This window comes from Mastigoproctus giganteus, chromosome 7, assembly GCF_048544385.1.
Source record: "Mastigoproctus giganteus isolate SK-2022 chromosome 7, ASM4854438v1, whole genome shotgun sequence".
Classification (NCBI taxonomy): domain Eukaryota; kingdom Metazoa; phylum Arthropoda; class Arachnida; order Uropygi; family Thelyphonidae; genus Mastigoproctus; species Mastigoproctus giganteus.
The window spans coordinates 47,366,872-48,358,574 of record NC_143581.1 but is presented as its reverse complement, the minus strand read 5'-3'; the positions used below and the strand labels follow the sequence as shown (position 1 = coordinate 48,358,574).

General features: G+C 38.0%; 3 protein-coding genes across 6 annotated transcripts; 2 read left to right on the top strand and 1 right to left on the bottom strand.

The window, feature by feature from the left end:
• Nucleotides 1-63,800: 63,800 nt before the first annotated feature.
• On the bottom strand, nt 63,801-515,641 carry LOC150082880 (C-Maf-inducing protein-like). Of its 4 annotated transcripts, none has more exons than XM_090377643.1 (19): nt 514,383-515,641; nt 302,431-302,559; nt 232,159-232,209; nt 197,584-197,655; nt 182,313-182,402; nt 160,080-160,187; nt 159,889-159,969; nt 159,556-159,659; nt 158,855-158,956; nt 154,026-154,115; nt 126,777-126,842; nt 118,478-118,504; nt 103,524-103,680; nt 98,758-99,012; nt 95,717-95,764; nt 89,198-89,344; nt 88,586-88,691; nt 78,091-78,161; nt 63,801-64,506 (listed from the first exon to the last, which is right to left on the bottom strand). In XM_090377643.1, the coding sequence occupies exons 1-19, from the start codon at nt 514,914-514,916 to the stop codon at nt 64,453-64,455; spliced, it is 2,292 nt and encodes a 763-aa protein (XP_090233769.1). In that variant the 5' UTR covers nt 514,917-515,641; the 3' UTR covers nt 63,801-64,452. The 4 variants fall into 4 exon arrangements, with proteins under 4 accessions (XP_090233769.1, XP_090233771.1, XP_090233772.1 ...); XM_090377645.1 differs by lacking the exon at nt 514,383-515,641 and adding an exon at nt 491,364-491,413; XM_090377646.1 differs by lacking the exon at nt 514,383-515,641 and adding an exon at nt 490,957-491,059.
• A 235-nt stretch (nt 515,642-515,876) lies between these two features.
• On the top strand, nt 515,877-621,329 carry LOC150082879 (N-acetylglucosamine-1-phosphodiester alpha-N-acetylglucosaminidase-like). The gene is made up of 11 exons (XM_090376888.1): nt 515,877-515,981; nt 522,753-523,144; nt 531,456-531,549; nt 548,701-548,834; nt 559,942-560,050; nt 574,981-575,109; nt 593,302-593,549; nt 602,652-602,780; nt 607,793-607,909; nt 610,826-610,895; nt 621,079-621,329. Exons 2-11 carry the CDS (start codon nt 522,949-522,951, stop codon nt 621,311-621,313), a joined length of 1,461 nt encoding a protein of 486 aa, XP_090233014.1. The 5' UTR covers nt 515,877-515,981; nt 522,753-522,948; the 3' UTR covers nt 621,314-621,329.
• Nucleotides 621,330-827,254: 205,925 nt separating this feature from the next.
• On the top strand, nt 827,255-990,528 carry LOC150082878 (uncharacterized). Its single transcript, XM_090378308.1, has 6 exons — nt 827,255-827,368; nt 829,344-829,445; nt 970,683-970,897; nt 983,431-983,784; nt 986,110-986,310; nt 987,316-990,528. Exons 1-6 carry the CDS (start codon nt 827,329-827,331, stop codon nt 990,526-990,528), a joined length of 4,125 nt encoding a protein of 1,374 aa, XP_090234434.1. The 5' UTR covers nt 827,255-827,328.
• The last annotated feature ends 1,175 nt before the right edge of the window (nt 990,529-991,703 follow it).

The following is a 991,703-nucleotide window of genomic DNA, read 5'->3' as shown; positions in this document are numbered from 1 at the left end:
CATGTAAAGGTAATTCCAATCACAGTGTGGACCACGACTGCTTCAAGGGATGTTTGCAGCTGAATATGGCTAAATGGCGACTCCTCCATGGGCAGTTGTTGTAGTTTTACAATCTTGCCTATATATATATATTGTAGTGCTTGATTGAAATATTTATGTGCGGAGTTAAGTTTGTTTCTTGTAAACAAACACTTGCAGGATTATAGACGAAAATCAGATCTTTGATATCATTAAGGTTACCCCGAATCCCACAACAATTCCACTAAAGAAGTGTATGCATTATTTGGACTTAGTTATTGATTCAGATGATTTATGATGTGCTGCCTGTTTCAAATGATCTATTTTGAATTTTTCTTTTCTAGGGATATTTAGCCTGCCACCACTGCATAAAGTTGCCCTGCATTATTTGCATAAAGTACCAGAACTGGTTCATCTTCTTGCTTCTTTTCATCAATTTCCATAGTGTCAGTATTTTTTTGTGTTTTTTTCAACAGATTTGGTGGGATTTGCACTACTTGGTGTTGGATCTTCAGCATCTGGTGAGATTATAATGGGTGTATTAATTGCCTGGCACCTTTTGGTTTTGTTTGTAAAAGGAGATTACGTGCCCAGTCCACTATTGAGATGTTAGGCAGAACAGAGATGTCAGTCTGTGTTGCAGTTACTTTTGTTTTCTGCACTGCTGCATATGATCTCACTGTTGGAAGTAATGGTATCTACTTTTTGGCTTCTTGGTATGTGACCTTATGTTCAGTTTTATATTTCTGAACTTGCTTCTCTCTCTTCCATATACTGCAGTCTCTGAAATAGGCAGGGTGGTCTTCTTTGCAGTTTGGACAGCAAGGAGACTGTATGGCATCCTTTATCATTATGGTCTTTTGAGCCACAAGTGGCACAAATGGTTTGTCCCATACATACATACTGTTTGGGAATGGCCATACTTTTGACACTTGAAGCATCTTATGGGATTGGGGATGTATGGCTTTACCTGGCAGTTCAGATATCCTGCTTTGTCTGATGTTGGTAGAGTAGGAGTATTGAAAGTAAGTATGATAGTGTAGGTTGGTATCAGGTTTCCATCCTTTTTAATAAGGATCCTTTTGGCATTTATGACATTCTGGTTTTGTAACTCTTGTACAGTTTCTTGTTCAGAGCTGTTTAAGCGGTCCCATTCCATGATAACCCCTTTTTACATATTTAAAGTGGCATGTGGATTGACCTTGATGGAAATCCTGCCAAACACTGTGGTTTTAAGAAGTTGGTGATTTGTCGTTTCTATCAGTAGGTCACCAGATTTTAAGCGGTGAACCATTTTCGGTGGACCAGCTACTATATGTTCTAAGCACCTTTGTATTACAAAGAAAGTTTACTAACAGGCTGGTCTGTTAGGGAGTAGAAAATTAGAAAGAATGGAAAGATGATTTGGGTCACATCACTCTTTTGTCTTTTGGCTGTAGATGCATTAGGATCATCTTGCTACCAATTATGATCAGTTATATCCATAGCTCCAGATGAAGCCTGGTTTGTCAAGTCCATTGTTGCTCCTTTTAGCCCTGAAAGGATTATTTTTCCTTTCGGGTTTCTGGCCCCACCACAGGGAGGCAGGAGCAGTGCCACCTAGTGACCAAGCGGCTTGAGAATTAGTTTGTTAGTGAAGAAAATTAATAAATGTACTAAGAAAAGAAAGGTGATTTTCCTTCCTGGGTTCTTACTTAAATCTGTTAAGGACAGAACCACTTACAGTAAACTGAGGATGAGAAAGGTGCTAGAAATGAAACAGAATGAAATCACTTGGAAAGATCACTCTATAGCCCCAGGGGCTCACATCTGGTGAGTATGGGGTTGGCACACCCAGGGTCCTGAGCTGGATATCATCATTCTTCTCTTTCTTGGTGATTCCTTTCTACTTCTGTCAATCTCTCTCTCTCAGGGTAACTTGGGAATTTTTTTTTTTTGGCTGGTGCACCACATGGCTAATAATAATAATAATATGTCACTTAAGAAAAGTCACTTGGCACTTGTGGCCAGGAAATTTTTAATTTTCAAAAATTAATTAAAAATGTTTTTAACATAGAACGTGGCTTTTTCACAGTTGTGCTCATAAAATATTGAAAATATAAGTGGAATAAAAAAAAAAATAATAATTTTTTGCTGATTTTTCAAATTTTTGCACTCACAGAAGAATTTCAAAATTTCACTTGCCTAACTTAGGGTTAATTCAACAGTAGTGTAACACGGTATTATGCCATCTGACAAGATATAAATTTCCTTTTATTTTTTAAAAAAAATTTCATGTTTTTAAAAAATGAAGAAGGTTAACTAGACTTAAAAAAATTTAAGTCTATTTAACCTTCGAGTGTACCAATGCTTGATTCTCTTACTAATTGATCGCTATAATTATTAAATACATTTATTTTTTTAATGAAAATTCTAAAATTTTAAAAAGTTGTTTTTTACTTTTGTTTTCAACAAAACAAAACTTTTAATAGATATACTGGAAAAAAACATTATAAACATAAAAATAAGACACTATTAGTCTTTTCCAATTTCAAATTTATAAAAGTATAGTCCATGAATATTCAGCATTATGCATGTGCACTTATTTCAGCTTATATAAATAAATATAAATATGTATACATTAAAATATATATTAACCTATTTTGTATAATAATTCAAAATAGAGTGAACATGTAACTTACTGTAGCAGCACAACTATCAGTGTATTTCATTTAATAACTCTCCATAAACAACACCCCACACTTCTAATACTATTTAAGTAAGATTATGTATATTTAGGAAGGTACTTTTATTTCTTTAAATTATTGTGTTACCTGAGCAGTAGACCATATGCAAATTAATCATAATTTGTACATCTCAACTCATAAAATCAAAACTAATTAATTAAACATAAATAAGCACAGCTTTGAACCCTGTTAAATAAAACAAAACTCAAAATACAATTTAATAGCAACTCATAGTCAGATTCAAACTACAGGAACTCCCCGACTTACGTAATACTCAACTTATGCAAATTCGACTTTACGCAAGTTTTTGCCAGCTGGTGCAAACTGAAAAAAATATGGAACATATTTTGCATTTGTATGGATAAATGTAGGTATTATGAAAATATCACAATGTGAACCCAATAACATATTGGTTTTTTTTTTTTTTTTTTGTAATTTGTTCCAAGTCCTTGAAAGTTGAAAATTTTGCTATATTGCTAAGCTATTTATCTCTCTAAAAGGTCATATTTATAATGGCAATTGCAGTACACTTTCATCGTTATCATCTGTTCCCATTAAAAGAATCAATTTTGAACGCCTTTTTGATATTTTTCTAAAGCATGATTCTGGAGGTCACAACCAAAAAACAATAAAAACAATTTGCACTTTCCGGTTTATTGGGCTTTTCCGTTAGCCCAGTCTATTATAAACAAGTAGTAAACTCGATCTTATTGCATTTGCGATAATCCCGATAACTGAAATTCTTTGGGTTTTTACGTTACAGTATTATGGTGAAATGTGTTCCCTTTCACTGAAATCTTCAATCATATAAAAAACAAATTTTCAGAAACTTCTCTTCATTCCTATTGACATATTACAATGATGAAGGAAAAGGAACCAACGGAAAGTGCAAGTGCTGGCAGTGCCAGGAAACGAAACAAAATTGATTTAGAAATGAAGATGAAAATGATTAAGAAGTACGAAGCAGGACAAAGTTTGTCATCTATTGCAAGGGAATTAGGTCTCATTGCTTCAACAGTGAATACTATTTTAAAGGACAGTGTGTGTATAAAAGAATATGTCAAAGGGTCAAAGCACTTAAGATCAACAGTGATCACAAAACAGTGTTCAGGTGCTATATCGAAGATGGAACAGCTATTAATAATATGGATGGAAAATCAGATTCAGAAGCAAGTGCCCCTGAGCCCAGTGGCCATTCAAGCAGAAGCAAGAAGTATTTATGAAGATATTAAGGATAAGTACGGCAAACCTCAAGCCAAGTTCGTGGCAAGCAATGGGTGGTTTAATAGGTTCAAGCATCGCACTTGTTTCCAAAACATTAAAGTATGTGGTGAAGTCACCAGTGCCTATTCTGCAGCTGCAGATAAATTTTGTGATGTGTTGGAAAAAATTATTGATGAAGGCGGCTATTCAACACAGCAAATTTTTAACGTTGACGAGACTGCTCTGTATTGGAAAAAAATGGAAGATCGAACATACATTGCCAAAGAGGAAAAGACAATGCCAGGTTTCAAGGCTTCAAAAGATAGGGCCACGCTCTTGCTTCGGGCTAATGCAGCGGGAGATTACAGATTAACTCCTTCCCGGAACATTTTTTTCCAGAAAATGTGCCATAAAGGATCGACTTTTTTTATTTTACAGATTAAAAGTATGTATCATGCGAATACTTATTGTATAGTTTTTTGTGTTTTTTATTAATTTTTTTGTAGAAAATACATGGGAGTAATTAACCCATTTGGGCTATTCCAAGTTATCTCGTGTACACCAAAAAGTGTACAAATTATACAGATTTTTTTAATAAATTAGCGCTTGAGCTAAAAGAAAGGCACAGAAAAAGTCTTCATTACTCATTATATAAATAAATTTAAAAAATCAAGTGGAACACACAAGCAGTATCCTTCCGCCACAAGCAATAATTGCGAACTAACTACATTCTGACACACGGCCACCACAAGTAGACAGGTGAGGTAAGCGTTGCTTATGGGTGGCAGTACAAGAGGGTGCCGAAATATTTTTCAATATTGTTTTTGTGAATTATTTTCGTGGGTTCGGTATTCTGTATTTAGGACGGCAAATTATATTTTGCTTACTGGCGGCACAGGAACACATGCCACTGTTCTGGACGCCTCTGTAGCCAGGTGGGCAGGAGCAGCAGTGCGTAGCACATGCTTCTTGATTAGTCTGGGGTTTTAGCCCGTGCCCACCAAATACGGAGGATGTGGAAAGGTCAGGAAATGACCACCGCATATCCCCAGAGCAATATGGCCTTAATTGCTAATGCTCCTAAAAAAAACCAAATGACAATAACAGCTACTGTTTTGACATTGCTGTACAATATAAGTAAAACGAAAGCCAGTCGTTTGCTGCCAGGCATAAGAAAATCCTGAGAAAACTCAGGATTTATCTGACTAATGCAAAATTAGCCAGATAAGTACCAGAGAAAATACGCCAGAGAAAATTAACCAGAGAAAATACGTTTCAGTCCTAAATTTGGAGGTATTATTGTTTGCTTCGGGTATTATTGTATCGAGATATTTCGTGAAGTTCCAAATAACATTTAAAACTAAAAATAAGATATCTCGGGATAATCCATGAAGGGGTTAATACCACTGCTTGTGTACCATTCTGGAAATCCTCGTACATTTAAGGGCATCAATAAAGCCACCCGACCCATGCATTTCCGATTGAACCAGAGAGCATGGATAACAATATCTCTCTTTGAGGATTGGCTTAAATGCTGCTTCATTCCCCAGGTTGAAAAATATTGTAGACAGCGACATTCCTTTCACGATTTTGCTTCTATTAGATAATGCTCCTGGACATCCTATGCATCTAGATGATTTCAATTCGAACGTGAGAGTATTTCGTGAGAGTGAGAGTCATATTTCTACTGCCAAACACGACTTCACTCATTCAGCCTAGCCGACCGGGTGGGTAAAGTGCCTGCCTGGCAACCCAAAAGTTGCGGGTTTCAATCCCGCCTCGGGCTTGGATCAGAGTAGTGCAAAAACCTTGGGAAGTGCATTATGGCCACAGAAGCCGATGCGCCAACAACTAACAAAAAAAAAAAAAAAAAAAAAAAATCATTCAGCCTATGGATCAGGATGTTATTTCGAATTTAAAAGCATACTATTTACGCACAACATCTGCTCAGGCATTGTCTGCAGTAGATGGTGAGAAAAATTTTACCTTAAGAGACTTTTGGAAATCTTACAATATTTACCATGCCATCGTAAACATTAATAAGGCCTGGGCGGAAATTATCAAAAGTTGTTTAAATGGCGGATGGAAGAAAATATGCCCACGGCACATAAAAGGCTTCGAAGGATTTGAAAAAAACGAATCATATGAAGAGGTTACAGATATGATTGTAAAAGTTGCAGAGCTACTTCAGTTGAAGGTTGATTCCAAAGACATGGAGGAGTTAATAGAGGAAGAAGAAAAGGAATTATCTAACGAAGAACTTACTGACTTTTTTTTTTTTTTTTTTTTTTTGGCTGATGCTGCATAAGCTTGCTTTCTTGCATCAAATGCCTCTACTAATGCTAATGCTAATGCTAAAGAAAATGCTGACGAAGCTCAAGATGAACCAAATGAGGAACTGAGACGCTTCATTACCAGAGAGATGGCAATGGCATTTCGTGAAATTGCATCGGCATTGGCAAGGGTTGAGAAGATGGATCCTGACAGCAAACGATCCTTAAAAGTTAACAGAGGGGATGAATGATATGCTTGCTTGCTACAAAGAAATCTACAATGAAAAGAAAAAAAAGCCACTGTCCAATCATCCATTAATATGTTCTTTCGTAAAGTTGAATGGCCGACTCCTTCTAAATCTCCGCAGCCCTCAACCTCCGCAGCAGCTTACTTATCAGCTGAAGTTGTCGATTCTGCCAACGATGCTCAAGAGATAAAATTTACTGATGTTATGCCTGTCTCCTCTCTTTTTTTGTAATTTTATAATTTTTAAATTGCACACTTTTGTAATTTTTCCTGTGCATGAGAAAAAAAATTTAATAAATACAATAAATAATTCTATTCACATGTTCGGCAAACATTTCTTTTTTGATTCAATCAATTCAGTGAGCACAGTTGCGAGTGCTGCACAAGCATGGGGGAAATTCCGACTTACGTAAAATCTGACTTATGTAGAGTTCCGCGGAATGCTACCCTTACGTTAATCGGGGAGTGGCTGTATGTACTTGGAGAAATACCATTACATAGTCTCCATGGAGTGAATATGACAGTAGCATTTAACCCAAGGCATTGCCATCCCTGCCTAATGGAGGTGAGTGGTCTGTTTTTCACACAAAAGCATCAATTTCCGTTATGATTTATAAGTCTAGTTAACCTTTTAACACATTCACTGCTTCCTGAATACAAATATGCAGCTTAGGATTTTAATCCACTTGGAAAGAAATCCACCCTACTCTTAGAACTTTTTCTTCCAATTTGACAAAAGAAAAATCGAATATTTTTGTCAAGCAACCTTCACCAGAGGCTGATTAATTGAATCATAGTGAGAAGAAAGCCCAAAAATGTTTCTGCCCTTTCTAATCCAGATTGACTCAATCCTGGGTCAGAACCATTGTGAGAAAATCCAATAGGGAAAGTGTTGAAACATCAATAATATATATATATACATAAACTCTTAAAATAAAACCTATCTGTAAACAATATTGGTAGATTTGCTTTATTAAGCTAAATCTCTCTCTCTCTCTCACACACACACACACACTCATATACACGCATGCACATATGCTGTTTGTTTTTAGGAGTATTAGCAACTAAGGCCGTATTGCTCCGGGGATATGCAGTGGTCATTCCCTGACCTTTCGCATCCTACGTATTTGGTGGTCACGGGCTCGAACCCCGGTCTAATCAAGAAGCGTGTGCTACGCACTGCTGCTTCTGCCCACCCGCTACGGAGGCGCCATGCAAAGTGCACACACACTTATATTATTCAGCCCTCAAATCTACATAATTAATACACTGGAACGCAACATGATATGGGCACCAGACTTAGGTTTTACAGTGTGTGTGAAACTGAGATTCAGACAAACCAAGGCTGCTGAGTTTCAGTTTCAGACCATGCTCAGTCAATAGGAAACATTGCCAAAGAACAAATTGCAACCATGATTTTTTTCTTATAATTCCTTTATAACCCCAGGGGCTCCCATCTGGTGAGTATTTTTTTATGAAAACCCCAAACACGAGAGGTACTGTCAGTCCTTGTATAGCACGATAGTTGTGTTCCTAGAAACCCTCGTGCAATATAAACAACAGGCCGTATGGGAAAAATAGGGTTAGGTGCCGACAAACCAAGATTGAACACACATTTGTAACCAAAACATTACCAAAAACAGTAAATTATCATAATAAAATACTTAGGTATTTTATTACGTAATAAAATATTGCTAATGCTTTTGCTTCTATCTTAAGCAAACTTGTTTTTTGTTTGAATTTCTATCCAAACGTATAACAGCCGTTCCATCTCTTCCAATTCTTTGTGTCTTAATATAATGGACTTTAATTACACTTTTGAGTTGTTCCTGCAATGAAAGTTGTTTTTATTTTCTCTGCATTCTTTCTAATTCTTGGTGTTGCCTCATTTAGGCCTGTAGCACGTGCAATATCACACGGTCTTTCATTTCGCTCAAAGCATTTCACAAATTCATATTTTTTCTCTATCGACAGAGGCGAACTGGCCATAAGCCTTACCGGGGAAACCCCAATGGGCCGGTGTGATTTTGGCCATAAATGCTAGTATGAGGCCACTACAAATTTTCCTGGGTAAGAATTTTTGACCCAGTCCACCTCTGTTTATCGATATTGCTTTCTTTTTCTCTCTGAATCTGTAGTGTCTTCACCAGGACGCTTCCTTTTAAGTATTTTACTCATTTTTAGGGAATATAAAGTACAATTACAAAATGAGGAGGCACGCTTGATACACATAAACAAAGCTGCGCGTGTGTAGCAACTGAATAAACAACACTGTAAAGGCAGAGATACACTATTAACACCTCACATTTTACTAAAGCACATTTCTGGGGGTTACTACCATTAAACAATAAAAACAATTTCCAGTTATGTTCCTGCTAGTGGAATCTGTTATAAACTGGTAGTAAACTCGATCTAATTGCATTTGCGATAATACCGATAGCTGGAATTGTGTGAGTTTTTACATTATTATGGTGAAATGTGTTTCCCCTTCACTGATATAAAAAACATAAATACATTTTCAGAATCTTCTCTTCATTCCTATCATGTTGCGCTCAGTTTGGGTGATTCCACGTTCGACTGCCATTTCTTGTAAACACAAAGGCGAATCGTGCATAAGCGAATTCGGTTCTTGTTACATACGATATCATTCCCCTATTTATAAATCATGTATGATTGAATTTGTGTAGTGTAAACATGTGTTATATGAGGACTGACTGTATTAGAACCTATAGTACTTAGTACTGTGCTTGGGTTGGAGGTTGAGAAGACAAAAGAAGATATTTGTTGACATTAGACTTAAACTTCTGTAGACTGTAATTTTCAGGAAATACATATGTAGGAAGGTTGTTCCAGAAAACAGCAGTTGAATGAATAAATGAGGAAGGTGAAAAGTTGGTTCTGTGAGTTTGAAGTTGGACAGTAAATGGATGTTGACTGGTGGCGGCACGTGTTCGGACTGTTTCTAAAGAGAGATAGTGGGAATTATAGAAACCAATTCAGAAGAACAGTGCCCATTGAAGTATCTGTAGAAAAGGCATGCAGCAGAAACAGTGCGTCTATGAGACAGACACTGGAGAGAGAATGTTAAAGAGGAGTCATTAATTAACCTAACTGCCCTCTTCTGAATTGAATCTAGAAGCCTGAGAGAGGTTTTGGGGGCACCGCCCCAGATGTGGAGTGTGGAATAAAGGATTCCATTCCTACAAGAATAATTTCACTGACACGATCTGAGCAAATGTTGACATCAGAAGTTTTGAAGCAGTAATCCGACCAAGGAAAAGAATAAAATAAATCTTGCAGGTCATCCCATTTTGCATTCTTGTAATGCCAAACAATACGAGGTTGGGAATAGCCATGAGATAAAGGCTCCATTGAAGAAGAGACAATCACCAAGTTGTGATCTGATGTACCTAAAGGAACACTCACTTCAACCGTTTATTTAGAAGGGTTGTTTGTGAGAAAATGGCTGTATGGTTAGGATTGTCCAGTATTCTTGTAGGTTAAATGAACAATTCAATTTGTGCAAAGTCATTAGAAATTGCAAAAGCCTCAGCATCTCGACCAGCTGGGTTGGTGTGACTAGAAAACGGAAGTCAGTTGGAGTTGTGAACATTAAAATCACCGAGAAAAATTACCTCACTGTTAGGAAAGTTGGACTGGAGAAAGTCAAGTTGCAAAAAAACGTCAGAGCTCCAAGTGATTAGTGGAGTTAGGAGAACGGTTGAGACATCAGATGAATTTGACAGAATGAGGTAGAGATTTTAAGCCAGAAAAGATCGAAGAGAGGAAATTCCAAATTACCAATTCTCTGACAGGGAATATCAGAACGGACATATACACAAGTACCACCTTTGAGGCGAAAGGAATCATACAGTGAATAATTTGGGCATTTGAGATGAGCAGTAGTTGAATCAACCGATAACTGAGATTCTGTCAGAAAAAGTACATGGAGTTTGGCAGGCTGCAAGTGGAAATGGACATCGTTGAGATTAGAATTGAGACCACGTATATTTGCGAAATTAACTAGGAAGTGCTTGAGAGATTTAGATCTTTTCGCAGATAAGTTTGCTCTATTAGTTGGACAATTTATGGTGTATTCAATAGTAATAAAAAGTGGGGAGGGGACATGCTGTATGAAGTAATGGAATTTTTGGATATGGCGTACACATGGTAAGAATATACCCAGATCCTTGACATAACATGGCCTCGGCAATGCCCCCACATACAAACTAGTCAGACCCCCTCCAGTCACTGTCTGGCAGAGTAGAGGTAGCAAGATTATACACTAGCTGATCTGGAAGCCTCCTAAAGAGTTACCAATAGGTTCGGTCCTGTGTACTAACTAGCGGCTGGCTTGCGAACACCATTTTAGAAGTGTCACCTTGAAATGTAAGGAAGATTCATCATAACCTCAAAAGTCATCAGTCATACTGCATGATGGAAGAGATGGGGAAGGGGTTGACCGGAACTTAGCTCTGGTGACTAAACATGGGTTCCACCACTTCAAGCCTCCAATAAGCAAAGTGGTGGTATTGCACCAGTTTATGAGAGTCATCTACCACCTAGTATTGCCTGGTAACACAGAGGGGCGGCATTCCTCCATGTGGTGTGGGCACCACACCCCGACCCCTGTTTACGTTGGTTCATACCTGGGTGGTCACCCACAGTGTGCTTGTGCGTGGAGGTTATACCCAGGATTACTAACAGTCCCACCATTGTGAAGGTGCAAGCAGAGGATTTGGCTGTTACAGACCATCCGGACTTCGCCGAAATTGGGTCTACTTGACTTGAATGTCACCCGAATATCAGTTCCATCGGCATTTAGACTCCCAGGTAGCAAATACAGCTTGTCTGGCATATCTGAGAGAATGTCTGTGACAACCTTAAGGACCAGATGGGCTTGGCATGGCACACCCAGGATCCTGAGCAGGATATCATCATTCTTCTCTTTCTTGGTGACTCTCTCTCTCTCTCTCTCTCTCTCTCTCTCTCTCTCTCTCTCTCTCTCTCTGTATGTGGGGGGCATTGTCGAGACCACGTTATGTCAAGGATCTGGGTATATTCTTACCATGTGTATGCCATATCCAAAAATTTCATTACTTCATACAGCATGTCCCCACCACACTTTTTCTTACTATTGAATACACCATGAATTGTCAAACTAATAGAGTAAGCTTATCTGCAAAAAGACCTAAACCTCCCAAACACATTCTAGTTCATCTCGCAAATATACGTGGTCTCAATTCTAATCTCAACAATGTCCATTTCCACTTGCAGTCTGCCAAGCCCCATGTACTTTTTTTGACAGAATCTCAGTTATCGGTTGATTCAACTACTGCTCATCTCAAATGCCCAAATTATTCACTGTATGATTCCTTTTGCCTTAAAGATGGTACTTGTGTCCGTTCCGATATTCCCTGTCAGAGACTTGGCAATTTGGAATCTCCTCTCTTCGATCTTCTCTGGCTTAAAATCTCTGTACCCCATTCTGTCAAATTCATCTGATGTCTCTACCATTCTCCCAACTCCACTAATCACTTCTAGCTCTTTGACTTCCTCTCTTTGCAACTTGACTTTCTCCAGTCCAACTTTCCTAACAGTGAGGTAATTTTCCTTGGTGATTTTAATGTTCACAACTCCAACTGGCTTTCATTTTCTAGATGCAGGGCCGTGTGTGTGTGTGTTCACAGGCTAATTTGCTTCTTGTGTAGGCTGAAAAACCTGGAATAACTAACTCACAAGGAAAACTCTACTCTCTCCATCTGAGCTTAACTAACTGCCTTAATTGAAGAGGACATGAGGGGAATTTCTCTAGTCATAGACAGAAATCAAACTCAGGCTCCTCCGAATGAGTGAAAAATGGCAAAACTGCCATACTGTCACAGAGGATAAATAAGGCGCAATATAGCCGAAGTTGCTCTTGCGCCATTAAATCCCAAACAACAACAGGATAAATAAATGGATGGAAGATATTTTACACATAAATGGATTGAAGCTGTTTTAATAAAAATAAAGTTTTATGTTAAATACTGACTTAAGAGATTTTACAGTTATTCACATTCATTAATTTTTAATAAATGTAGTATTTTATCCCAGTTTGTTTTTTAAGTAAAAAAAGAGATTTGTACAATTGCAGCTATTATGATATTTTTCTCTAAAAATAAAATAAACAAGTTTAAATTCAAAACGAAGGCAGTAAACATTGATTATAAGTGAAAATGTCCGGAATTGAGATCTCTCTATCTGTGGTATTCTTAAATATTTAAAGTTATTTTTTAGGTGATAATTCTGCCAGCTAAAATTTCTTCAAATTATCTTGTAAATTTATATGATATAATGCAAGTTTTAGTGATAGCTCAGTACTTTATTTATTCTTAAATTATTTCAGCAACTATCATTATCACCTTTATGAGAAACATCATACAGATGTCTTTGATGCTGGTCAGTTTGGTAATATGCTTCTTAACCAGCAGCAAGCTACTGTGTTGCCATGTGATTATCCTTGGTTAAGAAATGGTGTGCGGGATACCAGAAGTAACGGAACTCACAGGTTTCAATAATTAAGGTTATATTTGTCTGTGATTTTATTAATTATAAGGTATTCATAAAAATTGAATTTCTACAGTGTAAAAAAAAAAAGTACCTGAAGTATTAAAATGGCATGCTTACTATCATTGCCACATTTATGAGAAACATCATATAGATGTCTTTGATGATGTTTAGTTTGGTAATATAGAAGTTAACCAACAAAAAGCCACAGCCACTTTGTTGTCATTTGATTATCTTTGGTTAGAAAATGGTGTGCAGGGTATCAGAAGTAATAAAACTTAAAGGTTTTATTGATTTAAATTATATTTGTTTGTAATTTTATAAATATAAGGTACTCATGAAAGTGGAATTTCCAACAATGAAAAAAGTAGCCGAAGTGCTAAAATGGCATATTTTAACTAATAATCCATAGTTTTTTATTGGAATTAAATGGCATTTAAATAGTATTAAATAAGTGTACATTACTTAATTTTGGATTAAATTTTCAAAAGTAAATATGCCTCGATGTAGTGTAGTGAACCTTTATTTAATTCCTGCCTGCATTCAAGCAGTTGCCTTCATTATTGAATTATGAATACTTTTAAATTATATTAAATCTTATGGAATTTTTATACGCAATATATATATTTTTTTGTTTGTTTTCATTTTCTTTTCTTAGAGCCTTGTTTAATGGCAACTTATCCTTGTGAATATACTGTTAATAGAAAATTTAAAAAAAAAATAATTGCCACTTAGATGCATAGTTTTCCTTACAGCTAAATTTCCAAAGGCTAGCACTTGTCACAGTCATAACATTAATTAGTGCATACCAATTTTTTATAGCCTTTATTATGCAAAATTTTTTAAGCAATGCAAATAATATTCTTAATTTGAACTATAATTTACTCCCTACTTGCAGTATTCTTATTGGTAAGTATTGTCATACAATATTACTCTTATCATTGTGAAAGAGCAATTTACAATGGTTGCTCATATTAATTTGTTGATATTTGCCTTATAATAGTATTTTGCTACTTTAATTACTCTTTTAAAGTAGTAACTAAAAACTCTACATTCTCTTTAATTAGTTTCTTATTTTTAATAAACCACATTAGTTTAGGCCATAGCATATTTTCCTTCAGAATCTTATACCAAAAGTATATTTATTTTCTTTCTTGACAAATTAATTATTCACACCATCCATAAATAATGGATATAATTAAATAAATATTTTGTTTTGCAAAAAGTTATGAGAAAAATGGAATTTAGATATTTTGTGTTATTAAGTCGTTAACTCACCAGCTGATGCACCAGTTTATTTTTAATTCACATGCTTATTTTATAACCTTAAAAATTTGCAAGAAGTAATTCAAAGTTATTCACTTTTTTTTATGCCACCTTTATTTTCTGTCTGTTGTAAACAGACAGAAAATCTATTTTTATACTGAAAATATTTTTAATTAATTTTTTTAAAATAACCCTTTCCTCTGATGCACTTTAGGCATATATTTTTAACATGTTTTTTAATGGCAAGATTTGGATCTTGTTTAAGTAGGAAAGCAAAATAAATTGAAAAATCCACATCTGTAATTGGATATCTAATGCATGCATAAAAAACATCTGAAGTAAGTGAGCTTTGACTGTTGAAGATGCTGTAATCAAATGTAGAGCATGAGCAGTAATTGGATGGGAGAGATGTTGCTAATTTTAAATTCCCATTTTGTAACACTTCACAATTACATGCAAAATTAGATTTAAAAAAGACTAATAAAACATTGCCTTTTATGTTTTTATTGACAGACTTCTTCAGTAAAAAACAGTTAATCATATAAATTGAAAGTCAAACCAGTAATGAAGGAAAACTACAATTCTTATTGAAGTCACTATAATAAATATTTTAATTTTTAGATTTAAATCATTTTGGTGCATGGCATGTACTTGTGCAGCAGCTGGTGAGTTAACATTTATTAATATTTTCACAATATGAGGTTGATGCATTTTGTTGCAAATATAATTTTGCTTTTAGTTGTTAGTTTTAGTTTTAATTAGTTGTTGCTTTTAGTACAGAGTTGAAGCTTTTAGTATCTCACACACATTAACATTTATGGATGTTTAAAACATACTGAAGGTTACATTAAAAATATAATTTATATTAATGGATAGAGTAAAGAATACATTTAGGTAATTATTTGGAATAAATATCCAGTGTATGACAATATTTCCAGTGGTTTATTTTTTTAATAGAAAGCAATTTGTTTTGCATTTCAGTCTTAATAATATCATGGAAGTTTATACATCCGTTTGGTATACTGTGCCCAGAGATTTAAGTTTTGAATTATAAAAAACAGTTCTTCCTTAATTGTATTAAGCTACCACACGCAATGACTTCATAACGCATTGTCTCTGTAGTGTTGCTGGTTTTTTTTGGAAGTTTTTAGTGCATTAAAATGATAGTTTGCCAATTTATATGGCATGTTAGCTCATAGGTTTATTTTTTAATCATATATGGTGACTGTGTAAGTGTGTGTTCACTGGCAAATTGCATATATTGCAGGCTGTAAAAACCTAGAATATGTTGTTCAGCTTGCAAATTATCTGTTCATGGTGTGTGGGGGGGGGGAATCCCTACTTTCTTCACCTAAGATTAGCCAGTTATAGTCCTGAAGCCTTTAACTCTGTCATGAATGCAGACTTATGTATGTGGACTATCCTATTCTATCTGGAATATGTGGAGTATATATATATGTTTCTTTCTATATACCATATATTTTCTTGTTTCTTACCACTTTTGTACAACCTTCTTTTACAGCTCTTTGATTACACACATACTTTTTTTTTTTTTTCCAATTTTGATTTAAATTTCCTTTTTGACAGTAATCTGTTTGGCTATAAGTAAACATTGGAAAAAATATTGTTTTTTGTTATTTTGACTTTACATATGTTGTTTTTCAGTTTTTACAAAACTTCATAATTCTTCAAAAAAAATCATTTCAGGTGGCCTACATACTGTCCAGAAACTCACTTCTGAAATAGCTAAGAATGGCTTAGTACTACAAATAATGAGTACTTCCTAGTTGAGAAGTATAATTTACATTTATTTATAACGGACTTTTATCACCACTGTTACTTTAATATCTGTTAGGTGGGTAAGAGAGTAAGCAAGGTACCAAATCACTGAACGGTTGGAAAAACAGTCATGTTATAATGCTACAGTATGAGAGATGCTAAATAATACTAGAAGTATGAACTTGAAAATAAAAGAGCTTAAAAAGTTAGTACTTTGGAAAAATATAAATACATTAATATTTTAATATTCTAATTAGTAGAACATGTCACCTTTTTGTAACATCCTAGGCTTACATACTAAAGTTAGTATTAGGAAAAAACAAAAGGGCATATGCCTTACTATAATTAACATATTTCTGCCTTTAACTACTAGGAGCACTTTAATGAAGCACATTAAGCTATTGTGAAGTTTTTATACTTATACTAACACTTCACAGCTGTCATATTGTAATTTTATACCACAGTTTTGTACAGTTGACACTCAGTTTGCAATACCTTCACAAACAAATAAGCTTAACACTTCTTTATAAGCAAATGCTATTTATTTTTAATGCAACACCAAGGCAACTTGTTGTGAAGATATTGTATACAATAGAGCCAGTGGCACTGTGGTTATTTTCCACAGTGCATTGGTTAAAGTTAGCTGTCAAAAGGACATGGAGCCTACTTGAAGTTTTTAAGTTTATTTTTTTAAAGCTATGAAATATAGTGTATTTAATTAGAGATTGATAAATTATACAAGCACAGAGTGGCTGCAATTTTGTTCTTTTAAAAAAAGAATAAGGTGAAAATGTTGAAATTCCACTTTAAGGGAGTCCACATTACTGATAAAAGAACAAAAAGATTTATAGATATTGATAGTGTAAATATAATATCTGGCTGGTTACTTTGGAGATTGGTTCGGATAGAAAATAAGAAAGTAATTTCATTTTTTGTATGTAAAGTGTAAAATGCAACATAAATTTGTATCTTAGCAGTATATATTAGTTATGTAATTATGCCAAACATCAGTTAAGAATGATTGTTAAAAATTTAATCAGTTAAGAATTGACTTTCTAGAAAAGTTGATCAGTAAAACAAATTTCTTAAGATTTCTTATTTAGTTTGAATAAGAAACACTATCTGTATGTGCATTTTTCATTTATTAGAGATTTTTAACAAAAGTGTCCATATTATTTCCATGTAAAATATTAGATTTGTGTACATTAACTTTGTTGTTCCTCTTAAGAATAGAGAGCAGCAGAATTAAACAGGTATTTTTATATTACTGTACTTTCCGCTGAAGTTTTATAAGCCTTAATTAGAATCAGTTTTTAAACAGTAAACATCTATATACAGGCATCTATATGCCTAAAATTCTTGGATTATCGAAAATAAAATAAATAAAATGTAAAATACTACATTTTTGCAGTTTATATATTTAATATTTTTAGGAGTGTAACTAGGAAAAGAAATGCTTTCTTTGGTAGTCTTATACCATAGCTTTGTAGCTATTAAGATGTGTAAATTATATTCCTAAATCCTGAATTTTGATTTGACCTTGGTATGTATACAAATACATATTTTACCTATAGACAGGCACGTGCCCATTTTGTAACACAAGTGGTGGAAACCTCCATTTTGGAGTGCCATATATTATATTCATTTTAAAAAATTTTGCCGTCTGAGTAGTTGTGCAGATCAATTTTCATAATGCAACCTTTCAAATCTTGAAATTTTTTGTCTATTCATCAATACTATAACAATAAAATATATAATGGTGGGTATTATTAAAAAAGGCCATGTGGAGTATTTTTGATAGTCAAACTTTTTAGAAGTTTATAATGCAGTTGCATATGCTCATTGGGATGAATTTTTTCTCCTGGTCAGTAATGCATAAAACATTAAAATTAAAATAATGCATTTATAATGCCATTAGTTATTTGAAATAAAAATAAAACAGCTCAAGTGGCCACTTGGTAATAGCACTCCATCTTTAAAAACTTTTAACACTGCCGCAAATGAATATTTCTCTTTTTGATTTTTTTTTTCACTGGCAAGATATAAATGGAAGAACAAAATAAATGTCAATCTGAAGTTTTTTACTGTGTAAGTGAATCCATTACATAAACCCAGTAATTGTGGATTGTATGTTTACAGTCCTACAAGAACTATTGATTTTTAACAGGAAACATCATTCTTCAATTTCTCACAGGATAGTACTATCCTCATATAAGAGGATGTTATGCAATTTTTTGCCTTTTTTTAAAACAATGTATTCACTTAATTGTAAACATTCTTTTTTGTGAATGCATTACATAATAAAACTTAATACATAATAAAATTCCTAAACTTAATTAGGAATTAGCAAACCAATAACATCTTTCTTTAACAGTGCTGGATTAATTCACGATTGACCATTGAAAAGCCAAAAATATGAACACCGGCTACAAGCTTGAGATGTTACAGAAGTACCACTGACCTAACAAGCAAAAGTTTTTCAAGATATTCAATGGATTTTTACCTTCACTATGTTGGCAGTTATCACTTATAAATAGACGTTTCTGCTGCTACATCTTTAAAAGTATCAGCATGACTTGACTAGCTTCTCCATCTTCATGAAAGCCCCATTGTGCCTGCTGATGGGTAAAGGTGAAGTTATTTTTTTTAAGTAAATTATTCTAAATTAGCAAAACAATGTCGATATACTAGGGTGTTTAGAGGATATGATATTAATTCAGATCATTTTTTAGTGGCTTCAAAAATAGAGTTATGGGCTGAATGGAAGAAGAGAAAAGCTATTAAACAGGAGAAGGAGGAGTTGGGTTATAAAGTATATCTACTTCAAGAAGAAAGTATACAAAATTTATATGAAAAAAGGATTAAAGACGAAATAAGTAAAACATCAGGGAGAGAACAAATAGAAGAAGAATGGAATAATATAATTCAAAAGATAGCAAAAGAGACAGTAGGACAATTCAGGAAAAAACTATAAGAAGAGGGGGGGGGGGCAAAGATATGGAATGAAGAAATAGCTAAAGCAGTACAAGATAAACATCTTAAATATATACAAAACAGGACAAGGGAGAATGAAGAAATATATAAACAAGAACACAATAAAACTAAAGATATAATAAGGAAGGCTAAAGCAGAGTCATGGGATAGATTTATAAGCACAATAGAACATGATGTTCATGGAAGACAAAATTTGGCATATAAAATGATGAAACACTTGAATAGCACAGAGAAAGACACTTTAAGAATAAATATAATAAAGGAAGAACAATGGAAAAAACATTATGAAGAACTGTGGAAAGACCCAACATATCAAATAGAAGAGATACAGTTAGACCCAGTTAGTGGCATAGATCCAATAATGAAGGAAGAATTGGAAAAAGCATTGAAAGCCACAAAAAATAAGAAAGCAGTAGAAATGTGGATGGTATAAATGCAGAACTGATCAAGTATGGAGGAAGTTTTTTAAAAGACAGGATACTAAATTTATTTAATAACTGTAGGGAACAATATAAAATACCAGAAGAATGGAAGATAGCAAAAATTATTTCGATATTTAAAAAAGGAAATAGAAATGATACAAAGAATTATAGAGGGATTAGCATACTAAATACAGTATATAAAATGTACTATATAAAATGTACTATAAAATGTATATAAAATAATAAATAATAGAATTAAAATTATCTCTGATGAATTATTAATAGAAGAACAGGCAGGATTCAGAAAAGGAAGATCATGTACAGATAATATATTTATATTAAAACAAATAATAGAAAAACAAAAAGAGTTTAATTTAGAAACGCATTTAGCATTTATAGATTATGAAAAAGCATTTGATTGAGTAAACAGACGAAAACTATGGGACATATTGAGTAATAAAGGATACCCAAAGCATCTTACAAAAATAATATATCAAGGAACAAAAATAGTAATAGATACAGGTAATAAATTAACAGAAGAAAGTTTAATAAATCAAGGAGTTAGACAGGGATGTAGCTTGTCACCAATGTTGTTTAACATATATATCGAGGATATGATATGTAAATGGAAAGAAGAAATTAATACAGGTATATATCTAAATACAAAGAATAGGATTAATACACTGTTATTTGCAGATGATCAAGTAATTATTCAAGATAGTGAAGATAATTTACAAAGAGCAGTATTTAAATTAAACCAAATAACAGAAGAATATAAAGTTAAAATATCCACGATGAAAACTAGAACAATAGCTTTTAGGGGGAAAAATACGGTGAGAACAAAAATAGTTATAGACAATAAAATATTAGAACAAGTAAAACATTTTAAATATCTAGGATGTGATATAACATATGATGTTGAGAAGATATGAATGAGAAATTGGCAAAATTTCAAAATATATGTGGAACAATAAAAAGAACTCTGGCTAAGAAAACAAGGAAAGAAACACAATTGAAATAGCACATAGAAAGTATACCAACACTTCTTTATAGTTCTGAAACATGGATACTGAAACAAAAAGACATTAATAGAATATAAGTTGCAGAAATGAAATTTTTAAGATATGTTAAAGGATGTACAAAATTGGTTAAAATACCAAACGTAAATATTAAAAAGGAATTAAAGATTTACTCAATTAATGAAAAAATTATAGAATATAGACAAAGATGGAAAGAACATGTAGAAAGAATGGAAGATAATAGATTCCCTAAATTAGCTTACACATATAGAGCAAAAGGAAAAAGAGACAGAGGAAGACCAAAGAAAAGATGGGCAGACCTCTCCGAGATCGGAACAGGCAGACTGCCTAATCCATGAAGGAAGATAAGATAAGATTCTAAATATCCTTTCTGTTTCTGCTGAACAAAATGCATTTAATAAAATCTATATGTCCTCTCACATTGTTAAGAGAATCAAAATCTAAGCACTACCAGAGACAGCAAAATGAATTTTCTGTGTTTGGGAACAGACACATTTTCTTTTTTGACATTTTCCTGGCACTTTAAATTAAAAGCAGCATGGCCTTTGGTGATGCTATTTGTTTAAAAGTAGTGTAACTTGAGGTGACTTCTGGATGCCAAAGTTTGTTCTGTTTTGTGTACCAAGACCATAGTATTTACTTATGCCAGTTGAAGGTTTCCTGGCTACTAAATTCATAGTAGTTATCATTTAATTATTATAAAAACTGACATGCAAGTTAGTGCAACTGCATCATTTTTGCATGCGGCAAACTACTAAGTAACTAGGAATTGGCATCATTTAAGTATATCTCATATTGTGAATACCTTCACAATGAGTTACCATAATATTGCTCTACCTCAAATAAGTAATGCTTCACTAAACGGAGAAGACTACTGTTACTTATTCTCGGCAGATACCACCACCCAGACGGCATCGTTTCAGAGCTTGTTGGCTCCTCATCAGTGGGTGGGCAGGTACTCGGTGTTGCAGTGATGACAACCCAGTTGCAAAGTATAACTCCACAACATGAGAGATACCTGATGGTGTGCAAGTAATTAAGATCATAGAGCACTTTAGGGCTATAAACCTTAGGTTGCAAAATAGTTAACTGACATGCAAATTAGTGCAAATGCATCATTTCTGCATGCAGCCAACTACTAAGTAACTAGGAATTGGCATAATTTAAGTATATCTCAAATAAGTAACGAATAAGTAGTCTTCTCCATTGGTGAAGCATTACTTATTCGAGGTAGTGCAATATTATGGTAACTTGCTGTGAAGGCATTCACAATATGCCAATTCCTAGTTACTTAATAGTTGACTGCATGCAGAAATTATGCATTTGCACTGACTTGCATGCAGTGCTGGACCAAGGTATTTTCATGCCTCGGGCAGAAAATTTTTTCACCCCTTAAAGAAATGGCACCCCGGGCAAGGGCTCTGCTAGCCCATGCCTTAATCCGGCACTGCTTGCACGTCAGTTAACTTTTTCACAACCTGAGGCTTATAGCCCTAAAGTGCTCTATGATCCTAATATAAAGACCTAAAGTCAGTATACAGTGTCTAAAAAATGTGAAGGAACATAATACAGTGGAAACCACAGAATTTTATTCTTTAGAGCAGTACTAGCATTTCCTCTAAGTGAGGAATTGGACTTCTCGATATTGCTTAACTGTCATCTTATCACCTATTAACACGTGCTTAACTATCACCTTTTCTGATTTTCACAGAAATCATGAAAATTTCTGTGAGAATTTTTTTCTGTTTATCTTTTGGTGTATCATGGAAAGGTTACTTTTTTCCCCCTAAATTTCAGTCAAACTTGTTTTATGTTTTCTGAATGCACATGTTTTATGTTCCACAAATACAGACCTGTCAGATTTATTAATCCATAATGGTCCTTTTTAGAGGTTGGGAGTGAATACAAACAGTATTCTTTGTCAACACATCTATACGGGAAATGTGACTTAAAAATTTAAAGTAGTAGTGAAATAAAATTAATTTATGACTTTATAAAATTTTTAAATCATATTATCTGTCCGGTTGGTGTCAATAAGAATATTGTTCAGGTTTAGAGATAATAGCTTTGCTTGCTTAGATTTTAACACAAAGCTTTTCAGCATATTCTGACATTTGATCCCATACATGGTTTTGGCCTTTTTTTTTTTTTTTAGAATATTGGTGTTTTCTATGATTTGTTCCTTTGTATATTTGTCCATTTTTTGTAGTTTAGGTTAATTCTCCTAATTATTTTCTCATGAAAAAAAAAATTAGAAATACATCTTACCTCAGAATGGGTTTATTTTCTGTGCATATTGTTTTTCTCTCCAAATGTATTACATATTAGATACCTGCTCCAAAATTAGAAATATTTTTACATTGCATTGGAGAAGTTTGAAGCAATCCACAACTCTTTATATGAATGATATTTCAGTCGTTATTGCAGCAGAAAATAGTGATGATATACAAAGTGGGCTGGGTTAGTCATTGTGTGAGAAGCAGAGTATGGCCAATAAAACATTAGTTTGTTTCAGTTTTAAAGTACAGAAACTGCTCTGAACAAATGTTCAGTGCATATTTGCTGAAAAGAGTGAAGATGAAGTCAGTGAATCTTGTAAAACTGGCATACACATTACATTTTTGTAAGTAGAATATAAGAAAAACACACACATGCATGCACACATACAAATTAATGTGGGTCTTTTTACATGCATTAAATACTTAAAACTACTTAAACTATACTTTCAATATACTTAATATTGAACTGTGTAGAACAAACTCCTCTATAACGAAATTCTCTTTTTCTAGTAAAATTTGTGGTAAACCTTTAATTTTAAAGAAATTGAAATCCACAGTTCACCAAGAAATTTTACTATGTAATTTATAACTTGTAATTGATATTGAAATGATATCTCTTTATAATTTTTTTTGCTGAGAGCCTTGTTCAGTTTCTTATTGCAGTAGGTAGATGTGCTAAGTGTAATCAGGCCCCCTTTGTTCAGTATGTCAACACAGATTTGAAACAAATTTGAATTACCCTATCTGTCAGTTAATCAAATTAACTCTTTCACAAGTGAGTTTCCCAAATGTGTGCAAGTTTCTTGTAGTGTGTTTTTGATAAGGACAGACCCTGTGATATGAGTTTCTTTATGAAATTTTGAACTTTTGTATGTAAATGCTTTTAATAATTAATTACTTCTTATTTTGACTTGATCATCCATCATTAAAGTAAAATTAATTCAAAAATGAAACCAAAATTAAGAAAAAAAAACTATTTTTTTGAAGCAATAATATATTCTCTACATCTATTATGTATTACTTTCAAGACAATTCATACATAAAAGAACACATTATTTGAAATGTACTCGGAATGATCTTAAGATAGATTGCTCTAACTCCCAGAGCTCACAGATTAAAAATTGTAGCTCAACGTATTCACTCCTGAAAGAGTTAGTGTGATTTTATATCTATTAAAATCACCTGTCAGTCAATTATTTGGATGCATAATCTTATTGTTTATGATATGTTATTCAGATTTTATGTTGCAGACTTGAATGCTCTCTGTAAAAAATGAATAACTGCCAGTGAGTGTCAATGAGTGAATTACTAAAGTGAACTAAATTTCACATTCCATCAGAACTCTTCTCTTTGCATAAATCTGCAGACAGCCAATTTATATTCACTGTCAATTGTTTTGCTTCACTGTAACTAAAAGAGATACCCTATATGAGGCTTTAACTTTTATTACTCTATGTGGGATACTCCCCTCCCTTCCTCTAAGCTGTAGTTATTATTTATATTAGTTTATTTCATCTAAGGCCATATTTCATTGCTCCCTTGGGCATCAGAGCTACTTTATATTTGGTGAATTTGCAGATCACTATACAAACATTTCTGTCTAGCAGCTTAGCCATATCATCCGCCAGGAAGCATTTTATTGCACATAGCTGTCATCTGCAGAAGAAACTACATTCACTTTTTAGTGTAAAATTCATAAATTGCATGTGCCGATTTTTACAAATGGTGCAAGGAAGCCTGAGGCTTATGCTGTGCGAGCCAAAAAAAAAAAAAAAAAAAAAAAAAAAAATCTGAATTACCCTGAGAGAGAGAGAGAAGTAGAAGAAAATCACCAAGAAAGAGAAGAATGATAATGTCCAGCTCAGGATCCTGGGTGTGCCAAGCCCATACTCATCAGATGTGAGCCCCTGGGGTCGAATCTTTTAGGCCACACCAAAAATTTAAAAGCTTTGTGTTTGAATGAGATGGTTTATGGTTAAATAAATATTAAACATTTTTTTTTGGGAAACAGACCAACTTTCGGTTTTTCCACCTGGCAAAATGCACATTTTTTTTAAATGCTAGTAGAATGAACAAGTAGTAGTATAAAAGTCTAATATATATGTATGTAATTGAATAAAAAATATCAAGCAAGATAGATTGCAATGTGTAACAATGATTTTATTAACACAGTACTTTGTGCCCTACATAATAATCAGAAAATTTAATAATTTATAGCAAAATTTCTATTTCTCAATAAGTAAAATATTTTTGGTGATTTTGGAATTCGTTATAGAGAGAGTGTCAAGTGTACATATATATTTATAATGTCTTAGTTAACTTTAGAAGACATGAATAAAGCAAATAAAAAAAAAAGCTTTATAAATTCTATTATATGATATACATTAATTTCTTAATATTATCAGTTTGAAAGAAACATTCAGGAATGCTTTCAGATAAAAGATGACTCTCTATCAAAAATTTTCCAGATTTGGATTTCTAAAAGTTGGCAGGTATGCAACTGTAATATTTCTTTCTAAAAAGTTGGCCTTACAAGAATACTGTGTAGTGCCATATTCTTAGGATCATTGTAAAAATCTATGTCATGAGAAAAAGTATTGACATTGCTTCACCACAAACAATCAGCTTTTCAGTTCAAATGCATTATTCATATAAATGATTGATGTCTCTTCATTGGAGATATCTGACAAAAATATTGATTTCATTTCAAGTCTGTATCATTATCTATTCACAAAATTTCATTTTTCATATTACCCCCCCCATTCTCCTTCAGAGTTCTTAGGCCATATTAACATTATTAGTACTAACTTGAATGACACCCCAGATAAGACATTTTCTTTATTGGCACCAATGCCCCTAATTGGTACTAACTGGCACTCTGACACATTGGTGTCCTGAATTATAACCTAGTTCACCTGTCTCTAGTATTAACCAATTACTAGCTGCACAAAAACTCACGTACATGGGGACCATTTTGATCCTATTAAACTGAGAGTTATTAAATTTTGAGTTCAGAAGAGTTTTTAAAATATGGAGGCTTGCAATTACTTAAAATTCTTGCAATGTAAATAATTCCTGCCTCTTTACTCATTTTTGTCAGTGATTTTCTTCATGTTGTTTCAGTTTTGCCACTATAAGGTCTATTAGCCTTGCTTCCACCTCTTTTGAATACTGCTACATTTTACTACCTCCCTTCACTAATTTGAATAACTGACGTGGCCACTTATAACAACATGTAACAGACCAGGTTCCATTATCTCCAGTTATCTGAGGTATGAAAACTTTGCACATGAGAACATGTCTTTGATATATCCCGTATTTTTAAAAATTTTGAACAAATGTGTATAGTTATTTTTAGAATTGAATTTTCATCTTGGCTAACTTCTTTATAAAATCTACAACTGAATACATTTTTCTGTAGGGTGTCTAACATTTTATAAAATTCTAAGAATTTTTAAATATTAAAATAAATTCTTTTTTAATTTTTTTGAACTTGCATCAATTGGAAAATCTACATATTTATTCTAATTCACAAAATTAAACAGATACTATTTTAGAGCTTTACAAAATTAAATTGTGCAGTTTTCAACAGCTATTGATAAAGCAAACTGCATATAACTGAATTCTGTCATTTGTTTCAAATTGTCTTACTAATATTTTAAATGTCTTTTTTTTATATACAAATATTTTATAAATAATTATTTCTTTTTATATTGATATATATAATTTTCCAAAGCACCACCAGAATCCATGTTAATGTTTTGATAAAACATGAGTATTATTTATCATTATAGATAAAATTAAAACAGAAACAAAATATACAGCCCTGCTTTACATTTTTTTGTCTGAATAAGCATAGATGTACATGTATATGCAGCAAAAGCCTAGTTAACTGGCACATTTGAAGGAACCTTCCAGTTGCATGGCATGTTCTCTTATATAAGCCTAACATTCATAATGCACTTTAGTAATTTTTAAACAAAATTACTACATATGCTTATTTATGTTAATGCCTCTTTTGATTACCAATATCTCCTCTAGTGGTTGTTTAAAATGCTGGTGAATGCATTATTCCAGCCCAGTGCTTCATATACAAACAGTAGGACTGAGATACTCTCGGTTCTTCATTGCTAATTATCAGTGAGTTGCTAATCTTACATTTGAATGCTGTCTTGTCTCTTTCAATGTCTGTTGCCACCTCACCTATCATAACAGACATATTTCTGTTTCTGCAGTTTTATTTTATTTACTTTTATTTTGTTTTATTTCTAATATTGCAGTTGCACGATTTGCTACTATTTTAATTGAAAATGGGATTACCAACCTTTTTCTTTGTGAGTGCTTTTTTTTTTTTTTTTTTTTTTTTTCTCCTTCTTCCATTACAGCTATAATAGCTACATCTTCATGGAAAAGTGTATCCAAAATATGGAAAATTTAGAAATTAGCATACCACTGGTGTGCTGCAGAAAATTTTGCTGCATGACACGAGGTGGAAGATAGGATGATGTGACTTCCTGTATTAGAAAACAAAGAGGAATAAAAAGTTTTTTTCTGTGATAACAAGAAATGTGGGAATGAATTTTTAATTTCTCAGAAATTCAACTGTTGTATTTTCCCCAATGTTTTAGGACAAATTACTTTTGAAATTTTGCCAGTTACATGAACAATTTCCCCCCCCATAGTTTCTAGTTTATGGAAGACCAGAAAACTGTGCTTTTACTGTTTACGAATGCATGCCTACAGATCACTGCAAGAAAGCTTCCCTTATTTAATACATCAGATATTTTTAAGTAATAAGACAAAGGGATCCTATAAAATAATAAGTTTTTACAAAAGATAGCAAGAAGATGGTGTTATATTGTTATCCCACCTTGCAATTTCACTAGCACTGTGATAGATAAATAATCATATTGAATTGAGCTACAATGACTTCCATTAGTATCCCATTAAATCATTTGTGGTGCAGAGTAGTAATAACCTACTGGTGGTACCTATATCCATGAAGAGCAGTACATGGTATTCTTAAAGTAGTAGTTTTATGTTTCTCTATACAGTCTTAAATAAGTATCTTATTTTCATATAAATAACCTCTCATATGATAAGTAACAAGTTATGTAATGTGTGCACTGTGTTCCATTTCAGGCATGTTCAATTAACAATGAGCCTAAAACTTTCCTTACTGTGCTCAAGAAGTGTCTACCAAAACCTCACCATGTAATGTTTGCAGCTTGTTAGGTAGCCTTGAGGTGAGATTTGTATAGAAGTTCTATTTTTTTCGGGGAGGTATCCATTTCTCCTGTATATGTTACAGGAGAAATGGGTTAAGATATTGATATGATATTTGGTACAAGGCGGGGAAGAATAAGAATATTCAACAAAGTAAAATTTTGAAAAGGATCAGTGCTGCTGCACCAAATTTATTGTAGTGGTTGGGTGTGTGTGTGGGGGGGGGGGAACTGTGGGCTGTGGAATTGGATCTACAACCTCCCCAGCTGAAATTAGTGTTGTTTTGAATTTTCCATTTCAAGAAATTCCAAGATATTTACCTTCATTTAAATATATATATTGAATGCTGGTATCAAGGATTATGGAATCATAATTGGTCTTAAGATCTTTCCTGGGCCCAATAAAGCATGTGTTGAAAATTTCACATGCTGATCTGACTTTTGCTTTGCAAGTAATGCTCGAACATCCCAAAACTAATATAGATTTCTTTAGGGAGGAAATCTGGGAATTCAAATCAAAACTGATAATTTCCAGGAACAAACAGAACATGCTTTGGAAATATGGTGGTGATCTGACTTTTCCTTATTGAGTAATGCACAAACATCCAAGATATACTTCAGTTTATGAATAGAAATAACTCAAAATTTTAGGAGGGAAAAAATTGCCAAATTTCTGATCCAATTTTAATGAAATTTAGGATGGCTTGGCAAATTTTTTTACAGTTCCCAAATGTACCAATTTTATACATTTTTAAAAATGTATAAAAATATTTGTAACTTGCCTTACACAAACAAGGTGAACTGTTTCTGATGAAGGATTACGTGATACAACAGAAATACCAATTTATTTCACAATGTGAGACCAGATAACCCAACCCTCTTTCATGAAAATCCATCCACTAGGAGCCAATTTTTCACATACGGATAAACAGACAGATATATACACACTTCTCTGCTACCTCTTAAAATGTTTTTTTTTCTTTTTTATATAATTATCTGTAGTCATATAACAAAATATGTACAACTTTCCACCCAAATATGTTAAAACTGGAGAAATGAAATTCAGTTGACTTCATTTAATAAATTTGCTCATGCAAATTTATAGGCATTGTCTTTAATTAGTTTGAGTTTTAGTACTTTCAATAATAGAACATTGTTTTATTAGCACAGCAAGGGAGTTCTTATAAATGCCTAAAAATATTTACTTTCATTTCAGAATGATTAATTTCTAATGCTTAAATCTTAGAATTTCACTTTCTCAGGAAGGTGGCTGCTGGCTCACAGGTGACACCTGACCTTACTGAGGATGCCACATTGGAAAACCCTGCATTAAAAGATGCATGAACAAGAAACCATGATTGCCACTTGGATGGTTAGCACATACATACAGCAGTTGTGGCACTTAACCCAAAAATAATTACAGTAATTTTCACAATCCTCTGATAATGTTTACAAGGTCTGATATAATAAACAAGGGAAGTTGATTTATAATAATCCCATTTGCTTGAAATATAAAATTTTCTTTAATGTACATTATACTTTTACAGTGCTTCTTTGATATCAGTGCAACCCAGTTAAGAAATTCTCACCTAATACCACTTCTGCCAAAGGTACTGTTAAATTATTGTTTATTTTTTGGATTACCTCTAAATTGAAATTTTTAAACAAATGAAACTGTAAACCAGCCAGGCATTGATTGGAATTTTAGAATTCACACATATTTATATAGCAGTTATCACTAAACACAGGGATGTCACATTGGCTATGCTTTGGATTCCCATTGTTAATAGCTTTACTACTGCCAATTTAAGCCAGTATTTGCCTATTTCCAAAACAAACATCAAATAATGCCTTGTTCTTTAGAATTAAAGTTTTTATGTATTACACAAAGATTTATAACTAAAAATTATTGTTCCTTCATAAACATTATATAGATTGTTCTTTTCATTTAATCAAGTTCTTATGGATTGAAATTATAGTACTTTTAGTGTGATAAAAATTTTATCTGAGTTGTAAATCACACTATACAGACAGAAGACAGTTTTTCCAATAGTTTGGATTAAAAAAAAAAAAAAAAAAAATGGTATATATGTAAATAGATACAAAAACTGACTATTACACTCCCACTTAAAATAATATTGTAGATTTAAAAGTATTTTTCTTAAGGTTCTGTAATGGACAGATAGGATTAGAGTAATTCAAGCTTTACAAGCATTTTATATAAGCAGAAAACTAAAGTTAAAATTTGTTCATTGTTGATAAGTGATTGTCAAAATTATTCTACTAATCTTTGAAGGTTTGTATGATGTAAAGATATTTGCAACAATTAAAAGCCAGATTGTTTCATAAGTCTTTAATATGCCTCTTTGTATATGAATTTATAACATTGTCAATGGAAAATTTCCCTTCATCTGAAAAAAAATATATATATTAAATAGTGAAATATATCAGCTATTAAATAGACAAAATTTTGTTATGGCTTGCATATTAAATAATCTTGTGATTTCCAATTTCTTTTCTACCTGAAAATATTGTTTCCCAAGTAATTTTTATCATCCTGTTTACAATATCATTCTTAATGCAATTCTGTGCTAGCTCATTCCTGAACAATATATATATATATAGTAGTATGAAAAGCATGAAGTAGATTTCTAAGTATTATGTAAACCAGAGATGGTATTAAATTTCTGAAAATTTATAAAATCTCAGGTAGCAAATCAGTACTAATCTACTTTTTTCATAAAGCCTGCCGTCCAAAGTTATATTCCACACTAAAAATCATGTATTCTTTGAGGTTAAATAAAATTCTATTCCTTGCAAAACTGCATTAAAATTTTCTTTTTTGTGCTATACAAAGCATGACATCTCAGTTAAGTGATAAGGAATGGTAATAAATGGTTAACTGATTTCCAAAAATATACCAAGACAGTATAATTTTGGAAAGTAGTAATTTGCATTATTGTCAGAATTGGGTGCCCTTGACTTCATGAACTCTATGTTTATGAGGCCAACAGCACAATAAAATATCAAGTGAATAGTGATGAGCACCAGTATGAACAGTCTGAATTAGGGATCCTTAATATGTGGGTCTGGCAAGACCTCTCATAAACATATCCACTTATAAAACTAATATCACACATTATTCTGTGTGTGAGAGAGAGTGAGAGAGTATTGGTATGCTGTACCATTGACAGAGAGAGCACATAATCCCTCAAAAATGTAGGGGATGTTATACAAATTCTTTTGTCACATATTTTAAAACTTCTATTCCTCTCTCCCAAGGCGTGCTCCCATAACTATTTACCCTACCCTTCATATTTGTAAATTTGCTATTCATTAAACACTAAATTTATTTGAATGGTGTGGCCAATTCAATTCTGAAATTCTTCTGCATGGATGTGTTAAGCTTTCAGCTGAGCTATAATTTCATCACTCGACAAAATTAACAGGACACATAGAAAACGTGGTGCAACTCGTGCAGCTTGTGATGAAGCAGGACAAAATTTGGTATGGTAGTGTACCACCGATGAAATTAGAAGACAGCAAGAAACTAAGGATATGTATAAGGAATATTTATAGGTGTTGTATAAGAATTACCAAAAAGGTGACATTACAAAAGCCAATAAAAGATGCTACAAAAGGTAAGCAGGGTTATTAATGACAGTATGCTGCTACAACAGGAACTAGAAAAGATGGGCTGAGAAGTGGCAACTGAAGTTTAACATTGACAAATGCATAGTACTACATATGGGTAGCAGTAACCCCAGAATAACATACCAACTGTATGGTACTATACTTATGGTAGTGGAGAATGAAAAAGACCTTGTGAAAAAGTGGTCAGATATGAAGTTTTCAGAGCAGACAGGCTGCCAGACCAGGTCATGGGATCTTGTCAATGATATGCAGGAATTTTTCTGCCAGGGAGAAGGAGTGATTATCCCTTTGTATAAGGCAATGGTCAGGCCACGCCTTGAGTACTACATACAGGCGTGGAGACCTCATTTTAGGAAGGATGTAGAGTTGCTAGAATGAGTACAGAGAAGGGCAGCAAGACTGATGAAGGGAACAAAGGGGTGCTCTTACCTAGAAAGGCTTAAATTCTGCAAATTGTATATGGAGACTAGGCACCTTTTTTTTTTTTTTTTGTTGGTGCATCGGCTTCTGCGACTATAATGCACCTTTCAAGGTTTTTGCACTACTCTGATCCCGCGACCTTTGGGTTGTGGCAGGACTAGGCATCTGTGAGGTGATCTGATTGAGGTATATAAGGCTTTGAATAGTTCAAGCAGGCTCAATGCTGATGGGATTCTTCCCTCTTGCTCAGATTACAAACCTGAGGGCCCTAGATTCAACTTGAGGAAAGACAGTTGAGAAAAGATATGCAGAAATTTGCCTTTAGCCAGCGAGTGGTTGATTGCTGGAACAAACTTCCATCTGTCATTGTGGAAGTTGATAGCTTAAATAAATTCAAGGAACAACTGGACAGCTTTTGGAGTGAATGGATAGGTGAAGTTTGTTTTTTTTGGCTGATGCTGTATAGCTTGCTTTCTTGCATCATGCCGCTACTAATGCGGCATATGATCCCCTCCAACAGCTAAACAGGCCTGACAGTGGCGAACAGCACATTGGTGACTGCAAAAAAACAAAAACATTTGAAATTTACATATTTTTTTGATTGAAGAAGAGTTGTATTTCGAACTTTTTGTTTACTTGTAGCAAAGATTAATTCTCTGTTCTGCATACAGAATTTAAGCATTGTTAATAAATCTGATATAGTACTATTTCATATTTACTTTTCTTTCATTTTTGGGCAAACATTGATGCTATGCAAAAACTAAGGTTATGTTCAGAATCAGCATACTTAAATTCATAAATAAACACCAAGAAATGCAGATAAACAATCTTTTTGAAAATTTGGTACATAGTATTATAAATTTATGCTTTTATAAATTTGTGTTTCAAATATATATATTAATTCCCCCTTCCCCAAGAAATATGCCTTCTAAAATGTGGGTGCATTTTATTGTCCAGAAAATGATTTTTTTTTTTTTTTTTTTTTATGAAAACCCTATGCATGACAGGTATTAGAACCCATATAGTACAGTTTGTGGGTTAAGAAGATGAAAGAAGATACTTGGTAACATTTGACTTGAATTTCTGCAGATTGTAATTTTCAGGAAATACATATGAAGGGTGGTTGTTCCAGAAAATGGAAGTTAGCATTAGCAAAAGCACATGATGCAAGAAAGCTTGCTTTCTTGCATCATGTGCCTTTGCATAGCATCAGCCAAAAAACAAAAATAAAACCCTTATTTCACCCATCCACTCACTCCAAATGTTTGTCAAGTTCTGCCTTGAATCTATTTAAGCTATCAACTTCTATGACGACAGATGGAAGTTTGTTCCAGCAATCAACCACCTGCTGGCTAAAGACAAACTTCCTAACATCTATCCTACAACCGTCTTTCCTCAATTTGAATTTATGCCATCTCAGGCGATTATTCTGAGCAAGAGGAAGAATCCAATCCGCATTGAGCATGCTCAAACCATTCCAGGCTTTATACACCTCAATCAGATCACCTCGCAGGTGCTTAGTCTCCAGACGCTGTAATTTGCAAAACTTAAGCATTTCTTCGTAAGAGCAACCCTTTGTTTCATTCACTAATCTGGTTGCCTTTCTCTGTACTCGTTCCAACAGCTCTACATCCTTCTTAAAATGAGGCCTCCAGACCTGTACGCAGTACTCAAGGCATGGCCTGACCATTGCCTTATACAGAGGGACAATCACCTCCTTCTCCCTGCTAGCAAAATTCCTATATATCATTGACAAAACCCCATGACTTGCCCTGGCAGCCTGTCTGCATTGCTCAGAAAACTTCATATCTGACTGCGCAATTACTCCCAGGTCTTTTTCATTTTCTACCACCTTAAGTGTAGTACCACACAGTTGGTACGTTTCTCTGGATTTACTTCTACCCATATTTAGTACTTTGTATTTGTCAAGGTTAAACTTCAGTTGCCACTTCTTAGCCCATCTGCCAAAATTATCTAGATCCTGTTGCAGTAGCACACCGCCATTACTGTCATTAACAACCCTGCCAACCTTTGTATCATCTGCAAACTTCGACATTAAGCCTGATATAACTTCATCAATATCATTGATAAATAAACAAAACAACAGTGGACCTAACACCGAACCCTGTGGGACACCACTAATAACATTAGTCCACGAAGAGCAACACCCATTGATTACCACCCTCTGTCTTCTCCCACTTAACCATCCTTTTATCCATTGTAGCAACTTACCGTTAATACCATTCTGCTCCAATTTGTGCAAGTCTTCCATGCGCAACAGTGTCAAAAGCTTTCCTGAAATCTAAATATATGATATCAAAATTATTTTTTGCATCCAGTTCCTTTGTAACCACATCATAATATCCTATGAAATTTGTCAGACAAGACTTTTCCCTAACAAACCCATGCTGTGTCTGAATTATTGCTGCAATCTTGTCTAGATGATCCTGCAATGCATCTTTAACCAGTGACTCCATTATTTTACCCGGAACAGAAGTTAAACTAACTGGTCTGTAATTACTTGTATCACACGGAATAAAAAAAAATTTTTACTATAAAAATAATGTGATACACTATCGGAAGACTAAAATATTACAATAAATTACGATAAAATAAACTACGATAAAACGTTAAAATTATAGTTGAAAATATACCGAAGCAATAAAATTATCTATAATAAACTGGATTAAAAGCGATAAAACCTGAAGCTTGTGGAGGCTGCTGTCTCCTTCTTCAATAGTATACTATTACTGCAATGACACATCCTTAAGTAGCAGACCCATGGCATTCATGAACGTGGTCCATCAGACACATGGTTGGCATTCCCCACACGCGCATCGGAAACAGAAGTGGCTCGGGAGCGTGATAAACAGAACTGGTCATCCCGTCTGAGGACAACCGCCTCAAACAGGGGGTGTAAACGTGTCCCCCTGTCCCTGTTAATAGATTACGACTGGATGAACCGATTCGCAAGCTCTCGAGCCACTTGCGTTCCCAAAATCCATGGGCACGGTCCGTAATGACCGCGTCTTCAGGGGAGATCCGATTCTGCTTCTCCCAGAAATGCTCTGCCACAGCAGAGCTCGCATAATTAGCAGTCTTAATAGCGGTCATGTGCTCCCCCAGACGGTCTTTTAAACGTTGCCCCATCTCCCCCACATAACATTCCTCACAATCCGGGCACTTAATCTCATAGACCACACTACTAGTATAGTCCTGGGCTATGGGATCTTTAACTTGAGACACCACAGTGTGCAATCTCCATCCCGGAAGTTGCACACAGCGGGTCTGACACTCCCGCAGTGCCCGTACAATGCGTTCTGGAAGGCCTGGATAGTAAGGAATGTATGCGGTAGCCACAGGGCAGGTAACTCCCTACGATTGGACTCTACCCTATAAATATATTTGTCCAAGACCCTCTGGGGGTACCCACACTTCCTGAGGTCTGCCGTGACTCTGCAAATTTCCATTTCCTTATCCTCTGGGGTACTACAGTGGGTCCCCACCCTATTCAACAAAACCCTGGCTACACTATTCTTATGATGATAAGCCTGTGCGGAGCTGTAATAAACATACTGGCCACGGCACATAGGCTTTCTATAGAGCAGACCCATGGCACTCATGCACGTGGTCTGATGGACCACGTGCATGAGTGCCATGGGTCTGCTACTTATGGATGTGTCACTGCAGTAATAGTATATTGTTGAAGGAGACAGCAGTCTCCAAAAGCTTCAGGTTTTATCGCTTTTAATCCAGTTTATTATAGATAATTTTATTGCTTCGGTATATTTTCAACTATATTTTTAATGTTTTATCGTAGTTTATTTTATCGTAATTTATTGTAATATTTTAGTCTTCTGATAGTGTATCACATTATTTTTATAGTAAAAATTTTTTTATTCCTTGGCTGGTGTTTGTCTTTAATTATTGCAGTATGGAATTTCCCAGCCCCATAGGCCTGTTTGAAGATATAATTTCTCCTCCACTTTGCTTTCAGTTATTACAAAATCATTAAGCACACCCTGCTACAATTTGATAACCTTCTGCCATTTCCAAACCTTAATAATTCCTCATGTGTGAATGTAGATGCAAAATACTCATTCAGTTTGTTTGCTATCTGAGCAGGATCATCAACAGTCAAACCATCGATGTCAAGTGGACCAATCAGATTCATTCCCTTGCCTTTAGAGTTTATATAAGTAAAGAAATCCTTGCTGTTTTTCTTAGTATCTTTTGCCAAGGATTTCTCGTAATGTGCCTTCGCTTCCCTAACCTCCTTTGTGGCTTGATTACAGACTAGCTTATATCTGCCATAGGCTTCTGAGTCGCTTGATAATTTATATGCATCCCATGCATTTTTCTTCTCTGTCATGAGTCTCATTAGTTCATTAGATAGCCATTTAGGCCTAAACCTTGAACAATATTTCTTAATAGGTATGAAACGTTTAGTAGCATCCACGATTAATTCCTTGAATGCTTCCCACTTAGAATTTACTGTTCGTAACATCATCAGTTGATCCCACTGTACAGAATTTAACTGTCGGAGACCACTGTACTCGCCCTTACGGAAGCAAAAACCCTTTCCTTTACCCCCGATGGTAATTAAATCTAAGTAAATCGCACATCAGTACACTGTGATCACTGCCACCTAGTGGTTCCTTTATCTGCAAATTCTTAATACACGAATGATCAGTGCTGATAACCAGATCAAGAATATTTCTTTCTCTGGTTGCCTCTCGAACATGCTGCTGCAGAAAACAGTCATCCAATAAATCCACAAAAGTCTGACTAGTGTGTGAGTGACCAACCCACAAGTTCCATCAATATTTGGGAAGTTAAAATCCCCCATTATAAGACATTCCGCTTTACTAACCCACTATTTCTCTGTGCAGTTGTTCATTGTACTCATTCGAGTCATTAAGCCTATAACACACTCCTACTCTTATTTTTGCTTTGGCAGTGCTTATGTCACACCAAACTGACTCAACAGTGCACTGTTCATCTATATCAACTGGATGTCAGGCGACAACTCAGCGTTGTTATGGGCCTTTATGAGACCTTGAAGGACAGGGTGGATGCCCTCGAAGGAAATAAATTGAGGGGCCCATCAAGCTCTCAGCTGCCCACATCAACGCCAGAGCTTGCACTTGGTCATCAGGCAACACAGGGGCAGCCCCCTAGGCAGAATGCGCTGGTCCCACAGGAACTAGTAGTTGTTGGCGACTCTATTGTCAGGGAAACGGGGAACATGCTTTGTAAAAAGGATAGGTGGAATAGGACCAGGGTATGTCTGCCAGGGGCAAAGGTTGATGACGTTGTAGAGCGGATATCATCTTTTAAGGGCACAAAAGGTGATATAGTTGTACACGTTGGCACTAATGATATTAAGAGTAGGAGACCGGCGGAATTACTTAGCAAGTACAGGTCACTGTTGAAAAAAAGCCGTGAATTAGGGTTGAATTTGAAAGTGTCTGCAATTCTGCCCAGACACGATAGGAGGGAGTATATGATGAGAGCCTTGTCGATCAATTCGGCCCTGGAGGGATTGTGCAAGGCTCAAGGGGTAGAATTTTTTTCAGCCTGGACTGTACTTGTTAACAGGAGAGATTGCTTCTACAGGGATGGGATACACTTAAATAGAAAGGGTGCAAGAATTTTTGCTGATGCTGTCGAGGCAGTGTTAGGTGGGTCGGAAAACTGCTAGTTGGGGGGGATACAAGGACTAATAGGTTAACAGTAGCCACTGGCAGAGGTGGAAGTGATTCTTGCACTGCTTCTATTCAAATGAGCAGAAGTCTGAAAAACAAGATGCAGGATATTTCAGAGACTTCTGGTAGTCATTGCGTTACAAGTAAACACATGGGTTGTGTTAGGGTAGCTAAGAATATAAACAGGTGCATGTATACCTGCGTGTACACCAATGCTAGGAGTTTGGTAAATAAATTTGATGAATTTGAGGTATTGCTCAAAACATCAAAGGCAGATATTGTTGGGATATCAGAGACGTGGTGTCACACAGATATAAGTAATATGGAACTGGAATTTGGGGAATACAATGTATATAGAAAGGATAGACAGGACAGGAGGGGAGGAGGGGTTATGCTATTAATTAAGAAACACATAAAGTCAAAGGAAGTTAAGCCAGTTGACATCGATGGACAGGGCAGTGTCGAGTCAGTTTGGTGTGACATAAGCATAGGGAAATCAAAATTGAGAGTAGGAGTGTGCTATAGGCCTAATGACTCTGATGAGTATAATAATATATTGTACAGGGAAATAGAGTGGGCCAGTAAATCAGAGTCTTATAATGGGGGATTTTAATTTCCCAGATATTGACTGGAATTTGTGGGTTGGTCACTCGCACACTAGCAAGGCTTTTGTGGATTTATTGGATGATTGTTTTCTACATCAGCATGTTCGTGAGGCAACAAGAGGGAGCAATACTCTTGATCTGATTATCAGTAGTGATTCTTCATGCATTAAGAACCTGCAGATAAATGAACCACTAGGTGGCAGTGATCACAGTGTGTTGAAGTGGAATTTACTCAAGGAGGTAACTACCATCAGAGGTAAAGGGAAGGGTTTTTGTTTTCGTAAAGGCGACTATGATGGTCTGAGACAGTATTTAAATTCTATACAGTGGGACCAACTGATGATGTTACCAACAGCAAATTCAAAATGGGAAGCATTCAAGGAACTAATCTTGGTGGCTACCAGGCTTTACATACCAACTAAGAAATATTGTTCAAGGTTTAGGCCTAAATGGTTGTCAGATGGACTAATGAGACATGTGGCAGAGAAGAAAAATGCATGGGATACATACAAATTAATGGGTGACATGGAAGCCTATGATAGATATAAGTTGGTCTGTAACCAAGTCACAAAGGAGATTAGGCAGGCAAAGGCAGACTACAAAAAATCCTTGGCAAAGGATGCAAAGAAAAACAGAAAGGAGTTCTTTACATACTTGAACTCGAGAAGGAAAGGGATGAATCAGATTGGTCCACTGGATATTGATGGTTCAACAGTTGAGGATCCTGCTCAGGTGGCTAACAATCTAAACGAGTATTTTGCATCTACATTCACGCACGAGGAGTTATTCAGGAAGGAGAATGATGTAGGTAAAGTAAACATTGGCAGTGAGCTGGATGATTTTGTAATAACTGAGAGGAAAGTGGAGGAGAGATTGTTGAGGATAAACATAAAAAAGGCACCTGGGGTGGATGGGATCTATCCAGTTATATTAAAGGAGGCAGCAAAGTAAGTAAGCAAACCCCTTGCCATAATTATGAGAGCTTCTTTGGACTCAGGAGAGGTACCCATAGACTGGAGATGTGCAAATGTAACCCCAATTCACAAAGGAGGATCAAAGGCTGACACAAGTAATTATAGACCTGTTAGTTTAACTTCTGTTCCAGGTAAATTAATGGATGCACTGGTTAAAGAAGCACTGCAGGATCATCTAGACAAGAATTCAGTTATAGCTCAGACACAGCATGGTTTTGTTAAGGGCAGGTCTTGCCTGACCAATTTGATTGGATACTATGATGTAGTCACAAAAGAACTGGATGCAGGGAATAACTTTGATATTATATATTTGGATCTTAGAAAGGCTTTTGATACTGTTGCACATGGAAGACTGCTGCACAAATTGGAGCAGTGTGGCATTGGAGGCAAATTGCTGCTATGGATAAGGGGATGGTTGAGTGGCAGAAGACAGAGAGTGGTAATCAATGGACACTGCTCAACGTGGACTAATGTTATTAGTGGAGTTCCTCAAGGTTCAGTGTTGGGTCCATTGTTGTTTTCGGTGTTTATGAATGATATTGATGATGGGATATCAAGTTTAATGTCTAAGTTTGTAGATGATACAAAGGTTGGCAGGGTCGTTAAGGACACTACTGACGCTATGCTGCTGCAACAGGATCTGGAAAGGTTGAACAGATGGGCTGAGAGGTGGCAAATGAAGTTTAACATTGACAAATGTAAAGTACTACATATGGGTAACAGTAACCCCAGAGCAATGTATCAACTCTGCGGTACTACACTGACAGTGGTGGAGAATGAAAAGGACCTGGGGGTAATTGTGCAGGCAGATATGAAGTTCTCTGAGCAGTGCAGACGAGCTGCAAGAGTAGCTCATGGTGTCTTGTCAATGATATACAGGAATTTTTCTAGCAGGGATAAGGAGGTGATTATTCCCTTGTATAAGGCAATGGTCAGGCCACATCTTGAGTACTGTATACAGGTCTGGAGGCCTCATTTCAAGAAGGATGTAGAGCTGCTGGAACGGGTACAGAGAAGGGCAACAAGATTAGTAAATGGGACAAAGGGTTGCTCTTACGAAGAAAGGCTTAAGTTTTGCAAATTACAGAGTCTGGAGACTAGGCACCGGCGAGGTGATCTGATAGAGGTGTATAAGGCTTTGAATGGTTTGAGCATGCTCAATGCCAATGGGATTCTTCATCTTTCTCAGAATAATCACCTCAGAGGGCATAAATTCAAATTGAGGAAGGACGGATGTCGGATAGATGTGCGGAAATTTGCCTTTGGCCAGCGGGTGGTTGGTTGGTGGAACCGACTTCCATCACTTGTTGTTGAAGTTGATAGCCTAAACAAATTTAAAGCTCAACTGGACATGTATTTCGAACGAACGGAGGGGTGAAATGGGAGAGGGTTTTTTTTTTTTTTTTTTGGCTGATGCTGAATAAGCTTGCTTTCTTGCATCATATGCCTCTACTAATGCTAATGCTAATGGATGCACTTCTTTTGATTTTATGTTTTTCTTAATTAACAGCATAACACCTCCTCCCTTTCTATCCTGTCTGTACACATTGTACTCCCCAAATTCCAGTTCAGCATTCCTTATATCTGTGTGACACCACGTCTCTGCTATCCCAACAATATCTGCCTTTGATGTCTTGACCAACACTTCAAATTCATCAAATTTATTTACTATACTTCTAGCATTGGTATACATGCACCTATTCCTAGTTACCCTAACACATCCCATATACCCACCTATTTCAGGATGACTGCCATCTGTCCCTGAAACCCCCAACACCCCAGGTCGCTACTTATTCTAATAGAAGTTGTGCAAGAATCACCTTCACCTCTGCCTATGGCTACTGTTAAACTATTAGTCCTTGTATCCCCCCAAGCTATCAGTTTTCCGACCCACCTAACACTGCCTCGATAGCATCAGCAAATATTCTTGCACACTTTCTATTTAAGTGTATCCCATCTCTATAGAAGCACTCTCTCCTGTTAACAAGTACAGACCAGCTGAAAAAAATTCTACCCCTTGAGCCTTGCACATTCTTTCCAGGGCCAAATTGATCGACAAGGCTCTCATCATATACTCCCGTCTATCGTGTCTGGGCAGAATTGCAGACACTTTCAAATTCAACCCTAATTCTCGGCTTTTGTTCAACAGTGACCTGTACTTGTTAAGTAATTCTGCGGTCTCCTACTCCTAATATCATTAGTGCCAACGTGTAAAACTATATCACCTATTGTGCCCTTAAAAGATGATATCCGCTCTACAACGTCATCAGCCTTTGTCCCTGGCAGACATACCCTGGTCCTGTTCCACTTATCCTTTTTACAAAGCATGTTTCCCGTTTCCCTGACAATAGAGTCTCCAACAACTACTAGTTCCTGAGGGACCAGCGCATTCTGCCTTGGGGGTTGCTGCTGTGTTGTGTGATGACCAAGTGCAAGCTCTGGCGTTCATGTGGGCAGCTGAGAGCCTGATGGGCCCCTCAATTTAGATCTTTCGAGGGCATCCACCCTGTCCTTCAAACTCTCATATAGGCCCATAACAAAGCAGAATTGTTGCCTGATTTCCTTACACTCCTTACATTGCGCACACACGAAGACATCCCCCATGGCAATATCATGTTCTGTTCTAGAGAGTTCGGCAAACATTTCACAAGTCGCACATTTTTTTAGGCTCTGATGCGTTGGAGAATCGCCTCCCTCAGTTCTCCCCCGAATCACAGCACTCTTGCCACTTTGTGCCCGTTGCTTTGCTGCTCTAGTTTGGGGCATGATACTTTAAATTAATAAAATCAATAAATAAAATTAATTAAATGTCAATACTACGCTATCTAATAGAAACAGTGAAGCGTAGTACTCTATAAATTATACGTTAGAGCTACCTAACTACCTCAATTAAAAATTTGAATTCCCTACCACTATTTACAAAAACAATGGCTGCAAGATTCGAACGAAATAACGGTTTTACGTATATTAAGTATTACGTATATCTACAAAAACTGTTTATCTAAATTAAAATAACCAGCGTAACTATAAGACTACGTATTAATTAAAATATAAAATAACAATTATGTAAATAAAAAGGCAAACACTTATCATCTTTTCGGAGCCTGCAACTGACAGCTGTAATTTTTAAAATGTTTGCATCGTCACCAATAATATGTTTTAATGTCTTCAGTTCTCAAAGATTTGTTATTGAAAGGAGGATGGATGTTCTGTCCTAGTGATAGTGAAGGCGGTCAACAAGAATGTGTTTGACTATTAAATGTAAGGAACAGTGTGCACATTGAGGAGGTTCCTCTCCTGTAAGTAGACTAAGGTGATTCAGGTATGTATGTCCTATCCATGCTCGTGCAAGCATTACTTCTTCTCTTCATACTGTGTTAGTGCTAGAGCACCAAAGGTGTGGATCCTGTTTCAACTGATAAAGTTTATTATTGGTTTGGGTGTGCCTTAGCTCTTTCTACTCTGCAAGACATACTGTTTGTACGATATGATTATAATCAGAGGTTGCAATAGGAGCGAAGGTTAAATCATAAGTTGGTGGATTTTTGACAGTTTTGTCAGCAAGTTCATTCCCCTTTATCCCTGAATGGGCTGGGATCCAGCAAAAGGTCACTGGTTGATGACATTCCTCAATTTTTAATAAGAGGCTTCTGATTTCGTTTAACATAAGATGAACCTTGTAAGAAAAGTTTTCTATTGCTGTAATTGAGCTCAGAGAGTCAGTGTATACTATGTATTTTAAAGATGGGTACAAATTCAGGTTTTCTAAGGCTACTTTTATTGTGTGAAGTTCTACAGAGAAGCTGCTATACTCGGGTGGAAGGGCAGCGGAAATGATTGCAGTGGGAAATACTGCTGCTGCTCCAACGGCTGAATGTGATTTGGAGCCATCAGTATATACTGGCAGTACATTAGCATATTTCTGAATATGGCTTGCAGGGAGTTGTTTCACATTGAGTGACAGTAGCTGATTCTTTCCCCACTTGGGAAGATAAGTATTGCAAGTTAATTGAGGTGTCCAAGGTGGATGATAGCATTTCATTACTTGTAGCCTGTTGACATTAGGAACATTCCAGTTCTGTGTTAATTCAATTAGGTGTAAGCCTGCCAGTCTTATTTTACTGGGTTTATTTCTATAGAGGTTTTGCAGTGGTGGATTAAAGAAGTATGACTGTATAGCATGCTGAGAGTAACTTTGTATTCGGGCTGCATACTTAAGAAGTAGTGTTCTCCTGCAGAGGTAAAAAGGGAGCTCATGAGCTTCAATACATAAACTATGAGTAGGAGATGTCCTGAAAGCACCAAGGGCAATCCACAATACACTATACTGTATAGGATCCAGTCAGCACAGTGTACTCTTTCGGGCAGAATCATAGATTGGAGCACATCATAATCCAAACGGGATCTGATCAATACTCTATATAGGAGCAGCAGAGATGTACGGTCTACTCCCAAAGACAAGGCTCTGAATATGTTCAGTTTTTTGAGGTGGGAAGTACGCACAGAGTTAATGTGCTCAAAGAAATTTAATTTTCTGTCAAGGATTAATCCCAAAAATTTGATATTGTTAGTCAGCAGAATGGTAAAGTTTGACATCTGAAGTTCAGGATCTGTATGCATTTTTTGTTGATTACAAAAGTGGATTGCAACAGTTTTATGCTGAGATAGACGATAGCCATTGAGTCCTACCCACCTTTGGACTTTATTCAAGGATATCTGCAATTGCCGTTCAATGGATCTCATATTCTGAGAGTTGAAAGAAATGGAGAGATCATCCACATAAAGATAGGTCTCAACTTTATTTGGAAGTTCTTTTGTGATGGAATCAATTTTAAGGGGAGCAGTTACTTTCCTTGCTTCTTGAAAACTTACTTTATTTTTAATCTTATATTTCACAATTACTACACTCAAGGTAATGGAAAATGAAAAAGACCTAGGGTAATTGTGCAGTCAAATATGAGGTTCTATGAGCAATGTGGGCTGCCAGGACAGCTCATGGGGAAAGTCAATGATATACAGGAATATTGCTAGAAGGAATAAGGATGTGATTATCCCATCGTATAAGGCAGTGGTCAGGCCACATCTTGAGTATTGCATACAGGTCTGGAGGCCTCGTTTTATGAAGGATGTGGAACTTCTGGAACGAGTACAGAGAAGGGCAATGTGATTGGTGAGCAGAACAAAGGGGTGCTTTTACCAAGAAAGGTTTGAGTTCTGCAATTTGCAGCATCTGGAGATTAGACACCTGCGAGGTGATCTGATTGAGGTGTTTAAGGCTTTGAATGTTTTGAGCAAGTTCAGTGCTGATGAGTTTCTTCCTCTTGCTCAGACTACACATATGAGAGGACACAAATTCAAATTGAGGAAGGGATGTGCGGAAGTTTGCCTTTAGCCATTGATTGATTGCTGGAACAAACTTCCGTCTATTGTTGTGGAAGTAAATTTCAAGAAAGAATTAGATAAACTATTAGAGGGGAATAAATAGATGAAATAGGAGGTGTCTTTTTTTTTTTTTTTTTGCTGATGCTGTATAAAGTTTGCTTTCTTGCATCATTTACTAATGCAAATTTTCTTTTCAGTTTTTTTGTTTGTCGCATGACCTTGAATAAGCAGGATGGTTGCTTTTACAGTTGGGGCAGGCCATTTCTTTTGCTGAGCAATCACTGAGTATGATCAGAGGACCCACAATTGGGGCAAATTTGATTTCCTCTGCATGCTGTTTGAGAGTAGCCATACTTTTGGCACTTAAAACATCTCAATGGATTAGGAATGTAGGGCCTAATGCGGCAAAGTAGATAGCCTGCTTTTATCGATGATGATAGATTTGGCGTATTGAAAGTGAGAATAATATTCCTTGTAGGTGCGAGTGTATTTTCTCTTTTAACCATAATTCTTTTCACAGCAATAACATTTTCATCTTGAAGCTCTTGTGTTACTCCTCCTCCATGACATTCATTAGATCCCAGCTGGATATAACATCTTTGGATGTATTTAGGGTTGCATGGGGAGAAACCTTTACTAGAATTCCAGCAAAGTTTGTAAGTTTTAGCAGTTTCTCCGAATGTCCATGGTTTGTCTCCACTAGTAGGTCCCCTGATTGCAGTCTCTTGACTCTCTTAGGAGATCCTGCAAGACTTTCTAGTTTTTTGTTTTTGGATAAGAAACGGAGACAGCTTACTGAGGGACTGATCAGCAAGAGAGTGCATTATGATAAATGCAAGAAAATCTGGCGCTGAGGAATTGGTTTTAAAGCTCTGGGGTTGCAACATGTCATGTTACGTTTCCATGTCTGGCTGAGAGCTTGTTGGCTCTAAAGGCTAAACATATTAAGGTCCATATTTGCTCTTTTTGGCCCTTGGCAGATTAACTGTTCTGCCAAGGTTTCTGACCCTGCCATGTGGGGGCAGGAGCAGTGCCTGGTGTGACCAAGCAAAAAGTAGTAAGTATTAGTAATAAACTGAGAAATAAAGAAAGGTGCCATTCCTTTCTTGCTCTGTACAAGTGCTTTTTTTTTTTTTTTTTTAACAAGAGTTGTTATTAAATGAATAGATTTATTAACATCAAGAATGTAAAATAACTATAAATCACTTTTGGGAAATCTCAGTAATAGCACAGAGAAATTGCTCAGTCACAATTGCTTGGCACCCGGGGCCTTTATACAAAGGGACAATCACCTCCTTTTCCCTACTTGCAAACTTTCTGTATGTTATTGACAAGACTCCATGACTTGCTCTGGCAGACTGTCTGCATTGCTATGAACACTTCATATCTGACTACACAATTACCCCAGGTCATTTTCATTCTCCACTACCAGGTGTAGTACCACACCTTTGGTACCTTACTGTGGTTACTGCTACCCATATGCAGTACTTTGCATTTGTCAATGTTAAACTTCAGTTGCCACCTCTCAGCCCATCTGCTCAACTTTTCTAGATCCCGTTGCAGTAGCACACTGTCGTTAATAACCCTACCAACCTTTGTATCATGTGCAAACTTGAACATTAAGCCTGATATACCTTCATTGATAAATATACAAAACAACAATGGGCCCAGCACCGAACCCCGGGTGACTCCACTAATAACATTAGTCCACAAAGAGCAATGCCCATTGATTATCATTTTCTGTCTTCTCCCACTCAACCACCTTTTATCCATAGCAGCAACTTGCCCTTAAATCCATATTGCCCCAATTTGTACAGTAGTCTTCCACGTGCAACGGTATTAAAAGTTTTCCTAAAATTCAAGTATATGGTATCAAAATTATTTTTTGCATCCAGTTCCTTTGTGACCACGTAGTATCCAATCATATTGGTTAGACACTTCCCCTTAACAAACCTATGCTGTATCTGAACTATAACTGATAATGGACTTGAACCATTCTTTTATCACAAAAAAATTCTGGTTAAATTTCGTTACGACTTCTCTTTTGTCCACTATCAATACAAATGATTGCACCAGAAACTGCTCATTAAGTAAGGCAAACAGATGGAGCAAACTGCTAATAAAATCACAAATACAAGCTAAAGAAAACTGGTTCTTGCTTTTATAGGAGGGCCGTGATGTCATCAGTATTTTGCCACAACAATACCACTATAAGAATTAACCATTTTTGGGGTTTTGTGGATGTCAGCTGACTTCTAAAGTGCTAAGGACTATTTTTCTAGGTCTTGGATTTGTCATTTTGGAGGAGTAAGGATGCCATCCTGTGTCCATTTTTTACCTGCACAACAATTTCAGTAACAGTGGAATATTGGGAGGTACTGATATCAGAGTGACAATTTTCTTGTGGGTTTATGAGAACTCAGTAAATAGCAAGCAGTGAGAGTGAACAATTCATTCAGTAGAATAGACATTTCTGTGTCCCATTGGAACAAATATTTCCACTTCTCAACCGTTAGAGCATATGCTCTTGCCAGCTGGTATATGTTCAGTTCTGCCTGAAGTTTTTCTTTTCCTTCCTTCCACCACTGACAAAATCAAAAATATGCAGCACATTCTCCTTGACATCTGTGGATTTTGAGACTGAACATAACTTCACTGTCGTTTGCACTTCAAGTGCATGCAAGAGCACCATGATAGGCTAGGCCAAATGCAAGTGCTCATATTTTTAGCACTTAAAGAGCCTTAGTAGATTTGGTATGTAGGGCCATAATGGGTAGTGAAGATGCACAGTTATGATTGAAATAGGAGACTTTGAATTAAAAATAAGGATGTTTCTAGCTTCCCTTCTGATGCATGAATATTCCTTTTTTTGTAGTTACTTAGTTTTCAGTTCAGACACTGAGAAGATCCCACTGTAAGATTACACTCAGAATAAGTTGTCTTTTGGGTTGTAAGTTTAGGTATGAGACCTGATATATCTTAATTTCTGGGTTTCTTTGCTTAACGTGATGGTAGCCTGTTCATTGGCTTTGATAGGTAACTTGTTAGGATCCCAGGAGATAGATTTATATTTTCAGGATTTGTTGGGGGTTTTCCACCCACCATGGAATCCAAAGTTGAATATACCAGGGCTGCCAAAGCACTGCACCTCCATTGGCCTATATCCTCTACCCAGACTATGAGGGCAAGGACATAGTTTCAACATGGTTGACTCACAGGAGAAAATGTGTTCGAGCTGGGTCCTTCCACCACCAGGATTCTCCTTTGCACTTCCTTTGAAGAATTGCAGGTGTTTTGTGGTGTTCTTTGAACTGAGATTCCACTCAAGGATGCGAGACATAATAATAGTTCAGTGTCAAGAATTGGTGGTCTCTATTAACAAATCTCCAGATTGGAGATGTTTCGCCATTTTTGGTGAACCTGCGGCATGTTTGAGGCATCTCTGAATGAAGGGGGATAGCTTGCTCACAGGTTGTTGACAGAATGTATTATTAGGAAAGCTGGTGATTCCTGTCTGTCAGTATCCTTTTTCATTCTCTTCGAGAAAGAGAAGTCATGATCAGTATCATATTTGTCACTTTGTTGAGAGCACTTTGGCTCTAAATGTGGAAATTTGTTTGTTTCCATCTTTGCTCCTTTTAGCCCTGAGGGTTGGTTTTTTCCCCCAGGTTACCTGCCCCACCATGTGGAGGCAGGAGTGGTGCCACCAGTGATCAAGCGGTTGTTTAAGTTAGTGGATTTGGTTAGTGATATATATATATATATAAAGGATAAGAAAGGTGAATAGCCCTTCTGGGTTCTTACTTTTGTCCTTTAAAGTGCAGAACCACTTCAAGTAAATAAAATAACAGCTGCACTAGAAAATAAACAAAACTATATCACTTTGGAGATCACTATAATCACAGGAAGAAAATCGCTTGACACTCTAGGCCCCAGCAGTATTAACTAGCTTCCTGGTCCTTAACATGAACACCACATACAGGTTCTTATGTCAAGGTGAATGAACTGGGGATGCAAAAAAATAGAATTTTAAAAACCAAAAGAAGGACTAGATCTTGAAGTTTACATCTAAGCAGTACATTATTCAAAACAAAACATAGATAACTGGCATTGAGTGATGGAGGCATTTGTTTTTTTTTCTGGCTGATACAGAAAAATTCTGTTTTTGTAACACATGCTGTTTTTGGAAAAATATTTTCTTCCCACAGTGGGCTGTCAAACAAGAAAACACATACCTTTACTCAATGCCAAAGGTTTCTTTCTTTATTATTATTTACATTTATTCCTTTATTTGACAAAATACATTAATAGGTGCACATCTGTAAGCTTGAAATTTTGTACTCTTAACAGTTCTCTTCACTGTAAAATGGAAGTAACTATTAGTTTCATGTATATTTTATGACCATAAACTTTTCCATTTTCAGTAGAATTAATTTTGTTCTTTAATATGTAAAAAATAGCATTTTTAAATATTATATTTTTTATTATAAAAGTTGCAATAATTGCTGCAATCCATTAAAAAGAAGTATATCACAAGCAGATGATATATAGCACAAGCAGAATATTAAAAAAAAATCCATAAATAAAAAAAAAAACAGTTGGGCACCTGTCAGGTTCTAAGCAACTGTGTGGAACATGACAGGTGCCCAACAAAACAGGGTTAAAAGAAATGAAATATTTAGGAGTTATTTACATATAAATTATGTCATGCAGTACATTACTATTGCTGATTTTTCAGCATGTACCCTGAAGGCCTGCATCGTGAATATAATTACTAGATATTTCAGTTCAACCTAGAATCAGTTGGGTGGGATCGATTTGACACCCACAATTTTTCAGCAGACTGTGCTTCTACTCCTGTCTACACAGCTGAAACTCCTAATGGCTGTTTTTGAAAATGTTTTCTTTAAATTTTTGAAAATTCCAGAAATGTCTTAATTTAATTAACACACAATTAGGAAAAATTCATGATTAAGTTAAACCTAATTATATACACTTGTTGATTGGGCTAAGGTAAAGAAAGCCTGCACAAGAAGCAGGCAAAAGTTCGATGAAATTTACCAGTAAAAGTACTTTGCCGTTACGGCATTTGTATTGTTGCTCGCTTGGTAAACAGACGGTGGGTGTTATTGGTCTGGAGTAGAAGTTGAGTCCCACAGGCACTTGAAACCCTCCCGAAGTGGAGGGGGTAACCTGACCTTTTTTCTTTAGAATCACTAACAGGCATATTGGAAGTTCTGGCATCGTAAAAAAATGTTCGTAACGTAGTTTCACCGGTAAACTTTTTCGAAAATTATTGCCATACTTCTCGTGTGGGCTTCCTTTGCCTTTTTTTTCTCTTAATAAACAATTTATCCAATAGTCCACCCACCAGTGATTCTAAAAATAAAGGTTACCCCCCTCCACTTCGGGAGGGTTTCAATCTTCCATGGGATTCAATTTCTACTCCTGACCGCTAACACTCATAGTCTGTTTACCGAATGAGCAACAATACAAATGCCATTATGGCAAAATACTTTTACCAGTAAATTTCATCGACCTTTTGCATGCTTCTCGTGCAGGCTTTCTTTAACTTCACCATTGATTGACATCTTATAGTTAGTAATAGTAAGTTTGCTTTACTGCCACATGCTTTCCTCCAAATGGTAATGCTATCTGGCTTTGTGACATTCATGTATCATCTGGAATCAAACTGCTGACAACATGCTTCATGTCTCATACAGTGAGCACTCTCGTCACTGACAGGGTGGCATCTGATTGCAGCATTTGTTTAAGTGTAGTTTTTAAATTTGCATTCACTTGGTGACAGGTCTAAAGGCAGTTTTAATTTTCAAAAAATGAATTAAAAATACATTTTTAATATAACACATGGGTTTTTCGCAGTTGTATTCAGAAAAAGATTTAAAATATAGGTGGCATAAAAAAATTAAGTTTGTTTTGCTGATTTTTCAAATTTTTGTATGCATGGAGGAATTTCAAATTTTCCTGAAACTAGTTATTTGTTAATTTATATTGTTTTCGTGTGGTTATTAAAACAATTCCTCTTAGCTGCATATACATATATATGATTTATATGCTGCTAAAAAGGAATTGAAGCCTTTTTTTTTTTAGTGACAATTAATGAAGCCCTGAAACATATGACTATCTTATATTGAGTGTGTAGTATCTAAAATCTCATTCAATTACTTCAGCTAGCTTGGAACTCACACAAAGGTTTTTAATGACTACATAATAGCAAGTAACTAGTTTTGCATGGTGTGCAGTTACAGCTGTGTGAAATAAAACTATATGAGAAAAGATTTACTCATTTTATTACCATAACTTATACAAAAACAGGCAATATAAGCTGAAGACAAGAGGGTCTCTTTACACAGCTCCAGTTGCCCAGATAGTAGTTTCTTTCTAATGATATTTTATTTCAAAGAATCTTTTGCTTTTATATGCAGCATTTAAGAAAGGATCATAATTCTGGAAATTTTGCTCATCGCAGACTCCCGTTTGAATGTAGTAATTCCTCCCCCACCCCTTTGCAGGTTGTTTTTTTTTTTTTTTTTTTTTTTGTGCATGTTTTAGTACATTGTGATAACACAACACAAAGTAATAATAGCATGAGATGATCTAAAATATACAACCATTGGTACTAGTAATGCAGGTAGCTAACAGTGTGAATTTTTTGTGAGGTATAACATCTTTATTATTTGGAGGTGGAGTACCAAGAGCAGATAATGCATATAAGATTGTAATGATTTATTTAAACAGTTTATTTGATTGCAAGAATTTATGCAAAAAACTAAATATCTCCTGAGTTATCTTAAAAACAGGTGAAAAAAAAATGTGGTATGGAAAAAATTTTGTATATAGGTAAAAAAAGTATTTACATTGAAAGTATGGATTTATATGATAACATGAATGCATGTCTAGATCACCAGAACTTCTGAGAGACTTTAATTGTGCAGTGGGCACTATTGGTCTTGTTATAACAAAAAAATAAATAGCAAGCTTAAAAATTCAGTGTGAATTTTAGTATTCCTTCAAGTTTGGTTTTTACTTCTGCATCATTGTTAGAATTAGGAATGTTTCCATAAAAAAGCAGATCTCTCTCGATATATAAAATGTGATGCGCTTGTGTAACTGACCTATTATTTGTCTTTTCTCTTCAATTTGTATCACTGCACTATGAAATGGAAAATGTTTTGAATAACAAGACTGCTGATATTAAATATATTTGTTCTTGAATCCAACATAACATTAAAATAAATAGTATTGCAATATGTTTGTGCTCATGTGATATGCCCACTGCAGAATTAATATAGTTATATTGTTGGTGAAATATCTGTGAATTTGCTATATTTTGTTATTTAAATGGTATTTCAATGATTTACAGTAAGGTTGTGATTTTTTTTTTCCCCCTCTTAGTCTTCAGGAGAAAATAGACATAACTCTAGTGCTCCAGATTTTATTAAGCAGATAATATGCCAGTTTCCTTTCTTAGAATATATCTATAAAATTTCTCTAATAAACATGGAAAACAAATGTACCAATTTAGGTTATAAATACATTAAACATGTAAACAAAACATTGACATAAGAATTCAAATAAATACAAGTAGCATAATTTAAATATCTATAACTAAAAATAAATAGGTAGGGAGATAATTTGAGAACAAAAATCTAATTTAATTTAAAATATGGTTTAAAACTGGGTTCTGAAGATAAGAAATTTCTGCAAAAGTTGGTGAAAGGAGTAAAAATTTCCAGATCTTATATGTTAAAAAAAAGTGTTGAATTCTGGTAGTTAAAAACACTTATTTTCATTGTAATGAACATTTGTGTGTGAAAACAGTACAACTTACAGCAACCATCAACAGTATTTACTAGGACTAACTGACAATTAACAATTCTGTAGCCACTAGAAAGATTCAAAGCAATTTTTTTCCTTTCCCTTTCTTATATCTACATTATTTTTTAAAATTTTATTAACAAAAATTACTTGAATATAAATGAACAGTAAAAATTCACTTTTAGTGCAGTAATGTGCACTGTGTCATATAAATGATATTCATCTTTGTTAACATTTTTTTTTATATATCAGTACAGATCAGCTTAAGTACCAACAATTAAAATGATAGTCTGTTTTCCCCCTTCTCATTAGTATCACTGTACTTATAGTTAGCAACTTCATAGTCCAGCAAAAATACCCAGAAATTTGGTGGAAATTAAACAGAGAAACCACAGTCTTACTCTTTAATAATTGTCCGAATGATTATACTAGGCATTATGCAGAAATGCCACTTACTATTATTATTTTTAAGTCATAGTTAATAATTAATGGTCGACTAAATTTTGGTAATTATAAGAACACTGTTACAGATATGTCTTCATAATTAGCTGCATGATAAATCCTGCAATATACCAGCACAACAAGTTTATCAGTATGATACAAATTTCAAAAATTGGTGTCACTGATATTAGAAACAGATGTTATGGTACACTCTCTTATTAAATACAAGGAGTAGAGCCTTTGTGTTGTACACCTTTTTTACTGACATTTCAAATAATGACTGGTAATAATCCTTTGCAATTTTACTTATAAAAAGTACAGTTTTTGACTGAGTTTCTCACATGGGATATGCTATTAAATATATTTAAAATCATTTCTTCTAATATCTTTCAACTTTGACTTTTCTATATAAATATGTAATACTATAATTATACTGATAAGTCTGCATAAATTTTAATTTTAAAATTTGTTTGGCATGTGTTATTTTTTTATATTGGCAATTAATGCTAGTAGTGGTAGGGGGAAATGAAAGGGGATAATCAATAATAGCTATATCCAGTAATTATTTTGATATTGTAGATAAATGCAAAATGGGATTCTTAATTTGTAATTGCAATATAGAGTAATGACAACTTAAATCAGGAAAAAGAAAACTTTCAGACCATGTCCCCCTTCCATCTCTGTGGTTCTTCATCTCCCACCTCAACATTTAATTTAGAATTAATGAAAGCTGGTTTAAATTGACAAACTAACAGTTTAGCACCACTCTAATCACTGGCTTTTCAGTACACATAAGCAGTTCCATTTCACAGCACTTGTACTGTTGGTTTACAACCTTAAATAAATGGCAACTCAAAGCAACTTAACTGTAGCTGATTTGATTACTTCGTCATCAGAAGTAATCAGTACTATTTCCTCTCCTCAACTATATATATATATATATATATATATATATAAAAAAGCAATTTACACCTCTGTGCAGCATTTTTCTTGCTTCCTTTCTTCATGGAGGTGGGGAGGTAATCCCCAGCTTGTGCACTGCTAACTTGAATTACAGTGGAGATCTGATATTTATAATGAAATTATTGTAAACCTGAGGTGTATGAAATCAAAATTTATGCCATATTTTGTTCGAAGCAATCAGCACACAACCAAACTGCCCATTGTACGTGATTTCTCTCTGTACCATGCATTAAAATCCTTGAAATAAGTATTTGCTATACTGACTAAGAAAGTAAATATGTAGGCACTTTTTAAAAGTATCAACAATGATAAATGAAATACCTGTGGTGAGAGAGCTTCTTGGGATGTAGCTAGGCTAAGCAAAATATTGCTGCTTTTTGTGAGTGGAACAGCCTCACAGAAGATAGGATTGATATCCAAGAATGGCTTTTTCTATAAATGACAAAACGTTACTTTATACTAAAGTAACGTTTTGTCATTTATAGCATAGCCATGATTAACTGACCTTCATTTCTCATTCTTTTCCTCTTTGGAAACAAAACAGCAAATAGCTGCATCAGCCTCTTCTAAATGGGTATTTTATGTTAAAGAATAAGTTTCCATAAATAAGTAAAATGAAAATCAAAGAGTGCATTTATTGGCCCATAAATAATAATAAAAAAAAAAAAAAAAAAACAGTACATTTTAAGCCACATTAAATCCAGTTAAAAAGGCAATGTGAAACTCTTTAAAAGGGGGCACTACCAGTTTAAGCATATATTATGGAAGAAAATGTTGCTAAATAAGTACTAGATGCTTTTTAAAAAATGGGCTGCAATATGTGCTTAAAGATAGATTTCCTGCATTAAATTCTTCCTTCTGTCAGTTATAAAAGAGAAATATTTGTATTTGTTACATTATTAATTGCAATAAAATTATCATTTACATAAATCTTTCGTTTCCTTTCTCTTGAAAATGGTGAGTGATACAAAATTTTAGTAGTATAGATTTAAATTCAGTAATATTTAGTTGCCAAATATTGCTTTTAAAAAAATTCATAATTGGTTTGATGGTTTGTTTTATATACTAAAGTAATGTTTTGTCATTTATAGCATAGCCACACTTAACTGACCTTCATTTCTCATTCCTTTCCTCTTTGGAAAGGAAAGTTGCTTATAAAGAACTCATTTGTGAATAAGAATGAGTATTGCTTCCATTCAGAATTTACTTTGTACACCCTGATATTTACCGGGCACATCTATTATTTCACTAATACTTGGAAGCTTATAGAGGCATAGACACATCCCTGCAGTTTGACTTCATTGATGGTTATGGAAAGCTATTTTATCATTTTCTGTGATGAACAGTTTTTGTTATCAGTATGTTAAGCAAAATGATAAAGAGTGGTAGTTTACATGGATGCAAAACTTAAAGCCTTAGGAAAATAGGCTTGTGTTGTGCATTCTTACTTTCATTTATTGAGGCAACTGCTAATGGGATGGAGGTTTATAGAAACCTAAAAAAACTAAGTTTAATTGAGAAGATTGAAATTAAAATCTGGCAAGTTCATGGTAAAGCATACTTTCTGATGAAGAAATAATAAAGAATCAAGATACTAACAGAAGAAAATTATTAATCTTATGATATTGAAACTGATAACCTGTAAAGAACAGATTAAAAGGTGAGCAAAAAGATGAATGCCAATGAATACTGGCATAACTTAACTTGTAAATGATGGAAATGAAACCAAATATTGGAAAGTAGACAGGATAAGTTAGAGAGCAACTAACAGCTTCTGAAACACTGGCACAAACTTGCTTCATTAAAGAGAGAGAGGTCAAGTGAAACAGCCAGTGGTGTGCTGGCAAATTATTTTTTAACAACCCATTCACTAAAAAGTGAATATGTATTTATTGTAAGTTTTACTGATTTACAACAATTTGGAATACAAAAATTTCAAACAATAATAAAATATTCATTTTTTTATTATAATTTCCATATAGCCAGTTGATACTGACAAAATGTTTTCAACCTTTTCGAAGCTTTTATATCTGTAGCCAATCTATGGTTGCAATTCAAACATGATTTGACAAATGGAGTTGCATCCCAATAAATTTATCGTCTTTAAATCCGATATGTGACGATATCACGACAATTCTAGAAACACAAAATCTTTGACAGATGTCAAGCATGGGAATGTCATTACCTTAAGAAGCAGCCCAAGCAAAATTAAGCAGATGTTTGTTGGAAATAATATTCCTGTAAAATTGCTAGCAGAGATAATCCCTACACAGGTGTAAGGAAGGGGGGGGGGGGGCAGAGGAAAGGAAGCCAAAATAAGCATGGACTGAAGTGCATGCCACTCAACAGTTTATAGGCATTGTCAGTTTAACAACTGGCTTGCAAAATTCTTGAAAATTTAACAATCGGCTCACGTGAGCCGGCTCCAGCACACCACTGGAAGCCACTCTAACTTCTAAGTATCATCTCTTTCATTTTAACCTTTACTGCATAGTGATTTTGTGTTTGGCTTTTTCATTTACACATGTACATTTTTCTTAATATGTTATAATAATGAAGACCACTTCACTTATTACATTGATTTAGTTTTCTGTGTTAACTGACATTGTGGTTCTGATGGTCAGATAATGAAGACTAAATTTAAGACAAGTCAGAAATTTATAAAACTCTGCTATTAAATAATTATCTGCTTTTGTAAAAGTGAAAGGAAGTAAAAAGATTCAATGAATAGGTATCCTTTTTAATTATTAAAATTTCTATTAAAATTGGAAAATAATGATAGTATTGAGGAGTTCTAATTGAAACTTGCAATGAGCCATACAAACTGCAATGTGTGTGTGTTGTGTTAAATGAGTACTACGCATATTTAATAAAACCCTCACTAATCCAAATTAGTTGGGGCAAGAGGTCATCCAGATTACACGATAATCTGGATTAGTGAAGCAAAAGATAGCCCTAAAAGACAAAAAAAAAAAAAAAAAACCACAAATAAATAGAAAATTTAATGATATAGGTAGTAGTGCTGATGAAAAAAAAAATCACTGTAGAGCCTTTATTTAAAAACTACAAAAAGACAATTCATTTATCCATCAATAGAAGACTTAGAAGTTGAACAGCAGACTCAATTTACCAGGATCAGATTAACCAGGACACTTCAAGACTCAGAAGTAAAAAAGAAAAAAATATCCACTAGAAATCATAAAATTCAAGTAATAAATAGAATAGGTATAAACATGTTTTGCAAATTGCAAATAAGTGATAAGGAGCATGTTATAAGTTGTGATTGGGAGATGAATATACTCATCAATTCGCAACCTCCACTGTCTTCATGCCCACTGCTAAAAAAACCCACAATGGAAAGAACAAATGTTTAGTGTTTGTTTTAGTGCATTGCAGGGATTGTTGTGTTCCATCGTACCGTAAAAAGACAAATCTTGTTTCATTATTTATGTCAGGAGTGTAAATTTTTTTTTGTTTAGAAATCGCAAAAATGGATAAATGCAAAAGAGTTGTGCTTTCAATTGAACAAAACCTTGAAATTATTCAAAAGTTTGAAAACTGCATCTGTTAAATCTTTAACGAACCATTATAATGTTGGTAACCGAACCATATGCGACATCATAAAAAATAAAGGGAAGCCATTAGATTTTGCGCACACATCTGATAAGCATTAAAGGCATGACTATCAGAAAAATGATGAAACAGTCTACATATGAGGACCTTGACAAGGCAATGGTGTTATGGTTTAACAAACAATTATATAAACCCATAATATATAAAATATGTTAACTTATATACATATAAAGAAGTACACAAATGAAGCAATAACACCTGTCCAACTCAGTCAACAACAATACTGAACAACATGCAAGACAATGTTATGTTCCAGCTCTCTACACAGTCAGAGTGACTCTTCTGCCTTCCTAAATCCTATCTTTCAAAGTACAGTACTCAACTGTGAAAGAATTTTTCGTATTTCAATCCAGGTTATCCAACATTCGGATTAACTGTAACTAGATTAGCGAGGGTTTACTGTGTGTGTATTTTTTTTTTTTTTTTTTTTTTAATTGGAATTAATGTGCTAGAGAGCACACATTAATTCCAATAAGATACACACATTAATACCAATGTGCAGTCTAGGACAGAGGTGCATAACATGAGAGAAATCTGCTTACAATCCCAACAGTCTATATCATGCTAAATAGCATTTCTTTAACCCTTTCAGTGGTGAGTTTTTCACATGCAAGTGGTTTCCCTATATTGAATTTTTGATAGTGGCAGGCACTGTGTATTGAGTTTTTTTTTTTTATGGAATTTTGTAAAAATGTACTTTATGCCTAAATGCTTTATAATATGTAAATATCAGTGTTCTTGTTTTGACTCTATTGCCCAACACCACAGTAAAATTATTGCCAAGAAGCAAATCTAAATTTTTAAAAAATTATAAATAAAAGCTGTCATTACATTTTTGATCCAGTAGTATCCTCTACATCTATTTATATAACTTGATCTAGTTTTATCAAATTTTAAATCTGAATTCCGCATAATTTTATCAATTTCAGCTTTTGTAGCTCCAAATTGGACAACTGATAAACAGATAGAACCGGCACCAATTTTTGAAGATATTTTCATGCTGCCATTTATTATAAACTGCATCTATAATTAGGTGTAAACACAGATGTGGTGGCACATACTAGAAAAATAAGACAATTTATACATTAACAGACACTGTTTGAAGTGGCCCTTAAAATGCAAACTTACATATATGTACTTTACAAAGCTTATGTATGAAAAACACAGGACTAAGTATGGCACTGCTGAAAGGGTTAAAATGATGTACTAAAATGCTACCATAGGAATTCTGTTGTTGTTATTTGCTTTTTAGGAGCATTAGCAACTAAGGCCATATTGCTCCGGGGATATGCGGTGGTCATTCCCTGACCTTTCTGCATCCTTCGTATTTGGTGGTCATGGGCTCGAACCCCGGTCTAATCAAGAAGTGTGTGCTACGCACTGCTGCTCCTATAGGAATGCATGGGTATTTCAGTGCAGTAGTCAAAAGTGAATCAAAATTTGTGCACTTTACTTGCATTTGATTTTGAACATGGTCAGACTCACTAAAGACAGTAACTGAGCACTATACATTCAACTTAGAGACAAATACCACCTAACTTGCTAATATCATTTTAAGTTGTATAGTGTCGCCTGAATAGGTGAATCTACTATACATTTGAAAATCTGAGACACCTCCACGACAGTGTCTCAAAGTTTATTGGCTTCTCGTCAGCTCTTGGTCTTTATTAGCAAATGTATGCCAAAATGTGAATAATACACTTTTACTAAGTGAACAGTGCATAAGTAAAATTTCTCTTTTAAAAACATAACTACCTTTAACCATCTAAAAAAAAAAAAACATATCTAAAAAGATATATATTTTTACCCTTTCATGAAAAATGGCTGTAGATCTGTTTTTAATGTGTGAGCACTAGGGAATACATAAATAGATCTACGTTTTTTTTTTTTTTTAGCCACTTTCACACACATTTCAAATACTGTGTTTTATTACATACAAACTATCTTGAAATCGTTTCAATATGTACTATTTCTTAGCTCTCTCTTTCTAGCTAATAGTAGACTGTTTTAATAGATGGCAGCATTAAAATAGCTTTGAAAATTAGAGGAAGAGGAAGCGGAAGACTGTCTGCCTTTGTCTGATTCTGACTTTAGAAAGCTGAAATAGAAATAAATTATACATACATAGATATAGATGATATGCTTCTAAACTATTTTTTGATTTTTTAAAATTCTCGTTTGATTTTTAACAAAAATATTACTTTAAAGCTGTGCAAGGAAGTCTAGAATAAGGAGAATTTAATATTTAAAAGCATTTTTGTACGTTTTCATTTTTGCAAAACTGACCATAAATAAACAGTCCACAGAGCTCAACCCTATTGGAATCTGCTTACAAGGAAGCCCACATGGTTCAGGAAACTTGCCCATGAAATGGTTAATTTATAATGCAATTTTTGTATAAAGACCAAGTTGTAACATAGTGATTCAGGTAATTAGTGTTAAGTGAAACTTTCATTTTGAAATTTCTTTAAAGAGTTGAGACAGACTAATACTGACTGCATGGAACGAATTAGTTAACATTTCTGAAAACTGAAATAATTGTTTACAGTGAAAGTTGAGGTAACAAAAAAAAAAAGGATCAAAGTGAAGAAGTCTTCACTTCTGGATGAACAGTGTGATTCCACAGAACAATAGCATCATATTAATGGATTTTGAGTACAAAATTGTAGATCTCTTCACCTTTGATTCAAAAATCAGATGAAATTAAGCATAATGAATGCTGTAAGTTTAATATCTCTTATGAGCAACAATATCTGTTATGAGCATGTATCATAACAGATATTGTTGCTTCAGCTTCTTGCATATTTCAAGTACATTTTATATGTTACAACAGTAACTACACCTATAGCAGAAGTGTTTATACAGTTTGTGGGTATGGCTCGTTGCTTTATCTCACAAATAATTATTTTCTACTTTGTAATATAATGGTCACATAGGGCCCAGTTTTAAATGATTATGACACAGCCATTTATTAATATTTCACATTGTTTTTTACTGGTTAGCAATAACCATATCCACTATAAAAATAAATAAAATACAGTATAAGCCCAGTTATCCTGTATCAAGGAGGACTGGGGGTGCTAGTTGCATGGGCATTTACTCTTATACATGTCTACACTATACAATAAAATGCAATAATATGAAGTAAAAACAGTCATGCTAATGTATACTGTACTTGTTTTCCTTTGGCTTAATTTTAAAATACTCCTTTCACACTTGTTATTACTGATTGTGTTTTTGTATCATGATTGTTGAGTCAAAATTGTACTCTTTCATAAGTACAGTATGATTTCTACCCTTTTCTAGTCTTTTTGGAGTACCTACTTTCTGTTTTAAGGTTAACATAATGGATGCTTTGGATACCATAATGGATGTATGGAGGCTACAGATATGATGATATAAATGCACTTGCTCACTAAACTAGAGGCATTGAAGTGTAAAGGACAGACTTCACTGCCTCTGGTGGCCACTTTTTACGTAATATAAATAGTAAATACAATATTTTCCAGCTTTCTATAAATTTTTAGAGCTAATTTTTAATACAAATCATTTTTTTTGTTAAACCATTTTAGTTTAATGCATTTATTGTAACTATTTAATTATTTACTTCATAGCCTTTTTGCTACTGGATAGACAAATAATGAAAACTTTCCCCCTCTCTTTAATGGAAATTCCAGACTGGATAGCTGAGGTTTTTTTATATATTCATAACTGAAGTGGTCACAGTGATTTTTTTCATTGCAACTTTTTGAAGTTTATAAAAAGAATATTTCACTTTTTTTTTTTTTGCTGATAATACTACAAACACTATAAAAATAAAACATCACATTCAATTCTTAACCTAATTGGTCAGAACAATTTTTTCCACTCCACATAAGCAATATTTTTTACCCTTGTTTATGATGTAATTTGGTTGTTTGCCTATGCCTAATCACCATTGCAATAAACTATTTAAGATTTCATTATTTTAATGAAATTAATTAATTTGATTAAAATAATGAAATTTCATTTTATTAATCAAATGATTAAGATTTCTTACAAGGTTAAACTTCAGAAACAAATTATTTCTTAGGTAATAAATCAACACAGGAGAAAAAAAAAAGTATTTTGTCGTAGCAGTGGATGTTGAGGTTAGATGACAACCAAAGAAAGTAGTTAGTTTCCCTCTTTGATAACTGACTGGCCACTCTGCTTTGAGGCACTAGTTTCAGCTCACAGACTAAATATGATACTTACTTAAGCATATTGTTGTGTATAAGAAAATTTTGTAATTAAAAATAAAAGTTAATTCAACTGTATATTATATAGTTAGGAGAAAACTGAAAGCATTTAAATTCATTTAAATTAGTAATATAAGGATATTTTAAAATGTGTTTTAGGTACCATCTAATGTGTGCACATGGCACCTGTAAGAAATTTGGCTAAGGAGTATGGAAAAGTTGGGGTTTTGCTAGTATTCACATTTAAAATAATTGCAGTGTATCTTCTCCCATCCTACTCAGCATAAAAACATAGCTGTGATGGAGAGTTTCAAGATTTTTTTCAACAGACCAATCAGTTTAAATGGGGTGGAGTCTCTACATAAAAGTTTTGCACTTTCCTTAACTGGCACTTTCCTGGAAACGACTGCCTTGTTATAAGTCAGTCACTTGAAATTTATATAATTATCTGAAGTGATTCTGTTGAAATATTAACCTGATTTTTAGACTGCCATAAAATTATTTGCTTTTATTATCCAAACATTGAGTCAGTGGGCATATGGAGACATAGCAAATAAAGGCTTTTTCTTTGACAGAGCCAATTCAAATAAAAACAACAAGACAAAAAAAAATATGTTCCAATGAAATAAAAATTAAAGAAATGCAATTAAAGTTAGCAGGTATGTTTGGGGGAAAAAAAAAAAAACTTCCCATTTGCATTTAAAACTTAAAAAAATTTGTTTTATTTACCTATTATAATTTTTAAAATGTAACTAATTCAAACAATTATTTCTGAAAATAAACTGATAAAAGCAAAAAATTCTGTCATTGCTACATTATTAATACCTTGCGCAATCCCAGAGAGAGACAAGAGTTTCATAAATGCACATACCATGCCTCGGGTGATGTATCACATTTGACATACATACAACTGGAGCGTTCTTACATATTCTGATCACAGCTACTATCTTTGTGCAGATCCTGAAGTATTACAAACAATTATTATATGCTCTGTGTCCCAGAGAGCTGTTGTAGCGAAACTGTCCACCACATTATACATTTTACTTAAAATGTTATAAGAAAGATAACCATAATATCTACATGAGAATGTAGGGTAACAAACCAGAGGTCTGTAGTTAAAAATGACCATTTTCTAAACAGCACATTTATGGAAATTCTCCCCCCCCCCTTTAAAAAATGCCATCTTATAATTATTTCTTAGAATACCACTAATTGAAAGCTTACAGTTCATGCATTACTTTCTCAAACATTTCAAAACATTATTCTCCACAAGGCATAATTTCTGTTTATATTACATATGCAATTTTCTGTGGTTTAAATAACACAGATTTTTTGCAATAGGAAATTGTATCTGCAGTACTTGGAACTCATCCTTGTATCTGATCCAAATTAAGCTAGAATATGCTGTGTTGCAGCACTGTATATTTTGCTATCTTTTGCTTTTTACTATCAAAGCAAAGGTGATCTTAAAATAAAACTTAATCCTATAAATTTATACAACCAAACTGTTTGTAAGACTCAGGCTTTTAGAACATTATAAGAATGTTTCAACTTATTTCATAAAGAATGTAATTTGGCAAATAATAAATGATTAAATTACAGTCACTATTTTTCCCTTGTTTTATATATATATATATATATATATATATATATATATATATAAAGGAAAAAAAACCTCTTAAAATGATACATGTTAGAAATGGAATGTTATGATAACTAGCAACTTTTAATTTACCTCAATGATATGGTAAATGTTGGAATGAGGAAATTAAAACTTTTTTAATAAGATTAAGTAAAACTATCAGTCCTTCTGTCATGCTGTCCAACTTGTATCTGTAGACAAAGAAATCAAAACTGTTATTGAAAAATGACTTTGATAAAATTTATTTTTTTATTTTATTTTTACATTTATAATGTATTTTGTTTTCAATTATTGCAACTTCAGAATTGTAACTTACACACAAAGGGTACTGATGGCACTAAACATACAAATCTCAATGTGGTGAACAGTTTCACTGAGATTGCAGCTCTTCCTTCATGGCTCCTTTTCACAGAATCATTTGTGCATACAAAGTGAAAAGAAAGCATGGAAGATTAATTATATTAGTCCTTGTATTGGTAATAAAAGGCCTCATCCTTTGTTATGGATGGAAATACATGCCGAAGCAGCTGGAGCTGATGAACACAAGTAACTACAGTACAGAGCGCATTTCCATGCCAGGACATGGCATACTGAAGTGGAATGGAGATAAAAGGTAGTGTGATGCTAGTAAAAAGATACATGTAAATCCAACTTGGTTCGTTCACAATAAGACACAGATTCAATCCACCGATCACTATCATGAGCTTGCAATGTTCTTTCTAAGCAAGCTTTAACTGCAACTCCACCCATCCTCTGGATTTCCCTAAAAAAAAAAATAATAATAAAATTCTGACTAGGTATAGACATTCAGAAGTCTGTGAAATGTTTCTATCTTGAGTCCTTTGCTCAATAAAGCTCCAGATCTGAGGTAAATTGTTCCTTCAGAGGTCTTGAATGAAGTGCAGTTAAAGAAACTGAACTTATACATCTTTACTTGTTGATCATCATAGTCACCATGCATCAGTGTATCGTATATCACATTCTTGTAGTGCTGGCAGCTTTTGCTGAAAAAGGAGAGGGGTTAAAAAAAAAAAAAAAAAATAGTATAAATATATGAACAAATACCTAAAATAAATCAATCATGGATTATGTGAATGGGATAATTTTTTGTGAACAAAAATGTATTTTTAAAGAACCAGTATATGCTAAAACATCATATATGCTGTTAGACTAACTATCTGAAACTGATTAATATTTTAAAAAAATATATATATATATATATATAATTCACACTCTCACACACAATTTTGTTTGTGTATGACAGGCAGATCCCCTTTATAACATGACTTTCAGTATACTACTGTACCCAAAGCTGTATCTTAAATGAAATATTTCTGCTGTCAAGGGTCTTGTTTCTGGAACTGAACAAATCACCTCTGAAACTTCTTTCCGAAAGAAAGATCTCATACTGTGGATCGTTATGCACCTCGTTACTGAGCTGTGCTCTGAGTGGATAGCAGTCTTTATATATACTCTCTGCTCATGCTATCAATATAGATCTTTATGGAATCTGAAATGTTATTGAAATGAAAAAGTGTTTACCAATTGGCCGGTGGCATTCCGGTTACTGTGAGAAAGTAATTTTAGTAAATTAATAAGAGGAGTTTACCTCAATATAGTACGTGGAACACTTCCGTATGATACCCTCCAGAAATTAAAACGGAAAAAACGAAAAAAATCGACAACTTACCGGTACATTAAAGTAAAATATAAATAATTAAAGTAAAATATAAATAATTAAATAATCAATTTAACACAATTAAAATTCAAATTAACGCAATTAAAAGAATCTAACGAAAATATTCAAAACGATTTTCCTTCCTGAAGCTGACAATGCTTTTCGACCGACTGTCGTGATCACAGGAATGAAAATTACCGAATCCAGCTAAACCTGCAACTTAAATAGTGATTATGTGTCTTCGCGCATGCGCGTAAAGGTCCACGCATCGGAGATCAAATATGGCCGCCGAACATTAACAGAATTCTCGTGTAATTTAATTTCAACGGTTTCTGCAATTAATAGTCGCGTATAATTACGTTGAACGTTAAGTATTTTGGCCTCGTTAAATAAAAAAGTATGTTTTTCGTTAATGGCATGAAAGGCTAATTCTGACGCTGCTGAACGAGAAGCACGAACTGAGGTTTCGTGTTGATTTACACGGATATTAAGAGAAAACCGCGTCGAACCCTGATAAGACGAGTCGCAATCACCGCAAGAAATGTTGTATACTAGATCATTAATTTGTGTTGCGAACGCCGAAAGAACCGAGCGATTGTTCAGTATAGTGTGTAACTTCCGTATAGGCCTAGCTATAATTTTAAATTCGGTATCTTTAAAGAATCTGTTAAGCTGTTAACAGATTCTTTAAAGTAACAGTGGCACAAACAGCTTAACAGATTCTTTAAAGATACCGAATTTAAAATTATAGCTAGGCCTATACGGAAGTTACACACTATACTGAACAATCGCTCGGTTCTTTCGGCGTTCGCAACACAAATTAATGATCTAGTATACAACATTTCTTGCGGTGATTGCGACTCGTCTTATCAGGGTTCGACGCGGTTTTCTCTTAATATCCGTGTAAATCAACACGAAACCTCAGTTCGTGCTTCTCGTTCAGCAGCGTCAGAATTAGCCTTTCATGCCATTAACGAAAAACATACTTTTTTATTTAACGAGGCCAAAATACTTAACGTTCAACGTAATTATACGCAACTATTAATTGCAGAAACTGTTGAAATTAAATTACACGAGAATTCTGTTAATGTTCGGCGGCCATATTTGATCTCCGATGCGTGGACCTTTACGCGCATGCGCGAAGACACATAATCACTATTTAAGTTGCAGGTTTAGCCGGATTCGGTAATTTTCATTCCTGTGATCACGACAGTCGGTCGAAAAGCATTGTCAGCTTCAGGAAGGAAAATCGTTTTGAATATTTTCGTTAGATTCTTTTAATTGCGTTAATTTGAATTTTAATTGTTTTGAATTGATTTTGAATTGTGTTAAATTGATTATTTAATTATTTATATTTTACTTTAATTATTTATATTTTACTTTAATGTACCGGTAAGTTGTCGATTTTTTCGTTTTTTCCGTTTTAATTTCTGGAGGGTATCATACGGAAGTGTTCCACGTACTATATTGAGGTAAACTCCTCTTATTAATTTACTAATATTATTATCAACGTAGAACATATTGAGTATTTCAGCTCTGATTCATACTATCTAATGTGAGAAAGTAAGTAAACTTCTGCTAGCTTATGTAACTGCTGTAGACTGGTACTGGAATGGGTCCCTAGTTGTGAACATCATGAATTCAAAGCAAACAAAGTAGTGGCAGCAAAGTAAAAAAAAAAAAAATCAATTTTCTGGAAGTTAAAATGAAAGCAACTGAATTGAATGAAAAGGTTGAGTGTACAGTAGATATTGTGTGTGCAATGAATCTTCACAAGGCAACTGTGCATATCAATTGTGCAAATGCAGAAAAAAAAAAAACCAAGAAAAATTTTAAAAGTATAACACCAGTTGGTGCTAGAGTACATATAAGGGATGTAGCTAGAAAATATGTAAAGATTATTATCATTCTTGATCAAGGAGCAAAATCAAAACAATATACCTCTAAGAGTCTGTTTGACAAGAAGAATCTAGAATTTTATATAAAGAGGTAAGTAACACTGTTAAACCATTCAGCTTAAGTGCTTGTTGGTTCCATTCCTCACATAACATTAAAATAAGTGGAGAAGCTGTAAAAAAAAATTCTCCCTGAACTTTATAAAAATAATTAAAGGTTGGTATAGATCAAAACAAGTTATAAAACAGCTTTATAGTGGAAGAAAATGCCCTGTAAAAATTATATACCTTGGGAGGAAAAGCATGCTTCTGGATTTAAAGCAGCCAAAGACTGCCTTCTGCATTGCAAAGAATGCAATGTAGATAGCGATTTTAAATCAAAACCTTTATTGGATTATTATCATTCTTAAAATGCTACAGCTTTGTAGGTGTACTATAAAGAACATCTTCTAGCGATTTAGCGATCAAATAGAAAAATTTGAGTAACAGATGCCATTTTCTTGGAAAATTTCAATAGGTATCTCCATAAAGAAACAGAAGTAACCTTGACTTCAAAATTTTAGTTATTGAGGATACACCAAGGTGGCCCACCCAATGTTTTAGAACATTTGTAAAATATTAAAGTTGCGTTCTTCCAAACAGAACCTCCATCATTGAAACTTATGACCCAAGGAATTATAGCAACTTTTAAAAGTCCACTATATAAGCTGAACATCTTCAAAATAATTAAAGAAACAGAGACAATAAGCCATGTATAAAGGAATTCTAGCATAATTTTGCCAGTAATTATGGGTTGTCATTATGAGGTAATATCAAAGTGTATGCATTGTATAGTTAACTATAGCCATGTTTGAAGAGGTCTTTTAAGAATTTATCCTGTTTCTAATGGGAAGACCTCTCCAAACAAGTGGAAAATCCACCATCACAGGCAACTGATATTTTAAAATGTCTAAACTGGAACAAATGAAGACTGAATGAGGATTACAATACTCTAGTTCAGAGTCTCTCAATTACTTTCATACCATCAAATTGAAAATACAGAAGTGCCACTAGAGTGAAGATTGATAAGGTGACAGAGGTTAGGGGAGTTTGATTATAAAGCTATAAATTAAAAAATAAGTTATGCCAAAAAGTTACTTATAGTTATGTTATTTGTATTACTTACAATAAATTTAAAATCTTAAAATTTGAGAGATGAGTTTGTTTCAATGACAACTTTATCATATGCAAAGTAATCTTGATTAATTTTAAGTACAGCTCAGACTCATTGCAGTTTGTGTTGTGTTTGTAGTTTTTTCAACACAACAGCAACTTTAGCCATATTGCACCTGTTTCTTATTCATTATAGCATGTTTTTTACTCATAAGCTATACTTCGTGGCTAAAATGTCCTATTAGTGTTCAAAAAGAAAAGAACCTTTTCCACCTATGATTTTCAACGAGTTCAGAGAGTCCAAATTATTTACAGGGAGGCAGAAAGCTGTTTGTCATGACATACGAATTCTGTAAGGAAATTTTTTTTTTTTTTTTTATAGAAAGTTGCCAGTAGTAACGGAGACATTATGGAGGATTGTCTTTTGTGAGTATGAGGTCTTTTGTGAGTATAATCTTGCTAGAATGATTTCTTTGCAAGGATTCATAAGAAAACTTAGCTGCCATTGCTGAAGACCACGTTTTTATATGCAGCAGCTTACTGTTTGGTTGATTTTGCTAGATTTATGATCATTGACTGGTGAATAGTCAATACGTTTGTAATCATAATGGTTAACTTTATGGAGCAGTAAGTTTGTGCTTAAGAATTTTTGCTGCTCAATCAGTGCATTCATTTCTGTTGATACTGGCATGGCCTGGGATCCAACAGAAATTGATTTTCCAGTTGTTATTTCTGAACTTCATTAGATGAGCCAGAATCTGATGAAGCACAAGATGAGCTAGGGTGTGCTTTCATTAGAAGGCATGTATTACTGTGTGTGTGTGTGTGTGTGTGTGTGTGTGTGTGTGTGTGTGTGTGTGTGTGTGTGTGCACGCTCATGTGCAAGGTGTTTCAAAGAAGGAGACTTCAAAGCTGTTAGTATGGCAAACAGTTCAGTTATCATTCATGCACTGCTATCTTGCAAACAGCAGTTACCTCCACTTCAGTAGGCACCTGTATGTATTTGAGGAAGTTCAGAAAACTGAATAGGCTGCCTGCACTTATTTAATGTTTAAGTTTGGCAGGGCAGTTTTCCCCAGTTGAAAACAAACATTGCAATTTGGATTTTTCCATAGTGGATTCACTATCATATTGTGAAAGCTTAGATCCCACTTTGGAGAGCTAGTCCTTGTAGCCATATTCCAGCCAGTTTGTTTGTGTATAGATTATTCCACTGCAGATTGAACTGATGTTAACAAGTAGGGAAATTAGGAAGGCTTCAGAATATAATAGTTTAGTTTTATAGTAATACTGGTCTCTGGAGATTTAGTAGTGGCTGGTTTCTGCGTATAACCTTTGAACAATCAATCCACTCAGAACAATTTGTAAGACACTATGTATGGAGGTCAAGCCATTTAACAACACTTGGCCTACATGAACAAAGTGAGCTGTAGATCTCAATATATGGTATAAGAATAGTAATGTATAGCGATCAGCTACCCACATCACTGCAGAAGGAACTTTTAAGAATATTAGTTTTTTAAAACAGGTTGTATGGAGGTTGGATTTTGATATGCTCTAAGACAGTGGTTCCCAAACTACTGACATCTACAGACCCCTTCAAAAATAAAAAGAAAAAAAAAGTTTGCAGACCCCTACATTAACTAACAGCATCAACAATTCATACACAATTCATGGTAAACATAAGTGTAAACATGCACTAGTGGTGGAGATTGAACGCACTCAGTTAGGGCAGTGACTTTATTATTATCATCAGTCATATGGTGCAAGGAAGCCTGAGGCTTTTGCTGCATCAGCCAAAAAAAAAAAAATTTTTTCTGAAATACCCTGAGAGAGAGAGAGAGAGAGAGAGAGAGAGAGAGAACAAGCATCAGAAAGAGAAGAATGATGATATCCAGCTCAGGACCCTGGGTGTGCCAAGCCCATACTCACCAGATGTGAGCCCCTGGGACTTGTATACATATTACTTGTATTGCAAATAACTAATGTTCTATAATGAAACTCTTAATTCTATCAGTGTATTTTTAGGAAAATAAACACTTATCAATACCTTGTGAATGTTTTGTGGACCTTCTGAAACTGGTCTACGGACCCCGGTTTGGGAAACACTGCTCTAAGAAATTAAGCTTTTTTTTTTATCAAGGATCAGGCCAAGGAAACCTATTTCCTAGTGGTATCAGCTGATTTTCTAGTCTTATCTATGGATCCGGATGCATTTTTCACTTTCTACGGAAATGTACAGCTACTTTTTATTGAAATATTTTTGCATTTTTTTTGTGCCCGTGTTTCTGTTTTTTCAATTGCATCCTAGTCATCTTTCAATCGTGTTTGTGTTTTGTGAATGGCATGAAATGGAAAGGCCATTTTCACAAAGATATGTCCGCTGCATTTGCCAAGCCTTTCGTAATAGAACTTATTCTGATTGCAAACTAAGCAGCACCAAACCCCAAGGGAATTCTTTCTGAACATATGTTTGTGACATCATTTTGATATTTCACTTAAAGGGTTCTCTGACTCACAGAATTTGAATTAAAATTAATATTATTAATATATTCTTGCAGACCACAGTTATGCATATCTTGCAGAATGCCAAATCATATCAAAAGCCTTTTCCAGGTACACACTATTTTTTATGAAAGCCAAACTGATTTTTTTTTTTTTAGTACATGTTGAGGTTCCAAGAACAAGGAACCTCACAACATGTACTAAAAATAGTGCATAACTGACACATGTGTCAGTTATGCACTAATTTTTCTCTAGGCAGCTTGTTAGAACTATGTGACAATTTATCAGATTCGCATGATCTTTTCCCAGTTTTGGGAAAGCAATTACCAAAAAGGTATTGTCAGCAGTTGGGATCTATAAAATTCTATTATTAGCATTAGCAGAAGCATACAATGCAAGAAAGCAAGCTTATGCAGCATCAGCCAAAAAAAAAAAAAAAAAAACCATTTCACCCTGCATTCATTCCAAATGGCTGTCCATTTCAGCCTTAAATTTATTTAGGCTACCAACTTCCAAAACAAAAGATGGAAGTCTGTTCCACCAATCAACTACCCACTGGCTAAAGGCAAATTTCTGCACATCTATTCTACAACTGTCTTTCCTCAATTTGAATCTGTGCCCCCTCAAGTTCTTAATCTGGGCAAGAGGAAGAATCCTATTAGCATTCAGCTTTCTCAAGCCATTCAGGGCCTTATACACCTCAATCAGATCACCTTGCAGGTGCCTACTCTCCAGGCACTGTAATTTGCAGAACTTAAGCCTTTCTTGGTAAGAGCACTTCTTTGTTCCCCCACCAATCTTGTTGCCCTTCTTTGTACTTGTTCTAGCAACTCTACATCCTTCCTAAAACGAGGCCTCCAGACCCGTACATAGTACTCTAGGTGTGGCCTGACCATTGCCTTGTATAATGGGATAATCACCTCCCTGTCCCTGCTAGCAAAATTCCTATATATCATTGACAAGACTCCATGACCTGCCCTGACAACCCATCTGCACTGCTCAGCAAACTTCATATTAGACTGCACAATTACCCCCAAGTCCTTTTCACTTTCCACTTCCCTGAGTGTAGTACTACACGGTACGTTTTTCTTCAGTTATTGCTACCCATATGCAGTACTTTGCATTTGTCAATGTTAAACTTCAGTTGCCACTTCTCAGCCCATTTGCCCAACTAATCTAGATCTAGTTGGTGTAGCATACTGTTTTTACTGTCGTTAACAACCCTGCCACCCTTTGTATCATATGCAAACTTGGACATTAAACCTGATATACCTTCATCAATATTGTTGATAAATATACAAAACAACAGAGGACCCAACACCGAACCCTGGGGAACTCAACTAATAACATTTGTCCACAAAGAGAGAGTTGTCTCATTCTATTCCATATAACACAAGTGTCCATATTTCTACTGATTGTGGAGGTGAAATGCATTGATTCATTTTTACTCTTACAGTGGATTAAATCTCAACAAAAATAGAATCAATGAGACTAAGAGAACTTGCATATACAGGCAATCCCCGTATAACATGGTACTTCTCCAGCATGGTTTCGCTCTAACACGATTGATAAATTGCAACAATCCTTGCACAACACAGTACTTAAATAACACGGTTTCACTCTAACACAGAGAATTTCGGTAAACCTCACATAACACAGTATTTTTGAGCTTTTGTGCAGGGGAAAACCCTGCTATTATGTTGGATGTAATTTTTCAAATGTTTCCACTCTTTTTGAATCCCCGCTGTTGACTCGCTAGTCAAAAAAAAAAAAAAAGAGAAATCAGTGCATTTTATTTTGTTGAGAAATTCCCATCCTGCATTGTGTGCTGTTGAACTGGTGGAAAAATCTAGATTTCAAAATTTTATTACTATTGGATAGCAACACCAGGCCATCCAAAAGATTTAAGTCATCCAAATGTTGAAGTTATGTTCCTACCGCCACAGTTGTACTGGGTTAATACAACTTCTTTCATTCAGCTGTTAGATCAAGGCTTTAAATCTACCTTTAAAACTCATTCCATCATTAAGTCGTTACAATGGATTTTGGAAAAAACTGATTCCAAATCTATTGAAGTAATGGAGGCATGAAAAAATTTCAGTTGTGGACTGTATCAGAATCAAAGCTTTATTGCTGAAAGAAGTAAAACCATCAACGTTGTGTGGAAAAATGTATGGCCAAAGTCAGTTCATTCAGGAAATATGATCAAATGGGCAGAAAACAGAATCTGTGCAATAGTAGAACTTGCTACATCGGTAGGAGGGCAAGGTTTTGATGATATGACTACTGAAACCCTCGTGGGTAGCACAGTTCATAGAATTGCCCTCCTCCTCCACACCGACTGGAAAAGACTAGTTCAAATCGCATCGACGAAGGGAGGAATTTTTATGGGTCTTTTTCACAACGTGGCTGAGTTAGTCAGGCAAGGGTAGCATGGTTTTTTCTCCCAGAAACTCAGGTTTTTCATCCAGCAAAACAGAAAATAAACCTCAGAACACATGCAATTTATAGACAATATACACAGAGTAACATGGCCTTAGTTGCCAATGCTCCAAAAAATAATAATAATAATAAAAAAAAAAGACATGATTACTGAAAACATTCAAGAATTACTGGTAGAAAAAGAAGCCGGTGTAGTGGATTTGGTGCAAATGGCATTGTAGGTAAAATCAAATCAGTTCAGATGATATCACAGATGGAAATTCTAAACTTCCAAATTTTACACTAAAAAGCATAGGCAAAGTTAGCCAAGCAATTAGAATCTTATTTTTTGAATGGATTCTTGAATGAAAGGAGCCAAAGTTCAAAAGGGAGCTTCAAAAATGCTTAGTTCCATACGATAAAATTCGCAAAGATTTATCAAGCAAAATCAAATAAACCCGTATTACTGATTGTTTAAAGGGAGCAGAAGATACACGAAATCTAGAATGGTGTATTTTTGTTAGCTTTTGAAACGTAACCCCCCTTTTTGTACTTTTATTCCCGCATAAAGGTTTCGCACAACACATTTTACAGGAACCTAATAACCATGTTATATGAGGGTTACCTGTAAAATACATTTTTGGTGGGCCTATGGGGGTTGATAATAGGCTGTGTCTGAAATATAGGGTTGTATTGCTTGGTCATTTTGCTTCATTTAAGGTATACTTTATCTTTACAAAGTTTAAAATCAATCTGAGATAAAAACGATTGTGTACTCCCTTGTCAGAAGACTAACAAGGGGAGTGTGCTTGAAACATCCCATTATCAACAAAGTGGTCCATCACCACAGAAGACAATTTAAGCTCTCTACATTCATTCAAACCCCCTTGTCATATCAACAGAAAGAGGCACATTCACCATCTTTCTCCCTCACCCAATACTCAGAAGTTCCACAATTTCTCTCTTGAAGCCAGCCTCAGTAAACGTCATTCCATGGAAAAAATGTAGAGACGAACTGAAAATACACTCTCAAAGATAAACCATAGTTGACTGTACCATGGCCAACATTGTCATCCACTGTTTTAAAATTCAAACTGTTAATGGAAGTCTTTATCATAATTTTTCTTCTGTTCTCTATATACACTGAGTGATCACTGAATTATGACCACCCCTATGAAAACTGAATGTGACCTGTTGACCACATGAAGTATGAGAGTGCGGAGTTACGTTGACTTACGTAGCATAGATAAGGTGTCACTGGTTCAGTAGGTAGTAAAATTCCAACGTGATGGGTTAAAGGAAGGATTTATGATTTTGATAAAGGACACGTGGGTGCTCGACGAGCTGGTGCCTTGATTTCCCAAATGGCTGAACTGGTGGGGTGTTCAAGAGCCGCCATAGTTAAAGTGTACCAGGACTGGCATCAAAATGGTCAAACAGCAACCCTACGACAAAACTGCAAAGGTCAGCAAAAGGTTGATTTTAGAGGTGTGCCGGGTCCGACAACTTGTACAGGCAAACAGGTGTAGCACTGTTGAAGAACTGACTAACCGATACAACATGGGCCAACCCGGAACAATATCTGGCATGGCCATGCATCACACACTCGCATGTATGGGCTATACCAGTAGATGACCACTATGACATTCTCTCCTAACCAAGGTTCATCGGCATAAAGACTCCTGATGCAAAGGGCATGCAAGTTGGACGTTAGAAGACTGGAAAGTGTGCTGGTCGAATGAGTCACATTATTTACTCCACACCGTGGATGGTCATGTATGGATTTGGTGTCAACAATATAAGACTCTTGATCCATCATGCATGGTATCAAAAGTGCAGGCCAGTGGAGGCGGTTGTATGGTGTGGGGCATGTTTCACTAGCAGGAATTTGAATCCCTGGTGCATGTAGAACAACATATTAGTGGTCTCCACTATCATCAACTGCTTGCTGACTGTGTACACCCCGTTATGTTACACTTTTTCCCAAACAGCGATGGTGTCTTCCAAGATGACAATGCACCGAGCCAGCGGGCAATTGTTGTGCAGGAATGGTTTGAGGAACCACAGTTCTGACTTCCAGCATATCGATTGGCCTCCAAACTCCTACGATATCAATCCCACAGAGCACTTGTGAGACACTATAGAAAGGCATATCAGGCATCTGGATATACCAAGCACCTCCATACCTGCATTGCTGACCGTATTACACACAGCTTGGTTGGCCCTACCTCCCAAACACTTCCGACATCTTGTTGAATCAATGCCACATCAGATCGCTGCTGTACTGAGGGCAAAAGGAGGACCTACGAAGTATTAGGTAGGTGATCATAATTCAGTGATCACTCAGTGTATAATAATATTCTACTGTTATATTTGCATATATTACTGATGGGTTATATTTGTCAATACAGTTAACCCTCGTATAACATGGTAGTTAGGTTCCTATAAAATCTTGTGTAGTACAAAACCATGTTATACAGCACTAAGAACAAGTACAAAAAGAGAGGAGGGGGTTACATTCCAAAAGCTAACAAAAATACACCATTTTTTTATAACTATCAGAAACTTAATTTTTATCAAAAATAGTAATAACTGAACAAACGTCTTACAAATTGTGATACATACATCAGATAATATACATTCATTTAATTTTGTTCCTCTTCATCGCTGCTAAGCACAATCAAATGAGAATGTTTTCTCTGCTGCAGAATATCTTCACCTTCTGAACTTTCTTCTGTAGCATTTAGATTTCATGTATCTTCTGCTTTCTTTAAAAAAATCACTAACCTGGGTTTGTTTGCTTTTGCTTGATAAGCTTTATAAATTTAAGTTTAAGCTTTTTAAATTTATATCTTCACCAGAATATCTTCACCTTCTGAACTTTCTTCTGTAGCATCTAGATTTCATGTATCTTCTGCTTTCTTTAAAAAAATCACTAACCTGGGTTTGTTTGCTTTTGCTTGATAAGCTTTATAAATTTAAGTTTAAGCTTTTTTATTTGCTTTCCAATATACCGGTAATGCATTTTTATTTACACCTTTCATTGCATGAGGAGTAGAGGATCTATAAACTAGCATAGGCTTTATCATGTAATCTCCTGATGCATTACTACACATAAGTAATGTTACACAATCTTTTAATGCCTTAAAACTTGGTGCACTTTTGTCTTTTTCTGAAATAAATGTTCTGTTGGGCATTTTTTTCCCACCAAAGACCTGTCTTGTTGGCACTGAAAACTTGATTTGGTGTGTATCCATGCTCTTCAATAATTTTTTTGAAATTCCTCTGCATACTTCTTGGCAGCTTCCTTATCAGCCAATGCACTTTCCCCTTGAATGCTTATGTTATGTAATGAGAAGCGGTTTTAAAATCGCTTCAAACCAGCCTTTACTGGCAACAAACTTGGGTTTAAAAGAAGATTCTTCATTTACTTTTAAATGGTTATAAATTTTTAGTGCCTTTTGTTCAATTACATTGCCATCTAATGGGATCTGTTTTTTACTGCTATTGTCAGTCAAAATACTGAGTGCTTTTTCCATTTTCTCAATTATTAGTGCTTCGGGATGAGCTGTCATATTTGCAGAAATGAAAGATCCTGCAAGATTCTCATTTTTCTTTATGGTTCAGATTGTTGCTTCATTTAAATTTAAACTTTTGCAACATATGATACCTTTCCCCTTTTTTAAGACTGTCCAAAATTTGTATCTTTGATGCTCAATAACAAAGTTTAGTAATACATAGCCGGAAAAATTTATAAATGATCAAATAAAAACTAAAATAACCTTACAAAAACCTTAAAATTCAAGAAATGCATGCTTTGAAGTAAATTTTCTATGGTCTCAAACAAGCACAAGTTTGAAAGCACAGAACCTAACATGGGGATTTCCCAATAATTTTTTTGCATAACAACTAGCAAGTCAACAGTGGGGATTCACAAAAAAGAATGGATATGTTGAAAAATTACATTCAACATAATATAGCAGGGTTCCCCCCCCCACACACACACACACAAAAGATCAAAAATACTGTGTTATTTGAGGTTTGTCAGAATTCTCTAATCGTGTTAAAACAAAGCCATGTTGTAGAAGTACCGTGTTATATGGGGGTTGCCTATGTATGGTTTCTTTCCAAATCCAAAAATCAACTTATCAAGCATGTTTACAAGTTTGGTAAGATGATTTATGGTGACAAAATAGCTAGAAATTAGTAATGGTTAGTTGTCAATTTGAGAAAAAAAAAAAAAAAAAAACAAGTGTTATTTTAAAAGTTACAAGGCATTCTTAATTAGAATACTTTAACTTTTATGTTAGGTGATGGTGAAAAGCCACTAACTTTTTAAAATAAAATATTCTATTATGTTTAAGTCTTATACAAATAAAATACAAGGTTTGATCAAAAGGTTTTTGCAAATGTTGCAAAAAAATAATTTTATTTAATGGTATATGCTTACATGGTTAATATTCTCTGCTATTACCTCTGTAACCACATACTTGTTCCATTGTCCCTGCTGTTAATCAAAATATTTTCAAAAGTCTTTAGTGAATTTTTTTTTTTTTTTTTTTGCAGTCCATTTTTGACTGGATTTCTTCAACTATCTGTTTTTCTTTCATGTCCTACTTTAATTTTGGAAATAGCCAAAGTTGCATGGTGCTAAATCAGGAAAATAAGGTGGGTGAGGCATCACAAGAATGTTTTTATCAATCACTTTGCCTAAATTTTGCCATTTTCAGTATATCCAACAAATGAGAAACAGGTGTCCACCCACTAGGGTGGTACACAAGTTGAAACTTGACATTTTACATGCTCAAAAGATGTCACTGTAAGCTCCACTCAATCTTTTAGTTACTGCTATGTGTTAAAGGATTAAAAGATCATTCAAACTTTTTTTTTATCAAAAAACTATTACTGCACAAAATAATGAATAAAATATAAAATACCTTTAATCCTTCAAATGTTTGTGCAGATAGACTAGTGCTATTAAGATTCAGTTTTCTTAGATTCTTCATGGCTGATAATATAATTAAGAAAACAAATTACACTTTATACGAGAAGTTTGCAAAAATTTGAAATAAACATTTTAGAAAACATTCTAATATGACCAATACTTCTGGAATGAGAAATATGTTATATAGAATCTTTGAATCACCGGTTGTTTTTGAGTAAAATATACCATCTCAGTCATGCTTCCTCCACCCCCCCCACCAACAAAAATGCAGTGCTGATGTGTCATACATTTCTGTAATCCTGTATCTGGAGCAATGGCTTCAGATGTTGAGACCTGATGATAATTTTCAAAAGTAAAATACAGTGTGTCCTTGATATCTGTCTACTTCTTAACCATAAATTTCTGATACTGGTATTGGCAAATGATGCAAGGAAGCAATAAAAAAAAAATTATATCACTTATCCATCCCCCAACTGATTGATTGATTTCGATTTTACTGGCGCAAAAATGCCTATGGTTATACTGCACCAAGAAAAGATTAAAATATCAACAAAGAAATTCTGGTAACCTATAAAAAGGTTACCTGAATTTATAATAGTTTGACAAGGTACCCCAAACTATTATTTATTTACACACACACACACACACACACACACACACACACACACACACACACACACACACACACACACACACACACACACAGGGTGATTCACTACCAGTGTGACAAACTTGCAGGAGGTGTAGGGGGGCACAAAGACGAATCGGAATCACATAGCATTGCAGGGTCCGAAATGTCTTCGTCATGCAGTAGAGGACGTTGAATGGGAGGTCGTGTGAACAGCGATCCCACTGGAAGTCAACATTTGCAAACCGTTTCTGTTGAAGAAACCAAGTAGCAAAAGTACTCCGGAGTGGACGCGTTGCAGATGGTATGAACTCATTTGGTTTGTTGACAGTATCCTCCATACAGTGGATTGGGAAATACCCAATCGTTGGCCTATTGCTCTAGTACTCTTACTCGGATTGCCTTCTGCAAGACGTAGGACATTCTCCTCATTGTCTGGCGTCCTCGTCATTCGCTCTCGATTCATGGTACCTCTCATGAAACAACCAGTCTCACATAACCTTCTGTGCACACGTGCGAAAATCGTATGATGAGGAGCACGCCTGTGTGGGAAACGTTCCTGGTACAAGTGCAGAGCGGCGCACCCGTTACAGTCCGCAGCTCCATAATACGCGAGGTGCATGTCGGCCAGTTCAATGTTTGAATACTCGTCCATCCTACTGCCTCGGGAACCAGTTCGCAAATGCTGACTTCCAGCAGGATCGCTGTTCACACAACCTCCCGTTCAACGTCCTCTACCGCATGACGAAGGCATTTCGGACCCTGCAATACTATGTGATTCCGATTCATCTTTGTGACCCCTACACCTCCTGCAAGTTTGTCGCACTGGTAGTGAATCACCCTGTAATATATATATATATATATATAAAAGGCAGTATAAATTTAAAAGTAAATTATCCAATTTAGATATGTGTGTATATATTAATAGCTTGTAAAAACTTAACTGCTGACACATGGTCGTTGTCTGATAAAATCTGACTGAGTATATAAGGCTCAGTCAGATGAGTATAAGCAGTAAAATATATATATTGAAAACAGGTAAAATGGTGTTGCAAGAATCGCACATAGGAGGGTCATCTGCCCTCAGCAGAAACAAATGTGTTAGATGACTGTGTCCTATGCATAGTCAAGCAAGAACAACTTCCTCGCTACGATTCCTGCACAGACTGGACTGCCATGTTTCTATTACATGGCTTTATCTGGTATAATTTATTAGTTCTCTCTCTATGCCATAGTTCTTGCCATTGGAAATATCTTGTTGTGTATTATTTGCCTGTAGTCTGTATAGGGGACTGACAGGCAAAGATTATTAGTGGGAGCTGCTGATTTGGCTGCAGTGTCAGCACTGCAGCCAAATGTGGCTAGGAATCCAGCAGAAGTGGATATCAAACTTGTGTTCATGAAGAGAATGTATCTTCTGCTGAACCCGACAGAGAACTGGATGGGAGTTGTCTCAAAGATAATAAAGCCTGTAATACACTCAAAGAATCAGAATATATTATTGACCTTTGGCAAATGTGATCCAAGGCTAACTCTATAGCATGCAGCTCTTCAGTGTATATGCTGGATTCGGGAAGAATCTGCTGAGATATTATAGTGTCCGGAAAGACAACAGCAGATCCTACACACGATTCCGACTTCAAGCCATCTGTGTAAACTGGCAGGAAGTTGGAGTGCTCAGCTCGGTGTGCTGAATAGAGTTGCAGGTAGACAGATGGAGTCTCAGACTTTACCCATTTCTTAAGGGAAAAGTCACATGCTGGGGTATGAGCATGCCAGTGTGGAAGAGTTTGCTTTGGTGTTTGTGCAACCTTGTCTACTATAATGTTAAACTCTCTGAGTAACTCTTGGACACGAATGCCAAAAGATTGGTTGGCAGTCTGACGGGTATTGTACAAATTTTCCCAACGTGGCTCAAAAACAAATGTCCACGTACGATGGTCTGGCAGGGATTTCAATTTTAAAGCATAGTTTAAAGACAACTGCTTATGTCGAAGGGATAACTGTGGTTCATTTGCTTCGACATAAGCTCTGGACAGGAGATGTTCGAAATTCTTCAGTAGTGACACAGATAGCCTGATGGTGGACAGGGTCCAGCCATTGAAGGACACTGTCTCTGGCTGAGGAGTATACCCTGGACCCGTAATCTAGTTTGGATTGCACAAGTGCACAATAAATATGTAGTAAGGTGCACCTGTCTGCTCCCCAGCGTGTAGAGGAGAAAGAGCAAAGAATATTTAGTCCTCTCATGCACTTTGTATGGAGTTGACGAATATGGTCTAGAAAGGTCAACTTTTCATCAAACATGAGTGTCAAGAATTTTGTGTCTGACACTAATGGAATAGTATTTTCCATAACACTAATGGAATAGGTAGTTACTCAAAGAGGTAACTACCATTAGGGGTAAAGGGAAGGGTTATTGCTTCTGTAAAGGTGACTACGATGGACTGAGACAGTATTTAAATTCTATACAGTGGGACCAACTGATGATGTTACCAACAGCAAATTCAAAATGGGAAGCATTCAAAGAACTTATCTTGGAAGCTACTAGGCTTTACATACCAAACTAAGAAATATTGTTCAAGGTTTAGGCCAAAATGGATGTCAGATGAACTAATGAGGCATATGGCAGAGAAGAAAAATGCATGGGATACTTACAAATTAACACATGACACAGAAGCCTATGATAGATACAAGTTGATATGCAACCAAGTTACAAAGGAGGTTAGGCAGGCGAAGGCAGATTACGAGAAATCCTTGGCAAGGGATGCAAAGAAAAACAGCAAAGAGTTCTTTACTTATGTAAACTCTAGAAGGAAGGAGATGAATCAGATTGGTCCACTTGATATTGATGGGTCAACTGTTGATGATCCTGCTCAGGTAGCTAACAAACTAAATGAATATTTTGCATCGACATTCACACATGAGGAGTTATTCAGCAAGGGGAATGCCAGAGGTGTATTCAACTCTAGCAGTAAGCTACAAAATCTTGAAATAACTGGGAGTAAAGTGGAGGAGAAACTGTTGAAGATAAACACAAGAAAGGCACCCGGGGTAGATGGGATCTATCCAGTTATATTAAAGGAGGCAGCAAAGGAAGTAAGCAAATCCTGAGCCATAATTATGAGAGCTTCCTTGGACTCAGGGGAGGTACCCATAGACTGGAAATGTGCAAATGTGACCCCAATTCACAAAGGAGGATCAAAGGCTGACAAGTAATTATAGACCTGTGAGCTTAACTTCTGTTCCAGGAAAATTAATAGAGGCACTGCTTTCAAATTCAAAGAAGCACTGCAGGATCATTTAGACAAGACTTCAGTTATAGCTCAGACACAGCATGGTTTTGTTAAGGGGAAGTCTTGCCTGACCAACTTGATTGGATACTATGATGCAGTCACAAAAGAACTGGATGCAGGGAATAACTTTGATATTATATACTTGGATCTTAGAAAGGCTTTTGATACTGTTGCACATGAAAGACTGCTACACAAATTGGAGCAGTGTGACATTGGAGGCAAATTGCTGCTATGGATAAAGGGGTGGTTGAGGGGGAGAAGACAGAGTGGTAATCAATGGACACTGCTCATCGTGGACTAATGTTATTAGTGGAGTCCCTCAGGGCTCAGTGTTGGGTCCATTATTGTTTTCTGTATTTATAAATGATATTGATGATAGTATATCAAGCTTAATGTCCAAGTTTGCAGACGATACAAAGGTTGGCAGGGTTGTCAAGGACACTACTGACACTATGCTGCTGCAACAGGATCTGGAAAGGTGGAGCAGATGGGCTGAGAGGTGGCAAATGAAGTTTAACATTGACAAATGTAAAGTACTACACATGGGAAACAGCAACCCCAGAGCAACGTATCAACTCTGTGGTACTACACTAACAGTGGTAGAGAATGAAAGGGACTTGGGGGTGGTTGTGCAGGCAGATATGAAGTTCTCTGAGCAGTGCAGACGGATTGCAAGAGTAGCTCATGGAGTATTGTCAATGATATACAGGAATTTTTCCAGCAGGGATAAGGAGGTGATTATTCCATTGTATAAGGCAATGGTCAGGCCACACCTAGAGTACTGTATACAGGTCTGGAGGCCTCATTTCAAGAAGGATGTAGAGCTGCTGGAACGAGTACAGAGAAGGGCAACAAGATTAGTGAATGGAACAAAGGGGTGCTCTTATGAAGAAAGGCTTAAGTTTTGCAAATTACAGTGTCTGGAGACTAGGCACCAGCGAGGTGATCTGATAGAGGTGTATAAAGCCTTGAATGGTTTAAGCATGCTCAATGCTGATGGGATTCTTCCTCTAGCTCAGAAAAATCACCTGAGAGGGCATAAATTCAAATTGAGGAAAGACAGATGTAGGATAGATGTGCGGAAATTTGCCTTTAGCCAGCGGGTGGTTAGTTGGTGGAACAGACTTCCATCCCTTGTGGTGGAGGTTGATAGCCTAAATAAGTTTAAGGCTCAGCTGGACAGATTTTTTGAACGAACAGAGGGGTGAAGTGGAAGTGGGTTTTTTTTTTTGGCTGATGCTGCATAAGCTTGCTTTCTTGCATCAAATGCCTCTACTAATGCTAATCATTAGGTATTGTACTAGCCCTAAGAGTATTTTGTCTGAGCCTTAATTCAGGTTCAGGATGAAGATTGCGGTTACGACAAAAGTGTACACAAACCGTTTTCTGCAGTGAGAAACCTGAATCCATTAGCAAGTGCCCGGGAATTAAGAATGGTTTCTGTTTAATGGCTTGTTGCAGTTGTCTTTCAATAACCCTCCTTTTGCATGACTGACAAAATATGCTAAAGTCATCAATGTAGAAGGCACTGTTTACAGTTGGAGGAAGCTGTTCTGTGATGGAATTTACTTTGATGGCAAAAAAGAATGACACAATACTGATCCTTGTGGTACTCCCTCCTCTTGGCAAAAGGAGCAAGAGAGTAAAGATCCCACACAAACTTGGGAAGTTCGGTTGGCGAGGAAGTTTTTAATAAAAATAGGGAGATGCCCTCTAAGACCAAGGCTATGCAAATCTTTTAAGATGCCGAATCTCCAAGTTGTGTCATATGCTTTCTCCATGTCAAAGAATACTGACACCAAATGTTCTCGTTTTAGGAAAGCATCCTGGATGGATGTTTCCAGTCCATTAAGTGATCAAGAGTATCTGTTTTTTCAGAAGAGGCACTGGATGCTGGAGAGAAGATCATTCGATTCTAAATACCACATTAACCAAAAATTAACCATTCTCTCCAGGTTTTTGCACATAAGCTAGTCAGAGCTATAGCATGGTAATTAGTAGGGAATTTAGGATCCTTTCCTGGCTTTGCAAAGGCAAGCATAATTGCCATGCGCCAGGAAATTGTTCTTTTTTATAGATTGTTATACAGAACAAGCAGGCAATCCATAGATGTCGGTGAGAGATGCTTAAGCATTTCATAATGAATGCCATCTGGTCCAACAGCACTTGCCTTGGAAAGATAGAGCTCTTTTTAGTTTCTGCAGGGTGAAAGGCACATTGTAGGGACAAAGGCCTTTTGGTGTGAAATTTAGTGCCTGTTTTTCTCTTTTATGTTTCAGGACCAGGAACTCTGGGGAACAGGAAGATATTCCAGATATGTTTGAGAATGTTTCCCCAAGAGCACTAGCTATTGCAGTAGTGCTCTGCAATAGTGCATCCATTATATTTTAGTCGGTGAAGGGTGAGATGTATATTTTCCCTTCATTTTTCAGATTTTATCCCAGACTACCTTAGTGCTGGTAGACTGCGTAATAGCTGATGTAAAACGGATCCACGATTCCTTTTAACTCTAACAGCGAATGTAGCATGTTTTGGCTTGTGCACGTTTGAAGGCTATTAAGATTGACAGTGGTAGGATATTGGCGGAATATCCCCCAAGCTTTGTTTTGAGCCTTTTTTTGCTGCTGTGCATTGTGAATTCCACCAAGGTTTGGGGAAAGGTGGAAACCGGGCAGATGTTTTTGGAATGGTATTGGCAGCTGGATGGACGATATTTGCTCTGATGTACGTGACTGCATCATTGATAGGCTCCTGACTGACTGCATTAAGGTCAAAATTTGCCTGATGTTGGAAGGCATTCCAGTCAGCCTGACCAGTCTTCCACCATGGTAATCCGAAAGGAAGACACTGTCTCCCGCTGCGTAAGCAGGTTATCACAGCCGTCCCCCAACTAATAATTTGCCTAGTTTACCTTGAATATTTATTCAAGCTATCCATTCTACAACTCCAGATGATAGGTTCTTCCAACCATCAACTACTCTATAGCTGAAGGCAAATTTCTGCACATCTATCCTGTAACCATCCTTCCTCAATTTAAATTTATTCCCTGTCATGTATTGTTTGATCAAGAGGAAGGATGCTATCAGAATTTAGCTTGTTCAATCTATTTTCAGACTTTAAATACCTCAAGTGGATGCCTGGTTTCCAGATGCTGTAATTTGCAGAACTGAAGTCTTTCTTGATAGGAATACCCCCTTTATAACCCTCACTAACCTTGTTGCTCTTTTCTGCACCCATTCCAACAGACCCACATCATTCCTAAAATAATCTTCCAGCCCTGTATGCAATACTCAAGATGTGGTCTTACCATTGCTTTATAGAGCAGAATAATAATTACTACCTTACCTGGTTGCAAAATTCCTCTATATCATTGACTGAACCCTGTGCTGTCCTAGCAGCCTTTGAAGAATCTTGAAATATTTTCTTGAAATTTGATGCTTGATTCACCACAAGCATTCAGTACTTTGGAGTGCCATCCCCCCTTCTTTTCTCTTGTATGCTAGCTTTGTCTCTGCACTTCCTCTTCCTTTTATCATTTGTCTTTGTTATCTTTATTCATTTTTAAATGAATGTATAAAAAATAAAATTACTTTTAAACAAAATTTGGTAATTAGAAAAATATATGTATGACTTTTTTGTAAATTAGAAGCAGAGTACAAAATATTTGCTTAAAGCAAGAGTGAACTTTTTAAATATTAGAAGGAAGAGTCAGTCACATGGATGCACAAAAATTTCAATCTGCTGATGGACCAGACATGTCTTTTTATTGTTAAAGTGCAAACAGAAACCATTCTTTTACAGAACAGTATGCTACAGATGGGTGTATATTTGTTTGTCACCATCAAGTAGTTTGCTTGTTCACCAGCCTTTACAGTAGAGCAGCAGCATATGACAGAGGGTCCAAGTAATGTGATAATAACCAAATGAGTAGTTTTTGATGAATTTGAATCACCCACAAATTTTTATCCCAAGAGAATGACAAAATGAACAGAAATTTTAATTTAACTGAAAATTGACAGAATTTAGGACAAAAACTTTCCATTTTGACATATTTTCCTCAAAAATAACCAAAATTTGTGAAATTTCCCAGGATACAACTGATCCATCCCCCACCAACCAGCAGTTGTTGGTATTGGGGCTTAACGACACAAGGGCTACTGAGGCCAAATTGTGTCTGATCATTGTTTATTTACAGGTATCATATAGTTATAGATGTAAAATCATATGCTCCTGTACAAGCCAATATGTTTTAGATACAATAAAAGTTCTTCAATATTTGCTTCATTTCCTAAGAAATTAGATAAATCAGGTGATACATTCAATGTGGAGAGTGATTGAAAAGTGTTTGACCAGATGGTTGAATGTAAAGGACAATCAACCAAAATATGACAGACTAAGTTGTCTGACAGGATGAGCACTGAGGTGAGTTTTGTCCCAATAACACGAAGAGATGAGTGTGATGAGCATGTCCAATTCTGAGTCTTGCCAATACCATTTCCTCCCGCCTGTCTCATCTTAAGCCAGAGAGCCACAGCTTTGGATCTTTTATTTGGTGCAGTTTATTGTTGGTGTTACTTTTCCAGATATGTGACCAATTATTGAAGCATGCTTTGTGAATGATGAATTTACAGTCAGTGTGAGGAACCCGAGGATGTTGTGAGAGAGATAATTAGGGATATCCTGAAAGAGGCCTCTGAGGTCGGGAAAACTCATGTCTAAGAATATATAAATTCATACACCGACCATTGAATAAAATTTAAAATGACTAAAATCTTTACACAAAAATATTTACAATAAATTATTACGGAATGCTAAAAACTGTAATAAAAGATCATTTACAATAAAATTTGCTAAAATATAAAACATTAAAATCGCTAAAAATCTGAAGCTTTCGGGAGCGTCAGCTCCCTTCTTCAACAGTGATATGACTTCCTGCAACATCTCCTTAAGTAGCAGGCTCACGGTACCTCCACACGTGGTATTCCTCCAGCATCAAATCTCCCCGGAGGACGCTATTATTTTGGATCGTGCACATGGATACTGGGAGCGTAAATGGCTCGAGGGTTTACGGATTAGTTCATCCAGTAGGAATACAATGAATAGAGATAGAGGTATACGTATTAATCCTATCTTTGAAACAGTTATATTAAGGTCGGATGAACGATTTTCTTTGCCACGTTCCCGAGACATTTCCGCTTCCAGTTCTGACCATGTGCCGATTGAACCACATGGAGAAATACCATGTGTGGAGGTACCGTGAGCCTGCTACTTAAGGAGATGTTGCAGGAAGTCATATCACTGTTGAAGAAGGGAGCTGACGCTCCCGAAAGCTTCAGATTTTTAGCGCTTTTAATGTTTTATATTTTAGCAAATTTTATTGTAAATGATCTTTTATTACAGTTTTTAGCATTCCGTAATAGTTTATTGTAAATATTTTTGTGTAAAGATTGTAGTCATTTTAAATTTTATTCAATGGTCGGTGTATGAATTTATATATTCTTAGAGATAATTAGGGATGTTTAGCAGCAAGATCGGCACTTTCATTTCCTGGAATACCAAAATGGACAAGGATCAAGGAAAAACTGATTGGACACTCTGCAGGAGATTAACTGGGAATGAATGTCTTTCGCGATAAGATGAGATGAGATGAGATATTCTTCCTTATGGCAGAGACAGCACTGAGGGAGTTGGTGTAAATTATGGCAGGTGAGATGGAAAGCTCAATAATTTTACTAAGTGCTATTTTGATGGCATATAATTCAGCTGTGAAGACACTGCATGCTAATGAGGCTGTAACAGTAAGTGAATGAAACACTGCAGCAGCACCTACCGTACTAGCAGTTTTCGATCCATCAGTATAGATTTTATAGGCATGGGAGTTCAGAGTAGAGCGAGTTAAGTGCAACTGCCTGATATTGCAGGGAAGTATGACATTCTTTCCCCACTGGAGAAAGCGTACATTGTAAGAGGCAGAAATGTTTGTTCAAGGTGTAACAGGTGCAGTTGTGTCCTGAAAAATATCACTGAAATCGATAATTCCAACTCTGAACAAGCTCTATAATCCTGAGTGAAGCAGGTCTATTTTCATTTGGCTTGCTCTCATAGAAAAAAATCCCACCGAGTATTATAAAGATACTCCAAACTGGAGTGCAATGGAAGACTCTGGATCTTAGCAGTGTATTGTAGTAGTAATGTTTTCCTACAAAGATGTTATGGAGGATCATTCACTTCAATATAAAGACTGTGGAGTGTACAAGTCCTGAAAGCACCTAAAGCAGTCCTCTGAGCAATGTGCTGGATCACACTTAGACATTGTGAAGTAGTGCTTCTGGCAGAGTCATATACTGGACAACCATAATCTAAGCACAACCGGATTAAAGTTCTGTAAAGATGCATTAAAGTATACCAATCAACTCCCCGAGATATACAAGACTGATCAAAGTATGTTCAAATGCTTTAGACATTAAGGAGTGGGAGAATTGAATGAAACTAGATTGCCATACCAGTTGTGAATATTGAAAAATACTTGAAGGTAAAAATTTAATTATTCACATAAATCTTACCAGCTAAAGATACCAATCCTTTATCTGTCACTGGTGTCTCGCACAAATTCAGCACCTGAAGCTTATGAAGATGTTCGGAGATCAATTGGAGTCCTACATCTCCAAACTAAAAATTAGAAAGATAAGTATTCAGGATGAACCAGTTTAAAGAAATTTTCAGTGAAACAATTTAAAGAAATTTTCAGTGAAACAATTTAAAGAAATTTTCAGTGAAACAATTTAAAGAAATTTTCAGTGAAACAATTTCAAGAATCCTTAAGTAATTTAATTTGTTCGTATTTTTATATATGTTTCTATCTTTAAATCTCTAATGTGACTGCATATATGATAGGTAATCACATTAGAGATTTTACATTGGGGAAAAACTCCAAGTAACAACCAAAATTTGTGGAATATGTACTTTACGGACAATTATATTATACGATGCTGCTCATGCTAACTGGAGCCCCATTGTGCACTGTGATCCCCAAATAAAAACCATGATGAAATTATGTAGCTTTGGCATTACATTATATAGCTTTATAAATATTATATACTGTATAAGCATTATATATTTTTATATAGCTTTGGCATTTACATTATTTTTAAGGAATATAACTTCCGGAAAGTTACCTGTGTGGACCATAGATTGAGGTAGCGTAAAGATGGCAGCTTAATGAGCTGCTCTGCACAGGCACTGGTCACCTGAGTGAATGCTAATGACAGACACTCTAAGTTACCAAAGGAACCACAACTGAGTAATTTTGCTACATCTGCATCCTAAAATAACATAAGACATTTTAACCATAAGGTATTATAAGACTATAAAACAAAATTAATTATCCAGAATCAAATATTTATTTATTTAGTTAATTTTTTTAGGTAATGATTTTATTGAGAGTATTCACATTTTTCAATTAAAGCCCACCAATATACATATACATTTGCAAAATGTATATCACAAAAGGATGCAATAACTACCAATGTAACAACCAAGGAATAATAATTACTGTTATTAATTATTAAATAACACAACACATCACAGTGAACTAAAGACAAACAAGGCCGAGGTTAGTAAGCAGTTGACACATCTGTGGATTTGTCATTTCTGCATAATTCTTGATTCAGGGAAGATCTGTATGGACTGGAGATGTGCAAATGTATCCCCAATTCACAAAGGTCAATCAAAGGATGAAGTGAGTAATTACAGATATGTTAACTTGACTTCTGTTCCAGGAAAGTTAAGTCACTGGGTAACACTTCCACTGCTTCCCAACACAAATATATGTGGCCTCAGGTTTTTAATTCACTTGAAGGGGAACCACTCTACTTTTAGAACTTTTTCTTCCAATTTGACAGAAGGAAAACTGGATATTTTAGCAACCTTTGCCAGAAGCTGACTAATTCAGTCACAGTGAGAAGAAAGCTCAAAAATGTGTCTGCCCTCTCCAATCCAGATTGACCAAATCCTGTGGTTTTCAATTTTAAATAAATATTATATACTGTAATGTAACTGCATATATGATTAAGCCTATGACATCACAGAAAAGCAAGCAATAAAAGTGTTAGCATAGATTTTGTAAGGGACAGTCTTGTCTGACTGAATACCATGATGCAATAACAAAGGAACTAGATGTATAATTTTGACATCATATACTTAGATTTCAGAAAATGTTTTTGTTCCACATAAAAGACTGCTGTACAAATTGGAACAGTGCAGCATTAAAGGCAAGTTACTGCTGTGGATAAAGGGATGGTTCACTGGGAGAAGACAGTGGTTTTCAATGGCACCACTCTTCTTGGACTACCGTTATTAATGGAGTTTCCCAGGTTCAGTGCCAAACACAATGCTGTTTTCTATATTTGTTAATGATATTGATGAAAGCATATCAAGAGTAGTATATAAGTTTGCAGGTGATACGAGGGTTTGCAGGGTGGTTAATGACAGGAATCAGGGTTAGATTACTGCAACAAAACCCAGAGAAACTAGGCAGATGGGCTGAGAATTGGCAATTGAGATTCATTCATTAACATAATGTACTGCATTTGGGTAGTAGTAACCTCAGAATAACATACCAGTTGGTTAGTGCCTAACTGAAAACAGTGGAAAACAAGACTTAGAGGTACTAGTACATTACAACAAAGTTCTCTGAGCAGTGCAAACAAGCTGCTAGCACAGCTCATAGCATTCTGTCGATGATTTAAAAGAATTTTTTCAGCAAAGACATGGGAGGTGATTACCTCACTGTATTAGGCAATGGTCAGGCCACATCTTGAGTACTGCATATGGGTTTGGAAGCCTCACTTTAGGAAGGATGTGAATCCATTGGAATGGAGTTGCAAAGAAGAGCAGCAAAGATTAGTCAGGGACACAAAAGAGTACTTTTATGAAGAATGACTTGAATTCTGTAAATTGCAACATCTGGAAACTGGGAACCTGTGAGGGAATATGATTGAGGTGTTTAAGGCTTTGAATGGAATGGGTGAGGACCGAGTTAAGCGGGAGTGCAGTAGCACACGCTCTTTGAGTAGACCAGGGTTCAAGCCCCTGACTGCTAAATACTGTCGATCTGCCAACCTGCACTGGACCAGCGTGGCAGATTATGGTCCATTTCCCTCAGCATGAATTGTTGAGGAGGCTTCCATCCTGCAGTGGGTTGATAATGGCTGCACTTTACTTTTTAATGGTATCTTTACTCTTTCACAGATAATACACATAAGGAGATAAATTTAAACTGGAGAAGGATGGTTACAGGATAGATGTGCAGAATTAAACCAAAGAGTAACTTATTCCTAGAATAAATTCCATCTGGTGTTGTGGAAGTGAGTAGTTTGAATAAAATTAAGGAAGGATTAGACAAATTATTAGAAGGAATGTACAGATGAGGTGGGTGGGTTTTTTTTTTTTGGCTAATGCAACATTGCATAAGCTTTCTTATATCATACGCCACTACTAAATATTAAAAATGAAACATAATATTAAGGCCTGGTGGAATTAGTATAAAAGATTAAGCCTATGACATCACTTACAACAGCATTTCTAAGCAACAAACTGAAGCCTACAATGTAGTTGAGAATGGGATGAGTGCAAGGCAAACGTTTTGTGGCGATAAAGATAAAGGGAAATAGAGAAGAGAAATTATATTAAATTGTCACAAACATATGAGAAAATAATTATTCTGCCAAAAAAAAAAAAAAAAAAACACATATGAGAGAATACCATATTTGTTGACTTATAAGACACTGCAGCATGGAAGACTCACCCTAATTTTGGAATGGTAAATTTAAGAAAAAAAAAAAAACCACTTTTGAAAAAAAAACTTATTGTTAATACAATGGAAATTTAAAATTCAATAAAAATGAAACCCAAAAGCCAATAAATAAAGATATAGGATTATTACTCTTATTATTTTAGTATTATTCAACTTCAGATTCATTACTAACTTGATCATTATTATCCTCAACGTTCATAATCATTGTCCTCTTCACTAGTATCACTAACTCTCGTACAATAAATGATCTTCAGTGTCATCCATTGCATTACTTATACCACATTTTTTAAAGGACTTGACCACAATTTCAGTCTTAACGTATGCCATGACTTCAGCACCCATTCACACACTTGTGCTATTGATAGATGTTTCATACTTACCATAGGCATCGTATCATGGTTCCCCTCTATCATCCACTTATTCCATTGCTCCCACATGTTATTCTTGAATGGCTTATTGATGCTGACATCTAACAGCTGTAGCTGGCTGATTCGATTCATTCTGCTGCTCATACAATATTATTAGCTATATGGTGCAAGGAAGCCCGAGGCTTATGCTGCACCAGCCAAAAATAAAAAAAAATAATAAAAATTCTGAATTAGAGAGAGAGAGAGAGAGAGAGAGAGAGAGAGAAATCACCAAGAAGGAGAAGAATGATGATATCCAGCTCAGGATCTTGAGTGTGCCAAGCCCATACTCACCAGATATGAGCCCCTGAACATGTTGCCATGTTCTTGGACTACTTTTAGCTTAAATCCAATAGCATAATTGTGCCTTATTGATGCACCTGCCATTGATTAGGGCTTAAATGTATAACTGGAATTCACTTGTTACTCCAACAACAGCCTGGTAATCACTGAAAAGTGTACTGACGTATAGTAGTTAACTACCATACGTTAACTCTCGGTTTTGTGCATATGCTGTATTGCTACATTCAGCTTTTAAGATGCAGGGCAATTTTTTAAAGTATTTATAAGGAAAAAAGTGTCTTATAAGCTAACAAATATGGTATTCTCTCATATGTTTGTGACAATTTAATATAATTTCTCTTCTCTATTTCCCTTTATCTTTATCGCCACAAAACGTTTGCCTTGCACTCATCTCATTCTCAACTACATTGTAGGCTTCAGTTTGCTGCTTAGAAATGCTGCTGTAAGTGATGTCATAGGCTTAATCTTTTATACTAATTCCACCAGGCCTTAATATTATGTTTCATTTTTAATATTTAGTAGTGGCGTATGATATAAGAAAGCTTATGCAATGTTGCATTAGCAAAAAAAAAAAAAAAAAACCCACCCACCTCATCTGTACATTCCTTCTAATAATTTGTCTAATCCTTCTTTAAACTATTTTGACATTGTTATTATTAAATAAGAAAGAGTATGAATGACTTTTAACTATATAAATCATCCATGCTTTTTCCCATACATTTCACCCATATATCTTTAGTATGACACCAATGAAGCTATTTGTGATTACCAAAGCCATAGCATTTCAATTATTAATCAGTGTAGAAAATTGTTTTTGTGTCAAATGGTTATGGCCCATTGCTGTATAACATCCTTTAAAGTAGACAGACAAGCTATAAAGCAGTGTTTTAGATAACTATATAACAGAGATGCAAGCTGAAAGAAATTATGATAAGAATCTCAGTTCAGTACAAGTGAAGTGCAGTAGAGGAACAAAAGAATGCTATAAAATTTATAGCATTCTTTAACATTTAATGTTAAAGTGGTTTGGGGGAGGGGCGAAAAAAGAAACATAGGATAAACTGAGAAATTTATGTTCATAAATTTTTACTTTTGGTGCCACCTCACCCAGACTTTGACTAGCCAGTGAACCTACTTATACTGAGGTCTGTATTGCACTTTGCTTGTACTCACAACTCCTAGACATAACATTTATGACACTTCTTTTCATGGCATTATTTCTAACCCTTTCTCGCACTTAGTGACTTGATCTCATGGGCCGACTGGGCTAGCCAGGTGGGTAAAGTGCCTGCCTGGCAACCCAAAGGTAACGGGTTCAAATCCTGCCTCAGGCTTGGATCAGAGTAGAAAATGCAAAAACCTTGGGAGGTGCAATATAGCCACAGAAGCCGATGTGCCAATAACTAACAAAAAAAAAAAATATATATATATATATATATCATGGATTCTGATATACTACTAAAACACAACTCCAAGCCATCTATTATAAGTAGTTTTTGTTAGTGGATAACAAAATCCTGCTACTACTTTGTAATTTGACAATTTAAATGTATGTACTTTAAAAAAAAAAAACTACTAATGGCATAGTTGATTTCTCACTAAAAAAATATTTATATATCAATGCAAAAGCAGGTTAACCCAAGTGGGCAATGCAGTAAACTTTTCCATTAATTGATAAAGTAGTACAGTTGGGATTTTGACAGATAAGCAGTAAAGATCCTAGAACAAAAGTCATAAAAGAAAAATTAACTGATAAAATAGGTTATGTTACCACTTGAAAGCAAAAAAAAAAAAAAAAAATAGAGGCATATATCTATTTTGACATTGTACTTAGTAGTTAAAGATCAAAAGATGTAAGGAATCTAGACTTTTGCTGCATCAGCTCAAAAATAAAACCCTCTTATCACTCTTTCCATTACCAAAAAGGTACTGATTCACTGCCCTCTAAATTTCAGCAGACTGTTGATCTAAACTACACAAGAAGGCAGTTTGTTTTTAATTTGTTACAGAGTACAAGGGGCATTTGAACATTTATGGCCTGAGTATGCAAGAGTAGTGGGGTAGAGTGTTAAATTTCTATACATAACATAACACTTCAAACAGTACCCCACCAAGTTTCAATAACATCTTTTTTTTTTAATTATACATCCTGAAGTAAAAAACAAAACAAAAAGGTCACCATGCAGTTGTCCAATATTTAGGGGAAAGGGGGACTAACACCAAAGACATTTCATGAGGATATGGTTACAACATTGTTGGAGGATGTCCGTTCCTATTCCATGGTTAACTAGACAGCAGAGTTTAAATGAGGGAGGGACAGCTTGGATTACCCACATTTGGAAGACCTGCAATGTCCATCACTCCAGAAATTGACAGTGTGCATGATCTAGTAATGAGTGACAGTTCTTTCAGCCAGAGATAAAACAGTTTCCAAACAGTGGAAACAGTTCTTCTCACTCTCCAAAAAAGAAAAGTCAATTCCTTCTGCTGGCAAGGTGATAGCATCGGTTTTTTGGGATGCTAATGGAATGTTGCTAGTGAATTACCTGCAGACAGTCATAGGGGCATATTACACAGACCTTGTATGCATGAAAACAAAGACAAATGCTGAGGAAAACTTGGCAAAAGAGTCTTGTTCCACCAAGGCAATGTGCCTGCTCACAAGTCTGTCATTGGCACAGCTGTATTTGCATGAGTGCGACTTTGAAATCTTAGACCAATCCCCATATCTAGCACCATCAGCTTGACTTTCACCTATTTCCTAATTTGAAAAAAAAATCCCTGGCTGGCATCCATTTTCTCCACCAACAATGATATCATTGCTGCAGTGGATGCATTCCTGGAAGGCTAAGAGAAAGCTTTCTTCACAGGTGGAATCAATGTGCTACAGCATTAGAGGCAAAAGTGTACTGACTCCACAGGGACCTATGGCGAAAAGTAACATGTTACTAGACTCCTCAAATAAGCCTGTCATACTTAGGCCATGAACTTTTAAAATTCTCCTCATGAATATGAATACTGTGCAATTTAATAGTTAGTTCATAAAAATTCAAAATGAGTTCATTCAGAAACAGAATTGATAAACTGTTTCTAGTTTTTTTTTTTTTTTTTTGTTAAATATTTTATAACATTGGTTACATTTATTAGACAGTAAAAAAAAAAAATCCTACTGTTGATCTGGATGGCAAAGTTAACTTTCTTGGTCCTCCTTTCTGTTGCTAAAAAAAAAAAAAAAAAATTACTGTTTTCTTTAAGTAAATATCTTATACTTTTTTTTAAAAAATAATTTGGCAAAAATTAAACTTAACTGAGGGGAACAGTATGACCCATTTACATATAGTATAAAACTAAGCCATTTTTATACAAAAGAACATTTTAAAAGTTCTGCAACTACCTATTATTTGAAACTTAAAACTTTTACCATTTTGAATTAGTAGCCTTCACGTCTCACGCTTGCAAGAGGCAGTTTTCAACTTGCTTTTCAATGTAGTGGCCATTTCTTCCCCCCCACCTCCATAATTTGTCTTATGTTTTGATGTCAGGAATGCTAAAAGTCATATGGCATAAGATTTGAGCTGTAGGTTGGATGTTTCCATTGTGTACCTCCTATGGTCTTATATACAGCATTCAGTCTGTTCACTGCAGAGATCACAGCATTGGCTATTTATTTTATTTATTTATTCATTGCTATTTTTTTTTGTTGAATTGCATCCCTCAAATGATATTATAGTGCCTGCAAATTATAATCACTATACTGATTGGCTATGGCACATTCAGTATTGCAGATGCAATTAGCTTCAAAAGAGCTGCTTAGCTTTACCTTTCCTGTAGAATTAGCAAACTTTTCTTTCCTGCAGAAGCACTTTTTTTTTTTTTTGTCTGTGGATGGGGATCTTTCCAAATACTTGATTGCAATTTATGATTCTGGATCAATGTTTAAACTACATTCACTGCATGCGATGATAAACAATAGTGAGTCTTCAATAGCAAAAACCATTCATCCTTGCTCATCACTGAAATCACATTACCCACCTTGCACATTTGAAGCTCGTATTAAGTTCAGAAGAGAAATGTGAGCTTTCTAAAGACAGATTTAGATGCTCAAAATTCCATTATGTGTACCTCCTATCAAAAACCATTCTGCCTGTACCATGTTCAAAATCCATAACAGCTGTGCTTAGTTTGCCACTCTGATATTTGTCCTTGGCCATCAGTCTTCCCTCATTAAAATACCTTCACCACCCGAAGTACTTAATGCATCCAGGAGTCACCCTTGCACCATAAAAACCAAAATCAAGCATCCAGTCCACAAGCCACTTTTTTCCAGCTTCACACAAAATTCAATTGCAAATATTTGCCTTGAGCATACAAAATATTTTTTCCATCCTTCATAGTGAAACATACTTTACTTTCTATGTGATTGTAAATAAACAACTAGGTTTAATGGCAACCGCTACACTACTAACTCAACCCTACCACTGTAGCTTCTTGCCACTGCTGCAGTGTGGCCAGTCTCAGAACTTTTCAAACATTCCTTGTATTTTCAAAAGTAGTACATTTTTCAGTTTTAAAAATAGCCCAAAAATAATGCAAATATCATCAACACAGGGATATTTTCACATTAGATGCAGTGACAATGACGTGTGTATGTGCAAGTTTATTATGTTGTAAATTATGTTTATGACAAGCATGGCTTTTATGATACAAAGAAGTATAATGGAATATAAAAATTTCAGCTAGTTTCCCGCAATTCTTATTTCTATAGTTATACTTTAATATAGAAACTGCTTATATTCACGTGGTATTTACGGTAGAAAAATCACCAGTACAATACTTATACAGTGCCCCATAATAAAGAACCGAGTACCTCAAAAAAAAAAAAAAAAAAAAAAAAAAAGAGTTCATAAATATCTCTTTAATCTTTAGTTTTATGAAGAGTATTGTAGTAATTTATCATTATAAAATGATTACAAATAAATGTAACATACATTACCTTTGGGTAATTCATTAACTTGCTTCCTTCAATCCCTCATTAAATTTAAATTAACTTTAAACTCCACATTCTCTGTGACAGTATAATGATTTTGCCATTTGTCATTCATTTGTAGAGGCCTGTGTTTGAACCCTGTTGATGACTGGAGGAATTTCTAAAGGTCTAATAATTGGAGGACTGTAGTAAGCTGATCTCAGGTGGAGGAAGCAGGGTTTTCCACCATGAGTTATTCTGAGTTTATCAGAATATGAACATGCACTTGTACATGCATAATACACAATGGAGCAATATGGTCTAAATAACTGATGCACCTAAAACCTCCACAAGACTATCTAGGAATTTATTCCTCAGTTTCGTGGATTGAGTTTAGCAAATCATTAATTATGATTTGCTAAATTGAATTTCAAAATATCAAAAACAAAAATAAATGGTAGAAACTACTAATAAAAAATGCTTTTATCATATTTTAGGATTTAAGGTCACCCATCCCCTGAATTGAAAACAGACACTTACATTGCGTCTGCCAGATGCCTCAAAACAGCTGTGTTTTTGTCAGCTGTTTACATTTAGCCAGCGAAACCAATTCTCTACGGCAAGATTAGACAGCTCTTTCTGGCATCTGTTAAATGCCAAACAAAAAGCTGATTTCTTGTAATTCATAGAGTATCACAAATGAAAACAAAGAAAACTGTATAAACATTTAGAGAATATTAGTTGGAAAAGTATGTGGGAGGATTTGATTTTATTTCCAAGTGTAAAAAAAGTTAAAAAAAGAAAAAGTGGTATATGTCAGACAGTGTGCAAGCAATGGAGGGTTAAATCAATCCCATTCAAAGATGTTTAAGATAATAGGAAAGAAGCCTAAGCAGCGACCTCTTGATAAAAGCTTGCGAAAAAAAAAAAAAAAAGTGTTGCTTCCTGTTAGGGATACCAACTGAAATCACCTATAATATATCAATTTATGGGAACTTTCTGCAAGTGATCTGCCAAATGCCTTAGATGACAGATCTTTTGCATCTGTTTCCTACAGAAGCAGTTAATTTTTAATATTGTCTGGATTTTATAAATGAAATGCATTCATTTTCAATAAATCTGTGGGGTTTTTTTTGTTTTTTTAGCAATTCCACTTTATTTGGTTCTCGTATAATTCTTTTGACATTGTTTTATGAAAATAATTTTCTTACAAACATAATTTAGTTACCTCTCCATTTTACTTACCAATTCCCGTAAATGCTTTTGTCTTTGACACAGGGCAGCATAGTGTTGTTTCCCAGTGGCTGTACTCTGCAAGGTAGTAATCATCTGTAGCTGGAGGTCTTTGTTCTCAACTACTTCCAATTCAAGCATGGCACATAGTGCTTGCTGACAGGTTTCATCATCCCGTAAGGCTCGTAACATACAAGGGCCTATTGATTTATTCAAGCTCTCTAAAAATCTTTTTCGTCTACAACAACATGATAAAAGGTTCTTCAGCTGCAACACAGATAGAATATTTTATAAAATGGACTTCTATAGTATCTTCAAAACAGAAAAGGAAAACACAAATAAACAACATCAAAACAAAAAACTACATATAAAATAAAAGCCCTTATTAGAAGTACAACTTACAATGAATTCTATTGTAATGAATGTTATTAATGCACTCAATTAAATAACATTAACTACAGAGGAATTGAGGAATAAATGCATGTGCATAAATATGAAACTATAATGTGCTTTAAACTGCAATAAAGTAACTTTTCTCTTGCATGTGTTATGCAAGAGAAATACCTTCCATAGTGTTCTCTAACTAGAGAAAGCTATAGAAGCAAGTTTGTGATTGGAGTGTGTGAAAACATAACTAAACCAGAACTTCATTTTTCCTTTCTGTTTCACTTTTGTGTCAATTAGTATCCAAAACTTGCAATTATAGACATTATATTGCAGAGTGAACTGTGCAATGTGGAACAGGTCAGTGTTTGTTAAAATTCTGTTACCTTCCATGGTAAAAACATGCAAGATATATTTTAAGATAAAGCTTACTGGATGGAAATGAAGCAGAAAGGTGCAAACTTGCAAACAAAAGTTGAAATGATAAATCCCTGTGAGAACAGCAGCATCAGTAAAAGTCAAATTGGCAGGTAGCATGGGTTATCATTATACCAAGTAATTTTTCTGATGAAATTTTGCTCTTGATATAGCAAAGTTTCATGGTATAGAATATGGCTTAAATATTACCCCATGTGCACATAAAGAGCAAATACATGTGTCAATACAAAAACGATTTTTTAAAATCTTATTTCTTAAATGGAAAATGTATTTTTTGATATTGAGTTTATCCAGACAAGCAGTTTTTACTGGTTCTTTTGCTGTTAGTTATAAATGCATTTTATATGCCTCAATCATTTGGTTATTTATAAGCCATGATTAAATACCTTAATTCAATGGAATAGACTTGTAAGATGGCTAACTGTAAATACCGTCTTTCTTTTAGATTGATATCATTACTGTTTTTAGTGTTTTGACTTGTACATCAACCTTCAGTAACAAAATAAAATTAAACATCTGATGAAAATGGTGGTAAAGCATCATTGATACTCCAAATGTGCAGTTTATAGATGTCTGCCAGATAGCTGCAATAGGGAATAAATGTTTCAGCAAAAGACTGTTATAGGCTTTACTAGCTGAATAAATGGAAAAGGCAAAGGTCTTTTCCCTGTCAATTTAGTTCTCATACTGAGCTTTCCGATGAGTATTTTCAGTATTTCACTACTGAAGAAACTGGACTAATGATGCAAGAAGAGAATAAGAATATGCTCACAATATTCCATTTATATTATGCTCTTAAAACAGTAACCTATAAATATCATTATGAGAGCACCAAAACATGAGATCAAAGTCTACTGCAAGCACTTTGTCCATTTTTACAGACAATCCCACCTTACTGACAGAATGGCAGAACAGCTCATAGGGTTTTGTTAATGAAATATAGGAATTTTGCTAGCAAAGATAGAGGTTATTATCCCATTGTATAAGGCAATGGTTAGGCCACAACTTAAGTATTACCTGCAGATCTGGCAGTCTCATATTAGGAATGATGTAGATCTGCTGGAATGGGTACAGAGAAGGGCAATGAGATTAGAGAGGGTAACAAAAAGGGTGCTCTTATCAAGAATAGCTTCAGTTCTGCAGTGTCTGGAGACTAGGTACCTGCAAGGTGATCTGATTAAGATATTTAAGGCTTTGAATGGATTGAGCAAGCTCAATGCTGATCACACCCTTTCTCTTGCTCAAACCACACACAATGGGGGGGCATAAATTCAAATTGTGGAAAGATGGTTGCAGGATAGATTTGCAGAATTTTGCTTTGAGCAGTGGATAGTTGTTTGTTGGAATAAACTTCCATCTGTTATTGAAGTGGATAGTTTGAATAAATTCAAGGAAGAGCTATACAAACTATTGGAAGGAATGGGCAGGTGATCTGGGAAGTTTTTTGTTTTATAAGTGCTCTATAAGCTATATTTTACTGTATAAACTTCCTTTCTTGCATCATTTGCCACTACTAATACTAAAACTAGGGTGTCATAAATCACTGTATAAGCTTGCTTTCTTGCATCAGTCACCACTACTAATACTAGATGTCATAAATCTCATCTAACAACATGCCCAATTGAAAAAAAATATCAAAATTCTAGACTATGAATTGAACAGAGAAAATGGTGAATATCTTATGAAGCTTCTTTTAAAAATTTAATACCAAATAGAAACAATGGGAAAATTATTTAAATTGGATAGAGATACAACTGGATAATTAGCTAATGAAACAGAAGGATCTTAACTGAATTAAAGCTAATTTGACCAGATTTCAAGTAGCCCATTACATTATCACTAACATTAAAAATCAATAGATTGAAAAAGCAAATAGCCAAGGATATGATCACTACACACAACAAAACTCTTAAACCAATAGAAACCGATATCCTTAACCCTCCAGTCGGTACACCAAAAAAATCCCAATTTTATTTTATGGCTGTACTTCTCTCTTTAAGAAATAATTAATGATGCAGATTAAAACTGAACACAACACTGGATGCATACTAAAATTCACTGACATTCTATTTTAAGTTTAAATATTTATTATTATATATTTTTTTTATTGTTGTTGCATTGAGTCAATTAGCATGTCCACTAGAGGTTTAAGAATGCAAGAACGTGAATTCCAGGGGATTAGCATTAGACAAAGATTTCCATAATCATGACCATTACAAACACTCATTCAGCAAGTTATTTCCACATATGTACCACAATTTCCAGGCAATTAATTACCCTGTATATATATCAACATTTGTTTCTATCCTCATTTTAGATTTTTGTACATTATCAATGAATTATGCATAGATTCTGAAACATTGTGTCATTCTGTACATAAAACTCTTACAAAATACTGTTTCACTATCATGTGGTTGATGTTAAATTTTTTATATATTTATTCAATAGTTAATTCAATAGCTATTACGCTCATGAACTTCTAAGCATATTTAAAGAAACTAATTGATGTACTTGCCTCTCCCACATTAAATCCATTCCTAATAGTCACTGCTATATTAGAACACTAACACCTTTACTTAGCATATTTAAAAAAATAAAACTTACACCAGAAGCTTATACTTAATTCTTCATTGGCAGTTGTCAGCAATATACTAAGTTAGTTACTTTTAGGACCTCATCCACTAAACTGCATTTCAGAAGAATGAGATCAACTTCTATACACATAGTAAAAAGCATATGTTATATGGGAACAGATCACAAACGAGCAACAGAAAACGTTTAAAGAGCTGAATGTTTGACTAGTGACTCATGGAAGGCATCAAACATCTAATCTTTTCTTATGCAAAAATTTTTAATATTGTCCAAGAATAGGATAAATTATATTCACTATCACTATTAATTAATATAGTTTTTTTTTTTTTTTTTTTAGGTTTTTAAAACTACTATTTCAGCATGGATCTAGCCAACTTCAAATGTTATCACAAAGATATACTGGTAGCCACTGAGAGATGACAGAATTGCTAAAGAAAAAGCATGATAATACACAAGTGGAACATAAAATGAGCTCTATATGAGCAAAATAAATATAATAATTATGCACACTTTGTTATGCCATAAAGCCAATGCAAGGGGTCAACAACCTGCAGCTCACAAACTGCATGCAGCTCTTTGAGTATGTAACTGCAGCTCTAACTTTTAGCCCACATGAAGCATAATGTGAAATGGAGTTAGAGGACTTAAAAATCAAGGACATGTGGAGTGCAAGACTAAAAGCCTCAAAACTGAAATTGACAATTTGGAGAGGCAAAAGGCTGCCTTTGCAATTCTACACAAATTGACGGTGATAGATGAGTTGAAAAAGCAAGACCAAATTGTGTTTAATATGTGGAGTAGCTTACCAGACATATATATAAATTTGAAAATATTTGCATTTGGATTCAAAGAAAAATGAGTTTGGACTCAAACTTATTTTTCTCTCAGTGTTTGCTTTGACGTATTTCTGCTGGCAAATATTTTCAAACATTAACTATATTAAAAATAAATCAAGACACCTTCTGAACAATGTGAGTCTCTCAGCATGTTTAAAGATGAAAATTATAGCCAACTCACCTGAGGTTGAGACTCTCTCAAGAAGTTCAGCAACAAAAGTCACATTAATTCGTACCTAATTGGATGTTTAGGTTTTTTCAGTATTCATAAATATTTCAAAAAATATTTTTTTTAATAAAACCTTCCCACTGTTCCATTTCTTAAGACTCCCCCCCACCTCCTACAGCTTGAGCTGAGGCTCTTCGGATTCTGTTTTTTTTTTTTTTTTTTTTTATTAGAACAAAAATGGCTCTTCACTCAAAAGGTTGCCGACCCCTGACCTATGCTATAATTTCAAAAGAAAAGAATCTTATTAAAAAACGAATATGCAATAAATTAAAAATATTGAAATTATTAATAGAACTCACAATTAAGCTCCAGAGATCACCCTCATCATCACATGCTACTCCTCCAGGACAGTATAGATGAAACCATCCTTCCTTTTCATCCCTTATTCCTAGCACCATTAAGTGAACATCACAGCGATAATCTGTGCAGATATTATGGATCACAGGTTTAAAACTTCTGGAAAAAATAAAAATGTTTTAAATATTAAATTAATATTAATAAAACACTTTCTATGCCATATGAAAATTAGGATTTAGAATTGTTCAGAAACTTCAATACACACTCTTAATTACAGCTACATTTCAAGACAATACTGCTTTGTCTTCACACCTTTTGAAAGTAGAATGCTTCCTACTGCAGGTGACCCAGTGAAAGCTGGGCCATACTGTACAGATCACCTGGAACAGGAAAGTCTCCACCTTTACAAGGCCCAATGATGAGACATAGTTTTGTATTAAAACTTATGTAGTGAGGTTTCTCATTAAGGATTCTTAATTCCATTTTTAACATGGTATAAGAACATTTTATTAATATTAATCTTTAAGATGGTAAATCACATAACACCCTTGTTCCAAGTTAATAAATAAAATGTCATACTGGAAAATATTTTCACTAAGTTTTTTCAAATAAATTGTACTTCAGCATAATATATTGCCAATACTAGCATATTAATAACCATACAATTTTGGTTAGTTTTTCTCACAATTCAAATCAGATAATTACAGGTATGCAGCAACTCAAATTCCACAGAGAAGTTTCAGAAATAAAATTCCTCTGCACAAAAGCAGCTAAGTTTTGCATTTATTCAGAAAATAGCAACAGGCAGAAAAATAATGAATTTGTTAACAATGTATCAAATAAGAGATACATAAAATTTTAAACTGTCCTGTAAAATCTCTAACAGAGTCTCTCCACTCACTGTCTGATAGACATACTGTTTCTGCTGTATGCCTCTTCTACAGATACTTCCATGGGCACTGTTCTTCTGAATTGGCTTCTATAATTCCCGCTCTCTCTTTCAAAATAGCCCGAACACGTGCCGCCACCAGCCAACATCCATTTACTGTCCAATTTCGAACTCGCAGAACCAACTTTTTATCTTCCTCGTGTATTCATTGAACTGCCATTTTCTGGAACAACCTTCCTTCATACGTATTTCCTGAAAATTACAGTCTACAGAAGTTCAAGTTCAATGTCAACAAATATCTTCTTTTGTCTTCTCAACCTCCAACTCAAGCACGGTACTAAGTATTATAGGTTCCAATACCTCTCATGTTTGGGGTTTACATATATAAAAAAAAAAAAAAAAAAAAAAGAGGTAAAGTAATGAACCTTATTCTTTGGTGATCATTCAATATTTGCGGTCACTGAAGTTCTCTGAATGATGTTACTTCTATATGAGTATAATACACATCTTGTGAAATAGCTGTGCTATTTCCCTGTTCATCACATTAATGTGCTAATACCCTTTCCAGCACATTAATAAAACAAATGCCTGCTGCTAAAGCTACAAATTTCATACCTATATAAATCAAAACCCTAATGTGTAAAGCAATTGGAACTTACAACAAATAAAAATTAGGCGAATTTAAATGCACTCCATAACTGACAGTGGGCACAGGGCATAGTTAACAAAACAGGACAATTACAAAATTATGGAGCAGGATATAGAAGAATTATGAATAAATTTAACATTACAATTAAAAAACTGATTCCAATCCCTATGTATAAAGTTAATGTAATTATGTATAACAAGTTTGACTTATGCTAATATTAATAATCGCAAATGATGCAAGAAAGCAAGCTTATAAATTTGAATCGGCCAAAAAATTTAAAAAATTCCCACATCACCTGTCCATCAGTTTTCCTGACCCAACCTAACACTGCCTTGATAGCATGCAAGGGCTAAACTGATTGACAAGGCTCTCAACATGTACTTCCTCCTACCATGTCTGGGCACAATTGCTGACACTCAAATTTAATCCTAACTCAAGAATTCTTTCCCCCAATATTGTCCTGTACCCATTAAGTAACTTTTCAGATCTCCTACTCTTAATATCATTAGTGCCAACGTGTACGATAATATTACCCTTCATGACCTTAAAAGATGATATCTGCTCTACAATGTCATCTACTTTTGTCCCTGGCAGACTAACCCTGGTATTATTTTATCTATCCTTTTTGCACAATATTTCCCATTTCCCTGACAATAGAGTCACCAATAATAAGTATCTCCTGTGGAACCAGCACATTCTGCCTTGGAGATTGCTGCTGTGTTGCCTGATGCACAAGTGTAAGCTCTTGCATTGAGTTGGGCATCTGAAAGCTTGATGCCCCTCCCCCCATGTTAATTCCCTCAAGGACATCCATCATACTCTTCAAGCCCTCATAAATACCCATCAGAATGATGAGTTTGCACCTAATTTCCTCACATTCTTTGCACTGAATGCGCGCACACAAAGGCACCCCCCTCCCCTGGCTCTATCTTGTTCCATTCCAGATAGGTCTGAAAACATTGAAAAAGTAGCATACCTATCTGGTCATCAGATGGTACATTGTTCTCTCATGTCATCTTCCTTCACTCACAATACTTAGATATCCTTACCATTAATAGTTGGTCATACATGTGACCATATCCGGTTCCTTGGTCACATATATGATTAACCAATAATTGCTATCGCCATCCCATTAATAATAGTGTAATTATGCCATTAAATCAGAATGTAGCAAGTATGAGAAAGTAAAGTTATACTGCATCAGCCAAAAAAAAAAAATTACCCATACCATCCTCCTCATTCCTTTAAGTTTATTCAAAATAAATGCTTAAATTTATTCAAAATATTGTTTTAAAAACTTCCACAACTTCAGTTGGAAGACTTGTTAAAACAATAAGTTACTCTCTGTCTGAAAGCAAATTTTCACACATCTATTCTGCAATCATCCTTTTCAAATTTAAATTTATCTTAGATAATTACACACATTGGAAGATGTGGGTATTATTGAAAAATCTTGTTGTTCTTCTATATATCTTAGAAAGGATCCACATCCTTTTTAGAAAGGATCTACATCATTTCTAAAAATGAGGCTTCCAGATTTGTATGCAGTACTCAATATGTGGCCTAAACATTATAAAATGAGATAACCTGTTTCTCCCTGCTGGCAAAATCCCTATCCTTGCAGCTTGCCTACACTACTCTGGGAACTTTCATGTCAAACTGTACAATTACTCATGGTGCATTCATTTTCTGCTACTTTGAGTGTGGTTTCACTGCCACTCAAATGCAGTAGTTTGCATTTATCAATGTTAAACCTCAACTGCCACTTTTCAGTCAATCTGCCTAATTTATACAGGTCTGATTGGAGTAGCATACCCTTATTACTGTCATTAATTACCCTGCTAACCTTTGGCATCAGCAAATTTAGACAAACCTTATATCCCTTCATAATTATTGTTAATAATAAGGGACCTAATAGCAAATCCTAAGGATTGCACTAATAGCATTATTCCACAAAGAGCATTGGCCATTAATAACAACTGTCTGGTGTCACTCAACTATCCCTTTACCCTTAGTAATTTGCACCTAATGCTACACTGCTCCATTTTGTAAAGCAGTCTTTCCTATGGAACAGAATCAAAAACTTTAATGAAATCTAAGTGTATGATGTGAAAATTATTGCCTTCATCCAGTTCCTTATTGACTACCTCATAGTAGCTAATATGATTGGTCAGGCAATATCTTCTCTTTACAAATCCACGCTGATCACGATATGACTGTATTCCTGTAAAGACAATCCTGCATTACATCTTTAATCACTGATTCCATAATTTTCCTAGTACAGTAGTCAAGCTTACAGGTCTGTAATTACCCACTTCACCTTTTGATACCCAACCTTTGTGAACAGGAGAGACATCTGCACTTCCCCAGTCTGTAGTGATCTCCCCTAAATCCAAGGATGCTCTCATACTTATGGCCAGAGGTTTGTTTACCTGATTTGATTTAGACATAATTATGTGGGAATACTTGAATTCAGGAGAAGTCCCTATAGGCTGGAGATATGCAAATGTCTCACCTTGTTCATTCTAAATGCCTTTGCTATATTGTTCTCCAACTTGATGGAAACTCGTTGCATATTAACTACCATGCCTTGAAGATCTGTAATAGAGGTCCTGAGGACTTATAGACATTCACTTTTTCATCATGAAAGGTTGATCCAATAGTTCCAGCAGCATGCCACACTGCAAAGGTATTTTGACTGAATTTTCTCTGCCTTAGACACATTGTTTGTTGGTGCACCAATTTAGGTGGAAATGGACATCAATCATGAATGTTACTTTTGGATTCTCAAAAATGTGCTGAAACTGAAGCAAAGAGCCAAAGTCAAATTATCTGTCATTTTCAACACTGTTGAAGGATTGCTGAATTTTGTAGTGAAACATTTTTATGCACTGGCTAATGTGGATATTCGTTTTAAACAAGGCTGTTTGATGGAGGGCACAGTTTTATGGCTTTTCCAGTACCATGAGTATTTGCTTCCTGTATATGTGCTATTGCACTACATCCGGTGGGTGCGGGACTTGTGCATTTGGCACAAACACATAACGTCAACCCGGGCTTAGAGAAGGGCACTGGGCAACAGCTGTCTTATATTGGCTGTGGTAAAATACCTCGCACATGTTTTTAGGCTAGATTTGTTGAGGTTCTATGCCAAAACAGATGAACTAGGTGTAGAGATGGGCTTTTGCCTAGGAGCCACCCTTGACTCTGGGATTCACATACGAAGTGCACCAGGAGGTATAATATGTCTTATATGTGTAACGAGAATGTCAATGCACATAAAATTGTGTGTGTGTGTGTGTGTGTGTGTATATATATATACAGTGGATTCCGGTTATTTGGGCCACCGGTTAATCGGGGCAGCCGTTTATTTGGGGCAAATCTTAAAAAACAGAAACCAATCGAGAAAATAGCCAGGGTTTACTTCGCTTAATTGGGACAGCATGCCGTTTAATCGGGGCAGGAGACCGCAGCACTGGAGATTACCCTACGATTGGCTCCGACGGTACGACGTGGTTCGGTCGAAATTCTGGAGGTCACAACCATAAAAACAATTAGCAGTCACCTGTTTATTGGGCTTTTCTGTTAGTGAAATCTATCATAAACGGCCAGTAAACTCGATCTTATTGGATTTGTGATAATACCAACAGCCAGAATTCTGTGGGTTATTATGGTGAAATGTGTTTACACTTCCATGAAATCTTCAATCAAATAAAAAAAATTAATTTTCAGATCTTCTCTTCATTCCTATTTTTAAAACTTTGTAACTAGTTACTCCGTTCTCACTTGCACGTATCGTGTTATTTGCAATTTGTGTGTATGCTGTGTTCTTTGATATGGATTGCTTATCTTTTTACTGTTTTAAATTTTAAACCCCACCCACAAATATCAGTGAACAGAAATGTCAACTAGTTCGTATGTACATATTACAGTACGTATTAATTATTCCGATTATCACGTATATTCTTCCGATTTTCACGTATTTTTTAATTGGTAAGGTAACAAAGGGTAAATTTGTGCTTATATCTTTGCTTTTATAGCCTGTGGATAATATTCCTCCTATTTTCGCTAATTAGAATCGCTGTGTGATAGAATTAAAATTCAATTCACAAACGTGATCAAAATGACCGGCGCTTACTGAACATCATATAGTGAACAGTACTTTACTGTGGTGAGTTCGTCGTAATGTGATTTGATTGTACAATACAGTGAACTAATTGTAAAGGGTGGGGGGAATTGTATTTTTAACTATTTACGTGAAACTTCGGATAATTGGGGCAGCCGCTTAATCGGGCCAAAATGCACTAGTCCCGATGTGTCCCAAATAACCGGAATGGACTGTATATCTTTTTGTAAATATTGTATATATATATAATAGTTGTGTGTGCACAAATAAATGGAAAAAAAAAAAAAAAAAAAAGTATATGTGCAATGTTGGTTCCCCAGAAACAAAAACGAAGACAAGAACAATAATTTTGAAGGCAAAGTCAAATAAGTACAAATCGAGTGATCACGTTAAGTCTGAATTGGTGGGCTGAGTTGCCCCGGTTCTAACCGATGTGAAAGTTATATCAGTGAGGCCAATAAGAAATAAGAGTGGTGATCGAGGCAGCATCTCAAGAAGATGGCCAAAAGATTCAACAACGCTCAAAAGTACAAGATCTAGGACTGGAGGTTGAGCAGAACCTTCGGAAGATGCCTTGACTTGTGATGTAGATCCTGAAGTAACCCAGGAACATTTTCTGAAAGAACTTTGGGAGAGGAATTTGGTTGGCAGTGGTGTCAATAAAGACCAAGTCCTCTCTGAGATCAAAGTGTTAACCAGAAATAAAGCAAGGAACTCTCTTGGATATACCTATGTAGTGGAGGTCTCCCCATGTATAAGAAGATTGTTTCTGAATCGCTTAATTTTTGTGGATTGGAGTTCCCACCAGGTCCGAGACCTATGGACCCCGACACAATCTTATAAATGTACAGTGTATGGCCATGCGACCAGGTATTGTGACGCGGACGAGTTCTGTGGTCACTGTGCCGGGTAGGGCCATACATTTAAGACCTGCAACCAAGCATGCAGATGCACTGAAGTGTGTAAACTGTTGGAGGAGGAAGTCCCCCTCTGCCCGTGCAGCAAATGATAGGATATGCCCTGATTATTTGCATGCAGTGGATACACTTAAGAGAAGAACTGAACTAGATTGAGTTTAGTGGCTGGGCGGAGGTGGGCTCCTCTAACAGCAGATCAGGATGGCTCTTCCTGGCTGTTGCTGGGAGTTGCTGATCACAAACCAGCATCTGTGCTGGGGTCAGTGGGAGCCGGACCGGCGGTAGTGTGATAATCATGTTGAGCAGTGAGAGTAATAAGCAAATAGCTTATATTTTTGTATAAATTAGAGATCAATTTTATGTATTATTTGTCTGGCAGGTGTCCAGATGGTTTCCTGGATAGGGCAACCTACCTCCTCATGGTGGGGATGGAGATGCTGTCTCTGCCACGAGGCTAAAGGTTGTGCTAGTTTTTGTTTTCTGTTGTTAGTCAAGTTAGACTATTGTAATTGTTGTGATAAATTTAATAGTTTACAAAGAATTTGTAAAATTAACAATTATGATATATGTGGCATATGGGTGAGAGCCTAGGTGGCCATATAGGGAGAGAGCTTGACAAATGTTTCCCATACATTTCTTTCCACAAATAACACCTTATGTCACACACACAGCAGTTCATTCACACTTTTAAATACCCATTGTCAATTTTCTTAGCTATTTTTTACCATCAAATCTTACTTGAAACCTGCACATTGATAGAACTTTTTCACACAAGCAAATAAAAAGTTGAATGCCATTTTGTTCACCATCACTTCAAAGAATTTTCCACCAGAGGGCATCATGACATAATCCTCCAAGTTTTACAAATTTTGTAACACCAAATTATTGTAAGTTAATACTTAAATATAGTCAGATGAAACCAGAACCTTTTTTTTTTTTTTTTTTATTTGATGGCCTTGCATTTTGATTTATAGACGGTTTCATTTCCAGTAACCATCAAATAAATTCTTAATATCACATGTAATCTAAATTTTATAAAACCTACTTTAATTTATTTCTCAATGGCATTCCAAAAGTTGAAATGAAATATAAAAAGAAGAAATAAAATAAAATACAAAATAATGTGTACACACTTCTTTGGTTCATTAAAAATTGAAACAGTTAAACATATCAGAAAGTGAATCTCAGAAGATGAAAGTTACAGAAATAGCCAGATATAGGATACAGTCATGCTGTTGTGTTACATACGTTTTTCCTCTTCCTTAATGCAGGAGAATTAAAAACACACAACTACAAATTTGCATTTCATAACCATTTCTTATAAAATTTGTTTTCCTGCTGTCATAATGGCAGTTACATAGTATACATGTAATGAACTAATGCAATGCAACAAAATCTCCAAGCTAAAGAAAGGTCTCCAAATGCTCCCTGACACTCATATAGAGCTGATAAAATTAACAACAGTGAACTGAAAATTTAATTTTGCACTAGGACACACAAAAGTTGGCAGAGCCAACTCTTCTACACAATGGAGAAAAATATCAAAATCATTAGTTTTTGACTAGCCACAGCAGTTTTGATGTTTGCCATTATTTCATTCCCACATTCGTTCAGAAGGCAGTCATGGCTCAAAGGACAGAAATCATGAAAACAGTTTCTGCATATCTTGTTTTACACAGAAACTATGCTTTTCCTGCTATGCTCTTTTGTAATCAGGCTGTGATTGTGATATCATGTTCCTACTGTGTGAATTTGAATCTTCTCTCACATAAAGTGACTTTCAAAGTCGAAAAAACAATTTCACATTGATTTGTTTATTTATAGTAATGCTAACTCCAAACTTCAGCAACTGATAGATGATTTTTTTTCTAAAAAATGGAATGGACTAATATTAATTTTTAAATATAACTATTGCAATTATGATCATTTTTAATTTTACAATGATCACAATACTGTTAGCATTTCCAAAAAAAAGTAAAATTGTCTGGTCATGAATATTTAAAAATATTCATGAACAGGCATGTTATAAATGTTTTAAGTTGTGTTTTTAGACATTTATAAAAAAAAACAATTAACTACTACAGGTTATGAATATGTTTCATTTTCATAAATGCTCAAAAACCACTTAGGCTTGCCAATTTTTTACTAAAAATATGAAATTTTATTTTTAGAGCCCATATAGATATTGTTGAATAAAAAAAAAAGGAGCCAGAAATATTTAACAACAATGGTTGTAACAATAGCAACATGGGCTCTACAGAGTACTCATAGCTACTTAACATACACTTTTAGCCATGTGTGCTTATGGGTTAAACATCAGAAATTAACCCACCAAGTATCCGAGAAGTCTCTTGGCAGACATGCATTATACAGTATAACTCCATTAATCCGGACTTTCTGTTAAACCGGACTGGATTTTCACTCAGGGGAAAAATTAACTATTGAAAAAAATATATTTTTGTTCACTGACATTTTAGAGGGGGTTTAAAATTTAAGACAGTAAAAAAGATAAGCAATCAATAACAAAGAACACTGCATGCACAAATCACAACTAACAAGATATGCGCAAGTGAGAACGGAGTAACAAGTTACGAAACTTAACAAATAAGAATGAAGAGAACATTCTGAAAATTTGTTTTTGATATGGTTGAATATTTCATGGAAGGGGAAACACATTTCACCATAATAACATAAAACCCCACAAAATTCCAGCTGTCGGTATTATCGCAAATTCAATAAGATCGTGTTTACTATCTGTTTATAATAGATTGCACTAACAGAAAAGCCCAATAAACAGGACTGCTAATTGTGTTGTTTTATGGTTGTGACCTTCAGAAATCCGACCGGACTACGTGGTATGGTCAGAGACAATCATAGGGTAATCTCTAGTGCTGGCCTATTCAGTTGACAGCTGCAGCTAGCATTGTCCATGTATACACCTTACCTCAGTTCTTTAGCGTGTTTTTTTGTTTTTACTTATGGTTTTATTTTATTTTTTCGTGGTTTTTGATTAACAGAAGATGGCAATCAAAAAGTGCTACCATGTCGATGGAACAAAAATTGAACATGCTTTTTTGCATTGATAAGGGGTGAAAGTTTAAAAAAGATCATTCTCCATAGAGGAGTGGCAAAACAAACTGTTTCCAATTGAAAAAAAAAAAAAAAAAAAAAATAGGAAAGCAATCGAAAACTTTTCTGCAAAAATAGTGGCCAAAGACAGCTTAGGAAATAGAACTACCATTAAGCAGGCAAAAAATGAAAATTTGGACGAGCCCTTATACATTTGGTTTTGTCAAGAACGAGAGCAAGGACTTCCTCTTTTAGGCCCAATCCTTCAATCAAGGGCTCTTAGCCTTAATAAAAAGTTAGGGGGTGACCCGTCTTTTACTATGAGTTTGGGGTGATTATCAAGGTGGAAGGAGCGTCGTGAAATGCGACAGCCCAGAATTACAGGTGAAAGTCTTTCTGGTGATTGTGTTGCAAGCGAAGAATTTAAAGTACAGTTTCTCAAGTTTATTAGTGAAGAAAATTTAGTTCAATCCCAAATTTTTAATGCTGATGAGACTGGTTTATTTTTCAAAATGTTGCCTCAAAACTTGGCTGTTCAGCTAAAGGACATAAATTGAGTAAGGAAAGAGTCACGTTGCTTTTGTGCATTAACGCATCCAGGAATTTAAAGTTACCACTGTTAGTCAATGGCTATCTGCTCCTTGATCTCTTTCTTATGTACCGAGGCCTGTGCTTCTACATTAGGCATGCTGTCCCTGTTACCTTCCTTGATATTACTATTGATGTCACTGTGGATCCCAAGGCAGAGAAAAGACGCTGTTGGAATATTTTGATGCAGAGCTGGCAAGAAAGATAGTCCGCTATCTCTAAGGGTCTTGTTACTTTAAAGTTCATCCCTAGCGTCACCTTTTCCACGTTAGAGTCCACTCAGAAATGGTTTCACCCTGGTCTGTACACTCTCTACTTACTCTCTGGTCATGGCTCCCTTAATGCCAAACTAGCAACTTTCAACCTTGCTGAATCACCTCTCTGTTCTTGTGGCAACCCAGAAGACTGGGAACATATTTTATACCACTGCCATCAATACCTAGATCTTCGACAGAACCTTCTTCCCTCCACTAGTATCACTGTCCCCGGAAATGAGCCGGACTTCCTGAGCACCAGAGAAAATTTCCAGTCCCTACAAGAATTTGCTCATCATGCTTTAGATCACCGGAGACGCCTTCTCACTCAACTATGGAATACCCCCTAGCCTTCCTAGTGGAGACTCCTGCTGGCACTGGCCTTTGGCCAGTGTGGGATCAGATATATATTTTTTATTTTTTTCCCCCTCTTTTCTTTTTTATTTTTAAATTTTTTATATTTTATTTTTAATTATTTATTTTTTTTATTTGTATTTATTTATTTATTTATTTATTTTTGCTGGTACCCTAGGTTTGGGCTGCCCGAGGGACAGGATTTTATTATTTACTTACATTTTTTTAATTATTTTATTTATTTATATATATATTTTTTAAAATTAAATAAAATAAAACATAAGCCAGTAGTATGGCAAAAACTGTAGAGCGAAAATTAACATAAAAATAACCAAATAAACAAACGAACGAAAAAGAAGAATAAAAGTTAGACATAAATAATAGCCCAGAAACCCCTATATAATTTCGAACTTTAAATCCAATTAACATGACGTATATAAAATTTAGAATAATGCCAATTACATGTTAATTTAGCAGTACTCCCCCCCCCCCCGAGAGGTACCAGTTCCAAAAGACGTGAAATATCACCAAAAAAGGGGGTTAAAGGAACTACTGAAAGATAACAAAATCAGAATAAATTAAAATAAAATAGACTGACCATTATGCCCCATATCGACAGAGGACCACGAGGCCAATAATGGTCATGGAATTATTTATTTTATTATAATGTAACTTTTGTCAATATTTAATGGTAGTATATATATATATATATATATATATATTTTTTTTTTTTTTTTTGCTCATATTAGGGCAGTAAGAGCTGGTAAACCAGAGGGTTCAGAGGGTGGCCGCGATACATGCGTAGTTGTGGCCTACCTCCCGGTGGTGTAGACTGACACTGGGCGGGCCCTCCAGGTGATTGCCTGCCTGGTGACAAAAATGGCCAGAAACACTGCACGAACATAATATTACACACATTTCTGGCCTTTTACAGTGCTTTCTGTAATCATCACAGTATACAAAGGTGGAGATGAACTGACGTTCAGGTGCCGTCCTACATAAGGTACTACACATGTCTACATGTTAGTCACAGGAAAATCTGCTAAGCCCTGCACTCTTAAAAATGTGAACTTAAATGCCCTCCCAGCTAGGTACATGTCACAAAAATCAGCTTGGATGAACTCAGCTCTTTTTAAAGATTGGTTTGTCATCTTGTTTGTTCTCTTAGTTAAAAAATATTTAAGGAATCAAGGACTGGAAGAAAAAGCAGTATTAGTCATTGATAATGCTCCAACCCACCCAGCAGAAGAACAACTGAGATCTGGCAACACCTTTATAAAATTTTTGCCACTAAACATTACTGCACTATTACAGCCTATGGATCAAGGAGTTAGAGGCTGTGAAGCGACAGTACAGAAAGAAGTTGATAATCTCACTGTTAGAACAACAAGAGGTGCTTGAAGAAAAATCAAACTTTATGGACTTTCTTAAAAATGTCAACATAAAGACAGTAATTTATTTTTCTGCTGCAACTTGGGACGAAACTGACAAGACTACCCTTATCAAATGCTGCAAAACACTTTGGCCTGATGTTCCAATGGAAAGATCTGAGGAGGAAATGGATATTTTTTTGGATCCTGATGATAATGATTTTGTTCAGTTATTTCAATGTCTAGGGCAGTGGTTTTCGACCTTTTGTTACTAACGGAACCCGAGTAATTTATTTTATTTTGTGGCACCCCTACTCAGTTTTATGCCTGTTAGATCCCATTGTGTGTGCGTGTGCGTGTGTAATATTATAAAAATGTTATGATTAGTTATTACAATAATATAACTATAAGCAAAATTACAATTCATAATACAAATTATATATATAATAATTTTATTCTTTATACATGTGTACTAAATGAACATCAATTATAAATCACCATAAAATTAAAAAGATACCGTACACCTTTTTATAATGAAATAAATATAATTTTAAAAAAAAGGTTAAGTAACTTAAACCCAAATTACATGGCACCCCTGGAATGTTGTTACAGCACCCTAAGGTGCCATGGCACCCCGGTTGAAAACCACTGGTCTAGGGAGTTGTTCACACGTAACAAATAAAGACATTGCCCCATGGATAATGGGTGATAATGATCTAGGACATCAGATCCTCACTGAGGAAGACATCGTGCAAGCATGCTCATCATCATCGTTGCAAGCTAATGAAGACAACTCCAATGAAGTGTGTGAGGAAACAACTGGCATGAGTGACACTGAAGCAACCAGAATGCTGGAGAAGCTACCGATTTATTTCGAGAGAGAGAGGTTGACACATCAGCTGGTGATCTGACCTTGAAGCGGTGATGAGATCGTGTGAGTGTTTCAAAATTAAAGAAAAAAAAAAATAACTATTTCAAGTAAACCTCTCGAAAATAGAGGTTTTGTGTTGTAATATTTTTGCGTTTAATTTTGTGTAATATAACATTCTACATTAAAACTTTATTGCTTTGTACAGTATTTTGTTTACTTACCATATTCTTTTACTTTTTATAATTTTTACTTTAAAATATTGTTTTATTAATTTAATATAAAAACCAATTTAGTTAAAATTTTGTTATTTAGTAACTTTAAATAAAAATTGGTGCATGAAAAGATATCTTCCAGCTTAATCCGGACCAAGTGTGGTCCCGTCAAGTCTGGATTAATGGGGTTCTACTGTAATAAATAATTCATACTGATTTAAAAGAAATTAAAAACTATTCATATTATTCTAATAAATGGTAATTAATTTGTCAGTTTTAGTATATTATCAATTAGTGGGGCATGATTTGCCTATTTTTATTGTGTATTGAGCTCCATCTGTGATGCATTTACATTCAAATAGTAACAATAAGCTCTAGAATTATAATGAATATAATGTCAAGAATTATTTTTGACATTCTGTTAACCCTTTGCCACTCACTCACAGACACCACTTTAAAAAAAAAAGTTTTTTTTTTTTTAATATGGAAATAAAACATTCTCCCAGGTGCCTTTCCCCAAAAATATTCTCTAAATGATTATAAAATATTTTCTGTTTTTGTTTCTATATATAACGAATTATGAAAAATCAAATTTTTTTGTTTGTTTGGCATTTTGGAGATTTCAGGTGAGTGGTAGCATTTGTTTCTTGTAACCAGCTCCCACTTAGTGTCTGCAAGATGCCAATGAGAGCTGACTAATCTTGCTGTAGAGCCTTAGTTTGTTGATTTAGCAGAAAAGAGTGACCAGCTGACAAAGGTATAGCATCTAGCAGACACCACATGAGCACTGTTACAATTAAGAGAATGAATGACCTTTAAAATTAAGAAATACTATAAAAACATTTATTACTATTATTATTGGTTTCTCATTTATGTTTGGTTGATATTTTGTAACTGAGTTCACAAATCATAATTAATAGACCTGCACCTACATTAAACTGTACCATCTCACATATTGTGGATATATTCTCATCACTGGGTTAGTTCAGGTCCTCACAATGGCTACTTACCCACTGATGATATCCCAAGAAAGGATCAAAACCATGGTGTAAGTAAGTGGCATACACTTTAAATAAAAAGGCAATATACTTCTCCATTGGAGCAGTGTTTTTTATTTAGTGCAATACCAACACAACGTCTAGTGAAACCTCCACAATGTGAGATTGATGCAATCGATATGAGAAAGTAGCAAACCCAGTTTGCTTATGGCTATGTACAATGACAAATTTTTTTTTTTATAGTTTTCATAGCTCGAGGCTTTCATAAATTTTAAAGATAAAATTAAGAGGTGGGTTCATAAATTTATGCATGTGTGAATGAGATAAGTAATGCGAAACTTGAAGGTTTGATCAAAAAAGTATGAAAAGGGAAAAACTCAGTCTCAGCCAACTGCGAAACTTAGCAACACAATGATTACCTATATTAAGGGACAAGTTATTTAGAGACTCCATCACAAAATGTGAGCTGCAATTCACCTGCATTTTTTCTTGTATTCTTCGAAGCAATTCTTTTCTATGTAATCTTTCCTTAAGATATGTATTTTAAACACTAATCCAAATTACAACCATAATGAATATAAAAAAAATTTTGGATTCCATGCAATTATTTTAGGTGAATGAAAATAAATATGAAGCAAAATAAATGTTCTCATACTTACGAGGTGAACTTCTCATGAGCCAGTGCACTGTAAGAAACAAGTTTATATTTAGGCACTTTTACTACATTAATATTATTATTTACACACTACATTATCAAAAAATGGCCACTTGAAAAAAAAAGAAAAAGGACAGTTTTAGAGCATGTAATTGTTACAGAACCTAGTGTGTAAAAACACTACTTAAAGGGGTACTATTTACAAAAGAATACAACAAATTATGCAGTTCTCCTTTATTAGTGAGGGTTAAAGGAATATGTTTAAAAAAAAATAATCTAAAATATATGCAACATCTATCCCAGAGCCGGCGAAAGGGGGGTGCAGGGTGTGCACCGCACATGGCCCTGGAGGTAGTTTGGCCCCATGCTGGCAATGTTTTTTTTATAATAAATTAAAATATTAGCCTAAACTTTATTACTTACATTGAACCCCGATTCAAAAAAATTGTACTTTATAGTAAGTCACAAATTTAACATTGAATTTCATCCTCGCGCTGAATGCAAACAGTTTTTTATTCCGAGTCTCCTTCTAATACTAATAAAATCACATAAATCATTCTACTACAGGATGTAAAGTTTAGTCAAAACAATAAGCAGGTTAGGAGTTCAATAGCTATTTTCTAGACCTTCCAGGGCATGTTTATGTGCTACACTTTCACTCGAATCATTGGTCAAACTGCACTGAGGAGGGAATGTAAAACAGTTTTTTTTGTTTATATTAATATTGTATTTGTTTAGAGGTATAGAAATTGTTTTTGTTATTTTTTCTATAAAAAAAACTGATTTTATTTTAATAATTATTTTTAGATTTGAACATACATGTATCTTTAATGAGTAAATAAATGTATTTTTTTCGGCCCTGCATTTATTTTCACACACAGCCCCGAAAACCCTATGACCAGCTCTGTCCAGACCTTTTTTTTTTTTTGAGTAATGTAACATTTTGAATGGGCAAGAAATTGGTGGAATACCAAATCCATATAAACTTCATTTTGTTTGTTTATTTTCAAGTAAATAAAAAAAAACTACAGTATATCCTCATGATTAGAAACACAATAATTCAAATTAATTACATCTCAAAAATCTGTTCTTACTATAGATATATCAAATATCTTTTTATCTTAAAGTGCATCAAAATATCAAAATGTAGGCAGGTGCTAAATTTTGGCAGAGCTTTAAGTCATATTTCGGCAATGAACATAGAACACCAGTCAAAAAACTCTGATCGATCCACTTTTAAAAAAACTGTAGCAGATGTGCAAGGTGAAACAGAAAAAAATTTGAGTATTAAAACAAATGCTCTTTAAAAATCACAATGGGAAATTACAGTAAAAATTAGTGTTAATCCACTCAAAAACTGTTGAAAACTTTGGAATAGAAGACAGACCAAAGCATGGAAAAGTTAAAAATGGATATTCTATTTTTGGTTTGTTTGTTGTTTGGTTTTTAGGAGCATTAGCAACTAAGGCCATATTGCTCCGGGATATGCGGTGGTCATTCCCTGACCTTTCCGCATCCTTCATATTTGGTGGCGACGGGCTCGAACCCCGGTCTAATCAAGAAGCGTGTGCTATGCACTGCTGCTCCTTCCCACCTGGCTACGGAGGCGCCTTCCTATTTTTGGTGGGGGGGTGAAGGATGAAATGGACTTTGGCCAGTCCAAATGAATTAAAACAAAACAAGGTAGATTTCATACCTGACAGGACAGCAGATATTATAATAGATGTCACAGTTTTGAAATGAGTGAATACTGAATGGTCAGGTGCACTCTTTAACATGTTAAAATGAGGCAAATTAATAACTACAGATCAAGTATAACAACTAAGGAAGAAAAGTGAGAAAGCTTTTCACTAAGCTTTGAAAGAGATTTAAATTTTTATCACACAAGATCAGAAAAGACAGATTAGGAATAAGCACACACTTTGCTGAGATCATAGGCACCTTGGCAGAAATTGTTTCCAAAAGGATAGGCCACTACTGTAACAAAGCTTTAAAAAAGCTTGAGTGAGTGAGTGAGTAAATAAAATAAATCTGCAGCCATTGTCAATCCACTGCAGGATGGAGGCCTCAACGAGGCATGTTGAGAGAATGCACCATAATTTTCCATGCTGGTCCAGTGCAGGTTGACCAACCCACACTGGAAAAGCATATATATAGCTGGTTCAGTGAAGGTTGGAGCTAACACACATACCCCAGGGGCTCAACATCTGGTGAGTATGGGCTTGGCAAACCCAGAGTCCTGAGCTGGATATCATCATTCTTCTCTTTCTTGGTGATTCCCTTCTACTTTTTCTCCCCCCCCTCTCTCAGGGTAATACGGATTTTTTTTTTTTTTTTTTTGGCTGGTGCAGCATAAGCCTCAGGCTTCCTTGCACCATATGGCTAATAATAATAAAATAATATATATATATATATTAGTATTAGAGGAAGTATTGATTATGAATTTTGTTATAGATAGTTTATTGAGATCTCACCCAAAACCGCTACCGCTTTACCTAACTGACATTTTTTCCATCATATCTAGTACTTATATATATATCTGGTCCAGTGATGTTGTTATTTATTAGTTGCTGTGCATCGGCTTCTGTGGCCATAATGCACCTCTTAGTTTCGCTTTCCTAGTCTGGTTTCTTTCAAATTTTAGATCTAAGTAATACCTGACTTTATGAAGAGATGGAGTTCAAAAGTATTCATTGACTTGCGGTGATTTTTTATTTTTTTTTAAATCCAATTACATAAGCCTATTAATTTTAGGTAGCGAAAAACTTCTCTTATATTATTTTCTTCCCTTAAAATGTGTTCCAAAGCTAGAGCATCTTGAATTTTAGTTACTGACTTAAAAGCTATTTTTCTTTCATTTATAAAGGTTGGACAATCTAGTAGTAAAAGTTTAACTGTTTATTGTACATGGCACTGACTGCATTGAGGCAGTTCTTCAGCTTTAAGTAGATAGGAATGGGTTAGGTATGTATGCCCTATCCATAACCTGGCAAGGGTTACTTCTTATCGTTATTGTTTGTAGTTTTGTGGTGCAAAAGCTGCTTTGGCTATATTGAACCTGTTCAAGTTTTGTTATTTTCAGTTAAGTTAACACTAATGGGAAATAGCAACCCCAGAGCAACGTATCAACTCTGTGGCACTACACTGACAGTGGTAGAGAATGAGAAGGACCTGGGGGTAATTGTGCAGGCAGATATGAAGTTCTCTGAGCAGTGCAGACAGGCTGCAAGAGTAGCTCATGGTGTCTTATCAATGATATACAGGAATTTTTCTAGCAGGGATAGGGAGGTGATTATTCCCTTGTATAAGGCAATGGTCAGGCTGCACCTTGAGTACTATATACAGGTCTGGCGGCCTCATTTCAAGAAGGATGTAGAACTGCTGGAATGAGTACAGAGAAGGGCAACAAGGTTAGTGAATGGAACGAAGGGTTGCTCTTATGAAGAAAGGCTTAGTTTTGCAAATTACAGTGTCTGGAGACTAGGCACCGGCAAGATGATCTGATAGAGGTGTACAAAGCTTTGAATGGTTTGAGCATGATCAATGCTGATGGGATACTGCCTCTTGCTCAGAATAATCGCCTGAGAGAGCATAAATTCAAATTGAGGAAAGACAGATGTAGGATATGTGTGTGGAAATTTGCCTTTAGCCAGCGGGTAGTCGGTTGGTGGAACAGACTTCCATCCCTTGTTGTGGAAGTTGATAGCGTAAATAAATTTAAGGCTCAGCTGGACAGGTATTTCGAACGAACAGAGTGGTGAAGTGAAAGGGCTTTTTTTTTTTTTTTTGACTGATGCTGCATAAGCTTGCTTTCTTGCATCATACGCCTCTACTAATGCTAATGTTGGAATATTAGATGTGATTGGTAAGGTTTATTAGACTAAGGTATGTAAAGAGTTCCTTTACTTCTGAGTTTTCTTCCATAATGAGTTCAAGGCTTAAATGGTTCATTTGCATGCAATTTGAAAGCTGATTGGTGGACAATTTGGTAACGTGGACATTCTATGATGACGTGCTTCACTGTTAGTATGGTTACACACTGAGGGTATTGTGGAGGATCATTTTGGTGATAAGAGTATGTTAAATATGTATGTCCAATGCGAAGTCGAGTGAGGATAACCTCTGTCTGTTCGCTCGAAAACTTGATTTCCAGGATTTCAGCTGCTGTTTGATTTGGTATAGTTTGTTGTTTCCTTGAGATTTCCAGGTCTGTGTCCATATATTTTCAGAGGCTTTTCGAATTACAGTTTTAAAGTAATTGTGTGCAATTTTATGCAGGTGAGAATTTATTTGATGGATGTTTGGCAGCTTGATCAGCATGTTCATTGCCCGGTATTCCAGAATGTCCAGGAATCCAAGTGACTGACTTTAGTTTTTAGTCTTAAGAAGCGATAAGCAGGAAAGAATTTCTTAGATATGGATGAGACGGTTGATTTTGTAGCTGTAAAGCATATATTGCACTTAATGAGTCTGTAAAAATTATACTTTTTTACGAGGGAAGTTTTGGCAATGTGATCTAGTGCAAGACTTACTGTAAACAGTTCAGCACTATAGATACTACACTATTGGAAGTGACCGAGAAATTATGCTATTTGGTAGGACCACAGCAGCACCAATGTGTGTATCCAGATGTGAATAATTATGATTTGGTGGTATGTAGATAGAATGTATCATGAATTTAGTTTGATCTACTGGGCTGGAATATGTGAATTAATAAGAATTGCAACCCCTACCATTTACTGACTATCCCTCCTATGCATAACACAATTTTATACTGATGTACAAATCTTAGGATTTAAAATATATCTTGGAGACATTTTGATATTGGAGCATACTGTGTTATGAGGTCACAGATATTGCCATGGAGGCCCAACAATTGCACTGCACATCTATTATTTTCAGTTGTGCTTCCAAAGGGTTCATCTGTTTTAGCTCTCTCTGTTGTAGAGGTTTTCCTGTATCCATTTCTTCTATAAATAATTTGAGGATTGATTCCTCCTGTGATTGTTTTTCTTCAATGTCCATTTCATCATTCAGACAGGAATGGGCAGTGTTGTTTTCCTACTGTTTTTTTGTTTAGGTGAGGGGGCTACTTTTTGTTCGAGACTGAAATAGATTGCTCACTTGCTTTTGTGACTGTGATGAAATCAATAGTTCTCATCAGGGCTTTTTGTTGTAAAATATAAACTTCCAGAATGCCTAGGAAAGGGAGTCCACCCCTGAGAATTTTCTGAAAATCATGGTGCCAAAATGAATCAAATTTTCGAATTTGGATGACTTCTACAAAGTCTTAAACATTTAGTCTGAATGGGCATTTTACTGCGAGTTGAGTTTGAGAGTTGCTGCATAGTGAAGGCTCATCCCGTGTGAATAAGTAACTATGAGTTAGGTGTGTATGATTCCAGAATGTCCAGATATCCAACAGGAGATTTTTTTGCTTGTTTGCAAGAAGCTGCACTAACTTTGTTCAAATTTGTTGTAGTAAGGGATGGCTAGAAGGTCTACACTGAAGAACTGACTTAGTGCCTAAAGAATTGGTATAGATAATGGCTTGAAGGTGTACATTCTCTAAAGCCATCAGCAGGATGGCATAGTTCTTTAGTATAAGTACTGCATGCCAAAGGGAGATATTGTAATGTTTGATAGAACTGCAGCTGCACAAACTTTACTGTCTGTCTTGGAACCGTCGGTGTAAGAGAATTGAGAAGTGAGTTGCATGGATTTGCTTAATGGTGAAATTTAGACGTGCATTCTTTTCCCATTGTTGGAAATGTTTGTCAATGGTATTTGCCATGGTAGTGTGCTAACATCTGGAATTATGTTATTCATATTTAGTTCCCAGCATGTGTTTAAGCTTTGTAATCTAATGCCACATGGTTTATTTTGCAAAGGTCTATTTTGATATAAATTATGCCATTTTGCTGTGAAGAGATATTGCCATATAGGATGATGTGGGCAACTTCTGATTTTAGTTGCATAGCTTAATAGCAGAGCATGCTGGTGAAGGAATAGATGGTTTGTGCACTTCGGGATAGAGACTCTGAATTGGTGATGTATGAAAGGCTCCCAGTGCAATTCATAAAGCATTATGATGTACAAGGTTAAGCCATTTTAATACACTTTCTTTAGCTGAAGCATATACTGGAGAACCATAGTGTAGTCTAGATCTAATTAATGACTGGTAGAGGTGTGGTAGCACGTACTAATCTGCACCCTATGACATAGCAGAAATTGCCCTAAGTAGATTCACTTCTTTAGACAGATACAAATATGCTTAATATGCTCCAGAAAACTTAGTTTTTTTAATCCAGAATTAGTCCAAGAAATCTACTCTGTTGAAAGGTAGCCTGCTTTAATGGGCATGGGAAGTTGTGTTTCAAAGTTAGTATAATGTTTACTGTAAGGACAGTGTTACCATCTTTCTTAATAGAGATCCTTGTGACTCTTATGACCATTTTTCTTTCAAGTTTTTCTTCCTCTAAGACATGGAGGCTACATTCAGAGATAAGTTCTTTAAATATGTTAAGTATTGTATGGAGAAGGGTACTGTGACTGGAAGCCCTCCAAAGTTAGTTATTTTTTTTAATAGTCTTTCATAATTATTATTATTAGCCATGTGGTGCAAGAAAGCCTAAGGCTTATGCTGCACCAGCCAAAAAAAAAAAAAAAAATTGAGTTATAATGAGAGAGAGAGAGAGAGAGAGAGAGAGAGAGAGAGAGAGAGAGAGAGAGAGAGAGAGAGAGAGAGAGAATGATGATATCCAGCTCAGGACCCTGAGTATGCCAAACCCATAATCACAAGATGTAAGCCCCTGGGGTCAAGATTGCTTTGCATAAACAGTTTCAATTACTATGTCTCCTGACTTTAACTGTTTGACTGATTTTTGTGTTCAAATGTTACCTTCACACTTTTTCTGCATTATGAATGGTGTTAGTTTCCTTACATGTTCATCACTGGTGGAGTGCATGAATAAGTATGTTGAAGCTGTACATATTGTTTCAGTTATCAGTCTCTTAACTGCACTGCTGGGGTACTGTCATTTTCATTTCTATAGTTAATTTGGGCCCTTTCTGGCCTAGAGGAACCATAACTAATACTGCTCATAAATTTTATCCCTGGGGGTTTAAATTTACTCCCCAAATTAGGCCCTCTCAAGTGGAGGCAAGAGGAGTGCCACCTAGTGATCAAGTGGCTGAGATTAGTATGTTAAATGATTAGTGAGGTGTGTTTACAGGAATTTTGCTAGCAGGGATAAGGAGGTGATTGTCCCCTTGTAAAAGACAATGGTCAGGCACCTTGAGTATTGCATACAGGTCTGGAGGCCTCATTTTAGGAAGGATGTAGAGCTGCTGAAACAAGTACAGAGAAGGGCAACAAGATTAGCGAGTGGAACAAAGGGTAACTGTTACCAATAAAGGCTTAAGTTCTGCAAATTACAGCATTTGCAGACTAGGTACCTGTGAGGTGATCTAATTGAGGTGTATAAGGCCTAGAATGGTTTGATCAAGCTCAGTGCTGATGGGTTCTTCCCCTTACTCAGATTACCCACTTGAGGGGACAAATTCAAGTTGAGGAAAGACAATTGTAGATTAGATGTGCAGAAATTTGCCTTTAGCCAGTGGGTGGTTGATAGTTGGAACAAACTTCCATTGGTCGTAGTGGAGGTTGACAACTTAAATAAGTTCAAGGCAGAACTAGACAAGCATTTGTAGTGAATGGATGGGTGAAATGGGAATTTTTTTTTTTTTTTTTTTTTGCTGATGCTAAATAAGCTTGCTTTCTGGCATCATATGCCTCTACTAATGCTAAAGTTAAAAAGCAAAAAGCAAAGAACAAATAAAGATAACTTTTCTTTCTGAACTTTAAGTTACTTGTCCTATGCACTATAAGTTTATACCAATAAATGAACTTAACTAACTAGGGAACTTAATTAAAAATAAAGCACTGTATATCCCTGTGAGTTGCCCAATCACTAGAAATTGCCTAGCACTTGGGGGCCCTATGTAAAATAAAACAGCTAGAAAGAAGTAATGAATTTTAAATGTAATAGAATATTTAAATATAATAAATGCTGAGTATGCATTTAAATTTAAAATGCTATTTTATTTTTTACTTTGTTCCAACAGTCCATGCCATCCCCCACCACTTGGAAAATGCTTGTATAGCACCAAGAAGGTTGAGGAGACCTTGGTACATAACTAGGGCATCAAATCATTCTTCAAGAATGTGGGTGCTGACATGCATTCAGATAATTGAACTGAAGGACTATAACATTAAACTTTTTTATTTTTTGGTTACTTACTCATCAGGAAACGGAATAGGCTGTAAGAGTTGAGCTATCCCTGGCATCCAGTCTTCAAACAATGATCTGTTATACAAATAAGTTAGTAAATAAATTAACAAATAAACAATTTTAAAGCATGAAAAAACTGCTGACTATACTAATTACAGAATTAACTTTGGCCAAGTTAACTTCAGAAAATAGAGCATACATTCTTTATTTAAAAAAGAAAACAAAAAACTTTTATACTCTATCTACTTAATGTGGTAAGAGAACTTTTACATCAGTTTTTTTTTTTTTTTGTAGCAAAATATTGATCTTTCAATGTGCATGTCCATGTATATTATTTCCAGGATCCCAACTAGCAGATATAAAGATTTCAGTAAAAGATGTTAGACTTATGCATTTTTTTTTTTTTAAACATTACACTAAACCATGCTTCATATTATGAAAGAATAGAATGTCAAACATTCCATTCTGAGTCTTGAACAAATTAACCTCAAAATTAATTTTTAATAATGCAAATCTTAGTTTCCCCAATAGAAAGAAGTGTAAAAATTATAACCACTTATACTAATAATTTAAAACTTTAATATTTGCACCACCACTTTTGTTCAAGTGGAAAACTCTACTTGTTATCAGCTTGTGGTACATTACAGTTAATCTGTGAATGATGGTAAAGGCAAATTTGGACATCTGTTTGGCTTAAATTTCCTTTATTACAGCATGTCAAAATGTAAAAAAAAAAAAAAAAAAAAAAAAAAAAGAGGGGGGGCGGGGATCCTATATTTCTTTTTCAGAACAAAGCACCTCTGATGCAGTTTTAAGCCTCCTGCAAATACAATGATGGCATGGTTTTAAAAACAGGCCAGAAGATTTGTTTTTTATTTTGACCAGACAGAGATTCTTCCAATTACCATATGCATATATACCTATAGGTGAAGTAAAAGATAACATCTTCACACAGTGTCTTAACTAGTAAAAGTGGGCCCCAATGCAAAGTTTAACATGGGCCCCTCCTGAAAATATTTGTTTTGGTAAAAATAAATAATCCTTAATTTCCCTGGAATCAGCAGCTATGAAAAAAAAATAATTGTGAAAAAAAATTGTTCATAGACAGTAAATTTTATCATAAACATAACTAAAAAATTTACATTTTTACTCAATTAAATTTTTTCCTATTTTGGACAGGAGGGCAGTGGGCCCACTTTTGGTCATGGACCCCAATACACTGCATTCACATAGTTACACCACTGTCTTCACATTAAAATTATTATGAGTAAAGCAGTACAATAAAATAATAAAAGAAACAAATTCACTGAAAGAGACACTGTAAACATATATTTATCAATATCCATGTTTTTCACTTAAGCAGATTATTTTTTTAACAAAATGGCCTTGGCAGACTCAATATACCCTAGTACATCTGAAAGAAATCTGGATCTCATATTTTAAAATGAAGGAAGTACATAACTAAAACACACACACACACACTTCCATATTCCTATATAAAACCATAAACATTTTGATAAAAGCATATTCTAAAATTTATCATTAACCAGAGATTAAATAATACAGTAAAAGTGTCAGTCATATACAGCAAACAATAGATAGGATAATTCAAGCTAAGAAAATGCAAGTAATTTACTTTTAGTTGTTGTTGGTATTGAGTTCAACGACACAAGGACTACTGAGGACAAATTGTCTGTTCATGGTTTATTCACAAGCAGCATATCGTTAGAGATGTTAAATGATATGCACCTGTACAAGCCAATATATTTTAAGTACATTAAAAGCTCTTTCTATATTTGTTTCATTACCTAAAAAATTAGATAAATAATTTGAGATGTTCAACATGGAGAATGACTGAGAAGTGTTTGACCGCATGGTTGAATATAAGGAACAATCAACCAGAAAATGGCGGACTGTAAGCTGTCTGTGACAGGATGAGCACTGAGGTGTTTTCTCCCAATAATAGGAAGAAATGAATATGATCAGTGTGTCCAATTCTCAGTCTTGCCAATACCACTTCCTCTTTCGTCAGAAGCCAGAAAAGCCACAGCTCTGGATCTTGTTTTATCTGGTAAAGTTTATTGTTGGTGTTACTTTTCTGGATCTGTGACCAGTTGTTGTAGCATGCTTTGCGAATGATAGGTTTATGGTCAGTGTAAGGAACCTGAGGATGTTGTGAGAGAGTGGGTTGAGAATGTTTAGCGGCAAGGTCAGCACTTTCATTTTCCAGAATGCCAGAATGGCTAGGGATCCAGCAAAAACTGATTAAACACAATGCAGGAGAATAGCTGGGAATGAATGCATTTCAAGATAGGATGAGAAATTATTCCTTAATGCAGACACAGCACTGAGGAAGTTGGTGTAAATTATGGCAGGTGAGATGGAAAGCTCAATAATTTTAGTAAGTGCTAACTTTCAAGCATATAATTTAACAGCAAAGACACTGCAGGCTAATGGTCGTGAGGCTGTAACAGTAAGTGAAGGAAAAACTGCAGCCACACCTACCATGCTGGCATTTTTCGATCTGTCAGTATATATTTTACATGCATGGGAGTTCAGAGCATTAGCATAAAATGTATATCGCAAGAGGCAGAAACGTATGTCCAAAGTGGAACAGGTGCGGTTGTATCCTGAAAATATCAGGTAAATTGATAATCCAACTCTGAAAAACCTCTTTAATCCTGAGTGAAGCAGGTCTATTTTCATTTGGCTTGCTCTCATAGAAGGAATCCCACTGAGTATTATAAAGGTACTCCCAACTGGGGTGCGATGGAAGACTCTGGATCTTAGCAGCATAGTGGAGCAGTAATATTTTCCTGCAAAGATGTAATATAGGACCATGCACTTCAAAATAATGACTCTGGATTGGAGAAGTCTTTAAAGTGCCAAACAGTCCTCAGAGCATTGTGCTGGATGATATTTAGATGCTGTAAAGTAGTGCTCCTAGCAGAGACACATACCGGACAACCATAATCTAGGCATGAGCAGATTTAATCTTAAATAATAAAATGTGTTGTCAAAGATGATAAACTATTTAAAACTGTTAATTCCAAACCCCATCATTGTTAGTGAGATATACAAAGTGCTACCCAAAAGTTCCAGAAGTGTACAGTGGGGCTCTACTCATGACATCGATATCATCAGGAACTGATATACCTTCCATGCGATCTTTTATTTTAAGGACCGATGGCTTTCCAATATAGCTGGAATGATACATGGGCGTAAATTTTCAGATGCATGGAACATCGCTCGTACAATTGTTCTCAACCAATTAGCATCTTTGTTATTGTTCAATGATTGGTGTGCAGAACATCACTCGTACGATTGTTTCAGATCTATGATGATCTGGAACTTAAAAGTTCCATCAACCAGTGGCAGTACTGTGCACTTTGAATTTAAAGCCAGCAGAGGCTGGTTCGAGCACTTCAAAAAAGAGGGACAAATATCAAAAAGTGTTGAAAGGCATGGGGAGGCATCCAATGCTGATAAAAAAGCAGCTGAGACCTTTAAAATTTAATTCCAACAGTTTGTAGATCAGAAGGGTTATCTCCCCCAGCAGATTTTTAACACTGACAAAACCAGCCTCTTCTGGAAGCAAATGCCCAGGAACACGTACAACACTAAGGATGAGGTTAGTTTACCTGGGCATAAGCCTATGAAAGATAAGCTCACTCTCCTGTTTGGTGCCAATGCCTCTTGAGATTTTAAGCTGAAGCCTTTGCTTGTGTATCACTCTAACACCCCCAGAGTATTTAAACAACAAAAGGTCAACAAAAGCATGCTGGAAGTGTTTTGACACAATAACAAGAAGGCCTGGGTTACAAGATATGTCTTTAATGAATGGGAGCATGAAGTTTTCTGTCCTTCAGTGAAGAGTTATCTTGAGAAAAATAAGCTTCCTGTAAAGGCACGGCTCCTGCTGGATATTGTGCCAGGCCACAATCCCAACCTTGTTCAATCTCTAGAGGCACACTTTGTTCACATCAGATTTTTGCCACCCAACACCACTCCTCTTCTTCAACCAAACCAGCAAGTGATTGCAAACTTCAAGAAAATCTACACCATGAAAATGTTCGCAAGTTGCTTTGCAGCGATCTCTAGTGAAAATGCTCTCACCCTCAAAGATTTTTGGAGGTTGAAGTTCAACATGCTGGACTTTGTAAGGCTGACTAAGTTCTTGGAATGATGTTTCCACTAGGTGCTTAAATTCAGCCTGGAAAAAACATCTGGCCTTTAATTATCCATAACTTTGATGGATTTTAAGATGGTGCTTTGACAAATCATATTGTCACTCTTGGTAAATTAATGGGTCTGGAGGTTGCAAAGAGGATGTGGAGGACCTTATTGATGCTCATGGGTGTGAGCTAACAACAGAGGAGCTACAAGAGTTGGAGAAAGTTACAGAGAGTGACACTGGAGAGGAAGAAAAAAAACACCCAAAAAGTGTCACCCGAAGACTGTCATTTCTTGTTGGGAACATTTAAGAGAAGTGGTAAAAAAAATACCGACAGGGAAACACTGAACTCATGATGTGCAGAATGGAAGACTAAGTCATTTCTTACTCCAGGAAGCTAGAAAAAAAAAATTTTGAAAAAAAAAAAAAAAAAACTCTTCAAAAAACAGTCCACTTTGTATAGTTTCTTTGCCAGTGACAACAAAAGGCTGAAAAGACACCTGACATAGTCCCACCACCACTACGCCATCATTGATTTCATCAGCTCTGCACTTCAAGTCTAAGATAAATGCTAATTTGTTTGTTTTTTTTTATTTAAAGATGTTTTATGACTGTTTATTAAATAATCTTTATAAAACACTCATTTTTAATGTAAAAATGAAGTATAACATGCAAGAAATACCTATTTTATGTGTTGTGGGGGAACAACTTACAGGAAATCAATGTATTATTGATTTCAACTTACAGTAATTTCTACTTACAACGGATCTTGTGGAACAAATTACCATCAGATGTTGGGGCCCACTGTATTTATAAAATAAATTGGACTCACCTTGGGTCTTATTTGCCACAGTCACCTCTGAAGTAGTCCCCTTGAGAGCATAAACACCAATCCCGGTGCTTCTCTCTCATGATTTGAATGCTCCCTGAAAGTCCTTTGCCATGGCGGAAAGTCCTTTGCCATGGAGGATATCCAAACTGAATTGCAGGCTGTGCCTTCAGCACAGCCTGCAATTCAGTTTGGATATCCTCTACACTGACAAATCTTTGACCCTTCAGCTTGATTTTCTTCTCGGGAAGAGAAAGTAGTTGCAGGGGGCTAAGTCTGGTAAATAAGGGGGGGATGATTGTCATGTTGTTGAATGCCAAAAACTGCACCCCAGCGACAGATGTGTGGGCTGGTGTGTTGTTGTTATTTGGTTTTTAGAAGCATTAGCAACTAAGGCCATATTGCTCCGGGGATATGCGGTGGTCATTCCCTGACCTTTCCGCATCCTCTGTATTTGGTGGTCACGGGCTCGAACCCCAGTCTAATCAAGAAGTGTGCTATGCACTACTGCTCCTGCCTACAGAGGCGCCAAGGTTGGCATGTTCATGATGAAGGATCCAGTTCTTTGTGAGCCACTTCTCTGGGCATTTCCTCCTGACGGCTTCCCTTAACTGCCTGAGGACATCACAATGGAACTTTGCATTGACAGTCTAGCCAGGAGGGACAAATTCCTTATGGATAATCCTGTCACTATCCTAAAAACAGATCAGCATGGACTTTAAATTGCTCCTCACTTGTCAGGCTTTCTTTGGTAGGGGAAAAGATGGGCTCTTCCACTGGGATGATGGTTGCTCAGTTTCTGGGTAATACCCATATACCCAACTCTCGTCACTAGTGATGACTGTAGAAAGAAAGGTTTGATCACTCCTGCCCATTCTTGAAGGACTCTGCTAACTTCCATGCAATGCTGCTTTTGGTCTTCACTCAGTAATCGCAACACAAACTTTGCCGCAATCCTTCTCATGTTCAACTCATCTGACAAAATCCACTGACACGTGCCATACGATAGGCCTACAATGCCACAAATGTTGTGGATGGTCTGCCTGTGGTTTTCTTGGATCGCCACCTGAACTTTTGCAACATTTTCTGGGGTGGTGTTCAATGATGGATGCCCAGAGCTATTATCGTCATCAACTGACATTCGAAATGGCATGGCTGGTGGGATGCTTGTGGTCAGCAGTGGTTAGTACCTACTGAAAGTGGTCCGAGGAGGGGGAACCCATGAACCACCTGCAAGGTGTTGGACGACCACGACTCATCGATGCTTGAGGTGAGTGAAGATTCTCCTGGATGGTACGTGGCAACAGAAGGGAGACTGTGGTGCAACTCGCCGGTAATTGGAATGCTGGTGATGGGAGTAATGTGTAACAACACACAATACATCAAACCTTGCTGAAAATGGGGCTGCGTATCCACAGGCCACTCCGAGTGCCCATGCTAATCACTGTTCACTGGCAACAGCACCTACAATGGGCATGCGAGCATTGAAACTGGACCTTGAGTGATTGGAAGGTCGTCTGGGATGAATCACATTTCCTGTTGCACCATGTGGACAGCCAGGTACGTGTACATCATTTACCTGGGGAAGTGATGGCACCGTGGGACGAAAACAAGCCGGTGGTGGCAGTGTCATGCTTTGGGTGATGTTCTGCTGGGATACCCTGGGTACAGTCAGCCATGTGCCGGGCACTCCGACATCTACCACCTACCTAAACATCATTGCTGGCCAGGTACACCCTTTCGTGGCAACAGTCTTCCCCTCTGGCGGTGCCGTCTTTCAGCAAAAAGATGCGGCATGCTACATTGTTCGAGACTGGTTTGCGGAACATGAGGAAGACTTCCAGGTATTGCCCTGGCCTCTGAACTCCAGACATCAACCCATCGAGCATCTGTGGTTTATGTTGGAACAGCAACTCCAATCTGTGGCATCTCAAACATGGACCTTACAGGGGTTAAAGGATCTGCTGGTTATGTGTTGGTACCAGATACCACGAGACACATTTAGAAATCTTGTAGAATCCATGCCTCGCCGGGTACGAGCTGCTGTTTTGGCTGCACAAGGAGGACCAACATCATATTAGGTAAGTGGTCATAATGTTTTGGCTCATCGGTGTACATTGTTGTTCAGTATTGTTGTTGACTCTGAGTCTAACGGATTTTATTGCTTATATCACTTAATTTGCATACTTCTTTATGCTTATATACACATCTTAACATTTTATATAATTATGGGTTCTAAAGAATTAAAAAGTGAAATAAAAAGGAAAAAAAAAACTACTTTAAACTATCATTAACAAGCTCAGAAAATGGCATTCCTGAAAAAAAATAAATAATACTGATTAATCTGGTATTGGCCAACAGGCTGTGTCAGATATTAAAAAACAAAAATGTCAGATTTAAAAAAAAAAAAAAAGAATCTATAAAGACATTTCCTTTAAAACTATGTGGGGAGTGTTAAAAGCAGTGTATCAAATAGACAGGCATTTAAAAAATCAAGTGTTGCTGGAAGAAGCTGCAGTTAAGTGGTATTCACAGGAAGGATCAAGTGGCGTGGCGTGCGACACCAGCGCCACCTGATATAAAAATACAAAAGCCAATACATTTATCTGTCTATCGATGGATAAATGTATTGCCTTTTTATAGTTTTAAATAAAGGCTCTACAATGATATATATATATATATATATATATATTTTTTTTTTCATTAGTACTAAATTTTCCCTGTGTTCTCAGGCTTTTTTTTTTTTTGGCTATCTTTTGCTTCACTAATCCGGATTATCGTTCAACCCGATGACCATCTTCCCCCAATTACTCCGGATTAGCGAGAGTTTACTGTATGTATGTCCGATTTTTTTTTTTTACGCCCTTTTTGGGTCCCCTTAATTCGTGGGGGTTGTGGTCACATTCCAACCCGCTAAATCCACCACTGTACATTGCATTACAATAGCTTGACCACTTAGAACCTAATAAGTACGAAAATCACGCAAACAGCGACGCTACATTGAAATTTTTGGGGTGTTCTGCAGCGGTTTATAGGAGAAGCAGCAAAACCAATTTTATTGCGAAAATTAATATTTTATAGTTAGTTTACACAACTATTTATTCGTTTTAGGATGACAGTAACAAGACTGGCACTAGCAAAAACAACAAGGGTATTCCGACTGCAGCTCATTTTCCGATTCTTCCCATTTGATACTAGTATTGGAGAATCACGACATGGAGCAGTAATAACATTATCAATCAGTGGCTTCATCAAGAAGACAATCAGTGTCCGAGTATGTATCCTCTTTTTTTTTTAATACATGATTGTTTTTGTTCCCCCCCCCTCCGTTGAGTCGGGGAATGCGAAAACTGCATTTCGCACAATTTTTATGCAGTGTTGAGATAATTACTGGCATTATTTCCATCCGCCTGTCTTTTAATATAACCACACTAATTCAGCAGGAATTAAGTCGGCCTGATATAGTGCAATCCGTAAAACACCAACGCCCGTGGGTTAAAATTATCTCGCCTATTTTAGGTTTAAATTGCTTCACTCGCATGATATCCAAAAGATCTAGTTTTCTGAGGTTTAGTTCATGTGACATTTTTTTATCACCATTCCGCGATATCTTTTTTCATAGAATGGTTATTGACTTGCACGCTATGATAGCTTGAGCTGTCCATTCCGATGACGGAACTGGATGGTAAATTCGACAAAGGAGGTCGCTGTACCCATCTGCTGATATTTTTGAAGTTCTAATCATTATGATAATCCCCAGTCTTTGTATTCGAATTAAAATTAAAAGCGCGTTACTGATGAATTCGTCACTTCCATAGCATGTACTATTTAAGTTGAGAGCATTCCAAGAGGCATTTCAATTTCGTGCTCTTTTCCTTTTTTTTTTTTACGTGTGACGAATGAATGTAAATAACGTAATTTGTATTATTGATGTGTAAAATTTTTACACATCATTAATGCAAAAATCAATCAAGAATAATATTTTACTGTATAATACATAAAATTAAAAAAAAAAAGTTAGAAAAATATTCATAACATAATTTTACACATTTCTGCTATGCAGAAAGAGGATAATCATCAACAGTGAGTTCAACTGCATTCTTCTCTCTTGGATTAAAAATCCATCTGCAAACAAAACAAAAAAAAAAAAAAAAAATCTTTCAATGTGTATACAGCTGGCAAGAACGAAAACAAGCCACAGCTTCAAGATTTGTTAAAAAAAAAAATAAATAAATAAAAAATAATATATATATATATATAATCTTTTTTCCCACTGTTTTAACAATTGATAATCTTCATCGTCAGTACTAACGGCCTCCGTAGCCAGGTGGTCAGGAGCGGGAGTCAAAGAGCACACTCTTTGAGTAGACCGGGGTTCAAGCACCCGACTGCTAAATACGGTCGATCTGCCAACCCGCACTGGAGCAGCGTGGCAGATTATGGTCCATTTCCCTCAACATGAATTGATGAGGAAGCTTCCATCCTGTAAGGGATTGATAATGGAAGCAGTTTACTTTATCTTCAGCAATTGGCTGAAGATAAAGAAAATTGGCTTTATCTTCAGCAATCCCCTGACTGCTAAATACGGTCGATCTGTCAACCCGCATTGGACCAGCGTGGCAGATTATGGTCCATTCCCCTCAGCATGAATTGTTGAGAAGGCTTCATCCTGCAGTGGGTTGATAATGGCTGCAGTTTACCTTTTTTTTTTTTTTATACTCGTGTAATTTTGGATTTCATCAGGCGGAGGGTCAACATTTTCATTGCTTGAATCTTCCACCTTTAATTTCGGTCTTTCAGTATCGTATGGCAATGAGTTATTAATAAAAACTGGAACCGCATCCGACACGCGAACCTATCCGCATTGCGGGTAACACGCAAGTAGCACACTCGATGCAGGACTCTAAGCTCTCCAAGATTTGTCTGAGAAGCTGTCGTAAATATTCACGTCCAAAGTCACTCTTAATTTAAAACAGGGAAAAGTTTCCTGATTGTTGACCTCTTTTTCTTCACGGTATAAAATTCGTGAAACTTTTTACTAAACTGTCAAAATCTTCTGCTACTATTTTCTCTCCCTCTCTCCGCTTACCCTTCGGCGTTAAAAATAGCTTACCACGATATTTCAGACTCATTACCTTCTGGAAACACTGTCGATATAGACTACACTCTTCAAGACATTTTAATCGTTTTTCAGATTCACTTTGTCATTCCTTAATGTATTTTGGTACCTTAAAACACAATTTAACGCGCCTATCTTCATGATGGCCTACCCGAAACTGCTGATTTGGATATTCCAGCCGCGGCCTGCGACCATATGTACGCAGCCTTCAAGTGTTCTGCATCCCCCCCCCCCCCAGTTTAAAACTAGCGTGTCATAAAACAGTTTCACATTGACTTTTGAAAATCAGTTTATTCGATTTTTCTATTTTGCTTACTCATGTTTAATGTGTCTTTCTCAGAATTCAGCAATATTATGATAACCATATAATAGAAATGTTTTTAGTATTGCGTAATAATTTTTCGGAAAAAATGCATGATTACCAGTAAGAAACTGGTCTGACGGCCCAGGATCCGCGACTTTCAGCGCTTTGTTTTGGCCCCTAATCAAAAAAAAGGAAAAAAAAAAAAAAAATTTGGGCGTCCCTGATATAAAGGTTTCGCCACTCGTTTGGCGAGGTGGGTTTTAATCACTTCTGAGACTAGAAATTTCTAAAGTCCTCTTCAAGTCGCAGGAAAAAGTTTTCATTCCCGTGAGTTATTTTAGCTTTTTACTTCAAACATGAAAATCTGCGCATGAATATGAACTTTTACAAACACTGGCGCAACATGGCCAAATATGCTGATAGACCTTAAAAACTGAGTGCAACGACTTAGATTTTGTTTTTCGTGAGTGCATCAACAAAAGGTTTATTTATATTTCCCTCCGGCAGGTCGTCACATAAAAAGGGTCGGTTGGCCACGGATCGTCAAACCCTGCTTTAAGTACCCAGTAAATTTGAAAGACGAACATTCAGCGTACTTTGCATAGTTCTGCATGTGCGTTACACTCTGTACTCCCCACATTCTATCCCCCCCTCTCTCAAGCTTTGTCTTCGTTCAGAAAGCTCAGGTGAGACTTCCAACTTAACAGCCAATCAAATAGTAAACTAAGTTGCCATTTCCAATAAGATTCCCTCTTCAGTCGTTAAAATTTGACACAGCCCGGCCTATTACTTTATCCTCAACTTCAAAAGCATACAAAAGTAGAAAATGCTGCAGCCTATGCAATACACTCACGTAGCCAAAATGGATTGATATCTGATTCTAGAAGACACAGATGCCGTTAGGCAACAAGTACTCGAGGGAAGCTCTTGAAATGACAATTTTAAATTTAAAAAAAAATTCCGAATGTCTCACAGTATCGCGAGTCGAATTCAATGTATATCCGCTGTGCAGAACCGACTTTAAGCTGACACTAGATTATGGGGCCAAAGTGCAAAATGACTGCGCGGTGGCATTCGGAAGGTGGTCAAAGAACGGCAATTACGAGAGAGCGTGGGACTGAATGTGGGTGTACCTCGTGTATCTGTATTGATGCCGGAATGGATTTATGTTCACTTATTTATTTTTTTTTTTTTTTTAGCTTTTTGCGAATAACGGGTTTCGATGAAATAACTGTTCATCCAAAGTTTTATAATACTGTATACAGCATTTCAATTTTTGTGTTTAAGGTTTATCGGCACAAGGGCCTCCTTGGCCTTACTATGCTTGTTCGTGTCATTTCAGTAGTGTAAGTTAGATTTTACAGGAGGCGTAGTCTGTTCTAGCTGCAACTTGATAAGGTTCTTGGAGTTCTTGAACTCCAGTACCGCACGAAATGCCTAACCCGAGAATACAGTTATCTGAAGGCAATGGCCGGAGTTCGGTGTTTGGAAGAGAGAGTAGCGAGCGAAGCCCTGGGTAAGCACTTCAGCCCCGAAGAAATTCATATAACTCAAGTTTTGGGAAAGAGGCAAAATCCTGAATCCTGAATCCTGAATCCTGAATCTCGGAAGCAGAAATGCCTCTCGCCTAGGTTCTGCTTGGAATGAGTTGCAGGGGAATAAAGTACGAAGTCAAGAATATATGTATACGTGTGAGTCAACTTCTAGCTTGAATATATCCCAAGAAGATGCCGGCATGATTGTATTCCGTTGAATTTTGTTGAGGTCAAGGTTCGATTTTATTGGAGGGGGCCAGTAGTGGTTTTTGGAGGTTATGGGAAAGCATTGCACGAGAGAATGATAAAAAAAAAACCTAACTTTATTATATAAAATGATTATAAAAGAAAATTGCGTACATTTAAATCTTTAAATTAAAATTTTTGTCTCTACAGATTCGCAATAATTTCTGAAAACCAGTAAATTCCAACAAAAATAACATGCTCATAAGAAAAATAATGAAAAGGAAACGAAAAGCCAATGAGAAATTCTGTCCTGAACAAAACGCCAACAGGAACATAAAAAAAAAAAAAAAAACACTAAGAAATCTGCTGAACCCAGATTCGCTCTCTTTATATGACATAAGCGATTCGAAGATGAAAGAATCAGCACAAGACATGACCCTGTCCCAGAACGTCCATAAATGTTAATAACAGATGTGACTTGGTAAAGCATCACCTGTCGTCCTTAAAGACAGACAAATTTACAGTCAAAATTTAAAGAGACACTGGGTATTAGTTATTGCAGCACACAAAGCAATTTGAAAAACATTTAGGAATGGCACGTTGGTACCCTCGACTCCTTACTCCTGAACAAGGGGCGGACTACAGTTGAGATCTGTGTTCACCTCAAACACCTATCAAGGTAGAATCACTTTTTAGATAGAATAATCACTAGAGATGAGTCCTGTATCCAACACTCGATCTTGAATCAAAAACAACACAGTCTGAAGTCTATGATGGCAGGAGTACGATCATCTTTCGTGATATGAAAGGCATTATTTATACTCATATTAGCATTAGCATAGGCATATGATGCAAGAAAGCAAGCTTATTCAGCATCAGCCAAAAAAAAAAAAAAAAAAAAAAAACACACACACCACTCCCATTTCACCCCTCCGTTCGTTCGAAATACCTGTCCAGTTGAACTTTAAATTTGTTTAGGCTATCAACTTCAACAACAAGTGATGGAAGTCGGTTCCACCAACCACCCGCTGGCCAAAGGCAAATTTCCGCACATCTATCCGACATCCGTCCTTCCTCAATTTGAATTTATGCCCTCTGAGGTGATTATTCTGAGCAAGATGAAGAATCCCATTGGCATTGAGCATGCTCAAACTATTCAAAGCCTTATACACCTCTATCAGATCACCTCGCCGGTGCCTAGTCTCCAGACTCTGGAATTTGCAAAACTTAAGCCTTTCTTCGTAAGAGCAACCCTTTGTTCCATTCACTAATCTTGTTGCCCTTCTCTGTACCCGTTCCAGCAGCTCTACATCCTTCTTAAAATGAGGCCTCCAGACCTGTATACAGTACTCAAGATGTGGCCTAACCATTGCCTTATACAAGGGAATAATCACCTCCTTATCCCTGCTAGAAAAATTCCTGTATATCATTGACAAGACACCATGAGCTACTCTTGCAGCTCGTCTGCACTGCTCAGAGAACTTCATATCTGCCTGCACAATTACCCCCAGGTCCTTTTCATTCTCCACCACTGTCAGTGTAGTACCACAGAGTTGATACATTGCTCTGGGGTTACTGTTACCCATATGTAGTACTTTACATTTGTCAATGTTAAACTTCATTTGCCACCTCTCAGCCCATCTGTTCAACCTTTCCAGATCCTGTTGCAGCAGCATAGCGTCAGTAGTGTCCTTAACGACCCTGCCAACCTTTGTATCATCTACAAACTTAGACATTAAACTTGATATCCCATCATCAATATCATTCATAAACACCGAAAACAACAATGGACCCAACACTGAACCTTGAGGAACTCCACTAATAACATTAGTCCACGTTGAGCAGTGTCCATTGATTACCACTCTCTGTCTTCTGCCACTCAACCATCCCCTTATCCATAGCAGCAATTTGCCTCCAATGCCACACTGCTCCAATTTGTGCAGCAGTCTTCCATGTGCAACAGTATCAAATGCCTTTCTAAGATCCAAATATATGATATCACGTTATTCCCTGCATCCAGTTCCTTTGTGACCACATCATAGAATTCAATCAAATTGGTCAGGCAAGACTTTCCCTTGGCAAAACCATGCTGCGGCCGAGTTATAACTGAAGTCTTGTCTAAATGATCCTGCAGTGCTTCTTTAACCAGTGCCTCCATTAATTTACCTGGAACAGAAGTTAAACTAACAGGTCTATAATTACTTGTGTCAGCCTTTGATCCTCCTTTGTGAATTGGGGTTACATTTGCACATCTCCAGTCTATGGGTACCTCTCCTGAGTCCAAAGAAGCTCTCATAATTATGGCAAGGGGTTTGCTTACTTACTTTGCTGCCTCCTTTAATATAACTGGATAGATCCCATCCACCCCAGGTGCCTTTTTATGTTTATCCTCAACAATCTCTCCTCCACTTTCCTCTCAGTTATTACAAAATCATCCAGCTCACTGCCAATGTTTACTTTTCCTACATCATTCTCCTTCCTGAATAACTCCTCATGCGTGAATGTAGATGCAAAATACTCGTTTAGATTGTTAGCCACCTGAGCAGGATCCTCAACTGTTGAACCATCAATATCCAGTGGACCAATCTGATTCATCCCTTTCCTTCTTGAGTTTAAATATGTAAAGAACTCTTTTCTGTTTTTCTTTGCATCCTTTGCCAAGGATTTTTCGTAGTCTGCCTTTGCCTGCCTAATCTCCTTTGTGACTTGGTTACAGACCAACTTATATCTATCATAGGCTTCCATGTCACCCATTAATTTGTATGTATCCCATGCATTTTTCTTCTCTGCCACATGTCTCATTAGTTCATCTGACAACCATTTAGGCCTAAACCTTGAACAATATTTCTTAGTTGGTATGTAAAGCCTGGTAGCCTCCAAGATTAGTTCCTTGAATGCTTCCCATTTTGAGTTTGCTGTTGGTAACATCATCAGTTGGTCCCACTGTATAGAATTTAAATACTGTCTCAGACCATCATAGTCGCCTTTACGAAAACAAAAACCCTTCCCTTTACCTCTGATGGTAGTTACCTCCTTGAGTAAATCCCACTTCAACACACTGTGATCACTGCCACCTAGTGGTTCATTTATCTGCAGATTCTTAATGCATGAAGAATCACTACTGATAATCAGATCAAGAGTATTGCTCCCTCTTGTTGCCTCACGAACATGCTGATGTAGAAAACAATCATCCAATAAATCCACAAAAGCCTTGCTAGTGTGCGAGTGACCAACCCACAAATTCCAGTCAATATCTGTGAAATTAAAATTTCCCCATTATAAGACTCTCTGATTTACTAGCCCACTCTATTTCCCTGTACAATATCTTATTATACTCATCAGAGTCATTAGGCCTATAGCACACTCCTACTCTCAATTTTGATTTCCCTATGCTTATGTCACACCAAACTGACTCGACACTGCCCTGTCCATCGATGTCGACTGGCTTCACTTCCTTGGACTTTATGTGTTTCTTAACTAATAGCATAACCCCTCCTCCCCTCCTGTCCATCCTTTCTATACACATTGTATTCCCCAAATTCCAGTTCCGCATTACTTATCTGTGTGACACCACGTCTCTGATATCCCAACAATATCTGCCTTTGATGTTTTGAGCAATACCTCAAATTCATCAAATTTATTTACCAAACTCCTAGCATTGGTGTACACGCAGGTATACATGCACCTGTTTCTATTCTTAGCTACCCTAACACAACCCATGTGTTTACTTGTACCGCAATGACTCCCAGCAGTCTCTGAAATATCCTGCATCTTGATTTTCAGGCTTCTGCTCATTTCAATAGAAGCAGTGCAAGAATCACTTCCACCTCTGCCAGTGGCTACTGTTAATCTATTAGTCCTTGTATCCCCCCAACTAGCAGTTTTCCGACCCATCTAACACTGCCTCGACAGCATCAGCAAAAATTCTTGCACCCTTTCTATTTAAGTGTATCCCATCCCTGTAGAAGCAATCTCTCCTGTTAACAAGTACAGTCCAGGCTGAAAAAAATTCTACCCCTTGAGCCTTGCATAATCCCTCCAGGGCCGAATTGATCGACTAGGCTCTCATCATACATTGTAGATAAACTATATATTGTGCCTTGACAATATTAGAGTGAAGAGATAGAGAAATTAAATTGGAAAGTGGGCCAGAAAAAATTCGATTTAAAAAAAAAAAATCAGGATTGCTATTGCATGGCGACAATGCAACAGCACACAAATCCTTAATTGTTGAGGAAACAGTAGACTAGTTAAGCCCCAAAAGCAGTTCCCTATCCTTATAGTTCAGATCTATTGTTTTTTCTATTACCTAAGCCCAAGGTTGAACTAAAAGGTTGCCATTTTCTATCGGACACAACTAATAAACGTCATCCAGGATATCTTAAATTGTCTCAAACAACGGATTCTCTGAATTATTTAGAAAATGGGGAGAGCGGATGCAAATCGAACTAGATGGGATTGTCAAAAAGGAAAAACATCAGAAGCTAAAAAAAAATCACTTGGATAAACTGAAAAATTCGCAAACTTTGACCCAGATTACTCTTAAATGAATGCAACTTAAGGTCTTGTTTCCCAATGCAATGATAAGATCATCCGACAGGGTTATGGTAATATTAATTCTGTAAAAAAAATTCAAACTTTAGTAATTAGATACCAACCGAGAACACACACCGGTTTTAAAACACTTTCCTCGTAATTCTTCTAGTGGAAAGAAACTTTTTTTTTTCCAAAATTATATAAATTTATTTGATAAACATAGAAATTGTTTTTAATTACAAAAATGAGCATTCAGAATAGTAGTAACTCAGAATAGTGACATTTTTAGCACCCCTTCCTACCAAGTGCTAAAACGAAACTGCACCTTAGAACGGATTTATGGTATAAGTCTGAACAACTGTACCATACGATAAAACAATACCAACGAACCAAAATATTCGGTACTAAAATGCTTGATGCAACGACTTAATATAAATCAAGGACTTAAAGATGTATTTCAAACAGCTGTTCCCTGCTATACCTTTTAATTAATCACGAATAAGCTACCCATGGGTAAGCTCATTATAAATTCCAGTTTCTATCTTTACAACCATTTGATGACTCCAAAAGGTCCGGATATCCGACGCTACACTCTTCTATGCACATGCATGCGCATTTGCTGTAACTCCTCATAAATATTCAACAGCCAGTACTGCACAAAACTGCTTAATGTTTGCATGTGTTCTAGAGTAGGTTGTTCCGAAAACCTTTTCGTTGCGTGTCAGCGTAAACTCAAGGTGAAGAATTTTCATCCGTTAAGGTCAAAATAATTCTATCAGCGCGAAGACAAAAGATAAGTGCCCGCAGGAGAAAAACCAGAAAATGCTAGAAGGTAAATAACTGTATCCTAACGGATCTGGAGGATGGAACCGTCAACAGTTCTCTTGCTTAAACTTTAGACTACACAGATGTAAATTCTACTTTGAGTAGGTGTCTTTTTATAATGCAAAATATGAACATCCGCATTCCAAATGTAACATTGAAGACGTGGGAGTTATTTTCAACTGGAAATTTGTCACCTCTCCATCACACAAGTTATTCAATGCATAAACCTTTCCCCATTTTCAAAAGGATAAGAGTAATTATGCAAGCAGATATTAAATTATGCTGTCAACTGAGACGCTACTGATATGCCAGGCGATCAACTCTTTCAGGCAAAAAACTTCCAAGTCAGATAACTTCATAAAGAATATCTGCACGAATGTAATATTATGCCGTTTCGCATTCATATTTTTTTAAAACTTAGACACTAAAAAAAAAAAAGGGCAATTTCAGAATGTATGAAACATGGAAGTTTTCTCGCACGCAGTCGCCATAAGGAGAAAAAAAATTGAGAGAAATCTTTAATTTCCAACTAAAGGTTTTAGTTTACTTCTTTCTTTTTGTTTTTTTTTTTTTGTATCTTTTTAAGGTATGCAGTTTCCTCCATCTAATTTAATAGATTTCTTGACTGCATTGTTTACACAATCACTCTGCCCTTAAAGAAAACGTTGGACCTTAAAAGAAAGCAGCAGCGGCTAAATGAAGAAACCCTTTTCAAATTTTAAACAGGTTTTCTTTTTTTTTTTCTTTTGGTAAAAAATTTCGAAGTGACTCTTGAAGTTTGATACGCGAGATTTTCACGAAATTGCTAGATTAAAGTAGGTTTAAGCGTATAATTACAACGCGCATCCCTACATGTCAGTATAACTATCTTCTTTGTTTTGTTTATTTATTTATTATTTTTTTTTTTAAGGGCCACATAATGAGAACAGCAAGACTTCCGACAGCACAGTTGTTAGGCTGTGACGTCAGGTGTTGGCCCGGTCTGTCAAGTGAGAAGGTAGTAGAGTGTACGGTTCACGCACAGCTGAAGCTGTTGGAATAGGGTAGCTAAAAATAGAAACACAGCTGTGGGATGCGCTCTTCACAGCCTTCAGGAAGGTTACTTTAATCGCGTCCCTGCATTCGCTGCGCGTATGGTTAGCCTCTCGTTTCTTTTTCGCATCCATGGAATGACATAATGCAAGTGAAAGAGCAATCCAGATCCTTGCAGCGAGTCATTAAATATTATTGGGAAATGGAAACAAACCCCACTCGCCAGCGCTGCCATAATACAGCTCTTTAATTCGTTTGCATAATCGTTTGAACATAATCTTTGACTTCGAGTGTGTGGGCGTGCCCAGGCGCTACAAGTCGTGGCTTTAGAAATCTCCATAATGCAAATAATAACACTAAAGCATTCAGCTGGAAGCAATCTTTGCAATGATTATTGTTACTCTAAAAGAAACATTTATGTTAAACGCAGCGAATATTTTTGAATATAAAATAAAGCTTCATTAAAAATTAAAATGTAGTTAAGTACTGTTGCGTGATAAGAAGCATTGTTAATACAACCGTCCTAGCACTTTGGAACAACAAATAACAATAAATGTAGAAGTCAGCAGAACCTCATTAATCCGAACTTTTTGAATGTTTCTCAGAGAGCAGTCGACCGTATAGGGCAGAAGGGACTAGGCTGGCCGGACTTTAAAGCAAGTTAATGTACGCAGTTCGTTACATTTCAGGCGCGTTCGACCTCCCCCCTCAAATTAAATGATTTCTTTATCTGTGATTAATAGAATTAAAAAGTAAACAATTATTTCCTTGTTAGAGAGAGAGAGAGAGAGAGAGAGAGAGAGAACACGAAGCGTGCAACCAAGATTGTCTGAAGCTAACAATACTGCATTAAAACTTTTTTTTTTTTTTTTTTTTTTTTTTTAACATATAAACTGTACGGAAAAAAAAAAAGAAATAATAATTGCCGGATTTCTATTTGCCCGATTTTAATGAAATTTGGCATGGCACAACTTCAAATATTTTTAAAGGGCTCAAATATGAAATTTAATGAAAACACGTCCACTGGAAGTGGAGATGTTACATGCGGACGGACTTGAAGACAATAGGCGCATATGCATATACTGTGTGCGCACACGCACAAACGTACCTAAAAAAAAAAAGCACATTAGGTGCCAAATATCGAATATTGCATTATTTTACACAAATTTCTGTTTTGCATTTTTCTTAGACTATGTTATTGTTACTGCGTTTCTTCAATGTATAAAATCAATCATTCTGCGAAACATCCAGTGGTAGTTTACAGTACTTAATCTTTAAAAAAAATAGAAAATCTTAACTTCCACAGCGGAGGCAAGGTTCGAACCAGTGACCTTTATTTCATACGCAAGCACACTACCCGCCAAACCAATACAGTCAGCAAAGACCCACATTTTGACTTCAAGGTAGTGGCTGTCGCTCTGTGGGGATTATAGGGTTCAGAGCTATTGTATGATCTAATAAAAATAACGAATTGCCCTTGAATACGTAGGCCATATGCATAACCTACAAAAAAACAGAATTTTCACAAAATCCGGAATGTGCTATGCCCACGAAGATGCCAGATTTATGAGGTTCTCCTGTATTTATTAGGCTGTCAAGAGTGCCTACAGAAAGGTGACCAATGCGCCTTATAAACAAGAAATGAACATAACATTTTACAATTCCACCCAAAAAAAAAAAAAAAAACATGGTGGGTAACAGTTGAAAGCAAAATGATTTCCACCAAGAACGGTTAAAAATATATTTTCTTGATTAAAAATATTTGAATTCTGAAATTGGATAAGTTTTCCTCATTTTGAAATCCATGACGGAAAAACAGTATTCATAAGAGAGTGCGTCATATTTATTTAGGATAGATGGGTGTCAAAATATGGGACAATTTCAACTTCTGAGGCTGACAGATTAATTGAATCTGACATTGATAAATTACCTGCATATTTTACAAAATTAAATATCTCTTACATTCCAGACACGGTATAAAGTTTTAAGTGAAGTGTATATTTCCTTTTATCAATGTCACTCCAAATTTCCTCATCAATATCTTAATAAGTATATTGGTTAATGGCTTTAGCTCTGGTCCAGACATTAATGGATAACTGAATACCGAGTCGGCTAATGGGCGAGTAATAGAGGGCAACCTTGGATGACAAATTCAGTTATTCTTTAAAATGATAAAAGAATAAAAAAAAAAAAATTATATTAAATCAATTAAAGCACAAATAAGTACCTTGAGGTTTGGTAACGTCAAATTTCTTCCTATTAGCATTCAAAGATTAACCACAAATGTTCTATTGAACAGAGTAAATTAACCTCATAACTAAAACATTTCTTTTGTAACAGGGGCAAGGTTATTATATCGTAGCCGATATAGTTTTATCATGTTAAAGATTAAAAACATTAAAAAAATAAAACTAAATAGTTCAAATTCGGATAAAATGAGTGTCAATTCTCTTGGAAGCGATCTCTTAATCTTGTCACTTTAATGTGCATTAAGTTGTTACTGTACTAGAAAATTACTAATCAAGGTTAGTAATTTAAGTACAGTTAACAACTCATATCGTAGCACATTAACAAATATTCGTATAATATAATATAAGAAATTATTCCTGGAGTGTAAAACAGGAATAACTTTCCTGTTTAGGCCCCAGGACAGCTACAAGAGTGCAGTCAGAGGACTCCTCAAATAGGCCTCTGAGGTTGGGTATATTCATATTACGTTCTTAGCGTTTTTTCACCAACCTTTCATGGAGTAAAATAAAATCAAAATATAAAATAAAATAAAACAAAACAAATCTTGATAACTATATTTACAATAACCTGTATTTACAAAATTAATATAGGTATTACAATATTAAAAGTATTAAAATATACTAAGTTAAAAGCGATAAAATCCCGTAGCTTTCAAAGGCTCCAGCCTTCTTCTTCAGCAGTACTCTCTATTATTCAGTACACCTTTAAATATCAGCAGGGTAATGGTAGGCATCACATGTTTCCATTCTCACGTGTTCCGCTCTCTTGCATTGTGGAACCGGAAGTGGCTCGAACGGAAGTCGTACGGAACCGTTCATCCTTTTTTAGGATAATAGTCTCTAAAAGGGGGTGAATCCGTACACCCCTATCAATGTTGGTTGTAGAGCTGATCCGCAAACTCTCGAGCCACTTACGGTCCCAGAACCTATGCGCCCGATCGGTGATAGTGGCATCGTTCTGGGACCGTAAGTGAATCGAGAGTTTGCGGATCAGCTCTACAACCAACATTAATAGGGATAGGGGTGTACGGATTCACCCCCTTTTAGAGACTATTATCCTAAAAAAGGATGAACGGTTCCGTACGACTTCCGTTCGAGCCACTTCCGGTTCCACAATGCAAGAGAGCGGAACACGTGAGAATGGAAACATGTGATGCCTACCATTACCCTGCTGATATTTAAAGGTGTACTGAATAATAGAGAGTACTGCTGAAGAAGAAGGCTGGAGCCTTTGAAAGCTACGGGATTTTATCGCTTTTAACTTAGTATATTTTAATGCATTTTAATCTTGTGTTTTAATACTTTTAATATTGTAATACGTATATTAATTTTGTAAATACAGGTTATTGTAAATATAGTTATCAAGATTTGTTTTGTTTTATTTTAATTTTATTTTACTCCATGAAAGGTTGGTGAAAAAAAAAAAAAAAAACGCTAAGAACGTAATATGCAGTCAGAGGAGTTAAAACCAATCATGGGAATAATCGAATGATTAATAATCGATGATATGCAAATTAGTTGATTAAGACGAAATCGAAACAATTATAGAATTGCAAGTATTACCCTGAACATATAACAAAAACATATATAAAATAATGTATATATATAATTAATTATATAAATTATCTAATCCTTTAGACGTTTTACTTTTGGATATGAATATAAATATTTATCAAAACAGGACAAATTAAGACATACAAGAATTTAAATGATAATAGAATAAACCACTCAGTTCGCTGGATTAATCGTAAAATATCTTTTAGAACTGTAAGTAACCTAAAATATAAGAGATAATTAATTGCTTGGGTTGCATAACAAGTTTTACAGTCTCTCTCTCTCTCTCTCATATATAAACGTCAGTGCGCTGCCATTAGGGCTTGCATAAAACCGAGAAATTTCAAAACCGAGTTTAACCGAAGTTTACTCTTAAAACTGGTTTTAAAACCGATTTTCTCAGACTTAGGGAAAATAATTAAAAGCTTATAACACAGGTATTTATTTTATCTTGGGTAGATTGTACGAATCGTAATCAAATCTTTTAAACAAAATCTATCACCTCTTATAGTAAAAAAAAAATTAAAAAATTAAAATGCTCCAAAAAAGTAACAAGCTTGAGATATACAAAATATCTCAAGCTTGTTACAAAATGTATTCAAATCTGAATAAAAACTATCTTCTTGTATAGTAAACAAAAAAATAAAAATAATGTGAAAAAAAAAAACAGCTTGGGGAAATTACTTTTCTATTTATTGCTCAGCTTTTTTCTGAAAATGATCCTTTAAAAAACACTATATTAAGCATTTTTCCTGATAGACTTGACCTTATTTTTGTGTTAAAGAAACCAGTGATCGAAAACTCTCTCTCAGATTGGACAATTATTAGTTTAATGGTCAGCAGTGCTCTATAAACTTTCCCCAGCTTTTCACTTCTACTGCTAGTTGCCTCCAAAATTTTAAATTCTTTGCTGATTTCCAATTCACTCGGATATTTTGAAGACTCTTCAGTTAATCTCTTTATTACACTATGATACTCTCGCATGAGTATCTCCAACATCGGAACTAGTCGAGTCTTTGTTTTCTTCTAAAAGAACAGTTCGTTTATTTTCAGTTTCTTCATTCAACGCTAAGACTCCTTCGGAATGTTTTGCAAATAATCTCTGATAAATCTCTTCAGCATGCTTTTTCAAAACTTGCTTACTTGGAAAATCAAAAGTTCTTTCCTAAACTTTTTGGGGTTGTGTAGATAGCTCAGCAAAGCCACAGTTTGGAAATTTCGTCTTGCATTGTGACCTGCAAAAGGCTTTGGTGAAACTTTAAAGTAAATGGGTTTTCTGCTGTATCAAGCTTAGCAAGCAGAAATTCTATTGAAGACTCTGCTTTAAGTAAGTCTGTATCTTCTGAGGTTATAGCCTTCAGAATCATTTCAACTGGTCGCAAAGTTTCACGTAGCAATTCAAGTGTTTTGCAGTCATCGTCAGACACAGCTTCAGTTGACAATACTGCGCATAGAGCATTTGGAATGCAATTTTTCAATATCAAAAATCTCTCAATCATATAGAATGTGCTATTCCATCTAGTCTTGCAATCTAATATAAGTTTATATTCTTTCCCATTAAATTTTGCTTTAACAAAATTTTGTAATATGTCATTTTTGGTAGGCGATTTTCGAAAAAGCTTGCAAATTTTTCTGACTTTGTTAATAGTTTGTGCAATGTTGGCCATTGGATTGAAGAAATAAATGAGCTCATCGGTAAAGTCGGTTTGATAAAGCATGCCTTGCTGTCTTTCTTCAACTTCTTCATCATCACTACTTTCTTCATTGTCTTTGGGAGACTCAGAGACTGTGGCACCATAATTGACTGCTTTTTCATAAAGTACATCTATAACTGACAGATGTATACAATGGGCTATACATTGTTGATGATTAGGCGTAATTTGCTTGCCAAACTTAATCATCATTGCTGCTCCATCGGTGGTGCAGGCAACAATATCCTCATCCAAGTTCAAACCAAATTCTTTCAAGTGTCCATTCACAATTTGCTCAGTTCTTCTGCTATCAAGTATCCATTCACAATTTGCTCAGTTCTTCTGCTATCAAGTGAACCATTAATCTCAATAAGACCTAACGACCAATGAATGTCTTTTGAATGCACGTTTATATTCATATAACTTTTATTTTGTATAGACGTATATTCGTCTAGAGTCAATGAATACGGTGCACCCAAAACCAATAAATTTGTGAAATGCTGAATGAGTTCTTTTTTCTTAGTTTTATAATAATTCAGAACCATATTTTTAATTCCATTCACTGAGGCTGGTGGTAATTTATCGTATTTATTTCTCTGAAGGTGAAGGCTTGATTGTATAAACTCACTCTTGGCAATTGAATTAAAAGAAAATCCATCTAAAGCAGCTAATTTTGAAATCTCATCTTCCCTAGATTTTTTAACGTTAAAATTTTCTAATGTTCTTACCATTTTTACGGGAGGTTCACTGTTATCTTGTTTAATGTCAATCTGATGCATTTTCTTTAAATGCAACATCAAAGATGATGTAGATCCTCCAGACGACTTCATTATCTTCTGACATTTCAAACATTGTGCTTCATCTTTGTTTTTTCGAGCAAAATAATTCCATACATTTGATTTCATTTTAGACATATTAAGAGTAATAAATATTAATTAGTAGAAATTTATATCACCTACAATTTTAAATAAAAATATTGAAGATAACAAAGGCACAATACTATGTGCCTTTGTTGCGGGAGTGACACAATACTATGTGTCACTCCCGCAAGCACTGAATGAAGAGTCTAAACGAGGCAAGTTTCAAATTTTTCACGAAAGAAATTTATTTACTTGCAATTTTTTTTCCCCAATTAAATCTATTGTATTTTCAAAATTACATAAAAGCTAAATTTGGTGAAGCTGCTTTTATGGAGAACATTTGTCCGCAAATTTAATAGGAATAAAGAAGCAAAAAACTTTCTACGATTGAAATTTGATGCAATATTCAGCGAATCTGTTTCTAGTGGGTAACCATCAATAAGAGGCGTTCCATAACTTGCCTGGCGAACAAGATAGATGGAACTGAGAAATGTTGAGCATTTTCTTTTACGCTATCGCTCCGACTCATTCAGTCGTAAATGAGTACACCGGTATCGTGCCATGATACAGATGGGAAGATAAAAGGTAACCCTCCTAGATTTGGGCCACTTGCCCAAGAGATTCGTACCTTAAAATAAAATAAAAAACATGTTTAAAACATAAAGCAGTTGAACGATCCAGACAAACGAACAAACAAAAGAAAATGTGCGTAACAAAAAACTAGATTCGAGAGTTAACTAAAAAAATATTTGAATCCGGTTTTAGAAGCTCGGTTTCGGTTTTAATAACTCAATATGAAAACCGGATTTAACCGGTTTATAAAACCGGTTTGCAAGCCCTAGCTGCCATAGGGGCAAAAAAAAAAAAAAATCATAAAAGGTAAAGCTTTTGGTAACATAAGCCAGAATATCACCACCGGTGATATTCTGGCTTATGTTACCAAAAGTCCGTAAATATAAGTGGGTAACTGGTCCGTAATAAATGGTCCGTAAATATAAATGGGCAAATATAATGGGTTTGTCTATAAATGGGTAACATAAGCCAGAATATCACCACCGGTGATATTCTGGCTTATGTTACCCATTTATAGACAAATTCAATGGAAACGGTTAGTGCACAAGCAGTTGCTCTTGACACCTCAAAGGCTTTCGATCGTGTTTGGCATAAAGGTCTTCTAAACAAGCTTCCATCTTATGGTTTGCCAACTGTTTTTGTAATTGGTTTTCTCTCTGATCGCTCACTGAGGGTGATGGTAGTCTTCTAATTTCTCCACTAATGCCGGCGTCCCCCAAGGTTCAGTTCTTTCCCCCACTCTTTTCCTCTTGTATATTAATGACCTTCTTCCATTGACTGGAAATCCTATCCATAGTTTTGCCGATGATAGCAAGTTGCATTCCACTTTCCATTTTGAAAAACCTTGACTTACTCAATCAGCTTCAACTTCTCGAATATCCGCTACCAATTACTTAAATGCCGATCTCAAGTGGGGCAAAGACAACTTAGTTGATTTCAGTCCTTCTAAAACTCAGTTTTGTCTTATATCTCGCAAAAAAAAAAAAAAAAGGATTCTTCTGCTCCTATGCTTATCTTTGGTGACACTCCGATTTCTAGGCAAGATGATATCTCTCTCTTTTGGGGATTACCCTGACTTCTAATCTCTCTTGGCACAAGCACATTACAAATATTGCTTCCTCTGCATCTAAAAAACTTGGTTTTCTCTTTCGCTCTTGGCGTTACTTTTCTTCAAAACAGCTGTTCACTCTGTACAAATCGCAAATCCGCCCTAACATGGAATATTGTTCCCACATCTGGGGTGGTGCCCCCAAAACCTCTCAGGTTTCTAGATTCCATTCAGAAGAGGGCAGTTATGTTAATTAATGATTGATCTCTAACAGAGTCTCTCCACTCGCTTTCTCATAGACGTACTGTTTCTGCTGCATGCCTCTTCTACAGATACTTCCATGGGCACTGTTCTTCTGAACTGGCTTCTATAATACTCGCTCTCTTTCAAAAGAGTCCGAACACGTGCCGCCACCAGCCAACATCCATTTACTGTCCAACTTCAAACTCACAGAACCAACTTTTTATCTTACTCGTTTATTCATTTAGCTGCCGTTTTCTGGAACAACCTTCCTTCATACGTATTTCCTGAAAATTACAGTCTACAAAAGTTCAAGTCTAAATCAGAATTCTTTTTTCCAACCCATGCATGGTACCAAGTACTATAGCTTGTAATACTTCTTGTGTTTGGGGTTTTCATTAAAAAAAAAAAAAAAGAAAGTGAACTAGGGCAAAACAACCCTTAGCAATAAAAGTTACACGTATAAACCAAATTATATTTAACACACCTACAGTGATACTCACATGCTTTCAAATATGGCAATGAAACTATCTAGTCTACAGTCCCATTCCGAACTTGACTGATTCACATCATTACGTTCTTCCACACTTAAGCTGAAAAGAGAAAAAGTATAAAGTGAGTCAATAATATTATGAACAAGTTCAATCTATAAGAATATAGTGATCTGGTCCAATTTATATATCAAAAATATACAGTAATTTCCCTGTTTAACGTGATTTCGCACTACGCCTATTCGTTATCAAGCGAATTTTCTATACGAGTACATTTTTATTTAACTGGAAACGAGTGCAGTCTTTGCACTCATTTCCAGTTAAATGAAATGAACTCATTTTCTTTGGATTGTTCCGTCATTATTTCAATTACATTTATAATTTTCAATTCGTACTTATTTTATAATTTGCTACGATCTGAATTATAATTTACGATTTATAAAAAACTTTTTAATAATTGCCTCTCGGTCAATTGCAGTCATGTCATGATATTATCATTCATGGCTTGGTTCTGTAAAAATGTTATATCGGCAAAGCAAAAAAAAAAATTTTTTTATTATTTTTTTTTATTTTAAAAATCTGCTAGTTATCCCCATTGCTTTAAAACTTATTCTGTGCTTAGTGATATGCTTTTAAGCTCTGGAGATATTTTTCACTCTCCTTTCACTTCACTCCTCGTATATTAGGGTATCAGGTTGATCTAAGGGGTTTAAAATGGTCGGTTGGATGACGACTTTGCTATCCCTCAAACATAACATTTAATATATTGTATAATAACATTTATCACTGGGACGCGATCATTGCCTCGGCATTATTTATTATGGAGAAGTAATACTCGCTTTACGTTTTTTTCACTATACGCGGTACTTTTCAGAAACGCATGTATTAACGTTATGCGGGGACTTTCTGACAGTACAAAATTATCAATATGCAACGTAATAAATGCTACTATTTCACTTTATTCATATCCAATGTCTCCAAGAAAAATTTAAATGGGCAATTTGCCGAAAACAATAAGTACTATTAACAGCAGTGAACATACGAATAACCTGCCTAACACAAGCACCCAAAAATATTAAAAATAACAGAACAAATTACACCTGAAAAAGCGACAAGAAGTTAGCGAATATTTGGAAAGGATCATTTATCGAATTAAGCATTTTTAAAAGTCCACAAAGACTCACGTAGAGTTTCTAAGATCAATGTCCAATGAAAAGCAAGAGATTAACTACCATTTACCAAATGCTATTATTAAATATCAACAGAAAAATTAAATGGCACTTTATCATTACAGTTTCAAAACAGCAGTTAGAAACACACTGATGCCTTTTTCCAAGCATAATTTAATTAAAAACAAAAAACTCGTTAGGTCATGCTGTCCAATGTCCTTTGCTATACTGACATGGGTAACGATGGTTTAGTCATAATGAGGATCATCAGGGTAATGGAGCACACATTTCTCGCAGCGGATGAGCTATTATTGAAAGTATACGATTGAAAGTTTCATTATTCATGCATTAAAAGCAAAGAAATTTAGATGTTGCAAAAACGTGTTTTATATTCTAGAATAATGTCATTACAATTAAGACTAGGGTATTTTTCGTTTTGTATAGGACACTACAGAAGAACAAGAATAAAGGCCCCGATTATTTTTGTACACTCGTATATACATACACATTATTATCCATAAGGGTAACAATCAGATTAAGTAATACAAGTATTATGGAGAAGTAATGGTATTATAATGGTTTAATGGTGAAAGGAGGGCGGACTTTATGTATTTCTCAAAAAAAAAAAATTTTTTTTTTCCAATAATTCACATTTTCCTCATAGCCAAAAAAATGAGAATTTTTTTTTTTGCGCTTTCAAATTTTGAACGCAATTTTTTTTTTTTTTTTTGCGTTCAAAATTGCGCTTTCAACTTTACAAAGCTCCAGGTCTCGGCCACTTTGGAAAGTAATTTAGTCCACTGATCTACAACATGCTACTCTAAGCAAACTTCAAGAGATCCAGCCTTCTCTTACTACCTAAGAGTTTATATATGTGCCCCCACCCCAGTTATTTTCTCCCAGTCTGTCAGAACATACCTCCGTCGTTCATTTTACTGATCCTCCCTTAGTAATTTTACGTCTCATTGAGAGAGAGAGAGAGAGAGAGAGAGAGAGAGAGAGAGACTTTATTCCAAGTACATACAATGCGATTGTAATCAGCTAGTGATGGGCATAATCGATTATTTCAATAATCGAAATAACTGATATGCAATGAATGACATTTCGCTGTATGTGACATTTTGTTCAAAGACAATTGGTGACTACGATAATTCGGTGTCACACAGAGATCAGAAATTAACAAAATCAATGAAGTAAAATATTTAGGAAACAAGAAAATATATTTTTTATCCATTTATATTACACTGGTGTTCAAAGAAAGTGCCTAGGAATTTCACATTTCTAACCCTTTTTTCGCGATGGTTATGTTACATTAACGACTAGCATCACAAATAGAAATATAAACAAACGATATTTATCAATAGTTAAGGTAAAGTTAAGTAGTATTTGACAGGTACTCTGAAAATATTCCAAAATGAGTATTTGCAACCTTTATAAAACAGTTTTGGTAAACACGACAATTATGGCTGAAATGTTATCAGAAGCCCTTAATTAGCTTCAGTTTATCATTTTAAATGGGAAAACGAAATGAAAAGTTCACCACGTGCAAACTAATATTTAGTTGAACCGCCTCTGGCCCTGATGACAGCAGCACATCGTCGAGGTACTGACAAGATCAATTTCTGAAGATAATCAACTGATAGTTCGTGGTGGTTCCAAACACGAATTATGGCTTCCTCAAGTTCAAGAAGGGTCTTTGTTTTCTTTCTGGCAACTGCAGATTCCACACGATGCCAACAGTTCTCTACAGGATTCAGGTCCGGCCGGGCTGTTTCCTGGCCAGATAAGAGTTGTAATGGATCGTTCTTACAACCATTTTTACACCTGCAACAAATGTAAACACATTATTGTCGAACCTCTAATGCAGAAATGAAGCTAAAGTAACTACAGAAGTGCCTACTTACACTTTTCGTCCGATGATAAGTTGCAGAGTCGTCCTGAAAGATGCAGTTACTTGGCAGGTTGAAATTGAATTGTCTCTAATGGTTGGCAGCAATTGACCTTCCAATATAGCCAGGTATCCATTGGCATTTACGGACCTTTTATAAACTGCAGGTGACCTACTCCGCGATACGAAATGCACCCCCATATCATTTGGCTGGCAGGGAATTTCACTGTACAGTCTGGATGGTATTCTTCACCACGTCTAAGTCGAATCGTTTGTCTCCCATCAGAGCCATGCAGGTTGAATTTCTTCTCATCTGAGAAAATAACTGACTTCCACTGCTCGGGGGTCCATTTGACATGCTCCTTACACCAAATTAATCGGGCCGTTTTCATAAGGGGCTTCTTCTTAGGACGACGGGCTACAAGTCCATTTTTGAAGAGGCGTCTTCTGACTATTACTGCACTTGCTACCACTCCTGTATGTTCTTCCCATTCTCTTTTCAGCTCAGAAGCTTTGCGGTTTTTAAGGCATAAGCGCTTCAAAACGCGGTCCTGTTTTGGACTAGACTCGTTTGCGTCAGGTTCCTTCTTTCCTATGAGCAGAACCAGTATTTTTGAGTTTGAATTGATTTGGCGCATTACGGCCACAGCTTCCAATGCGCCATTAAAAACCGAACCAAACCAAACCAAAACCTTGAATTTGAAAAGAAATCTACTCACTGTTGACTGATTACAAGACACTCTATAAGCAATATGACGGGAAGAACATTCTTCCTCACGTAAAGCAACAATAGCACTCTTTCTTCGTGGCATCAATTGCACGTAACTCGCCATCCTGACACAAGCAAAGAATGACTGCAACTGTTGCAGAGCGTGCTTATATAGCTGAAAGTAACAGCTGATGCAGTATTACGTCATCACCTACGTGTGTCAATCTTATCTGATGCAATCTGTAAGAAATATTGCCGTATACCTACGTTATTCGGACAATTACAATTTTAAAGGGTAGCGCACTTTCTTTGAACACCAGTGTATAGGAGGATTCACGCCGGTCCTTCTCATAGGAAGGTTGGAAAGTACGTGCTTATTTCAGCATTACTTTGTCAATACTGTAACACCTTTAATCCTGATAAGCCTATTTAGTATTTTTTTTAATATACCTAATTAGTTGAACCCTATGCTTTTCCAGAGCACGAATTGGTTGAGGGTTGGGAAGCTAGAAGAAAATTAAGGGGGCAGAAATTAAGTGAAAGGAACAGAAATGAAGATTATCACTGTGAACTTTGTTAAAGCTACATGATATTTTAGTAACTGGTTGAGGGTTGCGAAACCAAAAGAAACTCACTTATACAGAACCACAGGAAAGCAAAATTAATGAAGGTATAGGTTCTTTTTTCTTTTAAGGTTTTTTTTTTTTTTTTTGGGAGGGGGAGCCGTTGCAGCCTACGCTATTCGAGCAGCACGATTTGGTTTACAGAGTTCGGAAGACAAAAAAAAAAAAAAATGCACCATTTATAGCACGACATCTTAAAAGTTCGCATTTTCTGTCTTGCTTTGCCACACACCGAATTCTCCCAAAGAATTCACCAAATTGTCATATTCACCAATTTTCTTGCACTAAATTGTCGCATAGAGCGAACTGTCATGCAAAGAATTGATGTGATTACATATGGAGGAGAAATCCGATCCGATGTTATTGAAATTAACAATTATTAAGTTTAAGCAAAGATAATTCTTACAAAATAAACAATCAAAATTGCTAAATACTATAACAAATATACTTACTTTCTTCGTTCTTCAAATAAAGAATAGATGGCAGCAAGGCATATAGAAACCAGATTTGGAAGGACACGTGGGTGGGGGCAGGTACTGGCTGGACCGTGCATACTAGAGACAAATAAATAAATAAATAACATAAGAGTACCAGTTAAAAAACATTGGGATACAAGTTAATTCTTTAATGTACGATTACTTTAACACCGGTTAATAGAATGGGCAGAAACTCATTTGTGTTTGATACGTGCGTGTACATATTTTCTCAGGAATAGAAATCAGCAATCATTTAAGAATGGAAATATTCGATGAATCAAATGCCAACCCTTCGCTCTCTAAACAAAAAAAAAAAAAAAAAAACCGCTGACATCCGGATACGCCTTTCAGAAAGAGCACAGGAACTCTCCAAGCAGTCTATCTAACAATAAAAAATAATGATAAAAGAGGAAAGATCGAGAGAAACAGTCATTAACTACAGCTCTCGTGACGCTAGCACTATTGACAGAACAAGCTTAATTTTACGTCACTGCGAAAGTAGTGTTTACATTAACAATCGCTTCCGCGTTCCACTGCATTGAGTTAGAAAACAATTGGCCACACAAAACCTGAGAAGTTCTATAACGCGTACACACACAAAAAAAGTAAATAAATTCTTTGCATTCCTTGGAGGATTTATTTATATATATTTTTTTCTTTTCTTTTCATTCACTTACCTACTAATGAAATTTTGGACTACTTTCCTCCCTTCGTTCTGAAAGCTCAGCGCTTGAATGTAATACTGAACAAAAACTCGTGTCTTGGGGTATTTTCCGAAATCCTGGAGAAAAAAAAAAAAAAGTGCAATAATCTTCAAAGTGTTGCTATAAAGAAAATTCCATTTGTTTAGGTTAATCCTTAAAGGGTTATGAATGCAGTTTACCAAAAAAGAAAACTGCATCCACAATCTTACAATTTCCAGCCTCTTTATATGGTAAAGGGACTAGAAATTCTCTTTAAGCACTACTAGTTAATAACAGAATGTACACGAAGAAAAAGAAATACTTTACCATGTTGTGTTTCAAGATTCGTTGAACAACAGGAGTAAACATTTCCAGGACAATCCTCGACCTTGGGCTCTCCTGGCAGTGCTACAAGAAGTAATATAAAATAAAAATATATAAAACAAAATACTGGTAAGTATATAAAGGAACTATTTATTCTTAATTTTATTCCTTTAAAACAGAAAATAAAAAGTTACCCGGCACAGAAAATCACATATTTCAGATGTAGGCGTTGTTCGATCCAACAGTGGCGTTATGGCAGCTATGATATCCTCATTCCATGACTTTGGTATCCAACTCTGACCCTACAAAAACAAATATCCTGCAATCAGTTAACACACAACAATCAATGTTATTCGTCACAAATTATCGGGATACTAAGGTTATTATATAATGTTTATTCAGAGTACTTGGATAATTTTGTAATCCACGAATTAATTTTGCAAAGATAAAAAAAAACCACTACAGTCAATGATTTCTAAAACGGAAGTTACTGGTGAAACACATCACGGGGGAGTGAGAGTATTAGTGCCGTAACTACTACGCAGTCGAGTAGTCCACGGGGAAGGGGTGACCCTGAGAATCGGTGGCCCGAGGGTTGATATAGCATTGTTTTTAAAGGGCAAAGGAGTCTGTCTGAAATTCTCGCAGATGTCTAAAATTTGTACTTACGCTTCTAAATAGAATCCACCGATCTTATACAAGGGAACCTTGAACATCATCACATCGAGACTCCCCTTGAAATATCGAACACAGGCACGATATTTCGAACGGGATAAGAGGAGATAACATGCGAAAAATTAGCTGCCGATACAAACTGTAAGACAAAAAAAATAATAATAATAAATAAATTTAAATGAGAAGGCTAGTGCTTCATCTTCGTTTGCTATTAAACATCACGCGTATTTAAGACAGGTACAGATATATCTGTAATGAGTTTCCAGTGAGTTCCCACAGATTCGATTCGCAAGATACTTCTGTGATGTTGCAAGAACCCTGCAAAGCCAGTTGGTGTGGGTAAGTTGTGGTTATCGTGAGTTATGTGGTGTTGATGAGGTGCCCCCCAGGGTGAAAAAAAAGGACCTAGGGGATTGTGGCCTGTAGAAGGGCACTGGGAGCACATAGGTAGGCTGGAGTGAGGAAGGAAAAGTTCAAAAGGTGGATGGCCAAGTGCAAGGCACTCGTAAGACACTAGTCTATCCCACATCAAGGACGATCCCAGTGTCAGCAGATATCCCACTTCCAAGAAACTTAGGAGAATTATCGTCTGCATGACGCATCCCGAAGGTGAAGTAGTAGATTGGGAAACCTCTCCCGGAAGGTATAGGCAATCCTATCTCAGGGGAAGCACCTCAAGGTTAACAAATGACATCTCCAGATGTCTGAAGGTAGATCCTACCACGGTGAAGGAGATATGCAGTCTTCCGGAGAGTTCCTGGTGTATTTATGTCATGCTCATCACCAAGCGAACGTATGAGCATATGCGAAAACAGCGAGCAAGGATATGAGAGTTAATTTTTTTTTATACGTTATAAAAAATATTAATTTTGTAAGACAAAGTCTTACAAGTTAAATTAAATATAAAAATAATTAAAGAAAGAACGCTAGGTAGGGTGATATTGTAAACCTTTCAAGAGAACACTTAAAGTCATAAAATTTAAGATAGTGGGTCTCACGTTAATGGAATTGAATTAAGTAGAGTTTGTACTTAATGTAGGGACATTAGAGGGAGAAATATGATCGGCGTCCACTCCCTAAGAGCAAGCGAAGATAGCTAGATGGAACAGTGGGTGGTCAGTGGATGGAGTTGCAAGGGACGGAGTGCTCTAGAGGCTACATCAGGGGCCAGAGGGGAGCGGTCCCGGTTTACCGTTAACAGAGAAGGCTTGGTCCAATTTTTGGGGGAGGTAGGTCAAGTAAGTGGACACAGATGTTTTCTGGATGGTTAGGGAGAGATTCGGAGCTGCCGGAATTTCCGGTCTCCTTTCTCCTATTGCACGTCACGTGAAATAGGCAAGTGAGAATGGAGATGATGATCGGAAGATAGAAATGATTGGTTGAGGAAAGGAAGGGCGTTACGAAATTTTGAGAAATAAAAAGGGAAGAGCGCGCGAATAGGTGGGGCGAAAAGAGGAAAAAGTTTTTTCGGGAGGTGAGGAAAGTTCTTTCGGAGAAGTGATTAAAGTTTTTTTCGGAGGAGTGATGAAAGTTTTCTTTTGAGAGATAGGCTAGGGAAACAACCCCTAGAAGTAATTCACCAGTAGGACCAATTATGGTGAGTCGTCTAAACTCTGATAGTTAAGTAAAGTATAGATAGGAACTTTCTCGAGATGGAAAGTAGAAGTCCTAAAACGCCCACCGAGAAATATATTTAGGAGGAAGGCGAGAGATGATGCTTACGAAAGTAAATTGGGCAGCCCTGCAGTCTACACAGAGAAATAGAGAAAAAGGAAGCGACTCCTATTGAATGATCGGGCACAGCGAAGGAAAGTATGATACCAGGAAGGATCGGCGGAGTGGATAGTATCCCTGGCAGATGTTTACAGTTCCGAAGCTGAAGAAGAGAAATCTCAGACTGATGGTGGACTCCAAAGCAGAGCGGAAAGACACAAGCGCAACATTTTGTTAGCGGGAGGATTCAAATCCCAGAAGTAAGTTTCAAACAGTTTATGTACCTATATATATATATATATATATATATATATATATATATATATATATATATATATTTGCAAAGGACTGTAGGAAGATTAGGAAATTTTCAATGAGATTGTGAGAGCACTTTCAGTAAACTCAGTGCATGTTCTGTAGTTGATTAAGGAAATATTTTGAACTAGTTTAACGTAGGATTGATTATAGTTATGGTATAATTACAGACTAATTGATGGAGGGCAAAAATAATAATTTTGGACAGGTAGAACAGATAGAGTTGTATGTAAATTGATACAATGTTAATGAAGTAGAGAAGAGGCGCAATTAGTCGCCGAAGGGTGAAATTTACTTGAGAGAATCAAGAAATATATAAACCGATGTACATTTCAATAACGGTAAATTGGTTGTGTTAGGGTGAGACTAGCCTAGAATAATTTGTGAAGTGGACATTAAATTCCAGAAGAAGAATTGTAATAACCATGAAGAAGAATGTAGGATTGTGCTAAATAAGTAGGAATAATAAACAAAAAATGTCAATTGTATTTAAGAGTTAAGTTAAACTGATTGTAGGAGAGTGTTAGTAGTAGAGAGGCAAGAAAATGATGATGTATGGAAGACCTTAATAGCCAGAATCGTAGTATTAATGTAAAGTGAAAAATGTGTAATGATTTGCTAAATAATCTATGTCTGTATATATGTAATAAACCAATTATATATATATATATATATATATATATATATATATGAGTCGTGTCAGTCATTTTGAACACAGAGCCTAGTGTCCAGGTGAGGAAATTAACATTACTGAAACCCCCCCGAATCTAGACTCTTCTGGGAGTTAATAAGTCAGGTGCTACGTGGGAGTTGTGAAAAAAGGGGGGCATAGTAGAGTTCATTGAAGAATTGATTAAAATAAACCTCAAATAAAGCTTCAAATAAAAATAAACTAATAAGAAAATTAATATTAGTTAAATAAACACACAAAACTCCAACCCCCACAATTTTTTCTTGCAGTACTGGACACGAAATTTCAAGGATTTTTTACATGCTGTTCAAAGTTTCCTTTTGAGATAAAATCCCAAAAATTAATGCTGTACACTACTTGGCTTTATACAAAAGCTCTGAGAGAAATCTCGCAATAATGTTCATGCAGCCAGACCTAATGAAATAACACAATTTTAAAAACCCCACCCCTACTTCTCCTTTGTGGAGGAGCAGGGGTGAGGATTTTAAAATTATTTGTGTAGGAGTAGATGTACCACGAGATTTTAAAATTATATGTAGTACCACGAGAATTTCTCTTGAAAGAATGAAATTGCTCACGGCTAGCACAACAGATCCATTAAGATTTTACTAAACGAATTCCAACAAGATAACACTAGAAGATCGTTCTGCATTATAATCCACTTATTTTAATACTAATGAGCGGGATTAAACAAATCATTTCTTTAAAAACATTAACGAAAGAAAACAGCGTTTAATTAACGATGCGATTTTGATAGCGTCACAACCACTATGCCCGCCGCGCCTCCGTAGCCAGGTGGACAGGAGCAGCAGTGTGTAGCACACGCTTCTTGATTAGACCGGGGTTCGAGCCCGTGACCACCAAATACGGAGGATGCGGAAAGGTCAGGGAATGACCACCGCATATCCCGGAGCAATATGGCCTTAGTTGCTAACGCTCCTAAAAACCAAATAACAAATAAATTATGCCCGCAACCAAGAGGGGGGGGGTGCCAACGGTTAGAATAGCATGACTGAGGAAGGGAGGGATAGTTTGAATATCTCGCAGAAGGCCAGAATTTGCACTTACACCTCTGTCAGCTGCGCACTATTTTCGATCCTCACCGTACCTAGCAAGTATCTACTGAAGTATGTCAAGTGAATAATTAAAAAAAAAAAAAATCGCTGCGTTATTGTACTGTGCATATTTTTTCCTATGCAATATTTATTTATCTCCCTACAATATCCTCCTATTCACTGCTCTTTTTTTTTTTTTTTCTCCTTTCTTTTTTCTGCGTAGGTAGGAGCTCCATGGATATCAGTTTCTTCACTCTGTACAAAATGGATGACATATAACTTGGCGTTGGATGCTGTGTGGAGACGCTGGTTGGCAGACCGTTACTTTCTGCCATTGATTCCTTTATTGAAAAAAACCTTGACGTTTGCACTATTTCTCGATCATAGGATCGAATTTTTATGCTAGAAAAGGCTTTCATATTTCGGAGGCATATTTATTTCAAGTATTCATTCTATATAACGCACACTATAGGGCAAGAGCACCATAGCAATGTGAACAGAGTAACAAAATGTAACCATATCTTAAATATAACTACACCAGCGTCAGTATCCACAAAACTCACCAAATGGTAACTGAAATAAAACTAGCAGGCCACAATTTATATATATACACTGTAGTTTTAACAGGAAATACCGAAGAAATTTCAATGAAAAAGCAAGTTGATGATATCGACTGCTGACAGCATATTTCTAGATGTAACATTCATGCATTGCAAAAAAAAAGTTAAAAATAAAAAAATAAATCAGATTACTCTGTATAAAAAAAAAAAAAAAAAGGCGCGCACACATACAAAGAAAAATATTTTTCTTTGTGTGTGTGTGTGTACAATTAAAAATATTTTGGTGCCACCTTTTAAAAACCTTAGCAAAATAGCCTTGAAAGTGCATGCAATATAGAGGGAAATGAACGCACCCAAAATATTACTGTACTGCGCTTCTTGAATATTTGAGGGCAAACCAAGGCAATATCCGAAAATATTTATGACAAATATTTTTAAGGTCATCAAAAGCTTCACACAGTCTGTTACGGCATTGATATACACAAGTATGATAGATTAGCTATTTGAAAATGTAATCTAATAATTTATATTGCAATCATAATCGCTAATAACTGACAGAAGTGTAGTAATTTCAAGCTCTTAGAATTTATACCATCAAGATTCGGCAATAAAAAAGCTTCCTGCTCAAGAATCCCTGAAAACGAATTTGCGTACTTCATTGTCCGTGTAATAAGCAGGCAGACTATTACTTGATCGTAATGACAAGCCCACGTGATTAGTAAATATGGTACTTTATGCTATCACTTATTTGTAGTCTTACAACCGTTTAACTCGTTTAATTTTCTTTAATGTTGATAAGATAAACTTGTTTGATTATGGTAAAACGAGGGGAACCATCAGATGTACAATTAAAAATACATTTTAACGCTGATACTGTACGACTAATTTTGACAGTGCACAAAAAAGAAGTCGCCAGATAAAATGTAACCCCATGAGCAGTACATCCGTATTGCTCACTGTCCAAAACAGATCAATAAATGAACGGCACAGAAAACAGTTTGATATTTCAGCATAATCCTTCACAGACGTCACTGATGTCGGAGGAGGATTATGCTCAGTGATACTGTAACGTTTTTATCCTTTCAAAACTATATACAGTATATATTTGTCAAAGCTCTAACATTACTCAGCTACAGCAGCAACCATCACCTCATTGTCACCTCCCAAATATATTTTTTTCACGCTAGTGATCCTTTCAAAATGGAAACAGATAAAGGCATTAGGAGACAGAATTGGAGAAGAAAAACATGTCATCAGAGAGTCCAAGTTCGCTTTGTTATTATCAACCATTGCAGTACAGAAGTTGGCTGACTGTCCAGAGCGAGCAACGTATGACGAAATTTTCCTCTACTCTTCTCGATTATTTCAGTATGCTAAGTCTGAACTATGGTTGCATACTAATTGCCTAATATGGTCTTCTTATGCTTAACTAACTGCCGGAGCCCAGTGGTCAAGTGCACGGGCACAGAAGTATCCACGTTTCAATGACCGTGGTTCAAGTCTACGTGATTAGTAAATACGGTGATATTCTCTATATATTATGAACTCCTAACTTTGCATGGTACGTATCATAAACAGAAAATTTATTTATAACCAACTGACAGGCCATGTCTCTCCAGGACAAGGATAGTATCGAAAGTACATATGAAAATGTACGGATTCATTTTTAAAACCAATCTTGTCCATAGCATTTTCGTATCTAGTTGCTCTCAACATGAACTGCACTAATAAGCTAGCTCTTCTACCACTTCTCACGCGTGATCTCACTTTTTTCTTCTCTTTTTTTGTGGAGTGATTCATCTACCATTACACCATGATCGTAATTAATGAATTCCTCAGTCATCACTGTTGCCCATCCATTGTGAAGCTTCACAAGAAAAACTACCAATCTTGAATTCATGTCCATAAATTTCAGATCCTGTTCAGTGTGTCTTCTGTAAACTTCACCCTATTATTCTTTTCTTCTCCCTAACAGAATACCATGGCTAGTTTCTGCAACTTTGATTTTGATTTGATTTTTTAATGGTGCATTGGCAGCTAAGGCCATAATGTGCCAAGTCAAAATAAAGTCAGTACAAAAAAAAAAAAATTTGTACTATAAACAGGCTACCACGTCAAGAAGGTAAATATGCATAAAGTTAAATAAAAAATATAAACTTAAATATTTAGATATAAATTAATCGAGTGTAAAACGTTAAAAATGTCAGACATGTCGCTGTCACTTAAAATCTGAGTGTTGTTTCTGTAACACGGCTGCTTATGTATCACCTGGGAAAAAAAAAAAAAAAGTTTCTTTACATCGAAAACTTAAAAACAACTTAAAAGCTGCCAAAACGGAATCGTGCTCAAATTATCATATAGCAATTGATAGTCTATACCAGCAGTCGAAGTCAAAGAACATGCATTGAAGAAAATGAAGAATCAAAAAGCCCCAGGTGAAGATATTACTGTACAGATGTTAAAATCAGGATGAATAGACATGACAGAGAAACTGGCAAGACTCTTCACAAAATACACTAGGAAAGGTGCCACGCCTAAGAAGTGGAATAATGCAATAATAATTTTGCTGCACAAGAAAGGAGATAAATTAGAAATTGGAAATTATCGACCAATTAGCTGTTGTCCCACATCTACAAGTTGTTCACAACGATCATTACTAACAGATTAGAAAGAATATTGATGAGAATCAACCGAAAGAGCAAGCTGGCTTTAGGACAGGATTCTCAACTATGGATCACCTTCACGTAATATCACAGCTAATGGAGAAAGCAAATGAATATAAAACACCATTATGCCTGGCATTTGTGGATTATGAAAAGGCATTTGACTCCATACAGCATAAGGCAATGTTTCGAGCACTGGAAAGACAAGGCACAGACACCCCATACATTATCATTTCTCGTATAATTATACAACCAATGAATAAAACATGTAAATAGTCAAGGTCATTATTCTGAAAAATTCAGTGTGCAATTATCTGTAAATACCTTAATTAGCATTATAAAATATACGTTCTCGTATATTTTAAACAAGAAAATATATGAGAACGCTACCCCCTTTATTAGACTAGACAAAGACAGTAGCAAATTTAAAATTGAAAAAGGAATTCGACAAGGAGACACAATATCTTCGAAGTTATTTACTGCTGCCTTTGAAGAAGCTTTCAGAAGGTTAGACTGGTCGCAGAAAGGAGTCAATGTGAGTGAAGAGTAACTAAACCATTTACGATTTGAAAATGACATTGTGATCATAAACTACGATCCCAAAGAATTTGAGGGAAATCTTAATCAGTTATGCAGAGTTGGTAAGGATTTCGGACTAAAGATGAATATGGCTAAAACAAAAGTAATGATGAACATATATGCCACAGAAAGGGATACAATCATTGAAGGAGCAGAAATTGAGAAGTTGAATTCATATACTGTACTTATCTTGGACAAATCATTAGCTGTAATAAGAATAAGAAAAAGTTGGGAACTCGCCAAAAGAACGGAAGAGAAGCTCAAAACTACACAGCGAAGAATGGAATGAATAGATTACGAATCAGACTGTTGGATAAGAAGAGAAAAACATGGATTAGGCATCAAACTCAAGAAAAGGACATTCTTATCAACCCTATGCATACTCTATGGCTACCCATAGGGTATGCAGGACAGTATCCACTGCTGCTATCCAGGTCTTAGCTGGGACCCTTCCTCTGGACTTGTATGTAACCTTCCGTGGCCTGACCTTTAGAATCAACAAGAAAATTCCAACCAAGATCTTAAACATTGAGCTAAACCTGAACACTGACCCTAAGGCAGAGAAAACACGCTGTTATAATGAGATGATAAATATCTGGCAGACAAGATGGGACACTTCCACCAAGGGAGCAGTTACAAGGAGATGCCTGCCGGATGTGACTTTCCCTTCCTCTAAGTCGGCACAGAAGTGGCTCTCTCTCTAACTCTTGAGACATCATTCCTAGTCACTAGGCTCATTGAATGAGAAGCTCTTCCAACTAGGCCTAATACCCAGACGTTTGTTACTGCAGGGCCAAGGAGAATTGGTCCCACCTTCTCTTCGAATGCGCTCTCTATGAGGACCTGAGGCAAGACCTAGCAAATACCATCCCTCTCACTGAAAACGAACTGGACATTCTGTTACAGACATCACAGAACCTTGCTGCCTTCCAGAACTTCTCGACGCAAGTATTCACGCGCAGGAAAGCCTCCTACAGAATAACGCAGGCTACAAATGGGGATCCCCAGACAGCAGCTTAAAAATTTTATTTTTAATTTATTTTATTTAGATCGTACGTATAGCTTAGCTTAATTTTCAGCACTCACCTCATAGTAATCCGCTTAGCTGGTGGAGGGTTTTATCACATATATGGTGGTTATAGGATTCTAATACTTTACAGGGATTATGGGTTTTAAAATTAAGTTATGGGCTGTAGAAAAATTTTTAAGAAAGGAAAGTTAAAATACCAAGAGTTTATTTTATTTATTATTTTATAACTTTTTTTATTATTATTTTTATTTTTTATTATTTTTATTTATTTTTTTTTATTTTTCACTTCCTCTGGAATTTTTTTTTTTTTCCCACTTACTCTGGAATGGGCCCCCAGAAGAACCTGGTCCACCTTTTGACAACATCAGGTGAGTCAGAGTTTCTTTTGAGACGGTACGTGTTTTAATGGGACTGGCCCACCTTCCCGTGGTGTGGACGAGTACCCAGAATCATCTGTCCAGGTGACTGATGCTTCTGGGTAGCCAAGAGGCCAGAACAGAACAACAGAACACACACAAACCTACGTCATTCAAATTCTGGCCCATTTGTAGTGATACTGTTGTGGGGGGGGGGGGTATTTTATATATTTTTTTAAATTTTTATTTACTTTTTATTCATTATTATTACATCTCCTCTTTATATATTATCTATACACAATATATATATTCATCCCTCCTTGGAACCTTCATTAGGCCGATGCTTAAGAAATTTATTTGATTTTCTTTTCTTGAAGCAAGGGGGGTCCTCAATTTCCTTCCAAGGCCCACATGCTACCTGCTGCATAATATATATTATCCATTAATTTTATCAGAAGATCCAAGTTCTAAGGACTTTATTTTATTATTTTTCTCTTTACTCTAGCTTCCCTAGCTTGGATAATTCGTACCACTAATTGTTAATAGTTGGTGTCAATATCACACATAAGCTCAAGATAAAACAACAAACTCGATTTATTTTACACAAGATAGTTACACACACTTTATAATTCATAATATCGAAATTTTACAACAATCAACTATTACTATACATGTTATGATGTCTACACTCATCTTTGTTCTTCTAACCATAATTGTAACTTCCTCATCTGCTATACAGAATGCTAATAACTCACCAATACAATCATTTGAGCCTTTTTCAGGCTTAATAACTTTCCTTGTTTCTCAGATGCTTCTAATCACAGATGAGTAACACACACACTTTCTTTCTCTCTTTCTCCCAAGTTATTGACTCTACTTCCTATCACTTACAATATATTCTGTTCCCCTGGTCTCAGTTCTTTACAAAATGTCCTGTCCATTACTTTGTCTTTCGTTTATTTATATCTAACACCGTTTCCGTTAATAATTATTCTACATAAACTTACTTGCTTTCCTTTTCTACCACCTGGATGAGTTTTCCTGCTTTGCTTCTTCAGCTATTTCCTCGCTGGACTTGGCCACCGCAAACTCGCTAGATGTGCTCCCGGCTCGACTTCAGACGTTCCAACCGCGCACAGAATCTTTTTCCAGGACTATTGTTTTTAGCCCTCCAAGGGTAACTCGGACGACCTTCCTTACTCAGATCATTCCGCCTTTGCTATTTTCTTTTCCCACTATACTATCATCTTTCCTGAACTTTCTATATGTGTTTCCCACACTCCCAGAATTTCCTTCAGCCACTCTCACGCCTCTCCCCGGAATTTCCTCCGGATCCTCCTTCCAGGCTTCGGGACTCTGACCTTCGGGCTCTCCCCTTTTTTTTTTTTTCTTCTGTCTCCCCCTCGCATCCGAGTTTTGTTTCCAACTCTCGCTTATTTTCCATCCAATCATATTTTTCTCTCTCTCTTCGTCTTGAATTTCATTCGCTTAATTTTCTTTTCTCCTCGCCTGGACCCGCGTCTGATAGGTACAGCTCCTTTCTTTGTATTCACAACATCCGGGCTCTAACCAATCTCTAGAAATTATCTTGGGATGACCATTTCACTTACCTCTTCTGTCACGCTTCCTTACAAGCCATCGCCTGTGAAATCATTGAGTGCTTCCCATGTCGGCCTGTTTGTACTTTGTTTACATCTCGAGTCTGTTTACTGATCTGGGTTTGTTTACTGATCTGGGTCTTCCTTTTGGATGGAGATGGAACCACTTTAGGGGTGTGGGCGTTCTTTTGTCCCCCGTTACCGTCAACAGCCACAGCCCTATTTTTTCTGTAGGCACGAACTGCGTCAAACTGGCCTACCCATTGTATCACAGTCTGGTCAGCGTCCCTCCTGCGGCTACGCTAATCTCTCACTTTCGAAGAGTAAACAGACCAGCAATTCTGCTGAGTGCTTGACTGTTTTTAACCATTAGATATTTATTAAAATTTGATAATTTAAAAATTCCTAAAAATAAGTGTAAGAATAGTTCTTACACTGTTCTTCACAGAGATACGAGGCGGAGTTGAACAGACGTTCTAGGAGCCGCCCTTTACAAAATACATGTCCATTCTTATCAAAACTAATTAACTGAAATGGGCAGGACACATAGCTCGAAGATGTGATGGACTAAGAAAATAACAGAATGGTAACCCAAGGGGAGTTAAAGGAAAACCTGGAAGACAATAACGGAGGTGTACAGATGAAATTCAAGAGTTCGTAAGCAGTAAATGGATGGCCATTGCACACAGAAGGAACTGGAAAGATCTTCGTACTGCAGTGGGTTGATGCAGTTTACGACTGCTGGTATAGAGGGTGTCAATTGTCTGTACTGTTTGTTGACAACAGGCAACGTAGGGTAATAAAATAGAAAACATAACAGTTTGTTACTTTATTATCCTGTTTTTAGAAAAAGAAAGCCTGTCTCTACTGATCTTTTGAAGTATCGCAACACTCATTGCAGATTATTCTGCTGTTTGTTTTGGTTTGGATTTTAGTGGGCATAGTAATAATCCTCCGCTCTCCGGAGGATTATTACTATGTTACTGTTATTTTTATACAAGAATTAATCTCAGCAACTTAACAAAGAATATCTAATAAAAATCTGAGAACTTTCTTCAAAACTAGGTGGTTTCGAAGTATTAGCTCGGTGTGGAATGCACTGAGTCCCCCTCCTAGCCCAATCTTTCTCTCCGTAAACAAGCAAACTGGCAAAGTGCCACAAAAGATTTCAGTGGAATGAAGAGGGGAGAGGTTTAAGAATGGTAGCAATTTGTCTTAGTTAAATGGATTGTTTCAATTTAGGACATTTGTCAATTTTCATGAATTGTCACAGCAAGGATTATTAAACAATAATTCACTTTCTGTGACGGTCAATTTGTGGTTTAGCTTCCTTAATTAAGTGCATTCATAAATTTTGGGTAGGTAAAAAAATAGAATCGAGTTTTTGGATTTATTCATAGGATAAAATTCTAATGAACAAATAACAAAATGAAAACATAGATACGCTTTACCTTATGAATATTAGGAATTAAAACTGTCAGAATTATATGTAACATCAAGTCCCCATAAAATTAAGGATAAATGCCAAGGACTTATTGGCAGGATTTTCTTTTTTTTTTTCACCTAATAATTCAAAACTTTTCACTGAATTTCGTGATAGCTAAAATAAGCCATATGAATTTATAAGTCATTAGTATAGTAAACCATACGATATAAAGGACTATTTATAATTCAATTGAGGTATATTAAGATTTTCTGAATACGGGGCAGATATGTGAAAGTTTGTGTTAGCCAACAGCAAAAGAAAATCTGAACTATTCATAATTCTATACGAAATCTGTGAACTAGTTATAATTAAATATTATATATGTTGACAGGAAGAAAATTGAGACATTTGAAATGTGGTGTTAGAGGAGAATACTGAGTATTTCTTACTTGGATCGAAGAACAAATGAGTGGGTATTGAATAAAATTGGCAGGCCTAAAATTCTTCTTCATAGCATCAGCAAAAGAAAAGTTTTTTGATCATATAGTAAGAAGGGAAAATTTTCTGTTGAAGAACATAATGGAAGGAAAAACCGAGGGGAAGAGGGGCAGAGGAAGACCTGCAACTAGGTGGAAGGATGGGATAAGTGAACTTCTGGGCATGACATTTTGCGATGCTGCTCGTATAGCACACGATCGATGTAGTTGGAGGAATTTGTTGGTAGCCACAACAGCTCGTCAAGGAGCTATGTGACTGGAAGAAGAAGATATGTGAACTGTTCTTTATCATATCTGTGAATTATTCATATTTGTATATACAGGGTGATTCACTACCAGTGCGACAAACTTTCAGGAGGTGTAGGGGGCACAAAGACGAATCGGAATCACATAGCATTGCAGGGTCCGAAATGCCTTCGTCATGCGGTAGAGGACGTTGAACGGGAGGTCGCGTGAACAGCGATCCCGCTGGAGGTCAGCATTTGCGAACCGTTTCTGTTGAAGAAACCAAGTATCAAAAGTCCTCCGGAGTGGATAATCCGCAGGCTCCAATGATTGGACGCGTTGCAGATGGTATGAACTCATTTGGTTTGTTGACAGTATCCTCCATACAGTGGATTGTGAAAAACCCAATTGTTGGCCTATCGCTCGAGTACTCGTACACGGATTGCCTTCTGCAAGCCGTAGGACATTCTCCTCATTGTCTGGCGTCCTCGTCGTTCGCTCTCGATTTGGTACCTCTCGTGAAACAACCAGTCTCATGTAACCTTCTGTGCACACGTGCGAAAATCGTATGATGAGGAGCACACCTGTGCGGGAAACGTTCCTGGTACAAGCGCAGAGCGGCGCGCCCGTTACAGTCTGCAGCTCCATACGCGAGGTGCATGTCGGCCAGTTCAACGTTTGAATACTCGTCCATCCTACTGCCTCGGGAACCGGTTCGCAAATACTGACTTCCAGCGGGATCGCTGTTCACGCGACCTCCCGTTCAACGTCCTCTACCGCATGACGAAGGCATTTCGGACCCTGCAATGCTATGTGATTCTCATTCGTCTTTGTGTCCCCTACACCTCCTACAAGTTTGTCGCACTGGTAGTGAATCACCCTGTATCAATTTTTTTTTTTTTTTAATGCAGTGGCCAAGAAATTAGAGGATTCAAGAAAAAGGGGTTATTTCACGATATATGCGTTGGCAAGACATCAGATATTCACCAAAACTTGATGGAATGTGGAGAACATTGGACACTACGTTAGCAAAAATAAATTATTAAAATTTACGTTTCTAGAATAATTACGTATTTCTGTCAGAGTATTTGCATTTTAGCAAATTTTTTGTTCTACTGTTATCCTTATTCCATCAAAAAAAAAAAAAAAAAAAAAAATTATTACGGAATGGCTCAAATCAAAAGTTCCTGGGTTCCAATAGCCAAAAGGCAGATATTGTATGAAATAACTGCCATCAACAAGTAATTCACAAATAATAATAATTCATTTATTCTTGTACTGAATTAAGACGCGGCTGCTGTTCGTTGACATTTGAAAACACAATCGTAGCTACGACGTGTAACCCACCGTCGTGAACTGTAAACAAGTAGACAACAATAAACAAGTTAGTTAATGTAAGCCGTGCGTTACATTTCAGGCGCATGCAATTTTTTTTCTTAAATTCACTGAATTTTTTTTTTCTTTTCTATGGTTAATAGAAGTGAAAAGTCAATATAATTATTCTCCTTATCAATTAATTAATAATATCATAACTTTATAGAACACAAAGCTCAACAGTTTTACATTATCTAAACTTAGAGAATTCAATTACAACTGTATAATATTTATTACCCTTCTCATGTATACTTTTAAGTCCCTTTTCTCTACATCCCGGGGGTGGATGAAATAGCGGAAACTGATATGAAAGAAGTATTTTTTTGTAATTGCTGTGTGACGTATGTGAACATGCAATGATTAATGATGATTTTTTGCTGTTCCTTGCAGGTAGAAGTACTGTGAAACAAATACGATAAGCTAATGTGATATCAAAAAGGTACACGAAGAAAATAACAAACAAGTCTAAATTGCAAAGAGGTCAAACTGTTGGTGCACGTTTAGCAGGGACATCGGTGACTGAAACTTCCGATTTGTTTACTGTACCCACAGGAACTATATCAGAAGTGACGTCTGCATTCACCAAGTATAAAAAAACAAACCGTGAAAGGACGAATTGTGGCAGAAAATCGAAGCTAACTGAAAGAGATAGTCAGACACTGAAAATGACTGTTGTTCGAAAACAAAACTACTGCCTCAAAAATAAAAAATAACTGCAGAATTTACTGTGAATCTCAAGCAATCCAGTTTCTAGAAATCAGTACGGCGAGGACATCATAAAGCTGAAATTTATGACAGAGCAGTTATTAGAAAGCCACTCGTTACTGGTGGTAATGCTAGAAAGAGGAAGGCACTTGTGTAAGGAGCACAAAAACTGGGCACTTGATGATTAGAAACATGTTATATTTTCAAACTAATCATTCATTCACAATTTTTCCAACATGGGGGGGAGGGAGGTTACGTTTATCAAATGTCAAAGGAAGCGCATCATCCTGTCTTGTGCCAATCGCCAAAATGGAGGAGAATCAACAATGGTTTGGGCAGCAATATCTTGCTATTCTTTAGGTCCTCTCATCACCGCCACTGATTATAATATTTTGAGCGACCAGGTTCAACCCATGGTACAAACATTGTTTCACACAAACGATGCCATGTTTCAAGATAATGCTCCAATACACACAACCAGATGTGCTCAGTCTTGGTTTGAGGAGCATGAAACTGAGGCATAGCATCTCTCGTGGCTTGCACAATCACCAGACGTTATTCAGACACTGGGCACATTTGGAAGAGCAGATTTCCTCCACCTTCAACCACTCAAGGAACTTGAAACGTTCCTCAATGAAAAATGATCCAATATTCCTCCTAAGACAGTTCAATTTATTTTAATCTATTCCACGTAGAATAGAAGTAGCTGCAAAAGCCAAGAGTGGCCCGAAGCAATATTAGTGCATACCCAACTCTTATCACAGGGGTTTCCATTATTTTGTCCACGCCTAAGTATAATATGTACTTGGTACCTTTATGTACATAAAAGTACCAAGGTACATATGTACCTTTTCACAAGCGACACCACGTTCACGAATTCTCTAAAACTAACAATATACATTAAAAGTGTATCTTTAATGTATGAATTTTTTTTTTTTTTTTTTTTTACCCATACAAATTGTACAGAAAAAAATAAATAATAATTACTGGATTTCTATTAGTCTGATTTTAAAGAAATTTGCAATGGCTCAACAAATATTTTTAAAAGGCCCAAATATAAAAATTTCATGAAAATCCATTCACATGGAGTCATATGATCAGGCGCATATGCATATACGAAGGGGTATCAAAAAGTTCGTACCCTGACCTAGATAAAACATCGGCAGGAAGATGCAGTTTTTAATATTCGAAAAATATTCGAAAAAATTCTTCACGGCAGACTCATGGGCTTCCTGGAAGTCAATCAGCTTATCCATCAACAACAGTACGCTTATCGTTCAAAAATATCTACTGACCTGGCAATTGTTGACTTCTGCTCCAGGATCACGGACTGTCTTGAAAAGGGTCACTATGCAATAGCACTGTTTCTAGACCTATCAAAAGCTTTTGACTGCATAAATCATAATATCCTACTCAACAAGCTCAACAATCTTGGCTTGAGAGGAAAAATTAACCTTCTCCTTGAAGACTACCTTAGTGATAGGCCATTTGTCGTTAAAACAAACCAGTCTTTTTCAGACATTTCTTATTTCTCTAGGGGAGTACCTCAAGGCTCACTTCTCGGACCGATCCTATTTGTTCGTTACATTAATGAATTTCTCTCTCATCTTCCATCTTCCCACCTAGTAGCGTATGCCGATGACATTTCCATTCTAATCACTGATAAAGACCCTAACCAACTTCAATGCAAGATCTCTGCCCTGCTCTCTGAAATGCATAGTTGGTTTCAAAAGAATCAGCTGATACTAAACCCAGAAAAATCCAAATATATGGTGTTTAGGACGAAAAATAAACCATTGAATATTGATTTCGAAATAACATACAAAGGAAAACAACTGGAAAGGGTGAATGATACCAAGTTTCTAGGAATCTGGCTAGATGACAAGCTGAGTTGGGATAAACAAATGATCACCTTACGAAAGAAGAAGAAAACTTCGTCACTAGCAGGAATACTCGCCCGAGCCTCTGCCTGAGTACCTCCTTCCCTTCTCAGACTAGTATTCCTTTCCTTAATACAGCCTCACTTCACATATGGAATTATCTCATGGGGTACGACCAGTCAATATAACCTTACGAGAATCAATTCAATTGTCAATCGATGTGTTCGTTCAATTTTGGGCCTTCCCTGGAATGCATCGGTGACTTCGAGATATAAGGAAGCGAGACTCTTAAGCATCTACCAACTGATACAAAAAGCTGAAGCGGTCTTTGTCTACAATGCTTTGAAAACACCAAACTTTCCTCCTCTCTTCAGATCCTTTTTTATAACAATAGAAGAAGAAGGAATAAGATATAATTTAAGAAATGAAGCGAACCTGAAGGTTCCGCTTTTCAGAAAGCCAGAAAAATATAAAATACAGAGGCGCAAAAACCTGGAATAATCTTCCTGAAAACATCAAAAATGCCATTTCACTAAACAAGTTCAAGAAGCTCCTGACTGAACACATCACCAGGGAGGTCTGATCTAAATCACCTTCCACTCAACTCCTGAACTTTCCACAATGCATACCAGTTTGGAAATTGTGTAAACAAGTTGAAGGAATAGCTGTCATAAATTGTAACATTCTATGCAATTATTTCATAATTTTTCTTTCATACTTGTTATTGTAAAAGTACTCACAATGTAATTATAAGTATGTACTGTTGTTAACCACGCGACATGTGTGGTTGGTTTACGTAGTCTCGGTAATGGAATGTAGAAACATGTCCGATTCATGATGTATCTGTTTTTATTGTTATCTTTTTCAAAAGGGAACACCCCCTAAAAAGCCTCTGGCTTATGTGTTCTCCCTCCCTTCTTGCTGTTATCTCCCAACAATTGTAACACAAAATAGGGATAAATAAATTATCAATATACGTTGTCTACATATTCAATAACTAACATGTAAAATTTCATTCCCGTAGGTGGAGTCGGAGGAAGGACGCTATGGTTGACAAAGTGGAGTATCGAGAAGTGATAAAGTTCCTGCATTTGCAGGGCAGGAAATACTCGGAAAATTGACGAAGAAATGGAAGCTGTGTAGGGACAGAACTGTCCCCTCCTATGACACTGTAAAAAAGTGGACGAGAGTTCCAGTATGGTCTAAAAGTGTCTTTGACGAGCCGAGAGAAGGAAGGTCATCAGACAGTGGGACGGTTGCAAAGATTGAGCAGCTGGTGCTAAGTGACACACCTGTAACAATTCATTTCATTGCCAATGCAGTGTGAATTAGTTATGGGTCTGCCCACAGCGTTTTACATGACCATCTGCACGATCGGTTCCAAGGTTGCTGACTCCTTTGCAGAAGCAATGTCGAATGCAATGTTCTCGCCTACTGCTGGATTTGTGTAATGCGGATGTTGAAAACTTTTTTGTTACCAGTATGATCCGGTGACTAAAGACATGTCAAAGCAGTGGAAGCACACCTTCTCCACCTCCCAAAAAAGCAAAGACCACTCCATCTGCGAAGAAGGTGATGTCCGTGTTTTGGGACAGAAAAGGGGTTATCCTAACAGATTACCTACCTAGTGGTTCCATACTTACAGGAGAATACTACAGAAATCTTTTGAAAAAGTTATGCGATCTTTAGAAAGTGTGGAATGTTAACCAAAGGTGTCCGTCTTCTGTCAGACAATGCACCGACTCACACGGCCGTTGCCACCACCAACTTTGTTTCCCGGTGCGGTTTCGAATTACTGCAGCACCCACTCTATTCTCCTGATCTAGCACCGTCAGACTTCTTGTTTCGAGAAATGAAGACAACATTGCGTGGACGCCGCTTTGATTCGTCTCAAGAAGTCATCAATGAAGCGGAATCGTGGTTTCAGGAAAAAACGGCAGACTTTTATGATCAAGGCATTAAATAACTGATCCCACAGATCAGAGAAATGTGTTACTATACATGGAGAGTACATAGAAAAGGATTAAAGTTCCAGTGAAGTTTCACTTTTCTAGGGCTATGATATCTAGGCAAGGGTACGAACTTTTTGATATCCCCTCGTATATACGCGAACATGCCAAAACAGAAAGTGCAACTATCTGTAATATTAGTCTCATATCGAACAAAAGCAAAAGAAGACTGAACATGCTTGGAAACTACAATATGCTGCCGCGTCCAAGGAATGTTTCCTTGAGCAACATGTAATAACTTATCTTTTCTCACAAGACATGTGCTGTATTTATGTTACATTATAAATGTCAACCGGCTCGGCTGACACTTTCCCGTTTGGTCAACGTCAGCAAGAAGGTTACATATGTATGTACGTTATTGGTTTTGTACTACGTAGCAAGCAATTTAATGCAATAATAGTTCTTCCCATTTCTCCCACGCGCATACAAAAAATGCAATCAAATGAAAAAAATAATTTAAAACATTAATATACTACAGAAATGGCAATCGAAAAACAACAAAAACAAATAGGCAGAAACGCACTAAAGAATGCACAGGGAAAAAAAATTCGGAAGCGAGTGTACATTAAATAATTTTGTGCGGAACGTGTAGAGAGCCATTGACGTCATTGTGCAGGGGCTACTGGCACACTGCCAGTATGTTTGTTTCCTTATTTGCACAACCTTCGATGCATTCTTGAAGTCTGGAATTTTCTAACAGAAAACGAAACAAACCAGCGGGGCAAACATACCGGCTATAAAATGAACTTATCGAATGGCGCAAGATAAGAAAGCATTGGTATCGGAAGAATGCCAGTTATTTCATTTAACGCGTTAACAGTAATATAAATTCTACGAGCGGTGGTAGCGCTTTTGTAGGCAGATTTTTCACAGAAAGCTGATGCACACATTTTGGAGAATCCAGAGTTTGATTGACGAGTAGACAGAGTCAAATGCTGTACAGTGAAAATACTCAGCGACCGGAGATTTTGCTATTTTTAAAAAATAAATTATATAAAATCCCAATGACACGTTAAAGTGTTTAAAAACCTCTCGTTTTCTGTGAAATTATCAAATGTGTGATCATACAATATGGCGATCGTTACGATCATCCAAGGGATTAAAAATCTTAACAGATGATAGCCAATCTGAAGATACCCAAATGCAGATATATGGGGTTCATGAATGAAGATTCAGATAAAATTTAACTGAGAAAAACGAGACTTTCTTCCAGCAAAAAGATAATACTGAAGAACTCCGCAATGCTTTAGATATTTTAAAGCATTGTTAAAAACATTTTATTTATTATATATATTTTTTTCAATCTTTCAGCTATCTGTGGTAGTTCAAAGACTGAAATTACGCCTTTGCTTCCTTAATATAGCCAATTTTTCCAATTTCAGCTACAGTCCACCCCCCACACTTGTAATTTTATGAGGGTATATACTAGTTATTAAAATCTCCTTACTGTTCAAGTCAAACTAATTAAAGCAAGAGAATTAAAGTAAATTATATATTGATATCTCTGCCAATTACTAAAAATCCAAAATTAAAGGAATTTGCCACACTGTTCGAACAATTTTACTAACTTCGTATGCGAACTACATCATAATGAGAACGTATTTGCCACAACAAAGCATGCTATGAGGTGACGCCTTCAGCAAGTAACTAACTTTAATTTTCGTGATTATAAGGATGTTGTGCGCTTTTGAAACTGCCTATCCTTTGTGGGTGGAACAGTTGGTATAATCACCGTCCTCCTCCTCACCGGGTGGAAAAGACCTAAGTTCAAATCCAGTCAATGACGCGACGACGTTTTATGAGCCTTTGTCACAACATGGCTGAGTTAGTCGATCCCAGGCAAAGGATGCATGGTCCGTTTCCCCAGAAACTTTGGTTTTTCTTCCAGAAAACAAATCGACCACAGAACACAAGCAATTTACAGACATTATATACGGCGCAATGTGCCCTAAGCGGCTGATGGGCCAAGAAACCTTACAACGAAACTGCCTACGACGACAGTCACGATAACCACCTAATCTTGAATAAATATATACAGAACATCAGTTCTTCAAATTTAAGTTTAAATATACAGATACTTTAAAAAAAAAAGCAAATGACATACAAATAGCATGTGTGTGAGAGAGAGAGAGAGAGAGTAATCTATACTGATAAATGGTACACAACACTTCTCTTGTAACTGCTTTTCACGGCTCATTAGTCCATTCTGAGAACTAGAAACAGAAAACTTTAATATGCATTGCAATTTTCGGCACCATAACATTAAAAGATAACTAAACTGTACCAAAAATACGCATTGCAAACAAGGAAATTAAAGAGTGACCTCTATGTAACAGTGGTGAAACATAATACTCATAAAACACACTTGCTTCTATTACGGGAGCAGGAGGTGATGAATTATTGATTTATAATATTAGACCGAAAATGAGTCGGGGGGGGGGGAGGGGATGGAAAGTGCAGCAAAATTAGTCAGAGTAATTATGCCGCCAAGTTAACGAAGCACAAATAATTTCCTATGACAGGTGGTCAAGGACACGTTCTCTGTGTCAACAGTCTTAGCACGGATAAAACTGCATTAGCTGGACGGTAATTTCAGCTGCTATTCACCGGTATATCGTAGAAGGAAACATGATATGTAAGATGGAGCCGTAGATGACTAGGAATGGGAAGCTGGAGGGGAGAAAGCGGGGCGCTTGATAAACTTAATACTTCAACGGGAAACTAAATCAAGTTCCATAATCTTCATTAAAAGCACTCACAGTATATGTACACGGAAAGAGTGTGCCAAAAGGGTTTAATTTATTTTATACGACAGACAATGAGTACAGACATGGTATCGCACAGCACAGTGTGTAATTTTAAGATTATACAAATCTCAAATTCTTACATCAGGTTGCCTATCCAGACAAAAATATAAAAAATAATTTTTTTTTACAGGAGAAAAAAAAAATTCTGCATCCTTTGGAAACAATTAACTCAGTTTTGTGTTGACAACAATCATCGTACAACTTATCTACAGCAATCCTCTACTTTTATGATCTTGTATCTTGCAACAGAAAGAAAATAATCCACTTACCGACTGCATGAACTCCGAAATGATATCCAGGGGCGATTGGTAGATATATTCATCTTGTAGTGGGGTAGTAAGAGAAAGTTCGATGAGGCTCTGGAAAAAAATACCAAATATTTAAAGCACTCAATTTCATATTAATTTTTTATTCACACTATAAAGAAAGCATCTGATTTTTTTCAATAGTACCACCGTCGTGTAAAAACATTTCAAATTCGAAAGCTTTTCCAGAAACGATTATCCTTATATAAGTATTTTTCATCAATGGAAATTGCTGAAAACGTAACAAGACATTATGAACAGCAAAACCGGTTAGCTGCTGTCGTTGTGTAGGGTTTTAGGAGCCGATTTTGCTCCTAAAACCCTACACAACAACAGCTAATTCATATATTCCTAACCCTAAGACCACATTGCTCCTTATATACTGTTTGTAAATTGCGTGTGTTCCGAGGTCCATTTTCTGTTATCGGGACGAAAAACCCGAGTTTCCGGGAGAAAAACCATGCTACCTCGCCTGAGACCAACTAACTCAAGCCACAGTGTGAAAAAGACCCATAAAAATTCCTCCCGTCATCGACGGGACTCGAACTCGGGTCTTTTCCACAAGGTGTGGGGAGGACGGCGATCCCACCAACTGTGCAACCCACGAGAGCAATCGGTTAGAAGGAGCGAATACTTAAGTTATCCAATTTTCCTCTATTCTCAATATTTATCAAGAGGCAAAATGCTTTCCTTTATTAAAAAAAAACTTTGTTATTTCATAATTTAATGCGCTTGAAATAAAAAGCAATGCGAACATCACACAACTTGTTTCATGGTGATTTCGAACATGGGGAAAAAAGTTTTCCAGCACCTACAGCCTTTGTGAAATTTGTAGTTTCTTTTCATAAAAATAGAGCATACAAAATTAAATATTACTTGTCAAAAAGCAAAATCAATAAATCATCAATAAATGTTTTGAAGATATCTTCCTTCTCTCATGAAAATAATGAGAGAAGGAAGATATTTCGGCACCATAACATCCTATCCATTGTAGGAGATAATACTGCTGTAATAGAAACGTTCTTCCTCTCGCCAAACATAAGCGTCATTTCGTATACAGAAGGAATTCTACATATGAAAGGACATAGCACCATGAAGAAACTAAGACATGGTATATGTTCGAGAGGCTGACGTAGTAGTAGTAGTATGTGATGCAATAAAGCAAGCGTATGAGCTTATTCAGCATCAGCCAAAAAAAAAAAAAAAAACACCACACCTTTCCCTCCAAATGCCTGTCCAGTTCCTCAAATTTATTCAACCTATCAACTTCCACAACGACAGATGGAAGCTTGTTCCAACAATTAACCACCCGCTGGCTAAAGGCAAATTTTCGCACATCTATTCTACATCTGTCTTTTCTTAATTTGAATATATGCCCCCTTAGGTTCGTAATCTGAACAAGTAGAAGGATCCCATCAGAATTCAGCGTGCTCAACCCATTCAAGGCCTTATACACCTCAATCAGATCACCGCTCAGGTGCCTAGTCTCCAGCCACTGCAATTTGCAAAACTTAAGCCTCTCTTGGTAAGAGGATCCCTTCATTCCCCTCACCAACCTTGTTGCCCTTCTCTGTACACGCTCAAGCAAATCGACATCCTTCCTAAAATGAGGCCTCCAGACCCGTACGCAGTACTCAAGGCGTGGCCTGACCATTGCCTTATACAGAGGGACAATCACCTCCTTTTCCCTGCTAGCAAAATTCCTATATATCATTGACAAAAACCCATGACCTGCCCTGGCAGCCTGTCTGCATTGCTCAGAAAACTTCATATCTGACTGCACAATTACTCCCAGGTCTTTTTCATTTTCTACCACCTTAAGTGTAGTACCACACAGTTGGTACTTTTCTCTCGGGTTACTTCTACCCAAATGCAGTACTTTGCATTTGTTAAGGTTAAACTTCAGTTACCACTTCTTAGCCCATCTGCCCAAATTATCTAGATCCTGTTGCAGTAGCACACTACCATTACTGTCATTAACAACCCTGCCACACCATCCCCTCCAAATCTGAAAACTTCGACAATAAGCCTGATATACTATCATCAATATCATTGATAAATATACAAAACAACAGTGGACTCAACACCGAACCCTCTGGGACTCCACTAATAACATTAGTCCACGAAGAGTAGCACCCATTAATTACCACCCTCTGTCTTCTTCCACTTAACCATCCTTTTATGCATTGTAGCAACTTACCCTTAATACCATTCTGCTCCAATTTGTACAATAGTCTTCCATGTGCAACACTGTCAAAAGCTTTCCTGAAATCCAAATATATGATATCAAAATTAATTTTTTGCATCCAGTTCCTTTGTAACTACATCATAATAACCAATCAAATTTGTCACACAAGACTTTCCCCTTAACAAATCCATGTTGTGTCTGAATTATTGCTGCAGTCTTGTCAAGATGATCATGAAATGCATCTTTAACCAGTGACTCCATTATTTTACTAGGAACAGAAGTTAAATTAACTGGTCTGTAATTACTCGTGTCACCCTTCGATCCCCCTTTGTGAATTGGGGATACATTTGCACATCTCCAGTCCGTGGGAAACTCCCCTGAGTCCAAGGATGCTCTCATAATTATGGCTAAGGGTTTGCTTAGTTGCTTCCTTTAATATAACTGGATAGATCCCATCCACCCCAGGTGCCTTTCTTATGTTTAACTTCAACAATTTCTCCTCCACTTTGCTCTCATTTATTACAAAATCATTAAGCACCCTGCTACAATTTGATAACCGTCTGCCATTTTCAAACCTTAATAATTCCTCGTGTGAATGTAGATGCAAAATACTCATTCAGTTTTGTTTGCTATCTGAGTAGGATCATCAACAGTCGAAACAATGATGTGAAGTGGACCAATCAGATTCATCCCCTTCCTTTTAGAGTTTATATAAGTAAAGAAATCCTTGCTGTTTTTCTTAGCATCTTTTGCCAAGGATTTCTCGTAATCTGCTTTCGCCTGCCTAATCTCCTTTGTGACCCGATTACAGACTAGCTTATATCTGCCACAGGCTTCTGAGTCGCTTGATAATTTATATGCATCCCATGCATTTTTCTTCTCTGTTACGAGTCTTATTAGTTCATTTGACAACCATTTAGGCCTAAACCTTGAACAATATTTCTTAATAGGTATGAAACTTTTAGTAGCATCCACGATTAATTCCTTGAATGCTTCCCACTTAGAATTTACTGTTGGTAACATCGTCAGTTGATCACACTGTACAGAATTTAAGAACTGTCGGAGACCACTGTACTTATCTTTACGGAAAAACCCTTTCCTTTATCCCTGATGGTAATTAAATCTTTAAGTAAATCCCACATCAGTACACTGTGATCACTGCCACCTAGTGGTTCCTTTATCTGCAAATTCTTAATACATGAATGATCACTGCTGATAACCAGATCAAGAGTATTACTCTCTCTGGTTGCGATTTACCCAAATCACATGGTGAAAATCTGGTTACCTAAGAACTCACTGAACTTGAAAATCATGGAATGCAAAAAAAGCAGAAGAAAAAAATGTTAGGCTGAAATCCAAAAATTAATAAACTGAGGAATCAGAAATCTTTACCCATTTAGAAGTTGCAGTGGCTATCTTTGCTTAGAAAGATGAAGACAAAGAAAGGAGCAGCAGCAGCAGAGTTAACAGGAATATAAAAAGCGTATGAATGTTGCCAGCTGTATTACCAAGTGCTGTACAAACAGAAGAAAAGTACGTAGATGTTAAGACTATTTTAAACGACTGTATTCACCTCTCAACAATTGTCTGTACTGACATAAATAAAAAAAAAATTAATTTTTTGTATTCTACATTTTTTTTCCATAGTTATAGACCCCATGGTTCCACATTAAATATGCCAACGATCCAGGACGTTTAAATCTTCTCTTATTATTAACGCATCGTATAAATAGAGAATTGTTATTACATACATCATTTAAGCAAAACAGGCAACGTCTATTTCTTTCCATGTTACTTTATTATGCTCTAACAACGGTCATATTTAAATAACGGTTAATAAAAGAGTTATTTATTTTTGAAGGTACGTGTCTATCGTTATAACATGAGTACATGCGAATTCATCATGTTTCGCTTAACGACTTGTTTTCGCTAAATCTGACCCTGTCGTAAAGCGAGATACACCTATACTGTAATTTTTTTTCTTCTTGGGAATCAAAAAACAATTTTGTAAACAGCGTTTAAAAAAAAAAAAAAAAAAAAAAACACTTTACTATAATAAATTTACTATCTCGAAATCGGCAAAAGAAAAACTGACATTCTTGAAGTTTTTTTTTGAAAACTGGAAAAGTAAACCCAAAAATATGACACCCGACGAAGAACATGAACTGTTTTCGTCCAAGACGAAAAACTCCCGAGTTTTAAGAACTCTTTATTGCATACAAAAACGCACATGCCGTACACAATACCCTTCACGGCTACAAGCCAGGGGTTGTGTTTACAATGTGAACATGTAATTGGTAAAAATACACATGTAATAAATTATAAATATAGTAGTATTAATTCATATTTTCCTAACCCTAAGCACCTGCGCCTTTAATTCAAGTTTAAGACGATTTTAGTACTGTACTTCAAACGGTCGACTTATACTTCGGAACATGCAGTAGCTGAGCCCTTACTCGCCTCTCATAATGGGAAGGTGCTCCAACCGAATGGTACCACATCTCTAGTCGTACAATACTTGGCAAGTCTTCCAAATGGAGTGACAATTCAAGTTGAACATTCAAGGTCCCTTGAGTGTTCAGTATGCATCAGTTAATCCCGTGTGATGTCAGTTTTAGTCAGGTTTCGACAATTTATACATCAGGGCAAAATGCAATAGTTTCAAAGTGAATAAACAATTCTTCTCTATTAATATTCAGTTAATTTGAATGTTTCACTAATAAAGTAAAGGAAGTCCTTTTACAGATACCTTTAAGAAGGGTAGTTGAGCAATTATAATTGCATATCGTCCCATCAGTTTAATTACACCTTTCTTAACTGAACTGGAACAAACTTCCAGCAGTCGTTGCGGAAGTTGATAGTTCAAATAAATTCAAGAGCGAATGGATTGATCGAATGGAAAAGTTTTTTTTTTTTTTTTTTTTGGCAGATGCTGTATAAGCTTGCATCATCTGCTAACTATAGTCTTTAATGAGTTTTAAAAGGACTCTTTCATGGATGACCACTATGGTTAATATTGGTTTTAAATAGGACTGTGGGTTACAGTCATCAACTGGATAATATTATTAACAAGTTAAGATGCAAAACAAGATATTGGCTTCCAATGTTTTATTTCCTTTCTGAAAATGAAATTTCTGGTTTCATTTGGTAATTTTATGTCTGATAATTGGAAAGCACATAAGATCCCCTTTCCCAAACAGACTTCTGGCCTATTTTGACCTCAAAATAGACAAGATTTTTTCCTATTCCTTCTAATGTGTTACTTAATAATTTTGATCTTTTTCTGTCGTGTCATGATACGAGGCATAGGAATATAGACCATCTGTAAACTTAAATGCACATTGATTAGATTTGCGCAGGTTGTCTGGTAACTATTCTCAAGTTACGCTAAATGTTCTTAAACTAGTGTATTTAATTATTAGAAATTTGTCATATGCGAGCAATTTCTGTAAATATTTTTTCTGCATATTCCTTCGCTCTCTACGATGAGAGTTTCCTACTAAACTGTTTTCCCCTTGTGCATTAGTGTATCTGGATTACTGTTATTCCTTTATCATTCTACAAATGATTTTTATAGAACGGTATATGGGGAAACGCTACTCATCTCCATGAAATATTCATTTTAACAGCAAGTTAAGTAGGAAGTACTGTACTATATCCCGACTATGATTTATAATTCCCGACTTTTATGCAATGGCACTGGAAGGGAGGAAAATAGTACTTTCTACCTATCTTGCTGTTAAAATGAACATCTGTTATAAATAGTAAATATAAAATCAAAAGAGTATCCTATACAATGCCTAAGCATTCTACACTTTACCGGTAACGTATACACGTAATGCTATTACTTTATTATTATTACTGCATACTATTATCAGTTGCTTCATTTCTGTATTTATAAAGCTCTGAACTGCATTGCTACACCAATCATATCACTCTCTATAATAGGATTTCCCGCTTGACTTCTGAATAATCAAATCAATTTAGGTTATTCGAGGTACGTCGTTTTGCATCCTAATAAAGACAGAAATAATAATATAAAGGACATGGATGAAATAGGGATATGAATGAGCTAAGTGAAGATGTAGAAATAGAGCAGGTGAAGACAGACGTTCCCAAAATTAAAATATAATATTAACCGATAAGCCCAGCTATTCAAGTCTACAAAAGCGAAACGTGCCACTGACCACGGCACTTGAATTTCTGATGTTTCCCTGGTGCACTCCAGTAAGAGAAATAAAAAATAGACTGTTGTTCATAAAATCTACAAGTAGACTTGACGTATCCACGTGTCCTTTCTTCTTTGAAGAAAGCAATCCTATACTTGATACACTCAACAATACTACAAATCAATCTGTTTACAAAACAGCAGTGGGCCGCAAATCATGATTTACGCTCACCGCTTTTTATATCTCACACACAATCCTGACAAAGTTTCGACCATAAAGTCTCGTTACGTTTGTCGAACTGTCTAACGAATCTCACTTACAGAAAGAAAGTTGTTTTTTTTTTTTTTTTTATTCTTTTTCGACACAGATTTGTCTCTTTCACAAAGGGCTTCGCCGTGCTGGGTTATTTAGATGGCGTCAAAACAACTCAGACCGTGAGAAGTGTAAGGTACCCGTAAATTGCATGCATTCCAAAGTTGATTTGTCCGTTTGCGCGATGAAACTACTGGGGTGTTGGGACCTAATGTTTCATCTAAGCTAGACTAATTGAATTCTGCTGGAAAAGTCAAATTTCTCGTGTTGTAAGGATTACTAAACTATGGTTGGGTAGCCGGGCCAGACTCTTGAATCCTCTCTATAATATGTGTTCATTCTATCATAACCTATGTTGCAGCTGCTTGGGGTTGTAAAGCCATAAACATGACTATTAGATGACACCTAATTTCAATGCAAAGGTCTGTTTGTACGGTTTTTACAGGTTTCGACATGCAGACTGTTTGTTGACCTTGTGCTGATTAAATATAAATATATACTTGAATACGGAACAAAAAAAAAATATAAGGAATATTTTTGGGGTTCGTGCATGTACTGACCCTCAAATTGAATATAAACCACACATGGTAGTCAGTAAGCAGAAATTTTTGCTTAAATCGAATTTGGCAATAAAAGGTGGAATACGGTATATCTACTTCAGGTATCATATTCAAATTGTTAAATGGAGCGGCTGCTGGCTGTAATGTGCCATTGAGCTATGGAATTGCCTCAGTAAGGCTAAAAATATAAAAGTAAATACCTTTTTGTATTTATTGCTGATTTATATTTATTTTGTTTATAGCTGATTATATGTTATATAAACCATTCGTCAGTCAACAGGCTAGAACGACATACTACTCAAACTAGCTCTCGTAAGTTATATGTAGAAAATAACCGACTTATAGCACAGCTTGGAGTTCTCCTAAAAGTTGAATGATGGCTATATCCTGCAGAGAAAAATTTGCTACAGTTTAGTCTCGCGTTCTTTTGTTAGTGTTTATTTACAAAAAGAAAATTATTTTAAAAAATAATAATAAACCTTTATTTCGGTGTCATACTATGATTAACTTGAAATTAAACGATTACGCAGAACCTCTAACTAGTTTAAATATTGTGGAAAAGCAATGTTCTAATGAAATTTATTTATTTTTATTTTGGCACTACCAATTGAAATCAGCAGTGGCCGATACTGGTAATGAGGCCATGGCCTAACTTCAGTTTAGTTTATTATTTTTTTTTTTTTACTAGTAGCGGACCTTTAATAAATAATTGAAGGTTTTATTAGCGTATCAGCGACTTAGGCTATACTGCGCCAAAACCAAGTCATATAAAATAACGGATTAATATTTCAGTGACCTAAGGAATTAGGTCACTACGTCAAGCCGTTGGGCCCCTAATGGGTACCATTAGGGGCCCAACGGCTAAAGGGTCAGAAGAACAACGGTACATGACATTACACTTAAATATCCATACATTTTTAAGTCTCTGGCCTTTACAGCGTACTGTAACACACGACAACGTATACTACGCGGAGATGGGGGAACCCCCCGGTGCCGTTAGACCCTAAACACACTTTACTACGTCAAGAAGAATAGTACAAAATAGTAATAAGTTTATAAAACAGCAACTCTTCAATACGTGTAAAAATATTTACAAATTTTAAATAACTAAAAACAGCTGATAAATTTGCATTGTCAGACAAAATCTGAGTGAGTATACGAGTACTGTATAAGCCTCAGTCAGATGGCTAAAAGCAGTAAAATATAAACGATGTTCGTGCCTATAAAGTGTACACTCGGCTAAAAGGGTGTCACATTGCTCACACATAGGTGAGTCGTTAGCCCACAGGAGGAAGTTAATTGAACTGCTGATTAATTGATAAATACGTGAGGTATGCAGCGAAGCATCACGTTTACAACAAAAAAAAAATAATAATAATAAAATAAAATAATAATAAAAAAAAAAATAAAAAATAAATATATATATATATACAGTAATACCCCGAAGTTACGCGATAGGTGGGTCCGACGAAAAGCGCGTAAGTCGAATTCGCGTAAGTCGGGGTAAAACTTTGTATATAAATACATATAAATTTTGCTTAATTGGGACCAAGGACTAACGAAAACACTAGTTTAGAAGAAAAATATTAATAAAATTGCAGTTCTTTATACATATTAATACAAAATATGTATTAAAAAAAAACAAATGACTTACGTAAAAAAGTTATTTCGATGTCGATGGCTTCATAAAATCTAACAAATTCGTCTGACGACACAGCGCGTTCTTTTTTTCACGCAGAATTCCTTCGTAGCAAGCTAATAATTTTTTTATTCCTTGCTTTGTAGCTATAACGCGTTCTTCGTTGGAGTCTATGTTTTCTAAAATTTTTAAGCCCTTTACAGTAAATTGAGCCCTTTTCAATTTTCAACCTGTCAAGTTTGCAATTGTCATGTGCTTTTCGCCGTTGCTTCATTTAGGCCTGTAGCACGTGCAATATCACATGGTCTTTCATTTCGCTCAAAGCGTTCCACAATTTCATATTTTTTCTCTATCGACAGAGGTGGACTGGCCATAAGCCTTACCGGGGAAACCCCGGTGGGCCTGTGTGATTTTGGCCATAAACCATAGTATGAGGCCACTATAAATTTTCCCGGGTAAGAATTTTTGACCCAGTCCGCCTCTGTTTATCGATAATTGCTTTTCTTTTTCTCTCTGAATCTGCAGTGTCTTCACCAGGACGCTTCCTTTTCACACCTTTTAATTAAGTATTTTACTCATTTTTAGGGAATAAAGCACAATTACAAAACGAGGAGGCACGCTTGATACGCATAAACAAAGCTGCGCGCACGTAGCAACTGAATAAACAACACCATAAAGGCAGAGATACACAATTAACACCTCACATTTCTAGGGGTTACTACCATAAAACAATAAAAATCCAGTTGCGTTTCTGCTAGTGAAATCTGTTATAAACTGGTAGTAAACTCGATCTAATTGCATTTGCGATTATACCGATAGCTGGAATTGTGTTGGTTTTTACGTTATTATTATTATTTATTTTTGTTATTTTTGTGCTTTTGTATGGGCGGCTCCTAGAACAGAAGTTCATCTCCGCCTCGTTGCTCTGTTCAGTTTTTATAGACTCTGTAAGGGTAAGGCCGGTGTGTGTCTTATAAAAATAAATAATATTTTTTTTTTTTTTTTTTCCAAACCGAATCCACACAGGAATATCCCAGATTGGATGAAGATAGATGAAAAGGAAGGGGAGAGAGGGAAAAAAAAAAAAAAAAAAGCTTTTCATCCCGCACGGGAGAAAGTGATAGGAAAGAAAAACTGTGTTTGTGAGCTTATGTGTGTGTGTTCTGTAGCGTGATGTTGTGTTTTGGCCTATTGGCTACCTGGAAGGAGTGAGCACCTGGACGGTTCCTCCAGGTACTCGTCCCTAGCAGAAGAAGGGCAAGGCCTCCCCTACTATCTGCACGCCCTCCTCCCTGGGGAAGAGTTCCCAGGGAAGAAAGAAAAACTTGTATAAGATGAAGAGAGGGAAGGAGTAAAGAGGAGAAGGACTGTTCCGGCCCAGGAAAGTCCCAGTCCAGGATGGATAGCTAGAACAACAACGCAAACAAATAAATAAATAAATAAATAAATAATAATAATAAAAAAAAAAAAAAAAAAAATTAGTGTGAGAGAGGAGCTTTCCTGGTCTGGGGAGCCCCAGCCCAGGTCAGAACGCGAAAAAAAAAAAAAAAAAAGAAAAAAAAAAAAAGATTTAAATCCCACAACCTGGTCAAGGAAAGGAATAGAGCCAGGATGTCAGCAAGCAGAATGATGTTAAAAGAAGAAAGAAAAACTTGTATAAGATGAAGAGAGGGAAGGAGTAAAGAGGAGAAGGACTGTTCCGGCCCAGGAAAGTCCCAGTCCAGGATGGATAGCTAGAACAACAACGCAAACAAATAAATAAATAAATAATAATAATAATAAAAAAAAAAAAAAAAAAAAAAAATTAGTGTGAGAGAGGAGCTTTCCTGGTCTGGGGAGCCCCAGCCCAAGTCAGAACGCGAAAAAAAAAAAAAAAAAGATTTAAATCCCACAACCTGGTCAAGGAAAGGAATAGAGCCAGGATGTCAGCAAGCAGAATGATGTTAAAGGGGAAAAAAATAACAAATAAATAAGAAAGAAAAGAAAGAGGGTTTTTTTTTTTTTTTTTTTCCAAATTATCCCACACGGGGTGGATAGGAAAAGGCTATCAGGAGAGTGCTAGGGCTACTAGTGCTAGCTGATTATGAGAAGAAGAGAGAGAGAGAGTAAAAAAAAAAAAAAAAATAATAAAAATAAATAACTAGTTATTGAATTGCAGAAGCTTCTAGGATGATCCTCCTCCTACGCTTGAATACGTCTGCCGCAAAGTGCTGTAGTGCACCTAAGTTCCTTTTGGAATGGACAAGGAGTTCTACTTGGTCAGGAGAAAATCCCAAAATTGCTGCCTGGAGTTGTTGTCTATGGTCCTCGTAGATAGTGCATTCAAATAGTAGATGTTCCCAACTCTCGACAGACCCACAGAAACAGAGGTCAGTATTTAGCAGACCTAGTTGGTGGAGTTTCTGGTTGAGAGATCCATGTCCAGTGACCAGAAAGGATGTTTCCATGCTGATTGAGAACCACTTGTTGACCGCTTTGCTGGTTGCGAATGTGACATCCGGTATAAATTTTTTCGTAACAATGCCTTTTGTGGTCGTGTCCCATCTTGTCTGCCAGTAATTGATTAGCTCGTTATAGCAACGAGCTCTTTCCTGTTTGGTATCACTGTCCAGGTTGAGTTCAATATCCAGTATTTCAGTTGGGATTCTTTTCTTCAGACGGTAGGCAAGTCCTCTATAGATAAGGAATAGATCCAGGGGGATGTTTCCAGATATTACTTGCAATGCTGCAGTTGACACAGTTCTACAAGCACGATGGGTAGCAAGAATAATGCTTCTCTGGATGGAGTTAAGCTTCTGTTTGATTTTGCAATTGGTCGCTCTGTGAAACCATGCTCCTGCAGCATACGTGGCGATAGGTAAGAAAACAGCTTTATAGTATAACTGTAAGGTACGCTTAGAGAGACCCCAGTCTATTATGGTGAAATGTGTTTCCCCTTCACTGATATAAAAAACATAAAAGCAGCAAAGTTGAATTTTGTTCATCTTTCGCTCTCATTCTCCGCCGTCGCACCGTATATCGATAACATATGAAAAACAACCTTGAAGATAGTGGGCGGCAGCGTTGCCAAACGAAAAAAATCAAGAACCGCGTAACTCCGAGTTCGCGTAAGTCGGGGTAGCGTAAGTCGGGGTATTACTGTATATATATATATATATATATATATATATATATATATATAATAAGATACTTCATGAAGGAAATTGATAATAACAGAGAGAATGAGTGAAAATGGGAGTAATACTAAAGGTTCTATTAAATTCGCCTGTTTTGCTGAATTTGCAAATGAATTGAAACCGAAATGATAATAGAAACAGGAAGATAACAGAGGGTTAAATAGAGTTAAATGTAAAGCCATATAGCCGAAAGCTCATATATTTCTTCTTTATTTGTACGCTCTGTGTATACTGTAATAAATTCTTAATGAATCCAGAGCGCGTAGGCCTGTTTCGTTATAGAGTTAAATGTGTTGTGATTTTAGTTCCGTTTTCAAAGTTATATTTTATTTGTTAATTTTTAGCCTTAAATTCTCAATTTGTCAGGCGCGTTTCCATACATGCATAATGAATCTGTCTTCAGTGTCCGTTCGCCCGCATGTAATAACTTTACTCCCAGGATAGGAATTCATGAAATTTTATATTTCACTCATTTAGAACGATTTGTGGGGAAATGATCAAATTTAATTAAAACTGGACCAATAAAAATCCAGCAATTATTATTTTATTATTAACTACTTTTTTCCACACATATTCATATACTGTATACTGCAGCTGAAGCACCGGATATTATGTTCGTTGCCATGCACAGTAACGTAACATTCCTGTTTCGAAAATGTCACTGCTTTTGCTATATTTTTATTATTTTATTTTTTGTTAAAATCGTGAATTATTGCTATTTGCTAACACGCGTGAAATGCAACGCGCTTCATGCATTAACTAACTTGTTTGTATAAGCAAGATACAAAAAAAAAAAAGTGTATAAGACGAATAGCTTTATCTTTGCTACTTGTAGTGTGGCTTTATCATTGTTACCTCTTTGAGAGGAAAATCAGTCCCCTTCCCCCCCAATATGTAACGTGGAAAAAGCACCTCGGTAAGAAATCGCGAGCACCACTATCTCCTTTGGAAATGCTTAGTACACGTGCTTTACCCGTAACTGCTAAATAAAGTGCTGTTTCTCGTATTCTCTGTATCTTGTGAACTCCTCTGACCGTGTAGTCATCCCGGAGTATAAACAGAAAATTTATTTTTTATTTATTCAGTACCCCTACAGAATTTCTTGAATGGAGCAGTGGAGTAGCATTCTGTCTATCTCCCATTGGTTGGCGGAGTTACTGTGAAGGTTGACGAGAATTAAGGCAACTTCAACCTTCCTCCCAGTGTCTTCTTCATCCTATTGTTAAAGCTATTCTTCGCATAATGAAGGCTTCAAATGAAAAAGTGGTCACAAAACTGAAGGGCGGAGTCCGCATAAATTGGGAAAAATTTAACTCGCGGCTAACGGCAACCATTTTTATCTTCTCATTTAAAATCGGTAGCAACCAGCTTGGCGGAAATTAATATATAGAGCTCCATGAAGAGCTTATTAGAAATTGCCTGTTGCGAGTCACACGAATACATCTGAAATGCGGCCTGCTTTGTGAAAAGGCATGCCCTAAATTAGAGATTTAGGAGTACTTCGCAGAATTTAATATTGCACGATATCTTCAAAAGAAATAGGGTGAAAACGGCAATAAATTAAATCACAACAACGGATTTAACAGGGACAGTAACATGTGATATTTCTCCTAGGAGACATCCAGCGGTAATAAATGAAGTTTATTTCCCGCTTTTGAATAAAAGAATGCGGAAAAATCATACCCATTAATTTAATAACAGATTTTATGGAACCCTGTTGCCTGCTTCGTACTGCTGAATCTCTTAATGGTCCTCTTAATACAGAGAAAACGCAAATGAAACGAGATTGCGATAAAGAAAAGTTGAATTTTAAAATACCTTTGGGTATAGCACACGTACAAAACCCTCCTCGATGGAGGTTCTCCAATTTCATATGGGAAAAGTAAGCATTGCACACGACACATACGATTGAAGCAACACCCAGCATCACGTTGTTGAGGGTACCCTCATGTTCAGATGCGATTATAGAAACGTGCAGGACTACGCGCATTTGAGTACCACCAAAAACTGGACACTTATTTCACGAAAGGGAAATATTTATTTCAAAGATACATTTTAATAATAAAGGGCAGAACACGCTTTTGTATGACATTTTTAATTAATGACGAAGTCAAGTTTGAAATAATCACTTGTCTGCGAACAGAATGCGCACACATACTAGCTTTCCTTCAGTAACACTTGCCATTATTCTGATCGTACTGGTTATTTCCGTCCACATTTCTTTTAATGATTGCACAGGTTAGTGTACTGTGCTAGAAAAACTAGTTTTAAACAACAATATCTTTAAAAAGTCTTAAAGTGTATCGCATTCTCTTCTCCCTCCCCCCATATCTCTGTACATTGGTACTTTCGAAAATTCCTATTTCCTCTACGCCCCTCTTTTTCCTAGTATTCCCCTGCCTACAACGCTAAAGCGATAGATGTTTATCTACTTCTTTATACTGTATATAAATCCATCTGTCACTGTCTTATCTAACTTCTTTTGTCGTTGTTTTTAATCCATCTACTCGAAAATATTTTTGTAATGGATGCCTTTCTAAATGCAACATTACTTTTCTCAGAGCGTTTTCGATATGTATCCTGCTTTTTTTTTCCCCTCCTCAACAAACGCGTTCCACGATTTCCAAGAAAGATAGTTTATTTCTCTTGAGAATAAGACCATCAGCCAACGATAAATATGAATTTTAATATACTGTACGTGTTTTCTTTTTGTTAACAGCTGTCCGATAAGATAACACTTAAGATCACTTGTACACTTATTCCCAGCATACAGAACAACGTGACTGATAAAAAAGAAACATCCACATTCCTATCACACGTGTTAATGTTATCTTGATAAACTGTATGTACTCACAACCAAAATAAAATACAACTTTCCTTGTGCACGTAGAGATTCCCCTCCCGTTAATTATTTGTTTTTATCAAAACTCTTTCCTCCTAAAAAAATAAATAAAAATCAAAACTGAAATAAAAGATGCAAGAAAACATCTTGGGACTAATAAAAATTGCACACTCAGTACTGCTTTTTTTTTTTTTCTTTTGCTGGTAATAAAGCGTACATTTGACCGAATTAAGTTTGTAGAGCAGAGAAAATTCAAATAGAGTGCCAAAAGCAACGATGAAACTTAACTGTTTGTTCTTTGTCATACCATACCACTAACACCATTCCTAAAATTTTAAAATTCATTTACCTTTAGTTCTTTAAGTAGCACTTCCGGTCGCCGTGTATTTACAAGTAATTTCCTGTACTTAAGGATGCTTCTCTGAAATGCAAAACAGCTTATTAAAGTTTCGTATTTATGGGAATAAGAAATCAATACAAACTGATATTTTAAAAATCATTGAAATTTTCACTTCAATAAGTGGCAAGATACAAACTAAAAAATATAGGGAGAGATGATATCATCAGGGTCGGAGTAAAGACAATGAGTCGAGCATCACCCGACGTCATTCAGATTAGCACCGGCCCTGTGTACCAGTAGGTAGATAATCCAGGAAATTACTATCTTCATAAATAAAATGCATAACATTTATATGGAAAACACTCAGAAATACTTAATCTTCCTCAGTTCAGCATGTAGGAAGAATTTGTTGTTGTTCTTATTTGGTTTTTTAGGAGCATTGCTAATGCTCCTAAAAAACCAAATATGCGGTGGTCATTCCCTGACCTTTCCGCATCCTCCGTATTTGGTGGTGACGGGCTCGAACCCCGGTCTAATCAAGAATCGTGTGTTACACACTGCTGTAGGAAGAACTGATGAGGATTAAATATTCAGAAATCAATCCTACAGCATCATGTGTCTAAAGGAGGAACATTTCGAGGATATCGCAGCAAATCCACACACAGTCACCCAGGTTTGCCAAATTTTTGAGTATCGCGTTAGACATTGCAGTAGGCCATACAATTTCGTGGTTCCTCAGCACATTAAAAACATCTCGCATTATTCCCAATATTTATAAACGCATAAAATTTAGAGGAAAGTATTAACAGCAATAAAAGCAAACGCTCCTCCAAACGTCTGGAAATTATTAATTATTTTTCAGATCGATCATAAACATAACGAATGAATTACTATTTCATTCATGCACAGAAAACTAATAATTACACGCTGTAAATATAGTTCCGGTACAACAGAACGTAGATACCACATAAAAAATATTAATAACTGGTACTGAAGCACTATGTCAATAATAAACTTGTTTTATGTTAAACCCATTCTGACGAATGGGTTTTATAACGAAGTAGTAATCGAAAAACATTTATTTTTTTATAACGAAGTAGTAATCGATTACTACTACTCTTTATATTGAAAGCTGGAGCACGTGTAGTAAACAACATTGGCTTGATTAATGACATGCCTTAGTATAGCAATGCATGCATATTGTTAATCCATCCTGGTTACAGGTTATCTTGATCAGTTAGTGATACCATGTTTTTCACAGCTCTGAGGAACATGGGCCGTACATTCACCAAAGCAGCGATTTCCAAATATTCGTAGTGGCACCCGGATGGAAACTAAATGAAGGACTGGGTTTGGTACTCTGACCAGTGATTAGGAACCATGTCTTGGAAAAAGCAATAAAGTCGACGCTCACTTCTCATTGCTCTAGTCATCGACCACATCATCTCTTCTCAGCGATGGAAAGCAGTTCCACAACTACCAATCAGCTCGCAACATTTAAAATGGTCCACTTGCACTCATTAACAACACAGTTGGATCTGACGTTTCTAAATGTATCCTGAGCTTATGAAAATGTTAATGCGGTCGCCATCGGGCAAATTCTTAGGGCATACTGTATTTTCATATTGATAGGAATTTAACTGAAATGCTACTGAAGGCCATGTCAAAGAGGATATTAAAGGCGAGCTATAACTGAGCAAAAGCTGAAATTAGACTAAATTCTGGCATTCCGCCAGCAAGCGTTCTCTGTCTCTTTTTGCGGCTGCATTTTAACTGAATCTATAACATTTTCGCATATGCAGACAATCTAAAAGTTTGTATACATTCAGATCAAAAGATTCTTCAGAAGGAAGCCAGACCAAACATTCAAAACTGTGGAAAATTACTTAAGAGAATTAAATCTAAAAATCAACACACAAAAGTCGGCACTAATAACATTTACACAAACTAAGAAGCCAACTATCTTCCAAGCAACAATCAATAGAGAGCTTGTTAAGGTTTCCCACCCTACGGACATAGGCCTTTTTGGGACTTGAAACTGTCTTTCAACAAGCATATAGAGGAATTAAACAGAAACTTATACAATCAAACAAGAAGTGACAAATCTGACGAAGCCCAGTTGATAATTACATACATGGAGGTGTCTTTACCAGGTTGTTATGTATATCGCATTTATATGGTCATCAGCCCAACTAAACAAATTAAGAAGATCTCGGTAGAGGAGTACATGATCAAGTGGGTTCAGACTGATGAGTTGAGCGGCCATGGGCCAACATAGAATTCATTTTCATGTTTATGAAACCACTCAGCAACCTGCTGGGTGTTATCTGGATAAGTAGTCCTTGTGAAGGGGTGTCAGTGACAATTTAAAAAAAAAGCCATGAAAACAGTCCCCAAATCATAATACCACCGCCTTCAGCCTGCCGAACACCAAAATTACATTCAGGTGGCATGACCTCGTGGTGCTTTCTCCAAATACGGAGACGTCCACCAGTATAACAGAGATGGAAACGGGGTTCATCACACTAGGCGACAGATTTTCGCATGTCGGTGGTCCAGTGTTGACGTGCCCATTGCTTGTGCTTCGCAATGAGCATGGGTACCAGTGATATCTGTTGACTGCCATAGCCTATGCGAGCTAATGTTCGGCGCATAGTCCTTGTGAATATTGGTCTTGCTATTCATACGCTGTACTGGGTTGATAGATGGGCGACTATGCTGCTTGCTTGCTTACTCGTATGCGCATCGGCAACTGAGGTCATATTGCGCTGTATATAAAGTCTAAGTTGCGTGTATTCTATGGTCGACTTTGTTTGCTGGACGAAAAATTCAAGTTTCCAAGAGAGAGAGAGAGATCATGCCACCATCGCCTGAGACCGATCAACTCAACCACGTTAGTGAGAAAGGCCCATAAAACGTTCTCGCGTCATTGATGGGATTCGAACTCGGGTCTTTTCCATCCGGCGTGGGGGGAGGACAGTGATTTACCCACTGTGCTATCCACAAGGGCGCCACTAGGCTGCGTCACGAGACGAGACACACGACGCTTATCCACAAATAATACCACGTTCGAAGTCGAACGTGGAATTATTTGTGGATCTCGACGGAAAGATCCATTGTTCCTCGCAGGCACTCAAAAACAGATCGCCACGTCTGCGAACTACGTCTGCCTTATCAGCTGTTCCCTATTCTGATCCTTCATTCTATTCATTCCTACCCAGGGGGATGTTGCTAATGTAAAGCCGACTCAGAGTATAGAGTACCCAATTATTTAGGAATTCGCACATAGCTTACAAATTCATTTTTTGTAAATGTTGGTAACCAGCTAGTGGAACTTCGCATCACGTCTGACACGCGACATTCATTTACGCTAGATTTTGTTCAAAATGAACTGGCGGTGCTCTAAGAGAACGTTCCTCTGTAAACAATTACTAACACATTACGGGACACCCCTTTTCACTAGGAACATGACATGGTATCTGAAAATGATCCTAACTGATCTTCAAAGTTCGGCTAGTCTAAATAAATTAAAAATCTCTGGCACAAACGAAGATGGTTTTTAAAGGGAAGACATCTACCAAATGTTAAAATCAACGGAAAACAAATACTTGTACCACAAATATAATATTTAGGAGTTATCATTGACGATGGGCTTAACTTTATACCTCACATTCAGATAATCGAAATAAAATTAAAAACTTTACTGTTAGACTTTTGAGATCTGAATGGGTCTCAGCAAAAAGACATTTGCCGTTGTACTACAAAGTCATGTTTATACTTAGTCTCTTTTGTGCTTCTTAGACGTGGTTTTCAAAAGCAATTAATGTCAAGACGAAAGCAAAATTACTTTCTATACAGTTTATCACGTTTCTTGAAATTCTACAAGCCTGATAGAACTGTTTCTTCAGCCACGTTGCAGATTCTTGCTGAACATATATACTACTTATAGTGGGATATGTTTCCGATTAAGGCAGGCTGTTCCTACAACCATATTGTGTATTGAGCGTAATCCTGCAGCTGATATAAATAAAGAGAAATCTCGCATTTGGAACGAGCTTGTAAATATCTGGCAGACTCGTTGGGATGCCAGCCCTACTGGACAAGTCACCTGTTTATTTCTCCCCGAAGTCTCTTTTACACCAATAAAGCAGTTTCCATTGGTTCTGTAAGAGTACACTCTTACAAATAAAGTGTATTATTTTGTATCTGAAACAAATTCCCGAAGGGCAGCGAAATTTGTGAATTATTAATAAGGTTTAATAATAATGAATTATAAATAGGGAAATAAAAATGTGGTAAATTTAAATAACAAGTAGTACAAAGAGGGCGAACTGAGGAATGTGTTGGGAACGGAAGAAAATCCCTGATGGACAGAAAACAGAGTCATCGCTTTCTCACATAGTTAAGTGATTTAAAACAATGAGTGTCAGAAGGGATGAGTTGAATCTGAATTCAGTTGAATTCCCTTCTAACACAGCACGCAATGTGACCTGTTATAATGCACTTGAGGACAGGACCGCGCCAACCCTGTGTTCGACGAACAAGGGCGGCCAAATCCAAGGGAGGCCGAAATGATGTAGAATCTAAGGATAATTTGAATAAAGAAAATACAAATAAAGAAATTCTTGCCATAATAAACTTTTTAAAAATGATTAGATGGTGAACCTGTAACTGATTCTTCATTCACGTATTAAACTCCTCTGACCGTGTCAGAGGAGTTTAATACGTGAGTCGTCATCCTGGAGTATAAACAGAAAATTTTATTTATATTAGTAGTTGAGAGCCCATTATACAGTATTACCTCGTTTAACGATAGGAACGCGTTCGCTAAGACAATTGGAACAAATTTAGGGGAATTACTCGTTCGTACCTAGTCGCCACCAACTAAAAAGTTTTGTCACTTACTTTATAGCAAGTATCGCTTACAGAGGTACAGTATATTATAATTAGATTTGCAAATTTAAATGAAGTTAACAAAAAAGTAGATATAGGAGAACACTAAGTTTTTCCCCTATAACAAATTAGACGGGAGAAGGGTTAAGTACAAATTAGGCATTAATATCAAGGCCTAATGAATTAGGCCTTGATATTAATGATATGCGCGGGAAAGGTTATGACAAAGGAGCTAACATGAGAGGCAAAATAAAGGTTTGCAAAGAAAAAAAAAAAAAACACTTTTAAATATCAACCACAGTGCTTTTTTTTTTTTTTTGGTATATTGCACTACACATAGTCTCAACTTGGTGGTCAATGATGCTGCCAAAATTAATTTTGAAACAGTAGTTTTTTTTTTTTTTTTAACTCGGTTCAAGAATTTATATTTTTTTCTTCGTCCACGCAACGTTGGGACGTTTTAAAAAAATGTTTCGAAATTACTTTTAAAACTAGTAAGCGTATAGAGGTAATAAGGCCATTAAGACAAAAAAACTGGCGAAATTTGATGCCTTTTAGAAATAATGGAAGATAAGATTGTAAATCGCGACACTAGTCAAAATATTTAGCCTAGAAATTAAAATAATTTAAATTTATATGTTCAATAGTAATTTGGTACGAAATATTAAATAATGTCAATGCATTAAGTAAAACAATGCAAAATCGAATAAAAGTTCTTGGCTTGATCAATTAAATAATTTATCTAATTACTTAAAGTAATGATATGGTAGTGGATTTTAGAGTTTTTAAATGAATCAAAACAGTTAGCAGAAATATTGGAAACCGAAACTAAGTTTCCTGATGTCTCTCTTATACGTCGACGTAAAAAGAAAATTCAATTTGAATCATTTGATTATGAAAATCCAGATGAAGGATAAACGATGCAAAGGTAAATTAATTTATTTTTAAATACTAGACAACAATAAATTCTCTTAAAGACAGGTTTGATTTATTAAGAACACAGTGATGATGTCAATTTTTTTTATGACATACATAATTTAAATCATGTAACCAATCAACAAATTCTAAAATTTTGTAAAGATTTGCAAAATAAATTAACAGACTACATCAAGAACGAAAAGGATATCGATGCCATTGACATGACCGACGAATTAAAAGTACTTAAAAATATTTTAAAACCAAATTTGGGAGTAACAGAAGTATTAGAGTATATTTTCGAAAATAATTTTTGCACCACTCTTTCAAACGCAGTGGTTGTTCTAAGAATACTTCTTACATTGCCAGTGAGTGTAGCTACAGGGAAAGATCATTTTCCAAATTAAAAATAATTAAATTATCTTCGTAGTACATGTCCCAAGACAGATTGGATAATTTAGCACTAGTCTCGAACACGATTTAGCTGAAAGTTTAGATATGCTTTAAAAAAAAAAAAAGTTAATATTGTGATAAAATTTTCAGAAGTGAAAGCCCGAAAAGTTAAATTTATTTAATATCTAATCATTTTTTTCATAAGTTAAATATGTAATAACACATGAATTAAACTTTATATATGTAATTATGTTTAGTTATAAATAAATGTTATTATTGTTATTATATATTTATGTATTTTCATAACAATTATTATTAATCTGTTTTCACGATTTTTTTTTTTTCAAAACTAAGTAATATTATTTAAAACATATATATTAATTTCGATAAAATTTATTCCACAAAGCTGTCTTAATTTTATGTTACTTTTAATGTTCAAATTTGTGTAGCATGAATAAAGCGAGATAAGGAAATAAAATAAAAAATGTAAATATTATTTATAAATTCTAATATATAAAATATTATTGCAAAAAATGTTATTTATTTTTGGGGGGAGGGATTACAACGTTCCGCGGAGCATATTTTTCCTTTGAACACGGGTGGCCAATATATACAGCGCGGCCCTGTTTGGGGGACCCTCAAATGTTATACCAAACTTCAGAACAAACAAAATAAAGCTGGACCCGTTAATGAGAACAAATAGGCCAATCATGACCTGATCGACCTTTCCGTAACTCACGGGTGGCCTCTGTAACCCACCCGTGAGTTACTTTCCGTAACTCACGGGTGGAGAAAATTAGACACTGGTTGAAAGGAGAAAGAAAAATACAAAATTTTAAAATGAAGCACTTTCATATAGAAGGAGAAATTTGGCGGGAAGAGGGGAGGGCGGGAAGGCGGTACATGGAGGGACAGGATGTGAGGCGAGGTGTTTTGTTTTGGGAAGTGAGGTCGAGTAGGGGAGTATAAAAGTTAGAATGGCGTCAGCTATCGGTAAATCTAGTAATTAAATTACATGTTGCATTGCCGAAGAAAATTTCGTGAAAGAAACTGCACATGTATCTAGGACCGGTCTCGCCTTGAATGAGCCAGGCACTCATGCATGTGAATGAAGAAATCTGTGGAGAGAGTACCCAGTCTGGAAGCGTTAGAGGAAGGGAAGGCTGTTAGAAATATAGGAAGCGAATGCAGAAAGTCCGTCTGCCGAGGAACAGGGGCCCAGAGCTGATACTGGAGCCCAGACGAAAAGGTGAAAGGGAGGAAGAAATTGGTGTCCCATGCCTGAATGGAGCTTCTGAATGTGTGTTCGAGTATAATTCAAACCAGAACTTAGACGCGGAGAACTTTAAGAAACATGTTTTTTTATATACTACCAAAAAGGGAAATTTCGATAATTTACCAGTTGAATAATTATGCCAGACGAATAGATTATGTAATAATTTGTGAAATGATGTAGGTATACGAGAGGGGGTAAAAAAATAATAATTTATCCATATACGTAAAAGTAAAAAAAAAAAAAAAAAAAGTAAAGTGCAGTCATTATCAACCCACTGCAGGATGGAAGCCTCCTCAACAATTCATGCTGAGGGAAATGGACCATAATCTGCCACGCTGGTCCAGTGCGGGTTGGCAGATCGACCGTATTCAGCAGTCAGGGGCTTGAACCCCGGTCTACTCAAAGAGCGGGTTCTATTGCACTCCCGCGCCTGCCCACTCGGCTACGGAGGCCGTTTACGGAGTACCATATACGTAGCAGAAGGCGAACTTGGCAGTGTATGTGTAAATACACACACACACACAGGGTGATTCACTACAAGTGCGACAAACTTGCAGGAGGTGTAAGGGGCACAAAGACGAATCGGAATCACATAGCATTGTAGGGTCCGAAATGCCTTCGTCATGCGGTAGAGGACGTTGAACGGGAGGTCGCATTTGCGAACCGGTTCCCGAGGCAGTAGGATGGACGAGTATTCAAACGTTGAACTGGCCGACATGCACCTCGCATAGGGAGCTGCGGACTGTAACGGGTGCGCCGCTCTGCGCTTGTACCAGGAACGTTTCCCGCACAGGCGTGTTCCTCATCATACAATTTTCGCACGTGTGCACAGAAGGTTACGTGAGACTGGTTGTTTCACGAGAGGTACCATGAATCGAGAGCGAACGATGAGGACGCCAGACAATGAGGAGAATGTCCTACGTCTTGCAGAAGGCAATCCGAGTACTCGAGCGATAGGCCAACGATTGGGTATTTCCCAATCCACTGTATGGAGGATACTGTCAACAAACCAAATGAGTTCATACCATCTGCAACGCGTCCAATCATTGGAACCTGCGGATTATCCACTCCGGAGGACTTTTGCTACTTGGTTTCAACAGAAACGGAACAAGTGATCCATAGATGTTGGTGAAAGGCGCTTAATCATTTCATAATGGACGCGATCTGGTCCAATGGCACTTGCCTTAGAAAGGGCGAGAACTTTAGTTCTTGCATAGTGAATGGCCTGTTGTTGGAACAAAAGTCCTTTGGCGAGAAATTTAGTGCCTGTTTTTCACTTTTAAGTTTAAGGGAAATGTAAAATGTTTTCCCAAGAGCTTGTTATTTGTTTGTATGTTATTTGGTTTTTAGGAGCATTAGCAACTAAGGCCATATTGCTCCGGGAATATGTAGTGGTCATTTCTTGACCTTTCCGCATCCTCCTTATTTGGTGGTGACGGGCTTGAACCCCGGTTTAATCAAGAAGCGTGTGCTATGCACTGCTGCTCCTTACCACCTGGCTACGGAGGTGCCTCCCCAAGAGCATTGGCTATTGCAGTTGGCGCTACAATAGTGCATCAATTATATTCTAGGATCGATGAAGGGTTCGGTGTATATTTCCCCTTCATTTTTCTGGATTTTAACCCTGGCCACCTTAGTGCTGGTAGACTGGGTAATAGATGACGTAAAACGGATCCATGATTCCTTTAGATTCTGACGACGAATATAGTGTGCTTTCGCTTGTGCACGATTAAAAGCTATTAGACTGGCCGTGGTAGGATATCGTCGGAATATCCCCCAGGCTTTGTTTCGAGCCTTTTTTGCTGCCGTGCATTGTGAATTCTACCATGGTTTAGGAAAAGGTGGAAACCGGGTAAATGTTTTCGGAATGGCATTCGCAGCTGCTTGGACGATATTTTCTGAAATGTACGTGACTGTATCATTGATATGGCTCCTGACTGACTGACTGCAGTGATGTCAAAATCTGCCAGATGTTGGAAGGCATTCCAGTCAGCCTGATCAATCTTTCACCGTGGTAATCTAAAAGGAAAACACGGTCTCCCACTATGTAAGCAGGTTATCACAGGGAAGTGATCACTTCCATGTGTTCTCCTCCACTTCCCAAGCGAGTGAAGGGAGTAAAGAAGGGGAGCAGATAGAAAGATCAATGGCAGAAAACGTACGTTAGGCATGTGGAAAAAGGTGTTAGTTCCCACTTTTAGAAGGGGAAAGGTCACTGTCATTGAGCATATGCTCTCTGACTCGTTCCCTTCCATTAATACTAGTACTACCCCCACAGGGAGTTATGTCCATTAAAATCTTCAAAGAAGTAAGAAATGGAGGCAGCTACATTACAAGATCATCGAGGTCTTTCTGGGTGATGTGTCAGTCCCAGGTGGATAATAAATAGAGCAGATGGTTAACAAAAAACCCACTGTAAGGAGAATTGCAACAGCCTCTATGCTGAGTGTAAGTAGCAAAGGCTGAACTGGGGTCTGGTTGCCCACTCCCCCATGAGCAAGACCATCCGCAATTCTATCCTTACAAAAATTGTGATGTTACGCATGGTGGAGTCTTCATTTGCCTTTATGTAAGTCTCCTGCAAGCAAAAGCAAACTGGCTCGTGCTTTTGTAGGAGGGCCTTGATGTCATCAGTATTTAGCCGGAATCCACGAAAATTCCATTGAAGGAATTTAGCCATTATTTTGGCTTGGTTGGTCCATCAGGCGGCTTTCGAGGTGCTGAGGGCTTACTTTGGTCAGTCTTCGATTTATCTTTTTTGGAGAAGTATGAACGTCGTCAAATGTCCATTTCCTCCTCCGCAAAGAGTGAATCATCTGGTAGCTCCTCGACATCCATTTTTTTTTTTTTTTTTCTTGGGAACTATGGTGTATTTCAGGCTTCTTGTTCTTTTCTCAAGTACCTTCTTTCGGTACTGGTGGAGCATTAGGAGGTACGGATATAGGAGTGGCAGCTGATTGGTCCTTTTGTGCAAGTTTTCGTGAACTTAACAGATAGCGTGCGATGGGAGCGAATGACTTTTAATGAATTGTCATTTCGGTCTGAGTTCCAATGGAACATCTCCCTGCTACCTTCTGAGCGTAAGTAGGTTTGTTTGTATTCATAGGTTTCACCGCTTTTCTTGTCTACTGATATGATAGTTCAGCTCTGCCTTAAGCCTCTGAATTTCTTCTTTCCACCTCTGGCATGCTCGTAAATAAGCAGGGTGTTCTCTTTTGGCAGTTAATACAGGTGGATTTGTGGCTGAATATGCTGTAGTTTTGTGGTCCTTTGCAGCACAAGGAGCGCATGCAAGGGCTCCACGACAGACCATTTGTGAGTGTCCGTATTTCTGGCACTTAAAGCCGTAAAGTATTTGTTTGGTACGCACGGACGTACCGGACAGTTAATATAGCCAGCTTTGATTCCATTAGGAGATATTGGTGAATTAAATGTCAGAATGTTTCTTGTTGAAACGCTTTTCCCATCCCTACCCATGGATATTCGTTTCCCAGCTAATCACTCCTTGTGGTTTTAATTCAGAACAGATTTCCTCTTTCGTCACATCCATAAGATCCCTTTCCGCGACGACACCACGGGACGAGTTCAGAGTCTTGTGTATGGTAACAGTGATGGGCATTCCCCCCGATAGATGTTGCTCGGAGGAGCTGCTCTGAATGTTTATCAATTCTGGTCTGTACAACATGTCGCCTGATCGGAGCCGTTTGACAGATTTAGGAGAATCTGTCAACATTCCAAGACCCTTCTGGATAAAGAAAGGTGGCATTTTTCATAAGGGCTTCTGACTGGTGGAATGCATTATTAGCGAGGTGTTGAACCTGATATAACCGTTTTCTGTCTCTTAGCAGAAGTAACATTATCGGGGTCAATGATCAAGTTTTTAGACAGGGACCGGGTTGGGACCCCAGAAGAAATGTTTCAGGATTCATGAGGATTTAACACTAGTTAAGTGGCCAAGCTCCCCACCCACCACGGGGCCCAAAGGGACGCCAGGGCTACCCAGACACCATACACGCATCGGCGCCAGCCTGAATCCTGTCCCTCGGTTTGTTATTTGATTTTTAGGAGCATTAGCAACTAAGGCCATATTGCTCCGGGATATGCGGTGGTCATTCCCTGACCTTTACGCATCCTCCATATTTGGTGGTGACGGGCTCGAACCCCGGTCTAATCAAGAAGCGTGTGCTACGCACTGCTGCTCCTTCCCACCTGGCTACGGAGGCGCCTGACCTGTCCCTCGGACCATGAGGGTAGGGGCATGACATTGGCCCTTGCAGGCAAACCCACTAGTCGAATGATCCTAGCCGGACCATCCAGGCCCACATGTCTTGTCGAAGCAGGGGCCAAAATGGCCCCTGACAGGACATGGGGATCCTGGTTCAACAAACCACCAGGATCCCCCTTCCCAATTTCCACGGGTCGCAGCGTACGGCAAACACACTGAATTCCATTGATGTTAGCTTGGAACCTAGGCTGTGGGCGTTGGATCTCAGTAATGAGAAACTGCAGGACCAGCAGCGTCACTGGGAGGTCTCCTCACCACGTACAGGTGCCTACGTCGAGGGGTTTTCCGATCACAGGCCCGTGATGTTGATGGACAAGTGGAAATGAAAATAGTTAAATTTTGGAAGACTGTCCAATATTTATAACTATACTATATGTTTCTCGGCGCATCCATTGATATTTGCATGGTGCAAAACTGACAGCTTTATTTCACATACTATATGTTACTGTGAAGTTTACACTTCAGACAGTAACATATAGTATGTGAAATATTTGTATGTGAAATAATTGCTTATGCAAAAATAGTATGTGAAATAATTGCTTATGCAAAAATAGTATGTGAAATAATTGCTTATGCAAAAATAGTATGTGAAATAATTGCTTATGCAAAAATAGTATGTGAAATAATTGCTTATGCAAAAATAGTATGTGAAATAATTGGCTATTCTGAATATTCAACACAGCTATATACAATATATGAAGCAGAAAGGAGTGCATGCTAGTGTGTGTCTTTACCTTTATAACTAAACCAAAGAACAGAATATGGGGTATTAATCAAATGTAAGAACAACGTTCGGTTCTCCATTTTGTCTGCAAATAATTGAATCCAAATAGAGATATAATTAATTCTAAATAATCATTTATTTCTAATGCACAACGAGACCACGAAGGCCTAATGCTAGAGACAATACTGAACAATACAGATAAGAGATTTAAACTCATAGTGCAAAGAGGAACATAAGGGTGAGATAATGCTGAAATAGCCATTGTTTATTTAGATATTATGCACACTGTGTAGACCTGATTCGCCCAAATATCAATCTCAGCTTATCTGAACTAATTTTCTCCAGCGAAAGGTTCACTTAACATTATCATTTTATCATTAAAAAGTGCAAGCATTTTAAAGGCTTTTATTGCCTAACCAGATTACCATGCTGATATCCAGAAAATATTTTAGTGAGAGGAAAAGATATTTACATGTTATTACAATAATATATACTGGGTAGTCACAGTATAAGTATCCTTATTTAGCGCTGTCTATAGTGCGATATTCTTCGGAGGAAGAATATCGCGCTATGGAGCATGCGGAAGAGAATTACACGAAAAACAAAATTAGTTCCAAAAATCACCACCAAGGAAATGTTCTGCTGAACGATTAAACCGTTGCACGACCGGCGTATCGCAAATGAAGCTAAACCGTTAACACGCAAAATGTGGCATGACTGTTGTATAGCATTAGCACAACATTAACAGTACGCTAACTCTGTTCCGAGTGGAGATACTGAATTAATTCAATTAATAATCTATGTCGTCTAGTAGAACCTCAAACTAAATAACGGTACGGCCAACTGCAAGACATAACATACTGAGGGTGATGATTTTCAAGTGTCGTGTGACATGCTTATCCTTCAGGACAGCCATGGAACCACGATACACACCATCCTTCAGGTACTCCGCAGAGCTAAGTCTTAAGGAGTGAGGTGGGGCGATCGAGGCGGCCACCCTATTGATGAAATGAGCGGCTGATTACCCTTTCAGTGATAAAATGCTAGGGTAGCAATTCTCGTACAGATCTTCTGATATGTGGAGGTGCTCAATTTTGTATATTCTCCAGTTTCCACGTCTGTGTATTTAAACTCTTCCGCCAAGTTCCAGTTTTACATATCGCATCACATGGTTTCAGAAGCGACCTATAACTAGTTGTCAGCAACTGACGCTTTAGGCCAGAAATTATCAAATTTTTGTCACTCGAAGCACCCTTGACGAGAAAAACACCGTATTCGCGGTACACGTAAAGAACAATTTCCATTGGTATGAATTTCGAAACCTCGCAGCCCTCTAAAGTTCCGTAGAGTCCCGATTGAGAATCACTATCCAGGGTGAATCATGCAATTGGCATACCTCCCCTCCAAACTACAAGGGCAGATTTAGGCTGAGGTGTTTGGTGCTTTAGGCGACCGTCTAGTTGGTCTATATCCGGGGACGGAAAATGGTCGATTCGGACTGATTGGTTAATTGCAGTGCAGAGAAAAATTTTCTGGAGGATGTGGTGGTGCGTGTTAAGCGCCAAAGCAATTAAGACTATGAGGCATTAGTATAGTGTGTCTGTAACTGTGAATATTTTTGGTCGGCTCTTCTGTTTGCCGGATGAAAAACCAGAGTTTCCAGATGGGAAACCATGCAACCATCCATTGAGACCAGCTAACTCAATCGCGTTGTGCAAAAAGGCCCACAAAAGTTCTTGGCATCGTTGACAGCATTCGAGCTCTGTCTCTTCCACTTGGTGTTGGAGAACAGTAATTATAAATGCTGTGCTAACAACGAGGGCTAATTTTTTGGAGAACACAGATGCTAGAAATTTAATTAATTACTTGCCTAATTTAGTTTTTAAATTTCACTTCAATAATTCTATGTAACATAACATTCTACGTAACGTTTAAGAGATATTTACTTGAAAAAAAAATTAATAAGTCGATTTAGAAAACTTTAAAAATAAAGTAGATCACAGGTTGCAAACGGTTGCCGGCTCTTAGTCCAAATGGATGGGTTCTTCCCATGTCTTCTATATTGTAAGTATTCAAGCTCGCGGTTGGTGGTTTCGTTCCTACATAGTGTCCTTGCTTCGCAAGAATTGAGTAGGGCCTTATAATTATTATACAAAATTTAAATATACTTGCTGTCCTTAGCTGTGAAGAGATTGTGTATTTTTATTATCACACTAAAAACCATTTATGTATATTACGAAAGGTCTGTAATGGATATTAAATCATTCAAATAAAATAATATAGTAAAATAGCTTTAATTTGAGAGAAATGTTGTTGTTATGAAAGTTTCACGACACAAGGACAACTGTGGCCAATATGTGTCTGTCAGTGTCATTTTAATGATTTATGGATGGATATATCAGAGTGTATTTATTATACCTATATGTTTAATACATAAAGAGTTCACTTAGGTTTGCTTTACCCTACATGAGAGAGGGTTAGAGTAGCTTGCAAGTTTGCTAATGATGAAGGATGTGGTTCGAACGGCTGAATAGGATGGACAATCAATCGGGATGTGCCTTACTGTAAGTTGTATCTGACAGACAGAGCAGAGCGGGGGATCTTTTCTTAGAAGTAAATGTTCGTGAGTGAGGAAGGTATGCCCAATGCGCAGTCTTGTTAATATAACTTCCTCCTGTCTATTTGTACGTGAGCTAGAACGCCATGAACATGGATCTTTTATTATTCTGCGAAGTTTATTGCACAGTTGGTCCCTCCAAAGTTGTTTCCAAATGGAACTATATTTGGTACGAAATACATCCCTATAATCTGTAAACAGTACAAACTGAAAGTTATCTTGTATATTAAGATCTGGATTTTTTGCGGCTTGGCCTGCATGATTATTTCCTGGGATTCCAACATGGCTGGGAATCCAACAGATAGACACTTGTTTTCTTGCTTTATGCAAAACTGAGTTGTTTTTTGATATGCTGAATCAAGGAATTTGAGGAATATTTGCTATTCTATAAAGCTGCTACTGCACTGAGGGAGTCAGTATAGATTAGAGCAGGTAGAAGTTGAAGCTCGGTAATATCATCCAGTGCTAGTTTAATAGCATATAATTCTGCTGTGAAAATACTGCAAACATGAGGCAAGGAGACAGATATAATATATTCCGGTAAAACTACTGAGGCACCTACTGCGTTGATCGATTTTGAACCATCAGTGTAAATCTGATGCCTGTTTATTTTCAAAATTGTGCAGTGCATGGAGCTTCTGTATAATGATGGGAGAGATTTTTTTTTTTTATTCCTGTTTGTGTAAGATGTGACATGGACAAAGGCACAGTCGGAATCCAAGGAAGTTCTGAGTTTATATCTACTGCAGAAATGTGCTGGAAATGTATTTCCCAAACTCGAGCTAATGTCTGAGACTCAGTCCTACTGGTTTACTTTCATTTGGCTTGCAATCATAATTATTCGTCCATGGTGGATCGTGAATAATGGACCAATTTGGATGTGATGGCTGACTGTATATTTTTTAAGCATAGATGCACAGTACATAATCTCGTCGAAGGTGCAGCGGGGGTTCCGATGCATCTGCATACAGGCTGTAAATTGGTGAAGTTCTAAATCTCCTAGAGCTATGCGGAGAGCATTATGGTGAATGGCATCTAGGCGACGTAAGATGCTTCTTCTTGCTGAAATATATATAGGAGATCCATAATCCAAACGAGATGTTTGTTTGGGTTTTTTGGCGCATTAGCAACTACGGCTATAATGCGCCAAGACTAGGTAATATTTAAAAATTTTAAATTCTCGGTGACCTAATTAGTAAGGCCACCATGTCCAGATATATAATAACAAAGATATAAAATATAAATCAATAAAGACGTAACAATAGCATAAATTAAATACAATTAAAAACTTTTATTGATTTAAAATAGCTAAAAACAGCAGACACTTTGTCATTGTCGGATAAAATCTGACTGAGTGTATACGGCTCAGTCAGATGGTTAAAAGCGGTAAAACGGATATTGCTAAAATCTGGACAGTCAATTAAAAGGTGTCTAATCGTTAAAATTGTGCCACTGGACACACACATAGGAGGGTCATTAGCCCTCAGCAACAACGAATGAGTTAAATGACTGTGTCCTATGCGGGTCCGGCAAGAACTACTTCTTCCTTACGATTCCTGCGCAGACTAGACTGCCACGGTTCAATTACAGGCTTTATACGATACAATTTATTCGCAGTCTGTCTATTCCACGAATCCTGCCATTGGGAATATATCTTTTGGTGTATTATTTGCCTGTAGTCTGTATAGGGGACTGACAGGCAGCGGTTATTATTGGGAATTGCTGATTTGGCTGCGGCGTCAGCCAAATCATTTCCCCTAATCCCAATGTGGCTGGGAATCCAGCAGAAGCGGATATCATATTCACGTCCACGGAGGAAGTGAATCTTCTGCTGAATACTAGACAGAACTGGATGAGGATTATATCTCACAGATATTAAAGCCTGTAACATGCTGAGAGAGTCGGAATATAAAATGAACCGTTGGTATTGGCATTCACTAATGTGATCCAAGGCTAACTCTAGCGTGCAGCTCTGCAGTAAATATGCTGCATTCAGAGGGAATCTGCTCCGATATAGAGCTGTCTGTAAAGACAGCAGCAGATCCCACATATGAGTCCGACTTCGAACCGTCTGTGTAGACTGGCGCGAAGTCAGAATATTCAGTTCGGTGTGCTGAATGAAGCTGCAGGTAGACAGATGGAGTGTCCGACTTTCCCCAATTTCTAAGAGATAAGTCACATGCCGGGACATGAGCATGCCAGGGTGGAAAGGGTTGCTTTGGTGTTTGGGCAACCTTGTCTACCTTGATATTAAGTTCTTTGAGTAGCTCTTGGAGACGAATACCAAAAGGACGATTGGCAATCTTACAGGTATTGTATAAATTTTCCCATCGTGGCTCAAAAACGAATGGCCACGTAGGATGATCTGGCAGGGATTTCAGTTTTAAAGCGTACTTTAAAGACAACTGCTTACGTCGAAGCAATAACGGTGGTTCGTTTGCTTCGACGTATAAGCTCTGGATAGGAGATGTGCGATACGCTCCAGTAGCAATACGTAGGGCCTGATGATGGAGGGAGTCCAGCCATCGCAGGACACTGTCTCTGGTTGAGGAATATACCTGGGATCCATAATCTAGTTTGGATCGCACAAGTGCACGGTAAAGCCGAAGAAGGATACATCGGTCTGCTCCCCAAGATGTAGAGGAGAGCGAGCGGAGAATATTAAGCCCACGTGTTCACTTTGTGCGGAGTTTACAAATATGATCCAAAAAGGTCAGTTTTTTATCGAATATGAGTCCCAAGAATTTTATGTTCGCTGCTACTGGAATAGCATATTGTCCGAGCCTTAATTCAGGTTCAGGATGAAGATTACGCTTACGACAAAAGTGTACGCAAACGGTCTTCTCCGGCGAGAACCTAAAGCCATTAGCAAGTGCCCAGGAATTCAGATTATCAATTGCTTTCTGCAGTTGTCTTTCAATAACCCTCATGTTGCACGACTGACAAAAAATGCTAAAGTCATCAACATAGAGGGCACTGTTTACAGTTGGAGGAAGTTGTTCTGTGATTGAATTTATTTTGATGGCGAAAAGCGTGACACTTAATACTGATCCTTGTGGTACTCCCTCCTCTTGGCTGAAGGAACGAGAGAGTGAGGATCCCACACGAACTTGGAAAGATCGATTGGCTAAAAAGTTTTTAATAAAAATTGGGAGTTGCCCCCTAAGACCAAGGCTATGCAGATCTTTTAAGATGCCAAATTTCCAAGTTGTGTCATACGCTTTCTCCATGTCAAAGAACACCGACACCAAGTGTTCGCGTTTTAGGAAAGCATCCCGGATGGATGCTTCCAATCTAATGAGATGGTCCAAAGTGGACCGGTTCCTTCGGAAGCCGCACTGGATGCTGGAGAGAAGGTCATTTGATTCTAAATACCATATTAAACGACAATTAACTATTCTCTCCAGGATTTTGCACAGACAGCTAGTCAGAGCAATAGGACGATAATTGGTGGTGACTTTTGGATCCTTTCCTGGCTTATGAAAGGCAAGAACGATTGCCTTTCGCCAGGAGTCCGGAAACTGCCCTTCAATAAAGATTCTATTATACAGAAGGAGCAGACAATCCATAGATTTTGGTGAAAGATGTTTAATCATTTCATAATGGATGCCATCTGGTCCAACAGCACTTGCTTTGGAAAGAGTAAGGGCTCTTTTCAGTTCCTCTATAGTGAACGCCCAATTGTAGGGATAGAGGCCATTGGACTTAAAATTAAGAGCTCTTTTTTTTCAAGTTTATGTTTCAGGATCAGGAACTCTGGGGAGTACGAGGATGTTGCGGAGATGTTAGAGAATGTTTCCCCAAGAGCATTGGCTATTGCAGTTGGATCTGCAATAGTGCATCCATTATAATCTAGGATTGAAGAAGGGTGGGATGTATATTTTCCCTTCATTTTCCGGATTTTATCCCAGAATACCTTAGAGTCGGTAGACTGGTTAATAGATGATTTAAAACGGATACACGATTCCTTTTGACTCTGACGACGGACAGCGTGCTTTGGCTCGTGCACGTTTGAAGGCTATAAGGTTGTTCTTGGTAAGATATCGGCGAAATATCCCCCACGCTTTGTTTTGAGCCTTTTTTGCTGTTGTGCATTGTCAACCTCCCCATACCTCAATTCTTATCTCCACTTCCTTTCCCTTGGGGCTCCCAGGCTTGCCTGATAGCCCCAGTAAGAGTCTCAACTAGAAAGTGAACCTGGCGCGCCTCCTCGTGGCCAAGGTTGGGAGTCAGAGGGCAGGGGACCAGGTGTCCCCTGCCCCCTGGCTGCAAAGTCGTCAGTGCCGGCACTCAACACTCATCATAACAAGACACATACTTACACACCTACATACATACACTTGCCGGCCTTCACCTTTTCAGATGCTACAGCGGCATATAGGGGAAACCCTGGAGACCGCAAATGAAACAAACACACCTTGACCTTATTGTGCATTGTGAATTCCACCAAGGTTTGGGAAATGGTGGAAACCGGGCAGATGTTTTTGGGACAGCATTAGCAGATGCTTGGACGATGATTTCTGTGATGTACTTTACTGCATCATTGATAGACTCCCGACTGACTGTACTGAGGTCAAAATTTTGCCTGATGTTGGAAGGCATTCCAGTCACCGTGATCAAACTTCCACCGTGGTAACCTAAAAGGAAGACATGGGCTCACATTGTGTAACAAGGTTAACACAGGGAAGTGAACACTTCCGTATGGATTCTCCTCCACTTCCCAAGTGAGTGAAGGGAGTAGAGAAGGGGAGCTGATAGAGAGATCAATGGCAGAAAAAGTACGGGTAGGCATGCGGAAGAAGGTGTTTGTTCCAGTATTTAGAAGGGAAAGGTCATTGTCATTGAGCATACACTCTATGACTCGTCCCCTTCCGTTGATGTTAGCACTACCCCACAAGGTAGTATGTCCGTTAAAATCCGAGAGAAGTAAGAAAGGGGGAGGCAACTGCGTTAGAAGATCATCAAGGTCTTCCTGGGAGATGTCAGTCCCAGGTGGCAAACAGATAGAGCAGACAGTTAATAAAAATCCCACCTTAAGGCAAATTGCAACAGCTTCTATGCTAGTTGTAATTAGCAAGGGCTGCACTGGGGTCTGGTTACCCACAAGGATAGCCCCTCCCCCATGAGCAGAGCCATCAGCAATTCTGTCCTTTCAAAAAATTGTAATGTTGTGCATGGTGGGATCATCATTTGCCTTTAGATATGTCTCCTGCAAGCAAAAGCAAACTGGCTCGTGCTTTTGCAGGAGGGCCTTGATGTCATCAATATTTCGCCGGAATCCAATGACAATTCCATTGTAGGAATTTAGCCATTATTTTGGCTTGGCGGGTCCATCAGGCGGCTTCCGAGGTGCTGAGGGCTTACTTTTATCAGTCTTGGGTTTATCTTTTTTGGGGAAGAATGGACGCTGTCCCGTGTCTATTTCTTCCTCCGCAAAGAGTTCCAAGACTGAATCTTCGGGTACCTCCTTCTGCTCGACATCCATGTTTTCTTGGGTACTAGGGGGGACTTCCCCTTTCTTATTCTTTTCTTTCGTAATAACCTTGGTTACTTGTGGAGCATTAGGAGGTACTGATATAGCAGTGGCAGCTGATTGGTTTTTCTGTGCAGGTTTTTGATAACTTAAGAGATAACGCGCGATGGGAGTGAAAGACTCCTTTGGAGGAATGGTCATGTCCGTCTGAGTTCCGACGGAACATCTCCCTGCTACCTTCTGGGCATAGGTAGGTTTGTTGGTATTCAGGGGTTTCACCGATTTCCTTGCCTCCTGGTATGATATATTTAGCTCTACCTTCAGCCGTTGAATTTCTTTTTCTTCTTTCCACCTCTGGCAATCTCGTGAGTAGGCCGGGTGTTCGCCTTCACAGTTAATACAGGTGGGTTTTGCGGCTGAACATGCTGTTGTTTCGTGGTCCTTTGCACCGCATCGTGCGCATGCAAGGACTCCACGGCAGGCCATTTGAGAGTGTCCATACTTCTGGCATTTAAAACACCGTAAAGGGTTCGGAACGCATGGACGCACTGAACAATTGATGTATCCAGCTTTAATCTCGTCAGGAGGTTTAGGAGAGTTAAAAGTCAGGATAACGCTCCTGGTTTTAACAATTTTTCCATCCCTTCGCGCAGTAATTCTCTTGACGGCAATAACTCCCTGTGGTTTTAATTCGGAGTAGATTTCCTCCTGAGTTACGTCGAGAAGGTCCCACTCCGAAATGACACCTCTCGATGAATTGAGTGTTCTGTGTGGTGTCACTGTTATGGGTACTCCGCCGATTGATGTTACTCTGAGTAGATGTTCCGATTGCCTGTCATTTTTAGTTTCAATTAAAAGGTCTCCAGAACGAAGCCTCTTAACTGATTTGGGTGAACCTACTAACCCATCTAACCTTTTTTGAATAAAAAAGGGCGACATTTTACCAATCGGTGTTTCATTGGTAGAATGCATGATTAAGAACCTTGGGACTGGCCCTGATGGTAATTCGGTTAGCTGCCTCTTTTTAGCAATAATGCTATCTGCATCTTTGTAAATGGTTTCAGATAGGGACCGGGTTGGGACCCCTGAAGAAGTTAGTTTATCAGGATCCATGTAAATTTTAAGTGGTTCAGTGTCCGGGCTCCCCACCCACCACGGAGCCCAAAGGGACGCCCACTATCCGGCATGCAATAAATGCGCTCGGGAGTGGAACGCCAGGGCTACCCAGACACCATACCCGCACCGCCGCCAGCCTGAATCCTGTCCCTCGGACCATGAGGGTAGGGGCGTGGCATTGACACGGTTGACCCTCGCAGGCGAGCCTACTAGCCGATTGATCCTAACCGGGCCTTCCAGGACCTCCCGTCTTGTCAAAGTGGTGTATTGAAGCTAGGCCCCTCAACCACCAGGATCCCCTTTCCCGAATTTCCACGGGTCGCAGCGCACGGCAAACACGCCGGATTCCATTGATGTAAGCCTGGAACCTGTGCTGTGGGCGTTGGATCCCAGTGATGCTAGTCTGGAAGTCCAGCAGCGTCACTGGGAGGTCCCCTCACCACGTACAGGTGCCCACGTCGAGGGGCCAAACGAGATCTAATCAAAGTTTTATATAATAGTAGTAATGTTTACCTGTCGGCTCCCCAGGCCACTGAAGATACTGTGCGCAAGATGTTAAGTTTTAAGAGACAACTAGTTCGAAGTCTTAGTATATGTTCATGAAAGTTTAGTTTTCTATCTAATGTTAAGCCTAAGAAGGAGAAATTTTGAAAAACAGGTAGAGCAATTTTATTTAAGTATAAGACCGGTTCAGGATGAAGACCACGCACTTTACAGAAGTGTATAACAGCTGATTTTTTTCTCAGATATTCTATATCCATTATTTTTAGTCCATGCTTCTATTTTGTTTACGGACAATTGGAGCTGTCGTTCAATTGTGTTCATGCTTTGTGATTGTAATGAAATGGAAAGATCATCTGCATACATATATATTTCCAATGATGGTGGTATAACCTTTGTGATATTGTTCACCCACAGTGCAAACAGGGTTGCACTTAATACTGAGCCCTGGTGGACTCCTTCCTGTTGTATATATATATTGTAGATAAGCAGCCTTTATATCGTACCTGAAATATTCTGTCAGCAAGGAATTTTTCAATAAATTGTGGAAGTTGTCCTGTATCCTAACTGAAACAGATCTCGTAGAATTCCGAATCTCCATGTTGTGTCAAAAGCTTTTTCAAGATCTAGATTTAACATCACCATATGCTGCTTTCTTATAAATGAGTTACTAATATTTGTTTCCACTTTGACATGTAGGTCAAGTGTTGATTATTTTTCCTAAATCCAAATTGGTGGGGTGATAAAACATTCTTTTTCCAGCAGCCACGTAAGTCTATTATGCACCATTCGTTCATTTTCCCTAAGCAGCTGGTCAGTGAAATCGGGCGATCATTATATGTATAGGAAGGATCTTTTCCGGGTTTGGGAAATGCAAGGACAATTGCATGCCGCCATATGGATGGATACAGGTTGTTCAGAAAAATTCTATTATATAGAGCTAGTAGGATTTCCAGACAATCAGAGTTTAGGTGTTGTATCATAGTATAATAAATGCCATCCGGACCTGGTGCGCTATTAGGCAATTTTGTAATGATTGTAAGTAATTCCTCTTTTAGAAATGGTAGATTATAGGAATGAGATGTCTTGATAGATAAATTCAGCTTACTCCGTTCAGCTTGCTCTTTATATTTTTGAAAGTCAGTGCAGTAGCTCGTAACTGCTGATATGGAAGCGAAAGATTCAGCCAGAATTTCTGATATCTGGTCTGTTGTAAAAACGTCCTGCCCTTTCCAATGGAAGATTGGAGATTGTGCTTGGATATCTTACACTTAAAATGCGAATTGTTTTCCACACCAAACCAGGACTCGAGTTCTTAGTGTCAAAGCAAACATGATTCAAGAATTTTTGCTTTTTTTCTGAATTCTCCTCGTTTCAGCTTTGACTTTTTTTATATGCAATCAAATTGAGGGTAGTTGGATATTTCCGGAATCTGTTACATGCACGATTTTGTTTTGTTTTCACTGTTGCACATTCTGCATTCCACCAAGAGTTGTACCGTGCCTGCCTTGCCTTACTTATTTGAGGTATTGTAGCTTTGGAAGCTTCTAGCAGTTGATCGTTGATATATAAGACAGCATCATCTATTGGCAGGGTTTCTATTAATTGCATATCCAGTTTGATTAATTGCATATATTTACTCCAATTAGCTTTTTTAAAATTCCATACTGTTCTGGTTCCTTCTGTAACAGTTGATTGTGTCTGTATGGAACATACTATCGGAAAATGATCACTGTTGTAAGGATCATTTAATACGAATCATTCTATACTGGGATAAATTGATGGAGAACATATTGTTAAGTCTATTGCAGAAGTGATACCTGTAGCCAAAATGATATAAGTGTGAAATCCGGTATTCAGTAAATTCAGTTGTTGATCATCTAGGAAAGTTTCGATTAAGTTACCTCTGCTGTCTGTGTGAGAAGATCTCCACAAATGATGATGGGCATTCATATCTCCCATAAAGCAATAGGGAGGTTGAAGTTGCATAGTAAGATCGTTTAATTCCGATCTGGAGAGAGGAATATTTGGTGGAAGATAAAGCGATGAGATTGCGATAGAAATTCCGATGGCTATTCTCACAGCTACTACTTCTATAAGTTGGTTTTTAATGTTATTTGCTTAGCTGGTATATTAGTATTCACCAAGATTGCCACTCCTCCTTTGGCAGTTCTGTTATCATTTCTGTCTCTCCGGAAAAGTGTATAGTTTTGAAATGTGGGTGCAGATTGAGGTGTTAGATGGGTCTCCTGAAGGCAGATGCAGTCCAGTTTATACTGCTGAATAATATCTTTTATTTCATCCAATTTTCCTCGTAAACCACGACAGTTCCATTGTATAATAATGTTGCATTATTTAGGTCTCGGAACTATTTGTTGAAGCTGATTGCGCTTTTGCGTTTATTATATTTGGGTCTACCTTTCTTCGGAAAATTAGGACGAGGTGTATCAATATCTTCTGCAGGGTGTAGTTCTAGTACGTTCTCCTCTGTTCATCTGTATCCATTTCATCTATATTTGTTTTTGTTCACACGGTTTACTAGATGCCGTTTGCTTTGTTTTTAAAGATGTTACTTCTGATTTCTGCTTTCCAGGCACGGAAGTATCTTGCTCTTTAGCACTGGATGTTTCTTGTGAAGTTGTTTTTGTCATTAATATTACTTTACTCCAGTCTATAATTTGATTTAGAGGTATTATCACCTCGGTTTGAGTGGCTATAGTTTACTGTCTTTTCACCGCTGAAGCATAGGAACGTGAAGGTTTGGTTGCAAGTATGTTTTCTTGCTTCCGGATAAGACACTTTATTTTCTATTTTGTATTTTTGTATTTGTTTTCCCAATATCCACATTTCGCATGCCTTCGAAAAAGTAGGATGATTTCCGTGATAGTTTGGACAGAGTTTTGGTGCAGGAGGAGGTGCAGTTTGCTTGATTGTGCTCTTTCGATCCGCAGAGCGGACAGATGGGATCACTACGACACGTTGCTTGAGTGTCCGTATCGCTGACAGTTGTAACACCTTATTGGATTCGGTATATATGGTCGGATTTTGCAATTTAAATATCCTGCTTTAACTGAGTGGGGAAGAGAAGGATTGCTAAAGGTCAGAATAACTGATCGGGTTGGAGTGAGAATGCCCTCTTTCTTCATCATTATCCTCCTAGCATGTATCACTTGTTTTGTTAGCTCGCGCAGTAACTCTTCCTCTGAAACAGTCAAAAGGTCCCATTCAGTAATAACACCTTTCGATGTATTAAGGGAATTATGTGGGGTAATTTCGACTGGCAGTCCTGCAAGGTTTTTATTTTTAGCAGTTTCTCAGATTGATGACTTAGTGAGGTTTCTACAAAGAGATCACCTGATTGTAATCGTTTTATCATTTTTGGTGATCCAACCATGGACTCTATAGTCTTCTGGAATAAGAATGAGGATAATTTCCCAACGGGTTGTGTTGATAACGAATGTATAACAAAAAAAAAAAACTGTTGATTTTCATTCTCTTAGCCTGAGACATGTTCAGTTGTATGTCATCAGATTTATTGGAGTTAACTTTCTCCAATCTTGTGTTGTTAGTTTTTTAGTCCATTTTAAACTCCTTTTAGTCCTCGGTGGTGTCATTTCACCCAGGTCCAGCTCCGCCACGGGGAGGCAGGAGTAGTACCACCAAGTGACCACGCGAGTAAAACAGAAGGTTAGTACACAGAAAAATTAAGAAAGGTTACTTTCCTTTCTGAAACTTTTTCCTTATGCTTTAAGAAAGAAACTCTTATTGTATATTTGAATAACGGAAGAAAGAACGTGTGAACTCGAAGGGAAAAACTTCTCTCCAATATAATCGCAGTAGAAGTCGCAGGGTTTTGTTTTTTTTTTGTTTTTTTTTAGGAGCATTAGCAACTAAGGCCATATTGTTCCGGGATATAAGGTGGTCATTCCCTGACCTTTCCGCATCTTCCGTATTTGGTGGTGACGGGCTCGAACCCCGGTCTAATCAAGAAGCATGTGATACGCACTACTGCTCCTTCCCACCTGGCTACGGAGGCGCCGTAGAAGTCGCAGGGAAGATCGCTTGGCACCCGGGGCTTTGAGAGAAATGACGTAATGATAAAAAGTAATTTCAAAATTGTATATATATCACTTGCTCTCAATGTTCGTACAAATTAATTCAATTCATTCAGAGACTTTTTATAATCCGTTTGGGAATGTCGCCTTGCTGCTTCCATGTTTTTGAGAAACTAAAAAGTGATCTGGCAGGAAGCCAATTCTACATTCACGGTGAGGTGATGGAGACTACTCTCCTATAGTAATGCCAGCAGCATTCCGAGGAATTTCAACCGAGGCATGAAAATTTTGATGTATAGGTGCCCATATAGTTACAGAGATAACGTTTGAGAAATAACGTATCTGGTCAGTAAGCAAATAAATTTTGTTTTCACTTGTCTCTCGTAGAAGCAGCTATTTCCAATGAAAAAAACAAGAAATCGGCAACAATCTATCACTATCTTTTCTCGGTTCAGACAAATGGATTGGATATTCACGAATGCACGCCTCTTCATCTCATAAATATTCGCAAGAATGACTGCCAAAGACTTGTAGTCAGGAACACAGGATTCAATATCCAAGAAGTTGCAAAATAACGTCAAACTTTCTCAGTACATTGACACAGTAGCTGCCATAAATATAGAAAATAGTTCTTGCTTCCCCAAGACGACAGCAGTACAACCATGCGAAGAACTTGCAGCTTGGGCTCCTGTCAACTTTGAGAAACAGAAGTGGCTCTTGTGATATATTAAAGTTCTAATTGACTGAAACTTTTTCCGGTGGTTATCAGCTAATTCGTAATTGTCCTCCGTACGAATAGTGTTATTAGCCCTCGATGGATGTAGCACGGTGCTCATAATCACCTTCCTTACGGTGGAAAAGGGATGTGTTCGAGTTCTGTCAATGACGCGAGGAATGTTTTCGGTTTTTATGCCACAACGTATCTGAGTTAATCGGTGAGTGTTGCATGTTTTTTCTCCAGGGAACTCCGATTCTTCCTCCAGCAAAACGACAATAAAATATACGCAATTACGGACATATACTGACGCCTCATATTCTTAGTTGTGTGGCGTTTAACACGCACATAACCACTTAAGTGTTATTGGGAAATCTTCATTACTACCACAACTATTATGTGCACTACACTTGATGTGGTAGTCTTGCTGTTGGACTGGGTTTACACAGCTTTTAATTATAAAAGCTTTAAATTAAATTAAAGGTTTTGGAAACAGTATCTGTTGCATTTAGATAATTAAGGTAAACAAAATTATAATGTTTATAAAATTTCTTGAGAAAAAAGTTCAACAGGTTTTTGAAAAGTTATGCTTTACCAAAAAGATTTGTTGTGACAGTTATGGATGGTTGCATTCAGGTGGTTAACGGAGCGTTGTTGGTCTTTACCTCTCTGGATGCTGTTAAGTCCTCTTAATCTGTTATCTACATGTCAGACAACGTGAGGAACACAAGTGACAATTGGCGAAGGACAGCAGTAAAAAAGTGGCCAGACAGGACACCTTTTTTGTGTACACTAGAATAAACATGTTGATGAGTTTCTTAGAGCCGGCTTTCAGATGGCTAGTCCTAAAGTTGAGAAGAGATAGGTTTGTGCACTACACTTGATGTGGTAGTATTGCTGTTGGAGAAAGCACTCAAAATGTTGATAGTGTCAAATTTACTTGAGATTTACCTGTCTACACTGTTCAGAGAACAATGTAGACAGGCTGTCAGCTTATGGGGGTTTTATCAATGATATACAGAATTTTGTAACAGGGATAAAGAGGTGATTATCGCTTATACTATAAGAGATAATCACCTTTTTAACCCTGTTACAAAATTCCTGTATATCAATAGTCAGGCCACATCCTGAGTACTGCATGCAGGTCTGGAGGCCTGAGAGTACAGAGAAGGGCAACGAGATTGGTGAGGGGAACCAAAGGGTGCTCTTACCAAGAAAGCATCAGTTCTGCAAACTGCAGAGTCCGGAGACAAGGAGCCTGCGAAGTGATTTGAATGAAGTGTTTAAAGCTTTGAATGGATTAAGTAAGCTCCATGCTGATAGGATTCTTCCTCAGACCACACACGGGGACAAATTCAAATTGAGGAACGATGGTTGTTGAACAGATGTGCGTAAATTTGTCTTTAGACAGCGAGTGGTTGATTGTTGGAGCAAACGCAAACTTCCATCTGTTGTTGTAGATAGCTTGAATAAATTCAAAGAAGAAATAGACAAACTATTGGTGAGGTTGGACGGGAATTTTTTTTTTCTTTTGTTGACGCTGTATAAGCTTGCTTTTCTGCATCATTTGCCACTACTAATACCAAATACTAATACAGAGTAACTCCAATTATCACTCTAAACGTAGTGCTTGTTCCCAAAGTTATCTGTGGCGGCGTGCAATTTATCTTTAATGGCCACAAATTTGTGGTTATTAACGATAAATGACGCCAGACAATTCTATGAAAACAACCAAGATTTCTATGAAATCTATCTCAGTACACACGATACTCGAGTGGCAGGATTTTTCTGCAGATGACCTGATTAGCACAAAACAACTACTAATTTATAGAACTATCAGACAAGGGTATTTACTATATCCGTATGACAGCATTTTATAATAAACACAACCTACAAAACGGATTATTACAATAGCAATTGCAAGTTTTGCATACCTAGAAACAACCAAATACAATAGAGCTTTACCATTTGGAAGGGATGCAACAATCACAGAGGAAGAAAATGTTGGCACCATATAGTTGTTTATTAAGTTTATGTTACTGATTATATGGTGTTTCTATATGGTATTACTGATTTCCAAAATTATAAGAAATGTTTTTGATCTGTTTTATACAAATAAGAAGCTTGCCATAGATTAGCAATAAGACAAAGGCATCGGCATAATTGCTGCCAAACTGCCAACCATTAAGGCGCTGGTAACTTGATTCCAATGAGCCAGTTTCCTTAAGGACCACCTGCCGACGTCCATCGGTGTGTAAACAACCATATGTAGGTATATATCAAACGAAGAATAGGTGGACAGGCTGATGAACATTCCCTCCAAACCACTAAACAGTTCTCCGATAACGATTACTGTTTCCTTGGCAACGCTGGGCCTGTGACGCAAATGCCAAAAAATCAATATAACTCCCCATAATTTGCATATCAACAAGAATGTCTGCGTCCACGTGCTTGTTATATAGAACTTTCGGGATCGAAGTGATTTTTTTCTCTTCGCCCCTCTCCCCCTTCCTCTGTTTACTGTAGACTTCAGCATCATTTCCTTCTGGTAATTGCGTTTGCCACACAAGGTTTCAGAATGTGTGGAGAGAGCGTGCGCCCTATTTCATGCGCAATCTTCACCTGTACGGTCAGCGCCAGGTTACCAACGTGCATCAATCATTACGCGGTACGTCCAACAGTTAATGGAATCATCGCAGCGTGCAGAGAACGATTCTGCACTCGGAAAACAGTAACTGGCTAAATACTGTTTTTTTTTTTTTTTTTTTTTTAACACGGAGCGGATTACATACAATCATTAAGTAGCTTATGTATCCAAAAACGTAAAGTACAGTCAAAAGTGCACTTTAAAATGACAGAAAGCAAACTAAAACTGACAAAATTTATGGTGTTCAACATTTGTGCAATCTCTTGATTGCATTTATTTAACCACTCTGATGGAAAGATTTTCATGGTTTGCCATTCATCCGCTTTGTCGTCTTTGCACTGATTTGCTGCTTTTATTCCCCACACCCCTCCTGATGAAATGGCAATACGATCGAAACAGCTGTAAAGTACGGGCACCTCACAAAAATGAATGGCAATAATACTTCAATAGGAATGTTTATTTGCATTATACCAATTCATCGTGATAGTCCGTCTAGCATATTAAAGTTCTTTTTAGCTTTAACATGAAACTTCATTGCATTTAATTTAAGTTTTTTTTTTTTTGTTTTGTTTTAATTACTGATTTCAGTTTGTATGCTTAGTACGATGAAAAGATAAGTCCTTTGTTAAAGTAAATTCATATTTTTAAATAAGCGTTAAAAAAAAAAAGCTTGTTAAGCTGGCATTTTAAAGGATCGAATACGTAAAGACAATACGTACAGGCAATATGTTCAGAAAGGCAATGTACTGTAACATGGGCTTAGACCTATTATATAGGAAATACTATACAGTAAATTGTTATCCATGTATGTAATTTACTGAGGTCTCTCAGCCTCCATTATGCTGGCAATGAGCCAATTTGGAATTCTGCCAAAACCTTCTTGGCAATATATTTTAACAGTGTAAACAACACCCCCAATACAACTCTTCTCAAACTTTAGTGACTTAAGTATCCTCTCCCATTTAGCTTTAGAATTTTTCGCGAACCTCCAAAGCTTAACAAAATTGTTTCTTTGGTGCAAAATAAATTTCGGGAATTATCCTGGATCCCCCTGGAGTTCATTAATACCTGTCTAATAATGCGTTTGAGCTCTGCGCTTCATCACACAGTCCTCTCGACTTCATACAATTATTGCTTGCATTCAATTCAAAGATGGGAGATGTTTCTAAATCAGAATGTCTGCCAGAAATGTCCACGCTGGTTTCAAAAATAAGCTTACACAATGCTGAGGTCACCGCAGCAATCATCAGAAGTCCTGCAATTTAACATCCTTCAGACAATGTCCATGCCAACGTGCGTCATATCCATTGTAAAAGAAGGGTACGCTAGACCAGTTGTGTTAAGAGAAATAGACACCGGCAGCGCTACATTCTGGTAGTTAACCGCGGCCATCCCATTGGCCAAAACCAATCTCGGACTCCATGGAATCGAGTTTTTTACTATATCACTGAATGACCTGCCAGATTACAGACAACTGATCAGATTCTTTTAAATGAAGGCGCTAAAGAGTGTTCAGGTTCGAATTGTCGATATGGTCTTTCATTCTACACTAGCTACTCACATGCCCGCTGTAGTGGATTCCCCACCCCCAGTAACTATGGATAATTCAATCCTGGTAAGAAAGGTAAATGACCACAATGTTACTTACCTTTCTATTTATCAAAATCTTGAAATTTCGACACGTACCTATTATCCAACCTTCAGGGAGACAACTATAGAGGAAAGAAATTATAGGGCACAAGCTCAGGAAAAGTCTTGAAAACGAACATTAAGGAACCCGGTGGAGACTCGAAAATTGGAAAATGTACTGATTTAGGAAATTCCTATTGGTTCTACTGCGTATTATATATTGCAACTTATCCACCCAATGGATAATCTACACGTTAAACTCAAGATAGTGTTTGAAAACTGCTTTGACTAATACAACAATGGGATGTTTTTGACGTTTAATTACACCTATAACAGGTGAAGCTTCTGCCAGAACACTGATGACAGATGTATAATTCATATGCATCTCATGCTTGTTGTACGCGTTAAAGTCATCTGTCTACAAAACCAGCTTGATTTTAAAAAAATCACTTTCAAAAGATTTCCAAGTATCATTTAACTTAGAAACGGGAGCTTGGATAATTGTGGAAAAAAAACAAGGATGTGGAAAGGTAACAACCAACTGCTTTCAATAATGAACTAAATTTATTTGGGTTACACCCATTATTAATTATACTGACAGCAAGTCAAGTATGTACTTTATTGCAATGATTTAATTAATAAGAAAACGAGTAAAGAATGTCTACTTTTAATTATTGTACAGTAGTACAACTGGAGCGCACTGCAATGCATTTTTGTCAATTGAAATTATGAAAATCATAAAAATGCATCTAAAAAGGAATTGCAAAGGCTGTAAACATTTCTGAGAAGGTAAATTTCATAAAAAGGAAGTCCAAAATAAATTTAAAAAATATATTTTTTGTAAGATATAAAGTAAAAGATAAAATATGATCAAGTTTTTTTTTCCACATTCCTTTTATTATAAAACAAATGCATTATAACGTTTCTTGTAATAAAACACGGAGACCGCGCTTAACGACATTTCATTTTAACAACACTTGAAAATAACCAAGAAAGTTGTTTGCGATATTCCACACCTCGCTAATTAAGAAAAAAAAAACCCTAAAAAAAAAAAAAAAAACACACACCAACTCTAATCACATAGATTAAAGTGTGTGTGTATATATATATATAATTTTTTTTTTAGTCTTTTGAAGATTTGACTACTGAAGAATTCAAATCTTCAAAATATTCACCATGAAGACTAAAGCATTCGAGACAAGGGTGATGAAATTCTTGAGCTGCAGCCCACAAATTAACAACCACCAAGGGCAAGCCAGAAGCTTTTATCCATTTATAAATTTCATTAGCCATCTTTACTGAGAAAGATGAAGATTTTTCAAGGAGCAGAATTAACAGGAACATAAAAAAAATGCACACGAATGTTACCGACCATTGTATGTGATGTCAACAGATATTTTTTTTTATTCTACAATCAAATTTTCCTTCTCTTCCCCCCCCCCCCCAGAGTTATAGGCCAAATGATCCCAAGTTAAACAAACCAACGATCCACGAAGTTTCAATCTTCTCTTATTATTATGCTGTTATATAGCTAGAAAGTTCTTATTGCGTATCGATTCACAAAATAGGCAAGTCTGCTTCCTTCCCTATTACTACAATAGGTCCTAACAACTACTGTATTTAAATATTCACTAAATTTATTATTTAGTATTTTAACATGGGATTACACAGGAAATAGTCATTTACTTAAAGACTCGTTTTCCAGGAAGCTAATCCTGTCGGTAAGAGATGTGTAATTGCATTGTAAACAGAACAATACCACTACTTTTTTAAATATTTTAACCGTGCATTCATTTATGATGTAAAAATGTTACAAGTCTCCAGCGGCTACACTTACATGACTGATTTTTTTTTTTTTTTTTTTTTTAAGTAGTGCAATATCAGAGCAACTCGTTCTATTTCAGATAACTGGCTCTTGACTATTTTAATTTCTATATGCAAACTTTTTCGAATTCTACGCTCTATCAGAAGCCTTTGAAATTGAGTCTTTTTACCCTGAATTAAAAGGCCTCCGTAGCCCAGTTGTCAGGAGCGGGAGTAAAGTAGCACACGCTCTATTGAGTAGACCGGCGTTCAAAGCCCCTGACTGCTAAATACGGTCGATCTGCCAACCCGCAATGGACCAACATGGCAGATTATGGTCCATTTCTCTCAACATGAATCGTTGAGGAGGCTTCCATCCTGCAGTGGGTTTATAAGGGCTGCAGTTTACTTCTTTTTTTTTTTACCCTGAATTCAAATAGGTTGTCATAGCAGTTGCTTCTTAACTTTATAAACAGGAAGATTAACTGGAATTAATGGAAATTTTTCATCGATGACATCATGAAAATTTTCATCGATGACATCATGAAAATTTTCATCGATGATAATTGTTGATGACATCATCATCACTTAAACCATATTGTTCCATTGTATCCGTACAAATTGTATTCACGGGCCGAATTTCATGTCCACTCATGTTGTGGACATGAAAATCGGCTAAAGACAGCTCCAACTGAATCTACTTTAATAAGTTCCTCCAGTCATCGACGGGTTTCGAAGCCACCAGACCTCTCCAAAAGAACGAAGAAGCCATTATACTGTCACCGAAGACGATGCTATTTTGGATTAGCAGTGGCAAGTGATGAGAGGGCTTATAACAGCATCACTTTTGTTCGAAATTAGTGCAATACCAAGGCAACTTGTGAGAATAAAGTTTGTTCTGAAGTGAACAATAAGATTATTATTGTATTAAGTATGAAGGTTAAACCCTATTGGCTGTAGAAACATACGAAAGGGTAAGATAAACTCTTAACTTGTTATAAAAAAAAAAAATTAGGGGAAAAGGAAGGCATTTTCAGTGAAGAAAAAAAAATGCATATTTTGAGTAAGGTGGATTTCCATGTCGGAACGTTTCATTTCCCCCAATTTGCATTTTTTTTTTTTTTTTTTTTTTTTCCCACCAACTGAAGAGCCTTTCAGAAATTCCTCAAATCATCGATGGATGCCAGAAAAACGTTTACGTTTTTCTGGCATCCATCATTTAAAATGTTTCTAAAAAGATTACATAGCACCAACGTAATAGATATAAAAGCAAAAATAGTTAATGCATATAATATTCTTGTAATCACCGACCAAACAGAGAGGAAAGTGGAAACCCAAAGAATTGACGAAATTAAGGAGATAGAAAAAGTGATTGGAAAAAATAATCAGGTTTCCATATCACACCCTTCTGCGTTTGATCGGCGACTATTAGGAGAAGGGGAAAAAAAAAAAAAAAAAAAAATACTCCCGACCTCACAAAGGTCTCTTGTGGTTTATTCAGAAATCCATGCAGGCATTCAATAACGCAAAAATAGCACTTACCTTCCAAAGTAAGGAATTAAGCCATTGGTCTCGAACATACACATTATTCACCTGGAATGAGATAAATGTTGATAAAAAAATTATCAAAACTGACAGACACCACAAACTAGTGTATTGTATTTATCTATAATAAAGACAAAACAGTAAATAATACCCAATGAACATGTATGGTGAAAAGTATGAGGCACGTTTATATACTTTTATACTAAAGTACTGATAACGAATGAATGTCTAAATTTAGAGGAAATTAATTAAAAGAGTTAAAATAGGAATTGAGAGAATTTATTGCAATTCCTTTTCTTTGTGGCACACCTAAAATGAAAATAAATTATTCTGATGAAATTTTTTAAGCTGGAACACGCAAAAGGAGTACGTTTAATTAATCAATATTATTTTACATGTCAACAATTTATAAAAAGACATAAGACAAGAAAAATTTGTCGGCTTTTAGTGAGGGGTTGATTTAAAAAGGTAAACATAATGACTTCTCTTGAAAGCGAATTCATTGTCAACCAAAGTTTCTATGCTTTAAAGACAAAATCAAGAAAGGTAAGATTATTGGTAGTTCGGACACCACACAGGTATGCCAAATCAAGAAAGGGAAGAAGTATGGGTTTTGAAAAAATGGAGGAGGAATACCACATAGGTCGAATAAAACAGAATTCTTTGGTAGTCCGAAAAACAACACAGGGACAGTGCCAGTTGGAAACTTCCGTTGGAGAGTAATTAATTGTTGAAGCAGTCTTCCATCTGGTGTTGTGGAGGTGGATAGTTTAGATAAATTTAAGGCAAGGATATGTAAATTATTAGAGGGAATGGGCACCTTTGCGGATCCAAATCATGCACTCAAGAACCGACGACAATCTTAACATAGTTTCGGCCTACGGTGTTTCTGGCGATCATACGGCAGCGGTTATATTTACGGTGTCACGTATGCACGATTGCACCCGGTCCGCATAAGGGCCTTAAGACCTGTCTAAAACTTAAAATTCAGCTGTGTATATATAATTACGCCGGCCAACTAACGCGACGTTATTAGTTCCAGGGGTGCAAATTAATACATCTTTCATCATTTAATTTTTTTTTTTTTTTTAGCCAAGCACCAAATTATTAATGGAGTCAGATAAGCGATAAGCAAGTTTGGTTTGAGCCCGACCTGAACGATCGAAATTAGCCAGCCAGCCAGCTTAATTGATTTCCTCCGTTTTTACAGCTTTTTTTTTTGCAGAGGCTGCCGACAACCACGATCGAATACGATGGTTTATCTCAGAGTTCCACGCCAATTCACCGAGAAACTACAGGTTTCCTTAGCAGATGATAATTCCAAACCGCTGATAGAAAAGGAGCGCACGATCATTAGAAGAACAAATCTCAAACATTAGGATCCCTGATGGTTCGTGTAGACATATTACCATGTGCATTTGTTCAGAACAAAAATAAAGAGAACACTGTACACGTTCTCTGTATTCGAAATCTTGTTTATACTCCCGCACGACCACCAGGTCAGTGGAGTTTACAATAAATCATCAATACAAACGTTAATCGTATTTAGCAGTCACGGGCTTGAACACCAGTACACTCAAAGAGCGTGTGCTACTAGCACTCTCGCTCCTGACCACTCGACTATGGCAGTTGTTCATAAAAATACAAATAACACTGCACTTTACAAAGCACGTGCATCCTTGATAATGTAAACATTTAATCAATATGAACCACGTGCAGGCGGCCATTCTAACAAAAATGACCAGACAGTCGTTTTTGTTGGGATAAAGCGAGTCAAGCGGTGAAGCGTTGTCTGCTATTACCGATGTCAACCTACTACAGTGTCACCAACTCCATACTGGGCTCGATCTGTAAAACAGATAACTAATTTACGGATGTTGAAAGTTATTGAGACGAATCTGGACATCAATGAGTTTAATTCCCCCTGACTTTTTTTGTGTGACAAATGTTTATTATCCGAGAAACTACAGCAAAAATTCTACACCCGTCCATTGGTGAACTATTCTAAAAGTAAGTTTATCTGTCTTCTGAAACTCAGTTTCTGAAGACATAAATCAGTACTAATTTTAAGTGCAAGATAAAGGGCGGTGGGTAAAACAATTACCCAGATGTACTTTGAAGGCGTGTATAGCCGAGGGGCTAACACCAGAGCAAGTAGTACACGAATTTGAGTTGATCGTAGTTTTAGTTAACGTGAATCTTAAAATACGGCAATGTTCTTGTTAACTGCTGTGACCATATGCGGCTTGCCGCAATATAACTTATTTTATTTATATCAATTTGCCTGTTTTCATCAGCTTGACAAGCCAGGATTCATTTATTTTAAAATATCGAACGCGTTATGGTTGCTGGTCCTCTTTTAAAAATTTTGGATCTTGATCCATGCGGCGATTTGTAATTTATATTCAATTCCAATTTTTAAATGAGTTAATTTTATTTCACTGTAATATACATTGAAATAATATGGATAATTTAACCCTTTATTACTATCATATTTTGTAACTGAGACTGTTTTGTTTCGAAACTTGTCCGAACGGAAACGTCAACTTTCTTGAAACAAACAAACGCTACACAAAGTCAAATAGGAAGTCAATCTTTCAACTCAATCTATGATGACATAGGCGCCGACTTAACTTTTATCATTGGGACAGAATAGGTATATCCAAATATTTATATGGCGTTTCACAAAAAAATATTTGAAGATGACCATCCATTTGGACGAGAAAATTTCTGCCTGATGTGACCTTCTTAAGTTGGTTAAAACGTGGTGCTCCTTAACTATAGAAACTTCCTTTCTGGTAACTGGACATGGCTCCCTCAATCAAAAACTATCAGTTTCGCTTGCATCACACCGATCTCTGCAGCTGCGGGAATACAGAAGATTGGAGTCACCTGCTCTTTAATTGTGCAATCTACAACGATCTTAGGGTGAAGCTCCGAATTGACGTTCCAGATCTTTCCCGGGCGGGAGGAAATGCTTCTGCAGAATAAGAACCATCTCTCAGCTTTTCAGAACTTTGCCTCCAAGGTGTTTGCTCGCAGAAAGAGAATCAACGCTGGAGTAGCGAACCAAAACAATCCACCAAATACACCTGTGTAAGCGGGACAATAGTTTGCTTCTCTGCTTTCCTGGATGATAAAACATGTACTTGCAGGGAACACTCAGAAATTTCTGCGCAGTGCTGGGCTGATCATGAATTAAGCATAATTGCATAAAAATTCGATATATTTCTTCTATGGTTCATGTACGCAAGAATTGTCACTGCACTGATTTTAAAGGTCACCAGTTCCACAACTGAATTATCCTGGATACAAGAGTACTTATTGAAGACTTTTTTTTGTCAACCAGCACCAGTCACTCCTCTTCCTCTTTTTAACCAGCAGTCTGTTATTGTTTATTTTTACCAGCACCAGAATCTTTTCTTTTTCTATTTGTTTATTATTATCATTCTTTTTTTATTTTATTTTATTTTTTTTATTCTAACGTGTCTTTTTTTTTTTGCATTAATTTTTTTTAATATTTTATTTCAACCAGCACCACGAGTTGTTTATTTTTTTTATTATTTTTTTTTTCCCTCTCTCACTCCTTTTTCTTCTGGAATGGGCCTCCGGAGGAATTTGGCCCACCTTTTGGCAACATCAGGTGGGTCAGAGTCTCTTTTGAGACATTACGTGCTCTGCTGGAACTGGCCCACCTTCCCGTGGTGTGGACGAGTACCCAGAATCATCTGTCCAGGTGACTGATGCTTCTGGGTAGCCAAGTGGCCAGAACACACACACATATCTAGCCCATTTGTAGGATACTGTTCTTCGCAGAGACACGAGACGAAGATGAACAGGCGTTCTAGATGCCGCCCTATACATTTACTGTACACAAATTTGGACGAGTAAAAAAAAACATTTTATGTAAATCAAGTATATTTTTTATTTATTAATGATTGCCTTTACATTTCATAAATGTTTTCAATTACATAAAAAGCACATGGGAAAAATATTAAAATAACTTATTTCAGTGTTTAAAACTGCATATTAGATTGCTATTACGCAAGTTGCAATTTCAGAAGAGATGAAGGTGCAACTTTCTGATGTTTCGACTAATTGTGTATTCAAGAGTATTCAAGAGTATTGTGTATTCTCACAAAAAATAAAGGGCAAATATAAACACGAAGTAACACGGCACTCACAAATCTCCCCCCCCCCTATCTTCTCATTCTATTTTCAGAAGTTTCTGTTAGAAAGAAAATTAAGAAATTTAAACCTTAAACCTAAAGTTCAGATCTGGTTCTCAGTGATTATTCCTTCTTCAGAATCTGAAGAAACGCCTGTGCCCACCGATTAAGAAGCCATGAAGGGCTTCTTTTTTATGAGACCACCTCCAAGCATAAGAGGTATTAGAATCTATAATAATTAGTACCGTGCAGGGGATGAAGGTTGAGAAGATGAAAGAAGATACTTGTTGACAGACTTCCATTTCTGTAGATTGTAATTTTCAGGAAATATGCATGAAGAGAGGTCGTTCCAGAAAACGGAAGTTAAATGAATAAATGATTCTACGAGTTTGAAGTTGGACAGTAAAAAGATATTCACCGGTCGCGGCTGGTGTTCGGAGGGTGCGGAAGAGAGCAGAAATTTTTTTTTTTTTTTTTTTTTAATTGTGCGTGTCCGAATACTTTTGGGCATTAATTGAAACTAAACTGAAAGGCTAATATATTACGGCTCATTTTGGCCTGTATAACAGCCTCGACCTTTCTAGGCATACTATCTTCCAAATTAGGAAAGCGTCGGCCGGAATCTTCCCCCCCCCCATCTGCAAGCAAAGGAAAGATGTTTATGGGCCAGCCTAATATGTTGCTTTAATTCGTCCCGCAAAGGGAAGAGGTCCGTAATATTAACTGGCCAGTCCAATAATAGTCCAAAATGTCGAAAAGTGTTATGGGCTTCATGGTTTCAGGTACCTCACCAAAAGACCAAGTCCTAACAAACTCAAAACAGCCCCACACCATCCAACCACCTCCAATCTTCATGGATAAGATACAGTATACCGACAGGAAGCGTTGACCCCGGATAATCTTCAGAATCAAAACATATCCATCGAAAAGGTAACACTGTTCATCGAGATTCTTCACTACAAAGCAGCTTCTATCACTGTTCTAGAGTCAATAAAGTCGTTTCTCAGTAATGACCATGATATTAGGCTAATGCGTAGCTCCTCTAAGAGCCAAAAGCTCCTATGGATGGTTGATGTATTGACGGATATTCTTGAGGCCTCTTATGCTCTGGTAAGATGCAAAACAATTTGCAAGGCCTCAGTAGCTTTTGCGCCTATAAACCGAAAACAACTCGACAACCAACGTCTTAGACGTCCGCAGACATGTATGAGGCACGAATAACCTGTTTATGGTTCAACTAACAGGTTCCGTTAATGTGCGAGGCTGTCCAAACCTTTCGTCCCCACCTGTTGAAGGCATCGCCTTCATCTTTGAATAACATCCGCCACAATGGATTTTGGTAGGTTCAGAGGGGTGTGGCATCCAGCAACCATTCCATGTTGAAAGTCTAAGTTACAATCCATGACTCTCTCTGGCTTCTAATGTACTACTACTGCACAGGCAGATCCACGACACGCATACGCGGGAGACCTCTGGTACAGTACACAATATTTGTGGAGGAGTGTCCCAATATTTTTGGTCAGTATAAAAGCGAGAAAATTTCGTCACGTCTATATATTAATAAAAATAAATTTTCTGTTTATACTCCGGGACGACCAAACGGTCAGAGAAGTTCGCAAGATAGATTGAATACAAGAAACAGCACCGTATTCAGCAGTCACGGGCTTGAACCCCGGTCACTCAAGCCAGGTGCTCATGCACAGCGCGCCTGACCACTAGGCTACGGCAGCCTCTGCCGTAGCCTAGTTATATTCCTATATAAACTTCCCTATTTTCTGAAGTTTTATATTAAATGTAGTTATTGTTAAATTAACGCTTTTATGGCAAACAGTAATATTATTTCATTTAAATAATATGATTTGTCAATGAATAAAACTATTTAAAATCGGCCATCTTTAATTCAACTATAAAATTTGAACAATTTTATAAAATCGTTCTTAAACAGCGCACGAACAAGAAAGAAAGAAAACGCACCTCCGCGCCTAGGCGACACGCCACCACAACTTACTGGAAACTTATTCTGGTGATGTTGACATTAGCAACTAGGATAGATGGGGTGTGCGATTGCAAACGCTTTCCGATGAAAAGAACGTCAACGCCCAGCGATTTTGACACACGATGACACACACACCCAAAGCCCCAAGAAAGTGAGAGGGAGAAAAAGACTATGTGTAACTGTAAGCTCTGTTATTAAGTGCCCTATTATCCTCCCTAAGGCACAACCGATGAACGACTTGCCTATCTAAACGCTTCTATTTATTATTATTTTTTTTATTTCCGCATAAACACGGACGACAGACATCGTGATAGATTGACCAATCGCTCATTAATGTTTTGGCGCTAGGCTTTCATTACAAAATGAAAACACTCGGCGTTGTCTGGGTTGCAGAAAAGGACACACAATAAAGCAGAAAAGTGTGACAGTTTTGTTGGCTTTATGAGCGTGTTGTTTGTTTGAATTTCATCCGGGAAACTGTACGGCAGAAGAATACCGCTTCCATCCAATTTTCGACATGATGCTAAGTAAACAGGCAACCTCAATTTACACGAAACCTAATGAAAATGGTTACGACTAAACTTTGTTAATAGAGGAAGGTAACAACTTTCGGGTCGTAAACTGCACGCGGAAGTTCTGGAAAATGTTTACCCGAAGTTCATAGTATGGACCGCAGACGTCATTCGTTTACTCAAAAGGGTGGACCGTCTTGCAGGAAGTTGCATCCGGATAAAATACGATGAGGTATACACACTACACATAATAAAGGAAGGTGTGTCAAAACTTCGTCAAAAAAAAGGAGAGAAAATTAAACAGGACGAACGTTACAATCTATTTTATATTTTATTAGCGAATTTACCTGTCAAATTCTGACGCGGGTTCATAAAGAACTTTGGGATTTAATTAGGAAGCTTTAGTTGAAGATGAAGAAATGCATCATTTCGCGCGTTATGTTTGAAAGGACCGCTAAATATGATTAGCGATTGTGAAGTGAAGTGAAGTGCAGCCATTATCAACCCACTGCAGGATGGAAGCCTCCTCAACAATTCATGCTGAGGGAAATGGACCATAATCTGCCACGCTGGTCCAGTGCGGGTTGGCAGATCGACCGTATTCAGCAGTCAGGGGCTTGAACCCCGGTCTACTCAAAGAGCGTGTGCTACTGCACTCCCGCTCCTGCCCACTCGGCTACGGAGGCCGTTTGTATTCATGATTTATTGTAAACTCCTCTGACCCGGAGTATAAACAAGAACATTGCTGTATTTTGTGGCATCACGTTGATTCGAACACGCGACGTGTATAATACTGTACACATGCCACCTCTTCGAATCCGATATAATACTTAATTCTGTCGACCCACTTCATTCAGGAAGTTTGATGTCCGTCTCAATTCCAACTACAGTAAAATACGGAAAAGCCTCAGTAGCCGAGTGGTCCAGTACTAGAGTGAAGTAGCATACGCTCTTTGAGTAGACCGGGGTTCAAGCCCCTGACTGCTAAATACGGTCGATCTGCCAACCCGAACTGGACCAGCGTGGCAGATTATGGTCCATTTCCCTCAGCAAGAATTGTTGAGGAGGCCTCCACCCTGCAGTGGATTGTAATGGCTGCAGTTTACTTTTTACAGTAAATAACACACTGGTGTTAATAACCCGATCTTTCACATAAGTAAATTTCTGTGAAACATTTTTTAGAAACGCTTTGGTAACTAACTTGTAATGAAAATTTACGGTAAAGGGTGATTATAAAATTATTTCAATTGATGAATTTAATTTTTCTTAAACAGATATTCATTTATTACTTAAAGGGAATACAAAATATTCCCTATCTGTTTTTTGGGATAAAGTTCCATAGCCGGTTAGTAGGTTACTTAGCGTTTTAATAGCGCATTTTCAGCTTAGGACGTAATACTTAGGAGTTAAAAACATCAATAAATATGTTGGAAAATCTATAAACAGGCTACCATGTCAAAAGGAAGAAGTTCGGAAAAGGATCCTCCCTCCCTTCCGAATTTCGACAGGTTGCACCGAACGGCAAATACACCAGATTCCTAAGATGATAGCCTAAATCCATCACTGATTCCAGTGACGCTAAACTGCAAGGCCAGTAGCATCACAGAGGTCCTAACCACATACAGTTACCCATATCGAGGTCCTTGGCCGGTGGACCATTTGTTTCTTGGGTTCTCTTTACCTTGTGAAATACTCTGACCGTGTGTTCGTCCAGGAGTATAAACAAACAATTTATCTATTTCATGTCTTCTTGCGCCTATGGACTTCTGCATTTGGGGTAACGTCGAGTTCAGTCCTTGAATGAACTAAAAGAAAAAGTAGATCGTGTTATGCAAAAGGAAACCACACAAACGCTACCTTCAAACGCTACTTTCATACGCGAGTTAAATTTTATCACTCCATCCAGTAAGCTATGATAGGGGTCCACGTGAAGGTTTGTTAGAGTAGGGAGGGGAAAAAAAAAAAAAAAAAAACTCAGCCCTTTCCTCCTCTGTATATATAGCTGTAACACGCTTGGGAACCACTAGTCGAAAAGGGGCCACATTTGTACCAGAAAAAGCCAATAAGTTTTTCAACACTATATCTAGAACGCATGTTAGGGTATAATTTAAAAAAACCAACTCCGCTCCCCCCGTTCAACAAAGGTTATTGGGTAACAATCAGAAAACGAAATGTAAATGATATAGTTGAAAAATTGTTACACATCAAGTACTAAATTACATATTGTTACATTTGGGCTAAAAATAAACTTTTTTTTTAGCCCAAAACGTTTCTTAAATCAAAATCTTCCGCCAAACCCTAATGCTGTGTGTCCTTAAAAACAGTAATAAATAATAAATTAAAAAATAAAAGATAAATTAAAGGAATATTTGCAGAGCCCCTGGGATACCGTTAAAAGCAATTGTCCTGGACAGCTCTGAACCTCGGACATTTCTTTATTCTTATTAAAATATTTTAACAGATTTTTAATAAACCATTGTATAGACCTTTTTCTGCGTTATATTATTCCTCTTTCATTTAAAAAAAAAAAAAAAATATATATATATATATATAGGGTGATTCACTACCAGTGCGACGAACTTGCAGGAGGTGTAGAGGGCACAAAGACGAATCGGAATCACATAGCACTGTAGGGTCCGAAATGCCTTCGTCATGCGGTAGAGGACGTTGAACGGGAGGTCACGTGAACAGCGATCCCGCTGGAAGTCAGCATTTGCGAACCGTTTCTGTTGAAGAAACCAAGTAGCAAAAGTCCTCCGGAGGGAATAATCCGCAGGCTCCAATGATTGCACGCGTTGCGGATGGTATGAACCCATTTGGTTTGTTGACAGTATCCTCCATACAGTGGATTGGGAAATACCCAATCGTTGGCCTATCGCTCGAGTACTCTTACTGCCTTCTGCAAGACGTAGGACATTCTCCTCATCGTCTGGCGTCCTCGTCGTTCACTGTCGATTCATGGTACCTCTCGTGAAACAACCAGTCTCACGTAACCTTCTGTGCACACGTGCGAAAATCGTATGATGAGGAGCACGCCTGTGCGGGAAACATTCCTGGTACAAGCGCAGAGCGGCACGCCTGTTACAGTCTGCAGCTCCATACGCGAGGTGCATGTCGGCCATTTCAACGTTTGAATACTCGTCCATCCTACTGCCTCGGGAACCGGTAGTGAATCACCCTGTATATGTTAAAGATCGTAAAATCAACTCTCTCACTTGCTAAAAATCTCACGGAACTCCAACAGAATCCAGTTTACAAACCTGGGCTAAACGAAAATGAGATATATAAAGGAAAATTGATTTTTAGTTACTTTATATCATAATGTTGTATTTTTTTTTTTAAATAATAACTATCAAAGACATTTTTATACTTTATATTTCGATAAGCTAAAACTAACAATCACCTACTACAAGAAAAATATTTTAAGAAAATAAATAAGGAGTTAAAAGCACAAACTGTTAAGGAGTCTGCCCAAACATGCACTGATATACAGTATACCGAATGAGAGAGACATGCGATTACTGGTTGGTTGATCGAAGGATCCTTGGTGCAACAAATATTAAGGCTAAAATGAACTGTGAAGGAATGAGAGATAATCTACCAAGAATAAATAGTAAAAGTTCAAACTATTTTTCGTATGTTCTTGATTGTTATTTCGCCTGCTTACATACCATAAAATACTCTTTGAATGTTGGAGTCCCATCTTGGGTCGGCCCTAAAATTTCAGAAACATAGGCAAATGTTCCTGAAATTTCTAAATAATGGGCCCATGTATGTTCTGTTTTTAAATGAAAGTTTCATCATTTCTTAATAAGGGGCCCCTAAAGAGGACTGGGTCTCAGCAGTTCGACAGAGGGTGACGGCTGCCGATATGAAACTATATTCTCTGTTTGCTGTGACAATAGAAATTATCCTCTGTAAGAGTCTTCGTGTCACACTATACAATTCTAAGTGATGATAAATGATCTTTCGTCACGAGCGAAACAGCGGGAAACAAACGCAGACAATGAGCTCATTCAGCAACATAATCCAAAATGTCACAGACACACGCAGGGGTACTTTTAAATTGAATACATTTTTATGAAATTCCATTGCACCACTTAAAAGCGATTTTTACAGCATTAATTTAAAAATTTTACTGCAGTCATCTTTCGAAACGAACATCAGTTGTCAACGGCAACAGGAATTTTGAAGAGTTTGATTATACTCGAAATTGCAGCCAGACGAAACTTTTCTTATCAGATCAAGTTTTATTAGTAGGGTTTTGTATAATCAATTTAATGCCAAAAAAATAATAATAATTAATAGTAATAATGACATAAATGATAATAATAAAAAAAATGTGATCAACTAAGTATTAACCATCCTTCAATTTGAATTTATGACCCCTGGTGTGTAATCTGAGGAAGAATTCTATCGGCAATGAGCTTAATCCATTCAAAGCTTCAAACATTTCAATCAGATCTCCTCGTACGTGGCTGGATGAAATTCCAAAGGCTTCTTCAATCGAAGATGTATTCAGCTAATCCCATGGGGAGGGAGTGGGGGCTCTCCCGAGTAAATTATTCCAGATTTTTTAGCTCGCACAACATGCAAATAATCGACCTGCGAATACACACTTTTACAGGCATAATACACAATAATGAAATAGTCTAAGTTACTGATACGCCTAAACACCAACAACATAAACCGCATGACAGCATCAAAAGAATAAAGGTTGTAGAAATACAATAAACAGCATTATTAAAGAAGGAATTGTCTGGTTTTCTTATGCGGAAGCGAATAAGTGTAAAGATAAGAGATCGACTTGGCACGCCCCAATGGTAGATTTCCAAGTTACCATATCGGCTCGATAGAACGTTTAGGACCCAGACAATTACTTTCAATCGCCAATCTAATGATAACTGGTGTTAATCTCGAGTTTCTGGTATATTTTATATTTACGGCAGGTATGTGGTTAATGAATTTTCCATTAACCACATCTGTTGCTGATTTAGAGGCCGAAAACTAAAGAATGGAAGCAAAAAAACAATGGCAGAATACAGATTTTAAAATATCTCAAAACGTTCTGGTATTGAAAATTAACGCAATTCGCATTTCATTTCCCATTCTCCTAGAGGGAGAAACATGCAAGAGCAACGTTAAAGTATTTAGTATTATTAGGAGTAACGAGCAACCGTAGCCGAGTGGTCAGGAGCGGGGTGCAGTAGCACACGCTCTTTGAGTAGACCGGGGTTCAAGCCCATGACTGCTGAATACGGTCGATCTGCGGACCAGCGTGGCAGATTATGGTCCATTTCCCTCAGCATGAATTGTTGAGGAGGCTTCCATTCTGCAGTGGGTTGATAATGGCTGCAGTTTTTTTTTTTTTTTAAATGGGTAATCCAAAATAAGCAATATAATCTATAAAATTTTATACTGCACTTGTTTTGCAGCTAGAATATATTGAGTCAGTTGACAGCAGCACCGTCATATATCTGAAGACCCCGGTGCCTGTTTGGTTTTGAGGGACCCGCTTTCTTTTGTTAAGCTGTTAAAACCATTTAAGAAATGTTTATGATGGCTCTTCTGTATCAGAGCTAGGGTACGTCGCATCCAGTTAACCCCCCACCCCCCTTTTGGACGGTACTGTTTAAGACAGTACCGTCCAAATTTTTTAATAAGTTTAATTATTTACTGTAGACAATTTTAATTTCTGGTAGAGGGGGGAAAAATGCGCGTTTACCGAGCTAGCGCGTAGATGCTTTTATGTGAAACGTCTTTGGGGCACCTATAATGGTTTTATGATTTACGTATACTTGCGATTGCAACGTATGTAAGTGTCTCTGGAAAACAGCTTATTTGGGTTTTTAGGAGCATTAGCAACTAAGGCCATATTGCTCCGGGATATGCGGTGGCCATTCCCTGACCTTTCCGCATCCTCCGTATTTGGTGGTCACGAGCTCGAACCCCGGTCTAATCAAGAAGCGTGTGCTACGCACTGCTTCTCCTTCCTACCTGGCTACGGAGGCGCCCTGGAAAACAGCATGGATTGAGGTACCAATACTTGCGACCTTAGTCTTATTTTCTTAGGTTTTGTCGCTTTCATTCTTGCTCGATACTCTCGAAAACGCTCTGCACTTGACTTCGGTATCGTTGAATACTCAAATTTTATTTTCGAAAATTATTGATGTGAAAACATGTACAGCGCAACCTAACAATGAAATGTAACGAAAATGCGAGACGAAAAAATAAATTGTTGACAAATACTTGTATTGTTACAATCATATGACAAATACTTGTACTGTTGTAATCATACTTCTTGCAGTAGTAACTGCAGGAAGTATGATTGCAATGACGTCATAATCCTGAGGTAGTAACTGCAGGATTGCGAAGTCAGTGTTAAACAAATGGCTACAATCAAATGGGTAATTAGGCTATTGGCTTGGATTTCGTTAATCTCTTCCAAGCCAAGGATGTTTTCACATAAAACAAAACATCTTTCGTGAATACAAGGCGCACACACGCGGTTTTGTTTTATTACGTTTTTCTAATGCAGTTCGATGAAATCGAAATGGAGTCTGAATTTTGCAATTCGGTTCACTAGAACTCGACACGGTCAGTAAAAATGCGTCACGTGCTCTAATCACACAACTAGTGAGTGCTCGGCACAGATTAGTGGTGGGAGCGTCTGAAGTGCCTCTGGTGGAAGCCGTAATCACTTCCATAACCAATCAGATTTACTCAGTTTAAATTTTTGTAGGTGCCCCCAAGGATGTTTCACATAAAAAGGTATAGGATTGTCTGCTTCTCTGAATAACAAGCATTTTTAAAAACATAGGGCCAAACATTTTTAAAAAAACATAGGCATGTCTCAAGCAGGAACGGCAGAGGAAAGTTGTACTATACCAAATGCAAATGATGCACCTAAGAAAACACACAATGGGGATTGTGTGTTTTCTTCCCATGCTGGATTAAACAAGTTTCTGTAGAATGTCCAAATGCGCTATTGTTGTTTGTAGGCTTTACGGCGCAAGGGCCATAATGCGCCTAACTATGGTGATGTTAAATACATAGTTATATCTGCATAGATGTTATTCAAATTTATACTGCATTGTACAGTTTTATCTGTTTGAGGAAACAGAAAAATTTCGGTTACATGTGGTTCAGAGGCGCATTGTGTACTGATTACAGCCTGGGTTAAGAGCAGGACTCTGAAGACTTTGCAGCAGAATTTTCTCAAATATTTTAAGTAATGGCGAACAGTTGAAATGGGGCGGGAGTCAGTCAGTCAGGTTGGCGAGAATGCAATACTTTGGGATAGGTGATAACACTATCATTTCATCCGTGGAAAGAAACGCTTGTTTTTGAGACTGATTGTAAAGACGGAGTAAGAGATCCAGGATGAAATCTACTGACAATTTCAATACAAAACTGAGAATCTTATCCGATCCTATAGCAGAATAGCCAGGGAGGGAATTAATGAGATTCTTAAGTTGAAGAGATGAAACTAATATGAGAGAGAGAGTGTGTGTATTCATTATAGGCGAGAACCCAAATCCGGAAATGGCGGATTTTATATCTTAAGGTTAGTAGCGAGCTGTGTACGCAGTCTTCCTGGAAACTATTGTTCAATGCATCAATACACTGAGAGATGGACTCCTGCAGAAGCAATTTTACAACCAGCACACTAACTTCGCCTAGAAAAGCGTCTATCAAAACACGCAAAGTCGATCCGTCCTCATTTGTATTCACCACACAATGAAACTTATGCCCGAATGCATTCGTAGCACATCTGCTTGCAACGGTGACGGAACACCACTAAAACTACCGAGTTTCTCTGGCCTTTTCACTCCAGACACGCAGCAATCGCAGTTCCACAGAGAGGTTTTACATATCAGCCCTGCTTCAGCAGGCAGTAAAAGCTAACAAATGACGACTACGGGGCATGCACTGTGTGTGTGCGCGCGTCAGCGCTCCCTCCACCCCCTCTCACGGCATGATACATCGCATTTCTCAGTAACTTTAATCCCCACGTCAATCAGACTTGCGCCACAGACTGCTTCTTTCTGTGCAATCAAATATTCCATACTTTCTTGCCAGCAATGTTCGCCTGGTTTTATCGATCGACACACCTCTTTAAGCAGTAATTTCGACCCTAAACAATGCACTTCGACATTTTATACCACTCCGAAAGAGATTCCTTATGAAACATAAGCAGCAAAGAACTGCAATTCAATTCTCACTGTTGCCGTAAGGAATTGTTCTCAGAGTGCTTCGAAGTGTACCAATGATGCTGACACCTCTCTTCAAGACACCAATTGCAAATAAACTATTAAATATACTCCCTAAGCTATCCTTATTTGCATTTTTGAAGTGCGGGTATTCTCTGTTCTGAGAAAAGCTGGTAAGAGAAGATAGAGAATGCCAGAACAAAAGAAGCGTCACAGCTGTAGTTTGACACCTAGGAAAACTTCCTTTTAAATGGAGGTGAAAGAATCTAAGATCTCCCATTACTATAATTAAAAACCAGCATTTTAATAGCGCATATAAAATCCATCGATATAACAAATGACAACGTTGTCACTGGAACTCGTAAGACTCCAACTTACGGTTTTACGACATGGTATTGTTGTTATCTCATTTATATTAGAAGACCAATGCGAGCAACCTTATGGCTAAAGCAGGATTAAAAGAAAAAAAAGTTCTTGTATAAGTTGGAAAAAGCCTCGTTTGTACGTTTAAAAAGTTTCGAAGCAGTTTTATGCATCAATCTGATATTGTACAAACAGTTCGCCACGAGTTGCCTGGGTATTGCATTCGCAAATCAAATAAAAAGCACTGCTCCAAAGGGAGAAGTATACTGATATTTATGTGAATTGTATGCAGATGCCTATTCGTTCGTTTCTATCTTTTTCGGAGCATCATCGGCGAGTAAGTAAACACCGTGAGCTGAAATACCTGATAATAAAGAAGTATTCACAATATAGGATGTTTCATACTTTCGGGATCGATTTAGGACCGGGAGAAAAAAAAAAAAAAAACCTTGTCCGATTCTGAACCGTTACGGTACTATGGTTGTTTGAATTAAAAAAAAAAATATATATATATAAACAACATATGCCTAGTATGAATAAACGATTACTAGTTATGTATCTGATTATTATTTTTCAACATTGAAAACTCCATAACCATTTTTAAAACCTCGCACAACCATAAGCTCAGTAATCGTTCCAAAATAGACACATATTTTAAAGTTTTTTTCATTGTTTTTAGGGTCTGAATCGATCCTGAAAGTACGACCTTATGTTATGAAACAACCTATATATAAAGGAGTTTATGGATGGGTAATGCACATACTCATTTCTACTACCAAGGTAGTTTTAATGCATCGTTTTAATGATATCTCATTGTCAATACCTTCACAAAGAGATGCCATGGTATTGCACTACCTCGAATAAAGTAACGCTTCTCTAATAGAAAAGACTATAATAGTCTTCTCTATTAAAACGATGCATTAAAAGTACCTTGGTAGTAGAAATGATGTGTGTATTATCTGTGTATAAACAAACTCCTTCACACTCTTTCTAGCCTAGAAATATATTTTAGATTAAACCTATATATAAATGAGATGTTTAATGATGCAGAAGTTTAAGAACATAATACTTTTAGGGTAACAGCCGCAGGTTATGTAGAAGTTAACTATCTTATAAGTCAGTGCTAGAGCATCACGTCTATAAGTAGCCAACTAATTAAGTAGTTAAGAAATTGTATCATTTAAGTACATGTATATCATCATTAAGTTTCAGAACTTAAAAACAAAATCTGGTAACGTGAGACAATAACTTATTTACCTTCTTAACCCCATAACCATCTAACGTATTGTGGATGCTTCTCATCACCAGATTGTCAGATAGTTCAACTCGTGGTGCCTGCTTTCCTACCGATGAGGCACTAACTGGTGTCGACACAGAGGTGCAGTTAGTCCGGAGATAAAGTGAGGTTGGAGTGTAGAGCGTGACTCCTTTTCTCGGAGAGTTTAGTCTTACATTTTTATTCTTCTTTCATCTGTCCTCCTACAATTCAGGGCCTTATTTTGGGTCAAAAGCGCAAAAACGGCCATATGTCTATATGGCCGTTTTTGCGCATGTATACAGTATTCATGTATTTCAAATATCTATAAGTTAATTATTTTCTCTCTTTGTAGCAGTGCTTTTTATTTTATCTGCGAGTGCAAAACGAGGGCAACTCGTGGTGAAGTTCCTTCACAATATGACACGGACAAACTGTTCCTCAGTGCCCTAAACTTATTTTAGGTCAAAAAAAAAAAAAAAAAAAAAAAAAAAAAACTTTCTTTTAAATACAAAAGGCTTGTTTGTACTTAACGTCAAACGTAGAGTATAAACAGGTATTTTTCAGACTGTTTTCTCAAAGAAACCCTTAGCACAAATTACTGTTGGCACAGCAGGTCTCAAGAGAGCACATTATGGACGTTTCGAAAGCATAGTTTTTCTTTTCCCTTTCCGTAAAAGGAAACCTCTAGTCCCTACAGCAGTGCAGGCCGATCTCACAATTTAAGCAGGAACTCATAGAACAAAAATGAACAACACTGATAATCATTTAAAGCGGTATCCATCCTGATGCTTTAAGTTCAGAGTTTTCGCAAAAAATATTTGCAGTGGTTCAGCAATTATTTAATTTTTTTTATACGTATCAGTGCCAGAGCAACCCATTTCTAATTAAGGTCTGAAGATACAGTACTTTGCCAGAAGGAGGACAAGTGGCAACTTGCCCATTCGAGTGGACTGTTCAGACTCTAGCCATATGTCGCAACGACAACTCAAACATGAAATTGTTTCGAACTGCAGATAAAACAGCAATTTGTCGTAAAGCAAAACCAATCAATTGCGTCGTTTTCAAGCAATATCAAATCAAAAGTTAAGAAATGACTTCATTTCTTCCTTAAGCGCTATTTTCAGTATAAACAAACTAAAACATGCAATCCTACTAGTTCTGATCACCACCAAATAGAAAACACGGCTTATTTAAGAGAAAGGACACTCTGGTATTATTTTCTTTAGCAAAGCAGGAGGGGACACGAAATTGAAGTTGTCTTGAACACTATTTTTTTTTTTATTTATTTATTAAAATATCTTCCGATAAGGTCTAAATTTAAGATGTTTACTTCCCATTCATTTCTTTTGATCGTAGGAAAAAAAAAAAAAAAACATTTTATTTGATATAAAGCCTATATCGGATTATTGATCAGAATGCAACACAGAGGTAAGAATACATACCAAGAATAGCAGACGCCCTATTTTTGTTAAATTATAATTTTGGTAATATCAGCACATCTTGGTTCGAGGATTATCCAGTCTGACTTACACTCTCGATAGTATGAATCAGAGCTGTAATACTGTATATTGAGGTAAACTCCTCTTATTATTTTACTAACTCTCGACAGTATAATTCTACTGATAATCAGTAGAATTAATTTGTTGCTGTTATGGGTTTTATTGCAATTTTTGTTCATAAGATTCTCCATTAATCTATTTCTGATCTATTGTAAAAATCCTGAAGTTTAGTTCAACGAAACGGAATTTTGCATTTCTTGTTACATATATTTTATTAATAAGCTCATCAACTATTTTGTCAGGTTTTCGGCCTATCGGATACAAATATCTCTCTCCACAAGGAGATGTCATTTGCCATGCAGTATTTCTTTTCATTTATTAATCCTTTCCTCCCTCCTTCGCATACTTAAAACAAACTCAAAGGCTATATTTAACATAATTTCCTTCTACTTATTCTAACCATTTATAAGTGAACTGTTTTTTTTTTTAAATCTTAATTTAAAAACCACCAAAATAATTTAAAAAAAAAATTATATATATATATATAAAACCATAAAAATAAATTAGAATAAGAATTAAAAATAATGCCAGCAGCATGGCAAGACAAGAGCGAAAATAGTCAAAATTAAACATAACGATCAAACCAACAGGGAGGGAAGAGAGGGGTAACAAGAGTAAAAATACTGCAGCAGAAACTCTAAGATAATTTAGAATATCTATATGTAAGGATAATAAAATAATAATTCATTAAATTTCGAAAGCCAATTAAATAAAAATTTAACGGCGCCCCCTCTGACGGGCACCAGGTCCAAATCCAAATCACCAACAGAGATGTCAACCACTACCATAAAATAAAACAAACCAAAAATACTGACCATTACGCCCCAACTCAATGGGGCGTAGAGAACCACAATAATGGGCAGGGAATCGCTGCATTTCGATCGCTAGACAAATCGCCGCAAAGGCGAATCGATCGAAAGATCAGTCCGCCACCCGATCCACAGATCGAACCGCCAATGCAGAGGACCTGAGTAGCGGTGGTCCTGATGCAGCGAAAATTAAAAAATAGAACAGATACGAGCACTCCAATGCAAAGCCACGCTACTGACAAAAGTAAACTTAACCAGATTATATAGACGAGTAATGAACTATGGATGGCAAGAACAGGCACAGCGTTAGCAATTAGCACACTACTGTCATGTGATATAATTATACATTTATTTGAATAAAGTTTAAAAAAGTTTAAAACAGCAAACATAAGAGGCAGCAAAAAGCACATTCCTCTACATGCTGCTTGAAATATAACCATAAAAATAAATTATAATAAGAATTAAAAATAATGCCAGCAGCATGGCAAGACAAGAGCGAAAATTATGAAAGTTTCAGTTTACAACTATTTTAAACGTTATTCAAATTTATAGTTTTATATATATATATATATATATATATATATATATATATATATATATATATATATATATGTCTCTCCTTCATTTTCCTTCATTTTCAGGAGAACCATCTACCACCTGCCTAGCTTACCGTTGGCTCGCAGGCCATCCTGGTTTAAGCTATAAATTATTTTCGCATCCAACTACTTGCCAGTAAGAGGGCGCTGGCATCATATACAATACCTATATATTTTAACACGCATGCCACAACGTGGTTTTTTTTCCCGCGTCCTAGCTTTGTGGTAAGTCTGCTTTACTAGTTACACATTGCTGTAAGTAATCAGGAACTAGCCATTCTTTTCTTCATTCAATAATTTATATTATTATGTTATTTTATTTGATTTTATTTTATTTTATATTATTTTATGCTTTCCAAATTTTGGCTATACAACTCTACTGCAATACCAGGTTCTCTTACTACAAGAGACGGGAAGTTACGCTCCCGGTATTTTCCGAAGTAATTGCTTTACCACTCTTCCTTCACTTTAACTATACACTATCTTTTTCTACATTTCATACCTCAAGAACTATTAGAGCAATTCGAGGGGGATTGAGGTACTATCACCTTCCTATAACCTTGTTTCCGTTCTCCTTTCTTTAGCATAGCTGACTATCTTTTATCATCAAATAACAAGTTTATAAAGCATTATTGGTTCTCTACTATCACCATTATTTGGTTTTTACATTGTTTTCATGGTCTGGGCTATCGGTCGGGCTAAAGTCATCTAGCTTGTTAACCACCTTAAAATTGTTTCCCCCCCACCTTATCTAAATATCTCATACTATAATCTAGTATATCTTAACGAATTATATATCCTTATGATACCTTATGATTCATCAGGTATAACAAGCAGAGGACAACAGAAACTGATAGCTCGCTAATTGTAGGTAAACACATTGCAAGGGTTAGCCCTCGATAAAGTCCTTTGTAATGTGTATCCACCAATCTATACTGCAATTGGCTTGACATGGGAATTTAGTAATTATCCTTATTTATTTGTTTTATTTTGCCTATAACAATTATATGTTTCCCTACTAGGTTATACCATGGACCAAAGTCAGCTAGGATTGATATCACATCCCTTAGTTACCACCTACTTGTTCATACTAGGTTCATAGTTATTAAGACTGATGTAATGTTTTATCTAGACATTGATGGCATTAATCAGCTCTTCTCACCTTTATTAGGTCTTTGATTTTTTGGTTTTTGCTATAGTTTCCACTGTTTGCATCACCTTCACAATTGAATATTTTACCTTTCAACTGTTAACTATTTGCCATATCTACTATATATATATATATATATATATAAACTATTAGAGCACGTTTAATGGTGCTTAGTTCCCTGTGAAGCTGATCCTCTCATAACCTTACAGTTCCATAAGTTAATGATATTGCTATCGCATTCCTTACTGAACTGGGCTGGTTGTAATCAAAATATAGTTACTGTACAGAAATTCTTTTCTATTATCAAAAAGATTTGTAATGTTCCTATGCAAATAAAGATTAACCTATCTTTTTCAAGTTTAAATTTGGCAGACGACTTCTTGTGAGTAATTGAGTAAGACCAACCTCACTGACATGATGATTTTTATACTTTTACTCTAGAACCATGAAGAAGAGGGGTAGTCTGCTCCAAAAAAATAAAGGAAAAATAATCGTCGCAAGATTAGTTTTAAAATATGAAATAAACAACCTGGGGATTTTTGACACACTATTTATGATCAAAAAGTTATGGAACTGAATTTATTATTATTAAAAATAAAAAACAAATTAAACACAGCGCCCTCAAAATACCATCCTGCTGAACAAATACACCGAGCACAACATCCTTGTCGCTTCTGTAAATGACTCTTTTGGAATAGTTGAAGGTCTTATAAATAATGCTCTCCACATCACCTGCTCATGCAGCTCTTTTGATTCCCGAGTGTTAAATCCATAAAAACATTCCAGTGTGCCTACCTCCCTCTTTTCATACTCCACTGAAAACTCGAAGCCACAATTCAACTATTCCAAACTAAGTTCCAGAGATGCTTCCAAAAATGGGACGCTGGGCTTACATTGTTTTCGTTCCAGGAGGACAGTATTTCCAGAGAGATGCCTTTGATTAATTTATATGTATGATTTTTTTAAAATCAAAATCAGTCACTTTTTGCTCAAGATTTTGTTAGTAAATAGAAACTACAGGACTAATATTTTCATCACAGTATGTTGCGTGTGAGTAACCAAATATAATAAATAAAGCACTTCTCCCTGTGAGGGTTGGGAATCTTTCTACTAACAGATATACAGATCAGATTCGAATAAGATGTTTTGTGGATTTATTATTTTCCGCTTCTTCACTGATTGCAGCCAACTTAATTTGGTGTAATTTGTTATACATAATTCTATGTTATTAGATAGATATCTTTGAGACATTTAAGAAAGATGCTTAATGTTATTTAAATAAATTAAATGGCGAATATTAAATTAAAAAAAAAAATACTAGAAATAACGAAAGTTCCGAAAGCACTAATTTAAAAAAAAAATAATGGGAAAGCGATAGTGTTAATTTATGGAGCTATTAGTTAACGGATATTACATAACTGTTAGTCATGTAATATCATCGTATACAGACTCAATGGCGCGAAAACAGAGCCTGCTAGAACGAAGAATTGCAACCGACTGCGTTTAATGACGAGTTTAGGTTTTGTCTGGGAAGTTATGATGGATGTAGTGTATTCGTGTGTGGCAGAGCTTGGTGAAAAGATGATGCTCTGCCTATATTCATAAAGGCAATACAAATCAAACTAGGAATCTTGATATGGGATTCTCTCTTATGACAGCAGTTTACCATTGGTTAAATTTCAGAGTAATCTTACGGGTTGAACTTATGCCGAAAGTGTGTACTGTATATATACCCGACCTTTTGCTATTTCTTTAATTCTGTTCGATAAGGTCATTGCTCGACCCCATACCGTTATGATTGTTAGTTTCTAGGCAATGTCTAGATGTTTCCCTGTCTTCTGGGTTCCATGTCTGGAACATAATGAGACGGGAACTTAAAGCAATAACCTCAACCACAAATCAGAGTTTTAAAGAGAACAGCCAACCCAGATATGCAGGAATAATCTTTAAAACACATAACGGCTTGCATCATTGCCAGAAATAGTCATACCGTGCCGACTGGTTTTATGCATTAAATAAAGATCATTTATTCTGATTATTTTTTGCCTTTATCCCATTTGTACACAATGGCTCAGAAAACCCAATTACCTTTGGTGTTTGGAGGAGGTACTGTACAGAGTTGAGTATTTTTAAATTATACATCTTCACGGCTACTTTTGACTGTACTTAATAGATATTAAGTGGTGAAATAAGCCAATATTTTTCAACACTTCTGAACAAGCAAAGCACAGGAAAACAACACGGGTGGGGGGAGGGATCAGCGATGGTTAATTGGTGTAACGATCGATATCTTAAAGAGAATTGTTGTTGTTGTTGTTGTTGATGGGGTTTTAAGTGCAATGGCTACTTAGGCCATATTGCACTTAGAAAAGTGATTCATACTGCCTGTGTTGTTTCATGTAGAGACAGTTAGAAATGGCTGTACAGACCTATTTGTTTTAAGAAGGAAAAGAATTCTGTGAGATTTGATTTTTCGCCTATGATATGGCTAAGTGACAAAGGTTCCTTTAAGCTTGCCAGAGAAATGAATGATACTAATCGAGCATTATTATATAGAGTACATTCCAGAAGTATGTGTTTGACTGTGAGTGGTGTATGGCAATGGTTACACTGAGGAGGGTCATTCCCTGACAGGAGGAACAGATGAGTTAGATGAGTATGGCCTATTCTGGCTCTGGCCAGAATTACTTCTTCTTGTCTGTTTGCAATGGGGCTGGAAGCCCATAATTTTGGTACAGGTTTAATTTGGAAAAGTTTATTATGAATTTGCGCTTGCCATTGCAGAGTCCATCGACCATTACATATAGTTCGGATCTTAATTTTATAATCTATGAATGGTACTAATGAATTCGTTGGGGCTGCTCTCGATGGATGTTTGGCAGCATCATCCGCAATTTCATTTCCTGGTATTCCAGTATGGCCAGGTATCCAGCAGAAAATAATCTTTTGTTGATGCTCTCTCAGACGTATCAACTCTGTTCTAATGAGCTTTATTAGAGGGTGATTAGACGGAGAGTTGTTTTGCAAGGCTAATAAGGAACTCTGCGAGTCTGTGTATATTAAGCTCTTTTGAATTGACATATGGAAAATGTGTTCTATAGCAAGCTTTATGGCATATAATTCAGTAGTGTAACTACTGCACTCTTTTGGGAGAGATAGAGAAATGATAGTATCGGGGAGTACTACTGCTGCGCCCGTTCCACTTTCAGACTTCGATCCATCCGTATAAATTTTAATGAAGTCGGGATAACATTGAGTATGAGCTATGTGTAGCTGTTTGATATTTATATCTGATAGGGAGTGTTTACCCCATTGTTGGAAATAGTTGTCACAAGATGGCATGATAGCAGACCATGGAGGGTTGGGATCTATAGGATCTTGTAAGATTTTATTAAAGTGAATATCCCAATCTTCTGCTAGTTGTTTTAGCCTAATACCAGCAGGCCGAACTGACTGTGGTTTGTTTCTATACAAGGTCGTAAAATGTGGATTATAAAGTATTGACCAATTAGGATGGGTCATTTGGCTTTGGATCTTGGTTGCATAGTTCAGCAGCAACATCTTTCTCCTGATATTTAGGGGAGGTTCATGAGCTTCAACATACAAACTTTGCACTGGAGATGTTCTGAATGCACCTAGTGCTGTTCTGAGAGCTGAATGTTGAATAGGGTTGAGGCGAGATAAAGCACTCTCCCTAGCAGAGTCGAAGACAGGTGCACCGTAGTCCAGTCGTGATCTGATTATGGTTCTATATAAATGAAGCAGGCTGTAACGATCTGCTCCCCATGTTGTGGCTGATAAGACTCTGAGTATGTTTAGTTTTTTTTGACAAGTAGTCCGGAGATGTTCAATGTGCTTTTGGAAATTTAACTTATTGTCAAAAAACAATCCTAGTAGACGAATACAATTAGTTATGGGAAGAGGATGGTTATTCAAATGCAGCTCGGGGTCCGGATGCATATTGCGTCTGGAGCAGAAGTGAATGGCAGTAGATTTCTGGCTGGACAGTCTATAACCATTTTGTGTCATCCATGTCAGGATGCGATTCATTGATATTTGAAGTTGGCGTTCAATGTAATGCATGTTTTGAGAATGACAAGAAATTGAGAGATCATCTGCGAAAAGGTATGAGTCCACAGTTTTCGGAATGAATTCAGTTATATGATTCATTCTCATTGCAAACAAGGTAGCGCTGAGAACGGACCCTTGTGGAATTCCTTCTTCTTGGATAAAGATTTTAGAGAGGGTTCCCCGATAGCGAACTTGAAAGGATCTCCGTTGAAGGAAATTTTGGATAAAATATGGTAAATTACCTCTCAGGCCAAGAGAATGTAGATCCTTTAAGATGCCAAAACGCCACGTAGTGTCAAAAGCTTTCTCAACGTCAAGACAGACCATGACGAGATGTTCCTTTTTGATGAAAGCATTTCTGATATTTGACTCGGCTTTGATCATGAGATCAAGTGAGGATCGGTTTTTCCGGAAACCGAATTGGTTGTTATTTATTAAGTTTTGAGACTCAAGGAACCAAGTGAGACGGCGATGTATCATTTTCTCGAGAGTTTTGCTGAGACAGCTGGTAAGGGATATCGGTCTGTAATTTTGAGGAGCAGAATGATCTTTACCGGGTTTTGCAATCGGTAGTACATATGAATGACTCCAGGAGCTTGGGAAGGTATGTTCAGAAAAGATTCGATTATAAAATATGAGCAGCGAAGAGAGTGATCTTTGATCTAGATTTCGGAGCATTACATAATATATCCCATCAGGGCCAGCAGCACTGTTTCTTGAGTTTGTAAGAGATTGCTGTAGCTCAAACATGGTAAATGGTTGATTATAAGATAAAGCAGAATTGTCAGTGTAATTCAGTCTGGTTTTCTCTGCAACTGTTTTGCGTTTTTGGAAAGACTGATCGTAAGCATTACAAGAAGACAACAGAGAAAATACAATTCCCAGTGCATTTGATATTTCTGTGGGATTAGAGAGTTCTTGTCCATTCCAGTTTAGTATCGGGGTGGATAGAGGTGGAAATTTATTGTTCAAACATTTTATTTTTCTCCAGATTAATCTGATGTCGGTATTTTTATTAACTGATGTGGCGAATTTAATCCACGTTTCTTTTCTTGCTTTGCGTCTGACATAGCGAGCTTTAGCTCTGAGCCGTTTATAGTTAATAAGATTGGAGGTGGTAGGATATTTGCGGAAAAGATTCCATGCTTTGTTTTTCTCTTTTTTTTGCATTATTGCAATCTTCGTTCCACCAGTAATTTATTTTTCGTCTATTACTTGCTTGATATTGAGGAATTGCGACGGATGCAGCTGCCAGCATTTGATTTGTGATATGCTCAGTAACACTATTGATGGAACCGAACTGAATGATATCGTTGTCAAATGAGATGTGCGATCTATATTTTGCCCAGTCAGCCTTTGAAAATTTCCATTTAATTGGACTTTCTGTTGAAAGGGAATAGGAGGTTTGAATTTTGCAGATTAACGGAAAGTGGTCGCTGCTATAAGGATCACTTAGAGATATCCAATCTATACTTGGAAAAAGGATTGGGGAACAGATGGAAAGGTCTATGGCAGATGTTGAGCCCGTAGGTAGGTGGACATATGTAGGAGACCCAGTATTCAATAATGTTAAATTCTGCCTATCGATGAGCATTTCGATAAGCTTACCTCGTCTGTCTGAGGTGGGGGAACCCCATAACGGGTGATGTGCATTAAAGTCTCCTAGTAAACAAAACGGAGATGGTAACTGCATGACAAGATTTTCAAGTTCCTGAATAGTATATTGATGACTAGGTGGAAGATAAATGGAAACCAATGTTAGAGTAATACCATTAACAACACGCGTGGCAACGGCTTCTAAGGATGTTTGTAATGGAATACGTCTGGCGGGGATGCTTGAGTCCACGAGTATCGCTACCCCTCCATGAGGGTTATTGGAGTCAGCCCTGTCTTGTCTGAATACAGTGTAATTTTTGATTGAAACTGAGACCAGAGATGTCAAATTAGTTTCTTGTAAGCACATTGCAAGAGGTTTATAGTGATGAATTAATTCGTGTATATCATCTAAGTTACTGCGAAGACCTCTACAATTCCATTGGATAACATGTTCCATTATTTGGTTTTGTAAGAGGAAGTTGAATCTGTCTGCTTTTTATGCATGGGTTGTTTGAAACGGTCAGATTTAGATTTTTCTTTTTTGGGAAAATTAGGGCGTCCTGAATCATTTTTATCCTCCATATCTCCATCTGCATGCAATTCAAGAAAATCCTCTTGGTTTGGCATATCATCAGTATCCATGCTTGTTGGTTGTTTCACCTCCACAGGATCTGGTTTATGCAATTTTTCTGTCATTGTACTGTGGGTTACGTTTTGAGTTGGAACTGTGAGTGGCGTATTATTACTTTGGTCCACTAACTGTGATTCAGATGTAGGTTGAGTTGTTAGTACTAATCGAGCCCAGTCGGCGATCGATTTCTTGGGAGAGACTGACACTTCTGTCTGACATGCTACTGATTTGAAACTATGGGAAGCCGAAGCATAAGTGGTTTTTGGAATACTTAATTTTACTTGTCTTCTAGCTTCTTGAAAAGATACTTTATTTTCAGTCTTGTATTTCTGTATTTGTTTTCCTAACTTCCAGAGATCGCAATCTTTGGAGTAAGCTGGGTGATTGCCCTTGCAATTGGGACATTGTGGGGTTTGAGCCTTGCATTCCGATTGAGTATGAGTTTTGCAACCGCAGTTTGGACATGTTGCATCTCCACGGCATGCTGTCTGGGAGTGGCCAAATTTCTGACATTTGTAGCATCTCAGAGGGTTTGGGATAAAGGGCCGAACACGACAGTTTAAATAGCCTACTTTCACTGAGGATGGTAGGTTCGGTGAACTAAAGGTTAAAATTATGCTACGTGTTGGGACTAAGGTGCCGTCTTTTCGTATCATAATTCTCTTGGCCTGAGTGACATTTTGATCCTTTAGTTCCTGGATTATTTCTTCCTCGGGAACGTTCAATAGGTCCCATTCACTGATCACTCCCTTGGAAGAATTCAGGGTGTTATGTGGAGTGACTTGAATTGGAATTCCACTTAAAGATGTAAGTTTTAACAGGAGGTCTGAGTGTCTCGGGTGAGAGGTCTCTATTAGCAAGTCACCGGACTGAAGACGTTTCACCATTTTTGGAGATGCTGCTGCATTTACAAGGCATCGTTGTATGATGAAAGGAGAGAGCTTGCTGACAGGTTGTGAAGACAGAGAATGAATAATCAGGAAAGATGGAGATTCCTGCTTGTTTGCATCCTTTTTTTGTCTTTTCGACAATGAGAAGTCATGATCGGTTTCGTGGCTGTCATGTTGAGAGCTTTTTGGCTCTAATCGTGGGAAATCATGAGTATCCATTTTTACTCCTTTTAGCCCTGGGAGAAGGTCTTTCTTCTCCCAGATTACCGGCCCCGCCACGTGGAGGCAGGAGCGGTGCCACCAGTGACCAAGCGGTTATTTAGGTTAGTAGAGTGTGAGTATTTAATATAAATACAAAAAAAGAAAGGTAGATTCCCTTTCTGGGTTCTTACGTAAGACTTTTTAAGTGAAGAACCGCTTTAAGTGAACAAAACGGAAGAAAATCGCACAACAAAAAATAGAACTATATCACTTTCAAAGATCACTTTATGAGTCGCAGAGAAAAATCGCTTGTCACTATCGCTTGGCACTCGGGGCCCTTAAAGAGAAGTGTCAGAGCTAAGCATCTATTAAAATTAATAACTGCCCACCCTGGCCAAAGTCGTTCATATTGCTGATGGAAGTTTTGTCTTAAAGCAAGCTTCGTCTAAGCAGCAATTCAACGAATGCGATCGCTGTCTTCGTTAATAGATAAGCAAATGAAATCATTACTTTTGTCGCTGTAATTCAAAGGCGGAACACGTCAGGGGCAGATTTCGAGAGAATTGCTGCTTACAGGAGTTTCATTTATTTGCTAATTGGACCTGGGAATAAATAATTAGGTTCTTTCTTGGTGATTTTTCGCATGAGAACATTCACAAGGCACGAGATTTTTCTATCTGTAAATTTAGCGAGATTAAAGCTACATCTCATTTATTACTAAAGTTAGTATTTCTCAAACCTGGACAGCATCGGAACGCACTGAAGAGCGCATTGAAACCAGTAATCAAGTAAATTAATGAGAAGTAAAGACTCTTCCACCCTTTAAGGACCACTCTTCCCCTCCGCAGTTTTCGCAATCCTGAACTAAAAACTTACACATGCAAACTGTGATGCAACTTTATAAAAAAGTTTATAAAATCCAATTTCATAAAATTATAGAAAAAAAAAGTGACGTAAATGGTTGCGAATGGTATTTCTGTAATTTTATTAAAAAAAAAAACAAACTATTCACGACCAGCCATCACCGCTGAAGTATGTTTGAATGGATGGAGAATGAGTTTCTTCTGTAAACAGCATAGGTAAGAACTGTTTCTATTTTTTAATATCATCGGAATAAATGAGTTTACGGGCAGACACGACAGTTATTCATAAGGAGTAACTCAATGTGATCACTGATTTACTAGCGGAATTCACTGCATCGTAAGTTCTCAGGTAACAAAGATTTACGAGGCACATTGGCGTAGTCAACTTGCCAAACCTTCTTGGCAATGAGTGATCGCAGTAAGCAACAAAGAAAATGAAGTTTTATCTTAGAGATTTACTCAGGACAGATAGTGTCACGAGATCCGTCAATCTGAATTTAAGAGGGGATATAAAAATCCAATAAGTCATGAAGATCGATTACCGTGAAAAAGTGTAACACATTGGGAAGGGATACAAAAGAAAATCGAACGAGACACCCATTAATTTTGTACTATTTACAAAATTAAACACTTAAACCACATCCAAGGATTTTTGCAAACTGCAACAGGTAACGCTGAAGAGGTGCCAACTTCCCACAGTTCATTCGAGGGAAAATTTAAAAAAAAAAAAAAAAAAAAACTATTAAATAAAACAATTCAAAATAAAACCACAGAATAGATAAGCAGGGGGGCTACACTCATCCAAACCATTTCTGAAGGACCACCTATTATGCGCGAACCATCTGGGTTCGCGCATAAACGTTGTTACATTTTCTCCGATTTTTTGTTATCAATTTACCAAATAAGACATCAAATTATTATTATTTTTTTTTTTTGCTATATTAACCACAGCAAACGTTAAATACGTGTTAGAGTTCAGTTATTAAAATCGAGATATGTTTGTTTGTTATTTGGTTTTTAGGAGCATTAGAAACTAAGGCCATATTGCTCCGGGATATGCGGTGGTCATTCCCTGATCTTTCCGCATCCTCCGTATTTGGTTGTTGTTGTTGTTGTTGGGTTTAACGACACAAAGGCTACTTGGGCCATATTGTGTCTTCTAATAGTGAATATGAAATAATATCTATATTTTATGATATATTTGTATCCGGTTTAGGAAAGTATATAGTTCCTTTTTATTAGAATCATCTCCCAGAATCTGCAATAAATTTATTGATGACTGTGTTTTAGCAATTGATTTAAAAGTATCTAAGCGGATGTTCTGAAGGTGGGGACAGTCCACTAACAAATGGCGAATGGTCAGTTGTACTTGACATGATGTACATTGTGGAGCGCTGTCATTAGTTAATAGATAGAGATGAGTGAGATAAGTATGCCCAATCCTGAGCCTTCCTAAAATTGTTTCTTCTCGTCTGCTTTTCTGGAAGCTGGAGGGCCACAGCTTTGGTTCTGGTTTTATTTGGAATAATTTGTTTTCTGGATAACTTCTCCAGATTAATGACCAGCTATTGTAACATGCTTTATGGATGATATGTTTATAATCAGTATATGGGGATCGAAAAGTCTGCAAAAGAGTAGTATCTGGTTGTTTGGCTGCTAGATCTGCTCTTTCGTTTCCTGCTATCCCAGAATGACCTGGAATCCAACAGAATGTTACAGTTTGGTTTGACTCATTACACACAAGTAATTTAGAATGGATTTGTTTTATTACAGGGTGAGAGGAGTTGGTATTACTATTTATGGCAGAGACAGCACTGAGCGAGTCAGTGTATATTATGGCAGACGAAATTAGAAGTTGAGTAATATGCCCTAGAGCCAAGTTAATAGCATAAAGCTCAGCAGTGAAGATACTGCATTCTACAGGTAATGAGACAGAAGTGCTGAAAGATGGAAAGATCGCAGCAGCGCCTACTTGGGTCTCAGTTTTCGATCCATCTGTATAGATCTTACAGGCCTGTGAATTAAAAGCAGAGTGAGCTTCATGTAACTGTGCGATATTGAAGGGACACAAGGTGTTCTTTCCCCACTGTTGGAAATAGTCATCGTAAATTGCAGGGATATTTGTCCACGGTGGATCAGGAGGTGTTATGTCCTGATATATATTGTCGATTGCAATATTCCACGTTTGAGTTAGTTCTTTAAGTCTAAGTGCAGCAGGTCTGTTTTCATTTGGTTTACTGTTGTAAAATGAGTCCCATTCGGTGTTGTACAGACATCTCCAATTCGGGTGGTAGGGAAGACTGCGGATTTTTGCGGCATACATTAAAAGCAATGTTTTCCTCCGAAGATGTAAGGGAGGTTCGTGGGCTTCAATGTAAAGGCTCTGGACTGGGGATGTTCTGAAAGCCCCTAGAGAAACTCGAAGGGCACTGTGCTGGATGGTATTTAATCGTTCTAATGTACTCTTCCTCGCAGAGTCATACACTGGGGAACCGTAGTCCAAACGGGATCTGATGAGAGCTCTATAAATATGGATAAGCGTATGCCGATCAGCGCCCCAAGACATGGATGACACACACCGAAGGATATTCAATTTCTTCAAGCAGATGGTACGAAGATAGGCCACATGTGCTTGAAAGTTCAGTTTTCTATCTAGAATCAGGCCAAGAAAGCGGACAGTGTTAACCAGAGGAACCGACACATTTTTTATCTTTAACTCAGGATCAGGATGAAATGACCGGAGTTTGCAGAAATGAGTGGTAGTGGATTTCTGTTCAGCAAGATGGTATCCATTGCGTAAAGTCCACGATTCTATTCTGTTTAGAGTAATTTGTAACTGTCTTTCGATAGTATTCATATTTTGTGATTGGCACGATATGGTGAGGTCATCTGCATACATATATACTTCAATAGTTTTTGGAAGATCTTCCAATATATTGTTGACCCTAATTGCGAATAGGGTTGGACTCAGTATAGAACCCTGTGGGACACCCTCTTCTTGAATATGAGATGCTGATAGGAAGTTTTGATATCTGACTTGAAAGGTACGTAACTTTAAAAAGTTCTGAATAATTTGAGGGAGATAGCCTCTCAACCCTAACTGATGCATATCTGTGATAATACCATGACGCCATGTGGTGTCGAATGCTTTCTGAATATCCAGGTTGACCATAACTAAATGTTGTCTCCTGATGAAGGCGTTACGTATGTTGGATTCAATTTTGACAAGTAAATCTAGGGTGGACCTGTTTTTGCGGAAGCCATATTGGTGATCAGAAAGCAGATTTTGGGATTCAAGAATCCAGGTGAGCCTCTTATGCACCATCCTTTCGAAGGTCTTGCCCAAACAGCTTGTCAATGATATTGGTCTGTAATTTTGAACTAGAGATGTATCTTTTCCCGGTTTTGGTATTGCACAAATATAGGAATGACGCCATGAGAGAGGATATGTGTTTTCTGAGAAGATCCTATTATAAAATAGCAATAGTATGTACAGATCAGCTTCACACAGATGTTTAAGCATTCTGTAGTGAATGCCGTCTGGTCCTGCTGCACTATTTGGAGATTTACTCAAGGATTCTTTGAGTTCAGCTATAGTAAAGGGCTGGTTATATGGAAGTGGGTGATTAGTTGAAAAATTCAATTTTTTTCGTTCTTCATTAGTTTTAATTCTCTGAAAAGCAGTCACATAAGTGGTTGAGGCGGAAGTATTATAGAAATATTCTGCTAAAGCATTTGCGATGTCAGTAGGAGAAGATAGGTCCTGCCCATTCCACTGAATTATTGGAGACTGTAGAGGTAGAAATTTTCCATTGAGAGCTTGTATTTTTTTCCAGATAATCCGAGTGTCAGTATTTTTGTTAATAGTTGAGGCGAACTTAATCCAGGAGTCACGTTTTGCTTTTTTCCTAATTTGTCTTGCTTTGGCTCTCAGTTTTTTGAAAGCTATAAGGTTGGCAGTAGTGGGGAATTTGCGAAATTGGTTCCAAGCACGGTTTTTTTCTACTTTCGCTATGGTGCAATCTTGATTCCACCAATGGTTTTGGTGTACCCGCTTGCTCTGGTTGGATTTTGGAATAGACATTTCAGCTGCTGATAATATATGGCTGGTAATGTGTTCGGTTACTTCATCAATACGTTGTTGCTGTACATACTGTTTGTTTAATAGGACACAAGTACAGTAGTTTTTCCAGTCTGCTTTGTGGAAATTCCAAGATATACGGGCTTTGGGGCATGATACGACCTGTGTTTGAAGTGAGCTGATGATTGGGAAATGGTCACTGTGGAATGGATCGTTCAACACCAACCATTCCATACTTGGAAAAAGAGATGCTGAACAGATAGATAAATCTATGGCAGATGTTGTGCCTGCAGGTAATTGAACATACGTTGGAGAGCCAGTGTTTAATACAGTCAGATTATGGTTATCTAGGAATGTTTCAATTAATTGGCCTCTCTTATCCATAGTGGAGGATCCCCACAATGGATGGTGACCGTTAAAATCACCGAGTAAACAGACAGGAGGTGGCAGTTGTGTTAAAAGGTTGTCAAGTTCAGTCTGGGTACAAGGATAATTAGGTGGTATATAAACAGATGCAAGGGTTAATGATATTCCCATTGCTATCCGAACTGCTACAACTTCTAGGGAGGTTACTAGTTGGAGATGTCTTGATGGTATGGTAGTTTTGACAAGAATACCTACCCCTCCACGAGAAGAGTCAGAATCCCTGTCTCGCCTAAACATAGTATAGTTTTTGAATTTGAGTGAAACTTTTGGTGATAAAAATGTTTCCTGTAAGCATACTCCTAATGCGTTAGTTTGTGTGAGTAAATCATTCAGGTCATCTATATTACTGCGTAATCCTCTGCAGTTCCATTGTAGGAATTTGTTCATTGCTTGGGTTTATTTGACGAAGATTGATCTGACTGTTTTTTCTGAGGTTTCTGCCTGCTTAGTTTTGATTTTTCATTTTTGGGAAAGGTTGGGCGTCCTGTATCCATGGTATCATTGGCATGTAATTCTAGGACTGTGTCTTCGTCCTCTGACTGAACTTCCATTTGAATGTTGCTATAGCATGATTTCATTGTCTTTTGATTTTCAACACTAACAGATTTTGTTCTTTCGGGCAAGGTTGAGATGGCATCAGTTGGGATACTGATTGGCGTGTTGCTGGTTTCATTAACTGTAGATTTTTTATTGCACGTTAGCATGGTTTTGGCCCAGGTGGCAAATGAAATGTTTGGTTCTATGGAGACATCTGTTTGAGTTGAAATTGACCGGCTGTTTTTAGAGACCGATGCGTATGATCGGCTAGGCATGGTTAACAGTATTTGCTTCCTTGCTTCAGGGTATGTGACTTTATGCTCTACCTTATATTTCTGGATTTGTTTGCCTGTTTTCCAAAGGTCACATGCTTTAGAAAAGGCAGGATGGCTTCCTTTACAGTTAGGGCAACTAGGAGTGGCAGCTGTACAGTCTCCTTGGGAATGCTCCTTAGAGCCACAAATAGGACACACAGCATCGCCTCGGCATGCCGTCTGAGAATGGCCATACTTCTGGCACTTAAAGCAGCGAATGGGATTTGGGATGTAAGGCCGAATCTTGCAGTTTAAATAACCTGCTTTAACAGAAGATGGAAGAGTCGGAGTACTAAATGTCAAAATGACGGACCTGGTTGGTAGTAGGTTCCCATCTTTTTTGGTCATTATTCTCCGCGCATGAGTCACTTTTTGTTCCCTCAGTTCTTGTATTATCTCTTCTTCTGACACTGATAGTAAGTCCCATTCGCTGATAACGCCTCTAGAGGTGTTAAGAGTGTTATGGGGCGTAACTGACACTGGAATACTGTTAAATGATGTTAATTTTAACAGCTTCTCTGAGTGAGTTGTCTTAGAAGTTTCAATTAGAAGGTCTCCAGATTGGAGACGCTTAACCATTTTAGGAGATCCACAAACCGATTCTAAACATTTCTGTATAAGAAAAGGCGATAGTTTGCCAACAGGTTGCGTGGATAATGAGTGCATTATAAGAAATGCTGGCACGTCATTATTCTGATTTTCCGTCCTTAGTCTCTTTGGACGATTGGAGTCATGGTCAATGTCAGGAATTTCTGACCTTGAGCTCGAGGGCTCTAACAGTGGATAGTCACTTATATCCATGTCGGCTCCTTTTGGCCCTGGGGGTTTGTCTTTACCACCCAGGTTACCGGCCCCGCCACGGGGAGGCAGGAGCAGTGCCACGAGGTGACCAAGCGGCTATTAGTTGTGTTAGTAATAAAGAAAACGAAACAGAAAGGTTTCTTTCCTTTCTGGGCCTTTGCCTACTTCTTGCAGAACAAAAGAGCTACTTAAATATAAAATGAGAAAAAACGGTATTCAGAAATAAACAGAATATATACAATGGCAAAAGCTCTTTAGATAGCTCGCTTTGGAAAACGCACTGAGATCGCTTGGCCACGGAACGCTTGGCACCCGGGGCCTCCGTATTTGGTGGTGACGGGCTCGAACCCCGGTCTAATCAAGAAGCGTGTGCTATGCAATGCTGCTCCTTCCCACCTGGCTACGGAAGCGCCTAAAATCGAGAAGGGAATAAGTAAACTGCATTACGAACGCGTTGACAGTATACTACGATTTAATTTATTAAATCAGAGCCAGAAATAAGTGTTGCTTTCCACGTGCTATTGATTATAAAGTACAGCATTAGAAAACGTGGAGTGAATATTACGTTGGGAGTTGTGCAATGAAAAAAAAATTAATTTTATATATATTTTAGTTAATCAATTAGTAATTAGTTGGTAACAAGACAGTTATTTACTTTTGGCTTCTATTAACCACAATAAAAGAAAATAAATCAGTTAATTTGAGAAACAAAATTCTAAGTGTCCGACACGTAGCGTACTACTTTTATTAGCTTGTTTCATTTACACATAAATGAAGGTGGTTTGGTTTTTGGTTTTTTTTTTAAGAGCATTAGCAACTAAGGCCATATTGCTCCGGGATATGCGGTGGTCATTCCCTGACCTTTCCGCATCCTCCGTATTTGGTGGTGACGGGCTCGAACCCCGGTCTAATCAAGAATCATGTGCTATGCACTGCTGCTCCTTCCCACCTGGCTACGGAGGCGCCAAAATGAAGGTGGTAAGTTGGGACCTCTTCAGCACTACTGTTAACAGTTTGCAACAATTACGCTAACGCTTCTAAAATAAACACTATTGCAATAGTGTTTCAATTTGTAAATCATTATTTTATTATAATACGCTTAATTTACATTTTAATGAATGTTTAAAAAATACGTTCAGTGTTTATGACGCTGAACTAATATAAAACCATCTAAATTTACAGTTTAAAATCTAAGAGGAAGGCTAACGTTCTACCTAGACTCTGACAAATCGTATGACGCAATCTCATTGATGAAGTTATGTAATCTTCAGAGGTTACATGAAAATAAAATACAGTTACAGCACGTGAGAATTTGTTTTAAGATTTTTACTGAGGATTTGCCACATCAATTTATACTTTTAATACCGGTTGGTTAAGTTTAAAGATTCTGCTGAACCATGTCTTCAGGTCTCTAAACATATATGGGCTGTTGACACTGACCACGCCAATCGTTTTCATTCTGGTGATATATAAACTATTTGGGCATTCCTTCTCCATAACATGAAATAAAAGTACTGTTCGCAGCTATAGTAGATTTAAAAAGACGCCTCAAGATGCCACTTCGCTTGCTCTGTACTAATGTCACAGCAAAAAAGGCCAAGTAACCTTGATGCGCCTGTTTATTTTTCTCTGCTTTAGTGCCAGATTAAAGGAGAAGACTATAAACTCGTTTCTCAGTTAGAATATAATTATTTACTTCCTAACATAAGGAACGCCCGCGAAGATTCTCAACGTTGTATGGAGTCTTACTAAATCTTTCTAATGAAAATGGCTGACATGCTACGTATGTGAGCAAGCGATACCGTTTCCAATCATTAGGTGGTTTTACTAATAGATAAAACACTAATGAACCTAACGAAAGAATCCGGAAACCGTAAGCCTGACTAATTCAGAAAATACTGAACAAATCTTATAACTGCAGGCAACTTTTTTTTTTCCCCTTCCATCTCGAATCCAACTAATTTAAAAATAGCGGTAAATCAGCGTAGCTTCGACAAAGCTCAGAGAAAAAGGGCAGTGTAAAAAACAATACATAAATTATGTTGGATGATTCATAAATAGAATGTTCCTCATGCAAATACAAAAGTTTAGAACAGTGGTTTCCAAAGAATTTTTTGTGGTCGCGTTAGACCACTATGATTTTTGTCTGTTCTTTAGAAACTAAGGTGCTGACCTAAAAAAAATACCCCTTTTCTTTTTTTTTTTTTTTTTTTTGCAATCTTAACACGTTTGGGAACTTCTGGTTTGCGAAAATTTTTCGCTTTAAAGAACTGTTTTCGAGTTATACGACCTAGAGGGTTTTTTTTTTTATTATTATTATACCCGTTGCGCCAGAAATGCTGGAACTAACCACTGTCGTTGTTGGCAAAAATAATGGGATCATATTTGCCGATTTCCAAAACAACAAAAACATTACCCACATCGCTTGTTAGTCATGTTTCTGCGGTCATCAGAAAGGATTGTGTTGGCGATAATGTGCATTTTGATAATGCTGATATGAATACATTGGTCACATTAACATTCAAATCACATTAACGATCTGCCCAATAAGGCCACTGTTGGACCAGACAAATTTCCAATGTTCATCCTTAAGATAAGTAGCCCATTTATAATAGATCTATTACTGCACATCTATCAGGAAATCATTAGGTCAGGAGCTTTCCCGCAAGCCTGGAAAAATTACATTGTAACCCCAATACCAAAGATTAAACACCCAAAATTGGCTAAGGATTACAGACCAATTTCTGTCAGCTGCACCCTACAGAAGGTATTCGAAAAAGCACTGCTTCCCACCATCAATCAACACTGCTTCAGCCATAGACCACCGCATTTGCACTCAGTTATTTCGGGTAGATCAACAATAACAAACTTACTGGAAACCCTTTTTCGCGTGCAGAGAGCACTAAATGAGAAGGAGCAAATTGATATTATTTTTTTTGGATATCTCCGCAGCCTACGACAACGTCTCAATTCCAGCGCTCATTGCGATTTTAAAGAATTATTTTAATGTAAGAGGAAATTTGTTAACTATAATAACCAGCCTGCTAGAACATAGAAAACTTATTGTTAAGCACCAAAAGCTACAATCTTGCTTTACCATCTCGCGAGGAGTGCCACAAGGGGGAGTTCTTTCGGCTACTCTCTTCGCGGCCGCCCTGGAGCCGTTTCTTGCACGGTACTACAATTTTATAACATATGCTGACGATGTAAAATTCTTCATCACTTCCAAAGACCATGAATCAGCAGAAGGTATTTGTCAGATGGCAAATAGCACAATCAGAGAATTTGAGAGCTACCTGGATTGCATCGGGCTCCGTATTAATGCGCAGAAGTCTGCCCAAATGACCATAACTTGCAAGCAGAATAAAAATGACATCTCGATCTCTGTGAACGGGTCTAATGTGGTAAAAGTGCACTCTCACCTGGACCTGGGTCTTAAGTGGGATGACAGACTCACCTTTGCTCAACACTTCGCCCATATGAAGACAAAAATATTCGCCGCTTTATGGGCTACTAGACAGGAACTGGTAGGAATTAGGGATCCTCAGCTAGCGACCAAGTACATTTTAATGTGTGTCCTGCCAATTGCAATGTATGCCTCGCAAATCTGGTCATCAGCTCCAGATTCACATTATAAGTCCGTCCTTGGGATCGAGTACTGGTTCTTGCGATGGCTTAACAGAATTGCTGGCCACCCTTTTACTATCTCAAGGGCCATTCTCTACTCAAACCTTAACATCACACCCTGGATGCAGCGGACAATTAACAGGAACATACACACTCTCGCACAAATGCTCACAGGCAGAGTGGATGCTCCAGTCCTGGATAATATTCTAGTTAAACCGCGTGCCACTGCTAGACGTTGCGGAGAACTAAATAATCCACTGCGTCCAGTCCTGAACAATCTTAGTAGCCTGCAAAGATTCTTCCCATCAAATGCAGCGAAAATATTTAACTCACTACACATAGATGCCGAAAAACTGTGTGAGGATGCAACATACCGGAAAGAGATCTTCCAGGATTCGTACAGACTTACCAAAATATGAATCGGCTGCAAAGTACCAAAGAATTTAGAGTAAAAGAGAAACTTTCTGCTTTCAGAACAATAATAATTTGTTGACTGTAAAAATATACCTTCTGTAACAGTTATGTAAATATGTAATTTATAGATGGAATTATTAGTGAATTGTAAATATATCAGTTGTATAATGTATGTACAGAATCATCAATGTGTAAATACTATATATATTAAACATAAAATGTGTATATAATATTTCGGGACGAGACTACGTGTTCAGTATATGTAACCCACTGCACGTAGTATCTCGTACCCTGATTTGTACTTAGCACCCTCCTGGCACTTTGCCGTCCCGGGGTGGTTTCCTTATGGAAATAAACGGATAATAATAATAATAATAATAATAATTAAAGTTGTAAAAATAAATTTTCTGTTTATACTCCCGGGTGACCACACGCTCGGAGTTCACAAGACAAAATACAAAAAAAAAAAAACAATACACCGTATTTAGCAGCCATGCAATCTTGAACCACGGTCACTAAAAGCACATATACTTAAGCACCCTCGCGCCTGACCTCTCCGATACGGAGGCCTTTTAGTTTCGGGTTTTTCGCATAAGGGCTATATTGACTATGACTGTATATTATTGAATATTATGACTATATCGTACCTTGCAAGGTTTCTTAGCAGCACTATTATTTGAGTTCAAATCAGACTGGGTATTGAATCGTTCTAAACGTGTAAAGAATTCGTTAAACCAACTTCTAACGAATAGATAAGGTAATGGGCAAGGTTCCCATAGATGTGACAGGGAAGTGAAGGCTGGATATATAATGCTTTTCATATAAATATAGTCCATAAGAATATGATCTGTTGTGTGTGTGTGTGTGTGTGTGTGTGTGTGTGTGTGTGTGTTCGTGGTACTGAAAAGTGAGGTACGAGGGGAGACAGGAGCAGTGCCTGGTGTGACCAAGCGAGAAGTAGGTGTTAGTAATAAAAATATAAGAAATAAAGAAAGGTGGCTTTCCTTTCTTGCTCTGTACAAGTACTTTTTTAACAAGAGCTGTTATTAAATATTTTTTTTTTTTAAGGACAGGAATGTAAAAGAACTATGAATCACTTTTTGGAAAATCGCACTTTTAAGCACAGAGAAATCGCTCAGTCACAAGCGCTTGGCACCCGAGGCCACTCTTAGTAAGGCAGAATGATATAAGGAAGAGGACTTTTCTGCACAAGAAAAAAAATAATTATAAACATAATAAAAATAAAACAGGATGTTCCATACTATTCTCGTCCCGTTTTGAACTTGGGCAGACTCCCTCTGCCACACTGCTAGGCAATCCATTCCCGGTGTTCGACAGCCCGCTGCCCATAAGTAAACTTAATGAGATAGTCTTTTGATCACTTCTTATTCCCCGAAATTTTATATATTGCGCTCCTGGTTCTTGACTCGCCTGCCAGGGAGAACACACTTTTGTCATTCATTATACTCGATCCCTTCAACGCCTCAGTCACCTGAACCAGTTCTACCCTTAGATGTCAACTTCTCAAAAATTTGCAATCCACACCTCTAAGCTGTTCGTCATATGTGCATCGATTTGCACTCGTCACTAATCTGGTCGCCCTTCTTTGAACCTTCTGCAGTTTTTAGATAGATATCTTGTTGCATATAACGTCTACTAACTAGGTATGTTACCTGTGTTCACTAATTGCATACGGAGACAGCTTCTTGTCTCCCAATCTTTAAGAGCATATGGCTCTGATTGCGTAATGCTATCTGTTGTTCAAAAGCGATTCGATAAATACAGGAGAGTCTGCGATTAATGGGCTGTCACATAAAATGTGTACAGTTTCAAATAATCCTGATGTCTAACTTTCTGGCTGGTTCTTAATGCTCTTATTTTGTTATTCTTTTTATTTATTTATTTCTTTTATGACAGACTATTTCAGTTGTCTAAGCATAGCATTCTTAATTCAAAACACGTGAGTGTGTTGTCTAATGTGTTCTGTTACATAATAAGTAAAATACTGTTCATTATTATTCTAAAGGATTTTGTCCACGGTCCTGCGAGTTCAGCATAATAACTGTTAGAAGACTATTGACTAATGTTGAACTCTTATTACTGTGCGCCTATGGGGCATTTATTGTAGTTTAAGTGAATACAGGATGCTTAATGGTTTTGTCATGCTTTCCGCCTTTGTCACAAGGCTGTACAATTTCACTCTGAAAAGACAGTACCAATGCGCTCTTATTTCATTATTTTTACTATTACTGACCATTTCACTTGTAGTAGGATTTTAGGAGTATCAGCGACTAAGGCCTTATTGCTCTGTGTATATTGTCTGCAAATTGCGTGCGTTCTGAGATTGGTTTTCTGTTTGCTGGACGAAAAACCCGAGTTTCCAGAGAAAAAAAAGAATCCCATGCTGCCCTCGCCAGAGACCGAACTAATCCGGCCACGCTGTGCAAAAGGCCCATAAAAATTCCTCACGTCATCGACGGAACTCGAACTCAGATCTTTTCCACCCAGTGTTCGGAAAACTGGCGATCCTACAAACTGTACTACCCACGAGAGCACTATTTGAGTTATTTGCATACCACTTTCTTAAAAGCATAACAGATGTCGTGTGAGTGCATCTGTTGAACATGTCTTAAACATATGTTTTTATACATTGTTATTTTCACTAACATAATTTGAGAGGTCATTACCTAATGGTACAGGTGTACGAAGTTAGCAAGCAATCAGTTACTAAAAATTAATAGTTTGGAAAAAAAATATACGACCATTCTTATAATATATTCAACTGAATATAGATGTCTTCCGATATGAAAGGTTAATTTTAAAACCAATCAATTTCCTAAAGGTACACAGAACGATTCTGCGCAGTAAAATCTTCACGCGCCTTATCGAAATAATTTGAACGCAGAACTCCAAGCAGCATTAGTAGAAGTTTGAATTCCGTGTTCAGTGCAACAATATGCTGCACAGTTATCTTGACCAAAGATATCATCCACCTACAACCATTTGCATCTAATATTGATAAGAAAAGTTGTGCTTTATTGTAAGCTAGGATTATTTACACTTAAGTGAAGTGCAAGTAAATTTGAAGTGAATACAGCTTTAGAAATTTCCCAAGCAGCATACTTGCTATCTTTTACAAATTCATTGGATTTAACTAAAAGAAAAAAAACTGAGTAACATTTCAATATCATTAAGTGGTCGAGTGACAGAGCATGTATATAGCCAGAAGTTTAAATTCAGCAACTGAAATTGAAACTTTAGTTTGGAGAAGGGAAAAAAAAAAAAAAAAAAAACACACTACAATAGTCTCGCCACGTTTATTATTGGAATTAATGGAATTCGAGATATCACAAAAGATAGAAGCAACATATAAATATACTGAAAAAAAAAAAAAAAAAAAAAAAAATTACATATATATATTCCACCTGAAAAACGAGACCGGAGCAATTATTCATTGTGTAGGAAACGACATCCAAACGCTCTTCAAGGAATGAAATTTTTTAAAATGTTATTTGAATTGGGTAAAAATATAAGCTTTAAGGTTTTTCCAAAAAAGGAATTTTTAGCGGAGGTAACGGGTTCTTGTATTACTTGTGTGGTTAAGCTGTACCGGACCAAACTTAGGAGCACATCTGCTCTCTTCCACTGCTTACAATAGAACGAATAAACTTTCTTCAAGATGGGACAAATTTGCAAAACTTCTACAAGTGAGTAGAAAAAAATTCTTCGTGGTGCAATGATTAAAAAAAAAAAGTTCTAAGGGAGCGAGACGCGTTGTTGACTGTAACCAACAGTCTAATGAACGAAAAGTGGAATCAGTTCAAGGAGAAATTAAAAAAAAAAAAAATTACAATGGAGATGACGCTAAACGACGTAAGATTTGGGTGGAAAACGTTGCCCTGATAGATCGCTACTTCAGTGTTTTTTTTTTTTTTAAATCTTCGATAAAATTAAAATCTTTCACTTGCAAAAATATTTCTCGCTTCCACTTTCAATTATTTCAGTGCGCATTCAACCAAGGTTTCATCGAAATGTCCTGTGATGGCCATTAGTTAACCACCCACTCCCCTCTTTCCCCCATAATTATTTATCTCTTGACAAGTTTTCACCAGAAAATTACTGGACACCAGCTGAATTCCATGAAGGGTTGATTGCAATTTAGTGGTCAATTTTAGGGTAACAACTTACACGAGAGCGACAGGGATTAACGTTCAATTCAGTGGCGCCCGAAAAACCTACCCCATCGCATACTAAGAAGTTGTGCTGGTCAGCTACATGTCGCTCCTGGTTCCAGGTAAGCATGCATTTGCGTTTTACGTGTAAGCAACCTTAGAATAGATACCGTAGTCAGCCAAAATCATTTCAATGTCGAAATCAACGTCTTTCACGTCTCCGGAATAATCTTTCATTCATATACTGTATAATCCTCAATTTTCATAAATTTAAATTCATTTTAGTTGAGTTTCTTTTACACTTTCAATACTCATTAACGGTACTAAGAATAGTAGAGTTCATTAACCTTCAGCATTTAAAGGTTCCATAAAATATTTTTAAAAAATTGGAATCTACATGCTGAACGTAAAGGAATAAAGTAATCCAATTTTCATTTATATGCGATTTTGCATTTCATGATAGATGAACAAATCTTGGTTTACTGGTATCAAAATCAGCAGTACATATCTTGTTCATGAAGCTACCACCATCTCGAAGATATGCTGAAATGTAATAAGGCATTCTTCGAGACAGGTTAGTGATCCCTTCTTAGAGGAAATTATCCCTCTTCCTTGGAAGTAAAAAAATAAGCTTATAGACATTGTACGGAGAGGATTTCTTCAGTGACGCAACGACGTTCCAAAGATGCATGCATCGTGGAATTCCAAACAAACTTTGTCACAGAATATTAAACTGAAGACAATTTGCCTCGGGAGACCAAGGTCAAAAAAGCTGGAGCAATTTCCTCTTAATGGACTAAATACTTAATGAGAAATTTCAGTGTGACCTTGATAACACTTCATTAGAGTTCGAGATCACATTAGGATAGAGAATTTCACTTAAACAATTATAGTAAAAAAAAAAAAAAGCAAGTTTTCTTCTTTCAAATTATCGCCAGTGCCAACTCATTTAATTATTTCAATTCATTAAAACCCTCTGTATTTTATTTCATTCCCCATATTATAAAACTTTTTTTTTTTTAATATTTATCCAACAAAAGTTAAATGCAACATATGGCGTTATTTCAATGAGCTACATACTTTGTACGTTGTGTGTTTCCAAGCGGAGCGTGCTAAACTGTATGGTTGCAGGCCCGCATCGGCTACTGTTGATATTGTGTCAACAAACACACTCGTTAATTATAAGATATTAAAATAAGGACTTCAAAGCCGCGGTAAAAACCAGTTTCATATTTACATTTATAAGGGTAGAGAATCAAAACACAGCCAGATTCCTAAAAACAATCAAAGCTGTTTTCCGAAATCAAGACATCTCCCACATTCAGACAAGAGATCGATCGTGTAAGACACGATCTCCGTAAATATGCCTTTCTCGAAACGGTGCTGGACAGGTATAGCTCCTGTACGTCCAGTACTGTTTCGGAAAGGCACATTTTCTCCTTTCCCTTCTACTCTGCCAGGGGCAAAGTAGAAGTGTCTGCCAGGGGCAAAGGTTGATGACGTTGTAGAGCGGATATCATCTTTCAAGGGCACAAAAGGTGATATAGTTTTACACGTTGGCACTAATGATATTAAAAAACAGCATAATTATGAGAGCTTCCTTGGACTCAGGGGAGGTACCCACAGACTGGAGAGGTGCAAATGTGACCAATTCACAAAGGAGGATCAAAGGCTGACACAAGTAATTATAGACCTGTGAGTTTAACTTCTGTTCCAGGAAAATTAATGGAGGCACTAGTTAAAGAAGCACTGCAGGATCATTTAGACAAGACTTCAGTTATAGCTTGGACACAGCATGGTTTTGTTAAGGGGAAGTCTTGCCTGACCAATTTGATTGGATACTATGATGCAGTCACAAAGGAACTGGATGCAGGGAATAACTTTGATATTATATACTTGGATCTTAGAAAGGCTTTTGATACTTTTGCACATTGAAGACTGCTGCACAAATTGGAGCAGTGTGACATTGGAGGCAAATTGCTGCTGTGGATGAAGGGGTGGCTGAGGGGGAGAAGACAGAGAGTGGTAATCAATGGACACTGCTCGTCGTGGACAAATGTTATTAGTGGAGTCCCTCAGGGCTCATTGTTGGGTCCATTATTGTTTTCTGTATTCATAAATGATATTGATGATGGTATATCAAGCTTAATTTCGAAGTTTGCAGACGATACAAAGGTAGGCAGGGTTGTCAAGGACACTACTGGCACTGTGCTGCTGCGGCAGGATCTGGAAGGTTTGGGCGGATGGGCTGGGGGGTGGAAAGTGAAGTTTAACATTGGCAAATTAAAGTACTGCACGTGGGAAACAGAGACCCCAGAGCAACGTATCAGCTCTGTGGTGCTGCACTGACAGTGGTAGAGAATGAAAATGACCTTGGGGTGGTTGTGCGGGCAGATATGGAGTTCTCTGCGCAGTGCAGACGGGATTCAAGAGTACATCATGGTGTATGTCAATGATATGTAGGAGTTTTTCTGGCAGGGATGGGGAGGTGATTGTTCCCTTGTATAAGGCAATGGTCGGGCCACGCCTGGGGTGCTGTGTACAGGTCTGGCGGCCTCATTTCAAGAAGGATGTAGAGCTGCTGGAACGAGTACGGATAAGGGCGACAGGATTGGTGAATGGAGCGGGGGGTGCTCTTGCGGAGAGGGGCTTGGGTTTTGCAAATTGCAGTGTCTGGGGACTGGGCACCGGCGAGGTGATCTGATAGAGGTGTATAAAGCCTTGAATGGTTTGAGCATGCTCAATGCTGATGGGATTCTTCCTCTAGCTCAGAATAATCACCTGAGAGGGCATAAATTCAAATTGAGGAAAGACAGATGTAGGATAGACGTGCGGAATGCCTTTAGCCAGCGGGTGGTTGGTTGGTGGAACAGACTTCCATCCGTTGTCGTGGAAGTTGATAGCCTAAATAAGTTTAAGGCTCAACTGGACAGGTATTTTGAACGAACAGAGGGGTGAAGTGGAAGTGGTTTTTTTTTTTTTTTTTTTTTTTTGGCTGATGCTGCATAAGCTTGCTTTCTTGCATCAAATGCCTCTACTAATGCTAATGCTAATACTCAATCTGCCGCCATCAGCAACGGCGTTCATTCTCTTTTACCAAGGCATCGCTTGTATCATCGCACGAATCTTGTGAGTAGGAGTGCAGTGCATCCAACTTCCCGCTCACAATGTCTTGTCAGTGGTCTCGCAGATGAAATCACATTTGCCGCTATTCATGCAGAGGGATGATTTATCGTATAGACTTTCCCGAATTCAGTGAATGTTACGTAGGCTACGCGGCGGCTGTGAGGCCGCATAGACTTTACTTCAATCCGAGAGGGGGAGGTTGAGTATTACCGACTGCCAAATATTTTTGGACTACGGGACAAACACTTGTTAGATGCGAATCAACTTTACGTGATAGATCGAACCTGTCAGCCATAATCGCCGTTAGTTGGATTCACTTCATATCATTACCCCCCCCCCCTACTTCAATCGTAATTGAGGGATTCGTATCAATCCCGTTTACGAACATGTCTTAATTCAGAAGGCTCGCAGGTGGCATTATAGGACGTTCAGCAATATTCACCAGTCATACGATCCTCTCATCCTGCCCTGGTTTTGTTTTATTCTATAATTTATTTATCATAGTCTTGATTGACAAAGGTATCCTGGGATGTCAAACGTTACCGTGTTTTATTCATTTTACCTTTTATCTTGTTTTTACCTTATTTTAAATCAATATTTTTATGCGTAAATATACACTGTTTTATTTTTACCTCAGTTCTATATACCGTTGGTTGGAGTCACAGCTTAAGTTGGGCAAAACTGCGACTGAAATCAACGAATTGGTTTCAGTCACACTTTAAAAAAAAAGTGCATCGAAATGCTCCGTCTCCCTCGGGTGTAAGACAAAACTCCCCTAGGACAAAACCCCTTGGATTAAACCGCCTCAATTAAAGTGCAAAGTAGAATAAAAACCCCTGGGGCAAATAATAATAAGAAATTTTTAAACCACAATTTTTATTCTTATTATTTGTAGTTCTTTAAGAATGAACACTTAAAGAACACTTCTCTGGGATGTAAAATATTACATCTCAGAGAAGTAACTTCTCTGAGAAGTGTTACTTCTCTATTAACACACTTGCATTATAAATTTATAGCTCACTGTTTTACAGGAGAACAAAATTATTTACACAATCATAAAAATAAACATAATAAAAAGAATATCATACTATCTATGAAAAATCAAACAAAGCACAATATTGAAAAAATCTCATTAAGCGTTAAGGTTCATTTTACGCACATTAAGGTTAAGTTTCATATTATAATAACGTAAAGTTCATTTTGCTTCCACCTGATGCTGTGACCTATGGCATTCAGAAATTCCTCCAAGGTCTTCCACTCATTCACATGGTTTAGAAAGAGGTTCTTCAAATGCTGTTGATACTCCTTTGCGGCACGTTTGACTCGTTTTCTTGGAGGCTCACCACGAGAATCCTTAATTAGGACTGTTGATACAAAAGCCTGATCCTTTCTAATATATTCAATGGCCTTCCAGATGGTCGGGTGGTCATGCCCCACAAGCCCATGGAAAGCAAGATTCCAATTCTCGCATAGGTTGTTGGTGCGATCTTGTTCATCAATGGTTGATGGTTGCCCGATGGACATTTCATAACTGTAGTGATGAATCATTCTCATGCGTATTGGAGAACGTATTCTATCAGGAAGAGCTGGTGGCTGGATGCGACGACAAGTACTGAACACAGGTGCTACTGAAATAGTCCATTAGGCCTTCATGTTCTTCAACATCAGGTGTATTCTCCATAAGATAATCCATCCCATTGGCCATTTCGTCTAGAGGTAGAAAAGCCAGTCCATCCATTCCACAAAAATCTTTCACTCTTTCATCAATCCTGTAGGCAGCAGTCAGTCCTAAACTTTGCACCTTTCTCCATGTACTTTGGGTCAGATGATAGAAACAGCCACGAGATGACGTGTGGTCCCTGAACTGTAGAAACAGCATTGATCACTGCACGTTGCAAAATCGGTCATCACAGCAGTAGGATCTGGATTGAATCCCAGATGATCACATTTATCCAAGATTTCCCGGAGGAGTCCTTAACAGGTTGATTGAGACTTTTCAGACTGAAAGGCGTACACACACATGTTACAGCAGACAGCCCAAGAGGAGCTCGGATAATGTACAACTGCTGGAATAGTCTCGGAGCTGTTGCAAAAGTCCCATCCATAAACCATGTGGTACTGCGGGCTAAATATTCAAGTGCCTGGTTGGTTGCAAACACTAATTCTCTCTGTCGACTCAGGGCAATTGTCATAAATGAGGAAATCTTGGTATTTTGGAGCACCTGTAGTTTTCCATTCGCCAGTGATATGCTCCAATTCTCGTAGGGATGTTGGTCCTTTGGCAATGCTCCTTTCTATGGACGTCGAACATTACATTTCAAAGAGTCAAGTCGACCAATGGCACAAGGGACTTGAAGTGGTTGTGACATATGGCGTCTGCAACAATATGCGCAGGTCTGAACCTGTTGGTCAAAGCAACCGTCTTTCCGGTGGTCTTTACTTTGGCTGCTTTAACCTTGTTAGGATTTGGGTCGTGAGTGTGTTCAGTCACAGAAAGTAATTGCTTCATCTCCAAATCTGTATGAACCCTTTTCAAGAAAGGGCATTCCTCTGAGAACATTCCCAACGTATTCGTGTACTGTTTGAGCTCTTTGCGTATAAGCAGCCTTCTGCACACAGTTTAGAACCTCCTTTATTGTTCCATTAAAGATTAAGATTAATTACACATGAAGTACTGTACACCTAAATAGGTATGGTTATGTACAGTAGCCACAATACATATAAAACTTAAGTCTGAAAACAACAAAAAACGGGGGGCTTTTGTCCTACTTTGCACTTTAATTGAGGGGGTTTTGTCCGGACCCAATCTGGCTAGCGTGTTTCGGGATGGCCGTGAAAACCAAGCAGACGAGCGCTGTGGATGTCCAATGTTTCGAATACCAGAAATTCGTTGAAAATTTTGTATACTGATTGCATCTGATCTCGGAAATACTCTTCAAAAGACGAAATAACTTCGTTAACAGAAAACAAATCATGCAATTGTGACAGAAAATTTGGGCAATGGGAGGGATTTGCGCTAGGTTTGTTCTGCACTGTTTGACTAAAGAACAAAAGCTGCTCAGACTCGAAGAATGGGTATAATTTATTCAAGCTTTAGACGATGCACTCTCCTTACTCGATTCGACAATAACAGGTGATAAGTTGTGGCGTTTCGAATACGGTCTACAAACAGACAACGTGGCAAAAAATATCGTTTCTACAACCAAAGTGACATTGAGCACTTTCTTCGATAGCAAAGAATTTGTTCCACCTGGTAATACAGTTAACAAGAAGTACTATGAAAACGTTTAATTTGGTTAAAAGAATTCGCCGAGAAGCTGGTTATTGCTGAATGAAAACGCTAGGGCCGATTATCAATGTGTTTTTGGCTAAGTGTGGGAATGTGGAACTCAATTACTCCCTTTCTTCCTGATTTATATTCCCCAGATGGTTGTTTCCTCAAATCAAATTCACTGAAAAGATAGTGAATTGATAGTGTAGAGGGACATTAAAACTGACAAAAAACAATTTGTGGTGGTCAGCTCAAATGTGTTTAAAAAAAAATATTTCCAACAACTATTCAGCAATCGCTCAGTGTGTGTCTGCCTATTCAAAGCGATTACAGTACTTTTTAAAATATTAAAAAACTTCTTTTTTCCATTGTAATATATGGGTTTTCTTTAAATTGGCTGAATCCTGGAACTTGTTAAACATTATAGATAAGGACGGAGATTTAGACTGGAACAGAACTGAAGAGACGAAAAGAAACAAAAATTAAATAAATAAATAATTTAATTACAGCTAGTTATTTTCAAACAAAAAATTCTTTTTTCCAACAGATGTATTAAATGAAACTTACTACATATATTAAAAATTGCATGAATAATTAAAAGATATAGAATTCTAAATGAACACAGAATAAGTACTAGCATCTTACTTAATTTTCCATTTTCTAGCAATGATGTGAAATATTAATTCATACATATCTAATTAATCTCACAAGGCCGAAAAAAATAATAAAAACTGCTGAAAATTGACAAAAACAAAGAATATCGACTTTAATTATCAGCAAGTTGAGTAATGAGCTCACATAAGAGGTAATTACATAAACCTAATTTAATCAGAAAATTAACTGCATGTCGTCATATTTGCTTGTTCTTCTGGTCAGCATGCAGACAAATAATTTCGGAAGAAAACAAAGAAAAGGTATGTTCGTGGTAACAGCAATTACAAGCTAAGATTGCTCTCGCTGTGCAGCGAATTGCTTGCATTACATCGCCTACATCATCTATTATTAAAAGAGCATTTTGGAAGGCTCCGTGAAAAGCAGCAGGCTAATAGAAAGGAAGAAACGGAAACAAACTAGCAGTGAGAGAGAGAGAGAGAGAGAGAGAGAGAGCGCGCACTTGAATAAGATTCTCAGCAGGCATGCGGATTCCACATTATTTATGGCATCTCAAAGAAAGTAGAAATTGATTTTGTCCGAGTCAGGCAGTAGAATGTTTCCGGGGAAAAGCAATACTTTTTGAACTGCTCTTCGGGCAACACTCGCAATGAAGATTGACAACGAACCTATATCTACTCGAAACATACTGCAAATGTAGCTCAATTCTGGAAGAAAAATATTCTTGGCGAAAATGAAAGCATATCACTAAGAAGCGAAGGAATTAAAATTCAGAAACAGCGACTAGAGTAACTTTTTCCACCATCGTGCTACGTTAAAAAAAATAATAATAATTTGTACGTTGACTTAGTTTTTTTTACAAGTATATTGCTATCTTAAATAAAATACTGTTTTTAGAATTTTATATATATATATTTTTTTTTTTTTTTATTATTATTATAAAAACACATTAGGTAGATACATTTAAACCTATAACTAAATCAGGCAAATAATTCGTGAAATTTCTTTATATGCTGCAACACCTCGTAAATCCGGAAAACTCGGGATCAAGCACATGCTGGATTTTTGAAAATTGAGATTTGAGGTCATGCACACCGCCTACGTATTCAGAGTAATTCGTAATTTTTATTAGCTAATACAGTAGCTCTGGTTTCTATAATCTTCCCACAACGACAGTCGCTAGCATTAAGCTAAAATGTTAACTCATACTGTAGGATTGGAGCAGTGGGTAACGCACGTGCCTAAGAAATAAAGGTCAGGAGTTGGAATGACTAAGAAATAAAGGTCAGGAGTTGGAATGCTGCTTCCGATATGGCTGTTTGTATCACAGTGCAAAGAAATACAGGTAGAACCTCGAAAATCCGACGCTTTCTTTAAATACTTTTCAAAGGATAGTCTACAGCAGTGGTCTCAAACTGGCGACCCGCGGGCAGCATCCGGCCCCCCCGCAGCAATTTTACACGGCCCGCAAATACATTTCAATTATGTATTTGTTGTAAATACACGGTGCTTATATTCACTCTAATTTTGTTAAATAAAATTCCGGCCCGTCAGCTGCTTTCAGATCGTGCATTCGGCCCGCATGCAATTTGAGTTTGAGACCACTGGTCTACAGTAGAAGTGTAGAGGATAAACAGGCTAGCCTGACTTAATAAAAGAAAGAAAAAAAAAAGCAGCAGCAGCAGCATCACATGTGCCGGATTTATGCATTATGTCCCATTATTTTCTAAACACCAGTTTCTGTTTTAGATATTTCCTAGACTGCATGCCAGGGGTACTATATATTTACAATGTATAAAAATCATTCACTTTGCGGGACATTCAATACATGGTAAGAAATGAATAGCTCTTGACTGTTGTACATGTTAATTTAAAATGGTGTGTAATGTCATTAATGGGGGAAAAGCCACTACTGTGTGGGTGTGTGTTTTGTCCACGATATCACACCATTTAAAATTAATGTTACATCAAGACCTTTTTATTTCTTACCATGCAATTATTTGTATTTATTCCATTGCATCGCAGTACGCTTGTCATTTCGTGCAGTCAGTATACTAAGGATATTTCATGGTCAAGAACACACGCGTCTTGGACGCGATAAAAACAGATGAATCACAGTATCTAGCAAAATTCAATATTGTACTGCAAATGAGAGAGAGTGCATTGTTCACAAAGCTCTTTTACCAGAACAGTAATGACTTGGTTACGCTTAAGCGAAGTATTAGCGTAAAAAAAAAAAAAAAAAAAAACACCTTCTCAATGGATTGCGCAAAACATTACTTCGGAATTACAGGAAAGCTGTTCAAAATCATAACTAATAATGAAGCCCAGGCAGCCAATAATCAGCCATAAATCTCCCCACAGAAGCGTGCATTATTATGGTGGGGGATGTACTCATTATACCCTCATTACCCATGCTAAAGCAACGTTGAGCTCCTGCAGTGGTCAATGTTCTTGGGCTGATGTGCATGTTGTGCATGCTGAGAAACTCGCAAAAAAAAAAAAAAAAAAAAAAAATTCTGCTTCCTCCACCTGAGATCGGGTACCTAGTCTCGGCTGAATAAGAACTTCAGAAGTAACTTCTGAACAAGACTTTAGAAATTCCTCCAGTCGTAGAGTCTCGAACTCAGATCTCTCCAAATGAGTGGCCGACGCTGATGTACAATGCAACTAAGCTGCCAATGAGAACTTGCAAAACAGTGATTTTCGGAAGATCTCAAATAACATCTAACGACCTTGCACAAATGCACCTGGCACTTCACGTTTCTTATCTGTGAGACATATCTACATCAAACAGGTCTCGAACTCAATCTATAAATAAACTCAAACCACTTTATCAAAGAGAACGAAGAACTATATCAGAACTTATCTTAATGGATCACAGATAAGGAAAGTGAAGTGTCGCACCGACCTCGGTTTAACGTTGGATAAGCGCCTCACTTTTCAGAGCCACCTCTTCACTAGGAAAACAAACATTCTGTGATATGGGCAATCTGGAAAGAGCTCGTGGGGCTACTCAACATGGAAATAGTTGCAAAATACGTCAATAATGCCTACAACTGCATTTCGCTTTACGCATCAATCTGGTCGTCTGCCTCCATCGTACATGAGCAAATCTTGCCGAATACCGGGTAATGAGATGGATGAACAGAATAATGGCGAATCCATTCACTACTCCACTGTTGTAATCGTAATATTTTTCCTACCGGTGCATTATGTTTGTAATCGACGTAAGGTATCTGGATGTCTGATGGTATGAGACTGGCATTCTTGGCAGAAAAATCTGCTTGTCTCCTGTGATTCCAGCAGAAGATTATATTTTGCCTATTTGTATGAAGCTGCACTAATTTATTAGAATTTGTTGTAGTAAGGGATGACTGGAAGAAAGTTTACATGGAAGAGCGGATACAGCGCTTAAGGAATCGGGATAGATGATGATTAGAGAGTATAAAGACTTTTACATTCTCTAAAGCTATCCGGATAGCATACAATTCTGTAGTGTAAGTGCTGAATTCCGCTGCTGAGACATTGTAATATTTGTTAGAACTACAATTGCCCCAACTTTACTGTCTGTCTTGGATTTAAGCGAAACTTGAAAATCGATGTATGGATTTGCTGAACACTGAAATTCGGAAGGGCATTCTTTCCCAAATGTTGGAAATGGTTATCAACGAAAAACAACGGTATTTGCCATGCTGGTGTAGCCGTGCTAACACCTGGAATTATGTTATTCATATTTAGTCCCCAACATGCATTTAAGCTTTGTAAACTAATTCCACATGGCTTATTCTGCAATGCTTTATTTTTATGCAAATCATTCCATTTTGGTGTGAATAAGTATTGCCATGTAGTTTCCCGCATCATGTGGGATGATGCGGGAAACTACTGATTTTAGTTGCATAGTTTAATAGCAGACGAAGGTGTAGTGGGGATTCGTGTGATTCCGTATACAGACGGAACTGGCGATGTACGAAGAGCATTAGGGTAATTCGTAGAGCATTATGATGTACAGGGTCAAACCACTTTAATACACTGTCTGCTGATGAATATGCAGGTTTTTTTTTTTTTTTTAGGAGCATTAGCAACTAAGGCCATATTGCTCTGGGGATATGCGCTGGTCATTCCCTGACCTTTCTGCATCCTCCGTATTTGGTGGTCACCGGCTCGAACCCCGGTCTAATCAAGAAACGTGTGCTACGCACTGTTGCTCCTGCCCACCTGGCTACGGAGGCGCCGCATATACAGAAGATCCATAGTAAAGTCGAGTGCTAAATAATGAATGATATGAGTGTAGCAGCATGTAACAATCTGCACCCCACGACACAGCAGAAGTTACCCCAAATAGATTTAGTTTCCTTAGACAGGTTGTACTGATATGCTTAATATGCGCCAAAAAGTTTAAGTGGTTTTCTTTTTTTTTTTTCTTTTTTTTATCCAGTATTACTCCAAGAAATCACCATGTTGAAAAGTAATTGGATTAGAATCGAGTTGCAAGTCTGGATCAGGATGTAAATAATGTTCACGGCAAAAATGGATAGCTGCTGTTTTTGCTTTGAGAGTCGTTAACCATTATTTTTTGTCTACTGAACAAGGCCAATAATGGTACCCTGAAGCGATCTTTCAAATAAACCCATATTTTGAGAGTGGCATGCGATTGCAAGAACGTCAGCATACAGGTACGTTTCTACTGTCAGAAATACATTTGGTAAATGAATTGATCCTGAAGGCAAAGAACATGGCACTAAACACAGAACCCTAGGGTTCTGTGTTTAGTGCCACATACGTTTGGAATAGTGCAGAATGAAAACTTAGCTGAAAGGATCTACTGCTCAAAAAGTTCTCGATAAATTCGGGAAGATGACCCCAAAGACAGATTTTACAAATCTGTGAAGAATCCCATATTGTCAGGTTGCGTCGAAAGCTTTTTCGATACAAAACGGACTTCCTTTCTGGGCTCTTACTTTAAACCTTATACCGAGGTCGCTGGTTGCAGTGTTGTGTTATGCTAAGTTAGCTCCTGGATAATCATTGAAATTTTGTTTCCAGGCCACCCCCCAAGTGATAAATGTGTGTCAAGACCATAAACAGTAGGCGAGTCTGCAGACACTTTTTTGCAGTTGAGGTTGTTGAAATATAAAACGTTTATTTTTACGGCTGATTTACCGTTGAAAATAGTCTTAAAAAGGCATAATGCTGCCAATGTATAGGCGGTTCATTTACTCAGCTATAAGCTGTTTTTGAAGTTTACTGTCCTGCTCAAGTCTTGAGTTGTACAACAATTCTGTTGAATAATTTGGACTATAGCGAGGCTGTGGTGATCAGGTGATATTTCTTGGTTGACCATCTTTCGTTAGCCTGTTTTATTTCTATTATTTTGGCTCGTGCTGAACATGAAATTTTGTTATGCATTTCTCTGCCGTATTGTCTTCCTTAGATCGTGACGTCGAAGCCCAGATCGATTGTATTGGTTGACTTTATAGTAAGTACAATATTACCCATAATATTGGGAGTTCTGTTTATGTTTCTTGTTTATAGTGGTTGTTATGGAAATTGGCAGGAAGATGTAGTTGGAGGCCGCCATCTTGCTTGCTGAACTGTACTAATTTGATATTTATTAGGTTGAAAAATATTTGGTAGTTGTGGAAAAACTAAATTTGTGCAAGAACATCACTAAAATACTAAATTTTTTGAATTTTATAGTGCCCCTGGTGGCTATAGCGGGAGCTACAGGTCCACAAACTAACTTGTTTATATTCATTTCTATCCTAACTAAGTTGGTTTTTAGAAAAAAAAAAGTGTGTGTGTGTGTTGTGCAAAATATTTGGTTTTAAGTGAAGGTAAGTACCTAATTTGATTGTAATGCTGAGGAGGTAATAACAGATGTCTCCTAGCAAAGTTTTTATATTTACTGCCAAACGTTTCTTCTCGGACAGTGTAATATACTTTTATCACATATTGTTGCTTTTAATCCAGGCACTGCTATGGATGAAAAATGTTCTTCGCTCTCAAGTTCTGAGAATGATTTTTCTGACTCATCTTCAGATGCCAGTGCAAAATAGGGACCAGAGGTACTGGTTAAGTCTACCAGAAAGAAAAGACCAAAGATCCACTCTGATCCGGATCCAGAAACAGTTGTCAAGTCAACAGAACAGTTCAGTTTAGAACTGAACAGAACAGAACAGAACAGTTTAGCTGAACAGTTCAAACAACAAACTGGTAAACGGAGCAGAAAGCGGCAAAATGAAAATGCTCTTGAACAGATCGTTAAATGTTCTAGGTAAAAAGGTTCTAGGTGAAAAGGTGCTAAGGAATCCTCTGACCTACCCTTGGAACATTCAGAAAAGCATACTGCTAACATTCCTGGTAAGACTACAGGTAAAAAGTGTCCTAAAGTTGTGATTTCTCATTGTGATCATGGTGTTACCACTGAGGACAAATTTGAAAATATGCAAGAAAACAAGCTGACTCAACAAAAGATAGGAGATAAAGAGGTTGATGGCTCCCAGGCTGCTTCTGTCAGCTCACAAAACACCTCGTTTATCGAGAGGTTAAATTTATCTGAATCACTGGATACCAAGAATCTTTAGCATGTTTAACAAGATTAAGAAAGAATTGGGGGAGTATCTTGCCGCTGATTCAAGCAAGATACTAAAATTGCTTCCAACTTTATACAGGGTCTCTGGTTTGATTTAGAGGCGGTAACCACTGCTCTTATAATAGAAAACGAATGTTTAAGTCAAAACTCAGAGCTTCAGGTCAGTGCTGATCATTTCGACAGAATGTACAGTGGTCAGCCGATACATGGCTCTTTTGCTGATGCTGTTCGAGGCCCTTCACTTGCTGATGAAAGTATTAGTAATGGCCGCATCGTGCACCAGCCAAAAAAAAAAAAAAAAAAAAAAAAACGAATAAAACAATGATAAAAAAACAAACAAACTAATATTTAACAAAAGACAAGGAAATTAAACCTATCAATCCTATGCGTTTCCTTCGCCCGGAGGTACTATCCAGATGACCTTCTGCAGTCCAATCTAAACATCTCCCCCCGTAACATGAATTTATGTCCCCTAGTTCTAGCATCATTTATAATCTTGAAAATTTCGTCCTCATTCATTTTACTGATGCCTCTCAGAGCCTTAAACACCTCAATCAAATCTCCTCTAAGGTGTCTAGTTTCCAAACTCTGCAACCCACATATTCGAAGTCTTTCTTCGTAAGGACGCCCTTTTGCCGATCTCACCAGGAGAGTTACCCGTCTTTGCACCCTTTCAAGAAGCTGTCTTTCTTTAGGTGCGGTCTCCATACTTAAACACAGTATTACAAGTGTGGTCTAACAAAAGCCTTATATAATGGGATTATCAAGTCCCTATCTCTACTCGCAAAAGTTCGGTAGGACACCATGAGCCTTCCTTGCAACCTGTTTACAATGCTCAGAGAATTTCATGTCTGACCGTACCGTAACCTGGAAGAGTGGTCTGGAAGAGTGGCCAGTCTGCCTTCTGTATGGCGTATCTATGTTGGATCTGTCGGGTTGGTTGTTGCCTGTCTATGGTGCGTTGAAGCATGAAGGTTATGACCCTGTGGTCTGATGTGATCCAGCTTTCCCTGACCATCCATCCCAAGAGGTAACCAGCCAGAGACCTTGAGGCGAGTGTAACATCAATTGTGGCTTCCCACATTGTGCTGGAAAAGATGGTGGGGTTATTTGGCTGATTGAGTATAGTGAAGGTACTGTTTGCCAGGAACTCCTCTAGGTGTTGTCCATTTGTGGCGCTGCGATGCCCTGGGGTTTGGCTGAACCACGCCAAACACGATGTACTTTGACAGAATCTCAGTTATCGGTTGATTCAACTACTGCTCATCTCAGATGCCCAAATTATTCGCTGTATGATTTCTTTCGCCTCAAAGGTGGTACTTGTGCATATGTCCGTTCTAATATTCCCTGTCAGAGACTTGGCAATTTGGAATCTCCTCTCTTTGATCTTCTCTGGCTTAAAATCTCTCTACCTCATTGTGTGAAATTCATCTGTTGTCTCTACCGTTCTCCCAACTCCACTAATCACTTGGGGCTCTTTGACTTCCTCTCTTAGCAACTTGACTTTCTCCAGTCCAACTTTCCTAACAGTGAGGTAATTTTCCTTGGTGATTTTAATGTTCACAACTCCAGCTGGCTTCCGTTTTCCACTCACACCGACACAGCTAGTCGAGATGTTGAGGCTTATGCAATTACTAATGACCTTGCACAGATTGTTCATTTACCTACAAGAATACCGGACAATCCTAATCATACAGCCAACATGCTTTATCTTTTTCTCACAAACATCCCTTCTAAGTACACGGTCGAAGTGAGAGGTCCTTTAGGCACTTCAGATCACAACTTGGAGATTGTCTCTTCTCCAATGGAGCCCTTATCTCATGACTATTCCCAACCTCGTGTTGTTTGGCATTACAAGAATGAAAAATGGAATGACTTGCGAGATTTCTTTTCTTCTTTTCCTTGGTTGGATTACTGTTTGAAAACTTTTGATGTCAACGTTTCTTCAGACCGTGTCAGTGAAATTATTCTTGCAGGTATTGAATCCTTTATCCCACACACACACACTCCACTTTAAAATCTCGTCCTTTATCTAAACCTTGGTTTTCCAATAAATGTGCTAAAACTGTTCAATAGAAGAACGTTGAATATCGTGATTGGCTTGTTTCTAATTCTTCAGTTTCATTTTCTGCCTACACCAAAGCTCGCAACAATTGTAAAGCAGTTATTAATCAGTCCAAACTAGAGTTTGAACAGGTTAAGAGTAGAAAACTTCCTTCTTGCCCTAATGGTAGCCGAGTATTCTGGTCTCTTGCCAAAGGTATTGGCCGCAACTTTTGCCCATCTCTGCCCAAACCAGATGGTTCTGTTGTCACTTCAGCCAAGGATAAAGCTGACCTGCTAGCATTCCATTTTTCTTCCAACTCATGTATTAATGATCTTGGTAAAACACCTCCCACCATTCCCAACACGCTCCATTCAATGCCTCCTGTGGTCTTCCGTCAAAAGGATGTTACGATTTTCACGATTCTTGATGCTAAGAAAGCTCCAGGTCCCGATGGTATTTCTCCACTTGTTCTCAAAACCTGTGCTCCTGAACTTACTCCTATTCTTTGCCGCCTTTTTTCACTTTCTTATTCCAAAGATGTTTTTCCTTCTGCTTTGAAATTTGCTCATATCCAGCCAGTTCCTAAAGGTGACAAATCCCTTCCATCCAATTATCGTCCCATTGCAATTACTTCTACTTTTTCTAAAGTAATGGAGAAATCAATTAACCGCCAACTCTTAAACTACCTAGAAACCTTCCGTCTGATCAACGATCGCCAGTATGGATTCCGTCAGTGTCGATCCACTGGTGATATTCTGGCTTATGTTACCCATTTATGGACTAATTCAATGGAAAGGTTCGGTGAAACACAAGTAATTGCTCTTGACATCTCAAAGGCTTTCGATCGTTTTTGGCATAAAGGTCTTCTAAACAAGCTTCCATCTTATGGTTTGCCAACTGTTTTTAATAATTGGTTATCCAGTTTTCTCTCTAATCGCTCACTGAGGGTGATGGTCAATGGCATTGTCTTCTAACTTCTCCACTAATGCTGGTGTCCCCCAAGGTTCAGTTCTTTCTCCCATTCTTTTCCTCTCGTATATTAATGACCTTCTTCCATTGACTGGAAATCCTATCCACAGTTTTGCCGATGATAGCACATTGCATTCCACTTTCCATTTTGAGAAATCTTGCCCTGCTCAATCAGCTTCAATTTCTCGAAAATCTGCTACCAATTCCTTAAATGCCGATCTTCAGGTAATTCTCCAGTGGGGCAAAGACAACTTAGTTGATTTCAACCCTTCTAAAACTCAGTCTTGTATTATATTCCGCAAAAAGGATTCGTGCGCTCCTATACTTATCTTTAGTGACACTCCGATTTCTAGGCAAAATGATATATCTCTTTTGGGGATTACCCTGACTTCTAATCTCTTTTTACAAACACATTAAAAGATTGCTTCCTCTGCATCCAAAAAACTTGGTTTTCTCTTTCGCTCTCAGCGTTACTTTTCTTCCAAACAGCTGCTCACTCTGTATAAATCGCAAATCCGCCCTGCCATGGAATATTGTTCCCACAACTGGGGTGGTGCCCCCAAAACCTCTCTCAAGGCTTCTTGATTCCATTCAGAAGAGGGCAGTAAGGTTAATCTGATTCATCTCTAACAGAGTCTCTCCACTCGCTGTTTCATAGATGTGCTGTTTCTGCTGTATGTCTCTTCTACAGATACTTCCATGGGCACTGTTCTTCTGAATTGGCTTCTATAATTCCCACTCCATCTTTCAAAACAGTCCGAACACGTGCCGCCACCAGCCAACATCCATTTACTGTCCAACTTCAAACCCACAGAACCAACTTTTCATCTTCCTCGTTTATTCATTCAACTGCCGTGTTCTGGAACAATCTTCCTTCATACGTATTTCCTGAAAATTACATTCCACAGAAGTTCAAGTCCAATGTCAACAAATATCTTCTTTCGTCTTCAACCTCCAACCCAAGCACGGTACTAATACCTCTCGTGTTAAGGGATTACATAAAAAAAAATTATAGATCTCCACAAAATTAAAAGGATACGGCACAATGGATACAGTACACCTTTTTATATTGAAATAAATATAAAAATTTCAAAAAAAAGTTTAAATGACTTACACCCAAATTATATGGTACCCCTGGAATGTTGTTGCGGCATCCCGGTTGAAAACCACTGTGCAGCTAGTCTTTCATCCCCCATTATGAAGGTGGAAATCGAAAGCAGCCAATTAGTGCCAAAAGGTTGTTGCCTTCCCGGGGTCTAGCCACTGTCTATTGTAAATTTCGCTTCTTGACAATTAAGGTGGAGAACCATGAAATTGCGCAGAAACGAGAATGAAGAAAAAAAAAAAAAAAAAAAAAAAATTCGATGGAAACTCAACGTCTTAAAAAAAACAATATGGGTACAAATTATACTTTAAAAAATAAAAATACTGTACATAGACAATCAGTTTCCGCTGAACAGATTTTAAACTACTACTCAATGATTGCCACAGCATAATACAGAGTTGATAATTAAATAATTTAAATATTATACGATTTCATTAAGAGTAAGGCATCTTGAAGTGAATTTCGCTGTTATCCAGAAAAGCTCCGAGATCAGAGCTTAGAAGAAATTTTGAAACATACTATACGGAAAATAAAACTCAGAGCGATAGCAGAAATTGCTAACTGGCTGCTTTAGATAAAGACAATGCAGCTCTATGTTTATTGTAACAACCAGTTAAAGATGAGATTTAAAAAAACGCATTGTAAGTAATAGAGATCTAACCTGTATAATGCTGTTATAAGTCAGATGGAGGAACAGTTTAAAGCTCATTAAGCTCTGCTTAGTTCTTATTAAATCTATCACGGTTGTCTCACTTATTATTCTAGAAGATGTGGGGTGAGCTCTTTATGATCCTAAGAGTGAAAGTATGCGTTACATGATATACAAGACCTTTGTATATCAGACCTCTCTTATATAAAAGACTTCAATAGAAAATGAATGTAGCTTTCAGATACACCTTTAATACATTAAAAATAATATCTTTAAATATTTTTTCTGTTCTTTCTTCTTTAAATTAGATTCCTTTCTTCAATCCAACCCTACAATCTTGTTGCTTATGACTGTTGTTTAAGTTCATTGCTTGAGATAGGAGAAACAAATGAAGCCAGAACGGAGCCGCCGATTTTCGCACAAACCATACGAACAAAGCAGGTGCAACTTTTTAAGGATACCTTAAGGCAGTTGTTTTCAACCTTTTTTTAATAACGGCACCCCTACTCAATTTTCTGCTCTCTCTCTCTCTCTCTCTCTCTCATATATATATAAAAAAATATATGTTATATGATATTTATTATAATAATATAATTATAAAAAGTACATTTCATTATACAAGTTATACATATGCAGTATACAATTTTATTCTTTATATAGAGGTACTTAGTAAACATCAATTATAGATCCCCCCCCCCAAAAAAATTAAAGATACCATACACCTTTTTATAATGAAATAAACATATAAATTAAAAAATAATAATAAGTTTAAGTAACTTAAACCCAAATTACGTAGCATCCCTGGAATGTTGTTGCGGCACCCCGGTTGAAAACCACTGCCTTAAGGGTTTATTCTGTAGATTGGAGAGTTCTTAGGCGCATCGACATCTATGGCCATAGTGCACCATTCTGTAGAAGATTGACAGCAAGCATTCAACAGCAATCAATACGCCAACCTCAATTCTAGACATCAGCTCCGCTTACCAAATATAGACATTTAACATGACTTTTTTTTTCTTTCCATTTACTGTTCGAGACCTGATATCATCATCGAACACGTTACGCAAGGAATCTTTTAATCGGTATAATGATATTATTAAATGTACCAAATGTAGCTGATTTTTATGTTTCTGATTAAAACGCACAGTCATTTTTCTTTCAGCTATGCTTCTGATTTTATATATATATATGAAAGCCAAACCACGAAAAGTATTAGTGCCTTCAAGAACATGGGTTGAAGGTTAAGAAGACAATATATTCTGTAATATTAGACTTAATTTTTGTAATCTTCGGGAGGTGCATGTGAAGAATAGGTGTTCCGGAAAACAGAAGTAGAAGGCATAAATCGAGAATAAAAATGGTTAGTTCTGTGAGTTTTAAGTTGGATAGCGAGTGGATGTTGACTGGTTGCAGCACGTGTTTGAACTGGTTTAGAACAGAACGGTGAAATTAAAGATGCTAACTCAGAAGAACAGTGTCCATGAAGCGGCTACAGAAAAGGCATGCAGCAGAAACTGGACGTCTGTGACAGAGTGGAGAGATTTCGAAGGCGAGTAATTAACCCAACTACCTTCTTTACTACAGATTTGGGGACACCACCCCCCCCCCACCATGTGAGACCAATATTCCACAATAGAGCGAATTTGTAAAGAGTCGGCAACTACTTGGAAAAGTAACGCCGAGATTGAAAAAGAGAAAAAAAAAATATATATATATATATATTTTAATGCAGAGAAAACAATCTGTGATTGCTTATGCCAAGAGTGATTAGAAGTCATGGTGATCTCCAATACACTTTTTTTGCAGGAAAAAAAAAAAACAGGGCCGAGTATTAGAAGAATTGAAGTCTTCTTCACCTCACTGAAGATCGGCACTTAAGAAATTGGTGGTGGATATTAGAAAAGTTGAAGCTGTTTGTTTAGTACAAGGGTTCTCAAACTGGAAGATGGAACGCAGTGCACTATCATCAGCAAAACTCTGCATTGGATTTCCAGTCAGTGTGATAAAGTCATTAATATACAAGAGGAAAACATGAAGAAAAAAAAAAATCGAACCTTGATGGACACCAGAATTAGTTGAAAAAAAACTAAGATGTACCAGCCCCTTTAGCGAACGGTCGAAGAGAAAACTAGTTGCCCAACTGCAAAAAACAAATAGCAATCCTTAAGATGAGAACTTGTTTAGATGGTTTATGCCAAACACGATCAAAGGCCTTCAAAATACCAAGAACACAACTGCTTGAGTTTAAAACTTTTACATCGAATTGGTCCAAAGGTGAGCAACATAAGTCAGTATACCACCAATGGATCAATATTTACAGTATCCATACTGGTGATCACTGATGACATGAAGGGCTTCGAGGTAGTGTAAGATTACTGAAAAAGTTTCAAACATCAACATGAGCGCCTCGGTTTGAACTTCATTGGCTACAGCATTGCCTCTGCGAATACGAATCGAGGAAAATAGAGGTTCCCAATTGATACAACGGTGTAAAGAGTAATTTTTGAGATAGTGAAAGAGTTGGCAATTGATGGATTTCTCCATTACTTTGGAAATTTGTTGTTGGGTTTTAGGTGCTTCAGCCACTTAAACCATATGCAGTATGTATTATGTCTGTAAATTGGATGAGTGATTTGCCTGTTTGCTAGATAAAAAACCGAAGTTTCCGAAAAAAAAAATAATAATAATGTCGCCCGATATAGACTACCTTAACCATGTTGAAAAGCCCATAAAAATTCTGGCCTTACTGACGAATTCGAACCTGGACCTTTTCCACCTGGTGCAGAAAAATGATGCTTATATGAACTGTGCTATCTGGAAGAGCGTTACCTTACAGAGGGTAGAGATAATTGAAATGGGACGATAATTGGAAGGGAGGGCTTTGTCACCTTTTTTTTTTAAAACTGGCTGGATGTTAGCAAATTTCCAAAGAGAAGCAAAAAACACCAAGGTGCAAGCTCAGGAGCAAACGTATTGGGAACAATTGGAGTACCTTGAGCTTTCTTATCAAGATTTAAAATTCTTCTAACATCCTTCTGCTGGAAGGCCACAGGAAGCATTGAGTGGAGTGTATTTGGTAAGGTGATTTTTCAATAACGTTGATAAGAGATAAAATGCTAATAAGTCAGCTTTATTTTTAGTTGAGGATGCAACAGAACTATCGATGCTGTAACATAGGTTAAAGTACGAGTATAAGATGGCCAGAAGTGGCGACCAATAGCTTTGGCAGGAGACCAGAAAGCTCGACTACTTGGACAAGAAGCCAGTTTTCTACTCTTAGCCTGTTCAAGATAGTTTAGATTAATGACTTCTTTACAATTGTTGCGATACTTAAAAGTGTAGGCAGAAAATGAAGCTGGATATTTGGATACAAGCCAATTACGATATGCTACAATTTTATCTTGAACAGTCTTAGCACATTTGTCAGAAAACCAAAGGTTTAAATAAATAAGGTTTAAAGGTGGAATGCGAAATAGAGGATTTCATCCCTACAAGAATAATTTCACTTACGCAATCTGAACAAACATTAGAGTCAGAAATTTTAGAACAGTAATTCAACTATGGAGAGTAACAGAAATCACGCAGATCTCATTTTGCTTTCTCGTAATCCCAAACGATACGAGAGAGAGAGAGAGAGAGAGAGAGAGAGAGAGAGAGAGAGAGAGAGAGACACCATCACTAAGTTGTGATCTGAAATATATAAAATACTGCCAACATTGATCGTGTACTTTGAAGGCTTGTTTGTGAGAAAATGATGAGGAGTGCTGCATGTGTGGTTATTATTCTGTTATTCCGGAACGTAAATACAAGTTGTGCAGATCATTAGCAATCGCAAAATGCCTCAGCACCTCGACCAGCTAGACCCGACTAAATAGCAAATTAAAGCCAGGAGTTGAGGACATTAAAATCATCAAGAAAATCTTCCTAACTATTAGGAAAGTTACACTGCTGAAACTTTAATTTTAAAGAAAGGAAAACAAAAATAAAGATAGAGGCAACAGATGGAGTTGGGGGAAATGGAACAGAAAAATTAGGCCAGAGGAAATCAAAAAGAGATTCCAGATTAGGAAATCTCTAATAAGGAATATCAGAGTGGACACGTGAAAGTACCACATTTCAAGCGAAAGAAATCAGAGCAAATAATTGGGGCAACGTAGGAGTAATGGTTCAGGTAACCGATAATCGACATTCTATCAGAAAAAGAAAGTGGGGATTGTCTGGTAGTAGGTGGAAATGGACATCACTGAGATTGCAACTGAGACCACATATCTGTGAAATGAATGTTTTTGAGGTAGATTTCTTCGCAGATAAGTTTTTCTTTTGTCTGATTATTCATGATGCATTGAGTAGATAAGGTAAAAATAAGGTAAGGGGGAATGAAGAATACGCTATATTAACTAACAAATTTTGGATAGGGCGTACAAGCACAGCAAGAATTGATCCGACTCCTTTACAATGTAGCCTCGAAAGTGTCTTCTGCATACACACTACTCAGGATTGTCTTTAGCTCTGTCATGACAGAGCATTATGTACCTTTTATTTTTATATATAAAAAAAGATTTTATTTAAGATATTTACAGTGCAGCTCGTAGTGCTATTTTAGAAACAAGAAAACATGTCTGAATAAATTTATTCGGAAATGTTTTAAGATCCATCTTAACAGTTAATGTAATAAAATTAACTTAACTGTTAAAAGATGGGCCTATTAAAGTTGTACACTTTATATATCATTATTCGCAACTAAGTTAACACTATTCAATAACTTTTTAATAAAAATCATGACATGAAAAAAGCAGCAGCTAAACCTCTTATTAAAAACAAAACTTCACACGCTCGCATGACTATCCACAAAAAGACAAGAATACTGTATATGCAAATAAGTATAATCCGGGCTTTATATACAAAAGCGATCGTATTTCTAAACTAAACCTAATGATTATTAACTACATTATTACATATAAAATTATTTTTATAACTATCAAATAAAATTAAAGGAAAAACTGTCAAAGAACTCAAGAAAAACCCGAATTCTAGGGAGGAAAACCCATGCAATCCTCGCCTCAGGCCGACTACATCAACCATGTTGTGAGAAAAGCCCATAAATATTTCGCTTCATTGACGGGAATCGAACTCAAACGTTTTCCAACCGGTGTAAAAAGACTGCGATTATAACCAATCCGCTACTCACGAGGGCGCATTTTTCGAACAGTTACCAAGAATCATTTTCTTGAACGATATTAATATAATGCTTATCGTGAACAGAATCCCTAAGAGATTGCAAAACGATATACCGCTTGGGAACTACACAAAATAAAATCTATCCGATATTATATTCTTATATCACAGGAAAAAATATATACACATACACTAAAGGGCTGCGCTCGCTTCTTTTGATAAAATAAAATACGGAAGCTTTCAACACTGTGCGCTCTTCCTCAGCTATGAATACATCAAACGGTACATATGAAAATCAAGCATGGTACCGCGTGGTCATGCTAGACAAACAAAAGCGCGTCCACGAGGTTTATCTAGCATGCTTTATCTAGAAGCTTGTTTTTTCATAGTAAAACAAGTTTCTGTTACGTATTTTATTATTTGTTACGTATTTACATGTAACGCGCATCCCTCTGCTACCATTGGCTGAAGAAATATCACTAGGAGGAAAATTATTTTAATGTATAGAAAGATATACAGGGTTGTTAAAATTAAAGTATTCCTATGTAGAGGGCTCTGGAGCGAGTTCTAAAGCTCGTACTGAAGAGAAATCTGGACAACAGGTACAATAAAGAATGCACTCGCCATTTATTGGAAAAAAAAAATTAGTTACAAAATTTGTCACTGTATGGTGCGTAACTATCTTAGTTACGATTATGCAAATAATCGTAAGTTATTGCCACAGTGCCACTACTCAGCTCTACTGTACTGTATAAAAGCAAAGCAGTCTCTTCAAAATCATACAGCAGGTGTTTGCCTGCACTACAGCAGCAATGTCAACAACGTTGCAGGAAAAAGGCGCTATTTGTGAAGCTATAGCTATCAGAACAGCAACAATGCAACTGCGGCTATCAGAGAATTCCGGCGTCAGAAGTGCATAAGGCCCACGTGGACCTATGACTGTTTGTGCTGTCCGCAAAATGATTGCGAAATTTGAAGCGACAGAACATCTTGGTGTTCAACCAGGTAGAGTCGAAAACGAGTGGACTCCTCTCGCGTGTTGAAGATTTGGCTATGACTGTCGTGGATTTATCGAGTCAATACCCATGTGGTAGCGCAAGTCTGCCAGCTGTTTATCGTGAAGTGGACATGCCGTATTCCACTGTAAGGCTAGTAATGCATCAGGTGTTGCGGTACTATTCTTACAAGATGCACATGCTACAGCAGCTAAAGCATGGTGATGCAGATATTCGTTTCACATAAGCACTTCAGTTTCTGGCACGAATGACAGTGGATATCACTTGGCCATGGAACATCCTTTGGAGTGAAGAAGCCCACTTCTGCTTAAATGGGTAAGTGAATACACACAACTTTCGCATTTGGGCAACAGAAAACCCTCGGGTTATCGAAGACTCTCCAAAAGTGACAGGGTGGTGTGGATTTATGGCCACATTCATGATTGGGCCAAATTTTTTTGAACACGTAACACTGACTGGACTCCGCACCTATTCCGTCACTGGACAGCGATATTATGAAATGTTGGCAAATTTCGCAATACCAGAGCTGCAACAACGTGGGTGCCTTCAGGATACCATATTCATGCAAGATGGTGGGCCACCCCACATCCACCGCTGTGTCCAAAGATTGCTAAGGCAACGCTTTACAGACCAACGCGTCATTAGTCGTTGTTTACAGACATCTTGGCCACCCCGATCACCGGACCTTAACCCCATGCGACTTCTGGTTGCGGGGTTTTTTTTTTTTTTTTTTGAAGAACCAGGTGTATAGGGAAGGATGTCAAACTCTGGCAGATCTGAAGGACAGCATTAGACGTCATATGCTGACTATTCCAGTTGACATGTAACGTCAACAACTGTAGAAAATTCTGTTCTTCGAATGGAAACTGTTGTTGACCAAAATGGAGGATACATTGAGCAATTGTAGCGCTGTTCAAGTGATTTGTATTTCCACAGCGCCATATAGTGACAAATTTTGTAACTAATTTTTTTCCCAATAAACGCCGGGCGCATTCTTTATTGTACCTGTTGTCCAAATTTCTCTTCAGTACGAGCCTTAGAACTCACTCCAGAGCCCTCTACATAGGGATACTTTAATTTTAACAACCCTGTATATTGCATATATAAAAACTTTTGTATCTTTTGCTGCTGCTTTGGTGCTCAGGTGCATTTGTTATCATCATATATACATATTTTTTATCTTTATCTCTCCGTTGCCACTTTCTAACCTAATATACTTATTTTATATATATATATATATATATATATATCTCGAAAGCAATGTGTATAATCTGTCATACCAGTGGACTTGGGCAGTTTAGGATTTACTGCCTTACTATATTTATCCTACATTTAAAACTCCGTTCTCAATCCTATTATTCAAGGCTTGGCGGATGAGTGGACGACCTTATTTAAATTACCCCGTCATAAACCATTTAATTATACAGAACAGGGCCCTTATCGTTGAATGTACAGAATGCAGCAAATTAGACAACAAGGCTATTCAGTGGTGCATGTCCCAAGTTTCAGGAATTAGCAGTTATGTTATTACTACCCAGGATTCTCTGAGCGTGTTTCAGCATTCCTTGGTACATTGTCAGGCAATGGGTAGAGAAACGCCCTCATTTCTGAAGCCTGTGTCGTGCAACCAGCACAGACTCAACTGATGGGAAACGATGCTAAGTATACAAAGTTGAAACTAATTATTAAAGGGTAGGAGCAGGGGAAGAAGATAAGGTAGTCGCACGATGCCATTATTAGTTCTCTGATCAACATTACGCACCAAGGAGGGGAAAAAATTAAAATCAAAACAGCGATATTGTTGGTAACTCCGCGATAACAGGTATTATGGAAAATATTTTCCTTCTTTTAAACTATATTTATGAATAAGAAACAGACATTTGCATTTACAAAATGTAACTGAATAGTTTTGTTCAATGATTTGAACTCTTGAAATTCATTTAAGAAAGTTTTAGAAAGAAAGTTATTTATTTATTTTTTTTTTTTCTGTCCCTAGTTTTACTGTTGCCTGCTTAAGGACTATACTAGTATACTAAACGTTCTTCGATCCAGCAAATCTATTAATCTGTTTAACTCAACGAGATTTTCCGTGGTTTTTCTCATCTGTCCCTATTTGGCTCAGCAAATTCCAGAGTACAAAAGTTCTCCTTACTACGTCGGGGGAAAAAAATTATAGCAATAAAAATTTAAACTCGCGACATGGCAAGTAAAATAAATCAAATCTAGCGGTAGTTATAACAGAGTCAACATGCATTGTCTTCTGGGATTCTTGGTCTTTATCATCAAAGGACTAATAAAAACAGAGTAAATCAATCTTAGGGGAGGTAGAAAGAAAAACAGTAAATGTATACTGTATTTATCGGCACATTTTTTTTTTTTTACTAAATGTTAAACAAGACAAGCTATTATGATTACTTCATTTTAGTCAACATTCAGAAGAAGGCCTTTAACTTACTTGAAGTAACAGAGAACCGCTTGGAATGACAACCCGGATGCAGAATTTCTGATTTACATCCCACCTGGCAACTACGTAAACATCTTCGATATGGGAATATAGCACCGGATCCTCCATAAAGCCAGTTGGCTGCAAAATAATGAGCAACTATTTCAAGTTTTGTTTAAGGTCACTTAAACATTAGAAAAATAAATAAAATAAGCAAAAAATACAATAAATTTATTTCATTTTTATTTATTTTCAGCGGACATATACAACGTAAGCTTCATTTTTTTGCATCGTTCTGTCAATTTTTAATACCGATATTTAAAAATCACTTAATGAAGACTGATATGCATATGAAATTCCTTAACGCTTGGATACCACTTCTTTTTATCAGACATTGTATATAGACAAGGAAACACTGTACTAAATGTTTCATTAATTCACGTTAAGCAAAACAATGAAAGTCACTTGACACATTGAAAATTTCTTCCAAAAAATTCCTAATTATACGTGGCATCACTCAAGCGAAGGTTATACATATAATAAATATGAATGACGTTATTTTATTTTATATATATATATATATATATATATATATATATATAATTTTTTTTAATTTTTTTTTTCCCAATAAGAGTTGTTTAGGATTTACGGTGAGCCACGAGCAGTCAGTGTCTTGTGTCTATACGCTGTGTATTATATGATCGGATTGCCTGTTTTGCGAGATGAAAAAATAAAATTAAAGTTACCCTAGTTCGGACGGAGCTATTTATCCATTGCAACCGGTGACGGGACTTGAACCCGGTTCTTTCCACATAGTTAAGAAAGCAGAAAATGCTATCCACTTCATTGCAAGCGAGGATCCTTGGTGGCCCCTAAATAGGGTATCTGTTTTGCAATGATGAAGACGGCTGGCTGTTTTAAAATAAAATAATTCTATTTATGCTCAAAGGACTACCATAAAGTCAGAAGCGTTCACAAGAAGGGATTATAAGAGCATCGCGGTATTTAATAGCCAAGTGGGCTAACTAACGGTCACTTCTGTACCCTTCCGCTTGACCGTTCGACCCTTTTGTTGCTTCCACTACTTCGGTTACAACGTCAGTTCCAAAGGCAGAACGGGCAGATAATTTTAAAACCATGTTCTTGCATGTTATGCAAGAACATCAGGCGAAGTCACAGGTGCATGTTACACCTGTAACTTCCTCCTTAGCAGTTCATATTTTCTTCTTAGTGTTAAGTATCCATATAAGCCAAAAGTTGCAAAGGAACTCGCGCTTTTGTTGAACAAGCACAAAAAAAAAAAAAAAAAAAAAAACTGACCACAACACATATCTTATCTTACTCTGCCCACTGCCAGAAGGTACTGATCTAGTTTTCCGTTAAATTTCATCTAACTATCAATTTGAAGGCTCCAGGAAGATAATTTATTGCCCTTGGTTTTTGTGTCCCATTTCAATGTGAAAATTCCACTGCTTTCATTTACCTCCCCCTCCCCCAATCCCAGTGACAACCACATCAATCTGACGTCACCATTCCCTCTCACTGCCTAGTTTCCAAGCTCTACAACCCACACTCTTTCGTCAATTTCACTAGACGAGTCTCCCATCTTTGGATTCTTTCAACAAGCTCGATGTCTTTCCTTAAATGCGGCATCCAAACTTGAACATAATATTCCAAATCGGGTCTTAAAATCATTATTTGGTCTGTTTGTCTGCAACGTTGTCCTGGTCTCTTTCGATGGGCGGTGTTGATTTGTATTTCCGTTCTGGATGAAGTCCAAAAGTAATCTGCCCAGGCGTGGCACATCTTAAAGATCGACATATCTCCTCTTGAAAATATTTTCACATACCGATACCTGTTTCCAGCTAATGGCGTGTCACCATACATGGCAACAAGAGCGTGGCGAGTTTTTTTTGGGTGTGCTGCTTTTGGCATGTAAAAACTTGACGATGCTCTGCATCTCACACTTTGTCCACATTTCTATCACTGCCGTTCCATGCATATGAATAGGTGTGGAGAGGTTTAACATCGGTTACTGAAAATACTGTTTCCACTCCACTACGGTATAAAAGTATCGCTTCCACCACGCGAGGAAGCGACACTTTCTATTATCTTTCAGGGGGAAACCTGGTCTCCCCGACTCCTGGGGCTAACGTTTTTTAAATCTAATCTTATGATTCTCAGTCAAATTTTACAATAAAACATAATAAAACCCAGTTTGGAAAAGAAAATGCTTAACAAGTTTTTGCTACCAATCTGTCAATAGCTACTAACTATTCAAAACCTGAACAATAACTATTAGATTCTTCTCATCAAACAGACAATTGATTTTAGCCGCGATTTCATAATTGTACAGATTATATTCGCAAAAGTCAGCCACACCAAACGGTCTATTCAGCTATGAGAACTAAACAATCATGTAAAACAGTAACTGCCAGCCAGTAAAAATTTCCTTTTCTATAGCCTGAGTGCTGTCCAAGCACCCACGTATGTCCATGTTACAAATAGAATAACCGTTTCTGTACACATCACCAATTCTTTTATTTGGATTGCAAGTCTAGTGGTGTCTGAAATTAACTCACAGCCCATTACAAGAGAAGAAGAAAAAAAAAGCAGACAAATTTTGTTTATGGACTGCGTGTTTAATAAAATTTCCCTTCCCCAACAGTCCTATTCCAGACAATTCTGGATACCGTTTGTAGTTTGTTACAACAAAGATGTTTTACATCTTCATGCTCCGTGCCCAATAGTATTAAGTTATTGAAATAGGAGGCTGCAGAAAGGAAAAGACACCTACATAAGCTGTAGTCGTCTCTTCCGTTATCATGTTGATTGTTTATTGCTTTGTTTACATTCTTATACTTGTGGCAGAGTTGTCGCTAGCTATATTTTAATGAATGGCTTCTAACGCAGTAGATAAAACAAACAGACAAAAAAAAAAAAAAAAACGTGCACGAGAACGTGTTACATAAATTACGTCAACTCTGTATAATCTTGTTTGTCTATCGTTCATAATAAAAGTACATTAATGCACTCGACTGTTTGTTTTACAGGGTTTAAAAATCTTCCATTTAATGCAAAAATCAGGCCTCTTTGGGGCTTTTCTCGATCAACTTAAAATGTTTCATTTTTTTTTTAATTCTTTACTTCCTTATTTATTTCAATTGTTTTCACTGTCAGATACACCCGCTTTCATGCGAACATCTATATATGCATACTTCTGCCACGTCAGTACGTGAACACTTGCACGAATACGCCATTACTATAAAGATGCGAGGCCGATATTCGATCTCGTGCCACACATTAAACAACGTATCACGCGTACCGGAGGAAATAATATCGGGGTTTAATGTGTCTTGGCGTTGGCAAGTTGGGCACACGGTGTGCGGTGCACAAGAAATATATAGAAAGAAATATATATGGCGGTCATATATATATATTTAAGAGCTGTGGGGGGGGGGGAGAGATCGAGGTGCGTTACGTCGGGTGAGAGGCAGAAAGGCGTCGCACTGGCGCAACCGTTCCGGCGATTAAGAAATACTGTATTAGTAATGACTAAGTCTGATGACAGGGAAATCCAAGATGAGAAACAGATGTCAAATGTTTGTCAGTGTTATACAGGCTTTTAGTATTAAAATGGCTAAATGATGCAAGGAAGAGGACCTTTTCTGCAGCTACAAAAAAAAAAAAAAAAAAAAACCACTTGCTCATACTTATCCCGTCGACCAAAAGTGGTTAGTCATATCGCCTTGGCAACTGTGGCAAGCACTTCATTCCAAAGATCTGCAGCACGCTGCCCCTTCATGAGATGCTGCCATCTGTTACTCCCAAAAATTTTGCATTTGTGCTCTCTGGTTCCCCTCTCTTCTGACAGTGAAAAACTATTGTACAGATACGAGTTCTGACTAATAATTTGCATAATAATGGGTTCCCCACACAATTCTTTGGGTAAGGAATATTTTGCGAAAAAAAGTGTTGGAACGTGTTTCCTGGTCTTGACCTATGCAACCTTTTCACGTTCTCAGAACTAAAACTCCTTGAAAGGAGCTCCGAATTAAGATATTCAGAGCAATGCGAATCCGCTGCTAGAAGAACATCCAGAAAATGATTAATAAACAATGTTTTCTGGACATTGCAGGGACGTTGGGATATGCTACTTGCGACGTTGCTTAAAAAAACTAATTGCAATCCTTCTGATTTACGGTGATGGTTAAGTGGCTTTCGTTGGGATTTGTGCCAGTAGATAAATAACGTTTAAGTTAAATAAATATCATTTTGAATTTTCCTTGCGGATGGTAAATGATACTCTAATTTAACATATGCTCCGATGAAAATTAGAGCATACAAAACGAGTGCAAGAAAAATTCAAAATAGTTCTTTATATTTGACTGCATGGAAATAAAATTAAAAAGAGCGAATTTACATAAATCAGAGGTTATGGGGCTGATCCTTTAATATCGTACATTTATCACATAACTGGCTTGTATAATTTGCAGGAGGAAAAAAGCCATCAGTTCAGCTTACTGGTAAAAGTAACAACATTGTACTAAGTTAACCCGACACAATAAAAAAGAAATCACTTATGTGCTTTAAAATTAAACAGATTTAACATAAGGAGATGCACATGTCTTAATTGTGAAGTTTATCAGGAGGGGAAAAAAAGAAAAAAATTTAAACAACTTTTAAAAAGCGTTTTTAAATTTCTTTGTAACTGTAAGAAAATGTCTGAAGTACTAGTACATATTTATTTAGTCTTTCTAAAACTTTGATTATATACCATCACCAAAGGATTTTTTTTTTTTTTTTTTTTTAAGAGAATTCTGCTGCTTTTTATCGAGGAGTCAAATGTGTCTGAGTTTTCGTGCAGTTGTCTCCAGGGTTCTCCCCCATACGCCGCTGAGTCTTCTGTACTTGGCTGAGCTCAAGCCGGCCGTGTGTGTGGTGTAGGTTTGTGAAAGTGTAAAGTTTGGACATGTTTTTCTGTTGTACACCGGCAAGCAGGCATTTAGCAGTCGGGAGGGGGGGGAGGCCCTGCACCTGGTCGGACGCCCTTGATTCTCATCCCTAGCCATGTGGAGGCACGCCTGTTTCTACTATCTATCAGTGGCTCTTACTGGCGACCACAGAGTATCTTTGGGTGACGAGTGGTGTTGAAAGAAGAGTATAGATAGTGGGAGAAGTTTGGGATGGGGGTTTGGGTGGGGAAGGAGTAGTCAGAGAGGCGATGAAAGTAAGAGGCATTCCCTGGAACAGGAAGCGAAGCTGTGAAAGACGGAAAAAAGATTTGAGAAGGGCGGTGGGTTGATCCCACCCCGAACGGGGGTCAGCAGGTCCACCTCATGGTGGGTACCCGGAGGGGTTGAAATCCTACCCTCAAAGGGTTAGCAAGTGGCTTCCTGGTAGGGAGCCTACTAGGCCGAGACCTGATTCCCACTCAGCTTGCCTGAGTCAGCTTAAGTAATCCAACCCCATCAAAGGGATCAGCAGTCATGATCTGGAGTGTCTTTCTCAAGTTCGGTTGTCATTATCTGTGGGTTTGTTTGTAGTTCCGCTAAGATATAGGTGGAGCGCGCAGGCAGGTCATGTCCGGGTAGACTCCCAGTTCGGGTTCTCCATCAGGCGTGGTCGTCGCTTAAAACAAACATACCTTGACCCTTGTAACAGGGACAAAAATGAGACAGAATTAAATAATGACAACGTGGTCAATATATAGTATGCTGCCATATCTTAACTAAATTTAAAAGTACATTCTATTCCAACAATTCGTGCGGTTTCTTGTGTAGTCACCCACTTGTTATAACGTACGAACTGAAATGATATATGAAAGATACAACAGAGACCAACCTCGGACCCTTAACATTTTATAAAATCCTGAACAAGTAAATTTAGGTCAGTCTCATGCACCAGGAGCTATAAAAAAAACTATACAATTAGAACAAGGCTTGATTTAACTTGAATTTAAACCACGATATTGTGCGATTTATCAGATTGGATTACAGCCTCTGAATCGCTCCTCCGTCACGTTGCTTGTTACTATAACAATGAACGCGGAAATGAATAGTTGAACAAAAAAACAACTGCATCTCCGAGGGTTTCCAGTTGTTACGCTATGGACAAAGAAGCCGTTATCATCAAAAACGAGTCACGTGACTAACGACGCAAATTAAACATTGCAACGTTGAGGGACGTTTATGACATCTATAACATGGGTGGGGTCTGTTTTTGTCCAGATAATGCGCTATGCTTATAGTACCTACCGAAAACAGCACAAGTTAATTGCAATTTTCACAGCAAATTACGTGCTAAAAACGTCTATAACCTTGATGTCGGAAACTGAACGTAAATGCCGGTATGGAACTGGAATTAACAGTCGAAAATCGCTGTTTGAAGCATCACTCCAAGGTTCATTTCCTTTAAGTCTGGAATCCGTGGTTACCCGGTGTGTTGCGTAGTGTCACTGCCTTTAACAGTGTCAAGTTAGGAGGCAGTGACATTGGAGCATTCATCACCAGCCCAGGATTGGAAATAATTTATCACGAACTTTGACAAAGCCCCGTTTCTGCCAAGGCTAATAAAACGAAAGAATAGTACAGGTTCTGCGGGAACGGTGAGGGTTTTCGCAACGGTATTTATCTGCCGATGTAGCAGGTGACGCAGATGCTAAACTGCACTGTAACTTGGTGTGTGAATTAATTGAATCCAAGGAATAAAAACACTGGTCTTACGTAGCTAACATATTAGTGTTTAAATCAGAATGTAGACTAAACATAACATTGTTTCTTTAAACAAGCTATCCATATATTTTCCCATCGGAATAACAATAAAAGCTTCAGAATGAATGAACAGGCTTAAGAAAACTTGAAGGGAGGCAATATTCTTGGAGCTCCTCAAATACAGCAACGATACATACACTGAAGTCACTGTTATCCATTAAGACCGGGATTAGCCTCATTATCTATCAGCTCCTGTCCGCATTTCAAATGCCATATAGCCATGTCGATCAGCGATAATGTTCACCGACGCTATTGCGAGGTGTTTGTAACTAAACCGTATTCAGGAGATTACGCCCGCAAAAGCACTTGGGTGTTTAACGGACCTGCTCCACCCATTCACCAAGCACTTCCTGTTACAAGGAAACGATCTGGTTCATTAATTCTAGTGCTGCCGTACGATCTAATCATGGTACAGAATAATTCCATTTGTCGTTCTACTGTTACAAATTACCTCAGTCTTAAAAGCCAGCACCGATACACCACACCGAATTTCGGGATCCAAGTAGACTTATTTCTCTTGAGAATCTAACGTATCCAGCTAAGGAAATTCCACACATCGCAGAGTTTATAAACAAGTCGAGCGGAATTTATTCTCGCTTTAATGGCGCCTATATTCAAGCACTACATGGATGCAGAGTTACTAAACAGCATCATAAATCTTTAGATGTGGTAGCTGTGCGCTCAATCATTGTGACAATGTGTAGAAAAGTCGAAACTTTTTTTAAATGGAAATAAAAAGTTTACATAAATGTGGTGAATAATGCTGCCATGTAATTTGCTTATACAGTGAAATCCCTATTTGGCAACTGAAGTGTACAAAATCTTGGGTGGAGATTTGAGTAGTAATATAAATATGCCATATAAAAGCCATTAAAATTTCAATATTTTGATTTTTTTTTTAAGTTAAAGGAAGAAAATAAGTTCATCACGGTTCGTAGTTTTTTTGTCCCCACTTTGTATTTCACCTGAAGCTTCGACAATAAACCAGAAAAACCCAACTCTTGCCGTGTTTAGCATAAGCGATCTTCATTATTTTTTTAAAACCTCGGATAGATTTGGCTGCAGGATCGTAATCAAATTCAAACATCAGATTAAGAAAATCACTACATTACTTTTAAGGGAATCCCGATTACAAATCATTCAGGTAACGAAGCTTAATCTTCTTGTGAGACTAAATATGCAAGCGCGACAACACATCAGTCGGATCTGTACTCACTTGCACATACCTCCAAGACAATACAATTAAAAAAAAAAAAAAAATCTCTGAAGTTGTGGCACATGGTATCTGCTCATGAACCTTTGGTAGTAGGTAGAATGACGTCATTATCCACTCTATATAAAATGATGATTAGACCTCACTTGGAATACTGTATCGCTCACCCGAATACAGTATTCAGGTGAGCGAACGCACTGGGGAAAAAAAAAATCTGCATTGAGTTTCAAGGAAGAGCGACCAGATTAGTGCAAATCCTTGCACATATGAAGAAGGGCTTAAGTGTGGACGGTGAAGTTTGACAACCAGACATCTAAGGAGAGAGAGATCTGACTGAGGTGTATAAAGCGCTGAAGGAGCTGAGTAAAATGAATGAGGAAGGTTTGTTCGCTCTCGCAGGTGAGAGAAAACCGGTGGGTACGAATATAAAAACGAGGAATAACAGAAGACCGGATCTCATGAAATTCACCTATGGGCAGTGGGGTTGGGAAACACTGGAATAAGTTACCTACAAAGTGGCAGCGAATCTGGCTAAGCGAAAATTACCATATCTTGTTCTTGAATTTAGTAATATCTAAAAGGAGGCTACCCAAAATCCCTAAAATTTTAAATGTGATTTTCAGTTCATTAAATAGGAATGAATCTGAAGAATGTATCCTTAAAATTAAAATAAGTAAACGGTGATGAATTAAATAAATGTGCAAAAAGGGAAAGGAAAATAAACACGTGTTTTTGCTATGGTTATGACTTCAGTTGTCATGATGTGAAAATGCAAAACTGATTTTGTATGAAAGTAACAGCATATGCATTGGTGAAAAAAAAAAAAAAAAAGATGGTATTAAAACAGACTCTTCTCTTAAAATTTACAGTAGCGCTGTCCTTCGGCTCAACATATCAGGGTTTTTTAAATATAAATAGCACAGTATACTCTGCGCTTTTTATATGCTGCAGAGGTATGGGCATCGGCTGCCCCTAGCACAATTACGTCACCTTTTTTCTGCTGAGTTTTACCTCTTAAAAAGAGCCATAAACAAACAAACTTCCTCCACAGTTTCCTCCGAAGCATAAAAATCGAACTTAATACACTGGACATTGCCATAAATACTCGTTCCGGTGTGGCCTATTCGTCACAGGTGGCTATGGATAAGGATTACAGAACATCTGTAAATTTAAGGACAATCTGTAAAGCAGAACTAGAACTGGACATATCTGAAAAGTCAGGTAAATATGCAGCATAAGAAATCTTCAGTTTAAAGAAGATGGACCGCTACATTCATTCTTATGTACGAGTAATAAATAAATTTAAATAAATTTTCTGTTTATACTCCGGGACGACCAAACGGTCAGAGGAGTTCACAAGATAGACAGAATACAAGAAACAGCACCATATTTACCGGTGAAATTCCACCACTTTGCTTATTGGAGGCTTGAAGTGGTGAAACCCATGTTTAGTCACTAGAGCAAAGTTTCCGGCATCCCCCTCTCCCCCCATACTTCTCCTTCAACGCATGCGCGGTACTAAGTACTATAGGTTTTGATACCTTTCGTGTTTGGGGTTTTCATAAAAAAAAAAAAAAAAAAAAAAAAAAAAGTCACGGGCTTGAACTCCGGTCACTCAAAGCACATGTGCTTATGCACTCGCGAGATTGACCACTCGGCTACGGCTCACTTTGACTCATATTCGGAAATGAGCATTTCTTTTAATGCAGGGTTGTCTAACTTTAAGCCACTGAGGAGTCACATTATAAAATTTTTTCCAGTACAGATATCTGTCCTGTAATGATGAGTCACAAGCATACGAGTGAGGATTAAACCCATAAGGCTCAAAGCTATTTTAAAAACATTGTTAATAAATCTGATATAGTATTATTGCATATTTATTTATTTTTAACTGAGAAAACAACTGATACTATGCAAAACCTAAGGTCATATTCGAAATCAGCATGCCCAAATTAGCAAACAAACGCCAAGAAATGTTGATAAACAGATCCTTTTTGAAAAAATACATAGTAGTATACAAGAGTTACGATCTCGTGTTTTCACACCGTGCGGAAAAAGTCCGAGTTTGAATATCTTCAATGGTGAATGGATTTGACTCACACTGCGGCCGATTAGGCGGCCACGAGCGAGATTAGCACAGTTCTCCCAACAAAAAATTGGTTTTCATCCAGCAAAACTACTGCAGAAACACTGAGCAGCAGTTATACCGAAAGCGCCACAAATGGACAACACCTAGGGGAGTTCCTGGCAAACAGTACCTTCACTATACTCAATCAGCCAAATAACCCCACCACCTTTTCCAGCACAATGTGGGAAGCCACAATTGACATTACACTTGCCTCAAGGTCTCTGGCTGGTCACCTCTCGGGATGGATGGTCAGGGAAAGCTGGACCACATCGGACCACAGGGTCATAACCTTCACTCTTCAACGCACCATAGACAGACAACAACCAACCCGACAAATCCAACATAGATACGCCATACAGAAGGCAGACTGGTCTCTCTTCCAGACTACCTTAAGAGAAGCAGCACAAACCCTCCAAATAGAGGGGCTGAGCCCGGACCAGCACCAAACCGCCGTGGTGGATCTCATCACTGCCGCTGCAAACTGCTCAATTAAAAGGAAAAACCCAACTCCAGGGGCCGTCCCCTGGTGGTCCCCCGAACTACAACAGCTCAGACGCGAGGTGAACACAAGGAGAAGACTATTCCAGAGAGCACGACTTTCCTGGCCAGCAGCAGAAATAGACCAACTCCGCGACCACTATCGCACCGCAAGAAATGAGTACACGGCTCTAATCCGACTCAGAAAACAGCGCTCATGGGAGCAACTTGTTTCTACAACCGGAAACGAGCACCCCTGGGGGGTTGTCTACAGAATAACGACAAACAAACTCCCCAGGGGAGAAGTCATCCCTGCAACAAAGACACCGCTAGGCACTTACACCAAGACCTGGCAGGATAATGTCAACAACATCCTGGACAGCATGTTTCCTGGACATATTACTCCCACTACACTAGAACAGCAAAAATTATGTCAAGACAATGATACCTATACTACCACCAATAAGGAAGAACCACTTACCATCACCGAACTTCATACTGCTGCAGCAAAACTGCGCAACAAGAAATCACCGGGTATCGACTTACTGGAGCCTGAAATCGTCAAGAAGACCATCGAGACAATTCCAGAGGTAATACTCACCCTCTTTAATCACTGCCTTAATGAGGGATGCTTTCCACAAGCTTGGAGGACTGCCAAATTGCGCTTAATCCTGAAAAGTCCAAACAAGCAACAGGACCTTCCGGAGTCATACCGACCAATAGCCCTTCTCTCTGTACTAAGTAAACTCTTTGAATACCTCTTCAAAGTTAGAATCGAAACTTGCTACATGGCTGCAGGCCTACAATCACAGAATCAATTTGGCTTTAGGAGAGGCTGCTCCACTCTGGATGCCTTGGAAAACATTACCAGAGCTGCTGAAACAACAAACGATAAATATCTACTTGTAATCGCAATAGATTTTGCCGGGGCATTTGACACCCTGTGGTGGCCAAGCATCCTCGGCAGGCTCCGGAAGGCCAACATCCCGGCCAACCTATACCAATGCGTAAAAACATATTTTGACAACAGAATGGTTGCTGTAGAAACTCCATATCATTCTATTTCCAGACAGATCTTCAGAGGCTGCCCACAGGGCTCAATCTTGGGCCCGCTCTTCTGGAACATGGTTCTCGACGGTTTTCTAAATCTAGACCTAGGTCGTGTGGCAACTCAGGCATACGCGGACGATCTGACCCTGGTACTGCGAGAGGACAGCAGAGCCAGGCTAGAAACTTCTGCTACTCGCGCCATTGACACCCTACAGAAGTGGACCGACGAAAACAATCTCCGCATATCCTCAACCAAGACCAGCTCAATACTGTTAAAAAGGTAACCTGGACATCAGGAGACCACAAATCCGCATCCAAGGAACTACAATTAAGCTGACAAAGGAACTAAAACACCTCGGGGTTGTCCTAGATAATAACCTCTCATTCACCCCTCATCTGACCTACATACAGAAAAAGATCAGAAGATATTCTGCTCTATTCATGAGGGTCTCCCGCAAGGATTGGGGCCTGCGGAGGAGAACCCTCAAGCTATTGTATAAAGCCTGCCATAACGTATGCCGCTGGCGTGTGGTACCAGAAGGCTACCACGGCCGTCAACAGAAGAAAACTGGACACCACGCAACGGTATATATTACTTATAATAACAAGAGCCTGCAATACTGTAAGCACACACTCCCTCCAGGCCCTGACAGGGACTCTTCCCCTAGACCTTGAAATAGTCTTCCGCGGCCTAATATATCAACTCTCCAAGGGACGTGAGGCTAACCATCTGAACTTCACTTTGGACCCTGAAACTGACCACAAATTGGAACGCAAACGTCTCCTCACACATCTCAACCAGAACTGGCAAACCCGCTGGCAGACATCAACCAAAGGTGAAATAACTAAAAAATTTATTCCTGATCTACAACTGATGTACCCAAACTATCCACCTTGGCTTTCTCCTGGACTACTCGCCACCTACCTGTTGACTGGCCATGGCGCCATAAGAGGAAAACTCCATGGATTCGGATTGAGTGACACTCCCCTATGTCACTGCGGACTACGCGAGACATGGGGGCACTTGATGTACGACTGCCCACTGTACGAGGATCCCCGCTGCCGATTTATAACCACCACCCAAATAATGCTAAGAGACCAGGAATATCTGATACTAACTGAAAAAGATAACTTATAGTGCCTTCACTCAATATGCGCAAGACCTCTTCACAAGAAGGCGGACTCTCCCGCATCCACCACCACAACAACAACCATGAAATGATATGTGGACCTCCTTCGGACAGGACAGCCTCACGAGTGACTTTCTATTCAGCTGTATTCCAACCAGCCCAATGAGACCGCAAAGCTTTCTGCATATGCCAGCCATAATGGCAATCGGTGCCGGCGCTCTTGCTGGACCCATCTTTCTTTCCCCCTCCCTCGGCAGTAGGGGAGGAGACAGGAGGTTTTTCCCTCCTGCTTTCTCCCCTACTCGCCAACCCAGATTTCCTCCTGGTGGGGCATGGGCATGCCCCACTGACTTATAATGGGGTCGCCTCCTCTATCGACCCCATTTCTTCTGTCTTTCTCCCCCCCAGTCTTCAGTCTCCTCTCCCTCTCTACCTGCTCGCCAGCGTATATCCCACAGGTCAAAATTTAATAGCTCCAAATTAAGTTCGCTCACATTTCGGTCTTTCAATCTAGCGATCAACCCACGCAAACGTTTTTTTTTTTTTTAAGGTCCTTGCCACTGAAATCTCAGGAAACTAGGTGGCAGGGCCTGCCAGAGTAAATAACTGTAATACTAGTGTACCTGGTCTGCCTCCACGGGGCGAAGTGTGGGCAACGTCGGGCCTCAGCTGGGGTCCGGCGGCTAAATGGCCAGAAGAACAACGGTACACAACATCACACACCTCAAGATCCATATACTTTTAAATCTCTGGCCTTTACAGTGAACTGTATCACACCACAATGTAAACTACGCGGAGATGGGGGAAACCCCTGGTGCCGTTTGACCCTAAACACACTTTACACCGAAAAACTCTCAAGAACAAGGTCAACAGATATGTTTGAGTGCGCAATGGCATAACTCAGCTCTACTCGTCTTTACCCGATCCTCCTCTACTTCCGCGGCTTCCTTTCCTACAAATCACATGTTTATGTGTACACCTTCAAGTGTGTCACTGTTTATTAGGAGTTCGCATGCCGTAGGCGTGTGGTCATGCGCGAGGTGCATAAGTAAACGTGCCTTGAGTGATTAGAGTTCAAGCCTGTGACTGCTAAATACCGTGTGTTTCTTGTATTCTTTCTATCTTGTGAACTCTTCTGACCGTGCGGTCGTCCATTAGTATAAACAGAAAGTTTATTTATATGCATAATGGGCTTCTGTCTTCATCTTCGTCTGTCCGTCAGTCTGAATGTTCGCATATAACAACTCGACTCCCAGTGAATGGCTTTCATGGAATTTTATATCTGGCCTTTTAAAAAGATTCGTCGAATCATCTCAAATTTCATTAAAATTGAACCAACAGAAATCCAACAATTATTATTTCTTTGTTCGTCAGCCCGCATGTAACTGGACTCCCAAATTTAGGTCTTTTAGAAAGGTTTGTTGAGCCATCCCAAATTTGATTACAGATGGATCCTCATTCGCTCAAAGAATGACGTCAAGGACGGATGACACCAATTCTGAAACACCCTTATTGCGCGGCAACATCTATGACTCTTCAATTATGTAGTAAAATTGTCTGATGAGAAAAAGCAACTGACAGCTATCGAAAGAATACAAAATAGCTATTAACAAGAATTTCAACTTTCCTTCCATCACAAGGCATATGGCGGCATTAAAACATATTTCATTTCCGCCACGAAATGAGAACGGTCGGTAAATCTTTTAAGAAGTAAATAGGATCTCTCATTTCCCCTTTTGAATAGAGGCGAGAGATTTCTTCATTTCCTTACCTCATTAACCAATCTTACTTCTTCGGGTCGAATGCAATCTCGCACATTTCTGAAGTCATTAAGAACATGCAGATTGCTTTTGTCCCCCCCCCCATTTGTGCGAGAACAAAATTGTTAAATTTCTTCCTGAAAAAGGTACGTGCTGTTCTTGGGGAAAACAATTAGCACGTTCATGCTTTTATACTGAACACAGAAAGCGAAGTATCTAAAAGGGAATTTTCCATAGAAAGAGTGGTAATTGAAAAGAGACAATAATACTTCCACAGAAAATTGAAAGTTTTTGCTCGATGGAAATAATTAAACAGAGGTAAAGAAAAACAGTATGAGAAATACCGCAATTAACTAATAAACTGTTAAAGTTTACTAAAATTTTTCTTAAAAAGTACCAATCTAAAAGTGGTTGTAACTTCTTCCAATCTCCCTCTATTTTGACTGCAACATGCTAACGCATCTTAGGTAACCCTTTTAAGAACGGCAGGCATGACACCCAAAAATAAGCATTAAGAAAATATATCTTTTGAATGTTTATTTACAATTAACTGGTTTGGTTGCGTGTTTTTTTTTTTTTTTTTTAATAAAAAAAACCAGAAGTATAGTCCATAACGCGCGAAGTCGAAACAGAAGCGATATACGTACTATATTCTAAAAGGAATGGGCTACTTGCATATTTTTCGAAAATAAATTAATGAATAATCTGTCGGCCCACCTTTGATCTTAATTACATTCTGCACCTTTTGTTGGCAGACTGCGAACCAGTTTCTGATAACAGGAAAGAATTTTGTTCCACGGCATTTTGAGGTGAATTTTCAGTTCACCACAAAGGTGAACAGGAAATTTGGGGTTAAAAATGGAGTCAACGTAGAACCTCTGGGCAGGCCAATGAAGCTTTTGCACGCTTCATGTCTTCAAACCAAGTAACTATAGGCTGTGCAGTATGGCATTAGTGCACTCATGCTGAAACAGAAAAAGGGTTCTCCCCCATACTCTTGCAACAGTGTAGGAAGGGCGAAATTATCCAGAATAGCAATGTACCCAATGGCATTCATTGGGTACATTGCTACAGGAACGGCAAACAATGGTCCAAGTCCAAATAACAAGAAAACTTCTAACGGTGACAGACCTCCGTCAAACTTAAGTTGAGAAGACATTAGTAATTAACGTTGTCTGGGTATCCGCTAGGCCAAACACGACCAATCATATAAAAAAAGAAAAAAAAAAACCTGTACGATTCACCACTACATAACACAGCATGAAGATAAACAGAATCTACGTGCCTTCCATCTCTTACCTTCAATTTCTGTGGTCTACCCCTCATTTCTCATGTGCAGTAGCACAATGAAGTTTGGATTTGGTGATTACATTAGGCACCGTTGATCTAGGCCAGGGATGGCAAACTAATGGCATAAGTTCCACGCATAAAAAATATATATATACGGGCTCACGGCCAACAACCCGCGGTAGTTGGCAGCGAGCATCTGGGGTGTAGTTCATTATTAAAAAAGAAAAGCAAAGCAAAATGTATTTTGGTAATGTGAAGACAAATTGTTTTTCAGTCTATCAATCAAGCCACATCTGTTTTTTTTTTTTTTTTTCTGTCGTTTATTTTGTTATAAACAGTGAATTATTTGCTAACATGCCTGAAATTGAAATATCAGGTGATTCACTACCAGTGCGACAAACTTGCAGGAGGTGTAGGGGGCACAAAGACGAATCGGAATCACATAGCATTGCAGGGTCCGAAATGCCTTCGTCATGCGGTAGAGGACGTTGAACTGGAGGTCGCGTGAACAGCGATCGCGCTGGAAGTCAGCATTTGTGAACCGGTTCCCGAGACAGTAGGATGGACGAGTATTCAAACGTTGAACTGGCGGACATGCACCTTGCGTATGGAGCTGCGGACTGTAACGGGCGCGCCGCTCTGCGCTTGTACCAGGAACGTTTCCCGCACAGGCGTGCTCCTCATCATACGAATTTCGCACGTGTGCACAGAAGGTTACGTGAGACTGGTTGTTTCACGAGAGGTACCATGAATCGAATGCGAACGACGAGGACGCCAGACAATGGGGAGAATGTCCTACGTCTTGCAGAAGGCAATCCGAGTGCGAGTACTCGAGCGATAGGCCAACGATTGGGTATTTCCCAATCCACTGTATGGAGGATACTATCAACAAACCAAATGAGTTCATACCATCTGCATCACGTCCAATCATTGGAGCCTGGGGATTATCCACTCCGGAGGACTTTTGCTACTTGGTTTCTTCAACATAAACGGTTCGCAAATGCTGACTTCCAGCGGGATCGCTGTTCACGCGACCTCCCATTCAAAAGTCCTCTACCGCATGACGAAGGCATGTCGGACCCTGCAATGCTATGGTGATTCCGATTCGTCTTTGTACCCCCTACACCTCCTGCAAGTTTGTTGCACTGGTAGTGAATCATCCTGTATATATGAACTAACCTGTCTTTATACCATGTAAAAAAAATTAATATAAAATTGATTTAACCATATAACATGTTAATATTAATTTTTATATGGTTAAATATTTTAAATTATGTAAATTCAACTTTGCAGTAAAAGGAAAGGAATCAACCACATCGGTCTATTTGACATCGATGATCACGAACTAGTTACTGATAAGATGAATAAACATTTTGCATCCACATGTGAGGAAGTTTTGAAAGTCGAGGATACCGGTTGTCTCAATAATACTACGGTATTTTGGTGTTGAATGATTTTAAGATAACTGAAAAGAGACCAGAAGCGGAGTTAGAATGAAAATTAAATAAAGCACCAGGATCTGATGGAATCTAATCAATTAGACTGAAGGAAGCAAATCTTTAGCTGGTATAATGAGAGTATTCTTAGATTCAGGTGTTGTCCATACGGTGCAGATGTGTAGCGTCTCCAATTCACAAAGGCAATTCAAGGGGCGAAGAGAATAATTATAGTTAAGTGTGATTTTTGTGCCAGGAAATTTTATGACGTCCTCAGTTAACGATGTAACAAGATAAACTGGACAGGAACAGAACGAGGGGAAATCATCACAGCATGGCTTTGTTAAGGTATATGGATCGTGTCTATCAATCTATCCAATTAACTACTATAACATTGTTTATATCACAGTAGAAACGAAAAGGAAGTAAAGAATTGGATGAGCTGAACAACTTTTGACCTAATTCAATTGGATTTTGCTATGGAGTTTTTTTTTTTTTTTTTTAATAGTACATCATATACTACGGCTATAAGCACCAGCTCAAAGTGTAAGGTTGGATTTTTATTCTGGAATTTTATTATTTATATGATTATAGTCTGAAGATACTGTGATCACTGCCCACTTTAAATAACATGGTACAAGTTAATTTTCTCTATATGAATCTAAAAAAAAAAATCATTGTTACAGCCATAGCCGACTGGTCAAGGCAGAGGGTACGTTAAGTACACCCTTGGTGATTGGTCTTGAGACTGTTGCAGACATTCTCTCAAGTATGACAACTCGTACTTTCTGTCTGGGAGTCTAAAACGCTGATGGAACTGATATTCAGGTGACACTTGAGTCAAGTGGATCTGCGACAACCAAATCCTGTTCTTGCACCGATGAAGAATGGTAGTACTGATAGTAACCCTGGGTATAACTCCCGTGCGTAAGTCCAGAAATACGGCAACTAGTATACTGGAGAGACTACCCAAGTGTAAACCAACGTAAGCAGGGGTCGAGGTGTGACGTCCACATCACACAGAGAAATTCCGCTCCTTTGTGTTACCAGACAATGCTAGGTGGTAGATGACGCTCATCAACCAGTGCAGTATCACCACTTTGCTTATTAGAGGCTTGAAGTGGTGAAACTCTTGAGCGAAGCTCCGGCAGTGCCCCCATCACTTCCATCATGAAATATGACTGATGACGTTTGAGGTTATGATGGGTATCATGGCGAAATCGAATCTTCCATGCATTTCGCGGGTACGGTCGCTACCAATAACCTATTGGTAACTCTAGGAGACATCAGAATCAACTAATGTATAATTTCGTTGTCTACTCCAGCTGGTGATTGGAGGGAGTTGAGTAGTGTGTATGCGGGGGGTACATCGTCGAGGCTACGTTATGTCCAGAAGTTGGGTTTTCTTGCTGTCTGAATGCCATATCCAAAATTTTCATTACTTCATACAAGTCCCCTGCACATTTTAATACATCATTTATAGTCCAACTAACAGAACAAAACTTATGTGTGAAAAAATCTAAACCTCTCAAATACTTCCTAGTTCATTTCACACACAGTCTGTTTCAATCTCCACTTCACACAGTCTGCCACGCCCCACTTGCCTTTTCTGACAGTATCCTAGTTACGCTGGTCGGCATCAATTTCCCTCCTGAAATAATTTGACAGATTCTCGTAGGAAATATGTTCAAAAACTCAGATATCTGCTTAAAGTTCTCATCAGCCTCAGTTCTCAAATATCGTAGGTTAAGGACCGAAAACCAAGACCCGGTCATTAAAGCTTCATTTCCTAAATTCCCATTTAGACTTTTTCTCTGAAAACTTGGAAGTCGTCTTGATTAACACGGCGAAAGTTTCACCAAGATATTTCTCAAATGGAAAAAAGATACCAGGGAAATTGGAGTCCAATTATATTGGCAGACTACTTTTGCAAACTCGTATGAGACACCAATGGACGATTATAAAAGGCAAAAAACGACAAAATAAGTGTTTTATTATCAGATATTTTTGTAAGTAAAATAAGGTTAATAGTTAGAGAGATTATTATATGAGCTGGAACATGTTGGGATTACTGGAAAAGATGAGATGGATTACTGAGTGGCTGCAGGTTGTGATTAATGAATATTCTTCAGGTTGGTGTAAAGCCAGAAGTGGGGTTCCCGACGGATCAATTCTTGGACCAGTGTTTCTGATTTTCATAAACATACAGTACTACATTCATAAATAAATGTAGCAACTTTCCCTCGACGATGGGATAGAAAGCTTGATATAGTAGTCAACGATTAGTACCAAACACTGCTCCTTCAGGATGACCTTAAAAGGCTGCAAGAGCGGTCAGAAAAGTGGCAGCTTTGTTAATGCAGCAAAATACAAGGTCTTTGTACTTGGCGAATAGCAACCCCAAAATAAATTATACACTTCGTGGAGTTGAATTAACAGTAGAGGAAGAAAGGGATCTAGGAGTTATAATACCTGCCTATATGGAGTTTTCTGAGCAGTGTAAACAGGCAACCAGGAAAGCCCATGGTATCCTATCGATGATTTATCGAACACTATCCTAGAGATAGGGAGGTCATAATCCCATTGTAAGACCACATATGGAATACTCTGTTCAAGTATGGAGACTTAATCTGAAAAAAAGACTGAGCTTATCTGAAACGGTCCAAAGACGGGTAACTCGCATGGTTTGATCGGCAAAGGAGTGACCATACAAGGAAAGACTCAGTATATGTTGCTGTAGAGTTTGGCAACCAGGAACTTCACAGGCGATCTGATTGAGGTTTATAAGACTGAGAGGGTTAGTAAAATGAACTAAGGCGGTTTTCACTGTTACAGAGAATTTCAGAATTCAGAGAAATTCAAATTATAGGGGAAGAGGTTTAGACTCGATTGTAGGAAGTTCTTTTAGCCAGCGAGTCGTAGATTGCTGGAACAGATTGCTTTCACAGGTAGTTGAGGTTGACAATTTGAAGAAATTAAGGTCAACTGGATATTTACCTGTGTGAGGATGTTATTTGGTGTTTAGGAGCATTAGCAACTAAGGCCATATTGCTCAGGGGATATGTGGTGGTCATTCCCTGACCCTTCCGCATCCTCCGTATTTGGTGGTCACGGGCTCGAGCCCCGGTCTAATCAAGAAGCGTGTGCTACGCACTGCTGCCCTGTGTAAGGAGGGAAGCAAATAATTTGTATATTTTATCTACTTTTTTTTTTTTTTTTTGTCCCGGCCATTGAAGCAAAAGCCTGTGGCATCCTTGCATTATATAGCTATTACTATATTACTATTAGTGTTCTAATACCGTTCGTATTTTGGATTTTCAATGTGTGTGTGTGTGTGTGTGTGTGTGTGTGTGTGTGTGTGTAAAACAACCGTTTAAGTGCGTACGGTTCAATCAGCAGTGAAAGGGGTTTTTTTTTTATCATTGTCAAAGAACGGAAATCCGATTAAAGTGAAAGTGTTGAACTATCAAAGTAGTATTAGTTTATACACTGCAGGAAATTAGGGGATTCTGTTCTTAAAACATGAATGGGTAAAGTGATTAAGTGCTATCCTAAGTCGAGCTCTGATTACTAATTTGCTTCTACCGCATTTTTAGATGTATTCCTAAAGCGAATGAGACGAAATTTCAGTATGCACTTTGTAGTTACTCTTGATAAATGAGTGCCACGTTGATTAATCAACCTGTACAGTATAAACTTTAAATTTACAGCTGATGTTAGAAGCTTGAAATCAATTTCATTAAAAAATTACCTACGTTTTGGTTTATCTGAACTCTCGTTATCACACCTAGCTCTCCAAAAACTGTCTACAATGAAGCCCTAATTAAATCTTCAACCTCAAAGTAAAACGTGTCTAAAATATGTCATCGCGTCAAAAGTAAAGAGCTACCCAATGGGATTTACGAAGCAAGAGTCACTCAACAACAGAGAAAGTCTATAATTAACTCTGATTTCGCTCGCCCGTGTTCCTCTTCCAAGGTTACACTTTAGATCATTAGTCGTTGCCGATACACGACACTACACAGTGATAACCCTCTTATATTTTTCCGAACTAAAAGACACCACGGCAAGCATCGTCGGGAGGATAAAAGGTTGAAATCAAATAACTTGTTATTTGACAAGTTGCTCCTTAAAGACCGAAAGCCGAGTTTTAAATATTTAAAAGACCAGTTAACAAAAGTCATACGTTCAACGAGCTCGATATTAAAATCTATAACATTACAATGATGAAGTATAAAGATTTTTGTAAATATAATTCTGCTGTTTGATATTATAGCAGCAGCACCACCACAGCAATTTATCGTATACGAGTATAAATGACCCAAAAATTAAAAACACAGGGCGATACCGCTGTAGGGTTTTAGGCGCATTAGATACTTACATAAGTGCAGCAAAATTGTGACGTATATAATCTCTGTAAACTGTATGTATTCTGTGGTCGATTTGCCTGTTTGCTGGACAAAAAACCTAGAGTTTCAGGGAGAAGAAATCACGCTGCCGTCGCCTGAGACCAATAACTCAGCCAAGTTGTGAAAGAGGTCCATAAAAATTCCTCACGTAATCGACGGGATTAGAGAACTCGGGTGTTTCCCACCCGGTGTGAGGAAAACGGTGATTCTGCCAACTGTGCTACCGAGTGGGCACACAGCACTACTGACAAGTTCTGAAGACACTGTTAGATGGGGTTATTTCTCAACAGCTGACGCGCTCCGCTCGTTCATGGACTGCTATATGTCTTACGTCACTCAACATTGCCATAATCAACGTTCATTAAATTTAATTATTAAATCCTATTAGCATTAGTAGTGTATGATGCAAGAAAGCAAGATTACATAGCATCAGCCAAAAAAAAAAAAAATACCCACCCTTCCCATTTCACCCATTCCAAATGTTTCTCTAGTTCTGCCTTGAACTTAACTTGCTGACCTCCACTACAACAGGTGGAAGTTTGCTCCAACTATCAACCACCCGCTGGCTAAAGGCGAATTTCCGCACATCTATTCTACAACTGAATTTCCTCAATTTGAATTTAAGCCCCCTCAGGTGCGTAATCTAAACAAGAGGAAGAATCCATTAGCATTGAGCTTACTCAATCCACTCAAGGCCTTATACACATCAATTAGATCACCTCACAGGTGCCTTGTCTCCAGAAGCCTTTCTTGATAATAGCAACCCGTTGTTCCACTCGCCACTCTCGTTGCCCTTCTCTGTACTCGTTCCAGCAGCTCTACATCTTTCCTAAAATGAGGTCTCCATACCCGTATAAAGTACTCAAGGTTTGGCCTGACCATTGCCTTATACAAGGGGACAATAACCCCCTTATCCCTGCTAGCAAATCCCTGTATATCACTGACTAGACACCATGAGCTACTCTTGCAGCCTTTCTGCACTGCTCAGAAAACTTCATAACGGTTTTAAATGTCAATTGCCACTTCTCGTCCCATCTGCTCAACTTTTTAAGATCCTGTTGCAGTAGCGTACTATCATTAACAACCCTGACAACCTTCGTATCGTCTGCAAACTTAGACATTAACCCTGATATACCTTCGTCAATATTATTGTTAAATACCGAAAACAATGGGCCCAACACCGAACCCTGGGGGACTCCACGAATAACATTAGTCTATGAAGAGAAGTGTCCATCGATAATCACTGTCTTCTCCCACTCAACCATGCTTTTATCCATTGTAGTAACTTGCCCTTAATGCCATACTGCTCCAATTTGCACAGTAGTCTTCCATGTGCCACAGTATCAAAAAAGTTTCGTAAAATTCAAGTATGATATCAAAAGTATTCTTTGCATCCAATTCCTTTGTGACACATAGTATCCAATCAAATTTGTCAGACAAGACTTCCCCTTAACAAACCCATGCTGTGTCTGAACTATTGCTGCAGCGTCGTCTAGATGATCCTGCATCGCTTCCTTAACCAGTGACTTCATTATTTTCCCTGGAACAGAAGTTAGATTAACAGGTCTGTAATTACCCGTGTCACCCATCGATCCTCATTTGTGAATTGGGGACATTTGCACATATCCAGTACATGGGGACCTCCCCTGAGTCCAAGGACGCTTTCATAATTATGGCTAAGGGTTTGCTTACTTCCTTTAATATAATTGGATAGATCCCATCCACCCCAGGTGCCTTCCTTATGTTTAACTTCAATTTGTCCTCCACTTTGCTCCCGGTTATTACAAAATTATTTAACTCCCTGTTAGAGTTTGATAAACATCTGGCCCTCTTCTCCTTGAATAACTCATGTGTTAATGTAGATGCAAAATAATCATTGTTTATCAGCTACCTGAGCATGATCAACAGTCAAGCAATCTATGTTAAGTGGACCAATCTGATTCATCGCTTTCCTTGTAGAATTTCCATAAGTAAAGAACTGTTTGCTGTTTTTCTTTGCATCCTTTCCATAGATTTCTCGTAATCTGCCTTCGTTTGCCTAACCTCCTTTGACTTGATCACAGACTAGTTTATATCTACCACAGGCTTTGTGTTACCTGATAATTTATATGCATCCGATGCATTTTTCTCTGCCACAAGCCGCATTAATTCACGTGATATTCATTTAGGCCTAAACGTTGAACAGTATTTCTTAGTTGGTATGAAAATCCTAGTGCCCTCCAAGATTAAGTCCTTGAAGGCTTCCCATTTAGAATTCACCGTTGGGTAACATAATCAGTTGATTTGATCCCACTGTATAAAATTTTATAACTCACACCACTGTAACCACCTTTACGAAAGCAAAAACCCCTCCCCTCTGATGGTAGTTACATCTTTAAGTAAATTCCACATCAGTACACTGATCACTGCCACCTAGTGGTTCCTTTATCTGCGATTCTTAACGCATGAAGAATCACTGCTGATAATCAGATCAAGAGTATTACTCCCCCCGGTTGTCTCTCGAACATGTTGCTGTAGAAAACAATCCTCCAATAGATCCACAAAAGTCTTGCTAGCGTACGTGTGACCAACCCATAAGTTCCAGTCGATATCTGGAAAGTTAAAATCCCCCATTATAAAACATTCTGATTTACTGGCCCATTATTTCTCTGCACAATTGCACATTATACTCATCAGGCCTATAATACACACCTACTCTCATTTTCCCTTTCCCAATGCTTCTGTCAACACCACACTGACTCAACATTGCACTGCCCAACAATGTCAATTGGATGCACTTAGATTTTAAGTTTCTTAACTAACAGCATAACCCCTCCTCCTCCCTTCCTGCCCTGTATATCCTTTCTGTACACATTGTACTCCCCAAATTCCAATTCTGCACTGCTTATATCCATGTGGCACCACGTCCCTGATATCCCAACAATATCCGTTTTTGATGTCTTGACCAGCGCTTCATCATAAATCACTCATTCCTGTATGTATTGTAATGCTGTCGTCCTTGAGCACAAAATGTAGTGTCTACTGTAACCAATAATATGTACATTAATAGTAATAATAAAAGATTACTTATGGGGTTCAAATCTTGTCTACTTTGATTCTCACCCGAGTAGTCACCTCTGTCTGATATGGTTGTGGAATACTGTGATCTTCTATAGCGTACTAGCTATTCGTAATTTCACATGTCTTATGGAAGGCAGTTGACTCTAGAATTTTGTAGAAAGTAAAGTCAAGAGGCATCAGTACAGAGTACAAGTATTATATATTAAAAGTATGACATCAATATATTATAAATGTAGTGTATTGTAAGGTCGGATTTCCTGTTTCGCCAAATGAAAAGCCGAGTTTACTGGAGATAAAAAAAAAAAAAAAAAAAAAAGTTACGCAACCCTCACTTAAGATGCACTTACTTAGCCACACGATTACAACCACTGTGATAGTCATCACGACTATACGGAAGGATTTAAAATCGGCTACTCACTAGCATGTTCTGTATACTGCACATCAACGCGAGTTGAATAACATTTCGAACATCCAAGTAAGGGTCCGACTGCCATGGTCCTGTCTTTGGAAGAATGTCACAAATATGAAGAGGATAATTTAAATTTCCAATTTTTTCATATTTTAAGAAATACTGAATATCCGTTTGTAACAAAATAATGTCATCTGTAACCAGTTTCTATTTTATCAGAACAGTATATTCTATTCTACTTTCAATATTTTATAGAGTTATCCAACACTGGTAAGTCCTGAATTTGTGCATCTAGTTTTCGTAAAGAAATCAGCAACTTAAATGAAATTTCATGTCAGTGTTTATTTTACTGGTTGCATTTCTCGCCTTTAGTTGGAAAAATTATAAATTAATCAACAATTATCTTGTAATTCTCTCTTGGATAAATATATTCTGAATAAACACAATGTCATTAATTTCGATTTCTGGCTTGCGTGTTTCTGACATCCGTTACTTAAGTACTTTGTTCGGGTTCTCAATAACGTATTTTTCCTTCCTTTCTTCCTCTCTTACACCTGAACGAGTTCAAATAACTAGAAGCGGAATCGATAAATGCAGCAATACCAAGAAAACGGTCTAAACGTAGGTTCACTGAAAGTACGTTATCTGGTGGACCCACCCAGCTCTTAACAGCAACAAAGAAATGATACAATTGGAGCTGCCAAACGTGGAGGGATAGAGACAAGCATAGCAAATTCTTCAGTTTGACAGCTATTAAGGTTTTCTATAAAATACAGAAAGGAATCAAACAGGTTTTCTAGTGAAAGTTAATGAAAATCAGTTCAGCAGTAAAAAGATTCAGTAATCTCTGGAGAATTAAAAATTGGTGTTTTCAATGCGTTCAAGTATTATCTGATTTTTTAAAATTATTATTTAATTTATTTGATCCGATCTACGCAAGCAATAATCCTTACTTCGGATCATATTAAATGATCCTGAACTATTGTTGCAATTTTAATATTTGACGGTCTCTTCAATAGGGACTATAGTTAGTTGATCGCAGTAGAAAGGTTTTTCCCCAGCTGGTTATTCCAGGTTTTTCAGCCGACATATATAAATCGGCCCCCGAACACACACATACATAGCCTTAAACCAGCGGTTTCAAACCTTTTTGAGAATGCAACTCATTTAAAATCCAGTCAAGCTTCGCGACCGAAGTCATTTCAAACCTGGGAAAGAGCACACCGAGAAAATTTTGAAAACGTTTGAAAATTAAATGTACCAAAAGAAGAATATTTCGTATCGCTCCAATAAAATAAAATAAATATGCACAGGACGCGTTACAGCCTTTCCACTCCTGCTGTAATTATCGAAATAAATTCTTACTTCCGTATTAGTCGAACATACCTACTTTTACCTGTTATTTTTCAAATAAAAAAATCAAATTAAATTTATAATACACTGCTATAATAATATATTATATTAGTATTAACGGTCCCAAAGCGTGGGTTCATAATCCTAAGTGTATTAGGCCAGTGGGGGTGCGCGAGATAATCCTCAAAATCACGAGCGCTGTTTTCCACTGATTATATATATCTAGATATAATACATTATATCTAGATAATAAAATCTAGATATGGCATTTATTAAAAAAAAAAAGTATTGCATTACATTTACTACACGTGTTACATTAATGATTTCTCATCATTTTGTAGTTGAACTTAGATTTAAATTTTGTTTTGTATTTTTTAAAATTGTGATTTTATATATAATGCCTTCCATGTAAATGATTTTTAAATAAAAAAATTAAACATATACATACATTTTTTTTTTTGGGGGTGTGCGCGCTAGTCCTTTTAAATAAAAAAAGGATGCGCGACCAAAAAAGTTTGGAGACCACTGTATTACGCGTGCAGAACTGTGCGCTCACGGCCCGATAGAGAGAAGGGAAGGAAGGGGGGAAAAGGAAAAAAAAAAAAAACCTTACTTCCTCCATGTGAGATCGGCCAATTACATCCTCAAATGAAGAGGGTTTTAGAAATTCCTCCAGTCAGATGAGAATCGCACCCAGACCACGTGAAACAAACATTAAATATTAACTTTTTTATATTAAATATTAGTTAACTGATTATAATTTAACCAATCAAAAATGCGGAATCGAATATGCATTTTTCGACAAATAGTAGCCGTTTGGCATGGCCTCTAATTACTGTCGTTTACGCGGCGATGTTATTAAATAACACTGAACAAAATGTTACTTCTATCAGTATTTTATGAAATGTAACATAAATAAGTATTAGTTTCTGAAAAATCTAACGGCGATATACATATATATTTCAATTGAGACTCACTGGTTGGGAATCACTGCCTTAGATGCTAGAGGGAAAAATTTTTTTTTTTTTTTTTTTTTTTTTAGTGTACAAATTTTAGCTTACTAAACCTACTTAGCAATGTTTTAGAAACCAGAAACACGATCACTTCGCTACGTACAGATTTCTGAAATAGTACTCCTACTACCCGATGAATTGAGTAACTGTCCAGGCACAAGTGGTCTACTTTACCCACTTGTGCTAGGCACTCCTGGATTTCTCCCACTGATGACATCCCCGATAAACGAACTGTCAGGAAATTGAGTGTTTTTCAACAAGTTACGAGACGCAGTTCCGTTTCAGGTGGAAACATAGGTTAAGAAACAATGAATTTTTGTCAGGAACGAACATTTACTCAACACAAGGAGCTAAAAAAAAATGAGACTATTTTAAAATCCTTGATGCTTTTAGTTACGATTTTATATTACAGTATTCTGTTCATTACTGCCTGCTGTTTTGGACTCTTCTCCACGACAGAGGTCCTTGAGGAAAACTCCACCGCTCTAAATTTCATCAGCGATTTTTAAAGCGACAAACCCAAATCATCGAAGCGATGAACAGTTTACAAGAGGAAAGTTTCCAGTGGCGGGAAACAAATTTCCTAAATAAAAGCTGGGGGAGGATGAGGGCCAACAACTTGAAACTTGAATGAGACGAATATACGACTAAACACCGAGCCACGGCAACATTTACAAAAACAGTGCATTACGTTGACTCTAGGGATTAGGGATGAATTGGGCATAGTTTAACAAAACATTGCCACATACAACACAATAGACAAGCTATTATGATCAAGCGAACCGCATTTCTCTGGGAAAGAATTCGCTGAATTTCATTGTTTAAATGGATCTCTGAATGAATGCCGCATCATTAATGTTCATTATATTTCAAATAGATTGTGCAAAGAAAAAGTAAGACAACATTACTGTAACCAAGGAAGCATGTTCAATTGCCGAAATCGCAGTGTCCTTTTTTGGGATTAGTTGGGCAGTCCATCAATCCATGAGACAATGTAACGGGTAAGCCCTCACGTATTTTCTGAGGTTATTCAACTGTACTTGCTTCATAATAATGTTCCGTTTTTTTTTTTTGCCTACAGTTCAAGGATGTTATTAATTGTACTGTTCGTCACTGTGTTGTTATAATATTGGTATTGCCTTTCATCCCAAATCCTTCACCCACCCCAACCAACGGGAAAAAAAAAAATAAAAAAAATAATCATCATTTCAGTATCTTTGTTACATTATTATTTATTTATTTTTTTTTTTTTTGTTGCTGTAAATTTATCAATGCAATTATATCCATTGTAATTAATTTCCAACTTCGGCTATTACCTTTACCCGCTCTGTAGGTCTGACATTGAGAAACAGACTTAACGAAATGTCAAACTGTTTCTATTGAAATACATAGAATTTAAATGCAACACCACTTTCATAAGAATAGCTTAATCTTTGACGTGGTAGGTTAGTGTCACTTATTTATCAGGAATTATTACTATTTTCTTATTCTATTAATCAACAGAAACGTGAAATACGTGTTATCTTTCAGGTGTTATTAAAATCCAGAAAGAAATAAGTAAAGAACATTACAAAAATGCTGACTGCATATTATGATCTCAGCTACGTGTTGCTATTTGTTTATTTTACTAAATCACAGATCCATGAAATGCGTGTTGCATTTCCATTTTTATTAAAAACCCAAGCAGTATCACAAAATATTGAATGAATATTACTGTATCGAATAAAAATCAAGAATTATTATTATACTTTCCTATTACTGTTAACAGTAAGAACAAAGTTTACTATTTATATTAATTGTTAATAACTTCACAATTAAAAATAATTATTAATTATTATCTATTATTTTCGATACTGTCGCACCTTAAATATCAAAGCGTTACTAAAGGACTTTGTTTTTATAGTTCAGTTATCTTGGCACAAAGCTCATAAACAGAATTTTCTGTGTGGAGAGAGTACAACAGTTATCTATACCGACACTGCCATCTATACTGCTACTTAGAGGGAGACGTCGACTCGATAAAAATGACCGGTCTCTGTATATTGCCGAACTATGGACACAAAAATCAAGTTTGAAGACAATCTCCTAGCCGCTAGAAGTACAGAAACGGAAAGGAAAACTGTCATTGTCCCTTTGTATAAGACGATAGTGAGACCACACTTAAGAATGCCGTGTTTAGATTTGCAGAATTAGCTTCAAGAAAGAGGGCTTCTAGAAAAGATTCAAGAAGGGCAACCAGATTGAGGAAGGATGCTAATCAATATCCATGTGAAGAACGGCTTAGAAAGTACGGACTAAAGAACTATTAAAGAAGCTAGGAAACTGGGGAGTACCTGATAGAGGTATATTTTCACTGGTATACGAGAGAAAACGGGGGGGGGGGGAGATATATACAAATTTTAAGCAGTAATAGAAGGCTGGATCTCGTGAAGTTTACTTTCCTGTCGAGCAAGTTGTGATCACTGGTATGAATTGCATGCCACAACAGTGGTCGAGGTGGTAAGTTGGGTAAAATTTAAAGCGGAATTGGATAATCACTTCTTTGCGACAGGAATTATTTTATTTATTTTGGCACAAGCAGGAAAAAAAAGTCCGCTTCCTGGAATCATTTAACCATTATAATATTAAGTGTAATAGATTAATAAATGTACTAACAAGAAACTCTGGTTGCTATCTATCCCTTACATGCAAAATAGCGATTTTTAATTAGATATTAAATGAATATAAAATGTTGAAAAAAAACCGTGAATACGAAGCACAAAAGAACTCTCAGCAGAACTTACAATGAAAGAAGAAAACTTCATAATCGAACAAAAGCAAACGTGCCATTTGTTAACTCAAATATTACAATGAAAAATAGATCTAGGAACGAATGGAACCTAATTTTCAATTCTAATGACATGGCATATAATGGAGTCCATTTCCAATCTTTTTAAAATATTGGCAACTAGAAATAAAAATATTCCTGTTAAAATATATATCAAGACTTCTTCACATGTGGACTTACTGTGGCTTTGGTTTAGATTATACTCTAAAACAAATTTTAGTGGAATCGAAGTTAGATTTAAAACTTCCCCAGGGATCAAAAATCTAATTAGTGATTCTAAAACCTTCCTAGAGATTAATATAAAGTCCTGAAAAATTTGGTGCCGATTTGGTTTTTCCATATCGAGTTAGGCACGTTACACCTTTTATAAAAGGCCTAAATATGCATACAAACATGAAATCTCTCAAAATTCATTGCTTTAAATTAAAACATAATCCAAATGAAAACCGAACTGCATTACTTCTTGAAAATATATTACCTCATGAGTGGAAGCAAACATGGAAAGAGTCTTGTTGGATACCAATAAATGACAACGGCCGTCTTAAAAGCGCCAAATGACAACTCCATATTTTCAGAAAGATTGAGAAAGCAGTGTTGACATTCTTGGCAGATGCAACAATTGATTTAACTTCTAATTCCATTCGAATAGGTGCGATCATTAGTATTAACGATACTGGATGAGATGAACAGTGACTGCCTTTATTGTTCCCAAAAAAAAAAAAAAAAAAAAAAAAATCCAACAAATTAATCGCCCGGATGCTCCTATTTTAAAACACCACCCGCCAAGGAATGTCAGCATTAATTGACTTCGGACATTACAGAGATTTAAAAGATCTGCACTAAGTCCATGTTAGGAAATGAATGTTGGATGGTATCATTAGCTTTCAGCTGTTGACAGTACTGTCGTTGATCCTCGCAATCCTTCATGGCGAGCAATATTATTCCGTTTCTTCCTCATCGGATGCAAACATGTTATCATTAATCCTAACTCCATAGATTATAATCAACGTTTGGCTACATGTTAAAACCATGGTTATTTTCGCTTTAATATAAGCAGCCTGGAAAAGGGTTTATGGCAGGTGGTTGCGAGAAATACAACCCTAGATGTAGTTAGTATACTACATCCAGGGTTGTACGAAATGACACAAAAGTAATAACATCATAAGGGAAGCAGCCAAAAAAATAAAATTCGGGTCTGGCTGAGCAAAATTATTTGGAATAAAATGTTTTGTACAAAAAATATAGAGGCTATATAGAAGGAAGCGTGGGGAAGTAGCAAAACAGCTTCACAATATTTAATTTGAATCTGCTTAAAAAGAAAAGGGGGAGGGGTATGTTTAAATTGTAATCCTCAGGAGAATAAAACTTCAGTAAATTTTTTTACTTGTAAAGAATAATATTTTGGACTTCCCAAGTCAAGAAACGGTAGCTAATTAAAAACTGAGCAACACTGTATCCGACGGAGCATGATGGTTTCCAAGACAACAAAGACAAGCTCTACTCCTATACAAAAGTTAACATGCAGAGAATCACTAATACGACTACCAACAAAAAAAAAAAAAGGGACTGAGAATTTAATGAACAGCCATTTCCTGTACATGTATTTTTTTGTTGTGCATATTACGTGAAATTTAATTTTAAAATACGCAGTCGATTTTTCTTTTACAGCTACCTAAAATTCATTTATGAATTCGCTTAGCACTATGTGAAAGTAGTTTATACCCATAGTGCTGTTTCCATTTAGTGCAAAATTTTTCATATGCAGGCCACGTTGTGGAGATAACTGAAAATGAGATCTGAAGCTTTACAAGCTTGCCTCACGCAAAAAGAAAAAAAATAATTTCGTACCTATTTATGGAAGAAAAAAAAAAAATAATCCTTAAGTAAAGAATTTTACGTGAAGAAGGAAAAACAAGGCAGCTTCCGACGCTGTCTAGGATTGTCTACCCCTCTCCATCTTTTTTTTTTTTTTTAGACAGCTTGAGGAGCTATTACTAACGTTGGCAATTTTCATGTATGTTGTAAACTGCTTACAGATAATTCTGTTAAGGGACATTGCTTAGATACTGAATCATGTAATGACATTTACGTTTAGTCAGAGTAAATAAAGTAAAGTCGTCAGAGAAATGTGGAGCTTAGAGAACCGGCCACGAGTATTCCAAAAAAAAAAAAAAAAAAAAACCGACTAGTTTAATTTTCAATATTTATACTGAAATTGTATGAAAAGAAATCATTGTGTAACAAAATATAGCGCCATAGTTTATATAGGGAAGTTTCTTGAGGATTAATCTACTAACACGATACACTATTCACCCTAAATTGATCCTGGCTACGTTTCTGGATTCTTGCTGAATCTTATCCTCAAGCCGATAACAGGACGGTAAAAAACTAACACAAAAAACCTAACACAATAAAAAACCTATTGTGTCCTAGGAAATTAAGTCAAAAAAAAATTCCTCAGTATGTTACTCATAGTATCCAAACGTTGTTTGTAGGTATCATTAAAAATGGTTCCTTACTCCAATCAGAACTTGACTGATTCCGATCACAACTGATCATTTCATTCCTGGATTCATCAAGTGTATGTGGGTTGTTTCTGTAAATATTTCCATAAGTAAGGTAATCACACGAGTTTGGGTGGTGGTGGCCGGAATCATCTGTACTGAAGAACGTTCAAGAAATCGATTTGAAAGAACACAGCCGAACAAAGTTCTTGTTGGATATAAGAAGACTGCATAAGGTTGAGCTCGGTCCTACTATAAAAAAAGTGCCAGGCGTACCTTTTATTTGTAATTATAAATTCTTATCGTGCATTACAAAGATTTCATTGTAAAAACGAAATCTATACAAGGACATTCGCAGAATGGTCTTAAGTTACTACATCGTTGTGGAAAACTAGCCTAATAATTTCTACAGCTGAAACGGAATAGTATACTCCGTGCATGTCTGTGAATGTCATGGGGGTCTTGTCTCACCCAAATATGCATATTTTGCTAGTCAGAACATGCCAGTTAAATAAAAATGGACGTACTCTACACCAAATGTTTCACAGAACTAGAGATTTAAAAAAAAAATTTTATACACAGACATTTTTACATCTTGCGAAATGAATTTCGCTTTGCACTTTTAACTACAAAACACTCTTGCAATTTTTTTTTATTTTTTTTTTTTTTCTTTCTTAACTCAAAGTGTAGACTGCGTTATTAGAAAGAGCACCTTGTCGCGTACTGTTGCTGGTAATTGTGAGGGGTACATTCCCTCCTGTCCTGATCTTTTGTTCTGCGATACCAAAAATCAAATTCTGTACGTTAATAAGCGCAGTGTATCTCGGAAAAATGTCATTTAAACTGGATCACCTTCTTTGGAACACACTGTACATTTCAGTAAAATGAAATTGTGCTGTACGTATAGGAATACAAATGTCAGAAACACGAAACATAACTAGGTCAGCGAAGTTGGCCGAAGAGTGATCTAGCACTGAAAAACATTAAAAGCTCTGAAAGAGAAAGAACTCTATTCTTGTCAGTGTGACCAGCATAACTATAAATGAGGGGGAAAGGGGTGGGGGAATGCGTGATGGACGAGGTCCACTTAGTTCCAGTGTTTTGCGACTGTTTATACTGGTTACTGGGGCAGAATTACTAAATTTTCTGTCAAAATGAAGTGTATACAAGTTCTTTCAGTACACCTATACGTAATTACACACACACGTCGTACAAAAGAAGTGCTCCGCAATTATTTCCAACAACAAATAATTAAACAGTAAATAATTAATAACAATGCTTTATTTTGTCTAATGAGGTTAAAGTTTAGAAATAGTTTCCTTATCAAGTGACAAGGAGTATCTCCAGCCAATCAAGCCTGTAATGAATGAATTTCACCATAGATGACTAAGAATGGAAGCGTTAACCAATCAGTTGATAACAGTGACGTCTTAAGAGACCGCTTCAACCACCGCCACCTTAAAAACAGTTGTTTTTAAGGTGGTGCTTCAACAGCACAAGAGTACATTACCACAAGTTTGTCAAAAGGTTATTTTTACAAATTCAGTAATGGCGTACGTACAATTTCTAAAGAAAGTCCCCGCTTAAAAGCATTTCAGGGAAGGGTTCATTAGAGTAATGAGATCATTATCTTCCTTCTCATGGCTGTTAAGGAGTGCTCATTCTTAAATAAATATTGTATATACATGCTATTTAAGTAGTTACCACAATTTCCAGTAATTGTGTGGGTTCGGCTAAACAACTACAAACGGGACTCACTCGGTAACATTCCAAATGGTTTCAAAGAGCAGCGTGTGGTTTTAACTCTCCAATTGTCCTCTTCTCCTCTCCTTCAAAGCATTTTTAGAAAACAAAATAAAGTCCAAAAATGAAAATAAAAAAAAGTTATATTTCTGTCAGTGAGTTGGCATCAGGAAGACCATCTGATCTCATTAACACTTAATACCACAGGTCATCAAACTATTATTGTAAAAAATAAACTATAATTATTGTTTATTTATTATTGGCTGGAGTGGGGGAGGGGGCGTGCAAAGACTAAAGCAAGGTTCAGACGTTTGAAGGCGGTGTAGTTTTCACGATGAAGTATTTTTATTCTGCTAAAAAGGCTTTTTGAGATTTTTCTGCTGCATTTTCCATCATGCACACTTCTGTTTTCTTGGAGAATGCGCACTACAAGACCGTTTCCAGTCCTGAGACTGGTATTAACTACTTACGTGGGAGTGAACTCCAGACGCACACAGCCTGAGGACCGACTGGCTCAGGTGTAGAAGGAACGTCATTGAAGGCACGCAAGTGTGAAATTGAAACTACTATATCCGAAGCGAAGTGTCCCAAGCGTTCATTAATCTTCTACCATTGTACACTGCGAGTCTACAGGCAATTGCTGGCTGGCCAACTGATTTCTCGCGAGTTATGTATAACGCCAAAGGATGGAGGAGAAAAGTCTTTGTGCTTGAGATCGGTGAAGAATTATCTACTCTAAATTTAGAAATGCCTTGATGTTTCTCAGAGAAGCATCGGCGTAGAATTTAGGATTTGACAACAGAAGTACGCGCAACACGTACATAAAGAAATAAAATGGAAATGAGTTATTTCATACCAAGCCACCGTTAAATATTTGACTCTGGAGGCAATCCACAGTAAAAAAAAATAGACGGCGGGAAATACAAAATGTGTAATCAGTCCAACTGCGCGTTTAATCGCTTAGTTAAATTTTCCAAACAGTGTAACTAAACTTTATCTGAAAAAAAAAAAAAAACTGGATTTAACAGACAGACTAATTAATAGCTGTTTCCTATATATGACCATTTTATATGGCGATTAAAATATAAACCAACACGACCAAGACTTTGAAACTCATTGTACAGATCTTGCGACCACTAATGTCAAGCTGTACAACTTCCTTCCAGCTACTGGGAATTCTAGAACCGAATTGGAAATGTATGCTAATCAAAAACAGGCCGCCTAGCCAACTAATAAAAGCCCGTGACTGCTAAATACAGTGCTCTCTCTCTCTCTCTCTCTCTCTCTCTCTCTCTCTCTCTTAGATGGTCTGGATCTGACAAAGCGTTTACAAGGAAATTTACATCGAATGCGACTTTTGCTTCTGCCAAAGTTCTTAGATCGTATCGTCTGAACTTTTTACATCTTATTCTTATTGAAAGGGAGGTCGCTAAATGCAAAATTATTTAAACTGCCAATTCTATTTCCTGATTTTGTGGCGACTCAGAAGATTCATCTCATACTTTTTGGCTACCGGTATTGCGATCTGTCAACCTATACAGCCATTGACACGATTCGAACCCATGCCAATTCCACTCGGTGCGAAGAGGGCGACACGGGGACTTTAACCACTACCGCAGGGACTATGTCCATGGTCAGCTGTTTCACGATTGACGTAATTCGAACCCGAATTTTCCATCTACCAGCTTGCGCAAAGTGGGACAGCCTACGTTCACCACGACCATCGATGAGGCGTGGGCACCCGCCATTGGCCCAACTGCTGCTCTGTCCACTAATTGTTCACTCTTAGAATACCTTAAGAACGAAACTCGGCAAACATCCCACAAGATTCGCAGTTTCCTTAACGTTACCACCCATCAATAATACTAGACAATTTCCCCTTTTTCGAAGTCCGTCAGATCACGTCCCTTGGCCATGTCGATCAAGTACTTCGTATGGACCGCATGCCAAGAACTTGCATTTGCAATGTGGCCACTAGGCGGGGAGGAACGGTCGACTGTTAAAATATGGGGGGGGGGTCATAATGGCGCTACACTAGCTGGCGCTTGGCTTGCGCCAGTGCCAGCTAGTGTAGTCGCCTAATTTTAGTGCTCTTCGTTTTCAGGTATTTCTACTAACTTTTCCGTAAAGTTTAACTTATAATTTAGTATGGTTGGATTCATCATTGTGAGCTGAACAAGAGGATACATCTCTCAAATACTGGATTTACACAGGTAATATATTATTTGTATTTTAAGATTAAAATAGGGAGTTCTCTGAGCTGGGCACATTAATTACCAACAAGAACTTTCAGGATATATCGCTGTCGGGATAAACCCCTTGGGATTCACCATGTGTAAATGCTGCCTACGTAGGTAGTCAACTAAGAAGTAAGACGAGTGCTCCAAATAATCTTAAGACAATGCCGCAGGCAATAAAGGTCAAACAATGTACCAACCCCACAGGTGGCACAATAATCTCTTAATCACTGAAAGTACTAGAAAGCTTAAAAGTGCACTAAAGGTAGCTGTTGTTGTTGTTGTTAAATTTGTTGGTGCATCAGCAACTTAGGCTATAATGCACTGATTACTGTCTAATATCTTCTTAGTTTGTCTTACACGTGATATGGTTCATATATTGTGATATTTATTTATCAATTTTAGAAAGAGAAAAATGTCATTCATGTCCTCACGATCTCCTAGAACATTCTGTAATGATAACTGGCTGGAGTTATGAAAATGAGAGAAGAAAGCAGATTTCCGTTCTTGCAGATATAGCGGGCATTCCAGGATGATATGTTTTACTGTTAATAAACATAAGCAGTTGCTGCATTGCGGAGGATCATTTTTTGTTAGTAGGTAGCTATGAGTGAGGAATGTATGACCAATGCGTAATCTGGCTAGGATGGTTTCTTCTTTTCTGTTTCGTCTCAGACTGGATTGCCATTGCTTGGGTTCTCTCTTGATTTCAAGAAGTTTATTATTCGCTTGACTTTGCCACGTGCGTGTCCACTGTTGTTTATACATCTGTTTGATAATGGATTTATGGTAAATATAAGGAGTCCTGAAATTAGATGGTATCACATTTGTAGCACATTTAGCAGCTAAATCTGCCTGCTCGTTTCCTAGTATTCCAGCGTGTCCAGGGATCCAACAAAATATTACTAGCTGTCCATGTCCGTGAAGTTCTTGTAGCTGTGCCCAAATTTTTTGTACCAGCGGATGACTAGGGAAGAATTGACGCTGTAGAGAATTCACAGCACTCAATGAGTCCGTATATATGATGGATTTGGTATACAACTCTTCTTTGATATTCTCTAGAGCTAGAACAATGCCGTATAGTTCTGAGGTATAAGTACTGCATTCAGACGGAAGCTGTCTGGAGATGGTGATATTTGGTAATACTACAGCAGTACCAACTTTTCTACCAATTTTCGATCCATCTGTATATATTTGAATGAAAGTGCTAAACTCAGCGGAGTGGGTCTTATGAATTTGTCTTATGTTGGAATCTGGAAGGTTATTCTTTCCCCATTGCTGAAAATGTCTATCAATATGTATCGGGGGCATTTGCTATGACTGTATTTCCATGCTAGTATCCTGAAGAATGTTAGTAAAATTCAGGTCCCAGCTTGTGATAAGAGCTTGAAGCCTAATGCCAGATGGTTTATTGAGCCGTGGTTTATTTTCATAAAGTTTACTCCATTTGGGTATAAATAGATATTGCCATATGGGATGATGTGGAAGACTGCTGATTTTGGCTGCGTAATTTAGTAACAGAACTTGTCGTCGAAGATGTAGCGGTGGCTCATAGGCTTCGGTATATAGGCTTAAGATTGGTGAAGTACGGAAAGCCCCCAGTGCAACTCGTAGGGCACTATGATGTACGGGATCGAGCCATTTCAATGCACTCGGTCTGGCCGAGTCATATGCAGGAGACCCATAGTCTAACCTGGATCTAATCAGCGAGCGGTATAACTGTAGTAACATGTAGCGATCTGCGCCCCATGACATAGAAGAAATTACTCTGAGAAGATTTAGTTTTCTAAGACAACTTGTACGAATATGCTTTATATGTTCCAGGAAGTTTAATTTTTTGTCAAATATTACACCAAGGAATCTAATACTAGGCTGGAAAGTAATACGATGAGAATCTAACTTTAGGTCTGGATCAGGATGTAAAGAGCGTTTGCGACAGAAGTGTACGGCAGTTGTTTTTAGTTTAGAAAGTCGATATCCATTGTTTTTGGCCCAAGAGACTATTTTGTTAATGGTACCTTGTAGTTGTCTTTCGATTAGTCGCATATTTTGAGAGTGACATGAGATGGCAAGATCGTCAGCATACAAGTATGCGTCAACTGTGTTAGGTATGCACTTGGTTATGGCATCAATCCTAATTGCAAAGAGTGTGGCGCTCAACACTGAACCTTGGGGAATTCCCTCTTCTTGTACATATGCACTAAAGGTAGCAGAACAATTTCAGAACTATACAGAATTGCATATTAAGTCCACATTATGGATCAGCAAGAAACCATTCCGGGTCTATTAATATGTAAAATTTGTGGTAATAATGAAGAAACGATTATTAAATGCCTCGGGTTGATATGTAATTCTTGTACCAAGAATTACATATCAACACCTATAATTACAACATATATCAACACATAATTACATTTGTCACCTTACTAAATTGCCCAAAGCTAAAAGACGGCTATTTATTTGCGATCAGTGTAAAGAAAATACGAAACAAATAGCTTCCTGTAAGGCGCCAGATGAAGCTCTCATTCAAGAACCACAAAATAAACACCCTGAAAATGCCGATACTCCTGAGAGTGACCACACGTTAGAAATAGTTTCAAAAATGAATGAAGAAACAAATGAATCGCTGGATGATAATAATTTTACACAATTTCCTCTGAGCACTCAAGATTACTTAGATCTAGAGTCCTATCGGGCCTCTGACAATCAGGAAATCAGTACACGTTCTCTGAATAAAAGTACGCAAACGGAAAGTATAAGCAATGCTGAGAGTAGTCATGCACTGCTAATGGTAAATACGGATTTCCAGAACACAAGAAAAGCCCCTGAACAACTCTTAGCAGCAATAGAAAGTATAGCTTTGAATCTGAAGAACGTTCAAGAAAATCTAGCGGTTTTGATTGACGAAAACCAAATACTTCGAGCGCAAAATACAGAAATCTCTCAAGAGCTATTCACCCTCAAGCAATTCATCATGAATCTCCATTTATCAGAACATACAATGAGACCTGAAAGTCTAGCATATGGCAAGTACAAACAACGGGATAATGAATATCATGAGTCAGACGCTATCTCAACAGAAACCCGACAACGGGTCACTGATAGCAGTGTCACACGACAGCCAGAGAGAATACCAGTATCCACGTGTAGTAAACAGCTCCCAGTGATGATCTCAGCAACAAGTAGCCACATACCGCAAGCTGAAGAATGTTTTGTCACCTTCGAACAGAAAAAAATCGATAAGCATCCGCATAACAGTACAACCGTTTCCTCTCAGAGCCGCATCTCAATGCATAAAAACTCCTCATCTGAAATTCATACAGTAAAAAAAAAAAAAAAAGACAACAGAGCATACATTGAAAAAAGGATACTCAAAAGATAAGGGGTGTAACACTTGCTGGTACTAATTCAGTAGATACAGTCAATGAGGTTGTCGGCTGCTGCCTAAACCCGCCACAGCAAAAACAATCGTTTTGGCGGTCTTATGCCGACGTTACCGCTATCAGCCCAACTGGCGTCCGACCCAAAGGTCGGAGACAACCAAAACGGCACCCATGAAGAGAACCAACCTCTTAATCCCAGCGCTGTGTCGTATTTCCCTCCATCTCTCACAAACATTAATGAAAAGGGTATCATAAAACATCATCCGAAACCCAATCAACAAAAGACTTGCCCAGCATATAACTACAATATAACAGCTGTACGGACTCGGGACCAAATCTTTGTGTCAATATTAAATCCAAAAACCACTACTCAGGCAATCATAGAAATGTATTGGAAGGAATACTCCATCAGAGTAGATGTTAGACAACTACGTACGCGGCACGCATCTTATGCCTCTTTCATTGTCTCAAAGCCAGCTGACCCCTGCCAACCGCTAATAAGCTTGGACCCATGGCCACAAAATACTCTAATTAAACCTTTTGAAGACAGAAAAGCTAGCGTGCTCCAGAGGGGACATAATAATACTCAGGTATAGCAATTACAGAGTGTCCCATCCACACCCGCATATGTAACTATCAGATGCTACATTCATAACATAAGAGGCATAAGTCGCAAACTCCATACACTTCAATCTATTCTCCTTACTACTGAGTAATATTATTTGTTTAATGGAGACCTGGATGAACCACAATAGATGTATTGACACTCTTTGCCTCCCTTTGAACTATGCTGCTCAAGTTAATGGACGCGCCATTCGCCGCGGTGGTGGAGTTGGAATCATCTATAAAAATTCCTTTTCTCGACATAGGACCAACTCAAGTAGTACCGAAAACTTTGAAGCCATCTCTGTAATCCTTGACCTCGATGAAATTAGAATACAGGTTTGCACTGTCTACCTCCCTCCAGAACACACCCTAGAGGTTAGAACGGAATTAGCGACCTGGATTACTACCAATCTCCAACCCAACGTCCCTACTATTCTCGTAGGGGACTTCAACATGCCCCTGCCAAGGTACTCAACGGCTCGGTCTTCTCTGGAAAACATGTTACATATGCTCGACCTTCATCCTCTTCAAGGTCCCCCAACTCGCGGAAATCAGCAGCTCGACCTCATTTTTCACAACACACTTCATGCAGAACTTATCGAACCAACCTTCTTCAAATCAGATCATCAACCGTTAGATTGTGAATTTTATGCCCGTTCCGACCTCTCTAATACCTCGGTTGAAGGATGTGGCCCGCTGCATACGAGAAGCGTCTTTTCAAACAAGTTCATTAAGCAAGAAATAATTCTCCATCGTCTCACTTCGTATAAATGGAACTGTCTGTTAGAAAAGTCAGGGCCTGAAGCGGCTTCCATCTTGGCTGAAGAATTATTTCAAATAGCTTGTGTTGGTGCGTCTAAGGAGATTCGGATCTCACATCGATCTAACTGGTGGTTTAACAACAATATGAAGGTTGTGTTTGTAAGAAAACAAAAGGCTTACAGAAAATGGCAGAAAACCAGAACCGCTGAAGACTAGATCGCTTACAAAAAGGAACGAGCCTGTTTCTTAAAGCACAAACGCCAAGAGAACAACTTTGCAATTTCTAAAAATTGCTTAAACAGTCTAAAAGAATCAATAACAACAAGAATACCAACTTCACCATGGACGAAACCGTATTAGGGAATGGGCGAACAGTGCCTTCGGAATCTCTCCAGATCCTAATTTAAAGTATAACTCTCTCGCACCAGACAATATCAGTTGGCTGGTAAATTACATGAATAACATGACTCCTTCCGGATCCAATCTTGATATCAGACATGTACTAACAGAAATCACCATAACCAAAGAAAATGTAATTCAGGCATTAAATAGCCTCCCAAATAAGTCGACTTCTGGCCCCGATATGTTCCCTCTCTTTATCATGAAAGTCAGCAGTCCATTCATCATCGAGGTCTTGCTACACATATTTAGAGAAACCCTACACACTGGAATTATCCTTGAAATATGGAAACATTATATTGTAAAACCCGTGCCTAAAGTCAAACATCCGAAAGACAAGAAGGATTTTCGTCCCATCTCTATAAGCTGCAATTTACTAAAATTATTATTATTAAAATCTGTTTATTTCCCAAAGAACCTTGGGTCACCCCGGGACGGCTCTGTGCCAGAGCCGTCCCAGGGTGACTCAAGGTTCTCCCCGAACAAATTGTTCGGGAAGACCCTGCTGCCAATTCTTGTTATGCATTTTTTCCATAAAAGACCACCATATTTACACACTGATTCCAAAGAGATCAACTGTGACTAACATAATGGACACCCTATTTCGGATCCAAACGACTCTGAACGCCAAAGAACAGATTGATGTAGTATTTTTAGACATTAAATCTGCTTTCGATAATGTCTCAATCAATTCCTTGATGACAATACTTGAAAGGCATTTCAGAATACAGGGAGGCCTATTAAAAGTTATCCTTTCCATTCTCAAACAAAGGCATTTGAGAGTAGAACATAGAACCTTCCAATCGAACCACGTCGTCTACAGAGGAGTCTCCCAAGGTGGCGTCCTTTCCGCACTATTTTTTGCTGCCGCTTTGGACCCCTTCCTCTCTCTGCATTCTGACTGCAGCTCTTACACAGATGACATAAAACTCTTCATCTCGTCAAAACACGGTGACAAATCTGACGCAATCACCGCCCATGCCACTGCCCTAATAAAAGAACTTGACCATTATCTTGTGAATATTGGCCTATCCATAAATCCGACCAAGTCAGCACAAATGTCTTTCACCAACTTGAAGATGAACATAGACATCTACATCAATGGTATTAGAGTCCAAAAGGTTTCTCATCACACTGATCTAGGGGTTCACCTGGGATGAAGGCCTGACCTTCCAACAGCACTTTGCCAACACTAAAGCAAAAACTCTGTCAGCAATGTGGGCGATAAGACAGGAACTTACTGGAGTAAACAACCAAAAACTTGCCACTCACTACATACAAACATGTCTTGTTCCGATTCCTATGTATGCCTCGACGATCTGGTCCTCTGCTTCCCTCACTAACATCAAAAAATTCATGGGTATTGAGTACTGGATTTTAAGGTGGTTGAACCGTGTGAATGGCCACCCTTTCACCATCTCGGGATCAGTCATGTATACTAACCTTGGTTGCACCCCTTGGAATCAGTTGTTCATTACAGGAAATCTGCGTAATCTGTCAACTCCTCACCGATCGCTTTGACGCTCCAAATGTCCATAATCTTGTTGCAGGCCCTAGGCTTTCCCGCGTCCTTTGCAATAGTTCATGGATTCCCTTAAGAGGCGTATTACAGAATTTAACTATGCTTAGATGTTTTCCGTCTAACATCCTCCAAACGTACAACACTCTGAAGATTGATCCCCACAAATACTGTGATGAGAAAGCGTACAGATCTGAGAAGATACAGGACATGTACCATCACATACAACTGTAAAAGTTTCCTGATCCATCAACTCTACTTTGCTGAAGAATTAATTTGTTTTAAATCATTGTGTTTTGTATGTATATGTATTAGCTGTATATGCATATATTAGGACGCGTATTTGTTTATATGTCTCTACCTTTTGCTTGTATCACTGTATATATTTGTATCTGCTTTATTTGCTCACTTTAGATGTTATTATGTTGGAATATAGAAACTAATGTTTATAATATTATATAGAAACTATTGTTTCTATAAAATAGAAATAATAATATGCGTAATTTATGTACGATTCCTATAATTGCTCTCTAACTTATAATGTACAAATGTATATAGGCACCCTCCTAGCTGAAGGCTGTTCAGGGGTGAAGCATATGCAATAAATTGAATAATAAATAAATAAATAAATAAATAAATAAATAAATAATGTTTTGGCTGGACACTGCGCGCGCATAGTAGTTATTACACTGGATGGAAACACTTCCCATACAAATAATACTAATACTTTGGATTGGGCAAAAGAAATTTTTCTTAAGAAAAAGTTCATTTATTTTTCTTAACAATTTACTTTTTCATCTTTTTAAAAAATTCATTTGGTAAAAAACTTTATTTTTTACGGTTGGCTTGATATATTACTGAAAAACAAAATACTTAAGTGTAGTTCAAATTTGCTTCTATAAACAATTTCTCCCTCTCTCATTTGAGAATATCCAGTTCTTAAAAGAGAATTTAGCATAAGACCAACAATAATGTGGTCCAACCTAAGAAATAATACACCGGACCAATCTGGGCGACTATTTCATAGACCACAACGCTTGAGTATCTTTATGCCTTTAATTACAATTACTCTATCGTGGTTTCATATATTTTGTATTAATAATCGATGTTTAAACATTATATGAATTCCTTTGATAATTTTTACGTAAGAGTTTATGCTTAATAAAAATTATTCCCTTTAAAAGTGGTCCAATTTCCCTTATATACTATTATTACAATTTCTCTTATATACTGTTATTAGCGTTTTCGCCTGGAAACCAGCCTTCTGCATTAAGTGAAGCCCTGTTGTAGTCACCTTTCCTCTTCAAGAGGATCTCGTGGGATGCATGATGACTCTTCCTATGATTAAAGCTGGCCCCTTTCAAAATCGGCCATGTGGTAGGCAATGACATACCACATTATCTGATGCCACAGAGACCACAACAAAACCAACTCCAAAAACTGCTGTTAAAGGAAGACCTGCAACTCGGAGGAAGGATGGGATCAGTAAACTTTTGGGCGTGACATTTTGCGATGCCACCCGTATAGCATATGATCGATGCAGTTGAAGGATTTTGTTGGTGGGCACAACGCTCCTCAGGGAACTGTGACTGGAATAAAATGTGTTCCTGTGTAGAAAAAGGATGTAAGTTTCAGTGGTATGATATAACCAGTCATCCACGATCCGTAAGTCTTCGCAGTAGTTGATTTTAACCCTTCGTTGGGTTTGCCAATAACAGTTCACAGAATTAATAAATCTTATCCATAAAAACTGAAAGAAATGTTGAATTATAACAGATGGATGGTGGTCACAAACGCAACGGTTCATTCCGATCGTCTAAGAACTCGCCTAAATGTTAAAGACTAAATACATGTGGTCTTTCGGATAAACGCTACATTAAGGAGGTGGGATAGAGCCTTATATCGGTTTTATCTGTTATTTAGGTTATTTGGTTTTTAGGAGCATTAACAACTAAGGCCATATTGCTCCGGGGATATGTGGTGGTCATTCCCTGACCTTTCCGCATCCTCCATATTTAGTGGTCATGGGCTCGAACCCCGTTCTAATCAAGAAGCGGGCGCCACGCACTGCTGCTTCTGCCCACCTGGCTACGGAGGCGCCAATGGTTTTATCTCTGGGCAGCTCCACTAGAGTAAATCCAGAACTGTTTTAGAGAGCTTAGGCCAATAAGTGTCAAGTTACTATAGAGGCATTCTAAAATTATCATTAGCAATCGTTTTATCGCCTCTATGGTAGTAAAGTGGTACTACTTTGTAAAAGGTTCGGGTTCATTCTAGTCGAAGACCTGAGGAATTTTTCTGCAAAAGAATTTTTGCATCTGGGATTGTAGTTAGCCAGTCTCGTAGCGTGGTACAGATTTTTTTTTTTTTTTTACCATTCATAAAGTTTTTTTTTTTTTTTTTTCCTTCTCCTTTTTCTTCTTCCAGGTCATAAAATAGTCTAGAATACACTCAATATATACTAAAGCCTGACGTCCTTAGCGCTTACTTAAGAATAATGGCCTTTAACGTTAGCGGCCATATTCAGCTTGGTTTATAGAAAGAAACGAACAGTTCACTGATCATTAAGTGTTTACTAGTAATAGAGGCATGTGATGCAAGAAAGCAAGCGTATGAGATTATCAGCCAAAAAAAAAAAAATCCACACAACCATTCCCTCTAATGTTTGTTCAGTTCCTTCTTGAATTTATTTAAGCTATCAAACTTCCACAACGACAGATGGAAGTTTGTTCCAGCAATTAACCACCCACTGGCTAAAGGCACATTTCCGCATATTATTCTACAACTGTCTTTCTCAATTTGAATTTATGCCCCCTTAGGCTCGTAATCTGAACAAGTGGAAGAATCCCATCAGAATTCAGCATGCTCAACCCATTCAAGGCCTTATACACCTCAATCAGATCACCTCGGAGGTGCCTAGTCTCCAGCCGCTGCAGTTTGCAGAACTTATGGCTCTTTTGGTAAGAGGATCCCTTCAATCCCCTGGCCAATCTTTTTGTCCTTCTCTGTATACGCTCAAGCAAATCTACATCCTTCCTAAAACGAGGCCTCCAAGACCTGTACGCAGTACTCAAGGCGTGGCCTGACCATTGCCTTATACAAAGGGATAATCACCTCTTCCTTGCTAGCAAAATTCCTGTATATCATTGACAAAACCCCATGAACTGCTCTTGCAGCCTATCTGCATTGCTCAAAAAACTTCATATCTGACTGCACAATTACTCCCAGGTCTTTTTCATTTTCTACCACCCTAAGTGTAGTAACCATACAATTGATACGTTCTTCTGGGGTTACTTCTACCCATATTCAGTACTCTGAATTTGTCAAGGTTAAACTTCAGTTGCCACTTCTTAGCCCATCTGCCCAAATTTTCTAGATCCTGTTTTTTTTTTGTTTTTTTTTTTTTGTTAGTTGTTGGCGAATCTGTTCTGTGGCTATAATGCACCTCCCAAGGTTTTTGCACTACTCTAATCTAAGCCCGAGGAGGGATTCGAACCCGCGACCTTTATGTTGCGAGGCAGCCACCCGGCTAGCCCATTACTGTTATTAACAACCCTGCCAACCTTTGTATCATCTGCAAACTTCGACACTAAGCCTGATATACCTTCATCAATATCATTGATAAATATACAAAACAACAGTGGACCCCGTGGGACTCCGCTAATAACATTAGTCCATGAAGAGCAGCGCCCATTGATTACCACCCTGTCTTCTCCCACTCAACCACCCTTTTATCCATTGTAGCAACTTACCCGTAATACCATTTTGCTCCAATCGTACAATAGTCTTCCATGCGCAACTGTGTCAAAAGCTTTCCTGAAATCCAAGTATACGATATAAAAATTTTTTTTTGCATCCAGTTCCTTTGTAACAAACATCATAGTATCCAATGAAATTTGTCAGACAAGACTTTCCCTTACGACCCATTATGGGTATCCGAATTTTTTTTAAAGAAAGCTTAAGATATTTTGTCACCGCTGTTTATAAATTGTAGTGGTAAAAAAAGGTAAAGTGCAGCCATTATCAACCCACTGCAGGATAGAAGCCTCCTCAACAATTCATGCTGAGGGAAATGGACCATAATCTGCCACGCTGGTCCAGTGCGGGTTGGCAGATCGACCGTATTCAGCAGCCAGGGGCTTGAACCCCGGTCTACTCAAAGAGCGTGTGCTACTGCACTCCCGCTCCTGACAACTCGACTACGGCCATTATAGTGGTATTGGAGTGGTAATGGAGCCAAAACTTAGATAGGACAATTCTTTCCAAATGAGAACTGGAATCCAAATACCATCTCAGAAATGATTTAGAAAAACTAGGTATAAATCAGGTCTAAGTCTGGTCGCAGACTATTGTTTATGCGCATAGACCAAGTTTAGTCCATTTAGATGTTTACGCATGCAAATTCGGTATTCCCTGATCAATGTCGTATTTGGATATCAAAAATTGAATTACTGAAGCAATTACCGTACTATACGAAAATTATTAAAATTAGCACAACTTTTTTACCGAATCAAAGTTTCCAGACAAATACATAGTGAGATCCTTGATTTAAAAAAAAAAAAAAAAGAGCTACACTGATTTAGAGGATTACTATAAGCCTAGTAAAGATGCTTAAACGCTCATCAATTTTCAAATGCCATATAGCCCTTACTATTCGTAGACGATTCATAAACACAGAATAATGCATGGTGCTACTTCAGAGACAAGCCTCTGGCAAGACAAAAACTCACTTTTAGCAATTTATGAAGATTTAACAGCAAATTCACATGGGGAGCAATTACTTCCCTTTGTAATAAATAACGACGTGCGTAGCAAACTGACACACAAAATGAAAAATAAATTCTTTCCAAAAGACAGTGGCACTTAGCCTTAATCGTCTGGCACTCATCCAGTTCATCTCATAAGGCGTAACAATGAGTGAAAGTAACAGAAAAGTGCTTTCTAAAATTTCGGCTTTATTTCAATGGAGAATATTAAAAAGAAATTGCGCACGTTATAAAAACGTAGCATGACTTTCACATCATGTTTCATTATATAACCAAGAAAGTATGTTCCTTATTTAACTGTTATCAATGGGGGTCAGTCAGTTAGGGGAATGTTGAAACTGTCGTTGCTGTCAAGAAGACGCATTTATCTTCCTCTCTTCAAATCACCCTCACACAAACGCGACGGGGGAATGAAGGAAGGAGGAAAGTCAAGCTTTCATTGATTGACTCTGCAACATAGCAATGTTGCCTCGCATAAAGGTTGATAACTAATGCACCAGCCCTGGGCAAGACAAATTGTAGTGTGCACCAGAATGGGGTCACACGCCAATCTTTACTCGCTATTATAGCCGGAAGGCTGCTACGTGAACATGTACCTAACATCGGTCGGGAGACATTATTCCGCGTGACGTAGACGAATGTCTCGGCCGAGCAAAAGAAAACTGAAGTCAGTCTCTTTCTCAACAGAAATGAACTAATCTATATCTGGATGGGGATCTTCAACAATTCCTGTGTTAAGTGAATTTATCTTCCGGAAGTTAACGGACTGATCTCACTAGGAACAAGAGGAAACAGAGCGAAAAGCTATATTCCAAAAACTACACTAAAGGCAGGTCCTCCAACAATTAGCGTTTTAACTCGTGCATCTTAGTTTTTAAACTATATTGTGACCGACAAAACAGCAACAATTCTCATTCCAACAAAAGGGTGTCGCATAGCTTACGTGAGAAGGCTATGCCCTTTTATCTTTTCTCCTTTCCTTTTACCACACCTACAAGTCGATTTTCCTGTTACCGCGTCCATTTCCTTCCCTTGCATTTCCACTTTCTTTCCTTCATGAGTCAATAACTCGAGAGTAGGCCATTTCCACACGTGGGCAATATTGAATGCCCATCTTATAGGAAGAGATTATATCGTCAAGTGACGTCACGTATCCGGAAGCACAGAATTCATTACAACATGAGCAACTCTGTGACAACCGTTTCAGGTCGATTTACGAAAGTGACAGACAAACAAATTCACAATGCACAAGTTCACACCATGTCAACTACTACTTGGAAATTATCCTGGTGCTTGGAACTTCGAATATAAGTACATTAGATATGTGAAACCTCATTAAGAGATGGATCACATATTCACGCTATTCCAATCTGATGTGACAGTGATGACAATGTCATTACTATAATTAAAAGAAAAAAGTTTCTCGCTAAACGAACTCGGCAATTGGGCGCTCTTTTGAAAGAAAAATGAAGTACATTCGAACAGAAGAAAATAATCAGGGTACCTGTTCAGTTTTATCATGCTTTAACCGGGTGCGATTCTATTTTTTGGAAAAAATAGTTATGTAAATGAATTGTCATGTACATGAACAGCCCTCTGCATACTGCACCAAGTTGTAGTCAACAAAATGGAACCACGGCAATAATAAAGCTATTGGTTGTATAAAGTTCTCTGAACTACTAGTACAAACTTTTGTACATACTTTTGTACTAGTAGTTCAGAGATCTATACCAGTTGTGAGCAATCTTTTTTTTTTCCCTGATGAGGGCTATATATCAACAGGGCCTTACAGCAATTTTTCGAAGGCGGGATGCAAGCCCGCAGGTTGGTCACTACCTGCGTCTATTGTAGTCAAAAAGGCATATTTCATCGGGAAAGAATCACAAAAACAAAAGGTAATTTAACAAGTTCATAAATTCTTCATTAGGGTCCATTATGAGTATCAATATTGCAGGTTTTCTGTATTGAAACTGAAAATAAACTAAATGGGATAGGTAGCAGTTTATATAAAATCGAATTATGGTTTATAATTAAAAAAGTGTTATCTGTGTGCTTTTCGCTGCCAACTGGTTGCCAATCACTAGTTTCATTATAATTAGTCTCCTCTCATTTAACCAGCTTCATTCCTTATCGAAATTCAGTTTGTTGTCTTTTCTACAGTTACTTAGTATATCACTTTCTTCTAAACCTGTTAGAAGGCGTGCGGAAACTAGTAATTAGCCATTGGCTGGATCATACTTCCTGAAAATTACAACCTGAAGACATTCAAGTTCAATGTTAACAAGTTCCAGCAATGCTGTACACAATGTTGAACTGCAGTACCTAGATGATTTTTTTTTTTTTCTTCTTTCCCCCAGTAGTGTCACATTCCGTTCCCTGACAAAAGCCCACACGAAAATTCCGCACAGAAAAAAAAAAACCCCACTGTCATAAATGCTCACAAGAAAAATACCCACACGGAAGAATGATCACATATTTTAGTTTTAAAAAAAAAATCAAATTAATTCATATTTCAAAAAGCTGTTGTGAGCGTTTTGAAATATGAATGTATAGAAATATTTTCTTTCTACACGATGTATTTTAATAGACCTTTTGAAGGTAAAATGTTTGTAAGAGAAATTACAGGAAATAAAATGCTCTGGTTTTATTGTAACTAAAGCGTTTTATTTTATTTATAAAAATAAGTTTTTTTTCTCTGTCTTACAAAGTAAACAGTCAACAGTTTTTTTTTTTTTTTATATCAACAAACTAATTCAGACATTAGTGATTTTTTTTTTTTTTTTTTTTTGTCAAGGATTTAAATAGAATTTTCATTACTGTAAGTTAGCCAATCTCCGCAAGTATTTCAGTTTGTCTTCTACCTGCTCATATTCCTGCCACAAAAGTGGCAACCAAGTAATGCAGTGCCTCATACCTTCTCTTTTTCACCTCTAGACGGACCTGCCTGTGCATTAGCCAGTGTCATTTTGTGGCAAGCCATTAAGTGCATTGTGAGGGATTTCACAATGCACTTAATTCCCTATTCCACTGCAGTCATCCCAGCGTGTGGTTTTTGTTTGATGGACTGAAGAGTGACCTGGCTTGCCACAGACTAATGCACAGGCAGGTCCGTCTAGAGGTGAAAAAGAGAAGGTATGAGGCACTGCATGACTTGGTTGCCACTTTTGTGGCAGGAATATGAGCAGGCAGAAGACAAACTGAAATACTGCTAACTTACATTAATAAAAATTCTATTCAAATCCTTGACAAAAAAAAAACCTGATATGTCTGAATTAGTTGTTGATAAAAAAAACAAATAAAAAAAAAAAAAAAGTGTTCACTGTTCACTTTGTAAGACAGAAAAAATAATTTTTATAAATAAAATAAAATGCCTTCAGTTGCAATAATACCAGAGCATTTTATTTCCTGTAATTTCCCTGACAGACATTTACATACAAATATTCTATTTTATATTAAACTCAAGTTTTATATCAAAATTTGTATTAAAATACATCGTATTGAAGTAGAAATAAAATAAAATACATAAATTATATATTTTATTTCTATAATACATGAAATAATGTTTTTTGTAAACTAAAAATAATGTGAGCATTCTTCCGTGTGGGTATTTTTCATGTGAACATTTATGGCAGTGGGGTTTTTTCTATGTGGAATTTTCGTGTGGGGTTTTTTCGTGTGCGCATTTATCTGGTCACAGTCACATTCAACCGGTTTTGCCGAACAGGGTGATAAAAAAAAGTAATATATTTTTATATTACATATAAATATAATAATATTTATATTGGCTTATAAAAATTATTCAAAATAATATACATTCTTAAAATCTCTCTCTCTCTCTCTCTCTCTCTCTCTCTCTCTCTCTCTCTCTCTCTCTCACAGTTACCCAAAAACTAACTCGTTCATGTGCACTATGACCGTAAATTGAATTTGTTCTATGGTCCATTTGCTTGTTTTGCTAACGTAAAAAAAAAAAAAAAAAACCTAGTTTAGGAGAAGAATATCTTTCTATTCACATCTGAGACTGACTAACTTAGCCACAGATTGAAAAATTATATTAAAAAAATTCGTAGCGTCATTGAAGGGATTCGAACCATGCTTTTTTCAACGCGGTATGGGGAAGACGGTGATTATAACCACTGCACTACAGTGCGCAGACTAGTCAAAGTACTGAAATTTTCCGAACGAACACGCACTAACCCTATTGTAACGTAGGATTAGGTATATGTTAAGCGCTAAAGAATGAAGCATATTTTAAGTGCGTATATTTTTCGCCCAGTTTGCTGTTTGAAAACTGGGATTTACGTGAGAAAAACTACGCAGCCCTCTCCTGACACTGACTAAATCAACCATTGCGAAAAACATCTATAGAAAAATTCCTCGCGTCATTGAAGATTCAAACTCGTGCCTTTTCCGCCCAATGTGGGAGGACTGTGATTAAGTCAAATGTACTAACCAGCGAGGACAACATTGATAGTAAAAGTTTACTCAGTATTTATTTTACTTGTTCAATATTAAAATGTTATCGCCTGTCCTCGTAAAAATATCCTCTATTTACAACAAAATACCTCAACCTGCGTGCCTTTTCTACAAATACTTCCATGGGCACTGTTCTTCTGAACTGGCTTCTATAATTCCCGCTCTCTTTCAAAACAGTCCGAACACGTGCCACCACCAGCCAATATCCATTTATTGTCCAACTTCAAAATTCACAGAACCAACTTTTCATCTTCCTCGTTTATTCATTCAACTGCCGTTTTCTGGAAAAAAACTTCCTTAATACTATTTCCTGAAAATTAGTCTACAGAAGTTCAAGTCTAACGTCAACAAATATCTTCTTTCGTTTTCTCAACCTCCAACCCATGCATGCTACTAAGTACTATAGGTTCTAATACCTTTCATGTTTGGGGTTCTCATATAAAAAAACCGTTTTTAAGGTTGAAGAAAGTTCGAAAGTTTCGCTGAAAAATACTTAACCCACAAGGATTAAAAGATGTATCGTATAATTTAGTTGTAAAATATTTATCGAGAATGAGATAATAATTGATCGAGGTACCAAAACCGAGATTCGGTCCCCTAAGGGCCTAAGCAAACGTTCTGATGAAAGACTCAGACGCGGTATAGATTGCGAGAGTTCACAGGCCGATTGCATGTTCTGCGGACTGAACATTCCAGTAGCTTGTGGGTGAAACTCTCTATTTCGGATAAATCAACAATCCTCATTGAAGAAGCCTTTTGAAATTCCTTCATTCTCTGGCGGGACTTGAACCCAAAAAAAAAAGTTACGAAACTACTACACAGCAAAACTCATACTCAGGAAGTGCAGTGTAACATTTGAAAAATGAGAAGTTTAATTTTCCGCTTTTTACCATCGATCACAGTGCCCTCTTACAGTTGTACGTATACAGACAAATCTTTTCATTCTAGATTATAGCAGATTTGACAAAAAAAAAAGTAAAGTGGAAAGAACCAATTAATAAACATTAGAATGACACTACTGACCCCCCCCCCCCCAACTTTTCTAACGTGGCGGGAATTCAGAAGGAGTCAATAGTACATTTCTTGCCCAAATCTAACCCAAATGAAATCGCTTTATCTATAGGAGTCGCACAAACTCTTATCAGTTTAGAAGGTCGAGGTATCGCAAAGTTTGAGAATCCATGGTTTAAATGTCTTGTATCTTTGTGAACATAGCTAAAGAGTAATTAAAAAAAGAAAAAAAAGGCACTTTCGCAGGAATGAGGATACACGTTTTCTTAATTAGTTTTCTGTCATCATCATCAGCCATTTTCAATCCACTGCAGGATGAAGGCATCTCCAGCAACTTTCCAGTTCCTTCTGTTTTGAGCACTGGCCATCCATTTACTACTCAAAAACTCATGAATTTCATCTATCCATCTCCGCCTTTGTCTTCCAGGTTTTCTTCTAGCTCCTCTTGGGTACCATTCTGTTATTTTCTTAGTCCATCTGTCATCATGTCTTCGAGCTATGTGTCCTGCCCAAGACCATTTTAGTTCTTTAGTTTTGATAAGAATGTCCTTTACTTGAGTTTGCTGCCTAATCCATGTGTTTCTCTTCTTATCTAACAGTCTGATTCCCAATATAATTCGTTCCATTCTTCGCTGTGTAGTTCTTAGCTTCTCTTCCATTCTTTTGGTGAGTGCCCAAGTTTCACTTCCATAAGTCATGGTGGGGAGTATACATTGGTTCATTATTTTACGTTTCAGACAAACTGGGATATTGCTCTTCAGTATGTGACTATATTTCCTGAATGCTATCCATCCAAAATTTATTCTTCTCTTGACTTCCAGCCATTTATCATTATTACAGCTAATAACTTGTCCCAGATAAGTATATGACTCCACCTTTTCAATTACTGCTCCTTCAATCATTATTTCCCTTTCCGTGGCATACTTGTTCATCATTACTTTTGTTTTAGCCATATTCATCTTTAGTCCAAAATCCTTACTAACTGTGCATAACTGATTAAGATTTTCCTCTAATTCTTTGGGATCGTGGCTTATGACCACAATGTCATCTGCAAATCGTAAATGGTTTAGGTACTCTCCATTCACATTGACTCCTTTCTGCGACCAGTCTAATCTTCTGAAAGCTTCCTCAAGGGCAGCAGTAAACAGCTTCGGAGATATTGTGTCTCCTTGTCGAACTCCTATCTCGATTTTAAATTTCCTACTGTCTTTGTCTAGTCTAATAAAGGATGTAGCACTCCCATATATTTTCTTCAAAATCATAATATATGGAGTATCTATGCCTTGTCTTTCCAGTGCCCGAAACATTGCCTTATGCTGTATGGAGTCAAATGCCTTTTCATAATCCACAAATGCCAGGCATAATGGTGTTTTATATTCACTTGCTTTCTCCATTAGCTGTGATATTACGTGAAGGTGATCCATAGTTGAGAATCCTGTCCTAAAGCCAGCTTGCTCTTTCGGTTGATTCTCATCAAGTATTCTTTCTAATCTGTTAGTAATGACCCTTGTGAACAACTTGTAGATATGGGATAACAAGCTAATTGGTCTATAATTTCCAATTTCTGATTTATCTCCTTTCTTATGCAGCAAAACTATGATTGCATTATTCCACTGCTTAGGCATCACACCTTTTCTAATGCACTTTGTGAAGAGCCTTGCCAGTTTTTGTGTTATGTCTCTTCCTCCCAATTTTAACAACTCTACAGTAACTTCATCTTCCCCCGGGGCTTTCCGATTCTTCATTTTCTTCAATGCATGTTCTACCTCATCAGGAAGAATATCAGGTATGTCGTATGTGTTGCTACTTTGCAATCCATCTTCCCCACTGCTGGTATCATTCCCTCGCTCCTTGTATAATTCTCTATAGTAGTCTTCTGCTATTTGAATTATGCCTTCTCTGCTGTTTATAAGTACACCTTCGCTATTCTTCAGTTTCAGTATCATTTGTCTTTCTGTATTACTGCTCATGGCTGCTGATTTAAATCCTTTGTTTTCCCTTAATGCTTGTTCTACTTTTCTTGTGTTAAATCTTTTTATGTCCTCTCTGAGTCTCTTTCTAATGGCTTTGCATAACTCAGTATACTCAATTTTCTCCCTGTCAGTGTTTTTCTTGCTCTTCATTTGTCGTCTTTGGTTCATCATGACAAGTGTTTCTTGACTAATTTTTTCTTCTTTGGATTTCTGTTTCCCTATAGGTTTCTTGGGCTTTATCACTTTCAGAAAGTTGTAATATTCCTCGTCGATATCTTGGTCCTGAGCAGTCTGCAGAAGCTCAAACTTGTTCTTCAGTTCCAGTACATACTGCTTTTTCTCCTCCTCTGTTATTTCAAAGACCTTTGTATTATTTACTCGAGTCAGTTTTTTCCTTTCCTTTCCTACATCTATATCAAGTGTACATCTTACCATTCTGTGATCACTTCCAACATTTACCTTATTCAGGACGGTAACATCATTCACAATATATCTTCTGTTAGTGAGGATGAAGTCGATTTCATTAGTTGTTAATCCATTTGGACTCTTCCATGTCCACTTTCTGTTCACCCTTTTCTTGAAAAAAGTGTTCATTACTGACATTCCTTGAGATTCTGCAAATTCCACAAGTCTTTCACCTCTTTTATTTCTTTCACCAATTCCAAAATTTCCTATAGTTCCTCTTTCTGCGCTGTTTTGCCTTTTTCCAACCTTAGCATTGAAGTCCCCCATAATAATAGTGTAGTAGGTTTTCTGCTCATCTAGAAGACTCAATTTCAGTGTACATTTCTTCAACCTCTTCATCATCATGGCTCGATGTTGGTGCATAAATCATTATAATCTTTAGCTTGTACCTCTTAGAAATCTTGAGTATTAGTCTTGACACCCTTGGTGATGTACTTTTGAATTCCAAAATTTTGTTTTTAAAATCTTTATGGACCAGAAACCCAACTCCACCTTCACTCCTTTCACTGTTTCCATTGGTGTACAGCAGATTTCCACTTGATAAACTTATAAGTGATTCATTTCTTCTTCTTGTTTCAGCCAAACCGATGATATTCCAATTCACATTTTCTAATTCCTTTTCCAGCTCTAATATCCTGTCTTCACCGATGAGTGATCGTACGTTATAACAGGCCAAGTTCAATTTCCGTGCATGGCAGCCTGGTCGTACCCAGAGATTCTTAGCACCCTCTGCTTCCACTCTGATCCTCTCGCTGCCGTAAGAGGGAGAGTGAAAGCTGCTGGGGACTGAGGGCCATTTGTATTGTTGTGCTCTCATTGCTGGAGGGTTTGGTCTTTTCCTCTTCACGCTGACCAGGCGTCTTGAAGAGAACCACTCTACACGTTCGTTGTCACCTAAGTGACGTAACAGGGCTTACCATCGAGAAGGTGTGCATGAGTGGATTTTAGGGAGGCAGGCCAACCGGACTTCTCCTAAATCTTCTGTAATAGAGAGATATTGGATCCATCAGTGTTTTAGGCTGAGTGTCTGATAACACACAGGATACCTGTTCCCCTCTAAGCCCCTGTAGAAGCCCCTGTTCCCCTCTAAGCCCCTGTTTTCTGTAGAAGATAAGAATTCTCTGCATTAATATATTAAGAATCATCCATGTCTCGGTAGCAATCTCAAAATGTTTGAAACACCCAGTGAATTGATGTAATCGATGTCATTTAAAAAAAAAAGAGAGCTTTACTGAATGGACCTCGGAATCTTTTCAAAGATGTTAAATTTAGATTACGTTTTGCAAAGATTTAAAAACATGCGAATTAAGGTCGCAAATCTGTGTGAATATGCTTTATTAGAAATGGATGACCTCATGTATTTCATTTTTCTAAGAAGAAACTTAAAAAAAGGGTACCAGTAACTAATGAATTAGTTGCAAGTTCGTTATTTAGAAACCAAAACAGCTGACAGTGTTGGAAAAAATACATAAGTTTTGCAAGAGACTAATCGGCTCTTTCCATCACACCCAACACATTTTCTAAGGGGGAAAAAAAAAAAAATTTTTGCACTCAGTTGGTAATCATTTTCCGCAAAGAAAAGAGCCTCGTTTTAAACAAGTGATCGATCAAACTGAAGTCGAACTTTCCTTCCTGGTTACGCCCCATTGTCTATATCCCTGTCCGCTTTTACAGCTGCGGCTACTGTCCATTGTGCAACATGATACTTCAATCGCTATCCAAAAACTATTGAAACTTTCCGAAAACTTTTTGACTGCTGAAAAACGCAAATCGATAAGTACACCAAAGAAATTCGCTGATTGCATAATACAAAATGAAAATAAATAAATAAAATAAAAATACATATATATAAAAAAGGCAAGAGAAGTTGACGTGCGAGACGGCAGAAAAGAAGGCATCACTAACTGTTCCACTGCAGTGCGCAGCTGGACGTGACGTAACGAAGAAAAGCAAACACTTAGGCAAGAGAATACAGATGGGGAGACTTATACGCTCTACCGAAATCCTGTTCTAAATATACGGGCAATGCCATTACGAAACTGTTACAACAATCGTCATGTGCAGCCATGATTCTAAATGTCTGAAATGATAGAACCATTAGCCAGTACCGCACTGACGATAAATTCTAATGTTATACTACATCTACAGGCGAAATGAATTGTTTTACACAGATCTGAAATTTAGATTACGCCGCAGAATCAATTAAGAACTTTAATAAATATTATTCAGTTATAACGAGTTCTCTACTTATCATTTTCATCGTGATTGATCATATGTTTAAAAGGATACTACCGATACTTCACACGCTGTCAAATTTCTAATTCCCTCAAAGTTTTAAAGCAAGAATGCTGTAGTTCAACGATGGCAGCAAGGTTTTTCAGCGTATATTGCGATACCCCATAATTTGAAATATGTTTGTTATTTTATCTCAATTATTATAACTATCTCACACGAAAGAACTCCTGCCATATTCTCGGACAAGATTATATTGTAAATTGTTCCATGTGACATTCTCCCAAACTTAAATACTGTAAAGCGCAAGCCTTTGTATTTATTGATACTGAGAGTAAATGAGTACATTGTCTTTCGAAGTACTGCGCGTTGGACACTGAAAGAAACAGAAGCCATGATCTCATTAAAGCAAAATTTAATATCTGGTGACTGCAGCAATTCTATAAGAAATATTCAACAAATTTTCTACATGCAGACTCAAACTTCTTACCATTTATCTCTTAAAGCAGTAGCTCATTTGCAGAATGCTGGGCGTCTGCAATCTGGCTCGTGTGTTCTTCAAAAACATTACAGATATGATCACTTTACGACGGCATTGTCCCCCAAAATAACCTTCAACACATTTTCCACTATGCTCAGAGCAGAATGGTCAAGAACAGTGATTCCCAAACTGTGTTCCACGGATCCCTTTAGAGCCACAAACAGTTCCCAGGGGATCCGTGGATACATTTCTGTAATGGCTACTTTGTATTTTACTTTTTTTTTTAATTAAAAGAAAAACGTTTTGTTAAAAAATAATCGCGAAACTTCTTTAATTGGCGATGTGTTTATTTCGCATGACCATTAGGCAGAAATTGGCATACTTGGCAGATATTTTTACAAGAATTAATGAACTAAATCTCTCATATCAAGGAGAATATCGTGTCGATATTCAAAGGGACAGAACTGCGTCTTTTCAACGTAAACTTAAATTTTGGAAGAGATGTGTAGAAAAAAGGATCTATGAATGCTTTCCAACTCTGCGTGATTTTTTGATAGAAACAGAATCTAGCCTGGAGGAAACTATTTATGGTAGCATCATCCAACATTTAGTTTGCAACAGGCGTTTCAGAAATGCTTTCCATCTTTTACCGATGACGCTACCTGGGTCCAAAATCCATTCTGTTTCAGAGAAACTGGATGGCATGTGTGTGCAAAATTACGAGTGTTTGATAGGTATTAACATCTGATACTAGCTTGAAACAGAAATTCAGCGAGCTTTTTCTGGTTGAATTCTGGTGCTGTCTTCTTCAAGAAGATCCGAAAGTGTCTAAATATGCTGTGCTCAAACTTCTTCCGTTTCCCACAACTCGTCTGGCAAGCTGTAAAACAGGCTACCAACGTCCAGATGGTAATTATGATGTACTAAGATATGTACAAAGAACTATGGTAAAAACAAAATTAAATAACAAAATTAAAAGTAATATATAGTAAAATTTAAATGTGTGTATAAATTAATCGAGTGTAAAAAGATAAAAACTTCAGACATTGCGTATAAACGGTTCATCCAGTTAAATAAAATAGTGCATAATTTTATGCATAATACAAACGGCACACAATGGTAAAAACGGCACAGTCCATAAAAATATGAGTGATATTAAAATAGTTTCACAGTTCTCACACAAATAGGTGGTTAATTGGTACTCAGCAGAAACGAGTGTTTCTGTTGAGGGCAGATGACTGTGACCTAAGCAGAGCCGAGCAACTCTTCTCTTCTGACCCTACACTGGACTGCAATACGTGATTACAGGCTTAATCTGGTGTAGTTTATTTGTGGCCTGTCCTTGCTATGAACCTTGCCATTAAGAATATAATTTGATGCGTATTATTTGCCTGTACAGAGGACCGACAGGCGAGGTTATCCAGGGGAAAGGCTGATTTTGCAGCTGTATCAACTAGTTCATTTCTCCTGATTCCAATGTGGTTCGGGATGCAACAGAAGTGGATTTCAAATTCTAATTCAACAAGAGGAAAAAAAAAAAAAAAGGCATCTGGCATTACAGACGGACACTGTGAGATAAAGCTACATTTGTGAGCAGCTGCATGGCCACAGCATCCTATCATATGCAATTGATTTTTTAACAGTAGTTAGCCCAACAGTTCGCACTCTGCCATGTTTTTTGGTGAGCTCGAAAAGGGTAGGTTTGTAACTTCTTACTTCCAGAGCCTGTCGGAAATGTTTTACAAGAGTTTGAAATCGCGACAGACTCTGGAAGTCAATGGCCACCTTGAGAGAATGACAGTTATTACTCAGATTTTAGAGCCGTACGACATTATTTGACGAATGGAGGTTTGCAAATGTGGCATCTCACAATAAATATAATTCCTCTTTGAAAAGGGTCTAGGTCTTTTCCTCCTCTTACCCGCTCCTGAAAAACTGTCTTTACATGTCCACTAAAAACAGTGCTGCAATCTACCTGACACATGACGTTTAGAATGGGTCACTATTTTTCGAACCTGATACACCACAATACAAATTGGAAGATACTGTACATATGAAACCCATATTTGTGATGCGTTGCTGGTCCATTAGGCTATAACTGACTTTTCGCTCACGATTTCCGTATAACCACCAACTTCAACATTAACTATAAAATCATCAATTGCAAGTATGAAAGTTATCTAAATAGCCGCATTCTTAGTAAAACTAAGAATCAAGACTTTACTGATGCAGGTACTAACTTTCCAAGAATAAGTATGGAAGTGGGGAGCGTGTGATCTAAAATCAATCATTGTTTTTAGGTGTTAAATTAAAAATAAAAAAGCAAGCTGCGCTACCTATTCACCATTAAATGCTGTAATCAGAACTATTTGAAGGCTTTCAATGCTGGCGGTATGTAATTAACTCTAAGCTACTAGACACGGTACAGTACAACATATAAAAATTTTTTTTGAAGAATGCAAGACGTCGAAGGCCTCCTTTACGAACTTTTTTTTTTTTTTTTTTTTTTTTTAACTGAATGATTACATGCGTAACAAAGTTAACACGGAATGAACTGAAGATCTCCAAAGTTCCTGAATGCTGTACCAGAAAGCAAAATTTGAGTCTCTAGAAGAGCACTGTAATAAGAAATTGAAACCTTTCCAAAGTTTCTCTGCCTCCAAAACAATGACGTAGATCAAAATTCACGACCAACTCTGAATTAATAAAACAAGAACAAGTTTTAAAACTGAAGAACCAAATTTAAACCAGGGATTCGAAAGACCTTTCAAAATACAATTCGCCGAACAGGATTTACGTACAAAACTTCGACAATCTATCCGTTGACGTACATGAAGAAAAACCCGGATGTTGGGTAAACATTTCCGCGTTCCGTCGGGAACAGCTGCAAGATGCTCAGACAATCGATACTTTTTATGCTAAACCAAAACAATAATTAGAAATTTAAATTATCGTACAACTCCGATGCCGAACAAACAAAAATAAATAAAGAAAAAAATCCAAAACACGACGCCAAGATAAAAATAAAACATTCATCGTAACTATAGAAGTCGGAACAATACGGAAAGTGGCATTTGAGATATTTACGAGGAAAAGGAAACCATTTCATCCTTCGGCCTTGGGGAACGAGAAAGAAAGAGGAAGGAAGATTGACCATTATATTAGATCAGATACTTGAAAAAGCATCTCAATGCACAGGAAGCCACCATATTTAGAGCTGATTCCTCATACCGGTAACACCAAATATCAATGAATAACTTCCAGAACAAAATAAACTTTTTAGATATAAAATTAAACAAACATCTATGAAACAATTTTCGCACTAATCAGCGTTTTTATCAGTTAAACTAATAGGAAAGAACAATACCCGAAAATGTTTCCAGGTGTTTATACATCATTATTGTGCATGGCGGAAATTGATGTACAGATAACTTTGATATTAATGTCAATTCCTTAATCTTTCTTTCATGGACACCTAGAGAATAGTTCTCCTACTCCCACCACTAACGCAGAAAAACAATATCTATACTCTACACGTAGTTACAATATGACGGAACAGCATACCTTCCGACAACGGATGAGATGGATTTGTTCCAACAGAAGTGAGCGAAAAGTTAAATTTCAAGGAATTCGCTAATTCCCTTTCCTACACTATTTTACTACACAGTTTCCTTTGTGGCATTACATTACTGTATATCTATGCATACCAAAGAAACCAAACAATTCAGAATAGCTAGAAATGAATCTTCTAATGTAAGACAGATCGTATTCAGGTTAAATGGTACCCAACTCAGGCATGTAATTTTCCATAAAAAGATTTCATAGTTTTGCTAAGCTAATCACATTAAATAGATATAAAATTTTAATTGCGTCAAATTTATATTGTGTAGTAGTCTATATTCGTATTTAATTTCACTACTTATCGTTATCCACTAATAACGACTATTTTTCAATGAATTAAAGAAAAATAACAACACCCCCAAATACTTTAAGACACCAATATCGCGCTAACTATGCTACACATAAAGAGACGACATCCTACCTCTCAATAATCCCAAGTTAGCTGTATATTATAACTGATTCTCGAAATGTCATAAAAAGGTAAAGTGCAGCCATTATCAACCCACTGCAGGATGGAAGCCTCTTCAACAATTCATGCTGAGGGAAATGGACCATAATCTGCCACGCTGGTCCAGTGCGGGTTGGCAGATCGACCGTATTCAGCAATCATACTTTGTTATAATTCAAAAAGTAAAGCTTGTACGTATGACTGCTAAAGTTCAAACAGAAAATCTTTATTTGCATATTTATTTATTTTTCAGTTGATTGTAAGATACAATCACCCCTTGTACGGTGTGCAAGCCAGAGGGGTATATGTACAATGCGGAAAATAAATTTTATCCTCTTATACATAACGTAGCAGGATGTTCAAAGCTGCGGTACAGTGGTGCACGTGACCGGTAAGTACGGAAATACTCGTGTATTATTTATCTCAAATTTCTCTGAACCTATATTGTATACTGTACTTCAGTTATTAGTTATTAAACTGAATTTAGTACTAAATATATAGGCGAGTTCTGGTTTTATTTCAATGTTGAATAGTTCGAGCATAGGCTTCACAGAGCTAATGAATTAGAGCTTCCAAGCTTAGAAACTCCACATACATTCATTACAACATTTGGGAAATTATTCTGCGTCTGTACTATCAATTGCAAATTAAGTTAGGTTAAACGTTTGTTAAGTGCCAAAGCAACCAGGCCTATGAGGCGTCAGCATATGTAATGACTGTAATTGCGTGAATTCTTTGGTCAGTTTGCTGTTGATTGGACGAAAAACCCGAGTTTCTGAGGGGGAAAAATCCTATAACTCTCGACTGAAACCTACTAACTCAGCCACGTTGTGAAAAAGCCCATAAATTCCTCGCGTCATTAATGGGATTATAACTCAGGCCTCTTCTACTCTGTGTTGGAGGACTGTGATTATATCCATTATATAATGATTATGTCCATGTGCTACCGCGAGGGCTTTGGTTAGGTCAACGTCCCTTGTTCGGTAATGAATATTTAGAAGTGTCTTGGCAAGAAGAAATCCCTTAGCTGTTATTGGTTAATTACTAGCTGGTCTATTCAGCAGCGTTGGAGTAGCCATCAATATTGTTGGAAGATAACCCAGAAGTATCTTCTAATAACACCGACCAGCATCTTGTCATCACCACATCTTGTGGTGATGACACCGCAAAATAATTATTATTCTCCTCTTAGTAATAATAGTAAAAGTGACAAATGATGCAAGGAAGCATGCTTATACAGCATTAGCCATAAGAAACTACCCACCTCCTCTAATAATTTGTATCACATCCTTAAATTTATTCCAACTATTCACTTCTACGATACTAGATAGAAGTTTGTCCCAACAATCAATTATTTTCTGGCAGAAACCAAAATTATTGTATATCTATCCGGCAACCATCCTTTTTAAATTTATCCTCTTATGTGTTTTCTGGAAAACACAATGGATTCCACAACATTTAGTTCACTCAATTCATTTAACGCTTTAAACCACTTCAATCAGGTCTCCTGATTGAAGTGGTTTAAATCCATCAATATTGTTGGAAACTAAGCAAGTGCTTAGTTTCCAATTGCTGCAATTTTGAGCTTAGCGTCAAATAATACACTTAGGGCTTTGACCGTTGTCAACTAAACTAGATGCTTGAAAGAGACAGATCACACACACACACACACACACACACTGCTGAAAACAAACCTTTCCACGATGGCACTAATTTCTGGCCTTGTCGGATATCGCCAGAAGTTGCTCAGCGTTGTAGCAAAGATAAATGCAATGTTACTCATTTGTAATGTGATTCAATCTCCCCTTAAGCTTCATCACCCCCACTTTAGATAGCAGTTTGGTATTTATTATCATCTCATCGGTGGCCAGGTATCCCAATAGTAGCACTTAAGAACCTGGTAACGATTTATCTTAAGAGACGAGAGATGCCAAATTAAAGAATGAACTTGATACCACAATTGGTACACCTAAAGCTTAGGAAAGAATTTTAAAAATTTCAATAAAAATTTCATATAGCAAACGTTTTTTGGAAAGGGCCAGATCGTAAAATTTTTAGGCTCGGCGGGCCAGGTAGCAAGCTCGAAGATATTTACATGGGTAATTCTACCCATAGAGCAACAAAAAAATAAAAAAAAAAAAAAAAAACAGTCAAAATCTTTTTATTAGGAAGTAATATTTTACATATTTATGCACATGCTGACACTTACAAAAAAATGAATAAAATATTTCCATTTATTAATAAACGTATTATAGAACTGGTTAAATTTTGTACTAATGCGATGAATATAATTGTTTTTTCTGAGATAATATTTCATCATACTGGAGTTCGAAGTTAGTACTTCCTATCATTAAAGTTGTTTGCAAATGGTCATCCGTTAATAATGATCTGTATTGCGGTTTTACATATTTCATTTTCGAAAATGTCTTTTCACATTGGTAAGTACTCCCAAATACAGATATAAATCCCCGTGTGATTTTAATTGACCGTACTTATCTTCCGAAAGATATTTATAGAATTGGGTTAGATCCATTTCTTTAAACCTAACCTTTAGCATATCATCATTTTGCAGATCAATCACTTCCAATTGAAGGTCTGATGGAAGCTCCTCAATTGTACAGCCAAATGGATTTTGAAATATGGAAATGTCTTTTGCATTTGCATCAAGATCCGAAAAACGCCGTTGTAACTGTAGTTACAGTTCAGAAAAAAAAATTTTCCGGCGCGAATTTTTTTGGGAATGGGGATTTCGCTAATATTTGAAATTTTTTACAGCATGGAAAATGGTAAAACTTGGTTAATGTGATTTGTGTTTCAAACAATGCAAATTTTTGACGATATGACTTTACGATAGAATACGTTTCACATATGAGCACTGTTTCCCCCTGTAATTAAGTTAAATTCGTTAAGATATCCCACGATGTCTGTAGCAAATGCTAATATTTCCATAGCCATTCATTGTTAGATAACAGTGGTTGTGGGAAGTTTTTCTCATTAAGAAAAATTTCTATTGCTTCTCTGAGTTCAAAAAATCTCAATAAAACTTTTCCATTGCTGAGCCATCGAACTGCTGTATGGTAGGGCAAATCAGGATATTCGGCTTCAATCTCTAATATAAAAACGCGAAACTGACGATGGTTAAGTCCACGAGACTGAATAAAATTAACCGCTGACACAACTGGTTCAATAATACATGACAGATTGATGTGTTTCCCACAAAGAGCCTGCTGATGAATTACCAGATGTTTTGGACATTTAGCTTCTTCCCAAACCTTAAAAATTTGTCCAACTAATCCTTTCCCCGTTCCACACATTTTTACCACCATCAGTTGTGACACATTTTAACTAATTCCATTGCAAATTGTACTGTGTTAGCGTTTTCTCGACTTCCTTGAAGATATCTTCGCCTGTAGTTGTTCCATGCAGACTATATTTTTTTTATTTTTTTTTTTTTTTATGAAAACCCCAAACACGAAAAGTATCAAAACCTATAGTACTTAGTACCGTGCATGGGTTGAAAGAGAAGTATGGGGGGAGTTGCCGGAAACTTTGCTCTAGAGAAGCTAGTTCTCCAGTAACCTCAAACTCAGTATTGACTCCTCGAAAAAACAGCAACAATTGGGCAGTATCAGTAATATCTGTAGATTCATCAAGAGCCAACGAAAACCACTTGAAATTTTTTGCCTTGTCTTTTGACTCTTGATGTGGCTCCCGATGTCCTCAATTCTTCTAACAGTTGTTCTCGCCGAAAGACTGACAGATCGAAACAAATCCATTTTTTCTGAAAACATTTCTTCGGCTGCCACAAGCAAACAATTTAATTAATTCACCATCGGTAAATGGTTTCCCTTTCTTGGCTAATAAATGAGCTATTCGTAGGCTTACTTTAGTTACTGCTTCATTATCATTTTTATTTTAACGAATAAATTGCGTTGTGATGATGCATTACGTTTTAAACTTTCCAATTTTAGCTTCCGTTGATTTTCTGTGAGCTTTGAATATTGTGCCGCGTGCTTAGTTTGGTAATGACGATGTATATTGTCTCTTTTTCGCACAGCTATTGTGTCATTACATAATAAACATGATACTTTGTCATTTATTTCTATAACAAAATAATTCATACTCCATTCAGCTTTAAAAGCACGACATTCGAAGTCCACTTTTCTCTTCATATTTGGTCTTGAGGGTGACATGGAAACGGTGGGTAATAAATAAAAGGATGAAAAAAAAGATTGCAGAGCGCCGTGACAGACAATGCCACGTGCGCCGCTAAAGCAAAACTGAGAGAAATGCTGGCAACACTTGTTCTACGGTAGACGACAGAATGCGAATATGCGACATCAGTAGCGCCACGTGCGGTTATTATTCTCAACTCGACTATTGGCTATTGCAGCGCGTAATTTGATTTATTTTTAATTAATTTTTTTCATGTAAAAAACAATATTAACCCGCGGGCCGGATTTGGTCCGCGGGCCGTAGTTTGCCGACCCCTGTACTAGACTATGAAGAAAAGCAAAAATCTTTTCCCAAAGTGACCAAACGTACAGAGAAGTCGCAAAAAATAATAAAATAAGTAATAATAACAGCAAATTCAGTAACACAAAAACCAACACACAGTAAATGAAACAGCAAGTAATCCAACCATACTCGTATACCACTGAAAAAGAAGAGGCAGGAGGGGTACGATGATTCAAGACAGGTTTCCATTAAAAATGACTTAAACCGACATTTAAGACCGACAGTGACAAAAGCCATTATTCAAAGCATTGGTATTGACCTTTGGCAATTCCACAAACATTTAATGTAAAAAGATTTGAGACCTGCAAATACAGCTCAATGATATATAAAGTAATAAATATTTCATAGATGCTAATGAGAAGAATCAACTACAGTTACAAAGAGTGGATTCTCTCCCCCCAGAGGGGGAAAAACAACTATAAAGAGGGTTAAGATTAATGGTATGGAGAAGTGGAGCTATTCAACATTTGAATGAGGTAAATTTATAGCTCGCGACACTGCTTCCATTTAAAATCTGAGTAATATCTAGATAAAATACAGATTTTATACATTATCAAGCAGTCTGATTAGAATCCAGTAAAATATCGAATACTGTTTGTGATGGGAGGGGGTAGTATTGCAATCATTCAAAGAAACTCGAGGAACTGAAAAAGAAATGCATAAACAGAAAAAGTGAACTGTTTAGACACAACGCATTATATCAGACGAAGCACAGATTAGTAGCATGTAGAGAAAATAAGAGACAAACACTGCGCAGTTAGCAAAAAGTCAAAGTGGACAACTAATGACATACAAATGTTTCTTATTCATGAATTAGATTTGTTATTTCTAAACATCACCGCACCGAGACAGAGCCAAGAGAAAACAATTCCCTTTCCCTAAAGACAGTGCATAATCAATGGGTTTAAAAATCATCGTCGTAATTATGCAGATTACACATATATATATTCGAAAACCCACCAAGCCTCACTAAATCACCCTGCACATCAAATAAGCGCACTACCATAATTTAAGGTTGGGGGTTAAAAAAAAACCTTGATCTAGAAATTCAGGCCTGTTAAAAGATAAAACGCAAACGTTAAACTAAGCATTCACGAATTATGGGATGATCTATTTTGAGCTAAAGGCATTTATCCTATTTCCCGTGTTCCTGAAAGAAAATGCATCAGAGTCTAAGTAGAATGCAATTTACCAGGTGTTCAAAAAAGCAGGTTAGTTCAAACTGTTTATAAATTAGCGAACTATGACATATTACCTACATTTTGTATTAAGGAATACGTAACTTAGATTTTTGTCACGTAATGTATTTTCCCTAGTGTCAACAATAATGAAAAAGACGGCATACAACACAAAACAACCTGTTTTTGAGCGCGGGGGAGGAGTTGGTTGTTTAAGTATGAACACCGAGGCGTGAAGCGCAAAATGATTATTTCTGCCTAACATCTGGTTAACAGACGAATAGTTACGAAACGGATCTGCCACAACGGAGGATGGAAAATCGGGAGTACTAGCAGTTGGTACGCTATACACATTCGTTAAAGATCTCGTGGGGAAATTTCATGGGAACAATTTGCAATTATGCCTCTGCAGAAAAAGCACCACTCCAACTCTGAGCACGTGAATATGCAAAATGTGCACGAATGGTTACAGAATAATCAAGGAATTCCAATCCCGCACATACATTAATAATTTATTTGCATCAGTGTATGGTGATTTCTTTGTTTGTTTGTTTTTTCTGTTCTTGTTTCTTAAATTTTGGCCAGATATTTCCAAGTCGTTCATAACAAAACTATACGTTAATCGTTATGCCAGTCCTAGGACACTATTCCCTTTATTCAAATATGGGAATTAAATTTCCAAGCAATTTTTCCAGCAAGACGGCGAAATAAATGTGCAGTAATGATGGATGATCTAAGAATAGCAGAATATTAACGCTCCCAATGGCATAGTTTTGCCACTTATTGAAACATGTCAAACGACCATGGATTTCTCTGCAGAAGAAAGGCAGAAATCTTACTCTCGAGAAGTACCGATCTTCACTGTGCAATATAAGTACAAGTACTAATACAAGGTAGCGTGAAAAAGGCAAGGAGAGAAGTTTGTTTTAAAAACGGCAAAGGTTTCTCTGCCAGCCAAACAATATTTAGATTCACTACGAGATTGGGAGCGTTTTACGGTCGAAATGAACTACAGGCAACTTGCAGTATAACACGGTACTTCTACAACACGGTTTCGCTCTAACACGACTGATAAATTGCGGCAATAGAACTTCGGGAGGCGCCTCCATAACCAGGTGGGAAGGAGGAGCAGCAGTGCGAAGCACCCGCTTCTCGATTAGACCGGGGTTCGAGCCCGTCACCACCAAATACGGAGGATGCGGAAAGGTCAGGGAATGACCAACGTATATACCGGAGCAATATGGCCTCAGTTGCTAATGCTCCAAAAAAACAACAAACACAGAACTTCGGTAAATGTTGCATAACAGGGTATTTGAGCTTTTGTGCAGAGGGAACCCTGCTATTATGCTGGATGTAATTTTTCAACATTTCCACTCTTTCTGAATCCCCGCTGTTGACCCACCAGTAAAAAAAAAAAAAAAACACAACACACACACAGGGTGTCTCAAAAATACATGGCATAACTTCAGGAATGAGTTCCTCATATGTAAACAATAAAAATATTTTATATCAACATAGTTCAGAAATGCTTGGTTCCCGAGTTATTAACCGGAATGTCTTATCTCCTACAGGTGATTTCCTTCATCACAAGGTACTGACAGAATCTGGTGGTTTTCCATTCCGACCATGTACTCAAATCAAGGGCAAGCGGATATGCACTTTATGTACGGTTTGGCGGACGGCAATGCTCTGGAGGCTTGTCGTTTGTACCACGAACGGTTCCCAGAACGAAGAAGTCCAGAGAGGAAAACGTTTGAAGGTATCCATCACCGCATTTGTGAACATGGGACCTTTACACCTCGTGCTGCCGACAGAGAACGACCAAGTTCTTACGACTCCTGAAGTAGAAAAGATTTTGAATGTTGTGCATGCCACTCCTGGAATCAGCACATGCAGAATAGCAATGCAACTGGCTGTTCAACGTTCGACTATTTGGACAGTGTTGCGAGAACACCAATCGTATCCTTACCATCTGAAACGGGTGCTGGCCTTGTCACCAGCAGATCACCCTACGCGAGTAATGTTCTGCCAGTGGTCCTTGAAGCAATGTGGTACAACTCTTCACTTTCGTGAGTTAGTGATTGATATTCACGGATGAAGCACACTTCATGCGAGACGGGATCCAAAACTTTCATAATCAGCATGTATGAGCTGAGGAAAACCCACATGCAATTCTTCCATCACATCACCAACAGCGGTTCAGCTTCAACATCTGGGGTGTTTTTGGTGATAAGTTATTTGGGCCCCCATGTACTTCCAAACAAACTCGCAGAGCAGGCGTACATTCCGGTTAATAACTCGGGGAACCAAGCATTTCCGGAAGTATGTTGATATAAAATATTTTTATTGTCTACATATTAGGAACTCATTCCTGAAGTTATGCCGTGTATTTTTGAGATACCCTATATATATATATATATATATATATATATATATACATACACACACACACACACACACACACACACACACATATACACACACTGAGAAATCCCTGAATTTTATTTCGTTTGGAAATCGTGTTACGCTCGGTACTATTGAACTTGTGGAAAAAAATCTCGATTTCAAAGTTTTATTACTATTGGGACAGAACCAGGTCACCAACAGATTTAAGTCATCCAAACGTTGAAATTTTGTTCCTACCACCCCAGTTGTACTAAGTTAATACAACTTCTTTCATTCGGCCATTAGATCAAGGCATTATATCCACCTTTAAAACTCATTACATCAGACAATCGTTACAGTGGATTTTGCAAAAAATTGATTCCGAATCTATTGAAGTAATGGAGGCATGGAAATATTTCTCAATTGTGGACTGTATCAGAATCGTAGCTTTATTGCTGAAAGAAGTAGACCCGTCAACGTTAAATGTGTGTGGAAAAATGTATGGCCACAGTCAGCTCATTCAGGAAATATGGTGGAACCGGCAGAAAAGGGAATCTGTGCAATCCTAGTGGGTAGCACAGTTAATAGAATCGCCCTCCTCCCCACACCGGGCGGAAAAGATCTGAGTTCGAATAACGTTGATAACGGGAGGAATTTTTATGGGTCTTTTTCACAACATGGCTGAGTTAGTCGGACTCAGGCGAGGGTAGCATGGTTTTTTCTCCCGGAATCTGATTTTTCGTCCAGCAAAACAGAAAATCGACCTCAGGACACACGCAATTTATAGATAATATAAAGAGTAACATGGCCGTAGTCACCTACGCTCCTAAAAAAATTAAAAAAAGATATGATTACTGAAGACGTTCAAGAATTTCTGGTAGAAAAAGAGGCTGCCGAAGCGGATTTGGTGGAAAGGCATCGGAGGTAAAACCAAATCAATTCAGAGGAAAGTTCTGAATCATCAGAATTTTCCTCTGATTTGGAAGTTTAGAATTCATCACAGATAAATTCTAAACTTCCAAATTTTACACTAAAAAGCATACGGGAAGGCATAAAGTTAGCCGAGCAATTAGAAAGTTTAGTTCCATACGATGAAATTCAAAGATTTATCAAGCAAAAGCAAACAATCCCAGATTATTGATTTTTTTTAAAAGAATAGATGCACAAAATGTAGAACGGTGTATTTTTGTTAGCTTTTGGGACGTAAACCCCCTTTTTGTACCTTTTCTTAGTCCCGCATAACACGACATTTTATTGGAACCTAACTGCCGTGTTATACGAGGGTTACCTGTATACAAATTTAAAATGAAATTTTCCATAATGGCTATAACAGGAATAAAATCGCGATCCTCTGTTCACCGGCCCAACCGATTCACACTGTGCCACACTTCTACTCAGTCAAAAATGCTTGTGATCGCGCTACTTCGTCAAAGATGAAACGTAACGAAAGTGTCACGGTCTAAAAATAAATCTGCGCGGTGTTCCGTGTCGATAAAAGCGCAACCAGTCCACAAAATTAAAAACGAAGAAATAGAGTCCGTGATGGAACATTGCATTTACTCTACGACCCACAGCAATTCATCAGGCGCTTACCACGTAAATGGGAAAATTCCTAATAGAGAAATTCCTGACATTATTTGTCACAATTGAAACTGGCTATTCCGCGGAGAGAAAGAGGGGGGGGGGAGTGTGGGCCGAGAGCGCGGCGGTAGTGTCCTTTGACCTTTTCGACGCTGCTGTTTATAGTAACACTTATCGGCGTTCATACATGTGCTGTTTACGGCACTCGTGAAATGCCGTTTCTATGTTTGGCCACCGCTCTCGTGCGCTCTCTCTGCAGAAACTGATTAATATTAAGTACAGTATCTACTTTTCAATGCGAATGCCGAAATTCTGGAGGGCAAGAATACTCGAGTAGAGCCTAAGTCTTTGGGATTGATTTGCTGAAGTGAGTGTTGTGTGCCGGTTAACACTATATACAAGACAATATTTGTAAAATGTCCATACAGTTCCTTCGCTAAAAACGAATGAAAGCAAGAAGTTTCAGTATTGACTTCTCACTGAAAAGAATTATAATAAAGCGACTGAAATGTACTGTCATTCTTAAAATAAGTTTAGCTCGATCTCAGCTAAGCTGAATTGCAGAAAGAATAGCGTAAGTAGGATTCAAGTGGTGAGAATCGTTTTCAGTACCCTGTTTCTTGAAAAGACTTTTTTTAGAAAATCTTTTCAAGCGTTCAAAGTATAGTTTGAAGGTTTATTGTTCTTAGTATACGTCCTGGTTTAGTACTGGATATTACGAACCGTTCGCTCGCTTCAACAATCCAAATATCCGTAATTCAATGTTGCAGGGTGCATCTGGAGTTCGAAGAGCACTGGACGAGGTCAAGCAAAGAAATTAGGAGGATCGTTGTAAAAGGTATGGCATACTAATGAGAAACCTGTCTTTTAATTGGCATTTTAAGACAGGTTTTGATTGACAAAACAAAAAAAGGAGGAGAGAGGAGAATACACTAATTCAATGGAATTAAGAGCTCATCCACATTATTTGCAATCGCCGAAGAAGAACAAATATTATATGAATGGAAAGCCGCAACATAAAATACCATTAATATGAACTGACAAAAAAAAAAAAAAAAACTAAAGCACACTTGGCTTCTTTACCGCCTCTTAAGTTACATCATGATCAGGGAGAAGATGGCAGCGCTGCAGAAAATAGTTTTCCATCTTGACAAACATGAACGTATTAAATAGTTATTTACAGCAGAGGATCAAAACTTCTACTGGTATTCATGAGGGACTGAATCAAATAGATAGTGAGTGATACGTACTGCTGATCTATGTCCTCGCATGTAGTACAAAGGATGGCATTCTCATTATTTGCAGCAGTTAATTCTTACTCTTTTCGTGTCTAATTCAGATTGGGAAATTTTAATCACCTTGTATTCACTATAATATGTAATCGAAGAAAAGTCACGCACCCCAAAGTATATTTTCGGTTTCATTTCTATTCTATAATATAGATTGCAATAAATGCCGAGTGTCCTACCAAAATTTAAGACCAAAAACTAGTTTCATCTAATTCTTCCAATATGTGAAGATTGTTAGCATATACCACTAAGTAGTCAGAGACAAAATTCCGGGGATCGTGAATGTTCATTTATTAATATTACTACTAGTGGCCGGAAAAATTACGTGCTTGCCTTCGTTGTAAACAAAACATTACTCACTTTAAAAAAAAAAAAACAAAGTAACTCTCATAAATAAAATACGCTGGTTGTGTAACTATTTTTATAAAAAAATTTTTTTTTTAAATTAAAAGATATATTTCTGGCATTTGTATGTTCTTCATATTTCTCTTTATCTTTTTTCGACCTTGCACTTAGTACGGTGCGTGTGTTAAAGGTTGGAAAGACAGAAGATATTTGTTGACATTAGACTTTAATTTCTGTAGATTGTAGAAATCCATGCGAAGGAAGAAACTGAAGTTGAAGGGATACATGAGAAAGTTGGTTCTGCGAGCTCGAAGTTGGACAGTAAATGGATGCCAAGTCTTGCTGACTTATTGCGGCACGTGTTCGGCCTGGTTTGGAAAAGAGCGGGAATTATAGAAACCAATTCAGAAGAACAGTTGTGCTGTTGCTGGGTTTTTAGGAGCATTAGCAACTAAGGCCATATTGCTCCGGTATATGCGGTGGTCATTCCCTGACCTTTCCGCATCCTCCGTATTTGATGGTGACGGGCTCGAACCCCGGTCTAATCAAGAAGCGTATGTTACGCACTGCTGCTCCTTCCCACCTGGCTAAGGAGGTGCCTCAGAAGAACAGTGCCCATGGAAGTATATACGCCTATGAGAACAGAAAGTAAAGAGACGGATCATTAATTAACATAACTGTCCTCTTTTGAATGGAGTCTCGAAGCCTGAGAGAGGAGGTTTTGGGGACATCACCCCAGATATATATATATATATATATATATATATATATATATATATATATATATATATATATATATATATATCTTTTTCTTTTCTCTGTGACTGCGATAGATCTTTTCCATTCCTTGGATTAGTGACTGAAAGGTAACATAACTATTGGACAGCATGGGATGATCAGTGCTGGTACTGTAGCAGATAAAATCAAATTTCAAAGTTGTCAATGATAAATTAACACTGACAAATTGGGTAGTATACATTTTGAATCTCCCAATATTTAATAAATTTATAAATATTGTATTAGAACACCGAATTGCATTTTATCGGTAAAAAAAAAAAAATCATTTAATATTAAATTTTAACATTATAGTTTTTATCATTAGATAAAGATGGGGAGAAATCGTTTTGTTAAATAATCCAGCATGGGACATTTTATTAAACGATTTTGGATTGCAGATCAATCACCAAGAAATTTCATTAGAATCTTTTAATATTTCATAATAAAATTATTCAAAATAATCCAGTAATAATACTGGAAGTGCAGATTATTACAAATTCACATTGAAAATATGAAGAAAATTTATCGATTGTATAATAAAGTGTTTACACGCGTTACTGAAAAGTCGAACTAGTTTATGTGGTAGAAGTAAAACAACTGGAATATCGTTATATTCTGTCTGATTCCTATGGGAGCGACAAGAGCTTTCTGCTATCACGATGGTCTATGGATGTTTGCTTTGTTCTCATTTAATCTGTCGTCTAGACGTACCAAAATCTGCACGCATAATAACCACTGACAATTAAAAGCAAAACTGTGCACATCTAGATACACTGATGCATTACTTTTTCGAATAGACATTGACGGTATCGTGCTCTACTACTGTTTTGAATCAGACGCAATGAATAGAAAAAAAAAAAGAGAACGAAGTTTTTCTTAACCTCTTGCCAAAGTAAGATATATATATATATATATATAATGCGAAGAAAATATTTAAAAGTTACCCGACAAGAGTCCTACTCTACATGAAATTCAGTTAGACTGGTGAACCATCTTCTGACGTAGCCGGGTCAAACGCGGTGGTCAAACGCGGGAATGCAGTCTGAAATGCGTTCAGTTGGCTGGAGTTCAAGCTCGCATGACTGCTAAATACGGTTAGCGATTGTTCTCGATTTAAGATTAAATTCCTATAACCTATATGTGGTTGTGCCGGAGTATAAACAGAACTTTTTTTTTTTTGGTACTTCTCTATTATCCTTCCGTCTGTGTAATATAAGTCTAACCTAATATAACCTAACCAGTGTATATTTAGTTAACAAATGACAAGCAAAAAGAATCTGAATACCTAAATTTCGGGCTATCCATAATATTAATATAGTTAGAATAAATATTTCAAGCAAGTAGTATTCAAGCTTTTTTGTTGACGTACCCAGGGTCGGTCCTTGGGAATTAGGGAGCACCAATTTCATGGTTCCCCTAGGGAGCTAGTCTATAACCGTTTATAGATGTATTGTATATATTTTTTTCATAAGAAAATTGTATCCCCCCATTTATATTTTAGAGATAACATCTGTTTATAATACCGATAACGACTGATGATTAAACTGAAAACATTACAAAAATTAACTTGGAGACAATTTTTCAATAATTCGTATTCCAGCGTATCTAAAAGGAACGCACGTAAAGGGCATGCGTACCACCGATTGAATACCATTGATGCAGGATATGAAAAAAAATGGCATCACAAAAATCCCACCCCCATTCCTAAGCTTTAACCCCTGTTCGTCCAGGAGGGCAGTTTCTGATAGGCGACCTGCATATCAAACAGCATGGCTATACTGTAGTTCTTTCCGCACGGTAAATATGGCACATTTCATTTGAACGAGCGAAACAGCTTCCATTAAGTAAATTACACTGGATAATTAGCGTAATTAGAAAGATTTACGCTAAACCTTTTGCGACAGTGGTGCAATTAAACGAGTAAAAGCAAATTCCAAACTAAACATCTTATATCAACAGTTTAACTTTTGAAAATACACTAATGGACACTTCCCCTATTTTTAAGTATGCTAATTCACAGTGTGTGTGTGTGTGTGTGTGTGTGTGTGTGTGTGTGTGTGTGTGTGTGTGTGTGTGACAGAGAGAGAGAGATAAAATAGAATTATATACAATAATCACGACAGAGGCCGAGGATTCACATGTTAAGCCATAATATACGAGGTGTGTGTTACATTCCAAGCACATTAGAGAAGGATAAAAAAAAAAAAAAGACATTTATGCGCGAACCGAAAACGTTTAGTTTCGGCACATCTGCCATATTGACCACTGAATCCTTCAACCAGCGCAAGGCAACAAAACAATATGGAAGTTACTTCGGCTAGAATATACGGTATGTGGATAGTGTGTAATATGTATAGGGGAAAAATGATAATTGCTGATTTGTACAGGTCCTATTTTAATGAAAATTGATAGATCGGCATGTCTTTCTAAAAGAAAGAAATATATCCATTCTTCAGTATATAATATCGGTGTAAATACATCATAGTTAACCCATAGATGGGAGCTACGATTGTAGAGTAGAAGGCATCGTTTTAATTGCATCTCATAATGTGGTTGCCTTCACAACAAGATAGCTACTATTGAATTACTTCAAATAAATAACGCTTCTCTAGTAGAGAAGACTACTGTTATTTATTTTCAGCGGTACCACCACCCAGACGATCGTTTCGAAGCTGTTTGGCTTCGTCATCAGTGTGCGGGCAGGAAGCCAAACAGCTTCGAAACGATCGTCTGGGTGGTGGTACCGCTGAAAATAAATAACAGTAGTCTTCTCTACTAGAGAAGCGTTATTTATTTGAAGTAATTCAATAGTAGCTATCTTGTTGTGAAGGCAACCACATTATGAGATGCAATTAAAACGATGCCTTCTACTCTACAATCGTAGCTCAAATCTATGGGTTAACTATGGTGTATTTACACCGATATTATATAGTTAATTATCAAAACCCATAAGGATTATGCCCAGTGCATTTAATTTTCCAAATTCTTCAGTATGTATAACTCGACTCCATCCACTAGAGGTGGAGTTATTAAATGCGGACGAACGAACAAATAAAACTAGCATGTTTCAAGATATACATACCTATATGCATACACATGCTATACATTAAATGATCACAAAGTCACGTGTACCACAGTTGTAGAGTTTCATTCTGGAAACGTTCAGAAAGAGAGCATGACTGGACCAAGAAGATAGAATTCCACGTGTAGAGAGCATGACTTGACTAATTTGGCTGTGGACGCTGCGTAGATAACTTCGTTTCTATAATTTTTCACAAAAGCAAACTTGTTAAGGTCAGCATCGAGGTTGTATACCTGAGATATTTTAAACTGAAGGAAACGGTCAGTCAGGTACAGCCTAATATGCTGGGAGCTCGACCTTGGTAGTCCTCACAGCTGGGAGAAGAATACTTGAGCAGCAGGTATTCCATATGGATGGTGCAGAGATCAACCCCGCAACTATTTTCACAGTGATCACCTCTGAGAGTAAAAGTCCGAAAGGCGTCGACGCCTTATGACAACGCCGCTGTCTGTTTCGAAGGGGCACATTCAATTCTGAACTAGCCAATTTCAGATGCAAGTAAGCCAATTTTGGTAGCTGGGGCGGCACATGGCCATACGTTTGATGTGTATATTAATGGTAGATAACCAATAGTTCTATATCTCTACTGTTGATCTACATAGGTGCATTTCTTAATGACTTTACGTCTTTTGCTTGTTTGCTTTTTTTTTTATTTTTTAAGTAAAAGATTATTTTGGTGTCCGGAGACTAGTGGCCTGTGAAGCTAGTTTATCTAACTAAATGCTAAACTGCAATTTCGGGTCGAATATTACATACCAGTCAGAATGAGACAAATTAGATTTTGGTATTGACACAAAAATGTTAGTGCATCATCATTACAGGACTGATCTTAATGGAAGAGATAAACAGTTAGTCTTCTCGGGGTGCATGATAAAGCCAAACTGCTTAGAAAAAGAAGCCATTTTCAATAAAAACTGGTACTAACATTGTCTGTGGCCCGGAATATTCAAAGCATTTCCGCTCATGCTGCATTTGATAGAAAGCATAACCCCAACCCTTCTTCCTTATCTTCCTTCCTAGTCTTACCAGAGTTCGAATTCAATCATTTTCTCGACAATACTCAGTCAAGTGAGGAGTAATACAATGAGACTGACAAGGAAGGAAGAAGATTAACATTTTTATTGGGAGAAAGAAGATAGAAGTTTGACAGTTATTTAGGAAGTATAGTAGGGGGGAAAAATATGGAGATTGATGAAGAGAAGGGCAGATCAAGAAAGGTTGTTTTATAACTGTGTAAAAGATCTAGTTTCGAGAAAGTGGGAACCTGAGAAATGCAAAATGGTACTCTAGAAATAGTATGTGCCAATAATCGCCTACGGATCATGATCACGTGTATTGCGGGAGACATATCAGCACAATGCAAGTAATAATAATAAAAAAAACTTCTTCAGAGGGGTTTGTGGAAAGATCAGGAGAGATAGAAAAAGAAATGTCCATTTGACACAAAGTGGAAGAAAATCAATTGCCAAAACTAAGAGGAACACACCGTGATGGTCTGGGCAAGTAAAGAGAATGGCAGACTGCCAAAACTGAGCATATTAGAAATGGAGGTAAAGGATCAAGAGGAGGACCGAGAAGATAGCGAGAGAAGGTAAAGAGAAAGATGTGAGAGAAGGATTTAATTGGAAAGCTGTGCGAGAGAGAGAGTTAAATGGAGATAGTCTTAAAATAGAGAAAGTTGGTAAGGAAATCGACTAAGTATTCTTATTTTGCTTACCGCCCTGACACACCCCTTGAAGTTATTTGAGCTCGTTTCCCGAGCATTATCTTCCCGTTCGTATGAAACATCGTTATCCTCGGCTGTTGCTGCAACTAACAAGAAATCTTAAGTATGCAAGTGTTATGTTAACCAATATCATCAGATTAAAGCGTATCCATATTATTCCTATTACTCTAACTAGTAGTTTTAATACACAAATACTCATTAATTCTGGGGAATTAATGATTAAAGATCTTGATAATATCACTTTAATATGAAATACATAATTCTGAGGCATTCATCTGAATTAGAAGAGGAAGCTCATGGGGGCATTTTATTAATAAATCAAACTGATGAAACAAAGTGTTAATAATCATTTTTCAAAAAGTTGTTATTAAAAAATCAAAATCATCAAGAACTGATATTATGGACAAACTAATTTAAAGGTTTCACATTCATTGTGATGACTAGAATTTAACCCACCATAATGACAGAAATAATCCAGAAGCTTTTTTTTTTTTTTTTGATTAGCGGGTTTGATTAATTTTTACGACGGAAACTTTTTTTTTTATTTCTCCTCCGAACAAAGATGTCCGAATCCAGCACTAAATCAACGGGTTTTCCGAATCCAGGATAACTTATCAACGGGTTCTACCGAAAACCTGCAATCTCATTAAAACTAGAAATTTATTCTAGTTTCCATTTATTTCAACGTAGTTTTTTTTATATAATGAAATACTCCAATTTAAATATTTATCTAGCATTCGTGCAAAACCATACCATCCTTATTCTGTAAATCAAGAAAATTAACCTGAATTTATTTAAGAACCAACTCGCAGCTGAACAGTGCAGTGGATGTTTTGCCTAAACAACGTCACGAAGTTTCAAACTAAATTTGGAGAAACAAGTCATGCAGTAGGATAGACACCATTTTAATGAATGAATGCTTTAGAATAAAAATTTTTCATTCTGGGGATTTAAAGAAATTAGTGCCAATAAACCAACAATTATGACTACTTCTTAATCAAAGACGGCCTGTTATATTCTATGTAAGAATGTGGTCGAGTAGCAATCGTTTGAGTGTGTGTCTCTCTCTCTCTCTCTCTCTCTCTCTCTCTCTCTCTCTCCTTAAGCGACTTCTACATACAAAACTGACGTTAAATGAACTAAATGCTAATTACACTTATTGGAATGGGGAGAAGCAGGAAAAACGCCTACAACTCCAAAACATCTAACTACAACAGGTAGAGAATGTTACAGATGCCAAGGTGCAGAAACGGGCAGAAAATCCGCCCTACTGGTACATTAAGAGCTCTGCGTTCTGTTTGCAGGGTTGTTTTGGCACTTGCGGTATGCCATTTGTGTCGCGGAAAAACAAGATCGTAGTGACGTAATTTTTTTTTTTTCTTTCATTGTTACTTCCGAACCTTGCTTACTTGTGGCTGACTATTATGGTAAGGATGAGACACACAAACAAGTATATGGTAACCAAAAAAAGTCACTACTTCTCTTAGCTGTTTACCAGTAATAATATCTTATGTAAAGATGTCTATCTTACAAGTCTCCAACAAACGGTAATTGAATACGGATTAAAAATTGAATTGTGTTATTGCAGCCGTTTCCGCTGGTTAAAAAAAAAACAAGAACCGTGCACTTGTAGTTCAGCGTTAAGGCCTGTATTTCTAAATGTGTGAATTGAGTCTGCGTGCTTTACCCAAGACCAGAACCCTTTGCAGACTGCAACCATCATTCAACCACTGCAGTAACATATGTAGGTTTTATTTACTTATTTTATTTTTTTTTTTTTTAAGAAAAAAATAAAAAAATTCTTGGCGTGTGTGGAGGAGAGGGAGGGGTCCCGGAAGTTGCATTATATCCCTGGATCTGGTATCGGGCACTATTCTTTTCGTGAATAAGGAAAACTGGATATGAAAAATGGAAATTTGTCAAATTAAGAATGAAATCCTAAGATTATTCATCCCCCTCCCCAAATGGATAAAACAAGTTTAAGCGGTAATTGAGCATTCAAAAAGAATGCATATATAACAAAAAAAAAAAAAAATTTAATAAAAAGGTGTAGGAAAAGTACAGTTTCCCGTTTGTCCCATCAGTTGCACAATCACTGAATATGCAAAGTCCCCGAAATAACCAACACTCGGAAACAAAATTTAAAATTGATATGAATGAAAAAGTCCATAAAGCAGTACTATTAAAATGCTACTTAAACATGGGACGAAGGTTAAGTTATATATAACGATGTGGAATTAAAGAATAGTTCAAAAGGATGGGAGAGCGTGAATAATGAAAACAAGGATAAGAATGTAAGAAAAAAATTAAAAATTAATACAATAAAACAAGTAAAAATTTAAGTAGCTAGACCTAGTAGTTACTACAAGCTGAATATATCCTACACAATATTCTACCAAAAAGTCACCGGTCCGCTGATTGCAGGAAGTCATGTAGCTTCAAAACATGCAAATATTCTGCCCATAAAAGCAATCAGTGGCTAGCCAGCGGAATGACAGCTGGATATCATGTGAGGAAAATACTGTGCATGCTACTGCTCAGGAATTAAGCATTCCTTAGTCCGCAAATGGCAACGTCCTAAAGAAGTGGAAGTCCAGAGGCTGCACCGAGCATAAAAAACGAACAGATGGACTTAAAAGTACTGACTGACATCAGCCGACGCATCTTGAGAAAGCAGATTACATCTCGCCAACAGTCCCTAGGAAATCTGAATTTAGTGCTGCAAGTGGTACAGGCAAATCTGTAAGTGTATCCACAACATATAGAGCCGCAGGCCATAAATTTTCAGTAGTTAATTTGATAACAAAATAAATGCACACCGTGGATGGACACGGTGCCAAGTACACCGAACTTCGACTATCGACCAACGGAAATCGGTCCTGTGAAGCAAAGAATCATGCTACACGTTCAATCAGTTTCAGTATAGAGAACACTTGGAGAATGCTTACTAGTTGTCGCAATTACGAAGTTGGGGAGAAGTGTGATCTTATTGGGGGAGGGGATGTTTCTCGCGTAATGAACTGATCTCAGTGCACAGAATGACGAAATGCTGCATCCTATAGTAATGTTCCGGACAACTGCCAGAAAAATTCAGAATCTGAGGCACCCATTCTGGAAATTTATAGAAGCGATCCTTACACCTTCCAGCACGACAACACTTCGTGTTACAAAAAGTATTCTCAACGCGTTGTTTGAAGACAACATTGAAATACTATAATGGTCAGCACAGGAGTACCGACCTCATTTGAGATGAAATGGAATGCAGAATTAGGGCAAGGCGCCCTCAACATAAACGGAGTTAACTTCATTTGTGTGAAATTTGCTTCTTGTGTGTCACTTCACCCAAGTGAAGTCACAGTTGTGAAGTAAACCTCCTTTGGTGGGATGGGGGGGCTGAGGAAGAAGATATGGTAGTGTACCACCAAACGTTTTCCCTGTCGGGAGAAGCACCCTCCTCACTTTGACTTGGATTCTTACGGACCTCCAATCTTTGTGAAGGTCCGTAACAGTGCGTAGTAGAACGGCTCAACAGATTTCGAGTATCAAGACGTGTCAATCGAGTACTGACCATCCTTTTTTTTTTTTTTTTTTTAACTTTTTTTCCCGAACAGCTGATTAGGGCTAAATGTCTGTATTAGAGTGATCTTCTGGTTTCAAAAAGCAATGGTTGTTGTAGTAAGCCATTTTTAATTGGAAATTCGTTTTCACTACACATACTGTTGTAGAATAGGAGTAATGTGAGAACGATTCCTCCCTCAAATTCAACATAATATAAACGAATCCCGTCTGGGCGAGCTTGGAGTTGTAACATACAAGGTAGCTTGTACCAGATTTTCGATAATATAATCTATTTCAAATCAATCATGTATAATTAATTCACATGTCTGCTTATAGTCTATAAAAATTATTTCGAGATAACGTGATTCATAAGACCATATTATTGCAGCAGCATTTGTTGAAAGAGGACCGATAAGTGGTTATTCAATAGTTAAAGAATATTACAATTATACCACGTGTGACTCGAATTTATTAAAACAGTTACATGTAAATTATATAATCATCAATACAACTACTAAAAGTATGTTTAACCGAATAGCGGCGTGAAGACTCAACTGAATCCAGTCATCAGGCCAGGAGAGCTACGTGGATAAAACAAGCCAAGAAAAACAATACAATTTGAAATGTTGCCACTCACATTAGGTATTTGTACTGCGGTGACAATATAATCTACGTGCAACTATTTTAATAAATTTACTCGCCAATAACTACCAATTCTCCTCATACATTTCTCGATTCCGCTTTAACTACTAGACTTACCAAATCATGTTTATCACTTATCCTTCCCGTCCCATTGAGTCTGCAGATCTTTTATTTCGAAACTTGTAAACTTTCTACAATGAGATGCTGTAAAATCAAAAAGGTTTTCAACACCCGAATTGTCCTGTTTTTCAGATTTACAGTTGTATGATAAAATATCAAGAGGAAACTGGACTATCATGGATGCAAATTAAGCTGTATGACATTTTACAAGTTTCTGGAAATTCTAAGAAAGTGATATGTGAACCGGTCCAATATATCTTCGAGATTGGCTGTGTGTCCCTTCCCCCATCGATGTACGCTCTTGTATTGATATAATGCCACAGTGTTTGTAGGACAATTCTGAAGCAAGTGCTTGCTTTTACGTCGCCATCAACTTTTTATACTAATAAAACTGTCTGGAGCTGCTTACAGGAGACAGGTTTATTGTTCTGCGGTACTGCTTCGTCTCCCCCCTCTCTCAAAACAAGACATTGCCTGTGACTTATCTTTGCTAGCATTATACGGACACAGGTGCTAGTCTATTTATTGGACTGATACGGGAATTTTGAGTTCAGACATGAAAACGATCTTACAAATCTAGCTACTAAATTTCGAAAGGGCTTCATTTTAAATATGATAAACCTCACGATTTCGGACTCAATCCGGATTGCCTTTGTCATGTATTTTATATACGTAGAACAAAGATTTTTTCCTAAACAGAATTAAACGGGTATTATTATTATTTTAGATAACGCACATGAATATCATCTCCCTGAAATTCGATCAGGCGATGATGGATATATTAAATATCTTTTTTCTTACCTCTCCCAATACCACAGCTCTCGTATACTCGTACGATCTCTGGATCAGAGACTTATTCATACGGATCTGGATCAGATCCGTATGAAGAAAACAGCAGAAGTGTTTTGTTTTTGACGATTCGTACGGGAAGAAGAGCATAAAAGAAGAAAAGACTGCGCTAAATATATTTAAAAAAAAAAAACCATAACATAAAAAGTAGCACTTATAACTAAGCTTCAAAGTTGGATGAAGTAACTAGACTACAAAGGAAGAGTATGAAAAAAAAAAAACTAAGCAATTACGATGTTCGTAATAGTTTAGAAGAAATAAAAAAAGATGAAAACTGTCATGTGTTGCACAAAAGTAGCGAAAATATTACTGTAGAAAGGTAAAAGCGAGGACAGAAGATCAGGCTGTATAACATAAGAAATAGCAACAACCGCTCAAGGGAGAAAGATCTATAGGTGAGAAGAGAAGTAAAGTTACAGGAAAGCAGAAGCTGCTTCGATATTCTTCTTAAATTTCCTAATTCTGACTAGGAACAAAAAAAATTTTATACGTTCAAGAGAAACATTACCATGAATTAATCATTGCACTTATCAGTTGTATTTGTATTTTGAATTTCAGTTGATAAAGAGACACGCCAGTCTCGAAAGCCACTGCTTGTTAGTACTGTATATATTTTACATTAAACTGGGTTATAATTATACGTGTCTATAATTGTTATTTCATGAATTAATCAATCAACAAAGAAAATTCAGATTTTTTTTCAAATGAGGTGGGACTGTCCACATATGATTAAATTTGCAGTTAAACCTTAGTGAACAGAAATCATGAGATACCGACTAGTAGTAATTGGGTAGGCCCACCATCCGCTCGATTAAGGGCAGTCACACGGCGAGGCACTGAGTCCACGAAAGCGTTCCACAGGTATTTCCATCCATGCTTGCTGCAGTGTTGTCCATAATTCCGTCACATTCCAGGGTGGAGGAACCAAAGCTCGAACGGCCCTTTCCACAGCATCCCAAAGATGCTTCACAGGGTTCATGTCCGGTGAATGGAGAGGCCACTCCATTGTGGTAAAATATGTAGAATGCTCTTCAGACCATGTTCTAGTCACCACGGCTATGTGGAGAAGCGCATTGTCCGCTGGAAGAGTCCATTTCCCTGTGGGTGCACGATGACCATGAAGGGATGCAGATGTTCTGTAAGGATGGACACGTAACCTGGACCATTCAGAGACTCGTCTAGATGTACCAGAGGTCCCAACGTGTGCCAATTGAACATGCCCCAGACCATTACCGACCGTCCACCTGCCTGAACAGTTCCTTGTTGAACTGACAGGAGAATAGCTTCGTGCGGTTTCCGAACGAAGTCCCTGGTCCGATAAGTCCCATTTCCAGTTATTTCGAGCACCCTGCCGTGCGCTCGAAATAACTGGAAATGGGACTTATCGGACCAGGAAACCCATCTGCAATCATCCAAGGTCCAGTGTCCATGTTCTTTCCCCCGGTTAAGGCGTAGAGTCCTGTGTCATGGTGTTAGCAATGAGACTCAGGTGGGTCGGTGGCTCCCATAACCTACTGCGGCTAATGATCGCCTGATGGTCTTAGTGGAGACGTTTCTGGCACCTCCCTCGTTAAAGTCTGCGGTGATTTGCGCCACTGTCGCTCTCCGGTTGGTTGAAACAATGCGAGACAGACGTCAAAGGCCACGTTCATCCACCATCTTTCTCCGCCCACAACGCGGTCGACGATGAGATGTTATTCCGGAAATGACGTATTCCCGATACACTCTTCATACTGTCGAACGGGGATAGTCCAATTTCTATACCACCTCCGCGATAAAGTGAGTGACCAATGCGTAGGGCACCCACTATCATCCCTCTTTCAAAGTCGGTTAACTCAACGTTTATTCATACTGACATCGAATTACTATCTACGTGAATGCAATGAACCTATATACCTGCCAAGCAGTGGGTTCGTCCACTAGCGAGAGGGGTGACAGTGTCTCGTCGCCCAGGAACCAGGTATCCCACGGATTCTGTCCTTTCAGTGTAAAAATTAAAAAAAAAAAAAAGTATTATTCCTGTTCTATTTGATTTGAATTAAATTTTTTTTACATACAAATGTTTTCAGTTTTTGTATCATCGTATTTGTATCCTAATATCATAAATTAAATGTTAAATTTATTAACAAATGTGAATTACGACTTAAATATTTATACGTTATAATAACTCCGAATATCCACCCCCCTCCATCCAACTGTAAATAACTAATTCCACGAAAAAGCAGTACTTTGGCGCAACTTTTCTAGTTTTTTTTTTTAATTAGTAATGGGAATAATCGAATGAAAAGATACACATAAGCGGGATATGAGAGATTTTGTTCACTGGTGTGTCTTTAAATTCTCCCCCCCCCCCTTTTTAAATTTCATAATCGATTATTTTAACAATCGAGGTAACCGATTATGCCCATGACTATTTTTTAGTTTGGGAAGACTACGCCTACTGATATTAAATAATTCGAAAAGTAGCATATCAAAAAGTTGAACTGAAGAACAGAAAACCCGTCGAATTTAAAATGAAAGTTTTTAAAACGCTGAGCCAAGTGAAAGTTGAAGGGAATGAGAAGGAAAGTCAAAGCGCAGCAACAAACAGATGACTTCCGTTGTGCGTTTACACTGGAAGGGTATTTTAGGCATCACAGCAATAAAGATAAAATCATTTGCTCTCTAAAAACACCACAAGATGTAAACATTCTTGGCTAGTCAAAGATCTCCGCTCTGCTATCTGACATTAGTCGGAATTATCCTTCCAAGAAAAAAAATATATATATTTTTAAAAAAATTTTTAAAAAACCTTAACTTATGCCTATAAAAAGGCAATCATTGATATTAGCACGCCTTTGGTTCTTTACTAGAAGTACAGGCAATACAAAATGTGCAAAAGAAAGCGTTCTTGCAATGATACATGTAACAATGCTGAGGACTCGCAGCACTGTTACTGCATTGCGTTAAGTGTTATTGTCCTTCATTCGCAATTAAATCTATTCATTCCGCGGAAACATCTACGATATAAACAATACAGCACTACGGAATTGGAAAGAGTATGAGAACACAGACCAAAGCATAACAGAAGATAGTTCTTTGAGGTATCTTCGAAAAAGTTTCGAAATAATCTCGAATCCGACAGCAATACCCTTCAAGGCGGTTATCTTCAACACTTGCATACTTCTGGCAAAGTTCATACAATTATTTGAAACATTTCTGAACACCACCAAAACCTCTGCAACGCAATCTTCGAAGCATTTTAAACAAACTGGATCTCTGAAGTGACCGACTTTCAACTGGTCCCTAGCCCCAGAAAGCGGTAAAAATTCGAATAGCATGGTGAGAAATCGAAACAGTAAGTGGGCGTACCATGTTTGGCGAGTTGATGTACAAACAACCAAGGCACCGTGATACAAAAGTACAAAGCTTTGCTTGCCCGCATTTTGTGATGCTCGAGGCAATTTTCGCCGGAAGATAGAAAAAACACCTTGTCATTAGACGCATCAGGAATAAACTCAGGGTGCACGATGCCTACCATTCGAAAAATACTTCAAACAGCACCTTCCATTTCGAACGACTAGAACTTTTTCGCTCTCAATGATGAAGCAGATTTCCCCACTGAGGACTATCGTTTACCTTGGAATCATGTAGGAAATCAAACAACGGCACTTTAAGGCATTTTTTTTTTTTTTTCATTAATGACGACAGAATCTCATCTGGTACTAGTCGCCTTATTTCTGAAATTCTTGCAAAAGAGACGACACATTTGTAGTCTTAGAAACCTTTAATATTAAACAATTTTATAATCCCCTTCCCCATAATTAGTTACCTGGGAGTACCAGCATCTCTAATAAAATTATAAATTTCATTAGTCTCCTAAAAACAGGGGGATTTTTAAAAGTTACTTAACAATAGCTCTTATGGTTAGTCTGCTCTTGTTAATCTCTGTAGATTCATAAGAACTTTATTGTACACAGGAAGGCACATTGCTGTATACAACTCCCTTCACAGCTACAAGCCAGGGTTTACATAAAAGAAATTACACAATAAAATAAACAAAGATGAAAAAAAAAAAAAAGAAAGCATTATGATTCCAGAAAGGTTTGAACACTGGAGCGATGGATCCATGGCAGTGATGGACAGGTTCTAATATATATCCATATGGCCCACTTCAATAGCCAAAATTACCCCGCGAAAATCTGTCTAAGATGCGTCGTAGCAGTTGAAGTCCAGACTTCGGCGCCACACGTCTCAATGTATCTGCACCCAACATCCTGGTCATGGACGTGCATAAGTTGTTTCATCATCCACTCGAGTTGACAGAACTTTATTTTCAGGTGATCTATGTGCGGTAGAAAGGACAGCTTTTGATCAAAAACAACGCCCAGATCTGTATGTTGTTGTACGGCAGAAATCGCGGATCCTCTTAAAATGGGTTGCACTATCGTTGGGTTCCGTTTGAGCGAGAAAGTCAACTGCTTCGACTTCTCAAGATTGATGTGAAGATCGAAACCAGAGAGGAAAGCCTGAAGGTTATGTACTCTAAGAAATGTTAAGTGAAAAGGAAATTCAAAAGCTATTTCAGCAAAACTGATATGATTTATTTCGAGTTTTCTGGAAAAGTTTTGCTATTGAAATCGCTTATTAAGTACGTCATTTTATAAGCAACATTATCTCTTATAATTGGTGATTAAACTGTAAGCTAGAGTTCACACTAAACTCAACTCTCAATTTGATACTCTTATAATAATGTTAAGTTTGAAAACTGGCAGGTTTAAAAAAAAAAAATTCTTTAAATTTTCAAAAATTCTCTTAATCTTAAAGAAAATGACGGCATTTTCCTGAGAGATGCAAGGCCAAAATATTGCCGAGCGGGAATATAAACCACCAAATGTCGGTATCAGCATAACAGTTAATTGTGTTATGCAGAATCGTGAAAGATTATCCTCTTTTCCCTCTTTATACAGTATAGAGATGGGATTGCGTTCCTTAGTACAACGACCCATTCAATTCAAGGACGCCATGTTAAAAATAGGATACAAGTTCCGGCTGCTGTGCCAGGATATATACGAACAAGCAAAATACTTCTGTGCATAAATAGCAAATTTTTACATTTAATTGAAAAACGGCCAGAAGATATAATTCGAGGACGACCGACAAAGGATTTTCTATTGGACAAACTCCAAACATTCAAAATAATGCCCACATATTGCCATTTATGATAATATTGGGTTTAAAATTACAGTCTATTGAGATAAATCAACAGCGCATAGCAGTCTTATTTAAACAAACGGATGGTACACTAGACTGATAGTAGCGAAAGTACAGTGGATCGCCAGATTAACGACGCTGATCCTACCACTGAAGACATGAACAATTGTAGTGGAGGTTTTAGGAGCATCAGCAACTAAGGTCATATTGCTCGGTGTATACTGTCTATAAATTGCGTTTGTTCTGTGGTCAATTTTCTGTTTGCTGGACGAAAAACCATGCTACCTCGCCTGCGACCGACTAACTCGGCCACGTTGTGAAAAAGGTCCATTCAAATTCTTCGTCATTGACAGGACTCGAATCAAGAGGGTATAACGAAAAATAGACCTGTGCCCATCATCGTCATGACGTGACATCACAAAGGGCATATTATTCGAACAACAAACAGTTCGTGTGTTCTTTATAAAGATAAATGTAATTGGAAATTGCAGATACAGTATTTTTTCCACACATTTTCCCCCCGAAAAAAAAAATGTCAGTGTTTTTATTCAGCTGGAGACAGTATCCATATTTTTTCAGTGACAGTGGGTTATCAAAGCTGTACTTTTTTTTTTTTTTTTTGGGAACATCTTTCTCAAGAAAAATATCGTTCTCGCAGATATTTCAAGCAGTAATGTAACGGCAAAAACTCCAGAGGGCAAAGCTGGAAGTGAAAATCCCAGCGTTTCACAACTGGGCTTTTGGTTCCCCGTAACTACACTAATAATGGCAGAACGATGAAAATTGAGAAAAAAATTAAATAACAAAATGTAATTTCCTAGTAATTAAGTGCTTGCTATAATTCTGTTAAACAAACATTACTACAAACACACAAATTAGTACTTAATGTTGAACAGCACTCTTTCTGTAGTACACAAAAATTAACTGATCATGGAAATTCCAGTTTGTCCACCAACATTAACAGAAGGGAAATGTCAATCGTCTTTTTTATAAGTTTCACAATGTAGGAATGGCCAAAATTTCATACGCAAGTAATGAAGATAGAAACATAAAAATGCAAGTTTTGAATTATAATTTCGTTAATAATAATATATTCAAAATTACAATGAATTCTGACAAGAACTGAGTTAAAAAAAAAAAAAAAAAAAAGGAAGAGGGAACGAGAATCCATTCGTCTACTGATTAAGTGATGAAGACCACATTTAAATGTCCAAAATAAAACTGATTAAACATAAAACCGCCACGATATCAAAACCTTCAAATTAAATAAATGGTGGCGAATAGACACCGTGTAGCTTATAGAAATTAGCTCTATGGCTACCTTGAGAACGGTCCACGCTGAGTTACGTACAAATGCGCAGAGACAATAAGTGTGCAGACTACTTATACTAGCTGATATGATGCTGTGCGATTGGTTCAATCACCTTGATGATCGTAATTGAATATTAAGTGGAGATTCATACAAGGATGGTTCAGGTTGTTACAAGAGTAACACATTTGCTAACATACATGAAATGTGTATATTTATCAATGCATGTTTATCATAATTGTAAATAATGCTGAATTTAATTTTGCTATACACTGTATAGTGTTTTAAATTGTTCACTAGTATTCTTCTAACTTGTTTCTGTTTAAACACTTTTCTGTTTCAGGGGATCTCTTTCTTCATCTCCTTTCTTTCTATTCTCCTTCCTTCCTTCCTTCCCTACCAGTTCCCATGCTTCTATAAACTTTTCCTTTCCTTTCCTTATTTACCTTGAGGTTTCTAGTTTGTCTGGACGAGAAAAATAACAAAGTAGTTGTTATTATTATTATTATTTGGTTTTTCAGGAGCATTAGCAACTAAGGCCATATTGCTCCGGAGATATGCGGTGGTCATTCCCTGACCTTTCCGCATCCTCCGTATTTGGTGGTCACTAGCTTGAACCGCGGACTAATCAAGAAGCGTGTGCTACGCACTGCTGCTTCTGCCCACCTGGCTGCGAAATGCCAGGCGCCGACACACATTCTAACATGGACATGTGTTTATGTAAGGGGCGGCTACTAGAACGTCAGTTCAACTCCGCCTCGTATCTCTGTGAAGAACAGTACTACGAATGGGCCAGATGTGTGTATTATGTGTGTGTTTTCTGTTGTTATGTTCTGGCCACTTGGCTACCCAGAAGCATCAATCACCTGGGCAGATGATTCTGGGTACTCGTCCACACTACGGGAAGGTTGGTAAGTTCCAGTAGATGGGACACCTATGATCTCAGAGTATGAGACAAAAAAAAAAAAAATCCCTTCTCTGGGGCCCACTCCAGAGGAGGGAAAAAACCCGAAAGGAAGAGAAAGAAAAGAATAAAAATAATAACTAAGATAACAAAAAAATAATTAAAAATATATAAATAAAATAAATAATATACTAAGTATATATATATATATATATATATATATATATATATATATATATGCGCTTTTAGCACATACATATACCAAAAAGTGAAAAATCAAGGAGGGGGGGGGGAGAGAGAGAGAGAGAGAGAGAGAGAGAGAGAGATCTTCCAGTTGTGCAACCAGTAAGAATGGCAGCATAACACTTCGGTGCCTCCAGCCAGATAGATTTGATCAACCTCCTATCACTGTAATCATACTTTTCCTTAGTTCAAACACTTCTTTAGCAAATACCTGGAGAATCTGAAACTTACTACAGTCTCTTAAAAATATGGCTTCTTCTCCTGGAGCTATACTCTCAAGAATTTCACGTATCGCTGTCCTGGCATTGTCATATATTCGACAATCATGTAGTATGTGCCGCCAGCCTTTCCTGGCCCCGCAAAAACAAAGGTCCGTGTTACTTAGTTCTAATGCATATAATTTCTCATTCATTGACCTGTGCCCTGTTAACAAAAATGACGACTGTAAACTAGATGTAAACCACTTGCGAACCTTTTTATCATTCAGAAAAGGTCACGTTCGGGATAAACAAGTTGGTCACTCTTCCAGTAGGTATGGTATCGCACCTTGTCTGCCATAAATTGATTATTTCATTCATACATCATCTTTTCTTTTCGCCTCTACAGTCAGAGCGAATATTTATCTCTATACCAAAAAGTTCTGTAGGAATTTCTCTTAATACGGTAACAAAAACCACGATACAACAAATGTAGATCCAAGGGTAGCGCTCCGGCCAACACCTGCAGCGCGGCAGTGGACACTGTTCTTCACACTCTTAGAATACCAAGAAGCATGCTGCGTTGTATAGAATTTAGTTTAGCCCGAAACGTAGCTATTTGAACTCTATGGAACCAGGCTCCTGCAACGTACGTAGTTATAGGAAGGAATACTGCCTTGTAATACAGAAACAGTGTTTTATGTGATAGGCCCCAGTCAGACTTTGAAATTCTAATGATAGCACCAGAAAATTTCCTGATTTTATTGCTTAAATATAAAGTGCTGGTGAAGTGATAACTTACAGTCCACAATAATTCCCAGGTATTTGGTATCAAGGACCATAGGTAACTGTACACAATTCAACTTGATCTGAGGAGGTCCATTTATATCTAAAGCTGTTTTAAATAACATCATTTTAGTTTTGTAAGGACTAATAGCAAGCTTAAAGCTTTGAGCACAAGAACTTAAGTCTGTCAGCGCACTACTAGCTCTCTGTTCTAAGAGTGAGCGAGATCGTCCTGCAATTATAATTGTCAGATCATTCCCTAATTGTATGCCAGCACCATACAATTAGGGAATGTGCGAACCAACCAATTTTGTAAGACTAAGGTTCCAAATAAGGAGTCCCAAGATGGAGCCTTGAGGACACCCTCTCACCACGTATTTTCGTAGCTCAAAGTGCTTGGACTTCACTAGCACATATCTATTTGAAAAGTAACTGTTGAAAAGCATATATAATTCCTTAGAACAATCAGCGTTTCTTAACTGAGCCATCGCTGCCTCCCACCAAACAGTATCAAATGCCCCTTCGAAATCCACGTAGATTGCTAATTCATATTTGGATGTAGAATTCTCAATATGCGTTCGAAATGCCACTAGACAATTTTCACAGGAGTGAATCCATATTGCTGAGGCGATATCATATCCTGCTGCACTAGCAGGTCGGTTACCCATAATGCCATTAACCTTTCAAGGATTTTACCAAGGTTTGCCAAAAGAGCGATATGATTTAGGTTCAGTTGGCGGCTTCCCAGGTTTTCTAACTAACTTCAATAATGCAATATATGCACACATATTCTAACATACCCACATATACACACACTTGCAGGCCTTGGCGCTATGCCCTTACAGACGCACCAGCGGCGTATAGAGAAAACCCTGGTTACCGCCATTTATACAGTCATACTATGAATACTTTGAATCCCATGAACCCTAACCCACGGCAGGGCTCGTTGAAACTAATGCCATGAACATGTGACTTGCAGGTCTGACAAACGGGGTACAGTTCTGTTCTCTGATGAGTTGTTTTAACCTACAAACATATTCTAGGCGTTATTTCATCTGGAGACAACGAGGAATGAAGTACCATCCCTCCAACATCAGAGAAACGGAGACTTACGGTGGAGGCAGTGTTCTCGTGTGGGGAGGAATAATGATCAACGGCCACACCCCTCAAGTTTTTGATAGGGATACCGTAATTGCGCAGAGGTACCGAAAACAGATCCCGAAACCATATGTGCAACTTTAAGGGTGGGGTTGGGCTGCATTTTCTTTTCATGCATGAAAACGCCACTGCACAAAGCTCAAGTGGTGGAGAAATATGTTGAAACTGAAGACATCCAACGACTGCCATGGCGCACGATAATCAGACTTAAATCCGATCGAGCATGTGTGGGACGCCCGTGGGCGTCGCATTGTACGCCGACCGCCAACTCCTCGGTCACTTGGTGAGCTAAGGTCTGCGCTGGTGGAAGAATGGGATTTGTTGCCACAGAATCTTAGACACCCTTATATCGATCATACGCGGTACTGATGTCATGGGACCATATTTTCGAATATCTTCTATCGACTTCCGTAATGTGATCTTTTTGGTAATTTTTATACAACCCCTATAAGTGCCTTTATACCTGTCTGAAGTTTCTCGCTGTCTCCTCATTTCATCGTTATTCTATGGTAAACCACCATACCAAATTTTGTCCTGCTTCATTGCAAGCAACGCGAGTTACACGTTTTCTACGTGTTCTGTTAATTTTGTCGAGCAGTGTATTACCGATTCACGAGTTCCCTCGGTATTGTAGTACTTTAAATAAACTAAATAACAAGTGAAATAGTTGAATAAAAACGGTAATGTTCTGTTTATACTGCGACATAAATCACAAGATCATGTGCTACTCATTTCTTATCTAATTATTTTGACAAGAATACAATCATAAACGTATACAGTAGTCACACAGGTTCGAATCATTAACTGAAAATGCACGTGGTACATGTAGACGTATCTGGAAGCTAGAATAAATTTAGTTTCTCTAAAATTGAACTACGGATTCCCCCACCCCCCATTTGCAGTATAGCATTTTTGCAGTCATTTTGGCGGATTATAGGCTAATTATTCTAATAATAACTAAGTGCAGCTGATACTGAATAATAAAACGATACATCCGTTTAGAAGTCATTTCAGTAATATTCGGCTACAATGAATGAATAATAAATTTTAAAAAATAAACCATGTGGTTCGTACACCAATTTTATTTCAACCTATAAATATTCCAAGTTTTTCTGTGCACTCTGCATACGTATTCCTTTCAAAGGGTTCCAAGAAGGCAGAAAATAGCTTCTCTTGGAAAAACGACACATACTTAACGTATTAATAGTTCTGCATGTGGTTATACTACTGGCTGAGTCATGCATTGAGAAAGTGCGGAACAGAAAACTGACTGTTCAAAGTTCAAGTAAAAATGAATAACTGAAGGGTGTGACAAAAGCTAGAGGGTTCCAAAATTTCTTCGATCAATGGGTATACTCACGACAAGCGTAAACAGTGGTTGCCATTATAGGTTTAGAGTATCAAATTAAGTTTTTCTTAATCTAGAGATTTTTTTTTAACAGGCGGAATCTAAGTACCGCCAGTAGCAGTGAACAATCCTGAAATAATAAGGTCGTTCACTCCAGCATCTTTTCTAGGCAGAAATGGAAAATAAGTCCTCTGTCAATACTACTGGGCACTGATAAATGGCTCAAGAGATCCATGACTGTACTACGGTTCCTAAGATTTTTACAGAGTAATTAAAGCCACCATAGAGATGACGACGTGTGGATTAAGTCGTTCCAATAAAGTGACCATCTACAACAGACAGTAAGGGAGACAAAAAAAGAAGCAAGCAGGAAATTGACTTGAACATAGCACTTATTTATCAACATACCTGTAATAATTGAAAGTATTTACACATTTGTGCCATCGCTTTATCCAATTCTAGAAACTCACTGCGTAAGAAACTTCAGTTGTAGTAACCAGTGACAGTTTTCATCTTCAGAAATGGAAGCGTGGGTGCACCACTTCAATCCGAATCTAAACGTTAATGCAATGGAAGTATCTCGGTTCACTCACGGCAAAACGTTTAAGGCTAGGCGTCAGCAGGGAAGGTAATGGCAAATATTTTGAGTTTATCATAGCTTTCTTCCTTTGCATTTTCTAAATCCCTAAAGATACCGTGAATGCTGGATCGTGCACACTTCTGAAAGAACTTTAGGGACTCAATTCGCAGAAAACCTGAGCTATTGAGCAGTGCTCCACGTATCTACGCGTGCTACCCTAGTGATCCATTAATGATCTGGAATTCGAACTTCATATCCTCCTTCCCATTCCCACAAAAAGCCTGATCTCACGATTTCCATTTGTGTGATAAACTTAAACAACTGCTTTGTGGAAAACGCTTTTCTGACGATGAGGAGAGGTTGAAATGAATGAAACCTCACTGGTCACGATAGCAACCAATAATATATATCATTCCTTTCAACCTCCACGTCATTTTTACGCATTGGGTTTTCAGAATTTGGTTAAATTATACAAGTGTACTCGATGTTGAAAAATAAATGCTAAGTTTGGGGTCAGTTTCATGCTAACCTTTTTCTTAATTTACTTAGACTTATCGACTCTCCCTCGCAATGAATGAAATGAAATGACATAAAATAATACCTGCGTCTATTGATCACCTCCTCTGGGCTCTGGAGGTGACCAATAGAGTGGAAATGGCCACCTCCAGAGCCCAGGCACAGCTGACCGAGACTAAGCATGTTTACTAACGTGTTATTAGATCGTAGTTATAGCTTAGCTTAATTTTAAATCATATTATATCGATTTTAGATATAATTTTAGATCGTAGATATAGCTTAAGCTAAGCTATATCTACGATCAGTCATTACATCACAGCACATAAGGACTCCTTAACATATCAGTCAATTTAACGTGTTATTATTATCTTTTTATTTTTTTACAGAAGGTTAAAATTGAGGGCTTCCTCTTCACGCCGAACGTTTCGTTTTTAACAGAAATTTCGAAATGAATTTTCCTCAAAAAACGACTGGATCGTTGGATTGCAACTTTGTACACTCGTAATGTATGCTGAACGTGTGGCATACCGCAGAGTTCTGAAATTAATCCCACCTAAGTTCAGTACCGTTAAGCTGGGTAATAAATCCATAATTAATGAATTAAAGCTGAGAGAGTACGTTGGTATTTAGTGACTGTCAGACGAGAAAAAGTTGGGTCAATAATTCGTTCCACTATGATTCCACGTCAACTTTCTGTGGATACAAAAAGGCATTGCAAGCTGTTCACTACAGACAGCTGAAAGAATACGATCTGCGAGTTTACTTAACTCTTAGTTGAAACCAAACCTTGCCAGTAAACAAGATGTAGTTCGGGATGTGAAGCAATAAATTTCTACCATTTGCAGAACTGTATTCTCAGTGTTAGGGAGTTAATTCGCGTACAGCAGTAACGCGATAAGGATTATTTTGCTGTTCTGACAGTCGAAAATTTCCGACTGATCTCTGCCCTGAGCGGTTTTGTGCGGAAACAACTAGAACCGCTTACAGATGCACAGTGTCCAATGATCTCTACTCTACCTCACTATTTTCGTTCAAGATAATCCGTCTTCTTGAATTTATCCACTAAATGCTTAGTTTCCTACCATCGAACTTCTGCACAAAAGATTTCGTCAGCCACTCGGTTTGAACTAATAATGCACGTTCTCCAGGTGAACACGAATCCTCGGGCAAATTTACACTAACAACACTAAAAAAAGTGCAAGTTCGATAGACTGCAAAATCAGACGTCACAGGAAGCATGGTGGCGTCATCACCAGTTTTGTGATACTATATACGGTGACAAAACGCCAAGAGGAAAATTTACTTTCCTCTTGGCGTATTTCTGAGAGAGACCCAACCCGATGGGTTGCGTGGCATGGAAAACGCCCCGCAAAAAACAAGTTAAAAATTTGCTTATATCAACAGGACGGCCAAATATGAAAAGCGATGCAGATGTTTCAGAAAGAGTTCCTATTATGGCCACAATCCCACTAGTTGACAATTTCAACCATATTGAATTTCTAAAAATGAAAATGCCAATTATCTCTATACAAGCTAGCCTAAATTTAAAGAAATAACACACGAAGCGCGCGCACACAGTTTACTACAGGACTGGTTTGGTTCCTTCTTCAAAAGGAAGGTGTTAACGGCAGATGAATCCCATCGCCTTGATGAAACCATGGCTCTGCTAAATCCTCTTCTGCAACAAAGCATGTCAAGAGTATTTCGGCAATTTAATATACAGAGCTCAGGGATGACAGTCATACCATTATCCTGCTCATAATCAATTCCACCGATGCTGTGATTACAAGTTATACACTCAGCTGGATGCAGGAGGCTACAGATAACACCATATAGAGATGCTATAGAGCACCTAGTTGAATTTCGTTTTGAGATCTGCATTTTGACGTAGGAAGTTGCTACAGAAAAGGCTTTACTTCATTTGTACCATCTCGTTTATACAAATAAACGATACATCTTCATTTTCTACAAAAGGGCGTGCGTTCACAAAAGTTGCTGGAATTATTCCCCCTCCCCCAAATGAGGGAATATGGGTACTTTTAAACATTTTATTAAAAATAAAAAATTCATTCTTAGCAAAAACATTTTTATCAGCAACTGCAAAGCTGTTCGATTTCAAACAATCCAGGAAGCAGTATTTTTTTTAAACAGTTCCTTAAGCAATTTTGTCACAGCATTTTTACACTAAGGCAGACATTCTTTTATCTTCAGTAAATGGTGAAAAGAAAGAGCATGGCGGGAGATCTGACGATTAAGGTGAATGCGCTAACGTTATTATTGAATGTTTAATTAGAATGACATTTAATCAAAATGGTTCCATGTTCGAATGCACTAAACGCTTCACTCTGGTATGAATTCGAAGTGAATAGTACCTTTGTGGCAAAAAAGAACTTTCTCTAGGCTCGTGCACAATGAACAGCATACATTAACCAAAACAAATGTTTTAGGTCACTGACATTTTATTATTCATATGCGCGAAAACAAAAATACGACACGTCGGTCTCTACTTAAACATGGTTTATGGTTACCATCTGCTCGTCAAATCTTGCATACTGACAGCCAAGCATACTGAACTCGAAGCGTTGAACGCTCTCCGATAAAGGAGATTGAGAGTTTTGTTTATATTCCGTCACGAACACTAAGCTAGAACAGTTTACAACTAATTATTAAATGGTATTTAGCAGTCACATAGGCTCGAGCCATGGTCAATTCAAATGCGTGCATTAGCGCACTCTGACCTGACCACTCGGCTACATAAGCCTAGGCATTCTACCTTTTGAATGCACCGTGTATATAACAAACAAAAAAGTAAGCATAACAAATAAATTAGTAATGAGAAATAAAGGTGTAAGTGTCTGACATGAGTAATAATGTTCAACTCCATCCTGTTTCCTGCATCCTGGAACAAATACGCTGTCGCCCCACTGCCAAAAGTTAAAGTACCAAGCCAGCCAAAGCACTATAGACCGATCACCACTGCATCCACGCTCCTAAAGGTACTGGAAAAAGCCCTCTTACTGCACAACACGCCATCTTCTTCCACAACTACGAAAGCAACTCCATTGTGTTCTCCCAACAGATCAACTGTCTCCAACATTCTCGCAGTCCAAACGGCAATTCTAAATGCATTTGAGTCCACAGCAGAAATGGCGGTTGTTTATGCCGATGTCGAAGCTGCTTTTGATAGCCTAAATATCACAGCCCTTCTGAATCTGCTAACCAATTTCTTCAAGATAAAAGGAGACGTTTTGGCTTTTCCTCATTTACTGCTCCGGAATAGAACAGTGTACCTCACTAATCGCTGCACCTCCTATACCCGATGCATCCATGCAGGCGTGCCGCAAGGGGGCGTTTTATCGGGGCTACCATTCACCGCTCTCCTTATTCAGTTTGTAACAGATGATATAATTACCTACGCCGACGGTGTAAACCTCTTAACGGAAATACTGCCATCAGCCGACAGAAGAGTGATCACTTCTGTATGCCTATGAAATATGGGCCTCTGCAGCACCTTCTCTCATGAAACCTATCCTCGCCAGCGAATACGGGATACTGAAGCAGGCAACCCACAAACAGTCTTCCCTCCCAACAGAGGACCACCAGCATGGCCGATCAACTTCAAATCCCACAGCTGCCTCAAATAATCCGCTTGAGAACTACGACCATCGTCAAAATGTGGTTGGCAAGCTCATCGCCCCTGACTTCTGGGACATATGCCAGTGGCATGTGTCACTCTTCTTCAGCGGAAGAGGTTGAAGATCGGAGACCAATTCTACCCAGTCAAGTATCCATACAATACAAGCCCTGCTAATGATCGGAATCGACCTCCAGAAGTTCTTTTCGGATCGAAATTACAGGCGTTCGCTGGCCGAACTTGTTCCGCTAATGTATGGCCCCTGATGTACTCAAACTGATATCCCTACCTGAGACGCAGAACAGCACATGCATGTACACTGACGAACTCTCGCATGAAAATGTTAAGACTGTATACAGACCAACTCAGTGCAAGCCTGTGAAATATGCTGTCTTATGACCATACATATGCTATGTAATTACTTTGTACAAATGTACGTGTATATACACTGAAAGGACAGAATCAGTGGGATACCTGGTTCCTGGGCAACGAGACGCTGTCACTCCTTTCGCTAGTGGACGGTGGACGAACCCACCACTTGGCAGGTATATAGGTACACTGCATTCACGTGGAGGGTAATTCGATGTCAGTATGGATAAATGTCGTGAGTTAACAGACTTTGAAAGAGGAATGATAGTGGTACCCGACGCATGGGTCACTCACTACCGCGGAGGTGGGACAGAAATTGCTCTATCCTCGTTCGACAGCATCAAGAATTAGCCATTTCCGGAATAACATCTCATCGTGGATAGTGCTGTGGGCGGAAAAAGGTGGTGGATGAACGTGGCCGTTGACGTCTGTTTCGCATTGTTTCAGTCAACCAGAGAGCAACAGTGGCATAAATCACTGCAGACTTCAACGAGAGAGGTGCTAGAAACATCTCCACCAAGACCATCAGGCAATCATTAGCCGCAATAGGTCATGGGAGCCGCCAACCCACCAGAGTTCCATTGCTAACACCACGATACAGGACTCTGCCTCAACTGCGCGAAAAAACAACGGCACTGAACCTTGGATGATTGGAGACGGGTCTCCTGGTCCGATGAGTCCCGTTTCCAGTTTTGGCAAACCGGCACATGTTGGAACCTCTGGTACGTTACTCATTTCTGAACGGTCCAGGTTACGTGTACATCCTTCCAGACTCTGAATCCCTTCATGGTCATCATGCACCCACAAGGCAATGGACTCTTCCAGCAGGACAATGCGCCTTCCCACAGAGCCGTGGTGACTAGAACTTGGTTCTGAGAGAAATCCACAGATTTTACCACCATGAAATAACCTCTCCGTTCTCCGGACTTGAACCCTGTGGAGCATCTTTGGAATGCTGTGGAAAGGTTAGTTCGAGCTTTGGATCCTCCACCCAGGATTGCGATGGAGGTATGGACAGCGATGCAGTAAGCATGGATGGATGGAAATACCTGTGAACGCTTTCGTGAACTAGTGGAATCAGTTTCTTTGCTGAGTGACTGCCCTTATCCGGGAGAAAGGTGGGCCTACCCGTTATTAGGTCTGTATCACATTATTGCTGTCCATTCAGTGTATTTGTGTATACTACCAGCCTCAGAACTTGTATATATATACTCCTAGCTATACATTTGGATATTCATTGATCTACAGCATGTTTTAATTCTAACATATTTGTAATACACGTTTTTATGTTACCCCATAACCTTGTTCAGCCCCTGACCTACTAGCTGGTACGGGCACATGTTGTATCTTTGCTGTATATGGACGATCTATGTAATGTGGTGACCACATTATATAGATAGTCCATATACAGCAAAGATGCACGTTCGTGTACGTAATATAGCACAATAAAGATTTCTTTTTCCCTCTTCTTATGGTGTCCGAATACTTCTGACAAGGCAATGTACTTCAATTATAGTAAGATGTCACGTAAACAGCCAATGACACTGAAAGCATATGTATTGCCAAATCATGCCAAGTTGTTTCACGCATAGCATCCTTTTCATTTTACCCGGATGTTCAATTTCTTTGGTCTAATATTACGAACTGCAAAATCCGCATTCTCAAGAATGTGCGATGATAGGCATGACGTTGCGTGACGTCTTTGTAACAGAGATCCGTTTCTGCGGTGTCAGAAAGTATGCACTTAACAGTGACTTTTTTTTTTTTTTTTTTGGCAAAAACACCCTACGGAAAAAACATGCCGACGTCCGAAGATCCTAACCAGTACGGACTAATGACGACATGCAGGAATGTGCGATTGGAGTGGATTTGTTCATTCTTCCTGTTACCTTTTAATATCTCATTCCAATGGATTCAGGAGGTCAAAAACCAAGTAGCATAAACTTTGTCAACCCATAAAGATCAGTGAGACAGTAATAAGATGTCAGGATACTTCTGGCAAGGCAATGAAACTTTAATTATAGTACATTGTCACGTAAACAGCAAATGACTTGTATTATCAACGAAGTCGTTTCATGCCATTTTGAAATGGGACAACTTTTTCCAAGAAAGTTTCTGCAGCAAGTACATCAGCGTTTCGGAAAATGTGGTAAACATACCACCTGATCAATTATGTATGAACAATTCATAAGCAACTTAAGAACAAATATTTTGTGGATTTTAAGGTACATCTGTATTACATAGTATAATATAGATTCGTGTACGCAATATAGTACTATTGCATATACTTACTCACCACAGCATTTGAACCCAGACAAGTAAATTGCACCGCACATAAATTTTCTCGTTTATACTCTGGAATGGGCACACTAGGTTAGAAGAGTTCAACAATTACAGAGAGAATCTTTATTGCAATTAGAATACAATGTAGAGTATGGGTAATTTGGCAACTGTCCCGTTACTGCCAAAGGACTAATGACGTCTGACTTAAGTATGCACACGTTATAAAAATAGAAAAAAAAATTGTAATAAGCTATGATTCTTCATTAACCGTATTTACAATACCCCATCATATAAGGTTATACACATATACAATATATATGAATGGTATTCATGCGCTCTGGTTTACAGAAGCATGTGCATGGTGAGACTTCACTCCCACACTCAAACGAATTTTCACTAGGAGAAATAATGTCTTTTTGGAGGAGGTCATGGTTGGCACTGATCAGATGAAGGTGTATTCAGTACTTAATGTTTAAAGTTCGGCACATTGCAGAGCATTCTTACCATATATAGTATAACACGTAAGTTTGGTATCACTGATTTTTGTTTTTGGCAACTGAAAATATCCCACACACAGGAGAGCTTGGTGAGGCTTAGACCCAATGTCCTGGGCTTGCTATGATAGTGGAAATGGATTCCTGCCATGAATTGACGATGCTACCTTTGATTTTTGCGAACATGACAAGCCAGAGATTTCAGTACTGGCCGTGGAGTATTTTTCTTGCTGAACTCTTCTTTGTTACTAATTTTGTTGCAAGGTAGCCGTTGACTACAGACCCTAAACCAGCGAAGGAGAACCTTTTCCGACTTGCGTGCAAAGAGCAAGATACATTAATATGTAAATTCTTCGCATGCCATATATAACTCCGCTATCGCCCATAAAAATGGGCCTGCTGCACAAGTATACAATTACGTCTCTTGTGCCGTTGCCCGTCTTTCCCGTAGCACCCTTTAATGACCTCGAGGTATTGTATTTTTTTTTTTTTTTTTTTTTTTAAGAGATCTTTCTCTCGTACTACGTGAACCAACACATCACACAATTGATTTGTCTGTGACTGGAGGGGTGGTCATATCAGAACGCTGGGTTGTTCAATAAAATGGTAGTGCAGTGTAGAAATGCACTGATAAAAACTGCAAAAATACATCAATATGTAAAGATGGCGCGACTACCTGGAATCGAATGCAGTCCCTAAACGATGCATGGTTGCGGTAAACGGCAATAAATGCTAAGAAGTAGGGAACTGCTTCCCAATGAGGAGAAAAAAATAATAATACTGTAATAATAAAATAAATGATCACGAACACGAAAATAATTTGAGGGTGTACACAACTTTGGGCGGTCACGCGATTCTGTTAACAATGAAACTAGATAACCACGCTATTCCCTGTGCTAGTGAAAGGAGAAATAAGTGGTGCACGTACATTTAATTGCATAGTAAACTATAATTTATTATTTATGTCTACTGAGTGCTTTAGCATTGGCAGACTACACAAAAGAAATTCGCAAGGAAAAAAGTACTAAGTAACGAGGACGCTACGAAAACTAAGCTAACTAGCTACTGAAGGAGTGACTTCTGTCACAAGTACCACGCAATTAAAAAAAAAAAAAAAAAAGGTGGTGCTCGCACCTAATGAATTATAACTTTTATCCTCAGTGAATAACAGATAAGTTACATTAAACTCCTGCAGTGAATTCTAGAAGACCTAGTCATTTTTAATTTTTTAACTGCGCTCATTTAATTTCGCAGGAAGAATTAAATCAAAACGATGTTTCACATCGGAAGTGAATCAATATTTCTTTGTACCATACTTGTGAGGAATGCGATTAATTTTCGATTTCCTATTTAAAAAGTTTATAACAGAATGTTAAGATTACAAATGTAAGTGGGGAAAGAAAAAAAGTGACAAGTATCTTCTACAGAATGAAGCAACACTACAAAACAACAAGAAAAGAGATCCATCTGCGCATGCTCAAATAATGATCGAAAACGAACAGAAATTAGAATGCTTTTATTCTGAACTCTACAAAGTACTTCGTTTTAAAACTAGTCTAAATGAATGAATAATTTAGAAGTCAGCCGTCTCGTGTGTGTGTGTGAGGCTGCATTTAAAACAATACTGTGTCGCAATTTTCGTCACGCCGATTGTTCCCAGCATTGCCTCTTTTCTCAATCATTTTTGGGAACAGGCTACGGTTGTCACATCTACCACTGCTCATATTACTCACGTAGTTCAAAACTAAGAAAACCCGGATCTTTTCTACTGTTCTGCAATGACGATTACTTATTGCAAGAAGTGACAAAAGACAGAAATGGTGTATACAATCAGACTAAGTTATACCCTATTCGCTTTATTTTAATCCTAATGGTGAAAGTAAATTTTTTATTCTATGTTAAGATAAGAGACACTACATTATTCAGAAATTTTAACTTCGATGGCATCTACGTCCCAAGAATTATTATATAAGTCTTCATCGTCAGCACGTCTTGAGTTAGTCACCAATGCCCACGCATTACTTGTTTGTTATTTGGTTTTTAGGAGCATTAGCAACTAAGGCCATATTGCTCCGGGATATGCCGTGGTCATTCACTGACCTTTCCGCATCCTCCGTATTTGGTGGTGACGGGCTCGAACCCCGGTCTAATCAAGAAGCGTGTGCTACGCACTGCTGCCCCTTCCCACCTGGCTACGGAGGCGCCTCACGCATTAGTGCAAAAGAAATTAAAGATCTTAGGATGTTTGCCCTTAAGATTTGCGTATGAAATGCATGTTACAATTACGGTAGTCGGTTTATTTTGACACCAGCTTCAAATTATAACGCTAAAGATCTCACTGCTTAAAGAACAAATTGCTTACATTTTTTTCGAAAAAAAAAGGCATTATGCCTTTTTCTTTCGAAAAAATGTAGTATACGGCCTATGATAAAGCTGAACGGATTACTTAAAAACAACTATTTACAAATCTTGCGCAATTGCGCGTAACAATTATCACACTACAATAAGGTAGTTATTTAAGTCAAAATGGAAGACAAACTAGCAACAGCAATTACTTTGGTGTATATTTTTATAGATAACATAACCCATAAACATCCGTTCAGGTATACTGGCATAAGGCTGCAATCACAAGTATTAAATGCCAGCAGGAAGTCAAGATTACAATCTTCCCAGATTCCATCCGTGTTTGGGTGGTTAAATATTTTGAACATTGCGTGTACATACTGCTACTCATGATCCTGAGCTATCTCCGGCCGAGAGGAGGAGGAGGGAAGAAAAAAAAAAAAAAAAAAAACACAGCACGTTCATTCTAATTATGCTATGTCTTAAATATTTCAAATTCTATTTCGCTAAAAAAAAAAAAACACTAAGGCAGAGTGATTTGTCTTGAAATCGATGGATAATATATCTGTTTCAGTTACTGCCCGAAACAAAAAAAAGTGCACACATGTAATGTATGAAGAACAGTTAAAATATTTTTAATATTAGAGTTGTAATATACTGTATTGTAGTTGTATTAGAGTTTTAATGTTATAATATAATTTAATATTATATAATGGACAGCAAAAATAAGTATATTAGAACACGCATTGGAAAATTAAAAACTACTGACTTACGACCAAATCTATAGGAAGAGGTTTCATTGCAATTTTTTTTTTTGACACTGATGCTTTTTAAGCGTATTCTGGAATAAATAGCTTAGAATGACAACTAAAGATATGAGGGGACTAGATATGTCTCTAATTTTTCTGTAATATTATTGTCGATTGGGCATTTTTCGGTATGGGCAACAACCATAAAATTAACTTTGCCACAATGTAAAAAACAAAGAAAAAAAAAGTTATTCCCGTGCCAAGTTGCTGTTGGGTTTTAGGCGCGTGGGCAACTAATACGACATTGTGCCATTGTGTATTGTCTGTAAACTATTAAGATAGTAGTTTATTATGTGGGATGAAAAATCCTGAATAACTCGCGGTGAATTCCAACTCCCGAGATCGGCTAACTACTGTCTCGATTGGACTTCAGAAATCTCCATTCTGACAGAACTGGAAAAAAGACTCGACAAAGAAGCGACAAGTGACTAAATCACTATATTGTCACAGATATTAAGTATTTTCAAAAATGTTTTGTGCAAAGGAGTTCCTAATGCTAGCTTCGTTTCATTTAAATCTGATTCTTAAATACAAATGATAGTAATCAATTATAGATGAAAGCTATCACAAGTTTTATTCTCTGAATTTTGCATCCAAAAAGAGCGGTATGAAAATTACATAAGAAATTAATTGCCAACCTTATTTATACCTGTTAAAGTTGCAATTCCCCCACACCGAAAAGTTTATAAAGGAAGTATTGTATATATTTTGAATACGTAACGTGTACTATCTGTTCAAATATGTTCTACAATTATCAATATTTTAATACGATGACGTAATGACACACAAAACACTGTGGAATGTTCTATATAGATAGCACTTCCTACATCTAACACTTTTTTACATGCAGCAAAAGAAAAAAATTAACTGCTCATTTACTTACATCTTAAAACATACGTAGAAGGATTTAAATTCTAGACTTACAAAAACAGTGGAGAAGAAATTTGTGGCAAAAACACATGAACCATTCCAAAGCTTAGTTAACACAATACGTTACATACCAGTATAGCCCTTTTCACAATTAATGATTGCAGTTGCCATTAACATATTCTACAGACAAACACGTGACGCAAGAATTAAAAAAAGGAATAGTATTTTTAATTTTCTTTTAATGTAATTTAAAGTTTTTATACAGAAGATGCGAAGCAGACGCAAGTTGTAAGTAAAATTACTGCGTTGAATATGCATTGTCTTAAAAAGAATATTAAACTTATAATCATAGTAACAAATCTTCCCATTTAGTAGAGCATTCTAAAAATGTTTTCCGGGATTAAGATTTGATTTGCTGAATTCATGTGTATTTAAATTATAATTTAATTTACGACTATAAGCAATGCCTCTTGGGCGAAAGAAATCCTATAATTGAGCATCATTAAGTTTGTTATACTGCTAGTATAGACATTAAAATAAAAACATGCTAAAATAAGTTTTGGCTATTACAGTTCTGAAATTAGGAACAAACAAACTGATGTCAGTTTCTGTCAACGGTTCCTGTTCGAGTCAGGAGAAAACTCAGCTGCCAAGATTCATGAAAAACTGAGGAAAGTATACCAACAAGACACTATTGATATAAAGCAATACCAGTAGACGGCTTTTACACGAGTCACTGAAATTTATGGCCAGTCAAGGGGAAGAAGACCAAAGTCAGTGTGCACTGAAAAAACTAAGATAGTAGTTGTAGCAGTAGAGACGTGTGATGCAAGAAAGCAAAGCTTATGTAGCATCAGCCAAAAAGAAAAAAATTTTCACACATCCATTCCCTCTCAATGTTTGTCCAATTCGTCTTTGAATTTATTTACGCTATCAGCTTCCACAACAGATGAAAGTTTATTTCCAGCAATCAACTACCCGCTGGCTAAAGGCAAATTTCCGCACATCAATTCTATAACTGTCTTTCCTCAATTTGAATTTATGCCCCCTCAGGTTCGTAATCTGAGCAACAGGAAAAATCCCATCAGAATTGATGCCTGCTCAACCTATTCAAGGCCTTATACGCCTCAATGAGATCACTTCGCAGGTGCTAGTCTCCAAACGCTGCAATTTGAACAATTTAAACCCTTCTTGGTAAGAGGACCCCTTCGTTCTCCTCAATCATGTTGGTCATCTCTGTACTCGTTCTAGCAATTCTAGATCCTTCCTAAAATGAGGCCTCCAGACCGGTATGCAGTACTCAAGGCGCAGCCTGGCTATTGCCTTATACAAAGGAATAATCACCTCCTTATCTCTGCTAGAAAAATTCCTGTAAATCATTAACTAGACCCCATAACTTGCTCTGGCAGCCTGTCTGCAAGGTCAGAAAACTTCATATCTGACTGCGCAATTACTCCCAGGTATTTTTCATTTTCTACCATCCTAAGTGTAGTAACCACACAGTTGGTACGTTTCTCTGGGGAGTAACCAAATACAGTACTTTGCATTTGTCAATGTTAAACTTCGATTGTCACTTCTCAATCCATTTTGTGGATAAAATTCTTCAAGAGACAGGAGAATAAACACATATGCAATGATACAAGCACTAGGGTGTTAAAAGCGAAATGTATTAACCATTTTAGACACATCAAATTATAATAAAATATGCTGTAAATGGGCTGTTAACAAGAGAAATCAAATATCCCAGGCAGGATATGACTATCTGTTGCAGGAATGGAGTGAAACAACTGTCAAGATTTTTGAGAAGCCTGATAAACAGGTAGTCGGACTTGATTCTTCCATTATGACCCTTATTATAAAGGTCAGTCTACAGAATGGATACATCCGTCATCTACAGCGAAGAAAAAACCTGGAATTATTAGATCAACGCAAAAAATTATGGCCAGTCTTTTGGGGCAGAGAAGGCCCAATTTTTTTTTTCTTTTGTAGAGAAAGGTATTATTTTATTTTATTTATTTTTTCTCCTAACTTTGCCTATCCTGGAACTTTGTTTCGGTATAGACCAGCATGAAGGTAGAAGATCCTGGCCGCCTCCACGTGGCGGGGATGGGAAGCTGTGACCAGGTGTTGCTGCTTCCCACTTGCTAAGAGCCAGGTACCGGCCGACTACATAACAACAGAACACATCATAACATTTACACACCCAACACACTACATACAAATGGCCGGTTCTGGCGTGAGCCTCAAAACAAGAAGTAGTAGCGGCTAATGGGGGAAACCCTGGGGTCCGCCACAACAACACATGAATATCCCCTGTAGAGAAAGGTCATTCGCTTAATACTTCTATAACACTCGCACACCACCAGATTACACTACACCATGATAATGAACAGAGACACTGCCCATATGACTCACATAAACCTACAGACCTAAGATGGAGTTTTGCCTCATCCTGCATTATCGCGGACTTGGCTCCCGCTGATTTTCCCCCTGTTTGGACATATGAAGAGAGATCGAGATCTTCGTGGACAAGATTGAATGATGCGGAGCTGAAAAAGACAGTGACAGGCTGGCAAGGTTTATATATAGAATAATGTACTGAATACTTATCTTGACACTTATGGCCAAAGAAGCATAACTCAGACTGATCTTTGTATACAAAGGCCGGTCATAATAACTTTACTGAAATTATTGGCACGATACCACCCGCTCCCGTTTGTGCAACTTTAAATGCGTTACTTACGTACTTAAAAAAGTAAAAAAAAAAAAATTAAATCTGGTTACTATCCTAAACTGAATTCCTCGTCACGACCTTTTTGAAAGTCTTTGCAGATGCAAAAAAAAAAAAAAGACAAGATTGTAGACAAATGTCTTAATTTTTTTTAAAGAAGAATTATGCATATTAAAGAGGGTGGATAGATGAGATGGGTAGTTTTTTTGTTTTTTTTCTTTGCCTGATGCTACATAACCTTGCTTAGATGGGTAGTTTTTCTTTGCCTGATGCTGTATAAGCTTGCTTCCTCGCATCATTTGCCAGTATTACTACTACTAATATTCCAGAAAAGGTTTCAAAATGTAAATTAAGTGTTATCACCATAGATACTGTTGAAGTCTTTCCTCATCATAAAATTATTTGTAATAGGGATTTCTCGTAAAATGAAGAGATTTTTCTATCTTCAATTTACAAGATTTCTCTTCTCCAGTTCCCTGAGGAAGGTTTTGTACAATAACAAAACCGAAATACCCAAATCGTTTCATGTTCTTGCCCGAATAAATACTGTAGTTTAATTTCTCCTCAAGTGCCAAATACAAAGTGTTTTTTATTAAGCGGTACAACCCACGTGATGTCGTTCAAACAGTACATCGGAATTCTCGAAGTTAGTTTAGTAGCGTTACGTGCTGTCTATGGCAGCGGTGTGTGTGTGTAGCATGGTGCTTTATTTATGAAATTTCGGCATAAGGCATGTAAGCAGCTTTCGTCCAAGCATCTGCTAGCATTTCAAGCAATTCAGAGCGCGACCAGGAGAGACGGCATAAGACGTTACAATCGCGAAATTTTCTACATATAAAAAGAAAAAAAAAACAAACTGCCCCAATCACTGAACGTATCATCCTACTTGAACAAAAAACAGGATTACAAATAAAATAACTTTTGATAGGTAATACTTTAAAAAAGCGGAGTTAGAGAAAAGATAAGTGCCAAATCCAGTTATGGATTTAGCATTCGTACTTCGATACGAAATTTAAGTATGGGTACTTCGGTTGCACACTATAACAAAGATTCCCAACCTTTTGAATTCGCGAAACGTTATGAACTCAAAAGGGAATTTTGGAAGATATCTTCTTATATATACACGACAATGACGTAGGGAAACTCAGCTTTCGATTACACGAATAGAAGTTATACATAATGATTTAAATTTAATCTTAATCCCGTGTGTGTGTGTGTGTGTGAGAGAGAGAGAGAGAGAGAGAGAGAGAGAGAAAGAGAGAGAGAGAGAGAGAGAGAGAGAGAGAAAATTTTGTATTGCTTTTTATTATGTCATAAGACACACAAATGCGATTTTATGTAATAGGCGATAGTCACGCAACATTTAAAATTGATGCACTGCTGAAGGAGAGCACAAGTGGAAAATCAGACTGATAATATAATGCGATATTAAGGGAAAAAACATTTAGCATGCATTATACATTTAAGTTATCGTTTACAAAAGTCTTTCTAGCTTAAGAAAATTTCAAATTTTACTTCAGCAAAAACTTTAAACATGGAACAGATGTCCTCATGAATAAAATCCATCACATTGAAATGCCAACAGTTTCATAACGTGACAGCATTGTTCAATTGGAAACGAAATGAATAGATTTTAAAATGACTTCCGCAATCAGTTAAATTTAAATAAAATTTTCTGTTTATACTCCGGGACGATCAAATGATCAGAGGAGTTCATAAGATAGACAGAATACAAGAAACAGCACCGTATTCAGCAGTCACGGGCTTGAACACCGGTCACTCAAGGCACGTGTACTTATGCACCCGTGCGCCTGACCACTAGGCTACGGCGGCCTTTCTTAGGCGTATCGATGTTGCTCAGTTCATTAAGTGCGTTCGGATATATGTATATCTAATACAAATAACAAGTATGTGTGAACAAGGTAGAAAAATATAAGTAGGAAGTAGTCTAGCGCAGTTTTTCACTTTATACATATGAATAAATTGTCCTCGGCATGTGCGTCAGTCCGCATGTAATAACAACTTGACTCTCGATGGAAGGATTTTAATAAAGTTTTATATATCAGCTTTTTAAAGAATTTTTTGCACACTACTCTAAATTTCATTAAAATCGGACAAATAGAAATGCGGAAAATTATTATTATTTTTTTTTACATTTAATCTATGAATTTCTTTTTCCATACAAATGATATGGAAAAAGAAATTCATCATTTGGCTTTATAATAAAATAAACATCTATCATCTTTATAGAACATCAATAACATATGAAAACAATTAACATGCATAGTGCCATGAGCAATGCTGATGATATTACGCAGCGTAGTTTAGAATATAACAGTCTATATACATCGTTGTTCAAAGAAAGTGCATCACTCGTTAAAATTGTAATTGTCGTCCGCATAACGTAAGTATATGGCAATATTTCTTACAGATTGCATCAGATAAGATTGACACGCGTAGGTGTTGACGTAATATTGCATCAGCTGTTACTTTAAGCTAATTAAGCACGCTCTGCAAGAGTTGTAGTCATTCCTTGCTTGTGCCAGGATGGCGAGTTAAGTGCAGTTGTTACCTAGAAAGAGTGCTATTGCGCTTTACATGAGAAAGGATGTTCTTCCGGTCATCCTGGATTAGGACTTCCCTGGGCCGGGACAGTCTTCTTTTCTCCTTCCCTCTCTTCATTTTGTACAAAATTTTCCTCCCTGGGAAACTCATTCCCCAGGGAGGAGGGCGTGTAGATAGGAGAGGCCTTGCCCTCCTTCGGCTAGGGAAGAGTACCTGGAGGAAGTCGTTCAGGTGATCACTGCTCCCAGGTAACCAAAAAGGCCAAAACACAACAACACACACAAGCCCACAAACAGTTTTTCTTTCCCATCCCTTTCTCCCGTGCGGGATGAAAAAAACTTTAAACTTTTTTTTTCTCTCACCTTCCTTTTCATCCAGCATGGGATATTCTTATGTGGAATGAATACATATATTTTTTTTTTTACACGACACACACTGGCCTTACCTTGACAGAGTCTAAAAACTGAACAGAGCAACGAGGCGGAGATGAACTTTTGTTCTAGGAACCGCCCATACAAAAACACAAAAATAAAAAATAAAGTCCCCACGGACTAGAGATGTGCAAATGTATCCCCAATTCACAAGGGGGGGGATCTAAGGGTGACACGAGTAAATACAGACCAGTTATTTTAACTTCTGTTCCGGGGAAAATAATGGATTCACTGGTTTAAGACGCATTGCAGGATCATCTGGAGAAGACTGCAGTAATAATTCAGACACAGCATGGGTTTGTTAAGGGAAAGTCTTGTCTAACAAATTTGATTAGATACTATGATATGGTTACAAAGGAACTGGATGAAAAAAAAATTGATATCATATACTTAGTTTTCAGGAAAGCGTTTGACACCGTTGCGCATGGGAAACAACTGAACAAATTGGAGCAGTATGGTATTAAAGGTAAGTTGCGACAATGGATAAAAGGGTGGTGGAATGGGAAAAGACAGTCGTAATCAATGGACGCTGCTCTTCGTGAACTTATTAGTGGTGTCCCTCAGGGTTCGATGTCGGGCCCACTGCTGTTTTCTATATTTATCAATGATATTGATGAAGGTATATCAGGCTTAGTGTACAGTTTCCAGATGATACAAGGGTTGGCAGGGTTGTTAATGAGAGTAATGGCAGTGTGCTACTGCAACAGGATCTAGAAAATTTGGACGGATGGGCTGAGAAGTGACAACTGAAGTTTAACATTGACAAATGTTAAGTATTGCATATGGGTAAAAGTAATCCCAGAGAAACGTACCAACTGTGTGGTACCGCTTAGGGTGGTAGAAAATAAAAGACCTGAGAGTAATTGTGCAGTCAGATATGAAATTTTCTGAGAAGTGCAGACAGGCTGCTAGAGCAGGTCATTGGGTATTGTCGATGATATACAGGAATTTTACTAGTAGGAGAAAAGGTGATTATCCCTTTGTATACGGCAATGGTCTGATCAGGTCAGGCCATGCCTTGAGTACAGGTCTGGAGGCCTCATTTTAGGAAGGATGTAGAGTTGCTTGAGCAAGTACAGAGAGGGGCAACAAGACAACAAGATTGGAGAGGGGAATGAAGCGATCCTCTTACCAAGAGAGGCTTAAGTTCTGCAAACTGCATCGGCTGGAGACTAGGCACCTGCGAGGTGATCTGATTGAGATCAATAAGGCCTTGAATGGGTTGAGCAGGCTCAATTCTGATGGGATTCCTCAGATTACTAGTCTGAGGGGGCATAAATTCAAATCGAGGAACGACAGTTATAGAATAGATGTGCCAGTAGTTGATTGCTGGAAGAAGCTTCCATCTGTTGTGGAAGTTGGTAGCTTAAATAAATTCAAGGCGGAACTGGACAAACGTTGAGGGAATTGGGGAATGGATGTGTGGTTTTTTTTTTTTTTTTTGGCTGGTGCTGCATAAGCTTGCTTTCTTGCGTCACATGCCTCTACTACTACGTAGAATTTTTCAATGTTCATGGAAGAGGATCCCTTTTGAGCTGTGGGAGAAGCAGAGCAGAGGATGGAACTAGTCAGATCCAATGGGCGGCTTGACGGTAGGTTTTTTCAAGCGTCCGGCGTCTGTAAGACCTATCATTGACAAAGTCAGGAATTTATTCCAAGGCTGTTGAAGAACTATACGGTATTCTCTGGAAACATAGACGTGAGACGTTCATAAGCGTCATTCTTAGAGGGAGGTGCTAATTTGATTGTTCAGTCTAGTTCTTCGTCCAGAAATAATCTCATTAACAGAAGCGAAATCAATTCGTCCAGAGAGCAGTTTCCGTAGGGGTGAACATTCTTTGTGAAAACAATGTACATCCAGGACGACGTATTTAAGTTTGTTTGTAAGATGGATCGAGAAGTGGTGAGTTTCGCTCTGAGATTCATCAATCGAAGGATCCAAATAATAACTGCGAGATTGCTATTTGTCCGATTTTAATGAAATATGAAAGGACTGAACAAATATTTTTAAAAAGGTCCAAATACAAAAGTATATGAAAAGCTGTCCATTGGGAGTAGAGTTTACTTGCGGACAGCATGGTGAAGACAATAGGCGTATATATGCAAACGCGCCTAAAAAGATCTCTTAATGCAGTATTGTTAATGTACAGCGTGAACTAGCGACAAAAAATTTTTCTAACATTAGAAAGTTCTACCTTAAACTGATTGGCAGGTGTTTTCCTTTGTCTTTTTGCAATTAACACCACACACACACACTTGCCCGGCTTGGCTTTTTGCCTTTTCAGATGCTACAGCGATATACAGGGGAAATCCTGGAAATCGCAATTAAAACAAACACATTGGACTTGTCTTTTTGCAATATCACTTTCATTAAGCGCTTAATATTATCAATTTTATTTTATTTTTTTTTTTTGCCAGATTAAACAGATGATTTCTTACTAAGTTCCCATAACATTTTGCCCAACTACATCTTAATTTCAGCATGATGTTTCAGTTAATTTATATTTACCATTTAAGCAATGTATGTCCCCATTTTTTTTTTTAGTTAGTTTATTATTATTCCTTTCACATTATTTTAAATTATTCATTACTCTCAGAACTCAGTTCAAAGTCCTTTCTATAGGAACGGAACTTGCGACCCTCTGAGCCTCACTATTTTGCTACCATTATCATCTTTTCTGTATTCTTCCTCTTATTTTTTGTGAGCCAGAAGTTTTACAAACGCGTATCGAGAAACTATTTTCTTCTTATATTAACTTTTTTCGCCTCCACAATGTTTTCAGCACTTTTTTCTTTGCTGCTTTGTTCCTCAATTACTTTCATATCTATGCGGAGTTTTATCACAAATCATTTTTTTCACTAGAGGTCGCTAGTCCGCGCTGTATATATTAAGCCATTTACAGTTTTGCTTTCTTTTTCTCTCCTGTACTGTTGACGTTTGCGACGAGTTCATTTGTTGTATATACGTTCTCTAGTGTCAACTGTAAAATACATGCCTACTACATAACGTTTCCCCACTCCTTTTTTTTAAATCCGTTATGGCTTTAACTTTCTTATTGCTGATTTCATTAATTTAATCTAAATTTACACCAAACTTTATTTATTTACTTTGATTTTGGCCTCCTCGTTCCTCCAATTAGCGCAAGGCAACAAACAACATTCGGTGTTTGTTGCCTTTTATCTGTGAATGAAATAAGGTAAATGGATGGCCTGTAATATGTACGAAAAAAAATAAAAATCGGACATTGGATGGCGTAGTAAATAGTTCTCCAATCGTTACGATATTCTGCATGGTAACACATGATAGTGTTACTAAAAACTTGAGTTAATTTTAATTTTTTCTCAAATTTCTTCATTTCCTTTCTGTGTCTCGCTATAAAATTATGGTTGCAGGGCATAAATTGCAAATTACGAGCATACAATTTTACTCTTCTTCATGGCAGGAGATCGCAAAACTGTCTGGAAGTGATACAGCAGTCGCTGTTTAATAAATACAACTCGATATTCGCAACGTATGTTCTTATATTGAAAGGAGTGTTGCTATGCGACCAATTTTCTTATAAGTCGGAAGAGTTTACCGATAACAGAGGAAAAACGTCGCTTCATAAGTTACGTTCGATTTGCTGGTGTTGATAAAATAGCGGCTCGATGCTGTAAAGACGAAACCGGAAACATTTCTAGTTTAGATATTTACAACGGTCGTGCATCGTGTACGAAAGAAAAATAAAAAAAATAAGCACAGAAAGCCTGAAGCTCCTCACGAGACAGATTCAGCAGAAACCGAAGTTCACAATTTGAGATGTCGCTCTGGCAGTCAAAAATAACGATCTGTTGCATGATTCATAGAAGGGTTTACAGAATTTACCTCCTTTCTTGATAGCGCCCATTTCATCCCAGAAACAGAAGTATTACTGAGATGGGGAAGGAGTTCTTTTGCAGTTACGGAGGGCAGTTTCTCCACCTTCGTTTAAATACAAAAAAAATTATCAATTAAGATTAATTGATAAAATAATTTCTAAACCCGAAAAACAAACAATTATTAGTGTAGTATAGGCGTTACTCCAAATATGCAGGAAAAGATATTTTACCCGAGTTAACTTGGTAACAATATTCCAGGTTCAGTGCATATTAAAAATACTGGACAAGCAAGTAAACAATATAACTGAATAATATTTGACAACGGACAAATATATCGCTTTGCTTTTCAAGATGCTAATGAAGAACATTTTCTTCCGACAACCTGCTCAGGAAATGAAGAAAATTCTTGGCCAGAACAATATGCACGCCTAACGTACTGTTTAAAAGAAATCTTAAACAGGAAATGAAAAACAACTCTAATCAAATAAGCACTCTACCCTACTGGCTTTTCACTATATACTCTTCTGAATACAAAAAAAAAAAAAAAAAAAAAATTAACAATCTACACGTTTCGTGGGTATAAGCCCGCTTTTATGCACGTGTTTTGTGTCGCGCAACAGCCGACGGCAAAATGTCGTTCGTTCTATAAATCACCGGGAACAAAATGAATCATTTTATGCTCTATCGTCCCGTTTATGTTGCCGTCGCGTTCAGAAAGATATGCCGTGTTCTACAAAACGCCAGCAGCAAAAAGTCGCACGAATTTTCTAAGTAAAAAAAAAAGGTAAACTGCAGCCATTATCAACCCACTGAAGGATGGAAGCCTCCTCAACAATTCATGTTGAGGGAAATGGACAATAATCTGCCACGCTGGACCAGTGCGGGTTGGTAGATCGACCGTATTTAGCAGTCAGGAGCTTGAACCCCGGTCTACTCAAGGAGCGTGTGCTACTGCACTCCCACAATTGACCACTCGGCCAAAACGAAAATATTTTCAGCTGCAATCATGAGGATCTCCAAGAGCAACTGGAGACTCTGAAACAAAAAACTATTATAAAGCCGTTTTCATCCCCATTGTGACCTACGCAGCGGGAGCGTGGTTTCACCGGGTTCAACAAGTAAATATGAAAGTCAAGGTCAACTCCAACGTGCTATGCTCCTGTCCATGCACAGATTATGCCGAATAGTATCTACAGCCGCCATCCAGGTGATAGCTGGAACTTCGCCGCTTGATCTATTTGTAATCTTCAGAGGTCTTAACTTCAGAATTAAAAAGAAAATACCAACGAAGACAGGGCCTAGAACTAAATCGCAATGCTGACCCCAAAGCAGAAAAAGCTCGCTGTTATAATGAACTCGTCAACATTTGGCAGTCTAGACGGAACACCTCAAACACAGGCTCCGTTACCAGAAAATTCCTCCCTGATGTCACTTTCACAACCTCAAAAACGGTAAAGACCTGGGTTTTCCTCACCTTGGAATCCTCCTACTTGGTTACCGGACACTGGTCCCTCAACGAAGGGCGCCTCCGTAGACAGGAGCAGCAGTGCGTAGCACACGCTTCTTGATTAGACTGGGGTTAAAGCCCGTGATCACCAAATACGGAGGATGCGGAAAGGTCAGGGAATGACCACCGCATATCCGCGGAGCAATATGGCCTTAGTTGCTAATGCTCCTAAAAACCAAATAACAACCCTCAATGAAAAGTTACATCTGCTGGGTTTGCTACCAACAGATCGCCGTTTTTGCGGCAGTTCAGAGAATTGGAAACATCTTTTCGAATGGAGGTTGTACGACGACTTAAGGACCCTGCTCAGGCTGTACCAGATATCTCAGAACAGCAACCAGAGCCTCTACTACAAACACCTGACAATCTAAAGGCATTCCAATCCTATGCATACTGAGCGCAGGAAGAGGACCTACATAGTTGTTACTCCACCTAACAATACCTCTTCAATGGAACAAGGGTTCCATATTCGCATGCCACCTTCTTTTTTTCCCAACATACTGTCTGGAGTTTCCACTCCAGTGCAGCTAGTTTATTTATTGATTTCATTTATTTATTTTATTTATTTTATTTTATTAAATTATTTTTATTTATTTAATTTGTTCTTCACGCGCTCTGCCTCGAGTTCCCACTCTAGTGCAGCTAATTTATTTCATTGTTATTTTTTATTATTTCTTTCTCTTTTTTATCATTGTTATTTATTAATTTTAGTTTTTTTTATTAATTAAATTATTTTTTTTCCCTAAGTGCACCACGAGTAGTTTTTTTTTCCCCTCCTTCCTTTTTTTTTCGCGCTCTTTCTTTTCCTCCTCCCTCTGGAATGGGCTCCCAGAGAAATCTGGTCCACCTTCTGGCGAACACTAGGTGGGTCAGAGTCTCTGTTCAGACACGTGTTTTGCTGGGACTGGCCCACCTTCCCGTGGTGTGGACGAGTACCCAGAATCATCTGTCCAGGTAACTGATGCTTCTGGGTAGCCAAGAGGCCAGAACATACAGAATACACAAATATCTGACCCATTTGTAGTGATACTGTTCTTCAGAGATACGAGGCGGAATTGAACAAACGTTCTAGGTGCTGCCCTTACATATACAGATGTCCACTCGGCTACGGAGGCCTTTTTTCTAAGTACATGGATTGACCTTGACTAGATTGAGCACGCTGAATTCCGGTGGGATCCTTCCACTTGTTCAGATTACGAAGAACCTAAGGGGGTATAAATTCAAATTAAGAAAGGACAGATGTAGAATAGATGTGCGGAAATTTGCCTTTAGCCAGCGGGTGCTTAATTGCTGGAACAAACTTCCATGTGGGGTTATTGTGTCAGTTGAAGTGATTTTTTCCTCTTATTTTGCTAAAAAAAAAAAAAAAAAAAAAAAAAAAAACATTCTAAAATAACTAAACTTGTCCCTGTCGTTCCTTAATTTTCCGTAAAAGTTACGAAATTCCCCATCTACAAATCTAGCACTGTTGATGGGATGAACAGCCCATCTTCTTTTCGGCCTTCTTAGTGCAATGAGCCGATACACAGAACAGATCATGCACGGATCCATCTTCCACTCTCCAATGCAAAAAAGGCACTGGCAGCACTGATACGATTTGTACACCCGCACGTTTTTTTTTTTTTTTGACGGACGACAAATGTTGCGTGCATAAAATAAACCTAGAAAACGCGCAGCAATCTGTCGTCGGCTGTTGCGCGACACGAAACGCATGCATAAAAGCGGGCTAAATCTAACAGCTTCTTCAGAGTTGGAACCGGCGTTTTAACAGACTCCACACAAATAAAACTAAACTAAGATTAGTTTACAAGAGCCGAGATCCTCTAGTAACACAGCATGGACGTTGGAGGAGGAAGGGGTGAACTAGAATTAAACGAAAATAAAGAGAACGCAGAATTTTAAAATGTCATACGGGACATCAAGAAATAATAACATTCGGAATTGAGAGAAAACGCTATTTGCGAAATCCTTAACACCTTTGTGCTTTTTTGAGAATGCTTTTGGAATAGACGTTATTTTTACCGATTTTTCTTTTCTTTTATAATCCCCTGTGTTATATTACGTGGCCAAAATGTTTCTTAAACAAGTTATTTAATATACTGTATATATATATTTTTTTCCCTATCAGTACACGCCGCTCATTTTGATCAGATAATGTTATCATTTTGATCAAGTCCCGATCAGACATACGTAAAAAAAGTACTTTATTTGAATATTAAATGCACAAGGCATATGATATGGGTTTAAATTAACTATTATTATATAGTACACCGATATTATATAGTAAAAAAGTACGTAAAAAGACGTTTATTGTAATCTGCGCTTCAGTTTGTTATCGTGTTGTGTGTGAGATATATATATATATTTTTTTTCCCTTATCGCGGTTTACACATGTGCGGTGGAAATGATTAAGTAACATCCCGATTTGTTCATGGACTCCGATACGTTGCGTGCCCAGTTACTGCTGTTGCTTCTTATAGTTCGTATTGGTTTCGTTACTTTCTGAAAGAAAGTACCGATACTACCAATCTGACGATTTCACAGTAGAGCATTAAACCCCTTGATTTTCACAATTGCTTTGTTTTTAATGGATTTCCAGAGACATGAAACTTTCATTTTCATTGATGGCTTTCTCGAAGAAATGCGAAGAGAATTAATGTATTTTATATTGCTTGATTTTAATTTTTTTTTCTTGCTGTATACTTCCACCTTTTTATGCACACATTCTCTGTGCATCAATAAACAACTGCATTCTTGTTCCGTCAGTTATTATCAATTAAGCTGTGTCGCGAAGTGACCACAGTAAGGCCTTGAATGGGTCGAGCACGCTGAATTCTGATGGGATTCTTCCACTTGTTCAGATTAAGAACCTAAGGGGGGGGCATAAATTGAGGAAAGACAGATGTAGAATAGATGTGCGGAAATTTGCCTTTAGCCAGCGGGTGGTTAATTGCTGGAACAAACTTTCATCTGTCGTTGTGGAAGTTGATAGGTTAAATAAAATTTAAGGCATTGATATTTAGAGGAGACTGTTTTGTATTTTTTTCTTTTTTTTTGGCTGATGCTGCATAAGCTCATACACTAGCTTTCTTGCATCACATGCCACTACTACTACACTGTAGATATGCATCTGTTCATAAGCGACACTACGTTCGAGTCATACATAAAATATACACGCGAAGCGTGCATGGAATGTTTAAGGCTAATACTGTATTAAAACTACATTTAATCTATAATTTTTTTTTTATCATAGAATTTGTATTCGAAAAAGAAATAACTGAGGGATTTCTATTTATCTTTGATTTTAATTAAATTTGGAATGGTTCGACAAATCTTTCTAAAAGAACTAAATATGAAATTTCGTGAAGATACTGTTCACTGGGAGTAGAGTTGTTACAGGCGGGCGGGCGGACGGACGGACGAACGGACATACAGGCAATAGGCGCTTAGCATATACACTGAGTGATCACTGAATTATGACCACCTACCTAATACTTCGTAGGTCCTCCTTTTGTCCTCAGTACGACAGCTATCCGACGTGGCATTGATTCAACAAGATCTCGGAAGCGTTCGAGAGGTATGGCCAACCAAGCTGTGTGATGCGGTCAGCAATGCAGGTGATTGGTGTATCCAGACGCCTGATATGCCTTTCCATAGTGTCTCAAGTGCTTTATGGGATTGATATCGGTGAGAGTTCGGAGGACAATCGACATGCTGGAAGTTAGAACTGTGTTCCAAAAACCTTTCCTGCACAACAAGTGCCTGATGGCTCGGCGCATTGTCATCTTGGAAGACACCATCGCTATTCGGGAAAAGTGTAACGTAGCGGGGTGTACACAAGTCAGCAAGCAGTTGACTATAGCGGAGACTACTGATATATTGTTCCACCTGCACTAGGGGTACAAGTTCCTGCCAGGGATGCCCCACACTATACAACCGCCTCCACCGACCTGCACTTTTGAAACCATGCATGATGGATCAAGAGCTTCATGTTGTTGATGCCAAATCCGTACACGACCATCCACGGTGTGGAGTAAATAACGTGACTCATCCGAGCAGCACACCTTCCAGTCTAACGTCCAACTTGCATGCTCTGTCTTTTACGCCGATGAACCTTGGTTAGGAGAGGATGCCGTAGGTATCGTCTGCTGGTATAGCCCATATGTGCGACGCATGGTCATGCCAGATATTGTTCTGGGTTGGACCATGTATCGGTTAGTCAACTCTTCAACAGTGCTGCGCCTGTTCGCGTCATCGGACCCGGCACTCACCTCTAACATCAACCTTTCGCTGACATTTGCAGTTTTGCCTCAGGTCGTTGTTTGACTATTTTGACGCCAGTCCTGGTACACTAACTACGGCGGCTCTCTAACACCCACCAGTTCAGCCGTTTGTTCGAGGCACCAGCTCGTCGAGCACCCACAATCTGTCCTTTATCAAAGTCCGACAAATCCTTCCTTTTACCCATCACGCTCGGAATTTGATACCTACTGAACCACTGACACCTTATCTATGCTACATAGGTCGACTAACTCTGCACCCTCGTACCTCACGTGGTCAACGGGTCGCATTCAGTTTTCATAGGGGTGGTCATAATTCAGTGATCACTCAGTGTATATGCGAAAGTGCGCCTAATAACAAGATGTGACATCGATAAATGAAAAAATATTTCATAATTATTCCATTTTGCAAAACAATCTGGTTTACACTTCACAGAAAAAAAAAATAATAATAAAATATATATATATATATAAAGAAGCTCCAATACATTGAACGCAGACACTAACTTGAAAGAAGGTCAAAAGCTTCTTACAATATTACATAATCAAGATCAATGACTACCAACTGCGCATATTAAAATCAAGATTTAAACTTAATCCAATATAGACAGGAAACTCCAAGTACATCTATTGAACTGCTTCAGAGGATTTAATGAAAGAAATGAAGTTTATTTCCATTCCTGAAAAGCGGATATTGTATTCTAAGAGCAGCTGCACAATTCAGTGAAGCCTACTAGAAATTTAATTCCTCGAATCGTAATCAATAATTCAATATCCTTTCCAAAGTTAGCATAAACGACCACTTCTTTTTCTACTCTTCAAGATACAAGGAAGGCTCAGCAAGGCCTGCCATATGTTTCTTGCCATTGAGTTATTAAACATTTTCCCGCATAATAATGGATGCATTTATCAGAAATTATGCGTAAACGCAGTGGAGAAAAAAGGTCAATCGATGAAGAAACTTCAGTCTTAATCTATGGAATCCCGTAAGAAGTCGCGATTATTTATGTAAAATAAGTGAATCCCTCAAGAAACTGATTTATTATTGACATTAGTGGCTATATTCAATTTGCCATCGAGCAACAGATACTGAAGATTGCAGCATTACGGGAAAGAGAATTATGTTCGATGGAAATCATTAATAAAATTAGTTTTAGAAATTATAGGTCTTACTGAAGAGGCACCAATAAGTACTGAAATATGTCGGAGCGACCCAGGTGGGGTGAAAGCTTCCTTTTGCTAAAGGCGAGCAACCAGCTACTTACATTCTGAAACGAAAAAGTTTTCCAGTAGATAACTTTTTGATCTGACTCTGCTGCTTTGAAACATATTTCGGATGTAATCAAAGTTTTAAAATTATGACTGTGTTAATTATAACATTAAATCTACTTTTGCTAGACCTTTGTTTTAGTACTGGAAATAAAAAAAAAAAAAAAAGTTGTAAGTAAACCAGCTTACTAGCAATATCAACTGTACCATCATTGCCATAGTATAAAAACCGCAGAAATTACGGTATTATCATTTTGTGAAATTGGGCTTCATACTTTTTCATTTAGGCGAGAATTGCTGATATGGAAAGTGCTTATAGGCCTATTTCCAAAAAGGTACTAAATCCTTTAAGGTGCACTGGCTGATCGTTTTGGTTTGGTCCAATTGTTGGAACTGAAGGTTCCGAGCATCAAACAGGATTATAGAACTGCGAATACTTTCGGATTACGTTTTGGAATTATTTTTTTTTTCATCAACACCTTCCCGTAATGCAAAAATTAAGCATATTTTAAACCAGCAAAAACTTTCTGAAATGTGATCACCGGGATATCCTGCTTTTATTCGCCCTAAAAACATTTGCTTGGTGAAACTGAAATAGACCCGTACGTCTTTTGCATTGGAAGTGCTAAGCAGTGTTCCAAAACTCCGTGGCTGAGTTAGTCGGTCTCAGGCGCAGACAGCATCCCCCCCACCCCGCCACGAAATTTGGGTTGTCATCCAGCAAAACAGGTTAATCGATCACAGAACACGCGAAATTTACAGACATAAGACACACGGCACTACATATGAATAAATATTGGGTGGCCTAAGGTGACAATTTTTTAACCATCGCCTTGAAAAAGGGTTAATAGCATCCTTCTCCCTACCAGCAGATGCCCTATAAATCAGAGAGAATACCGTGCTGCGTGTTCGCGCTGCATGGAAAATCTCATGTATTTTATGTCAGATAAAATAACACCAAAGTCTTCTTGGTGCCAATTTTAGCACCTTTCCCCTAATTTATAGGAGACTCCAGGATTTATTCCCCAAAATGCGTAAACCTACATTTAGAAGCATTTAAACTTTAGTTGCCATTTTTCCGATCATACATGCAACCGATCCAAGTGTTTTTGAAGCAACGTGGCCGGGCTCAGATCGTTAACCACACTTAATCTTCAAATCGTCAGCAAACTTTGACAGCTTACCGTGGATACCCTCGTCAATATCATTTATTAATATTGTTCATATATAATACTGCTCCTCAGGTACTCCAGTTGTTACGCTGGTCCACCCTAAAGAGTGACCGATTATGACAACCATATCTCTCCTATCTTTTAGCCAGCCTGAAACTGCAATCTAAACATAGGCTGTTACCAGTAACCCCAACTTCTTAGTTTACATAGCTTTTTAAAAGTTATTGCAGCGTTGTGATCAGTGCTCAATTTGCCAGCATTATAATGCTAATCTCTATACACCAGAAAACGTAATTTAGTTCTCTTGTTTTTTTTTTTTTTTTTTTTTAGGGAATGGTCAAGTTTTATTGCTTTCAAAGTTGAACGCGTGCGTTACTTGTTATAATTTGCTATCTTTCGTGAATAACAGAATCTGTCAACGGCAGTCTTCTCTCCGTTTCATTAATTTGAACATTATTGGGTATACAGTGAACTCCCGTAATAACATTCCTGCTTATAGGGCTCTCCCGCTTTCTTCAGACCTCGTGATTAGGGCTTACAATACCGGGATCCCGGTCATTTTTTTTTTTTTTTTTTTTTTTTCGTTGATACAAAAATACCGGTTTTTCTGTACTAATTTAAAAAAAAATAATTGTTTATAATTTAATTACATAAAGGTTATAAAAATCACTTTGTGATTATGACGTCGTTATCGCTACTAGCAAATGTTCGATAAATCATCGACAGGACACCATGCAACATTGCAACCTGTCCACAATTCTCTGACAACTTCATGTCCGACCGTATATATATGACTTTAGTTCAACTCCACCAAGTGGATAAGTTATTTTGGGGTTGCTGTTCCCCAGGTGTAAGACCTTGCATTTTGCTGAATTAAAGCATAGTTGCCACTTTTCTGACCATCCCGGAAGTCTATCTAGGTCACTCTGAAGAAACTCTGCTCATCATTAACTACTCTACTGATTTTTACATCATCTGCAAGTTTAGACCTCACGCCCTTCATAGATGTCATTTAAGATAATCAAAAGCAGCGGTCCCAATACTGATCCTTGGGGAACCCCACTACTTACATTAACCCAATCTGAGGAATAACCATTTATTGCTGAGGAGGCTTCCATCCTGCAGTGGGTTGATAATGGCTGCAATTTAGTAATTCATACTTTATGCGCACAATGGGAAATGACAGATGGCACTGCAGTTATGTTGCACTTTTGAATCTCGGAGGATGATTACCTTACTAACTCGTTCCAGATGGGAAATTTCTTTTAAATGCGAATTCCTAACCATCGAAACGAAGAAACGCTCCTGCCCTATATGCATAAACTAGACCTACTTCACTAGCATGCGTTAACTTTTTTTATGCATTTAGCTCCATCCCATTTTGGCATATAATCACCTTCATTTAGGTGAACGAATAAGACTCAAAAAAAAAAAAAAAAAAGCAGCACGCAGGACCTCGCAGACCATAAATCTGCCTCTTTTTCTTGATATAAAGTATATCAGGGGTATAAAGTATAAACCCGGATATATATTCCTTCCTTTTGATTTTTGGATAGGGTCGATACACTAAATTCTAGGGTTTATGGTACATTTTGCTTACTCCACAGAAATCGTTTTCGGTTCAAGTGACCATGCTTCTAATCATTAATTAATTAGTTTCTCTGTTGATTAAAGTAAAAATTCTCAAAGCATTTTTTTCTCTTCCCCAATAGACGGAAGAAGAGTAACTTTCTCGTTTACCTGGGAAGTTTAAGGGGATAATTCCTCATATTCCAATATATTGACTATATACACGCCTGCTTTTCCAATTTTGGCGAATGGACCGACTTATTTGATACTACTCTATCTGCAAGGCTGTATCAGGGAAAGCTACTTATAAACATTAAGTATTAGGTGCATGATAATCACTAATTCATTTTTGCTAAGGCCTGATGCTTTCTATGAACAGGGATAACTTTGTATAATTACATTAATAATTAACTTCCGCTTTTCGTTCGCCAATGCTTAACAAGCCTGATATGTTTCTTTGATATTTAGTGGATAATGAGTACGTTCTGTAGTTAAGTTCGTGTCGGCTTACGAGCATTTACCTCTTCACGAACTCATTGAACTTTTTTTCCATTAGCGAAGTTTTATGGACTAATGACAAACTGGAAAGCTCCCAAACAGCTGACTGACAAATGAGGCATGCTAAAATAAATATTTTTATTAATTAATTTATGGATACTTTCGATTAACATTCGCTGGAGGATTTCAGCTAAAAACTCAGAAATTAAGTATTTATCAACTTAGTTAACTATAAATTTTACACAACTGTTTGAGAGACCTGCCATTTCATTTGAGCGTAAACAAATCTCTCGTCTACAATAAGTTACAGAAAATCGTATTGAAGCGAAGTAACAAGCTGCACATTACAAAACCCATCAATCGTCTTGAGGTTCTCCTCTAGCTTATTTTTTTCCCGTTTCTCTATTTTTTTTTTAAATTCAATATCGGAAAGTAATTACGCTACGGCAGTAGAGACCACCCATTACAACTACAATTAACAATCCAGAAGGAGAACAATGTACACAAACTCAAAAAAAAAATTGGTTTCTCCTTGATGAGTAATAAAGCGACGATTAATTCTTAATGGCATTTTTGAGCTAAGTCAACAATCCTAAAAAAGCTACTTTATTTCGACAAAAAAAAAAAAAAAATAATAATACTTGTTCAGTGGCATAAGGTGTACTTAGAAGAAATTATCTTGAATAATGTAGAGTAGAATAGCATGCAGGATCCTTATCGTCGTCGCAGGATGCTGCACGGTTGGGGGAGGGGTGAGGAGGAGGAAAGAACGTGTACATATATTTTTGAAACAACCAAGAAAGACCAGCAAGTCCAATTTCTGAAATAAGGCTTCTTTGCGCTGATACGCTATTATCCAAAATGGTATTTAAATTTCGTTCCTCCTCCCCTTACAATTAAAACATTTCACATTAGATTACTGATCTGAAAGTTTTCCCTACTTGGAAAACATAGGCCTTAGATCTGCTTGCGTTCTCTTTCCCTCATCGGATGAGATTATCAAGAATTAGGAGCGGTGTAAAAGTATGATAATAGTGCACAAAAAATAAAAAAAAAACTATACATAAAAAAAGAAATAAAGCAGTTTTATTATTACATATTTTATAGAAAATATGAATGAAAAAGTTAAAAAAACTGGGCTAGATACATCTATAATGGCAGTTTACTGACAACAACTGGATAGATGATTATTTGCATATACGAAGACGAATCGACAGGTCTTTGCCATTTTTTTTTTGGTAACATTTTTGGTTATAGACACTTCAGAATGAATTGCATTTTTAATCCACTTTTCGAGAAATCTTCAAGCTTGTTGAGAAACATACGTCGCATCGGTCTACAATTTTTTATTGCTTTTTTTCTAGAATGTGACAGACTGCTCACGAAGCCATCGGTGGACGATTGATTTCATCTCGTCGACGCTGAAAGAATCCCCCAAAGTTAACACTCGAGGAAACGTTTCGAAGATGAATCATTACTTTACTTGCTAAAGTAATCTATCAATTAATTGACTGATGAGATTACCCCAAAAACATTCCAAGATAATGCAAGACACTACCCTCAATACGGACAGAATGCTCCTCAATGTTGCCTTAGCCCTATGAAAATCTCTCGCAGTTGATTGCCAAAATTAAGCCATCAGTAAAGCACAGATGCGAAATCCAAGGAACTGTTAAGCTTAATAACCGCTCAAGCAAGCTCTGAACAGTTTCAACCAAATGAGAACAAAAAAAAAAAAAAAAAGTTTCAGTATGAAAACAAGATCAAAATATCAATATAGATAAACTCCAACCATTCATATCGAACTAATTTACCTGCACGAAACATTTCTCAAGAGCAAAAAGCCCCTGGAATTATGTGGCACGGATCAGCCCCTCCCCAAATCTTCCACAGCGGACTGGCCATACTTTGACAATAAATGATTTATCAACTAGAAATTAAATTTTCGAAAGCACCTTACAAAGGGTTGTAGAGAATTTCCTTCAGGGAAATTTGTACGTTATTCAAGCCGCATTACTCATCACATACAAATAACGCCAAGCATGCATGGATGGTTACGGAAAATAAATTCTCCTGTCCCCTTCCCTCCTCCAAGTCGTCATTTTTTTTTTTTTTATTTAATTTTTTTTTTTTTTTTTAACAACGTAAAAGTGGGATAACTTGCCTTTGGAAAGATCCGGTAAGCTGATTCGAAGACTATTTTGCCACATAACAAGCTGTAGTATAACTCTCGGAGACATCACTGTAGACATGCAGTAATGATGAGCTCACGCGTAGCATTCAACGAAATTTGTTTCGCAAATTAATGAGCGATTTCTTCATGTTTAAGTTCGAAGTAGAAAATAAAAACGTGTTTTCAGACATTTGAGAGGGATATAAATCATTTATACATTTTGCCATGGGTCCATGCACTCACCGATATTTGAAAGTAAGTGAACGTAAGTGCTCTTCCAACTGCTGCTTATTCAGTATGGATATAGTGGAGAAATAAAACGCTTTGATACAAGCTACATGTTGAAGGGCAGAGGCTACTAATTCGATCTCCATATTTCGGGGAAGACATGGAAACGTTTTCACCGAGACAATCATTGAGTAGAATTGTTTTCAGTAAATTTCCCTTCATATAAATAAATTTGATTGAAATAGACAAGAAAAATGTTTCTAGTTACTTTTCGCAGACGTTCTCAATAGCACAATCTGTTCCTTTGGAACAGGTTCTGTTCTCGAAACAACTATCTTGATTTCTGCAAAACCTTCATAAAATGTAAAATGACGAAGGCATGGAAACATACAGCAATCAGATTGCTCTCTTCGGAAAATTGGATGTGCTGTTGCGTCTAAAATGTATATCCGATTTTGCAAAAATTGGATATACAGTACATATTTGTGTGTGATGTGCAATTTTGCAAAAATTGCATATCACACAATCTTGAATAACCATTACTATTATAAACAGCTCAAAATGCCAAGATAATTTATACAGCTCATATTTTTAAATAGCAAATTTGATAACAGAGCATATGGATTTTATTAGAGAGTCAAGTCAACCGAGAAATAATTAGTACAATTTAATTCCGATAATATGAAACAAGCAAAAGATAAATTAGCAAAAATTTTGCAAATGTACAGATAGTCTTTACTGCCATGGAGAACGTTTAATCGGGATAAAGGAAACAGGAGTGTTGATGCGGGCTTTGGAATTTAAAGTGCAAGCGACTTTTTTTTTTTTTTTTTCATTTATATCAATACGTTCAATTTCTCTCTGAAAAGAATAAAGGAGTAGTTTGGCAGAGGGAGGGAGCATACGTCTAGATTTGATCACATTTGTTTAGAACTTTAACAATATCTTGATTTACAATCTTAGTTCGTTTTCTCAAACACTGATTACTTAATTATTAATTAAATGCGAAATTTCTGGTTAATATCAAACTCGATTCCTGATTGATACTTATTAGTCTCAAATGTTTCAGTGTTCATAAACATTTAGCTGAATATCGAAAATTAGCTTTTAGTTTAATAGAGATACTGACATGTAATCAGCAGCTAAGCGTTTTATTTAAAACAGATGCCCGAAACTGGTTCGCATGAAGTTCTCCGACCCTACAATAGCAATTTCAGATAAACTTAAGTTTGCCAGCTTACAAAGTACCATGTTACCCAAAATGTATTGTACTGTAGTTTCTTTTGTGCAAGATAGTGGAGATGAATCTCACAATATATAATATTAATAAAAAGATATTCCTTTCCTACATAGTTCCGGTGTTGCATTAAATATTATTTTAAAAGAACATACAGGACGAAGTGGCTCTGCTGACTCTCCATACTTAGTATGCAGAGTAACATCAGGGTGCGACAAAAGCCTTTGTCAATAATCAAGAACAGGTATTTCTTGATGTCAGGGTGTTAATAATATACAGCAGTAACAACGTCTGCTTTTCCTCCTATAAGACTAGTTATAAAAAAAAAAAAAAAAAAGTCGTCGCCCGAGACAAACCACCTACAACTCCGAATTGGAAAAGTACTTCTTGTCTGACATTAATCAAACCTCGGACTTTTTACGAAGACAATACACAGTTAAAAAAAGGGGGGGGGGGGAGGCAATGTCCCAAATTTCAGTGGAATATTTCCGGCCAACATTATTACTGCCCCCTTTCAGAAAATTTAAGTTGCTTATAATTGCGTTGGTTGGTTGCTTAAGATGCATCGACCACTTTTGGTCATAGAGCGGCACGTCATTTTGTTCATCGTGTATTATATTACAGGCGTGTGTGTGCGCGCGCGCTTAGTCAGTAACCGATTTGCACAATATGCAGCTAAAAAAAAAAAAAAATCCTCTAATAACTACATGGAAATTTTACTACCACCACCGTAGACTGGAGGACTACAAACCCGAATGAAGAATCCTTTCAACATTGCTCCAGTCTTCGACATGATTCTTTAGTAAAGAGAAATTCTATAGGCAGATGGAGTTCATTTGTTAACTACCCTCTTCTCTCCCATTCCGTATACCTTTCACCCACAATTCATGGTAGAACAGTTTGTTGATTAAACGCGGTAGAATTGTAGCCCGAATGCGTTGCGGAATAGCTAGTGAATGGCCTACAGAAACGCTCCACTATAACGCATAACACGAATCTACTACATCTTCACAAAAGGTCCACACACTCCCCAACGTTATTACTGTCCCCTTTCAGAAATTTTTGATTTTCTGAAAATTTCATTAATATTTAATTAGGTTAGTCCACGGTGTTGTGGCACTCTTTGATAAACCGGAGCATCTGCCCTACATAATCTGCCTTTCAAATTATGTAGGTCCTGAAAAGGTCCGGGTTATGGACCTTCAGAACAGCTACTCTTGACCAACAATTGGAGCGCATTAACCATGAAGAAAAATCCATAAAAGTAAACATATCTTTCAGTAAAGGAGTAGCTGGAAGCTGTTGTGGATGTTCGTGCAAAGTTCTTGCCTAACGTTAAGAAATATTTCCTGCGAGACTGATGATCGCAGTCTAACCTTTCTGAAAAAGTAATATCAACAAGTTTTATTCTAAAAGGCAGTATCGTATAACTTGATCACTATGAAAGGCGTTTCAAACAAGTCAATAAAGAGAATGAAAGACTTGAAAATTTCTATGAAGAGAGAGAAATGTGCCTTAGATGTTGAAACAATATATATATTGAAAAGAATTTAAAAAGGGAGACGAACTGAAGTGAGTCTAGCGCCTCCTAAGGTACCTAACAATAAACAGACCCAATATAGAGTGTGCCTCGGATAGTGCGAGCTACGGTTGCAGTACAATTCCTAAATGGCATTATATTGGCAAGTAACAGAAAAAGGCTTTCAAACAACGTTAACGTTCAAAGAACCTGTTAAATTAACAGTGGCGTATCAATGATGGTTGCCAACTTTCTTCCATATGAGATTAAAGGAGCGAGTTAAGTCGAATTGCCACAAAGCTCCGTGTTTTCTTACAATATGAATGCGTCTATCTGCTCACTACAAGAAGCTTATGGCTCTTAAATTTTTCCGGAATCATCTAACTAAGAACAAAGTGAGTTAACAGATGCATTTATTGAAGAAGAACACCTTTGCCATTTAATAATATACCATTGCTTAACAAATTGGTTGTAGGTGGTTTTTTTTTTTTTTTTGTTCGAGCGAGAGACTTAAAGTGAGAAGAAATCCAGAATTAGAACCAATCTAAAAACAGAACACAGCGAAACGAGATACCGAGAACGGACAAAAGTGCAGCGATACAAGAGTGAAAATACTCTTCGGACACGTGTCAAAAATGATATTCTAAAGAACAAATAGTGAAGCGCAGAACGGTTCCGTAACCATAGCAACAACCTCTACGTTGCGATGAAACAAAATAAGGGCGTCACTGACCGATAAATGTATTATTTGAGCGCACGTGCTGCTATGTGTACCCAGCAAAAGGAATTGGATAAATGATGAAACTAAAGAAGTCGTCACACAAGCAACAATCGATGTCGACAAATAGCTGATCAGTATCAATGTCGAGTTCGCAAAATGTCGAACTCCTACCAGTTCCGAGAGCTCACTTCGGTACGACGGATACTAATTTATTAAAATTAGATGAGTCCATTAAAGCAGTGGAAATTATTCTCGAACAGAGAACTAGAACTTTTTTAAGATAGAATTTTAAATTAAAAATTTTCCTAATATTTTTTTTTCAAATATAACAAATTCAGAGCATTCTGCTACATTTCTATCGGCTATTTGCACTGAATATGATTGAAAACTTCATGCAACCTAAATTATGAGTATTAATTTATCTTATCAATGCAAATTTAATGGAATTTGATTAACCACTGATGTCCAAGTTATTGTTATATGTTAACTTTCAGTCTTGTTTACAACAAAAGCAGCAAGTCATTTTCCCCAGACACAGCATATGTTCATAAGTAAGCGTCCTCGCTCCCTAATTTTTATCTTTTGGGCTATTCAAAATGAGTTGTAGTAGATACTCTAAAACCTACAACATATGGACTTCGCGCATCAAATGGCTTTAGTCGCCCTTGCGCCATAAAAATGAAATCAAACCTACAACATATTGGAATTAAGTCAATAGTGAACCAAACATTTCACGATAACTATTCCAACAGTATGAAGTCGCATCAGGCATGGTGAAAAGAGTTTGCTTACATCTGGGAAAGAAGGTAGTCTCAACATGTCTTTTAAATCAACTCGAACCAGTGCTGAGCTGCAAGGTGGTTCGCTGGAATCCATTGAACACATTGCTACAGGCTAAGCAAATGATGCACACCTTTATTTACCTGCACCCTTCTATTTAATTTGTACGTTCTGATCTTCCTCGCACAGCCCCGTAAAATTCAGTTTAATTTTTTGTTATTATTATATTATTTATTTATTTATTTATTTTTTTTTTGTTAGGTAGTATGGCAAAATAAAATATTCATATATCACCAGGGCTCGACAAGTTCGGTCGCCAGTGGCAACTAGTATTTTGTTTGTTTGTTATTTGATTTTTAGGAACATTAGCAACTAAGGCCATATTGCTCCGGGATATGCGGTGGTCATTCCCTCACCTTTCCGCATCCTCCGTATTTGGTGGTGACGGGCTCGAACTCAACTAGTATTTTGTAGTTTAGTCTAGCAGCACTGAGTTCTTTGACGACCGCCGTGGTTATATATTTCTTTCCAAGCATTGAAAACGACTCGACTTTCTACAAAAGGTATAGCATGACAAACTTATTATACGAATGCTAAACTATCGGCAGTATTTATCCATTTCTATTTTAGATGGAAATAAAATAAAAAAAATTTTAAAAAATCTGAGATTTTGAGAAACTTTAGGCTTATCGAGCTTTTTTTCTCATATGCATAATGGTCATAAGCCGAGTGTTTATAACCCGGTAATTTATCACCTCTTGCGATTTACCGATTTTTGTCGCTTCGATATGCAGGTAATACGTAATTTATCATTTATAATTAATTTAATATATACAAAAAAGTTGTACACAAATTTGTCAAGGCCTGATCACCACTACAAATCACAAAAATACGTATATAATATTTATTTTTCAATTTAAACAAAATTCAGGTCACCACGGAACAGCAGGGTGCACTAGCAGTCGATAATACACCAGATAATTAAAAGTAACTGAAGAATAATACAAAAATGAATAATACTTAACAGCAATGTGTGATTTTTCGTTGTCCAGCTCGTGGTATCCCGGACAAGGGAAAATTCAGCAACAAAGAAAAGAAACTAATTATGCATTCGTACAGCTAATAATGTTACGGATTATGATGATAAGCGAAAACGTGACATAATAAGAATTTTATTCGGTTGGTAAATAAGTCTGTACAATGATGCATATTTAGTGCTTGTCTGCTGGAGATATTTTTTCTGAGCCTGTACGACAACGAGTCGGCTAACGAATAACAAGTATCAAATTATGGCATTATCAATTAGTAAGACAAATTTTACATCATGTTGACATCAATATCAACAATGTCCCTTTTAAACGCATATGACACTGTTCTTTGTGTCAAGAAGTGAGATAACTCGGTACCTTACTCGGTGTTTCACACCGCGATCATAACTACATTCTGCTCGTTTCTGAAATTGCCCCACCTAGAAATTAAGGACGGACTTACCTAAAAGCAAGGCGCCTCCGTAGCCAGATGGGAAGGAGCAGCAGTGCGTAGCACACGCTGCTTAATTAGACCGGGGTTCGAGCCTGTCACCACCAAATACGGAAAGGTCAGGGAATGACAACCGCATATCCCGGAGCAATATGGCCTTAGTTGCTAATGCTCCTAAAAACCAAATAACATAACATAACCTAAAAGCTGCATGCCTAACTGTGACGTATATGGACGTAAGCAATTAGCATGCCAAACTATCGGCACACTACGAAGTCCAATAACGTGCCTATTATCCCCAGAAGTAGGAATCTAAAAGTGCTATAAAAGTGGCTATGAAAACACGAGCACAAAAATGGCGAGCGGGATCGATTAGTTTAACCCCAACCCAAATTTCGCAGTAGATAAATGAATCGTTTCTCACTGAGAAAGAACTGCCTGCTGTTTTCAGCATTCCCCCCCCCCCCCTCTGGGAACTGAATTTTTGTAATGTAATCATGCAAGAGTTATTTTAATAATCCCAGGACGCAACCCATATCTGTATGGGAGTATTCTCAGACTAATGTGTTCGCGGGCCGATAGACAATAACTCATGGGGAAACCCTACTCCTGAGATCAGCTGGCTACAGTCCATTGTTGAGGTTTTTAGGGATCTATCCAGTTGTAGAATAGGAATCAAACCCAGTCCTCTACCAACGAGTTAGAAAGGCGTCAGACCCTGCCAAGGTAGATGGCCTTAAAGGTTAAAAGTTGATATAATCATACGGATGTTATTGATAATATAAAAATTGGATCGGTTTGCTTTGGGTTTTATTGGCGCATTAGTTACTTAGACTATAATGTGCCAAAACCAGGTCATATAAAGTTGAATACGGATGTTTAATAACAATGTTGTGTATTCAAGTTATGAAAAGTTGGGATGAAATGGCAAAGCCACAATAATGTCACGGAGGACTAGATGCTGGAACACTGTTCTATAATGAAAAGTCAGATTGACACCAAGTTTTCAAAATATTCTCATTTACAAGTGTTAGGATCGATATCTATAGAAGTTGGTTGTGTCAAACGTGGAGTATTACTAGAGAGGGAAAAAAAAAAAAACAAAAAAAAAAGTAAATCCCAAATTTTCAGCATTTGTTTTCGTTGGTCCCTTAGCTTTTAGGACTAATTGCAATTCCACGGTCCTAGTCCCGCCAACCTCCATGCCCCAGAGAAACTCTGACCCATTAAAAGACTATTTTGTAGAATAGTCTTTCGGACTTTTGTACCAAATTTATGTTGACGCTCAACCCATATTCCCTGCACCTCTCCCCCACCTAAAAAAAAAAAAAAAAAAAACTGCTTCACAAATCCGACCTCACTGCTATCCATCGCGTGAACACTGATGTTACAAAATCAAATATTACTCTTTAAATATTTAAATTTGACTTTAATTTATTAAAATTTATCATTTTCGACAATTTAACGCTTTAAGTTTTTTTTTTGATAAAGGAAACCAACCAATGTTTCCCTATCATTCGAAATTCCAATTAAATTATCAACGAGTTAAGGAATGAATATTTTGATTATTGAGACTCGATTATGCATATCACTAACTTAGCATACCATACTGAAAACTCTTAACAGCACGTACACAACTTCAGAAGAAAGTTATACAACACCGTTCGTGCTGTAATCCTATAGAATAGGCAGAGCAAACGACTTGCTTACTACTCGTAGTATCAACCAATAGTTTTCCCAATATCGAATGCAAATTTCATTAGACAAACTATCGGGAAACAGCTGCTACACACGCTGAGACAGCCTTTGTGATTAATGAAGTCTGCGTAACTTGACAGATGAAGCAATAAAGACACTTTCTGTTTACTTTCGAGTTCTGAGAAGAGAAACAGAATATCTGAAAAACAGGGAGAAGACTTCAGTTGTGCTCAGCAGCGTGCAAACACTGCCTAGTTATTCGTTACCATTTAATATGGAGGATTTACAGCCAGATCAGAGGTAATTGCTCGGAAAATGTTATGGTGCTTCTATGTTTATCGGAGATAGAAAGTTTATCTCTCTCTCTGGCGCAGTTGTGTTGTCAGAGGAGGTAAGAAATGAAGGGCGAGAGAAATTAAGCGCAACCAGACTAGAACGTAAACAAAGCAATGGGTGGGTGGGCAACGAAATTCGGGGTCGATTACGAGGAAATCTCTTATGAGTCTGAATTAGCTATGAAAGAACTTTAGGTGGAATTTCCGATCAATCACTCAGAACACGAGTAGAAATCCAACGAGACTACATACAAGCCAAGTAATTAACTCCCTGCTACTATGACTAAGTTGAATCAAAGTTATGTTGCTAATTAAATAATAAAAAAAAAGTGAGAAATTCTACGAAATTCACTTTAAAATCCTGAACAAAATGAAATTTAAAACACTTATTTTTTTGCAGAAGAAGCTAACGAAAACGACTATTTTAATGAAATTCAGATTAAATCATAAATCCAACTACTAATTTACTTATAAGAAGTAACATAGTTATTGATTTTACTGAATTAAAAAGAATCTATTAGTATAAAAATAACTATTCTGTTCACAATTCCAAAGTAATGCCCAAAGTCAAGCGAACAGCGCTTTTTTAATAAGTGGTGTGCCAAATCATTAATAACGAAAATTAAGTCCGAAAGTACCTGAGCTGCCAAGAGGCGATGCTGAACATTAGACCACAACAGGCAGAATTCACTCACGTTCCTGGAACCAATTCTATACAAGTCTAGCCAAGGCGCCTCCGTAGCCAGGTGGCCAGGAGCAGCAGTGTGTAGCACACTGCTTCTTGATCAAGACCGGGTTCGAGTCCGTGACCACCAAATACGGAGGATGCGGAAAGGTCAGGAAATGACCACCACATATTCCCGGAGCAATATGGCCTTAGTTGCTAATGCTCCTAAAAACTAAATAACAAGTCTGGCCTTGTGACATAGTGCATTATGCTCTTGAACGGGCCTATTCACACATCGATACAGTGCAGCCATGGAAGTATCGACTAGTCGAAACAATTTCCAGATAACCTGTGGCATCTAAATTTTGCTCCAATGGTATCAAGGAGGGGGCTCAATGTGCACCGCGAAATCATTCCCCACACACCATTACACCACAACTAGCCTGGCACTGCTGACACCAGGCAGGATGGCCCATGGACTCATGTGGGTTTCACCATATCGTGGTGTTCCCATAAGCGTAAAACAGCAGGAACGAAGATTCTTCAGATCAGGCATCTTTTTTCTAATCCTCAACTTTGATTTTTGCTGACAAGAGCGGAACACTGTTCCGTCGCTGGCTACAACTTTAATGCCTATAGCATTTCTGTTATGCCACAAAAGTTGTGAGCATCCGTTGGGATCTAGCAGCAACGAGCTGTTTCCGTGCACAAAATTGCCGTTGGCTAGATGGTATTTGGTTATTGGTTCAGTATCGATACACCCAAGACAGAGCAGTACGCGAAAACCCCAGCAAGGTTGCAGTTCCGAGATACTCATACCGGGACTGTGACACAAGCTACTATGCCAAATTCAAAGTCCCTTAAATCTTTGTCTTGCTCATTCTCACAGCAAATTACACTCATGTAGCACGTATCTGTTGTTACTGAAGGAACGCTCCATATCATGAAAAGGGTACGTCTACAATAGTAAACTACAACAGCAGTAAATTATTCAACCTACTTGCAGATAACAATACCTATTTCATAATCGAAAAAGATCCTACCAACAGTATCGCTAATAAGATAAAGACAAAACAAACACCGAAAATCATAAAACAAAATAGAAAACAACCTACTACCCGATAACCCTGAACTCCAAGCTTTATTTGATAATGTAGAAGCCCCAAAGAAGGATACCCCATTAGACCCATTGTCAATAGAAAAACTCATCCTGGTCGCAATGTATCATAGTGGATTGTTAGTATAATTAGCCTAATTCTCCCGAATATCCCAAGATCCATAAAAAACAGATCACCTTCGCAAACAACTCCAGAACGTACACCGTCTCTTAATTTCATTTGACTTAGACAACATGTTTACCAATATACCTTTAAATTACACAAAAACCTTAAGACAACAGCAAATTGGCCAAGTTATTAACACTCATTAAACTCCCCTTCCCCCGGAACACAAGATATCCTGGAGAGAGAGAGAGAGTCTTCATGAGCACATTTGAATATAGCCTTAGAATAGATTATTTCTCTCTAAAATCCATTTACTGGGGTAGATACATTGACAATGTTCTAACCATTTGGCCACATAGGTTATAGGAATTAAACAACTTTCACAACTACCTAAATACTGTATATCAAGCATAAAATTTAAAATAAAAATAGAGGAAGACAATAGCACACCATTCCTAGATCTAGTAATAGAAAAATACAGATAATCGACAGACAGGAGCTTTATAAAGACAATGTAAAGATCAAGCACTCAATGGACAACAACGTTTTCCAAATATATAGCAACAACAGATACCCACAAAAGACAATGAAAACAAAAGAAAAATATCAACACAGGCATCTAACAAATAATCAAAAAAAAATGCATGACCGTTCCCCAATTCGCAAACAGATTAAAAACATAGCCAAAAATTATCTAGTAAATCAGGTTTGTACTCCAGATTAAACAGAACTATCACCACTAAAAATATGGTAAAAACCCTCTTCACCCGTGACGAAAATTTTCCACCAAACACCCAGTATACAATTTACAATGCAAAGATTGAAAATCATATATTGGACAAACCGGTTGAAGACTAATCAAAGACTTGACGGACATGGCCCCCCGGCCAAATAAAATCTTATTCAGCTTTCCAAGCCTGGTGCGAGGATCACCAATAGGATTTCAAGAACACCTCTGTCCTAACCACAGACGGGTACAGAAAATTCGGCTATACAAAGACTCCACTATCGGCATAACCAACAATATTAACCGAAAGAAAGGCGTGCAGATAGACAACCACATACACATTTGCAAAAGCAGAACTCATCCACACAATTATGGCGCTCACAAAGATTAGACGCCAAACATATCTAATATTCCTGATCCAATATTCCTTACATTTCGAGGGTACAGCTCTAAAACGGTGTTCGCAGGCCGGCCGCTAGTTAGTACACCGGACTGAACCTATTGGTAACTCTCTAGGAAGCTTCCGGATCAGCTAGTGTATAATCTTGCTACCTCTACTCTGCCAGATAGTGACTGGAGGGAGTCCGAGTAGTGTGTATGCGGGGAGCATTGTCGAGGCCACGTTATGTCAAGGATCTGGGTATATTCTTACCACATGTACGCCATATCCAAAAATTTCATTACTTCATACAGCATGCCCCACCCACTTTTTCTTACTATTGAATACACCATGAATTGTCAAAATAATAGAGCAAGCTTATCTGCGAAAAGATCTAAACCTCCCAAGGACTTCCTAATTCATTTCACAAATATACGTGGTCTCAATTCTAATCTCAATGATGTCCATTTCCACTTGCAGTCTTCCAAACCCCATGTACTTTTTCTGACTGAATCTCAGTTATCAGTAGATTCAACTACTGCTCATCTCAGATGTCCAAATTATTTGCTGTATGATTCCTTTTGACTCAAAGGTGGTACTTGTGCATATGTCCGTTCTGATATTCCCTGTCAGAGACTTGGCAATTTGGAATCTCCTCTCTTTGATCTTCTCTGGCTTAAAATCTCTCTACCTCATTGTGTAAAATTCATCTGTTGTCTCTACCGTTCTCCCAACTCCACTAATCACTTGGAGCTCTTTGACTTCCTCTCTTTGCAACTTGACTTTCTCCAGTCCAACTTTCCTAACAGTGAGGTAATTTTCCTTGGTGATTTTAACGTTCACAACTCCAGCTGGCTTCCGTTTTCTAGTCACACCGACCCAGCAGGTCGAGATGCTGAGGCTTATGCAATTACTAATGACCTAGCACAGATTGTTCATTTACCTACAAGAATACCAGACAATCCTAATCATACAGCCAATACGCTTGATCTTTTTCTCACAAACAACCCTTCTAAGTACAAGGTTGAAGTGAGAGGTCCTTTAGGCACTTCAGATCACAACTTGGTGATTGTCTCTTCTCCAATGGAACCTTTATCTCATGGCTATTCCCAACCTCGTATTGTTTGGCATTACAAGAATGCAAAATGGGATGACCTGCGAGACTTCTTTTCTTCTTTTCATTGGTTTGATTACTGTTTCAAAACTTCTGATGTCAACGTTTGCTCAGATCGTGTCAGTGAAATTATTCTTGCAGGAATGGAATCCTTTATCCCACAGTCCACTTTAAAATCTCGTCCTTTATCTAAACCTTGGTTTTCCAATAAATGTGCTAAGGCTGTCCAAGAGAAGAATGTTGCATATCGTAATTGGCTTGTTTCTAATTCTTCAGTTTCATTTTCTGCCTACACCAAAGCTCGCAACAATTGTAAAGCAGTTATTAATCAATCCAAACTAGAGTTTGAACAGGCTAAGAGTAGAAAACTTGCTTCTTGCCCTAATGGTAGCCGAGCATTCTGGTCTCTTGCCAAAGCTATTGGCCGCAACTTTTGCCCATCTCTGCTCCCACCTCTGTCCAAACCAGATGGTTCTGTTGTCACTTCAGCCAAGGATAAAGCTGACCTGCTAGCATCCCATTTTTCTTCGAGCTCATGTATTAATGATCTTGGTAAAACACCTCCCACATTCCTAACACGCTCCATTCAATGCCTCCTGTGGTCTTCCGTCAAAAGGATATCAGAAGGATTTTGATGAATCTTGATGCTAAGAAAGCTCCAGGTCCTGATGGTATTTCTCCACTTGTTCTCAAAACCTGTGTTCCTGAACTTACTCCTATTCTTTGCCGCCTTTTTTTCACTTTCATATTCCAAAGGTGTTTTTCCTTCTGCTTGGAAATTTGCTCATATCCAGCCAGTTCCTAAAAAGGGTGACAAATCCCTCCCATCCAATTATCGTCCCATTGCAATTACTTCTACTCTTTCTAAAGTAATGGAGAAATCAATTAACCGCCAACTCTTAAACTACCTAGAAACCTTCCGTCTGATCAACGATCGCCAGTATGGATTCCGTCAGTGTCGATCCACTGGTGATATTCTGGCTTATGTTACCCATTTATGGACTAATTCAATGGAAAGGTTCGGTGAAACACAAGTAGTTGCTCTTGACATCTCAAAGGCTTTTGATCGTGTTTGGCATAAAGGTCTTCTAAACAAGCTTCCATCTTATGGTTTGCCAACTGTTTTTAGAAATTGGTTATCCAGTTTTCTCTCTCATCGCTCACTGAGGGTGATGGTGGATGGCTCTCTGTCTTCTAACTTCTCCACTAATGCCGGTGTCCCCCAAGGTTCAGTTCTTTCCCCCACTCTTTTCCTCTTGTATATCAATGACCTTCTTCCATTGACTGGAAATCCTATCCATAGTTTTGCCGATGATAGCACACTGCATTCAACTTTCCATTTTGAGAAACCTTGTCCAGCTCAATCAGCTTCAAGTTCTCGAAAATCTGCTGCCAATTCCTTAAATGCCGATCTTCAGGTAATTCTCCAGTGGGGCAAAGACAACTTAGTTGATTTCAACTCTTCTAAAACTCAATCTTGTCTTATATCTCGCAAAAAGGGATTCTTCTGCTCCTATGCTTATCTTTAGTGACACTCCGATTTCTAGGCAAAATGATATCTCTTTTGGGGATTACCCTGACTTCTAATCTCTCTTGGCACAAGCACATTACAAATATTGCTTCCTCTGCATCTAAAAAACTTGGTTTTCTCTTTCGCTCTCGGCGTTACTTTTCTCCCAAACAGCTGCTCACTCTGTATAAATCGCAAATCCGACCTGCCATGGAATATTGTTCCCACATCTGGGGTGGTGCCCCCAAAACCTCTCTCAGGCTTCTTGATTCCATTCAGAAGAGGGCAGTTAGGTTAATCAATGATTCATCTCTAACAGAGTCTCTCCACTCGCTTTCTCATAGACGCACTGTTTCTGCTGCATGCCTCTTCTACAGATACTTCCATGGGCACTGTTCTTCTGAATTGGCTTCTATAATTCCCGCTCTCTCTTTCAAAACAGTCCGAACACGTGCCGCCACCAGCCAACATCCATTTACTGTCCAACTTCAAACCCACAGAACCAACTTTTCATCTTCCTCGTTTATTCATTCAAATAAACAAATTACAATCTACAGAAGTTCAAGTCCAATATCAACAAATATCTTCTTTCGTCTTCTCAACCTCCAACTCAAGCACGGTACTAAGTACTATAGGTTATAATACCTCTCGTGTTTGGGGTTCTCATAAAAAAAAAAAAAAAAAATAATATCTAACCCTACAACATTCAAATCTCTATTTTCGTTCTAAATACCCTCAACCTCAGCTGAGGTGAGAGTATTTATAAACATCTGAAAATAATCTGTAATTTAAGAAATTAAAAAAAGGCAGATTACACAACACGCAGATTTAAGTGCTCATTATTCACCAATTTCCAGTTATTCATAAAAACTGCGCACCATGTCACTAAAAGAATATTTAACGAACATGTACAGAGAAGGCCTGGTGTAGCCGAATGGTCAGGAGCGCGAATGCAGTAGCCCACACCACTTTGAGTGGACTTGACCAGGGTTCAAGCCCGTGACTGCTAAATATGATTAATATTTTTATTGATTGATTTATTGTAAACTCCACTGACCTGATGTCATGCCGGAGTATGAACAACATTATTCAGATATCATCCTGATGATGTTGTGTTCCTTCTTCATTCATTTTTCGTTCCTATTTCATTATTTTGGCGAATATTTCAATTGGTCTTTCTTCGGATTATATACAGGGTGATTAAAAAAAATTGAATCACTTTAAAAAATTCGGTCCGGGATGAATTAGACTACAAGATTGATGTGCGCCGTGTGACACGAAGGCGCATACTGAGCATTTGTAAGATTATAGAAGTAACCTGTGATAGTATCGTTACAAATTGGTTTTGACTACATGTTCATATATAACCTAGTTACTGAGTAATAAATTTTTGAAAGTGTTCAATTCTGTTTGAACCACTCTGTATATAAATGTTAATCGCAAATTTTATTTCATTAATTTTTTTACTAGTAGCTTAGCATCGCAACCCTTCGTGTTGTGTTTGTTAGAAGAGAATTAAAAAACCTCATTTGGGTTTTGTCACTGTAAACGATTCCCCCAAGAACTAGTCCCCTTCGATTCTAAATTAAGTAGAATATTTTCTAACTCGCCGACAAGACTCATAGCATTACAAACGCAGTTCGTAACCATTCATCTTCACTGCTGCAATGGAGCTACTCCTGTCGACAACCAATAACTATGCAGACGATATAAAATTCGTCATAATCTCAAAAGGGACGATAGCTCCAGATGGTCTTTGTCAGTAATAATAACAAATTCAACAACTTAAAAAAAAAAAATGTTAATGCTATTTGGCCTCGAACTTATCGCCTACAAAAAGGCATAACTTCCAGTAGCCTAAATAACATTAAACGAGACCGACATAATACATTGGAGGATCCAAAACCATCTCGAGTTTGTCATAACGAGTAGATGGCAATATTAGTCATCAACAAGATCTCTAACACTGAAATCGAATATCTAGTAGTGGTTTCTCAAGACTGAACCAAAATTACTATTACATGTTTTCTGGAACTATTTAATGCAAGCAGATCGCAGTTTCCAGAGAACTGGTTTATTAATGTTCAGCGGTTAATTTATTTAACCGTTAAGCTATTCTCAGATAAACTACTAGAATGATAGCAGCCAATGCCTGTGTAAATAGCACACTTAATTTATTATAAATTAATGAAATTAAATAAGTTCGATTAAGAATGAGGACAACCCTAAGGAGAAGTTATTCAAATTTCTCTTCCTTCTTAGATATCCGATAAGTTTCACAGAGCTATATAAATAACAATTCGAGCGACTTTTGGTTTGAGTCAAAAGGCTCTCAATATCATATTACTGTACGGAAACACTTAGACAGTATCCCGTATCATCTATACTTAAAATTATTTTATGCACCCCCATGGTTCTGTGCATAGTTCAGATATGCTTTTATTCAAAAGGCACTAAAAGCAACGTGATCATGCTAAATTCGGCGATCATAAACTCAAAGGAGGCATGTGAAAGTCCAAGACTATTGCTGAATATTTGCATCTTATTGTATAAAATTGAATTCGGAAATAAATATCGAACTGCGGGTTAATACTTGCTAAAAACTTTCTTCTCCAAGTAAAATTAAAATAATTTTTTTCGCGTAATATGGTTAAAATAAATGGCAAAGTCATCTGTTTTAATGTGGGTACTTTATATAAGATGAATCGTAGGAAGTGAGGCGCGCTACCATTATCAAGAAAAAATATTTGGAACAACGTAGATTTATAGGCGATATGAGGCGAATACATATCATACCATGGTTTTTAGAAGTAAATTAAAAATCAATTTGTGTGACCACCTACATAGTCTATCTACACCAGTAATATGGTATTTCTTCTTGTAAGAATTCGTTCGAGAATACACCTGAACATATCCAAACGATGCTGTATTAAAAACACCACTCGGCACAGATTCACCAGTGGGTGAAAGTAAACTGCACGTGTTCTAAAAGGTAAAACGAGAAACAAATTTGTCAGTCGAAAGCCAGCCTTTCATGTTCATAAGGACAAAGGCAAACCTTAGCGCACGCATCTGATAAGACAGTAGAGTTAAGATGTTTTCCTTCGATTCTGTGGGCTTTGAGCAAACTAAACTGACCTTTCCTTGATAAAAGGGATTCCCATTAAAACTAAGACATTTGGTACTGAAGTACAGTACAATTAGAGCTAGCAGTGCTATGTCCAAGAACTCTCCTAGAGAGGAGATATTTCTCACAACGAACTCAGTGGACCATCACGTTCTTAAGTTCCGTTGATCTTTGAAAATTACATGCTGTACAAATCAGATCTTCATTATCCACAGAAACAAAGAAGCTATTTCCCCTATGAATGAATAGTGTGCGTGTCACAAAGGTCAGCAAGATGATCAACATTTTCATATTCTTTCAAGGGCACGGGGTCAGCTATTTTATGGGTGTTGTATAGAAGATCGGAAGTCATTAATATGATTAAGGTGAAAACTCTGAAATGTTACGCCCAAAATGAAAACATGGCTTGTAATGGTGCATTATACAATCGACTACAACACACACCCAACATATGCATAAATGAGAAGAATGCAGATCAACCACACCTTCAATATGGAAAGATAAATAAAATATTAATAGAGTAGGGAGTTGATTGATATAGTCGGCGCAAAAGTGAGTGATATATTAATCATTGTTACGTTTCGTCCTTTACACAAGACGAAAAACTTCACTACGCTTCCACCCTGGACTTTTGAGTAAGGATCATACATTTAGCAGTTTAGTTATGTATTTAATAATAAAGATGCATAATACTAAAAAAAAGTCACAATTAAATATTATAAAAAATAATATCAGAAAGAAGGTGAAAAATATTGATAATATTTTTTCACTTTCTTTCAGCTTCTTCCTTTCTCATACTTGAAGCTTTCCTCTGGGTCGGCATCCTGAACAATGAACACTTCAGCTTAATATTCTTACATGTGTAATTTTCATTTATTATATAAAAGTAATTGGTTGCGCTCAATGGGACAGAAACAAACTATAAAAAAAGTTTTACTCTTTGGTCGTGTCGAGGTATAAACAGATTTTATTTATTTATTTGCTTATTGTGCAAGGTAAGTTTTTAAAAGAAAGGTTGAAACCTAGAGATCTCCAGCTGAAGTTTACGGATTGACAGTAAAAATTCACTGGCAACTGCTGATTAATTCTAACTCTAATCAGCTCTGGTCGCTTACAAATATTAATGTAGTCAATTGGACTTCAGTTTTAATTGCCGATCCCATTTCAGGTTCAACTTGACACAACATGTGTCCGCATGCTTCACCGAGGACGAGAAGAGCAACGTAGATTTATAGGTTATAATTACTAACGGTAATAATTTAACGGAGAGTAAACTGAATCTACTTGACAATTCATTACCAATTCAAGTCAAATACACAAAATGAATCGTCTTGATAAGACAAGTATCCCCTTATAGATCAACACCGACAATAAACAAGCTTCCCTGTCGAGTAGTTTCCTGACGTTTGTCCATAAAGGAGCCCAAAAATATAACGTACTCTCGTATAAAATTTGGATACGAAAGTACTCGAGTCTAAGTGGCTAGAAACATCAATTGTTAGTCAGAATGCATAACGCCCCAATACAACCATTAACCTTTGTCTGGTTGCCTTTCGTCGCGGTGAAAGGAAGCCTGACAAAAGGGTCCTAAAAAGATAAATGTTCCTCGTTTATACTCAGACACGACCCAGGTCAGAAGGCTCACAATAAATCATGAATACAATCGTTAATCGTATTTCGCACAAAATTAGAAGAAAATTAAACGGCTGGATTAAAAGAATCGTTTCTAAATAAAAGTGGGATAAACTCATGTGACCAGGATCAGCTCAAGTCTGAAATCACTTTTAAATGATTTTATAAAGCATTAATACAATATAATATAATAAAGAACACCTGTGAAGCAATTTTCCCCGCAGTTTCGATAGTCTGATCCAGAACACGCCATTACTGCATTACGTTGTTTTCTATATGAAAATAATTTGAGATAAAATATACAAATTCGCCTTATGTGACGTTTGTCAGGAACGCATGGAAACTTTAAAAGTAAAGAAAAATATTCTATCAGGCATCAAACCACATGGAGCCAGTCTCAATATTGGTTAAGTGCTTCTTTGGATTATTTAATTTAGCGCCAAAATATTGCTAAAAAGGTGCTATGAACATCAAAAAGACGTGTATATATGTTTTATTGACTACGAGAAAGCCTTCGATTCAGTAGACCACGACCGCCTAATTGACCGACTGAGAAAACTTGGGCTTGAAAACAATGATATCAACTTTATTACAACTCTCTACTGGAATCAAACAGCCCGGCTTCGCTATGACAACGATCTGACAGACCCAATTCCAATAAAAAAAGGCGTCCGGCAAGGCTGTCCATTATCTCCCATTCTTTTTAACATCTATTCGGAAATGATCTTCGACCAAACACTGGCTGACAAGAACATCGGCATAAAAGTTAACGGACACTACATCAATAACTTAAGATATGCCGATGACACAACACTAATAGCGGATTCAGAACAAGATTTACAGACCATCTTGAACGAAGTGGACATAGAAAGCCAAGCATGGGGGCTACGAATCAACAAAAAGAAAACAAAGGTGATGAAGGTCAGCAGGACTGCAAGCAAAATCACGATCAAACTAAACAACGAAAAATTAGAGCAAATACACCGCTTCAAGTATCTCGGAGTACTCATTGATGACCAGCTGAACCATGACGCCGAAATCAAAAGCAGAATTGAACAAGCCAGGCAGGCATTCACCAAATGGAGAACCCTCCTCACCGACAGAAGCTTGAACATCGTGCTCAAATTACGCACATTGAAATGCTACATCTGGCCAATACTGCTCTACGGTGTAGAAACCTGGACTCTAACATCAGCCACTACAAAAAAGCTCCAGGCCTTCGAAATGTGGCTCTACCGAAGAATGCTGAAAATTCCGTGGACAGCCAAGATAACCAACGCACAGGTCCTGCAGGACATGCACACGGAACGGGACCTGCTCAAAACCATCATCAGCAGGAAATGCAAATACCTAGGTCACATCGCTAGGAACCAACAAAAATATCACCTACTACCACTCATCCTGGAGGGAAAGATCGAAGGCAAGAAACGCCCAGGCAGACCGAAAATGGCATGGCTAGATAACATCAACACCTGGCTTCACATGACAACAGCACAAATTCTACACGCAGCGCTAGACAGAGAACAATATCAAAACGAAGTCGCAAACGCCATTCGGCAGCATTAAAGAAGAAGAAGAAGAAGCGCCAAAATAATCCATATCACGGGGCTCAATATAGGTTATGGTTTCGAAGCTAGTTCGTCTATTTTCAGCATGAGAAAAGAGAAAATCTGAGCTAGATGCCCTCTGATTCAAATTACTCCAGTTGCGCTCCGGCATTTTTTCAAAATATTCTTCGATTAAAAAAAAAAAATTCAACCTTGAACCTTTTCGATGACAAATCCATTCAGCCATGAAGATCTCTGATCAAATGCAACGGTATCTCGGATTAGTAATCTCAATCTTATGGCAGAAGGCTGCGAGACAATTCTAGTTGATAAACAGGAGAACTTCTTGGCTTTCCAACATTTCTTAGGCGGAAGACTCTTCTGCATCTGGAAGCCTTGGATTTGTAATGCGGTATGGTGTATGCCGAATTACCTAGAATTCTGTGAAATCGTGGAGGCTTGAGTTTGCTGTATCCACTGCAACTCCAGTTCCTTGTGCTGGAATTTCTGCTCTCGGCAGCTCCTAGCGCTGCTGGCTTTCCAACAAACTGTGAACAGATGCAGATCTTTCCAGTGAAGTTTGGACTTTGTCTGAAATTTAATTATATGTATATTTTATTTTTTATGGTAATTTGATTATTTTTAAATTTATTCATATCAATATTTTTTGGCCATGGCAGGTTTTTTCCCTCCGTGTACTTGGGCAAACAGGAGAGGGAGTATATAAGAGTACTGCTAAATTATGTGCAACTGACAGCGGGGTTGCCATTGGTTGGCTGGGACCGCTTTAATGTAATAAATATCAATGATCAAATGCAACGAATCCATTTATCACATAAGACAGCGAAAGCCAACAAACAATGGAAGATATGCTTAATGCGGTTGCTAAAATAAACGTATTCTACATCTGAATATGGTTTAAAAGAATAAAAGTGATACAAACCATTTTCTATGTGTTCCCAAAGCAAGTGTTCAACCAACATCTTAAATTTCGACCTTGAGGCATAAAAAAAAAATTATCCAAAATATTTCCAAAAAAAAAAAAATTCCTAAACTGTATTTTACACTAATACCAAAGGAACAATGGATTTCCTATATAATCCAACTCTTAAAATGCACAATTATTTTAATCCGCATAATTCAGAATATTAACATGGCCAAGTGAAAAATATAGATATATAATATTCATTTTTGTTTCAAACTTATGCACGCATTTCCGGTTTTTTTTTTTTTTTTTTTGTTACAACTTCTAAGTAATTGAAGCAGTACAGATTAATATCATAGTCTCATTTCTTCCGTATAAAGTTCGCGCAAATCTAAGCAGTAATCAGAAATAGAGGAAAGTTATCAGAATAAACAATTGAAGCAGGATGAACATACGAACATTAGACGACATACCTAGAAAACAATGAAGTTATCACAAGGAGGAAATAAACAACTTCCGTTTCGTTGTAGCAGCCATCATCCAGTATATGTTATCCTACTTTCTACTTCTGGCGAGCCCATTTCGAGTGAACCAAAATACGTAACATGGTGCACCCCCCCCCCCATCTGATTGATCTTAATAGCCAAGTTCTTCATATTGCGATCACCATGATATCCTAAGTGGGGGGGGAATTAAGCCCATTGTCGAGAACTGCATTATATTATGATACAATGAATGTTCAATGTCATTTTCTAATTCTAAAATATCTGTACTTGAACAACACAAAGTTTAAAGTTAATTTCTCATGCCATATAAATATGCTATTCGCATAACGTCTTCGGTGATAGGAGCGGATTATTTACTTAATGTTGTCAAACATGGAAGAACTGTTACGATAGAATATTATTGAACATGTCGGACATAGCTTTGAGAGAACCGAGTCTGCCACTTAATACATCTGTAAGACAGTCATGCAAATGTAGTACTTTTAGAGAAACTACGTTTGGTGCCATAGCACTTCAGAAGTAAAGAGAAACATGGTATGGGCAAGTGCGTTTGGAAAGTAGTTTTCGAAATAAACAATTGACAACAGACGGAGCGGTGACCTTTGAGTTCTTAAATGTGGGAAGTATATGGCTATGAGTAGAAAATAGGGGTAATTTTAAAAGAGAACTTAAGAAAGTTTGGCAGATAACTGAATCAGTAACATATACCACTACTTTGGGACGCAGACACTTGAAGTGTTTTAGGTAGGGAGTCAGAGTGTAGCGGCCTCATTGACACTGTCAGCGGGAGGCTGTGGAAACGGGTGGCAGAGTTCCGTTTAGTGGTGAATATAGAGAATTAAAAATACATTAATTCTGCTGGCGTATGAGAGTTTGGAGTAGAAAAAAAGTTTTGATTGGAGTAAATCATAATTAGTAAGGAAGGAATCGGAGATTGAAAGCAAAATAAAGTTAATGAGGGGGGGGGGGAATTGTTAGAGTAAAGACAAGAAAAAAAAATGTGAGAGGGAGCAAAAGGTGATGGGAGGAGTGTGAAGAATTGTGCTGCAGGAGTGATTTGAGAGTGCTAACTGGTAAAGTATATTACGTATTGTGGCTGTGAGAGAGAGAGAGAGAGAGAACTAACTGAAAAGATGTGGAATTCCGTCAGGAAGAGAAAAGCTTAATCCATCCGGAAAGGATCACAGATGAGTTCCAGGAAATGCTCCAAGAGAAAAACTAAAGTTCCCAAATCAGAAGTTTTCAGAACTACTAGGAATTTAAAAGATAAAAGACCAACAACTTGTACATGGTTGAAAATGTTAGTTTTTTGTTTTGAGGCTACGATATGAAGTTAGTGGGAATTTGGTTGTAATGATAGTATCTTAGCCATTAAAAAAAAAAAAAAAAAAAACGGAAAAACAGAATTAACAGATATTGAGTGGAAGAAGCTGAGTATAGAATATGATGGATATCAATCAGTAAGATAATATTTAACTGTGATATTCCTATATGACATATCATACGACCGAACCAGCGTACCGCCAGGTAAGATTTACGTACAACCTGTGCATAAGGATTTTTTTTTTTTTTTTCAATACTAACATTCTACACATTCTTAAATATATCTTTCCACAAAACCAAATTTCCAAGTGTCTACTCTCTCTCCACGACTAAAATCTTAATAATGAAAGGTTAGCAGCTCGGCGCTCAATACCGGATGCCATGAACTACTAGTTATTTCATTATCAATCATTTTTGACTTCAGGAGTAGCAGTAAGGGTGTTTTCTGCAATTCCGTTTCGAGAGTTTGAATTCCGTGAAAATTTATACAAATTCGAAGTACAATTTATGTGACGAAATTACTTTTGCATTTCCCCCTCCCCCCAGTTTACAAGCATTTTTCTTTTCTCACCAGACGGATGAGAAAACGGACTGAGCACGTGACCAGCTGTTTCAGCACGCCTACATGGTCTTCAATAATTCTTAGTAGTCGTGTCGACTTGTCAAGCAGCTATTTATATACAGACTACGATTACGCTGAGTTTTCTTACCCTCCAAAGCGCATTAGCGAACAAATACGTTTGTAACCTTCAGTCATTCAGTGTGTGTGTGTGTGTGTGTGTGTGTGTGTGTGTCGTGGGGGAGGGAATAGAGATGTAGATTAATGTGCTTAGTTCAACCTCTGAAAAATGAAACAGCAAAATAAGTTGAAAATGGAAGGTTACGGAGGTGATAAGAAAAAATAAACACAAATCCTGAAAAGAATATCATATACTTCTCTCGACATTATCAGAAGTGCTGGTGAAAAAAAAATTTTGGCATCCAAGACAATTGCATGAACTAGGTTCGAGTCCCGTCGATAACGCGAGGAATTTTAATAGGACCTTTTCACAACGTGGCTGAGTTAAATCTGTCTCGGGCGAAGGTAACATGGTTTTTCCTATCGGAAACTCTGGATTTTCGTCCAGCAAACAGAAAATTGACCTCTGAACAAACAAACAATGTGCACAGCGATGTCCTTAATCGCTGACGTTCCTAAAAGCCGCCAACAACAACCATGTGGACAATCTGCCTTGCAAACTCCATTGACCTAGCTCAAGAATGCAATGTTCATTATTAGTTCGTCAAACTTTAAATTTTGAGAAATTTCTTCTTTAGAGGATGCAACGTATAACAAGTTATTGACTCAAAAACTCACTGGTTAACTTTATACCAAGTGATCGATCAAGTATTGAAAGAATTTTTTTCTTGCAGAAAAAAAAAAGCTGCCGAAATTTACAGTAATTTTATTTATTATTATTTTAATGTTCTTAGCATATTCAGTAAGCAATTACTAAAAATTCAATGTTCCGAAAGTTGCATAATAAATACGCATGAATTACGATCGAAACGCTTAAATTACGCATTGAAGGTGTTCCCTTAAACCAGAGCTTCCCAAACTGAGGTCCGTCGACCAGTTCCAGGGGGCCCGCGAAACGTTGGTCGACCATATATATTCATTCATGTTATATATAGGGGTCCGCAAACTTTTTTTTTTTTTTTTTTTGAAAGGGTCCGTAGATCTCAGTAGTTTGGGAACCACTGCCTTAAATCACTGTTTTCCAACCTTTTCAGATACGGACCGCTTTTATATGTGACCACAGACCATTAAACTACGCATGCAAATATATTAATGACCGTTTTTTTTTTTTTTTTTAATACAATAGTATTCACTCCTACTTAAAATATGTAGTATAAATTAGGTTGTTACAGGCATGCCTGTACTTCCCATAACTGCGAGGTTGTTGCCTACCAAAAAAAAAAAAAAAAAACTGGCTTATTTTAAGTTCAGAAGTTCACAGGATGGAGAAATATACTGTCTTAAATGCCTGCAAAATTAAGTGATCAGAAATTCTGGATGAAGAAACATTCAAAGATGAAATATTTGAGATGTACAAAATAACCTTGTGAACACCTAGAAAAGTGGATTGACACTCAATAATTTCAAATTAATTTTAAGTTCCAAGTTCTGCACTGCAGCATGCAGCAGTTCTTTCAGGGATTACCCGATTTCTAATCTCTTTCAGCCTAAGCACACATCAACAAATATTGCTTCCTCTGCATCTAAAAAAAAAAAAAAAACTTGGTCCTTCTCCTTCGCTATCGGCATCACTTTTCACCTAAATAACTACTTACTCTGTACAAATCTCAAATCCGCCCTACCATAGAACACTGCTCCCACCTCTGAGGTGGTGTCCCAAAACCTCTCAGGCTTTTAGATTCCATTCAATAGGGAGGAAATCAAGTTAATTAATGACAGTCTCTCCATTCTATCTCAGACGTTCTGTTTCTGCCGAATACCTTTTCCATTGTACTTCCATGGGCACTGTTTTCTGAGTTGTCTTCTATAATTCCATCTTTTCCAAACCAGTTCGAACACGTGCCACCAGTCAACATCCATTTACTATCCAACACCTTACAACCAACTTTTTCTCTTCCTCACTTATTCCTTCTACTTCTGCTCTCTAGAAGAGCCTTCTTCACACTTATTTCCTGAAAATTATAGTCTACAGAAATTCAAGTCCAATGTCAACAAGTACCTTCTGTCTTTCCAACCTGCAACCCACGCACGATACTAAGTACTACAGGTTCTAATAACATTCGTGTACGGGGTTTCATATAACGTTGCGTGTTCAAATCCACGTGATATCACCAACAGGGATATTCTTATCTTGTAATCTATTCTTCCCCTATGAGACCGCCATGGATTAGAAACAATTTGTTTATTTTAAAATGTAATAGCTGCAACTTAACTGAAGTGCACAATAAATCATGTTTTTATTGAAATAAAAAAGTGTAAATTTGGAGATGTGACGTTGTAACCGATAGGTTTTAGCAGGAACTCCGTTTACAGACTTTACGTTGCGCTGACGTAATGTACACTGATACATCATGCGTTATGGCAACTACACCCCATCACTAAATTAAAAAAAAAAAAGCAGGTCTCAGTTCTGCGTTATCTAAAAACTTCCCCGCATATTCCTTCTACATTTGCTCGTACATAAATATACAGGGTGTTCGGAAAGTCACTGTGCACTTTTCTAATCATATTTTGTTTATATTTCAGATTTTGATCCCAATATGGTTTTAACAACTGAAGAACGTGTATGGCTCGTCGAACACTTATTCCGAGGTGGTAGATACAGATGTGGTGCGACAGCGATTTGCTGACAAATTCCCAGATACACCTGTTCCACATCGCAATACAGTTCGTAACCTTGTCGATAAGTTTCGGGAAACAAGAGCAGTGGATGATGTCAAACGCTGTGGAAGGTCAGAAAAGCTATCGGAGGAGAAACTGTTGGATATTTCTGACAGTATGCTGCAGAGTCCATCAAAATCATTACGAAAGTTAGCTCAGCAGCATAATATTGGTCTTGAAACTGCTCATAAAGCTGTCAGAAAGAAATTAAAGCTCTTCCCATACAAAATAATGGCGGTACATGAACTGAAAGCAACTGATCATGAAAAACGAATACGCTATTGCAGATGGTTTAACCGATTTATCGAAGAGAATACAGCTAATGTGTTGGATGTGACCTTTTTCACCGACGAAGCATGGTTTCATCTCTCGGGTTATGTTAATTCGCGAAATTCAAGATGGTGGTCATCCGATAATCCTCACACTTTGCACGAAACACCCCTGCATGATTTCAAGGTTGGTGTGTGGGTTGCGATTTCCAGACGTCGAATTGTTGGCCCTATTTTCTTTATGAACACAATAAACAGCGAGCGCTATTGTTTGGAGATTCTTCACACCTTCATCGGTCAGATGACAAGTGATGAAATCAATTACTCATGGTTTCAACAGGATGGTGCTACTGCCCACACATCACACAGATCCATGCAGTTATTAAAGGAATGTTTTGGAGACCGCATTATTTCGACAGACGTGTGGCCCCCACGCTCACCAGATCTAAGTCCACCAGACTTTAATCTATGGGGAGCAGCAAAATCTGCAGTGTATCGAGCTTGTCCGCGCACGCTGGATGACTTGAAAGCAGCGATAACAGCATTCTTTCAGTCTATTTCAAGCGAGCAACTGATAGCGGTGCTTAGAATAAGAAGGATGCAAGTCTGTATTGATACTAAGGTGGGTCACTTTCAACATTGTTTATAATTGTCATTCATATTTACCTCCTGTATTCTATATTAAAACACGTCTGTTAATTTGTTTTTTTTTTTTTTTAGGAGCATTAGCAACTAAGGCCATATTGCTCCGGAATATGCGGTGGTCATTCCATGACCTTTCCGCTTCCTCCGTATTTGGTGGTGACGGGCTCGAACCCCGGTCTAATCAAGAAGCGTGTGCTACGCACTGCTGCTTCTTCCCACCTGGCTACCGAGGCGCCACGTCTGTTAATAAATATAAGTGCACAGTGACTTTCCGAACACCCTATATCATCTAGGTCCCGAAAATTCATAAATTGTTCCCTGCTAAATAATTTGCAGGGATGCAAATATTCCAAAAGTGTTAGTAAAAAAAAAAAAAACACACAAACGAGCTTAAATAATTTCTCAGAAAAGGAAGGCACACTACATTTTATAAAATGTATGTACCTTCCTTTTCTGAGATTTTATTAAGCCCACGTTTTCCCCCCCCACTTCTCTGAACAGAAGTTCACCGAAGATTCAAAGTGCAGGGAATGGATAGGTGGAATGGGAAGTTTTTCTTTCGGCTCATGCGGCATAAGCTTGCTTGTATCATTTGCCACTACTAAGGCATTTCCGTTACAAAATTTAATCTTCAAATATTTTAACTTCTTTGCATAGGTGTACCTTACTCTCTTTTATGAACTTCTCCAGACTAACTACTAAAGAAAGAACAAACTCTGAAGTGAACAAGCAGCGAAAATATATTTATGTTCAAGCTTATTCGCAAATCAACACGATTACACTTGACTTCAAAAAAATGAAAGGTTTAATTCAAAAATTTAAAAAGATTAAGATACATATGTATGAAAAGTAAACTTCTTTAATGAAAATTACTGTATTTGATTGTTTGTTTGTTATTTGGTTTTTAGGAGCATTAGCAACTATGGCCATATTGCTCCAGGATATGCGGTGGTCATTCCTTGACCTTTCCGCATCCTCCGTATTTGGTGGTGACGGGCTCGAACCCCGGTCTAATCAAGAAGCGTGTGCTACGCACTGCTGCTCCTTCCCACCTGGCTACGGAGGCGCCTACTGTATTTGACGGAATATACTGTAAGACGCATGAGCATATAGGATGCACCCCCATTTTAGAAAGGAAATTTAAGGAAAAAAACACTTTCAGTATATTTAGGCATTTAATATTTATTTTGTGTATAGTAGAAAAAAAAAAAAAGAAAAGCTCATTCTAAACATTTGATCAGAAGATAAAGAAAAATAATACCGTAATTTAAGAGAAATAAAAGAATCTTAGCTACATTAGAAAATATTTTATATGAAGCAAACTACCACTAGAATTGAAAATGAACAAAAAGACAGCGAGAGAATGGGAAAAAAAAAAAAAAAAAAAAAAAGTGTTCTGCAAACGGAAAGTTCAGTCATTTTGAAAACCAAAAAAATCATTGCCTTCAAATTGCCTTCAAAACTGTTAACCATATTCTTCATCAATGTCATTATTATAACGATCTTCGACGTGACCTACTTAGTGTAGTTCCTAACTTGGACTCCAGCAACAATAAAATTCTGGTTGAGTCCCAGACAGCTTTTAATGCTATGAATGTGTTTGCTTCTCGTGCATTTAAAAGAAGAACCGAAATTAGGTCCTAGTTTTACTGTTCCTGCGATTTCTTGGATCCTTTATTGGATTAGGAAAGAAATATCTCTCATTTTTGATTGGATTCTATATCTGCAACTGATTAGTATCATTAAGTGCTACACTATACTTTCCTGGATTTTATAATAGACTTGTTCTTGATGTGGAACTGTTTTCAGCAGAAAAGGTATTTATTGTATAAGGAATTTTGCTCTACTCATCGAGATATTATTTGGCCTTTAGCGTTTCATTGTTTTTGGAATTAATATTTCTTTGTGAGTGACATGTGACCACTGTGACTTTTCATATTACAGACTTTTCCTAGTAACTCTGTTATCAACTATCTTGGATGATTATCTTAGACTTTTTGGGCTCTCTTAGAGCTTGTATTTAGGCAAGAACTTTTTAAAACATAATTTTGAACCCTGCCTAATGTGATCTCATCTAGGATTTGGACATGTATATTACTTTTGCGTTAACCCTGAAACATTTTATTTATTGGGCCAGGTTATGGCATTACCCTGGCATTACATTGGACGAATCTGTACATAGTGTATATTCTGCTGTGTTCCTGAAGAAGAGGATATTGTACATATTGCACATAGTGTCTTTCTGTGGAGCTTTTCAGAATTCGTGGATTTGCTTTCACTGTGTTTTTTGTTAGAAGATCAATTATTTCTTCAACAACTGAAGACGTTCTGCCTACAAGGGGTTAGGCAAACTGTAAATTAAGATGTTTTGCTGATCCTAGTTCCTAGGATGGGATTTACCATGAGATAGGTCTCCATGGTTAGAGAAGTTAGTCCACTTCTCCCTACTTTATTCTTGCTTAACTTCTTCTCACTTCTAACTATTGGAGAGTCCCTCTGTTGATTCTCCTCTATTCTATCTATTTACCTCCCCAGATCCCAAACTTCTCCCTCTGTATTCCTCTTTTTCCACTTCATTCTCTTTTTCGGGCACTCTCAGGTGTTATGCCCTGGGCTTGCCCAGCAGGAGATAATTGATCCTGGCCGCCTCCACGTGGCGGGGATGGGGGGTGAGACGTAGTGACCAGGTGTTACTGCTTCTTACCTGCTAAGAGCCAGGTACCGGCCGATAACATAACAACAGAACACATCATAACACTTACACGTCCAACACACTACATACAATTGGCCGGTCTTGGCATAAGCTTCAACACAAGAAGTACAATAGCGGCTTATGGGGGAAACCCTGGGATCCGCCACAACAACACATGAATATCCCTGAATATCCCTGCCTTCAAATCCCAAAAACTCTTCCTCGCTTCATCTTCAAATAACGCAGCGTCTTCAGTGCCATCAAGGGCATTACTAATTGCAGTCTTCTTGAGAGATTTCATAATTATTTTACCTTATTTCTCCAAGATTTCTTAACCCATTCACCCACCTGTGCAGTGGTGGGCCTCTTCATTCTTCCTGTGGGTGTGAGGTCATGATCGGGTTCTCCTGTCCATTTGTTTCACTGTTCTCTCATATTCTGCTTAAATGGCTTGTTTATGGACACATCCAAAGGCTTGTCAGTCCACCAGGATAGACAACTGTATTCAATCCCCTCGCCGCCCTCTTTTTTTTTTTTTTTTATGACTTCAGTTCTATGGGCTCTGAACTGATTCCAAATAAGAAGAGATGGTTTCCTTAAGAGACCACCAGGACCGCCGTTTATTATGTGAGAAAAATTTCCTTGATCACATGTTCATATTTTCCACTATCCTGGAAAAACTACTGCAATTTTGAGAGGTTTGAAAGTTTTTCCTTTAGTATAGAGCTAAGATTAAGTTCCCTGCAAATTTCATTAAATTTGGTCCAGACGATAAATTAAACTGGAATAAATTTTCGAAACGGTTTTCGCATGACGGTTTTTCGTTACAAAATTTTTGGAATAACGCCAGTAAAAAGTTGCTAACGTCAAAAATGGTGGTTTGGGGCCATCAGCAGAGCAGGCCATAGTTTACCAAAACTAGTATATTATCAACACAGTCCTTTATTTTAATTTCAGTCACCCACAATGATTACAATTCATTGTCGTGATTATAGTCACTTCACACAATTAAAGTACACTACCATACACAGACACTCAACATCACGAAAGACCACACAGAACTAACTGGCCCGCCGGTCGTGCCACCTTTTAAAGGATCGGCGAACTATTGAGAAATCTGGAGAAGAATCTTGAAGCTTCCATCGCATTCTAAGGCTTTTCCTGTGTTCCCCGGCTTTAGACTTCTTGGAACAGATTCCAAACAACTCTGCGAGTCAAAAGTACCTTAGGGTGTCCCGTTATCCTTCAGAAACGAAAATATTCTGACCGAACGGCGAAATACAACCTGCCAGCTCGCCTCGTTGCCGATGAGGTAGACTCACTTCCACATATACACTGGTGTTCAAAGAAAGTGCATCACCTAGGAATTTCGATTTTTACCCCTTTTTCGCGATGGTGAGTTACATTAATGACTAGCATCACAAATAGAAATATAAACAAGATATTTATTAATTAGTTAAGGCAAAGCTAAGTAAAATCTGACAGGCGCTCTCAAAATATTCCAAAATGAGCATTTGCAACCTTTATACAACAGTTTTGGTAAACACGACAATTATGGCTGAAATGTTATCAGAAGCTCTCAATTTGCTTCAGTTTATATCATTTTAAATAGAAAACAAAATGAAAAGTTCACCAGGTGCAAACTAATATTTAGTTGAACCGCCTCTGGCCCTGATGACAGCAGCACACCGTCGAGGCATTCACAAGATCAATTTCTGAAGATAATCAACTGATAGTTCGTGGTTCCAAACACGAATTATAGATTGCTCAAGTTCACAAAGGGTCTTTGGTTTCTTTCTGGCAACTGCAGAATCCAGATGCCAACAGTCTCTATAATATTCGGGTCCAGCCGAACTGTTTCCTGGCCAGCTAAGAGTTGTAGTGAACCGTTCTTCCAACCATTTTTTCACCTGTAACAAATGTAAACATTACTGTCGAACCTCTAATGCAGAAATTAAGCTAAAGTAACTACAGAAGTGCCCACTTACACTTTTCGCCCATGACAAGTAGCAGAGTCGTCCTGAAAGATGCAGTTATTTGGCAGGTTGAAATGGTCGGCAGCAATTTGCCTTCCAATATAGCCAGGTATCCATTGGCATTTACGGAAATTTTTATAAACTGCAGATGACCTACTCCATGATATGAAATGCACCCCCATATCATTTGGCTGGTAGGGATTTTCACTGTAGACACCATTCAGTCTGGATGGTATTCTTCACCACGTCTACGGCGAATCGTTTGTCTCCCATCAGAGCCATGCAGGTTGAATTTCTTCTCATCCGAGAAAATAACTGACTTCCATTGCTCGGGGGAGGGGGGGGTCCATATGACATGCTCCTTACACTAAATTAATCGGGCCTTTTTCATATTTTGTATGAGGAGCGGCTTCTTCTTAGGACGACGGGCTACAAGTCCATTTTTTAACACTCGTCTTCTGACTGTTACTGCACTTGCTACCACTCCTGTATGTTCTTCCCATTCTCTTTTCAGCTCAGACGAAAAAGCTTTACGGTTTTTAAGGCATAAGCGCTTCAAAATGCAGTCCTGTTTTGGCGTAGAGACTCGTTTGCGTCCGGTTCCTTTTATCCTATCAGCAGAACCAGTATTCTTGAGTTTGGAAAGAAATCTACTCACTGTCGACTGATTACAAGACACTCTATAAGCAATATGACGGGAAGAAAATCCCTCACGTAAAGCAACAATAGCACTCTTTCTTTGTGGCGTCAACTGCACGTAACTCGCCATTCTAACACAAGCAAGGAATGACTGCAACACTTGCAAAGCGTGCTTATATAGCTGAAAGTAACAGCTTATGCAATATTACGTCATCATCCGCGAGTGTGTCAATCTTATCTGATGCAATCTAAGAAATATTGCCATATACTTACGTTATTCGGACGACAATTACAATTTTAAAGGGTGATGCACTTTCTTTGAAAACAAGTGTAGTACGCACGGGTGATTTTTCAAGGCATTTTTTCGGGAAAAAAAAAAGTGTCTTATATGCCGTCAAATACGGTAAATTGATCTATAAAATAATTAATTCGAAAATACTTGTATAAGTACTCTAACTCTAGTTCGGACCAGATGTTCAGCATCAAAAGACAAAAAAATAAATAAACTAGCGCGTGCATCTTATTATGCTTTCAAATATTACTTTTACCTTATTAACCCGTAAAACCCTCTTTTAGAGGTGAAACTTTCCTGAATACTCAGGAAGTACAGTACTTACCGGAATCCCGTAAATAGAGGCATCATCCTTGATTGCATAATACGCGATCTTCAATTCTTATTCCACTGACCCGTGAAAAACTAATATCACAAAAAAATATCCGCTTCATTACCGTTTTAATGAGGTAATGGGTGTTGTGAGGAGAAAAAATAAGTCACTCCAAAAGGTTTTATTTGAGAGAAAAGATGTAAAAAAAAAATAATAAAATTTCACAGAATAAAAAAAAAAAAAAAAAAAAAAAACTGCTTTTCCTTTTTTTTTTTTCTTGATTTTCCGAGATTTTTTAATACCAGATAAAAATGTCCTTGTTTATACTCAGGCACGACCCCACCAGGTCAGAGGAGTTTACGATAAATCATGTATACAATCGTTAGTCATATTTAGCAGTCTGGGCTTGAACCATTCAAGACCATGCGCTACTGACCACTCGGCTATATCAGACCCGATATAAATAAAACAAATTATCTGTTTATACTCTGGGTTCACAAAATAGACAAAATAAAGAAACAGCACCGTATTTAGCAGTCACCGGCTTGAACCCCAGTCACTCAAGGCACGTGAACTTACGCACCCGCGAGTCTGGCCACTCGGCTACGGCGCGTTTTACCAGAAGCAGTGGCGGCGCTAATAAGTTATGTTATTAAAACTGCTGGTTGTACAAATATAATAGACAGCAGGGAAGTAGCACAGAAGTATAAATTATGGGAAGGAGATGCAATTTATAATCAATATGCCATGCAGAAAGGAGATCAACGAATTTAAACATAGGAAGGTGGAGGGACTCTAGGGCATGAGTACAACTTGCGGCCGACGGCCCATTTTTTTTTTTTTTATTATAAGTATCCGAGTTTAAAGCTAGCATGTCACAAAATATAGTTTCACACTGACTTTTGAAAACATCAGTTTAATAATATTCGATATTTTTATATTGCTTTCTCATGTATTATGTATCTTCCTCAGAATTTGTCAATATTATTCTAACCACCTGATAAAAATGTTATCAGTACAGTATTATGTAATAATTGGGAATTTTTATATTTAATAATTAAATACAAACATGGATAACAAATTAAATTCTAAGTAAAACTCCAGATCTTAGGTATTAGTCCATATTTCGATAAACTGACAGGAACAAAGCAGTGATTGGCAGGTGCCACTCGCTGCTTTCCCCACCCACTGTCCTCGGATGATATTCCTAGGGTTTTATCCCCCACCTGCCGCTGTTTTTAAACTCGTTTCCGATTTTAAAACAGCGGGATGGAGAGGGGATAAACATCCTACCTAAAGCTAAGCATCCGCCTTCTTCCACGACATAAAACAATCAGAAAGAAAACGCCTTCACAATAATCGCCCAATCACAGAACTCGACCGTACAACCACTCCGTTCTACGACCACACATACTGCTTGCATTGTAATCCTATTCTATTTCGAAAAATGCATAATTAGTAGTAATGAAGTAGTTCTGTGACTAGAACCCGTTTACTGCGAGATTCCTCAAGGCCCGCGACCTTCAGCAATTTATCTGCTTTGGCACCTAGCCAAAAAAGGTTGTACGCCCCTGCCCTAGAGAGGGATGTATGACGGGTTTCGGAGCGTCTTGATATTCTGAAGAATGCCAAGTATGAAAGATAGATGCAAGTAGGAGGCTAATGGCGATGCCAAATTGCATGTCTACCAGGGCAGGGAGACCACGTATATTGATAAGATCTCTGAACAGCTGACCATGTCCAAGTTTTAAATAATTTTATTCAAAACTCCAGTCTTGCTGCTTCACTAAATCTAGGACAGGCAGGTCAAACCGATAACCCTCTGACGTTTGTTTGCGGCCCACTCAAGTGTGGCAACTTTCACATGTTAACGTGGTTAAGCCTATATGGAAGTACTGCTCTTAAAGGAGCACATACTAATATAAGATTTGAATAAAATTCATAAAAAAAAAAAAAAAAAAAAAAAAAAAAATTACGATTTTCATAAATTGTTGCCAGTAATGAGATCGCGTAATTTTGCGAAAATGGAAATACGTGAAAATATTTATTTCTCTCAGTAATGCCACTGATTCTGTGCGCAAACCAGTACGGCCACCGAGCGCTCCGAATAACAATATGTGGGATCAAAAAAAAAAAATCACTGGGTTTGACACCCCTGGTTTAGGAAGTATTAGCTATGGCCGCTCATTGTTTTTCTGTCTAGCAAGCAACATGACGTAAGGTGGTGGTATGAGGCAACAATATACGAGAGGAAGTACTCCTATATGAAATGTGAGGGCATGCCACTGACATCATATTTCGTTTGTGAGGCAGCTGCTGTTACGTCATGCAACGTCATTGTATTTTTGCAGTAATCTCCTGGTTCTTAGGATCTTAACCAGACAAATATTTCAAAACGGTGCTATGGATTTAATTATGATAAAATAATTAAAAATAACGCGTGAAATATCTGTAACATTAAATATTTATTTACATGAAATATCTGCAACAGAGATCTTTATCCAGATTTTCTTACACTTTTGAAACAAATCACAACTCTTCCATAAAACTGTGAACATTATTTTTTTCCCCCCACGGGAGCAAATGCCTTCAGGACAATTTTTAAACTGAGTATTTATTTGTAATAAACACTAAATTAAAAATAACTTTTTTTAATATACTAGGAACTATCATTCAATTACATGTACTTTGAATTGTCGCTTGTACGTATGAAGGTGCCATTGAGCTAGCAACTGTTTCGATGGTGTTAAAGGGCAGGTAGACAATAGTTTTGCTGAACCTATACGACTGCCATCAGCAAAATTAAGTTAAAAACTGTCCATTTATCGACAAACGTTGGTATCAACACAAAGACAAATCCTTTTCCCATATTAATATTCAGAAACCGAAGGGTTGCCGCACAACATATCAAAGTCATTAAGGCAAAAAATATTTTCTAACATAAAATATGGTTTGCCAGTACAGAAAAACTGTCGAATGCTCTACGTTTGTTTATCGCTACTGTACCGAGAGGAGAAAAAAAAAAAAAAAAAAAAAACCGCATCGCCTAGTCCTAACCCAGTAATTTCAGCTATAAAAGTAAAAAAAAAAGTAATATGAAAGAAAGAAAGTGAGAAAAATTTATAAAAATAGATTCCATCAATAACAGGTTTAACTTCCATAGTAGTTCAAGAAGATATGACTGAAATATTACTTTACCAAAAATGTGTTGTATTAGTAGTTGCAAAGGATGCAAGGAAACCAGCTTATACGGCATCAGCTAAAATAAAAAAAAAACCCTGCCCAACCTAATTTTTAGGGCACCATTTCTACCAGAGAAATCGCGCCCTTCAACTGGCAACTCTAAACCCCACTGAGGGCGAAGAGTCGCGATCAAATAACTACAAGGCATACTGTATGACAACATAAGTTTATGTTTCCAGATATATTTCAGAATATCTTATGTCCATACTACAGTGAAATGACAGAATTCATGAGATACTTGGTTCTTGGACAACACTATGCTGTGACCCCTCTGGCTAGTGGACGAACCCACCGCTTTGCAGGTATATAGGTACACTGCATTCATATAGACGGTAAATCGATGTTAGTACGGATAAACGTTGAGTTAACGGCCTCTGAAAGAGGGATGATAGTGATGCTCGACGCATGGGTCACTATCTTGGAGGTGGTACAGAAATTTCACTATCCCGTTCGACACTATCAAGAGTCGTATCGGGAATACACCAGTTCAGGAATGACATCTCATCGTGGACAGCGCTGTGGGCGGAGAAAGGTGGTGGATGAACCTGGCCGTCGACGTCCGTCTCGCATTGTTTCAGTCAACCGGAGAGCGACAGTGGCACAAATCACCGCCGACTTCAACAAGGGAGGTGCCAGAAACGTCTCCGCCAAGACCATCAGCCAATCATTACTGCAATAGGTTATGGGAGACGCCGACCCACCAGAATCCCATTGCTAACACCACGATACAGGACAACGCCTCAACTGGGTGAAAGAACATCGGCACTGTATCTTGGATGATTGAAAACTGGTCTCCTAGTCCGATAAGCCCCGCTTCCAGTTATTTCGAGCGAACGGGAGGGCGCGTATCTGGCAGAAACCGCACGAAGCTATGCACCAGTCATATCGACAAGTAACTATTCAAGCAGGTGGACGGTCGGTAATGGTCTGGGGCGTGTTCAGGGCAATGGACTCTGCCAGCAGGCCAGTGGTAACTAGAACATTATTCGAAGAGCTTTCCGCAGATTTACCACAATGGAATGGCCTCCTCGTTCACCGTATATGAACCCTGTGGAGCATCTTTGGGATGCTGGGGAAAGGTCCGTTCGAGCTTTGGATCCTCTATCCAGGAATGCGACGGAATTATGGACAGCGGTACAGCAAGCATGGATAGAAATACCTGTGGAACGCTTTCGTTAACTAGTGGGCTCAATGCCTCACCGTTAACTGCCCTCATCCGGGCGAAAGGTGGGCCTACCCATTACTAGGTAGGTATCCCATGATTTCTGTGCACTCAGTGTATACTAGGCTTACAAATAGAAGTACTGTATGTATGGGGGGGAATTGTTTTAAAAGAAAACCCTAATTGAAATTGATTTAACGGCGATTTCTATTTCGCATTTAAGCAACGGCAATTTTCTGGGGAAGGGGGATTTGCGGAGGGAGCTTAGAGCTCCCGGAATGGCAGTGTTTTTGTCAGTTACGCTCAAACGAATCAACTCCGTGCCGATATTTCAGGTAATACTGGAAGTCATTAAATAAGGAAATGTGCCTGACCCCGAGTAAACAAGCAGCTGTTTTATGCTCATCTCCTCGAGAGCAATAGGGAGAGAGAAATCACTGAGATAACCACTAAAGCTTCCCAGTAAGGTATCACATGACTGTCGGGGAACTACAGATATACACACTGAACGACGAATCCTCAAAACAACACGCAAATTAAAAAGCCATTCAAGAACATCGAAATACTTGAATTCTAGTACACTACCCTACCTGACTATTTGGATATCAGATTTACTAATGTTAGAAAACGTGATAGAGCTATGCAGCCTATATTAGCCGCATAGCTCTATCATTATTAATGCCTTACTATAGCAAAGCGGGATATATTAACTAGTTCACGGAAGACAAGTGACCACGAAGTGCTCATGCGGTAGAACATCCCAAAGGGCAACAGGATGACATCTCTGAGCACAATGTGATATCTGTAATTAGTGGCTATCGACAGACACAGGAAAAAAAAAAAAGCGAAAACACAGGCAAGCATGATTAATTCTTGAGGTTTGTCACAGTTATTCTCTCAAAGTGGTGGATCTTGGTATTTGAGGTAGTGTAGTATTAGGGCAGCTCGTTGTGAAGGTTTTCACAATATGAAATAATAAAACTTTGCCAAATTTACCCACTTAGGTAGTTCACTACGTAATAATATAATGCAATTCACTAGCTTGTCCTTTTAGCGGTGATTAATTATTGGAGAATCTTTGCGATTGGCAGATAAAGTAATGGGAAAAGGAGGGCTGCAATGTAAAATGATACATATATAAGTCTTTAACATAATCAAAACTGCCATATACAAAGCTTGATACAATGAGCGGATAGAAAGTAATTTGTTGATGGAAGGCTAGATGCAAAAGAAATAGATACAATGGAGATTGAAGCAAAGGTAGAAATTAGTTTCAAGAATTGTGAAAGCTACCGATTTGGTTTCAATTTCTTTATATAGTTCTTCGTAAGGTAATTCAGAAGTAACGATTTTTCTGGCCACAAAGCGCAAATCGGCTTGTGAACACATTCGTAAAGACAAAATACACGAAAAACCATATGAACCAGCTCGCTACGACAAAGTCGGTCCCTTAAAAATTTCCAAAACTAGAAAAACCATATTTAAATGTTTTTTTTTCTTCCAAATTTAAGGAATGATGCGAAGTTTAAAATCTGTCTGATTACGTATTCAAATGGTCCTGTTGCTTGGTTGTTGTTGGTATGTTGTTCAATGGCACAAGGCCATATTGTGCCTCTTGTTGCTTGGGACCCAAGGGGAAATTTCCAAGTGTCCGAGTAGCCTCATCAGCTCCTGATCGCAGACCCAGAAATGTGGACGGATTAAATGAAATAAAAAAAGGTTTCTTACAGGACATTTCGCAAAAATCGGTTTTCACCCACTACAGCAAACAGGATCCAGAATTTTAATGAGCAACCAAAATCTAAATTGTTTATTTTAAAACAATCTAGACATGGGTAGCAATATACAATTACAGCGATGCCACTTATTAAAATTATATGAAAGGAGACAGCTGCTTGACAGTTTGCAGTCCCGCGATACGACGCTGCTTATCACAAGCGCTTGCAATAAATCAAACTGTAATAAAAAAATAAATGCCAAATCACCAAATATTAAGACTGTTAATATAATTCTATTCAGTGGTTAGCTGTGCAGTCCTGAATCACCATAGAAACTAAGTTACGAAAACAAGACATCTCGTGGATTGTCCTTGATAACATGAAGTTAATACTAACTAGAAGAGAGATTTAAATACATTTTCCTCATCATCAATCACTAGCATCTGGATACAAAGGAAATTTTCGTGCAATGTCACTTGATGGGATTACGATATTTTTGAACTGACATTTCAGTATCAGACAGAAAGGCTATTACGCAAACAATACCCTCAGTAATTCTTATCGTTACACAGAAGGCAAATTGGTGTTTCTCTTAACAGCTACTTATTACTGAAAGGCATTAGAAAAATAAGAATTAAGAAATTAACTGTTGCTGAAACTCAAATAACGTTAAGTTTTTTTTAATTATTATTTAATTTTTGAAAAATCCTCCTCCCGTTATTATTCGTACGTAGCGGTTTTTCGCACAATCGTCCTTGCTTCAATACCGAGGAGGGACAGGAACACGAACTCGTCCCTCCTCTTCTTTCCTCATCTCATTAAAGCAATATTATCAAGATCTGTATATTGGTATTTGAAACTTTTTTTTTTTTAACATTTGTAGAAGAATAAGGAGAAATTTGCCTCAATATATGTAGAACACTTCTTAATGACAGTCCAGCAAATAAACGAAAATAAAATTAACGTTAATTGGAAAACCTCGATAATTCTTAATGATTTTTAGCTTCATGCTCAAACACTTGCTCCGTATAATTCGGAAAATAGCATCGTAAACTTGTATCAGACACTACTGATAACGTTTTCGAAAAGGTAACCAAACTTCTGGAATTAATGGGATAACCTGACGTACTGCACAAAGTATTCATCTTTGCTTAACATTTTTGTGAAGCAAAGATGAATACATTGTGCAGTACGTTTTTCAGGAAACGAAAAGGTTTCCTGAAAAACGGCTGCATGTATGTCTCACTGCACTACAATTGAACATTTGCTTTATTTAACTGTCTATTAAATCTAAATACAAGGCAAGTCTCTGACGGATAATCATCTGAAAGACTGCGTTCAGCCGAGTAATTATGAACATAATAATATCGCTAGCGGTTTACAATACAGATTTCCCGTCAATTTTATGAAATATATAATTGAAGATTTTCCTTCATTATATTTTCCCTCAATCATTAATCTAAAAGTATACATTTTTATTAAAAAATGTAAATTTAAGCGAAAACATTTATGATGGGGGGGGACCAAAATATTTGGAGAGGGAAGGTCGATCGCCTCGCCAGTTAAAAATGTAGCTCCAAGCTCACCCCTACTTAATTGGATGAAGGAAGAGCTCCTCCTCTTTAATCATGGATAAAACAAAAATCTTGTATTATACACCGTATTCTTATTTATTAAGAGGCTCCAATCAGTCCTACGCCTTAGAAATATCAGCATTTATTATTATATAGCCTTTAATCCTTTATTTATTGAAAAATTTCTTAAAGCTATCTTGCAGAGGTCATTCCTGGCTCGTGCAAAATTATTCCAAAAAAAAAAAAAAAAAAAAACTTATTTGAAAATTTCAGTTGCTTTCTGAATTATATAGAACTTTTGCAAAACTTAGGGGGGGAAAAAAAAAAAAAAAACTGAAAGCAGCTTTGATATACAGAGAGCCCCAAACAAGATATTCCCAACTTTCGCTTTTCTCTTTAGAGAATACATATAACAGAAGACTGTTCCAGTAAACAAAAGTAGAAAGGGATGACTGAAAGAAATTTCAGATCGATGGGTTCGAAGTTCCAGTCAGAGAATGTTGGCTAGCCTGTCTACGCGTTTAAATGAATTTAAAAGAAAGTGGAGCCATTGTAGATGCAGTTCAACAGAAATACAGTATTTATAGTTAGACATCTAACAGAAATTGAACATCTGTAAAAGGAGTGAGGCGAGTTAGTTAATAACTCATTATTAATCAGCTTTTAAAAATTTTTATAATCTTTGCACTTAGAGACCCCTGCTATCAGGACCGATCCTGTTCGCCGCTAAAGTGCAAAACAAAAAAAAAAAAAAAAAAAAAAATCGGCGCCCCAATTACTTCGCGTTTGTGTGAAAGTAAAAAAGAATATGAAAATTACATTTTTACTACAAATACATATACTGTACTTGAATTATTTATTTATAAAATTATTTGAAAATAAACATAATATAAATATTACAATATACAGTAGAACCCGGATAAGAAAAATCCTGTACATACTAGGAAATTTCAACAATTTCAACTCTGTTGAAACGTATTATTTTCTCGCTTAAGTTTCCCGGGTAAAAAGTTCGTGTTAAAGAATACACATGACGTTTTCCCCACTTAATACGTTTTTTTTTTTTTTTTAAATACAGAAATTACTTATTTTAAATATTAAATAATATAAACATTTGGTAATCGAACAAGTCAGTGCCAAGCATCATTTCAGTTCATAATAAACCACCGAAATGGCATCGTTTTTGATATACATGTATCTCATATTGTGAATGCCTTCACAACGAGTTGCCCTGATATTGCACTACTTCCAATAAGCAAAGCTTCGCCAATGGAGAAGACTACAGGGGTGGTGGCATCCGCCGATAATAATTAACACTAGTCTTCTCCATTGGCGAAGTGTTGCTTATTGGAGGTAGTGCAATATCAGGGCAACTCGTTGTGAAGGCATTCACAATGAGATAACAGAAACTATGACATTTCACCTACTTCGGTGATTTACTACGAGCTAAAATGATGCTAAGCATTAACTTGTTCGATTAGTGAATTTTCCGTAGTCGGAGGCTTTCAGCGGTAAAACCATTTTAGTATAAACATTTTGATATAATGAAAGTGACGAATTGCAATTATTTTCATCGATATCCATAACCGGATACTGTCGACCACGTTAAAAGTTAAGTTCTGATGGTTGTGAACAGTTCTGAATTACTTAGTGGACTCCTTGCTCTGTCTTATTGTAATTGTGACCTTTTAAGGTGTTGAAACTCCAAAGGAGCTCATTCTTCAAACTTGGTAATGAGTTTAATGAACAGAATGTTAAGCAATTATAAATCCTCAGTTTTAAAAATGTTTCCCATAGGCAGAGTAAATTATAAATTCTGAAATAGTACTTAAAATAATCTTTAACTTATGTATCTTTTCATTTGTGTAGTTAATATTTCATACCCTTAGGTCATTTTCCCTTCTAAGAAGAAGTTTTTCGGCGTAAGAAGTTATCTCCAGTCCCTTGGACAACTTATTCGGGTTCTACTGTATTTATTACTAATAAGCAAAACACAGTGCAATAAAATTAACAACAAACTGCAAAAAAAAAAAAAAAAAAAAAACCACACAACTTTACAAAAATTGCACTTTTCTGGTTTTTGCAAAGCGAATTTTCTTGTTATTTTATCTACATTAATTTCATTTAATACTTAAGTGTTCGATAGACAATAGCGAAAAATCAGATTCTTTTCTACGACATGGAAGATCGTAAGTAATTATATTAGTTTCATTTTTGAAAACTTCGTTCTCCTACAACAGTGAGGGGAAACAGCTAAATGTATACAGCTACTATTGACGAATTTGGAAATAGTCATTAAATCGGTTTTAAATATATAATTTAAAATTTGCAGTAATGACATTTTCTTTTAAATGAAATAAACCGTGTTATCTTATTTAAAATTTATAAAAAATATATAATGTTGCTTTAGCGGCGCCGGCAGCAGCCGCGGACGTCTAGGTCTAGCATGCTCCTAGAATAGCATGCTCCTTGGACAGGCCCTGCCTGCTCCAATCAACAATAACAGGGTCTCAATAAGGACAAAGGGCTATGCAATTCGAGAGAGATAATAAAGAGTATTTCAAAAGTGTAGGGGAGATCCAAATGTGAAGTGCAAAGTTACTGTTCAGAAAGAAAAGTAATAAAGACAGCAATTATTTTCTTTAAAAATTGCTAACTCTCGAAGGCTTTAGTTGCGTGTATGCTTATAAAAGGGAAAGTTTACATTATTAAAACATGTTTAAAAGAAAGTTAAGGCTTGAAAGAAAGCAACTGTGAGAGAAGAAACCAACACCAAGTTTCATTTGTGTTTCTAGATGAAAGCAGGCATATACAGTATATTTGTAAGGGATATTGGAGAAAATGTCGCGAGTGGTTCCGATTATAGCATTTTAGCACGCCAACCATCTGTGTCGCATCAGTGACAGCAAACACCTATACATCTCTAAAATATGGGTCAGAACAATTTAGAAACATTAAGAAAAATCGCTTCACCGTTAGAGTAATTCACTGCAAAAAATTCTCATACAGCAAATTAAGCTGGCAAAACAGGACAGACGTAGAATCAGAAAAAAAAAAGTCCTTAGTCTTTCCCCCCCCTCCTCCCTCCCTTCACCCTGAGACAGAAAGCACACACACAATAAGCAGAAATATCTCATTTTAGACTTAAGAACCGTAGAACGCCTAAAGTGAGCTTTTAGTCTCTTTAATAGTTTTAGTCAAACAGAGGATATAAAGTGGTATTTCACGTATACTGCAAACATGGCAATAATTACTGTAAAATGCATCCCCAACTGCACATATCGCATGACTTCGTCAATCCCGCCCCCTCAGCATTACTAACATCTCTCAGGCACAATATGGCAAGCAGTCAAATTTATTCGCTATCAAACCAGGAAAACTTCGCAGCGTTACCATATCCTCAAAAGATATTACCCATATTGAATGGAGGTCGAGATGGAGGAAAAGCTTTGCTACGGAGTTCCCAGAATAGCCTTGCCCGATTACACTACGTTAACAAAAAAGGTACCAGGCCACTAAGAGAATAACAAGAGGATTACAAATAAAAAAAAAAAAAAGTGTTAATATGGTGTAAGGAATAAGTGACGGCTAGTGACCCGAGTCATATAGCTGACTTGAGACATTCAGTTAGAATGCTGCTAGATGAATGACTCGAATAAAAAAAGGCAAGTGTTATGCAGGTTCACAGTACACTACTATTCATACAAGAGAACACAATCAGCTAACATAGTACAGTACTTCTATTTTATATGCGTCTCTTCTTGTTCCTTCATAAAATTCTGTTCTTTTCTCCTAATTCTATGCTTTCGTCTAAAAACATTATTTTTAAGAATGAATGGAAATAATCCACGAGCATCACGAAACAAGAGTTGCGAGTGGTAACAATATATGCGAATTTCAAGTTTGTTTGTTTGTTGTTTGGTTTTTAGGAGCATTAGCAACTAAGGCCATATTGCTCCGGGATATGCGGTGGTCATTCCCTGACCTTTCCGCATCCTCCATATTTGGTGGTGACGGGCTCGAACCCCGGTCTAATCAAGAAGCGTGTGCTATGCACTGCTGCTCCTTCCCACCTGGCTACGGAGGCGCCTGAATTTCAAGTCTCCAAAGTAAATAAATGAATTTTTAAAAAGGAAAAACGCAAAATATAACAAATAAAATCTTATTTTAAATGGAAATCTTCATACACTTAGTGATTTCTAAATATAGAAATTGCTGTACCTCTAATTGGTGGACAGCCGATAAGCTTGGTTTCCATGTATTGCACTGGACCTTTGAAATAGAAAATTCTCAAGTTGTCTTACTGATTGTCCATTGGTTAACAGTCGCGGTGAACAGCGGTTGGCACGTGCCGTCCGAGACAACAAGCGACTCAGGATCCCTCAACTAACAGCAGACTATAACCACGGCGCACAGAGAAACGTTTCCGCGCACACCATCCAGTGGACGCTCTTGCGAATAGGCCTATGGAGTAGGCGACCTGTTCGCGTGCCCATTTTTGCACGACTGCAAAAATGGGACATTGGACAACTGGAAAAGAGTCGCCTGGTCTGATGAATCAAGGTTACCGCTCCATCATGCCGATGGATGGTGCGTGTTCGACAGTGAGCAGTTAAAGCTGCAACCAGAATGCATGCTGCGATGAAAACAGGCCGGCAACAATAGTATAATGGTTTGGGGGATGTTTTCGTGGACATCACCGAGACTCCACCAATCCGCATTGAACACACCCTCAAAGCCAGATTCTACCTCTGCACTGTTACGAACAAAGTTTTTCTCCTATATTGTGACCGTGCATCCAGATGGCATCGGACTCTCAACCAAACGCCTCACAAGGCCCGCGTTGTACAGGAATGGTCCGAGGATCATGTCCAAGCATTGTGTGCTCCCTTGATTGCACAATTTCCCTGGAATCAATCGCTAGTCCACTCCAGTGCCTCACTCCGGGACGTCCTTCTGGGCCAGGATATCTGAAGACGAGCCCCGTTGTCTCACTGAGTCGATGCCACGCCGGGTGCAAGCGGTTATCACGGTGAAAGGCAGCCCAACAAGCTATTAGGCAGGTGGTAGTCAATGTTTTGGTTCGTGTATTTACAAGATATTTTTTTTTTTTTTACTGTACTCACATGCACTGTTGCTCATCTTTTAAAAGAATTTTTCATTTCATCAGGCTTAAACTTCATAGACTTCGTCGGGAGTTAAAAAAAAAAAAATATTGACGCACTGCTTATAGACAAACCAATTTTCAGTACAGTATTAAAAAAATCAATAAGGAATGGCTCAGCGGCATAAAAGCCTCCTAGATGGGCAATACATCATAGTATCAATAAGGACGATAACACGTCATCATCTAAGCCGGCACGTTTTGTTTTCGTGACCTTTAATATAATGGAGTACTGTATATGCTTACCACTTTCATTACAGTTTACTTTTGCAGGGTAATAGAATGTCATAATGGAAAATTTTTAGAAGAGCAGGAATAGTTGAATTAAAAAGGAGAGTAGTTCTTAATACCGATTGTACTTTAATAACACTACACGAGATGAGAAAGATGACAATATCAAGTTAGTTAACGCACGCAATGCCTTACATTTCAGGCGCGTTAGCAAACAGTAATTGATGACTTAACGAAAAAAAGTGGGCAAAAGCGACAGCAACTACTTTCATGCGCCAACTGAGAAATTTTAGTTTGTGTATCCACCACACTGCCCATTTGTTCCTCTAACCAGCGCATAGCAGCAAATAGTATCCAGTGCAGCTTTAATATATGGTATATATAGAAAATCTGTGGGTATGAAAAGAAGAAAATTGTCGGATTTTTATTGGTCTGATTTTAATCAATTAATTTTAAAATTGATTTGGGATGGCTCCGCAGATCTTTTTAAAAAGGCCCAAATATCAAATTTCATGCAGATTCTTCCACAAGAAGTCGATTTGTTACAAAGGACGAACGGCCAGACAGACGGACATGAATACAATAGGTTTATTATACATATATGCTAACGCGCCTAAAAAAAAAAAAAAGTTTAATTTATACAGCGAATATCTGATTAAGCAAGAATTTAAGGCAAATAATAGAGGTCAACTTATACGGTATACTTAAGTCTGCTACTGTGTGCATTCTTCAATTCCTGCATATCTCTTCGGAAAGTGGTTTACAAATTCTTTTAACATTACAAGTACACTTTTCCAGATAGCGTAACCCGAAAATTTTCTCTTCAACTACTTTGGCAGAAGAAGAGAAAGAAAGAAAAAAAAAAAAAATTTCCACTTAACTAGATTGAATAGCGCCACGTTACAAAATTGCACCTCCCAATAACTGGCTGTGCAAGTGGAACTGCACCGTATTTTTCTATAAAATCCGTTGGTAGCATTATTTCGTTATGCTTGGATAACCCAGATTTCCTCCTCCCACATTGAATGCAGAAGGACTGAATGCAATTTACCTACTTATTGCTTTTGTCTGCAGGGCAATACGCAAAACCCAGTGAGAAAACTAGTGTTAACTTATTTGCCAGCTACAGCCACACTCCATGGTAAGTATGAAAATGCAAGATCAAAATACTGTAGTTTCTTCTCGCAAGGAACTTTATAATATCGTTATCCGAATGGTAAAAAAAAAGCGAAAAAAGAAGCTTCAGTGGAGCACCATTCAAAACTTCAAACCCCAACTCTAATTCATTTACACTGCGCTGTTTGTGCTAGTACAGTTTCTCTCCTCCACTGTTGCTTCAGAAGGATAAGAGGGCCAGATTCTGCGTCAATACGGTTATCCCACCAATAAATTACTAGGAAAGTTTTCTCCTATTTGTAACTGAATTCGTGTCAAAGAATTATCTTAAGTCATTTCATAATAGATTTCTGTTAAGCGAATAAAAAGGCTTACGTCTCTTAATGGTCATTATCGAAATAAAAAAAAAAGTATTTATATTCCGGGACGATCACATTAGGGTTCAGGAGTTTAAAAGATAGAAGAGAAAACACAAGAATAGCACTGTATTTAGCAGTTACGTGATTAAAACCACCCTCAACCCGAGGGAGGATGCTATTGTATCCTCGTGTTTGACCACTCCTGTCCGACCATGGCCCTTCTGCGTGAAGAGTTTTGCGTAAACAATTTACAGATCTCTTTGATGGTTCAAAGAAAATGGGGGAGAGGGTGTAACAAAATCATTTCGCATTTTTATTTAAATTAAAGTGTCCCTTTACTATAATTGTTCACTAAAAGAAGTGATGAAATTATGCAATCAGATACCCAAAACAAAAGTGACACGTTCTTAATTCAGTTCTACAGCAGTTATGCAATTCAAAACGTTCAACCGACGTTAATTGACAGCATAAGAATTATTGAAATTATTACATACTTTCGAAATCATGAAAAGCTAGTCTTGCTCGCCCTTCTCTTGTGTTTTTGTGGCCAGAAGGAATTAAGTGCCGCGTAAGTGCAAAGTTTTCAGTAAAAAAACTAACTTCACGAAATGCCCTGCTATGGCTCTACTAGAAACAAATCGCATCACGGTAAATAGATCATGGTCTCATTACTAGTCCCTCATCAAATTGCAGGTAGTCTCCATAGACCACCTGCTATCTGATAAAGAACCATTAAGACTAAAGTAGTAGTGGCTCAACTTTTTATTAAAATAAATGTCGAATTAACCTTTTAGTGATGACAATTGTTTAAAAGTAGTGCAATACTACGGAAACTAAGTAAAGTGATTTCTGCTCTGTGCAATAACACCATTGCAAAAACATTAGCCAATGTTTTTTTTCAATTCGCGATTCGTGGAAAACCAAATGTTCCGAGAAATGTTCTAAAAATTAGCACCATCTACGTTTCGATATTTTAATGCACTTTAAACTAAAAATTTCGTCATGCAATTAATTTTAATTGTTTCTAATCATGAATAAGAATTTTTTTTTGTACCAAGTCACTGAACAAAATGAAATAATTTATATAGATTTGGTCGTCTATTCATTTTCTTTTCTCTTACCCATTTCAGTTGGTTCTATTACTCACCATGGTTGACATATGTCATTTTTTTTTAAATCAAGCAGTAGTAGATGCATATGATGCAAGAAAGCAAACTTATGTAGCATCAGACAAAAAAAGAAACATTTCACACATCCGTTCTCTAAAAGTTTGTCCTGTTCCTCCTTGAATTTATTTAAGCTATCAACTTCCACAACAGATGGAAGTCTGTTCCAGCAATCAACTACCCGTTGACTATAGGCAAATTTCCGCACATCTATACTACAACTGTCTTTCCTCGATTTGAATTTACGCCTCATGTGCATAGTCTGGGTTAGAGGAACTATCCCATCAGCATTGAGCTTGCTCAACCCATTCAAGGCTTAATACACCTAAATCAGATTACCTCGCAGTTGCCTAGTCTTCAAACGCTGCAATTTGCAGAACTTAAGCCTTTCTTGGTAAGAGGACCCCTTCGTTCACCAGGTAACATGATTACAAATGCACAAAATTCGGAAACATACAGCATGGCTGGATTCCTAAAAACTTTTGCGGTCGACACTTGTGTTGAAACATATTTGTTCGTCATCCTTAGTTTTCTGTACAAGAATTGTGCGGTGCGTTCTATCCTTACACATCTAATCACAATAAACACGAAGCTGGATGAAGACATCAAGCATGCTACATGGAAGCACGTGGTGATACCATAGGTGGGTTCCACCTAGATAGAAAGGTTGGAGAGTCTCCACTTCGTAGTGTTCCGTAAGTTAAATGACGGGACGAACAGAATTTCACGAAGGTTACCACTGTCCCAGTATTTTCAAAACTTTTGATGCCTCACACACTATGCACATGCCAAAAATAATTCCACATACTACCCAAAATTTGACTGAACTCCAGATTATGGGTACACCTTGTCACCGCGTTGCAGGCATGACCAAATTCGGGACGGATTCAACCAAAAGAAGCCACTTGCTCCAGAGGTGCACCCATAATCTGGTGTATAATCCAAATTATTATTATTTTTTTAATTATTCGACAACCTACTTTTAAGGCGTGATAGGCCGACCGGGCTAGCCGGGTGGGTGGGTAAAGTGCCTGCCTGGCAACCCAAAGGTCGCGGGTTCAAATCCCGCCTCGGGCTTGGATCAAAAGTACTGCAAAAACCTTGGGAGGTGCACTATGGCCACAGAAGCCGATGCGCCAACAACTACAAAAAAAAAAAAAGGCGTGATATCATATTGTCTTCACCATGATTGTCCGTCCGCATATAATAACTGGACTCCTAATGGATCGATCTTCATAAAATTTTCTGTTTTGGATAAATCTGTTGTCGAACCATCCCAAATTTCAAAGTCAAGTCACCAGAAATCCGGCAATTATTTTTTTGTCCGTCCGCATGTAAGGCCGCCGTAGCCTAGTGGTCAGGCGCGTGGGTGCATAAGTACACGTGCCTTGAGTGTGACCGGGGTTCAAGCCCGTGACTGCTGAATACGGTGCTGTTTCTTGTATTCAATCTTGCGAACCCCTCTGACCGTTTGGTCGTCCTGGAGTATAAACAGAAAATTTATTTACTTCCACTGGGTAATTCCATATTTCATTAAAATCGGACCAATTTATTATTATTTTTTTTCATATATATCACATAAGGCTAACTGTATACTGAATATTATGTTTTTCGTCATACACTGATTGAATGAATGAACGGGAAGTTTGGTGGATGCACAGAAACGAAATGCCTTTGGTTGATGCACAAGTCGTTGCTTTCGGTTTTTTTTTATATAAATTAATATATATTTGATAACGCACTGCGTATATCACAGCTAACTTGTTGCTTCTTTAAGTTGATGGTAAATGTAATGTTACGTAACTCCCCCCCCCCCCCCACCGCCCTGTTTTGAGCGAAAAACCTATACACAAGGGCATGAGTAAGAGAAACGTCCGGTATTAAGGGCAATCTTAACCAAGGCCAACTGAAATCACAACATCGGTTATTAGCTTACAGCGAAAATGTGTCCAGCACGGGAATATATACAAACAAGTTAATGGGCCCACGAAGTGGCTCTAACATCTGCCACAAGTGCGGAGTACCCTACTTCCTCGTGGTGTGGGCAGGTTCGCCTGGTGAAAGTAGTACACGCTATTTCTCCCAACAGGGCCAACTACCCCACTGGGTTTTCTTGGATCTAGTTACAAGAATAAAAGTAGAGGTTGATCGTCGCCCACATGCCGGTGGCAATCCAGCAGCCCCCCCCCTATGTTGCAGCGCAGTCCTCTAGAAGGGAGGTTGGAGACCAGCAACCAGCTGCTGCTGGGCCGCTGGACCGCCTTTCCTGTGTCAGTATTGTCCACGGACCTTTACCACCAAATCCGGAATGGGACTTCACGTCAAGCAAAGTCATCCAATGGAAGCCAACCAACAGATCGAGGTAAAGAGACTCCACGCCCGATGGTCGGAAGAAGAGGCATAGATGCTCGCACACGCAGAGGTTGAACTACAGAATTATAGAGACAAGAATATCAACCATCTTCTCCAGCCCGGGTTCCCTCATCGATCTATCGAGGCCATCAAGGGGAGACGCAAGAACGCCACGTATGCTGCGTTAGTGCAAAACCTTCGGCAGAAAGATACGGAAGTGCTTATTCTCCATCTTTTGCTTCTTCCTTTCCCCTTAAATCTGACAAACAACCTTGACCAGCTGAGGTACACTTGTACAGGGGTCTGTACACTGCATCTAGTGCCACCAGGGATGAAGCTCCGGGGACTGGAAGAAGTCGAGAATCTGATGGATCCCGGCTCCAGACTGGACCCTGGGGACGACCCTCGTGTGGTGCTTCCAAAGTCCAAATCTAGGATCTTTCCTCCTTTTGCAATCTCAAAGACCATCAATTGAATTCCTGCAATAATTAACCGGTAATTAAATACAATCGACTTCTGAAGAGCTATCTGAAGTTTTGAATTATAGACTAAACTTCTAAGAGTTTAGTAAGTACATTAAAACCATTTTGGTAGGAGCGGATGTTACCATCAGAAGGCCGCCTAGAGGAGACAGGAAAAACGTATTGGAAATAAAGATCGCTTGAGCAAGAAAAGAAAACAAGAATATGAAAGGATTCAGACCTTATACTATAAGAATCGGCGACGTTGTGCCATCCAAGTACTTGATGACATTGAAATAGGAGAATGGAAAATATAACACGATCATTTCTTCACTTACTGGAAAGATTTATTCTGCCCTAAAAAAGAACCTCGAAGCGGCTCTCACGCAATGTTCCGCTACGATTCAATTGACGTACCGGACAGGATAATTGCGGAGGAATTGTATAAACCGATGACATTTGATGAAATCAAGAGTAGTTTTCCTGCAATTAAAACAGCTCCTGGTCCACACAATCTTACCCCATTGCTCTTGAGGAATATCCCAATAGTGATTCTCAGGGATTTATTTCATATTGTTATATGCAGACAGATTACCTAAATCATTTTATGAAGCGGTATCTATATTCATTCCTAAGAAGAAAGATCCTGATTCTCCAGCCGATTTTCGGCCTATAATAGTGTCATCAGTTCTTTTAAAAACATATCAAGATCTTTGCCAAAAGGAAAAATAATGTTATTAAGATAGAGTAGACAAAGAGCCTTTGTCCCTGTAGATGGGACAGCTAAGAGCGTGTTTCTTCTTTAATCTTTATTGGAAGAAGCACGCTCGAAGCTCAAACATCTTCATATTGCAAGCCTGGATCTCCTGAAGGCATTCGACTCCGTAAATCATTCAGCAATTATCGAGGCTGCCTTCAGACATGGTATCCCATATACCTTTTTACGGTATTTATGTAACTTACATAAGAGTGCGACCAGCACTGAGGTTCAGAGGTCATTGCATGGCACCCACCAGCGGAGTACGGCAGGGGATCCTCTCTCCCCCTTGCTATTTAATATGGTAATGGATCTCCTGCTGGATGAACTACCAAAGCATATAGGCTTTAGGTTAGAAGGCGAAATAGCGAACGCAACGGCCTTTGCCGATGACCTTATACTGGTGGCTGGCACTAAAGGTCTACAAAATTTACTGGACAAAGCTCAATCCTTTAAGAAAGAGGTTTAGAAATTAATCTGAACAAATTATGGACAGTGTCATTGGTAGCATCTGGTAAACAGAAGAAAGTTAAGATAGATTCCTGCAGGTTTCTACTGGGGAATGATCCATTACCAGCAAAGAAGCCTGATGAAAAGTGGACATACCTTAGGGTAGAATTTTCCCTGTCTGGCAAATCAAAAATAAATATAGATTTGGAGGTAGAGTTGAGTTGGCTCAAAAAAGCCTCCTTAAGACCCCAGCAGAGATTATTCATCTTAAAACATTATTATTTCATTCCTATATTTTATCATACATTGGTGCTAGGATGTACAACTGCTGGGAGACAACTCCCTCGATAAACAAATTAGGGCGGTTAAATTATGGTTGAATCTCCAAAGGATATTCAAAATGCTTATCTGTATGCATCTATTAATGATGGAGGTCTTGGCACCCCGACATACAGGTGGAGCATTCCAATTTCGAAAGGCAAACGAATGGATAAGCTTGCTTCTTCAAGATCCCACCTAATAGTTAGACTTGCATAAAGACCATTATTTGTAAGAGAGAGAAGAGAAGTGTATTGAAGCTCCATTATGATGGAAACTCTTTGGTGAATAACAAACAGTCGGTGATTAAAAGATGGAAAGCTTTACTATACATTTCTGTTGATGGTCGAGCTCTGCAGGAGTCTTCCTTCGTTTCTGCCCAGCATCAGTGGGTCAGGGATGGGACCCGGTTCCTGACTGGCCACGATTATATCGAGCTGCTCAGGACCAGTATAAATGCTCTACCTACCCACTCTAGATGTCCCAGAGAGGGTATAAATGCTCTTCCTACTCTCTTCAGGACATCTAGAGGGCGATCTTCGGATCGGAAGTGTAGGGGAGGCTGCGATGCATCAGAATCACTTGCTCATGTTGCACTCCGGTGTCATAGGTCCCATGACATGAGGATAAAAGAGGTATGATGCTGTGGTGGCTCTTGTTAACAACCGGTAATTCAGAGGGGTTGGAGGACTCTTGTGGAGCCCAGATTTACTTCAGAAGGAATATGAAAACCTGATCTCGTGTGCATGAAGGGAATAGTACCCATATATTGAATGCACAGATCGTTGGAGCAGGGAATGGCCTTGAAGCCTCAAGGCAAGGAAGTAAGATTTAAATAATCGATTTCAAAACAGCAGGTATATGAAAAAGAAGGAACTAGACCAGCGGTTTCCACTATTACAATCTCTAACCATGGTGTTTGGTCTAAAACATCAGCAAATTTATTAATGGGCATCGGTTTATCGTGATCTGACATTAAAGTTATCAGTAAGGGCGCTTCAGGGGACCCATTGTTGCTGGCGGCTCCACCAAAGAAGGACCTCTATGTTGAGGAGAAACCCTTCTATGTCTGTGTTGTAGTGTAGATTTAAGGGTCTCATGTCCCGTAAACATGACAATAGTGTAAAAAATAAACAAGTCAGTCACATTTCATATGCATTAACAAAAAAAAAAAAAATTACAGTAAAAAGCCAAACAATTATGTGCAAACCAAGAACATTGTTTCTGCGCATTCGTCATATTGTCGATTCATTGTTCCAATCAGCGCACAACTACAAAAATAAAATAAGAGTAATAATTAACGAATATTAAACTTCCTGAAAATCATCTACTGAGAGGTGAATTATTGCATGCAGACGGACGGACAAAGAAAGAAATAATAACGGCCAGATTTCTATTTAATTTGATATCAACTTTTGGATGTCTGAATACGTCTAAGAGAGCTAAATATAAAATTTTATCCAAATCCACCCAACGGAAGCAGTGTTATTACACGCAGACTGGTGGACTTTAATGAAATTTTGGATGGTTCAATAAATTTTTCTAATCTAGCCAAATATGAAATTTCATGAAACCCATCCATTAGGAGCAGAGATATTGTATATGGATGGACGGACAATGTGAAGACAACAGGCGCTTCATGCACATATGATAATGCGACTAATGACGTCAAAATTTGGCGAAGCATTTTGGGAGGACAGTGCGAAATCAACTTTGGAAAACTGCTCTATCTAATGAAAGATCAGCTTTGCCAACGTGAGGATATTGGCCTTGTGAATAAAATCTGCTGGGTTGGGGGGGGGGAAGAAGATTTTCTCCACACCTCCATTAAATGAAACTTTACAGAATACTTCAAAAATGGTGACCAGCCTTCCTAGGGAGAAATTTAGACAGTGGGAAAAAAAAATCCAATATTCTAACCTTTTACACTTGGTCTAGGATGCATAGGCTCATGTCACAAAGCCACATAAGCCTATAAATCTAACAATGCATTGCCTGATGAGTAAAGGATGTAAACCCTACCATGAGTTCCTGTTTGCTTCTCCATAATCCCCTAGGGTTATGGACCGCATCCTCTCTTAGCAGTAGAGGATGCGGTCCGAAGGTTAATTGGTCATTCCAAACTAACCCCAAATTAAGATAATGTCGGAATTTGAAGGTACATCTAGGGAGGCTAAATTTCTCTAATCCTTTGGAGGTAATCCAAACTATCAGAGGAACTAGTAACCTTATGGTCTCAAGTACTGGTCTTGGAGCAACGTTTTCCACATCTCAGGAAAAATAGGTGATCCTAAAATTTAAATGAGTCTTTGGGAATACTGAAGTGTGAGTGACAATTAAAAAATGGCATTTTACTTGCCAGAGTAGCATGTTACGTGTTGAAATCAGGTTTAAAATCGGATAAGACTCTCCCCATCAATATTCACTGGAAAAAAATTGTTGGAAGTTTGTATCCTGAAGGGCTAACGAAGGTGAAAAATATGACCGAGTTTAGTGCAAAACTTCCACAAATGAAATCCTCTGAGAATGAAGGTGTCAAACAAAAGAATGCAAACCACTCATTCCAAGGATAATGCTGCTGTGTGAAGCAAAACTTATGGAGTACATATTGGATGAATCTGAAACGTCACTGGCATATTTGTGGATTGTGCACATAATTCTGCACCAGGATCAGACAATCCTTTCAACACAGGTGCGTGCCAAGTGATGCTTATGCGGGATGCTGCACCTTCATGATACTTCCTGGTGAATATCTACAGGACTTTCCCGGGTTAGATAACAATCTGATAACATGCTATCTTGGAAGGAAAATTACATCAGCTTTAGTACGTCTCACTCGCTTCCACTTGAAACACTGCCAACAACTGTCTTCCACAAGATAGCAGCACTATATGCATAGTGCTACATCTTATGGGAGGCACCTTAAAGCAAACAATGTTATACACGCGATACATTCACATTCATTAACGTTAACATTTGAAAATATAAATTAGGAGACCAAAACTTGGGTACACCTCCTATAGCTGCAAAATATAGATGTAAATAAAACAAAATAGGCGAGTTAAGTGCTAATATTAAAACAAAAATTAGTATTATTTGTCTACAATAATCTTCTATCTTCAGACTAGAGCAATTAAAGAGTATCCTGTATTAAGAAAATTTGCAGCAATGGAGTGGAAAGTTGTAAAAACCAAGGAAAACAATAACTTTAGGTAGGTAAGAGGGCGAATTTGCCGACTGTGTAGTCTTTTTCTTTATTAGACTTTTTTGGCAAAATATGAAAATGAAAGATAAACCCTTAACGTTGTATTCTTTCTCTCTTCCCCACCTTCCGTGATACCGCATTGGCTGTGTCATCCTTCAACGTGGCATCCCTCCTGTCCGTGTCCACGATAAACATCAAATTACTATGAACTTTTTTTTTTGTCTCGATATCGCACCCAAAAACATTTATCGAAGAATGTCTCCTGTATAAGGGATAAAATGCTTGTCATGACAGATGATAAATTGGTGGTACAAACAGCTTAAAAATGGATAGACCGATGTCAAACGATACGGAAAGAGTCGGACAACTGAGAAAGTCAACAATTCCAGAAAACAACGCTGCTAAAATCAATAGGAGAGTGACAATCAGAAACACTAGATATGCAAATTTCATACAGAACCATTTACGATATGTCACGACTCCCTGCATTACACATATGATCATTTTTCGACGGAGGCATTAAGCTTAATCATTTTTCATTTGTATATTCTGAAGTGTATATTATAAAATACAATACGTCAAATTAACAAATATTGTTAGGACTTTTACGATTCGTCCTCGTACAAGCTAGCTAACGTTACACAGTGCTGGAAACTCGCACCGAGTAAAAATGTAGTTCAAGCAAAAAGGTAAAACAAGTAACAACAATACTAATAAAAATAAATTAAAATTGAAGTAATACAAGCATATCGTATATTACAGATAAGGGGCCAGTCAATGGTCGATAGCGATGCACAGAAATAAATCTAGTATGGAAAACACCAATGCCAAAAATTTCATTAATTACCTGCCTGATTTAGATTACGTTTAATTAAGACTATGTACCTACTTGATGTAGTCTTTATAATAAATTAAAATTCTATGGCCAGCTTATAGATAAAGATACTTGTTTAAAAAAAAAAAAAAACAAGAAAAGTCGATCTTTCTATGACGGCGAGTCAAATGAAAACGAGAATAATTGTCTAAATTTAAATTAGATGCCATCAATGCTTTAATGAACAAAGCAGATTTGCTCTCCTGAAATTGCAGCAGCAGAGATATGGCGTTTACAATGACAGGAGTGCCCAAACTTGCGCAACAGTGTTATGCTACCACGAAGAAAAACTCTGAAGAATGATCCTCAACCCAGGAGAGGCTCAAAGCTGGAACAAAAAAGAATCTGTCTTAGCGGATCTAGATATGACAGTTGTGGAGGGAGCTGGACATTAATGGGCATACCCACATCAACATGAAAGCTTGCAGTAGATTCCTGTGTCACAAGGATGAACAGAAACGTGGGATCGTGTCTACAGCACCAGAGTAAAGAAATGACCTCTTTGATGCAAGATGGTGCAAGCACTGCGAACTAGAGAGCAAACGACCCAGCATGCAGTGGAAATATCAGTGATCACAACAGCCAAAGAAATTCAACACATCCAAGGCAATAGACTAGTGGAAAGTCCATGTTCACGCTTTTTTTTTATTAGAATCATAGGGGCCTGCTGTGCCATTTCATGTGTGAAACTGTCAATTCCCAAAATTACTCACAAATCCTTAAAAGTGATCTGCGACGCGACATCAAAGACGAGAAAGCCGGATCTCTAAATGACTGTCATTTTGTTACATGATAACGTGGGACCACACACGGCTCACCTTATGGCAACTATCCAGAAATTTGCACTGGGAAGTTATTGCACATGCTCCGTACAGTCAGGGCTTTCGACTGACATTTTCATGTTTTTGGAAGACTCAAATTGATCTGGCAGGGCGTCAATTCCATACGCATAACGAAATGTAGACTACGAGTTGGGCATGAAAAATCTGGTGGACAGATAGAAGTGTAGTGGAAGTTTTTTCATTGAAAAATGACAAAAATACAAAAAGACACCTCATCTTGTTACTATTCTCCACAGTAGTCATGGATGTTTAAAATAGCCTTGATGAAAGAAATACATGCACTAACTTAAGGAAATCCCAATTAAAGAAATTAGTCTGGTGATTATGACGTTGCCAATTAGCTAATGCATCAAACTTCCAATGCTCAGTTACGAGTTGCCAACAGGGAATTTCGGATTTTTCTTCCCCTTTTTTGGTTTGTTTTGGTGCGAAAATGAAAACAGCACTAATTACCGAATCGCGCTACTAAAGCTACACAAATTTTAGTAGATAAAATTATTTTAAATTACTAAAATGTTAAGGTTTATTTAAATAGAAAGAATCGACCTACAATTTCCTCCTACTGTAGACTTTAAAAGCAGTTGATCAAAAAGTATTATCTGATCATCCTTCTCTAGTCCCAATAATCTTAATTCCTTGGTGACGTTTGGCTTTCAGCCAGTGTCTTCTTGTCATAACCTCGTATTCCTACGTAAGGGATGGCCTAATGCACTTGACACTAAAAGCGAAAGACCATGTAGTGATATCTAAATGGTGTTTAAAGCTATTTGAAGTCCCACGCGTAGGATTCTGACTGCTTGCGTCAGTCTTTCTATCAGGCTTCCCTTCCGTGTGTTAAATGTGTTTATATAACAGAAGCTTCGTTCAGACCACTACACGTAAAACTGATGTCACGTCATACCACACTACACTCGTCAAGTTCATGCCATCAATATGTTGTAACATTAACATACTTACAATTACTGTCATATGTAATTAACAATTGCTGTAACATTGAAGCTTGCATCATCATAAAAATATTCGTGATGGAGACTTTCACAAAAATAAGAAAAAAACTGAAACACGCAAACATGAACACTTGATAAATTTTTGTTCTCTTCTTCAACGGGAATACCATATCTCTGAGACTGTACATGTATAAGCTACTGCCAATATCTAACAATCGCAGGTGCCAAAAATTTCCGGAATAGGGCCAAAACTGTATAACAGGACCACAGTTGAAGCACGGGAAGAGGCTGACTGAGTATACACAAGAATATGCATAAGTTACTGTAAACGATATTTTATTTATCGCGAACCAGAAAAGACTTTTTTGGTGGGTTGTGTGGCCACTGAATTTCAACATCTAAGTATTTAGGATGGATTGCAAGACGAATTTCTTTAATATATAGGGCTGTCTCCTTTGATTTCAGACTTCATAGCAAATATTACAAATACTCTTTGGAGAAGGTTGAGGGCAGGTTCAGAATCTGAGCTACTCGTTAGCACTTTCACTAATATTAAAGTAAAGGATCCCTTAATTCCATTTAGCATATATGCCCCCTCAGGTTTGTAATCTGAGCAAGAATCCCATCAGCATTGCGCCTGCTCAATCCATTCAAGCCCTTATACACCTCAATCACTTTTTTTTCTTTCATTTATTAATTACACACAATATACAGTCTCAAGATTATGTACATCAAAGTATATACATGATTTATATACAATATATATTTACATATAATTAGATGCTCTGTACATATCATTAAACACTCGTGTGTGTGTTCTTTAATTAGGGTAGCTCCCAGGCATAAAGCCTAACTCTACCTTGAGAACTTATGAATATGTAGGTCTTTACAAAGCAGGCCTGGAAAAGTACGTTGAATTACCTGGCTCTGATTTTACTGTAGCGCAATTCGCGCATGAAATCCCGCACCCACTGGAGGTAGTGCAATACCAGTGAGTGCCAGCAATCCCGCTCATCGGGTTGCTCATACCAGGGAGCCAGCAGGGGGGGGGGGAACTCCACTAATAATCAATAGTCTGGATGGCAAAACTATAAGCTTCAAAAATCACAGTTCGATTGAATATTTCCTCATTTGCTGTTCCAAATCTCAATCGGATCACCTCGCAGGTGCCTAATCTCCAGACGCTGTAATTTTCAGACTAACCTTTCTTCGTAAGAGCACCCCTTCGTTCCCTTCGCCAGTCTGTGCGTGCTTTGTCAGATTCCCATATTTTAATCTATGTTTTTATCTTAATGAAGGGTAGGTGGGTGTGCACACACCCCTGCTACTTGTATTCATTAAACACAAACAAAAAAGAATACTACCAAAACTGATTGGTAGCTATCAATAAGTACTGTTTTAAATTTTTGTTCATTACTCAGAAACTGCTTCCAACTATTAGGTAGGAAACTTTCCTTTGTGCGAGAAAAAAAAAAAAAAAAAATATATATATATATATATATATATATATATCATTCATTTATTATTTGAGTAACGTTTCAGGCTGAACAAAGGCTTTAAAGAGCGCTGCACAAAAATAATTTGGGCAAATTTTGCCCTTAAATTCCTACTTGTTAACTTTGAGTAAGTCTTAATTTCAATGTCTTAAAGTAAGTCTTAGTAAGTGTAAGTCTTACAGAAATTCCTTATTAAAAGAAAAAAAAGTGGCATTCTTTCATGAATTACATACACTGTAAGGGCCTCTAGGCGATCACTGAATATGGAATCCGACCCTAAAGATCCCTTACGCATTCAAACTTGTGATTAACACTTTCATCATAGTTAGAGTGCGCCACTCTGAAGCAATAATTAAGTGGTTTTGTTGGTAGGTAACATTAACATACTTACAATTAATATGTAATTAACAATTGCTGTAACGTTGAAGCAAGAGGAAGAAAAAAAAAAGAAAACTGATATATATATTAAATATAAACATAACGGCTGCGATATATCGCTAGTACATATGGTTTCAATCATCATATGATCGATATAGATCATTTTTTGCCATCCATTTCCAACCTGCACCAGTCGACATCTTCAGCATGACAGGGATAGATTCTTATGGTTTAATGCTGCCCTCAAGGTTTATAAAAGGATAACCAAAGTGATTCTTCCTTTAGTTATTTTTCTTTGAGGACTGGTAATAAAATCGTACTGCAAGTGAGAAAGATAGTAGTAACAGTATTCGCATATAGTGCAAGGAAGCCAGACTTTTGCTGCACTGGCTAAAAAAAAACAAAAAAAAAACAACCAAGTAGATAAGAAAATTTATACGCTTCCCTCCTCCCACAGGTAACTATCCAGTGACCTTTGAATTTATTCAAACTGTCAGCCTCAACTGCCTGCGAGGGCAACTTGTTCCAGCAGTCAACGACTCGTTGGCTAAATCCAATCTAACTTCAAGCCCTGTAATTTGAATCTATGACCCCTAGTTCTGAAATTCTTTATAACAGTGAGAATTCCACCTTCATTCATTTTACTAATCCCTCTCAGATCCTTATAAACCTCGATCTAGTTGCCAAGCTCTGTAGCCCACATAATCGGAGTCCTTCCTCGATCGGCAGGTCGTCCTGCCGATCGCACCATTCCAGTTGCTTGTCTTTTGACCCTGTCAAGAAGCTCAAGTGTCTTTTTTCAGATGAGGTCTCCATACTTGAACACAGTATTCCAAACGTGGTCTTACAACTGCCTCATACAGTGGGATTATGACCCCCTAACTCTACAGGACAGCGTTCGATAAATCATCGATAGGACACCATGGACTTTCCTGGCTGCCTGTTTACGCTGTTCTGGAGGCGCCTCCGTAGCCAGGTGAGAAGGAGCAGCAGTGCGTAGCACACGCTTCTTGATTAGACCGGGGTTCGAACCCGTCACCACCAAATACGGAGGATGCGGAAAGGTCAGGGAATGACCACCGCATATTCCGGAGCAATATGGCCTTAGTTGCTAATGCTCCTAAAAACAAAAAAAACAAACAAACAAACAACGCTGTTCTGAAGACTTCATATCTGCCCGTACTGTAACTCCCAGATGAATGAAAGAACCTCACCTTTGTATTCCCTTCAGAGACTTCACGGTTAAATCCATTGCCGTTTAATCGGATTTAATCCCCTGCAGGGATCTAACCCTGGTATACTGAAGATGTTAACTGGAGCTGGTTGGCAGTAGGGATGGGAAAAAAAAAAACAACTGAAAACCATATATAGATACTCGCGATTTATCGCAACCAATGTTGATATTTAACATATATTGAAAATATATATACATACATTATGCTGGTTAAGTTCTGGACAGACAGACAAGGTCACTTAATTGGTTCAGGGCATATGCATCCTGAGCGGCCTCCATGGCTGAGTGGTAAGGAGCGCAATAGCACACGCTCCTTGGATAGACCGGGGTTCAAGCCCTGACTGCTAAATACAGTCGATCTGCCAACCTACACCGGACCAGCGTGGCAGATTTAAAAAAAAAAAAAAAAAAAAAAAAAAAAATTCTATTTATACTCCGGGACGACCAAACGGTCAGAGGAGTTCACAAGATAGACAAGAATACAAGAAACAGTACCGTATTCAGCAGTCACGGGCACGTGTATTTATGCACCGCGCGTCTGACCACTCTGCTACGGCGGCTTGATGGTTCATTTCCCTCAACATGAATCATTGAGGAGGCTTTCATCCTGCAGTGGGTTGATAACGGATGCAGTTTACCATTATGTGCATCCTTCCACGTAATGATCCCCATTTTAAGGACTTCCCCTTAAAACATATTGAGGTTGTTATTGGTTCCACGGCATACTGACATCTTAGGTCAAGTTGGAAGCCGGACACGTTATTAACAACAAACACTGGTAAAATATTTATTCATAACAATAAACCGGAATGTGTTTCTTCGGTAGAACTTTCCGTGCACACGTAGCCCTCAGGGAAAAGAATGTTAGCAATTTTTTTCCAGCTAATGATCAAAGCGGAAACAAAATCCTGGTGTATATATTCTCTACACTTCAGTCTAACTGAAAACGCTACAGTACTCAAACGAATTGGTCTACAAGGATGAGTTGTCACTAGGTAACAAAAATGCTGGTTTAGTGCCAAATACGATCCCTCCGCGCGCAGTTTAATTGTAATGCAGATGAACAAATCTAGAAGAAAAGAAAAATGTAACAAGAACAACTTCAGGAAAAATAAAAATAAATAAATAAAAACTGTGAAACCTTCCTTTAAATATTGTTCGTTCTCTCTCAAGAAAATATAAAATGTCAACTTTTTAAAAACTTGAGATAAACAGCGTGGCAATTGTTATCTGAGTCGTTTTGTAGATAAGAAAGCCATTCTTTATTAACTGAACTAAAGCACACTCCTCAAAAATACAGCGTGTATATTGTAACATATCATCACTTGGACCTGTTATCAGGTTCAAGTGATGATATGTTACGAAGAACTCTTTTCCGTTATACAGTATTTGTTTTACAACGTTTTGTGCGTTTCAAAGATCCTTCTTTCATATTCATTCTAAAATGTGATGGTAGAATGAATCTTTTCTTCTTTGCATATTATATACAAAAAACATTATAAACAAATATAAATTTAATAATAGCTTATTAAATCTGAATTTTTCCATTTCTTAACTTTTCGCCACATACCCGGACATCAAAGCCACTTTTGGACTCGGGTGACAATTTGTGTGGATTGGGAATATTTCATATCTGGTGATTTTACCATTTATAGAAAAATATCATTACAACCAACCAATACAGTTTGGTTAACGAACACATTTCAAGGTCCTGACCGACGATTTTCTTTATTATTAGTGCTCTGTCAATCTCATTTGAATGAAATTGTTTGACGAAAAATTCAATACAAAGAATTTTTTTCCCCTCTCTCTCATTCATATATTTTAGATATGTGCTAAATTTGAATTTTCGTATCAATTTGGGAGTGGAGGGGGGGGACATTTAAAAAAAAAAAGTAACAATACGCTGTCAAAATGACAACCTCTGAACAAATGTATTGTAGCGTACGTTTCAAAGTCGATATGTAAGTAAAATTACTACTGCTATATATTAAAAAAGTGCAACAGAATTTCTTCGAACAAATAATTCTTTTGAAATCATTTTCGGAAATATTCGTTTCGAGGTTTCATGAAATGATTCATGAAACCTCGAGAAGTTCGTTCTAATGGAATGTTACACTGCTTTACGTATATAAAAGTAAACAGGTTCGTACGTGTGCCACTTGAACTGCTATATGTAAACGTAGCTTAAGGAGTACTTCCATAGTGAAGGTAATAAATTCTACATTTTCCCTAACCTCTGTTTCAAAAAAAAAAAAAAAAAAAAAAAAGTCCCACCTCAAGAATCGAGAACAAATTTATTGTCACCCTTGTTACAAATACACCAACAACTATGGTCCAACCATCACTGCAAAAAAAAATCTCTAGCTATTTTCCAGCTAGGATCACACACCAAATTTGGGGCCAGAAGCACAATCAAATACATCACTCGCTTAAAAAGCACTAGCACAAATATAGGCTGTGGTAACACATTCGCTGACACTGAGAGCACATTGAGGCCCGCACGATGGCACAAGAATTGCACGGCCCAAAAATCGGCTGCAATAAAACAGTTGCAATGAAGTAAAAACTTTCTGGACAAGGCTGTACGGAGCATAATCGAAAGTTAATTTATTTACAAATACACCACTGCAAAATTTCCGCTATTAACCATGGCAAGTGACGTAAAGAGATTTTGCATAGTCATGGTTATCTGCATATACACTTGTACTGTACTGTATAATAAAGATCATTAATAATGCTTTTATTTCCGTTTCGCTGCAGCATTAGGTTGGGGAAGTCATTTTGAAGTCTAAACTCCCATGTGGAGGCGCTCCACCTAAAAGGTGTTCCAATGCAATGGAGATTGAAACTTCGCCTACATTATGTTCACAATCTTGCTATCACAAGGAAATATACATACAAACTCCTCGATCCTATAATCAGTTAGGAAGCCGATATGTGAGGTTTAGTAAACTATTGAGCATTTTGATGGACCGCACTGAATCAACATTAAGCGTTCCCTAGGACAACTGAGCTATACACTATTAGGAATCCCAAGGCATCCGCACACCACAGGAGGAAGCAATTGGCAACAGATCCTACATGAGCTTTACTTCCTTGCATCGTTCTGCTGTTTTAATATTAATGAGTCTAACACTCACTATAAAAATGTTAGCAAATGAATTCATTTCCCCTATTATCTGGACTAGATGCGGCTAGCGTATCCCTTATTCCCCGAGAGATCTCTTCTCCTTTCCATACTCTTGAAATATAAAGCTGTACTTGGATGAAGGGTTTCTACCAGACAAAACTGAGTCTGGACATCAATACGCATAATTTCAGCAAGTACGGACAAGACAGAAGGAAATTATGCCTTGTGTATAAAATGGCTGGAAGTCCCTGTTAGCTCTACTACAAGACCATCTAAGCAAAGATGGCCTTTGCAAATTCTGACAGTCCTTGATTGCTACTAATTTTTTAGGCCACATTACATTTCTTCAATCTTGTCTTGCATTGTTTTCCAAGTTCAAAGCGTTCTTCGGTAGCCAAGTTTTCACCACGTGATTAGAGTAAAATTGACCACAGCTTCCCCAAGCGAGACCTATTTTTGCAGTCTCCACTATGTGTCTTTGCAAATCATGAACTGGCTCTTCCAATCCAAGATAACCTTGAATACAGTTAGAGTTGCATTTAAAGTTTTCTCCAAGTTTCAGTCATATTGATGTCTTAATTTCCTTCCGTACGGCTTCGTCCTTTCCTGAGCGTTTTGAAAAGAGACTATTGGGGGGGGGGGGGGGGAAGAGACGAAGAAGTGAAAGTGGCATATACAGTACTCTACTTACTAAATGATGTTGGGGTCTAGCGGAACTTGGCAACAATGATTTTATTTTGAACCAGCTTGGAGCTATTTGGTGTCGCACTTAATATTTCTAGAAATTATTTTTAAGGTGTCATTATAAGGTTAGGAGTATCGCAAACAGAATATTAGGGTAATTTACGTGTCGTTATAATGAAATATTGTCAGGAGAGGTATATCTACCTTCTACAATGGCTGATCATAAAATTTGTGGATTACGGTGTTGATGGCGTACTTTAAATCATTAAAATTAGCTTTTCTAGCTAAGATTTAAACTAATTCGAGTGTGTGTGAACTAAATCTTTTGGCTGTTCAAACGTTTTGGCGAATTTATAGAGTTACGTTTTAATTAAAACATTGTTACATTTTAATAGTATAACCGTATACAACTTTTTGCTCAATTTTTAATGAATAAGCAGTTTTATAGGTACATAATTGTATCAAAAATAGTGATCGAATTCTTGGTGCGAGTAACGCTTTTTTACTTCTGATGTCTTTTGCCATTCCATATCGATCAGGACTTTCATATTTGTTCTTTTTAAGAGATAAATAGCTTTGTGTAAGTATTATTTTGTATATTATCCTGTGTTATCTAAAGTTATTCATGCATTGTTTCTTTGTGAATTTCTCGTTGGATGCGATTCCGTATCAGTTGGAAAATGGGTAACCCATAAATCAGCAGACTACCACCAACATTATTACTACTTAAAATGAGAGGAGTGTTTTTGTGTGGTGCAATTTCAGGCCACGTTGTACAGCAGTAGATCCTCTGTTCCCTTTTACTTTAATCCCGACAAATGAATCACTTCAAGAAAAGCTCTCATTAGAGAGTTGCTATAAAAAGGTGGAGGGGGGCATGTCGGTATCGCACATCATTTCGGTTGACCCAGTAATTTTTGGTTGTAGAATTTATTATTTTTTTAATGAACCTGATTAACCTTTCTTTGAAGAAGAGAGGGGGGAAAAAAGATTAGTTAATATACGAAGTACATTACATTTCGGGCGCGTTAGCAAATAGTAATAATTCATGATTTATAAAAGAAAAAAAAAAAAAAAGGAACGACTTATGCACCAGCTGAGAAAGCTTATTTTCTGCACATCTGCTACATTGCACATTCCTTCCTCCAATCAGCGCACGGCAACAAACAAAATATCCAGTGCTTCCAATTAAAATGAGCCGTATACGTTCGATTATATATAAATTTGGACAGGCCCTACGAATCGTTCTAAAAGAACCAAATATAAAATTATGAAGATCGGTGCAACAGGAGTGGAAATATAGTCGCGTTATTACATGCGGACGGACGTAGTTAAGACATATACAAGGTACGGCTAAAATGAAACGAGAATCGTTGCTTACCAACGCCTCACTACTGCGCATAGTAGTAATAGTATCTTATGTAAGGCGGCTCCCATAAGATACTATTACTACTATGCGCAGTAGTGAGGCGTTGGTAAGCAACGATTCTCGTTTCATTTTAGCCGTACCTTGTATATGTCTTAACCACGTCCGTCCACATGTAATAACGCGACTATATTTCCACTCCTGTTGCACCAATCTTCTTACTACTGAGCATGTCAACATTCATGTGCTGAAGCTTATTTTTTCCCTATACAGATCAGTTTGTTTCGTCGCAGTCGGTTAAGTTTTGATTGAACTGCGCCTCTAAGTGAATCAGTGTTTTAACCGTGTGGAGGAAAAATGAGTGATCATAATTCAGAGCAAAAGATTGTTATTAACTGTTTAGTGAAACTTGGTAAAAATGGTGCAGAAATGTTGGAGATGTTAGAGAAAGTGTACTATGATGAAACCTTGAGTCAGCCACGTGTGCCCGAATGACAAAAATGGTTCAGAGGGACGGGAAGATGTCCACGACGACACGAAGAAAGGAAGACCGCCAACTTCAACGACAGACAAATTGAAAAATTCGCCAAATCGAGCGCCAAGACCGTTGGATGAGCATTCGACTAATCGCAGAACAGTTACACATTGACAAAGAAACAGTAAGAACAATTTTGACAGTGGTTGGGCATGAAAGGTGTGCGCACGAATGGTTTGCAGTGAGAGTTTTTAACGAAAAACAAGATTACAACATTGGAGCACCCGCTTTGTTCTCCAAATCTGGCGCTGTGCGACTTTGTGCTCCAGAAAATTAAAATCCACCTCAAAGGAAAACGATTTGAGTACTTAGCAGACATTCAGAAGAACACAATGCAGCAATTAAAGGCAATATCTTCCGAGGACTACCGCTGCTGTTTCACATCCTGGAAAACACGAATGGAGAGCTGCGTAGGCGTGGTTGGAGAGTAATTTGAATGGGGGTAAACATTGAAATTGTTGTATTTAAAATAAACGATTTAAAAAATATTTCTCGTTTCTTTTTAGCCGCATCTTCAATGCTAACGGGATTGAAAACAAGTTGTATGCAGCAGGTCGTAGCTAGTGCGTGCAATTAATTTTCATTAAATTCTAAATGACTGATCAATCAAATGTGCTAGTATGACATTTTTCATTTGTTGTTGTTTACTAATAAGTGCAGACGAAAAATAAAACTTCACATCATAATATTATTAGCATAATTAAGTTATAAATCCAATATGGCCATCGAGAGAACTTTTGCACATTGTAATCAAATAAATCATGGGCATAAATTGCATTTTGTTTTTTAAATCAAGTTTATGAAGTTTCAGAAAATGTCGGGTTACTTATACTGTTGGGATAAACTAATCTAACTTTATCAACAAGTTAGGTTACCTAAATTTTTGTTATAATTCAGTTCTATTGTCATAAGGAAATGCACTTTAACGCATTTACATTTAAATCTTGATGTGTTTAGTCACGCTGAAGAATTCAATCACGCAGGACTTGTTCGGAATCGTCAGGCAATACGAAAATCAGCTAACCAGATGGCCACGAGTGCGGTGTAACTACCAGTAGAGCCGCCTCGAATTAAATGCGAACATTAGGACTATGAAAAGTTTCTAGCAGTCAATTAAAGTTGACAATTACCTGCATGTCAACAATTCTGGAAAGAGCTAAATGATACCCCTACAAAAGAGCCGCCTGAAGCAATGCTCCAACTCACCACAGATCACGATACTGTGTGGTAACATCAAGGTTCGAAAGTATACAGAAACTCTACACATTCTCTACTTACAACACTACTAGCTTAAAATAAATTATTACACATTCTGGATATTCTGTTAAGATAATGGAAGCTAATAGACTTCCCAGTTTAAATTGATTTCTTTTAAGGCTTGCATGCTGAACTCAGCTGCACGGAATTCAAGTCTTTAATCTTTTCTTGTTGTTCGTTTAGTTGGCATATTTTCAGATAATACTAAATTTTAAACGTAATGGTTTATCCAGCAGTAAGTATCATCTCCAATTGCAGAAATTCATTTTCCAAACTAGATCTACCAAATGAGATTTTACACAGAAAACGCATTCGCGTTTCTGTATGAAAGCAAGCACCTACGAAAGCAAGTTCAGTTCGCCAAGAGCCGACTCGGAGAGGATGACAGTTATGCATGTTTCCTTTCCATCTAAAAGCGGAATTAGTGGTGCAAATTGAGCGCACCCAATGTATTCCCGTACAGAGCGCCCTCCTATGGGGGTAAAAGGCAGAATTCGCGTTGTGTGGTGGGCCAATGTGCCTCGCAATCTCCGTCTATCTTGCTCCAGGATGGGATGTTATTAACATATGTTGGTCGTCGAACTTTGTAATTTGAGTATTCTTTAGAAGGCAGAATGTATAAAAATTCGACATGAAATTTTCCACGATGTATAAACAGGCCGCCAGGATGGCGCATTGTGCCATAATTTTCGCACGTAAAGAAAATGAAAGTCATCTCTTCGTATTAAGGTGATGAGACCGCAATCAAGAATATTGTTCAGGTCTGGAGGGTACATTTGAAGGGGAAGAAAAAAAAAAACACTTAGAAAGGTTCAGAAAAGGGCAACCGGATTGATAACATGTGGTAATTCATATTTATGTCCATATGAAGAACGGTTTAAAAATTGCCGACTGCAAACTATGGCAACTTAACATCTTGGAGTGGTGGGGAGAACTGACAAAAGGTATAAGGGAAAAGAACTGGGGGAGGCACAATTTTAGGGAGTAATAAAAGGCTGGGTCTCATGAAGTTTGCTTTTGGGAAGCATGGAGTAGATCACTGGAATGAACTGCATACCAGAGAGAAAGAGAGAGAGAGAGAGAGAGAGAGAGAGAGAAAAAAAAAAGTGTTTAAGTTCAAAGCGGAATTGGATAAGCACTTTATAGTGGCGGGGAAGGCATGAATAATTATTTTTTTTTGCAGACGCACAAAAAAAAAAAAAGCCCGCTTCCTTGCATCATAATACTAAACGTTATTGGCACGTTCAAAACTAGCTGGTCAACTTTATGCCAAATACCCCCACAGTTCAATCCCCATCATCCTACGTAGTTCACTGCTATTTCAAAACATACAAGACGGATCCAACTGCCACAATGCAGCTTTCTCTCAAGCCCGCGATGGTATCGCAATCATGGTTACTGTTGAGTTATACAGCTCTCACAGACGTCCGACTTGGACCAATCACAACCCCCCTACCTTCGTAGTCGCTCCATGGAAGTGAATAAACTGTTAACTACCATTAAGTATATTATTTCTAATTCGCTGCGAACAGTGTTCTTTCATTCTTAGTAAGTTATGTTACCTGCCTTTCATCTCCTATAATTACGTTCAAACCAGAAAGAAATATCTACGTAATTTGAGCACATAATAGAAATATTGAAAGAATGTTGGCCACATCAACTGTGTCAACACCGGCACAGAGTTCAACTCATAATTGAAGAAAATCTATAATGCATCTAAAAGATTTCGTAATGCTGTATATCTAACAAATTAGGAAACTACTTATTTTCTTGGACTACAGTTTGAACATAGCATATTAAATTCTGTCCTTAGAATGCTACCTCCACATCAGGTAACTTGCTATTCCTATGTCGTGGGCAAGATGAATTTTGCGTTCCCTAGCCCCCCCCCCCCCCAATAACTTAATAATGAATAAATAATATCACAAAATGCGTGTGTCGCGCTCACTCATTTCTCGGTATTTCAAAGTTAAAAACAGTAACAATAAATAAATACATTATTTTAAATCCTACGTTTTCGTTATCCTGCTTTGATGCGACCGATACAGAAGACTCGTCCTAGTTATCCCCTTATGTTAACGTTCGTTGGTCAGATGTCCGGATGCAAAACCATTAAGTTATGTAAATTTAACGAGGAAATATTTTTATTAATCAATGATTAGAGCAGTAAAGTTCAATAATGACTGAGTAAAGTCTTTGGCTCCTAATTTACTTCGTTGCAATATTGTTCAATTATTATTCAAATATAATAAATCATACTCTTTTACAAAGATGTTTCATTTTTGAGCACATCATTACCTAAAAATAATGCGAAGTTTTCACTGTCCCCTTTTGTGTTTAGGCACTTGAACATAATATACGCCGACCGGGCTAGCCGAGTGGGTAAAGTACCTGGCCGGCAACCCAAAGGTCGCGGGTTCGATTCCCGCCTCGGGCTTGGATCAAAGTACTGCAAAAACCTTGGGAGGTGCAATATGGCCACAGAAGCCGATGCGCCAACAACTACCAAATAAAAAAAAAAAAAAAAACATAATACAGGGTGTTTCAGTTAAACGTTTCAGAACTTCTAAGAGGGGTAGGGTACATCCTGACAACTCGAAATCATATAGCAATGTGGGGTTGGAAATGCTTTCCTGAAGCGGTGTTGTACACAGAAGCACCATAAAGAAAAGAGACCGTAAGTGAGAAATCGTTTTAATAATACATGAAAAGAAGCAAAAGGTACATGGATTAAAGTAAGTGTTCGAAGTTTCTTCCACGGGCTACAATGCACGCCTCACATCTCCGACGCATGGACATCCGAACATTCTGGAATACTCCAGGCAGCGTGTCCAGACACAGCAACCGGAGGATTATGCACCTCGTATTGCTTTCGCACAGTGGTACCTTGGAAAATGTGCTACAAAACCCCTTTTTCCTGCTGAAGTGTTGTTTTCCGATGAGGCATCCTTCACAAGGGAAGGAATTTTCAACACGCATAACGACCATATCTGGGCGGTCGAGAACCCGCATGCAATACGACGTCGTGCAGCACAGATTCGATTTTCGGTCAATGTATGGGCCGGTATTATGGGAGATCACCTCATCGGACCTTACCTGTTACCGTGTTGTCTAACCGGACCTATCTACTTGATCTTTCTGCAGCAAGTATTGCCACAACTTTTGAGAGATGAACAGATTTCTGCATCGACGCAACACAATGTGTTTCCAACACGATGGAGCCCCTGCCCATTATAGCGGAGATGTTCGTAACTACCTGGATGTCACATTTGGTCAACAGTGGATCGGACGTGGTGGTCCCGTGCGTTGGCCTGCTCGGTCACCCGACCTATCATGTCTTGATTTTTATTTCTGGGGTCATATGAAATCGCTAGTTTATGACACCCCTGTTGACAATGCTGAGGAGCTGGTTGCAAGAATCGCAGTAGCTGCCGAAGAAATTCGCCTGGAGTATTCCAGAATGTTCGGATGTCCATGCGTCGGAGATGTGAGGCGTGCATTGTAGCCCGTGGAAGAAACTTCGAACACTTACTTTAATCCATGTACCTTTTGCTTCTTTTCATGTATTATTAAAACGATTTCTCACTTACGGTCTCTTTTCTTTATGGTGCTTCTGTGTACAACACCGCTTCAGGAAAGCATTTCCGACCCCACATTGCTATATGATTTCGAGTTGTCAGGATGTACCCTACCCCTCTTAGAAGTTCTGAAACGTTTAACTGAAACACCCTGTATACATTCAGCGTTTTCTGTCTTCACGATGGCCTTCCGTTCGTAATAACTTGACTCCTAGTGGATGGATTTTCATGAGATTTTATATTTGGCTTTTTTAAAAAAGTTTGTCGACCGATCCAAGATTTTCATTAAAGTCTGATGTTTAAGTCAAAGTAAATGCAACAAGGCATATGTTTAAGAGTATAAATAATCTATATAACATTGGTGTAAATACACCATAGAGAAAAAAAAAAAAAAAACTGTTTGTAGAGTAAAAGGTCATCATTTTATCTGTATCTCATATTGTGCTCATCCTTCACAACGAGTTGTCATGTATTGCACAACCTCGAATAAGTAGCGCTTCACTAAAAGAGAAAGGCGACTCCGTAGCCAGGTGGGAAGGAGCAGTAGTGCATAGTACACGCTTCTTGATTAGACCGGGGTTCGAGCCCGTCACCACCAAATACGGAGGATGCGGAAAGGTCAGGGAATGACCACCGCACATCCCGGAGCAATATGTGCCTTAGTTGCTAATGCTCCTAAAAAAAAAAAAAAGAAGACTATTGTTACTTATTCTCAGTGAGCACCATCACCCAGACGTCACCGGTTCAGGGCTTGTTTGTATATGTGTGAGATAACTATACTATCCACTTGTCCCTATTAGACTTAGAAAAGCAAAAAGTAGAGGGAAAGTTATAGTAGGAGTGGAAGAAAAACGATATAGAAGAATGAAAGGGATAGTAACTCCAACTCGCACCACTCAAAAACTCAAATTCCTCGAATAGGCAACGCTTCCCCAGTAGAGAAGACTGTTACGTATTCTCGGAAACTCCGTGAATCTCAGGCTCCCCTTGGTGACAAGTTCAAGGCTAGTTGGTTTCTCATCGGTGGGTGGGCAGGTACCCTGGTATTGCAGACATGACAATCCAGTTGTGAAGATAATCCCACAATATGAGAAATGCCAAAAGGTGTACATAATGTTTAAGTCAAAGTAAATGCAACAAGGCATCATATGTTAAAGCGTTGGTGCCGTCTGGGTGGTGGTGCCCACTGAGAATAAGTAACAATAGTCTTCTCTTTTAGTGAAGCGTTACTTATCGAGGTAGTGCAATACATGGCAACTCGTTGTGAAGGATGTGCACATTGAGATACAGATAAAATGATGCCTTTTACACTACATTTTTTTTTTCCCGTTTAAGAGTTTTCTATGGTGTATTTACACCAATATTATATAGATTATTTATACTCTTAAGCATATGATGCCTCGATGCATTTACTTTGACTTACATTATTATATTTAAGTCAAACATAATAATGTTAAAACAGAACATTACCGTAGCCTAGTGATCAACAAAGAATACAGTACACGCGTTTGACTTGACAGTGGTTCGATTTCATGTGATAGATAAAGATTAATGTTTTTGTTAAAAAAAAAAAAAAGTTTTAATTCTAACCCATGTGATCGCGTCGCAATAAGCATTTCGAATCGGACCAACCAACCTGCTAAATTACCAGGTTTTTCAGTCTACACAACATGCAAATTAAACGGTTCCCTTCTATAAATATAGACAATGGCGCAACATGGACTAAGTCGCTGACAAGCCTGAAAATCAACAAGGTAACGGGGAAGGGTGGGGGGAGTAGTTATTCCAAGAATATTCTAGGAATACTAATAGTTTAATTGTTTCTAATAGTGCAATTTCAAAAGAACGGATATTAAAGCACCAACACCACAACCGTAGTCAATGCAGCAGAGTTTGCTATGTTGCTTGTTCAAATCGAGAAACCACAAAAGAAAGTAATATTCTTTTATTACTTTTACACTCCTCAGATCTTGCAGGGAAAAAAGTACTCTCTCATAGAGCTACTTCTTTCATGAAGTGTTTGCAAGAAAAGGCGTTTCACCCACTCTTTAACGAGGTCGGAGAGAAAATAAAACGACTATCAGAGCAATGAAAACCCTTAGATAAATTGCCATAAAATCTAAAGTTGGAAACTTATGGGAGAAACTGAAGCAACAATAAAGATTTTTCGTTTTGGATGAAACAGTTCCACAATTTCAATGTGTCACAAGCTTCTATTTCCGGCAACTTCCCTTTTGAGGCTAAACAAAATTGGTAACTGCTCTGCGCTCTTCCCCCCACCTAGTCATAACAAACTTACAATTTTTTTTTTCATGGTACGTCACTAGCCCCACTGCACTATTTTAGGCTCGCTGTATGCCCCTCAACCTTGAAGTCATAAAGAGCGGATTACACCATAAACTCAAAAAAGAGATCCTTTGCACAGTCGCTGGCATTCAGCCTGACACGGCAAACGACCAAAACAAGAAAAGAGGATAGCAGACAAGTTGCGTGAAATATGGCAAGATCACTGGGATTCGACAATAGGTACTGTAACCAAAAATTTTATTCCAACTGTATCACTGACATACTCAAAGCCTCTTCCCTGGTTTGCTCCGGGACTCTAGGTCACCTTCCTGCTCACAGATCATGGTCCAATAACTCACGCTCGGAATTGAAGAAAACCCATTATGTATCTTTAGTGATGAAGAAAACTGCGAACATGTCATGTACCCCTGCCCCCAATATGACTAAGACTATTTACTAAGACACAGGAAAATCCCGGAAATTCGGAGCACCTTTTTCTGGAGGGCAAATAGCTTCCAAGATGTAATTCCAGAGAAGGTGTTCTACCCACCTGAGGCACACATTACCAATTTCAGGACAATCCAACTGCACTACTGCATACAGAAGTATGCAGTAGTGCATACTTCGCAGATGTGGGAAACCACCGATGGCACCTGACCACAAATACTATGCCACTATGACGACACTAACTCTTCGCACCTGAATACCTTTGGGTTGGTCGGGTGCCGCTGACATCTGGCTTGCCAACATGGCGACCTTTCCAGACCTCCCTTGTTCTGCAAACTGTCTTCCTTTCCTGGCAATGGGTGGGCTTCCAATGCCAGGAGTGATTCCCACTTATCCCCTCTTTCAAGGAAGAGGAAGCCTTCTTTCCTCTTCCTTGTTCCCACTTTGATTTCACCCCTCATATTACCTTCCCCATTACTCTTTTTTGTTCTCCATCAGGAAGCTCAGGCTACCCCTAACGGAGAGCTGTGTTGTTATTCGGTTTTTAGTAGCATTAGCAACTAAGGCCATATTGCTCCGGGAATATGCGGTGGTCATTCCCTGACCTTTCCGCATCCTCCGTATTTGGTGGTCACGGGCTTGAACCTCGGTTTAATCAAGAAGCGTGTGCTACGCACTGCTGCTCCTTCCCACCTGGCTACGGAGGCGCCCTTAACGGAGAGCAGTCTACGTAAGCAACCGGTTGACGGAGCTAGACCTGCCTATCACTTGTAGTTGCAAAGATTCGTGGGATTGCGCCTCATATTCTAAAGATTAACCGGTGAAACTACCGTGTCGCCAAGCCCGCCACTGTGAAGGTACACAGTGGCGGGCTTGTTTTTAACAGCCGTACCATGGTATGGTACGGCTGTTAAAAAGAACTGTGGAGAGTCCACTAGGGACCCTGCGGCCAAGTAACCAGAACATAACACGCTACACTTTTTCCGGCTTTTACAGAGGTTCTGTATACATCACAAGATGTGCTATGCGGCAGATGTGAGAAACCACCGGTGGCGCTTTACCCAAACACTATGCACTATTTTAGATGAATATATATTATTATATTATCATTAGGGAAAATATTAAGGAAAATCTTACCTTAAGTTTTCCCTAATCGTTATTAACAACGGTACGAAATTCCGAAACGAACTGTTACACCACACATTCAAAGGGTTGGCAGCTTATAGATGAAAGTTGATTTATAAGTTTTTCATGTTCACAGAATCAGAGCTAATAACTACCACTGGTGGGGAGAGAATGGAATAAAATTAATATCTTTAAAAAGGCTGATGAAATTCGTATAAAAGAAATTTTTGGTAAGCGCATGGTCAACCGACAGATCCCAGTTTGAATCCTTACTTCAGTAACTTACTTTTGTTTATGTACAGCATATTTAAAACGCTACTGTACATTGTTTTCTTCAACTAAAAACCAACTCCAGTTCGAAAGGCACGAAACGGTGGGTATCTGATGTTTCGAGTAAGTTAAATACAATTATATAACTATCTAGAAATAAAGACCATGTTGCAATGGAATGCCTGGAAACAACTCATCCAGGCGTCAGCTCTCCAGGGGCAACAAAATGATCAGAACCATTGATACCTCTCTATATAGTTTAGTGTAATCTGAAAAATACGATCATATTTAAGGAAAAGAAAATAGAAAGTAATCAAAGTTCAATTATGGTAAAAGTGGCTGTATGGTTGGTTTGGTTTTTTTTAGGAGCATTAGCAACTAAGGCCATATTGCTCCGGGATATGCGGTGGTCATTCCTGACCTTTCCGCATCCTCCGTATTTGGTGGTGACGGGCTCGAATCCCGGTCTAATCAAGAAGCGTGTGCTACGCACTACTGCTCCTTCCCACCTGGCTACGGAGGCGCCCATGTGGCCCTATGGTTATGTAGTAATTAACAATATTAGTTTTTCTGTTCCCTGAATATTTTGCTACTTTTAATGAATTAAATGGAAGGGATTATTATAACCAGATTCAGGTTATAATGATCCCTTAATTCATTAATCTGGAACCACTGATCAGAACACGTGATCAACAGCACTTTTAAAATACATGTATGCCATTCTTTTTAAATCAAAAAGTGGGCATATTATAATGCGGAAACTAGCCAGTACCCGTGAATTGTGTATAAACAGTACTTAACGCTTCTCGGGGCCCCCTGGGGCCCCCTTTAAAGTTACCAGAAGTCCAGAGTTAAAAAAAAAAAACTTGCATATATAAATACATACAATTAGAAAAAAAAATTTTTACCGATCTGTTTAAACACAAACGTTGCAATACAAAGATCGCTTTAAAATTGAGATTACAGAGGCCATCCCTCTATAATGAGGCTCGAAGCTGTTTATGAGTACGGCCCTGTACACAGCAGTGCTGCGACTGTATTTATTTATTAAATTGTTTATTGCTCTGCCGAAGAGCCACCCCCTAGACAGCAGGAAGCTGGGGGGGGGGTGATATTTACATACAGAGGTTAAGACAGGGACATGTGTCTGGCGGTTACATGGGGCACATGTATGCTTAATCCGAAAGGTACAGAACTTAGTTTACTAAGTTCTGTACCTTTCGGATTTATTATTTTACATAATTGAAAAAAAAATTATAGGATATTATTTTCTCAAAAGTGCTATAAATTACAAAAGCATGAGAGAAATGTACAAAATATAGAGAAATGAGGCAGTCCTTCACCGGTTGTTGCACGTGGTATCTCTTCAATCTTGACTGCAATAGTGCTCACAGCCAGGCGTCTTTGAAGTAGTAGATTCTAAGAGAGAGGACCAGTGATGGCTTCATTTTATTTTCCTTTTCACCTATCTTGAACGGGATGCATTGTGGTGACATATTCCTTCGTGGCGTCTCATAAGTGTACGTTTGCACATGTGTCCTTTAGCTCTGACGTCTGTATGTATGCTGCTCGCAGAATCTATCCAGGTCAATGGCTAGATTGTTCATCAAATCTACCGTGTTTCCTGGGAACATGCGTCTCGATCCTTTCAGGTTGTTCAAACTGACTGATTGGGAGCCTTGGGTCCATTTGATTCTTTCCGGCAATGCGGGGAGTTCTTATTAGATCAGTAATATCAGGGGCGTCGAGTCGTCTTGTGATTAGTCTGGCAAGTGTAAGAAGGTTTGCTGCCACAATCTGTTGTTTCCATGGGGTGACTTCCAGATTTATGTAGAACTGAGCCCTAGAAATGGTGTACTGGTTGCCAGTCCGCCAGTTGAGCCATTTCAGGAGTCAGTATTCCAGGCTGATGAACTTGTTGAAGTGTGTTGTAGGAGGCGATGGCCAAATAGTTGTTGCATAAAGAGGAATGGGGTAGAGACATCGAAGGACGTATTACTTGACCAATTCAGCATCGTGTATCCCCATTAGTTCCTGGCGGATTGCCCACATAGCAGAATACATTTTTGGTTTCGTGTTCAGGAGGTGAGCCTGGAATGTCAGCCCCTCATCCCATACTAATCCGAGATCAGTGTGTGTTTTAACTTTCTGAATGGCTGACCCATTGATGGTAAGATTAATGTCATTGCGTGACTTCTTCCAGGTGAAGGACATTTCAGCTGTTTTTGCTTGATTAATCTGTAGTCCGATGGAAGTCAAATATTGTTGGAGGTTACGTATGGTTTTACTTGCCTGCAAGGTAGTGCTAAGAACCTGAGCTTGGTCAGAAGATGTGATAAAGTTTCAGGTCATCAGCGTATGATTGGAAGTCAGTTTGGGATGCCAGGAAGGGCTCCAGCGCTGCGGCAAATAGGGTTGGTGATAGGACTCCCCCCCCCCTATTAGTAATGAAAGTTGTCCGAAATCTGCGATGATGAGATGTCTATGCCCCAGGATTGATTTAATGACACTGAGAGTCCTTCCAGTGACGTTAAAGTACTGCTGGAGAATGGTGATTAGAGCTGTTACGTCTATTTTGTCATAGGCCGCTTTTATATCAAAGAAAATAACATCAAGCTGTGTCCTGTTGTTGAGGGCTTTCTGGATTCTGGTAAGGGTGTCTAGGAGGTTGCTGTTAGTAGATCTCCCCTTAATCACAGTGTGGAGGTAAGGAGGCCTGTGATTGAAACAGTGGTCTGCAATGGTGTGCTGGATTGCTTTTTGTATTGCTAGTAGGCGAAATAAATTTCGCTGCCCTAATTTGAATGCTAATAAACGTTAACCAATCAGAAAGCTATGAAAAAAAAAATAAAAAAAAACTTTGGCTCCCTCCTGAACTGCTACCCATTGGCGACGCCTACCGATTTGCGGGGATCTTGGCAGCCGATTTCCTCGTTGATGCCATTGCGGGGGAAAGTCTTCTGTGATGAAACGGTTAAACCTTTATACTTACCCCTTTCCGTACTGAAAGCAGTACGGAAGGGGTAAGTATCGAGATTGTTAGTCTACTAAAAACATAGGCTTGGTTTACCAGCCTGTACATGGTATTCCTGCTGGCTATAGTTTGAGAAACGGCATTCTCTGTAATGCTAAATCGCGATGGTTAGCAGTCTACATAGACAACCCATGGGCGGAGCTAGACCTGCCTACCACTTGTTGTAGTCGTAAAGATTCATGGGACTGCGCCTCATGTTCTAAAGTTTAACCGGTGAAACTACCATGTCGCCAAGCCCGCCACTGTGAGGGTACCATGGTACAGTACTGCTGTTAAAGAACACAAGGGGGGAGGGGGAGTAGGATTCGAAAATCCCGCGGACCACAATTTGTAGGCACCCTCTGCATGACCTCTTTCAACCAAAGAAAAGGGTTACATATGGATCCAAAACAGTCTTCGCCCCCAGAATAACTAAAAGATTACTACAGTAGGCAGCAACTCTGCTAATCAATGGCAGAGTTGCTACCCACGAAATATGTCCGAATCAGAGGTCCGCCCTAAAGTTTAGGACCCGATTGCGAGAATTTGGTGATTAGTATGGAAAAGTCCTTTCTTGAATTGGGGGAAGGGTCTTGGGCCGGAGTGCACTGCACCTGCTGCATCTCCCCTTCTCAAAAACTATATTGTCGGAGTCAAGTTTTCACACCGAGAGTACTTTTATTTCACCCGAACTGAGGTATCGTGGGGCTGATTCGGAATCCTTTCACTTCCTGTCAAAATGATTTCCAAACGATAAAACAAAATGCTTACCAAAAAGCTTATCTTTCAAAAAATTATTCAAAGCATTAGAAGGGAGCTTTACAAAAGCGTTAATCTGAATGAACGTTTGAAAGTTGTTTGAAAGTCCCCACATATTCTGGCTACCATCGGAGGCCATTCACAAATCATGTAATGCATTAAAAAATACCACTCCTTTTCCCTGAAACAACAACTTTAATCTCCACACATCATTATTACATAACAAAATACCAAAATTCAAGTGAAAAATGAATTTTACTTAGCATTATTGCCACTACAATGCATTGCATCTTTTTCTGATCCCAACCCCACTTTCTTGCGTTAAATATTTGTGAACTGCCCTTACATTAAAAAAAAAAAAAAAAAAAAAGTTCTTTATCAACTTGGCCCCATAGAAACTTACAGAAAATTGAGCATGGCCTCCTCTTCCTCATGGAGAAGGGATAGGATTATGTGTTGATCCACGGGTGTAGAGTAGTTTCAATGGGAACGATACAAATATTGCTGGATCACTGTATCTCTCTACTTATGGAACAATTCGTTTGATAAACATGCCTCCTTATCTGGAGGACTACGTTATGATTCACACGTGGTCCTCCAGTCTTACACCCCCCCACACACACACACACCACCCCAAACACGGAGGATACTATTGTAAGCCGTGATCCAGCAAATCTTTTGGCCGTTTCCATAAGTATATTTCAACATGTTAAGAATATTTAAGGGTTTTTTTTCTTCTTATTTTTAAATTCCAAATTATTGAAAGCATTCATTGATCACATCACGTTTGAAAGCGATAGGCCTCAAAGCTACTACATTATGCCGAATTTCTCGGACAATGCCGGATAGGTCAGCTAATTTAACTATTAGTAAGGTTAGATATTTAGAAATCATTATATGCAAGGCAGTCTTCTTCAATAAGCACTGTCCCTAAGACATTTTTAGAGCCAAAAACAAAAAACAGAGACCCAAAAAAATATATAGTTCAAATAGAATTCAACGATTTCATTCCACAAATAAAATTCTGGAAACTAATTTTTAAACACAGATTTCTAAGATAAACTCTTCCCTTTTTTTTTTTTTTCCTGTCAGCAAGCTCATAAACAACGTCAAAGTTCGTATTACGAGTAAGTTAGTATGAATAAGTGTTGTTGAGATAACTTCTAAACCAAATTTACAGAAACGCTTTCAAATTTCTTCGCAAGGGAGTTTTGATATAACGCAGATAGGCCTCGAAATAGAGGAACCAGAGCATACGAACACCAAAACATGGCCCTGGTTATTATATTATATTAGCAGCTTTATATTATCAATTAAATAAAGCTACCACGAAAATATTTTACGGGTATTTATCAGGAACTGCTTCTTAATAAACAGTAATGAATATTAAATTGGAAAATTGCGTACACAATTTTAACTGGTAACCGAATAATAAATAAGTAATCTGACAAACGACAAAAATACTTACAGTTTTCGAATAAATTTCAGATTCAGTTAGATATAAATGGTGGGTTTCCCATCTTCTTAAAAACTTAGAGCTTAAAATTTTGCTTATAACGGTCCGAGTGTGGTTCAAACGACACACTTGTATATCTCCTTCATGAATTAGTTTGAATTTTGGACCAGTAGGACTACTAGGCACAGAACGGCACGGAGAGCTACATGATGACAGAAAACCTAAGATATCTCCACCGGCTAAACCGTCAGTGGAGCTTGATGATGACGATGAATCGACAGAATTCTGTCTTGAACTTGACTCCGATGATGAAGAATACATATCATGAACATTATTCCTTAATGTCAAACAGTTAGTGCTGGGACCAGCAATTTCGTAACATAAAGTAGAATTTCGACACAGAGCATTATTCTGTTTTATACAATTTTCTTCCTGTGAACCGGCTTCTGCATTTTCTGATGTGTCGTCTGCTAAAAGTTTAACTGATACAGAAAGATTTTTGGAAATATTCTCAGTGTTACTGCCCTCACTACCAGCCATACTCATAATCTGCACAGGGTATGCTTAGGCGCGATCTAAGTTCGCGACCATCGAAATAAAAATGAAAATAAAGTTTTACTGGCAGAATAATCATCCACAAGGTAAATGAAAAAAACTGCAACCAAGGAGTGGCAAACATGCACATACATAATACAACATCATCCGTGCACCAGCCGTTTTCTTGCTGACTTCTGGAGTGTCTAAGACCTTAACATCACGAATTAAGGAAAGGATTCAAGAATCATCGAGTAACTAAATATTTCAGGCACACATTCTATGACATGCAGCCTAGTGTCACACAGGAGCTTTCCGGCATGACACTTACAATAGCCAGAACACCGTTAGAGATAAGAATGTTGCAGTGGGAAGCCGTTCATGAACTAAAACGCTGTAACACTATACCTTCAAGTCCCGTTGGTAATGCTAACAAGCCAGTAATCCCAAACGTCTTCACAGAAGCTCACTAACCGCTCTTAAATTGAATACGAGACACTAAACAAGACACAGCTTTTAACCATTGCAGGATGAGATTCGAAAAGAATCATGCGCACTACATGCACTCTTTCTCTTACTCATTAATAAAAACAACGTTTGCATGAAAGACAATATGCACAGGAAAATACATAGCTGCAGAACACTAACAATCACGCACTGAGCAATTTCGATTACCACAGGACTGCTACGTACTACAGGAAGTGACGTTAACTGACGTCATTCAACCAGAAATTGTAGTGAATGTATTTAGAAAATAAATTTAAAGAAGGAAATATATTTATTATTCCATTATTAGATAAAGAATTACTGACACCTAACTACAGCGTTTGCATGTCACGATTGGAAATTTTATAATAACACTAGATGACGCTCCGACGTATTACGTGAGACACGTGATTCACTAGCGAGTAGTCCTTTGCTCAGTAAGCAAGAAGGAAATTGGTTATTTTTAAAGTGGAGTTTTATGTATCATTTAAAATCTTCCGTGTTGAATTTTCTACTATGTTCCTTAACATTTGTTTTTTTCACCTTGAATACCATAATTCCACATATAAATACAGAACATTTGCTATCTCGGTAAGCTCTCAGAATTTGCTTCAACTCTTTCGCTCAAAATTGATAAATAATAAAGTTGTGGAATCTTCAGGTAGCACTTAGTCGTACAGTATTTTATGAAAGATGATTATGCGATGGAAATCATTTAAATTAATTATATTAAAAATACTGTTTTAGCTCCCACAAGCAGACAGATTTTTGCTTTGTGGTGTTCAAATATAAGCATATAAGATATGTGCCTGTGCGAGTTTTCTCATAATAATTTTCGAATAATTTCGACCCAATGTAAGAATGCTGCCTGGTCGAAACTATGGTATTAATTTTCAGCCACAATCACCGTTTTGCACTGGTGCGGTAATGTTTGATATTTAAATTCCTAAATAGTGTATGATCGTAATGCCTTGTCAACACCCATTTGTTTCAAGTGGCTTACTACAGCTTCGAAACTTACTTGGTCCTTTGAACTTTTACTTAGCTTGAAAGACCTGAACCAGTATGCAGTCATTTGTATCAGTAACAATGGCCAACAAAGCTTTTGCACATCTTCAGACCAAGTTTCTGTCTTCAGACCAAGTCATTACAAGCTGTACTATGTGGCATGGTGAATTGCCATGCTGAGTAAGAAAAGGGCCCCTCACCTACTGCCTGCAGTGTATAAGGAGTATAATTGTCCATAATTTCAGTGTACCACATAGCATTTATTGTTCCAGAAACAATGCAACCAATGGTCAAAGCTTCTGACCACAAGAAACAACCACAGATGGTGACAGTAACGTTTCCCAAACTTCACTGTTGGGACAACACACTATAGTAAGTAATACTCTCTGAGTACCCACTAGACTCAAGTGGAGCCATCAGATCAGAACGTTCTCAGTGTCAATATAATGGTTTTGTTATTTTTCATTATAATTTGGAACGATCTAAGTTCAATTGTAATTTGGAACGATCTGAGTTCAATTGTAATTTGGAACGATCTGAGTTCAATTGTCATTTGGAATGATCTGAGTTCAATTGTCATTTGGAATGATCTGAATTCAAGTCCTGTTGATGACTGGAGAGATTTCTAATAATAAATTTCTAATAAAATCTAATAAATTTCTAATAATGGCTAACTACAGCCTTCAATCAAGGCTGTAGTTAGCCATTCTCAGGTGGAGATATTGGCTAACTATAGCCCTGGTTTTTCAGCTAGCACAATATGCAAATTGGCCCTGAACGCACATTTGTATAGAATTTGTATAGACATAATACACAATGGTGCAATATGGTCGAAGTCAGTGACATGCCTAAAACGGAACAACAGTAATAAAAGATCAGAAAACCATGCACCACAATTCGTTACTCCATGATACGACTTTACATTATTCCAGGGTCCAATTATGACAGGTTGTGCACTGTCAAATTGACATTGTGCATTGCATGTTGTGATGTGTTTTGGGTACTGAAGCTCCTTCTGTAAAATTCATGCTATATAGTGCCATGTGTAGTTTCACTGAAAGATTTAAATATGAAAAAATGAACCACATCAGTCCTGTATGCTTTCTAAATTAAATTTACCCCAACTAAACAGATAAATAGCTAACTAATTAAAATAAATGAAAAGTGGGTAAACGTGGCCAAAGACTGGTTTTTGCTTGAATCCCTCCCAAAGTTGCATAAAAACCTAACCTTTTTTGCTAAACAAAAATGAAAGTCAGTTAAAAACATGATCCCCCCCCCCTCTTATAAGTGTTTTTTTTTTTTTCCCCTTTTAATTACAATTTTTCTCATTTCACTTCCTTCACACAACCTTCTGTTCATCATGTAGCGTAATATGAGGGGTACCGGATACAAAATTTCAGCCCAAAAGTGTGTGCCTTTCATAAATTTAAATGTCATCAACCATTATATTTATGAAAATAATTTTTGATTTGCTCTAGAACTAAGCCTTTATTTTATCTCATCTAGATTAATTTACAGTGTTTATTTAAGAATATAGCTCCTCAGTGATGAGATATTTGCATTTTAGATTTCTAGTATTTCATATATATCTGCAGTGCTTGTCAATCCACCTCAACAATTCATGTTGAGAGAAATGGACCATAATCTGCCACACTAGTCCAGTGTGGGTTGGCAGATCGACCATATTTAGCAATCAGGGGTTTGAGCCCCAGTCTACTCAGTGTGTGCTACTGCACTCCCACTCATAACCACTCATCTATGGAGGCCTTACTCTTGTAATTTACTGTTGTGTGTATATGTATATATCTGGAAAAATAAATAAATTTTTTAGATATATGTAAAAGCTATATTAATTAGTATTAAAAGCTGATACTTATGGATAAAACATATTAACAATCACTATGTTTTGTCAAATTGTTTGTTATGATATATATATTAGCCAATTGAAAAATTGGCCAGGATTGCTTCTTTGTTAAGTTGTCCCATAGCTAATTTATCCTCATTTATTGGCATCACTCTCCAGATTTTTTTTAGTACTTGGTAGGCTCACAAACCAATATTTTGAGATGTTGATGTTTGGTTGTTGAAAGTATACTTGTATTATAAATCATTTTTACTTTCTGCTTATGATTTAAAAAAAAAAAAAAAAAAAAAAAAACATGTCTGCCTGTACCTGGATTGAATACATAGCAAAACATTGTGCTTGTGTTTATTATGCCTTGATTTATATTTATACAAAAAAAAACCATTCTATGGTTAAGGAAAGTGTAACATTTCACTTTGATATTTGCAGACCTCAAGAGATGGGCAAAGGTCCATAAAACTGACCTGCTCTAAAGTATATCTTCAATTTACATATTGTCTGTAAGCTACAGCTAACTCACGTACAGTAATTGAAAGTGGTAGTTGTGTAGAGTTGTACAGTCAAAGTTCAGTTGTATTGAGAATTTGCAAATTTCTATGAATTTAAGCCTTTTCAAAGAAAGAAGTAACTCTTTTATCAAATTCAGATCCCTGAACCACAGGAATTAATAAGTATTCTTAAAGTTGCAAGCTGAAATGCCATAAAATTATATCTGTGATTTGATTATCTGTTGCACTACATTGGCCGTAGGCACCTCTGTGGGCAAGAGCAGCAGTGCGTAGCACACGCTTCTTGATTAGACCTGGGTTCAAGCCCGTGACCACCAAATATGGAGGATGTGGAAAGGTCAGGGAATGAACACCGCATATTCCCGGAGCAATATGACCTTAGTTGCTAATGCTCCTAAAAACCAAAAATAACTCAGAAGTTATGCATTGGCAGTATTATTGCAATTGTGCATTACATATACTGTAACAATTTTTTTTTTTTTTTTTTTTAGCTTTTCTAAATTGTAATAGATAGTACTACATTTTACTAATTTGCTGTATTGGGCCAACACAGTCCAGTAATAGGGACTATATTATATATATGGAGCAATATGGCCTTAGTTGCTAATGCTTCTAAAAAAAAAAATCACATAAACATTATATATATGCCCTCATGAATAGCACGATTGATATAATCACCATCCTCCCAACACCGGGTGGAAAAGACCCGAGTTTGAATCCCATCAATAATTTCTCATTGCCAACGAGGAGTTTTTATTGGTCATTTTCACAGTGTGGCTAAGTTAATCAATCTCACACAAGGATAGCATGGTTTATACTCCTTGAACTCAGGTTTTTGTCCAGCAAACAGCAAATCGACCACAGAACACGCACAATTTACACACTTATTATATACAGAACAATATGGTCTAAGTTGCTGATGTGCCCAAAGCCGTACAACAAACAATCATATATTTATTTTCAATTAGAAATGTTTCTTTCACACACTGCTTGGCTGCTCATTTAGATTTTATACATTTATTCACCATTCAATACACACAGTCACTAAATGAAACTACCTGTTGTCTGATAACGAGCCAAATAGCTCTGAAACTGACAAGTGCCTTTAAGCTTTTCGAGTTAATAATATTGATTAAAAATGTCTCCAAACAGTCAAGACAGAAACCATAACACAGAGTAATATTTTTTCTCAAAGTACTTAGCTTTATAAAGTTTTATTTTTTTTTATATATAAAAAGAGATGTGTTTGCAACACAGTTCAAAACATAAAATCATTAAGCTGTTTCCCACCTACAACACTACATGCTACTTTTGCAGTGATCATCTGACTTGTCACTACACAAGTAGCATGTGCTTCTTGAAATAAGGTGAAAAAAACCTATCTTTCATAAAGTGGTAAATCGGGGTAAAACAATTAGTCGTGGGCACAGTATAGTATAAAACCATGTAATCAGTGTACACTTTGTAATGATAAAATGTGCTTAATATATATAGAATCTTTAATTGCAGCATGACACATAAGATTAGTCTCGTCATGGCATGGTGGTGCCAGGGGTTTACAATACATATTTACAAAAGAGATACACACGAGAAAAACATATATTACATGATATACTTCCTGATTACTGGAATGCAAAAGCACACTTCTACATTTTCAGTTCAACAAGGATTCCCTTTATTTTTTGTTGTTGACCACTTCTTGGAAATAACCGTCGATTGCTTGCAAGGAGGGCAGCATTTGCTTTGGAAGGAATCTGTCAGTAAGCATTAGTCAGTTATGGTCTGCTAGCAGCTGTGCGGAAGACTGGATATATAAGGAGGAGGAATGCACCAAGAGCAGTGATCCTAGAAATTTGGCTCTGTAATTTTATCAGTGGCCATCTTGATCCTGAATAGCAACCTTCTTTCTCTGATGTAGTATCGGAGCTTGCACAGTTGAAGGGTGTCTGCTAACTGTGTAGCTCTAAGAGCTGGAGCTCTTGAGTTTGGTGTTGACCCATTTTAACAGCCAGAATTCTGCAGGAAATAACCTTTTAGGAATTTGGTCACTGAAACTTTTTCCCTTCTTAATGCTGGTTTAGAAAACTTTTATAGAAGTTATTAGTTCTGGTAAATCTAAACATGTTTATTGTTCTTCCAATTCTTGTAACATATACCAAGAAAAGAATCAGATGACATTATACCACACAATTTGGTAATAATGTGGGGGACATTTTTTGATTTTAAATGTTATTATTATCATAATGTTTACTTTTAAAAAATTACAATTAAGATATACCAACTGAGACTACAGCAATACCTCACTTAGCACGGCTTCAAAGAGCACTGGTTTCACTATAACATGGTTTCAGTTAAGTTAAGTCTGCGAAAAGGCCTTTGTTATCACGTTTCGTAATAGTCATAAAGTTTATTTCTTTATGACTATAATGTTCCATTGCCCTGAAAGCTCCTGCTTGTTTATATTTTTTATCCTAACTCATAATAAATTTATTAGTTTTCAGAGGAAGCAATAAACTTTATGACTAAGTCTAAGTCAAAAATTTACAGTAATAGCCTAGACATGAACTCTACATGTATGCTGCATTGTCGTAGCCTAGGTATGCATGCATATATGCCGCAGTGCCAACTCTGTTGTCGCACGTGTCAGTAGCTCTCCTCAAGAAGTCAGCGGCAATGTGCAACAGTGTTCCATCCTGACGAGACAAGGTGATAGCTTTTCAAACTTTTCATTTTGCAATTTATTTTTCACCCCTTTAAATACAAAATGATGAATCAAAAGAGGAAAATTAATGAAAGCAGTGGAGCTACTAAACGTAAATGGCTTACACTAGAAAAAAAAAACTTGATATCAAATGCCATGAAGATGGTGCATTGTATGCTAAAATCGCGTGGGAAAATGGAATGAATGAAGCATCAGTGCGAATGATTATTCAAAAGAAGGATCAGTATAAAGAGCAGGGAGTTTCCACTGCATCTTACATGACAAAAGTGATAACTAAGAAAAGAAGTTCACTATTGATTAATATGGAATGTCTTTTATTAATATGGATAGAAGGTGAAAGTGCAAACAAAGACACTGCTGCAAGATTTCCTAGTGAATTGAAAGACATCATTGAAGAAGGTGGCTACAAGGACGAACAAATTTTCAATGTCGACGAAACTGGACTGTTCTGGAAATTAGAAAACCAGTAACAGTCTAGAAACCAGTAACTTTTTTAGTTGAAAATGAAAAGGCCCAACTTGGATATAAAGCATCAAAAGATCGTTTAAAACTGCATATGAAGTAGAGGAAAACAATTCTGAAGTGGCGTCAAAAGAATTTTCAACAGAAGAATTGGAGAAAGTTTTTTGGGGGTTGACATGGCCTATGAGGAAATTATAAATGGAAATCGAAATGTTGAACGTAGCATCAAGATACGGAAAATTTTACAAAATGGAATTCGATGCTACAAAGACTTGTACGCCGAGAAAAAGAAAAGACGGCTTCATTATTGAAATACCTAAATAAACAATAGTTTTTTTCTCATCTCTCATGATGTTACTTTTTTATTAATAAAATTTTTGCAATATTTTTTATTTCAAATCCTTTTAATTGGCTATCAAGTGCAAATTATTTATAGATTTATTGTAATTTGTTTATAGACTGTTTCTCTGGTATGCATTCAATTAAAACCCATTATAATTATACCTCAATCAGCAGGGTTTCACATAACATGGAACAGTTTTGGTACCAATTATCAGTGCTATGCGGGGTATTGCCATATTATGAAAATGAAGAAACTTGCTGATATATGTGATTTATAGAATGTTTGTTCTCGTATGCTTTAGAAGGATTGTTTTTCTTCTATAAAAAGTTTATTAATGTGATATGAAAAAGGTATATTTCTAATTTAAAATAATGTAAAATTCCTATTATAGATTTGTTTTTGTATTTATGGAACATGGTTTTAATTTCTTTTGATCTTTATTTTCCTTAAGAGATGGGCTCTTGACAGAAGAATCTCTTACTCCATATACCAAATTCCATGGCTCCAGATTGAATATTCGTCAAGTTAGAGAAAGCCAACCAAAAGCATTTGGGGATGTGCCTCATGAAGAGTATCCCGTCCATTCCTCACAAATATTCTCACAGATTGCAGAAACAAAATTGTTTGTTAAAAAGATAGAAAAAGATATGCGAACTGCTATCATCAAAGGACACTATAGTATAATATATAATCCTCTTTTGACAGTATCAGTACTAGAACCAAATCAAGAAGGAGGATGCAGCCACAGTAGTAGGGAAACAGTGGCTAATTCTGCCATACAAAAACAGTGCTTAATTGCTATAAATGCAGGTTTTTTTAACATGCATTCAGGAGATTGCTTAGGTCTGTTAAATTTAATATTTGATTTATTTTGATATTTTGTATGTGGTGTTTTCTAACAGTCACTGAACCATGTTTATATCTTTTCATTTATTTTTAGCTCCAATATATTAATATCTATTAGCCATATATATAAAATGTGTTATGAAAATACCATATCTAATATATTATTCTCCTTCAGATTCCAGTTGGTATGTTGATATCCTTCAATATCAGTATATTGAAGAGCATGGGTTTTTTTTATTTTTTATATTCATCTTATAAATTTGTTTACATTTGGCATCTAGAGTATAAAAATTCATTTTATGGCAATATTTTATATTTTTAACACATTGATTCCCTTTTTGTGAAGTTACAGGTATGTTCTGATTTTCAAAGTATATATTTCTTCTGTAAAAGGAAATATGGATGCTTCTCACAGATTGCAGAAACAAAATTGTTTGTTAAAAGGATTGGTGAAATTTTGTTTCTGCAATCGGTGGAATGAATGTTGACATTACATTCCATAAAATAATTCTGCAGAATACTGTACAGAATGGTTTAATGTAATCTGTGATTTGTGCAAGACCTTAATTGTTAACGTTTGTTTATTTTGGATATTCTAACAGTACTTTGTATGCTGATACTAAATTTCATTTTTTTTCTATTTCATTTTATTATAATTGAATTGATTGTAGATGAATAAGACAAATAAAAAAATACAGAAAGATTTTCTGTATTTTTTTTTCCGTCTTCATCATCACAAACGTTAAATCAGCTGATCGTGGAGAATTCCATTACAATAACAAATAAGTTAGCACTTATTTGTTATTTATTTATAAAATTTATGGCTTGTTTAGTAGGCTCTCCGGTTATCTGAAGAAAATTCAAATAACTGTAGGCTCTCCAGTTATCTGAATTTTCTTCATGTGTTATCATTCAGCTATCCTTTTGTATGTACCAGTTTTTCTAAAATGATTTGTCATTTTAATTAATTTAGAATATAAATGTAGCATATTCATTTAATGTACTTTTTTCCCTGTGTTTCTCCTGCTTGAAGTGAAGAGGTATCTCCTAATATTTCACAAGGTGTCTATTATTAAATTACAATATTTCATATAACCTTGTGATTAATAAGTCATTCTCTGAAGGAATTTGTTAGCAGCAATCAGAATAACTTATTTATGCACTCCAGATATTATTATTATTAGCCGTATGGTGCAAGGAAGCAAAGGCTTTTGCTGCACCAGCCAAAAACAAATTTGTGTGTGTGTGTGTGTGTGTGTGTGTGTGTGTGTGTGTGTGTGTGTGTGTGTGTGTGTGTGTGTGTGTGTGTGTGTGTGTGTGTGTGTGTGTGTGTGTGTGTGTGTGTGTGTGTGTGAGAGAGAGAGAGAGAGAGAGAGAGAGAGAGAGAACAAGAGTCAGAAGTAGAAGGGAATCACCAAGAAAGAGAAGAATGATGATATCCAGCTCAGGACCCTAGGTGAGCCAAGCCCATACTCACCAGATGTGAGCCCCTTATTACTTCTACCATCAATGTGCCATTAGCATTCCAGCCAAATTTTCCAGGTTTTCTGAAATATTTAAGGAAATCACATCTTTTAAATTAGTTTTATGGAAAGTTTTCATTTCTAATTACATCACACTACTCTGCATTGAAATGAAAAGAAATGATTTTGGGATAGACTTAAATAGAAGGGGTGCAAGATTATTTGCCGATATTAGTGAGCCAGTGATAGGTGGGTCAGAAAACTGCTAACTTGGGGGATACGTAGACTAATAGATCGAGAGCCGTAGGCAGAAATGAAAGGGATTCTTGCACTGCTTCTTTTAGAAAATGCAGCAGCTTGGAAAGCAAAGTGTTGGGGATTTTCGGCCCTGCTGTGGCTCATTATGGAACAAGTAAATACATGGGCAGTATTAGGGTATCTAAGAGTAGTAGAATGTGCATGAATACTTGCATGTGCACTGTAGGCTCTCCAGGAGCTATGCTAGGAGCATTGTAAATAAATATAATGAATTTGAAGTACTCATTAAGTCATCAAATGCAGACATCGTAGGGATAGCGGAGACATGGTGTCGCTTAGACATAAGCAATGCTGAATTTGAATATGGGAGTACAATGCATACAGCCCCTTCACCCCTCCTGTATGTCCTGTATGCATTGTATGGGAGTACAATGTATACAGGATACAGGAGGGGTGAAGGGGCTATACTCTTAGTTAAGAAGCATATTAAATCTAACACAGTGCATCCAGTCGACTTGGGCAACCAGTGCAATGATGAGTATACCAAACAGCTATACAGAGAAATAGTGGGCCAGTAAATCAGAATGTCTTATAATAGGGGATTTTAACTTTCCAGATGTTGACTGGAATTTGTGGATTGGTCACTCGCACACTATCAAGAATTTTGTAGATTTCTTCGATGACTGTGTTCTACAGCAGCATGTTAGGAAGGCAACAAGAGGAAGAAATACTCTTGATCTGGTTATCAGCAGTGATTCTTCATGAATTGAGACTACAGGTAAAAGACCCACTGGGTGGCAGCAATCACAGTGTACTAAGGTGGAATTTAATTAAAGACATGACTACTGTCAAGAGTAAAGGGAAAAGGCTTTTGCTTTCATAAGGGTAACTACATTGGTCTCAGACAGTTTTTAAATTCTATGTAGTGGGACTAATTGATAATGTTACCAACAACAAATTCTAAATGGGAAGCATTCAGGGAAGTAATTATAGAAGCTACTAAGCTTTTCATACCAGTAAGAGAAATCCTGTTCAAGGCTTAGATCTAAATGGTTGTACTATTGAGACGCATGACAGAGAAGGAAAGTGTGTGGGATGCATATAAATTGAGGTGATACAGTAGCCTATGGTATATATAAATTAGTTTGTAATGAAGTCACAAAGGAGGTTAGGCAAGCTAAGGCAGATTGTGAGAAGTCTCTGTCAAAAAATGCAAAGAAAAGCAGCAAAGCTACTTTATCATCAACAGTTAACCTTATGTCAATAAGTAACTGTTGATGACCCTGCTCAGATTGCTGACAAATTGAATAGATGTTTTTAATCTACATTCACACGTTAGGAATTTTTTAGGGGAAGGGGTGCCAGAAGTTTATCAAACTTCAGGCACCCAAACAGGGATCTAATTGACTTTGTTATAACTGAAAGAAAAGTGGAAGATAAATTCTTGAAGCTGAACATAAAAAAAGGCACCTGGGTGTGGATGGAATCTATTCGGTTATATTAAAGGAGGTAGCAAAGGAGTTAAGCAAATCCTTAGCCATAATTATGAGAGCATTCGCGGATTCAGGGGAGGTCCCTATAGACTGGAAATGTGTGAATGTACCCCCAATTCATAAAGGGGAATCAAACAGGTGATGTGGTTAATTATGTAGGTCTGTCTGTACCATGTAAATTAATGGTTAATGAAGTAATGCAGTACCATTTGGAGAGGAATGCAGATATATTGCAATCACAACATGGATTTGTTAAGGGGGACAGCCTTGTCTAACCAACCTGATAGATTGCTGTGACGTGGTGACCAAGGAACTGGATGCAAAAATTAATTTTGATATCATATACTTGGATTTTAGGGAGGGTTTGATACTGTTGCACATAAAAGACTGCTGTACAAATTTGAGCAGTGTGGCATTAACGGCAAGTTACTGCTTTGGATAAAGGGATGTTTAAGTGGAAGAAGACGGAGTGGTTGTCAGTGGGTTCTTCGGGGACTAACTTATTAGTCGAGTCCCTCGGGGTTTGTTGCTGAGCCCATTGTTTTCAATATTTTTCAGTGATATTGATGAAGTTGCAGATGATACAGAGGTTGGTAGGGTGGTTAACAACAGTAATAACGGTATGCTGCTGCAACAAGATCTAGAAAAATTAGGTCAATAGGCTGAGAAATGGCAGTTGTAGTTTAACATTGACAAATGAAAGGTACTGCATATGGGTAACTAATCCCAGAGTAACTTATCAACTCTGTGGTACTACACTCAGGCTAGTGGAAAATGAAAACGACCCAGGGGTAACTGTGTAGTCAGATATGAAATTCTCTGAGCAATGCAGATATTCTGCCAGGACAGGCCTTGGGGTTTTGTCAGTGATATATAGAAACTTTGCTAGCAAGGATAAGGAGGTAATTATCCCTTTGTACAAGGCCATGGTTAGGCTGCATCTTGAGTACTGTATACGAGACTGGAGGCCTCACTTTAGGAATGATGTTGAACTTCTGGAACAGGTGCAGAGAAGGGCAACCAGATTGGTGAAGGGAACAAAAGGGGTGGTCTTACCTAGAAAGACTTCACTTCTGCAAATTGCAGCATCTGAAGACTAAGCAGTTGTGGGGTGATCTGATTGAGTTGTTTATGGTTTTAAATGGATTGAATAAACTAAATGTTAATAGTATTCTTCTTCTTGCTAAGACTACACATGAGGGGTTATAAATTCTAGTTGAGAAAGGATGGTTACAGGATAGATGTTCAGAAGTTTGCCTTCAGTCAGCAAGTGGTTTATTGTTGGAACAAACTTCCATTTGTTGTTGTGGAAGTGGATAGTTTGAATAAATTCAAGGAAATTCCTTTTTGGAGGGTATGGATGTGTGAAGTGTGTAGTTTTATTTATTTATTTTTATTTATTTATTATTATTATTATTATTTTTTTTTTTTTTTTTTTTTTGGCTAATGCTACATAAGCTTTCTTTCTTGCATCATTTGCCACTGCTACTATTACTAAACTATGCATAGCTTTCTGAGATGACTCCTGTCATTTTGAGTGCTGAGTTTTTTGGGTGTGGAAATTACAATACTGGAAAATAAATGATTGAATTCAATTAAAATTTAGAAGAAAGGAGGATTTCAGCTTCTCTATTGTCAAACGACCAGGTTGAAAGGTAGTGATCCTGTGTTAACCATGATGAAAACCACTAACAGAGTATTTAGTTGCCCAGTGAAGAAGAAAAGCTGAATACAATAAGAAGCCTTAAACAATGAACCTGATTTAAGTGAATACAGTCCCAATGAAAAATTAGAAGTGGGACCCAGAATAGGCAGTTTAAGGAAGAATATGACTTTTTATTAAATTAAATGGCTAAAATATATCAAATTGAATTAAATGGACAAAATATACCAAAATAATAAGAATGTAAAAAAACCTGGTTTCAGAAACAGGCATGAATTTTCCAACTTAACCAACAGCAGAGAAGATGCTACTGAATATCAAGTTTCCTGTCAAAAAAATCAAGATTATCCTCTGTCAGGGAAAGGGCGAGCTTTGGAAAAGAAGAGAATAGTTGATGCTGGCCTTAAACATACCAGCACTGTCAGTACCACAAACATACGGATGATGCTGGACCACAAACATATTGATGTTGTTGGCAGTACCACAAACATACTGATGATGCTGGCAGTAAATCAAACATACCAACACTGGCAGTACTTCAGTTGAAATGTTCAACTGATGATAAAAATAAAACTATTCCCCTAAAGAAGTTTACTGAAGGAAATTCAGACACAAGTAACAAACACATCCAAGGTCGCTACACGGGTGAATCAGTTTTGTCCCTGTTACTGCATAGCTGAAAAATGTGCAAACTGCATATGTGAATGAGTGCAGAACGAAAGACTCCTTGTTGTTGGATGATTTTATTTCTTCTATCAGTATTTAGAGAACCAGAAAGTGAAAAAAAAATGAATGAAATGAAAATTTCCATATTGAAAAACAAAAATGAACAAAGCAGCAGAAAGTGCCAGATATAAAGGGAAATATCCATGAATAGTTGGAAGGTTCACAACTGTTTCAGGTCATTCAGAAATCCTGAGAACCACAGTATAATGCTAGAATGGACATTTCCCCAGAAATTCTCCAATCACTATCATATATTTAGGACGTTGGCTCATGTAGATTAATTCACATCCCAGAATTACCCAAAATTGTATTGTGGCAAATGCCTGCTGCAAACAGCTTGTTCAGCCACCTCCTACAAATGCTCAGTTGGGCTAAGATATCATTACTGAGCAGGCCAGTGAAGTATGGTAAAGTCACACTCATTCTCCTGGAATCATTCCTATTATTATCATGGAGCCTTTGATTAATGTTGCTATTATCCCCATCCCCTGGGCAAGGATCAGAATTGGACAAATGGAACTGAGATTCAACAGACTATAGAAACAAACTTCCATCTGGTGTTGTAAAAGTAGGTAGTTGGAATAAATTTTTGGCTGATGCTGTGTAAACTTCCTTTCTTGTATAATTTGCCAATACTAATACTATATATGGTTTTGGTTTTCAAATGCAGAAAATGAATCTTTATCATTAACAGACTTTTAATGCAGATTCCTGAAAATAGTAAAGAAGGTTACTGGTGCTTTAACGTCATATAAAGACAAATATAAAGAAACACATTTTACATATGTTTTAAATGGGATATTGGATTTCTTTTAATGATAGTTAAATATCCTTTAATTGTTAAAAGGGTTGAGGGCTGAAAGCCTTTTTTGGTAGACAGAAATCCCAATAACAGTAATGGAAAATACAGATAAATACATAGCAATCTAACATATACACATATGTTAAGTATGAGCACAAATAATTATTAAGAAATTTGCATGTATGGTTTAATATACAGGGTGTTTCAAAAGTGATGGTCAATAATTTAAAGGTGAACTGCACAGACTGCAATATGCAAAAAAAGCCTAGTAAACATGGGTCCTTAAGCGAATCGTTTTCGAGATATTGCATATTTCTAGTTGGGATCCACCACTGACTTGTTTGTTTAGGTTAGGTTATGCTCATTCTCTTCCTTTCCCCTCTCTCAATGCTCTGAGATGTAGCAGACATACTAGTACTTGTCAAAGGATAGTCAACATGGAAAGAGGTAACAGCAACAAAGTGTATGCGGACATGCACTTCATGTATGGTAAAGCCAATGGCAGTGCACTCGAGGCTGCACGTTTGAACGAGAAGCATTTCCCTGCCGAAGGCAGCCCAACAGGTGCACATTCATCAGGGTACATCAATGCCTTAGAGAACATGGGTGTTTCACACATGTAGTATGAGCAGGTAGGCCCAGAAGCATAACACCAGATGTTGAGGAAAGGATGTTAGAAAGAACAGAACAAAATCCAGGAATTTTGACAAGCAGGGTTGCTCTGCAAGAGCATATACTGAGTCATAGCAGTGTGTGACAAATTTTACATCGCTAATTACTGTACCTCTACCATATCCAGTGTGTACAAGGTCTCAGCAATACAGACTACCCTCCCAGAGTGAACTTCTGCCAGTGTATGCAACAACAGTGTATCCTGAACCCCCAATTTTTAAACAACATTTTGTGCACTGATGAAGCTGGGTTTACTCGTGATGGTATATTTAATTTTCATAACTGTCATGTTTGGTCCGATGAAAATCCTAATACAATTCATGAGTCACGACATCAGCAATGTTTCTCCTTGAATGTCTGGGCAGGACTACTAGGAGACCGTCTAATTGGACCACACTTTCTGCCAAACAGGCTAACAGGCGAGCTGTACTTTCAGTTCCTGCAGAATATTCTTCCAGACCTTGATGATGATAATGTTCCACTTCAGCAATGCCAGAACATGTGGTTTATGCATGATGGTGCACCAGCACATTTTGCTCAAGTTGTGACTTGGTATATAACTAGAAGGTATGGTCCACGGTGGATAGGTCGAGGTGGGCTGTAATGTGGCCTCCCAGATCACCAGACTTAAATCTTATGGATTTTTGTATCTGGCATCATGTAAAAAGCTTGGTGTATACTTCTGACATTAACACAGTTAAGAAATTGCAGTGTCAGGTTGAAGGAGCCTTTCAGCGAATCAGAAATGACCCAGGAATGTGTGAGGATTCGCAACTCAATGCAGAGAAGACTACAAAGCTGCGTATGGATGCAAGGACAGCATTTTGTGAACACCTTTTGTAACATGTAACATCTGTAAAATCCTGTCAGTGGCGGATCTTAACAGAAAATGTGCATTATCTCGAAAACAGTTCATTTGCGGCCCGATGTTCACTGGGACTTTTTTTGCTTATTTTAGTTTGTACTTTTCACCTTTAAATTATTGATCATCATTTTTGAAACACCCTGTATTTTGGTCTATGGCTTCTGCTTAAATCTAAAAGTGGCCCATGTCTGCAAAAGGTTGAGAAACACTAGTTCCAGACCATTAATGAGTGTTGTGTGATGTACTGTAAGTAGACCATGAGAAATAGCCCCCAGAACCTCACACCTTCTTCCCCTCTCTCCCCATACATTTCATGTTGGGTGAGCACCTTGTAATTATGATCATAGATTTTTAATTTCTCTTTAGGAAACATCGTGAGTGATGGACATGAAGTCCAGAATTCTGGTGGCATTCAAAATGCTCACTTTGGGTTAAAAAGAAATGGCAATGTCTTTATAGGGTAAGTTCCTATAATGATTTGTTGGTTGCATTTGTGAACCTTTTTTACTTACCATTATATATACAGGTCATTGAAAAAGGTGTCCATGATTTCCCTTTTAATTATCTTCAGAAATATTTGATCGATTGCTGTGATCGTAGCAGCAATGTGGTAACTCACTAAGTTTTATTTGATACCTCAACAGTGACCTTGGCTGCGCCATAAGTGTGTGCAGAATGACTCCTATGCGCACTTCCTAAGTCAGTGTCAGTAAGATGACAACCACGCAATAGAAAGCACAGTGCATGTTGTGGTATGCTGAATTTAAATCTGTCATAACAGTGCAACGTCAATACCAATGTACTTACAGACAAGGTGCACCAACAGACAAGACTAATACATTTGTTTAATCAGTTTAAGGAAACTGGCAGTGTAGACATTAAGAAATCTGCAGGCTGAGCACCAATGCATGAAGAGAATGTGGAGTGCTTGAGACAGTCTTGCTTATGTAGTCCAAAGAAATCCATTGCTGGTCGCAGCCTGGAGCTTGGCATTCCATAGACCATCATTCAGAATGTGCTTCATAAATGACTGAGACAGCATGCATACAAGATTCAACTCAGACACTAAATCAAACCTGAAGACCATCCCAGACATACTGAATTTGCTAGTGCCATGTTAAATGAGATTGACAGTGATGAAAGTTATTTAAAATTCATTTTGTTTAGTGACAAAGCAACCTTCCACATAAATGGCTGTGTTAGTTGTCACAATTTGGGGGCCACAGCAACCAATCACCAGTATGTACGAGATACACCTAAAATAAATGTGTGGTGTGGACTAATGCGCAATCACTTGCTAGGCCCATTTATGTATCCTGAAAGGACAATAACTGGCAACATTTATTTGGATATGCTTCAGCTTTATGTTTTCCCTCAAGTTGAAGACATAGAAAGAAAGAAAGGAGTTTCTCTAATTTTTCAGCAATGTTGTGCACCGCCTCATTTCAGCCGTAATGTGTAGAATGCCCTAAATGACAGGTTTGCTGATCATTAGATCGGAAGAGGTGGGCCTGTGCCTTGGCCACCAAGAAGTCCTGACCTGACACCATTAGACTTTTTCTTGTGGGGCTACCTATGCGGAAAATATTCACAGTCTGCACCATTTAAGAGAGAGGATCATAGCTCCAATAGCAACCGTTACGCCTGATATGATTGAGCACACATGGACAAAGATCAACTACCGCTTGGATGTTCGCCAGGCAGAGTAATGAACAGTACTCATATTGAAACATACTAAGGTATGAAGTAAAACTTGAGCTATTCCTGTAGATATTAACAAATAAATCAATTTATTGATGTTAGTATTTGCGTTGTTATTTTATCGTGAAGTCACGAACACTTTTTTCAATCACCCTCTATATATATATATAATTTAAACTTAATTTCTCTATGTTACCTGGTAATAGTGGTTGTGATGCTAATGCAATGTCTATACCAACATCTATACCTCAATTATTTTCGGTTTAACTCTGTTTTTGGTTTGCAGTTTGGCTTTGCTTTGTGAGTACTTTCTGCTGATATATGTTATTTTCTCACTGCATAAGAGCTGCATGTAAATAATGGCAAGTTTCATTGCCATCTTTTAATTCCTCTTTCTGTATTTCATAGCACAACTTAAATTTTACTATGGCCTCTCCTCAACTACTTTTTATCATCTCTTTCCCCCTCCCTCCACTACAGATGGTCCCTATAGCTGTCTCTGTTTTCTTCTCTCAAATTTTTTGGTTTTTCTACTTCTGTACCTGGTACTGTAACATTTAATCACTCATGAAAACTACCTAAAGGTTGTGGGTTTGAATTGCACATGCTGTGGGAGATGTATTAATACAACTTTCTCCTGACACTAATATCTTTTGTAGAAAAGGTTTAAAATAGTATTCATCCATATTTTTTATTTGATCTTTGTTTATTAATTTCTCTTATCTTTTACCAGTGTAATATCACCATAATATTTCTTCAGTTTTTTTCCTTTTCTGCTCACCACTGCATTGTATGTTCTAGTATATTTGACTGTGTTCTTGTTAATCCTATTCTCATATCCATCCATGCCTGATCTGGCTTGGTTTTTCATCGAGCATTTATTCTTATTATTCAGAAAAGCTTTACTCTTAAGTAATAATAAATATTAATAAATAATAATAATAATAGAATAATAAAGGAATTAATAGCATTAGCCATACAGTGCAGGAAAGCAAGAGGCTTTTGTTACACGAACCAAAAAAAAATAAAAAATTAGTGTTATGACTGAGACTGATAAGAACTTTTTAGAACTCAGGACATTTTTTCAGTCATAACAGTTTTTAGAGAGGAAACTGAAAAGAACTCTTTTATAACTTAAAAGAGAAGAAAAGAAACTGAGAAACTTTTTTTTCTTTCTTTTTTTTTTTTTTTTTTTTTTTAATCATTGTACCTTCTGGTGTTTTGTTTATGTTGTCATTATACTCTTACTGTATTAGGCAACTTAATGCATAGATCACTTAGATGCTCATTGACACTTTGCTCTCTTGTTTCATTAATGTGTTTTAATAATGCATGTTAAAACACATTAATGAGACAAGAGAGGTTTGAAAATGAAAGTGAAAACTATTCTTGTTAGAATGGGTGATTCTTATGAATGAAAGAAATAGTTTATGGATGCCTTCTTAGTTTAATGTTAGATACAGAAAGAAGATTTGCAATTCTTTACAAATGCGCTTGGAGAAATAATTTTAAATTATATTATTACTTGATAACAAGCAGCATTTTTGATTAGAAGATAAGAGTTTATAGAAAAAAGAACACAGCTTAAAGAGATACAAATTGAGAGATACAATAAAAATTGAACTCTGGCAGTGAGCTAGATGATTTTGTAATAACTGAGAGGAAAGTGGAGGAAATTGTTGAAGATAAACATAAAAAATGCACCCAGGGTGGATGGGATCTATGCAGTTATATTAAAGGAAGCAGCAAAGGAAGTAAGCAAACCCTTAGCCATAATTATGAGAGCTTCTTTGGGCTCAGCGGAGGTACCCGTGGACTGGAGATGTGAAAATGTGACCCTAATTCACAAAGGAGGAGCAAAGGGTGACACAAGTGATTATAGACAAAGACCAATAGATTGACAGTAGCCACTGGCAGAGGTGAAAGAGATTCTTGCACTGCTTCTATTAGAATGAGCAGAAGCCTGAAAAACAAGATGCATGGTATTTCAGAGACTGCTGGGAGCCATTGCGGTACAAGTAAACACATGGGTTGTGTTAGGGTAGCTAAGAATAGAAACAGGTGCAGGTATACTTGCGTGTACACCAATGCTAGGAGTTTAGTAAATAAATTTGATGAATTTGAGGTATTGCTCAAAACATCAAAGGCAGATATTGTTGGGATATCAGAGACGTGGTGTCACACAGATATAAGGGATGCAGAACTGCAATTTGGGGAGTACAACGTCTACAGAAAGGATAGACAGGATAGGAAGGGGGGAGGGGTTATGCTATTAGTTAAGAAACACATAAAAACCAAGGAAGTGAAGCCAGTCGACATCGCTGGACAGTGCAGTGTTGAGTCAGTTTGGTGTGACATAAGCATTGGGAGATCAAAATTGAGAGTAGGAGTGTGCTATAGGCCTAATGACTCTGATGAGTATAATAAGGAACTGTACAGGGAAATAGAGTGGGCCAGTAAATCAGAGAGTCTTATAATGGGGGATTTTAATTTCCCAGATATTGACTGGAATTTGGGGACTGGTTACTCACACACTAGCAGGGCTTTTGTGGATTTATTGGATGATTGTTTTCTACATCAGCATGTTCGGGAGGCAACTAGAGGGAGTAATACTCTTGATTTGATTATCAGCAGTGATTCTTCATGCATTAAGAATCTGCAGATAAATGAACCACTAGGTGGCAGTGATCACAGTGTGCTGAAGTGGGATTTACTGAAAGAGATAACTACCATTAGGGGTAAAGGGAAGGGTTATTGCTTCCGTAAAGGCGACTACGATGGACTGAGACAGTATTTAAATTCTATACAGTGGGACCAACTGATGATGTTACCAACAGCAAATTCAAAATGGGAAGCATTCAAAGAACTTATCTTGGAAGCTACTAGGCTTTACATACCAACTAAGAAATATTGTTCAAGGTTTAGGCCAAAATGGATGTCAGATGAACTAATGAGGCATATGGCAGAGAAGAAAAATGCATGGGATACTTACAAATTAACACATGACACAGAAGCCTATGATAGATACAAGTTGATATGCAACCAGGTTACAAAGGAGGTTAGGCAGGCAAAGGCAGATTACGAGAAATCCTTGGCAAGGGATGCAAAGAAAAACAGCAAAGAGTTCTTTACTTATGTAAACTCTAGAAGGAAGGGGATGAATCAGATTGGTCCACTTGATATTGATGGGTCAACTGTTGATGATCCTGCTCAGGTAGCTAACAAACTAAATGAATATTTTGCATCGACATTCACACATGAGGAGTTATTCAGCAAGGGGAATGCCAGAGGTGTATTCAACTCTAGCAGTAAGCTACAGAATCTTGAAATAACTGGGAGTAAAGTGGAGGAGAAACTGTTGAAGGTAAACACAAGAAAGGCACCCGGAGTGGATGGGATCTATCCAGTTATATTAAAGGAGGCAGCAAAGGAGGTAAGCAAACCCTTAGCCATAATTATGAGAGCTTCCTTGGACTCAGGGGAGGTACCCATAGACTGGAAATGTGCAAATGTGACCCCAATTCACAAAGGAGGATCAAAGGCTGACACAAGTAATTATAGACCTGTGAGCTTAACTTCTGTTAATGGAGGAAAATTAATGGAGGCACTGGTTAAAGAAGCACTGCAGGATCATTTAGACAAGACTTCAGTTATAGCTCAGACACGGCATGGTTTTGTTAAGGGGAAGTCTTGCCTGACCAACTTGATTGGATACTATGATGCAGTCACAAAAGAACTGGATGCAGGGAATAACTTTGATATTATATACTTGGATCTTAGAAAGGCTTTTGATACTGTTGCACATGGAAGACTGCTGCACAAATTGGAGCAGTGTGGCATTGGAGGCAAATTGCTGCTATGGATAAAGGGGTGGTTGAGGGGGAGAAGACAGAGAGTGGTAATCAATGGACACTGCTCATCGTGGACTAATGTTATTAGTGGAGTCCCTCAGGGCTCAGTGTTGGGTCCATTATTGTTTTCTGTATTTATAAATGATATTGATGATGATATATCAAGCTTAATGTCCAAGTTTGCAGATGATACAAAGGTTGGCAGGGTTGTCAAGGACACTACTGACACTATGCTGCTGCAACAGGATCTGGAAAGGTTGAGCAGATGGGCTGAGAGGTGGCAAATGAAGTTTAACATTGACAAATGTAAAGTACTACACATGGGAAACAGCAACCCCAGAGCAACGTATCAACTCTGTGGTACTACACTGACAGTGGTAGAGAATGAAAGGGACTTGGGGGTGATTGTGCAGGCAGATATGAAGTTCTCTGAGCAGTGCAGATGGGCTGCAAGAGTAGCTCATGGAGTATTGTCAATGATATACAGGAATTTTTCCAGCAGGGATAAGGAGGTGATTATTCCATTGTATAAGGCAATGGTCAGGCCACACCTAGAGTACTGTATACAGGTCTGGAGGCCTCATTTCAAGAAGGATGTAGAGCTGCTGGAACGAGTACAGAGAAGGGCAACAAGATTAGTGAATGGAACAAAGGGGTGCTCTTACGAAGAAAGGCTTAAGTTTTGCAAATTACAGTGTCTGGAGACTAGGCACCAGCGAGGTGATCTGATAGAGGTGTATAAAGCCTTGAATGGTTTAAGCATGCTCAATGCTGATGGGATTCTTCCTCTAGCACAGAAAATTCACCTGAGAGGGCATAAATTCAAATTGAGGAAAGACAGATGTAGGATAGACGTGCGGAAATTTGCCTTTAGCCAGCGGGTGGTTGGTTGGTGGAACAGACTGCCATCCCTTGTGGTGGAGGTTGATAGCCTAAATAAGTTTAAGGCTCAGCTGGACAGGTATTTTGAACGAACAGAGGGGTGAAGTGGAAGTGGGTGTTTTTTTTTTTTTTTTTTTTGGCTGATGCTGCATAAGCTTGCTTTCTTGCATCAAATGCCTCTACTAATGCTAAATGCTAATGCTAGACCTGTTAGCTTAACTTCTGTTCCCGGAAAATTAATGGAGGCACTGGTAAAAGAAACACTGCAGGATCATCTAGACAAGACTTCAGTTATAGCTCGGACACAGCATGGTTTTGTTAAGGGAAAGTCTTGCCTGACCAATTTGATTGGATATTATGATGTGGCCACAAAGGAACTGGATGCAGGGAATAACTTTGATAACATATATTTGGATCTTAGAAAGGCTTTTGATACTGTTGCACATGGAAGACTGCTGAACAAATTGGAGCAGTGGGGCATTGGAGGCAAATTGCTGCTATGGATAAAGGAATGGTTGAGTGGGAGAAGACAGAGAGTGGTAATCAATGGTCACTGCTCATCGTGGACTGATGTTATTAGTGGAGTCCTGCAGGGTTCAGTGTTGGGCCCATTGTTGTTTTCTGTTTTTTTGTAAATGATATTGATGATGGTATATCAAGTGTAATGCTCCAAGTTTGCAGATGATACGAAGGTTGACAGGATTGTTAAGGACACTAATGACAGTATGCTGCTGCAACAGGATCTAGAAAAGTTGAGCAGATGGGCTGAGAGGTGGCAAATGAAGTTTAACATTGACAAATGTAAAGTACTACATATGAGAAGCAGTAACCCCAGAGTAACGTATCAACTCTGTGGTACTACACTGACAGTGGTAGAGAACGAAAAGGACCTGGGGTAATTGTGCAGGTGGATATGAAGTTTTCTGAGCAGTGGAGACGGTCTGCAAGAGTAGCTCATGGTGTCTTATCAATGATATACAGGAATTTTTCTAGCAGGGATAAGGAGGTGATTATCCCCTTGTATAAGGCAATGGTCAGGCCACACCTTGAGTAATGTATACAGGTCTGGAGGTCTCATCTTAAGAAGAATGTAGAGCTGTTGGAACGAGTACAGAGAAGGGCAACAAAATTAGTGAATGGAACAAAAAAAGGTTTCCCTTACAAAGAAAGGCTTAAGTTTTGCAAATTACAGTGTTTGGAGACTAGGCACCTGCGAGGTGATCTGATTGAGGTGTATAAAGCCTTGAATCGTTTGAGCATGCTCAGTGCTGATGGGATTCTTCCTCTTGCTCAGAATAATCACCTGAGAGGGCATAAATTCAAATTGCGGAAAGACAGATGTAGGATAGATGTGCGGAAGTTTGCCTTTAGCCAGCGAGTAATTTGTTGGTGGAACAGATTTCCATCCTTTGTTGTGGAAGTTGATAGCCTAAATAAATTTAAGGCTGGGCTGGACAGGTATTTGGAATGAACAGAGGGGTGAAATGGGAGAGTTTTTTTTTTTTTTTTTTGGCTGATGCTACATAAGCTTGCTTTCTTGCATCGTGTGCCTCTACTAATGCTAGTGCTAATACAGATGATTTCTCCAATTGCTATGAATAGAATTTTTACCCACAGATAAAGGCTACTTTTAATAATCTTGTCTGTTTTTCCAGTCAGGCCGATGGAATATAGTTGTGGGAAAGTTTCTTATTCTTCTGAAGCTGTGAGTTTTGAACTATCATTTCAAAAGTGAATCTCAACTGAAATTTAGCAGTTGCCCACTATTTAAATGAAAGAAAACATTATTGTAACAAGAGAGACTTTTTTGTTGTTGTTGTTATTTGGTTTTTAGGAGCATTAGCAACTAAGGCCATATTGCTCCGGGATATGCGGTGGTCATTCCCTGACCTTTCCGCATCCTCCATATTTGCACTTTTTTTGCCAACAGAGGTTTTCTGTAATGAAAAGTACTTTACTTAAAGCCTGCTCATTTTTTCAGGGCTATGATTCTAAGATCTGGCTTATTCTGAAGTGTTTAGATGCAAGCTAGTGTAGAATATACAGTCAATTCTGGTTATTTGGGACACATCAGGATAGTGCATTTTGGCCCAATTAAGCGGCTGCCCCAATTATGAGTTTCACATAAATAGTTAAAAATATAGCTTTACGATTGATTTTCTGTATGATCAAATCACATTACGATGGACTCACCGTAGTAAACTACCGTCACTGTATGATATGTAGTAAGTGCCGGTCATTGTGACCATGTTTGTGAATTGAATTTTAATTCTATTAAACAGCGATTCTAATTAGCAATAATAGGAGGAATATTATCCACAAGCTATAAAAGTAAAGATATATCAAGCATAAATTTACACTTTATTACCTTGCCAATTAAAAAATTAAATAATACTTGAAAATCGGAAGAATATTTTCCACAGGTTAACAAAATAAAAATAAATGTATGCTTATGTGAATAGCTTAATTAATGCGTACTGTAATATGTACATACTAACAAGTTGATATTTCTTTTAACTAACATTTGTGGGTGGCAGAGCTGTGCCTAGGGTGAGGCGAACGAGGCTCTTGCCTCAGGTTAAAAGCTGAAAGGGGTGCCAAAAGGAGGATTAAATAATTGCCAACATTGCCATCATTAAACAGTAGGGTGCAATTTTCCATTCTTGCCTCAAGTACTAAAATGGCTCGGCACTGCCCTGGACTGAGTGGGGGTTAAAATTTAAAACAGTAAAAAAGATAAGCAATCAGTAACAAAGAACACGGCACACACACAAATCGCAAGTAACATGATACACGCAAATGAGAATGGAGTAACAAGTTATGAAGCTTAAAAAATAGGAATGAAAAGAAGATTCTGAAAATTTATTTTTTTATATGAATGAAGATTTCATGGAAGTGTGAACACATTTCACCATAATAACTCACAGAATTCCAGCTGTCCGTATTATCACAAATTCAATAATATGGAGTTTACTATCCATTTATAATAGATTGCACTAACAGAAAGCTCAATAAACAGAGGACTGTTAATTTTTTTTATTGTTTTATGGTTGTGACCTCCAGAAATCCGACCGAACCACGTGGTATGGTCGGAAACAATCGTAGGGTAATGTCGAGTGCTGTGGTCTCCTGCCCCAATTAAACGGCATGTTGTCCCAATTAAACGAAGTAAGCCCTGTTTATTTTCTCAATTGGGTTCTGTTCTTTAAGATTTGTCTCAAATAAACGGCTGTCTGCCCCCATTAACCGGAATGCACTGTATCTTATTTGTGGCCATTCTTTGTTTAATGTTGTTAAAAATGAGAGCTACCTTCTATAAGGAAATGCTGACTTTGTTATTTAAGAGTGAGAGTATACCTTGATTGTTTTGACTTCAAAATTTTAATATATTAAACTGTTAAATGCAGTAATTTGTCTTCTATGTTTTCCAAAATGCTAAGTGTTTTATTTAAATGCATACATTCATCCCCAGTCAACAACGAAGATAGAAACACAAGGTTTCTATACCATCAAATTTAATAAAGGAAACCCCAAACTAAGTGCAGGTTTTTTTTTTTTTTTATTATTATTATTATGGAATAAATACTCTCTTCTGACTTCAGTAAAGGGAAGTTCATTGTGGGCTGTAGGAGAATTTCTTTTAGCTAGAGAGACGTTACCCTCAGCTGGATATCATCATTCTTCTCTTTCTTGGTGATTTCCTTCTACTTTCTCTCTCTCTCTCTCTCTCTCTCTCTCTCTCTCTCACACACACACACACACACACACACACACACACACACACACACACACACACACACACACACACACACACACACACACACACAGGGTAACTCAGAAATTTTTTTTTGGCTGGTGCAGCATAAGCCTCAGGCTTCCTTGCACCATATGGCTAATAATAATAATAATAATAATAATAATAATAATAATAATTGGAATAAGTTGCCTGCATGGGTAGTGTAAATGAATGGTTTGGATAATTCAAAGGCTTGCTAGATATCTATAGGAACAGAGAACACATAGGCTAGTGCCTATGTGTTCTCCGTTCTTGTGAATTTGTGGAACTTGTGACTTTGAGGTACTGCAACTTAGTTATTTGTTTAAAGCTGTATTCAATTAACATAAATATTTTTATTTTGCTTTGGGTGGGAACTCAGCTTTTGTTGTTTGTGCTTGATTTGACAGGTAATGGATACTCCTTATTGTCTTCTCACACTCAACTGTAAAAGAACTGGAGGGCACTAGCCTATGTGTTCCCTGTTCCTATAGATATCTAGCAAGCCTTTGAATTATCCAAACCATTCACTTACACTACCCATGCAGGCAACTTATTCCAATTATTAACATCTCTCTAGCTAAAAGAAATAGTCCTATGGCCCACTATATATAATTTGCCCCCACTTAGTTTTAATTTATGCCTCCTTGTTCTGACACCATTTAATACCATGAAAATTTCTCCCCCTTCATTCATTTTACTCTCCCTTTTCAGAGCCCTGTAAACCTCAATCAGATTCCCTCTAAGTTATCTGGTTACCATAGTCTGCAGCCCGTGCATTCCAGCTCTTCTCACGTGTGTATCCATTAGTTAATTTCACCCGGAGCATTGCCTTTCAACCAGGTTCATTGAGAGAGTAGTGAATGGCCGGTGTCAAGGATCACTATTTTAGGACAACTTATATACCTTACAGGAATGATCAGGAACGTGGATACTAATATTTTAATGTTGAAAATGCAGGTTTTTACACTTTTGGAAATAGCCTCAAAATAACTTGAGGTTGTGCTTGACCACTCAGTTACAGCAGCAACCCTACACTTGGTAGGGCTGCTGCTCTAGCTGAGTGGTCAAGTACAAAGGTACAGAAGTGCTTGCATTTGAATGACCATGGTTCAAGAGCTCAAATGATTACTAAATACAGTGATGTTCTTGTTTTCTCTATCTCTTGAATTCTTCTCACCTTATGTTCATTCTGGAGTACAAACAGAAAATTTATTTATTTATTAGTTGCTATTTATCTGACTATTCCTGAAACTTATCTAAGTTGTCCTGAAGTAGTGCTGCTTGACACTTATCATTCAGTACTCTTCCAATCTTTACATCATCCACAATTTTGACATCATGCCCTGTATTTCTTAATCAGTGTCATTTAAGAAAATCAGAAACAGGAGTTATTCAAGCACTAATCCCTGAGCAACCATATCCCATTCTGATGAGGGAACAATAATTTCAACCCCTTGCACCCTGTCATGTAGGCCTGGCGTAGCCCAGTGGTCAGGAGCGAGAGTGCATAGCTTGCATTCCTTGAGTAGACTGGGGTTCAAGCCCATGACTACTAAATACGATAAATATTTGTATTGATGATTTATTGTAAACTCTACTGACTTGGTTGTCGTGCCGGAGTATAAACAGGAAATTTATTATTATTATCTTGTAATCCAGCTAAGGATCTTACCTGTGATCCAATAGCAACTTTCATATGGGATTGAGTCAAATGCTTTTCTCAAGTCCAAATAAACAGTGATACAAATTATTTCATATGTTCACCTCATGAGTGGTACTGTAACAATAATTTATCAGGTTAGTTAAACATGACTTTCCCTTTACAGACTTTTTGCGCCAATAAAATCAAATCAAAAACCCTTTACAGAACTATGTTGCGTTTCTTTAAGAAAATTATTCCTATCTAGATGACTCTGTAGTGCATTGCCTCCATGATTTTCTTTACCACTGAAGTCAGTCTGGTTTGTCTGTATATACAAACTTTATTTGCTAGGAATTCAACTAGAAATCACTTTGTGTATATATGTTTCAGTAAAATTTATCAGATTAGTTTAACAAGAAATACATTGATACTTACCATCAATCATCACCTTGAAGTGTTGGCTGTGTTCTGGGAAAGTGAAACATTCTGCTGCTTGTGCCTTGTCCATAGTAAAGTTCTTCAGAGGTAGGTATTTCTGGGACTGTTCTGAAGCCATGAATTTTTTTGTCGACCAATAGAGTTGTTAAGTTTCAGTTTGCAAAAGATGATAAAGCCTGCAACATCCATTGTGAGCTCATCACAGTTTATGGTAATTCAACTTTCTGATGGCATGGTTCAGAAACAAGTTTGTGGATTTAAAGGTGACAGGCCATTCAAGATGAGCCATGGCTTAGCAGACTGCACTTATAAACACCCAGAAACACTACTTGTAGGGAGAAAATTATTATGAAGGATGGCTAATTAACAGTTGAGGGTATCTAGTAGAAAGATAAACCTTTCCCACTTTTCGTCATCTGTGAGGATTTGGGAATGTCAAAGTGCAGGTGCTGGGTTCCACAGAAGTTGGATACTGAAAAAAAGCAGGCTCCATTGGATGCATGTCCAGTTGAGTCCTGCTAGCACATCATGTGGTTCATCCAGAGGGTTTTCTGAAATGGGTAGTTACCATGTGACTTCTGCCTCAGATATAAAAGTGGCCTATGTTTGCAAAATGTTGGGAAACACCACAGATGAGTCCTTTGTACAATCTAAACATTTGTACAAGTCTCCACCACCAAAATAAATTTAGATAGCTGCATCAGTTGACAAGGTTTTGTACCCAGTTTTTGAGATCAGGAAGGGTTGATCCTTCAACATGCTGAACCTTCAACATGCCTCTGTTCCAGAGGGTATCACAATAACTGAACAACATTGTCAAGACCTTCTGCAGAGCCAATACTTACCTCTAGTTTAGTAAACTCTTTCCCTTTTGGCAGCAATTTCATTTTGTATCAAGACAATGTGCTGCCTCATAAGGTCATATTGTAACCTAAAAGAAATAAATAGAAGAAAGGGAAGAGAGATTATTTTTCAACTGCACCTCATATACTGGTTACACTTCCTGACTAGCATAATGTGCGAAATCAGAAGTATAATATTAATCATAATATAAGTAAAATAATGCATGGAGACATACACAAAGTAGTCACAAAATATTTCTTTGCCATAGGATACTGAAAACTAGTCAATAAAAAAGAATTGTAGAATCTAGTGAAAGCACTGCTGCAAAGTGATGGTTCATTGTTACTAGAATTATAGCACCTGCTTCTCTCTCTCTCTCCACTAATTATGAGTTAATTGTACAAATAAAATGGCCAATTACTTTTAGAATATCAAACAGTAGAGTATGATGAATGCCAACAAAATATTTAGGATAAAAGCCATAGAATCTGAATGGTATTTATTTTCAAGATTTGTAAAGAAAGCTGAATAAATAACATACATCTATCAGTTATAAGTTTCAGTTTAAATCCTATGATTATTTTGACATAATTTCAAGCATTCTGCAAACTTATAATATTCTTTGTCCTCTTTTAATTCCATATCTTTTTAGATACTTCTTTGAATATATGTTAGTGGATTTTAAATTTATATTACTCAAGTGTATGGTATAGTCAGAAAGTTATACATACAGCCTCCCTTAAAATATTTTCCTTTAGCTGTTACACTTCTGCTAAGATAAAAATCTTTAAAGCAGTCCTTGAATTTTTCTGCTATTATCAAATGCAAAGCTGCTGTGATGGCAATGATCACTTCAGTTTGTATTGTTTGAGTTGCATCACATGGATTTCCCCTAGTTTTTGACCAAAAGACATTTGTGCAGGACTTGATTTTGCCCATTTATCTGTGATAGAAACATAACTTTTAAAAGAACTATGATTGACCATGTATTTACAATCAATCCACTGCATGTAATGTACTAACAACAGATATTGAATATTTAGAACCACACAAGTGTGTGTGGCTTCTGCTGTCCTCTGATAGCGAATAACATAATTTTAACAGAAACTGATAGTGAATAACAATATTTTTTATAGAATCCTTAGCAAACAACTGAAATGAATGTTTTTTTTTTTTTTTTTTTAAGTTATTAAAATTCATTATATGTACGTGTGTTCTCCATGAAATGTAAATAAAAATCTTATGATCCTAATGAATTTAATGTTTGTTTTTTTCATTATTTTGCTTATATTTCAGGTTTGGAACCAATCTTCACTTTTTCTATGGAGTCAGTAGTTCTTTTTACGCATAATTTTTAGGAACGTATCTATCGCGTAAAAAGAAGTTTAGGTGTACTCTAAATGTAAGTGTATTTAACTTGACCCAGTTGATGCCACAGTTATCACTTTCAACATAATATAAGACCTATATTTTTATATTTAGTAATAGAAGACCTTTTTTAACCCATTCAGCTGTGTCCTCCATTACAATTTCTGAAAGGTGGCAACCCTAGGTGGGGCCCAAAATGAGAATCATGCCTAGAGCCCGATATTTCCTTAGTCCGCCACTGCCTGGACTGGTATTGTTGCAGTCATGTGCAATGAGTTTCAAAATAGATGGAAGGAGTATATTGTACTTCAAACTTTTTCCAACAGATGGTGGTACAGGGATTTCCCAGTAGGCTGGCAGGGTGCAAGTAACAACTGGTACCAGTTTCATCAGTAGTGTTAATGTTCCATGTCATAATTTGCAATGGAAGGACAAACAGATATCAAATTTTGCTTTTAAACTGGAATAATCTGCAACAGAAATGTATGAAATGTTAAAACTGTTTATGGTGATGAAACATTAAGTCATACTAGTGTGTTTGAATGGTATAAGCAGTTCAAAGATAAACATGAAAATGTTCTCGATGACCCAAGAAGTGGATTTCCATTATCGTCTCAAAATAAGGACAGAGTTGTAAACGTTTGGGAAACTTTGGAGAGATTGTCATTTGACCCTCAGAATGATGGTTGATGATTTGAATAAGAATAAATAGAAAATTCGTCAAATTCTGCATGAAGATCTGTGCAAAAGTTTTGCCACACAGCTTCATGGATGAGCAGAAGCAATGGAAGGTGTCATCATGCAAAGATTTCATCCAGACTTGTCATGACATTCCTAATTTTCTTGACTTGAAAAATCATCACTAAAGCCCAAAAAAGTTTTGTTTACAGAAATCCAGGATCAAGATGATACCAACTGTTTTTGACAAACAGGGTGTGATTCACAAAGAATTTGTACGTGAAGGTGAGAGAGTCAATGATGCATTCTATGTACAGTTGCTTCAAAGCCTCTTGTAGTGCATTTCCCAGGCAAGTCCAGAATTTCGAGAGAAAGGCAGCTGGTTCTTTTTGCACAATAATACTCCTGCCCATTCAGCACTTGTTATGGAGACATTTCTGATGCAATGTGGCATTGTGCAGATCAACCATCCATCCTGCTTTCCTGGTCTAGCAGCAGACCTCTTCCTCTTTCCCCAGGTGAAAAATGCTCTCAAAGTAAAGAGATTTCAGGATGTTGAGAACGAAGAAAACATAACCAGCACACTAAACATCATCTCTTTGGATGCCTTCACTAACTCTTTTCAAAAACTTATAGAATAGTGTACTAAGCGCATTTTATCAATTGGTGATTACTTTGAATAAAAATTAAACCATTTTTGAGCTCCTTTGTTTATTGCACAAGTCTGGAATCATTATTTCCATACATCGTATATACACACACTGCCCAAAAAAAATATGAACCTTTGTATTAAGACAATCACAGACAGAAGAAATGAAAATAGATGCAAAGAAAGCTGTGATGTGGGATGATGATATGTTGCTTTGTTGAGTATTGAGGCTGAATGGACTGTTCGACTGCAGTAATCTGTAGCCAGAATGGGGAAAATGCATGATTTATCAGACTTTTGAAAAGGTCTTATCGTGGATGCATGTTTAGCAGGAGCCACAAATCAAGAAACAAAAGACATAACTGGTTTATCAAAAGCATACATTCTCAAAGGTTTTTAATGACTGGAAAGCAAGTGGTTCTTCCACATCTCAAAGGCATAAAGGTGGCAGAAAAACACTACTACAAGATTGAAACCGTTATACTTTAAGGAGGACGGTGCAGAAAAATAAGACATCCAATGTGTAGCAAATTACATCTGAATTCAACCAAGCCCAGAACTTCCATATTTCAACCCGTACCATGCACAGGGAATTGAAGAATTGGTTATTGGCAGCCACCTGCCTATTTGGAAGCCACTTCTTTCAGAGAAAAATAGAAAAATCTGCTTGCAGTGGCGTTGAGAACATTGTGATTAGACAGTGGAACAATGGAAGAAAGTCATTTGGTCAGAGAAATCACATTACACTTTGATTTTCACTGATGGTGGGCAGAGAGTGTGACGAGAACCACATGAAATAATGGACCCTGCTTGCCTTGTTAAGACCCAAGCAGCTGGAGGTGGTATCATGGCATGGGGAATGTTTGGTTGGCACAGACTGGGTCTGTTGATACTGGTGGAAGATTGAATGTCATCTAGGGAGTACCTGAATATTGTATCATATCTACTGTACCCTGCAATGTTATACTTTTATACCATTGGTGATGGCCACTTTATGGATGACAATGCAACATGCGTATCATGCCAGAATCGTGCAAGAATGGTTCACAGAGCATATCACCGATTTTCACCATCTTCCCTGGCCCCCACATTCACCTGATCTCAATCCTGTTGAAAATGTGTGGGATATGCTGGAGAGAGCTATTCAGCAATGACATACCCTTGTTTAAACTTTGTTGCAGCTATGCAATGTTTTGCTGGAAGAATGGTTACTTTTATACCAAAACACACTAACACACCTTATAGAATCCATGCCTTGCTGCACACTTGCTATTCAAAACGAAGGTGGCTTGATTCAGTACTGGATGTAGGTTCATATTTTTTTGACCAGTGTGTGTAGAATGTCCACATTACAGATGCTTGACAACTCTAGTTTTACAAGAGAATTTATTGTTGTTATTTAAGTTGTTTTTTGAAATTATATAAACATTTAGTTTACATTGTAGATATGGTTTGAAACATTTTTATTGTCTAAAATGTCAAATGCTTATAAAAGTTACTAGTTTGGATCATGCAAGCTCCCTCCCCCCACCCAAAAAAAATTATGGGTATGCCATGTGGCTGTGCATCCATCTATAGTTTCCTTAAGTAGAATTTATTTGTAGACATTTTAACTGTTATGAGCATTTCTTATATTAATGTGCTTAATTCTCAACTTGAGTCAGAACTACTTTATTTCTGTGCTGTATTTATTTATATTAAAATTTTCATCAAAATGATTTATTTGTGCAATCCAGCAATTTTGATTTAAAAAAAAAAAAAACAAAAAAAACTGTTTTCAGATATTTATCAGAAGAAGATGTTAAACATGGGAACTTTCTCCAGTTGGTTGGAGGTGTAGTTTGGTTATTAAGACAGGGTGTACCATTTGTGAATAGCAGCAAGTATTTAGAATGTGAGAAAACAGAAGATACTGGTAAGTGAATAGCTACATAAACATTATTACATCTGTTTTGTTCTTGATTTACTAAAAAAATGTATAGCTTTTATTAAAAGGAAAGGTTGATGTTAAAACTTTTTTTGAAAGAGAGGTAAATGCAGTTTGATAGTTACATTATGTAGCAACAACTTCAATTAACTGAGTATCATAATTTTTCTTCATAATTAACTCCAGATTCTTTAGAGTAAATATGAAGAAATATAAGTTAAATTCCCTTTATCATTCAGATCTTAATTTATACTTAGGTTTACATTCACTGAAAAAGGTGGCTTTCCCATATATAGAAATTATAAATATGAAATGACAGCAAATGATTAATAATGTTCAGCTTAGCAACTTCCACTGGGGAGTCATCATAAAATTCCATTGGTGTTCAGTCCATTCATGCCATTGCAATTTGGTATGCAAAACTGCCCTGCATATCAAAAAATAGGTTGAAAAAAGAAACCAATTTTTGTGTTTTCGAAAAACAAGTTAATTAACATATGCAGTGCATTTACATTTCAGGCATGTTAGCAAATAGTAAGAGTTCATGAATTTATTACAAAAAAAGAGCAAAAAGCAATGACTTATGTGTGAACTGAGGAAATTTCATTTCTGCACACCTGCCACATTGCCAGTTTTCTATTGGTCTGATTTTAATGAAATTGGGGTGGCTCTACAAATATTTCTGAAAGGCCTAAATATAAAACCTAATAAAAATCCATCCAGTGGGAGTTAAGTGTTATTAAATGAGGACAAGCACATAGCAACAAATGTGTTTCAGCTACAATATACAGTATGTGGATAGCCTGTGTGATACATGCGAAAAAAAAAAAAAAATAATAATAATAAGTGCCAGATTTCTATTGGTCCAATTTTAATTAAATGTGGGAATGGTAAGCAAATCTTTTTAAAAGGCCCAAATATAAAATTTCATGAAAATCCACCCACTGGGATTTGAGTTATTACATACGAAGAAATAATAATAATTGTTGGATTTCTATTGTTCCAACTTTAATGAAATTTGTGATGGCTCTACAAACCTTTCTAAAAGGCCTACATATGAAACTTCAAGAAAATCCATCCACTGGGAGTCGAGTTATTGCATGAGGGTAGAAGGAAATAAAAAAAGAATTTCCAGATTACTATTGATCTGATTTAAATGAAATTTGAAATGGCTTGGCAGATCTTATTTAAAGGCCCAAATATGAAATTTCACAAAACTCCATCTGCCATGAGTCAAGTTAACATATGCAAATGGATGGAAAGTATCTGTAGAAAAGTTATGCAGCAGAAACAGAATGTCTATGAGACAGAGAGTGGAGAGATTGTTAGAAATGAGTCATTAATTAACCTAATTTCCCTCTTCTGAATGGAATCTAGAAGCCTTAGAGAGGTTTTGGGTGCACTGCCCCAAATGTGGGAACAATATTCTATGGTAGGCGAATAAAAGTAATAGCGAAAGAGAAAAACAAGTTTTTTAGATGCAGAGGAAGCAATATTTGTAATGTGCTTGTGCCAAGAGAGATTAAAAGTCAGGGTAATTTCCAAAAGAGATATATCATCTTGCCTAGAAATCGGAGTGTCACCAAAGATAAGAATAGGAGCAGAAGAATCCTTTTTGCGAGATATAAGACAGGACTGAGTTTTAGACGGATTGAAATCAACTAAGTTGTCTTTGCCTCACTGGAGATCAGAATTTAAGGAATTGGTAGTGGATATTCGAGAAGTTGAAGCTGACTGAGCAGGGCAAGGTTTTTCAAAATGGAAAGTGGAATGCAATGTGCTATCATCGGCAAAACTATGGATAGGATTTCCAGTCAATGGAAGAAGGTCATTAATATACAAGAGGAAAAGAGTGAGGGAAAGGACTGAACCTTGGGGGACACCAGCATTAGTGGAGAAGTTAGAAGACAGAGAGCCATCTTCCAACTCCCTCAGTGAGCGTTCAGAGAAAACTGGATAACCAATTACAAAAACAGTTGGCAAACCATAAGATGGAAGCCTATTTAGAATCCCTTTATGCCAAACATTGGCATAAAGCCTTTGAGATGTCAAGAGCAACTGCTTGTGTTTCAACAAACTTTTCCATTGAATTTGTCCATAAATGGGTAACACAAACCAGAATATCACCAGTGGATCGACACTGACGGAATCCATACTGGCAATCGTTGATCAGGCGGAAGGTTTCTAGGTAGTTTAAGAGTTGGCAGTTAATTGATTTCTCAATTACTTTAGAAAGAGTAGAAGTAATTGCAATGGTACTATGATTAGATGGGAGGGATTTGTCACCCTTTTTAGGAACTGGCTGGATATGAGCAAATTTCAAAGCAGAAGGAAAAACACCTTTGGAATAAGAAAGTGAAAAAAAGGTGGCAAAGAACAGGACTAAGTTCAGTAGCACAGGTTTTGAGAACAATGGGGAAATTCCATCAGGACCAGGAGCCTTCTTAGCATCAAGATTTGTGAAAATCCTTCTGACATCCTTTTGATGGAAGACCACAGGAGACTTTGAATGCAGCATGTTGAGAATGATGGGAGATATTTTACCAAGATCATTAATACATGAGTTGGAAGAAAAATGGGATGCTAGCAGGTCAGCTTTATCCTTGGCTGAAGTGACAATAGAACCATCTGGTTTTGACAGAGGTGGGAGCAGAGATGGGCAAAAGTTGCGGCCAATAGCTTTGGCAAGAGACCAGAATGCTTGGCTACCGTTAGGGCAAGAAGCAAGTTTTCTACTCTTAGCCTGTTCAAAATCTAGTTTGGACTGATTAATAACTTCTTTACAATTGTTGCGAGCTTTGGTGTAGGCATAAAATGAAACTGAAGAATTGGAAGCAAGCCAATTACGATATGCAACATTCTTCTCTTGAACCGCCTTAGCATATTTATTGGAAAATGAAGGTTTAGATAAAGGACGAGATTTTAAAGTGGAGTCTGGAATAAAGGATTCCATTCCTACAAGAATAATTTCACTGACACGATCTGAGCAAGCATTAACATCTTAACTTTTGAAACAGTAATCCGACCAAGGAAAAGAAGAAAAGAAATCTCACAAGTCATCCCATTTTGCATTCTTGTAAAATGGGATGTCCAATCCCAACCTCATGTTGCCAAACAACATGAGGTTGGGATTGGCCATGAGACAAAGGCTCCATTGGAGAAGAGACAATTACCAAGTTGTGATCTGAGGTACCTAAAGGACCACTCACTTTGACCATGTACTTAGAAGGGTTGTTTGTGAGAAAAAGATCAAGTGTGCTGGCTGTATGATTAGGATTGTCCTGTATTCTGGTAGGTAAATGAACAGTTTGTGCAAGGTCGTCAGTAATTGCAAAAGCCTCAGCATCTTGACCACCTGGGTCTGTGTGACTAAAAAATGATTATGTGATTAGAAGCCAGCCAGTTGTGAACATTAAAATCACCAATGAAAATTACCTCACTGTTAGGAAAGTTGGACTGGGGAAAGTCAAGTTGCAAAGAGAGAAAGTCAGAGTTCCAAGTGACTAGTGGAAATGGGAGAATGGTAGAGACTACAGATGAATTTGACAGAATGAGGTAGAGAGATTTTAAGCCAGAGAAGATCAAAAAGAGGAGATTCCAAATTACCAAGTCTCTGACAGGGAATATCAGAGTGGACATATGCACAAGTACCACCTTTGAGGTGAAAGGAATCATACAGCAAATAATTTGGGCAACTGAGATGAGCAGTGATTGAATCAACTGATTTGACCACTGTTCTATCAGAAAAAGTACATGGGGTTTAGCAAACTAAGTGGAAATGGACATTATTGAGATTAGAACTGAGACCATGTATATTTGTGAAATGGACTAGGAAGTATTTGGGAGGTTTAGATCTTTTTGCAGATAAGTTTGCTCTATTAGTTTGATAATTCATGGTGTATTCGGTCATGCTGTATGAATTAATCAGATTTTTGGATATGGCGTACACATGGTAGGAATATACCCAGACCCTTGACATAACGTGGCCTCGACAATGTCCCCACATACACACTACTCAAACTCCCTCCAGTCACTGTCTGGCAGAGTAGAGGTAGGAGATTATACACTAGCTGATCCAGAAGCCTCCTGGAGAGTTACCAATAGGTTCGGTCCAGTGTGCTAACTAGCGGCCGGCCTACAAACACCGTTTTAGAGTTGTACCCTCAAAATGTAAGGAAGTTTGGATCTCACCATGGTGTTCATCGTAACCTCAAAAGACATCAATCATATTGCATGATGGAAGAGTTGGAGATGGGTTAACCGGAACTTAGCTCTGGTCAACCCGTCCCCATCTCTTCTAAGTGTGCAGTTTTTAAATTTGCATTTTACTCACCAACAGGTCTGGAGGGAGTTTTCATTTCAAAAATTAATTAAAAGTATTGTTTTTAATTAAAAAAAAAAAAAAAAGTTTTTTCACTGATGTTCAGAAAAGATTGAAAATAAAGGTAGTATCAAAAAAAGGGAACACTTTTGAATTATTTTTTGCTAATTTTTCATATTCCTGTGTAAGCAGAGGAATTTCATTTTTTTTGGGTTCCTGGCTGTGGGTTAAGAGTGAAGTGAGTAACTTCCAACTATAAATGAAAGTTGGTTGTTGAATAGTGTCACAGTTTTAGATCACATTATCCAGAGGTTGTTTTCCAACATAAGAGTTCCAGAATTGGAGCAAGGCAGGTAATTGTACTGATATATAAATAAAGGGAAATAAAGCTGAATGTAGAAATTAGAGAGGAATTTAGATCGATGGGAATTTAATACAATGGTAGTTGAAGCAGGGACCATCTTCAGGTAATGCTGTTACGAACGTTTTCATCAAACCCAGTTTGATGTGAATGGATGGAAAGAAGACAGTTTTGGGGCTTATCAATGGTTTATGAACTATGTTCTTTGATCCAGACAACAAACTTTCTCTCTTTGGCAAGATGTTGACATCCCAGTGCTTACTCCTTGCCCAACTCCCATTCACACTAAAAGCAAGGGATTTTTGTATAGTCAGATTGCTGTCCAAGTAACATGCCCATCACTTTCAAGCCAGCACAGACCAGCCAACCATGTACTTCATACTTAATATGTTTCAACAACTTCAAGTTCTCATATGTTTCTTTTAAATGCAAGAGTGAGCTACTAGAATTAACCCATATTTATTTCCAGTGTGAAGCAACATATCTTTGAGATTCCTCTTTGGTGAGTCAAAAGTCTCCACTGTGCAGGATTGTAACTAATTCCTAAATAGTTCATTTAGTCATTTATACCACTGCAAAAAACTATGCAATGCAATCGTTCTCAGAAAAGTAGGGGACTAATTCTCATTCTCTTTGTCTGCACCATGAGAAAAGCTATATTCTAGAAGATTTTTGACTTAAGTTTAGAACCAAGGTGTTCTGCTGATTGCTTTGGTAAATTTAAATCTCTTACCAGATCATTGAGTTCATGCTGTGAAAACAGTTGAGAGCAAGTTTGAGGGTAAACAGTTGAAGAGAAAACAGTTGAGGATAAGTTTATTCTGGAACCTTACATACTACTCTTTTTCTACCCATTGTAGGATGATATACTTCTCTTTTTCACATGTTTCAAAACTCATAATGGAAAATAAATTATTCAGTGGCTTATCATTTAAGAGTCATACTGCATCTTTATACATAATAATCGAGCAAAAGATAACATGTTTTAGTAAGTCATGTCATTACTTCAAGCAACTTTAACATTGAGTTTTTGTGCAGTAAGCATATGAATAGCAGTAAGTCTGTCTATTTATGAAATGCATTTCAACAAAAGCTGTCTGTTCTTTTCTCATTTACTGTTTTGCAATAATGCATGATACAAACCTGGAACAAAAAAATAAATAACAATTAGCTTCAATTTTATATTCAGACAGAATCTCTTTACTTCTTTTCATATGATCCATACTTCCCAAGACTGTGGGGTCCTCAGAGTTTGAATGCCTTCCACAAGATGGGAGCACCACTGTGCACACCACAGAAAATTGTTCGAATTTCTCCATGCATATAGGTGAGCTAGAGAAATAGTGAAAATAGCATGATTTTTTCTTGCAAGAACAGCATATTTATTATCAGCATTTTGAATCTGAATGAGGAAAGTCCTGTCAGTATTAACCAAATATTTACAAAGTTGAATGCATAAGCTCTGTGAAGGGATGAGAATAAAACATGCAAATCAGTTGTCTTGAGGATAACATTGCCCATGTTTGAATCAAAAGGTTATGGAGGTCAGAACTCTATGAATTTACATTATTAGACATATCTGTAGGTTCTGGGCCCAATGTTACAGGAAGAGCACGAAGCACATTAGTGGAGTCCACCAGGGTTTGGTGTCGGGCCCATTGTTATTTTATATATTTATCAATGATATTGATGATGGTACATCAGGCTTAATGTTCAAATTTGCAGATAATACAAAGGTTTGTTATCAAAAAAGTTGGGCAGATGGGCTGAGAAATGGTAACTGAACTTTAACTTTGACAATTGGAAAGTACTGTATATGAGTAGAAATAACCCCAGAGAAAAGTACCAACTGTTTGGTACTACACTCAGGGTGGGAGAGAATGAAAAAGACTGGGAGTAATTGTGCAGTCAGATATGAAGTCTTCTGAGCAGTGCAGACAGGTTGTCAGAGCAGTTCATGGGGTCTCGTCAATGATATATAAGAATTTTGCTAGTAGGGAAAAGGTGGTAATTATCCCTTTGTATAAGGCAATAGTCAGGCCACGCCTCCTTGAGTACTGCATACAGGTCTGGAGGCCTCATTTTAGAAAGGATGTAGAGTTGCTAGAATGAGCACAGAGAAGGATAACAAGATTGGTGAGGGGAACAAAGGGGTCCTCGTACCAAGAAAGGCTTAAGTTCTGCAAATTGCAACATCTGGAGACTTAGGCACCTGCAAGGTATATAAGGCCTTGAATGGGTTGAGCAGGCTTAATACTGATGAGATTCTTCTTGCTCATATTACGAACCTGAGGGGGCATAAATTCAAATTGAATTTATTGTGGAAGTTGATAGTTTAAATAAATTCAAGGAAGAACTGGACTTTTAGAGCTAATAGATGTGTGAAATGGGTTTGGTGTTTTTTTTTTTTTTTGGTTGATGCAGTACCAGCTTGCTTTCTTGCATCATATTTAACCCCATTGGCTCACATTTGGTGAGTATGAGCTTGTTGCACACCCACAGTCTTGAGCTGCATATCATCATTCTTCTCTTTCTTGATGATTCTCTTCTCTCTCTCTCTTTCTCTCTCTCTCTCTGAATTTTTTTTTTTTTTTTTGGTTGGTGCAGCATAAGCCTCAGGCTTCCTTGCATCATGTGGCTAATAATAAAATAATAATATGCCTCTGCTAATGCTAAGACTTCATGAGTACTTAGGAACAGAACGGTTGTTTCGACATGAGCAAGTGATACTTAATTTGAGTGCTAAAATGGTGTTTTTCTTTCCACAGTTATCACTGTGAATCACAGTGATCCTTCTATTATTATTCAGAGACCATATTCAGGAATGAGTGAACCAACTAGTTTACCAAATGGGAGCCAAGAATGTAACATTATTATAATACATACCCATTATTATGTCAACTTACAAGACAAAATCACATGCTTGGGAAAGACAAAGTACACTGCATTGAATGAATTTAATAAGTTGTAACTTTATTTATATTAACATAATAACATTTCATAATTCCAGACATTTCATGGACCAACTTCTTTTGTTTATAATATATAACTACTTTTTCAAAATGTTAACATGAAGTAAACTGTAAAAACCAAACTAAAATTTACAATTACATGATGCTTATTCTAATTGAATACTGTGGTAGGGAATACTTTAATTGGCGACTTAAGGGTCATCTGGTAACTGTCCTCTCTGGCAGCCATGCATATTGAACATCTGGGTGGGGGGGGGTGCTGGTATGCCTGAACACATCATTTCAGTTGTGGCTACTAGGCTCAGGCACATTGGATTAGCCATGCAGACTAGGTCTGTGATTTTGCCATTGTGGATGCTGTTATTTGCTTTCTGTAAAGATGGCCACAACATGTGGCATGTATGCAACTTATGGCACATACACTTCCCAATTTGAACAAAATAATATAAAAATTATACAACTGATTTAAACAATCAGAAATGAAGCTTGGCATTTACAGTTTAAATTCTGCTTTTATTGTCAGAAACCCATGCATGGTACTAAGTGCTATAGGTTTTGATACTTTTCTTGTTTGGAGTCTTTATAAAAAATATACATAAAACTGAGGTTTAAAGATATTGGAACTTATGGTACCTTTTAGCGTTAATTTAATGTGGAAAAGTGGGAGCATTAGCAAACTCCTCATGACATTGACTTATCATCATTCTTCTCTTAATTTTTTTTTTTTTTTTTTTGCTGGTGCAGCATAAGCCTCAGGCTTCCTTGCACCATATGGCTAATAATAATAAGAAGAATGAACATTTATTTGTTAACCTATACTAAATGTAAAATTCTTTCAAATTTTTATTATGAGTGCCTAGCATAAAATTCCTTTAAGTAGTTAGGAAAATATTTGGTAGTGACAGGCATAGGCCACTGGGGAGACTATTGATTCCAGTAGTTTCTGGATGGTGGCATGCAGCTTATTTGCAACATAATATGGCATACTGCAGTGAAAGGTTGGCCACCCTTGATGTAGCGTCTTCCTTTGATCCTTGTCTGGGCGAGGTTTCCTGTAGGTGCCAGAGTTGTGCTTGTTGGAGAAGTAGTTAATCCATGGTGAGGGAGAGATAATTATTCTACTAATATTTCTGTTTATTGTCTTTTCATAATCCTTTATATGGTAGACCTCTAGGGAGACCCAGAATCAAATAGCCATCATTGATTCTTGGTTTAGTTAATATAATACTAGCACAAATTTCAGCAGCCTTTTTCATGTCACATCTTGATTATTGCATACAGGTCTGTACACCTCATTTTATGGAGGATGTAGATTTTGTTGGTGCCTTAACAGAGATCAAGAAAATCAGTGAGAAGAACAAAAGGGTACTCTTATCAAGAAAGACTTGACTTCTCTGAATTGCATCATCTGGAACCTAACTAACTATGCACCTGTGAGGAGATCTGTTTGAAGTGTTTAAGAGTTTGAATGGATTGAGTAAGCTAAATATTGATAGCATCCTTACTCTTGCTCAGTGAGCACATAATGGGACTATAAATTTAAATTGAGCAAGGATGGTTGTAGGATAGATGTGTGTAGAAATTTTCTTTCGGTCAGAGGGTATTTAATTGTTGGAACAAAATTCCATCTGGTGTTGTAGAATTGGGTAGTTTCAAATAAATTTAAGGAGGAATTGGCCAATTATTAGAGGAGATGAAAAAGTGATATGGGAAGTGTTTTTTTTTTTAATTCCTTTTGCTGATTCTGTATAAGTTTGTTTCCTTGTATTATTTTCCAATACTAATACCAATGTATGAAGGTCAAAGGAACACAGACAGCTGGTGGATGCTTGGATACAGACCCTGTTGTAACTACAGCAGGCTTTGAAGGACGTTAGCATGCTGTGGAGTTTGTATGATGCTGTGCAGGTAGTGCCAAATAAATAGCTGAGACTTACCTGTCACAATGGATAAACTAGCTATTCAATGTAGACTTTTTCTTCCTGTGTATAAATTTTTTTTTCTGCACTTCTTTCATTTTATTCTACAAACAAGATATGGAGTACTATCCATTTTAAACGTGAACATTTGCTTTTCATATGTCTAATGTCCAGTTCAGTATCTCGTGTTTTTACCTGCAATGGTGGTGCAAGTGCTGACAGGCCCTTCAGCAAAATATCTATTGTGCATTAATCATGGTTCAAGATTAGTAGTTTAAAGTCCTATCTACTTTAAATATGATATATTTGAGCAGTTTTGGAAGTGGTGTCATTGTTTTTTCATGTTAAAAACAATGTGCATGTTAACATTGCACATGTTAAAGTTCTCCAACTATCTATCTCCAGTACATTTTGTGTGATTTCCACAATTTAGATGCTGTTTGAATTATTATATGATTTTATTTTTTATTTTTTTTTTTTGTATCAATTAACAATTGAGACAAAAAACTATTTCATATAATAATTCAAATCGGTATATAAAATTGGTGTGCGATATATGAAGACTGAAATGGGCATACAGTTGTATAAAGAGATAATAATTATATGAATTATGAGCTAGGGCCTGTGCAGTTGAAGTTGAACACTATGACTGTAATCATTGTAATATGTTTGAATTTGAATATTTTAATTATTATTAAACAGATAAAATTACTTAATAAACATTTGTGTCCTATTTTGCTTGATAAATATCTTCCAAAGGGAAATAAATAATCTTTATTACGTGTAAAAGATATGATACAATATACCCTTCATGTCATGTTGTCAGGGAGTTTCACGTGGATGTAATAATAATATAATAAATCTAAGTGAACATGCATAACACTGAAATTTTGCGTGCTTATAATTAACAATTTTATAAAATTGAAAACAAAAGAGACTAATAATTTCATGTTTATATTTTTTTTGTGTTTTTTTTTAATTTTAAAATTTTTATTTAAAAAATGAAGTACATTTAATAAACACTGCAGTGCATTAGTAAAAAAAGAAGTAAAGCAGTGTTACACTTCAAGCAGAAATCAAAGAAACCAAAAATTTTATTTCAAAAATGAAGAAATTTTGAAGTTTGCCAGATCAGGTGCCCAGTTTTAACTGTCCTTGTTAAAATTGTCTGTGTGACTGCTGCCAGTTTAAATGAACATAGAACATACCTTCATCCTGTGTGCATTTTCTTAAGCATTAACATTGATCGAAATCTTCAAAATAATCATACAGTGTGTTTAGTTCCTTTTTTTTTCTACTACCTGTACTGTACCCATAGTCCTTCATAGTGAGAAAGTAGAAGAGGAACAGAAATTGAAGTTAATGTATATCAGAAATTTTTGAGTTGAAGACATTTGTTTCTCTTGGAATTTTAATTACAGCAAAGAAAGTGTGGATTAATATTTCAATTATTTTTTTACCACATTTTTAAAAAATTATATGAGAATGGAAGTTTAAATATGACTCAAATACTGTATTACAGGTTCCATGGACACATTTGTAGATGTTATTTCTGCTAGAACAGCAGTTGGACATGATTCAGAGGGCAAAATAGTTATCTTGCAGATAGAAGGAAAGACAGGAATTGAAGGGTAAGCAGACAGGTATACTGTAATGCCATGCAAACATTATCAAATTTAATAATAATTTTGTTGTACAGTAGACTCTCGATTTTCCGGGATAGATGGTAAAATAAAATTCCTGGATAATCGATTTCTGGTTAATCCAAAAATACAGCAAGTCCCTGATATATGTAAGAAAATACTTTCCAGGACTTCTTACGTAACTCGGGAATGACTAATAAAATATTGCTACTATATCCCTCATATGCCAAAATTACAAAAACCACGTAATATCCCCAGAAGAATGAAGAAAAATAGTTATATTTTTAATTAGTTCAATTAAAAACTTTATCTGAGAACGCGGTGAAGTAGCCAGAGTGGCACATAAGAAAAGAAAACATAAAACGAAGAAAAAACGCAGGTTAGTATTGTAAAAACTGATGTGTTTTGTAGCTTTGGTTGTTATAGTTGACTTCATTGGTACCAATCCCTTCACTGCTTCTCGTATTCTGTTTTTCTCCTTTATTATCGTGTTCACCATTGCCACTGACAAATCTGAATTCCTTGCGATACTTGTTAATGTTTGGCCATTTTCATACATCCTTATTATTTTAAGGATGGCACTATGATAACAGTCAAAATTAAATTTTCTGAAAAGAACTTCACAGGGTTAAGGCGAAAACTCACTATTATCATCCCACGCAAGCTCACATTTTACTAAAGCACATTTCTGGAGGTCACTACCATCTAAAGGATATCCAAAGGCTATCCTGGAATGGATACCTCCTGGAAGAAGGAGAAGAGGAAGACCTAGGAGCGCATGGATGGATGGAGTACAGGAGTGCATGACAGCCTGAGGCTTCACCGACCAAGACACCTTGAACCGCAATTTATGGCAGGAAAAAATTCCTATCAAAAAATAACTTGTAAGCTGAGGAAACCCATTGTAAATGGAAACTTGAAGAAGACTACCATAAAACAATAAAAACAATTTGCACTTTCTGGATTATTGGGCTTTTCTGTTACTGCAATTCATTATAAACGGGTAATAAACTCGATTTTATTGCATTTGTGATAATACCAATAGCTGGAATTCTGTGGGTTTTTAAGTTACAGTATTATAGTGAAATGTGCCCCCCCCTTCACTGAAATCTTCAGTCATACAAATAACGTAACGTAAGTCTGAAGCTATGTAAGTCGGGGACTTACTGTATTGAAAAATGTTCAGCAGCCTATGTAAAAAGTATGGCAATAGATAAAAAAACGAAAAAACTTACCACGCACTACTCGCGTGTCCGATAAGATGCTTCCTTTTATTTTTTACGATATTGATTTTAAATCTAATAGCTTCCCTTTATATTTTACAGTGTTGCATATGGTTTGGTCACCAACATTATAATGGTTCATTAGAGATTTAGCGGATGCACCGTTTCCAAACTTTTGAATAATTTCAAGTTTTTGTTTAATTGAAAGAACAACTCTTTCATTTGCCCATCATTTTCGTGATTTCGGAACAAAAAAAATAAAATAAATAATAAATAAATAATAATAATAATAATAATTCCGATATACCTGACAAAAATAACGGAGCAAAATTTGCCTTTTGTTGTGTGCTGATTGAACACAACAATTTACGCAACGCACTAAAACAAACTAAAAATATGGTCTCTCTTTTCTTTTTTTTTGAGTGGTGGAATGTTAACACAGCAGGGATTGCAAGATAATAGGTACACTAATCTCCCAATGACGACTTATAACGCCGCTGCTGCTGCTTCTTGTCGCTTATTTACGACTTGCAAAATATCTGTTTATACCTGTTTGAGTTATTACTTGAATTTTATGATTTCTGGTTGTTTTTAATTTGGAGTCTTGAAGTGTCCCGGTTAATCCGCTTCCTAGTTAATCCGATCCTGGTAAATCAAGAGTCTGCTGTATTTATTGTATTATTTTTAGTCATCATTAAATCCTGTAAAAATTATAAGTTGAATTATAACCTACTATATAAAGTCAAATGTTATTGAAAATTTAAGTACAACTCAAATGCTATTTTTCATTTGTATTTTATTTGTTTGACGGCATGGTAAAAAGACGTCATGGAAAAGTTACAGAGCAATAAAAAGTATCGAAGCCTATAATAGCTACAAATTGATCTGTAATAGTGCCACAGAAAAGGTTAGGCTGGCAAAGAGAACAAAGAGTGGGCATAAGGAATTCTTCACATATATAAATGCAAAGAAGAGAAGGACAAACCAGATCGGGCTGTTATGTAATGGACATGGGATAGTATTAGATACTGCAGCCAATGTTGCAGATGAACTCAACAGTTACTTTGCATTGATATTTACAGAAGAAAAACCCTTTGTATTAATGAGAAATTATGGGAGTGGAGTTGAAAATTATGTAATTAATGATGTTGAAATTTCACATGTTTATTTAATAAAAAAAACTTTCAAGCCTACCGGCCAGTAAGACTCCTGGGGTTGATGGCATATATCCTATAACCTTAAGGGAGGCAGCAAGGCCGACCGGGCTAGCCGAGTGGGTAAAGTACCTGCCCGGCAACCCAAAGGTCGCGGGTTCGATTCCCGCCTCGGGCTTGGATCAAAGTACTGCAAAAACCTTGGGAGGTGCAATATGGCCACAGAAGCCGATGCGCCAACAACTACCAAATCAAATCAAATCGAGGCAGCAAGTAAGTGCATTAAACCATTGAGGCTAATTATGAGAGCATCGTGGACTCAGGAGTAATTCTGTTGGATTGGAAAAGTGCCAATGTATCTCCAATACATAAGGGAGGTTCTAAGAGTGAATCAGGAAATTACCAGCCAGTCAGTTTAACTTCAGTAGTAGAGAAAATCATGGAGACAATGATTGGGGGTTGAATTCAGGAGCATTTAGATAGAAATGGAATTCTGAAGGATACTCAGCATGGTTTTGTAAAGGGAAAATAATTTTTAACTAATCTGGTTAGCTATTTTGACAGGGTCACTCGTGAGCTGGATTTAAGGAATAATTTCAACAATGTTTATTTAGATTTCAGCAAGGCATTTGACTCGGTCCCATATGAGTGGATACTTTATAAGCTGGAACAGGTTGGAATCACAGAAAAAATCCTTAGATGGATAGCTTGATGGCTTCAGGGCAGGGGGGAGAGAGTTGTGATAAATGGTTATTCCTCAGATTGGGTTGGTGTAAGAAGTGGGGTTCCCTAAGAATCAGTATTAGGACCACTGTTGTTTTTGATTTTCATAAATGACATTGATAAAGGGTGTGAGGTCTAAATTTGCAGATGATATAAATATTGGTAGAGTAGTTAAGGATAACTGCCAAGCAGAGCTTTTTCAGAGTGACCTAGATAGACTTCAGGGATGGTCAGAAAAATTGCAGCTATGCTTTAATCCAGCAAAGTGTAAGGTATTACACCTGGGGAACAGTAACCCCAGAATAACTTATACACTTGGTGGAGTTGAATTAAAGCCAGTATTGGAGGAAAGGAACTTGGGTATTACAATACGGTCAGACATGAAGTTCTCCGAGCATTGTAGACCGGTTGCAAGGAAGGCCCATGGTGTCCTATCAATGATATATCAAACAATTTCTAGTAGAGATAAGGACATCATAATCCCATTATATAAGGCTGTTTTTAGACTACTTGTTGTTGTTGTTTGATTTTTAGGAGCATTAGCAACTAAGGCCATATTGCTCCGGGGATATGCGGTAGTCATTCCCTGACCTTTCCGCATCCTCTGTATTTGGTGGTCATGGGTTCGAACCCTGGTCTAATCAAGAAGTGTGTGCTACACACTGCTTATGGAGACCACACCTAAAGAAAAACATTGAACTTCTTGAAAAGGTCCAAAGATGGGTTACTTGCCTGGTGGGATCGGCAAAAGGGTGTCCATACGAGGAAAGACTTTGAATATGTGGGTTGCACAGCTTGGAAACTAGGCACCTTAGAGGAGACTTGATGCATTGGTGCAGGAAAGTCTTAGATAACCTAGCTGATGTTGCGGATGAATCGAATAGGTACTTTGTATCGGTCTTCACTGACGAAAGACCCTTTGTGCTGAGAAGAGGCTCTAAGAGTGAGGCTGTGCCATATGAAATTAGTTCTGTTGAAATTACAGATGATTATTTATTACAAAAAGTTTGAGCATAAAGGCAAGTAAGGTTCCCAGAGTTGATGGCATATACTCTGTACTTTTGAGAGAAAGCACGTGGGAGTGTATTGAATCATTGAGGTTAATTATGAGGGCATCTTTGGACTTGGGGGAGATTCCTTTAGATTGGAGAAGTGCCAATGTATCTTCAATACGTAAAAGCAGCTCTAAGAGTGAAGTTGGTAACTATAGTCGAACTTAAGTGATAGGAAAATCTTAAGAGGCAATGATTAAGAGTGCAATCCACGGACATTTAAATAGATACAGCGGGGGAATTGTTTAGACTGGATTACAAGAAGTTTTATGTGAGCCAGCAAGTTATGAATTACTGAAATAAGTTACCGATATGGGTGGTAGAGGCTCACAGTTTGGGGAAATTCAAAGGTCAGCTGGATAATTACATACAGGAGGAGGGAAATGCATAGGCTGTCTATTTCCTTTTCTCTTATTAATTTTTTTTTTAATTTTCTTCTTATTATTTTTTTTATTTTATTTATTTATTTTTATTATTTTTTTGGCTGGTGCAGCATAAGCCAAAGGCTTCCTTGCACCCTGTGACCATTGCTAATACTATTTGAGTCTGAAAAATTGAAATAAAAATATATACAGTACAATATATATATAAATATATATATGAAACTCCTCTAAAGCGAACACCATTGGATCACAGATGGTGTCCACTTTACAGAAGTCACTCTAACAGTTTTGTAATTAGGAAAAATAATTGCTGTAGCTGGTTGCTTACTATTTTTATTATTATTATTAGCCATATGGTGCAAGGAAGCCTGAGGCTTATGCTGCACCAGCCAAAAAAAATTTCTGAGTTACCCTGTGTGTGTGTGTAAAAGAGAGAGAGAGAAGTAGAAGGAAATCACCAAGAAAGAGAAGAATGATGACATCCAGCTAAGGACCCTGGGTGTGCCAAGCCCATACTTACCAGATGTGAGCCCCTGAGGTTCTTACTCTGTTTTATTGATTATCATTGTACATATCTTTCTGTCAATTAATTAACTTTGAGTAAATAACTTTTAATAAACACAAGTTTTAGTAAAAATAAATATAAATTATTTTCTTTAGAGCATTTCATTTTGGTAATTTCATTCTTATTATGAATAATTAGATCACTTACTGGTTTTAGTCCATACTCATTAATTTTGCCCACAAAATGCACAGAATATAACCCCCCCTCCTTAATGGATCAAAATCTTTTCCTTTTTTAAATCTGCATATGGCGCTGCAGCAAGAAATTTAATTTCTTAAAGAATTAAATGTACTCAATGTATAATGCATAAGAAAATTTTGAAAAGTATTCCAGAGGGGGAAATCAGCATATACGAACACAAACTTTGATAAAACTTTCATATGTATCTACTTAAAAAATGGCCATTTCTCACTGCTGAGTGAAAGTGGTATATGTTGTCACAGGAAAATTATCATTGTCCCTCAGTGAGACACAACCGTAGCTAAAGCAGTTATGAAAGTAACGTCAAACATTACGTAGTGTTTTTATTAAAGTATATTCATGGACATTTAATATTTCTATGGGCTGCTGGTCAAAACTACCTGTGCAGTCCATTGATAGTGTTAATTTATTTATTTTTATTTTTTGAAAGAAGTGTATTACAACTGTATTCCCACACTTATGTATGGTGTCACAAACTGAATTCTGTATACAGACTTGCTATGGTTTTTTTTTTTTTTTTTTAATTTCAGCAACAGCATCACTCATTTTGATAATTTTATTGCCTTGCTGAGTAATGTGCACCAGTAGAACTGCACTGGACAGTCCAGACAAGTTTGTGAACATTCTTTACTAGTAGTAGTGAGCATATTATGCCATCTGCTCTGTGAGTAATCTTTGGCCATCACAAGTCTAATTAGCATTACTTTAATGACCTTGACCTCCACTTGCCAACCCCATTGCAAATCTCATCAGTTACCCTTGAAAGTGTCCAATCCATGGAGGTTGAAAATACAAAAAAGGACGCATTAAAGTGTCCTTTCATATTTTTCAAATCTGTATTAGAGAATATCCAATTTAGAGAGGTCCTTTAACATATAAATTCTAATACTTTTGGCCAAGCCCCAAGCCTCAGTGGCTGCAACAAAAATTATCCATTTTAGAGAGGTGTCCATTAAAGGAGGTTTCACTGTATTTAAATAGTTATCTTCTTAATTATACCTCTTTTATCTCTTTTTCAATGGTATCGGTATTTAAAATTACAGAAAAATTCCTTATGTGATTTCAAATTAACCAACCTCCTGGAATATAAAATGTTCACATATGGTTCATGTATTGGCTTCTAGAGATAGCTATAATTAAGTACATGATTTTTTGTATGTTTGTTTTGTTGTATGAGGAGCTGCCTGCATGTTTTTATAATTAAAATTTAACTGAAGTTTACTACTTGCATTTCCAGTTTCATCTCAAAATGTGGAACAATAATCCATCCAGCTTTTTTTTTGTAGTACTGTATTTCTTTAGGAAATACTGCAAAAAAAAGCAATAAAATGTTATTATTTAAAAAATGGACAATGCATGTTATTCCAGAGTAAATGAAACTCATGTAAAGAAATATACTATTAAAACAACTTCTGAATGCTGAGAATGTTTTTTAAACAATTACAATTTGCTTAGCAACCAGGTGATGTTTTGAAACTCAACAGTAACATCATCAATCCAGGAGGGCGAAATGTCTGACCTAATGATGTTCCTCAGCTGAATTTTGAAACATTGCTTGGTTTTTGTTCTCTTATAACCATTCCAATAAATGTACTTAGCATTCACACATTGTTTAATAGCATACTTCTTTACATGAATATTATTTACAATAAATGTGTTTACAAAATAGCAAAATATGAAGATAATAAAAAATGTGAAGTAAGGAAGATTCTGGGATTAGTGTTTATTGTATGGAATTAGAAAAACAAAACCAGCAGGTATATTCAAGACCACAGATATACTGTGTAAATTTTGTTGTTCATTAACTTAAGTTTGCTGTTCACTGAACAGCAAGCCTAAGCTAATATACATAAAGCCTCACTAATCTCAACCCTCTGTAATTCAGCTGCCTCCATTTTTATCTATATATTTTATTTATCAGAGCAGAAAATTTTCTTGTTCAAAAATTTAATGATACAGCTTGACGCTTTCTATCCCTTCATCGATGTAATTTATGAAAATGAGAAACAACAGTGGTTCAAGAACTGATCCTTGAGGGACCCCACACCAATCTGAAGAATTTCCATTAATCACAACCCCCTACCATCTGCCCTGCAGTCACCCAGCAATCCATCTTAGAATCTTAACAGTAATCCCAACCTGTTCAAGCTTATACAGTAACCTCTCGTGAGGGGCCAAGTCTAATGCTTTACTAAAATCCAAATAATCTATGTCGAAATTATTCCTTAAATCCAGCTCATGAGTAACTGTGTCAAAAGAACTTACTAAGTTAGTTAAGCATGATTTAACCCTTAACAAAGCCACGTTGAGTTTCCTTCAGAATGCCATATCTATTTAAATGTCTGTGGATTGCACTCTTAATCATTGCCTCTAAGATTTTCCTACCACTTAAGTTCGACTGTAGTTACCAACTTCACTCTTAGAGCTGCTTTTATGTATTGAAGGTACATTGGCACTTCTCCAATCTAAAGGAATCTCCCCCGAGTCCAAAGATGCCCCCATAATTAACCTCAATGATTCAGTACACTCCCACGTGCTTTCCCTCAAAAGTACAGAGTATATGCCATCAACTCCAGGAGCCTTACTTGCCTTTATGCTCAAACGTTTTTCTAATAAATAATCATCTGTAATTTCAACATCACTAATTTCATACGGCACAGCCTCACTCTTAGAGCCTCTTCTCAGCACAAAGGGTCTTTTGTCAGTGAAGACCGATACAAAGTACCTATTCGATTCATCCACAACATCAGCTAGGTTATCTAAGACTTTCCTGCACCAACACTGCGTATGAGAAAGCATTGGCTTTCTCATACGCAGCCTTGGCCTCCCTGACCTTATTTGTGGAACTATTACATTTCATTTATTGGGTAAAGCAGCCCCTAGCCAAAAATCTGGCAAATCCACTATACATATGATAGACATGATACAATATACAAATATTAATATCTTATATACATGAAAACATTTTACATCAATTAATTCAACTAGCACATGATGAACTAACTATACTGTGCAGTGGTCATCCCGAACTCAGCTAGAGCACAGCGAGCTGGACAAGCAGGCTACAACAGAAACAGCTGATGAGACACTGTCAACAGATGAACATCAGATCCTAGAGACATCATTGCATTGCTATAACATATTGCAGGAGCCTAGAGTAATCTCCAAAAAGATAAACAGTTTGAGGAAGATCAATACAGCAGCAGTCAGAGAGCTCAACAGAAGTTACCCAGCAAAACCAAGCTGGAAGTAGGTGCTATTGCAGGATCAAACCCAAAAAAACAAGAACTAAGGCTTCTTGCCAACAGTGTTGGCAGGAGCAGAAGTGGGCATCCACCCATGAAGGAAACAGAGTACCAATATCCTGTGACTTCTACAAAGAAATTTCTCTGTTCTTATATAAAAAATAACATACTGTTCTGTGTAAATAAAAGGGCACAGTTCACCAATTCATCCATTATGTAATCCAAGCTCTTCCAATTGCAAAAGAATATTCTGTCCTGCAAAAAAAAACTAAATTTTCAAAATTTTGAAAAGGCAATAAAATTTTCCCTTGTTTTAATAAGTAACAGCTCAATCTCATCTATCAAACAAGTAACATCAATAACATTATCTAGTGATTCCAAATGTAAATCAGCATATTCCAAACAATCAAATATAACATGTTCTCATGTTTCTAGCTCACCACATGTACATTTTCATCTTTCCACGATTCCAAGACTATGCAGTTTAGCAAAAAATGATCTGTGCCCAGTTAATAAGAATGTACAACATAGATTAGTTACCAACCAGATTAGTTTAATATAATTTACACCATTAACATAAGGAAAAAATTTGAATGTTATTCTACCTTTTTCTGAACAATTCCATCTGCTTTGCCATTTTTGTAAAAGGAGCTAATAAATCCTCTTCTTTTAGTTTTTAAGTCATTTAAAGTGTTGATTTCAATGTCCATCAACCCAGTTTGTATTCCCCTTCTCAAATAAAAGGACAGGCATCTAAATACTAACTGTAAATCAAAAAGGCATTTTACCAGCCAACACCTGCAAAGCCTCTGTGGAAACCATTCTGCAGGCCATAACCATTGTGAGTAATATGACTCGATGTATAGAATAAAGCTTTCTGGTGTTTCTTACCTCAACTGCATGGCCAACTCAGATTGATGCACGATACATAACAATTGGCAGAAAGATACAATTATAAATCAAATGGAGTGCTTTTCCCTTTATTTATTCTCGAGATCAATGCAATAAACTTCTTCACTTTCTCTGATATATAGTTAATATGTGAGATAAAGTTCAAGCCACTAGCAATACATATTACAGATCAACTTGTACCTGTTGTAGGCTTCAGTGCTTTCATTGCTCTGTAACTGTCCCATGCTATCTTTTCTGCTCTATTTGACAGTCAGCTCCACAGTCATCCATTTCAGCATCCTCCTCCTGCCATATTTTCTTAAAGGTATACAGTAAACCCCCGCTATTCGTGGGGGTTACATTCCTGAGAAATGTCACGAATACCGAAAACACGAATACTGAGTTATGGCTCCCATAGTAATAAAGGGGTTCCGTTCCAAAGTATAAAATATATAAGAAAAACTAGTCTAAAATTTTGTCTATGTATGTATTATATGTACATAGACAGTACATAGTGAAATGCAAGCATATGGCATAGAAATGAAAATAAGAAACAATTTAATATTAAATGTAATATTTATTAGAAATTTCAAACAAATCTTTCAAACCAGTGCCTTTGCTAGCAAAAAAACTTATACCGCCAGTGCTATCACCAGTTTCGCTAAAGTGTTGATAAAGGAGTTTTGCCTTTTCACGAATGATGAGTGAACTTAACGGAATTTTATTTTGAGTTCGGTCTTCTATCCACAGATTTAAAGCCTTTTCCATTTTTCTAATTTAACATCACGAGTTACAGAGCAAATTTTTGAAACAATTAGTGTGTTTTCACAGACACTACGGCGGATTTTTTCTTCCGATTTTTTTGATTGATCGTACCGTTGACTCATTGATTTTATAATGTTTTGCCACTGAAGAGGCACTTTCACCATTAGAAATTTTGTCTAATAACTCAATTTTATTCACTAATCATCACCATCTTTGATATTTTCACATTTCCCTTGTTATTCGTAGCATATTTTTGTACGGGTAAAAAAAGAACTTGTCCACAATAAAGGTACTTTCTTCCGTTAACACACTCGCAAAAGTCTGTTTTACACTGCAAAACGGTAGATTTATCACTTATGTAAGCATATCAATTTATAAATTGATAAATTTATTCAATTTATAAGCATATAAATTAAAAGCAAACGACCAAACCTTCCATGACAAGCGCATAACACATACTGAACAAGGATTAGCCAGAAACATCCACGCTCGTGATTTTGTCACCCCTCCCCCCACCCACTGAACGCTGTTTTGACCGGGAAAGATAATTTTAGCCACGCCCATGTTTTTTTATGGCGGAAAATATTCACGGCGCTTTAAAATTCACATTTTAAGTTTCATTTTATATTAAATCGGCAATCGCGAATACAGATACCGCAAATAGTGGAGGTTTACTGTATATGCATTCGTGAGTTCTGTGATTTTTGCTTTAAAAGTATTCCATAATTCAAATGCATCCCTCAGCAATCTGCCCAGTTCACAGTTGCCATATAGCACCTTAAACTGTCAAAGTCCCCTCTTCTGAGGTTAAAACCCATGCCTTTACCTTTAACTACTGCAACATCTTTCTTCATCTTTCAACTAATGATTGCTCAATCACTACCTGCAAATTGTTCCTGTACTTTAACCCCTGGGATGTCATCTGTTTCACAAATAATGGTGAGGTTAAGAATACTGATGGGGCACATGTGGAAAGCAATAATTAAATTCTTGACCTTTGTATGTAATAATTTTTTTTCTGTTTCAGACCTGGATGTTGTATAAAAATAAACTTGTAATCATGCTATTAAGTCATTTGTCTCAAATTCACCAGATTTCACCAAAATATGCAGTGACTTTTGGGACACCCTGTATTATAAGAAGTATTCTAGATGATATCCCAAATACCACCCTTATCTAGCGGTAAACTAGACAGATCATGAGATCACTCGAGGAACCCAGCACCAGTATTGTTGATTACAAAATAAGAGTACCAAGAATCACCATTATGGCAGAACTCTAAACCTAAAACTGAAATAATAATTGATAATTATTAGTCACTGTTCAATTAATAGATTAACCTTGATACTCTTGACATTTTGTTGTCAACAATGTTAGTGCTGGGTTCCTTGAAAGATTTCATGGACTGTCTGGTTTGATAGTTCAATAAGGGTGGTTACTTTTTATTTGGGATAAAATTTGGAATACCCCTTATAATTTAGCAATGGAGAGTATTTTTATAGTGATTTATCTGTTAATGGTGATTCACAGTTTGAAGAGAGAAGTACTGTGGAATAAATCACAGGTAAATCACCTTTTATTCATAAATTAAACAATACTGTGTATATCATTGATGCCAAGCAGGTGGCAATACAAATACATCAATAGCATAATAACAAATTATAAGGAAGCATGCTATTACCATAAGTTTTTTTTTTTTTTTTTTTTTATTTTCCGGATTATTTCCAGGCAGAATTAAGTACAAATTTGAAACGTTTGCCTCATATAAATGAAGATCAGCTTACTTTATAACTAATCTCCAGTTATTAGGATGTTCCATTATAACCATTTTTATTGGTTATGCAGTAATGCTCTCATTCATGTCAAAATCTCTAGCATTTAGATTTTGGGATTAAACTAAATATATTAAATCCACCCCAAAATTACAAGAAAATCAACACTGACATTTGACCTTCCATAAGATTTATTTGCATTAACTTCCACTTCCTTTGACATTGGCTGAAAATGAAAACAATATTGGACCAAATGGTTGCAAATACCAAATCATAGTTAACGTCAGGAGCGTGAGTGAAGCGTCCATCCATTTACTAGATGTGCAAATATGTGAAAAATTAGGGGAGGTGGTGAAACATAACAGTTTTGCCATGCTTTTCAAGAAATGTGGAATCATCAGTGACTTTGATGGCCCTGAGATTGATGCAGAAAGTGAAAGTTAAGCCCATATCAGCAGAGGAGTACAGTCAGTCCTTGTATAGCACGATAGTTGTGTTCCTAGAAACCCCTCGTGCAATATAAACAACAAGCCCTATGGGAAAAATAGGGTTAGGTGCCAACCACCCAAGATTGAACACACATTTGTAACCAAAACATTACCAAACACAATAAATAATCGTAATAAAATACATAAGTATTTTATTACGACTATTACGTAATAAAATATTGCTAATGCTTTTGCTTCTATCGTAAGAAAACTTGTTCCTTGTTTGATTTTCTATCCAAACAGATGACAGCGGTTCCATCTCTTCCAATTCTTTTTATCTTGATCTAATGGATTTTATTACACTTTGAGTTTTTATTTTCTCTGCATTCTTTCTAATTCTCGGCATTGCCTCATTTAGGCCTGTAGCACGTGCAATATCACATGGTCTTTCATTTTGCTCTCAAAGTGTTTCACAATTTCATATTTATTCCCTATCGACAGAGTCAGACTGGCCATGAGCCTTACCGGGGAGCCAACCAGGCTAGCCGGGTGGGTAAAATACCTGCCTGGCAACCCTAAGGTTGCAGGTTCGAATCCCACCTCTGGCTTGGATCAGAGTACTGCAAAAACCTTGGGAGGTGCATTATGGCCACAGAAGCCGATGTGCCAACAACTAACTAAAACAAAACAAAAAAAAAAAAAAAAAAAAAAGCTTACCGGGGAAATGCCAGTGGGCCCGGAGGCCAGTGTGATTTTGGCCATAAACACTAGTATGAGGCCACTACAAATTTTCCCAGGTAAGAATTTTTGACCCAGTCCGCCTCTGACTATCGATATTGCTTTTCTTTTTCTCTCTGAATCTGTAGTGTCTTCATCGGGTCATTTCCTTTTCACACCTTTTAAGTATTTTACTCATTTTTAGGGAATAAAGCACAATTACAAAATGAGGAGGTACACTTGATACACACAAACAAAGCTGTGCGCGTGTAGCAACTGAATAAACAACACCGTAAAGGCAGAGACGCACTGTTAACACCTCACTAGCTCACATTTTACTAAAGCACATTTCTGGGGATTACTACCATAAAATAATAAAAACAATTTCCAGTTGCGTTCCTGCTAGTGGAATCTGTTATAAACTGATAGTAAACTCGATCTAATTGCATTTGCGATAATACTGATAGCTGGAATTGTGTGGGTTTTTACGTTATTATGGTGAAATGTGTTTCCCCTTCACTGATATAAAAAACATAAATACGTTTTCAGAATCTTCTCTTCATTCTTATCGTGTTGCGTTCAGTTGGGGTGATTCCACGTTCGACTGCTATTTCTTGTAAACACCAGCGAATCGTGTATAAGCGAATTCGGTTCGTGTTATACATGATATCGTCCCCTATTTATAAATCGTGTATGATCAAATTGGTGTAGTGTAAACACGTGTTATACGAGGACTGACTGTATTGCCGAAAAAAATAGTACTGGAACGCTTGTCATAAAAAAAATAGTACCAGATGCCACATTGACTGTACAGTAAATGAATCAGACTTCAGACTCACAGTTCATAGAACAACCATTTCTAGCATTCAGTTCATGGCGAATCAAAATGTAGCATTCGCATGCATCACAGTATATCTCATTCATTGGATCTCTTTATCTAACACTAGTATCTGCTTTAGTAAGAAACATTTAAGTTTCATTTTTGTTTTTAAATAAATTTTTAAAGAAATCTATTAATTTTAAAGATTACTATTAATAGATATTTTTAGTAGCCATGGGTAAAATAGATATTTCTCCCTCTCCTTTGATTATGCCATTGTTTCATAATATTAGGTGTATTAATTTAATGATTTTCTATTATGACATTTAGAAAAAAAGTACTGGAACATTGTTCCGATGCGTTCCAGCCCGAATACACCACTGCATATCAATAATGACTAGTGTGGCAGTAGTGAAGATACGTTATTGGTGATATACGATGCACAAAAGCTTCATTTTTCACTAACATTTTGTTTAGTAAGCAGTTGTAAACTTTTTTTTTTTTTTTTTCAAATGTTCAATAAAATATTTTTCTCAAATTTTGTCGTCAAAAAATGTGGGTGCCCCTTATGGTCCGGTGCATCTTATCATCTGGAAAATATGGTAATCTATAAAAACACATTTACTAAATACTAAAACCCTTCACTTTACAAATTGTGCACTAATTAATATGTAAAATCACTGGCTAATAGAAAACTTCTGAATATTTTTCAGATGTGTCCTCTATATCTAAGCATACAATCAACATATTTGTGCAACTTAGCATTTGGTGTGTAATAATTCTTAATCACAAGACCATTATTTTGATATTTAATGTCATGCGACTTTTCTTTCAAAACAAAGTAAATTATCAATTTTCCAGTGCATTATTTGCTCCAATTTTTTTAATGATAATTAAAATTTTTAAAGATGTAACTATGTACAATCTAAGATTCTTGAAATAAAAAAATAGATAAAAAAAAGTTTTAATCTCCCCACAGAGCTTCATTGTGGCAAATGGCAGATTTTTTGAAAGAACTTGGCGTTATAAATGCTATAAATTTGGATGGAGGTGGTTCTGCAACATTTGTTATAAATGGATCTGTTGCCAATTACCCTTCAGATTTATGGTGAGTATCAAAATATTTTGTACCGTTTGATTTATTATTGATAAAGTGCTGTGGTATTATGTATCCCTTCTTACAGTGATCTTTCTAGTACATTTTTACTCTATAGATAATGTTTTTTTTAGCCTCAGGTAATGATAATTGTTTTTTAAGTTATTTTATTTTTTTATTTTATTTATTCATTTATTGTTTTAGATTCCAGTTACAAATTTGGACATGAATATATTTAGGAATATTGCACCATTTCGGTTACATGTTAATAACATAGAAAGATCAAATGACTTATTTACTTAATCATCACATTGCTTATTACATTTCCTGTTACTAGCAATTAAACAATGGCCAAATGTTGCATGGATAGTAAGAAATAAAAACAAACCCAATCCGATTCCTCCTTGAACTCCTCTATGTTCAGTGACCCTAGCAGGTAAATTTCTGAGATTTAGTCTGTTGGTACTCCTCATCAGAGGCAGTTTCATGCAGAGGCTAAGGGGGGAGCTATAGTCCCACCCTTATGATTAAAATAATGTGGATTTTTTTTTACTACTGCATTATGATTACATAATGATTCCCCAGAATACTGCTTTAGCCTTCCCCCTTAGAAAATACTGAGATTGTCCTTTCTCCCCATCAGTTTATATTTTTTGCCACCACCTAAGTTCATTTCTTCCCTAGCAATGAGAATATGCTTCTTCATTCATTTTACTCATTCCCTTTAGTCTTATATATTTCATTCAGTCTCCCTCCCCTCTCAGATGCATAGTTTCTGATCTCAAAACACCTTCGCTTTGGTAAATGTGCAGTTTTTTCCCTTTGTTTTTTTGTTTCTTTCTTATAGTAACAAATAGATATCCCTGTGAGTAGCCTTTTTCTTATGGGAATATCATTTTGAATTCATAACCTGTTTTGTCACTCTTCTCATCCATTTTTGGATTGTGCTCGCACTCTCTCTCTCTCTCTCTCTCTCTCTCTCTCTCTCTCTCTCTCTCTCTCTCTCTCTCTCTCTCTCTCTCTCTCTCTCTCTCTCTCTCTCTCTCTCTCTCTCTCTCTCTCTCAGAACACACACACATATGAGACCTGAATTTAATATTCCAAGTGAAGTCTTGCAGTTGACTCGCACATAGTCTTCTTTTCTATTCGTACAAAAGTCTGGTTAATCATAAGATACAGTGTACTTTCCTAGCCATCTATTCACATGGAGAATATAATGTTTCCCTATATTATTCCCTTGAAGTCTTTCATGCCATTAACTGCCTGTAATTTCTCTTTCCTCAGACTGCAAGATGCCCTTGTATTATTAATCTACGGGGTCTTGTTTAGCAGCATAAAAGTGTAATTGCCATTTTTTTCCCAATCTGTGCAACCTGTCCACATTGCTTTGAAATAGCATCATTTGATTAGTATCATTTAAGAAAGTTAGAAATAGGAGAAAGTCTTGGCACTAATTCCTGAGGTACTTCATTTGCAATTTTGGTCTACTCTGAAGAATGTCCAATTATAACTATCCCATATCCTCCCATGATCTACTAAAGATCTTGCATGTAATCCCAGTTTTCCCCAATATGAATAATAATCATTCAAGAGGGACTGCATAAAGTACTTTACTGAAGTCCAAGTGTATACAAAAGAAATTCTTATTATAATCCTCCTGTTTATAGCCCTCTCCTGTTCTTAATGCTTATTTTTTTTTTTTTTCTATCCTGATGGTTAAAGCTACGAAGTTCCATTCATTTTTAAAGTCTATAGAGATGTTCCCATTTAAATTGCTTTCCTGCTTATATCATTTAAATTAAAGTTCCAAGAAGGAATAAGCCCAGATATAATCCTCCTTCCTCTAGAATTTTGGTGTTAGCAGAGCTCACAATGGACCAGAACACACTGGAATGCCAATTCAGTTCATACATACATCAGTAATGTTATGTATATACTTGATTATTAAAAATAAGTTATTTTATTAATGAACATTGTTTTTACTTTAAACTTTCCATCTAACCCCTGGGTTTTGGATAAGTGGTGTATTCAGGCTGGTGCATTCCAGCCTGAATACACCACTGCTTATAGTTTGAATCTCCTAATAATTACTCAATCAAATTGAATTTGGAGTAAACAAATGACAGATACTATTACATAACTGTTTAAAATTTTATCTTCATACAGAGTATTAGATTGAAAATTTTGAAACTTTAAAGTAACCTATTACACCAAATTAACTTGTCTATAGAAAGAATTTTTTTTATTCTTTATTAGTAATTTCTTTAATATATATAAAAAAAGTTGATAAAATCTTGCTTCGGTAAATATAAATTAAGTTATATAAACTAAAATTACCTTGAGTTACTTTTCATTTAATTTCTTTAAAATGTTAAAAGTTTGTTAGGCATTGGTGATTAATAACACCTGAAATTACTGTCAAAAATATTATTATACAGGATGTTTTAATTAACACGTTGTCAACGATATCTTGTACCACCAGTGTACCACATCGTCGCCAGTGTGTTAAAATGCACCAGGATCTATCTCACTTATTTTTAGGTTTAGGCTATTTTTCACCTGGATCTTTTTTTGTGTGTTATAATTGAAACACCCTTTATATTATCCTCTGATGGTATAAAATATTACAGTAATCAGTGTTCAATTTAATAAATTAAAACTTCATAATTATAAAATAACTAATGCTATTTGGGCTTTATGAAGTTAGGAGGATTTATCTTGTTCTTTCATATATCTTTGTGGGCGCCTCCGTAGCCAAGTGGGAAGGAGCAGCAGTGTGTAGCACACGCTTCTTGATTAGACCGGGGTTCGAGCCCGTCACCACCAAATACGGAGGATGCGGAGGATACAGGGAATGACCACCGCATATTCCCGGAGCAATATGGCCTTAGTTGCTAATGCTCCTAAAAACCAAATAACAAACAAACAAACAAACAAACATAACATATCTTTGTGGCAAGTAGAACAAACTTTGCCTTCAGAACGGGTTGCCATGATATCATGCTACTTTCAAACAAATGGCAGGTGAGGCATTTTTATGGTAGGTAACCTTTTTGACGGTGACATTTGTTTGAAAATAGTTCATGGCAAACAACTTGTTGTGAAAACAAAGCGCATTCGGCTGTAAGTGTTAAGGCCATTGCATTTACTCCCAACCTAGTTATATGTACTAATAAAATAACCAATCCTATTCTGAGCAAGGGGAAGAATCCCCTTGCTCAGAATAATCACCTGAGAGGGCATAAATTCAAATTGAGGAAAGGCTGATGTAGGATAGATGTATGGAAGTTTGCCTTTAGCCAGCGGGTAGTTGATAGCCTAAATAAATTTAAAGCTGGACTGGACAGGTATTTGGAACGAACGGAGGGATGAAATGGGAGAGGATTTTTTTTTTTTTTTTTTGGCTGATGCTGCATAAGCTTGCTTTTTTGCATCATGTGCCTCTACTAATGCTAATGCCATTAAAAATAAAGTATTGCTTGCACAGGCCTGCAATTAGAAACTTTTAAAATGGGATTTCTGATGTTGTTACCTTCTGCTATGCTGATTTCAAAACTGATATCCTCATGTATATGTTAAAAAAATCACCCATCTCATCTGCCCCTCCCTTCTAATTCATATGTTACTTCTTCCTTAAATTTATTAAAGCTACCCATTTTCACAACACAAGATGGTAGTTTGTTCTACCAATCTGTTACTCTCTGGCTGAAAGCAAATTTTTGCACATCTATCCTGCAGCCATCCATTTTCAATTTAGGTTTGTCCCCTTGTGTGCAATGTCTGAGAAAGAGTTAGAATCCCATCATCATTAATTTTACTCAATCCATTTTAAAGCCTTAAACACTTCAATCAGGTCTCCTTGCAAGTGCCTAGTTTCTAAGCAGTGCAATTCGCAGGACTGAAATCTTTTGTGGTAAGAATAATCCTATATTAATACAGAAGTGTACAGGATGAAAATATTTCTTGGAATAAATTTAGATGTGTTGGTCTGAAATGTATATTTTACAGTTTATTTTTATGCATTCTTCCAACAGCTCACTTTTGATGACAAGCAGTAATCTGCTATCACATTTACATTCCATCTTATGTGGTATTCCCCCTTCCATCCCCTTTATATCTTGGCAGAATCACTCACCCTGTTCATGCTGATGCAACCAAGATTATCTGGGAAAAGGGGGCGTACGTTGCAGTGCCGGAAATGAATTTTCATATTCTTAAGGAGTGGACTACATTTTTGAAACCTATCCAGGTTTCTTTTTAAACTGTGATCATCATCCTTCAGATTGCTCATCTGAAGTCAATTTTTGGATCTGTTGCTCAATGAAATGTCTTCTTTGAGTTTTGCATCTGATAAACTTCCAAATTGATTGCAAAAATATATAAAGCAATTGCTATCCTTTTCTAAAGATTTAACAGATTGCTTCATTAACCCTAATTTAACATGAAGTGGAAGTAATAGGACTTTCATTGTTATGAACCAGGTACAAAACTTTCTATGCATGTGTGATCACTCTTTATCCAATGCTGAATCCATACTCTGCTTCCCCATTCACATATAAAACATGGCATTTTAGTGTAACTTAATTGTGACCCAACGATATGCATAAAACCATCAAGTATCAATAAAGTAGCCAATTATGCCCTTGATGTTTTACTCTTGAGAAGTTTGAGGTTCTCATGTATCTCCATTAAGCGAATGGAATGTGCAATTGGAACAAAAGCATAATTGGTGTCCTTATGAAGCCTTTTAGTCATTAAAACCAGCATTTCAGGGCTTTTGGAGGAATTGATGAAATCTTCACTCTTCATTCTTGTACTGAAGCTTGAAATGCAATCATTAATCCCAAGATATTGCTGCAATAGACAAGTGAATCTTCCTGAAAAAATGTGAATTGAATTCCTCATGGTGTCTGTACCAAAATAAAAAATGTCCCTGGAGAGGGTAGTTTTTAACTTGGAGTCTTGCTCTTAGAATCTCTGGAAAAGATTTTGGTAATTCTAATCTCTCATCTACTCATTTATCTTGCTTTGCATGGCCTCCTTTCTCAGAACAGTTGCTGTTGCATTTTTTTTCCTCCTGGTAGAAAAAATATATATAGGTAGGTTAGTTCCATATGCAGTGGGTCATATGGCAGATGATAAATTCAGATACAAAACTTTTTATTCTTAGTATTACAGACTCGTGCTTTAGATGAGCAAAAAGTAGCAGTTATCTACATGGGTTCTCAGTTCGTGCCAGACCATCGAAATAACTTTTAATTACCTTGATTCCATTTTCTCAACTGTCCAATGTAATTATGGCAAACTATGTGTGGACGCATGGTTTAGACTTATGTCAAGTTTGATATGCATAAAATGCCTTTTTTTTTTTTTTTAAACAAATTCTGTTTCTCCTTTATTTTATTACTAAAAACACCAGAAATGTAGCAAAATGTAGGTTTATTGATATCATATTGTTGCCATACTGTACTATAAGATTTAAAAACATTCTAAGAACAGAATCAAAGGAATGATAGCATTGAATCAGAAAGGCAAAATCTTGCCTGATCAATCTGGTTATCTACTATGACAAGATCATAAAATAATTGGATGCAAGAAATAACTTTGACATTATATACTTGGATTTTAGTGAAGTTTAGTATAGTTCCACATGAGAGTGTTTTGTAAACTGGAGTGAGTTGAGTTTACAGGGAGAAGATCCTTAGGTATATATATCAGGCTGAAAGAAAATAAGGAGTAATCATAAATAGAGTTACTTCACAATGTAGCCAGCATATTGAGTGAGGCCTCTCTGGGATAGGTGCTAGACATGACATTTTCCATGCAGTTTTAACAGACAGCAAGGAAGGCATATGGTTTTCTAGCAGTGATTTATGATACCTTTACAAGTAGGGAGGACATCGTTATTCCTCTTTATATGTCTGCCCAGGGGCAAAAGTTGATCACATTGTAGAGCAGATATCGTCTTCTAAGGGCACAAAAGATGATATTGTTGTACACTTTGGCACTAATGACCTTAAGAGTAAGAGATCTGCAGATTTAATTAACAAGTACAGGTCAATGTTGAAAAAAAGTCATGAGCTAGGATTGAATTTGAAAGTTTCTGCAATTCTGCTCAGACATGATAGGAGGAAGTATATGATGAGAGCCTTGTCAATCAATTCGGCCCTGGAGAGATTGTGCAGGGCTCGTGGGGTAGAATTTTTTTCAGTGTGGTCTGTGCTTGCTAACAGGAGAGACTGCTTCTACAGGGATGGGATACACTTGAATAGAAAGGGTGCAAGAATATTTACTGATGCTATCGAGGCAGTGTTAGGTGGATCAGAAAACTGCTAGCTTGGAGGGATTCACAGACTAAAAGACTAACATTAGGCGCAGGCAGAGGCAAAAGTGATTCTTGTACTGCTTCTATTGTAACAAGCAGCAGCCCAGAGAACAAGTTGCTGGGGACTTCAAGACCTGCTGGGAGTCATCATGGAACAAATAAATACATGGGCTGTGTTAGTGTAACTAAGAGTAAGAACAGGTGAGTGTATACTTGCATGTACACTAATTCCAGGAGTATAGTAAATAAATTTGATGAATTTGAACTGCTGATCAAGGCATCAAAGGCAGATATTGTCGGGATATTAGATACGTGGTGTCACAAATATAAGGAATGTAGAATTGGAATTTGAGAGTACAATGTGTACAGAAAGGATAGACAGGATAGGAAGGGAGGAGGGGTTATGCTGTTAGTTAAGAAACACATAAAATCTAACGAAGTGCATCCAGTTAACATGGACAGACAGTGCAATGTTGAGTCAGTTTGGTGTGATATGAACATTGCAAAAGGGAAAATAAGTAGGAGTGTGTTATAGGCCTAATGACTCTGATGAGTACAATGAACAGTTGTGCAGAGAAATAGTGGGCCAGTAAATCAGAATGCCTTGTAGTGGGGGATTTTAACTTCCCAGATATTGACTGGAACTTGTGGGTTGTTCAGTTGCACGCTAGCAAGACTTTTGTGGATTTATTGGAGGATTGTTTTCTATAGCAACATGTTCGAGGGGCAACCAGAGGAGGTAATACTCTTGATCTGATTATCAGCAGTGACGATGCATGCATTAGGAATTTGCAGATAAAGGAACCACTAGGAGACAGTGATCACAGTCTACTAATGTGGGATTTACTTAAAGATTTAACTACCATTACGTGTAAAGGGAAGGGTTTTTGTTTTCGTAAAGGTGACTACAGTTGTCTCAGGCAGTTTTTGAATTCTGTACAGTGGGATCAACTGATGATGTTAAAAACAGTGCTGAGAGGCCTTCAGGGAATTAATCTTGGAAGCTACTAGGCATTTCATACCAACTGAGAAATACTGTTCAAGATTTAGGCCTAAGTGGATGTCAGCTGAACTAATGAGGCTTGTGGCAAAGAAGAAAAATGTGTTGGATGCATATAAATTAGCAGGTGACACAGAAGCCTATGGCAGATATATTTTTTTAATTATTATTTTGGTGGTTGTTGGCGCATCGGCTTCTGTGGCCATAATGCACCTCCCAAGGTTTTTGCGGTACTTTTGATCCAAGCCCAAGGCGGGACTCGAACCCGCGACCTTTGGGTTGCCAGGCAGGCATTTTACCCACCTGGCTAGCCCGGTCGGCCCATGGCAGATATAAGCTAGTCTGTAATCAAGTCACTAAGGAGGTTAGGCAAGCGAAGGCTGATTATGAGAAATCCTTGGCAAAGGATGCAAAGAAAAACAAAGACTTCTTTACTGATGTAAACTCTAGAAGCAAGGGGATGAATCAGATTGGTCCACTTGATGTTGGTGTTTTGACTGTTGATGATCCTGTTCAGATAGCTGACAAACTGAATGAGTATTTTTCATCTACATTCACACATGAGGAATTCTGTAAGGAAGGGGGAGGTCAGAAGTTTCCTAAACTCTAACAGGGAGCTAAATGATTTTGCAATAATGGAGAGCAAAGTGAAGGAGAAATTGTTGAAGTTAAACATAAAAAGGCACCTTGGGCAGATGGAATTTCTCCAGTTATATTGAAGGAGGCAGTGAGGGAAGTAAGCAGACCCATGGATAATTAAGAGAGCATTGTTAGATTCAGGGGAGGTCCCCATGGGCTGGAGATGTGAAAATGTATCCCAAACTCACAAAGGGGGTTCAAAGGGTGACACAAATAATAATAGACCTGTTAGTTTAACTTCTGTTCTGGGGAATGTAATGGAGTCACTGGTTAAAGAAGTGATGCAGGATCACCTAGACAAGACTGCAGTAATAGTTCAGACACAGCATGGGTTTGTTAAGGGGAAGTCTTGTCTGACCAATTTCATTGGATACTACGATGTGGTCACAAAGGAACTGGATGCAAAAAATAATTTTGATATCATATACTTGGATTTCAGGAAAGCTTTTGATACTGTTTCACATGGACAAATTGGAGTGGTATGGCATTGCTGCAATGGATAAAGGTATGGTTGAGTGGAAGATGGCAGGGAGGGTAATCAGTGGACACTGCTCTACATGGACTAATGTTATTCGTGGTGTACCCCAGGCTTCAGTAATGGGCCCATTGTTGTTTTGTGTATTTATTAATGATGTCGATGAAGGTTTATCAGGCTTAATGTCCAAGTTTGCAGATGATACAAAGGTTGGCAGGGTTGTTAATGAAAGTAAAGACAGTATGCTACTGCAACAGGATCTAGAAAAGTTAGGTAGATGGGCTGAGAAGTGGCAACTGAAGTTTAATATTAACAAATGTGAAGTACTGCATATGGGTAGCTTGTTGTTTGTTTGTTTGTTTATTTGGTTTTTAGGAGCATTAGCAACTAAGGCCATATTGCTCTGGGATATGCGGTGGTCATTCCCTGACCTTTCCGCATCCTCCGTATTTGGTGATCACGGGCTCGAACCCCGGTCTAATCAAGAAGCGTGTGCTACACACTGCTGCTCCTGCCCACCTGGCTATGGAGGCGCCCATATGGGTAGCAGTAACCCCAGAGTAACATACCAACTGTGCAGTACTACACTTAGGATAGTGGAGAATGAAAAAACATCTGAGGGTAATTTTGCTTCCAGATATAAAGTTTTCAGAGCAATGTAAACAGGCTGCCAGAGCAGATCATGGGGGGCTGTCAATGATATACAGGAATTTTGATAGTAAGAAACAACGGGGTGATTATCCCTTTGTATAAGGCATGCTTCCTTGAGTACTGTGTACAGGCCTTTAAGGTCTCATTTTAGGAAGAATGTAGAGTTGCTTGTGCATGTACAGAGAAGGGCAACACTTGATGAGGGGAACGTAGTGGTCCTCTTACCAAGAGAGGCTTAAGTTCTGCAAATTGCAACGGCTGGAGACTAGGCACCTGCGAGGTGATCTGGTCGAGGTGTATAAGGCCTTGAATGGGTTGAGCATGCTGAATTCTGATGGGATTCTTCCACTTTCTCAGATTAAGAACCTTTCAAACTGAGGAAAGACAGTTGTAGAATAGATGGGCAGAAATTTGCCTTTAGCCAGCGAGTGGTTAATTGCTGGAACAAACTTCCACCTGTCGTTGTGGAAGTTGATAGTGTAAATAAATTCAAGGAAGAACTGGATAAACTGTTGGAGCAAATGGATGAGCGAATGGAAAGTCGATTTTTTTTTGTCCTGTCAGTTTCCTGTCAACTTATTTACTAATGCCAAATCACACTGTGCATTTTCAACACTTCTGGAAGGTTCTCTTTTCATGATTATACTAGAAAAATTTGTAACCAGTGGTTGCCAACTTCTAATAAAAAAATTTAGCATCATTTTGCATATTTTGCAAAATATGCAAAAGTGATACTTTTGCAGGATATCACTGCAAAAATGATATTTTTGCAGTGATATTTTGCATGCAGTGAGAAAACTAGGTGTTTTTTGAACTCAGTGTATATGAATTATTAAAGGACACAATTAGCTAGACCCAAAACCATTGTAGGCCTATTTTACGTGCACACACACACACACACACACACACACACACACACACACACACACACACACACACACACACACACACACACACACACACACACACACACACACACACACACACAGGGTGGTTATAATTAGTGTGCCACATATGCCTATAGGTGGCTAGATCCTGTGAAAATGAAAGCCACAGAAAAAGAAAATCAAAATCAATGTGATAGCCATTTATATTGTATATTGGCTGGAAGCACAGTATAGCAGAATCAACTGTTGCTCATAGAATGTTATGAGGAATTGTGGCATGTGTTATTATTCTATCCTTCAGTGATGTTGCCTGCTATTGTGATATTGCCTGTTAAACCTTGAAATATTCCCATAACGGGCACCTCCATAGCCAGGTGGGAAGGAGCAGCAGTGCGTAGCACACGCTTCTTGATTAGACCGGAGTTTGAACCCATCACCACCAAATACGGAGGATGCAGAAAGGTCAGGGAATGACCATTGCATATCCTGGAGCAATATGGCCTTAGTTGCTAGTGCTCCTAAAAACCAAATAACAAACAAACATTCCCATAACCAGAAATAATAAGGTTTAAACTCCAGAGAGTGAGATGGCAAAGCATTGGTAAAATGCTAGGAAATGATGTTCATTTTAAGTAGTGTGCAGTGGAGCTCCATCCTGAATGAAAATAGTTGTCCAAATATACCCCCCCGCCCCTCTCTCTCTCTCTCTCTCTCTCTCTCTCTCTCTCTCTCTCTCTCTCTCAAGGGGCAGCAGTCGTATGGGGTTGGAGATCACGGTATTGTTCAGCAATATCTTTGTAATAGTAAATGTTTCAGAACCATGTACCTGAACCTTCTACGGGCTATACTAGACAGGCACTTAAAGCACTATATTGGAAACTCCTTTAAATGCCCAGTTTTTACAGGAAACAGACGAAAAAGCTATGCAAACTAGATGGGCGTTACAAATGCCATGTTAGATGACATTAGCTGGCATTCTCTGCTTGCTGACACCATTGGAGGCATCGAAAGTGCCAGCAACTTGCTGTTTATATTGCCTGAGGAGAAATTCTCCCCGTGCATGGGGTGGTTGGCCATCATCCTTCATTCGTTTGTTTGTTATTATTTGGAGAAGATGATGTTTTACACCAGGAAATTTCTTTATGAGGTGGAAAGGAGGCCTACCTTGTACAACACGGAATTAACAAAGTGACTAACAAAGAGGACTTTGTTAGAGGACTAATAAAGTGTTTAATGAAATTATTATATGTGAGAGAAAGTATTAAAATCTTTTGATTGCCACATACATTTAATTCAAATTTGTTGTACATAATTTCTTATTTTTCAGAATTTTAATTTTCTGCTAAATACTAATATTTATTTTAAAAAATATAAATTTTATGGTAATTATATTCTAGTATTTTGCCACTAAAGGATGCTGACACCGTTGAAATATGTAGAAAAAGAATCCCTTATTGACCCACCTGAAGACTGCCCTCCAACTGCTGTCGTTTCTATTCCCTCTTCCATCTCACAAGTTAATGCATCTTCAAAAACATATCCATCCCTTCTTCTCACAAGTTAATGCATCTTCAAAAACATATTCATCCCTTCTTCTCACAAAATTATGCAATATGCAACAACTTAAGGTTCCTCACATCAGTAATAGTCAGCTGCTTCCCAAATTATGTGCTTTGCTAGGAGTGTCCTTAACTCACTACAGAAAAGAAGCTAGTGATATTTATCATGACACAGTCCAGGAAGTAATTGATATGTATGAGGATGAATTTATCGAACCCCATGTTTCTGCTTCTTTTAAATTAGAACAGGTAGTACATTTTACATATTTACTTAATGTATTCTTAAAACCTATTTAGTGCATTTATACAAAATGAATACAGTTTATTTAGAATGTTTCAAAAATCATTAGTTCCAAAACTGGACTTCTCTTATATCTTGCAAAAAAAAATTATTGCTCCTATGATTATCTTTGATGACACTCAGATTTATAAGATAAGATCATATATCTCTGTTAGGGATACTCTGGTTTCTAATCCCTGTTGGCTCATATCACAAATATTGCTTTTTCTGAATCTAAAACACTGGGTTTTCTTTTTTGCTCTCATTGTAACTTTTCTTACTCACTCTGTACAAATCTTAAATCTGCCCTACCATGGAATATTGTTTCCACATCTTGGGGGTGGGGGAGGGGGGGTGCCAAAACCTCTCTTATACTTTTATACTCCATTCAAAAGAGGACAGTGACTCATCTCTTACAAAGTCTCTACACTCTGTCTTATGCATGTTCTGTTTCTGTAGGTGCCTCCGTAGCCAGGTGGGAAGGAGCAGCAGTGCGTAGCACTTGCTTCTTGATTAGACCGGGGTTCGAGCCCGTCACCACCAAATACGGAGGATGCGGAAAGGTCAGGGAATGACCACCGCATGTCCCGGAGTAATATGGCCTTAGTTGCTAATGCTCCTAAAAACCAAAAAAAAATAACATCTGTTTCTGCTGTATGCCTTTTCTGTAGATACTTCCATAGGCACTGTTCTTCTGAATTGGCATCTCTAATTCCCCCACTCTCTTTCAAACCAATCCGAACACGTGCCACAACCAGTCAGCATCCATTTACTGTAAAACTTCAAACTCAGAGCCAACTTTTCTTCACCCTCATTTATCCTCTCAACTTTCTTTCACATGTATTTCCCAAAAATTAAATCTGCAGAAATTCAAGTTTCATTAGCAGTGGCATACATACGATGCCAGAAAGCAAGCTTATACAGCATCAGCCACAAAAAAAAAAAAAAAAAAAAAGATATCTTCAATCTTTTCAACCTTCAACCCATGTACTAAGTGCTATAGGTTCTAATACCTTTCCTGATTGGGGTTTTCATAAAAAAGCGCGCGCACACACACACACACACACACACACACAAATTTACATTTTTTTAATGAAAACTCTAATCACAAAATAAAAAAATGCTCAGATTTGCTGTCAAATAAATGTGTGTTCTGCTTATTCTGATTTTTTTTTTTTTTTTTTTTTTTGTATTGCCTTTTAAAATGTGTTTTGCATGTTCATTTGTGCAAGTTTCTCATCTTGTTTGACGTATTTTTTTTAAGTAGAGGTGTCAGGTCTTTTTAGGTGGTAGATGACTTTCATCAACTGGTGAAATACCACCACTTTGCTTATTGGCGGCTTGAAGTGGTGAAACCCATGTTTAGTCTCTAGAGCAAAGTTTCCGGCATCCCCCTCCCCCCATACTTCTCCTTCAACCCATGCACGGTACTAAGTGCTATAGGTTTTGATACCTTTCGTGTTTGGGGTTTTCATAAAAAAAAAAAAAAAACTTTTTATTACTTCAATAGCAGATTGGAGACTCAGTAATATGCTAGAGTGAAAAATGCACAACTTATTGTTCTGTATTCCAAACATGGATTCTACAAGTTGTCTTGCTTGAGTTAATCTGTAATTGAAAATTCTTCTCTCACTGCTCAAATTTTTTGATGGGTATGGTGGTAGTATTAAATTTTCAGTCAGTCTGAATGCTTTGTTTCTTACAAAAACAAATGGCATTGCTGGCTCTGTATGAGGAAGAGCTCTTTTTAATGACAAATTAAGTTGTTTCATTAGCTTAAGTTGTTAAGTTGTTTCAATTTCTTCCAAAATTGCATTTTTAAAAATATTCAACTCACCATCACACCATAAGCACAACATCTATTGCTGTTGTTTGTTTGTTATTTGGTTTTTAGGAGCATTAGCAACTAAGGCAATATGCGATGGTCATTCCCTGACTTTCCGCATCCTCCGTATTTGGTGGTCACAGGCTCGAACCCCAGTCTAATCAAGAAGCGTGTGCTACGCACTGCTGCTTCTGCCCACTTGGCTACGGAGGCGCCACATCTATTGCATTGAAACAGTAGTTTGTATTGATTTCTGCATCACAGTATTAAATTTTGTGATTTTTTCACTAGTTAGCATTAGAAATTATCAAAACTCTGTATAAACATTCTGTAAAATAAAAATATAAAAACTCTGGCAAACTTCCTGTGTTTCAAACATAATATAATAAAACTGTCCTGTTTTTAACATATTTGAATTTGCTGGATGAATCTACCATTGTCATTTTCTCTTTCTACTCGCAATTAACTGTATACAATGTGCAATACATCCAACTTGAACAACATTCATCTTGCAACTGAGAATAGAACAAGTGAGTCGCTGGTGGTATCCAGTGAAATGTTATAAATGCCCCTTCTAGTTTGAAATGATCTGAAATTAGCATTAGCATTAGTAGAGGCATTTGATGCAAGAAAGCAAGCTTATGCAGCATCAGCCAAAAAAATTAAAGTAAAATAAATAAATAAAAAATAACCACTTCCACTTCACCCCTCTGTTCGTTCGAAATACCTGTCCATTTTAGAAATGCTACATGTAGTTTGCTGTTTTGGAGGCATTTACAATGCCAACTGACACTGGCTCTTTAATCGCCTGTCTAGTATAGCCCTAAGAGAAGAATAATTTAATTATGGGATTTGCTGTGAACCCACACCAAGCATTTGAAAAGAACTTTGTCAATAATATATTGCAAGAATGTTCCTTATATCTGAAAGTTATGGCTTTTTGCACTGTGATCCACTAAGCCAGAAATGATCTTCATTAGTCATTATAATATTCCAAAGCCATGGGTCAGCCACTTCCAACTTAGCCAGAAACTGTAGAGTGAAATTGGTGCATTTTTGGGTTCATATAAAGTTAATTTGTGTAGCACAAAATCTTGTAAAGAACCAATGCAGGAGGAATTGAATCACTTTGTAGACTGTTGCCCATGGAATGTCTGCTTGTTGTGTACTGCTCAGTGTGATGTGTTTTATATCTGTTTGTTTATATCCCTTTTATTAGAGCTTTTACCCAAAGGGAAACAATGATTTTCAGCCATTAATAATGCAGCTTTGCTGCACTGGTTTTAACACAAGATTGTATCTCATGAAAAGGTATTCATGAATATATCATTTGTCCAAAGTATTTTATTTTAGCTAAGTGTCCAGTTGCCACACATTAATAACACCGGCTTTGATATCCTATGTGTATCACATTGAATTTTCTGTTTTAACCTGATAAATAAAGACAATTCTGATCCAGTTTATATCATACTAATAGAGTATATTTTGGAAAAAAGCAAAATATATAGAAATTTAAAAACGTTTTCTTGAGCAGAATAATAGGTAACTTTTTCCCATCTTTGTTTTTATCAATGTAATCATCCTTTTGGCGTACCTTTTTACATCAAGTTTAATACTAAATAAATAGGTCTGTATTTTTTTTACTAGAAACTAAAGCAACAGTACTAGTGTTCTAGCCTATGTAGCTAGAGTATGAAGCCAACAAAACAAATGTATTTTTCAGTTGCCATTTTGGAATGACTTGTTCAAATTTCAACATTAATGTAGAAGAATTTGGTTTACTAGTAGTTTCTTTGCATATTTTTAAATTCCCTCTGAATGGAGCACTAAGTAGTAAATATAAAGCTCTCTCCTACTTTAGTTTATCATCTTAAACTTCAAACCTTTCCATATGAGAAATATTATTTTCTTTTTTTCTATTAAAAAAAAATCATTGTTACTCGAGCATTCCATTTTAAATATGGTAATTTTATTTCATAGCCTTCTGCTAACGTTCCTTGCTAAAACCACAGAATTTAGATAATCATTTAAAGACAATTACGTATCAGATATTTACTTATGTATAATTTTTCAGAATTTCTTTTAAATTTTTCAAAGGGAACACTTAGGCTAAGATCTTTTATCATTAATGTCATGACACATATCAGGTGTGCAATGATGGATAGTTTTCTAATGAGCTGCAATTTCATTATTGTAGCAATGTGCACCAGTATATGTGGCTTATCTGTTTCATTAAAAAATCATTGCCGCCTCCATAGCCAGGTGGACAGGAGCAGCAGTGCGTAGCTCACACTTCTTGATTAGACCGGGGTTCGAGCCTGTGAGGCACCAGATATGGAGGATGCAGAAAGGTCAGGGAATGACTACTGCATATCCCCAGAGCAATATGGTCTTAGTTGCTAAAGCTCCTAAAAACCAAATAACAACAACAACAAAAAATCATTGTGCTTAATTTCAGATGAATAAACACTAAGGAAATTTTTATAAAACATTTACAAGAATATTTTAAAACACTCTTGACTTCACATACATATCAAAACAAAATGCAACTTTCCAGACAGTAATATTAAAATAGTTGATGAAAAATGATAAATAGGTCTTAAAAGTAATTTCTGTGTTGTTTTTATACTTTGAAAGTTCCAATAAGAGTCTCCTCTCACTTTAAAAAGTAACAACATTGCTGTATTAGTAGTAGACAGCTATACGAGGAGTGATAATTTAATTTGCGGACTGGTGCAAGATCTTATCTTAATCAACTGAATCTTCTGTGGATTTCTCCTTCTCGAAATACTCTCCCTTGAACTTTACACACATTCGCCACCATTGTACCCATGCATTAAATGCTTCTTGCAAGACATTTTTTGAAAGACTGAAGTGCTTCCATTGTGGCTTTGCAAGCATAGTTGTGTCAGATGCGAAACGCTTTCCTTTCAGAGCTTTATTCCGATGTGGAAATGGGAAGAAATCACACTGGGCTAAGTCTGGTGAATAAGTGGGATGTGGCAGAACCTCGTCACCTATGGCAGTGATCACTGCCTGCACAATATTAGCCATATGAGGCCTGGCATTGTCTTGATAGAGAAACCACTTCACACTGGAAAGTTCAGTCACACCAGAATATGGCTGCCCTAATAAGACACTCATTACCATACACTTCCTTCATCTTTTTAACTGTTTCTGATACATTTAAGCCCTGTCTGACACAATAACAAATTGCTGTTCGATCTGTATGTTTGACGCGATACTTGCTTCAAACCGATCATCAGTGACACACGGCTAAAAAGGCTCCCTTCACGCAACACTAGCCTAACACTAGTCTAGCAACACTATATAACAAGTACTGGCATGCACACACACACTGAGTCTCCTCAATAGTGATCAGGGAGAGCACCTCTAGTTGCAGTTATGGAAAGTTCACACGGTAAGCATAAAATCTTGCACCAGTCTGCGAATTAAATGATCACCCCTCGTACATATCATGTGACACTATCAGCCACAGCGATTTTGTAAACTTTGCAATCGAGTAGAATCCTCTGTAGAGAGCTTTAGACAAGAATCTCTCTCTCTCTCAAATTCCAGTATTATTTTGCACAATCCACTTCAGGAAAGGGATCATCGTGTAAGTTTTGATGAAAAGACTTACCAATAAAACATGACTTTTGTATACAGTATCACAATGACTTTTTGCTTGTGACTGTGGTCATGTCTGCTTTTATGTCTAAGATGTGTAGTGCAAAATATACCCTGGTGTCACTTTTTTGAATTAAATTTTTTTTTCTTTCTTTATTTCACCTTTTATTTTCACATGGTCTAGACCAGAGGTTCCCAAACTTTCTCAGTTCTCGGCACTCTTAGTGTCCCAGTAATTTTTTCGCGGCACCATTGGGCCAAAAGAAGTACCTAACACATTTATTTTTAGCCCTTTTAATAATCCAATTCTCTCTGTGTATATATCTTTCTATACATTAAAATAATTTTCCTCCTAGTATAATATTAAAAAATATATGTTATATGATAGTGATTATAATAATATAATTATAAACAAAATTACAATTCATAATACAAATTATATATACTTATATAATAATTTTATTCTTTATATAGGGGTACTAAATAAACATCAATTATAGATCACTACAAAATTAAAAGGATGCGGTACAATGGATACCGTACACCATTTTATAATGAAATATATAAATTTCAAAAAAACATGGCAATGCTGGTATGTTGTTGCAGCACCCCAGTTGAAAACCACTGGCCTAGACACACTCTTCCAGATTTAATCACTGAGCAATTCACAATTTGCCACCAGTCTTGGAAATTTTTAATTGAAAATTGTAGAATATATATATATATTATAATAAAAGTACTTGAACTGCCACAATACTGTAGTAATTTAATACTTGTATAGTACTTAAGTAGTGCTAAATATAATTAGTCAATATAATACTAAGTAAATGAAAATTCTGTATAGATGATCATGTACTTAATACTATATAATATTATATATTTGTTAAAGAAGTACTACTTTAATAAAATGCTTAAATCTATCATTATTTTAAGTCCAGATGAAAGGTTTGCATGTGCTCGGAAAGTCTCTACCATCTTATGTGTTCATGAGCCTTACTGTGATCCTCAGAATTGTAGCGGACATGGTCGTTGTGTAAAAGGACATTGTGAATGCAGTGATCACTGGAAATCCCCTAGATGCGATCAGCTTATTTGTGATCAGGATTGTTTACATCATGGAAAGTGCACTGAGAAAGGCTGTATTTGTGATATAGGTTGGACAGGAAAAAACTGCATGCAAAGTAAGGAAGAATTTGCTTTTTTATTTTTGAAAATGCATTCAAACCTCTTATATACAATGTTTCAAAAACCAAAATGCCTAGTAACCTGAAAAATCAAAGTACTGGACTTGGATCTTTCAAATACCTGTAATTTGATCTCTGTGAATTCATCACTTTCTGCTTGTTTGGGTTAAAACAAAAAAGCTGCATTCAGATCCTTTCAACACATTGCTTTTGGTTACGTTTATGAAGAGTTTATTTTTCTCTTACAGTTTTTTTTTTTTTTATTATTGTGTATTTTGTTTCATATTTGCCTTTGGACAAGAAAAATTCAAAAGAAACAACTATTACAATAAATTTTCAGTTATCTGAAACTGTAGGTCCTGCTCATTTCAGTTATAAGAGGTTTAGCTGTATTTTCTGAACTGTAAATATATAACTATACTATGATATAGTATGTAGCATATTCAAAATAGTCCTTCCAGATAGTGGCCTTCTGAGGTGATGCACTTAGCTCAGCAATTTTTCCACTCCTGGTAGCCTTTCTAGAATGCTGATTCCAAAATTGCCAAAATCTCAGCCATTGTATTATTCTGTTATTTGTCCATCATCAAATTAATGTCCTTTCAGGATTTCAAGTCCAGCAGCCCCATATCTGGTGAATATGGTGGTTTCTGGACATGAATGATTCTGTGTTTAGCCGAAAACTCTGACAAGTAGTGACATATGTGGCAACACTTTATTTTGGTCACACAACCAGTCTTTGGGGGGGAGGGTTTCATTTTTCCAATCATTTTCTTAGAACCATTCCAGTCTTTAATAAATGGTTAATCTTTCGTCATTTTGTACCAAGTTCACACTCAAGGCACAACTCTGTCATTTCTTGAAGTTGAGTGATATCCAGATTGCAAATTGCTTTCAACAGACTCTTTGCACTCTTTGAAATAATGGTATCAGTTGAAAACTCATGTATGGCCCATTTCAGAGTCTCTATATGCTATTTCAAGAAGATCAAATATTTTGCTTGTAATTTTTCTGATTTTGAAGAAAAATTTGATAATACTGGCTTATATGCATTGTTCAGTGCATTCTGTCATTTTGAAATACAACATGATGTAAAAACACATCATGGAGAGTTAGTTATCAGCTGACAATAACAAGCTGCCATAAGCAGGTGAGCAGCTTACTACAATGAGCATAATCTCAATATTGAACAGACCTCATATAAGGGTACTCATGTTCAAAATAGTAATAACCTTACACTTGTGGTTCAAGTTGAAAACAATGGAATCATTATTTTTGGAGCAACACCTGCATGTCATAGTGATTCTAATACTGTTTTTTGGTTGCAGACCACCTGTATTTTACTGGTTATTTAAAGGCCATCAATTTCATCATTAAATTCTTGTTAAAATGCATATTTAAAAATTTTTTCCAGTTCCTAATTTGTAAAAGTGGGCAAGTATGCTGTTTCTCTGAGCAGATTAGAATAATAACTGGAATCCTGCAGATTCAGTGTTGGTCTTTGCGTTGTTTCTGATGTTTGTATTAATAAATATCATAAACAATAAGACTATTATTATTCAAATATTATCTGGCCAGTACAGTTTCAGTATTATTTTATTACTTGAGAGGCAACAAGCTTAAGTACTTTACATTTGATGTGCAGAAATTTTTGTAGTACTAGTATTGGCAAAATGATGATGATGCAAGTATATACAACACAATATCCCCCCCCCCAAAAAAAAAGGGAGAAAAAAAACTTACATTTTTCCTCTCACTTGGCAGAGGTTTATATTCCAATAATCAGTTACTCTCTGGCTGAAAACAAATGCACATTTATTCTCCAACAATCCTTTTTTTTTTTTTTTTTTTTTTTTTTTTGCAATTTAAATTTATGATCCCTTATGTACGCCACCTGTAAAAGATTAAAGATGCTGTTGATATTTAGTTTGCTCAACCCCTTTTTGAAACCCTTCAACACCTCAGTTCTCAGTTAAGTTTTCATGCATATGCCTAGTTTCCAGATGCTGCAATTTACAGAACTTAGGTATTTATTAGTAAGAATACCCTTTTGTGCCCTTAACTAATAATTGCAAACCTGTATACATTATTCAAGGAATGGTCTAAGCATTCCTTTTTTGCAATTGATATTACCTCTTTGTTCCATGCGGCAAAGTTAATATATATATATATATATATCTCATTGATGAACCCTGAGGTGTCTTTTTTTTTCTTTTTTTTCTGTTCACAAAAAAATTTAAAACGATAATCATGATGGTTCTCTAAAAAAAAGTTACTTGATTGGATGGAGTTTCTTCTTCAGAAAATAAATTATGAAGTTATTTAGTTTTCCATGTTCTTGCTGACTTGAAAGCTAACAAAACATTACTTTCACTTCTGAAAGTATACATACAGTACAGTATTTCTTTTAATTTGTCATAATCATGAGTGTCCCAGCAATGAATTTTTGCCGTAGTTCTGAGCAAATGTTTTTTTTTATAATTATATTGTTTATGATAATACTTATCTAAATTTTCTTTTATTTTTGGAGGTTGTAACCTGTCAAATTATAGTTGCCGATGCGCCTAATAAATCCCTAAACCAACAACAACCTGTCAAACTTCTTATTTTACTCAGTTCTCAAGCATGGTAATGAAATATTCTAAAAAAATTATCATTTTCTTTTTTATCATTTTCTTAAAAAATACCCCTCAATATGGGCACCTGTACATGGTGAAAGGATCTCCCAGTGACTCTTCCGGATTAGCATCACTGGAATCCGATACCCACAACATAAGTTCCAAGCTAACATTATAGGAATCCAGTGTGTTTGCTATGCTGTGACCCATGGAAACTTGGAAAGGGAGATTCTGATGGTTGAGAAGCCCAGCTTAAACACACCACTTTGGCCCCTGCTTCGACAAGATATGTGGTCCTGGGGTGGCTCACCCAGGATCATTCGGCTAATGGATTTGCCCCAAGGGTGGTAGTAGTAGTAGTAGTAGTAGTAGTGGCACATGATGCAAGAAAGCAAGTGTAGGAGCTTATGCAGCATCAGCAAAAAAAAAAAAAAAAAAATCACACCATTCCCTCCAAATGCCTGTCCAGTTCCTCCTTAAATTTATTTAACCTATCAACTTCCACAACGACAGATGGAAGTTTGTTCCAGCAATTAACCACCCGCTGGCTAAAGGCAAATTTCCGCTCATCTATTCTACATCTATCCTTTCTTAATTTGAACTTATGTCCCCGTAGGTTCGTAATCTGAACAAGTGGAAGGATCCCATCAGAATTCAGCGTGCTCAACATATTCAAGGCCTTAGACCTCAATCAGATCACCGCGCAGGTGCCTAGTCTCCAGCCACTGCAATTTGCAGAACTTAAGCCTCTCTTCGTAAGAGAATCCCTTCATTCCTCTCACCAATCGTGTTGCTCTTCTCTGTACACGCTCAAGCAAATCTACATCCTTCCTAAAATGAGGCCTCCAGACCTGTACGCAGTACTCAAGGCGTGGCCTGACCATTGCCTTATACAGAGGGACAATCACCTCCTTTTCCCTGCTAGCAAAATTCCTATATATCATTGACAAAACCCCATGACCTGCCCTAGCAGCCTGTCTGCATTGCTCAGAAAACTTCATATCTGACTGCACAATTACTCCCAGGTCTTTTTCATTTTCTACCACCTTAAGTGTGGTACCACACAGTTGGTACGTTTCTCTGGGGTTATTTCTACCCATATGCAGTACTTTGCATTTGTCAAGGTTGAACTTCAGTTGCCACTTCTTAGCCCATCTACCCAAATTATCTAGATCCTGTTGCAGTAGCACACTGCTATTACTGTCATTAACAACCCTGCCAACCTTTGTGTCATCTGCAAACTTCGACATTAAGCCTGATATACCTTCATCAATATCATTGATAAATACACAAAACAACAGTGGACCCAACACCGAACCCTGTGGGACTCCACTAATAACATTAGTCCACGAAGAGCAGCACCCATTGATTACCACCCTCTGTCTTCTCCCACTTAACCATCCTTTTATCCATTGTAGCAACTTACCCTTAATACCATACTGCTCCAATTTGTACAGTAGTCTTCCATGCGCAACAGTGTCAAAAGCTTTCCTGAAATCCAAGTATATGATATCAAAATTATTTTTTGCATCCAGTTCCTTTGTGACCACATCATAATAACCAATCAAATTTGTCACACAAGACTTTCCCTTAACAAACCCATGCTGTGTTTGAATTATTGCTGCAGTCTTGTCTAGATGATCCTGCAATGCATCTTTAACCACTGACTCCATTATTTTACCCGGAACAGAAGTTAAACTAACTGGTCTGTAATTACTCGTGTTACCCTTCGATCCACCTTTGTGAATTGGGGACACATTTGCACATCTCCAGTCCGTGGGAACCTCCCCTGAGTCCAAGGATGCTCTCATAATTATGGCTAAGGGTTTGCTTAGTTGCTTTGCCGCCTCCTTTAAAATAACTGGATAGATCCCATCCACCCCAGGTGCCTTTCTTATGTTTAACTTCAACAATTTCTCCTCCACTTTGCTCTCAGTTATTACAAAATCATTAAGCACACTGCTACAATTTGATAACCTTCTTCCATTTTCAAACTGTAATAATTCCTCACGTGTGAATGTAGATGCAAAATACTCATTCAGTTTGTTTGCTATCCGAGCAGGATCATCAACAGTCGAACCATTGATGTCAAGTGGACCAATCATATTCATCCCCTTCCTTTTAGAGTTTATATAAGTAAAGAAATCCTTGCTGTTTTTCTTAGCATCTTTTGCCAAAGATTTCTCGTAATCCGCCTTCGCCTGCCGAACCTCCTTTGTGACCTGATTACAGACTAGCTTATATCTGCCACAGGCTTCTGCGTCACCTGATAATTTATATGCATCCCATGCATTTTTCTTCTCTGTCACGAGTCTCATTAGTTCATTTGATAACCATTTAGGCCTAAACCTTGAACGATATTTCTTAATCGGTATATAAAGGCTAGTAGCTTCCACGATTAATTCCTTGAATGCTTCCCACTTAGAATTTACTGTTTGTAACATCGTCAGTTGATCCCACTGTACAGAATTTAAAAACTGTCTGAGACCACTGTACTCCCCTTTACGGAAACAAAAACCCTTTCCTTTACCCCTGACGGTAGTTACCTCTTTGAGTAAATCCCACTTCAGCACACTGTGATCACTGCCACCTAGTGATTCCTTTATCTGCAAATTCTTAATACACGAATGATCACTGCTGATAACCAGATCAAGAGTGTTACTTTCTCTGGTTGCCTCTCGAACATGCTGCTGCAGAAAACAATCATCCAATAAATCCACAAAAGTCTGACTAGTGTGTGAGTGCCCAACCCACAAGTTCCAGTCAATATCTGGGAAGTTAAAATCCCCCATTATAAGACATTCTGATTTACTGGCCCACTCTATTTCTCTGTACAATTGTTCATTGTACTCATTCAAGTCATTAGGCCTATAACACACTCCTATTCTTATTTTTCCTTTCGCAGTGCTTATCTCACACCAAACTGACTCAACAGAGCACTGTTCATCTATATTAACTGGGTGCACTTCCTTTGATTTTATGTTTTTCTTAATTAACAGCATAACACCCCCTCCCTTTCTGTCCTGTTTCTATCCTTTCTGTACACATTGTACTCCCCAAATTCCAGTTCTGCATTCCTTATATCTTTGTGACACCACGTCTCTGCTATCCCAACAATATCCGCCTTTGATGTCTTGACCAACACTTCAAATTCATCAAATTTATTTACTATACTTCTAGCATTGGTATACATGCAAGCATACATGCTCCTATGCCTATTCCTTGTTACCCTAACACATCCCATATACCCAACTATTCCATGATGACTGCCATCCGTCCCTGAAACCCCCAACACCCCTCGCTCCAGGTCGCTTCTTATTCTAATAGAAGTTGTGCAAGAATCACCTTCACCTCTGCCTGCGGTTACTGTTAAACTATTAGTCTTTGTATCCCCCCAAACTAGCAGTTTTCCGACCCACCTAACACTGCCTCGATAGCATCAGCAAATATTCTTGCACCCTTTCTATTTAAGTGTATCCCATCCCTGTAGAAGCAATCTCTCCTGTTAACAAGTACAGTCCAGGCTGAAAAAAATTCTACCCCTTGAGCCTTGCACAATCTTTCCAGGGCCGAATTGATCGACAAGGCTCTCATCATATACTCCCTCCTATCGTGTCTGGGCAGAATTGCAGACACTTTCAAATTCAACCCTATTTCACGGCTTTTTTTCAACAGTGACCTGTACTTGTTGAGTAATTCCGCCGGTCTTCTACTCTTAATATCATTAGTGCCAACGTGTACAACTATATCACCTTTTGTGCCCTTGAAAGATGATATCCGCTCTACAACGTCATCAACCTTTGCCCCTGGCAGACTTACCCTGGTCCTGTTCCACCTATCCTTTTTACAAAGGATATTCCCCGGGTCAACTGTGTCAATGCCATGCTCCTCCCCTCATGATCCTATCAATGGAATTCAGGCTGGCAGCAGTGCAGGTATGGTGTCTGAGTAGCCCTGGCTTCTCACTCCCAAGCGCATTTATTGCATACCAGGTAGTGGACATCCCATTTGGGCCACCATGGTGGGTGGGGAGCCTAGACACTGATCCAAAAAAAAAAAAAAAAACCCCTCATGAATCCTGATAAATAAAACTTTTCTTCTGGGACTCCAGTGTGGTTCCAACCAGATTCTAATATAGTTGACAATAATATCACTAATGCAACAAAATGACTTAGAACAGAAGAAACCCAAGATGTTAATGTTTGACCATACTTCCTGGTAATTTCATTCCCCTACTGAAAAACCCATTGGGAAGATGATGCCCATTTTTATTTGGAAGTGTTGCCAAAGTCAGTGAAACTGCTTAGTTCTGGTGATATTCTAATAGAAACCAGAAATGAAAAGCATTCAAAACAACTTCTTCAGGCCACCTCTATTTGGGGAGTTACAGTTACCCCTCATAAGATACTAAATTCGTCTCACAGCATGACCTTCAAGTGGAATCTTATGGAAGTGTCAGAGGAAGAAATCTGTTCTTAAGCCAAAAGTAGTGACATCTGTAAAGAGAATATTTGTGCATAGCGATGGGTATCTACCACTAGAAACCTCATCCTTACTTTCAGTTTGTCAACATCTCCTAATTCCATCACAGCTGGATACCTGCATTGCCCAGTAAAGCCATACATACAAAATCCCTTAAGGTAATTCAAATGTCAAAAATATGGACACTTGCAAATGGCCTTTCGTGATGCACTTGATGTGGTGGAAAGGACCATGAAATCATAGAATGTTCAGCTACAAAACCTGTATGCATCAGCTGCCAAGGAGAGCACCATATATGTACTCAAGAGGATGTCAGCAGTGAAAAGAGGGAAAAGATACAGAGTCTCAAGGCAGAGCTGAACATATGCTATCAGGAGGCAAGGAAAGCACTGAAGCCAATAAATAGTAATAAGCCTACATATGCTGAGAAAGTTGCAGGGAAGCATTCTATTGAGATACAAACTGATATGAGTATTCCACCAAGAGAGTCACTCCCATCACATACTATTTATTGAGCTCTCAAAAACCCAGCCATAAACAATCGGCTACCACTCCCATATCTATACCTTTTAGTGCTCCGCCACTACCAAAACAAAGTAGGAAAGAAAAACAAAAAACTGGGAGAACTACCCACTAAACAAGAACAAATGGATGTCGAAGTCAAGGAGGTACCAGATGACTCAGCACTTGAACTCTTTGCAGGAGAGGAAGAAATGGACACAGGTCAGCGTCCTTTGTTTTCAAAAAAGGTTAAACCCAGGACTGGAAAAAAGCCAAAGGCTGAGGGCTTTGTTTTCTTAGTCCTGAATTTAGAAAATCTAAATAATGACTACATGTATAGATTCTTTAAGTGCATTACAGCTTTATCTATGATGAATTATATTCCTCATCATTAGGGTTCAGCAGAAGGTATATTATCTTTATGAATCTATATTTGACATCTGCTTCTGCTGGATCCCAAGCCATATTGGGATCTTGAGTATTGATCTGGCAGGTGCTGCAGCCAAATCAGCACAATCTCAGAGGAATCACAGCCTTCTAGTCCCCTATACATATTAGAGGCATGTAATAAGAAATGTATTACACTCCCAGTGGCAACAGTCATGACATGGACAGGTCACAAACAATTTATGTTAAGCCTGTAATCCAAACATGGCAGTCTAGTCTGTGTAGGAACTGTAGAGAGAAAGTTGTTCTTGCTTGCCTCTGGATAGGACATAGTTGTCTTACACATTATTTTCTGGTGAGGGTGGATGGCACTCCCATGTATGAGGACTGCAACACCATTTTAACCATTAGACATATTTTAACTAATGTCCACATTTTAGACATGAATAACATGTCTCTTTTACTGTGTTTAGCCATCTGACTGAGCCTTATGCACTCATTCAGATACTATCTGACCAATTACTTATACATTGGCTATTTTTGACTATTTAGAATTAACTTGTTTAGATCTATGTAAAATATACTTTTTTATTACATATATTTTTAATACTTATTTATATATCATTTATACCTTTTTTGATATCGTGACCAATTTTCATCTGTCACTGTAATCTTTTGACTTTTTATCCTTTACTATTTTTTATAACTTTTTAATCATTTACCATTGTTGCCGCATTATAGCCTATTTTGCTGGTGCGCCGGTAAACTCCAAACCAAGCCAATCCAATCTTTAAAAAAAAGAAACAAAAAATCTAAAATAAAAGAAAAATAATGCAAAATGCTCATAGTAATTAAAAAAGTATACTAATTATGCAAATAATTAAAAGATTTGGGACCCACATGACCCACAATATACAAATAGAAAGGTTTCTAAACAGATGTAATTGATGCAGCCACAAGGAGAATTAAGAAAAAATAACCATTCCATTTTTAGAATATAGTTTTAAATAGCTTGAGTAGATATAATAAGAACCCTGCTTTTTGTTTGTGTGGAAGGGTTATAAAAGATTTTTATGAAGCATGCATTTTCCTGTATTTTTTTATCCCTTAGGATGTCCAGCAGGCTGGTTTGGAGAAGAGTGCAAGAGGCCATGCCATTGTGTCAATAACAGCACATGTGATCCTGTTACTGGGTGGTGTTTTTGTAAGCCTGGATACAAAGGGCAGTTCTGTCATCAGGGTAAGTATTATTTTATTATCTATGATCTCATAACTAACTTTTTGCGTTTCAACAATGAACAATCTAATAAATGTTGTAAAGTATGGTGGACATTATATGCTACACCTCTTACTGTAATTCTTTTATATTCAGGTATGACTGTGTAAGTCAGAGGAATTTACAACTAATCAGTTTTGACAAGAATATGATCATTAACCTTATTTAGAGTTTCCTGGTCTTAAATCACAATAAATTCATACATGTGCCATGCTCTCACTCATTGGCCACTCAGCTAATCAAAGATCAAACTTTACCAGATACTGGTTATTGCTAAATTTTTTACTCTTTGATTTCTTCTGACTTTAGAAGTCAGTATGTGGTCATTTGGAAGTCTGTACAGCAGGCCCTCATTATAACATGGTTCGCTTTACACTGATTCGCTATAACGCTGTTCTTATATTATAACCTGTATCTGACTATAATGCTCTTTTACAGATTGCATTTTTGGTATATTTAACGAAATCGTTTCATTTGATGGAGTCGATACCTTGAAAATGAATAGCAAAATAGCATTAAAACGTTTCCCATGCCAACTTGAGAAATTTTCCCACGCTCAGTGAAATTTTCTCGCATGCTAATTTAATTGCAGTACAGTGACTTGTTACATAGTTCTGCAATCAACATTTTAAAAAATTATCAGGTATATTGTTTGTAATATTTGCATTATATGCATTTATCCAAAGTCTAGGCATCACTCAGGACAGTATTAGACATCGTGTGTAACGGACAGTTTACTCGAACTGTTTACTCTATCATAATTAATGCAACCAATGCAGTTATATTTTCGAAGAGTTAATAATGGCGGATAAGAATGAAAAAGCAACAACGTCTGAACACAGTACGAAGACTACAAATGTAAGAAAAAGACTGAATTTGAAAATTAAATTAGACGTTTTTAAGCGAATCGATTCCTGTCAACAACAAGAAGCAGATGTGTGCCATAATTTAGGACTGGCAAGTTTAACTGTAAGAACAATTATAAAAAATAAAGAATTAATTTTAGCAGCAGGAAAGACAGCTGTTCTGCTGCAAGCATCTAGGGCTAGGCCAGCTATTGGGATTGAAATGGAGAGAATTTAACTAATTTTATTGAAGATAATATCCAACACAGAATTCAGTTAAGTTAAATATTATAAAAAAAAAAGAGAGAGAGAGAGAGAGAAAGAAAGAGCCTATATGATGATCTGAAGAAAACTCACCTAAAAAAAAAAAAAAAAAATGTGGAACCATTTAATACTAGTAAGGGCTGGTTGAATAGATTTAAAATCCAGGGAGAAGCTGCAAGTGCAGATCAAGGAGCCGAAACTTTCAAAAAAGAACATGTTAAAATTATTGAAGAGGGGTATTGCGTGTGTTATACTTCTCAACAAGTTTTTAACATAATTGAAGCAGAACCTTTTTGGAAACGAATGCCTAAAAGAAGTTTCATACTGAAAGAAGAAAAAAAACATGCCAGGTTTTGAAGTGGCGAAGGATTGGTTGACTTTATTGTTGGGTGGTAACGCTGCAGGGGATTTAAAATTAGAACCCCTTTATTTTACCAGGAAGAGGGCCAAAGTACAACCCAAAATTGACACATTTTTCATGATTAAATTAATCAATTAAATTAAATCAATTTAGATCAATTAAATTTATGATTTTAATTGGAATTTTAAGTTTAATTTTGACATGTAAGTAGTTACCACATAATTATATACGTATGTAATGCAGAATATTTTATATGTACAAATATTTGAATATTAAATATTTTGACTGACATTTGTGCATCTTTTCACTACCGTTTATTATTGATTAGGAAATATCTTATGGCACCGACCACAACTCACAAATACATATGTTACCTTATGGGAATGCAGTGCTCGCTTAGCGTAGATTCACTTAGCGCTCTGTTTTTCCGGAACAAATTATCAGCATTAAGCGAGGGTCACTTGTATACTCTAAAACAAACTGAACAAACATTCTACATTTCAACATCCTCTCCTACTAAATTTGTCAGATTGCAAGTTTGTTTTTGATATGTTTGTCTTCAGCATACATTTGCAAATATCTCCATCAAGTGCATGCGCATGCATGGTGTGTGTGTATAAAATTGGTTTGCTGCCGGAATGTATGTAATCTGTATTAATAAAATTTTCACTGTGTGAGGGTTATTCAGTGGAGATCCATATTCACCTAGAAAGAAGCTGCAGAAATGTCTTTTTGTTAGCTTGTAAAATAAATTTGTCTTTATACTCTATATGGCCACTATGGCCAAATATATTTAGAAATTCATTATAACTGTTTTATTACAGCAGTGGTATATATGGAAAGAATGTCTCCTCCTATAGTGTTGTTGCATGGTGTTGTGGTCATGTTCATGCAAGAATGCAGTTATGATACAGAAATTCTCAGAATACCCAATGATTGACATAGAAGGGAATGTGTAGAAAGTGAAGGAATCTGTCATACAAGAATACCATTTAACAATTTGCAAATTGGCTCTTGAAGTGATTGAGTATTGGGTCTGAGGAAAACATTGTATAGAACAAATTACACATGCATAAGACTTCTGCTTTTTGTATCCCTCAGATATTTTCACTTTTCCAGATGCAAGGGCAGAATTGTAAATTTTTAGATCCTTTTCTAAAGCCTCTAAAACTTGTTTCATTAACCCTAATTTGATTCAACATGGAGGAAATTTGCTGAGGTCATCAAACTCTGTTAGTTTATGAACTTCATACAGTTCTGCCACTGTTTCTTTGTTCATTCTACTGCTCTGCTGCCCCATTCATTTATAAAATAAATACATTTATTTAATGTAGCCTAATTGTTGACCCAATAACATATAAAACCCTGAAATATCCACACAGTAACTAATTATATCTTTTCTTTATAACTTTCATTAAGGAAATTTTGAGGTATTCATGAACCAAATGTGCAACTGAAACAGAAACATAATGTTCTCCTTATGAAGGAGAATGTCTGTCAAGCTAGTTTTAGAAGAATTGATGAAATCTCCACTTGCTTGTTTCATATCCTGGAGTACCCAAGGCAAAATAACTTTCAACCATGTGCAAATTCTTTTTTCCTTACTATTTCTGAGAATAAATTGTCTTTTAAGAAATTAAAGATAGATTACACTCTACTTAGGTTGCATTGCTTAGTTTTTCACTATTTTCCTTTTCGATTAATATGTACATCTTTTTTAAAGTATATCATTGTTCCTTCAAATTGCTGATCTGAGGATAATGTTTTTTATCTGTAGCCCAATGAAAATGTCTTCCTTGAGTCATATAAACTTGCAAAGTGATTACAAAATACTTGGAGTACTGTCAGTCATCATCCTTTTCTAAAGCTGTTTATTGTTTTTATTTGGGAGCATTAGCAACTAAGGCCATATTGCTCCGGGAATATGCGGTGGTCATTCCCTGACCTTTCCGCGTCCTCCGTATTTGGTGGTGACGGGCTCGAACCCCGGTCTAATCAAGAAGCGTGTGCTACGCACTGCTGCTCCTTCCCCCCTGGCTACGGAGGCGCCTCTTTTCTAAAGCCTTTATAACTTGTTCATTAACCCTAATTTGCAGATTGGAGAACTTTTTTTTCAGTTCGCCAAAATTTAAGAACTGTTAGTTTGTGAACTTCATACAGGGCTTCCACTGTTTCCTTGTTCACTTTTAACTTCATACTCTGGCTATGCCATTCACATATAAAATGTAGCACTTTAGTGTAATCTAATCAGTGTTCTCCCCAGGACCTATTGAATGGGTGCACCGCCCTGCTATAATTTAAGCAATTCTCATGGTACTGTATGGTACTGATCTCCATCAATATTAATTCGAACATAGTATGCGAAGTATTACACTTCCCCACCCAACTGGAAAAATTTTCTGGGGAGAACACTGCTAATTGACTCAACAACATACATAGAACCTTCAAATATCCAATTATATTCTTTGTATATAACTTTATTAAGAAGTTTTGAGGTTTTCATGTCTCCTTTAAATGAACCAAACATCACCTACAAGTTAATTAGTTTAAACATATGAATGTTACCAGTAAAAGTTTTAAATTTAAATTCCATAGCTTGTAACATTCACTGTAAGCTAATTAATTTTTGCTTTTGCATAAATATAATGTAAAGTGTTGCATTTCACAATTTAAAATGAACAACAGAGTCTTACCTATAAATATAATTTATAAAAAGTGATATGCCTTTGTATTTGAGAAAAACTTGAAATCAGTTTTTTTTCACCATGTATGTATTTGTTTTAAAACAAACAAATACTAGTGTAAACAAACAATACATAGTTAAAAATTTAACTTGGTTAAGCTTTGTTAAGCCTCCTTGCATTGGTTAGCTGCTTTGCAACACATTCATTGTGATGACCAAATTTATGTATTGAGAATATAAAAACACATGCAGAGCAATGTTATTACTGTTTATTCATATTAAACAGAACTTAGTGTAAATAAACAATAAGGCGCCTCCGTAGCCAGGTCGGCAGGAGCAGTAGTGCATAGCACACGCTTCTTGATTAGACCGGGGTTCGAGCCCGTACCCACCAAATACGGAGGATGCGGCAGGTTAGGGAATCCACCGCATATTCCCAGCCCGGATAAAGGGTGAGGGTTGGCATCAGGAAGGGCATCTGGCCGTAAAAATTGCATGCCAAAAACAAAAAATTGACCCCATATAATAATGGGAAAAGGCGAGGACAAAAAAAAAAAAAAAAAGTGTAAATAAACAGTACGTGGCAATAAATTATTAATTTAAATTTTGTTTAAGATATGCTTAAGCACTTATCTTATTCTGCTAGGGTACTGCATCTACATTTTTGAGAATGTACATACAAGAAAGAAATATATGTTTTTCATAGAGCTACGGTGAAATATACGTTTTTCATAGAGCTTCTATACTGGCAACCACTGTTGAAAGGAATGTTAACTTTATTTTGTTAAAACTATATTTATCCATTTACTTCATATATTTTCAGAATGTCCATCTGGGTTTTATGGTCAAGACTGCATAGAGAGATGCTCTTGTGAGCACGAGTGCACATGTGATCCTATTTCTGGCCTTTGTCAAAGTGTTAAAATGCCATTCTTTGAAAGTAAGTATCGCTGCTAGCTGGAGTATGTAAATTATAATCCCATTGCAAAATCACAGATAGTAGGTTGACTTAATAAATAGTAGCAATAGCTTAATTTTTAATAGATAGTAGGTTGTAAATCTCATTTTCTTATTATTTGAATTAGTGTAGATTCTGATGAATTTGAAATTCAGTTTTGCATTAATTGCAAAGGGGAGAAGATTATATCCCTATTCAGTAATGCTTTTTTTTAGTAGTAACCAAAATCAAGATTTATTTTTTTGTATTTGACTGTAAAGGGACTGGAGAATTGTTCTGATTGTGATTGGGCATTGATTCTTTATGTATATGAATTGTAGATTTTGTTTAAACCATAAAATATTTCAATGGCACATAATGAACTTTAGCAAGAATCATTATACAAAGTGAGGCAAAAGTCACGCACCGTTGACTAAATTATTTTTATTGTAACAGATATCCAAAATAACCACCACCAACTTGCAAACAATTTTAGGCGCCTCTGTAGCCAGGTGGGAAGGAGCAGAAGTGCGTAGCACATGCTTCTTGATTAGACCAGGGTTTGAGCCCGTCACCACCAAATACGGAGGATGCGGAAAGGTCAGGGAATGACCACCGCATATCCCGGAGCAATATGGCCTTAGTTGCTAATGCTCCTAAAACCCAAATAACAAACAAACAGTTTTGAATTATTTGTGTGAACGATGCCTTATCAATATCTCTTCTGTAATTTGATGGCATTCCAGTGGCGTTGCTTTCATTAAGTTCATTAATGTTTCTTGAGCAGTTCTGGTAAACAGCAAACTTCAAACGACCCCAAAGGGAAAAAATTGAAGCGTGTGAGGTCTGGTGACCTGGGTAGCCAGGTCTGGGCCTTGTATGCACTTGTTGGGAACTGTTCATTAAGTTATTTTTTCACACAACCAGTGAATAATGTGGGGGTGCTCCGTCTGCAGGAAATCCACCAGGTAATTTTGTAGCATATGTAAGTATACTGAGTGGACAGAAATCATGGGATACCTACCTAGTAACTGGTAGGCCCACCTTTAGCCCAGATAAGGGCAGTCAAACAGCAAGGCATTGAGTCCAATTGTTCACGAAAGTGTTCCACAGGTATTTCCATCCATGCTTGCTGCACTGCTGTCCATAATTCTGTTGCATTCCCATGTGGAGGATCCAAAGCTCAAACGGACCTTTCCACAGCATCTCAAAGATGCTCCACAGGGTTCATGCACGGTGAATGGGGAGGCCATTCCGTGGTGGTAAAATCTGCGAAATGCTCTTTGAACCACGTTCTAGTCATCACGGCTCTGTGGGGAGGCAAATTGTCCTGCTGGAAGAGTCCATTGCCCTGTGGGTGCATGATGACCATGAAAGGATGCAGATGGTCTGCAAGGATGGACATGTAACATGGACTGTTCAGAGATGCATCTAGATGTACCAGAGGTCCCAACGTGTGCCAGTTGAACACGCCCCAGACCGTTACCGACCGTTCACCTGCCTGAACAGTTCCTTGTTGACATGACGGGTGCATAGCTTCGTGCGGTTTCTGCCAGATATGCACCCTCCTGTCTGCTTGAAATAACTGGAAATGGGACTCATCGGACCAGGCGACCCATCTGCAATCATCCAAAGTCCAGTGCCGATGTTCTTTCGTGCATTTGAGGCACAGAGTCCTGTGTCATGGTGTTAGCAGTGGGACTCTGGTGGGTCGGTAGCTCCCATAACCTATTGCAGCTAATGATCACCTGATGGTCTTGGTGGAGATGTTTCTGGTGTCTCCCTCATTTGAAGTCTGTGGTGATTTGTGCCACTGTCGCTCTCCGGTTGGCTGAAACAATGTGAGATAGATGTTGACAGCCACGTCCATCCACCACCTTTCCCCGCTCACATTGCTGTCCGCGATGAGATGCTATTCAGGAATTTGCAAGTTCCTGATACACTCTTGATACTGTCAAACAGGGATAGTGCAATTTCTGTACCACCTCCACAATAGAGTGACCGATGCGTCGGGCACCCACTATCACCCCTCTTTCATGGTCGGTTAACTCACAACGTTTATCCATACCAACATCAAATTACCATCTATGTGAATGCAGTGTACCTATATACCTGTAAAGCGGTGGGGTTGTACTAGCGAGAGGAGTGACAGTGTCACGTTGCCCAAGAACCAGGTATTTCATGGGTTCTGTCCTTTCAGTGTATGTTTTGCCAGTAACATTGTTAAAGAAATAAGGACCAATTATTTGACCATCCCATATTCTAGCCTACACCATAACCTGGGGGTTGTTTTGAACTTGGATCACTTCCATCCAGTTAGCATTACTCTCTGACCAGTAACAAAAATTGTGTCAAATGATGTTGCTACTTAGGTAAAATACTTCCTTGTCACTGAAGAAGTTTGATACATCTGTTCTGCAACATCCACTCACAAAATTCTTGCTGTTCATCTGTGTAGTCATTTGCAAATCCTGAATGGGTTGCACTTTATGTGGATGAAAATGATTTTTTTCAAAGAATGCACACAACTAAACATTGGCTAATCCCTGTTTCTTGACTTAACTCCCTCGCCAATTTTTTTGGCCAGTTTGCAAGCTGTGCCAATACCATCACCAATGCTCCTTCATATTTTTGGTTATTTTGATTATAGCACCAGCTGAAGTGACACACTTTATTTATATCAGCTTGTACAAATGGTAAAAACTTTTTCTGGTAAGTTATTTAACTCAGAATTCGTGGAATGCCTAATGCTCATTTATGTGATTATTTTTCAAATTATGTTCATGGTGATGACCTCTTTTATTAAAGGTTGTCTGATTTGCTGTGTGGTCCTGTGGTATTTTATTAAATTTGGTGAATGCATGTTTGTAAATGAGTTACATTAAGCCATCCTACAGTATTCACATTATATATTTTCAGCTGCACAGTGTTTAATCCAGAAAACTATTGAAGAAAAGCACTTAATAGAAAGGAGTCCAAAGCAAGAAAGGTAAATTTTGCCTTGTTCATAAATGCATAAAATATTGTTTGATATAACAAATGCAAATGTCTCACTTAACCACAAAGAGGACTCAGAGGGCAAAGTGAGTAATTACATACTCATAAGTTTGGCTTCTGTTCCAAGGTAAATAATGAATTTAGTAGCTAAAAAAAAGTAATGTAGGATAATGCAGTTGCACAGTAATTACAGCATGGACTAGTTAAGGAAAGATCTTGTGTGACAAATCTGGCAAGCCATTATGATGTAGTCACAAAGGAATTGAATGGGAAAAAAAATTTTGACACCATGTACAGGAAGTCCTTGTTCTTTGCCACACTTGCATTCCTAGAACTGTAATGAACAATGGGGTCTGATCAAAAAATATTTGGTGCATAACTCCTTTGAAAACAGAATCTTGGAAATCCTTCAAGAAAGTTTGAACTATGGTTTGAAAAACCATAGTTCAAAAATTGCTACTATGGAGAAACATTAAAATAACCAAGTTTGACCAACAGAAAGCATCATAGGAAGGAGTGTAACCCTGCAAAGGATAATGGGAAGAAGTCAGCCCCCTGGCGGTGAAAAATATCGGAGTCCGCAGAGAGGAGAATCACGTGACCGACAACGTGTATGTACATAAATAAAATACAAAGGTGTTCTTTAAGATCACATTTATCACTTTTAATAAAGTATAAAAATATAAAAACAATTGTCACATCAAACCACTCTTCATTCCACGTACATCTTGTCCTGAGGTGCCTCCATAGCCAGGTGGGAAGAAGCAGCAGTGCATAGCACACGCTTTTTGATTAGATCAGGGTTCGAGCCCGTCACCACCAAATACGGAGGATGCAGAAAGGTCAGGGAATGACCACCGCATATCCAGGAGCAATATGGCCTTAGTTGCTAATGCACTTAAAAACCAAATAACAACAAAACAAACATCTTGCCCTCTCCCACAAAATTCATGTTCTCACGTCACCAAATATTTTTCTCCTTGGTATAAACTTTACATAATGTAAGATATAAATAAACAAAGAAGTTACTATTTCATTTCTGCAAGGACTCAGAAAGAAATAAATTAGCAAAAAAAAAAAAAAAAAAAATCCTTGGCCTCATTTTTCAAAAAGAATGAAATGATTTTTGGTTTATTTGCTTTTATTTCTCTTTGTAGAGTTTCTTGTAACAGGAAATTACATTTAAAGTGAATAAACGTTTCATGACTAACATTAAGTAAGAAGTGTATTAAAACATCTATAGATATTTTTCGCCTCTTTAAGTCTACCTAGGTCACTCTGAAGAAGCTCTGCTTAGCTGTGATCATTAACTACTCTACCAATCTTTACATCATCTGCAAATTTAGACTTCACACCCTTCATCAATGTCATTTATGAAAATTAAAAACAACAGTGGTCCTAATACTGATCCTTGGGGAACCGCACTTCTTACATCAACCCAGTCTGAGGAATAACCATTTATCACAACCCTCTGCCTCCTGCCCTGAAACCATCCAGCTATCTATCTAAGGATTTTCCCTGTGATTCCAACCTAAATAATTTAGCTCCCAGTTAAAATTAGGTATTCTTCTGGTATTCCCATCCCTAAACACTTCTTCACAAATGAATGCAGATGGAAAATATTTATGCATTTTTTAGCAACCTGAATAGAATCATCAATGAACCAATGTGGTTCATTCCTTTCCTTCTGAAGTTGACATAAACAAATAATTCTTTGCTACTTTTCTTCACATTCTTAACCACACTTTTCATAATCTGTCTTAGTTTGTGTAATTCACTTATTGACTTGATTGCAGGCTACTTTATACTTATTGTAAGGTTCTCTGTCCCTGATTATTTCTAATCGTTCTTTGCATTTTTCTTATCTGGCATTAGAAGCCTCATCAATTTATTACATCTGTTTAAGTCTAAACCTTGAACAGTTTTCCTCATAGTTGGTTTAAAAAGCTTAGTAACTTCTGCAATTACTTCCATGAACACTTCCCATTTAGAATTTGCAGTTGATCCAACTGAGAAGAATCTAAAAATTGTCCAAGACCATTATAATCGCTGTTTTGAAAGCAAAATCCCTTCTCTTTATACTTGACAGTAGTTAATATCTCTAAATAAATTCCATGTCAATACACCATGATCACTGCCACATAGTGGTTCCTTTACCTGAAGAGTTTTAATGTGTGAGGAGTCTCTGCTGATAATTAACACATTCACTGCTGGCTTTATCAATTGCCTTTTTGACCCAGGATTGAATATTATGGGATTGAGTCAATCTGAATTGGGGAGGGCAGAAATATTTTTGTGTTTCTTCTCACTATTGCTGAATTACTCAACCACAGAAGAAGGTTGCTTTACAAAAATATCCAGTTTTTCTTCCATCAAATTGGAAGAAAATAGTTCTTAAAGTCAGGTGGTTATTCTCTCTAAGTGGATTAAAACCCCCATGATTTACAAGTGCATAATGTTACAATGTGTTAATCAGATCAAGGTGATTGCTTTCTCTTGTTGCCTGTCTGTACATGCTGGTTTAAAAAAACATAAATCCAGAAATTAATGTTTTGCTACTGCATGAGTGATTAACCCACAAATACTACTCACTGTGAGGTATGTTAAAACCCCCCTGTTACAAGACATTCTGATTTACTGACTTACTCTGTTTGTCTGTATAGTTTTTCATCATACCCATCACAATTATTTGGCCTCTAACATATTCCTACTCTTATTTTTGTTTAATCAGTTCTTATATCACAGCAAACTGACTCAACATTACACTGGCAACCAAGGTCAATCGAGTGTATCCTTAGATTCTGTATTTCTTAACCAAGAAACCCCCCCCCACTCCCACACACCATATTAAAATTCTGCATCTCCTATATCTGAATGGTGTGTTTTTTTTTTATATACCTATGTACAGTAAGTCCCCAGCATACATAAGAGATACGTTCCAGGCCTTCTTATGTAAGTAGAGTTTTACGCAACTCAGGAATGACTAATAAAATATTGCTACTATATCCCTGATGTGCCAAAATTACACAAACCACATAATATCATCAGAAGAATGAAGAAAAATAGTTATATATTTTTAATTAGTTCAAGTAAAAACTTTATCTGGGGACAGCGGTGAAGTAGCCAGAATGGCACATAAGAAAAGAAAACATAAAAGGAAGAAAAAACTCATATTATTGTACTGTAAAAACTGATATGTATTTCGTAGCCTTGGTTATTATAGTTGACTTCATTGATGGGCACCTCCGTAGCCAGGTTGGAAGGAGCAGCAGTGCGTAGCACATGCTTCTTGATTAGACCGGGGTTCGAGCCCGTCACCACCAAATACGGAAGATGCGGAAAGGTCAAGGAAATGAGCACTGCATATTCCCGGAGCAATATGGCCTTAGTTGCTAATGCTCCTAAAAACCAAACAAAAAACAACAAACAAACAACTTCATTGATGCCAATCCCTTCTCGTATTCTGTCTTTGTCTTTTATTATTGTGTTCACTGCTGACACTGACAAACTTAATTCTGTGTGATACTTGTTAATGTTTGATCATTTTCATACATCCTTATTATTTTAATTTTATGATTCAAATCGATCACTTTCTTTTCTTGGTAGATTTACTAGTACCGCTGTCACTTATTCTCTTAGTTGCCACCATGATAACGGTCAAAATGAAATTTTCTGTAAAGAACTTCACGTGGTTAAGGTGGAAACACTATTATCACCTCACACAAGCTCACATTTTACTAAAGCACATTTTGTCACAACCATAAAACAATAAAGACAATTTGCACTTTCCAGTTTATATGGCTTTTCTACTAGTGCAATTGGTGCAATAAATGGATAGTAAACTCGATCTTATTGCATTTGCCATAATACTGATAGCTGAATTCTTTGGGTTTTTACATTTGGTGAAATGTGTGTCCCCTTCACTGAAATCTTCAGTCATATAAAAAAAAAAAAAAAAACATAAATAAATTTTCAGAACCTTCTCTTCATTCCTGTTTTTAAGCTTTGTAAACTTGTTACTCACTTGTGCAATTTGTGCATGCCATGTTAATTGTTATCAATTTTTTTTTTTCACTGGTTTAAATTTCTAAAAGAAAAAAAAAATTGACTGAAAAAAAAATTTATGTAAGTCAAGGACTTATTGTATAAGATTGCATCTCTCTCTCCTCCTTATTATATTCACATTATAGATACAAATATGCATTATTTATGAATACCTTAGATTGCATTTTTATTAATGCAATTATGAAGTTAGTTGCATCTTCTTACTGGGTAAATGAAGTTACATGAATATAAGAGACCCTGCAAGTTTTATCTGTTACTTCTGTAAATAATGGTTTGACTACTTCTGTGTAAAAAAAAAAAAAATGTGGTCTTAATTTTTTTTACCTTTGATATTATCTTGTTTTTTCTAAACAATCTGACATTTTATGACATACCTTATTTTCACATATTTGTAGTTATTGCATACACAACCATGGGGACTAGTCTGATTGATATTAAATCAGATTGTGTTGAACCTAACAGATAACTGCAGTAACTTAAACAGAAGCTCTGCTAAGAGCTCCTATTCAAGTTACTGAAGGAATGTTTGTTGGGTTCGGGAATTGTTAATGAATATCTAAATACTTGTAATAAAATAAAATGTTAATATCAAAATATTTAGATATCGATTGACCATTATTGTCACTTTAGGTCATCATCATCATCATCAACCATTTTCATCCACTGAGGGTGAAGGCCTCTCTAGCAACTTACCAGTTCCTTCTGTTTTTGCAATTGCCATCCATTTACTGCCCACAAACTCATGAATTTCATCGGTCCAACTCCGTTGTTGTCTTCCAAGGTTTTCTATTAGCTCCTCTTGGGTACCATTTTGTTATTTTCTTAGTCCATCCGTCATCATGTCTTCGAGGTATGTGGCCTGCCCAAGGCCATTTCAGTTCTTTAGTTTTGATAAGAAAGTCCTTTACTTGAGTTTGCTGTCTAATCCATGTGTTTCTCTTCTTATACAACAGTCTGATTCCTAATATAATTCGTTCCATTCTTCGCTGTGTAGTTTCAGCTTCTCTTCCATTTTTTTGTTGCGTGCCCAAGTTTCACTTCCTTAAGTCATAGTGGGGAGTACCTATTGGTTCATTATTTTACTTTTCAGACAAATTGCAATATAGTTCCTCAGTATATGACTATATTTCATGAATGCTATCTGTCTGAAATTTATTCTTCTCTTGACTTTCAACCATTTATCATTATTACAGCTACTGACTTGTCCAAGATAAGTCTATGAATCCACCTTTTCAATTTCTGCTCCTTCAGTGATTTTATTCCTTTCTGTGACATACCTGTTCATCACTTTTGCTTTAACTATATTCATCTTTAGTGTGAAATCCTTTCTAACTCTGCATAATGGATTAAGATTTTTCTCTAATTCTTTGGGATCGTGGCTTATGATCACAATGTCATCTGCAAATCATAAATGGTTTAGATACTCTCCATTCACATTGACTCCTCTCTGCAATCAGTCCAGTCTTCTGAAAGCTTCTTCAAGGGCAGCAGTAAACAACTTCAGAGATATTGTCTCCCCTTGTTTGAGCTCCTTTCTCAATTTTAAATTTGCTACTGTCTAGTCTAGTCTAATAAAGGGGGAGTTAGTGTTCTCATATATTTTCTTCAAAATCATAATGTATGGGATGTCTATGCCTTGTCTTTCCAGTGCCCGAAACATTACCTTATGCTGTATGGAGTCAAATGCCTTTTCATAATCCACAAATGCCAGGCATAATGATATTTTATATTCATTTGCTTTTTCCATTAGCTGTGATATTACATGAAGGTGATCCATAGTTGAGAATCCTATCCTAAAGCCAGCTTGCTCTTTTGGTTGATTCTCATCAAGTATTCTCTGTAATCTGTTAGTAATGACATCTGCGAACAACCTGTAGATGTGGGACAACAAACTAATTGGCCTATAATTTTCAATTTTTGATTTATCTCCTTTCTTATGCAGAAAAAGTATTATTACATTATTCTACTCTTTAGGCTTCATGCCATTCATAATGTATTTTGTGAAGAGCCTTACCAATATTTCTTCTTTCTGTCATGTCTCTTTCTCCTAATTTTAACAACTCTACAGTAACTTGATCTTCGCCTGGGGCTTTTTGATTCTTCATTTTCTTCAATGCATGTTCTACCTTATCAGGAAGGATATTGTGTATGTCGTATGTGTTGCTAATTTGTGATCTATCTTCCCCACTGCTGGCATCATTTTCTCGCTCCTTATATAATTCTTTATAGTAGTCTTCTGCTATTTATAAGTACACCATTGCTATTCTTCAGTTTCAGTATCATTTGTCTTTCTGTATTACTGCTCATGGCTGCTGATTTAAGTCCTTTGTTTTCCCTTAATGCTTGTTCTACTTTTTTTTTGTGTTAAATCTTCCTATGTCCTCTTTGAGTCTCTTTCTAATGGCTTTACATAACTCAGTATGCTCAATTTTGTCCTTGTCAGATTTATCTTGCTCTTCGTTTGTCGCCTTTGGTTCATCGTCACAAGTGTTTCTTGGCTATTTTTTCTTCTTTGGTTTCTTTTTACCTATAGGTTTCTTGGGCTTTATCACTTTCAGAAAGTTGTATTCCTCATCAGTATCTTGGTCCTGATGGGTCTGCAGAAGTCAGACTTGTTCTTAAGTTCTAATACCTACTGCTTTTTCTCCTCTTTGGTTATTTCAAAGACCTTTGCATTATTTACTTAAGTCAGTTTTTTCCTTTCTTTTCTTACAACTATATCAAGTGTGCATCTTACCGTGATCACTTTCGACATTTACGTTGTTCAGGACAATAATATCATTCACAATATATCTTCTGTTAGTGATTATGAAGCTAACTTCGTTAGTTGTTAATCCATTTGGGCTCTTCCATGTATACTTTCTGTTCACACTTTTCTTGAAAAAAGTGTTCATTACTGGCATTCTTCAAGATTCTACGAATTCCACAAGTCTTTCTCCTCTTTCACCAATTCCAAAATTTCCTATAGTTTCCTTTACTGTGCTGTTTTGTCTTTCTCCAACATTAGCATTGAAGACTTGAAGTCCCCCGTAATGATGGGGCTTCAATGCCAAATGAGTTCTCTGTTCATCTAGAAATCTCTCAATTTCAATGTATATTTTCTTCAACCTCTTCATCATCATAGCTTGATGTTGGTGCATGTATTGTTATAACCCTTAGTTTGTACCTCTTGGAGATCCTGAGTAGTAGTCTTTACACCCTTGGTGATGTACTTTTGAATTCCAAAATGTTGTTTTTAGTATCTTTATGGATCAGAAAGCCAACTCCACCTTTACTCTTTTCACTGTTTCCATTGGTAAACAGCAGATTTCCACTTGATAAACTTGTGATTCATTTCTTCTGGTTTCAGTCAAGCCAATGATATTCCAATTCCCATTTTCTAATAACTTTTCCAGCTCTAATATCCTATCTTCACCGATGAGCAATCTTACATTGTAACAGGCCAAGTTCAGTTTCCGTGCATGGCAGCCTCGTCATACCCAGAGATTCTTTGCCCCCTCTGATCCTCTCGCTGCCGTAAGAGGGAGACTGAAAGCCACTGGGGACTGAGGGCCATTTGTTTTATTATGTTGTCATATTTAATAGTGCTGGAGGGTTGTACATGAGTGGATTTTAGGGAGGAAGGCCAACTGGACTTCTCCTGAATCTTCTAAAATAGCAAGATTTTGGATCCATTAATGTTTTAGAATGAGTGTCTGATAATACACAAATGCCTGTTCCCCTCGAAGCCCCACTTTAGGTACTTGCCATTATTCATCTTCCAAATATTAATGATAAATTATTGAAGTTATTGAAAATTAATTGGAGAATAAAAAATTTATTATAGCATTGACTTGGTTTCTTAGAAATATAGGGATGGATTATCAAATTATCCTTTTAAGCATTTAGATTGCATATTGTCATTCAAAATGCCTGTATATAAAACTGAAAGGAGATGCAGTTGTTAAAGAATATCTGTACAAATAGTGGCATAAAGCCTGTGAAATGGCATACATTTTAATTTTTTTCATTTTTGGCAAAAACAGGTCTTCAGTAAAGTTGGAATTTTCTATGTACATTCCAGTCAAGAGAAATCCTGAATACATTATTAAGAACATCAGTTACCAGTCAGGTAAATTAAAAGAAAATGATAACACATTTCAAAAGTATATCGGAAATATTCTTTTTCAAGCTTTTCATTTTTTTTTTTTTTTTTTCATCAAAGTACAAATTGTTTGCTGTTTATGTAATTGGAAAGGTCTCGTTTACAGTGAAATTTCCATGTGTCTCAATAGAGGAATTTACTTTGTGGGCCCACTGTGCAGTTTGTTTCGAGCAAAAACAGAAGATAAATCTCTGTCCTGTTGAGATTTGCACTTGAGAGAGCAAGCAGTTCTATTTGATATATCCTACTGAATAATATAATAAATTTGACACACCACAAAAACCAAAATAAAGAGTGTCGTAATGGTAAGCTTTTAAAAAAATCCAAAGAATAAACATGAAATAAAAAATGATTAAAGTAATATTGATAAATGTAGGGTTAAACCCTCAAATAAAAACCTTGGGCTAGTGCCACCAGATCATAATCAAAGCTACAAGAAGTGGGAGATGATCTAGGATAAAAAAAAATAATAATAAATAAATAATAAATGTTATTAAAAATATTCTCATTTTGTGGAATTATTGGAGAATATTCTCTACTTGAGAATATCGGTAAAAAAAAAACAGAAATAATGTGATTGAATGATTATTCTTGTCTGATGGATTGGAAAGTAATAACATTACATTAAATACGTACATTCCTTTAAATATTATAACACTTCACAAAATCTTCTAGTTAAAGACAAATTATTTTCAAACTAACCTCTTGAACTGTGTACAAAATGGACACACCATCAGCATAGTTCTGTCAAACAAATGACTTAATGTGTGTACTTCATCAAAACTATAAGCAGTGTTTCAAATGATAGGTAATGCATGTATTTTTCAAGATGAGGTTTTTTTTTTTTTTTTGTATTAACCTTTTCAAAACGAGTTTGCCACACACGCGTTGTGAGATGGCACACACCCACACATGGGTGGGTACTTATGAATTTTTGTAGCAGCAAGCCCCATAGAGTGAATTTTGATGGAATTTTGAAATTTTGTAAAAATGAAAACTTTGTACATAAATTCTTTAAAATATTACTATGCTTATTAATCAGTTTAAAATATTATTTCGATATTTCCCAACACTAGACTAAAATTATTGTCAAAAAATGAAATCGGAATATCTCATAAAAAAAAAAATTGGAAATAAAACCTGTTGTTACTTTTATTTTAATGCAATAGTATACTTTACATCCATTTATGTATTACTTGATTTATTTTTATCAAATTCTGGATCTAATTCCACAGAAATTCTTCACTTTCTTCTTTTTTAAGTCTCAATTACACAACACGCGTATCTTCACCAATTATCAATGCTATTTTCATGTTGCCATCTATTGTCCACAATTTGTAGCAACACAGTTAAGAGATGGCAGCATATACTAGAAAAATTTCAAGGCAACATTTTGAAGGTTACTTCAATGTTTGAAGATCATTCAAAATGTGGACCTCTCTATATACTTCCCAGACACTATACATGAAAAGCATAGAGCTACATACAGTATTACTGAAAGGGTTAATAACTACAGTGTGAAGGAACCTAAAATTGTATACTGCAAAAAACACTAGTACTTGATGTTTTTAAACTTGACAGGTTCAGTTAGATATTGGGTTATTATTAATTTCTAAATTTTAAAAATTAACATTTAATCACCTTCAGCATGCAATACAGAAGTAGATGAATTTAGACATTGCAGGATGAGTTATGGTTTGAATTGTTCCTCACCAAATCCTAGTTGTTTCACTGGGATTTATCACATAAGTGCGTAAAGTACTGTAAATTTTAGCAAAGATTGCTATGCTTTATTTTTAAAATTCATATTAAAAAACTAAGTATCAGTTGTATTTTGGTGCAAATGCTAAAATTAGTGCAAAAATAAAATTAAATGATAACATATTATATATATCTATTTTACTTAAGGGAAAATTGTTTATGGAATGAATATTGATTGATATATTATTATTATTTTTTTTTTAAGGATATGGCTTGGTATTCTGATTACTTTTATTGTGGTGCTCACACTCAGCATTACTGGTAATATACTTCTTATGTGTTGCACTCTGTCTTGTTCCTGCCATACGAGGCAACCTGGCCATTGGCTAAAACGTAGACGCTTCCATTCCCATACGTATTCTATCCCTGAATCAGACAGTTTGGAGACATCAACAGATGATGAAAGAGTCAAAATGAAAACCCTCAAAACAAAAAAATAATATTTTTATCAACTTTTTTTTTTCTTTGCATATGAGACAGGGGCTTAGTTCAGGTAATTAATTTATTGAAGTCTGAACTGGTTAAAATACACTCCAAAATAATACTGACATAAAAGTTTATTTCTGATTGTGGGAGTTTACAAAAGCTATTGTGTGAACCAATAAAAAATCTTAAAAGATTTCTATATCACCTCAATTAACCTAAGAAGGTTTCAGAAGTGTATTTATAAAGGGAAGGCCATATTAACTTCCAAAAAAAAAAAAAGTTCACTGAACCTAATAACATTCACCACTCTAATATGCTTTATTGCCAGTTACCACCTTGTTGGGATCTAAATAGAATAAATTTCTGAATCAAAGGGAAATAATTTTGTTTGCTAAATAATCCTTGCAGGGAAGTTGAAAAATGAATTTATAGAAGTCAACAATAGGATGGTTATCCATCTTCTTTATGTGCACCATTATGAGAAAAAAAAAGCTCTCCTTTTGGGAAATTAGTAATCTGTTGGCCTCTTTGGTAGTATGTGGATACATTACCTGTTTAGAAAAAGTAAATTCCTGTTACCAACTAAAGGAAAAATTCTGTATAAAACCTTTTTTTCTACTCAGGATTGTAATTGGTAAGTTTCAGATGGAGGTGTAAGACTTTTTTGCTGAGAAACTTAGGTTTTCTTTCCCTTCCCGGTATATGCAGGAAGGTTTTCTTTCCCTTCCCAGTATATGCAAAGAAAGTATATGGGAGTATATGCCTCATATATTTCAATTTACAGAAATTATATATACAATAAAACTTCTTGACCTGCTTTACTACTTACATTAAACAACCCAATACAGTAATGTGATTACTTTTTCTAAAGCAGTAAAATACATTCCTGTAGCCAACTTAGGTTAGGTGTTATTTGTTTGAAAAACATTATTTGCAGTTTTTTTCCATTATGAAAAAAAAATTTTCTTGAGGTTGATATAATAAAAATGTTGATAGCACCAGACTATAATCTTTTAAAAGTTTAATCCATTCTACCTCTTCTCTTGTCAAAAAAAAAAAAAAAAGTTAAAATGAAAGGTCAGTTAGAATAAATATTGAAAAAGCAATAAATATATTTTAAGCAGTAATTCTAGTCATCAACTTTTTTATCATACATATAGTTTTTTATATAAGATTGTGTAAGTAAATTGAATTATTCTTTATTCTGCAATATCATACTTAAATCTATTTATTAGAAATTTATTCCACATCACACTTTTTTTTGTGACTTTTATGGTCAAGTTATGTACATAATAACATTCATATTTAACTGTATATGTGTAGTTTCATTTTTCATACTAAATCCCAGTAGGTTAAAATTTAAAGCATATGTCTATCCTATTTCCTCTAAACTTCTCTGTTACTTGTAGGAATATCTATATACTTTGGTGTTACCCTTTAGATCAGAAAGTAATGGTTTAATTCGTTAAAATGGTGGAGGTAGTATATATGTACTACTAATGAGTTTAAAATTTTTTGTTCCTTCTCTAAATTTTAAAGGAGAGATCATATCAAGCCATTAACTTCAAAAAAATTATTTCGACACCTTGATAAATGTGTCTATTTCGAAAGAGGAGCAACTTAGGAAATGTTATTATGTGTATATTCATAGAAGGTTAAGTACTTTCTGTATTGATATCATGAAGGCTATTACTTTTCCTGTATTTTCACACTTGGCTCGATATTTTTGATTTTTTTTTTAATCTTATTTATACTATACGTTAAATATTACATAAAACGTTTTTTTAAAGCAAAAATAATGTTAGTAGAATTTTTCAAGTTATTGATTTGATGTGACCTCACATTTGAATTTAGTATGAATCATGTGAATTCTTACAAAAGAATGCTGTATGTATTTTTATTTCAGATCATTTTTCATTCTTCTAAATTATAAAATGTGCTAACTTGTTTGTGTTGTAAAGAAATTTTTATATACAGTATATATGATACTTTTCTACTTATTAATAAGTCAAGAATTTATTAAATTAATTTCCCAGTTGTTTTTAAAACAAGGTGTTTTTTAATCATAGGTATTTAAAAAAATTTTGTAAATATGAAAATGTTCTTAGACAAAATATGTTTTAGAAATTTAATATGCAATTGTGCGATCCTTATGGTCATAAATTTATTTCTTACCATTCTTGACAAAATTGCTGTCATACTGATCTACCATGTTCTTATGACAGGATTTACATATTTAGTTTGTTACACAAGTTAATAACATGGTTTTAATAGCATTGAGCAAATAGAGAAGAATAGGAGTAAAGATATATTATTTAAATAATAAGACATATATTTTGACCCACATTATAATTGAGCAAATGTAAGATAATAAAAGGTCTGTTAGAGCAGTTTACTTTTATTTAACACTTTTACTGGCATGGTAGATATTTATATTCACTATAAACGCTTTAATATATTTTCACATCACTGCCATGTGCCTGCTGATAGCATGCAGCTTTTAAGGCAGTGCATCCACTGTGGCCTGTTGGTAATATAACACACATCAACATTGGTGATAATTCACAATAGTGTAAAAATGTAGACTGCACAAATCACTATATTCAAGCGACATGCACAGGAAACAATAATCACCAATCTCCTCTGACAAAGCACTCTGCCGAATGCATATGTGTTCAGAAATTTCAAAGTAAAATGCTGATACTGTTTCTTCATCTAAGTACAATAATAATCTGGGATGGGATTGAGAGAACAAAAATTTTAAATCATTGTGGCAATGAACATGTTAATGTTATTTTTAGTTTAAATCTATATGTTAGTTTAATGCTATATTAAACTAGTTTAATGCTATATTAAATGTTAGTTTAATGCTATACTAATGGGTAGTGGTATCCATCTGAGAATAAGTAACATTAGTCTTCTCCTCAGGTGAAGCGTTACTTATTCGAAGTAGTGCAATATCATGGCAACTCATTGTGAAGGTATTCACAATATGAGATATAACTTAAAACGATGCCGCTTTGCTAATATTCTGCTCATTCAGATTTGGCTATGTATTATTGATGCTTTCGCACTATACTTATACATAGTCTAGACTTTGCCATAGCTGGAGGCTTACGCCCTAAATGCTTTATAGTTTAATGCTATATTAAACTAACATTTTCCATCAGAAACCAACCATTATTCATTAAAGTTATGTATCAAAAAATTCTTGGAATTATACAATCCACCTTAAGGCTAAAAATTGCTATAATAATGTTTTGCTTAATTTATTAAAAACTGTACATTCCCACTGATGGATAAATCTTATAGATCGACAGACCAATACCACTTATCAGTTTCACTCTTCCTGTCATTCCAGCAATACTCCTTTCCTTAGATTAAGACAATCAGAAGTTATACTATTTTATTGTTTCTACAATCCACTTAATTTTAACTATATCCCTAAGAGTTCTGCTGACTTATTTTAGAGCTTCTAAGGTTAATTTTATTTACAGTATACTTAACACAAAATTCACTAAGAATTTAATCTTCCACTTTACCCTTGTGGCAAAATAATAGCTCTAATTTGCGTATTATGTAACTGGAGTGTCGAAAATTTAATGACAGGAATTCTTTTTTTTGATTATGTAGCACACTTTACTATACAAACTTAACCACTTCCTTGCTGTTAGACATACTTTACATTGTGATTTTCCAAGTGCCACCTTTCCTAAAAATACTGAGATAAATTAATTGGCATCTGTTTTGCTTATTGTCCAAACTCCTTACGAGCTATCTTATAAGTTTTTTTTTTTCACACTGCTAAATTTTACTACACACTACCTCATGTGCTTAATTTAAAAGTTTGCTTCTTTCATTCAGAGCATTTTCACTGTAATAATTTTTTATTACTTATCATTAGTAGAATAAAACAGAAATCTAGACAAATTCAATTAATTTAACAAAAGTATATCTCAGTTGTGATCCAATTCATTTTTCTTACCGACTCTGAATATTTTCCTAATGACAAACACAACAGTGGGTTATCATTAGATGTCTTGTAATTAGAGTGGTACTGGCTATGCAACAGGTAAAGTTTAGGCAGCCTTTCTTTTATCATCCAATTTTCCAATGAAAGTTATATTAGTCATTTACAGTGAGCAAGGTATCCATGAGCAGATCACTCAATGAACACTTTGTAATTCTTTACTATAGTTCTCCCTCTCTCACTCACCTTGCAAAATGACTGTGGCTGCTGATCTTCCACACTGAATGGAAAATACTTGGATTTGATCCCCTTGAGGAAAAACGGGAGAACCTTTGTAAGGTTTTACAAGCTGTGAACAAAAATCTTTTGTCACTTTTTTTCCAAAAATCTCTGGTTTTATCCTGTAAATAGGCAAAGTGACTATAGAATACACACTATATATTGACCCCTAATGGTCTTCGTTGCTTTGATACTTATTCTGAAGCAGTTCAACCCAGCAGCAGTGCGTAGCACATGCTTCTTGATTAGACTGGGATTCGAGCCCGTGACCACCAAATACGGCGGATGCGAAAAAGTCAGGGAATGACCACTGCATATCCCCAGAGCAATATGGCCTTAGTTGCTAATGCTCCTAAAAACCAAATAACAACAAACAAACGGTTCAACCCAATCACAGGTTTACTTACTTAAACTGACAGTTTGAACACTAAACTAATTATATTGCACAACAATAGAATACTATTTAAGACTATGCATTAAAACAGCTTTCTGTAAATCTGCATGTAGAATAGACTAGATGAAATGATATGCATCTTTATCAGACACCTGGCATTAGTGTGATATTTGGCAGAAATACTGTAAACTTTGTTGTCTTGTCTTCCACATTTGGCTTTCTATTTCAAGTACAACAGACTTATAGGAATTAACCTACATGTCTGACTCCATATCAAATACATACAAAGAACCTACTTCTTAGCACACTGCCTACCACTATATTATCTCAATTGCTATTTTTCCATAGTGTGTCTGTTTTTTCATGCTGTGAAGCATATTGAATTGAAATCTCAAAAAAGTGTACTTAAGTGTTATTTGGCAAGCTTTAAAAAAAAATCTGTATTTTTGTAATGTATTTATTATGTAACTGAGATTTGTATATAAAATTATTGTTATATTAGCTTTAATATATTTTATTAAATATGTTTAAAGCTGAAAAGATGACTGTTAATTACTGTTTTACAAAAACCTTAAAATTCCAAACTGAAGAACACTGTCAGACTAATGGTGGTTAACTGTTCTGAATGATGGCATTACCACAAATGCTTACTTAATCTAGTAAATATATTAGATTGATGTCCTGATGTTATCAAGAATAATTGCTGCTTAAACATTCTGATAATCACATTCTTATGAATTTCTCTGACTGGTAAGCCACAGTAAGTTAATCATGGAGTCTTAATGGTTATGGTACTTTTTTGGTGAATAGCTATCTTCAGTTAGAAACAGTGTTAGAGGTAGAGTCCTATGTAGACCCATTATTAGACCCACAGTGACTGGAACCACACTCAAACCTGACCCACACTGTTTGTTTGTACTTGCATAAAAAAATCAATTAAATTGAAAAGAAAAGAATGAAACATATTCATAATATAATTAATTTTGTTTTTACAAATTTTTGGTAAGTTGCTGTGTGTGGAAAGGAGGATATCAACAGTTTCTGGGTTCAGCTGCATTGTTTCTTGGATTAGAAATCTAAATTTAAAAAAATTTATCACTAACCACACCTTTAGCACCTTTGGTAGGGTTGGCAAGAATTAACTCCCTCTTGTTCTCCAACAGAGGGGATGAATGCACTTTGTTATAAGTTGCCTGCCATATTCACTTGAATGATACTGTGTAATTTACATGTGTCGCCTAATTGGCCAAAACTATAATGGGTGTGCTGTGTTTACCAGATCCCCCTAATTTCCAACACCAATTTCAAATTCTAAATAGTCATTATTTTTTTTTTAATTATATACCTCACCACCTTCTTTATGTCCTTTGGAGTTAGTACATCATGGCCTAAGTTTCCATGTACCATAAAATTTCATATCAAATCAAATCTTTATTGCCTCAAAGGGGTCAGGATATGAATATACACTTTGTAAAAATAATTGTAATCAGTAGCAAAAATGAAAATACAGACAATTTTGTATGTATGACTATAAGCTGCTTAAATTAAACAGTAATTTTGAATTTCCCACAATGAATGCAGTCCTAAAAAGGCTGTTCTTTTAAGCTATAATTTTTAGGAAACTTTTAAGGTTTTTCTTTCAGTTTTATACTGAAATTTTATTTTTAATGTCAATTCAGTTTCTAATTCTGCAGCACTGAATGCACACTTTATAATCAGAAGCACAATATGGACTTTGATACTAATGCACACTATACAAGGGGAGCATTCAAAAAAAGATTTGTGTTCACCCAGAAGGTAGTTGTGATAGAAGGTTGAAACAAACACCATGTATTACACTTTTTGATTATAGTCACCAGACAAAACGACACATTTTTGCAACCTCTTGATACACTTCTGCAGACAAGTTTTGTAGAAGTCCCCTGAGTGCTCTTCAAACCACAACTTGGCAGTAGAAATCACATCATCAGCAGTAAAGTGTTTTTTTATAAAGAAAGGACTTCAGAGAAGGAAAGAAGAAGAAATTCAAGGGTACAAGGTCAGGGGAATGAGCAGGATGTGGCAATATTTCAAACCTACATTCATGGGCACACCTCACTGCAGCTTGTGAGGAATGCACAGGGGCATTATCATGGAGCAGGCACACATCTTTTTACAGCTTTATGAGAAATGTTGAATAATACTTCGCCATCACAGTACAGTCCTTTTGAAGGTATTCTGATAATATTACACCATTCTGATCCAAATAAATTGACAGCAGCACCTTGCTAGCACTTGATTGCACATTTGCCTTTTTGGGGGGTGGTGATTCTGCATGCTTTGATTGTTTTGACATTTGTTTAGTTTTGGGATCATAGTGATAGAACCAAGTTTCATCCGTTGTGACTAGCTGTGAAAAAACTCCTCTTGCCTTTCTAGCACATCAACAACATTTCATGTGTACATTGTGCCCTTTCCTTCTTTTGGTAAAAGGTCAGAAGTCTGGGAAACCATCTAGCAGACATTTTACTCATGCAGATATTGATGGAAAACGTCCACAGATCCTACACTAATTTGGAGCTCTGCAGCTAGTTCTTTGATGCTAATATGGCAATCTTTCAGGATTAATGCCTCAGTTTTTGCAACACTCTTCTGTTACAACAGTTGCTGTGCATCTTAGGATTTCTACATGCACTGAAGTTACTCCACATTTTAATTGTTTATACCAATTTGCAACACTGTAACCTGGGCAGTTTTATCCATAAACAGTGACCATTTCTTCGTGAATTGTTTTCAATGTTTTTTCCTTGCATAAAGAGGAAGCAAATCACGGATCTGTATTCTACTTTATCCATTGTGACATTTCACTTCATTCAGTGCTGCAAACAAAACAAAAAAAAAAAAAAAATGAATTGTCAGATCGAAACCAAAATTTGTGTGGTTGCTTATAGAGATTTCATGGTATCAAAAAATTTTCATCTTTCTATCACAAACTTTTTTTCACAAACTGAACATAAGGAACCATGCTTACACCTCTGCAAAACAGGATACTAATGAGCGTGTATACCCTTTCAACGCCGTATTTATAGAAACGGCTGATGCAATACCTCGCAATTGCTGTCTGATGCAATAGAAGCGTTATCTGATGCAATACCTTTGCTTTGCAACAAAATTACTGTGATCAAACAATATCTTATACATTTTACTGCAAATGTTTTTTTTTAAGGTGAAGTTTTTTTTGTCTGCCACTGTCGATATACTCTCTCTCTCTCTCAGTTGTCTTTGCATTAGCAACACCTACCTAATATCTCGTGGGCCACCTTTTGCCAATAACACAGTTCACACCCGTCTTCACTGGAATCCCCAAAATATTGCAGGCTGTCATGTGGTAGGCTACCCATGCATTGCATAATGTGTCCAGTAATACCGCACATTTTTAGGTGGTTGATCGTAACATCAAACATCCTTTTGCAGTAGGTCTAAAGCATGCTCAAATGGTCGAAATCACATGAGTTGAGCAGCCATAGGATTCAAATCAAATTATTATATTAGGGTTACCCGTAATTTAATACATAAACCTGTATTTGTGTCTGTAAATTGTGTGTGTTCTCTGGTTGATTTGCCTCTTGCTGGGAAAAAACCAACGTTTCTGGAGATAAAAACCTTGCTATCTACGCCTGAGACCGACCAAGCCAGCCATGGAGTGAAAAAACCCATTAAAGTTCCTCCCATCATTGACAAGATTCGAACCCGGATCTTTTCCATCCAATGTGGGGAGGACAGTGGCGATACCACTGTGCTACCACGCAGACTGCAGCAGCCATGGGATTTAGAGTGTGCTTAGAGTCAAATGACACCAAGAGATTATTATTATCATATTATTTCTCCCTGATTGGGGTTCCACCTCGTGACGGGTATTGCTACCAAGTACACAGGGTGGTTTGTTTTATGTCTGGTGTTACTGTTGGTCGAGGAACTCTGATATCCTACAGGTGTTCAGGATTGCGACTTTCTGGAGTTCCTTATAGGTGTTTGCAGGGTGACCTATTGCTGCTAGGCTGTTATGTAGGGTCTTCGGCACCATACCTGTGGTTGACACGATGATCGGGATGGTCGTTACTTCTTGCATATGCCACATTTCTTTGATCTCCTGTTTTAGGTTCATGTACTTCTTAATTTTTTACCACATGGGTTTTCTGCAGGTTGCCAGTGTTGTGTACCGCTATGTCAGTCAGATAGCCTTTTCTTTCTTGTCCACAAGGGTTATGTCCAGTCTGTTGTGCGGGATGGTCCTATCCGTTATTATGGCATGGTCCCAGTACAGCTTGTGGGTTGGGGTCTCTAGTACTGCCTGTGGTTCGTACTTGTAGTGCTGTACGCTTTCTTCAACCTACTGGTATTTTTTTGCTAGCTTCTAAAGTATTATCCTGACTACATGGTCGTGTCTATGAGTGTACTCAGTCTGGATGATCACCTTGCATCCCTCGTTGATGTGTTGGATCGTTTCTGAGGCCAGGTGGCATCATCAACACGTGTCATCGAACACTCCGGCCTCCTTGGCGATGTATTTTCTATACTTCCCGGTCTTGGTTGGCAAGCATGAATCCTCCAGTCTCGGGAAGAGTGTCCCGCTCGTGAGCCATGCATTGGAAGCGATTTTATCTATGTGATCTTGATGGAGATCATTGTAGTGTCTGCCGTGGAGTGTCTTCTCTGCTCATCTTTCTAGCTCCGTTTCTACCTCCTCCTTGGGGGGGGGGATTCCTGGCTTAGGTTGAGTGGGGTATACCGCTTATCTATCTTGGTGGAGTGCTGCTGTGTGTTTCTGGAAGCAATCCTTCATGTTAACTATCGCTGTCTTCTGTTTCTCAATGAGATCTATCACACCCCTTCCTCCTTCTTCCCGGGGAATCGTCAGTCTCTCCACGGCCGATTTCGGGTGGTGTTGGCGGCTCTTGGTCATCATTGTCCTTGTCTTTCTCATGATATCCTCTAGCTCGGTGTTAGTCCTTTCTATGACCCCGAAGGAGTATGTTAGCACTGAGACTGCATGGGTGTTTGTGGCTTTAACTGTGTTTCCTCCATTCGGCTTTGCTTTCTGCAGGCTTCTGAGTCTCTGATGATACTTTTCAATCAGGCAGGCCTTAATTTCCTTGTGCTGTAACTGCTGAGCCTGCATCAACCCCAACTATTTCCAGGCCTCTCCCTCTGCCATGGCTTTGATCTCTATACGACTCTGCAGCTGGTAGTTTCGGTTGACTAATTTTCCCTGACGCAATCGTGGGTCTTGCATTTGTCTAGACCAAATTCCATCCTAATACCGTTGCTGAATTCTTCGGTGATCTGGAGTAGTTGCTGAATGTGCTTCTCGAATCCCGCATCGAGCTTGATATCATCCAAGTCCATCAGGTGGATGACGGTGTATAGCTTCTTCCTTCCTTCTTTGAGGTTAAATCCTTACTTGCTACTGTTGAGCATGGTAGAAAAAAGCAGATTAAGTGCTAGACAGAACCACATTGGGCTCAGGGCATCTCCTTGAAAGATTCCCTCCTGGTGGGGTAGACCTGGTAGTGATATTTTTGACCTTAATGGTGGTACTCCAATTCGCTATCGTTTCTCCTAGGATGTTTGTCACTATCGGATTGACTTTGTATTTGTTCAGCGCCTCTATTAGCCAGCTATGAAGCACGGAGTCGAAGGCCTTGCGGTAATCGATGTAGACTGTGTACATGTTACGGCGCTTCTTGTAGGCTTGCTCCATAACCGCGGCATCTAAGATTAATTGCTCCTTGCATCCTTTGCTCAGCCGCTTGCATCCTTTCTGCTGTTCGGCCATTATGTTCTGGCTAGGCGCCTCCGTAGCCAGGTGGGAAGGAGCAGCAGTGCGTAGCACACGCTTCTTGATTAGATCGGGGTTCAAGCCCGTCACCACCAAACACGGAGGATGCGGAAAGGTCAGGGAATGATCACCACATATCCCGCAGTAATATGGCCTTAGTTGCTAATGCTCCAAATAATTAACTAATGTTCTGGCTCTCCAAGCGGTCTGATATCTTCCTAGTTATGCAGCTGGTCAGGATCTTGTACATTGTTGGGAGGCAGGTGATTCACCTATATTTCGCTGGGTTTCCTGTATTGTATGTTTGTCTTTAGGCTTCAGATATGCGATTCCTTGAATGAGAAACTTCGGAATTGTCTTCGGTGCCTTATCATTCTGGTGAACTGTTCTGCCAGGTGCTTGTGTGTGCAAGTGAGCTTCTTGTACCAGTAGTTGTGAACGTTATCTATTCCTGGAGTTCGCCAGTTGTGAGGGTTCTTGACCGTCTGTTTTACTTCTTCCCGAATCTCCTACCCTCCTATTTGTTGTACATCCTCGGTTTTCTTTCGTTCTAGTTCTCTCCAGGTGGCTCGACTGTTATGTCTTACTTCCCTGCTCCATATGCTTCCCCAGAACTCCTCAATCGTCTTCTTCTCGGGTGGCCCGTTCCCTTCTTTCCCGTCTTCTCCAAGATTCCTGTAGAAGCGTTTGGTCCTCATCGAAGAATCGGTTGTTTATTTTCCACTGGGAGCTCTCTTTGTATCGGCATAGTCTCTTGCTGAGTGCAAGGAGGTTCTGCTTCAATGTGTCCAAGTACTCTCCTAGTCTCTGATTTTTAGTCTCATGTTTGCTGTGGACGCTGTCTCTTGAGGATGCTCTTCACTTTTCCAATTAATTTGTTGCTCCTATTACCCCGTTGGTACTGGGTCAATTGGCCTATCTTGACTCGTAAATCTTCTATCTCCTGCTTAAGTCTTCTTTCCCAAGCTGGTGGTTCCTTCTGTTCTCGGTTCTTCTACTGCTGATCTCTCTCTCTCTCTCTCGCTTTTCTTCCACTAATCCTCGTAGCTGCTACCGCAGCACAATACACGGCTGTATGAATGGCCTCCAGTGTTGCACCATTGCTGTCAAGGTAATGCGGTATTATGTGCCGATTCAGGTGGTCTGTGACTCTCCATATGGTTCTATTCGGCCTCTGCTTCTGTATCACTTGAGTCTTTGTGTGGTACATTCCTTCGAATTCTGTTAGCACCTTCTTCCACTCGTCTTCTAATCTGGATATCATGACCTCTTCTCTTTCCACTTCTGCTGCTATGGGTATTATTATTATTATTATTATTATTATTGTTGTTGTTCTTATATTATTTCTTCCTGATTGGGGGATTCCACTCCGTGATGGGTACAGCTACCAAGTACACAGGGTGGTTGTAATGTATGGTGTCACTGTTAGTCAAGGAAATCTCTGACTATCCTACAGGTGTTCAGGATTGCGACTTTCTGGAGTTCCTTGTAGGTGTTCTCTGGGAGACCTATTGCTACTAGCCTGCTATGTAGAGTCTTTGGCACCATACCGGTGGTTGACACGATGATCGGGATGGTCGATACTTCTGGCATATCCCACATCTCCTTGACTTCATGTCTCAGATTCGTGTACTTCCTAATTTTTTCCTCATGGGTTTTCTGGACATTGCTAGTGTTGGGCACCGCTATGTCAATCCGGTAGGTAGCCTTTTCCATCTTGTCCACAAAGGTTATGTCCAGTCTGTTGTGCGGGATGGTCTTATCTGTTATTATGGCGCGGTCCCAGTACGCTTGTGGGTTCTGGTCTCTAGTACTGCCTGGGGTTCGTACTTGTAGTATGGTACACTTTCTTTGGTCAACTGGTATTTCCTCGCTGTATTATCCTGGCCACCTGGTCATATCTATGAGTGTACTCAGTCTGGGTGATCACCTTACACCCCGCGGTGATGTTTGGATCGTTTCTGAGGCCAGGTGGCATCGTCGACATGTGCCATCTGACATTCCGGGCTCCTTTGTATTTTCTATAGTTTCCGGTGTTGATTACCTGGTCTTGGATGGCCAGCATGAATCCTTCAGTCTCGGGGAAGAGCGTCCCGCTTGTGAGCCATGCACTGGAAGCAATGTTATCGATGTGATCTTGATGGAGGTCATTGTAGTGTCTGCCATGGAGTGCCTTCTTTGCCCATCTTTCTAACTTCGTTTCTTGTGCCTTCTGGGTGGGTGGGGGGTTCCTCGCTTAGGTTGAATGGGGTATACCACTTATCTATCTTCCTTATGGCCTGGTGGAGTGCTGCTGTGTGTCTCTGGAAGTAATCCTTCAGGTTAACTATCGATGTTTTCTGTTGCTCAATCAGGTCTATCAGGCCTCTTCCTCCCTCTTTTCTATTGTTATTGTTAGCTATTGTTAGTCTCTCCACTGTTGACTTCGGGTGGTGTTGACGGCTCTTGGTAATCATTGTAATCACCTGAAGAAAGACATCGAGCTTCTTGAAAGGGTGCAAAGAAGGGTAACTCGCCTGGTGAGATCGGCAAAAGGGCGTCCTTATGAAGAAAGACTTTGAATATGTGGGTTGCAGAGTTTGGAAACTAGACACCTTAGAGGAGATTTGATTGAGGTGTTTAAGGCTCTGAGAGGCATCAGTAAAATGAATGAGGACAAAATTTTCAAGATTACAAATGATGCTAGAACTAGGGGACATAAATTCAAGTTACGGGGGGAAATGTTTAGATTGGATTGCAGGAAGTTCTATTTTAGCCAGCGAGTTATAAATTACTGGAATAAGTTGCCTTCATGGGTGGTAGAGGCCGACAGTTTGGGGAAATTCAAAGGTCATCTGGATAGTACTTTCGGGTAAGGGAAGCACATAGGATGATAGGTTTAATTTCCTTTTTATTTATTTTTTATTTTATTAATTACTGTATTATTATTTATTTATTTATTTATTTTTTTTTTTTTTTTGTTTTTATCATTGTTTTGTTCGGATTTATATATTTTTTTATTTTATTTTTATTTTTTTTTTTTATTTTTTTTTTTTATTTTTATTTTTTTTTTTTTTGGCTGGTGCAGCATAAGCCATAGGCTTTCTTGCACCATGCGGCCGTTACTAATACTAATACTAATTGTCCTTGTCTTTCGCATGATACCTTCCAGCTCGGTGTTAGTCCAATCTATGACCCCCAAAGGAGTATGTTAGTACTGGGACTAACATACATGGAGCTGCATAGGTGTTTATGACTTTAACTGTGTTCCCTCCGTTCAATTTTGCTTTCAACAGGCTTCTGAGTCTCTGATGATATTTTTCGTTCAATGACTTCTTGATTTCCTTGTGCTCTAACTGCTGAGTCTGCATTATCCCTAGGTATTTTTAGGTCTCTCCTTCTGTCATAGCTTCGATCTGTTTACCAGTCAGCAGCTGGTAGTTTTGGGCAACTAATTTTCCCTGGTGCAGTGTGTGGGTCTTGCATTTGTCTAGACTAAATTCCATCCTGATGCCCTTGCTGAATTCTTCGGTGATCCGGAGTAGTTGCTGGAGTTGCTTCTCGGTTGTCGCATAGATTTGATGTCATCCATGTACATCAGCTGGGTGAGGGTGTACAGGTTCTTTCTTCCTTCTTTGAGATTATATCCATACTTGCTGCCGTTAAGCATGGTGGATAGTGGGTTGAGTACTAGACAGGACCACAGTGGGCTCAGAGAATCACCCTGAAAGATTCCTCTTCTAGTAAGGATTGACCTGGTTGTGATGTTCTCGGCCTTAATGGTGGTACTCCATTTCGCCATTGTTGCTCCTAGGAAGTTTTTCACTATCGGATTGACCTTGTAGATCTTGAAGGTCTCTATTAGCCAGCTATGAGGTACGGAGTCGAAGGCCTTGCGGTAATTGACGAAGGCCGTGTATAGGTTGCGGTACTTCTTGTAGGCTTGCTCCATAACTGCGGCATCTATGGTTAATTGCTCCTTGCATCCTTTGCTCCTCTGCTTGCATCCTTTCTGCTCTTCAGCTATTATGTTCTGACTCTCTAAGTGGTCTGATATCTTCTTGGATATGCGGTTTGTCAGGATCTTGTACATCGTTGGGAGGCAGGTGATTGGCCTGTATTTCTCCGGGTTTCTTGTATCTTCGTCTTTAGGCTTCAGATATGTGACTCCTTCGATGAGAAATTTCGGGACTCTCTCCAGGTCCCTTATCATTCGAATGAACTGCTCTGCTGGGTGCTTATGCGTGCAGGTGAGCTTCTTGTAACAGTAGTTGTGGATGTCATCAATTCCTGGGGTTCGCCAGTTGTGGGTGTTCCTGATCGACTGTTTTACTTCTCCTTCTCGAATCTCCCACTCTCTCATCTCTTGTATGTCCTTGGTTTTCTTCCGTTCTACTTCTATCTAGGGTGCTCTGCTGTTATGTCTTAATTCACTTCTCCAGATATTTCCCCGGAACTCCTCGGCCGTCGTCTTCTTCTTCTCAGGTGGTCCGTTTCCTGCTTTCTCATCTTCACCCAGTTTCCTGTAGAAGGCTCTTTGGTCCTCATCGAAGATTTGGTTGTTTATTTTACTCTGGGAGCTCTCTTTTTATCTACGTAGTCTCTTGCTGAGTGCGAGGAGGTTCTGCTTCAGTGTGTCCAAGTATTCTCCTATTCTCTGATTTCTGATCTCGTGTTTGCTGAGGACGCTGTCTCTCTTGAGGATTCTCTTCACCTTTCCAATCAATTTCTTACTTGTATTACCCTGTTGGTACTGAGTGGACTGTCCTATCTTGACTCTCAATTCTTCTATCTTCTGCTGAAGTCTTCTTTCCCAAGCTGGAGGTTCCTTCTGTTTTCGGTTCTTCTGCTGCTGGTCTCTCGTTCCTTTTCCATTAATCTTAGCAGCTGCTATGGCAGCAAACTTTACGGCTGTGTGGATAGCCTCCAGCGTTGCACCATTTCTGTCAAGGTAATGTGGCATTATTTGCCGAGTGAGGTGGTCTGTTACTCTCCACAGGATTTTATTTGGCCTCTGCTTAGGTATCACGTGGGTTCTTGTAGGGTTCTTGTGTTTATAGACGCCATAGTTGTCTAGATATATTGTTATCATGAAAGGGTAATCTTGGTCGCCGAAAATAGAAAGATAGGCCTTTCCATTGAGTCGTTGTTCAGAGAACCCATGGCATGCTACAAAAACAGTCCCAAAACGATAGCAATACGGCTTCCATCCTGCCAAACACCAACATTCCATCTAGGTACCACGGCCTCGTGTTGCCTTCTCCAAATGAGATATGGGCATCAGCATGAAAGAGTTGTAAACCAGAATTCATCAGACAGGTGATAGATTTACACATGTCGATGGCCAGTGCTGGTGCTGACCTGCCCATGCAAGGCGCTGTTTCTTGTGTCTCGCAGTGAACGTGGGTATCCTTGACAGACGTCGACTATACGAGTTAATGTACGGTGCATAGTCCATGTGGATATTGGTCTTGCTGTCCCTACTTTGTATTGGGTGGTTAGCAAGGACATTCTGCTGTGTTATGAGACGAGACACACGACGCTCACCACTGTTGTCGATCACATGTAGCTGTCCTACGTGTGACCTTTGGCTGGTTGTTCGACCACTGTTGAGCCAGTCACTGTAAACTCTTAACATCACAGAACAGGAGCACCTAACCATGTTGGCTGTTGTCAACATACTGGCGCCTGTACGTCTTGCTCCCGCAGTCATTGCACATTCGGAATGGGAAAGATCTATATGCCGGCCCATTCTTCCTCGCAGACACACAAACTGATCGGCAGATGTGCGAACTGCAGTCTTACATCAGCCGAGCCGTTCCCGACTTTGAACCTTCGCCAGCGTCTTAGGCCAATCCATTCCTAGACAAGGTTATGTTGCTAATGCAAATCCAGGCCATGTTATTGGTTACAATTACCTTAGTAAATAGTTTTTTTAAAAAATCATTTACCGTATTTTCCGGACTATAAAACGCATCGTACCATAAGGTGCAACTAAGCTCCAGAAGGCAGAGAAAAAAAAAAAAAATTCTGATATATCCGACACACAATTTTTTAAGTTTTTTCTAAACAAAATGTCAGTGGAGAAAATTTACTCTTACAATCCCAGAAACTTGATAATGACACTCTGGTCATTACCGATGTTATGAACAGTTTTCATTTTCTCTAAAGAGTGTGTAATCTTTGGTGCGATCAGAGGTTAGCTGATTTGCTGAAATTGTCCCTTGTGGGTAGCACACCGGGTTGAGGAACCCAAGTTCCAATCCCGTCGATGATCAGACAAATTTTTATGAGCCTTTTTCACAACGTGGCTGAGCTAGTCAGTCTCAGGCTAGGGTAGCGTGTGTTTTTTTTTTTTTTTTTTTTCGGAAACTCGGGTTTTTCGTCCAGGAAACAGAAAATCGACCACAATTAGAACACAGCAATTTACAAACAGTATATACGGTGCAATATAGCCGTAGTCGCTAATGCGCCTAAACCTACAACATAAAAAAAATGTACCGAAATCCTTAACCATTAAGAATTTTAATTTGGGTTATCACTGTAACAGGCTTTTTTTTTTTTTTTTTCTAAATGAAGATTATTTGATGCAATTTATTTTATGTTTTAAAAAGCTTTTAAAAGTTTTCTGTCTTGAAAATTATATGTAAGTTGATTATTATACGTAATATTGTCGTTCCTGTAATCAGATCTAATCTGTATCAAATGTTCAATTTTTATGAAAAATTGATCATTTGATACTAATTGCTGGCCGCGTGCAACTGTTTTGGTTAGAATTGCTCACGAGCTTAAAAAGGGGACCTCCGGTTTTGCTTTTCTACTAGGTCCTAGAAACCCTAAAGCCAGTCAGCGCTAAGAAAAGATATGTATATACACTGAGTGATCACTGAATTATGACTACCCCTATGAAAACTGAATGCGACCCGTTGACCACGTGAGGTACGAGAGTGCGGAGTTAGTCGACCTACGTAGCATAGATAAGGTGTCAGTGGTTCAGTAAGCAGCAAAATTCCGAGCGTGATGGGTAAAAGGAAGGATTTATCGGACTTTGATAAAGGACAGATTGTTGGTGCTCGACGAGCTGGTGCCCCGAACAAACGGCTGAACTGGTGGGTGTTCTAGAGCCGCTGTAGTTGGTGTACCAAGACTCGCGTCAAAATGGTCAAACAACGACCTGACGGCAAAACTGCAAAGGTCAGCGAAAGGTTGATGTTAGAGGTGAGCGCCGGGTCCGACGACGCGAACAGGCGCAGCACTGTTGAAGAGTTGACCTCCCAATACAACATGGTCCAACCCAGAACAATATTTGGCATGACCATGCGTCGCACGCTCGCGCGTATGGGCTATACCAGCAGACGACACCTACGGCATCCTCTCCCTAATCAAGGTTCATCAGCGTAAAAGACTCGCTGGTGCAAAGGGCATGCAAGTTGGACGTTAGAAGAGTGGAAGAAGGTGTGATGATCGGATGAGTCACGTTATTTACTCCACATCGTGGATGGTCGTGTACGGATTTGGCGTCAACAACATGAGACTCTTTATTATTATTATTATTATTATTAATAGCCATATGGTGCAAGGAAGCTTGAGGCTTATGCTGCACCAGAAAAAAAAAAGTTCCCAAGTTACCCTGAGAGAGAGAGAGAGTCAAAAGTAGAAGGGAATTACCAAGAAAGAGAAGAATGATGATATCCAACTCAGGACCCTGGGTGTGCCAAGCCCATACTCACCAGATGTGAGCCCCTGGGGTTGATCCATCATGCATGGTATCAAAAGTGCAGGACGGTGGAAGCGGTTGCATGGTGTGGGGCACCTTTCACTGGCAGGAACTTGGACCCCTGGTGCATGTGGAACAACGTATCAGTGGTCTCCGCTATCGTCAACTGCTTGCTGACTGTGTACACCCCGCTATGTTACATTTTATCCCGAATGTTGAAGGTGTCTTCCAAGATGACAATGCGCCGAGCTATCGGGCACTTGTTGTGCAGGAATGGTTTGAGTAACACAGTTCTGACTTCCAGCATATCGATTGGCTTCCAAACTCCACCGATATGAATCCCATAGAGCACTTGTGGGACACTATGGAAAGGCATATCAGGCATCTGGATACACCAATCACCTCCATACCTGCATTGCTGACCGCATTACATTACACACAGCTTGGTTGTCCACATCTCCTTGTTGAATCAATGCCACGTCGGATAGCTGCTGTACTGAGGGCAAAAGGAGGACCTACAAAGTATTAGATAGGTGGTCATAATTCAGTGATCACTCAGTGTATATACTAAAATGTTTATCATTTTACATTCAGCATTATTTTCGTTATTTTCAGGGAGGTTTGAGTATATGATATAGCCGAGTGGTTCAAGCCCACGTGACTGCTTAATACGGTTATTGTATTCAGTGTTGAATGATTAATTGTAAACTTCTCTGCCGTAGTGGTCGTTGTGGAGTATGAACAGAACATTTAAAGCTGGTGGTTGGTTGCTGGAACAAACTTCTGTCTAATGTTGTGGAAGTGGATAGCTTGAATAAATTCACGGGAGAATTGGACAAACTGTTGGAGGAAATGTTTAGGTGAAATAGAAAGGGTTTGGGGGGGGGGTGATGCTGTATAAGCTTGCTTTCTTACATCATTTGCAACTACTAAGGCTAATACTTTACAAATACAAAATTTTACTAAGACGTATGAAGAACGGTCAAGTACTTGTAACGTATTGTGGTGCCATCTAATGGATAATAGCTGAAACACGTTAAAGTCGACTTTTTTTTCTCCCCTCCTCCCTCCCCATTGTAAAGCATTATTACTGAATAAAGCACCAAAAGCAAAAGTAACAAAAGCAAACAAAACTACCGTTATGTAAAGTGACTATCCATCCCGCCATCTTTTTTTTTTTTTTTTTGAGTTGAGCAGACTCAATTTTGATAGGATTCTTCCACTTGCTCAGATTACGAACCTGAGTGGACATAAATTCAAATTGAGGGAGGACAGTTGTAGAAAAGGTGTGAGGAAATTTGCCTTTAGCCAGAGGGTGGTTAATTGCTGGAACAAACTTCGATCTGTCGTTGTGGAAAGATTAAATAAAGTCAAGGAGGAACTGGACAAACGTTTAGAGGGAATGGATGTGTGAAATGTTTATAAATCGGGAAAGTGAATGAATAATTGACATGAAACGTTTTTTGATATTTCGGGCTTTTACAGTAACACAGGAGGGTTGGTTAAAAAGTTCTGAGAATGGAGTATAAAAGACAGGTACAAAATTCTACGTTTTTCATTATTATCATTTATTTTATTTTTTTATTTATTATAATTTTTTTTTTCAATATATTCGCCCTGAAGTTCGATACACTTATTGAATTTAATCCGCAAAGAGTTTAAGCCTTATAAAAAAAAAAAAAAAAAGAAAAATCTAGGCTGAGGGGAATGGCTTAATTATTCGCAACCACATTCATGATATTTATCCTCTGCAACGCGGGCTTTGTACACCGGATGTATTGTCATGGAGAAGCAAATATTTGAATCAAATAAATATCTGTGTAAATATAGACAAATAATTTATTTGACAAAGATATGATAATGGAAATAAATATTTCTTTGAGTTAAATAATTTATTTGCAGCTATTAGAACACCTTTTTTCTTCTGGTAATACGTATTCGAAGGCCCATTGTAAGTGGAAACTCCCAGCAAGTGGAAGGGATCCCCCAGCTAGCGCCCCATGCGGCTAGTTATAAGTACAGCCCTGGTAATACCATGCATTAATATCACATTCGCCTCAAAGTGGGTGGAATTTTACGTATTATCGCTGTCATTCTAAGGCCCATAGAAATAACAACAAAAACCCAGATCCCGTATATCACATTGCTTAAACCTGAAGGCTACGAGTCAAATCCGGAAAAATGACAAACTCTAAACACAAACCTTTTCCACACTGCATGAAGAACACAGATCATTACCATTTTGCTAGCTGCAGGGCAGGCTTTACGACAAACATTAAGCAATATGGAAAAATGAACACAGTGTGTCTTTTTTCGCAGGGGTTTAAATTTTCTGTTTATACTCCGGCATGACAACGAAGTCAGTAGAATTTACAATAAATCATCAATACAAATATTTATCGTATTTAGCAGTCACGGGCTTGAACCCCGATCCACTGAAGGAACGCGTGCTATGCACTCTCGCTCCTGATATATGTAGTAGTAGAAATGGAGGCATGTGATACAAGAAAGCAAGCGTATGAGCTTATGCAGTATCAGCCAAAAAAAAACCAACAATTTCACACATCCATTCCTTCTAAAAGTTTGTCCAGTTCCTCCTTGAATTTATTTAACTTATCAACTTGCTGGCTAAAGGCAAATTTCCGCACATCTATTCTACATCTGTCATTTCTTAATTTGAACTTATGTCCCCGTAGGTTCGTAATCTGAACAAGTGGAAGGATCCCATCAGAATTCAGCGTGCTCAACCCATTCAACGCCTTATACACCTCAATCAGATCACCGCACAGATGCATAGTCAACAGCCGCTGCAATTTGCAGAACTTAAGCCTTTTAAGAGTACCCCTTCGTTCCCCTCACCAATCATGGTGCTCTTCTCTGTACACGCTCAAGCAAATCTACATCCTTCCTAAAATGAGACCTCCAGACCTGTACGCAAGGCGTGGTCTGACCATCCTTCCTAAAATGAGGCCTCCAGACAAGGCGTGGCCTGACCATTGCCTTATACAGAGGGACAATCACCTCCTTCTCCCTGCTAGCAAAATTCCTATCTATCATTGACAAAACCCCATGACCTGCCCTGCAGCCTGTCTGCATTGCTCAGAAAACTTCATATCTGACTGCACAATTACTCCCAGGTCTTTTTCATTTTCTACCACCTTAAGTGTAGTACCACACAGTTGGTACGTTTCTCTGGGTTTGCTTCTACCCATATGCAATACTTTGCATTTGTCAAGGTTAAACTTCAGTTGCCACTTCTTAGCCCATCTGCCCAAATTATCTAGATCCTGTTGCAGTAGCACATTGCCATTACTGTCATTAAGAACCCTGCCAACCTTTGTATCATCTGAAAACTTCGACACTAAGCCTGATATACCTTCATCAATATCATTGATAAATATACAAAACAACAGTGGACCCAACACCGAACCCTGTGGGACTCCACTAATAACATTAGTCCACGAAGAGCAGCACTCATTGATTACCACCCTCTGTCTTCTTCCACTTAACCATCCTTTTATCCATTGTAGCAACTTACCCTTAATGCTGCTCCAATTTGTACAGTAGTCTTCCATGTGCAACAGTGGCAGAAGCTTTCCCGAAATCCAAGTACTGTATATGATATAATCTGATAAATGTGATTGATTCCCTTTGTCCCTACCCGTCTTCAATTGCCATGATGGGAATTTGAAGTTTTCCCATATATGTTCTATATATACAAATATACAAATAAGGGTTATTAACTAGTTTATTTAATCATTAAGTAACGGTGTGAACCATAGAAAACACTAGTCAAATATATACGCGATTTTAGTGAATTTATTGCAGTACTTGTTCGTAGATGGCAGCACCATTCCGACCGGAAGCAATGGCATACTGTTTCCCGAATTTCAGTTGCTTTCTTAATATGAATCTACGCAGCAGGCCCTCGATGTAACGGACTAATTGGGGGAAAGGGGTGTCCGCTATTGCCGAAAGTCCATTAAATCGAATGTATTTTAGAAACATATATTAATAACGAGTTTACAAGGTACAGGATGTATTAAAATGTCATTATAATGTATAAGAATGAATAAAATATTATTATAACGTACATCGAGTAATTTATACACGCCACTAAAATATCTGTTAACAATATAAAAATAAATTTACGAGAGGAACCAAACTTTATTTTAATTAAACACGTCAAAACCTATACAATACAGCAAATGGAGTGTTTCCACCATTAGTTAAAATTTTTAAAATTTAATTAATTTAATTAATTAAATAAAAAATTTAAAAAACATGTTTTTTTTTCTTAAAATTCACACAAAGTTGTTTCCAATTTGAACATTAGTTTTTCCATTTAAATCCATTTTAGAGAAGAAAAAATACTTTAAAATTCTTAAACTCCATTGAATGAAAACATAGAAAACACGTTAAAAAAGATATTCAATATTAATATTAACTTAATTGAAAGATTCACAATTTTCAGAGTCAGAAACAACTGTCATATGGAGGGAGAGGTGTTAATTCCTCGCTGGAAGAGGGTTCTGGTGAAACAAATCCAATTGATGAAGTGGTCTTGAAGAAATCATCCAGCTTCAGTTGCCTTGGTGCTTCTTCCTTATTACTGTAGATCGAAATTCTCTAAAATGTTCATAATAAGGAAACACATCAGGGTGTGATGATCATTCAATATAATGTATGATGTCATCCATATGTTGTCTTATAACAGATAATTTAGGATGAGATGCAACTGATTCTTCGTCTTTGTCATCACCATTGTCCTCTTGTTCTCCATGAAGAACATTTTCTGCAATCTTTCCCTCAGAAAAAATTTGATAGCCCGAATCACCTTCATCATTTTCGAGCCACTGTTCCACATCATTCTCAGTTGCATTTTTGTCGCCGGCCCTCAGAAGAGTGTCCCGAAAATTAGACACCTCAACTCTCTCAAGGTCCATTTCAGGTTCTACGTCGTAAAACAGCTTCTTCCAAGCATTGGCCAAGGTAGTCTTCATATCTTTCCACGCAGCTGCTAAGTTGAAGATAGCAGATCTGATGTTGTATGCATGTAAATTTTTCAATGTCCTGTTGTCTCTTGTATCTTCTTCTGCGTCTTCTGTTTCTTCCTAAACAACCATCACCTCTTCCAGAAACTCTTCTTATACAACCTCTTGCTCGAACTATGCGCACTAGGAGGAGGGTATAAATTCAAATTGAGGATGGATGATTGCCTTTAGCCAACGAGTGGTTGATTGCTAGAACAAGCTTCCATCTGTTGTTGTGGAAGTGGATAGTTTTAATAAAAATAAGGAAGAGCTAGACAAGCTATTGGAGGGGATGGATAGGTGAAATGTGGTTTTTTTTTTTTTTTTTTTGTTTTTGTTTGGTTGATGCTGTATAAGCTTGCTTTCTTGCATCATTTGCCACTACTAATACTGATAGTTAGTTCGTTTGTTTTTAACTTAAATGACAAAAATGAGCTCTACATCTAGGCTAACAACCGAAGAAATAAAATCCAAATAACCAAGGGATATGCAAAGTCGAGAATACTGCAGTGACCACTTTTAAGAAAATTTTTGAAAATATTGAATCCACAGGAAAGACTCATGGTTGTGCACAAGTTTGATGTAACGAGAAATGTCCACGATCTTCCAAGGTCAGAGAGAGAGACTTGGAATTTTAGGAATTTCCAAACCAGTCTCAGAAGGATAACAAAAGATTTACCATTGCACATTAGCAGAATCACTTGCGAAGATGATCCTAATTGCGGGTTGGGATTTCAGAAACGTTCAAAGAAAAATACAAAAAAATAAAACCATCTTGGAACAGTTGATCAGGTTCAGTGGTGGTAAGGCCAGTTCATATTAAATGAGCAGATCAATAAACCATAATTCTATTTATTGTGCTTTAGAGAATCAACGTATAGCAATATCATAAGAATTAAATGCTCGGGGGAATAACTGTGTGGATCGGAATTTGATCAGGAAACGTTGGAACTTTCTTTTTGTGCTGACACTATCGAAGATAAAAGCTACGTGAACCATGCAATCCCAACCGTTGAAGTCAAAGTTAATTTAAAAGATGTATTTTTCATGAAGGAAACCCCCTTATTATGCTAATATTGTACTTTTTTTCTTTTTCTTTTCTTTTCTTTTGCTTGAAGCGTTCCCTGGAAGATGGATCGGTTGCTGTGGTGGTGCCATCAAATAGCCACCCTGTTCACCTGATTTAACGCCCAGCGATTTTTTCCTATGGGTATAGATATATCAAAGATATGTCTACCATGTTAAGCACAGGACCATTGCGGATTTTCATCGTGAAATAGTCAGAGACAATAAAGCATAATCAGTGGACTTATGCGTTGTCCAATAAAAGCACAATAAACGAAAGTTTGGAGAAAAGTCATAGAAAGTCAAAAAGAAAACTCTTTCTTGAATTAGGAATTTCCAGACAAGTCTCAGACAAAAATTTTAAATTCAAGACCATTGAATTAGCAGAATCACTCGCGAAAGGTTACGAAAAGGCTACAATTTTGTGAAGCCTAAAATGGCAGACATTTTGAACGCGTGCACTAAGCTGAGCGATACGTATTTTTAAGTTGATAGTTAATTTTATTCGCCTATTAAGATTTATATTCTGTCTAAAGTATTTTACGTGCAATGTTGAACATGTTTTGTTGTACTTATCCTTAATATCTTTATAATTACTTGTTGCTTTTGCTTGAATGGTCATTAGACTCAGGGACACTAGCTTCTGAATCTGATTTTCGATCCATATTATTAACAGCCGTTCCACCTTCGATATAGCACCTGAACGCTGGTTTGTGATCACTGATCTTAAGTGCGTTGATCCTTTGACACGTTCTTTTATACGCGCACTGTCCTTTAAAATAGTATTGACCGTTGAAGCAGCGAGACCCAAATCCCTTGCAATAGATGACAAACTTTGTCCTGCTTCGTACTTCGTGAACTGTACATAATCCAGCGCTTAATCCTCCATCCCCCTTGCCCTCTTCGATGAGATAAACAAGTCAATTAAAATGGTGCTTCTTTAATATTTTAATTTAATAAATATAATGGTGACAATAATAAGCTATCTGTGTTTTTTGCTGAACAAACAAATCAATAAAATTATTATTATATTGTAGTAATATTTGGTACTTAATTTGTCAAAAATTTCCCCGCACAGTTCAGTCACTTATTCCATCTGGACTTTTTTCGTTCGTAAAAGTTTTTTGGTTTCAATTGGCACCATTGTCTCACTGCTTCCTTCAGTTCATATCCGCATGACATCCACATCGTGCTGGATCATTTTTCAGTCTTATAAAAAATGAAAATCATAGCTAGGCAGACAAATAACTGATATACAGCTCCCTAACCACATCAACAGCCGATCCGCTCGGATGGCGCTGCCTGACGAGCTCATGATGAGCTAGTCACGGGCGAGGGAAAAGTCATCATCTTGAGTTCTTTCTTCACGGTGGCTATTTACCCATTCCTACACCCTTCAGCATAATGTACAGTTGTCAATGTATGCCGTGTCTAGACGTCAGAGAAGTTTTCTAGATAAACGTTGTGAATGAATAAAACTGCGTTGTGCTAGCTCGTACGCGCCCGTCACTATAAACGTCATCCCTGCTGCTCCTCATCATTCCCTCCCATACAGGGCAGCCAGCGTGTCCTGTGCCAAACATCAGTTTACAATCATGGCAGTGCATCATTCAAAATTTATACGAGTCATTGAAATGAATGACTCGTATAAATTTATGACAGTAATGAAAGAATAATAAAGCTTAATATTCTAATGCATTTTGTACAAACAGACGTTTATTTACTGATTTTCATAATCACCTTATAAATAATCATCGCATTTAAATATTATTTAGACAAACAATTGCAGATTTAATAATTTTTTAATTAAAAGTGGGCTATCTGGATAAAATAATCAGTAAATATTAAATAAATATTGCTAATTAAAATATTTTTGATTGAAAAGTCTGCCATATAGATAAAATACTAAAATAATTATTTATAAAACTCATTCTTCATTAACGTCAGACTTAAAAATAGCGTTTATATTTTTGTTTATACAACGATATGCATTTATGCGCTATTATATCTGGGACGAGAGTATATTTATCACTTTTCGTAGTCGTCTGCTGCCAAATTTGCGAGCATACGATAATGCCTCTTTTGGTCTCGTTAGAAGTTCAAACGAGAGGTAAGAAATTCGTCTGCGTATCACTTTTATTTATAAATTTTTCTTTACTTAATATCGGCATTAAAATGTAAGTATTAAATATAATTATTCCAACGCGATGAAAATGCAAATATGAATAATGAAATTTTATATTTTTAAATCTTGTTGAAAACATTTTTAGCTTTTTCTGTGTGAATATGAAATTCTTTAACAAAAATTAAATAACGTTTCGAGACCAAAATTCTGTAATTTACTCTTAAATTTTATTTTCGTCATTTTCTAACTTACAGATATGTCCTCAGTTCTTCTGATCTACTAAAGGATGATACAAGATGCAAATAGCAAACCTGGTTACGGATAAAGACAGATCTGCACACAGTGATTTTTCCCAAGTAAGGTTGATGTTTTATTAAAAGGAAACGTTGAGAACTAATCCTGTATGTAAATATTGTAAGTCAAAATATCAAGACAGAAAGAAAAATAAGCTTCTCGAATATCCAAGTACAACCAACGTGATGCTTTTGAAACATCCCCGTCTCTTGATACCTTCCGACAGTCCCCACATGCAAATGGCAGCGTTCTTTTACGTCGAAGGACTGCTTGTCCATGCATAATTTAACAAGTTCAATATTCGGCTGCCAAAACAACCAGCAACTGACGAGAGAGAGAGAGAGTGTGTGTGTGTGAAAGAGAGAGAGAGAAAATCTGGTGGAGGCTTCCTACTCTATTCATCTGTTGACTGCCGCATTTTTATCATATCGAGATTGCGGATGTTTTCTTTGCTTTTATTTCTTTTTACCTGTGAACGCGTGTAGAATTTGCGTCAATGACTGTACTGAATGTGATAGAGAGCGATGGTTATCAAAGTTTTTAATTTTTAAGCAAGATAATCAGAGTCGAAAAAGTTTTGTGGATTTGTTTAGTCTTAGGTGTCATTTTGCTGGAGTATTTAATCTACATAGCAGTGATCGATTTATTTTATCTTCACTACGATGAAAAGAATATTGAGGGAACAATAAAGATCAGAGTGCCAAAATGCGTAATGGTGATAATTATAATTTTATTAATATAAAACGATATGTATCAATTTTTATCCCAATTTATATTTATGAGTTTGAGGTTATCTAAGAGTGCGGTAAGGGTTGCGTACCACACGCTGCCTGCAACCAGGGATGAATTTACCTGTAGATATAAAGGGCTTATGCTAAGAACCCCTCCTCCTCCAATTCAGGTGGGGCCCCAAACTGCAATTACTGATTTCATTAAGTCATATTTGATTCAGTCATTACGGATTATATAAATGATTGTACTACTGATGATAACAAATGGGGCAAGAACTTAAGGTTCGAAGTAGGGCCCCAGAATGTGCAAATCTGCCACTGTCTGCAGGCCTATGTTATGATTACCGCGGAAAGTTTCATTAATTCTTAAGAATAGTTATTAAAAAAAAAAAAAAGCCTTCTACTTAGGCAATTTGGCTAAATTGTTCTCCGACTCAGTCGGGAAACTGCTTTTCTGATGGTGGTTTATTAGCCACTTTGACACGATTCACAAATCGTTTTGGTGTGGGATTTTATTCGTTGAGGTCCCTGCCAGGGAATATCAATAACCTAATCTAACTTGCTTATCACGCGTCCAAACGATTGATCGATAGGCGAGTTATGTGAGAATGATTGCTTGACAGATTCATTTGGCCATTGAGTCAGCTATCGGAAAAGCATTGTGCTGATAAGACCTTGTGGTACCATTATATGGGTTACTCCATATAATGGTAGCTGTGAAACTGTTAAGATGCATGACACTAATAAACGCGACCCACTGTACGCTGTTATGGTCCATAGAAATTTTGATGCCATTGTATGACCAATATTTCGGCAATGCCACATACAGCTGCCCATGCGCAAAGGAGCTTTTACTGGCAACCACCATACCCACCATGTCGAAACTATCGCCTTATCACTTGTTGATGGTGATTGCAAAGGCCAGCCATTAAAAAAGAGAGAGGGAAACTGAGTAATTTCCTATACATCAAAGTAGGTTCTGGTCCTCAGCCCTTCCCCCCTAAAAAATTGGGTTGCTTGATTAAGGTACTCGGACGATAAAGAAACGTGCGATCACCGTTGATACCGTTATCTCCATGGTCTACCACTTCGCCTATACTTCGACACCGGAACTCTTCTGGAAAGTCCTTCTAAAAGCCTCGTTTATGTAGCGATCTTCCTCATTTGCAAGCGCAAGAATAGGGCATTTGCAAAGGTGGTGCTCACCAATGTTCATGTTTATACACCGGCACGACCACCAGATCAGTGGAGTTTACAACAACTCAATCAATACAAATGTTAATCGTATTTAGCAGTCATGGGCTTGAATCCCGGTCCATTCAAAGAGTATCACTACACCATCAGAATCAATGTGGATATTCCTATTGCGCATGGGAATACAAAAGTGTACAATATACAAATGTAATTGTTCTTTATGAGTCAAGGCTAATATTTTTATTAGTTTTTTTTTTAAAATAGTTTTACCTTGCCGTTATATGAATACTTTAATGAACCGACACCTAATTTTCAAAAAAAAAAACCTTCAACGATGATTTTTAAATCTGGAACTTTTCGCATTGACATTGCGAGACTCTGGGGTTGAACAAGAAACAAGGATTCTGAGCTGGAGGGCATGGGAGGCGACACGGAGAATATATAGATGCAAAGACAAGCTCTTAAATATTCAAGATTTACTAGAAAACGTAATTTAACGATCCTTAATTACATGGGTTGGGCATCATTCGGAATACTCCTTACAAGGGTGGCTACGGAAGACTGAAGTGAATAATGATCTGAACATGGGTTTAGATGTCTTTCTTAATTAGATAACTTCTCTTAATGTTTACTTATTGGTGACCACCTGAGGTAAGAAAAGCAAGTGAGAACGTTGTCAAAATGTCTTGAATATAAAAATTTTAAAAAAGAAGAAACATTTTGTTCAGACCCAAAAGACAGACTTCACAAAGAACGAATGTAGAATTTTGCTTGAGAGAGAGAAGAAGCAAGTATTGATTCCTTGTTAATTTTTATCGATAATATATTGGTGACGATTTATAACTATTTCTTTTCCAGCCATCTTATTATTCGTGCTTTGTAGACCAACCCACGTCCAATGGGCCCCGTGTGGTCATGGGAATGTTTGTGTTGTCAATACCTCGTGTCTGTGTTATTATCTTCTTGAGATCATCTGGATTTTCCACTGCCGGATGAATGTCCCTTAAATTGCCTTTGGCAGTTTTAGGACATCGTGGGTAAACCGAGTCGCTTTCTTTTCTATTAAAATAGGGGTTGCACAAGCTCTGACGCTTCGGTGATTAAACACAATTGGATAATTAAAAAGAAGCCGATCATTAAAACAAGCAGATAATGAAAAACAAGGAGATAATTAAAAATAACTAGATAATCGTATCGGTTGATTTATATTTATGGCAATTTTCAACTTTGTGGTTATCAAGCTGATTGTCTTCTTCTGCTTCTGCTTATAAAGAAGCAAAAATTAAGATGCACGGACAGAATTGATAAGTGCATCTATATGCAGGGAAGGTAGGGAAGAAGGAAAAGAGGGTGGACAATAACGGGAGAAAGGAGGAAAAGCGGTAATTGTGGAATTAAGAAAGTAAGAGAGAGAGGGTCTTCTTCAAACAAGATTAAGAAGAACGACAGCGTTATAAAGAAAGAAAATATAAAGGAGGGACACGTAATCACAGTCAATGTCCAATCAGAGTTATACTGAAGGGCCAATGTTAAGGTAAGGGCTCTAAAAGGAGGTGAATCGAAGCAGAAATAGGGCGAACTGAGCGACTAGACGAAAACCCTCCTAATGAGCTCGACTATGCGTTTCGAAGTAATCCTGAAAACTAAAGAAGGTGCTTCACTATAACAATGTGCATTGACACCTGATTATTTTCGTAACGATTATTATCTGTAGTAGCAAGTGCTCTCTTTCTCTCTCTCTCTCCATCAGCATTTGGAAAGCCAAATGAGCCTTTGCTATTCTCCTGCATTTACAATATAAGGCAGAGTTAGGATATGATTGCAAAAACCTCTCGCGAGGCGAGCGGCTAGTTACGAGGCGCGAGCTCAACACCTTATTAGAGATACTGCTATCCCACCTGCAAACGTGAGTACGTAAAGTTGTGTGTGTGCGCGCGCGCGCGCGTCAGGTACAGCCAGCGGGATTACCATAACAAGAAATATGATAAGACGTAATGCCTGTGTCAAGACAGGAAACTCGGACTAATCAACACTTTCGGGAGATGAAAAACACTGTTCACTAAGATTGGGAGCTAATTTCGTTGCCTCCTCCATTCTCTGTCGTGTTAAAGTTCGATTCGGTTAGTTCCTTACAAGAGATGCTCTTTGTGGATTGTCAATTAGGAACGTTCTGATTTCCAGACATCCTCCGGGAATCGCTGCAGCCTAAGATTGCTTTGTAAAGAGTGTATCCGAAGTCCTGGAATATGTAAAGGGTTGGGGGGAAGGGTTGGAGTCTGCGAAGGTAATTTGTTGGGTAACATATTTATGAGTTTCTCTCTCTTTTTTTTTTAAAAACAAATGAGCTCGCGAATAAATAAGGTAACTATTGCTGTAACATTGGCGAGCCATGCAAGTTCGCACTTGATTATCTGGCTGTGCTCAGTATGGTCTTCGCTTGTACGCAGCTTCTGAGAAATGACATTTAATGCCGCGTTATCCCTAATTTGAGAATATTTTAAATATAAAATCGAGCTGAAAATGTCTTAAGAAAATAAGCAAAATATAATGTGTTTACTGAGATAATCACCCTCGCGAATAGAAGAGTGGTTACAGTCGCTCTCCTCCCATAGAGTGGAAGGTTATAGGAATGGAATTAATCGATAAAAGGCAAGACTGAATTGCTTATACTGTATTTATATCCATTTAAGTGTATTTAATTTGCTATGTTTTGTTTGAAATCACGACACTCGTCATCATCAGCCATTTTCAATCCACTGCAGGATGAAGGCCTCTCCAGCAACTTTCCAGGTCCTTATCTTTTGTGCAATGGCCATCCATTTACTGCCCTTTAACTCTTGAATTTCATCTGTCCATCTCCGTTGTTGTCTTCCAGGTTTTCTTCTAGCTCCTCTTGGGTACCATTCTGTTATTTTCTTAGTCCGTCTGTCATCATGTCTTCGAGCTATGGGTCCTGCCCAAGACCATTTTAGTTTTTTGGTTTTGATAAGAATGTCATTTACTTGAGTTTGCTGCCTAATCCATGTGTGCCTATCCATCTGTTATCCTTGTGCATTCAGTCTTTGCGGATGTATTACGAAAATTTACCATAATTGCCGTAGACGTTTCTTTGGTGATGCTCTTCACGCTAGTTGTGGTGATTATTTTCATCTTTCACTTCTTCAACCGAATGTGAATTATTCATTTTTAAACATTTCCCTAAAAAATTCCCATAAAAATTAATTTGAGGAATTCAGATCTGGTGAGTTGGTGACCAAGACTATCAAGTTCCAAAAGGTCCAAGATAGTGATTCATTGGAAAAACCGTTTTAGGTATAAGTAAGCTTCGTCGATGAACACAACAGTTATTCATCAGTGACTGTTGTATTGGCGTAATGAACTACAAAAATCAAGTCACTTATCCAGGGACGTCGAGAACTAACGCGGGCCCTGGTGCAAAGTGCATGACAGACCTACCCTTTGTGTACCAGAGTTAAAAAGCAACGAGTCATTTCTATAATAAAAGAATAAGATAAAAAAATTAATAAAATAAAATCGATTCAATTAAGTTTGTAAAATCTTCTGCTGATATTAAAAATGAATTTAATTATTTAAAAATTAAGGTCTCGACCTGGCTCCTTGAAGAATTACGGATCTGGGTATTGTAGACCCCTATTCCCCCCCGTCAGGGAATGAACTTATCTGTGCCAGTGTGGATCAGGGATTACTGAACAGTGGTTAAAGTGGATGTTTATATTAAACCAAGTTATTGAAAAATCTGTCTTAGAAAGTTCCAGTTAAGTGTAATCTGTTCTATAGTCCAATTTTAATGGCGTAGGAAAGATATGGGTTGGGTTGTTTTAATTAAGCGCCAAGGCCATGAGGCATTACTGTACAAGTATTCTGTCCGTATTTTTGTATGTATTTTGGCCTTCAAATTGTAATATAAAATGCAAAAGACTTGAACGTTTTATTTATTTTACATTTTCCAATACTGGGACTCAGTTTTAAAATACGTTCTGAGATAGGTTCGTTTAGAAATGGTTGACGCTTTCATTTATGGTGAAAAGTTGATTTTTATCGCAAATCTACGTTATTTCTAACTCTCCTTAATAAATTTATTTATTTTTTACATAGATAATGCTTTCGTAATGTATAATTTTGTAAATATTCATTTGTACCAAATAAAAAAAAAAATTCCCGCTATCTTTTTAGGATGTCGCGCGCACTACAGTTTGCAGATCACTTTGCTAGGGGTGGAAAGAGAAGTTCTATTCTGAAAACTAACCGAACCACTTATTAAAGAGTGAAAAGAATAGTGGACAAGAAAGCAAGGCGTGAGCCGATATTAACAGTGCTCAGTTGAGTTTGGGTAAGAGGGGGGGGGATGCCTCAGATGCCGTTTACATTATGACACAAATGTAAGTAAAGGGCTTGGAGAGTTGGGTTGGGCTGGGTTGTTCAAGTTAGCTCAAACGCAACTCATCCCATAGTGTATGGTCTGCGAATTTTTGTGTTCTATAGGTTTCAATGATGAAACGGAGTTTTTCGGTGAAAATATCGACTAATTCAGAATAATTGCAATTACCGTTTTATAAAATCTAAAATCTCCATACATCTGAATCCTGTGAGGATGATTAGGACACGTAGAAATGTTAAAACGCGTTGAACTTGTGCTTAATACAAAAAGATGCAAGAAGAACTCAAAATGGAAACATGGGGAAGCGCAACGCTGTTAATTAAATATCTTATAATAACCAAGTATGTATGAATTACCGATGCGTATGATAAACTGGAACGGCGTTTGCGTTCCGTTGTTTCATCAGCTATTTTCAATCCACTGCAGGATGAAGGCCTCCACAGCAACTTCCCAGTTCATTCTGTTTTGTGCAATAGCCATCCATTTACTGCCCATGAACTCTTGAATTTCATCAGTCCATCTCCGTCGTTTTCTTCCAGGTTTTCTTCTGGCTTCTTTTTGGTACCATTCTGTTATTTTCTTAGTCCATCTGTCATCATATCTTCGAGCTATGTGTCCTGCCCAAGTCCATTTTAGTTCTTTAGTTTTGATGAGAATGTCCTTTACTTGAGTTTGCTGCCTAATCCAAGTGGATTAGGTTCTTCTTATATAACAGTCTCATTCCCAATATAATTTGTTCCATTCTTCGCTGTGTAGTTCTCAGCTTCTCTTCCATTCTTTTGGTGAGTGCCCAAGTTTCACTTCCATAAGTCATGGTGGGGAGTTTACATTGGTTCATTATTTTACGTTTTAGACAAATTGGGATATTGGTCCTTGGTATGTGACTAGATTTCCTGAATGCTATCTATCCAAAATTTATTCTTCTCTTGACTTCCAGCCATTTATCATTATTACAGCTAATGCTTGTCCCAGATAAGTATATGAATCCGCCTTTTCAATTACTGCTCCTGCAATCATTATTTCCCTTTCTGTGGCATACTTGTTCATCATTACTTTTGTTTTAGCCATATGCATCTTTAAAATCCTTACTAACTCTGCATAACTGATTAAGATTGTCCTCTAATTCTTTGGGATCGTGGCCTATGACCACAATGTCATCTGCAAATCGTAAATGGTTTAGGTCAGGGATGGCGAACCGTTTTAAGGATGAGTGCCAAAATTGGCTAAATCTTTTAAAAAACACTATTCTCGCGTGCCCAGAATACAAAATTGGCTAAATCGGGTTCCAAAATTGGCTAAATATATAAAAAAAACTACCCTCGCGTTTCAGAACACAAAATGCATAATGTTTTATTATCCTTCTTAATCAAAGCAAATCTTTCACTCCAATATTCTTGAAATTCTCTGCTACTCCTCTCTTCATCTGAACGTTTTTGTTTCTTTGCTGGCTGAGCTGACGTTCTAAACAATCTGTAAAAGGCAAATAGCAATTAAAATATTTATGAGAACATACGGACATACAGATTATAAGTTAATTATACATATTATAATATGATTAATTAATTAAATAGTTAAATTACATAATTTGTTTAAGGCAATGGCACTTATTCGAGGTAGTGCAGTACCATGGCAACTCGTTGTAAAAGCATTCACAATATGAGATACACTTAAATGATGCCAATTTTGTAACTTAGTTGGCTACGTATAAAATGATGCTATACCACAAACCTATACGTTAGTTAAATAGTTAATTAAATAATATATTTTAACTATAAATTATATTGCTTACTAGAATTAAATTAGTTTAATTTTTATTGCATTTTGTGAATGTTTTTCCCCCCAAAATAACTGAGGAAAGTGCAGTTAATGTTTATAAGTATTGTTTGAAAAGCATTTTAACGTTTCAGTACTACATTTCTTGTGAATTGTAGTTTTATTTATTTTCTGCATCTCACATTTTCTTTAGCCTTGGAGGAAGGAGTGACGATTCCTTCCTGAAAAAAACTTCAATAGATTTGGCTGGCTTAGGTTTGTTTAACTCTTCCAAGTTCTCAATGATATAGCGTAAGAAAAAAGAAGGATAAATCAGGTTTCCTAACTAGATCGCTAGATGGCACCAGTAGTTCAAATGTACATATTAATTGATTTTTTGAATTTTTTTTTTTTTTTAATGTGACATCGGTAGCCAATGAAGAAATTAGTAACGTGGGATGGATTTTAAAATCATTATTCATTTAAAGAGTAGCAAAAAATATTTATAATAACAGTAATGTAATTAAGTAAGACTGTAGCTTCGAAATAAAAAGGATAAATATTTAATAGTTCAGAATAACTAATTCTTAATCGCTGTTTTAAATAAATGAAGCAATTAAACATCTAATGGAAATATATTCGTGGTTCAGTTTTTGTTTCATTAGAAGGGGGAGGGGCTGACTAAAACTTCTAAATATTCCACGGGTTGATGTTATTAAATTATAGAAAACATCTCATCCCAACGAAATGATCGAAATATCGGATTTTCAATGTTTGAGAATGAATAATAAGCCAAAAAAAGAATAATACACCAAATAAGGAAACAACCACAAAAAAGTTGAATCTGTTCTTTTTTCCAGTTGCCATCCACTGAACCCTTTTTTATATATATGCATTTACTGGCGCCCTTCATTATGCCAGTTAATTGGCTGCTCTTTCATTTGACACAGATTATACCACTGTGGATGTAAGACTTGCATGCGGAAAAGGCCACACCCATATTCAGCCACCAGTGGGCTACTTCTGGGTGGTCAGCAAGGGTAGAACACTTCATATGATTCCTTAGACATCTCCTCATCAGTCCCCAGTTTTAAAAAAATTAATTAAAGTATGCAAACGCAAAAATTCTTATTATCATTATTCTCTTCTTTCGAGCCTTTTTTTTTTTTTTTTCAAACCTCGGAGGATGTCTGCAAGCGTAAGAGGGGTAGGGTGCATGTCACTTGTGATCAGGGAATGTGTTAGCAATGCAGTTTTATATGTTGTCGCCTGAGAGCGATTTATATACAGCGTTTCTTGATTTGTTTTTTTCAGATAGGTTAATTTAGGAACTGGGCTTGTTTCCAACTTAATTTATCTAGAGAGGAAAGAGTTAATAAAAGAGACTGCAATGCCTATTTTTTATCGCGACATTCGAATGAAGTAGAAAAGGAAAAAAATAGGATTCGGTTGTTTCAACAAAACATGATTTTTTTAAAAATTAGGTTGTTTTAGTCAGCTTGTTTTCTGAACTTCATGCTTGGAACAGTTCCGGGACACCGCGCCCTTGGAAAATAATGGTTAATTCCAGAAGTCAAGGTACGATTAAGTTATACAGTAGTTGAAGCAGAATAATGTGGTGAGCTACCATTTACATCCCAGAGCCCAAATATGAATCAGTCGAACATATTTTAGAACAACTGAGAACCAGAACAGGACATCCTAACCTAATTCAAGCTGACAACTAGCAAGATTCCAGTTCCCACTTACAAAATATTTGTAGAATATGTCACCCAGAGGGGTATTGATATCATTAAAACCCATGGGTGGGGTGGGAGGTCATACTCGATATTTAAAGTTTTCTTTTTACTAATCATGCTTATTTTCCTTTAATATCTCAAATACATGATGGAAGCTGGTGCGGTTAAAGTCTGCGCGACTAATAAATACGGTGCTGTTTCATGTATTCTCTATCTTGTGAACTCCTCTGTGGTCGCCACGGAATATAAATAGAAGATTTATTTACTTATTAGTTTGTAAGGGCTTCGTACCCGATATCCTTTCTGATGAGTTAGAACGTGCATTAAAGAAAATGAAGAATCAAAAAGCCCCAGGTGAAGATGTTACTGTACAGTTGTTAAAATTATGAGGAAGAGACACGACACAGAAACTGGCAAGACTCTTCACAAAATACACTAGGAAAGGCGTGACGCCCAAGGAGTGGAATAATGCAGTCATAGTTTTGCTGCATAAGAAAGGAGATAAATCAGAAATTGGAAATTATCGACCAATTAGCTTGTTGTCCCACATCTACAAGTTGTTCGCAAAGGTCATTACTAACAGATTAGACATAATACTTGATGAGAATCAACCGAAAGAGCAAGCTGGCTTTAGGACAGGATTCTCAACTATGAATCACCTTCACGTAATATCACAGCTATGGGGGAAAGAAAATGATTTTAAAACACCATTATGCCTGGCATTTGTGGATTATGAAAAGGCATTTGAATCCATACAGCATAAGGCAATGTTTCGGACACTGGAAAGCCAAGGCATAGACATCCCATACATTAGGATTTTGAAGGGGATACATGAGAACGCTACCTCCTTTATTAGACTAGACAAAGACAGTAGCAAATTTAAAATTGAGAAAGGAGTTCAACAAGGAGACACCATATCTCCGAAGTTGTTTACTGCTGTCCTTGAGGAAGCTTTCAGAAGATTAGATTGGTCGCAGAAAGGAGTCAATTTGAATGGAGAGTACTTAAACCATTTACGATTTGCAGATGACATTGTGATCATAAGCTATAATCCCGAAGAATTAGAGGAAAATTATAATCAGTTATGTAGAGTTAGTAAGGATTTTGGCCTAAAGATGAATATGGCTAAAACAAAAGTAATGATGAACAAGTATGCCACAGAAAGGGATATAATGATTGAAGAAGTAGAAATTGAAAAGGTGGATTCATATACTTATTTTGAACATGTCATTAGCTGTAATAGTGATAAATGGCTGGAAGTCAAAAGAAGAATAAATTTCGGATGGATAGCATTCAGGAAATCTAGTCACATACCGAGGACCAATATCCCAATTTGTCTGAAACGTAATATAATGAACCAATGTATACTCCCCACCAGGACTTGTGGAATTGAAACTTGGACACTCACCAAAAGAATGGAAGAGAAGCTGAGAACTACACATCGAAGAATGGAACGAATTATATTGGGAATCAGACTGTTAGATAAGAAGAGAAACACATGGATTAGGCAGCAAACTCAAGTAAAGGACATTCTTATCAAAACTAAAGAACTGAAATGGGCTTTGGCATGATTCATTGCTCGAAGACATGACGACAGATGCACTAAGAAAATAACAGAATTTGGTATCCAAGAAGAGCTAAAAGAAAACCAGGAAGACAACAACGGAGATGGACAGATGAAATTCAAGAGTTCTTGGCAGTAAAGGGATGGCCATTGCACACTAAGGAACTGGAAAGTTGGTGGAGAAGCGTTCATCCTGCAGTGGATTGAAAATGGCTGATGATGATGAAGGACTTCATTGCTTACTGTAGTTAAGTTATTGCATAATTTAAATATAGTAGACACGAAGCTCAAAGGCAAGTTCAGTGTGTTCTTGATTATACAGGACATGTAGGACTAAATGTCTTTTGGACGTTCACTGCTTAAGTTTTTTTTTTTTTTTTTTAGAAGTGTCATGAACACCGAGGAGGAATTGGTGGAGAGAGAGAGAGGGAGCCGGTTACTGAGGACTGGTAATTCGCCGGGGGCGGGGATACAAAGAGACTAAAAGTGTGGGAATAAGGAATAGAAAAGGACATTGTGTTGAAATTATTGTTTTTATTATTATTTTACTAAGTAAGCTTAACAGTTATCACAAGGGCAACAACATATTTGTGGAAGTGTATATCACATTTCTCAACTCGCTAAATCATTATTAGGTGCCGTACATCTCTAATTAAACTTGTTACTCTCTGTTCTTGCTCCGCTCACTTGTTTCCTCTTACCTTCAAAGAAATTTACACCAAACCTCCTAGGAAATTTCCTTAAATACCATCGTACCCAATAAACCGTCATAAAATTATTGAGAAAATACTTTTCATTTCTGAATTTCTCAAAGATTGAAGAATTTTTAAGAAATTTTATTCTAGCTTGGATATTATATAAAATGTTCTTGTTTATACTCTGGCATGACCACCAGGTCAGTGAAGGGCTTGAACCCCTGTCCACTCAAACAGCGTGTGCTACTGCACTCGCGCTCCTGACCACTCGGTTATGTCAAGCCTATTTGACGTAGTAATAATTGCGATTTGTTTCTGTGTCAAAAGCAGGTTGGTTAGTCGATTGTTCTGAACGTATTTCCTCATCGGAACAATGTTATAAATAGTGTTTAGAACATTGGAGTAGCCCGCTGAAGCTTATTTAACCCATAATGTAGCTAAAATCAGACCAATTTATGCACCCTGGGGCCCGGGGCTGGACATAGTTTTGGGGCTACTGGATTTTCCGATTATGTATAGCAAATTTTAAGGTCCACCTGCCGCTGCTGGGGCCCGGTACTACAACCTCCATAGCTTGCCCCCTCTTCCCACAAATGAGACTTCTTTAATACGCCTGTGTCATTTGAAAGTGACACAGGCGTATTAAAGAAGGTCGCGAATCTGTGGCTGACGACTCGCGGCTTGAACAGCCGGGGACTTCCACCACTCCAGAGCAGCTTGCAAAAGCCCAGGAGATTCTGGATGAAGACACACTCCGTCAGTTAAGCAACAGAATGCCAATCTCACACGGCATATTAAAATGTCGTGAATATGTGCTCGCTGGATTCGACACCGTTTGACACCTGATCAGGAACAAAACCACTTGAAAGGTCGTAGACAAATGAGAACACGATTGAGAGATATGGTGAAGAATTTCTTAGTTGCATAGTGACTGGCGATGAGGCAGAGGTCACTCGTTATGATCCAGAACAGCCGACAAAACGATTCAGACTTGCAGCACGTGAACTGTCTTTGTAGTAGCACAGTGGATATAATCACCGTTCTCTCCACATTGGGTGGAAAATGCCCTTATCTTTTTTTCACAACGTGGTTGAGTTAAACACGCACACACACACAACTTAAGACCACTTTACAACTACCACACAACATGCCAGAACTTGCAAGTGTCAGCGTGGGATTTGACATACATTCTCTGTTATCTATCGCTAAAATTTGAATGGTTGTACGGTGGCGTTGTCACTCTGTATATGTGTATATATATTATTTGATTAACAACCTATAATACATGTCATAGCTAAATTACAGACTATGTTCATGTACTACAATTTCTAATGTACTCTGCATCAAGATTAATACTGTGCATTTGGTATTCTGCATCAAGATTAATAACTCATTGATAAAAAGGGACTTCTCGTACATTGCTCAACTATAATTATAACTACCCAGTAAGCAAAACTGAAAATTTTAAGAATCGAAAATTTAATAAAAATAACTGATTTTTAATAATCCAGAACGTTCATGACATTATCGATGCGTGTGACGACCAGGAACGGTGCGCTCCAGTCAATTGTAAGCCTTGAACCCACCATAAAATACACTTATCACAGACAAATCTAATGCCTTTCTATTTTTCCTGATAAAGTTTCAGTTTCACTGTTTCAGTCACAGACCCACGTGTCTGCGTACTGTTGTTTTCGGAAAATATACAACCATCAGCCTCCCTGACTTCCTCTTCCCATTTAGGAAAGCGCTCAGCTGGAAATTTCAACTTGATATCATATTCTTCGATATAAATTGTCATATGTTATTACCCCTCCATCATATCTACCGCTCTTCCGCATATTTTGAAATCCTATTTTAACATGACAGGTAATCTCATGAAAGTTCTGCCAGCAGTTCATAATAATAGACGTCTCATGGTCGCACATCGGCACTTCCAACAAGATTTTACCACCTTCAGAAGTGTTCCGACTGATGTTCCCTCTACAGTACTCTTTGCAACAGCCATGGAACGCTTCTTGTTAACCAGGATCTGACACTCATGTGGCGATGATTTTAAAGTATTCATTACTTCAGGTGATTCAAATCTTCTCAGACCAGCTCTCAAGAAGTAGCACTGAACATCGCACGATTTGAAGGTACTTCCATTCCATCGACCTGGTAATAATTTAGAATAAATCTGCGCAAATTGCATTCATATAGAGGAAAATAAGAAACTGCATTCTGATTATCATTCATGGTTCCCAAATCATAGATTTGGGAACTCACTTCATAGATACGAGATCGAAATATTTCACTGCAACTGTGGACCATCAGGAAAGAGCTAAAGTTGAATTTTTGTCATCCCAAGCTTCGATTATTTGGTTTTTAGCTGCACCTCACGCCTAAAACGACACCCTAATTAGAACACCGGATCCTTCTGTGGCTGAATCAGATTGCGTGGAATCAGACTATACTTATTCAAGTATAGTTCCGTTCTCCAGAACGGAACTATAAGGGAAAAGTGTAAAGTGTGTTAGTTGTCTGACGGCACCAGAGATTTCCCCCAATATCTGCGTTGCATTCTTTATGGGTGACACAGAACTCTGTGGAGGCCAGAGATTTAAAATGTGTTTGGGGTGTGGTCTGTTGTGTGGCGTTATGTTCATGATATTATCTTCATGCACAGACTGTATTTGACCATTATAACACTGCTACTTTCTAATCATTTATGAACTCACATACTATGGTTTGTGAACTAAGGTCTTGTTATTCATTATTCAGGCTATCAGTAGTCGTGTTTTAACTGCGTTAACTATTTTTACCTTTATCCTAATGTATACCTCACTAACACAGCCTGCTATCCTGCGGTGGGACCATGGTTTCGAGCTGAATAAATAAATAAATGGATAAATACTTGGAAAGAGTTATAAGAGAGAAAAAAAACACTTAATTTCCCTCTTTTTAGTACAAATTTTAAGCATGAGTTTCTCTCCTTCTCTCTTGATTCCCGTTATGTGCTGAACATAGGTTTGAGCAAGAATCACGAAACATGGCCAAGGTAAAATTTTAGTGTGAATTGTTATTTACCGATTTATCGCGAAAAGTGCGATAAACTAACCAAAGTTGTACAAAAAGCTCCACGTGGAATAATACAGTGCTTTTTTCTTTCATAACTGTTTCCATCGAACAGTTATAGCTTTCCAAACTTCATTGAACCTTCAATTGCTTATGTTGCATAGATGAGTGATGCTCGCCCTTGTGGTAGAATTGTCGTCCTCCCCCCACTGGGTGGAAAAGACATGGGTTCGAGTCCCGTGGATGACGTGAGAAATTTTTATGGGCCTTTTTCACAACATGGTTGGGTTAGTCGGTCTGAGGCATGGTTTTTTTCTCCCGGAAACTCGGATTTTTCGTTCAGAAAACAGAAAATCGACCACAGAATAGGCAATTTACTTTTATGATTATTATTTTATAATAAATTATTATAAATATATGTATTTATTATAAATTATTTATAATAAATTATTATAAATATATGTATTTATTATAAATTATTTATAATAAATTATAAAAATATTATTTTATAATTTTATGCTGACTTCCATCAGATTTTATCAAATTTTATTGTGTCATTACTGTACTGAGTTAAATTGGTTAATGTAGTGCTTTCCAAGCTTTTTCTCGTGAACTTCTATTAAACCATGGTTTAATAGAAGTCGTTTTAAATCATGAAATTCTAGCCGTAATAAAATACCTTGTTAGATATTTCGGCTGGTAGTTCATAATTTATTTTCCCTGCGAAATTCGGTATTCAGTAAATCACTTTAATAAACACTTTGAATAATTTCTAAAATGATTTGAGATACCAAATATAGCTCTCCATCTTTCCCTGGATCAGTGAGGAGACCGCTTGATCGCTAACCATTATAGTGACCAATCTTTTCAAAGTTTTGGGTTCAAAACTTTGTGGATTCAAAATTTTGGATCCAAACAACTCTTGGCTTTTTTCTTGGATGAAAAAGTTCCCATCAAGTTTGGTTGCACTGGCATGGAATCCGAGTAGATTAAAGACCAGAACGACCTTTTTTTTATACTCGTATATTAGATTTATTCTGTTGTCAACATCATGTTTCGAAATGTTATTCGTCTAATTTTGCACCATATGTGATGACTGAATAACCCATAATCTCTACCTGAGAGGGAACAAACAGATCTATTTGTGTTGTGTTGTCAATTTTTCCGTCTTGGCCACCAGCATCTTAACCAGTCCTCTGGATGTTAGTTTAAAATTCCTGTCGTCACCTTCGAGTCGAATCAGGTGATCACTGTAAATTAATTATTAAAAATAGGATATTTTTTATTCAAGCACTGTTTCTTGACGTGCGTGTGTGGTATGGTTATTTATTGGCGCATTAGTTTCTATGGCTATAATGCGTCTAATCTGTGTGTCTTATATTTTATCCGTTAAAAAAACAGAAGCCAACTTCAACACATTTTTGAAATTAAAAACTGAAAAAATAAAGCACATTACAGAATAGTTTAAGGTTGGTATTTCGTTCTTTAAGATAGGAATCCGATCAATTAGACGATTCTCATACTACATTACAACTTATCATCATCAATTTCTGGAGTAATTTGACCAATCTCTCTACTTATATTGAGCCAGAGGTTGTAATGAGATAGGAACATCTGCTCACTATTAAAGAAAGTGATAACCTTGTACCCAGGTTATGATTATGTGGCTACAGTTCTCATCTGTTAATTGGAGTGATAGAGCAATTATGAAATTAATGGAAGAAGAAAAAGGAGACAAAAAAAAAGCTATGCGGATGTAAGCAAATCAGAAGGAATCTAAGCAAAGTAGAGAGGTTGTTTAGTCATCCCGTCACTACACGTGTTATTTAGATATAAATCTTGAGCACAATTACTGTTTGCTAGGAGAAGAGCGGACTGGCGCACGCTTTAAATCTTGACCCACCTTTCTCTTCACCTTTTATCTGCTGTGACAAGAAAATTACAGCTTCTTAGAGTTTTGGTACTGTTTACCCATAGTCTGTAGGGGTTGGGAGCATGTTTGGAGAACTTCTTCAGGGAACCACGAGTCTCGAAGATTCGGATGTTTCCCTCGTGTCATTTATATTTGCGTTGTTGCTATCTCTGACAGCCTGTCTATCTTTTTCTGCCTTTTTAAGGGCAAAGGATGAAACGTAGGTCAAGGAGGATTCGAAAAACAAGTTATGACCACTGCTCGGTGCAGTCTTTAAGTTAATGTAACCACCCCTTTGATTTCTGTATTGCGTTTTACACCATCGTAGGGTTTTTTTTTTTTTTTTTTAGGGCAGTGGGGCCGGGGTTGTTTTTGAAGATTATCACTGTTTGTCAATGCTAGGAGAGAGTTAATGTATTAGTTTCCGCTGTCTGCACGAAACGGCTGTGAACCACGTGCTGTTCTGTTACTACGCATAGTAGACAAGATCTGATCGATAAATAAGACCACTGCGTTTATTAGTGAGTACAGAAAAACACGACGAAAAAGCCTACAGTATATGAACTTGCATGTGTTCAATGTCGGCAATGTGGCAAACTGTTTCATGTAGTCACAAGACACTGCAAAGATATACGCATAGTTGGTGGTGCCTTTATAGATTTACTGAGGTTGGAACATATCCAGAGCTTTCTCACTGAAGGATACCCGTCAAATGTTAGCATTGATGGAAGTGACTCAAAAGTAAACGTGTCTATTGCAAATGGAAAGTAGTTCTTCTAAGATTTGGGTCTGTCCTGCATCTACTCAAAAGTATATGACAAAACTGCAGGCAGATAAGAAGAGTCGTGTTATTTGCCTGTCAGGATTCTCAATTCATAATTCGGTTTTGGGTGATTTCAACTCTCAGTACGAACATTCGGGATCTTATTTTCCATCACTATAGACCAGGCTCTTTGATATCCTTCACAGGTATGGTCTTGAAGAAGATTAAAAATTTCATATTAGAGATTCTATCCTGTATTCTATTCTGATCATTCTTAACTCTTCTTTTAACATCTTTGCGATTTCTAATAACCTAAAATACAGATTCTGTACAGTTCAGTTTCTTGAGGGCTGACGGGTCAGAGTTCAACATAGCTCCCAACAATATGGACATGGAATTAATCAGTTCTATTGAAGAGTAATGTTCTCATTAATAACCTAATCAACTGTGTCCACTCAGTTACTTTCAGCCTTATTCCTCAATCTAATCTGACGTCACACTTTATCTACCCGCATTGGTATAAAAGTGAGTTAATTTAGGTTAAATCAAAGAACTTTTATAGGAAGAAGCGCAGCAATCACGTGAGAGTCAGTACTGTCAGATATTCAGTCAACTCCGCAAAGATGCAAAAACACTCATTCTAAAGACTTCTAATGATTACACGGAGTCGACACCCTAAGGAAAATCAACTTCTTTTGTCCTCTTAGATAAATCAAGAATCTTACACAGTTTCGCCTTGACGTTGCCAAAACGGATATCGTGGAGGTTGGTTGGTTGGTTGTTGTAGGGTTTAGGCGCATTAGCAACCTTGATCATATTGTACCGTATACGATGTGTCTGTAAATTGCGTGTGTTCTGTTGTCGATTTGTTATTTTCTGGTTGAAAAACCTGAGTTTCCGGGGGGGGGGGGAACTATGTTACGCTCTCCTGAGACGGACAAACCCAGCCACGTTGTGAAAAAGGCCCATAAAAATAGGCCTTTTTCACAACGTGGAATTGTTGAAATTTTGTGATCTTGAAAGACAGTCCATCGCCTAAACATAATCAGGCAAGCATCCTACACTATTGAACAATGACTACGAGATGCAAATCCGAGAAACTTGCCCAATAATTTAGGGCTAAATCATGATATTGTACCATAACTTAGTATACCACCTTCACACTATAATTTCTGTACTGCAGTTCCTGCGAAAGACAACTTTTCAGTTATGATTTAACTCTTGCATTCCCTAAATTTAGTTTCGAATGACCTTCTTCACTTTCTTTCTTTCTATATTACAAGAATGTTAACTTTTTATACAGCAATAAACAGAAAAAAACTGAATATATAAAATGCGCTAACAAATGCCGCTTTTAATAATTATTAAAGTGCAGTAATAAAGGGCAAAGGAAGAAATTGCTAGTTGTCGAGATGGATTTTTGGAGAAGATCAAGGTTGATCTTCTCCAAAAACTCTTTCTAGTTTAGATCCCCAAGATCTAAACTAGAAAGAGTTAGGAATGAAAACATAAGAAAAGCAATGGACGCTCAAATAAACATTATCGACAAAAAAATATTAGAATGGTATGGACATGTTATGAGAACGGGGGAAGAGAGAAATTACCTAAAAAAGCAATGGAATGGACATCCCCTAAAAGGAAAAGGAGAGGAAGATCTAGAAGCACATGGATGGAGGGATTGAGGGCGGCTATAGAAAAGAGGAAATTGAGGAATGGATGGAGGGATTGAGGGCGGCTATAGAAAAGAGTGGAGAAACAAAATTAAATTATAAAGACAAAGTTAGGTCGAGGATAACTGTTGATACAACGGAGAAATCCAAGACGAAGAATGCGCAGTAATTTTAATAATTTAAATGAAGAGTTTGATTTCCTGTGATAATCAGCTGCGTAATCTTTCTTTTCAGCGCATGTTTTAAACATTTCATATCCGCCTGAGATTATTCTGTTTCGTTTCGCGTTTTCTTTCATTTAAATCGCTTCGTTCTAGTAAATTCAGGATTAGGGTAGAATTAAGGCAAGCGACAGAGACCGATGTTTTGTGTTCATAATACCTCAGTTTAATGTAGGAAAAGCAAAGTAAAAAAAAAAGCAATTCTGTTTACAAAAATACACGAAGTTCGCGAATTTATGACAAGGTAATCTGATTGCACTCAGTTTAAGCAGAGATGGAAAATAGAGGGGGGTTTAAAAACTATTCGTTCTCACAGATTTTCATTTATAAATAAGAATTCACGAGATGAGCTTTTTATAAAATGAAAATCATCGTCTAAAACTCATCTCTGAATTGTCATTGGTTCTTGTTTCCCTTTCCCCCTTTTTTTTAAAGCTTTGTTTACGACCTGAGGTGATGCCAAGCATTATTTGTTCTCTCGCGATGTAATTTCATTCTCTCATCTCCTTCCTTCTCCTATGTCGACTTTGCTTAATACGGAAGCGTCCGAAGAAAATCAGCTACAAATTCGCAAATATTCACGAAGAGAGATGCCAGATACACAAACTTAGTCTGGATTGTAAGTGAACACCGAGCGCCAAATGGAGGTGTGAAGGAGGCGATGAACATAATTTGATCCGACACCATTAGGCTTACGAAAAGGCATATTCTCCAAGGAGATAGTCGTCAGAAATTGCTATTTGCGCGTGAGTGTTCGCACTGCTGATTCTCTTCGAGTTTTAAGTTTCTCAACTGGCAAACGCCAGCACAGATACAAGGAAACAAACCGGTACTGTATTTGATTAAAATATTTTTCACTCGTTTTTTTTTTCTCCATTTTTTTTTCCGGAACGCCCAATTTTCGAAAAGATATTTGCATCGCTTGTTTGCTGAGCTTTTCGAACTCACAATGTTCGCTAATGTTATGTGAAACGAATGACTTTTCGTAGTTTCACTGATTTTTGCGCAGTTTGATAAATTGTTTTTAGGGTACATTGTAATGAAATAGTTCGCAGACTTTGTGCTGACAAATGACGCTTTTCAGGAAGCTGTTTCTTGTTTCGTTGATATATTTGAATCCTCAGTAAATCCCTACGTGGTATGCTTAGAATAGAGCGAATGTTAAAATTGTGCACAGTGTAATAAGCAACGGCGATACTTAAAAACCACGACCATCAAAGTGAAGATTGGAGCCTTACCAAATTCTTGCTAAATCTGATGAAAAGTCGGTGTAAATTTATATATCCTTCCAGTTTAGTATAAAAGTTATACAGATTAAAATTGTTATAGTAAATTTTATTAGGTTCTATCCCTTTTCAGATTGCACCAATCAAAATTAAGACTTAACTTCAAATGCTAGTTTAAAATCGTTCTTCTTCGTATTTAAATCGTGGCAGGAACTACAATTATTAAATAGCATTAACGCGGATAAAATTATTTGATTTATTGTTCGTGCCAGGATTGGTTATGCTGACTTAATTGAAGTGAGCATCAAATGTATTTACTGGATATGATTGAAACAATTTAGAAAACTGATTGATTGGCTAATGTCTTTTTATGTTTCCGATATCATAAACATATATATATATATATATATATATATATATGTTTATGATATCGGAAACGAAATATATATATATATATATATATATATATTTCGGAATGTTCAATCCAGTGCCAAGAGAAGGCTACAGCTTTTACAGCAGCCATTACAACAGTTAATCTTAGACATGTATTTTTTGTGGTGGCGTAAGAGTTCAAACACACAATAAGCTCATTTTGGCCAAGGTCCCCTAATGCAGTGGCTTTTAAACAACCCAACCCAACCCAAAGGGTGCAACTCCTTTGGGTTATAGTTTTGCATGGAGAGCCAAAAATCTGTCTTCTATATTTCAAGGGAGTTTACGATTTTGATAATTCTATACAATCATTAACTGTAGTCAAATGAGCTTGAACCACTCCAAAACGTACATATTACTGAACTCTCTCGCTTGACTACTCAGCTGCACGTCGGACCTTTATAACACTCTTCTTATTATATAATTATTATTTCTCCTAGGAAATAATACTACTAGTACTGCAGAAGTAAAATATCCTATTCATAATAACAATAATAATTATCGTTAGTTATCAAATTATAATATAACTAAAAATTGCAACCTAAATAGATGCATGATCTAATTTTCGGATTAAACTTTTATTAATGTGCTGTTATTTTCGAAAATTATTCATTGTGAGTAATGATTAAAATACCATTACATGAGCGGACATCCATATAACATAGGTATCCACTGAGCCTAGGGAATAATTAGTAAGAAACGTTGCATGGTTGCAATTATCTACTCCTAAATGAAAATTTCTGGTGATGATACATGTATAAAGCGCTGAGGGAAAGATTTCAGCGATTTTAAGTTAATATTAAGGATACTAGCATATACCGATGTATTTCAAGACATCTGTTGAATTGCAGTTAAAGTTCCGGGAAATAAAGGCCAGACAGTTAAGGGAAATATTACACAGACCTTGTGAGGCGTTTTCGTGAAAACATCAAAGCAAACGCCAAGGAAAACTCAGCAAAGGAGTCTTGTTCCATCAAAACAACACTTCTGCTCACAAATCTATCATTAACCATGGCTACACTTCATGAGTGCGACTTTAAAATCTTGGACCACCCCCTGTATTCACCAAATCTAGCACCATCGGACTTTCACCTGTGTCCTAATTTGAAAAATATACTTGGCTGGCATCAATTTTCCCACCGATAGCGACGTCATCGATGCAATGGATTCATTCCTGGAGGCCGCAAGAGAAAACTATCTTCGCATCTGGAAATCAACACATTGCAGCATCGGTGGCAAAAGGGTATTGACTCTCCAATGGGGACAATGTTGAAAAGTAACATGTTACAAGAATCCTTAAATAAACCCTTCATGCTCAGGCCACAAACTTTTCAACATCCTCTCGTAATTTTAAATAAACTGAAATAAATCGGCATAAACCTTTTATTGGCGGATAGGTAGGGCTCCTGTTAGAGTTACGCTAGCGTGAACATATTCTTGGTGAGAACAATGTACCTACAGGACGTTATTTGAGTTTCTAAGATAAATCGGGAAATGATGAGTGGATTACCCGCTCTGCGGTTCATCTATCGTAGAATCCAGTATTCCGTGACTAGGAATTTGTTCTAGTATCAATTTGAGCTGAGGACCAAACCTCAGAGGCAAATAGTGGTAGGGTTTCAAGGCATCTCTCCATATACTGGCTTATTAGGGCCAATTTCCGTCGGCCAGTTAGTTCTTGGCGGATTGCCCAGAAGGCTGCGTAAGTTTTCTTCTTAGTGTGGAGGAAGTGTTCCTGGAAAGTGAGGTTTTCATCCCAGATAAGACCCACACCAGTCGCTTATGAGACTGCCATAATCGGAATTTTTTGGTTTATTCTTAGTCCAAACTGGGTTGAGGTAGTTAGCTTATTCCAGGAGGGTTAAGTGATGCAGTTTCAGGGGAAATATCATATAAAGTAATTAGTGTGCTGAGCTTCAGATCGTTAGTATAATAAAAATCATGCCTGGATTCAGTAAGTGGGATACACCACCCTGCGGAACTCATGCAGAATCCCAGAGAGGAAAAAATGTGCGTGAAAGGTTAGTGATGAAAGTAATAGATGCCTTGGAATAATAAAAATCATTCAGGCATCCTTTAGAACTGGATGGTTGAATGGCTGTAAGAATATTATATTTTGTGGTATCAAGTGGATTCGAATTTGTGGAGTGTATAACTTTGTACTGTTACGCTGACCATTCGGCTATGGCCATACTTGTGATAAGAATGCCATGTTGAGCAATGAGGTGACACACCAATTAAAATTACTCTCCTGCTACACCACGTGGAAAAGGCCTTGGCTCAATTGTCCATCACGCACGCGAGGAACCTTTATAGGCTTTTTTCGCACCATGGTTGAGGTGATTGGTCTGAAGCAGGTTTTTTCTCCGGGAATTCTGAGTTTTTTCGTCCAGCAAAACAAAACCAACCAAAGAACCACGCGATTTACGTGGATATTCTTCTGGGTTAACCCTAATATGAAATGTTTACTTGATCAATTTCAGAAGTTGGCATATAAAACCTATTTCATAGATTTTATTGACTTCCTCTGATATCCAAAATTAACTTCATTAGATGTATGGTGTATAGAATTTTGACTGTGTTAAGCCTAAAGAGGCATTTTTAAAGCGGGATTTACCTCCAAATCAGTTATTAATCATGAACCGAGCGACTCGGTTCCCTTTTTAAGTTTCCTTTTGTATAAACGTAAACAGACAACACGAACATCTGTCAGGTGATGCGTTTATTACAGCCTAATTAGCTATCTATTATTTGAATTTAAATTGAATTTTAATTGTGCCTCAACGGGAACAATGGAAATATTGCAGACACGAAATGACACCGAATTCGGTGTAGAATATCGAATTCTCATAACATTGTTCTGGTGTGTGCGCTTATCGGAATGAATCGTAGTTCTGTATAAAGCTGTGTTTGCTTACATCTGCACACGACACTCATTGTACATGGCTTTCGACACAAGCGAATTCCGTGACTCTTTATTTATGAGAGCCCCGTTTTGAGATTATCAAGCCGATAATGAAGTATGATGAACGATGATGAATTAATGATGGTAATTTTTTTGCGAATGAATTCCCCAGAACCTGTTGCAATGTAAATGTTCTTGACATTCCCTCTATTCAGCTACTATCATCGTTGTTCTTTGGCTATTACAAACAAGTCTCTTTCTTACTCTCTCTTATTACTGAGCTGTTGTTCGCTAGCCCCCTTTCAAATATCGTCTGGGCATGTCCATAAATTTTACTAATTAGCTAACCTTCTTCCCTCCAGGCCTCCTTTTCTGAATGGATATATCACTCGCCACCCGTTTCTAAAAGCTCGTATTCGAATTCTGTCAATGATGCAAGGAGTTTATGAAGATAATTTTGAGCGTCTTAGGCACTTCCTTTTCAGGAAATGCCAAAGACTGGCTATTGTAAGATTATGTTTCTTATGTTCCTTCATCCCGCAAATAGACAGTCCGAAGGCCTATAATACATGCAGTTCAGAGTCACGAACACTGACGCCTTATGGTCTGAGGTGCATTGGCCTTTAACTAAGAACAATCGACCAATCTTTCACTCCATTTCTCGGGCTGTGCTGCAATAGGAGGACTCCTTTGGCAACAGAAGAAATTTAGGTCCATTTTATGGGATGTAAAGGATTAAAAGGAATTGAGGCCTCGCCTTCAAACGATAACAAATAAATGGTAATTACTGGAAACTGTTCAAGCTGATTCAATAAAGAGAATTATTCCATAGGTAGAAAATTTAAAGAGAAGAATTTCGTTATAAATAGAATCAAATGTACAAGATATGTCGAGAAATCTGTTGAGTTTACTTTTATTAAAAGCCATGAACGCATACGTATCATTAAGAAAATATTGCAGGAGGAGGATCCCGAAATGGATGAATGCAGAGTTGGCCAGTCAAATAGAGCAGATAAAGATAGTATGGGACAGTTGTAGAACGACGAATAGTACTGAAGCCTACAACAGCTTCAGGTTGATTTGTGATAGTACCACAGATAAAGATAGAGAGGCTAACGCTGTGTATGAGAAAGCAATGACCAAAAGAGCAAAGAATGAGGACAAGGAATATTTCATGTATGTGAATACAAGGAAGAAAAAAGTGAAGCAGATTGGGTCCTTGTGCAATGGGTGTGGGAAACTCTTAGACAACCCAGCTGATGTTTCGGTTGAATTGAACAGTTACTTTGCATGTCTTTACTGAAAAAAGGCCCTTCAAGCTAAGAAGAGGCTGTACAAGCGAGGCTCAGTCGTGAAATTAGTGATTTCAAAATTACAAATGACTGTTTATTTGAAAAACTTTTGAGTATAAAGGCAAATAAGGTTCTTGGAGTTGATGGCATATACCCTGTATTTTTTTAATGAGGCCGCCAGGGAGTTTATTGGTCCATTAAAGTTATTTACGAGGGCATCTTTGGATCGAAGAAGTGCCAACGAATCAACCAATATATAAAGGCAGTTCTAAGAGCGAAGTTGGTAACCACAGACCGGTTATCTGACTTCAATGGCAGGGAAAATCTTAAAAACAATGATTAAGAGTGCAATCCAGGAACATTTAGATAGATATGGCATTGTGAATAATACACAACATGGTTTTGTTAAGGGAAAATCATGTTTAACTTAGTAAGCTATTTTGACATAGATACTCATGAGCTAGATGTAGGGAACAATTTCGACGTAGTTTATTTGGATTTTAGCAAGGCATTTGACTCAGTCCTTCAGGAGAGGTTATTGTATAAGCTGGAACATGTTGGGATTACTGGAAAAATTCTAAGATGGATTGCTGAGTGGCTGAAGGCCAGAAGGTAGAGGGTTATGATTAATGGATATTTTTCAGACTGGTGTAAAGTCAGAAGTGGGGTCCCCAGTGATCGGTTCTTGGACCACAGTTGTTTCTGATTTTCATAAACGACATCGACGATGGGATAGAAGGCTTGATGTCAAAATTTGCAGACGATGTAAAGATTGGTAGAGTAGATAATGATCAGTACCAAGCAGCAATCCTTCAGAATGACTTGAACAGGCTACAAGATTGGTCTGAAAAGTGGCAGCTATGTTTTAATGCAGAAAAATGCAAGGTCATACTTGGGGAATAGTAACCCCAAAATATATTATACACTTGGTGGGGTTGAATTAAAAACAGTAGAGGAAGAAAGGGATCTAGGAGTTATAATACGGGCAGATGTGAAATTTTTGAGCATTGTAAACAGGCAGCCAGGAAAGCCCATGGTGTTCTATCAATGATTTATCGAACATTATCCTATAGAGATTTGGAGGCCATAGTCCCACTGTATAAAGTAATTGTAAGACCACATTTTGGAACACTGTGTTCAAGTTCGGAGATCTCATCTGAAAAAAGATATTGAGCTTCTTGAAAAAGTCCAAAGACGAGCAACTCGCATGGTGAGATCGGCAAATCAGCGACCATACGAGGAAAGACTCAGAATATGTGGGCTACAGTGCTTGGCATCCAGGCATCTCAGAGGTGACTTGATTGAGGTTTATAAGACTCTGAGGGGTTAGTAAAATGAACGAAGGCAGAATTGTCACTGTTATAGAGAATCCAGAACTTGTGAGCATAAATTCAAATTACAGGAGAAGAGGTTTTTACTAGACTGTAGTAAGTTTTCTTTTAGCCAGCGAGTCATTGATTGCTGGAACAAGTTGCCTTCGCAGGTAGTTGAAGTTGACAGTTTGAATAAAGTCAAAGGTCAACTGGATAGTTATCTATGTGAGGAGGGATGCAAATAATATGTATTTTATTATGCACTCTTTATTGGGCAGTGCAGCAAAAGCCTGTGGCTTCCTTGTACTGTATGGCTATTACTATTGCAATATTAAGATTGATATGTATAACGTAACCGAGTGGCCAAGCCAAAGTACAAAAACCGTTACAAAGTACAAGAACCACCGAAGGACGAACTTATAAACCCATGTGTGTTCTTTGGTGAATCTGCCTGTGTTTCTGTAAGAAAAATCAGAGTTTCGGGAGGGGGGATCCTTGCTATCTATGCCTGAGACTCACTAACTCTGGAATGAAGTGGAAAAAGCCAATGAAAATTCCTTAAGTCATTGATGGGATTCGAACCCCGGCCATTTACAGCCGGTGTGGGAAGGACGGTGATTATAATCACTGTGTTACCCGCGCGGACAAGCGGAAGCACAGTGGTACATGACCGCTATGGTTAATGATAATTAATCTTGTTAGATAGCTAATGCATGTCACAAAGCCAGAATTGTATTGAATTGGTTCCTGGAACATGAGAGTGAATTTGGTCTACTTTGGTCACCTTCCCAGTCACTAGATCGCGACCCGATTGAGCACCTGAGGGAGTGAGGTGGAACAAGCTTTCTGAGTAGAGATCCATAACGATCCAGTTTGCAAAGACTGTGGGAAGCAGTTAAGTCAATCTGGATCAGCATCCGTGTTGAATTCTTTCGATAAATATTGTTAATGTTAAAATCAAGTCAACTCCTGTAATCTTGTGTAGTCTGGAAAGAGTATAAACAGAAATTCATAAAATGGATGAATACGTGAAAATGGCGAGAGTAGATTTTTGAGAAGAAAACTGTATTGGTAACTGTCGGTGGATTCTGACATATCATAAAAATATTTCAAAGATTTTGCCGATAACGCTGAATACGGTGATTGGAGGGTAACTATGGATCAATCCCCCCATCTTTTGTAAATTGGAATTGTTATAAATTAAAAGCGGCCCACGCAGATAGCACAGTGGTTACAATCACCTTCCTTCCCACACCATGTAGAAAAGTCCCGCGTTCGAACCCCGTCAATAACGCAAAGAACTTTTATGGGCTTCTATTACTCTGTGGATGAATTAGTTTGTCTCAGGCGTGGATTGGCAAGGTTTTGGCCTCAGAAACTTGGGTGTTTCGACTTCAAAATCGTGCAGAGAACACGCAATTTATGTCCATAAATTTCGTGTTCTCTGCACGACTCATGGGCAAATGAGTCAGTTCTCGGGTGGCTTTTTTTTTTTTTCTTATGTTCTTAAAAGCGGAAAGACAACCACTTTTTTTTCTGAGTAATCCGAGGGTTTTCTTTAACCGATATACGGCAATTCTGTTTGTTGATTTAGTCATTGAAATTGAAATGTCTCATCGGGCGTATAGTATTACTATAGTGGGGTATTATGACATTTTGGTTGGCTTCTTCACAGATCCAGGAGGATCCTGGACTAAGATCCAAAGTGATATTTGTCCATGATAATTCTGTTATGGATTTTTAGGTCCACGTTAGATAGCAATACTTATTCCTGCAGTTGGTTCCTGTGTTGTGATCGAATCCGACTATGATACTTAACTACGATTTTATTGATGCCTTCGCTGTGTGCGAAACTTCTTAACGAGTCATCAGCTATCTGCCAATTTTTAATTCATGTTGAGTAGATGTAATTGGAGCCGTGTTTGGAATAAAATTCCAGAATTTTGGCCATTTACCACAAATACCAGATATTAGTTGTAATTGAAATTGCAATTAATGGTCACAACGCGAAACAAAGATAAGAAACCTGGAACTACAACATCACAAAATTTAACTGCGCTTCTTATTTGAATCATAATTTGAGGCTCGCCATTTTTTAATGTGAATAAATTCACTCAATGTATTATAGAATAAATTGTTCTGTTTAAATTGTTATTACTAATATACAGGTGGTTGTAAAAAAAGTTCCCCAGAGGTCTTCAGATAGAATAAATTAGCAGACAGCGCTGAAAATTGAACGATATTCGGATCACGAAAATGAATGACGGGAAAAAAAGAAAAAAACAGTTTAGATAAACAGCCATCAGGAAGAGAGAGAAGAGATATGTTGTACGCTGCCAATGATAATTTGATTGAACATGGGGTAATGACAAATTAGAGCCAAGGCATCGTGCTTATTTCAGACATTGTTCATTTGTAAATCTGTTTTTTAATCGGTCTTATCAATTATTTCATGTCGATCTTATTTATTTATTCGACTGAAACCAATTACATGTTGTCCTTCAACAGCAAGGAACGATGCCTTTGTTACCATACGACTAATCAGTCCATTCCCGAGAGTTGATTGATTGATCAAATAGTCGCAACTAATCAGGAAAGACACAATACGATTTTTTTAAGTTAAACGTAATTAATAAATGTGTGCAAAACAAAACAGGAATTGTTACTCTGGGTGGCCTGCACAGCTTCTACGACGTTCAAATATGAGAATTGCTTCACTTTGCATCAGTGGAGATATCCGAGTGTCTTTGAAGATTAGTTTTCTATATGCATGACCACTTGCTGATCTAAATAAAGTCATCTGGTTGATGAGACAAACGGAATTAACAAGAAGCATGGTTCGAAGTTACTCAAGTTGATTGACTTTGGTGCTAACAGCAGAATGTTCCACGTAGTCTTTGCAGCATTTAATTTCTTCAATAAGCATAGAAATATCGAGAGAATCCAGTTGGTATATAAATGATTTGGTCAATATCATGATGATTCCTTTAATGATAATTTGTTTCCAGGAAAGGCCGAAATGAGAGAAGAGAGTTGTACGCGTTGTAAGCTTATCCTGTAGAATATTTCAAATATGTCGTAATGCTGTCATTCAAGTTTAGCCTTCGAATGTTTTACTGAGGCTGTGTCCTTTAGATATTTCCATAATGAAATATCACATGGATTGGGATCAGATCAGGACAGTGGAGTACCAAATATTTGAGAAATTTCGTGAAATGATTCAATCAGTGATGAACATATCTGGAGACAGTTTGTTTTACCTCTCCAGAAGTAGAGGGGGGTGCTCCATCCCGCATAAAGAGAATATTGTGTGGTAAACATTATTGAAGGACAGGTATAACACTGATCAGTGAGCATCTTATAATAACAGGCACTCTCGCAGACATTCAGCTTCTTTGAAAACGAATAATCCAGTGAATCCGTGCCATAATGACCATAACACATGATGAGTGCATTGGAATTTCGTAGGAAACATTGTGATCAACAGTGACCATTCCCCAACAGTTATGGATGTTAGTGCGCCACTTGGTTCAAAATGCTTAAAAGTAGCTTCATTAGTGTCTGAAACTAGTAAAAGCCATGGAGTTAGTGAAAGAGGATCGGGATGGCTTCCGATTTTTTTTTTTTTTCTTATGTGCTGGCCGTATGTTGTTTTATTAGTTTCGTCCAACGTTTTTCTTATGGTACAACTATTTCTTAAAATACTTGGTCTCTATTGGATTGTGATAAGTTTTGCTTTTATAAATGCTAGTCTCTTTATCTAATACTGTCTGCATTGAGGTTGCCGTTTACTGTTCACGTTGGCAGCCTGTGTCTTTCCAGTCTAACGGAAATGAGTTCTGTCCAATGGACAGAACTCATTTCCAATCGATTTACTGTCGTAGCAGTTAAGAATAGGCTGTGCATTTTTGTGGTAGTATGCGGGCTCCTTCTTGCAATGTACATTCCCGTATCCACGCACGTTACCATAGCTGGCCCACTAAAAAAAATCTCGAGCGTTAGGACCTAATACCGAAAAATAACAAGCAGCTACGCTACCCACTGATCTGCCCAACAACTTAATCTCAGAAACATCTACAGCGTTGACTGCCATCATGGGAAGTAGAATATATCTGAATCCAACTACAACATTCGGCTCCTGGATAATCAACTCAACATATAAAGCACAAGCTATTAATCAACGAACCGTTTAGAGGGTGCAATAAATGCTGGAAGAAATCAAATGATCAAGATCAGCGTATAATACAGGGAGCAAAATTCAGAAACACTTTCCCACAAAAGAAAAGAGAACATCGATCACAAGGCAATTCGGAGCTCTCTCACAAGTCCACAAACAATAGTCACAAACTCTTGGAATCTCTTGTAGGTCCACGTAGAAGCGCTCTGTGATTCCACCACAGAGCATATAAGGGGGTGTATGCATTGTATTTAAGCTTGTATCCTTCGAAAAACGAAAAGTGCACTCTTGAAAGCTTCAAAGCGGCAACGTCTGAGGAAGTAACACCCAAGGGATAAAAATGGAACGGAGGATTTTGTAATATTGATGGGTTTGTTTCAATTTAAATATAAATGGTTTATAAATAAATATTGGTATATTTTTATTCTCCTTAGGGATCTAAGTTTGCTTATGTAAGAGAAAAAATATTGCAGTCTCACGAACTTTGGGTAAAAAAATTACCCGACAATGGCAAAATGTTTTAGGTTTCAGCTTATCTCTTAATTTTCGATATTAAAATGTTTTTTGTTTTCCCATTTTGATGAGCGGCAGCCATTTTTTATTGGTTATGATTGTTTATTACCTCACTTCCAAAAGAAGTTTGTTTTAGTCTCGTGATACCGATACACAAGTGAAGCTTTAAAAATAAGAGGCAAGAAATATTTTTAGAATTAAGTTGTAATCTTGCGAGAGTAATATAATTAGGAAATGACATTAAGTGGTGCTTTTCCATGAAATATTCTCTCTAAATAACCAACCTTGTACCACGTGGGTTTTTTAAAAGTTAGTTTATTTAGCTTTATTGACTAAATGTATTATACACTTAGGTAATTTCGCCATATTCGCATATTTAGCAGTCACAGGCTTGAACCGGGGTCCACTCAGAGCATGTGCTACTGCACTTGTGCTCCTGACCACTCGGCTACATGGTGAAACGTTGCAAGTATGGTCTGATGATGGTTCCGCCATGGTTCCCAAAACGTTACCTAGTTGTATAGTGCATTTAGTCAATAATGCTAAATAAACTAACTTTAAAGAACTCGTGGTTATTTAGGGAGAAAATTTCCTGTGAGAGTATTACGATAATATAAAAATATGAATAAATAGATGGCTTCTTGAGATATGTACAGTTAAACATTTATTGTGCCTGCCTTTTATTACAGATATTAGAAATAAAGTTTACCAATCAAAATAAATAAATACAGTTGTAGCAATAACAACGTTTTTGCTATACGAGGTTAAACCTTGGTTAAAAATACTCGCTCGTGCAGAGCACATTAAATATGGCGTAGCAGATGAACCTCGTGAGTGAGCGTGACACGTGGAGGGATTTTTGGTAGTTGTAAATGTTTTTAAAAGAGTATGGAAGGATATATCTTCAGTCTAATATGTCTGTACACTGGAAGCTTTCTTTCTAACAGCTTACAAAGAAAATTTAGACCTTTCTGTTGAGAATTATCAGGTATTGTTTTACGATGAAGAAAAGGTTTGAAAAGAGAGAGCCCCTACACACTACAGAAATAGAAATTCCTCAAAATTCTTATAGTGCTTTGACAATATTTATGAATAAAGCGTAAGCCATAACTACTTAATACTCAGTATAAAATACCAATTGCATTTTTTTTCACTAGAATTTTCAGGTGCATTGAGGAGTAGATTTTGAAGAAAGTGAGGTTAAAAGGAGATTAACCTTCAGTGATTGTAAATACTCAAAAGCATGAAACTTTAAATGATTAGGAATTAGAATGACTCATTCGTATGATGCTCCATGTCCTTTCTCGTGTAAAAAATGGCGTTATGTGTCGCACTGTTTCTTCTCTAGGTACAAAGTTTGTGTTCTTTTCTGTCCTTGTCTTTGATTTAAAAAAAAAAAAAAAAATAGTATTTTTCTATATCTGTTTGTTTGTCTGCTGTTGTGCCCTTCTCCCCGCAATTATTCTTTCTCTGTCCTTTATTCATTGACCCGTTCGATTCTCTCTCTCTCTCTCTCTCTCTCTCTCTCTCTCACATACATACTTACATTTGATAGCCAGTTCCACTGGGGCGTTCGACGCACACAAAAAGTGGGTTACCCGAAGTCGAGGGGCTGATTTGGGCTGTTCCTGCGTCTAATTTATAATGGCCACCATCGCAGTTCTGGAAGGTTGAGTTACGAGCTACGATAAATCGTTAAATAAATCAGAGAAGTAACAGAACTAACGAACTATATTTTAGAGTTTGGCTTGAGAGTGGAATTTTAAAGCACAAAGACTGTTGAGCTCCCCGAAGCACGGGTCACTGAGTAGAGAGTGTTAGTTTTGTTGTCACCTGTGATGTATCGCGTCCAACACGCCTCGCTAACACAACTTATCTCAGCTGGCATGTCAGTCCTAGCCTCGAAGACTGTTCTGACCCTGATACGAACCTCAAGTGACTCCCTTCTGTTGCTTTCGATGGTCAGTTAAGAAACTAGGTGAATAAATGACGTAATATAGCGAATAATAGACTACACTGTTGTCACTGCCATCTAGTGAGCAGCTGTATAGTTTTTGTTTTAGTTGTAGAATTTAGCAACTGCAAAACTTTTAACAAAGTGTGTTTTTCACTAATATGTCGATGACAGAAAAGAGCCCACCCTTTTTGTTTTTAATTCTTTTAGTTTAATCTCCAAAATACATTCCATGGCTTGACAACCATCTTAGCTTCGTACTGTCCAAATAAAGACTGGCAGATACAAACATTGGTGGCATCAGTCATCTCTACTCTTCCCCCCACCCCCGATCTTCTTTAGTGGTGTCTTGCGAAGAAGGGGGAAAGAGAGAGAGAGAGAGAATTAATTAACTCCTTCGATATATTCATGATCTTTGGGTACAGGTAGGGTGACGTCACGTGCCCTTGCGGCCATGAAACTTAATGAACCAATTAGTTTTTCTGTCAGTGTCTGTAAGTAACTAATAGCCACATAATTCAACTTCATTGAGACACAAGTGGCCAAATGAGTTTAGAGATACCGTTGACGAGCCACGACTTCGGGGCCCTACCCCCGCCTGACACTGCTAACAAGATTTATGGAAGAGTAATTGGTGCATGCGGAAGGTGAAATCGCTAACAGTTCCGATGATATTATTTAGGCTTCAATTATCGAGTCCGAGAATCGAACTGAGTCTTGCTTGACAAACCATAAATATAATCTTCCTGATAATGGAGATTTCTGCGAGTCATGTGTGCTGCAAGATTACTCATTCCAGCTGGTTGTAAAGCAAGACTTCACAGTTTGTTGTCCACGAACATAAATTATGTCTGGAACCTTTTTTACGCTATGTTTTATTGTTTATAAATTCACATCTCTGGAAGTTGCCCAAAAAGATTCAGGGTCGTGGCGATTTTTGATCACTTTTCTCAATGTGGCTGCCTTTTGAATTTCTTATGCAACTTATCTCGTTTGGACAGTATACTTAAACTTGTATATAGGAAGATTAGTTACCCCCGCACTTATGAACAGATGCAATGGTCTGGGCGACGCCTGAACAGCTCTTCTCTGGAATGAGTTTTCACCTTTTTCTCAGAATGAGTAACTTCATCTGGGGTCAACCACCCAAATGAAAGGAAAAAGCAGCGATTAGGGTTTTCTGTTTCTGTGAAGATGGCGGTACCAATTTTATTGGGTTATATAAAATTGTCCAATAGTATAATAATAGATTTGAAGAATTATAAAATGTATGCATAGTGTACTCTGATCATCGTTGACCCACGTTGTTATCTTGGCAATATTACAGCCGCTGAACAGACGGAGAAGAAAACATCCGCGAAACGTATAATTTTTAGACTCTATTAGTAATAAACAATCTCTAAACTTCATGCAGATGAAGGCTTTCATTTCAGATATTTTAACCAAAAGGCTAATGGGTTGTCTTGATCCCAACCATTATAAAAATTCAAATGCGGAAGGATTTTATCAACCATTCCTGCAAGGCAACATTATGATGAGTACAATATCCATTTTCAGCGGGACAATCCCTTAGGAAGCTGAGGGGGCTCAGTCGGGGTTGAGTGAGCCCTCTTTAATAGCCTCTACTAAGGGATATGGATCGCTTGTAGCACATATTCTCCTGATCCACGTGCTGAGCGAAGCCACACGAATAACCTGAATAAAGACGTAGCTATTCTCGCACGAGAGAGAGAGAGACTTGTGACTTTGTATTCACAGACAGCTTTCCTTGTGGGAACGTGTCATCTTAGGTCCATGTGGTCCTCCCAGATGGCGAAGAGATAAACATAGCCATAAATCTGTATTTGAAGTGACAATCTTTCTATGTAATTACGCAGTCTGTCTCGCCATCACCAGCAGCTGTATCGAGTTCTTTCAATATATTTCTGTGAGCTTAGTAATTTGGTCTCTCTCTCCATGACGGCCTTCTCTATCGACCTTATTATCTGCTGGAAATTTCATTAATTTGACCTCGGAAGATTGTTACGTAAATATTATAGGGTTGTCGGGTCCTCGAGGTAACAAATAGGTCACGCGTTGCGTTCGATGCAACTCGATAGAAGAGTAACATCTGGACAAACAAATACGCTCAGAGAAATTAGGATTATTATAAACCTGTCATTTAACAGGTATTTTTGTTCGTCTTATCCAACCGATTTTAATTAAACTAAGTCGAAAGAAAAGAAAGAAAAATGACTACGATGAAATATTCGATTTTAACGAAGCTGTATGAAACCCATTCATGCATCAGTTAAACGTTGCATTATCATAGATGAGTATTCCAGTCTTCCATGTCAGGGAATTTTTTACCACGTGGCCTCTTATTAATACTAAGTCTTTAGAATTATCATTTGTAATTATTGGAGCGTAATTTAATTAATAAATAAATTCTTTTTTTACATCGGGACAACTACTCGGTTCAGATTTCATACTCTGCTCCATTTAGAGACTGAAAAACGAAAATTTTATTATTAATTTTATCCCTCTCTCTCTCTGTGCGTGTGCGTGAGGAAAATTTAACATACCTCCACCCATTTAATATGCAGATCCTTTACATATAGACAGCGAGCGTATCACATATTCTGGCGAAGAATTCATCACCCTTCCATTAACCAGTGCACGGCTCCAAAGTGTCCCAGTGTAATCTTACCATCTTATAAAGCTAGATGAGTAGTCAGAATCCCATCTGCTGCTAATACCAGATGCAGATGAGCTTCAGAGGGATACTCCAGCTCACAAGGTGGTCCACAGCGGCTCAATAAAGTACGGGAAAGGATAGCGTTGAAATGCGTGTAAAATCTCTACTCTGAGATCGAAAGAGAGAGAGAGAGAGAGAGTACACTGCGACATAAACCACAAGGGTGTTCCGACTACTATTAGAACTGGTGTTATTGGAGTATTAAAGAGGAGAAGAGTGGGATCTCGAAGAGAGAGAGAGAGAGAGACTATTACTATCTTTGCTTTTTTTTTCTCTCTCTCTCTCTGCTGTGATACTTATTCATCAGGGAATGTTAGGATGGGATGGTTTCGGTGCTCAGTATACAAAATAAGTAGCTATTATGTCCCATGTCAGTAAAGGATTAAGATGCGAACAGGACTTGTTTTTAAATCGCCGGTTGCCATGACGAGTAAGGAATTTATCACAATCCATTTGCATGTCATAATCACGAATATCTTCGCAGTAGTCCACTCTCGCTTATACATAGATAAACAATGGATACTGACAGACATGTATTATTGATCACAGATGGAGTAGGCAATATCGCGAAAAAGAAATTACCTATATATGTGTACACACGCGCACACACCTCCAATATATCGATCTGTGACTGGTATGTTCCGAAATACCATACTTTTAACTTCTCAACTGCCATTGAATACGATCTTTGCTTATATGCGTGATGCACGTATTTTTCTTTACCATGTCCGTTCGTTTGTCCGCATGTAACAACTCAATGGACAGATTTTTTTTTTTTTTTTTTTTTTTGAAATTTTATATTTGGGCTTTTTTAAAAAGATTTATTGAGCCAGACAAAATTTAATTAAAATCGGACCAATAGAAATCCGGCAATTATTATTTTTTTCTCCGTCTGTCTGCGTGTAATAACTCGATTCATATTTAATAGATTTTTCATGTAAATTTATATTTCTCTCTTTTAGAACGCTCTGTTGAGCCTTCCCAAATTTAATTAAAATCGGACCAATAGAAATCAAGCAATTTTTAATTTTTTTTTCACGCATATCACATAGGTTATATCAGCTAAACGTAAAAAAAGGCACATTGGATGAATAGGATCCATCCATTTATATTAAGGAAAGCAGCCAAGGAGGTAAGCAAACCCTTAAGAATTTATAATTGTGAGAGCATCGTTGGATTCAGGGAAAGTCCCCGTGGACTCGAGATATGCGAATATCCCCAATTCACAAAGGGAGATCAAAGGGTGACACGAGTAATTACAGATATGTTAATTAATCTTCTATTCCAGGGGAAATAATGGAGTCAGTGGTTAAAGAAGTAATGCAGGACCATCTAGACGGGCGTGCAGTTTACTGCAGTCACAGCATGGATTTGTTAAGGTGCGACCTTGTCTGACCAATTGATTGGCTGTATGGTGCAGGAACAAAGGAACTGGAGGAAAAAAGTAATAATTTTGGTATCGTATACCTTGGATTTCAGGAAAGATTTTGATACTGTTGCACATGGAAGACTGCTGTTCAAATTGGAGTGGTATGGCATTAAGAGAGAGCTACTGCTATGGATAAGCGGATGGTTCAATGAGAGAAGATAGAGAATGGTTATTAATGGACACCCTTCTTCATTGACTAATGGTGTTATTAGTGCAGTCCCCGAGGGTTCAGTGCTGGGCATCATTCAACGATCAACCAGTGGGTGGTTGATTGTTGGAACAAACTTCCATCTGTTGTTGCGGAAGTGGGTAGTTTCAGTAAATTCAAAGGACAAACTATTGGAGGGGATGGACAGTAGATGTGGAACTTTTTCTTTTCTTTTTTTTTTTTTTTTTTTGGCTGATGGTGGTGGTGTATGCTAGCTTTCTTTTTGTCTCGCGTTATCTGTGTTGCAACGTCCTCTAACCGATTTCGTTTCAGCTTGATAAGGGATAGGTACGTACGTCTGTTGTATTTAGGATTTAAATAAAGGAATAACGGGAAATGAAAATGAAATAAAAAGTGAAAAATGGGTACACCCATAAGCGTTCTCTATATATGTCTTACAGTATTCGAACCACTGACACAATATGGGTTGGTATGACGAATGACCTTTAGTGATTCTCTACTATACTAGCAAGCGTTAAACTCAGATATTTTATTATTTTTATTTATTTTATTATTTTTATTTATTTTATTATTTTATTTTATTATTTTTATTTCATTATTTTTATTTTATTTTATTTTATTATTTTTATTTATCTTTATTTTAATTTATTTTTATTTTATTTATTTTTTTATTTATCTTTATTTTAATTTATTTTTATTTTATTTATTTTTTTATTTTTATTTATTTTATTATTTTTATTTATTTTATTTTATTATTTTTATTTATTTTATTTTTATTTTATTTATTTTTTATTTTATTTTATTTTATTATTTTTATTTTTATTTATTTTATTATTTTTATTTATTTTATTTTATTTTATTATTTTTATTTTAATTTACTCATTTTTATTTTTTACTTTTTATTATTATTTTTATTTAAAAAATTTTTGTGTGAGTATTATTTAATTTATGTTTGAGTATTGAGTATGTTACGATTTCAGTGTTGTTTGTTGTTTGTTTTGATCCGTTCAGTCGCAACCGACTTTCGAAGATTTTATGGGCGAGCGAGCTGCTTCCATGCTGTCTGGTCTTCAACAGCTTCTTTCAAGTCCTTCCTTCATGCTCATGCCAGTGTCGCTCTTGAAGGAGTCTAGCCAGCGTGTCCTTTGCCTACCTCTTCCCCTTCTTTCACTGACCTTTCCAAGATGGCCTGACGTAGCCGAGTGGTCAGGAGCGTGAGTGCATAGCACGCGCTCTTTGAGTGAACCAGGGTTCAAACCCGTGACTGCTAAATACGATTAACATTTGTATTGGCGATTTATTGTAAACTCCACTGACCGGAGTCAGTGGAGTTTACAATAAATCGTGCCGGAGTATAAACAAGAACACTGTGGAATTTTCCAATGAGTTGGATCGCATTACGTGACCGAAATAGGTCAATCGTAGCTTTGTGATCTTGGCTTTCAATGATGTTTCTAGCTTGATGAGATCCAAAACCTCTCTCTGTTCGTAACTTTTACTGTCCATGGTATGCGTAGCAGTTTTCTCCAGCACCAGAGTTCAAAAACGTCAATTTTTCTTCTGTCTCCTTTTTTCATTGTCCAGCTTTCACAAAACGCGTAAATTATTATGGGAAACACTAGAGCATTAATCATTCTGATCTTCGTTGTAAGGCTGACGTCTTTGTCTTTCCAGATCTTTTCCATATGCATCATTGCGCTGCATCCAAGTGAAATTCTTCTTTTAATTTCAGGGCCAGATTCTCAGCATCGGTCTATCTTAGATCGAAGAAAGGTTAAGTCCCGGACAGATTCGACCTCTTGATTGTTAATTTTAATTTTAACTTCTCCAGTCCCAGCTGTTGTCATCATTTTTTTTTTTTTTATGTTAAGCTGCAGTCCCACTTTTTCGCTCTCATCTTTAACCATTAAAATCAGTTGTATTAGATATTCCTCATTTTATGCAAGAATTGTATCATCTGCATATCTTAAATTATTGATGTTTCTGCCGCCGATTTTCACTCCAGTTTCCCACCCATCCAGGTACAATTTTCTCATAACTGATTCTGTATACACAATAAATAGAAATAGGGATAAGATTCAGCCCTGTTGCACACCTTTTCCTATTTAAAACCAGTCTGTATCTTCAAATGTTGTTATGACAGTTGCTTTTTGGTTTGTGTACAATGATTTCATTAGTTCAACAAGTGTGCCGGTACCTCCAATTCTATCAAAGAATTCCACAAATTTTCATGTTCAACACAATCAAACGCTTTGGTGTACATCTTTCTGAAATTCATGGACTTTTTTTATGATCCAACGGATGTTTGCGATGTGATACGAGTCCCTCTTCCTTTGCGGAAGCCAGCTTAAACATCAGGCAGCTCTGTTACTATGGTTTTATACAATCGTGCTTGAATGATTTACAATTGAATCTTGCTTGCCTGTGATATCAAGGCTATTGTGCGGTTCGAGCAATTTCGAGTGTCACCCTTCATCGAGATTGGAATAATCACTGATCTCTTCCAGTCCTTTGGTCACATATTTCTTTTCCAGATCACCTGGCACAAAGCTGTGATGACTACAATTGGCAAAAGTGTTGGTAATTCCATTGGTATTCCATCAATTCCAGGGGCTTTTCTCATTGGTAGTTGTTGCAGCGCCCATACTACCTCTTCCTCTAAAATATCCAGTTCTAGTTCATCCTGCCCTTTCGCTTCAATCTGTTGATGTTTGTTGTTATTTACATATAGTTCTTCCGTGTATTCCTGCTATCTTTTCCTAATTTCTTGTTGATCATTGAGTCCATTTCCATCTTTGTCTTTTATTGAACCCTTACAAGCAATGAAGGGTGTCCGGATCTTCTTTATTTGTGCGACGAGAGCTCTCGTGTCCTTTTTTGTTACTATCTTCCATTTCTTTAGAACATTCTTTCCAGTATTTTTCCTTGTCTTTTCTGGCTGCCCTTTGGAATTTTGCATTAAGCCTTCTTGTCTCGTCTATATCTCCAGCAGCTTTAGCTTTTCTTCTTTTTTCAGCAATTTTGTTTCTTCTGACAACCATTTACTCGATTTTGTACGTTTTTTGTATGGGATGTATTGCTGTGCTGTTTCAGTGACGATGGTTCTTATTTCCTCTCAAAGTGCTTCTGGTTGACTTTCCATGTAGTTAAAAGAGTCGAATCTGTTTTTTATCTCGACTGGCGAAATTTATACAATGTACTGGCGAAAATTTATATAATATACAATGGCGAAATTTTATCAGGCTCCATTGTAACTACCAATCTGCCTCTGGTGATATGCGCCGGTGGTTCAACGCTTGCGATCAGTACTGTATTAGCACTGTGAAGTATGAAGTGATCACTTCCTTTGGAAGGTTGATGTGTCTCAGCTCCACTTAGGAAACTTCTCTATTGAAGTAGTGCATAGTGGCTCTGAGGGTAATAAGGGACTTGAGACATTTTTGTGTTGAATATTGGAGTCTCCATCTTATTAAGGCGGTATAATCTGATCTCTGGAGAAAGTCATGGTGACCTACTCCAGTATTTTTCACAGGAAAACTTTATGAAGGAGCTCAAGAATAAATCGATAATGCTAGGAAAGGTCAGTAGAACAAGAAGAGGTCAGCAAAGAACACGCTGGCTCGACACCATCAAGAGCAACACTGGCATGAGCATGAAGGACTTGAAAGAAGCTGTTGAAGACCGAAGAGCATGGAGGCAGCTCGCTCATAAAGTCTTAGAAAGTTCGCTAACGGATGAATTTTGCTGATACCGAAGAACATTATCCTTGAGTAGATGGAGAGTAAACTTTTTCTTACTCTTCCCCCTACCTTCGTTACCACAGCTACTGCTCACTGGAAAGAAGAACCTTTAGAATGGATCCACGTCAATTCATTGCAGGAAATCCACTGTGCGGCTAGTATGACAGTTTGCTGTATGTGACAATTTAGTGAAAGACAGCTTGAGGGTGCGTCAATTCAGTGAATTCGACGATTCGGTGGGAATTCTGTGCGAGAATGGTGTATGACAAAACAGTTTTACTTGATTGATTTTCGTAATTTTTGGTTTCTGTGTGATACACTGAGTTGTCATACATGGAATTGCCGTGGTCTCCAAATTGTCTTTCACAAAATTATGGTACACCATGGTTTTGCATACAGAGAATTGTCATGCATGGAAATGTCGCATGCACGAGTGTACGTTACCATTCTATGATTTTATCAATTCCACCAGATGTCGAACTTTAAATTTCCTCATACCTCTACTCCCAACCCCCAAAGCTTCTCTGTTCACCGTCTACTGCTTCTGAGAACGTAATGAAACGAAGTGATCAAGGATAGGACCTTTTAATTGCTCGTGTAGAAGTATTTGTTTAATAGAATCGATGCCATTCACCCTTAAAGTTACCGCTAAACAAAAACTTTTGTCTTTTCTTCTTTGACCTCTCTTCGTGGGCACGTTGAACTTCCAATTATGGCACACTTGCGAAGCTTTCTCACACACCTAATGTACCCGAAGTGCAATATCTCATCAACATCAAAAGTTATTCACAGACTCGGCTGTTGACCAGGTTCAACACGCGTCATCTCTTGCTAGAATTATGGCCGGGACCAAAAGTGCTCATTTAGAAGTGTAGATTTATGAAGTAAGCACGCCCCATGATTGTATGTGCCTAATCCGAATTGCATGACTGTAGCAAAGCGTTGCAGTAGCAAAAGTCTAATGAAAGGAGCCAGCATCTTTATGCGCTGTCGTCTTTCAGAATTGAAATAATAAAGACAAGTCTGAGGAGTCGAGAAAGGTGGGAGGGAAAGAAAAGGAGTGTTTTTGATAAGGGGGAGGGGAGTGCTGCAATACAAGTCCATAACTCAGCTTTCTAAGAAAGGGAGTTCATCGATATAAGTCTGAGCTTTGTGTTTTTCTTTTCCAGTTAGGCTAATCGAAGATGATTAATTAGAACCAACCTTTTGGGGTGTTTTTGATATTTTTCCAAATACTTGTACATATTTATAATTAATTGACTGAAGGGAAAATTCTGTTAGAGTCCTTATTACGTTTATTTTAATAAGCAGTTTTTTTTTAAATTATTTCTTTCGTTAAAGGAGTGTTTAAGGCACTCCATGTTATTGAGCAATTTTATATTGGAGTTTTTTGCTAATGGAAATAAAGACATTGCTTTTAATTGAACGAAATAAGTGCTGACATCAAAACTAAGATAGAGATGTTTGCCAAAACAACAATAAATTATCCACAGGCCAATGATCGTTAGGTGTGAAGTATTAATGATAGGTGTGCCGTTTGTTCAGAAGAAAAAGACAGAGAGAGAGAGACTTGAGATGGTGGAAGAAAATGTGATTAAACTACGTCTGATGTATATTCGCAGTAAAGGCATTAATACCAGACGCATGTTGCGCATACAACCAACTTGAAGCAATGAAAGATCTTAACTCTCAATCTTCCCAGAAACTGAGGTGGAAACCAACGTCTTGCCCTCCTGAAATTGTCTCCACCTATCCCTGAAGCAAAATACTTGCCCCGCCCAAAGTATTGTTCATTAGCATAAAACAGACGCAGTGCTGTCCTTTGTTTTGTAAGCATGCATTGCGATACCCTAGGCTACAACCCCAATTTAGCCCGTGCTCTCCCAATAGCCTCGCACCAACGGGTGTCACAGCGGAAGCACCACGAAGACCGAGTACCAATCACACCTGTCAGTAATTATGCCTTCCAATTAAGGAAATGAACGCTGCACTTTTATAATGACAATATTCTGGACTTTTAGTATTGGTGACACGTGAGATAATCGAGGGAATTCGGTCTTTTAATTTGTATCTTTGCACGTTTCGGACCCCATCTGTGCCTTCGGTCTCGGCTTGGGGGACTCCTAGTAGCGCGCGCGCGTGAGAGAGAGAGAGCTGGCGTTCACTATCTGTAACCGCGAGGCAGGGAACACAGATAAAAGGGGCGATAGCCTGAGTGTGACAGACGCAAGATTTATTAACTTCTCACACGACATAGCTTATCACCAATAAATGTGTGTTCGGGGCTAGTGAGGCCGATATCTGAAGCTGTCTGTCGGTATTTCTAGAACAATACGGAATCTCCCCTACACTACAGGCACTTTTGGAAGAACTTTACTTGCACTGATAGGCCAATATCTTCTTCTTTCGTTCTTTCCAGAGGGAAATGTGCAAGAGTCATTGCCAAAGTTTGGCGAAAAGTATTTTTCGAAACAATCTTTGGTTATTAGGCTAAATCTTCGGTTCTTTCCCCTGTTCTCCATCCCCTCTCCCATTTCCCCTTTTGTGCGGGGGATAAAATTTTTCCCTTGGAGAATTCCTCACCGATAGGAAAGTTTATGCGATGGATTAAGTTTCACTGCGTGCCCAACCCCTGTTTTGGATTGTCAAAAAGCGAAGAAAGCGGCAAAGAGAAGATTGATACCAAAAATGCCTTATTAGTTGCTCAAACGAAGATAGGAAACCAGAGCTATATTCATCAATCATCACAACTTATAGGAGTGGTCTTACAACGAATGCCTTGGATATACATAATTCCAAGTTTTAAATGGTAAGTATTAAACTTGGGGATTGTTTAATCTTAATTAAGATGCGACTTTGCATATTGGCAGCTGGCGGCACCTGTTGGTCAGGACGGAAACCATAGTCATTGAAAGGGTGCGTTTTTTGGAAATCTTAGAAACACAACTGAGCAGTTGAGACAATAATTGGAGTGGAAATCAACGTCTGACCCTTTATCAGTAATATGTCGCAGTCAGAGTGTGAAGTTACGAAGAAGTTGCTCCAGAAAATTTTCATCTTCAATTGCTTTCTTCAGCTGAGGAACTGATTCTTGAATTCTTCTGAAACACTCCGACCTTGAGATAACCCTAGTTGACACTGGAAGCCAGACCATTCCTTTACCATGCACCTCAGGGTAAATAAAGAAATAAATGTCCGTTTATACTGTGGACAGCCTAGGCCGGATGAATTTCATTGAATATGAAGTTTCATTCCAGATGAAGTTTCATTGAACTTCATTGGATATATTTTATTGCAATCTACTTCAGTATCATTAGGGAAATTTTTATTTGTTTGTTTGTATGGTATGTTTTGACGTGGATGACAGTTTTTCAACATGAGACGGTACAAGGTCCCATACTGCAGGCGTTGTCCTGGTGTTCCTGGATGAATTTTTTGACAATAGGGTGGTTTCTTCTGGGGTATAACATTCGTGGACACAAATTCGCACATCGAAATCGAGTCCGCACACTGCCACAAAAATGCAAATCCCTTTGTTAAATGCTGCTCTGGGTTGTGATGTTTTCATCGAGATCCTTTGTACGTATAATGTGTATTTTGGCTTTGCTGTAATGGATTGCTGTAATTTTCAGCAAAACGTGTGGATTCTAAGCCCAAAGTCTTGCATTTTGCTTATTGACATATTGGATGAAAGTGCGCTTCTTCAGAAAACCAAACTTTCTCTTTAATGGCAGGTTTTCGCTCTAAGAGTGCATTGAATTCCCTGGCAAACTGAACACGCCGTTCTGTCTTGTATTTTGTTTGTGGCTGGCTGAACTGAATTCTGTAAGGATATACAAATAAATCACTTAGATAAATCTTCCTTAAACATTCTTTTAGAGGCATGGTGCGCATTCATAGATTCACAAAGTGGTGCATTATTTTCAAACGTTTCATGGTACCACTGTACCATCAACAGTTGAGGATGTCTAAATCCTCAGACATTCTCATCTGTTGTGAAATTTTATGCAAACTCTTTCTTGGACTTTGCAGCAAGATTTCCCCAGTTTTATCAGCCCTCATTAGCCTTCTTAATGACGGTAGGTCTGGATGGCCATTACTTTCCTTAAAACACTGCCCTGTTCTCTCAAGTTGATCCACTAACCTTGGTCCATCACGCATTCCAAACTGTGGTCGTTATCTTTCAGCAACAAAAGTTGAATTCCCACATCTTCAGTATTCTTTAACAGTGTTTGCCCAATACTGTACGCCGCCATTTTCTTAACGTCAGCTGGAGAGTATTCATTGTTTCCAATTAAATCTCGAAACCTTTTTCTACAGAGTAATGATGTTGATAAATAAAATATCACCCATACTTGACAGTACTCGTGACAGTATAGTAGTTTCTCTACTTGTCACTCATTTGGAGACATTCGAATCTCGTCGATGATTGGAGGAATTTCTAAAGGTCTCTCTTCAAATCTGGTAAATAAATAATAATATGATGAAAAACCGTATAATTCATGATTCTTTCTGTTGTGGTAGTTGAAGAGCATCAGTGTGGATTATATCTTTAAATCAACAGGTCACTTGATATTTAAATTTCAGTTAGCTCTTGTATAGGCTGTTAGTAAATAAATTCTCCACTGAGCAGGCAACAAAATTAATTTTTGTTGTTATTATTTAGTATTTGAGCTGAAGAAACTATAGCTATGTGGTGTCAGTTTATTGTGCCTGTGAATAGGATGTATATTTGGTCGGTTTGCCTGTTTATTGAATTTCTTGGAGATATGATCTGCAGAATGACTGCTGACAGAGTTATTGGACCATTCATTTTGTGCGATACGATGAATGGTAAAAGATAATTTGACATACTGTGCGGACAACTGTTTTCCTTGATGAAGAAATTTGTCATATTCACTGCTACCCTCTTTATGCAGTAATGGCTACCCGGATGCGAAAATGTAAATTATCCACCACCCTGCGAGTTTACTTACGGGCCACATCGTGCTCTTTATCAACCATACCACACCACTGGTTGGTCTCTCGATCTTTCGTACCTTCCCCCCCCCCTCCCTTTCAGCATTGGAGAACCTGGCAATGTAGTAAATTTTCAACTGTTGGGCCCACTTCACTTCTCAATTCCTGCTGCGCACAACTGGTTGGATATCGCATTTTCCAGCGGATGGAGAAGGAGATGTGCACCAACGAAGTGACAAACTAGAAATGCCGATTTTACCCCGTAGTGGACTTCTTGCGGGGATTTGTTAAGAAAAACATTTACAGCAAAAATACTGAGATGTTGAAAGAAGATATTTGTTGACATTAGACTTGAACTTCTGTAGATTCTAATTTTCAGGAAATACGTGTGAAGGGTGGTTGTTCTAGAAAACGAAATTAAAGGAATAAATGAGGAAGAAGAAAAGTTGGTTCAGTGAGTTTAAAGTGGACATTAAAAGGGTGCTGACATTAAAGTGGACATTAGAAGGGTACGGTACGTGTTCGGACTCGTTTGGAAGAGATAGCGGGAATTATAGAAGCCAATTCAAGAGAACAGTGCCCGTGGAAGTATCTGTAGAAGAGGCATGCAGTAGAAACAGTGCATCTATGAGACAGAGAGTGGAGAGACTCTGTTAGAGAGGAGTCATTAATTAACCAAACTGCCCTATTCTGAATGGAATCTAGAGGTCTGAGAGAGGTTTTGGGGGCACCACTCCAGATGTGGGAACAATATTCCATGGCAGGGCGGATTTGCCATTTATACAGAGTGAGCAGCTGTTTGGAAAAAAAGTAAAGCCGAGAGCGAAAGAGAAAACCAAGTTTTTTGGATGCAGAGGAAGCAATATTTGTAATGTGCTTGTGCCAAGAGAGATTAGAAGTCAAGGTAATCCGTAATAGAAATATGATCTTGTGTAGAAATCTAAATGTCATCGAAGATAAGCATAGGAGTAGAAGAATCCTTTCTTACGAGATATAAAACAGGAATGAGTTTTAGAAGGACTGAAATTAAGTTACCTTTTCCCCATTGGAGAATTTCTTGGAGATCAGCATTTAAGGAATTGGTAGTGGATATTCGAGAAGTTGAAGCTGATTGAGCAGGGCGAGGTTTTTCAAACTGGATAGTGGAATGAAATGTGCTATCATCGGCAAAACTGTGGATAGGATTTCCAGTCAATGGAAGAAGGTCATTAATATATACAAGAGGAAAAGAGTGGGGGAAAGAACTGAACCTTGGGGGACACCGGCATTAGTGGAGAAGTTAGAAGACAGAGAGCCATCTACCATCACCCTCAGTGAGCGATCAGAGAGAAAACTGGATAACCAATTACAAAAAACAGTTGGCAAACCATAAGATGGAAGCTTGTTTAGAAGACCTTTATTCCATGTTTATAGAGTGATGTTAAAATTCAAAATTTTATTATCTCACCCTCCAGTCATACATAATTAACGTGTTTTCCATTTTTTACAGTGATCATGTTTCATCATGAACACTGTAAATTTTATAGTTACACTGTTCATGTTTCATCATGAACAGTGACCATTCATACATGAATGGTCACTGTTCTTGATGAAACACGAGGAACATTAACTGCTGTGGAATGTCTGCAGCCAACTGTGACGCGTTTAGATCAGTTGAGCCCTAAGGCACTGTGTTATTTTGGGGCCCTTTGTGGTACAAAATTTTGTATATCTAAAATTTAACTAATGAAGAGAGAAATATATATGTGAATAATATATAAACGTATACAAATAATATATGTATATATATATATATGGAAATTCTACTTCAGATTAATCCTCTATTGCATGCAATTACAGAAAATTACTCAAAAATGACACTGACATTTTGATTATATCTAGTGAGGAATTGTGATTATACAATTCCTCACTAGTCACAATTCAATGATCACTGAGTGTACGAGTCTCCGTGTGCAATGCCTTACACGGCAGGATATAAAATATCGCTCGTGCGAAGTTGAAGCATACCACTTATATGTATTCGTTGGTCCGAGATGGTTGTCTGAATTCATGTCATACTGGCTGAACATGAGGAGGTGGGCTTGATGGAGAGCTGTTGTCTGGTAAGCTTTCTTCAGAAATATCTGTTCACAATCAACCCGAAGTTGGTTGAAAGAGTCGAGTATGCTGGGTAGGAACAGAAGAGAACAGAACAGCTTATAGAGGGACTTCAACCGATTTCCACCTAGGAAGGATGGCGAATTACTACTTCGTAGGATCTGTGCGGAGTAGATGACCCAGTAAGGGTTTCCAACATGGAGGGTGCTTGCATCCAATGCGTGACGAGCTTCTCTAGTAGAATGAGGATGTTGGTCTTCATGAATTGGATCTCTCCCAGTGGGTCCGTCCTGTGGAAGTTTAGTATATGCTTTATAGTTGTTTTGCGGTCATTTTGTACGTAATACTGTGTAATAACTGATTAAAAATCCAAGATAACTTCACGTTAAATTCTACCTTAATTTTCAATTACTGTCAACCAAAAATGCGTGTGAATCATTATTAAAAAGTCTGTATGAACCCTTAATATCAGCATTGTGGAACATAAACCTCATCTTAATTATAAATACCTTTCATTCAGCACCCAACGACAGAATTTCTCAGTTAGTATTAGTATTGTGTATAATGGTTAAATAATGCAAGGAAGCGGACTTTTTCTGCATATGCAGCAAAAAAATAATAAATAAAAAATATCACTCCCACCTTCCCTGCCACTAAAAAGAACCTATCCAATTCCGTTTTGAACTTTACCAAACAATCAACCACGACCACTGTTAGCAGGACATTCATTCCAAAGATTTACAACGCGGTTTCCGAAAATAAACTTCACGAGATCCAGCCTTTTTTTTTTTTGCTACCCAAATTTTGTTTTTGTGTCCCTGGGTTCTCTTTTACCAGTGAAAATATACCTCCCTTATTCCCTTTACTGCTGCCCTCAAGACCTCATATACCTCTATCAAGTCCCTTAACATGTCTATTTGCCAAGCTTTACAGTCGGCACTTTCTAAGCCGTTTTTAATATGGATATCGATTAGCATCCCTTATCAATCTGGTTGCGCTTCTCTGAGCCCTGTCTAGAAGTTCAGTCTCTTTCTTCAAGTGTGGCCTCCAGACCTGGACACAGTATGCTAAATGCGGTCTTACCAGGGACTTCTTTTTTTGCTATTTGCGAAGTTTGTATAATCATACACAAGACACCGTATGCCTTCCTAGCCGCCTGTTCACGCTGTCTGGAAAGTTCCATGTCCGATTTAATCTTAACTCCTAAGTTGTTTTGTCCTGAATCACTTTTACCTCTGCTCCATATAGTTTATAAGTAATTCCTGGATTTCTTCCTTTGGTGCAAATCCTTTCATTTCGAAACACCGAATTTTAGTTGCCATTTTTCAGGCCATTTGTGCAGTTGATCCAAGGCATTTTGAAGAAAAATTTCCTGGTTTTGTCGTTTACCACCCTCCCTGCCTTTAAATCGTACGCAAACTCTAGCAACTTCCTCTGCACTCTCTTATCAATGTCATTAAGGGAGATAAGAAACTGAAGTAGCCCCAACACTAATCCTTGAGGGACTTCACTTGCTACACTGGTCCACCCTGAGGTTGTCCATTTATGATAACTCTCTGTTTTCCGTCTTTTTGCCAGTCCTTTATCCAGTGAAGGATCTTGCCGTTAATCCCAATCTATTACAGTTTATATAACAGCCTTTAATAGGGAACCGTATTTTGTCATGTACACGTGTACTTTATTTCTTCTGAGTTTAACAAAATTTCAAATACAATATCGTTTCATGGATCTTCTGTGGTTAAAATAATAAATAAATAGTAATAATTCATTACATATAATGAATTAATAATAAAAAATTAACTCCTCAATATTATGATACTGACATTAAGCCCTTGCAGCATCTGTTCGGGAATGGCAGCTATCTCTTCCAGGATTTTAATTTTCAAATCAGTTGTAGTCAGATGTAATCGATAAACTCAGCTGTTCAATATTCTTCGCAAAAAGAAGTCAAGTGCTGTCAAACCTGGAAAGCCTGGAGGCCAAGAAATTTCTTCAAATCGAGAAATAAGACCCCCTGGAAACAAGTTTCTAACGATTCCATAGAAATTCTAGCTGTGTGCGAAGTGGCTCCATCTTGTTAAAACTAAACATTCCGATTTCCGAGACGATGAAATTCAAGAGCTACACATGACTCGCCAAAGGGTGAAACACTACACCATATGATTATCCTAGCTGAGCTGAATGAAGAGGAACTTGATGCATTTTGCGAACATTTTCTTGTGTCTAATAACGATAGTTCTGTTTATTTACCAACCCGAAAGGTGAAAATGAGGTTTCAGATAATATTAGTTCATTTGGGATGTTTAGGTATTGGTGTTTCGACTCCAAAAATTGTCTACGCAACTGCGCGATTCAACTCGTCACCTTCTGACAATTCTTGCACGACACAGATCTGCATGGATGGAACTTCCTGCGGCTTAATATATTCGTATAACACTTCTGTCCGAAATATCAAGTTTGCAGCATGTCGTATAACTGATTTTCGCGGACTAGAGTCGAATCTCTCAAATCTGGCAACCTTGGGACTTGATCCTTAACAAATCTTGGAAGTTTTCTGATTTTGGACGATCGTATTACAGTCATAATGTTTTCTGTTGATTTCTTAGGACCCTGTGGTGGAACCATGTGCGTCTTGCACTGAGCCCATCATTCACCATTTATTAACCCAAGTTACTATGGAACGGAGAGGAATATTGCGCCAACCTAGCGAAACTATTTTAGTACGTTAAAGAGTTATTGTTAGCCAATTTAAAAGAATCTGCTCAGACCTAAAATTCTATTGCTAACGCGATGCAGTTGCTTAACACTTAAAAAAATTAAAAGGCACATTTCTGCAATGCATGAATCCATGTAATGCAAAGAAGCAATTCACATTTAAGCAGACTGAACAACGTTTCCTTTCATGATAACTGTGTCGCCATTACTGGAGCTCATTCACAATGCGCAACGACTTTTTTTATCGAAGTTGACCAAGACTTATTTGCGAAGGCAGGTTATTAGGACATCCCTTCAAAAAAAATGGAGATGGGGGTAAAGAAGGCAAAAAAAAAATGGTCATTTAGTTAAAGTTGTTCGGTCATTGAATCTTAAATAATTGGCCAAACGACGAGGATAAGAAAGAGAGGTTTACAAACAAGAGATTCAGTAATGATGGGAGGGTATCCACTGCAATTGGACGAAGCTTAAAGACTTGTGCATGGTATCGCAAAACGCTGGCGATGGAAAGGAAATAAAATATGAGGGTAGCATTATAGACAACGTGTAAGTGCTCATTAACTCAATGATAAAATCTCCCAGTCAAATTATTCACCTGTCTTTTAATAAACTTCTACTGTCCGCAGCATTGATTAAAACCCATCACGTCCTGACCCCACCTCGTGTGGCGCCCATCTAGGTGTCACACTATAGAAGTCACATCAATCTTGCAGTTAGCTTTATATTTCGTGGACAAAACGATTCTCGGGAAATTGAGCGTGTGTTCAACCCAGTTCAACATCTGGTAAGATATTTATCCTCGGACGACGTAGCTGACCCATTAAATTAAATTCGATACATTAAGGTATTTTCAGAATTTCCATCCCGATTAAAACTTCGCAAAGGAGGATGGTAGTGATACTTGTACAGTTCGAGAGCTCCACAACTCTAAAGGACCAATAATGGAAAGCAGGGTTTTACGGTGAGCTTCTGGTTAAAATGATGTATATACGAACTATTTTAATATCACCAAATATCTGTTGCGAATGGCTCAACGATTCAAGCTGTACAGTTCCATAAAAACGATTGAGGTGAGTCGATCGAAAAACATGCCCCTTGTCAACGACAGTAGTTTACCCATGAACGATGTCCTGTCAGTGGGAACCCCAACGAGTGCTGTGCATCACCTACCCAGCAACAAGACACATTGGAAGTGTCTTTTTTTATTATTGCTGTATCAACTGGATGTGAAAAAAGTGTAGCAACGATTCACTGTTCATTAATCAAATTGACATATGTGTAAAGAATTAAGGCAAAAACATTAGCAGCCTCTAAAGGGGTGTGGTTCACCTCTCCCCTATTTGTAGCGTTGTCCTGGAGGCACTAAGATAGTTGGTCATTCCTAACATATCACTGGATGCTGTCACAGCTTTGCGCCTGTTCAGAACAGAGTCGTGTTTCCTTAATTTATTATTTGGTTGATGAGCTAAGTCCACAGCAGTAGAATCCATCCAATCTGAAGTAGCCTCCCAATGTTGGATCGACTATAAATTAGTAGTGGATCTCGGATTAAACAAAGGTTTTAATAAAATTCAATAAAGCATTTAAATTATGAAAAAAAAAAAAAATTTAAAAATTGTAAACGAATTATAAAAATTGATACGATCTAACTACCAGTCTGCAGCTTTAATGTATATTCGTTTACTTCTAGAGCTTAGAGCTATGATTAATTAATAGGTAAAGCAATATTTTAATGCATCGAAGTGTTAAAAATTAAAAATTAAACCTTTGGAATTCCCACAGAAAATAGTTTGCTTTGGACAACCTCCATTCGTGCAAAATTTGTCGAAGTTTGCCACGTTCATTTACCAAGCAACATACGAACGCAATTGTCGGTTTTCCCAATGGATGTGAAGGATTTCTTCTGTGCAGCTTTCTGCTGTAATTTCCTCATCGTAATTATCAACGATTGTAAATATTAATAACAATTCTAATCTCAAGAAACGGCAATAAAGAAGAAAGACAAAATAATATTTCTGGAGAGACTCAGTGGTGATTACTCGGTGTTTTGAAAACCAATGGACTTGTTTATTACGTACCACCAAGATGCAAATACTTGGGGAACCTTAATTTGTTCAGTTAAATAAGATTTTTCCTCCTGTCAATGACCAAAGGGTCCAAGAAAGCTGTTGTATTCTCAGTCAATTATGTGTACTTTAAAACACTAGTGAAAATGCCGGGTCATGGAGAGGAAGCAGGTTGGCCAACTTCCCCGTGCCTGGACCATTGCCATTAATTAGAGAAAAGAGGAACTGGACCTATTTTGGTCTCAGGAAATCAACAACGCTAGCTATTGAGGGAGAAGCAACAGACAAAAAGAGGAAAGACAAATCGTGTCTGCCGCTCGTTTGGAGAAGTCTGGATTTGATTCTCTTCGATGACTGGACGAAAATCCTCTTCAGTCAAGGTCTCTAATTAATGCTGATGTCAGTCGGAAGGAGTAAGATTCCCCCCTAAATTATTCCGAGTTTTTCAACCCTCATAACATGCAAATCAATCCCTGAAAACACAATTCTACAGTCAAATAAACATTACGGATATGTGATACCGATCAGCTTCAGTGTCATTTTGAATTTGCCCACAAATTCACCATTTGGAATTTGTCCCTCCCTTGAGGAGTTTATTCTCGGTAGATGATCCTCATTGATGAAAGTCAGAATTCAGAATTGGTGGCTTCTGGTCATACAGAAGCTTTAGAGTTCCTGTTAGAGTTTAATAATTAATTTCAAATTGAAATTTTAAGATTATCCAAGTTAGTATGGGTAGGGAGAGTTGGGTTTTGAGTATAACGTTTTTTTCTGGAGTATTTATGTGGAAAGTGCCCACGATTCATTGCTCACAGATGGATAAATTTTTAGTCTGGTCTTTTCGTTAATTTTGCATCAAAGTTCATCTGATTTTTTGATTTTTGCGGATCTCTCTCTCAACAACTTAGGCGCATCAACAACTTAGGCCATATTGCGCCGTATATAATATGTTTGTAAATTGCGTGTGTTTTGCGATCGATTTGCTGTTTGCCGGATGAAAAACCAGAGTTTCCGGGAGGTAAAAAACATGGTACCCTTATCCGAGACTGACTAACTCAAACTCAGCCACGTTGTGAAAAGTATCCATAAAAATTCTTCGCGTCATTGGCAGGATTCGAATTCAGATCTTTTCCACTCGATTTGGGGAGGACCGTGATTATACCAACTGTGCTACCCACGAGGGAAATCCAATGTATCTTCAAGATGTTATTCATATTCTTTTATTATTTGTTTAACTACATGATTGAATAAATGATGCGGGTCATATTTTCAAGAATTCATTCATCTTTTTAACGACTCTTTTTAATTCGAACTCTTCTATTCAAGAGCGAATCAATGAATAAAATCATCGATGAGTAGGGAGAGTCTGTACGGCCAATAGATGTCCCGGTTGAAAAACGAAAAAGAAAGTAATGAATAATATGTCATCCTACAGTATGACATTTAACCGTAGTTAGAGGAACACCTTAATTTGGGGAGATAAAGACTTTGGTAGTTGCTAATGCTAATACACTAGCGGTTGACTTTGATGTCATTGTGATACACACACACGTGCAAAGACTTGACCCAGGTACATAGGTGTAGCCTGTCTGTGCTTGTTAAACATATAGTCAACATAATTAATAAGTAGCAATTTTTATATGTCGGTAGATGGGGTTAATCTCCAAGTCCAATAGCAACCTTGGGCTACAGATTGCACAAGTGTCGCCCTAACCTAATGAAGACAAAATGGGTTTATAACCAGCTCAGACAAAGTAGCGATAAAGTGCCATTAGCGTTCCCGGCACGCTGTGAGAATCCCCTAAAGATGGTTCTTTCAAGTGTCTTGGCATCAACCCTTTGATCGTTCTGCCCACTTCTACAGCCATGATTAATTAACTGGTAAAAACGATGCTTTGTTGCCATAGAAATATTGAAGTTTTGGAGTTTCCGACAAAAATTTTTCGCTTAAACACCAAGTGGCAAGACAAGAAGGAAGCTTCCGTTTTTCCCAGTGGATGCAAATGCTTTTTGGTACTGTGCACCTTTCGGGCCTGCTTTTCTTTATCATAATCACCTATCGATTGTATATACACACAATAACATCACGAACAGTTTTTTAAAAAAGGTAAATATTAAGGTTTTATTAACAGTAATGATATTAAGGTTTTATTAACTCCAAAACATCCATTTTGGAATTTGAAAATCGTCTTGATTTAAACATTTGTGTCACCATTAATTTATAAATAATTCTCGATTCTTAACACGTCATAAGTTCCTGTCCAAGCTGTTGTTTTTCTCGTCAGTTGATGTTAAATTTAATGGCGTCTCGTGTTTTGTGGTTAACGAAAAAGACGCCACGCCCTCTTTTGTAGATCTTTTGCAGATGCAATATATAAATATATTTTAATTCGATTATTCCATCCATTTATTATTATTGTCTACTGATTTCTTGGACTGTCAGCTTCTATTATTTATTGGGTCAACTGATTTTAACAGTGTTTTCACTTTTGGTATTAATTACTGTTGATTATAGAAAGTGGGTGATTAGAAACCATTCATAATCCTCCTCGCTGACTGGTACAGAATGAACCGTTTTGACGCCTTTAAGATGCGATGTTTTTAACAGGTGGAAAAGAAGAAGATAGATTCTGTGCCCAACTCATATCATTAACACCACCGAAGGGTGGGGTCTATTGAGTTGGTAATACAGTTAGGGGCGAGTAAATCTGATAAACGGTATCTGATCAAATGCGATATTAAAGTTTAGGGTTATCAATTATTAAGCTATTCGGTCTAAAATTGATCACCCCACACCGGAAATTTAAATTAATTCCAAACTGTAGTAGGATCTAATTAGACACTTACTGAAGTTAGGTGTAATTAGGTTGTTTTTATTATGACGAGAGGGGTTGCTAATGCCTTATAAATTACTGTAAATTACATACCTGCTTCGATAATTGTTATGCACCTGAAAAATTATTTCGTAGCTTTATATTTAGGTGAATAAACATAAAAAAAGGGAAGGTTTTGTAAAATGTTAAAGATTAAGAGTACATTAATTTTCTAGACAGATATTATATCGCTCTCAATCAAGAAATATTTCGTTTAGATTAAGCTTTTTCGAATTTACAATATATTTTAATGTATTTAATTGGTTTTTCTTTTTTCCTTTTCATCGTATACTCTGAAATTCCTTTAAAAGATGTTCAATAGATATTGTAGGTACAAAAAATAGCTCGTTTTATTTTGGGAAACAAAGGTGATTAGGAAAGTGACAGATGATTGTCTGTCTGTCCGTTCGCATGTAACAACTCGACTTCCAGTAGGCGGATATTAATGAAATTTATATTTGGGCCATTTATTTAAAAATATTTGATGATCGATTCCAAATTTCACTAAAATTATAATAATAGAAATCCGACAGCTATTATTTCTTCTTTTTTTTTTTTTCATATAATTTGTATGTAAAGAAAGGAATTAATAGATTAAATGTAGTTTCAATGCCTTCAGACAGACTCGTGAATGTGGTGTCGCTTTTGAAGAGATACATATAGAAGATAAAAAGAGACAAAAAATAGAGCATACGGGAGCAGAGTAATAAATATTATGCAATTGTAATTAAACTGAACGGATAAGTTTAGAGAACATAAAATTATAGGTTTTGATTTAGTGTTCTATAGTTATGATCTTAGTAATTAATTGATAAGGAAATAATTGTATTTACTTTTGGCTTTCTATTAATTACAGAAAAAGATAAAAAGTGCTGCCCCCCCCTTGCTTTTGTATATGTGTTTATGTGTGCGTGTGTGTCCACATGTAAAGATAAAAAATTGATAACATAAAAATATTTTTATTATTTTAAATTTGTAGATTTCTTCTCGATTATTAAAAATAAATTTAATTACTTAAAATGTAATATTGAGATCTCAGCCAGTTCTTGACGAATTGCGTACCAGGTACTGTGGACTCGTAATCGCACCTTTTCGTCTCGGGGGCCCTGGCTACGAACACCATACACAGTTTTATATTTTGCTGGTTTAAAACAGACAATTCTTCCAAATATCTTCACATATTCGTTGAAAGTTTCTGACGATCTGTATCTATTCGTACATCTATTGCTTCCTAAGTGACGAATCTTGATGCTAAGAAAGCTCCTGGTCCTGATGGTGTTTCTCCACTTGTTCTCAAAACCTGCGCTCCTGAACTTATTCCTGTTCTTTGCAGCCTTTTTTCACTTTCTTATTCCAAAGGTGTTTTTCCTTCTGCTTGAAAATCGGCTCATATCCAGCCAGTTGCTAAAAAGGATGAAAAATCCCTCCCATCGAATTATCGTCCCATTGCAATTACTTCTACTCTTTCTAAAGTAATGGAGAAACCAATTAACCGCCAACTCTTAAACTACCTAGAAACCTTCCGTCTGTCAACGATCGCCAGTATGGATTCCGTCAGTGTCGATCCACTGGTGATATCTGGCTTATGTTACCCATTTATGGATTAATTCAATGGAAAAGTTCGGTGAAACACAAGCAGTTGCTCTTGACAACTAAAAGGCTTTTGATCGTGTTTGGCATAGAGGTCTTCTAAACAAGCTTCCATCTTATGGTTTGCCAACTGTTTTTAGTAATTGGTTATCCAGTTTTCTCTCTGAGGGTGATGGTAAATGGCTCTCTGTCTTCCAACTTCTCCAGTAATGCCAGTGTCCCCCAAGGTTCAGTTTTTTTCTCCCACTCTTTTCTTCTTGTATATTAATCACCTTCTTCCATTGACTGGAAATCCTATCCATAGTTTTGCCGATGATAGCACATTGCATTCAACTTTCCATTTTGAGAAACCTTGTCCTGCTCAATCAGCTTCAACTTATCCAATATCAGCTACCAATTCCTTAAATTCCGGTCTGCAGGTAATTTTCTAGTGGGGCAAAGACAACTTAGTTGATTTGAACCCTTCTAAAACTCAGTTTTGTCTCATATCTCGCAAAAAGGATTCTTCTGCTCCTATGCTTATCTTTGGTGGTGACACTCCGATTTCTAGGCAAAATGATATATCTCTTTTGGGGATTACCCTGACTTCTAATCTCTCTTGGCACAAGCACATTACAAATATTGCTTCTTCTGCATCTAAAAAACTTGGTTTTCTCTTTCGCTCTCGGCGTTACTTTTCTTCCAAACAGCTGCTCACTCTGTATTAATTGCAAATCCGCCCTGCCATGGAATATTGTTCCCACATCTGGGATGGTGCCCCCAAAACCTCTCTCAGGCTTCTTGATTCCATTCAGAAGAGGGCAGTTAGGTTAATTAATGATTCATCTCTAACAGAGTCTCTCCACTCGCTTTCTCATAGACGCATTATTTCTGCTGCATGCCTCTTCTGCAGATACTTCCATGGGCACTGTTCTTCTGAATTGGCTTCTATAATTCCCGCTCTTTCTTTCAAAACAGTCCGAACACGTGCCACCACCAGCCAACATCCATTTACTGTCAAACTTCAAACCCACAGAACCAACTTTTCATCTTCCTCATTTATTCATTCAACTGCCGTTTTCTGGAACAACCTTCCTTCATACGTATTTCCTGAAAATTACAATCTACAGAAGTTCAAGTCCAATGTCAACAAATATCTTCTTTCGTCTTCCCAACCTCCAACCCAAGCACGGTACTCTATCCTACGTTGAAACCACACTGTGAGCGTCCTCTTTACTAACTCGTTAATGTAGTGATTCATCGTACTCGATGCAGTCATTTCATTGTTTGATGGTGATTTTAATTGACACCTCCTGAAGCGGTCCAATTATTAATTACCAATCTGTTGATTTGTGTTATCCTAATTACCCGTATCGTTGTTTACATCAATAAATTAAAGATTAAAGTAACTGATATTTGTTATATTAATGGTACTATCTGTCGTACTATTTCGCTTTTCTTTTTATCCATAATGTCATACTTCAAGACACTGCCGAAGTGAACTTATGAGATCATAAAAAAATAAAATTTCAAGCACCAATTAAGTGAAGTCCTGGAAGATGTCCTTTAATTAATTCGTAACCAAAATTAGCATATTCAGAATGAGGAGGGGAAGAAAAAAAAGGTGTAATTAGTTGTAGTAGACCTCGCTTATGAAAATAAGAAAGCTGCCTAACTCGTGGCTGTATGTGACATTGTGCTGTACACTTTGGAACTTGGTTCTCACAGCTATTCCCACGCAATAAGAAGATCACTCTTGATATGACAATGGCTAAACCATTAGTGATGTATTTCTGGGTTGTCCAAGGCAAAGCCGTCAAATGGTTGCTCGCAAGCTAGTAATTTGGGGAAACTGATTAGGACAACGTAATTAAGACATACTCATCCGTATTATAAAATCTGACATATCCTGTAATAATATGCGGTTTATCTGATCTATCGCTTAAGGAAAATTCGGGATAACGCCTTCATGCTGGAATTTCTGGCGTGAGACACGTGTAAAAGGACGATTAGATACAGAAAACTACCCTTTCATTCCATCAGTCAATCCTGCACGTGGAAAATGAAAGCCAAATTAAAAAGTAAAGTTTGAAGTGGAAAAATTAGAAGTTTGGTTTGTGGTGGCGTCATCTCATCAGTGTGATCTTTTTTATGTTCATATAAACCAACCAATATCCAGTTTCTACTTCTTTAAAAAAAAATGCCAGCGTTTCTGTTTCTTCTTCTTCTTCTTCTTTTTTTATGAATCCATATAACTTAGGAGGACCAAAATATATCAGTCTATTTCGCAGCCGAAAAAAGAAACTCTCTGCGATAAATTGAAATATTGTGGAAAGAAGCGCAGTCAGCTTCGAATCACTGCTGGAAAACAAGGTGAATCACGCGTTCCTTCGCCTTCCTAAACTTGTCGTATTGGTATTTGACGCCTCAATGACAATAAAGTGGCAAAGATATTGAAAATCAAGCGTTGCTCGAATGTGATTGTCTGTGCTGGACGATTACTTGGCTTAGATCTCTTATAAGTTGTGTAAACAGAAGAATAACCGTGGTAGAAGTTTCTTTTGCGTTGGATGCGCGTCATCTTCAAGCGACTTTCAAATAAATATGAGCACGAAACCGAAGGTTTCAATATACACAGAGAACTCTATAAAATTCTGCTAAAATGGAAGCAGATTCACCTTCCCAATGACGTCATAGTCAGCGTACGTCTCCAACTTGTTAATCTGTTATGTGATTTGTTGGATTTCAACTCTTTATTAAATTACCGCTGTTTATATCGATAGATAACTTCGTTCCGGAAGTTGGTACCATGAAGAAACATTGAAAGGCTGTGCACTGTTTTAAATTAAAACTAGCGGCGCAAGAACGTGATTAGATCACGCCCAGCGTCCTACATTGAACTGTTAAACGTGAGTTCATTCCAAGTCTTTTGGGATGGAAGGAGGGTTAGTTTAATTCCGAGTTTAAAAACAAAAAAAAAACGAATACTGTATTCATCACTCCATTGTACACTAGTGAATTAGTAGATGCTATTAAAATTTGATAGCATTTTCTTTGTCAGGAATGATTACCAGAAAACCAAATCTTTATTTATTAGCAAAAAGACCATTATTCTATTGATAAGGCCCATAAAATCTAGCTGGTCATGAATTCCATTCGGAATGGGATAGAGCAAGAAAAATGAAGGTCACAATGTTTAAATAGATTTTTTTAAAATTTATTTATCACGAAGAACATACGAGGGTTTAATGTCAAACAACGTTAACTACAAAATTGCATTTTTTCTTTGAGATGACTTCAGTTTTACTTTATACAAATAACAATGCATATCATAGAAGTGCATCACTCAATACTTTAAAGTTATCTTGGGCTGTAAGTTCATTTACGTTCACACTAAACCCTCGATACGTACATCATCATCATCAGTAATTCAGTCTTGTGACTTGCAACAGCTCATCAGTTCCTCTGATGAGCTGTCGCTCTTTGTCTCTCCTGCGCCTTTTGTTTCAGTTCCTCAAAGTTCTGAAGTCCTGCTTCATCCAGCTACGTCCTGATGAAGGTCTTTTTTGGTCTACCCCTAGGGTGTTTTCCCTCCAAAGTTCCCTCCATTGCATCCAGAAGCAATCCGCCATGTCGAAATCATGTGGCCCACCCATTTTAGTCTATTTGATCTTATTCTACCAAAAATTTTCCTTTGTTCTTGGACACGTCTTAACACTTCCACATTTGACACTTTTTCAGTCCATTTAATTTTTTCCATCCTGAACCACATCTCGAAGGCCTCAAGTCTCTCTTTGTTAGAATCCATGTCTCTGCTGCATATAGTGCGTCTGACCACACGTGTCTTTATTATCTTCTTCCTAATTTCTTGTGACATCTTCTTCTGTGTAATCAAGGACAGTTTATTCTTGAAAGATTGTTTTGCCATTGCAATTCTGGATTAAATCTCAGTTTGACACGAAATATCCTGTGCAAATAACTGGCCCAGGTACACTAAAGTGCTCTACCTGTTCTGTTCTTACTCCATCGATCTCAAATCGGAAGAGAATTAACCATTTACCAATCACCATTGTCTTAGTTTTCACAACGTTTATCTTCATTCCATACTTCAGTTCTTTCTTATTTAGACTTTTGAGATCAGTTTTTGCAGCGTAGCAGGGCAACCTGCTAGTATGGCCTGATCGTCTGCAAACTTAATAGCCTGTACGTACTTTTCACCTATTTTAATTCCCTTTATTATCACTTTGGCAAAAGCATTGAACAAACCAGGTGAAAGTAAGCATCTCTGTCTTACTCCCTTTTTAACTTTAGCTCTTTCTGTTAGTTCTCTCCTCAAGTACAAGTATATAAAAAAGATAAAACCCTATGGATGATGAAGAGTGGGGTGATCTTCTCTAATTTCCCCATTATCCATCTTGTACGGCTCCTGGAATTATAATAAATAACAACAAATTGTCCGTTTATATTCCCGAGATAAATAGTAACAGTATATTTTATGTGACCCATATTGCCACTTGGAATCGATTGCACAATGTGGAAATTTCTGTCAGCATTGGCGATCCCTGGATTTTCTACAGAGTTGTAGGCTCTGTAGTGATGGCAAGCAGGCAGGTGCCAAAGAGCCTCCATAAGAACCTAGCAGCAGTAGGCCTAGCAGAGAACACTTACATGGAACTCCAGCAAGCCACAATCCTGAACACCTGTAGGATAGTCAAAAAGTTCCTCGACCAATAGTAGTAAACTGGACATAGCAACTACTGTATTGCGCGGCCGAAGATTTTTGAGGTTGCAGTCCTGTTTAAAAAAGTGTTGGGCGTTGATACTTAAAAAGAGATGCATAAAGACAAAATAAAGTTTCGGGACAGAAGCAGTAGATGCTGACCTAAGCTCGCTAGCAGACTGTAACCCTCAATATTTGGTTTTAAAGTATTAATTTTCAATACAAGAACTCAGCCCATCGTGAAAAAAGTCCATAAAAATTACTTGTCATTTACTGGATTCGAACTGAAGCCTTTTCCACTCTGGATTGGAGCACGTCGATTATGGACCATGCCATTTTGGTGGTCTGAGGACCTGGTGCACATTTTTAGAGGCCATAAAGATGAGGTCCAGGAACTCTGGTCCAATAGTAATTCTGTTGTTCCGGGATACCCTGTAGAACACGGATGACTCCATTGAGGGTTGAGGTGTACAAAGATTGGTTGAGAGTAAATAACAAAATTAGTTTGGTGTAAAGCCTAGAACTTTTTTGAGTTTACAATTCAGAATGGCAGTATTCAACTCCAGTGATCAGAAATAATTTGTCATGGGACACAAGAAACATTACGCATTCTGGGGGAGGAGGCAGAGAGAGAGAGAGACATCGAAATATATTGAAGCTGTTTATATATTCCATTATTACAAGATTGGTCGATTTTAAATTATTGTAATTCTTCCTAAAAATGGAAAATTGTCATTTTTGGAACTAGGATGAATACGACAGCAAATAAAGGCATTATTATTAAAATATACTTTACCTCCCTGTAAGGTGACATTTTAAAGAGATTCTGAAAAGAATTCGGTGACCAAGAGTTTAAAACCTAAATTCTAGTAGAAAATATTTCATCAGGGCAAAACAAAAACAAAAAAATAAAAAATAAAAAAAAATTGCGAGAAAAAAAAAAGATGCGTGGCAACAGGAAAGACACCAGGCTCTCCGGTAAGACATAACCATAAGATAAAATAAATGATATTGTAATATTTTAGTGAACGCAGGGCATCCGTGCGTTAAGAAGATTAGGACTAGTTCTTCTGGGAGGACGAGGTAGCGGTTGTTTGCAATGGAACGCTGAAAGAAGGGGGGTCTCTAAGTCAATCATGTACTAAGAGTGGTAATGCTCGCTCTCTCCCTGATACACCGCACACTTTGAAGAAGATAAAAAAGGATTGCAGTTTTTTTTAGCTCTTTTTATTAGCACGCAGGGCGGTCGACTGCCGCGAGATCTAGCCGCCTGCAAAACAGCTGATACGGCTCCTCACATCTGCATACTGAAGCAGACTCCCCCCCAGAGGGCGCAGTCCGTCTTCTCCTCTCGCAGCCGTGACGGGTCCCTCGGGGCCCTATGCCGCAAACGCCGCATCCTTGCAGACATAAACGTAGAATTACTCGCGCCGATGGCACATGCAAAGTTGGCTTGGCAGTGATGGATCGTCTTCTGCCAAGGGATTTCTGTTGGCGGAATTTTTACGCAAAACTGTTTATAAATGAAAGTATGAGATGGCAATATCGTCTGCCTAGACTTACCATAGCGACTGCCACCGTCTTGCGAGCTACCTCCAGAGAGAGCCGGACATGTTATCACGTTGATGCCGGTACAGTCCGAGGGGCACTTGCCCCCTAGGCCTCCGGGCTAGGAAAGAGAGTGTGTGGGGGGGAGCGAAGGTGGGGGTTTACGGGAGATTGCCTTTTCTCGGTAGCATGCTTCCTAGACAGATGCTTTCTAGTTTTATGAATAAAGTATGCCCATCGCTGTGATTCTTGACAGCCGTGCAGTGAAGTACTATCAGCCGGGTGTCGGTGGGTGGGAATAAACATGTCACTCCTGACCGAAGGACACTGCGGCACGTGCCCGCTAGAGGGCATAACCTCACTCCGTTTGCAGGTGATACCCGCCAAGTTTCTCGAAGAATTGGTCTTCTGGTATTCGAGAGAGAGAGAGAGAGAGAGAGAGAGAGATGAAGGGGGAGGGCAAAGGCTGGAGGGATTGGTGGAATCGTGTTTCACTTAGAAAACGGATGACAATAAAGTCTTTTCCGAACCGATACCCTTGGACCAGCAAAATACCCCGGAGGATTCTTCTCCTTTGGTTCTTCCTTACTACCAATAGATTTTGCAAATTCACCAGTGAACCCACAGCCACGTTTTCAAATATTTACATTTGCAGATCTAATTCTACACGGAAAAAACATTTACCGAATGGCCAAAGTAAAATTCACTTTCCGTTATCGTCTGGCACCGTGAGGTGGCGCTCGTGGCACGCTTAACAAGTAAACTTGCCACCGCGTCTTTTAGATTTGAGATTTGTTTTCCTTCTCTCACTTTTTATTTTTATTTGGATTACCTTCGAAGCAGGATTTATTGCTTCCAAACAGCTTTTCCATCCCATTTACATGCATAACCGAACCCATCGTATAGACTGAATCGTGTCATTCGATCTTCGCTAACGTCATTGCTTTCCAATAAGATTAAGTTTCTTTGAGGTTTAGATGGTTCTCAGCATCGAAATAAAAATACAAAATTCTTTCTTTCTTTCTCACTCTCTCTCTGTCTTTCCTACAAGGATTGATTTGGGTGGTCAAAGTTTGTTAGAAACGTGGCTTTAGAAGAGAGAACGAGCGGAAGATAGATTGTAGTGTGCAGGAACCTTCCAGTCGAAATATCAAACTGAGAATTATTTCTGAAATATAAAATAGATTGTTTATATCCTGGAAATCTTCACGTCCTTGCTCAATGTTTTAATTAAGAACTGAGAAGAGATGTATTCTCGATGATTCTTGCTCCAAAGAGGTAATATTTTTGTTTGCCTTCTCGCGCCCTTGTACTTGAATTACGTCTTGGGACCTATCATCTGGTTATTTTGGGTGGAGGAGGTCCTCTATATCTAGCTGTCACTTAACATTCTAAGACACGTCGCACTTGTTCAACGGAATTTAAGTCGGGTTTCTGCGCTCTCCAGAGAAAGGCCAATTAGATGTAGAACTTGTTTCAACTCGGCTTACAAGTACATAAACTTTATGCCTTGACTACTGGAACGGTGAGTCAAATAAAAACTAGATTTATAAGTATTTGCTTGCTGACCAGTGATACATTATTTCTCAGAGTAATCCCTGTAACTGTTTAGGCATTTATTTATTTGTTTTATTTACATTTTTATTCCTTGGTGATAAAAGTGTTTTGGTTGCTGTTGACAGCTTTATAGGACTCAGCCGCTTTCGCTTTTCAGAACCCAAAAACATGGAAATCGAAGGTGGCAAGTTTGGACTATAGGATGATCGATCAGCAACTCGTTTGAGGATTTGTTGATGGTCCTTTTGCTGATTGCCTTATTAATATAATTTTTTTATGAAAACTCATCCATTAGGAGTTTAGTTATTACATGGGGGTGGACTTGATGAGGATAATGGACGCATTACGAATATATGCTAAAGCATCTAATATCCAGCAAATCAAACATCGTTCAGTAATTAAATTTCTGATCAAGGTGGGCAGAAATTCTAAAGAAATCCACGAAAAGTGTTTGAAGATGCGTCAGTCAGTTACGCTACTGTTCCACGATGGCCAGAAGAGTGGAAAAGAGAATGGGAGTCGGTTGAGGAGGATACAAGTCTGGTCAGCCAGCCGAAGCAATTAATTCTAAAATAATTTCCATCGATGAAGAAAAAATGTACGACAAACATCAAAGGTTGGAGTCAAAAGAGAATTTATAATTAATTCCTGCTAATCCTGATAGATTTTTATCCGTTTGGTGACTAGTAATGAAACTTGGCTACATTTTTATGATCCTGAATCCAAATTAGAAAGAATGCAGCGAAGACAAGAGTTCTCCTACCCCGAAAAAGTTTGGAACCCAACCATCAGCTAGAAAAGTGCTGTGTTTAGCTTTCTAGAACATAAATGGACTGTTGTTAATTGATCACAAACCACGGGTTGCACAGGCTAAAATTCATGAATGTGGATTTGAACAATTAAACCGCAACCCCTGCAGGTCAGACTTGGTTGTGCATGGGATGTAGGGGCTGGGTTAATAGCCAAGTGACTATTATTTGTTCAGAAACCTCTAGCCTCATCTTCGTGGAACTCGTTGCGGATTAAATTCAATAAGTTTATTGAACTTCGTGGTGAATACATTGAAAAATAAAAATAGCATTTCGTACTTATGACTTTCATACTCTATTCTCTGAAATTTTTAACCATCCTCGTGGATATATGAAGGATTTGACAATGATGACATACGTGCCGAATATTTATTTGCATCTTTTGTCATAGAACGTAATCCTCTTCTGAGTTGTGCTCATTATGTAAGTGTCTTTTTCAGAAATAAAAACAACAGGCATTGTTTATGGGTGTTGTTATTTTTTTAGTGGGCGAACATATGGAAATCGCAAATGTTGAGACCCAGCATATAAAGGGGGATGTTCCAGCATCTCTTGCCACATTCCACATAAGTAAGTTTGGTCTTAATTAGGCAATCTACATCTAGATTTTGGAAACTCGTTAAATTACCATGTATTGCCAGTGATTCCTCTCAGTGTGTTTTTTATATGGATGTGAGATTTGGACCTTAACTGAATGACAAAAAAATAAATAAACTACTGGCTGTTGAGATTGATTTTTGGCGAAGATCGGCAAGAAAGTCTAAGGCTGAAAAAGTTAGAGATGACGTGATAAGGAATACAATGAATGTCCAAAAACCATCATTGATAAAATAGAGGAGAAAAGATTGGAGTGGTTTGGCTATGTGAAGAGAATGGAGGACGACAGATTGCCCAGAGGAGCCATGGAATGGATGCCATGGAGAAGGAAAAAGAGAGGAAGATCAAGAAGGATAGAGGGTATGAGAGCAGCCATGAATAGAAGAGGACTGGTGGACGGAGATTGGGAAGACAGAAGAAAATGGAAAAAAAGAATAAAGGAATGTCTTTTCCATGTTAGGTTGAGGAGAGCCTTGTAATAATGGAATAAAATTCTAAGAAGAAGAAGATTCCTCTCAACATTCAAAAGCTGTAAAACTTTAAAAACTTAAAAAAACTGTATCGTTTTTAGTGGAAATCAGATACGCTATAATTTATCATCTGTCCCAGAACACTTAACTGACCAACTACTCTGAAACACGTCATGTCACTGACACTTTACTCTACTGGTGGAATTTATGGAGTAGGATGACGCAATATTCTCAAAAATTGCACTTAAAACTGGCTTTGATTCAAAGCTCACCTTATATTTTGACGAGTGTAGAGCGCTAGGACCGAAAACACTTTTGTTAAGGTAAAACATATACCTCTTTATGCAAATACGAAGAATTAAATATAAGGCAAAAGTTATTTAAAAACCTTGATGCGTGTAAATTGTTCTTCAATAAAATACAAATAGTTGATTACCCGTTAGCCACGCGTTTCTCTAAAGTGTTATTATTACTCTACAGAGTCCTATACTTATGGAACTTTGTAACCGAGACAGCAGCTGCAATTCTCACGAGTAGAATAAAGGTTTTGCAGACCAAATCAGAGCCAGCTCCTGACGCTTGCAGTCTTCATCGTTCGGTCTACGAAGCCTAAGGGAAGAAAACTTAATTATTTTGCATCTAATTATAGGCGCTTGTATTTATCACTTGATTGACCTTTGCCTAACCTCTCCGTCTGCTTGGGGAGATGATGTGTCAAAGAGGAAATCTCTTCCATGGCCTTGTTCCTATGAGGAAGATAAGAGGCCTTGGACGCAGTAAAAGTATGTAGACTAAAAGAGTCTGGGCGGCTACGAAATTAGCCATTAAATATACGTCCCGGGTCTTCTAGTGCATCCGATCACACACAGGAAAAAACGTGGTGATTCTTAGAGTTCATTATAGTTTTCTTTACCCGTCTCAAGTTTATTTCTCTCTTCTTCTTCTACGCTTTTCTTCCCCTCCCCTTTCTTTTTCTAGGTCTTTCCTTTTGTCTTCATTAATACACTGCTCGACCAAATTAACATAACAAAATGTTTTTCACGATTATTTTATTGTGAACGGTGTTGCCCAAGGCGAATATTTGGTATAATAGACATCCTGGCATGCAAATTCCGAGTATCCCATAGAAACCGATCTACCTCCTTACAGAGCCGCACGTTATGCAAGTTAATTGCGTATCAATTGAATTCAAATATGTCAACCATATTGCTGTAACACCCACAATTTTAAGGGAGGAAGGATTAAATTCAAAAACTAAGTTTCTAGTATGAAAGATATCATATATTTTAAGAAAATGTTGTATACAGCAGTAAATATTGAACAATTGGTCTATTAACCTTATTCTATTTACAAAAATGTTTAATCTGATAACAAAACACTTATTTTGTCGTGTTTCGCCTTTTCTAATCGTCCATTGGAGTCTCCCGTACGAGATACCAACAGTAGTCTGCTAATATGGACTCCATTTTCCTTGGTATCTTTTTCCATTTGAGAAAATTTGGTGAAACCTTTCACTGTGTTTCTTGAGAGACCGCTCCCAAGTTTTCAGGGGAAAAAAAGTGTTTTAGAAATGAAACATTAACGACCTGTTGCATTCCAACTCTCTGTACGCTAAAATTAGTTCATCCACAATTTCAATTTATTTTGTGATTTCTCATTGTCTAAAAAGTTCCGGCACACGTTTTTCAATGCCTTCCAGGCTCTTATTTCTGTAGCATTTAATTTTTTAGTGAACTCCTCATCTTGGAATAGCAATTTGATTTGAGGACCCACAAAAATTCCCTCTTTTATCTTGACCTCACTGATTCGAGGAAACTTTTACCTCAAACAGGAAAATTCTTCTCTTTTTTGTCCATCGCTTTCACAAATATTTTTATCACCAGCTTGTGCAATGGAGGTTAATCGATTTTTGACTTATCTACCAAAGGAGGATGCGCTACATTTCTCTGGCTAGCCTTGTGTAGTTTCTGAACGGTCTGGCCATTTTTTTTTACCCTCTAGTGGCAGTCCTTTCGCTCGGCTGTCCTACTCGCATAAAAAGCAGTGTATCCACCTTGCAACCCAGTCAGCAAAACTACCACCTTTAGGTCGGCACAGATATTTCATTTGTACTCTTGATAGCATATTTTTTGCAAAAGAATCTGTAGGTTCTCAAACGTTTCCTTCGTGTGAACTGCATGGGCTAAATGGTATAGATGGATACTTATTTCCATCATGGAGTAAAACAGCTTTCAAATTGACCTTGGATGAATCAGTGAAAAGCCTCCACTGCTCGGGGACGTGCTCAGATGTAACTCTTTTATTAATTCCTGGACATTGTTACAATAAATCAGAGCACCATCCATGGGGTAATGTGTCGTTATGTTAGATTGCCTCTTCCTATAAAAAAAAGACACCTTGACACTATTTTAAAGAAGATTCCACTGCTGAAGCGATGATTCTAGTAAATGAGAAAGATTTTGGAGAGGTCCAAATCTCTGACCAACTCGTTAAATTCTGCCTGAGTGATTAGATACGGCTTTGCAGTATCAAGAGTTGAAAAGTCTGGATCTTTACTCGTTATGGTTTCTGCATCTTCTAAAGACTCCTTTTCCGATCCTGAATCAGAGTCAAGTCCATAAGTTTCCGGTGGCTTTGGCACTGTCATTGTATCATCGTAAGCAACCGGCCTTAGAGCTGAAGATATCTCGGGATATTCTACTTTATGCTTGGATATCCCAGAAAGGCCAGAAATATTGGTCATGCAAAAGTAACAATCGTTTACTGTATGTGGTCTCGTGGTTCCCACCATATCACTGGAACAGCAAAAGACATCGATTTATGACTACCTCTAAGCCAGCCTGTTAATGTCCTTGAACATGAGCTATAGGAAATCTTTGGAGTCCATGCTTTATCTTGATCTTCGACCTTACATCTAAAATAGAGTTCATGGGCTTTTCTCACAAGTTGTGACAGTTGCTTCCACTGCGATTTTAATACTACTTCTCCGAAAATGTAGCAAAAGCTATCAGGCTTATTTCGGGAAGAACGCGACACATTTCAAGTACGGTTGAGGTACGCGCACATAAGAACACAATTAAGGTATTTCTAATTTAAACATAGTTCACGATTTACACTAATGCACACAAAACTTGTTTACAAACACTTGTTCACTTTGTTCATCACTCACCCTCTGAAACGCATTCACTTTCTGGAAATACGGAAATGCTTGCTTGGTGTGGGACCCACTCGTATGTATCCCGGTAGAGAAGTTTCTAGAAGACTCGCAAGGTTTCTAGAGAACTCCGTCGATAGAATCTGTTGAAATTATTTCAGGAAGGAAATTGACGCCGACCAGTATTATTCATGTCTATAAAAACACCGGTTGCGACCACATCACTTGGTCTCGGCACTATGGAAGCAGTTTCAGGAGAGAGGAACCATTACAAGAAGAGCTGGCCAAGGTCGCCCGAGGACTACGTCAAACAGAACAGACCGCTATCTGGCTCTAACAGCAAGACGGAACCCTACGATGTCCTGTCTTCAACTGTCTCTTCCAAAACATTTCCAACCAGACTGTGTTAAGAACTCAGTTCAAGTGGACTCTATGCAAGGAAGCCAGGGTCGACCACAAGCATGTTCACCATTCTGTCGAACAGGACACCGGGCTCAAATGGTCTAAATAATAACATGATCCACGTGTTTTCTGCATTTCTATCAACGAGCCTACCGCCATATTAATATTAGTTACCCACAAATCGTCACTCCAAGAGGGCTTGCGCGAATAGATTTGAAAATTGCTAGAAGTAGAGCGTCTACTTCATTCTCAATGTGTGTTTCGTTTGATATCGAACATAAGACTAACTTAAAAATGTAATTTTTATGTTACACTCACTTTCAGTAATATCTGTATTGTTTTTAACTTCTGGAGGTAAGGAAATAACAAACAGGGCCCACAAGTAATTCTTGAAGAGGGGTTCGCAAATTTTGGGGCCTGCCCTGAAAGAAGCCAATGGTTTGTATCCCATTAACCAGAAACCACCGCAGAACTCGTCGAAACTGGTTCCATGAATGTGTGACTTGGAGTCTGACAAATGGGTACAGTTCTGTTCTCTAATGAATCCTGTTTTAGACTACAAACAGATTCTAGACATTATTTCATCTGGAGACAATGAGGAATGTGGAAACGTCCCTCCAACATCAGAAAAAGGGACACTTACGGTGGAGGCGCTGTTCTCGTGTAGGGCGGAATAATGATCAACGGCCCCTGTTCATGTTTTCAATAGAGGTGCCCTCCATCTCAAGCAATAAACTGCATCGCAGATTACCTTTGGACCATCGCTCAATTAGAGACAGCAAGAAAAATAAGAATTTGTGAATGGACCAAGTCCTGGTTCTCCAAGCAAATGAAATCATTTTTCAATGACAAGCAAAAAGCCTATCGAGAATGGCGAACACCAGAATCCTATACTTTTTTCATAATGAAAAGAGCCATATTCAACAGGATAAGACGACAAGCCCATCATAAAATAATTTATGAGAAACTTGCAGAAGCAAAGAGAATCCCTAACAACTCGAAAGAACGCTTCCACATGACTTTGGAGGCATTCAAAGAATGGGCAGATCACACCTTTAGAGATAATCGTAATTTACCACCTTGCTCAAGCCAACCTCTCAACCCAATAGCCAATCGGACCACCCTGGAGAAGCATCCATCTCTAGTAGAGAAATAGCAGTGGTCATCAGGACCTACCAAACAAGTGCACCGCAGGCCCAGACAAATTCCCTTTTTTCATTATTAAATTATGTAGCCCTTACCTGGTGGACTTACTATCGCATACTTTCAATAGAGTCATTGAAACAGCCACTCTCCCTGAAGCCTGGAAAACGTACCACACAAAACCAATACCTACCTAAAACCTGAAAAGACTACAGACATATTTTCATAGGATGCAACCTATTAAAAAATTTTGAGAAATCCATAATCAAACAAATAAATGTTTTGGCCATCGCCCATCCTATCTTCACTCAGTCATTGAAAACAAGTCTACTATTACTAACCTTCTAGAAACAAGTTGCAGGATCCAAACCACCCTGAACAGTAAAAGACAGATGGACATCCTATTCCTGGACATCAAATCCGCTTATGACAGGATAGTAATCCAACCCCTCCTCCACTTCTTGGAATCTGACAGTTGCATTACAGGAAATTTACTCACACTTCTGCGAGAATTACTTACAGAGAGGATCATAATAATAAAGCATGAAGATTTTAGTGTAAATTACACGCTAAATAGAGGAGTTCCTCAAGGAGGGGGTGCTCTCTGCGACACTATTCCCCGCATCCCTTGATCCTTTCCTCTCAACCTTCAATAACATTCTAGCCTATGCGGACGACCTGAAAATGTTCTTCCCATCCAGCAATAATGATGGTGAGCATTGCTCTTCAAGCCACTCAGCAGTTAACTAATCTACCCAACTTCCTCGCCTCGAAATTAGCCTTCTTAAAACTGCCCAAATGTCCTTCTCTGGAAAGCGTAAAATACAGAACATCACCATTCTCTTAAATGGCCCATCCAAAACAAACTTTTTTTCTGCAAAACAAATTCTCTCTCTAGTGACATCTGTTGATAAGAACTACTAATCTTCCTTGCTAAAATATTACAGGATGCAGTTGATAGCTAATTAGACTCGATCTGCGATACAACAACATTCCTTCTGTTCTTAAACTTAATCTGAAATGCATCAGAAATTCATTCATCAGAAGATTTCGTGAGAACCTGATACTAAAGGAAGCGAATATTGAATGGCTCAAATAACAGTAATTCATTGACAAAGTAAGAAAGTGATTTTGGAACCAAATTTTATCGCTCAATAACGAAAATTGAGATCATGGTTGAAATCTATTCCGGAAATGACGTCACTGATGAGATGAGCTATAAAAACTCGCAGACTTTATCTGCAACCGAGGTGATTACCTTTACCGTTTTAACACCTTTCGCTGACCCATCGGGATGATAATTAGAAATTTTTCTTTTAAAGAAAAAACAGGTTCCCAAAAACAGGGACGTTAGCACCTTAATTGCCGATGAGAGACGGAACGAGATATCCGGAGTACTAAATACTATGGAGATTCGGCATCAGAAGGGGAGGAGGAGTGGGGGAATAATTTACACCCATCAGAAGAAAACTTTAATTAGAAGGGGACCCCCAGAGTAATACGTTTTTATAAATCATAGAATTACACTGTCAGAGTTTAATGATGAGATAACTGTACCTTTATAGAGTCTGCGGTCTGTCATTAGTCCTAAGCGATGAGGGACTTCTTCCGACAACGTCAAACACTTGTTTCTCTATCTCTCTATCTCAAGGGTGGTGTGGATAGAATTAGTTCTCCCGACTTCCAAATGACACGTGCTTGGCAAGCGAAGAAAAAAAAATAAATAAGCAGCTGCGCCGCCATCTTGATTAAGTTGACTGCGTGTATCGCCTGCTGACTAAAGTAAACTCTCGCGAAGTCTCGTTTTTTTCTCACAGATAGTTGAGATAATGATTGCTCAATAGTAGATTAGGTCTTCGTTCCAAAATCGTGAAGATCTGTGATGATGGGATTTTTGAAGAACAGAATTGCGCTTCATCAGTTCAACAAATGAAACTTTTGTTGAATTATTGGTACGCGCACAAATCTGAGAAAACTATTGAGCTAGATGCGCGGAATACATGGGTCTTCAGTGGAAGTGGTGCTTACGGTTGTTTAACTCGGCTGTTCTGTTTCAAAACTTTATTTTATCTACAGCTTAGAATACTGGAACATTTTCCCCCCTCCCCTTTCTCTCTTTCTCTCGCTCTCAATGCAAAACGATATGTTTCTTGTGGACAGAAGCTGGACTTCATCAAGTTAAGTATCCACTCTCCATAAATGCACACCAAACTTTCTCTAGATGGAAAAAAAAGTATGAAAAAATTGCTTCTAGGTTTATTTCCATATGCATCTGTCTGTGTATAGCCTTTTCAGTAAAATGTTTGGGAATAACTCGTGTTTGTCATATAAAAACAGATCCTTTTGAAAGTGGAAAGGAAAATGTATTGATCTTGTGTGTTGGTGTAGTAGAAGAGGGGTTGTTTTTTTTTTCGAACTTTTAGAAACTATCAGATATAATGCTTGTGGTTACTGTCCGTGTTTACGATTCAGATTTCGCTGGATTTATATATTCTTTTACCATATCTATGCACATTTAGCAGTCAGTAAGAAACCCGTGGCCATGTTTACTCTCTTTTAAGAATCAGTTATACTTTTATTCGCTGTAATAGTTTGAGAATTTACCTCTATAGGCGAGGGGGTTTACTAGAAACTTTAGGTTCTCTTTATGGTCATCTGCATGTGAACAGTTAAAATTTTAATTTAAATCGCCGAAAAACTGCGTAACTATTCTGCAACTATATTCATCTTTGAAGAAGTTATTAGGGACTCGGATACCACAAATATATCAGGTTATAACTGGCAGCTAAATGATGTCATAACTGGGAAAAGTGGAAGAGCCAATAGTGAATAAGGCACTGATGGAATCTATTAAAGAAAGTAGCAAAAGAGGTAAACAAACCTTTACCTGGAATATCCTTGGATTCAGGGGAAGTCCCTACAGATTGGAGACGTCCTTGGATCCACGGGAAATCCCCACAAATTGGAGACGTGCAAAGGTCTCTCCTATTCACAAAGGGGGATCAAAGACCGAAGTGAATAATTACTGACCTATAAGCTTGGCTTCTGTTCCAGGGAAAATAATGGAATTAATGGTTCTAGAAGTAATACGGGGTCAACTTCACAGGAATATAATCAGAGCACGCATTTGTTGAGGGGAAGCTCTTTTCTGATCGATCTGATTATCAGATTGATCAGAATATGCAGTAACAAGGAAACTCGATGCAAAAAGTGGTTTTGACGTTATATACTTGAATTTCGGCAAAGCATTTGATACTGTTCCATACGAAAGACTGTTATACAAATTGGAGCAGTGTGGCATTAGGGTCAGGTTATTGCTGGGGAAAAAGGGATGGTTGAGTAGCAGAAAACAGAGGATAGTTAACAGTCGCTGCTGTTGCTCGTCACTGACATCTCCAAAAATTTGAGGAAGTAAACTGAGATGGGAATGAAGGAAATGGATATTCAAAGATATGCGGCAGCGATATCTTTATAACATTTCGGTAAAGTTGACACCGGAGATTCATAATTATATTCCTTCCTTCTTCCAAGAAATCTATATGCAGCTGCTTTAAACGATTGTGAAGTTGATAGTTCAGTATCCTGTAGCTGTTTCAAGTACATAAAATACATCATCTTTGAGAAGTTTCTTTGTTTGAGGTCCAGTGATAATTAATTTTTCAGTTTTACATCTGTTAAATTGGGAAATATTTACCTGAGGTAGCAGAATTCAATTCCTTCTTTATCAGGGCCTTAGCAAAATTCTTTATTAATCCAAGCTTTATAAAGAAAGTTGGAAGAACCTTTTTTTTTTTTCATTCAACCAGTGGAACATATTTTATGTTACTTCTCTCTGGTAAAAATCCTCCCTCTTTTCCCACTGCTGAACAATATAATGTTTGTTTAAAGAGACTGATAACATCCACAACTACTGGTATAAGAAATTCAGCTGCACACAAAGTCACGTAGCAGATGAGTTCACCCATATAATAAGGCACCCTGACACAATCCCAGTTTCTGACTCAAGGAATCACTTACCTGAGGACTAAGAACAAAGACACCACAAAACCGGAAACTACACACAATCACCTGTCTCCCAACAATGCACAAGATACTGACCAGCTGTATGACTAACAAGATATCAAAGCATTTGGACAGCCAGAACATCATGGCCGAGCAGAAGAAGAGATGTAGGCACATGAAGCAAGTGATCAATGACGCTTCAGTTATGGAGCAAGCCTACAAGAAGCACCGCAACCTGAACACTGCCTACATCGACTACCGCAAGGCCTTCTACTCTGTTCCCCATAGCTGGCTGATAGAGACACTGAAGATCTACAAAGTCAACCCGACGCTGACACACTTCCTAGAAGCAACCGTGGCAAAATGGAGGACCACCGTCAAGGTCGAGAACATTACTACCACCCTGATACCCATCAGAAGAGGAATCTTCCAGGGAGATGCTCTTAGCCCACTATGGTTCTGTATAGCACTCAACCCATTGTCCATCATGCTCAATAATAGCAAGTACTGGTATACTCGAAAACAAGGGAGAAATATACACCCTCTCTCACCTGATGTACATCAAATATTATGCCACAACTGAGAATCAACTCCAACAGCTACTCCGTAACACCGAAGAGTTCAACACTGTCATAAGGATACAATATGACCTTAACAAATGCAAGACTCATGAATTGCGTCAAGGACATCCAGTCGGACGAAACTTTCAGCTGAAGACCGGTGAAGAGATTAAAGCCTTGACAGAGGGAGATACATAAAAATGATGCAGGCCGACCAGTTAGAACACAAGAAGATCAAGCTCCGCCTGACTGAGAAATACCATCATAGTCTGGGAATCCTGCTAAAATCAAAGCTGAATGGTGAAAATAGTGTTATAGCCATAAACACTTATGTAGTTCCACTACTAACGTACTCCTTCGGGATCATTAATTGGACCAACACAAAACTGGAGGAGATTATGAGTCGACCAGAATAATGATGACCTAGTGCCGCCAACACCACCCGAAGTAGGCCATCGAGAGACTGGCTATAGTCAGGAAAAAAGGAGAGAGGGGTCCGACTGATCTCATTGAACCAGAAAAGAAAGGGATTAAGAATCTGCGGGATGGCGTCCAGGAAAACACAGCACCAATCTACCAAGGCATAAGAAAGATAGACAAACGGCACACAACACTCAAACCCAACAAGGAGACTACACTCACACAGACAGAAGAAACAAACACTTAAAGATGGGCGAAGAAGGTACTCCATGGCAGACACTACAATGACCTACATCAAGACTACATAGATAAGATGGCTTCTAACGCTTGGCGAACTAAAGGAAGGCTCTTCCCCGCGACCGAAGGATTCATGCTCGCCAGAACAAGGTAATCAACACCATGAACTATAGGAAATACATCGCCAAGAACCCCAGAGTAAGACTTATATCGCCGATGCCACCTGGCCCCAGAAACAACCCAGCGCATCACCTCAGAATGCAGGGAGATCACCCGAATAGAGCACTCACAGACATGACAACGTGGCTAGGATAATACCCCAGAAGATAGCTCAAAAATACCAGCTGATCAAAGGAAATTTACCATCTTACAAAAACGAGCCCCAGGCCGTATTAGAGACCCTACTCACAGACTATGCTGGGACCGTGCCATAATAACATAGTCCGGTCTGTTGTACGGACAAGACCCTCATCGACAAGAGGAAATGGCTACCTACCTGATCGACATAGCGGTGCCTAACACCAGCAACCTCCACAAAACCTACCTACCTAACACTGGAATGGCGTCAAAGAGCCTCCATAAGACCCTAGCAGCAATGGGCCTCCCAGAGAACACTTATATGGAACTCCAGAAAGTCGTGATCCTGAATACCTGTAGGACAGTAAGAGAGTTTCTTGACCAAGAGTCTTGACCAAAAAAAAAAATTTTTTTTTTATAATAATAATATATGCTCCAGTTTAAAGCTTCAAACTTTCGATTTTTTTGTTTCAGTCTGAGAAATAATTTTGGAATTTGATAAAGGATAGAGTTCAGTCTGGAGTGAGAGGTATGAGTAGCAGAGCAGCTTGGTTGTTGTTGTTTTATTAAGGTTTTCAGGAGCATCAGTGACTAAGGCTATGTTGTCTGTAAATTACATACGTTCTGTGGTATTTCCTGTTTGCTGGACGAAAAACCCGAGTTTCCAGGAGAAAAAAACCATGCTATCCTCGCCTGAGACCGACTAACTCAGCCATGTTGTGAAAACGGGCCATAAAATAATAAAAAAGAGAGAATGTTCTTGTTTATATTCTGGCATTGACCACGAGGTCAGAGGAGTTTGCAATAAATCATGAATACAATCGATAATCGATAGCTGCTAGTCACTGGCTTGAACCGCGGTCCACTCACGCTCATATCCACTCGACCACGTCAGACAGAAAGTCCATAAAAGTGTCTTTCGTTGAGATGTCAATTGAATCCAGGTTTTATTCCATAAGTGAACACTGTCATTGTGGTCACTCTGGTAGCCGTAAATCAGCAAAGAGTTTGAGTCAAATTGAGAATGAAGATGGGTGGGATTCAATTTTAACTGTATATTGTGTCCTACAAAGAACAAGTTGTCGTTCGTACAAAAGTTTTCTTGTGCGGACATTGAATGAAGACAATCCTGATTATCTTCATTCAATGACGCACACACTTATATAAATGCTTTTATCTGCAAATACTAAAACAGAACAGAATCCTTTTACTCAAGGGATTGTTGCTATCGATGTTTGCATTGACTGTTCGTTTTCTTCCTTATTACAGATGAAATTAGCCTTTTGTGATTAGCAAATAGATTTTTATAAAGTTATCTAAATCTGTTAAGGTGGGTTTGAACACTCGCGACACTTTTTGCTGCAAAAGAAAGACGCTAATCTGAGATACCAAAAAAATATTTAAGCATTAAATGAGAGAGAAGGAGTTATGGTTATTTTATTTATTTGCCCTTTTTGTTTTATTGAAAACCACATCGGATTCCTGTGAAAATAGTAATTCGCTGTTTGTTTGCAGTCCTAATATTATTTTTAGAATATTTCAATAGCTCTGTACTTAATTTATTGATACACTGAATGTTGATCGTTTTGGTCACAACAGGAGGTAAGTCATCAATGGAGGACGATTTTCTGTTTGACCCCCTGCTTACTCCTTAATGATATTTTCGATAGTAGCCTCACTCTTGTTTTTACTTCGTCCTCAATTAATGCTTGAAAGATGCGTAATACAGGCATCCCACATCTCTTTCACCTCCTTTCGCACAAATCACGGGACATTGAGCATCAGACATGCAGGAATGTGTTAGTTGTTTTGCAAAGGACAGTTGCTGCTCTTTGTATCCTCAGATTTAAGATTTTCAGTTTGGTAGGATTTCTTTTCATTGTACATCATTCAAAATTCATTCATTTTCGTTTGGTTTAAAGATATTATTGTAAGGATTCTCATATAGAGAGAACCCAACAAGATTAAAATGAATGCAAATAATTATAAAATAGATTTGTTTCTCAGAAATTCTTCTGTCAAACTGACGCTCATAAATTTTATTATAATGGGACGACCAAAAAGGAATTCACAAGGTAGAGAGAATACAAGAAGAATTCCATATTTAGTAGTGATGTGGGGATGAACCACGATCAATGAAACGTAAGTTCTTCTTTATCCTCGAACTTGAACACTCGGCTTCGGCTGTCTAAATAATAAAAATAAATTATAAAGTACATAAAAAAGAGAAAATAAAATTAACTAACTATGTATTTCCCCTCCTTTTCTAAATGTCCAAATGACCTTTGAATTTATCCAAGCTGTCAGCCTGAACGGAGGTGACCTGTTCCATCAATTAACAACTCTCTGACTAAATGAAAACTTCCTACAATCCAGTCTAAACCTGGTTCCCCTTATGGGTCCTAGTTTTGGAACAGTTTATAAAAGCGAAAATTTCGCCTTCATACATTTCACTGTCCCCTCTAAGGTCCCCTGGTTGCCAAGCTCTGTAGCCCACATGTTCGAAGTCTTCCTTATACGGGCGATTCCACTAAGCGAGTTGCCCGTATTGCATTCTCTCTAGAACCACCTTTATGTATTGGTAATACTGAACCATTATATAATGGTTTATCAGTTACTGCGTGTGGGTTTTTTACAGTTATCCATATTAACAGCACAATAAACCGCAGTCTAGCCACTATTGGCCATCTTTAAGTTGGACGATCCATAGGTGTGCGAAATTCAAATGGACTTCTGGATCGGAAGACTCCAACTCTTGAACTTGTAAGGATACACTTTCAGGATCTTGATCATTTTTTTTTGAGTACAGATGTCTGAGATGCTTGTTTAGCTGTCCCTCTTGTGCTGCATTCTAAGGGTGCAGTTGTGAATAGAGCTTACAGTTCAGCTAATCTCGGCAATGTTTTCTACCTGTACCGAGGGATTGTCTTTTCGTTTTCATCAATAATTCATTCGGTATGTTTAGATAAATACCCTCATGGATTGAACTAAATAAGGACCTTTACTTTTATTCGTTCTTTGTTAGAGTAAATCCTTACTAATTCGATGCTCATCGAATTACGAACCTTCTGTAATTCGGACTGCCTTCTTCATCATGTTTGTGTTTTATTTATGCAGAACGGACAAGAATTTAAAGATAGAATTTAGAAATTCTTTCAGAATGGTTTTATTCACCTTGTAAAAGAAAAAATGAAATGCAAATGAAAACGTTATGCTTGTCGTCTTTTTTGTTAGATGCTGCCCATGCACATTATTCAGATTAAATTTTATCAAGCGGCGGTGGTAATATCAAGTGCCTTTTCTTATCTCCCAAAACGAGCCCCTACAATCTGTGGATCATGTAGTCATATTCAGCTATAAAAATCGAAGGAAACAATTGAAGAATGTTTGGTTTTTTGATGATTCTGACAAGAGGAGAAAAGCCAGCGGCCAATATTTAAAATTATAACATAAAACGTACTATTTACAACTGGACTGCAAGTTGGAATGAAATAAATAAAGCAAAGTACAGTAGTAAGTACTTGAAAAAAGCTATTAAATGACGACGACTCGGTGTTCTTATTTATTTAGATGGAATCAAAGATGAAGTGTCAAAATGTGTTGCATTGCAGTGGAGAAATGGATATTAATTTGGGAAACGTAAAAATGCGGCTTGAAGAAGAAGATAAATAGCAGTTCAATGAGGGGGGGGGGGGACGATAAGTGAAGAAAGAGAAGAGTAAAGTAACCAAAATTACATAAAGTTGCCAGGATACTCTTATTAAATTTGCTAATTCTACCAAGGAATTCGAAAAATATTTCTGAGCTCTAAGAAGTTGATTCCCATAACATTGAATGAATGAATGAATTTTCTGTTTATACTCCGGGACTACCAAACGGTCAGAGGAGTTAACAAGATACACAGAATACAAGAAACAGTACCGTATTCAGCAGTCACGGGCTTTGAACCCCGGTCACTCAAGGCACGTGTACTTATGCACCCGCGCGCCTGACCACTAGGCTACGGCATCAGAGAATTGATTGACATTGTTTCATGTTGTTTAGTTCCAAGACGTCACTGCAAAGCTTAGAGCTATGCTTTGTGACATTGTCTTGTAATATAAAATTTCTTCCACAAAGTCGAAGTCCAGAGGCTATTGCTTATGTTCAAGAATGTTTTTATAGCCTTCTTTTCTTAAAATTCCTTCAATTCTGATGATGTCGCAAACTTAAGAAAAACAGAAGCAACCCTAGATCATGATGGAACCACCACTGTAGACACTAAACAATGTGGCACCATTTTTGATTCTGTTGATCGTCTCACATAAACTCTACGCTTGGATCCAAAAATTTCAAATTTGGATTCATCCGTCCATGGTGAGTTTTACTACTCTTCAATTGCCCAATGTTAGTGGCTCCTAAGCCAACAGTTTCTTTCGCTTTTCGAGTTTTAATAAGGATTTTCGGACCTCTACATGACCATGAAGTCCTGCGCTTGTTTAAGACGAAGTTTTACAGTGACTGTAGACACGGGAGTTTCTCTGTTCGTATTGAACTCAGCTCGGATGTCAGGTGCAGTGATTCATCTATTAATTTAGAAATCAGTATTATGGTCTTATCTTGTGCTTCCGTTGTTACGCGCGGTCGTCCTGATCGTGGTTTGTCCTTTAAACTCCCAGTCTCCTTGATCTTGATTGCAAAACACTCTAGAATCATCTGCGATCTTCTATAGAACGTTTTAGAATCATCTACAACGTTCTACCACATTTAGGAATCTTCTACAATGTAATACTACATTCAGGAGTCTTTTACACCTTTCTGTAATGTTCTCGAATATTTTTTTTTGATTTTTTATACATAATATAAAATAGCTTCAAAGGTAAACAAGTTGGTGCTATTTTAATAAAAACTTTGGAAATTAAGAAAAATGAAACATGATTTAATCTTTTAGGCTGGAGTGTATATGCGCACAATTTAACAATTTATGAAATTATTATTATATATAATATATAATTTACCGCATGGATAGAACCCACTTAACGTCCTTTCTCAACTGTATTAAAATTACCGAATATTTGCAGAATGCCTGAAAACCCCTTTGAGGAACCTCAGGTTGAAAACCACTGGACCTTTGTGTATTGTACGGTATATCCGTTATCATAAGATATGAACCCTAAAGGTCAAAAGTCTCGCACAGCGAATGGACCTTCGAGGTCTTCCTGGATATCTCCACAATGGTGGATTCTTAAAGATTTCTCGATCAGGTTCATCAATTTGATTGAGAAATATTTCTGTCTCATATTTTTCATATCAAATCTCTCTCATTTCTTTTCTTCAGCAGCGAATTTTGTTAAACTTGTTTCAAATTGCGTGTCAAATCTTTCAAGGACTCAAATGCAAGTCATACTCGTACGCAAAAACTCACGGAAGAAGTGGAACAACAATAAGGAACCCACCATTCCTTTCAGCAGGTATTTTGATATCTAGAAACTGTCTCGCCAAAACGCTGTATATTTTACCTGCTTCTGCCCATAAATCTAATGCTTCAAGACCATTTGTATGCCTGGAGTCAGCTGAATCTGCCTTATTACTAAGTAACACACACGGGAGAAAAACGGAGTAATACCAAGTGCAGTTCATATCCTGGAGGTCTCTCAGTCGCATTCCGTGGAAGTAAAATCCATCAGTTGCTCTCTGGCCATTCGTAGTAACGTGTGAAAAGAATGCTTAATAGAGGATTAGAAGTTTGGATGATCTACAAGCGAGAATTTAAGATTTGGGACCACGTCTCCCTTTACTCATAAAAACTGCTCCATCGCGTTATCTGTGACCTTTTTTTTTTCTTTGCTTTAACTACAGCACGTGGCAGGGACTGAAGAACTTGTGTCATAACAGAGGACATTATCATTTTATCACGTTAACCGTAATGACTTTGTAAGTAAATCGTTTTATTCTGTTATCGTCTAAAGACGATAACAGAATAAAAGGGCTTTTACCCCGAGGGGCTTTTAGACATTAACGTCCACAGTTAGATAATTTGTCTATTTGGTTTGTAAACAATAATGATTTATGAACTTCATTTTAATTTTTCGAATAAAATAGACTAAATATACGTTTGAATATAACTCAGGATTATTTAAAATATATTTATTTAACTTAAATACTTATAAAATCAAATCGATTCATTAAAACTTAATGAATTAATATTATAACTTAAATTGTTTATTGGAGAGATTTTTATTTAATTCAATCGAAACATAAATTCAACAAGAAAGGTCTCTGTGATGATCGATGTTTCGAATTAGGACTCCACTAATATTAAACGGTAGCTGGATCTTCCACCTCCTTTTATTATAAGTCATCTGCGCTCATTTGGATGGATTTAATTCCATCCCTATTGACTCTAAGTAACTGTTGATGTCCGAGATTTACTTCATTGCATTCTGGACGACTATGGGTGCTTCCTCAGTTTTTTCACAGGTTATAAACATTTTAAGGTCGTCTGCATATGGTAATATGTTACGTCTGCTGGATAAAAAGAGGTTCCAAAATTCCTCATACCATCTTCAGAGGAGTCCCTGAAGGACTCCTCTGAAGATGGTATGAGGAATTTTGAGAGCCTTCAGAGGAGTCCCTGAAGGACTCCTCTGAAGGCTGAGGGCTGACTGTGGTCTTGGAATAAAATTCATAGCCACTAGTACGCGTGATTTAATTTTCGGTGGTAAATAGCCAACAGATGTCGCACTCTTACATTACGTGGCATCGAAGCGATTTATAAGCGACTTTATATGTCCTTTTCCATCTTTTCTTCGGGTCAAATGACTGCAAAGACTTTTCGTGCATCAAAAGTCTAATTTTAGAATAAAACCCTTAGATGAATCCCATTCCGTTTGTTTTTCTTTTTCCTATAAGTGCGTACCCTCACGGTGTCTATTTGCTATCAGATACAATTTTCCTTGTCCCCGACAATAAATTCGAACTATTTCCTGGTGCGTTCAAAAAAAAAAAAAAGATGGTATCTACTTATGACGTAAACTTCTGTATAAACATGTAGGCACGCGCGTATAAATTCTCTTTTGCGTCCCACGATGATTCACTGAGGTCCAAATCTACCTCCACTGTCGGTTGCCGTAACAGCATTACTGCGGCTCTTTGTCGCTAGGTGGGCGCCAGTACTTCACGTTTCAAGCGAGCACACAAGCAGGCAGGTGGAGCTGCTGTTTTCCGGAACGTTGCTTTAGTACTATTCCATTTTCTTGTGACATCTCTCAGCGCCTCTTGTGGTCAAACTCCCTTTTCGCGCCGTTTATCGGCTGTAAGGATTCCCAGAGGAGGAATGTGCGGTGTAGTACATACCAATCAATATAGCGACTGCCAGACCCATAGACGTCTGTCTCACTGTAAACTCTCAACCGTAAATCATTGCTCCACAGATCCTTGCGTCTATTTAGGAACTTCTATAACCCATCCGAATACCACTTTATTTTAAAGGAAAACTTTATCAAGTTTTAAGATTAAAGTATTCTTTTGTATTCTTCAGAAGAAAAGCTTAGGCATCATGTATAGATAATATTTTATACGGGATAAAAATAAATATAAAATTCAACGCTGCTGACATGTAATGCAAGTTGCTCCAAATGTGTTCATTTTATTGTTGCGTATTAACTGTGAACGTTGGAATAATTTGTATTGATCAAAATGTGCGAATTATTGTTAAATGAAGATGAGTATTCGGCCTAAAAGCAGGTGGTTCTTGACCTTGGAGATTTATGTAGGCTATATACGGTGGCTTCTCATTACCTTCTGCGCCTGTATGTATGGGTCTTGCATATCAGGGGATTTGTCTGATTTGTCCACTGGAGACCAGATGTGGTGGTTTCTGGATTTTCTGAATCATCATCATCCAGAATCAGAGATATTTGAATTAATGATGTTAAGAGTGTCATTTCTTATTAATGTACTTTATGGCGATTATTTCCTCGCCCCCTTAAAATGGAGAGACGAAATAATCGTTCTTTCTGTTGTAGATACATCTAAGAAATTTAAAATCTTTATTCATTATCTAGTAGGGGCACCTTTTGTCCGAATTACAACCCGTATACATCGCGCATGGATTCCACTAAGTCTCTGAAGGAGTCTAGCTTCATTGACCATTCTTCCATCAGGATATTTGTCAACCGCTGTATTGTAGTCGTTAGAGAACTATGAAGCTGAACTGCCTTTCCAGCATATCCCAGACATTCTCAGTTGGATTCAGATCTGGAGAATTATGCGACCCGAGTTGGAAATATTCCTCGAACCATTTAGATTTATTTTTTTTTTTCATGGTGGATAGTTGAGTTGTAGTTTTGAAAGAATCCATCGTAATCCTGGTAAAACTGAAGCATTGTAGGTTAAATTTGGTCCGATACGACAGAAAGATACTTATTGGTGGTAATACGATCTTCTAACAGTATGACCGAACCTAGTCCGTATCAATAGAACATACACCATACTCTAATACCACCTCCAGCCTCTATGAAGTTCACGCCACACTTTCATCCTACCATTGGTGCAAAAAAGTATAAATCGAGACTTTGACCACATGATCTTTTTACCACTTTCCCACAGTCCAGCCTTGGCGTTGGCGGTACCACTCCAGTCGAATAATCTTTCGATTTTTTCACAGAATGCCATGGCTTTCTTATAGGCACGTGATCCCAAATCTCTGATTCTTCAACTACCACCGCATAGTTCGGTTGGAAACGGGTCTCTTTGACTGCAGCGTTAGCTATTGATTTCAATTCCTTGGTGATTCGGTTGGAGACTTTGATTTTGTTGATTTTGAAACTCGAAAGCGACTTTATGAGCGCATGCTTTTTAATAACTCAAACGTGCAGTTGCATTCTTCAATTTGAGTTGTATTTTCGTTCTCTGCGAGATAAACAGGAAGACGGTTCTTATTCTCCTTTTCGCAGAAAACAGCGTCAGCTCTTGGTCCATTATCTTCGACCGATTTTATTGGAAGTGACGCAACCCCTACCACTTCTAATAATATATGATGCAGTGCCTAACACGTCGTACCTTATTTCATTGATCAGAATCTCCTTAAATGTGGATGCGTGCGTGTCACTTTACGTGTTGATTATTTTTCCACCGAACATTTATTCTATTAAAGGGGTGGTTGCTTCAAAAGTATTCTTTTATCAAAATATATTTGGTCGCTCACGTGTCGACCCCTTGCGACCACATATAAAACTATTATTTATTTTTTTTTTTTATATGTATATCCTTAAGTGTAAATGCCCTTTGTTTTACGAGCCTCCCCTCTGGTCAGTCGATTTATAACGCTGTTTTTTTCGTTAACGCATACATACTGAAGTTTTCATACTGAGCGTACGCGCAATTTATTAAAAATAACATTAATATTTGAAGCTCGAAGTCAAAACAGGAAATAAATGTATCGCGCTATAAATCATAGCAACAATCTAAATATATACATAACTGGGAAGAACTTTAAGTTTTATAGATTCTTATTTATTTCTGAGATAGCCACCTTAGTGTGACGTGAGTACCTTTTGTAATGAGCACGCTTACAGTTCAGAATATCAAGTAGTGCAGAGTCCCTGGAGGGCTCAGCATGTACTGCGAGCGTTCTGGCATCGGTTGTAATTGGAGAATTTACATGACAGGGTTATTCTTTTTCTTTTAAGTACACAAATAATTTTGACTCGTAACATACATGCTGCGTTGTACCACAGGAAGAAAGTGACTCAATAAAGAAGGAGTCACTGGATGTCGCTCCAGTTCTGATTCATGTCTCAAAGCATCCCGGAAGACCTCACATCCTGCTTTATAGATCTTTAACCGCATGCGTGGACCAGGATCAAGATACTCAGGAATTTGTCTTAAAGGTCTCGAACAATTTCCTGTACGTGACAAATAAAACCTTGTCCTTATAGTCAATCTTTAAATCTGCAAATAGGCGTGTGTACACTTAGTAGTAATTAAAAGGAATATGCTTTCCCCTCCATTAAATCGATTTAAACATCAAGCCTCACCCTTCCCCCTCAGTCTGCATACTGTCTTCCGTTTATAAAAGAGCCTGTGCTGTCAAACTCCCAGAAAGAAATAAAATTGGATACGCACACATTAACTTTTTAATGTGTGCGTATCCAAAATTACGTCACGCTTGGGGGGAAAGTGGGAGCTGAGATTTTGCGCTGATTTTTAATATAAAGGGGTGAAAATTCAAAGTGTAAAATATGGTTGCAAAACTAGACTTCTTCTTCTTGCATCAATCGAGCGGCATGGCAAAATGTCACGCCCAAAAGTTCACTGATCCCATCCTTCCACCTAGTTGCAGGTCTTCCTTTAACAGCAGTTTTTGGAGTTGATTTTGTTATGGTCTCCGTGGCATCAGATAATGTGGTGGTATGCCATTGCCTATCACATGGTCGATTTTGAAAGGGGCCGTCTTTAATCATAGGAAGAGTCATCGTGCATCCCGAGAGATGCTCTTGAAGAGGAAAGGTGACTACAGCAGGGCCCCCACTTAGTACAGACACACATTGATAATTAAATATGCTCTCTTTTTGAAGTGAAACTGCTTTAGGCGCGCCCCAGGCAGTTTTCACATGGAAGTAACTTGCGTCCGTGGATTGACAAAAATCGCAACGAAAATGCGACACGAAATGGAATACGTAGCAGCGACACATGACGCAGTCAGTATCCCTACAGCGCGGCCACGATGTAACTCGCACGCGTGTCGCGTTTACGTTTTAAATCGATATATCTCAGATTCTAGCAGTCCGATTTTAAAAATGTAAAAACCAAAATATTTCTTTTATTATTCTCTACAGTAAAAGAAAAAAATAATAATTATAAGGTGTATAGAGCATGTTATACGTGCAATGCGACCACCGAAACCACCTCCATTGTGCTCAAATACTAATAACTTAAGTTGTGTGCTGAATACATTTCTATCAAACATTGTTGTAGAATTATTTAATATTTAAGATATAGATCTGGAGAGATTCTGCAGGGATACACAATACATAAACTGGACACAAAATGAAATATACTCATTGATCCAATTCTAACGTTGGATTACCACAATTCCAACAGAATTTTCTCCTGAAATTTTCAGCTACAACCCGTATTGTGCCACTGGTCACTATAGAAACAGCCCCTCCATTTAAGGAAGTTTTTTTCTTTAAGTTTATGTTGTGAAATTTTATGATGCTACACAGTAAACTATATAGAAAGCGGTAAGCGTATACAGAACTCCCTTAAGTGGGCCACGAAACCTATAGGCATAGGTGATGACATAATATCGGCCTTCTTGATGATCTGTGTTAGTTGGTTGTAAGGTTTTAGGTGCATCAACAACTTAGGCCGTCATCATAATCATCTTCAGCCACTGTCGATCCAGTGCGGGGTGAAATCCTCCTCAACACGTTTCCAGCAACTGCGGTCTTGTGCTTTCTGTTGATATTGTACAACAGCAAATTTCATCTATCCACTTCATCTTTGGTCTTTTCTTGGGCGTTTAGAATCAAGTAGCATCAATTCCAAAATTTGTTTGGTCCATCTATCATCAGTTCTTATTGATACGTGACTTGCCCATGTTTTTCGGTCTCATTTGGTTATGTTCAAAATTCGGTGCTCAATACTTCTCTGTGTAACCTTTAGTCTTTGTGAAGCTTTGGCATTCAATGTCCATGTTTCACAGCAATACGTTAGGACAGGGAGGATAGGTTGATCAAACACTTTTCGTTTGCGACAGAGTGGCAAGTTTGTCTTGAAGACTATATTATGCAGTTTCCATCTGTCGAAATTTCTTCTCCAAGGTAAACATATCTTTCTGCTTCTAGTTCTTGTCCATCAGCCATGATTTTCTATGGTCTGGCAAATTTGTTGCACATGACCTGTGTTTTCTTGATCCATCTTCAAAAAACGAACTTCTTTCTTTCATCCTGCTGTTCTTCAATGTTTTTCTGCAATTCTTCCAGATCATTGCAAAGGGAATAATCATCTGCAAATCTTAAGTGATTCAGGTAATCTCCATTTATCTTGAATCCTTTATTATCCCAATTTAGTTTCGCAAAAAATTTCTTCTAAAGAGGCAGAAAATAGTTTTTAGGAGATTGTCTCCTTGTGGACGCCTTTTTCTATGTTGATCTGGACTTGGTTATTGTTGACTCGTATTGATGCAGTCGCCTTTTCATATATTGATTGGAATATATTAACGTAAGCTCTGTCTACACCTTGGTTGGTTAGAGCATTGATTATTCCTTGTTTTTTGATTGAGCCGAATACATTTTTATAGTTGATGAAGGCTACATATTGGAAGATTGTATTCATTGTACCGTTCTATAATTTGCTGCACTCTTTGGATGCAATCCGTTGTACTGAAGCCGTTTCTGAAACTTGTTTGTTCTTTAGGTTATGCCGCATCAAGTATTGTTCCTATCCTTGAAAGTATCGTGAAAACTTTGTTGACAACTGGGAATACGCTTATTGGTCGATAGTTTTTAAATCTTCCTTGTCACCTTTTTTGTGCAGTAAGATGGCTTCTGCATTTTTCCATGCTACAGGTATTTTGTAAAGCAGAAGGCATTTTTAAAATAGTCTGAATAAAATTCTTCCACTCATTTCAGTGTTTTGTGCAAAGTATTTTAGTATTTGTGCAAAGGCACAGGCAATGTCTAGAATAGTCTCAATGGCTTTGACATTATCAGTTGAAATATCTGTGACAAGAAGATCTTGCAGCATACGAAAACGATTGGACAGTTCTAGTTCAAAGTTTTGACGATTTTTCAATAGTTGGTTAGTGTTGATCTTCTTCGCTGTAGTTGACTTGACCAATTTCTTTCGTTCTTTCTTGCAATCAATTTTGATTTTTGCTATCAGTAACCAATGATCACCACCAACGTTAAAATGGTTCAGTACTGAGCAGTCAGTGAATATTGTTTGTCAGTATAAAGTCAATTTCACTAGTATTTCCAAGAGGACTCTTCCACATCCATTTTCGTTGGTCCTTTTTCCTGAAGAATGAGTTCCTGATGAACAAATTTTATTCCTCGGCAAATTCAGTTAGTAGATAGCTTCTATCAACCCTTTTTCCAGTTCCATATAAACAGACAGATTTTCCCATTTTGGACTTTACCAATTCTCTCATTGAAATCTCCCATTACGATTTTAAAATTATTTGGTTATTTGCATTCCTCAGCCATTAGAGAAACCATAATAATCTTTGCCTTTCAACCACTAGTTATCATATTGTCCACTGAGGGAGTACTTGGGACGATCCCCCCCCCCCCCAAATTCCCATCAACCTGTGCTGACTTCCGGAAGGTAGACTCGACTCTGAATGTCCTCTCTCTCCCTTAACCAGCACGAGGAGTATATCACTGAGACAGACACTTTTATGATCGTTCTGTCTACTAAATATTCATGACAGGTAAAGGCTGTGAATACATAACAACAGGGGCCGGGTGAATAGCAGCGAGTTTGTCTAGTTATGTATGCTCAGCGTAGGGCAGTCTATTGCTCGAGATATCTACTGGTCGTTAGGAGGCTGAAAGATATTATTAGTTACTGTAATCATTAGTTGTTCGTTGATAAATTCCACACGTATCGGTTCTCATCTTAAACAAGACTCGTCCATCTTATTTTTGCCCCAAAAACAAAATTATTTCAATTAAGCGTGTATCGGCAAACTTTCAAAACATTATACCCTCTTTAAAATCTGAGAAAGGCCATGGTCTTTCTAAAGGCCATGGTCATTCATAACAATAGACAGTCGAGGATGGCCGGAGTAAAGAACTTAACATCCAGTGTTACTTAGCGACTAAAAACGATAATTGAACATTGTGTGGGATACGTGTGAAGCATACATCGCTTTATCTTAGCTCGCGGCTTTGTATTTAAGCCGGTTCCAAACGATATACTTCGTGTAAGACACGAAATGCATCGTTTGCATTTTTGGCAACCTTATCTTAACAATATAATTGGACAACAATCACATTTTCCTTAACAATCTTTTATTTATTCGCCCAGCTAACGAATTGTTACAGATGGTCGATTGATCTATCAGTGGAGTCGCCTGGAATAAGAATTACCGATGGCTTGCCGAGAATTGACACTGTGTAGCTGTACCTCAGAAGGATTGGGTAGTTTAGTTCGATTCTATCAACAGTTAACCTCAATAGCGCGTCGACGGGAGGAGTAGTCGTAACATTTGCCGTCGACCCAACTACCTTGGCAGAAAAAGAAGCGGACGAAGACAGAGTGTGGTGTCAACTTCAGTTGCCAAATGCATACAGGCAGCCCCACCGCCTTTATAATGCAGTCAATTTCTTACACCAGTACTGCAGGAGGAGATGGCGGAGGTCAGAAGTGTTGGTTTGAACCTCCAGAGATTATAATTTATGTCCTGTCTGCTTTCTTTGCGACTACCCAGTCAGTGCTGTTACTCCTCAACGGTGACACTCGTAAAAATGCTTTGCCAGTAGCGTAAACTACAAACAGTCATGCTTTATAGATGGGGGAGATGCGTGTTCTGCACTTCTCGTATCAGCATCAATTTCCGCTCCCTTTTTTGGCGACAGGTCGTGGTTGGGCGACCATGCGCGACAGTGCTGTCATCTATTCCTTAATCTTCTGCCGAACCCGTGGCATAGGACAAGAAACTATCTCGCTTTTAAAAGGGGGGAATTGCCGTGTAAAATTTTGCCACCTTATGTCGTAGCACGTGATGTTAAATATCACCTATCAGACAGGTAAGGCAGGTTTGTTTGATCAGAAAAGAAAAAGAGGAGTGCAGAAAACATGGGGACATTTTTCTGGATCAAAGTCCTGAAGCGTTTGGTCTTAGCAGAAGAAAAGTAGATTCTGTGTATTAGCCGAAATAAAAAACGTCAACTGTATACTCTTTTTCATAATCGGCATCGATAAGCAGACGAATACCTCAATAATCGGCACGCAATTGTTAACTGGAACAACAATTAAAATGTTGTCAGAACAACGAAAAGGCGAAACAATCATTATTTATTGTTGCGAAAAACTATAATTTGATTCTTGCCAGAGATTTACATCACGATTGTCTTCAGTGCAGCCTGAAGACGAATTTGTAATCTTCTAAATAAGATATAACAGACAATCGTCACACAATTACTCCGATTTCGCAATATTACATTACTAACTGCACTCATCATTCCTCTTCATACATTACCTTTCGCATTTCAATGGGTTCAGCATGTGGCGTGCAGACGCATACAAATCTACATATCAAAAAAAAAGTTTTTTTTTTTTTTGAAAAACATCACACAGACCCCGAATGTCACAGAGAAACTGGTGAGGATGAGGGGAAGGGGGTTGAAAGAAATAGTAAGGGGATAGACATCGATAAACCTCCTAATTATGGCGTCATCTTCAGCACTAAGAAAATGAACGATGGGGGAAGGTGAAGGCTGGCGTCAAGGTAATAGCTACCGGATAAGAACAAAGCCAGCCTTCTCAGATAAATGATGGATCACTAAGAACGGTTTCGCTTGTCCTTTGTTAGGACTTTTATCTTTCTGGTCTGTCTCATCTATCTATCAAGCAGTACTTCAGTTACATTTGACACTTTCCTCCAGATATATTTGCCTACCGTTAGGGATTTTTGCTAGGCATGTCATCATTTAAATAGCGGCTTGCGTTTTTGGAGATGAAAAGAAAAAGAACTTGGTTTCTGGTCTCTTCTTAGAGCTCAATACCGAAGGAACCAATTAGCGGATTTAATTATGATTCCGTCTTCTTAGTTTTGTCAGATTGGTGCGTGATACCAGACGGATTAGACAGGATACGAAAATCTCACCATATGATTAGAAAATCGAGTATAGCAAGCGCTTTTTGCTAGCTGATTTGAGTACACCTAATCCTTCAAGAAAAATCTTCAGGTTAGGCATCAGATCAGGATTCCACAGTTGCTTTTAGCTCTTCATTATCTTTAAACTGAGTTTCACGAAGATAAGATGTTTCTGAACTGAGAATAGTCACTTAGGGATGTAAGAGGATGGTGGTTTAATTGTTCAAATCCACATTTATGCGTTTTAGCCTGTCCATTACAGATGATTGTTTATTAGAAAAACTTTTGAGAATAAAGGCAAGGCTCCTGGAGTTGGTGGCATATACCTTGTAGTTTTGAGGGAGAGCGCGAGTGAGTGTATTGAATCATTGGGGTTAATTATTAGGACATTTTTGGACTCGGGAGATTCCTTTGGATTGGAGAAGTGCCAGTGTATTGTCAATACATAAAAGCGGTTCTAAGAGTGAAGTTGGTAACTACAGACCGATTAGTCTGACTCCAGTAGTGGGAATAATCTTAGAGGCAATGATTAAGAGTGCAAATCAGGAACATTTACACAGATATGACATTCTGAAGGACAAACAACATGGCTTTGTTAACTATAAATCATGCTTAACTAAGTAGGCTATTTTTGACACAGTAACTCATGAGCTGAATTTAGGGAATGATTTCGACATAGTTTATTTGGATTTTAGCAAAACATTTCACTTGGTCCCTCATTAGAGGTTGCTGTATAAGGTTGAACAGGTTGGGATTACTGGTAAGATTCTAAAATGGATTGATGGATGGCTGCAGGACAGAAGGCAGAGGGTTGTGATTAATGGATATTCTTCAGATTGGTGTAACGTCAGGAGTGGGGTCCTCAAGGATCGGTTCTTGAACCACTGTTGTTTCTTATTTTCATAAAAGGCATCAACGAAGGGATAGAAGGCGTGATGTCAAAATTTGCAGATGACGTAAAGATTGGCAGAGTTGTTAATGATCGGTGCCAAGCAGCACTCCTTCAGGATGACTTCAAAAATGGTCAGAGAAGTGGCAGCTATGTTTTAATGCTGCTAAATTCAAGGTCTTAAACTTTGGAATAGCAACCCACAAATAAATTATACACTTGGTGGGATTGAATTAAAAACAGCTGAGGAGGAAAGGGATTTCGGAGTTAAAATACGGGCTGATATGAAGTTTTCTGAACAATGTAAAAAGGCAGCCCATGGTGTCCTATCGATGATTTATCGAAGTTATCCTGTAGAGATAGAGAGGTCGTCATAATCCCACTGTATAATGCAATTGTAAAACCACATTTGGAATATTGTGCTCAAGTATAGAAACCTCATCTGAAAAAGGACATTGAGCTTCTTGAAAGGGTCCAAAAACGGGCAACTCAAATGGTGAGATCGGCAGAAGGACGACCTTATGAGAAAGGACTCCGATTATGTGGGCTACAGCGCTTGGCTACCAGGCACTTCAGAGGTGGCATGATTGAGATGATTTATAACGTTCTGAGAGGGATTAGTAAAATTGTAATTACCATATAATTAGCAATGATGAAACTACAGAAGACTGTTTATTAGAAAAAAGTTCAAACCTAAATAAGGCTCCTGGGGTTGATGACATATATCTTGTAATTTTGAGAGAGGTGGCAAGTGAGTGCATTGAACCATTGATATTAATTATGAAGGCATTATTGGGCTCGGGGAAAGTTCTTGTATTGGATCACAAGCCATTCAGCAGTAGGGAAAATCATGGAAGTGATCATTAAAAATGCAGTGCAGAAGAATCTCGATAGAAATGGTAATCTTAAGGAAACTCAACAGTTTTGCAAAAGGAAAAATCTTATTTTATTAATCTGTTTAGCAATATTGGACGTACGAAATAATTTTAATGTTAACTAGGGGGCTGCGCTCGCTTCTTTTGATAAAATAAAATAAAATACAGAAGCTTTCGACTCTGTGTGTGTCTCTTCCTCAACTACGACTACATAAATACATTACTATATCTCTATAATATCGGTGTTTTTAACGATGAAGTGAAAAGCATCATTTCATCTGTATCTCATATTTTGCTCATCCTTCACGAGTTTGCCATGTATTGCACTACCTCGAATAAGTAACGCTTCACTAAGACTACTGTCACTTATTCCCAATGGGCACCACCACCCAGACGGCACCGTTTCAAAGCTAGTTGGCTTTTCATCGGTGGGTGAAAAGCCAACTAGCTTTGAAACGTTGGTAGTTTTTCTTTAAGAGTTGTAACCCTCATCTCTCTTCTCCCATTGGCTGAATAAATATCATTAGGAGGAAAATTATTTTAATGTATAGAAAGATATTATTTATTTGGACTTTAGTAAAGCGTTTGACTCCGTCCTACACGAGAGTCTGCTCACAGTACAGTGCTTATTATCACTGCCCTCCCCATATCGAGTGATAAAGGCCCTGGTTCAATCCCGTCGATGACGCGAATCACTTTAATGGGCTTTTTTAACTCCGTGGCTGAGTTAGTCGGTCTCAGGCATAGGTAGCAAGGTTTTTTTCTCCTGGGAACTCGGGTTTTTCGTCTAGAAACACAGACAAATCGAAGTTTAAACTGATCAAAAGATATTAGTGTGAAAAATAAAGAAATAAAATGACAACTTTTTTTTTTAATTTAAAAAATAAACGAATAGATGTATACACAAATCAAACTTTAATTTTAACGTTGTTTTACCGCAGTTAATTATTATTTGAGTGTATTATCTTTTACAAGAATAAAAGTAACAAAATGTAGCTTAAAATCGAGTTCAAAAAGCACATTTTTTGAACTTGATCGCGTAATTCGTTATTTGAATGCAACAGCCGAGTGTTCACTGTTCAGCTCTTATCAGCGCCATTGACTGTCTGGTTGAGCGTAACAAATTACTCCAAAAGCAGATATGGAGGGTGTACGAAACAGTATAAATAGTGCAGCGTCTAGGAAGCAAATAGGGAGGTTCGCGTAACCATCTTCTTTGACCTCAAACGATTTTAAAGTTGCGAGCAGTGTGGATAGACAGAATGAAAAATATGTCAAGTAGGTTGCAGACCACGTGTACTTTCAACTTAAACTGATCAAAGACTCGCTGACTACTAATTGCAAAGGGAGTAGCTGGGAAAGTTTGAAAGGGTTAATTATTGTGCACATAATGAGAATGCTAATGTTCGCTAATCTTTATCAGCCTTTACTGGTGAAGAATGAGTTCGACTGAAAGGCTACCGATCAGCTGTTATTCTTTCTTAGCGTTCCAGTCTAATCGTATACTGTAAATAGTTTGGTGTTATCGTAGTGATCAATACCAGTAGTGGACAAGACACAATTAGTATTAAAAATAATAATTTTAATATCGTACTGGGGGGGGGGGGCTGCGCTGGCTTCTTTTTATAAAACAAAATAAAATACAGAAGCTTTCGACACTATGTGTGTCTCTTCCTCAGCTATGATACATAAATATGTACGTTACGTATGGAAATCAATAATGGTGCCGCGTGGGAATGCTAGATAAACAAAGCGCGTGCACGAGATTTATCTAGCGTGACCACAGAAGCTTGTTTTACCGCGGCTTCTGTTACGCACTTTAGTATTTGTGGCGTATTACCACGTAATCCGCATCCCTCTTCTCCCATTGGCTGAATAAATATCACTAGGAGGAAAATTAGCGCTAACTAACTCAGAACTGAGCACGAAAAAGCTTTCTGAAAAAAAAAAAATAAATAAAGATACGTCTCCTAGGCTATCGCTTTCGATACTGAGTAATCGAGCGCGCTGAACGCTTGGCCGCCGTGGCCCCCTACATCAATACCTTTCACAAGGTCTAGTGAATAGGTACGTGTTAAGTCGCGCATTTCTCTCTGAATGGGTGTAAATCTGTTCGGAAGGCTGTAAAACTGTCTGAAAGATTATAAATCTCATCGAAGGACAATAAACGCGCGCGATAAAATAACCCTTACCTCTAACCCAGATTACTTTCTTCGAGAAAGAAACTTAACTCCAAAAATGTCTGCCAGTTTTATGGGACAACCTTCCATATTCAGGTCACCAAGCAACACGAAGAAAAACGAACTAAATGGTGTAATGTGGAGGCCATAAACAGATAACGCTTAAATTCTTTCTTTCAGTTTACTGAGGAGGGCGAAAGTTTGTAAGAAATCGGCATATCCCTTGAAAGTCTCGAGAAAAAGGGCTTCGGACATAATCTGCGAAGAGTGGTACTAAATGAAACCCAATACATCGGAGGAGCATTCAAATTACTCGCGGGACAATTTGTCTGGGAACGTGTCACTAAATATGGTAATATCGCCAAGGGAGGTTTGTCATTCGGCTTGTTTCCAGGAGGGAAAGAAACGTGTAGGCTGCCCACGCGCTACAAAGAATACACGTCTGATGCTGTGGAGTACAGGAGATGCTAGCGCGGTTGAGATAAGAGGTCACTTTATTTACCCAGTCGCTGCATGAGCGGACATGACAGAAATAATCCATGAGGGTTTAATGATATAAGCTTATTTCATTAGAACCAAGGCAGATCGCTAGGGAGGTTATGAGGGGTAGAGTAACCAATCTTCGCCTTATCCTAAATTAAACAAGGTGACGCCTTGCAGAAAAACGGGTTAACCTTATCTGTCTTTTGCAACTACACTATCGGATGCACGAGGCCGATGTCCTGATACGCTGGAAGGTTAACGAGTACGCAAATTCCTGTCGGCCTACGTGGATGACAGCGGATGAGTTTCGTCATCGGAGCATCCTCATTCCCCACTACCTTTTCTAACCCCCCACTCCTGTTCCTCATTTGTAAGCTAAGTGATTTCGTTTTCGAGAAGTTGTGCCCCTCATCGGATAGTGGGGATGCAGTTCTTTCAGCTGATAATGGTCAGTGGATGATCCAGAGATCTACTCCCTTATATAACGTGCACGAAAGTGCAAAATGTATTAACAAATATATTTATTAGAAATGCATCAATTAAATGTGTATAAAGAATGCATCAAAAGTCCCTTTAGCTCGTGTCTGTTTTGAGTTTGGTTTCTAGTGCTTCTAGTAATGATCATGAGGATTCGTGAAAGAGTAAACGTTATTAAGAAAATAAAAGAACTCGAAGACAGGTTCCTCAAACCATCCTTCCCAAAATGCGAGTCATAAGATGGAAACGGAAGTTGTTTTCAAAGAGGGTTTGTAAAGACAAGTCGAGGTTCAAGGCCATTCACAGAACAATGGACAGAAGTGGAAGCGAATCCTTTGTTTTTTGAACATGCTTTGCTGCAACTTTTAAAAATCTGCGAAGAATTTTGCGATGTATCGAAGCTGTTTTAAAAACAATGAACAGTAGGATTTCGTCAACCCATCGAAGCTGTTAGAAAACGAACACAATATTTAAAAAAAAAAACTATTCCCTCCCCAAAAATGTTTTGATAAGAATTAACCTTAGACTTCGATAGTGGTAAATTTTCATGTCCATTTATTACTACTGTATAATCGAGAATATGGGCAAAAACCTGCACTATTAGGAGTATTAAAGAAGAACAATCGAAATGTACCATTCAACTCCAAGACATTGCAAACAAGGACACGATTCGGGTTGTAAATCCAAAGTCCCACGATGCATTTTGGTACACAGCCGACAATCACAAGACACCTTTTTTGATTCGTAGTCTATCGTGGACCGCAATCAATGGCTCGTGCTGTTATTCAAAGCCAGCAATTATATAACGTGCGTTCCAAGAGTACAATGTCTTATTAATTTACTGCTTGGCCACAATAGACACCCATCAAAGCTGCTTGTAGCAAATATCGCTAATAGACAAACGAGAAAGAGAGAGAGAGAGAGACTGGTATCTGTGACGCTTACGTGTGAGGAAGGTCAAACAGACACATTCATCAATCTGTCGTTCAACTCTTGGGAAAATGATATGACCTCTTTAGTACAAAAATACCTCAGGTGGGAGGGTCATAAGTAGCGCCATCTCGGCCGGGGTCAGGCGTCAATCAATGTCTACAGGTTCTATTATCTGCCACTGTTTGGAGTAATTAATGCGGTTTAAGTAGTGTTATTGTGTTATTTACATAACAATTACTATCATCAGTCGCCCGGGACAGGTCAAAACACAATTAGCAGTAAAATGTCAGCCGCAGAAACAGCGAAACCCGCTCAAGTCGTAGGTAAGGTCATTGGGCATCGAGCTATCGAAGAGATGGTGAGAAGATGCACGTGACAGACATGTTTTAGAATGAAAGATCTTCCGTCCATTTTCAATTTAATGACCTTAATTACGCACCTTATCGTAACTCCATATCAGCTGTAGAGAGAGAGATGGACATTCTTTATTCTGACTCGGGAACGTGAGCACGCGCCAGTCTTTGAAGGGCAAAATGGGGCCCCCCTTTCGGCTCCTTCCATGAGTAATCCGCATTGTGTGTATGTGTGTGTGTGTGTGGTCAAGAGCACGTTTAATGAGCTTTACAACGAGATAAAGGAAGCAGGCGGAAATAATGGCTACTGTAAGTACGAACTGTGAGAACTTACACGGATCCTGGCGATGCTGTTGTCTTTTTACTGAGAGGTGAGGCCTTAGGACCACCCTTTTCCGAATACTTCTCATTAATGGGGGATTTTCGTAGATCACACAGTGCCGACATTTGAACTGCATGATTTAATGACCCCTCAACATTCTTCGCAAATTCGGCTATTGAAGAACAACGATTTTGTTGTATCGCGAAGAAAGCGATGTGCTTGATTGGATTAGTGATTAATAGGTCCCCACGTCACCAGCTATGCGTTTAATGCAATCAGAGTAACCGATGACGGTACCTAACCGGTTATACCAGCTGTCTGTAGCTAAAGCTCATAAAGATTCAGTTTTATACCACATTCGTGTTTTGGCCAGTTCAGCTAAATGGAATTTAGATGGTAATGAGAAAATCCGTGGCAAGATTGACTATAAAATAACATCAGTGGCAGATATTCTTTTGGTGACCGGTCATGACGTATAAGACTCTCGCGTGGAAGAGAAGGATGAGAAGGAGTGTAAGATCTTATATTTTGGCCGACAAGTTAACTGCCTTCATCATTAAATGATAACTGGGAAAAAACATTAGCATATCAGAGGAATGAACAATAACTCTGTGTTCATTCTGAGTCTGTTGCCTTTCACCTGATTTACTCCGTCCAATGTTCAATTCAGTTTAAGTTCATTTTAACTGATGAAATTCCATAAATAATTTTACTAAACAACTCAAGACGCATAGAAAACAATTTTTCCATGAAATTGCCTTCTTCGGTCAAAGAGCACTTAACGCCTCCAATAGAAGTTACTTCATATTAGATCCATTCTTTTAAGAAGTTTATTACCAAACTATTGGGTTCAGAAAGCGTAACGCACAATTTCTAGAATTATATCACCATTCTATTCGTTCTCGTAGACTACATATCCCCGATCTGGAACTCTTACAGGAACACCTACCCAAATCAAATTGAAGCTCTTCATAGGAGCTCGTATGAATTGAAGCCCTTCTTAGGAGCTCGTATGAATTAAAGATCTTCATATTGAAGCCATTCATAGGAGCTCGTATGAATTAAAGATCTTCTGAATTCTATTATATATCTGATTCTATTGAAGCCATTCATAGGAGCTCGTATGAATTGAAGCTCTTCAATTCATACGAGGCATCCTACTAAGACAATGCATCTTATGAATTTGATATTTTATCTCCTTAAGTCGTCTTCACCTGAAATTGCTCAAGGTCTTCGACCTTAAAGACCTTGTTATAATCGACGTCCTCTCCACACCGGGTAGAAAAGACGTCAGTTTGAGTCCCATGAATGACGCGAGGAATTTTTGTGTCTTTTTCACAATGTGGCTGAGTTATCCGGGCCGAGGGGAAATAGCATGTGATTTATTCTCTCATGATATGCAGTTTATTATTATTATTATCAAAAAATAAATATTATTATTCTTGGATTAGTTACCAATAATAATCAAATTAATTAGCGTTAATTACCCTCGCTAGGAGTACAGTGTTTACTCGTATAATCGCCATCCTTCAGGCGATTATAAAATATCATGGGCGCAGAAACCAGGTGAAAGGAACGGACCACCGTACCATTCCTTAGAACAATAACAAGCAATTACTGGAAAATGTTATTCGTAGGTCTTTGACCGTTTTTAACTCTGTTGATTAATTGAATGATTAAAAGTCATAATGTTACTTTTTTTGGCGTTAATCCTAAATTTATTGTAATTAGTCCAATAACTAAATAGTTAATTAAAGAGAGTTGTAAATTTGGACAGTTATTAATATTAAAAGAGGAGGTGAAGTCATTTGATATTATCGGCATAAATAAGGATTTTTACGCTCTGAAGAAACGGTATTGAGTTAACATCATTAAATTATGTATTAAATAACTAAGGATCTAAGGTTGATCCCTGAGGAACACCACTGAGAAAAGTAATATTATCCAGAATAATTTCCGTATATTCCGACGTATAATTTGACCTTTGAAGCATTAAAAATCGGGTAAAATTTTTAAAGTCGACTAATGAGCCGAATTTAAAATTCTAAATTTGAATTAAAGGCAGCACGTGCTTAGGATTAGAAGATATGAATTAATAACAATATATTTTAAATTTATTAGATATACTGTATATATTTTTTTACACAAACATAAAACTTTTACAACCTAAGAATTTGTTCATCTTTATCAGACGAATATTTTCGGGTTTACTTTTCGAGATTTCGAGATAATCAGTCTCCTACATGAAGATATAGCATCAATGAGCAACGCCACGTTGTCACCTATGCCTGCAAGTTTAAGTTTCGTGACCTGTGTAAGGGAGTACTCTATACACTTAAATAACTTTTCTGTTCATACAACGTACGACCACACAGTCAGAGGAGTTCACAAGACAGAGAGAATACTAGAAACAATATCGTATTTAGTCACGCGGTCTTCAACTACGGTCATTGAAAAACACGTGTAGTTGTGCGCCCTTTCAATTAACCACTTGCTACACTTACCGCTTTCTTTATAGTTTGCTGTGCAGTGTAATATATTTTTACAATTATTAACTTTTAAAAGAAAGAGCAGAAATAGTTGAATTAAAAAGTAGACAGCGGTTCCTAATGCTCATTTCACAGTAATAAACTGCGACGCGAAATGCGAAAGATGACTGTACGTAAAAGGGGCAGATGATTTGATCCTTTCCATGCCTGCCATCTCAAGGGCCCAGCTTAAAATTTCTGCTAGCCGAGTACTGTGGCTCCTCCAGGAGAGGACTACCCAGCACATACTGATAATCTCGGCTGAGAAAACCTCCAGCATCCTCCTGAAAGGGAACCTAAGCTCAACCAAACCACCGCAGATTATGATCAATGCCACAACCATCACGCATCGCACCCAGCTTAAGCACCTCGGTGTAATTCTGGACTCAAAACTGTCCTTCCTCCCACACCTACAGTATATCCAAAGGAGATAAGAAATTACACAGCATTGGTGGCAAGGGTCACTCGCAGGGACTGGGGTTTAAACCGACGTACCCTGTTTTACAAAGCAGTATTTACTCCAGCCATCTCATATGCTGCAGGGGTCTGGTATCACCGGGCAACTATTGTCACAAATCAGAAGAAATTAGCCACCATTCAAAGAGCAATACTACTTACTATCACCAGAGCCTGCTGCACGGTGAGCACTCCTGCTCTCCAAGTCCTCGCTGGAGTCATCCTCCCTCTAAACCTTAAAATAATTATATTTGGCATGTTGTATCATCTGTCCAAAGAAATCTCCACTACCACCATTGGATTCACCACCAACCCAGCAATCAGTCGCAAGACAGAGAAAAAGCGCCTTCTTGCTCACCTGAAGCAGCCCTGGCAGGACAGATGGACATCCACTAAGAGAACAATTACAAAGAGATTCATTCCTGAAGTAATGTTTGCGTTCGCAAAAGCCCCAAGTTGGTTTTCTCCTGGCCTGTATGGCATACCTCCTTACAGGCCATGGATCGATACAAGAAAAATTATTGTTTCTGGGCATCACAGATGATCCACGCTGCCACTGTGGCACTGACGAATCTTGGTGCCATATAATGTATGACTGTTCTGATTATGAAGACTTGATCTATTCTGAACACAAAGATCACTAATTTTCCAAAAGACCAAGAACATATACTAATTCATAACCAGGACAATTATAAATACTTCACCACTTTTGCACAGGATGTCTTCAACATTAAGGAGCTTATTAAACCATAAATTGAACCACCAAGACCAATAAATTGGTCTTGGTGGTTAATTTTTTAACTTTGTGGTTTAGATTCTGGGCATCCCTCTCCAGTAGCATCAACCGCCAACCTCATCGAAGCTCAATTGGACCGAGATTCACTTCTTTCATCCAGGTTCCATTGGGCTGAATCTGCAGGCAAGATCAATCAATCGAGATGTGATATTACCTGATTTTAACTTTGAAACCACAGGACCTGACTATTCCATCACAGGAAAGAAGATCGCTACAATGCCACAACGCATATCACCAACGATCACGGACAGGATCATGTCCCAGGAAAGACAGTTCACTAGACCGGCTCTACAACGTAGTGAGACTACAAGGAAGTGACGGCAAACCCTGGATAGGACTCTGTCCCAAGTATATCAACACGTCTGGATCCTGAATATGCGACAACATAAAAGAAGAACAACCATGGACTGGACTGCGTCCCATGAAACGCAATCCACCGAATTGTCACCAGAATTAGAAGAAACAAGGAAGTGACCACAAATCCCGGACGGTACCCGATCCCACGCAAGACTCCAAACCCAGACACTAGCAGCTTTTCTGCCACAAGCCACATTGGCAATGAAACCGAGCACTCTAGCCTGGTTTTCTTTTATTCTCCCTCCGGCTGGGGGAAGACGGACCCCTGCTAGAGAATCTGTATACATCACATCAACCCAATGTGCCCCATCCGACTAATTACAGGGCGCCAGAGGGAGGCCAGGTTCGGTATCATCAATTCCCCAGGGCAAAAAAGCAATCAAAATAATAATTACATTCGTAATTAATAATAATTACGATAAATACAAGAAATATTTTATCCCCAAAATAAAATTACAAACAACAATAATTTATTAACATGAAAATAAACATTTCCAAGCATGCCCTCAAAGAAACCTACTAAAAGGTCCCTATAATTGCATATTATTAATTTTGCTTTCATTATTTTAAAGCAGGACATTACCACCAAGGACATTTACCACCAAGTATTCGCGCATGCTCATTATCAACAGCAAAATCCTGATTTTGGTTGTTGTTCACGAAACAACCAACCAAAAAAAAAAAAAAGTTAATGCGCAACGCTTCATTCAAGAGTCGAAGATTTTACTTCAACCATTTCACACCACCAATTAGGATGCTGTTTCTTCAGAGTGACCAACAGGCACGCGCTGGTCAAGGTGAAGCAGATTAGTAGATCTTCAAATGGCTGCCAGTAACTGTCCGTTAACAACACGGGGGTATGAAAAGGAGGGATAATACTACAGAAAGTGAAGTAAGGGGGGTGGAGGGGTAAAAATGGACGAGCGTTATGTATTAGAGCCAGTGGCTATTGTGTAAGTAGCTCTTTGTCGGCAATTATGTAATGACAGGCTTCTGTCGGCTCTCTCTTGTACTGGAGGATCTTTAATGACAACTGCACATAAATGCGACTTCCCTCCCGGTACATTTGTAGTCCAATAGCCACTCATCAAGAAGAACCGAAAGCCATCCTAATGTTAATAGCCCATAATCGGAGCACCTGCATTCCGAACAACAAACAAGGATGGTAATTAGTGTATAATCTCGAGGAAAATTAATTTAGTCCTACACTCCAAAGTGCGCATAAACTATTAGGACACACTTACACACTTTTTGCGCTTGTAAAATACTAAATTCGAAGGAGCAAAAATATTAATCTTCACAGGTACGTCCACGCCTTTAATTTTTTTAAAATTTTTTTCCCAACGCTTATAATTTTTATGTAGGCAATCACCACGAACAGAGATTACCCGAACGATAACCTACAATTAAGGTTTACAACCACCAGACGTTTTTTTGTGGTCCAAAATTAAGTCTAATTTAAGAATCTTTCAGTGATAAATAAAAAGCTTAGAATGACGAGCTTTTTTTTGCTTCTACTTGTATAAATTCCTCTTATTATACATATGAATGAGAGTAGAGTCGAATGGATGAAAAATAAAAAGGAAAAGAAAAGAAAAAGGAGTACCTTTGCCTTCAGTAAGTTGGGCAGCAGAATGAGGAAAAAGAAAAAAACAAGATGTCGTCAACATTTATGATAGTGAAGTAGGTGTAAATTCTGAGAATGGTTTTCCATCGTTTGATGTGCAGATGGAGGACCACCTCTTCAATTATATGTCATTGTAATGATAATTATATTATGAATTAAATATATGAGTAGAGAACCGGATGTTGGAGCACTAAAAACGTTATAATAATATGCGAGCAACTAAACAAAAAAAAAGATGTCTAAAAACTCAAAAATGCACTTTTTATTATCTGCTAATTTTGAATCATAACGGATTGGTCCAAAAAACGCATAATGCGCGTTAAAAAGGCTAAAATTAAATGAACAAAATAAAGAGTCTCAAAGCTGTGGTAGGTGGCCTTGTATAGAATCTCCAAGGCCTTACTCGAAGATTATTTGGTGATGGCATCCAAGGAGGTACGCTGAGGAACGTACTAAAGAAAATTCAGAACGCTTTCTTCTCCCTATCGATCTTCGTAACTGTGTTTGATGCGAGTTCTTGTAAAAACCCGTTACTCCTACTTGTGCATATCATCATCTATCATTTAGCTGCTCTGCCAGCTCTATCTATCTCTCTCTCATGCGTCCTGTGCAGCGTTATCAAACTCTCTGATCTACTGTCAAACTGCTGCGGTCTTAACAGGACGCCCAGATAATTCCCAAGTCACCTTTTCCCGTATAGGAACCGCGCGCACACGCACACACAGGCGCACAATAACCCAGTCCACCTAACGCTCAGGTAGCATTTTGAAATAACAGATTCCATCCCACGTCATCCACAGCTAACAAGTTGCCATCAACCTAATCTCTCTCTACCAACCATTTATTAGAGTATGGTTTCCTTCCATCTTGTTGCCTTAGGGCAGCGTCACCACGGTTACACACACACACACACATACAGAGTATGGGGTTATCAGCATACATCCAGAAGAGTAGAGCAGATCGCTTGTACATTAACACTGGCCCTCAGTAATAATGAAATATGATCTGATATACGTCGGTTGTCAAGGTGATGCACGTTCAGATGTAGTCACGCTGTGTTAGTGAAGGGATGCTCGTGTAGGTTCTTCTTAGGGACTGTCAGTTATTGCACTCTTCACTGTCACCAAATTTACTCCAGCAGTGTTTAGAGGAGAAGTTAAAAAAGAGAAATCTCAAGTCATCTTGTTTTCCTTTATTTTATCTGTTAGATATAAGGGATAGAGAGTCCAAAAAAAAAACATTCTCGATCATAAAATCCTTTTTCTTTCTGTTGTTTTTTACTGGAGCATTTCAAACGCCATAAATTACCATCTCGAGAGTTTAGGAAGCGTGGTATCCGCTCAAAACTCCTCGCTTCTGGAAAAAGATAAGGGAGATTATGTTGGCATCGTGAAACAGTACTGAAGTTAATCTTTCGGAGGTAACTTAGTTTAGTTTAGATCTCACACACCTCTGTCTCAATGGCTGCATCAAATCGCGCAGTGGTATCTTTTTTTAGTCTTAATAACCATGACAGCAAGTGGACAGACTCTGTTAGACATGAGTCATTAATTAACCCAAATGCCCTCTTTTGGATTGAATCTAGTAGCCTGAGAGAGGTTTTGGGGACACCGAGTCAGACGTGGGAACAATGTTTCGTGGTATGGTGAATTTGAGGTTTGTACAGAGTGAACAGCTTTTTTAGGAAGAAAAGTAACGCCGAGAGCAAAAGAGAAAACCCAGTTTTTTTAGATGTAGAGGAAGATGCCAGATTTTTAGACGCAAAATATAAGACAGGACTTAGTTTTAGAAGGATTGGAATCAACTATGTTATCTTTGCTCCACTGGAGATCCTACCTACAGATCAGCATTTGAGGAATTGGTAGCGGATATGCGAGAAGTTGAAGCTGTTTAAGCAAGGCAATATTTCTCAAACTGGAAGGTGGAATGCAACGTGCTATCATCAGAAAAACTATGGATAGGATTTCCAGTCAATGGAAGAAGGTCATTAATATACAAGAGGAAAAGAGTGGGGGAAAGAATTGAACTGTGGGGGGCACCAGCATTAGTGTAGAAGTTAGAATTCAGAGAGCCATCTACAATCACCCGCAGTGAGCGATCAGAGAGAAAATTGGATAACCAATTACAAAAAACGGTTGGCAAACCACAAGATGGAAGCTTGCTCAGAAGACCTTTATGCCAAATACGATTAAAAAGCCTTTGAAATGTCAAGAGCGACTGCTTGAGTTTCACCAAACTTTTCCATTGAATTTGTCCATAGATGGCATTCGTCCAAGCAGTTAGGTCCAGAACGACTGTAGACGTCCTGGTTTCAAGCTGAGTTCTTCAAAATCCAGAAACAAGAACCAAGTCGTCTGCGTAGGCAATTGGAAGAGTAAACTCAAATTATTTGATAAGCCATCTATTTAAAACAATTGCCAATTCATCAATAGTATCTTGGTCAGTTAATCGCAAATCAGAACGATGTTATCACCGCTTCAAGTTGAGGTTCCTTGTTTGAAAAACAGTCTTAACATGGAGAATTATTTAGAACTGTTGCCCTCTTTCTCCCCCCAAGTTTTTCACACAAAACTTGATGTACACACACTGTTCGGCTTTCTCATACATTACGATTGCGAAAAGACCTAAGACGTGTCTGAACTTCATGGAGCGGGAAGCAGCAATAACCAATAAACTGGTAACTTCTGTTTGAACTTTTGATGAGATCCGTTACTTGCAAATATGCAGAGATCTTAACAGGATGTGAATTTTGGAAGTATATCGGTGTTTGCTTGAAAAATGAGCCTGGATAAGCTGATATTAATGTGAATTAAATCTTAGTCCTAAACTGTACAGGTATCTCACGAGGTGAGATCTTATTCGCAGTGGACTGCCGGTTTGGATAATCGAAGCCTTCTGCTATATGCCCGTCCAGTTTCTCAGTGACCATAGAGCAGTTTCTTGATGATGCAACTGAGTGACAGGGAACACCTTCTTTGATATTCCAGACCCTCATTTACAGTCGGTCTAACAAGTAGAAGCAATGATGATCCATCAACCATAGTGACACGAACATAGAGCCAACTATAAATTACTAACGAAGCAATTTTACGATGGCGCAGAACTTGGTCACTAATTACGTAAAAAGTATAAAGTATCCTGATTAAGATGATACGTGGCCATCACTGCACGTCAACAGCTGCTATGCAAGACTCCTATTTAGCGAGTGAAGGGTTATTGCGAAGCGAAGGAACCATTGACTGTCTCAGTTGTATTTTGAACTGAACGCTCGGAGTTTTATTTTCTTCTCTCACGCTTACCATGGATAAGAAGGCATCAACAAACGGAAACGAAAAATTCCAACGAATCTTTCCTCGTCCAATCGGGAGAAATATCTGTGCAAGGTTTCCTCTTAACGCCTGGTGAAAAAAGGGAGGTGACTTCGTTTCTTCAGTTTGCTGAACGGTGATAATTTAACCATGGCTAGAAAGTGTACCTCAGACAGAGAGAGAAAATAAAGAGGGGGAGGGGGGGGTCTGGTTTCCACCGTGGCAGGTAAATAATAGCAGCCTGTAATACGAGATGCAAGCGAAGAAAAAGAAAAAGGTAGAAAGAGAAATAGCTTATAAAAACGGGGAACGCCTTTTGAGCGTGATTGATTATAGTTTTAAGGAATAAAATAACGCTCGGGCTTCACCGGAAGTGAGAAATGCAACCTATTTGTGGCGGCGGGCATTGGCACTAACGTAGCCAGTGGCCATTACGAAGCCACCAATTGCGAAATCATAGTGTGACCTCAGAATTCTGAGGAAACTGAGTTCTGCTGTAAAAAGTGGATAGCTGCTTCGACATCGAAGGGTTGTAAAGGTGTCGACTGGTTCTTAAAGTAGACCACGAGCAATTGCTGCACGTAAACAATAGATCATGGCTCCCAAAGCTCCTTTGCATTGCGCATCCACTTCCACACACACACACACCACTTAAAAAATGCTATCCCTATGGTAAGAAAATAAATCTTAGCTCGTAGTTAATTATGAATAATATAGTAAGTTTATTATTATTATTTTAGTTTTAATAGTTACTTAACGTAGACGTTTATCTGGTTTTAAGAAATGGTCGTAGAAGAAAATTGTGTTTTTTTCGATAGGTGTTCAATTTAGATTGATACAGATGAATTTGCTTGTTACAATATTTCTTAAAATAAAAATTTACGTTAAAAACGTTTTTACTGGGGTTATTCCAAAAATTTTGTAACGAAAAATCGTCATGCGAGAATCGTTACGGAAATGACGTCATCTTCAGCTTCCTCCAGAAGATTGCAACAATACAAGTTATCGCAACTTGTATTGTTGAAATCATACTTGTATTGATGGCAACAATAATTTATCTTCTACTGGACCATATTTAATGAAATTTTGCACGCAGCTTCATCTTAGCTCTATACTAGAGGAAAGACTTTCAAACCTCTGAAAATTGCAGTAGTTTTTCCAGGATAGTGGAAAATATGAGCATGTGATCATGGAAATTTTCTCACGGGATAATGTGGACGTTTAGCATATCGTTGGAAAGCTAAGGAATTTAGAAACAGAAATGTTAAGGTTTTAAGATACAAATAAACTCTGAGACTGGAAAAGAGTTCTGCACATTTATGAAAACATTCTTCAGCTTGGACATGTCATCAGATCTTTCGATAAATACTACACCAAATGGAACAAACACAGATGATGTATTTAGTCTTCAATGTAAAAATTATATATCCTATCTTAGTCATCACAGACCAATACATTCAGTAACCGATATGTAATTATTATTAATAAAATAAAAACATTGTTATATTATTATCCACGAATTTTATTAATATCTGAAAATTAAAAGAAGAAGAAGAAGAAGACACGTGGTGTGAATGCGTGAACCACTTGAATTGTTTGTAAGTGGCTGTTGAACTTCCAGTTCAATAATCGTCAAGCAGGTCAAGAGAGCCGTCCATGGTGGTTCATTTTACCTTACCACTTGCTGAGTCACTTGACCCCACCTTAGTCATTCTGTAACAAGAGGATTAAGGCAACAATATTAAGGACTAAGTGAAAATCCGGGCGTCAAAATTCATTGCCTTAATCATTATCGTCAATGAAATTAATTAAAGAATCCAAAGTTGCTGGCGTTCTCTCTCAGATCTTTATGAAAACTTATCTCAACTTGTTTATTTAATAATGATTTGCGACGCACAGAATTACTCAATTATATTTATTCGTACATTTATTGGAGCTCTGACCTTGTTTTATATTTAACTTGGAACAGGAACAAAGTGCCGATTTGTTCCCTCAAACTTATATTTAAGTTCGATGGTCGTCGTACATCTGATAACAAAAAGTAAGTAACTTTAAAATCGGTTAAAGCAGGGAGGACCGAGGAGAATTTTAAGAATTCTCCATGGTTGGAGTCTTTTTCATTCACTTTTCAAAAGTGCGTTTATCCTTTAAAAGTTCATACATCAGATGAAAGCCAATTGGCAAAGAGCTTTCGTCCATTAAAATCGCAAGTGATAAATATCGGAGAACATTTATCTTTGCTTTATCAAAGGTACCGATCGCGTTCAACAGTAACCGGTTGACTGCAGGGGATTTCATAAAAACACTTTCATCCTTAGCAATCCGTCAGCAGCGTGTAAAGGCGTAAGGCGGGATATAAATAGCTCTAATAGGTCCCTGCCCATGGGAGAGTGCAAACCCCACATGGAATCTCATCGCTGACCGTTCCTTGGGCTCGGCAAGTTGACACTTGCCCGTCTACGCTAATGGAATAAAAGTGCAACTGGTGGAACTGCAGATCTAATAAATGCATCTCTCTCATCTGAGTCACGTGTTTTACTGAACGCTATTTTACATTTCATCCCTCCCTGAAAGAAAGTGAATTCCGCGGTCAGTTGACTGACTGCTGTTTTACTTCCATTCCCCAATGAATTTTATCCACCTTTTTGAATTTGCATATTCTTTCAACAAGGCATCGTTGAAAATTTTGTTGATAATAAGGCGTGCTTAAAATTTTATTGTTCTTTTGGAACAGCAAAATTTTAATTATGAAAAGAATACCATTCATAAAGAGTCCGACTTTTGCAGTCAGGATTTGAGTGCTTCCAAGTTAAGATCAGTCAAGATCCCGGCAAATTCTCAACGTCAGTCTGTTAATGGGGTGTTACCTTTAGTGTTTGACATCTGTACCTGGCCGTGTTGCTATAATCACGACGCGATTTACTTCGCAGTCATAATTCACCTCTTAAAGATGTCAACAAACTTCGCGGTTAACACGTCAAGTGATCATTCTCCTCGAAGATTCTCCAGCCTACTTACTGGATATATTTTAAGGAAGCCATAACGGTATGTTGTGATGTGTATCTTTTGCGGCGCGCTCTTGACTGACTGACGTTTCCTATCCACCTAAGAATAGACAGGCCCACTGGTGGCTTTCTTGGCGCCGACCGATCATTTGTCCAGACCATAAAAGAGTTGCCAGTTACCACAAAACTGTCATCTCTTCCTCTGCCGATGAACAGTGTTGTGTGCAGTTCGCTGAGATGCGCGTGTCGACCTTTGGTATCTCAGACGACCACACTGTCGATGTATCAATAGAGATAAGCCTCTTGTTAACAGTGATTTAGTCCTTGGAATTAAACCTTGACTTTGTATAACGCAATCGTTGTTTAGTTATGAAGGAGGTTAATCTTCAGACATTCTTTCCATAAACTAAATAGTGGAGAATAATATCAATGACATCATTTAAAAGTTTATACGAGTACTATGGCGGAAAATAGGTTTGCTCAGCAAAAGCAGATTATGTAGTGACGCACTTGCAGAACCCAATAGGGAAAAGTACCAAATAAGATAGGGTAGCGCAATCTCTAAGGAATTAAACACCGCATTTGATGAAGAGGATTATATTCATCTTGAATTTACAGAGAAAACATCCTTATTTGAAGACGTTGGATGTTTAATCTTAGCTCAAATGGGAAATGAATAAATCGAAGTATGGAAGAGAGAATCGGTGTGTAAGGTTTTTACCACACTGCTTCCAAATGTGGATGGTTAGAGCTGTTGCGGTGGATATGTACAAAAAAAAGCCAAGCAGAAGAGTGAGTAAGTGACCATTTCCTGTCCATCAGGTGCCTATAAAACATTTTCAGCGGCATCCGTTGATGATATGGGAGGGAACCGTTGCCTGATACCCTTAAATCCTTCCTTATCTACAAATAACCTCATCTACATGGAAATTACAACTACTTTTGGGAATTAAATGAGCATTCTATAAATCTGGCTGTCAGAAATGATGATATCTTACTTCATCCCCCTCCCCAACCTATATGGTTTTTACTTAAAGTTCGCTAATATGAAGGGCTGATGATACATCAGCTCCTGTACAGTAATGGCAGATTTTTATCCGAATCACGACCACTGCACCCGATCACTAAACTTGATCACACCATCCACAGCATAACAACGGCCCATTAGCACACATAAACAGATGACACTTTTTGGGATAAGTAATGGCTACCTCTGAAAGGATGGGAAGATGGAAAGGGGGTAGTCACGGAACACGATGATCATGGTATCGGCTTTCAGAGTTATCTCTATTGGGTTTTCAATGTAATCTGGTTGGATTTTTGAATATTGTCTGTTCCTCTAAGGTTTTGCTGTTAGTTAATAACTATCTTGAATAGATAAGGGGCCAGGTAAATACGTGGTAGGAGACGCCAAAAAAGAGAGAAAAGAAAAGAAAGAAAGAAAACTTCACGTCTTAGGTTAATGGATTCGCCGTCACAACATGTTAAAACCAAAAACCTACTCACTTAGAACAGTCAAGACTGGGTGGAAGAAGAAGAAGAAAAAAAAACGATACTTTTTTTGTGGGTGATCAAAGGGGACGTTTAAACGTGTTTGTAGCTGCTCACTTAGTTGAAAGCCTGTTCTGTCAAAGCATCGCGGAACAGGAGAGAATGGGGTGTCTAAGTATGTTCTAAGACGCTTTTACCCCATCGTTTAATCAAACTAATGCCATCATCGGACCAGGTCAAGCAGTCACTTAGAAGTTGAGAAGGCTGATTAGAAATTGTTCTAACAATCCCATCTCCAGAAACTTGAAAGGGTTAAACTAGAAACGCCTCGTTTTTAGACATAAGAAAACAGCGCCCTCTCTTTCTCTCTCTCTCTCTCTCTCTTAGAAATGACAAGCGTGAAAAACGAACATGCCACATGAAAGAATTTTTAAGAAAGAAAGGGGTTGAATTATTAAAAAGAAAGTCACAGATTTGGTATGACAAGCGAATAATAAGAACTGTGTTTTTGCAGCAAAGGAAACTTTAGAAAAGCATTTTGATAAATTGGCCCGCGCAACAGACTTAATCAAATACATTTCTAGAATGTAGGTGGAAATAGTCTTCAGGCACGCTCTTATCGATCTGGAAACCTAAATGAGTATAATATGTAATGATTTTAATGCTCTCAGAGAGAGGTGATGATAAATTAATATCAATAACAAATAGCCTATAAGCTCCATGTGGCTTTCCATTAACCGTGAGGAGATGACCTGGTTTGCCGATTAACCATGAAGCGATCCAGGAATTGTTTTGCTTTTTTTTTAGTGTTGTTTCCAACTCTTTCAGGTTGTACTGTGAAAGAAAGACTATAAAAGCTGATATTTATTAAGAAGCGGTATAAAAATGTACACGAAGAAATGACCGACCAGTTTGAATTCCACAGCAGAAAATGGTGCCCGTCCTCACCTCGAGGAGGTGGGCTCTTAGTGTCCTCATTGCCCAGAAAGGGGAAGATTCCGCACCCACCAAATGTATCGAAAGTGACGTCTACATTCACCAAGTATGGAAAAACAAAATCTGATAAGACAAATTGTGGCAGCACAAAAACTGGACACTTAATAATTGGAAACATTCATATTTTCAGACGAATCATCATTCACAATTTTTCCAACATTAAGGAGAGTTTACGTTTGGCGAATGCCAAAGGAAGCGCATCATCCGGCTGTTTTGTGCCAACCGTGAAACATGGAAGAGGATCAACAATGGCTTGAGCAATGATACCTTAGTATTCTTTAGGTCTTATCATCACCCCTAACGGGTGATTGTGACCAGGTTCATCCACTGATGACCTGAGTGATCAGATTCATCCAGTGGTACAAACAGTGTACCGCTGGATGATTTCACACAAACGATGCCATTTTTCAAGATGATAATATGTACTCCAATACATATAGCCGGATGGTCCAATCTTGGTTTGAGCAGAGTGAACTGAGGCTAAGCATTTCTCATAGTCTGCACAATCACCAGACTTAAACGTTATTGAGCCACTGTAGTATATTTAGAGAGGATGATGAGAAACAGATTTCCTCCATCTTCGTCACTCAAGCAGCTTAAAACGTTCCTCCATAAAGAATGGTCCCGTCCAGGGTGGATTTTAAGAAAGTTCAAGAATGGTGGAATTTGATTCTATTCCACGTAGAATACAACCTGTTTAATATGGCGTTGGGGCCAAAGAGTTACCCCCAACACCATATTAGTGCATAGCTGTACCTCATCACAGATATTTCCATTATTTTATCCATCCCCCGTGTATCTTTGTTTGTTAATGTAGAAAAATTCGACAAATTTACCCTTTCATATTTAAAAAAAAAAGAAATGAGTGAAATGAAACAAAGATATCGCTAATTAATTGTATTTTTATGGTGTATACGAAGGTTAAATCATTGCTCTTGATATTACCACAGCATTTTTCATCGTTGAAGGAACTTGATTCATTTCTAGTACATTCTTGTACACAGACTTGCAACAGGATAGACTGTACTAAATGGGTGGGCACCATCATGCAAGTAATTTCGGTGGATTAACTTTCGACATTTAATTATCTAAGAAGTAATTAATGAAGATGGGTGAAAATATCTCTGTGTTTATAACGAAGGTCACGTTTTCGGGGATACATTTTAATCTAATGCTCCTTACGGCATTTACTGTTTTAAAGGTTGCTAGTCTGCGAGACTCTGTACTGTCAAAGATAACTCCCTTTTGGGGATATTCCTGAGACTGTAAACATTGTCGTCAGACATTGAGATGCGATGTATTACACAGCAAAGAAACGCAGCAAGGCTCGCAACAACCTTAGCACCTCTACAGTTTCTATGGTAATAGCTGTCCTAATAATGAGCTCTCCTTCTCGCTCTCAATTTAGATGTTGATTGTGTAGCTATTAATTACTGGAGACGATTAATCATACGTGGCAAAGCGTGATTTTGAAGAACTGATGGCTTTTTCAAGGATTGGCGATTCGAGCAGCTAAGATTAATGTATTGAGGCTGTAATATAATCTGGGTACAATACTTGGTATTCAACGCGCGCTGTTGTACTCGCTGGAAGTTGTCGTGGTCTTTCTCTTGGGTTTCATATGGGGGCGAGAGATCATTCCATTAACCAGTCTTCTGCCTCCACACCCCCGAGCTTAGGAAACCCATCGCATATTAAACAGAACGTAAGCCAGCAAATTTTTGGTTGTGTTTTAGTGGTCTTATTATGTAGTGCGTTGGAGATGGTGAAACCACGAGCTTTTTGATGTAATTCTGGTTACACCTATGCTGGAACTGCCTTTTAAAAAGACGGTGATTCGTTGAAAATGAAGGAGGTATAATCATAAACCGAATATAGTGGGGGGAAGCTGCTGGCTCATTTATTTAAAACTTGAATTCAGTGCATGTCGGATTCAATAATACGAAAAAAGAGCCCAAAGACTGATTATAGACTACAGTTGTTTGTTGTGATGCAATCATAGATGCTCTCGGCTTTGACATCGTTGAAGCTTTTTTGGATAAATTTCAAGGTACGGTTTACGTAGTCAATCACTTAAAAATGTGTCCCAGTCTTTAGGACTGTGGTTCATTAAAATAGGACGAGTCCTTGGAACTCCCTGGTTTATTAGCTGTTCCAAAAACAATTCATTCGAAGCATCGTAGAAAGTAGAAGTTAAAAGGATTTGTGGACGTCTCTAGATAAATGAAATATCGACTATTCAAGGATCAAGAGGATAAACAGAAAGTCCTCAAACTGAGACCATACCAGAAAATATGAATCCTTTGATGAGACCTTGCTTTAATCTACGGATAAGCGCAAACGGGAGTTCTGTTTAATGAATAAATCCAATTGAGAGCGTCCCTCTTCTCATTTCAAATGTTTGTACCATGATGTTCATTGTGCTGAAATGGTCCTTCTTCACACCAATTTATACCACAAAAATATGTTAACTTGTGGCTTTCCCCACTGCCACAGACGTAAGGTCAAGGTTATTCACGGTAAAGAAAATGTAGATAAATACTTAAACAACTTCAACAAGTAAATATTTTATACTAAGTAAGATTCTAATGCAGTTATATTCAAATATGCACATCGTAAATAAGCCCTATATAAAAGGAGAGAGACTTTCAAATAAAATATTAAAACTCAACGCCAGGAAACTGGTAAACCTACACTGTTGACTACAACTACTGCTTAGCTCAACTAGTTTTATGTTAATAAATAACTCTTTGTGCACTCTACACTATATTTGTAGTTGCTGGACAAGAATGGAATTATACATGAATCCCAGAGAGAGAGAGAGAGAGAGAGAATCTTTTATTGCACCACCTTCAGTTGTAACAGTTAAAAGATTGATGGTGTCGCAATATCCCTTCACGGCCTAAAGGGCAGGGGTTGACACTTACACAGATGATGACAACCAGACCATGAGTTAGTTAAAGGGAGATCGTGTTTAAGTGATTTGATGAAGAATATAAGGTTGTCACGAGACGTCTGGATGCAAAGAATAATTTTAACATAGCATATTTGGACTTCAATTAGAAATTTTGATACCATCCCACATGAACGGCGTTTGTATGAATTAAAGGGCTTCTATTGGTGGGAAGGGAAGGAAGGTACTGCTGTGAATGATAACCGATTATATAATAGGAGAAAAACAGGGTGGTTATAAATGACTATTGCTTTGAATGGACCGATGTCTCAATTGCAGTTTCAGGCTTCATATCAAAGTTTGCAGATTTTGCAAAGGAGGGTGATAAACGACAGTACAAAGATATGCATCTTCAGTAAGCGTAGATGATTCAGTTACATGGACCCAGCTTACAAGCTGGTCGTAGCCGTGTAATGTTTTGGGGATATTTTTTGTGGTGTATATTTAGCCCATTGGTGCAGTTTTGGATGTTACAGGTTTTCTGTATGTTGCTTTCCTCCAGGCCCCTACTTTCATGGTTGCAGTTTCCTTTCATGGCTCATTATCCAATAGGATAATGCGCCATGTCACAAGGCCAGAATTGTACAGAACTAGTTCCAGAAGCAGGAGAGTAAGGTCAACCAACTACATCCCCACTCACCAATTCTTAATCCGATTGAGACTCTTCTCCTTCTGGAAAAGTTGCGACGAAATGCAGCTAGGATATTGATATTAGCACGAGTCCTGTAGAAGAGAGAGAGAGAGTGAGAAACTTCGGATTTGTAGATGCAAAGTCTCGAAACAAGTCTTCTGCATGGAGCCTTGATTAAAATATTTCTAAGGCTTTGAAAGGTTTGCATAAATGATGGAATTATGTTTTCTTTCGATTTTGATCAAACTAGAAGATATGTCTTAAATTAAAGGGTAGTCGTAGACTGGTTATAAGAAAAATCTGCTGTAACCAAAGGGTTATGAATTGTTGGAATAAATTATCACTTAATCTTGTAGTACCGAAGAACCATGTAAATTGAAGGAAGGATTGAATAAACACCTAGGCTTCCCGGCATTGATTTGCCCTATAAATTAGGGCACATCAAAAAATCGTGTCCATGAAAATCTTTGGTGTATAATCACTTAATGACCTGTAGAAAACAATTTCAATACTGATTGCTTATAACAGAATTCAAATGTGATTTCTGCTACTTTAATCAAACGTCCGTTGTATGATGTCGTTCTTCAGTGACGTCACGTCAGTGGAAGGGGAGCTTTTCACAAGGGAACCTGTGATTCCGCAGATCGCGACACGCTAGAATACGGATGGAGGTTATCACTACATCCAACTCTGTGGAATGGTCTAATGCCGACCGACAATCGCCAGGAGGTGAATCTGGACGAGCAGCTCCTAAGAACGACTCGGCCTCCCTCGAGGCGGTATCGAGTGGTGACAGGCGACGAGGGAGGTCCAAAGAGACCCGCAGAAAACCTCATAAGACTCTGTGACCGTCGCAGCGGAAAACGAACACGTATAGGTGTTTGCTCGAAAAGTCCTTCGCGAAGTAGCGAAAAAGTAGAAGCGCGTGATCTCCGAGAAGTTTGTAAACTATCGAGAGATCTCTGTAAAGTAGAGAATATAAAGCTGGGGTGTTGGGACAGGGACATAAAAATGTGGAAGTTTAAACGAGAATAAAATCAGTAAGCCATTATTAATGCGATGTGTTTTTTTATGTTAAGGATCTCTCTCTTTCTCTCTCTCTTCGCTGCTTTTATTATTTCTCTCTCTCTGAAATAGCTGTTCGTGGCAGCGAAGTCGGTACGATCCATATCCGCATTTGCCGTCGTTTGGAGAGGTCTGTGTTCATCTGCCCATATATGTCCATAAATTGCGTGTGTTCTCTGGTCGATTTGCCTGCTTTGCTGGAGGAGGACCTTCCTGTCCACCCCTGAGGACTAACTGAACCACGAGTGAAAAAAAAAACAATCATAAAAGTCCTCGCGTCATTGATGGGATTCGAACCCAGGCCTTTTGCACCCGGTGTGGGGGAGGACGGTAGCTATAACCGCTGTACTACCGCGAGGACCCAAAGTTTCTGCTAGAGTGCCAGTCCTCCTTAGTCTGTGCTCTTATCTTCATCAGTTACAGGTGCACTAAACCTCGTGGACCAGATTTTGTTACACATCAGATGTAATATGGAACTCATCCAATTTTGTGATTGATTTGGTTAGGTCGATTCACGACTTTATACGTCTCGTTTCTCGGAGGGCCATGACAGATTGAATGACGCATTCTCCAAACCAAGTGGCAATTACCGCAGTACGATGATGAGGCTCTTTAACTAGTTGGTAGATGCACGAATCTGATACAATCAAAGAACTTTAACACTACCTCGGGACATCAAATTTATTTCCATACCTTTCTTTTGTCAACTGCGTACATTTCCACAGATTAAGCAATCTAATTTTATCAAAAACTTCACAGCGCATTAAAAATATAACTGGTTGAAGGAATCTAAATAAAATTACTTTTAAAAAAGGCTGAGATGGGAAAGAAATCAGGCCAAACGCTGTTGAGGTGGCCGAGTTGCTTGGAGAAAAACGTGCAGTCAACCAAATCGACCAACTTGGCCACGGTGTGAAGAAACCCCATAAAAGCCCCTCCTTTGTAGACGGTACACGAATCGAGACAATTTCCACACGATGCGAAAGAGAGCGATCATAATCATCGTGCCTGGCAAGGTCCCTTCTGTTTACAGAAACACGTCAACGAGAAGAGTTAAACACCACGACTCGCGTGATGCCCAAGTTTTCAATAAAAAGTATCAACCCATTGAGCTCAGTATTTGCCAGGAATAAAAATTAAAGGAGAACGGTCCAGCGTGTGCATTGCGCTCATCATTATTGTACAGAAGTATCAAGTTGCGATTGTTCTTCAGTTCCTCGTCCATAAATTAAGCCAGCATCCTTTATAAACACGTGAATATTAAATTTTATGAAGCTAATTATAAGCCACAAGTATTTATGTCGGGATTAATTTTACGACGGACCAGTGCACCACCAGCGTTCGCTTTACGACACTAATTATGACAGCTTTTTACTCCGAGATTAATTTTTATGACGTTCTGGGTCCTTGCGACGTTCTTATTAAGGCTTCTTAATGATTTAATTTTTGACACAACGCGGGGAATTCTCAGTCATTAAGCTGACTCGCGGCGATCCCTAAATGCGGAGAAAAAACACCAACTCGTGTCGCTCTTAACATCTCGTTCAATTATCTTCGGCCCTGTTCCGCATTGGTTTCTCGCTCCGATTGAGTCAAACCTCAAATTGCACGCTGTGTTCCAAGTACTGCTTGTTCACACGCAATTGGTGTTGAGTGAAATTTAATTGGCCTCATTTACGTCTGCGTGTTTTTTCCTGCCATCTACTAACTCTGCTAAGATTTGTAGCGCGATATTTGCATACCATCTTTCGAAGCAACCTAAGTATCGTGTTTTTTCTGATCGTAAGAAGCACATTTTTCTTGGGGATTGTTGCCTAAAATTTCTACGCGTCTTTATAGGCTAAAAGTAGCTGCGCTATCGCTAGAAAAATTATGATCAAAACGTCTTGGTGGGCTAAAAAGATAGTTCTTTTTAGTGCCTGAGCAGTTGGTTGCTGTATTAAAGATGGAGTTAGCTGTGAATTCAGAAGATCTTCATCTGCAGTCATTGGACATCTCAATTAACAAACCTTTTCAAGTATTCGTGTGAGGAGTATTCATGGACGGAGGCACCAGATGACAATTTGACACCAAAAGAGCGCCGATCGTCTTGGTCCTTCATCGGTGGTATAATGGCTGACAACCCAGTAATGGAATTAACTCCACAATTTGAGTTGGCTTCTCATTCCAAGAAGCTCCTTTCGATTTGGTTTGGTTGCTTTGAGGGCTTCCTTATGGGGAAAAAAAAAGATCATATTTTACTGGTGTTAACTGCGAAGTTGTGAATACTGAGAATATCCAGGAACTTCGATTTTTATTGAGTCACGTGATGGTCAGTGGGCAAGCCTGTAGCAACCAACTGTACAAAACATTGAGGCTGAATCCTACAACGCTGCGCCCGAAGACGGGTGGAGAAAGGAGAATAGAATCTCCAAGTGAGCATTTGCGAACTAGTTCCGAGTCCGAAAGTGATTCCACTGTGGTGGGGGGGCGCCACTGTTTACAGCGCGTACCCGAAACCGACAACAGCCAGTGGTTCGTTAATGGACGTTTTTCCTCGCGCCCGAGCCACGCGAACGATTACCTCGTCGCCTCCTTTGTAATGTGTGACAAAAACCGCGCAAACACCGGGATGGTGCTAACACACGTGCGGTTTAGTAAGTACAACACTATCATTAGCTGGCGGAGCAACGAACCTAATACGGGCTTCATTATCCCCGCTGTCTGACGGACCAGAGAGGGATAATTATCATTAACCCTTCTGTTGAGTATGGGGATGGGGGGGAGGGGAGGAGAACGGAGTTGGTCACAGGTAGATTATGATTGCTCCATATCAGCCTCATTAGTCCCAAGTCGTAACATATGATAGTGACAGATGGAGTAAGTGGATGATGTATTCGCACGTGCATGTCCTCCAGGTTCCCTCGAAAAAAGGAGAGTGGAAAAACGCTTATGGCATCGGAGACAGGGGAGGTTTTTGAAAAAAAAAAGTACCCTTCAAGAGAAGATAACCCATCACTGCCTTCTTTTAGAGCCGCGGGAATTTTCACGGCCTACTAGACACCCCAGGTGTTGGGAGAGAACGAAGAGTTAATGATTGGATGCAGAGTTAGTGGACACTCGTGTATCTAGAAGGTGCTTTCCCTTTTTTTTGTCTTGGTCATTGTCGAAAGGCGAAAACAATGGAGGCGGAAACATTTGATGTCAAGAGAGAGTTCTGATGGGATGCATCTCCCCCCCTCTGGCATCTGACGTTTCTTTGTGTTCCGAGATGCCAGTCCAGTGGGTCAAGTACAAGGTATGAACCACTTTTCAGGTATACCGACAGGACCTAATGTGCAGTGTACACCGCCAGTGTTCTCCTTCTTTTTTTCTAAGAATCCTCTTTTGTTTCTTTTTTTTTTTGTTTATAAATACCCTTTATCGGAAAAAAAAATGGGATTTAGAAATAGAAGTAGCAGAAAAGATAAGGTGATCAACTTTTATTGAATGAAGAAAAGGAAGATGAAAATAAAAGATAAAAGGAAGAAAGAAAAAGGTGGAATGAATCAAAATTAATTTCTGATTTGTTCAGTAAATCCTCATACCTGTGAGTGAGCTCGAACTGCCCTTGTTCTCCGCGTTCGTTCTCTACATTTTCGTACTTTCCAGCACACGTGCATCTGTTGGACCCTCATCTGTTTGCGAGGAACTTTTAATTGCCACCCGTGATAGAATATCCTACCACGTACGCGTGGTTTCTTTGCACCTGACATGCGCATGTCGGTAGGTTACACATGAAGGTGCCTCTTCCCACCCATGAAGGCCATTTATATGATAATTAGTTGCGGCGGATGCTGATGTTTTTGACAAAAAGTCAGCGAAAATTATTCGACTGAAAAGTGACGGAGGGATGTTATCAGTTTCCAGTTCCGGGTCGCAATTTTTGTTTTTCGTTAATTACCCACGGTTGGAATGCAGAACGAAAATAAATTTCCCGTTGGTACTCAAGGAAAGTCACTTCAACCAGAGGAGTTGCAGCAATTTTGGGGCATCGGACGGTTTCGAACGAGCGATGTACGTATCTCTGTACGTACTTGCACCGACCACTCGGCTGCTTTCGGTAAACCATATTGGACTCGATGGAACGTCTTCTTAATTTGTTGAACTCTCATTCATTTCGAGACGAATTCGTTTAATCAAATTCATTATCCTCTTTATCGGGGCTCATATCGAATCGATTCATTCTTCGAGTGAGTTATTAGCCTTTCTGTACGTGTGCACTGCGAAGTTCGACGCTTTTTTTTTCTTTTTTCTTTCTGGCATAACACGACACAAGTACCAACCCCATAATTCTTAAACGTTCTCCATTATAAAAAGCTCAGCTGGCACACACACACACACACACACACACCGAAAGCATCGTGTGAAAAAAAATTACCACTTTAATTAACATTTGAACTGCTCCTATTCCTTCTCCGAGTGAAGTTTTATTGATAAGGCGACCTTCTATAGATGTTACTGGACATAATTTCACTCCAACAGAGTTCCTTAACATTTTCCCCATTACGGTTTCAGCGCACGACCATCCCCATATTTTCTGAGCGATACTAATCACCTTACCTCACTAGCACACGGCTTCTGTGAACGCCGCTTAGCTAGTGGTGACACCTAGTGACTATTACACTCGGGACATCGACCACTGATAAAATCTTTCTCTTGTCACCGGAAGAAGGTTAAAAAAGCGAAGGGGAGAAAAAGACTTTAAAGACGCAGTGAGCCATCCCTACCCTGTCTGTGGACTTTAGAAAGGAAGTCACGTCGAAGATGTCCACTTGTTCATAATTTCTGCGTCGTACATCTTGATCGTCCGACTTGGTAAAGTGACGAAGAGAGAGAAAGAGAGAGCGATTACCTGTCCTCAATAAATATTAATTCAACTATTTTTGCTATACACACTTCGATCGATTGTGTATAATGGGAGCAGCTTTGCGTGCTTTGCTGCGAACATTAATTAAATATATCGCCCCCCTTTCCTTTTTTTTGGGGGGGGTTCATAAAAGCGGACGGAGAGTTTTATAATGTTCTCCGATATTACTCCAAGTAACTTAAGACCGTCTATAGATTATTATCTGACGCATTAACATATCTTGATAGATGACTTTCAGAAACATCTGATATTGCCAAGTAGCGTTAGTTCACCAAAAACAAGTTATTAAAGCTTTTACTTCACATTCTTTAGCTGATTCGAGACGCATATATTTTATCCCCGATGGCATCAATAAATTTTAAAATCATTTTCAATATTGAATCGTCTGAAGAATTAACCAAAATGCAAAAATTGTTTCACTGAAATCGACTGGGCATTGTTACAAATCATATTTGATTGCGCATGCGTTCATAAGAATGAAAAAGTGGAATTATATCAATTGTTGATTATTGAAATCCACAAATCCCAACTGCGTGGTACATTGTTGGCGTAGTACATTGTTACTGCGTTGGCATGGCACATTGTTGGCGTACTACATTGTTACTACGTTGGCATGGTACATTGTTGGCGTGGTACATTATTGGCATGGTACATTGTTAGTACGTTGGCATGGTACGTTGTTAGTACGTTGGCATAGTACATTGTTAGTACGTTGGCATGGCACATTGTTGGCATGGTACATTGTTACTACGTTGGCATGGCACATTGTTGGCGTAGTACATTGTTACTACGTTAGCATGGCACATTGTTGGCGTAGTACATTGTCACTACGTTGGCATGACGCATTGTTGGCGTGATACATTGTTGGCGTAGTACATTTTTGACCTGGTAGGTAGACAACAATTTATTTTTGTTCTTTTGGTTTTAAGTGCAGCATCAAAAGCACTCTTTTTCTTTTCTTTTTTTTCCCGTTGTGTTTGATGATCGTTCAGCAAATAGAAATCACGAATAACGAAATGAATTTGAGAGACTTTTAAAGAAAATAATGGCAGGATGTTGATCCATCGCGTCACTATTCCTTCATTATTTACTTACTCTGTGACCTGTATCCATTGTCAGCGTATGAATACATTTAGCGAACTGCTCCAGACAACAATATATATGAATATCATCACACGTGCTTCGTATATAAAGCATCGTTAAGTGAAGACGTCCAGCTGTTTATATCTAGTAATGAATATACAAACAGAGGGGACAAGAGGCGTCTGGACTTATTTAAGAATAGATTCGAATTTCAGCAGCAAAATGAAGTGTGGTTAACATTAGAGACGAAGGTTGAAGCAAATGTGCATTCCGGGCGAGGAAAAAAAGAGCTGAAGACGAAATCTCGAAGAGCAGAGAATATATATGTATACACATAGGAGGGATATTTGTAAAGTAAGTATACAAGATGTTTTGGAAGAAGAAACCATGGCTTCCCCAATAAAGAAACATATCTTCTTCTTGTGGAAGAACGCTACGTTGAACATTAATTAAACCAAAATGGCTTGAAACGTGGACAATATATTATGTCTGATGTTGCGTGTATTCTTCGGTTGTTTTGTTGTTTACTAGACGAAAACCCCCCATGTAGTCCTCGTCTGAGACCGATTAACTCGGCCACATTCCAAAAAAAGGTCATAAAAAATCCTCGCGTCATTGAATCCATACAGCCGAACTCAGGCCTTTCCATCTGATGTGGGAGGACGGTGATTATAACCACGTGCTACCAGCGAGGGCATGGGACAAGCATCTGAATATAATGAGTGATTACTCCAAAAAGTAATGCGTCTTCATATTATGGCGTGGTTTCCCATTACATACAAGATATGGAAAAATAAAAAGGGATAAAGACATTTTAAAGTGAAGAAAGATGACAGTGGTTACAGCAAAGCATGATGAACCTTATGTTGCCTAAACATAATGCAAGTTAACGTTGCGAATGAAATTTGAATTAACTCAACATCTTGATGACCATCTTGAAATCGATTTGGCATACTGTGAATCAGCCTCTCTGATTCACAGAGAGGGATTTGAAAAAATGTACTAACAGGTACAAAGACACTTCTTATTTGTATATACGAGGGGGATTTGAAAAGTTCGTGGCCTGATTATGAAAGGGCAGTGGTACAGTGTTAAAAATTTCTGTACTTAATATAAAAAAGGTAAGGTAAGCAGCAGCCATTATCAGTCTACTGCAGGATGGAAGCCTCCTCAGCAATACATGTTGAGGGAAATGGACCCTAATCTGACACCGTGGCTGGAAGCTGACCAACGCTGTGGAAGACCTGCAACGTCCATCACTTCAGAAATTGTTGACACTGTGAATGATCTGGTGATGAGTGACAGTTTGGTACATTGCCAACCTCTTCGGCATCTTTTATCTGAGCGTGTGTATTACATAATAACAACGGTTCTCGCTATGAAAGAGGTTTAAACACGATGGATCCCAAAGTTGTTGACAGAAGATGAAAAATGCAAAACAGTTGTTAAGCCAAGTGAATGTTTGCATAGTTTTCAAGCAGATCCAGCAAAATTTCCTTGCAAGATATGTGACCATGGATGACACGTGGTTATTTCGCTTTCAACCAGAGATAAAGAAGCAGTCTGAACAATGGAAACAGTTCTTCTCGTACTCCAAAGAAAGCCAAGTTGATTCGATACCGTCACCTTTCCAGGTATATGGTTTCGGTTTTTTTTGGGTGTTGATGGAGTGCTGCTACTGGGATTACCTTCAGAAAGGTTAGACAGTCACAGGGGAATATTACGCAGACCTTGTGAGGCGTTTTCGTGAAAACGCCAAGGAAAACTCAGAAAAAGCAGCAGGACAACTTCTGAAAAGTCTGGCACTGCATGAATTCGTCTTAGAATCTTGGACCATCCCCCATTTTTCACCTGATCTAGCACCATTGAAAACGCTCCTCGTATACATTCTTGGTAGAACCTCGTAAACTTCCATAGTTTATAAAATTCTGCAGTTTATTCTTATTGCTTCAACTACAGGGTTTTCTTTTTATCCCCGCATCATCTGATGAGTTCATTGGACACTCATATCCCTTTCCCCCACCTGAAGGGGCAAAAAAAGCTGTTTAAAAGCACTATTCGAGAGATGTTATCAGCAACTTGGGTTCAAGATTATGAAACGCCCATTTGTACCTTGACAGTATGTGCGTGGGGAATGAAACACCAATCCCTAAGCATACTACTGCTGCCCACATGAACTCGGAGCATCATAATTATCCAGGTCTACTCGCATAATTTCTATATTATGTAAAGAATCTAATTTTTCAGGGTGTTATTGTTAAGGGTTGTCATGGTAGCAAATCACTTGTACGAATCTGTCATCACCGTAATCGAGTCAACAGCACCTTCCATTTCGCATCCACTCCGGCCCCTCCCTCCTAATTCTCCTCGGCGAGCCTCATTGTGCCCACAATAGCTTCCCTAATGGAGGAAGGGTTGGTTTTGCTTTAATTCTTTTTATAACGCGGTATTTTCTTAGCTTTGATCGTCCCCTCCCAAGAAACAATATCCACAGCGCGACTAGGAAGTACAATCCCCGAAAGTTAGGATAAAATTACGGCCCGCGATATTATTACACATAACAAAGGTAGTTTGTCGAAGCCTGTCTGACAGTACCCCTCCACCCTCCCTCCCCTTCTCTTATTTCATTAATGGTTCGCTCATCGCCTCTGAAGAGTAATCACACAAATTACTGCTCCATAAATACCGAGACCTCAACAAAAGAGTTCTGCTGAACTCGATTCGCTCAGTCTAACAATAGAACAGATGTGAAACGAATAGAAATTAAAAAATAATAATAAATAATAGTTGATTTTGAGTGAAGAGCGATGTAGGCCCTCATAATTTGTTTACCATAGATGGTAATAGAAAAGAAAACGAAAAAACAGGAACGTGTATAAACAACATTTTTCAATAGGTGTCGATTAACTTTTTTAACCGCGTGCAGTGAAATTCTTGAGATGGTAGATCGCGGTAGATCGCATCACAAATTATGTTGGCCATCCCTGGTATAGTTAATACCACTCAAATACCGGGTGAAATTAATAATATAGTTTATTAAGCTATTCGCCTAAACTATACATTAAGGTGACGTTTCAGGCATCTTATCGATACCCGTCATCGGATCAATCTTAGTATATCTAATTATAATATTACGAGTGTTGATTGCTGGAACACGATTACTTATAGAAAAGGAAAAACATGAAAAAGCTTCAACAGCATTTTCTTTTTATTTATTGCATTTAATAATTTTCATATATCCTGTTTCTTATCTTCTTAAACAACTACAAAGAATTGACTCTCCTCTCTCTCTCTTTCAAGAGTTATAAATACCTAACGAATGACATATGGGTTGTTTTCCATTAGCTGCGAAGCATCGTCTTTTTTGCTTTAGGCAATCTCGCAATTTGCCGCTTACTTTTAATTCTAAAATAGTAAGAAAAGATGTCTGACAGGTGTACACGTAACGAAAGCGCTATTTCCTGCTTCTGCACGCGGTCGGTACTTCGTTTTTTTATTATACGACATTGCAGTATCGATATTTCTTTCATTATGTAAAAATATGGAATTTTTTTAAAGTTAATTATAACTAATGAAATTTATGCAGATATCTTTTAATTTATTTTATAAGATGGCGCCTGAATTTATTTATTCGATTGCGATAGTTAACAGTGTCTCAATTTCAATAATTCAGTATTTACTTGTTTGATAAGATTTTGAATTGAATCCCTTGGCAGATCGGAGGAATTCTCAGAAAAGGTTTTTTTTTTCCCCAATATGACGTATTCAGTAGTCACGCGGGCTTGATCCACGGCTAGTCAAAGCCCACGTACATCTGTACTCTCGCGCCCAGTGGATCCTGGCCTACCTTCTGGCAACACCAGGTGGGTCAGAGTCTCTTTCGAGACAGTACGTGTTTTACATGGATTGGCCCACCTTCCCGTGGTGTGAACGGGTACCCAGAATCATCTGTTAGTGGTTTATGTCATTGGAGGTCAATTGCCTTTCGCATTATAAACCCAGGGAACATCCTCGATGTTCTATTTTACCAAAAGGAAGGAAGCTTTATGCGAATAACAATGAAATGTAGACCACTGTTATTATCTTTCCTCGCTCGCTGTATTCAGAACAAGAAGAACATATTTAAGAACAAAAATAAGTGAGTTTTATTCCCACTCGCAAATAGGTACTTACTCTATCGCAAAATACGGGGTGGCTTAGTGTCGAGTGGCCTAATTACCATCTTTCCTTAAGATTCGACTGCAGATCCCAACCCATCAGTAGTATTGTCACAGCCTCTTGTATAATGATGAAAGTCTTCTGTAAATTAGGTTAAAGTTTTTCCAATTGATTATACACAAGTGACACGAAGGGATCAGAATTAATGACCGTTACAGCTGTTTCGATCATGATGGCCAACACTATAATTCTATTTCCACGTCTTACTGCTGGTTCACCCAAAAGATGTAATTATACAAAACCAAGCGACAAAAAAAACCCACAGGGGAAAAAAAAAGCCTCTGAAGAAAATGTTACTTATAAAACTTGCTTCGTGATCTTCACGTTCTTATTGTGTCCTTCTAAGGAGCCGATAACATGAGATCGCAGAAAAAATCGAGTAAAATGAAAACTTGTCACCATTTAAGTATAACGAGTTGGACGTGTCGAGACAGAAAGATACAGGTGGTCCTTTCATTACATTCTCTCCGGATCTATCATTATTATATTTTAGGAAAAATCATTAGCATCATTGTCTGAGATTACCCCTTAGGCTTCGTTTCTTAGAAGCCCTTTTCTGGGGATCGGCAGTATCGTTTTCTAAGATTAATTTTTTTAGGGCGTCTCACTTTCATTATTTCCATTCTTAATTACGACACACGCAAAAAACAATAATAAATAAAAGTAGCTACGAGGTGACGTGAAAGGTGGTTGATTGTTCAAGGTCGATGGAGAGAATTGCCTGTCTTTTTCTAAGCCTTTCTTTCTAGAAAAACAAAACAGAAAGAGGGAAAAAAAATGAGCAAAAGTGACGAATGAATTTAAGGGCATTTCGTGACCTTTGCAGTCAGGAAAAAAATGAGAAGGTATAGACGATGGTAAAAAGATCTTCGCCACTATTAAGGGCAACGATTGTATTCCATGGACTACTTTTCTAATTGGTGTCAATATAAAGTGCTTTATCATTATTGTTTCCATTAAATTGTATAACTGTAGTATAGAGTAACTTGATCGTCTTAGCTAGAAGCGTATTTCATTTTAAATTAATTTTTTCCGGAAAATCCTTTAAATGATAAATAAAAAAAATAAATTAAAAAAAAGCCTCATTGTTACAATATTTTGCCCATATTTTCTTCTTCGTTGAAAACCTACAATTGTTATTTTTGTCTTCTTTTTCTACAATTGTTATTTTTGTCTTCTCTACAATTGTTACAAGTCTTCTCTACAATTGTTACAATTCTTCTCTACAATTGTTACAAGTCTTCTCTACAATTGTTACAATTCTTCTCTACAATTGTCTTCTTTGTTGAAAACCTGCATTGTTAAAATAATTTGATTGAAATTCGCCCATAAAGTACTGCTTCTGTTAATTGTTGCAAAAGTCACATTTCCAATTGTAGTGAGTCACGGTAGGAACTTCGATTGTTATAAAACGGCATCACTTCTTGAAAAAGAAAGAAAAACAAAAAATATATATCAGAATTCTCATCTGAGAGAAAAGCTTATTTATTTTGAGCGAGTATCTCTTCAGTTGATCATCAACATTTATAATAATTTCACTGATGGAATTGAGGAATTTAAGTGACGTCATAATTCTGCTTTTTTTTATTTCTTTCTGACATTAGTTTCTACCCCCCACCCCCCAACACTTCCCTGGCATTCTAGGATTTTAACTCACCGTAAAATTACTGCGCATATGTGGAAATGTTGCGTCTCCCTCCTTTTAAAGAGGTCCTCACCTTAACACAAAAGGGTATTCATATTATAAATAATGGTTTCTCGTTGTTCCATTTGTTGTAGTCTCTCTCTCTCTCTCTCTCTCTCTCTCTCTCTCTCTTCGAAGCATGCCGGTGTGTGCTAACGCGACGAGACAATCGACCACCCACACGGGAAGCGGCAGTTTGATCGTCAAAGCAAACCTCCTGACAAAAAAACTTTCTTTAGCCACTTTCTCCTCTAATTACAGAAATGCCATTTACAAGGCGGAATCTGGGGTATAATGCGAACAATAGCTGAGCTCTCCAGAGCCCCGGATGAAGCGGTCACAGAGTAACACTGCTTCCCAGCTAGGCTTGTATTGCTGTACTGGCCGACACTCACGTTTCCATGCTAAACCCCAGGGGGGGCAGCCGAGCGCCACGGGTAGGAAAGGGATAGGCTGGGTGTCGGTAGTGATCGATAGCCCTGATTTCAGTCAGTCCCCAAGAGTACGGTACAGGCACTTGGGGGGGAAAGAGGGGAGGGATCCCGTCAATTGGTGGCTTTAGAGCTGGGTTGGAACAGCCCAAGCTCTGTGGTTGATTACACTGCTAACTGTACCCTGGTGGAGATGGCTCCGAGCTTCAACTAGGATCTTTGCTTTATTTTCTGGAATATTGACAAGAAAGAAACATGATCAGGTGAAGTCCACCAGCCCCTTTCTTCTTCGTTCATGAGCCTTTTTGTGACAGTTTGGTGAATGATAGCGTTTTTTATACCAATAATCCCGAAAGAGTATTCGTTTGTTTTTGATAAATTGTATTTAGGTATTTATACACGCACTGCAAAATAAGTACATTTGAAAATTATCGAGTACATAACTGTTATGATTCGCTGTCAGATTACCTTTAGACACATCTTCTTCGAAGTCAGTTTGACGCATTTTTTTGAAATCTGGATTGGATGTCAGTTTTTGAACTCCGTTGAAATATAGAGAAATCTTACTTAACTGTACACTTTGCCAAATTTTTTTGAGAACATTGTTTTTCAGATCTACAAATAGAATCTTGTTGAAACTTCACCAAAGCACAATTTCAGGAAATTTCTGGCTAAACCACTGCGTGGACTTAATAATTATGTAATACTCCATCGTTGAAACATTCCAGTTTGTAATGCAGATCTTCAAATGTCACCTTTGGAATACAAATTGTTAAAAGTACCTTGCAAACCGCCTTTGCTTCTTGTTCTCAAAATGCTGCTAATTCAAGTTTAATATTAGTGATCTCGTCTTTTCTAATACATTTTTTCCATCAGTTTTCGGTTGTTGTTGAGCTTACTTTCTCCAACGCTAATCCAATATTGTACGCAATGTCTTTCAGTGTTGATGTTTCCGGAAGTTCTAGAACTTGAATTTCGGAGTTCACAACACCAGCAAGTAGCTCACCGCGATAGTAAGCATTGATGACTCGAATAATGTCTTGATCCATACGCTGAATTAATGCAGTTGTGTTCCTTGGCAAAAACGCAACTCTGAACTTTCCATCTTTCGATTTCGGGTAATTCAGGTAATCTCCCGATGGTACAAATCACTTTTAATCCATGAAGCAATTTTATTCCTCGTCATTCAAGCTTTGGAACTATTTTTATAAATCACGGATAGAGATTTCATGTTGAAGCTTAAAAAACACAGGGCACTTTGACTTTTACCGATGCACAATGGCTTTAGTTTGTGATTTCCAGTCTTCTTTGCACACAGTAATCCACTGTTTGTTAGTTTTCATTCCCGCTTTGTTGGTGCCTGTTTTTGGTGCCTACAGATTCACCTACAAGACTAACCTTGGACATCCCATAACCAGCTTCCATCTCCAAAGTCACCCTTCAGAAGCTGTGTCATCATCATCCACTAAGTAGCTTATGAAATGTAAGTGCCCGTGCTTTCAAAATTACTCCATTTATCGGTGCTCCTTCACAACTCTTCTGTAGAAACCACTTGCATAAGCATTGGTCCACATCACTGTTTTCACAGTTTTCTTACTTTGGAGGCCTACTTCATCTTCTACGGAGTCTACGAATGAACGCATTTTTCTTCCTCTTAGAGGAAGTTCAAAATTCTAGGAAGGCGCACATGCATTCCCATATGAGTGCCATTGCAATACAGTCCATCATTTGGATTGGAATTTGCTGGTGTTGTCCAGTAAGGACTGTTTCGGGGAAAATTGTTTACCGAAGAATTTTAAAAAAAAGGGGGTCCTGATGTGTGAGAACTACGCCTCAATCTGTGCAAACAAGTCCTCTTGAACCAGAGACGAGGAATAAGGTACCGTCCCTCTAACATCAAAGAAAGGGACACTTACGGTGGAGGCGGTGTTCTCTTGTGAGCAAAATAATGATCAACCACCGCACCCCTCTTCATGTTTTTGATAGGGGTACCGTAACTGCGCAGAGGCACCCAGAACAGATTCTCGAATCCTATGTGCGACTTTTTAGGGGTACGGTTGGCCCAAATTTTCTTTTCATGGACGACAACGCTACTGCGCATAGAGCTCAAGTGGTGGAGGAATATCTTGAAACTGAAGATATCCAACGACTGCCGAGGCCAGCACGATCAGCGGACTTAAATTCGATCAGCCAAATCCTCGGTTATTTAGTGAGCAGCTAAGGTCTGCTTTGGTAGAAGAATGGGATTTGTTGCCACAGAATCTTATAGACACCCATATATCGAGCATAGTTCACCGCTGTCAGGTCTGTTTAGTCGTTGGAAGGGATCATGCGCCTTAGTGGCGTCATGTGACCATATTTTCGAGCATTTTGTATGGACTTCTGTAATGTGACTTCTTTGGTAGTTCTTGTACAACCTCTATAAATACCTTTCTCTCTGTCTCCTAATTTCATCACGTTTTCTGCGTGCTCTGTTAATTCTGTCGAGCAGTGTACTTTTCAACAGCCGTAGGCAAGTATTTAGTGCTCCTGTACCCATGAATCAGGATCCAGGCTATAAACGAAACCCTTCGACAACTTTCATATTTGGATAAAACTGGGAAATCGCTATAACCCATCGAAAAGAACAGATGTTTGATGGTATGGACAACTGTCACTATGTTTGGAGATGATATTGCCAGATTTGGAAGTTGAACTCGGCAGAAGTATTAATCAAAACTGGTTTTAGGGTTCTCTCAAGTTGAAATTACGGTACACGATACCTAATAGCCTCTGTTTCTTCGGTGCCCATTAAAAACAACTGCAGCTTCTACTTAGATTAGGACGGGCCAATAATTCTCCTAAAGTGCCCTCGACTCTCTCCAAAAAAAAATGTTTTTTTTCCATGAGCTTCAATAAAGTTGATTCATTGCGATTGCCTGAAAATGTTTCTGGAAAGACTTCGTTTTAGGAGGTAACATCGCATGATAACTGTTCCATTGAGTAGAGAAGGCCTGCTGAGTCCAAATAGAATTTAAAATGCAAAATAATGGGTGAAGCATTTCTATAACGACGGGCTTAGGCAGGTTATTGCCCTCGTGGATAGCACAGTTGGTAGAGTCGCAGTCTTCCCCACACTGGATGGAAAAGACCTAGTTTAAGCGATCTCAACCACTTACAAGTAAGTCTATTTTTCTCGTTATGATTGTATATACAACTGCTACATTTAAAAAAATATATATTTTAATTATAAGGAACGTATCTGTCATCGTAACATGGGAATGTAGGGAATTTGTCATTCGCTTAACGACATCTCGGTTAACGACTCGTTTTCGTTGTACCCAACCTTATCATTAAAGCAGCGAGCTTCAGCCTGTAGTTTCTACCAGTAAATTATAGTTTATTTAATATCGAATCCTATCTTTTCCTAAATATTTATTTAAAATGGAATTAGGGCATTTTTATTTTATGTTTTCATTTTAAAAGTTTGACCAAAAGTCTTCATTTTCTCTTTCCAAGATTTACTGCTTTAATCTTGCCCTTGAATGAGTGTTATATTTAGGTAATCTGGGGCTTCTTATAGCCCTAATCTTTGAAGATTTAAAAACTGTTGAACTCGAAGTGTATTATTATTGTTTTTCATGCATTTCAACCACCAACAAAACACCATAATATAAGGACGTTTAACCATTATCATTAAATGGTTGCCGGGCGTACATGTCAGATGAGGTTTTTTGGAGAGTGAAAACGTTCTGGATCCTGGAATCTATGTGGTATTTCAGCTTACGGTTATGCCGATGCAATCAGTATAAATAATAATCATTTTGGAATCTCTCTATTAGCGATAGATTAATGGCAGTCACGTGTTCAAGATTGTGTTTATGTAACTAGCAAAAGATTACCAGACAGGATATGAAAAGACCTAAGGGAAAGCCTATGGCCAATGTACTCGATCATGAATCAGTCAGGATAGCACATGGAAGTGATGAGCTTCCATGCACATAAACAATTTAAACCCTTTAGGGTGTTCCATACTAAAATTATGTCCACTTTTTATCACAATTTTATGCATTCGCAAAAAGAATCATTTTGAAGAAGGCAAGCCCACTACTTCCGAAGTCAGTGACCTCAACTCGCTTGCAGAAAGAGGATTCTGTTTTATTAATTATTATTTTTAAGACATCGTTGGCATTATAGAACCTTACGTTTATTTTTAACTTTCAGCCTTACATCAAAAGATGATAAAATGGACAAAGAACATCGATGCATTCCTTATCGCGAATTGGGGGGTGGTGGTGGTGGTGGAAAACGTGCCATTTTCTATCCTTAACGGGAAGATCGTAACCAAACAGGAGATTTAGGCTTTAACAACGCTTACCTGGCACAGACACCCAATGGACCTGTCTATTCTTAATGCTGCTGCTATTCTTGCAGAGACTTGTTTATGTACATAGCCCGGTCTGTGTTATCAACCTCTTTGGCGTTCTGTGTGTGGGTGTGGGTGTGAGCTGCGTACTGTAATGGTCTTTCAACACCTCGTTTCGCACTCAGTAAATACGATTCACTGGAATAGTTCGGAACAGTCCCATTATGATGGAGCCCTCGAAGAGTAGTCTTAATATTGACACAGTCACGGAAAAAAGGTTCTCTCACGTGGTTCCGGGTAGGAAAACCACTCTCTTACACGGAAAATACAAACTACGGGGACACACTTTAATATATTCTACAAACGCACGCAGCCCGACCTATGGTCACAATGTTCTGCTTGAATTCAAATTGGTCACAGGGTAAATTACCACTAGGTCAAAGGCTATGTAAAGCTGTAAGGTAGGGCAGAGTTCCTAAAATATTTTTCTTTTTCGTGTTTATATGATTGCCGCCAGGTGGCACTGGTAGCTACTTGGCCGTGCAGAAGTTAATAGCGTAGAAAGGTAAGCGATGTATTCGTCAGCAGTCCAATAGATTAATTCCACTAAAGATTACGCGCAGATGGAATATATCAAAAGTTGTGGGTCTCAATGATTTGCAAATAGTTTCGTTTAACTCCTTTTTGTCTTAATTTGAGCTCAGTTTCAATTTCACCAGTTCCATCTTTATATTGGTTGGTAGGTGTTAAGATTGGGACCATCGTTTTTTAATTGGTCTGTAATCAATGACGATGGTCGTTGACTGTATGGAAAAGGGATTTTTGTGTGACTATTTGCGCACAGCTTTCCATAGAGTAATTTTGGTTCTTTTAATAATGATATATCCGTGTTTCTGCGTCTACAAGATGAATGGTTGGACAGCAAATTAACGTTTTTTTGATATCAGTCCCCTTTCTACTTCTGGAAATTCCCTTTTTTTTTGAGAGAGAGAGACTAAAATCCCGTTGAGATTTGGTCCCATTCCTTGACCCTTCTTTTCCCTCCACTGTTTATAAAAAGCATGATTTCCTTCTTCATCTGGAACTACAATTTCTATTTTTTCATTTTATTAACAACAGAATCTGAAGTCCCAAACGACGAAGGCGACTGACATTGCGTTATATGGTAACCAGGGCAGTGCAAATAGTACTGGAGGTGCGCTGAACATGGCGTACCCAAGCCCAACACAGAAGAGGGTATCCCAAACATTTCTTAAATGGTTATAATATAACAATAGTAAAAGAAAAGTGCCCCAAAAAGAAGAGGACACCCCCAACCATTTCTTAAATGGTTATAATATAGCAATAATAAAAGAAAGGGGCCCCAAACCAGCCACGCATCCGAGCCCCGGATACGATACCACTGCGTGATCCAAACGGTAACCTAGAACGAATCAACCATTAGACATAGGAAGCTGTCATGTAAGGGACCATCACAACTGGGGATTTCCATGTTCTATGAATTTGTTATCGATAAATCGCTTTGTTAACGATATGCAAATTTATACCATTTCACTATCGGGCCGACTGTTTCCTAACTTTTGCTGGTTTAGTGTATATCATTCCACTAGTAGACAAATGGAATTTGCCTCAAGTTTCTTTGGTTTCGTATATCCAGTCGAAACTTGGTCCTATCTAAGAAACAACACGAGTCGTTTCTGAATGGAAAAGGAGGGGAGATCTAATAGAAAGGATGTGGTAGTTAAATCAACTTAACGGCACGTTTCAAACGGATCGCATTTTCTGCACCGTCTCACACCCAGATGATGACCTCCTCTCTCTTCTACAGGAATGACGAGAGATAAACGGCTAGCGATTACTCCACAGCATTTTCCCATCTCTGGCACGTCACACTCACATTAATTAGTCGGCATTTATGATGTCATAGAGTTGGTCACTTAATGAGTTCAAAATATTCGCCTTTAAGCATCGTATTAGCGGCTGTCATCCAGCAACCATGCCACACGCTAAATTGATGGACCTTCTTCAAGTAGCGCCATTCAGCTGCCGAATATTTGGCTCTCGCTTACTCGGAAGCACTGTACACCATCTGTTAGCGGGCACGCGTGCGCGCACACACACAAAGCACATTTGCAGTTTATTATGTCTTAACTTTGTTTTTTCGCTTTACTAAATATTTTGCCCTTAATTGTTCTTTAATTAGATCTTATAACTGTTTATTAACCCTCTTCTAAAATGAACATTTTATGGTTAATTCGGTAATTACGTTGAAGCACTTCCAAAGGTTTGTACAGCTAGTTGAAAACTCAGACTAGATTTATAAAGAAGTAATATTAAGTAAGGATAACAGTAATTAAACCATCTAAATTGTTATTAAGCGAATTTTATGGTGGAAAAGTGAATCCAATTTACCAATCATAAGCTAAAACAGGATACTAATGAGCGTGTATACCCTTCCAACGCCGAATTTAAAGAAACGGCTGATGCAATACCTTGCAATTACTCTCTGATGCAATAGAAACATTATCTGACGCAATACCTTGCAATTACTGTCTGATGCAATAGAAACGTTATCTGACGCAATACCTTTGCTTTGCGACAAACAAAATGACTCTAATAAAACAATATCTTATGTTATATTATTAACTAGTTATATAATAATAATATGTAATACAACAACTTAATAATCGGCGAAGTTTCTGGATTCCGTGTTGACTCCTAGAATGAAGTTTAATCAAGATATTTTGCTGACCGACTGATATTGAGTTTTTTCGTGTAGTGGAGAGTTATATGGCTGTGGGCTGCGCAATATAAAAGATTGGGTTGGACATCCCCTGCTGTTAATCCTTCCGAGATTTATTTCATAAATTTTTAAATAACTGTCTGAACTTCAGTTTTTCTGGCATACGTGCATATTGTTTAGTAGACCACCCCTGTATATAACAGCTTTCTTAGGCTTAATGCTATCAGTGCTATTCATTAATGTCAGAAGTTATTGATCATGGCCCGTGTGTGTTCTACCGGATTATGTGTGTGTGTTCCACGCACAGAATTTGACTGCAATCAATTCAAGCGACAGGTGACAAAAATAATCCTCCTCCCTTACTTGTCTCGCAGCATGAAATGCCCTTTAGAAACCCAGTGGGATGGTACATTGCGAATTACAGGGAGATGTTCTTGATCAATCTGTTGTCACAGCCAGCTCGCTTTGCTGAAGAAGTCGGAAGTCTGTTAGAGGGTGTAAAGCGGAGCTCTTCCCCCCTTCCAGTGACTAATAAAAATGTAATTCTTGCGTTGTTAGCCATCCTTAAAATTCATTAACAACTCAAAACTTTCTCTCTCTTCATAAAGTTAAGTTCCATCCTTAATATCTGAGATATCAAAAAATATATATTGTATATGCGATGGAGAGATCTTTATCGTGTACTTTGGGAAGGATATTATTATAAGATTCACTTATGTGGAGTTTGAACATAAAAAAACGGACCTGGTGATAACCACACTTGAAAAAGGTCCTCTGTAATTGTTGACAAACTTGTCCACAAACTCAAATAAGCGCATTCCATCGGATTGAGTTTCTACGCAAGAGGAAAGTCTTTTCACCGAGAGGGTATTGCTGTGCGTGTGGTTGGATATTGAGGGCATGGCTCACTTATGTTGTCTCAGCAGCCAAATAAAACCATCATGGCCAACATCTACTATCAGTCTATTATTGAGCGCTGCAATGTAAGAAAAATGTTCGTATTTCATCAATCGCAAGGCTATTATTGAACTGATATTCTCACTAGTAGGAGACATGAGGACCAGCGGGCACAAATTTAAAATCTTAGGTTCTGAAGAAGATTGGTTCTAATGGTGTTTACAACCGTATAAAGCACAACCATATGAAGAAAGACTGCGCTTATGTGGACTGTAGAGCTTGGCAACCAGGCACCTCAGAGGTAACCTCATTGAGGTTTTTAAGGTCCTGAGAAGGATTAGTTAAATGAATGAAGATGGAATTCTCGTTGTTCTAAAGAATTCCGGAACTAGGGGTCATGAATTCAAATTACAGGGTTAGATAGGACTGTAGGAAGTTTTCTTTTAGCCAGTGAGTTGTTGATAGCTGGAAGAAGTTGCCCTCGCAAGTAGTTGAGTCTGACCTGTGGCTTCTTTGCACTAATGGCAAATACTATTAATATTAATCGCGCGGTTATACAGGGATGCGATTAATATGCTAATTGGCAATCAAATGAAATCAGTAATACTGTATTTAATTTCTTTCAACTATTCTTTAATGATGACACAACGTATCATCTTTTTTCAGTAAAGAAATAAAGATATCTTATTAAAGAAATAAAACGCTATTATACCACGTTATTTTTGGATTAAGTTATTGAAATGTAACAACGCAGTAATAAATATTCCTCACTTCAGTACAAACCGGCTACGTTTGGAGGCTATTAAATCTCGTCTTGAAACCTTAGGCGATAAAAAATAGCAATGATAATTACAGTCGAGTAAATATAATGATACAACAAACAGGTCAATTACTCGAATGATTTCGTATTCCAGGCAGTATTCAACGAAACAGTAGTTCTTCGTAGGACCCCAACTGCGAAGATGCGCTGAGATTTATTATCAATTTATGAACGTGTTACTTTTCAACTTAGTTCCCTTTGGATTCAATGTACTTTTGCCACCGATGCTGCAATGCGTTCATTCTAGCTGCCAAGAAAGTTTTCTCTTCGGCCTCCAGGAATGCATCCACTGTAGCAATTACGTCACTGTCGGTGAAAAAATAGGTGCCAGCCAGGTATCTTTTCAAATTAAAAAAATAGGTGAAAGTCCAATGGTGCTAGATCAAGTGAAAATGGGGGATAGTCCAAGATTTCTAAGCCGCAGTAATGCAGTGCAGCCATGACAGCGACAGACTTGTGTGTAGGTGCGTTGTCCATGGAACGAGACTCCTTTTCTGAGTTTCCAAACGCCTCACAAGATCTGCCTAATGTGCCCCAGTGACTCTCTGGCCTTTCTGAAGGTAATCCACTAGCAACACTCCGTCAGCATTCAAAAATCCGATGCCATCACCTTTCCAGCAGCAGGAATCGACTTGGGTTTCTTTGGAAGTGGGGGATGGGTGCAAAGCTATGTTTCCACTGTTTGGACTGCTGCTTTATATCTAGCTGAAACCTTGCAAGGAAATTCGTTGGATCTTCTTGCAAACGATGCAAATATTCACTTTACTTGACAACTCTTGTGCGTTTTCAATCCGCTGTCAACAACTTTGGGACCCTTCGTGCTGACACCGTTTCCATAGCGAGAATCTGTGGTAAACGCGTTCAGATGAGATTCCCAAGACATTGACAATATACCGAACTGTCACTCGTCGATCACACTAGATCATGAACTCTGTCAACAACTTCTGGAGCGATTGACATGGCAGGTCTTCCACAGCGTCTGTCAGCTTCCAGGTTCTCCTTCCCTCGTTTAAATTCTGCTGCCCACTTCTTAACCATGGAATAGGAACGGGCATCCTTCCTCAATGTTGTAATTATATCCGCATTTGATGTTAGCCCCTTTTTTCCCCATATATTGAATGACTGTATGTGACTGACTGATTCTTTCCTCTTTTACAGAACTTTGTTAACTTCAGGACCTGTGAAAAAAAAAAAGAAGTTATTGAAACTGCATGAAACTTGGTGGGTTTACTATTTGAAGTATTATTCATTACTCACAGAATTTTTTAACTGTATACTACAACCCGTTCATACTCAGGCCACAAACTTTTCAAAGGCCCCTTGTATACGAAGCCTCTGCCAAGAAATACACAAATTCTTGCAATTTACAAAGCATTTTGATTTTTTTGTAACCTTCTTTTGTTGAAATTTTTTCTATTAAAACCTCTTTTGACAACCAAGCAACGTTGCCTACCAAGGACACTGTCACCTGATTGGTTAATAATCGAAGATGCGGAATACTTAAACATCTCTACTATGTATGAATTTACAGCAGTATTTAGAATATTTCATTTATTATGGGTAACTGTCTTTTCCATTGATCATTAATGACTCTCCCGATTTTTGTGTCGTTTAAAAATTTTGACTTCACGCTGTTAATCCCTTCATTGATGTCGTTTATGAAAATCAGAATCAACAGTGGTCCAAGAACCGATCCTTGGGGACCCCACTTCTTACACGAATCGGAGGAATATCTATTAATCACAGCCCATCCTTCTGCCTTCTGCTCTTCAGCCACCCATCAATCCATGTTAGAATCTTTCCAATAATCCAAACATGTTCCAGCTTATAGATAAACTCCTCTTGAGGGCCTGAAACGTGAGGAACTGTGTCAAAATAAATTAATGTTCTTGTTTATATTCCAGCACAACCACCAGATCAGTGGAGTTTACAATAAATCATCAATACAAACGTTAATCGTATTCAACAGTCACGAGCTTGAACCCCGGTCCTCTCAAAGAGCGCGTGCCACTGCACTCACGCCCTTGACCACTCGGCGGCTATGTCACACCTGGTTAGTTTAATATGACTGTCCCTTAACAAAACCGTGTTATTTGTCCTTCAGAATGCCATTTCTGTCTAAATGTACTTGGATTGCACTCTTAATCATTGCCTCTAATAATTCTTTGGTTGAAGTCCGACCTGTCTATAGTTACCGATTTTACTCTTAAAACAGCCTTTATGTATTGACGATACGTTGGCACTTCTCCAATGCAAAGGTATCTTTCTCAAGTCCAATGATGTCCGCATAATTAATCTCAATGGTTCAATACACTTTCTGGCCGCCTTCCTCAAAACTACTGGGTATATGATATCAATCCCAGGGTCCTTATTTGCCTTTATACCCAAAAGTTTTTTTGATAAACAGTCATCTGTGATTTCGAAATCACTAATTTCATATGGCTCAGCCTCTCTTGCACAGGCTCTTCCCGGCATGAGCGGTAGTTCGTCAGTAATGACCCAGTCGAAGTACCTATTCAATTCATCAGCAAACATCAGCTGATTCTAATGTATTATCCTTCCCTCTGCAATCCACCCAATTAATAAATGTCATTTAGCACCTTAAACTGTCATAGTATAGTCCTCTTTTCTGAAAAACATGCATTCCACCTGCGTGTAAAGACTCTCATCATACTCTTCACAACCTTCTGGTCTGTACATCACTCCCGCTCTCATTCTACGTTTGCTTCCAACTCACGCCACACACATTCTATGCTGGCAGACTTAACTTTTGACTGAACAAAAGCTCTTTTCGCGCTCAGACATCTTTTGATAAGAAGCATGACCCCACCGCCCCTTCTGTCTTCTCTATCTTTCCTAAATACATTATACATACCATAGTGGAACTGGTCATCTTAAATTTCCGGATGGTACCACGTGTCTGTTGGGTGTGTTATGTCAGCCTTACTTGTACTGACCAGGAATTCCAATTCACCCCGTTTTATTGACAACGCTGCTGGACATTATTGTAGACACAATTAAGACTTTCTTCTACGTACAAGTGCAGACCACGCGGATTAATATTTTGCCCCTAGAGCCTTGCAAAGTCCCTCAAGTCTTGAGTTAATCCACAAGGCTTTCAGCATGTAATCCCTCCTATCATGTCTGGGCAGAATTGCAAAATCATCTCAATATACGTTTGAGAAAGCAGGCTTCCTAAGCGTCAGGTAAGGAGGTGGGAGTGGCAGATACCAATTACCACAGTCACCGAGACTAGAACTACTGAAATATTGAAGATCTCTAGTTTCCAGTTACCATCTTCCCCCAAAGGAACAACAAAATTAACCAATAAGCGTTAATATTTCAGGAAAAACTGTAAATTCTAATAAGTAATAGTACAATAAAAGATACTCGTAAATTCGGAATCAATTGAAACAGTTTGAGGGCCTGTGTGCTACCGTCCATGAAACTCTTCTTCTCCCTCCTTTGGCCAAAACTCAATCATATTATACTGGAAGAGAGAGAGATGTAAATGCGTGAGAAAAGTTCCAGCTCTGGAACTATCCATCCCCATTGAATGGAAGGTGCTGCACCCACTATATGACTATTCCTGTACCAGTTTCTGCATGTGCCTTCTCCGTGACATCTCGGTCGGCACGATACATCACTGTCTACCACTCGTTTGGACAAGTCGGAGTTCGATTCCTATCGACGACGAATGAAGGAATTTCTAGTTCCACAAACAAACAAAAGATTACAGATATGATCAAACTCCGGCACCTTTAACTAATAATTTGTTGAACTTATTGATCCTACACATCGAGTCCATTTTGCGATATACTTTCTGGTATGATTGCTGGTCGACACTAATTGACCATCAGTATTTCCTGGACTGGCCTCGTCTGTATAGAGTAGAGAAGTTAACGAGATTGGAATTTAGAATGATTAAAGTTAGGTGGCTTGTTCCATCCGTAGTATAATAACTCCAACAGATTGTCACCAACAGATCGTCAGATTTTAAAGGGGGTAAAGAAAATATTATTATTCATGTGGGGACAAACGATATTAAACGTACACGATCTGACGATTTGTTGGAAAAATACAGGACCATGCTGAGGAAATGTCGCGAGCTAGGCCATAATGTCTATGTGTCTGCAATTCTGCCCAGACACGATAGGAGGGATTATATGTTAAGAGCCTTGTGGATTAACTCAAGACTTGAAGGAATCTGCAAGGCTCTAGGGGGTAAATTTCTATCAGCATGGCCCACACTTGTAGGTAGAAGGAATTTGTTTTGTAGAGACGGGATACACTTAAACAAAGGTGGTGCAAAAGTTTTTGCCAGTATTATTGAGGATACCTTAAAGGTTCAGGGAAACTGCTAGTTAGGGGGATGTGGGTAATACTGACACGCGTTTATCTGATAATATTGATCAAAGTAACTCTTGCACACACCTTAAGAGTTATTATCTGTTACCCCAACTGGACGTATTATCTAGATGCTCTGGGGTCAGAAACGTTTCACGTGAGCGGGTAGCTAATATCAGGGAAGAGAGTCTAAAAAACTTCAAGGGTTGTGTTAGGGTTGTTAAATATACAAGAACAGTAAATCTTAATTGTTTATACAGTAACGTTAGAAGTGTCGTCAATAAAATGAGCGAATTCGAACTGCTGGTTAAAACAAGTAACGCGGACATAATAGGGCTTACGGAGACGTGGTGCCACCCGGAAATTGGGGATGATGAGTTTCAGTACGGCTTGTATAATGTATTTAGGAAGGATAGGGTAGATAGAAGGGGTGGTGGGGTAATGCTTCTTATCAGAAGCAGCCTGAGTGCGACGATAGCTTTCCCGGATTCAGACATTTCACATGCTAGTATAGAGTCTGTATGGTGTGAGATAGTTGGAAACAAAGGTATAATGCGAGTAGGAGTAATCTACAGACCAGGCGATTGTGAGGATTATGAAGAGAGCCTCTACATGCAAATGGAATGGGCAAGTAAGCGTCAATACCTTATTATGGGTGATTTCAATTTGCCTCTAATTGATTGGAGTAAATGGGAAGGAAACTCGACATGGGGAACAAAATTTTTAAATCAACTAGATGACTGTTATTTGTATCAACATGTCAGGGAAAGTGCTACAGAAAAGAATATCCTAGACCTCATCATCACACATGAATCAGATGACATAACAGGGCTGACAGTAGAGGAACCAGTAGCAGGAAGTGATCATGGAGCTCTACGGTGGATGATGACGAGAGAGGTAGCAGAAGTAAAAGGCAAAGGAATGGGTTTTAATTTCAGAAAAGGAAATTACGATGCCTTAAGGTACTACGTGGCCTCTACAACGTGTTGAACTGTGGTACGCTTTTAAAATATTAATCACAGATGCCTTGAATGCGTATATACCATTAAACAAATACTCCACGAGGACGGTTCCAAGTTGGATGAATAGTGAAGTTGTCACATGACTTGAGCAGAAAAAGGTGGCATGGAAAGGTTACAGAGCAATAAAAAGTACTGAAGCCTATAACAGCTACAAGGTGATGTGTAATAGAACCACAGAAAAGGTTCGACAGGCAAAGGCAGTGTATGAGAAATCACCAGCAAACAGAGCAAAGAGGGGGGATAAAGAATTCTTCACATATATAAATGCCAACAAGAGCAGGACAAACCAGATCGGACCTTTACGTAAGGGAAAGGGGATAGTAATAAATACACCAGCTGCCGTTGCAGATGAACTCAACAGTTATTTTGCATCGATATTTCCAAATGAAAAACCTTTTGTGGCAATGGGAAATTGTGGGAGCGAAGTTAAAAAATATGTAATTAATGATATTGAAATTTCGCAAGATTATTTAATGAAAAAACTTTCGAGCCTACAGACCAGTAAGGCTCCTGGAGTTGATGGAATATACCCTATAATCTTAAGAGAGGCGGCAAGCGAGTGCATTGAACCATTGAGGCTAATTATGGGAGCATCACTAGACTCTGGGGAGATTTCCTTGGATTGGAAAAGTGCAAATGTATCTCCCATACATAAGGGTGGCTCTAAAAGTGAAGTTGGAAATTATCGACCTGTCAGTCTGACTTCAGTAGTAGGGAAAATCATGGAGGCAATGATCAAGGGTGGAATTCAGGATCATTTGGATCGAATTGAAATTCTCAAGGATAGTCAGCATGGTTTTGTAAAGGGAAAATCATGTTTAACAAATCTGGTTCGCTATTTCGAAAGGGTCACTCACGAGCTGGATTTAGGGAATAATTTCGACATTGTTTATTTAGATTTCAGCAAAGCTTTTGACTCAGTCCCACATGAGCGGTTGCTTTATAAGCTGGAACAGGTTGGAATCACTGGGAAAATCCTTAGATGGATAGAAGGTTGGCTTCGGGGCAGGAGGCAGAGGGTTGTGATAAATGGCTATTCCTCAGATTGGGTTGATGTAAGAAGTGGGGTTCCCCAAGGATCAGTATTAGGACCACTGTTGTTTTTAATTTTCATAAACGACATTGATGAAGGGATAGAGGGCGTGATGTCTAAATTTGCAGATGATGTTAAAATTGGTAGAGTAGTTAATGATCACTGTCAAGCTGAGCTTCTTCAGAGAGACCTAGATAGACTTCAGGAATAGTCAGAAAAATGGCAGCTGTGCTTTAATCCAACAAAGTGTAAGATATTACACCTGGGAAACAGTAATCCCAAAAAAACTTATTTACTTGGTGGAGTTCAGCTAAACCCAGTACTGGAGGAAAGGGACTTGGGTGTTACGATACGGTCAGACATGAAATTCTCTGAACATTGTAAACAGGTTGCAAGGAAGGCCCATGGTATCCTATCGATGATCTATCGAACTTTTGCAAGTAGAGATAGGGACGTGATAATCCCATTATATAAGGCTTATGTTAGACCACACTTGGAATACTGTGTTCAAGTATGGAGACCGCACCTAAAGAAAGACATCGAGCTTCTTGAAAGGGTGCAAAGAAGGGTAACTCGCCTGGTGAGATCGGCAAAAGGGCGTCCTTATGAAGAAAGACTTCGAATATGTGGGTTGCAGAGTTTGGAAACTAGACACCTTAGAGGAGATTTGATTGAGGTGTTTAAGGCTCTGAGAGGCATCAGTAAAATGAATGAGGACAAAATTTTCAAGATTATAAATGATGCTAGAACTAGGGGACATAGATTCAAGTTACGCGGGGAAATGTTTAGATTGGACTGCAGGAAGTTTTATTTTAGCCAGCGAGTTATAAATTACTGGAATAAGTTGCCTTCATGGGTGGTAGAGGCCGACAGTTTGGGGAAATTCAAAGGTCATCTGGATAGTACTTTCGGGTGAGGGAAGCGCATAGGATGATAGGTTTAATTTCCTTTTTATTTCTATTTTATTTTATTTTTTTTATTTATTAATTATTATTATTTAGTTATTTATTTTTTGTTTTTATCATTGTTTTGTTCGGATTTTTTTTTTTTTTTTTTTTGGCTGGTGCAGCATAAGCCATGGGCTTTCTTGCACCATGCGGCTGTTACTAATACTAATACTAATACTAACTCTAAGTAATGGTGAATATTGGAGAGGTTTTGGCTTTTGTGCAATCCAATGTAAGGTTTGATAGTTAACAGAGAAAAGTGTACTGTACTATCATCAGTAAACTATAAGGCAATGGTCAGGCCACGCCTTGAGTACTGCGTACAGTTCTAGAGGCCTCATTTTAGGAAGGATGTAGAGTTTCCTGAGCGAGTACAGAGAAGCGCAACAGGATTGGTGAGGGGAACGAAGGGGTCCTCTTACCAAGAAAGGCTTAAATTTTGCAAATTGCAGCGTCTGGAGACTAGGCACCTGCGAGGTGATCTGATTGAGGTGTACAAGGCCTTGAATGGGTTGAGCAGGCTCAATGCTGATGGAATTCTTCCTCTTGCTCAGATTACGAACCTGAGGGGGCATAAATTAAAACTGAGGAAGGACAGTTGTAGAATAGACGTGCGGACATTTGCCTTTTAGCCAGTTGATTGCTGGAACAAACTTCCATCTGCCGTTGTGGAAGTTGATGGCTTAAATAAATTCAAGGAGGAACTGGACAAACGTTTAGAGCGAATGGTTGTGGGAAATGGGATTTTAGGAAAAGGGTAACTGATATACGCGTATAAAAAGAAGAAAGTAGATGAAAGAACCGAGTCGCAATCACAGGTCTTGAACAGTTCTTTTAAGTGAACATTTCTTTTATCGAGAGTGATAAAATTCATATTGACGATCTCTGTGACTGCCTTTGCAAACGCACAGCATATCCATCTTCTGCGAACGTTCGCCTGGCCCAGCAAACCAACTATATTACTGTCGACAACATCTTTCCAGTACACGTGTAGTTGCTTATGATGTTTTCAATAGAATCCATGTCAGAGACCACGAATTCAATAAGCGCACACTGGTTCTTACAGAGATTCACGGAGTTAGCCAAGTTCAATGACTGCTACAGCAACACCACGATTTATCACTTTAATTTAATAATAGCAGATGCACAGAGTCCAACTTAAAATTTTAACTGTCCTTCTTCCTTCTGTTATGAATCTCTACACCACAGGGTTGGCAGTTCTAAAATGGTAAGTCGCAAAGCCCCAAAGAGGGGGAATTCACAACTAACAACGAGGCCTATTTGTTTTGCTCAACAAGCGGTCACCAAAGTAGAAGATTGAGAAACATTGCAGAATGTGTATGTGTAGCTAATACGGAAATCCTTTGATGATAATACAAACACAGTTACTCAACATTGCAGAGAGAGAGAGGGAGAAGTCAGTAATTTTAAAACTTCTAATTAGAAGTAAGGCACGCACTCATTGAATCCAGTGCCATCGAGTCCCAGACGTGATAGTCTCTCGGACGAATTATGCAATAAGAATTCATCGAGGAATTTACGAATTCTACATGAGCACAAAATAAATAAAATAAAAAGCGAGAAAGAAAAAAATTTAATTAAGGCTGGCGTATATGCGCCGAAGATCAAACGAAGTCTCGATGAAATCAGTCGAGATTACTTGATCAACAAGACTAAACCGCGCTATCTTTTTCGGATGAGCTTGAACTCAACGACCCACTACCCCCTTCCACCTGCAGCTATCGTCAGGGTGATGCTCCACACACGTGGGAAAGCTGATGCTGTGACATCAGACAGTGACACCAGTCGGTAATTTGTATGCAGTTCATAATCTCCCGTATGAGAGCCAAGTTTGACAGGAGGTTTCTTTCGGGGGGTGTTTTTAAGGGAAAAAAAATAAATTATAAGGGCGTATACGACAGCATTGAAATTTATAGAGTTGATGCGGGCTTTAATAAATTATATAATCTTTGCTACGCGTTTTAAACATTAATTATCACGATGCATTGATTAGGATAGTAAGAGAATATCAGCAATTAGGATAGAGAGCATGTGGTAACACTGAGCGAGAGACGATCGACGTCGTCTTGTCCGCTGAAGTGTCCTTCCTATCCGAAATCGCTCTACTTTATTAATTAGCAACTGAGGTAGGACTCCGTCTAATGGCAGTAATTTACTGCATGACCTCTTCGTCAGCGATCTTCCCATCGTGAACTAACCTCGAAACATTCCCCACGTCATCTCCGTTGGTTAGATGTTTCCCAAAGGATTATGGGTAAGGAGATTGGTTCTGTTAATTGGTAACCCCGATATGCTCAGTTAACCGAACCCATTGTCAACCTTCGGTGTTCTGTCTCAACTTATACGTCATTGGATACCGCGCGATGCTGTCCTGTCCTCTCTGGAGTAAGGATGGAGTGATATCGCGGTCCCACCCCTAAGTGCGTTTGATTTTTTTAAAGACCTCGCTTGAAATTCTTAATATTGGACAACGCAGAATGTCCTCTGTCCAACAATGTTGGAAAATATATTTGGTTAAAGGAATCTTTGTTATTTTTTGTTCAAAAATAAAGCTGCCCAATTATATATGGCGTTTAATTGCAAGATTTATGGATGTTGTTATTGCAAAACAACATTAATCCCTCATCTTCATCACTCACTTCAAACATCGGGATCTAGGGTAATTATAAATACATCTAAACGTTGCACAACTGAGATCACGCGATTGTGCGCGCACCTCATTTAAATTTTTAACTGTGCCATTTGTATTAACGCCGCTGTGTAATTGGTTCATTTAAGCCACTTTAAAAACACAGTGGCGTTGTTTTGATTGTTGTTTCTTGTTCCTCTTCCGATTTCCTTTCCCTCCCTTCCTCCCTCCCTCACCATCCACCAACTAAGCCTTACTGTTGGGGGAAAATCTCTGCAGTAGAGCTGTCCTCAAAGTCCGCAACATCTGCATTAGTAATTAGAGCTCGCTCGTGACATACCCCTGAACACCCTTGGGTGTCGTCAGCAAGGGCGACGTTCGATTCACTGGCGTATGTTACCATGGTAATGCATTGTTAGTACAAATTTCTAAGGAAATTATATGGTGACAGTAGTTTGAACTCTCCTTTCCCCGTTGTGTACATAAATGTAATTATGTTCTTCTGTCATCAGTCTATCTGCCTACCGAGAGATCTGTCTATCTGTCTTATTCATTTTAGTCATGGGTTTGTATACATTGATACTGTAGAGTGTCTCCAAAGAGAAGAGAAATACCTGAAAAGTTTGTGTCTCACAGCATTCAAACGAAAATTAAGAATTTTAACCAACAGCGATTTGTTGGCAGGGATGGTATTGTAATTGAGAGGAAGTTTTGAGCAGACAATATACTAACGTGTTGAGAGACAGATGCTGGACTTTTACTATGTGCTTTTCTAAGACCTTGGTTAGTTTCATACAACGATGGATCGATGGATAAGTGATATGAAGTCAGATATGAAGAATCCATGATATGAAATCAGAATTACAGGCGCTGACTGTCATTGATGAACCAAATGTTAGGGCTGCAACTCAAAGTAGCGAAAATAAAAAAGGGGATTTATTCTACAGCAGGACAATGTCTTCCCCACGTCAGATCAACGCTGGAATCCATCTAAGAGTTGAATTACGAAATTGTACTACACCCATTGTGCAGTTCTGATGTTACGTTTGGCCCATGAAACGATGCACTTCAGAGGTTCAAGTTCTAAGATGAAGCAGAAGTTCAAAATGTGGTTCATAATTACTTACACGACGCTACGGTCCTTGTAGAACCTTGGCCTCCTCAACAATTTTTCTCCAGCTGTCTCTTTCCCTGTCCATTGTTCTCCATCGTCTCACCCTAAGCTGTCGTAGGTCGTTCTCTATGTCATCCACCAACCTCCTTCTCGGTCTTCCTCTCATTGTTCTTCCTCCCGGTTGCCCTTCCATTGCTTTCCTTGACCATTTCTTTTCCTCCATTCCTACCCATCTAAGTCTTGAGCTCTTTATCACTTCCACTATATCCCGTTCTCCATACAGTTCCTTCAGCTCTTGGTTTGTCCTTATTTTCCACTCTTCCCCGACCAAAGATTTTCCTTAATATCTTCCTTTCCCACACATTTAAAGATTTTTCGTCGTTTTAATTAAGCACCCATGTTTCACTAGCATAAGTCACGATAGATCGTACCACTCTTTTGAATAACACTAATTTCGTTCTTCTGGAGTGCAGCCTCCATCGAAAGTGTTTCTGCAAGGAGGTGCATAATTGGAGATGATTTAATTGAAGAAGAGTGTTCCACGTTTCTGGAATAAACTATTTCGAACCTGTATTGAAATTCATCTTATTAATATGAAACATATATAGTTAGCTAAAATACTTTCTGTGGAAAAATAGAGGAATCACTTAAACAGGCTGTGTTCGCCCTCACTCCTCCTCTTCTCCTTTTATTTCACAAATAAAAGTCTGTTAACCATGCACATAAACGAAATGGACATAGTCTAGTTCCAAAACATTTATCTCCTTTCATCCATTAGGATCGAACCCGAGACAACTTGGGCAAAGTGGTGACACTTCCGATATCTTCATCGTAATAAAAATATTTTGGGGATGCAAGGTGGTGGGGGGGGGGGACTAAACAAAGAAGATTAACCTCGATCTGGAAGTTCCGTGGCTGCCCGCATCTCCTGACAAGAGCTACCGGTCTGTGCGAAGAGGGAGGTTAACTGTGTAATTTTCTTTCATTGCCGTCGCCTGCCGACAACAGCAGTCGGGCGGTGGTTGACGGAGTCTTGATAAACTGTGATTAATGATGATCATTATAAAGACTTTAAGTATCACCACCAGGCTCCTTCTCCAGAATGGAAGCACTTCTAATGATAGCAAAGTCACCAACCTATTGCTGTGCACCCCCATTTATCAAGGGGGTTCCCTTCCTTCCCCCCTCAGCTACTACACCGATCTGCGTACACACATAAAGGACCCTGTGCTGTGTGGACTTGATGCTTTCGAAATTGGAAATCATTAGTCATATGGAAGATGCCAAAAACACACACACATAACTGATTCTGGTGGCTCCGTAGGAAGATGCAGGTCACCCAAGTGGCATTTTTCAGTCCTGGTGTCTTCGGTGGAGTCGAGGCTCTGCGGTCACATTCTTAACTGACGTAAACTAAGCGACTTATTTAACTAACGAATCCCATTAATTGAGAGAAAGTTGATTAACTCACAAGCGCTCATCTTCAACTTCTCTGAAATAAATCTGGGTTTTATTGTTCGTTCTTCTCTCTCTCTCTTTCTATCTATAAAAATAATAATTATTTTTATTCCAGTGCGGTGGTGTTTCGTTTCAAATAAGAAAATTTCTGGTGCTTACAACTTAGACGAGGACGAGAAATATTTATACATGGGCGCACAAAATGCTTTTCTAGAAATTGTGGTTAACAATTTGTCTTACAAAAAAAGATAATTCCACGATGCCCTTCCAATCGAAAAACGCAATTAACAGAATTTTTTTTGGGAAGAGTTTGGATATCTCTCCACCTTGTGTTCTGTGGTTGTATTGCGGAGTTATTCTCTAGTCTCAAGGTGTCCTTTTATACAACCGCAGAACACAATCTTGTATCAAAAGTTAATGGTCTATTCTCACTCATCGGCTGGATGTGAGGAGATGTCTCGCGAGCACAAATAGCCATACAATAGGGGTTAACCACCTAAAACTTACATGAGATGGAAATTTTTCTTCTATTTTCATCCCAATAATGAATTAAGTTCCTGGAACTCTTGTCTCAACCTCTTGCCTCAAATGGATCATCAGAAAATCAAAATAAAATTGGAGCACTGGTCAATACTACAATGGACTGCCATTTTCTACTGTATTTTTAAATTCTTAGGTGGAAATAAGGTATGCGCGCTGAGGCCCACTACCAAAACGGGGGGCGACCAACTAAAGTCAAGGAGCGCATCAGTTATACACACGTGGCCAAAATATTTAGAACAATAACTTGTCTTCCACATCACCGATCACTAAAACACCAATCGGCAAATTGCCCATCTACCAAACATCCTTGGGCAATTTATCCTCATCTTTGTTTTCTACCATCTTTTTCTTAAACAGAATACTCTTCATCACTGGAAGACTCCGTATATCAAAATTTTGCAACTAGATGGCGCTACCTTGTCATCCACATTTTTAACTTAAAAGAGCAACATAAAACGTTTCACCCGAGGCGTTGCTAAGTTACAACATATCTGTCTTAATCACAAACAAGTTCCGAGAATATCCGCGCAATCTTTTAAGCGAGAATGAGTAGACGAAACAAAAACTTCCCATTGGCCACGTTGTGGAAAGCAGAGAGTAACACCAATATTGTCAGCAACACAATGAGCATTTTTCTCTTGACTTCTCGTTAAATTATGTAAACGTGCTCAGAATGGTTCATTCCTGGTGGACAATCCTGTTTCCGAAGCATCACAACGCCAGATCTACAGGGTGGCTTACATGGAAGGTGTACAAGCGGCAGCGATAAGCATTCAGGTACTTGACAGGTGGAGAATGACAGCCCGCACCCAGATGAAGGCCCCTGTTTACACCCCCCTTAGAAAAACTTGCAGAACACGCGGATAGAGAGAGAGAAACAGTGCGTGTCTTATACATAAACAATAATTATTATATCTAGAAATGACAGCTAGCATTTGTTATGGGCGCCCTGAGATCTTATCGCAAGATGTCGCTACAGTTCCTCGCGTACGTCTGCGTGCCCAGTTCGTTTGGTTCCATGCTGAAATCTCGATGTAAAACAGGGGGAAGATCAAAGGAAGCCGGCCCCATTCTTACAGATGCTGCGGTAGCCTGACTACTCCCAATAAACTCTAAATAGCTAACACAAAATGATCAGGCGGGGAGGGGACGCCAGTAAATTGGCGTCTTTGCTGTCGCCATCCCATTAGGCTTAACTCGCCAGCTACTTATGCCTAAAGGAAATAGGTGGTTTCAACCAGGCTTAAACAGTACCCTTGATAACATAGTGAAGGGCGAAAGAAGAAGGATGAAATGATTACTGCAAATTGTAGCAGGTGTAACTCTCCCCTTTCTTCTTCTTCTTCTGCACGGATAGTTCTGGTTGGAAATCTTGTTCGTGTTCCTTCTCTGTTTTTCCGATGTGCTCCAGTGGAGAAATCTGTATAATAATACATTTCTATGGTCGGCTGGCGTGGGTAAACTTGGACTTCAGTCTGCTAATGCTACACGGATACAAATTACAGGGAAGTGTCCACGCTACAAATGACACCATTTTCCACGACTCCAATCTACATGCACTGTGCAAAGACACCTTTTCTTAGGAAGGAGAGAAGAATTGCTACTGTTCCAGCGTGAGAAAAGGGCCCGCCCATATAAACTACACGTAGCCGGTGATTGAATTTAGACTCTGAATAGTTGGGCAACTCCAAGTTCTAAATAAACACACTTTGGACTGTTCGTCCAGCAATCTTTTTTTGTGCGGACAATGTCATAACAAAAGAATCTTGAAAAAAAAGACTAAGATCTTGTCCCTCTCGTCATATGACCATTTAAAAGACGAACTAAGAAAACTTGATAATCCAATTGTTGTTAACTATTTGAAAGAGGATCGATACGTGGTTTGTCATTATTAGAAGTTCAGTGAATTAGAAGATACTGTTGTACCACGTGAGAATTCGTTGAAGATGTTTGTTGAAGTGTTTCTGTATCAATCTACCCTTAGTAGTGGTTATAGGTTGTCAAAGTCCATCTGTTTGCAAAATCCATCTTCAAATCTGGCTATCAGATAAATAAATGTTATATTATACTCAGGGATGATCACACGGTCAGAGGAGTTCACAAGATCGAGAATTCTCTCGAAGAAACAAGAAATAGCACTGTATTTAGCAGTCATGGGCTTGAACCCAGGTCACTCAAAACACGTGTACTTATGTACCATCTAATTTGACCACTCGGCTACTGCGGCCGTAGGATGTGGAAGAAAATGCGCCGTTCCTCCTTCAAATTCCTCAGGCATGTGGAACAGTAGGGGTAGACAATATCGGCTTAAACACTTATCAAATTTATCATTAAGAAAACCATAATCTCTGAAAATTGGCGTGTGAAATTCTATTGCAGAACAGCAGTTCCTTGAATGCATTTTACGATTGAGAAGGGGCATAATGTAAGGTCATCTTTGCATCGCTCGGAAGTGCAGTAGACGATCAACATGTGTCCAAAAAGGTTACACAATAATTCAACATTCAGTGGCCACCTGTTTGCAAAGTGTCACGAAACCCGCTTGCATTGGTACCCATAAAAGATCCACTTGGCGTAGCACCAACATTATCTGATCCTGAGAATTGCAGACTTTGGTTCCAATTCCTGGCAGGGATATAGATGAACAATATTATAAAAAGTAGGTGGCCGATGTAGTGTTGAGTCAGTTTGGTGTGATGTAAGCCCTGGAAAAATGAAAGTGAAAGTAGAAGTATGTTATACTGTTCGGACAAATACAGTGGGACAGTAAATCAGAGTGTTTTATCATCGGGGACTTTTAACTTTCCAGATGGAGCTTGTCGCTCGCACAGTACCAGAACCTTTCTGGATTTATTGGATGACTGCTTTCCACTTTTTTGTCTCTCCAACGCCAACATGTTAGAGAGCCAGCAAGCAAGAGAAAATTTTGAGGCTAAAAGTAAATAAAGCACCTGGAGCTGATGGAATCTACCAATTTATATTAAAAGAAGCTGCAAAAGAGATAAATAAACTTTCAGCAATAATTAGCCATAATCCTTGGATTCAGGGGAGGTCCCTATTTATTTGAAGATGTGCAAATATTTTCCCCTATTCACAAAGGGGATCAAAGGGTGAAGTGAGTAATTACAGACCTTTAAACTTGACTTGTGTTCCACGAAAAAATAATGGAGTCAGTGATCATAGAAGTAATGTAAGATTATCTTGACAGGAATGCAGTCATACGGCAATCTCGGCAGAGATTCGTTAAGGGAAGATCTTCTCTGACCAATCTGATTGGCTACTACAACGTAGTAATAAAGGAACTGGATGCAAAAATAATAATAATTTTGACATCATATACTTAGATTTCATCGAAGCTTTTGATAGTCTTCCACGTGAAAGAGTACTATACAAATTGGAGCTGTGTGGCATTAGAGGGAAGTTACTGCTGTGGATAAAGGGATCGTTGAGTGACAGAAGGGAGAGAGTGGTTATTAATGGGCACTGCTCTTGTTGGACTAATGTTATTAGTGAAGTCCCTCAGGGTTCAGTGCTGACCCTTTATTGTTTTTCAATATTTATTGATGATATTGATGAAGGCATATCAAGTTAAATGTCAACGCTCGCATATACAAGGTTGACAGGGTTGTTAATGAGAGAAATCAGGGTGTGATGCTGCTGCAACATGACCTAGAAAAATTAGCCGATGGGCTGAGAAGTGACAATTGAGGTACAGCATTAAAAATGTGACACCCTGCATATGGGAAGCAGTAAATCCAGAATACTTTAACAGTTGGGTGGTATCCCACCAAAGTAATGGAAAAAGCAAAAGACCTGAGAGTTTTTGGGCAGTGTAGATAGGTTGCTAGGATAGTTCATTGGACTCTGTCAATCATATACAACTTTTTTTTTCCAGTAGGGACAAGGAGGTGATTGAGGCCACATCTTAAGTACTGCATAGAGGTCTGGAAGACTCATTTTAGGAACAATGTGAATCGTTGGAACGGATGCAGAGAAGAGCAATAAGATTAGTCAAAGAGATGAAAGGGTAACTTACCATAAAAGACTTCAGTTCTGCAAATTGCAGTGGCTGGAAACTAGGCACTTGCAAGGAGACCTGTTTGAAGTGCTTAAGGCCTTAAATGGATTGAATAAATAAATCTTCACAATACCTACTTGCGCACCGATCAGTCCCCGATCATAATCGAAACCGGGTCTAGGTACACTTGTCAACTACATTAAAAGAGTCGACTGGGTCTGGGTAAACTTGTCAATTCGGACGTAAGTTGAGATCGCGAGTTCGACCACATTAATTTCAACAGAAGAGTAGAAATCCGTATCTGGACAGTGGCTTTACATAAAAAGAGACCTGAATTCGAATCCCATCAATGACGTGTGGAATATTTATGGCTCTTTTTCACAACGTGGCTAAGTTAGTTGTTCGTAGGCGAATGTAGCACAGTTTTATATCTCGGAAAATCGGATTTTTCATCCAGCAAATATATTAAAATTTTGATTGCAGCAAATTGATTTACAATTCATTAAAATTATGATTTTTTGGAGTAAAAAACTTCGGATTTTAAAGAATTCCAAATTGTAAAATGCTGGATTTTACCGTTTTTATTTACAACAGGCATTTTAAAATTTTCTTTGGCTACATTCGACTTTTAAAAAACTTTTATTGACAAATTAAATCATTATTCACCACAAAGCCTAAAATCCCTCCCTGAAGAGTAGGCCTTCATTAGCAAATTAAAAGTCGAGTAAAAAAAGACAAACTTGGACCTCTCTCAAGAAGAATCTACACCGAGAATATTGTCTATTGAGAGGTTTATAAAGTAAAACATTCTAGCGAAAGATATTGCTTAATAACCACAATAAACTAAAATTCAAGTATTCAATTTGGACTGGAGGAAGGGAAAAGAGTGGAGTGGGGTGGGGTGGGGTGGGGTTGTTTTTCTAAACTCACATTTTCAGATCAGATATGGAGATTAACCTAAATCTATTGTTTTGCTTGCGCAAAGATTACCAATCTTCCATTTCTTGCTTCCTTAATTCGCATTTTTAGCCTACAGGAGAATTTAAAAACAAAATTCAGTCTCATCCAGGAAAAATGTGAAAATCTCATTTGCAGACATAAATAGAGGAAGCTGAAGAGGCTGCAGGCTACAGGTGCAAGATCTCTAGAGGACTCGGAGTGTTTCACACTTGACGTCCGAGCATGACTCGCATATCAATGGAGAGGCGGGTGCGTGTTTGGGAAGATTCGGTTATCTCATTGAAATACGTAAACCCGGCGAATAATGAGCTTCGTGGGGTTCGAGATTAAAGGGCGAAATGATGGTAGTGCTAATAAAACGAGTTTTAAGATCTGAGGTGAGTAAACGATAGAGATAAGGTTGATGGCGTGAGATAGGCTTAACTTCTTTATATGGAGTTGATTAAAATGACGAAAGAGAATATCTATTAGAGGATATTTGTGTGGGGTATTTAATTTTTCACGGTTTTAATGGTTTGTAAAGAAGCAAAACGTCTCGTGGTTGTAAGGGTTGGACGTGACGGTTTCGACTGAAGAGATCCGACTGTTGAGTTATAGAATAATCCATCTACTTTAGTTTTGTTGGGTCCCCGGACAGGTCCCTCTGACATGTGGTTGCCGGTGACATGGGTGTGTCCCCACATGCGTGTGAGCTTTGTTTATCCAAGAGTTGTGGTAATTTCTATGGAGATTGGCTGTCCCCGTATCTCCAGACCTGTCTGAATACACCAATTAAGTGTCACAACCATCGCTGCAGTGTCACGCATTTATGACGGGTGTGGCGATTTGATTGCTTAACTCTTTCGGAACTTTAAGGGGGTGTTTCAGATTATGGTTTTAAGGTTAGAAAGTCAGGTTGTTGTGCCGTAATGCCTCTAATTTCTTTTTGGTTATTGTTTTTTTGTTTCTTTAATTTATTTACACTTTCTAAGAAATTTCTATTAGGATTTATTTGCAGCCAACCACGAAATAGAAATTCTTTCTTAACTTAAAAACTCTCAATTTGTTTGGAATTTAATTGGTGATGGGGGAGTAGTCATTGCTGCGATGCAGAAACCCACAAAGTAGCGTTTAATTTGGCGGGTGAGGGCATTTTAAAATAACTTGCTGAGATGTTTGGTATTTTACTTTATGCCTCTGATTAACGCGAATATTTAATATATTCATAATTTTTGAAAGTTTTATTTGCTGCGAGTATTTTCCACTGCGACTCGAGCAGTTTCCATTTCAAGTAAGAAAGTCCAATCTTTTTTTTTCTCTCCTTACGTGGTGAATTTGCATAAGCATAAATAAAAAAATATATGTTTTTTTAATATCAATAAAACAATGAAGTTGTAAACTCTCTTAGCCTCCGCCGTCCAGAATATAAACGGACATTTATCTTCCTAGAAGCAACCTCGATTACTAACCCTATTAACTCTCTCATGAAAGTCACTTGATTCCTCATCCCGTTAACACCGTAATTAGAAATCCATGTGTATGTGTTGCCTGTACTAAAGAAGCCGATTCATGGCCCAGTTTCCCCATAAGTAAAACACTAAAAGTTTAAAAAGAAAAGAAGAAAAAGAAAGAAAGAAAAAATCATCTTACAGAGCAAGTAGGCCGCGTACCCAGTGCCACTTTAGCCTACCAGCAACAAGGTGCTGGCGTTCCTACTATGTTCTCTTTATCACCTTCCCTAGAGAACTTGATCTGATAGGCACGTGTGTCGATAAGTGCAGGCGACAAAGTCCTAAGTGGGCCTGAAAGGACAGTTATTAATTAATGATTTACCCTCGTTAATAAACCCATTAAATAATGTTTTTGTTTTATTTTAATTTTTATCGAAGTTGTCTGCCATATTACTGTAAGCCGAGGTTTCTTTTAAAAAGAAAAAAAAAAAAAAAAATTAAAAAAGCGATAATATTTAGCGTTAACTTTTTATCTGCCCTAAATTGCACTTTCTTTTTTTTCTATGCCAGTAGCGACAAACCGTCAATACTTTGTTTGAAATCACACATTCTTTAGCACCACACAACTATCACGAAATGCGAGTTAGAGCACGTGATATGATGTAAAAGTTACATTGTTAGCACCACCCAACTAGTACGAGATGCGAGTTAATTTAAGCGCGTGAGATGATGTGAAAGTTACATTGTTAGCACCACACAACTAGCACGAGATGCGAGTTAGAGCACGTGAGATGACGTAAAAGTTACATTGTTAGCACCACACAACTAGCGCGAGATGCCAGTTGATTTGAGCACGTGAGATGACGTAAATTAACATTGTTAACATCATGCAACTTATGACGTCAGCAACGAGATGTCCAGAAACCAATGTTCTTTTCAGTATAGGAACTAAAGCAGCGATTTCCGTGATGTATTTAACTACTCTAAGCCAAAAAAAAAGTACGAAAAACTTAAAAATCATTAAATAGCCGCTTTTGATTGCAGAATAAAAAAACACTAAGTGGTAAAAATTAAACAAAAACTGGTAGAAAAGAATAACTTTTCTATAAGTGTGCATAGCAATTTTAGATCAAATGAACCGCCAAAAAAATACACTCAAATATACTTACAGGCAATTACTTCAATAAGTTTTTAAATCCTCTTTAATAGTTTAATAGAAGAATCGCTATCACCAGATACAATCAACACACACATCGCTCATAACAGTGACAACTTGTAGACAGCCTTAATTTGTTACTTGTCTTTGTTTACACTCAACCATCTCCTTTCGTTTGCTATTAATTTTCTTTTACTTAATTTCCTTTTTTTCTCTCTCTCTTTCTCTGTCTGCCCCCTTAATATATTAATCGTAATAGCGTACACACGACATTTGCACAGTACGCTTTCTTTGGTATCTTGAATGACAAAGACCAAACACATTTATCACTGCCTATCCACTTCGGCTTGATTAAATGTCTATCTCCTATTTTAATTATCTCTCTCTCTCTCTCTCTCTCTCTCTCTCTCTCTCTCTGTATATATATAAACACCATTTAAACGTCTCATAATTATATGATTACGTGATAACATGACATTTAAATGACCATGTAAAAATTAATAATCGTACCGATATCCAGGTTGATGTGCGTCTGAATGAATCAGTGTTCTTTTTATAAATTAATAACAATTTTTGAAACTTATTTAGTCCTCAGATTGCTTAAAGATGTGTTCCTCTTATGTCTTCAGAGACGAAATGTGTGTCATGTGACTTGTAAGTATTCCTTTGCTTTCTGGCTGATGTAACTCATCCGGGCCGTGCCCTGGCCACAATCCACGCAGTTTATGATCTAGTGACCTACTAAATGCGAGTAATTAATATTTACTGGATACTCCATTAAAAATAATGACCTGAGTAGCATTAAATAGCGTGAAACAATAGAAGAGACAGAGTGAGGGATGGATATAGATATTCACTTGTCAACTGAACGTGGAGAAAAACCAATTAACGAGCATTGAATATTTTATATTTCTGAGTAACTAACCACGAAGATCTAGAAGAACTCATAACATCCACTCATTATGAAGCGTTTTGAGTATTCTTAAAATGGGGGAGGATATTGTACTGTTATCTGACAATGACAGCCTGTCATAGGTGTTCTAACAGAGTTGAAAGAGAAAGACAGAACCAAGTAGCTGTGCTTTGTCATGTTCTCAATTTTCAGACATCCTTAAAGTGGCTCTACTTCAACTTACGACCCCGATCTGGACGTGTTTTGTTTCGAGATGGGTTTAATGACGAGACAATCCATTTTTCATCATTAGGACGTTGGAGTCGTGGAACGAATTCGAATATAATGGCAGGCCTCGGACCTCTAAGCAATACTTAATGGAATTAAAAGAGAACACCACAATCGAAATGTGATAACCGGAAAAAGAGTATTGAAGAGCAGCGCTCTTGGGTGGTATCATACCCCTTCAATAGTCTTTAGGAGATTTATAATATGCTAGTCATGCTGTACACTCGATAGGGCCTTTCTTACGCGATCTTTTTTTTTTTTTTTAGGCTTTCACAATACTTAAATTTGTCGGGAAGGGGGAGTTTCGTGTTGTGTTAAGTCGGTGTTCTTCCTGAGATCAAGCACTGTCCTGTCTCTAAACGTCTTTCTCTCTCTCTCGGTGGACTTGGGTTCAAAAGTGCGCATTCATATTATATATTCACCATTCATGCCGATTGGACAGGAGAGTCAATCCTTCACTGCATGCGAGCGAAGCATCATTGAGGACCACCTTGGGCACCGAAATCTTTATGACCACTTCCTACAACCTATTTTTAGACAAAGGTTATCCGAACAATTAATGATTCGGGTTTTTTGTCCTTTATGAATTACTGGAGAAAGATTTATATTTCCCTACTATTACGATGTTGGAGTGCAGACAAAAGGGGGATCAGACACTTCTCTAGATGACCATCCAGAAGTAGTTCACTAGACTGATTTCAACAAGCAAATGATGGATAAACTGATTGGAGAGTGACGCAAGCCGAATTGAATGACTTAGGTAGATTTTCATGTGCGGGCTGAAAAACCCGGTGTAACACCAGAGCGTGTGTGTGTGTGTGTGTGTGTGTGTGTGTGTGTGTGTGTGTGTGTGTGTGTGTGTGTGTGTGTGTGTGTGTGTGTGTGTGTGTTCAGCATCAAAGCAATTAAGGCTGTGAGGTCCCACTATATTGTGTCTGTAGTTGCGTGTATTCTTCTTCTGTCAGTTTTCTTGTTTGCTGGAGGAAAAACCAAAGGTCGAGACTGAATAAAGCGTATTAAAATTCCTCTCTTCAGTGATGGATTTCGAATTTGGGGCTTTTCCATACGGTGTGGAAGGATGGTGATTATAACCACGCGAAATCGTTCACGAAGGAAGCTTGCTCTCTGAGCCTGAGATGGTTAGTTACAACCCCGATTAAAGGGGTCGTTCAGAATTGTTTCAGTCACCGTTCAGATTTGAACTCAGACTAGTGACAAACTACTATACTCTGACTAGGGACATTAAACCATGTATTAAGGGGGAGAAAAAAGAAAAATCTATTTATACTCAAGGACGACTACATAGTTCACAGGAGTTCATTTGACAATAACACAATCATTAGCTGAGTTATTAGTCATCAGAGTTCGAAACAGTCAACTCCAACCCCTGCGTTATTGCATGACCACTCGGCTATCAGGCCTAAAAAATATTTTTTCTTTTTATACTCCGGGTCCAGTCCCTTACGGTTAGAGTAGTCTACAAGAATACAAGATTGGCGTGTTTAGTGGTAACATGGACGAATTCTACGTTCAAATCAAACATGGATGGTAGCGTACTCCCACGTTGACCACTCCGCTGCATTTACTCAGACGTGTTTGATATTCCATGCACAATCTCTTATTTTCATATTAGAAGGCCCTGCGCCCGCGCACAGTGCTTATTTATTGCATCATTTACTTGATCTTAATCTATGTACATAATTTTAGTTCGTTTTACTAAGAATAAATGTGAAAGCTCGACTATACCCTAACTTTTTCTTTCTGCCAGTGTACTTGGATGCTTTAGTTTAAAAAAAATGGAAAATAATAAGTAATTATACAAAATTAACTGCTTCTAAGGTGTGATATTAGTCTTTGGCCACGTCTTTCCTGTCCATTAAGCAGCTTCTGCACTGCTGTCCCATTCTTAGGCTGAATGTCAATGTGGACATGCGTTTCTGTAAGGGGCAACTCCTACAACGTCATTTCAACTCCGCCTCGTATCACTGCGAAGAACAGCACCACTGCAAAAGGGCCAGGTATGTGATTAGTGTGGGTTTGTGTGTGTTGAGTTGTAATGTCCACTTGGCTACCCAAAAGCAGAGATGATTCTGAGTACTCGTCCATACCACGAGAAGGCGGACCAGGTCCAGTAACTCTGTCTGTCTCATATCAGACTCTTTTCACTCCTACTGCATAAAGAGAGTCTGATATGAGACAGACAGTTACTGGACCTGGACCACCTTCCCGAAATATCACGAAATGTCAATATTGCCCCTGCAAAAACAGCGAACTGATTTGGCCTCTGGGTTCACTCCATACGATAAGTACACCAAATGTAATATATTTAAGTCCGCCATTAACCCTTCTCGCATTTTCAGCACACGAATGTCAACAGAGTCCCACGATTTGTCTTCATCACCAATTCTCACAAAATGAGCATGACACGCCTGTAAAGCGATTCTCTAACACCATTTTTTGAAAGCTCATTGTATTAAAATTTAGAAAACATGCTGGCATCACCCGGTACAAAACTGTGAAGTATGATACTGTATTGAAGGAAACGTCATTAAGAGTATAATTAAGTTATAATGTGTGTTTTGTCGATAATATTGTGATAGTTTGGTAATTGCAATCAGATTTTATTGTCTAATATTGTTTTAACTAGAAACAGCAAGCATAATATGTCTCAGATTAGCATATCTCATGGGGGGGACTGCCTTTGGTGATTCGTATGTGAGTTACGGTTTGTTCCTTTTCTCAAAGTGCTGCATTTATTCCGAACTGTCGCTATCTGATGGTGATACATTTCTCTACTCAAGGTGCAGGGAATACAAGGTCTTAAATCAAAACTTCGCTTACTAATGAGCAAGATTGAGTCTCTGAGACAACGAGTAATTGCTCTGGAGAGTAACAAATTTGGGGGCTCAGCAGTTACTCGACTGGCTAGTTCTAATCCAAGGGATGCTCTCCCGAAGGATCGGGCTTCGGGTATGGATCATCAAATGGAAAGTACTCTGGGTCCAATTGAAGTAATTTTAGTGGGTGATTCTGTTGTTAGGGGAACTGAGTATCTCTTCTGTAATCAAGACATGAAACGGAACCAGGATATGTCTACCAGGTGCTAAAATTAATGATGTTACCAAACAGATGTCATTTCATAAGGGAATTGAAGGGTTATACATGTGGTAACTGATGGCTCAACACAGAATCGAACTGATGACTTGGTCAAGAAATATAGCCATGGTGGAAAAATTCCTCAGGGTATAGCAGGTCTGCAGTTCTTTCCAGACGTTATAGGAACGACTATGTCCTGAAAGCTTTGTGGATTAACTCAAGACTTAATGAACTCTATAAAGCTTGGGGGACTTGGCTCGTCCTAGTTAATGGATATAATTTATTTTGTAAAGATGGAGTTCACTGGCAGTACACAGAGCGGGAATAGTTTCTTGAACCAACAAAATGACTATTATTTCAGCACGTTAGAGAAAGTACAGGGATGTCAAATATCCTTGACCTAATTGTCACCAAGGATCCAAGTACTGTCAAAAAATTCAAGCTGAAGAATTGCGGGGAGTGATCAAAGTGTCTTAAAATGTGAGGTATCCAAAGGAATTTCAGTACCAAAGGACTCAGAGGTCAGGGCTTTAACTACAGCAAAGGAGATTACAATGATCTAGGTATTTCTTCAACTCGTTAACACAAGCCTAAGCATTATGAGAAATGTTTAAGGGATTTATCCAAACACATTCGTTCCATTTCAGAAGTATCGCAAAGGAGAAGTGCCAAAATGGATGACACGAGAGCAGAAAGATTTAATTGAGTGAAGAAAATTCTTCACTCAATTAAGAAAATATGTAATAAAGCGTCTGATGGAATATAATATGCAAAAGCTGAGTATGAAAAATCGGTGGCGAAAAGAACTAAGAACAAAGAAAAGGAGATCTACTCATATATGATTGCAAAGAAGCAGAAAGTCAATTCGAGGCCACTCCCATAAAGATCAATGCGATGGTATAATCCAGCCGAAATGGCAGCTAAGTTGAACAGGCATTTTGGAATGATCTTTGCTACTGAAATCACATTAGTGCCAAGGGAGAATAGTTAAACCCAGTCGAATCGCTAAAAAATAAGTGGCATAATGAGCTGCCCTCTGTAAAGCTGCTAATGCTGAGAGAGCGTAGAGCATCAGGAGCGGATGGTGTACATTCGGTTATCTTGAAGAGGGCGGTAACTGAGTGCATTTAACCATTAGTTACGTTAATAATATCATTATTACATTCTGGGATATAACGATGATCTTCTTAAGATGTAATTCCGGGTTGTAATGATCATCCCTGAACTGGAGAATGCCAGCATCTTCTCCATCCATAAGAGAGGAGCTAAAGAAATGATGGGCAATTATAAACCAGAGTTTTTTGATTTTTTTTTTTTAATAGGGTTTTAGGAACATCAGCGACTAAGGTCATATTGTTCCGTGTATTTTGTCTGTAAATTGGATGTGTTCTGTGGTCGATTTTCTGTTTGCTGGACGAAAAACCGGAGTTTCCCGGGGGGGGGGACCATGCTACCCTCCTTTGAGACCGAATAACTCAGCCACGTTGTAAAAAATGCCCATAAAAATTCCTCCCGTCATCGACGGGATTCGAACTCAAGCCTTTTCTACCTGGTGTGGTGGGGAGGACGACGATTCTACCAACTGTACTACCCACGAGGACCGAGTTTGATTTCTGTGATTGATAAGATTATGGAGTCTATGGTTAAAGGGCAATATGCACTCAGTGAGTCTGCGCGGGGAGCACAGTGGTATTGTCACCGTCCTCCCAACACCTGGTGGAAAAGGCCCGAGTTTGAGTCCTGTCAATGACACGATGAACTCTGATGGGCTTTTTTCACTCTGTGGCTGAGTTAGTCGGTCTCGGGCGTAGATGGCAAGGTTTTTTTCCCCAGAAACTGGGTTTTTTTTCGTCCAGCAAAACAATTTACAGACACTACATACGGGTTTATGTAATGAATTACGGGTGACCCTAATAAATAATTTGAATTTTTACACTCAGTGATCTCTCAATTGTGTCCACCCCATCTGTAATGGACTGTGTCGCTTAACTCAGTATAAAAAGCCGAACAGCTTCATACACTATAGAGCAGTGGTAATTTCCATCTGGTCAAAATAATAAAGTAGCAGTTGTGGGACGTAGTAAACCTATCACAGAGTTTCAAAAGGGTACGATTGCGGGAGCTCGTCGGGCTTCCGTATTGGAAACAGCATGTCTTGTAAAGGATTACGCAAGGTGGATATTCGTGGTGATCGAAGGGTGCAACGCATTGTACGGGCTCAAAAGCAGGTCACTGAGTGATAGTTAACATCGCAATTCCATATGGGGAATGCAAGGACAGTAACTCAAATGATGATGCGCCGCGCACTGAGACGTATGGGCTTCCCCAGCAGACCAGCCAAGAGACGCCCTCTCCTCGCCACTGATTATCGTCCACGTCAAATGCTGTAGAATCAACAACACGTTGGTTGAACACTTGAGGACTGGAAACGAGTGTCGGATGAGTTCAAACACATGGTGCAACACGCCGATGGACGCTTTCGTGTGTAGAGCAAGCAACACGAGTCCATGGACCTATTGTGCATGGTATTCGCCATCTAGGCTGGTGGCTGTGGTTGCTTAATATGGAACATGTTTTGCTGGCAAGAACTAGGACCTCCGTTGCGTATGGACCAACGTTTCACAGGTGAGGTCTTTTATTTATTTTAATTAAATTTAATTTTATATTATTTATTTATTTATTTTTATTTTTTAAATTTTATTTTATTTATTTTAATTTAATATGTATTTTTTATTTTTTAAATTTTATATATTTTAATTTTATATGTATTTTTTATTTTTTAAATTTTATATATTTTAATTTTATATGTATTTTTTATTTTTTAAATTTTATATATTTTAATTAAATTTAATTTTATATTATTTTTATTATTTATTTATTTATTTATTATTATTTAAAATTTTATTTATTAATTTAATTTTATATTATATTATTTTTAATTTATTTATTATTATTATTTAAAATTTTATTTATTTTAATTTATACGTATACACATACCTGCTCTTAGGAGTCCATCCACCCTGTCATTTTGCATTTTTTTTCCCCGAACAAAAACAGAATCTTCCAAGACGATTATGCGCCATGTCATTGGGCTCGCACTGGACATTAGTGGTTGGAGGAACACGGTGAACATATCACCCATCTTGATTGGCCTCTAAATTCGCCTGACCCTTCCAATCTTTCAGTTTATGCCACTCCTTATTAGCGAGGAAATTCTCTTATATTTAAAATCATCCAGTTGGCCGAATAAAAACTAAGAAGCAAACGTATTTAAAAGCTAAGGTTGCAGCTGATATTTTTAGAAGTAATATATTCGTAGGTTTTATAATAAATCCGGTTTGCTTTTGGGATTCAAAATATGCGTTTGCAATCGTGTCTTCACTGACTAGGAATTAAATAATCTGTCAGTAATATCAGATTTTAGCAACACAGTTCTTACTTTTATAGGTTTTTGTACCTGCCAGCGCTCCGTTTGATAACAGATCACATTTATTCCATAAAAAAAGCAACAAATTTTCCAAAATTGAACCAAAATAACAATTAAGTCAGCAAATAGCGACACAAGTGTTAGATAGTAATAGTAATGGTAATAGAGGAGTGTGATGCAAGAAAGCAAGCGTATGTAGCACAGCCCAAAAAAAAAATAAATAAATAATAATAATAAATAAAAACCATTCACAAAACCATTCCCTCTAAAAGTTTGTCCAGTTCCTCCTTAAATTTATTTATCCTATTACAGCTACCACAATTACAGATGGAAGTTTGTTCCAGCAAGCAACCACCCGCTGGCTAAAGGCAAATTTCCTCACATCTATTCTACAACTGTCTTTCCTCAATTTGAATTTATGTCCCCTCACATTCGTAATCTGAGCAAGAGGAAGAATCCCATCAGCATTCAGCGTGCTGAATCCATTCAAGGCCTTATACACCTCTATCAGATCACACCGCAGGTGCCTAGTCTCCAGACGCTACAATTTTTAAAACTTAAGACTCTCTTGGTAAGAGGACCCCTTCGTTCCCCTTGCCAATCTTGTTACCCTTCTCTGTACTCATTCTAGCAAATCTACATCCTTCCTAAAATGAGGCCTCCAGACCTGTACGCAGTATTCAAGATGTGGCTGATCACTGCCTTGTATACGGTATTATCACGTCCTTTCCCTGCTAGCAAAATTCCTATATATCATTGACGAAAAGCCATGACTTGCTCTGGCAGTCTGTCAGCACTGTTCAGAAAATTTAATATCTGACTGCACAATTACTCCCAGGTCTTTTTCATTTTCTACCAACCTAAGTGTAGTACCATCCAGTTGGTACGTTTCTCTGGGGTTACTTCTACCCATATGCAGTACTTTGCATTTGTCAAGGTTAAAGTTGCCACTTCTTAGCCCATCTGCCCAAATTATCTAGATCCTGTTGCAGTAGCACACTGCCATTACTGTCATTAACAACCCTGCCAACCTTTGTATCATCTGCAAACTTCGACACTAATCCTGATATGTCTTCATCAATATCGCTGATAAATATACAAAACAAGAATGGTTTCAACACCGAACCCTGTGAGACTCCACTAATAACATTAGTCCACGAAGAGCAGCACCCATTGACCACTACTCTCTGTCTTCTCCCACTCAACCACTCTTTTATCCATTGTAGCAACTTACCCTTAATACCATTCTGCTCCAATTTGTACAATAGTCTTCCATGCGCAACACTGTCAAAAGCTTTCCTGAAATCCAAGTATATGATATCAAAATTATTTTTTGCATCCAGTTCCTTTGTAACCACATCATAATATCCTATCAAATTTGTCAGACAAGACTTTCCCTTAACAAACCCATGCTGTGTCTGAATTATTGCTGCAGTCTTGTCTAGATGATCCTGGAACGCATCTTTAACCAGTGACTCCATTATTTTACCCGGAACAGAAGTTAAACTAACTGGTCTGTAATTACTCGTGTCACCCTTCGATCCCCCTTTGTGAATTGGGGATACATTTGCACATCTTCAGTCCGTGGGAACCTCCCCTGAGTCCAAGGATGCTCTCATAATTATGGCTAAGGGTTTGCTTAGTTGCTTTGCCGCCTCCTTTAATATAACTGGATAGATCCCATCCACCCCAGGTGCTTTTCTTATGTTTAACTTCATCAATTTCTCCTCCACTTTGCTCTCAGTTATTAAAAATCATTAAGTACCCTGCTACAATTTGATAACCTTCTGCCATTTTCAAATTGTAATAATTTCTCACGTGTGAATGTAGATGCAAAATACTCATTCAGTTTGTTTCCTATCTGAGCAGGATCATCAACAGTCGAACCATCGATGTCAAGTGGACCAATCAGATTTATCCCCTTCCTTTTAGAATTTATATAAGTAAAAAATCCTTGCTGTTTTTCTTCGCATGGAATTGAAGCAGTGATGAAACCGTTATACCACCAGGTTTGCCACCTTGGGGGAGCTGAGGAGCCAGGGGAGCCAGTTTATTGTATATCGCCAGTGGATTAAAGAAACTCCGAGAGACGCTTAAATAATGAGATATTGCAACAGTCACTGCTTTGCAGTGGTTTCAAAAATCTGATGAAGGCCGACAATCTTTTGAGAAAAGTGGAGTCTGATTTGCAAAAATCTGTTGTAATTAAGGAAATGATAAAATAGATGTTATTGTTCCGAATGATCATCTGATGTGTTTTAAAACATTGGTAAATCAACGCGTGTAATTACCACGATGCTAGACCTGGTGTTGCGAACTCAGTTCCTGAAATAATGGCTCTAGAAAGGTGAAACTTCACAGGAACTTTAATTTTAATCCTTTTCTATACACGCTCCATGTATAGTAACACATTTCTCCCATGTATGGATCAGTTGTTTAATGCCCCGATCATAGAAATCCACACTTTTGGCCTGAAACCGCTTCATCGATGACTTCCCGAGACGAATCAAAGCGGCGTCCATGCAATGGTTTCTTCATTGTACACCCAGCATTCGTCATTTGTCACCAACCGATCACAAAAAGTTCTGGACATCCGCCTTACACAAAACCAACAGTTGGCGAGAACATTGCATTCGACATTGCTTCTGAAGAGACGTCAGCAATCTTGGAACCCATCGTGCACAGACCTTAGATGAGCAGATGGTCATGTAAAACACTGTGGACAGACCCATAAATAATTCCCACCGCATTTGCGATGAAATGAATTGTCACACGTCTGTCACTCAGCACCAACTGCTCAACCTTTGCAACTGTCTGTGGATGTTGATGGCATTCCTTCTCTTGGCTCGTCAAAGACACTTGTACGACCGCACTGGACTCCCGTTTCAACTTCTGTACAATGTCAAAGGATGGACAATGCTTTCATTTCTTCTTCAATTTCCTGAGCTTTGCTGCCCTGCAAATGCACGAACTTGATCACTGCTCGATACTCCACTTTGTCTACCATAGCGTCCTTCCTCAGATTCTGGGCTCCACCTCTGGTGTACGATCAATACTTACTGGAACTCTGATCTTGAACAAGCGCAAATTGTTTAACAAAAATCATTTCTAGTTCTTCTTGAGCAGCCTTTGTACAAAACAAAAAAAATCTCCACGCAGTTCCAGATAGTACCACGTGTGTCCCTTTTAATCTCTGATATCAATGTTGAGCTAAATTGGAGGTGCTCTATCAGAGAATCGAGCGAGTGAATTATTAAGGCTCCATGAAGGATCATGTAACGTAAAAGTAGTTATGTCGTATCTCTCGAACAGTGGCTCATAGCGACATCTGATGTGGTTTCTGTCGCAAAGGAGCGCGGCGAATCCGATTTCAATTCTTACAATAACAGAAGCCACAGGGACTGCTGAGAAAGCAACAAAATCGAATCACTCGTATAATACAGCCTGGGAGCTTTGGTTGTATGTAGGTGTAACCAGAGCTCACTCCGACGCAAGCGCAGAGAAAAAGTATTAATTATTCCCAGCATTTTGCGGGATTCGAGAGCGAATGCTCTGATGTGGAGGAAAAGATAAAGCCAGTAGCTGACCGATTCTAAAGGGTTTATCTTGATACAGTAAGGCTCGTTTTCAACTAAATAGAACCTGCTCAGCAAAAATAAAAGCCCTCCTGGATTCTTCATTCCCTCCTTCGTCCCCGATTCCTGAGTCCCAAATATCAAAAGGATTTTAGACCATCCCACTTTACTTTCTGCAATCTGTCTTGTAAATTTCGCTGTCGATTCCACCTAATTTCAAAGAGACTCATATGGCCACAAAGCCTTGCCATTCACTGGAGGGAACTCATCCTCTTTTTACTTCAAAAACACACTTGAAAATATTAGTACCATATTTCCAAGTAGGTCTTTTCGAAAATCTTTTTGGACCATACAAAAGTTGCGTGCCTGGGAGTTGGGGGGTTCTGCGTTCTTAAGATCAGTCTTTGATTTGAATTGCCCCTGGGTTACTTTATATCAGAGGGAAGGGTGACTGCTTATTATTCGAAACAGCGAGGCAGGTCTAAACTAACCCTAATTTCTAAGAAAACGAATCAACGAGTATATGTGGGTTACAGTAATTATAGTCGCTAATTAATTACGCTTTTAATTACAGTTTCGGGTAAGTGGATCTAATAAGAAAAATTATAGGCGTCTGGCATCAATAATTAGTAGAAATAATCCAGAAGCGCTATCGGACAAGTAATTTAAAAGCACCTCTATCGAATGGACAGTGTCATCATTTTGTGAATGGTTACTGGCAGTCACTTAATAATAACCATTTCCAAAACTCAACACGTGACCCTTTTTTCATATTACAGATCATCACCTGTATTTTTCAGCGTTCATAACGCTGTGCGCTAATTTTATTACGAAAATTGCGCTGTAGTTTGAAAACTGCTGATTAAAATGCATTTCTAAAATGGGTGGAAAAAGCGCAGCAACGTCAGAAAAGACAGGAAAAAATTTTAAGTTCCTGAAATTTAAATATAACCGGAATATCCTCGAGAGAAAGAGTTAATCTGCTTATAAACGATTGAAAGTCCTCCAAAACTGAATCCCTCCTTTCATCTTCTGCTTTTTCTTATTTTATTTTTGATTACAACCAGCGCCAACCAAAAGACGAAATTGTTGCATTCTGTAAACGAATTATTCTCGACCACGATTCTCTCCAAATCTTCTTGCCTCCCTAAGATGAATTCATCGTATTAGCTACTAAACACGCAACTGTTTCTTTAATGCCACAACGATTCTGGAAGTTTTTTTTTTTCTTTTTCTGTATATAAATTATGAAGCTAACGAGGATAACAGATTAATTTAATTTACAACTTAAAGAAAGTTCCGTGATTCCATCACAAACTTGCTTTCTCTACATAAATTGGATTCATTACCGAAACGACTGTGAGAAGCCTTTATTTCATTATACTTCCATGACTTTCTATAGCTTTTTTAATAGCCCATGTGCTGACAAACGACATAATCGTGACTCGTACAGGTGTTAATCGCGTGCGTTGCCTCGTGCAAACGCCACGTTTGTTGAAACGTGCGTTCAACGTATTATGCGAATAACAATGGAGCGCGCGAGTACATTGTTGTAGTTCGTTTAGTAAAACTCTGCACAACTGAATACGTAACACGCATACGCGCACTCGCAGTTCGTTTCAGAAAATATCGAACACGTGCTAAGAGAGAAAAAAAAAATAACATAATGTACACTGTGTATAAAAATCTAGAGCACCTGTTGACGTAATAATGTGTTAAGGAACATTAACGAGCTTTTGGTTGTTAACAAATAGGCTGTCTTATGGTTTATTCTCTAAAAGTGTATTTTATTTTACTGCCCCCTCTCGGCTATAGCTGGTTAGCCCACCTCACCCCATGTTTTTTTTTTTTTTTTTTTTACACAGGGTGTCCACAATCTTCCTTTACAAAACTAAAACATTATTGTGTGAATAGGTTACATGATGCAAACCTGAAACCACGTCCTGGTGATAGAGGATATCTTAAAGATTATATTCAGCAACCGGACAATGTGCGCGATGATGGCAATAGATGTGAGTGTGCGTCGTGCTCTTGTGTTGGTATGGCCACTTGGCTACCCAGAAGCATCAGTCACCTGGAGAGATGATTCTGGGTACTGGTCCACACCGCATTAAGGTGAGCGAGTCAGTTCCAGTAAAGCCCAAGAAATGTGAACGTGTTTAGGGGGCGGCACCTAGAACGTTTGTTCTAGGTCTGTTCAATTATAAACTTCACTAAAAAAATGTTGTCATGATAAATTTCGTCTGCTACTTTCTGCTTCTTTCGTCTGCTACTTTCTGATGAAACCTTTTTAACATTTGAAGTTTCCTGCTGATTTTAAACGAGTCCCTCCTCTGGTTTGACGATTATCAGAGTATTAATTAACAAAATATGTGTTCAAGTACATAAATAATGAGCAATGGCAATAATAAAATAGTTTTTCTTCCACTTCATCCTAACCAATAAAAAAAGAAACTAAAAGCATCTTGCACTACGTACCAAACTGATGTGTACTGCAAGACGTACCACGCGAGAGCCGGTATATGGGAGGTTTATTATTAGTCAATCAAATCTGATTGGTTTGGGTGTATCCAATATTTCTAAGTCGTCTTGCTTGCTGCACTTTTGACACTGCTTTCTATTGTCTACCATCATCAACAGCCAACATCAACCTCTTTGATCTAAAGACAACACGTTCAACCGCAAGAGAAAGTTGAGTTTCCAATAATGATATTATTAGAAAAACAAAACAAACTTTAATTTCTGATCAACGGCCATTGTATTAAATTGATTATCCAAGCTTAACATAAGAATAACTTTAAGAAATCCAGTTGACCTCTGCAGGAAATGTCAAGAACATTTAAGTGAAGGGGTGGAGTTGAGGACCCACGCACGGAATGATGAAATTAAACTACACCAGATAGATAGATCGATAAATAGATAGAGAGGGAGAGATGGACAGATAACGTTCTTACTGTAGAATCCTTACAACATACTGATAACAATCCAGCAGATGTTTTTGTGTCTGTATTCAGACGAATTATCATAATGAAAGATCCGGTTGTGTACATCCATCATTTCAACTGTCACCAACACTTGGAACAGCAAGCTGACTGAAAACTTTGCCTGTCTGCACCCAATGACCGGTTGATAATCGCTGTGGATGGAATAAAGGAGCGACCAAAGAAGAAATTTGAGGTCCGCCTTCTTAACGCGCATTAAAAAAGTAATGGAAAAAATTGGTGTTAATTCCAATTCACAAATACCGGCTTGGGGAAAAAAAGTTTCACACGATTTGCGAATTAAGGGCCAAGGACGCTCACGAAATCTTCTAGAAGCCCTCTGGTGTGTTTTTGTAAGGTTTTTTCCAGCAAGATATGATAATTCTTCTTTTAAAGCAATTATATTCAATTATTGGAAGGGAAAAAATCTATTTATGTTATGATTATCAGGATTTATGATTACCAGCGAGGAATACTCTCTTTTTTTTAGGGGGTTTAGCTTCAGGGGCATTTAATCACACATTTCAACGGTATTTAAATGTCATTGTTCATCGACATGAAAGGTTAGACCGTCCTCACCCAGGCAGATTGTTGGAAGGGGGAATTCTTGTTTCTTCACCCTTCTTTTGTTTATGAAATGCTGAAATAACTCCACGAATCTTTTACTTTAGATTCATTTAAGATCATGGTTCAGTTTCTGTTTTTAAGAAAGATTAGTACATTGTTATAGCGATTCATTTTAAGGTCCTCATATAACTGAAAGCCCATCCTTTGGCCCTTGAGGTTTATCACAGACATTCATCTTGATGTGGCATCTGGCAGTATAAAACACTGATGGAACTGATATTCGGGTCCCACTTGTGAATCAAGTGGATCTACATCCCCATGTGCGAGGTCAAGAAAACAAAAAGCTGTCACGTTAGGGTTACCCAAGAACAGTCTCATCCAGCCATGTGTATTATTATTGATAAATTGGTTCTCTGGTCTGTTTGCCTGCTTTGCTGGATGAAAAATCCTAGTTCCTGGGATGGGGGGAACCTCGTATTTCGACAGGCTTATGGGGTGAAGAGGGTGCGGCAAACTGTGGCCTCACGGCTTCCTGTACTGACACCACCGGGTAAAGAACTGTATCCTCGAATATAGTGTTGTAGACATCATAAAACTTGTACCTGTTATACGTTGAATAAATGAATTTGAATTACATTGGACAATATAAGGAGGAATAACAATTCTTTTCAAGCTGAGTTTGGTTTGTATCCATGCAGGTGTGCAATTTAAGAAATGGAAATAGGGGAAAGAGTGCCTTAATTTGGGATAAACTGGAGGTAACGTTCCAGTTCATCCCAAAGGTCAGTTGAAGTCGGAACTGTGGGCAAGCCACTGAAGCCTACATCTACAAACCAAGCTACTAAAGACTGTGCGGTATGACATGGTGCAGCCACACTGAGAAGGAGAAGCATCCTCCCCACGATACTGCCATAGTGTTGGAAGAGCAGGATTGTCCATATGCTATATGGAATCCATTTCTCCAAGAACAACGAAGACCAGGTCTAAGCTCAATCCACGAGAAACAATGTTCCAGGACCAATTACAATGAGTTCTCCTGTTACTCGGGACAACTCATTGTAATTGGTCCTGGAAATGAAATCTTAAATATTTATTAAAAAATACAATCTGGATATATATTGATATGTTTGGTTTTTTAGGTTGCGTCAAATTTTGGACAGCAGAGTTTATAACAAGTCGCATTTGTCGTTTGTTAGGATTGCATTAACAGGCTTGACGTTGCCGAATAGTCGAGTGCAGTAGGATACGCATTCGAGTTGACCATGGTTCGAACTGAATTGATCACCTAAATGCGATTGGTAGTAATTGTTAAAATGACCGTAAATTCCTTTGACCCGTGGGGTCGTCGTGTTGGAGGATTTATTTTTTTCATTTGGACATCCATCGATGTCCAAATGGTAAAGTTTATCACATACAGATGTGTAGCATCGAGGAACTGTAGCCGGTTACTTTTGACCTGTAGTGTGCGCATCAAATATTCTCCATCTTCGAGCCAGTTTATTACCTGTGGTTGGAGGTCGTAAGTTCTATTCGCTAATTTGGAAAGCGCTGGTGGGCTTAAACAGGGCCAGTGGGCTTCTGACCTGAGAGCAGTCGTTATCGGGATGGGAGAAGCCGGGTGGACCATTCGCTGTTGTCAGAGTATTAGCAGTCCTCGGTGGAAAAGCCATGAAATCGAGATTTATTAGAATGGGGATTTTAAATTGTGAAAGTTCGCATAGTCCTGTGTGTGTGTGTGTGTGCGCGCACAGGGTTACCGGGAGTAAAAGGTACGCGTCGTATGGATATACTGGATTACGTAACTCCCTCTGATCCGAGCAGGGATGTCCAGTGTGTTCCCAAGATGGAGCTTGTCAATCAGTAGAGCGCGTCCCAGTTGTCATGACAACTGAATCTCGCTTTCTTCTCCAAATAGCGGTTATCCGGAGTTATAATTAAACGCATTAATCGTAAGTGGTTAACTAGTGAAGGGGAGGGAGGGCTGGTGGGAGGGTTAAGAATAGGATTCAAAACGCGTGTATGATTTTTGTGGGATAATTTTTGTTAAGCAGTTAAAAGACAGAAGGAGCCATCTGAAAAGCTCCCTCCGAGTGCTGTTTCTTCTTCACAGCGCAGAAGTGGCTTCAACGTGTCGGCAGATGAACTATTGAAAAACAGCAAATGACATCACAATTGCAACGCCGACATTTTCACGTGCGTAGTCATGGAAACGCGAAATCGACATTATTTGGTAAAAATAAGACCGTGTGTGTGTGTGTTGGTGTGCGTGTGCGCGCGCGCTTGTGTTTGAGTAGATTTTAATCAATAAAATGACTGCGTGGTTTTGCTCGCGTTGTTTAGTTGCGAGAGAGAGAGAACATTTGAACGCGAGCCAGTTAGTGCGAGCTAATAATTACGTATCGGAGAGTGTGGCGTTGTCCACAAGCACGTGCTGTAAATGACGACGAATATTTTCTTTTATGTCGGTTTGCGGAGTGGGGAGGGAGCCCTCTCCCCCCTCCCCTCCCCTCACACACGCGCGCGCGTCCCCGGACGTTGCAAAACTGCAGTTGTTACCCATAATCCTTCGCGGCAGATCTATTCTTGTGTTTATTTTATGCTTAGTGAACGGTGACAGAGAGAGAGAGATCCCCACCCTCTCTAGGTGTTGTTAAACCACGCTCGCATCAACCCGTTTGCCAGCCAATACACTGCACACCTGAGTTTCTCGTCCAATGACAGAACAGCCCTTCGGCATACGACAGCCAAGTGCGCAAGCCCGGACCAGAGGAAGAGAAAAATAGTGAGGGGAGAGAGAGAGAGAGAGACACGTGTCTTAGTAGTTTACGAATCACCCCCTCCCCCTCCCTCTTCCACCCATTTTTTTATTTTTATTTTACCAACTTTAATTTAATATCGTTGACCTCATCTTGACCCCGAAGAGGTCACCGTGACGACACGGGACAAACAATTAATAGAGAGAGAGAGAAAGAGAGAAGGAAAAAAATCCTCCTCCAACACACACACACAGAGAGAACGGTAGAGTGCAGTCCAAGCGTGGTATACGTTCGATTGCTCGGCAATTCCCAGGGCGCCCAGTTCCTCTGCCTTCCTCTCTCTCTCTCTCTCGCGCGCTTGCAGTCAGCACACACGCGTGCGCTCATTTCCTGCGGGGATGCCGTGCCCCGCTGAGACGCTGTCGTCATGACGTAGCAAGCCCACATGCTCGGATCCTAGTTTATATTGAATACCAGTCCCCTTCTCCCTTCACTCACTCGGACGAAGGTAGGGGCGGACTCTCCGCCAGTCAACAGTTTATGTGCGTGTGTTGGTGTGTATTACCTTCTCTTCTGCGGATCGGTAGCAGTCGGCGACGACAGGCCGCACTCGGAGGACGGTGTTGTGGTGGTGGTAGTCCCGCGTAGCCAGGGTGGTTTGTTGTGCCATGTCACGGAGGAAGCAAGCCAAGCCCAGAGCTGTTAAACGTGAGTGAATACTTCTATTATTTCTATCTTCGTTCCTTTAGTCATTAATGAGATAATGGAGGGGGGAGGAGCTCGCGCTATTGGCGCATCCTCGAAGCACGGGCTACTTCGCCGAGGGGGAAAACTCCACTTCTGAATCCGTCCATCCCCCCCTCTAATGTGTCAGCGCGATGAATCGGGGAGGGTTGCTTTACCTGTTAACCACCCCCCCACCGCCGGGTCAGGTGGCGAGGTGATACTGGAAACTTGCCCGTGCGAGTGTAACCGGAACGACCTCGTGGTCGTCACAGAGCCGGCACCCATTCGGTCCACGTTTGCTGTAACCACCCCTGTGTGTGTGTGCGCTTAATCCGCGCAGGAATTTCCCGGATTCGCCCTGGCGGCTGCACCCGTAAGTGACCCGAATCTGAGGGGGGGGGAAGATCGGTGGTGTCGTCACTGAGCTGACCAAAATCGCGACAAATGTAATGGCGGTCCGTTACCTCTCCCGGTGACGGCGCGGTTAATGCTGCTCTAACAGCGTTAACCGCACGCCCATGTTATTGATTTGATGGGGCGTTAGAGGAAGGGACGCACGATGCGGGGTCGGCGAAATGATCATTAAATCACGGTCGACCGTCGCTGCTATGATTGCAACCAAGTAGCGGCTGAGGCGGGTCCACCCTCCTCTATCCGTGGAAAGAGCGCAAAAGTGATTTTAGTTTTAAGAGCCAGACACGTGTCCACTTCTGCGGTGTCATTTCTGGGGGATGTTTCCTTCGCTCGCGCTCTTGGGAAAGTCCAAAGGTTGCCAGTAACAAGCGCGACATGGTGGGATGGCGAAGTACACAAAAACCAAAAAGAAAAACCTCAGAAGTTTAGGGTTGCGAGGTGGGCTTAGTTTGCGAGCTTCAGACTCGCTTCTGAAGTGTTTGCAGAAGCGTTGTCCACCTGTTGGAGTTGACACGCTGTAATTTGTCTTTGATAATAGCGCGTGTATTTATCTCTGTGGCTTGAGGATTTATTCTGTATCCATTTGGTCTTCGTTTCGTTGCTAAGATATTAAAATCGTAGTTACCTTGTACACCTGCCACCTCCACTCCATGAATCATCGAGCCATATCCAAAATGTCATTGTAACTGTCCATTTTTATGAAGTGTCATTTACTTTTTTACGTAAAAATATGGTGTATGTAAATTTTAAATAATCTGAACAGCACGCTGTGCATCTTTTAAAACACTGTTGTCGGTTTTAATGCTCTACAATCAACACTGTTGAAGTTTTTAAAAAACTGAATTGGATTTAACAATTAATCAGATCAGATCTGCAGCAAGTCACTAGACATTTCCTGAAAACCAGCGTAAATTGAATTTCTTAATTGGATAAGAAGAAATAAATAAGCTTTTTTTTTTTTTTAAATGAAAACTAATGGAAGAAAATTAACAATATAGATAGTTATATATAACAGTTAACAAATAAGCAACGTATTTCCATGGTAACTGGAACTAAACAAGAACTTTACAAGAAAAAGTAAACCATTTCTTTTGATTATTTATTAGACAGGACAAGATGTACTTCGTTATCATCCTTGATGTATCAATTTTCAGTTTAGCTCAATAAACTTTAAATATTTTAAAACTTCAAGCTTTGTTATTTGAAAAATAAATAAATAAAAATAGGAGTGAAGGTGGAAACTTCCTAATTTTTTCACAGGCCACGAAAGATTCGATTTATAAAGGATAAAAATGTATTTAATGATACACACAGAGTGCTTGGCCAGCATTTTAGCATCATGTCAAGGTTTTCTTGAATTCCGAGAAGAAATTAAACAAAGAAAGGGTTTTTAAACTCTGCTTTCCCCTTTTCTTGAATTCCCCTCCCCTCCCCCTAGTACCTGAAGCTTGAATTCTGGCTAATATGCAAAAAAAGTGTTAAAATCTTCAATTATTCGTCTTCTTCTTCTTCTTCCAGCTAAAATGAATCTTTAATTTTGTAGGTGACGAAATGGATGATGGTTTTGATGAGGATAGCGTTGTAGACCAGGAGGGTTTATGTACAACCGAAGATTGTGGCGCCCAAGATGGGGTACCTGGACAAGGTGAGTGCAGTTTCTGAAAAATAAAATTTTAAAACGAAAAAAAAAGTAAAATTTCTTAGAAATGTTTATCAAAATTGATTTCTAATGAAACGATCCTTTTGTAACTTTATTTTACATCCTACTTACTGGCCTTGCCCATTCACCCGTTTGACGTTAGTACCCTCCCCCCCACCCCCTTCTCCTAGTCTATAAAAATCAATAAAATATACAAACCCTTTTTGAATATTAATATATATATGCACTTGCGTTCTCTCACTGGAGTATCTGAAAATAAAATCGAACTCAGTTATTCTGGAAAAACGCTTTTTTTTCCCCTCCTCTCGAGTACACCAGTCTCTTGAATGAGAAATAAAGAAGTGCTTGAATCAATAAAGGGACGTAGAAGACGCCCCCCTCCCCCCCTATTTTTTGTATGCTGTTGCGAAGTGAATATGTGAGTGATCTATTCTGCATGTTTCATGTTAAAAACATCTTGGTTGAGAACTTGGAGGCTAAATGTGGTTTCCACATACCACTTGGGGTCGGGGTAGAAGAGGGTAGGGTGCTTTTCTTTTCTTTATTTTTATAATAATAAATTTAAAACGAGGAGGATTCTGTGGAATGTATCTTCTTCGAAGCTAAATAATAATAAAGCCTTTAATTTTTGTATTGGATGGTTAAAATGACCTTGGGGAGTTCCATCACGACCTTTAAATTACCAACCTAGCTTGGTCACAATGAGATACAACAATAACGAACCTTAGTTTATGTTGCGATGAAGTAACCAAACAGGAGTCTGGTGTGTGACGTCAAAGGCCACACGGGGAGCCCACCAAGACACTGCAGAACACTAATCGGGGGGTTAGGCGACAGCCGCTATCATCAAACTGCATGATATATGAAGAAACGTAACATCACATATTTGTATATGTATGAGTGTACAAGAACGAGGTGTTTGGAAGTGCGAGCATTAGGAATACTAAACTCTTGCAGTCTTAAATTATATTGTCATCGGTGAAAAACCATTTATTTTCTACTTCAACAAGACCTTGGTAACGAAAATGAACCCCTAACTTGGCAGACTCCTCAATAACAGCGTAATTTTTACCGATGTTTTGAGCAAAAGATCAACATAAATACCAAAAGATGGTCCTTGTTGGTTTTACGCTAGGGATCTGTGGGGAGATCTTTGGAAGTCAAATCGATATTGTCCATTCTAGGTGAGCTGATTTTAATCGGCCTTCTCGATAACTGTATTTCAGAATGCATCAGGAAATTGTCCAGTTTTGAACTATTTGAACCTGTTAGAAATTGAATTGCAAGTCTTTTAATAAAGGCTTGAAAGAATTGAATTGCAACTGAGATGAGTATAGAATGGGCTTTGCCAATAAATATTTCACTGTCACTGAAAAACAGCTACTGTAGTGTTGTCCACGAAACTGAACAATGGTTTGATTGACATCCTGGCTTACTACGACATCTTTGACTAGAAAGCACAAGGTCTTTCACTAAGGCACGCAATACAGAAGGAAACAACTCTTGAGAGACTCTATTGACCACAAGTTGCGGTAATAACTGGGTGACCATTCTACTGGCTGAAATAAATGATCCAAATGAATGTTCTTAGAGTTCAAGGCAGTGGAAAGGCGTGCTAATTTTGCCTTTAAGGTTGGAAAGGTAGTGAAGATTATTAACGATCTTCAACCTGCCCTGTAGTTTCGTAACCTCTGAATGCCCATGTGGTCTTATTTTCTCTTCTCTCTTTTTTGTTTAATACCATGTTTTTTTTCGTCGAAACGCAAGTGATTAATTCCTCAGAGAATTATGGTAGAGACAGAAGAATAAGAGGGAAGGGTATACTGATTTCGTATTGAAGAGAGTGGCGCGATCTCCTGTCAAAGACTTGATGGTGGTAATAAACACAGCTTCATCCAGGAGGAAAATATAATTCTAAAGCACATTGTCTCTGGTTTGAAGTAGCTGAAGCTTAAATGGAATCCTTGAAAAGGTGTATTGGGCTGATACCAAGAACTTTTTGTGATTGCTGGCAACCAACTTGACTGTTTTTGTTTTTTATTTCTCAATGAAAGGCACAAATTTGCTTTTATATTTTATAAAGATGACTAGCTTTGATTTTTGGGAACCCGGACTGAAGAAGCATATTTCGGAATTGATGGGACCTTCATGTGTGGTATTTGCTTTTATCTTCCTCTTGACAATAATTTTTCCAGGCTTCCTGGACATTATTGCCCATACTGGAGATGCATGCCATTCCCCCCTCCCCTTGTTATTTATATAAAAAATTGGATCTTAAATTATATCTTACATGTTGAACACCAGTTGGTGAATTTACAATCTTTTGATTGGTTGAGGTGATGGTGTAATTCTCATGAATATACAGCCCTTGATATTTCGTCTTGACTAGATAGAAGGCAGTTGAAGTGAATTTCAGTATAGATTAAAAATGGTAGATCCTGGAAACATCAGAATAGTTCTTTTTTGTACTCCGGCACGACCACCAGGTCAGAGGAGTTTACAATAAATCATGGACACAATCGTTAATCGTATTTAGCAGTCACGGTCTAACGGTCCACCCAAACAGCGTGTGCTACTGCACTCTCGCTCCTGACCACTCGACTACTTCAGGCCTAATACGCTCCCCTTCCCCCCACAAAGTGTAATCGTCTCCTATATCTACACGTAACGTTCTACCTTAGAAGATTTTTGATTCCATCAAAGGAGAAAGTGATTTTAGAGAAAAGTGTGGGCAGCTGCACACCACAGTTTGGAATGCAAAACGTAGAAAAGTTCCAAAATGTGGAACTGGAATTGTAGAATGGAATTATTGAAGTAAATCCGTACTTGATATATTTTTCAACGTACCCTCGTTTGGCTAAAGTGTTTTTTAAATAAAGGACGAAATAAAATTTCCAATACACCTAATAACAACAATACATTCATAAGTCATCTTGAGTGAAGAAAATATCAGATCGCTGCAGAAAGATTAAGATTATGGTTTAATTAAGAAAAAAATTTACAGCCGAGTAGCTATCCAGTCCTCATTTTTCTGAAAGCATCGGGAACAGGAAATGAGGACTGTTCAAGATAACCCATGGTTATTTTGAACAGATTTTACTCGGACTTGTAACTGATTTTTCAACATACAGAATCTGCAGAGAACGTGCTTCCATTGCTGTGGCATCCATCAGGGAAAGGGACCACAAACATTGCGCTGGTCTAATGGTGCAATGAGGTGCATTGTGATGAATGTCCGCAGCAATTTCTATATTTTTGCGGATGGCGTCTTGACTGGTATAGGTCCGTGATAATTGGGTCCTCTGTGAAAGGCAACATACGCCTTGAATTTGTTTTCGTGGAGGATAATGCCCTTCCACATAGGAATCAGCTGGTCGAATATCTTTAATTAAATGTGTGAATATTCTTCGGATGAAGCCAGACAGATTTCCGGAATCCGATTAATAATATCTGGGATGCTTTAGGATGGTGCATTGCAATACCTTGACCTCCTCAAAGAATGCCCTGGACTAAAATCTGCTCTTCAGGATTGGGATTTATCTTCACACTTTTACACGGCGTAGCGCTTTTGAAGTTATTGCTCTGAGGTTTGCCATAAGCGAACCTCTATTAAATGCGAATTAATGCCCAAATGGCTCCTCAGTTTTGGGTAACTATGATTAGGATTCTTCAGGTATGTTTCTTTTCAAACTGGACGGTAGATTCGGCAAGGATAGTCGGTTTCGAGCTACGGTTTCTCTCTTTTCAGAAATTCTTGTTTTTCTTCACTCAAAACGGATATTCAATGCACGCAATTTCGACACAATATAAACACCATCCCACGGACTCAATTTAACCAGAATTATAAATACTGTCCCTTGAAAGATTTCATAGCATTCCATTAAGTACATATTTTTCTTTATCTCAGAACTTACAGTTGTAACTTTCGGACACCAAATATATGAATGTTAGACGCCATTTGGATGTATTTAAAGGGTGTTATATCCTTTGTATGGACTGACCAGCATGGTCTCCTTCCCTTGTAAAAATCTGCAAAGACAATGCAGCTTAAAGTACGCATTCAGATAGTTCTAATAAAGGCTTACATTAAAAATATCCAGGATGGGATTTGTTTAGCAAGTTTCATTGCAGAACGACATGTTTGTTTTCTTAAAATTCAACAGATCAGTAGACACTTGAAAAGGAAAACGTATGATGCACTTGATTTCTTAAGCACAATGACTGAGATTCATAGACTAAGAGTATTGCGAATCTAAGAAGGAACAATAATTTTTTGGCTTGCTGTTATTATCTGTTCACATTCAAGTAAAAGGTGAGAGATGAAAACATTGAGACAGGTTAATACTTATACCATCACCGGAATATCGTCTATATTCATTTACAAATTGAGGCTGAAATTGCAGTTTTACTGAGACACAATAAAGTATATTCTCTAGCACAAAAGATTGCATCTGCAGATTCAAAGCGTGCTGCATCATGCCTACTGAAAGTTTGGCAGGAGGATGGTACTTTTTTATGATAAACTGGTCATCACAGTTACTTCGCTCTTGTCCAACATTGGGAATGATTGCTCACCTATATCTCAATTGGTATGTGTTCTTTGGTGCATCTTTCCTGTAGTTCTCTTTGCAAAATTTGTAAGGATGTGTGGCGAGCGCATTATAGAGACTAATTGTATTGGATGGGAACATGTTTTTGAGACATACTAAGACGGTAGTCCGCAATGGAAGTCTCATGAGCCCTTATTTTCGGCCCACCAAGCTAGAGCATCTAATGATACTCGAAATGGAGGGTGCGGCTATGATCCCTGTGATGAATTTAGCTAGAAAGTGGAGATTTTCTGTTGAAATCCCTATTTTCCACTGTTTAGACCGAGGTTGGAGTGGAGGATCTACCTAGAGAGTATGAACGGTCGCCCAGTTAGCCGGTTGAACCACCTCAGGAGGATCCAGTGTTCTAGTCCATAGTATCTGCTGAGCTGTGGACCTGTCTTTATAATGAAATTGTTAAGGACATGTTTTACCACTTGAAAGTTACAAACTATACTCTGGGATTGGCAAGTTCTAGGAGCAAGAGACTCGAATAATTCCACAAATCCAATCGAATTTTCCCGAGGATTTGAGTAAGGTGTTTCTCAGTGGGGTAGCACTGTAGTTATAAACACCGTTCTCCCACACCTGATGGAATTTTCTTTGGTTCGAATCTCATAAATGACACGAGGAATTTTTACGGGCTTTTTTCACAACTTAACTGAGTTCCTTGGGCGAGATTTGCATGATTTGTTTCCCTCCCGTAACTGCTTTTTCGTCCAGCAAACCGACCGAAGAATGCGCAATTAGAGACACAGTACACTGACGCCTCATATCCTTAATTACTGAATGTACACTCTCCCATCCGCCCCTTGGGATCTCAAAAGTAAAACTTTCAGTAATCCAGTTTGGTTTGTTTCTGTAACTTGTTTTCACAAGATTCCACAAAGTTTTTTTTTTTTCACCTTGAATAAAGTCGTCGATGTATACAAATCCAGCATATCTCTCGTATTGCTTCTTAATTAGCAGCTTAATCGCTTGCCTATTAAACTTCTCCCAGTCTGCATCATTTGCATTTTCTTGAATCATTTAAGACGTACCTCGCTACGAATCTTTGAATGCCTTGTGACTAAGAGGAATATCAGTTTCAGGATAGTAACACAGTCGTACTGTGGCATTAGTTAGGTATTTTTGAATTTGTCTTTGAGGTCGTTAGCCTCCCTAAGCTCGTAGTATGCGGACAATGCCATACTCTTTAGCGTGCAATTTTTAATTACTTCCCAGTTAACCTCTCCAGAGTTGCCCTCGTGGGTAGCTCAGTTGGTAGAATTGCCATCCTCCCTACATCGGGTGAAAAAGACCAGCGTTCGAGGCCCATTGATGACGGGAGGAATTTTTATGGGCTTTTTCACAACATGGCTGAGTTAGTCAGCATCAGGTGAGGTTAGCATGGTTTTTTCTCCAGGAAACTTGGGTTTTTCATCCAGCAAACAGAAAATCGACCACAGAACACATGCAATTTACAGACAGCATACACAGAGCAACATGGCCTTAGTTGCTGATGCTCCTAAAACCCAACAACAACAACTCTACAGAGTTGAGTCCTGTTCGATGCATATTTGTTTTTATTAAAGATTCTCACCGTATTCTCAAAGGCAAGGGGTTTGTGGTCCGATTTGAAGATGGCTTGTGCCCAGTGTTAAAAGGAAAATGCATATTCTCAGTTCAACTTGGTATGCGATATAAATTTATGGGGCCTCTGAGAAATTGGAAACTTAGTCACTGCCTTATTTTGGCTAGACCGTAATCTGGCCCTGGAGATTCAAATATCAAGCTATCACAATCGAAAATCGAGTGAAATTCCCAATTTCATGGAAAGAATTAAGTTTATTGTGGGCTGACATAATGAACTTTAGTCAAAGTAGAACCATTGGGAGAGGGGGATAAACTGTCCTGGTAGATGGCCCGGATTAGCAAGTAAAATATGACTCCTTGAAAAGAAGGATTTTTTTGTTGTTGCTGGCTCTCGTCTTGGGTGAGATTTGCTGTTACCGTTCATTGGGCCCACAGTACGGGTTTACTGATACCCACTACTCCCAGTGGGTGAGGAATTTAATGCATTATGGGCAGTACGTGCATGCATAGTTGTGGCGTGGACGGCTATTGAGAAGCTGCTTCCTGGTAACCGAGTGACTAGAAACAACTAAACAACACAAATTTTAATTTATGGGGGCTAAAATTCATAATAGGGCCTTGCCTTTAGTTACTGGACTTTGGAACAGTATATAACAAAGACGAAATTGAGTCTCATTTTCGAGCACTAAACAGATTCAGCAATGTTATCGATGCTCCAGAAAGGCAATCAGGACCATATGAGAATCTCCCGTATTACCTTTTAAGTAAGAGTTGTATTCTGCGTTTTAGATTCTACTTTGGCATTAGTAGCAAAAACGGATTGTGGGAAGAGTATACTCCACTGGCTGAACATAAACAAAAGTTGCTAAATATTGACAGCCCTATAATTAGCAGTTTGTTCACAAGTCCAGGAAACAAAACGTATCAAAGATCTCTATAGGACCATCCTAGGATCTCGTCAGAGAACAAGCGATGTATATTCCCATAAATGAAGCACCACACAAGAATTATTGGTATTTCGAGTCAAGTGATTCTCAAGAGCATCTTTTTGTGTCACTGTATCGTGTCTTTAAATTGCATATAATTTAGGACCATTTCCACGATAAAACCTTCCACCAGACCAGCTAATCAGTCTAATAATTAGTTGGCTTACTTTTTACGGGCCACTTGCCACTAATAGCTAAGACCATAGTGCGCTAAGTCCAATCTGAGTAGCGAAATCACTGTAGTGTGACGAAGGACAGAATCAGTTGGTAGACTGATTCATGTGAAGAGCACGCTACTTTATTTATTGCCCAAGTCAGGACTGTTGTCCCAAGTTAGCTATTGTTATTGCAACGTCAAGCGGGCACCTGTTTGAAATGGGATTAAACCTGTTAGGAACCCATAACAGTCGTGTATCAGTTCCTAACCTGGTTGTATACGGAACTGATACATGACCGGTTGCGGCATCTATTACCATTGGTGGTTGGATAGACCTCAGCTTCGTAATACACTAGTCAGCCTACATAATGAGAAGCTGTGGAACTTCTGCAAAGTCCACGTTATAAATCCTTTACAGAAAACTTAATCTTTTAGAGTCATTGCGAGTCCTTTCCTTTTCAAACAGTCCCATGAATTTATCAGGAGTAGAGATTACCGTCTTCATCATTAACTCATGATCTTCGCTTTCTATAGCTAGAACCGTTGGACTTGTGCTTCAGTTTATTTACATGTGTATAAATCGATCATTTTTTTTTAAACACATTTTGCTCATATCAGAGTAGGTTTCTTCCTAAATTATTTATAAAAACACATGAGTGGGTTGGTTTGTTCAGAATTTGCACCGAGTCATACAACCCCACTCCCGAGACAGACTAACTCAGCCACTGGCTGAAAAAGCCCATAAAACCCTTTCGTCCCAATATGTATCAAGTGACCAAAAGAGTCTTTCTTTCGAGGTTAATATTTTGAGAAAAAAATTACGTGGATGCCATTGTAGCTTCCGATTATCCTTCGAGACACTTCGGAATTACAAGTGAGTTGATGACTATCAAGTATGAAATGGGATTCGTTAAAATGGTGAAAAATGGTTGCGTTAATTAGTTATTTGAACACGTTTATTTTAAGGGTTTAAAGGGCTCGTAAATGCTACACAAACAGCCCGTAAGATCTTCTCCGAATAACCGTAGCATGGTATTTGGAGAAGATACATTGAGTATACTCACAGCCCAAAATTGGTCCAAAAATTTTATCAGGTGATGAGTTACTTGATGACACATCCCATGAAGAACGACTGGCCTCCATTGAATAGGATTTAAGCCAAAAATGCCGACTGCGTGCAAAATGATTCAATGTGATCGACGAAACCATTCGTTTCCATTTGCATCAACTGGAAAGGTGTACAAACTGAGCAAATGATATCCACAAATTTGGAACCGTCAGCAAACTCCAAATTTCGGCTTGTATTGAAGCGCTTGTGTAAGATTTTATAGTTTCCCATTTGACCTTGGACCTTTTGAGATACTTTAATCATCTTGAGGTATCGATCCTACCTGTGGTGGTAGCAGTAGGGTTTTAGGAGCATCAAAGACTAAAGCCATATTGCTCCGTGTATATTGTCTGTAAATTGAGTGTATTCTGAGGTCGCTTTCCTGTTTGCTCGACGAAAAATCGAGTTTCCGGGAGAAAAAACCATGCTACCTTCGCCTGAGACCGACAAACTCAGCCACGTTGCGAAAAAGGCCCATAAAAATTCCTCCGGCGTGGGAGGACGGTGATCCTACCAACTGGACTACCCACGAGGGCATCCTACTTGTGAAAGAGTTAGCTAACGTTATGTTTCTTGTGCGCAACTGAAGTTGAAACGAGGTTGCCTCAACGTTCCTGTGACGTGGCGCATTATAACCGTAGTCGTTTTTGCTTCATAAAAACCCAAACCTAGCCTCAACGTTCCTATAACAGATTGATCTTGAAATGTAGATTGGGCATTTGTATCATTTTGTTTAACTAGCTTGGGATTCAGTATTCTGCCACAAAAATCTTTTCTAATTGGTGTTGTTTCAAATGATCAAAGCAGGACAATTGTACAATTATATTGGTATTCTGGGTAGAGGGTTCAAATGCTGTGTCAAACAGTATGCCACACGAGACATTGAAAGGCGTTATTAGTTTCTGTATATTTAATCTTAAATCATTTATTTGATTTAGAAGAATGTTGAAGTAGTCTTGTAGTATTCGTGTGAGCGCATAGATATTGAAGTTTTCATAAAAAGCCAAAATATCGTGGAAAAATCGCTTTCCCTCTCTTTCTTTCCTTCCCTCCGTGGTATGTCGCATCTTGAAATTGATGTGTTGTAGCTCATGGTTTCTGGAAGTTGGCCTTTTTTTCATGTTAATGAAAAAAGGCCAAGGACAAGTCATCAGCAGATGTATTTTCGACCTTGCGACTCGCATAAGTCCTAAAATGCCTTCGTTGGAAAAACACTGAATTTTTATCGCCTTTTTCCCAACGTGGCTGAGTTTCTCTGACGAAGGTACATAGTTTTTCTCCTAGAAACTGGTTTTTCATCCAGCAAACAAATCTACCATAGAAAACATGCAAATATAGCTTAAAACTCTGTACCAATCAACCAAGTCCTAAAATAAAATTTGTTTGTTGTGTGATTGGTTGGAGTGAGATAGATTGATCAGGACCGTGGCCTGTCACAAAGATCCCTTTGTATTTATCACACAGTGATCGTAATATTAACTGCAACTCTTGGATGCCTGCTAGAAACTCTAAACCTTTTATAACGAAGCCTGTACAAACACTTATTCCATATTATAATGATCTTCAGTGATTGATCTTGAAATGCAAGTACGAATATGTGCAGTAAATACATTTGGAGTTCATGACCGTGTCAGCATCTAAACTACAGTTCACTGTTGTCAAATTCAAAGTTTGATATGGCATCTGCTTTTCATTACACTAAACACGAATAGCTGCAGAACTTTCGAATCCTCAAACGAGATACAAAGAAGACCCGAGTATATTACATTCGAGCTGTCATCTAGAGAACATCCAACAATACATCAGTAATAGTTGATGTATTGTTAGTTGCTGAGCGCTAGAAGATTAAATCAGCATGAAGCTTATCACAGTTTGCCTTCGGAGATCGTTGCTAATAAGTTCATTCCACTTTGTGGGTTATTCGTCAAGTGTCTTCTGTACTGGGTGGTCTAACTCACACTTGCTTAGTAAACCCCACCACGTTCTAAAACAAATAATTCCCACGGTAGCTGGACAAGGAATTCCTGGGTGGAGGAAAATGGATAACAAAACCAGCTCAACAGTTTCAAAAAGAAAAAAATACAACGTCACCAATCATTCCGTGCCCAATGAGTATCGCACTCCACAGTAGTTCTAGGTTATCAACAGACCACATCCGGTTCAGTTGAGATTTATTAGTTGGTCGATTTGTATTCGTACGTGGATTTACTTCATCCAGTACGATCAACCAAAGGAAGAGAAATGGATTGGATTTAAAAAGTTACTGATAGAGGAACTGAAATGTAAAAACAGTCGGTCCAAGACACAGCTGTAATCTTAGTCTCCAAACAGGTAGTAATAAGGGGTGCGTCACTCAAGGACGGCAGAATTACCGGGTGACAGGGGTAATTTTCACTTACTTACCTCTGTAAATGTCACCCTTTACAACCACAAACACGTAAAGCTCTCGGGTAATTTAGATTTATTGATGGTGTGCCCATGTGCTTATTACTGTTGTCGTCAACAGGGCAAAAACATTCCTAGACCAGAGAGAGGAACTACTGTATATAGATTATAATCATTATCACCCTCTCTTTTCTCTTTCACAGGCCCCTTGCTGATTATACGTCTGTTTGCTTTCTTTTTCTTCCCCCACCCCATCCAAGCTCGGTTCTATGGGCCAACAATAGGCAACTGTGCTCAAATGAACACGTTTGATTTATGTAATATTTATATAAAAAAAAGTATGGCGTCCACTGGTTTAAATCAATTAGTTTCTGAATAGCGTCAAAGAATTTTTCGCATGCAAATAACACGCTACATTCTCGCCAGTGATCATTGAGTGCACGTGAGGAAGACGAAACAAAAAAAAATCGGCACGCACTGCGATACATGTGAACACTTGTAAGTTACATGTAAATGTATCACGCAACGTATAGTGTCACACCCCTAATTAAATACTGCGTTGATCTGGCGCTGCGTGATTCCTCTGCGTTTCAAAGATGGCCGATAGAACAGGTGGATATGTGTTGTTGAGTTTGTTCGCGAAACGACGCTGTTTGCATTCAGTATTGGTGTCAGTGTGCACCTTACAAGAATCCTTGGGTGTATACAAACCCCAGCTGGAGGCAACAAGCTCTGGTTGGTACAATAATACGAGCCCATAAGATGAAACGAATGCTGTTGCCACCAATCATCTAGAGGAAAAGTTTAAAGCCGAAAACTAAGTTTCAAAATAGACAGACCCAGTGGGAATTTTTGAGATGTATCAAATTTGGGGTTAGCTGATACTTGGGACCATAAGAAACCGACGTCACTGCTGACGACTTTGCAAAAGGTTGAGTTCTTTACTATAACATCAGTATCAGTTTTTATAAGATGGACAAAATGAACTTCATGTTCTATCTATTTCTGTTGTTGTTTTTTTTGTGATGATGTCTTGGTGGGCAATATATCAACTGTGCAAATTAAAAAAAAAAAGAACAATCCTCCTCATTCACTAGTATTACACGCGTGTCTGTTTTTCCAGCTAGTTGGCATCTAATTGGTTTGCATCATTATCTGTATGGACTCCGAACGTAATGAGACCCGTTTGGGAATTGTGTTGGGGGAGGCGAGAATCAAATTGGCTTTTTCTTTTGAGGGTTGCTAAGTACTCGGTATCGCCTCTGAACATAGAGTATATTGTGCTGGAATCTTCATGGTCCTAAGCAAAAAATATAGGAGTAGTCCATTCAGCTTCTTTTCGGTTACAATAGCTCGCCTCTGCTTGTTAAGAGCACTTATGATCCGACTTCCCATTCAGAAGAGGGCATAAATCAAGGTATGATTTATGCGCAAGGTCGATAAGATAAAGGTGGTGTATAAAGACTTCACCTGGTTAGAAATTGCGATGGGCTTAAGGCAAAGCAGTTCTGTGTAATAAAGAGATTGATTTTTCTTAGTTTAATTCCTGAGAGAGAATATATTCCAGCCTCTTTAATTCACAACTGTTAGTTGTGAAAAGAAAGTCTTTGATGTGACCTATCAGAGCGGCGGCTGGCACTCATGAAGGGGTAGTCGCTGCCTCAGCGTGTGATCTGAGTGGAAGGTCTGCTTATAACCGAGCTATTGTACAAACAACCTGAAGGAGTGCGTTGTGAGTCACCATCGTTGCCCGAGGGTTCTCTCCATCTAATAAATGCAGATGTTCAGTGTACTACTGCAGTAATTCATGTTACTTCCATCAAGAATAATCAAAACACCGTTGTGCAGCCATCTTTATATTGTCAGAAATGACGTAACCTCCCTTTCTTTAACTTAAAGATGTTTCGTAAGACTAGAACAGGTTCTTGTATACGACCCTTTCATTGTCAAATAGTCCAAACAGTAACTAACTCCAAGAGGATGAGCTCCTAGACGTTACTCGCCTTCAATTCTCAACTAGCCAAGCAACATCGTACTAAACATTACCTATTGACATTATGATTTTTGTTGCAACAATTAAGCGCGAGACTAGTTTTATTCTCGCAGGAGAATTTGCCTATTGTTATCTTTGACAGAAATGCACGTGTCTCCTTTAACAACAAGAAGAATTTGGCAACCGGTTACCAGGCAACCAGAGAGAATCGTATTTAGTTCTGTATTCTCTTCAAACAACGAGGCAATTTGATTCTTCTGTTATTATAAAATTCAGTGGCTTGTAAATTGAAATAGTTTTTAAATTTCCCGAAGTCCTGATTAGATTATTAAAGATTATCAAAGATTAATATTGTTGGGTTAAAGGGGATTTGTCTATAGCTTCTGTTTATATGTAGAGAATTATTTAAATACATCTCTCGTTAGTGAAATTTCTAAGAAACTATTTGGGGGGAAGGAAGGGGGTTGAAAGAAAGAGAAAGGCGGAAGGAAGCGAGAGCTCGTAGAAGTTATTGATCTTTGTGCGAAGTCCAGGAATACGAAGTGATCTTAATTTGTGTTCGGGGGAGGCAAAAACTCGTCTCTGCATCCTGTTATTGATAGGACAGTTCATATTCGTCATTAAGTGGGAGGGAATTCACTTCCTCGCTTGATATTCGAAACAATGCACATCCCTACCCTTAGGTCACCATCGGTGGTGCATTCCAGACAACCGCATAATCTCAGTTAGCAATGGAGCTATCAAGACTTGTTATCGAACATTCAGTTGGACATAGAAACACCTGTAGCTTTCCGGAAGTTAGGTTTAACGCGTTCTCTAACAACCGGAAGTCAACCTAACACGGGATATTATAGCTTTTTTATTTTATTTTTTTGTACGTAGCCTTTTTCGTGCGCGTGCTGTTTTCAAACCCTGGACATACTTAGTGTAAATGACCTCTGCGAAGAATATCAGCGTGGTTTGTTGCCAATTTGGGTGTGCGGATTCGTTTAATGAAACGCTCTGAGCAAATCCCAAATGTTGCTGGAAGTTGCCGAATTTGCACCAATGGGAGTGTCTCTTCCGTTCACCCCCCCCCCCCCTCCCATCCCATCCTCCCCATCTTCTTATCCATCGCGTCGTTATCACGCTGGCTACTTGTGCCTGCCAGCCGAAGCAGACCTCATTTCTGCCCTCTAGTATCAGGTTGTGTGGCTGCTCTCGACCCACCAATCGATCTGTCACCCATGATTTAACGGTAAGCGGTCGTTGTCACCCGTGATTTAACGTAGTTGACCTGCTGCTTGGTCGGTTGTTGGAAGGGGAAAGGAGAAGGGGAAATGTAGTTAGAAGACGGAGCGGAACAAATAAAACCGTGTCACTACTTTTGTTCCGTTATCAAACCATTTTCACACACTTTTGTCAACAGCAGGAATTAAGGAAAGAACTCGGACTGATGTCACTGTAGGTGGGTGTATTTGAAAACATTCGGTTCGCCACCTACATTCGAAAAATGTGGTCGCTTTAACGTAGCAAATATTGACTAACGTTCACTAAGGAAACTTTGGGTTCACATCTAGACACAGGAATGCGGACAGAATGAAAAAGGAGATGAAGAGAAGAAATGAAAAAGACTCTGAAGAGATGAATTGAAGAAAAAGTCTATTATATGAAATAGAAGAGAAGTATTATTAACATAGAAGTGTGGATTTTGCCCTCAAATTTCTGAATTGAGAGATTAAAGGAAATAAATAAACTCCATAAAAATATCTTCTTCAAGAGGAGTGTTTCCATTTACAATTGGTTCCCTCAGTCCTTTTTTTTTTTGGTAGGAATTTTTTCCCACCAGAAAGTGCAGTTCAAGGTGTCTTGGTCAGTTAAACCTCGGGCTGTCATGCACTCCCGTACTCCACCCATTCATGTCCTCCTAGGTCTTCCTCTTCTGCTTCTTCCAGGAGGTATCCATTCCAGGATAGCCTTTGGATATTTTGTTTCTTGTATCCATTTTACATGTCTGTACAATGTCAAACGCTTCTCTTTGATAGTGTCAATAATATTCTTTTTCACTTCCATTTTCTCTCTTATGTCTTCATTCCGTTTTCTGTCTCTTCTAAAAGTTGTTCTTAAAAATATCTGAAGACAACTTTGCCTTTGAAGGCGAAAGATCACGATCCCTGTTGCATTTTTTTGGCTATACACTTCGTTATACGTGTTTGATAAGTTTATATCTTAGCGTAGAAGTAACTGATGTTAACGTACGCTATTTTTCGATGTAGTCTGTTTGTAACCCAATGCACTCTTACAGCAGTGCTCCAGATTCATGATCCCGGTTTGTAGTGCCTCACTTGAAAGTCCCTAAAAACAGTGTGCAGTTATCACCTCATCATCCAACTACAATTTACTTCCAAACAGGTTGGTTTTTAGTTTCAAGAATAGGCGGAAATCAAATGAGGAGTTGAATCTTGGAGAGTATTATAGTTGGTGGACAACAATTCATAGCTGGCCTGATGAATTGCAGCCACGACAACAGCCGATGTTGAACAGACACATTATCCTGGTGAAACAAAACACTTTTAGTCAGCTTTCCTAGCCTCTCTGACTTGATTGCATCTCGTAATTTGGTTACTACGTTAGCATAGCATTGTCCATTTATTTCTTGTTTCCCTTTGGAAGATAAACTACCATTTTGAAACCCAGAAGACAGATGGACCTTGCCTGCCGATGGAACTGACTTGGTCTTCTTTGGGGCCCTGTTTCATCCACTGTTATATATCTAAGCAGGAAGTTGTTTTTTTAGGACTAGCTAAAAGTTGTTGCTTTAAATTGAAGAGGTTTCTAGTCGGGTGTCAAAAGGATGGGAGGGTGAGGAGAACTATTGTGCAGAAACCTTTTTTATTACTAATTCACTTAGATGCCTGTAGCTTCTATTTCTATAAGTTACTCGCTGATCATCCATCACCATATCATGAACTTTATTGATGTTCTCTGGCGTGGTTGCTGTTGACATCCAAATCCGTGTTGATCTTCAATGCCGATTCCACAGTTGCATATGATCAGACAAACTCTAATGTATCTACCATATCTTATGAATATTCTTGCTCGATAACCCCTCTTTTACAAAGATATTTTATTACTGCTCCACGTTCAATTTTTTTTTTCCATTTATGCAGACTCCAACTTCATAATTTTGCAAGCGTTCATATCAAGGTTCAAATTTTCAAAAAAAAAAAAAAAAAGATGAAAACATCTTCCTTCGATGAGAGAAGACTACGACAAACTTATCAAATCCTCATATATGCAAGGCTTAGAAGTCTAAATGGATTGAAATAATAGCCGAATACAGTTGGTTCAAATTGGAACCCAATTTTAAATCTAAAAAAAAAATTCTGCTCGTTCAAATTGCATTCTGGCGATGCAAGAAAAAAAAATAATTAAAAAAATTCAATAATCCGCGTGATATTTTACGGCCGACAGGTTTAAGCTACACTGTACACAGATAACTAGAACACGCATCCGAAGACCACCTTTTAAATCGCACAATTAACGTGTTGATTATCCCCATCTCGTGTATCATTTTGGTTTTCCGTAGTCAAGGTTACATCTTCACAAGTGGCGTAAAAAGAGGAAGGAAAAAAATGGCCAGAACGTGACTCGTTTTTTGGCTGGAAAAACAGGAAATTCAGGACTTGAATTTGAGGACAGGTGTACGAAATGTCACCTGACAGGAACATGTGGATCAGGAGAGGTTACAGAGCACTTTAAGTGGACTAACGTTAGAGCGTTCTAAAGAAGGCATAAAAACGCCAGATGAGAATGGAAATCTTTTGTTCAGATCCAGCACAAAAACACAACACCGGTGAGGTTTAATGCGCATCTTAAAATTATCACTTAACATGCGAGAGATTGTGACCCGCTCTCATTAACCAAACAGGCCTTTCCCGGGCAGCACGAACTCGTATGACAAATGCAGGGGAACAATACGTGGGGAGGGGAAAAAGTGTGAATATCAAGAAAGGGGAGGTGCAGTTTAGTTAATGAGGATACTAATAAAACAAGACTGGTCCTCTTGCGATAGTTGGCTAAAGCAATACTACTCAAATGTTCTTTTATTAAAATAAATATTGCAATTTATTCATAATACGCCACCACCCTGACAAGATTCCTTCTTGATGGAATCCTTCCACTACTCCTGGAAGGATTCCATCATTCTTTTCATCTACAAATTAGTACCTCTGCCCTTCAATAATTTGTTTGCCTATTCTAGGTTGTGTTGATCTCTGGGTTTCCGCCCCCCCTTTCTTTCTTTCTCTTCTCATCTTCAGCACTTTTCTTCTTCTAACTGTGAGTTTATTTCATCATTCAACTGCTGGATAACTCAGTCCTTCTCCATATTCTTCGTATTACTTTACCGATGTAGAAACATAGTCAAAATGTAGGCCATTAAACCAATTACTTAAGGGTTTCGAGTTTCCATCTGCGAGTTTAAAAAGTAAAAGCATTTTTTATTTTATTTTCTTCTCTTTTTTTTTTTAAAGAGTGATTCATTAATTCGGTAGCCTGAAGTTGTTGCTCCGCTCTGTGTAATGTGCAGACGTAGCCGCCCTTTTTAATGCAGTTTCACATCATTTCGCGGCGAGCCTGTTGCGTCCATATAAGTAGCCATGGGAGTAGTTTACTATGTACACCTTCCTCCGCCTCCTGAAACGTTGGGTGTGGACATAGCCCCGACCTAAATCCTATATGACCGCTAAGACATACTTCGGGTTCAACACCGATCTAACCGGATCTACACATTTACCTGAAATGGCCAGAAATAAGGAGAAATTTGATGACGTGATTAGAGTATAAAATAAGAGTGTTTGAAATTCCAAAAAAAGAAAGAAAGCGCATTCGGAACCTCTTGGTTCATCTTGGTGCAAAACTATTTTGATTTATTAACGCGTGTTGATTTTCGTAAAAATGACATAATTCTCTTAATCTGTATTACGTATGCGAATTAAATGACATTAGAAAAGTATGCTGAATTTAATTGCAAATTAGACGACTGAAATATTCCCTTAAAATTAACAATCATATGACAAAGGGTTTTGATTGTTGAAATTTAATTGCAAATCAGACGACTGAAATATTCCCTTAAAATCAACAATCATATGATAAAGGGTTTTGATTGTTGAAATTTAATTACAAATCAGACGACTGAAATATTCCCTTAAAATCAACAATTATATGAAATCAACTTTGCAGGTGTTCGCACGCACTTCCAGATTAATTTAATTGTAGGGAATCAGTCTAATTCCCTAAAGGGTTTTTATTTTTAAATGAACTGATTTGTAGCTCTGTAAAAACAAATAATATGGATAGCGCTCGAATTGAACCATATAATTTGCGCGCTTTCTTTGAGTGCTATTTACAAAACCAGTACAGAACAAGATTTTAAAATTTTGTAGGTCTCATTTTTCGCCACTTTCTACTAAGAGGACAACTTAACAGGTGGGATTAAGCCAATGAATCTCTTAGACTCAGCATGACACTAGTTATTATTTTTTTTCTTTGACTGATTGCTGCATAGCTGCTAATTTTTATATACTGACACGATACTGTGAGAACACCCTCAGGGATTAGACTCCCTTCCCTTAAACACAGCGGGAAAGGCTGCTTCTTTTTTTTTTATGAGATGGCAGCAAAATATGGCAGCTTTTCTGGTGACAGGAAACTTGTCATATCACATGGCTGTTTTCAATAGAGCGATAAATTGCTTCTGGATATCAGTTGATCTATACTTTACCCCTGTGAACCCAAGTACATGGCGAAGTAGGCTTCATTGACGTCGCTCGTTGATGAAGTGCACCGTTATCTATTTCATCTTTTATCAGCTATCCCATCTATGTCTCCGTTGTAGAAAGTAGCCGATCAATTAAGTTGGAAAATGACTGTTTCATAGCCATTGTCTCCTCATTAGCTTCATTAATAGAGATGAAGGGCTTAATAACTTTGGGGAAGTTATCTGCCCTTAATAGCATCGATAAAAAAGTAAAAGGGAGATAGATGTTATCTGACCTCCCACTTTGGAGATGTGTCCTGAGAGCTAATATATGGAGGGGTTCAATTATAGAAAACATTTTGCCACCGCTTTTAAGGACATCTGTCCAACACGGTCCATTGACCACCTATGAGTTCCCTGTCCACAAAGAATTCTTTAAAATAAACAAAACTCCAAAAATTTAGTCAAACTGAAAATAATAATTTTAAAATGCGTCGTTTATCCCCATAATTTAGCTACAATTTAAAGTAATGGCCGATGAGGTCATCACTGATTAAAATCGTTGCAGTTTTTAGTATGGAATGATGCGGATTTCTAATCATGACATCGTGGATAAATATCGCGTGACATCTCACTTGCGTGTGAGAGGTTTGGTATTCCCAGTTTGCTTAGCTAGGAGGATTTAAAGAACTACACGTGAGCCGTTAAATTTATCCCTCGTAAATGGCCTTGTCGTGTACCTAAGCTAATCTGGTTTTTCCTTATCTGAGAAGGAAGAGGGAATAAAGATGCGATTTCGCACTTTAAAAGAGATTGACTACTTTTCAATGACTAGTTAAATTTTCACTAAGGCATCTTTATTCGCCATAAAAGAATAGTGGATAGGGATGGGAGGGAGGGAGGGAGGGGGGAAGTAGGAGGAGAGAATGATTAAATTCTCCCCGCTTTACTCCTTGAAGTTCTAAATATATTTAGACTTCGACCATCTCGTTCTCCGAGACGCTGAATAATGAAAATTTCTCGTTCGTTTTTAATTTTCATCCCGGTTTTAATTTTCTCCCATTCGATAATTCTTACATTATTCAGTAGCGCGTGCTGTTATTTCCTCGGACACTTCGTCACACACACACAGCAAACTGGAAAACACCCAAGCCGCAAACGAGCTGGCGGTTGTCACGTGCAAAAAGCCAATGCATTCTCTGGGGTGGATGCAATAGCCTCCACTGTTAGCCATAATTCTATTTTGATTATAGCCCAACTTCTGGTATAAATTAGTGCTTTGCTAGGACGCGATAGAAGTCCCGAACCAGCCGTCAAGGAGATAAATTCGTGACCAGTCTGCCCTTTCCCTCCGCCCAGTAGTTAAATCCCTTAAATCAGGTGGTTGGAGCACCATTCCTCAAGGGTTCGGAGAATGAAGGAAGTTGGACTAATAATGATAGCGAATTAATTGATGTGGATTGGCCAAGCAGATGGAAGGGAGCCTCGACACTAAATATCACATATTTGCTGCATCTGACCTTATTACATGGCGTTTTAAGACACAAAACTAATAATTAAGCCCTAAAGTTTTATTACTGAGTGAACCTCGCGAATACGCTTAAGCCAGGGTGCCTTGATATGGGGTCTTTCGCTGGTGTGCATTCAATATGTTTTTGCATTCGTGTTGTTTCGCCTTTTTTTTATGTACGATTGCCTAACTGTATTATTAGTTGGCTATAAAATCTTTATGGATCTGGAATATAATTTACGAGTACAATAAACGCTGTAAGATTTCCATTTAGTGTTGCACGAGGTTACAATTACAATCGTATTCGATGTTTTTATTTACTGTCTGGCTTTGTTGTATTTGTGCTCATGTCCAGATCGACCCTAAGCATTTAAAATTCTTAATAGTCTAATCATTTCTTTCCTTGTTTTTATTTTAAAAGGTTAGTAACCTTCCTTAATAAAAAACATTGGGTCCCATCCTTTGAGGGTTTTTTGTATTGTTAAATTAATTCCACCGCTTTTTAAGGTTGCTGTTACAAATCACTCGAAATATCTGAGGTGGAAAGAAAATTAACCTACAAAAATATTAGAGAATGCCGGTAAGGGCGAGTTACCCCACCTTTGGCAGCAATCTCCTTGTGAATTTACTTTAAGAATGCATGCAGTACACTGGTATCAACTTGACGTAGTCCATTTCTCTTTTGGTTATCCCATATGGTTCTAGACTTCTCGATTGGAATCAAATCCGTGAAGAGGTCAGGAAAGCAAGGTTATGCCGCGTATCGTTTGTAAATGTCTTTAAACATCTCCAGTAATGCTGGAAAAACTTGGTCAGCATCAGTATTAAGGTACGCCCGAGAGTTGACAACGCCTTCAAGGATGGTGGGACGACTAGTATCATACTACAGTAACCCTATCCACATTACCACCACCAGAAGTCTGGACAAAGAGCCTGATGCATTCTCGGTCTATTATTTCGTGTTTTCTTCTGCACCACTGTGTGTTCCTTAATGGTAAACATCATGAAACAGTATTTTTAGAGAAGAGTAATTATTTATTTTTATACTCCGATGGAATCCCAATGGAGTTTACTTCATTGTAACTGTTTTTGGCAATAGACTGTACACTTTTTGGAGTAGCGAATGGGCTTAATCCCATGCGTATGTTATCTCAGAACCGCAGCAATTCCTAATCTACATGATCACGAAGGAGTAATGGTTGGAGAATCTGTTACATGTTAAAGTTACTTGTAGGTTTCATTGGTAGGAAGAAGCGATGTTCGTTCCTTGGCCTCCTCACTGACATTGTCACCATCAAATGACTTCAAAATACATCTTCTTAGATGGCAGGAGCTATTTTTCGCTTATGGTCTGCCAATTCGAATAATCACTCTTCTCTTGAGATCAGGAATGTTCTTCCCACTGGAGATCAATGCAATTTCGGGAGTTGCTGCCAGATTAATATCCCTGTTGCGGTAAATCCACTAGTCGCACGTTTTATTCTTCATTGTCCCTTTCCAGATGCTGACTCCAACATGCTGCAGTCTCAGATTTGGGGAGATAAAAAGGATCTGGACACCACCCTTGATGCTTTAGGATTTATACAGCTTTCCACATTACCAACTAGCAGAAGCCAATTTAGACTTGCTAATCACAACATCAAAGACACAGTTTTATACTAATCTTACGAAATTTAGTTCCCACCACCATCCCATTCCCTGTGAAATCACCATAGTGCTTTGCCCAATGAGAATTTAAAAATCTTTATTGCAACCCAATAACACGACCCTTCATGGTCAATTACCAGCGGTTTTATATCGAGAAAAGAGAAAGACAAGAACTGAATTAAGGAGGGGGCTCACATTGAAATCTCTAGGCTTCTGGTGTGAATTTGTCATATATTCTGTTTAAAGGTTCTGAGTTTAACATTATGAATGAGGATACACTAAAAATTCTGTTTTGCATAATTTAGAGAAGGAAAATTGAAGATGAATAATTACAGTAAATCAAAATACGAGTATAAAACAAAATTGAGATGATAGAAATAATGTAAAGAGGCCCACCTGAAATAAAATATTTCCTCCGAAGTTTATCAAACCGGAGATAATCTTGGGGAGTCTTCGCGCCTATGACTGGAACTCGCTATTCAACAAAACGGCCAGCGAAGTTGTCTAATTAGCACAAGAATTATTCGAAACGGCCTGTGAGGGTGTGGCTAAGGATATGAGAATTTCCAGCAAGAGCAAAGACTGGTTAAACGAAGGGACCAAAAAGGTCTTGCTTAAAAAAAAAAGAAAGATCACGAAGTGAGGAGGACCAATTGGATACCAAAGAGAAAAAACTAACTTTCTAAGACAGAAAGGACAGTAATACAAAGAAAATTAAAACACTCTAAAAGAATATTCGATAAAAAAAAGAAAAAAAACACCCACATTAAAATGGAAGAAGGGGCTTTGAAGGAATGGGTTTCATCCTCTTTCCAGAACCCCCTCGGAGATGATAAGAACCAACTCGATCAATAGTACATATAACAAGCTGTACAACTTAAAAGGCGTGCGGATATAGAAAACTCTGGAACTTCGGATGCAGCTTAAATAATATAAGAATCACAAAAGACAACTCAAAGCTGTTAATAATTTACACAACAGAACAGCTGAAGAGCCAGACAAATTCCCGATTTTCACTCTGAAGAGGGTAGCCCACACATAGTGGAAGTGTTACGGAATTTATATCAGGAAATTCTAAAAAACGGGAGGGGAACATTTCAGACATCTAAAGCTGATTGGTATTACGTAATATACAACGAAAAGGTCCAAGGGTCTTTAGATTCATTTGAATCGGGTTCAAATTACTAAAGTTCTGGGAGCAAACGTTATTACCACCACTTGTGGAAAATTGTATTTCTTATAGACCTCCTCTCATTCATTCAGTTATACGTGGACCATCCACCATTACCAGTCTACTATAAATCCTATTTAGAATTCAAAATACACTTGAAAGAACGCAGATTGACATAATCTTTCTGAATATGGAAGCAGCCAATGACAATATTTTGATCCTGACACTTGAACTGATACTGAAAATCTATTTTGGCATTAATGGCAACTTACCAGTACAGTTCACAAATATACCTGGGAAGGGCAGGGAATTTATTGTTAAACACCGAAACTTCCAGATGCAGTTCGACCTTATTTTGGAGCCGCTCCTCCAACAACGATGTAACTACAAGTCTTATGCTAACAATATGAAAAAAGATTTCTCAGCAGGCTATCTCGCAAATTCAGGAGCTTGAAGATATCTTGAAGCCAAAGGACTACAACGAAATCTGCGCAGATGGCGTTCACTAATACTACTCAAAATATTTGATAAAAAGCATCCACTCAGCAGTAATCGATCACTGTTTTAGCCAAAGACCTTATCTGCATAATTAGTAGAAGATCCACGACTACCAACCTTCTGGATACAAAAGGCTTTAAATTGCTAGTCGCAACTTGACGTTTTGTTCCTCGATATCAAGGCGGCATATGACCAGTTATAGTCTTCTGCGCATCCTGAAATTCTATTTCAGCATCACTGGCACTCTCTTGACAGTCGTTGAATCAGTCTTTCAAAACAAACATCTCCAAGTCGCACATCAACAGAAATGTCACCATTTCTAGAGATGTCCTACTAGGAGGTGGCCTTTTCTCATCCCTGTTTGCAGCTGCACTGGAACGGTTCCTGTTTGTCAACCAAGATTTCCTTTCCTACGCTGATGATTTTAAATTATTCATCACTTCAGGGGATCCATGTCCATACTCTGCCAAGTTAATCTCTTACGAAAGAGATTAACTCATCTCTATGTTCAGCAACGTGTCATCATGTACTCATCGGTGATTTGATCATCTGTCCCGCTCTCGCATCTTAAAACGCCATCTTGGTTTAGAATACTGCTACTTGAAATGGTTGAACTGGACCACAAGGAAGCCCTTTGATGATCTTCAACGAAGCAGTACTATTCTCAAACGTGAGCATCACACTGTGGAATTACCTCGTTGTTATACGGAATGTTATAAACCTTAGTCAGATGATCACACGCACTTTGGATTCCCACAACGTTGACATTATTGTATGTAGCAGGAAGAGAAGAGGAGACAACAATTCCAAATCGGCCATTTACAGAAGCGCACTACAAAACATATACATATTTTATACATGCTTTCCTCCAACACCATCAATTACTGAAACACGCCGGGAATCGACCTGAGTAGAATGCTTTGAAAAGAACTACAGAACACTAATCTTGGCTGGCATTTTAACGATAGTTCAATTCTAATACAGCAAGAAGAGCACCAGGAATTAACGCAATTGCAGCAACAAGAGAACTCAATGACCGCAGCCAACAAGGCCTGTCCAAGGTGCTGTTTTTTCCCTGGGATAAGCCATAGTCATTTCCTGCGATGGTTTTGGAGTGAACCACAGATGGCTGGCTTTTATCCTGCTAAATTGCACCGTCTCGTTCCTGTTTATTTTTTGCATACTGTCTTAATATACTCTTTGTTGTTTTTGTGTATCTTTATTTATTTTTAATATTTTTTATAACTTCATACCAAATCTCATATTTTATTATTGGTATGCACTGGCTGTTTTATCTTTTCAGTTTCTAACCTCATTTTGTAACTCATAACTGCAACTGATGTAAACTCCTCTAGCATCTTGCTCTCCAAGGGTGAGATGATGGTCTCAAATTGAACAAATAAACAACAAGAATAAAATCCAAATAGCAATAGCCACTCGCGACTAACTGCTTAGAACGATGCATTACACCAATACCCATGAATGCCTACACGATATGGCCTTCAGCGAATTTCTTAGTCTCTCATACTAGCTATTAATTTGTTTAAACAGGATTTCAGGAAAGCCCTTCGCTATATCACGGTCAATTCTGTAAACCAACTTGGATGCCGCTCATCTTAGAGAGGAGCATCCTGGTTTTGTCTGGACTCATTTCCGGAGCGTCATTGGGCGATTGGTTGGGCCCTAAACTGGCAGATACAAAAGGAGGAAAGTAGAAATGATGCCTGGTTGATATTCCACTTTGGAAACTCTAACTTTTGATATTTAATGCTAGATTCACTGTTTATAATTTATTCGTAACACTGTTATTCTCAGGCCACGGAATATTTTTCACTATTCGCTGACCCAGTGCCACTGTTCTTTTCTCTAGTGAAGGAATCTTCTCCTTCTTTGCAGCCCACCTTCAGTGGTTTCCTTTGTGGATTTCATTCTTTGTGGTATGAACTTCAAAAGCTGGAAATGGCTGATTTCCTGTATTAAAGCTACCTTTTTAATAGTGAGCGCACTTTGTTTAAGGCCCTTCAGGCTCTTCGTTTCTGTTCACGTGTTTCGGTAACACCTGCCGTCATAAACAATTTCCGTTTGAGGAATTGTCTCTACTGCTAGACACGATTGACTACTTTGAATAACCAACTAATGATAATCAAAAAATTGTTGAATACATTGACTAGACGGAGACTGGAAGGGTCAATGTATTCAACAATACATTGACTAGAAGGGTTTCACTTCCTTCTCCAACAATTGGAGAAGGAAGTGAAACCATTAAATGACACTAAATTCGATGGACAGCAGCAAGTATTTCAGCAGGATTCTGCTCCAACTAAGGATGTTGGACCTGGCATTGCCCGCAGCTGGTTTCCTAAGAGGATACCAGGACTGTAACCATTGATGACTGTGTTACTCGTTTTATATTTGGCGTTTTGCTCATTGAAGACATTTTTGTAATAATAATAGTGCTTATTCATCTTGAAATCCTTAATTTACAAGAAAGCTAAGGAACAAATTTTTATTTGCTGCACATTTTGTAAGTTTCGTGGAAAATGAGTTGTCTACGTTTGTCAAGTCACACTTCAGCTTACACGAAATCTGTTGAAATAACAAATATCATTCCCATGATCCAGTGCGGCCGCCTCTGATTATAAATGGAATTTACTCTATATACTGCCCATTTCGAGCACTTTCCAGAATGTGAACTTATTGGTCTTAGATACAAGCTTAATGGTGTATGGTTTCTAAAACTTTTGCCTCCCGACTGTGCAGTTAGTTTGGAAAATGGGAAGCCATCGGGTTCTACTGCAGACTGCTTTGATTGAGCCACTGACAGGGTGTGTTCCACAGTATTCGAATGGTCGCCCTTTCTAAAAAGGTGCTCTGTTCTATATTGAATGTCATAATATTTCTACATTATTCTCTTAGATTTAGCAAGTTTTATAAAAGCGTGCATTGCATCCTTACTCTGGTTAAACTACGCTTTCTTTTGGATAAGTAGTTGATTGCTTCTGTTGGTTCTTTGAGCGTAGATCAATTTTCAGTTTTAATTCTTAGTTTTGTAAACTCGAATCTTCATTAATGAATTCTGTTGAGGAAATAACTTTGAAAACTGTATTGCATGCAGCAGGTTATGGTCGCTTCACTTCTGAGAGCTAGAAATTCAAGGGCAAGAGAAGAATGATAGAGGGAAACTTGACTAATTTTGTGTGAAACTAATGCCATTGCTGTTACTGTACATGAGGTCGTGAATTAGTTCTCATAGATGGAATTTGAAATGACTTTAACCTCCCCCGTTACACTGAAGAAAAAGTTGTTGTCTAGCTCAAGACTTTGCTTCTGAATTTCTTGGTAGACAAATTGAAGTCTCCTATGTTGATGTAGGAACGAATTGTTTCAAGTGCAAAGCAAACCACGTGATAAGGTACACTCGCGTCTCGTTATTATGCTCCGAAGGGAGATAAACAAGGTAAATTTGAATGCGGGAATGAGATTCTTTGAGAATGAGGCAAATTACCACAAAGCTTTCAGCTTCGCTCCTTGCTACACTAGTGACTTAGAGGTTCTTATGGGGGTTGAAAAAAGAGAAAAGAAAAATAACTTCATCTTCTTTCTTATGGGTTCTTTCATTAGAAGCGATGAAAGGTATTATAAGTGATGTTTCCATCAATTAAGTTATTTGTGAGATCAACTAGAAAACAAACCTAAATTCTTTTAAGACAAAGTTTTGGAGAGAGTTAGCGCGTTTCTCTGGCACATCTATTTTTGAAAAAGAATGAGAACAACTTCACTTTATTCCCAGCTTTGATGTGGATTTTAGTTGCTAACTCTCATATGCAAATATCAATGATATGCGCTATCTATCCCTGATAGTTGCAGAGTCTCTATCCGGATTGAGAAAAAATCGTGTGTTGTGAACAAAGAGTTCCAAGAATCGTAAGTCTCAAAGAAATTGGAAATCTAATGAGAAATTGGCTGGGACCAAACACATGGGACGGTTTAACGTGTGGGATGTTAAAACAGAGTTATTATAAAGAGCTTCGACTGTATTATGCACTTTCTTGATATTTGCATCTGCTCCAGTCGTTTCCAGAAAGTCTATTGACTGAGGTGCTTAGATCTAAACTTGGACAAAGATCTTTGAGGTGTATTAAGCTAGTTTTACTTTGGACATCGTGTCAGTCCCATGTATGAGTTGTCTTGGTGGAAAAAGAGATCTGTTCTGCTGCGATCTATGCTTTTCGGGCACGAGGATCTGAGCTTCTCTTTCTGTGTGAATTTAAGAGTTCGTTCTCCTTCCGTTTCTTTGAAGCCAGAGAAGTCTTAACTATCTATCAATCAACTTTTTTGGTCTTCCTTACTGGACATGAAAATTAAACAGAAAACTTAAAGAAGCCTGTTCAAACTGTTGTCTACTTCTGGTTTCTTTAAACGGGTGAATAAGATCTCCTTACATGCATTTTTAGAAGCAGGAAGTGGATGGTCTGTAAAGTGACTGTGAGGAAAGTCTTCAAATTCGGAGGGATTTGCAAAATACCTGGTAGCGTTAATTGTTGGATTATTTGATGATGGGATTTATAGGTTAAATTTGTCTGGTGGTCTTACTCGTCAGAATCATCATCGTGTAAGTCTTGTACGCTCAAGGGGAAACGTCTGTTCGATGAGCGTGGAAATCTGGCGTACCATGTGATCTTGAATATGTATTCGAGCTCACAAACTTTACGAAATTTTATCACTAGGACATAATCAGCCTTCCAAGTTGTATTAGAAGTAGAGTTGAATAAAGAGTAGGTGAACTTTGTTGAAATTATGTGCCCTGTTTTGACATTTGTGGTTAGTGACCATGGTTTATTGCGAATTATATGGTTTAGATTCAATCTTCTGCAGTCGTAAGGATCTTGTACCAAGAACTTGCCAATCACCTTTTCGGTCTCATTTAATATCATGGTAGAAATATTCTTCAGCAGGGGTGAGAACCAGGAAGGGGGTGTTTGATTTTTAGCCATTCTAAACTTAGCAGAGGAGGTTCAAAAATTCATTTTTTGTTAACTGGAACATATCTGACAGACTTTTTAATTTGAAGGGTCGGGTGCTCATTCGTATTTCAATTTATCCCACATTTGAGTGATTTTTAGAGCTGCAATAATATCTTTCGAATATGAATATTTGTTTTTTTCATTTTTTCCCCATAAACAACAACACATTGCAAGGGTCCCATGCAGTCTGCAGCCAACTAGCTTAAATGAGAGTAGATTTAATCTGTTCTCTTGGACTTGCCCATTAGCCTAGATCTTATCGGGTGAGATTACACATTTCAAATCTGATTGATTTTTGTTGCTGAACTTTTCTCTTTTACTTTCCTTTTTATATTGAAATTACTTAAAATAAATGTGTTATGTCTGTAAGTCTACAAAATGGGCTGTATAAATCCTTCGTCCATTATTAAAATTTTAATAATAATTAAAAGATTAATAACCTTTAAAAAAGACGAAGGTTCCTTGATATTAATGGGACATTTATGATTGGCGCGCTGCATTTTTCCTCCTCTCTATAGACCAATGAAAATATCATTGTAACAAAACAACTACAGCAAGGTTATGATTTAATACTGTCAGTTCTTGTAGTAGGATAACTAAAAAAGCTCTTGGAACGTAACATAAGCTTAATTTCTTTGGGTACCATAAAGTTTTCAACATGAAGATAATAGTTCATTTTGTCTCTGCGTGTAGATGATTAAAAAGACTGATATGGGCTGTTTGAACTAGAAACAGATCACCAGAATCGCTGCCATATATTCTCACTTGTGTGAAGTTATCTCATAATCAGTTAAAAGAACCCGAACGGGATTTCCTTATTGATCAGGAATTGCGTGCCACAGAAAGGGTTTGGGATTAATACTTGATCGTGTAGAAACCTGTTTATATGCTTCCAAAAAATGAAACACGAAGGTCGGGTGGTTTGCTGATTAGTAAGCCAATAATTTACGCGCATTAAAATACACACCTCTTCTCCTTGCAAGGTCAGTTTTACCTTTTGAGATAAAACGAGTTAAGATAGTTGAAGGGGAAGAAAAACGCAGATATAGAAGCGAAGTGACCAATAGGAACTGATCACTTGACATCGCAACATCTGGCTATTGGTAGGACAAGGGAGATTCTATCGAATTTAAGAATATCTTGAATGCAGTTGCCCCACAGCTTTCAGCGGTTATTACCCTCGAAAACAGGGATAATAAATAGACAATTGGAGGCTGACAGAACCTTTCCGGTATTGTTTGATATCGCCACCAAATCATTCATTTTTAATTGGTCGCCTTTCGTGTGGAAAGAAATACCAGCGGAGAATAGACATGTGGGAGTAATTCTTAACCCAAGTCTCCTTTTGAATATCCATTCTTTTGATTCCCTTTGTTGGTGGAAGTGACAAAAGAGTATGGTAGTTGAATACAGCTTAACCACACTAGAAATTGTTACCTAAAACTTGTATTTACATTTCATGGATTGTCGCACAGAATGCAGTGTGTGTGAGACGCTCCATCATTTCTTTTCATTTAAAGAGTGCCATCGCAAAAAAACTTAGGAGACAGGAAAGGATTCATGACTCCAGCAATAGTGCGCTGAATTCATATGACCATACATGTGATCCTTGTCGTGTGTATTATGTCTGTACAAGTATGTTCAACGTCAGATTTGTACGTTGTACAGGCTGAAAAATCCGGAATACCGCTTTGATGAAGAGGAATTCCGATGGGATTCAAGTGCCCAAGGACTCATTTCAAAGTCCTTGGTACTGAAATTCTCTCACTCTAAAACTAAGTTTCGTTATCCTCAAATGCGCCCATCAAGCGATAACTACATGCATGCTTTGCATATTATATTATTGTACAGTTTGTGTTGAAGTTGCCTGGCTATGGACTTCATCTGTTTTTCTGATTTAATAGGTTATTCCAGCATTAAAATATCGACTTAGAACTCGCGCACCGATTCAAAAAAATGGTATAACGTGATGGCCCTTATTGCGCTTAAAGATTAAATAGACTTTACCTATTGAAAATACTATTAATCCTTAACTAGACTTTATGCATTTTCATGGGTTTGTTCCAGCATTAAAATATCGACTTAACGCAAAAACGTTTTCACTAAAGTGACTCCCTGGTGGTAATTTTTTTGCACGTGTGTGTTCCAAGTTGATGTCATTGTTTCTCCTAACTGGAGTATCTCACTACCCAAGCCTTCTGTTGTTTTACCCTTGGGGGGGCCACGCTACAATTCGCAATATTATTCTCTCCTCGTCTGTTCATTATAATTCCTAATCAAATTTTTATTCTTAAATGTTTTTAAGTGCGCGCAGTAGTAAACTGGGGAGGGATTAACTGTTTTTATTCCTTTACTTTTTCCAGAGGTCTCCTGAGAAATATTGATCCAAGAGCCCTTTTGTGCTTTCTTCGTTCTCTTAGCATTGCCAGTTAAGATACTTTTCCATCTTTCTTTCTCTCTCCTTTTTTTAATATATAATTTTTCTTCAAAGTTTACTCTGCGCAGATTCATTTTAAGAAATCTGCTGTAAATAATTTTAAAATTATACCCCAGTGTCTGCAGTGTTTTAGTTCATCCCACTGGTGTTAAAAGAAAATCGATTTCATTCATTTTTCTGGGAGTCACACGCTTCGTGTGTTTGCTGTTTTCCTTCACTCTCTATAGCCTAATTAGCCCTTTGCATTCCTATAAGAGAAATTGAAGTTTCTGACCACCAGGCGGCAGTAGAAATGCGTCTGGCTATTATATATGTTGAGAGAAGGATGTAGGGTTTTTTTCCTTCGCTGCTGTATTACTGCATTTTGAGAATTCACCTCCAGACTTTACTAAGACATGTATTAACTCTGAATTATTAGATCTCCATCCTCCGCGAATTGCAGCAGCTGAAGCATTTAAGTTTTCTTATCACCATATCTAGGATGGAAGTGCTGGGTGGAAGAGAATATCATTGGGTTTGGGGGGGAAAGGGGATGCACACACACACTGAGAAGTCGGGGACCAACGAGAGGTGGGGATACGTTTTGTTGGGACAGGAAAATAAATGAGATCGGATGTTGGAAATGAGTCCGAATTGGTTATGTGGGATTTTAATTAATGCTGTAATATAAGGTGTACGTATTAATAACCGACTGTTACATGTGGTGGGAACACGCACCTGCATGGCAATGGCGTTTCTTCGTTCGCTTTCCTATATTTTATAGCTATTGCTGAAGGCTTCGGCAATCAAGAAAATTGCCCGATGTTTTGTCAGGTATTTTTATGTTGGTATCCGTGCAAAGGTTACAGATGAAAAGCTATGAAATGTCAGCTTGATCTTTAGCCTAAAGCTTGGTCTTAATTTCCTCCGAATATCCATCCTCAGACAGGGTCAGTAATGGATAGGAGGGTGGTCCCTTTTCAAACCAAACCGCAATTAACATGTTAAGACATTGGATATGTTTAATGTGTCTGCCATTCTTTATCATTCTTTCTTTTTTTTTTTTTATCACTTTGTTTCGAAAGGTTTGGATTCTGTTGACGATGGGAGGAATTCACTGATGGTTTTTTCAAACGAGAACGATTACCTTCAATCAGATCAGCCTTTAGACTTTGTGCGCTGGCACCTTATATCCTGAATTGCCTTTTTTTTTTTTGCCAAACTGTTTTCCCTTTCGTTTATCGATCTCATTTCCTACCCACTTCCCTTTTCATCTGAAGCTTAATAGCGATATTTCGAGTACTGTACTCAATAGGACCAAAACCTAATTATTATTGGGTACAAATTTAGGTTCGTTCCTTGGTATTTGGGGGGGTGGGGATGGAGAGAAGACATATGTGACACGTTAATCTTTGCTAAAGAATTACTTTCAAGGGCTGTAACTACTTGTGTACCCTGGGCGAATATCGAACATTTCAACTATTCATCCCTAGCTCATAAAAATGGAAGTAGCAAACAACTCTATTTCTACTCCCTTATTAACTGCGTGCCGTGCCATGCCCTTCCTGAAAATAGCAATTACTTTAGTTATTTATGTCCTATAACTCAATGAAGGAGTAGTCTCAAACATGTGGTTGCTGCTTAATTTTTTGCAGCCCTTAACGTTTACTATTTTAATTATAAATTGTCTCGTTTCAGTGGTCCAACAATTTTTGAATTTGAATACATGATTGGCTTCTTTTGCTTTATGAAAATTCATTCTCATATCATTTAAAGGCACTTATACTGTATTCCAGGGGAAATACAAATTTTCTAATTTGTAATGAGGAAGTATCAGTCATTAATCTTTTGAGTTGAATCCCCATCCCCTCTGGAATAGGACTTTCAAAAACCTCACGTTGCTAATGATGTCATTTCATAGAGCTGTTCCTCCAGTTGATGGGGTGTTTCTGTTGGACTAAAAACTTCCTTGTCTTTCGCTATCATTCAAAAGGCGGCCAAGTATCTCATCGGCACAAAAAGTACCTATCCAATTCTGCTTTGAATGTAAAGTTCAAAGTATCAACCTCGACCACTGAATTGCAGGCAGTTCATTCCAGTGGTCTACAACATTCTGCCCAAAAGTAAACTTCTTAAGATCAATAACCCTTAAGTCTTTATCGTCCTGGACCACTTTTAACTCCACTCCTCCTACTAGTTTGTAAGCAACCCTTGGATTCCTGTTCCCTAGGTACAAAATCTTACGTTTAGAAGCATTAATCTTACTATGGGCTGAAGGAGATAGCTACAGACAGTTGAAGGTGTAATTGAGTTCTGGCTGTCATGGACCTGTCATATGGCAGAGAACATAAAATGATGAATAATTTGAGAGAGTTCCCAGGATTAATAGTAATATTTCACTTACTTCGTTCAAGAGGAGTTTCAAAACGACTGGCTAACCACCAAGCCAACTTGGTCCATCTTCGTTAAGTGTAGCAAGTCTAACTTAATGAATGAAAATCTCATCTTCATCTTGTACATCAGTTAACTATCAGTAAATTAGTTTTTCCCCCTTTACTGGTGCTTCCTTGTTCGATCACATCATCCTGTCAGGCTAGATATAACCTGTAAACTTTCTTTTTCTTAATATTTTTATCATTGATGAAATAATAATATAAATAAATATTCTGATAGATTTAAATATGAAAAATAAATACTGTTTTGTTGTGATTGTCTATACATGTGTGCTCATGGGCCGATTTGCATGTTCTGCGGGCTGAAAAACTCCTAACAACCCACGGAGGAATCCTACTCTCTCTCAGCCTGCTAACTGCAGCTCTGATTGAAAAGACTTAAGAATTCTTCCGATTCCCAAGTGGTAAAACCACTTCACTATCACGGAGGAAAGACTGCACGCGGAAACGGAAATGGGAGTCTAATAAACGTCCACTGTTTGTGGTAGGGAATTTTGAAAAGTCATGGGAAAGTCCATTGCCTATCATTGAGACATTAACGTGGTAGATTGTGGTAGATTTTTTTCTGTAGAAAAGACTAACTGATACTCTGTAGTTGCACAAGGATTCCTTCAAGTAATTGGACAAATAAAAAGAGACCGGATTAAATACGCAGTGCAATACCATACTTGTTTTGGTAAAGCTTAAGAATATGCCGACAGAAAACGCTTTGAAGACATTAACCAAATCAATTATCAATCAAAGTGATATACGATTTTACTGGCTGATGAGCGTATTTGTCGAAGCACCTTCCATTCGATCAATATGAAGTTGATATTTTATTTTCTAAAACTATGATTGTCACCAAAAATGCTACATTCCACGTGTAAATGGTTAATTTAGTGATCACGACAAGGGTAATATCTTTGATGTTGTCTTCACTATTATGATGATATCCAGCTCAGGACCCTGGGTGTGCCAAGCCCATACTCACCAGATGTGAGCCCCTGTCCGTCCACATCTAATAACTCGACTCCTAGTGGATGGATTTTCGTAACATTTCATATTTGGCTATTTCAGAAAGATCTGTTTGGTCCTTCCAAATTTCATTCAAATTGGACCAATAGAAATCTGGTGGCCCCAAAACCAATCATTCCCCGGAATATCTTTGCTCGATCCTGGAATAGCACGGTTTGGTTGAGTACGCGCACATTATCTCCAGTTTTGCTGAAGATAATAGGCGTATACTCTTTCTAACCTGCCTATGAGTAGGATCTGGTTGAATACTTGTACACAGAATAAACTTATTAAAACACAAATTCTTTTTTTCTAAATTTCTGCCTTCCTTCTGTCAAAGTGATTAAAATTTCTCTTGTTTTCCCAAACCTTATTTCGTTTATTTTAATTTCTGGTCTGTACGTGATACACTGAATTGTCGCAGCCACCAATTGTCTTTCAAAAATCGTCATACTAGAAAATGTCAGCCACAAAATTGTCTCGTACACCAGTGGTATTATCTCTCACCGAATTAACATGACCCTAACACTCACCACTGGCTTAGCAGTGTTCATGCTTCTTCACAGTGAAATTCTGTGGATTTGTGGGAAACCTCCTGTACACCTACAAAAACTGACCCCTGCCACGTGGAGTGAAAGGGCAAGACGTTGAAACTGAACGAATAATAAATGATTTAATCAATTTTAAATTATAGTTATGTTATTTTATCGTAAAAACCATTTATTTAGAAAAGTTTATTTTTAAGTGTTATGATAAAATGCTTGAATTTTCATTTAGTTTAGTTATTAACAACATCGTTCGCTAGAATTTTACTTTATGAAACCTTGATAGACAGTATTTTCAATGAGATCCTTTTTGTTCGAGGTCTGGTCTGCCTTGTCTGATATATATGATCAAAGTGAATCACAAAATACGGTGGAGTTTGGTTATAATAGTCAAAAATAAGGTTTCAGCTTTAAAGTCCAGTAGTTGGGTAACTTCCCTTCACAGTCATTTTTCTGTCAAAGCAATCGAGGAATATTTAAGGGGAGGGCGACCGCCCATGTCGGGATTTGATCACATATACTCGCAGTAATAAAATCACACACGAGATCCTTTTATCCATTATGCTACTGATTCAACATATATCGTTATTCTTATATAATATCCTAATTGATAATGTCAGTTAGTCATTTGCGCAAATGCATTAATTTAGTATTTAAAAATTAACTCATTAAATTCTAGTTAATCTTTGTAGATGGAAAACTCAAGTCCAATATTCTAAAAAAACATAATCAAAAACTGTTTCGATGATGTATAATACATTTTCTTATTCATTTCGGGAAAGAAATGGGCTGGTCATCGTCGGAGAGCATCCCCTGAGATGAAAGATCCTTTTAGTTGGAAATCCACTTATTTGGTTATTGACTGTGGTTGTAGTTTCGATTAAAGGACTATTACTACAGCTCACCATGGTCTTGTTTTAGTTGTCTGTCTTAATCATTCATACAAAGTTATTGCGTGATATTAAATTCATTCAAAAAAATTCGCTACTGATCCCTGACACCACCGAAGAAGCTATTCACTCATCGGAGGCGTCACTGCCTATGGTTTTCAGACCCAAAAGTCCGGGACTGGAGCCAGACCAGCGCTAACTACCTGTTTTTTCAACAACATTCCAGATGAAAGCGGAAGTTATCCACAACAAATAAAATTTTAACTTAGTTGCAACTTTTTTCATGTCTAGCGATACATAACTTGATCATCTAAACTCCATTAGCTCCATCATCTGTGAAAGACGAAAACTGTTCAATGACTACGTTATTAGCAATTGCATCGACAGTGTTTTTATGGTTGCACAACGATCTTGTTTGTTAGCAGCGCATCAGAAGAACGCATATTGACAATGCCTCGACGATACTCCTAGTAATACGGAATTTAATGGCACGTCAATTAGTTTGGAGCGTCTTCAAACCATATGCTTTCTTTCCTCTTAGATTCCTATCAGAAAAGCAATGAAATCAACAATAAAAGTTTAAAAAAACAACCTGATTACTGGTTAAGTCTCGATCTGACAGTCACTCTATGAAAAACTGGAATGGAAGGCTACTCCGTGAACTTGCTAGTTTTAGCGTCACTTTGCCGCTTTATCAGTTCGGTAAACTCTATCAACAAACAGTGTCGGCATGAATTGACTACGGCAGTGATTAATGATGTGCTAGACTGCTATCAATGCGATCAAGAGAGGGCGAAAAAAAGCTGGAGAGTTGTACGAATGAAGCAGGACTTGGGTTCCACTGACTGACAGGAACAGAAATCCTCGGGCTTATGTTGATATAGAGCCGCTCATGCATAGACAGCGGGGGCGAAGGAAGCGGTTGGTATGCGCCTTTATCGAATCTTTCTCCGTTTAATAGCGTTGGTGGAATTGAGAAATCTTTTTCCTACACAAAAGATTCATAACCACAAAAACCCAGCTGTCTAGCCAATAAAGATGTCATCAAAGGGAACAGGTATGCGCTGTGGAGGGAAGGGATGGGGGAAAATAGGAGTGTGGAATTGCTCTCGATCTGTAATGAACACTAGGGAAAGAAAACAGCAAGACTTGACATTCCAATAATATTTGAGTGGATCGTGATGAAAGAAATGACATTGTGTGTGTTGGAGAGGGCGTTCTGCTGAGGGGGGTGGAGTGTTTCCTACTTATCGTTGATCATTCGCCCATGAAATTACACTTCTTACGCAAGGTCACACTTGTCATCAACACTAACGTATTTTGATCATTCAACCGACAGTAATCCAATTATTTCTTGCTCCGGAGGTCGTGATCAGTTCAGTGTCGCTGTAGTGTTTTGTTGCCATCTTTAGACAGGCATCGTTGCCCTTCGCGCGACAATCCTTTTGCGGGTTTCCGTATTTTCACTCCAGCAACAGGTGAGTGTTCTTCATCAACGTGTTTAGAATTAAGCTTAAGATTTTCGTTTAATTTCGAAGAATATATTACCTCATCCTCCACCAAAATAACTTTCAGGTGCGGGGGGGTTAAATTTTTTTATTTTTTTGCACGCTGCCCCTTTTTGTTCCGAAGTATAAGCAGAAGATTGTATTTATTTATTGCGCCAACATTGTCTTCTTCTTCTTCCTGTCTTGAGCAAGCATGAAAATCGTCTTGGCATGTCCATTCTACTACCGGTCTGCCACCCGAATAGCTTCTAAAAGCGTAATCATGTTTCTAGCTTTATCATCTCGTGTAACCTTAGCCCAACGATCTAACGAACACACTCACGTGCATGCAGACCGTGATAGCAGACAAGGCATATCTCGTTTTCCGATAGAAACCTGTCCCTCAGATAGTTTTCTTGTCATTGAGTATTCCAAAGGAGTAAGATACGATATGTGTATGGCGTTATCATTAGCTCGGTTCATCCACGGAGATTTCTGTCTCTAAACTGGCTTGATATTCAACGTGCACATAATAAGGACAACTAATGATAGTTATTTGTGCGTTTTGTCTGCTATTAAGACTCCGACCCTCTGTTCGCATAATGGAAACGAACAGGATTAGTATACTGTTTAGACACACCCAGTACCATTTAAAACACTTTGGTGGGAGAAAAAGCGAATGCCTAGGGTGTCGTATTTCGCTCTTGTCATTCTAAGCAAAACGAAATTGTTCCTTTGTAGGCTTAGCCGGGGTTCAACTTGGTGGTTGAACCTGTTATAGCACCCTTTGGCTGCCGGCAACCAGTAGGTGCAACGGCTATTTATCATTTGTCCGCGTGTAATTGGCGAGGAGTGAGATTATTTTTATCCAACTTTGGTTTCCGGGAAGGTTGTTAAAGCTAAAGTGTAATGGATATTAGAAAACCAAGGTGGTCAGCCTTGGGCGCTTACCATTTGAGAATGCCTTTTGGATATCGTGTAGGCCGTACGTAGCTGCGAATATCCGGGCCACAGTAAACACCATTCTGGGAAATAGATTAAAGAGGTTTGACCCTATCCGACAACAGCCCTGAAAGAGAACGGAACTCTCTTGATGGACAAGATTATTGAACTTGGATTGCCTGTTCTTTATTGGAACAAGTAATTTGAAATTGCCCTGTCTTGTTAATTCGTAGGGGTGTCGAGATACACGGTTTCCTTTGTCTGGTTCATCACGTGCAGCCTTCTCGACACCAGCAGCTAATCGTGTGGTCATATATTGTTGATCGTAGTCTTGTACCACGCTACCACCAGGCACGCAAACATATCCCCACCGCGTGCTGTCAAGTGCTTTTTAACTTCGTTGCAAACACGTGTAAACAAAAAAAAAAAAAAAAAAAATCCTGGCCGTGTTCTGGATTAGAACACAGATTAAATAAATGGTTGGTGACAGTGTCAAAATAAGAATCTGGACTGCAGAAGATTGATAGGGAAAACGAAACATTGTCGAGACGGATATTTCATGATGCAGACTTCAGAAACGGTCCACACACCTTTTTGGTTTTTGGTTTTCATTTTATGAGGCGTTATAATTCTGTAGACCGAGATCAGCTTACCATTGGTGCGATATCTGTTTTGGGATGTGAAAAACGCCGTGCCATTAGATGACATAAATCATTGGGTAACCATGGAGACGACTGGATTGATGTCCGTGATAGCGGAAGCTGACAAATAACTCTGAGCTACTGTGTGACGGAATAACAAGGGATGGCTGTAAATAACGCTCTGTCCACCAAGTTCGTTATCACATTTATTCGGACTAATAAAGCAGTAGCTCTCGCACGCTCGTGAGAGACAGCTATCGTGCTCCCCTCCAACAGTGGCTTTTGAGCTCTCCAGCAGCAGCGGCAACACTGACAATCACTCTTGTACGTGATGGCCTCCATCTGTTGATTAGAGGATGACAATATCTGTAGCAACGGACAGCTGTAGTTGGACCATGACGGGCTTGAACCAATTAACTTGCCGAGAGGGCAAGCGAACGCACCTCCTCCCAATTACTGGTAGATTTACACCGACATATAGAGCTTGCGCCCTGAAGGTACTGCACTTGATGGAGTTTTAAATTTTATAACTTTTTTTTCCCCTTGTTTCCTCTTCTCCCCCGTCCCCTTCCCTCCGTGGCCTGTTCGATATGCTTCGCCTCTCACTGCAGTGGTGGGCAGGTGGGGCACAATGATAGTTCAACAACCTTCCATCTATCTAATATTGAATGCGAACCTTGCTCCTTCTTCCTAGATGGGTTTTTTTTTTCTATATCTGTTGTGCCCGAGGATGTTTCGTCTTAATTTTTACGGTAGGCGGAATTCATTCGCTCTGTTGCGATTAGTATTACTTAAACATAGATCATCATTTGTACGTTACGCCTTCTGTTTACCATTAGGTGAGGGTTCTCTTCTCCCCATCTTCCGGGATAATTGCTCTTCACTAACTTTCGGAGGTGCTCGCAAAATGCAGACTGGCACATTAGATTAAAGTTGGTGGTTCCCAACCCATAGTGCATCTGTGGTAATGTAGTCTTATGAAGGAAAAACAAATTTTGGTTGTAGGTTCCCCATGAAACTTGAACTCGAAACTTTGAATGCCTACTAAGAGAACCCTAGGGATAGTCACCTGTGGTTTTATTTATTTAATTTAAAAGCGATAATTCTTTCATTTGTTAAAATTTCTAATTGGTCTAAGAACTGTTATCAGTGTTACAAAATATTCTTGTGGAGTGGTACATAAGAAACGTATGGAGAGTCATCAATTTCCCTCCTTTATGTCCAGAAAGATAACGTTCAGTTTCTTGTTGAATTCTGAGTAAGAGCCCGTGAGGTAGTAATAGTACTGTCGAAGTATTCCAATGAACCCATTGTATATAACCCAGCCATGTGATATTGGGCGAGGGTCAGGAGATTGTTTTCCAAAATATTCAATAGCGTACAGCGAAAAGCCTGGAGTCTTTATATGGTCTTGGGTTTCGGAAAATGAAGATGGGGTGTTCCAGATGAAGCTGCTTGTTGCTAGCAGTTCAATTGATCATGTGTTCAACGGATCGTCTAGCAGTTCCTAGTGCTGCCTCGGTTCTTGAGTAACGAATCTCATTGTGTTACGGGTATGAATATTTACAGATTCTGTTCAGGACCACAATTATACTCATAACTCTTATTGTAAGCATTTTGATGTGTGACAGTGAGTAAACCTAATGGTTGTCCTTCAGCCACAAAAGTGACTACATTTTTTAAGTACTTGAGCTGCTCGGACCTTATTTAGACTCTGATCTGAGTTAAGGTCGACGTCTCGACCTTAACCAGGCCAGGACTGACGCCATTGATCGTAAGGTATGGAAGAACATCACAGAGCAAGTCCGAAACCCTGCGGCACCTACAGCAGCATACTGGTTGCGTGGCCAACCGCCTCCCCCAGCTGCCAGCTAAGGACCAAAGAAGAAGAAGAAGAATACATTCCTGATCAGAAACTTTCTGTTAAAACAATCTGTTTATACTCCCGGACCGCCACAAAGTCAGAAGAGTTTACAAAATAGAATATGAATAGGAAATGAACTCAAAGGGCCAAGGTACTTTTGTACCCTGGCCCTTTGAGTTCATTTCATTTTTTTTTTTTTTCATTCGTTATTCTAAATTAAATATGCATGATTTTTGTTTTCTACGTTTATATATTCTTTAATCCACCCATAATAACATCGACAGACTTCAGTGTTCCAAAATCTTGAACAGATCGTTCACCGAGACGATTTGCAAAGATTTACTCACTGGTACTGATTTAGCGATTAGGCCTATTACTCATGCGCTTCATCCATTAAACCCTTGTCTAGCACTTGGGCAACAGGAGGTCAAGTTGACACTCATAGTGGGATAGAGATTAGGCAGCACCAGCTGACCTGCCAAGAAATTTCCAACAACTTATCAGTCTTGGGTGGTTTTTCTTTCTTTTTTTCCCCCTCTCTTCCTCGTGTTCTTGCAAATTTTTGATTGATTATGCGAGATCAACCCCCAAATTACCTGCACCAAGTTTCAAGAAACTTGTATTAGTGGGGAAGTGGTTAGATTTTTTTTTTTACGTCCTGCCTAACTTAACGTCTAACTTAAAGCTGTGTGTGTAGCGGATTTTGACCAAAAGTATTGTTCAAAATCTTTGAATACTTTTCAGACGATTTTGAAAATAACATTTCTCTGGGGAAGAACGTTTAATTAACTTTAAATAGTTACTCTAATAATAGAATTACTCGTAAAGCGAGTATTTTATTTATTTTTCTTGAAAAAAGAATGTGGCCAACTGACCGGAACGATGTACAATCCTAGTTGAGTCCTAATAGGAACAAACCACGTTCTCATGGCATCTCTTTGACATTCATAGTGTCGCGTTGGTTCCTTTGTTTAAGGTTGGACATAACTAGCTTGGATGAATGATGTGTCTTCTCGTTACAAGCAAATTAACAGGCGATAATTAGCTCATAGTGGAGCATCGACCTGTTCTGTCTCTCTCTCTCTTTATGAACCATACATGATGTGTTCATTTTTCAGCTTTCTCGACACAACGTGGTAAAGAGATCAAGAGACATTGGAACATAGAAGCTTTTGATTACAAAGACTACAATTCTTGCAACGTTGCTGTCTTGGGGTTTAGGAGGCGGAACCTAAAGGGTGAAAGGGGTGGCATTGATTAGAGCGAGAGAGAGATAGAGAAATTAATTAGAAACGAAGTACCATTCATTTCTCTATACAATGTCACACTGATTGTAATATATTGAAGGTGGCGCTACATTCTAGTTATTGAACAGATTTCTTTGGGAGAAAAATGAGCAAAGTTTGGCACAAAAACTTAAATCGTCCTTTCCATCAGCCTCGCTGATCTTTAACAGCTTCTGACTTTAATGGACGTTGTCTTTTTTTGTTATTTTTCCCCTCATCTTGTAGCTTGTGATTGTAAAGGAAAAGGCTTGGGTGACAGGTTCATTTTCTATCTTCGGACAGTGATTAATAGAGGGAAACAATTATCCTCTGATCTCCGTAATTGATGGAGGTGTAAAGTAGTAATAGTTGCATGGGCAAAAGGTAAAAACTCTATAATATGTCAATGGTTAATTTATCATAAGAGGACAGACCCAAACGTAACGACCCATTGCATTACAGATAGGCGATTAAATAAAGGGAAGATTGTGGGGTATTAAGATGGTTCCTCCTTTTTTAGGGCACACTATTTCGGTGGATTGGCCTTAGACTTAATAGCGACACCATTTTGAATACATTAGCAAAGTGCAGAAGGTAATTCTAGATGGCAGAACTACACAAAAGATGGCGACTTTATCTCTGGCATAATTTAATCATTAATAATCGTTGGCAAAGTCGGAGTCTGGGTCGTTAATAATGTTTAGATGTCACAACCTGACAGAACGCAGCATCTAGTCGAATGGTGGGAAGGAAGGGAAAAGCCATGTAAGCTTCATTTGGACGCTGCATTTTCCGGCTCTGTTTATAATTACTTTTTTTCTCTCTCTCTCTCTCTTTCTTCCTTCTTTAAGAGTTCGTTTATAATTATGCCTGTTTCTTGGTGTGATGTCTTAATTGCAGATATTTCAGTGGCTTCAAATAAATTGACATCAGATTAGAGACTATTAAGTATTTCATGAAAATGGCTGACGTCAGCTGAATTCATTCCAATCACGATTCTTTTTTTTTACCTTTTTATAAACTTTGCTGCCAGAAGGAAAAAATGGTTGAAGGATGGGAACGGGAGATAAGTTGCTGTTGTTGTTTATACACTCCTCTTATCAGAGGACAGGCTGAAGATCCAGTCATCCAAAGAAACGAGGATGTGTGTCCTACAAATCAAAATACAAATCCTTGTTTCTTTTGATGGTTGTACCACAAATCAATTTAGACAAAAGACACCAATTAAGAACGAATTAAGGTGGAACAAAATCCGAAAGGGAATTGTTCATCTTGTAGCTCCTTTTTTTGTTTTTAGTTGGTGCAAATTAACAGACAATGGTTCTAAAAATAAACATTAAATTAACGCTTATTTCTTTATTTAGCTGCGAGTGAACCATTATTTGTTCTAGTTTCTATAATAGACGATCCACCTGGAATACAACATAAATAAATCAATCATCGCCGTATGCAAACACTAAGGTACTTACTAATGAAGTATTGCGACGTTCCAGGAGGTCAGATGTAACCGGGAAGGGATGGCGAAGGTTTTGTGCGACTTGCATTCACTTATAGATGATTTGTCGTTCTCCCAGACGCAGCTCATGACTCAAGATCTACCCGGTTTGTAGGCTGGGTCTACTGCTTTTAATTATTAATTTTTTAGTAGGTATTTTTAAGCCCTCTTACTTTAATCAAAATGGTAGCCTTCTCCCCCCCCCGCTGTTTTTTTAAGCTGATTACGTGCGTTCTGTCCGTGTGGATCCCTAATTAAAAAAGCGATCTAAAAGCCATAAATTGAGAACAATCCATTCATTAATCAGGCTTAGCATCAAAACTATCACCTATTTTTGTTGCTATGAATCTTCTCCGAAGCCAAGGGTGTGTAAGGTGGTTGCGTGTGTGCATGCATGTTAAGTAAACGGAGCGGTCTATTCCCCCTCCCCCCTCGGCTGAAAGGATGATTAGCCTTTCCGAGATGGTGGATAATAGCGGGGGAGAACGAGGTCTGCTATTTAGAAGGAAAAATTATCCGGAACATTATGCATAACTTTGTGGGTTGAGTGCGCTGCTGTCATCCAGTTAATCTTGAATGGCCAGAGGATGAATTCTCGTTTGTAGAATATTGGGAAATCTGTGAGGAATATTCCACATCTGAGGAGGTGTGTATTATATAAAAAGAACAGGGAAAGGAGTCTTTTTAATAACAAAAAGGCATCTGTTAGTTACCATCTTGCTCAACTTCTAATGACGTCCGAATCCTGGTAATATTTCTTGCTCTTTTTATTCAGTTTTCTTCTGGGCTCTTTGGATCCCCCACCCTCCCCCTTGCGTACAATAGTATGCGCGCGTATGTAGGGTTAAAATGTAATTTCTACTTCATATTCCAGCAGCTCTCCTCTCCCCAACTGGTACATCCAAATTCCCGACAGACCTCTTTGCTAATCAACAGTAAATGAAAGAAGTCAGCAGCCCGGAAGCAGCAAGGAATTAGGTATTCACAAACCTGCAGATCTCTCTCTCTCTCTGTCTCTCTCTCTCTCTCTGCTCTTAAAAAAAGAAAGAAAAAAAATGGTTCCCTGGCGCAGCAAGCCAGAACTCTTGCATATCGTTGAAAGCCTCGATAGTGACTGAGAGGCAAAATCATTTCCCTTGGGAGTGACTGTGCTCCGTTGATAAGCACTTGGGGCAGTGCATTCGAACTTTTATTAGCCCCTCTCTCGTTATTTCATCCTCAGTGGGGGGTACAATCGTGATTACATTTAGCGATTTTTGTTCACCGTTCGAGCACTAATCGAATAATCGCGAATTGCGAAAGGAAAGAATGTCCGCCACTGGGAGACTGTTACTTCACGAGGCGATGCTAAACCTCGCAGCATCAAAGGGAGAACCTGTAACCCCATGTCTCATCGCTTCAACTTCTTAACATTCTCTGCTGTCTTGGAACAATCTCGCATCGAGCCGGGGTGAAGGAGCGGGGACTGAACACAAATATTCCTGTAATTCCTTACTGGATAAAAGACTGGCTGTTGGCATCTGTCGGGAGACTGTTTCAAATTACTTTCGAGTCACGTGCATTCTCTTTCTCTCTCCATCTCTTTCCCCCCCCCTTTTTTTGTTTCGGAGGCCCTTTAAATATTAACAGTTGTTTGGATTGTAGGAGGACCTTACCTTCCAGCTTTGATAACCAAATTAAACACGAACGGCGCTATAAACAGCCTTAATATCACTTTAATTTTTTTTGGGGGGAGGGGGGTAATTCTACTGGTAATAAGTATAATGGAAAGAGGAGAATCCCCAGGCAGGGATTCTTTTCTACCTTTGCTCGTGGTCTGCACTTATCATCCACATCTAAAACCATCTGGTTTTAGATGTGGAGGATAACGGTTGACTAAGCCTTTTACTAACTTAACCGCGTTGATATTGCGAGGCCCCCATCACTACCACCACCTACTTGAGGCGAATTAATTCCAGAGTAGCTGGCAAAATGCATCTTCTGGATTCTATCCATCTGGTCGTTTAAAATTACACAAGTCAACGAGTATTGTTCATTGAAATAAAATGTGGACTCGATAGATTTTTGGACGCTGCTCTCGAAATCTTTTTCGGGTTTCCTCTACCATGTCTAGTTCTTGTGATGAGGCTGATTATACTACTCATATACCAGTTCCTTCGACATACATGAAGATATTGTTTATACATTAATATTTATATCCATGTTATTTCATTATTTAACGTCTGGTAACGTCTGTTGAATTACTGAAACGCATTCATCTTCATGCCTTGAAAGTGTAAAAATCACCCCAACGAATTGTGCTACGTTGCTGCTGCTGCCGCCATGATATCAGTGGAGTTTTTAGGAATTGTCACAAGTACACATTACATCTGAATGGCGTCACTTCATCGACTCTTCGCGACAAAGTTTGAAAGCCGTTCTGTTGCATAACGTGAACTTAAAACCATCCATCCCCATTACCCACTCTGTTCTTCTAAAGGAGACAAACAATCAAATACAACATTCATCAGTGGAACATCTGTGGTTACCTCCGAAGTTATGTGTATGTTAATGGACATGCGTGGAAGGTCCACAAAATATTGTTTCTTTTAAGTATGGAGCAGACATCAGACGCGACTGGCCTCAAAGAAGCACGCATGAGACAAGAACGAGTAGTGTGCATCATGTTCCGTTGGAAGATTTTCCTTCCACCTCTCCACATTAAAACTGGCCTAATGTACACTTTGACGATGGGTAAGACGAATTCGAGAGGATGTCGTTTCTTAAATGAGAAATTTTTAAAGATTAGTGCCGCGAAAGTTAAAGAGGTAATCTTTGTGCAGCCTCAAATTGAAGAACTTCTGCAGGATGGTAGTTTTGAAAAATATCTCAATGTATTACAACTAAAAGCATGGTAAGCTTTCAGATGGCTTTGTGGATACTTTTTGGGTAACCATTTGGTTACCCAAAACGTGGTGGTTTCCATGAAATCTAGATTTCTATAATAATAATAAGAAGAAGATTCTTTATTAACATAAATTGTATACATTAGTGATTCCTTACACAGAAAGCCAGAGGAATCTTACAAGCGAACAAACACAGAGATAGAGTTAAGCTACATTGAGAATTTACATAAAATAGCGAATAAATATTTAAAATAATAATATATAATGTAATAGCAATTAAAACGAAAAAGGACTACAAGTTGAGCAGAACATAAAATGACATCGGCTAACTAGGACCGGCACTTACACAATTGTCCTTTACAAACAGAAAGAAAGGCCAAGATGCCATCGCGATATGCCTCGTCAATAAACCACAGGTCGATGTTGAGAGTGTCCAGAGTCACATTTGGGAACTATCTCGTGAAATTCTGGAGCCTTGAGCACAAGGAAGGAGTACTGTGGAGATGTCTGCCTGGCAAACGCCAACCAACCGTGTCCAGATGTTGATGTGATCATGTTTAGAGGAGCACAGATGAAGGAATGCCTTTAGCACATGGGCTTTGTGGACTGTGGGCGTGTATTGCAGGTTGGAGCAGAGTGTAGATCTGGTGAGACCACAAGTTGGTTCACTTCAGCACCCAGAATTCGAGGCCCATGGTTTCCTGAGGCTGGTGGGTAGTGCGGCAAATCAAACTTCCACGGCATAGGAGAGCACACCTTTGCAGAGATCTATTTTGATTCCCCAGAAGTATCTCAGGGTTTTGGAATACTGAGCTTGGATTTGTTGTTTATAGGTGAGGTTGACATCAAGGATTACTCCTAGGAATTTGACACTGTCTGTGGGAGTCAGAAGATTGTCTGCCAATTTCGGAAGTAGAGAAGATGCAGTATCAGCAGAAGTCATCCGACTTGGAGTAAAGATGAGGTAGTTTGACTTCTCTGGATTAACTGAGAGGCCAAAAAATTTGGCATACTTACAGAATGTATTTAGGTAGTTGTTTACAGTTTCAGAGGAGGTTTGTCTTGCTTGTCATTCACCAGCACGGCGTTTGAATGGCAAGTAGAATACATCATCAGCATACGATAGGAACGCTGGAATTTGATTCATAAGTGGAACGAATATTGCTGCAAATAGCGAGGTTGAGAGAGAACCACCCTGTGGGATCCTCCCTCAACGCTTTTAGAGACTGTAATGCCATTGCCTGTGAAGTGAAGCATTCTCCTAGATAGCGGATTATTGAGGATATCGAACATATTTTCTGTAGAATCTTTCAAGTAAGGCAAGAAGGGGCGTGATTTGGACTGAGTCGAAATGACCACTCTTAGACTACATGAATATTAAGATAGTTTATTTAGCTATTAACTAAATCACTATATATTAAGGTAACGTTTCGGAAACCTTTCCGGAACCCATTATCATTATACAATCATCTAGATTCCAAAGATTACTATTTTCTTTCATAAATTTTAGTTTACTATTAGCTAACTTTAAAATTAAAAAGAGGGGTGGATTAAATTCACTACAAAAATAAAATCATGAAACTTTTGGGAAACCTGATTTCCCCTTATTACTATTCGCTTAATTTCACTTTTATGTGCGAGTCCATATACAGGGTGTTTATCTAAAAGTCTCTGGGGTCTATCTCGTTTATTTTTAGGTTTATTCTATTTGTCGTATTTGTGCTGAAAGTTTTGAATTTTATGTCAAAACTGGACTAAGTATTACCTTTTTAAATATACAATTTCTAAATTAAAATTTTGCATAATCAACTACTTTTTCTCAGTGGGAAAGTTGTTCCCCGTTCTTGGTTAGTCTGAAAACGTAATCACTGCATTTCTGAGACGAACATAAAACAAGTTGAAGGAGGAAAAACAAGCGTGAGGAGACGCGACACGTAACTGACCTTGTGCAGCTAAACGCGCCTATGAAGAACGAACATCCTTCTTCTTATACTGTATACTCTTTTTTTTTTTTTTTTTTTTTTTGTTTTTTGTTTTGTTTCAAATAAAATTTGGTTCACGTTCGTTTCAGATGTACACCGATCACTTTTTTGGACTAAACCGAGGACAGGGAACAACTTTCCCATTATAGGAAAAAAAAAAGTTCGTTAGGCAGAATTTTAATTTAAAAATCGTAAAATCTAAACAGTAATACTTAGCGCAAACAAAAAGGTCCAAATGAAAAATACCTGGGCTTAAAAATAAGCAAATAAACCCCGATACCTTTTTTGAAACACGCCGTATGTTTTAGTCGATTTCAGTGGTACTTAATCTGGCTCCCGAAAGACAGGTTGGGGGGGGGGGGGAATAGATTTTTAAAAATATGGATGCGCTGCTTCCAACATTCATAACTATCCACGATAATAGCAAACTCAGGAATATGGAACCATGCCTCCTTCTCTCTCAGTGACATCATAGGAAGTGATTAGAATCATTTCTCATGAAACATGATAATTTACTCATAACAGAACATGTTGCAAATACTAGAAGCGGCATCTCTGGGTTTTAACATCCCCTCCCACTGTTCATGGAAAATCACCATGGATCCTGATCCTGGAGCGGTCTCAGACTCTCCAGGATCAGGATCCAGTACAACTTAATGACGTACGCTTCATTGTTACTTTTATAATCAAATTTTGGTCTGTCTGGTTGATTTAATTATTTCAGACTTGCTGTGTTTCGCTGGAACGAAGAGATATCACTGAATAAGAAATACGTTTATTGAAACACTCGGATACTTCTCATGCATGGATGGCAAACAGATAATACCTGCACTGTATTGGCAAAAGTAACAGGGCGTCTACATGTTTCAAAGAATTAATACAATATTCAAATTGAAGGTTACTGTTTCTTGGTTACGTACTGTATCCTCTTGGGTAGACTCGGAACAAATTTTTAATAACAGGAAGGTGGTATTTTGGTACATTCCTCCTTCGCCACAGTGGTCAATTCAGCTGTTGTTTACGGGCCTGTTGCCCTGGCCGAAAGCAGACTTTCCAAATCGTCCATAAAGTGTTCAGTGGTAAGGTGGAAAAATCGATGCAGCTTTTGCGGATCCATTTCTTCAAACCAAGTCACCACAGGCTGAAAAGTACCCTCTCTATACTGTTGCCACAGTGTAAGAAAGGAGGAATTGTCCGGAATGTTTATTGTTTTAGGAACTGCCACCAGTGGTCCAAGCCCAAACCACACCCACCTGACTCAAACGCGGCCATCAGTCATTCTACAACAGCTTTCCAAGTGTGAGACAAGATCGATTAATTATAACATTGATTGAAAAAGACTAAACTCTTCTGGTTTCCGAAGGAATTTGAACCCAGCACTCTCCAAATTGCTGATGCAGAATAAATTTGCTTCCTTGGATAATTTGGATGCGATTGGAAGATTTTTTAACTTAACTAACAATCTGAATCGGATGTAATTCAACTTTATAAGGCTGACATTGCCCTGTTTGTGGTCCAGATCAGGAGTTTTCAACTATAATTAAAGTGGCATCATGGAGTATCGAAGGTGATATGCAGATCTCTCATCAAGCTGACCACTCGTCTGTGGTTGGTCTCGAACTACATTTTATAACAGCATTCGGGCATTAAACATTATCGAAAATAAACCATCATTTATTTAATATTTTATCGCTGAATTATTCCTTTAATTAATCCTCCTCTTCCTGGAGTTACAACCAAACAGGAGTGAATTTAAAAATACTTAATAAACGTTCATTTTGTGTACCGAATTAAAAGTTTAGCTGTAAAGGGAATAAAGAATTAAACGAAAGGAGAAAAAGCAGTTTCTCAACTGCATGCTTCTGTCACGTCATCACAGTGTGGATTTTTAACTTTACTGACACATTAACCTCAATCTAATTCAATTTGATCGGGCCGAACTTTCAAAGAGAACTCCTGAACGTAGAATCTACACGAGCACATGCCTGCCACCTTGCCCCCGGTATGCCACATGCATCTCACGTGCTGGATTCGCAATAAGTACGTAATAAAAGGGAAGTTCGTCTTCAGTTGATAAATTTAAATCGTAAAACTCGCTCGACTTTTACAACCGTCCGACTCTAAACAGTGGTAATCTCGAGGAGCGCGAGGAAGCTTTAACAGGAATAGTAATCACTTTTATCGCTAGAGGTCGCTTGCGTGCTAAACGTTTTTATTATTATTATTACGCCACACCCTTGAAATTGCTCGTTGCTTACCACAGAAATTTCAAGATTGTTGTCAACGGGTGCTCAGAAGCTGTCCTAGTAAGAGAAGAAAGAAAACCAGACTTTAAAGCGAATTAATACCTCTTATTAAGACGAATTTTACGTATGGTGTCCATAAACTCGTTTATCTGCCACTTTCGAGAGGCATATCCTTCCTCAGGGGTGCGCTGTGCCTTTTTGGGTCTCTTACGATGAAAGTTGGTGCTTCGCAGCTATCAAAAAACATTCGGAACTTCGGCAAATATTTACAACTTTTGTTTCTGTTCTTGCTAGCGAGCTCGATGAGGATTTTCGTTATGGGGATCTGCCAGTTTCATTGAACATGGAGTTCCAACCAGCGAATTTTTATGGTACTGAGTTCCATTTGTCCCGAAGCTGATTTAGTTTTCAAACTGTTGAAATCCATTCGTTCATAGTCTACATTGATTAGTGGTAATCGTCACTGATCAGCCGATAGTAAATTCATGGGCTACTGATCAACGCGTGCCACTCATCACTGTGCAGTTCACAGGGTGTGTGCTTCAGTGATTGGCGGAGGGGAGTAGTTAAACCTCCACAACTTGTAGAAAATACAAATGCTTAAAAAAAAAACACTAGAGAAAGCTTGCATGTGCTAGTAGGCTACCAAACTTCCCTGATCATCCCCCATGCTGCGATTCAGAGCGGTTTATTAGACAAACTTGGCTACCTAGTTCCCAAGTCGGTTCACCCCCAAGGTCCCTCCTGCCTATTTCATTGTTACTGGCTTTTTGTGATGCTTCGCCTTGCTTCTTTAGCCACCCTCTACTGTCTCTCCCTCTGTACAATGAAGACATCCTTCAGAACGACGTTCAAGGACAGCTCTACCCCTCCCCCTGCACCTAACAAGACCTTTCTCCCAGAAATAACCTTCCGTCCCCCTTCCCCCAGCGATTAATGGCAGTCAAAAGCGTTTGCTTGCAAACCACGCTACTACAGGAAGAATCCGATGGGGGTGCCGAAGTGGTCTGACCACCTCCCGCAAGTACATAAGCCGGCAGGGAGTCCGGAGGTCATAGATGTCCACTCCTTTCAACCCCCCCTCCTCGCCAACGCAGAGTTGTCGAGGCTTTGAGGACTTAATTCTGCATGTTTGACCCAGTGTGGAGTAACCCTGGCCTCCGCATCTCCTGTGGCGACAGACCCCCTAGAGTAAGTGTGGAGGACGAGAGTGAGTGGAACAGCAAGAGATTTATCGTCTTACCGCGCGTCGACCAGGATATTCAGCAGTGAAAGACAAGGAAATAAGATTGAAATATATGGCACGCATACAAGTGAGACGTCGTTGGTCGCCTACCGGGTGGGTGCCTGAGATTCTTTCCTCCTTCTACTGGTCACAGCTTAGGGTGAAGTTTGTGCATGAAATAATATCATAAATATCAGATTTAGGTTGTTCTACTTCGCAGTAGAATTGACACAAAAATGGAGTCGCGCTTCAATGATTATGTGGTTATTGTTGATTCTCGTTTGTGGTACCGAATTGATCTTTTAAAACGTCCTACATTTCTGTTGAGAATTTTGACTGTAGTCTCTGAATTAAGTGTAATAATCTACAACTTTCTTAAAATCGCCAAAGTATATACGTAATAAGTTGCTCGTTTTTATTCGTATACAAATAATATATCATTAAGAACGCCTTCGGAATTTTCTACCTATATTCCAGAAGAAGAACTCTTTATTGCATACAAATTCTCGTAAATTCGAACCAGGGCTATGGCTATTAAAAATATAAATAAATAAACATTTCCCTAATGATCGTTTCTTTGCAGTACGAGCAGGGTGTGTTGTCATCCAAACAGGCACATTCAACTTCCAGCTGCTTTACAAAGCTTAAGAATGGATTGAGAAATGGAAAGAAATCTCTATAGAACGTAAACAGGATGTTGAGATTCTTTTTACCTGCGGCGTTAGCTGGGTACCTGTGACGTCACGGGAAGGAGGTAGAAGATGGGAGATCAAAGATGAGGGAAAAGACCGATGCGCCTACGTCCCTCGCAAGTGTTAAAAATGAACGCTGTCAGGATTGTTGATTGGTTCGTTTGCCGCTCTTCGTGTCCAGCATTACACATCCTACAGAGTGTTAATAGCGTCTTAGTGGTATACCAGCAGCCCCTTTCTTAGCCACAAGTGATGTGTTTTTGCCCGATAATATAGTGGAGGGGCGGCTTGTCTCGCTAGCAATGACCTCAACAGATGACGCTGGATTCACACGGCAGGCGACAAGCGAGGAAATTTTCCTAAGGGCATGAACGAAAAGAACACTATGACATACACCCTTGCGTACTTGAGTGTCGAACTCGCTTACTCTGGCTTTTGTTCGCGTGTTGTAAAATTGATTGAAAGAGAAACTCTGGAGTTTTTGAACTAGGTTTACCTTTTTGTCCTCGCTAGTCTTGCATTCAAAAAACATATCATTAGGATTCTCCTACTACTGGTGGACTTTTCACCATGTACGTTTTGATTAAAATAACATTATACAAAGCCCTGATGAATTACATATGCATTTTCAACTATTTAAAAGAAAACTGCGTTTTAAATCATCGACAGTACAACCTTTGAAAGGCAATGATTAATGTTCAAATACGCTTTCATAATTGGTTCTGTTTATTACTTCGGCTTTTTTCGATGGCCCTCGCGATGAATAGATCAAGTTGCGTGCGTGGAATTGTTGGATATTATTTCTTTAATGTTCCCTTTTGATTCCATTACATTGCGGATAAAAAAACCTTCGTTGAATGAAATGAATTGTATCCACTACGTTCCAAAATGAAGTGGAGAAATTGTAGCTGTTCAAATGTTGACTTTGCAAATCTGATTTAATTGTAGGCATAACATTGCTTTTTCCTAGGGTTGAGGTACAGATCCAAGGAAGGGTAATTATTGTAGTTAATCGCCTCCTTTTCAGGTTTTGATCATATTTTCAATCTTTCAAGTTGGCAGAATCGCCATCCTACCAACACCGGGTGGAAAAGACCTTAGTTCAAATCTCACCAATGACCTAAGGAATTTTTATGGGTCTTTTTCGCAACTTGGTTGAGTAAGTTGGCCTCAAGCGAGGGTAGTATGGTGTTTTCTCCCGGAAACTCTGGTTTTTCATCCATCAAACAGACAAAAACTGACCACAGAACACGTGCAGTATAGCCCAAGTCGCTGATGCGCCCTAAAACCCTACAACAAGCAAACAATTACATATACGACATAAGGTCGTAAAGTACATCCTTCATGGCTGAACGAAAACTGCTTTTTCCCTAATTTTAATAGGTGTGGTAACCTTCAAAGTACTGTCCTTCTGACTGTATTCACGTATCCCAGCTTCTTTTTCTCTTCCATTCTTGAAAACGTTGCTGGAAATTATTTTCCAAAGTTCTAGTAGTAGTACAATAACATTTCCCTAAATTTCTTTTGACTGATTCCAAAAGCGATTCTCTCAAGGAGTTTTTCAGCTTTGAGAACCCACAAAAAAACATAGTAGATGTTCCAACGCCAGTATTTAAAAAGAAAAACCAAAAATTACCCGAATGTAAGGTAGCTTTACTGTCTACCCTCCAAAATACCACTGTTGGAACATTTTCTTATTTTCAATTATTTGGAACATATTCTAATTCCAATAAGTTGAAAATATTCAGAGCAACGTGACACAATGCTTCCAGGTGACTACGCTAAAGACTAGCAATTGGTAAATTGTAATTCAGAATTAGGGATTTATCCTTAATTATGGTGGAAACTACATCTGAGGAGAATATGATGACACAGCTGGTCAGGGAATTGCTGCAGGTGATCCTCCCATGAGTCATAGTTCTGTTTGTTGAATCAGCTGTGATATGATTCGAAGCTATCTCTAGAACGTCAAAAGAGAGAGCCACAAGTGCTTCCTTAGGTAGAGCAAGGAAACTGAGCGTTCTATTGGACAAGATTTACTAAGTAAAGAATTAATGCACTGGAAGAAATTAAATCGGGGAGACTCATCGGGCACTCAGGTGCCCAACTCGGTGTTGGAGCTTTCTGTCGTTCATTTAACTGCAGGCAGAGAAAACCTGGGGCAGTAATCAGTGTTCCCACAAGAAGTTGCAATTCTGGACGACTCGATTGTCAGATAAACAAGTAATATATCGTGTAATAAGGATAGATGGAATGAGACCAGCTTATGTCTGCCACAGGACCAATATTAATAATATCAGGGACCAATTATATCTTTTAAGGGAACAAAAGTTTATTTGTTATACATGTATTAATGATATTATGCATATAAAATAGTTAACGGATAAAAGTAATAAAACAGGAAGTTTAGTTTAAACTCCAAACATTTTTGAATAAAAATTAATAATAATAAACATTTAGGGCAAATTAAGATAACTAATATAAAAATTGGTCTGCTACGAACTTCATAGCAGGAAGTGACCATGACAAACCAAGGGAGAAACAGTTCAGCTGAGGTTTCTCTTGTTACTGCAATTCTACTAAGTCCACATCTGTTGCACCTTGTTGAGTTCCATTTGAATTATGGAATAAGTTTCTTGCCAAGATTTGCGTTCTGTAGTTCAAAGCACATTAGTTATATTTCTGGGGTGTTGGAGAAGTTGGTGGATTCAAGGGAAACATGTATATGGTATACTTTAGATTCTGGAGTGATTTGAACAGGCTCAATGCTGATAGGATTCTTCCTCTTGCTCAGATTACAAACCTGAAGGAGCATAAACTCAAATTGAGGAAAGACAGTTGTAGAATAGATGTGCTGAAATTTGCCTTTAGTCAGCGGGTGGTTGACCGCTGGAACAAAATTCCACCTGTCGATGTGGAAGATGATTGCTTAAATTAATTCAAGGAACAAGTGGACAACCCCTTGGAGCGAATGGAGAGCGGAGATGAAGAATATTTTGTTCGCTGATGCTGTATAAGCTTACTTTCTTGCATCATATACCTCTACTGATATCAGCGAAATATTTGTTTCCAAAATCCTTGAAGTGGGCGAAGAAAGAGGTTTGGTCCCATGTTATCTAGAGATCCTTATAGTGAGAAGCTTCGATTTCGGAACTTTTAATGATGACAGGAATGTTGGTCTTTATTTTCTTCGTAAAAGTAATAATTTGTCCTTATTTATTTCTTGACCAGTGGAATGTGGATATCCTTTAAGAAGCACAAGTTTTTATGTTGCTTCTTTCAGAACTTAACTGGGTGGAGGCTGGATTCCCAGAAGTGATGAATAATTTCAAATCATCAGCATAGGACAGAAACCCTTGGTTTATGGACAAAAAGGGTTTCAGTGGAGCTGCAAATAAGGTTCAGAGCGGTCCTCCTAGTGAAACACCTCTCAGAATGTAGAAACTTCATTAAAAGCGTGCAACTAGGAGATGTCTGTATTGAAGGATTGGTGCTCGGACTCTCAAGAGATTGCCAGCAAGGTTAAAATTAAATTATAGGTTATGAAGGAGAGCGGAGATGAATATCCGATCATATGCAAGCTTCATATCGAGGAACATAACTTAAAGTTGCGACATACAGTTGAAAGACCTTTGTATTCGGAAAAGTTGTCTAGAAAGTTGATGGTCATGTACCTTCCACTAATCACTTTGTGCAGATAGGAAGGTCTGGTCGAAACAGTGATCAATTGTTGCTGTGTGGATGACTTTTTAAAATATTTTAGCGAGAATCTGATTGAGATGGGCTTACAGTCTTTTGAACACTGGCATTTTTAACTTTTGGAATTGGCTTAACAAAGTAACAATTCCAGATCCTTGGGATTGTAGCAGTATTAAGGATGTTGGATTCTTTCGCTGCTTCGAACATATGATTGGAAATCGGTTGTGGAAATACACGGCATGTTGAGAGGTCTTGTAATACTAATTACAGCGAGAACTGGAACTTGCTGTTGGGTCATAGGACTATGGGAAAATAGTGGGGAACTACTGAAGAGAGTGCCAAAATTAACCTATTAACCAACTGGAAAATTCCTGGAAAAAGCATTGCTGTTAGCAGTGTGAATTTCGTTTAGAATCACAACTAATATGAAATTCCAGATTCTCGTATACTAATACTAGTAGTGCAGTTATAAACTTGGTGCATTCGAGGTACTATTATGTCGTAATAGACCTCGTAAAGGCTTCTTCAATCGGGGCTATAGTTAGCTCATATTAGGTGGAGCGGATAGGATGTTCTCATTGAGTTATTCCAGGTTTTTCTACCTACAGAAAATGCATGGTCTTGCATCTGGTAGAGTAATCCTATGAGTAACGTACCGTTTGGGTATAGGGACAGTCCCAGGATTGTTTTTTTAAGCTAAAGTAGTTAAATGGGGGGAAGATAAAGCAGCGTTCTGTTTTGAGTCATCATGTAGCAGTTAAAAAACATTTTGTATCATAAGGAGGCTATAGCACCTTTAGTCCCCACCTCGGACCACCCCTGCTTGGGTAGCGCCAAACTTAAGATGGTTGATAATGAAAAGAATTTGGAAATAATTATATAACCTTAAGTGAAGCTCTTTAAACAGTAAACCGGTTGTTGGGACAGCTAATGGTGGTGTTCTGTCAATGATATACAGCTTTGCCAGCAGAGACAAAGAAATGATTATTCCATTATATAAAGCCGCGTTCTCTCTACCTTTTCAAAACGTCTGTCCACCTGTCTCAACATTGAATTTCTAAGACATAAATCCCATTTTAGGACAGATATACACCTATTGGAAATGGTACAAAGAAGGACACCGAAATTGGTGGAGGACGACAAAGGAGTATGGAAATCCGGGAACCGCGGAGTGATCTAATTCAGGTTGTTAAGGCTTTAAAGGGGTTATATACTAAACGCGAGGGAATCTATAGTCACATGACATACACAAGGGTGCCTTCTTGCGTATGTCACGATTTAAATTAAAAAGATTAAGATTTAAACTGGAAAGGAATAGATGCGCGAACCTTTTTTTCATTTAATCGAAAAGCGATTGATGTTGGAACCAACTCCCAGCTACTTTTGTGGAGGTTAGAAGCTATTTAAATTTAAAGAAACATTGCACAGATACTTGAAAGAAATAAAATGAATTTTCTATTTATACTCCAAGACGAGAACATAAGGTCAGAAGACTCCACGAGGTAGAGAAAATGCAGAACATGTATTTAGCAGCCACGATGGTTTTAACCACCTTCAACTGAAACGCGTGTACTTCTATATTCTCGCGCTTGACCAATCACTCGGCTAGTACTAGGGACGGTGACATTGCTTGGATTAGAAAAAATAAGTAAACATCATAGAATTGATAATTACAGGCTGGACAATTTATGCTCGCGCTTCAGGGAAATAATTCTGCCAGTACACACATTCGTGAAGAGAAGAGAATTACCTCAGCTCTTGAATCTTCCGATCATATTGAGCTTTTACATCAAAGAGAGAACAATTATCAGAAAATGATACCGAAGTAAAAGGTCTAGAACCAACTAAGAAAGAGATTAAGTACGGAAGGTTGTGAAGGAATAGGTAATAATATCAAGGAGGTACAATAAAATATTCTTTAAAATAAGCTCTCACAGTACAAACAAATGCCCTTTCTCAAACGGCAGACATTTTGCTTCAGAAATTTGAGAATTCATTTCCACAGTTCTGTGCATTTTTGAATATTTCTCACCTCTTTGGAATCCTCATAATTCGAATCTGAAAAACCAAATTGAATCTCTAAATTCATTTAATCATCTTACTAAGCAAATGTCCGTTAAAACAGTATCTACTGACCCAGCTCAACGTGTCAAATTGTAGCAGTTGAATACCCAAATGTCTTCTTTTGACTTCAAACCTCTCCAGTAACTTCTTATCTGTACCACCCATCGCGCATCTCCCTCTCGGACAACATTGAGGTTTACTTTCAACATTCTCAAATAAAGTTTGAAATCAGTCTCTCTGGGGGACATCCTCCACTCAGAGCTATGAGATGATTTAACTCAATTCTTCAGAGACCTCAACGTTCTTCTTTATGAACCGTAATCTAGGACTGAACACAAAACTCGCCATACTCATTATCATATCCGAAGAAATGTTTTTGTGGACCGATCTGCATGTTCAGCATTCTGAAAATTCCTGAATAACCCACTGAAGAAGAGGAGGGGGAAAAAAACTTCTTCCGCCTGAGATCGGCTAAACTACAGCCCCAATTGAAGAGGGCTTTAGAAATTCCTCCAGTCATGGATGTATCGAATCCAGGTCCCTCCAAAAGAGTTGCAGGTTTTAAAACCTATATTGTTACGGGTGACTATTTGCAGCTTAATATAACTTTTATATTTATTTTAACTCCACTCTTTACCAATTACTTACTTCGTTAACCCTTTTTGTTTTATTTCTTTCTCTCTCTTTTACAACTATTATACTAGTCTGAAGTATTTCTCCCGTTACTAGCAGCCTGAAAGATCCAGTCAACCGTTAAATGATGCCTTTTTTTAATATTCACTTTCAAATGCAGTAAGAGTTTAACATCCCCGATTGTTTACTTAAATCTAAATCCTTCCTCTATAATTCAGTATATGTACACAATAAGGTATCTTCCTTTTTCTCTTCTATATTGCACTCTGATCACTGAATTATGACCACCTACCTAATACCGCGCTGGGCCACCGTTCGCACAACAGCTGCTATTCGCCTAGGCATCAACTCCACTAGATGTTTGAAGACGTCCCTATGGATCTGCGTCCATTCTACCCTCAAGGCTTTCCACAGCTGAAGGTTGCGTGTCCATACGCCTCACTTCCCATTCCAAAACACCCCACAGATGTTCAACTGCACAGGTGTTCAACCTAATGAATCTGATGAGTATAATGAGCAACTGTGCAGAGAAATAGAGGGCCAGTAAATCAGAATGTTTTGTAATGGGGGATTTTAACTTTCCAGATACCGACTGGTACTGGTGGGTTGGTCACTCGCACACTAGCAAGACTTTTGTTGATTTATTGGATGACTGTTTTCTACAACAACATGTTCGAGAGGCAACCAGAGAGGGTAATACTCTTGAACTGATTATCAGCAATGATTCTTCATGCATCAAGAATCTGCAGATAAAGGAACCACTGTGCAACAGTGATCACAATGTGTTGAAGTGGGATTTACTTAAAGATGTAATTGCCATCAAGGCTAAAGGGAAGGGTTTTTGCTTCTGTAAAGGTAATTACAGTGGTCTCAGACAGTTTTTAAATTCTGTACAGTGGGATCAACTGATGATGTTACCAACAGCAAATTCTAAATGGGAAGCATTCAAGGAATTAATCGTGGAAGCTACAAAGCTTTTCATAGCAACTAAGAAATACCGTTCAAGGTTTAGGCCAAAATGGATGTCAGATGAACTAATGAGGCTCGTGGCAGAGAAGGAAAATGCATGGGATGCATATAAAGTATCAGATGACACAGAAGCCTATGGCAGATATAAACTAGTCTGTAATCAAGTCACAAAGGAGGTTAGGCAGGCGAAGGCAGATTACGAGAAATCTTTGACAAAGGAGACGAAGAAAAACAGCAAAGAGTTGTTTACTTATGTAAACTGTAGAAGGAAAGGGATGGATCAGATTGGTCCACTTAACATAGATGGTTCGACTATTGATGATCATGCTCAGGTAGATGATAAACTGAATGAGTATTTTGCATCTACATTCACACATGAGGAGTTATTCAATGAGGGGAGTGCCAGAAGTTTATCAAACACTAACAGGGAGCTAAGTGATTTTGTAATAACTGAGAGCAAAGTGGAGGAGAAATTGTTGAAGTTAATCATAAGGAAGGCACCAGGATGGACGGGATCTATCCAGTTATATTAAAGGAGGCAGCAAAGGAAGTAAGCAAACCCTTAGCCATAATTATGAGAGCGCCCTTGGACTCAGGGTGGAGGTGTGCAAATGTATCACCAATTCACAAAGGGGATTCAAAAGGTGACACAAATAAATACAGGCCTGTTAGTTTAACTTGTGTTCCGGGGAAAATAATGGACTCACTGGTTAAAGATGCACTGCACAATCATCTAGACAAGATACATGGAAGACTGCTGTACAAATTGGAGCAGAATGGTATTAAGGGTAAGTTGCTACAATGGATAAAGGGATGGCTGAGTGTGAGAAAACAGACTGGTAATCAATGGATGCTGCTATTCGTGGACAAATGTTATTAGTGGAGTTCCCCAGGGTTCGGTGTTGGGCCTATTGTTTGTTTGTTTTGTATATTTATCAATGATATTGATGAAGGTATATCAGGTTTAATGTCCAAGTTTGCAGATGATATAAAGGTTGGCAGGGTTGTTAACGATAGTATGCTACTCCAACTGGATCTAGATAAGTTGGGAAAATGGACTGAGAAGTGGCAACTGAAGTTTAACATTGACAAATGCAAAGTACTGCACACGGGTAGCAGTAACCGAAGAGAAACGTACCAATTGTGTGGTACTACCACTCAGGAAGTGGAAAGTGAAAAAGACCTGGAGGTAATTGTGCAGTCAAATATGATGTTCGCTGAGCAGTGCAGACTGGCTGCCAGGGCAGGTCATGGAGTCTTGTCAATGATATATAGGAATTTTTCTAGCAGGGAAAGGAACGTGATTATCCCGTTATACAAGGCAATGGTCAGGCCACACCTAGAGAGTACTGTGTACAGGTCTGGAGGCCTCATTTTAGGAAGGATGTAGAGTTGCTAGAACGATTACAAAGAAGGGCAACAAGATTGGTGAGGGGAACAAAGGGGTGCTCTTACCAAGATAGACTTACGTTCTGCAAATGGCAGCGCCTGGAGAGTAGGCACCTGCGAGGTGATCTGATTGAGGTGTATAAGGCCTTGAATGGGTTGAGTAAGCTTAATGCTAATGGGATTCTTCCTCTTGCTCAGACTAAGAACCTGAGGGGGCACAGTTTCAATTTGAGGAAAGATAATTGTAGAATAGATGTGCGGAAATTTGCCTTTAGCCAGCGGGTAGTTGATTGGTGGAACAGGCTTCCATCTTTTGTTGTGGAAGCTAATAGCCTAAATAAATTTAAGGCTGAGCTGGACAGACATTTGGAATGGAGGGGTGAAATGGGAGGGGGTTTTTTTTGGCTGTAATTTGGCTGATGCTGCATAAGCTCGCTTTCTTGCATCGTATGCCCCTGCTAATGCTAACTGGAATGAGGTCGGGTGAATTTAAAAGCCAATCAAAATGGATGATATCTTCACTGTGTTAATCAAACCACTCGTATACAGCGCATTATCATCTTCGAAGGTCCCGTTTCTTTACGGGAAAAAATGCAATATGGCAGGGTGCACATGATCTCTCCCAAGAGCCGCTGGTAGGCATTACCAGTGAAACGTTGGTACATACGCACCAGGTTCTTGCCAGCAAAGCATGCCCATATTAGACAACCACCCCACCTACCTGGATAGTGGGCACCATTCACGATTGGTCCATGGACTAACTTTGCTTTCGCCACACACGAAGAAGTCGTCGGCATGTTGCACTAGGTATTTGGACTCTTTCGACCAGCACACTCGTTTCCCGTCCTCCAGTGTCCAACTATCTTGTTGTTGACACCAGAGAATTTGCCGTCGACGATGATCAATGCTGAGGAGAGGATATCTCTTAGGTATCTGCTGTGGAACCCCATACTCAGTCGTATGGGGTTCCACAGCATTCAATGCGCTGGTTCCACAACATTCAATCCCATACGACTGAGTATGGGACACCAGAGCATTCAATGCGCTGCACCCTTTGCTCACCACAAACAACCATCCATTTTGCGTAATCCTTTGCAGTAAATTTGAGCATTAACATTACAGTAAGGTTTCGTCTTAGAAGTTCATATATACATCAGTGATCACTGAATTGGAGAGAGGTGGTTTAACCCATCCAATACCATTCTTTGTACACCTTAACCAAAGTGGGCCGTGAACAAACAAGACGTGCTGTTACCGGTCACTCAAAGCACGTGCACTTTTGTATCATTCGCGCTTGACCACTCGGCTAAGGAGTCCTTGACTGAGAGGAAGAACACCACTGAAAAGTGGTGTTCTTCCTAGGCCTGTGAATGAGATGGAATATTTCTGCGGATTAATGTACAGAACATCGATTCCTGCCGAGTAATTGTATATACTGAGTGGTGTTGTGAAAGGATGCTGGGGATAATTTAACTTCGTCTGCAAAGATCAGCATGTTTTGTTTTCAATAGCCTGGTGGAGTTCTTGATGAAGATAATAAAAAGATCCTGAGAAAAGTAGAATGGCTAGATATGGTATCATTGATAATTACTGTGGTGGCGATTTGAAATGTAGCTAATGCTAATTATTCAAGTATGCTGTAGTCCTAGAGTGCTATATTAGCAAACTTTATGCTACAAGAAGTTTCTTGGGTTAAGGTGTGTGTGTGCGTGCGTTCTGTGGCCGGTTTTATGAACGAAAACCCGAATTACCAGAAGATGAAACCATGCAACTCTCGTTAAATACCGACTCGGCCATGTTGTGAAAAATGCTGAAAATAGTTGCTCCCGTCAAGAAGGGATTCGAATCCAGTCCTTTTCCACGTTGTCCTGTGTATGTGCCTTTCTTTAGTGTTGATGATGGAATTTCCAGAAAGGTTAGTAGTGGTTGATCGGCCTTTAGTAAATCCATGTTAAATACCAGTTTTCTGTTTATACTCCTGGACGACCCTCATAAACTCAGAGCAGCTCACAAGACAGAGAGAATACAAGAGCATTATACCTTATTTAGTGGGCACGCGGCCTAAACCACGGTCGCTCAAAGCACGTGCACTTTTGTATCATTCGCGCTTGACAACTCAGCTGAGGAGTCCTTGACTGTGAGAGATAAAGTGATCTACGAGCAGCTTCTGGGATGATTGTATAAAAGGCTTGCGCCACGAGGTTCAACCAACATATTGATCGATAATTCTGGATATAATCCATAGCGTTTTTGGAAATCAGAATGACGTTCACAAGCTGTATTTCTAATTTATAGAAATGTCTTTTTGAAATAATCAAACTTTTAAAAAATATACTTCAACTCAAGTAGAGAAACTGGAACCAAAAGAACTAAATTACGTTTTATATTGAGAACGAATTTTGTTTTTGAAGGATTATAAAAATTTAAGCTAAAAAAACATACCTAAAAAGAAGACGTACATCATCATGAAAGTCTTAAGCCGTTAAAGGAGTACCGATAAGTTGTGGTAAGAGAGAGAGGAATAAATCTGGCTCATTTTTTTCCCTTATTTTCATCTGCGTGTATGTGTGCACTATAAGAAGGAAGGAAGGAGAGAGATTAGTCAGCTATATGTTCCTGTCTTCCAGTGGAATGTCTTTGATCGAACAGAACTACAAAACTTTAGACACTCTGCGACATCAGCGCCGCCTACGGAGACCCATTTCACCCATCTAAGTAAACGTCTACGACTATTTCAACCCCAGCGTACTGCACTATCTAGCTTCCAGCATTACTACAAATGCTTCGATATAAAAAGGAAATAATCTCTACCATCCCTACCTTACTCAAGTGTAGGAGCGTTTGAAATTTCTTCTCCTACCCTTCTCAAGAACAATAACTTGTGACCACTGAGAAATCTGTACTTCCATCTCGCACATCTGCCAGCCTGGCTGTCCTCGTTTGCATAATGGGCTTTCATCTCTCCCAAGTATATTACTTTCACTGTTGCCATGGCGATAGCGTTCGGCTTCTCTGTAGCTTACTTCAAAGGCTTACTGAGGGAAAAAAAATAGCTATTTGTAGTTTGTGGAGTCTTTCAAAGGGTGTAGCACCACTGTTCTTTCGGATTTTGAATGGGGGACAGTCGTAGAAAGCTTGAAAAACCCAGCTTCCGACGAAGCTGCGAGGCTAATACAATTAAATCATTGCAATCTTCGCAGTCTGTTGAACAACAGCACTGGGGTTAAACAATTTAAAGTGTTTGCGTGTATTTGCGAATAGCAATTACAATTTTCCTTAAGAACTGTTAGCCGTTGTTTTAGGATATTTTGGGCACACTTTGACGATTTTGTTTAATCCTTCTGGTGAAGAACTTTATTCTTAAGGATAAATGTTAATTAGTTATCGAAAGGTTCAAAGTTGCACGATACAATTCTGTATGAACATCTGATCCCTTCGTTGAACCTCCCCACAATTGATTAAATAAAATCCAGAAATGGTCACTGACCAAATGAAAAACTCCGGGTTCAGATCCCACCAATGACTGCTGAATCACGTGAATCTCTGGCTGGAGTAGCTAAATTTAACATGTGGGCAACTACGGTTATTTTAATCCCTTTATAATAAACAAAACTACCTTATAAATAAGCAACTTAGAGTTTTACCTATTTTATGTACTTTATTGATGCTAATCTACCCTTTCACCTTATTTTATTATTTATTTTTATGCCCTGTATATGTATCTAAGAGACTGTCCCTATCTATCTGAATTTTATTGTCCCTATCTATCTGAATTTTTTTCATCCAGTAAAAATTAAGTCTTATTGCGATCCTCAAATGGGTTAAGAACTACACATCAGAAAATGTGAAGAGGGAATAACTAAAACAAGTCCTCCTTGTGAATTAAGATGCAGTCGATACACAACTGACTATAAACATGAGCTTTAGTGAACAGTTGAATGTTCAACTTTATTCTTTACTCATCAAATATTTAATTAAACGAAATCACGAAAAAGAGGTTAGAAAAGGAGTTAGAACCTTGGGGATGATTCCATTAAATAAATTTTCTGTTTATACGGAATTACCACAAGGTCAGATGAGTTCGCAAGATCGAAAGAATACAAGAAACAGCACCGTATTCATGGGCTTGGACCCCGGTAACTCAAGGCACGTGTACTTATGTACCCTTGTGAGTGACCACTTGGCTACGGGGACTTACCAAACACCCATTTCTCTGTATTATTGTTGCTAATGTGTTATTTTGCGATGTTTTTCAAATTTTATGGATAACATATGTTTCTTTCTGTATAACTCAATATTTTTTTCTATTCGAAGTGTATTTTTCATGAAAATACAATCGGCAATTCTCAGAATAACCAAAATACTGCGTGGTAACCATCTTAACAAAGTATGCACCCCATAGTTTGTGTATACAAAAAAGTAGCAGTTGATGGGAGTGGCAAGGACTCTGTCATAGTTGGTCATCAGTGCTGAACTTCTCCAAGACTCGTTTGATCATTTATAATTGTTTCTGTCTGATTGGTTAGCCTTAGATAAGGATCAAGAAGTCAGCATTGCCTGTTCCATTTAGAGGCCTTGAGACGAAAATATGTTGCTTTGCATCTTTTCTTCTTCTTTATGTCAACTGGATTGGTGCGTTGCTATGCATTAAAAAAAAACAACAAAAAAAGGTTCCTGCAGTCTTCTAATAGGACTTTCACCATTTCTCTTCATCATTATCACAACTTTTCTTCTTACTTCAACACGTTTCATTAAATGCCAATAATTTCGGGTCGAATGACATCTCTCCAATGCAAACACATTCTCGTGTGGCCTTAGAACTTCATTCCTCTCTCATTGCTCGATGATATTTGCTCATTTTTCCTGTGGAGAACAGTTAATCTATTAAATTTCTTCCCTCCAAAAAAGGCCACGACAGTACAAAGCAATTCTCAGCGCAAAACTTAATAAAATTCATGTCAAAAACACACAAAAGAGAAAACAACAAAAACCACACTGCGTTGTCAGTTCAATACCCTGTTGAACTAATTATCTTGTAATTAGCCGAATTTAAAAATAAGATTGTTTAATCTTATTTCCTATGTGGTGGTGGCTCTTTAGGTTTAACGTTCTCCACAATGAATATCTTTTTAACACATCCGAAGTCCCAGTCTTGTTTCATAGTAAATCTTAGAGAAGAAGAAAGAAAAAATATGTTTGGAAAAGGAAAAAGCTTGGTGTTTTCTTTGGCGGAAGTTTTGAAATCTCCAGAGATACATTTAATAGTAATCAGGGACTTTTCTGTTGTTTGTAGAGCCCACATTTCCAATTTAACACTTAGCGAGAGGGGTTTTTTTATTTTTTAGAATATTAGCGGCTTGTTTTAAAGACTCGTTTCAATCGAGAAGAGAATAAATAGCGGAATCCAAACTTTTTAGGTGTACCTAAAGAAAATGCTTGTTCTTCCCAAACAATTCTCTACAGTTATTATATATTTAAAGCGTATCACCGAACCTTTTAAGAATTATAACCTTCGTATTTATTCGGTACAAGCCTCAATTACTGTTTAAGTTATTTCGGGAATGGTAAGATTAATTGTCTCGCATATAGAATGGTCTCTGAACTCAACTTCGGACAAGTGACTTGTAGGACCATCGAAGAGAGTGTAAACTGCGAACGCTGTTTAAAATTTATCTCTTTTTAGAAGATAGAAGATATCTTCTATGGAAGATAGAGCTGGACATGTTAACCTCAGGGCATAAAACCAGCAGATGGCCGATATCTGGTCCTAACTGCCAGATGATATTGGAAAGAAAGATGTCTAAATACAGGACGATCCTTGATTTCTCTTTAACGAGAGAGAAAGAGATCCGAAACTAACCCATAACTTCAGGGAAAGGGACTGTACTGATTAGGTGACGTGGGCTGGACATACATAATATGCAATACTTGTAGGATTCCACATTATCGGAACGAAATCTTTCTACCTTATCAAGATTTTTAAGGATGCAGTAAACTCTCGTTTCTTTTAGTGGACGATGATACTCTCTTCTGCCCCTTTCCCAATAAAGTACAACTGGTAGAAGATTTTTTTCGGAATGGAGCGGTCCTCAAGGCATTAAAATCCAAATCCTATTGAGTATACATAAGATGCTCTGGGAGACAAATTTCAAGTAGCCCATCCCTCCCCAAAAGAACACTACATAAGTTTCAAATTGCTCTCCTGGAAGAGGGAATAGTTACAGAACGATGAAAAGTACTGAAGTCTAAAACAACTATAAGTTGATTTGTAATAATACCACAGATAAGGTTAGAGAGACCAAGGCTGCGTGTGAGAAAGCTCTGGCTAAGAGAGCAAAGAATGGGGACAAGGAATTTTTCATGTATGTGAATACAAGGAAGAAAAAAGCGAATCAGATGAGACCCTTGTGCACTGGGTATGGGGAAGCCTTAGACAACCCAGCTGATGTTGCAGATGAACCGAACAGGTACTTTGCATCTGTCTTTACTGAGGAAATACCCTTCGCGCTCAAAAGAGGCTGTGCAAGTGAGGCCGAGTCATATTAAGTGATTTTGAAATTACAAATGACTGTTTATTAGGAAAACTTTCGAGCATAAAGGCACGTAAGGCTCCTGAAGTTGATGGCTAATAATTTTGAGGGAGGCTGCCAGGGAGTGTATTGAACTATTAAAGTTAATTATGAGGGCATCTTTGTACTCGAGTAAGATTCCTTTGGATCGGAGAAGTGCCAGAGTATTACCAATACATAAAGACGGTTCTAAGAGTGAAGTTGCTAACTACAGACCGGTTAGTCTCACTTCGTTGGTAAGTCAAATCTTAGAAGCAATGATTTAAGAGGCCAATCCAGGGACATTTAGATAGATATGGCATTCTGAATAACACACAACATGGTTTTGTTAAGAGAAAATCGTGTTTATCTAACTTAGTAAGCTATTTTTGACATAGTTACTCATGAGGTGGTTGTAGGGAACAATTTCAGCAGAATTTATTTGGATTTTAGGGAGGAATTTGACTCGGTCGCTCATTAGAGCTTATTGTATAAGCTGGAAAAATTCTAAGATGGATTGATGGGTGGCTGCAGGGAAGAGTGTTGGGTTTACTGGATATTCTTCAGATTGGTGTAAAGTCAGAAGTGCGGTGTCCCAAGAATCGGTTCTTGGATCGCTGTTTTTGATTTTTATAAACAACATCGACAATGGGACAAAAGTCTTGATGTCAAAATTTGCCGACGACGTAAAGATTGGTAGAGTAGTTAATGATCAGTAGCAGATCTAGCTCCACAGTTGTTTGAATGGAGGGGATTAGTCATGAATCGGTACCATATATCCATTGATTCCCCCGTCCCTGCTGAATGTCTGAAATTGTGTTGACCAACCAGCTTCAGACAGTTGAAATTATCCAACAATCTTAAGGTTCGCTCAGGCAGTTGCCTTCTCACAGACAATACTCCTTAAAATCAGTCGGCTTTACCCTTGCTTAGACTAACTTAAGTCTAGTCTAGACCAACTTAGGTTTATCATTTTCGCTAAGAACCACTGATCCACATTGAGATCTTTGTTTTGATACCATTACTATAGATTGTTTATGCATTTTTAGGCGCGTTAGCATATGGGTTTACACCCATATGCGTAATGCGCTGTATACATTAACTTTGTGCTACGCGATCTCCTTTCGATTCCAACCATCTCACTGGATGGTCGTGGGAACCCTGACGCTATGTTTGAACAAACAGATATGATAACGTAGTAAATTTAATTCTAGGCATCTCCGATGCTATCTCAAATATTTAATGAGGTCTTCCAGAATTGCTCTGTTAACTAATGATTCCAATTTATCGATGAATTCTCCTCTTGACATAACTAACACTTTTGCTATCCGTTTTTCGAAACATTGAATCATTAATCATCAGTTCTTACAAACCACTTCAATTAATGTCATTTTCACGGTTGTTCCCCTTCGGCTTTCAAAAAGACCTCCATTATCCCTATATATATAGAGAAAAAAAAACAGTGATAAAGTTTTTAACCAGCAAATATCGACTCATTCAGAGCCGGCTCAAAGGGTTATGGCGCTTTTGCATTATCTAGAAGGCCCTTAAATTTGTCATCTATTCTGCAATCACCTACCTTAATCCTTTTATCGTAATCACCAATATACTTTTCCTTCTCAGAAAATCCACTGCTTCATATCTCGCCCTCTTCTTTCATTTCTTGAAAACTAATTTAACCAGAGGAAATCTAATAGATTCCTTGACTTCAGTGGAATTGAAATCAAATTCTTATGTTTTAGGAATCATCTAGTGTCTTTCATCAGCGCAACTACGAATCACTTTTCCACCATTTCAGAATTGACCCTCTCTGCAGTGCACTTGTTTTCTTCCTATTTCTCGTGACTTTCCCCCAAATATCTCCATGCCAAATACCATTCTTTAACGTGGGCTCTTCTCCTGTCATTTTTGCCACTACACTTCTGTCCTCACAGAGCAGTGGAAACATTTCTGCACCCAAGACAACGATTCAGTAATGCTCCCTTTCCTCCCTCAACTCTCGCGCCCGAAATAGATGATTCTTCTGTCGCCGTTTCATCTCGTACTAGATCTGCCTTCTTCTCCATGATTATTTGTAGCGAATACAGTACCTACGGCCCATTCTTCCACACCGTGGCCGAGTTAGTCGGTATGAGGTTAGGAGTGTATTTTTATTTTTTTAAAACAAGATTCTGATTTTTCATCCAACAAATTGGCAAATAAACCATAAAATATACACAGTTTACAGATACAATACGCTGGTGTCTCATTGCCTCAACGCTTATTGCGAATACTCCAGCGTCTCCCTCTTCCATGCCTCACATGAAAAACAATTCCATTTATACTTTTACTATGCAAAATATGGCTGCTTTAATCACCGTCCAGTGACACGCTACCACTGTATTTAAGCTGCTGATCTACACCTGCTTCCTTACACCTTTTCGAGCTGTACAAATTCATATTATGGTGTGTATTCCGTGTCTTGCTCTTAATAAGAATGAATTCTTAATTGTTTTAATTTAGGAGGATAAGATGACGCCAAATGGTGTCAATGCAAACCTCAACAAAACTCGAGTAGCACTGAACTGGAGTGTTACGAGTATCTGGATGTGGATGTTTAATCCGGGGCTGATTATTGAGATAGGATATACCTCTCTGGAGCTGATCTTCTTTTCACGAGTGGCCAAGCACATTGGTACAGAAGTATACTCGTTTGAGGGACCGTGGTTTAAGACTCGTGACCATAAATACAGTGACGCCCTTGAATTGTTTCCCTATCGTGAACTTCTCTGACTTTACATGGTCGTCCCAGAGTATAAAACAGAGTTTCTCAGTCTGTGGTTCTTTACAGGACACGCTATAAACAATTCGTCGATTATTGTGTTCATAAATAAATATCATCTAAAAATATATTTGGAAGAGCCGAAACTGTATCTTCATCCCTAAAAGTTCTCAGATCCTGCGGGCAACTTTGCCCTTTCTTCTCCAGTAATTTGCACTTTTGGACATTGACAAATATTAATGAGTCATGGACTAGCTTGTGATGTCCAGGTAATTTTGGTGGACCACTGTATATTAGAGAAGAGGAGAACAGTGATAATCAAAATAAATGTATGAAAAAAAAACTATCGTTTCATTTTTTTGTATGCCCTGTCTGCCTCTTTCTGTCCAGAGAAGTTTTATCCTCCATGTTAAGAAACCTTGATTGTTCTGATTGAATGAAAAATCGAAGAGAAAATGTTTATCAAATAATTTAATATTTTTAAAAATTAAATTTAAAGAAATAGGGGATCGTCAGAGAAACCCATGAACGTGACCAACATTATTTGACTTGTACCAACTTTTGGTTCTTTTCTTTTCAGTTTCTTTTCATACTCGGTTCCCTCATTTTCTGGATCAATTAACTTCAGTATGCATGAAAATTAAGAAAGAAGATTTATCCTCTCACTCACGATATTATTAGTTTTTAACCATCCTGTTTGGTGACCAACTTCTTTGGGAGTCAGATATACCAACAGACTAGAGAATGTTGTAAATAACTGGGGTTAAAGTTGGTCTGTACTACTTTTTTTAGGTTGCCTTCTTCTGTTTGAGAAATATTTCTGATCTCAAAACACCATGACAACGCTACCAAATATGACATCGGCTATTGGCAGTGTTCAATGAACCCAGAGAGAACGTACTCGACGAGTACTTCTTTTTAAAACGTCATACGATGTAACTTGGGGTGGTCCATTTAAAAAAAAACTAAAACAAAATAAAGGATATAGCGAAAAATTGCCAAGTGGGATTAGATCCTTTTGGGACATTATCTTTTCCATCTGACCTAACTCCACCTGTGTTTCTCTCATTGAGCAATTGTTGCCATACACAAAATGGTCCATCGTTAACGCGATCTTTAACCCACCGACACAACAACAGCCTGTTGTCATGGCAACGAATTCTATTAATCCTTTTTGCGAATCCATAATGACATTCGTTCATTCTTAGCGCATCAGATGGGTTTTGTTGACTTTTTGGTTCGTGGTTTTTTTGTTACTTGTACTGACAAAAAAAAAAAAGTGATGTGGATGTATTTTTCTGCCTTCGCCCCTCTCTGACAATGGCATCGGTCCCATCTAACGACAATATTAACAATCACGCTAGAGGAAAAAGAGAGAGGGACTCCGCATTACGCGGCATATGATACTAATTACAGGTGTGGAGAATATATTAAATGCGTCCCCACTTAGTCGGTGGACGTGTTTTTAAGGTTCGAAAGAGGAAAGAATAAAAAAAAAAAGATGTTGAACGACACGTACCGCGCTCCTTTTGCCATAAGAGACTGCGGAGTCTCATCAGACATGGTCCACAGCAGGTTATCTGTATTCATCAGTCCTTCGCCATATTTACCTCTTACTTTCCGACCCAAAGGCGTGTTTTTAATACCCCGAAATGACTCCTCTTTCATTACGGGGCTCATCTGCTGCTAGGCGAGTGCGCCTCATACATGCCATGACAGTTGGCCTAATCCGACCATCGGTTAGCCTGAGCCAGCTTTCCGCACAACCCGCTCCTCGAAGTCATCGTGTAATTTGCATGCCTTAAGGGTCTCCGACGTTGCCTTGGCAACCGGACTCCCACAACCGCCACCCATCTATTTCCTCGAGATATATATTTAATAGATAAATTCCCACGTGAACCCGGCGTAAGAGTCGAGGCTGCATAATTTTCACCTTTTTTGGCGTTCATTACTGAAAGCTCGCGCGCGCCTGCCTTGCCTTTGCCTTGCCTGCCTTGTGTGCCGCAGCAACCGAACGAGAAAGTTGGACTTGATATAACTCCCGTAGTTAGGCGAGGCCGGAAAATGACGGCAGTGTCCATTAAAACGTCGGAGGCCATAAAAGTAATGAAAAGACAAATTCTTAATGACAGACATCGCGAGCAAAATAGATGGTCGTACTCTGCAGTGTTGTTAAAGAACCAACTTCATCTCGTGTTGGGAGAGGGTAAGGGGGGTGGGCGTTTGGGGGATGAAATGAGGAAGAAAAAAAAACTGATGCGAAAACTTTTATGAAGCACGTATGCGACTCACGCCCTCTGGGAAAGGCATGAATATTTCAACGACGCGCCTCGGATGTAATGCGGACCCATTAGTCCCCTGGGAGCGAGGCTGCATCTTTCCACGCAGGTCCTATCTTCGTTTGTATGCATACTTGTCCTAAAAAATCGAGTATTCCCATAATTCTTTGAGCTTCCCGTTTTACAAGACACTACGCCATCTGCTGCTGCTGTGTTGAAAACTCCAGTTTAAACTGCCTTTGGCGACACTGTCTTTTTAGAGTAATAAAGGTTGTGCCGGCCCGCATTAATGTCGTCGCTTACTTGGATTTCGTTCATTACCCGAACTCCACCATCCCCCCAATTGTTAAGAAAAATTAACCAGAGGGATGATAAAAAAAGAAACTCGTTAAGGATATGCTGAAGAATTGCAAAGTCATTATTGCTTTTTGTGTATTTTATTCATACCATAGAGTCACCTTTATTTTCTTTCTTTCTTAGCTGATTTGAAGGCCCTTGTATTTTTCATTAAAAATTCGTTTTTATATTTAAAAATCGTATCTTTATTATCAAGGACCTTTTTGAATGAATCCAGGATTGGCAATTTTATTGAATATTGAAGTTACTTAAAATTATAATAATCTGGTGATGGTATTCTGTGAATGCATATTCCAACTCAATGATGTATTTAATTGAAAAATTTCTACACCTTATTTCGTTGAACATATCTGTAGTTTTGAAGATCATCCAAAAAGTTCGAATTTTGACTTGGAATCATGATGAATTGTACAGCATGTTTTGAAGGATTATTCAGAAAGAAATCGTGTGTTTTATTATGACTTTCCACCATGCGCGAAACTGATTCATCATTGTGCTCTTATGCCATTCGCTGCACACCAAAGGAGTTGCTGATTTTGGTTCGCTTAAAAAAAAGGGGGGACCACCAGAATTGGGAGGTTGGAAAACGCTGTTATAGGTGTGGGCATCTCTAAAATTTTTCAAGAGTAGAAGAAATTTATTGTAAGGGGACTGGGATATTTCTAAAAGGACAAACATCTTTTAAGAATGAGTTGTCAGTGGACAGGTTTTTGAACGAATTCTTAGGATTCATCACAGAGTCCAGCTGTACAAATTTATTCACAACCTAATGTTTTATTTAAGCTGTTCTGCCTGTCCTAAATGTCAAACGCTCTGGCTGACTTACATTGACAGTTTTGCGAATTATTCAGAGGGGTGTAGCTGCCACTCCTATTAAGGATTTTCACTTATATGAATTTTTTTGTGTGTGTGTTTAACTGCTGTCACTAGCTGCTCTGTCGGCAGTAGAGAAAAATTTATCATTTTAGTTGGGAGAGGTGGGGAAGGGGCACCACATACATAAGGTACAGTGGTAATTATCTTCAGCCAGCGCTCTTACATAATGAGGCCTAATGGGGAGTTAATGAAGCTAATGAAAGTCATTTGATGCCAAGGTAGACATCTGTTTGCGGTGAATTCTGGCCGTGCTGGCGAGCAGCGGTTGTGCAATTCTTGGCTAAGCTATTGTGCGTCTCTGAGAAGACGTAGATGTCGCACACGATACGACGAACTCGGTGCAACAGAACACGACGTCTTTACATGGATCTCTATAGAAAATGTTAAGGACGTCTTACAATAATTATTCATTAGAGTATGAACCGATATAACTGAAAATTGTACTCCACGTCTGCTAGTCGTCTGTAAATATTTCCACGCTTCCCCTCCACCACTAGAAGGGGACTTTATCTAACCATAGTCTTTGCAATCCTAATCACACAGCCAATACACTCAATCTTTTTCTCACTAACAACCATACTAAGTATAAACAGTCGAGGTAAGTGGTCCTCTAGGCATCTCCGATCACAACTCAACTTGATGATTGGTTTTTCTCCAGTGGAGCCTTTCTCTCTTGGCCTCTCTCAACCACACCATTCTTAGTTGATATAATATCATCATTGCCGGAATTTTTTGGTGCTATCTAAAGCAATCCAAGCCTTAATATCCTCCCCGCCAATTTTTCCTTTCCTCTTTCCTCAGTCCATCCTTTTAAAGTGCTTTCAAAGTCAGTTCTGGTAACCTGCAAGGAGGTCTCATTGAAGTGTTTAAGGCTTTAAATGGATTAAATAAAGTAAATTATTCTTTCTTAAAGTAATTTAAACATGATACCTTAAAGATGAGACTTTCCTACGGTAATTTAAAGAAGACCATGCATAAGGGGACATAAATTTCAGCCAGAGCATAATCGATTGTTGGAACAAACTGGTATCCACCTCTTGTCGTAGAAGTGGCTAGTTTTAATTAATTTAAAGAAGGATTGGGAATAATTTTGAAAAGGGATGGGCAAACGAAGTGGATATTTTTTATAGCTAATGCTGTATAAACTTGCTTCCTTGCGTCATTTTGCCACTGCTGATAACCCGGGGTATTTTACATGAATTTTAAGAGCCTCGTTGCTCTATTGAAGCGACAGTACAGAGATGCTGCGAGCCTTTTGTATTTTATGCATTGTAAAAGGAGGGAATTCTGATTCAGAAAAAGAGCTTGTTCAGTCAAATCCCATCGAACACGATATCTTTCAGTGATATCCCACTTGACAGTTACCGTTATCTACGTGATGCTTGCCAATCTTTAAACGACCCACCTTTTCTTTCTACCGAATACGCCATGAATAGTCAAAGTAATAGAACAAACTTATCTGCGAAAAGATCTAGACCTCCCAAACACTTCCTCATGCATTTCACAAATATTTGTGGTCTCAATTCCAATATCAATGATGGCCATTTTCACCTTCAGTCTGCCTTGTTCCGCATACTTTTTTCTGACAGAATCCCAATTATCCGTTGATTCAACCACTTCTCATCCGAGCTGTCCTAATTATTCGCTTCAAAGGTGGTACTTTTGCATTTGCCCGCTCTGATATTCCCTGTCAGAGACTTAGTAATTTGGAATCTTCTCTGGCTTAATCTCGCTACTCCATTCTATGAAATTCATCTGTTGCCTCTATCGTACTCCCAATTCCACTAACCACTTGGAACTCTTTTACTTCCTCTCTTTGCAACTTGACTTTCTGCAGTCCAACTTTCCTAACAGTGAGGTAATTTTCCTTCGTGATTTTAATGTTCACAACTCCAGCTGGCTTCTGTTTTCTGGTCACACTGACCCAACTGTTCGAGATGCTGAGGCTTTGCAATCCTAACCACACAGCCAACACTCTTAATCTTTTTCTCACTAACAACCATTCTAAGTATACACAGTCCAGGTAAGTGGTCCTCTGGGCATCTCAGATCACAACTTGGTGATTGGTTTTTCTCCAGTGGAGCTTTTCTGTCTTGGCCCCTCTCAACCTTGTGTCGTTTGGCATTAAAAGAATGCAAAATGGATGAATCTGCGAGATTTCTTTTCTTCGTTTCCTTGGTTGAATTACTATTTTAAATCTTCTGATGTCAACATTTTCTTACATCAAGACAGTGAAATTATTCTTGTAGGAATGGAATCCTTTATTCCACATTCCACTTTTAAATCTCGTCCTTTATCTAAACCTTGGTTTTCCAATAAATGTGCTAAGGCTGTTCAAGAGAAGAATGTTGCATATCGCAATTGGCTTGCATCCAAATCTCCAGGGTTCATTTTCTGCCTACACGAAAGCTGTTATTTTGCAAAGCTATTATTAATATATTTATAAAAGCTGTTATTACAAAGTTGTTATTATTATTACAAAGTTGTTGTTGTTGTTGTTGTTGTTGTTATTATTATTATTATTACAAAGCTGTTATTAATATATTTTGCAAAGCTATTATTAATCAGTTCAAACTAAATTTCGAACAGGCTAAGAGTAAAAAACTTGCTTCTTGTCCAAATGGTAGTCAAGCATTCTGGTCTATTGGCCGCAACTTTTACCCAATCTATTCTCACCTTTGTCAAAATGGGTTAGTTCTATTGCCGCTTCATCTACAGTTAAAACTGACCTGCTAGCATCCTGCTTTTCTCTTGCCTTGTATGTTGAAGATCTTGGTAAATCACCTCCTACCATTCCCAGTACACTCCATCCAATGCCTCCTGTAGGCTTCCGTAAAATTTTTGAACAATCTTGATGCCAAGAAAGCTTCAGGTCCTCATGGTATTTCTCCACTTGTTCCCAAAACCTGTGCTCTTGAGCTTACTCCTGTTGCATTTTTTACACTTTTTTTCCACCGGTGATTTTCTTACATCATGTCAGTGAAATTATTCTTGTAGAAATGAAATCCTTTATTCCACACTCCACCTTTTGAAGTTGGCGGTTAATGGAGAAATCCATTAACCGCCAACTTCAAAACTATCTAGAAACCTTCCATCAGATCAATGATTGCCAGTATGGATTCTGTCAATGTTGATCCACTGGTGATATCCTGGCTTATGTTGCCCATTTATGAACAAATTCAATGAAAAAGTTTGGTGAAACTCAAGCAGTTGCTCTTGACATTTCAAAAGCTTTTTAATCGTGTTTGGCATAAAGGTCTTCTAAATAAGCTTCCATCTTATGGTTTTCCAACCTTTTTTTTGTAATTGGGTATCCAGTTTTCTCTCTGATCGCTCACTGAGGGTGATAGTAGATGGCTCTCTGTCTTCCAACTTCTCCACTAATGCTGGCTTTCCCCAAGGTTCAGTTCTTTCTCTCACTCCTTTCCTCTTCTGTATTAATGAACTTCTGCCATTGACCGGAAATCCTATCCATAGTTTTGCCAATGATAGCACGTTGCATTCCACCTTCCAGTTTGAGAAACCTTGCCCTGCTCTAAGATCTTCAACTTCTCGAATATCCGCTTCCAATTCCTTAAATGCCGATCTTCAGGTAATTCTCCAGAGGGGCAAAGACATCTTAGTTGATTTCAATCCTTCTAAAATTCAGTCCTGTCTTATATCTCACAAATAGGATTCTTCTACTGATATCTTCAATGACAATCAGATTTCTCGACAAGATCACATCTCTATTAAGGATTACTCTGACTTTTAATCTCTTGGCATAAGCACGTCTACCCACGCACGGTACTTATAGATAAATAAAGTAGCTTCCCCTTTCACTATGGCGACTCAAAAAGGCTACTCCATGCATCAACTTTGAAATAGTATATATAAACCGAGCAAGAAATAAGTCAAACTTCCTTTGTAAAAATGTATTTTATAATTTTATACAAAGGTAAAAACAAAAAACGACATTGTGATTTGATTAGTAGTTCATCAGCAGTGAACTGCTGAACTGTTACCACCATAGTTCCAACAGGCTATAACAGTGACTTCAACCATTTTTTGTGTATGAGAGCCTTATATAACCTATAAAAATATATACATATACTTAAAACTATACGGCAGTAGTACACGCGTTTGAGTTGACCGTTGTTAGAATCTCATGACTGCTAAATATACTGTTCTTGTACAGGGTTGTTAAAATTGAAGTATCCCTATGTAGAGGGCACTGGAGCGAGTTCTAAGGCTCGTACTGAAGAGAAATTTGGACAACAGGTACAATAAAGAATGCGCTCGCCATTTATCGGGAAAAAAAAATTAGTTACAAAATTTGTCACTATACGGCGCTGTGGCAATACAGCGCCGTATAGTGACAAATTTCTCTTCAGTACGAGCCCTAGAACTCGCTCCAGAGCCCTCTACATAGGGATACTTTAATATTAACAACCCTGTATTAAAATACGTAATAGAAGCTTGTTTTACTGTGGTAAAACAAGCTTCTGTTTTAGCGTGGTCACGCTAGATAAACCTCGTGCACGCGCCTTGTTTAATCAGCATAACCACGCGGTACCATTCTTGATTTCCATATGTAACGTATTTGTGTATTCATAGCTGAAGAAGGGACACACAGTGTCGAAAGCTTCTTTGAGTATTCTATTTTATCAAAAGAAGCGAGCGCAGCCCCCTAGTATTTACATTAATAATGGAGTTGGAGATAACAAAATAGCATGATTAGAGATTCAATAAAAATGCAAGGAAAGTTATAAATTCAATGAATAAAATGAAACAGAAAGGTACACAAATAACTGAGATTGAGAAGCACATAGATTACTTTTTTGTTGTTGTAGTTGAACAGGCATAAAAATATCAGCATCATAATTTGATTTAAAAGATAATAAATAATCTTTTTGCTTTCTGTAATTAAATATGAATACACCAGAGGGAAAATGATTCTTCCCAGTCTGGGAAGCTAGAGATTTAACAGAAACTTTTACAACTAGGAACTTATAAAACATGATTGGAATTAGCGTATAGGTCAGCCATTCATTCAGTTACAATTAGTTCGTAATTACAAGATAAAATAAGTCAACGAGATATGCAAATATTTGGGCTTATAAAGTGATCAGCAGTTTGCTCGAAATTTATTTTAAACATATACCCTAAACGATGAGTACACAGAAAGAACAGAATTTTAAAAGGAAATGATGATTGACCATCGTGTGGTGGTGGTGGATGGGGAAGAAACTGGGAAAATGCTTAAATGGAAATACGGGGACACTGAGCCAAAGAAACGACCATGAGATACTGAATAATAGTTGCAGACTTGTTTGAGATGGCTGGTTACATCATCTAGCCATCAGATCCTAGAAACTGGATTTTGTAGCTGCGAGGGACCACAAGCAAACTTGTTTCTACCACATATACAGACCAGCTTGCCATGAACTTTCGTGGAAGAGCTGCAGCCTACAAACCTTTGATAACAAAAACAAATGCATAACCTTTTTGGTATGGTTCAAGCCACAACGAACCAGAACATTGGATCAATGGAAATCCTTCCTGTAGGGCGACGAGTCACGCTACACGCTCTTCCAGTTTGATGGCATATAGAGGATGCCTCGAAGAATGTTTACTGCTTGATTGTGTTTTCTGATTCCGAAGTTTATAGGCGGGGTGTTTCTTGTAGTGCGGACTAGATCCACAATGGACGCACAATTCTGTTATCCAACATTGTAGCCAGTTTCATGAAATCAGCGCCTACACCTTTCAACGCTATTACACTCCATGTTACAAAGCAAGGGCTGTGAACGAATGGTGTGAAAAAAAAAATAAGAGGAGGCCATTCCAGTGGACAGCACAGAACTCTGAGCGTAGTCCACTTCAACACATTTGAGATGAACTGAAACACGGAATTAGGACAAGGCAAGGACACAGTCTTCGTTAGTGGAGCTCACAAATGCTTTAAAGGAAGTGCAGCAGAGTACCAAAAGTAGGCCAACACTAATTTATTTGAATCAATACACGCTTGTTCATAACTGCAAATGTCCCATGATTGCCCTCGCGGATGGCACAACGGTTATTAGTATTAGCCAAATAGTTCAAGGAAGCCACAAGCTTTTGATGCTCCTGCCAAAAAATAAGAAACAACAAATTATGCCCTTCCCTCCTGATGAAGGTAACTACCAATTCACCTTTTAATTTCTTCAAACTGTCACCCTCAACAGCACCTGCAGAGGCAACTTGTCTCAGTAATCAACAACTCTCTGTCTGAAAGATAACTTCCTACAGTCTAGTCTAAATCTCTTTCCATGTAACTTGAATTTATGTCCTCTAGTTCTGGAATTCTTTGTAACGGCGAAAATTTCGCCTTCATTCATTTTACTAACCCCTCTCTTGTCCTTATAAACCTCAATCAGATCCCCTCTGAGGTGCCTGGTTACCGAGCTCTGTAGCCCATAATCGAAGTCTTTCCTCGTACTGTCGCCCTTTGCCGATCTCACCATGCGAGTTGCCATTCTTTGAACCCTTTCAAGAAGCTGGTTGCCATTCCCCAAAGTGTAAAACCTTGCATTAAAACACAGCTGCCATTTTTCTGACCATTCATGAAGTATGTTCAAGTCGTCCTGAAGGAGCGCCGCTTGACATTGTACGTTAACGACTCTACCAATCTTTACTTCGTCGGCAAATTTTGACATCACGCCTTCGTCGATGTCGGTTATGAAAATCACAAACAGCAGTGGTCCAAGAACCGATTCTCGGAGGACCCACTTCTGACTTTACACCAATCTGAAGACTATCCACGAGTAACTGTGTCAAAATAGCTTACTAGGGTAGTTAAACGTGGTTTTCCCTTAACAAAACCACGTTGTGTTCAACGACGTCAGAATGCCATTTCTATCTAAATGTCCCTCTTAATCATTGCCTCTAAGATTTCCACTACCACTCAAATCAGATTAACGATTCACTCTTGGTATTCTCCTTTGTGTATTGGCGATACCTTTTCTCTTCTCAGTGCAAAGGAATCTCTCCAGAGTTCAAAAATGCCCTGATGATTATCACCCACTTCACCACGCCGGGTTGGAAAATACCTGGGTTCGAATCTCGTCCATGACGCGAGGAATTTGAGCTTTTTTTTTCACAACTTGGCTGAATGAGTCTGTCTCAGGTTGTGAGGGTTGCGTGATTTGTTTATTCAACAGTGCACGCAGTTGCTTTGGCGCTTAACATATTCTCACTCAGTCCCACGAGTTTCGATAGGACAGTGTAATTGAAATGGAGATAACTAATTTGCAGAGAACAAGAGGAGCCACAGAAGCAAATGCGTCGCTTTGGTGTTTGATTAGACCCAAAACGAAAGCGATCTGTCAGTGGAGAACTAGTCTTTATATCTTCATTTGTGAAACATTTCTCTAGTATTATACTCCAACGTGATCAATGTGGCCATTTGCGTTCTTGGGAAGTCGAGAGGAAGAAAATAGTATGAATGATAAATCCCACGTCTTATATTTACGCTTTCTGAGATTGTCTTTGATTTCAAGTTGAGTCAGTACAAGCCACAAGGTATTATCGGATTTTTCTCCAGTAACATTTTCGAGGCATTTTTTTACAGAAAAAGGCGTATCAGAGGTCGAAAATGAACGAAATGCTCGGCATTTCGCCGGAACGATATAGCCCGCGGGCGTATGTAGGCCGCCACTAGTCTACACTATCGACAAATGGATCTTTAAGTGCCGCGCAAGTATCTCAAAAATACAATATGGCCCATGAAGCACTGTGTGGAAAGTGTCGAGAGCAACGTTTCATCGCTCTCCTTAAAAGATTACAGCTACCAGACTTTGCAGTCTGACTGTCAAAAGCTCAGTTATTGTTCATGGTAGGTTTTCTTGAAAATCGCGCATGATTTTGGCTCGGTTGTTCAATGTAATAACCCATTTCATCCATAATTTTAATTGGACAATAAACAAAATAAAATTACAGTTGTGGTATTCTCTCACCTTCAGAACATATTTGCTTCCACGCTCTGTGACTTTTCATATTCCGGTTCCAAGAAACCTTTTGATGATTATCAACACCACTTAGGATATGCGCATGTCCTAAATCCATTTGTCACCTCATCATTCGACCTGAACTTACTGACTTGTTAATGGACTCTTCCATAGGATTCCTGTTAGATGATCGAAGCAATAACCAGCATTAATCGTCACTGTTTTGTTATGGAAGTTGACTCTTTTGCCATCCCATTTGCTTGTTGAGGTCATGCTCTTGATGGTGGTGAACACGCGTATCTTTCCATTTCATACTAGGACATTTGATTTCGGGAGTAGAGTGGTGGGTTCGTATCATCACTGGTTACAATGCAATTCAGAATATTCCCTCTGAAATCTTTCATCCAGAAATGAAATGCGAACTCGTTTTATTTCTTGATGCAAGCACTCATCGTGTGGTGACCAATAAATCCCACGTTGTTCCGGATTATGGTGCCAATTATTGATTAATTTCCACTTTCTTAATGATGTAAATCGAAGTATGTAGTTAAATTCTGAAAGAGTCTATTAAAAACAAAAAAACTGAAGGTATCGCAGATCTTATGTGACAGAAGCGTACAAGAGCCGTAACCAGATATTCCTGCGCCCCGGGCGTAACAAAATATTGCCGCCCCTGGCCGCGAAAACTCGTTTGATACAATCATCAAAATATGGGAAATTTAACCACTAGGAATGCTACTAGAATGAGCTTCTTTCGATAAAAAAAAACAAAATTCATTCCTTATATGCGTAGAATTCTCATTTATTCCTGTCATAAAATCCATTAGGGCTTGAGACAGTTGTATCCGATATCCAACTCGTTTCTTCTTTACCGATAAGATGTTAAAGTGAACCATTGTTTGTCCCTCAAAAGGCCCTCCTCACTGGTGGTAACATTACCAATATAGCCTGCCTTATTCTATATTTCGAGCAACATTAAAGTTATCATTCAACTACCGATTTTTATGGCGAAAACTTTCGAAATTTGGTTCATTCCGATATCAACTGTTGACCTGTTGCCTTCCAGTAATTGTATAGCGAGTTGGAGACAAACAAGCCCCAGGGGATCGTTTTGAATCTCTTTATCTTGAACAGATAGCTATTTCCGTGTGGTCAGACATAAAAAAGAGAAAAGAAAACAGAGAGGAGAAGAAGAAAAAAAGAAAAGTTTCTTATCAGTTGCATCTAAATGTGGGGGGACTGCAAAGGTAGACTAAAGAAAGGAGACTGGTAATTCGAGACCATCTTCCGTAAGCCTCCAGCTGAAGATAAAATATACAAAAACACTATTGTAGAAATGTTGGGTAAAAAAACAGACAACTTTATCCTTTAATAATAGATGCTCTAAGACAGTGTGGATGGTATCTTTATCATAATCAGAGAAGGGCCACCTGTCTGGCACCGATCAACTAAAACATGCATTCAAAACTTCGTCAGAAGTGAATTTCGAAATATTTTTATCGCAAATAACTGCGCGCATCGCATAAAAGACAGAATGTTGCTATTTGAGAAAAGTTACTCAGGGACTGAGGCGAGTTCAGCACTTTTGATGCCCTGTATGTGCAAGAATATTTCCCACTGCCCGTGCGATATAAACATACATTCTATTTTATGATGATGATGATGATGATGATTATTATTTATTTTTAGAAACAAATAAAATTACTAAAAATCCAGAGTTCAACATAATGGTGTTGAAGTGTTGTTTATTTAATTTTTCAACGAATTCATTGTTTAATATTTTGCTATTTTAATTGATTTTATTAAATATTATATTGTAGATGATATTGTATAATACCACGTACAATGTAATCCTGCTTAATACCTTGTTATTATATCAAAACCTGGAGTTTAATATGCCTTTAATTCCTTAAAGAATTACACTTTATTTTCTTAAACGTTTCGTGATATTCCCTGTATCCCTTCTTCAGCGATCTCCCGTTTAATTAATTCCCAAACTTTCTTGGTTTAACACCAGGTCGAGTTAGGCCTAAGGGTTCAGGGGACGACAAACTTCCCCTAAACCTTAAAGCTTTTATGAAGCGTTTAATTTTAAATTTAGCGCTATATTGCGTTATTATTTTTATTATTAATAAATAATTAAAAATAAAATGTAAAATTAATCATTCTAGAAAAATCTTCGTATCGACGGTAGGGGGCGCCGTCAGTCGATGCGGGCTAGGTTGTCGTTTTCCCTTGAGCCGGCCCTACATATTATTTTAATTTCATTACTTTTGACACAAGTCCTTCTTCCCACTTATTTATTGTCCGAATAATCCGGTACACTAATTACTAGACGCCATCTTTTAGAACAGACGTCCAAAAAAAAAAAAAACAACTAAGTGTTTGTAATTTTGCGTAAATTATGCTATAAAACCGAGGGAACTAATAAAAACGCACGTGAACAATGAAACGCGTAAACTGCGCGCGTTACTTCCAACCATAAAACAAATAAAAATTCGGTTCGCTGTAATTCTTATACCTGCCGCTGTGGGGCGCCACCGTCTTCCTCTCCAGATATACCAAATCCCAAGTCGGCTGTACTCAAGTTTAGGGACGCAAATTAAGACGTTCAACCGAGAAGTTCGCGTTGCAAAACTGCCTAGCACCCCAGGGTATGGGCCCTTGGAGCTCGTGGCAACGAGGTAGCGGCCCATCTCGAGCTGCACGAGCTAAAAGAACTGCTGAAAAGGATTCTAATAAAGTAGAGCCGCCGTAGCTGTTGGAGAACCGCTTCCCTTGAGAGGCGACGGTAATAACGCTTTTTCTCCACAGCACTGGCGGTGGGTCTCGGCGGTGAATGGCGACTGCCGCCTGGGAGTCGGCTAATGGCAACAGCAGGTGTAACAGTCGGGCCCCGTAATTACGGCTCGACCGACCCAACTACTCCCTTGCTATGCATTAATTATCGGCGACGATGCGGGAAGAGACGCAGAGTCCCAAAAGATGAGGGTACGCACACACACACACACGCGCGCGCACGCACACACACACACACAAAGAGAGAGAGAGAGGAGAAAGGGTTACAAGAGAACAGTATAGTAAAAGAGATCGGAAGAGGTGAGGGGGGGAGGGAAGTAAGTGAGAGAAAGAGAGAGACAGAAAATGAGAGATGCTCTATTTTTTCCCCTTTCTTGATTGTAGGGCGTCCAGGGACGATAGATTCATCAGGGAGATTTACGATCTCGTGCGCCTGTTTCAAGTAAAAGCTTTCAAGATGGGAGAAATTTTTCGATTTTTAACACCAATTTATGGGGTCCTCATTATTCTCATTTAACCCAATGAATTCCCACAAATATAAAGGGAACTATATAATGGACTGGATAATTCGCGTAAAAAAAAAAAAATATATATATATATATATATATATATACTTTTCAGTGCGAAATTTATTTCATTATATTCGATTTTATATCTTCTATTTTTCCTAAATGTGAAAACTACTTCGATAAAAAAAAAAAAAAAAAATTTCTAGATATTATTATTACTTTTTTTTTTTTTTAAAGAAATCCTCGAGTGTACATTTCTTATAAATTTTTCAATCTCGCTTAAAAATGCAACGTGTTGATTTTCCTTCTTCGTGCACCACTTGCGTCATCGATACAATGCGCGCTTTAAAAATGAACTAGTCGATTACGCGCGCTGCACATTGTTGAAATATAGCATTTTTGATCCTTTTCAGATAACATCTCGCGCACGTTTTCGCATTGTTCAAATGCGTTTGCAGACGTATTACGAGAGAGAGAGAGAGAGAGAGAGAGAGACCGCGTCGGCATTTATTAATGCTTCGAATGCCTTTACGATATACACCGAACAATAACGATTAATTAGATCTATTTTATTTTGTAATCTCGATGTCACGTGCTCACGCGACATGGGGGAAGGCAACAACCCCACTGTTGATATACGCCAAGCTGGCGAAAGGTCTCGAGAGTAACTTAATGAAAGTGTGACACTCGTAGGAAGGGTTAACCAAACAAAAAAAAAAGTTTTGGAAGCCATCCATATTTCCTGTTTTTTTTATTTTTTTTTATTTACCCCACAATTCACTGTTAAATTGAATGAAAGCCTCCAGTCATGTAGATTTCTCTGACCAAACGGCACCAGTCATGTAGATTTCTCTGACCAAACGCCACCAGTCATGTAGATTTCGTTGACCAAACGCCACCAGTCATGTTGATTTCTCTGACCAAACGCCACCAGTCATATTAATTTCGTTGACCAAACGCCACCAGTCATGTAGATTTCTCTGACCAAAAGTACATTTCGACCGGTGATGTAGTAAAAATTAATCTTATTAGAATTTATTTATCGATTATACATCAAATTTTCGAAATGATTGAAAATTTTGTATTCAGGTCACCATCAAGGTCACCACCACACCCGTTCGAGGCATTCCTTTCTGAATTCTTCGCGCTACACTTATTAAACTTCCGTACCAGACGATCTACACGTTAGTGCGTGCCTGATGGGTGTGTACGCCGGAATGACATTTCCGATATGAACCGCGGTTGTTTTGTCGCCATCTTTTCGTCTTGTATATAACCTGTCATCTCTGCTCTCCGTATTTAGCGCAGTGAGCGCAGAGTTAGCGTTGAAAGCCGTGTACGAGGCTGATCTAGCGGTCCCGCCCGTGTCAGATGCATGCCGATTTACGACCTAAAGCTTTAATATCTCGGAAGGTCACGCCGGGGTGGACTGATGCAGCGTGGACTGAAACGGATAAAAACGTATCTCTGCCTCCTCCGCATTTATTAACTAACTGACCTTTGTCCTTAGCGTTCCTTATCACGTGCTTTCTCTACTTCCTCCTATGCAGTAGCCCCGTCTTGTCCACTGCCCGCATGTTTGCCATTCGTCGCTGACACCTCCCGCCAAGCCGCTTCCCCGTTGGGTCTGAATACCGCCCAAGTCTCAGCGGGGACACCGGACGGTGAAGTAGGGGTGTAGCGCGAGTCTCGAGCTACTCGGGTAGCTGTTGGGGACAAAGCAGAGCCCTGCACGTGCATCAGTCCAGCCCTGGAGACCCCCTTTGGTGTTGGCCCGGAGCTCGCAGCTGTGGGAATAGATCGCTGACGCCGCTGGGGGCCCGCACCAAGCCGCCATCACCGGATCTGCAGCGCGCCACAGGGGTCATGCTGCGCTGGTGTCTTGGCGGGGAAGCGAGGTGGGGGCCTCAGAAAACCCGCGTTCCTGGAATCTGGCCCTAATTGAGTCTCCACTGTTTGTCTTCCGCTGCAGGCATGGAAGACTCTGTGATTGTCCCGACCCCCCAGAGTGATCCAGAGGCGTCCGCTGTTGCCATGGAGACCGAAAACAGCCCCGAATCAGGTTAGTACTTAAGCCCAAGGGGGTTCCTCTCTTTTATGTGTCTTGGTGATCGTTGTCCCTTTGAGACGACACACAATCTTGTCTCTTTCTTGCACTTTGTGATTGGTTAATTTTAATCTCCTTTTGCTAAAGCACAGACAGACGAACTTCCAGGATTTGAATGTCCGCAATGATTACGCGCGAAGAAAGGCAGCGAGACGAATAATTGCACGCTAAATGAGAAACGGCTGGTGGGCGGAGAAAGCTCGATGGGAGAACATAATCATTTCCCTCACTGCAGGATCAAATAACGCAAAGAAAGAAAGACAAGATTGTGTAGGATTAGCCTAAGATTTTGTTGCATGTCTTTCTTGTTTTACATCTGCTTTACAATGCACGCTAAGAAATATTTTCAATTTGTTAAGCCTATTTTGTTTATTTCGTTAATTTTAGCATTTTTAATGCGTACAACAAACACAAACGCCATCTAGGAGCATCGATTAGAATTACACAAACTGTCCAAGCGTAACAATTGTTGCTTTATGTTTAATAAAATAATAATAATAAATGGGGAAAAAAATGAGCAGAATTAATCGCAATGGAAAAGTAATTGGTTGTTACAAATAAAGCTCGTCCTTTTTAAGGATTCAACACTCGGGCCTTTCCTTAAACAGGATAAACACGCGCGTAGGTTGAATTTGTAACCGGAACTACAGGGGATGATTGATACGTTGCTGGAGGAACAACATCAAAGGTGACGATAGACATCTTTAACGAGAAAAAGAGAAGAATCTGACCCGCAAAACAGTAGCGAATACTCCTCTCTCTCTCTGAGACACACCATAACTACAGTCACCAAAGAAGGGGGCAGTTGAGGTGGGGGGGAAGGCCTCGCTACATCTCCAAATAAGTATGCCCAGTTTGCTGGGGAAAACCAGTTTGAGGAAGGCCTTGCCTAGTTAGATGTCTAAGCGTGGATGTAATGTCACTGCAGGAAACTTCAGATGTTCGCGTCTGTGTACACATAACCTTAAATTACTTTCTTTCATAATGCCTTACTTCTTCTTCTTCTCTTGTATGTATTTCAAGAGCGTGCGGGTTCGTTTTTATAAAGGAGAATTTGCCAGGTGAGCAGAAACATTTTTCCATTTGCCCCGAAGGTGATTGGTACTCTCATTCGCTCGCAGCGACCCCGTTCAGCAATTAGTCAAACACGGAGCTATTGAGACGAGTCCCGCAGCTGGGTTGGTTCCGAGTTGATTAGCTACCGAAACTCTGTTTGCTTTTCGCCTCACTATATGGGCGCTAATTGTCAAGAAAATCTTTCCTTTTGTAACTTACTACCAATATCATCGGAGCATGCGTGCAGGAGGGGAAGGGGAAAATGGGGTGAGGTAGAAAGGGGGGAGGGAGGGACATTTCACTTAAATGCGCCGAACAAGTGTCTGTTTAAAGAGTCGCCTCCGATACGGTCGCCGACTTTTCGGCCATCGCCCCTAGATGCAGGTGCAAGTTAAACCCCTCCCCCCTTTCCCCCCATCACCAGTGTCCTTGGGTTACGAGAAAATGAAGGCGGTAGTAATGAACAAAAAATACGCCATCTCAGTGTCGTGATAACTCGTGGAACGTGGAGGATTTAAGAAATGGGCTGAGTAGTGAGAGGACCAACGCCACGCGATAAGGAATGAAAGAAAAGGGTTGAATTAGGAAGTTCTTCTTTATATTAAGCAACATATCTCGGTGAAATCATTAAACAGGTTCTGATAGTAATAATATCTACTAATATGGCATTTGCATCATTACTGCATAGTTGAATTTTTTAGACGAACCGAAGTTTGTCCATTGGCATCATTGTGAAACCCTTCACGACCAGTTGTCCTCCTTATACTTCACGTAAGTAACCCTTCCCCATTAGAGAAGACTACCGTTACTTCTTTTCTGTTGAGTACCACCACTTTGAAGTGCTGTATATAAGGAGGACAACTGGTTGTAAAGGATTTCAACAATATCAGATGGTACAATAATGATGCCAATGTACGAACTTCGGTTTGTCTAAAAAATTCAATTATGTAGTAATGATGGAAATGCAGTAGCCAATGTCATGGATAGTATAAACATAAACGGATTGTCGAGAAACCACTCTCAGTTGTTGCAATACCAAAAAAAAAAAGTTCACGATGTCCTTGGTACATAAAATGCTGTCACCGAAAGTAGAGAAGGCTTTGTTATTTACACCTCTCAACGTTTTTTATTATTTACACTGTTTAATAATATCATTTTAGAAGATGGCTGAAATTTGACGCCGATATAGCGTTGGCAGGATTGAAGACCAGTTTCATGCAAACGTTTCTGGTCACAGACCCCCCCCCGCCCCCTTTTAGTCCTAGCTTTGCAGGCAGACAGGTGAGCTTGTATCTTCTCGCGGACTCCAAAAGGTCCGCTGACCACAGATTACGTGCCACCACTGTAGACGTTATGATATCCCGATGAGGGGAGGAGCATGCTTTTTGTCTCTACAAAGCATATCTTCATACCGGACTGTCACAACATTGCGAGATTAACCCGGGTTGCAGCCACACCCACTCTACAATTCGAAATATTCTCCAAACGACTAACACCTTGTTTGTGCCTCTGAAGGAGCGCCTTGGCGGACAAAACTAAGTGAAAGACGATGTGCACGATTGTCTGTGATGTTAAACCATAGAATTCTTCGAAGATCGGCATCAAGAAGATTCTACACCTCTAGCAGCTCTTTGCGCAATGAAAGAAAGTTGTTGAATATTGACCACAATGTCATGTCCTCACACAGACTCAAGTTCACGCTCAGATTTCAGGTAAAATTTGAATTACTCTCTCTAATAAAGGACGAACATTTCAGAGATTTGCTTTCCAATTGCAATGTACTCAATCATACGCATCGGTTCCTAAATACAGAAGAATACATAAGGTGGAGGCTTCATATCTTATATATTAATAATTATATTATATAAAGTATTACTTTATGAAATACCACAGCCTTTCATAAAATTAATATTTTTACTGCTAATTTTATGCATAGTTAATGTGGATTTTTTTTTTTAATTGTGTACTGGGTTTGTGGTTTTTGTAATGTTTTTTTTTTCTTTTGTAAAACATTTGTGTGAGGAGTAAATCATGGAAGACCAGAAAAATAAAGAATACTGAATTTACTGTACATTATTAATTATTGTTTAATATACAATTCTTATATTGTAGGCTATAATACGGTAAGTTAAAATTACTGTTTATATCCAGGGATGGCCGCATAATGGTGAGGGAGAGGGGGGGGGGGGAGTTTACAAATAAATGTACAGCGATTTATAAGAATTTTGTGATATTACATGGGTTGGACATCGTAACTTTATTATCTCAGGCACGATTGCCCCTTTTATGAAACGTGGATTCATCAATTTGTTCGTCCATCAACTTGGTGGTATTTTGACATTCCTCACACAAATGCTTGTATAAAAAATGCACAGTGGAAAGATGTGTAGGAGTAACATCAAATACATTGAATCTATTTCATTGTCATCTGGATTATAATGTCCATCTGCTTCACTGTTGGTTTAGTATTCTAAAAGCACGGCTGTCTTTGATAATTTTTCTGGGTCTCGGCTCGATAACAGGGGTCCGTGAGACCCTGAATGTGATATGACCTAGACTCCTAGAGAACCGCGTAGCCTTCGATTATTCCAAAAAGGTTTTTGGAATAATCGAATAATTGGAATAATAAATAACAAAAGTACTTCCAGCTGAAAATTTGATAGACCTGGAAAGAAGAGAACAGTTGTGCATTTCCAGCAGGCTTCTTCTTGTATTAAATATGGATGAAATGCTAACACGGTTGTAGGCTTCTTCTTCTTCTTCTTCTATGGATGAAATGCTAACAGTTAATTTGCATCTTTATCAAACAGAATCATTAATCGGCATCATAATTTTGTTGGTACATTTATGTAATTAATCAGAACTTTCGCTTTCAGCAGGCTTGAGGCGCGCAAGGTTCTTGTAGATAATTGGGCTCGATGAAAACATTCCGTTACTTTGATTTATGTGATGGAAGGTATTATTGCAATTTAAACCATCCTCGGTACGCTTCTTCATTTCCTGCCAGTACCTTCCCGGGCCATTTCTACCATCCTAACAAGCATTCTGATATAGTCATCTAAATATCTTTCCCAATTGACCCAGTTAATTACGTTGATTAAACATATTTAGTGTTTGTTGGAAATTGTGGTCTCCATAATCAGCGCTATTTGAGTTTAAAGCGGCAAATCGTAAAAGATGCTGCTCTTCCAGAGCGCGCACGTACACGGGAGCACGCTCTCACATACAGGGAAGGTTACGAGGAAAAAGGGGAGTGGATTCCGTTTGGATATCTGACAGTGCCGAGCAAGAATCTGACTCAGAGTATCCATTGTGCATCTCGACCTCATTTCATAGCGAGTGAATATCTTACCCGCACATGCAGAATTAGATGAAAGAAAGTCGCCGCTGGACACCTCATTAGCACATCGTAGCGTTGACAGGTTCTTAAGTAGTAGGAAAGTGTCTGGATGACGTCAGAAGATGTGTTGTCTTGTAACAATCGATCATTAATCAGTAAGTACGGGAGGTGATGGTTTCCGCGTGTTTCTTCGCGGACACAGAGTGGCAAACCGGGTGGTTGAGGGGGGAGATGAAGAAGAAGAAGGGGATGAACGGCTTACAAGGGGTCGGGAATTCTGACGTGCATTGTACGCGGATTACTGTACACGGTATAAATAACCGGCGACCCTTGCGCCTCAAACCTGCGAGGGATAATTAAACAAAAATGCAAATTCTCCACTCCACCAAGAAAAGAATTGTTGTTACCTAAAGGCATAGATTAATATCTGCAATGTACAGTTCGTGATTGGGCAGCAAATGCATTGACACGCATCTGTAGGGACGGAAGTCGTCGAATTTCCGGATTTCATTCGAAATCAATTCTTTAGTCAGCCAGTGTACACGAGTGGTCACGTGACTTAGTCGAGGCCATTCTCCCGAGCGAGCGGTTAATGATAAATGAGGTGATCACTACTGGAAACTAATTGTGACAATTTGACACGAAATATTAAAAGGCTAACCATCCCACGGAGTCATTTTTCATAAGTGAAAGAATTGCCATTCGGACATTTTCCTGGTCTGCCCTGGTCCCGATACGTTGCTTGTTTTTCATTCTATACGCAGCTTCTACTTGATCACTTTTTGCAACCTTTGACCGCAGTACGCGTGTCAGAGTGTGAAGTACGGACAACTTAGCAACGGGGCAGTGAAGGGCTGCTTTTCGTAACCCGTTCGGCTAGCTCCCAATTAGGTCCGCTTGTTCCCATATGGGCACACCGTATAACACGAGGCAATGACATTCCGATTCTTCTTTCTTTCTTACTTATTGATTGTCTGCCCTTCATCACACAGTCCACACCACACACTCCTTCGTTTGTGCACCCTCTGACGATTACGCGCTCCACCAAAATTTGCAACTCTCGCTCCGAAATTCCCAGCAGCCAATGTTTCGTTCGGTCTGCCTGATCCTTGCATGGTTTGTTTGTTTGTTTCTCTGGAGAGCGCTGTTTATTGGTAAGGCGATCCAGGTCGGATGGAGAGTGCTATTGCTGCCACCTTTATACCTGACACATCCCCAGTAGACGTTTGGCCTTCCGTACCGTGCAGCGCTGCATCTCACACACCAGTTAGCTGGCCCGCACTTCGTACAGAACTCTCGGGACCAAGCATTTGGCACGAACTAGAGGGAACGCTAAACGTCTACTTTATTTCGTGCTCTTTCTGCAATGGTTTGTTGGCAGGGAACACAGAGGCAGTTAATGGAAGATGTGATTAACATGGCAAATATTGCGGGCCTCGAGAAATACACCGACTGGTGTGTGGATGATAGAAACAGACACAGAGAGTTGTTTTGGAGAATGGGACGTTTGGATGACGACAGAGAGATGGAAAGCGATGGATAGAAGCAAGTTATTCTTTTCGTATATATATATATATTTTTTTTAAGCCGTACACCCATTTCTCAAGCGCCCCTCCAAAGAGTGCTTCGCTGTATGAACCAATCATTGTCGAATTTTCGACTTTCAGAATCCGATTTAGCAGAAATGTTAATAATGAACTGTTCCTAACATTGAGGTCCCTCCCCCCTTGTACTAAGAATGAGGAATATTAATGTGAAATCGATAGGTAGGTGAGGATTCGTACCTTTTTTATCCTGCCTTACTAAATTACACCACGGATGTGTGACGTGATAGTATTGGTGAATATTTCACGAGTCAGAAGAATCTTGAAGTAAGAGTAGCTGCTGCTAATGTAGACCTGAAAAGAAATAAAAAAAACTGCCACCTCTGCTGAGCTTATGCTTCGCCACAGTAAACACCCAGAAAGAGTCCTCTGCCGAAATGGTCCGTTGACGTTTATTGAAAGAGATTATGTCCAAAATTGAAGGGTGGACTGGTTCTGAAGAGCTGTTGTCCCTCGAAAATTAAGGGTTTTCCTAGCTCTCGCTGTCCATTCGCCGTGGGTGAGCAAGCGGCTGAGGAAAGGGTGGTACCACTGCCGTCTCGCGTGCTCCAAGGTAGCGCTTTTGTCCCCCCCCCCGTCCGCCACCTCCATCCCGTTCTTGCGGATAAAGGAGTCGACCTTCGGGAGCCCGATGATTTGACGGGTGCAATAACCCCTCCCAGTTACCACCCTCGTTTCAATGAAGGTGTATGTTTGTGGGGGGAGGGAAACGGGGAATCATATACTGGAAAGTATTCATTCACCGTTGAGACGGCCCTGTCTCCCCTCCACGCCCAGAACAGTCCGAGTGTAGGAAGTGGTGATTTTTTTTTCTTTTTTTATGCTTCCTTCGCGTCTAGCACGTTGAGAACAGTTTATCAGAGAAGTTGATCTCGCTCTGTGATCTGCTGAACCACTGCGTACCTTCAGCCAGTATGTTTGTGTAAAGGCCACCCTAACGTCGTGCTGACAACGTACCTTTACACCACTCCTTGCTTTTCCAGTCCAGTTATAGATAGGCGTCACTTATTTCCTCAGCCCGCACGCTTTTTAAGGAACTCAGGAATATAGGCATCCCATTAGAGAGAAAAATCTGCGCAAACATTTGGGTGAGTATTGAACGCTACTATAAACATTTTTGTTTCTTTCCCCACGTACATAGTTTGTTTATTTATTTTAAACACGCATTTACAGGAACAAAATCTAATTGAAATTATACGAATAAAAAATCATGTTGTTTCAACAACACTGGAGCTTTTCATTACTGTATATTGTGCGAGCTGAAAAGGCTGGAAAAGTCACGAGGATAACCCTACTCCCTCCACCCAAGATCGGCTGACTGTAGCCTCGATTGAAGAGGACTTCATCAATTCCTCCATCGATGGGGATCGAACCCATACTTCTTCAAACTAGTGACAGATAGCGATGTATCGTGCCGACTAAGCTTATGTGGAGGATACTGTTATACGGCTATTGGATGTAGGAACATGTGTGAATACGTATTCATTATCTAGGTGGTCCTGGAATTCAATATTGTATACAATAGGAGTAAAACTCAGAAGTTTTCGCAAAACGGTTCTTGGGGTTTCGTGAGCCTCACTAAGTTTCGCACGAAGGTCTATATAATTTATATAAATGTATCTCTTTAAGTGTCAGAATTTATTATTATTTTCATGCTGTTTAAAAATGTTAACCCGTATGTTATTTGAATGACCGTGATTCAAGCTCGTGTGGTCGTCTCGGATTATGAGCAGAAAATCTATTTAAAATAAAACATTCTTAAAACATGTTTAATCGAGGTATTTGACCTCCTCTAACCAGTTTTTGAATGCCATTTCCCACAAAGATCAAGGATCATTCAAAAGACTATCCTGGGAAAGTTGTTTTACACTCACTGGAATGCAGTTAATTTTCTTATAACAATACTACCATTTCTGCAGATAAAATAAACGTGTATGGCTACAGCAAAAGAACAGATCCTACCTTCATTAATATTTAACGATTTCCTGCTTTAAAGAACCTCGTGGGTAGCACAGTTGGCAGAATCGCCGTCCTCCCCACACCGGGTGGAAAGGGCCTGAGCTCGAACCCTGTCAAGATGGGAGGAATTTTTGCGCATTTTAAATTGTCTCACACCTTGGCCGAGTTAATCGGTTTCAGATGAGGTTGCTTGGCTTATTTTACCCCTCCTAGAAATTAGTTTTCATCCAGTAAACGGGCAAGCTGACCAAAAAATATACAATTTATAGAGTAATGTACTGACTCCTCATGGCCTTAATTACTTTGCCAAATTCTAAACACCCTAACCCACATCTTTCCAGAATATCGCAAGATTCAAGAACGATCGGAACCACATTACCTATTTGCAATTAGCGCACAATACCCTTAGATGCTGATGGGCCATAAAACTAATAACCAACCTCTTTGCTATGAGGGAACCATAAGCGGTTAATTTGGCTTCCTGCATTTTTAAACACAAATATTTATAATAAATGAAGGTTATAAATAAATAAATATCGATATCCACTTAGCGAAAGGAGAGGGTTGCATTTAATTGAGTTGAAAAGCAAGTTGATCGTGGTGTATCCCTTCTTGTAACGAAATTACAATCCATTGAGATACATGAACTGGTGTTCAAAGAAAGTGCATCGCCCCTTAAAATTGTAATTGTCGTCCGAATAATGTAAGTACATGTATATGGCAATATTTCTTACAGATTGCATCAGATAAGATTGACACGCGTATGTGATGACGTAATATTGCATCAGCTGTTACTTTCAGTCGACAGTGAGTAGATTTCTTTCCAAACTCAAGAATTCTTAACGCAACATTTTGTAAATCTCCGAAATAATTAACTTGAAATAAATTAAAATTCCCAGATGTGAAAATAGCGCGTGAGTCATAAAATAAATTTGTAGTCGCATCCTCGTAAGTAAACATTCAACTACAGAAATACAAGTGCAGTTTTGAAATCTCGATTTAACGTCCCATTCCAAAATTAAAACGAAATTGCTTAGTTTGTAAAGAAAGGCTTTATTTCACCAAATCTAACGCAGATTGATAACAAAATAATAATCAAACTTGTTAATTACAAAATTATTCTCTGAATATCGATTAATTTCGTGAGCTCAATATATATAGTATCGGAAAAAGGTGTTTGTTATACTTTCATAGCTTCTGAACATGAATTAAGAAAAAAGAAAAGAAACTGAAGCATATGGCAGAATCGTGTTTGTCAGTGTGTACCACGGAATCCTCACCCGTCCTCGTGGCACAGTTGGTAGAATCGCCATCCTTCTCACACCTGGTGAAACAGACCTGAGTTCGAGTCCCGTCGATGACGTGAGGAATTTTTATGGGCCTTTTTCACGGCGTGGCTGAGTTAGTCGGTCTCAGGCGTTGTCGTCCCCCCTCCCCGGAAACTCGGATTTATCGTCCAACCAACAGAAAATAGACCACAGAACACACTTTAGAGCTGATGCGCCTAAAACCCTACAACAACAACCACAGAAATTAGCCGGAATGAGCAACATTGTTTGTGGTTCCCCAGACAGTGATACAGGCTGCTTTACATTGCATAAGAAAGTCAAAAAGGTGACAGATGTCATCCTGTCAGATATCTCTCCAAGCTTACTGTACTTTTTCTCTAATTTGAGCAAAAGTTTTAACTTACGCATCTTGGTCAGCTCAGTATTCATTCCATCATGTTTGATCTACAGCAATCAGAAAGGGACCATATCTAGTAAATAGGGTGGGTGTAATAACAATCTAAAACTAAATTGTTGCGATTTCATCGGTGGGTAAGTAGGCACTGCAAAGACCCGAACAACCGATTAATGAGATAGTCGTGCAATGTGAGAAGCCACTTCCATCTAACCAATTACATCAGTTTATCTCCTTTTTGAAGGATTAACCAAGTGCGGTTCATCTCTGCCCACAGTATTTGACTAAATATGACTTAAAAGCCTCCCCTGCCCTCCCCTCCCCTCCCCTGCCCTCTCTCCTAAATCAGACACGATAATCATCGTCATAAATCAACGCAATAACCGTATCCTTTATTTCGAGGAATCTGACGCAGAGAATTCTGTCTCAAGAAACCTTATAATTATCCAATCATTCAAGACAAGGCAGATCGGGAATTAAAAAATGAAAAAGAAAAAAAGATGACATTGGTAAGTGACAACAAAAATTCATCAGATGCCCGAGGCAATCACTATGTTGGGTTCAACTTGTGACGCTAATGGTTTCCAGATAATTAAATAACCATTAGTATACGCAGTAATGACACTGTGTCGTACGAACTCCGTCAGTGAGCCACCAATGCCTAATCGAAAGAAGTAAACACACCAGTTGAAAAGAAGTTAATATTAGACTGGGGACAAGGGAAAATGAAATTCCAACCCTGAAAACTATTCTTGGATCCATATTAAGAGTCAACAGTGCAAGTTCCGAGTTGGGATCATTGTTTTCTACTTGCAGGAAGAGTCCATGCAGCTGAGATCACTGTCTGATACCTAAAATTGTCCATTTATGAATCGTGATGATCAAACTCTGAGTATTAAGTAACAGTAAACGTAAAAACTTTTAATTTTCAACTCCTTTTAAAGCTACACATTTAACTTCGCAGTACTACTTTTTTGTTTTAAAGTTATTTTGATTTCCACGACAAACCAATCACGAAAGTCCTGGTCTTCACGCAGATTTGGAACTGCTGGAACCGATTAACTCTTCTTGTCAGTTAATGAGAATTCACTTCAGATGTGGATGATTTGAAATTATTTGTGACTTCAGGAGATTCGAATACCTTTTGAGGCAATCTCTCAAGGGACAGTGCTGAAAATTGCTCGACTTAAAGGCTATTTCCATTCTGTCGGCCTGGCACTAAATGAAAAGAAATCCGTACGGATTACATTCACAGAGGGATAATAAGGAACGATATCCTGGTTATTCAGGATTCGCAGCTTGAAAAAGTTATGCTACATAAGGAACTAGGGCTAACTTCAGATAATAATAACCCCCTTCCCCCCCACACACTTAAAACACAGGGGATCAAATATGTCGCTGCAATGCGGGCCGTCAGACACGAACATACTGGATTTTATGATCCTAGATCGTCATCCAATATTCCTAAAGTTGTCTTGTACTAGATCCGATCTGATTTTTGGTACACCCTCACCTAAAACTCCGCCTCGAATTGAAATAGCTAAAATACACAACATTACCTAGCAATAGAGATTTCCAAAACCTATAGCACCTTAGGAGCCCAACTGATCTAAATGCATTACCAGTTGTTCCAAGACATGACACTAAACTACCAACTTATGCATTACTAGCACGAAATGAGGTAGAATGGAATAATCTTCCTTTCATGGATTATGACCTGAAGAGCCGGCTTAAGAATGCGTAGCTTCACTGGGCCTCACATAACGAAATTATTTATGAATTTATTGTCTCAAAAACTTGAAATAGGTTCTAGAGTTGCATTGGACGTCAAAGGACTTTGTGCAAACTCTGGACTCACCCTTGATGAAATATAGATATGTTACTTTCAGCAAAAATCAAACGATAATCCATGGCATGGCTTCACTCGGATCTCTCACACAAAATGTGGGATTTTGATAGGCATTATAGACAAAGTGCAAACCTTAAATCTTAACCTTGGTTTTATTGACCGAACATATGGTGTTTAATTGTCCAGTTTTACTGTGAGTGATAATCAATCTGCGGTTGATTACCACTCTCAGATGCTCACATCTCTTCGGGAACAGTTCAGGACTTAGATTTTTTCAGGAAAATTTACGCCATAAGCAGATCCATAAGGGTTTCTTTTTAAAATTCTGACTGGTGAGGAAGGGTGGATTCATCACTGGAATCCGGAAACAAAAGGAGGAATCCGTGTAATTGAAACACCATGAGTTACCACCGCCCAAAAAACTAAGGACTGCCCTCTGCCAGGATTATGACCATAACTTTTTAAGATAAGAAAGGAATTCTTTTGATTGACTACATGCTATGTAAGAAAACAATCATTGGAAATGCTTATGCTACCGTTCTCAAAAATTTAAGAGGGCCGAGAAAGAAAAGAGAATTGACACGAGGTGCTTTGCTTCTTCATAACAGTGCTCGTGTTTCCAGGGGAAAGGCCGCCGTAGCCGAGTGGTCAGGCGCGCGGGTGCATAAGTGTCTTGATGACCCGGGTTCAAGCCCGTGACTGCTTAATACGGTGCTGTTTCTTGTATTATCTCTACCTTGTGAACTCCTCTGACCGTGTGGTCGTCCCGGAGTATAAACAGAAAATTTATTTTTATTTATAAACGAGCTCTCTGCGCAAAGATGGAGAATATCTGCTAATTCTTGAATTCGAAATATGAAAACTATTAATGTAGATTAATATTGCCATTGATTTAAGGACACTATTGCCGAAATATGGAGGTGAACAGTCTAAGGATATGTTCTCCACAAGCATTGCCAACGGTTTCAGTTACAATGAATACCCTGTGGAATCTGAAAAGGGTGGAAACAACCCCCACCGTCCATAGTCCGGACTTAGAACCTTCTGATTGTTATTTGTTTTGAATATTAAAATAGTTCTTAGTAGTTAAAAAATATATCAAGATAACGGCATAATCGAAGCCATGCAATTCTAGCTTCTTCGAAAAAGGCATTGAAAAATTAGAAGATGACACGATCTTGAGAAGTATTGATACCGTGTTCCAATAAAATTCCCATTCACGAAGTCTAGCGATAAAACGCTTCTGTGATTTGAACCTCGACCCTTCTGATATCTAGGATCTCCTCGTGCAGCGTTAGAATCAACTCCTACTTTTATGCGTTAATTCTAACTTGCACTATTGCTAATAGTAACATTGTACTTTATTGAGATCACGTGTAATTATTGCTGGAAGAACTTCGTCTTCTCACGTGATCACCGATATTCAGCCATAAGGTAGAGTTTTGCACCCCCAACCCTAGTACTTGCCAAAAATATTGAAATAAACTGGAAATATCGCATCGACTTTGCAACTAATCGTTGGCCAGTGTGGCCGCATCCTTCGTCTAATTTAACAGATTCACAAAGAGGTTCTTAAGCAAATGGAGTCACAATGAAGTCGCTTTGCTCATCATCGTGGTGTTGTCAGGTAAGGAGATGGTAGCATTAGCGATAAGTTAATTAACATGACCATTCCGGCGACATCATCAACAATTACTCACGTCCACTGTAACAATAGAACCATTAATCTTGCTTCAAATTAAACTAGCAATCTACTTGGGCCCACTCGAGGAAACACTTCATTTTGCCCAATTATATGTCTCCACCTTTTTCATACAGGAGAGAATAACATCGAGAATAAAATATTAAATACGTTTGGTCTGCAACGTAGTCATCGCTCTCTCTTACTCTCCAGACCTCCTCGTGTCTCATTTTTTCTTTCTTTCTCGCAAACTATGTCACTAGTTTCTTTCTGGAGCGAGTCTGTGAACAGAGGACAACCGAAACAGACTATTGCACACGCGAAGGTTGAAAATGTAAAGGATATTTGAGGAAATATTTCATGATTTGTATGTACAAAGGGTGAAACGCGAATTCTAACTGTAATTGCGTCGAGAAGTATTACTTTGAGAAGGGTTTCGAATCTGAAAACGATTTTAGCGCATTGAGAATGGCATTAATGGGATAAATCGTATTAATTTGGCAAGGAAATGCTTGTCTCGATCTACGAACACCAGTGAGAGGTTGCTGTGGGTAACAGTCTTATAAGAGAACCAAATGTCCCAAGTGGGCAGCCCCATGAAATGGTTAATGACCGACTGGCGGTACCTTTGAGGTTGAATAGCACCCTGGAAGCGATAATATTACCTTTTGATGCAATCCCTCTTGCCCTTCTGCTAATTATATATTTCCCCCGAGTGTGAATGGCGTGGAAAAATCTATTACAATCACCGCGTGCTATTGTCACGGTGGGGTTGTCACGATGGTTGGGGGTTTTTGAAGGACGTCGTATAGGTGAGTTTTTCTTTCCAGTTTTGTTTTGGTGCCGCACGAACTACAATTTGTAGATGCCAGCCTCCCTCTTCTTCCCCATTGTACATCCTTGCTTCGAGAGAGAGAGACGCATCAAATGTTTCAATGGATTCTTTCCCTTACCTGCTCTAATAGCGAGTCCGAGGTTTTTCTCTAACTCAGTTTCTGACTTTTGTTCCAAAGGAATGAATGAAATGATCAACAAATCCTTTATTAAGCAGTTGCAACTGTTTTTTGATATTGGCACCAGAGGGTTCTTTGCTACGTGGGGAGCCGCTTCGTACGCAGACTTTCAGCGTTGTAAATTAAAACTGTGGAAGTTATTTCTACTACCGAGTCAAAGGACAGGCCCCCATCAAGGTGGATTCCGTCAGAAAGGAGATGATAAGGGAACGCCAGACATGCATCAAGTGGTCGCTAATTAAAATAGGAGACGGGACGAGTCGAGTCACCCTTGGCCCGGCACCTAACGCCGTGGGGCGTCCATTAAATGAGTCTTTGCCGCGTGGTCTTTTCCACTTGGCTAGTTCCCTGCACCTCTCGGTGTCCCTAAGAATATAACCAACGATGCGCACACACGATCGTGGGTACAGACAGTTAAAAGAAAGGGAAAGAAAAAGAGCAAAACAAAAAGTTTTTTTTTCTATAGCGGGCAAAAATAAAAATGGACTCGCGAGATGGCGTAGTAATCTGTACGTGGGGCGTAAATAAATTGCATTTTGGCTCGAGGGGGGAAAATCCTCGAATGTGCGTTTCCCCATATTAACAAAGACCGTAGGGGTTTTGCGAGATTTCTTTTTTTTTTCAGCAGGGAGTGCGAATTCTAAGAATTCATTCTCAATGATGTATTGAGAGGACACGTTTCGATAAAATTCTGCATAATCGAACGGTATGAGAATGTTCACTTCGTTATTAATTTTAATCTTTAAAGAGTTAACCACGTAACGCCCAATACATTAAAAATTGAACTCATTAATCACTTTAGTCATTCTGTGTGCGCGCGCCTGACATACACCGAATGGCTTAATTGTGGACACCTTGGAAATCTTGAAGGATTTTCAAGGTGTGCGGTTTTTCTGCGAATAGATATTTTAAATCAGGGGTGGTCCTGCGAAGTTAAAAAGAAATCGGACATTTTATTTATTTATTTTTAAACTTAAGTTATAATCACTGACCATAATAGCCTTCGCTGATTGGTGTTGGTACAAGGACAATATTAGGATTCAGTGGACCCGGGACTGAGAAGAGATCCCGTTTGTTTGTTTTTTGCGCCCTTTTCAATGGATGCACCTGCTGCATCCCTTCCCCGAAGGACAGGCCCAGTGGTAGAATATATTCATGCGCTGTTTAGAGCAAATTAGATATTTTTCAGTAATTAATAATGGAACCCCCATCGTACTCTGTGGACAAGTTTAAAAAATGTACCACTGCATTAGTCCGGCCCTTGTGAAAAGTTTTACGCTTGATAGTTGACTGTAATTTGGGCACTAATGAGCTTAAATGTGAGATGGCTTTTCACCAGCGACTAGGCAGATAGTTGATCTCGGCTTAAGGAAAGAACTGTATTATTACCAATTTGCATCTTCTTACTCTGTCAGTGACCTTTTCGGTTCATGCAGCATTGTCGCTACACTTCTCGCCTCTTTCATTTCTCCCTCACTAACTGCACATGGTTCGCCTACGATGTTGTTGTAGCGTGTAAACTAATTGTGCGGGTTTTCCCCTCTTTGCACCGTCAGCCACGTCCAAATCCCCCCCTCCTCATCCCCTTATTTTTCGCTGTTAATTGGGTAACTGTCTCTGAGGGTATCCACGAGCTGCTATATGAAACCCCCCGAACATATCAGAAATGGATTCGCCACTTATCTCGTTTGGAGAGGTCTAGGTTCGAATCCCGTCAGAGACTGGAAGAATTCTTCGAGGTTATAATTAGCTGATCTCGGGCGGAGGAAGTGGTGGGAAGTAATCGGGGTTTTTCGGCCGCACCCATGCAAATCGACCTGTAAACGCAATTGTACCGACGCACACGATAAAGACCCCATGATTCGGCGCACTGTGACGAAAGTGGCCGATGCACCGAAGAAAGTCCCTAAAATAATGACCAAAAAAAAAAATCTGAGAGGGAGAAGGCAAACCATGTCCACAGGAACATCCATTACGTCCCTTATCTTTTCTGACCCCATACAAAACATTCCTGACATTCGTCGTGTTTGTTTGGAGAAAGCTGCTTTGTTGGTGAACTCTTCCTCTGTGTCCGATTTTCTCTTCGCTTGTGACAACTTTATCGTTTAAGGGTAGGGTTCCACGAGCCCTCTAAAGCGACCCCATTGTCAAAACTGACAGGTGTCTCCTCTTCACTAAATCTATCCGTCCGAGACGTACACCTGAGGCCATCTACAGATGTGAAAGCTTGACAACACACTAGCTTCTTTCTGAACATCGACTTTGGTGTGGGGAGTCACGACAAAACTGATCTTTCTTCTGAGGGTGACCAGAGTATACAGAATCCAGCAAATAAACACTTTCTGGACACTTTTCAGTAACAGTTTTAAAAGGAGGAGACAGCTGTATGCTCTTTAGAACGAGGGCTCTTTAAGTTTTGGACCTGTTACGGGGAGAAACGTGTCTGTGGGCAGGTGGGGGGTGTACACAAAATCATGACAGTTGGTTTAAGTTATTCCATTAGACGCGAAAATGTTTCGGAAAGCGGCTTGAAAAGAATGGAATTGGATTAAGTGAGTCGTTTAGATATAAAACAAAGCTATTTTATTGTCCGGTCCTTTGGACCACGTTCATAAGTTACGCTGACCAAAGGTTGGAGTAGGGAACTTGGTGGGTCATCTATACAAAGAAAGACAACATTCTGAAGACTTGCGTTAGTGAGGATACATTATTTGGGACGTTCTTAATTTCCGAGATGCAGCGATGTGGTTGTAATTAATAGGGAGAGTAGAATGGAAGACTGGAGAGAGGGGGGATGCCACGACTCACCGGATATGGATCGAATTTTCTTTGTAGATAAAAATTCATCCGTGGTCATTCGATGTATAACAAGTGCTTCTGCCACACCCTGTATCCTCAATTAACTCCAAAACTGGACCTGGAATAAAACGCTAATTGAATGAAAAGGGTCAGATGACACTGACAAAATAGTGTTAAGGACATGGGAGAGAGCTGTCCCTTCTGGCAGAAAATAGGGAAGGAACGGGGGGAAAGAAATGATCGATAGAAAAGAACCTATTATCATACTTCAGCCAAGTCATATTAGCGCAAAAAATTGAAACGAGAAGATGGCACACACTTCCTTTACACCTCAAGTGCGAAAAAGATTTTTCCCCCTTCTTTTTTCCCAATCGATCTCATTGGTTGAGAAGTACTCAGGGCGCAAGAGCGAAACATCCGTTTCCTTTGTTAGCTAGTTTTATGCGTTCTTAAACAGAGACCATCAACAGTGTCCAGCCTTGTGTCACAGTTTTTATCAATAAGTCCGAGACAATGATCAAATTAGTGCGTATTGTACAGTAATTGGAGGCAGTGCGCCGGAAACGAACCCGCATCAGTAGGTATATATACCCACACGAAGGGGGATTCTGGTGAAAACACGTGGTGTCCCAGCGAGCAATATATCATAAACGCGCCAATAAAAGCAAAAAAAAGAAAAGCATTCATTGTTTCCTGTCACAGGTATAATGATAGCTTTTAAGTTCGTCTTTTGCCAGCTAATATGGCCTAATTACAGGACCGGAGAACTAATTATAGTCAAAGGGTTGATGCTCCATTGACAATCGGAGCATCGCCAACTGATTGTCACCACAGTCCAAGTAACCAGCTGTTAGTGACACACCCTACTCATGAAATACTATGTTTCCGTACAAGGTCATGACCTTTCTTCTGGCCTTATTATCAACCGCAGTCTTCTCGTAGGCTTAATTGCGCACCACCTCCTTTTTTTTTTTCTTTCTTTCTTTCGAATTTTACTCGCCCCTTATTGTTTTTTCTTTTTTTGTTTCGTTAACTCAACGCAAATTAGACAATTCTGGGAAGAATGGATCCCTTCGTGAATGTGCAGAACCTGTTGGTAAGATAGATTCCGTTATCTCGTGTTTAATAACAGAAATCTTTTCGTGGATCAGCAAAGGTATTCGAATCTCTACTGCTAGAAAGCGATTGAAGTTTGAAAACATAGATATTTGTTGACATTGGTCTTTGGAGTTTGTTTTTTTTTTTGGGGGGGGGGGAAATATACGTGAAGCAACGTTGCTCCAAAGAAGTAGAAGGAATAAAAAGGAAAAGTTAGTACTGCGAGTTTGGAATTGAACTATGGATGGATATGGATTAGTTGAAGCGCGTGTTGTGGCTTGTGAGAAAAAAAGGTTAAATTACGGATTCAATTCAGAAGAACAGTGCCCGTGGAAATGTCTGTAGAAAAAGCACCGGGAAGGAACTGAAAGTCTTTGAAATAGATGGTGGAGTGAATTTGTAAATGAAAAATTATGAATTAATCCGACTGCCCTCTTTTGGATAGAGTCGAGAAGTTTATTAAACGTTTTGGGAACATCGTCCAAGATCATTTTAGGCGGATATTTTACGATAGTACGATTTATGATTTGTACAGAGTCAGTAGCTGTTTGAAAGAAGAAGAGTGTGGTCCAGAACTAAAGCTAAAACCTAGCATTTTTCAATGCAGAGGAATCAATATTTGTGATATGATTATACCAACAAAAATATATGATATTGTCTGGAAATCCGAATGTTGTAGAAGGTGAGTATGGGAGTAGTAAGCTTTTTATCCCCAGAAATAAAGTAGTACTTTATATTTCAAGAACTGAAGTTTGTTTTCTGGAAACCAATGAGGTAGACATTCAAGAAGTTTTGGCTGTTTATTGAGAGGGATTTTTGGAACTGAAAACTTTGGAGAATCAAAAGGAGCGATCGCGTTTCCCCACAGCCTAGGAAAACTGGAACAAATACTGTGTCGCGATATTAGTAACATGGTAACGATTCATTTTATACGTGTATCATATATTATACAAAGGTCCGTTGTAAATTTGAGGTTAATTTTCAGTTATCCCCTCACTAGAAGAAGATTTCGAATCCGCCCGTGCAGCGTTAAATGTAATATCATCAGCAAAACTGTGGACAGAATTTCCTGTCACCGAAAGAAGGTCACTAAATATACAGGAGGAAAACATTGGTCGAAAGATCAAAACCTTGGGAAAATCCAGCATTAATTACAAAGATGAGGGGAGAAAGAATGGTTTGCCCAAGTGCTTAAAATGGGAAGGAAGAAGACCATAAGAAGACCTTTATTCCAAACATGATACGAATCGCTCGAAAGGTACATATAGAACACCTACTTGAGTTTCTCCAGAATTTGTCCATTGACGTCACCAGTAGATTGGCACTAATGGAATCCAAATTGGCGATCAGGTGGAAAGTTTCAAGATAGTGTAAGAATTGACAGTTGATGGATTCCTCCATTTTTGAAAGAGTTAAGGTAAGTGCAATGGGACGATAATTGGAAAGAAATTATCACGCTTTGATTTTGTTACCCATTTTAGGAATTGGCTGGATGCTAGTAGAGTTCTACTGGAAAAAGAAATAATAGTGGAATAAGAGAATGTAAAAGAGGGACACCAAGCAAGATTTAACTCTGTTGGATACAAGCCAATTATGATTTCTTATCTTGAACAACCTTAGTAGAATTATTGAAAAACATTGAAAATTTTCTTATCTAAGCTCATTCAGATATGAATTTTCATTCCTGTGATCACGACAGTCGGTCGAAAAGCATTGTCAGCTTCAGGAAGGAAAATCGTTTTGAATATTTTCGTTAGATTCTTTTAATTGCGTTAATTTGAATTTTAATTGTTTTGAATTGATTTTGAATTGTGTTAAATTGATTATTTAATTATTTATAATTTACTTTAATTATTTATATTTTACTTTAATGTACCGGTAAGTTGTCGATTTTTTCGTTTTTTCCGTTTTAATTTCTGGAGGGTATCATACGGAAGTGTTCCACGTACTATATTGAGGTAAACTCCTCTTATTAATTTACTAAGCTCATTCAGATAAGAAAACGAGAGCTCAGGTTGGAATATTCGAAAACAGCCACCTTTTGGCAACGGACGTTTTCATTCACTTTGCTGTAACCCCACAACTACACCATGGCCTCTACAATGCATCTACAATACCATGGCCAGCCCCAAAGGCCACGAACCCTTTGTACAATAATTCAGATACCCCATTGTCTGAAGGAGGGAGGGGGAAAAGTACACTCAATTAATGAATCTTTGATTAGATTATTTCGCTCGAATAAAATAATACTAACAATACACTAAAAATGTCCTGTAATCTTCTCAATGTGCTTGGATGAATTAAAAGTTTTTTAATAAAAAAACGTTGTCGGCACTCTTTGGAAAGCGTATTAGAAGTGACATTGCAACCTACTCACTCCTTCAATTATTCCCAGCCCGTATAATTTCTTCTTCTATTCCCGTTTAATGCAGTCCTCTTTCCCAACTGGATTCATGTTTGAAAACGTTTAAGAAGTCGGCTAATTTCAAACTTTTTCTGTGCGCATTTCGTATTTGTGAATAATCAAATTACTTCAGCTGCGGATACTTTTTTTCTTTTTTTTTCCCCAAGTTTAAGCAACGTACAGAAATAATCCGGGACTATATTTGCGTCTTGTTGATTTGTGTTTAAAATTTTCCGCTTCGTGGATTTACCCTTCGTCTTTAATTTCAAAACACTCCGATTTATTAATACTGTCACACAGAAACATAATGCAGAAAACAGACACAAATTCCCACAGAACGTTAACGTGCAAGGTTTTGTGCGTTGCCTCGCATCCCGGATGAATTCGTATGGGTCTTCCAAATAAGATGGATGCACAGGCGTCACTTACTAATTTAAAGTGTAAACACAGACATTCACTATGCGTAAGATCTACAATTCTGCTTTTAAAAGTAAACCTCCAATGATTTAAACATCATCTTTTCATATATCCCGAAAAAAAAGAATAAATAATAAATAAAGTTCTCTTAATAGATCGCTAACCAATCAACACGTGCTAGAAATGACATTATCCATACGAGAACTCCCAAAAGGAAATTAGTTCCATTTTTCGTTTGGTCTCCACGGAAACAACTTCCTAACAACATATGACGCGTTGTTGTCGTCTGTTAATTTAAAATGCGGTTTAAATATGTATAAAGAGGAACAGGAAATAAAGTTTTTGTTTCTGCAAATGGTCTTAACATCACAAAACCAGCCCCGGCTTTAATTTCTATTCAATAGCCAAGTTACTGAGAACAATACCTCTGGGCACTCCGGTTTTTGAACCCAAAAGTAACGCGGCAGCTGTTCTGCTGTTTTTTACGACAGGAGAATAGTCGCACGTCCCCCCTGTTCTTAATTTAATGACTCAGGTACGTCTTCAGGGTGTTATGAAAGCATATTAAGGAGTAATTAATTGAAAGTTATCTGTTTCCTGTTTAATGGCATTCCTTATTTTTCCGGAAAACATTTTCCAAGTATAGTAATGAATGGTTTTCTTCTTCTTCTTCTCCAACCCTCACTTGTTCCAATTCTGGTCAGATTCATTCCCACTTCGTTATCTCATCACACTATCACGTACTTAACTATCGTAGGCTAAAAAACTAAATAAACACGCCCCCCAATAAAAGCAACAGCCAATCGGAATGCCGCTTTTATTTCGATTAAATTAATATGCGTACGACGTAACGGAAACGTACACGAAACTATTCGTAGCTTGTAGACACGTTTCAGGGTCTACTACAACATTCACATCACGTGCTTTGCCTCAAAATGCAGCCAGTTAACAATGGAATGAAAGCATGTTACAATTAGTGTTATAATTGCTTGTTAACTAACCGGACGTCATATAAATGCAAAAAAGAAAGAGAGAAAGAAAAAAAAAAGGCGCATATTTGGAACATTAAAGAAAATTTCATTTAACCATTCGTTTTCATCCTCCTTTTTCCTCTCCCTCTTATAAAAATGGCGGATCATAATTGCTGGTTTAAAAATCTCTCTTCTGACCATTTTTCTTCTTTATTTAAGGATTAACAATCGAAGTTTTTCTTTTGCACTTTCTTTTAGAACTCAATGGGAGGAAAAGAAGATCTAAACACCGTCAAGGCTCATTTAGTGTAATTTTAAATCAATAAAAACGAGGGAAAATAAACCCGCTTGGTACAATTCGCCATAGCTGGGGAGGTGACGGTTCAGATGTAGAGCAAGCGTCCCATAAACGGTAGGTTCCGTAACTTCCGAACACCAATTAGCCGAGTTAATTAAGTCTACGTGCAACGCGCTGGGACATGTGATAAAAACAGTGAGATTGTACAGTGTACCGCCCAGATCAAAGACCTCCATTGCTCACAAAGGATCGCAGTGTAATGTTTCCCAGCTCTCCGTTCCGCCCTCTCTCTCTCTCTCTCTCTCTCACACATTCGCTCACTCATAGAATAGCGGAACCGAAGAAGCGTTCCAGAAAGGCGACTACTGCACAGGTCTCCCGCAGGCCGCAGCGACCTAATACCACTTCCTTTGTTCAATGCTTGTCCACTTTTGGTCTTCAGTGCCCCTTTCTCCTTCCCCTCTCCCTCCCCCGAACTCTCGTCGAACTTCCTTTCTTCCTACCACAGGTGATAACTGTACTAGGAACATCCAAGCCTTGGTTGGAATTACTCGTTCCATGGTCTGCAGAAGGGGACTCTACTTTTTAACTTAACGTAACGTTATAAAAAAATAAATAGTTAAAAAGTAAAGATTGGGAAGTTTAATTGTTTCAGTTGAATTCCTAATTGGATTCTTCGACGTATCAATTAATAGCCAGTTGCCAACAACGAGAAGCGATTGTAGTAAAGCGAAAAAAAAAAGTGTTCTTAACAAGACCACAAAAAAGAATACTGAAGTTCTAACAAGCAGCTGCTGCTATTTAAATAATACAAGTACTTTCTATAAAATGGACAACAGCAGCAAACATTCCCATTATAAAACAGTGCGATTTTTCATAATAGAAATGTTGCTTTGGCCATGGTCGTTATATCCGAAGTCCGTTATATCGATTGTTCACAAAATAGCGTCAGGTTAATGGGAAATTGGCTGGGATCAACCACACAGGACTCTTTAACGTGTGGGACGTTGAAAAGAGGGTCGCTATAAAGAGCTTCGACTGTATTTAATTACAAAAAGCACCAACTTCTTAAGGGGGGTGGGGTGTGATTGCTCGAGATTTTCCTCGTTATTCATCGTGCTGTCACAATGATCGTAACAATTTCTCTTCTCAGTTAATGAGGAAGTTAAGATGATATTTTTCTTTTTAACCTAAATTATTTGACTGGCATCACTGTCCACTGACTGGGTGTTAACGTAGATTCGTTAACAACTGGTATTCGCTTTTTGGTTGTAGACTTCTTCCTTTTTTATGAATAAGGAAAAGGTCCCTGATCGCAAGTTGTCTCCACATTGTTCGGTTCCCTCATAATAAGACGATATTTGCGATGACAACAAGAAATCTCCTCCTCCTCCTTCTTCCCACACACGCATGGTTAGGCCACCAGTTTGCAACGAACGTGACCACCTGGTGTCGGATGGAAATTCCCACTTCGACTCGGTCAGTCAGTTTCATCCGAAGCTATAATTTCCTTCAGCAACAATCATGTGATTGAAAAAGGCGAAAGAAATATCGTCCTAATTACTTGGTGTGAAAGGATGACCTGGAACACACACGTACAGAATTGAGGTCATTACGTGTAGGAGACGTTGAAAGTGGCGGGCTTCCTGATTCATTTGATTACACAGCTCCATAGGGGAGAGTGTCGTTAACACCTTTTTTTTTTGCGGGAGCTGTTGGTCACTCCACATTAATTTTCCTATAAGTTGTTGAGTGACTTAAGGGAAAGCAGACTCCTGTTTCTCGGCCAAACAATAAACATTGAGAGATGTTTCAACAACTTATCTTCTTAGAAACCCCTTACTACTCCTTTGAGTTGGTAACACGAGGAATTGTTAGGGGCTGTCTGCGAAAACTACCTTATTTCGAAAAATAACTTCTCCTTTTAGAAATTTGATGACAAAGATTCAGTCTTCTTTAATTTAGAGCCATTGCCTATCCATCCTCTGTGGTTTAAAAATCAGAAGTCTGGTCTTGAAACAGTAAGCTCGATGTCCGTCGTAAACCCCTCGTGGGTAGCACAGTTGGTAGGATCGCCGTCCTCCCCACAGTGGGTGGAAAAGACCTGAGTTCGAATCCCATCGATGACGGGAGGAATTTTTATGAGGCTTTTTCACAACCTGGCCGAGTTAGTCGGTATCAGGCGAGGGTAATATGGATTTTTCTCTGGAAAACTCGCGTTTTTCATCCAGCAAACAGAAAGTGGACTTCAGAACACACGCAATTTGCAGACAATATACACGGACAACGGCCTTAGTCGCCGATGCTCCTAAAATCCAACAACAATCATTCCCTACTTGGGCACGATCATAGGATAGAAAACCCACACAATTCATAGAGACCTTATTGTGGCCAACCTATCCGGCTCGTGCTCTAATACTGACTCAAGTAAATCATGAATATTCCAAAAATCTTTGTGGGTATCCATGGTACGATAGTGGGTTTTTCATCCCGAAAGCATCAAACCAACCTTAGGACTGGCACAGTTTGCAGATAGGAAGCACTAGCTCCTCCTCCTCCTCCTGAACTGAGCTGTCTCAGCGATAACAAACCAACCCAATCCAAAATGTTTCCAGCGATGCACAGAAGAGGGCGCTTATTCACACAAGGGTAAATAGATTAACAATTAAAGCGAGTATTCTGTTGGAATTATTTTGATTGCTTTTTATAACCTCCTTTTTTCCTATTAGCCCGACGTAACTCCCCTCAATTTCTACAATAACCAAACGTCCATCCACATTAAAATTGCATCACACAACGCAGCAATTTTTTATGTATTTTTTTACGTGTTTGTGCGTGATTGATTACCATTTATTCCCTGTCTCCCCTTGCGGCCCGGAAAAGGGTCATCGAGCTATCACACAGGTCGTGGCCTGTGACCCCTATAAATACAGACTATCTTGTTTTCGTCAGCAAGGACACCTCGTTCTGTTTGCAACGAAAGAAGAAAAAAAATAGGTTGGATCACCAGAGGGCATTGTCTCCTCACGCGGGAGTTAATTTTATATGAAAAATGTGACATCGTCTTGCCTGAAAAGACCATGGGCGTCTGTTGTGATGTCTTCAGGATTAACGAGCGGAAAATGGGGGAGGAAAGATTTAGCATTCGTTTGTTCCTTTATTGGTTAATTTGGAAGAAACTAGAAAGTCATGATTTGAAATGTGAATTGCCCCCAGCTTAAAAAGAAAAATAAAACTGGATTTATGTACGGTATTTATTTATAGGTAGAACTCTGAATAGGTCCTTTATCTAAGAATGGGCCTAATGACATTTTTTGTCGGACTCAGCTTTTCGCCTGCGTGTATTGAGACGAAAATTTATTCGATTATGAGGACGTAATCCCCATTTAAACCATAAAGAATATCTTTGGCTTCCTTCATGCATCACTCAAATTCCTTCTCATTTAGACCATTTTAGCTACTGTAAGATTGTGTGATTAAGAAATCAGCTTGGAGTAATTTACTCCTTTGTACGCAGACTGGACTCTTTTTTTCTTAATCAAATGTTCTTCATTAGACGCTGGACTTCCAATGGATGGAATGGAATGGAATATCTTAATTTTATATTTGGAGTTTTTAGAGAGATTGGTCGAGCAATCCCAAATCGAGCTAATAAAAATTCAGCATTAAGAGAAAATATCTTGAGTTATCTATAGGAGTTATCTTTATATAAAAATGTCACTATGTTTCAGATGTTGGGGCATTACTCCATAAGGAAAAGTAGTATCGTCACCAAGTGTTGAGGGCATGTTCTTTGGTTGCTGGAAAAATTTTGACCCGATTTCAATTCCATAGCCCGCAGTTTTCCCTTACAAAAACATTGCACCCCTTAATAAGTATTGGAACACAAATCCCATCCCACTACCCATTATTTAACCATCACTTGGTTAAATTCTTTGGTGAATACTTCTCGAATGCAGTATAGAAGTTTTTAATTTCTGGGGATACGTGATTTCATTGCCAAATTAACTCTGTGCTTTTAAAGCACACGGTGGTTGATGAGATGGTCTCAGAGTTGCGTGGTTCCTTCCCCGGAAACTTTGGTTTTTCATCCCAGAGTTTCCGGGGGAACTCTGAGATGAAAATCCAAATAACATTCCATAGCTTATGAAACCAATTATGTGGGCTACAGAGCTTGATAACCAGGCACTTCAGAGATGACCTGATTGAGGTTTATAAGGTTTTGAGAGGGGTTAGTAAGATGAACGAAGGCTGAATTATTACTGTTATGGAGAATTCAAGAACTCAATGGGGGGGCATAAGTTTAAATTACAGGGGAAGAGATTAGGACTATATTGTAGGAAGTTTTCTTTTAGCCAGCGAGTCGTTGATCGCTAGAACAGGTTGCCTTCGCAGATGGTTGAGGCTGGCAGTTGGAATAAATTCAAACACCAACTGGATGGGGGGGGGGGTTCGAGTTTTTTTCTGCAATTTTGGCAGCAGTTTGAGGCATGGATGGCTACATCTGCTGTCCTAGGGGTACAATCTCAGACTGTGTACAGTTAGCAAAAATATGGAGACAAGTGCCATTAGCTGAAAACTCGGATAGGTAACTCCTATGAGCTTAAGGGTAAGGGCACAAGTTCCACTAAATTGTCTTTAACATAAGTGTCCCTTTTTCCTGTTTTTTTCTTCTATCCTTCGAGTCCTTTCTCAAGGACTGAAAGTCCTAAGATTTCCGTGTGTCAAGAAATGAGAACAGCGACATATTTTGTTATAATTCAACATCTTTTCTTCTGCAAAAGGCAGACTGGCATACCACCACGCAAACCGAGCAACATCGATCTGACCACTGAAAAAAAAAAAAAGGAGAGAGAGAGAAACTGGAAGGTATTAGTAACGGCTTAAGAGGGTTTTTATCCTAAAGAATAAATAGTCCACCCACACCAACCATCTCGTCTCGCTCCACTCTTCCAGATAATCGACCCACCAGTACCACCACCACCACCGTGGGAATGTCTGTAGTCACCAGATCAGAAAATTAAGCTACCTGAGGAGGGATAGCGCAATATTTAAGAAATAGTGTCACGTGCCATGATTACTTAAGAGTTTCTTCATTTTTCGTAGATCGTTAAAACTGGCTATTACTCTGAAAAGCTCGTAAGGGGAGAAATGGTCTATGCAGCGTATAGTATTAGCTTTAACGAGCGTCGAGAAAATTCCACCAAAAGCGCAGTAGGCCTCGCGACCTTAGGACGACCATTACCTGCCACCGCGTATTCCCAAATAAACATTTTGATTGCGATACTCAACGGGTACAGATCAGCAACAAGCGATCGGTTGTTTGTTAGATAATTCTGCGACAGTACACGTATCATACCAACGAAAATAATCAACGGTTTAAGTTGCCTCTAATAATCTAAGTTCGTGAATTCTCCAATAACAGTTTTCCACTAACTGTTCTCAATAAAGGATTTCCTGTTCATCTTCCCACTTTAGAATTCAAGAGCAGTAATATTTATTCTTCTTGCTTACAAGAGGCGAATTTTCTGGTTAATATCTCTTACACGGCATCGACAAACAATGGCGTCATTATTACTCCTCCAAGGCTGTATTGTTACCGCGATACAATGAAAATGCAGTACCTGAATTACGTTGACAATGGTTTGATTGCGTCACGTCTTCCTATTCTTTGATTTGATTGTAGTACCACAGTTTCTGTAGAATCACATTCTCTCTTTTATGGCGAGTTATAAACCATCGTCTATTCAAAGCAATTATTTATAACAGAGACATGATATCAGAATGGTGGTGATGGATGTTGGCGCATGCCACCCTTGTGTAAAACACTAAGACACATCTTTGAGGATACCAGGCTTTCATGGGCTTGAGACTTATTCTTCCATCTTTTAGTGACCACTCACTGTATACAAAATGCCTATTTCGGGGCAATCCTTTAACCTCCAGAATACATGACCCGTGTCGTTTAAGTGGAGGTAACCTTTGACACGACCTTGCATTCGTCCATCTGCCCTCAGTTTCTCCTGAAAGGGGCGCCGCGATAAAAGCAATTGATTCTCCCTTGTCCGTCTCCCCACACTTCACCTCCCCCCCCCCACCCTTCTGCGGATAGAGTTATTCCATTCGGAATTGCCAGCACTCAATCTATCCACCAGGCTCGCGCACCTCCGTTTTACTTCATTTCAACCACCGGGACCTCCCACGATCTATTTGCACCGCAGATTGGAGGGCCGAAGGACGGACAACCTTATCGAGCGTACTGGCTACTACACACAATAACGGGCAATTTACACGCTCTCTTGTTCACGTGACTTAAACTGGCACCTAGCGGGCTGCTCGCGAGCGATGGGACGTCTCCTTTGCCTTGCCACAGTAATGGAGTGGCGAGCAAATTAAATTTAAATATTTGTATCATTTAGAAGGTGATGCGCATTCGGAAACAAAATTGTTATCGTTTAATAGGTGCCAGAAAACTGACGTTCCATCCGGGTGCGGTGGGGGGAAGGGGGGCAGCAAGGGGGAGGAAGAAACGCTGTAACGGAATAGTAATCAATAATTTTACGACTGTAACCTCTGCGCCCTTAATTACATCCAGTGGTCTACCGACACTGTTAAAAATGTAAAACGTTTCAATTCCCCGATGAATGCAGTTGCACGTAATGTTCTTCAGGTTAAAATGCTCAAATGCAAACGATTAAAAGTACTGTTAATGGAATAATGACTTTGTGCGGCGCTAGAATTACGCCATACTTACTAATGTTAGAAACAAGACCCGAAAGGTGCCAAAAGACGAGAAAGCCAACAGACGCAACCTTCAATTCCAAACGAGCGGTGACGTCATAAACTGGTTGCTAAGGTAACCGCGATCTTCAACAATAGACACTATGGATATTGTTAGTTTCCGAATACGTCTGTTTTGAATATGTGTCAGTCTTCTGCTATAAAACAACTACAAAGATCGACGTGGTGGCGCTGTTTAAAGCTTTTGTTTTGTTCTCTTCAAGCTTAAAAATCATTCGTGATTGGAAAATGATGTCCCTTAACCTTATTTGTCACTTTAGTTTCATAAAAATGTGCCAGATTAGTCAGTTGCATGTGCCTTTGGACATCGTATTTTTTAAGCGTCTCCCCCACTTTTAACAGGAAGTAATTCGTCTTGTTCTTTTCAAAAGAAAAAAAAAAAGATGTCGAGTTTTTTTTTTAATTAATCCATCAATTAAATCGTAATTAAACCTCAGACGTGGCAGATAATTTCCAGTTTTACATGATATTTGCCGCTAATAACAGACGCTGTTAGGGTAGCGTGTGCTTCAGTTCTCACTTCTTCATTAACTCATATAATCTATAGGAAAATATTAAATAATAAAAAAAGTTGCGTCCTCCTGAGGCCAGCTTTAAGTGTCTCAGCAGATGCCGCTTCTTCTATCTATTCACAAACCGAATTCGCAGTATAAAAATTGGTTAATGGCTCGTTTGCAAAATTCGCGCGATTTAATAGAATTTTCGACAACAAACAGAAATTTCAAGCTCGTGACTCAGTTACCGAACAAACACGCAACAATGCAAACCGACATTCATTGTAGAAATGATTGTTTCGCAACAATGCGTCTTCGCGCTCACAACAATAGACCTCTGCAGACGAAATGGGATAATTAAAATGAGTGAAATGGAATATGAACACATTGGCTCGATTTTATGCGTAATCAAAAGACAAGTAATGCATATTTCAGATCCACTGAAGCTGATTACTATCACAAGTCACGATAGGAAAGTTTGGAAGTTAAAATTGCATCTTCTGCCTGTAATTTAAAGCGTCTGCGTTTATCTCGGAAGAAGACTCAAAAGTTAAGGTGAAAATGGCTGGAAGGTGAACCACAAACCTTTCTAGGTTACCTCGCTAACATTTACCGTCCATGATTTTTTTTTTCTTTCTTTATTTCCCCTTACTTATCCCCACTAGAATATAAAACTGACCAGGGTTTGTCGATGTTGTAAAGGAACGAAGAGGGGATGGAATGTGGGGGAATAAAATCACCTCTATGAGCGAGTAAACGAGCGGGACTCATAGAAATCCGCCAGCATTGTGGGTCAACTCTCCACCAGAGCGGAAACAGATGCCATAACACAAGTGCCTAAATGAGGAGGGGTGTCGAGAGATTACTGTGATCAGGTGCCGGGCTCTTCCGCCGAGTGTCATAATGCGGGTCTTTTCGGTGAACGAGGCAGGCACTAAATGGGTGGTGGTGGTCGGTGGCTGGAAGCCTGTAATCGCGCATCCTCTATCAGACTCTGCTAATGTTGTTGGCCTGTTGCCCTAGGCGACGGAGGCAGAACCCGGTGGTAAAACAAACAAAATTATCCCACAAAAAAATCAATTACTGAATCCGGCACTGGTCTGTTGGGGTGCCGCGTGTCACTGGGAAACCAGGTGTTGCGTATCTTCTTGTTTCAATCCGAATCGCCCGAACGCAATATTAGCATCTCACTTCATACACGCGACTCTCTCTCTCTCTCGACCTCCCCCCCCCCCACCTCCCCATTTTCCTTTTCCTTTCCTAATAGCCTGGGGAAATATTTCTAACTGTTTATAATTTTGGGTGAACGACAAAACTCTGCTAACAGTCCCTAAATAAAGATTCTGCCTCTAGTTGCCATCTTGAGCCTGTTGCCATGGTTACTAATATACGATACTTATAGGATTCCCACGGTCAGTACAAGTTGGTAGTGACTAATTGATCGGATAATCAAAACGGTGGCGTTCGTAGGCTTATCAAAACTGAACGCGCGTGTGTGTGTGTGTGTGTTAAACTATTCTGTTTTCAATGACCTTTAGAATACAGTTAGGTGGGAATATTTTTATTCGAATTTAAGACTTCTTTTTTAATATTGGGGATAGATTGAGTTCTTTTGATTATCGCCAAGTGGACTGTGGCTATCGTTGGTGTAGTTCTAAGTCTGGTTTGTCTCTTTGTGGGAGAAAAATAGAGTGAAAAAATTCTCGTAGAAAAAGCTCCTGTGTTCTTTCCGTCATCACATGATTTGGATCCGGACTTTTTCAAATTGAAGTGAAATGATATTGTCATTTGCACAGGCTTTTCCTACTGGATCGAATCATTTAAATTCGTATTGACGTATCTGTTCAGTACGGAAAATTAGTCTTTATTAACCTTAACTCATGATATCTAGCGATTATTATACAAATTATAGGAGAAAAAGAATATAGCACTGCACACGTTTGCCTTACGTGCTTTTAAAAGAAGAGAGGAGCTTAGACTAGCTAATAAGGAAAACTATCTCCTTATGTAATATCCAAGCGTTGTGTGATTCTTAAACTGCGAGGGCCGGTGGCCGTGATTACCGCGTGGTCAGGCGTGGGTGCATAAGTACATGCACGTTGAGTGACCGTGGTTAAACACACGTGACTGCTAAATACGGTGCTGTTCCTTGTATACTCTATCTTGTGAACTCCTCTGACCTCGCGGTCATCGCAGAGTATAAACAAAGTTATACACATAAATAATTCAAAAAAAAAATTTCTTACTCTAAAAATAGAAAACGTTGGCTTTAAAAACAATTTGTAAGGCGACACTATTTCCAAATATTTCGGTCTTTCGAGTTGAGTGCATTAAAGGTCTAAAAAGTGGGTTTCGAAGGAATCAGTCAAATCGATTGTTGGTAGATGGTAAAAACAAAATTGTTTTAGCAATGCCACTCTTGTTTTACAAAGGCTGGTGCCATCTGACCTATAGAAGACTAACTGCAACGTTTCAACTCTGTTCGATCGTCATCAGAGCTGTTTAATATGATAAAATGGTGGTATTCTCGTATATTTTTTAATAGCATCCGTATTCTCAACTGGTAATTACCACCGTGTCCCACAGGTGTCTTTAGGAGTGGGAGGGGGTGGCTATTGTGATTCACCCGTCGCTCCCATCTTAGGGTTCGAATTAAGCGTCCTTATAGCAATGAACAAGGCAGGGCAGACGACCAAAGTCAGAAGGTCAAGAGGCCACAGGCGGTCTCTTATTGACCCACCAAGTTTGGGCAGTCAAGTGGCAGATGGTAGCACCAGGAGGGGTGAGGGGGTACGAAAAGAGGGTCTAGAAAATGAAGACTTATTCACCTACCACCCCCGCAGACGCCTCGTGTACGTACAACGGTCCCATTTATCAAGCCTCCCTGCAGGTGATGTCTCCATTGGCTCCATGCAGGGCTTTTGACGCTCCCCCTTCTTTCTTATGGCCCTCTACTGTTACATCTTTGTTCATACGGTACAGCACGCGGTTCGTGTGCCTAATCCACACACACGCACACACACACCTTTATCAACTACCCTAAGCAGAGGCCGCAGACCTCCTCGATCCCACCCCACGTAGCTTGCCATCCGTTCATAGTCCATTCCTCCCCTGAGGGGCCACTACCTGGCAGCGCGCACTGGACATCCCTCGTGCTGAGCACCACAGTCCGGTCTTGGCCGAAAGTCCCGGTAACCAATCGGGTACAGCAATAACGCCACGCCTCGGTGGCCGTTACTACCCCCTCCCCTCCCTTCACCGTCTCATCTCGTACCGGCGGCCTCGCTGATGATAGGGCATAGTAGTGAGGATACCTAGCTACTGTCAGTGGAAGTCTTCACTCGCGCGCTTAGTCTGTCCCGTGTGTGTTCTCCGAACTGTGGTACCCTGCCGGGGCTGGTGAACGTGCAGCGCGTCATCCCTTGCTCAGAGCAGCACGTTACCATTTGGCTATGAAACTCATGGAGGTCATTGCACGTAAGTATTGTCCATTAAATGTTTTATGCGCTCAAATGTCCTTAATGATGGCATTAATACATTCTTTAAATACTTCTCCCCACCATTCCCCTCACGAATTGTTCATCCATGACTTTGGTCTGTGTGGTTTTGTTCGTACAAAGTATCGAGTCGGGCAAATACTGAAGAATAGGTGAAGCATTGTACCCTTGATAACGTTATGCAGCAGCAGCAGATGCTGCTCAGTTTTATTGTTGTATTAATTAAATTACTAATCTGAAAAGCAAGCGATAACACGAGGCTAATTTGTTTCGGTAAGACTTCAACAATTACTTCAAACGCAGACGATGTTCTATTCCAAATCGAAGCAGACGAAGAAAAAAAAAGCCACAAAACACGAGGTTTAATTGTTGAAACGTTTAAATGTCATAAAATGACCATATTAATGATCTGCTGACAATTTCATTATTAAAGATATGATGATGATTCGATTGTTAATTGACCGGTACTTTAATTTCTTACAGTTAATTGCTAATACTGTCTATTAGTTAACACTTGAATCAGCGATACTCAATTACCTTTTCTGTGAAACGGAATCCATTTTTGTTTTTTTTTGCGTTTAAAGACTTTCTCACCCAAATGCACAATGGACACCCCCACTTCCTAATTGCCCCACTGTTACTGAAATGAAGATGGGACAACGTTCTTTCTGCCCTCCCCGCATATCTTAACTGTAGTTTGTTCTCAACTCTTTCATGCCACAGCTTTTAATGTTTTTTTTTTTTGTTTTTTTTAATATATATACATTTCCTGATCATATATAGGTGGACGAGGAGAGATCATGTGGTGCCTGACCCAATTATATAATTGGGTGAGGCAATAGGATGTGGGTTATATTTGCCCTCTATGACAAAGTGTCAAGATCTTAGCCTAACTGACCAATATGAAGTCATTCCCCCCTACCCCCAACACTTGTCTGAATTCCTTTCTCTGCTGGAAAACGTTAAATTAAATATGCTCGAAACTGTTCTCTTCGAACGACCTTTGGTAGCATTTAAGTGTATTGATTATTATCGATTATCAGCGTATAGCCGAGACAAGCAATTGAGATGTCACGTACTGTACCAACTTAGGAAGATCTTCGGGCACCCACACCCGCTGGGCTGTTTACTAGACTCTTCGAGGGAGGTCTAAGGGCACGCAGAGTCAGAGACCTTGGCCCGAAGTAACGTGTAAAGTACTCGTATCTGTTTGTTGCAAACTGCACGAAATAAGTTTTGAAATGCAGAGGTGAAATGTGAGCAGATCAGTTGTGGTGGATGCCCGTTAGAAGCTTTACAGCGGATGCAGGCGTTGTGGGCGCTCTCAGAGTCTCCTTTTTATATATTTTTCTTTTTTTTCAATACACTCCCGTGAAGTTTTTTTTTTTTTTTTGCTTTCGTTGGTTTGACTAGTTGTATTTGAAATGCGACAGATGGGGCTACCGTCGCGGACAGTTCCTATATTGGTATTTTAGTTTTGCGTTTTATCGGAAAATATTATTTGTAGAAAAGACGAATTATCGGAATTCATCTTTTGACCTGGATTTGTTTGCTCGCTTTGTCAATTATGTCTTAAGTCTCGATTTATCAGTTTGATAAGTTAGGTAACAGTTCCCCAAGGCAAGTGCTCTTGTCTTTTGGACAATAGAATGAAAGTATCACGAAGGATATTTCAGGATATTTGTGCCTAATGGTTGACAATGGGGATATTGAAAAATGGTGTCTGGTATGAATGCCATCAAATAATATTGTTATTGTCTGTTTATTAATCAATTGAGAGATATCTCCGGGATAATAAATTAGAGTGGACCGTTAAGTCAATATTCAGACGTCAAATGCCTTCAGTAATGACCATGCCATCACTCGTGTCTTTAGCATTGCTTGGCTTTCCCTAATACAAGTTGAAATCTGTTTCCTCAACGTATCTCCAGACGCGAATGAGCCAGTCGCTAGCTCCCAAAAAGAATCGAGACTTGTTCATGAAAACAACTTAATCCATCACGTCACTTGGTATCTTTCCTGATATCATTGAGGCACACGGAACGGGTGGACAACAAGAACACAAACTCAATGTCTCTCTCAGTCGTTTGCAAATAGTATTCTCTGTCACAGGCTGTGCATGATCTATCGTGACGATGTTAAATGTGGTGGTTAGTTATGGATCTTTGCTCTGTAGGCAGTCGATGGATTCGTTGATTCTTCCTTGACGCTCATCTACCCACTCCAAAAGTGGACGAAAGAAACGAATATCTTCCTGTAACTACCGTTGCCAGCACCTTATAACAGTCCTTTGAGCACAACACAGATGAGCTACGATTTCTACATTGCTCACCCATCTCCAGATAATCCAGTGATCCTCCCTTGCTTCAGTTCGCCTCAAAAAATATGTAACAGGGTGGGCTAATAACAATGAGATCCATCCCCTTCGACTAACTGCTTGTGGTTCATACATAGCTTTTTTTTTTATTATTATTTGTTTTTTTTTTTCTTCTTCTTTTGGTCTTTCTTTATTAACTGTTGAAATATTGCGTAATTTCTATTCAGTACTTTTAAATTTTCGTCACCATCGGCTGTATATGTAAAGTGGAGCTCATACTTTTAGATATGTTATTACATTTAACAAAGCAACTAATTGCCTCAGTCATGCATTGCCAAAAGAAACGCTTTTACAAGACGTGTAATGCTATTTATTTCTAATACAATGTTATCCTTTCAGCCGGTTCGCGAATGATTAGAATCATTGCATCTTACAACAGTTTTTTCGTTATTTAATTTTATTTAACAACCTAATAATAATCTTGACTAACATTATTCCACGCGATCTGCAAGGTTCCCATAAATTTTGTGAAGATGGGCAGATTCTGCGGTCTAGATGATCCCATAAAAGCTCTTTTGAGTTTAAGTCAGGTGATTGTGGTGGTCAAGCCATAATTTGCAATACCCTGTCCTGTTGTTTACTTGCGCTAGAAAGTCCCTGCAGAGCTTAGAGCTGTGCCTCGGGCCATTGTCTTGTAATATAAAATTTCTTCCACAACAAAGTCCACAGAATATTGCACTAAGTTCAAGAATGTTTTATAGCCTTCTTTTCTTAAAATTCCTTAAATTCTGACGATGTTACCCACTCCAGAAAAGCAGAAGGATCCCCAGATCATGATGGAACAACCACCTTGACTATAGGCACCGTTTTTTTTTTTTTTTGTTTTATTTGATCGTTTCTCATAAACTGTACGCTTGGATCCAAAATCAAATTTGGATTCATCTGTCCACAGTACGTTTCTCCACTCTTCAATTGCCCAATGTTTACGGCTCTCAGCCCAAGCCAACGGCTTCTTTCGATTTTCTGTTTTCGGACCACTACGCAACCACGAACTGCTTGTTTAAAAAGTTTTAGCAGTGGATGTAGACACCGAAGTTTCACTGTTCCTATTGAACTCAGCTCGGATTTCAGGCGCAGTAAGTCGTCGATTGCCTTTAGAAATCAGTGTTGTGATCTTATCTTGTGCTTCCGTTGTTACGCGCGGTCATCGTGATCGTGGTCTGGCCTTTAAACTGATAGTCTCCTTAAATAGTGGAATGGTAGTTTGCACTCCTTTAAATGAAACACCTTAGTTTTTTTTTTTTGCCAGTACTTCTGGTGGAATAACTTTTTTTATACAGAGTTCTAATAGTATTTCTTTCTATCAACACTCAGTCCTTATTTCCTGCCATGATTATCACCAAACACGCCAAACTTACCCAAACACTTTCTGGATGACTGGTGTTTGATTTTATGAGTTAACGGTTCTTACTCCTCGCTTTATATTATTGCAAAACACCCTAGAATCCAATAGGTCGCGCGGGGTTTAAACACTCAGAGGACAGAATCTGGATAAAACAACTGGCAATTCAAAATTTATTTAAACACATTACAGACACGTATTAATCATACACGTATTTAGAACAGCGAATACTTGTCTGTACTACGATAACCATTACGAATCTTTTAAATGGTAAGTTGCAGATATTGTACAAACTATCCGAGACAGTTCAGTTGCCTTCTCAGATGTGCTGTAAATGTGTTTTATTTCTATGAGACCCGATGAATAACAGTATCCTCTGACTGAATGAATTTTTCTGAAATTTGTTATTTGAAGTCTTTAATAAAGTAGTCTTTAATCTAGATTCAATTATTATCTGTTTAAATACAGCCATTTCGAAATCCAAAACTTAAAAGCCGCAAAATAAAAAACCACGAGAAATCTATGGCAATATTCGACTATCTTCGCAAGTGGATGATCTCTAATGACTACTCTAAATTGGCAACCGGAAAATAACAATGTCAGCAATTAATATACATGCAAAAATCATGGAGAAATGGATTTTGGCCAATGGTAGGATCTCCCCCACTTTCCTCGACTGCAATATAGAAATTATTGAGGGCGCTTGCTGTTCTTGATAAGGTTATCAAGGAGCCCAGGTGGCTCAGAATATTAACAGAAATTGTTATGGTCAGTGGTTCCCAAACTACTGAGATCTACGGACCCTTTCAAAAATCAAATGCGGACCCTTCAAATATCAAAAAAAGTTTGTGGACTATATGGTTCCTGAAAATCCCCCTGAACAGGGATCCGCGGACCCCAGTTTGAGAAACGCTGGCTTAGGTTTATTAAATTCGTCCAAATGCAAGATTGCAGATTTATAACAATAACAACCATATTGAAATATCGTAAAATAAAACATCATAATCAAACCATGTACAATATGATATCAGGATTTAATGTCCGAAAGAAATATCGCATCAAATCTTAATAAAAGAGCAACGTGGGGATAGAGTAGTACACGTATTTGAATTGCTTGGTTTGCGCCCACGTGATTGCTAAATAACATAAAATTATTGTATTCTTTATCTAATATACTCCTACATATAGTAAATAAACAGAATATTTATTTACTATATTTTGGACTTCATTAGTAACTTCAGTTACTAATTGTAACTTCATTTGTAACTTCATTAGTACATCTGGACCTTATCGATCTGATTACGGATATGCAAGAAATAATAGCAATTTCTTCATGCAGAAGCTCATAATCATTATATTGCATATTTCCTGGATTAAAATTGGCAAACTTCCGCAAGTGATCAGTTCTGTTCTTCAAATTTATGCTGGCGTCCATAATTCTGTGATGAGGTGTAATGTAAGAGTTGCGATCAAAAAGTTTGAAACTGAACTAATAATTTGGGACATAATGAAGCTTTTGGGCTATTCGGATGTATCTCCTTTGTAGTCATCTCCTTAACGCTGTATATACCAATTTTCAACACTTCTAGAAGCATTCTTGATAGGCTTCTTTTGGAATTACTATTAGTTCCTGTGTTGTGTTCTGAATGAATATTTTCAGTCGTTGGAAGTCGGCGACATTTCACAAGGGGGGCTTTAAGCTTGAAAAAAAAAAAGGGGCGTTGGAGCTAAATCCGATTAGTATGATGAATGGAGTATACCACTGTGATATACCGTTTTTGCAAGAAATTCTTGAATGGAAAGCGCTAATTCACTGAAGACCACTTTTTCTTGGTTCATTCTCTGTGGTTCAAAAAATACGAGAAGCATGACGTTAGTGACCAATAGTGATGGAAGCAACCAAGTGTAGGTCAGCAGCACGTTGACGACGATGTTGACATGAGAGAACTCTTCACTCTCAGCGATCATCAGAGAGGATGCAAAGCACAAACTTGGATGAAACGCGTAATATTCCCAAATCTTGTGTTAAAATTGATTGAAATGACCCATAAGAAAACATAATTTCGCCGGGAACTGTACGAATAGTTAGCACAAGAGATTGAACCATTTGTTTTTGAAATTGAAGGGCGGCCAGAGCTAGGATAATCTTCCACCGACAAGCAGTCTTCTTAGACTTTGCGAACATCTGGAACGATACATAGCATCCTCTCCAAAAGGTTGTAATAGTTCTTGGATTTATTTACCATTTTCTATAATTTTAAACAAAATTTTATGCAAAGTTCCTGTTCAGTAAAATCGCTCATTTTAAATGCAACGAAACCAATTTCAAGATACAAAGTGAGTCTCGAAACTTTGATTACACCCTTATGTTTGATTCCCTTCTTCAGGCAATAATTCATCACCTCTTTACAAGCGACCAAAGTGCCGTTGCCGTTATTGTAATTTGGTTAAAAAAGTATGAAAAGTTAATGCAGGCCTTCGATGTCAATTGGACAGCATAAACCTGCAAGGAGTGATAGATATCCTTCTGCACAGCTGGTCTTAGGGACTCTCGATTTTCGTGAATAAAGGAAAATAATGCGCCTTGCAAATCAATTTAAAAGTCACTACAAGGTTTAGATCCACAAATCGAGCACATTTTTAGATGCATAAAACCACTAACCTCTCTTCCTCCAGCTAATTATTTCCTCCATTTAATTAATTAGGCTTGAATTCGATTTTGGAATTCAATATCGCGTTATTCAAGTGGCTGAGACATTAAACTCACTAGAATGAATATGTTTAAAGCATTTTACAGCATTTCCCTCTCCAGTTTCTCTTACAGATAGGCTATAAACTGGAACAGGAGCTGCGATCCATTTTAAAAATTTCAATACTTAGAATATTTTAGGAATCTTTCATTGGATATTAAACATCAGTGGGTCGACTTATTTTTGTTATAAATCAAGAATTATTACTGTATTTGCTAACACCCCTAAAATATGTGTACATTAACTAACTTATTATTATCAATTTATATCCGTAATTCGCTAACAGTTTTTTGTGGATTTTAATTTATATTGTAACCATCTACAGTAGGCCAAAATTTAATAATGAATTTGAAAATAAATACTTCCCTTTGCTTATAAATTCCGCTTTGGAATTTTACTTAAATAAATACTTCGCGAATTATATTATGCACAAACTCAAAGGATCTTGCCAAAGTGATCCTTTTAGTTTGGAGAGAGGGTGGGCCTTAGGGAATCATTAAGCTTTAATCGTCGTGTAGAGAACCCCTATTATACCCACGTCAAAATCCATGAAAACAGTTTTGAACATTGCTGGGAAAAAATCCAGCGATTCCTGATTTTATCCTTAACAACGTTCCAAACATTTTATTTGTTATCCTGGATAAAAATCCATAAAAGTGTAATCGCAACTTTACAAAAGCAAATTTTGCCACTAGCTGTTAATCACGTAGTCTTCGCTCATTTGAGATTCCTTGCGTTTTTGTACTTAAACAAATGTACGCGCCGTACATTTGTCTATAACAAAATCCATGAACGGTGTTTTAAACAATTTTCAACAGAATTCCAGAATAAAAATCCTCAGAGCCTGAACATGGTCTAGTTGTAAATGCACCTTGATATAGGGGCCATACTATTCGAATGCATTCACAGTGGTTCGTCAACTTTTGTCTTCGATACCATTATTCGAAACTAGCTGCCTTCATTGGAAGTTATTTTCGTCAGTCTGCCTCTGCCAGGTCTTTGGTACCAATCTTTGACTTGGAAATTGCCAAAACAGCTGCACAATTTTCGGGCATCTGGCGAAATCTGTTTGGGACTGACCACTGCTAAGCCTTCCAAGGGCTTCCATCGCAAACATCCAGATAATTTCTCTGTCAGACATTCTTAACGCATTGGCGAGGTTGGTGTGACTGGTTGGTTTACCGGATGACGAATGAGTTCGCTTTACTGCTCTCTTCTTTATAGAGCGCGGTTGCTGGATGGGCTGTGGAAGTGATTGTCCCCATGGAGCCAGACAACGTGACATCTTTTGACTACGTAATGATCCGTTTATTTCATGTGGAAAATTCTACAAAAGAGAAACAGGTATATATGCCTAGATGTATTTAAAAATGCCCCAAAACGATTGAGAATAGTCACTTAACACCTTGCATGCCAAGGTAGACGGCGAGATAAGTTGTATCTTACTTTTACTGACTTGGCATGCGAATTGGATGATGGGAACACGGAGGATAAATTTGCAAATTTCTTGCGCATCGCTCTCTTATGTACTCTCTCGCTAACTGTAATTGTGTTGTGAATAATCGCACTAATTTCAATGTTTAAAAAGTAAATGTGATATATGCGCGAAAACTTATCCAGTTGCATAAACAAATGTTATCTGTGACCGGTTTTATATGTGTACGCTACTGTCCTAGGTACATACTAACTAGGTCTTTCCGACCTGTTTTGTATGTTACTTGTAAATAAATTAAATAAACAACCTTACCTTTGGCTGACATGACAACATTCCAACGGAAAACATACATCTTTTGTACCCGTCCTCCCCAGTATGTGTACATAGCCGCAACTTCCTCGCGAATTCTGCTCTCCCATTACTTAGCCCTCGTTTATTTGTAAGAAACATAGCTGAAAGTTCTTATTGCGACATTGCCACTATATTTATAAAATGTAAACATCTTTGACGGTGTTGAGCGTTTTAATAGTTTAAATCTCTATTTTCTTGTCTTTCATTGCTTTGAGGTTGAGTCTTCAGGTCAAGGGTTTGTTTTTTTCTTTTCTTCCCAACATTACTTCTACTAATTCATGGCAGGAGACGTAAGCAACTGCCTGAAGCGCCAAATATTTTAGGTGTTAAATAAGTTTCGCTTTATCCTTTTGCTTGACTGGACAAGCCAAGAAATGGTAGTGGGTGTTAGCACATAGCATCGTACGAGTACACGTATTAACCTATTACACGATAAACTAAAATAAACTCTGGCCATAAAAGTGGTTCCTAGCCATAACAGCGGTTCTGTAGAGGAGGATAATATTCCTCTATTATATTTATTACGTTTGTTTTTATTATATATTCCTTTATAACATCCACGGACGGAGTCAGAATATCCCTCGTGGATCATCATTCTGACCTGGAAGAAATATTTGACAAGATGTCCTTTGCTAACCACATAAAGTTCCAAAGAAGTTTTGCTCTTTCAAATGGGCCAACAAATAACACCTCATTGTGAGGGATAAAGCCTTTCTCACAAGATATGTGACATTGCACATCTATCCAGCCATCCTTTATTGGGCAGAAGCCATTGGCAGCCCCAACAAACATAAACCTCTCAATGCTGCAGAATTCTGTACCTGAAATGGGCAACCCACGAACTTAACTCTTCCCCCCCTCAGGTATCCGAACCACCGATATAGCAGCCGCGTTCACGATTCCACGTCTGAAAATTCATTCAGGACCAGCGTTTTTTCTTTGTGTTACGGATGATATATTAAAAACACTACAAAGTATTTAAGTTTTTTTTTTATTAAACATTCAAAAATTTACAGCAAAAAAAAAATTGAAATAATTAGTATTAACAACTAATTAATTATTAATGATTTTTCATCGAAATATCCTCCACGAGATTTTATCACTGCCTTACACAGACGTCGCATCCTGGCAATTAATTTTGTAATAGTGTCTTCACTAACGTTATTCCAAGCGATCTGCAAGGCTTCCCGTAGATTCTGTGAAGATGGGGTAGACTTCGCGGTCTAGGTGATCCCATAAAAGCTCTATTGGGTTTAAGTCAGGCGTTGGAGTGGCCACACCATACTTTACAATACCCCCTCCTGTTGTTTACCTGCTAGAAAGTCCCTGCAGAGCTTAGAGCTGTGCTTCTGGTCATTGTCTTGTAATATAAAATATCTTCCCCGAAGTCCAGAGGGTATCGCATTATGTTCAAGAATGTTTTTATAGTCCTCTTTTCTTAAAATTCCTTCAATTCTGACGATGTCACCCGCTCCAGAAAAACAGAAGCAACCCCAGATCATGATGGAACCACCGCCATGCTTGACTGTAGGCACTAAACAATGTGGCACCATTTTTTTTTTTCTTCAGTTGATCGTCTCACATAAACTCTATGCTTGGATCCAGAAATTTCAAATTCGGATTTATCCATCCACAGTACGTTTTTCTACTCTTTAATAGTCCAATGTCCAAACCAACTGTTTCTGCAAAATTTCCTGTTGTAATAAGTGTTTTTGGACTGCTGCACGATCGTGAAGTTCTGCTTGTTTAAGAAGAAGTTTGAACAGTGGATGTAGGAAAGGAAGTTTCTCTGTTCGTATTGAACTCGGCTCAGATTTCATGTGCAGTAAGTCGTCGATTGCTTTTAGAAATTTCTATGGTCTTATCTTGTGCTAATCGTGGTTTGTCCTTTAAACTGCCAGTCTCCTTGAATAGTGGAATGGTAATTTGCACTCCTTAAAATGAAACTTCTAGTTTTTTGTCAATACTTCATGGAATAACTTTCTTTATACAGAGTTATAATAGAACTTTTTTTCAACACTCAGTCATTATTTCTTGCCATGGTTATCGCGAAACACGCCAAACTTACACCAAACACTTTCTGGATGACTAGTATTCGATTTTATAAGTCAACAGCTCTTACTCCTCACTTTATATTATTGTAAAACACTTTAGAATCATCTGCACCCTTCTGCCACTTTCAGGCATCTACTACAACCTTCTACCACATTCAGGAGTCTCCTACTCCTTTCTGGAATATTCTCGAATATTCTAGATATTTCTTAAGTTTTTTTGATTTTTATACATAATAATAGAAAATATTTTAATAAAAATTGAGCTATTTTAATATCAACTTTGAAAATTATTAGAAAAATGAAAAGTGATCACGAACTTTTAGGCTTCAGTGCATATCGGATAGAACTGTATATCTCATGAGAAATTGAGGCTGGCGCACAAAACACATTATACAAGATTATTCGAACACCTGCACCAGGATATTTCCAAATGAAAATCCAATCTATATAACTGTATAACATCCGTTAGATCTTTCCAATATCTAACCAGTAGAATGGTTTCTAAATAAATGTGAGGAAATTCTTACTTAACACAATTAATTCGTCTTTCTTGTAAGCCCTTAAGACGCTACAATATTGTGTCTATTATTCATGAACCTGCAATTTCCAATACCTACCTTACATATTACTTAATTCATAAGGAACTCATCTATCATTCAGTTCAGTCGCTTCTTAATTAATTGCTTCCTTTATTCAACCTTAATGAAATTTCCTTTCCAATTACCTACAGCATTTATTTTTCAACTTCTCTTATTTTGCCTTTACTCTTTACCAGTTGCTTCGATAATCCTTCCTTTTTTAATTCTCCATCTCTCTCATATGTTCTCATTTTTTTCTGCCCTCTTTCATAATTATAATGTTTAATTTCAGATACAATTGCTTACTATTACCAACATACACCGAGTGCCCATATAAAGCAAGTGGTTCACTACGCAGTGATGCTGTACGTCTGGCGAGAATAGGCAATACGAACGATTTAATTCACTTTGCAAGCAGCATGGTGGTCCACGTCAGACGCGCCTGTATGAGTACATCTGAAACCACAACCCTGCTGAGGTTCACACGTACGACTTCGTCTGGGGTTTATCTAGATAGGTCCAGTAACCAAATAACAACCAGCTGACGGTGATTCTATGGTAGGGAACAGCTCATTGATCGAGAAGCCAAACTGGGGCTGATAGGCTTTTGCAGGGTTACAGGGAGGCTACAGTTAATCAGAACAAATAAGAACCCAGTACAACAGTAGCGAACAAAAGGTCATTTCAGAACGCACAACTAATACCTTGTTACGGGTTGGGTATCGTATTCCACGCTCCAGATCTGCATCCATCCAGTTGGCAACGTCTGTGGTATGCATTTTAGTCAACAGGGATCAGCGTCCCTATAGCACGTTTCGGACATTTGTTGAATCCATGCTACGACAAATCGAGCCTGTTTATGAGTACTAAAGGAGGAGAGGAACCCACTCTATTTGGTGGGTATACCTAATAAAATGGCCATTCGTGTATATTTGCTATGGTAACTAAAGTCTGAAAAGTCTGCCAGACAAATAAATGGTAGAGTGTACCTTAATATTCGCTTTTTGAAATGCATTAAACTGAACTCGTTAACCACTTCTCTACTTTTATGTCAATTCTTACGCAACTATTAATGTTAGTCGACAGTTCACCTGGACCACTTAATTTTTTCGACAGCAATTTCTATCTACATCGTTCGGGCCATCCTCCTGATGTTCAAACATATCATTTTCTTTGTAAACCATTATATTTTCACATCTCCAATTCACGATTCTTCTGCCTTGGACACCTGAGCTCAATCAGGTAATTTCAATTCATTTATGCCTGGATCCATAATAAACCGCAGGGTCCAGTCCACCAATGGAATGCTACATCTCAATTCAGGCCATTAGCAGCCTCATGTTTTTTGTTTTCTTTTTTTTTTATCTTCGGCTGCATTTTTCCCATTTTCCTTACTTCATCGTATCCAGTAAGGAAAAACGGGGATTTTCTTGTATTTTCTCTATCTGTAAACCCCTCTGATCCTTTGTGGCCAACTAGTACTATAAACTGAATATTTCTTAATTAATTTATTAATATTTCTTTAAATTTCGTAATAACATGTGACACCTGTATGACAGCGCCTTCACATTGCCGTCTCAAGCTTTTCTCTTTTGAAAATCCTTGTTTTTAAAACCATTGTTTCTCAGTTACCCTTGAAGGATAATCAGACTGGAGCTCTTCCATTGACGATGTCCCTTTAAGAAGTTATGATCATAAAGTTCCACAACACCCGTACTTGAGAATTACTGCTTTAGGTTTTCTTCCTGTCTAGAATTTTATACCTCAAAATCTAAATATGGAGAAAAGAATTCAGCCATTGTTTTTATACAAATCTAGTCCCATTTTGGGTACTGGGTGCCTTGATGTGCCGCAAGCGTCTTAAAAGGGAAGTGGGGTGTGAAATTAGGAGGAACTTCGATCCAGTAAGCGACGTCCACTCTTCTAGGTACTCCACACATAACTATTAAACTCTAAGGATGTCTGGAGTGACAGCAGTTTGTGAAAACCTCTGTCCCCACCCCCTCCCCCACGGGTATGGGAGCTATCGATTGGGAGCGCTGCTTTAAAACTATAGAGGACCTATTGCAAACAACATAAAGAAGGTATAAAGTCACCCAAGATGTAATGCGTTTTAGAAAAGAAAGAAAACCGTATACCCTTGACCTTGGTGCGCTGTCCAAGGCTGCAGGTGAAAGACTAGAAGCCAAAGGATCGATACAGACACTGTATAAAGGAAATACTTGACCGCGATAAAAGCATTTCAGAATGACTGCGCCACTTCCCACATTGGATGGGAAATTCACTTACGGGTGGACGTACACTCCTCGGGAAACGTGTTAGAGGGTTTTAGTTACCATATACCTTTAGAATTTCGTGGGTGTGCTTTTTATTATTAGAAGTAATTTGAAAATACGAATGTAGGACACACTAAAAGTAAGTGGTCATAAAATGAAAGCACTAACGCAAAGCTTGAATCTTTCTGGCACAAACGTTTGGTAATAAAGCTTGAGCAATTCGATTAGAATTTTAATTGTAAAGAGGCTGTGTGTAGGAAGTGTAATATTCTGTTATCTTAAAAGTTTCTTTTAATGACTGATTTACTCTGGTACTAGTCACGCAAAGTTGATTGTTAATAAAACGTCTCTTTTCTTATTTGATTCTGAGAATGTCCGGATATTCTCAGCTGGATGGTCGTAGCATCCTATTCCAGTAGGTCCCAAACATACTTAGCTGGGTTGAAATCAGCTGAGTTTGGCAGCCATGGAAGCACGTAGAATTCATTGTCTTGTTCCTGAAACCAGTTAGCAACCTATCGGTCGTTGTGGCATGGCGCCTTGTCGTGTTGATAGAAGTCAGAGTTATCTGGATACACTGTCGTCATGAAGGGGTGTGCTTGGTCTGCGGCGATAGGAAGGTTGACGTTCCTATCGAGCCGTTGAATAACCGTGGTCATAGAACCCGGAGCATGCCACAAAAATACTGCCAAAAACAACTCATAACATGACCTTAATCTAACCAAACCATAACACCACCACCTCCAGCCTATCGAATACAAACAGAGCATCCAGGTACCATGGCCTGGTGTTGCTTTCGCCAATGCGGATAGACCCATCAGCTTAGATGGGTCGGAAATGGGATTCACCAAACCAGGCGACAGATTTCCATATGTCCGTGGCCCAGTGTTGGGGCTGACGTGCCCATGCAAGGCGGGGCCATTTCTTGTACCTTGCAGCGAGCATGGAGACCCGTGACTGCCCTCAATTGAGCTGATGAACTGCTCTGGTCCATGTGGATATTGGTCTTGCTATTTCTACATTGTACTGGGCGGTTAGCTGGGCCACGATGCTGCTTTGCTTCTGTGTTGCGAGACGAGTCACGCGACGCTCACCACAGGTGTCGATCACACGTAGCAGTTTCACGTGTGACCTGTGGCTAGTTGTTAGTCAGTCACTGTACACTCGTGACACTACAGAACGGGAGCACTTAACCGTGTTGGCTGTTGTCGAGATAAATAAATAATAATGCTTTCACCTGTACGTCTTCCCCCACAATCATTCCACATTCGAAATCAGAAAGATCTCGATGTGATCCACTGTTCCTTGCAGACACTCAAAAACTGATCGCCAAGTGTATGCGGACTGTAGTCTTATATCAGCCGTTCCCGACTTCGAGCCTACTCCGGCGTCTCAACCAGTCCATTCTCACACAAGGAGTGCTGCTAATGTAAAATCAACTCTGTTCATATTCTTAACTGAATTAGAACTTTCCAGGATAACAGAAAAGTACTTCATGACGTTTCAGCTGATATTTGTTACCAAATAAAGCAAGTTATTTTCGGTTGATTTTATTTTATCGGGATAATTTTTCTGATAAAGATTTCTTTTCTGCAAAGGATTATTTTTTAACGTTTAGTTGCTTGTAATTTCACTCACTAAACCTTTGTTTTTCAACGATTCTGGAATTCTTCAGTCTAACTCGCAATTTGTGTTGAGTTTAGCGTTGGCAAAAGTGGATTGCTGACACTAAACTCAACTTTCTGCTAAATTTCATTGCAATTGACGGGTGGTGGACTATTTTCAGAAATAACCCCATGTTTCTCACGCACCAGAATGTGTCTTATTGGGTGTTGTCCTACTTGCAATCATCTCAGCTGCGGTCAACGGTTAATCCTTATTCCTCACTATTATCTTCCACCCCTTTGTTCAGTTCCCTCTGTATATACGGTGATGTCTGCTCTGAGTACATCTGAATGTAGAGTATATTTCTCTCGTTATTTTATTTTATTTTATTTCAGTGATGGAAATAGCTGAAGCCACCAAGAAACCCAATGTGGTTTTGAACGGAAATCCGAAAATTGTTTGCCTTAAAAATTAAAAAATAATGAGGACATTAGAACACGTGCACTTGGATCCTTATTTTTATTATTTTTTTTTGTTGTTATGTAAAATATATTTCTATAGCAAGAAAATGATCAACAGAAGAAACAGCAAGGCTTCTAGAAGTCGCGAAGTTATTCTAAGCAATTTTCTCAAATTTATATATTTCATGCGTCCATTGGCTTTATAGCTGAAGAAACAAATGCGATACTGTAGCTATTACAACCGATAAAGAAGAGAGAAACGTATTAAAGAATTGTTCAATCTGATATATAACTCAATACCAGAGTGGAATCCTATAAAAGAGCATAGGCACACCCAAGGGGAGGCGAGCGAATGAAATCCCCTCCCCAAATAAAAGATTCTGTTTATACCATATAATTGTACTGTCACGTGCTGACGCTTAGAAAAGTTACGAATATGGAACGTAAGAGATCCCCCTCCCACCCACAGACCAAAATTCTGGGTGCGCCACTGCACACGAGTCCCGTTATCCTCATTTAGGTGGCACCTGTGTCCTGTCTGAGTGTGTGATGATGGATGAAACAAGGTAAATGATTGAGTGAGTGTTGTGTACCGTTAATAACCAATCTGCCCCTAAATAAGTATATAAAAAAAAGTGTGTAATTCTGTAACTGTTAGTATGATAGCTATATACTTCAAAGGAATAAATGATTTGTGTGTGTTGTTCTGGCAAGTCCCCTCCCAAATCGGACTGCAGTGAGGGCAACCTACTTGGAAACCTCCCCTGCCCTGCTGACGTCATGTGCTACTGTGGCATGGCATGGGATATTCTGACACCGGCTACAGCTGGTCTGGCTGGTGTAGGAATACACACAGAGAACCACTGCCCTCAGTGCGATCTCATCCCACATAAGGCACCCTGACCCTATGCTTTTAATCACCTAACACCCATCCTCCTTCTTCCCCCACCTTTCGTTTGGTGGACTCTACCACCACAAATCTTTCATTCCTCCTTGACAGTCCTTCCCCCCCCCGGAAGACGGGCTCCTTCCACAGGGGTTCCCTTCTATCCCTTTATCATCTTATTTCTAGGTAGAGTGCCTTCCTATCGCCCACCCTAATCTCTCTGCTCAGTTTTCTTGCCCTGCCAGAGAACTTTCTTAATCTACCCGGCTGCCTTCCCGAGGCGATGGACAGAAACGCGAGGTCCCACTAGGGGCCTGTTGTTCCCCGGAGGAACAACAGACCAACATAACCCAACACTATACACTACGCAAACTAACACAAATACGTACACAACCTCTGGCATTTACAGAGTTTGTACTGCATCACAAAGCATACTTCGCAGTTTATAGGGCAAACCCACCCTGCCGCTAGACAAGAAACACTACGTACACGAGTCCTTAGATTTCGAAGAAGTACAGATTTTGGCTTTTAAAAGTGTTTTTGCTTCTATCAATATTTAAGGCTGCAACATTCATCTTAATCGGTGCTTGCTTGTGGTGGAAGATCAGAAATACGTGGGACTGGATGTTAATGTGTGCTGCTCTTGCTAGAAGATTTAGGTAATGGTGCTCTTCGTTCAAAAAGACACCCCTACTCATCTCAGGCTAGAAGAATTCTACAACTACTTCGTTACCCCATGGTTTTACAACGTGACGGATTCTGTGGAAATGTGGAACTGCAACTCCAGACTCCACAGAACTAATAATGCAGTTCTGCGTTATAATTGATGGAATTATAAACTGAAGGTCTTGATATTCAGAACCCACCAGAACATTCTTCAATTGGTGACAGCTTTTAAAATGAAGTGGAATATTTATTGTGATTTTTATATAAACCTCGAGGGCAGAAGGAGGAAGAAAATGTACATAAACATAAATGATTGGATTTAACAGTGATCGTAATCATCGTTCGTTCTCTCGCACCGATTGGAAAAGATAAGAGTTCAAATCCCGTCGAAGACACTCAGAGCTTTAATGGGCTTTTTTTTTTCGCAGTGTGGTTGAGTTAGATGGTCTCAAACGAGGGTTGTATGGTTTATTTTTACAGAAAAGTCGGGTTTTCCTTCAGCAAACCAACCGAAGGATGCACGCAATTACAGACGCAACAGACTAGAGATTGGTATAATCGAATTGAAATCCAGAGAGTATAGGGGTTAGCCAAATCGAAAACGTGACTGATATCCTGAAAAACTTAAACTAGTAAACACTTGGACAGTTCAGTTTTGTTTTACATGAAATTCGTTGAAAAACAAAACTGAATTGTCCAGGTGTTTACTAGTTTAAGTTATTCAAGATGTCAATCAGTTTTCGATTTGGCTAGCTCCTAAACACCAAATCGTTGGAAGCGCTAGTAACGCCTATCATTATATGATCGCAAGTGCGCTAACTAAATTCCAAGTACCAACCTCTCCTCATCTCCTTTGGGACATAACCGCAAGTGGCACTAATTTTGCCTTGACCACAGCTGGTACTATTCCGTGTTATTGTGATTGGAATTATAATGCGGTTGCAGGTACGACAGTAGATGTGTGTCAGTTTTAAAAGTACGCATTAATGCATGCTATTTATTCAAATTTATGTGATGTCAAAAGCTATGGTAACTTTTTTTTTTGTAAATCGCTTTAACTCTGAACTCCTGTGACCCAAATGGCGGTCATCCTGGAGTATAAATAGAAAAATTATTTATTGTTTGTGGAGAAGGATTCGTACGGACACTGCTACATTTCCCATGGAAACCACCAAGTAGTAATTTCAAAGAAAGATTGCACCTAAAAGCTAAAATAATATCGCATCCGTCTGAATATTAGTAAGAAGAATGTGTGGTAGATACTCTGCTCTGGGAAGGAGAAAGAGTCTTAAAAAGACTGTTGTAAACTACATATAAGGAAATCTGAGATCAGAAGTGTTGAGACAGGTGTTTTTTGGAAACCCTCATGACTGCTAGATAGACGACGTAAACATGGGGGTGCAAAATAGGAGCAGGTGATGTGAAAAACATTAAGTTTATTATTATTTTTACGTTGCTTAGCAAGTAGAAGGCAGCAGGTTCGTGACCACAGATTTGCAAGTGAGATTAAACAAAGAAAAGCCGAAAAGATTACAGATAAAAGCAGTTGAGGAAAGTTGAGGAAAATTGTCGCTTAATTAAGGAATTAAAGATGGAAAGACACAAATCACAGAAAAGGGGACTTCGCTGGTGTCAAAAAGTAGAAAGCCTTGAACTGTGTGGTGCAACCAACTGAACTGTACCTTTTTATTTGAAGCCCAGTACGTCAGTTCCGGTAGCCCACAAAATACTGGATTTGTTATGTGCGCTAGATCTCTCTCTTGTATGTGGTGGAGGTGCCAAAATGACAACCATCTGACACCAGCTGTCAGATGCATATGAACAGAGGAAGTTAAAAAGAAAACGGTCGATCACAGCCGTGTCGACCCTTTAAATCTGAAATGTAACCACCCAAAGCAGTCTTCCGATGTTCTCTTTTTTTTTTCTCCCTTGTTTGCTGTCATCTTAGATATGATAAAGCGATTCTTCCCCACTGAATTTAGCTCACACCCCAGAGGGCTGGAGAGTAAAGATATTTTTTGTATTGAAAATATTCGCGAAGAAGGCTTATTTGTAGTCTCTGTAACCAACTGGATGAGCTTTTGGGGAAAGGAGGATAAAAAAACTCATCTATCCTTTGATTTTTTAAATAAGATAAACACCACGCTATCACAATATGAGCACTCCGAAAACAGTTGTTTTATGGTATATAAAAACCTGCTACAGCGTGTCATTTTTCAGCAGGCCCTTTCGTGTCCACTGCCATCTGTACTATAGAAGCCCGAACACAATTTGGCATGCAATCAGTAACAGAATTCTGTTTCATAAGCTTGGTTTTGCCTCTTCCAACAAGTTGCGTCGGCCACTGCTCAGTAATGGTTGGGAGTTGCCACGTCGAGTGTAACTCCCCCCTCTTTCCTGCACCCCCACCTTGCTCTGTAATTCTCTTGCATATGTACGACTTCTCAGCTTTTCCTGAAATCAAGCTGGACATCGTGTTGTCTTTTTTGTCTGCTTCTGAAGATGATCTCTCAACAGGGTTAGTTCCTATCGTCCAATCTACTGTGCAGTGCCCATTCTAGCACTGTCAACACTGTGTTTAGCTGCAATTCTTCTCAATCAGCGAAAATATTTCATTAGTTGCATGTCTATCCCTCTTATTAAAGAGTTATAAGCAGATTGTTTTCGACTTTGTATACCACTTCGGATAATTGAGGCACTGCATGAAATTGCTTCGCCAACTCTCCTCACCTATAATACGTGAATACTAATTATCACACATTATTACTATAGCATTATACACTGAATGACCATTTTATTAGTGTACATCTACTTAGCAGTGGGTAGATCCCCTTTATCCATCATAAAAACTTTGATCTATCGTGACATGGACTCAACAAGTTGTCGAAAGGGTGCCACAAGAATGCTGGTCCGTGTTGACTTAATTGCTGCCCACAGTTGTTGCAAATTGGATGGTCGCAGATTTCTGTTCCACCTCATCCAAAAGGTGCTCAACTCGGTTGAAATTTGGTAACTTGGAGGACGCTACAATAAGTTTAATTCACTTATGTTTTTGGAACTAGTTCTGGTCTTGTGACGTGGTGCATTTTCCTGTTGGAAGAGCCCATTCGCAGTTGGATACACTACACCCATGAAAGGGTTCGACATTAAAATATCAGCAGGCTTGTAGTTTCCGAAATACTGATACTGGCGTCGACAACCAATGCTACTTTATAAGTCGCTTAAATCTTTCCTCTGGCTCATTCGCCCACAGATTATGTCACATGGAATATCATGATAATGTCACTCTAGGAGTGCTCCATTTTATGAAAAGGATAGGTATACCCAATAAAGTGAATACTCAGTGTAATACATACACATCCTATTAACCACAATACCTTTTTTTTTTTTGAAGAATCAGTCGCCAACTGTTAACTATTACTTCTTGAAAGCTTCACAGTCTGAGTCTTAATATCAACTTCCTTCTAGGCTACTATCAAGGTCCAACTGTTGAGGAAGAAAGGGAAGGATAGTTTCATGGATGGTGTTGGCAAGAAAAATGGCCGCCTTAAAACCAAAACAATCACAAACTGATGCCATTAGTACCATAAACTATTAGTGTATGGTACAAATGGCATCAGCTCATTTTCTAGAATGGCACGTGAAACAATTACATTCCAAAATAATGAAAACTTCATTTTTATTAAAATTTAGGAGCATAAATGCAATTAATAACGGAGAAAAACATTGAGGATTCCAAATAATACAGATTTAGGCATTCTTTTTAGCTAATGACCAGAAAACTGGTCCTTCTGCCCTTCCCTGCCAACCCATCTCATCACAATCTTGAGGCAGATGTCAACAATAATTTACTTTTCTCCTTTTACACAATATAAAGAACCTCTTACCAGTGACTGCCACTTACAGTCGAAAATAGAGTAATTTTAGGAAGTTAACAATTTTAATTCATCAGTACTGTCGTCTGGATTTATTAAACTGCCTAAAAGATTTCGGAATGTGTGAATCATCTACTTTTGTGTTTTTTTTAGAAATAAATAGGCAATTAGTACTTTTCTTCTATCCACCCACAAACGTCAACAATAATTTGCTTCTCCTTCCCCCTTTTTTGTATAGGGCTAAACGGCGGGATTGGCACTCCGTCCTCATGGCGATCCTCGGACACCCCTGACGATCAATCGCTCTCCTTGTCACCCACAAGCTGCACCACACCCTCGGACCCTGATGCTGACCTGACGTACACCATTGGAGTGACAGAGAACACCCCTTATGCCTGCCATTTCTGTGATAAGGCTTTTCCAAGGCTCAACTATCTGAAGAGGCACGAACAGGTAAGAATACAGTCACCTCTTTCGGGGTGGGGGACGAACAAAACTTGTTTGTACCTGGGATGTGAATGGGGGAGGCGGATAATAGTATCGAACATCATTACCGAGCGCGTGGGAGTGATAACTGGACCGCAGTTGATAGACGTGCCTAATAATGGGTCATTGTGAGGTAGGGACACTCCAGGATGTTGTTAATGTACTTGGCATACAAAGTTTATAGTTAAAAGTGGGAGTTGTTGTTGTCATTCGTAGTTTGATAACAAATTTCGCACTCTTTTTTTTTTTTTAATGTAGCACCCACTTCTCCCCCCCCCCTTTATTTATCGTCTTAATTACTTCCGCTTTTAAGTTCAATACAAAGTTTCTTAAAACAGTATTCGAAAAGCCCATGGACGTATTTGCGCATGCGTTAAAGTAACAAAAATAGCATCGATCATTTTGAATAAATTGCGTCTATTTAACTTGTTACTACGTTTTGGTAAATTACTGCAATCACTTCTCTCTCTCTCGGATTTTAATTCACACAGCGTTTTACCTCATTTCCATTCCAAAAGAAAAGCAAAAAAGAAAGGGAAAAAAATGAGACGCGTGTTGTCATAGAGGGCAGAGCCGAAGTACGAGGTCAATGAGCCAGTGGCGAAACGCTTAATGAAGTGTCACTTTGTTAAAGACGTTGCGCGAGTGTTTTAACATTTCGCTTCTGACGGACTCCGCGAATGGTGTCAAAATAAAACAAAGGAGGGGTGAGATGAGGGACAAGAATTCAAGTTTTTTAACCACAATGCACCTGTATGATTCATCTGCAGTGGGGTTATCTTGTCACCCACAAAAAAACTTCTCATCCGAGAGAAATGAAGACATGTTAGCTTTACACTGTGTGAGGTGAAACAGGCTATTTATTTACAAACCTGGTTTAGTCTTTGTTAATGCCATCCCCTTAGGTCATCTTCTGTCGCTTGATGGTACCAGAGGTGAAGCGCAGGGTTAATTGTACTATTATTTCATTCGGTCAGCTAATAAAAGAGACGAAGAAATGTTTTGGCTTCATATTTAGGCCTCATTTTGTGAATCCGACCCGTTTTAGTCCACTCTCGCCATCTCTGCTGGATACCATTAAAAATCTCTTCATACAGAATTCTCTCTGGAATACGCCATCACCACAGGGTCCGCTTCTTGGTCCCAACAGTTCCATTTTTGACAGTGAACAAATAACTTCCCGGTTATATTCGAAATGATTGCTGCCGTATTGTCTGTTGCCTTGACAACTGTTTCGCCTTTAATGGGACTCGTAACGTTGAAGATTCGTTCATTGCTCTAGAATTTCAAGACTGCCACTACTGTTGGACGCATGGTTTGTGTCAGCTATTTTAAAACAGCTTCTGGATTGAAATGGTAGGATTAAGAATGTTTAATTGTTTATAAAATTCAGCCGTTGCATGTTGAAGATACTAATCGTGTTACAAATAGATAGCGTGGAACTTCTTTTGACAACGCAATGTTCTAGTATTAGTATTAGTAACGGCCGTATGGTGCAAGAAAGCCTATGGCTTATGCTGCACCAGCAAAAAAAAAAAAAAAAAAAATCCGAACAAAACAATGATAAAAACAAAAATTAAATAAATAAATAATAATAATTAATAAATAAATAAAAATAATAAAATGAAATTAAAAATTAAATAAAAAGGAAATTAATCCTATCATCCTATGCGCTTCCCTTACCCGAAAGTACTATCCAGATGACCTTTGAATTTCCCCAAACTGTCGGCCTCTACCACCCATGAAGGCAACTTATTCCAGTAATTTATAACTCGCTGGCTAAAATAAAACTTCCTGCAGTCCAATCTAAACATTTCCCCCCGTAACATGAATTTATGTCCCCTAGTTCTAGCATCATTTATAATCTTGAAAATTTTGTCCTCATTCATTTTACTGATGCCTCTCAGAGCCTTAAACACCTCAATCAAATCTCCTCTAAGGTGTCTAGTTTCCAAACTCTGCAACCCACATATTCGAAGTCTTTCTTCATAAGGACGCCCTTTTGTCGATCTCACCAGGCGAGTTACCCTTCTTTGCACCCTTTCAAGAAGCTCGATGTCTTTCTTTAGGTGCGGTCTCCATACTTGAACACAGTATTCCAAGTGTGGTCTAACATAGGCCTTATATAATGGGATTATCACGTCCCTATCTCTACTTGCAAAAGTTCGATAGATCATCGATAGGACACCATGGGCCTTCCTTGCAACCTGTTTACAATGCTCAGAGAATTTCATGTCTGACCGTATCGTAACACCCAAGTCCCTTTCCTCCAGTACTGGGTTTAGTTGAACTCCACCAAGTGAATAAGTTATTTTGGGATTACTGTTTCCCATGTGTAATACCTTACACTTTGTTGGATTAAAGCACAGCTGCCATTTTTCTGACCATTCTTGAAGTCTATCTAGGTCTCTCTGAAGAAGCTCAGCTTGACAGTGATCATTAACTACTCTACCAATTTTAACATCATCTGCAAATTTAGACATCACGCCCTCTATCCCTTCATCAATGTCGTTTATGAAAATTAAAAACAACAGTGGTCCTAATACTGATCCTTGGGGAACCCCACTTCTTACATCAACCCAATCTGAGGAATAGCCATTTATCACAACCCTCTGCCTCCTGCCCTGAAGCCATCCTTCTATCCATCTAAGGATTTTCCCAGTGATTCCAACCTGTTCCAGCTTATAAAGCAACCGCTCATGTGGGACTGAGTCAAAAGCTTTGCTGAAATCTAAATAAACAATGTCGAAATTATTCCCTAAATCCAGCTCGTGAGTGACCCTTTCGAAATAGCGAACCAGATTTGTTAAACATGATTTTCCCTTTACAAAACCATGCTGAGTATCCTTGAGAATTTCAATTCGATCCAAATGATCCTGAATTCCACCCTTGATCAATGCCTCCATGATTTTCCCTACTACTGAAGTCAGACTGACAGGTCGATAATTTCCCACTTCACTTTTAGAGCCACCCTTATGTATGGGAGATACATTTGCACTTTTCCAATCCAAGGGAATCTCCCCAGAGTCTAGTGATGCTCGCATAACCAGCCTCAGTGGTTCAATGCACTCGCTTGCCGCCTCTCTCAAGATTATAGGGTATATTCCATCAACTCCAGGAGCCTTACTAGTCTGTAGGCTTGAAAGTTTTTTCATTAAATAATCTTGCGAAATTTCAATATCATTAATTACATATTTTTTAACTTCGCTCCCACAATTTCCCTTTGCCACAAAAGGCTTTTCATTTGTAAATATCGATGCAAAATAACTGTTGAGTTCATCTGCAACGGCAGCTGGTGTATTTATTACTATCCCCTTTCTCTTACGTAAAGGTCCGATCTGGTTTGTCCTGCTCTTCTTGGCATTTATATATGTGAAGAATTCTTTATCCCCCCTCTTTGCTCTGTTTGCTAGTGATTTCTCATAAACTGCCTTTGCCTGTCGAACCTTTTCTGTGGCTCTATTACACATCACCTTGTAGCTGTTATAGGCTTCAGTACTTTTTATTGCTCTGTAACGTTTCCATGCCACCTTTTTCTGCTCAAGTAATGTGGCAACTTCACTATTCATCCAACTTGGAACCCTTCTCGTAGAGTATTTTTTTAATGGTATATACGCATTCAAGGCATCTGTGATTAATGTTTTAAAAGCGTACCACAGTTCAATTGTATTCATTCTCTGCGCGATATCTACCCAGTTAATAGAGGCCATGTAGTACCTTAAGGCATCGTAATTTCCTTTTCTGAAATTAAAACCCATTCCTTTGCCTTTTACTTCTGCTACCTCTCTCGTGATCATCCACCGTAGAACTCCGTGATCACTTCCTGCTACTGGTTCCTCTACTGTCAGCCCTGTTATGTCATCTGATTCATGTGTGATGATGAGGTCTAGGATATTCTTTTCTGTAGTACTTTCCCTGACATGTTGATACAAATAACAGTCATCTAGTTGATTTAAAAATTTTGTTCCCCATGTCGAGTTTCCTTCCCATTTACTCCAATCAATTAGAGGCAAATTGAAATCACCCATAATAAGGCATTGACGCTTACTTGCCCATTCCATTTGCATGTAGAGGCTTTTGTCATAGTCTTCACAATCACCTGGTCTGTAGATTACGCCTACTCGCATTGTACCTTTGTTTCCAACTATCTCACACCATACAGACTCTATACTAGCATGTGAAATGTCTTAATCTGGGAAAGCTATCGTCGCACTCAGCCTGCTTCTGATAAGAAGCATTACCCCCCCCCACCCCTTCTATCTACTCTATCCTTCCTAAATACATTATACAAGCCGTACTGAAACTCATCATCCCCAATTTCCAGGTGGCACCACGTCTCTGTAAGCCCTATTATGTGCGCGTTACTTGTTTTAACCAGCAGTTCGAATTCGCTCATTTTATTGACGACACTTCTAACGTTACTGTATAAACAATTAAGATTTACTGTTCTTGTATATTTAACAACCCTAACACAACCCTTGAAGTTTTTTAGGCTCTCTTCCCTGATATTAGCTACCTGCTCACGTGAAACGTCTTTGCCCCCAGAACATCTAGATAATACGTCCAGTTGGGGTAACAGATAAGAACTCTTAAGGTATGTGCAAGAGTTACTTTGACCAATATTATCAGATAAACGCGTGTCAGTATTACCCACATCCCCCTAACTAGCAGTTTCCCTGAACCTTTAAGGTATCCTCAATAATACTGGCAAAAACTTTTGCACCACCTTTGTTTAAGTGTATCCCGTCTCTACAAAACAAATTCCTTCTACCTACAAGTGTGGGCCATGCTGATAGAAATTTACCCCCTAAAGTCTTGCAGATTCCTTCAAGTCTTGAGTTAATCCACAAGGCTCTTAACATATAATCCCTCCTATCGTGTCTGGGCAGAATTGCAGACACATAGACATTATGGCCTAGCTCGCGACATTTCCTCAGCATGGTCCTGTATTTTTCCAACAAATCGTCAGATCGTGTACGTTTAATATCGTTTGTCCCCACATGAATAATAATATTTTCTTTACCCCCTTTAAAATCTGACAGTCTGTTGGTGACATCATCAATAGTTGCTCCCGGCAGACTTCTATAGTGGGTTCCTTCCTTTAAAGTAAAGCGTATTAGTGTACGAGAAGGTCTAGATGATGAAGGACAAGTTCAAAAGACACGTTAATCAGTATGATGTCTCTCTGTATACATAAAATCCATCTGACGCTGTTTTTGCGCTTAAGTGTGGACATTGTCTTTGCTAAGCTTGAGATGGAAAAAAGTCTTGCGCGACTTTTCATTATGTTCCTCTGAGCCTCAAGGAACACAAGGAAACTCTCAGCTACTTCTGTGAGCAGCCCACGCAGTATTATCCCCTTATTTGCGCTCACCGTATAAACTCTCAGAAGTAAGAATAAGGGAATGTTCAGGGGGAAAGAAAAAAAAAATTAAAACTTAAGTAAATTCCAAAGAACTTCCTCTTAAGGTAATTCTAAAGATGCTGTTTCACACATCTTTAGGTTAAGCTGTACCAGGTAGTTGAGGAGAGTAAGAAGAGGAGGGTTCCTCCTAAAAGTGCTTTGACCTTAAAACATCTGTTTCGACTATAGCTATTCGTCGCCAATATTCCCCCCTGGAGAGATACCGTGGTTAATAGTAGGCTGTTTGCGGTGTCCCTCATTCCTCGGCCCTATAAAATAGCATCATCTCACTCCTTCATCCTCTCAGTTGACGCCCTTAAAAGTGCGAACCCCCCCCCCCTCCAACTCTTACCAGTTTCCTTCCGCACTTGGTAACAGCGGCCATATAACGCAGCTCGAGCTTCTGGAAGGCACCTCTTTGACGTGCAGAACACGTGTCTACTTACGTCGTGTATGGGGAAGCCACTTCAGCTTTCCGCGACTGCCTTTAATTGCTTAAACATCTCATTAAGATGTCGTTAATTAAACGCTGGTTGACGGCGACGGGCCAAAACGTCTGCCATCTGACAGACATAAATAACATGTCTGGAAAAGGACGATATGTCTTTTATGGGGCAGTTAGCAATTTGTGCGTGAACTTACTTTGTGTGCGTGTGTGTGTGTGTGCATTTTTCCAGCCTGACAGCTGTCAGAATGGACTATCGGCTCCGCTGTTGCATACACCAGTTATGTACACTACCGGCCATAAATTGTTGTCCTCTCCCTGTTAAGAAAGTTCCCCGCAAAGGGGATTATTCACGCTGTAATTACGAAAAGTGTTTCTCTTACGATTACACGTACCAGTTGTCTTTTTGTTAGGAATATGTGGAATTCTAGTTCACGATGTGTCCATTTGCTGGATTTGTGGATTGGCTTTTTCTTGGTTTCCACCAATTTCTTGTCTCGTGAAACCATCATGAAAAAGCGAATTTAATAGGATATTTCGGAAATCGCAATGTAGAAAAGTCACCAGATCCTCGACCCAGAAAGATGCTTATTTTTGTTTGTTCAATTTGACAATGCATATGTTCCATTTATCTTAGATTTGTTTCTATCTTAATGTTATTAGTTAACAATCATCCCATCTTCCTCCTTGGCTTTCTCGGGGTATGCAATTTGTTACTTTTTACGATATCCATCTAGTTGTACTTGACTGTTCTGGGAACGCTTAGCTTGCTACGTGCTCCAACCAAACCTTCTGCATTGTTTTACTTCAAGTCCAAGTTTTGATATTAAATCGATATTGATCAATCGATCGATAATGCTCCACAGATGCTGGAATTAAATTAGCTCAAATTTTCGTGTTTTTAGTTAAACATTTAGAAATCTTCCAATGGAAAACATGCGAGTATTTGTAACAGTGGTTCATCACTTGGAACCAGAAAACCATCAACGCAGAAGTCTACTTCGATATCATTTCAGTGATTTTTACATTGTCTTTTTACTATCATTTATCTATAAATTGATCCTTTTCAACTTTCCATTAATCATTCTTCCTCTCTATCTCTGCTTTTTTGGAAACCGTGGCCTCAATCTCGAAGAAACTGCCATTTTTACTTTATAAATTCGGTTTCTTTAACCAAAGTCAGTTAGCTGGATCTTAAAAACAAGATTTTAAATACCATAAATATGTTTTCTTTTACTTTCCTCTCGCATCAGGTGCCTATTATCACTTATATTGGCTATTGAGATATAAGATTGAGTCCCCTTTTGAAAATTGAAATAAATATGATGTTATTTAAGTACTCACGGTTTTTCTTTAACGTTTTCTCCAATGTCTCATATGCGATTGCTCAATATAATTTGAATTCCCTTATTGGGATCAAATGTCTCTTGGATTCGAGCTTGATAATTATGCAAATTACTTTCCACACTCATTCGCATCTTTTCGGCCTGTTTTAAAACTTATCAGTTTGGTATCGATTTTGGCAGCTCTCATTTAAACCATGGGCCACGACAAAAATTTAACCATCTCATTGCGCTCCCCTCCCCTCCCCACCCTTAGTAAGTGAATGCGTTCGTAAAACAAAGACCACTTTTAATCCGAGGCGCTCTTACCGGGTTTTAGAAAACTCTAAAGCCACTCAGCTCACAGCAGGGAGGGGAGTTTCCATCAAGCACCTCCATTTCCAACAGCCATATTTCTTTTTCTTGGAACACCCGAAAGGAGAATATTTTTGCAGAATTCAATTCTTCGCAAACACATTTCCATGTGCAATCGTCAGGTATCGATCACGGTTGATGACTTGAAAATTGCAGATTTGCTAGTGCGCGTTCAGTGGACGCGATGTTTGGGCTTTGTGGAATAGCAAAACCTAGAAAGAAAGAAGAAACGATGAAAGAGAAAATGGATGAAAACGTGTAAAGAGGGGAGAAGGGATTTGAAAGGTCCAATCGGGCTGGGGGAGTTTGCTGTTATGATGAAACCATGAAAAACTATTCGGTCAGTTACCATGGAAATTGCATGATACATTATTACGCCTACATTATTAACTATGCGTGTTTGCATACTCATACCAGTATGCACACGAGGCGAAATAGGATAAAACGTGAGAGTACAGTAGCACACGCGTTTGAGTTCACCATGGTTCTAGCTAATGTGACTTCTAAATACGGTGATGTTCTGTTCACCCTCCTATATGGCCATTCCTGAGTATAAACAGTTATCAGCACAGCATATATTATTCCGGGTCGTCTCCAGACACATCCACCTCTCTTAAATAAAATTAAATAATTTTCTGTTTGTACTCCAGGACGACCACATGATCAGAGGGAGCTCCCAAGATAGAGAGAATACAAGAAACAGCGCTGCATTTAGTAGTCACGCAGGCTTGAACCACGGTCACTTAAAAAGCACATGTACTTACGGGTTGACCACTCGGCTACTGCTCCTTCAAAGTTTGAACTTCCGCATCGGTGTTGCATCAAGTCCAGAGCAGACACTACGTCACCTGGTAAAATGATAGGCAAGAATTTATTATTAAAAATTAAGTTATTGAATCCAAAACTTTTTCTTAAAAGAAAATCTTCACGCAGTACGTTGAAACTGAGAACTTCTTAAGTCCTATCGTTGGTTAGTTTTTAGACCAAGGGAAAAAAAATGTATAATTTGTATCCCCCTCGCAAGTGGCGGATCCAGAAGGGTGGAGGCTAAATAAATTGGAATGAATATTGTGTTATATGTATATTATATAAAGGCTGGTTAAAAATTCGATTTAATTTTTACTTATTGTCAGTAGCATACCATGATCACTTTTTTATCATCCCCCCCCCACCATCGCAGCTACCCAGTTTCGATATACGAAATTTCGCTATATATTTCCAATTTTCCATCCAAAAAAATGAGCTAGAACACCACACCAAAAAGTCAATTATAGAGGACGTTTTAAAAGGTATCGTCAAACTCTGAGAGCGCGTTTTTATTGAGCATAGGGACATAGGTCCAAAAACTTCAGAGTTATAGCCTGTTTCCTCTCAAGTTAATTTTTTTATTCAATTGTTGCCCACTGTAAGTGACCGACAGAATTTTCATTCGATCTTCATCAGAACAAGCGTTCGAAATGGCTTCCTTGAGCAGTGGTACACGTCGCATAGCATATTCTCAAGATTGTGGAACACGATCAAAAGTTCCCAGTGTTCCGGATTGTGTAAGAACCATCCACGATCTCTTCTCGAAGAACTTGTGCATTGCAAACCGGGTCAGTAAACAAAGGCCTTGAGATGTTCCTCATAAGAAAAAATCCAGTGGATCTAAATTTGAAAAGCGTGCAGGCCATGCATTTCACCCAACTCTACCAATACAACGGCCAGGAAGGATACTCCATCAAGAAATTATCGAATAGTAAGATTAAAATGTGCGCTTGGAGTCCCAACATGAATAAAGCACATTTGAAGGTGTTTCCAGTAATGCAGGTGGGTTGGCCATTCATCGTACGTAAATAGCAGAAGAAATAGACCAATCGGGTAGTCGTCAAAGAAACCCGCCAGATGCTCCAGTTAAACTACTACAGGGTGATAATATGAGGATTTTTCTTTCCCATTAGGTTTGTTGTGGAAATTCATAATGGCGTCTCTTATGAATTGTCATTCATCTGAGTGCAGAAAAGAAGGTTCAATGCATTCGTTGCACGTGATATGGGTATGGTTGCAGCTCACGAAGTTTCCCATATAGTTGGAAGTGCAACGCCTAATACTACCGCTACGTTCCTCGATCGAGGCCTCCGCCTGTTCCTCAAAAAGCAGGTGTTCGAGAAGTCCTTCTTCCCTACTCACCAGTAACAGGCAGAACGGATCCTCTCTCTCGAAGGCATCGATAGACGGCTGCAAAATGTATTCTTGGCTGGATATCGTCTCTGAGGAAAAGTTTTCCCTTTAGAGAGACGCTGAGTGTCCCTGCTGTTTCCATTAGTTCTTTCGTAAATGAAATTAATGTCTTAATTACCGATTATTCATGGTCAAGGTAAAATATTACACGTGGACTTAAAGTGACAATAGGAATAGTGATTCATTTACTGGTAACTTCAGAAAAACTAATGAACAGAACAACCGATGACTCTGAGAACGGTTGCCTCGCCCAGGAGGAGATGGATTCGTTCCCAAATTTACATGCATGTGTAACGTCAAATATGCGAATAATTCAAATTTATCTATCGTCTTAGTTATTGGCAGGCGTGTTTATCTTCACTCTGTGAATAAAAGAAAAAGCAGGCTATAACTCGGAAGATAAGTGTTTTCGGATCAATGTTCTTTTTTCATCCTTATGCTCAATTGAACACGCTTCCGATGTTTCAGAGACCTTTTAAAAAATACCTTGTATATAGCGATTTTCAATTTCGTTAGGTTTTTTTCTAAACTAGTGAAATCCAACTAAAACGTACTGTATGAGTATGACGAGCGAAAATTCGTTTGCTCTTTCTTTCTTTCGACCCCAACTTGAAATTTGCTGCGGTCTTTTCGCGTGAAGACTCGCTGACATGCATAAAACTGTTCATTTACTACCACAGTGGTAAGCTGCCCATCAAAGCGAAGTTTTCAGCTGGAGCGACACTATGTACCGTTGTTGTGGGTGGTCTCAAGGATGCCAGAAACATGAAACATCGAGGCCAGGATGGGGAAGCTACAGTTAAATAATTAAAATTAAACAGTGGATTTTTTATACGTTTAGATTAGCGAAAATAGTTTGTTTAATTGGTTTGAGGCTACAGCGTTTTCGCTGCACTGTGGCCATATTTGAAAAAACAGAGTACTACTGTAGTATTTTCGAAGATATGGACAGTTAAAATACAAATATTTAATTATTCATTTTGCTAGCCTGTAGTTGGGCTATCGGCCAAGTTGATAAATTGATGATTGCTTACCGTACCATTCAGGGCAATTCTTATGGCTCAGGAAAGGGGTAACGCATCCAGGTCTCTGATTGAAAAGCCCCAAATCCAAACAAATGAGGTTCTCTCGGTCCTAGCAAGGACGATCAGGTGGCCAACATTAAATCTTGGCCCTCAGTCGTCGAACTATACCACCGGCCCTAATAGAATCCATAATACGCGATGCTCCTCCATAGAATGTTATTTATTTAAACACTCACATTATATTCATTTGAAATACAAATATTTTATCAATTTTTCTTTAAATGCCTTTGTTATTCAACTGTTACATATTAACCGGAATCCGTGTTCTGTACAATTTTTCGGTACTTGAAACGCTTTCCTCTTCTTAAGTGAAGGGAAGAAATTTAGACATCAACCCACTGGATTCACCTACGCCTGAAACCTTCTGACAGATCATAATTCTGACACCACTTTAACTGCGGCATTCCCAACATTGGTGCGCTCATCGCTGGACTGGTGGTGGCGGCGGGGGAACGGGGGTGCTCGTGCAGAGATGACTCAGACAACGTACGCCTCGGGTGGGGGAAGGCGGGAGGTAGGGGGAGTTGTGATTGGTATGGCAAAGGCTGTTGTACAAGGATCAGTGCGGCCGCTTCTGTTCCCATAAGCGACCACCCCCCTTTAACCCCCCACTTCACTCGGTTGCCTACGGATATCTTCATTAGCCGCTGCCCCGTGAGTTGTCCGTGTCCAACTGTTACACTGAGCGTGGGGAAGCTGGAGTAACTTTGCAGAGAATAGTCTATAAATTAGTTCGGGAGAATACCTGAAAACACCTTAGGCCTGTCGCTGTATAATAAATGCTCGCTCTCAAAATTCAAAGCATTGTGTCTTGTCTGACCTCAACTGTTTTTTTCAGTCTGCACTTGTTAACACAAGGAAGTAATTCAAATGCTTGCTGATAGTCGTATGAACCAGCTTAAGCGTGTTTTTTTGTTTTGTTTTTGTTTGTTTTTTTTACCCACTTGAACTAATTTTTAAACTTCGTTTGTCAGGACTGTTTGGAAATGTGGCTGGGTGGGGATCAGATTTTCTAACAAAAAGTTTCTTCACATCCAGATATGAACAAAAATGGTATATAATCCATTCAAAAGAGGTCAGTCAAGCTAGTTAATGACCCGTCTTACAAACGTCTCAATTTTCTGCCTTATAGATGCAAGGCATACAGCAGAAAAAATTTAGATCTTCCGCGGACATTTTCCTTCTGAATTAACATCTGTAATTCCCCCCACTCTTCGAAACCAGTTCGAACACATGCCTCAACCAGTCAACATCCACTTACTATCCAACTTCAAACTCATAAAACCAAATTTCCGTTTTTTGAAACGACTTTCTTCACAAATATCCTGTCTTTTCAGCCTTCATGCACGGTACCAGTACTTTAGAGTACTAAATATTATGGGTTCTAATAGCTTTCTTTCTTACGTGAGGTTTTCATTAAAAAAGAGGAAAAGTTGTTATATACGCTACGTATAGGTGGTTTTAAAATAAACTTCTTCGCCGTGATTTTATGTTTGTTTGAAACTGATTTATTGCCTTATACTGTAAGTGGAAGTATAAATATGTTTGCTCTTTTGATGAAAAAGTTGAAATATTTGAGAAATTTAAAAACTTCAAATCGGATTTCGTCTGCGATCTTACATTTTTTTTTCTTTATTTTTATTTTGCAGATCCATAGCGACCAGATGCCCTTCAAGTGCGATTACTGTCAACGTCTATTCAAGCACAAACGTAGCCGAGATCGCCACATCAAGCTACACACTGGAGATCGGAAATATCGATGCCCGCATTGTGAGTCCGCATTCTCGCGCAGCGACCATCTGAAAATTCACATGAAAACACACGATAATGCCAAGCCTTTCCAGTGTACCGTGTGCAATCGGGGATACAATACAGCTGCCGCACTTACCTCCCACATGCAGAACCACAAGAAAGATTCTTCCACCCCTAACAGTCCTTATACGAACCAGCATTTTCGTTGCCTACAATGCACAGCATCCTTTTCGAGTGCGAGGGAACTACAGGTAAGAAAAAAATCTCGTGTATATCTTTAATTAAATCTTATACTGCCTCTCCCCCCCCACCAAAGCTTTCGAACTATGCTAGTATCGCCCATAATTGTTCAGTGCCAGATCTCCAGTAGTGTTTTAATTAATTCGAGAATAGACTTGTGGATTAACTTAAATAGTCTTATAAAGATTCTTAAAGGCCAGTGACTTTAATACGTTTTTAAACTTAAACAAAAAAAAAATCTCTCCCCCTGTGTCGTCTCTTATGACACTCAGCTCTTCACTCTCAACACTATCTCAGTCATCTGGCTGTAGGTCACCTTCAAGGTCATTTCTCCCTATGGAGTGCGCTCCAAACTTCTTAGATGCCGATTCGAATTTCATCTTACCACATGGCTAGCTACGCATACTCTACAAGGTCACGCTGGAGGGAAGGGGACTGTTAGTACATTAGGCTAGTTATTTCTTGTATGGCTCTTATTCTAATTGCTGGTATCATCACCTAATAACAGAAGATACCCCATACCAAAAATTTTACGTTCTTGGTACTCTTTGATACAAGCTTGATAAATCGATGCTCAATAAAGTGATCTCATCGATAAGCGAAATTTATTTGTGACCTTTAAAGAGGAATTGAGTTAGTCGCAAGCGTAGAGTTTGTTTCCGTTTTCCTTCTCGATTAGACAAACTAGCCTCAGAACGCATTTCGTTGATACCGTGTATTCTGTGTTGAATCCAGGGAGATGACCGGGAGCGAGTTCCCCCCCTCCCTGGTGGATTTCCCCCCCCTGGTGGAACAAAATTACCCTCCCTCCCGATAACCGGCGAAAAATAATGTTTATTTTAATATACGTTCCAAGACCTCGGACGTTGAAATGTTCGTCGCATTTTTTGTTTAATTTAAATCGAAATTTTCTTCTTACTGCGCTCTTTAGGGTCCATATTATCAGTTTACACACTGTCATAATTATAAAACACGAATTCAATAAATTTATGTCAAATAAACACAACACAAAAAAGTACATCAATTAAAGCTTCCCAGAGTGTGGTTCGCGAAAGGTTTCAGATGGTACTCGGCAAAAATAAATCACTAAAATTCAAAAGACACGAAATAATAGTAATAATACAATCCCCCCCCCCCAAGTTTACATTCTCCCCACTCAGGTGCAAACGCCCTGGATTCAACACTGCGTGTATCAATGATGGCTTGCTGCCGGATTGATGTGGTGGGTAGCGTGTTTGCCTATGAAATAAATGTCGCTTGTTCGAATCCCACCTCCAGTATGGCTGGTGCGATTGTCCAATATCATTTTTAATATGATTTCACCAATCGCATCTCCAAAACTCTGTTTGGTACTCATCATGAAGGCCTCTAAAGGAAATCGAACAGGTTAGCCACGCCTGAAAAGGAAAAAATATTACTCATAATTTCACGATATCAGTACCTACCACCCTTTGAAAATTACTAGCAACGTCCATGTTCTTTATTCATGTTTATCATATAACCAATGCCTTAAGTGGGAGCTTACGCTGTCCCTCTTGTTCCAGAATTTCTGAAAAGAAGAAGAAAAAGTAATGGAAAATGCGATTTGTTGCTTTGCTGAGTAAACATTAGATTACTTAATCCTAGAATTTTTCATGCATATTTCTTCCATTTTATTTGTGAAACAGTAAGTTAAAGGGAAAAAAACAAAAATTTGAACCTCAAACTTTCAGCTTGATTTCCTTTGAACGTTCCAGAATTTCTGAAATGCAGGACACTTTATTATAACGATTTCTCGTTAACAAATAATTCTAAATTGGTCTCAACGTGCTTAAATATCCCGATTTTGCTCACTTGATAACATATATATACGTATATTATATAGGTGACTCTAGCGCCATCCTTTGGCGAAATTTGAAATAAATCGCTTTTAATGCAATAAAGTGGATTGTTGTAGTTATTCTAAATTGGGAATTCTGATATTTTAAACTCGTTAATTGTCTACAGAAACTATTTGCTCCTCCATTGCGGCTGTTGATTGATAAGCGCCTCATTGTGTGGATATAAAAAAATGAGATAATAATACGAAAAAGGTCAAATCAATGTAGAGCAGTATCCAAGGCAAAAAATGTGCCTTTTCTATACATTTTGTATTAGTAAGGTCACTACTACATGAAATCGGACTTTTTTTCCTCCCTTTTTGTTTTTTTTTGCATCATTTAATTACGTATTTTATTCTCGAACCCTTACCACCTGCAGTCTCTTATGAATGCGTTTCTCTATCAACCATTTCTCTCTTCTGAAGCATCTTGATTATTTAGATGTTTTTTTCTTACCAGAATGATTTTTTGTTTCAGAATCATATAGCAAGCCATAGAGAGGGCAGCGTTTCGCCTGGCGATAAACCCATCCAGTGTGGCTTTTGTTCTCATGTCTGTTATAGTACCGAGGCATTCCGCCAACACGTGGATCATGTCCATTCCCTGGAAGCTCAAGGAAAATGTCCAGTTTGTCAAGAAGTTTTTCATTCTATCGAATCTCTCAATCAGCACAGAAAGGTGAGTTCACGTAGGCCGTAGCACCTTATAATAAATTAATTACTATATTTGAAATTCGAGGGTGTGTGTGTGTGTACGTACCCTTTATGAGCGGATCAAATTTGGTCAAAAAAAAAGTTAAAACGATTACGTGTACTAATTAAAGGAACAGATATTATAGTTTGTTAATGTAGCCAGTTTCTTAGAAGCCTTGTACTATTTGTGTGTCGTTTAGCCAATATTTCCCCACCCTATGGAAATTTCTAGCGTCGTACGCGCAATATAATCTATATTTCTTGGAGATCTAACATTAAATACACTTTAATCTTAATATTGAATATAATAAATACATTATAATAAAAGAGGGTACATTTAAATACCACCGACACTTCTATATAGAGGTGCTCCAGTAAAGGTTCTGAAAAGAAAAAAATGCTTTAAACTTATGAACTTATTGTATTTATCTAATAAACTTATGTCAGAGCTAGGTTTGTTATGCCATGTAATTAATAACATTAAAAACAAGTTAAGAAATATAACTATATGAGCTGAATCTTTAATACAAATTGGATAGACAGCAGGCCAGCAGTTTTGTCGATCGCGATCGACTGGTCAGTCACAAAACATATTTTGGTCGATTGTGATACACAGAAATAATAATACTCCATAGAACTCCCACACTGGGTGGAAAAGACCTGAGTTCGAATCCAATCAATGACACAAGGAATTTTTCTTGGCCTTTTTCACAACGTGGCGAAATTGACTTCCTCAGGCGAGGTTTTTCCTCCCGGAAACTCGCTTTTTTCTTCCAACAAACATAAATATTACGTACGTCGCAATGTAGACTAAGTCGCTGTTGCGCCTAAAACTGCAACAACAAATGACAAACTGCAATGTATCTTTAACATTTTTTTTATTTTTTAAATTAAAGTATGTTGCAGCATATAATGAAACTATACATTTTTTTTTATTAATTGTATCAACGATTGCCTCTTTTTCATGATTGCATTTTTTTTTTCTCGACAGATCCATGAAGAAAGTGTAGACATGAAGGATGCGTCTTTGTCAACCAAGTTGGCTTGCGGTTTCTGCTCACTGTGCGACTTCCCAACTTTCGAGTCTCTGCAGATTCACATGCAGGCAGTGCATGTGCCAGTAACGCCAGTCAGTGACATTCAGAGTGCTCCAATAAGTCCCCGCTCACCTTCGCAGTCTCCATCATCATTAGCTCAACAACCAATAATCGGTGCCAATTTTGACTGTGAGTACTGCACCATGAAATTCACAACGGTGCATGCTCTACAGAAACATACCCTGACAGTTCATAGTTTTACCGACGTGTTATCAAGCAGTCGAGAAAACGTCTACTGTTCTCAGTGCAATAGAGGATTCTCCAGTTCGAGTGCCCTTACGGAGCATGTGAAAACGGTGCACGAGAGAGATCTCAACGATGGCGCTCCACCTGTCGTCAAAGAGATGTCTGAAAAGCAGTTGCAACAAGCAAGGAACAAGGCCTGCAGTCCTCGCCAGCCGACGAATCTTCCCGAAGTTCCAATTTCCTTGTTCAATGGCACCACCCCACACTTCCCAAATCCCGGAACCCTTTTGTGTAGTCAGTGCAATGCGGCCTTTCCAGAGTTCGAATCTTTCCGCACCCATTTGAAAACCCATCTGGATGCGGTGGTACAAAAGTTCACGTGCAATGAATGTGAAGGGGAGTTTGCCACAGAAGACCAACTGGACGTGCACGTAATGAATCATTTCCTCTCCACAACAACCGAGTACGGCTGTCAGTGCTGTTTGAAGTTGTTCTCGAAGCCAGACGAGTTACAAAAGCATCTAATGGACATTCACGCCCATCATCTCTTTAGGTGTGCCCTCTGCAAAGAAATGTTCGACTCGAAGGTGAGCATTCAAGTTCATTTTGCCGTAAAACACAGCAACGAGTGCCGATTGTTGAAGTGTACTTCGTGTAATGCCATCTATCGGACAGATGCAGAGTTCCAGTTGCATGTGAAAGTTGCTCACCTGTCCAAGTTGCAGCCATTCCGTTGTCTGCTGTGTGATCAGTACTTCCCCACCGAAGTGCAACTCCAATTCCATCTCCACTCTCATAAAAAGCAGTTCGCCTGCAACTTTTGTGATGAAGCTTTTCACGTAGAATTCCTACTTGAGCGACATATCCAAGCAAAGCATGCTGAAGAAAACTCATTAACGCCAAATGATAACTCAGATGAAAACGACATCGTGCACAACTTGAGCCTTAAGTCTCGGGTTCGCAACGATTCAGAATTGTGTTCCCCAGGTAGTAAAAAACAGATTCGTTGCGATGTATGCGATTCCACTTTTAATTCGGAATCCTCTTTGAATATTCACCGTAGGCAGGCGCACAACATCAGAACATCAGGGTCGCAGAAGTCTGGACAAACCACACTCAGTCTTTTCTGTGCCTACTGCAATGAATCGTGTAAGTCCAGAACCGAGTTGGAGAACCACATGAAAGCTCACACTGTTACTCCCAGCAAGCAGAAGTGCAACATCTGCGATGAGGTGTGCCACTCGGCCACGATGCTGGCAGAACATAAATTAACTCACTGTAAGGTAGTGACTGGAAGCATGTGTGTCACTTGCCGATTAACTCTGAAGAGCGAAGATCAGTTTTATCGCCACCTGCAAGAACACAACAACCATGGTCTCCCAATGCCTTGCGTGGTATGTCGACAAACGCTAATGTCAGACGTCGAGGCTCAACTGCACGCAAAATTTCACCTGAAGAATACAGAACCACAGTATTCTTGTTGTGTTTGTGGTCGGCACAGCGATGTCAGTAACTTGATCATCACCGGAAAACACGATGGAGTCCACACCTACATGTGCAAAGAGTGCTTCCATTCAAAGAGTGATGATTTAAGATGTTTGGATTGTCTAGTGAAATTCGAGAGTCCAGCAGAGCTTGAAAAACATCGAGTAATCCATAAAAAGACATACCAATGCATTAAATGCCAGATGTCATTCGACACCGAAGCAGAAATCCAACTACATGTGACCAGCCACGTGCTTCAAGAGGGCACTAACCATGACTGTAAACTGTGTCCAAAAGTTTTTGATTCACCAGCTAAACTTCAATGTCATCTCATCGAGCACACCTTTGAGGGATGCTCTAGTTACACCTGTTATATGTGTAGTGCGGTGTTCACCTCGCCCCATTTAATCCAGCAACACATGCTCGAACATGGACTCAATTCGAGGCCATATGACTGCTCTCATTGTCACCAACGTTTCTTCTTCAGGTCGGAACTGGAAAACCACACTTTTGTGCATCAGGAAATCGTTCTTTCCGCCACCCATTTGCAATGTCCTGACTGCAGCAAAGTGTTTACCAGTGTAGTCAATCTCAATAACCATCGGAAGATTCACGAGCAGAAGAGCGGTGCCCTCAAATGTTCCCTGTGCCCAGAAGTGTTCTACAGCTCCGCAGACATGCAGCAACATCATTTCCAGCATCACAGTGACAGCGATTTACACGAGGGAAAGAAATGTTTTCCTTGTAATGAGTGTGGTAAGGTGTTTCCTTGTATGAGCAATCTTCAAGGTCACATGCGTATCCACACACAAGGAACAAAGTACACCTGTCCAGAATGCAATAAGGAGTTTGCCCTATCTCGAAACCTGAACATTCACATGCGTTCCCACAGTGGAGAAAAACCTTACGAGTGTCCAATCTGCAAGAAGAGGTTTGCCAGGAAAGAGAACAGGAAAGCGCACTTAAAATCGCATACGGGCCAAAAGCCATTTATGTGCCCGCACTGTGGGAAGACCTTCTCGCGAAAGTGTCACGTAAAAGAACACATGCGTATCCATATCACCTCGACAACTCATCCGTGCGAGATGTGCACAGAGACCTTTTCTTCGATGCGTCAACTGAGGCGCCACTTGGTGGACGTGCATCAGAAACACTTCGACTACGTATGTTCGGTGTGTGGCGACGTATTCGAGCAGGGAAAGAGTCTCGACCATCACATGCACAAAGACCACGAAGTGCGCACGACGAATGTCGAAGAAATCACTCCAGATGACCTCTCGGAATCGTCGCCAGGTCACAGCTCAACTTCAGCAGACACCAAAGACCTGGAAAGCAGTGAATGTAGTAGTTTAGTAGAAGACGAAGGGGACACTAGGGACTCGCCGGTATCCATTGCCGATGAATGTACAGTCCCACCACCAGAGGTTGCTGCATAAATAAAAAAAAAATATATATATATATATGAAGAGAAGAAAGAAAGAAAAACAGTTCTATTCAGACGTTGGCATCTTTTGAGTTTCATGAAACCTGTTCACCAGATGTCGCCGCACCTTCTTTTAGTGGCTTATATATGTGCGTGTCTGTCTGTCTGTCTGTATAACTCCTGCTAGAGGTCGCTACTAGCAACAAAAGGAACGGTGCTACATTCTTGTAAGTGGCCTTCAAAATGACCTTAATTTTCGTGGCTACGGCCGATCCTGACCATCTGAACTAATGTGTATATAATGAGATCTCATCTATTTATACCTTGATGTAAATACGTTTTCTACAGGGCTTCCTTTCCCCCACCCTCATGATAGGGGTAGCTAGATAGGTAGGCAGGAGGTTTTGACTTATTTATTTTTTTCCTTTTCTCTGGAGAACCTGCGGTTTATTATTTTTTTATTTTTTATTATTATTATTTTTTTTACTTGCGTTAATAATCGGATTTGTGAAGCCAACGACATTTGAGCAAAATCAAATTTCGTTTTTTTGTTTTTCTTTATTTTTCCTGTTTTTTATTTTAATTTTTTTATTATTTTTTTTTATGTTTTGAAGAACTAATTTCTGCCTCTCTCTTCCCCCCCTCCAGGGGGAATTTAGAATATCCAAAACTTACGAGAATCCTCTAGTTCTTATATAATTAATAAAATACTAAGTTTCTTAAAAATATATAGAAAAATTGTTCATCTATAAAATTGTTATTGTAATTGTTCTTCAATTCGAATGTTAAATATTAATGAAATGTTATGGAAAGTTTTTTGTTCATCGGAAACAATCGATGTTTTCATTTCAGGAGCCAAGAAAAACCAATAGTTGGCTTACTTCTTAGTGAAAGTTGGAACCCTAAATTTTTTGTTTGTTATTGTTACTTTTTGTATATGACAGCTAAACGAGATGTCGAAAAGAAGCTCATTTGTTTTTCGAGAAATAAAATTTTTTCAGCATCTGATATTGTGTTTTAGTCAGCAAGTACATAAACATCAAAGCATGCATGCATATATAAAAAAAAAAAGCAAAGATAAATGATATCATCAGTTTAATGTGATTGATATTGATCATATTCCATAAAATCTAATTTTAAGGTGAATATTGCGGGAATGTTTCTCAGAATGTCTCAGACATGGCATTG

Bases quoted from the DNA above. Each gene is read 5' to 3' on its own strand.
- LOC150082880 (XM_090377643.1), bottom strand. From the start codon at position 514,916: ATGAGTATGGCTGGTAGTGAGGGCAGTAACACTGAGAATATTTCCAAA. The intron at 182,403-197,583 runs GTAAATGAATTT...ATTTTTTTCCAG, and splicing joins TGCTACTTAAAGAACTAAAG to AGCCTCATCGAACTTTCTCT. The intron at 160,188-182,312 runs GTAAGTGGATTA...TTGTTTTTGTAG, and splicing joins TTTCGGAGTTCATGCAGTCG to GGTCAGAGTTGGATACCAAA.
- LOC150082879 (XM_090376888.1), top strand. From the start codon at position 522,949: ATGCGAACTGCTATCATCAAAGGACACTATAGTATAATATATAATCCT. The intron at 593,550-602,651 runs GTAAGGAAGAAT...TTTATCCCTTAG, and splicing joins AGGAAAAAACTGCATGCAAA to GATGTCCAGCAGGCTGGTTT. The intron at 602,781-607,792 runs GTAAGTATTATT...ATATATTTTCAG, and splicing joins AGGGCAGTTCTGTCATCAGG to AATGTCCATCTGGGTTTTAT.
- LOC150082878 (XM_090378308.1), top strand. From the start codon at position 827,329: ATGTCACGGAGGAAGCAAGCCAAGCCCAGAGCTGTTAAAC. The intron at 827,369-829,343 runs GTGAGTGAATAC...TTAATTTTGTAG, and splicing joins CAAGCCCAGAGCTGTTAAAC to GTGACGAAATGGATGATGGT. The intron at 986,311-987,315 runs GTGAGTTCACGT...TTTTCTCGACAG, and splicing joins CTCTCAATCAGCACAGAAAG to ATCCATGAAGAAAGTGTAGA.